General features: G+C 44.1%; 1 protein-coding gene and 2 long non-coding RNA genes across 4 annotated transcripts; 2 read left to right on the forward strand and 1 right to left on the reverse strand.

Moving 5' to 3' along the window:
- Nucleotides 1-23996: 23996 nt before the first annotated feature.
- Nucleotides 23997-958057, reverse strand: DCC (DCC netrin 1 receptor). Of its 2 annotated transcripts, none has more exons than XM_081929563.1 (29): nt 957252-958057; nt 590715-591035; nt 495499-495783; nt 478697-478847; nt 478231-478367; nt 370588-370742; nt 366439-366559; nt 278195-278351; nt 266510-266664; nt 250292-250440; nt 248810-248948; nt 242571-242620; nt 179545-179686; nt 174557-174667; nt 168777-168971; nt 141503-141598; nt 132325-132503; nt 130040-130178; nt 127176-127283; nt 122386-122580; nt 106723-106755; nt 86749-86814; nt 77157-77319; nt 69124-69350; nt 65576-65692; nt 60802-60957; nt 45925-46137; nt 27877-28019; nt 23997-24334 (listed from the first exon to the last, which is right to left on the reverse strand). In XM_081929563.1, exons 1-29 carry the CDS (start codon nt 957340-957342, stop codon nt 24245-24247), a joined length of 4284 nt encoding a protein of 1427 aa, XP_081785689.1. In that variant the 5' UTR covers nt 957343-958057; the 3' UTR covers nt 23997-24244. The 2 variants fall into 2 exon arrangements, with proteins under 2 accessions (XP_081785689.1, XP_081785688.1); XM_081929562.1 differs by having other exon boundaries at nt 132325-132563.
- LOC309380285 lies at nt 69229-78743 on the forward strand. The gene is made up of 3 exons (XR_014172808.1): nt 69229-69334; nt 71204-71364; nt 78651-78743. It is a non-coding gene; the product is annotated as an uncharacterized lncRNA (long non-coding RNA).
- LOC309380245 lies at nt 425086-483025 on the forward strand. The gene is made up of 4 exons (XR_014172762.1): nt 425086-425290; nt 426005-426243; nt 431113-431624; nt 482728-483025. It is a non-coding gene; the product is annotated as an uncharacterized lncRNA (long non-coding RNA).
- Nucleotides 958058-1153433: the final 195376 nt, after the last annotated feature.

A 1153433-nucleotide genomic window follows, 5' to 3' on the forward strand; every position in this document is an offset into this window, starting at 1 on the left:
TCCCTGGAAAAAACCCTGATGTTGGGAAAGATGGAGGGCACAAGGAGAAGGGCACGACAGAGGACGAGATGGTTGGACAGTGTTCTCAAGCTACCAGCATGAGTTTGACCAAACTGTGGGAGGCAGTGGAAGGCAGGAGTGCCTGGCGTGCTCTGCTCCATGGGGTCACGAAGAGTCAGACACCACTAAGTGACTAAACAACAACATTTAGAAATGTGTATTTTGAGATGAAGTACATATTTAGAGGTTTACTATGTCAGGTTCCTATTGGAAGACCGGACAAATGCTAGAACATTAGCAGTGGCAAAGTTTTTATCGGTGGTTGCGAGAACCAATGATCTCTATATTCTGAACAAAATGCTTGTTTAACCTGGAGGTAGGTTGTATGAAATGTGTATTGCTTTGTAACAATTTGTTGGGTCTCTGGACCGTAATAAAGATTGATGATGATGATATTTAAATATGTATTGATGATAACATGCACCATTAAATATGAATTTAAATACAAATTTCTGTATGGCCTTAAAAATAATAATAATAATCACAGATTAATGTGGAATTGAAACAGAAGAACAGATTTCTGAACAAACACCTGCAAAATAGGCCACAGATAAGTTCATAAGAACAAAGACAGCTGCTTCAAACTGAGTAACTCCCTCAGTATTGCCTAAATGGCTCTCCAGAATTTCAGAAGGGGTCTTCCCCCATCCTCAGCTGGGGATTGAACCTGGGACCATTTGCACAGAAAGCATGTCCTCTACCCTTCCCTGATACTGGATCTTCAGATGATGAGATTGATCGATCCATCCCTTCCCATCTTCCACATGTCCCCAAAATGCTGCCGTTGGAATGGTGCCTGTAATGCTTGTGAGGGGTTACTTGTGCATAAATTGCCTTCAGTTTAGTTAGTTTGCTTGCCCAACCATGCTTAGGGTCGGAGCTCGCCCTCCGTGACCTGTTAGTCACTTGCAGAATCCGAGAGTGGGCGTCTCTTGAACCTCTTCCAGCATAAAAGCTGTTTGACCCCGAGTCTCCTCCTATGTTCTCTGCACGGAACGCGTCTGCACAAGTAAGGGGAAGGCAGAGGCGTCCCAGCGCTCTCTCCACTAGTTTCAGGCGAAGATTCTTGGAGCCCTGTCATCAATTTCCCCATCCCCCTCTCTTCTCTATGGGTGTTACGCTGAAATCCTTCCCCCCTGTTAGTCCCCTCTCCGGCATCGCTCGGGAGCCCTGCCTCCGTTTCTTGCTCTGATAGCAGTTCCCTGACAGGTGCCGTATCATGACAGAGCTTGGTTGTAGAGGCACTGTGTGGAAAAGTAAGATCAGCCTCTGCTGGCCACAACACAAGACTGTGCTACTGGTGTCATGTGTGCTCCTCAACTTCTTCAGAGGCTGACCTCTGACCATCTTCTACCTGCTGAAGAAAAGTACCTGTTGAAACATTTCTCAGTGAAGTCAGTGTCCTTGTTTGAAGATTCTATCCTCATTATTCTGCTCACATTTTTCTTTTACATTAATTTCTTCATTAACGGGGGCGAATTGAGCCAACGTCGTTCATAAGTTAATAACTTTCGTTAGCTCCTTCCACGCACCAAGTACACGAGAATCCTTTTGACTGAAGCCGACAGAGGTCCCCTTGTCTTCAATACGGCTAAATTGACTTAGAGCCACGTACACCGGCTTAGCTAGCTCATGGACTGGGATGACTCCAGCAGTTATAACCGGCAGAGCGGGGCATGTAAATAGCAGCATTTCCCCTGAAATGTACATATATAAAATTGATGAAAGATAATTTGGTGCTAATTTTTCATGCTCCAGTTGCCCTGCTCCTCCCCTCCAAAAATATGCCAGCTAAATGTTTAAGTCATTATTTTCTGAGCACATTAATAATGAAGACTTTTGCGGCATAGAGGGATATATGGCCAATTGAATGCTTGATGTTCTGTCCTTGAGCAACATTCAGATCTATAGCCATTTATCAGTCACGCAACAACCAAACAATTCCAGCACATCAGTCGTGTCCAAATCGGCAAGAGACTCATTTCTCTAGCAAGGAGAGATGCTTCAGGGAGCAAAGAAGTCCTGGTTATTATACCCCTCAATATTCCCACAAAAACGACCTTGAGAAGGATATAGATGGAGAGAACATGCAATCAATGTGTGCTAAACAGCAGAGACAGAGTTTTAAAATAAATATTTACAGGCTGCCTGATGTATAATACTAGTTCTGAAGTTGTGGCCCACCCTGATAGGCGTAAAAAATATATGAGGAAGAGATGTAGCTCCGTGGTGAAGCATCTACAGTGGTACCTTGGTTCTCAAACTAAATCCATTCTGGAAGTCTGTTCCAACACCCAAGCGTCCAAACCAAGCTGCGCTTTCCCATAGAAAGTAATGCAAAATGGATTAATCCATTCCAGACTTTTAAAATCAACCCCTAAAACAGCAATTTAAAATGGATGTTATTATCTAACGAGATCGTTGATCCATAAAATGAAAGCAATAAACCATGTACTGCAGTCGCACAATCAGTCAATCAGTAGCTGAACTGGGTTCCACACAATCACAAAAAGAAAACAAAAAAGCCACAAAAACGCAAAATAAATAGCAAAAACAGACAGACCTCAGTGTAACACTCAAAATGGAAGTGTGGCACTCAAAACGGAGCATGCCCGGCTTCCGACAAAAGTTTGCAAACCAGAACACTTACTTCCAGGTTCACAGTGTTTGGGTTCCAATTTGAGGTGTTTGAGAACCAAGGTACCACTGTATCTTACATGCAGAAGGTCCCAGGATCTATCCCTGGGTTCTCCAGGTAGGACTGGGAAAAATTCCCTGCCTGAAACTCTAATAAACTGCTTCCAATCAGTGTAGACAATACTGAGCTAGATGGAACAAGAGGTCTGACTCATTATAAGGCAACTTCCATGTTCCTAAGAAACAGAAGCAAGGATGCAGCTATGAAGACAAAGAGGTAACACTATAGAGTTAGTGATGGTGCTGTGGACCAGACCCTCCTCTAAACTGGGGAATTGCAGTTGTCATATCAGCCAGCTCTTGGGTCTGTGGATGCTGTTGCTGAATGCCAGGTCAGCTCTGAGTAAGACCTCCCTCATCCATAATCTGATTATAGGACCTACATTGGCTCCCAGTACGTTTCCGAGCACAATTCAAAGTGTTGTGTTGACCTTTAAAACCCTAAATGGCCTCAGTCCAGTATACCTGAAGGAGCATCTCCACCCCCATCGTTCTGCCTGGACACTGAGGTCCAGGACCGAGGACCTTCTGGCAGTTCCCTCACTGCGAGAAGCCAAGTTACAGGGAACCAGGCAGAGGGCCTTCTCGGTGGCGGGCATTCCACCGCCCTGTGGAAAACCCTCCCACCAGATGTCAAAGAGAACAACAACTACCAGACTTTTAGAAGACATCTGAAGGCAGCCCTGTTTAGGGAAGCTTTTAATGTTTAACAGACCACTGTATTTTAATATTCTGTTGGGAGCTGCCCTGAGTGGCTGGGCAAGCCCAGCCAGATGGGCAGGGTATAAATATATTATTATTATTATTATTATTATTAGTGGGGAAGTGATCTTGCCTGTATCACTAACACCTGGATGGGAAACCAGGAAAGGGTTGGTTTTAACTAGCTGTGACCACCTGGGTAGTTGGTGTGGCATTAGGGCTTCTTACAGTCTTGTTTGGAGGAGGTGGCAGAACCGAAGGTTCTGTGACTTGTTTGCAAGGCATTCTGAGAATAAAACTGCTTACATTCACCAGGCTCTTGTCTCAAGGGGTGTCCAGAGCAGTTTTCTAGTTCTGTTGCATTGGATGCTTTTCAGCTGATAAGGCTTAAGAGGGACAGGGGTGGCACTGTGGTCTAAACCACTGAGCCTCTGGGCTTGCCGATCGGAAGGTCGGTGGTTCAAATCCCCGCGATGGGGTGAGCTCCCATTGCTTGGTCCCTGCTCCTGCCGACCTAGCAGTTGGAAAGCACGTCAAAGTGCAAGTAGATACATAGGTACCACTCCGGCGGGAAGGTAAATGGCGTTTCTGAACGCTGCTCTGGTTTTGCCAGAAGCGGCTTAGTCATGCTGGTCACATGACCCGGAAAAACTTTCTATGGACAAACATCAGCTCCCTCAGCCTGTAAAACGAGATGAGTGCCACAACCTCAGAGTCATACGCGACTGGACTTAACTGTCAGGGTTCCTTTACCTTTTTAAGGCTCAAGGAGGTAGACAAGCTGTTAGGGTGACCACTTGAACTCTGGACCATCGCCCCTCTTGGCTGATAAAAACTAGCAGGGAGGTCAGCTGGCTGGACCAGGGAGGTGTTTAATGCCTCCCTGTGAGAGGGAGTGATCCTGGGCCTGAGGTCTGCCCCCCTCCACTGGATTAGGTAAAGGTAAAGGGACCCCTGACCATTAGGTCCAGTCATGGCGGACTCTGGGGTTGCGGCGCTCATCTCACTTTATTGGCCGAGGGAGCCAGCGTAGAGCTTCCGGGTCATGTGGCCAGCATGACTAAGCCGCTTCTGGCGAACCAGAGCAGCACACGGAAATGCCGTTTCCCTTCCCACTGGAGTGGAACCTATTTATCTACTTGCACTTTGACATGCTTTCGAACTGCTAGGTTGGCAGGAGCTGGGACCGAGCAACGGGAGCTCACCACATTGTGGGGATTTGAACCGCTGACTTTCTGATCGGCAAGCCCTAGGCTCTGTGGTTTAACCCACAGCGCCACCTGTGTCCCCTCTCCACTGAATTAGAGCATCATAAAAGGTTGAATGGAGGTCCAGGTAGGAATCAGTGGCGGACCATGCCAAAGAACCGGGGCCCTGGCAGTGCTGAAAGATGCTAGCCCTGTCTGACTCTTGGTGGTCTTGGCTCCCCTGATAGGATTTCCATGGGGTTCCAGTCTGTTGTGGTCAGAGACATATTGCACCTCAGATACATCCTGCTCATCATGATGATCAGCACTTTTATGTTAACAAACAAATAATAGTGCCATTATTTGTATCTTGTCTGTTTTTGGCGATGTTGACATTCCGCAAAGGGACAGAAGGAAATCCAGACTCACCCCTTGAGCATCTGGAGCCGAGAGCCTTCAAGGAGGCAGAAAATTTATGGATCAAAGGTAAGAATCTGGGCTATACCCTGCATCCGTTTAAATAATGCACAGTGCAAGAAATATTAAAGACAAAGGTCAGCCAAGTAGAGCATATCGCTTAAACTGTCAGCTTGACTTTCTAAAGCAAAAACACCTTGTAGCAATTCCCCCCTCCTCCTTACAAAGTCCCGGCTGATTTATTATGAGGCCTAATGTTATTTTGCTACCTAAGAAACTCAAAGGGGATTTAATTTATGAGGCCCGAAGGAGGACAGAATCTTTTTGTGCATGGAGTAAAATATTCCCACTTGCCTGATAATATACTGAACCATGATAAATTTATTAGAGCCCCGCCATTTTCAATTCAAAATGAAAACCTCAACAAATACCATACATCACAGGTTGGTTTACCCTACAGTCATATTTCTCTGTGCTTAAATGTAATATAATGGAATAGGCACCCATTAATCCCTACTGACAATCCCAAATAGAATTTTTCAAGGACTCCACAGCACAGATAGAGAAAGAAGAGGGACAGAACGTAACCCTCAGGTCTGCCATTTCGGTCATCATTCAAATATAATTAATTTTCACCTGTTGTCTATACCATGGGGGAAAGGAAGAGCCTTCGTAGAAGGAGGTGTATTCCTTCTTATCAACTTATTGAAGAACAAGATTCTGTAGCACAACACTGTTTCAATGTAATGAACTTCAACCCTTTCAGCTATTTTTATTAGTATCACTAGATACCAGACCATGTCATACCAGGTGACAGCGGAATGGTGAAGGAATTTGGTTCAGTTCACATTTAGAAGCAAACCTACCTAATTCATATCATGAAGTCATGATCCTGTGAGCAGGTACTGCTGGGTGGGGCCCCTCAAGCAGGTGGTAACAATTAGTCCCCAAAGTGGGAGCATGAGATGGGTCTGGCTTGTTGCCATCATTCCCCAACCCCTATCAATCTTCGAGTTAACCTGCCAGGGAAGGGAGACAACCCATCTATTTTAGAGTTTCTGTTTGATGTTCTGTAGCTGGTGCCAGAGAAGAAGCCAATAAGGCTTGGTCACCCATTCCATCCCTGCGTGTGACTGATTAGTAGGTTGGAGGGAGGACTCAGGAAAACGACCCCCTTCTTGACATGAAGGCAGCGGTGGAATCATTGGAATCATTTTGCAAAAGCGGCTACAATAATCAGTAACAGTTACAATACTGCCAGATTTTGTGGCTTGTGGAATTGGGTCAATAACATCTATTCCAATTTTAGTGAATGGTTCCCCAATGATCTCACTGGGTTGTAACGGAAAACGCTTATGATCTCCATCATGTCCCATTCATTGGCACGCATCACAAGACCTAACATCTGACTTAACATCTTGAAACACATCAGGCTAATAAAATTCTCTAGCGACCTTTTCTAATGTATGCTTAAACCCCAAAAGGCAGCTTCATGAGCCAGAAGTAAAACAGTCTTTCTGTATGTCTGGGTCACTACCAACCGTCTTCTTGGCTCACATTCTTGGGCAGATTTCTTTGGAAAGAATTGTTTATAAAGCAACCTTCCTCCCAGACGAGACTAACTCTTGGTTCAGTGCCAGTCCTAGGGATCCCATGCACTTCTACATACTTCTAAAGTTGGGTCCTTAAGCAGTTCTTTCTCAAAGTCCTTATCATGAAGGGGTGAAGGAGGGTATTCTCACCAGACTTTACCAAAGAAATTTCCGCTGACACAAACTTCATCAAACTGAGTTATATTTCCAGTGACAGGCTCCTCAACACATTGGCTAGACAATTCACTAAAGGTAACCTTTTAGGGTCAGGAGACAGCTCTTTTTGCTGGCGGCAGATTCAAAAAGGAGTTTTGGAGCTTCAGCACCTTGAGTATGAATGGGAAGTGGCTGTTTAGAAGGCTCCTTTCTAAAACGATATGTAAACTGAAACAGCAGCTTTGGAAAGTCATACTTCACACTACTCTGAATTTTACAATTCAGTTCTCGTGCCAAGTAGAGTGTACAATAATGCACACACTAGGGTAAAGTGTGCATGCAAGCTATGAGTGAAAACAACAGAGAAAATGCAGGAAATTGCTTTGCAAATGTTTGTATATTAAGCAAAAGTGCACACAAATGTGCATATTAGGAGAAATTTGCAATAGGATGCTGATGAATTTTCATGAGTATATTTACTTCCAAGTTCACAGGGATTGCACAGTATTTGTTGGAATCAAGCCTTGTCAGAGGATTGTGCCACTCTCCAGGCACCGGCTGATTTCCTTGTTGACCTCCCCGTCTGCGACTCCCGGCAGGAAACAGGCGAGGTCTCTTATCGGCGATCCTTCTCATACGTGAGAAGAACACACCACTCCTTCACTCTCCTCCCTGCTATCCCCAGGGAGGGGAAAGAGACAGACAGAAATGTATTTACATGCCTTTATTTCTGTCTTTTGCAGCAGTACAGAGAAACATGTCTGCACTCTCTTTACATCAACAGCAGAGCGATATAGCTCCTCCCATGTACTTCCAGTACAGGTCAGATGCCACACTGAGCTAACATCCGGTGCTCAGTACAGTGAATGGACTGCCCCCTTTTCCCATGGTAACAGTCACAAACATTAACATCCTGTTTCCAGCAATCTGCAGCTGCTGCTCACTGCTGCATTGCTCCTTTTTGGTAACAGTATTATCATGTGTGTGTGTATCTTAATTAAACTTCATTAAAAATATCTTGAAAGAAAAATACAATTGTTTCATTCTAAGACCTCACCGTATGCAAAGGATGTTTTGGATAAAAACATTTAAATGAAGCTGAGAGGTTTTTTTCAATGCACGGATGAATTCATTTTTCTGTTTGTTGATCTGCATTTATTGAACAGAGCATCTTTGAAGCAGCAAACAAACAACCCAATTTGTAATAAAGGCAGCCTAGAGGATCACAAGCCCACTACTACTGCTAAAGCAGCTCTCTTTGCTGGAATCATAGAATTGTAGCATTGGAAGGGATGCCAAGGATCATCTGGTCCAACCCCTGCAATACACGAATATGCAGCTGTCCCATACAGGGAGCGAACCTGCAACCTTGGCATTATTAGCACCACACTCTAACTAATTGAGCTGCCCAATTTCAGGCTGGTTCTGGGATGGGTAAAGTTGGAACATACTGATGAACACATGTGACAAGTCTTGGCCATCCCACTCCCTCCAGGAAGAAGCCAAATGAGTATGGTTGACACTTTATTACCAGCCTTGCTAACAAGTGAAGCTTTCCCAGACAATAGGAATCCATGGCCCTGATAGATCGCAGCAAAGGCTCATCTATGGTTAAATCCTTTTTTATTTCAAAAAAGTATAAACTCTGAGGATCAGAGCTTACAGGGTTAACAGCTCAATGTGTCCTGCTCTGGGGAGGAGCTGGTTTCCTTGTTCTGTCTGACTTTCGATTTTGTCTGGGACGGAGGATGTTTTTCATACCGGACACTGGCTGATTTATTACTGCTGTAAATAAACGCAAACAACAGACTGAGTGACATTGCCAGACAAGAGGACATAGCCCAGGTAAAACCAGGGATGTTCCTAGGGGACCAGATTTATCGGACCATACCAGCCTCCTACCTTGCAGAAATCCACTATGTGGAATACCGCAGACTTCTTACAGCGGCTAGATTAAATGTCCTTGACTCTGCGATATTGTGGGGAAGGTACAGGGGAGTACCATATGCCCAGAGAACCTGTCATTGTGCCATGGGTGTGGCTGAGTCCACCGAACACATTCTCTTGACTTGCCCTTCTTATGCAGAGCTTAGACAAAATTTTATAGACCCACTCCTATGTCAATTTAGCTTCCTACCCGAAGAAAATCAGGTTTTATACTTGCTGAATAATGTCACTAGAGCTATACCTTTCTCGGTGGCCAAATTTCTTTTTTTAGCTTTTAAGCGTCGCAAGACTATAATTGACTGTATTGATATGGGGCTATCTGTTTAGCCCATTTTAGGGTTGGCTAAGCTCTAAAATCTTCCTGGATGTTTTAACTGTGTTTTGACAAATGTATTTTTTTTTCTGACTGACGGTCGAATAAAAGGTTGATGACAACAGCAAACAGCAATTCAGAATCCAAATATTGAGATTACTCTGAATCTCCTGACTTTCCCCACTCCATTCCATGGGTCCTAATGATAATATTTACAACTGCATATCAGTATTTATCAAAAAAACAACAACAAAAAACAATCCTTATAATTTATCCATACTTTTTGTTACTTTGGGACGCGGGTGGCGCTGTGGGTAAAAGCCTCAGCGCCTAGGGCTTGCCGATCGAAAGGTCGGCGGTTCGAATCCCCGCGGCGGGGTGCGCTCCCGTTGCTCGGTCCCAGCGCCTGCCAACCTAGCAGTTCGAAAGCACCCTTGGGTGCAAGTAGATAAATAGGGACCGCTTTCTAGCGGGAAGGTAAACGGCGTTTCCGTGTGCAGCTCTGGCTCGCCAGAGCAGCGATGTCACGCTGGCCACGTGACCCGGAAGTGTCTCCGGACAGCGCTGGCTCCCGGCCTATAGAGTGAGATGAGCGCACAACCCCAGAGTCTGGCAAGACTGGCCCGTACGGGCAGGGGTACCTTTACCTTTTACCTTTGTTACTTTACAAGTGTGGTTAAAATCCTGCCAATGTTTTGACCTGCTTGGAATGGTCTCGTAACTACATTATAAACTTTCCCCCTTCTTTTTTTTTTTTAAAAAAAGTTCTTGCCATCTTGATTTCTGAGCTTTTAAGTTAACTTTGCCATTTTGGCATAGTCCATCATCTTGGTTTGCCATTCTTCTTTGGTCAGGGCTGACTCATCCTTCCATCTCTGGGCTAGTACAATCCGTACGGCTGTTCTCATACACATAAACAGTCTTTTCTGGTCCTTTGGAATGTTGGTACCTATAATTCCTAATAAAAAAGCTTCTGGGTTTTTTTAAACAAAGGTTATTTTCAACATTTTTTTTTCATTTCATTATATGTTATTTCCCAGAATTTTTAAACTACTTTACATGCCCACCACATATGATAAAAGGTACGTTCTTTTTCTTTACATTTCCAGCAGTTATTTGTACCTGTTCTGTACATTTTTGCTAATTTAACAGGAGTCAAATACCACCGGTATGTCATTTTCATATAGTTTTTTTCCAATGCACAATATGCCGTGAATTTCAAATCTGTTTTACATAGCCTCTCCCAATCTATTATTTGTATATTATGTCCCAAGTCCTTTGCCCAGTGTATCAATCACTGATCTGACCTGTTCGTCTTTTGTATGCCCTTTGGTCACCAGAGCTGCCAGCTTGCGAGGGCGATGGGAAGACCAACGTCATGCGTGTGGTGCAACACACGATGCAGCATCCCAGCATCTCATGTATGACATCAGGATGTCATGAGGAGCTGGTGGAGTAACTGAACACAGTGGCCATGTGGCTTCAGTGGTGGGGTTGAGGTTGCCGGCCTTTGTGTCACATTTGCAGACATTTTTGTAATACAGAGTTGGTCTGCCGACAGGCCTGGTACCTGAAGCCACTTGCTCTACACCTGATGTTATATATATGATGTCAGGTGTTGGGCTAGTAGAAATCTGGCTCTGTTGAAAGTGCATTTGCTGGCACCCCTCTGCAAAGCACCCATGAGATAGCTGGTTGTCAGGTCAAGAAGCCTCTTTGCAGAGCACTTTGCCAGGCACATGTGGACAAAAAGGTCACCTGACATCACTGACCCACCAAGTTTGACAGGTAGGTGGTGCCACCCACTGGTCAGGTGATTGGCTGGTGGGTGGCCCCCATCCACCTGTCAAACATGGCCTGGAAGGGACGGGGGGACATTTTTTTAAAAAACCTTTATTATACATCAATTTATATCAAACTTGGACATTACATATAATACAAACAATACACATTACACACTTTACAACATAAACACACCTTAGACATTAATTTCCATTTATTCTCATTGTACTATTTTACATTTTGTTAATCTGTACACAGTTCATTATTATTAACTTTCCTGTTTCTTATCCAGAATGTTCTTTTATATACTGTCTTTGTATTTCAAGATTCATTCTAAGTCTGCCAGTTTACCGTTATCGCAATAGTTTTTAAGATAGCCTTTAAAAATTATCCAATCTTTATTAACTTTCTGTACTGAATTTCCTCTTAATCTCCCTGTCATCCTTGCGAGTTGTAAATATTCTATCATTTTTGCTTGCCAGTTTTTGTGGGGGTGTTATCACTTTTCCAGTTCTTTGCTCTTAAAATCCTAGCCTCTGTGGTTGTGTACATGAAAAGAGGTCTAAGATGTCTCTTGATTTCCATGGACATAATTCCTAATAGGAAGGCCTCCATTTTTGTGTGTAAATGAGAGTTTGAGTATCTTTTTAAGTTCATTATATAGACTGTCCCAAAAGTCTATTATTCTCTTACACTCCCACCACATGTGCATAAATGTAGCTACCCCATTTTTACACCTCCAGCAAACCTCTGAACTGTTCTTAAACATCTTGGCCAGTTTGGCCAGGGTTAGGTACCACCTTTATAACATCTCCATCACATTTTCCCTAAGATTGTAACGTGCAGTGAATCTGATGTCCTCTTTCCACTGCCTTTCTCATTCATTCATGTATATATTGTGTCCAATATCTTGGGCCCAACGTATCATGACATCTTTCACCTCCTCCTCTTTTAGGGGGGAGATAACATTTTGGCTTGCCACAGTGGTGGCTGCTGCTCATTGGAACTGGTGGGGCATGAGAAGGCACAGAGAGCAACAGCAAGTGGAACCAGAGGACAGGTAGAGTCCACCCTCCTCCCTGCCCAGTTCTGCAAAGGCAACACCAAGACTAAGGGGCAGGGGGAAGTCTATAGGCAGTGCCACTTTCTGGAGTAATTGTAAGTAAGAAACCATGTAGGGGGGGGACTGTAGTTGGTGAGGTCCTGCCACATTCACTGTAATAGACCATCCTCCTGTGGCCCATAGAGCAGATCCAATTTCCCCACCCCTGCTCCTTAAGAATCCCAAGCAAATCTGGAGTTAAAGGATAGGTGAGAGGAGCAGCATTCTCCCACTCCAGCCGACTCTTTCAGCTATCGCAAAGCGTTGCCTCATCAGAAGAAATCCGCATTGTGTGTGGGAGAAAGGACTACTGGATTTGCATCCAACACCTTGGGTTATTATTGCTTTCTCTTTTCCAGCGAGGCTTCTAAAAGCATCTTTTGACGAATTAAAAGGAAAGGAAAACCAAACGCCAGAAACCTGCCAGAGATGGAAAGAAAAGCCATCAAGTTTGCAGCTGTCAGAACCAAAGCAGTTTCCTCTTAAGGCGCCCATGGTGAGTGGCTGCCTTTCCCCCCCCAAAGCTTCTCTGCTTCAAAAGTACTGTGAGAAGGTTGAGTTAAAAGCACCACCTTGACAGAAAAGAATAGGAAGGGAGGCAAGATGGTATTAGATGTTTGACAGTGCAGTTCACCAAGAGGCATGCAGCCACTAGGATAGCCTCCTGCCAGGTGAATCACTGTTGCTTACTGGGAGGGAAGAGGTGGCAGGGAAGTCAGGGAGGTGTAAATATGCTGGCATGAGCACTAGATTGACTCAGCTGGTGCTTTTGCACCATGCTGACTCACCTGCCTCCTCTTCATCCTGGTAAACAACAGCAAGCCACCTGCCATGAAGCTGGCAAGCCACATCTGATGACAGCATTCAGTGCAAAGGTTGGGAACCTCTGGAAAGGGGAATCACAGCCATTGCCCTGACCCTGCCCACACCTTGAAGGTGACCCCTGAAAGGCTAGTCATGAAGAAATGAGGCCCCTGGCCTGCAAAACATCCCCCAACCCTGATTTAATGTGTCCTCTGAGTCGTGGTAGTAAAGCAGCATTTCAGGCAGCAGGAAGATGTGTGGCAGGACCCCTGGCCTGAATGCAGGAATAGGTGCAAATAAACAAATCAAGTCTGTACAGCAGGATGTCACGGGACTGAGCTTGTTGTGCTTCTGGATTGAGAATGCATATCCCAATTCACCCAAACATCTCTTTCACACCTGATGCATGAGGCCGACAGAGGTAAATTTTGTATCAAAACTTTTATTTATTAAACAAAAAAATGCACCATTGGAATAACATTTCTATAAAAAATGAATATGAGACTGTTCTACAGTACATTACAAAACCCCCCTTTTTTCCTCATGTAGTAGTATACAAGATTGTGTGTAGAAACAGTCATTTATTTCCAAACCCTAAGCAAGTTCCCTTCCTCGTAGAACAAGATTTACACTTAAATATTGCAGTCACTAATCTAATTTGGTTAACAATGCTAGAGTCCAACAATTGAAAGAAAACTTTTGTAGGCTCAAAATGCCCAATTTTTTAGGCTTTTTGTAACAACAAGATTCTTTTTCTCCCCCTAAGGCTAGTTAAAACTGTGGTGTAAGTCACTCCTGTTTGATAAATGCCTCCAGACACAGGTTAATGAGTTGTATGGATTCTTTCTTGAAGACTGGGCAGTGGCAGAACCTAATAACTGTGAATTAGCCAGAGGATGAAACCTTGTAAGCCATGCTTTAGGATACAATCCTTAAAAGGAGAAGAATAAAGAAATCTCCTCTGCATACCGACACACCTTTTCAATAAGAACTGAGAAGGAACAATGCTTAGTATGTTACATCCACATTTATTTTTTTTACACTGATGAAAGGTTTTTGGTTTGTTGTTGTTGTTGTTGTTTTTACAGATGAGGGCTCCCATCTGTTGGGAAGTTCTCCAGCACAAGACAGGCCCCAATGGAAATGAGCAAAAGCTGCCACTTAGCTCCCATTTCTTTCAGGAGGAGAACTTCCCAGCAGATCACGTCCAATGTTTCTGAATATCCAGCCCTTGCAAATCACTGAATACAGTGCACACCAAATACAATGTATGTGCTTAAGGCAGATAATTGGTTGCAACCGATATAAACAGGAAACTCAAAAGCAAACTGCAGAATTCTCCGATATAGTCAGGAGCTCTGGAAAGCAAGTCAAAAACAAATCCCCAAATTGGGCAGCTGTGAAACCAAATGCTGAGATCAGGAGGCTAAAATCTGCCACTGGAATCGATTTTGCACATTGAGAGAAACTATGCAGCTTTCTATTGGTCTGCATTTTAACAAAATGTGTAGAACTGCAGATTTCCTGAACCTTTGAGGACTGATATACACATTGCATTTTACAGGGGAACACCAATCTTTTTTTCTTTTCTTTTTTAATGTAAACTTACAAATAGAATGTATGAAGGAGACAAACACATGTATCATAGAAGCATGTACTTGTAGAGAGCCAGGTTGGCTGAGCCAAACGTACTCTTGGTCACCAACTCTGGCTTCCTGCCACAAATGGGAAGGCTCTGAATCAGTTTGCGTTGAGAGTCTCTAGCTAGAAACTGGGAAACAAGGTGTGGTAGGGTAGGGTCATGAGACTATAAGAGAAATAGAGAGAAGGGAACTCAAGGCTATACAGCCTTTACTGTCACTGGACTGCAGTTCCCATTATCCCTGACCACTGGCCATGCTAACTGGGGCTGATGGGAGTTAGAGTCGAAGAGCATCCGGATGGGCACCAATTTGGCGATGCTTGCTATAGAGAAATAACTGAAGTCCAGTTATTTCAAGGCATACCTTTCTCTGGATTGTGTCCTATGTTTCCAGCCCTCATGAAGAAGAGGGTCACATCAGCATATTAAAACATCGCTTCCCGTGTGCGTTTATGTCAATGTATACTTAAGCACTCAAGAGAGCCAGTGTGACATGCTGCTCACGGGGAACCCCCAAATGAGGACTAATTTGACCTGCAAGGCCACACACACACGCCCTAACATGCCACCTGTCATCCAATTGACATCATATGGTGTGGGACAGGTGAAAACCACGGCTATTAAGGAACAACAACTGAGGGTCTTGGAGGGTTGATTTGAGAGCACACCTTGCATTTGGTTCCATTTAAATTTGGTGCTGAAGGCAAGTGTGCTGGGGGTCAGATCCACCTGACTCATATGATGTCAGGTGATGAACAGACAGGTTTTCCCACCCACCTGTGGAAGGTGAACAAATTTCAGAAATTTCTACATAGAAAACTAGCCTGGTAGGAGAATGGCAACTGTGTGAGGAGGTGGTTCTGTGTGGAATGTTTCTGCATGCCTCACCTGCACTTCAAAGAAACATAGCTCAATGAAGTTGACTACCCCATTGAGAATCTGACTTGGGTTACAGAAACAAAAACCACCTCCTGGCTCGGTCTTTTCACCCCAGGGAAATGAACACATAGCAACTGTTTGCGCATTACGATGAATAAATATCATCCAGCTTTCTAAGTACTCCTGGTTCCCAAGGCTGCTCCTTGAGCTAATTTAATTAAGTGGCCACCTTTTGCAATCTCATCCTAGACGTAAGAAGAATGCCATCCTTACTGTAGAACTTTTTCCTTTTTTAAAAAAGCACTTTGAAATCTCATTTATTTCATCCAAAGTATTATGTACTTGCATACGCCTCTCCCATTGCAATACATGGAAATTAAAAGGGATCTAGGTCCCAGTGGCATATTTTGCCATACTGATTACCTGAAATCCAAGCTTCCTTTTAGATGCCTAGGAAGATCTGCCTGGAGAAGACTGCGCCAAAGACTGAGGCTGAGATAAGGGGAGTGCAACGTACAGCAAGATGAGATACACCACAGCTTTAACACCCTGCTCTAGGTCTCCAACCAGATGTCCCTTTTCTCCCCACCCACCCCGATCATAAATTATCCCAAAGAAACCACTCTAAATAATAAATTAAATATTACTTATAAAAAATTGTACCCTTCTTCCCTCCCTCCCCTCCCCGTCCCAAACATGATGACAATTCACAAAGGTAAGAATTGCCAGGTCTATTTTACAATAATAAAAACAGCATTGTTCCTTCTACCTACCAGCATCGTTCCCTCACTCTTCGTCAAAAGACATTTACAGCATAGCAGTGAGATATCACTGGCCTGGGTGACTTCATAGCATGTTATTTTTACCATGTTGTTATTACTGGTCTCAAGGAGAAAACCAAAGGAGGAGGAGGGGGGATGATTGAACATTTGCAAAATGTCTGCTAACATAGCTAACAAGGAAGATTCATAACCTCAGATTATTATTATCATTTTTTTGAATCAGAGAAGGCATAGAATTGGCTAATAGGGGTGAGCAAAGAGTAATTATGAAGATTAGTCTTTTCTAATCACATCTTAAAAGACACAAGTTAGAATGGGAGGTGGAATTTGCAAAGATATGACAAAACACTGATAATTTAAAATGCACATGGGAAGTCACTGCAATAGTTCTCCAGACTGGTGTAAACTAATTTGTCATCTCTCTTTCAAGCACCAGATACTCATTCATACAGGGCTTGCTCCCTTCTCTAGTCATGAACTAGAATTCAAGTAGCATCCACAGCAATTCCCATATACAATAAAGCACGGAAAACTGTGGCTTTACCAATATACAGCCTCAGCAGGGTATTTTTAAAGAGAATTCAGAACAGTGCTCTCTTTTCTTCGTTGATTCAGCGTTATCACTATGCTTATGGTCAGAAATATCCCTCCACTCCTTGCTTTCCATAATTTTAGGGGGAATGGATTTGGGCAATCAGATCTGAGGACTTGCAGTTAAGATGGCACATTAATAAAAACCAATGATATCAAATGGAAAGTTTAAATGGGAATGCATTTATTGGAGCACAGTGTGCAATATGGCAGGCACCACTCTGCTGAGCAATATCCATGCCACAGTGAGTAGGTGTTGCTGTTATAGATGTGAATGGCGTAGACAAACTGGAGAGGAAATAGGCAAGGTCAAGATGAACAAGATGCTGAGTGCTCTGTAACCCTAAAAACATGGGACCTTGTGAGGAGCCAACAACTGCCAGTACTTCCCTTTCTGTTCTGTCAGGGACTGGAATACACATTGGAGCCAATGAATTATGGCCACTACTTGGAATGAGCTGATCATAGGAGGAGGAATTTGTTTGGTGGGACCTGGGAGTAGAGGGAACGAGAAGGTTAGAAAGATTTAAGCTCAGGGTTTATGAGATGGGGTTGTTTCTAAATCTCACCTATTCTGAACTTCAGCACCACGGTCATTTATGCTGCATTAGACTCATAATGCTAGTGCAGTAATTTAGTGCATTCCTGTTTATTAGTGTGATGGGAGAATAATCTGAATAGTAACAAAGTAACATCCCTCAGTGTAAAGATACTCTGGATGGGAACTGAATGTACAATTACATCCTTTGCATTTGTTTTCTATGATCAGGATTGACAAGATGCTTACCCATGGCTGGTATTCTTTGAATGGTGATCTGTAAATGATTAATTTGAATCTGCACCTAGAATCACAAAAGCATAGAACTGTAGAGCTGGAAGGGTCATCTAATCCAGTCCCCTGCAATGCAGGAATATTGACAAAAGTGTCCATGGCAGATGGCCATCCAACCTCTGCTTAAAAACCTCCAAGGAAGGAGAGTCCACCACCTCCCTAGGGAGACTGTTCCACTGTCAAACAGCTCTTACTGTCAGAAAGCTCTTCCTGATGTTTACTCAGAATCTCCTTTCTTGTAACTTGAAGCCATTGGTTCAAGTCCTACCCTCCAGAGCAGGAGAAAACAAGCTTGCTCCATCTTCCATGTGAAATCCCTTGAGATATTTGAGGATGCCTATCATATCAACTCTCAGTCTCCTCTTTTCCAACTCCCTCAACTGTTTCTTTATCATCTTGGTCACCCTCCTGTGCACACATTCCAGCTTGTGCAGAGCATTTTTGGAACTTTCTTAATCCCTGTTTAGATGTGGGCCGTGTGACTGCAGAAACGCCCACGTGAATAAAACCCATTAGAGGTTAATAATAACTGCCTTTTGTCATGAACTTTGTGCAGTCTCACAATTGGGAAATTTTAAAGTGAATTCTGGTGATGTCCGTATAAGGTTCTTGCAGATTGTTCTACGAAATGCAGCATTTTGCATAGAGCACAGTGCTTGATTAATATTAAAGTTGAAAAGGCCAAGCATGGAAAGGAACACCCCAGAGGAAAGCTGACAATGTAGCCTCTGGTACTTTGACTCTTAAGAGTAGAGGAAAGGATGGCTTCACCATTAAGTAACCAGGAGTAATAGAATAATGGAAACAAACCAACCCAATGGAACAACTTCTGGGAAGCAATGCAATTACCACACTTATTGTATCCACAGATGTATGAAAATGGAAAGTCAGGAAATCTGGGGTATGTAAAGTCTATCTTTCTTAAGCTCCAAATAAAAAGCAGTGATGCTAATATCCTGGCACAAGTGGAATGGACATGCCAACTCATGGAGAATGGTAAGCATCAGGTTAAAGTAGGAATGCTGGTTTAGTATGGAGGACCAACAGCTCAATTGCTCTATGTGCAGCGTAGATTGAGCTCTAAATTCGATCTTAAAGCAAAGAAGGCATAAATCACAGGGCATCACAGCTTCAGGGATCATCCATGAGTTGCATCAGAACTAGGGAGAGGCTTCAGATTGAAAGAGGAATTCTGGCAGGCAAGTACATGGGAGCCAACCCCTTCCAGAGCAAAATCAAGAGAAGACACGGGAATGATGTTCATAAATTGCTGACATATGAACTCATCTTTCCCAGTATCTTCAGAAAGATATTCTAATAGTGGGTTCATATGCATTCAATAATACATTTCAAAAGTCAGGTCTAGTATGAATCCATTCGCCACATCTTGAAGTTTCCTTTTAGGATGCAAAGAAGGAAAGTGTGGCACTATAGAGAGATGTGTAAAATAATTTCTGGACAGTTAAAGAAGGTTTGTGAGCCAAGGTTGTGGCCACCATGAGATTATGAAAATACAGTTTTGCGAAGTACTTGTGGATAGAGAGAATATATACCTAAGAAGCCCCATCCAATGGGACCAAAATCTCAGAGAACTCCAATACCTGGTTACCTTGAACCAGAGAATTCAGCACTTGGTATTGTCTGAAGTTGCCTCTTGGGGAGATGCATATACACAACTATGAAGGTCATAGAAATAATGAGGGGTGATGAATCTAAGTACCTATAGCCCTTGGTACCAGATGCAGACACAATTAGGATGTAACAGCTATTATCATAGACACTGTCCTGATGGGAAAAGGCACATCTGTGAAGCATATGCAAAATGGACCCAATTCATCAAATTATTTGTCCATATTGATGCAGACAAAAACATCAAGGGTGAAATGAAGAGGTTTCTGTACAGTGCTTTGCTATAGATTGATAACGACGATAGGCTTGGTAGGGAAGATCAACAGGTTCTTGAAAGAAGAGAAAAACACTTATGTCTGCCAAACTCTCAGTGCCATGGGCAGTTCGATGGGCAGGACTCAATACTGGAAGGATTTGTCCCTGGCAGCAAAGTGAAAGAATCAATGGTACTGAAGTTACAGACAGACCCAATCAACTATCTTTCTTCAGGACAGTGAAGTAATAAAAGTAGAAACCATATTGATGTCTATGTATGGGAACAGATTCAATAGGTCCTTTGTTTACAACAGGGTTCTCCTTCCAAATCAATACTAGACAAGGACAGATACTGTAGAAGTGAAGTTCTGTGGAATAACCTAATCTCACAATGGCAAACACCCAACTGTCCAAATCCATCTTTGAATGTAAACTAGAGAATGAAATGGATGTCTTAGCATGGAAAAATTGATGACTATATGTAGAAATTGTCTAAATCTCAGGAAGTTCACCCTTTGGCTTCTGATACTTCCTTTTGGAAGAGTATCTTTTCTTAGCTGGGAGATGTCTCAGGGGCTTTGGGGATAAGCAACTGTAGTGTCGTTTGTGCTAACAGAATGAGGTGGCACCTCTCAGATATATAACTAGAAATATTCAAGAGCACCATCAGATTGTGCACTAAATAAACCATCCGATTTTAAGCACACCCATCCAACTGCTTTGAAACCAGTGGGATAGAAAGCTTGTCCTTTGAGGGGGGATACCAATATTGTAGAAGCCTGTTGAGAACTGGTATCATTGCTCAGCAAGGAAGTTGTTTGAGCAGATGTGCTAGTAGGGTTGCCATATGTCCTCTCTCCACCCCAGGATACGTCCTCTTTTTCATGGGTATGTAAAATGAGAGTTGTCACAGCGATCCATCGGTAAAAGTCGAAGTCAGTAAATGTGTCCTCTTTGTTGCTCTTCAAAATATGGCAATCCTATCTCTGTAAATGAGTTCCCTCATTGGGTCTATTCCCACATCAGGGCACCAAATAAAAATAAATCCAAGTGAATGATTTCTTCATGCTGTGTTTGGTGTCAACGTTGTACTCTCCACCAGCATAGATCAGCCCTCTGAAATAGGAACTCCTCACCAGCCTAAGCTTGTTGCATTGTTAAAAACGTGCCTTTGCTGTTCCACAGATACACAAGTTGCTGAATAAGGAAGAGTAATTCATGGGAAGCAGAATTCACAACATCTAAGACAAATCACATCTCTCCTCCCCTGCAATGGCAACAAGTGAGAGAAGGGGAAGAAGGAAATGTGGGGTTTCATAAGGAAATTTACGGGGGACGGCGGACACTGTAGTGATCCTGATTCCATGGAAGTCAGACATTAACTGACTGGGAGGGGATCTGTTGCATCTTCAGGACATAGATGAACACATCCTGCTTAACCTTGGGTAGGTGCACTTGCCCTCTGACTAGTGTTCAAGAAAGTTCTGAAGATACAAGTGTAGAACCCATTAGAGGCCTTCACAACGAAGAACGAAGTGCATTCTCATTTTCACATTCTTGCAGAACTATCTTTTCAGCTGATAGTGTTTTAAATGCAGAGTCAGATTTGCTTTTAGGAATTTAGCAGTAGGCCTTATCAGTCTGCTAAAAATTCATAGATGTTTCCCTCTTCTTTCTTTTTGTTCTCTCCCAGTTGGAGAAGCAATCTTGTCATTCCTGCTTTTGTTGAAACAAGACATTGAGTTCCACAGCATCAATGCAACTGGATGCAGCTGGATGCCATCCCAAATTGGTCAGAACATTAAAAACTCAACCTCCCATACTAAATTAGACTGCCTAGTCATTAGGAAATGTTGCATTAGCATTCCAGGCTAAATTGAATAAGAAGCATTATTTTGGGAGAACACTTTCACAAAGAAACTAGCACTTCTAATGAAGCATTTGAATTCTCTCTTCTCCTACCCACCATAAGGTTGTGTGTGTGTGTGTGTGTGTACGTTTTCCGAATTATTACTTCTGATACTGTGCCATTTTATTCCAAATATTTTATTCAGGACTTCACATATAATTACCTTCCTAATAAAAAGAGCTATTAGGATGTAAAGATCCTCTCTCCCTTCCATGCTCTTTTAAAATTATGACCTACTCAAGCTTGAAATCAAAGGCAGTGCTGAATGCAATAACTCAGCCGAAACCTTCTCATTGGGCTTTTGCAGCCTCATAACTGATAAATATGCAAATTTAGCTCCCTTTTGGTGATTTGCCTGCGAAAACAGGGATTAACTCTGAATGAATGCGGAAAGTTCAGCACTGGGAAGTATGCACACAACATTTTGTTCATGTTACCACTTATGGATGTCAATAAACACTGCAACAAAAAGCCAGAATACTGGAATGGGAGTGGTAGGTAACACTTAGAAGGCATCGTTTAGGTTCATAGCCAGTATCCTGCTATACATGGTGCAGACCATTCGCTGGCTGCTGCCAATATGGAAACTGTTGTAGAAGGACTTCCCTTTTTAAAAAACTTTCTGGCACCTTGTTTGTAAACATTTGCACTGGGGGGTGTTACCCCCAGTAGTGCTGGCAAAATGTCATACCTTGTGACACAACATCCTATTTACCATCCTGTTCTAGGAATTTCTTCGCCAGCACACAGATCTAGCCACTGGTTCTTCAACTCATTGTCTGCACCTAGGACTTGCTTGATGTCGACAAAGCTCAGCGTTTCCCATACGTTAGATGTTTTCTTCTTGGATAGTTGTGTTGCGGAGTTATGAAACCAAGCAGTCTTTGGGGGCGTCAGGATAAAGCAGAGAGAGGGCTAGAGTGAGCATCCTTTCCCACTGTGGTGCTGCTAAAAAGGTGGCTCAGGGTGGCACAAAACCTGCATAGCTTTAGACGTGCCTCAATTCCTAGCCTAGGAGCAGAACAACTGCATATCAGAGCTCATTTCAGATGTATATAGAGGTTGACAGCATGGCTCTGTTGCCAATTAACTTCCCCCCTCTACTCATATCTTATGTTTAGGCATACGTTTAACTATGGGGAGATTTGCAAATACTTGCTATGTGGGCGATTTCTCTCCATAAATGGCTCCACCGCTTGTGCAAGTTGAGTGCTTAAAATAATATTTCTTGGCTTTAATTTTTTTTTTTTAAAAAAGAGTGTTATTGTTATTTTTCTTTATGTTTTGTGCTGTTGAGAATACTTCCAACCCTTTGGTGCTATGCGATGATGCTTTTGCGTCGAAACGATGAAAAGTAAGAGGATCTACATATTTTATATGATATCACAGTGGCCTACAATGTGCATCACAATGCACCTGGAAGATCTACACACACAAAAACTCTCCTAGAACCCTCTTTAGCAAGTTAAAAAAAATTGTTGGGCCTGCTACACATATTATCCTGGTGGTGTAATTTTGGCGGGGAACCTGACGCACATGGGTGCTTCCTCACAGTTGAATACGCTAATTTCAACAACACTGGAATTAAATCATTATGAATAAAACTATCACAAAGCACAAGAAGGCTCCCTTCCCAAAACGCCAAGCCACATGAGCGATGGGTATGCGAAACATGGGTAAATTTTGCTAGCGGTATCAAAAACTCTTTTGGCTTCCTTAGAAATTCCTACAGTGCTTCTGCCTGAGGAGAAAAATCTAGTTTTGCTTCTCATTTCATATTATGAACAATCCAGGGACAGAGAGCAATGGATAAGCTCCCCTCCAGCTCATCTCATTATTTATTTCTCGCTTACTCAGAGTCCTCTTAGAGTAGGGATGGGGAAGCCTGTAAGTTCTCCATATCTTGCTAGACTCCAGCTCTGATCAGCCCCAACTAGCATGGCCAATGGTCAGTGCTGCTGGGAGTTGTAGCTCAGCAACACATGTAGTTCAACAGGTTCCTCACTTGGACTTAGCAAAAACTAAGGGTGTTTATTTTTGCAAAAGTTTGTAGAATTGGTAATGAGCATCTGGGGAGCTTCCTGTCTGTGTTCTCTACTACCCTTCCCATAAGGAGGCCAGCGGTGAGAAGGGCTGGTAGGGAGCATAAGCAGTCATAAAGGTCCTTCTTTAAGACCTAGGCACTCCAACCTGGATGCTCATGTGGAGAATTGGTTAATGCTGGGAAAGTGAGAGATATTAGAAACTTGTTTGCACAGGTTCTCTAGCAACAATCAGTTTTGGGAAAGGAGAAGGGCTGGAGGAAGTGATGGCTTGCTACCAGCAGGGAATGTTGCCAGCAAGATGAGTCCATTACATGCTCGGTGGAACTGCAGGCTTGGCTTGGAATGGGCTTCAGTGGGAACGGGAATGACTTGTAAAGTGTCTTTACAAGTTTCCAAATTATAAATTTTGGCAGCAGAATCACTTCTGACAATCTGTGGATGGGCACTCACTCTACCACCCACCAAGAAATGCCAGGACAAAATTGGGGGCTTCCCTCATGAGGAGAGAGAAACTGGGGACAAAATTGGTGGCTTCCCTCATGAGGAGAGAGGCCAGCCTAGGTCAGGTTACCAGCCACATGATAATGTGTGAAGCAGACCTTAAGTAAGATCCCACCCTGCACACACTGCGAAGATCAGCAGAACAAAATAGGCCAACAGGAGGCACTGGGGCTGGGTCATGGAGACATCTTGTTTCTTGTTTCTCAGGGCTGCTCTTTCATCACTGCTTCAGACTGTTGCTTGACCAATAGGAATGCACGATGCCATTTCAAGACTGTGAGATCTCTCCATAGAACGGGGTTTGATGGCGCATCGGTTGGCTTTATGGCAGACGCGGGTGTTTGGTGGTGTTGTGTGTGTGAAACGCTGGTATGCTGCAATGTTCCCGGGTTACTCCATTCTTCTGTTCATCCAAAGCTTTCAGAAGGCCGAGCCTGTGATGGCATTAAGCTGCTTCATTAGCCCCTCCAAACTAGCCATCTGTTCACTAAGATCATCCTGTTCATATACCTGCAGAGAAAGCAAGCAGCTAGTTAATGCTGTTTCTTTAAGCTTGTGTCCGAATCTATCAAAGATAATCAGCATGGATAACAATTACAACCAGTCACTGCAGAAACATGGAAAACTGCATTTATGATTGGGAAAAAATAGAAAGGGACAGTTCCACCCATCCCTACTCTGGATCCAACCCTGACCTTCTCCTGTCTTGCCAGTTTTAAAAGCAGTCTTTCGGCGGATATTTTCAGCATGACTATCCTGATTCAGTATCAGTACATCACGCATGTAAAATGGAAGAGGTTGAAGGGAATGTCCTATAAAAGAAATCTTTATTTATATGTGTTTGAAAGGGAATGGCATTATTTGAAAGTAAGTTGGGAGGAAACTCAAGGGTTAATAAAAGGTCATTGTCTTTAGCATGCCCATAGAGGTTGAGTGGGACTGAGAGCCTGAACTTTGCTCCCTATAGGCTCCTCTTCCATTATCTCCTCTAAGTGCTCCCACTTCTGCAGAGACTTCCCTTGGGAAATAATTTGTCCAGCCATTACGAAAAATAAGATATTTAGAGCTGAAATGTTCCACACTCGACAGCTCCTTATACCAGTCATTTCAACCAAAGTGGTCGTTTTCATTTCTTCACTCCCTTCCCAATTGCATGGCACCAGGCTGCCTTATCTCCTGTACACAGAGCGGCCGTCAAGGCTTGGAAACCATTCAGAGGCAAAAAAAAAGCTGTGCAATAATCCAAGAGCTGCCCTGGGATGGCATTGTGCAGCGATGGCTTTTGCCCACCAGTTAGGCTGCCTATTGTGTTTCCGCTCACTTCAATTACCATTTGTTTCAGTTGCTGCTGCTACTTGCAGGGGATGGCCTCTAAATCATGGTGCTTGAATTGCACTAGTGGAGCAAAAGCCCTGGACAGGATCCAGACAGGGAAATAGAACCGCAAAACACCAGAAAGAAAGAAAAAATCTCTGGAAAGATTCTTCCTTTTAGGGTGAGGATAATAAGGGGGGCAGATTTAAAATCCTTCTACACTGGCTCCCAGTATGTTCCCAAGCACAATTTAAAGTGTTGGTGCTGATCTTTAAAGCCCTAAATAACATTGGCCCTATATACCTGAAGGAGTCTCTCCACCCCCATCGTTCAGCTCTGAGGGTCTTTTGGTGGTTCCCCCACTGCGAGAAGTGAAGTTACATGGAACCAGGCAGAGGGCCTTCTTGGTAGTGGCGCCCGCCCTGTGGAGCACCCTCCCATCAGATGTCAATCAATAACTATCTCACTTTTAGAAGACATCTGAAGGCAGCCCTGTTTAGGGAAGTTTTTAATGTTTGATGTTTTATTGTATTTTTAATATGCTGTTGGGAGCCACCCAGAGTAACTGGGGCGACCCAGTTAGATGTGCGGAATATGAATATTGTTGTTGTTGTTGTTGTTGTTGTTGTTATTTTCTGCTTGTGGAAGTGGCTGAACACACTTCCATGTGGCAGAGCTGTACTTTCAGGGCAAAGGTTGAAACTATATAGATTACTGTATCAGGGTTCCCCATTTTGTGGAAGCTGGTAGCTGCCAAGTATGTAGGGTACAGTCAGAGCCATCTATATGGCAAGTGCATTTCAAATGATGCAGCCCCCATCTGGACCGAGTCTGTTCTAGATTGCAAATGGGGAGAGCACAGGAGTCTATGCTCTTCCATTCAAAATAATAATGATAAAATCATTGCACACAGAAAACTAGCAGGCCAGCTAAGCTAAGAACTTGCTCCCCGGTGTGTGACACAGGTAATTTTTGACTCTAGACTTAACGGGCTTACAGAGGGCCAACTCTTTAGATGGCAACAGGCATTTCTTATTTCAAAATGTGAACCAGCCCTGCTGTGTTTGGGGCTCCCCTGCTCTTTCTCCTGACTGGGGCCATGGTCACCCACTCCAAAGTTCTGCCCCAACAGCACTACTGCTCTTTGTGATCTAGTTTTTTACATGGAGGGAATGGTTTCCATCCAACCAGAGCCAAACTAGACTCGGCATTACTTGCAGTATTGCAATCAAAGTGCACATCTTTTTGTTATGTATTTAGAAGTCTCAGGGAAACCTGAATGGACTTGGAACCATGGTGCTTGGGGAGGAGAAGTTTAATTCTTTCCTGCCCTGCCATTGTGACAAGAGAATCCTGTTCTGTGAAGCTGAAACTTGCATTGCGAGAAAACTTCCCACTGTTACCCACACAAGTTGGCCAACAAAGATGTGAAGGTACATAGTATCCTTGTGGAAAACTGTGGTTCCCGTGATCTACTCCCCATGTTTGTTGAGATGCTATTGTCTTTCCCTGATTCATCTCAGAAAGATTTTGAACTTCCTCGGGGTTGATAAGCTTCCTCAACAAATCTGTGCTTCTGGGGTCGGTGTGAATGGCGGATAGACTGCGGGTTTGACAGCTCCGTCAGGTCCGACACTGCAGAGGTCCACGGGGAAAGAGCCAAGGCAAGGCGTAGCCGCCAAAAGCCTCAAATGAAAATTTGAGGTGCTGAGGGGTCTCTGCCTCCGCTCCGAAAGGTGCAGAGAGTGGAGGGGGGGGGACCTGAGGAAAAGCCAGTGAATTAGGCACTCTGCAGAGCGAAGCCTCTGAATCAGCCAGCAGCGCCTACCATTCCAACTAACTTCAAACTGATTTGCAAGGTGAAAAGGAAATTAACTATTAATTATTAATTTGGCAAAATGGGAGGATAAAAAGGAAGTCCACTCCCATCCCTGGGTATTTAAACTGCGTGAAAAACTTTACAAGTGAAAAAGTTGCAGACTAGCCTTGGAAGTTAAAACAGCTAATGGCTGAGAAGGACAAAGGATTTTACAAAGCTCTATGAATACCATTCTGGATACTTTACAGATTTTTTTTTTTAAAAAATAAAATAAATAATTGAATTTGAATTTGAACAACAGACCTGAACTTGAGAGTGCATTTGAACTTGACACAGACTCTGTAATAATATATTAATATTGAGCCTGAATTGGCTGAGGGTAAGCTTTGGGAGAAAAAAAATGGGGATGAAATGTGGGAGAAATGAGTATTATCCCTTGTATTCTAAGCAAGGGAAGTGCAAATTGCTATACGGTAGAGGAGGAAGAGGAGGAGGAGGAGGAGGAGGAGGAGGAGGAGGTGGAGGAAATGGGACAGTTATTTTCAGTGCCAGCCTTCCTTCTCCAGTAATAGAGTGGTACCTCGGGTTAAGTGCTTAATTCGTTCCAGAGGTCCATACTTAACCTGAAACTGTTCTTAACCTGAAGCACCACTTTAGCTAATGGGGCCTCCTGCTGCTGCCGCGCCACCGGAGCATGATTTCTGTTCTCATCCTGAAGCAAAGTTCTTAACCTGAAGCACTATTTCTGGGTTAGCAGAGTGTGTAACCTGAAGTGTATGTAACCTGAAGCGTATGTAACCCGAGGTACCACTGTACCTGCCTTTGGCAGTCCCATCAATCCAACTGGTATGAGACTGGATCTACAAAACATTTGAGCTAGTGCTTCTGGACTACAAGAGAGCCATGGACTTGTGCTTACATTTGCAGCATCCTCTGTTTGTTTGTGACCCTCTTCTGAGGCTTCTGGGGCTGTCGGTACTGAAACGGGAAGCAGAGGGGATCTTGCTTTGCCAGCTAGTCCAAGCGATGCTGTCTTAACCTGAGCCTTGGGAAGGTTGGGTGCTGCAATATAAATGGAGAAGTTAGGACTATATTAGCACATGAATCATGCCCTGAAGAAAGCAGAAGCAACGTGAGAATACACATTAAATCAGCCGTATTTTGCCCAGATTACATTTATAATCTGTTATCACCTAAAATGTGTAGCACACATTTTTTAAAAGAATGAAACCACAACAGCATATTGAATCTAAACAGCCCAAGACCCAAATAGGAATCTTAAAATAAAACCCAGTTAGATTAATGCTACAGTCTTAAGCATACTTACCTGGAAGTAAGTTTCACAGAAATGAATCACAACCATTTCCAAGTCAATTAGAGGTGATATCTAGGTAATAAACACTTTTAAATTTTTCATGGATTTCGATGGGCTACCCAACTACATGCTCTAGCCTTTCCCACTGCAATCAATGAGTGCAAAATATTAAATCCCCCCAGTCAAGGGATGGATGAATCTCAGATTTGGTCTCTCTCGGTTTCTCATTTTACTGATCTTAAATTCAGTTCACATTTCCACATCGGTTTGCAATTTTTTTAAAAAGTCCTCATGAAAATTCAGCAGCATTTTAGTGTGAATTTCTCCATACAGTTGCAATTTTGTATGTAGTTTTGCTTAATATCCACATTTGATGCATAAAATTATATTAGTTTAATTAATATATGCATTTTTATGCCCACTCCACCCTGGTATATGCATTTTTGCACTCATTCCTTTGCTGGAGAGCTACATCGCATAAATCAGAGAGATGTGAATTTCAAAGGATGGATGTGCTCCAGTTTGCATTTTTTTTTGTCTGTGTGTGAATGAGGTAAATTGGCCTTTATTTGCTAACTGAATCTAATTTCTCCCCTATCCCTACCTAAATCTCTTAATCCTGAATCCTTCCTCAAACTGCTGGTCTTGCAGGGCTTTCAAAAGATGCTCAGGCTCTGACTTCTGTAAGTCTCCAAGGGAGAGGCTTTTCCAGCTATGGGGAAGCCAGAGGAAAAGGTGGGACATAAACTGAATTATCCCTTGGGTGACTGGAGAGATCATGATAGGACACAAGGGATGAGAAGGCCTCCTACTGACTATATAGGACTTCATATATAGCAATTCCTATGTTGATTTCCACCCAAAAGGGTGTAACCCACCAAGAACCATGGTGACAGTAATGTGAAGTTCAGCACCTCCCCTAGATTTGAAAGTTACCATGGGTCTTTGTGCTTAAGCCCCAGAGTAGTACTAAGTAAAAATGGGCTTCAAAAATTGGGAAGGTTTGTTAAAAGACCAGAATACTTTTTGCTAGGAATTACAGGCTAAGACTTGCCAAAAAAGCATAGTAGACTATTCATGTATGCCACAACAGCGGCTAGGATATTACTAGTCCCAAAATGGAAAGATAACAAAATATCAACTAAAGAAGAAGGGCAAGAAAAATTGATGAAATATGCAGAAATGGTGAAACTAACTGGAAAACTCAGATACAAAGACAATAGAGACTTTAAAAAGACTGGGGACCATTTATGTTCCATCTATACAAATATTGTAAAGAGGTAGACTGACTAGTTGGGTTTGACTAAACAGAATCAACAAAATAGAGAGATCAAGATGTAATAACAGGAAAATATGAAAATGTAAGAGGTAATAAAAGACCCTGATGTTGGGAAAGATGGAGGGCACAAGGAGAAGGGGACGACAGAGGATGAGATGGTTGGACAGTGTTCTCGAGGCTACTAACATGAGTTTGATCAAACTGCGGGAGGCAGTGGAAGACAGGAGTGCCTGGCGTGCTCTGGTCCATGGGGTCATGAAGAGTTGGACACGACTAAACGACTAAACAACAACAACGGTATAAAAAGGAGGAGAATATAATAACTTTTAATTTACAGGGTGCAATATTAAGGTATAACAGAACAAGCAGGAGAAGTTAATGTGTAAAGAACCAGAGAAGTAGAAGTAGAGGAAAGTTGTGGGGGAGGGAGTGGGGAGGGGAAACTGTATTTTTCTTTTTTCATGGGAATAATGTTATTGTGATGAATATAAAACTGTAAAACCTAATAATTTTTTATTTTTTAAAATGGGAAGGTTTTTGGTGGTGGAGAAATAAAATATATCAGAGCGCTTGGCAGAATATCAAAGCATCTTCAGGCACAGAAAAGAATAGGGGTTTGCAATATTGACCTGAGGGACTGGCAGGCAGAAGGAAGGATTGGGGGAGCAGCTCAAGTATGTATACTAAGAGTGGTTGAACTTGAGTAAAGAGAGGAGGCGAGGGCTAAGAATGTGTAACAGAGACTTCTCTGCACCCTCACAAAACCACAACTACACTAAGGGGAAGCTATCACAGTTAAATTGGTATAAAAAGGCTGCATTTGTAGCTGGACTGAGCAGAGCCAAAATGCCAAAAATGAGAAGAACAATCCCAGGGATTGTTGGGAACAATCCCAGGGATGCTTATCTGTTATGGCTTTCTTTCTCTGCAGCCCTGAAAGCAGCTACTCTTTCTCTCCTTACGCAGCGAGAAATAATTTCTTGGTCAGTTGGCAGGTCAATTGGTTTCAACTACCACCGTTCTCCTCCCAGAAGGTGCCGGGATGGGGCAAATATTTATTGGATTTCTTTAAAATAACCAATACACCAGTAAATATAACAAAATCTTGAAGCAGTTTGCATCAACCGTGAAATCACAAGCAAAAAGTAAATACATTAAAAAGAAAAAGTTAAGCAAAGCAAAGCTTTAAAACAGAAACACTGAGCAGTGTGACCAGAGGCAGGGAAAGTCTATGGAAACTAGTAGGTTTTCAGGAGCTGCTTAAATCTGGCCACAGCGGGTGCCTCCTAAACTGCATGAGGAAGTGTGGGCCAGAGGGCTGGTGCCACTACAGACAAGTAGCTTGGTCTCAATGCAAGAAGCAGTGCTACTGCTTGGACCTTCCGAGAGAAAAATAATGCTGATGTCCTGAAGATGTTTCTCTACTCCATTGTGTTTGGGCATGTGTGTGCATGTGTGAAAAAGAGAGCAGGGGCTATCAAGTCTCGAGAAACCATTAATATGTGTGATCAGGGAGGAGAGTACTAGCTTCACCCCTGCTACCACATACATTAGAGGGTGACTTTTCCAAGTAGGCCATGTGTGTGTTTCTGCTTATGTAGGCATCCCATATGTAGGCACCCAGGGACATGGGTGGCGCTGTGGGTTAAACCACAGAGCCTAGGACTTGCCGATCAGAAGGTCGGCAGTTCGAATCCCCGTGATGGGGTGAGCTCCCGTTGCTTGGTCCCAGCTCCTGCCAACCTAGCTGTTTGAAAGCACGTCAAAGTGCAAGTAGATAAATAGGTAACGCTCTGGCTGGAAGGTAAACAGCATTTCCATGCGCTGCTCTGGTTCACCAGAAGCAGCTTAGTCATGCTGGCCACATGACCTGGAAGCTGTACGCCGGCTCCCTCGGCCAGTAAAGCGAGATGAGCGCCGCAACCCCAGAGTCGGTCACGACTGGACCTAATGGTCAGGGGTCCCTTTACCTTTACCTTTAGGCATCCCATGCAATGTAGAACCCTGAATTCCATGAGTCTGCATCATGCAGAGAGTCTCTATGACCATGGCAGTCTCCCTCTTTTGGATATTTGATCTTCAGCTCATGGAGAGTGGCAGGCACAGTGGTGTTGGGCAGAATTGCCATCCTCACCCCTGCTCCCTGTCCCCCTCTTGTATATCTGGATTTGTAGAACACCTAGAGCTAGATAATGAGTGTTTTGCAAGTACTCCCTTAAAAGAGATGCTGGTCCATTAGGGTTTTTCTCTTTCGCGATCACTCGTAGGCAAGTAAGATTGTCTTCCATAAACATGGCTTTAACAATGAGTCCGTAAGTGACTGTAGAGGCCAATTCTTGCTCCTTCCACAGTGGGGACATTAGTTTCCAGGCAGGAGTTGATCACGGTGTGGGTTTGCCAAACGTGCCTTCCTCTTAGCACGTTTCTTCCTTGCGTCATGAGTTTGAATGTCCTCAAAGCCCATGACACCTTTGGTAAAGGCTGTTCTCCAACTGGAGCGCTCACAGGCAAGTGTTTCCCAATTGTCGTGTTTATACTACATTTTTAAAGATTTGCCTTGAGACAGTCTTTAAACCTCTTTTGTTGACCACCAGCATTACACATTCCATTTTTAAGTTCGGAATAGAGTACAGCGGTACCTCGGGTTAAGTACTTAATTCGTTCCGGAGGTCCGTTCTTAACCTGAAACTGTTCTTAACCTGAATCACCACTTTAGCCAATGGGGCCTCCTGCTGCTGCCACGCCACGATTTCTTTTTCTCATCCTAAAGCAAAGTTCTTAACCTGAAGCACTATTTCTGGGTTAACAGAGTCTGTAACCTGAAGAGTATGTAACCTGAAGTATATGTAACCTGAGGTACCACTGTAGTTGCTTTGGAAGACGATAATCAGGCATCCACACAACATGACCAGTCCAGTGAAGTTGATGTTAAAGAATCATTGCTTCAACACTGGAGATCTTTGCTTCTTCCAGTACACTGGTATTAGTTCGCCAATGGGACACTGCCCTACCAACCTCAGTCTGCCCTTGGGCTGCCCCCTTCTCACCCTTAACTGCCTGCCTGCTTACTTACAACATGCCCAGGGTATAGCCCTGGCTGTCAGCTTCCTCCTTAGTTTCAAGTGTTGCCTTTGTAAGACTTAGTAGAGAGGAAGATGGGGGGGAAACTAAAATTACTTGACTCTGTCTCCCTGCTTTCCACCCTTCCAGGACAATTGGACACAACTACCGCTTCTCCTTCAACAATTCAGCACAGCTCCCCCCCCAAAAAAATGGCCACCTCCCCAAAATAGGGTGATAAAATGGGGTGGGCCATTCGTATTCTGCTCTAGTTTGCAGTGGAACTATTTCTAAATGTCTGGTTTTAAAGATATATATTTGGCTATACTTAAGAAGTGTAATTCAACACCAACAACAGGCTACAGAGAGAATGAATAAAAATGCATTTTGATTTTCTTTTCTTTAGAACTGATGTTTCCCCCCCCCTTTCCCAAACATTAATTTTAATCAAATGTTAAAGCACAGGGTGAGCGAGGTTTGCATTGCTAAATGCTGAAGAATATTCAAAGCAAAGCTCTCCCAAATTAGAGTGTCACGTTGAACTTTGCCACTTATAAATATCTTTCTACCAGGAAGCATTAGACAAAAAGAGAGCCAGACATTTTCTGCATGCCTGAATCTCTTTGATAATCCAAGTTTAGCTGAAATGAAAAAGGGGAAGCTAAGAAAGAAAGTTAAATAAATTCTTCAAAAGATAACAATCAGCACCCTATCTTCACTGTAATAAATGAGTTCCTCAATAACTAGTGTCAGGGTTTCTGGGAGAGAGGAGGAGATGACAGAGGAGACGGAGAGCGAGTGGGAGGAGGGGCAGAAGGATGAGGAAGAAGATGACGGAATTCTGAGGGAATCCACGAGTCTGAGCAGCGAGTCAGAGGATTCTCAAAAGGGGGTTACCTTAATCAAGCAAAGGGGAGGAGAAGGGAGAAGCGGAGAGGAGCCCAGTGGAAGACAGAGGAAGCAAGAGACGTCTCAGCCGGAACGGAGTAAAGGGGGTGGAGTCGTCAGCCTCTCGGAGGGAGCAGGATTAGGAGAGAACAGAGAGAGGGGGTTGGAGCAGGGTGTTCAGCCGGAAAGGGTGGAGAGCAGAGCAGGGGGTGGTGTAGCGGTCGAAAGAAAGGTCAGCAGCAACGTACGCGCGCCAAGTTCAAACGTAGAGGCGCGCGGAAGTGGAGAGAGCTCAGGGGAGGAGCCCGGCCCTAAAGCCAGAAAGAGGGGGGAAGAGGCGGCAGAGGATTCAGCCTCAGGCGAGTCACGGAGAGAGGGAACCCAGGGGGGCAGGAAGACCCTGCGGAAAAGAAAGGAGAGGAAGAGGTGGTCTAGAGCCAGGCTATTAAGTTGGTGCGGAAGAGGGGAGGAGTCAGAGGGGACTTCAGCGGTCTAACGTGGCAGACGTACGGCCACAATGCTGAACTGTATGAGAAGCAGAAATCTTCAATAAACTTTTCCTGTAAATAAGCTGCAACGGAGTGAGGTCTCTTGTGAGCTGGGACCAGACCTGGGTGGCCGTGACAGTAAGTCCCCTCACTCAAAGCAAAAATTTTTTTTTGCGAAGCTCACGAACGGGAGCAGCCATGAGCGCTGAGGAGCAGCTGGTTGCATTGCGGAATCAGGTTACCGCTCTCACATCGGCAGTCATTGCTTCGCAGAAGAAGAATGACGACTTGGAGAAGACGTGCCAGGATTTGCAGGCAAGGTGGGAGCGCGCGGACAAGGCGGGGGCCCCAGGATCCAGAGCGGAGGGCATTGCGCTTGGACGGAGGGGGGGTGCCCTAGTTCCGCATTTTAATGGCAACTTGCAAGACTATCCCAATTTCAGAGCGGACGTTGTATATGCACTGCACTTACTCCGTCACGATTTTAAAGATGAGGAGGAGAGAGTGGGGTTCATTGTTTCGCACCTGCATGGGGAGGCCAGGGCTTGGCTACGCAATTTGTGGCGCGAAGATGGACCGGCCCGTCGCGATTCAACTGCGTTCATCAAAGCGATGGATTCTTGTTTTCAATCCTCTGTGGATGTGGACATTGCGCGCCGTCAAATGCACGGGCTGAGGCAGGGGAAAGCGACTGTGCGCCAATACCACTCTAAATTTTTTGCATTGCTCACCGCCTTAGATTGGCCAAAGGACAGTAAACCGGTCAGAGATCTTTTTTGGGAGGGATTGAGCCCCCCCATCAAGGATGAGATCGCTAGGGGGGACAGACCCCAGACCCTAGAAGACGTGGTGCAACGGGCTTTAGCTCTTGGAATTCGACATGAGGGGCGTCCGTGGCATGAGGAGGACGGGCCCCAAGTGCGTGCGCAAGCAAGGACTCTCCCTTTTGTGCACAGGGACTTCAGCCGTGCGCACCCCTCGCCAATGGGGAAGGACAGAGAGGAGCCAATGGAGATTGGTGGTGCTAGGGCTCAGAAGCCATCCCAGAGCCCTGTCCCTGGTGCAGCCAAAGCGAAGCCTCCTAGAGGAACCAGGAAGTGTTACATCTGTGACAGTGCGCACCATATGGCGAAAGAGTGCCCCCAGAGGCTCCAGAAGCACACTGCAGCGCTGGCAACTGTAACAGCAGAGGTGCAACCAGGGGAGCAGCTTCAGGGAAACGACAGTGCCTGGCTGGAAGCAGAGCTACTGGGGCTCAGCCAGGCGGATCTGTAGACAAGCCCCCAGCATCACTGCAGAGCGTGGACCCTTTGCCTCCCAAACCGGCAGTTCTGCTCACAGCAACACTCCAGTTGCCTGATGGGAGACTCCTCGAGGTTCCAATAACGATCGATTCGGGAAGCAACGCCGACTTCATGGGACTGCAGTTCGTTAAGCAGCACAACATGGCGCTCCTGCCTGCAACGACGCCTCTGAACGTGGTCACGGTGGACGGCAGGAAGTTGCTGGGGGGGCAAGTGGTGCAGCAAACCCCTCCCATGATGATGCAGATTGGCAACCATCGAGAGCTTATTAGTTTCAATGTCACCCACTTATCGGACACACCCATCGTGTTAGGCATGAGTTGGCTGGAGAGGCACAGTCCCGCGGTTGCGTGGTACCAGAGGCAGATCAACTTTTGTTCATCGTATTGTGCTCAGCATTGCTTTCAGACCGATCAGGGAGGAGAAGCTGAGCAGCCATTGCATCTGGGTATGGTGCAAACAGTGCCTCACAAGTACCAGGAATTCTTGGAGGTTTTCTGTGAGAAGGAAGCTGACAAGTTGCCGCCTCATAGACCTTACGACTGCGCGATTGATTTAGTGCCAGGGGCGCAATTGCCTGCTGCCAAGCTGTACTCCATGTCGGAGGACGAAATGCAAGAGCTTCGGGAGTTCATAGACCATAACCTCAAGCGCGGTTTCATCCAGGAATCTAAAGCAGCGGGAGGCAGCCCTGTTTTCTTTGTGAAGAAGAAGGACACGCCCCAAAAAAGGCTTATAGTGGATTACAGGTTCATCAACAGCTTGACTAAGCCCAAAGCTTTCCCCATGCCCAAGATTGACGACCTTTTAGCGACCGTCAGGAGGGGCAAGATTTTCACCAAGCTGGACCTACGTGGAGCTTACAATCTCATCCGCATCCGGAAAGGAGATGAGTGGAAGACCGCCATGTTCACCCCTCTGGGCACATACGAATACAGAGTCATGCCTTTCGGCCTCCAAAATGGCAGCCACGTTTTTCAAGCATTTATGCACCACGTGCTAGCAGGTCTCCTCTACAAAAAGTGTGTCTGCTTTCTCGACGATATCCTGATTTTCTCGGAATCGCCGGAGGATCACGATAAGGACGTGAGGGAGGTCCTGCAGAGGCTGAAGGAACACAGGCTGTACGCCAAGTTGGAAAAGTGCCAGTTTGATGTCAGAGAGGTTGATTTCCTTGGCTACAAGTTGTCCGACGAGGGACTGGCCATGGACAGGGCTAAGGTTCAAGCGCTGTTGGACTGGAAAAGCCCTCGAAATCGGAAAGAGGTCCAGAGGTTCATCGGCTTTGCCAATTTTTACCGCAAGTTTATTAAAGGTTTTGCGAACGCGACGGCGGCGATCACTGACACCCTCAGTTCCAAGAAGAAGAAGTTCGTCTGGACCGAACAAGCGGAGCGGTCCTTCCGGACGCTTAAGGGTCTTTTCGCCTCCGAAGAGCAGCTGCTCCACGTGAATCCCGGCAGACCCATGCGGGTAGAGACCGATGCGTCAGATAGAGCGGTTGGGGCCGTTCTTTTGCAAGAGGATTCACAAGGCAACTGGCGACCGGGTGCGTTCTACTCCCGGAAGCTCAGCAAGACGGAGCGCAATTATACCATATGGGACAGGGAGTTGTTGGCCATTCATGCAGCTTTCAAAGCGTGGCGACACTTCTTAATAGGAGCCAAGCACACGGTGCAGGTCCGCACGGATCACAAGAACTTAGAGTATTGGCGGACGGCTAAGTTGCAGACCCAGCGACACATGCGCTGGGCGGAGTTCTTTGCGGACTTCGACTTCAAAATAGAATACATCCCAGGAGACTCCAATGTTATTGCAGACGCGCTGTCCCGAAAGCCGCAATACTTGGAGGAAGCAGCTCCAATCGCAGCAAAGCACATTTTCGCACCGCAGGCGTGGACGTGCGCTACCATCGCAGTCGACCTGGACGCGGTGCGACGCGCGTTGCAAAGGGATCAGTTTGCACAGTCTAAGATGGAGGAGCTACGCGGAGCGTCGCGACACAACGATGAGTTTCAATTACAAGATGGACTTTTGACTCGTAAGGGTGCCCTTTACGTGCCCACCGACGATCTTCGAGCCAAGGTTCTGCAACAGTTGCATGACGCCCCTAGTGCAGGCCATTTCGGCAAAGAAAAGACGATGGAGTTGGTGGCTAGAGACTTTTGGTGGCCCCAGATGAGAGGAGAGGTGGCGGACTACGTCGCCAGGTGTGATATCTGCCAGAGGTCCAAACCAGTGCACCAGAAGCAGGCGGGATTGCTAGAACCGCTGGAGACACCGCAGCAACCATGGGAGAGGGTAGCGTTGGACTTTGTTACAGACCTGCCCAGCTCCAGAGGTAAGACGGCGGTGTTAGTGGTGGTGGACTTGTTCACCAAGATGGCGCACTTCATCCCTTGTGCCAAGGTGGCGACGGCAGAACAGACCGCAAAGCTCTTCATCGATCACGTCTTCAGAGTGCATGGACTTCCGCAGTCCGTCTTGTCCGACAGGGGGCGCCAGTTTGTTTCCACTTTCTGGCGAAAGCTTCTGGGCATCTTGCACGTCAAAATCAACCTGACATCGGCGAGGCATCCACAAACCAACGGTCAAGCGGAGAGGGTCAACGCGATCATGCAGCAGTACCTGCGGTGCTACGCCAACCAGCGACCTGCGGCGTGGGTGGACTATCTGCCGATGGCTGAATTCGCCTACAACAACACGAAACACGCTTCCACCGGGGTGACGCCTTTCTTCGCGAACAATGGCCGTCATCCCAGAACCTTCCCGAGATTTGCGGCACCAGGAGGGGGGGGGCCTCAAGATGCCGACCAGTTTGCAGCGGAGTTGCAAGAGGTGCACGAGGAGCTGCGGAGACATTTGGAGCTGGCAAAACAGGCGTATAAGGTGCAGGCCGATAAGCACAGGAGGGCGGGAGAGGACATCCAGGTTGGGGACTGGGTGTGGTTAGCAGCCCACGCGATGCCGGCCAGGTCATTGGCCAAGAAGAAGTTAGGACACAGGCAGCTAGGGCCATATCAAGTTGAAGCTAAGATCAATCCGGTGGCTTTTCGTCTAGCCCTTCCGGAAGGTTCCAGGGTGCACCCGGTCTTTCATAGGTCGGTGCTCACTCCCTACAAAACCCCACACAGGTTTCAAGAGTCAGGAGCACCCCCAGAGCCACGTAGGAGGGCGCCTGAGAGGGGGGAATCGCCAAGACCAGAACCTCTTAACGAGGTCACAGAGATACTGGACTCGAGATGGGGGGAGGAGGGAGTTGAATATTTTCTCGCCAGGGAGGGCACACCAGCCGCTGCTAATAGTTGGGTGCCAGGCTACGAGTTAGACGAACCCCTTTTGAAAGAAGAGTTCCATGCACTTTTCCCACATAGACCCATGCCAGCTGAGTACTTTGATGACTGGCTTTTCACACCCACATTGTCAGATAGCACGTTCAGGGGTTTCTCTTCCCCCGAGGAAAGAACACCAGAATCAAGCCCGCCCAGGGGATCGTGCTCGGGGGTGGACACGGAAACCCCTTATTGGTGGGAGGAGCAGCCAGAGGAGGAATGGCGTAAGAGGTGGCTGATAGGTCCTTGGCGGGCAGCACCGGAGGAAGTAGCGATGGAAGCAGAGACTGAGAAGCATTTGGGGGAAGAACCCGACTTCGAATACACTTACACAGAACTGCCAGCAGAGAACATTGACGTAGACGACCTGTATCCTGAGCCTACCCCCGAAGAGCCGCAGTTTCCGCAACCGGTCCCCGGCGAGCGGGAGGGGGGAAGGGGGGGCTTCGAGGGGGGGATGGATGTCAGGGTTTCTGGGAGAGAGGAGGAGATGACAGAGGAGACGGAGAGCGAGTGGGAGGAGGGGCAGAAGGATGAGGAAGAAGATGACGGAATTCTGAGGGAATCCACGAGTCTGAGCAGCGAGTCAGAGGATTCTCAAAAGGGGGTTACCTTAATCAAGCAAAGGGGAGGAGAAGGGAGAAGCGGAGAGGAGCCCAGTGGAAGACAGAGGAAGCAAGAGACGTCTCAGCCGGAACGGAGTAAAGGGGGTGGAGTCGTCAGCCTCTCGGAGGGAGCAGGATTAGGAGAGAACAGAGAGAGGGGGTTGGAGCAGGGTGTTCAGCCGGAAAGGGTGGAGAGCAGAGCAGGGGGTGGTGTAGCGGTCGAAAGAAAGGTCAGCAGCAACGTACGCGCGCCAAGTTCAAACGTAGAGGCGCGCGGAAGTGGAGAGAGCTCAGGGGAGGAGCCCGGCCCTAAAGCCAGAAAGAGGGGGGAAGAGGCGGCAGAGGATTCAGCCTCAGGCGAGTCACGGAGAGAGGGAACCCAGGGGGGCAGGAAGACCCTGCGGAAAAGAAAGGAGAGGAAGAGGTGGTCTAGAGCCAGGCTATTAAGTTGGTGCGGAAGAGGGGAGGAGTCAGAGGGGACTTCAGCGGTCTAACGTGGCAGACGTACGGCCACAATGCTGAACTGTATGAGAAGCAGAAATCTTCAATAAACTTTTCCTGTAAATAAGCTGCAACGGAGTGAGGTCTCTTGTGAGCTGGGACCAGACCTGGGTGGCCGTGACAACTAGTTTTGCTGAACTTCCCAGAATCTCAAAGAAAGAACAGACGATATAGCCATCCACAGAAGATAACGAGTGTGTGTGTTTTAAAATAATATGATCCAAGAGGGGAAAGAGTAAAGGGAAGAAAATGTTTTTAGGCACAACTGCTTGAAGGCATTTTGATACTCTCAGTTGCTCCTCTATATGGTGTGAGAGTAGGGAAGGGAAAATCTGCCATTTTCAGGTTCTTTCAGTTTCTCATTTTATTCAGTCTTATGTTCAGTGCTTCATACCTTCCACATCAGTTTGAGATTATTATTTTTAAGTCCTTAAAAGTGGAAAGGGGTCAAATCATCGCAAGAGGTCTTGAAATTTTGGAGGTTGGATAGTTACTATGGAATGGTCTCGGTGATGGGGCGCGCATTTTTATTCTTATTTATTTGTGATTGTTACTTTGCCCAAAACAATCAATCAAACAAACAAACAAGGAAAGACCCCCCCCAGCTTTTAAAATCTTTCAAAACATAAAATCAACAATAAACCAAAAACAGATTAAAGGGTACATCCACATTCTACACATCTGAGTAGGCATGTCTAAACTAAAATGTTTTTAAAGGTAAAGGTAAAGGGACCCCTGACCATTAGGCCCAGTCGTGACCGACTCTGGGGTTGCGGCGCTCATCTCGCTTTATTGGCCAAGGGAGCCGGTGTACAGCTTCTGGGTCATGTGGCCAGCATGAGTAAGCCGCTTCTGGCAAACCAGAGCAGCGCATGGAAATGCCGTTTACCTTCCCGCCAGAGTGGTACCTATTTATCTGCTTGCACTTTGACGTGCTTTCAAACTGCTAGGTTGGCAGGAGCAGGGACCGAGCAACGGGAGCTCACTCCGTCGTGGGGATTCGAACTGCCGACCTTCTGATTAGCAAGTCCTAGGCTCTGTGGTTTAACCCACAGCACCACCCGTGTCCCTAAAATGTTTTTAGTAGGTGCCAAAAAGAGGATAGTGAAGATACCTGCCTCACATCAATAGGCAGGGAGTTCCAGAGTGTAAGTGATCAAAGTAGTCGAGAGCACATGCATTGGGTAAGATGATATTGCAGGTAAACTATGGAATCTGTGGCACCAGTTGCAGAATGGGACTTTTTAGAGACAGCACCTGTATGCTGAGCAGCCAGTAACTGCCTGTGTATTCAGGACTTAAAAGTAAATAAATAAACAGCATAGGAGGCACAGCTGACACAAGTCTTTCAAAGCTTATGCTAATTTCTTTCATTTCAGTTTGTTCTTCACATTTGCACAGCAATGCTAATTAAAATTATTGCCAAATAAATTACAGGACTTCTGCTCTCTCTCCTGGAACAAGCCAGTCATTCAAAATCCATTAGGCCTGGCACACAAACTATATAGCAGAATAAAGTTCGCTAATATATGCCTGGCACATGGAATATTTGCACCTGTGAGCCTGCTACGGCAGGGAGGTGGTAAGGAAGGGGGATGGTGAAATCATGTTATTCACATGTAACTCATTAATTGATGTCACTGGGCCTTAAAGAGCTGCTTCTCTGCACAAAGGCAGATGGCTCCGTTTGGGCATTGCTAATGAGAAACCAAAATGGCAATTAAGTTCCCCCTCCTCTGTCTTTGGTTTGGGATTAGCAACAGGTAGCAATTAAAGCTCAAAATTTAAAGTAAAAAAAAAATCACACACAGAGGGATAAATAAAGAAGAAGCAAATGTTGGGATAACCTCTTAATCAATCTTGTAAGAGTGAGGAATAAGCAACTGGTAGTAGGGTCAGCTCAGAAGTCTGTGCTGAATCTTCATCCCTACGCCAACTCTTCCTGAATTTCATTCTCTGCTACCTTCTGCTCATCCTCTCTCTGCTGCCACTGATCACTGATCACCCTTCCTTTCCTTGTGGTGTAGTGGTTAAGAGCGGTAGTCTCGTAATCTGGTGAACCGGGTTCGCTTCCCCGCTCCTCCACATGCAGCTGCTGGGTAACCTTGGGCCAGTCACACTTCTCTGAAGTCTCTCAGCCCCACTCACCTCACAGAGTGTTTGTTGTGGGGGAGGAAGGGAAAGGAGAATGTTAGCCGCTTTGAGGCTCCTTCGGGTAGTGATAAAGTGGGATATCAAATCCAAACTCTTCTCCTTCCTTCCTTCCTTCCTTCCTTCCTTCCTTCCTTCCTTCCTTCCAAACTTGCTCTTATTTTTGTTGCCATTGCATGGGCAGCTAGCTCTCTTTGTCCCCTCACTTTGCCTTGTTCTGAGAAAGGGCCCAAAGGGTGTGTGTGTGTGTGTGTCTGTCTGTTGGGGTTCTTCCTTAGAGCAAAGCATTGGAAGTGCTCTGCATTTTTACCTAAGTTCAAGCAGCGCTCTTAGGCCTTGCAGCAAGGCAGCAGAGGGGCAGGTGGTCTCCCAGCCACCTCAACCTAAATACATTGCGCTCTATGGAAGGAGTGGAAAGGGATTGGCCTGCAGAAGCCTTGCATGTGCAGCAGGATTGCTCCCACCCATGTGAGGCCAACACTAAGGCAAGAGAGGAGTCCATGGAGACACCAAATTGCTCCCTCCACCAGAGGCTGCTGGATCAGCCAGGTCCATCAACGTGTTTTCACAGTGGCCAATCAGCTGCCCATGGGAAACCCAGAGGAAGCCCCAAGCAAAAGAGCACCCTCCCCTCCCGTGGTTCCCAGCAGCTGCTTTTCAGAAGTATTATTGCCTCTGGCCATGGAGACAGAACAGAGATACTATGCATACTGCTACTTGAGGCAGCTGCCTCAACCTGTCTCATGATTGAGCTGGCCTTGGCTGGTAGCCCCTGGCTCTTACACAGCCCCTGTCCTGGTTTCGCTGCTCCACACAGTTTTTTCCTCTGGCCCCACCAGGCATGTGGCCCTCAGAAGATTTCCCAGGAGGCAACATGGCCCTCTGGCTGGAAAAGGTTCCTCATGCTTGTGTTACAGTCTCACTTTCCTTGCAAGATGTGACCAAAAAGTCTCATGAGATTCCACCAGGGCCTTGCAAAACTTTGGCCAAACTGCACGGTCACTTTGAGTGGGGGGGGGGGGAGTTTGTTTTCCATCATACAAGTGGCTCACTCAACATGCCGTGGTGGGCTAGCCCCATTCCTGGGTCTCTGCAGCTAGCTGTGCTCACTCCCTGCAATCGATTAAAATGTCCAAGAAGGGTTCTTTTCTTTGAATGCAAAAACCGACTCAACAGAACGACAGCAAAACAAAATCCGGCACATGGGAGGTTGGAACTGTAAGTAAACTGAATTAAGCTAATTATAAAATTAATCAAACAAATGGCACTTGGGTCCTAACGCATGCCAATCCAGTAGGGCGTCTCAAAGTGCCAGCAAAATCTAGAAACATGAAAGAAAAATAAAAGGGGGGAGGAGCCCTGCACAGGTTGGAAAGCAAAGAGAGAGTGGTGCTGATCAGCTGCTGCTGTGCAGAACCACAGCAGGAATTGACTGTAGGAAAATTTTATTTCCTCTGTAGGGTTATTAAACATTTCATTAGCTCATTAGTTTGACGATATATGTCTGCCAGGTGCAAATACTGGCTAGCTTATTATTACCTGAAGGCCTCCTTGAGCATATTAGCTGAAGCTTGCCTTAATAGTTCGGCAGCATTTCATATCGGTGCACAAACAAGAGAGACTTTAACAGATGTGACATTTCCCGCTCCTTCCATAGCCTCGATGCCTCAAAATGGTCGTCCTTTTACAATGTTGTTTATGCATATTTTGGCATCTACAAAATATCCAGGTGCCAAACACCTGTGCTGTCATAAATCAGAGCTATATGCGCCACTTGGCAGTACGACTACGGAGCTAATATTTGATGCTATCGTCTTGATTAATGCTATGGTTTGTATGCGTAAGGTCTACCAGGTTCAGTCTCTGGCTCTCTCCAGGTAAATGATCTCCTTAAACTCCCATAATGCCTCTTGCTTGTTGCGATGGAGGATTGAGGGGGTTGCATGAGTGTGTATGGAAACTAGCCTACTGTACAAAGGTAATCTACATTTGTTTCTATACTCCCATCAGCACCAGTCGGCATACTCAGTGGTAAGGGATGGTGAGAGTTGTTGTACAACAACACCAGGAGAGTGAAAGGATCCCCATCCTTGTTTTAAACAAACACTTGTCTTTTGCTTTTGTGGCAACATTATTTTTTAAACTGAAGTTTATTGTTGTAATAATCTTATTTAAGCTGCTTTGTGAGGTCCACCTAAAAAGAGGTACAGTGGTACCTCGGGTTACATACGCTTCAGGTTATACACGCTTCAGGTTACACACTTCACTAACCCAGAAATAGTGCTTCAGGTTAAGAACTTTGCTTTAGGATGAGAATAGAAATCAGGCTCCTGATGCCGGCGTGGCGGCAGCAGGAGGCCCCATTAGCTAAAGTGGTGCTTCAGGTTAAGAACAGTTTCAGGTTAAGTACGGAGCTCCGGAATGAATTAAGTACTTAACCCGAGGTACCACTGTATATAAATAAATAAATATCCCAAAGAAGTAGGGCGAGCAGGGCTGAATACATCTCATCCACTAGATTCCAAGATTTATTGCAGGCATTAGTTAGGGAAAAGACAACATTGGCGGTCCCCTTGATGTGCAGGATTTTCAGACCTTCTGTCTGTTGTCAGAAGTGGATTATTTATTGATGGTCAGCAGGTGTTTGAAGTGGGGGGAAAAAACATGGTGTGGGTTTCAACTGTTGTGTAATTCTTATCTGTCAGGGATTAAGAAAACCTGGAAGACTGAGCAGCGGGGAGTAATCCGATTCCGGACACTTCAAACAATCTCCATTGTGCAGTACATAAACTGCAAGAAAACATTGTGTGATGGCACCTTTCATTTCTTTGAGATTTTCACCTCACAATTTCACAAGATCTACTCGTAGCTTGCCATTTTGAGTCCTGCTGTTTGGTTTGGCTAACAATTGATCACTCCGCAGATCTATTAGCCAGTGGCAAGACAAACAGACTACAGCAAGCATGGTCTTGGCAGGCAGAACTATCAAAAGCTGCCATGAGCATGGGAATTTAGGACATCTACAGTGAGGGGGGAAAGTATTTGATCCCCTGCTAAATTTGCCTCGAAATCAGCCTTGAAATTTTACTGACTTGAAGAGGATCTGCAAAGAGGAGTGGGACAAAATACCTCCTGAGATGTGTGCAAACCTGGTGGCCGCCTACTAGAAACGTCTGACCTCTGTAATTGCCAACAAGGGTTTTGCCACCAAGTACTAAGTCATCTTTTTGCAAAGGGATCAAATACTTATTTCACTCATTATAATGCACATCAATCTCTGACTTTTGTCTGCTGGGTTTCTGGGGGTTTTCCTGTTGTTATTCTGTTTCTCACAGCTACAATAAACCTACCGTTAAAATTATAGACTGGTCATTTCTTCGTCGGAGGGCAAACGGGCAAACTTAGCAGGGGATCAAATACTTTCCCCACTAATGTCTAGGTTAATGTATTTCTCGTCCATGTTAATGTTGCACGTTTTCAATCATATGTCCATATGATCATTATATTAATGTATCAAGGCAAAATGGGTGTTTCTGTAAATATTTCCTTTTAAATGCATATTTTTCTGCATGCATTTTCCTCCTAATACTGAATGAAGAACTGCATTGCAAAATCTGGACAAGTGTGCATTCTAAACGATAACTGCATTCTGATCCACATGTTAGTCCAGGGAGTGGGAATTCGGCCAGTTTGCCAATACCACTCATTAGAAAGAAGACACGATACTGTGTGTGATGTAATATTTACATGCTAAAACCTATAGCGTGTAAATCAGAGACATATTTTGTTTTGTGCTGTAAGCCTCCACACTTAGCTCCATCTCTGTACTGCACAACCACAGGGTGAAATAATTCATGCATATTTCCACTGCAGGTATAGGTCCAGGTCACTAGAGTCCTCAGTGGCCCAGAGTGCCCATCAACAACTTTGGTCCCACCTGGAGTTTGAAACTAGGACCTTCTGCAAGCAAATCAGAGGTTCTACCATGGGGTGAAGGGCCTTCGTTCTGTCGTAGGCACTCTATTTTTTCCAGAGATCACTTACCTGTTTGAGATAAAAGGGGTGTATAAGGGACTTTCGGTTCTATTGCACTCATTGGCGGAGGTAGCAAGGGGTTGGCAAAGCTGCGCAGTGGATGTGTAGGCCGGACACATGCTGTGGGAATTGTCCTGCTTGGGGCATCTTCGCTGCTGGAGTGTTCGGGCTGCGTCTGCGGTAACATGGATGTCTGTTGTGGGGCTGGTCCTTCAGTCACTGCTGCAAGAGGAAAGATGGAAGAAGATGTCACCAGCTTGAATACCAACCTGAACTGTAAGGTCATTTATAAGTAATAAGTATAAATATTGTTAATCCAGCACCACCACCACAACTATTTACTGAGTCTGTTCCTGTTCCTAGATTTAAAAGGAGCTGGGCATTCTTTCATAGGAGCGAAAGCAGTTGGATAGATCTCTGAGCTTGCAGATACACCTTGCACTCCCTGCTTGAGCCATACCAGTAGAGATTGGAGAAGGTTTTGTCCACGTTGCAGAAACAGTCCTTAGCCGCCTTAGCACTTAATAGGAAGACTATTAGGAAGACCATAAAGTGAGTGGCATATGGTACCTTAACAACAAGCAAGAAAAAGGCTGTATTTGGAAATATGACCGGGGTGGAGGCGCAACCTATTATCTGGCCTTTGGTGAAAGGCAGGTCCCACCACCACATCAACAGATTTCAGCCTGGAACAAATGAGTCTTTAAAGTACATGTAAGGGGCCTTCCATGGTTCCATAGGAATGGAGTTCTCTAACCATGGGGCCACCACAAAGAAGATCCTATCTCTTTTGCCTGACAACCCTAATTGGCCATGCTTGTAGGCATTCAAGGAGGGTCTGTGGAGTTGAGAAGAACATAAGAAGATCCCTGCTGGATCTTCAAATCAAAGGCCCATCTGGTACGGAATTCTGTTCTCACAGTGGCCAACCAGATGCCTCTGGACTTGAGTGCAAGTGTGCCCCCCCCCATCAGCAATTGCAAGCAACTGACATTCAGAGAAATACTTCCTGAGACAATAGATGTGGAACATAGCCATTATGGCTAGTAACCACTGGTAGCTTTATCCTCCATGAATTTGTTTAAGCATTTTTTAAAGCTGTCTAGTTTGGTGGCCATCACCACATCTAGTGAGATCAGACTCCATAGTTTAACGATTCACCGTGAGAAGTACTTCATTTTGTCGGTCTTAAATCTTCCAACATTCAGCTTCATGGAATGTCCATAAATCCTAGTATTATAAGAAAGGGAGATAAAGTTCTCCCCCGCCCCCGATCTTAATAAATAAGCAGGATCATAGAACTTAATGAAAACTTCTGAGAACAGAGCAAACTAATGAAGTCATTTCATACTGTGGCTACCTCTTTAAGAATATCTATTTGCCTAGCTCATATTGTTCAGGTATAATACAAATCAACAGCTTATAAGTACAAATACAGAAAATGAGATTCTGCACATGCACAGGTATATCTTACGCACTTGGTTCTAATTTAGTGCCAGACACCAATTAATGCTCAAGTAGAGGAAAGTAGTTAAGCCCAGTGATGCTCTTGAGCCTTTGGGAAGGAGGAAGATTGACATTTTCAGCAAATCAAATATAGTGCATCTAACATTAAGTTGTGGTTCGAGGACCCGACCCCCGCGAAGTAAAATGAAGACACAGGGACACATGATATAAGGTTAATGGGCTAGAAAAGGCCACAACTTTATTGATTACAGCAATGAAAAGGTATTGGCTTAGGCATTGGATTGCGAAACAAGTGGGTTTATTCACCAGGGGTTCATCACCTGTTGATGCTAATCCAACTATAGGCTCACCCCTGATGTCACCGAGGGTCGTGCCATGGCCTCCCGCCAAGCAGGCTTTGGACGGAATACACGACCGCCAGATTCCTTTAACGGAATACCCCTAGAAATTGAAGGCATAGGCGATGGCCACACCTAGCACTTCAACACACCACAACACATTATTCCAATGCCTAACCTACCCACCAATACCACCAAAAAGTTGTGACGATTGCTACGAGGTAGGCGAAAAAACCAAAAAGCCTAATGCCAAATGGAAAACTCCTACCAGGCCCCCCGGGCAAACGGGGCGACCAACCTAAGGTCCATAGCAAGGCCAATGACCTAAGCCCTAACTCAAAGGGAGTGGAGGGTGGGTGACAAAGAGAAATGAGGCCGGTGAGAGGCTGGCACTGCAGCATAAAGGCTGCTGGACACGCCCCCCGATGGCACATGGTTGGACGGCGTGAGTGCCAGCCAGGTGAGCTGGAGGCAGGGGGCAACGTCCCCTGCTAGGAGCGGTGTTCGGGCTCCCGTCCACAACCACTCCCCTCTCTTTCAGGGAGGAGAGTCTTTGTGAGCTTTTGGGGGGCAGGTTTGAAAGTTTTCTAAAAATACAATTGGTGATCTGTTTCTGAATTGAACTCAGAGCAATACAGTGGACTCTTGGGTTGTGAACGTGATCTGTGCGGGATGCATGTTCGCAACCCGCAGTGTTCGCAACCCACAGTGACTCGTCTGTGCATGCATGGATGCAATTTGGTGCTTCTGCGCATGCGCAACACACAATTTAGAGCTTCTGCTCATGCCTGACCCCCGAAACCCAGAAGTAACCCATTCCGGTGTGTCCATAACCCGAAAAAACGCAACCTGAAACGTCCGTAACCCAAGGTATGACTGTATTCCCATTGCTAGCATCACCCTGTATCTATCTACTTACTCCTGTTACAGTGCACTGCTGAATTTGCACAGAGCCCAGTAATTGGCTGTCTATGCATGAATTTTTAAGGGAGGGGGACACACACCTGGGGACTGTACTTCTTAACTTTTCTACTGTGATTTCAGGATTTGGAAAAATCAACAAAAGACTTAAGTAAAGCAGCCGAGTAAGGAAGACAGTGACACAAATTGCTGCATACAGGATCCTTTGTGTAGAAGCCTATGGCATTATGATATCTACACCTTCTGACAAAGACTGTAGACAAAGGGCTTGCTTAATTAATTTCTATTTAAACCAAATGCCATATCCTTCCTTGAGACAGCTGCAATATTGCCAGAGCTGTTGCTTTATGCTTTATTATCCTGTATTGAGAGTCAATTTTTCTCCGATTTGAATATGCCACTTCAAACCTTCGCATTTAAATTGGGCTCTCCCATTGTCTGGAGTATTGCTTATAGATGAGGAATAAGAAAAGAAAATAAAGGAAAAGAAAAACAGCCTGTGTGCTTTCAGCCCTTGATAGTAGCATGGATACCAAAATAGAGATATTAACCCAACTCACCCCTCTATCCTGGACACAAAGTCAATGGGGTGACTATTTCACATGTGATGCTATTGGCGATGCCATTAGGGCTGCACAGGATCAGTCTCAGCTGGGTAGGGACTATATCCTCTCCCAATGCAAACCCCTTATTCAAATGTGAATTTTGCCCCAGCTTTTAGTGGAACTTCACTTTGAATCCAAGAACAAAGCCATTTTCTTCTTACCCCCCCTCAAACCTTAGCAGCTGAGAGACCATGGTGCTTGGAGATAAGAGTGTGTGCTGTACATGCATGCATGAGAAGTTTGGTGCCCCTTTTCTCAATTAAAGGAGTCCTGGTAATTAGGACCATGAAGATCCTCGCTTGACAGCTTGGAATGTTGTTTCTAGTCAGCGAGAGAGTATTGGGATACACTGAACACTGATATGATCCAGGGCTGTCACAAGCATTCAGGACTCATATAATGTGTGCAGAAGATGGTGACCAAGATGATCAAGGGTCTGGAAACCAAGCCTTATGAGGAACAGTTAATAATAATAATAATAATAATAATAATAATAATAATAATAATAATTTGTTATTTATACCCAGCCAAGACCAGGCTCAGGGCGGCTAACAGCAGATATAAAAACAATTGATTAAAATACAACTTAAAAACAAGATTAAAATACAACATTAAAATGCAACCTCATTTCAGTAGAAACTCAAATCAAAATCTTTGAGGGAGTTAGGTATGTTTAGCGTAGGAAAGAGAAGACTTTGAGGAGATATGATAGTCATCTTCAAATATCTAAAGGACTGTCACATGGAAGAAGGAGCAAGCTTGTTTTCTCCTGCTCTGGAGGGTAGGATTCAACCCAATGGCTTCAAGTTACAAGGAAGGAGATTCTGATTAGACATCGGAAAGAGCTTTCTGATAGTAAGAGCTGTTTGGCAGTGGAATGGACTCCCTCAAAAGGCAGTGATCTCTCCTTCCTTGGAGATTTTTTAAGCAGAAGTTGGATGGCCATCTGTCATGGACACTTTAGTTGAGATTCCTGCATTGCAGGTGATTAGACTTGATGGCCCTTGGGATCCCTTCCAACGCTACAATTCTCTGATTCTATCTCTCAAAGGCATGCAACAAACACCCCTGGAATGAAGCCATAATGTAAAAGTTAGAGGCAGGAGTGAAAGCGAAAGATAATCCAACAGGAAAAGGTTGTTCTACACAACATAATTTCCCTCCCTCTTCTCTAGCCACTTTGTACGCAGGCTAGTAATTACAGGCTGATTATTACAGCTCAGGGCATCCTAATGAATGTGGCCCAAACTGCTCTGCTAACATGAGGCAGCCATAACTTCAGAGGGCCACCTGGAGAGGAACGAGAGTTCAACTCAATTTTCATGTCCATTTGTTGCTTGGTTACAAGTCTGGCAAGGATGTTAAATTATTGCTCCCATGCGTTTATTCACATCAACGAGTGTTTCATTTTCCCAAAGAGCATAAAGTTAAACGCAGAGGGACTGCACCTGAAGTACCAGCACTGTGGGAAGTTGAGGGCCTGATAATGAGTAATCACATCAAATTGGTAAAAAAACACCCACTACGAGGGCTATTCATAAATGCCACACCTTTTATTACAGACAACACAAAGACACAAAACAGAATGTCATAAAAATGTCACAGTATTAACAAAATAAGTCAGAAATGGGCTAACTGCTTTTGGCCCATTTCATAAAACATTTAAGATAAAATCTGAATGAATGAAGGAAACACTAAAACAATGGGGTTTGAGAAGGTGGTCTATGCCTCTAGATCTTGACATGCAGCTGAAAATATATCTCCAGTTGTGTGTCAGGTATTTGACCTCTCTGTGAAACCTGTACTTTCATCAGTCTGGCTACTCCCAACATCTGCCTCCATGTACATCAGGGATGGAGAACCTGCTGCTCTCCAGGTGTTGTTGGACTCCAACTCTCAGCATCCCCGATCATGGTCCATACTGGATGGGGCTGATGGGAGCTGGAGTTCAACAACATCTGGAATGCCGTAAGTCCCCCAATTCCTGATATATGTAATACTAGAGGCATCTGCTAGAGCAGGCATGGCCAAACTTGGCCCTCCAGCTGTTTTGGTACTACAACTCCTACCATCCCTAGCTAAGAGGACCAGTGGTCAGGGATGATAGGAATTGTAGTCCCAAAACAGCTGGAGGGCCAAGTTTGGACATGCCTGTGCTAGAGAGAAGACCCCAATTTTGGCCGAGGAGATGTAGACTTCACGGAGGCTTTACGTATCTTGAACATTTCTGCATCATGGGAGGCTAAACCTTTCACATATGAGGAAAGATGGCAGAGAGGAACCGATCCATACTAGAGAAGTCACATGTTTCATATACATCTTGGCAATGGGGCTTGGCAGTTGTGGTTCCCATAAAACATCCCTGGAGTAGGAAAGGCCTTTGTGAATCTTGCACTTCTCTTGGTTTGAACCGAGTCTTCTCCACCATCCCATTATCACCTCTAATAAATGGAGCATGATTCCTTCTGAAATCTCTAGCTGTGAGGAAGTTTCCATTTGGATCACGGCCGTGACACCACGGAAGGCTTTGTTAACCACTTCCCTATGTCCTATTTCTCCAACTGAATTATCCTCTCCCCTAGTTGTTACTGGCTATAAGGGGAATGTCAGGTGCAACATGGATATTTGATCCTCCCTACGCCCCACTGTGGGGACATGGGTGGCGCTGTGGGTTAAACCACAGAGCCTAGGACTTGCCGATCAGAAGGTCTGTGGTTCGAATCCCTGCGACGGGGTGTTCAGTCCCAGCTCCTGCCAACCTAGCAGGTCGAAAGCACGTCAAAGTGCAAGTAGATAAATAGGTACCGCTCTGGCGGGAAGGTAAACGGTGTTTCCGTGCGCTGCTCTGGTTCGCCAGAAATGGCATAGTCATGCTGGCCACATGACCCGGAAGCTGCGACTGGACCTAATGGTCAGGGGTCTCTTTACCTTTACTAGGCCCCACCGTAGATAACAGCAACTTAAAGAAAGCAATTTAAGCTTTGGAAATGGAGTGGAATAAAGGCTTAACAACCTTTGTCCTTCAGTACCATATTCTCAGCCCAAACTGGACCTCCATCTTGGCTATTTTTAATGAAAGAAAAAGACATTGGGATGTCCGATCATGAATTTCCCACCTCAGGTCTAGTTTGGCCATAAATGGCAGAAAATTATTATTATACTGTTGGAGGCCAAACCTGTGTGTGTTAGTGCTTCTTTACAGAAAGATGTGATTGTCAGAATGTTGAATTCCAAACCAGGTCCCTCATTCTGTGCTTGCATGCTCTGATCTCAGGGGCCTGGGCTGCACAAAGCCCTGCAAATGAAAGGCATGTCTTAATCTAAAACACAGTGGTTTAATCCACTGCAGGTACAAAAGATCTATGCTAGTGGGAACACCTAGGGCTTAGCAGTCAGTCATGCAACATTCATCAAGAGCCCCCAAGACCCAAGCATTTCGTTGTTTTTTGCTGGAGGTAACAGCCTCTCTGCTTATCTACATGATGAGAGCAGACCGTTGCACTCTAGTGCCATTGCTTGCAAAAGCTGATGCGGCCCGGAAGGGCCAGCAGCATAAAACTAAAAAAGAGCATAACCAGGTGAGCTCTCCAGGCACATTATAATGAAGAATGCCTTGGGGTGTGCATATATTTCTCTATAGGCACCAAATGAAATACTAACTAAGTAGGAAATGCTGGACTGAAATGCATCATTACTATGTTTTCCCAGAATCAGATTATCCAATTCCTGGGAAATACCGGGGAGAATTTTGTCATAATGAACTGCAGACACTGGAGACTAGCTGAAAGCTACAAGGGAAAGCAGAGGTCAGTGCCATTTGCAAAAAGCTTTCCTGTGTATAGTTAAGTTCCCCCAGTTTCTCCTAATGACTAGAGAACAAGCGAGTTTGTGCTCATTTCCTTCTGCTCTTTCTCTTGGTCACTGCAGTCCTTCAGCAATAAACAATTGGTATTGATGTTGCCAGAGCTCATAATTATCTCGTTCAAAATACAAATTTGCTTAGCTTGTAAGGCTGAAATGCAATACAGATTAGCTTGGGATGTAAAAAAAGGGTTCTGCGTGCACACACACACACACACAGAGTGCATTTTCCATTTAAATCTTCTTTTTTTGTTTGTCAGAGTCTCAGACAATAGTTCAAGCTCAGATAAAAGGTAAAGGTACCCCTGCCCGTACGGGCCAGTCTTGACAGACTCTGGGGTTATGCGCCCATCTCACTTAAGAGGCCAGGGGCCAGCGCTGTCCAGAGACACTTCCGGGTCACGCGGCCAGCGTGACATCGCTGCTCTGGCGAGCCAGAGCTGCACACGGAAACGCCGTTTACCTTCCTGCTAGAAAGCAGTCCCTATTTATCTACTTGCACCCGGAGGTGCTTTCGAACTGCTAGGTTGGCAGGCGCTGGGACCGAGCAGCGGGAGCGCACCCCGCCGCAGGGATTCGAACCGCCGACCTTTCGATCGGCAAGTCCTAGGCGCTGAGGCTTTAACCCACAGCGCCACCTGCGTCCCTCAAGCTCAGATAGATCTAAGCAAATGAACACAAATGTGTATTTTTTAAGGTTCTGTGTAAATCTAGAAAAAGTCCAGAAAGCCCATGGGACAAAGAAGGCGTACAACCCCTGAGCTTATCTGGCTATGATGATCAAGGGTCTGGAAACCAGGCCTTATGAGGAACGGTTGAAGGAGCTGGGTATGTTTAGTCTGAGAAGAAGGAGGAGGAGGAGAGTTTAGATTTGATATCCCACTTTATCACCACCCGAAGGAATCTCAAAACGGCTAACATTCTTCTTTCCCTTCCTCCCCCACAACAAACACTCTGTGAGGTGAGTGGGGCTGAGAGACTTCAAAGAAGTGTGACTAGCCCAAGGGCACCCAGCAGCTGCATGTGGAGGAGCGGAGACGCGAACCCGGTTCCCCAGATTACGAGTCTACTGCTCTTAACCACAACACCACACTGGCTCTCCCAGGAGACTGAGAGAAGATACAATAACCATCTTCAAATACCTACCTCGACTATATATTTTGTCCAGCTGTCTCCCCATCTAGGGTTGCCATGAAATACCTAACTGGAGCTCCACCAAGACTCCAGCTATTGAACCTAACCATTCTTTGCATCCATTCTGGTACTGCTTTGTCCCATTTGCTGAAACATTTCCCAATGTCATATTATTCATGCTTTGGATGTCTTCACCCATATGCACCTAGTCGCTCTGCATTATAGGTGCTGAGAGTTGTTAGGAGAGCTCCTGTTTCCCTCACAGAGTCACAGTTCCCAGTATGCCCTGGAAAGAGGGACTGATGACTCTGACAACTGTAGCTCTGTGAGGGAAATAGGGTCTCCTAACAACTCTTGCCACCTTTAATAAACTCCAGTTCCTAGGGTTCTCTGGGAGAAGCCATGGCTGGTATCTTTGTGGTTTAAACATGTGGTGTGGGTGTGGCCCTAGTGCAGGATTCCAACCAACATGCCATGCAGGCTGTTAAAAGTTTGTTGTTTAGTCGTGTCCGACTCTTCGTGACCCCATGGACCAGAGCACTCCAGGCACTCCCGTCTTCCACTGCCTCCCGCAGTTTGGTCAAACTCATGCTGGTAGCTTCGAGAACACTATCCAACCATCTCGTCCTCTGTCATCCCCTTCTCCTTGTGCCCTCCATCTTTTCCAACATCAGGGTCTTTTCTCATGAGGTAGCCAAAGTATTGGAGTTATTGGAGTTAAAAGTTACACCATGGTAAAACCAGACAGCTCCGTGGGAACTAGATTCATAACAGAAGATGGCGGATGGTTGTGCATAGATAAGAATGAACAGAGATGTCTTACTAAGCTCCATTGACTCCCTCCACCCCTTCTGGGAGCTGCTATCCTTTGGTGATATTTAACGCTCCTTGGGCTGATACCAAGGGCTTCATTACGCAGGTTGGCAATCAGCCTGATGGACCGTTCGACATGCACTGTCGTTCTTGAAAGCCTTTCTAAAGCCGCAGGAGCTAAAGATTCAAAATGAAAGTTGACATTGGAAGGAAACCCAAGTGTCATGCGCTGACACACATGCAGAGAGACATCTGGATTTGCCATATGAAGGTTTGATGAAGTAAGACTCCTCCACCCACCCTAGCTGCTACAGAAGAGAGCAGTGGGTTTGTTCTATCAAGATTTAGGGGAAGCTGGCCTGACTTGCAAATCTTTACAAATGGGTTCATCTAGGAAAATGCTGGTGGATCTGAGAATTTGAGAGAGGTGCAGAATATGGAATGCAAACAAGGAAGTAGAAAGGGTAACTAGATATGCTAGGAAACAGGATCCAATTTAGGGGCAGCTGACAGGAAATTGCCTGGGGGGCTGGGTGGGAGGGCCTTGATCATGGCCGGGGATGGGGCACTGGTTAAAGGTGCCTAGTCAACTACTCATTCAGCATTTGAAATGTATAGTGCAAATAGTTCATCTTGGAAAGCTGTAAGCACTGGTGTGTGTAGGCAACCTTGCATTAATTAAAACAAACAAAACAAATGAAAAAAGCAGAAACTTACAACACTGGTGCCCATTCAAAAGGCAGTCACTGTGATTGGATCCATGTATGTGGAGTTCTCATCTTATATGACAAGAGATAAACCACACATGCAAACTGTACAGTGCAATTGTGAAATGCAAAGTCGCACAATTGCAAGAAAAGGGTGTTCAGAAGTTGGACAAATAAAGGCAGCAGTGCTGAAGGGAGCTTGCCTGGAATGTAATTTGGCCTGGCACCATCCTTGCCAAGACGTCTCTGGAAGCTGTTCTGGATGAACTGGGTTAAGCTTGTGAGGTGTGAGCCAGAAGGGTCTCTTGCAGAAACCTCGCTTCAGCCACATGTAAATTAAGGCAGCAACCCTTTCCACACTTACTGGGGATTAAGTCTCATTTGATCCAATAGGGTTTACTTTTGAGTAGACATGCCTAGATTTCTGTTGCATATGGCCCTAGGCAAGCTGCTGATTCTTAGACTCAGACTCCCCCCACCCTGCCATATGGGATAATAATACCAATTTCCCCCTTACAACAGAGTTATTACTGAGTTAATGTATGTGCATTAAGCACTAAAACACACACACACAAGCAGACACTATATAAATACTGTTATTATCACAAAAGCCTGTAAGCCAAACTGGCTTGAAGTTGTTAAAAATTTGCCTTTTGCCTTAAATACTCTTTGCTCTTCATTCCACAAACTCTCTCTGCATATTACAATGTGGTTAAAAGACACGGCCGTGGACAAGCAGATGAAATGAAATTAATACAGTAATGAGATATAAACTGCCATTAGATCCATTAGTCACGTTGCTTAGCTATATAAAGGACGCAGCTCTATCTGAAGATAGAGAAACGATAATAAAGCTTTTGGTGGCAGCACAAACAACCCTCTGTGCAAACTACAAAAAAACACAAACCACGATTTACATAAAAGACCTAACATAAGAAGAGTGGATTGTAAGGGTCTGGGATACAGCCTACATGTGCCCTGGCTCCCATCCCACAACACTCAAGCAGTGGCTTTTACTCATAAAAGAGTGACAGATCTTCAGTCAGGTAAGTAATGGTACATGTTCAGCACCGGACACAGGGCTCAGAAATCACGTTTCAGGAGTTCAGGAGTGGGGCAAAAAGTTCAGAATTGGACAAGAGCAACAAAGACAAGTTCTTGCACTCCACCTGCCAGGCAAGCCTTTAAAGATTAGGTGTAGTGTGCTCACGTGTGAGACTAACTATCTTTGCAGGAACGCTGAGATAGCAAACACGGGTTTTGTCAGTGTGAGTGGGTGGGTCTGATCCAATCTGATAAGGTGGTGCCTGGCTCCCCCTGGCTGTTCAAAACACTCCCCGCCCTCCATTGAGATACAGTGGTACCTCTGGTTATGAACTTAATTCGTTCCGGAGGTCCGTACTTAACCTGAAACTGTTCTTAACCTGAGGTACCACTTTAGCTAATGGGGCCTTCTGCTGCCGCCACGCCGCTGGCACGCGATTTCCCTTCTCATCCTGGGGCAAAGTTCTCAACCTGAGGTACTACTTCTGGGTTAGTGTCTGTAACCCAAAGTGTTTGCAACCAGAGGTGTTTGTAACCCGAAATACCACTGTACTCTGCTCTGCATGAAGTTCAGCGGGTTGGGGGAGATAGAGCTAACAACCCTGCTCCCCTTCTGCACATTTCTACCCCAAATCACAGTTTCTTATATGTTTCTGATTGCATGTAGCAAGGACACATTCACTAGTGGCCCACTGGGGGCATTTCCTTTTGAGACCATGTAGTCCACCACATGCTTGCTGTGGTGGATGCCCTAGCATCAAGGTCATACCACTGATTTCATGGACCCTGATCTGGACAAGGTGCTCATCATGCCTGGAACAGTTTTCCATGGGCCTGGACCAGCTTCAGTACTCTAAGTCAATGCTATCATACACAGGGTGCAATAAAGTACTTATGGTTTGAGGTTGGAGCATTAACGGGGGGGGGGGGACCTGTGGCCTTCCAGAAGTTGTTGGGCTCCCACCAGAAAGGCCAATGGTCAAGGAAGATGGGAATTGTAGTCCAGAACAAAATCCAGGGTCGGTAGCCTAGAATATGCAGCTTAGGTGTTTCCATCACACACACACACACACACACACACACACTGAAACAGCGCCATGGGTTGAGATCACTCTGACAAGATATGTACCTTTATTTTCTGGCAGAAGGAAAAAGAAGAAAGAAGCCAGTGCAAACTCATTATTCTGGTCAATTGCTACCACCCGCTTTGACAGCAGACAAAATGGCAGACAGGTTTATCATCCAATGGAGGCAGGCATGACTGAAGTCTGCCTTTCCCCTTCATTTTCTTCAGTTTCTCTTTCAGCAGATGGCTGAGGGTGAATATTGGCTTTTTCTTCTTTTCTTTTTTTGCTAAGGCTGGTTTTTTTTTAGCATTGGCTTCTTTCTAGTTCATTAGAAATGGGTTTCAAGAACAGAAAAGAGGGATTCAATCACGGCCCATTTGGCAGGATGAATGGCTGCACCGTCCATAGTGCCATTGCATATGATGAATTTGAAGGGTGCCTCTCTCCAATCAATAGTATGTGCAGTCATGTAATAATGTAGGGACTGTGACTCTGAAATGAGTTACTGCAGTGCACAGTTTGTACTTGTCTACATTTGAGCATGGATCTCATGGCTCAAGTTAAATACTCCTGGTGCACATATCCGACATCTCAGTATATCTCATTTATGAACCCATGAAGTTATTCTACACTGGGTAAAACCACGGGAACACTCAGCTCAGTACTGTTATGAGACCCCTAGTCCCCGCTAAGAGCTACAATTCCCAACAACCTTAACAAACTACTAGTCCCAGGATTCTCAGGAGGAAGCCATGCCTGTGTAAGAGTGGTTGAGATGTATGATGTCGAGGTAACCAATTGTCAGAGACTGGCTAGATCAGGAGGAATGGTAGGAGGCTACAGCTGAAGAACTTCCCAAGGCAGCATCAGAGTGGGAAGGCAAATGGTGGCGGGATACAGAAGACATGTCAGAGGAAGAAGGGGGCAGATGAGTTGGCGGCTGAGCAAGCAATTGTGAGAATGAGGCAGCTGAGAAGGAGGAGGCTCAGATCCTCAGTTCTGGCAACTGCTTCATCAGGCTAGTTCTGCCCATGGTGTTCTCTGTTGGGCTTTGCCTTTCTGAATGAAAAATCAGCATTACTGCTCATCTCTGAGTTTCTGTGCTGAATCACAGCTGAACCAGTCCTGGCACCTACATTTGCAAGCAGCCCCTGCCAGCACAGCAAACGGTCATGGGAGTTGTAGTCAACTAACACCTGGAAGGCATTAAGTTTGCTATCCCTCGTTTAAAGTTACTATATCCTTTATTTACAGAACAACCCTTTCGGTGAGATAGCTGAAGTTTCCCATTTTGCTGCTATCGGCCAGAGATGGCCGTGAAAAGTTCAGATGTCGCATTCAAATTCTGTGTGGGCCCTTCCGAAACGTACAGTGGTACCTCAGGTTACAGATGCTTCAGGTTACAGACGCTTCATGCTACAGACTCCACTAACCCAGAAATAACACCTCGGGTTAAGAACTTTACCTCAGGATGATAACAGAAATCGCGTGGCGGCGGTGCGGTGGCAGCGGGAGGCCCCATTAGCTAAAGTGGTACCTCAGGTTAAGAACAGTTTCAAGTTAAGAACGGACCTCCAGAACGAATTAAGTTCTTAACCTGAGGTACTACTGTAGAGATAACCAGGCATGAGGATACTGCAAAGAAAAGCAACTACTTGGCTGGTGTCTCATGTCAGTGGTAATGTGTACAGAGTGTCATGTTTTTATCTGGTTGCCTATGAATGCATCTTGCTTTGACAGCCAGAGGAATGCGGATACTAGGCACACCAGCGGCAACAATGGGAAAAAGAATGCAATCTTGAGAGTAGTCACTCCCTCTTTCAGCTTTAGTTCCTGGTCCGCTAAATGGGAGGGGGTGGGTGGCCTTCCTTGGGTAGTTGTGAAGGCAAAACAAGATAAAGATCACGATCAATCAGGGATGTATAAGGATACTTAAGTTGCACGGTTCCTATCCCAGCAGGCAGAAGCTTTGCTAGAGACAGAAGGAGAATGGGAGAACCCTCGGTGCTTTGAGAAAACTCTCTCCCCATCAGCTTTTGCTGCCATGTCCCCATTGTTTGAGCCAGCAGGAGGATGGCTGAGGTGTCAGACTAAACTCATGTGCAAGCAAGGTAAAGGAAAAAGGCAGAAGGGGAGCAAGGCAAAGGGAAAGGTGGCAAATGCAGGTCAGGACAGAATGACAACATGACATCTATAGGGGTCAGCAGCAGTGGTTGGCAAGGTGACACTGCTTCCCTAACTTCCCATCAGCATCATTGCTTTACTGTACCAGGAGGGTAGGGGGCGAGTCAGCAATGAGGTTGTTGTGGTGCGAACACACCAACAGGACCTCTAGGTCCAAGCGTAAATGGGGAAAAATAAGCTTTTAGATGGGGCATGGGTGGCGTTGTGCATTAAACCACAGAGCCTAGGGCTTGCCGATCAGAAGGTCGGCGGTTCGAATCCCCGCAACGGGGTGAGCTCCTGTTACTCGGTCCCTGCTCCTGCCAACCTAACAGTTCAAAAGCACGTCAAAGTGCAAGTAGATAAATAGGTACTGCTCCGGCGGGAAGGTAAATGGTGTTTCTGTGCACTGCTCTGGTTCACCAGAAGCGGCTTAGTCATGCCGGCCACATGACTCGGAAGCTGTACGCCAGCTCCCTCGGCCAATAATTCTAAATGAAAGCTGCAACCCCAGAGTCGTCCGCAACTGGACCTAATGGTCAGGGGTCCCTTTACCTTTACCTAAGCTTTTAGATGTGCTTTCATGAAACGATGAATTGGATTATTCCATTACTTCCACCTGTCAACCCAATTTATCTGGTTCCAGGGGTCATTTCACTTCAAAATGCATTGTTACTGGTGGGATAACACGTGTAGCATCCATTTTGTGTCTTATATATTTCAGTGTCCTGAAGATGAGGGGGGAAAGAGAAAACACTTTACTTACTTCTTCCTGTTCCAAATGTCCGGTCAACCGAGAGCGTTGGGAATGGCACAGGTCGGAGTGTGAACTGAGGATGTGGGTATCCACATGTGGGGGATGGCAGGATTCCTGGGTACTGAGCACTTTCTAGTGTTGGCACTGGGATGGCACTCACCACAGCTGGAAATAAAAAAAGGGATAAAATAGTCTTAGTGCTGTGGATTCCCATAGAAGACTCATGAGGGGATGTTTGGGCCCAGAATTAATTCAAATGAATGGGGTGGTGATTATTATCATGGCTGTCTGGGCAAGGGAGACTCTTTTTGAGAGGTGGGAGACATGATGTTTGGCAAAGACTCCATTGTAATATTGGAGCCTCATTGCTGGCTAGGAGAAAATAAAAGCAAAACTGCTCAATCATGTCAAAATCAGCTGCTCAAAGGAAAGAAGGCACATGATAAATTAAATTACAAATCAAGTTGATGCTATTCATAATAAAAACTGATCAATTAGCGCTTATTTAAAGTTCAGCACAGCCTCCAAATTAAGAGCAAGGCATGATTTAATGGCAGTGAGTAATTGGAAGATGCCCACTGCTGTCAAATCCATGCGAGCTGCAGGAAGGTAGAATTAAAATGTGAAATTAATTTTGTTTTAAAGAAGAAAAAGAATTTATCATAGTTCGTTTCTTTTTTTCCTGATTTGCCTATAGTGGTCTGAAAAATTAGAGAATAACATATTTAATGCACACCATAGAGAGCAGATGGGAAAGAAGGGCTGGGGAGAGTAGAATCCATCTTGATCATTTTGTTCCTTGAATAAGCATGAGGGTAAAGGGAGTTTATTTTGAATACATCACTCAAGGATCTCAAGGTCAGAATCATAAATCTACTGCAATCATTATTATAACTAAATTTTACAGTCACAATGATCAGCGCCAATTCAAACTGGTAATTTGTTTCTCTAAATGCTTTTTTTTGAGGTGACTGTAATAAAATAAACAAAAATATCATTAAAGTATGCAATAATACATCTCTGATGGCAAGCAGAATACGCTCAGAAGACTGCAGAGATTGTGAGAGTTATCAACGTGTTCCTTTGTATTTCTACACAGTTATCACATTTCTCAAATGAGTCCTTCCCTAGGCGTCTCCAAACTTTTATTAAAAATCAATTTACAAAAGATACAAAAGCATCTAAGTAAAATATAACAGCAACATAGTAAGGGCAAAATAAACACCACAACAGGAAGGCCTTACCCAGTAGTAAAACTGTTGGGTAAGAAGAGCTGGAGCTGGCATGGTTGACATTCTGGCCCCAGGTTCATAGCTGCCCGACATTGATAGGATGTTAGCCTACTACTGCAATTCACGGGCAAGAATTTTTATCCGGCATTCAATTTATATCATGACCTGATCTTATTTTGTTCTGATTAGATTGCTGTTATAATAAAGTAAGTATTGTGAATGTGAAGCCTATTATTTATAATCTCCATGGATTTAATTGTGCTTCATTGCTTTCCCCTCAACCCTATATATATGTTTGAAATGCTCCTTTGCAACAGTGAATGGGCACTTTTTGTACTGGGAGTAGAAAACCGCAGGCCAGCTACCAACCACTAGCCTGTGAATAAATTACTGGCTGTTTGGCTTTCTCTGTCCTCCTTGCCACCTGTGCTTTCAAAGGAAAATGAAGACTTGAAGTTTCTCCCTGCTGCTGGATTCAAACACAAATTACCCATAGCTATCCGATAGGTAACCTCTTTTTGAAAGGCAGTGGCACAAAAGCAAAGCAGATAAAGAATTTTCACATTTGCGGCCTTTGAAACGGTGGAACATAAATGCTGTTGAGGATTAAACAAGAAGATTAAACACTATTTGTGAGTTGAGGACGGGTGGGCAGGGGGTGGGGGAGAAAGAGAGAGAGGGAGAGAACAAGACCATCATTAGAAAAAAGTGGCAGCTGTCTCTCTCCTGCCTCCTCCTTCTTCCCAGCCTTCCACCTGACAAATGGATAAATAAGTTTGCATCCATGTCATGCCAGAATCCTCTATCGCAACAAGCTCAGTGGTAGCCCAGTGGATTTATGCTGGCACAAGTGAGTGAAGATTCAATTTCATTTTGTGCAATTATAAAAGGCATGGCTTTTATAAAGCAATTATAGCACAGATAAACAGATTACACCTACAGATTGTTGTTTTCTGAAAGAACATTTTACAACAATGGCTTATTATACATGATATAGAAGTTGTGTGTGTGAGAGAGAGGGGATGTTGCTAGCATTTTCCAAATTCAAATCAGGAAGAAGTGTCAAAAGCTGTTCTAACAAAAATACAATGCTATCTTCTACTACTTGACTCAGACTAACACCAACCCATTTTTCCAGATGCAGCTGGCACACTGATACAGCATAATTCTGAACTGTACTACTTTGGATTGTAGGTCATGGTAGAGAGTCATATTTTTTGAATGCACCAGCCTGAATACAATGCAAACAATAACAATAAATCACTGCATGTGTTCAAAGAACACACCAAGGTAGGAACATCTTTGATGCACTAGCTTTTTATGAAAATGGGGAACCGGTTTGTCCTACCTTTTTGCAGTCCGCAGTGTTACCTGCCAATTTGTTAGAGCCTAAAAGATTAAGTCCACAACTTTTTGGGGAGTGGACAGGGCCCTTTTAGAGCCAACATTATAGACAGGTGTTCAAATGTCATTTGTGGCTTGAAGCATCTTCAACCAACTTTGACTGTTCTGCCAACTTCAGTCTATCCTAGACAAGTTAGGTCTGGCCACAGCTATCAATAGCTTGATAATACCAAGAATAGATTACTATATTGTACTTTCTTTAGGGCTGCCTTTGAGATTTATCCAAAGACTTTTGGCTTGATACAGCAGGCCCCTTATTTTCATCTTACAACAACCAGAATTTAATACTTTTAAAAAATGCAATGTCCAGGGCATTGCCTTTTTATGGGCTTTCATTGAAAAACATGATCCTCAACCTGTACTTTGAAGGAGCCCAGTCCAGAATTCTATAAACTCATTCTGTGCAGTTTGTTGAACAGTGTCTGCTTGCAGCTCAGAAACCAATTACATCCTTATTAGCTTCTAGTAATTACTCCCTGATTAAAATGATCTGGTGCTGCCATGTATTCCAAATTATTGTTGCAGGTTACTCCCCATCTTTCTCCCTTACCCAGCAATTTGTTTACATTAAGCTTGCATAACTTTTGACGTTCCAGGACAGGGACTATTCCCCTTCAGCTACATACAGGTGAACTCTCCAGGCACTTGATCAGCCTCCCATTTTTGCTTGTAGCTTGGGAATGCCAAAAAGTAAAAATAAAATAAAAATCCCAAGGGGTGGGGTTACTGAGCACCTGGAATGCTTGGTGATTTCACATTGACCTGGGTGGGTCTGGAAATGCCAGCTGAATTATGTTTCATCTATGCTGTGGCAGCTGCATTGGCATCATGCCTATCTGTTTCTTGGCCCATTTTAAGGTGTTGATATAGATACTGACCTTTGAATCTAAAATCAGATGTAGCCAATGTGTGCCTTGCAGATGTTGCTGGACCACAGCTCCCAGGAGTACCTGGCTTGCTCTGGTCCATGGTGTCTTTTAATTTCGTGACTGCTGTCACCATCTGCAGTGATCGGAAGGATGCTAGCCCCGCAATTCATATGTAGTGGTACCTTGGTTCTTGAACTTAATCCATTCCAGGAGTCTGTTCGACTCCCAAAACCAAGGTGCGGCTTCCTGCACTCAATCGGAAGCTGCGCCGGATGTTCAGCTTCCGAAAAACATTCACAAACCAGAAGACTTACTTCTGGTTTGCAGTGTTCGGGAGCCACTGGCGGAGGAAGGAGGATGTGGTGGGTGTGGTCCACCCCGGGTGTCATCCCTGAGGGGGGTGACATTGCCACGCCACACCCCAGGATGCTCGCCACTCGCCGTGGGTGCATGTGCACCACTCTGGGTGCTGGAGCAGCTACTGTAGCTTCGCCTCTGTCGGGAGCCTAGCCATTCAGGAAGGTACCACTGTATAGCTTACTAGATCCAGGAAATCCTATTGGCATCCCTGGTTTGAAAAGACACCATCCTTCATGCCCACCAGTGGGGCATGGAGCAGGGGCTACAGTGATGTCCTGAGCTGGTGGACAGGACCACATAGGAGAAAACACTCTCAAAATTTTTATCTATTGAGATATTGTTACCTTTTCATATGACAAAATGCAATAGCACTTGTATTTCAGAATTAAAGGTAAAGGTAAAGGTAAAGGTACCCCTGACCATTAGGTCCAATTGTGGCCAACTCTGGGGTTGTGGTGCTCATCTTGCTTTATTGGCCGAGGGAGCCTGCGTACAGCTTCTGGGTCATGTGGCCAGCATGACTAAGCCACTTCTGGCGAACCAGAGCAGCAGACGGAAATGCCGTTTACCTTCCCGCCAGAGCGGCACCTATTTATCTACTTGCACTTTGACATGCTTTTGAACTGCTAGGTTGGCAGGAGCAGGGACCGAGCAATGGGAGCTCACCCCGTTACGGGGATTCGAAACGCTGACCTTCTGATCAGCAAGTCCTGGGCTCTGTGGTTTAACCCACAGCGCCACACGCGTCCCTTGCGTCCCTTTCAGAATTAGGTTGGGCTTTATCCTTTACGCCAAGGAACCTGTAGCTTTGCTACATCATCCCTGACATTGGTCATGCTGGCCAGGACTGATGGGAGGTGAAGTTCAACATCTGGAGGGCCACAAGCTCCCGACCCCGGCTGCAGACACACAACTTACAAGGATTGCTGGGCTGTGAGTCCATTGGAATCATGAGCTTGGTGCGTGTTGCTCTGCGGGCCGCCAGTGACCGCTCCAACGTAGACATGCTGCTCCCCACTTCTTCTGTGTCTGGAGCTGGGAGATTGAAATATAAAGGTTAAATGAGCAAGGGCTCTGCACATCAATCTGAGTAGGTACCCTCATCCGCCACCCCAGAGGGCTCCGTGCAAGATAGAAGTTTCCCCATATCTTCCTAGATGGAAAATGTTGGTCACTTGGTAAGCATCGCCTCGTCCTAGTACCACAGAATATTTGAAAGACCACTTTGAAACAGGAATAATTGCTTCCCCCTTTTTTTGCAATTGACTTTTAATGTTAGTTCATTTCTATGAAATTTCATCGCAGCTTCGCAGTCGTGCCTCTTTGTAGCTGCAGTAAAATGCACACTGCCAAAAATGAGAGAATGAGACCCTGACTGTCATCCTAAAATGTTGTTTGTTCCCGACCTCCCTTCAAGTTCACGGCAAAACTCCATTGCAGGGATGGCCAAACTCCCACATGCTAATTATTTGCTCAAATCAGCATTCTGCCTTCTGTGTGATTGGCCGTAGTGTTTAAAAGGCGGCGTATAATCACCCATTTACTCAGGGCCATTTGCTATAGAGATGAGAGTCTATGCAGTGTATTTGGGAACAAAAATAAGTCTCGCTCTCTATTTAATGGCACCAGATTTAAATGTTTTAGCTGAGTTACGAGCATAAAAAGTGGTTTAATATTACCCCAAATTAAGCTCTTGAAGATTTGGCAGGGTAATGATGAATGCAATGAGATAATGTTTTAGTTCTAAATGTGGTTAGGTAAAGGAAGCTGGGCAGATATCTTTTTTGCCATATGCATCATTTGCTATATTAAATACTGACGTAAATAACCCAACTAGATCCTAAAGTATCAATTAGTAGTTTTGCCAGTGGAAGGTTTGCTAAATGAAATCAGTTGAAGCTCGTTAGTGCTTCATTAAGCTTCGAATGACCTTTGAACTATGTAAATATCATTTTTCTCCATGTTGACTTCAGATCTGCTTTTTGCTCATGCTTTGCAGAAATAATGATATATTTGGAATGTCCGAGGCCAGATTTAAATGCAATGCTGATTGAGCTAAAATTGCTTTATCATTACGAATTCCATGCAGTGGGCTTCATGTTTAAACTGGGCCCTTAATTGTGCCAGGGATCTGTGGCCCCAGCAGGTGCTATCCTGGCATCCAAATGGGCTGGGGGCCCAATTTAAATGTGGAGCTGGCTAAGCAAAACACTGATGCATGGATAAACAATTTTTGCCCTCAACCGGCATCACCGATTAAATCAGGCTATGGATATAATTAGCAAAGTTTCCAGCTAAGGACCAAAATGAATAAAGAGCATGCAGCCTCAAGCAGGAAACTCCTCTGGCTGCAGTTTGCAAAAACTGTATTGGCATAACCAATCATGGACTTTCTGCTCCATATTAATGAAGGAGGCAGTGTGGTATAATGGTTGGAGTGATGAGTGGTGAGACCAGGGTTCGAATCCCCACTCAGCCCCACTGAAGCTCATTGGGCTATGTTGTGCCAATCAACCACGAGCTCCTTGCAAATAATGCAATACATCTACATAAACATAGGTCTGCGCTGGTGACCGTACCAGGTGCCTGAACCAGGGATTAGGTGGACCAGTTGGACTAGGGTGACCATGTTGGTATAATGTGAACAATGGGTTAAATCACCCAGTACTTGGGCTCATGTCTTGAGGAGCACATCCCCCATGTCTGGATGTTCTGAGATAAGGGTGCCAGGCGCACTGGGGTTGCCGTAGCAACACCAGTGAGGTCAAGTGCATGACTTGCTGAGCTGCTCGCCCTCCCATTGGTTCAGGAAATATGGCTATGTGTAGACAGGTTATAACAGTCTCTAGGGCACTGCTTTCACTATGTCTTGTCAAGTCCTGTTGCTGTACTGTTTGCTGTTGGGGTCTGACTCTGAATTTGTGAGTGTCAGGGGAAGAGGTTGTGGGTTTTACACAGCAGTGTTAGCTAGAATGGTGATAGTGCTAGTGGATCTCTCTGTACATATGTATCTTTACTTCAAGGACTATGATCTGTGTAGGAGGGCTTTCCCCTTAATCTGGAAGAAGCTGTCTAGGAGCAGGAAATCTCTGAAGATTGCTGGGGCTGTGCTTACTCTGTTGATACATTACACTGTAGTGGTGTAGTGGTTAAGAGCAATAGACTCGTAATCTGGGGAACTGGGTTTGCGTCTCCGCTCCTCCACATGCAGCTGCTGGGTGACCTTGGGCCAGACTTCTTTGAAGTCTCTCAGCCCCACTCACCTCACAGAGTGTTTGTTGTGGGGGAGGAAGGGAAAGGAGAATGTTAGCCGCTTTGAGACTCCTTAAAGGGAGTGAAATGCGGGATATCAAATCCAAACTCCTCTTCTTCTTCTACTGGTTGAGGTGTGGTGAACTACCAACTGGTGTGGTGAACTACCAAAATCCCACTCAGCCCTGAAGTTCACTGGGTCACCAAGAGCCAGTCCTTCTGCTTCAGCCTAACCTACCTCATGGAGTGGTTGTCAGAATAAAATACAGCGGTACCTCTGGTTAAGAACTTAATTCGTTCCGGAGGTCCGTTCTTAACCTGAAACTGTTCTTAACCTGAGACACCACTTTAGCTAATAGGGCCTCCTGCTGCCACCACACCGCCACCACCACGTGATTTCTATTCTCATCCTGAAGCAAAGTTTTTAACCTGAGGTACTATTTCTGGGTTAGTGGAGTCTGTAACCTGAAGCGTCTGTAACCCAAGGTACCACTGTACCCTGAACTCCTTGGGGGGAAAGGGCAGCAGATCAATGCAATATATTTATAAACAACTGTAACATGTACAGTCCTACCTTGGGTTACAGCTGCTTCAATTTGCTTTTTTGGGGTTGTGGAGTGCCGAAACCTGGAAGTACTGGAATGGGTTACTTCCAGGTTTCAGCAGTTGCGCATGTGCAGAAGTGCTAAATTGCACTTTGCACATGCACAGAAGCGCTGAATCACAACCTGTGCGTGCGCAGACGGGGATTGCAAACGCTACCGGTTGCGAATGTGCATCCCGCACGGATCACGTTTGCAACCCGAGCGTCCACTGTATAGCCTTTCTTCCAAGGAGGCTCAGAATACACAAAAATCAGCAATACAAAACAAATCAAGAAAGAAAAGTCAACAGCAAAAAATCTTAAACTTCTCTTAAGCTCAGCACCTTTTTAGAGGGGGAGGGGACATGGGCCAAAGGGCCAAAATTCACTGCAGGATTTTATTTATTTTTGCTTTTTACATTCCACCTTTCCTCCAAGACACCCTTACTTATCATATAAATAACTGTAAGATCAGGTTATCACTTTCATGCATTAAACCAAACCAAACAGAAATTCACAACAGTGGTGGCCATTCACACATTCATCTGTGAGTCATAGAGGGTTTAGTAATTGAGCGTCAACAATCTCTATGCATGTGCTGACTGGCCCTTCGTACAGATAGCATTATTACCAGACTGTGAGGCACTCTTGCTGCCCATCTGAGTTTCAGATTGGCTGTGGCTGCCTGGGGTGATGTCCTGGCAGCTCTGCATTGGGGAATCTCTTCCTGCTGGATCGGAACCCGCTGGCTTTTCGATATTCTTCATCTCCATCTCTTCATGGTGTATCCAGAGATCTGGGGGCCGCAGGTCTTTCTGGCTACCCTTCCTCTTGCCAGCACTGTGAGTGGCACGTTTTCTGTTGGGGAAGAGAAAAGGAGTGGAAAGTCAAAACACCTGAAGTACTTCAATGCTGTGTAACTTTCCATCCAGTAGATAATACTATTTGCATCATCAGGGCTTCAGTCTTCAGGCTCCCAAAATTCTCATTACTAGTTGTGATGAGACCATATAACGCCAGCCTTGAAAGACCTACAGTGGCTCCCAGTATGTTTCTGAGCACAATTCAAAGTGTTGGTGCTGACCTTTAAAGCCCTAAATGGCCTTGGTCCAGTATACCTGAAGGAGTGTCTTCATCCCCATCATTCTGCCTGGACACTGAGGTCCAATGCCGAGGGCCTTCTGGAGGTTCCCATGCTGCAAGAAGCCAAGTTACAGGGAACCAGGCAGAGGGCCTTCTTGGTAGTGGCACCCACCCTGTAGAACGCCCTCCCACCAGATGTCAAAGAGAAAAACAACTATCAGATTTTTAGAAGACATCTGAAGGCAGCCTTGTTTAGGGAAGCTTTTAATGTTTAATAGGTTGTTATATTTTAATATTCTGTTGGAAGCCGCCCAGAGTGGCTGGAGAAACGCAGCCAGATGGGCGGGGTATTATTATTATTATTATTATTATTATTATTATTATTATTATTAATTGGAAGTGAAATGGGAGGAATATTTTGTTAAAAATTCTGGGGTGGGGGTTGCAAAGGTGAAATTCACTAACATTTTTTCTTAGCCTATTCAAATCTGGCCAGTGTGGGTGAGTTTACACTTTTAAAATCTATGACTCCACCTAGTTCCTAGCTGTTCCTAGCCATGATTGGTCAAGCTATGGGGTGGGGCCAATTCGTATTTCCTTTGCTTCAACTCAGCTCCCATGTAGCAGTGGTGGCGTTTAAGCTGGACCTTTCTTAAAGAGAAAGTAAACAGTGGAATGTGCAAAATAACTGTTCATGCAACAAATCAGGCTTTGTATTATAGAAATGGCATGGAGAAGATGCCATTGGGGCAATGTTCCAATATAGTATACAGTGATCGATGTCTTGATCTGTTGATCATCCTGTCTTCTGTGAAAGCTTCCTGTGATTTATCTCTCCTGCGTTTTAAGCTCTTATGCCTCTTGAGACCAGGATGACATCTTTAATTCCCAAGGGCATGGGGTCAGATGCCTGGTTTCTGCTTGGTCTAAAAGTGTAATGGGAGTCCCAGCTGACAAAGGATTTCAGTCCCTGTAATAAAGAGTTAAGGCAAGCCATTAAGTAGACAGGAAAGTGAACCTATGTGGGTTTACTAAACTGACTTTATACATCCATAGTTAGGTCTTCTACCAAAAAAGCATCTCCTGAGTCATTTGGGAGAGTCAAGAGGTCCAGTTCATAGCCATAGATTGGGAGATTTACTCAGCTTGACCAGATTTTGCACCCAGTATGAAAGTAGCTCATGTATGTTTATATATATGGTCAATAGAAACTACTCAATTCATTTTTTAGACAATGGCAATGCAGAGGTAAATACATTCAACTAGAATAACTGGAAGGAGTTCCTTCAGATGTCCATAAGAACATAAATAAGGCATTTATTTTTGAGGACTTTAAAAAAAGTTTGAATATAACCTGCTGCTGTTGCTTTTTATAGAGTTGGATCCAGAGAGAAGTGCTCACGTGAAATGGTTTTAGAAGGGAATTAGACAAACGGAGAGTAAGGCTCTCAATGACTGCTAGTCATGATGGCTACATGGATCGGACTCTGTATATGCTGGGAAGCAATAGCAATGGATGGCTGCTGCATCTGGTTGGCCAGTTTTTGAAACAGGACCCTGGAGAAGATAGGTCTCCAGTCTGACCCAGCAGGGTTCCCATATCATATGCTTTCTTCTGTTACATAAAGTGACACCAGTTTTAGCTCCAGCTGAGGCTACCTGCCAACCCCTTCCAGCTAGACATCAGGCCCCACGCTGACAGCATATGTTTGGAGGATGCATGGAAGGAGTCCAATGAGAGGAAATGTCAATCGTGGCTTGAAGGGATGCAGGCCTGCAGCTTGACAGAGTAAGTCATTTGTTAACCAGATGATATGCAACCGTTAAAACGGCTCCCTCCAGAAACAGAGGGAATAGTGTGAAGTTCCCCTTTTAGAAATGCGTTCTTTATGATGCAACAACCACCCATTAGTAGCATCAACCCTTTAATTAGTAGAGCTGGCTTGTGCATCTACACTTCCCCCTCTGTTATGCAGCATATGTTGCATTTATTTTTGACATACATTAAAATGTGTGTGTTTTTTTAATCCAAGGAAGCATTCAGTGTCAGATCCCATTTACCACTTTATGAATATTAATCACAATATGTTCTCTTGCTGTATGACTTAGGATGTCTGTGCAACTGACCACGCTTCACATTTTTTTAAAAAAAGCATTTCACTTTTCATATGAGAAAAAGCAAGTGCTCTTAAGCAGTTTACCCGCATAGCACATTACTGAGGATGCTGTTTACATAGAATATGGAATTCATTTCTTTTAAAGGGGTTACATGCAAAGCTAAGGGGACACGGGTGGCGCTGTGGGTTAAACCACAGAGCCTAGGACTTGCCGATCAGAAGGTCAGCGGTTCGAATCCCTGCGATGGGGTGAGCTCCCGTTGCTCGGTCCCAGCTCCTGCTAACCTAGCAGTTCGAAAGCACATCAAAGTGCAAGTAGATAAATAGGTACTGCTCCGGCAGGAAGGTAAACGGCGTTTCCATGCGCTGCTCTGGTTCGCCAGAAGCAGCTTAGTCATGTTGACCACATGACCCAGAACCTGTACGCCGGCTCCCTCAGCCAATAAAGAGAGATGAGCGCCGCAACCCCAGAGTCGGTCACGACTGGACCTAATGGTCAGGGGTCCCTTTACCTTTACATGCAAAGCTAAACCATGTCATTCATCTAGTATTACCATGTTCAGGAAATGGAAGCTGCATGTGGATTGTCTTGTCTATGTTTATCTATGACTCTAGTTCTGTAGGTCATGGGTGGGGAATCTGTTCCCCTCTAGACATTGTTGGACTCGAGTTCCCATCAGCCACAGCCATCATGGCCAATGGGGGCAGGGATCATGGGAACTGTAGCCCAGCAACAATTGGAGGTTCCTCATCCATGCCACAAACGTACAGTGCAAGCTCTATTTGAAACGTCAAGTCAACTTTTGTTATTTGGGGGGATTTGATTGGTTTTTCAAATGACCATTCATTCAACCTAATTTGTGCTACGCCACAGAAACTTCAGCAATGTTCCCAGAAACTGTAAGTAAGAGGTTATAAATAATGAGTGTGTCATTCCAGACAGATCTTCGGTCTTGCATCAGCGACACTACTGCTGCCTAAAGACTTTAAAAGGAGAAAATTTAGCATTCAGTACATTGTTTATTTCTGCACGTTACCACCAGTCTCACTGATAATAAGCAGTGACAGAAATCTGAGACAAGACTATAGAATGAAAGGACATCAATAACAAAGAAATGAAAATGAATGAGTCATCCAAATGTATGTTCTCCTTGTATAAACATCAGGTTTGAGTTTTGTTCTCAATTATTGTCAAGCTCCAGGACTTCTCGGGAAGCAATACCTCCCTGCAAACTTTCTATAATGAATTTTGACAGCCTGTTGCAATATAAATGTAGGGCAACCTGGCTCTGTTCTGAGTGAGTCAGTGAGCCAAATTCATTTATTTATGTCAGGCAGCATGGTGAGAAGAATGGTTTTTTTTGTGGTGGGATGGGCTGCTATTGGCTTGTTTGGTTTTTGTTAATGTTTATATTATATACTTTATGGCTTTATTTTGCATTTTTATACTGTGAGATCTTTGGATGAAATTTTTGACCAGCGATGGGATCAATGGACTAATTCAATATAAGGCAGCCTCATCTGTTCTGCTGAATCTGGACCAGTTTGCAATGCCTTTATTCTGTGATACTGTACAACAATGCATATGGTAGATTTTTGTTTTGTTTTATTTTTTAAGAACCCAGACTAAATGAAGGGGACATGACATTTTAATTTAGTGTGGCATTGCTTACACTTGGGAATCTATTGAGAGCAAGCAGATGCCCTCACTGCCCTCTTTTCAGTGCTTATTAAATACTAGTCTGTCAGGGACAAGGGTTCTAGTCTAGCCTTTTCTCAGGACTGCTTGTTTTCTGTATTTGATTGCTTTAAGATAACTTTTTGTTTGTTAATTATGTTTCTTTGAATGCATATTTGACCTTCTTCCATAATCCTTTTTTTTTTTTTTTGCAATGTTTTATCTGATGTTTTAATGTAGGCTATAAAGCACTTTTGAGATTTCCCCCCTGAAAACTATAAAGCGGTATGGAAATAAAATGAATGAATGAATGAATGAATGAATGAATGAACATAACAAATGAAGGATTTCATTTGTTTGGTATGCACAGCTAAAGGCTTTCAAGAATCTTCTAAATGAATAGAAGTACACCTTGAACTGTGCCAAACACATTTTATGCGGTGCTGCCTTGAATGTTCTAAAATTTCAGTTTTCAAGTAGAAACCAGAGATTCCAGTAAGGCAGAAAACTACTTAGACTGAGTAAATATTCTTCTTCCACCCTGGTTGTGATCAGTGCCATTGTGTAGCCTTGCTACTGCCTTACTGGCACAACTTTCCCCCTATACTGCTGCTGCTGTTTAACTTGGATTAGTTAGTGAGTGGGACATCTGCTGGAGTAGAATTCAACCCAGCACAAGGGTTCACAGCTAGAGCAATAAACTGTCAACCTTCCCTCCACATGTGAAAGCGCTTTCTATTTATGCATGGGTTCTTTGGATTCCAGCCAGAGTTTTGTATCAAATTTGCCATAATGTTGCTTTCCTAATCATATTGTTGTACTCTGATGCTGCGCAGTAATGGCAAATAACAAGTGAAACAAGAGCTCATTATTCATTACCATCAGGTCTTTCAATAGCTGGCTGGTATGCAGTTTTTTGTCTTGTCAATTTAAAGCAATTATTGCCCCATATCAGTCCTCCCGTCAGTAGGGATTCTGCTCATACACAGCTGTAAACAGGTACAAAGGAAGCCAAAGGATACCGATTTCAGTTTGCCTCATTGGTCTCAACTGCATGTAAGCCGGTGGTATGAAATACTTGCCTCCTTTTGTTTCGCATGGCTCCGTAAAGGGGCCTCCACTGAAATCAATGCACAAGGCAGTAAGGAATAGATCATATTTAGAAACAAGAAATAATGAAAGACCTACATTGGCTCCCAGTACGTTTCCGAGCACAATTCAAAGTGTTGGTGCTGACCTTTAAAGCCCTAAATGGCCTCGGTCCAGTATATCTGAAGGAGCGTCTCCTCCCCCTTCGTTCTGCCTGGACACTGAGGTCCAGCTCTGAGGGCCTTCTGGCGGTTCCCTCACTGCGAGAGGCCAAGTTACAGGGAACCAGGCAGAGGGCTTTCTCGGTAGTGGCACCCGCCCTGTGGAACACCCTCCCACCAGATGTCAAAGCGATAAACATCTACCTGACATTCAAAAGACATCTGAAGGCAGCCCTGTTCAGGGAAGTTTTTAATATGTGACATTTTAGTGTATCTTTCATCTTTGTTGGAAGCCGCCCAGAGTGGCTGGGGAGGCCCAACCAGATGGGCGGGGTACAAATAATAAATTATTATTATTATTATTATTATTATTATTATTATTATTATTATTATTGTTGTTGTTGTTGTTGTTGTTGTTGTTGTGCAAATGTGTCTTCTTGCTTTACATGCTGTCACAGAAGGAGGGGAAGTGCTTGGAGGGGAAGTGAAGCTCTCCTATGGTCATACACAGCCCAACCACGTCTGCACTTAGCAGAAAAGAGTCAAGATTTTGAAGCAGAATGCCATAGCTAATGAGTGCTGGAAACACAGTGCAAAGCTAAAAGAAGAACAATATCCCAAGGGGAGAATGGCAGACTTCCTAGTGATGCTGCGTTCTTTCAATGCCAGGATGATAATTCCTCATTTTTATCAGCTTAGCTTCAAAGCCTGATCCATGCCCATAGATGCTTGTCGTGATAAGTTATAACTGTGCCAGAAGGCATTCTTAACATATACTTAGTTTCCCTCCCATTACTAGTGAGGGCTGTCTTTGTTCCAGATAGCTTTCTAATATAATAGTCACAGATTGATGCTTTTTTCAGGGATGGGAGGAAAGACCACTCTCCTATGATCAAGTTGCCATATGGATTTTTGAGTTCTTTCTGGTTCTGGGAGTTATTTTATAACAAACTCAGAATCCATGTAAGCCAATAACTTGTCTCTTATGTGTATTGGATAGGCTTATGATCTTTTGCCGAAGTGCTCCATTTGAAACTGCTTCCTCACCCTAATTACATAATTTATCCTTAATAGAGCTTATTAAAGTTTCCTAACACATTCTTCAATGCTACTAGTTGGCAGTATAAGGCATACAAAAGTCACTTCGCATTTGTTCTGGTTTCGCTTTACTTCCTCCCACCTCATTTGTGATATCCCTAGGCATTGTGATGTTGGGCAGAAGACAGGATGAGTAGCTGAAGGTACAAAGGGGGAAATTCAGTGGGCAGCAGAGAATGCAAAAATTAGGGAGAGGATCCAGACAAGGCCTATGCTCTTTCCCTGGCAACTCTGATGCTGATGCTTTTGGGAAACCAAGCTTATGGGAAACCTATGAGTTGTCTGGGTGGGTTGACCCACCAAAAAGCATGGGAGGATGTCAGAACCCTGGGAACCTTCAGTCCAGAATGCACTCCAAGGGAAAACAAAGGGTGGCATCTGATTAAGATGCACAGCGTAGACCTGTTGAAATCAGTTAGTTAGTCTTGGTTGATTTATGTCAAGTGATTTCAGTAGATCTACTCTCAGGATGATGTAAAAGGTAAAGGACCCCTGAATGGCTAAGCCCAGTCAAAGGCGACTATGGGGTTGCGGCGCTCATCTTGCTTTCATGCCAAGGGATTTGTCCACAGACAGCTTTCTGGGTCACGTGGCCAGAAGGACTAAACTGCTTCTGGTGCAATGGGACACCGTGACAGAAAACAGAGCACACAGAAATGCTGTTTACCTTCCTGCTGCAGTGGTACCTATTTATCTACTTGCACTGGTGTGCTTTCGAACTGCTAGGTTGGCAGGAGCTGGGACAGAGCAATGGGAGCTCACCCCATCATGCGGATTCGAACCATCGACCTTCTGATCAGCAAGCCCTAGAGGCTCAGTGGTTTGGACCACAGCGCCACCCGCTCCTAATAAGCATAATGTAGTTGAATACTACCCAAATAACTGATCTCAAGGTTCCAGATTCTAGCCTGGTCCTGGCTTTTGATTCTGGGAGATTCTTTGCAGCTCTTCAGTTGTTATTTTTGATTTATATACCACATCCATATCAGAATGGCCTGTCAGCTACAAAGTTCCACTTGTAGCCAACTTCTAACAGTGCATCCTCCACGATGTGCTCTTTGCGCATGCATCCCATGTGTGAAATCCCCCCTAGATCTCTATCAACTCCTTATGTTCCAACAGGTAAAGACGCCTTGTTGTTTCCTATGTTATTGTATTTTTGCCATTATGGGTGTGCATGCTTTACAACTTGGATTTCTGCCTGAGTTTTATAAAAAGTGTTGGGGCTGTCTTTCCTGGCCGCTAAATCAAATGAATTTGACATTTACTTGTTCCACAAAAGTGATGAGACTGTGTGAAGTATCTGGATTCCTAAGCATATTTCACCATTGCACGGACTCTACTTTAGGGTGGGAAAAAAAAACAGGTTTGCTCTGATTGACTTTCTCCAGAGCAGGATGGAAAGATTGATGGACAGGGATATTTTCCAGTTACTTACTTCCTCTGCTGTGCTGATGAACGCCTGGTACAAATCACAGCCACAATCACCACCACCACGACAGTAACCACCCCAACGGTGACAATGATGATGACAAGAAGGTTGCTGTTCTTCTGTGGTGTTACACTTCCATGAGGAGGGTGCATCTGCCCAATGGGGGGTTCTGCAAGAACATAAAAAGTCCTGAAAGACTGCAAACAGCTATAATGTAACATTCACAGTTTTCCAAATGAAAAAATAAGGAAGCATGAACCTTTAGCAAATGACTACTGAAGCCTTCTTTGATTCCTTTAAGCTGCTAAAAAGTTAAGGAGGACCAGGTCAACCTGACTATAAAGCTTGGGTGGCTAAGCTGTGGTCCAGTGCTGGAATACAAGTCCCATCATCCCAACAGTTGGTCCTAATGGCTGGAGGTGATGTGAGCTGGAGTCCAAGAACATCTGGAAGGCCAAAGGTTAGCTCCTTCTGCTGTAAAGAATCATGAAAGAGGACAATAGGAATTGGCCTTTGGTCATCTCCCTAAGGATGAGAATAAATGAATGAAAGAAAAAATCATCCGAAAATGTTAATAGGAATTGATTGAAAGCCAACTCCGATTAACATTTTTCAGGTGACTTTTTATCACTAGCTACCACTAGCTTTCGAGAACCTTCTAGGATTCAGTTTTCTTTTGATCTTACAACCCTGCAGAACTTACATGTTGATAATTGTACTGCGAGGAAGGGAGGGAGGAAGACATTAAAGGCAAAAATCTGCAACTCTGTAGCGACTTCTACATCTTGAAAACAGATTGTGTGAATGGGCTTTTTATCTGAGAGCCTAGGGTCTTAAACTGTAAAAGTGGAACTTAGAAACTGGAAAAGTTTGTTGTCTGTAACTTGAAGCTTTTTTCCTAGGAGCGTCCACAGAAAACCAGACATTTGGGCCAAGTTCCTCTTGCTTGGGCTGAAGATCTCAAAATACGTATGTTGACACATGTGGGCATCACTTGAAACATAACTATTATGCAGAGTGAGAGCTGGCAAAGATTTCTATGGATTTCTATGAGGAGCAATTCTTTTTTGCACGTCAGTAAGATGTTTTATACTGCAGAAACACATCCTGTGATCTGAGCAGTGAAATATCATGGCTTATGAAAAATATCTGATGTATTTTGATGTGTAGGAAGACAAACTACATAATGCTCCACTGGCACAAATTTACTCCCCTTATTCCCCATCCCCACCTATAAAAACAGATACAATTTAATACCTGCCAAGTGCATGTGCATTTTGCTCTAAAGAACAGGGCTTGCTTGGGAAAGGGGCCATAAAACTCAGGGAATTTATGCTTTGACACATCATGGAAAAGGGGAGATACCAGTCCATTGGCCAGAGAAGGAGCAGGTGCGGAGAACTTTTCTGGTAGAACACTTTGCTCCAATTGGGGGAGCAGAGGTGAAGGAAGGCACACTCTAGCTTCTGCCACCTAGGCACCTAGAATTCTGCCTCCTAGGAGGAAGAACTGTGCACAGCCTCCCCAATCCACTTTGTGGCTCCCTTCCAATCATACTGATCTGTCCAGGGTCATCCCCAAGGCTACCTGCTCCACCCTGGATCCATGCCTGAAGCTGTTTAGTAGAGGTAAGCCTAAGGGTTGTTAAAACCCAATTTCTTACTTATGATGAGGAGGGAGGTAGAGGGAGAAGGAGATATCCCCATCTTCCAGCCAAGACCAGGCAGGTTTGATCCTGCAGGGTGTTACCCAATTGAATGAAGATTCTCAGCATGGCGATGGGGCACCAACCAGCACTGCAGAGAGTTAGAGCTTGTGTGGTGCTGCTTCAGGAGGCAGGAAGAAGGAGAGGCTTGGTGGGAAGAAGGGCAGGCAGGGTGGGAAAGGCTCCCATCCTACCTTCCCTTGTGACAATGCAATTGTCCAGTAGGTTCCACCTTTTGTGGCTTCTCCTTCTTCCTACTCATGCCTACCTCTCCTTCCTGCCTGAGAGCCAGTGTGGTGTAGTGGTTAAGAGCGGTAGATTCATAATCTGGGGAACCGGGTTCACGTCTCCGCTCCTCCACATGCAGCTGCTGGGTGACCTTGGGCCAGTCACACTTCTCTGAAGTCTCTCAGCCCCACTCACCTCACAGAGTGTTTGTTGTGGGGGAGGAAGGGAAAGGAGAATGTTAGCCCTTTGAGAATCCTTCAGGTAGTGATAAAGTGCGGTATCAAATCCTAACTCTTCCGATGCCCCATGACAGCCCTGGATTGCTCTGGGATGCACAACTTGACCCATAGTAATCTGGGGCTGTCTCAACCAGACCCAACCAATGCCTGGATTCCTCCAAAATGGCCCAATATGGCTCAGGGCTCAGGTGAATCCAGTGAACCCTACAGCACCCTAACGCCAGTCATTAACCAGTGAAGGTACAGGCTTCCTTCTTGCCTCTTTCCTTTGTATCACATCAATTGAATACTTAGCCTACAAGCAGCAATTATCTTATCTTTAGACCCCTGACAGTTCTTGGGGAATTTCAGGCACTTCCTAAGTCTTAAATAACAACACAGAAAGGAAGAAGCCATTTCATTTACTTCACACTAGCAGCCATTTAGTTAGCAATTGGTGGTGCCCATCATTTTATTAACATTATCTCCTTGAAGATGGGAGAACAGGAGAGATGGATTCTTATTTTCCTGCCCAGTGGTGTTTATGGTATAATGAACCTCCTCATCTGTTGTCTAATTCGAGTGCCTGTTTTAACACTCAGCTCACAATCTGTCACAAATTATGTTAATATATTGGTACAGCACCCTTGATTCAAAATTATGATCGCTCTCCTCTCAGGAATCATTGATGTATATACCAAGCTCGGTGTGATGAGCTTTCTCTGTTTGTGCCAACAAAACCATGGCAAGGGACTGTGCACCTAATTTCATTCTTCCCTGCACTTAGGTCCCCGAAGTATTTGCTGCTGTGCTGAGTGTGGAGGGCAGAGCAGAACTGAGCAGAATAGGGACACCTGTGTGAGCTGTGACTGCTTAGTTGTCACCCTGTGAGACCTCTACCTACCCTGGTATTGGTGCTTATTTTATTCTAAGGAGAATCATTTGGATCATTATTTGGGCTCAGGAGAATATCCAGAGGACTACCATGGCTGAAATTCTACAGGTGGGGCCAACTCAATACTTCTTCTTTTTTTTTTTTTTTGACTGGCCGCTCAACCTTATTTCCATACTGGTGAAAGACAAGTAAAATAGAAAAATAAACTCTTCTTATTATGTGCTCCAACTCAGACACTTCTCAAAAAAAGAAATCCTTGAGTAATTACCTTAATATTATATAATAACATGTTTCTCACTGCTAAAGCATGTCAAGAAAATGTTGTCATTTCCATGCTGGTTAAGTTTAATATTCTTTGCTTTATTATACTAAACCATCTACTCCAGAATCCATTTTAAGGTTTCCAGTCCTTTCCAAAGGAGATCACTTGGCTCAGTTCAGCTCATCAGTTAAGCCAGGCTGCTGAGGCTCCATGCTGAACTATAATTCCCATCATCCTGGATCACTGGCTATGCTGGATAGGAATGAAGGGAGTTGTAGTCCAACAACATCTGGGGTCCCAAAGTTGAGAAAGGCTGGGTTAGGATGTCTGACTGGAATTTGGGAGTCTGAATCCCCACTCAGCCATTTAGTTCACTGGGCGACCTTGGGCCAGTCACTCACTCTCAGCCTAACCTACCTCACAGGGCTGTTGTGAGGCTAAAATGGGGAGGAGCAGACCTGTGTGCACCAACCTTGATGAAAGGTGGGATATAAATGCAATAAATAAATCAATATTTATAGGTTATAACTGGATTTATTCTATGTTTGCTAAACTGTCGATCTTTGAATTCATTGAAACACGTTTTGTAAACTGATTTTGTAAAAATTAACAATAAAAAACCCATGCTTTGTGGAGTTTTGTTTTTTTTAAAATTGTAAGCTGCTTTGAGCACAGCTTAATATGGAAAGGCAACATATAAATAAACTCAACCAACCAATCAGCCAGCCAGCCAGCCAGCCGGCTTCCATGCCAATATGACTCTATCTAAATCAGGCTTTCTCAATCTCAGCCCTCCAGATGTTTTTGGCCTACAACTCCCATGATCCCTAGCTAGCAGGACCAGTGGTCAGGGATGGTGGGAACTGTAATTTCAAAACATCTGGAGGGCTGAGTTTGGGGGGTCCCTGATCTAAATCAAGGCATTCATGTCCATGCTGCCATTGACCTCCACTAATGCACACAAGAGTTGGAAAAGAAACCACAAAGTGGAATCCAGTCTGCATGGGAAGCTGCTACACAATAATGACTCACTCCATAGACCAACCTCCACATCAATGGCTTCATTTCTGACACATGGCAGACATTTCATATGACACTGTTTCTAACCATCTGGTGTGCTTTTCCAATAAATACAGTTTGTTGTGGCTTTACAGGACATTCATGTGTTTACCACTGTAATGTAAAGCCCCCCACCCTACAAATGTAATGCTTGAAAAGCTAGAAGATTTTAATATTTAAAACTGATAATGATTGATTTGATGCTATCTTTCCCAAAATAACCTTTTTCCAGAAGCTGCTTTTCTACACACTCAAGTGATGCTGCAGGTATTAATCATCTGAATCCAAAGGGTGCAACATGACTAGGTGGATATAAACTGATTTCCCTTTGCACTGATCCAAGCTTACTTGGCTCTGCACACATGATATAATGATGCAAATGAGATTGCGGAGCACTTCTGACGTTACACCAGAGATCTCATAGCACAAAGTATACAGGGCTTCTCATATAGGAGCTTTATCTTGTACCCACCATTACCTGTGAACAGAGGGTTCAAGGCATCTTCTGTCTTTTTATTTGTAAAAAAACAACAACTTGGAAATGATTTTCACATTTCAAATCCTGGGAAACAAACCCAGAAGTCCTTGGCTTCCTGTGAAGTTTAATGCACACAATATGGTTTCCACCACTGACGATGTACATTGCCACCAACAGTCTAGACCCCTGATTTACCCAGGCTCTGATAAAGAAAATTATTAGGTGCAAAACATCATGGAGACCTAATTAAACAGGTTTTACTGATACCATCTATGACTTAGCTACCTAAAATATAAAAAAGAAGAAGTCATCTCTCTACTGATAAGCTACTTTTTTTAAAAAAAAGGAAGACAGAATCAAGAATTGCTTCCTCATCTTGTGTATGGAAGAAAAAAATAGCCCATCTGATTTAATCAGCTACTGTATGTGTTTTGTACTAATTTTCCATTTTTGAGGCTGGCTTTATGTAACCTTCAGGTTACATTTATTTTCTTCTTTTAAATTCATGAATCCCCATTAGGTATGGCGTGGTAAAGGAAAGAAGCTGGTAGCATGCCTTAACTGAAGTTGATAATGATCAGAAGTTATAAATCTTTTGTAAACCATAGGGGTTTTTTCTTCCGCAACTTGCAATATCAGGTCAGGCTTAATTAAAATTACATGTCCCATCAGGAGCCTTTACGAGCAAAATGGAAACAAACCTCACTGCATGCATTTTATGTTCTTTTCTAATTATCTGAAAATCATTTTTATCGTGTGAGAACAATTTTAGTAGCCATTTCAGACACCATCCATCAGGAAGCTCTTCTTATTGAAAGGCAAAGATGACTTGTACAACAGTATGCCCCATTCAATGCAATGGGGTGACATCCAACAAGGGGCTCCAATGGCGCCTCTGGAACTGACGTACTTGTTTCCCCTTCATCACAAGAGCAGATGTGGTGCTTCTTCTGCCATGAACTCTCACTCTTCTTCCTAGGGTGCTACCCTGTGGTTTCTGAAAGGTCACAGGGTATTGCAAAGCCTCTCCTACAAGGTGTGACCTGAATGTTCAGTGAATGGTCACAGAAACCAGACAGCGAGAAATATTCGAACACGTATACCTTACAGGTCTTCAAAGTAGGCTCTCTCTAATACAATGCACCATTGACAACATTCATAGAACTGTTGTAAACTTCTGGAGAAGTCCTCTTTTCGTACTACTTTCAGTTCCCTCGTCACAGAAGCTTGGATGTGTGAAATGTTGGGAAATCTGTGCCCTTTCAGTGCAGATTTCAGTTTTGGAAAAAGAAAGAAATCTGGTTGCGCCGATTATCGAGAGCATATGGAGAGTAAGGTAAAGGTAAAGGGACCCCTGACCGTTAGGTCCAATCGTGGCCGACTCTGGGGTTGTGCTCATCTCATTTTATTGGCTGAGGGAGCCGACGTACAGCTTCCGGGTCATGTGGCCAGCATGACTAAGCTGCTTCTGGCAAACCAGAGCAGCGCACGGAAACACCGTTTACCTTCCTGCCTATTTATCTACTTGCACTTCATGCTTTCGAACTGCTAGGTTGGCAGGAGCAGGGACCGAGCAACGGGCACTCACCCCGTCGTGGGGATTCAAACCGCTGACCTTCTGATCGGCAAGTCCTAGGCTCTGTGGTTTAACTCACAGTGCCACCTGCATCCCTCATATGGAGGGCAGAACAACTCATATCCTCGGTAACAATTTCACGTGGAATATGCAATGCTTCCACCACCATTCGGACAGAAAACATCGACCCTGCATCAAGAACTCACAAACTCCGTCAACATTTGCTGCCGTTCTGCTCGTCAACAGTGTGCCAGAATGAGAGTCATCTTCAATGGTTTGCCACCCTTCACAGAAATGCTTAAACCATTCATACACTGTCTTTTGAAACAAAATAAAAAAAAATTCCTTCCAGTAGCACCTTAAAGACCAACTAAGTTAGTTCTTGGTATGAGCTTTCGTGTGCATGCACACTTCTTCAGATAACAGATAAAGCGTATCTGTTACGCGTATCTTCAGATACAGCGTATCTGAAGAAGTGTGCATGCACACGAAAGCTCATACAAAGAACTAACTTAGTTGGTCTTTAAGGTGCTACTGGAAGGAATTTTTTTATTTTGTTTTGACTATGGCAGACCAACACGGCTACCTATCTGTAACTGTCTTTTGAGTTACAGCTTCATCTCCATACACAATTGTGTGCATTTTGTGGGTTTCTGATGCCGATTGTATGTTTGAATATTTCTCGCTGTTCAATTTCTATGACCATTCACCGAACTTTCTGGTCACACCTTGTATTTTGTTAGGGATCTGAGTAACAGGTTTGTTTGGGGTGTGTCAGAATGGAGGCACAGATTCCAACGCATGGAGTGTCCCATACACTTTCATGGCTGGCATTGTACCAAAGGAAACAAAGGATTCGCGTTGGCCAATTTAAAGCAATACTAATATAGATTTGTGTGGATGGGTGGTGTTGAGACAAAATAGGGCCTGCTTCTTAACACAGTGCAATTTCCTGGCTCTGCAGTTTATATCTGCTAAATCTACAGTGCATATAATGACTGCTCTGTCATGGCTAGGAGAAGCCAAGGAATAATGAATTTTCCCCCAATTATCTATTCCATTCCCCTCTTTAATCTCCTGAACTTTCTTTTCTCACACTCTTTTGCTCCAGTGATTCTGGCGGCACCCTCACATGGGAAAGGACTGTACATTTATTTCAGGCTTCTACTCTGCTTAATACCTTATCACTGTCATCTGTTTTCCTAGCTTGTGTGTTGGGTCACAACTCTTTGAAAGCTTTGTTCAAGCTTCTCCTGACCTCGCCTGCTCACCTAGCTCAAAAGCATGATGCTGGGGAAAAAAGATGTATCTAAACTGATCTGCTGAGCCGTTGTAAAGGTAAATAAATGATTTCCCCGGGGAACTGGAGCTGCGGTGACAGTGAAAAGTCGCAAATGTGATTCCATGTATACATGGGACATGACAGCAGCATAGTGGTGGACACTAGAGCTTACACCAGGGGTATTCAACCTTTTTATACCTACTGCCCACTAGTGCATCTTTCTTGATGGTAAAATTTCCTTGCCGCCCACCAGTGCTTGATGGAAGGAGGATTCTGCTTGTGCCATAGAACTCCTTACCGCCCACCTAGAATCCTGAAACACCCACTAGTGGGTGGAAGGGACCAGGTTGACGACCCCTGGCTTAAACACTGATCAACAACACTCTCACAGGATGAAATGCATCAGCGCCATGCAAATCTGCTTCCCCAAAAGGGATTGGACAGAAATACAACAGGCAGATCTAGGGATAGGGTTGCCATACATCTGGAATGTCCCAGCCATAGCCTAAATATGGCAGTCAGAAACAGTGTCTGGGCGGAAATCGCTGCAATGTCCGGAAAATCCAGATGTATGGCAACCCATGTCAGAAGTCTAGATTTGGGTGATTTCCCTTAAAAATAGCTGGAAAACTTCTTTTTTGAGATTGTGCAAAAGAAAAGCTCAAAAACTTTGGGCAAGAGTAAAAAAAGGCTCAACAACTGTGCCCCCCCCAAAAAAACCCTCAAGAACTTTTGTGTCTGGATTTTCACTTTTTGAAATATGGGAAGCCTATCTGGGGATGGCTAGCCAGAAAGCATTTCAGCTTAAGCCAGCTGTACTCAGTTTCTCTGAAGGAATAACCCAAACACCACGAACCTTCTGCTTGTTTCTTTCAAACAGAGAAGCCTTCCAAAACCCTCTTGAATTACAGTGGTACCTCGGGTTATGAACTTAATTCATTCCGGAGGTCCATTCTTAACCCGAAACAGTTCTTAACCTGAGGTGTGCTTTTGCTAATTAGACCTCCTGCTGCTGCTGTGCCGCTGGTTTGCGATTTCCATTCTCATCCTGGGGCAAAGTTCTCAACCTGAGGTACTACTTCCGGGTTAGCAGAGTTTATAACCCAAAGTGTTTATAAACTGAAGTGTTTGTAACCTGAAGTACCACTGTAATTAGAATAGGAAAGATCTCTACACATCAGATCCATACTTTCTGCACTAAGAAATGCAAACTAACATGCAACTCCTATCAGCCTCTGCCAGCGTTGCCAATTGCCAGGGATGATGATAGCTGTGGTTCAAAACATCTAGCACCAGATGACATTGCAAATCCCAGAGCTGCTCACTTGGTGGAAGCCATTAAGGGACTCACAGGGCCACGTATCTCAGCTTTTAGCTCCTATGACCTGTCAATGTGCTGTACTAATGTTAAGTGTTAAGAATCCTTGTGGTGCTGCCATATACGCTGGGGCATTCTCCAAAGTCGTATTTCTCATAATTTCACCAACAAACTCTGACTGTTATGGTAGGGTCTGTGGCTCAGAAGCAGAGCATCTGCTTACATGCAGGACTCAGGTTCAACTCCTGGTATCTCCAGGTAGGGCTAGGAGAAACTGCCTCTCTGAAACCCTGGAGAGCAGCTGCCAGTCAGTTTAGACAATACTGAGTTAGAGGGACCAGCAGGGCTGGTTCAGTATAAGGCATCTTGCTATGTCTTCTTAGGCCATGTTGCCTGTTTACGACAGCTGCAGTTGACTGTGCCATAGTAAAATGTATTATTCCATCTGATGAATGCAGAAAGATTTGATGAAAGTGGAGACAAGGAGGGGGACACGGATAACAAAGCCATTCTGGAGTTTAATTGTATTGAACAAAGAAGGCCAATTCAGAGGAAAATGGTTTTAGTCCATATTTACCATTAAGGCTGCTTCGGTCGATCAGATTTGTGTCAACCGGCCAGTAGGCCCCATCGCCATGACGACCTGCGAAAAGGAAAATGAGCATCAGTGCAGAATGGCTGATATACCTGAGTCAAGACAGGCTCAGTTCTTCAAACAGTCTCGATCTGATGTTTAAGCTATTAGATATTGTAAGAGGAGGTGACTGAACAGCTGCCTGAGAAAAATCTGCCATAAAAGCAGCCTTTTCTAAACCAAATCTCTGAGCACTTTGACGCTCCCCAGCCACATGCTGCTTGTCATTACTCTGCTATTCAGAATTGCTAGTTAAAAGTGACAAAAGAAGGTGAGGATTGTGGCATGAGCTAGAATATTCTCTCTCAGAAGATGACAAACCTGACAGCAGAGATATTCATGCATCTTAAGACAAGTTTAGTGCTAGATGTGCTCACTTCTCAGAGGTCCATTTCCCCCCTCAAAGCTCCACCTTTGACATTTTATTTCTGTGCATGGAAACTGTATTATTCTGCCAGGTGACACCATGTCTCTCTAAGGCAGTGATGGCCAAACTTGGCCCTCCATCTGTTTTTGGACTACAACTCCCATCATCCCTAGCTAACAGGACCAGTGGTCAGGGATGATGGGAATTGTAGTCCCAAAACAGCTGGAGGGCTGAGTTTGGCCATTACTGCTATAAGGCACACACATCTGGGGTAGTCAATGGGGAGCCCAATAACGAACTTTAACAATGCTAACTAGGGCTGATGGAAGGGCATCACGAACTAGACCAAATGCTTTCTTGGTGTATATGTCTCCTGTTGACTGACGGACTTCCATGCAAAGTCAAATCACTCAAAAGGAATATGCTACCAAAAGCTGAAGTGTTTTTTAAAAATAAAATAATAACAATCCTGCTCTTGTATTGATCGATTCTGTTTTCACTTTGTGTTGCCTGGTTCCTAACTGTTCGTATAATATTTAATAATATGTCACAGAATGAAAAAAAAAAATAATATTGACAGATGGTATAGAAATCTTGTAAATAAGTAAAATATATAGCCTCCTTTCACACTCTGTTATACCAAGCAGCATAACAACTTCTGGACGTCGTATTCCAGAACATAGTAATGGATGTGAGTAGACTTTGTCAAATACAAATGGAAAGTGGTTATTTTACTATATGAAGTATTTTTGAAAAATTGAAGTTCATTTTTAGAAGTATATATTAGCTGTTTGAAGGACGACACATATAGTAAGCTAACCTCTAAGGGCACATGGCTATTACACATATAAAATTGTACGAAATTATAGCAGTTTCTTACAATAGCAGGATTTGCAAACTGTTCACAAATTGCCTCACTGCCTCCCGGTACTAATGATGTTGAGTGACACTATGCTTATTACGCAAGTCACATTTTTCCATGACTTGACAGAAAAGAATGACTCAGCAAGTGTGGTGCTGCACTGCACTGCCATTCCTTTGCAAAGACTCATAAAAAGGCCCTCTAGCTATCTTTGTTCTATATCAGTCCTAGGATATATTCTCAAAAGAGTCAGAAGCACTCCAGATAATTTCTAACTGTGCCAGTTCTAGCCCACAGTGATTAAACCAGGCAGTTTACTCATATACTTCAGCTTCATTTCTTAAAAAGATTATTATGGATGTATATGTGTATATAGAAACCCGGGGGGCATTGTGGTCTAAACCACTGAGCCTAGGGCTTGCCGATTGGAAGCTCGGTGGTTTGAATCATCGCGAGGGGGTGAGCTCCCATTGCTCGGTCCCAACTCCTGCCAACCTACCAGTTCGAAAGCACATCGAAGTGCAAGTAGATAAATAGGTACCTCTCCGGCGGGAAGGTAAACGGCATTTCGGTTTCACCAGAAGCAGCTTAGTCATGCTGGCCACATGACCTGGAAAAACTGTCTGCGGACAAACATTGGCTCCCTCGGCCAGTAAAACGAGATGAGTGCCACAACCCCAGAGTCGTTTGTGACTGGACTTAACTGTCAGGGGTCCTTTAACTTTTTAAGTGTCGAAACAAAATAATAAAAAAAATCCTTACAGGAGCACCTTAGAGACCAACTAAGTTTGTTATTGATATGAGCTTCCGTGTGCATGCACACTTCTTCAGATACACTGAAACAGAAGTCACCAGACCGTTATATATAGTGAGTGGGTGGGGAGGAGTATTACTCAGAAGGATGGTGGGAATGGGTGATTGGCTGATAGATGTGGTAAACTTGTTGACGACTGTTAACGACTGCAATAGGTCTTACAGGAAAAAGCAAGGGATGAGATGGCTAAAAATAGCTTAATCATGTATAATGAGATAAGAATCCAATGTCTCTATTCAGACCAGTTCTCTACATGGTTTTAAGTTTGGTAATAAGTTGCAACTCAGCAACTTCTCTTTCCAGTCTATTTCTGAAATTCTTTTGTAATAAAACAGCTACTTTGAGATCTTGTATAGAGTGTCCTGGGAGATTGAAGTGTTCTCCTACTGGTTTCTCTGTCTTGTGATTCCTGATATCAAATTTATGTCCATTTCTCCTTTGGCGTAGGGTTTGGCCTGTTTGTCCAATATAGAGGGCTGAAGGGCACTGTTGGCATTTGATGGCATACAGCAGACCAACACGACTACCTACCAACAACCGGGCAGAGAGATCAAAGCAGAGTTGGGAACTACAAGATATGTTATCCTGATTACCCGCATGCAGCAAATTCAGGGTCTTAAATTACAACAGAAACTTTATAGACTCGTAAAAATTACAGGGTTTATAGTCTCATAAAAAATAACAGGGCTGCCCCACAGGCTCCGAGTGGTCAGGCATACAACTGATGGATTTGGCCATGTTACCTTGGAGGTGCACACCGTGAAACGAGTTTAGGAGAGGCTTTGCAGCAGCCCGCAGGGAGACCTGACATATGCTTCGAGAATGATGGTGGTTAACCTGAGAAGTTGTTTCATTGTGCAGGAGAGGCGCCTGGAGCTTAGGTACACCTGAAATTATTCCTCTTTGCTGATTTGCCTATCAACAGTGTGAAGTGCTCTGGTTTGAAAGGCCCAATTAGGAATGTAAGGTCATTATCATCACGGGCGTTTTCAGCATAATCAACTTCTCAATCAGGATAATTGCAGAGCCATTGGCATTTGATCCTCGGAAGCAGAGTAAAGTTGCACGACGGCTCAGTCGTAACCATTAGAAATGGAGAGCAAATTAGTCATTTTGCACCCATGAGCAGGATATGTGGTATTTGTTTGTTTGTGCATGTGGTCAGAAATCTTAGACCAGCTGGAACTTGCACCCCTTGAAAAATTGTCACATATTTACTGTACAAATTTTAGAAGGAATGCTGGAACATGTGGAAGAAGTAGGCACAGTGGCGTAGCGTGGGGGGTGCAGGGGGGGCCCGGACGCACCGGGCGCAACATCTGGGGGTTAGGGTTAGGGGGCGCAAATCCACGGGTTAGGGGGCACAAATTACTTGCCTTGCCCCGGGTGCTGACAACCCACGCTACGCCACTGAGTAGGCAGCAGCGATGTTGATGTTATTAGAATGGTTCCCATCCCATTTGAGCAAAATTCTATCCTTGCCCAACCATACCTTTTTGCTGTTTTCCTAGGGGCGGTGAGAGAGAGACAGACCTTTAGCTTTACAAAAAAAACCTGTGGTTAGTTTTAAGCTCCAATTATGCTGGGAAATAATGTAATGAGTGCGAATATATATGAGTTGGTGATTTCATTCCAATCTACCGAAACCTCCTATAATTATCAAATAAGACCCACTCCAGCTTTAGAATATATTCTAAAGTGTTTTCAAAATAGACCTTCTCCTTAGGGAAGCAAAAGACTCTAGTTTTATGCATGAAAGCAAAAGGTCTGAGCTTTTGATTTGTGGCAATTAGGCTGATAGCAGAGCTATAAATCAAATAGCCCTTAACAAGTCTAGTGCATGGCATTTCAACAAAACTAATCCAACCAATATCTCATATTGGATTTATGGTGATGCAATTTTATTACTCAGCTTAGACTTTGCTTAGACATGCAAAGGGAGCCTGAAGATCACCAGAGAGAGTGTAATCCTGCTCATCCTAGACCACTCAGAAGCGTTTGATAATTTGATAATCAATCCGTCTTGACTACCTGAAATGGATGGGAATGTAGAGCACTGATTGACAGTAGTTCTGTTCCTATTTGAGGGGTCAGTATTTGAGGGTCTCTCTCTCTCTCTCTCTCTCTCTCTCTGTGTGTGTGTGTGTGTATGTATATATCATTGCTCTCTCCAACTATCCCTGTGTTTTTCAATAACTATAAGGAGCCTCTGAGTTTTGCTATGGAAAAGTAACACTTCAGATTCAAAAGCGAATTGTTTGCCTTATATAGTAGAACCTCACACACTTTAGATTACTATTTAAGTTGAAGAGATGGTACCTATGTTTGCATTTTTCCTCTTCCTTGCTTTTAATTGTTGTGACGTTTTATTTTTTAGAGCGCAAGACTGTGATAAAAACTATCTTGTTTTTATTGATTCTATGCCAGGTATTGCAGGAGCCCATTCAGCTGAAAAGTGGGGAACAGATGCTCTAAATATATAAATTACTTTTAATTAAAACTGAAAACCAGGAGAATCCTAGGGTTGCAAGGAACCTGAAGGGTCATTGAGTCAAAACCCTGTAATGCTGGAACCTTTTGCCCAAAGTTGGGCTTGAACGCATGACTTTACCAACTGAGCTATCCCAGAGTTCCTCACCAATCTTGCTTTGCTAGAAAATCTTAAAATGATGAGTAGATGAAGACAGAAAACAATTCCAAGGTGACATTCCTCCAAGGTTAGGATTGGACATATGAATAGCACTGAAAAATTATTCCAACAGCACCAACGCCTTGGCATATTTTACTCGGTATTAAGTCCCACTATGGCCAATGAGGCTTACTCACAGATAAATGTACACTGGATGGCAGCCTAAAGCTATATTAATCTTCTGATCTCCTGAATCTTCTGGCACTTGCTGCAAGTCCCCCCCCCCCCCAAAAAAGACCACAATTGGACCACTGACATCCAATTAGATCTTATTATCTCCACATCCTGCTGAGTATTCTCCCTACAGGAAAAATGTTTCATAAAAATCAGAGGTGAAGCAGGAGGAGAGGAACACTTTTGAGAGAATAGGCAAATATGTATCAGTTCAAAATCATCTCTCACTCTTGCTTTCTCAATCTCTCTCACTCTTAAAAAAGGCTTTGAAATCCATCTGAATTTCTCTTCACTGCACGGCAGCTGTGATCCAGGGAAAGGTTAAAAAAAAAGAAAATAAAAAATGAGGCATCTTTCTGCTATTACAGCGTTGAAAGAGGGGTCTGTCTGCACGCTGGCATTAAGCAATAGATGTAACTTTCAGTTACATCTTACCAGCTGGGAGAAAGCACTGCAACAAGCAAAACCAGACAATTTCTGGTGTTCAGCCAAACAGTGTTGAGCAGAGGCAGTTTCTGCTTCAAACAGCCAAGCAGCAACATAACTGCTGTAATCCAAACACGGCACAGGTTGTATTACATTTTTGTTTGGAAAAAGAGAGAGTAAAAATTGGAATACCCAGGCAACACTTCAACTGCCTTACAAATGCTATTTCCTTGAAAACTCAAACAATTAGCACTCTGTTTATTCATGAGATTAAAAGCAGCGAGGTGTAAAATGGCAGGTGTCCTGTCAAACGCAACACATTAATTCCTCGGCCAGAGAAGGCTTGGCATTTTGAACTCAACAGGATGGGTTTCACGTTTCTGCTGTTTGCCTTCCACGGAACAGAGGAGGCAACCATTTCTGAAGTTTGAAGCATATGGTTCTGGTTTTCAGCCTGAAAGGCCTGCACAGTGGTGTCAGTCAACTGGAGGATTATGAGTCTCTTTCCAGCAGGTCCCTTCTAACTCTACATTTCTATGGTTCTGTGATTCTAATGCACACTGCAGGCCGCTGAAAGACAAAACTGGGGAGTTTCTGAGGAATCTCCCTACACTTCCCCCATTTGCTTTAAATTTCTCCCCTTTTCTGTGACTCTTCACATCCATTTTGTACATCCAGAGCCATCCTGCAGAGCACAGTCCCACAATGGAGGAAAAAGTCATCTGGTTGTCTAGACCAGGGATGTCCAACCAGTCAACCACGATCTACAGGTCCCCGTGTGATAGCGGTCGATTGCAGGCTCATTTTTTCCTCCCTGGGGGAACTTTAGTTTGCCCCTCCCGAAAATAAAACTCAACAACTTTGCAGGAAATCCTTTTTTAAAAATTCGTTTTCCAGTATACCTCCAGTAATAGCCAAATTATAGCAATAACAAATTGGTAGGCATGGTTGGTTTCCTAGAAAACTGAGTGACTTCTTCCTGCATCCTGGTACTTTCAGCACAGTGATGAAAGGGACAAAATGGCCACCATCACTGTGCTGGCAAAGGATCAGAAAAGAAATGAATATCAGGGTTGTTTTCTTGGAGGAGGGAACATGCTGGACAGTGCAAGGGGCAAACGTTGCGCCTCCCCAAACTGAGCCAAAGTGGAGACTGCATGTTTGCAGTTCTTGAACAAGACTGTAAAGTTAAACATTATGGGTCGTGAGTTTTTCTCTGAGTAGGCCCACTGAAATTAATGGACCTAACTTGGATTTATCTGTTATTTTCATAATTATTTTCATATCCATTATTTTCAATGAGTAGGGCTAGCAATGGACACAACCCTTAGGTCAGCGTTCAACAAAGTTTTACTCAGAGTAAACCCACTGAAATGAATAAGCAGAACTTCAGTCGGTTTACTCTGAGTAAAACTTAGTTGGATACCACCCTTTGCTTCAGCTCAGGTGTACAACAGATTATTCCCCCACCCCTGGTCCCCTTCAAACCAAGAATCCCATCTAACATACGTTTGGGCTTCTCTAGAAACAATTCTCAGTTCTAATTTCCCAGGTTTTCCTATTGTACAGTTGCTGTTGCTTAACTTTCTCCTCATCCTGCACACAGTTTTCTTTTTCCTTAAGGGAATTAATTCCTCATTATATAATCGCTCTGAAACCAGTGCAAAGAAATGCAGAAATGCACTTTGGTATAATTATATAACCACCAAAGTAATTTCGTTATGAAAACAGCTGGCTTTGTATATATACACACTTCGTGTATATAGGCAACCCAAATTCTGCAGAGACCTTGTGCTGGCCACTGGAGAAATACAACCATTTCATAAAGTATGCAGCAGCTAATAGCATGTAGAGCCACCTTGTAGCTTTCAGGAGAAGCAAATGAAGGTCTTTTGTTACTTGACCTAATTAAATTAGGTGCCGACATAAAATCAAATCAAATCAAGGACTGCATTTACTCAACACCTTTAGCCTGACACGGAAAACTGATTTAATAAACGGTGAATGGAAATCTACCTTGAAATGATTTAAGGGCCCTCTTTTGGCCTTGTCCAGCTGGTTTCAAAAATAGTTCTGGCTTCAAGTGTAGGAGTTCCATAAATTTATTTCTCTAGAACTTAGCTTCTTCCTAGTTTGCACTTAACAGCAAAATGTGGGCTGTGCCAGAGCAGGAAGTAAAAATGCAGTTAGGCTTGAGTGAGAAATGGGAAAAGAGGAGCAAAGGTCATAGGCACTCTGTGTATGCCTGTGTTCTGGTTACCAGATTTTTTTCAATGAATCCGGGGAGACTTTTTTTTGGAAGCTGAGTAGCAACAGGGAGTCAGTAGTGGGGAAGGTGAGGCAAAAGACCCTGGGCCCAAGCACACATGCATATTGTATAAAGGTGCAAAGCCCTTCTTTCGCACCCTGTGAAACATAAATGCGCAGAGTTTTTTTAAACTCCCGCCTGCCCGTGACTCCCGAGCCTTCCCCAATCTCCTTCCCCCTTGGTTTTGATAGATCAGAGGAGGCTCTGGAGTCACGGGTGGTGGCCGTTGCCCAGGAGGGGCCAGCCTGGTAGTGCAGTTGGCTCTGGCTGGCTTCAGGAGCTGCTCACTGCGGTGGCGCAGGAAAAATGGCGGACGCCACAGCAGTGAGCAGCTCCTGGAGCCAGCCAGAGCCAACTGCACTAACAGGCTGGCTTCAGGCTGTTGAGGCTGCCGCTGTCAAGTTTCCCGGGGACAGATTTGCAAATCTGGGGACTTTCAGGGACAGAATTTTCTGGGGACAGATTTGGAAATCCGGGGACTGTCTATGGAGGCGTGAACATGGAAATGTGAAGGAAACATCTAGGGACCTGCTGGAACATTCGAGTCATAGGAAGCACATGCGGGGGACATCTAAGCTGTACACAATCAATGGCTATCACTAAGGAGAAAGAGGAAGAAGTAGAGAGGTCCGCTCAGAGTGTGGGTGTGTCAATCGTTTTGAGCCTGGACCACCAACCCACTATGGACTACAAGATGGTACAATGGGATCCTGGGCCAACAAGGAGGGAAGTCAGAGAAGTCCATTTGAAATGAAAATGGGGGTGGAAATTCGTATGTTTGTTCATGGTCTGGGATGGAAATCACACGAGGAAATATGGGTAGCGTCTGTTATCCTTTTTAAGTCTGCATTTTTTTTAAAAAAACACACCTTTTCATTCCCCTGAAATGCAGCTGAAATTAATCATGTAATTAATTACGTAAGCTGCAGCAATAGCTGATAGCAAGAGGAACAATGTAGGTTTTAGCAGAAGACAAACTACAGGGGAGCAGAAACAGCACTGGTTGCAACAAACCTAGGATGGGACCGAAATCTCCGCTGCTTTGCATCCCTACTGCAGGTCACTGCTGCAACCTCCAATCTTAACTATCTTGGGACTGTAAGGAGTGGCTCTTCTTCTTCTTGTGTGAAGTCATCTGCATATGCCATTCAAATAAAGCTCTTGCTAAACTATAACATCGCTTGTTCTGATTGCACCAAAAGTCCACCAAGGGACCAAAAGCTCCATGGACCAGCTAAAAGGGGATACAGAGGTTTTGTAAGAGCTTCCAAACTTCCAGCACCTAATTAATAATCTCCTAAAATTAAATTTCTACACAAGTCACCTGCACTGCTCCATGCTGTTATGTGCTTCCTTGCCTCCCAAAGTAGCAATGAGTTCCAAGGGTACCTGTTTTCTTTTGGAAGATGAGTACACTGGAGGTTTATGGCGTTTGTAATATCTGGTTTTACTTACAAATAAGTTGAGCATAGGTGGTCTGCTACAACACACCACATCTGCTGCCTGAGATTAGATCCCAGAGCAGGATTTGAGGAGAAATTTACTTCAGTTTTCATTTTCAACCTACCTTACTTCACACTTGTCAAAACCAATAAGTGGACTGAAGCAAAGCTATCCTCTGAAATTTGCACTTGAAAATTTGGCAATGCACTTCAAAATGTTTGCAAAAATATTAGGGAAAATAACATATAGAGTACATATGGGGAAATTGCTGGCATAGCATGTATATGAAGAAAAATGTGTGCTAAAGTGCTGGCAGTTTTTGTAAGGACTTTTTAAAATAAAAAACCCCAGGGGTCATGTCAGTTCTAAACTGAACCGTAGCCCATCATCTGACTGCTGCATTTTGAAATCAGTCCTAGATATCATTTTGAGAACCCGACTGTTGTTTTTCACAATGCTTTATAAAGAGTCCTCTGCATCAACATTTCTTTGCATGCATGTATTATTTTAACGCATTGAAATATACTCAGAGTCGCAAAGTGATTCCATGCTCTTTATTCAGCTCATAGTGGTGAGGAGGAATGAATGAAAGTCCCCTCAAAGTATCTGCTTTATATACATTATTTACACAATGGGCTGCACATGATTGGCTAATTCTGGAATTCTACTGTAAGCCAATCAGGTTGTGGATTCACTTCTATCTGGAGCATGATTGGGTGGTTCCTGCCAACCAATCATACTGCTGCATTGTTCTAAGACCAATCAGACTGCTGCATTCTGAATCCTATTGTTCTAGGACCAATCAGACTGCTGCAGTTTGGATCCTATTCAATTCAGTACATAACACACATGCTTATAAAAAAGGGAAGCTGATGGAAGCTACCCATAAAGTTTTGCTCAATGCCTGCAACAGAAAAAAGGAAGGTGTGATCATTTACCTTATTAGGTTACCTTATGTTTCCTTGAGGGGACGCAGGTGGCGCTGTGGGTTAAAGCCTCAGCGCCTAGGACTTGCCGATCGAAAGGTCGGCGGTTCGAATCCCTGCGGCGGGGTGCGCTCCCGTCGTTCGGTCCCAGCGCCTGCCAACCTAGCAGTTCGAAAGCACCCCCGGGTGCAAGTAGATAAATAGGGACCGCTTACCAGCGGGAAGGTAAACGGCGTTTCCGTGTGCAGCTCTGGCTCGCCAGATGCAGCTTTGTCACGCTGGCCACGTGACCCGGAAGTGTCTCCGGACAGCGCTGGCCCCTGGCCTCTTGAGTGAGATGGGCGCACAACCCCAGAGTCTGTCAAGACTGGCCCGTACGGGCAGGGGTACCTTTACCTTTACCTTTATGTTTCCTTGGCTCCCAGAGCTTTCCCCAGAGAACCAGTCAAAATGAGGCAACACATGTTTTCTGGACAACAAACGGCACTGCTGTGAGCATATGAGGCCTGGTTAGAGCCTCCCACTCCTTGAAGAGGAAGGCATATTGCAGCATACAAACACATTTTTCTGCCAAACCGATCGGTAACCTCTGCCACTTCCCATTTAATTTCTTCGGTTCCCACGGTGCAAGGAGAATGAACAAATGGAAGGGAGTGTGGGTGGGAGGAGAGGAGATTTTATTATTACATACTGGGAACTCATGCCTTGTTGACCAAAGTGAGGCTACTGCCACATACACAATCTAATTTGAATCTAGCATGTTTATTTATTTCTCCACATGAAATAAAGTAGTATGAGCTTTCTCAGACTGGGTCAAGTCCTAAAGGGACTTGGTTCTTTTCTATCCTGATTCAAACGCATTCAAAGGAAAAAGATGTTCTCAAATTCACAGGTGAGCCTCTGGGGTTGTAACACGGCAGCCTATTGCAGCCCACTTCTATTCCCCAGAGACTGAATGGGGAAACTGGGTGTAATGGTTCTAGGGGTTGCTCGTGCGTAAATCAGCGCCACACCTGGCTGGGTTACCTGGGTGGACTCTTTCTGTCCGGACAGCCACTCACCCGTGGCTGTCTCAATCGCTGGCAGAATCCGTCAGTGGGCATTTCTTGAACTTCTTCCAGCAAAGAAGCTCTTTGACGCCTAGTCTCCGCCTACTCTCCCTGCGTGGAAGCCTTCTGTGCAGGGAGGGTGTGGGCAGTGGAGGACCCGTGCTCCCCCCGCTGGTCTCCGGCAAGGAGTCATGGAGCCACCTCGCCGATTCCCCCCTCTGCCCCCCTTCTCCACTGGTGCTACGCTGATTTCCTTCACCAGAAGATGGGCTGCTTCTCTCCCTCCCGGGACGCTCTCCGGAATCCCTCTGGAGCCCTCCCTCTCCCTCTGGCTCCGATGGCAGTTCCCTGACACTGGGGGACCAGTGGGACATGCTGAGGGGAAACCAAACAAATGATTGATCTGGTCACACTTGACAGTAGGTAAATTTAACCACTTCCCATTAGGAAATGGGATTTGCTGTGGACAGGATTCATCTAGTAATACAATCAAGATCTTGGGCAACCAAGGCAGTACTTCGTCTTTCCAAAAATCACCCCAATTCTGGCGAACTAGGAGTCAGCAAACAAGCACCACATCTGAGCTATAGCAATAATCTTGAAGCTTGATTCGGAAGTTTTCACTGATCAAACCACCCTGCTGCGAAAAGGAATCACGTGCCACCTTCTTTGCAAGGACACTAAACCAGAAAGCTCAGTTCTAAGCATAGTTTGTTGCTTGGCTAACCTTGTTACTGCTATCCTACTCAGAGCAACTGAACACCAGGATGGTAAAAGAATCCCTGACCACTTGCCATGCTGGCTGGGGCTAATGGAATCTTCTACACTGCTTGGTTATAGCGTTAAAATGCATTATAAAAATGTGACACCAGAGCAGCACTATGTTGGCAATGGGAAATTACATTGAGAGCTATATAACTTTTTTATAGCCTTCAATGGCATTTTTACAGATCAGTGTAGATCCAGCCCAACAATATCTGGAGGCCACATGCTCTCCATGCCTGACGCAGAAAAGTGGCACCCTCTTTTCCTCTCCTTTTTACTACATCCTACCTTTTCTATTTCTATTTTTTTAGTGATGCTCCTTACTCCATCCATCCTTTTCTGCCGGTGGAGGCTGGGAAAATGAGAGCCGGTTGGACTCTGAAGCATGGCCGTCAGTTAATAGCAGTTACCAGTGCATAGCCTGCCTTGCTGCCTGAAGGAACTGCTCTGGCTCCTGTTATTGCTTGAGCTTTTCAATCCAGTGAGCATTTTTAATGTAATCTTTTTATAGAATTCTACAGGCTATGCCCGTTAAGTAGAACAAGCCCCCAACAACAACAGAAGCAACGGGCTTGGCATCATGATGATGGAATTTAGGGTGTGTGGGTGTGTGTGTGTGTGGAGAGAGAGACTTACTTTAATGATTTATAAATAACAAGGCACATCCAAGGCTGTAAACAAGAATATTCAATGGAGGGTCTTCCCCTCCCCTTTTTGTCTTTGCTTGGTTTGGCAGAGAAAGAAAGTAGCAGGTAGAAAGCACATGATGTGCGCATAGCTCAAATCTTTTCCCACAACAATTCCACTCCTACCTTAATGTGGGGGCGGAAATGTAAGGGAACTCTGAATGAGAAATGGAAGAGTCATGGTCAAGATGCATGGAAGCTATAGGCCAGGGGTCTGCAACCTTTAAGACAAAAAGAGCCACTTGGACCCGTTTCCGAAGAAAAAAAAACCTGGGAGCCGCAAAACCATTGCGACATTTAAAGCATGCACGCCGCTGCCCTCCGATCTGACAGCGGGCAGGAAGGTGACGTCGGGACGGCGCGTGACTAACGCACGCACCGCCCCCATGCGACGTCACAGCCAGTACAGTGCCCGCCACAGTGGGGAGTGTCGGGGCGCACAATGAGCCTCCTCCCCTCACTAGTATCCGCCCTGGAGCCGCGGCAAAGGTGTAAAAGAGCCACATGCGGCTCCGGAGCCGCGGGTTGCAGACCCCTGCTATAGGCAAGGAAAATCTCAGTTGTAAGTGAGGGTATAGTCAGGTGAAGGGAAAAGCAGGCTTTGCTAATCAGCCACCCTCGAAATGTTGGAAGGCCTTTCCCAACTATAGAGCCCTTTTGCTCCCATCCAGAAAATGAAAAGAGCCATTCATTCTGTTCATTTGTATGAGGCAGGAAACAATGGTTCTGAAATGACACTCAGGGCACTTCTGGGCCGCCGCAATTTTCAGTCATGTGCCAGCAAATTCAGGTTGCGCAGTTAAAGTGGATTTGAAGCTCTCACAAACAAGCCTGCTTCTTCCGAAAACCAGACTTTTTTGCATCAGGGAATGCAATAAGAAAAGGTACTGGAAAGTGCAGGATAACAACTGATCGCTGCAGCATCATATAACCTCCCTGCACACAAACTGAAATGAATGCCCTACAAACAGCATCTAAACTCTCTGCAAATTTTGTCCAGACAGGTCAGGATGAATGCGCAGGAAGCAGCCTTTGCCTCTGGTACTACATTATTTGTAAGGAGATGTATGGGGAGGAAAAGCCTTAGATTAGACAAATTAGTGGAGGAAAAGCTGTCCGAAACTCCTGTGAGTTGATAGCAATGGGCAAGTTCCTTCTACTTCCCTTCCCAAAGCATGGTGATTGGAAATGTGAAAACTGAGAGTTCTGGCAAGATATGCCTTGTTTGGGAGCTAGAGCGGTCAGGCACAACACTACAAGCTCCTCACATCCTCTCCTTCCTTCCTTCCTTCCTTCCTTCCTTCCTTCCTTCCTTCCTTCCTTTCCTTCCTTCCTTGAGCTTTTCCTTCAACAGAGAACTTCTCTGGGGTTCTTAATGGACCTTGAGACTGCCTGACTCTCTCTGCATCCTCTGAATGTCTAAGGCACTACTTTGGGGAAAGTTTTGCTTGGTGCAAAGCCTAAATCACTCCAAAGGAGTCTGCATTTGGTGCCAAATTCAGCCTTCAATGGAAGCCAGGGCACATCCTTAACAGCTATAAGGAACTTTCTAGCTGGGCTGCAGCACATCTCTGAGTACTAGCTGTTGGGGAACATCAGAGGTGAAGGGCTGTGGCTTCCATGCCCTTTTAGGGGCACCTGATTGGCCACTGTGAAAAACAGGGTGAGCTAGTTGGTCCTTGGTTTGCCCCCACTCTTCTTTGTACGCTCCCTGTAATTAACACAATGCCCCAATATTTTCTATGCAATTCTCTAATTTGTATGAAGATCAGGTTCTACTTGCTCAGTTCTTTGTGCTATGAATCCCGTTTTAGCTACCTTCCTCCTTGTTCCTACATCCGAGCCTCTGCTCTGTTTTGTTTGAGGCCTTGTCTATACATATAGAAGAGTGAGGTTGCAGGATACAGTCCTGAGGTGGTAGAATGGGGCTGCACCACCAGTTCAGATTGCAGGTGGGGTAGAGTTTTGGCTGCTCTTTCGTGCAAAAAAACAAACAAAACAAAACTCAACAAAGCCTACACAACAGAACTCACCACAAGTAGAAAGGGAACCCAACAGGGGTCTCAGACTTTTGCCTCATGTGCTGGCTTTCTGTGTGCATGCTTTTTAACCCAAGGAAGCATTCAAAATTAACTCAGAAGTGATGCAGTTCATTCAAACACCTCCTTATCCAGAGGTTCTCAACCTGTGGTTCCCCATATGTTGTTGGACTACAACTCCCATCATCCTTGAGCCTTGCTAACTAGGGGTGATGGGAGTTGTAGTTCAACAACATCTGGGGACCCACAGGTTGAGAAAGGCTGTCCTTATCTCCCCCCCCCCCATTCTGCTGCACGAGTAGATCAAGCCACATTCATCAGCACAACGGCAAAGTCCTTTTTTCACCTTTCCCTTATCCTTCAGGTCCTTTTTCAAGATTTATAAACCACTTAATCCTCCACACCTCTAAGAAGATTACATAAAATAAACGTCAAAATTACCAACAGAAAAAGGGGTTAAGAACAAGGTAAAAACTGGGGAGGGGACCTCTGGGCGCCCCAACTTTTCAAGGAGGGGATCCTCAAAATTCTGTGGCAGCCATGCACACATGCTGCATGATGTGCTCACTTCGGTAATGCATGCCGTGCAGCATGTTTACATCACTCGTATGTGCCACACAGTGTGTGCATGACCTATCAGCACGCCCCATCATGTGCATGAGTGACATCAGCATGACCCATGGCATGCATGCATGTTGCATGGCTCTAGCCCCCTTAATCATGGGGGCAAGCCGGTATGCTTGCAAGGCAGCCATTTTTAAACAAAACAAAACAAAACCGTAATTTAAAAACACGTGTCTTACAAAATAAAATGTGATACCAAAAATACCTGTCAGCTTTGCATATCTAGGTAGCTCTTGTCTTAAGCATTTGCTTTTATCAAATGATATCACAACGAATTCAAGAAAGGGAACAAATATTTATTATTCCTGATACTTCTTACGAGAGCGCTGCATTATGACACTTAAAAAGAACACCTTAAAATATCCATGGTCTTTTAACTCTAAGCTGTACTACAACATGAAACAATGCCTCACAAAGCAGCAATAATTGCCCAGAAAACCTCCATTTTTCAAGCACATTCCCATTCTTCTTTTCACATTTCACTTTTCCAAATCTCAATTTATTATTCTGATACCACGTAGGCAGGGAAATTAGCAGTGCTGTCACCCAAATGATAAAGAGCCCTGCCTTTGATTCTATTTGTGTTTACTTGGAATCGCTACAAGGTATGTAAGGAAAATGGCATCTACTTTATGTTCCAGAATGTCTATTAAGATCAAACACATTCAATTGTTTACTTTGCCCATTTATAACGGAATGCTAAAGTTGGAGAGAACAGTTTGTTACGCTGCATGACTTTCCAGCAAAAACAAATTAATTCCAAGGCTTTTGCCTCATGGAGAAATGCCATCCAGACGTTCTCTTGAGTTACTCATTTTATTCAGTGGCAGTGTGAAGTGACAGCTATGGGCTATTATTTTAGTAGAGATGTTTATATTACTTAGCGTGCATTAACGCCTAGGAAATATGAATGTAAAGGACATCATTGTTAGGGGCTCCAGCAAAGCTTTTCGGGTTAGGGCTGGGTGATAAATTGGATATTGCTTGTGATTTAATGAGAAACTTCCTAATCTGCACTTCTCAGACCAATAGATTATCTGAAACACCATTGCTCTTAGAAATTTGCTTTTTCTTGAATTTTGCACTGTGGTTCCCTAATCAGTCTGTACAAAAAGACATATATTAGGAGGAAGCATCCATGGAGGCGTATATATTAGTGAAAACAGCATGCAAAATGCATTATATTAGGGGAAATGGTTGCAAAAATATGCATCAGTCAAAACTGCATCCAGAAAGGTGATTAGAAAAAATGCACACTAAAATGTTAATATTTTCCATGAGGGTTTTTCTTTTAAAAATGCAAATTGTGACAGAAGTGTGAAAGCCTGAAGTATAGATTTGAAAAAATGAGAAACAGAGAGAAATTTATAGGTTCATCCATCCCTAGTTCGGGCCCACATAAAATCTGGGTCTTCTAATGCTTACTTTCAAAGAAGAGGTGAGCACCATGAGACTCCAGAATTAACCTCTAGCTTGGATTGGAATCTAAGGTGAAGGAAAATTCCCAACCTACTCACCCACCCAGACCTCAAATGTCTGGGCCACCTATCCCCGTTCCCTTTAAACAACCCTTATCCTACTGGGCAGTAGCAACAGCTGTTTTCTAACAGTGGGAATTGGGGTGGTGGTCTGTCCCTTCCTGCCCCCCTCTGGTGCACTGGTACTGTGGCAGGGGGAAATGTCCTGATGGAAACCTACATACCCTGCAAGGAAGATGGATGATTTCCAAAGTCAGGGTGGTTTGGAAAAGAACCAGAGCTATTTAAGGATTCTGTCTTCTTGGGGAAATAGCTTGACTTATTTTCTGGGCAAATCTGATGTGGGATGGGGTAAGTCTGATAGCTGAATGTGTACAGTATTCTGGAGAAGAGGAGGTTAAGGGGTGATATGATAGCCATGTTCAAATATATAAAAGGATGTCACATAGAGGAGGGAGAGAGGTTGTTTTCTGCTGCTCCAGAGAAGCGGACACGGAGCAATGGATCCAAACTACAAGAAAGAAGATTCCACCTAAACATTAGGAAGAACTTCCTGACAGTAAGAGCTGTTCGACAGTGGAATTTGCTGCCAAGGAGTGTGGTGGAGTCTCCTTCTTTGGAGGTCTTTAAGCAGAGGCTTGACAACCATATGTCAGGAGTGCTCTGGTGGTGTTTCCTGCTTGGCAGGGGGGTTGGACTTGATGGCCCTTGTGGTCTCTTCCAACTCTATGATTCTATGATTCTATGAGTCCCCAAATATTCTTGGGCTACAAATCCCATTATTGTTGACCATTGGCTATGCTGTCTGGGGAAGGTGGGGGTTGTAGTCCAACGATCTAAAGGAATCTAAAGGTTGGAAAGGATGCACTAGGAGAAGAATTTGTGTTGCATTTTCCATATTTTTATGCATCCTCAAGAGCCTAAACAGAGTTACTTAAGGAGAGAATGTGAAAGAGAGAGCTTTCTCGGAGCTGTTGAGAGAGGAATGGGTGAGAAGGACCAATGTTCAAGTTGATATAATATTTTGTTTCTGGGGTGAAGTCTTATGGAGCAGAATGGGTTCTGTTTCCTGGTTATCACCCTCCCAACATTTATATTTACGACCAAGCCATGTAGGGCCATGTTCTGGAAGCAGGGTCAGAGACTGCACATATTTCCCTGGAAACTAGAGCATCGTATGTAAGTAGGTAAAGGGACCCCTGGACAGTTAAGACCCGTCAAAGGCAACTATGAGGTTCCTGCGCTCATCTCGCTTTCAGGCCGCGGGAGCCGGCGTTTGTCCACAGACAGCTTTCTGAGTCACGTGGCCACCATGACTAAACCGCTTCTGGCACAACGGGACACCGTGACAAAAACCAAAGCGCATGGGAACATTGTTTACCTTCCCACCACAGCAGTACCTATTTATCTACTTGCACTGGCGTGCTTTCAAACTGTTAGGTTGGCAGGAGCTGGGACAGAGCAATGGGAACTCACCCCGTCGCGGGGATTCAAAATGCCGACCTTCCGATCAGTAAGCCCAAGGGGATCAGTGATTTAGATCACAGCGCCACTCTGTCTATATAATGCACGTGCACACCAAGGATACATTTAGACAAACATCATGGTGAGATTGTGCATACCCAGTCAGAGGCTCCTCTCCCACCGCTGGGCCTACTGAGCATCCACACATGGCTATAATATTTACATAGGGCCTACACAGAATGTGCATATGACAGATGCACACATCTGATTCAAACAGTGGCGTAGCGTGGGTTGTCAGCACCCAGGGCAAGGCAAGTAATTTGCGCCCCCTAACCCGTGGATTTGCGCCCCCTAACCCGTGGATTTGCGCCCCCTAACCCTAACCCCCAGATGTTGCGCCCGGTGCATCCGGCCCCCCTGCACCCCCCACGCTATGCCACTGGATTCAAAGACTGTGTGAGAGCTGTTGATCACAACATATAGAGCTACATGAATCTTATGCACCTAGGCCTAATCCAAATGTTGACACTGGACATCAGGTATGCCAAGAGGAAAACAGGCAAATCCAGAGAGGTGACATCTCTCAAAGTAAAATAATAAATAAATAAAAATAAATATGTGTAGAATCATTTCCTCATCATATATAAGGCCTAATTTTCACTATGTGACCAGAGTGACCAGTGCGACCAATGCAACCAAAGTACATTAAGGACAGTAGAACCTCTACTTACAACCGCCTCTACTTGGGCCCGATCCAAGTTGCGACCGCGGCAAACCCAGAAGTAAATCCTGGGTTTGCCGTGATTCGCGCACACGCAGAAGCGGCTTCTGCCATTTGCGCATGCGCAGAAGTGGCTGCCGCAGTCTGCACCTGCACAGAAGCACACCGCTGTCAAATGCAACTGCGCACAACGGCGCTTCTACCAGCGACCCGGATCGACTTACGGACGGACCTCCGGAACTGATTACATCCGTAAGTAGAGGTTCCACTGTACCAAGCTTGATGAAAGGAGAACCTATTCAAGTGGGGGGAAACAGAACCCTCAGGACATGAAACTGGTGTTATGGGATGTTTTCCCCATACATATCCAATGGGTGAATCAATAGAAGCCAACAGCTAAGCAAAGAGAGCTATTTTCCTTTCCAAATGCCTGGAGAGACTCAGCCATTCCTCCCCACCAAAAAATGTAATTACCTAAAGTGATAATCAACTATTTTCCCCTTCATAGTAAACAAATGACTACAAGCATTTGGCTTGAAATGAAGAACAAACATCACAATGAGTTTAAAAATAGTAAGAAGAGGATAAAACGCTACCAACAATTATGCCTTGAAAAGTTGACTAAACCACCATCTTCCAACATGAGGGAGAAACTGATTTATGGATAGATAGATATAGTGGTTCTTACCATGAGGCTCCAGAACTTTAATCTATAACCCACAAAAGGGTGTAAGAGCAGCTTGGAAATTATGCCAACCTTAATTATACTTAATGTGAATTATTCAGAAGTGCAGCAGAGAGAGGAAAAAATTTATTTCATACAAAGGAGCCTGACATTTTAATTGGTCCTTCAGAAAAGAGACAAAACAATTTCCTCTCAAGAAAATTTACATCTTCCCCATCAAAACAGCATCCTCAGCCGAGCAGAACTTCATTAACAAGATTAATTATCATGCCAGTGTCTGCCTCATCAGGTGTGCTGGCCAGGTGAAGAGCAGAACACAAAGGAAAGGGGGCTGACATTACACTTACAGCTTGGCGCTGATTTCAAGAGAAGACAGGACACTATAAGGCCATCTTACCTTGATCATTAGCCATTTTGTCAGGATGTTCCACTGCAAGGCAAAAACAACAACAAAACAACACTGTCAGTCATTTTTTATCAGTAGGCACTTTGATGCATCAAATCAGCCATTTTGTTAGCTAACTTTCTTATCAAGTTGCAGACTCTCTGTTCTCCCCCCCCTTTTTTTTTTTACTCTTCAGTCGATTGTATCAGAATATGACAGGGAAGATTTTGACGTTATTCTTTAATTTCAGAATCATCTTGAGAGACGGAAAGTACAAGTGTCAGTCAGTTCATCTGTATCTCATAACTAATGAAGTCAGATGTTGATTGTTGAAGGAGAATAAGAAGTCTCAGGTTGTCCCCACCCACAGATCCCCTGATCTGGGGTATCATTAGGAAAGCTTAATTAAGAAGTGAGATTCAAGAAAAAGAAGAAGAAATGGTTTCTTTGAATAATTAGGCACAAACCCTCCTGCACACTGAAAGCTAGCTCGTCGTTTCATTTCAAAAGCGATTTTACATGCTTTTAAAATATAATAATCACATACAAAGGAAAGATGGGATTACAAGTGCTCCAGTTAAGTCTTCAGGATTTATAGACATTGCCAAGACTCTCAGGCTGCAGTGGCCTTCAGCTATTTATTTAAATAGTGCAGAGAACTCAGCTCAAGTTGAAATCTCACAGAATTCTGTACTGCTCTTCTATTGTTTCAGAATGTTTGGGAGAAATACTATGTTAGGAGTAACCAATGTGGTGATCTCTAGATGTTTTGGACTACAGAACCCATCATCCTTGGCTATTGGCTGTGGGCCTGGGGCTGATGGAAGTTGTAGTTGAAGCAATGATTCTTCAACATCAACTTCTTTGAACAGGTCATGTTGTGCAGGTGCCTGATTATCGTCTTCCAAAGCAACTACTCTATTCTGAACTTAAAAATGGAAAGTGCAATGCTGGTGGTCAACAAAAGATTGTCTCAAGGCAAATTTTAAAAAACGTAGTATAAACACCAACAATTGGGAAACACTTGCCTGTGAGCACTCCAATTGGAGAACAGCCTTTACCAAAGGTGCCATGGGCTTTGAAGACACTCGAACTCAGGACGCAAGGGAGAAATGTACTAAGAGGAAGGTATGGTTGGCAAATCCACACCGTGATCAACTCCTGCCCAGAAACCAATGTCCCCACTGTGGAAGGATATGTGGATCCAGAATTGGCCTCCACAGTCACTTACGGACTCATTGTTAAAACTGTGTTTATGGAAGACAATCTTACTTGGCTATGAGGGATCGCAGAAGAAGAAGAAGAAGAAGAAGAAGAAGAAGAAGAAGAAGAAGAAGAAGAAGAAGAAGAAGAAGAAGAAGAAGAAGAATTATTCAACAACCCTGGAGGGCACCATGTTAGTTACTCCTGTGTTATGTGATGTCTGCCCAAGAAATATCATTGCGTGGATGCTTTGCCTATATCTGGCAGTTATGCATCAAAGGGGCACCAGAACGTAAGCCCTGGTAGTTAAGTGGCATCTCGTTCCTCACCCAATTTCTCTTTTTTATACCCATTATCCAGTCATGCTCCTGCCTACACGTAGAGCCCACACATAGGATGATCCACTAGCTGACCACGCAACTGAGTCGGATGCCTTTTGGGGTAGGTCAGCTACCTACATGACTGAGTCTTGCTTAAAGTATGAAGCAGTTGAAACAGGTGGTGTTCAAAAAGCTGACAAAACACTTTTGGTCTTCATAAATGAAGGCAAGTAATAAGGGATGGATACTGTTCTATCTGTCCATTCCCTACTCAATCCAATCTTTATGTTGTCAAAGGTGTGACAAAACAAGCCAGTGGGTATAAGGAATCAAATCTCAAGTCTTTGCAGTTTTCTGATAGGGGTGGCACTCTCACAAAATAGGTTTATTGTGTTAAATCTGCCAAAGATAGATATATAACCAATTCTCCATTAGGAGAACATCTGAAGCATAATGAGGGCTGCTGATTTGCTTTGGAATATGCTCTTTTGGAAATCCAGCTCTCGGCTTGTTGGAGACAGAGAACAGGATATATAAAAAATGAAAAACATCTTTCTATTATAGCCATGGTGGCATTTGGGCAGTTCATGGGAAATTATGGTTTACAAAACCAGAGACAACATTTCCTTAAATACAAAGGAAGCTGTATCTTTTAAAATTTAGTTGTATTAAATAAATTGGCAATGGTAAGTCTACTAATATCTCTTACTTATGACAACTAATTGAAACCTCGCCATACGAAGGTGTCATGCACCAAGTCAGACCACTGGGTCCATCTAGCTCAGTACAGTGGTACCTCAGGTTAAGTACTTAATTCGTTCCGGAGGTCCGTTCTTAACCTGCAACTGTTCTTAACCTGAAGCACCACTTTAGCTAATGGGGCCTCCTGCTGCTGCCGCGCCTCTGGAGCCCGATTTCTGTTCTTATCCTGAAGCAAAGTTCTTAACCTGAAGCACTATTTCTGGGTTAGCGGAGTGTGTAACATGAAGCGTATGTAACTCAAGGTACCGCTGTAGTGTCTACTCTGACAGGCAGCAGATCTGCAGGACATTGGATAGGACTCTCTCCCAGCCTGACCTGGAGATGCTGGGGATTGAACCAGGGACCCTCTGCATACAAAGCAGATGCTCTACCACTGAGCTACACCCTTCCCCTACTCCTGAGCTATGCAACAACACAGAGGACTCTTGGCTTCATATCCCAGCTGTGTGTTTCCTGAGGTTATCTGACTGGCCACTGTAGGAAACAGGATAGTGGACTAGATCAATATTTGCTCTGATCCTGCAGGACTCTGCACAATTTCATGCAGGTTTTATGGATTTATGTTCTTGCTATTGCGCTAATGAACAACGACCCAACAAAATGTGATTGTGAGAAGAATTCTACTAAATATCTCTCTTGGTTTTGGTCGTTGAAAATCTTACAGTCCTGCTAGGTAAAGGTAAAGGACCCCTGGATGGTTAAGTCCAGTCAAAGGCGAGTATGGGGTTGCAGCGCTCATCTCGCTTTCAGGCTGAGGGAGCCAGCGTTTGTCCACAGACTGCTTTTTGAGTCATGTGGTCAGCAGGACTAAACTGCTTCTGGTGCAACGGAACACCGTGACGGAAACCAGAGCGCACAGAAATGCCATTTACCTTCCTGCCACAATGGCATCTATTTATCTACTTGTACTGGCATGCTTTCGAGCTGCTAGGTTACTCCGTCGCAGGGATTTGAACTGCCAACCTGCTGATTGGCAAGCCCAAGAGGATCAGTGGTTTAGACCACAGTGCCACCCCTGTCCCTACAGTCCTGCTAACCCATATTCAGCTCCTCTCCCCAAAATCCAGTTCTTGCTGCAAGGTGAGACCATATCTAGGACAGTATTCCCCAACCTGATGCCCTTCAGATGTTCTGGACTACAACTCTCATAACTGATCAACAACCATCAGTTCAAAACATCTGCAGGGCACTAGTGTGGAGAAGGCTGAACTTTAAAGGAAGTGTGTAGGAATCTACTGACCCTTTCCCTTCCACATTGCACCAGAGGACAGAAATCCTAGAGCATAATTTTATAATGGGTTTCTTCACAGGTCTATACCTATGATTTATAATTAGGACATCAAAAACAAATACAGTTTGTCAACATGCCCTGGCCAAAACCTTTATCTCAAGCATTTATGGCATTGGTAACTAAGCTAGATAAGATGTTGCTTTTTGCTTTTCATGTCCCTTCCACTGCTGTGCTGTTAAGAGGATGTAACCCTTGTCATAAATAGCGCCACGAAATATTTCAGGGTTGCTTTGGTCTATGACATTGGTTCCTGGCAAGTTCTCTGTAACTCAGGGACGTAAGTTGGTTTCCCATTCCCACACTTGTCACCCCAGTGAAGCATTAGAGGGCACTGTAACGCAAAAAATTCTGCCTGATGTTGTCTCTTCAAAGAGAGAGGGAGAGAGGGAGAGAAACACTCCACGATGACAATATCAGCAATTATAGAGCAGTTTTTCAAAAAAGAGAAAAGGATGATTGCAAATTTAACACCGTTGTCGATCATGTCCTGCAGAAAGCCCCAAATAAAGACCTTTCTTGTCTGTGTTAATAGGAGGGTAATGCCGATCAGAATTAACAAGCAAAGAGCAACCTCTCTCTTCCTCCCTCCCTCCCCGACTGACACATATCAGTTCACATAATTTATACATCCTTCAAATTAAGGTTACGGATGCTCTCTCTATGCACTGTGATAGCAACACATCTCCTAGGCAATTTCCAGAGGGTTAGTCTGTTAGTCGGCTGCCGTGAAAACAACAAATAGTCTTCTGGCATCTTAAAGAGGAAGCGTTAGATCCCACTTTAGCAACCCTTAGAGCAGACCCACTGAAATAAATGGACTCAAGTTGGTCATGACTTACCCAAGGCCATTGATTTCAATAGGTCTACTCTGAGTATGGCTTAGTCAGATGCAACCCTGGAATAAAGATGATGGCATATACTGTATTTTTCTGTGTATAAGACACACCAATGTATAAGACGCCCCTTATTTTGGGAGACTCCCAGTTAAGAAAACACCCCCTCAGCACAACCCGTGCATAAGACGAGCACCAATTTTAAACCTATTTTTTTTGGTAGGAAAAAACCCTCTAGTCTTATACACGGAAAAATACGGTACTTTTGTGGAATGTAGTCCATGTCATTGGATGCATGTCACACTTGGCAGGTGACACACACCTGGTTAGGAGTGGTGGATTGTCCATAGTGAGGTGAAAGGGACATGAAAGGAAAAAGGTACAGACTACAGGGGAAACTGTGGGAAAACTGGGTAGAGGTCTTGCTAGCAGGTACCCTTGATAATGTTTTGGTGGGAGCAATTACCCACTATACCACACTGTCTTCAAAACTTGTCCCCAAAGTAGACATCATCATCATCATCATTATTAGAATTAGAATTTTTATACTGCCCTATACCCAGGGGTTTCAGGGCAGTTTGCAGAATAAAATCAAGATATAAAACCACAAAATACACAATAAAAAACCCCACACATTTTAAAAGGGCATAGGATGTCAATCAGGGCAACCAAACCCCTGGTTAAAAAGGAACATTTTTGCCTGGCGCTAAAGGTGTGTAATGAAGGCGCCAGGCGAACATCCCTGGGGAGAGGTTCCCTGAGGAGGTTCATTCTCATGTCACCGCCCTCCGAACATCTCAAGGAGGGGGCACACAAAGGAGGGCCTCAGAAGATGATCTCAGGGTCCGGGTAGGTTCATATATGTGGTTGCTGGTAGATACTTAAACCATGTGGATTCCAGCCTGCACCCATTTGCATGAATTGGGACCTAATTGGTTCCTACTTGGATGAAAACACACCAGGAAAAGAAGAGACCGAGAGGAGATATGATAGCCATCTTCAAATATTTTAAGGGCTGTCCCATGGAAGAGGGAACATGCTTGTTTCCTCCTGCTCTTGAGGGTAGGACTCGAGGCAATGGCTTCAAGTTACAAGAAAGGAGATTTCAACTAAACATTTGGAAAAACTTTCTAACAGTAGGAGCTGTTGGGCAGTGGAATAAACTCCCACAAGATGTGGTAGACTCTCCTTCCTTAGAGGTTTTTAAGTTGGATGGCTATCTGCCATAGATGCCTTAGCTGATGTTCCTGCATGGCAGGGGGTTAAGACTAGATGACTCTTGGGTTCCTTCCAACTCTAAAATTCTATGATTCTATGAAACTGGTCTGAACCACATGGTGTCAGGGACTGGACATCATAGGACAGTTCAGAATGACAACAGGGGTTTGAGGGAGGTCACAGCTCAGAGGCAGATGAGGGGGAAAGCTGGGAAAGCATGGGAGAGGAGGAAGAACCAGGAGGGCAACAGCTGATGGACACAGTGCCTTTAGAAAGAATTCCAGACCCACCCTCTCCCAAAACCCAGCGAGCATTGAAAGTAGTAGAGCGAAGGGCTCAGAAGCAAAGGGCCCTCAACGTCACCTGTAGGGGAGAAGGTGATTAATAATAATAATAATATAAATATATTATTTATAGCCTGCCCATCTGGCTGGGTTTCCCAGCCACTCTGGGCGGCTTTCAACAGAATATTAAAATACAATAATCTTTTGTTGTTGTTTAGTCGTTTTGTCGTGTTCAACACTTCGTGACCCCATAGACCAGAGCACGCCAGGCACTCCTGTCTTCCACTGCCTCCCGCAGTTTGGTCAAATTCATGCCGGTAGCTTCGAGAACACTGTCCAACCATCTCGTCCTCTGTCATCCCCTTCTCCTTGTGCCCTCCATCTTTCCCAACATCAGGGTCTTTTCCAGGGAGTCTTCTCTTCTCATGAGGTGGCCAAAGTATTGGAGCCTCAGCTTCAGGATCTGTCCTTCCAGTGAGCACTCAGGGATGATTCCCTTCAGAATGGAGAGGTTTGATCTTCTTGCAGTCCATGGGACTCTCAAGAGTCTCCTCCAGCACCATAATTCAAAAGCATCCATTCTTCGGCGATCAGCCTTCTTTATGGTCCAGCTCTCACTTCCATACATCACTACTGGGAAAATCATAGCTTTAACTATACAAACCTTTGTTGGCAAGGTGATGTTTCTGCTTTTTAAGATGCTGCCTAATCTATTAAACATCAAAAGCTTCCTAAACATGAATGAGGAAGTGGGAGAAAGGGGTGTGGGGAGTCACTCAAGACAATGCCATTATTCCAAGAGGATGCATTCCCAGGCCTCTCTCTGTGAATACTGAATAAAAAGCAGATGCTAAGGACTTTTGCTTTTCTTATCCATTCCTGGCAACCTGCCGTGGGGGTTTGGTTCTTCTGCCACTTGACGCATGGCATCATGTGGTGGTGGTGGTGGCCCAAAGGGCCACAATAAATGTGTACCCCTGCAAATCATTGAGTGTGCTTCTAATAGCCTGTTACTTTATGAAACTGATGGTTTTGCAAGTTGCCGCCCCACCCACTGGGGCAGAAATACAGCTAATACAGTGGTACCTCTGGATGCGAACGGGATCCGTTCCGGAGCCCTGTTCACATCCTGAAGTGAACGCAACCCGCTTCTGTGCATGTGCGGGTTCTGATTTGCCGCTTCTGCGCATGTGTGTGATGTCATTTTGAGTGTCTGCGCATGCGCAAGCAGCAAAACCTGGAAGTAACACGTTCCATTACTTCCAGGTCGCTGTGGAGCACAACCCAAAAATGCTTAACCTGAAGCTACTTCAACCTGAGGTATGACTGTATGTGAATCATGAAGATACAGCTCAAAGCTAGAACATCAGTTGCTACATGGTGCAAATGGCTGCACATAACACAGGTTCCCAACATGCATACTAACACAATGTAACAGAACATGGTGGAAATCAGAACTTAATCAGCAGAAATTGCCAGTGCTTATTGCACATGTGTATTAAACATGAAATGAGGTAATGGTGTATATGATTGGTGAAAATTGAAATGCTTTGTTTGAAATTTTATAAATACCACTGCCTGGACAACCAGGCGGGGTTACAGTTTTGTGGAACGACTGTAACCTATTGCTTTGCAATAAACAACGTTGGACTCCTAACTCCTCATGTTTCTGAGTTTTATTGGCATAAATTCAGGAGAGAAGCTATTTTTGGCTTACAACAATGTCACACAAACAGCAACCAACCACACTGTTGGTTGGTTTGTTTATAGGATTTCTTACCTGGCCTTGGCAGGTTACAACAATATACTAGCATGGTAGTAAAATCAAAACAATTTAGTTCAGAAGTATGGGTGGCATCTTTGGCAAATGCCAAAAGCTAATTAATGAGATGCACCTCTGTGGGGAGGGGATTCCACAGTTAGGGGCTGACGCAGAGAATGCCTTCTGAAGGGCTGACACCCTGGTGAATTTTGGAGGGTGGTGAAACTACCAAGAGGGACCCCCTTGCCAATCCTAACACCCAAGGAGGTCTGCAGGAATGGAGAAAGTGTTAGGAGCTCAGCCTACACTCGAGTAGGATCCTGGTAGAGACACATGCCCGACTGGCATGTTCCCTTCCTCCTGGTCAACCGTTCAGGAGCTTCAAAAGCTTTCTTCTGCCCGAACATCACAGCGACCGATGCCAACAGATACCGGCACACTTAGGGATCTGCAGAGTTTGCGCAGCACACGAAATAGACCTCAGCAACTCAGCATTTTGGCTAATCTCCTTTATTTACATATAAACACACACAGAGCACTGCAACATGGCTCCCTCTCTCTCTAGCATCAGACAGCAAAGAGGAAGAACAAAGGACAACAGTCCCACTTCACGGAACACAGTAACACAAACATCCTGTCTCCATCACTTCCCACTCTGTGGAGTCAAAACATACACCGTCATGTGATAGACAAAAATCCCATGACTGCAATCATGGAACAGGAATTCTAACAGAAAGTACTAAGGGATGTGCATGCCATTCAGATTACTGACAGCAGCATAAAATGTGTGAAATTGAAATACAAGTATGTGAGTCTATTGAATACATATATGTAATAAAAGCCCTCAGAAGATGGACTCTCTTTCTTTGAAGGTGTTTGGTGTTGTCTTTTAGCAGAGGTTGGACAGCCATCTGTCCTCTATGCTTGAGATTCCTGCATTGTGGCGGGTGCGACTAGATGACCCCAGAGTCCCTTTCAGCTCTATAATTCTATTTTTCTATGATTCCAGGGCAGCAAACTTTCTCTCAGTTCGTGGCTTGGCACAATAAAGGACTTTTAATAAGCCACTGCCTTGCAGTTCCCACTTATAATACAGTTTGCAATTAAGATTCATTTGAAAATGAGGAGTGACACATTAGAAGAAAATTATGCTACAGTTGTGGCACAGTGGAATAGCTCTCATTAGCCCTGCTCTTCCTGACTTACCTATTTCAGCCACAGGTGAAGGGGAAAGGCAGACTCTTAATGAATTATTTCAGAGACCAAGGGGGTGGTGGTGGTGGGAATCCCTTCTCTGCGTGATATTAATTCACTTGTCTCTTTTCAACCTGCAATTCTGTAGTAAAGAACCTTCTAGAACATAGCGGCATAACTTTGGATACTAAAGAAGAACACTGCTGCTGAATATTTACTATTTAATGTTATTAATCTGTCTGCTGTAAGCCTAATGGGACATTGAGAGTGAAATGCTGTCTTCAGAATGATTAAGTATGGATCATTAGCTGCAAAGGGAACTTCTGGTGCCACATTGCATCATTTTTGTAAGCATCTATGAAGAGGGCATTTACTTCATAAAACTTATATGCCACTTGATTGTAAAAAAACAACAACCCTCAAAGCCATTTACAAAGAGGACAAAACCATAAAACTATCCATAAAAACAGTTAAAAACAGCTACTTAGAACATTTTTTAATATTAAAAAATCAGCACTAAACGAAAAATGAACTTCAACATTCTACATATCTGGGTAGGATTGTCTAAACAGAAACATTTTTAATAGCTGCCGAAAAAGAGTACAGTGGAGGTGTTTGCCTAATGTCAAATGGCAGGGAGTTCCAAAGGGTAGGTACTTCTATACTTAAATATTAATTTCTTACAAAGGCAGAATGGGTATTATGAGACATGTGAAACAGTGCCAGTCCCTCAGGCCAGAGTGGTTGTGTGGGCATGTGCTGGGGTAATTTCACAGGTAACGTAATCCCGAGTTGTTAAGGACACAGTGTTAGGATATAAACACCTTGAACTTGGCCCGGAAGAAAATAAGATTTCTGAGCACAGGTATTATATGTGGGCAAGGCTTCATTCTTGTCAGCAATTGTGCTGCAGCATTCTACACCAACTGCAGCTTCCAGATCAAGCACAAGGGAAGTCCCACATAGATTCCCTGGCAGTAATCCAGTCTTGAAGTAACCAATGAAAGAACTACTGTGGAAAAACTTTCCTGACCCAGGAGTGATTGTTAACTGTGGTACCAACAGAAGTACCGGTAGGTGAGAGGCACTTCTGGCCACAGAGGTCTCCGACCAAGAAAAGGTGAGCAAAATAACGTACAAAAATGAATTATATCACACAAAAAATGACTATGCATTAGGTAAAGGTACCCCTGCCCGTACGGGCCAGTCGTGTCCGACTCTGGGGTTGCGTGTTCATCTCGCTCTAGAGGCCGTGAGCCAGCGCTGTCCGAAGACACTTCCGGGTCACGTGGCCAGCGTGACGAAGCTGCAGCTGGTGAGCCAGCACCAGCGCAGCACACGGAAACGCCGTTTACCTTCCCGCTATAAAGCAGTCCCTATTTATCTACTTGCACTTAAGAGTGCTTTTGAACTGCTAGGTGGGCAGGAGCTGGGACCGAACAACGGGAGCTTACCCCGCCATGGGGATTCGAACTGCTGACCATACGATTGACAAGTCCTAGGCACTGAGGTTTTACCCACAGCGCCACCCGCGTCCCTAACTATGCATTGTTGTTGTTTAGTCGTTTAGTCATGTCCGACTCTTCGTGACCCCATGGACCAGAGCACGCCAGGCACTCCTGTCTTCAACTATGCATTAGAGCCAAACAAATCCTACTGATAGGATATCATCTGGAATTAATGGACCCAAGGTAGCCAAATCTGTTGAATTCAATGAATCTACTCTGGATAAGACTAGTACTGGGCACAATCCTATGTTAGGAGAAATGTACTTGAAGATGTCAAAGATGGAAAATGAGAAGAATGGGATTTTGGACTGGAATGAGGAAAACTGAAATTGGTAGATTCATTTATCTTTAATCCACATTCAGAAAGAAAGAAGAAAGCAAAAAAAACCACAAAAAAACTTTTCAGTCATGCTAAGTATATAGATACACGCACGCACACGTAGTATTTTAGAGATGGAGGTTGTTCTTTTGATGCTAACATGGTTCCTTGTGAAATTAAATGTATTGTGACCTCTCTCTTTCTCCATAATAATAATAATAACAACAACAACAACAACAACAAATTATTATTTATACCCTGCCCATCTGGCTGGGTTTCCCCAGCCACTCTGGGCAGCTTCCAACAAAAGATTAAAAATATATTAAAACATCAGTCATTAAAAGCTTCCCTAAACAGGGCTGCCTTCAGATGCCTTCTAAACATCTGATAGCTGTTTAGGTCTTTCAAGACTGGTGTTATGTGGTCTCGGCGGCCGCTCCCAGTCACCAGTCTAGCTGCCACATTCTGGATTTGTTCTAGTTTCTGGGTCACCTTCAAAGGTAGCCCCATGTAGAGTGCATTGCAGTAGTCCAAGTGGGAGATAACTAGAGCATGCACCACTCTGGCGAGACTGTCCACGGGCAGGTAGGGTCTCAGCCTGCGTACCAGATGGAGCTGGTAGACATGTACGTGTTTGTATCTGTGGGACACCAAACACATCTTCTTAATCATTATTAAGGACAAGAATCCAATAACTTTGCATAATTGAGAGTGTGAGCCAGACATCAGAAGCTCTTTGCACCTTACATGTAGAATCAGATTTATCGGGGGGAAACAGTTTGAATGTTATTGAACATGACATATTTAGGGTGGATAGCATTAAATATTCATGCCAGGGTATTAGACAGTGTCCTCATAGGCTATTAGATGACGGAAGAAAATAATTTTTTTATTTTCAAAAAAATACATCTCCTCTGATCTAAAATTCATCTCCCCGATGAGCTTGATGATACCTTGCATAAACGTTACAAAGTAGGTGATTTTGAGTTCAGATCTAGTTAGATATCTAGGTCTCCTTAGCATTTGATGTCTCATTGCTCTGCAGTTTTTATACTTAGATGATGTGACACCTAGTTGGGGGGGAAAACCCTTCATTTTAACATGGGTTTTTCCTTTGACACTCATCGCAAGAATGAAAGGAAGCTGGTGCCCATTTAATTTGGTAGATAAGAAGACATAGCAAAGGAAGTGTTCTCTCATTGCAATTTATGGTGGTTTAAAAGAAGTGAAAAGCCATCAGAGTTGCACTGATTATTTTATGCAAAGAGAAATCTGACTTGGACAGGCGAGGCAAACTCCCGAAAATCCTGGCTGGGATGCGATAAGCTAAGAATGCATGCGGATGAATTGCTTAGAATTGCTTCACCCAGTTCCTGTTAATTCATTACAAACTATTACATAAAGAAGGTCTCCCATGTTCAATTTGATTTCTTGGTAGCTTTTTTTTAAAAAACAACAACAATAAAAATTAAACAGAGAGGTATCAGCTTCTGCAAAAAGAGCAGCCATCTGTCAGAGCAGCTTAGTGCTCTGGGCTTGTAAATTCTCCAAGACAAATTCCAGTGCTTCAAATCAGCCCTAACTTGCTCACTCATTGAGTAGCACAGATGAAGAGACTTGTTTCTTCGGGGTTTCATTGGAAGAGGCAAGCACCAGGCCATGAGAGATTATTTCTCAGGAGAAACCTGATGTCTGGGCTAGCTCACTGACTCTGCAGACTGAAAGTTGCTAGGAAAAATGGAATCGGCTTGCACATTCCAAGGGCACGAATCATTTTTCTGGAAAACTAAACAAAGAACTTGATATAATTTGCAGGGGGTCCCTTTTTGATATTGTGGAATGCCCTTTCCCAGAGTAGGGGTGAAAAAATATATCAATTTGGTTTCTCTCAGATTTTCCAAATTTAAATACAGTTCCTAACAATTCCATATCCATTTGCTTTCTGGGTGGAGGGGTCCTTATGAAAAATCATCAGCATTCTAGTGTGATCATTTTTCACTATGCAGACCTTCTCCTATGTGATTTTGCCTCATGTACACATTTTTGCAGAGCAAGTTTTGCTAATAGAATGCATTTTGGTATATTTCCAATTATATAAGCATTTATATGCACAGTTCATCCTAGCACATGTGTTTTTGTACAGATTACTTGGTGGGAGAAAAGCACTGCATAATTCAGAGAAAGGTGAATGTCAAAGGGTGGTTGTGTTTCAGTCTGTGTATTATTTCAGAAGGTGCAAAATAGTTAAGATCCATTGACACAATGGCTCGCTGAGTGCTCTCACCATCGCTATGGAGCATGTTGGCTGCCTTGGTACTCAATGTGAGCAATGAAACATGAAATCGGTGGCTAGAGCCCAGGTGGTGTAAGGCTCAGTCAGAAACTGACCAAACATTTTTGAGGCCTACCTCACCTATCACGTCTATCACATGGTAGTAGTGGCGGCAGTGAATAAATCTTACTTCTCTAACTCCATGGTGTCCACAAGTAGCTGTCTGGCAGAACTTTTACAAGTAGTGAATGGGCTTTTGCCCTCTGACCCAGAAAGTGTTGCCCTGACACACGTGGGGGGTGGGGGGCTGCCCGCTTTAGAAGATCATCCTTCCCAACCATGCGGGGGGGGGGGGCTGCACTGAGAAGGATTGGTAGGAGTCATCCCTGATTCTGAATCTTCCAAGGAACAGGAGGACAGTATAGATTTGGAAGAGTGGTTTGCAGAGGGGCATAGTTCAGAAGGCAGAAGCTGGGAAATACTGGATGGGGAACAGCTAGGAGAAGAAACACTGGAAGAGAGAGGGTTAACAAATTCACAGTCTCTGGACAGCATTCACCCCCCATCCCCAAAGACACGGAGAGCTCAGAAAGTGTTAGAACAGAAAGCGCAGAGGGTACAAGCTCAGATTACAAAACGTAGGAGTGACATAGATTAATAGGGATTGGGAGGGGAGTAAGCCTTAATTGGGAGCACCGCCATTTCTAGGGAGACGTGCTCTTTTCTCTCTCACTGTGATTATTAAAGACTCCAACTGGTAAGACGTTCCTTTCATTTGTTCGTCTTATTTATGGCCATGGGAGAGGAAGCCGGTTCCCCAAAGTCTGACAGTATGTGATCAGAATGGTGATCCTAGGGTGATCAGTACTCATCCTTGCTGCCTCCCCCCTCCGAATGTTTTCTTAATACTCAATGTGAATGCGTTAAATGGGTTGGTGCCATTTATGGACACTCTTGTGGAAAGTGGTAGACTTCACTGTGGCCACTAACCCCCTTGCCCAGAATGCCACAGAATGGGTAGTACATCAGAGGAAGTAAACCTGCACCCAGGCCACCAAAAGAGTTTCCCGAGGTAAAGGAAGGAAGGCACCAGCCACTGCTAACAGTGGTCTGTCCCTGGAAAAACTTGAAGAAACGCCACCCCAAAATTATTCTTGGTGCAACTGGGGCCATGAAATTCAGAGGCCATTTTGGTGCATGCCCTTCTCAGTGCTAGGGTTCTCTGCCATTATTGATCTTCTCCTTTAGCTTCTTCCAACAAGCTGGTGAGGAACTCCAGGATTTCCCAGGACATGATTTGAAAAACATACTGCACTATAACTACTCAGGACATAAAGATTATTTGTTTCATGTATGGCAGAGAAAACATTGCCCGCATGACATCTTATAAACCTTGGGTATGTTCATAAAACAATTCTATTGTGCCTATTACTTTTTAATGCATTTGAAAGATCTCCAAACAAAACAAGAAACAGAGACTGCAATTTTGAACTTCCATTAACCTCAATGAGTGAATCACCGCTAGCTTCTTATTCACAAGAAATCAATACAGAAATGAGCAGGCCCCTGGCTGGAGGAAATGTGGGCAAAGGAAATTTCATGTTTGATGCTTCTGTAACTGGCACAAATGTCACTCATCTTTTTCTCAATGACTTTGATGCAATCACAACCGCCGCTCATTATTTTGAGCTATGATTGAGCTACAATTGAACTTCTGTTGTGCATGGGACTGCTAGTTTGTTATTATTATTCTTTCCAGTGGCAGAAAACAGTTTTGTCAAATGTTTTCAGGGGAAGAGCCATAGCTCAATGGCCAGGCATGTGCTCTGCATGGAGGAGGTCCTTGGTTCAATCCCCTGAAAAAAGTTTGTTGCAGAAACCACTGAGAGCCACTGATAGTCAGTGTAGACCAGGCTTCCTCAACCTTGGCCCTCCAGATGTTTTTGGCCTACAACTCCCATGATCCCTAGCTAGCAGGACCAGTGGTCAGGGATGATGGGAACTGTAGTCTCAAAATATCTGGAGGGCCAAGGTTGATGAAGCCTGGTGTAGAAAATACCACTCTAGTTGGACCACGATCTGGGCTCAGCATAAGGCAGCCGTCTATGTTCCTTTGGCTAGTGCAATAAAGTTTATAATGATTGTCAGGGAACTGCCATCAGGTCCGAGGCGAGAGGGGGAAGGGCAGTTGTGTTATAGGGAACCTCCAAAGATCTTGTGAAGCAGCTCCACCTCCAGTGGAGAGGAGGTGGTGGGACCAGGGGATGCTAGGCAGAGCCTCAATGCCGAGGCTGAGCAAGTCGGAGAGGAGGGAAGTACCCCTTTGCCAGCGCCCAGTCTGCGCAGTAGGTTTCAGCACAAGGAAGGGAGGAGAACGCTGGGGGTCATGCGACTGTTATGCTGGGGGAGGTGCAAGGACCGCCCACTCCCAGATTCTGTTAGCGACTGAGCCAGGAATGAACTTGCGACGCTCTTCACCGTAAATAGTTTGCACTAATAATAAAGCCTGGAAAAGACAGGTCAGAGTCTTGCCTGTTTGCTTTCGAGCAACCACACCATCACCGGACAATGATGATGTTCCTATGTCCATCGTCTTGCCAGAAGGAGCACACAAAAACTGCAACTGATGCCAAAACTCAAAATCCTGCCCTATCCTATGATCCAACTCCTTAACACATCAATTCGCAACAAATAGTTGAAAATCCAAACCTTTAAGAGTCCGGAAGAGAATGGGATCTGAGAGAGGACCCACTCCTTTGGCGTTGCGGGCTTGTATTCTAAAGTAATACACTGTGTCAAGATTGAGGTCCATGATCTGATGGGTGAGCCGGTCGCCACTGATGGACTCCATGACCCAGTCGTCAATGGGGGAATTCTTGTCCAAGGTGAAGAACAGGATGTAAGCTGCAACACACACAAAGACACACTTTCTCTTCATACATGTAGCACACATCTTCACACTGACTACAATCTGTGTCATCAGAAGTGGTCCACCTGGTGGGGCAAAGTGCTGGCGAACCACCAGCAGAGTTTCTGCAAGTTACCCAATGGTAGAGGGGAAGAGGACAACCACATGGTGTGGGTTCAATGGTGGGAGTGGTGGATTGACTCTGCCAGCATGCCGGCACAGTGGTGACTTTCCACTGCCTCATGCCCTCCCTCCAGGTAAGTGGCAGTGACTGTACTGAAGGGAGAGCCTGGTGCATTGTACTGCTCCTTCCCACCAGCTGCTAATGTGTGGCATATATTGGGTGAAGTCTGCAGTCCCTAAATAACAATGATCCATTCCCCTCCCCCTTTTTTATTTTGGTACTTTGGGAGCGCACCCACCAGTATTGTTATGCATGTGTACTCAGAGCTAGTTCATATTACTACTACTAGTAGTAATAACTTATTATTTATACCCTGCCCATCTGGCTGGGTTTCCCCAGCCACTCTGGATGGCTCCCAACAGAATATTAAAAATACAATAAAACATCAGACATGAAAAACTTCCCTAGCAAGGGTTGCCTTCAGATGTCTTCTAAGTGTTAGATAGTTGTTTATTTCCTTGACATCTGATGGGAGGGTGTCCCACAGGGTGGGCACCACTACCAAGAAGGCCCTCTGCCTTCTTCCCTGTAACCTCACTTCTCACAGTGAGGGAACCGCCAGAAGGCCCTCGGCACCGGACCTCAGTATCCAGGCTGAATGATGGGGGTGGAGATGCTCCTTCAGGTATACTGGACCGAGGCTGTTGAGAGCTTTAAAGGTCAGCACCAGCATTGTTATTCATGTGTACTCAGAGCTAGTTCATACTTGAAGTTGTTCTCCATGGGAATGCCTCAGGACTCTGCAAGCTGTTGATGGACTTGAGGTAACAGCAAGTCTATAAAGATTATGTGTTGAGACTTGAATGTGTTAGTGCTGGAGTAAATGTAAGTGGCATTAATGTGGCGCATCATTTCCTGGGTGGTCATGAGAAACATGCCAATATATTCCAGGGAAAGGATGGTAACTCAGTTTGAAAGAAGCAAAACTAAGTGTGTAGCTATTCTTTGTCCTTATGCACAATGGTTCTTCTTCTTTTCCCCCCATGAGTAGCCCCCACCCCCGATATCCCTAGGCCATACTGCATTAGGGTCCACAGCCAGTTGGGAAGATAGAAGATGGCAGGAGATCACCACCTTGGGTGGTTCTTCAATCTGCAGGGTAAAAGGTAAAGGTAAAAGGTAAAATGACCCCTGACCATTAGGTCTAGTCATGGCCGACTCTGGGGTTGCGGCGCTCATCTCGCTTTATTGGCCGAGGGAGCCGGCATACAGCTTCCGGGTCATGTGGCCAGCATGACTAAGCGCACGGAAACACTGTTTACCTTCCTGCCAGAGAAGTACCTATTTATCTACTTGCAGTTTGACGTGCTTTCGAACTGCTAGGTTGGCAGGAGCAGGGACCGAACAACGGGAGCTCACCCCGTCGCAGGGATTCGAACTGCCAACCTTCTGACTGGCAAGTGCTAGGCTCTCTGGTTTAACCCACAGCGCCACCCGTGTCCCCAATTTGCAGGGTACCCTGGTAAAAATTGAGAAAAGTGGGGAGGCAGCCCTGATCACTGCTTGGGAAGTTTACTAGAAGTGGGAGGGGGCACCAGGATGGCACCTCACCATCTTGGGCCACCAGGGCTTCCTGAGACCTTGTGCTAGGTGCTCAAGTCTGTCTTGCTGGAATCTTGTTATCACTACTTGCATGAGAGCACACCAGAAGGCCCAACGCAAGGCATGTTAATGTGCACACACAGATCCCACCACATGCACAGTAAAGCTTCCATTGACTTCAGGGACTTCTGCATCTCACCATGGTACATCTAGTGGCTTGCTCCTTCCCAGCCTCTCAGTGTGCAGACTATTGATGTTCCTGCTGCAGATAGTCTGTGTGCAAAAGAGTGTTCTGGTAGACGCACTAAGCCAAGGCATAAGGGAAGGGCTGCTTGGCAGGTAGAACAGCCACATATTTGCATTTACACAAAGATGGCCTGGCAGGGAAGGGGAGAATTCTAATACTCTCCTCCTGTGCATGCCTCTCTCCAGGCAGAGTGAGCAAGTGGGTTACCCAGAAAGCATCTGGATGTGTGTCAGTATATAGTCTCATTTTTGCTCAAACAGATTTCAGTCCTAGCATTTAGATGCAATGGTTTATTATGGGTTTGGGAGAATGTTCCATTGAACTCAATGAGACTTACAGTATTTCTGAGTAGACATGCATAGGAATGCACTGTCAGTGTCTCCTTCCACACAGAATAAAGTTGCTGGATTAGGATAATTGATTCCCCCCCCCCTTCTCCAGACATGTAAATATACACTGTGAGTGAGAGGTTTTCAGATCTCTAACTCCATTGTTCCAATCTACGAGGTCATAGTCAGCACATTTCATACGCTGCACAATATTCTTCATCATAATCACATGCTTTGGAGATATTCATTAATAGCCTAAAGGCGTCATTTAAATGCAACATCTCTGGGTTTTCATTTATTTATTTGTTTCTTTTAAAAGCAGCTCTGTTCTATTTTTCATAGCAAATTAGCATTACAGACTCCTAATGGAGATCTTAATTAGGCAGCGATGTTACGGCAATATTTGTGGGGATAAGGTCTGTCATTGTACACCATTCATTAAGCTCAGAACTTGTCAGTCAGTATTAAAGGGTTTCAGATCATCAGTGCCTTACCTTGCTATTACAAAGTTAAATATCCACCAATAAATCTTACCATAATGTGTCAGGCCAGGCACCCTATCATTATGTACGTTATGTTTTACATTATTGTCAAACAGCCTGCTTATTATTAGCTATCCCTAATTGCCACTGAGCAGAACACATCGGAAGACCTTTGCTCTGGAGGGCCATGTTCTTTTTAATGCATTCAGTATTTTCTTCCATGAAAAACCAAGGACTCACTTTGTTCCTTTCTCATCAACTCTCCCTTGCATTGAATTAATTACTGGACCCTTTTGCCAGCTGGAATTAAAAAAAAACAAACCAACAAAAATAGCGGCTGGAATTTTCTCCCAACTATGGGAGCTCTGCGCAAAACCACTTCCCTATAGTGTCTAGCTGCGCTGGGCTGTATCCGACGAACTTCTACTCAGGGTAGAACCAATGAAATGAATTAGTTTTGATGGGTCTGCTCTGTGTAGGAACAGCAGTGGATAGAACCTGGAGCCTGTTCAATTCTCACCTGGATTTGGCAATGATACAGCTGCCCCAGTAAGGTAAGCAAAATGGGCATGTACTCTTATGCTAGTTATGGAGTATATAAGTAGGCAAGGAGAGCCTATCTCAATGAGTCAGAGCATCCTGCTTTCCACAGTGGGCAGCTAAAGGCTGATGAGAGATGCATAGGTAGAGCACACAGTGTTAACAGCCCTCTTTCACTGTTCTTTCCCAGCAATGGTTATTTAGAAGCATGGTGCTGTGATCAAATGCATATTTAATTATATATTTCAATCTGTATTTGATAAGGATTTTTATTCAGCTTGTTATGGGGGCGGGTCAGATTAATGCAAGAATGGAGCACAAATAAGGACAGGTGAATATGCACATTTTGGACACTCCCAGTTTCTCATTTTCCCAATCTTAAGTTCAGTTCTGTGCATTGCCATATCAGTTTGCTTAAAAAAGAGAGAGAAGTTCTTATGAAAATTCTTCACAATTTTCACAGATTTCTCCCACTACACACACATTTTTATATGCAACACTTCCTTACATTTTTGTAAAGCTATTTCCCCATAACATAATGAATTGCAATGTTATTTTCACTAATATCTGCATTCATATGCACACTTTACCCTGGTCTATTAATTGATGTGCACATTACTTGGTCAGGGAAGCGCATTGCAAAATTCAGGTACGCATGACTTTCAAAAGATGGCAATGTTTCGATTCACGTATAGCTGCAGAATGTGCAAATTAGCTAAGTTTGCTTTTAAATGTGGACTGGATTGAATGCCTTCCCCATTCTTAGACGCAACAGACTTATCAATAAACACATATTGAGATTGACATGAACTAGAAATAGACCGATCCTTCCTTAGAAAATATGCCCCCAAACTTGACAGCACTGCCATTTTTGTGGCGTTTCCACTGATAGCAAATTCCGTGCCATTGGGGGGGGGGGGTCTTGCATATGGAATTTATCTCGACTAGATTCCCACCCCAATTTTGTGGTCCTGTATTTCCAACTTGATTCCTGGAGTGGCTCTTGAAGGGGGATAGTCTATTTCCTTGCTGACTCTGGGGACACTATTAGAAACTCAGGCTAGAAAAAGAGATCAGGGCAGAAACGTTTGTAGCCTGGAATAGAGACTTGAACCCCCAGTGTGTTTATGGAGAGTGATGCTTCTGTTCCACTCATCCCTACCCCCCAAACCCCCATGATTTTGTGGTGGGCTCTGTTTAGAAGCTCACAACTCTATGTATTGGGTGTGAAAAGGAAAAGAAGACATAGAAGGTGAGAGGACCTTACCAGTAATTTTCCCGTTGGCTTCTAATGGAGGTTGCCAGCTGACAATGACAGCCCGGGGCTTCCCTTCTCGAGTAATGACTGTCAAATCCTTGGGAGCAGAGGTTGGGGCTTAGGAGAAGGCAAAAAACAAGAACAACAGATAAATGCGTAAGGTGACATATTGTAAATGAAAGCTAAACAACATTGGGCACAGTGTGCAACAAAGGTACTAATAAGCAGGGCCAGAACTGCCATTTAGGCAGAGTGAGGTATAGTAACAGCCAATTCATTTGGACATATCATAGAATTGTAGAGTTGGAAGGGACCCCGAGGGTCATCTAGGCCAACCCCCTGCAATGCAATGTTGCCAGCTTTTATGCCATACACTTCTTAAATGTGAGGGCTTCTGAAGGTAGGCAAGGAATTTTGCTTGCCTGAGTTGGGGCAGCAAAGTTGGCATTCCACTCAAGGCTAGATGAATTATTTGGACACTTGAGAAGAGCATCCCACAGGGGCCTCTTCCCCCTCCCTGCTACAAAAAAAATGCAACAACAATAAATTAAATAGCTAATGATTAGTTGCCCTTTCATGACATCCAAGATCAGCTTCTGGGTGACTGTCTTCTTGGCTGCCTGACCAAGGACAAAACATTTGGCAGTATAAAGGCAGAAAAAACCTTTCTTTGATCCCTGCTCTTCTCTTTCCTCTACTTTTTTCCTTGTCTTTTCCACATACCCCTTTATCTCCCCAAGAGTTTTGGAAATCTAGTCCAGGAGGCTAGGCAAAAGAGAGAGGGGATGGAGCTATTTCTTAACAACAATACAGGGATGAACTGTACCTTAAAGGAAAATTTAGGAGGCTGACAATGGAGAGTTGCTCATTAGCAGCACCTAATTAAGCCTGCTGAAACTAATAACACGTGGTTGAAAATCTTATTTAAAAAGGAAAATTAACAGAGCTTCTGAAAACATTCACCCATTTCCCCATACTGATGTCAGGATGTAGTCAAAGGTTGGCTCTGTATACCCTATACATGAAGGGGGTTGCATGAGAGGAAGAAGAAGAAGAAGAAGAAGAAGAAGAAGAAGAAGAAGAAGAAGAAGAAGAAGAAGAAGAAGAAGAAGAAGAAGAAGAAGAAGAAGAAGAAGAAAAAGAAGAATAGTAGTAGTAGTAGTAGTAGTAGTAGTAGTAGTAGTAGTAGTAGTTTGGACTTGATATCCAGCCTTTCACTCCCCTTAAGGAGTCACAAAGCGGCTAACAATTTCCTTTCCCTTCCTCCCCCACAACAAACACTCTGTGAGGTGAGTGAGGCTGAGAGGCCTCAGAGAAGTGTGACTAGCCCAAGGTTACCCAGCAGCTGCATGTGGAGGAGTGGGGAAGTGAACCCTATTCACCAGATTACAAGTCCACCACTCTTAACCACTACACCACACTAGTTCTGTGACTGTAAGCACAGTTCCCGACCACTGTCCCCAGGCTGACATCAACATGTTGTGCAGAACATCTGAAAAGGGGGCATCTACAGGAATGTATGATTGGGGACCCTAGTTGTGCAAGGTCCCTAACAGTGGAGGAAGTCTAAATTTAAAGAGCAGTTACAGCTCTAGATTTCCCTTTTAGAGATTGCCCTGAGTTTTCAAACTCCAAGGGAGGATCCAGAGGCTGAGGGCAGAACTGCAAGCTGTGGTTCATCTACCCCCTCCATTTGTTAGGCGTATTAATGGGAAATGAGTGTGTAAAAGAGCCATTGTGAGGCACTGGTATTTGTTATATGACCTCTGATTGGTGGAGATCCAGGACTCATGAATGAACCAGGAATGAGGGAGGGGATATGGTTATGCTGACATTGAAAGTGTAATAGTTAGGGGGTAAACAATGGCAACAAGAAGGGCTTGAACACAAAGTGAAAATATACACGCAAAGTACTGTTTGAGAATATTCTGCGCTTACCTACTGTGAAATCAATATTCCCAGCTTCGAAACAGAAACCCCAAAGCAATACATTAAACTGTTGTATATGCAGCACCAATCTAAATAAATGTGATTTATTTAGGTTTGGATGTTGCCCAATATGATTAATATTTATAATATTTATAACCTACCCTTCGCCATAGCTATTTTGGAACAATAAAATTCAGTTTAAAACACAACAATTCCTGTACAATAGATAAAGACAGCAGCTGAAAAAATAAATGCAATCAGCAGTCATTAAACTATCGTCAGGCTGCAGAGTGGTTATCTGAAATGACAGCTTAGAACCTGAAAGTGCCTGAATATATATGCAAATAATTCAAAACACCGAGGAAGTTATATAAGAACAACTCAAGACGTTGTATTCTTCATGGTTGCCTTTTTTCACTGATTTTTGCATGTAGTTAGAACAGAGAGGGGTAATACGGTTTCAAAACAAAACTTTGCCTTCATACATCCATGCTTGGATGCAGTCAGACTACTTGAGCACTTGATAAATTAGTACAGAACACGGACTTCTCTCTTTCTAATAATAAAAGAGGATTTCTACACATGTTTTCATCTGATCTTGGGCTCTTTTGAAAAATGAATTGCAATGATGCCTCATCATTAGCCGGAAAGGTCTTTGAAGTTCACTGCATTTATGCAGCGTAGTATTGTAAATACTACCTAACCCATTTATTAAAGTGCAGCAATCCTGGATAGGAGCCAAAAAGCAGCTGCTAGGTGATGGGCCTGTTTTGCCGTGCTTCCCCCTAGAATGTGTCGTGCTTTTCGCAGCAACACAGTAAAATGTGGCCAAAGGAAAATGCAATCTGTGTTAGCAGTGGAAGTGGGTGGTTGTAGTGGAAGCCATTAAAATAAACTTGCCAGCATTTGAAAACACTGGGGGAAGAAATCTAATGGAGACATACCTGCCTCGTAAGTAGTAGCATGAGCTGTCATACTCCATGTGCTCGACCTTCGACCTTTCGTGACCATGACTGAGAACTCATACATGGTATTTGGCTTCAGTCCCGATACGGTGTGACTCAAGGCTGTTGTGTCTGCGGACTATAAAGGGGGGTGGGACAGAAAATATAGGTATAAAGGACAATCATGCTATATTCCTGATGGAAAACCAACTTTGAGAATGATATTTTGAGGCTAGTTCCTCATTCAGGGACCCTCACTTATCAGGGACGCTCCTTTCTTCAAATTGTTCCTCAAAACCTTCCATTCTCACAAACCTATTGATCAGTCCCGTCCCCCCCATTTGCTATTCTTCAAATACAATTATTTGTAACTGTATTTGCTAATATCCATCCCTTTTTACTCTGGGTCTTCCTTCTCTTCAACTGTATCCCATCCCTTGATTATTTCCCATCCATCAAGCTTTGACATTGCATTGCATGCTCCCTGGGGACCATAAATGCTAAGAAATTCAGGAAAAATGGAAGGACAATTAAAAAGCCCCTCACCCAACTCCCTAACCTGAAAACGGACTTGTAAACATGGGGGAGAGGACATCCCAGTTCAGCTCTACGCTGGTGCACCCCAGGGACCAACTTTTTCCCCACCACACGTTGTGAAAAAGCAGTGTCCTAGCCTATCCAAACTGGGCTGAGACATTGCATGCCCTTTATGGGACAAACAAGTTTTTAAAAATGTTACTGGACTACTTTGGTTTGAATTACTTTTTTGATATTATATTAAACCCTACCTGGGACCTATAACACTCACTTTATTGAAGAAGTTGTTCCTTTAAAAAACCCACACACACATAATAATGCTTATTTACCTGTCCTTTGCAACAAGGACATTCTGAGCCGCATTCCTACATATTTAATCAGGTGATCGAAAACACCTCTGCTGCCTCGTGGGTAAATATGTACCGATGCTCTTATAAAAAGTTCTGATGTTAATACCTTGTGCTTGTTTGTGCTTTGGCTTGGTTAAGTGTGTGCTTTTGATCACACGTTTTATGGAGGACAATGCATTATTCATCTTGTTGATGGAAGTGTGCTAAGAACAGGCAAACAGAAGGGTCCTAATAGGTATTTTGGGATTTTGGCAATACAATATTTCTCCTCATCTATCTCTTGTTTAAGGTTGCATTAAGGACCCACTTGAGAATGGCAAGTTTTTATCTTGAAGTATGAAAATGAGCAGCAGAACCAGAGGAAGCCAGCAGTGAGGATAATGGACTATTCTGCAACTTTAGAGCATTAAGGAACAACTCAGGAAGGGATGTAGCCCTTTGGAAGAGTATCTGCTTCACATGCAGAAGTTCTCAGGTTTAATCCCCAGAATCTCCCGGTAGGTTCAGCTATGTCTCCTCCATGAAACCCTGGAAAGCTGATGCCAATCAGTGTAGAAAATTCTGAGTTAGCCAGACCAATGACCTGCCTTGGTAGAAGGCGGCTTCCTATGTTCCCATGAACGCAGCTTAGTTCCCACATTTTCCATTGCTCTTGAGGATTCAGTGACCCTCTTCACAAGTGGGCAGGGGTCAAGTGTGCCAACTCCTAGGGGCAGAAGTGTCTTTGGCCCCCCTCAGTATTGAGGGGCAGAAGGAGGCCAAGCATGGAGTCAAGCGCAGAGCGGTTCAGTGGCTGGCTCCTCCTGAACGCAAGAGAGAAAGCCATGCTGTGGTGGGCTCCATGCTCGTCCTCCTTCCGATGATGCAACATTATGCACAATGCATGCTGGGCACATAACATCATGGGTGCATGGTGCACAATACACACATGTTGTTTGCTGCCCCCCCTAATCTTGGCCACAAAACAGAGCCTCTGGTGGGGTGCGTTGCGTAGACAGTTTTGTTTATGAAAGCGGAAATGGAAGCTGAAATTATCTCGGAGTGCTTAGCTATAAAGATTCTGGTCCCCATGGGTGTGAAGATAAGTTTGAAAATTAGTGGCCAATGCCTCATGAGGCTCCCATTCTCAAGCAATCCTTCACATCAGCAGTGGAGAATCTCTACACATTGTTGGGTTACAGTCTATCATTCCTGCTGCTTGGAGCTAATGGAAGCTGGAGTTCAATAATGTTTGGAGCACCACAAATTCCCCATTTCTGCCCAGCAGTATGAAACCATGGTTTCTGGAACTGTGGGGTATGTAGAGCCCAGCTCATGACATGCCCATCTAGATGGTTTTTTGAGCACATGTTGGGATTCAGAAAGAGAAGCCCGTTCATTACTACAGCGAAACTTCACCTTGTATTTAGCACTGGTAGAGTAGCTGGTTCTCCATCGGACCGTGTAAAACCGAACCTCTGTTGTCTTTTGATTCTTGGGGACAGAGTTGTCTGCCCAGCTGACCCTCACGGCGTCGTGGGTTAACGCGACAGCCTGGACACCTACTGGTGGGAGCATGGGGGTGGAGATATCTGGGACTGAGGTAGGGAAATCATCAAGCAAAGGATAAAAATCAACTTCTAATGGGTCAATGGGATCTGGGTCACAAAAGCCACCAGAAAAAAAATGAGCATACCACAAATCAAAATAAAGAACAGCATCGTCAAAGAAACAAATAAATAAACAGCCACCAGTGAGATACACATCACAATGGGTTAAATGTATGGCAATAAAGATGATGGGAGGAGAATATAGGAACAGGAGAAAAACAAACAAACAGCCATTAATTGAAAAATACATGAGCAACAAGTTAACTCACATTAATTTGTCAAGAGCAAACCAACATTAAAGGCATAATCGTATGCATTTTCATTACACTATTTTGCTTTCTTTTCTCCCAGTGAAGTTGCAATACTTGGTGTGTTTTCAGAATGATCCACAAGCCTTTTCAAGGAAACACATAATCGATGCGTTATTTTTTTTAATTCCCTACAATGTCCTAAAGCAGAAGTTATTTGAAAGCCTTGTTTTGTAAATGCAGTGCATGTTATAGTTACCTGTAATACTGCCTCTCTCTTTCAGAATTGCTCGATAATTTGTTCTCTGAACATTGTACCATCTGCTTAACATTTTGTTTTCAGGGAAGTCAGAACAGTATGGGCTTTTGTGTGGGGGATTAGTCCTGAGCCAAAACTATTTGTCTTGCTTTTCCTCATTATTGTGAGCATTGAAATGCGTTTCTCTTTATGACTACTTTCAGGGCTCATTGAAAATATCTGCTGTGTTGTGATGCTGTTCTCCACTGTGATGTTTTTGTTACTCCATGTCCTCACCCACCAGCCTTGCTCTCACTTACTGCATTCAAGTAATTCCGCAGTGATTCTGTAATGATTCCAGCGATTTTGCTTACAGCATCATGAGACTACATTTGATGAGATAGGATAAATGATATTTGTAAACAGAACAATGTGACCTCACGCAGAAAATTAAATTGTAAATAAGGTCCATTGGTCAGTGAGGACAAGTTAAAAATAAGAAAATGGTGCTGAGAAGCAACAACAGCTGGGACAGCAGGATGAAACCAGGATCAAACATTAATACTAAAGCTGTGCAAGTCATGTTTTGCTTGGGACTTCACCTTCCTCTTCCTTCCCCACGCCTTCCAAATCTCCTCCAGAGGGTCCCGTAACCTTTCTGAAAGTGCAGTAGAGAGCTGCAGTGGAGAAGAGGAGAATATTCCAAGGCAGGAGTGGAAATCTGTTGTGGAATGGCAGTGTTGGATACAACCCAATCCAAATTTTCAGAGAAGGTAAGTAAAGCTGTGTGTATTTTGGGGAAAATGTATTTGCCTCTGTTGAATGTGTAAATTGTGGGGAGGGTTAGGGAATATGCAGTTAATTGCGACGGTGATCCATTTTTGTTAGTTTGATGCTGTTAAAAGTGATTCACGGCTACAGATGGATAATTGATTTGTTCAGAATCGTGTCTGTCTACTGCTTGAGGACTAAACAGCACTGCTTCTTCTGGGCCTCAGCTGAGCCTTTTGCCTTTACAATGCGCTACGTGGCATGACAATCTCTAGGCCATGGAAGCAGACATTTTGAAGGCACAAATTGTCACATTCCAACAACCTTCAGAGTACATTCTGGGGTTTCGTGAACACACTGCAGAATATATAAAAAGCATAGCATTTCAAACATTTTTTGAATTTGGCAGATCTGGATTACAGTTTTGAAGCTCCCTTGAGTTCTCTGCTTTTTGATGCATGTTTTTTGAAATGGTGGAGATTACACCACACATTGAGTCAGCATCAATCTTTGGCTTCTGTTGTCTCCCTGACACTTTTCCTTTTTCACATGCCAGATGAGAAGATCAAAAGTCCCCGGTTCAGCTTTTTTAAATGAACCTCAATTTAGAAACCACAATTTCCTGTGATGGCTTAACTCTGGAGATTGTGGTTTGTTTATCAAATGATGCTTTCAGAACACTACATTTTGATCCTGGCTAGATTTCACTAACCACAGTTACCTGCATTTGGATGTCATAGAGCACTGTGGTTAGTTTACAACCAGAGGTAAGAAAGAAGGGGAGAGGGAAGTATACAAGTCTGAGAGCTTGGTTTCCTATTACATCAAATCCCATTACACCTGAACTAGGCTAATTAATTTTATGTTAGCAAATTCATTATACTATTCTGGGTGAAGTGGATAAGGAGTCATACTTGTAGAAGTCAAATCAAAGTATCAATATCTGTGAAATTTCCTAGTTGAGTATTAGATCATTTCCTTTGTGTCTGTCTATCTAGCTGTATGTCTTTTTTAAAAAGTACATTTTATAAAAGCAATTAGTTCTGCAAATTTTCCAAACAATTATCAAGCAGTACAGCAGTGTTTTGAATAAAAATAAAAACACCCAAGAGAAAAATGCTATCGGAAATTTATGCAGAACCATAAATTTGGGCAGAGTGGGTATATTACTGTGGGGGTTTCCCCTCCCCACTTTTTCATCCTTGAGGACTACCTTATGAAACTTCAGTACAGAACAGAACATGCCAAATTTTCATTTGTGCATGAAATTCAAGTAGACTATGCAACGTGATTTATGCCTCTGTTGGAGAATAATGGAGAATATTACCCATTTGTTCTTAGAGCTTTCAAGTTCCACTTGTAAACCAAACATCCATTCTCCCACCCTCAAAAATGAAGTGATAGAAAAATTTATAGATGCAATATTGCAAGTTTCCATGGCTCTAGCCAAAAGGTAATGTGTGTTGTACATTAAATATATGAAACACTTTACATCTTCCTTTTACATTTTATCTGCCTTGGGAGATCTAGCAATTTGAAGGCCTCTTGCATATGACACAGTGAAAATAATAATAATCCAGTCTAGCAATATTAATGGTTGGAGTCCATTGGGATGATTTGGATTTTGAGCTATTTCATTGCTAAGCAGCAAAACCAGAGGCATCTCAGTAATCTAATCCATTGGCATAGGAGCCAACTGCTAGGGGCCAAGGTCCCTTCACTCCCAATAAAATATTTGAGGGGGCCAGGGTCCCCCAAAGTGTATGAGCATTGCCATTCAAATGTTGTGTGGTTATGTAGGGCGGGGCTTACATGGATCCCCAATATTTTATTCAAGTTGGCACCCCTGTCCACTGGTGTTTGAAAAAAGAGGACCCTAAAAACTTGAACCAAAAACTTGATCCCCAGAATATTGTCACTCGTTTATGTTGGCACACTGACAGGTGACATTTAGTAATTGCGTGCCCTCAGTGAAAGAAAATGGAGCATGTTTCCTCGTTTTGTTTGTTGTTTTGACCACACACATTTTCACACCAGAGCCAGTGCTTGGGGCTTGCATGATTTGTCATTGGCCAAGGGCTCAAGGTTCACCAGGGAACCAGCTGAGCTTCTTGTGGGGAAATGGAGGCAGTGAAAGTATCTCTGGTATGGTCTGTGTCTTCCCTGGGTTCTCACTGCGTTGTGGTACAATTATGTTCCTCCAGAGTCATCCGTATGATATTGAGGATTTGAAGGGAATGGGTTTGCAGGAGACTCTGCACTCCATACTTAAGAGAGCTTTCTCCATTTTTACACCCTGTCACTTTTAAGGAAGTGCACTAGTGATCTCTTGCCAAAGGGCCCCTGAATCCTTAAGCGAGGCCTCCTTTGCATCCACACATGGCTGTCAATTTCTTAATTTATGCTTTGGATCAGCCAGTCTGGAAAACACATCCTTTGACCTTGAAGCAATTTCTTTTGTTCTCAGATGTGCAAAAGTAGACTATGGTCACTCTGTGACAATTTACCCTCACCATCAACCCTCTTTAGTAGGCTAAACCAAGAGAGGTAATTGTTCAAGATCACCTAATGAGCTTTTGAATGGAGATTTGATCTCCAGCACGGTCTCTCAGTGGGCCACAGTTACAGGAAAAATTGGCCCATTAGGGGTGGGGAGGGTAAGACATTATTTATACTGAAAGTTTCTATTTTTTTGCTGCTACTCTCAGCGTTGCAAAAATGAGTCCTGATGTTGATGCTGAATCCTGCTGACGCAGCTTAAAATATGTATGTATATAAAAGTCTAACCTACAAAGGTTCATAAGGATTTTTACAAGCTACTAAAAGAGGCTGGGAAAGTAACTTCAAGGATGTGATGTACAACAAACACTCTGTCCCATGTCCAGATTTATTGAACTAAGAAGATGCTCATCTCAGTGGCCTTTTGTAGAAGAAGACATTGCCTCTATAAGGCTATTTCATTTCTTCGTTGTCTTCCTCACAAAGTAGACACCACCTGAGGTCCACATTCCTGAAGGGACATCCTTTCAAGGGCCAAGTACCAATGCTCAATGGGGTTAGAGACTAAAATAGGTGGGGGCGGAGGCAATGTTGGCTAGAGCAATGGGTGTTATTCTTACCTTGGTACAGAAGACTACATTCCAGAGGTTTCTACACACTTAAACATCCATCCTTCAGGCAAACAAGAGGCATTATTTGAGAACTGAGTGTGGCCTCAAGAGAGACCTAGAGGCCTGGGGGCCATATTCAACTCCCTGTCCTGCAGTTCCCTACTCTCTGGTAGGGATTATATTCCACATTTTTAACAACAAAAGCAATAACAATAACAATTCACTGGTTAGGCACACAACTGTTGATAGAACCATGTACTTCAAAAAACCTTTAAAAGAAAAAGTTAACCTTAGATCATTTTGCGAAACATATTTTCAGAAAAGTTTCAAAACCTGCATGCACAGAAGAGGGAGAGGCGACCTTTGCAACCACCAGAGGGGAGAAGTTGCATTTACAATGGAAAACCACCACATACTGAAGTTATTAGAGTATGGATCACTTTATTCTTAGGAGAGGGTTTTTTTTAAGGGTGAAGATTGGAAAACATAATAGATTTTCTCTCTTTATGATTTCCAATACTTTTTTCTTTTAATGGGAATACTTCACAAAACTCATAGGTGCAATGAATGGTTTGCCACTTGGAGCTAACATGCTATAATTTGGTCCAGCTATTCCTCATGAACAACCTTAGTGTTCTGTTATTCAGTCTGTTCTTTCTTGCTTTGCTCTCAGTGACTTGACTTTCCTCTACTTTAGGAAAGTTCTGAACAAGATAGGTTTTGCACGAGGAAAGACGACAATTGTCTACCAAATTATACATGTTGCTCCAGTGGGGGGAAATATGATATAATTCTTAGGATTTGTAAGGCATGTTGGAATGTTCAAAGCACTTCTCATACATTGTCTTAGTAATGCTCACAACTGGTCACGATTATTAGCATCTTTCAGGTGATGGAGGGGAGAGACTATGAAAGAGTGGTTTGCTTAAGACTACTTACAGTATTAAGAGTTCGTGTCAGAGCTGAGTATCACTGGGAGTTCCCAGTACACCTAGCCATTGCACTGTGTTAGCTCACTGAAGCTGTTGTCAAATACACACTTTCTTGAGAGTAAATTCCATTGAGTTTTATGGGGCTTATATCTCAGCAGACATCACTGAGCTCTCACATCCCCTTGAAAGATAGCTTCTATTGCACACTGATTCTGTGTCTTGGAACCCAATACTGCAACTCTAGTGTCATTCAGTAGCAGCCTGGAAATGTGCGTGGAAGGAAGATGATGCTTCAGAAAGGATGGGGATGGTTCTGACTGCTATTCACAGCTGAGCAAAACTGGCAGTGTCTTAAATTAGTACTAATATATCATCTCAAAGTACAACCTCTCTGCCCGACCCTTGTCTGTGTCTCTGACGTTTGCTGGCTGTGGCAGATTATTTTCAACCTAGAAAAACTTATAAATGATAGGAGGAATGACAAAAAGCCATTTCTGGAGGGGCAACAGTGTTAGAATTCTTCTAATGTGGCCTTTACATATTCAAATTATGCCCAGATCTGGCATTTTGAAAAGTAAAACTGCTCAACTAGAGAACATTGTCACAAGGCTGCCTGGAGTTTATAGCCAGCAGCACAAATGTAATCATTTCTGAGAGGTATAATCATTTCATTTAGCTCTGTCACTGGTCCTTCAATTTAAATCTAGACAAAGGAACAGTTGACATCACACAGAGTCAATTTGATCAGAGTCGGTTGCCACTGCCATCCCAAAATATCCATGCAAGGTCAGGTTTTTATGCCCTGAAAGAAGAATGATTGATTCACATTTGCTTCAGTGGAACTGAACCCCATGCTACCACCATAACATCTATAAAGAGGAACCACATTGGATGAAATTACCATCCATATGTAAAGGTAATGGCAACATATGAAGCTGGCCAAAGGCTAAACACCCCTTTTCTCTAATCTTAAATTTTGCACTACATATTAGTAGAATGGAATAGTATTACAGAATTTGTTAATATACTATAGCCTGAATCCTAATGTTTTACTCCATAAAATGGAAGTAACGTCTATTCACAGAAAGTTAATTACATTTATGGAGGGGGTCTTTCTATACATGGGAGGAAGAGGTCCTTCAACACGGGCAAAAAAATTAAGGAGCCTCTCAGCATCGTAACTGTTCTTCAGGGCTCATATAATCCCTGAGTTCAAAGTTGGGGAACCATGACTTTGCAAATTATCCCTTCAATTGTTACTTCATAGCCTGGAAACAAGGAATGCGGGTGGCGCTGTGGTCTAAACCACAGAGCCTAGGGCTTGCCAATCAGAAGGTTGGCAGTTCGAATCCCTGCAACAGGGTGAGCTCCCATTGCTCGGTCCCTGCTCCTGCCAACCTAGCAGTTTCAAAGCATGCCAAAGTGCAAGTAGATAAATAGGTATCGCTCTGGCGGGAAGGTAAACAGCGTTTCCGTGCACTGCTCTGGTTCACCAGAAGCAGCTTAGTCATGCTGGACACATGTCCTGGAAGCTGTACGCCGGCTCCCTCGGCCAATAAAGTGAGATGAGCACCGCAATCCCAGGGTCGGCCACGACTGGACCTAGTGGTCAGGGGTCCCTTTATCTTTTAGAAACCCATACTACATAGATACAAGAAGGTTCTCCATGGAAATGAATGGGGACATTTCTTCCCACCATCACAAAGATAGCATGTCTCTCTGTGTGCTAGGGTAAGATAGATGGCAACTCTTGAGGTTGCCAATTTCAGAGACTTCACCAATGTCTTCTGTTATTCAAGAAGAATAATATTTGTGCTGAAAGAAATGTTACTGAAAGAATGCAATAAAGCAGCATTCCCTCTAACAGGAGGAGAGTCACTCTATGGAGCTTCTCCCCCGAAGGCTTCAGATTCAAGTTAGGATATAAGTCCTTACTTGGTGGGGCTAGGTTGGTGCAAGAGAAAGGAGAGGCTTGTGTGTCTTTATAATTCAGCCATTTTTACAAGTTGCTTTGGGTCCCTTTTGTGAGGAAAGCAACTAATATATATAGTAAATAATAAATACAGCTATTTCCAAAGGTGTTAACAGCTTCACTGATTTATTCAGCTCGCATTCCACAGCATTATAAGTACTTGTCCTTATCAAAGAGCACTGGGCAACTGGGCACTGCATGGATTCTCTAATTTAGTGATAAAAAACAGAGGTCTGCTGAGTCAAATCCATCGTCCCCCAAGCTGTACCTTGCCCCTACAGTGCCTTTGTGTCAGCCACAGGTGAAGACACACTTCTTTCATCTGACTTTTAGAGGTGGAGGGGAGGGGTGTGATGGGTCAAGCCAGTTCTTACATAAGACACTGTTGCTGTATTTGCTATGCAGGTATTTTATGAGGCTTGGTTGTAATGACTGTATTTGTGTTTTGTTGAATTTAATTTCGCTTGCACACTGCGATGAGTTTCCTGCGGTGAAGGGTGGCATAGAAATACCTTAATAAACAGTTGCACACACGGTTTACCCACTTGTGACCTCAGAGGCAAAAGAGAATCATGTGGGGGAGATGGTTATGGTGGTGGGATATATTTGCAATCCATTTGGAGCAAAGAAGGCAGGCACACCATGCAGCTCCTCCTTTCATCTTGGAAACTTGCAAGGGTTACAGTTACTTTGAGGCTGTAGGACAATGAAAGATGATGGTCTGGGTGAAGCACGGGATTTCAGGCTGTGGTGACTCTTTTCTCCATCTCCACTTCCATCCCCAGACATGGGTGTGTGGAGTCTTGTAAAAGGATTATAGGAGTTCAGTAGACTTGAAGAATGGAAGGCAGGCTGTGTAGACCATCTCCAATGCATATTGATACACAACTCACACAATGCACAGTGATTCGGGGTTCCCCCATCAGTTCTACATGACAGATGTAGGGAATCATTGGTTGTGCATCCAAAGAACAGGAGAAGAACATCCTTCCCCCTTTCAGGTACCTACTCTATTCTGGCATTTATGGCTTATTGCTCAAGAACCAAACTGAAGGTGTGAATGAACATGCATTCAGTGCTGTGAATGATCCAGCACAAGGCTCTGCCCCATGCCATTCTCCCATGCAACATCCTTGGAACAAGCAATCTGCTTCTTCTTCTGTTTTGCATGCAATGCCAGAATGGCCTTAATCAGAAATGGGGAACCTGTGGACCTCCAGATAGCAGGGGACTCCAACCTCCATCAGCCCCAGTCAGCATGGCCAATGGCCAGGGATGATGTGAGCTTCAGCCCAACAATATATGGAGGACCACAGGTTACCCCCTCCGTCCAGCATTCTTGTTTTTTTTTCTGATGCAAAGGAACCCTGTGAAGCTTAAAAGCTGTTTTCATGTGTGGATAAGTCATCACACATATGTAACACAGCTACATTTATATTGCACGATGCCATCTCAGATGCAGCGCTATGGGGTCAGTGCAATCATGCACCTGAAAGCAATGCTCATGCATTTCTGAGCCACTCCTGACACACTTTCTCAACTTTTAAAGATCACCACATCCAATCTAGTGCATTATACTCATCAGTGCAGGTAATCCAATTAAAAACGCATATACTCACCTTACATACACATCCCCTGCTTCCTAAGCACATGCGTTGCTACGAGAGAGTTAGCGATAGAAATGGGCAATCATATCAGCCAAGCATTCCAACTCACCTGTCAGAGATCTGGTAGTGGCACTCTCATAAAGAGGGACTCCCTCCCCAGCATTGTTAAAGGCTTTCAAAGATATGACGTAGTGGGAACTTGGTTCTGTAGGAGAAGCACAGACACAACACAGCTGGAATTAATGGCCTGAAAGCAGATTTTGGCAACCATCTAATGTACAGCTGAAGAATCAAAGGGACTTGCAGGATGCAGACAGGACCCTTGGCAAGAGCTCTCATGGAATAATAATAAAAACAATTAATAATAATTTATTATTTATACCCTACCCATCTGGCTGGGTTTCCCCAGCCACTCTGGGAGGCTTCCAACAGAACACTAAAATACAATAACCTATTAAACATTAAAAGCTTCCCTAAACAGGGCTGCCTTCAGATGTCTTCTAAAAGTCTGGTAGTTGTTCTCTTTGACATCTGCTGGGAGGGCATTCCACAGGGCAGGTGCCACTACTGAGAAGGCCCTCTGCCTGGTTCCCTGTAACTTGGCTTCTCGTAGCGAGAAGGCCCTCGGCACTGGACCTCAGTGGAAGACCAAAAGATGACAAATTAACTGCTTTAGACCAGGCCTAGTGCTCTTTAGTTCAAACATGTGTTAGGCATATATAAAGTGCTCTAAAAATCTTATATATTTTTTAAAAAAGATATAATAGTTTTTTGTCAGGGACTGGGCAGAGGAGGAATGGTGGAGACCGCCTCCCCAGCCTGACCCTTCCAGAGAAGAGGAAGACAGCTCAGAATTACAACAGGGGTTTGAGAGAGATCACAGATCACAGGGGGATGAGGGGGAAAGTTGGGAAATAATGGGAGAGGAGGAAGAGGAGGAAGCAACAGGGGAGAGACAGCTGATGGGCACAGTGTCTTTAGAAAGCATTCCAGACCCTTCCTCTCCCAGAACCTGGCACACCTTGAAAGTAGGAGAGCAGAGAGCTCAAAGGCAGAGGGCACTTGTCAGCACCCACAGGGATGACGAATGAAGAAGTGGGAGAGACGGGGTGGGGTGGAAATTCACTCGGGGTAACACCATTATCCAGGAGGCTGTGTCCCAAAGCCTCTCTCTGTCAATACTGAATAAAAAGCGGGTGGTAAGAAACATTCCTTGTACTTGCTAAACAAGTACAAGTTGCTAAATAAGACCAAGAGTGGGTCTAATGGTCAAGAAGATGATTTCTGAATGGGCTGTAGAGGGAAGTGAGGGGCAGATGGGGCTCATCAACTTAGGAAGGGAGTCCATCTAGGAGAAGGATAACTCTGATCCAAACCTCCAGTGCCTTGTGCGAAATCTTTAGGAGAAGAAACAGCTAAGGAGTAAAGCCTACACAAATCCAGACTAGAGTCCCTAAAATGGTTAGATTTTGCCTCATATGCCTCCTTCCAGCAACTCCTGCAGTCAAGCTGGCGCCAAATGTATTACTCTGCTTTCCTTTGGACCACATCGGCAAGGTTGAGAGGGGGGTCTTGTTATCTGGGCAGCCCAGGACTTCCACACACACTGCCCGGGCTTGCACCCCAGGGAGGTCACTTCAGTGTTGTTAACTGCCGACCTTTTCGATCGGCAAGCCCTAGGCGCTGAGGCTTTTACCCACAGCGCCACCCGTGTCCCAACATAACTTTAGATTATTGTTAATTGCTACCTGCCTGGTTACTGAGTGATCAAGTCTCTTGACCCGTTAATTCTTCCTTAAGGAGAGGAGCTATATCAGTAATGTTCACTTTTAAACTTTCCTTCTTACTAATACTGAGATCTTCTCAAGTGCTCAGCTGCCTAAATAATGTGGATTCCCTTGACTTAACTCTCGGGCGTCACATATTTCACTGGAGCATGACAGAAGAAATGATTATAATTTACAAAGTGTTGTACTAATGAAAATCACTATCATCATCAAACAAGAACTATCCACATCCAGGAAATAATATTTTGTGGTGCTCAACTGCAGGGAAAGGTTGTAGCTTTGTTTTGTATGCAGAAGGGCCTGGGTTCAATCCTGGCATCTCCAAGAAGGCCAGGGAGTGTTCCCTGCCTAAAACCTTGGAGAGCTATGACTAGTTAGCATAAACAGTACTGCAAAAGATGGACCAATGGCTTGATTTAGTCTGAAGCAGATTCCTGCATACCTATTTAATTAACTCACTGGGCAGTTGGTCCCCCCCCCCCCAGTTGTTATTTATTTTTGTATTTGGCTTTAGAAGTTTAATAACATTGATGGACATCTTTAATCCAAATAATTTGGGCACAATCCTGATAAAAGATAGACATTTTTTTTAATGGCTGTGATGTTGTGCACATTAACCTGGGAATCCCATTCAACTCACTGGATTTGCTGTACTTCCCATAATTTCAGTGAGGAGGTTCACAATGGAGGACATATTTAGTCAAATTGCTTAATTTTGGTTTGGATAATGCCATAGAATTGCTGGCCAAAAACTCACAAAAAATACCAAGCAAAGCAAACCAAGACATACCCATTTTAAGCAAATAGTGGGTGTCAATTATGCAACATTCACCCACTCATACTTGTAGCACAGATTAGAAGGGGAAAGTATATATAAATACTGGGGCAACGGGGAAGCAAAAAATAGCTAAAGATCATGCATCCAACCCTACAAAGCAAAAATACCCAGGGATTGCTGCCAAATATTTGCAGATGAATTATCTTTACTCCTTTACCCAGATAGCATTGGCCCTGATCCAGCTTTTATGAGCATACAGAGGAGGAAGCCTGCTAGCGACAGGCAGCTAACAGTAAGGGAACAGGGATAATAAATAAATTCAAATTGTTCACCTTCCTCACACCTTCTCTTGCTGCTTCCCCTTGGCTCCTGGTAATGTGCTTCTCAGAACTCCTAATTCTAATATGGTGTTATTTGGAGATCATCTATGTCTATGATACCTCTAAATTTCTTAAATTCTTGAGTGGGACATGTCTGTAATACCCATTGAGCTAGCTGGCTCCTCAGCTTGCTTAATACTGTATTGTGAGGCAAAGCAAACTATTTAATTAACTTAATTACAAGCAAATCTCTCTCTAGCTGCCCAGCTTCCAAGCTAGCAAGGCAATGTCCCAGACCAGCTTAGCTTCAGCAAATGGCCGCCTGAGGAGCCTTCAGGACAGAGGTGGGGAATCATTGTTGGGCAGTGGACCAGACCCAACTGATGTCAACTCTCCATTGGCCACATTTGAGAAGTGGGTGGAGCTGTTTGCCTATCAATCACCTGCCACCATAACATGGTAACAAGTCTCTGGGCAAATCAGGGCAGCTTACAATTGGCACCAGCAGTTAAGAAGCACCCAATGCAAACTGTGGTTGCAAAAGAAGATTGGGAGCACGCTCTAAGGCTCCCAATTTTTCCTATACAGCCATGGCTTTATCTGTCCCATACCTGTTGGCCCTTGGAGTTCTTGCAGCCTGGACACTGAGGTCCAGCTCTGAGGGCCTTCTGGCGGTTCCCTCACTGCTAGAAGTGAGGTTACAGGGAGAGGGCCTTCTTGGTAGTGGTGTCTGCCCTGTGGAATGCCCTCCCATCAGATGTCAAGGAAATAAACAACTATCTGGCTTTTAGAAGACATCTGAAGGCAGCCCTGTTTAGGGAAGTTTTGAATGACTGATGTTTTATTGTATTTTTAATATTCTGTTGGGAGCCGCTCAGAGTGGCTGGGGAAACCCAGTCAGATGGGTGGGGTGTAAATAATATCAGAGGTTCCTCAACTGTACTTCAGACCGTGAGGCCAGGCTGTTCTGTGTCTATGACCGCACTGGGAAAACCTAGCATTACCTTCTTGCCTCCCTTTGCCAAGATATAATTCATGGTAGTTGCAGGATTAGTGATACATATGACCTCCCCCCACCCCACCTGATGGGCAGAGAATGATGGGGGTACTCAGCAATGGAAGGTTAGGTTTTCAAGGCACAGTGTATCCATCTTTGCAGCGTATGAGTTTTCCCCTAGTGTACAATAAAGGAGTCACTGATGGCAGGCAACCACTGGATCAAGGATCCAACACGCTTGACATCATGCCTAGTCCATGATGCTTAGAGTCTTGACATCATGCCTATTCCATGATGCTTAGAGTCAGGCATTTGCTGCAGTACTTAGCTAGACTGGATCTGGAGAGCTCATGAGCTTGCGAGACTGACACCCTTGATTCAGAATTCCATATTTCATTCCAATTTATAATCCCAGACATGCTCAGGATGATTAATCCTATTATTCAAATGCCAAATGAATCAATATTACTTATTTTACAATACTGCTTAATGATTCCCTGCCCCCATATTTTGTAATTACTTTTATGTTCTACACGGATACATTTGGTTAATGTTACTAATGAGATGGATGGCGTGCTCCTTGCCAAAAAAAAAGTGGGGGGGGGTGGAGAAGTGAAACTTTTTTTTTTAAGGCTTCATGAATTACCAGAGCAGTTATCCATTCACAACACTCGAGGGCGAACAGATCATTTTCGCAGCATTATTCATTCCATTGGCATTCACTGCAGCCTTATTGGCCAAGCAGAAATGATTTGGTATTCATGGAGATGGATGCAGAGATATATTCATAGAATTTCCACTATTAACTTTCCGACTAAGGATGTGATTTGCACAGAATGAATTTGCACAGGGTTGCCTCCCACAAATGAACATGCGAAGAGCTGGATGGGTGAGGTTAGCTGTTTTGAATCCTCAACAGCCACAAACACAGACCTGCTGTCTCTATAGCAACATGGCTGCGCTCAAAAACTCTTCCCGTCCCTCTGTAAGAGGAATTTCAACAAACACCTTTAAAGGCTGGGAGGTCATTAGGGAGAGGGGTCTGCCACCAGTGTACTCCATCAAGTTGTTTATTTATTAATTTATTTAAAGCACTCTTGTCCCACTCTTCAAGCCAAAACAAAATTCAACAGGAAGGCTCCCAGAGTGGCTTACAAATTTCACAGATGCAAATTTATAATCTGAAGCGCATGGTATGAAAAGGAAAGGAGAGTAGGAGGGAGGAGGGAAAAGCAAGCTCAAGGACAAGTTCTAAGCCATGAGTAGGCAAACTAAGGCCCGGGGGGGGGGGAGGCATCTGACCCAATTGCCTTCTAAATCCAGCCCGCAGACGCAGGAATCAGCGTGTTTTTCCATGAGTAGAATGTGTCCTTCAATTTAAAATGCATCTCTGGGTTATTTGTGGGGCCTGCCTGGTGTTTTTCCATGAGTAGAATGTGTGCTTTTATTTAAAATACATCTCTGGGCTATTGGTGGGGCACAGGAATTCATTCATTTCCCCCCCAAAAAATATAGTTCGGCCCCCCACAAGGTCTGAGGGACAGTGGACCAGCCCCCTGCTGAAAAAGCTTGCTGACCCTAAGTACTAGTCTCTATCACCATCATCTCCCTTCCACCTAAGAGCTCATCCTCCAACCCCAATCCATCTTCCCTAAACACATTTGCCTGCATGTATCAGAACTCACTTTGGGTTACTGAAGGGACTCAAGCATCTTTTCTAGCCAAAGGACATGTTTTGTAGTCAAACCCTCTCTTGACTACAAAAGATCTCTCATGTGGTTCATAAGCTGGTATCCAAAATCCAAGGCTGACAGTGGTCCATTTCATCATACCAACTCTTCTGCAAACAGGGTTAGGAAGTTTGGCACTGAGGGGTGGGTTTTTTTTGGGGGGGGGACCAGTGTCCTCCCCCACACCCTCACCGGCCACCTGGAGCAGATGCACAGTAAGTCAAGAATGACACAGAGCCCACCTTAAGAACATATCCCCCTTTAAAGAACCTTTTTAATCCTATTAGCTGCCTTTAATCACATTAGCAGTTCTCATTATTATTTTTTTCTCTTAAACGCAGTATTAACATAGCATTAACCTCCTATCATGGTCATGTTCGCCAAAGCAGTTAATTTCCCCTGCTGCCTTGAACCACAGCAAGACTCCGCTTCTGTGATGCTTCCTTCTTCCATCTTGCACGGCGCCCTGCCTGAAATAATCCTGCCTCTCAGGAAGGCATAATCTCTGTTAATTAAACCCCTCTTTAAAATCTGACCTCATCTTTTTTTGTTCTATTATAGTTTGGGATTAATGAAAAAGCCAATACAGAGGCAAATACCTTTCCTACAAGGCCTGGAGAAACAGACAATAGATAAACCCAGGACTGATGCAGAGTTAAGTACAGTCAGCAGAAGCCCCTTCATTTTCATGGGCCTAGGTGCACCCAGGGATGGATGGATGTGTCTATTTTAGGGCCATGGGAATAATGCACATGTTCATTCATAAATCCATCCCATCTTGTATCTGCACTACCATGGTTTTTATGTGAAATTCAAACAAACAAACAAACAAACCACAGGATACTTTATATATTTTTGAATTTTTTTTAAAAAAATGGTTTTCTTACAAAATGCACGTTTTTGTTTTTATTTAACAAAATGTATGTACTACTGGGGAAACGCGGGTGGCACTGTGGGTAAAACCTCAGCGCCTAGGACTTGCCGATCGTATGGTCGGCGGTTCGAATCCCCACGGCGGGGTATGCTCCTGTCGTTCGGTCCCAGGGCCTGCCAACCTAGCAGTTCGAAAGCACCTCCGGGTGCAAGTAGATAAATAGGGACCGCTTACCAGCGGGAAGGTAAACGGTGTTCCGTGTGCTGTGCTGGCTTGCCAGATGCAGCTTGTCATGCTGGCCACGTGACCCGGAAGTGTCTGCGGACAGCGCTGGCTCCCAGCCTATAGAGTGAGATGAGCGCACAACCCTAGAGTCTGGCAAGACTGGCCAGTACGGGCAGGGGTACCTTTACCTTTACCTTATGTACTACTGGATTGTAATAAAACCTCTAAGTAGGTTTTTTTAAAAAACACCTTTCTGGACTCATCCCATTTTTGGTGAGTTTTTTCCCCTTCTAATTGTAAGTTTTAAAAATTGTTCTCAATGCTGTATTTTGGGTTGTCGTGGCTCACCTTGGGACCTTAAGGTAAAGGGATGTTTAATAATAATAATAATAATAATAATAATAATAATAATAATACCATCTGTTTATAAAAAAGATATGCATTTTATCTTAATGTCTGCATTTTAAAATGTACTTTTCCCTTAATCACCCATTCACATGTTGGTACATTTCTAAAGCTGAGAATTGCATTGCAAAATTCAGAAGGGTGCAATATTCAAAGGACAATTATGTCCCCATCTGTTCATTAGCCCAAGCCTAGGCTGGGCTCAGGCAAGGCTCAGGTCCGTTTGCATCAGAATTCACAAAGATCAAATTCCTTAAGCATGCCTAGGCACACCTAATGTCCCCCAGGAACCTGCTTTAAATTGTGCATGTCTTACTTAGGATCCTGTTGAGTAATTGGTACCTGCGCCTTGCATGCATCTTTGACTTGCACACATTTTAATACCTCTGGCTTGCAAAATTGAGAGTAGTGTGTGGGAGAGCTAGTCCACAGAAGCCTTTAAGGTCTGGGGAGTGCCCACAAACCTGCTCTGGCATGCTGCTGGCTGGATTCCCTGCGCTTCCCTTATTTAGCAAGAAGGGACGCAGGTGGCGCTGTGGGTTAAAGCCTCAGTGCCTAGGACTTGCCGATCGAAAGGTCGGCGGTTCGAATCCCTGCGGCGGGGTGCGCTCCCACTGCTCGGTCCCAGCGCCTGCCAACCTAGCAGTTCGAAAGCCCCTCCGGGTGCAAGTAGATAAATAGGGACCGCTTACCAGCGGGAAGGTAAACGGCGTTTCCGTGTGCAGCTCTGGCTCGCCAGAGCAGCGATGTCACGCTGGCCGCGTGACCCGGAAGTGTCTCTGGACAGCGCTGGCCCCTGGCCTCTTAAGTGAGATGGGCGCACAACCCCAGAGTCTGTCAAGACTGGCCCATACGGGCAGGGGTACCTTTACCTTTACCTTTAGGCAGGGGAGAACCAGACAAATCTCCACCTGACACCCCTCAGGTTAGCAGTTCAAGACCTGCTACAGGTTCAAGCCCACACATCTCTCCCTCCATCTTCCATCTGCCCTACACCTTTCTCTTTTGCTGTCGATGGCTTGCAGCACCCCAAACCGAATCAACTTCTCTTTAGCGCCGTTGCCAAAATATGCACTTACCCAATTCACATTATGATTCTGTCCAGAAGAGGACCCAAATTGTTATCTGCCTGCCAAATTTAAATGCTGCCAATAAATGGAATATCCCAGAAAATATAGATTTCACAGGAAACCCAACTCCTTAGCAACAAAGTTATGGAAACTGGAGCTGTCTTCTGACACTCAAATTGAGTGTTAAATATGCAGGGATCTACACCAGATTGCAGGGTCCTACAATGTGTGGGGAACCTTCCTGCTTCAGGCAGTCACCCTGAAATTTGTGGTTGGTGTCAACAAAACCCACCAGGGAACATCTAGCATGTTCGTCCCGTCACATATTTAACACACTATCAAAATACCTGAAGGGTGCACACCTGTCCTAATGCTTAGCAACAGTAGCTTATTTTCCAGAGGAAGAGTGGTTATTTGGATGGCCTTGGGGGAAAATACACTTCTCAGGATCCCTAGATTTCATGGAGCCCCTACATTTATAGGACAGAGGGAGGGAAATGAAAGAGGAGGCGCGGTGTGGCTTGGCAGCACTGAAAACATTTGTGGGAGATGGGCTGAGGCACTCAGACCCCATTGTGCTGCAGATGATGCTACTGAGGCTGTGACAGGATCTAAAGGCAGAACTGAATTAGAGGAGAGGACAAGCTCTTTCCTCATTTTTACAGATAATGGCCCAGTTTACTGAATCCAGTTTGGAACCGAGTTGTTGGAGTTATTTCCATATGGCATTAGAAATGCACACGGACACATCACTCATTCTGCATCGAGGGCCTCTGCAAAAGCCAGATGGATGCCATTCTGTTTGTATACACTCACTGTAACCAACAACTTGCATAGCATTTTGTATGTGTGTGTGAAACCTGGGCAGGCTTCCAAGTACAGCTGGTCGACATATTGCACAGATTCTATGGTATTCTTAAACTGAAACGGTTCTCTTTTAAGAATTGTGGCTAATTTAGAAAGTATGGAAAATTGAAGTCTAGTTCTTATGGACATGTCAAATCCCTGTCTGGGCTATACCCACTTCAGTACCCAAGTGTACTGACACCTGCACCAAAACAGATGTCATATGATCAGGTGGGGGGCAGATAAAGATGCAGCTGCACCACAGAGAGCTGTGTGGCACTCAGCTGATCTTAAAAAAAGGTAAAGGACTCCTGACAGTTAAGTCCAGTCACAGACGACTCTGAGGTTATGGCGCTCATCTCGCTTTACAGGCCGAGGGAGCTGGCGTTTGTCCGCTGACAGTTTTTCCGCGTCACATGGCCAGCATGACTAAGTCGCTTCTGGCGAACCAGAGCAGCACACAGAAATGCAGTTTACCTTCCAGGCAGAGCAGTACCTATTTATCTACTTGCACTTTTTGGTGTGCTATCGAACTGCTATGTTGGCAGGAGCTGGGACTGAGCAATGGGAACTCACCCCATCGTGGGGATTTGAACCACCAACCTTCTGATTGGCAAGCCCAAGAGTCTCAGTGGTTTAGACCACAGATCTTAAGTACAGTGGTACCTCGGGTTAAGTACTTAATTCGTTTCAGAGGTCCTTTCTTAATCTGAAACTGTTCTTAACCTGAAGCACCACTTTAGCTGTTGGGGCTTCCCGCTGCCGCCGCGCCGCCAGAGCACGATTTCTGTTCTCATCCTGAAGCAAAGTTCTTAACCTGAAGCACTATCTCTGGGTTAGCGGAGTCTGTAACCTGAAGCGTCTGTAACCTGAAGTGTATGTAACCCGAGGTACCACTGTACAGGCAAAAACGAGTCACCTGATGCTATTGTGTTGACAGGTGGTGACCCAGCAACCTGTCAAACCTAGCCAATGTGTGTGCTTGTGCATGTGTGTGTGATTGATTAGTACCCAACCTCCTGCATCCAGCTGGAACCAGCTCCCCACCCTTATCCTACTTGGTTTCTTGCCTCTGACCCCCTGGCATAACCTGTTATTCTTATTCCCCTCCAACAGTTTCCCAAGCTCAATCCCAGCATGATTTATACTTCGTGCGAGGGAATTGCTCTTGGACTGATGAGTAATAGGGAAGTTGACCCAGGTGTCGCTTTCCAGTGAGGTGGATATTAACACTTCATGTCGGCACTGCACTGCTCAAAGACTTTCCAAAAGGCCAAGTCTCCGGTGAGTTATTACATCAACAAGATGCCTGGACACCCGAAAAGCCTTGATGGCTCTTCAGCAAACACATTTCGTGAGGCCGAGGGCATGAGGGAGGTAACCCTTCCTTGAACTACATGCTATTAAGAAGATGTCGTTCTGATACTACGATAGATTTCAGAGGTCTTTTTGTGTGCTGATGGACACAGATGCCTTCCAACGGAAGACCTTAAAATTAGGGAGCCGGGCTCTCGTTATAAATTCTCTCTGCTTCGCTAAACCATCAGGCACATTATATTAATGCAGTTCAAGAGATTAACAGTAAATCCCATCTTTACGGTAGCTTTTAAGATGTCAGCCCATCCTACCTCACACCTGCTCTCCAATTTCTCACACGAGACACATCCCGAATGCCTCGTAGCCAAATGCCAAGGCCTTTTAAAGGCAGGCTGGAGCCTGAACACACTTAAAAGGAAGTCAAACCCCCTGTGGAGGCATGAACCTTTACAACTCCCACGGTGCATTGCAACTTTAGTGCATCCGTTGAAGAGCGTAAAGCTTAACCAAGCTTGGGGAAAATAAATAGTCTGCATGTGGCATATAAGGTTTGGAATCGATGCAACAAACAGAATGTTAAACTGGCCAAGTTGGAAGGCAAGTAGTGAAGCGAAGAAGAAGAAGAAGAAGAAGAAGAAGAAGAAGAAGAAGAAGAAGAAGAAGAAGAAGAAGACAACAGACATATGGAGAAATTAATTAAAAATGAGCCACCGTAATCTGAGAGGCATTGTGACTTTGGGATATAAAGTGCATTCAGCATGTAGCCCTGTGTGCAAACATTAATGCAGAAGTGGTGCCAGAGTTTTCACAGTTGCTTTGCCAGAAATGAAAAACGAACAGCAAAACATGTTAGATGGTTGCATGAGCAAAACGTAAGCATAGATATGATGATATTTCAAGCCAGTTTCCTGCTCTTTTGTGTGCACGTCTTCAATATGGGTGCCATGGCCCTTTGCAGTGTTGGCTTAGAGCATTGGTACAAAACTCTTCAGCCAAAAAGCCTTCCAGAGTGGCTTACATACAACAGGTTAAAACAAGACAGCCTATCTCTCTTAGTTGGTAACACAACACAGAAAGAAAATGGGATGTGGAGGGAAGAGGGGGAAAGCAAACTCAGGCATTTAAAACAGTTCTTCTGATGCCCAACAGCAACTGAAACAGTTCAGGGGCAAAGGACTCTTCATGGAGCTGGTCTTTCAGCTGGGTTGATAGAAGGAGCCCTGCTTCCCCTCTCTCCCACTGAGGCAGTCTGCTGAAATGGCTGTTTCTAGCTTAGACAATTACAGAAGCTCTCTTGCATAGGAAGAAAGAAGGCAAGGAGAACAACAAAAGATTTTCTGCACACAGTTTTCCTGCTGGATGGGGAAGTGCATGTAAATAGGGCCTAAATTCATGTCCAGATGTGGAAGCAGATTTGGGTCAATACAACAGCGTGCATCTGAATATGAAACATATGATCCACATTTGAACTGGTGATGGTATGCATTTCTATCAGTTTTTCAATATGGGCAGGTGTACAGCAAATTCTTTGCACACAGGAAGTCCCAGTGTGATTTCCTAGCCTCAGGTAGCAGTTGATGGGGGAAACTATCACAGAGACCATTGGAAGCTGCTGTCAGTCAGATTATACATTACTAGGTTAAATGGACAAGTAGCTTTACCTAGTTTAAGGTAGCATTCTGTGCTTTCTAAATCTTTTTGCCTGTTATTCTTCATTTTACTGATTTATTTATGAAAGTGTGGGTCTCCTTTTACATGCGTCTAAAGGCAGTTTACAAACATACAGCAGAATACAGTTCTTCTTAAAACCGTAGAGAAAAAACAACAAGTACACGTAGGGTGAAAACAATACAAAACAAATACTTAAGACCAGTTCTTTTTTCTGGGGGTACACAGGCGTATGCATACTCCTAAACATTTTATGAATCTTTGTACTTTTGTCCATTTGCTGTATTTATTTCTCCCCATTTGAACTATAGAATCATAGAGTTGGAAGAGACCACAAGGGCCATCAAGTCCAACCCCCTGCCAAGCAGGAAACACCATCAGAGCACTCCTGACATATGGTTGTCAAGCAGCAGAAAACTGCTGGAGCAGCAGAAAACAACCTTTCTCCCTCCTCTATGTGACATCCTTTTATATATTTGAACATGGCTATCATATCACCCCTTAACCTCCTCTTCTCCAGGCTAAACATAAAAGAGGGATTGTCTTGAGTCAAAATGAGAGTACCCCAAATATGTTTTTAGGGGAGGAAAGCACTGCTTAAGACAGGGACATTTTTTAAATCCAGATGGAAGTGCTTGTCAGATCCTGGCCCTCCACAAAATCTCTCACTTCTTCATGGGGAGCAAAGATAAGGGAAGCCACACTGAAAGCCCTGCTCTGGAGCCCTATCTGCAGTACACATTGAAAGCAATATCATATCCCTATAAACATTCACAACTTCCACCATTATGGGTGTCAGCATTGCCCTTGAGCCAGTATCACCAACTGGACTCCACTTCAGCCCCGACTGGACTAGGTGAGCTGGGTAGCACTTCCAGAGACCACCTTCTGCACAGGAACAGGTCAAAGTGCTGTGGACTCACAGCTTAGAGTTGTGAGCACCGGATTCACTCCCACAAGAAGACAGTCGTTGCGCAGCAGAGTATAGCAGAGTATAGACGACTCAGCGAGCAGCTCTGTAGAATATCTTCTTTATTCTATCTACAACTATATACAGAACTAAATGAGGTCTAAGCATAAATGAATGCTGAACTGCACTGAGTGTCTGCAGCTGCTCTTAGCAACAGCCTTATCTAAACACACGATCTCTCTCTAACACTCAGTCTCTCTCTCTCCGACACACTGACTGACTCTTTGATGTTGTGCTGGAGCAGATTAAGTGGAGAGCAGAACACCGCCCCCTCCTCTCTGGAAAATCACCAGACTCATCAGGAGATTCTTGGATATGGGAGGGGTGAAATCTCCTCAATGGGAACTGCAGTTTGCTATGGGTGCTGAGAGCCATAAGGAGGCCTCAACCCGCCTCACAGAGCTACAAAGGAAGAGGGATTGATTGCTAAACTGCTCCGAGAATTGTAGCTCTGTGAGGGTTCATTTTATTTTATTTTATATTGAAAGTTTTCAGTGAGGAAATTAAGGAAAAGGGGGGGAAGGGGGGGGGGGAGAACATGAAACTGTGATACAGCCTTAACAAAGGACACTTTGCAGGATTCTCTGAGGAAAGCCATGCCAGTTTCAAGTGGGACCTGAGTTACTGCAGAGGCAGCTTCTGCCATTTTAGGGATGTGAATGAGAAACCTACTCTGTTTTTAGGGAGAAGAGTTGGCGGAAGAAGATTGGAAGAAATTTAAAGACTGCCTACAGAAATATTGTAAAATTAATGAATGTTAGAATGATGTTGGATAGAAATGAAGTGGTTTCCAGCTGTAATGCTTTAAGAGAATTTGAAAAAAGGGTTAGAAATAGGTAAAAATTTAATGGTAAGGATTTGGTGAACTAACAATCTGAATTGGAATACAAAAAAGGGAGGTACGAGGAGGTCTGGGAAACAAGCTAAGAGAAAAATAAGCAATGGAAAATCTGTGTGTTTTTAATTATTTTTATTTTTGTATTTTTGTTATTTTTTCTTTTTCTTTTTATTGTATTATTACTAAAAATCTTAATAAATATTCTATATAAAAAAAGAGAAACCTACTCTGTTTTTGATTGGGTGTCAAAGTGCTTTTTACAAAAAAAATTCTTTCATCTTTTTGTTATAGCTCTTTACATCATGGGGGGGGGGAGATGTAAAATAAAATTGACGTGCTGAAAGTGCACTTGACCCTCGCAGGTCAAATAAATATAAAGTTAAAAGAAAGGTATATTCGCTGAGCCTTTGATATTCATTTTGGCGTGCTCAATTGAAACGGATCTGTTCTCAGGCTTTTTTATCAGTATCGCTCCTTATCTGCCTTTTGTTGTATTCAATGGGGGTTCTCTCTGCCTTTTTTCAAGTGTATCGGTCTCCCTCTCTGGGTATCACAGACTTCTGATGAATTTAGGACTGTGAGGATCAAATTCTATTTGTCTTCCTGCAGGGAAGCAAGACAGGGACTTTGTCATGAAATCGTGAAGCTTAGACTCTCCACAGATCAAAATCCCTTTGGTTTATATAGCTAGCTGTCAGCCCAGGGATTTCTGTACCAAAAGTAGGGAAGAGGAGGGGGAGAACGGGGACTTCATTTGCTCCAGTGTGTTTCTGAGCACAATTCAAAGTGTTGGTGCTGACCTCGGCCCAGTATACCTGAAGGAGCTTCTCCACCCCCATTGTTCAGGCCAAACACTGAGGTCCTTTTCTGAGGGCCTTCTGGTGGTTCCCTCACTGCAAGAAGCGAAGGGAACCAGGCAGAGGGCCTTCTTGGTAGTGGCACCCGCCCTGTGGAACGCCCTCCCTTCAGATGTCAAGGAAATCAACACCTACCTGACTTTTAGAAGACATCTGAAGGCAGCCCTGCATTGGGAAGTTTTTAATGTTTGATGTCTTACTATGTTTCGATATATGCTGTGAGCTGCCCAGAGTGGCTGGGGAAACCCAGCCTGATGGGTGGAATATAAATGAAAGTATTATTATTATTATTATTATTATTATTATTATTATTATTATTGAATGACACCCTAAACAGGAAGGTGAAGTCCAAAAGAGAGCACACTCTTTCTGTTTTGGCTGAATTTGAATGCCAGCAAGAGTGATGCTCCTAACTGGGGAACCTTGACAGTTCATCAAAAAAGCTTCTGCACAATTTAAACTAATTATCAGCACATCTATCAAGAGGAAGACCACAATCTGCTTTGGATGTCAACAGAACTGCCCTCAAGTTGAAGTGCTTTGAGGACATATATGGATACCACACAAAGAAATCTCCTCTACCCCAAGCTTTTTGCGAAAGCTACGTTCATGCGTTACTCAATGGTGTGTGGGTGCTTTTTGTGGTTGTTCTGATTGTTGTTGTATGAATAATAATTGTTGTTGTTGTTGTTGACAGTAATAGTAGTGGTGGTGGTGGTAATAGATAGCATACCCCCCAACATTTCCCCACTGAAAATGGGCATGGCCTATGCCATAATAATAATAATAATAATAATAATAATAATAATAATAATAATAATTTTATTATTTATACCCTGCCCATCCAACTAGATTGCCCCAGCTACTCTAGGTGGATTCCAACATTAAAAAAAACACCTTCCTTATACAGGGCTGCCTTCAGGTGTCTTCTAAAGGTTGTAGAGTTACTTATCTCCTTGGCTCGGGGGTCGCTTGCTTTATTTATTTATTTATTTATTCATTCATTCATTCATTCATTCATTCATTCATTCATTCATACATACATACCCCACGCATCTGGCTGGGTTTCCCCAGCCACTCTGGGCGGCTCCCAACAGAATACTAAAAACATGATAAAAGATCAAACATTAAAAACTGCCCTAAACAGGGCTGCTTTCAGATATCTTCCAAAAGTCAGATAGTTGTTTATTTCCTTAACATCTGATGGGAGGGTGTTCCACAGGGCGGGCACCACTACTGAGAAGGCCCTCTGCCTGGTTCCCTGTAGCTTCACTTCTCACAATGAGGGAACCACCAGAAGATCCGAGCTGGACGGCGGGAATGGAGATGCTCCTTCAGGTATACTGTGCTGAGGCCGTTTAGGGCTTTAAAGGTCAGCACCAACACTTTGAATTGTGCTCGGAAACATACTGGGCACTGAGGCTGGTAATTTTTCTGGCAGCAGCAGAAGACTATCTTCTTTTGCAAGCAACCTAAACAAACTATGGTGGCTGTTGTTGTTTAGTCATTTAGTCATGTCCGACTCTTCGTGACCCCCTGGACCAGAGCACACCAGGCACAGGAGTCTTCCACTGCCTCCTGCAGTTTGGTCAAACTCATGCTGGTAGCTTCAAGAACACTATCCAACCATCTCGTCCTCTGTCGTCCCTTCTCCTTGTGCCCTCCATCTTTCCCAACATCAGGGTCTTTTCCAGGGAGTCTTCTCTTCTCATGAGGTGGCCAAAGTATTGGAGCCTCAGCTTCAGGATCTGCCCTTCCAGTGAGCACTCAGGGCTGATTTCCTTCAGAATGGATAGGTTTGATCTTCTTGCAGTCCATGGGACTCTCAGGAGTCTCCTCCAGCACCAGAATTCAAAAGCATCAATTCTTCGGCCTTCTTTATGGTCCAGCTCTCACTTCCATACACCACTACTGGGAAAACCATAGCTTTTAACTATACGGACTTTTGTTGGCAAGGTGATTTCTCTGCTTTTTAAGATGCTTATATAATATCCTTTGCATTGTCTATATCCCTATCTAGTATGTGATGTCAGCTAATGTTAATTGATTTTAGGAGGCAGTCTACCAGGTAGTGTGTGTGTTTTCCCTCCCCTCAGAAGCCCCACTGATATGAAAGAAGGCTGAACATCTGCTTAGCAGAAAGTACTGAACAGCTGTTTAAACAAACTATGGATTGCTGCATTCAATCATAAGCCAAACGATTTACTTTTGAAATGAGGCATGCTACAGTCATGCAGTTCAGCGGTAGCTAAATTAAGAATGCCTTATTAAAAGACCCGGAATTGGTGATAGCAGGAAGAAGGAAAAGCTTTCTCCCAACCACCCTGAAATAGTTCTGCTTGTGTTTAGTTTTGTGCCGTGCATTCAGTCATCATGTGATGGGGATCAAGGACAAGATGACTGCAAAACCTGACTGCAAATGGAACCCAGTGAGTTTGGCTGCGGCCTGATGATTATTGGCTTGTGGTGGCACAGTGGCAGGCTCTTCCACTGAGGACACCACAGGGTTGTGGAATGCCCTCCCTGGTGAGATATGAGCATCTCCATTCACTGTCTCCCGGAGACCTGTTTAGGCAACCAGTTCTCTGAACTTGAATTTTTGATCTGTTATTTTATTTTATTTTTTAAAACTGTTTTAACTGCCATGCTTTTTAACTGACTTGCTTTAAGTTAAGGGTCTTTTGAAGCTCAGAAGGAATTGCTCTTGTGAATTTTAATCACACATGGATTTTATAGTTCTAAATCTGTTAGAAGCCACGTTGGCATATAATTTGGGATATAAATTAATATCAACAACAACAATCTGCAGGAGAAGATGAGCATCTGCTTTGTATGCCAAAGATCCCAAACTCAACCCCCGACTACTCCAGGTGGAGCTGCAATAGACCACTGCAAGCCAATCCACAAAACATGATTAGGTGTTCAATCCAAATAGGTTCATAAACTAAGGTTGCACTCTTAAACCCACCTAAAGGTAAAGGTAAAGCAAAAAAAATTCCTTCCAGTAGCACCTTAAAGACCAACTATGTTAGTTCTTGGTAGTTCTTAGTTGGTCTTTAAGGTGCTACTGGAAGGAATTTTTTTTGTTTTGACTATGGCAGACCAACACGGCTACCTATCTGTAACTGTAAAGGTAAAGGTAAAGGTAAAGGTAAAGGACCCCTGACAGTTAAGTCCAGTCACAAATGACTATGGGGTTGCGGCACTCATCTCGCTTTACTGGCCGAGGGAGCCAACGTTTGTCCACAGACAGTTTTTCTGGGTCATTTGGCCAGCGTGACTAAGCCACTTCTGGCAAAAACAGAGCAGCACATGGAAACACCATTTACCTTCCTGCCAGAGCATATTTATCTACTTTCACTTTCAAACTTTCAAACTGCTTGGTTGGCAGGAGCAGGGACCGAGCAATGGGAGCTCACTCTGTCGCGGGGATTTGAACCGCTGACCTTTTGATCGGCAAGCCTTAGGCTCAGTGGTTTAGACCACAGCGCCACCTACCTCAGAGCAAATTCCATTGAATCCAAGAGGACTTAAGTCTGAGTAGACATGGTTACGATAGCACTGTAATTATCACTCTAAACATATTTTCATGGATAAAACAGCCCACTAATTGCTTCAATTTAACAAAGCCTCAAGCACCCCAATTTCAGAAGGGCCAAAGCTCAGTGGTAGAGTATCTGACTTGCAAGCAGACGGTCCCAGGTTCAATCCCTGGCATCTCCAGGTGCAGCTGGGAGAAACTCCTGTCTGAAATCATGGTGAGCTGCTGCAAGTCATCATAGACAATACTGAGCTAGGTAGATCAATGGTATGGGATGTGGGTGGTGCTGTAGTCTAAACCACAGAGCCTCTTGGGCTTGCCGATCAGAAGGTTGGTGGTTCGAATCCCTGCGACGGAGTGAGCTCCCGTTGCTCTGTCCCAGTTCCTGCCAACCTAGCAGTTCGAGAGTATACCAGTGCAAGTAGATAACTAGGTACCACTGCAGCGGGAAGGTAAATGGCATTTCCATGCACTTTGGTTTCCGTCATGGTGTTCCGTTGTGTCAGAAGTGGTTTAGTCATGCTGGCCACATGACCTGGAAAGCTGTCTGTGGACAGCAAGATGAGTGCCGCAACCCCACAGTCGCCTTTGACTGGACTTAACCATCCAGGGGTCCTTTACCTTTACCTTTTACCTAACTTAATAAGGCAGCATCCTATGTTCACATGTTCAAGGAAACAAATACTCTACAGAACCTGTATTTTGCAGCTGATCTGCTGCAACATTGACCTTCTTTCCTCTCAGCACCTGAACTGCTTTTCAGCATCCCTTTAGAAGTCCCCCCCCCTTTTTTAAAACCAGCCTTTGGAAACTTTTTCACACCTACTACTAGTGTTCAAGTCTGCTGACTGAAAAGCAGATGAAAATCGAAGGAGGCACGCAAAGCACTTTGAAAAACAGAGCGTCTTTTAACGATGGCAAAGTAGGAACTAAAATGAAATCAATCGCTTCGTCTCAGCACTAAGAGTGACAGTTGTCACTTGTCCCCCCCCCCAAACAACAATGATGGTGACTTGATAATCCATCCTTAGAAGTCATGATGGGGGGGGGAGGGAGAGATGGCCGAGTCTGAGCTACTAAGGGAATTATAGGTCAGTGCCTGCATCATTACTTGTACCCACAAGGCAGCAGTGTATGGGTACAAATCCTGGGACATGGTGCAACGTGTTCCTTGTGGCTCATCACAATCAGGACAGGAGATTGATTAAAGCAGCCAGTTGTATGCAACAACAGCAGCAACAATACTCATCGCAAAGTATTGGAAGACACAAGATCCACCCACTCTGGAAGAGTGGCAGATGAAGGTGATGGACTATATGGAATTGGCGGAAATGACTGGCAGAATTTGAGACCAGGGAGAAGAGCTGGTGGAAGAAGATTGGAAGAAATTTAAAGACTATCTGCAGAAATACTGTAAAATTAATGAATGTTAAAATGATGTTGGGTTGAAAATAAGTGGCATTAGCAACAAAGTTAACAAGAATATGCAAAAGTGGATTGATAATATATGAAAATATATAATATTATGTTAAGATTTAAAGTTAAGATAAATGAAAGAGGGCAAGGATTTGCTGATTTGATTATGTAAATGGGTATACAAAAAGGGGAGGTGTGAGGAGGTCAACGAAACAAGCAAATGAGTTCAAAGATATTTAAAAATGGATTTTTTTAATTGTTCTTTTTATCTTGTAATCTTTATTTCTTAATTTTTGTATTTTTCTTAGTTTTCCCTTCTTATATGCTTTTTAATTTTCACTCTGTAAACTTTTGTTTTTTGTAAAATCTCAATAAATATTTATAAAATAAAAATAAAAATAAAGTAGCCAGTTGTAAGAACGGTGCAGGGGAAGCATAATCGGAAGCACACATCCTCTCACGGGAACGCCAAAGCTACAAACTTAAACTGGTCTAACAGTCATTATCCTCCTCCGGAGGGAGCTGTAGTATTTTGAAGGAAGCTAGGAATCTGTAACAGGCCCATGGGATTTTCTCAATGCCCTTTATTCCCAGGATTTGTTGGCACAGAACAATGGCTGTTACGTTGGCGTAAAACTGACGTAAGCGAAGCTAAATGGGGCGTTCTAGTCACTTCCAAACCCATCCTTGATTGGAACACGTGAGATATCTTTCAGCACCCAGGAAAGTCCATTTTGGGCCCTTTAGCCCTCTGCCACATTGTTTAAACCTTCCTGTTTAGGAAGTTTTGGGTCTTTTAGTGGCTGTACCATACCCTTGGCATTGGCATAACTGGTACATAATCCTTTTGACTTTATATATCATTTTATTGTCCCTCCTTAAGAACAACAACACATTTTACTTGCTGGTTTGCTAGCCTTTTGGTTCTCTTGTGTTTTAGTTAATTTTTAATGCCTTTTACAATGTCTGATACAGTGGTACCTCAGGTTACATACGCTTCAGGTTACATACGCTTCAGGTTACACACTCCACTAACCCAGAAATAGTGCTTCAGGTTAATAACTTTGCTTCAGGATGAGAACAGCAGCAGCAGGAGGCCCCATTAGCTAAAGTGGTGCTTCAGGTAAAGAACAGTTTCAGGTTAAGAATGGACCTCCGGAACAAATTAAGTACTTAACCTTAGGTACCACTGTATTAGCTGCCTTCAGCTGAACAAGGAAACTTGGGACAGAAGTACTACAAACAGACAGACAGACAGACAGACAGACAGACAGACAGACAGACAGACAAGTGTTTATTGGTTCTGAGTAGAGATGGAGAATTCCAATGAAAATAGAATCAGGGCAAAAATTTGCAATGTTCATGTCTTCGTCCCATGTCCAGAATGGAGATCAATTTAGCAAATACTATCAACATTCACTGTTGTTCTTGCTTTCAGTTTGCAAATGACACATAACTGATCATGTCCCCCCCCCCATTTGCCCTGCATTTCCTTTGCACTGAAATGAATAGGATGGAATAATGTAACGAAATCATAAATTGCATAATTAACGTATTTTTCGCTCCATAAGACGCACCTAGTTTTTAGAGGAGGAAAGGGGGAAAGCCCCGTTTTTGGGGGGGATCAGCTCACAGTTGTACAGTTTCTTTTGCAAAGGGGAAAAGCCCCTTTTTTGAGGATCATCTCAAAGTTGTTGAGCTTACTTTGCAAAGGGAAAAAAATCCTGTTTTTACGGGGTTCAACTCACAGTTCTGCAGCTTCTTTGGGAAAGGAAAGGGAGTGGTTTCTACAGTTTCCAGACAGATAATCTAATCAGCCAGTCACATGTCACTGGGGAAACAAATGGCCTCTGTCTGCAGAACATTCAACAATGGAGGCCTGGGCAAGGGGCTGGAAAGGGAGCCAGTGATGAACCACACATTCGCTCCATAAAACGCAGACATTTCCCCTTATTTTTTAGGAGGAAAAAAGTGTGTCTTATGGAGCGAAAAATACAGTAATTATGTAAGTTACATAATTTCACTGCAGTAGACAGTGAGGCGAATAACATTGTTTTTGGCAGAAAATGAACTGCTGTGGTATGGAAACAGTGCTACATGTGATGGAAACAGAGTGAAATGGAAAACCGTGTCTTCTTAATTCCCTAGTCCTGAAAGGTAGAAAGGACTTCCTTCCTCCAAGGCTGAATGTTTTGCAGACGCTCAGTGTTTTGCAGACTAGACCTAGGACCAGGAGGATGTGTAAAACATATGCAAGAAGCAAAGTGAGAAAGATCATTATTATTATTTATTGCATTTATGTACCGCTGTTCATCCGAAGAGCTCAGGGCAGTTTACAACATAAAACAGCATGCTGCATGTTCCTATCAAACCATAATTGCTAAACTATGGCTTAATGTGATGTGAGAACCAAGCTGTGATAAAAACAGCAAGTGCTTATACCACTGCTCACATCTTCAAAACTTAAACTTCAAAATCCAGATAACATGGACATTTCTCCAGAAAAGTATTTAGTTTTACACAACCAGACACATGTTACAGGGGTAGTTTGCCTCCCAATTAGTTGCCTTCCAGAACAAGGAGGGCAAGCTTTGCCAAACTATGAGCAGCAAACCATAGGAGAAACCTTGGTTGCAGCTTGGGGTTTGTTGTTGTTGTTGTTTAGTTGTTTAGTCGTGTCCGACTCTTTGTGACCCCGTGGACCAGAGCACGCCAGGCACTCCTGTCTTCCACTGCCTCCTGCAGTTTGGTCAAACTCATGCTGGTAGCTTCGAGAACACTGTCCAACCATCTCGTCCTCTGTCGTCCCCTTCTCCTTGTGCCCTCCATCTTTCCCAACATCAGAGTCTTTTCCAGGGAGTCTTCTCTTCTCATGAGGTGGCTGAAGTCTTGGAATCTCAGCTTCAGGATCTGTCCTTCCAGTGAGCACTCAGGGCTGATTTCCTTCAGAATGGATAGGTTTGATCTTGTGGTGGTGTAGTGGTTAAGAGCAGTAGTCTCGTAATCTGGGGAACCGGGTTCGCTTCTCCGCTCCTCCACATGCTGCTGCTGGGTGACCTTGGGCTAGTCACACGTCTCTGAAGTCTCTCAGCCCCACTCACCTCACAGAGTGTTTGTTGTGGGGGAAGAAGTGAAAGGAGAATGTTAGCCGCTTTGAGACTCCTTCGGGTAGTGATAAAGCGGGATATCAAATCCAAACTACTACTACTACTACTCTTCTTCTTCTTCTTCTTCTTCTTCTTCTTCTTCTTCTTCTTCTTCTTCTTCTTCTTCTTCTTCCTCCTCTTCTTCTTCTTGCAGTCCATGGGACTCTCAAGAGTCTCCTCCAGCACCAGAATTCAAAAGCATCAATTCTTCGGCGATCAGCCTTCTTTATGGTCCAGCTCTCACCTCCATACATCACTACTGGGAAAACCATAGCTTTAACTATATGGACCTTCAGCCTGGGGTTAGAGAAAGCTAAATCATGACCTAAGCAAAACCACAACCTATTGGCGCAGCAGCAAAGCCAAGTAGGAGCCAAGCAGCCACAATTTCCTCTCCAGGTCCCCATGTATTCGTGCTAAGCAACAATGTTAGCTTAGTGTGATGTGCAAATCAGGCTATTATGCAGGCCATTAAGATGATCCTGTGCAGTCATTTCCTCAAAATTTGATCTTTGTTTCCCTGAAGCTAGCACGCACATCCCACCCTCCACCGCATTTCAATACATTTTTCCTGATATGACATCAAGGCAACGTGTCAGAGAAAGCACACAATGAATAATGGATAATGAAACACCCCCTGACACTATTTTGACACAGAAGAAGTATGAGGGTTTGATTGCCATTGTGTTCAGACACTGGCAGTGGAGGAACGAATGTGCTCAGAAGTCAAGCGTGGGACTTTGCATCCACTCAGCATGGCACTCATTAGCATTTCAACTTCTCTATGAAGCAACGGCACCCTTTGGAATAACCCCACCAGCATTGCAGTCATGGCGTATAAAATGCCGATTATGTTTCGGACTCTGTCGTTGACGTAACAAGCTCATCATTAGATCAGCCTTTTCAGAGAGCTTCCTGCACAGCAAAGCAAGTTGATTAGGAAAATGTGTTAGTGGCGCTCAGGATGCCAAGAAATTAATGAGCAAGACAAACACAGGCTGTTTCCAGGAAAGCGGTGGTGGGGACTCCTGAGTTTGTGATCTGCCGTTTGCTAGATCAGACTCTTGCCTCCACCGAGGAAGATTAAAAAGAAACAGTCCACTTTCTCATGCCTGTTACTGTCTTGATGCTAACAGTCACAGCTGCAAGGGCACTGCTTTGATCCGCAAGCCAAGTTAGAAGAATATCGGAAGTCATACAGGGAGACACACCAATGATCTTTTTAGAAAGAGCAGAAATGGAATCTAAATTAGGGATGTGGAAGAGAGGGGGAAATTGGTTAACATTTTCATCTAACATTTTAATACGAATCTACCTACTTTGCACTTATTAGAGCATCCACCTGTCTCGAGAGACAATGGAGTGGGCTTCCAGGGGTGAAGTCAAACCTCTGTATTAGCAGCACTGAAGGCAGTGTGTCCTAGGCTGCCCAGGTCCTGGGCTACCCAGGCAACAAGGGACCTTTCTTGGCCTTGGTGATGTGGTCCAAAGGAAAGCAGAGCGATACATTTGGCACCAGGTCGGCTGCAAGAGTTGCCAGAAGGAGACTTACAAGGCGTCATCCAACCATCTTAGGAACTCCACTCTGGATTTGTGTAGGGTTTGCTCCGTAACCTTTTCTTCTCTTGAAGATATCCCACAAGGCAGCAGAGGTTTAGAATCAGAGTCTTCCTTCTCCTAGATGGGCTACCTTCCCAGATTGATGAGCTACACCTGCCTCTCACTTCCCTCTACAGCATCTGCTGAAATCACCTTCTTTACCATTGGACCCACTATCAATCTCATCTGCTTAATCCACCGGAGCCTGTCTTCACATGCAGGGGAGGGCTTGAGACCCACTGGCTCCCCTCACCTGGTTTATCTGGCCAGTTGCTACTACTTTTGTGAGACAGCTCTGCAACCCAAAAGTGTGCACCAAAATACATGCATTAGTCAAACTATTGTACAAAATTTAATCACACTAGAGGAAATTACTCACAAAAATGTGTAGCTTGGGGAAATACAGATATTAGGAGAAATGTGCAGACTTTTAAGAGAGAGAAAACACACAAATTGTTGTATAGTAGGAATAGTGCAACTGAATTTAAGGCTGGAAAAATGAGGGAGTATATTCGAACTTGAAAAATAGTAATGCATTCCTCTAAAATACAATATTTGGAAGTGAAAAATTAGAAAGGTTTTCCTCATAAACCTAAATTCCACTTAATGCACTTGTAGATGAGAATGGTGGAACGGTAGAAGTTTGATACTTCCTATGTGCAAGGATCCCTCCCATGCAGAGTCAGTTGATTTCTACCAAGTCAGACACCAAAACCAGAGGTTAAGCCCAGCTGAGGGCAAAGCAGAACTGGTGGAGGTGGAAAGTTATGCCTGGCTTCCTGTCATCTTAGCAAACACAGGTTTTGAAATTCACCTTGTTTAAGGTAACATTCAGTTGAGCACCAAGTTGGAGATAGATTTCCATGAATGTGCTCTGTTGAAGTCCAATTCAGAAAGTGGCTTCCTCTAGGGGACAGAAAGCCCATTTTCCTTTCAGCTACAGGTTTGCTGGTTGACTAAAGGTGAAAGTGCACAGATGACATCACCACGACAAATGCCATCATCACTGGTTGTCAAAAGAGCACCACAAGTGAAGGGGTCACTTTTTGTGCCCCTGAGACAAGGACTTGGACTCTTGCTAAATATAATTATATAAATAAATCTTAATAAATAACAATTGAGATTTTTTTTTAACCAACCAGATTCTACTAATGCTTTATTGATGCTTTATAGACTGGCTATACTTTATGTTATAAAGTATAACGTATGCCTTAATATGTTTGATGAAAGTGTAGATCATAAATATTCAAATATTCAAATACTACTTAGCAAGTCTTACTATTGCCAGAGTTTCACAGTATACCCCAATGACCAGAACTGAATATTTCAGGAAGTAATAAGACAAATCATTTTAGTGACCTTCAGTAATTTAAGTGCAAGGATGCAGGCAATAAGTGTTACTGAATTATATAAGAGAAAAGGAGACAGCCATTTTAGGCAGTTGAGGGGGTGGATCTACCCCCAACCTCAGACACTGCCGATCCTGGGATATGATGAAGAAGGGGAGCTGATTTTTGTCAATCCACCCAACTGAGTCTGTGATTGCAGTCTATACAACTCAATAGAGAACTGAGGCTACTCTAAATCTGAAAAGAGGTTCACACTTGAGCAAGAGAAAAAGCCAGAACTCACTCATTGTAAACATATTTCTTTCTACTCCTGGTGCTACAGCATGTAGCCAAGACATTTGTTTTAAAAGTCACACCCTGGAGCTCGAGCCCCACTCCAACAAACGCATAAGCTAGGCGTTCAACTTCATCATTCTCAAAGTTAATTAACTGGCAATCCCAATTAATCCCAAGTTGATTTTGCCCTGGGCTGCCACAACCATTCGTTGGATGCTATTGAAAAAACAACCACACACATGCATGCAAAGAGGACATGGGGTTTACTCTGGGCCAGGTTCTCATTTGTATTGGCAAGAAAGATGACAGGATGACATCTAATGAGTCAAGTAACGAGAGGACAGTATTTTAATAGTCTGTTGGAAGCCATCCAGAGTGGCTGGGGTATTAATAAATAAATAAATAAATAAATAAATAAATAATAATAATAATAATAATAATTCAGTTGAATGTTAATACAGTCATACCTTGGGTTACAGACACTTCGGGTTGCGTGATTTCAGGTTGCACACTGTGCCAAACTCGGAAGTACCAGAACAGTTACTTCTGGGTTTCGGCGCTTGCACATGCGCAGAAGCGCTAAATCGCGCTTTGTGCATGCGCAGAAGCACCAAATTGTGACCTGCATGTGGACAGACGTGTGGGTCATGGGTTGTGAATGCTGCGGGTAGCGAACGTGCCTCCCTCACGGATCACGTTCGCAACCCGAGCGATCACTGTATAATAATAATAATAATAATAATAATAATAATAATAATAATAATAAATAAAAATTTTTTTTTATTTATATCCCGCCCTCCCCAGCCGAAGCCGGGCTCAGGGCGGCTAACAACAATAAAACAGTACAAAAGTACAGCACAAACAACATTCTAAAATCATTCATTATAAAATTAATTAAATTCAAGCCACTGGCCACCATTGGGCCACAGCTCCGTGAAGATTGCCGAGGGAGGGAGTCAGGTTGTGCCCTGGCCAAAGGCCTGGTGGAACAGCTCTGTCTTGCAGGCCCTGCGGAAAGATATCAAGTCCCGCAGGGCCCTAGTCTCTTGTGACAGAGCGTTCCACCAGGTCGGAGCCATCTATTTGCTAACAGAACTCATTGCCTCGAAGGGTGGCAGGATCTTTTTGACCTAGGTTGTGTCCACGCAATACATTTAATGCACATGGCTTCCACCAAAGGAACTGTAGTATATCCATCACAAGGCTACAAATCCAGGATTCTTAATCCACAGTTTTTTGGGGGGAACCCCAGCATTGCCTGGGGATACTCTGCATTTATGGCCTGGAATAGACAGGTTGACTAGAAGGCCTAGAAACACATTTCGCCCCCTCCCCAAGCTTCTAAGCGTTTCCTGGAGTGGAAATCCCACCTACCCAAGTGTTCAATGGAATAGTAGCGCTGCTTGCTGTCCACTCGCACCGTCTCGGCGTATGGGCTCCCCACTCCGTAGCCAATAATGTATCCACGCACAACGATGTTTGGGTTCAGTGGTGGCGTCCAGCTCATTACAATGCTGGTTGACAAAGGCCTCACATGAAGAGAGCTTGGCTGGTCAGGAACCTGAGATTCTAGGAGTCAAAGGAAGATGCTGTTAGCAGTGCCACCGTCTGCGTTTGATCGGCGGCAAGAGCACACTTCAGGCTGACCTGTCATTGTTTCTGGAAAGAAGCAAAGTATCACATCCTTGTCACATGCAGAAGTAGCATGCAAGTCATTAAAATATACAGCTTGTAAAATATCTAGGCTGGGTTATCGTCTTTAAACGCACAACTGATTTTTTTCCACCGCCAAGCACAAGGTGTCTAACTGTGCCATTCAACAGATGCAGTCATCTCCAAACTATGCTTTCGCCTTCCTGTCATTGAATTATTATTCTTTGAAGAGTCAGACAAGCGGGGAAGCAAGAATTATCCTTTATGGAAAGATGGCGGAGGACAAAACTAGTAAGTTCAGTAAATTAAATACAGTACGTGGAAGTCACTCTCATTCTCTCTCTGTGTGTGCATATATTACTCACAGAAAAACATTTCATAATAGTGAACAGCAAGCAAGCTCAGGAAAGCCAGTAAGCAGACAATTGACTAGCAACTTAAGCAGTATTAAATAAGTCAGTGCTTCTAACATTACGTGGCGACAGTCTAGGTTTGTGGCATTCATTATCGCAACCATGCATATTTTCATTTTTCCTTCACTCACCCTGCCTCCTCTGATTAATACTAAAGCACTTGGGGGTGGGGTAAGATATCTGTCTAGGAAAATAATGATATACCGACAGCATTCTATTAACAATGCATTCGTTTGCATTTTATTACGTGCAAGCCAGGAATGAGATGGTTATCCAGTCTAATGGTGTGGGTGGGTGTTTTAAAAACCCTTTGGAGGTGAAAGCAAGCCCTTTTGCTGGAGGTTTGCCTAGGAGCTACCATACCACAAGTCTCCTCAGAAGAGCAGGAAAGCAGCTTGTCCCTTTGAGAGCGGAAGAAACAAGTTGCAATCTTTTCCCCCCATGAGGAGGCCTGTCATATTTTAGCCATATGGAAGAGGTAAAAGGACTCAGAAGCAAAATGCTGGTGCAAACTCCGAGAAAAGGGCCTCCTTTGATTGTGAAGTATTCCCACTATAAACGTTGGGTGACAGGTGGCGGAGGGGAGGCAGTAAAAAACTGATGGGATTAATACTTTTCAGCGGCGCTGTCATTGATTCTGCCGTCCGTGCCCTTGGTAGTTTATAGGCTTTGCAGTGAATTTTGGGGGCAGAATAAAATTCTTCTGAGGAACTGCTGGATCCACTGGAAAGTCTTATGAGAATGTTAGAGGTCGCATAATGCACACAGCAACATTTGCAAGGGCTTCACAATCTCCACAGTCTCAAAGTCAATCTATTCTTGAATGATGCTTCATTTAAGGAAGAGCAGACAAAGAAACAAACAAACACGACACCATTAAGTATCTCCCGGACCACTGTGAGCACATATTTGAAATGCAATACATTTTCTTACTGTTAAAATAAAGCAAGCTGTTTTGGAATGCTGGACATCATTAGGAACATATTCAAACGCAGCAGGCATAAAGGGGTGGGATGTTGCGCTTCAAGGGCAGGGATTAAAATGAGGCACATCAAAATGTTCAGGATACTTTACTATTTTTCATAATCCTTCATTGCTCTTCAAGGACAACTTTATATCAGGCACTGAATAGCACATGCATGTGTCCTCATAGGTGTACAATCACAAGGGGAGGGGTGAATAAAGGGAGAGAATGAAAACATAGGAAGGGTACAGGTATAGCTTAAAAGCAAAACTTGATGGGATATGGGATAGTTAACCGGTAGCAGATGTTTTCTGCATGGATGTTGGTTTTCCCCACTGAAAGCTGAGGAAGAATTTAAAGAGAAGTAGTGTTCGATTCATAATTTACCTGTAGGAGGGAGGCAAATTGGAATTCTGATCAAATGAACTTTGAATTTCAGCAATATCACCTGCTTCAGCCTTTTTCCTGTGCAGAGGGCTTTATTTGGTCTACCCAGACACACAGACATGAAATTTGTATCTATGCATATTCCTATATCAGGGACAGCCAATGTTGTGCCCTCCAAATATTACTGGACTCCATCTCCCATTATACCTGGCCATTGGGGTTGATGGGGGTTGGAGTCCAGCAAGATATGGAGGGCACCATATTTGTTACTCCTGTCCTGGATATTTCTACACTGACAGAAGTTCACCTAAGGAGCAACCTGGGGCAAAGGATTCTACCAGTCAGTGTGACAACGATCCAACCTGAAAGGAATATGTGTGTGTGTGTCCAACTATGAGTAGGGAGATCATATGCCTCAATCCTTCAAGAGGGGAAAAAATTGCTTCTAAAGTTTCCCTCCTTCAAATTTATTCTAGATTTTGAAATACCACATTATTTGGTACCACTATTTTTGCACCAATTTTGTATATAGACAGCACAGGGTGCCACTGCTTCCAGTTCTTAACAGTTCCAGGACCCAGGTTCCATCTCCATGTATGTCGAAGAGAGATCTGTATCTGAAACCCCAAAGAGCCATTGCCAGTCATTGTAGACAATATTGAAGAAGATGTACCAATGGTCTGATTCAGCCAAAGGCAGCTTCCTACATGGTTATCAGTGCTCAGGAGAGCACAGGTTCATCAGTATAAAACACTGTGTCAAGTGCAATCGTACATACAGTTGCATTAAGAGTCCAGTGTTTCATCAATGCACACAGACGCAATGGTAATATAGAGGGGAAGATGAATGCAAATGAATTGGAAAATTGGAGCAAACTGGGCATTATCCAGTTCTAGAATTAATTCCAGGAATTCTTCAAGGTAAGAACTGAATGGAGGGTGAACCTAGTGCAGAAATGGAGGAGGTCTGCTCTTGTCTAGAAAGGAAGTTAAACAGCAGCCCCAAAATACACATAAATATATTCCTCCAGAATATTCCTATACAAGACTGATCCAGGATCCCCAACATCATTACTTAAACTGTTTGAGTCGGATGTTTTGGAGGGAAATTGAGCATCCAGTGGTTTCCACCCCCCTCAGAGAAAAAAGCATAATGCTTTATGCTCAAAATAAATATTTAAAATGCTCCCAGCTGTCAGAAAGACTATTCTGGCTTTCCAGGGAACATTGGATCAGCAGCAGTGTTTGGATTTCTAATCGCTTTAACAAAACACACTAATTAAATGGGCAATCCATAGGGAGTTAAGGGAGTTTCTTCAAGACACTCTTCATTTTGTGTGTGTGTGTTACTGCAGATGCAAAACATCCGGTGAAGGAACTTCTACAGCAAAAGAGCAGAGAGGGAATTGCAGTTAACCATCCGCACAGCAGCACCAAAGGAATTTAGCTGATCCTTGCATGTCTCTAACCTTGCAGATCCCGCCAAAGGAGCCATCCCAAGAGTTGGCTAGAGCGCAAAACATGAAGCTGAAAGGTGATGGTTGTTTAAAAAGCCAGACGGTGTGTGTGTGTTCTGAAGCAATTTAGACTGGGTCTGCGCTGGGGTACAGAACTGGGTCAGTGATTCAAGGTACAGACTTGGCTCTAAATGTTTTTGTGCCCTTGTGCTTGCTTCTGCAGTGTGAACAAATGGAAAGAGGTTTAAAACCAAGTATGGCGCAGGGTGCTGTTCTCAGCAGTGAGATGGTTCATAGAATCATAGAGTTGGAAGAGACCACAAGGGCCATCGAGTCCAACCCCCTGCCAAGCAGGAAACAGGTTATTGGAGTTTCAGTTGCAAAATCCCAATTCCAACCCCCATCCCCCCCCAAAAAAAACACCAGCCTGAGGGAAAGGATCTCATATCCCTACATGGCTCCCATCTGAGCTATACATTTAAAGGAGTATCATAAACAGTCGTGGCTTCCTCCAAAGAATCCTGGGAACTCTACTTTGTAAAGAGTGTTGAGAGTACTTAGAAGACCCCAGTTCCCTCACAGATCAACTGAATTCATTGGGAAGAGGGATTGAGGGTTAAACCAATTATTGCAGCTTTGTGAGGGGAATTGGGGTATCCTAAAACAACTCTCAGCACCCTTGACAAACTAGGATTCCTTGGGGAGAGGCGTGATTATTGAAAGTGGCATGATACCCTTTTAAATGTCTGCTGCATATGGGGCCATGAATGGCTCTATCATTGACCAATCAGCTATGACAGCTGAATGAAACATCCATATTTGAAAACTGTACCAGAGGGGCAGGGATACTGTGGCCTTCCCAAGTGTTGGGGTGCAGCTCCCATCATCCCAGGCCCTTGGCCATGCTGGCTGGGAGTGATAGGAGTTGGGGACTGGAAGGCTACAGATCCAATGAGGAATGGTCATCACCATCATGGCATTCGTATAAGTTTTTCAGGGGCAATGGAAATCCCGGATCCAAGTGTCCAGAACTGGCTGCTCAAGTGTTTCAGAGCAAGGGAAGACCAAGGTCCCAGAGAACTTCTGCATATTATTTTGATAGTAGATAGACCATTGGGCCTGCCACAAATAGATCAGTTCTTTTGATAACCCCCCAGAGGAATTGTATCATGGAAGAATAAGCAGTACGGTTAAAAACAAACCTGGCTTTCAGTAACCACCCAATATTACAATTTTGGCAAAAGTTGCAACAGCAACAGCTGGGAAAGAAGTTAAAATTAAACACAGGTGCTAGGAGCATAGTTTGAGAGAAATGAAGCTGCCTTTCTTTTCTCACTTCTGCTTCACTTGTCCATACACAGGGAGAATTTTAACAGCATGCAGCCAGTAAAAACCTTCTGCTGAGAGAAAGCACTCAGACAACAGCTCCAATGGGTCTGGAAGCTGAATGCTCCTGACCTCCACTGCAAAAAAATTGAGAGGCACAAATACAAGATGGGTGACACCTGGCTTGAGATCAGTACATGTGAAAAGGATCTAGGAGTCTTGGTTGACCACAAACATGACATGAGCCAACAGTGTGACACGGCAGCTAAAAAAGCCAATGCAATTCTGGGCTGCATCAATAGGAGTATAGCATCTAGATCAAGGGAAGTAATAGTGCCACTGTATTCTGCTCTGGTCAGACCTCACCTGGAGTACTGTGTCCAGTTCTGGGCACCACAGTTCAAGAAGGACACTGACAAACTGGAACGTGTCCAGAGGAGGGCAACCAAAATGGTCAAAGGCCTGGAAACGATGCCTTATGAGGAACGGCTAAGGGAGCTGGGCATGTTTAGTCTGGAGAAGAGGAGGTTAAGGGGTGATATGATAGCTATGTTCAAATATATAAAAGGATGTCACATAGGGGAGGGAGAAAGGTTGTTTTCTGCTGCTCCAGAGAAGCAGACACGGAGCAATGGATCCAAACTACAAGAAAGAAGATTCCACCTAAACATTAGGAAGAACTTCCTGACAGTAAGAGCTGTTCAACAGTGGAATTTGCTGCCAAGGAGTGTGGTGGAGTCTCCTTCTTTGGAGGTCTTTAAGCAAAGGCTTGACAACCATATGTCAGGAGTGCTCTGATGGTGTTTCCTGCTTGGCAGGGGGTTGGACTCGATGGCCCTTGTGGTCTCTTCCAACTCTATGATTCTAGGATTCTATGAACCTTAGCTGAAGGACAAGGCAACCATCAGAATGAGCAAAAAGGCAGTTATAATGGCTGTGAAAAAAATACAATTACCATCAAGATCGCTCTCTGGAGTTTCTGCAGTATACCAGTCGGAGGAGGGTCCTGTCCCATTCACTGTCATAGCTGCAACTTGGAAACTGTACTGGCTGCCTTTGTCAAGACCTGCGTATGATACAAATCAAGACATACAAAAAGCTCAGTTAATATTAGCAGGATTTGATGAGCCACAATCTACAAAGGCCATGTACACCCAAAAGGAGCTTTGTTTATTTGTTTCATTCACAGCCCACCAAGGAATTCAAGGTGGTGTACACAGTTCTCGCAAGTGGCGTATGGTGAAATTTTCCGTAGGAGAGCCGTTGGGGCCACAGGCACCAGATTGCGACCGCATGCCACTGGTTCTCTCCCTCTGCAATTAATCCCTACAACAACCATGTGAGGTAAGGTAAAGTCAAAGGTGACTCACTTTCAGGCCAAGGGAGCCAGCGTTTGTCCACAGACAGCTTTCCAGGTCATGTGGCCAGCAGGACTAAACCACTTCTGGTGCAATGGAACAGAAACCAGAGTGCACAGAAACACCATTTACCTTCCCACCACAGTGGTACCTATTTATCTACTTGCACTGGTGTGCTTTCAAACTGCTAGGTTGGCAGGAACTGGGACCAAGCAACGGGAGCTCACCCCATTGTGGGGATTTGAACCACCGACCTTCCGATCGGCAAGCCCAAGAGGCTCTGTGGTTTAGACCACAGTGCCACCTGCGTCCCCATGTGAGGGAGCTGAGGCTGAGAGGCAGTTACTGGCTCAAATTCACCCAGTGAACTCTGGTTTCCCAAGTCCTAGCTTGACAATCTAACCACAACACCTACCTGCAGTTCTAGAGGTGCCACCTGCCTTGTGCCTTGGCAAAGCATAGTCTTACTGATTGCACCATGCAGTGTTCCTAACAGAAGTGTGAATGAATCTGAACCAGTGTGAATCCTGGCACAGCTAATGCCTTCCACTCTATGGCTAGGCTCTATTAGAGAAGCATCATGCTGGTGCTAACTGTGCGCTGCGCCTTTGTTCCCTGCGACAGCAATATATGCTTTTTTATCATTTTGTGTATCTCATACTGACCATGAAGCATAAAGATAAACAGTCACATTTAATTGCAAAGTTCCTCTGGGGAAGAATGTTCAAAATTAAAAAACAACACTTTTAAATTTTAGCTGATGGCAAATCTTACAATAAAATCAATCGTCTTGATTTAGAGTCCTTGTTGTAGCTCTGAATTTCTTTGCTATTGCAGCTGTCCTCATTAGTGGGCAGAAACACCTGCCTTCACCAGCAGAAGCTTTTAAGGAGACATAAAGTCTTGCTGCTTGGATATTTAAATCATCTCTTTAAAAGCTGCATGATTTCCAGCTCCTTTGGAAATTCTGTAATACGCAACTAAACAGCAGCAATGAAAGATGTGTTTGCTTCCTTTCCATTTGGCCTACTTAAAAATGAATTTCTACAGCCTTCCTTGAAAGTTCTTGAACAGCTCACTTTATATGCGGGCTGACAAATTGCAACAGATACCCTGCACCCTTGGTTTATTTACAAGATTTTTATTTCACCTTTCAATATATATTTCTAAAGTGATGTATGGCCAAAAACGGAAAGAACCAAATTGCAATGCATCATAAAATATCAGGAAACAGAAAACTGGGAACAGAAATAAAATTGGGCCAATAAATACAAAACTGCAGGACAGCAAAAAAATTTAAAAACTTCAAGCTTCCAAAGAAACAATAAAAGAGAAAAGGGTTGTAAAGGTAAGAAAGGTAAAGGACCCCTGGATAGTTAAGTCCAATCAAAGGTAACTATGGGGTTGCGGCGCTCATCTCGCTTTCAGCCTGAGGGAGCCAGCGTTTGTCCACAGACAGATTTCCGGGTCATGTGGCCAACAGGACTAAACTGCTTCTGGTGCAACGGAACACCGTGATGGAAACCAGAGCGCACGGAAATGCCGTTTACCTTCCTGCCACAGCAGTACCTATTTATCTACTTGCACTGGCATGCTTTCGAACTGCTAGGTTGGCAGGAGCTGGGACAGAGCAATGGGAGCTCACCCCGTCGGGCAGATTCGAACCGCCAACCTTCTGATCGGCAAGCCCAAGAGGCTCAGTGGCTTAGACCACAGTGCTACCCACGTCCCAGAATTGTATCCAATGCTAGACCTGCTCAGAGTAGACCCAGTGAAGTGAAGAGCCACATAAACACCATATATATAAATTACTAATGTACCACTTCACCCAAAGAATTATGGGAAGCGTAGTTTGCTAAGGGTGCCCTTACACAGCTACAATTCCCAGAGTGGTTTGACAATCAATCCCTCCTCTCAGGGAACTCTGGGTATGGTAGCTGTGTAACCAGAATAGGTGTCTTCTAACAACTCTCAGCACCGTTCTCTCACTATAGCTCTCAGGATCCAATTATAGCCCAGGGGAAGACCTCCTCCTATGTAGAGAAGGTCTATAGCTCATTGGTACAGCCTTTGCCTTACTTGGAGAAGGCCCCAGCATCTCCCGCTAGGGCTTGGAATCTGCTTCCTGAAACCTTGGGGAGCTGCTGCCAGTCAGTGTAGACAAACTGAGCTAGATGGACCAAGAGTCTGATTCAGTATAAGCCACCTTTCCAGAACAGGAAGCATGGGCAGCCAGAAAGGGGACTGAGTGCTGGTGAAATTTTTCCTGGAAAGCCAAAGATGCACATCCTCCTTGGCCACCTCAGTGTCGCCCTCCAGTTGTTGTTGGACTGCTAGTCCCATCAATAGTCAGGGATGATGGGAATTGCAATTCAGAAGCAGCTGGAGGATCACAGGTTCCTTATCCCTGCTCTAAAGAAATTCTCTGGTCCTTGTTTTGGCTCTGAGATGGAAAAATAGAAGTCTCTATTGCAGGGGGAAAACGCTTGCAAGAAATTGGAGGGCAGATTTTGCCAGCGCACTAGAAGTCTTAGGCATATCATCAGATAATGTCTCCCCCATCGGCTTTTGGTGCAAGCTGCTCCTATATCTTTATATAGCTGTAATTTTAGCCTTCCGTTCCATACACAGGCTACCCCTATCCAAACCAATCAAAATTAAATCGATCTCATAACAACCACACTGACAGCTCTTAAATATCACTGAGAGTTATGCAGAAGAGGGAAATTTCATTGGTGCATCGTTACGCAACCACACCAGCTCTGCACAAGGAGCTTCTCAGCAGAATGTTCTCTTCTAAACAACGTTTAGAAGGTACATTTGTTCTACTTCATACCAGATTATCGCCTACTTTACAGCTTGCCAAAAGGAATAAAAGCATGTTTTCTTCCAACAACCACACATGGAATTATTCTTTAGAAAATGAAGGGGCATTTTTCTTTCTTTTTTATTCCTGGACCTTTCTAATTCTGTTCTAATTTGTATCATGTCTTGGTAAGGCGCTTGGGACGGGATCATATGGCCCCCAACATCCTCTAGATGTGGAAGCTGAAGGAAAACTTCCCATAAGTGGAGGAGAAACTACCAGAGTCCTATTGCAGAAGTGGCAGAGTTGACCTTTCGGATGAAATATCAAATCAACAACCACATAAGGCGCTCTTTTTTCCACTTCCTCTATCCCTCCCTGCCTAGTAGTGCCATTAACAGTACCAGGATCCCCTCTAATAGCAAACTCGGGTGGTTTAACAGGAACAGAGCCAAAACAAGGACCAGAGAAACAAGAGTCCACCTCTTTATTTTATCGTCTAAGACTGCATAGTTGCCATTCACAATTGCTGCACTATGTCACTTCATTTTCTGGATATAGCTAAACAATGAGCATGGGTTCAGATGACAGACAACGCCCAACCATGGTTGAACATTGAAAACAGTTGAAAACAGTAAAGACCTGATGAAGAGAACACAGCAGAGGTTATATTTTCTGAGAATCCTCTGGAAAAATAATATCTCAAAGGACCTGTTGATGGCATTTTACCATTGTACTGTTGAGAGTGTATTAACTTATGGTCTGTGTGTGTGGATTGGGAGCTGCACAGTCAGGGGAAAAACAAAGCTGTCCAGGGTTGTAAAGACTGCGGAGAGAATAATTGGGTGCACTCTTCCCACCTTGGATCAAATCTACGCTTCCAGATGTCATAAGAAAGCTGCAGAGATAGTGCAGGACAGTACACACCCTGGAAATGATCTCTCTCAGCTTCTGCCTTCTGGAAGAAGGTACAGGGTTATAAAGACTAGGACCAGCCGCCTGAGAAACAGTTTCTATCCAAATTTTGGTTTTAAACGCAGTGTAAGGTAGTCTCTATGGGAGTATATTGCATTTAATTATCAAAGTTTTTAGGGGGTTAACTAGGCTGGGATAGCTGGGATAGCAGGCTTGTTGGTTTTTGAATGTAGAATTTTTCAATTTCGTTGTTCTGTATGGGACAATGACAATAAAGATTATCGTATCATATCGTATCATAACTCAGCATGGTGCAGCAGCAGCAGAAGAAAGATCAAGGAGAAGCAAAGTCCCTAAAATCTCCTGTCTGGGAGCCCACATGCTTACTTATTTGTGCTAAGCCACGGTTTGGCTTAGCAATCCATACAAAATGGGCCAGAGAGATGTTGCACCACTGTAAAAACGCAAGAGAGAATCCTTGCATATCCAACCTGTCATAAAAAAATGGACATTTTGGTTTGTTTATGAAGAATAAAGAAATACCCCGGTAGCAGCATGACAGCTTTTGGTTTCATATTTGAGTTGGCATTCATGGAAACTAATTTAGGATAGAAACTGCTAGGCAGAATGGGGAATTGTGTTTCAATCTCATTAAGCGGAGGAAAATGGAGAGGCACACACATAGGATAAAGCCATTAAGGAGGAAACAAAGTAAAAATGTATGAGGGTTGTTGCTGTGCAGTCCAATAAGCGTCAGCTAAATGCAAGGGGAATGACATCCCATTCGAATGGAAAGTGCGTTTTATTCCCGAAACATTTCCTTCATCAACAACACTGTAAGGCCGCAACCGTGTAAACACTGACCTGTGAACAGGTACCAGAGGTTGTTTGGCTCCAATGTTTCTATCTCACCCCTGCGGGCTGTCTTCCTGTGTCGTATTTTGTAGCCAGTGATAAATCCATTTTGTGTGCCAGGAGGCGGGGGTAGCCAGCTCACTTTGATGCTCTGTAAAACAAAAATGTTAAAGCTGATTTTATTTTTGTAGAAGAGGTTTTATACATCAAGTTATATTATACACAATACTCACCTACACACACACACACACACGTATACACACACATTTATTTGACAGTACTCACTCGTACAGAGTACTGTTGCCATTTTGTTTGTTTATTGCCCATGGAAGCCATTTTGTGCTGCCACCTTTGGCACTTTTATCAAAATAGAAGTACTCTTTTTTAAAAACTAAATCATACAAACATGCTAAAGCCAGCTGAAGGGTCAGGGTGGTGCCACTTCAGACTCCGGTTTGGGGCTCATGATCATGGGAATTCTACTCAATATTGATCCAGAGCAGAACTCCAACATATAGTTAGCAGAGTAAAAACTTAAACACATTGCAGGATTCCCCAAAAAGAGACCAGAGGCAATTAGACCAGAGACTTGAAATAGATTCTCCATGCATGCCTCTCCACGAAAAAAAGGGAGATAAAGTACTTTTCTGTATATAAAACTAAACAACCATGAGATGTTCATGCCAGGTTCTGGTCTGTTTTTACTTTTCATGTGGTGGGCTATGTTCATATAGATGATTATTTGGTCATAGGAGGCTTTCTTTTACAGGTTGTAATGTGGTGACAATGTGCCCTACTTTACAGAGGCTACTCCTCTGTTTGAAAGGTCATCCAGTCAACATCTGGTTTCAAAATGAAGAAACACAAGGAGGAAGAGCTGGAGGGGCCTTAAAGATGCCCATCAGATCTTAGCAGGCACACACAGGACAACTGGGACTCGGCTACATTAGTCAAAAAATGTTTTCAATGCATTATAAACTTTCAGCACCAGATGGTGCTGGAGAGCAAAAAAAAATATTTCCGATATTCCATAGTGTTTTCTTTTCTTTTGTTATAACGATTTAATTTCTGACTTATTTATACTGTTTTTCCTCCTGTGTGTAGATCCACCCTGGCTAGCCCTCCCCGCTATGAGGAGACAGACTGCCTTTCTGCTTAAGTTTATAGTGTCTATTTCTAAATGTGAGACTAATGAAAGAACCAAACAGCACTTCAGACAAGTTTGTTCTGGATCCTGCTAGAATGCAGTCAATCATTAAAACCATGTGTATTTCAGTGATAACAAAACAGTAATTTTAATGTTTAATAGCAAAATATTTGCATCAGTTGCTGTGATAAAAACGATGCTGTTTCCACCACCTTGGATGGATAATAACATCAGGGAAAGTGGAGGGTCAGTCAGGATTACAAGTTAAATTGGGGGTCAATTGACACCTGCCAATGACTGCACAAAATCGTGTCACAATTCTACTGCTCCTTCAAAGCCAATTAATAGCAGGTGTCAGTGAATACTTTGCAAACATACCCAGTTTTATCAGTAGGAAGTTGATTAGTTCATAAATAAATATAAGCTTTGGCACACATGTAATTTATTTGCTCATTATAAAACTCAGGTTTTTGTATATGTGTTGCCTAAGATTTTGTAGTGTGATACAATCTCAGCTGTGCTCTATGCAGGATGATACAATGTGCCCTTATGGCTGAACAGACTGCGTATTTCAATTCTGGAAATGGTTATTTTAAATGTGGGTTTAGTAGCCAGGGTTGTAAAGAAAATTGTAGGCAGATAATGCTTATATGAAAATGCAAATGTTCAAAAATAGCTTTAAAATGCACACCATAAGCCGAAGAGCAAACTTATAAAACACTCTTGAAGCACTATCATTTCCAGAGAGTAGCAACAATCCTATAAAAACCTAACGTAAATGCAATCCTATAAAACAGGATTAAATGAATGGTTTTATCTAGTAGTTCAGATCCACCAGAGTCAATGAAAGCCCTAGTTCTGCAAGGAGTGGAACACCAACACTTCCCTGTGAAAGCAGCGAACTGCAGATTCTTGAGATGTCAAATCTCAAAGGATAAAAATAAACAATTTATTTCAAGTCCAAGCAGTCAAATAAACTACTTCAATTCTCCTATGGGAATATCCACAAAGCACAACTGCTTACATAACTGACCATTTCCACCTTAGTAAGAATGGATACTGTACAGCACAGAGTTGTTTCCATATAAATTTGGGCTCCTTTATGTTACTTGGGTTGCTATTTTAACTCAGAAGGTTTCTCAGCCCACTTTTGGTTGTGCAATGCTTGTGTTAGTTGCTCGTATGTCAGATTACACGATACCAACCATATACAGTGGTGCCCCGCAAGACGAATGCCTCGCAAAACGAAAAACGCGCAAGACGAAAGGGTTTTTCGGTTTTTGCGTCGCTTCGCTAGACGAATTTCCCTATGGGCTTGCTTCGCAAGACGAAACGTCTTGTGAGTTCCTGCGAGTTTTTTTTCCTTTTTCTTAAAACTGCTAAGCCGTTAATAGCCGCTAAGCCGTTAATAGCCGCTAAGCCGCTAATAGCCGTGCTTCGCAAGACAAAAAAACAGCAAGACGAAGAGACTTGCGGAACGGATTAATTTCGTCTTGTGAGGCACCACTGTACAGTGGTACCTCGGGTTACATACGCTTCAGGTTACAGACTCCACTAACCCAGAAATAGTGCACCTGAGCGGCTATCCCACACCTGGGATGCCACCCTCCGAGCCCCAAGCCCCTCGGGAGCGTGCCCGCCCTGGGAAGGGTGGTCATATGCTCTGCCGCTGACCCTGGCTCAATGTTCAGAGCTGATAACATCACCAGTGATGGGCCTGGAATGAAGATCTTAGCGGCTAAAGAGGGGTCAGCAAACTTTTTAAGCAGAGGGCCGGACCACTGTCCCTCAGACCTTAGAGGGGGTGGGCTATATTTTGAAATATATATATATGAATGAATTCCTATGCCCCACAAATAACCCGGAGATGCATTTTAAATAAAAGCACACTTTCTACTCTAAAAACACCAGGCAGGCCCCACAAATAACCCAGAGATGCATTTTAAATAAAAAGAACACATTCTACTCATGTAAAAACATGCTGGTTCCTGGACTGTCCATGGGCCGGATTTAGAAGGCGATTGGGCCGGATGCGGCCCTGGGCCTTAGTTTACCTACCCATGGGCTAAAGCCATTCACGCAATTGCTCAGTAAACTGTGGCTCAAATTAAGCTCTGCCTGAATCACAAAGTGTGTTCTCCCTAGCAGAGAGCACGTGTTGCGGTTGGGGGAACAGGCCACTGTCATGACTAGGCAAATTTGGTGGAACCCAAACCTGTAAAGGGTTAACTGGGTTGCTGGGTATTTTTTGAGTGTTGCCAATTCGGAGGAGGGATCAGAGGCTATAAATATAGGAGCCAGACGATAGGACGTCCTCTTGGCCGTTTTGCATCGGATCACCCGCCCCCCTCCCTTTTATAGGGTGGTTCTTGGGTTCATTTGACCTTGTTATGCCTGTCATGGGGTCGTCCGCCTTTGAGCGGGGGCCTGGTAGGAATTTTGCCATTTGGCTGATTGCCTGTTGCCATTTGGTTTTTGCCTACTGCGTAGCAAATTGTCACAACTTGTAAGGTTGGCGGTTAGGCATTGGTTAAATTGGTGCTTGGAGGGGTAAGTGCCTATCCCTCCAAATGATGCGGAAAGGGAATTCCATTAAAGGAATCCAGGGGCTTGCCATTCTTTCGTCCTTGTCCGTGGTGCCGGACTTGGGCCGTGCAAGCCCCACCGGAACATGAGGGTGAGAAGTGTTGGTCTGATTCCCAGCCTCATTTCTCTCCCAATACTTGTTTCCCACGCTGGCTTCCAGTGGTGTCCGGAAGTGCCAGCTCTGTCCTTGGGGGGCAAGGACAGATAGTCATAACCAATGCCTAAGCAACCACTCACATTTTTTGTATTTGAATAAAAGTTGTGGCCAAAATTATGCCAAAAACATTAACCAAAAATTGACGTGTGAAGTGTGAATTTTTTTGGGGTGGCACTGTGGGACTCAACACGCAACGTGTAGACAGCAGGAGTCTGCTTCACATTGGACGCATCTGTTATAAAACAGAGCTGCACATTTGCATTCATACAGATACAGCGGTCATCAAACATGACTTACACACCGGACTGAGGCCAATTTCCTTTGGGAGGGTGCAGTATTTTCTGCGCTGTCTTGGCTTTTCTTAATCAATACTATTTTAGATGTTGCTTTGGCTCTCCCAGAATCAATGGCAGAGCTGCAAGCTATGCCGTAGCATCATAAAGTTCTTAGGAGATAACAGAAAAGAATACTAATTACCCTACTCCAGACAGAGGGGCAGGGCAACCACCTTAAAAACCCATTATTTGGAGTTGTGATATATCACACCTCTTAATTTCCTAATAGGCCTTTTAGAACACAATGCATGCGTTTGATAAGAAGTGCATTCCCCCCTAGGAAATTTCACACATCTTACTAAGGCAGAAGCATTCCATGAGGCAAAGGGAGGCAGCCGATTTTAAAAGCTTTTAAAGGTGGCAGAGTGGTAGACAACCAAATCTGACTCTATCAGGCACAATGAATGGATAATAGAGTGGCTGCCAGTTCTGTTTTCTAGAAAGCACTCCTCTATTCGAAGGTGACTATTAAAATAAATTTTTTTTTGAAGGACTATCTGATTTAAGTCTGGTTTCAAGATAAATAAAGGGGAGGAGAAGCAGCCTTGACATTGCACTTCAATAGAAGCATTTGGACAGCAGACTGAGCAGGAAGATTTGTGGTAATTCTACTTAAATGATAGCAATTACTTCTAAATTTAAATGGCTCAGGACCGCAATACCTCAAGGACTGCCTCTTCCCATATGAACCTACCCGGGCCCTAGGATCATCTTCTGAGGACCTCCATCGTGTGCCTCCTCCTCGAGAGGTCTGGAGGGTGGCAACACGAGAACGGGGCCTTTTCTACAGGGGCTCCCCATCTGTGGAATGCTCTCCCCAGAGAAGTTGGCCTGGTGCCTTCATTATACACCTTTAGGTGCCAGGCAAAAACTGTTCTTTTTTAAGCAGACCTTTGGCTGATCCGATTTACATCCTACGCCCTTTAAAAATGTTTTAAAATGTTTTTTTTGTTTTGTTTGTGTTAAAGAAAATTTCCTCCGTGTTAGTGGGCAGCAGCACGAGGGGGGAGGGGCATTTTTGCCAAATATTCTAGGATGGGGGCAATCGAAATATACACCCATAGTTCAAGAAGAGCATGAAGAAGAACATTCTCGGGGGGGGGGGGGATGGTAAGAAAATTATTGCCTGAGAAATTTCGGCCCAGCTTTAAATACATCAGCTGTATTATCAAGCTATTTTCCCCTTTCCTAGCTGAGAAGACAAAAATCAATGGGTACTCCCCCACGTCCCGCAACCACACACTTTATTATTTTAAGCAGCAAGGTGTTCTGTGTCTAGCATAACTGGAAAGTAATTGGTTTCACCAGGAACTTAAGCATCCTGAGGAGAAAGGAAGAGAGTGTGACGTCCTGACACACTGCCAGGAGTGAGCTCTTTCAGCTTCTTCCAGGGGGAAGATCCATTCTAGTAGGTACCTGTTACAGCAGCTGTGAATCTGCTACAGACACCAGCTGCTGAGCGTCAGAATAAGGACCACGATATGCAAAATTCATATTCTTTGCTCAAGCGGTGGAAAGCTGGTGTGTGTGAGTTCAGGGGGGGAGCACATCACATAGCAGAGAATATGATGCATATCTCTGCTTGACGCACCTTCAATCACCTGCTTCTCTCTAAATGAGCCACTTTATGGAATTATATGTGCTGTCTCTCTCTTGTGTGTTTGCATATGAGAGAGAAATCATTTTGCTCATCCTTCACACCAAACAGTGGCCCTTTAGGAATCATTGGATTCCATCTCCCATCAGCCTCAGCCAGAATAATAATAATAATAATAATAATAATAATAATAATAATAATAATAATAATTTATACCCCGCCCAGAGTGGTTGGGGAAACCAACAGAATATTAAAAACATAATAAAACATCAAACGCTAAAAACTTCCCTAAACAGGGCTGCCTTCAGATGTCTTCTAAAAGTCAGTTAATTGTTTATTTCCTTGATATCTGATAGGAGGGCATTCCACGAGGAGGAAGCCACTACTGAGAAGGCCCTCTGCACCTGGTTCCCTGTAGCTTCACTTTTCGCAGGGAGGGATCCACCAGAAGGCCCTCGGCGCTGGACCTCAGTGTTTGGGCAGGACAATGGGGGTGGAGATGCTCCTTCAGGTCTACTGGTTTGAGGCCATTTAGGGCTTTAAAGGTCAGCACCAACACTTTTAATTGTGCTCGGAAACGTACTGGGAGCCAATGTAGGTCTTTCAGGACCAGTGTTATATGATCTTGGCAGCCACTCCCAGTCATCAGTCTAGCTGCCACATTCTGGATTTGTTCTAGTTTCTGGGTCACCTTCAAAGGTAGCCCCACATAGAGTGCATTGTAGTCATCCAGACTACTGCATGGTCAGTGGTCAGGGAAGATGAGAGCTGTAGTACAGAAGCAGGGTTTTGCTTGTGTCTACTTATTGTGCTCTCAATCCCACTGCTCACTTAACCAAAATGGCACTGGCCACACAAAAGACAGAGGTATCAACAGATTCAGTGATACCCCAAAGTTTGAAGAAGTGTGTGTGCATTGCACAAACATATATGTGTGCTGTCCTTTAATTTTGAATTTAGCTGGTCTATATACCACTCAACGTTTGAAGGAGGGGACTCTAAGCAGTATGTAAGTATATGAAAATATAGGAAATAAAAATCAGAGAATCATTACCAAAAAAAAAAAAAAGACCAAAACCACTAGTCATCAGTTAAAAACAACACAAGCAGCAAATGAATAAAAAACTCATTGGGGTTTAGAAAAGCAAGGAACCCCAATGGACAATAGTGCCAAAAGAGCCCAAAGAGGAACGAACATATTCAAGCACCACAAAATGCAGACTGACAGTTGGATAGAATGAGATGAGTGATGGAACTGAGCATCAACACAAAGTGACTGGCTGGGTGCAATCCACACTGCAACAACAACAACAACAACGACAACGACAACAACAACTACTACTACTTTTCTTTATATCCCGCCCTCCCCAGCTCAAGTCGGGCTCAGGGCGGCTAACATCAAATATATAACATTGGTATAAAATCAAACAATAATTAAATTACCTCCTAAAAACAGGTCAGAATCAAATTAAAGTCTAATTAGATGGATTCCCACAGGGTTATGGTTGGGAGCAGGAAGTGCTCATTGGCCCAACAGTTTACGCTGATCTTATATGGGCCTGTGAGAATGCTAGGAGGCCTCTTTCATACTAGTTCTTATACAAAAATCCCACAGGGCCCTGATCTCTTGTGAGCGAGCGTTCCACCAGGCCGGGTATTTTGTTGCTGAACCCATGTATATGTGTGTGTGTATGCAGGAGTGCCAACTTGGCCCCATGACCATGGATGTCATGCAGCATGCATGGCCCTGGCACCAAATTTTGTGGGTGCCCATCCCCTTCATGGAGAATTTTGTGGGTGCTCAGGCACCCAAGGCCCTTGGGAGTTGGCACCTATGTTTATATGTGTGTACATGTATTGTTGTTGTTTAAGCACTGTCTATGGCATGAAAGTACATTCCATCACATGCAAAAAAAATAAAATGTCCTCAGTCTTTCAACTGCACATGATTTCTCATGTACATGACTAATCTGCAGAAGGGGGCAGGGATCAAGCATGTTAATGTAAAAAAATGTAAAAAGCAAAGGATCACAAACTACAACAAAAGCAACCTGTAGATGTGCCACTTCCAAAATGATTTGCAGAAATTCTCTTCAAGTACAGTGGTACCTCAGGTTACATATGCTTCAGGTTACAGACTCTGCTAACCCAGAAATAGTACCTCAGGTTAAGAACTTTGCTTCAGGATGAGAACAGGAATCAGGCTCCGGCGGCGCGGCAACAGCAGGAGGCCCCATTAGCTAAAGTGGTGCTTCAGGTTAAGAAGAGTTTCAGGTTAAGAACAGACCTCCAGAACGAATTAAGTTCTTAACCCAAGGTACCACTGTACAGTCATACCTTGGAAGTCAGACGGGATCTGTTCTGGAAGTCTGTTCAACTTCCAAAACATTCGGAACCCACATTGGACGTTCTGGTTCCAAAGAAAGTTCACAAACCGGAACACTCACTTCCAAGTTTGCGGCATGCGGGAGCCAAAACGTTCAACTCGCAAGGCATTTGACTTCCGAGGTACGACTGTAATTGGAAGATGGGAAGGGAGGACCACTAGGCAGAGCCTACTGATGGAAGATATCTATGCCTCCACCCTAAAACCCAACATATACGCTGCAAATTAATTTGCTAACCGTGCCTGAGACCACTTGCAGTTGCCTAGGATACAAGCATTTTCAACTTCCAAAACTATGTTGCTGTTTTTGCAAAACATTCTCTGAGCGCTCTCCTCTCTCAATCAACAGAAAGAAAATAATTATATTTGGCTGTCACTTTTAAAACATTAAACCCTTCCAGGCAGCATCAGACTCAAAGCGCAAATTCTAATTTCCATGTTGCAATGTTTATCTTCCACAATTATTTTCATAAATAGCTTATATGTTAAATAACACTTAGTACTGTCAAATTATTCGAGCATTAAAAAAAAAAAACACTGGGAAGAGAACTCAACACGCCAATCCATACATCTATGTCACATGACTAAAGAGAGAAAGGGGGAGGGGCTAAGGGTTGCTTCCCATCTACATGTTCTGTCCTTCAACTCTCATTTGATGGTTCAAAGATGAATGCAAATAAAAACATCCTGAAGATCCCAGGCCACAGAGAGGTTAGGCTGGCCTCAACTAGAGCCAGGGCTTTCTCGGCCGCGGCTCCAATCTGGTGGAACGCTCTGTCACAAGAGACTAGGGCTCTGCGGGACTTGACATCTCTCTGCAGGGCCTGCAAGACAGAGCTGTTCCACCAGGCCTTTGGCCAGGGCGCAGCCTGACCCCCTCCTCTGGCAATCTGCACAGAATTTTGCTTGATGGTTGCCATCAATTTGATTTTAATTAATTTTATAATGAATGTTTTTAGAATGTTGGATTATTTTGATTGTTGTTAGCCACCCTGAGCCCAGCTTTGGCTGGGGAGGGCGGGATATAAATAAAATTTATTATTTATTATTATTATTATGCATGAATTGGCTCTGTTGAATAAATTTGTTTTGGAGCTGATGTGAAGCAATATTGAAACCCCTTGGGATTCCTTCCAACTCTATGAAATATCTACCTCTAGCATCAACACATGGGAATTCACCACCACTTGATTCCATACGCCACCTTCTGAGGACCATTATTCCCTCAGAACTGTGCCCGTTAGCACATTAGCTGTCAACGCAGCTCTGTCTACCAAGTATTGCTAGGTGCTGATGGGATAGAATCATTGCGTTGGAAGGGATCCCGAGGATCATCTAGTCCAACCCCCCTGCGATGAGGAATATGCTACTATGTCATATGGGGATTGAACCTGCAACCGTGCCGTTATCAGCAATACACACTCTAACCAACTGAGCTATGTCTCAGTCAACAACCTAGCTACTGCATTCTGTAGCAGCTGCAGTTTCCGAACTAAGCCCAATGGGAGCCCCACAAAGAGCTTGTTTAAAGAATCTGATCTTGAGGCTTACCAATGCCAGGACCACAGTGGCCAAGTTATCTTGGTCCAGGAATGACTGTAGCTGTCTTACCAACCAAAACTGGGAAAAGGCACTCCTCGCCACTGAGGCCACCTGCGGCTCAAGAGACGCAGAGCTCGTCCCAGTTCTTTAGCTGACTCAGCCTCAAGTTTAAGCGGTCCAGTTTACAGCTTCCAAAAGGCCATCAGTATGTGGTCTAATTAACCTCCGGGAGGGCTGAGCAGACACAGATACAAAGCAACAGCTTCCTGGCAAGAGAGTAATCCTATCACTGTCTAATGCCTGTCAGATCGGCCATGTAATGGGCCTGGCATTTGCCAGCAGCAGCAGACATGACTGCCACAGTAAATCCGTCTGTTACGCACTCCCTATTAGCATGCAAATAAACCCATTAAAATGCACGTGTCCATTTAACAACCCATCAAGACAATCCTGGTCTGGAGCAGCAGTTTTTAGTCTTCCATCATACAAAGGGCAGGGGGCATTATGAGAAAGGGTTCAGGCAAGATCGTATTTCTCCAAAGCTGCCTCTCTGAGATGCCAAAGTTCATTTTTAAGAGCACCCTGTGGCTTTTGACCATTTTGAGGGCCACAAGCAACTGTCTATACCTCAGTCCTGTTTTCAATTACAGCCAGGAGAGTGATGCTTTCTAAACTGATGTATAATTAGCGGCTATCATTTTAATTACGGATTGCACCCGTTGCAATTACTTAAATGATAGCTACACCAGGGTCTTGTGATTAAGGGTTTATCTAACGAGGGGCAAAACAATGCCAAGGCAATTAACCTATACAAATTCAGATGAGGAGCAAATCTCTAAAATATTTCTTCCTTTCTTTCTTTTAAAGAGGATTTCCATTTTAAACAAGGTGGATACACTATTCCTTTAATCCAGAAGTACTGATATGAAGGGGACAGCAAACATCATAATGCCACTAATCACTTGCCTCTCTATGGAGTGGGAAAGTCATTTGAAATAAGCCAATTGTCCATCAGGACAAAAGGCATATCGAGAGAAGCTCCCAGCAGATCACCCTGACTTCTTATCGGTTTTATTAAATAGTTGTGCTTTGGCAGAGGGAATGGTTTTGTGCTCTTTCGCTTTCGCATTTTACTTTTCTGCCGCAATAGCAACTTTCTGGTATGTGCATGAAGAAGTGAAAGCTGCATAATTCTCTTCAGGATTGCAGCTGGGAACAGCATTCACGGAAGACTTTCTGCTGGCATTCTGACCATTTACTCTTCATACCTAAGTGTACTACATGCCCCAGAGGAGTACTTGATTTGCACACACATAAAACCAAACATGTTTTAGTGTTGTGGCTCAGGGGAACCTCAGGCTTAGGGACAAAACTCCCAAAGACATGCTCTGAGCTTGTCATCATCATCATCATCATCATCATCATCTTACTTACTTACTGATTGATTGATTGATTGATTGATTGATTAGGCTATTTCCTCAAATTGCAATAATGCCATTTGCCTTTTGCGATGGAAACACACATGATAAAATGACTGGTTTTTGAGCGGCAGGACTACAGCATAATAGAAAGAGTCACATCCATTATTCTGTCTACTTTTGGTAACCTCTAGGTTTGGAAACTTCAGCTACTGCAGAATTCAGAGGCTAGGCTGCTCCCTGGGGCAAGTCAGTCTGAGCACATAACATCAACCCTGGCCCAACTGCATGGGCTGCCAGTTAGTTTCCAGGCCCAATGCAAAGTGCTGGTTTTGACTTATGAACCCTTCATTGGCTCAGGACTTCAATATCACATGGACCATCTTTCCACCTAAGGGAGTCACTCCAACCCCATAGCTTTCTGCCAGAGCCCTAAACTGGGTTACTCTCAACTATGGCTAGTTGAACTGTATCATATGTGTAACCCAGGGTTTGAAGTTGGCTTGATTCCACTATCCATAGTTAAAAGACTAACCAGAGTCCAGGTTCAGACATCACAGCAAGTTATGGTTATTTAAAACGGCAGTGCAAACCGCTGAACTCTTCCGCCCAGCCTTACCAGAGATGGAGGGGAGGCAAGTGGGCCAGGGAAGATGCTGGGTTCTTTCTCACAAACACGACTGGTCACCATGCTTGAGCATCTTCTGAGAGCTCACATTCCAGGACAAGCATCCCCTGGACCAGTTCTTCCTAACATCATTGCAACTTGCATGTTCATCTGCCTCTCACTATGGCCCAGAAAACAGTGATGAAGTGAGAAGGAGGCACTTACCAGATAGAAAATCTTATTGGCTCTCTACCTGGCAAGTAAGCAGGTGGTACAACAGATAATGGTGGTGAAGAGATGGCCTCACTGAAGGAAGCATGGAGGGAGTCTTGTCAAAGGGCGCTCTAAAACTGGCACTGCTCATAACAAACCATGGTTTACTGTTACAAGACCAATGTCTCTTTTGGCTGCCAGAAATTCTACATTCTCTTTCAGAGATGTGATCTTCTGCTTGTATCAGAAAAGCATCACCATCACATTTTAAATACTGCCTGTACACTTCACCCTGCCCAAGGCTGTTCCCACATATACAATTTGATTGAACTCTATTTGTTCATTTTCTTTGAGCTCCCTTCTCTCTCAAATTTATAAAATATTGTATCCTTAAAGGAGACCCCCCCCCCCGCTCCTTGGCACCACGTACCGTCCCTGACTGCAGTCGACCATGAAAACACAAAATCTTTACTAATGATTTTCCTTTTGATCTCTCTATTTCCCTCTTTGGTTTTGTTAAATTCTAGGGGGCCAGAAGGTTTCTGTAATTATCAGGAGATTCAGCGATTGGGCTTAGAGGCGAAAGGAATATGACTGGAAGTCACCAGAGAGTGTAGCACATTGCATTGATTTTTATAGGATTAATGGCCAGGGTCATTCAGGCATAGGTCTTAAAATTTTGCACCCTGTGGCATCTATTTAATTAAGTTACTTTTTATTCCACGACACATGCACTAACATTAAGCAGAGTGCTTGAAATTCAAGAACTTTGCCATGAAACAGCTCTCCCCCTTGTTATTCATTTTTAAAAGCTCTCTTTCAAAGTGATCCCCCCCCATCCATTGAAATGGAGATTATTTCCCAATTACAAAGCAATTATATTGTGAAGGAGCCAAACATTTGAAAATGATATTTAGACCTGCACCTTTGGTATTCAGCAGGTATGTTAATAGGATTAGTAATAGTAGTATTCATCACATAAAAAAAAAAAATAGGGGGAGCCACAAGGAGGTCTGGTCTAAAATATGGTTGTGCCCTTTGCTGGGATGCTCCATTCCATTTTTATAAGGACATAAGAGACTGATGGATCAGGCCGGAGAGAAGCCATCAAGCAGGACTTGAGTGCAACAACAATCTCACATGGTTCCCACCAATTGATATTCAGAAGTCTACTGCTTCTGACAGTAGACATAAGCATAGCCATCCAGCTTAACAGCCATTAATAAGCTAATCCACCATGGAGACACAGGCACTCAGATGGTGTGTCCACAGTAGTGGGCAACTTAGGAATGGCCACTGGGAGGAACATAGAGAGAAGAAACACCATGGTACATCTGCATCAGCACAACAATCTGCCCCACCTGCAACAAAACATGTTTCTCCTATATCAATCTCTGCAGCCACAGCAGACACCGTAACTCTCAAATGGTTTGACTTTACCCGCAAAGGCGCACTCTTCCATTGGCTCCCGAGATAGGCGGATGCCAACAATTGTTTAAAGCTATCCAACTTGATGGCCACCACTCTCTTCCTTAGACTGTCCATTCCCCCCACCAAAAAAGCAACAACCCAACCCTGTTAGCATTCTGTGGTTACTGCATGTGCTCATGTATCATTAGGCTGTGGTTTTTTAAAAAAAGTTTATTTTCCCTCCCCCTTTTAGGGTGCTCTCCTAGCAATCTGTTATAGATCTGCAAACCTGAGGCTGTCCTCAAGCTGGTCTTCATACTAAGTCATGTAATTGGTTCATCTAGACCAGTATTGTTGAAACTGACTGGCAACAACATGGGGATGTTGGGCACTGGCTGGCTGATGAGGAGTAGTGGGAGGCACCAGCTAGGGAACCCCCAAGGGATATCCCAGAGGGGAATGGAGCTGATTTGCCTCTGTAAGGTTCCAGGATAGAGAATAAACTTGCTTTGGGTGGGCAGGACTGGTCCAGAGCCTAAGAATATTTAATTGCTAGTCCGATGCACCAAGTGTAGTTCTGTGGCTTGCCACATGAACCACCTCTGCATGGACCCACAAGGCTCCCAGTTTGAGCTCTTCACCTCCTGACACACATTTGGTGCCCCAGCACCATTGGAAGTATTGCCTTAGCAGCAGTGGCATAGCGTGGGTTGCCAGTGCCTGGAGCTATGCAGGGGGGGGGGGTGGCTGGAAGGGAGTGAAATGGATGGAGTATGTATACACATTCAACTGCCTTACGGCGCCTGTGCCACCCAGGAAATCTTGGCTGCAGAGATAAGAAAAGAAGTGTTGTTCCATTATTTGGAGAGGTCACTTCCAGGTACACATGGAGAAGCAACCCAGCAAAGATAAATAAAACTTGATTCGCATTAGCCAATGGCCATAGCAACAGTAAAACATTACAGTATACGCAGAAAAGGAAATTTGATATAAAAGCACAATTTAAAGTCCTGAATCAGCAGTGGCCCTTATTCTGATTGCCCCTGCTATGAACCTAGCAACCTTTGCTCTTATCTGCTCATTTTGATCTGATAGAAGTTGTTTTCATCAGAGCCCAGTAACTGAAGTGCGCAGCTGTATTGAGGCAGCACCAGATGTTGAAATTTTGCACCCCCTAACAATTTTTTGTCTGGGGCGACTACCCCTGTTTCCCCTCCCCCCCAGTGGCTACACTACTGCTCTGCAGAAACAGCTTTGTGAGTAGCTTGCGCAATTGAGCCAGGCCTGGCATTCAGCCTGAGCTCTCTGAGTTGAAGCGTCCTCCCCTTATGTTCCGTCATAAACTATAAGATGGGCCAAGAATAGCCTATTAATAATGTATCTTCTTTGTGCCAAGTTAGGTCAACAAGCGCACACACAGAAGCTTTCTTAGTGTTTGGGACTTCCTTCACATAGAAACTCGCCCAGGTGTTTTTTAGAGGGACTGGGAGACTTCCAAACTGAAGCTGACATTTGGCAGTGGAGGTTAAGCTGAAATATTTATCTCTGTTTCTGTTCTGCTGATTTTCAAATGGCTATTGTGGATATGTTTCCATGCATTATTATCAGCCTTTGGGTAAAAAAAAAAAAACCCTCAGTAAATCAAATAATGGGGACTGGGAAGAGAAGAAACCACATAATTCCTGTAAGCTACTTCTCATGGCACACCAAGCCAAACTTGGGCTTAACCTGCAGGTTCCCAGAGAGGCACTCACAGCCACTTTGCTCGACCCAGGTCCTTTTGTCTGCTGTGTCATGCTCAACTCAGCCACATTTTAGCATTGCATGACATCTGAACAAGAACTCTAGATTAAGTTCTCTCCTCACAAGTTAAAGCCCAGGGTCAGCGATGAGCTTAACCACAAGAAGGGATAGGGGAGACATTTGATCCAGTTTGCATTTAAAGGCAAACCTACATAATTCACAAGGGACGTGGGTGGTGCTGTGGGTTAAACCACAGAGCCTAGGACTTGCCGGTCAGAAGGTTGGCGGTTCAAATCCCCGCGATGGGGTGAGCTCCCGTTGTTTGGTCCCTGCTCCTGCCAACCTAGCAGTTCGAAAGCATGTCAAAGTGCAAGTAGATAAATAGGTACTGCTCTGGCGGGAAAGTAAATGGCATTTCTATGTGCTGCTCTGGTTCACCAGAAGCGGCTTAGTCAGGCTGGCCACATGATCCGGAAGCTGTACACTGGCTCCCTCGGCCAGTAAAGTGGGATGAACACTGCAACCCCAGAGTCGGTCACGACTGGACCTAATGGTCAGGGGTCCCTTTACCTTTACCTTACATAATACACAATTACCAAAACATGTGATAACTACGATTTTATGGCATCATTTTCTCCACCTGCATTGCATTTGGAATTAGGGACACCTATGATACATGCAAATCTGGGGTTCCAAATAACCTGATCTTGGGTGCTTCCAGGCTGATGATTATTCTATATTATTATTATTGCGACAAAATGTTTCACCCACCCTTCGCCCTAAGTTCCCAGGGCAGGTTACGACAATTAGAATACAATTTTAAAAGCAGATTTTAATGGCTTAAAATTAAGAGAAATAAAGTGGGTCCTAGCATTATGCGCTCATTGTTCTTTCATTTTGTGATACAGAATTATCCACATTTCAGTAGATACATTTTCCTGCCTTCCTTCATGCCAATGCTAACTCGCTTTCACATGGCAAAGAGTGGAAACTCCACATCAGAAATCCTAGTGTGGAAGCACCCTTTATTTCTGGAGTGTTGCCAAAGTCTTAGCAACCTATATGAGGAAGGACCATAGCTCGGTGATAGAGAATCTGCTTTGCATTTTCATTCTTCAAATCATCTCTCTGGTGGCCAGCCTTCCTGGATGCCTGTACAGTGGTACCTTGGGTTACAGAGGCTTCAGGTTACAGACTCCGCTAACACAGAAATAGTACCTCAGGTTAAGAACTTTGCTTCAGGATGAGAACAGAAATTGCGTGTCGGCAGTGCGACAGCAGTGGGAGGCCCCATTAGATAAAGTGGTGCCTCAGGTTAAGAACGGACCTCCAGAACTAATTAAGTTCTTAACCCGAGGTACCACTGTACATCAAAACAAAAAAAATTCCTTCCAGTAACACCTTAAAGACCAACTAAGTTAGTTCTTGGTATGAACTTTCGTGTGCATGCACACTTCTTCAGATACACTTCTTCAGTGTGCATGCACACGAAAGCTCATACCAAGAACTAACTTAGTTGGTCTTTAAGGTGCTACTGGAAGGAATTTTTTTTGTTTTGACTATGGCAGACCAACACGGCTACCTATCTGTCACTGTACATCAGTTAAAGTCCAGTGGAGGACATCTTCCGATGAAAGGAATGACCAGAGCATGCAGAAGGTTCCAAGTCAACCTGGTAGGGCTGAGAGAGATCAGGGTCTGAAGCCATGGAGAATTGTTGGCGGTCCGTGTAGACTATACTGAGCTAGATGGACCAATGGGCTGACTTGGTGTAAGACACCTTCCTGTGTCTTCCATTAAAAAAATAACCTGGCTCTCTTAAAACCCTCTGTGCATCCCAAGCGAGTGCCTAATTCCTTAAAGCTACTGATGCACACTGAACGTTGATTAAATCGCAGCATGAAAAGGAATCTTGCATCTTGCTATTAAGCGTAGGAAAAAAGCTTAATAGCAGCATGGGGCCAGCCATCATAGGAATAGCACGGGAGGGGAGATTTAAGCAGCTGGGGAAAGGTTGCCCAGCAGGGAAAGGAAGGCTGGGGGAGAAAGAGGATGAAGTACCTTTGATCCAACCACTGCCATAGTTGGCCCAGTCCCTTGCAACAAACTACCTGTCCTTTCCATTTTGTCACAACTGACATTCAGTGTTCTCAGTTACACTAACATTTGTGGGGGAAACCCTATATTACTGGGTCTGCTACAGTTTTGCATAATTGTTAGCAATAAATCTTTAATGTTTGGCCCATTTATAATTCCCTTTTTCTAAATGGGAGTTTGCATTATCTTAGATATGTTCTCATACAGACCGGAAGACACATTCACATTCCCTGATGAAACTTCTGAGACTTCAGATTTGAACCTACCTTTTTCTTCATTTAATCCCCCACAGCGACCCTGTGGCATGGGTTAGGCGGAGACGCAGTGAATCTCCCAAGGTCATACCCAGTGAGCTTAATAGCCAAGTGGAGATTCGAACCCTGCTCTCCCAGGTCCTTGCCTGACACTCTAACCATTACACCACACTGGCTGTCTTGCATATGACTTGATCCATTTCTCAGCCATGTGATCCATTGGGGGAACAGCAGTGCTTAACAGCTCAACAGGGCTACCAGCCTGCCTCGCCGGGGCAAGACAGTTTGAGCATATTACACCAATCCTGGTCCGATTGCACTGACTGCCAATTAGTTTCTCGGCCCAATTCAAAGTGCTGGTTTTGACATATAAAGCCTTAAGTGGCTCAGGACTGCAATACCTCAAGGACCACTTCTCCCCATATGAACATACCTGGACCCTGAGATCAGCCTCTGAGGCTCTTCTTTATGTGCCTTTTCCTTGAGAGGTCTGGAGGGTGGCACCACAACAATGGGCCTTTTCAGCAGCGGCTCCCTGTTTTTGGAATTATTTTATTTTATTATTTATATGTCGTCCATCTGACTGGATTACCCTAGCCACTCAGGGCAACTTCCAACAACAGAATAAGAATGCTTTCCCCAGGGAAGTTTGGCTGCTGCCTTCATTATACACCTTTAACCAGGCCTTTGGCTGATTGGAAGGGGGGATTTTTGGGTTAGTTTCAGCCCCTGGACTGACTCCATGCCCTCCAACATTTCTCTGATGAAATTAGGTACGTCCTATTCCATAACAAGCAATGACAAACCTAGACAGCATCTTAAAAAGCAGAGACATCACCTTGCCAACAAAGGTCCGTATAGTTAAAGCTACGGTTTTTCCAGTGGTGATGTATGGAAGTGAGAGCTGGACCATAAAGAAGGCTGATCGCCGAAGAATTGATGCTTTTGAATTATGGTGCTGGAGGAGACTTCTGAGAGTCCCATGGACTGGAAGAAGATCAAACCAATCCATTCTTAAGGAAATCAGCCCTGAGTGCTCACTGGAAGGACAGATCCTGAAGCTCAGGCTCCAATACTTTGGCCAAATCATGAGAAGAGAAGATTCCCTGGAAAAGACTCTGATGTTGGGAAAGATTGAGGGCACAAGGAGAAGGGGACGACAGAGGGCGAGATGGTTGGACAGTGTTCTCAAAGCTACGAACATGAGTTTGACCAAGCTGCGGGAGGCAGTGGAAGACAGGAATGCCTGGCATGCTCTGGTCCATGGGGTCACAAAGAGTCGGACACGACTAAATGACTAAACAACAACAACAACAACTTTACTATTTATACCCTACCCATCTGACTGGGTTGCCCCAGCCACCCTGGGCGGCTTCCAACATATATAAAAACACAATTAAACATTTTTAAAAAATCACTTCCCTATACAGGGCTGCCTTCAGTTGGCTCGGGGGTCAGATAACTCCATACCCTCCAATGAAAATAAGGACACCATAAGGAAAAGCAGGGCACTCTGGGATCAAATCAGAAACTAGGACAGCTTCTGTAAATCTGGGACCGTCCCTGGAAAATAGGGACACTTAGAGGGTCTGTGACTCTACCCACCCAGGTTAGTCACTGGCTCCTCCTGGACAAAAAGGAGCGTAGAAGTCTTCCTGTTCCTACTTGGGCAAGAAGGGCTTCTTGCATTCTGGTGTGTTCCTTATCTGTCCTCTTATTCTAGTCAGATACTTGACCCTCCATTCTAGTTTGCTGTATGGAACAAAGGCAGCTGAACAGAGACAGTCTTTATTGGCTTTGGCCCACTGGCTTGGTGACCCATTGGATATGGCCCTACATTTTATTTCTGGACACCCCAGATGGATGATAAGGGACAATATAGCTGTAATGAATAATGGAAAACAAATCCTTTATTGTAGAGAAACTCATTAATTCTCTCAGTCTGAGAGCTACAGTCCTGAAATTGAAGTTGATGTCAGAGCTTTCAACAGATGGTAAATTTAATGCTGGTTGTAACTGGATTTGAGATTGGGCTGTAAGTGAGTTACTAATAGAATGTTTTGTCCCCCAACAGTAATGTTATTTAATGGATAACATTACACTGCTCTTTTCCTCCCAGTGCTTCTATATTAAAAATAATCTGAGTGGCAGTTATAATTTAGATATGCAAAAATATTTCCATTTCATTTCTAGATTCTTCCAGGAGTAAAGCATTAGTGTTGCAGAAGGAGCAAATTATATGTTTGAAAGCAGTCTAGGAATTTGTGCTACTTGAGAAAATCCAAGGAAATGCAAGAAGGCATGAATGAATGAGTCTACAATTGTAACATTTGGGGCACCAATTAGGTCAGCAGTGAATTATACTGCAATAGAATATCCTCTGAATTAAAATATGGTTTCTTCATTTGTGTTGATATTAATCAACACCATAAGGCACATTTTTAACATCAAACATTGGTTAAAATATGAATGTCTTTATGGAGCAATTCAAACCTGGGTCAGGGAGCAGTGGGGCAGAACAGAACAGTCTTGTATGTTTGAATAGTCTTTTGAACATCATTTCTAGACTGGCATAATCTTGAGCTGAAAAACTGTCCTTTATTTCCTCTTGGCAAAGAGAATCATTCCAACTTTTGCAGCATTCTGATTGGTTCTCTCTAGTTAAAAAGGTAAAGGTAAAGGTACCCCTGCCCGTACGGGCCAGTCTTGACAGACTCTGGGGTTGTGCGCCCATCTCACTCAAGAGGCCAGGGGCCAGCGCTGTCCGAAGACACTTCCGGGTCACGTGGCCAGCGTGACATCGCTGCTCTGGCAAGCCAGAGCCGCACACGGAAACGCCGTTTACCTTCCCGCTGGTAAGCGGTCCCTATTTATCTACTTGCACCCGAGGGTGCTTTCGAACTGCTAGGTTGGCAGGCGCTGGGACCGAAAGACGGGAGCGCACCCCACCGCGGGGATTCGAACCGCCGACCTTTCGATCGGCAAGCCCTAGGCGCTGAGGCTTTTACCCACAGCGCCACCCGCGTCCCTCTCTCTAGTTACTCCTGAATAATTCCCCACGCATTAGAAATCAAGCCTATTTTAATTTATTACTTAAACCAAGTTCCTAGATCTTTGTTCATCTTCTTTTAATCACACTCCCAAATTATTAAACGCTCTTATCTAAACTGAGTCATAAACATTGCTCAAACTAAGAAGAGATATCACCTTTATCCCAAATGGAACGAAACAAGAGGTTGCTATCCAACTATCTCTTACTCAGAGTAGACCTACTTGAAAAAATAAACATAGGTCTTAATTGGATTTGCCCCAAGGTCTCATATCCACTATAGATCTACTCCATCCTTTTCCAACTTAATTTCCAGAAGAGGTTTCCACCTCCATACAAGGAAAGGTATACTTTAATGCAGTGCTTTTTTTTCCTAAAAAAATGTTTAGGGGTACTCTCATTTTGACTCAAGAAAAAAAATCACAATTTTATAGTTCATACTGGGAAAAATTAATACAGTAAATGGACAAAAGTACAAAGATTCACAATATGTTTAGGGGTATGTGCACCCCTGCGTACCCCCAGAAAAAAGCACTGCTCTAGTGTAGCAAATACAGCATGTATAGTGCAAGCTTTATGTTAAAAATCAGGCAGCAGATCTCTCTCTTCCAGAAAAAAGAAGAAAGAAGAAAATCTTACATTTCCTAAGCTACAGCTTTGAGATTTCCACAGCATAGCAGCAAAGCATTACAGTATAGCATTGCGTAAAATGCAGAATAATAAAACCATAATGGAGCAAATGCAAGTGATACACTTCAGATTTGAATTTAAAGAACCCCAAAATTGAATCTGAATCTACCACAGCTTAACTTCTAGCTATGCATGAATGAAAAGTATCAGATCAGGCCAAAGACCTATCTAGTCCAGCATCTACTTTTCATGGTGACCAACGAGATGCCTCGAGGAAGCCCCACCTGAGTATAACTGCACTCTGCCCATTGGCAATTCCCAGTGGGAGCTAATTCCATAGTTTAAGTCATATCTTTTGTTTGACCTGAATCTTCCGACAGCTTAATTGGATGGCCTCAGATTCTAGTATTATGAGAGAGGGATAATGTTTTCCACACAATGTCTAAGTTTATAAACCACTATTATGTCCCCTCTTATTTGCCTTTTATTTAAACAGAACCCTCAAATGTTGCAACGTTTCCTCATAAGTAATTTTCTTATGAGGAAGTTACTCCTTACTTTATCCCCTTGATAATTTGTGTTGGCCTTTTTCGGGGGGGGGAGGGAGTTATCTGTCTTGTTTCATGACCGGCTAAGGTCAACCTAAGAAACAAATCATAATACCTGAGTTTATTTTGAAAGTGAGGGGGGTAGCCAACAGATGTAGTATTTTTCTGGAGGAGAAATCACCAGTCCCAGTCTTTCCGGTATCCATGTTTTGTTCCTCTGGGTTATATCCAACTAAGTTATACTCAGAGTAGACCCAATGAAATTAATGAACCTAAGTGAGTCATGTCTATTAACATTAATGGGTTGTATCCAAAGTAGTGCTAATGGAAAACTCCATCAGTGCAAATGTTTCTTCTTGCACAATGGAATGTTCTACCACAATTGAGACACCTGTAAATCAGTTCTGGGGTTCTTGGAGTGGATTTTGGGATAGCACAGGGTGGAGTCTGCAGATGAGGAAAGGAAATTCTGTGTGAGAGTATGAGTAGGAAACACAGATCCAGAAGCTCTAGAGTGAGGGAATTCACATGCTTCCTTTCAGAAACAACCATCACTGCCCTTCAGATCTTTGCCAATTGGCTTCTGAGAATCAATGGTTCCTCTTCATCCTGGAGAAGAGTGACTAGTGGGGTGCCACAGGATTCTGTCTTGGGCCCGGTCTTATTCAACATATTTATCAACGACTTGGATGATGGACTCAAGGGCATCCTGATCAAATTTGCAGATGACACCAAACTGGGAGGGGTGGCTAACACCCCAAAGGACAGGATCACACTTCAAAACGACCTTGACAGATTAGAGAACTGGGCCAAAACAAACAAGATAAATTTTAACAGGGAGAAATGTAAAGTATTGCACTTGGGCAAAAAAAATGAGAGGCACAAATACAAGATGGGTGACACCTGGCTTGAGAGCAGTACATGTGAAAAGGATCTAGGAGTCTTGGTTGACCACAAACTTGACATGAGCCAAGAGTGTGACGCGGCAGCTAAAAAAGCCAATGCAATTCTGGGCTGCATCAATAGGAGTATAGCATCTAGATCAAGGGAAATAATAGTGCCACTGTATTCTGCTCTGGTCAGACCTCAACTGGAGTACTGTGTCCAGTTCTGGGCACCACAGTTCAAGAAGGACACTGACAAACTGGAACGTGTCCAGAGGAGGGCAACCAAAATGGTCAAAGGCCTGGAAACGATGCCTTATGAGGAACGGCTAAGGGAGCTGGGCATGTTTAGCCTGGAGAAGAGGAGGTTAAGGGGTGATATGATAGCCATGTTCAAATATATAAAAGGATGTCACATAGAGGAGGGAGAAAGGTTGTTTTCTGCTGCTCCAGAGAAGCGGACATGGAGCAATGGATCCAAACTACAAGAAAGAAGATTCCACCTAAACATTAGGAAGAACCTCCTGACAGTAAGAGCTGTTTGACAGTGGAATTTGCTGCTAAGGAGTGTGGTGGAGTCTCCTTCTTTGGAGGTGTTTAAGCAGAGGCTTGACAACCATATGTCAGGAGTGCTCTGATGGTGTTTCCTGCTTGGCAGGGGGTTGGACTCGATGGCCCTTGTGGTCTCTTCCAACTCTATGATTCTATGATTCTATAATCTTTCTTTCTTTCTTTCTTTCTTTCTTTCTTTCTTTCTTTCTTTCTTTCTTTCTTTCTTTCTTTCTTTCTTTCTTTCTTTAGGACTCATGCAATCTCCACACATCAGAAAGCCAATTTCCTTTTTGCTAGTCACAGTAACCAGTCTCCTACCCTTCTTTCTCAAAGTGCCTTCTCTCTGAAAGCCATAGGCAGCTCTTAATATTAATCTTGTTCCTGGGTAAATTTACCTCCGAGACCTTTTAAGCACTCATTCCAATTGCTTGTGTTTGAGTCAAAATCAAATACTGCAGATACAGAGGAAGTTCCCGAGCTACGCTGAAGCAATAACTCTGCTGCATAACCCTTCTCGCAGGGGAATCTTTCCAGAGCTGCGGAGTGCTTACTTTTTATGACTTCAAAACAATTATACGTGTAAGTTAGAACAAAAAAGAGCCGTCGACAGATGAGACAAATCTCACCCAGGTTTACACTTTATTAGAACATTGCCCCTTAGAAGAAAGGCAAGAAGCGATTGACACTTCAGGGGCTCGATTCGTGGCCACTGGAGAAGCACAAGCGATCTGCAGCAATGCTCCTCTTCATCATACATACTTTGGAAGTAGGGATGAGACAGAAATTAGATTCAGTTGACATTGAAAGGCAAAGTTATTGAAACAGTCTTCCCCAAAACAATACACAAACAGAAGCACTAGCTATCCTACAGATTCATACTTGTCTGAATTTTGCAATGCAGTTTCCCAGCCAAGAAATGTGTACAACAATGCATATACTAAGGTAAAATTTCCATATACTTGCATATATTAAAGGACATAACATATTAAAATGCATTTTGTTAGGGAAACTTTCTTCACAAAAAAGTGTATATTAAGCAAAATTGCATATAAAAATATGTGTAGTAGAATAAATTCACACAAAAATGCTGATGAAGTTTCACAAATACTTCTTTCTTTAAAAAAAACAACAACAACCACAAACTGATGTGGGTTAAGAATGGAAAAATGAGAAACTGATAAAAACTGAAATCCACAAATCCCTGTTGGTAAGGCAGGCTCCTGCATAAATGAAGAACTTTATCAGAGCATCCACCCACCCATATTTATTATTATTAAATGGGAATGAGATAAAGCTAAGTCATGCCTTCCTAGATCACTTCAGAGCATAATGAGAAGGTTTCTGACTTCCCAGTAAAGGGGGAAGATGTAGTATGTGACATTGATGTCCTGCTATGAGGTCCTCCTTGGTCCTGCTATGACCAATGTTGACTGATCCAGACTCATATTAGGAACATGGGAAGCTTCCTTATATTGAGTCAGATCATTGGTCCATCATTTCAATATTGCCTACAGCACGGATGGGAAACCTGTGACCCTCCAGGATGCTGATGGACTACAACTCCCATCTTCATTGATGCAATCTGGGACTGATGGGAATTTGTAATCCAACAATGTCTGGGAATGTTGAAGTCCACACTGATTTGCAATAGCTCTCCAGGGTTTCAGACCGGAGTGTTCTTCAGTCCTATCTGAAGATGCCCACCAGCCATAGCTACTAGTCATAGTGGCTGTGTTCTAACACCACTGTCAGAGACAATATGTATCTGAATATCAGTTGCTAGGAATCACAAGTGGGGCACCATTGCACTCAGGTACTGCCTGAGGGCTTCTCACGGACATCAGTCTGGCCACTAAGAATATGGAAGGATTGGCTAGGCCTTTGGCCTGATCCAGCAGGTCTCTTCTTATGAGTTTTTTTTGCCCAGGATTGAACTGGGCACATTTTTCACAACTGCTGCACCATTGAGCCACAGCCTTCCCATGATGATCTGTCAGGAGTGTGTGCAGGAGCCAGGCCCTGTGACCAGTAGGGCTTCACAGTCCTGGGGCTCTCCTAAGTTTGTTCTGAAGAGGCAAGGCACGGCCACACAGGTGAGGCCGATTGGTAACTCACAGCATCTGGTGGCAAGAGCCGGGAAGGGATATAAGGTCAGCATTTCCCTTTGGCTCTTTGCCACAGCAACATGCTTCCTGCCTTGCTGTGTTTGGTTTCTTGACTCCTGGTTTCCTGACCCTTGGACGCTTGGCTTCTTGACTCTTGGCTTCTGGACTCCCGTTCCTGCTCCCACCCTGCTGTCTTGCCCCCGATCCCGATGTCCTCAGCCAGGACTTCGATGGTCCATAAATGGGACTGTGACATGATCTTACCAGACTTGCTTCATTCTGGTTTCCCCTTAGAGTGTCTCACTGGTTGATCTCAGGCTAATTCTGAATCATTGATTCTTTGAACTTGGACCCAGTGACTAATGCTGGCCAAGTACCTTCTGTGCTATTGAGAAACTGTGGCACACAGGCAAGTTTTAGGCAGGCAAGCTAACAATCGAAAAGCAAATTGGCAGTTTAGAAGATAACTGGAAAGGAATCCATCAGCAAAAAAAGTGGCATAGGCTACAGGAATTCAGGAAATCTGGAAGCTTAAGAGTGGCACAAAACTGGCTTTCTGAGATAACCTGGTTGCCAGGAGAACATAACCATAAGTGGTGGTCCTTGTTTTAAGCTTCCATTTGCCCTGGGACATTACTTGAAGACACTATCTTCATCCCTCAAGGGCATTTGGATCTTAGGGACATTCTACTGGATCATTAAAATGTAGGTGGAATCCCATAACCACCTTCACTTTGTAAAGTGTGGCTTGCAGTGCTGTCAGGTCATGGAATCATAGAATCTTAAAGTTGGAAGGGACCCAAGGGTCATCTAGTCCAACCCCCTGCAATGCAGGAATCTCAGCTAAAGCATCCATGGCAGATGGCCATCCAACCTCTGCTTAAAAACCTCCAAGGAAGGAGAGTCCACCACCTCTCATGGGAGACTGTTCCACTGCTGAACAGCTCTTACTGTCAGAAAGTTTTTCCGAATCATCATCATTTTATTATTTATACCCCGCCCATCTGGCTGGGTTTCTCCAACCATTCTGGGCATCTTACAGCACATTAAAAATTGTAAATATTAGATATTAAAAATTTTCCGATGCAGGGTTGCCTTCAGATATGTCTTCTAAAAGTCAGATAGTAGTTTATTTCCTTGACGTCTGATGTGAGGGCATTCCACAGGTTTGGTGTCACTACTGAGAAGGCCCTCTGCCTAGTTTCCTGTAACCTCACTTTTCACAGTGAGGGAACTGCCAGAAGGCCCTCGGAGCTGGACCTCAGTTTCCTGGCCAAATGATGGAGTGGAGGGGCTTCTTCAGGTAGAATAAAGACAACAAGGGTTGGTGAGAGACTTGTATGTTTAGTCGGAATGCTCTGTCGCAAGAGACCAGGGCCCTGCGGAATTTGACATCTTTCCGCAGGGCCTGCAAGATGGAGCTGTTCCGCCTGGCCTTTGGCTTGGACTCACTCTGACCCCTTATATGGGATTTGATATATAAATTTTCCCTTGGCTCTTTTGCTGGCTCATGTATGACCAGCATGGATAGCTAGCTGCCTTGGGTGAATATCTAATGTATCCTCCCTTTTCCCTCTTCTATGTGACAGCCCTTAAGATATTTGAAGATGGCTCTCATATCTCCCCTCCATCTCCTGTTTTCCAGGCTAAACATACTCAGTTCCTTCAAGGTCAATGATGCACACAGAACTTGTATAGCTGGCTTTTAGCATGGCAGTACCTGGAAATCTGAAAGAGTCGTGGTTGTCACAGTCACATCAGGGAGGGAGGAGAAAAATAAGAATTCTCCCTTCATCTCTGGGGCTTGAAACCCTTGGGATCCACTCTTATTTGACACATTTCTACTCTCCTCACCAAAAAAAACTTTGATATATTACTGCTTTGCCATAAAGATGTGTTTATTTAGCAGCCCAAATCCCCAATGGGCACAGCTGCTGAGCAATTAGCAATTCAGTTACAAATTAGGTTTGAGAGACATCCCAGTTAAACTTATCACATATGCAGGAATGAAAATTAATTCTCCTTTTTACTCAAGTAGTCTTATTTCTATGATGCCTCGGGAGGTTTCAGCTTCCTGAAAATATTATAACAATGCTATAATACTCGTAACAGAATGTGCACTTTCTCATTTGCCTCTGTGATTAATTACTCGCAGGGTAAGGAAACACCATGTTTAATTTTGGTATCAAAAGGTGATGAGCTCTTCTGATGTAGCTGACATATTGCTCTACTATTCTGGGGCAGGGTTGGGTCTGAATGAACGGAAAAGGCAGGAAGAGGGACATGGGAAATGGAAGTAAACTCCACACTGAACATAGGGTAGCTGGGTCAGAAGAAACCAGATCCTGAGTTTTCAGGGCCCAAACCTGAGAAAAGGAGGAGGGTCCCAAGCAGTCTATGAAATAATTTGCAGAGGGGGAGGTTAACTGGAAGAGGGGAAGAGGGCAGACGCCTCCTGCTCAAGAGTTTGTGTAATAATTTGCAGATGGTTCCTGCTGGGCTGAACCTTGCAAGCTGCACACTAAGTTAAGGTTACTAGATTTTTTTTTCAATGATTCTGGGGACACTTTAATTAATAAATAAATGCTACACGTTCAGGGCGGTGGCAGAGGGGTGGCTGTTGCCTTGGCCTCAACCACCACATTTTCCCTTCCTTCAAGGCTTCCATCTCCTTTCTCCATGAGCCTGGGCAGCCCCTGAGTTGTTGGTTCTTTAGTGGTGGCGTTGGTGGGGAAGCGGTGTGCAGTGGTCAGGCATGGAAGGTGGAGAAGGAGGGCCGAGAATGGCAGTGGTGAGGCTCAGGCAGCACAATGCCTCCCTTCCCATCTGAGCAGCCCCAATCCCACTCCTACTTGCGTGCAAGCAGGAGGGGGCGGGGATCCCTCAGCTGGGGAGGCTTCCAGTTGCCTAACTGAGAGATCCCTGCTTGCATGCAAGCTCTGATAGGCAGTGTGAAGCCTCCCTTCATAGCTGGGAGATCCCCGCCCTGCTTGCACACAAGTAGGAGTTAGGAGGCTGCTCCGAAAGGCAGCATGAAGCCTTCCTTCACAGCTTAGTTGCTGGGGTCAGGGAAGGTGGAGGCAGCCCAGGAGCTGCATCTTACAGCCCCTGCACCACCACCATATGGGGACTTCCAAGCAGCTCCTGAAGCCAGCCAGCTGCTCCGGGCTGCTGAGACTGTCGCAGCTGCGTTTCCCGGGGACATTAGATGAAATCCGGGGACATTCCAGGGATAGAATTTGTCTGAGGACTTATTTGCAAATCCGGGGACTGTCCCCGGGAAACAGGGATGTCTGGTAACCCTACACTAAGTCCTATAGATGCCACTCTCCTGATATAGTTTCAAGTTCTCCTCTTGCCACCTGGAGGGGACGAAGCAAACCAGGAGACTTCAGGTCAGATATGGGGGCCCAGTACCCTAATTGGTATAGACTAGGATGATGGAATAGATTCATGTCAACATTGTGGCCATTAAAAATGCCTAATTGTACAGTCACAACGTATAATTTTAAACAATATCTGACTTAGTTGCCCAATTCAGCCTCTTTAGATGGTTTACACGTATTGTATGCCATTATTTCTATCGATTACAATTTAGTAATGTTTTATTGTAATTGTTGAGAGTGAATTTTGGTTTAATTATTATTTGTTTATATTTTGAGAGTTAATTTTATTGGGTATGATTAAATTCTAATAGATTATTGCTCATTAATTTATTTGTTATATTTTTATTATGACTTGTTTGCATTGGATCGGATTACTATAAGATGCTCTTGTATATTTTGTTGTTTCTTCAGCTTGTAAATCACCCTCTGTATAGCAATATGGAAAGGCAGGGTATGAAGTAAAAGTCACATAAAAATTAGTAATGGCTTCTCCAAAGGAATCCTGGGAACTGTAGTTTGTTGAGGGTGCTGATAGATGTTGGGAGAGTTCTATAACCCCTCGCACAGCTACAATTCTGAGTCAATATATCCTCTCAGAAAACTGAGAACTGTGGCTCTGGAAGAGGAATAGGGAACAATTCTTAGCACCTATAAAAAACTACAGCTCTCAGAACGAGCACTTAAAGCGGTGTCATAGTGCTTTAAATGTACGGTGTGAATGTGGTCACAGTTTACTTTCTCTTTAAGCGTTTATAGTTTTCAGATCCAGAAATCCAGGAGAAAGAAAACACACACATTACTTTTGGCCACCTCCCAATGATGAAATGTACTCAAGCTTGCATCCCCTGAAATCATGAAGCATCGTATAAATGAAGCTATTCAAAGATCACAAGGAAACTTTCAAGAAATTAAAGGACAGTAAGTGGTTGGCTGGGGATGCAGGTGGCGCTGTGGGTTTAACCACAGAGCCTAGACTTCCCGATCAGAAGGTCGGCGGTTAGAATCCCCGCAACGTGGTGAGCTCCCGTTCCTCAGTCCCTGCTCCTGCCACCTAGCAGTTCGAAAGCACATCAAAGTGCAAGTAGATAAATAGGTACCACTCCAGTGGGAAGGTAAATGGCATTTCCGTGTGTTGCTCTGGTTCGCCAGAAGCGGCTTAGTCATGCTGGCCACGTGACCCGGAAGCTGTACGCTGGCTCCCTCGGCCAATAAAGCGAGATGAGCGCGGCAACCCCAGAGTCGGCCACGACTGGACCTAATGGTCAGGGGTCCCTTTACCTTTACCTAAGTGGCTGGCTAACTTTTCTGATTCCTAGAAGCAGGCCAGAAGAAAAGATTCCCAGCCTCTCCTCTCTGCATTTGTATAAATAGTACTGTTGTATAACATGAAAATCAAAGTGTTGCTAATGGGAGGCGTTTTAGCTAAATGATACAGTAATGCAAAAATCAAGCAACTTTTGCAGGTGATGTAAAATTCCTCTGACTCATAACAAGCCACAGGGGTGCCTACAGAAGAGAAGAGATTTGTATGAACATTAGAGAAAGGAATTACCAGTGTGCTGATTTGGGTGTGCATCAGAGGCGTAATAAGCTTTTAAAGTAGATTGACTTTAAAGTCTTTCCAAAGAATTGTTGTATCTTTCTTTCTTTCTGTTGCATATCACCCCCATAAACAAACAAGGTATGCAAGACCTCGTTGTAATGAATGAACAAACAATCGTTGTCACTGTGTCTTCATGTAGCAGTGTGCAGCCATTTATTTGAACAGACACATCACATTTCATTGCATCTTTCCCACCTGCTTCAGGAGCCAGATAAGAAATGCAAAAAGCAGAATTCACAAGGGCATCAAACAGAACTGGTGCCTGACATCCTTGTCTGCATGCTCTCCCCTTGTCTTTCTACATTTCATTTACACTGTAGAACCCAAATATCTTTTTTAAAATTCTTGTTATTGTGAGAGACAGCTCCTCCCACGTTTGCTCCAGTCTGAAGCAAGCTTTTCTCACCTTCTCTTATTTATTCCTGCAAAGTCTCAAAAGCTCAGGTGCCTGCCAAACTCCTTCCTCCAAGCTTCCAGCACCCGGAGAGCAAATAAAACTTCATTAAACATCCCTCAAAACAAAAGGCATTTGAGAGCAGTGTGATGGTTTGCTTGAAATGGCCAACAAATGGCTGTCTTCAAAATATTATATTGCTTCCTCCATGTTCTCTTTCCTCCAAGGGAGGTCCTGAATCCTGGGACTCAGCTACACAGCTGCAAATGAAACGTTTTAAGTGCATTTTAAGCGCAATATGCAATGTGACACCAGATGGCAATGGTGAGCCTTAGGGATAATTCAATGTATTTTGAAAAACTTTTTTTTTTAAAAGCATTTTCTGAACTTTTTAAATATGTGTGTAGATTCCACACTGATGTGCTTTTGCACGTCCAGTGGGAGTGGAAGAGTCATAGCTCAGTGGTAGAAAATCTGCTTTGCCTGCACAAGGTTCCAGGGCAGGACTGGGAAAGATTCCCTGCCAGAGAGCATGGAGAGCCGCTGCCAGATAATGCTGACTAGATTAATAATAATAATAAATTTTATTTATATCCCGCCCTCCCCAGCCAAAGCTGGGCTCAGAGCAGCTAACATAGCATAGGCATAGGCAAACTCCGGCCCTCCAGATGTTTTGGAACCACAATTCCCATCACCCCTAGGTAACAGGACCAGTGGTCAGGGATGATGGGAATTGTAGTCTCAAAACATCTGGAGGGCTGGAGTTTGCCTATGCCTGAGATAGACCAATAGCCTGACTCTGTGCAAGGTATCTTACTGTGTTCCTATGTTCCATGTTGGGTCTTGACTGCTTTTCTGCTTCATTCATCCTGACCATTTCTGGACAACACAGAGGGAGAATGGCTTTGCATGCTCTGTCCTCTTCTAACATGCAAGCATTTTAAAGTTTTGAAATGTTATTATTATTTGTAATAATAAAATAAAATAATAATAATAGGTTATTGTTTTTGTTTGTTCCTATGTTACGTTACTGTTATGCAGTTTTGTGTTTTCATATTGAAAACTGTCCTGTGATCCTCGAATGAAGGGAGATACAGAAATTTAGTAAGTAATAATAATAATAATAATTTATTATTTATACCCCGCCCATCTGGCTGGGCCTCCCCAGCCACTCTGGGCGGCTTCCATAGAAACCAAAAATACACTAAAATATCACACGTTAAAAACTTCCCTGAACAGGGCTGCCTTAAGATGTCTTCTGAATGTCAGGTAGTTGTTTATCGCTTTGACATCTGATGGGAGGGCGTTCCACAGGGCGGGCGCCACTACCGAGAAGGTCCTCTGCCTGGTTCCCTGTAGCTTTGCTTCTCGCAATGAGGGCAGAACGATGGGGGTGGAGATGCTCCTTCAGGTATAGTGGACCGAGGCCGTTTAGGGCTTTAAAGGTCAGCACCAACACTTTGAATTGTGCTCGGAAACGTACTGGGAGCCAATGTAGGTTTCAAGACCTACAACCTTTCAAGTTTCAAGACCAGTGTTATATGGTCTCGGCAGCCGCCCCCAGTCACCAGTCTAGCTGCCGCATTCTGGATTAGTTGTAGTTTCTGAGTCACCTTCAAAGGTAGCCCCACGTAGAGCGCACTGGAGTAGTCCAAGCAGGAGATAGCCAGAGCATGCACCACTCTGGCGAGACAGTCCACAGGTAGATAGGGTCTCAGCCTACGTATCAGATGGAGCTGGTAAACAGCTGCCCTGGACACAGATTTGACCTGTGCCTCCATGGACAGCTGTGAGTCCAAAATGACTCCCAGGCTGCGCACCTGGTCCTTCAGGGGCACAGTTACCCCATTCAGGACCAGGGAATCCTCCACACCTGCCCGCCTCCTGTCCCCCAAAAACAGTACTTCTGTCTTGTCAGGATTCAACCTCAATCTGTTAGCCGCCATCCATCCTCCAACCGCCTCCAGACACTCACACAGGACCTTCACCGCCTTCACTGGTTCTGATTTAAAAGAGAGGTAGAGCTGGGTATCATCCGCATACTGATGAACACCCAGCCCAAACCTCCTGATGATCTCTCCCAGCGGCTGCATGTAAATGTTGAAAAGCATGGGGGAGAAGACAGAACCCTGAGGCACCCCACAAGTGAGAGCCCAGGGGGTCTGAACACTCATCCCCCACCACCACTTTCTGAACACGGCCCAGGAGGAAGGAGCGGAACCACTGTAGGACAGTGCCCCCAGCTCCCAGCCCCTCGAGACGGTCCAGAAGGATGTTATGGCCGATGGTATCAAACGCCGCTGAGAGATCCAGCAGATCTAGGAAACAGCTCTCACCTTTGTCGCTAGCCCGCCGGAGATCATCAACCAGTGCAACCAAGGCAGTTTCAGTCCCATGATGAGGCCTGAATCCCGACTGGAAGGGATCCAAATGGTCCGCTTCTTCCAGGAGTGCCTGGAGTTGTTCAGCAACCACTCGCTCAATCACCTTGCCCAAGAATGGAAGATTTGAGACTGGGCGATAGTTGGCCATCGTGGCCGCATCTAAAGATGTTTTTTTAAGAAGCAGTTTAATAACTGCCTCTTTCAGCGGGTCTGGGAAGGCTCCCTCACGGAGGGAAGCATTCACCACCCCACGAAGCCCATTGTGCAGTCCTTCCCGGCTAGCTTTTATAAGCCAGGAGGGGCAAGGATCCAGGAGACAGGTGGTTGGCTTCACTCGTCCAAGCAGCCTGTCCACATCCTCGGAGGTAACAGATTGGAATTGATCCCACGCAACTTGACTAGACAGGTCTCTAGCACTCTCCCACCCCAGCCCTGCTCCCACGGTGGAGTCTACTTCTTCCCGAATCTGAGCGATTTTATCTGCAAAAAACTTTGCAAAATCATTGCAGGAGAACATGTGGCCCATACTGGGCCCCGATGTTGCAGGTGGTTCCGCTAAATTGTGAACCACCTGAAAAAGTCTCCTGCTGCTGTTTTCTGCAGATGCAATAGAGGTGGTGAAGAAATTCTTCTTCGCTGTCGCTATAGCCACTTGGTAGGCTCGACGTTGAGCTCTAACCTGTGTCCTGTCAGATTCGGAATGAGTTATCCGCCACCGGCGCTCTAGCCATCTCAATGATTGTTTCATTGCCCTCAGATCCGTGGAAAACCACGGGGCTGTCCGGGCTCCATGCAATCGGAGAGGGCGCTTCGGAGCCAAACAGTCAATAGCCCTGGTTAACTCCACATTCCAGCGGGCCACCAGGGAATCAGCTGAAAGGCCATCAACATGGTATAAAGCATCCCCTACCACTCTCTGGAAACCATTTGGAACCATTAAGTGGCGGGGGCGGACCATCCGAATTGGTCCCATCTCCCTGCAGAGGGGATGGGTCGCAATGAAAGTAGCAATGAAAGTGCAAAAAAGAACAGTGTTAAACAGATTTTCTAGGGAGCACCGTGTTGCCTGTCAGTTTCAACTGATTTCTAGGGAGAGATTGCCAGGTGACTGCCAGCAGTTGCACCCGGCTAGAGCAGTCCACACATCCTTTGTTTAAATGAAGCTGTGGGCCCTAGATATTTGATTACCTGTACCTAAAATATAATGTATTCTCTCCCTTTCTATTTGCAATTCAACATATCATACCTCATTATTTGATCAGAACAGTGTTCTTTAAGTAAGTATTTAAAAGTACTACTTATTAGAAATGATCTGCCGGCATTTATATGCAATTGATCCATTTTAGTCACCACCTTTGTCTCATTCATTGCAAGCTTCTAAAAAAGAAGAAAAAAAGAATCTAGGTGGAATATACCTTTTTTTAGGGGGGGAACCCTGATCCTCCAAATTTGGGGGAAGACATCCCTTCTTTCTGCCCCCATGGACAATGCCAAGTCAAGCTGATTTTTCTTGATTTACTGGAAGAAAAGCAAACACAGCCCAAAGTGCATCGAAACATCATCCCCTTCCCTTGGGAAAAAGAGAATAGGCCAAGAGGAAGATAATTCATAATCCAGCACTAGCCTAAACCGGGATTTCCTTCATTTTATTAAGAGCTTTATAATGATAAGATTCCCATCAAATCTCTTTCTAATAAGCGCACATTCTTTTAATCCCCCTTGGGTTGTCTGTGGGGCTGATATGAGGAGGAGGGGAGAGAACTCTCTTTCCGTCTGGCCGAACAATCTTTTAGATTATTTGGCTATATCCACCTCAACAGGGTTCCCCCCCCTTTGTTATCTCTGCCTTGAAATGATCTTTTGTCAACTATATATAGCCTACATTATATCTATCTATCCACGGTATTTTCCCGTGTATTAGACGATGCTTTTTGCTAAAAAAAAAAAAAGGCAACAATTGGATGTTGTCTTATAGTGAATGCAGAGGGGGCATGTGCGATTAATGGCAGCAGCAAGCAGGAGATTGGCAGCGGCGACTGGACAGGTGATTGGTGGCTGTGGCAAGGTGGGCAGGCAATTGGTGGCTGAAGCCAGTGGGCGGGTGGGCTGTTGGTGGAGGTGAGCAGGCAGACAATTGGCAGCTGTGGTGAGATTTGCGATTGGCAGTGGCTGTGCCAAGCAATTGGCAGTGGCAGGCAGGTGAGCTATTGGTGGAAGTGAACTCCCCCCCCCCCAAGCTAAACAACTTAATTTCTTAATTTGGGGTTAAAAAAATTAGGGGTCATCTTATACATGGGGGTGTCTTATACACGGAAAAATACGGTATATCATATCTATATATCTATATGTATTATACAGTGGTACCTCGGGTTAAGAACTTAAATCATTCTTGAGGTCTCTTCTTAACCTGAAACTTTTCTTAACCTGAAGCACCACTTTAGCTAATGGGGCCTCCTGCTGCTACTGCGCTGCCACCGCACGATTTCTGTTCTCATCCTGAAGCAAAGTTCTTAACTCGAGGTACTATTTCTGGGTTAGCGGAGATCTGTAACCTGAAGTGTATGTAACCTGAAGCGTATGTAACCTGAGGTACCACTGTACAGTTGTACCTTGGTTTTCGAACGTCTCCGTTGACAAATGTTTCGGAACTCAAACTCTGTAAACCTGGAAGTAAATTCTTCGATTTTCAAACATGCCTCAGAATTTGAACACGCCATGCAGCTTCAGTATTGAGTTTGAGTTTTCAGTTTGCAAACGTTTCGGAACTTGAATGGTCTTCCAGAATGGATTTCATTCAAAAACCGAGGTACCACTATATAGTATCTAGATATCTATCTGTAAGAGACGTGGGTAAAAGCCTCAGCGCCTAGGACTTGCTGATTGAAAGGTCGGCGGTTCGAATCCCCGCGGCGGGGTGCACTCCTGTCGCTTGGTCCCAGCGCCTGCCAACCTAGCAGTTCGAAAGCACCCCCAGGGGTAAGTAGATAAATAGGGACCGCTTACTAGCGGGAAGGTAAACGGCGTTCCGTGTGCTGCACTGGCTCACCAGATGCAGCTTGTCACGCTGGCCACGTGACCCAGAAGTGTCTGCGGACAGCGCTGGCTCCCGGCCTCTAGAGTGAGATGGGCACACAACCCTAGAGTCTGTCAAGACTGGCCCATACAGGCAGGGGTACCATTACCTTATCTATCTGTAAAGTCAATGCCAGCTTCAGATAATCTTCCAGTGCAGTTACTATGGTTGCAGAGAGATGAACGAGATGCCAAATTAAACTGCAGAACAGATGATTTTGGAGGAAAAAGCAACTTTGCCAAATTATTGCTAAAACCTGACAAACACACTCTCGCATCTGCTGCAATCCTTGACCCTTGGTTTTGAGGGATCTAGATTCAGTTGACTGCAATAACATTTCCTCCACTATTGGCTCAGCTGCTGAGGTGGCATGAAAGGTTTATGAATGTCCCAACCAAGTGTCATGTGTAAAGCTGCCAGCACATGAAGCCTGGTGTAAATGGGCTGGTGTTTCTGGTGGTGGGAAGCGGTGCAGTAGAGAAAGGTTTTGGCAGCCCTAACACAGCTTTATAGTCGACTGTCAGAACATGTAGTGTATCTGAGTGTATCTGAAGAAGTGTGCATGCACACGAAAGCTCATACCAAGAACTAACTTAGTTGGTCTTTAAGGTGCTACTGGAAGGATTTTTTTTTGTTTTGTCAGAACATGTGTAGTCCCCGCATTGTGAATTGCATGCATGCGTAGTGTGTACAAATGAATGTTGCATTTACAGGGCATTCTCCGTGGTGTCCCCTGGGCTGTGGAATAACCTCTGGAGTGTATCTTGTATCATCAAATTATAGTTTTCGGTGGTTGGGTCAAGTTCCGAAACAACCTACAAGTCAAAACACAGCTACCCTTTGAAATGCACAAGTCTCTGAATTCTGCAATGCTGTTCTCTGCCCAAGTGTTCAGATATGTATCTGCTAGAGTAAACTGTGCAAAAATTGCATACGAAAGAGAAAATAACATTCCAACAAGGCTGCTCATTGTTCTCGGATGGGTGACGGTTGCAAACCTTCACACAATCCACCATTCCCAGCATCAGAAGTCCACATGTTGGCCGGCTGTTAAGGGAATTCCCTGGCTGGGCGAAATACTGATCAGGATTCCCAGCCAGAAAGTCAAGATATAATGGGCCAATCAGAGGCTCTGCTAAGGGAAATGCCTTACTGCCTGGCTGGGTATTGACTGCAGGCCATGCCCAGGCAGGCAGCATAAAAGCCAACTGCTTATATCATATTCTGCTTTGCAAAACTGTGTCCATTAGGCAAAATGGCATCCTAACATGTGCATATTAGGAGAAAGTACATAGCTGGTAAAATTTCACAGAGGACTTTTTTGTCTTGAAATAACGCAAACTGATGTGGAAATGTGGAATGCTGAACTTAAGAATGGAAAAATGAAAAACTACGAAACTGAAATGGACCATTTCTCCTGTCCTGAGATATGTGCAAAAGTAAGAGAAACTGAAGGGCATAGAAAGATCATTTTGCAAAACCTAAATAAAACAGCCACATCTTTAGACTGATTGGGGGTGTCACTTGTGACATAACACTTAGGAAAAGGTACTTGCACCATTCACTATTTGTCGTTGTTCAGTGCAGCGAAACCAGGGGAGACAAAACCTGCAAATTTGCACAAATTGTTGATTGGGAGAGTTGTATCAGGGAGGATATGAAACAAGTTGTGGGATCTCATTCTCCAAAAAATGGTCAAATAAAGACCTAAGCATCCATAGGCTAGCCATAGATTATCCTGTTTCATGTGGGGGTGGAGAGAATTGGCTTCCAAAAGATGCAGGCTCCTTCCCACCTTATTGTAAAGGGTTATTTTAATTGTACCCGTCTCTCGGCGGAAGCCTCAACACAGTGGAATGAAATAAGAGCATATATTAATTTCTCATTCCTTTGGCAGACGTTTGCCCAGCCTCTAAGTTCATCTGTGCCTTCAGTGTTTATCCAAATCCTAATTATTACACAAAACCAATAAGCTCCAAATAAGACTAGCTCAAAGTCTGGGGAAAACCATCTGTTGGGATGACCGGCCTTGGAACCAAACGCCTACATTCTTGCTCACTCCTGCTGGCAAAGCTGGGTTGAAACTGGGTGATGATGAGCTGTTGGGTCCCCAGGAATTTGGGCCACAGCAAACCAGTTTGAGGCAGAAGAAAAATTGCACAAATCAACCTAAAAACGTTTGCAGACATACCACGTACCAGGGTCAGGCCAAATCCATAGGTGGTCATACATGAATGTGAACCTGGGATCTGGGTTCTACAGTTCATGGGTTTCTGAGATCAGTAGCTTAATAAATTTATTATTATTATTATTATTATTATTATTATTATTATTATTATTATTATTAATACCCCACCCGTCTGGCTCGATTTTCCCAGCCACTCTTGGTGGCTCCCAATAGAACATTGGTAGCCAGACTTGGCCCTCCAGCTGTTTGGGGACTACAATTCCCATCATCCCTGACCGTTGGTCCTGTTAGCTAGGGATGATGGGAGTTGTAGTCCACGTTTGGCCACCGCTGCAATAGAATATTAAAAACACAATAAAACACCGGACATTAAAAACTTCCCTAAACAGGGCTGCCTTCAGATGTTTTCTAAAAGTCAGGTAGCTGTTTATTGCCTTGACATCCGATGGCGCCACTACCGAGAAGGCCCTAGGTCCTCTGCTGAGGACTGAAGTACAGCAAAGAGCATGCGCTGTGATGCCAACCAAGCCAGATTACTAGATTTTATCTCAGACTTGACCAATCCAGGGGTTTCATACTGTCAGTCAGTCACCATTACAGTGGTACCTTGGGTTAAGAACTTAATTCTTTCCGGAGGTCCGTTCTTAGCCTGAAACTGTTCTTAACCTGAGGTACCACTTTAGCTATTGGGGCCTCCCACTGCCGCCGCCACACCATCACACAATTTATGTGCCCATCCCGAAGTAAAGTTCTTAACCCGAGGTACTATTTCTGGGTTAGTGGAGTCTGTAACCTGAAGCGCCTGTAACCTGAGGTACCACTGTACTTTCTTGGTTTGAAGGTAGTTCTGAGTCCTGATTTCAAAGTGTCCCCAGGCACTGTGCCAGGCTCCATCTCAATGTCAAGTTCTGAAATTCATGAGTTTCTGTGCAAAAAGTTGCCAAGAAACTTAAAAAATAAAATAAAAATTCAAGCGGCTTTTAAACACTAACAAACAGAAAAGCCGATCTGAGAGTGAATCCTGACCTCACTTTAGCCACATTGTGTGCATGCACAAATGTGGAAGACGCTTAATCCTTTCCCTGAATACACTTACTCCCAAGCCACATTCATACAAATTATTCATACATTTTGTGTACTAAGCAAAACTGAATATAAAAAAAATCTGATGCATTTTTTTGAGGATATTTTTTTCATTAATTGTAAACTGAAGTGGAATTGTGGGGGAAACGAACTTGGAAAAATGAAAATCGGGGGGGGGGGGGTGAAATTGACAGATCTCTCCATCTCCAGCAATCCCTCTGTTTATGTGACAGTGATACGTCAACAGAGCCTACAACATAGATAGCTTTTCTTCTTTCCTTTTTCTTACTTTAATATCATAACAATTTAGGACATCTTTGTTCTTTCAGACTTCAATTTCATTTCATTGTTCCCCACTCCCATAATGGTCAGGCTTTCATTTCGTTTTAATGGCAAGTGGCAAAATGTGGGAACATTATACTGAAAGTCTGATGCCCCTGAAGTTTGGGCTGGTCTTGCCATGCTGAAAATGGAGTCACCAAGCTACTGAGACAGGTCACCAACTAGTTATTGCAAGCTTTTTAGAAAGTCAGAACTGCCTGGGAGGTTTATGCATTCTTCTTAGACCCTTCCTTCCCCCTCTCTCTGCCTGAAAATGGACCAGAGGAAGATCTTCATAACAAAAGGAAGATACAAATAAAAGTTGGAAACAGCCCCCTAAAGTGGATCTAGCAGATGTTTTGCGTAACTCGGAGGAAGGCAAAGGGAGCTTGAGAGTAGCTTTTAATGCATAAGAGCTTGGCAAAGTAAGATGCATCTGCATTGTGTGTTTTTAAGCTGGTGGCAAGAAAGGGAATAAAAGATCTGCCTGCTGTGCTTATAATAATAGAGTCAAAATGGTGGAGGCAGACTTGCAGGTCAAGTTGTCCAGGCCACTACTTGGGTTAGGAAATCCAGAGACAGAGCATATCCAATAAATGCCTGGCCTGGATTTGATATCCCGCCTTTCACTCCCCTTCAGGAGTCTCAAAGCGGCTAACCTTCTCCTTTCCCTTCCTCCCCCACAACAAACACTCTGTGTGGTGAGTGGGGCTGAGAGACTTCAAAGAAGTGTGACTGGCCCAAGGTCACCCAGCAGCTGCATGTGGAGGAGCGGAAACGCGAACCCGGTTCCCCAGATGACGAGGATACCGCTCTCAACCACTACACCACACTGGCTCTCATTGTATGCAGAAGGTCCTAGATTCAATCTCTGTCATCTCCAAGCAGGGCTGGGAGAAACTCCAGTCTGAGATCTTGGAGTTCTGCTGCAAGTCAGCGTGTAGACAACATGGATCTAGAATAAATTAAAAAAATAAAAAATTGTCCAGTAGCACCTTAGAGACCAACTAAGTTTGTTCTGGGTATAAGCTTTCATGTGCATGCACATTTCTTCAGATACTACTGGTACTACTTTTTAAATTTTTATTTATTTATTTTGACTGCGTCAGACCAACACAGCTACCTACCTGAATCTAAAAACATATATCTAGATCAGCCTTTCTCAACCTTTGGATCCCAGATGTTGTTTGGAGAAAGTAGACTGGGAGAGATGTTTCTCCTTCTTTCTTAATACGGTGGTACCTTGGGTTAAGAACTTAATTCATTCTGGAGGTCAGTACTTAACCTGAAACTGTTCTTGACCTGAGACACCACTTTAGCTAATGGGGCCTCCCACTGCCGCCACCGCGCAATTTCTGTTCTCACCCCGAAGCAAAGTTCTTAACCCGAGGTACTATTTCTGGGTTAGCAGAGTCTGTAACCTGAAGCATCTGTAACCCGAGATACCACCGTACTAGAACTCAGAGGGTTGAGCCGACCATGCTGAATGGTGGCAGGTTCAAGTCAGACAGGAGGAAATGCTTCTGCACACGTTGCATAGTGGAACTACGGGATTAGCTCCTGTAAAATGACGGCAGCAAGCTAGGACGGATTTTAAAGGCGATTTAACTAATCCATGGAGGCTAAAGGTATCTATGGGGACACGTCATGATGGCTATATACCACCTCCAGTACCACAGGGGGCATGCTTCTGAATACCAGTTGCTGGGGAACAAAACTGGGAGAGTGTGCATGTTCTACGTGTTTGCTTCCCATAGGGTTTTTCTCCCAGCCTTATGACTAGCATCAGAACCTGGCATTTTTGGCTAGTTGCCAGTTCCCTAGCATAGCCTACTGATGATGCCATGGGCCTACATTATCTATCATCTATCTATCTATCTATCTATCTATCTATCTATCTATCTATCTATCATCTATCTATCATCTATCTATCATCTATCTATCTATCATCTATCTATCATCTATCTATCATCTATCTATCATCTATCTATCATCTATCTATCATCTATCTATCTATCTATCTATCTATCTATCTATCTATCATCTATCTATCTATCTATCTATCTATCTATCTATCTATCTATATCTATCTATCTATCTATCTATCTATCTATCTATCTATCTATCTATCATCTATCTATCTTCTATGCATCTATCATCTATCTATCTATCATCTATATCTGTCTGTCTGTCTGTCTGTCTGTCTATTGGTCTTTTGCCAAAAGTGGTCCAAAACTTGGAGCAAGCCTTGTCTGTGATGTGGCGAGAGCACAGATGTAGCTCTCAAACACATACCCAGTGCGGTTGGTGGGTATTTTGCTGTTTTATATGGTTTCCCTTGATTTATTGGTTTCCTAGATGCCACCCATTCAGGATGCCCTGGGGAGAAAGGAAACAGGCTTACTTACAAACTCAGTCTGAAATCCAAGCCATAAAAGGAAAATTTGGAGGAAATTGCATTTGACCCACAAGACAGCTATGCATTGTGAGCCTGGCAAATTTCTATTCCAAGCCAGGTAAATGCAGTCTGCAGTGGTACCCATAATCCTTTCATACAGACATCTTCAGGGTGTAGTAACATGGCTTTGGTCTAGACCAGCATAGTGGCAACCAGGCTACTTGCTGCAAACGCAGACAAAAAAGCATGATTGTCCTTTCATTAACAACTTCACCATTTTACACACATATGTAACAATTTTAATGGCCCATAATCTACCAAAGACTGTAAGAGGTCACTGGCTTACTGATGCAATTAGTCTCCCTGTTTCTGCTGATCTTGAATCCAAATTTCCCATATGCTCATTCTTTTGTAAGCTTATTCATTAAATTCAGAAAGGTAGCCCAAGCCGTGGCCTTAACACTAGAGGTCACAAAATGGTTGCCAATTATTTTTAATCAGATCCAGCGGAGCAAATGCCCTAATGTGAATCATTTGGACAATGGTATAAAATTTTATTGCAATTTATTGTAAATCAGCAACATTAGTGTGATATCTCAAGGGGGGGGGTTTAAAAATGGCAATCTTTATATGGTGGACTTTAGCCAAGAAAAATGATGTATGGGTTGGATAATTTATTATTTATTTTTTAAAAAAACCTTCATTTTATTGATTTACAGTAAAATACTGAGCAATTGAAGTTTTATATTTAAAAAGTTTTATTTTAAGCTTGGAAATTTGTGTTTGGGGACGGGAAAGGGACAACTGAGTCTTTAGGAGATGGTTACAAAGTCTGGTCTTGGATAACAGAGCAAGCGAATACACAAAGAGTGCATTCCTACAGTAACAAAGGGCAGATATTCCTTTAAAAAAGAAAGAAGAAGAAAGAGCAAGGAATGCAGAATGGTTTCCAAAATTCATCACCCTAAGAATCTTTTTTAAAAAAAACCAAAAAACTTTCACTACACTGATTTCCTCCCAATAATAATGAAGTCTTCTGTTGGATGGGTTTGATCTTCTTTCAGTCCATGGGACTCTCAAGAGTCTCCTCCAGCACCATAATTCAAAAGCATTAATTCTTCGGTGATCAGCCGTCTTTATGGTCCAGCTCTCACTTCCATACATCACTACTGGGAAAACCATAGCTTTAACTATACGGACCTTTGTCAGCAAGGCAATTTATGGACCTAATAGGTATCTAAGGCCATTTGCACATAACAAAATATGTATTTTATCAAAGTAATTGTAAATTTTTCCTTTAAATTTTTTGGGGGAGCCCAAGAGATTGGGGCCCTAAGCGATAGCTTATTTAGCTTATACGTAAATCTGTCACTGCCTCTTTACCTGGCTGGTAGACAGAACAACAGGAGTGTTTGTTGTGTGAGATCTGAGCTAAGAGGCAGGCAGAAGTTAGAGATGCAGAAACATGGAGGGCATGGGGACTCAACAGAAATGCTGACAATATATGCTGTAAACCAGGAATGGGGAACCTGCATGGCCATCTAGAAACTGTTCAACTTCAACATCCATCAGCCCCAGCTAGAATGGCCAATGGTGAAGGATGTTGGGAGTTGTACTATGAAAACACCAGGAAGTTCTCCATTCTCACCACGAGTAGTTCCTCCTCTGGAACGTCAGTATGGGACTCACTCACCAAGGTGAGGGCCTGATTGTGGGTTTTGTGCTACGGGTCCATGTCTAGTTCAAGAGACAAAAAGTTATTCTGATCCATAGAAGCCAACTCCTAGGGGCTCAGGTCCCTTCAGCCTCCCCAATAAAATACTTGATAGGCGCTGCCATTCAAATGGTGTGAGGGTGCCGTATCTTGTGATCAATTATGCAGGGCAGGGCTTACCTGGGGCCCTCCAATATTTTATTCAAGTTGACACCCCTGTTCTGAACTTTACAGGTTTTTCAGAAGGGAAGACCACTCTCTCTACCCCTGCAATGAGGCATCCAGCTAACAGTAATACTTGGGAATGATGGGTCATTTTTTGTATAATGACCATAATTCAGGCTGGGGTCTGAAGAGCTGTTTTGTAGCCGCTAGAGATACAAAATTGCTCTCATAATATACTCAGGTGGAAAAAGAGGTACTGAGAGAAAAATACATCCTATTAGGTTACCCAAACAACAGGAGCAATGAGAGAAAATAGATAAAATGGATACAGAATGGGCATTTCTTCACGCAGAGACAAAAAGCTTATTCTAAAATATCTGAGAATTAGAAGTAGACTTGATGGGCAAAATATGCATATCATAGTTCAGAAGTTATTTGTGCGTTGCTCCCTCCAACCCTGATGTGATGAAAATCACTGTTATCCCAAACTAGCGATGGGCCAGTCTGTCAATTTTGTTTTTTTCCTCTGTTTCTTATTTTTTCAACTCTAAAGTTCAGCTCTCCACATTTCCATATTTGTTGGGGATTTTTTTTTTTAAAGTCTTCATGGAAATTAAATCAGCATGTATATTTCTCCTAATATCCATGCTTTTGCCAACCAATTTCCCCATACAGTGGAAGCTCGGGTCGCGAATGTGATCTGTGCGAGATGCACGTTCGCAACCCGCACTGTTCACAACCCGCAGCGGCACATCTGCGCATGCGCGGGTTGTGATTCGGTGCTTCTGCGCATGTGCAAAGCGCGATTTAGCACTTCTGCACATGCACGACCGCTGAAACCCAGAAGTAACACGGTGGTCCTTAACCCGAAAAATGGAACCTGAAGCGTCTGTAACCCGAGGTATGACTGTATATGTTATGCTAGTCATGCCCTCGGCATTTGAAACTGTTGCATTTCCTTTTAAGAACATAAGAGTCTGCTGAATTAGGCCAGTAGCCCATACAGTCCAGCATCCCATTCTCTCAGTGGCCCCCCAGATGCCTGTGGGAAACCCAAAAGCAGCACCTGAGCAAAAGGGCACTCTCCCCCGCCAGGGTTTTTTAGCAACTGGTGTTCAGAAGCATCACTGCCTCCGACCACAAATCTTTCAGAATTCAGCTGCATTGCTTGTCCCTGAATTCTAGCGCTTTGAGAGATGGGACGAAAGCTTTCTCTATTTCCTTCTCTTGAAAAATTTAACACGCCTCTGTCATTTCCCTCCCTTACTTTTCCCTCCCTCTTTTCTCTAAACTAAAAAGTCCCAAGCTTTTCTCCATAGGGGTGTTGCTCCATCCCCTTTATCAGTCTAGTTGCCTTAGTAGTACAGCAGGAGTCAGCAACCTAAGGCCCATGGGCCACAAGTGGCCCATGGGGGTTGTTTAACCGGCCCATGGACTCCCACCGCCTGCTCGGTTGGCTCCTGTGCACCGCACTAAACTGGCGCAGAGCAGAGCGGGGACTGCCTTCTGCGATGCTGGCCGGCTTCTTTTGTAGGAAGCTCCTGCAGCCAATGGGAAGCTGTGCATGTCTCCTCTGCACTGGAAGAAGCGCCGGAAACAGCATTTGCACGTGTGTGTGTGTGTGTGTGTGTGTGCACCCACGGCCCACTGTGGCATCTGCGGGACCGTGAACCGACCCAAGCTACAAAAACATTGCCGACTCCTGTAGTACGGTAAAAATGACTTTCTCAGTATCATGGGCACTGCTTTGATGGTACCTGTAATGTCAACAGAAAACATCAAGGGACACACACACCCATGCTATTTTGAATAATTCCCATTTTCTATCTTTATCCCTCCTCCCATCTTGACTATTTTCTATCACAAGTGCTGTCACACTCAGATTCTACTGGCGGTCTTCCCCTGAGCATCTGCGTTGCCCATTGTGAGGACAAGATGTTGGGCTAGATGCCTTTTGACCTGATCTGGAAGAGCTCTTTTTATGGTCTCATCCCCATCCTATGCTAACTGTGTTTGATCCTTATTCCCCCTCCCCATGCAAATGCTTTGAAGGTTGTGTGTTCAGCATCTGCAATTAAACAAAAAAAGGGTTATTTTCAGGTGTGCCAGGGGGCATGTTGGCTTATATACTATGGCATCAAGGACATAGTAAAGGTAGTAAACAGCTGAAAGAAAGAACACTGAAATAAAAAAAAAAAAACCCTTTCATCTGGAAACATCTTCAGGTGTCCACCTGTCTTGATAACCATTTCTATGCCTTGCGGAAACCACTGTTTTCAGGGTACAAAATGATAGCATTTGAGTAAACACATTCATTTCTGGTGTCCAGAAATGGAACTTTTTTTTAGGAACGGCAAATGAGACAATGTACCAGCTGCATGATTCTTCTTGGACTAAGATTTAAGTGACATAGATATGTACACTCTGCCTTGCACACCGTAGCATAAAAGCCCCAACTTGCTGCCTGAATGACTATGATTAAGGGGGTTGTTTACTCTCTGCCTTGAGTACAACTTTATTATCTAAATGAAATATCACTCCTTTATCCTTCAGAGTTGACCTGCAAGTGATAACTCTGCTGAAGCTGGGACAAGCAGAACAACAACAAAAAGCAGTGAGAGTCTCTTACTTTGGGCATTCAAAACATGCTCTAAACCATTTGATGCATTGTTAGGAAGTCTAAGCATGCAAACACATTTGTATAACTGTAAATCAGTGTAGGGTGGCTGCGGGTGGTGCTGTGGGTTAAACCACAGAGCCTAGGACTTGCCGATCAGAAGGTTGGTGGTTCTAATCCCTGCAGCGGGGTGAGCTCCCGTTGCTTGGTCCCTGCTCCTGTTCAAAAGCACATCAAAGTGCAAGTAGATAAATAGGTAGCTCTCTGGCGGGAAGGTAAATGGCATTTCCGTGCACTGCTCTGGTTCGCCAGTAGCGGCTTAGTTATGCTGGCCACATGACCAGGAAGCTGTACGCCGGCTCCCTTGGCCAATAAAGCGAGATGAGCGCTGCAACTCCAGAGTCGGTCACGACTGGACCTAATGGTCAGGGGTCCCTTTCCCTTTTTAAATTAGTGTAGCATAGTGGTTAGAGTGCCAGATTTAAACCGGGGTGACCCTGGTTCAAATCTGCATTCAGCCACGAAGCTCACTAGTTGACCCTGGGAAAGTCTCTCAGCATTTGTGTAGATTTCATTACTGAACCCAAATCACTTGCAAGTTTAATAAATGAATTATCTGCCAAAGGTGCAGGGCACATACCAAGCAACTGACCAGTCAGCAGTTAGGGAAGAGGAGGAAATTTGATTTCCTTTGCACTTAAAATCAAACCTACCTAATTCACACTTTTGGAAACAATAAACAAACTGAAACATGCCAGACTTTTGAAATTCATACTTCTTCACATTTTACAGTGCAGTTCTTCAATCAAGTAACATGGGCAAAATGTATGCACCAAATGACTATATTGGCGCATTATATTTAGGATTGTCCTCTCTTCTATACACCCCCTCATTTATTTTCTATTTTTTTGTACTTGCTAATGCTCTAACAGATTGGCTAAGGAAATTATTTATGTAATGATGTCTAATGAACTCTGTCACTTTTCTCCCCATCTAATTTTGACTTTTTGCTATATAGGCAGCTCCCCCATCCCCTTCCTCCAATAAAAAAGTGATGAACAGAAAATCCTAAAATATCTGAACCACATGATGATATGAAAGCCCTATCATCCATCCACCCATCCTTCTATCTACATGAGAAATTATGAGAAATGAGCACTAAAATGTTAATGATTTTTATGAGGACAAATCTGCAAACAGATATGGAAATGTGGAGAACTGAACTTTAGACTGGAAAAATGAAAAATGCAGAGAAACTGAAAACGACAGTTTTGTTCCACTCTACCAGAAGTGTCCAATGTACCTCCACCTTGTACAAGCTTCTGGATATCCCTGAATGTCCTTGAATATTTCCACCCGCCCATTTTACTACATGACAAAGTGGCGTCTCTCTCAGTTTACTAATCCCTGCGTTGAAGTGCACTAGACACTGTGCAAACCTCAGCAGATACCATGACATTGAACCCTGAAATGGTGCCTACCTCTCCAGGGAAGAAGGGGTGAGTGAAGATCTACATGAGGAACAAGGGGTGTGTGTGAATATTGACATCAGGATTTGCTGCCCTGGTGGATCTTGCTGCCTGAGGCTCAGAGATCACACTAGGCCACTTGTTGACTGCCTGGATATGCACGTGTCTGTGTACATTTAAATAAATAAAGGATTTGAGGAGGTGGGGAGCTCAAGTCTCCTCCCAGGAAACTCATGGGTATAAAAAAATTGCTATGTGCTTCCTCATTTTTGGCATCAAAACCACCAGTTTGTCTTCCTGTCCAGGGTTATACGAAGAGGGGGGGCAGAGGGGGCAGTCTGCCCCAGGTACCACTCGGGGTTTGTGTGCCAAGATGGCCCACTGCCTCCTCCCAGCTGTAGAGTGGCCAAGGGCGTGCACGCAGTCAGTATGGGCCCCGTCCTGTGGCATCCGGGCTGTCTCTCGCACAGTGACTGTACAGGATGCTGTGCGTGCACAGTCTGTACGGATGTTGTGTGTGTGCACCGCCAGGCGGTTCACCCTGCCCCTCAGTGTCCCGCCTCGGGTGCCAGAGAGGGTTCCTCCGACACTGTTCCTGTCTCTCTTGCTCTCTCCTTTTTAAAAAATGGTTGGAGATGCAGATCATTTAGCCACTGTGCTAAATGTTCAAAGCAAAGACTCAGGTAGGTTTATTACCAGTGGATTCCCTTCAGTAATAGTTACACAGAGCCAACAGGAGTTAATTACACCACCCATGTAATTTACTTACTCTTGATCAGGGATACTAATCTCCAAGGCTAAAGGTGGCACAGAATTCAATGAAAAGAAGCAATTTGCCCTATTCCTTTCTACTGGTGCTATCTCATACTTCTCCAGTCCATTGTTAACCCTTGCTTATCCAGCAAAGGAAGAAGAGTATATATATATATAGACAATGCAAACATTTGAGCTTTAAAATATGCTTTTTGTGTGTGTGTGTGTGTGTGTGTGTGTGTGTGTGTGCACACGCGTGTTTTAATGTTATAATTTAGTTCCAAAGTGTTGTGCCTCATTTAGAACACCTTTGCAAATTCCACTTGCTTGTTCACCTAGGGTGAATCGTGACCATTCTCAGGTGAGTACTCAGCCATGCCTGATGTGGCAATGCAGCTGCAAGTGCTGTTTGCCACAGTAATGCATGCAGGAAAATCTCTGCAATGGAGGTTGTGCAAACTTTTCTCATGATGGAGAGGTACTAAGTTCTTAACATGGCAAGTGAGAGGCTATCATAACATTTGGTTTTCTCCTCACATCTCAAGAGATATGCATGTAATACAAGAGAGAAGCCATTCAGTCTTGAATTAGTTGATCCTTAAGACAGGTGGTGTAAATATTTGGTGGTTTGATGGAAATGTCTGGAGACAGGTCTCAAAAATGGGATAAGCAAGCCCAGCAACTCACTCTGTTGAAATAAATGAGGGAGCTCATTCATGGAGGAGCCACGTGTGTGTGTGCATGGTAGTGGTTTTTCATGAATTTGGTATGTGTAATTTTCTATATGAAGCACCTGGAAACCAACCATAATGAGAAACAGGCAGGTCCCGAACCAATGGATTCAAATTTTAAGAAAGGAGAATCTAACTAGACATTATGAATAACTTTCTGATGGAAAGAGCTGTTCAACAGTGGAACGCACGACCTCAGAAGGTGGTATATTGCACTAATCCAGTGTTTCCCAACCTTGGGCCTCCAGATGTTTTTGGCCTACAACTCCCATCATCCCTAGCTAGCAAGACCAGTGGTCAGGGATGTTGGGAATTGTAGTTCAAAAACAGCTGGAGGCCCAAGGTTGGGAAACACTGCACTAATCCAATCTTCACTTGACTTTCCTTAATCTAGAATCACAGAATTGTAGAGCTGGAAGGATCCTAAGGGTCATCTAGTGTCCAGCCCCCTGCAATGCAGGAAACCCTGTTTCCTTCAAGCACACTTGGCAACCCACTGGCTGTTGCCCTTATCTCAGTGTTGTGACACTGTTTAGTGCTGTGACACTGTTCAAATGTATGCATTGAAATACAGGCAATCCTTGTTTTGTGCAGAGGTTACATTCTAGACCCGTGTGTGTGTTGGCAGGGCTCACGTAACGCCTTCAAGTTCTGCCCCACACCAGCCTCATTCCTCACATTTAGTGACATTTTCGGGTCACTTCCTGGATCAATGCTATGTGAGCATTTGCAATAGCACGTCAGTCGCACATGCATCAATTGCTCATTGCCTGTATGCATTTTCATAATAAAGTGCATATTTAAATACATGTATTGGGGGGGGGTTAATAATATACACAGATTAATGTGGATTCGGGAGGGAGAAGAATTATGCATAAGTGCCAGAGATGGAGCACAAATTGGTCCAGTGATCCACGCTGCAAAGAGCTCTGGATAAGTGGCTTGATGATCCTCAGTATTCATCCTGCTTGAAACAGCATTAATCACTGGAGCTAGGCCAGCAGTGCTCTGCCAATACAGTATGATCAGTTTGGATGGATTTGCAACATGAGAGTTTATTAGAAATTTAATAGGTGACCAGTCTTAAGGGAGGGAAGCAAAAATGCATTGTGACAGGCTGGTCGATGCTACAGTATATCACCTCCCTTCCATCGTCAGAAGTCAGCAAACACAGATGTCAAGCCATGCTATTCCCAACCTTCATCCACTGGAAACATCTGGCATTTCTGTGCCACATGGCTGTCACAGAAGCGTAGAATTATTGAGTTGGAAGGGACCCCAAGTGTCATCTATTCCATCCCTTTGCAATGCAAGAATCTCTAACAGATCAAACATAGCAGATGGCCATCCAACCTCTACTTAAAAACCTCCAAGGGAGGAGAGTCCACCACCTTCTGAGGGAAACTGTTCCACTGTTAAACAGCTCTTACTGTCAGAAAGTTCTCCTCATGTTGAGTCGGAATCTCCTTTCTTTTAACTTGAATTCATGGGTTCAGGTTCTAATCTCCAGAGATAGAGAAAACCAACTTACTCCATCTTCCATGGAGGGATGACCCTTTAGATATTAGAAGTTGGCTGTCATATCTCCTCTCACAGTCTCCTCTTATCAAGGCTAAACATATCCAGCTCCCTCAACCATTCCTCATAAGACTTGTTTTCCAGACTGTCATGGTCCAGTTCATGGGTGATCAAAGTCCCGGCTGGGGATGTTGGGACCAGGGGCAAGATGGCAGGGTGGGAGCAGGAATGGGGGTCCAGAAGCCAGGAGTCAGGAAGCTAAGAGTCTGAGGGTCAGAGAGCCAGGAGTCAAGAATCCAAGGGTCCAGGGGTCAGCAAGCAAGGAGTTACAAAGTCAAGGGTCCGAAGATCAAGAAACAAGGAGTCATGAAGTCAGGGGGTCCGAGGATCAAGAAGCAAGGAGTCATGAAGTCAATGGTCCGAGGATCAAGAAGCAAGGAGTCAAGGAACCAAATTCAGCAAGGCAGGGAATGTGTTGCTGTGGCAAAGAGCCGAAGGGAAAAATGCTAACCTTATATCCCTTCCCGGCTCTTGCCACCAGGTGCTGTGAGTTACCAATCGGCCTCACCTGTGCAGCCACGCCTTGCCTCTTCAGAACAAACTTAGGAAGGCCCCAGGCCTGCAAAGTCCTACTGGTCACAGTACCTGACAACTACACACACTCCTGACACTGACCCTTGATTGTCTTGGTTGCCAGCTTCTGCATACATTTCAGCTTGTCAATGCCTTTCTTAAATTGCGATGCCCAGAACTCAACACATTACTCTGGGTATGGTCTGATCATCCGTGCTCCTGATGGGCATCCTGGAAGAGCAGGAAGCAACCCAGGAGCAAATCGCATAATAAGATTAGCAAAACCAAGACTGCTGGTTTTTCTACATTTTTTTCAAGGGGGCAGAAGTAATTTTTCACGAGTACTTCTGTTATTGTTAAATATTAACTAGGTCCTAAGTGTGCACTCTGCATCACCCAAGGCAGAAAATACTTTGCAATCTTATCCTACACAATTAGTTTCCACAGCATTTGATGGCTGGGGTCAAGCAAGCAGGCAGCTATCTTGTCAATGCAGGTCGCTTGGGAGGAAGAGCAGGATAGAAATTTAATAAATAAAGGAAATAAAAACACCTCACAGAACAAGCACAGCCACTACAAAGCTCCTCACTATTATCCAACCCTCTCATGCTTCCACACAGAAAAGAGCCACAGAGTCTCCATTAAGTGGGGATTTATTTTATTTTTCTATTTTTTGTTAAAACTAGAAACTGCAAAACTTGAGGTTCTACCAACATAACATTCTACTTATCAATCACTGCAAGTGTGGCAAATGCAAAATGTTTAATTGGGGAGCGCTTTCCCCGAGACTATTGGGGATGTAATACCCATTGTAAAAAACCTTGAAAATCCTGTAAATAATAATAATAATTGATTAAAAACCCCCTGACATCATTTGTTAGGATAACTGAACTCCAAACTCTCTCAGGTGCATGAAATTCCGCAAAGTTAGCCCTTCACATATTTCCACTATTTATTTCCGTATCGACTGCCAGGAGTTTGGATTCCTTGCCAGCAGCAAAAACAGTAATGAATGTCTCTGTTAATCAACAAAAGGTCTTCTCAGAATGAAGTTATGGGTAATTTTAATTGGTGGATCAATTTATGAGAACTTTGGTTAGCTTGGTTCTGAAAAAAATATTCAGTTCCTCTCATTAGACTGAAAACAGTTCTGAAGCATTTGTGCACTCCAACGGGACCCTTTTTGTAAGAAATAGCCAATCTGTTTAAAAACAGAATAGGAAAATCATCCACTTAAACGCAAAATGCCCCAAGTGGAAATTTCAGCTGCTCTGTCAAAGGAATAAAAGTCATGTTTGGAAGGGTTTTGATCTCTGACAACCTTATTTTTGCTCCCTCTCTGCTCTATCTGAAACTAGGGCGGGGAGAGGGAAGCAGAAAAACCTCATTGTTTTTGATCAGAGGAATAAAGAATTGAAGGATTTCACACAGAAGCTCTCACTTGAGGGTAACATACCCAATCTGGTACATAATGAGTTTTATGGTAGTTTCCCCAAAACTTTATGCCTTTGCACAGGCAAATCATTCTGTCAAGTTGCAGTCTGAAAAGCCCTACCTCTGCAGCTGCCCACCCCCTTCATCGTATAAAACATTTCCCATACTGTCAGAAAAACACAATAAAACACTAGCTTCTACTAATTTCCAAAAAACAACCACCACCCATCCAAAAACAGTCTATGCTAATGCTGGCTTTCTGAAATAATTGTTAGGACAACATCGGCATAGGAGACAACTCCTAGGAGCTGAGGTCCTTTTGCACACACCCCAATAAAATATTTGAGAGGACTACCCCCCAAAGTTGATGGGCGTTGTCATTCAAACAGTGCGTGTGCATCATGAATGGTGATCGATTATGCCAGATATTTTATTCAAGTTGGCACCAGGGGCATACAAAGGGGGGGGTCTGCCCCAGGTGTCACCCTGAGGGTGTGTGTGACAAAATGGTGGACAGCCAAGGGCTACACTCACTGTAGGGTGGCTGAAGGCACATGCACACTTTTGTTATGGGTGGCGCTCAGGCGCTGTCCATATCAGCAGTGCTCGAGCTGTGCTGTCCATATCAGCGCTGCGCCTGCACTGTTCGTATCGGTGTCACGCATGCGCCGCAGGGTGGTTAGGTTTCTGTTTGTGCCACTGTGCAGTGCATGGAGTCACAAGACTCTGTTTATATTCCAGCAATTCCAGACTGTTGGAAGTCTCACGGGAGACGGGAGGTGGATGTTGATATTACTGGTGTCCTGTTTCTTTGTACCAGTTGCCTCTCTGCTTTCACAGAGAGAGGATGTATATTTCTTTTCTGTCTGCGTAGTTAGAAATAAAACTCTTAGCTCATATTTCTCATCTTCCTGCTGCTTGGATACCCTGCGTAATGAGGGAACATGCCTGGATCCTCATCAAAGGCTCAGGTCGGAGGACTCAACCGGAGGAGTAGCTCGGTCGAACGCAAGTTCCAACAGTTCGCCCCGCCCCTCGACACCTCGCACTGGGTGAGCCTTCCTTCGCCACTGGTTGGCACTGCTGAACATCAGTCAATTAATTTTGAGAGGGATCAGCCAAACACTATAATCTGCCCTTTGCTGGCAGGCAGCCCTCAGAGAACTGGCTAGGGGTGAACATAGCCTTCTGGTTAAAAAAGTTTTAGCCACCCTGTTTGTAGACAATATTGAGTTAGGTGCCTCTACCTGGCAATTGTTTGACTCACCATAAAGAGGCTTCCGTGTCTCTACCTTCATTTGGTTCTGCTTGTCCGCAGTGATAACCAAATGTTTCAGCAAGTCTGAGGGTGAAGGTGTGCCTGGCCACTTCCATGTCTTGTTAAAAAATAAAGGCAGAGGGAATAGATTCGGAAACCCTGTGGGATTCCTGATGATGTCAGCCTGAGTGAGTTTCTAGTCTTTCAGGGAAATAACTTGCTTTTCTGAAAGCCAAGCCTAAATGAAGGCTGGGGAAAGGTTTAATCCATCACTAATTTTCATTAAGGGAAGGGATGTTTACCTTAGGAATACATGCCTAATACAAAAGGCCATTTATAAAATGATAGAAGAAGAAGAATTAATTTATTACTTATACCCTGCCCATCTAGCCTTCAGGTGTCTTCTAAAATTCAGATAGTTGTTTATTTCCTTAACATCTGGTTGGAGGGCGTTCCACAGGACAGGTGCCACTGCTGATAAGGCCCTCTGCCTGGTTCCCTGTAACCTCACTTCTTGCAGGGAGGGAACCACCAGAAAGCCCTCGGAGCTGGACCTCAGTGTCTGGGCCAGACGACGAGGGTGGAGATGTTCCTTCAGGAATACTGGGCCAAGGCCATTTAGTGCTTTAAAGGTCAGCTCCAACACTTTGAATTGTGCTCGGAAACATAATGGGAGCCAATGTAGGTCTTCCAGGACCAGTGTTATATGGTCTCGGTGGCCACTCCCAGTTACCGGTCTAGCTGCCGCATTCTGGATTAATTGTAGTTTCTGGGTCACCTTCAAAGGTAGCCCCACATGGAGCGCATTGCAGTAATCAGATAGCCAGAGCATGCACCACTCTGGTGAGACAGTCTGCAGGCAGGGAGGGTTTCAGCCTGTGTACCAGATGGAGCTGGTAGACAGCTGCCCTGAATACAGAATTGACCTGTGCCTCCATGAACAGCTGTGAGTCCAAAATGACTCCCAGGCTGCACACCTGCTCCTTCAGGGGCAGTTGCCCCATTCAGGACCAGGGAGTCCCCCACATCCACCCACCTGCCCACCCACCCCCTGTCCCCCCATAACAGTACTTCTGTCTTGTCAGGATTCAACCTCAATCCATTAGCTGCCATCCATCCTCCAACTGCCTCCAGACACTCACACAGGAACTTCACCGCCTTCACTGGTTCTGATTTGAAAGAAAGGTAGAGCTGGGTATCATCCGCATATTGATGGACACCCAGCCCAACACCCCCCCCCCCCCGTTGATCTCTCCCAGCAGTTTCATGCCCTCTTGATGCTATGGGGCTACAACTCCCATCATTCCTGCCGGCTGGGACTGATGAGAATTGTAATTCCACAGCATTTGAAGGTAGAAATGTTGCTTATCCTAATCTCAATAATTGGTGTTTGGTTGTTTTCCTATCCAGGGCCGGCCCTGTCATGAGGCAGAGTAAAGCAAGGGCCTCAGGCATCAGATGCTGAGAAAGAGAAGGTTCAGCAGCACCAGGCTGTTCCATTTGCCTCACAGTTTCTTCTGGGACCCCTAATCTGACCTCATATGGTAGAAGGTGCTATCCTGTCACTGATATCAAAGTAAGATTCAGCTTTCGGTCCAGCCAGCTGGAGGGGCTGTCGTCCTTTGCCTTAGCAGCAAAACGTCCTATAGCAGCCCTGTTCCTTCCCTGAGAGTCTAGGAAGCAAAGATTAGATTTTGGATCTCAACACCTGACAAGTTTGAGTGTACTTCTTGTCCTAGACAATAAATTAGGGTTTTTCTAAAGTGGTTGATATTGATCCTCAAGGCTCAATTGGACTGTGCTAGGGGATGAATAAAGACCTAGGGGTTGAAAGGGAGTCAAAAGGTGCCTAGGGATGGAAAAGAAGTTTAAGTAGTATAATGCCAAAAAGAAAAAAAAAAGAACTATGAGCCTCAGAAATAAGGGACACGGGCAGGTAGAGTGCGCACTTCCTTTGCCAGTGACAAACATCTGTGTTTAGTAAGATCACAATACAACAGTTTTCCTTTTTTCACATTTTATAACTCTTAGTAATAGAGATGGATAATTAATGAATGTTGATATCTCCTGGCTTTGTTTCATTTGCATTCCTAAGAATATGAGCTGGGGTCCATGACAACTTTATAAGCTCACCAAGGGGTCAGTGAAGTTTGAGAAACCCTGCCATAGATGATAAATGACTTTACAGATTCCCATTGCTGTTATTAGTAGCACAACTCCATAACCACACAGTCAAAGAAAATACAATCTCCTCTGAACTCTAGGGATCAGAGATCAATAAATCTAAAATCAAGTAAAATAACTTTAGTAAAGGTCTGGGGAAAACATTCCTCGCGCCCAGCAGGAAGTCTTGTCAACATTTAGAACTTAAATTGAGAATATTTCTTTATTACCATGAGAGAGGGGAAGGAAAAAATCCATATCTTCTGAGACTATGCATCATGAATTATTTTGCAGCATTTCAATTTATGAATATTTCTTTTCTCACTTTTTTTTAATATATTTTTATTCCAGTTTTAAAGATAAGTGCTGTGCAGCCTCATTGCCGCGTCTCCAGATACACGCTCGGGAAGCCAAAATGTGTTGCAGTGCAGTGGAAGAAGAATTATGTAAGAGGCTTTTTGATTGATTGTCTTTGCCACTCATAAATAAATCAGTTGTAAGATGTGTACATCCCTCATAATTTCCAGATGAAGAAGAGGAGTTCAAACAAGGTGTTCTTATATTTGCAAGTGGAGCGTAGTTTTGCCCACATAATTCTTAAAAAAAAAAAAAAAATCATCATCATCCCCTCAAGAGAAAAGCTCTAATCTCTTTGCACCAAGGTGTCTGAAAACATAATGGAAAGATTTTAGCTGTATACCCAAGAAAGAGGCAGGTGGTCATTTTGCATAGTCTGGGGAAAATAGTCAAGGACACAGAAAGAACCTTGAACCAGAGTATTCAGGGATGTCAGGAGAAAATTGTGCACCAACACCCAGCCTTAACTAAGAGAAAACTCCAGGTAGATCAGACAAAACTGACACCTGATGAGGTGATGCTCCCTGACCACTATGGATCCAGGATACAAGCTTCCTTTATCCTTGCTTTGCCTGATCTCCATCTTCAGCTGTGCAGGAGCCAAGTTTGACACATAATATCCTATAGCTCTTAATTACAAAGCAGTGGCAGGTTGCCCAGTTCCATCCCATGGGCAAGAGCGCTTTGATGCAGGGACTCAGCCAACCAACATGGCAGCCCAGAAGCATTCATTGGTATATTTAGAATACCTACTTTGCATGTAACACTAGGCCAAGTCCAGCCAACTCCGTATTCCATTGGCACTACTGCTGTGAAACAGACATTGTTTGCTTGCAGAGAGAGCAAAGGCACTATGATCAATTGAGGAATGCCATGTTCCATAAACTGGTGTAAAATTCTAATTGCATTCTATTCAAGTTACTGCGAAGAAAGCAGGGACACATGTTGAAGGCTCCACAAACTCTTCTAGCTCACTAAGCCCTGTTACTCCTTCAGCTTCTGACACCTCCTTTTCCTGGGCTTCTCCATCTTCTCCCTCTGACCGTTCATCGTCATCCCACCATTCTCTGGGCTCTGAGTCTTCTGCCCTTCTGCCCAGCGGCTTTCTCCCTCCATCCCTCTGCATTCAACTAGTCCCTGACCTTCTAGGTCATAAAGCTATTGTGTCCTGGACATTATCATCTGCACTGATGAAAGCTATATAGATGGAAGGGGCAGACCTCAGGCCTAGGAGCCAAACACAGCACCCTAGGCCTCTCCATTTGGCCTTCAGGACTCTTCTCAGGCCACACCCCCTTCCCAGCCAAACCTGCAATGGCCTCCTTGAGGGTTTTTACCTGGCTTGAACGTGTCCTTCAGCTCAAATGCGGGAGGACAAAGCATGCTGTTGAAGTATGCATAGAAACTAAGCAACTGTAAAATGGCAAAACTTGCATTCAGTGCCACATCCACATATGCCTCTGGTCTCACCCACGACTGGCAAGCGCCCCTCAGGAAGTTGCTCAGAAGAAAACACAGCCCTCAGGCTGAAGAGAATTCCCCACTGATATTGGTTGGACGCGGGTGGCGCTGTGGTCTAAACCACAGAGCCTAGGACTTGCCGATCAGAAGGTCAGCGGTTCGAATCCCTGCGACGGGGTGAGCTCCCGTTGCTCGGTCCCTGCTCCTGCCAACCTAGCAGTTTGAAAGCACCTCAAAGTGCAAGCAGATAAATAGGGGAAGGTAAATGGCATTCCCGTGCGCTGCTTTGGTTTGCCAGAAGTGGCTTAGTCCTGCTGGCCACATGACCTGGAAGCTGTATGCCAGCTCCCTCAGCCAATAAAACGAGATGAGTGCTGCAACCCCAGAGTCGGCCATGACTGGACCTAATGGTCAGGGGTCCCTTTACCTTTACCTATTGGTTGCATACACACCATCCATTTAAAGCACATGACACCGCCCAAAGAATCCCAGAAACTGTAGTTTGTTAACTGTACTGGGAATGGCAGCTCTGAGAGAGGCAAACTACAGTTCCCAGGGTGGAGTTGTCTGCTTTAAACGGGTGGTCTTTCTGGAGACACAGACAACTAATGGCTCCATAATACTTGGAAGAATGCATCTCCTCCTAAAGCATCACTGAAACCAAATCTTGCTTGGAGATCCTGCCTGCTGATTTCACAGATCCAGGATAGGATGATGCCTGTCTCTGCCTGCTGTGGGAGCAAATGAGAATCCTGCCAGTATATTACAGTGTGTAGACAGAGGCAGGCTGTGTAGGATGAATAGAGCAGGCAGCAAAGTGACTGCATATTTTGCTATTTTTAGGAATTTATGGGAAGAGAAAGGTTTGCTAGCAGTAGCCCCAGGAGCACAGGGAGGCAGTGGCTAATCTTGCATATTCCCCATATGAGGCTCCTGACATCACTCTGGTTTTACACACCTGTAGATTGCAGGATTGTGTATCTACAGTCAATGTGGTAGAGCACATGTGTTGCATGCAAAGTGGACCAGGAGCTGGAGCTGGTTTCTCCAGTTATCTGGGAAAGACCTTGGAGAGTTGCTCTCAGTCAGCACAGAAAATGTTAAGGTGACCAATGCCTGACTTAAGGTATCTTCATCTGTTCAAGCATACCAAAGATAAGTTGCAAGAAGATATGTGGGCCTCTAGAAATAAAGGGACCTCCAGCTAGATTAGTTAGAATGAGGGTAGAAGTTGGTGGTTTCTTGGTTTGTTTTTAAAAAGGTACACCTTGCTTCCTTCAGTTGCACAACATGATGTTGTGGTTTGTGCAAACCCACAGCCTGGCCTGCCTCGCCAGCATCTAAGGCCAACCTTCATTTCACTCTGTAGACTTTCTGCATAATTAGGGACACTGCTGGTCCCCACTGATTCATCAGTGAAATGTGGACTTGAATAATTAAGCTGCAGTTGGGCGGAGGCATCTCTTAAGAGCCAGAAAGTACAGAAGGCAATTAATGAGTTTCATTATTTGGTTTGAGAAAAAACAACTTCTTCACATTTCTTTTCTTTTCTTCCAGGAGGACGTCTCTTTTCATGGCTTCCGGCACACAAATGAGCTGCTTTATGGGTGGCAAGGAATGCTTTAATGTCTACGCTCGAAAGCTAGTATTCTCTTATAAATTCCAGATTGCAACATCAAGTGTGCCACATGAGTGATGCCTCATTAAAAGTATCAGAAGAAGCCATTCTCTTGTCTGTCTTTTAGTGTCAGCAACTGCCTTGCAAAGTCTTGCCGTTGCCAGCAATTAATAACTATCCACATCTGCCCAAGTTCTAGCAAAGCAGGGTGGTTTTATTAATTAAACGGTCGCTCTGGTACCTGCGACATCTCACCTCATGCAATGTGTGTGCATGAGCGCATGTGTGCACACATGCTGGAAATACATAATGCCTCCCCCGCTGCTTTTCTATCACAAACAACCATTGGGATGGCCAATGGAACTAATGAGGAAGGATAAATAGGTAATCAACAGAAATAGCTTCCTGGCAAATTTAGAGCAAGTATTTGAAAAATAGTCTGCTTATCGCCAGGTACGTTTCTATACCTTTGGCCTTTGCTAGTGCTGAGCTGAAAGTGTTCCCATGGAACAGTCTCCCTCAAGAGATTGTGGACTCTCCTTCATTGGAGGTTGTTAGGCAGAGGCTGGATGGCCTTCTGTCATGCATGAGCTGGCTGAGATTCCTGCATTGCAGGGGGTTGGACGAGATGACCATTGGGTCCCTTTCCAACTCTACGATTATATGATCCATTCCTGCCTGAATTGCAGGAAGAAATGTGTCAAAGCAGACCTGCAACGTCAACAGCAACCAGGGATGAATGGTGCCCGCTGGAGCTGGTAGGGCAGTTGGCGAGGAGCCAGAGCCAATGACAGGCAGAGCCAATGTCATTTTGTTTTGTCCCTGGCTGAGTTCTGCAAGATCAACGCTGAGACTAAGGAGAATGAGGTTGCAAGAACACAGGGAAGTGATGGCAGGCTGAGGTTGGTAGGCCAGTGCCCCATCTGCCCTAATGGAGCAGCCACCACTGCTAGCAACATTTAGGGAGAACTTGCTGTTGCAATTGAGATCCTTTGAGCGATGGCTGGCTGCCATTTTCCTTTCCCGCAAGTCCCCAGGGACCATGCTAGGTTGTCTTAGAAGAATGCTTTCAGTACTTTGGGGGAAGTAATAAGTTATACATTACAACTGGGAGGGACCAGAAGCACGTCCAGGAAGTGGCTGGTAGGGAGCAATCCCACCCCACTCATCTCTAGTCTGGTGGGGCTTTAAGGAGTAGCTAGACAATCACCACATCTACACCCCATTTTAGGGCTATCTGCCAGCTGCCATCAGTGGGGAGCTGACCAGCCGCACTTCCGCCCACTTGGCAGGTGGAAAGGTGAGCTCTACACCAATGTAATGATGCAGACAGGAGGAGGATGGAGCCAGGAGGGCTGGCAGAGGGAGACCTCCACCAAGTCCACACACTTCAGCTCAGTGTAAAAGGGGTTTGGACTGAACTGCCAGCCCCTCGCCAAATTAATTCATTCTTAAAAGTTGACTTAGTCTCTCCACTCTCCTCCTTCAAAATCTCTGAATCTGTTGCTGAATGAGCGGCATTTTTTGCTCATTTATATATTTATTTTGTTTCTAGCATCACAAGGGACCCCAGGGTAGGGTACCATAAGCAATCTAAAACCATAAGAATAAAACCATAAGGGGGGGGGGGAATCCAAATTGTTAATCAGTACAACCATATGATAAAACTAGGGCCATTAAAACAGATCGGTAAAGCAGACACCATTAAAAGACAGTGAACTACATTTTAGTACCCAGTCTAGACAAAAACATCCAGTAAATCCCTGAGTGAACAACCTTGTTTTCAGCTGGCATAGAAAAGCAAAAGTTAATTTATCCATTGTGTTATAGAGTTCTTGTTACATTGTTCCTTTCCCCTCTACATATGTCATTTTCTTATTTCTCTTTTTTATTTTCTCTTTTTTATTTCACTTGCTTTCTTCTTCTTTTGCTACGTATCATCACAGGAGAATATTAATTAAAATATTAAAAAAGGAAAAGAACAAAAATCTAAAAAGAGAAGAAAAGCAAGCAAGCAAAAAGAAATGGAGCTGTCCTCTCTCACTTGGAATACTCAGATATGATCAACATTTCCTAAATTATGGCAGTACATGCATCTCCAGGACTGTTTGAATAGTTTTCAAAAACATCTCAAAACGTGCACCCTGAGAGGTCTGATTATTTCAACACACTAGCTAGAAATCTGAAAACTGGTACACATGTAGCAAAAGGATTGCAAAAGAAGCCTGAAAGGCTATCTTTCATATCACAGAGCACAAAATGGAAAGCACTCAGAAACTTGAAATTTAGGACACAGGTAATCCAAGAATTCAATGCCTTCCTAAGCTGATAATTCCATCAGTGCACAAAATGGGCAGAATCTAAGTGGGGGTGGGCATAAGGGGTCTGATGAGAGAAAAGCACAGCTGCCACCACAGTGAGATCCCACTAGCCTGAGCCACATTGGGCTCTAACACAGGTCAACTCCACTGGCTGCTTCCTAGCTAGCAGACAACAACAAGCATCTGAACATCAAGGGCTGGTGCAATGAAGACCAGATCCTTACCCAACTCCCACGACAAGCCTGCTTCCCCATTGTATAAAACTAAATAAAGCTGTGGCCTGTTTCAACCCACAAATGAGTCTTTGTTTCGCTTATTCCTGCCATGCTAATGACCTGCAACCTATGACAGCTGCACAATGCAAAATTCAGAAACAGGGAGGCCTTCCAACAAAACCATGTGCAGGACTGAAGGCTGGGCAGTGGCAGGTCCACTCCTCCTTCATACGCATCAATAAACTGGGTGGTAGTGGTTGGGGTGGCGGTGCTAGCTTCCAGAAGCATCTAGCCATGCATATTCATGCTAGCAAACAGAGTTAACCACAACAACAATAATTCAAGTTATATACCACCCTTTATCAAAGGATCTCAGGGTGGAGTACAACATTAAAAACACATCATAAAATATCCATGATAAAAAGATAATAAAAATACAGTAAAAAAGCATACTGTCAGACAGCCTAATAGTAAAATAATCATAATAATAACAGTCCCCCCATGTGTGTGTTTGTATATATGTAGGCATAGACACTAATCTGGATCATTTCAAATTAGGGAGCTGGACCCTGACTTACCTTTGAGTTCACCACTTCCAAGGAGACATTCTGAGGCATAGCACTTGGAACTGAAATGAAAAGGGGGAATGGATGAGATTGGGGAAACCGTAATTAGAGTTACATGTGCCAATGGCACCTTTTCTAAAAAACCTATCTTCCTTACCTCCTCTAAAAATCAACAACAACACACACACAAAATCCTTCCAGTAGCACCTTAGAGACCAACTAAGTTTGTTCTTGGTATGAGCTTTCGCGTGCATGCACACTTCTTCAGATACACTGAAATAGAAGTCACCAGACCCTTATATATAGTGAGAGGGTGGGGAGGGGTATTACTCAGCAGGGTGGTGGGAATGGGTGATTGGCTGATAGGTGTGGTAAACCTGTTGATGACTGTTAATGACTGCAATTGGTCTTACAGGAAAAAGCAAATTGCTACACGGCAGGCGAAAACCCAAATGGCTACATCCAATCAGCGAAGTGGGGAAAATTCCTGCTGTGCCCCTGTCCCAATGACAGATGACACTCGACGGCATAGCAAGGTCAATCACAAGATGCCCTAAAATTAGGGAGAGGTGGGAGGGTGTTCCGATGCACGAGCCAAAAGAGGAAGCTTTGGGTCATGTGAATGGGTTTATATAGGTTCCTCGATCCATTTAGACTGAACCCTATTGGCCAGATTAAACCCAGCAATGAGGGACCTACCAATCAGGTGTTGTGGCTATCCAATAGACCCACCCACAAACCAGGAGGTCAGTTTCCAGATCTCACTGCAACACATGCCTTCTTTTAGGGAGGACACGATTTAATGGATAATATTTTAACAGTGCTCTTGCTGTTTTATTACTGATTAGTGTTTTTATGACTGCTGATTGTTTTACGGCTGGCCTTTTTATTGCTGCTTCTTGATTTTTCTTATACCTTTTAATTGATTGTTTTTCATTACTGTTGATGGCTGCTTTGAAAGTGTATTCTAGTAGTAAAAGGCAAGAAAGAAATGTGCATGGATCCCCTACCTTTGGGATCAGGGATGTAAAACATTGGCCATTGCAATCAGCAGGGTATTTGTTAGCCAACAGACTAAATTAGATCTTCTCAGACAAATATACAGATTGGAACAAAGCTATCCTTTGGTTTTCACACTTCTCTAAATTTTGCACATCAAAGTACAAGTAGATAAATAGGTACTGCTCCTGAGGGAAGGTAAATGGCATTTTAATACACTGTTCTGGTTCGCCAGAAGCGGCTTAGTCACGCTGGCCACACGACCCGGAAGCTGTACACTGGCTCCCTCGGCCAGTAAAGCGACATGAGCGCCACAACCCCAGAGTTGTCTGTGACTGGACCTAACGGTTAGGGGTCTCTTTACCTTTTACTTTCTTGTGGGCTTCCCATAGGAATCTGGTTGGTCGCTACAGGAAGCCAGATGTTGATTTAGTGGGACCTGTGGTCTGATCCAACACACACAGTTGCCAGAACCCTTAACAAACTACACTTTCCAAGATTCTTTGTGGGAAGCCATAGGCTTTAAATGAACAGTGTCGATGTGACCCACATTTATCCTCCTACCCCATCTAGACTGTTTTTTGAGTTTAGTTTTGTTTTAAATATATTGTCTTTTAATGTATTGGCTGTCCTTTATAAAGATCGTGAACCACATGGAGGACTCAGTTCAAAAAGCAGGGTGTAAACCTACTATATATTAAAACACAACATGATGTAAAATCTCTTTGAACCTGTCTTAGACATGAACTGCTATCATGCAAAATGTAGAATGGTAACTTTTATCATGGAGCCACCAACAAAGCTCGAAAGCTGATTTGCGTGTACATTATGATATCAGCTGTTTAATTCTGAAAGATCAAGCTGCTATAGCACCAAGATTGAGATTTTAATTAAAGATCAAAGCAATCAGGGTGTTATAAATAAGAACAAGATGCACCTGTTTCCTCAAATGAAATGTTTTAACATCAAAAGTTGACCTCAAACACTGGTGTGCATATTTACATGTTAAATAGCTTCAGTTGCTGCCTTGCACAGTTTGGGGCAAGCACTGACAACTTTGAAACTGTTTTCATCCATAGGTGATCAGCTTCACGTAAAAATATTCTCATTAAAACCATGTATCAGGCAGTTTTATTATGGAGAAATCTGGGGCAGAACCACTCCTCAAGTAGAAGCAGATGACTCTCAGCTTCTCTTAGTTTCTCATTTTTCCCACCCTTCACTTCACTCCATGACACCTTAGATTTTCTTCTTAAAAAACAAGCCTTCACAAGAATCATCTGCATCTTTTTCCTAATATACCCATTTTTATATGCAATTTTGTCTTACGTAATTCATGTGCACGTGTGTTATTTTCACTAATGCATGTTTTCCAATGGACTTTCCAATGTAGTTTTGGCTGCAAAGTTACATCACAAAAGACAAAGAAGTGCACGTCTCAATGGATAACTGTAAAAACCAGCTCAAGTAGTACAGCAGCATTTTGAAACCCAGTGAAAATAATCTGGCCAAGGACACAACACATGACAAGGGCACAGAAACGAGCCAGCAGTAAATGACACTGAACAAGCTGGAGTACACTTTTTATTAGCAAAACAGGATCTGCACAGTGGCAGGCCTAATAACCACATCAACTCAAGTCCTGCCCCTATAAGGAGGTAGCCAGGACTGAAGATCCCAGCCTCCCCACAGCCATCCATGTCTCCTCCATTGTTTTCCCCAAACAATCAGAGACTAAGTCTGTGCCTGCCTTTGCTTCTCCCATTTTATGCCTCTTTTGGTCCCACTAGTCGTTGACCTGTAGGGGCACAGCTTCCCTGTCCCTGATGCAGACAACACTGAGCTAGATGAACCACTTGGCTTAAGTCATCTTCCTGTGCTACTTAATTATAAGATTTTGATGAATTCAGAATAGTTCTGTGCATTTGGTGATGACTGTGAACATTCTCATGCTATTTTGAAGAGGCGAATAATGAGATAGACCCTTGCATTGACAGCATCTCTGGAAAGGCCCATTCTTCAAACAATCTGTCCTACTTTTGAGAAATGAGCACATATTTACAACTGGCAAAAGAAAAATTAAAAGTTGCAATGTGATTATAGATACAGTTATTGATTTGTTTCATGCTGCTTTGTATTCCAGCCATTTCATATGGCAGTCTCCTTTTTATTATTATTATTCTGGGCAGACATTGCTGCATAGTGTACCAGTTCTTGAATGGGTCAATCCTATTACTCTGAAAGATCAATAAGAAGGAATTATCCAATAAGCTCAGAAACCAAATCACATAGAATTACTGTTCCTCTCCCAGTTCTAGGAATTGTAAAACCAGATTGTGAGAAATAACTAGATCAAGGAAAATATTAACGGTTCAAACCACTTATCATGGTCGTGCATATACTGCCTTAATGTGATCAATCTGCCTTGTCCATTCCTGTCAATTTCTTTATTGGTTTTACCCAAAATAGTTGTTCTGGGGGTTTTACTTTGTGAAGTCCCCCTTTAGGGCATTCCCTGCTTATCTAAAATAATAATAGCTCCACAGAGCTATTGCTAGATGGAATTAACCAGGTAATGAAGCATCAATAGCCAGCCTGAGAGAATTTAATTGCTGCTGCTTCTTCTTTTTTTAAGTCACAATATAATCAACACCACGTATTTTGGGTGCTAGTTAACTACTTTGTTCACTTCTCAGAAAGTTGTCCAGGATAAAGTTCCAGGCTCATATCTTCACTGAGGGATAGAAGAGAAGTGAATAGAATGGGAGGGGCGATAATTTGGTTCTCATTTTAATGCCTAATTTGCCCTTCCTGGATCAATTATTTTGACATGTTTCAATACTACTTGAGCTGGTTTTAACACAGGGGACAGAATTCAGTGAGTCTTGTTAAAAAACAACAACACATTTTAATGTTTTAACGGTATGTTGTTTGGACTTCATGTGAACTACCCAGAAGACTCTGGTGATTGAGAGGGCAAGTGTTTTGCATCAATAAGCAAAGTGTATCATAAACTGCCCTAGTGGTATTATAAATGCATAGAATAAAATAAAATATATGCTTCAATTCAGCCTGCTGTCATTAATCTGAGGTTATCAGAGCTCTCTAGCTCATTAGCAGACCTTGATGTTGAGTGGAAGGTTTTCTTTAAAAACATTCGTCTCTTGATGCTTTTCTGCTTAAGAAGAATTAAAACTTTATGAGCTAACTTTCTAAATTCCTCCATGAATATGAATCTCCCTTTTTCTCCCGGAAAGTCAAAGTTCAGTGCTGAGGCCGTCATCCTGGTCTTCAGAGTCTCAATTCAATCTCCATAAATTAAGTGCAATATAATTTTTTCACCCAATTGTGTTGGTGTGTGTGTTTTGTTTTCATAATTATACGCATGAGGTATTTTATTCTGCCAAGGTCTGTTTTGTAGTATAAAAAGGTATCTCAATTAGATGGATAGGTGAAAGTGCCACTTGAAAATGTATTAGAGAAATGTCAACGGTGGAAATAATAGACCAGTTCTCCAAAAAAAGAAGGCAGCAGTATCACAAATTAACTTTTACAAGGTAATAAACAGTGCTGCTTACAATAACATCTGTAAAGAGGTTTGATCTACTTAGCTTTGAAAAGGATATTTGTAGCCTTATGAAATGAATGGCTATCTCACACAGTCCTCTGTGGTTACTGAAGAGGTTTTATTCAAGTAACCACAGGTTATCACTGCGAGGCAATCAAGGGAGAGCGATCAATTCCAAGTCTTTCTGCCATCACCATCCCACATTCAAGTTGGGGTCAGGCCAGCAATAACAAGGGTCAGGAAATGTGTGAAAATATGTATAAGGACACAAGGCCTTTGGGCAGGATGCAGTTTGACTTACTTTCCTTTGTATAAAACAAGCTCGAAGGAGGCCCCCAACCTGCTCACAGGTCCTTGTGTGATCCATGGAAACAGTTGGTCCTGGTAGCAAGTATTAACCACTCTCAATTCCAACCTGATAATTGCCACCTGCCCAGATTTTAACTGAATGAATTTTAAGATTTAATTGATGTCTGTTTTTATGCATATTGTGTTGTTTTTATGATGTTAGCTTCTGTGAGCCCGGCCTTGGCTGGGGAGGGCGGGATACAATTATTATTATTATTATTATTATTATTATTATTATTATTATTATTATTTACTACTACTACTACTACTACTACTACTACTACTATTATTAAGAGTCTGTTGGATCAGGCCAATGACCCCTCTAATCCAGCAACCCATTCTCTCACTGGCCATCCAGATGCATTAATTCGAGAGATTTGTTTTAAATAATTCAGTACATTTTAAAAAATATATATATACATTTTATCTTAAGGTATACATTTCTGTATTCTAACACACACACATTTTTATGCCTTATGGTACTTTTTTTTTTTTTTGAGCCAAGAACTGTATCCGAAAATTTGGAGCAGTGTGAAATCTGAAGGATGATTGGGTTCTGATCTGTGTATTAGTCAGGCAGGTGCAGATTATTTTGGTTCGTTTAAAAGCACAAACTGAACAAATTCTCTTCCACCCTTCCTTATCATACTGAGACATCACATTCTGACTCAGGGATCTGGAATATTAGGGAAATATTAATGTGTTACTAACTCTCACCCCTGTTCTGCACTGGTACCCACCTTTGTAACTTCTGGTTGTAGCTGTTTGTGAGCTCAACTCAAACTCCCTCTTGGGTGAGTTGCTTTAAATAAGCCAATGTTTCTCAACCTGTGGGTCCACAGATGTTGTTGGACTACAACTCCCATCATTCCTAGCCAGCATGACCAGTAGTCAGGGATGATGGGAGTTGTAGTCCAACAACATCTGGGGACCCACAGGTTGAGAACGGCTGAAATAGGCTATTTTAATGGTTCCGGAATTTGGGTCATGTGGGTTCTCCTCTTTTGTTTTATTCCTGCTTGCTCTCAGTCTTCTTTGTGGTCCTATGCTGCCCCATCCAGATCTCCAAACCTGCAGATACTTTCTGGAAGCTAACGCCTCACAACCATTTCAAAGGGCAACCCTGAGCAAAGGGCTGAGCCAACCTACCACTCTGCCTCAGTCAATTTATAGGGTTCCGCCCTCCTCCACAGTGGGCCAATCCACCAAGCATTTGATGCATGAATAGCAATTCACAAGGGCAGTGCTTGGCATAAGAAGAGATGCAGACAGTACCACTTTCTGCCCATTTACCCCCTTCCTCTCTCCTGTCTCTATATTATTTGCTCTGCCTTACCATCTGAAAGGGTTCTGACTGTCAGGTCTTCAGTTGAAACTCCAGGTCCATAACGATTGTAAGCCAGAAATCGTAGGGTATATTCTGTGAATTTCTTCAGTCCTTCCAGCTTGTATGACAGATCATCAACTTCTATATTCTGGGCACAAAGGAAACAGCAAAAAATTATTACTGCGTCAAATTGTTATACAGATAATATTAGATAGATGGCTTCATTTTTTAGGCCTCCTAAAAACTTCTTCATTTCAGCTCCAGGTGATGAGGATTTTGAGAACTTATACCATTTCAGATGGATTCTGCAAAGAGGACTTGAATCATAGAATCATAGAATCATAGAGTTGGAAGAGACCACAAGGGCCATCGAGTCCAACCCCCTGCCAAGCAGGAAACACCATCAGAGCACTCCTGACATATGGTTGTCAAGCCTCTGCTTAAAGACCTCCAAAGAAGGAGACTCCACCACACTCCTTGGCAGCAAATTCCACTGTCGAACAGCTCTTACTGTCAGGAAGTTCTTTCTAATGTTTAGGTCGAATCTTCTTTCTTGTAGTTTGGATCCATTGCTCTGTGTCCGCTTCTCTGGAGCAGCAGAAAACAACCTTTCTCCCTCCTCTATGTGACATCCTTTTATATATTTGAACATGGCTATCATATCACCCCTTAACCTCCTCTTCTCCAGGCTAAACATGCCCAGCTCCCTTAGCCGTTTCTCATAAGGCATCGTTTCCAGGCCTTTGACCATTTTGTTTGCCCTCATCTGGACACGTTCCAGTTTGTCAGTGTCCTTCTTGAACTGTGGTGCCCAGAACTGGACACAATACTCCAGGTGAGGTCTGACCAGAGCAGAATACAGTGGCACTATTACTTCCCTTGATCTAGATGCTATACTCCTATTGATGCAGCCCAGAATTGCATTGGCTTTTTTAGCTGCCGCGTCACACTGTTGACTCATGTCAAGTTTGTGGTCAACCAAGATTCCTAGATCCTTTTCACATGTACTGCTCTCAAGCCAGGTGTCACTCATCTTGTATTTGTGCCTCTCATTTTTTTTGCCCAAGTGCAATACTTTACATTTCTCCCTGTTAAAATTCATCTTGTTTGTTTTGGCCCAGTTCTCTAATCTGTCAAGGTTGTTTTGAAGTGTGATCCTGTCCTCTGGGGTGTTAGCCACCCCTCCCAGTTTGGTGTCATCTGCAAATTTGATCAGGATGCCCTTGAGTCCATCATCCAAGTCGTTGATAAAGATGTTGAATAAGACCGGGCCCAAGACAGAACCCTGTGGCACCCCACTAGTCACTCTTCTCCAGGATGAAGAGGAACCATTGATGAGCACCCTTTGGGTTCGGTCAGTCAGCCAGTTACAAATCCACTGAGTTTGAAGTTGTATTTAATTTAGGCAACTAAATTTATGAATGATTCCCTCCCTCCCCTCATTGGGTTTTTTTGTTTTTGTTTTTTTTGCCCATGTGTTCATTTGCTCACCTGTTCTTTCCCAGTAACTACTTCTGTACAGTACAGTCTATAACCTTGGACTGGACCATTTGCATAGGCAGGGGGTTCCCACGTAATAAGAATTGAGGTAGGTGATACTGATACAGCCCGGAGGTTTTCTACCGGTCCTGGAACTTGCACTGTGTTGAAAGAAACACAAACAAGAATTATGTTAATACAAAAGCAAATCTGGGATTTAAGAGTTTTGGGGTTGTTTCCAAAGAAGTCCTTCCACCCATAAAAGGAATCCCCCGCTCCCATTTGTAGAAGTGTCCTTGATCTATCACAGGCACCTGCTAGTGAAAGAGGAAGGGAATTTCAATTATTGCATCTTTCCCCCTGTAGTCCTGTGACAACATTCCTCAGTAAAGTTGGGTGTGAGGCAATGTGGCTGGATTTGAATGCTTTAAAATTCAGTAACACTGTAACACTTAACTCATATTTTTGTCATTTTGTCAACCCCCCCCCCTTACAGTTGACACCAGGTGTGAACCGCACCCCCCTTCCTATGCCCCTGGGTCGAAATAAAATAAAATTTAATTTTTTTTAAAAAAAAAATTCCTTCCAGTAGCACCTTAAAAGTAAAGGGAAAGGGACCCCTGACCGTTAGGTCCAGTCGTGGACGACTCTGAGTTTGTGGCGCTCGCCTCACTTTACTGGCCGAGAGAGCCGGTGTACAGCTTCTGGGTCATGTGGCCAGCATGACTAAGCCACTTCTGGTGAACCAGAGCAGTGCACGGAAACACCTTTTACCTTTCTGCTGGAAAAGTATCTATTTATCTACTTGCACTTTGACGTGCTTTTGAACTGCTAGGTTGGCAAGAGCAGGGACCGAGCAACAGGAGCTCACCCTGTCGTGGGGATTCGAACCACCAACCTTCTGATCAGCAAGCCCTAGGCTCTGTGGTTTAGATCACAGCGCCACCTGCGTCCCAGTAGCACCTTAGAAACCAACTAAGTTAGTTATTTGTATGAGCTTTCCTGTGCATGCACACATCTTCAGATACCCTGGGTGGTGGAGAATCCTGGGATGTTTCAATGTTACTTTACTGTGAGCAAGCAATATTAATTATTGCTTTCTCGTTATCCCTCCCATTTGAGGCATTTATATAGTTAAATGCCTGTAACAACTTCCTTCTTTCTTTGTAGGAAAAAAGACATAGCCAGGCATGCATTATCCATTTTGCCTCCCGTGCAGCCTTTAAATGCAAAAAGTAGAAATCAATGAAAAGCTGACAGCCTCATGTCATAAAACACACACAATACAAATGGACTTTAAAAGGCATTTAATATTAATACTCAGTTGTGAAATCAATAGAGTGAGAGTGTTGGTTCTTCAATTCCCCAAGCTTTCCATTTGGTTGCAAGACAGGCAGTTGAACTAATGTGCTTTGTTCCTCAGTGTGCAGAAAGTCTTCAATAATTCCATAGATTCCCCACTGTTAAATAACAATTTACTGAAAATTAACATTTATGGTCTGCTTTCCCTCTCCTTTAAAAGTTCCTTTTGATTTGAGGGCTGTGTCGGAATCTCTTTTTTTACAAACTGTACATTAGACTATTCCCCAAGAATATAGAATTGTAGAGCTGGAAGAGACTCAAGTCCAACTTCCTGCCAATGGAGGATGCAACTACTGGAGCCATAACAGAAGGCCATCAGACCTCTGTTTGAATACAGGCGACTCCCCCACTTACGCAGGGTTACATTCTGGACCCTGTACACATAAGCAAAATGCACACAAGTGGGGGAACCCACCGCAGTACATGCAGCTTCCCACCCAACAGCTGTTGAGTAGGGTAGCATGGCAGCAGTGAGAGCTCCCATGCGCCATTTCGGGACCCTCTGAGTCTTTCTTTTGGACTTCTGGCTCACTGACATCCTCTTCAGGCTCTGGGGAGAATCTCCCCCTAAGCCACAAGGACTTTCCAGCTCTCTCTCACTATTTCAGGTTAGAATTGATGGCTGGATGGCTGGATGGATGTCCTGGCACTGTGCAACAAGGTTGCGAGTGAGACCATTGTGCGCAAGTGGGGAGATGCCTGTACTAGGGCTCTGCACCCCACACAACAGAGGCCTGAGCCAAACTGAGTATATAAAGAGTGCCTCAAATAAGTTGGGTACACACAGCTGTGGATCACTGTGGGTCAGGTTGGAGTGGTCCAGAGCAATCGGTGGCCATTGGGGTTGAGGCATCAGGCAGGAAGGTGAGGCATGCAGTGCACATAGAATGTTGGGACCTACCTGACCAGTGGCTGTGTCTTCCTAGGAGAAGGTAGACCCAAGCCATGGCTTTCCTTCCTGCCTAATGCCCCACAGGATAAATGCTCTTGATCAACAGCTGCAGGAAAGCCGCCACTCCTTGTCCTGATCCTCCAGACTGAAAACACTGCCAGCATCACCCCTTTATGAAGCCATTTGACTTTATTCATAATAGAGAGAGCGTGCCTTGATAGTGTGTGGGTGTGCGATTCCTCCCCTCCCCTACTTCATCTCCTTCTGTCTCCTTGCACTTAACAGCTTTAATGACATTTCTATAAAACCCGCTTCTGGGCTTCTGTGGGGGTGATGCAACTTCAAAAGACTTGGAGGCAATGTAATTATTAATGTAATGAAATCCCTGCTCCTTTGCTCTGAACATGTTTAGAAGACACGGCAGCTATTTGGCAAGGGAGAGAGAGAAAATAACAACACACACACACACACATCCCTTTGCTGATGATCCATACAGGTTGGGATCCTCATTCCAAGATCCTTATGTTCAGGACCGTCCCAAGACATTTTGCTGTCTCAAACAAAGCCCAAGATGACCCTTGTGATATAGGGATAGCACAAGTGGCTGTGGTTTGGGGGAAATGGTGTCATGAGCTAAATTAGGACCCTTGTGGGACCAATTAAATATTAAAGTGCTTCTAAGAATATATTTTGTGAAGCTGAGGCTCCAGCTGAACAGATTGTGAAGCTGAGGCTCCAGTACTTTGGCCACCTCATGAGAAGAGAAGACTCCCTGGAGAAGACCCTGATGTTGGGAAAGATGGAGGGCACAAGGAGAAGGGGACGGCAGAGGACGAGATGGCTGGATAGTGTTTTCGAGGTTACCAGCATGAGTTTGACCAAACTGCGGGAGGCAGTGGAGGACAGAGGTGCCTGGCGTTCTCTGGTCCATGGGGTCACGAAGAGTCGGACACGACTAAACGACTAAACAACAACAACAAGAATATATTTCACATTGGGGCACCTTTAAATGAATCTGGCAGGTGGGCTGGATCCTTCTTTTCCTCTTCCTCCAGTGGGCTACATCTGGAAGGTCGGGTGGAATCACACACTTGCCAATCACTTGATGTAGCAATGACATCAGGCAACCCATTTCCCCATCCCCGCAATGCAGTTTAACATCAAACATTGCAAGCAAAGTCACAGTACTATGCAAGTCCCAATAATCAGGGTCTAGAAAATGCTGTGTATGCATGGGGCTCCTCAAACCCCCTTTTGGCCTAGCCAGCAAAACAATAACCCCAACTTCCCACCGATACATTTAAAAGGCTGTAGAATATTAATCAGCCCAACACCTGGTCAAAGAGGAACATTTCCCACTGGTGCATAAAAATATATATACTCACCATGGGGAGAGCATTCCCTAAACAGGGAGCCACTACAGAGAAGGCCCGTTCTCCTGTTGCCACCCTCTGGACACCACGTGGAGGAGGCACACAAAGAAGGACCTCAGACGATGGACACAGAGTCCGGATCAGTTTATATGGGGAGAGGTGGTCCTTGAGGTTATAATTGGGGAGATTGTAACTGAGAAAGGCAACACAGCTCTTGAAACCCTCCAAACCAAAGACTGGCTGGGAGAGGAGGAGATTGATAATGCCATTATGGAAAGAAAACATGGTTGGGCCATATCTGCTGAAAACATCAGAGACTCCTCGTTCCCTGACTGAACCACAACAGGGATGATTACGCTGATTCCAGCTCTGGTATTCAAAAGATAAGAAGTTCATTACCCCGCTGGCAGATTTAGGCTAGTGCACAGAGAGCTGGAAGAAGACAAATAGATTTCCATAGTAGACCATCAAACGGGAGTTTTGGAATAATCTCAAAAGCATCTAAAATTGTTTGTGTTCTCTCATGAAGGGAGAGATTAGATCTGTTTTGCTTTATAGTAATTGCCAAAGCCTTTCAGATTATGTCAGGCCCAAAGTGAACAAAACACACAGCCAAGCTACTCAAGGCCCGCTTAATCACAACCATCCTTTGATGGACCTAAAGATGAAGAAGGGAAATTGACCGCGGCCTTTCAGCCAGTTTGAAGTGTGAAATATTTCATATGGAGAAGATGATGTGTCCCATGGTTTAAAAAAGAAAAAAAATCAAAGGAGAAAAACCCAAACAACCTGCTTGCTGAAATAATCTGAAAGCTAGAAGCTAAATCCTTCTTTGAGTTATTATGGCACAGAGGCTGGAGTCAAAAAGCTAGCATTTTCCCAACAATACAGTGCTCTTTAAAAGCCAAGTCCAAACCAAGTTGTTGAAAGGGGATCCAAATGTTAAATCAATGCAGCAGTAGCTTGAGAATCCTTCAAGCTCAGATTAACAAGGTATTTATTATTTACTAGTCATGGGCACACTGCAATAATAGGGAAGCTTTGGGGTCCAATGAGCTGTGCTCCTCTCTCTCTTGATCCCTGTGACATGATCTCATTGATCATTTACCTTCAGTTATCTATCTCTTTCTCTAAAAACCACACTTTGAATGCGGTTCACTAGACTTGTTTCCAGCACTCTGGAGTGCATATTCTGTTTTCTTTTCTTTTTCTTGACTGCTTAAATCAGCATGTCGTGGAATAAGGCACTTTCTGAAACTTCAAACTTGCCTTGGGTAGCACAGGGATGGAGAACCTGTGGTCCTCTAGATGTACTGGTGGGCTACATCTTCCATCTTCCCAGACTACTGGAAATTCTGGTTGGGAGTGATGGGAACTGGAGACCAACAGTGATCCCAACCCCTGAAGCTGTGAGTGCCTGGAAACAGTGTTGGAGATACAGGAGAACTGCTGCCAGCAGAGGCAGATTTAGGACAGCACAACTAGTTGCCGCACACTGGGCATTGAGCTGAGGGGGTGCTATAGGGTGTTGCAACTACGTAATGGAAGGCACCTGTCAGTTGTATATATGAGATTTCTTTAAAATATGTGAAAAGTTCGCTCCAGGATGGTATCCAGTTATTCTCCTTCTGCTAGATGATATTTTTTCCAGTCTTCAATTCCAGGCATCTCAAATTCATTTTCCTTCCACACAAAAAGAGGTTCTCTGAATACTATTATCAATAAAAGTCAACAATAGTCTTCCTCCTGTCCAGCACACCAGCTTTGCCTCCAATCCCGAGAAACAATATATTATTGATCTTTATCCCCTCAAGGGTCTCTTCACTGTGGTCATATACTAAGGCAGGCACCCATAATTGTTCAGTTTTTGTTTATTCATTAATTCATATCCAGGTCCATATCTTCCAATCCTGTTTCCTTTTGGCCAAGGTTTTCCATCCTAATTACCTGTTGATTGTTTTCTGTTACTCTAAACTGTTGTAACCTTAAATCAGGTGACAAAGGTATTGAGTTGCAAATTCGCAATCTTGAAAGGGTGGTAGCTGTTAGCTGTGCTATTTTTCTAGAAAAAGAGGTGCTGGAACTCACCATGAATGCCTCCTTTGATCTCTTATAATGGCAATGGTGCCCACCTGAGAGGTGCTGGAACTGAGTTCTGGTGAGTTCCAGCTGAAAAAAATCCCTTGCTGTTAGTCTTTTTCTGAACACAACAGTGAACAAATGGCTCTTCAAAAAGAGCTGCATAGCCTTAGGCAGGCTAAGGCAGACTGGAACGGGGGAGAGAGACACTGTTTGTTTTTGGAGTCAGTTCTTCCAGTCACTTCAAACTGTGCAATACAGTGGTACCTCTGGTTACAAACTTAATTCGTTAAGGAGGTCCGTTATTATGCTGAAAGCATTCTTATCCTGAGGCGCACTTTTGCTAATGGGGCCTCCTGCTGCATGTGCGCCTCTGACACGCGATCTTTTTTCGCATCCTGGGGCAAAGTTTTCAACCAGGAGCAGCTACTTCTGGGTTAGTGGAGCTCGTAACCTGAAGCGTTCGTAACCAGAGGTTCCACTGTAACTGCAATATTGAGGTCCTCTGAAGATGCCTGATTTGGCCTCCGCTAAATCTGGTGCACAGCACAGCCTATTGAGTAGCCTTATCCTCTACTGATGGGTCTGATCCTCTTTTAAAACCATACAAGTTTTGTACAGTCCATACAACTAATGGATTTCCATATCGGAAAGTCTATGAAAATCACTGCAAGCCTTACAGTGTAGGATCAGTTTCATAAAATAGGAGGAAGTAGAGAACTGGACAACAAATTAGGAGATCATTGTGGAAAGCCAAGCAGATAATGTATAACTAGGTGGCCAAAGCTCAGATTGCTTTGTTTTGAACAAGAACATCTTGCCGTACAGTAGCTATACTAAATAGGAGGGGATCCTTGCAGATAATTGCTCGGAATGCTCCTGTTCTAATTGCTGATGCTATTATGATTGCGGATGTTGTTTTGCTGCTATAATTGTGCCAGCTAAAAGTTTACATGGAAAGGGCATTGCAAAAATATAAGCTGCAGCTCATTAGGCCTCAGAGAAACACTTCTGTATAACAGAGCACAATTAAAACAAATGTCTTCCTCAGCAGAAGATAATTTTTTTTCCCACAAGGAGAAAGCAAAGCCTTCCTACAGAACTGAGCTCTACTGCTGCCTGTATCCCTTAGGGTATCTTTGGCCACCCATACATGATGTTTTTGACACGATCCTAGGTGCTAGCGCAACCCTAAGTTCATAAGTATTCCTACTGAATTTATCCTACTCGGAAGTGCATCCTATTGAATTCAATGTGGCTTACTCACAAGTAAGTGGGACTAGGTAAATGGTAAATGATCCCTGGACAGTTAAATCCAGTCAAAGGCGACTATAGGTTGCAACACTCATGCAGTGTTAGCTGGGTAAAAGCCTTGCCCCAAATGTGGGAGCTGGGAGAGGAGAGGGGTGTAATCCTTCAGGGATACTTTTAATACTTTTTCTGGTATTCAACATTATTATATGCCTTTGAATGTAGAACATGTTCTTGACTTACAGGCATTCTTTTGCTAAGAGACTTTGGATGCTATTGCTGGGGATTAAGGAAGATATAGACTAATTCAAATTCACTCTGAGTTACATGGTTATTATTAGAGTCTTACATGTTTTGGTGCTTTTCAAAGGAGACAGTAGGCTTTTTTCTTTTTTAAGGAAAACTATTCGGTTTTATTATTATTATTATTTTATCCCTGAGTTAAATTAAAACGAACGTGAGTCAGGTAATAACTAATCTACTTAGCAATAATTACAGTTAAAGACAAGGCCATTAACAAGTTAAACCATCTGTCAAACTCTGGGGAATCTTTAAAGAAGTGACATTAATTAACTCTTGGCTTGCCGCCATGCTGGCTCACTCAATTTTTTTAAAAAAATCATTTTCAGAAGCTTCTGGCAGCCACCATTTTGCGGGGAAACCAAAATGGTGGACACTTAGAGTGCATTTTATTTTTTAAGGCAGGGAGAATGAGCTGCATTAGTGGGTCCAAAGCACCCTCACCTCAAACCTAGAGCCTTTCCTGAGACAATCTCTTTAACAAATATTTCCCATGAAATATTGAAAATAAAACCCCAGTCATAGCCCCATGTAACTTGGGGGTGGGTTAGCTCATCAACAAAATGTGTGCTGTCTCTGTCACTTCCCACACTGTGGAATGAAAACATACACCGTCATGTGATAGACAACAATCCCATGACTACAAAAACGGAGCAGGAATCCTAACACCACTAAGAGGTGCTGCCTGCTGCACTCCTGCCTGATTCGTCATTCTGGCCTTGCCTCCTACTAATCCACCACTCTGGGTGCGCAAACTCCACTCTTAATACAATTACCTACCCACAGTAGATGAGAAGAGGGAGCTCTCTAAAGGAAGGTAGCTCATATATTTACAGGGGTATAAATAACAAATGGAGGATGTAGAATTGAAGTGCTCCTCCAATTTTAATTCATAAATCAGTTCTCAGAAGTTTGGAAAATGCTATCTCTCTATATATTGTTGGCATCTGTCTGTCTCAAGAGAAAATGGAATGCACTTCCAGGGATGAAGTCCAACCGCTGCGTGCCTGGAGGTCCTGGGATGCCCAGATGACAAGACCCCCATCTTGGTCTTGCTGATGTGGTCCAAAGAAAAGCCAGACAATACATTTGGCACCAGCTATGCTGCAGGAGTTGCCAGAAGGATGCAGACAAGGCACCATTCAAGCATCTTAGGGATTTCCCTCTGGATTTGTGCAGGGTTTACTCTATAGCCTTTTCTTCTCTTGAAGATATCCCGCAAGGCAGCACAGGGTTAGGATCAGAGCTTTCCTTCTCCTGTATGGGCTACCTTCCCAGGTTAATGAGCCCCATCTGCACTCTCTCTCTCTCTCTCTCTCTCTCCTTTTCTATTCTATCGAGGACCTATAAGTAGTTTACAAAGTAATAATTTACCTAAAGTATCTCAGGTTTGGAAGCCTGAATTCCTGGCGATCCATTATCCACCACTTTTCATGCAACAGAGTGAGATGGACCATGGAGTACAACTGATACCCTGTACTAACCTGACTATAGCCTGTGACCCTCTAGAAGTTGTTGGTCTCCATGTTAGATTTGGAAGGTTATAACAATGCTTTTGGTTGGCACGCATATTTGTGGTATGACAAAGTTAAGATAAACAAGGCCTTTGGGAACCATATTGTCAGAAAAGCAGTGTTTAATGTCTGGACAAAATACAAAGACTTATTGGAAAATAAAACTCTGAGGTGGCTTTCACCCTTGGAAGCTAAGGCTTGGAAAAGACCCAATATGGAAGCCTACTGGCCAAAATATTGGGAACTGTTAGAAAAAGATGGGGACAACTGGAAATTGCAGAGTATGGAGAAAATGAAGGATAAAGTGCGAGACTGGTTACATTACGCTCAGATTAAGGAAATTTTTAAAAGTGACAAAAAGTTAGGATTCCAGGTGGAGAAATCGAAGTTGGAAACAGAGCTGTTAGAACCTAAGACTAAGGTACTTTCAAGAATGTATAATTTGCTGCTGAAATGGAATACGCAAGACGAAATGGTTAAGTCGGCTATGATAAAATGGGCACAGGACATTGGGCATAACATTATGTTTGAGGACTGGGAAAGGTTGTGGACCACTGGGTTGAATTTCACTGCATGTAATGCTTTGAAAGAAAATGTAATGAAAATGATATACAGATGGTACATGACCCCAGTTAAACTTGCCAAAATATACCATTCGTCTGATAATAAATGTTGGAAATGTAAAGAAAATGAAGGAACATTCTTCCACCTCTGGTGGACTTGCCCTAAAGTGAAGGCCTTCTGGGAAATGATATATAATGAGTTGAAAAAGGTGTTTAAGTATACCTTTACCAAGAAACCAGAGGCCTTTCTTCTGGGCATTGCCGACCAGAAGGTGTTAAAGAAAGATAGAACATTTTTCATGTACGCAACAACAGCAGCAAGGATACTACTCGCTAAGAATTGGAAAACTCAAGATCTACCCACGCTGGAAGAATGGCAGATGCAACTGATGGACTATATGCAACTGGCGGAGATGACTGGCAGAATCCGAGACCTGGGAGAAGAAAGGATTGAAGAAGATTGGAAGAAATTCAAGACCTACCTGCAGAAATATTGTGACTTAGTGGAATGTTAAGAAGGATGCTTGGTTATAAATAATTGGCCATCATTAAAATAGATTAAGAATTGAGAATAAGAGAGATTAAGAGAAACAATTAGTAGGAGAATTATTTTATGGTATTTAAGCATGTGGTTATAGATTTGGAAATAAGATGATAATTTGCTTGACAAAATTTATTAAAGATGTAAATGGGAGCGGGAGACGTGAGGAAGTTCAAGAATATTATGAAACTTTGTTAAAACAAAGCAATAATGTTTATTATTATTGTATTTTTTCTTCTAAAAACCTTAATAAATATTTATTAAAAAAAAAAATAGAAGTTGTTGGTCTCCAACAGCCACCTGTTGGACATATTCCAGTCAGGCAAGAACACTCAAGGAGGATATGGAGCAAGGCCAGTGAGAGGTGTGGCTTGGGGCAGAAGGCGTGGTTAGGAAGGGGGTGTGGCCTGAGAAGAGGCCCCAGGGACTGATAGAGAGGGCTTGGGCGGGCTGCATTTGATGCCCGAACCTGAGGTTCCCCATCCCTACTCTACATTATAGCCTTTCCCCATTCTAATTTATGCAGGATAAATAAAAAAAGATTGAATTAAAAGTTATGCTCATTTCCTTTCCATCCTTTCAAGAGTTCCGAGCCAAAAGTAGCTTGATTGTATCGATCTATGCAATAATGTCTTCCAGGCGGCTTGGATTGTGTGTATGTGATTTTCCTTCTTCTTAAAGCGTTTTCGGGAGGAAAGACCAGTACGGCATGATTAACTGCAATATTTAATTCCAGGCTGACTGGCAAGTATGTATTGACAAAGTGCAGGTGATGGGATTATCTTGCTGGCATCTGTCTATCACAGGGAGATGGGTTTATTTATTTTAGCAATACACATTGTGCTGATAAATCCGACAATAAACTGCAGATTCAAAGAGTGAATTAAAAGGCTGTCAGTTTTACTTAGCCCCTTTGATTTATTTGATCCGCTAAGCAAAGCCCCCCTCCCTTTTATGTTGCAATCTATGTGGTTGACCTTAAGGTCACCTGTCAAATTGCAGCAGAAACTGAAGGCCTGCAAGTTCAGTCCTAAGCCTACTTTGGCACTTCCTGTGTTGGTACCTTCAAACTGCTTGCCTTCCTCTCATTTCTGAGATCCCAGCTGCACATTACATTCTTCTTGTGAAATGTAAAAAGGTGAAGGTAAAGGGACCCCTGACCATTAGGTCCAGTTGTGACCGACTCTGGGGTTGCGGCACTCATCTTGCTTTATTGGCTGAGGGAGCTGGCGTACAGCTTCTGGGTCATGTGGCCAGCATGACTAAGCCGCTTCTGGTGAACCAGAACAGTGCATGGAAACGCCGTTTACCTTTCTGTCGGAGCGGTACCTATTTATCTACTTGCACTTTGACGTGCTTTTGAACTGCTAGGTTGGCAGGAGCAGGGACCAAGCAACGGGAGCTCACCCTGTCATGGGGATTCGAACCGCCAACCTTCTGATTGGCAAGTCCTAGGCTCTGTGGTTTAACCCACAGCGCCACCCGTGTCCCCCTGTGAAATGTAGTCAAGGGTGAAGCCAGATTCTAAAAGCTCCCCAGCAGGCAGGCATAGCAGAGGTTCTGCCTTCCTTTCTCTGTCCATTGTTCTGTCCATACATATCCGTTTCTCATTTTAGCTCTTTGTTCTATCCCTTTCCACCCCTTAGGAAAAATCACCCTTGAGTACTGAGAAATGACAAGCAAAGATAAACCTTGGTTGGAGAAAGGGGCTGCAATTCCCTCCAGTGGTCTCTCCCAGTTTCTAGGAAAGCCTTTCCAAAAGGACTGCTCACCCCCAAATGAGAACTTGTGGGCATTCCAATCAAACGCTCACAAGAAAGCTAAGCACTCTCACAAAGCACCCCCACTGCTTATTGTTTCTCTATTCCCGATGCCCAGAAAATAATATTGGCGTTCAGGGGTGCCAACTTGAATAAAATATTGGGGGAGGTATGTAAGCCCCACCCTGCATAATGGATCACAAGACATGGCACACACACACCATTTGAATGGCAATGCCCATCAACCTGGGGGGTGTGTGGCCCCTTCAAATATTTCATTGGTGCTGTGACCTACAACCTGGGTTGTGGGGGAAGGCTTCACAGTGCACAATGCACAGCGAGGACACAGGTGAGGTTCAGGTGCATCCTTAGGGGAAAGGCCATCAGGACCTTATTTAGGGTCCTCCCATACCATCCAACGTTTTGGGACAGGAAAGCAGGATATCTGCACACTCTGCACATGGAAAGGAGCATCTCCACCCCCATCGTTGAGCCCGGGTGCTGAGGTATAGCGCCAAGGGCCTACTAGTGGTTCCCTCACTGCGAGAAGAGAGATTACAGGGAACCAGGCAGAGGGCCTTCTCGGTAGTGGCACCTGCCCTGTGGAACGCCCTCCCATTAGATGTCAAGGAAATAAAAAACTATCTGACTTTTAGAAGACATTGGAAGGCTGCCTTGTTTAGGCAAGTTGTTAATGACTGATGTTTTTACTATTCTATGGGGAGCCGCCCAGAGTGGGCGGGGTATAAATAATAAATTATTATTATATTATATTATATTATATTATATTATATTATATTATATTATATTATATTATATTATATTATATTATATTATTATATTATATTATTATATTATATTATATTATATTATATTATATTATATTATATTATATTATATTATATTATATTATATTATATTATTATAATATTTAATAAAGGTAAAGGACCCCTGGCACTTAAGTCCAGTCGCAGACGACTCTGTGGTTGTGGGGCTCATCTCGCTTTACAGACTGAGGGAGCCGACATTTGTCTGCAGACAGATTTTCTGGGTCATGTGACCAGCATGACTAAGCTGCTTCTGGCACAACGGAACACCAAAACCAGAGCAGCACAGGGAAACACCGTTTACCTTCCCGCCAGAGCAGTACATATTTATCTACTTGCACTGGTGTGCTTTCGAACTGCTAGGTTGGCAGGAGCTGGGACCGAGCAACAGGAGCTCATCCCGTTGTGGGGATCCGAACCGCCGACCTTCTGATCAGCAAGCCCAAGAGGCTCAGTGGTTTAGACCACAGCGCCACCCAAGTCCATCATCTTCATCTTCATCATTATTAAGCTACTGGCCATGGGAAGTGGTGTGCTTCTGGATGTGCTGTGCCCGCTTCCAGGAATATAGCAGTGGCAGAGGTCAACCATCATGGCAGTTGCAGGCCACCCCATTGCAGGAGGAGGAGGCAGAGACGAGGCGACGAAAACAGGACATCATGTACTTCCAAAAGAAGCGGGGGAAGCTTCTGTGAATCTGTAATGTCCTGCTTAATTCGGGACACTTGAGTATTGTGTCCTTCTGGTCAGAGGGCATAGCTCTGACTCCATCCTCTGACTCAGAGGATGAGTCCCCTCTAGTTCCTCAATCTCCTCATCCTGGCAGAAAGCAAAGACTACAAAAAAGTGAGGGTCTTTTGACCATCCAGCCAGCTCCCTTACAGCAACGGAGCCTATTGCACTCCAGGCTTGATCAGTTTACCTCAGGCTTCCGTTGACACTTTCTCCCTACAGAGATTATTTCTCTCAAAGCTTTCATATCAGGCCCCCCTGGAGCTGTCCCGTGTCCAGGCAAGCTGCCTTAGAAATTCAAATTGGTACCCAACAACTATACAAGATAGAAACTGGTGCCCTCTGTTCTCTGGCAACCTCTTGCAGCCTCTTAGAAGAACCACAGCTATAGCTCGCATATGATCCTCATGCAGGGTGAAAAAGATGAGATAATCTTAAAACAGCAAGAGATTTCTATCCTGATTGAAAATATGCTAGTAGAATTACACAGCATGAGAGCGAGTGGAAGTGAAAGTGGGCAGGCTTCAGCTAAATAATTAAAATAAATGGGAAGACTTAATCCAGCAACACACACACACACACATATGCCACCCTTCATATAAATCTAGTCCTTCTAGTCAGAATAATTATTTGAAGAGCTGGAACTTGTACTGATCTTTTAAACTGATTACAGCTGGAGAGAATGCACATATTTTATTCTGTTAGAAAGAGAGAGTAAGGAGTGTGCGTTTTGGATGCTCTTTTCCATCATCTATTAATCCTCAACTGGGATAATTTGCGTCACACTTTTGGTATTTCAAAATAATACAAAGAACCTTGGCATTCAATTGGAAATGCACACTGATTACGTCAGGAAAGGGCAGAGGCCAAAGCTGGTGGATTATGCATAGAATGAAGGATGTTTGATAGAGTGGAGATTATTTTGTCGCAAGGGGTGGGGAGCCCCTCCCTGCCCAAAATGAACAGGGATTTAAACAAAAAGTTTCCAGGGTGTTGTAACCAGAGCCCATACATTGAAAGCACTATGATACCCCTTTAAACAGCCATGGCTTCTCCCAAAGTATTCTTCCAGAGTGACTTAACAATCAATCCATTTTCACAGCAAACGACAGCTCCCAAAATTCTTTGGGGGATACCATAACTGTTAAAGTGGTACCATAGTGCTTTAAATGTAGCATGCGAATGTTGTCAAGGATAGATAGATAGATAGATGACAGATAGATAGAGATAGATAGATAGAGAGAGAGAGAGAGAGAGAGAGAGAGAGATGATAAAGATAGAGATAGAGATAGAGATAGAGATAGAGATAGAGATAGAGATGATAGAGATAGATAGAGATAGATAGAGATAGAGATAGCAGTGGCGTAGCGTGGGGGGTGCAGGGGGGCCGGCCGCACCGGGCGCAACATCTGGGGGTTAGGGTTAGGGGGCGCAAATCCACAGGTTAGGGGGCGCAAATTACTTGCCTTGCCCCGGGTGCTGACAACCCATGCTACGCCACTGATAGAGATAGAGATAGAGATAGAGATAGAGATGATAGAGATAGAGATAGAGATAGAGATAGAGATAGAGATAGAGATGATAGAGAGAGATAGAGATAGAGATAGAGATAGAGATAGAGAGAGATAGAGATGATAGAGAGATAGAGAGATAGATGAGAGAGAGAGAGAGAGAGAGAGAGAGAGAGAGAGAGAGAGAGAGAGAGAGAGAGATGATAGAGGAGATAGAGAGATAGAGAGATAAAGAGATAGATACAGATACAGATACAGATACAGATACAGATACAGATACAGATACAGATACAGATACAGATACAGATACAGATACAGATATAGATATAGATATAGATATAGATAGATATAGATATAGATATAGATATAGATATAGATATAGATATAGATATAGATATAGATATAGATATAGATATAGATATAGATATAGATATAGATATATAGTGGGCCAGGCAATTGCAATCAGATGGTCCTTCCTCTGCCTTGGAGTCTCTGGAGGGGCAATAATGCAAAACCTTCTTTCTCTTCATCCCTACACTGCAGATTTGTCAGGCGCAATGTGAGGCCAGTAAAGCTGCTCAAGGACTTTGTTACTTCTGCGTTCTTCATTGGACTGACCCAATCCACATGTCTCCTCTAGGCATGGTTGCTCTGAAGTGCGCAGAAGAGCTCCCATACCCCAAAACAGTTTTCCTATCCATTTCCATTCAGATACACAATCTACCCCTGCATTGCTTTATACATCTTTCTATTGTGAAAGGAGGAAAGAAGAGGCACTTCTTTTTAATTCACAAAATCATGCATGCTCATGGATCTCCCAATTCAAGTAACCCATTAGGAAAAAGTTTTCAGGTCTGCAATGATCAGCTACAGAAAGGAGAATGTGAGATGGGACTAGGAGAAACAACCCTTGCCAACCTGGTGCCCTCCAGGTTTGTCCAAAAAACAGCTTACATGTGTTGGCTGGAGCTGGTGGAAGTTGTAGACCAAAACACTTGAAGGGCACCAGGTTGCCAAAGGCTGATGAGAAGCATCATCTACACTGATGGCACACATTATGCGATCCATGCCTTTAAAATTTAACTGCATCATCTGTTTAGCTCATTGTGATAAAGAAAGGGCAATCTATGATCTTACTACACCTCACAACTTTCCCACATCACCTTCTCACCAACATCCCATGAAATTTACCCCAATGATTTTTAAAGGAAAGTTTCTGGCAAGTTGATTGGTCCCCAACTTAAATCTTCGCCCTTCATTTAAAATCCCAAGACAAATGCCTGTTCTGCTCTAAATGAAACACAACAAACATTATGAACACATGCAAATGAAATTAATGTATGCATTCCTTAAGACTAACCTGGTCCAGAATTGGAGGGGGTGCAGCCACAGAAATCAATGGGAGAATTCCAATGCTGCCCATCCATGATGAGAAATCATTTCATAAACATTTGGAGTGTGCATATAAAGGTCAGCTGTAGAGATGTGAAAACACAAATGGCCGCCAGCAAATAAGGATACTTACATTCGGGTTGTGTGGCCACCTTAATGGGCTGTGAGCTTTCTCCTGGCCCCCATTCGTTGTACGCGACCACTCGGAAGGTGTAGGTCTCTTCTGGTTTCAGATTCCCCACGGTAAGCTGGAGCATCCCAGGCTGTGATGTGTTCAGAGCCCGCTCCCTAACCAGAAACAGCAGCACAAAGGGGGGGGGGGAGTACGTCAGGATGAAATACTTCCAGTCACATATTTCTACTTGGATTCACAGAAGTGCTGGATAATGTGAAAACGATGAGGCAATGCTGCTGAATAAGCAGCAAACAGCTTAATGAATATAATGTTGTTTCAAAGAAACTGTGGATGGCCGGTTGCTGTTATTTTATTTTACTTACCCATTCTGCAATGTACCGTATTTTTCGCTCCATAAGGCGCACCTGACCATAAGGCACACCTACTTTTTTTTTGGGGGGGGGGAATTCAAGAAAAAAACCATGCGGTTCTTGGGGGCTTTTCCGGGAGGTGGGGGAAGTGAGAGAGCCTCACTCTGTCCCTTCCCCAGTGGCGTAGCGTGGGTTGTCAGCACCCGGGGCAAGGCAAGTAATTTGTACCCCCTAACCCGTGGATTTGCGCCCCCTAACCCGTGGATTTGCGCCCCCTAACCCCCAGATGGTGTGGCCGGCCCCCCCTGGACCCCCACGCTACGCCACTGCCCTTCCCCCACCTCCCGCAAAAGCCAGGGATAGCCGCAGAGGCTTCGCGGGCTACCCCAGAGCTGCTGGACCCAAAGAGCAGGTCGGGGAGCGTGGCTTTCCCCCACCGCCAGCCCCAAAGAGCAGGTCAGGAGCAGCGGAAAGGCTGCACACAGCCTTCCTGCTGCTCCCAGAGCTTGTCGGGGCTGGCGAGGGAAGCCTGGGTTTCCCCCAAGCCCCAGGGACTATACATTCACTCCATAAGCCGCACAGACATTCCCCCTTAGATTTTAAGAGGGGAAAAGTGTGTCTTATGGAGCAAAAAACACGGTAAGTCATACTGGCGAGAACAAGCATGGCCAGAGGAGAGGTTCAGAGCCAGGCAGAGAGGCTCAGAGGGTCACATTCATCCCATTGTCCTGAGGTTGCCAATCCTTGATTTAAAATAAGCCTCTCCAGCTGCAAACAGTGGCTGGCAAGCCCATCCATCTCAATAGCCTTCTGACTTTGATCCTGGACTAGATCCTGAACATGCCTGGAGAGGCTTCTTTTAAATTAGAATAAATAGCTAACCTCTATCTTTTCATCTGCAAGTTGAGTCAACCCACCCACTCCCCTGAAATTTCTTACAAATTTGCCCACCTAGCAAGAAAAGAACAACATAGATTCCCTCACTACTAAGTCAGACCATTAGCTGATATTGTCTCCTCTGACTTGCAGCTGCTCTCAGGAGTGATTTTCAGTGGTGAAGGAGTTAACCCTTTCCCCACATGTTCCTTCAGTGGATGTTGTTGGTTAAAAACAAAGAGCCCCAAGGAAATAAGGATTTAATATTCTTTCATGGAATAGTCCACAGATTACTGGCCTGGGACTAGCTCATCTTTCATTTTGGGTTGGGAGAAATGGGTAATTTTCTTTGTTCACCCCCATCTTTCACAACCTTTCTTTAGCATCCTGTTTGAGGGCTTTTGTGGCATAAACAACATTAAATAAGAAATGTAGCATAGCAAAAAGATCAAATGTTTCAAATTGCCTGAGGAGAGAAAGGGTAATGGTCTCAGAACTCTAGCCATCACAGAGTATTAAATAACAGATCCAGATGGGCATCTTCAAAAGCAAAGGGGGTCAGTTTTCAATACTAATTCTCCTAATCCACAGCCCTCTTTGTTCAACACAGTTCCCATGGACCTGAAACAGGAAAATTCCAAATCTGATGTTAATAAAGCACCAAATCAAAACTGGCTTCATTTCTTTGACCATTATCCTATGTGCCTACTAAAAAATGTGTTCTCTGTGGCGGATTTTGGTTATCAAATAATGCTGCTTTAGACAGTCTAAGTGATTTTGCTGTAGTGCAGAGCCAGTGAATGGGGCCTATTTAGCCACTGGTGGCTCCAAATGGAGCATAGGAAACTGCCTTAAACTAAGTCAGACCAATGGTCCATCTGCCTCAGTACTGCCCACACTGGCTGGCAGCAGCTTTCCTGGGTTTCAGAAATGAGGACACTCCTAGCTCTGTTGGGAGGCGGCAGGGATTGAACCTTGGACCTTATGCATGGGAAGCAGACACTCTGCCACTGAACTATGGCCATTCCTCTGAGAACATCTGCAGCAGCTGGTCCTATGAGACTAGAACAGGCATAGGCAAACTCTGGCCCTCCAGATGTTTGGGACTACAATTCCCATCATCCCTGACCACTGGTCCTGTTAGCTAGGGATGATGGGAATTGTAGTCCCAAACATCTGGTGGGCCAGAGTTTGCCTATGCCTGGACTAGAACCTTCAATGGCAGGATCAGGGGAAAGTCACAACCAAAAGATGCAACCACCAGACCTCTGAAACATCTTGTTGCTCAGCCAACGTTCAACTGGAACAGGACGTTCCTCTTCTATTCCTTCCTGTTCTGGAGGATCTAATGGTCAACCTGAGTAGGCAGAGTCAGTCCAGAACTTGAAGTTATTTCACTGAGAAACTGCCACCTGCAATTCAAATGTTGATCACCTAGGAGAGCTGCACACAGATCCAACAGGTCATAGAATTGGAAGTGACCGCAGGTGTTATCTAGTTCAACCTGCTGCAATGCAGGAATCTTTTGCACAACTTGGGGCATTGAGATTAACAGTGTCATGCTCTACATTGCTGCCCCATCTTCCTTCTGGCATTCTTCTATGGGTAGAGCATACTATGGTGTAGACTTAATGGGAGTTACTGCTCCGCAGAAGAGGAAAATGCAATAGTTAGCCTTTGAGAACCTTTCAGAATTCTGGCGACACACACGAACAGGGGTTTTAGTATAAAAATTAATAACGAAGCTATATTTGAAAACAAGACAGTATCTAGGAGCTCTTGAGAAGCAATTCATTAAAACACACACAGAGAGAATTGCTCTGAAATCCTGAAATGTAAAATAAAAGGTAGTTTCAAATATGACTCATTTACTTACAAAACATGGAACCCTCCCAGGGTAATTTGCTGAAATGAACATAGAGTGACTTATAAGTGCATTGGGGTGTCAAAAATGTAATTGCAGCATTTTTGCACACTTGGTAGGTGGGCCGCCAATACTTCTACAATCTATTAAACACCTAATTAGTTGCTTCAAGGTGGAAGAATCATGATAATGTCTCCGACTGCACAGTACTTAATACTATGAAAATGGACCAAAGGTTGGCCAAGGTCCTTTCTCACCTGTTGCTTCAGACTACCTGGACAAAAATTAATAACAATAAAAGTATGTAAATTACTGTAAAATCAAAGAAGTGTAGGGCTGGAAAAGACCCCAAGGGTCATCTAAGCAGGAATAATAGCCATTATGGGATTTCTCTGAGCACTTTGCTCTCCAAATGTTGCAGCTCCCATCAGACCCAGCAAGTATGGTCAGTGGCCAGGCATGATGGGAGTTGTAGCTCAACATCATCTGGAGGGTGAAAGATTCCCAGCATCTGCCATAGGGAGATTAACCCTGATGCACACACAACCTAAGGCACACTGGCTTCTACAAGGGCAGGAAATGTGAACATGTGACCTATGTAACCTCTCCCTAAAAAGGGGGTGGGGGTGGAGAGACAATTGGTACTAAAATGGTTATTTCCATGATTCACCATGATGCATTCCTACTTCAAATTACGTACATGAAAGGTTGGAGAGGGATTTCATCTTTGTCAAACTGCTCCCTGAAATGCCTCTTCTGACACCCCATTAAATGCAACAGCAGATGGTTGGGGTTGAGATGAGCTGTGTGGGGAGGAGTTTGGGTGAGTTCTGAGGAGAAGGGGAGGGGTTGGCATGAGCTGTGAGGGGAGGGGCTTGGGTAAGCTGTGAGGGGAGGAGCTTGGGTGAGTTGTGAGAATGGGAGGGGCTTGGGTGAACTGTTATGGGAGGGGCTTGGGTGAGTTGTGAGGAGTAGGGGAGGGGTTTGGCATGAGCTGGGAGGGGAGGAGCTTGGGTGAGCTGTGAAGAGAAGGGGAGGGGTTTGGCATGAGCTGTGAGGGGAAGGGCTTGGGGTAAGCTCTGAAAAGGGGAAGTGCTTGAAATGAACTGGGAGGGAAGGGGATTTGGGCAGGCTGGGAGGGGAAGGGCATTGTCTGGGCTGTGAGGGAATAGGTGAGGTTTGTGTGCAGTGTAAAGGGAGGAGGGGTTGGCTATGTGTGGCAACTCTGTAATCAAGTCAGTAAGCATTTGCCTTTGCTTTTCCAATTCCTTCCTTTTCTATATTTTTAAGACATTTGCTCTCCCCTTCATTTTGTAGTCTCCTTACTACCTCAGTCAAAATCTTACTAGAAACTCCTTATAGCAGGGACCTGCTCTTTGAGGTGATCTTTTACCCTGTTAAGTAACACAAATAGACAGTCCTAGGGTTTAGTCTGTTTCAGTTCTGTCCCATTTCTGCATTGATCTGCAATGGACAAAAATTGCATCCAAATAGTATTTACTAGTAAATACACATTTTTGAATGTACTTTCTCTTACAGCATGGATTTCTAAGCCTACTTTTAAACACATCTTGAGACGTTTTGAATGGAAAAACCCATCACAACATTTGGAGGAGTTTGAAATCTGACCGTTGGCTCTGGATTCTCACCAACCAGCAAGCAGGTGCAGATCAGGGTCCGTTCATATCAGAATTCCCAAAGATAAAAATTCCTCACGCATGCCTAAATAGCCCCTGTGATTCATGCTACTGTACATATAGCAAAGAGGAAGCCGAGGGTTTGTTTCACTATGCATTCAATTGCTATCTTGCAGAACAGGCTTGTAGTAAACATCTTTCCCCATCGTCCTAAAGGTCACAGTCATTGGTCAATTTACAGGAAATGTATTACTTATTCACCGGTGCAGATAATAGGGTGATGGAACAAAGAGTTGATTTGTTTGTAATGGCTACCAGTTGGATTCATGTGGCTGATTTGCTCTTTGGGCACAGTAACTTGTATCCACCAAAAGGCTATTTTGCAATCTTGGAGACAATTGCGAAAGAGCCAGCATAGTGGTTAGAGTAGAGGGCGATGACCTGGGAGACCAGGGTTCAAAACCCCACTCAGTCATGAAGCTCACTGGGTAATTTTGGGCCAGTCAGTCTCCAAGCCCAGAACAGATTTTCAGAAAGTCCAGAATTGTCTATTCTGATTTGTGGGACCTTTTTCATGTGAAGCTACAGTCTTCCTTCCACCTAGCACAGCAATAAAAAAGCAGACTTTAAAGGAAAGCACAGCCACCATTTACATCTGCTAAGCTTCTCAACTGAGAAGCATCTGGGAAACCTTTGAGGAATCTCAGGATGCCCCAGAACATCTAACTCAGCTTTCCCCAACCAGGTGCCCTACAGATGTTGTGGACTACAAAACAGCTGCGCTGGTGGGTCTGATTGGGAGTTGTAGTCCAAAACAGACTGGCAAAGGCTGGTCAAACCTTTGAGTGTGATGTCACGGGACGGTTACAATATAAGGACATGCATTAGCTGAAGATGTGCTGCAAACCGTTTCTATATACAGTTCTGGCATTACGAGAACTGTCAATTGTCAAGCAAAATTACTGTTATTCTCCAACACCAGGAATCGTTCAGGACTGCGGAGTTACAGTAATTTGTCTGACAATTTCTGTGCATGCCTCAGGTTAATGTCAGATCTGCTGTTATTGTAAAGAGAAAAATAGCTCTTTTGTAAAAATAATGTATAAACAATAAATGACTCAGTGTTCTACCCGAGCACTTAAAGGAAACTACATTTATTTTGTTCTCACATTGGAAGCCTAAAAGTTCACAGGACCGGAGGCAGTTCTCGCCACAATGGAAGTTTTAAAATGGGTTTTCTTTTTAAAATTAAAAGTGGCATTTTAAGCCCAGTGCCATCCCACCGGCAAAAATAGATGATATTCTTTACAGTAGCAGAATTGGTAAGGGGCAAACACTATTTTTCAATGGGCCTCTATCTTCAGTTTCATGACAGTCACTACGTGTGTGTGTGTGTGTGCACATGTGTGCAAAGCAAGGGTATGCATGAGCAAATTGACACAACTTGTTGCTAGAGGCAGAACTAGATGTTATGCTTGACACAGAGATCTTGGTGGCCCCTTTTTTATTATGATTTCCCTCCAAACTAAAAAAACTTGCTGTACTAGAAGCTCTGTTGCAAGCCAAACCAGAACTTGTTTCACCTCTTATGGGGGAGTCTGTTCCATAAATTTCCAAACTTGTTGATTCTCCAAATCATTGCCTTCTCATTGCTTCCCCAGTCCTAAACTTTCTGCTTCCCATCTGCTTCCTTTGTTTGTAGCGCTGAGAGGGAACAAAGGGTGGCATCCTCGCCCCTGCCCCCTTTGACATCTGGCATGCTGCTACAGCTGCAAGCCACACACTAGGGACACTGCGTGTTCCTAACCAGCACTGCTTGACAGACAGGGAAGAATTGTCTTCCCTGCAGCCAATTGAGGCTTACTGTTAGGATGACATCAACAAGTTGGAATTGCATAGTCTGAAGGGTCCCGATTCCCATCTATTCCAACCTGATGCTGGTGCAGAACAACTGTTGCTAGAGGACCTCTACATGCTTATCTAGGCTCTGCTTAATACCACCCAACAATGAGGAGGCCACCACCTTCTGAGGCAATCTGTTCCACTGGTGTGCATCCCAATATCCCCATGGGACCCCTTACATTGGAAGTCCTTTGCAATGCATTTTGTTAGCGTGCAGAAGGAGGATAACAGGGAGGGTGTTGCCTGATGCCCAAAAGTTAAGAAATACCTATTTGTTTTCCTGGGCATTTGTGTAACATGAATGCCTGGCTTTTAGCGCCTATTAGGTGTTCATTTTTGTGTTGGATGGATGGTGGATTTTTTTCTTTTTCATGTTTCTGGGTAATGTTTCTAAAATAAAGACCGCAGTATATCTGCATAGTTTTAATTGTTATTTGATTGTATTGTGGTGCAGCTGAGAGCTCCAGATTTGGCTGAGCGTCCCAATCAAACACTCAAAGAGAAAGGCAGAATGGGGGGAGCTTTAAAAGTATTTAATTTGAATGCTTGAAATCCCAAGGGGCAAGCTGATGGGGGGGGGGGATTGACAAACATCTCTTATGCATTTTAGAGCCTCAACATCCAACCTACTTTACTTGCATATTGTCAACATATGTGTCAGGGAACTGCCTTCAGAGCTAGAGGCGGAGGGAAGGCTCCATAGGGATGCCGGAGAGGGTCCCAGTAGGGAGAGAGGCAGCCCATCTGCTGGGGAAGGAAAACAGCATAACACCAGTGGAGAAGGGGGGGCAGATGGGGGGAATCGGAGAGGAGGCTCCAGGACTATTCACCGGAGACCAGCGGGGAGAGCACGGGTCCTCCGCTGCCCACACCCTCCCTGCGCAGAAGACCTCTGCGCAGGGAGAGTAGGAAGAGACTTGGCGTCAAAAAACTTCTTTGCTGGAAGAAGTTCAAGAAACGCCCACTGACGGATTCTGCCAGCAACTGAGACAGCCACGAAGTGAAGGGCTGTCTAGACAGAAAGGGTTCAACCAGGTAACCTAGCCAGGAGTGGTGGCAACTTACACACGAGCAACCCCAGAACCATTACAATATGCAACCATGCTGAAAACAAGACTTTCTACCTCCTCCTGCAATGCTTCAGAGTGAAGGTAATCTCTGACTGACTGCTCAGCTCCAGTTTACCAAAGATGTCAACAACATTTCTAATCCTCCCATTTAGGCTGCGCTGCATCTTCCTGTTTCTATGGTACAGCAATTTCAAGGACCCACAAATAACACCATCTTGCCTCCAGGACCAGTTCCAGAAATGCCAACTTTAATTAACATGTAGTTGTTGGGAGAAAATACATGCATTTCACACTTTGATGACAAAAAAAGCAAAGCAAAATAAAAACCACTTTGGGCATTGTGTACTTTCCAAAGGTTTTGCTGAGGAAAAGAAACTTCAGAGCCCCCACTCCATTGATAAGGGGATAAATGTAATAGCAAGAGTAACTGAGATATAAAGAAATATGACTACATAGCAATGATTAGCTATCATCACAACAACTTTCTGAAGTAGGCTAGGCTGAGAGAAAGTGACTGGCTCAAGGGCAGGCAGTGAGCTTCATGGCTGAATAGGGGTTTGAACACAAGCTCTAATCCAGCACTCTAACTGCATATGATGATGCATGACAAAAACATTAATACCTACTCTGAAAGCTATCCTGCAAAATTACGCAGTTAAAAAGCTGGGGTTTAGGAGTCCGCGACCAGAAGGAGGAGGAATACCAGGAGGAATGGAAGAAATTTAAGGACTATTTAGCTAAATATGTTAAGATAACTTAAATAGAATTACTTGCACGTGTCAGATTGGCCTAGGATTTAAATATGTGCTGTTATAGAACAATATGTTTAAAGTTAAAATGAAAAGAAAGAAAGAGGTTAATTGATTAAGTAAATTTTAGGTGAAATTAGTTTTGGAAAACTGCTACAATGATATATATGGAAATTCAGCCAGGGGAATTCGAGGAAGTTACCCAAAAATTGAATTATTACAGTTAGGATTTATGTTTGCTTGTTTGTTTTTCTTTTTGATGTTTTCTTTTATATGTTTGTCATAAACTTGGGAACTCAATTAAAAAATTGGGGGGGGGCTGGGGTTTAGGTACAATTAAATAACAAAACACCAGTACTCAAAACTGGAGCTTCTTATTTTAACACTGGAGAGGGATATGGTTGCTGTACTAAAGTAGGCACAAATACTGGAGCTAAAAGTTGCAGGGAACATCAAGGAATGTGCAGGGGAAGGGCAAGCTGAATAGTTCAGGCGAGAAAAGGAGAGGATGCAGAAATGAATGAGAAAGAAGTTGCTGGCATGAGAAAGAAGAATGAGAAAGAAGTTGCTGGGGGGAATCGTAGATTAAGGTATACCTCTACCCCCGCGGTAGACGCTCCCAGTGCGGGTGGCGCTGTGGGTTAAACCACAGAGCCTAGGACTTGCCGTCAGAAGGTCGGCGGTTCAAATCCCCGTGACAGGGTGAGCTTCCGTTGCTTTGTCCCTGCTCCTGCCAACCTAGCAGTTTGAAAGCATGTCCAAGTGGAAGTAGATAAATAGGTACCGCTCCGGCGGGAAGGTAAACGGCATTTCCGTGCACTGCTCTGGTTCGCCAGAAGCGGCTTAGTCATGCTGGCCACATGACCCGGAAGCTGTACGCCGGCTCCCTCGGCCAGTAAAGCGAGATGAGCGCCGCAACCCCAGAGTCAGCCACGACTGGACCTAATGGTCAGGGGTCCCCTTTACCCTTTACCTACCCCCGCCATCACCCTCTATTTCTTACTGTGCCACTGTCATAGTGCTACATCACAACTGTGGAAGTGCAGTGACATGCAACCAAACATGTGTAACTACTTTTCCTACAGCCACACACCCTAGCATCGTCCCACCATTATTTCCTTCCTTTCCCATCTTACAGAAAGTTATGACTAACTCCAATCAGTGAGTTTCCAGCATGGAAATAAATTTGAAAACAGGAAACAAGATGGCGGAGGAGTAACTCTTGATTTAACTGGGGGTCAAATGTTATAACCTACACACGACCTGAATGATCTCCAGCTGGCATTTGACCTCTCCACTATCTTTCTGGCCTCCGTCACCAATCTGCAAGCTCCCATTTCCTCCCGCCAGCAAGCACCAGAATCCCATCAGTGTCAGCCCCATACACCCCACCACTACCATTTCCCCACAGCCAGTCACCCAAATGCTGGCATCTGAACTGCCACCTTCAGCCATCATACATTTCCTACCTCAACCATCTTCCACTATCTTCCACTATCCAATCACAGCAGCGCAAGTGCCAAACCCTGCCTCCACCCCATAACTACAGGCCTCAAAGACTGTCAATCCTTTCCTCCCTTTCCTTTCTCCCCTCTCAAATGCGGAGGAAGGAGCATCACGTGGCGCCACATCTAAAAAGCAGCCAGAAATAAAAATCCCTTTTTCGAGGGGGGGGGATGCCAGGCACTCATGCTCTTAAAATCACTTTAAGGATGCCATCATTTCAACAGGAGACAAAGTGGAAAGTGAGGCAGAGCTACAGATGAGCTCCTTCTGTATTCAGTTGCATCAGCTGGTTCTTCTAATGTTGTAATCCAGGAATGTCCAACAGGTCAACTGCGATCAACAGGTTGACCTCTGGTTGTTAGAAGTTGATCGCAGCTGATCACAGGCTCATTTCATCCACGGGTGAAAAGGAGCATTCGGCTCCACCCCTCCCTCTTTCCTTTATCCATGAATGATTTCAAGAAGGGAAGACGGAGTTTCTGCTGGCAGGTTGACTTATTGTTTATAGACTTTTGTTGTTGCCCTCCCAAAAGCAGCAATAGTATTTGCTGTGTCCCCCTAAGAAAAGCTTCACAAGTTTGACTTACCCATGTCAAAAAAAGTTCAGCAGGTTTGAATTGCTCCCCTTAAAAAAACCTTGACAATTTAGACTTGCCTCCCTACAAAAAGTCCAACAACTTTGACCTGCACCCCTAAGAAAGGTCAACAACTTAAACTTGGCTCTGTAAAAAAAAGCTCAGCAACTTTGACCTGCACCCCTAAAAAATGGGGAGATCACTTCCAGTTTTTTATTTTGTGAGTAGATCACAGTCTCTTGGGAGTTGGACGTCCTTGTTGTAATCAATAACTATTGTAACCCATAAAACAATTGTCTTCGTTAGCAGAAAGGGTGTGATTCAGTTGGGAGTATGGGGCACAATATACGGTAGCTGCTGAGCTGGCTTACTAATTATGATCATTATACATGGGTTTCATAGTTTGTGTGGCCATCTGTCGTGAATGCTTTAGTTGAGATTCCTGCATTGCAGCGGGTGGGCTAGATGCCCCTTGGGATCCAACTTTACAATTATATTATTTCCTGGGGTTTGGTGGTACGGGTTTGGGTGTTTTTCTGCAAGAATCTCTAAGTGAAAGGTCATCTGTGGGACAAGGTGTGGTTTGTTTGTAGTTTGTTGAATGATCCATGGCTATGTTCAAACCAGGCTAATATCTCCTCTTACGCTGGTTCAATAAAAGAACTTTACAATGAATTATCACTCTTACTCCCCTTGATACTATATTGATACTAGCATATATTTGCTTTGTTTTGAGGAGGCTTAAGTCTTTTAATAAGGTAATACTTTTAGAAGAAACCTGAAAGCAGCCCTGTTTAGGGAAGTTTTAAATGTTTGATGTTTTATCGTGTTTTTAATATTCTGTTGGGAATCGCCCAAAGTGGCTTGGGAAACCCAGTCAGGTGAGCAGGGTTTAAATAATACATCACTATCATCATCATCATCAGTATGCTATCTATTTGAGTATTTGACTAGCAGGTTGGGCGATCTGATTCAGTATAAAGCTGTTTGATATGTTCATGACTAGGAAAAGCAAAACAAATCTCGCAACACTATTAAGATCTTAATTTGTGCAGGTCGCAGAATTTAGATCCTTCTAGGAGCAGAATTCTTCAGGATACACAGGCATAAGCTACACATGCTATCCATGTTGGCGTCCAGCATTGGGACCTACCTGTTGATGCTTTCTCTGGAGAAGTAGACTGCATATGTCTGAATGTTCCCTTTTGCCTCCGCAGGTGGGCGCCAGCTGAGACGGACAAATCGACTGGAGACCAAAACAGGGACCACATCTCGGGGAGCAGAGGGGAGGATACTGGAACTTGGGATAGCTAAAGAAGGGGAAGGAGAGGAATCTGTCAGAGAGGTTGGTGGTGCAGGGGTTTGGGTGCTAGTGGGAAGAATTGTAGTAGGCACAACTAACATTTTTGAAAACAAAAGGACCAAGTGGATCAGGTGTGAGTCAGATGAATGGAGGAACAAAAAGAGAAAAGAAAAAGAGAACTGACAGTAAAACCACTCTTTAAAATTCAGTTCCTTTCTTTTATAAATAAAAAAAAACATCAAGAAGACATAATTTTGTAACAGAAACAGCAAACACCTTAGCTTCCCCAACTTAGGGGTGTCGTCGTAAGGAGGGAGTCCCACTAAATTCAATGGGGCTCTCTCTCGGGTAAGTGGGGCTAGGGTTACAGTTTAAACTACCCCCTTTTTCACGGAGCTCACATTCCTACAGAGAGTTAAAATTATTAACTGGGTTCAGTAACACTGGCTACACACACATTACTGGCTTAAAACACAACTAGATTGCTCTTTTTCTCAATTAGGATCATAGCTAGTTTGGGGAAAGATGCATCAAAATACAGTATTTCATAAGAGACAACAGGATGGATATGGACTGCAGCATGCTCACATGTGTACACTGCGTCCCAAACCAGGGGTGGGAATGCACTGCATGCCAAGTAAGCAGGAGTGTGTACACAACCTCTGTGATGGATTTTGACCAGAATCTAAGATCAGGGACATTGTTAGGAGGTAGTTCAAGGCGTCTGAGGCCAGGGTCTTTTCCAGTGGGCCATTGATCTTCCAATTTCCCCACTTTCTTTAAATAAAACAAAATCTTACTTTATTTATGCTTATAGGGCAGCTGTGTACACTGGAATGCACAGTGCTGATGGGATCTCAGTCACCCACCATTTTGATTTCCCAATGACAACTATGGATTTAAATCTGCATGTGCAAACATTATGCAAATCTGTGCCATGGGCTTGTGCCTTGAGTCCTTAAGTGTCTAGAAACATCTGTTTTCAATAGACTGTCTTCTGCAACACACAATGATACACATGGGTATAAGGCCCCAAATACTGGATTCCTGAGAAAACTAGGATTATTAGGGATACAAACCTAGAAATTTCTCAGGTCATCCTCATCAGGTCTCCCTGATGCCACCATTAATAATGAATATGTCAAAGGCCCAATGAAGGTAGTCATTGCAATTTTGTACAACCATGAACTTGTACCAGCAAGCCACAGAATATAAACATAACACAATACGGAATGCAACCACAATGCAAAGAGACAAGAATTAAAATCAGAACTTGCAAACAAATGATTAAGACATTAGAAAGTTTAAATTGAGAATCAGTCTTAAGGTATCAGATGAAGGATTTTTGTACAGCTGCACCAAATGTGCAGACACGAAAGACCTGGATACCCTCAACTTCACAGGGGATGGATAGTTCAGAGAATGAGGAGATGAGGATTCAACAGAAGCATTCAACAACAAATCCCCTGCTGACACAATCACACAGGCAGAGGTTACTCTGTGATGTTAAAGAACTACAAGAGACTTGCCAAAGGTCAGAGGTGGGGAAGCTTTTGTGTCCCAATGGCTACATTCTTGGAGAAGCTTTTGGAGGCCACACACCAATGGTGGGCAAAGCAAGGTGCAAACCTGGGAGGAACAATGGATGTGACAGAATGCTACACTGCAGCCATAGAACATCAAAAGTCTTCTATGCACAGACATATCTATCCAGGCAACCAATAGGTACCATCACTGTTCAAAGACACATTCCAACCTAATAAAAGCACTTCAGCAAGGCTTCTGAGGGGTATAGTCCCAAGAGCCACACAGAAAGGTCTTAAGGGCCACATTTGTTCCCCATTGCTGAGGTTCCCCATCCCTGCCATAGGCGATCAAATCTACTGCTACCAAAATTTCAATCATTGCTCTGGCAGGGCATACTGATACCTGACCTATGTGGGGTCTTCCCAGACTTGGGTTGCCTGTGCCACAAGGGCAGGCAGTTGAGGAGCTGACCTTTTAAATGTTCCTACAGTGCCCTGGAGAGGGACGTGGGTGGCGCTGTGGGTTAAACCACAGAGCCTAGGACTTGCTGATCAGAAGGTTGGCAGTTCGAATCCCTGCGACGGAATGAGCTCCTGTTGCTCGGTCCCTGCTCCTGCCAACCTAGCAGTTTGAAAGCACACACAAAGTGCAAGTAGATAAATAGGTACCGCTCCGGCGGGAAGGTAAACGGCGTTTCCGTGCACTGCTCTGGTTTGCCAGAAGTGGCTTAGTCATGCTGGCCACATGACCCGGAAGCTGTATGCCGGCTCCCTTGGCCAGTAAAGCGAGATGAGTGCTGCAACCCCAGAGTCAGCCATGACTGGACCTAATGGTCAGGGGTCCCTTTACCTTTACCTTTACAGTGCCCTGGAGTGATACTACATTAGACAGTGTGAGAATGTGAAAATGAATGGATGCAAGCTCATCTTCTACAGATTGCAGGAATGCTGCTGTTACTGCTTCTCATCATAAGCAATAAACTAGCCAGCTTGGAGGGTCTACCAGTGTCAAAGCTGGCCCTTTTGCCATAGCTCAGTGGCAGAGCATCTCTTCTGCATGCAGAAGTTTCCAGGTTCAATCATTGGCATTTTCAGGTAGGGCTGGGCTTGGGAATGAGCTCTGTTTGGAAACCTGGAGAGCTGCTGCCAGTCTGGACCAATGGTCTGACTCAGTTTAAGGCAGCTTTCTGTGTTCCTACTGTGCAAGGGCACTTTGCCAGCAGGGACCCCACATCTCATGCTGATGTTGGTGTGAATCCAGTTTCCTTTGGATTCAAAATCCAGCCTACACCCTTGGCGATGCCCTTTCTGATGTATACCTGAGCAACAGCTAAATCAACTCAAGCAAACTGCATCAGTAGCAATGTGATGCCTTGCTTAACTCACCAACCAGCCAACAACACGCTTTACTATGCAGCTGTCTGCATAGTCGAGCTGATTGCCAGGTAAGCTTGTGAAAGATTGCAGCCTTAAATAAAAGGATTTAAACTGGCTCTTTTGGAATCAGGCTGAAATTCTATTGGCTGTTCTAAGCGCTCCAGATATCAGTAATGAACCTGAGTTCAGAAGCCATTTCATGCATCTCCACCCCCTATCCTCTTGCAATTCTGCAAACAGTGATGTGCTTACAACATAACATTTTTTGTTATTGCTGGTGAAGGGAAAGCCCATACCTCTTTCACCTTTGCAAGCTGCTAGCAGGATGGCAGTGAATAGTAAACATGTTATTTACACTCAGAGTACAATGCAAAAAGAGACAAGTACAGCAACAGCCATTTTTTTTAATATTTCTCAATAGGTCCCTTCTAAATCAATGAAAGTTTTTACAAGCATGCTCAGTCATTTCATTCCTTTTCCTTTTTTTCTAATCCAGGGATATTTGCCTTTCACAATAGATTGTACTAATCTCCAGACAATGGGCACTCCCTTAACGCTTTGTCCTTGCACAGTCATTTAAACATGTGCCAGAATACTTTTGCCCAGGAATTAATGGCTGAACAAGGTGGAAATGAATCTAACAGCCAGGTCCATTACTGTTAATTATCTCTACAGCCATTTCCAGTGTGCAAAGCACTTTACAGCTTACAGCTCATTTATCCTCACAGGGATCTTGCAAGACTTGCCCAAGCCCACACAGCCACCTTTGTCAGTCAACAAGGATCGAAACCAGAGTAGCTCCATTTCTGTACTCAGACTTAGGATCCTAGTCTTGTGCCAAATATTTCTCCTGAATCCCACCCCCACAACCATTCTCCATCAATTAATGAGAAAAAAATGCATCTGAAAATTAACAAAAGAGGCAAAATGACGGGGTCATTTGCCTCATTTTTAAGTGCTGAAGGAGGAATTTGTGAAATGTTCTTTTGTTCAATCTACAAATCATCTGGCATGGAGGGGGAAGGGAGACATGGAAATTGCCAATTATCAACCACTGAGATGAGTTCCATGGCTGGTGCTATTTGCAGATTCAGAGGCAAGTCTCAGGATGCCCTTTTGCCTCAGTCTTAATCAAACCCTGAAAGAGTCCTGGAAATGGTACTTTGGCGAAGGAGCGAAGGATGAGTTTGGGCATGGGTGGAACATAGGAAGCTGCCTTGCATTGGGGTTAGACCATGAAGACCTGAAGCCCTGGATAGTCATTGACAATCAGTACAGGCAATGGATGGACCAGTGGGCAGACTCAGTTCAAAGTGGCTCCCTACATCGCTTTCTGCTGCTCCAGAGGGATTGCCAGAAGGGACATTAGGAAGAACGTTCAGTGAAAGCTGTTTAATAATTTGGACTCCCTCGGAAGATGGTGAGCTTTCTTTCACTGGAGTATTTTAAGCGGTGGTTGGGTGGTCATCTGTCAGCAATTCTTTAACTGTGATGCATGTATTGCAGTGGGTTGGATGAGATGACTATGGCAGCCCCTTTCCAACTCTCTACAATTCTATGATTCCTATGCTCTGAAGTTCATTGACCATTCCAGGGCAGCCAGAGGTAAATAACTGATTATTTCTGTTTTGTTTTGTTTTGCTTTGCTTTGTTTACAAACCCAGAAAGCGCAGAAGAGCAAAGTTGAGCCATTCTGACTCAGATTAGATCTCTTGACTGATCTAATCTGCCAGTACAAGAACAGAACAGCCAGCAGCAAGTATACAAACACACAATGGCAGCAGAGAAGAGCTTTTCATCAGGTCATAATAGGGGCATTGCTGCCTCTCATAAGGCCTGTTATTAGAGGCTAAGGGGACCTATATATTCCTAATAAGCCATTAGTGCTGCTAAGAGAGCATTGTAATAACGGACATCTGGCCTTTTGCTCAGAGACCCAAGCACACAACCTATCAAGATGATACTTAAATGAGGCCAGCAATTTCCCTTATAGACATTTATCTACATCTCATTGACACAGTGTGATTGCTAAGAAATAGCAATGGAGTTGGTGGAAAGATAAAGAACTTCTCTTAAACATCATCCTCAGCTATTGGATCAGGGCCTGTTTGCATGAGCATTTATTGGGATGGGGGGCTAGGTGGTAAGCATCCATGTCAGGGCAGCCATAAGAAAAAAGGGAGCTGCTTCCTCACACCACAACATGAAAGTAAAGTAAGTATTGATTGCGAAAAATTGGAAAAGTGGTACTGTACCAACAGAAATAGAGTGGCTTGCCAAATTATTGAAGTACTACAATATATCCAAAAGAATGGGAGAAATTGGAAGGATCTCAAAAGAGAAGGCAGACAGGGACTGGAAGGTGTTTAAAAGATACTTGCAAAACTATATCGAAAAATCAGAACTCCTATTAGAATAAACAAGTTTCGTTTCAAATATTGGAATACTAAATAAGATGGATAACAATGTATAATAGAAAAAGAAGTATGAAATTAGGTTAAAGGTGTGTGAAAGAAAGTGAAAACTTTAAACAGTTGTAGGTTTCCCCAAAGTATTCTGAGAGTTACAATTTGTTAAGGGTACTGAGAATTAGGAAACCGTTCTTCCCCTTCCTGCTCCAATGCAAAGTTTTCTGGGGACGGGGAGAGACTTAAACCACTCTGGGAACTAGTTCATAGAGCACCCTTAACAAACTACAGCTACCATAATCCTTTGCGGGAAGCCATGATTATTTAAAGTAGTACCATAGGGCTTTAAATGTATGGTTGCTCCAGCCATACAAGTTGCTGGGAGTCACAAGTGTAGGCAAACTGTTGCTACACTCAAGTCTCACTTACAGGCTTCCCATAAGCAGCAGAAATACAATACAACTCCAGGAAGCTTGCTTGGGTTAAGACAACCCACCTGTTCCATGCTTTACTTTTGGTGCCACAAAGCTCTAAGTTATGCTTTTACTTGTTCTTGAGTGCCTTTGAGAAGAACATGGAGTCTTAAGATCTTGAACTACCCCCAGGAAGCTCAGACACTGCAACAAGTCTCAGAATGGAAGAAGATTCTTGGGCAGGCTGGTATGGATGGAAAAATAAACTGGAACAGCTATATTAGTCTGGATGAATGTGAATAGCATTAGCTATTAGAGAAACTGCAATTCCTCTCCTGCCAACACCACCACCCAGTCTCCTGACTAGAACCTCTTGAGCAGGCCTCTGAGCAGGCTTTCTCAGACTCAACCCTCCAGATGTTTTGAGACTGCAATTCCCATCATCCCTGACCACTGATCCTGCTATCTACGGATCATGGGAGTTGTAGGCCAAAAACACCTGGAGGGCAGAGTTTGAGGAAGCCTGCTCTTGAGGTTATTAATAGCATGCATTTGGAAGCAAATGGGATGAATGAAAACTGACTCTTCCTGAAATAAAAATTGTCCAGTCCAAAAATATGGTTGGAAAAGCCTTACTTTAAAACTTAACTCTAAAACAAACTTAAAACAAGTTACATTCAGATAGATACATAATATCACATGCTGATCCCATATCTTCAATCCAGAGCTAAACAACCTACTTTAGCCTTCGGCTGTTTTCCTGGAGAGAGATTAGCAACATCCTTTCTCTTCAGTGGCTTCAGAATAAAGAACTAACACCGAAAATGGAGATTTATGGATTAGCACATGCATAGATCTGTAATTGTATCCTTTTCATATGGTTTAAGTTAAACAGCTTGCAAGTGAGGCACAGTCCTGTTGGCATCTGTCTGTCTCAAGAGACAATGTATGCAGCCCTACTGAATCATTAACTGTTAAGCTCTCTGCAACTCTTGTTTAGCTTCAAAGGAAATTTCCATGCCATGCTACACAGTATACATGCAGACACATACAGAGTTATTTTCCATTTCAATGTACAATTAAACAATTATACTTAAAAATCTCAGCCATCTGTGCCAAGCTAACATGGGAATGTTATGGAAGACAATCCTGTATGGCTCAAACCTCCACCAATTTCCTGGATCAAGGAACAAAAACTCAGGTCCTGGCTCCTATTTCAGCCTGCGGTGGGCTCTTGCATACCTATGGATCACAGAGACCCTGATGAAGCCTAGACATTTCAGCAAGGACATTTGATGCATGTCACAAAAGAAGTGCACACAGGTAATGCCCGGAGTTCAGCCTGATGCAAGATAACAACCTTATCTCTCTGTCTTTGAATGTAGCATTAAGTGATCACAACACCTGCTGGGGAATCTCAGCCATTGCATTTGATATGTTCTGCTTGCAAAAGGCAACTTTTCCATGTCTGATGGGAGGAAACGGGGTGTATTTTTTTTCTCTTCATCATAAGCATTTTTGCTGGATTCCATTAGCAAATTGCTACTGATACAAGTGCACAACAGCAGGAGGGGTGGCAGGTGAGGATACAGAATTGCTGGCAGAGCTGAGCTGAGCTGAGGACGCTCAAAAGAGCATCTGGCCACCCTGTCTCTGGCTTGAGCCCCAAGCTAATGGTCTCTCGCTTTCATGAGCACAGACAAATTAAAAGGGAATGGAGGGAACTGCCAATGCTACAAACCAATTAGCTTTGTACAAACTGTGCGCGATCAACGTGCCTATTAACAACATGCATATCCGAGAATATATGAACTTACGCAGCGTAAGCCTGCAAAAAATCCACAAATCTCCTCCTCCCAACATCACAGCATCCATTCTGTTAGTTTTGGCATGCACCATCTGAAGAAACGGAGCGAGTCTAAACTTAGAAGCCCAAACAAAGCCCTCTGCCAGCTCCAGTGCACCAAGACCTTTTCACATCTGCCTTATGTCAAATCAGATCATCCTAGCCCATCTAGTCCAGCTCTGTCCACTCAGGATGCTTCCAGCTCTCTCCTAGGTTAGGTGTCTCCCTGCCCTCAGCTTTCCCTGTAACCAGCGATCTTTACCACTGAATATGCCAGGGACTAAACCTGGGATTTTGTGTATGCAAAGTGCGTGCTTTGCCACCGACTCATCAGTCTTCCCTTCACAAAATCAATAACCATTTAGTGCGGTGTAATGTCCTGATTAGACATGCAAGCAGGGAAGTTCCCGGTTTGAATATCAGCCACAAACTCACTTGGCAAGCCAGCACAGGCTCAGCCACATGACAATTCTGGTGATTGCATGCATGTCACACTGATTGTTTTGCAGCATGTTGCACTTGTGTTCAGGTTAAACTTTCTCTCTCTCCTCTTGAAAAGGATCATTTAAGGAGCTTCCAAACAGTTGTTGTCTTCAGGTGTGATTCAGTTACATACTGGAATACTCAGGTCATGCACCGGAAGCTGATTTGGAGGTCTTGTGCAACAAACCAGCTTTCACAAAAGTTTGGACTGTTTGCAATAAGGAAAGTAATGGGGAACTGCACTGCAAAGTGACAAATAGTAACTGCTTAATGTAACGTCATCTAACCTCCTCATGAACAAATCAGGGTGAATTTTCAACAAGCAGGTAACCTGGAAGGTCAATTCAGAAACACTGTCACCTCTGCTCCTGGGCAATGTTGGTGGGTCTGGAGTGAGGTGATGAGGCCAGTCAATGTGCAATGGTCCTTTCAAACCAGTGGCCTCTTTGAGTGGAGAATCTTCCATGTGGTCAGTCTGCTGGGCAATAACTGGTGAATACCAATTAATATTTAAGCCCCACATCAGTGGGGAACTACAAAGGAAACACAGCTGACCGCCTGAATTCAAAAAGTGCACGGTGCTTGACTCAATCTCTAGTCAAAAAAGCCCCCAGCATTTGTGAAGTGTGGGAAATATAGGTTGTTAGACCTTTAAATGCCCCATTATTAAGTGCTGGCAATGTGCTCCCCTCCTTCTACCCCTCTCAGAGTGAATAGACCAGGACCTTGAGTAAGTTTAAATGCTTTCCTTACAGTAATCAGAGGTCTCACTCATGCATCTCAATGCCACAGCAAAGATAACACAGGTCGAAAAATTTCTTGGGTGCAAAAATACAAAAGGATGTCTTCAAACGTAAAGTCTGGGTTAGGGAGCTCCAGTCTCATGCATGTGGTCAGTTACATGGTTCAAACAGAAGAGGGAGAGAGGAATAGGAAACAAGCAATACTTCTTCCTTCCCTGAAGGCGACACATGTGTGTGTGAACGAGCTGTGCCTTCTCTGGAAATTTACAGCTCTGTGGTCCTTAACTCCTTAAAGGTAAAGGTAAAGGGACGCCTGACCATTAGGTTCAGTCGTGACCGACTCTGGGGTTGCGGCGCTCATCTTGCTTTATTGGCCGAGTGAGCCGGCATACAGCTTCCGGGTCATGTGGCCAGCATGACTAAGCCACTTCTGGTGAACCAGAGCAGTGCACGGAAACGCCGTTTACCTTCCCGCCGGAGTGGTACCTATTTATCTACTTGCACTTTGACATGCTTTTGAACTGCTAGGTTGGCAGGAGCAGGGACCGAGCAACGGGAGCTCACCCCGTAGTGGGGATTCAAACCGCCGACCTTCTGATCGGCAAGCCCTGGGCTCTGTGGTTTAACCCACAGCGCCACTCGTGTCCCCCTTAACTCCTTACTTACTAGCAATTATGCAAAGTTCTGTTTGGCTGCATAAAATCTCCCAGTCAGGAGGGTCACTGGTCTCCACTGATACTCCTGAGACTGGAGATCAGTGAGAGGGCCCTAGTTTTCCTTTGAGGTCTTGTGCAGTTCATGGCTGATCCTGACAGAAAGTTGGTGGGGTAGACCACATTGGGGGGAGGGTAAAGGAGATTGTTTTAGTGGACCTTTTGCCACAGCACATTCAATTGCCTCTCTCAGGACCCAATCCACATTACCTCACATAAAGAGAGAGGTGATGTTCCTTCGCTGAAGTCTTTTCACTGTTTGCTTGTCTGCTGACATGTCACCAGCAACAGGAGCAGAAGACTCAAGAAGGTACAGGGAATGGCAGCATGTCCTCTATTGCAAGCACAGGCATAATCTTTGATCCTTGACACTGTCCCTAGTTCCATAGCTCAGTGGTAAAACATTTGCTTTGAATGCAGAAGGTTCCAGGTTCAATTTATGGCGATTCCAGAGAGGACTTTGCATGCCATCTGAAAACGTGGAGAACCCATCAGTATGAAGAGCTGGATGGACCAATATAGAGCTAGATGGACCAATGACTTGGTAGAAGGTACCCTTCTAACTCCCTATCTCTGGTCCTCCTAAATCAGGCATGGCCAAACTTGGCCCTCTAGATGTTTTGGGACTACAATTCCCACCATCCCTGACCACTGGTCCTGTTGGCTAGGGATGATGGGAGTTGTAATCCCAAAACATCTGGAGGGTCCATGCCTGTCCTAAATGGAAGGACTAAGTTCCAGCAGGCAATATTAACCAAACTATCCCTGTAGCTGTAAATAGGATGTTGGCCTGTTGTTTGGGGGAGCTAATATATAGGTACATTTCTGAGTGGAAGAATGAAGCTGTGCCTGCAATTTTAATTTAAAATACAGTGTAGCCAAGTCTGGGAGAAAGTGGCCTAGGGGCTGCTTCACATGAGACTAATGCACTACATTTGCTGCCTAGGACTCTTATGTTATATTTATTTTGTTTCGTCCTGGTAGTGAAAACTCCAAACAAGTTCCAGAAGCTTACCACTTTGTTTGCAACAGATCATGGCCAGTGTATCTCTTTGTTGCTGTGCCAAAATCTCTGGCAAGTGTCTCTGTCCCCCTTCATTTTCAAAAATTCAGGCACGAGCGAAAAAATTGCCACTAAGGCTGTAAAGCTTAAACAGAAAGCTCATTGGCCTTCAAATGGCACTTGTGCTCTAAATCCATTATGTGTAAGCAAGCAAAAAAGAAGAAACTCCCTGCAATGATTAATTAAAGTAATAAAAACTCATTATGTGATCATAAATTGTGGGGATGCATCGACCACTATCTTGTTTCCTATCACTTTAGGTAGAAAAAAATGTTAATTTTCTAGAGTTTGGGAAATAATGATGTGTTGCCAAAAATTATTTTAAAGGAAAACTTCTGCCAACCACACCAAAAGAAAATTACTCTCTGTGTGCGTGTGTGCATACACACACACAAAAAAAAGAAAAAAAAAGAAAATGCAGCATGGACTTAACATACATTAACACTGATAGTCACTGCAAAATATAAGATGGTGGATTACACTATACAACCTTCAGACATACAGTTCTATGAAAAGACCATAACTCAATGGCAAAGCACCTGCCTTCCATGCAGTGTTAGGGAAAGTGAAAAAATGGTTAATTCTCCATGAGTCAGCAGAATTGTCACACACAATTCTGCAGGCATCTTGTGACTTTCTTATCTGAGTTGCTAGGAAAATTTAGCATGTAGCACTGAGTATGTACATTAAAACCTTGGTTCCTGAACACCTCCATTTTGGAACATTTTGGCACCCGAATGCTGAAAACCGAAAAGTAACTGCTCCAGTTTTTGAAGAATTCTCAGAAGCTGAACGGTCTTCCGGAACAGATTACGTTCAAAAACCGAGGTTCCACTGTATAGGACTTGGGTTACAGCATTCATTGCTGGCAGTTATTAGAGACTGTTGAAGAAATCTGTGGAACTGTGGAAATGTGGGAAACTTTGAGAAGAGATCATCTGAAGGAAGCTGAATAACTTGCAAGATTTCTGGACTCAGAGAACTCTGGCAGCTGCAGAGCTTTGTTAGCAACTGAATTTTTGAACTTGTCTTGTGGACTTTGTCACAGTAAGGACTTTGTAAGCAGAGAACCCTCTCTGGGCTCAGAGAGTGAAGTTGTCTTGTAGCAATTGCAAACAGTGTATGCATATAGTGGTTGTGTATATCACGTAAAAGCTATCTTGAGTACAAAGGTGTTTTCTGTGGTGAGTTTAACCACTTGAATCAACTTCCACAGCACATATGCAACACCCAACATGTAGAAGGGTCCCAGGTTCACTCCTCAGGCATCTCCAGGTATGATTCAGAAGGACTTCTGCCTGAAACCCTGAGACCTGATGCTTGTCAGTGTGGACAATACTGAGATAGACTGATCAATGGTCAACTCAGCATAAGGCAGCTTGCTATGTTCCTTGCTATGGATAACATGCCTTATTTAAGTTGATAGGTATTTCTGATTCCCTTTAGACAAAATTCCATGGTGATCCTACATTGTTCTGAGTTTTGGCTGCAAAATCACATATGCACCCTATTTGTTGTTGTTTAGTCGTGTAGTCGTGTCCGACTTTTCGGGACCCCATGGACCAGAGCACGCCAGGCACTCCTGTCTTCCACTGCCACCCACAGTTTAGTCAAACTCATCCACTATCCAACCATCTCGTCCTCTGTCGTCCCCTTCTCCTTGTGCCCTCCATCTTTCCCAACATCAGGGTCTTTTCCAGGGAGTCTTCTCTTCTCATGAGGTGGCCAAAGTATTGGAGCCTCAGCTTCAGGAGTTGTCCTTCTAGTGAGCACTCAGGGCTGATTTCCTTCAGAATGGATAGGTTTGATCTTCTTGCAGTCCATGGGACTCTCAAGAGTCTCCTCCAACACCATAATTCAAAAGCATCAATTCTTCGGCGATTAGCCTTCTTTATGGTCCAGCTCTCACTTCCATACATCACTACTGGGAAAACCATTGCTTTAACTATACGGACCTTTGTTGGCAAGTGATGTCTCTGCTTTTTAAGATGCTGTCTAATATGCACCCTATATTGTGTTGCTTATATTAGGCCGGGGTGGAGAACCTGTGGCCCTATAGATATTTTTGGATTCCAAATCCCATCAGTCTCAGCCAGTATGTTCAATGGTCAGGAATGATGGGAGTTGTCGTCTAACATTTGGAGGGCCCACATATCCCCTGTCTCTGTATTTGGCAGCAGTTTGGAATTCCTGTCAAGTTTCGTTCTTAAAAAAGAAAGAAAGTATTATTTCACTTCTCTCCTTCATTGGACGGGCAAATTGTTGTTCATGTTTGTGAGAAAAATCAATTGGAAATACAGCCATAATGGCCACTTTCATTTATGCGCCGAACAGGTCTCAGTAATTAACTGACACCAAACACTAGGAAATCAATTGGCAAAAATAACAGTGATCAGGCCTTCAGACTTAGAGTCACCCTATTATTGCCTCAATCAAGGGTTGCTGGGGCAGTGTTCACTTCATAGCTCAGGTGACACCTGTCATAAGCAATTAGTCAACTAGAAAGATGTGGGTTACGTGAGAGAAGGAACAATAGCTTGGAGATTTCAAAGAAATTCAATCACCCGCAAATGGTCCCTTAGGAAACAGAGGTCAGTTAATCTAGTCAGGCATTTTAGGTTCCCTGAATAACAGTCGGCTGCATTTTTTTATTATTTATTATACTAAAAATGATTAATAAACTAATGATTTGCAACTCCATAGATAGGGCTGCCAGATTTTGAAGAGCAAAAACTAGGTTGCTATGACGGCCATTCAAAACAAACAAATGCAGTTTGTCTCAAATGTTACCCCTGAAAAGGAGAACGTGTCCTGGAAAAAGAGGACACATGGCAACCCGGCATAGGAACATAGAAACCTGTCTTACTCTGGGTTAGAGCACTGGTCTATCTAGCTCAATGTTGTCTACACCAGCTGACAGTGGCTCTTTAGGGGTTCAGGTAGGAGTCTTTCTCAGCCCTACCTGGTGATGCTGGATCAGGCCAATGGACCATCTAGTCCAGCATCCTGCTCTCACAGTGGCCACCCAGATACCTATGGGAAGCCCACAAGCAAGACTTAAGCGCATCAACACTCACCCCTCCTGAAGTTTCCAGCAACTGTCATGCCTCTGACAGTGGACATGGAACATAGGCACCAGAGTTAGTAGGCATCAATAGCCTAATCTTGCATTAATTTCTTGAAACCTCTTTTAAAGCCTGTTATTACTACAGTAATAGCACCATTTTGGTCACACTGGGCCTGGAGCCTCAGAGGCGCCTCTGGGGATGCCACAACTATGATTTGCAATGGAGTGTGAGAGGTGGAGGGGTCTTGAATTTTGGCATCACACAGGAATTTGAGACCCCAAGATCTGTCACTGGTAGCATATGTCCGGATTGTCCTACTCTCGTGTAAGACCCCAGCAGAGACACATGCCCAACTGGCATGTTCTCTCCCTCCTGGTTGGTTGTTTGGGAGCTTCAAAGGCTTTCTCCAACCCGAATATCACAGAGACTGATACCATAAGGTATTAGCACGCTTAGGGATCCTGCAGAGTATTTGCAGTTTGCGTAACAGAACTCAGTAGCACAGCATTTTGGATAATCTACTTTATTTACATATAATACACTTGGAGCATTCTGACTTAGGTCCTTCCTCATCAGACAGAAAAGAGAGAAAGAACAAAGGACAACAGTCCCACTTCACAGAACGCAGTAACCCAAAACATCCTGTCTCTGTCTCTGCAAACACGGAGCAAGAATCCTAACAGCATATTACTTTTCTGGCATTCAAGCACCACTTAAAACCAGCGTGGTGGTGTTGGCATCCATCTGCCTTGAGAGACAATGGAGTGAGCCTGTGGGGATGAAGTCAAACTGCTGTGTTAGCAGCACCAAAGTGACCTACCTCTCCAGGGTGGAAGCCTGGGCAGTTTGCATAGGTCCTGGGCTGCCCAGACAACAAGACCCCTCTCTCAGCCTCACTGATGTGGTCCAAAGGAGAGCAGAGCAATGGTTACAAGAGGTAACCAGCTTGGTTACAAGAGTTACCAGAAGGAGGAACTCAAGGCACCACCCAACTGTCTTAGGGTTTACTCCTTAGCTTTTTCTTTTTTTTTTTATAAAAATTTTTATTAAGATTTTTTACAGATACATATTTAACAAACAGAATAGGTTTCATAACATCCTTTCATTCTATTGTGGACTCCCTCACGTCTCCCGCTTCCACTTCATCATTAAAAACGAATTTTTCCAAGCAAATTATCATCTTGTTTATGATCTTAAGTGCAGTATTTAGATTAAACTCAAATAAAAAATTATAATTTAATGGTAGACAGTTATTTCTGCTCTGGCTTCCTTGTTAGGATTCAACCAAATTACAATACTTTTGTAAATAAATCTTAAATTTCTTCCAGTCTTCTTCAACCCTCTCCTCTCCCAGGTCGCGGATTCTGCCAGTCATCTCAGCTAGTTGCATATAGTCCATCAGCTGCATCTGCCATTCTTCCAGTGTGGGTAGATCTTGAGTTTTCCAGCTCTTAGCAATAAGTATCCTTGCCGCCGTTGTAGCATACATAAAAAATGTTCTGTCCTTCTTTAACACGTTCTGGCCGACCATGCCCAGAAGGAAGGCCTCTGGTTTCTTGGTGAAGGTATACTTAAATACCTTTTTTAACTCATTATATATCATTTCCCAGAAGGCCTTCACTTTAGGGCAGGTCCACCAGAGGTGAAAGAATGTTCCTTCATTTTCCTTACATTTCCAACATTTGTTATCAGACGAATGGTGTATTTTAGCCAATTTCACTGGGGTCATGTACCATCTATATATCATTTTCATTACATTTTCCTTCAGAGCATTACATGCTGTGAAGTTCAGCCCGGTGGTCCATAACCTTTCCCAGTCCTCAAACATAATGTTGTGCCCAATATCCTGGGCCCACTTTATCATAGCCGATTTAACCAATTCGTCTTGTGTGTTCCATTTCAGCAGCAAGTTATACATTTTTGAAAGTACCTTGGTCTTAGGTTCTAACAGTTCTGTTTCCAGTTTCGATTTCTCCACCTGGAATCCTAACTTTTTATCAATCTTAAACACTTCTTTAATCTGAGCATAGTGTAACCAGTCTCGCACTTTATCTTTCATTTTCTCTAAACTCTGCAGTTTCCAATTGTCTCCATCCCTTTCTAGTATTTCCCAATATTTTGGCCAATTGGCCTCCATATTGGGTCCTTTTCGGGCCTTAGCCTCCAAAGGTGACAGCCACCTCGGTGTTTTGTTCTCTAATAAGTCTTTGTATCTTGTCCAGACATTAAATATTGCTTTTCTGACAATATGGTTCTTAAAGACCTTATTAATCTTAACCTTATCGTACCATAAATATGCATGCCATCCAAATGCATTGTTAAAACCTTCCAAATCCAGCACGTCCGTGTCTTCCAGAAGTAGCCAGTCTTTTAGCCAGCAGAAAGCTGCGGCTTCATAGTACAACTTTAAGTCTGGCAGGGCAAAGCCCCCTCTTTCTTTTGCGTCCGTTAATATCTTAAACTTAATTCTGGGCTTTTTGCCCTGCCAGACAAATTTGGAGATATCTTTCTGCCACTTCCGGAAGCACTCCGTTTTATCTACAATCTGCAATGTCTGAAACAAAAACAACATTTTTGGCAATACATTCATCTTAATAGCAGCTATTCGACCTAACAATGAGAGTTTCAATTTTGACCAGCTATCCAAGTCTCTCTTAATTTCAGACCAACATTTTTCATAATTATCTTTGAACAGACTCAGATTCTTTGCTGTTATGTTTACCCCTAGGTATTTAACTTTCTTAACCACAGTTAACTCTGTCTCTCTCTGAAACCGTTCCGACTCAATATCTGTCAAGTTTTTTCCCAACACCTTAGTTTTTTGCTTATTTAGTTTAAATCCCGCCACCCGACCAAAATCTTGGATTAGTTGTAGTACTCTTTTCGTACTAGATTCTGGCTCCTGTAATGTCAGAACTAAGTCATCTGCAAACGCTTTAAGTTTATATTATTTCGCTCCGACCTGTATCCCTTCCACCAACCTGTCCCCTCTAATCGTGTTCAAGAGCACCTCCAGGACCGAAATAAATAATAACGGGGAAATCGGACAGCCTTGTCGTGTTCCTTTTTCAATTTTAAACTCTTCTGTAACCACATTGTTAACTATCAGTTTAGCCTTTTGTTCTGAATATATTGCATCAATCCCATTCTCAAACCCCCGGCCCACTCCCATTTCTTTTAAATTCCCTTTCATAAACTTCCAGGATATGTTGTCAAAGGCCTTCTCCGCATCTATAAAAATTAAAACAGCTTTAGTATTTATGTCTGTTTGTAAAAGCTCCAATATATCTATAATGTTCCTTGTATTAGCAGACATATGTCTACCTGGGAGAAAGCCTGCCTGGTCTTTATGAATTACTTTGTTTAAAACCCTCTTGAATCTACTTGCCAAAACGTCTGCAAATATTTTGTAATCCACATTTAAAAGGGAGATGGGACGGTAGTTCTTAAGCTGTGTCTTTTCAGTTTCCGATTTTGGTATCAATGTGATGAAAGCTTCTTTCCACGATTCTGGCGCCTTCTTCCCCTCTAAAATTTCATTGCTGACCTCCATCAGTGGTTGTATCAAATAGTCTTTCAATGTCTTATAGTACTTGGAGGTCAGCCCGTCTGGTCCTGGTGATTTGCCCTGTTTCATGTTTTGGATGGCCTGCTCAATCTCTTGTCGTGTTATTTTGCCATTCAGAATTGATCTATTTTCTTCTGACAACTTTGCCAGTCCATTTGTCTTTAAAAATTGTTTAATCGCTGCTTCATCTTGTGGCCCTTGAGTGTATAATTTTTTGAAATATCTCTGGAAACACTTTCTAATCTCTCCGGGGTTCTGGATACATCTTCCTTCAATCTCTAAATTTGTCACTGTATTTAACTTTTGTCTCCTCTTCAACTGCCAAGCTAGCAGTTTTCCACATTTATTAGCCGACTCAAAAGTTTTTTGTTTCATTAGTTTGATTTTCCATTCTATTTCCTGATTTATCAGTTTGGAGTATTGTGCTTGGTAAAGTTTGATTTCTCTCAGAATCGGCTGAGACTTCGGATTAAGTCTTAACTTCTTCTCCAACTCCTTAATTTTTTCCAAAATTTTATCTTTCCTTTCGTTTTGTTTCCTTTTCTTTACCGTGTTCTGTTGTATCAGGAACCCCCTCATCACGGCCTTACTTGCGTCCCAGATAGTTCTTTTTTCCACTGTGGTGTTCATATTGATCTCAAAATAATCCTTTAGAGCTTTTTGGGCCTTCTTGGTAATCTCCTGATCTCTAAACAGGCCATCATTCATCTTCCATCTGAAGGAACCGGTTGGAATCAATGTCATGTCCATTCTCAGTGCGTTATGGTCGGAGCATGTCTTTGGGCAGATTTCCACCTTTCTGATCTTAGGTGCCAGACCTCTAGTTATCCATATCTGGTCGATTCTTGTCCAAGTCAGTTGGGCTTCAGAGAAAAATGTTCCTTCCCTTCCCAAGGGGTTTCTCACTCTCCAAATGTCAATCCAGTCCATATTGTCTGTCATTTCAAAGAAGGTCTTTGGTAGTCTCCCATCTTTAGAAATTTTTTGACTCTGTGACTTATCCATGTTGGTTGATACAACTCCATTCATATCTCCCATCATAATGATGTTGTTGTAGTCCAGATAGTCCAGCATAGTCTCATGCAACTTCTTGTAAAATTCCGATTTTCCTTCATTTGGGGCATAAATTCCTAATATCAGTATTTTTTCTCCTTGATGTTGTACTTCTATCGCCAAAATTCTTCCATGCTCGTCTTTAAACAGAAATTTAGGTGAAAGGCTCTCTTTTGCATAAATTACCACACCTCTCTTTTTAACTGTATCCGAAGATATAAATTCCTGGCCAAGTCTTTTATTTATTAACACTTTTCTGTGGAGCCTAGTCACATGTGTTTCCTGTAAGCAAATAATGTCCAAATGTTCCTTTTTTAAGATGTGAAAGATTTTTCTCCTTTTTCCTGGAATGTTGCAGCCATTTATGTTCCAGCTCAAAAGTTGCAGAGACATCCTGAATATATCTGGTTATTCTTGCTGTGGGGGTACCTTGTTCTCAGATTTTCGGGGGTCCGGGGGTGCAGGAACCCCCGGAGGTTCAGGCCCTGGGGGTAATCCAAGTCCTTTATGAAGATCTTCTCCGTGTGCCACCAAAAACTTGTCTCTATCCTCCGGCGTTCTAATTTTGGTCTTCCTCCCTCTGAAAGTAAACGATAAACCTTGGGGAAACTCCCACCTGAAGATGATTGAGTTACTCCTTAGCAATTTTACTAATTCCGAGTAGTCTGATCGAAGATCCAACAGCTGTTTAGGAATATCCTTATAAATTTCAATTCTTTTGTCCAAAATATCCAGTGACTTTCCGTAGTGCAGGCCTAGAATCTTGTCCCTTTCCTCCTTTGATCTCAATATTATCAAACAGTCTCTGGGCTTCTCCTTCTTTATAAGTCTTCCAAGCCTAAAAGCAGATAGTATTTTAAAGTCTTTTTCTTCTAAGTTCCAAAACTTGGAAAATTCTTTGGTGAGGAACTCAGTTAAGTTACCTTCTTCCACTTCTGGAATTGAGCGTATCCTTAAATTGGCCTCCCTGTTCCGAAGTTCTGTCATGGAAAAGTAGATCTGGTGTTCTCCTACTTGTTTGCTGAGTGGTCTTACTTCTTTTTCAAGCTGTCCCAATCTTTGGCTAGTGTCTTCCGCCAATTTCCGATTTTCACCTACAGCCTCCTTCAGTTCTCCAATAGATTGAACATTCTGTGCAACTTGTCCAGTTAGTCTATTTAAACTTTCTGTGTTTAAGTCAATTTTAGCTGATTGCTGGTCAACCTTTCTGTCCAGAGCCTCCAATTTTTCGAAAATTTTCTCCAAAACAGTGCCACTTGCTCCTGAGGCCATATCTTCCAGTTGTAATTCCTCAGTTTCTCCCTCCCCTGATTGTAGCAGGGAAGCCGCTTCTGCCTCAGGAGGCAAAGTAGTAGGCAAAGCAGGCACAGATGATCTACGCTGTGAGACTGTCGGTAAAGTTAACGTTGTTTGTCTGGTTCTTCCCCTTTTTCTTGTTCCACTCATTCCAAAGTTATCTAAAAACCAAGGTCAAACTGAATTGTTCCCATGAGAAAGTAAGAGCCCAGATGGTAACACTCAAACAGGAGGCCGGGAAAGAGAAAGTAAAACAAAGTCACTGCTGTAAATCCAAAAATCCTCTAGGTGGAGCTTAGGATGTCTTTGGGGAGGAAGTCCAATCCAATTAAAATTAGTAAGTCTGAATTGATCTCCAAAGATCTTCACAAAGATAAATTTTAGCAGAGTTAAAACTTAAAGCCAAACATTGTTTCCAAAAGTGCTTAGACAGCAAGTGTTTCAAAGTAACAAATTCAAACTCAGTATGTTCCAAAGTTCAGATTCAAAGTATCCAAAGCCTGCAGACTGACTGCTCAGTTACTCAAGCAGCTCCAGTACCTGGGTTTCTTACTTTTATTTGTAATCCAATAGATCAACAGAAGACAGGTATCCTTGTCTCAATGAAGGTCCAAAAATCAGCCACTTAAAGTCTTTAAATCAGCCAGGAACAACAGTTTAAATAGGTGCCAGATCAGTCAATGCAAAACATTACTCTTTGTCTCCACTCCTCCTGCTCTTTACTTTCAAGTTCAGTGTCAGCGGAAGACGGACTTCCTGTTTTTCGTCACTCCGCTTTCAGCCAAATTCACAATTTTTAGAGGCTTTAAAAGTATATTGTCCAAATTACTCACGGGTTGTTGCTTTCCAAAGTTAGCAGTTTCAAGAAGAAAGGTCAGCGCTCACCGGCAACAGCGACGCGGCTTCGCTCCGTTGATCGCGAAACGACCCACAGCGCCGCTACCCCCTCCGCGGTCCAGAGCCCCTTACGGGGTCCCTTCGTCGTTTTAAGGGCTGCTTTTGGCGCCCGCCGGGTCTCAGGACCACAGGCTTCTGCTGCCTGTGGTTTTTCTGGATGGGTCCCCGCTTCGCCGTAGCGGGCGACCCGTTTCGACGGAGCTACCCTCTCCCGTTCAGGAGCTGGCAGCCATTGCCGTTCGCGCCGCCTCCGGAAGTGCTGCTACTCCTTAGCTTTTTCTTCTCCCGAAGATGTCCTGCAAGGCAGCAGTTATGTATTTTTCCTCAGGGAATGAGTATAAGCACAAGGCAGTGGAGATTTAGGATGAGAGTGAATTAAGAGTTAGGTTTAGTTTGGAGAGACTTGGGTTTACTCTCCACCCTCCTTAGCTATTAAACTTACTGGGTGACCTCGTTGCCAGTCAGCATCTCTCAGGCTAACCGGCTTCACAGGGTTGTGGTGAGGATAGAATGAGGGAGACCATACAGCCTACTGTGAAGTTTCACACATCTCCTTAATGCATTTGTTCAATTCTCTCTTAAAAGCATATAAAGTTAGAGGCTCCCAATACATTTTGTAGCAATATATTCCACAAATGAATTGCATATTGGACAAGGAACTCTGGTGTCTAATTCCCACCAATTCCATGGGGCAATTCCACATTATATAGAATTATAGGAAAAGGAAACATCTTGATTGGACTCACAGGGAAAACGAATTGGGGGGGGGGGGCTCTAATGGGGTCCTCAAACCCTAGCAAATGCTTGTGTCTTTTCAATGAGGTCTGCCTTGTTCATCAGAAACCACAGACTTATGTCTAGAGGGTTGCAGACTCTGTTTGCTCACCCAACGTCTTGCAAAATGGAACTATTTGCATCCCTGAAGGTAGCTATACAGTTTTTAATGAACACAGCAGTTTCCAGTAATCCAAATGAGAGCCTGTGAGGAATATACATAATTAACATATGTGAATAATTAATACCAGCAACAGGGCGAAGCGGAGAAGATTAAAACAAATAAACAACGAGAGAGAAATAGCATAAGTAGAAATAGCGTAAGTATCTGTATTGTTATGTGTATGTGAGTGCGTATGCATAGAGAGACAGAAAACAGATGTATAGACGGACAGATGGAGCAGGGCTCACAGCAGATTTAGAGTATGTGGTTCAGATCTCAAAACAGAGGGTTGCCTCTAACACTGCAAAATGATGTTCCACTCACGTAATGGTACTTCTCTTTCCTTTCCTTTCCTCTCACCTCTTGCCCTCCAAATCATCTTGGGAGGGTCCCCCAACCAAATTCTGAGGGTTCATGGAGGCTGCAGTAAGGAAGAATGGAGGAGGTATTCCATTCTTCAAATGGAAGTTTGTTATATGAGCATAATAGCAACATCAGTGTTTGATGCAACCCAGAGTTGGGGATAAGGTAAACCTCGTCCTCATCATCCTCCCCAACACTTACTGCCAATTCTCTAGTCAGAATCAGATACCTCCAACAGCAGAAATCTTATCAAGGAACTCTCGTGGAACCATGCCATGGTGATTTGAGGCCTAAGTAATCTTTGTGTGCTCTACAAGACACATTTCTTCTCCAGCAAATATCTCAAATGGGCTCCATTTGGTTTCTGCTCAGTTGTGACACCAGAAAATTTTGGCTTCTTTTCTGCTTGAACTGTTTACCATTTCAGCTAGCAATTATCAGGACTCTGTAGCTAAGAACTAGTGCCTGTGTTTGACTTTTCCTCCTCTGTTCCCAGTTCTTTTCCTTCTGTGTCTTTAAGATTGTAAGACCAAAGGCATGGGCTGTCTAAATGCTGAGCTGTTAAGGTCATTCTAGACTGCTTCCCCGCTTTTCCCCCTTTTTGTCTGAAGAGTAAAAATACCCCAGCTACATAAAAAAACAGATGAGATGTGCTGATTTGCTACATGTTGGCTGATTCTACCTTAACACAACCAGCAGGATAGGATTGAATTTAGCACCCCTTATTCTCAATTATATGATCAATTCAATTCCAGAAAGGGGAACAATACCCAGGAGAACACACCATTTCCTTGCACAGGTGAGCAGGAAACATGTCACTGTATTTGTCAAGAAAACACACTCCTTTACGTCCCTCATGCTTGTAGACAATATCTGTTTATATATAGAGCAACCTTGAAGATTTATTATGAAGGGTTCATACAGATCCAGTCCCTTCAACCATGCTATATATTTCAGTAAAGTTTTCAGCCTTGCCTCCTGTGGTTATAAACTGGGAACAGCAAACCAATAAACAAAATGAATCAAATCCCTCACTCAAAAACGCTGTTCTTTTAAGGACACATTTTGGCTTCCAAACATCCTCTCTCTGTGCTGCAGAGGACTGCTTGTACCTACATCATTCACTGTAGTACAGAGTATTTATGCCTCATGGTGCCCTTCTAAGATGCCTGGTCAGGAACAAAAACTTCTTGCTGGCTTTTGTTAAATGCCACCCAAGCCCTGCCCACATAGCAACAAGGGAAGACAAGACTTTCAAGAATCTTAACCACATATACTGATCTTCATGCTGAGTGGATAGGGAGCAAGGGAATAAGGAGGGAGGATAAGAATGTAATAATGCTGCTGCTGCTGATATCATCATCAGTACCCACCCAACTGACTGGGTTGGCCCTGCCACTCTGGGCGGCCTACAATATAAAAACATAATAAAAGACTGCACATTAAAAAGCTTCCCATGAGAAGAGCCTTCTTTTGTCTGCCCTGAATCTTCCAGTGTTCAGCTTCATTGAATGCCTCCAAGTTTTAGTGTCATGAGATCAATCAACAGTTAAGGAAAAAGGAGAAAAAGCTGTCCTAATAATTCATTGTACTTTTTAAAAAGTGTGGTATGGAGATATTGGAAGGGACCATGGCATCTTCCACATGCAGGAAGTCCCAGGTTGAAGGCACACAATGTCAGATGCTTGAAGGTCAGTGTGAAGTTTCCACAGTCTGTGGAAGGCTTGACAAATAAAGCCTATCTCATATATTAGTTTCACCTTTTAAGTTGAATTACTGAAATAAATGAACTTTTCCATGATATTCTAATTTTCCCAGTATCACCTGTACCTAGGCAGTTCTGCATGTCTTATGGAAAGCTCCTTTCGAGGCTGACTGCTGCTGAAACCCAACTTTGAGCTCTGCTCTTGTGATCTGCTGCATGAGTTCTCCATGGAGCTGTCCAGGGTGCTACTTAAGCCTTGCAGTGGTCCTGCTGAGGCCGCTTCTCTAAAGAGAACAAAACACTTCACTGACACTTCAATCAATAGCTGAGCAGCCCAAGACTGCTTCTTCTTCATTTAAAAGAGAACAGTGTTACATCACAGCAAACATTTTGAGAGAGGGTCCCAGTGGAAGCTCAGATGGCAAAAATAGACAGCCAAATGGATGAGTCACTCAGCTGTCTTGTAACACCTCCTGATTTGAAGAGAGGTTTGGGCAAAGTAAGCAGGTGAGGGTAGTGATACACACGACTGATTCCCCTCTTTTCTTTTTGGAAACTAACCAATAACTTCAATTACCCTTCGCTGACCACTGTTAATGGAAAGTCACCTTGGCTTTTACAACCCTTTCATTTGGCTACCAGGAATAAATTTTGCCAGCTAGCTTCAGAACAAACAGTACCGAAAGAGACATCTGAATTCAAGGAGCAAGTCAAAGAGCAAGATCTTTTAATGAACAGGCCAGCTCTGCAGTGGCTTCCTTGACGGCTCATAATGCATGAAACATTTTGGGCTAAACACCTGGAACAAGCAGCTGGGGGTGGTGAGGTCAACAGTGAAATCTGCAAGCAGCTCAGAAAATATGTTCCCTAAAGTGCAGTTCCAAAGTTCTCCCTTCTCCAGCTGTTACACATACTTCAGAGTCAAGGCACTGGGCCATTTACACACATTGCACTCAACAGGAAGCCCTCTAGCAAGCCACAAAACTAGCTGTCTCACAGCACAATGCAGCTATTCCATGCACATATTGCAGCAAACATTTACCATGAAATGATAATTTAAAAGGCACCTTTCAAAGCATTCACACAGAGATTACCTCACAAATTCCTGCAACAATCCTGTGAGGTAAGCCAATATTATTTCCTCCATATTGCAGATGGGAGACTGAGGCTAAGAGAACAGCAGTTCTCCCTAAGGCTACTGAGTGTTCATGACAGTAATGTGGTTTGAATGACTTGTGAATTAGCCCCAAGAGACACAAAGACACCTTGGAGTGAATGCAAGTCAGCTCTCTTTCAGCACACAGCTGACAGCAGGCTTCCCCAATCTGATGCCCACTGAATGTTTTGGACTGGAACTCGCAACCATAAACATTGGCCACACTGGTTGGGGGGTGATGGGAGTTGGAGACCAACAACATCTGAAGAAAAATAGAAGCCTCTTTCATAGAGGTGTTGTTGAGAGACTGGGGGACAGATTTTGGCTCAACGCTACTCTTAGCAGCAATAGATAGATTCTGGGTGGAGTAAGAAAACCACACAGCAAACACAGTCTTGCCAAAATTAAAAGGAGGTGGGAGAAAATAGATAGTGTGGGGAAGAGTTGAACCTTCTGGGGGCAGATAATTCCACATTCTGAGCCCCATAACAGAGAAGGCATTTTCCCTTTTCTTCCAACCAGCAATACTTGCGAAAGTGACAGGACATACAAGAAAGCTTCTCCCACTGATCTTGGGGAAAGGGCATGATTCCATCATGGAGGAGAAGACTGTGTTTGGCGGTATCTTTCTCTAAAAAGATTTTCAAATGGATAATTAATCTGCCCAGGAGCAGAGTGCTTGTCAGTGAAGTTGAACAAACACACACACACCCCGGCAACAAAGGGCAACAGAGGTTCTAGTCAAGGTGGAAGAGGGCCTTCTCGGTGGTTGCTCCCAGACTTTAGAACTCTCTCCCTAGAGAAGCAAGACTGACTCCCCTCCTCGTTGTTCTTCCACGACCAAGAAATGCTTGCTCCAACAGGCTTTGGGGGAAGGCCTGACTGATTTTAAGGGAAAGGCTGGTGCCGTGATATTTTTGGCGCCCTCCCTGTGGAACGCCCTCCCAGCAGATGTCAAAGAGAACAACAACTACCAGACTTTTAGAAAACATCTGAAGGCAGCCCTGTTTAGGGAAGCTTTTAATGTTTGATGTATCAGAGGATTTTAATATTTTTTTTGGAAGCCCAGCCAGGTGGGCGAGGTACAAATAATAAATTATTATTATTATTATTATTATTATTATTATTAGAAAATCACTATTGTTTTTTTCTGTGTTTATAGTGTTTCTTATTTTTATCTATAAGACTCCCCGAGTTCTGTCAGGGGGAAAGGTAAAGGTAAAGGGACCCCTGACCATTAGGTCCAGTCGTGGCCGACTCTGGAGTTGTGGCGCTCATCCCGCTTTATTGGCTGAGGGAGCCGGCATACAGCTTCCGGGTTATGTGGTCAGCATGACTAAGCCACTTCTGGCAAACCAGAGCAGTGCACGGAAAAGCCGTTTACCTTCCCGCCGGAGCGATACCTATTTATTTACTTGCACTTTGATGTGCTTTCGAACTGCTAGGTTGGCAGGAGCAGGGACCGAGCAATGGGAGCTCACCCCGTCGCGGGGATTTGAACTGCCGACCTTCTGATCGGCAAGTCCTAGGCTCTGTGGTTTAACCCACAGCGCCACCCGCGTCCCATACAGGGGGAAAGGTAGGGTATAAATAAATAAATAAGATGTATCTAAGAATGATTGTGAGCACAACTTCTACAATGAAAAGGCAGGCTACTCCTTTTTATGTTTTGATGGAAGGGCAAGAGATAGCCCTTCCCTGGGATGTCTCTTTGCCCATGCAAGGGAAGAGTGTACATGTTTTCCATCAAGCCCACTACCCTCCAGCTACAGGCCTGTGATATCCCATTTCCTTCCTGACAATCCTCCAGTCCTTAGGAACAGTGGGCTACATATAGTGGTACCTCAGGTTACATACGCTTCAAGTTACAGACTCCGCTAACCCAGAAATAGTACCTCCAGAACGGACCTCCAGAATGAATTAAGTTCTTAACCCAAGGTACCACTGTAGATATATTTCCTTTTCCATTGATTCCAGTGGTAGAAGGCACAGGATTCCAACTAGAACACCTGCCTTCCAAAATGCTCTGCCAATAAATAATGACATTAAACAATGTTGTTTCCAGTTTGCATCCTTTCCCCTCCCATAAATGTGTGTGCAAACCTGCCAGAAAATAATTTCTCCTGTGATTTTAAATGGTGGAAATTACAATAATCTAGAGGTGTATCTGCCCAGAGTTGTTCAAATCTGCACCCTGCATCCTGTTAAAAAGAATCAATCTTGTTATTTATAAGGGATGTGGTGTAAAATGCACAAGATTAATCACTGTATAATGATTATAAATAATGAATCTTGGGGAGTTAGAACACAGTAAAGATACATTTGCATACTATGTCTTGTTGCTCAATTATTTAAGGATTCTTGATAATTATTTGCTTGTTTTGAAGCCTGTCTCAGTAAATGATTAGGAACCTCAGATATAAAGAACATTTTGACATAACATTTCAAATAGAGTATATTTAAGAATGAAATGATTCCCACCCACCACGAATCCGCACATTTCCTTTCCTTTCCTTTCCTTTTGTATTTTACTTTCATGAAGCTTCATCAAACCAAACCCATATGTACTATAGGCCTCAAAGTGGACAGATGGGGAAAAGGGAACTAATAATTCCTAATGCCATCTTAAAAATAAAATCACACTGAAGTTGGAGTGCACCTCTGGGGAAGAAGACCAACCGCTGCATTAACAGCACGGGAGTGACCTCGGGGAGCTAACTTGGACAGTGTATATGGAGGTCCTGGACTGCCCAGATGACAAGACTCCTGTCTCAGCCTTGCAGATGTGGTCCAAAAGAAAGCAGAGCAATATGTTTGGCACCAGCTTGGCTGCAGGAGTTGCCAGAAGGACACATACAAGGCACCATCCAACTGTCTCAGGGACTGATTTCTGGATTTGCGTAGGGTTTACTCCTTAGCTTTTTCTTCTCCTTCATATATCAGGCAGAGGAGGTTTGGGACCAGAGCTTTCCTTATCCTAGATTGGCTACCGTCCCAGGGGGATGAGTGAATATACTGAGTGCTATCGGCATAGATTACAAGGGTAGGAAGAGATGAATGTGAGCAAGCTGGGAACCAGAGACTAAGGAGTTAAATGAAATGGCTTACAGAAGAGGTAATGGAGAGGTGAAGCAATGTCATCACTGACCAGGAGGAAAATGCTGACCACAAAACACTGCCACTTTTGATGGAGTTGAAAGTGACATTGCAATTTAGGTCCTTATCCAAACTGAGAATCAGAGTTCATAATAACCTGCATCGTCTACTTTGGAGCATTTAAAAACGTTGACTTCTTTCCTGAGCTTTCCAGCTTTTCAGAATTAACTTTGTCCATTTTAGCCTTCTGTTGTAATTTTAACCTTGGCCCTTTGGCGTGTGATTTGCAAGAAGTACTATTGTTATAAGTACTAGCATCATAACATTTGCTTTAGTTAAATCATTGCTGGTTGCCCCAGCAGTGGAAATGGCTGAGTGTTCAGATGTGCTTCTGTTAACAAGATGGCAATGTGCAGAACACAGCCTATTGACTGTAGTTAGTGGCTCGTGGGTTAAACCACAAAGCCTAGGACTTGCCGATCAGAAGGTCGGCGGTTCAAATCCCCGCAATGGGGTGAGCTCCCGTTGCTCTGTCCCTGCTCCTGCCAACCTAGCAGTTTGAAAGCACGTCAAAGTGCAAGTAGATAAATAGGTACCACTCCAGCGGGAAGGTAAACGGCATTTCCGTGCACTGCTCTGGTTTGCCAGAAGCGGCTTAGTCATGCTGGCCACATGACCCGGAAGCTGTATGCCAGCTCTCTCGTCCAATAAAGCGAGATGAGTGCCGCAAATCCGGAGTCGGTCACAACTGGACCTAATGGTCAGGGGTTCCTTTACCTTTTACCTTTAACAGTAGTCTGTATTAGAAGAAATCCTATTGGATTCAGTTAAGATTGTTATAATTTGTTTATTTAGGTAATTAATATTCAGCTCCACACGGCAAAGAAAAACTCCAAGTGGTTTGCAACACCCTAACAATATTGCAAATGAAAGACAAGTACAAGAAATGCAGTAAAAAACAAACAAACCACCACATTTTAGAACTGCATGGATAATGCTTAGCTAAGCTACCCTCTTAAACATCAATGCAAAATTAAACACCTATCACTTGGAGGACCATAATAACCAGGAGCAGATCCAAAATGCAGAAATACAGCAGAGATAGCTGCCCACCCACAAATATACCAACATGCCTTTTATATGTAGCAGAAAAGTTTTACTGGTATCGCCCCAGCTTAAGCTCACACTGAAATAATTATCTGTGTTGGGCCATATGCTACATTTTCTGTGGTTCTCCTGAGTCTCCAATTATTTATTTATTTTTTTAAAAAACCTTCATTGGAGTGTCATAATATACAAAAAGGGTACTGGGCGCTATCTGGAAAAGAACGATTTGCTTAGTTTATAAAGTGTTTGCCCATGCAAATAGGGATGGATAAACACCCCACAGCTCAATCCAGATTTGGATCATCAACTGCAAGCATTGGAGGGGGGTGCAATGTGTGCCCCCTTCCCCCAAATTTAAAGGGGCTAAAAATGCTGCTTGCTTGGTAACACATTGCCATAAATTTCCATCTACTGTATGTCCAAGTTCCTGACACTAATTAGAGCTTGCACTGAATTCCAATTAGCAGCCAGGACTTGGACAAAGAATTTGGGAAACCAGTCTATTTCTGGTCTGTGTCATTCTCAAATGTGTCCATCTATAAGTTTAGGGTAACCCAGATGGGCAGGGTATAAATAATATCATCATCACCATTAGTATTATCATTACTACACAAATTTGCATTTTGAAGCCATTTTTTAAACAAACAAAAAATCAAAACATGATTTTTTTTTAAAAAAACAACACTTTCTGTGCTGCTTCTTTTGAGCCTAGATGTGTGCTGGGAAATGCAAAAGCAAACATTAGTCAGGGGGTTACAGCTCAGGTCAATTTACATTAGAATTTGCAAACACCAAATTCTTCAAGCATCCCTACAATGAATAGATATAACCTTAGGGGCCCTGTGTGCATTCAAAGAATCTCATTCTACATTCTGAGACAAAAGAGAACTGAGAATTACAAGCTGGATAAATTTGGGGTTCCTCAAGAGCTTCTGTTGAGCATCAGTCCTGATTTGCTTGCACAAAGCTTACATTGAGGTTAGGCTGAGTACAGTCTTTGTTAAGCATTCATTTTCATTCATTTGCGGGGTGCTTATATGCGGGTGGCACTGTGGGTTAAACCACAGAGCCTAGGACTTGCCGATCAGAAGGCTGGCAGTTCAAATCTCCGCTATGGAGTGAGCTCCCGTTGCTCGATCCCTGCTCCTGCCAACCTAGCACGTCAAAGTGCAAGTAGATAAATAGGTACCACTCCGGCGGAAAGGTAAATGGCACTTCCGTGCACTGCTCTGGTTCACCAGAAGTGGCTTAGTCATGCTGGCCACATGACCTGGAAGCTGTATGCCGGCTCCCTCAGCCAGTAAAGTGAGATGAGTGCCGCAACCCCACAGTCGGCCACGACTGGACCTAATGGTCAGGGGTCCCTTTACCTTTACCTTATAATACAATAAAAATACATCCTGATTGCTGGTGCAGTCAGTGGCGGAGCAAGCCGATTGGGTGCCTGGGGCGGCGTGCGTGCCTTGCGCCCAGGGGCGGGGCGAGCCATGGCAGGACGCTCCATGGGGCCTCTGCGGAGTCTGCCTGCCTCTTCCCACTCAGCTGCCCTACAGCTGAGGGGGAGGCGGTGGGTGAACCATTTGAGGCAGCGTGGAGCCTGCAGGCTCCCAAGCCACTGCATCACTCACAGGAGAGATGCGTGGCTCGGGCGCACTGCAGGCCCCGTGGTGAGTGCCAACCGGCATTTTGTCACCCCCCTCAGTGGTGACACCCGGGGCGACCCGCACCCCTCTTCCTCCACCCCTGGGTGCAGTGGTGATCTTCTAATCAGCCATTCATTCATCCCACACTTTTCACTGCAACTCCATGTTACCTTCCTAGCCTCAAAAACTGGATTTGTTCCAGCAGGGTGACAGAGTGCTTCAATCCACTATAATTCCACAAACCTAAATTTCCCAGTTTTCACCTGAATGCCTCCCACAAAATATTGGCAGTCTTGTATGGAGTATGCATGGACATTCAACTGCCTAACAGCATCTGCGTCACCCAGGAGATCGCAGCCACAGTGATAAGATAAGAAGCACCATTCTGTTGTCTGGAGAGGTCACATCCTGGTTTGCATGGAGAAGTTATTTTCAATGGAGCCTAGCAATGGAAACATGCAGCTGTGTTGAGGCAGCACTAGGTGTTGAAATTTTGCAGCCCTAACAACTTTGTACTCAGGGCAACTGCCCCTGTAGCCACAACATGATACACCACTGGTTCTGGGGCATTGCAAGATTTTGCCAGAACCTGGAAGCCAAAGCCATGTGACCCTAGTAAATGAAACTTCAACAAGGGTGGCAAGGGGCAGAAGGGCACAGTGTGTGTGTGTTGGGCAGCACCTTCCTGTTTCACCTCAAGCAGAGAAACAGGATGAGTTACGCCTGCTGGTAGGCAGATATTAAACAGAGTAAACCTTTTAGTAATATGGAATGACATTTACAAGGAAAGCTTCACCTGTCTATAAGCATGTCTGTCAGACATGCTTTCCTTTTTGGCATGCCAATCACACCTACAAAAGAGGGTTCCAATTCACATATGGCATAAGTGTATGCATTTTTAAATGCAGAATTGTGTCTTCTTTGCGGAGAGTGCAGCAGAGGGCCCAATCTACATACCGTAAACTGGGCCCGGAAAATCCTGCCAGCACCACTAGATAGGACTGCTTGGAGCACCAAAGTGAGCATTGTGAGAACAAACTCACAAAGGCTGGCCTATTGTTTATGGCAGGATTTCAACAAACTTATGTTAACATCCCCACTAGGATTAATATCAAAATAGAGTCGGCATTGATCCCCAGCAGCGGTGGATTCTTTTCTCCTAGAATAATGCAATAGTCATGGGTGCATTGTTGTATTTGATACCTCCCCCTCCCCTTCTATAATATTGAATTTTACTGACTTACGCAGGAAGCCAGCAATGTACAATCTGTTCCAAAATGAAATGAAACACTTCCCAACACAGGAAATATAAAGTAGATTGTAAAGAAAAAGACCCAGGTTTCCTTTAACTTTGCATGCTGTAGATCAAGTCTTTATCTCACTGTTACCAGCGTTCTTTACAGAATGGAGTAGGGCAAAGTTTCATACAAGGGTAAAGTCATTTTCATTCAGTGTATTCTACCCTACTACAAGCAGAGTTCTGCTCATAGAATGGGGCTTTCCCCTCCCCTTCTCAAAATACAGTGGTATCTCTGGTTAAGAACTTAATTCGTTCTGGAGGTCCGCTCTTAACCTGAAACTGTTCTTAACCTGAGGTACCACTTTAGCTAATGGGGCCTCCCGCTGCCGCCATGCCACTGGAACACGATTTCTGTTCTCATCCTGAAGCAAAGTTCTTAACCCGAGGTACTATTTCTGGGTTAGCGGAGTCTGTAACCTGAAGCATCTGTAACCCAAGGTACCACTGTATAGGTCAGTGGAGAGGAAGCTGCCTTATATTGAGTCAAAGCATTGGTCCATCAAACCTAGCTTTGCCTATACACAATGGAAGTGCCTCTCCAGGCAAGATTCCTTCCCAGCTGTACCTGGAGATGTCATGGATTGAACCTGGGACCTTCCTCATGCAAATAATATGCTTTACCATTGGGTCGCTGCGCTCCCCTCAAGTGCAATCTGGGAATGGTGGGCAAGCATGTAGTTCTGACCATTTAGAAATAGATGAAGGTCTTCTTCTTATGCAGTAGGACTGAGCAGCCTTTTCCCCCTGTCAAGGGCCTTATTGCATCAGGGGTAATCTGTTGGGGGCAACGTATCAGTGGTGGGTGGAGCCAAAGTAATAAAGGAGCCCAGGGTTGGAAGTGGGTGCAAGGCAGGAAGTTAGACTAGACGGGTCTTTGGCCTGGTGCTGCAGGCCTGTGATTCTACAGCAGTGAAAGGAAGAATAGCTCCTTATTTGCTCCTGTCTGCCCTCTGATCTTCTAGACCCTTCTGATTGCTATCCATTCCACTTTTCCAGTGTCTCCTGTCCACTTGGTGGAAGGGGTGGCAGGAAAGAGGGCTATCCTCCTTCCTGGATCCAGTATCCCCCCTTGTTTACAGCTTAGTAACAAGACACAGGGAACCAGCAGTGGAGACTTAAAAAACTCCCTGAGGATTTGCAATCATTCATCCCTTCAATGTTTTGTGGGTGCTCAAAGGGTTTGCAAGCCATAAAGTGTGGCGTTTAGCTATTCCTACATAGACGAAGAGTCCCAATATCAAGAGGCCCAATAACAAGAGTAATACTTCCTGTCTTCTATTGAACTTCCGTTCTTTTCTATGTTCTTTCTTCCTGCATGGTTTGAAGAAGAATGTATAAAATTAGCTTTGCCTCTTTTTTGTTTTGGATTATTGATTCGGGAGGGATGGATTGTCCAGCATCTTATTGATCCAGGAACCCTGCTGTTTGCTGATGCAAGCAAATGCAGATGAATATAACTCAGCACAAGCCAGCCCTTAGGTTTTGAAAATGTCTCAAAGTCCAATTGCCTCTCCACCATTCCATGCTACCATCTGCTTAATACTACCCAATTTAAAAACTGTAAAGTGCTACCACCACCCAAAATCCCCTTTCCATACAATCTATGGTAGCCCTGATATAGAATACACACACACACACACACACCACTTCTGAGCGTTCTCCGTTTCATCATCTTATAGTGGTACCATTAATCCCACTAATGGAGACTGTTTCAAACGGAACTCACAAATTACCAAACATTTTGTTCATGGCATTTAAGTCCTATATATGCAGGTTAGTGCAGGTTAGTACACTTCATGTATAATGGAACAAGGAAAAAATATTGTCATAACCAACAATTAAACCTCCCTCTCTGCAATAAGTTTTTTCTTTCCCCTTGGGCAACTAAACAAATCCTCTTATATTTCCTTTCCATTGTTGCACTTCCACTCCCCTGCTCAATCTAACATGATTCCCCCCCCCTCCCCGGCCTGGCCAACTATAATGCTATTTTTTATTTTATTTTTGCAGCTGATATATTATTTTTCTTATCAGTCTCTGACAATTTGTATTCTAACATCCCGCTGTCTGCCATCACACCAGACTGGTAGAATTATTCTAGTGTGACCACTGTTTGAATGTACTCTTTGGTGTACTCTCAAGTTCTGCCTGAGGCAGTTTCTCAGAGTGCCATTTTTTTATACCACCCTGATGACCTGAGAAAGAAAATAGTCTGTAAAGTGGGGGGGGGGGAGCACACAGTTGAAGCTGCTGTTCTGCATTATAAGGCTTCTATCTGGCTTAGTAAAAATAGATGCCATGGTATGGTTTATTTCTTTTGCAAATATCCTTTTAAAAAAGAAAGAAGCAGCTACTACTCCTGTATCAAATAGAGTTCACTCTAGAACAGGGGTCAGCAAACCTTTTCAGCAGGGGGCCGGTCCACTGTCCCTCAGACCTTGTGGGGGGGCCGGACTAATTTTTTTTTTGGGGGGGGATGAATGAATTCCTATGCCCCACAAAAAAACACACATTTTAAATAAAAGGACCCATTCTACTCATGTAAAAACACCAGGCAGGCCCCACAAATAACCCAAAGATGCACTTTAAATAAAAGAACACATTCTACTCATGTAAAAACACGCTGATTCCCAGATCGTTCGTGGGTCCGATTTAGAAGGAAATTGGGCCAGATCCGGCCCCTGGGCCTTAGTTGCCTACCCATGCTCTAGAATATGCAAAGAGAAATCCTCCCAAAACTGGGAGGTCATCATCAGAAAATGATCAGCATGATCTGCAGATGAGGGAGAATATATGGGTTGTTCTGCATGAACTGCAGATTTCCTTTTCTTTCAAATACCATCTGGGGCTAAAAGTTCTGCTCTGACTTTCAATGCAGGATTTTTTTTTTTTTAAATCCCCTCAACAGAGAGTGAAGTGTTTTAAGCTTTATAATAGTTATAGCATTTGTCAGTGGCTGCAGACAGGCATAACACTAAACCATGGTTTGTAAAGACAAGCCATGGTTTGGTATTGTGTTTGAACTGATGATGGCTGTCCCCTCTATCAAACATCGATTGTGTTAGCTGCCCTACAAGGCTTCTCGTGGACTGTCTCACCAGAGTGGTGCATGCTCTGGTTAGCTCCTGCTTGGACTGCTGCAAGGTGCTCTATGTGGGGCTACCTTTGAAGGTGACCTGGAAACTACAACTAATCCAGAATGTGGCAGCTAGACTGGTGACTGGGAGTGGCCGTTGAGACCACATAACACCAGTCTTCAAAGACCTACACTGGCTCCTAGTACGTTTCCGAGCACAATTCAAAGTGTTGGTGTTGACCTTTAAAGCCCTAAACGGCCTCGGTCCAGTATACCTGAAGGAGCGTCTCCACCCCCTTCATTCAGCCCGGACACTGAAGCCCAGCGCTGAGGGCCTTCTGGTGTTTTCCTCACTGCAAGAAGTGAGGTTACAGGGAACCAGGCAGAGGGCCTTCTCGGTAGTGGCGCCTGCCCTGTGGAACGCCCTCCCATCATAAGTCAAGGAAATAAATCTGACTTTTAGAAGACATCTGAAGGCAGCCCTGTTTAGGGAAGTTTTAAATGTTTTAAATGTTTTATCACATTATTATTATTATTCTGTTGGGAGCCGCCTACATTGGCTGGGGGAACCCAGCCAGATGGAATGGAGTATAAATAATAAATTATTGTTATTATTATTATTGCTATGATTTATGAGGTGCTGTCAAATCAAGATATCAACACAAATGCAAATGCAACACGCTTGCTAATAACTGGCAGTGGATATATAATTAATTACAATGCCATTCAAAATATACTAATACGCCACTTCAAAATAATGTGTGTATCAAACAGTACATCTCACAAAATATACAAGTAACTGTAAGTTGCTGTATGTATAAGAGTCAAACGAGGAGTCAAACAAGTCAAAGACGTCCTATAAGAGTCTCAAAGGAATCACAATATCTGACTGCTCTCCTGGCCAGTGGCGTAGCGGGGGGGCGGGGGGGGCGGCCGCACCGGGCGCAACATCTGGGGGTTAGGGTTAGGGGGTGCAAATCCACGGGTTAGGGGGTGCAAATTACTTGCCTTGCCCCGAGTGCTGACAACCCACACTACGCCACTGCTCCTGGCCCCACCCCACCCTCTGCCCATGTCCCACGATAACTCTCATTTTCATTCTTGGCTCTCCTCCTATCAGACACACCCTCTGCCCATGCAGTTTTGAGTAGGAGGAGGAGGATGAGCTTGAATATATTTAAACAGGACAGGGGACACTTCTTTCCAAAAAAAGGGGGGGAACGGCCACATTTTTCTAGGGATGGGTGGCAACCTTACCCTGCCTCCTCCACAAGGTCTCACCAGACTACCTGAGACCAGCCCTTCCCTCACCCAGGAGGCAGTCATGCTATCCTACAACTCAACCGGGGTCATGATACATTCACACCGAGTCATGAGTTTCAGTGGTGGGCAGGTGGGGAGGAGAAAACAATTGCCTTCCTCTTGTAAGGATTAGTAAAAGAATCTATGTGAAATGAGTTGAACATTCACAAAGCGCTATCTAAATGGGGCATACTATGCTCCTTGAATGAAACTAATTCAGGAAGACAAGCCATTTTCTGCACCTCTAGGCAAGCACAGGGAACCTTCAGCATTTAACTAAGACAACAAATCTTCAAGTATCACATCATCCCTCATGGCAAGACTATGACTGCCCCCCATGCCCCCCCCCCCCGCCAAGCCCTTCCAAAAAAAGTAATTCTGTGGTGAAAATAAGAATGCCAGATCTTCATACTGTCTCCCCAAATATCTCTTTCATACGCTGTTATTTATGTGTCACTCAGACTCTGTTTCATCATCAAGGCAAGAACATTGTGTTACATCTCTTTAAAACAGAAAAAAGGACAACTAGGTCCTTGCTTGATTTGTCTTGTTGGGTTTTCTCCCTAATAAGTGATTTATGGGATCCTTCAAAGTAGAATGTGTTTCTTAAGTGGTTTTGTTTACTCAATTTCACGGGGGACCCAAAATTCACAGGGTAATAAAGCTCAAGATGAACTTTAGGTTCAGATTAGAATAAGAACTTGTGCATATTTTATTGTGTTGGCTTAAAAATCTGCTATATATTTTGGAAGGTTGGCTTATTTGCTATGCATTTGGAAACCTCTTAATGTACTGTAATCGAAATGTTACATGGCGGTTCCTGAGCTGAAGGAACAGGTTTTAGTTTCTGTTTGGTCTAAATGGACACCATTTTGAATTAAGATGGTGAACTGAACCTTTCAAAACTGCACATATTTTTGTTTGTTTGTTTCTTAGAATTCCTGAGCAAGGTCAGGGACAGCGCTGCTAGTATTTCTATAATATGAAACATCATTTGAATCCTGGACTTGTTCTGCAAAGGGGCCACATTACAGATAGACAAATAACACATTGGGAATGTTAGCTGATATTAAGAGTCACAAGTGGGGGCTGCAACAAAATGTTGCAGTGCATCTGCACACCCTAATAGGTATAAATATAAATGTCCAGAGACTTGCTGGTTTATTGCTGGAACATTTGACTCAAAGACAGTGCATGTGCCTGACTTTTGGGGTGCAGGTCAAATCTACATGCAGGGAAAGAGGGAGAGTCAGAGAGCTGATGGGGTAGTGCATTTGAGGTACACCACCTTATACTGAATCCAAGGTAAGAACATGAATTTAGTGTGTGTGCATTTTATTTCTTTAGGACATGGACTTCCAACCTGGTGGGTTATATGCTGGGGAGTATAGGAGCCTGGGATAACAGGTCAGCCCTACTGTGTTAAAAACAAAAGCCTTTTCTCTCTCTCTCTTATATATTTGTGTGACTTTATTGTGTGCATGTATCTTTTTAAAAAATACTTAAACTTGTTTAAAGCATAAGCTTGTTTGTTCTGATTGCATGTCCAGCAAGCAACCAAGCTTAAAAAGTAATAGGATAGTTTTGTAGGAGATTCTGCATCAAACTCTGGATCGGAAATAAAGTCTCCTAAACTTAAATTTCTACATCCTGTTTCAGCTCTAGTCATGACCTGCGTTCAAGATTACAGGGGTCAAGTAGCCACATAATGCTACAGCGCATCATTTGCCTGAAAAGGTCCATTGTTGTCCACAATTCCAGCCAATCGTTACTTCCAGATCGGGCGTTGCACTCTCCCCTTGTGTTCCATTTTGGTTTTCCAAACGCTGCGACATTCCATTCTTCAGTCCTCACTGGACTGTTTTTCAGCAGAATTACTTAGCCACTGTCCCCAGCAGCAAAGAAGCAAATATTTCAGTCTATCAACAGGGCATGAAACTGATGACCTCTTTGCTCCTCTGAGCATCTGGTACTCAGACATCTATTGCTTCTGAAAGTGGAGGTTCTGTTTAGCTATCAGTATTTATTGATTACATCTTTTAGCCAAGTCTTTTTCTAAGGCGCTCAGGGCAACCCATATGACCCTCCATTTTATCGTCCCAACAACCCTAGTTAAGGCACTTTGAGGTTTTCAAGCTGGTTTCATGGTTCACTGGAGAATCTGAACCTCAGCCTTTTCAGAGATGGAATTTCAGACATTAGATATAAATATTTTGAATAAATAGGAGCCGGTAGTTCCTGAGATCTTTAAACCAATGAATCTCAGTGGCTTAACAGAAGGGATGCTGAGAACTATACCCCAGCGACATCCAGAGAACCGGAGGTTCTCTCCCCCTGCCTTATATGTTATAGGGGCCTCTCTGAAATTCCAGAGCTCATACAGATTGTAGAATCATAGAATTACAGAACTGTAGAGTTGGAAGGGCCCAAGGATCATCTAGTCCAACCTGCTGCAATGCAAGAATCTCAGCTAAAGAATCCATGATGCTATAGCTATTGCTATATTGGTATAGCAAGAGAAGATCAGAAAATATTCCTCTATGCCACAGGAGCGGCAAGGATCCTAATTGCTAAAAACTGGGGGGGGGGGGAAGCAACTGTGCCAACAAAAAAGGAATGGCAAGACAAACTGTTAGAGTATATTGAACTGGCTAGATTAACAGAGGCAATTAGAGATCACACTAGACAAGAGTTTCAAAAAGCATGGGGAAAATGCAGAGAATACTTCACAAAATACATACCTGGACTTGTTTCGATTAATGTCTGCAGGAGACTTTGTGGATATTTAAGTTATCATTAGAAAAATCTTAATAATTATTCATAAAGGAAACAGTTTATAAGAAGTAAATAAGGTGGCCAGATACAGGATAAAGGAAGTCTTTTATTTGGTTGTTTGTATTGTTGTATGTTATTCTCACTGTATGTTATGTTCATGTTTAATGAGGGTGGATTTGTGTATTGGGGAGGGTGGGGGGTTTATGTTATGTTGCAAATAAAATTCCAATAAAAATTCCAATAAATAAATAAAAGAATCCATGATGGATGGCCATCCAACCTCTACTTGAAAACCTCCAGTGAAGAAGAATTTGCAACCTCCTGAGGGAGTGCATTCCACTGTTGAACAGGTCTTACTGCCAGAAAGTTCTTCTCAGCTCCCTCAACCATTCCTTGGTTTCCAGGCCCTTGATCATCTCGGTCGCCCTCCTCTGCACATGTTCCTGCTTGTCAATATCCTTCAATATTGTGGCATTCAGAAATGGACACAGTATTACAGGGGTGGTCTGACCAAGGCAGAATAGAGTGGTACAGTTACTTCCCTTGATCTGAACACTATAGTGTTGATGCAGCCTTTTTAGCATTTTAAAGCTATCGGTTATCATATAAAAGGTAGTAAAAACAACATTTTCTCTCTCTCAGATAGATAGTTTAATTGTATTGTTTCTTCTGCACCTGGAATAAAGGGACACCTGTCCAATGTGGGGTGAAGTCAACGTTCTCCATCCCTTCAGACTGAAGTCCTGGGCTATTTACATGGAGATCAACTCCAGTATGTTGGAAATTCTTCAATACAGAATAACTTTGGCCTTCAAATTACTCTGAATAGACAAGACTAGAGCTATAGATTCTGGCAGGCTTCTCAGCTTGATTACGTTAATGGCTGACTCTCACACAAAAAAATTATTTAACACCAAATGGAATAAACAAAAAGTGTTGTTTTTTTCATATCCCAGATGACGAAAGAAATATGTAACCAAACACAATTATTATCTTGAACTTGGAATGCTCAGAGCCATTGTGATAATCAGTAGTAGCAGCATAAGAGCCACCGCTGGCATGATGAAGACTCTTGTTGGAAATGAACCCTGCAATTCACATTTAGCACAAGTGTTGTCTGCATTTCCCAAACCCCCACAGTGAAAAAAAACCTTCAAAGCTTTGCTCATTTAGAACTAGACATGGTTTTGTGTCAGGATGAATATTGAGGGATGGGAAACCTGGAGCCCACTGCCCAGAAGGGAGCCTGAAAAGTGTTGAATCAATGACTCATCATCGGTTGAACATCAAACTACCATTGCTCAAATTGCCAGCCCTTAAAGTCCAACAGAAACTAATGAGTAGTTTAAGCAGAATCTATGAAAGCTGGACCATAAAGAAGGCTGATCGCCGAAGAATTGATGCTTTTGAATTCTGGTGCTGGAGGAGACTCTTGAGAGTCCCATGGACTGCAAAAAGATCAAACCTATCCATTCTTAAGGAAATCAGCCCTGAGTGCTCACTGGAAGGACAGAGCCTGAAGCTGGAAGGACAGATCCAATACTTTGGCCACCTCATGAGAAGAGAAGACTCCCTGGAAAAAAGACCCTGATGCTGGGAAAGATGGAGGGCACAAGGAGAAGAGGACGACAGAGGATGAGATGGTTGGATAGTGTTCTCGAAGCTACCAGCATGAGTTTGACCCAACTGCGGGAGGCAGAAGTGCCTGGCGTGCTCTGGTCCATGGGGTCACGAAGAGTTGGACACGACTAAATGACTGAACAACAACAACATGAAAAAGAAGCCTTTTACTCTTTCTAGCTTTTACTAAAAGTGAAGTTAGTGGAATTAGGGGTTATACCTAGACAGTTTCCTAAACCTGTAGGAATAGTTACCAAAATCTATACTCCTCTTCTGCAGTTCCTTAACTCAGAGAGAATCCTCTGTGTCCTAACCATATCCTGCAGAAGGACTACCCGTAGGTGGAGGTCCACAAGCCTCCAAAACCCATGATGCAGTGTGACTGTGAGCAAATATCCACATGTACAAAAATATCTAAGAGATGTATGGTGAGCAAAAAAAGGACTAATTGGAATCTAGAAAGATTTTTCGCAGGAATTCATTGCTCTGGGCTGAGAAAATATTTCTCAGGATCATACTAAGACAGAAGTATTCTGCCTTTAAGGTTTCATTACACATTCTAAATGGGTTTTCAGTATAAATCTTAAGGCCAAATATATTGGTAAAAAAAGCACGGGAACCCAGCAATTTTCTTATCTGTTCTCACTTACTATATTTAAAATGCCTGCCAGGGGCAGTGTTTGGATATCCATGCTCATGGATGAGTGGAGATATATAAATGCTTATGTGTCACAAATGTTCCCTCCTTCATACACTGTAGGTTGGAATAAAATTTCCCTCCCTCCAGTTGAAAGTTTGGGAAGGCACTAAGTCATTTATACCTTGCTGTTTTGGCATTGCCATAGCAATGACTCAGCTGTCACCTCACCTCACTCTTTGAGGAGTTTGACACACCTGACTCAAGCTGCAGTTTGCCTAACACTTTGTGAGTTAAGATGGAGTAGCAGGCTGACAAGAAAGTTTCCCACGAAAGCTTTCTGATTATTCTATGAGGTCCATTCTTTTGTTTCTTTGCTTGCTCTACTGTGCACAACTCATTCATTTGAGGCTTTGTTGGCCAATGAAACTTGCTCTGAATTAGCTCCATTTTGGCTGTTTCAGTCTTACTTTTGATAGGGTTTGCCGTAACTTTAGGAAATGTGAGTATGAGTACACATGTTGTTACACAGTGAAACAAACTGCCCAAGATTGTGAGAGATTCTTCTTGGAGGTTTAAATAATAATAATAATAATAATAATAATAATAATAATAATAATAATAATAAATTTATACCCTGCCCATCTGGCTGGGCCTCCCTAGCCACTATGGACAGCTTCCAACAGGATAATAAAAGCACAATAAAAGATCAAACATCAAAAACTTCGCGAAACAGGGCTGCCTTCAGATGTCTTCTAAAAATCAGACATCCTTGACATCTGGTGGGAAGGCGTTCCACAGGGCGGGCGCCACTGCTGAGAAGGTCCTGTGTCTGGTTCCCTGTAAACTTACTTCTTACAGTGATAGAACCACCAGAAGGCCCTCAGCGCTGGACTTCAGTGTCTGGGCAGAATGATGGGGGGTGGAGACACTCCTTCAGGTATACTGGGCCGAGGCCTCAGCCTCTAATCAGAGGTTGGTTGGTTGAGCAAGGATCCTTTATGGAGTGACGTTTGTGGTGGACCAGATGAGCTTTGCTTACTCTCTCCCTTCTGATTACAAGCTTCTGGGGAGCAACCGGGGGCAGCTCCTAGGAAACCAAGATGGTCGCTTTGGCACACCCATCTTCATCTCATCGTCTGGGGTTTGGCAATTCAGGATTGCTTGAAATGGGTGGGGCTTATTTCAACAGTGTGATCTTGAAAAGTTTTTCTTCCTAATGCTAGAACTCCTGGGCATCTAGTAAGGTTGAATGATGGATGATTCAGTATAGCTAAAAGAAAGAACTTCTTTACACAGCACATAGTTAAACTATGGCATCGACTGACACACAGAGCAGTGAAGGCCACCAACTTGGATGGCATTAAAGGAGGACAAGACTATCAATGGATGTTAGCCATGATGTCTATGCTCTACTTCCACAGTTAGAAATGGTATGTTGCTGAATACCAGTTGCTGGACACTGTCAGCTTCACCTTTGAGCCAGTGCCAATGACTGGGCTCAACCTCTTCAGCCCCGACTGGGCCAGGCGAGCTGGAAAAGCACTCCCAGAGACCTTCCACTGCAGGGAGCAGGTCTAAGTGCTGTGGACTCACAACTTAGAGCTGTGAGCACCAAACTCAGTTCCAAAAGTCAGCGGAGCACAGCACTATATGAACCACACGAACGATAGCTCTGAAGTATAACTTCTTTTATTCTTTACAGCTACTGCAGCACTAAAATAAACTAACTAAAGACTAATCGGATACGCTGGACTGCATGAGTGTTACAGCTGCTTGAGCAGTCACCTTATCTATATACAGATAACACTCAGACTCCCACAGGCTGGAGCAGAAGAAGTGACCAGCAAAATCCGCCCCCTCCTTTCTGAAACATTGTCAGCAGATTCTTGCAATGGGAGGGGTGAAACATCCTCAGAAACACCAGGAGAGAGTTGTATTCAGGTCTTCCATGTGGGACATCTGGTTGGCAACAGTGATGACAGAATTCTGGACTAGATGGGCCACTGGTCTGATCCAACAGGGCAATTCTTATGTTCATATAAACATATGGCACTGGGAAACCAGACTCTGCTCTCACATCCAAAGATGGGATTATCCAGAGACCAGGGATAGCGCTCCTGGGACTCAGCACTTTTCCCAAGAGCAGGTTAATACTTCACTGGAAAAGCTGTTTGTACACTTCCAAGTTATCCCATTTTGCAGTTGCTGAGGGCTACAGATAATTCACTTTCAGAAAGGCATTGTTACTTTGCGCTACAGTTATTCTGGTAGTAAAAAAAGGCTTACCGATCAAATGCTTGTGCCCTTGTTCTGGCAGTGAATGACTGTCAAACAAACACCAGCCTCTTGGAACATTGTGCAATTGTTCCCACCTACGCATGAGTTTGGATGAAAACATCCTTCTTCAGGATTTGGGAGATGGAGAAGCAGGGAGCAGTATTCAAGTGTAGTGAGTCTTTACTGTTCTTTCTCAATCACTGGGGGAGTGAGCAAAAGGTCACCCCAGTCACCGGACAAGTCATTGTTAATTAGAGCAAAACTTTGCCCCTGTAGGTGGAAGGGTCATTGCCCTGTGTCATTGCTGCATTTAAAGGTGGGTGTCTTTCTCCAGTTTGCAACTAGGAATGCTAATACCACTCTCCCATTCCAAACCTCTCCCTGGAGGGGAACAGAGGCAGTAGTGATCTGCACACCTTTGAAGTGTGTTGATAAAACACCAGCATCTATAAAAAGGATCCCAACCAGTCAATGTAGTCAGTAGATTGTGTCATTTTATCATTTTATATACAATGGTACCTTGGTTAATTAATTTTTATAATGTTTTTAGAATGTTGCACTATTTTAGTGTTGTTAGCCGCCCTGAGCCCGGCTTCGGCTGGGGAAGGCAGGATATAAATAAAAATTATTATTATTATTATTATTATTATTATTATTATTATTATTATTGGTTCTCAAATGCCTTGGTACTCAAACAACTTGGAACCCAAACAGGGCAAGTGTTCCAGTTTTTCAGAAGCCAAACACATTCCATTTTGAGTGTTATGCTTCCAATTTGAGTGTTATGCTTCCGATTTGATTGCCACACTTCCGTTTTGAGTGTTACGCTGAGGTCTGTCTGTTTTTGCTATTTATTTTGTGTTTTCCTTTTTGCGGCTCTTTTGTTTTTGTGACTGTGTGGAACCCAGTTCAGGTACTGATTGATTGATGGTGTGACTGCAGTACATTGTTTATTTCTTTCATTTTATGGATCAGTGGCCTCGTTAGATAGTAAAATTCATAGAAAATTGCTGTTTTAGGGGTTGTTTTTAAAAGTCTGGAATGGATTAATCCTTTCTGCATTACTTTCTATGGGAAAGCGTGCTTTGGTTTTTGGAACACTTTGGTTTTGGAACGGACTTCTGAAATGGATTAAGTTTGAAAACCAAGGTACCACTGTACTGTTAACTAAGTTACCATCTTTTGTGGTGAAAAGCGAATATAATGATTTGAAATAAATAAACCCCTCAGGACAAATAGGAAGAATAAGTGTATGGCAGAATCAATATAACTTTGCACATACCCCCAAATTCCTAGAAATATCCATGGGTGTCATACACAGGGCATCATTTTGTTCAAGGTGCCTATAATGAAACTGAACTACTGGAACAAATTTCCATGAATATCTGATATTAGGGAAAGCTAGAGTGTGACTAATAATGCTGAAGAAATTACTCCACAGTGATTGCTGCTTATATATCCCTGGGCCTGCCCCTGGGATGCTGTCAAGGTTAAGAGGACATCATCTGACTTCCTCAGACAACATGGCGAATTAAATGGAGATGCTTCAGGTCTCTACCTTGAACATCTATATCCATGGAAATCAATTCTACAAATTACAAAGAAACAAGTATATGCTTTTTGCCTCTTGCACACTTATTTCCTATGTAGTGCCTCATTATTGTGATCCTATGCATACTTAATTTCAAAGTCCCACAGAATTCAGCGAGCCTTATTTCTGAAACAGGTGCAGAATTATGTTGGAAAGGTTTTATTATTTTATTTTATTTTATTTTAATGGCCTTCCTCAGTGGTTTGCCTGCAGCATCTGGTATACAGAGTCTCCCCATTTATGTGGGTGTTACATTCCCTGTTTAGGGAAGTTTTTAATGTTTGATGTTTCATAGTGTTTTTATATTCTGCTGGGAAACCCAGTCAGATGGGGCAGCATATCAATAATAAAGTAGTAGTAGTTGTTGTTGTTGTTACATTTCTGGGTAACTCGTATGTACATGAAATAATGTTTAGTGGAGAACAACATCGAAAATGACCTCTCCACAAGCCTCAAAGATTGGTGCAAAGGCTCCTGTGATTTTCAGATCTTCTGTGCCATTTTTTTCTTCAGTTTTCTTGCTCTTTGGGGGCCCTTTGTGCACCTTTTTGCGGTTTAAATGGATTAATTAAATTATTTCCTGGTGCCACAGGTCTATGCGGTTGTGCAGAAGTTAAACCTGCATAAGTGGGGATATCAACTCTGGATGTGGGAGATCCAGTCATCTGTCCCACTTCTCTCTATTTCCAGTGCATTTGGAACTAGAGTAGCATAATCTGAAAACAAGAGGTATGTGGCTAATCTGACCGAAAATTTAACCTTGCATGTTGTCTTGGTTATACCAGTTTTGCATTTTTCGATTTGTTTGTTTGTTTGTTTTATGTTATGACTTGTTTAGCCTACAGACTATTTGTTGCCCAGTTAGGTTTTATTAGGGGTGCTTACAGAATCAGTCCTTGCCAGATTCCTCCCTGGAGTTTGAGGTTCTGAATTGTGGAGTAAGGTTACCGAGGAAATGATTAATGTCAGGAACCAGAGTTCTTCTGGGTTTCGTATTTCCAGTATGTTTTCAACAGTTTTTGAGTTGTTTGACTGTATTATTTTATGCGGATCATTTTATATTTCCGTAAGCCACCTTGAGAAGGGTGAGAGGTGCATCTTCTTAACTAAATAATAAATAAACCAGCATAATGTTCTCAATAAATCATAGGGCTGTGCGCTGGCACTGTGTGTACCCTGAGTAACGAGGTGAATAGGAAAAGTTCAAGGTAGTCTTCCACATTACCGAGTTGGATCACGCTGCTAACATGACTTGCTGAGGCAAATGCCTCACTTCTGAGTAGCTCTGTTGCCCCTGGTTTCCTATAAAGTTAAACATATGGGGGTGGGATTGAAGTAAGAAGTCTTGTCAGCAGGAGCCCTGCACAAGGTCTTCTGCTTGTGAAACAGGACTTCTCTACTCTCTCCCTCCGGCATACCCCTGCACCTCTGAAATTGGCTCTGTCAAGGTCAGAAGAACTCCGAAAAATGGCAGGGGGAATAATTCCGTATCAAAAATCGAAAAGCTTGTGCTGATGGAACATAATGTGATGCTGGATTATCTCCATGATCATTCCCCTCCCTCCATTCAGCCTGGACACTGAGGTCCAGCTCTAAGGATCTTCTGGTGGTTCCCTCACTCAGGGGAAGTGAGGTTACAGGGCCTTCTCGGTAGTGGTGCCCACTCTGTGGAACACCCTCCCATCAGATGTCAAGAAGATAGACAACTACCTGACTTTTAGAAGACATCTTAAGGCAGCATTGTATAGGGAAGTTTTTAATGTTTGGCATTATGTTATGCTAATTTTCCAGAGGCATCTATACATAAAAAATTGGCATGTGCAAATATTATGCACATCTGTGTCAAGGGTTTGCACCCTGAAGCTTCTATAAGTACCTAACCACATACGTGCAGGCCAGACCTGAAGGTTATTGTAGATAGTCACAGTTTGTTGTTGTTGTTGTTGTTGTTTAGTCGTTTAGTCGTGTCTGACTAGCACGCCAGGCACTCCTGTCTTCCACTGCCTCCCGCAGTTTGGTCAAACTCATGCTGGTAGCTTCGAGAACACTGTCTAGCCATCTCGTCCTCTGTTGTCCCCTTCTCCTTGTGCCCTCCATCTTTCCCAGCATCAGGGTCTTTCCCAGGGAGTCTTCTCTTCTCATGAGGTGGCCAAAGTATTGCAGCTTTAGCTTCAGGATCTGTCCTTCCAGTGAGCATTCAGGGCTGATTTCCTTAAGAATGGTGAGGTTTGAGCTCCTTGCAGTCCATGGAACTCTCAAGTTATAAGGAACCAAAAAGAGGGTGTCTCAAAGGGTAGGGCTCAAAAGAAAGTAGCTAGGAGAGCAGAGATCTCAGCAGGAAACATCTAGCACCAAATGAAGGGTCACCAACTCCAAGACAATGATGCCTAAACAAGTACCCCAAACTGCCTCAGCAAGGCTTGAGAAGTGCATTCCAGTTGACACAAGATGATAATGAGGATGATTATGCAAGATTAATTAGACTACATCTCATTACACTGAAACATTTATCTCCTTAAGCATAGCATAGTGGCACTGGAGCAATTTTCCTATTTCTTTTAACTTACCAGGTACGTGAACTGACCCTGAATGCCAACCTGCCGTTCTTTCATGCTACTATCCTGTTTTATCTCAAGCTGGCTATTTCTCTCTGTATCGTGGCACTCTCCTCTCAGAGCATTAACGAGGGACATTTTCTTTCGAACTGAGTTTCAGCTTTGCTCTTAACTCCTTCAAAATCTCATCTCTTTCTAATAAAACTTTCCCTCCCCCTTTTCTGCCTCTGGAACTTAGAGCAGTCATTTAGTACAAAATGACTGCCAGTCACAGGTGATCTCTGCAATGGGAGGGGATGTTCAGGAGTATTGCCATCAAGGGCCAGCCCTGTCACTGGAAGGACAAGTTGGCAGTTGCTGCAGCGACAGCCCTTCTTCGTGAGCCCGCTGGCAACTCCCCTCTGCTGGAGAGCAGAGCTTTGTATACTGCAAATGTCATGCACCCCCTAAAGTAGCCTGCTGCCCTTAGATGCACCTCATGATCAATGGACTAGGTACAAAAGGCAAAAGGTAAAGGACTCCTGGACGGTTAAGTCCAGTTAAAGGCGACTATGGGGTTGTGGTGCTGATCGCACTTTCAGGCCAAGGGAGCCGGGATTTGTCCACAGACAGCTTTCCGGGTCATGTAGTCAGCATGACTAAACTGCTTCTGGTGCAATGGAACACCATGACAGAAACTGGAGTGAAAGGAAACGGTGTTTACCTTCCCGCCACAGTGGTACCTATTCATCTACTTGCACTGGCTTGCTTTCAAACTGCTAAGTTGGCAGGAGCTGGGACAGAGCAAAGGGAGCTCACCCTGTTGAGTGGATTCGAACCGCCAACCTTCTGATTGGCAAGCTCAAGAGGCTCAGTGGTTTAGACCACAGCGCCACCTGCAATACAGTTTAGGTGGGGATGCCTGACCACTGACAGATTTGAGGCAGGCAGCTCATATACTGTAACACCAATACTGTTACAACTATACCAGCTGCCTCTATGCTTCTGATCTGAATACCAAGTGCTGGTTTTAAGCTATAAAGCTTTTTACACACACACACACACACACCTGTGCAGTGGTACCTTGGAAGTCAAACGGAATCCGTTCCAGAAGTCTGTTCAACTTCCAAAATGTTTGGAAACCAAGACGCGGCTTCTGATTGTCTGCAGCAAGGTCCTGCAGCCAATCGAAAGCCATGGAAGCCACGTCAGACATTTGGGTTCCAAAGAACGTTCAGAAACCAGAACACTCACTTCCAGGTTTGCAGCGTTCAGGAGCCAAAACGTTTGAGTCACAAGGCATTCAACTTCCAAGGTATGACTGTATTTTTATTCTGCCTTTCCACAGTTCAAACCGTGCTCAAAAGCACCTTACAACATGAAAATATACATAACGATAACATAACAAAAACCATCATAAACCATAAATAAAGCATTAAAAAAATGCACAACCGAACAGAATAATTTCCACATAAATCACAAGATCTAAAATAAAGATACAACAACAACAACAACAACAACAACAACCCAAAACCCAACAGCAAAAGCAGCAACAGCAATCCCCAACAACAACCCCCAAACAATACTTTGGCCCAAGAGACTGAGTTAGAGCTACTGCTCAGGACTCCAGTTTCTTCTGGACTCCATTTCCTGATATGATCCTACCTGGACCCTTAGGTCATCTTCTGCAGCCCTTCTCTAGGTGTCCCATTTGAGGAAGAATCAGAGGGTGGTGGCAAGGAAAAGGGCCTTTTCAGTCTCATTACACTCTCCAACAAAGTCTGCCTGGTGCTTTCATTGATATTGTTTTGGAACTATCTCCCCCCCCCCCCCCGCTGTGCCTTTTGGTAGACTGAAATGATATTGTTTTGGTATTAATGTGTTGCCAAGTTTCCCATGGCTGCTATGTAAGTTTTTTGTTCTGTTTTCACAGTATTATGTATTTATATTTATGTTTTAAAAGTCTTGTAAGTTGTTTGGAGATCTTAAGGAAACAAACAACTAATAATGACGATGACGATGATGATGATGATATTCAGATTCACTGGAGGATGTTATTCCACTGATATTCTTGAAGCCAGATTCAGCGGCCAGCCCAATCTGCTTCTGCAGATGGAATGGAAGGGGTACCAAGCATGTCCTTTGCCTCAGGCAGCACGAAATCTCAAATTCTGGGCTATGATGCCAGTGTGTGCATAGGAAGCTCCCTTGCACTGAGTCATATCAAGGTTTCAGATAAGAGCCTTCCTTTTCCAACCCAACTTGGGAGGCACCAGGGATTGAACATGCAACTAGCAATGAACATCGCCAGAGTCCCAGTTTTTCAGTGCTGTTTCACTTTTCTCCTCAGTTTCAGTGCAAAGCTGGCTCTCCCCTGTGGCAGACGGCGTTACTGCTCTGCCTAGTCAGAGAAACCACAACGCAAGACACTGAAACTGTTGTCGAAAGAGTTCAGCTGCTCTTGAGTGGCAGGCAAGCAGTCTCATGAAAGAGCCACCATGTATGTGGTGCAACGGCTAGTTGAGCTGCCTTGAAAATCATTTTGAAACTCACTGGGGGAGAAGCATTTCTGCCTTTTAGTCAGCAGGAGTTTGTTGGGCTATGTGATGAGCAACATGTGAGGTTTCTGCATCAGGGGACTGTTTTCAGCTTCTCCTTTACTCTTGGGAGAACATCTGCAGTGATACTATTGTGAAATAAAACAGAAGGCTGTTTTATGCTGGCTTTTGTTAAGGAAAGGGCTTTTAATTGTGCTCTGCTTTTTTATTCCTTTTTTAAAAAAAAACAAAAACACCTAGATTTGTTTCTCAATATTAATTCCATTAGAGTTTAAGAAGAGGTTGGATGGCCATCTGTCATGTACAATCTAATTGAGATTCCTGCATTGCAGGTGGATTCACAATATGACCCCCAATGTCCATCACTACATTCTATGATTTTATAATTATTTTAAAGACAATTATCTTTTATTTATTTTTAGCTTTCTGTGTTTTAGCCGTGCTTGTTTTAATTTCTGTAAAACACCTTGAGTCCTGCTTCTGGGAAAAGAGAAGGTATAAATAAATAAAATAATAATAATAAGTAATCGGTGTGTTGAATACTATGGTAGAGGATCCACTCTGTTCAAGGATGCTATTGGATTGGATCCAGATCACTGATTGATCTTAGTTCTCATTTAAACCAATGGAATTTAAGTTGCTAGTGGAACCAGGGTCGGCTTACCCATAGGTGCTAGGGGTGCAGGGCACCCGGGCACCCGACTCTCAGGGATGCCAGGCCGAGAGTCCGGGGCTGAGATTTGGAGTCCGAGGATTGAAGAGCCAGGCCAGGCGACAGCCACTGCCGAGCGAAGCAGAACCCGTCGGAGCACCACAGGCTTTTCTGCTGTGGGCGCTGAGGCAGCTGGCTGGCTCTGCCCTCCTGCACGCCTGGGATTGGTGGGCCATCAAGAGGCCCACCCAGCACATGGACGCTGCTAACACAAGGTGCGCAGCTTCCCTCCCAAGCCTCTGAGGGAAATGCTCTTCTCCCACAGCAGCATGGGAGAGAGTTGTGTGCACCCCTCCCCCCAAAGGACGCGGGTGGCGCTGTGAGTTAAACTACAGAGCATAGGGCTTGCCGATCAGAAGGTTGGCGGTTTGAATCCCCGTGATGAGGTGAGCTCCTGTTGCTCAGGCCCTGCGCCTGCCAACCTAGCAGTTCGAAAGCACGTCAAAGTGCAAGTAGATAAATAGGTACTGCTCCGGCGGGAAGGTAAATGGCGTTTCCGTGAGCTGCTCTGGTTTGCCAGAAGCAGCTTAGTCATGCTGGCCACATGACTCAGAAGCTGTACGCCGGCTCCCTCGGCCAATAAAGCAAGATGAGCGCCACAACCCCAGAGTCGTCCACGACTGGACCTAACTGTCAGGGGTCCCCTTTACCTTTCTCAAGAACTTTGGCCTGCCCCCCTCCAAAAAAATTGGGGGCACTGGGCAGTTTTTTGCACCCTGGTGCCACATATGCTAAAGACAGCCCTGAGTGGAACTCACATTCAGCGAATTGAGTCTGGGTCCAACCTACTTTCTGTCATAGTATTATTCATATTTGATGTGGGCGCTGAACTATGGCTTTTATCTATGCAATCAGAAACCTTTTTTTTAAGTCACTGCCATTATTTCTTTTCATAACAAGTCTTCTTAAAAATAGGGGCAGTTCCTAATCTAAAGGTACATACAGCAAAATCACTAATGGTCCAAAGAGAAAGTAATCAACACTACCTATCTGTAGCTGCCCTGGATAAACACAGTCAGCTAGAAAGCTGCTGATATTCTTCTAGAGGCAAAGGATTTGCACAATTAAAAACCTTATGAATTTTAAATGATTCATCATTCAGTTCATTCCTCTGGAAAATCTGCCTGCCTTTGCGGACTCCCCCCCACCCCCACGGATATCATTCAGTTTAAATAATTATTATATTCACATTGTAGTTTTGTAGTTTTCAGCTGCCTTTTATTCCCAGTTTTATTATGTACATAGCTTAGAAAGCTTATCGATTAAGCTCTTTTATCATTTTGTCCGAACAAATAATTAAATTTTTGAGAGTGTATAACTGGGCACTTTTTAAAAAAGAAAAAGAAAAAGAGAGAGACAGTTAACTTGATAAACATCTTGTTCTGGAATTAAGGGTGATCAGGGAATTGTGACACACAAACAGAGGGCATCTCATCCCACAGGGCAGCAGACAACAGACCTTTGGGTTTTCATTTCTTCTCACATAGCAGAGTGATAGCTCCTCCACAGACAAAGCAAATCTGAGATCTTCACTGGATCTACAAAACTATAGTGCACAAGGCAACATTCAATCCAAGCAGCTGCGAGGACTAAAACGACCTCAACTTTACTTTCTTCTCCAGCTCTGAAGGGTTAAAGAGCCCAGCTGAGAAGTCACACAGAGAGAGAGAAAATGTGATGGATGTCTCCTAGGTCTGAAATTTCCACTCAACTGACAGACTCCTGTGCATACATTTTCCTCCAGTTTCCCATCATAAATAAGGTGATTATCGACTCTTTATGGGCTCTTTTTATAACATGAACCTCATGGAAATGAAGCCTAAAAAATCATGGCCATTTAGCTGGGAGGGGTTTGCAATACTTTTATGGTGAATGCAGGGCTCAGTTCGTTGGAAACTTCTGATGTACACAAACAAACCCCATTAAAACAAATTGGTCACCTACAAAAACGAACCCACCAAATGCTCCCATTAAATACTATGGGAACTACACAGCAAAGCAAGCTGTGCTCTTGCGCAAGCCTCATTCACTTCGATGGAACTTGCATGGAGGACAATTCTGTCTTCCTATTTTCCATGTTTGCACACTCTTCTGAATGCTCCCCTCTGAAAACTGCTCAAACTCATGAGATGATGTTGAAGAAGCACTTCTTCCAATGTATTCTTCCTTAAGACGGAGATCTCCTCTTATTAGTTATTCTCTTAGCCAAGTTGCTTAGTCCATGTTTCCAAGGCAACAGACAGGAAGCGGGAGTTAAGCAAAATCTTTCATCTGAGGAGGGGGGGACGCTAGGAATGGATGAGGGAGCCTGAGCAAGGTCAGGCGTTTACCGCTAAATACAAATCTGTCACGCCTAATAGATGACGCTCTTTAGTTTCCAAGCTACTCGGCCTGCTCCCAGCAGCCAAGGAGAAAATAAAAAAGACACTCATGCATGAATGCCAATCAGCATGCGCTGGAAACATTGATGTATCCGCACATGTGCCATAACAGCTGCACCGGAGCAGGGCTATGAATGGTAAGGAGGTTATAAAGAAGAGTCAATAATTGCGGAGAAGGTCAAGATGTAAAGATCTGAATATCAGATACATTTCCATCATCTTGATGTGGGCAGAGGAAAAGCTTGTGTTGTTGCCAGTGTACTCACAGGTGGGCAGTGCATGAGAATGAAGGTGGAGGAAGGTGGAGGATGCTCAGCAGTTCAGCATCGGTACAGAAAACTCACAGAATTTGGTACCAGCTACAGAAGCCCGTAATGGGATGCGGGTGGCGCTGTGGGCTAAACCACAGAGCCTAGGACTTGCCGATCAGAAGGTCGGCAGTTCAAATCGCCATGATGGGGTGAGCTCCCGTTGCTCGGTCCCTGCTCCTGCCAACCTAGCAGTTCAAAAGCACGTCAAAGTGCAAGTAAATAAATAGGTACCGCTCTAGCGGGAAGGTAAACAGCATTTCTGTGCACTGCTCTGGTTCGCCAGAAGCAGCTTAGTCATGCTGGCCACATGACCTGGAAGCTGTACGCCGGCTCCCTTGGCCAATAAAGCGAGATGAGCGCCGCAACCCCAGAGTTGGCCACGACTGGACCTAATGGTCAGGGGTCCCTTTACCTTTACAGAAGCCTGTATGTTGAGAACTTCAGCTTGCTTGCTTAACAAATATCAACAGTTTCTAGCCCTCATGGCTTTAAGCCATGTGCAATGTGTACTGAGATATCTCATACCTGGGAGTGGGCTGGGAGTCAGTGAGTAGAGATCTTGTGATTTCAGTGATCTGGGCATGGATTTTGCCTGAATAAAGGCAGCTTTTTGTCAGCCATCAATACCAGGCCAGGCTCAGTAAGGGCTGTAGCATAACTATAGGGCATTGCAGGTGTTTCTAGAGCCCCATTCTACCCCCTCAGAGGTTAGGGCAACTGTTCCTTGGTTCCTTCTACAGCACATGCCTTCTCTGCCTTCCATCAGACCAGGGGAACCCTGTTCATCTTGGGGTAGGGAGTGAATTACCAAGCCTACCATTGCCAAGCTATTCTTTCCTCCTTCAAGATACAGGTTCTGCCTTCTTCAGATCTCTCCTTCTCCTCCTTCCCAGGACTCACTCTGAAGATACTGGAGAGCCACAGGTCCCTTATCCCTCTTATAAACAGCTGTAGCCTGCAGCCTCTCATCACTCTTCCACATGTCTGTAGACTCACTAGTGATGGTCTCCCCAGGAGAAAGCAGATGTTATAGCTGCTGCTTCCCCACACAGAGGGCAATTGAAAAGGCTTTCCAAGCTGCCCAACACTTATTATAACACTGCTACCACTTGCTGTGCTGCCAGGGAACCCAGGGCCCACAACAGACCACCAACACCTGGAGGTGAACCCCTGAATCTAAAACATCTACATTGGCTGCCAGTTTGTTTCTAGGCCCAATTCAAGGTGCTCACATTAGTGTCTAAGGCTCTAAATGACTTAGGCCCAAAATATCTCAAAGACCGCTTCCTTCCCTACAGACCCTCTTGGCTGTTAAGCACCACAAAGGGGACCCTCTTAGTATTTCCACCTCCCTCATAAGTTTGGCGGTGGCCCAGGAGAGGGCATTCTCTGTGGCAGGACCTACATTGTGGAATTTCCACACCATGGAGATGAAATACCCACCAACCACCCTGATTTGAGCAGCACATCCAGGAGTTACAGAAAGCATCCCGGCTTCTGATTGGATCCCAAGATGTTCCATTTTGGTTCCTGCGAGAGTGCAGCCCTCAAAAGACACATATTTTGGGGGCAGTGCTCTCTAGCAAGTAACCTGGCTCCCACAAGAGCAAGTCCCCAAAAGGCACCAATTTTGGGGTGCCATGTGACTTGCACAAATCATGTGACTTGCACAGGAGCACGGCCCTCACATATGCATGTCCCAATGATCCTCTGTGGCAAGTTGGAGGGTAGGAAAAGAGTGTGAGTTCTTCACTGTACAGCTTTTGTTGATTGCTGAAGACACACCTCTTTACACTGGCTTTTGACACCTGAGATGTGTGTTCCCAGGGACCACACTATTCCTGTGATTGTCATCCATTTTATTTATTTATTTTAAATAATTGTTGTAACCTGCCCTGGGAGCTGCTGATGCGGGGCAGATCATAAATTTAATACTGCTGCTGCTAAAAACAACCATGATTTTTCTGTTTTGTAGCCACATCTATCATGGGATTCAAGGAACTAGAAGTCTATAAAACATTTTTTTAAAAAGAAAGGTATAGTTTCGCATCTCATAAAAGGAAAGACTATGCATAAGCCATATCCCATCACATACAGTTTGGCATTTCTGCAAAACAGACTGGATCGAAATTAGATGCCGTTAAGCACGGTCTGCACATTACACAAACCCACCATAATGTTTATGATGTGTAATAGGCAGGGTTCTTTGCTTTATGTTCCTCTCTGATGTTTTACAAAGTAAGACACATCTGAAGGTTTTGCAAAACAACAGCAACAACAACTCTGCCATTTAGAACTGCAGCAGAATGGCTTGAAGGTCTGGGCACCCCTGAAAAGTGAAGCAACAAATGAAGTGAAGATGGATAGGAAGATATTGCATATTGAGTCTAATTACTGGGCCTTTGAGCTGAATACTGTCTGTCCTGGTTGGCGGAGAATGCTGAGGTACCCAAAGGCAATTGCATCATTCCAATAAGGTCAACAAGAAGGTGGGGCTTCCTTTCCCCTCTCTCCAACCTAGCAGTTCAAAAGCACACCAGTGCAAGTAGATAAATAGGTACCGCTGCAGCGGGAAGGTAAACAGCGTTTCCATGCGCTCTGGTTTCCGGCACAGTGTTTTGCTGCACCAGAAGCAGTTTAGTCACGCTGGCCACATGATCCAGAAAGCTGTCTGTGGACAAATGTCTGCTCCCTTGGCCTGAAAGCGAGATGAGTGCTGCAACCCCATAGTCGCCTTTGACTGGACTTAACCATCCAGTGGGTCCTTTCCCTTTCCCTGCTACATATAGGGCTGGAGAAGGGCTGAAGGTCCCAGGCATCTTCAGGTAGGACTGGGGGAGACCCTTGTCTGAAATCCTAGAGCTCCTCTGCCAATCCATGTAGTAGTCAACACTGAGATAGATGGACCAATTATCTCGGTTCCGTATAAGACAGCTTTTTTACATTTATGTTTTCCTGCACTGTCTTAAGTAAGAGACAAAGCAGGAAGCCTTATTCAACTGTGGCTGAAACACTGTAGTTTGGGTGACCTGTTTTTTAAATGAGTCTCAGAACCCCACCATGTTTAAGATCTTATTTAATGCCTAGTTCTGCATCGGTAGGTGAGCAGCTGTCTCGATTTTTATCTATCAGTACTTCACAGGGAGTTACATTAATTTAAATCTGGAACAAATCTGTTTCACTTAATGAAATTACACCAGATTTGTACTGGCGGATGAAAGATTAAAGTGGCCATCATTCCTACTGACAGACGCTTTAGCAGCAGAAAGCAAGCGAGCTCGGCGAGGCTCCCAAAGAATGGTTAACTCAGGGCAAATGGGGAGTGGCACCAACAACAGCCAGGAAAACTGTGTGTGTGTCAAGCAAGAGTAAACTCCTGCGCAAAGGTGATTATCTGCAGCAGTATTTGCTTATTTGGATAAATAAATCATTTGCACACACAAACGCACAACAAAGGAGGTCACAAGAGGGTATTTTTAATATATATAAAATCCCAACTCATCTAGAGGGCTGCCACCAGGGGGCAGGGGGAGGAAGCCAGCCTTTAATGTCAGCTTTGTGGGCAGAAATCAGAAGGTGAAAGTTTTCACAGTCTGAATATTGAAAAGAAATACAGAGTCAAAACCGCCAATATCTATAGAGAAAGGTGAGCAGTTTATCTTCAAAGCTATGATATTAGCGGGAAAGGCAACGATAGCTTTAGGATGGAAAGATAGAGAAAAATGGACAGTATAGGTATGGATTGGTCAGTGGCGTAGCGTGGGTTGTCAGCACCTGGGGCAAGGCAAGTAATTTCTGCCCCCTAACCCGTGGATTTGCGCCCCCTAACCCTAACCCCCAGATGTTGCGGCCGGTGCGGCCGGCCCCCCTGCACCCCCCACGCTACGCCACTGGGATTGGTTATTTGTTTGAACTTATTCAGTCGGACATTGTTGCAGTCATGTCACAGGAAACAACGTGGAAGGTCAAGTCCACCAAGATAAGGAACAGATGGAACCCCTATCTGCAATGGATAAAAACTACTGGAACAAAAGACATTCGGTGGAAACTAAAGACTCTATGCCCGTGGCTGAGGATAATAGTTTGAACCCTTCCAACGGATATGGGGGGGGGGGAATTGTACTGTAAATTTAAAATTGGAAGAAGATAATATAATGTATGTAAAAATCCCAAACTCGAATAAAACTTCAAAACAAAACAAAACAAAAAATGGCCAATATCTGCAGTGTGCATCTAATATAGGAAGCTGCAGGGCTTTTTTTTCAGCCAGAATTTACCGGAACTCAGTTCCACTCTCAGGTGGGTGCAATTGCTATTATAAGAGAACAAGGTGAGTTATGACACCTCTTTTTCTAGAAAAATAGCACTGGGAAGCTGCCTTCTACTGAGTGAGGCCATAGGCCCACGTAACTCAGTTTTGCCAACATGAACTATCAATGGCTTCCCAGGGTTTCAGATGGAGGGTACTACCTCCTAGTGGTGTAGCAATAAAAGTTCAAGGACATTTGCAAAGCTAAGCAGGGTCTGGTCTGGTTTCAAACTGGATGGGGGACTGCATGTTGAGATTCCGGCATTGCAGGGGGTTGGGCTGAATGACCCTCAGGATCACCCTAGTCTTGCCTCTGCTTCTCTCCCCCCCCCACTCTCCTTATTCTCACCACCAACAAAATTGGTTTGGCATTAAAAGTTCCTGGGTGGCTGATCAGGCCCCCAAACAGAGGATTTGTCATCTGATATGGAAAATTACAAGCTAGATTAGGGATAGCCAACCTGGTGCCCCCCAGCTGTTGCTGGACACCACCTCCCATCAGCCACGGCCAGTGAATAGGCATGATGACAACTGTTATGTAACAATATCTGCAGGGCATTGGGTCAGATACCCAAGACCCAAATGGTCCAACAGCGTGACTTTTTATAAGACAGTTTTACAAACTTTCACCACGGAACACTAAACATAATCATACGTAAATACCACTTGACATCTATGCAACAGGGAGGCATGGGCAAATCTGACAATTTTAGATTCTTGCAGTTTCTCATTTTTTCCAGTCTTGAATTCAGTTCTACGTATCTCCGCAGTGGTCTGCAACTTTTTAAAATTTGTCATTATATTTCAAAAACATTTAATGGACGTTTCTCCTAATATACATGTCTGCATGCAATTTTGCCTAATATAATGCATTCTACAATGGCATTTTCACTAAAATGTGGATTTTTATGCAGAATTCACTACACTAGAAGTACTTTTGTACACATTACCTAGCTGGAGAACCACAATGCAAAATTCAGAAAAGTTTGAATTTCGAGGAATGGCTGTGTTCTGTTTTTCTTATTGTTTCAGAAAGCGCAAGTTAGTTAGCTTCACCTTGAAATGAAAACTGAATGGAATTTCTCCCCCCTCCCCTAGCAGTGATACAGCCATTCTGTACTCTGCATTTTTGTAGTACAGTGGTACCTTGGGTTACAAACATCTTGGGTTACAAACACTTTGGATTACAGACTCCACTAACCCGGAAGTAGGACCTCAGGTTAAGAATTTTACCTCAGGATGAGAACAGAAATCGTGCGGTGGCGCAGCGGCAGCAGGAGGCCCCATTAGCTAAAGTGGTACCTCAGATTAAGAACGGTTTCAGGTTAAGAACGGATCTCCGGAACGAATTAAGTTCTTAACCAGAGGTACCACTGTAATTTAGTCTACATGTTGACTTTAAAATAAACAACATCATCAATATGTCACTCACCTTCTAAAGAGTCGTCTCAAGGCAATTTACACACAGGTGAATTTAAATTTAAATACAGGTGAAAAGCACAAAAAAACCCAACCAATATGTTTAAAGCAAGACTAAAACTCTAACAAATAGCACTTGTAAATACCCTTTTATGCAGCTGTAAAATCCTGTAGGAACTAAAATGCCTTCAGTTCTTCCCACAAAGTGTTGATAATGGGCACCTCTCATATCTGAACACCACGGAGAATCACAGAGTTGGAAGGGAATGTGAGGATAAATCTGTACCTGTGTTTGGCATAAATTGTGAGCGGCCCTACAAGGATTATATCACACTCAGTGCCGGATTTACGTATAAGCTAAACAAGCTACAGCTTAGGGCCCCACTCTCTTGGGGGCCCCAAAAAAAATTAAAGGAAAAAACCTGGATGTATATTTCCAAAATATAAGATAAAAAATAAATAAAATAAAACCTACATACAGCAAAAGTGTTTTCTGTTGTGTAGGCTCCTATTTGTTATGTGCAAATGTCTTTAGATACCTATTAGGTCCATAAATTACCATATATCATATATTCAACACAAAAAACAGCGGCAATTTGTTGTTGACAAAGGACAGCTGGATATATAAAGGGCCCCATTACCTTCAGTAGCTTAGGGCCTCGTCAAACCTAAATCCGGCCCTGATCACACTACACATTTTTTTCTGTACCAAATATCATGAGCCAGGGGGAGAGGAAGAGGAAAAACGGGGTCACTGCATACCGTCGTGTGTGAGACCGAGTCTTCCAGAAACGTTTTCCTCACCCAAGAATTATTTTTAAGTCATGTCGCCTGCTCATGTCGCCAGCAAAAGACCTTGTCTACAAGAACCGGGAGAGCAAAGTGAAAAATCCTTTAAGATGATTTTTTTAAAAAAGAAAAGGGGGGGAGGGATGTAAAATAAGAGACTACAAGGGAAAATTCCATGCTCGTAAAATGTTTTAATCTGCTCAAAGAATACGAGAGAAAGGCTCTGAAAAGAAGAAAGAGATTCAGTCTGGTCTTGTGCAGGAATATAGCCTAATTTAAAGACTAGGGGTTTTCAAAGTCTCTGGTCTGAAATCAAGAGGAAATGGAAGAAGTCCTTTCAAGTGAAAGTCACATAGTTCAGCCTTCAGTGTATTTAAAACAGAACCAGGAACAAGAGGAACCAGCGTGACTGTATTGGATGCATGCCACTCTTATTTTCACAAACAAATTTCCCCGGGAATTGGCACTGAAAGATCTCTGTTGGCAATTTTAAGTAGCATTTCTTTGCTTTCGTGAATTTTCAGTGGAACATAATATACGTGTGAGAAGAATGAAAGCAGGATTTACTAGTAAATGACAAAGATATATGCATGCATGCTGTGCACCTCACTTTGATTCTCACCTCATGGCAACCCCTCCCTCCACAAACACCCTGGGAATGACAGCTGAGTCAGCAGTGACTTGGCGAACATCTGGGGGGAAGAACCATTGGCCTATATTAAGAGTGTTTCCCTTGCAGGCAAAGGGAATGACATGTTCAGTTAAACGGCTCAGGAAGCACACAATGGAAAAGACCTGCCTTTGCTAGTTGGGGTTGTCAATACTTGGCTAGATGGACAAACAGTCTGACCTGTTTAGGGAAGCTTTTAATGTTTAATAGACTATTGTATTTTAATATTCTGTTGGAAGCCACCCAGAGTAGCTGGGGAAACCCAGCCAGATGGGCGGGGTATAAATAATAAATTATTATTATTTAGTCATTTGGTCATGTCCGACTCTTCGTGACCCCATGGACCAGAGCACACCAGGCACTCCTGTCTTCCACTGCCTCCCGCAGTTTGGTCAAACTCATGCTGGTAGCTTTGAGAACACTGTCCAACCATCTTGTCCTCTGTCATCCTCTTCTACTTGTGCCCTCAATCTTTCCCAACATCAGGGTCTTTTCCAGGGAGTCTTCTCTTCTCATGAGGTGGCCAAAGTATTGGAGCCTCAACTTCAGGATCTGTCCTTCCAGTGAGCACTCAGGGCTGATTTTCTTCAGAATGGATAGGTTTGATCATCTTGCAGTCCATGGGACTCTCAAGAGTCTCCTCCAGCACCATAATTCAAAAGCATCAATTCTTTGGCGATCATCCTTCTTTATGGTCCAGCTCTCACTTCCATATATCACTACTGGGAAAACCAATGCTTTAACTATAGCATAATTCCACATATACTAGCACTTAGGGACATAGGAAGCTGCCTTATACAGAGTCTAATAATAATAATAATAATAATAATAATAATAATAATAATAATAATAATAATTATTATTTATTTAGACCCTGCCCATCTGGCTGGGCTTCCCCAGCCATTCTGGGCGGCTTCCAACAAAATATTAAAATACATTAATGCATCAAACAATAAAAGCTTCCCGAAACAGGGCTGCCTTCAGATGACTTCTAAAAGCCTGGTAGTTGTTGTTCTCTTTGACATCTGGTGGGAGGCCGTTCCACAGGGCGGGTGCCACTACTGAGAAGGCCCTCTGCCTGGTTCCCTGTAACTTGGCTTCTCACAGCGAAGGAACCACCAGAAGGCCCTCGGCACTGGTCCTCAGTGTCAGGCTCAGTTATTGCCAACACTGACTGACAGCAGCTCTTCGGGGGTTAAGATGGGGCACATTTCCAGCCCTACTTGAAGAATCAGGGAATAACCTGCATGGAAAGATTAAGCTCTCCCACTAGGCCTTGAGGTTACTCCCCCCCTGCCCCGGATTTACAGTCCCGGATTTACAGAAGCTGTCCCGGTTTCTGATTTGATCCCAGAATGCCCCACTTTTCCTAAGGAAGAGGCATCTTGGCCTCTCACAACACTCATGTATTCTGAGGGGCAAGAGGGCCGAGCAACAGTTTTGCTGCTCCAAAGTCTCTAGTCTCTTCTAACTGCTGTGCCATTCCAGGGGATGGAACAGGGAGGCGAGGAGGCTTTTGAATATAAATAGGAATAAAGTCTATTATAATTACAAATCCAGCTACCCAGTGCTCTGCTCTAAACCCTGAAATGATAGGCTTGACACCGCCATTCCCACCTAGACACCAATTACAAATACATCTAACAGAGGCCAGGGAACCTGACAGAGGAGAGGGCTGGATGGAGAGACAGGCCCTTCTCAGGGATTCATCCTTCCACGAACATGGGGGGGGGGGAATCTTATCCCATAAATTATCAGCAGATCATCCCTTCTAAATAATTGATGTTTAAATCAGGTGTGTGTTATTATTCCTGAACAGAAGAGAGACGGAGAGTTGGGAGAGGATGGGGGAAGGGACAGAGATATGAAGCCTATTTTCTCTTGTCACTCAGAGCGATGCAATATTTCCATTTTACCCATAAGAGATTCTCAGGTGTCCCAGGGGAGCAAAGAAGGTTGTGTTCTTATTTTTTTTCCCCAAAGAAAGAAGAAAGAAGGCAGGGGTTTGGGAGGTTTTCTCCATAGCATTTTGAAAATTGTTTACAGGAGAAAAGCGAGTTACATTCAGGAAATATTTTATATATACATTAGTACATTTCTACCTGCTTTAAAAGGAAAAGAAACAACTTCCAACAGAATTTTTAAGGTGTTTTGAGGACCTATTCTGCTTAAAATAGAAGAATTCTGGGGGGTGGGGGAATAGCAATGGGCTAAGCCCTACATCAAAAAACACACACTAAATTTAAATGAAATGTGTTCATGCAAAAGCTAGAATAGTATCTGGAAGTTTTCATTCTTTTTGTATGTATATGTGATGTGATGTGTACGAGGTTTGGTGTATTGCAGGGAAACGGTAGCCACCTAATTGTGTAAAATACTACTGAGGAAAAGCTCTGGCTGCAGAATCTAATGCTCATTTTATCAGCCCTGCAGAGAAACCTACCCTCGCCCCCACTGTTGACATTCTGAAGTCTCATTTCCATCTTGTGGTAGGTTATTCAATAAACAACTCAAAACACTAAAGAAAACACACACACACACACACTCCTGCCATTGTAACATGGCCACAACAAAAGGAAGACATTGCTTAGCATCACAATCCAAGAGGATGCTCTTTTGATCTCATTAAGAGACTGTATGCTCCTAAACTCTAAACTGGGCTTGCACTGCAAAAAATCAATTTGTGAGCTCATTACATAAATCCATATTAAACTATTTAGTCTATATTTAACACTATAGCAGGGATAGGCGGGGTGAATTAAATGGATTGTATTTCTAGATGGCAGAAAGCCAGCATTAACCCTTCTTCCTTTTTCCCCTTTTAGTATTATGTGTGCGCGCTTCTTTTGTAGGCCTTCTAAGCCTTTTTGTAACTGTGGAGGGGAGAGAGGGAGGGAAACTGGCATTTAGAAGTGGCTATGGGAAAGAAAGAGGTGTTTGCATGCAAAAGGAAGGGGGTGAAAAATCGACAGTCCTTCATTATTACGTCTTTAAATCCTAATGAGATCAATATGTTCAATCCTCCGGGTGCTATTGACAATGCATTTGTGCGGCCTCATTCGAATTCTGCCCCTATTGCCTTGTTCTAAGCAAAGATTTTGCAATTACATAGATGGAAAGTGCCAGAATGGATCATACTATACATGCACCGGCAAGTAAGTGTGGTTGTTTGTTTGTTTCCCATTCTTTTTATGGATGGAGCCAGAATGACTTTGTGCTCATGCCCTCCGTGCGCAGGATATTATTGGCCGTTCGAATCTGCACAACGGGGTGAGCTTCCGTTGCTCTGTTCCAGCTTCTGCCAACCTAGCAGTTCGAAAGCACACCAGTGCCAGTAGATAAATAAGTACCACTATGGCGGGAAGGTACACAGCATTTCTGCGCACTTTGGTTTCCGTCACGGTGTTCTGTTGTGCCAGAAGTGGTTTAGTCCTGCTGGCCACAAGACCCAGAAAGCTGTCTATGGACAAACGCTGGCTCCCTCGGCCTGAAAGCGAGATGAGCGCCACAACCCCATAGTCACTTTTGACTAGACTTAACCATCCAGGGGTCCTTTTACCTATTATGCTAGATAGGCTTTTGGTTTGATCTTGTAGGGAGCCCCTTGCAGTCTTGTTGTTGTTGTTGTTTAGTCGTTTAGTCGTGTCCAACTATTCGTGACCCCATGGACCAGAGAACGCCAGGCACCTCTGTCCTCCACTGCCTCCCGCAGTTTGGTCAAACTCATGCTGGTAACCTCAAAAACACTATCCAACCATCTCGTCCTCTGTCGCCCCCTTCTCCTTGTGCCCTCCATCTTTCCCAACATCAGGGTCTTCTCCAGGGAGTCTTCTCTTCTCATGAGGTGGTCAAAGTACTGGAGCCTCAGCTTCACAATCTGTCCTTCCAGTGAGCACTCAGGGCTGATTTCCTTCAGAATGGAGAGGTTTGATCTTCTTGCAGTCCATGGGACTCTCAAGAGTCTCCTCCAGCACCATAATTCAAAAGCACTTGCAGTCTTACCCAGTTCAAAAAAACCTCCAAACTCACATTGGATTTCTCCCTGGACAAGATCCTGAGATACTATGGGAATCAGCAGGTATTCCCCATCATCACCACTTTGCACTGAGAAATCTTACCACCAAAACGTTATATTTTCCTGACAAAATCCCTCAGCTGTTTTGTCCTACAAAGTTTGCTTGAAACTTTTAGTTTTGTGGAAGCTCTTGGTGGAACTCCCCTACAGCAAAACCCACGTGCCAAGTCTAGAAATACCCAAGCACCGTAATAATTGGGAACAGTCAGAGTCTGTGCCAACAATAGGATTTACAGGCCCCAGAACCTATGTGAATAGTTAGCTTTGGCCTCTGCTTCCCACAGCACCCTTCACTGATGGTTTGGGCCACAACTTTCATCAACCCCATTCATCACAGCCAGTTGTTGTTACTGTTATTTATTCTTTATTCATCACTTTTCACAAAGAACGTGTCCGAAAGTGACTCACAAGTCATAAAATACACATAGCAAAACCAGCACTGAAGGCAAGTATATAAAAACGACAAAAGAACGAAATGTCCCAAAAGTGCTCATCCATCAATAACTATAAAAAAGGGACGAATCCCAAGATGAACACCATAAAACAGGCCAGAAATCACACCTCTCCAAAATTCAATTTAACAACCCAAAGTCTGGGAGGACAAAAATTCCCTTAGCCTGGTGCCTAAGAGCTGAGAAACACTGTGCCAAGCTGGCACAGGAGAGTCTGACACTAGATGCCTGGGAACAAGTTCTAAAGGGCATTTGTTACTCATGGATGATTAATATGCATACATACTATACTGCCGTGACTGACTAGAAATGGGGGGGGGGGAGCATTCAAAGGGACTTTGAAATAGAGAAAGAGCACAAATCCATCCTCATATTTATTTTCCTTTTACAGAACAGTCAAAGGTCTACGGCAGAAGGCTGTAAGAGGTGCAAGAAGAGTCCATGCTAAAAAATAAAATAAAAAATAAAACTATTTGGTACCATCCAGACAGAGTTTTTAACATCTGAAACCTGATCATCCTTTTCATGATATCTTTCTTCCTATCATGGGAGGCACAGCAAAGCAAAGCAAAGCAAAACAAACACAAAAACAGACTCTGTGCAAATTTCCTCTTATGTGGCATATGGAGACTTATTTACAGCAGAATGAGAATGCCACCTGCTCCTCACTTTTTTCTAATTGAAATTCCATCATTAACAGAGTCAAATATTTTTCTTTAATTAATACCATTGTTGTTTAACAACAGAGCCATTAGGAAGCAACATGAATCCACTTTGTATTATGCAACATCTTTCATATGCCTCGGGAAAAGTGTAAAAACATTTTATTAAAAATAAAACTGCACTTTGAAACACGTTTACTTTGAAGCAAGTCCTATTAAATGCAGTGGGGCTTACTCTTAGGTAAGTGTCCTTATGCCCACCTACTTGAGAGTAAGCTCCAATTAAGTTAATGGGACTTATGTTTGTGTAAACACAGACAGGATTTCACTGCATGCCAGCTTTCTTGGGCTTCTCATAATCAACCTGGCATTTCCAGATAAAGCTGGGAACCTTCCCTCTCTGAAAACCTAGAGAACTACTGCCATTATAGGTAAAGGTAAAGGGACCCCTGACCATTAGGTCCAGTCACGGACGACTCTGGGGTTGCGGCGCTCATCTCGCTTTTTTGGCCGAGGGAGCCGGCATACAGCTTCCGGGTCATGTGGGCAGCATGACTAAGCCGCTTCTGGTGAACCAGACCAGTACACGGAAACGCCGTTTACCTTCCTGCCGGAGTGGTACCTATTTATCTACTTGCACTTTGACGTGCTTGCGAACTGCTAGGTTAGCAGGAGCAGGGACCGAGCAACAGGAGCTCACCCCATCGCGGGGATTCGAACTGCCGACCTTCTGATCGACAAGTCCTAGGCCCTGTGGTTTAACCGACAGCACTACCTGCATCCCTATTATTACTATTAGGCAGTGCTAAAGGTGTCAGGGCTGTCTTCAGACTTCTGCCACTGATGTGCCCCATTGATGCTGATTGGCAAACCCCACTACCCCCAGCACTGCTGCTTGTGCCTGATACCAGGCCCTGGCATGCTGCTACAGATATCAGTTTCCCCTGCCATAGGTGGGCTGGCTCACCCAGTGGTAAAGTAATGGGCTGAGAGTTGAGCGTCTCCTGGGTAAGCTGGCAGGAGGCTGCGGGAAGCTACAGCACTCTCAGGGCCACCATCACCAGGAGTCCAATAGGCAGGGAGGGATGGTAGCAGTGCCAGGGGTGACAGCAGCAAAGGCCCAGGCAAGGTGTGAGTCCCAACATGTCCTGCCAGGGCAGAGGTACCCAGCATCTGCCAATGGGCCCTAGCAGCTATTGAAGTTTGCCAAGTGCCAGTGCCAGGCTTGCTCATTGTCTCCATTTGTATTTCTGCCTTCCAACACACTGGCATCACTTATTTTGGGCATTTATCTCCAAAATAGTGTTTGTGTGTGTATTTTTGCAATGCAGTTCTGAGTCATGGTTGCTGTGGACCTGAACATTATGATCTGCAATTGGCCTCAGCTGCACAACCTTTTCTCCATTCCCTAGCACAGACCTCTCTCCAAGTCGTCCAATAAAAACCAGGCTCATAACTGTGCTCAGATGCTCAATTGGTTTAACTGCCTATCTGTGCAACCAATCCATCCTACATAGGTGGGTGGGAGAGGGGGTATGCAATAATAACATTATTAAATCTGTTGCCTCTTGGGCATCTGATGCCTCAGCAGCATTCTGAGTATGTCAGTCCTATGAAGTGTGCCTTCTGGGTCACCCAGTGGCTTTCTAGGTCAGCATCCTGCCCGCCAGTAATGACATGGGATGGAAGCTCCAGAAGAAGGGAATGCGATGGTGCAATTGCAATACAGGACTGCTATGGCTGTCATGCAGTGCTGTCTTCATTGAGTCTGCAGTTTACGGAAGGAGATATAAAAACAGTCCCATCAACCTGCTTTTTATGTGCAAAATGCTTTGGGGAATTATAATATTTAAATGGAGAGGAGGCAGATGGATAATTGTTTAAGGCAGGTAGCATTAAACTGAAGCGGTCTGAACTTTTCACACTTATCTGACATTAGAACGCCTATTAAGGTTTCGTGAAAACTTGACACAGCAACTTTTAGGGGTGGTTATTTTCTCCCCCTTAAGAGCTTCTAATCACTGCATAATGTGCTGCAGCACTGTAAGGAGGACATAAAAATTGCTGACTTAGTGCCAGATAGATACATCTATATTAATCTCAAAGATAAGATGAGCTTTCAGAAGCAAACTCTTGCCGTTCCACTTAAAAATCTTTCCGTGGGAAACGAAGCCTAGAAGTTATAGGAGTTCAGTCTACTCAATAATGTTCTCTCCAAACCTAATTTATCTTGCAGTGCTTGGAAATAACTAGTTCAGTTTAATGAAGTTCAGTGAATTAGTTCAAAAATCTCTGAACTATACTTGAAAGTAGTTCCCATAACTGCTGAGTGAACTGAACATTAATTAATATATTTTTGGTGCAGAATTTTTAACTATTTCAAGTTCATATTCAAGTTCATTTTCTTACATGTGTTCTTAGAAAAACTCTTCAGGCCTTTAAGCTAAAGGTCATAATTTTTGGGAAACATAAATGAAACAATTAACATTCTGCTATGTGTGCACTTTGATGTTTTCATAGTCTTTTGAAATATATTTTACACTTCAGCACAGAAGCATCTAACATTCTAAATGTGATGATTGATTGATTGATTACCGCAGATCATTTGGAAGCAGTTGAATTAGAACTCTGAAATGAACATGAACTGAACCTCTTCATTTTGTAAAGGGGCAACTGTGAACTGCAGTTAGTTCTGTTTGAGGCATGTCAGATTTGAACTAGTTCCTTTAAAAAAAAATCGAACCTTCGAAACTCTGTGCTTTTGAGGTCAAGATTCAACCTATGTAGCAAAATACAAAAGTTCAAAATACAGTACTTCTAAAAACAACACCTTGCATTGCAGATTTGAATCACTGTTCTGTGCTGCATACATAGGATGACCCACAACTGGCTCAAAATCATAACACAGGTGTGAATCAATGTCATTGAAGCCATATTCATTCAAAGAGCAACTGGCTTAAATTGCAGAACAGCTTGCACAGTGGGCCCTGTAATTAATGGGTTCAAATTAAATACATTTTCCCCCAACACAATGCAGCACAGTAATCTGTAGCTCTAGAAATTCTTCTGTATATTAAAGGGTGTTAATCATTGTACTTAATTGTCCACAACTGGCTAAGAGGGGACTAAGTAGTACATTACTTCTGCTACTTGTGTGCAAGTACTTTAGCACTGCAAATCCAGGCACAAATTAAATTTTAAAAGATCCTGGAGTGTTAGGGCAAATTGTGTAATTAGTCTTTCTATCCCGCCAGCCCTCTGAAGTTTCCCAGTAATGATGTCCCTGTGATTCTGCTGAAACCCACATTGTAGCCTTCAAACAAGCCACTTATTTCTAGTCTAGTCCCACTCTCTCAGATGTGGTTGCACATGTTTTCAAACACATGCTTATGGCTCCATTGGTGGGGGAGTAGCTAAGGAGAGGGATTGGGCACTGGGAATGTCAGACAATTGTGTTAAAGTATAGGAGAGCGTTAGTTCCTCTGGTGGGGGACACACTGCACTCCTTCTGCGGCAGTTTGTCCCTGCGCTCAACTCTCACGTGCGGCTCTTAGAAGCTGCCATCATGTGACAATGGCCACAGCATGGGAAACAGCTTTGACTGGTGGGCTAACTAGGTGAGTGTAGCCAATGAGTTGGGGACTTCTATGGTGGAGTGAGCAGATAAGACCAATAGTGGGCCAAACAGTCAAGAAGGCGGTTTCTGCATGTGCCACAGAGGGAAGTGAGTGGCAGGCGTAGCTCATCAACCTGGGAAGGTAGCCCATCCAGGAGCAGGAAAATTCTAGTCCCAACCATAGCTGTCAACTTTCAGATTTGAAAATAAGGGATCAGCAGCCTCACCTGTCCCGGAGACAGTCTACGGGATATCTAACAATCCGGAATAATAGCGGGAAACAGCACTGAAATAAGGGAATTTCCCACAAAAGGAAGGTTGACAGCTATGGTCCTAACCCTTTGCTGCCTTGTGGGATATCTTCAAGAGAAGAAAGGGCTACACAAATCTGGAGTGGTTGAATGGAGCCTTGCACACCTCCTTCTAGCAACTCCTGCAGCCCAGCTGGTTCCAAGCATATTGCTCTCCTTTCCTTTGGACCACAACAGTGAGGCCGAGATGGTGGGTCTTGTCACTGGGCAGTTCAGGACCTCCATACACACTCCCCAGGCTTGTGCCCCAGGGAGGTCGCTTTCGTGCTGCTAAGGCTGTTTGACTTCACTCCTGGCGGTACTCCATTGTCTCTTGAGACAGATGGATGCCAACGAAAGATGTACTTAAAGTACAGTAGAGTTAGTTCTGCCAAATTCCATTCTTTCCCCCCTGATCATTATTTACATTTCTCAATTCCAACACGGCTGAGTCACTGTTCATGGTCTCCTGTGGTTTGGGTACAAAACTTGTATCTACCAGGAGCCTTGTGTTCATCATTATCGTTTATACCCATTACGTGGAATCAGACAAGCTCCCTTTTCTGTTGCACATCCAGCGCTTAGTGAGAACCTTTCTATTCCATTAGGCATTTTAAGTAGACGTTCTGATTTCATGGTTAGTTTTGACTGGTTTTACATTTATTGCATCTTTTTAACCTTACTGTACATCGCTTACAGAACAAGTGTGGTAGAAGTTGTTGCAATAAAGTCACAAGTAAACATACGATAAGCCAAACCTGCACCTCTTTATAAATAATACATAGCATCATGTTGTGTCACAAAGTAAGAAGTGACACACTAATAGGCAAGATTCAGAGACTGACATATTCCATTTATTCCTCCTCCTCTTACAACCAGCAGAGCCAAGAGGAAAAACACCCAAATGGTGCTTGAGTTAGATGACGGGTTTTATTTTTAGAAGCTTGTTGAAGGAGGTTTTGAGTTGAATGCTATTTTCTCCCCATTGCATCTTCTTCTTTGCAACTCATTGCACAGGAAACAGGGACTTTTTTTGGGGGGGGGGGTTACTACACAGATGAGACATGGAAGTTCAGATTGCCCAACATGTTCTTCAAACTTAAAAGCAGCCATTGCAATTTGAAAGGGAGCAGTAGCACTAGGGAGGTGAGCAGGAAGGATTATAAGAGTTTGTCCTACTCAATCATCCTCCTGAAATTATTAGACTTCTGTCTGAAAAAGAAAGTTCAGAGAACTGTAGGCATCTTTTTGAACTACATGTCTAAAAGCTTTATTTTTATTTTTAAGAGGGGACAATTTAGATCAAGGAAATGGGACAAGGGGAAAAGTTAATCACCCTTCTGTCAGCGTTTCACATCAGAGTAAGAAACACCATCCGCAAGGCTGCCCTTTAAGTTACAAAACTTAGCCTAGTTTTCCGAACAGTAAATAATGAAATGAGACCCTTTTCTCTCAGGAACTGCTCCTGGACCAGCACTCTAAGAATGGAAAAAACAATCTAATTCCAGTCCATTATCAATTTCATCTCTATTCAAATCTGTTCTGCCCCATTTTGCTGCTATTTTTTAAAAAAATCTGCATGACAAATTTACATATGTATCCAAACATTAGTGCTGTGCAACCATTCCAGCTGAATCCCAAATCCTGAACCTAATTAGGTCATTTTGCATTGACCCAGGGCTTGCATGAGTGAGCTGAAGGAATCCTAGATTAGCCTAGGTCATATCTGACCCACCTGGAGCCATCCAGGACTGCCAAAAGGAGTGATGGGGGAGAGATGCAGTCAGCCTGCTTGTGTCTCCTTACTTTCTCCCTTCTGACTGCATGCTTAATTGGGTTTCAAGACCGTAATTAAAAACTATGCAAGGCCTCAAATTCAGTTCATGGCCCAGATTTGGATTGGGAGAGTCCTGCATTATCCTGGATCAGAATGGAGCCACACTGAAGCCCGTCTTAAGGCCCTGAATCAGATGGGAGGGGCATGCATAACCCTATCAAATATGTTCTAGTTGCAAGTAGGTAGCCGTGTTGGTCTGCCGTAGTTGAAACAAAACAAAATAAAATAAAAAATTCCTTCCAGTAGCACCTTAGAGACCAACTAAGTTAGTCACACCAAAGAGTCAAAATCCGTTTATTGTGAGGACCATGCCTGTGCACAAAAATCAACACTACAATAGTTAAAAAATATTAAAATTCATTACATACTATGCCAACAAAACCTTCTTCCCACAAAATAGGAAAGGAGGGAAAACGAGCAACGAGTTAAACAGACGATGAAGGGGTCTTTACATTGTCGTCCATAAATCTTTCCCTGGCTTTCATGGCCTTCATTACAAAAACCGCTACCACATGGGTAATGCGTGGGTTTGCATCAACTAACAAAAATTTTACTCTATCTTCAGGACTGGTTATAGAGTTGGGTATAATTTGCAGCAATGCGTCTCTAAAAATTTTACTCTATCTTCAGGACTGGTTATAGAGTTGGGTATAATTTGCAGCAATGCGTCTCTAAAAATTTTACTCTATCTTCAGGACTGGTTATAGAGTTGGGTATAATTTGCAGCAATGCGTCTCTAAAAATTTTACTCTATCTTCAGGACTGGTTATAGAGTTGGGTATAATTTGCAGCAATGCGTCTCTAAAGCCCGAGTAAATGGGGCAATAGAGGAAGTAATGTGTAAGATCCTCTTTAGTTTTCATAAGGCAAGGACATAAACGATGTTCTACTGGGGTTTTTGTCCGATGTTCTACTGGGGTTTTTGTTCTACTGGTCAGATAAGCAGTTGGCAATGTCTGAAACCGTGCCATAGTAAAAGCTCTCCAAAGGTTGGGATCAGTGATCTCCACCAAGTAGTTGGCACAGATTTTGACTGCTTTTACTCGGGGGAACCAGTAGGAAAACCCAGAGTTTTTTATCTTAGTGGAGTCCAAAAAGGCGTCTTTTTCAAAGATCCATTCCCGAACTTTATCAGGGCTCCACAATTTGAGAGTATTAAGCTCAGGTAGGTTGTATCTGAATAGAATGTCTAGTAGGCTTTTATGCCAAGTGGTATTATTTTGTAATGATACAAAGGCTTGTTTAGCCAATAGGGTGTTTGGGGCATCTATGAGGTTGGTGAAAAAATGCAGGAATCTTAAGTGGGCCCTGGCAGACACATAAGGTAATCCTACTTCCACTCTTAGGAGAGCTGCCAGAGTACTCTGAGGGAGGCCTAGAATTCTTCTGAGATAAAAGATTTCAAGCCGTTCTAACAGCTTCTGATTCCATCCCCAGAGTTCTACTCTGTATAACATCTGGGGAATCACTTTTCCAACAAAAGTTTTTAGTGCCGGGGTCACCAGTTGCCCTCCCCTCGAATAAAAAAAGCTGAGCAGAGCACCAATTGTCCTACGTGTTAGAAGGGCTACAGTCTTGAAGTGGGCAAGCCAGCTAGATGTAGCTTGGAAAGTGATACCAAGATATTTATAAAAAAAGACATTGTTCAATTTTGTGTTCATCTAAAGACCATCTAAATGTGTGGCGAGCTCTAGTAAATACCACAATTTTTGTTTTGTCATAATTTATCTTTAGAGAGTTTTGGGAACAATAAGCTGCGAGCCCCTCCAGCATGCTGAGTAGGCCCCTTCGAGTGAGTGCCATGACCGCCATGTCATCAGCATATAGCAGTATATTCAGGTGATTGCCTTCCAGGGCAGGAGCTGATGACTTATACTTTGCCATATGTTGAACAATGTCGTTTATATAGAAATTAAAGAGGAACGGCGCTAACAAACAGCCCTGTTTAACCCCTTTCCCCGTGGCAGTGGGTCAGTATAGTTGCCTGACATCCCAGTTCTGATTTTAACTGTGGTATCTGAATGTAACTCTCTAAGTATTTTGAGAAGTCGTCTATCAATATCTGTGTCATATAGTTTTTGCCATAATTTGTCCCTACAGATTGAGTCAAAAGCGGATGTGAGATCTACAAAAGCCACAAAAAGTTTGCTCTTATGTGTCTTTGTATACTTATCTATCATTGTCTGTAGTACCAAACAATGGCCTATTGTACTATGGCCCTTTCTAAACCCTGCCTGTTCCGGATTAAACAAGTTAGAGTGGTCAGCCCAGTCAACCAATTTATTTAGCAGGTGGCGAGTATAAAGTTTATAAAGTTTATACACAATGTCCAGGAGACTTATGGGGCGATAGTTTGAGGGGTCTTGGGGGTCTCCCTTCTTATAGATGGGGGCTACCAGGCTCAGTTTCCAGTTTTCTGGGATTTTGCATGTATCATTTATTACCGTAAAAAGTTGGGCCAGAAAAGCAGTCACACCAACAACTAACTTATTTGGTCTCTAAGGTGCTACTGGAAGGAATTTTTTTAAATTTTATTTCGACTATCAAATATGTGTCACTGAACACATTTTTTTCACTAAATACACATTTTGAAATGCAGCACATTCTCTAGAAAACAAGCATTTTAAATGTATTTTATCTATTACTCTGTCTATCTATCAGTATTCCACCCCATACTTTAGCTGGGAAGGGTAGAGCTGTTCATTTCCTATCGGAATTCACAAATATCCAAGTTTCCCTACCCAACCCATTCATGTTTGAAAGGCACCACTGATATTTTCCTTTCCATTGGAAAATTCAGTCTAGCGGCTGCCAACAAAATTAATAACTAAACATTCTCTCACCTTGTTAACTTGCACCTACTTCATTAAGATCACATATACCAGGTCAACCTGATGATCTCAGGGTGTCCCAGTTCATAGTTTCTTCAATCATTTTCTGTCCAAAACAGATATCACCACATATTATTAAAGTCTCCCTTGGTGTCATTATAACACCAGCCTCACCCGTTGCTGGCTTTATAGATCTTATCTAACTTCCAAGGTGTAATATGCTGTTGCTGCAGTTAATAACTTATAACAATTTTCTTTGTTATAGGCACCTCTCTTTATTGCAAAATTCTGAAATACGAGCCTCTGGCTCAATTCAGATGACACAGTGATGGCTCACTCAAGCTGCTCCTGGTTCTGAGTTTGCACTTTGAATCACAGATTAACAAATCAAATTTATTAGCTTGGAAAGACACAAAGCCACTGAGGTCAACAAAAACACCAGGAATATAGCAAGTTGCAGAAATCCACGATTTATCAGGTACACGTCTATGCACCAAGTCGTAGCACAATAACCTGTGACCCAGCATTTCTTCCACTGAAGCATGTTGTGGTCCCTGAATTTGTGGGCACATGCTCTAAATAATGGAGCTATGAATAATGGAGCCTGCACTCTTCATTGCTTTGAGAAGAGATGTGGATGTGGATGAGAAAAGCATCATGGAACATCTTCCTAGGGCCATTTGCAACTCCATTTCCGAAGTGCAGTGGAGCTGTGCTGCAAATGGGTGCTCAGCTGAGCCATGGCTATGCTTTCAAAGGTTAGGAGAAAAAGAAAGCTGCTCTTGGACCACAATTTGTAAGTACTATCCTCACCACCTCCTTGAAAACCTGAAGAATTGCACCTCCAAGAATGTCCTTGAATGTCCATCGGTCTTCAGTGGAAAGGTCCAGTGAAGAAAAGGGGGCATTTTCCATCACCATAGTTCAGTTGACCTTGTCTTCCCTCCTCCCTACCACCTTTTCTAACTTGTCAATCAGAAATGGTGGCCCATTTTCCTACAAAAAGAGGTGCCGGAACTCACCATGAACGCCTTGCTTGTTCTCTTATAATGGCAGTGACACCCACCTGAGAGGTGCTGGTATGGAGTTGCGGCTGAAATAAGCCCTGCTCCCATGCATATCAGGACAACCCAGTGTGCATTTTGTCCCCAGAGGGAAACTGGGGATTCAAGGAAGGGATCAACGTTTGAGGTGATTCCATACCCCAGGTGTACAGAGAAAAAACAAGGTATGTCTTGTAAGGAGGGAATAAGTAGTCCCATTAAAAGAACTTCATATTCTCCCAGATATCAGAACAGCATTTGCTGCAAGGCAATTTGCGGGTCAGAGTTGAATCCAGATAAACATTTGGCTAATTTGGTTTTAAAGCAAGTTTGTTACAACTCACACATTCAGTGTAAGGTTATAGGATGTTAAACTAAAGGGCGCCATAAAATATGCATAAGCAATAATTCACAGTTAGCATCGTCACTGTTATTATTATTGGTGCTTATGTGGACTCATAAGGGCATAACAAACTGGTTATGCATGCTAAAATATGGGTAATCAAATTCTCCTACTATGGGACATAAAGAGAATATGGCAGGAAGTCAAAAAGTCACTCTCCCCCCTCCCTGCCCATCTGCATTGTTTTGTATGTGATGTGCTTTGGAGCTTTTGGTTTTATATTTTGATTGTGTATTAGATAGATAGGAAGAATTCCTCCTCTGAAGGTGTAGGGATGGTTACAGGATGACAAATGGAGAATCACAGAGTTGGAAGAGACTTCAAGGTTTATCCAGCAACTCCCAGATGAGGAAAGATTGCAGCATTTCAAACTTTCTTTTTAAGGAAAAGTCAAGTATGAGGTGACATGGTAGAAGTTTATAATATTATGAATGGTATGGAGAGGGGGGGCAGAGAAATGTTCTTCTTCCTCTCTTTTACTAATAGAACTTGTGGACAGTCAACGAAACTGAAGGTCTGCTAGATGGAACAATCCCTTATCATTTCCCAATATGCATGTTCTGACCTCCCCACAAGAGTGGATTTGGGGGGTGTATGGGGAAAGGGGAGGGGAGGGGAGGAGAACTGGGTGAATGAGGAGCCCCCAAGGAGGACCAGGAAGACACAGACTTAGACCCCGGGTCCTGGTGGTATGACAATGGGGAGGAGGCTAGGGAAGGAATGAGCTGGGAGGTGCTGGAAGCAGTAGGTTGGAGAGATGGGTCAGAAGAAGGCTTCCACTACAGGGCTGGAGGCTGAGCACCTCTGTGTGAGCACATACATAGACGGGGGAATCAGAGGGTACATTGGTCATCCCACAGCAGCACAGCTCAGTGCTGCTGGCTCTCCTCCTCTCACAACCTGCTTTAGGAGAATCCTACATGTTGCCGAGCAATGGGCCAGACAGGCACAGAGGAGGAGCTTACCCCCAAAGCCACAGTCTTTGTCTGTTGGAGAGGGCTCCAGAATGAGGAGAAGAAGAAGAAGAGTTTGGATTTGATAGCCCGCTTTATCATTACCCGAAGAAGTCTCAAAGCGGCTAACATTCTCCTTTCCCTTCCTCCCCCACAACAAACACTCTGTGGGGTGAGTGAGGCTGAGAGACTTCAGAGAAGTATGACTAGCCCAAGATCACCCAGCAGTTGCATGTGGAGGAGTGGAGACGCGAATCCGGTTCCCCAGATTACGAATCTACCACTCTTAAGGGGGAAGGTGGGGCTGGAGCTCAGTTTCCAGAAATTTCTCAAGCCGAAGGCGTTGAGCCAGGGACTCGCTGTGTTACTTTCTGTGAGTAAAAGTCAATGCATTTCAAGCCTCTGGCCTTTTCCTGACCTGCAGTGGTCAAGGCACTTTCCTGTCAGCCTTCCTGACAATGGGAGCCCTTGCAACTGCCTTCTGCTAGCACACTGGTTTAGCTGAATCCATGCCATTGTGGCTATTTCTGATGGTTTCTAATATATTTTTGAATTCTTATTGTTCACTTGCTATGCTGTGAGACACTTCAGGCACAACTTTGTGGGGGGAAACGGCGCACAGATAAATAATAATGACGATCCTATGCATGTCTACTCAGAAATAAGCCCTGTTTATTTTTATTTATTAACAGACATTTTCCCCAGGCAAGTGTGTGTGTGTGTGGGGGGGGGGACATATAGCCTTAAACTAAAACCACAGTTGCTCCTGGAGAATGAAGTGCATTGAAATGACCTCCGTTGCACTATTGCTTTGAGCAAAATGTCCCTGTTAACACATAGTAGCCTGAATAAAAAGGACATGGGTAATACAATGTAAGGATAAGGTGAGTGAGATGAGGTCAGTGCTGTAACAATGAAAACCCAAGGCTTTATTGATCAGTGCTCTGTGGGGGGGGGGTGCACAAATGTGAGAAAAGGGAGGTAGAAACCGCACATAGCCCTAAAACGTAAGTAGAAATTATTGACATTCAACCTAAGGCATTGAACTGCAACATAAATTTATAGCATATGATTGTTTTTAGGCACAGAAAATGTGGGGATTCTAATTGCTGGCACACTGAAGGTGGATGAAATAAAAATATGGGTTTCAGAGATGCATGTACTTAGATTCTAAAAGAGAGAGTTTGTTAGGTGTGGGTTACATCATCGTAAGTTGTTTAAAAAAATAGAGACATCACCTTGCCAACAAAGGTCCATATAGTTAAAGCTATGGTTTTCCCAGTAGTGATGTATGGAAGTGAGAGCTGGACCATAAAGAAGGATGATCGCCAAAGAATTGATGCTTTTGAATTATGGTGCTGGAGGAGACTCTTGAGAGTCCCATGGACTGCAAGAAGATCAAACCTATCCATTTTGAAGGAAATCAGCCCTGAGTGCTCACTGGAAGGACAGATCCTGAAGCTGAGGCTCCATTACTTTGGCCACCTCATGAGAAGAGAAAACTCCTTGTAAAAGACCCTGATGTTGGGAAAGATGGAGGGTACAAGGAGAAGGGGGCGACAGAGGATGAGATGGTTGGACAGTGTTCTCAAAGCTACCAGCATGAGTTTGACCTAACTGTGGGAGGCAGTGGAAGACAGGAGTGCCTGGCGTGCTCTGGTCCATGGGGTCACGAAGAGTCGAACACGACTAAATGACTTAACAACAACAACATGTTAACCCTTCATCCAGACCTGGCGGAACTGCAGAAAAGTGTTCTAAACCTAGCTTAGGGCAGTAGAGAGGAGCTTTTCAGTGCCATCCTCTTTACAGTCTTTAGGCTGAGGGTCCTTCATGCCAAAGGACTGCTTTTAGGCCAAGATCCCTATCAAGGTCTCAGATGATCACTCACAACAGAAGTGCTGCAATTTTAGGGATCCTCAATACCTGCTGAGGCAAAACCAATGGATCCTACCCCAACTTCCTTGACTGCCTGACCATGCTTTCTTTCTGCTCCTCCAATTCTACTTCTCCTGAATCCTCTTTGGATAGGCTTACCAGACATCCCTGGTTCCCGGGGACAGTCCCCAGATTTGCAAATCTGTCCCTGGGAAACGTGGCAGTGGCAACTCAGCAGCCCAGAGCCAGCCTGGTAGTGCAGTTGGCTCTGGCTGGCTTCAGGAGCTGCTCGCTGCCGCTGCCACTGCTGAAGGGGAACCGGAGATGTCCGGCGGTACAGATCTCCTGCCCCCTTCCCCCTTTGTTTTGACAGATTGGGGGAGGCTCGGGAGTCACAGGAGGGTGGCCATTGCCCAGGAGGGGCACAAGGCGTGTGATTTCTCTGCAAGGCAAGGTGCAAAAAGCTTCTTTTGCATCCTGTGAAACATAAATGTGCAGAAGTTTTAAAAAACTGGGCAACAGCCAACCGCCTGCGACTTATGAGCCTCCCTCGATCTGTCAAAACAAAGGGGGATAGGGGCAGGAGAATGGGGAAGGCTCGGGAGTCACGGGCGGGTGGCGCACCATTGCCCAGTTTTTTTTACAAACTCTGCGCATTTATGTTCCACAGGGTGTGAAAGAAGGGCTTTGCACCTTCATACAATATGCATGTGTGCTTGGGCCCAGGGTCTTTTGCCTCACCATCCCCACCACTGACTCCCTGTTGCTACTCAGCTTCAAAAAAATAAAAAATAAAAGTGTCCCTGGATTCACTGAAAAAAATCTGGTAACCAAGACTTTGGGGTCCTTGCAAGTAGAAGCCTGGGCAAAGCAGGATTCCTTATTTATTGTGGTCTGCAAGTGCCCTAAGAACACAAGAACAGCCTTTTTGTTTCAGACCAAAGGCCTACCTGGTACAGCTTCCTGTTTCCTACAATGGCCAAACAGACATCTATAGGAATTCCACAATTTCCTCCTAGATTATCAAGGGTGGCTTCCAGATGTTGCCAGAATATGACTCCCATTACCCTTGAGCATTGGCCATGCTGTCAAGGGCTGATAGATGCTGTAGTCTGTAGATCTAGAGGGCCCATCCCTGTCAACAGTTTGTGAGCCGACACTGCACACAGCTTTAAGCAGCATGGTGTCCTCCACATGTTGTTGAGCTACAGCTCCCATAGTCCCTGACCAATGACTACGAAAGCCTGGGCTGCTGGGAGATGGAATCCAACAACATCTGGAGTGGATCATATCAGCTACCTCTGCTTTTACACCCTGCCAGTAGATCTGACTCAACCCACTGGGAGCATCTCCCTGCAAGCTGTACTGAAATGAAGTTTTTGTAAGAGGTGGGAAGATTTGCCTACGATTCATAACAAGGTATTTTTTGCAAGTAATTCCTGTGCAGCCTATGATCCTTTCTCCGTCTGATAAAGCCAGTACAGCGTGGGGGCTGTCTAGCACAATATTTTGGTAAGACATGGTTTTCTTTATCATGGCACTTGTAAGTTAGCTCCTGCAAACAATGCCTGGAGCTACTAATTAATATTTTTCTCACATGCCCAGGATTGAGCATGCATCCTCCAGCTAAGTTTCTAGCTAGCGAGGAAAGTGTTATGAAATACTGTTGACAATTATCCTACTGGTTATACATCAGGTGTGGGAAAAGCTGATTATTTCAAATTTGCCTTGGCTGGCTTTCTCTTCTCCCCGCACTGCCCAATGTGTTACTCTATGGAATAATAATAAAAAAAAAATGCTTCTCTGAGCCTATATCTGAATAGCAAAACAAAACAGAGCTAAAGCAAATGATTTTCACTATGATTATTTGCTAGTTCACTTCTGGGGAAGGACGTTTCCTCAGGGACATGCTTCTCGTTGCCTGTTGTTTTAATAGAATAGCCTCAGAGCCACTCAAGTTTACGGCTACAAGTCGGCAAAAGCCATTTAAGAAGAGGCTGAAAGACTTGAGCTGTGTTCAGTCATAGAAACGCAAGGGGGGATATTGAGTTTTTAGCAGCCTCATTCTGTGCATTCTCTGGCCCCACTCCATACATCGGGGTGGGTCTCCTGGTGCCCTACCAGATGTTAATACTCATCATTTCTGACCGCTGGCCATGCTGGCTAGGGCTGATGGGAGTTAGGAGTCCAACAACCTTTAGAGGGCCACAGTTTTTCATCCCATGCATCCTACATCCTCATGTGCTTTAGATCAACAAAAAGAAGCACCTACAGTTGTCAGGAGTTCAGCCTCGAGTAGGACCCTGGCATGCCCAACTGGCATGTTCCCTTCCTCCTGGTCAATCATTTGGGAGCTTCAAGAGCTTTATTCAGCCCAAACATCACAGCGACCGATTCCAACCAACACTGGCACACTTAGGGATCTGCAGAGTCTTCGCAGCTTGCACGACAGACCTCAGCAACTCAGCATTTTGGCTAATCTACTTTATTTACATATAAACACACACGAAGCACTGCAACATGCCTCCCTCTCTCTCTAGCATCAGACAGCAAAGAGAAGAAGACAAAGGACAATAATCCCACTTCACAGAACACAGTAACACAAACATCCTGTCTCCATTACTTCCCACTCTGTGGAGTCAAAACATACACAGTCATGTGAAAGACAACAATCCCATGACTGCAATCATAGATCAGGAATTCTAACACAGTACTCTTCACCCAACAGAGAGCCTTAAGTGGCCAACTTTCCTGTTTCAGTGGAGGGACTATACCAGGGATGGGAATGTGCATCCTCTCCACAGTCATTGCCGGACTTCAACTCCCATTAGACCCAGCCACCATGGCCAATGATCAGGGAAGATGGAAGCTGTAGCTCAGCAACACCAATTCACTAAATGCATGAGGGAAGTATGTTTAGTTGCCCCAAAAGGCTTTTCCCTGCATGTTCCTGGTTCTGCGTCTCCATGAACCCATCATCTGCCATTAGCACCTTTCCCTCAACACAACTATTGCAAAAGGATGAGTTGGTCAGCACTCACAAGCAGGGATGGGGGAGACATTTGATTCGATAATGCAGAATCTATCACATTCTCACCTTCTGAACTGAATATGTGAACTGAACCACAGCGATCCTTTTGGAATTCCTTAACTGAATTCCATGAAGCTGTTTTCCAATAAAGCAGTTTTTATAAAAATGCATATGTTATGGGAGAGCGCGCATAAAAATTAGAAGATTTTGGTGAAAGCTATCATACAAAAATACATTGTGTTAAGGGAAATTGCTTGCAAAAATGGGTATGTTAGTCAAAATAAAACTGTGGTCATTAGGAAAAATTCACACTTAAAATGCCAATGAGATTTCATGAGGTTTTTTGGGGGGTTAATTCACGATTTGCTGCAAAATGGGGGAAACTGAATTTAAGAGCAGGATAATGGGAAACTGTAAGCTGAAATTGACAGATCCTTCTATCCTGATTCACAAGACTATATCGAAAGTTCATTAAGCTCTTTAAATTACTGTTTGACCTACTGCTACCAGGGACAGTCTGCCATACGTAATCTGCAATGCTTTGAGGGAAACCATGTCTGATGGAATATAATATACAGAAATGTCTAAAAGACAATGGACTGTTGGTTTCAATGGAAACAGACACTGAAACTGACTGGCTCTTGAATGGATATTGGTATGAATTTTGAAAGGAGTAGATTTTGAACTATGGTAAACTTCATCTCTAGGGATCTGTGAGCTTTTATCACCAATCATCAGTTCTGAACTTTGGATTTGGGGATGATCTGAGTGGCTATCTGGACATACAGTGAATTTACCGCTTGGGAAATAAACTTGTGAGTGGAGGCCCCGCTCCCCGCTTTGTGATGAAATGTGGTGCTGTGGGTTAAACCACAGAGCCTAGGACATGCCGATCAGAAGGTCGGCTGTTCATAGCCTCACGATGGGGTGAGCTCCCACTGCTCAGTCCCTGCTCCTGCCAACCTAGCAGTTTGAAAGCATGTCAAAGTGCAAGTAGATAAATAGGTACTCCTCTGTCGGGAAGGTAAATGGCGTTTCCATGCACTGCTCTGCTTCGCCAGAAGCGGCTTTGTCATGCTGGCCACATGACCTGGAAGCTGTATGCCGGCCAATAAAGCAAGATGAACACCACAACCCCAGGGTCGGCCATGACTGGACCTAATGGTCAGGGGTCCTTTTACCTTTACCTTTTAAGACACATGGACACAAGCATTTTAGGTTAATGGGCTAAAAAAGGCCACAACTTTATTGGTTACAGAATGTGAGTGGTATTGGCTTAGGCACTGGATCAGAACAGACTATACTTGACTATACTTGACTCCTGCCTGCCCTGCAGGGTTAACAACCTGTAGGGGGAGCTTGTTGATGCAAATCAACTGGAAGCTTTCCCCTAGAGTCACTGGAGGGTCATGCCATGGCTCTAGCCACCACCTGGGCATCGGACAGGAGCCACAACTGCCGGATTCCTTTAATGGAATACCTTTCAAGGGGAGGGGGAGGTGATGGCAGCCACCTCCCCTCCAACACACAACACATTTTCCAGTGCCTAACCACCAAACCTTACAAACTTGTGATGATTTGCTATGAGGTAGGCAAGAAACCAAGTGGCTGGTGCCAATCTGCCAAGTAGAAAGAATTCCTACCAGACCCCTTGGACAACCAAGGTGACCAACTGAAGTCCATAGCAAGGACAGGTGCAGAAGCAAAACCTAGAGGGAGGGAGGGTGATCCGAGGAAGCTGGAACAACAAGGCAGTGCTCGTGTGCCCGCGACCATTTTTAAACAGCTAAACCCCACCCCCCCAGGCAGCCGGATTGGCTGGCTAGGGTGTGTGATGCGGACACAGCATTCCAGTGACGCAAGGGCCTGGCCACGCCCCCATGTGAACGCAGGAAGCAATTCCTGTTCACAACCCCTCCCCTCGGGGAAGAGGAGAGGCTTTGTGAACCTAAACTGTGAATTAGTCTAGACTTGGAATTGGAAGACTGAATATCTGCAAAAGGAGGAACTGGCCACCACTCAGAAGACTATATCAAAAGTTCATTAGGCTCCCATAAATATCCTCCGACAGCCAGGGGTGGCTTTAATAGGCCATTGTCTGTATTTCAGCACCAAACAGATTTGTCACAGTTGCTAGGGGTAACACCCTGTCTGTGGCCTGTGGACAGGCTCAAACAGAACAGCTGGGGAATGCAGCCCTCATGCCGTGTGAGACAGGGATGGTGTCCATTTATTGACAAGGTTTTAAAACAGAGAGGGCTATGTTCGTCTCAGTGTGATGAAGTCCAGGGCTCAATTTGTATTTCTACCGGGTTCCCCCACCATCTGTGCATGCTGCCGTTCTCAACATCTCAGAGGAATCAGAGTGGCATTGTTTGAAGATCTGATTAAATAGCCAGGGAAAAGCAATCCATCATTTATAAGGGGGAGAATGGAGACAGTTTACAATGGCGTCCCCATAGCTCTTTAGGATTTTGTCTTCATTTGTGTTTGCTTTCATTCTAGTCCAACGCCAAACTTTTTTTAAAAAAAATGCACACCCAAAGAACAGCAATTTGCTGTCAAGCACTCAAATATCTAGGTGGCAACTGCAATGAATTATACAACTTCCTCTAGGCTGTTCCCAGTGATGAATTAAATGACTCTATCACAAAAGATGGCCTCTATCGCTCCCCCACTGGGTTGGCATCTGTGTAAAAGAGCAGAAGCTGAATGTGGGAACCAGACTTCCATGTAAAACAGCCACACACACAAACTGTAGGCTTGCCAAAAGTGAGGTGTGTGACACACACACAGCAGTTCTTAAGAGGAAGGTCATCCTTCTAAGCACGGGTGACAAGTAGAATTACGAGCAGGAGCAGCTGGACTTCCTGGCACCAATGGGGAGGGGCAAGGTGTGGATGGATCAGCACACTTCTGGTCCATGTGAGTTTTGCACTTGCATAAGTCCATTATTGGGATGCGGGTGGCGCTGTGGGTTAAACCACAGTGTGGACTTGCTGATCAGAAGGTCGCGGTTTGAATCCCCGCGATGGGGTGAGCTCCCGTTGCTCGGTCCCTGCTCCTGCCAACCTAGCAGTTCGAAAGCATGAAGTGCAAGTAGAAGGTAAACGGGAAGGTAAACGACGTTTCCATGCACTGCTCTGGTTCGCCAGAAGTGGCTTAGTCATGGTGGCCACATGACCCGGAAGCTGTATGCTGGCTCCCTCGGCCAATAAAGGGAGATGAGCGCTGCAACCCCAGAGTCGGCTATGACTGGACCTAATGGTCAGGGGTCCCTTTACCTTTAAGTCCATTATGTTCTATTTATGGATTATTCTATGTGTGTGGTGGTGGTGGGTGAATAAAAAGATAACTGCGCAAATTTGTATTTAAATGCATTTTTCTCCCACATAATGCATTTTGAATTTATTTTATTTTAATTTATTTTATCCTAAACATACACAATTTTAAGCATTGCTTTGGGCTGAAAACTGGCACATTGCCAAAATCTGGAGAAGTGTAACTGTGTTCCAATCTGCACAGTAGTCCAAGGTTGGGAAGCAACTGGATGAACTTTGTATTTTAAGGCACACTGACCTATATCACACTTTCCAATATATGTTAACTGAAATTCAATTTTACAAGGCGGTTCTCAAGCCAAATACCATGTTCAAAAATGTGTATATTAGGGCAATGCATATATAGAAATGTGTATGTCAGTGGCAATAGCATGCAAAAAAAGTGTTATATTTAACTGTTTTGGGAAAATGTGTATATTATGTAAAATTGCATAAAAATTGGGAATATTAGAAGGAAATCACATTCAAGTGTTGATGAATTTTCATTGGAACTTTTTCATGTTATTAAGAAAGAAATATTAACTGCATTTAAGCTGGAGAAAATTAGAAACCCAGATTGCCAGATTCAGCTACCTTCAGTCCAGGGAGTCATGGACCAGGCCAGTTCATTTTGGAATTTGCAAATAATTAATTCCTAAAGTATCCCTTTCCATATGTTGCTTATTTATTATTTTATTTCATAACAAATAAATATACCATTTACAGTGACTGTCTGAAAGCTAGGTGAATATCAGCACTTAAATGTAATGTGAATGTTGACAACCCTAAATGGTTTTCTGGATGTACAAAAATGCAGGAAGAGAAACATCAGAGAATGCTGAAAGCCATCATAGGTACAATGTGACTTGCAATATGTCAGATCATAATCACATTGTTAATAATAAAACAACTGCTGCATATGAATTTCAGTGGCAGGATATCAAATGACAAGCACAAAGAAACACAGATTTGATCAACAGCAAGATTGCATTGGAATGTCTTTGTCCTAGAAAAATGAAAGAATCATGGTGCACGCCCTTTAACTTTTGCATGGCTGGAATAAAATCTGCTGTACAAAGGTGAGAGTCACATCCATTACTCCACCAACTTTTGACGCTGACCCCCACTCACCTATAGGACGTGCCCCATGAACCTCAGAAAAGGTTCCCCACCTCTGCCATAATACCTGTGTGAGTCAGCCCCTGATTTGCATCTATATGCATGTAATTGAAAATTGACAGGTTAGGAACACAGATTATTTTTAGGGTCAAAGTTAAAGAGATAGAGAGAAAGGTTATGGTGGAATTAGCCACCTGCCCCTGTCTCTCCATCTGTTTTCATAAGGATGGTTTATTTTTATTTTTTAAAAAATGCATTTATTTTATTTTTATTTTTCTACCTTTGGTTTCACTCAATTAGCCAAGATTATTCTGCCTCCAGAATAACAATAAGGTGAGAATGCAAATGGACAGCAAAAAATATGACACACTTTCTATGAAGGTCAGACCCAAAGAAGGAGTTTCAACTCAGTACCTCTGTTCTGTTCTCTAAACGTGGCTTCTTTTTCACCACCTCCTCTTTAAAGAACAACATCCGTCCACATCAAAGCCTACTTTTCAGCATATGCCTGATCTTTCACTTCCTTTGTAATGCAAACACTTTAAACAACAGCATGCAGCAAGGAAACACATGTCCCCTTCAGGTAATGAAACATTTGCAGGTGGGACGCTCAGGACCAGATTTGGCGTCTCCTTCCATCCACCAGCCTACCAAAGGGCAGCAGCCACCATGGACCTGCCTTCTTCCATGGGCTTCCTCTAATTGCCTTGTCTACACCGCCTCCTAAGTCAGCACAAATAGCAAAACCACCAACTAAAAAGGAGATGAAGGCTTGTATGTCACCAAGTCCTACTCTGAATGGGCCCATTTAAAAATGCATTTAAGTTTGTCGTTTTCATGGATTCCAGTGGGCTTACTCTGAGTAGACTTAGTCAAATACAACCCAGAGATGTGATTCCGCACACCTTCTGCTGGGGTGGGACATGGAGGGGAATGACATTTCCTGCAGCACATGTGGCATCTACTTAGCATCATTCAAGGGCCCAGCCTAGGGCTCTTCTGTCCCAATGGAAACGGGTGATACGCAACAACGAATGATTACTCGCCAGTATCGCTATAGACCAGGCATGTCTAACAGGCAGATCGTGATCTACCGGGAGTCCAGTGGATGTCAGTGGTAGATCATTCGTAGATCACTGGCTCCCCCAAAGAAGCTCAAAAACTTTGTCCTGCGCCCCCCAAAAACAGGACCCTCCTTCCTAAAAAAAAAAGCTCAAGAACTTCAACCTGAACCCCCCAAAAGGGGATCAATCACTGCCAGTTTTTAACTCTGTGAGCAGATCGCAGACTCTTGGGAGTTGGCCACCCCTGATATAGACTGATGACCACAATAGTAAGAATCCAAGCAAAAAAACGCAGGAGCTGGTGTAGGTCACACACAGGGGTGGATGAAGTGGGGTGCAGTGGGGGCAGACCTCCCCGGGTGACATTTGGTGTGCCTCCCACCCACGACTCCCAAGCCTACCCCAAGCCATCAGGGGAAGGGGGGAGCTGCGATGCTTTGCCAGTGGCATTCCCCCTTCCCCTTCGTTTTGACAGCTGGGGGAGGCTTGGGAGTCACGGGTGGGTGGCGCGCTGAATGTCCACAACCAGCGGCTTGCTCGGCCCCAGTGGGCGGCTCGCTCCACTCCTGGCTGCAGGGTGCACACGCCGCTCCGTGCACCTGAGCGGCTATCCTGAACCTGGGAGGGCACCCTCCGTGCTCCTCCCCCTTTCGGAGCACGTCACGCCCTCCTCAGTAGCGTGCCCGCCCTGGGCAGCGCTGGCATATGTTCTGCCGCTAGTCACACAGTCCAAGACTCTGCTAATCATATTAATTAAAACAAAGCAAGTGATTCTTTATGTCTCTTGCATCTTACCAGGTTCAGGGATGATGAGCTGTGCACTGGTTTGAGCATTCCCAGCATCATTTTCAGCTACACACTGGTAGAAGCCTTCGTCTGATTTTACCAAGCCCAGAATCCGCAGGTTGCTGCCACCCTAAAGAGAGGGAGAGAAGCAGAAGCAATTACCTACAGCTGTGCCTCACAAACTTCACAGGTTTTTTCTCTCTCCTGAATTAAAATTGGAGGCACACTTCAGTTTTACAGTTTCCTCAATGTTTTCAGTGAGATAAGCTGTGGGAAAACTTATTTTCTATTTAGCAGTAGCGGCCAGCAGGGAGCGGGGGACTCCTTGTACCTGACCTCCCATTGCAGGGTAGCTACCGCTTATAGGGAGGAGTGAGGACACTGGCATTTTGCAAGCAGATGGATAGGTATGCCAGGTGGACTCCGTTGGGGCACCCACATGGCATCAGCCACCTGCTGCCTCACCCTCTTCTGTCTCCTGCTAAGAGGTGGAACAGTGGAACGAACTCCCTTGGGAGGCTGTGCGTCCTCCTTCCTTGGCGGTTTTTAAGCAGAGGTTGGATGAGCATCTATGATGGATGCTTTCCTTGAGTATCCTGCATGGCAGGGAGCTGGCCCTCGGGGTCCCTTCCAACTCTACAAGTCCAGGATTCTAAGAGGTAATGACTGCTGTTCAGAGGTCAGGTGCAAGGAGCCACCCATCCCTATAGGCCACTATCTCTGTTCAAGGCTGCATTCCCTTGGGGCCAATAACCAGTTGGGTTCATTGGCTCATGGTGTGCAGGTCTGATGCTAGTGGTGGGCAGATCTGATGCTGTATTGTTTTTAATATTTGGTTGGAAGCCACCCAGAGTGGCTGGGGAAACCCAGCCAGATGGGCGGGGTATAAATAATAAATTATTATTATTATTATTATTATTATCTGGAGCCAAAAAGGTTGATAGGCCTAGCACCAACTATGAGAATGGCCAGAACTGCAAGAAGATCAAACCTCTCCATTCTTAAGGAAATCAGCCCTGAGTGCTCACTGGAAGGACAGATCCTGAAGCTGAGACTCCAATACTTTGGCCTCCTCATGAGAAGAGAAGACTCCCTGGAAAAGACCTGATGTTGGGAAAGATGGAGGGCACAAGGAGAAGGGGACGACAGAGGATGAGATGGTTGGATTGTGTTCTCGAAGCTACCAGCATGAGTTTGACTAAACTGCAGGAGGCAGTGGAAGACAGGAGTGCCTGGCGTGCTCTGGTCCATGGGGTCACGAAGAGTCGGACACGACTAAACGACTGAACAACAACAAAGAACTGAAAGCAGATTTGTCACAGGTCCTTTTTTTCCTGCCACCAATTTTCTCTTTTGTCCAGCCAACCCCTTTCAGCCAATTTTTACCTCTCCATGCCACCCGCATGACAAAGGTTGCCTCCCCTACCACCACACTGCAAGACTATCTGTCCACAAGCCCATCTTTTTTTGTGCTTTGGCCATGCATTGCTGTTGATCTTCTGAGGACAGGTAACTCCGATCCACATGAGGTGGAACTGCAAAAGTCTGGACCAATTTTTACATTTTCTGTATAGTATTTCTTGCACACCGCTGAGAGATTATTGCAGTTAAAGCAGTTTATTACTGTTTCCACTATTGAAACCCAGCCCCCAGGCAAAAACCTTTTAGTGCCAGCCTCCTTTAGTAATGTTTTAGAAGCCAGCACCACCAGCAACATGGATATGGCTAAAACAGGGGAAAGAGTCATGTGGAAGGTTTCCAGCAACTGGAAGTCAGAAGCATGGATCAATCCATCACTCTGTCATCCCAGTGGCCAACCAGATGCCTATGGGAATCCTGCAAGCAAGACCCAAGGGCAAGAGTACTCTGCCCTCCTGCGGTTTCCAACAACTGATAGTAAAAAGCAAATAGCCTTCAAACATTAAGGCAGAGCAGAGCCATCATGGCTGAAAGCCTTTACCTCCCTGAATTTGCTTGATCCTCTTTTAAAGCCTTCCAAAAAAAGCATCCTCTTTAAGGTATGCTGGTATTCACTCATGCCCGCCAGTTCCTCCCTAGAGGATTGTAATAAAATGCACATACATTAAATAATGTGCTGACTCGGTTTGCTCACCCCGCTACCAGGACATTTGATTAACTAATAGTAATACTGCAGCCGCAAGTAAGGGCAGCGCAAACACTTTATGCAACATGTAGAATCAACATCAAGAGAGGTCTGCATTGCATAATGGGTGCACTTAGTGGCAGAAGATTCGGTGGATTTGTTTGGGTGTTTTTAAATACTTTTCCAGGCAAGCGAATGGATTTGAAGGTCAACCCTTCCCAGGTTACAGGCAGCCACAAAGGGAAGGAGGCCATTTCGTTTCAGCTGCATCCGGGCAGGGTTTCATCTGGAGGTGCTGTTGGCAGGCAGAATTAAATGATGCTGTAAAACTTTGGCTTCTAAGGAAGAGTCTTTGGCACCGCAAAAAAGGAGAAGAAATAAATAAAAATGTTCTGCCTAGAATGATTCTCTTATTAAAAGTCTTTCTTCCCTGGGCAGTTTTGGAAAAAAAGAACAAAAAGGGAACCTGCCCTTTCCCAATTACTTAATGAAAATGTCTGTCTCTTGGCAAGCTGAGCAAAGCCTGCCTGATTGTCTTTATTATAAACAGCAATGGTGGGTAAAGTTGTGTGAACTTGGATGCTCCTATAACTGAGTAAATCTTCCTCTCTGAATGAAAAGCGGGGAAAGCGCCCATGCCTTTTTATTAACTGGAACATGTTTAATTTAGATAATCATTGTCAATTTCACTTAATAGAAGGAACATTAATTAAGAAAGGGCAAGCTGATCTATATGCATGAGATTGCTAAACCTCTAAAATAAACGTCATTATGGCAGAGTGGATTATCCAATGGCCACAATTTTTTTATAAAGCATCAGTTAACTACTTCTGAACTGAAGACAACTCCGCATATTCCACGTATTGTCTGGGCAGGCATACAATGAAGGTTAGGTGTAACCTTAGACCGGTAACTTCCATTGTACATCCATGATTTCCTGTAGCAAAGAGCTTTATGCAAGAGATCTATCGGGGTGGGGTGGGGTGGGAGAAAGTCTGGAATGTTATGACAGGATGGGACATACCTGTTTTGACCGCCTAATGGTAAAAGCTGTTCAACTGTAGGGTAGATGTCATTAGGATGCCAAGTGATTGGCATCCACCTGTCAGAGTGGGTTTATGGAGGGCGTTTTGCACTATCCTGATCCAGTTCTTGACCCTTGCTATAATTCTATGATGCAGTAGTCTTCAAAATTTCCTCACCTGGGGCCCACCTTTAGTACAAAAATACACCTGACTTCTCACTTATTTGTTTTTTCTTTTTAACCACTTTGTATGATAGTAGTGCTGTTGTTGTGTTTCGCATTAGATAGGGCTCAGTAATGAGTCATTAAAGACCAGTGGTCTGTGGCAGGGTTTTTTTCAGCTGTGCTCTGGGTATCCTTGAAGTACCCCAGAAACATTTTAAGGGTTCCTCAACAAGCAGTGAGTGATGACAGACAAGTTTCCTGAACAGACAGGTTGCCCACTGCTACACATATTTGTAGCATCTTTGAAGGTGCCCTAGGTATTTCTTCTGAGGCCCTTCTCTAGGTCTTCCCTCTGAGGGAGTCTCAGAAGGTGAGAGACCTTTCTGGCTGTAGATCTTCATCTGTGGAATGTTTTCCCCACTGAGATCCACCTGCCACCTTTGCTGACATCATTTCAGCTCCAGGTAAAAATGTACCTTCTACTCATAGGCTTTTGATGGATTAAACTGATTTTCTTTTGCTGTTAGTGTGCTGCCATAGCTTCCTTTAGCTTTTGATGTTGAGTGTTCTTTTTTATGAGTATACCCAAGTGACCAGGTAGAGAAGTCTGGCTGGTGTATATTAAAGGACCAGGTTCAGAACAGGACAGGGGAAACAGTTGCTGCAGCCGAAGGCAGATGGAGGGGAATGGCAAGGGACCTGGGAGAAATCTGGGGAAACTTGAAGGAGCTAGGATCTAAAGGAAAACTAAGCTAAAGCTAACTAAGTCTACTTTTGGTAGCACCTTTTACAGAGCTTTATGTTGCACCCATTGAATTGCTTGTTTCCTTGTTTTGGAATAATGGTAGAAACAAATAATGATTACCACTATCTGAAAATAATCACTAGGAATGACGACTTCTCCATTCTTGATCCATTGCACTGTAGGAATCGGTTTTCCAGAAACAGAGCATTCAAACTCGATGTCCATACTTTCATAGGCATAGAGATTTGAAGGATGATTGATAAACCATGGTGGAACTGCAAGAAAACAGGGAGAAAAAGATCTTAGTGAGCATGAATGCATATATATCACACACACACACACACACACATATAATCTCGACACAAAAAAATGACACATCATGTTCTGCTCCCCCTTTCCTTCTAGCTGATAGCGCAGAGAAAACAATTTCCTCCAGCCTACGTCATGCAACGCTGAAAGCTTAAACCTGGCACTGGCCTCTGCCCACTATATATAGCTGGAGGAGTGGTCCCTCCCCTCCTTGTCTGGCAGTGTTCACTATCTCTTGATGCCTTCCTTCATGGGCCATCACTGGTCTTTGTGCCTTAATGGCTTAAACTCAGCTAGCTCTGCCAGGCTAGGGTGGCTTACTAGCTCAAGCTAAACCTAGGTATTTTGGTGTTTGACACAGTTTAATTAAACTTGATTAATTCTAACTTCTACTAATTCTAAGAATTATGGGTGACTTGCACCTACAAACTCCAGCACCCTGGATCTATAACAGCAGCCATTCAACTGCAACCATATCTAATATAGGTTTTCATGATGCATCGTGTTTTAGAACTGACCAGGCCTTTGATGTGTCTGGGCAAAGCTTGGATAACCACATTGATTATGTAACAGTGGGGACAACATCTTCATTTGCATAAGTATAACCTGTGATTAGCTTTGCAAAATGAATCAATACGAGCAACATTATTTCCAAGCACAGAGGAGGAAGACTTAAGCCAGATTATCTTTTCGGAGGACAAATTCCTATTAAGCTGGCAATTATCTGTTGTCTTGTATTACTATAATGTATTAACACTTTTGCTGTATGGTATATGATATGCTAATTTAATTTAATTTCATCATTACCATAATACTAGTTATAGTATGATAAAAATTTGCAATTCAAGAGAAACTGCTAATAACATCACATTTCTAATGAGTTTTCCCATCATCAAAGGAGACAAGGGGGGGTGAGGGGAATCAGTCCTGTTTGTCAGCTTTCAACCAGGGAACAATATTCATTATTTTGAATATTCATGGTTGCTAGAAAACCAGATTAGATTTTAATTTCCTGGGTAGCATCCCTGGCTTATTTTTTGATACAGAAAATGCAATTGTATTTCTTAAGCAGCCATGCATAATGTCTGAATTATAAAGTTTTTACAACTGTATCAATAGCAAATGGCATTGTGAAATATGCACACAATGGATTCCAGAGTCTACCAGAATTGCAGACACATATCATGAATTTTCAACCTTCTTGTACTCAGTAGCTAAGGTTCAATTCATATCATTACTTTTGATCATACAAGGTCAGTAAAAATACTTATGTTAAAAATTATATCTAGGCTTTCCTTTAAAAAAATCCTAGTCAGGTGAAATTTCAAGATAAAAAGTAACCATATCCAAAAGTGACAATATGAACATTTTAAAAAATAAAATCATAGAGCAGTAAGATATAAACATAGTAAGTATGAATGAGAGCACCAGTGAAACAGTAGCTGTATATGGGATCCTCCTCAGAGAGGGTCCTTGTTGCACGTGGGCCAGGGGACACCCCCAAAAACTTATTTGGTAGGGTCCAAGGGTGAAGCCAGGCATGTATAGTGAGGACCCATAGCCAGCCTGCTTGAGCCAATCCGGTTATGGAGGCGTGATTGGGGGGGGGCTATAAAAGCGGAAGCGCAACGTGGTCAACGGCCCTTGCTTCACGCTGCCGAACACCTGCCCTCCCTATGGTTTGTTTGTTTGTTTGTTTTGTCTTGGCCTTGCTTTGGACATAGTGTGGTTAACCTGTTTTGGAATGGGGACCGGGTAGGTTTTTTCCCCCTCCATTTGGCAGACTGGCACTGGCCATTTGGTTTTTGCCTACCCCCTTAGCAATCGTCACAACTTTGTAAAGTTTGGCGGTTAGGCATTGGCTGGGGAGCTGAGTGGGAGGGGAGGTGCGGCCATCACCTGCCCCTCGATGAATAAGGGCATTCTGGTAGTGGAATCTGGGGGTCCTGGATCTTGTCCAAAGTCCGCTTGAGGGGCTAGGGCCATGCCAGGACCTCCAGAACCCTGGGGTGAGCTTTGGTTGATCTTCATCGATGTTGCTCCCTCGTTTGGTGTTTACTCTTCCAGACTTCCTGTCAGAGAGGCAGGAGTCAGTTATAGTCTGTTGCCAATGCCTAAGGCCAATACCACTCACTATGCTGTAATCAATAAAGTTGTGGCCCAAATTTGCCCAATTACTTAAACAAAAATTATGTGTCAGTGTGAAGTTATTTATTTGGGGGGTGGCTTGGGGCCTTGAGGCACAAAAAGTGGTACCTTGGTTCTCAAACTTAATCTGTTCTGTAAGTCCATTCCAAAACCAAAGCATTCCAAAACCAAGGTGCACTTTCCCATAGAAAGTAATGGGAATTAATCCTTTCCAGACTTTTAAAAACAACAATTTAACAGCAATTTAACATGAATTTCACTGTCTAACGAGACCATTGATCCATAAAATGAAAGCAATAAACATTGTACTGCAGTCACACAATCAACCAACCAGTAGCTGAACTGGGTTCCACACAGTCACAAAAACAAAACAAAAAGAGCCGCAAAAACAAAAGCACAAAATAAATAGCAAAAACAGACAGACCTCAGCGTAACACTCAAAACAGAAGCGTGGCACTCAAAACGGAAGCGTGGCACTCAAAACGGAAGTGTGGCACTCAAAACAGAGCATGTTCAGCTTCCGAAAATAGTTTGCAAACCGGAACACATACATCCGGGTTTGCAGGGTTCCAAGTTGAGAACCAAGGTACCACTGTACAGGCAACTTGTGGCTCCCAGCCTAATTTTGAAAGCCCTTTTGAAAGAGAGGAGTGGAGCCCACTAGCATGAGCAACCTGTCCCCTACCACCGCAGCCCCACTGGGTGGAGAGGAAAAGGAAGGAACAGGAAGGAGGATTGGTGGAAAGGGAGATGGAGGCTCTGCATGCTTTATATACTGCCCTTGTCCATTGCTGACTTTGTGGTTCAAGGACCCGACCCCCGCAATGTGAAATGAATACACAAGGACACGTGATATAAGGTTAATGGGCAAGGAAAGGCCACAACTTTATTGATTACAGCAGTGAAAAGGTATTGGCTTAGGCATTGGATCTCTAAAGCAAGTGGGTTTATTCACCAGTAGGTGGAGCCTGTTGATGCTAATCCAACTATAGGCTCTCCCCTGATGTCACCGAGGGTCGTGCCATGGCCTCCCGCCAAGCAGGCATCGGACAGAGTACACGACCGCCAGATTCCTTTTGGAATATCCAAAAATTGAAGGCATAGGCGATGGCCACACCTAGCCCTTCGACACACCACAACACATTATTCCAATGCCTAACCTACCCACCAATACCACAAAAGTTGTGAGGATTGCTACGAGGTAGGCGAAAAAACCCAAAAGCCTAATGCCAAATGGAAAAATTCCTACCAGGCCCCCTGGACAACCAGGACGACCAACCTAAGGTCCATAGCAAGGCCAATGACCTAAACCCTAACTCAAAGGGAGTGGAGGGTGGATGACTCGCGACGAGATGACGGCGAAGAATGAGGCCGGGGAGAGGCTGGCGCAGCAGCAAAAGGCTGCTGAACACGCCCCCTCGGAGGCACTTGGTAGGCGCCTGCCGAGGGGCGTGGGCGCCATCCAGGTGAGGTGGAGGCAGGGGGCTAATGCCCCCTGCTAGGGGCAGTGCTCGAGCTCCCACCCACAACCACTCTCCTCTCTTCAGGGAGGAGAGTCTTTATCGCCACACACAATCAGCATGCAGCCCCTGACAGATTGCAGGAAAATGCAGCAATCATCAGGAAAAGAAGTGGCACATCCTGGCTATACAAGGAATGTCAGGATATTTTTAAAAAAATTAAAAAAAACTTCATTAAAAAAGAGTAAAAAGGATGGCATGGAGAAAGCAGACAGAGAAAAGCTTTTTTTCCCACTCTCAAAACGTTATAACTCACGAACATCCAATGAAGGTGTATGTTGAAAGATTCAGCATAGGTAAAAGAAAGTCCTTCTTCTCACAGCACATAATTAAACTATGGAACTTGCTCCCGCAGAAGGCAATGATGGTCACCAACTTGGATGGTTTTAAAAGAGGATTAGACTGATTCATGGAATTCAAGTCTATCATTGGCTACTATCCATGAGGGCTATGTTCTACCTCCACTGTCAGAGGCATTATGACTCTGAACAGGTGGGTAGTGTGCTGGGCCCAGGGGTAAACCCGAGCATCGCAGTCCAGATCCGGTCCCGAATCCAAGGGTTCTGCGAAGAGTCAGTTCAACAGGGCCAAGGCAGGAAACCAGGCTAAGTTAGGCACAGGGTCACAGGCAGGTACTAGCAAACAGCAATGTTGCTCCCACAACCTGGGGCGGGGTCTGACAGCCTTTTATCTCTGTCAGAGTAACAGCCGGTCCTGATCCCCCAGTGACTCACCACCTCCCTGTCCTGCCCAAAGGTGAGCACTCCTCCTGCTAGTACTCAGGTCTCTCCTTCTCTCAGACCTTAGTCTCTGCAACTCACCTCAGCCTCTCCTGACCCAACTGGTAGTGGAGCAGCTGTAAGTGATTGCCCACCTGGAGGCAACGAGGTAATCCCCACATTGGGAGCCAGGAGAGGCTCAGGCCCCTGACTCTGCCCAGTTGGTGCTTGTTGCAGGGGAACCTGTGCAGACTGGAGCTCTTCAGAATCAGGCCCCAGACTTGGTTCCGATGCCGCCTGAGGAAGAAGGTCCAGTGCAGACTGAGATTCCTCTGGTTCCAAGTCCGAGCCTGAGTCCCAGGCCATCACAGGTAGAGTGCTGTCCAGCTTGCACGCTCCCTGTAGTCATCTGATTGGCCACTGTGAGAATGTTAATAGATTTTGCCTCCATGAACTTGCGCAATCCTCTTCCAAAGCAAACCAAATTGCAGACCATCACTACCTCTTATGACAGCGAATCCCATAATTGAACTAATTGAATGAGTACTTTCTTCTTGGTGTCCAGAATCTTCCAACATCCAAAAAGTATTGACAGCAATGTTTAGAGTCATAGTTCTGTCTGTTTCACGAGGCTGTCTCCTAATCTACTTTCTCCATACCATGAAGAATATTTGTCCTGCTCCCTCTTACTCACTCTTTTTCTAAAATAAAAATCTCCAAATGTTGTAACCTTTCCTCATCAGGGTATTGATCCAATCCAATCCCTTGTTCTGGCTGCCCTTTTCTGAGTGGGACCCCAAGGCCAAGGAGATAGCCTAATGAGCTACTACAGACATATCAGTCCACTATAGGTCCTCTGCCTATAGGCCAGTTTCTCCAACTTAAGCTCCAGCCCATGACCTCTGGGAGTCTTAGCTGGAGAATAGGCCCTGCAGGGCCCCAAGCCTGAACCCTGACAACTGATTCCTTGGCATTTGTAACAGGGAAGCATACCAGAAACCGCTTCAAGTGCTATTAGATTTCAGAAACATGAGACAATGGAGTTCTGATCCACACACACAAAATGAGTGTGGTTCTCTATGCTTCTGCTATAGGAATCCCGTGCCTAAACAAACAGACACCGATCCATCTACTTTAGACCAATTTGCACAATTCAGCTGATATTAGAAAGCAATTTTGAAATCAGCTTCTTTTCCTTTTAGCTTTATTCTGATTTTGCCCTTTGGTCATAATCAAATGCTGGCATTATACACCAGTTCTCTGATTAGCCTTTCACACAGTTCCAAAGGAACTGCATGGTGGGAAGGAGGGAAAGGTTAATTGTTTGTTGACTCTGCTTGTAAGAAAGAAAGCTATGAATAGCAGTGCAGTCTGGGTAAGGACATAACATCGCTCAATTGTTTCCATCCCCCCTCTTCACAACAGATTTCAGCATTGGTCTGTAATATTACACTCCTCAAGTGTCCTAGGAAAATTGGGACATTCCACTTTTTAATGCAATCCTGTCAAGGTTTAGTTCCCATACAGTTTCTTTCTTGTTTATATTTTAATACCACTTTCCAGGAAGACCTCACAAAGTGGTTTACGTAAGATATTTCACAATAAGCATCAATATTTAAGAAGTTGCTCCTAAACCATTTGTCTAGAAGAGGATATGTCTAGGGGGTGGAATTTTCTGAAAATATTGCTGTTGAGCATTCCCCCACACAAACTCTTGTCTTGCTGTTTAATCTCTGATAATAATTTTTATTAGTTTTCAGTTACAACAATCCAATAATAGCCTCATTACAGCAATGCCAAATTATAATACAATTAATAATACCAATAACTGAGATGCCAAATTATACAATTTAGGTGCCCCCCTCCCACGTACTAGAATTAATGGTTCGATTATTATTTTGTTTCTGTGTTCTGTCTTGCTGCTTAATCTCAATTGGGTGCAATTCTTCAACCAGTTCCACTAAAACAATGAACATATTTTTTGCATGTTATATGTATTTATTACAAAGATGTTGTTGGACTACAACTCCCATTGGCCCAAGGACCAGGGACAATGGGAGTTGCAGTCCAAGAAAACAGACTATAAAAATTTTAATTCAGAGTGCCTTTGATACTTATGCTCAATTTCATATATCTATCACGTATACAGACTTAAAGTGAATATTGTGAATAATGATAATAAATACAATACAAGCTACCCTTCTGCAAGTAAAGCATTATATAGTTCACCATAGTCATGTTGGACAATAGTAGAGAAATGGGTAAGTGTAGTCAATTAATAGTCTATCTGAGAATTTGTTGTCTAATGATTTTTCAAAAATCAATTTTTCACCATTCAGAAGGGCGTCAAAGAAACGGTTGCCGAAGAGGGTAATGATCAATTTTTGCCTTTAATGCCATTATAAAACTGATATTCAAACATTCCCGGTAGCAAGTGACTTCAAAGGCTATTTCTCATTGTCTGAGAACACCCTTTGTCCACATTTATGGCTCAGTATGCCCGGCATCAAGAGAGCTGATGCTGAGGAATGGAATTCCCTCCTGAAGGGGTGTGCGTGTGTCTTCAAGATTACTGTAGGAAATGTCAAGCAATTCCTGTAATGAGCTCACAAAGGTGTCCCAGCAACCCACTGAATGATTACCAGCAAAGGAGCTCGTTACGTGAGGGGCATGGCTGGACGACCTCACCATTCCTTGAAATGTCTTCCTTAGAAATGACACCTGCTTTCGCCAAGGAGAGCATTTCTACAGAAGAAATATGTCCTCTATTTTCTAATGCATAATGTCTTATGCTTTGAATAGCAATAAAATAAATGTGGTGGTGGAGCCAAAGAAGATGATGGCTGTCATCAGTTCCTTAGCCCTGTCAACATTTCCAAAAGGAAGGCTCTAGGGGGCACATCATTAGCAGGCCAGATTGTCCTCTTTTAAGCTGTTTCAAATGCATTTCTGATGTATTTCGCATGATAGATTCACTTTATGAACAATACTGTGGCAATGTTTCTTGTCTTCTCCTTGTAACTTAACTAGATTACGTGCCTGCTGCTTTTGGCTTATAGGTATATGGTATAATGTGATTATAGAAAATGATATACGGAATGAAGGACCTACAGGGATCGCATTACCAACCCCATTTATGTCCATCTTGCTCAATTCAAGCAGAGGAGAGTCTGCAAACATGAGAACATAATGAGAGTCCTGCTGGATCACACCAAAGATCCATCTAGCCCAGCATCCTGTTCTCCCAGTGGCCAACCAGATGGCTATGTGAAGTCTACTTGCGATTTCTAGCAAGTACTATTCAAAGGTGTGCTGCCTTTGATGGAAGTGGCATCACACAGCCATAGCATGTGAAATTGCTTTAATCCCTTCTTTAGGAACACAAGAGGGATGCGGGTGGCGCTGTGAGTTAAACCACAGAGCCTAGGACTTGCTGATCAGAAGGTCAGCGGTTTGAATCCCTGCGGTGGGGTGAGCTCCCGTTGCTTGGTCCCTGCTCCAGCCAACCTAGCAGTTTGAAAGCCCATCAAAGTACAAGTAGATAAATAGGTACTGCTTCGGCGGGAAGATAAATGGCGTTTCCATGCACTGCTCTGGTTCGCCAGAAGCGGCTTAGTCATGGTGGCCACAAGACCCGGAAGCTGTATGCCGGCTCCCTTGGCCAATAAAGCGAGATGAGCGCAGCAACCCCAGAGTCGGCCACAACTGGATCTTATAGTCAGGGGTCCCTTTACCTTTACTAGGAACACAAGAGCTCAACTCTTTCCTGTTCAGATGCCTCTCTGTTCTTGCATCTGTTATGTACTCCCATGAGAGCCACTTTGTTTTGTAAGGTTTTTATATATATATTTTTTAAAAAAACTGCAGATAGGACTTTGGGGTCACATCTCAAGTTTCCTGTTAACCTTTGGGGTAATTATAGCCAAAGCTTTTCACACATAATTTTTGCTTAGTTAGAAATTCTGCAGCTCCTTTCTACAAAGGAACCAAAAGTCCCCAGGCTAAGAACTAGCTTTCAACATGTACCTGCAAGAATGCCAGTCGAATTTTCCTGGGCTTGTTCTATGGTATGCAGATTATCACAGATTATCATAGAATTGTAGAGTTGGAAGACTGGGGACCCTGCATTCCCCTCACTGCAATAAATTGCCAAGAACTGCTGCTCATAGAGTCAACCCCCAGGGGGCGAGAGGTCTTTGCCCCCCAATAAAATATTTGAGTTGGCTGGGGGCCCCCAAATTGATGGGCATTGCCATTCAAATGGTGTGCATGTACCGAGTCATGTGATCGATTATGTGGGTGGGGCTTACCTGCCCCCCATATTTTATTCAAGTTTCACCCCTGCTAATGCTTAAAATACATATACTAATTAAATCTAGCCTAAGCCCCCTTAATAATGGCAGCTTATCTGTATCTGCCTAATAAGCCTGAGCATGTTGCCTCCATGTTTTGCTTATTAACTTTCTTTTTAGATGTGCAATTGACTTGCTTGTTTAAAAATAAAACTAATGTGTCCCTGGTAACTTGGGGTCTGCCACACATTTAGCCCCTGTGTCTCCCTTTTATCGGTGACCCTGTGTAACCCTGTCTATCACTGCCATTCTGATGGAACATCACCACTTTCAATTTCCATGCCATCTGCTGGTTGGTAATGTCTCAATATAAGACAATGAAAATGGCCTGGAGACTATGCCACTCAACTATTCCATGTACGAGAAGCACCTCAGATTGAAAGTGCTTCTAAAAATGGGACAATTGCAGGTTGATGTTGCAGCCACCATAGGGAAAACCTTTGATCTGCCTCCCATGGTTTAGAGGAAGCTGCTTTTACTTAGTCGGGCTATTGGTCCATTTAACTCATCCACATGGACTGGCATTCAGGATCTCAGCCAAGGGACATTTCAAGCCCTTCTTGGAAATGCTGGCAATTGAACCTAGAGCTACTACATGCAAAGTAGATGAACTACAAAGAAGCTACAGCTAATAGGTAGCCAAGTAGGGAAGAAAATGAGACAGGTCAGAGAGGTGGGGAGGACAGAAAGCCAGACAAACAAGAGCAACAAGGAGATCTAAGTTGGAAACAATTTGCTGATCCAGCAATGGAGGAACATCCTGAAACTGATTCAGAAGAAAGTGTTTTCTCCAGCTTCCTGTCATGATGAGTTCAGCATCTGTGCATCTCACAGGGGCGGGTGAATGGTGTACTACAGGGGTCAGCAAACTTTTTCAGCAGGGGGCCGGTCCACTGTCCCTCAGACCTTGTGGGGGGCTGGACTATTTTTTGAAAAAAAAAATAATGAACAAATTCCTATGCCCCAGAAATAACCCAGGGATGCATTTTAAATAAAAGGGCGCATTCTACACGCCGGAGCGTCTGCAGGCTGGATTTAGAAGGTGAATAGGCTGGATCGAGAGCCAGTGTGGTGTAGTGGTTAAGAGCGGTAGACTCCTAATCTGGGGAACCGGGTTCGCGTCTCCACTCCTCCACATGCAGCTGCTGGGTGACCTTGGGCCAGTCACACTTCTCTGAAGTCTCTCAGCCCCACTCACCTCACAGAGTGTTTGTTGTGGGGGAGGAAGGGAAAGGAGATTGTTAGCCGCTTTGAGACTCCTTAAAGGGAGTGAAAGGCGGGATATCAAATCCAAACTCTTCTTCATCTGGCCCCTGGGCCTTAGTTTGCCTACCCATGATTCTACAACTTTGGAGACTTTAGTGGATCCAGACCACAGGCTGAATTCATGTCTCTGCTCAACACCTCTTTCTTCTTACTGTCTTTGTCTCTTTCTTGGAAATGATAATTGCAATCTCCCAATCTCCTTATAAACCTGAACATAAAGCTCAGAGGTTTTTTTTTAAATAAAAAAATAAAATAAAAAAATAAATGCAGAAATTAAGCAATCACCAGTATAACTGAGTCCTGCAGCTTCTGGGAGCTAAACCCATTCTGGGAACTAAACCCACAGTTGCACCTGAGACTTTTATCTTTCTTTCTTTCTCTTCCCTCCCACTTTGTGACTATATATAATCACAAAGAACCATACAGCGCATAGCAACAGGACTGGGATATGAGAATATCATTTCTATCTGTGATATAAAACACAGAAAATAAAAATAAAATGTGATGACATGGGGGAGTGACATTCAGTACACTGAATTCAAATCCTAGAAGGAAAGAGTGTTATAGCATTAGTGATTCATAAGTCACTTCCCCCAAAACTATGGGCATAGTTTAGATTACTTCTGAGCCAATCTGAATTAAGACTTCTCTGGAAATCCATAAACCCACCAATTCCCCAAATGTCCTGCCCTCTTCTCCTTCCCGTATTATAATGTGAGTGGTTTCTAAATCTTTCAAAATAGACAAACCAGTAACTGTGGTTTGCTGTGATGTGCAACCTGGGACAATCAGTGCTCATAACGTATTTTCAGTCATGTCTTCTCCATAACATGGCCCAAACAACCAACATTAGAATCCCAAGTGGAATAGACCACTGGATCAGTTCTCAGAAGAAGAAGAAAGTGCACACACTCCAGGGGAGAAGTTGATTTTAAAATAAATGGGGAAATAATACAAAGAACAATTGCGGCTGAACCAGGCTACCTTCTCACCGTTCAGCCAATTTGTTGCTCTAGGGATTGAATAACCTTTGTTCTCAGCACTAAAAGTTAAGTACAGATAGATGAAAGGGAATCAAACCAAGCCTTGCAGCTCTAGGCAGTCCATTACATTACTGCCCTTCCATTTTTGATGAGGTGGCTCCATTTTGATCAAATAGGAAGAAATCATCGAACTCTAATTTGATTAGCAGCAAGCATGCCATGTAGTTTTTAAGTAATCCAAGGTCACCGGGTAGGGAAAGTGCTGCTCTTTTGCATGGGTTGTTCAGGGAAATGCAAACCATTCAGCCATTTCATTTGCTGCACAGAGGTGCCGTTGCAGGATCAGTTCTAAAATTTCTGCAAGGGCAGTGCAGTGCAAGGAATCACAAGACCGTGTCTGGTCCCTTGTACCATAATCACACACTCATGAAAAGATTGTCACCAATGTTTCCCACGCATTGGTTCATTTCTTATGTCATTATTTTAGATTGTCCAGGAAGACTCCCATGGAGTTTCCCACTGAAGCCCAGACTAGATACAGACTAGAACTACTAATTATTTTCCAGGCCCAATTCACAGTGCTGGTTTTGACCTATAAAACCTTAAATGGCCCTTCAGAAGAGATCATCTTCTGAGGCTCTTCTTCATGTGCCACCTCCTTGAGAGGGCCGGAGGGTGGCAACACGAGAACAGGCCTTCTCTGCGGTGGCTCCCCATCTGTGGAATGCTCTCCCCAGGGAAGTCAACCTGGCACCGTCATTATATACCTTAAGGTGTCAGGCAAAAACGTTCCTCTGTAACCAGGCATTTGGTTGATCCAACTTACATCCTATGCCCTTTTAAAATGTGGATTTGGGGGGGGGGGGCTATTGGGTTGCTGTTTTTACTTTTATTAGGTATTTTGTGGTTTTATATCTTGATTTTATTCTGTGAACCACCCTGAGACCGCTAGGCATAGGTTGGTACATAAATTAAACAAACAAACAATAATTATAATTTATATCCAATGCTGTCTTCAGTATTTTAGGGCTGTGGCATCAACAAAGCAGACTCCTGAGGAAGTTGTTAGCTTCCATGGGTAGGCATACATCAAAAGGCCGAGTGTCCAGACCCCCACTTCATCTTCCTGCAAACAAATAGCCACAGCTTGTTCGGTGCACAGTTATTAATTAGGGATAGAGTATTATACCACACAGGGACGCGGGTGGCACTGTGGGTTAAACCACAGAGCCTAGGACTTGATGATCAGAAGGTCAGTGGTTCGAATCCCCATGACGGGGTGAGCGCCGTTGCTCGGTCCCTGCTCCTGCCAACCTAGTAGTTCGAAAGCATGAAGTGCAAGTAGATAAATAGGTACCGCTCCAGTGGGAAGGTAAACGGCATTTCCGTGCGCTGCTCTGGTTCGCCAGAAGTGGCTTAGTCATGCTGGCCGCATGACCTGGAAGCTGTACGCCGGCTCCTTCGGCCAATATAGCGAGATGAGCGCCACAACCCCAGAGTCGGCCACGACTGGACCTAATGGTTAGGGGTCCCTTTACCTTTACCTATTATACCACACACTATTCCTTGACTGAATATACTCCAGCTATCACTTGTAGGGGCAGCAGTTGGATATAGTCTGAGGCTTTGGTGGGCAAACTAAGGCCTGGTGGCCAGATGCGGCCCAATCGTTTTCTCATTGTGGCCCATGGACGGTCTAGGAATCAGTGTGTTTTTACATGAGTAGAATGTGTCCTTTTATTTAAAATGCATCTCTGGGTTATTTGTGGGGCCTGCCTGGTGTTTCTACATGAGTAGAATGTGTGCTTTTATTTAAAATGCATTTCTGGGTTATTTGTGGGGCATAGGAATTCATTCATTCCCCCCCCCCAAAAAAATATAGTCTGGTCCCCCATAAGGTCTGAGAGACAGTGGACTGGCCACCTTCTGAAAACGTTTGCTGACCCCTAGTCTGAGGCCTCATGCCACATACTGGAGCTTGCCAATCCCTCACATTCATTCCTACCACCTTCTCCCTGCTGGGCTTTGATTCAATAGACATGCTGGTCAGATCTTCTCCTTCCCTTCCTCCTCAGTTTTAAGGAATTCCGACGCCTCACTATTAACAGTAGTGTTTCATCCCAGCTTTTTCTTATCTGCTTTGCTCCCACTGCAGGGAGAAAAGATACCCTGCCTTTCTCTGGCTGCAGACTTGTCTCTCATCTATTCTCACCAAGAAGACTCACTGACCAGCGCCCTGATCCTGCATCCAAACAGAAGGGACACACAGGGCAGTGGTGGTTCTTTGCAGATGTCAATGCATCTAATAGCTGAGATAAGAAGAAACACTGCAAACAAATCCAGATACAATGTGAGGTTTTTTTTATAAAAAGAAAGAAAGAAAAATGAAATGAAACAACAATTGCCTTGTTACATTCTGGGGGGGAAGAGGTCAGAATTAAAGATGGCTCCAGAGCAAAAATAATAAAAAAATAGTGAATGCAGGGTCAAAGCATAATTTCCTTCCATTTGTACATCTCATTTCTGTGCAGGTAAATATGGGGACATTTCAGCAACTTTCTAAGGGGGGGGGGAGAATTAAGAGGGGCACTTGCTGCCTCAAGCTCCTATTAATTCTCCAGAAGCCCCAATTTGCTCAGGGGTGCGTTAGTGAAATAAAAAAATATATGGCAGTAAGGCACTAGAGCACCTCACTTTTGCGGGGAGGAGAGGCATGACTCATTATATGCAAGCTGAGAATTTTATCCGGAAACCCCTCGGGTACAATTGTGCCATACGTCTACCTGTGCCATTTCTGAGCTGCCTAGAGCCTTGACCTCAAGCTGTTCTCAACTGCAAAATGTCCAAAGCATATGAATTTTAACAGCAAAACAAGAAATAGGATTCGAAAAGCAAAACAATTACAACTGAGAAGCTGTTCACATGCCTACTGGATGATGCTCTAGAAGGTATAGCAAGCGGCAGGTCAGATTATTATTCACTAGAGAACAGGGGAAGGGAAGCAATTCTAAGCACAACTGAGTGTGGCAGGGACTGCAAAATCAGGTGAGATTACTCTAGTCCACTTCATGCATTACTCGAGCAAAAGGGCAATGTGGATAGAAAGGGGATGAAGGTCTGTACCTCTAGCATTAGGACAACCAGCAGCTGTAGCCTCTGATGAACAATTACAATCTCTCCCTTCCCCATGCATTAAGAATGGAGAAGAATGACTTATAAAATGATGACACAACACAGAGAGAGATTCATGTCCCCAGGCCTCTCTCTTTAGAAAGGGGAGCAAATATCTGCAAACTTAGAAAGGTGTCTTATGCTAGGAATGGGTGAACATGTCTGCTTTGATTTTTCCAATCTTAAATTCAGTTCTCCACATCAATTCACAATTTTCTTTTTTTAAAAAAACTTGCCTTGAAAATTCATCAGGAATCCAGTGCACATTTATCTTAATATACACATTTCTGTATGCAATTTTGGATAATATACTTCCTTTTGGCCAAACAATTTCATCAAATATAAAACATTTCGGTATCTGTGATGGGACGATGAGCTGCTTGTGCGTAAAATGCAAGTCCCTCAGAGTTTGATCAGGTTTTCAAACCTCTGCCTGTGACGGAGCCCCTCCAGCATGGCTGCGTCAATCACTAGTAGAATCCGAAAGTGGCTGCTTTCGGAAACGTTTCCAACATAAAAGCTCCTTAACGGAAACACGTCGTCTGGCCTCCCGGCGTGACAGTTTCCGTCGAGGTGTGGGTGTCCCTATAGGAGGTCCTGAGACCTCCCCACTGGTTTCGCTTGAAGCGTCTCTGAGCCATCCCTCCGACTCACTTTCCCTTGGAGTTCTTGCTCGCCCTCTACTGGTTCCCTCTTCCGCTGCTACTGCTCTCTCAACCTCAGGGAGCCTTTGCACCTGCGGCGCTTTAGATGTCAGTTCCCTGACATCCACCTCCCCTCCAGGGCCCCCTTCACCCCCTCCCGTCTCCTCTCCTACTGGCGGTGAGGAGGTAAAACCCCTGAAAGAACCTCCCTCATCTTCCGACGTCGCGAACACTTCCTTCCACTTGTTGCTGTTCCTACTCTCTAGGTACTCTTCGTCATCAGAGTCCACTCCATCTTCCAACTCCGACTCCGCGAACCCTTCCATTTCCTCTTCCTCATCGGTGGTGCCGAAATACTCCCTCCTAAACCTTGCTATAGGCTGAGGTTTCCTCGGGAACCTTTGGTGGAACGTTTCTGTTAAAACCTCGTCATTGACTTCCTCTGCACTTACCCAGGTGTTTTCTGACTCCGGTTCCCCTTCCCACGCCACCAAATACTCCACCTGATTACCCTTCCACCTGGAATCGAGGATTTCCGCTACATGGTTGCGGCGTTCCCTCTCTTCCAAGGCTGGTCCCCTGACGTGCTCCCCTTCACGTCCCCCCCTGTATGATGACAGTAACGACCTGTGGAACACTGGGTGCAATTTCATGTGGTTGGGTAATCGGAGTTTGAAAGCTACCGGGTTGACCTGCTGAATCACCTCAAAGGGTCCCAATCTTCTGGGCCTCAGTTTCTTACAACCCCCTTTGAACGGCAACCCTTGGGTTGACAACCACACTTGATCCCCCACCCTTATGGTTTCACCTTCCCTTCTGTTCTTGTCTGCCTGCTTCTTATATTGTGCCTTGGCCCTTTCTAAGTTGAGCTGGAGCTGCTGATGGATGGCTTCCATCTCTTCTACAAAATGTTCAGCCGCTGGAACGCTCCATCTCTCCCCTCCTTCCCCTGGAAATGCCCTGGGGTGACACCCGTAATTAGCCAAAAAGGGACTCATCCCTGTGGACACATTCTCCGCATTATTGTAGGCAAATTCTGCCAACGCCAACTTTTCGACCCAATCGTTCTCTCTGTCATTGACATAACACCTAAGATATTGTTGAAGAATGCCATTTGCCCTTTCCGCCTGCCCGTTGGTTTCAGGGTGCCGGGCAGTTGAAAAATTAACTTCCACGTGTAGCAAGCTCATGAGCTTCCTCCAGAACCTGGAAGTAAATTGTTTGCCTCGATCTGAGATCACCCTCGAGGGAGCCCCGTGCAACCTAAAGATATGTTCCACAAACAACTTCGCCGTTTCTTCCGCTGTGACTGCATGTGAGCATGCTACAAAATGGCACATCTTAGTTAACAGGTCTACTACTACCATGATGGCTGTTTTCCCCTTGGACCTTGGCAGATCCGTCATAAAATCTATTGATATCGCTTCCCAAGGCCGTTCTGGTGTGGGTAAAGGTTCTAATAACCCTGCCGGCGCCCTTCTTTCCCCTTTGGCTCGCTGACATTGGTCACACCCTCTTACATACTCCCTTACATCTTCCCTCACCTTAGGCCACCAAAATTCCCTGGTAACCAACCACATGGTTTTGTGTTGCCCAAAATGTCCCGCCGTGGGGCTATCATGCAACTGCTTGAGTACTCTCCCCCTCAATTCACCTTCGGGTATATACAGTGCCCCTTTGTAATACAATGCCCCATTTCTTTCCTCAAAACCTCCGGGGCTCTCGCCCTCCCCCCTGAGACCTCTGAGCTTATCCTGGGCATATTCATCATTTTCCGTTTCCTCCACCAGTTCCCGTTGCCCCACCAGCGCCGCCCCACACACCCAGCGGTCCTCCGGGATGACATGTCTCTCTTCGATCACCTCCTCCCCTTCCCAATATTCTGGTTTGCGTGAGAGCGCATCCGCCCTGACGTTTTCTGGGCCTGGCACATAACAAATCTCAAAGTTAAATTTGGAGAATTCCTGTGCCCATCTCACTTGTCGTTGGTTGAGCACTCGAGCTGTTCTCCAATACTCTAAATTTTTGTGGTCGGTGCACACTTGCACCTTGTGTTGTGCCCCAATTAATAAATGTCTCCACCTCCGGAATGCTTCGTGAATGGCAAGTAGTTCCCTGTCATACACCGTGTAATTCCTCTCGGACTTATTCAGTTTCCGCGAGAAGAATGCACACGGTCTCCACTCCGACGCACTCCTCCCCGGTTGAAGAAGGACCGCCCCTATAGCCCGGTCGGATGCATCTGTTTCCACTCTCATGGGTTTTTGTAAATCCACATGCAGAAGTTGTTCTTCCGAGGCGAAAGCCCTTTTCAGTTCTTCAAAGGCTCGATCCGCCTCCACCGTCCAAACAAATTTCTTCTTGCTGCTGAGGCAGTCGGTGATGGGCGCCGTCAAGTGGGCAAAGTTCTTGATGAACTTCCGATAAAAGTTCCCAAACCCCAAGAATCTTTGCACGTCCTTCTTGGTCTTCGGTGTCTTCCATTCCAGTACCGCTTGAACCTTGCCTGGATCCATGGCCAATCCCTTGTCTGACAAGCGGTACCCCAGGAATTCCACCTCCTTGGTATGAAACTGGCACTTCTCCAGTTTCACCTACAGCTGGTTGGCTTGCAGCCTGCCCAACACTTCTCGAACGTCCCTCACATGCTGTTCCTCATCTTCCGAATACACCAACACGTCGTCTAAAAAGGCCACACAGTTCTTGTAGAGCAAAGGTCCCAGAACGTGGTTTATAAAAGCTTGAAAACAGGCGGAGCCCCCTTGTAGACCGAAGGGCATAACGAGGTATTCAAAGGCTCCCAAAGGGGTAAACATGGTGGTCTTCCATTCATCTCCCTTCCTTATGCGTATCAGATTGTACGCCCCCCGTAGGTCCAGTTTTGTAAAAATCTTTCCCTTCCTTACTCTGGTCAAAATGTCGTCAATTCGGGGCATAGGGAAAGCCAGGGGCTCCGACACTGCATTGAGGCCCCTGAAGTCACACACCAGTCTCGGTTTGTCTGTGTTCTTTTTGTCCACAAAAAACACTGGGCTGCCCCCCACCGCTCGGGACTCTCTGATGAAACCTCGCTTCAAGTTTTTGTCAATGAACTCCCTCAGCTCCTGCATCTCCCTGTCTGACATGGCGTACAGCTTGCCTACTGGGAGTTGGGCCCCTGGGAGTAGGTTGATTTGACAGTCAAAGGGTCTATGCGGTGGCAGTTTGTCTGCTTCCCTTTCGCTGAATACGTTGCTCAGATCTGCGTATTGCGGGGGCACCTTCCCTTTGCCCATCACTTCCATCCCCGCTAGGGTGACTCTGTCTCCTCCCGAGACCTTCCCCTCCTTGCAGTGTTCTAGGCAATGCGCTGACCCAAAGGAGACCACCCTCTGATGCCAGCCCACTAGCGGATCGTGTAGCGCCAGCCAGCTCATCCCCAAAATGATGGGCGCTCCTCCCAGGATGGCCACATTAAACGCTATCTGTTCGGTGTGCCTTGCCACTCTCATTATCATCGGGACAGTCTGTTGGCTAACTTCTCCCCCCAACAGCTCTCTGCCGTCAATCGTAGTCACCTGCAAGGGGTTACTTAAAGGGATGGTCTGTATCTGGTGCTCAGCTGCAAACTCCTTACTCATGAAATTACAGGAGCTGCCTGAATCCAAAAGCGCCTTGACCTTTAGTGGGTGTCCGTTTGGCAGTTCTAGTAACACCTCTATCACTAAAGCAGGTCTGGGAGGTTCTGGCATGGGCACTTTCATTGCTCTTTGGCCTGGCTGCTGTGCCCCGACGGTGGCAGCCAGGCGTTGGCTTTTACTTGCTCCTTGCTTTCCTCTTCCTTTCCCCCAACAGCTCCTGCCATCCCTTGCCATTCCTTTCTTTGTGGGCAGACTCTGGCAAAGTGCCCTGGCTGTTGGCAGAGATAACATCTCTTGGCGCTCTTTCCCTCCTTCTTCCGCCCTTCACTGGGATTTGAAACTGCGCGCGCCCGCGCTGTTCCAACTTCCATCGGCTCTGCCGGCGGGAAAGATGGCTCTGGAATGTCTGGAATGCGGAACTCCCTCCAACGGTCTCCTTTCCCTTCCCGCCTTTCCAAAGCCCTCGCCTCCTGGCGCGCTCCTATGGCCAGCGCAGATTTGGTTAATTGGTCCATAGACTCCGCCCTGGGCCCCCGGGAAAGCTCATCTTTGACGGTTGAAGAAAGCCCCTCTTCGAAAAGCATTTGGATGGGCTCCGCCGATAGGTCCCACCCCAATTTATGAATCAGCATAGTAAATTCAGTCCAGTACTCACGGACAGATCTGCTTCCTTGCTGGCAAGCCATTAACTGCCTTCGCACCACCCCCTGCTCAATATCGCTGGAAAACATCAGGTCCATGGCACGAAAAAACTTCCTCGTGTCCTTTAAGATCTCATTATTCGCTGCCATCAGGGGTCTAACCCAATCTTTCGCCCCGGATTCGAGATGGCCAATCACATACGCCACTCGCGATTCCTCGTCGGGGAAGTCATCAAACTGCAAGTTTAGAGCGTATTGCATCTCTGTTCTAAAGGCATGATAGTTCCTGGGATCCCCCCCGAATTTCTGCACCAATCCTGGTACCTTTCTGGCGAGCGGGGTGGTTTTCTCCTTTCCCTTTTCTGCATCCTGAGCCCTCCTCTCCTCAAGCCTCGCCGTTTGCAGCGCCAACTGGATCTCCAACGCTCTGTACCTTTCTTCCAGGCTTGGACCCCCTCCAGCTGCTCCTGCACCCCCGGTTCCGGCTGGGTTGCTCATGATGCTTCTCTCTGCACAAGCTGGCTTTCGGTGACTTTCGGATTGCTGTGATGGGACGATGAGCTGCTTGTGCGTAAAATGCAAGTCCCTCAGAGTTTGATCAGGTTTTCAAACCTCTGCCTGTGACGGAGCCCCTCCAGCATGGCTGCGTCAATCACTAGTAGAATCCGAAAGTGGCTGCTTTCGGAAACGTTTCCAACATAAAAGCTCCTTAACGGAAACACGTCGTCTGGCCTCCCGGCGTGACAGTTTCCGTCGAGGTGTGGGTGTCCCTATAGGAGGTCCTGAGACCTCCCCACTGGTTTCGCTTGAAGCGTCTCTGAGCCATCCCTCCGACTCACTTTCCCTTGGAGTTCTTGCTCGCCCTCTACTGGTTCCCTCTTCCGCTGCTACTGCTCTCTCAACCTCAGGGAGCCTTTGCACCTGCGGCGCTTTAGATGTCAGTTCCCTGACAGTATCCAAACCTTTCTCTGATACAGTGGTACCTTGGAAGTCAAATGGAATCTGTTCCGGAAGTCTGTTCGATTTCCAAAATGGTTCAGAAACCAAGGTGTGGATTCTGATTGGCTGTAAGAAGCTCCTGCAGCCAACTGGAAGCCAAGGAAGTCACAACGGACATCAGGGTTCCAAAGAACGTTCACAAACCGGAACAATAACTTCTGGGTTTGCAGCGTTTGGGACCCAAAATGTTTGTCTTGCAAGTCGTTCGAGATCCAAGGTACAACTGTATGTGTTTTGTAAATATTGCTTTGCTCAAGAACTGCACTGCAAAATTCAGAGAAGGGCAAATTTCAAGAGATGGCAGTGTCCCAAATCGTGCATTGTTTCAAAAACTTTGAACTAGAGTGGCTGGCCATCCATACCTTATACTGAGTCCATGTAGCTCATCCTTGTTCACACTGACTGGCAGAGACTCTCCGGGGTTTCAAATAGGGTTTTATTTTGGTCCTACTTGGAGATTCTGGGATTGAACTTGAGGCTGTCTGCATGAGAAACATCTCATGCTCTCTCACTGAGTCGTAGCCTATCATTGCACTTGCATCTTGAAAATTTGGAATATTTGGCTTGTGCATATTGAAAGGTGGTTTTGAAAACAAAAAACAGCCTCAGCAAAAAAGGAACATTGGAGAGAACATTGTGAGGCATAACAGTGAATAGCTAATACCATCTGAAATCTATTGTTGTGGAAAAAACACAATTTATTCAGGGGAGCACAGAGGGACAGCAGGGAGGGGACTTCAAATCCCCCTGTGTTTTAGGATCTCAGTCCTCAGGAATACTTGCATTTCTTTTCTCATCGTCATTATTGTTACTGGGGGTTTTTTTATTGTGTTACCGAATTATTCGATGCAAACCCCTAACAGATATTACACACATGAATTGCCATACAGAAAGGCACACCTGTATTTCTGACTCACTTGCTGATTCTACACAGTAAGGGATTATTGTTAGACACAATAAAACAGGCTTAAGTACCAGGCATGTTTGCCAAAGGCACAAATAATATTGTGGGTTAACAGAAGAAGAAAAGAAAAAGAAGAAGAAAAGAAAAACAGTGCAGAGGTTGTTCAGTCTGTGTTTACAGAAATGTTAGTATGAAGCATTTACAAGTAACCAGAACAAATCTTCCTGAAGTGTTATTTAGTGCTGATTTCTAGTTCTCTGGCTGTGAAAGTAGGGGGGCGATTTCTGCATTCTGGGGGTGGTTGGACTGTATTCCAAGTATGTGGGTAGGGGTGATAGAAGATGGGATTAATTCATTGGTTGGGATTCAATTAAGTTGTTTTAGGCATGGAAAGAAGTCAACTTGCTTTCCCATTTCTTCCCCTGTGCTCCCTAAATCTACTTTGGAGGGTTGAGGGGGGGGGGAATTGGGGAAATAGAGGTGGTGAAGTCCCATTGCATGAGTGGTCTTCATTCCCTGTGTGCATGCCCTATTTATGTTCCACCCACCTGTTTCGGTTTTAATGGGAACCCTCAAAAATCACAATTCTGGAATGAATACATGAACCAAAACACAGCTATCCTTCTAAATTCTAAATTTTGAGCTGCAACTCTCTCAGCTCCTATGCTTTTGGGCTAGTTTTATACCAGTTTGGGTATTCAGATGTCCTCCTCTCCACCTCCCCAATCATTTGAGGGCACCCTCTCTGCCCCCCCTCGCTCACAACACTATCATCACTCCCACAGCCCTCTCTGTGTTGGAAGCTGAACTTCTGTAAAACAGAAACCTGCTCTACTTGCCAAGGTTCCCTGTTTAATTACAATCCTGGAAGATCACGGCCCTAAATTATGCAAGGTTCCTAATTGTAAGATGCCTGTACAAGTGGGAAAGGCTCTCTATTACAACAATGAAAAGAGGTGTGGCAGAAGTGATGACATTGTGTTGGAAGGAGTGTGTCCAGGGTGTGTGTCCCCAATGGAATTCCTGAAAAGGGCATTCTTTAGGTTGTCACTGTGCCCCCAGCAATTTTTCCCATCAAGGTTACCATTCCCTTTAATGGTTAGAACTGCACCAAGACAAACCTGACATCCATGCTTCATGGTTCCAGTAGCTTCATCCTTGCATTGGTATTCATTGAACACTTTCTGCAGCAGTGATACTTCTGGAATCACCAGAATCAGGAAGATCAGAAGCCAACGCAAATTTCAGTTCGCATGCCAGAAGTATGTGATTTTAAATGCTTACCTAATATCTAATGCACTAATTTTATTCAACTAAGCCATTTGTCGATGTATCTCCATGACTTCATTGCTATGCCATTCTACAAAACCACAGTGACAAAGAACTCTAAGATAATGGCCTCAAGGATTTTCTTATTACAGTCATGTGTATCTCTTGGCTTGGCTCATTACCTCTTGACTCACATTATATTTGTCTCTATTACACAAAAGGTTTCCGTGCATTTTCTCTAGGCACCGCAATGCTTGCATCCCTCATGATCCGGTTAGTTGAATTATCCATTATTAGAGACAGACAGATGACAATGCATGGCCCTGAACTGGAATATGAATGGGGACTATTAATAGAATTAAATTATTAGAAACCTCTGTTGCATTGTGTCTCCAAAACTGCAATCAGCAACAAATTTTATAATTACACTCCTCTCCGTTCTGCTTATTTATTCTCCCTCTGTACTGCGTTATTTGCCTCTCTGCTATTATATGCACAAAACTAACAGAAGGTAATAAATTTAGCAAGTTAGAAGGAGATATTGAACAGGTCAGGCGATGTTTCTTCCATAGATCTTATCTTACCTTTGCAAGCATTAGGGTCATGTAGATGCTTGAGTCACATACACCCCCCTCCAGCATAAATCATATTGCCATACATGAATTAAACTTCTAACTTTCTCTGTGCCCAAAGTGACATCAAGGGTCTGAATGAACCTTTTTTTGCTGTTGTTGTTTCCATGTCTCCTCTAATGAATTTTGTTTCTCTTTCCTAGGAAAAGTCCTGTTCTAAGTAAGAGGTGGTTGGTGAGAATAATCACGAATTGCAGGGATCCCTGAAAGCAATGGAAACCCATCCATTTAGGCAAATGGGGCAGTCTTTTCTCAGCCAGCCTCAACCTGCCTGCCTTTTTATTTAAAATCAGTACAGGGGACTTCCTTCTCCTCCTAGTCTCAGTGCTGCCTTTGAAGAACTCAGCAGGGATGAGGATGGGGGCAAAACTAGCATTAGTTGGCTCTGTCTGTCATTGGCTCTGGCTCCACCTACCATTGGCCTCTCTGCCTTCCACCTTAACAGTCTCAATGGGCATCAGCCACCACTGCATGTAAGTCACAAGGTCCTTGCTGTGCACAAAAGGACAAGGATATTACGCATAGGACTGTACCACACCCTGACTTACTTGTTGCTCCACTGCAAAACATAGGGGGTGGAAGGTCTCCTCTTTCACTGCTGATGCAGAAGTGGCAACATCAGAACTCCCCAGTTCTCATAAATGAGTAGAACCCAGGAGAGGTGGCTTGGATGGAGTGGCTCAAAGGACTTCATTCAATCTCTTGCTAGATCAAGTTGCTCATTCAGAGCTCTCCATGGTGCTGAAACAACTGATCTAGCTGACCTACTATTCCTCAATGGGGAATCAATAGGACAATTTAGAACTGGGACAGCCAACATGGTGCCTTCCAGATTATGCAAAACTACAAGTTGCTTCAGCCTCAACTAGCATGACCACTGGCCAGGGAGATGGAGTTGTAGTCCAACAAAATATGTTAGTTCCCCCTGATTTAAGACTATGGATTACATCCAGTGTTAGTCATACTCAGAGGATACACAATGGGTGGTATTCAAAAGAGTGTTATTCAGAACAGATCCATGGAAATAAATGCATCTAACAGGTCCATTAAATTCAATGGGCCTATAATGAGTAGAATTTAGTTGGATACAGCCCGTTTGTCGCACCACATCACTTGAATCTTTATTTTGAATTGGTGATGTGAATTTGCATGAGGAAATGTCTCAGGGTGGGATCAACAGAGAAATGCATATAATTATTCAGGGTTCCCCCCCCCCTCCAGCTACAGATGAAATAAAGGCCCAGCCTTGTTTGCAATTCAGCTTTGGTTTGACTTTCTACCAGATTATGACAGGGTATCTCAGTGACATAAGTACAATAAATACAATTCTATAAGGCTAGCGACACTGACATTTTTGAAAGGGTGTCCTATTGTATCTTCCATTCTTCCTCCTCCCATAAATATTACAGAACCCTTCAGCATAATCTCCTCCACATTGCTGGGATCTCCACTGGAGATCTGTGTGAATACCACAGATTAACTATGCATTTGAGGCTTTTGAGAGGCAGGCATTGAGCACTTTTATGCTGTTCCATGAGAAGGCAAAAGGTTACACTTTGGTATTCAGTGACCTTTGGAAGTTTTAGTGTTTTGATCAACAGTAAGTATATTTTAACAGGAACCGGGGAAGGGTAGCCTAGCCCTCCCACCCCCTGCAGTCAAATTCACTAATGGGTTGTAAGCTGTAAAGAGAAGCAAAGATACAGCCTGACACATTTTTAAGAGAATGACATGACATTTAACAGCTAGATGGCTAGGATACATAAGCATTAGCCTATTCGGAATCAGATGGTGAGAATGCCCTATTTATTCTGAGCTTTCAGGAATACGACAGCATGGATGATAAAGGAGCTTCCGTTTAATTGATAGACTTCAGAAGTTGTGGTATGGGAGCACTGCTGCATTGGGAAAAGAACCTGTAAATTCACTGATACTGGATATATATATATATATATACACACACATGATAGAGTATTTTCCATTCCGTTTCTTACAAATGATGCATAGAACCACCACCACACACTGATCCTAGGAATATTCTACATTCTTTAAATTTGAATGCCCAAAGAGGCTCCTAGGTTCATTCCCCACTATAAAGAGGTAGTTCCCTGTCTGAAAACCTGGGAAGCTACTGTTAGTCAGTGTGGACAATATTGAGCTAGATGGACCAGAGGTTTGGCTCACTGCAAGGCGGCTTCCTATGTTCCCAAAAAAGTACAAAGCTTCCCATCCTCTCACATGTGGAGTTTCATGGATCTCACTGAGACTCTTTTGCTTCTCCAACAAATCTAACCAAGTTACGCAGCTCCACACACCCACCCCTTGAATTTTGCTTTAGGTGAAATTGTGTGAACATCCCCACTTTTTTACATCCCCACTTTTAATAAATCTATGTTATAAAGTAAAGGGGTTAAAGGTTCTAAGTCCTACCCTGAGTAGACCCACTGAAATTAATGAAGCTACATTAGTCATAGCCTTTAAGTTCAGTCGGTCCACTAGGGAGTAGGACTAACTTCGGATGCAATCCCAAAACTTGAATCACAGAATCATACAATTGTCAAGTTGGAAGGAGCCCTGTGGATCATCTAATCCAATCCACTGCAATGCAGAAATATGCAGGTGCCCCATCTAGGGATCAAAACTGCAACCTTGGTGTTATCAGCAACACGTTCTAACCAACTGAGCTATCCAGGCCAAAATGTATCTGCCTGGGTTTGCATATTGTGTCAATAAAAGGAGCCTCCACAGAGCTAGCTGGCAGCTTGCTTGCAGCTCACCTGTGCACAGCTCACCTGCATTACCAACTCCTTCCTCATGTCCTTCACTTCAGAAACCTTATCCTCCTAGTCTGCTCTCTCTTCTCCCTCTGAACACCCATCACTGTCCCACCACCAATCCCCTGGCTCTGAGCCGTCTCCCCTGGGGGGTTCCCTTGGGCATTCCCCAGTTGGTGCCTCCCATCACTCCTCTTCATCCAGGCAGTCCAGATGGCTCTAAAAGGTATTGAAGCCCTGCTGGAAAGCAATGCTTGACGCCATAGGAAAGTTGCATTAACACATGAGTACCAAAATGGCCTCAGAAATAAGCAGGATCGTGTTAATCGTCACCATGTCTTTGAAAGTTGACATTAGTTTATTAGTTTATATTATTTTTATCCTGACCTTCCTCCAAGGAGTTCAAGCTGAGGCATTTTTCCACTTTCACAACAATGTTGTGAGGTAAATCAGTCTGAGCAATAGCTATTGGCTCAGGAAACTATGTGTCCAAATGAGGATTTCAGCTTAGTTTCCCTAGTTTAAATCCACTGCACTGTCTCTATTCCAGTATGAAATCATGACAAAGTATTCCTATATTGCCCTTCAGCGAAAACTTGCTGGAGGGCATTATGTTTTAACTAGAAATGAAAAACTGTTATTTCACTTAAAATAAATAAATAAAGTGCCGCCATTATTAGGACACTTATCCACAAATAAATCTGTTTTAATGCAGAATCAAACGATCATTGTACAGGATTTGCAAATTATTATCTGCAATTGGCTAACTTGCGCACTATGTTCCCACTTCAAAAGCACCTCAGTAAAGCGAAGTGACACACCAATGCACATTTTAAAATTCATAGCAGTTATGAGATGACACCCAGAGTTTGTCATACTCAGACAATAAATTAAGTGTATTGATTTCAGAGTCTCTACTCTAAGCTTGACTAACATTGTCTGTCACCTGTCTTATATATGCAAAAGCAACATCAGGATGCTGTGATCAGCGGCAGAGCAAGCTGATTGGGTGCCTGGAGCGGCGCGCGTGGCCTGCAACCAGGGGTGGGGCCAGCTGCCCGCAGGGTGGGGCTAGCCGGGGCAGGCCGCTCCATGCTGCCTCCGAGGCGTCTGCCTGCCTCTTCCCACTCAGCCACTCTACAGCTGATGGGGAGGCGGCGGGCGGACCATTTAGGGCAGCGCAGAGCCTGCGGGTGCCCAAGCCACCCCGTCACTCCCAAGAGAGACGTGTGGTATGGGAGCGCTGCAGGCCCTGCGGTGAGTGCCGCCTGGCATTTTGTCACCCCCTCAGTGGTGACAACTGGGGTGGATTGCAAACACCACACACCCCTTCCTCCACCCCTGGCTGTGATTGATACATGGGAGGAAGTGGGGGGGGTGCTCAGCCCCTTCCCCCTCCCCACCTCTTTATTTTTGTGAAAAGTGCTCCTCCCTATACCTGTTTTCTCACTGTGGGGAATCAGACATGCTCTTAAAAAGGTAAAGGGACCCCTGACCGTAAGGTCCAGTCATGGATGACTCTGGGGTTGCGGCGCTCATCTCGCTTTACTGGCCGAGGGAGCCGGCGTTTGTCTGCAGATAGTTTTTCCAGCTCATGTGGCCAGCATGACTAAGCCGCTTCTGGCGAACCAGAGCAGTGCATGGAAACGCCGTTTACCTTCCTGCCAGAGTGGTACCTATTTATCTACTTGCACTTTGACGTGCTTTTGAACTGCTAGGTTGGCAGGAGCAGGGACCGGGCAACGGGAGCTCACCCCATCGTGGGGATTTGAACCGCCAACCTTCTGATTGGCTAGCCTTAACATCTGTGGTTTAACCCACAGTGCCACCCATGTCCTACAGACATGCTCTTACCACGGTACATAAACATCTGAAAATCAGTGGAGACAAAAGCAGATTTTTAGAAATAAGAAAAAAAAAATCAGAGAAAAAGGCTTCCATGCTCTCATCTGGAGATGCACAGCACAGTTGAACATGCACAGAGTTGTTTTTAAAGGTACAGTACAATCTATTTCTGATCAGGAGTTAGTAAGTACTTTGAGATATTCACGTGCCAGAGTATGATGCTACCAAGGAAGACAATTCTCAAAGCACATACAAAACACTCTTCTAACATCCTGAAGAAGAATGGTGAAGATTTGATGCTCTATATATTTTATTAAACATCCCCCCTACCTCACATTACATTTTATAGCTCTCTCAGGAAGACCATTACACTACAGAGAAATGTTGTAGAGCCGTTAGGAATTAATCTAGCCCGCCATATCAATATGTAGAACATGGAAGGCAGGCTTCACAGAACAACTGCTCAATCAAGTGAACGAATACCAGCCGCAAAAGGAAAAGGACAACAGCCAGCATTTCATAACGAATAAATTAAAAGACCTGTTTCTCAGCATTGAAAAGCTTGATGTTCTTTTCAGTTTTAATAAAGTGCAAACATGATGGTACTAAAACTATCCTAATTGGGCCTTTATGCTGATTAAATAAACCTTAGTTGATTAACTAGTGCAAACTGCCTTAATTAACAAACAAGGGAGGGGAAACAAAAGTACTTTTTTAAAAAAGAAGCTAACTTTCATAACTTTAAGATGATGTGCATATTTGCTGTTTATTTACTACTTTTATATTTCTTCTTAATTGCCTTTCTGGGTTGTCAGTTTAAGAACAAAGCTCTGACTGGACCTACTTGAGATTCATGAACAGCATAAATGATGCTGGCCACGGCCTGCTTGATTGGACATGATTTTAATTATATTTTTATATTATGATACTACTGTACACCATCTTGAAATGCCCACATAGCAGGTGGTATATAAATATCTTTACAAATTGTTGTACCTGCCAGTAAATAACCTTTGGTGGGATATAATCCTAGAAATATATAAAATATTGTAGTAAAGGTAAAGGGACCCCTGACCATTAGGTCCAGTCGTGGCTGACTCTGGGGCTCATCTCGCTTTATTGGCTGAGGGAGCCGGCGTACAGCTTCCGGGTCATGTGGCCAGCATGACTAAGCCGCTTCTGGTGAACCAGAGCAGCGCACAGAAACACTGTTTACCTTCCCGCCAGAGCGGTACCTATTTATCTACTTGCCCTTTGACGTGCTTTCAAACTGCTAGGTTGGCAGGGGCAGGGACCGAGCAACAGGAGCTCACCCCATCGCATGGATTCGAACCGCCGACCTTCTGGTCGGCAAGTCCTAGGCTCTGTGGTTTAACCCACAGCACCACCCACGTCCCAAAAATAATGTAGTACCTTGAGTATAATCGAAGCATCTTCTCCAAAGCATTAATGGATTAATTATCTCCAAGGCTGTGTTCAGAGAGCAGCACTGGGTGGTTATTCCCCACCCCACACACCCCGGCGCTTACATTGTGAAGTTCCACAGAGTTCTATCTTCTCTACTTTCAACTGTCTTTTTCTAGCTTTGTGCGGTTGGCCAACTGTGGCCATTCCTATATAGGGATACTCTGACCTTTGTAGTCCATGCATTGATAGCATTGAGACTGGTTTACAGCAGTGTGTTCTAGGTGGACCAGCTCTCCGGCCCGGTTTGGAAGCTTCAACTTGTGCAGAATATGGCAACCAGGCTGGCTGCTGAAGAGGGACAGGGCCAAACTAAAACCTTTTAGTAGACCCTAAGCACTTAAAGGTCCGTATAGTAAAAGCTATGGTTTTCCCAGTAGTGATGTGTGGAAGTGAAAGCTGGACCATCAAGAAGGCTGATTGCCGAAGAATTGATGCATTTGAATGATGGTGCTGGAGGAGACTCTTGAGAGTCCCCTGGACTGCAAGAAGATCAAACCTATCCATTCTGAAGGAAATCAGCCCTGAGTGCTCACTGGAAGGACAGATCGTGAAGCTGAGGCTCCAATACTTTGGCCACCTCATGAGAAGAGAAGACTCCCTGGAAAAGACCCTGATGCTGGGAAAGATGGAGGGCACAAGGAGAAGGGGATGACAGAGGATGAGATGGTTGGACAGTGTTCTTGAAGCTACCAGCATGAGTTTGGCCAAACTGCGGGAGGCAGTGGAAGACAGAAGTGCCTGGTGTGCTCTGGTCCATGGGGTCATGAAGAGTCAGACACAACTAAACGACTAGACAACAACAACAACAAGCACTTAAAAGATTTCAGTGCCTCCATATACATCTAAATCAAAATATAAACAATAATACACCATAAAATAAAATGTTATTTTTTCAAAATGAAACAAAACCTACAGTAAGATAATGTTTCTTTTTGTATACTTCCATTTTATTTGAATATTTTTCTCCTGCTGTTTCTAATTGCAAAGGCTTTGATCCGATCCTCAAAACTAATCTTGCATAATGTATCTGCTTCTATGCTTTGCAGAGATAAGGCATCTAACCTGCTTTGTTAGGATGTTGGGACTTTTGATGTGCCCCAGCTGAGAAAATGAATGTGCAGCTGAGCAATTAATGTTAGAGAAATTCCAGAAATGGGAAATTTCTGAGGAGTCTCCCTTCCCTTGGTGGCCTAAGCACATGCTTATTTTGCTTAATGGTTAACTAGGCCAAGATGGGGGCACACGGTTGGCAACATGTGATGTCATTGTTAACACATCTGCACTGGCTGCTCATCTACTACTGAGCCAGGTTCAAGGTCTTTGTATTAATTTACCAAGACTTGATGTCTCTGCTTTTTTTTTTTTTAAAAAAGGAGAGACATCACCTTACCAACAAAGGTCCGTATAGTTAAAAGCCATGGTTTTCCCAGTAGTGATGTATGGAAGTGAGAGCTGGACCATAAAGAAGGCTGATCGCCAAAGAATTGATGCTTTTGAATTATGGTGCTGGACCAGACTGTATTGCTTAATTTAAATTATTCTAAAGAATCATTCTAAAGAGTCCCATGGACTGCAAGAAGATCAAACGCATCCATTCTTAAGGAAATTAGCCCTGAGTGCTCACTGGAAGGACAGACCATTGCTGGTTGTCCACCAAGTTGGCGGTGCCCATTTGACACCAAGGCAAAGCTCAGCCTTTAGTCCTGTGTGAAATGCCCTTCCAACTGCAATTCAGCAGCCATCATCTAAACATTGAAGCATTTGCTGAATACTTTTCTTTGCTGCTGGAGTTGTTGGATGGTGTTCTTTTTATTTAAAAGAATGAAATTGTGCTATATCATTCTTGATATTCAATAACAATCTGATGTAGGGAATGCATTAAGAAGTGTTTTTGAAGCTCTTCCTAGATTGTGCAAATGAAAACATACCGAGAGGCGTACCCTCTGGGTTTCTCCTTGGGTTCTGAGTACCTCCTATTCAGCTGTTCTGACCAAGTACTTGAAAATATATATATATATAAATTATAAGTGCTTGAGCTGTACTATTCAGTTAACAGCTTGGTAAAATGCATACTAAGTAGGCTATTATGATCTTGGGAGAGCTTTCATTTTTTGTTAACAAGTGCATAATTGATTTCATCCAACAAAGTTTACTGGTTAACATTTAAGTTGTTGCTGACAGTCGTGTTAGGAGCTATTAGAACTAGAACTATCAATAGCCATGAAAGCTAGGTTCTGCCTCCACTGTTGCAGACAGTTTGCCTCTGGAAACCATTTGCTGGGACAGTGCTGTTGCACCCAGCTCCTGCTTGCACACTTCCTCAAAGCTTCTGGTTAGCCACTTTGAGAAGCTACTCCCAATATACTCCAACTTGGACTCTGCGATTTCTTTCTTCATGTGCCCCTTCCATGGTACTGCCCATCACAATCCAGGAAAGAGGATTGGGGGGGGGAATCATCAGGTACTGTCACGGATGATTGGTGGGTACTAGAAGAGATAAGAGTCCGGGCCTCCAGCCAGTTTTACAGGTTTTATTAGGTCCATTTTCCTATTTACACACAGAGCTCTCAGAGCACGTCCGGCTCATTCGGTATCAGTTGCAGAGACTGACTGTTCCTTTCATTTTCTCCAGCATAACCACTTCCGGAGCCCTCCCCTTTTCCTTCCTCTTTTACGTGAAGAGCTAAGCCCCGGAAATTGCTCCCCCCTCCCTGATTCATTGCTTCCTGGCAACCCTTCGTCATCCTCCCCCTCTTCTGAGGTGCAACTACTTAGGTTCGAAGGCTTATCTCTGTATTTTCCCATCACTTCCCCCTTCTCAGCCCCCAGTTCCCTGACAGGTACATAAGAGTATAAAACCTCTCCTAAGGATGGTGTGGTGGTGACTTATTAAATTTATTAGTCACCTTTTTTGCCATGGCAACTCAAAGTGACTCACAAATACAATACGGTTTTGACTTTTAAAGAACTGATATTGTTTCGGTTTCTCATCCTTATGGCCAGCATGGTGTAGTGGTTAAGAGCAGCGGACTCATAATCTGGTGAACCAGGTTCGCTTCCCCGCTCCTCCACATGCAGCTGCTGGGTGACCTTGGGCTAGTCATACTTCTGTGAAGTCTCTCAGCCTCACTCACCTCACAGAGTGTTTGTTGTGGGGAGGAAGGAAAAGGAGATTGTTAGCCGCCTTGAGACTCCTTAGGGTCGATCAGCCTTCTTTATGGTCCAGCTGCATGGAAGTAAGTGCTGGACCATAAAGAAGGCTGATCGCGAAAGAATTGATGCTTTTGAATTATGGTGCTGGAGGAGACTCTTGAGAGTCCCCTGGACTGCAAGAAGATCAAACCTATCCATTCTAAAGGAAATCAGCCCTGAGTGCTCACTGGAAGGACAGATCATGAAGCTGAGGCTCCAATACTTTGGCCACCTCATGAGAAGAGAAGACTCCCTGGAAAAGACCCTGATGTTGGGAAAGATGGAGGGCACAAGGAGAAGGGGATGACAGAGGATGAGATGGTTGGACAGTGTTCTTGAAGCTACCAGCATGAGTTTGACCAAACTGTGGGAGGCAGTGAAAGACAGGAGTGCCTAGCGTGCTCTGGTCCATGGGGTCAAGAAGAGTCAGACACGACTAAACGACTAAACAACAACAACAACAGGGTAGTGATAAAGCGGGATATCAAATCCAAACTACTACTACTACTACTACTACTACTACTCTTCTTCTGTTGGACTTTCTTAGAAGGCAACTACTTTTGGCTCATTCCCCAAACCTTCAAAGGTCCAATGCCATTGTTTGTAGTGCAGATATTGCTTTTTTTTACTACTGATGGGACATAAGATCATAAGAGGAGGCCTGCTGGATCAGGACAAAGGCCTGCCTAGTCCTCCATCCAGTTCTGTGGCCAACCAGAGGTCTATGGAGAACCCACAAGCAAGACCTGAGTCCAACAGCGTCCTCCCCACTTCTGATTCCCAACAGCTGGTATAAAGAGGCAAAAAGTTTAAATAATAAAAATCATAATTTATTTATACCCCACCCATCTGGCTAGGCTTCCCCAGCCACTCTGGGCATCTCCCAACAGAATATTACAAACATGATAGCACACCAAACATTAAAAACTTCCCTAAACAGGGCTGCCTTCAGATGTTTTCTAAAAAAATCAGATAGTTGTTTATTTCCTTGACATATGGTAGGAAGGCGTTCCACAGGCAGGTGCCACTACCAAGAAGGACCTCTGCCCGGTTCCCTGCAACCTCACTTCTCGCAGCGAGGGAACCACCAGAAGGCCCCCACAGCTGGACTTCAGTGTCCGGGCAGAACGATGGGGGTGGAGATGCTCCTTCCGGAATACTGGACCGAGGCCGTTTAGGGCTTTCAAGGTCAGCACCAACACTTTGAATTGTGCTTGGAAACGTACTGGGAGCCAATGTAGGTATTTCAGGACCTGTGTTATGTGGTCTTGGCCACTACTCCCAGTCACCAGTCTAGCTTCCACATTCTGGCAGAGCAGTTCATCCTGTGCTTTCCCAAGGGCTGAAATAAGCTAGATGAAATACTGGTAAAACCTGTTCTTAAGCTCAGTTTCAATCACCAGCTAGGGAGCTGTTTTGTTTGCCAGTAGTAGCACCTCAACCTCAGGGCTCTCATACTTTCCAGCTGCATTTGTCCCATTACTGAACTCATTGATGAATTTAATCAGAGGTTCAGTAAGCCAATCTCATCCATCACCTTACTTGTTTGAGAGCGCTATTTACAATTACGACAGTATCCATATTAATGCTCTTTTGAACTCCACTTTTCCTGAGCGTTTGTTGGATTAGTTTGTGGTTATCGATTATTTATAAAAGGGCTTGGTGGGGAGGAAAGTGGGGAAGAGAGAAAGGGCTTATGGAAGTGTAATAAACATTGTTCCTGGCTGTCACCTCTGTTAATATCTAAAAGCTACAAGAACAAGCAAAACCATCCTAGTTTGAACATTGAGTTTCTTCAACACTGTTGCTCTCAAGAACCTATTGATTACTGCAGATTCAAATATCTCAAGATTCCTTAAATTCTAAGCCTAAGATTCCTTAAAGTCTGAGCAATTTTTTTTTTAAAAAAAATTATAGCTTTTTAAAAAGAGAAATAAAAAATGTTTTTTTTAATAGAAAGAATGATTGCGTGTGGAGGTCTGATTTGAGGGGACCTTTTCTGCTTAAAAGGTAAAACTGGGCTGAATGTCAACTTGCAAAACAAGGGGATTGCTTGCTTGACTCTCACCTGGTTTGGCTGATCAATTTCTAGCACAAAGCGTCTGACTGAGTCTGTTCCTTCCCTAATAGATGAGGGAGGTCAACAGAATGCTTTGAAATAAATCCTCCTTGAAGCCTAATTATTTAATTTAATAAACTCAAAACCAATTTTTAAAAATAAATCTTTTCAAAAGGGAGTACACAACATTTGTAAATAAGTAAAGTATATAGCAATGGCATAAAAATATATGCATTTTTAAAAATAAAAATAAATCCAATTAAAATACAAAGTATATATCAACTTAATATCCATCACTGTGACAAGCATGAATAATGTGTTAGTATAAGCTGACATGAGACCTAAAGAAATTTTGTGGACATGATTTGCCAGGCGCCACATGTATGTTTTGACCAGGATTGTTAAGCAATGTTCAAGCGCAGGGGTAGGTAAAAATGTCAGTTTAGGTTTCTCTCTGTTTCTCATTCCCTCATTCCCTTCCAACCCTACAGTTGCATGAGTCCTTCACTCTCAGAGGCAAGTAAGCCCCTGAATATCAGGTGCTGGCAACCACAAATAAGTAGAACAATGTTGTGCTTATGTCCTCTGACAGACCTTTCATTGGCACATGTTTGGTCACTGTGAGGACAGGATGGTAAATGGGTGGGTCACTGGTTTAATCCGGCAGGACTTTTCTTATGCGTTACTACTTAGCTATGGCTCTTCCCAACATAATTCCTAAGAAAACGCTGTTTTCCTGCCCTCAGCATCTGAGTATCACCTAACCTCCAAATTGCAGCCTACTCTTATTCTGGTATTCCATTTTTTTCTGTTATGAAAATGGAAGTGTCATAGTGACAGAAAGGATGTGAGGGGAGAAAGTCTTTGTGTTGACCGCCTCCATCTCAAGGATCCTGCCAGGAACATTACGTGCAGGTGTATTTCGATGCATTTGTCTGTTTGTTTTGTTGCTATTTTATTAATGTTGCTAATATTGTTTTATAGATATGAATGCTGTCATACTTTGTGAATCCTATAATATGATTTTTGGTGTAATTGTGATGTTCCATTATGTTCTTTTTCTCTTTTGTTCATAAGTCGCTTTGGGATTTATTAGAATAAAAAGCAGCATCGAAATATCTATCACCTATCTAATCTATTTATCTATCATCTGTCTGTCTGTCTATCTATTATCTCAGACATTTATTTTAAAATGCTTAAAAAATGAGCTACAACCCAGAGCAGAGGAACCATTTTGACTTTCTATTTCAGTTGTGAAACCATGTAAATGAATGATTTCTACATGAAACTCGCCTAAGAGAGAATACACAGTTACCTCCCCTAAAACAATGGGTGTTCCTGGATTGAAGCGTCAATTAAGAACCCAGGAAATTCTGATGCATTGACTTTTACCTACTCCCCATCCTTGGCTAGAAAACAACTCAATTCAATATCAAAATGTTTATTATTTATGCCCTTATAGAGTTACTCAATCCTTCCTCACAGTGGAGATCTCTTGTTCCCAACACAACATCCGCTGCTGGCATCAAAACTAATCATTGCGGCATTGAAACACCATCACATAGCTTAAGATATTTCACACTAAATAATGCAGATCTCCCAAATTCCCTCTTTGATGCAAATCAAAAGCAGAATAATGGATAAAAGCATAAGACAGCCACACATCCATGCATGCACACACACACACACACACACACACACACACACACAATCCACAGACAGGAGGCAAAACAAAACCCACCTATATTCAGTATTGATCCAGCATCTACATGCAACATGGTTACCAGCACTATGCTTTTGGTTTGGCTGCAGTCTACTCCAGGTCAATAAGGCAAGGGTATCAAGACCTAATGGAATAGTATGCTTTCACAACTGTGCACATGTCAGAATTACTGGCAGCATAAAGCAAACGTGGAGCTGGTTCTGGAGCAGAATGTTCTCATTGCTTCAGACGTTTGAGTTACTGCTTATCAAAACCAATTTACTAAGATTGCCACATAGCAACAGCAACCCGGGTCAGCCTGAGGCAAAAGACCCCCCCTCCCCTAATCAAGGTATAGTATATGATTCTCAAGGATGCTTAAGTTGTTCTGGGACCTAAGACTGAAGATCCCACAAGTACTTAAGTCTGATTTACAAGATTCCTTCTGCACACACACACACACACCAAAAAGGGAAGACAGGTTGGGCAAACCTGATCTCTGCACATCCCACCATGTGGAAAATCCACATTACATGGTAGAGTGAGGCATATGTACTATCCTCTACACCACGGGAAGAGTACAAGTTGTCTCAGTAAGCATGTGTGTTGGCCCACATTGATTCTGATACCTGCTATTTCAGAATCCTTGTGGCATCAAGTTTACTTGCAGGATCACCATACCCCATACATGCCCACTTGACCATTTTGAACAGTGTTACAGATGCCACATAATACTCATTCAACCATTTTTAAGAAACTGATCTTTTAGTGTGGCAGTGCTGAGCCCACAATTTGAAACTCCCGGTGTATTGGCATCAGGAAGACACCTTCAATCTTCTCTTTGCAGCATCCGTTTTAATAATAATAATAATAATAATAATAATAATAATAATAATAATAATAATAATAATAATTTATTTATACCCTGCCCATCTGACTGGGTTTCCCTAGCCACTCTGGGCAGCTTCCAACAAAGTATTAAAATACAGTAGTCTGTTAAACATTAAAAGCTTCCCTAAACAGGGCTGCCTTCAGATGTCTTCTAACATTTCTGTTTAGGTAAGCCTATCCAGAAAGGTTTATGTTCCATCTTGCAATCTTTATAAGGTTAATTTTAATTGATTCTAATTGGGTGTTTTATTGATAGTGCTAATATTTCATATAAAAACATCTTTAGGTGTTTTTAAGCAGAGGTTGGGTCGCCATCTGTCATGTCTAGTTGAGATTTGTGCATTGTAGTGGGCTAGACTAGATGCCTCTTGGGGTCCCTTCCAACTCTACAATTCTATAAATTTTCTTGTTTAAGTACTTATCTCCCCCCGCCATGACAATAACTGTGCTTTTTTTTGGGGGGGGGGGGAGGGTCTGGCTGCCAATTAAAGAAACTCCTGTAACAATCTATCTGTGATATTGGCCTTTTTTGCTTAATAAATTGCCTCTCCTTGGCTTAGGGTTTACCACACAGTTGTGTTAATATGGCTCAGATTCCTTTTACTAGATGGTGGGGAGGTGCTTGAACGGATAGCATGTATCAAGCAAAACAAAGAAGCACACCAATTTTAATTGCTAAATATCTGCGTTTTCCTTGGTATTCCGAATGCTGCTTTTGAGAAGCGCTTAATGCAAGCGTCTGGGACATGTGAGGTAAAAAGGCCAAAAAGCTAAGCACTCCAACTGTTGTAGGAGTGTTATAAGTTTGCTACTTGCAGTGTAATCCTTAGCACTTCCTGGCTGAACTGATAGCTTTATGCAACAGATCAGTGGTCTATAATAAGTTTTCCCCTGCTGAGAAGTCACAGGGGATAAACCTGTTCAAAAGGTCTCATATTTCAGGCACTGTACCTTACTGAATATTTCTTTTTATCCCATCCCCTGGACTATAAGCTGTTGTTGTGTGTGTTTTCAAATGTTATTCTCCTGTATATATTACCTTCAGGCACATGTTTGCTGCATAACCGAACTCTGGAACTCTCGGAATGTAAATCTTTTGTTGCAGCTTTCCCTTTTGACTATTACTGATAAAGAGCCGACCAGATTGTATGTTGACTCACAGCCCAAGTCCTCATGTCTTCTCATTGTGAAGGAGAGATTTCAATCAGTATAAAATGGGTTCCACCATTTTGCTTATAACCTTTGTCCAGCATTTCTTATGAAAAAGGGTTGAGGGAGAGTGCCACACCATTAAGCTATAGAAAATAAAAAGAATGTTTGCAAAGGTGTCTGTTCATAAATGCTAGCACTGGCTTCAAAATTTGATCAACTAAAGCTGTGGTCCTAACCATTGTCTACTCAGAAGTAAAGATGATCAATTCTGTCACATTAGGTTTCTCTTGCCTTCTCATTTCTTTTCAACTCCATTTAAATTCAATTCTCTACATTTCCACACCTGTTAGCAATTTTATTTCAGCGTTTTAAAACGCATACTGACTCAGTATCTCCATCTTCTCGGTAGCGGTGCCCGCCCTGTGGAACGCCCTCCCATCAGATCTCAAAGATATAAACAATTATCTGACATTTAGAAGATATCTGAAGGCAGCCCTGTTTAGGGAAGTTTTTAATGACTGATGTTTTAATGTATTTTTAATCTTTTGCTGGAAGCCACCCAGAATGGCTGGGGAAACCCAGCCAGATGGGCGGGGTATGAATAAATAAAAAAATAAAAAAATACTACTACTACTACTATTATCTCCCATGTGGCAGCCCTTTAGTTATTTGAATATAAGCCCTTTAGTTATTTCATGTGGCTACCATTTCTCCTCTCAATCTCTTATCCAGGCTAAACACACCCAATTCCCTCAACCGTTCCTCATAAGGCTTGGTTTCCAGACTCTTCATCATCTTGGCTGCCCTCATAGAATCATAGAATTGTAGAGTTGTAAGGGACCCTGAGGGTCATCTAGTCCAACTCCCTGCAATGCAGGAATCTCAACTAAAGCATCCATGACAGATGCCCATCCAACTTCTGCTTAAATACCCCCCAAGCAAGGAGATCTCACAAGTTAACTAAAATGGTGCCACCCACCCTTAACTGGGACAGCTGCTCCAAAAGGAGATCCTAGTTGATGGTACTGAAAGCTGCTGAGAGATTGAGGAGAATTGAAAGGGACACATTTCCCCTGCTTGTCTCCCAACAGAGGTCACCATACAGGGTGATCCCAGCAGTTTTTGTGCTGAAACCAGGTTTAAACCCTGACTGAAATGGATCTAGAAAGTCAGTTTGCTCCAAGAGCTCCTGGAAATGTTGCCGTCACATTGTTACAGATAGAGACGTTGCTTTTGTTCATGTTTGTCCATGCCCTTTTTGTGCTATCTCCAAATGGCTGGAATGAATTTTGGCAGAAGCAATTATATTACCATCAATGCATAGAGAGTCGCAACTTTGGGTATGGGATAAGCAGAGCTGACATTTTGTTTAGAAAGTCTTCCATGCAAATCTGTTGAGTAATGCAAACAAAAAACAAAAAAAAAGAGGATGAAACACAGAAAACATAAATTCAGAGCTGTTTCTAAATAAAATGTTTATTGAAGATTTTCAGGAGGTTTTTGAGTAGTTTCTTAAGTGGAGCGTTATTGGTTTCCCACAGATTATGTACTCCGCAATCATACTGAATTATTGAAATGTCTAGCATCTAGCTATTTATCTGTGCAAAATGTACTGTTTCATCTTCATACTGTGATTCCAGACTTCATAGAGGAAGAATTTCAAAGATGAATGTGCTTACATTTATTCATAAAGCTAACATTTCCTCAGGCACTTCAAGGTACCCAACAGAATGCCTGCATCTTGATTTATAGATGAGGTTCTAGTTCTCAGGTGTCGATTAACAAATCTTACCATTTGAGGCCTTGTATTGAGCGCCCCTCCCTTCCTCTTCTCAACCAGGTCCCTTGAAGGTGGGAGGGGAAATATTTGCAGTTTAAGGAAGCAACCACTTAACTACATACCATTAAAGCAAAACAAATCTTCAAAAATTAATCCTACAATATATCTCTATGGTTTTTTTTGTGCGTGTTCCGCATTCAGAGTTATTTCAAACATGGTTTTTTAATAACTCCCCTGCCTCTTCAAAGGAATATTCATACTGACTGATGTGAACCATAACATATAAATTGTTCAGTGTGTCTGGCTGTTAACCAGAAGGTCAGTGGTTTGAGGCCACCCAGGGACTGTCAGGAGCTCAGCCTACACTCGAGTAGGACTCTGGCAGAGACACATGCATGTTCTCTCCCTCCTGGTCAATCTTTCGGGAGCTTCAAAAGCTTTATTCAGCCCGAACACCACAGCAACCAATGCCAACAGACACTGGCACACTTAGGGATCCGCAGAGTCTTCGCAGTTGTGTAACAGACCTCAGCAACTCAGCATTTTGGCTAATCTACTTTATTTACATATAAACACACACAGAGCACTGCAACATGGCTCCCTCTCTCTCTAGCATCAGATAGCAAAGAGAAGAAGAACAAAGGACAATAGTCCCACTTCACAGAACACAGAAACACAAACATCCTGTCTCTGTGACTTCCCACTTTGTGGAGTCAAAACATGCACCGTCCTGTGATAGACAAAAATCCCATGACTGCAATCATGGAGCAGGAATTCTAACAGGGACAGCTGTGGTCAGGATTCCTGGATTGCAGAGGGCTGGATTAAATGACCCTTGATGTCCTTTCCAACTCTACAATTCTATTATCTTTATATAATAAATTGCTGTAATGTAGAGGGTTGGCTGGCAGGTGGGCTGGCAGTAGTTCATGGCTGGCTGGCTGGCTGGCTGGCAAACAACAACAACCACCCTGCCCTCTTACTGGATACTTCATTTCCTTCATTTCCCGCCCTCTTACTGGATACTTCATACACACCCCACAACAGTCATCCAACATTTCATGGCTGCTGAACCATGCCTGTCTCTGCCTCATGGGGTCCCCCCCCCATATTGTTTTTGTACTTCTGCAAACATCAAAGCTTCCCAAGGCTGGTGATGCTTCCCTGCATAGCAAGGGTGATGCCTTTTAGCACAAACAGAAAAGAAGGCCCCAAACTGCACTGAAAGCACAATGGGAGTCATTGACCTGGTGGGTAAACATACCCAACTGCCTCAACCATTCCTCATAAGGCTTGGTTTCCCAACACTTGGTTGCCCTCCTTTGCACATGTTTCAGCTTGTCAATATCCTTCTTTAATTGTGGTGCCCAGAAATGGACACAGTATTCCAAGTGTGGTCTGACTAAGGCAGAATAGAGTGGTACTATGACTTCCATTGTTCTGGACACTGTACTTCTGTTGATGCAGCCTAGAATAGCATCAGCTTTCTTTTGCTGCTGCATCACAGTGTTGACTCACATTAAGCTATACATGGTTGCCCCCAGCTCCGTCCACTTTTGCCTCTGGTGCCACCCATGACTGTCATGAAGCCGCTTTGGAATATCCCCCATGAGAGAATGCAGCTCTGAGACTGGAAACGTTTCCCACCCCAATCTAGAGGGCCACCGGCTCCCCAACTTACATATGATCAGCAAAGATCAGTCTACTGTACGAGCTTCTGCAAACTGACTTAAGAGTAAATGCATGTTTATCAGTGGGACTTACTTCTGGGTCATATGCATTGGACTCTAATCTAAAGCACACTCATTGTGGAGGGAATCATATTTAACTCAATGGTATTTCTCAACATGCATGCCAAGGATCTCATTGCGAATCAGCAGCATAATATTAAATCACAGCTTTCTTTAATTTGTGCCTTCAAATTGCAAGAGCCTCAGGCTTATGAACATCTTTGCTCTCCCACCTACTGAGATGAATAACCATGTAATTAGTTGTGTGCTTCAGCTCCGCCATGTTTAATAGGATTGGAATGCATGCACATTTCTTTAGAATGAAGGCCAATAGTTTGTAGAGTGACATAGCCCAAGAAAGCCAATAATAGCAGCCGACTGTAGAATTCAGCTGAAAATCTTCCTTCATGCTAAAGACACCATGTAGCACACAAAAAGGATGCTCAGATTCCGCTCCATGAAACTAACAGGAAGTCAGCCTGCTTAATTGTACACTAGGCTGCTCCCTAAGTGAGTAAACTAGGCTCTGTCACAACATAAACTCTGATGCAGATAATTTCTCATTTAGTGCTGGTTAGTGGGATGCTATGCTGAATCTCACGCAGCCCAGCTTTGGCAGAAAGAGTGATTAAAGGATTCGTCTAAATAAGTTCCAGTGCTGCCTTCTCAAGAGGGGCCTTAAGGGGCTTCCTGACTCCAGCATGACCTCTGGACGTGTCCAGCAATGCAGAGGAATGGACATCAGGTCCATTCTGCACCTTCCATTTGCATCACCTGAGGAATCAGACGGGGAGGTCAGGAAACATAAAACATGTAGTAAAAATAAGAACAAAACGAACCAATAATCCCCCCTTCCATCTGGCTGGTTACCATGGAGGGGGACGGGAAATGAAATTGATGGTCCTAGCAGAGGTTTTCTATTGTTCCTATGGTACAAGCTAGAGGGAATCTTCATGGCAGGGGAGACTATAAATGCAAATGTAATTAAAATCAAACTGGGTGATTTTAAATTATAAATGTTAACTATATGTTAAAGCCTACGAGAACTAATGCACACAACAGTAATCAGATTGATTACACCTATCCCCAAGAAATATAATTTCATCACATGTCACTTGCCTGTGCTGTGCATTAAAGCAGATTTTTATGGGGTGGGGAGGAGTTCATTTCTTTTCCTTTGCTTAGACTAATTGCCACATTAAGTAAACAAGATTATCCCAGTATGTGGCAGCACCTACAACTAGTCTTACTCACTTTTAAGGAAAATTTAGAAGGCAGGGGTACTATTTTATTGATTTCCTAAACTTCTGCCAGATGGATTTTGCAGTGGAGAAAGTCCCTTGGGCTCATTTGTGTGCCAATGCTGCTAACAGTGAGGGCAATGAAATTTGAAGCTCTTAGCATCATAGATTTAGGTGATTGCTTCCTTCAAAGAAACCATAACCTGGATGATTATATATTAGCATTATAAGGATTTCTGCATCAGTATTTTCCCATTAGATTTCCAGTTTTCCCCGTTTTCTGTGTTTGAAGGTCATTGGCTAGGCTGCTGTGATGTCATAGAATGGAAGAAAGTGAAAGGAAAGTAAGGAGACAGAGGCCAATAGAAACAAAAAGAGCTATGAACTTGGGAGGCAATAAAAGTATGGTACAAGCCGTCATACTGCTTGTACTGTCATATGAACATTTGGGTTGCATTTTTTGTGGCAGATTTTTAACAATGTAATGCAGAGTGAGGTGTGAATGAGTGTAATGAACTGAAAAATGTGGCAAACGGTGCATGTACAAGTTCCAGAATTATGTCTAGACATTCTCCAAGTTAAGGCAGAATTCAAGAGTATTCCAATATATGACTGAGTGAACCTGTGTAGTAATGAGAAGAACAAAGGAAATGAATTATTCCCTACTGATGAAATGATGCCTGAATTGTGCCTCTTTCAAGTGGTACAGTAATGGGTAACTCACATCACTTGGGAACTGTTGTACTTTTATTGCCTCTACGTAAACCACTTGGAATTGTTTTATTATCTTGAGTGGCATAAAATGTTATGCCTTTTCTGTGTCCCTGTGCTAAGCATTTAAGGTTTGAAAAGAATGGCGTATTATAATACAGCTGTCCTAAGATGACCTATTTATGTGATCTACATACAGAAGTGTACTACTGAATTTATTGAGGAATGTATATTTTGCAGGTCTCATGGAAGTAGTTTAGCCGCCATGTGACTTCCTGAGTGCTCTGCTCTAAATCTCTTGTTTTCTTAACATAAAACATAAAAGATTTAAGTGAGTGGTTTAATAAGGAGCATTTTATATCCTTGACATCCTTTTCTCTTATGTTGTCTTGTATGTATTAAAAGCATCATATTTCCTGGAAGTACAACTATCTGTGGCAAGTGGTGGAATTAAAAACATAATTTTACTTCAGGGTGTCAACGTTCTCTCCAGCTACTTTCCCTCTGGTTCTTCTACCATCATAAACATTGACATCAGCTTGCTCTGCACGGCCTATACCCAGCTACCTGAGAGCCAGCACCACTGAAATCAATGGGTCCTACAGATAGGAATGTATCACTCATCAGTATTCAGTGGGAACGTTTTAGTTTGCAGTCACAGCTTTGCAGAGCAAATCTAACAATATGAAGCCAGCACAACTTCACAACAATATGAAGTCCAGTGTAAGTTACCACTGTTCCAAACTGCATTCAGGAGCCTCAGAGAGGGGCTACTGGTGGCTGAGTCAGCAGGTAAGTTTTACAGATTGGACCCTGTCACTGGGCTGAGCTGAGAAGGGATTGGAACAGGGGCAAATATCTTCTTCCCCAGGCCACTTCCCCCAAAACTCCTGTTTTGCGGAGTGGATTACTGTCAGGGACCGTGCTGAGGAAGGCTGCACTGAGGAGGAATGGTGGGAGCCACCCCCTCCTCCTCATCCTGAATCTCCCCAGGAGCAGGAGGACAGTATAGATTTGGAAGAGTGGTTTGCAGAGGGGCATAGTTCAGAAGGCAGAAGCTGGGAAAGACTGGATGTGGAACAGCTAGCAGGAGAAACACTGCAAGAGGGAGCGATTCACAGTCTCTGGGTAGTATCCGCCCCCCTTTGCCAAAGTCACGGAGAGCTCAGAAAGTGTCAGAACATAAAGTGTTCTGAACAAGCTCATATTACAAGACATAGGAGTGACGTAGTTTAATAAGGACGGAAGAGGAAAGGAACTTAATTGGGAACATTGCCATTTTTAGGAGATGGGTTCTTTGTTCTTTTGCTGTGATTATTAAAGTTTCTAACTGGTAAGAAGATTCCTTTTCCTTTGTCCTGCTTATCTACTGCAACGGGGGTGAAGAAGCCGATTCCCTGAAGCCTGACAATTACAGTGGCTTAAATTCTTCTGAAAGAGGCTTACACCAGTGCAACTCTGTCTCAGTTGGGGTGAGGAGTTTATGCCAGCTGAGTCCCAAATCCAGACTCTCATCCCAGTTGATCTTGGGTTTGGAACATACTGTTGGGAGTTTGAATATATTGTCTGAAGACCGACTGGAGAGATGGGATGAACGTTATTAAAATCTGAACATAAATGGTAATTAAATATCACATTAAAAAACGACAACAACAGCCTCTTAGCAGTGTTGTGGGGCAAAATATTACACACATTCCACCGATGTGGCCCTTTCATTCATGCTTCCACTCTGGAAATATCGTTCTGACGCAACTCGGATTAACAAGACGTCTCTGTATTTGTATCCTCTCCACTGTGGGGGTTGGAGGAGCAGAGCAAAGGAGCTTAGGGATTCCCTTGACTCTACAAGGTCATTACAATTTGTTAGGGCACAGCATGAACACCACTGAGACTCTGACTTGCCAAGACTAAAGCAATCCAGCTGCCACATATTTATTGACAAAGGCCATGACTTATGTGCTCTTCTCACCGGAACTGACAAGACTGGAGCGACTTCTTGAGTAATCATGTTGCCGATTCAAGAAGGCGATGTAAAAGAGGACTAGACTGTGCACTTCACCACACATATTTGGGATGAGGCAAAATCCCCAGACTTTTAAGGTAGATTCACTTCTTTCATTGGGATCAAACTGGATTGATCAACAAGGCAGGTCCTGAGCAGGCTTTGTTTCAGCATTTCTGCCCTCTGCCGAAACTCGCTTGCATAAATTTGCTGCGTGCAAATGGCCGCTTGAAATTTTCTACCTTGTTTGTAGGGAGAGACGCGGAGGGGCAGGGGAGATATTTCAAGAACCTTTTGGGTTCTGGGGAATGTTTTCAGACAAGCCAGGCCTGTACAAAAAGGATAGGTTCCATTCGGACTGGGATGAAGCCAGACTGCTGGTGCTTAAAATTAAAAGGTGGCACAGGAGCTTTGAAACTTATTTCAAGTAAGGAAGCCAGCAGGAGCTGAGGAGAGAGATGGGAGAGACATTCGAACCTACAGAAATATGTATATTGGGAGAAATTCACACTGAAAGGTTGAAGAATTTCATGAGCACTCTTTTTGGTAAATAAATAAATGGCAAACCAGTGTGGAAATGTGGAGAACTAAAATTACGATTGGGAAAATGAGGGTATGAGAGAAACAAAAACGGGCTGGTGCAATTTTGGTCACCACCCCTTAAGAAGTTTATTTTAGAGATGGAAAGATTTCAGAGAAGATGAACCAAAATGAGCAAAAGCCTGGAGCAATCCCCCATGAGGAAAGTTTACAACATTTGGATTTTCTTCATTTAGAGAAGCAGCAAGTAACATAGGACATGATAGAGGTGTATAGAGTTATCCACAGGGGAGAGAAAAGTGAATGTGGAAACGTTTTCTCCCTCCCTTATAATGCTGAGAAGTTGGGCCCACCCACTGAAGCTGAGAATCCCACTTCTCTGCACAGTATTAGCTGCGTAGATCACAGTTTGTCAAGAGGGTGTTTTGAGAACTTCCCCTGTGTTTAACTTTCCCAAGCGAGCTTTGCGCATAACCTTTCTGAGTTTGTTTTCTTTCCCCTCAGCTTGGCATCAAGAGAAAAGAAAGTGATTAATACCCTTGTTCTTGAGCTAAGCATTTTGTAATCGCTCTAATTAAATCAAGCAATATGCATTTAAGCAGGGCCCTAATTGTAAAGTTTAATCATAACCACAAACAACCAAGCGTCTTCTTCAAAGCATTAATTGGGAGCACCTTGAAGGCTGCAGCTGTCTAGTTTTAGTGCCGGATATGCAATGAGTTTGCATATTCTCTTCATTTGTTTAAGTCATTCTAGAGATTGGGTTTTCTGAATCCTCCCTCCTGGAAATGTGTGTGTGTGTTTACTGCATTTAAATCCCACCTTTTTCTAGGAGCAACAGGTGAGAGCTAAGTGGAGGGTGGGGACCAAAGTTGGACAAGCTACTCCAGAAGGAAAACAATGTTTCCACCACCAGAGGTACTACATACATACATACATACATACCCAAATAAGTTCTACTCAAAGTAGCCCCATTGAATTGATTAACCTAAGTTAGTCATGGCCATTAACTTCAGTGGGTCTACTCTGAGAAGGAACAGCATCGGACATTAGCCACTGTACATAAAAGAAAAATGGCTTCCACCAAGGGACATTTTTGATCCCATTTTGAAGATGTGCCCGGGGCAGGGGGAATCTAAGTGGTGAGTGTGTGAATTAAAAAGCAGTCCTCAAACCAGCTCAGGAGGTTTGAAGTGAAGCCCTGCCACAATTCAGAAAAATGCACATTCTGTGGAGCAAAAAAGCTCTTTGGTCCTCCTATCTATTTTTAGTTTATTGCTGATTTTTTGAATGTTTTCAATAGGTTTTTTTTAAAAAAAACTGTTCTTAATGAAAAAAAATATTGTCTTATTCCCTTTGTAAATGACTTTTGGGCTTTTTTAAAAAAACAACAACAACAAACAATCTAGCGGTGTATACATTTTAGTAAAAAAATTAATATTAGTCCAGGGCAGTCTGACTAGACAGTTCATATTGGAATATTGAAGAAATTCTGGAATATTGAAGAATACTGAAGAAATTCTTCAAGCATCCTTAAGAGGAAGCAGACTCAGACCCCGATTTTTCATTTATAATTTGTAAGGTGCCTTCGAGGATCCTCCAAAGTCAGGGTGAAAAGTAATGAAGACTAAAAATGGAAACAAAAATCTTATGCAACCATTTTTTTTCCCTACTTGAGAGAAGAGAAGGAGATGAAAATGAGTAATTATTAAGCCACAGCAAGAACTAGAGAAAGAAAAGCTTGCTGAAAGTGACTGAACTACTGTTTTCCACCAGTGAGCTTGACTTTCGCTTAATAAACTGCAAGCACAGTGGGAGACATCCTGCAAATTGTATTGATTCCCCTCCCCTTTCTTACTGACATCTAAGGCACAGGATGGGCTAAATGAGAAGGAGAGGAAAACTCAACGTACTATGGCCAAGACCCTCTGAACACTGAGGCCTACGCTCAAATCCAGATTCTGGCGCTGTAAAAAAGGAATGGGGTAGAAATTTAATTCAATTCACATAAAAAGGCAAACCCACCTAATTTGCACTTTCTGAATCAAAACACAAACCGAAACACAGCCATCCCTCAAAATTTGCACTTTTCTGAATTTTGCAATGCAGTTCTCCAGACAAGTGACAGATACAAAAATAATGTTTTAGATCTATTTTTATTTATTCATTATATTCATTGGTTACTTTTGTGGAAATCCAGCCTGATGGGTGGGGTATAAATAATAAAATTACTACTACTACTACTTTCTCACAGCGTGACCCTATCAATCTACCATTCAGAGTGGTTTTAAGGATTACTGCAATAATCAGTTCTATGTGAAGGACTTTGAACACTAAAAAAGAGAGAGAGCGCAATATACATATTTGGAAGCTAAAGCCATGATATTGACTTTGGTTATTGCAAACCATGGTTTGGAAGGATGTCTGAATAAAACCCCTAGTTGAGTTTTGTTTTTTAATTGACTGGACACCACCTCGGGTGGTGTACACTACAAGGAAAGGCTTTGTGGAGAGGACCAGAGACTTAAAATGTCAGAGGGATGTCAGAAGTCTCTCATTTCCTCTGTAAGCTCTCAGACTGGGAAAATAATTGGTAGAATGGGGTCGCCAATGTGTTGCCCTCGAGAAGATACTGAACTGCAGCTCTCACCATCCCTGTCCATCCACCATTCTGTCTGTGGCTGATGGGAGTTGGAGTCCAAAGATTTTCTGAGGTTGCCACGTTGACTACCCCTGCAGCAGAGGATTTTATCTCCCCCTGTCAGATGGCAGAGGATCCAACCCCTACAACAGGTTGCCAGGAATGGATAAGACAAGGAAAAGTTCTTACCAACTGCTTATTATTCAATATTCACAGAGAGAGGCTCTTGGAATAATGGCGTTGCCCTGAGTGAGTCTCCACCCCTCTGCCTTTGAGCTCTTTGCTCTCCTACTTTTGATGCTTGCCAGGTTCTGGGAGAGGGGAGGTTCTGGAAAGACACTGTGTCTGTCAGCTGTTGCCCCTCGGCTGCTTCTTCTTCCTCCTCCTCCTCTCCCATTATTTCTCAGCTTTCCCCCTCATTCCCCTCTGAGCTGTGATCTCCCTCAAACCCCTGTTGTAATTCTGAACTGTCTCCTTCTTTGGAAGAGTCAGGCTGAGGAGGCGGTCTCCACCATTTCTCTTCTGCCCAGTCTTTGACACCCCCTGGCCACATTCTCAGTACAAGATATTGTTTGTTGCAGTTAGTAAACCTGGAGGATCAAGGTAAGCATGTTGTTCTCCCATCTGTTGCCAACAACCAAGCACAACTTTGCAGTGTGAACATTTTTACAAAGCAATATATATTGGAGTTAATAGTTTTTGTATTGCCGCCACAGAAACAATCGACCTGGACGTCTTTCCATATAAATCGAGCTGAAAAGAAGCACAGCTATCCTTCCCAGAAGTGAGCTGCGAGGTGTTTATTTTAAGCGAGCTCGAGGACACAGATCTCCACTAGACTGCTTTCCAGGCAGCCTCTCTTGCACGTATATATTTGTCCACTCCACATAACCTCCTGCAAAGAAACAAATTGTCTGCAGGAATGCATGGGTGAATATTTACGGTTTAGTAAGTGAGCAAGAGGCATGGCGATAATCCAAAGAGGGCTCCCAATCAATAATACATGGCCAGAGATGAGTGGAACTGAAGTGAAAAGAAAACATCTCCTCCTCTTCTCCACCCACCCTCCCACTGCAGAAAATATCAGTAATATTTTCTTTGTAAAATGGGATTTCCCTTGTCAGGCAGCTAGGAAAATAATGCTTGACATTTTCAGATAACAGGAATTATTGGCAGGATCTCTGTGTGTGGTGAATGTGTCTGCTCAGTTATTTATTTCTTTAAGCATTCACCCAGTCTAACATTTGATCAACCTCATCTTCATTCCCTTTTAGAAATATTTATTGATCCACCTCATCTTGGTTCCCCTTCAGCAATATTTGTTGAATAAAAAAAACTGTATATGCCTATTAGATAAAATACCGAATGGCACAGTGAATCACTGGTATTATGTACTTTGTTTTAAAATAGTTTCTTATATGCTTTATCCCACCTTTCTTCTATAGTGGAGTCCAACGGAATATGCACATGGTTCCCATGGGGTCAACCCTAGGGATGAACAAATATGTCAGATCCAGTTTGTCTCAGCTTCTCATTTGTCCAGTCCTAAGTTCATTTCTCCACATGTCCACCATAGTATATTTATAGTCCTTGTGAAAATTCACCAGAGCTTTAGAGTGAATTTCTCCGAATTTGCACACTTTTGTGCAATTTCTCCTAATATACACATTTTTGCTGAGCAGTTTTCTCTAATATTGCGACTTTTATGTGTTGCTTTCATTAGTATATGTATTCATATGAATATCTGGCAGGAGAACTGCATTGCAAAATTCAGAGAAATGTGACTTTTGAAGGATGGCTGTTTTGGTTCGCATAGCATTTCAGAAAGCGAAAATTGGGCAAATTCACCCTTAAATTTGAACTGAATAAAATCCCACCCCATACCTAATCACAGTTCCATGCACAGATCCAGATCTGCTTGTTTTCAGCAGAGTGGTTGCCTTATTTGCCTCCCAGCTATAATGGGGGATTCTTTGGGCTCCTTGCAACAGTCCTCAGACATTTCTCCTTAGCAGAAACCTCAACTTTCACTGCAAAATCTTGCTTTAAGAGAAATGTCTGAGACCTGTAACAAATGTACCCACAGCACTTCATAGGGAGTCCTTCCGTTCGGGACCTCAGATAGAATTGGAACCTTTGTCCATTTTGAGGGAGAATTTCTCAACTATTCTCAGCTATTCTGAAAGCTTCCTTATCATCTCAGTGCCATCTCCAATCTTTCCTATAGAGTTCTTCCTGCTTCCATTCCTCAAACCAAACTATGAAGAAAGTTCAAAATCAGTTTGAGGAAAGGCTTCCCAACTCCAGCGAGGCATAGGCAAATCTGTTTTTCTCAATTTCTCAACCACCCCCCCACAATTTTAAATTCAGCTCTTCATTTCCTCAGCAATTTCCACCCCCCCAAAAAAAAAAATCCTGGTGGAAATTTATTAGCATTTTAGTGTAACTTTCTCATAGTAAACACCTTTTCGAATGCAGTTTTTACTAATGCACACATTTTGTGCACAATTTTTCCAAACATTATGTGTGACTTCTCTCTCTCTCTCTCTCTCTCTCTCTCTCTCTCTCTCTCTCTCTCACACACACACACACACACACGTGTGCATGTTTCTCCAACATGTACATTTCTGGCCACTTTGTTTGATGGGAGCACTGCAGTGAAAAATTCAGAGGAGTGCCTTTTCCAAAGAATAAATTTGGGGGTGCAAAATGTGTGTGCTCGTTCTCTTCCTGTCCTGAGGTTGGGGCAGATCCAGGAAATTGGGGTAAGAAGCGATTGGGGGGGGGGCGACACCCAGAGCACTCACTCAAAAATCCAAATGTACCCACAAAAGATTGGCAACCTCTGTCCTCAAAGTCTTGCCAACAGGAAATTCCCAGCAGAAGGATATCTGGGAACTGTGGTTTGTTTCTGGCTCCTTGAGCACAGGATGAAGTCTCCCATTAAACTAAATCAAATTCAACAGAGCTTATCTCGGGGGGGGGGGGATCACATTCTGTCTGATTCAGAGCGTTCCGGCATTCAAATGCACCTTTCCACCCCTCTCTTATCTTATTTTGTTTGCCTGTAGGGATGATTTCAAGCCTAGCAAGAATCTAATAAGCAGGGAAAGAAGTAAAATGTCAGTAGAAGCTTATTAACACTGGCTAATTAAGAAGAGGGGAAATACAATAGAGCATGCATCTGTCCCCCATGTGTAAAATGTAATATGCTGTGTTTGCACTAATAAAGTGGGCTAAATCTACTGCTTGCTATACTCTCTGAGCTGTTGTGTATTAATATTCAATATGAAAATGCCCATTCCTATTGAGGAGCTCCTTTTAATAAACATCCCATATTTGCTTACCATACCTCTGAGGCCACATAATGGAACAGGATCATTCAGGCTGTGCCAGAGCTCTTGCATTCCTCTAACTGCAGTTGCATTTATTTATAAAATTGGACAACTGACTTTCTGACCCAAACCACTAATGACTACCTCCTGCTGCTCTTCATCGAACTCTTGTACGCTTTGCTACCGTACCTTCCACTCACAGCGGGGAGCTCTGCCTTGCAATGAGAGCTGCAGTGAACGGGGGCCCTCATCGCTCTTGACATATAGACCTGGAGCACTTGTAATGAAGAGGGCATGTGGTCCCTTGGGAACTGCAAAACAACTACGATCAGTGCTGCTCCAACTGGCCCAGAAGTAAGGGCAGCTCAGCAAGGTACAATGAATGTGACATGCGTCAGCGAGAGCAAATGCTCCTCTTACAGAAGGTCCCAGTTTCAGTCCCTGGAATCTTCAAGCAGGGCTAGGAAAGATTCGTGGATGCTGTTCAAAACCCTGGAAAGTCACTGCTAATAAGTGTAGACAATCTTGGGTGAGAGAAGCCAATGTTCTGACTCACTTATAAGGCAGGTGCTTATATTCCTAAGTGATGGCAAAGGGAGTTTGCAGAATTCTGGGCTCTTGCACTTCAGAATGTGTTGTGTGTGCATGTATGTGATGTTTCAGAATGCTCCTTTGCATGGAGAAATGCAGCACAGCAGGAATTAGCCTAGTCCACTCCTTGACAAGCTATGTTTGCCATATCTTTCCACAAGGGCCAACATTGATGCCAAAATCCAGCATCGCCTGAGCTTGGCAAGTGCTGCTTTCTTCTGATTGAAGTGTTTGAGGACTGGGACATTCACAGGGAAATCAAAATGCTTGTTTACAAAGCTACCAATCTTACTGCATACCTGTGAAACATGGATCACTTATAAATGCCATCTCCAACTCCTCGAAAGATTCCATGAAGTGATTTTTTACACATCACTTGGGAAGACAGGCGAACTAATGGCAGTGTACTAGAAGAAGTAAAGATCATCAGTGTTGAAACAATGATTCTTCAACATCAACTTTGTTGGACTGGTCATGTTGTGTGGATGCCTGATTATCGTCTGCCAAAGCTCTACTCCAAACTTAAAAATGGAAAGAGTAATGCAGAGGGTCAACAAAAGAGGTTTAAAGACTCTTTCGAGGCAAATCTAAAAAAAAGTAGTATAAACATTGACAGCTGGGAAACACTGGCATGCGAGTGCTCCAATTGGAGAACAGCCTTTACCAAAGGTGTCAGAGGCTTTGAAGACGCTCAAACTAAGGACGAAAGGGAGAAATGTGCTAAGAGGAAGGCACGCTTGGCAAACCCTCACCACGATCAACTCCCACCTGGAAACCTATGTCCCCACTGTGGAAGGACACGTGGATCCAGAATTGGCCTCCACAGTCACTTACGGACTCACTGTTAAAACCGTGTTTATGGAAGGCAATCTTACTTGGCTAGGAGTGGTCACCAAAGAAAGAAAGATGCTATATTTGCGCATTTGTGGAGGATTCCCTCATGGAAGCACATTTGGGAATATTGCACCCACAAGCACCCACATCTGCAGTCTCTATCTATGAAAGTCTTTAAATTGAATGGCTTAGAACCAGGCTAATGAAATGATGGTATTTCATGTAATGCACAAACATACACACCTCTGGTACCAGAACAGGCACTAAAAAAGATGGATGAGAAACTATATATTTTTTAAATAACCAAGAAGAGCCCTTTTTATTGCATGGCTTCCTCCTTTCAGTTTTCTTCTTTCCAAGATCCTAAGGCGATAACTCCAAAACAGAGCAAGACAGTCTCCTTTTCCTACTCTGCTGCCAAATATCAATTCACTAGTTCATCATCCTGCATTAAATTATCCTCCAGTATCATAGAGCATTTGCCATCTAAACCAACAGTGACAGCTTAGATCACATGTCACAGCCTATTGCCGTACCTGCTCTGAAATATAAGCTTTGCGGAGAATACCCAGGTGATCCAATTGGCAGAGACAAGGATCCCCTGCAGAGAAAGTCTGCCTCCTTCTCTGTTTCTGATCTTCTTATGCAGCCACAAGTCAACAGGCCGTGAGACAGAGCACAGCAGCCATCTCTAGCAGGAAATGCCCAGTATTTATGGAGCCACAGCGCTACCGGGCAAAGGCACCCGTCCTTAATATATATATATATTTAAAAAAGGACTTGGGAATGCATTCCATGGCAGACCAGCTTCTCTCTGATGGAGAGTTGGAGGGGGAAGAGTCGGCCCTTTTGTCCACAGCGTATTCAGAAGCAAAGAGAGAGACAGGAGCTGAACAGCTTAGGGGGGGGGGAGTTACCCAGTTATGAGATAATGACAACGGAGCCAGAAGCGAGCTAGTTGAGACATCACTTGAGAGCATCGGGGACCCCCCCCTCACCACGGACTCGGAGGTCCAAACATATCAGAGAGCAAAGGAGTCAGAGGGAGAGAGGGACTTCCTGTTGGCACCCAAAATACTGCAGTAGTTGGAAGGAAGATTAGATTAGCCATCTGCCCTCCTTGCGGAGAGCTGTGTATTTGTGCTCACAACATGTAAAGGTAAAGTGACCCTTGACCGTTAGGTCCAGTCGTGACCGACTCTGGGGTTGCGGCACTCATCTCGCTTTACTGGCCGAGGGAGCCAGCGTACAGCTTCCGGGTCATGTGGCCAGCATGACTAAGCCGCTTCTGGCGAACCAGAGCAGCGCACAGAAATGCCGTTTACCTTCCCACCGGAGCAGTACCTATTTATCTACTCGCACTTTGACATGCTTTCAAACTGCTAGGTTGGCAGGAGCTGGGACCGAGCAACGGGAGCTCACCTCTTTGCGGAGATTCGAACTGCCGACCTTCTGATTGGCAAGTCTTAGGCTCTGTGGTTTAGCCCACAGCGCCGCTGTAATAAAAGGACTATAAATCTATCAGCTGCTCATTAATTCTTATCTGTTGAAAATACCGAAGGGAGGGGAGGACTCTCATGCCTGACGGAAGACCTATTTACTAGATTTTAAATATTAGGGGTTGTGTTTTTTTTTAAAATGAGGTTTAAAATATTATCTTTTATATTGTTTTAGTTTTGGGTGTTTTATCTGTGTTTGTTTTAATTTTTTTGCGACCAACCTCGAGTCCCAGATCTGAGGGGGGGGTGGAGGCACAACATAAATAAATAAGCATTGATGTTCAAGCTGATCTGGCATCACTTGAAGTGTAGATTTCTCCCCCTTCCCTGATATATTACACAGACAACCTCTTCTTTTTCCCTTGGATGTGCAGGAAGACATTCCCACTGATCTTTAATTTCAAATGATGTGTAGAAGTGTTTAAGAGGGATACTTTGCTAAGAAGCCATTCAAGACTTAGCAGTCACTGGAGAACATTCAGGATTACAAGGCTTTTTTGGCCCACTGAACATAAAGAAGAAACAATTATTCCTTTCTAGGCCTTCAGACACAATACATTTTCAGCCAATCTGCTTCAAAGGAGAGCGCCTGCCGAACGACAAAGCCAAGCAGGTAAGCTACAATGTGGCTTTGTGTCCTCTTGCAGCTGCCAAGATTAGAAGCAATTTTGTTCAAAAATAATAATGTGGTTTGCTGCCTCAGGGACATTTTGTTAGAACTTTGCTACAAAGCTTGATGCTGTTATTGTTTGCTGCCATCATGCTGTTCATGGGTATGTGATATTTATGATTATGATTTTTTAAATATAAAAAAACCACTGTTGGCATCTACTGTAACACTTAAACAGCAATAAAACCATTACCTTATTGTCAGGGAACTGCCATCAGGGCCGGAAGGAGAGAGCGGGCTCCGGAGGGGTCCCAGAGAGCGTCCCGGGATGGGGAGAGGCAGCCCATCTTCTGGGGAAGAGAATCAGTGTAGCACTAGTGGAGAAGGGGGGCAGATGGGGGAATCGGCAAGGCGGTCCCATGACTCCTTGCCAGGGACCAGCGGGGAGAGTAAGGGTCCTCCGCTGCCCACACCCTCCTTGCACAGAAGGCTTTTGCGCAGAGAGAGTAGGAGGAGACTAGGCATCAAAGAGCGTCTTTGCTGGAAGAAGTTCAAGAAACGCCCACTGATGGATTCTGCCAGCGATTGAGACAGCCACGGGTGAGTGGCTGTCCGGACAGAAAAGGTTCACTCAGGCAACCCAGACAGGTGTTGCACCAGTTTACGCACGAGCAACCCCTAGAACCATTACACTTATATAACTGTGTTAATCAACCTAGTGCCTTCCAGATAACTCCCATTAACTTCAGCAAGGGAAGGGCTGATATGGGGTACCAGATACAGATGGAGAAGAAATTTAATTCAGTTTGCATTTAAAGGTGAACCTAACTAATTTGCACTTTCCCATACAAACTGAAGCAAAGCCGTCCTTTGAATTTCACATGTCTCTGAATGTGGCAATGCAGTTCCCCAGCCAGAAAAAGTTATTTCTAAAATAGCATGCAGAAATGCATTATATCAGGGAACATCACTTTGCAAAAAAAAATGTCTACATTAGGCAAATTGTTATACAAAGAAGTCACACTAAAATCCTAACTGAGCTGAACCTAAGATTGGAAAACTGGGAGAAACTGAAAGTGACAGATTCATCCATTCCTAGCACCAATGAATACTGTGTCATAATAATGTAAGTCTTGTTCCTTGGCACTTTTTAATCTGCTTTGCTGGCACAGATGAACGTGAAACAACTTGAAGAAGAAGAGGTAATGAAAGGTAAAAGATTGTAGTTTGGAATGGGTGTTCTTTCACTGGAGAGAGAGAGAGAGAAAGATTCAGAAAGCTCCTTCAAATGCCCTAGTCATGACAGCACTGCTCTTAGGTGGTTAAAGAGATGTTGGTGCCTTTGTGGCATTGGCCATTATAGCACCTCAGTGTTGGGATACTGCCAGGGAGACAAAGGCCATCATGCAGGCCACGTCATCTGCAGACGATCATCAGTCTCCCATGTGAACAGCATCGGTCAATTAGCGACACGAGCCTCAGACACATTCCAGGACTCATGTACGCCCTTTTCGCAGAGTTTCCACAACGGAAGATTCACCCAGGAGAGCATATTTTACAGCTTTATTCAACGTTGGTCAGAACAAAGGAAAAACATGACTGCTTGCTTCAATGTCGAGGAAACAGCCAGGAAACAAAAGCTATATACAAAACGGAAACTCCCTGTGAGCAGGAAGTACGCAGGCTTGTGACACACAACAGCCTGCTCCCTTTTTAAGAAGGAACAGAAATATCCTAACACTCAGACCTATTTGTGTGTCCAGCTACCAACATAAATCATGCCAAGAAGAGGCAGCAAAGATGAACCTCTTATGTAGACAGTTCTATGCACATCCCTGGTATTTGACGCAACAGATGCCACAAACATTTCACAGTGCACCTTGAATTGGTTTGGAATAAGTCAGAATCTTTCCTTCCGAAGTAGGAAATGTATTGTCCTTCTCCAAACCCATCCAAGTCCATTCATCCTCTGACACGAGCCTATTTCTCCATCTATTCCAATCTCCCTGCTACTTGCTGGAGGTTAGCCTTTTCCTCTTCCCACCTCCATAGAGCTCTGCAATGAAAGCCAGAGGCCAGAAATATTGAGATATACATTTTGTTTCCCCAGCGTTCCATAATAGCTAAAACTGTAGCACTAAGTTTCTCCTTTCCCCCATTGACAGAACCAGAGGAACCTCAATAATGGGGAAGATGGCTTCTTCTATGAGAACATAACAAAACAGGAAGCTGTCATAGGATGAGACAGGATATTGGTCCATTTAGCTCAGTATTGTCCACACTGAATGGCAGTGACTCATCAGGGTTTCAGGCAGGGGTCTCTACCAGCCCTGCCTGGAGATGTTGAAGATTGAATCTGGAGCATTCTGCATGCAAAGAAGATGCTCTAACTACTGAGCTACAGGCCTTCTACAACTTGGTATGTTTAGAAGGTTGCAATGGTGGGGCTTGCAAAGACCAGAGGGTGACTTAAATTTCAGGCGTCTCCTCACATATGCATGTTTAACTTGCGTGCAACCACGTTTACATGTGGCACTGGGAAATAATTAAATAAATTGATTCAATCTGCAGAAAGGGACGGAAATACAAAAATGGCCCCCCAAAAGCAGGAAACTGCAAAAATTGCATGAAAACAGCCGGAAAACAACTGGCAGTCCTAGCTACCTTTGCAACTGCAACCCCACAAGCCTTTGCGCTAACCTTTGAGGCCTGTGAAGAGTGTGAGAAAGGAAGTTTGGAGGATTTTTCAAGAGGGTTTTTAGAGGTTTAGAAGTTATTTACAGGCTTTTAAGATGGTGTTCCCCAGTATAGGGGCTTTCACACAGGAATGTAAGTGAGGAGATGCCTGTATTTCAGATTACATATGCTTGTTATAGCTAAAGAAACCCTTGATAAGTTTAATTAGCCCTAAGTACCTTCATGGACTTATAGTTCTGTTTAACATTGTAAGTTTTGTTTTGATTCTATAAAGGTCTAATTTGCCAGTGGCAGGAAAACAACTGGATATCTCAAAACAAAGTGTGACATCACAAACTGAAATGCAATGTCAAAACAAAAGAAAACACAATGCCGAGCAGAGCATTGTGAAACCAAAATACAGGGAACAAGACATGTTATTTGGGGATATGTCATTTGTAAAACTGGTTGTTAAGATAGCTAATAGTGTGTGAACACTTTTGTAGGCAGAATAATTAATTAAACTCTGTTAGTCTGCTGAATTATTTCCTTCTCATTTCCCCCCATCCCTTTTGTTGTGGCATTTTGAACATATGAGCCTGTGAGAGCCAGCATCCTGTCTCACAGTATACCAAGAACTAACTTAGTTGGTCTTTAAGGTGCTACTGGAAGGAATTTTTTTGTTCTGTCTCAAAGTGGCCAACTAGATGCCTGTGGGGAGTGCAAGTTGGACCTGAGCACAAGAACACTTCCCCCACTTTTTGATGTTACTGCCAACTCATAAAATCGTAGAATTGTAAGCTTGGGAGGGAGCCCAATATCCCCAATGGCAATGCAAGAATCACAGAGAATCCCTCTGCTTAAAAAACTCCAACGAGGGAGACCCAACCACCTTCTGAGGGAATCTGTTCCACTATTTTACAGCTCTTACCATCAAAAAGTTCTCCCTGATGTTTAGCCAGAATGTCCTTTCTCATAATTTGAATCCATTGGTTTGGATCCTACCCTCTGAGGAGCAGAATACAAGCTTGCTCCATCTTCCATGTGACAGGCCTTGAGATATCTGAAGATGACTATCATACCACCTCTCAGTCTTCTCTTCTCCAGGCTAAACACACCAAACTCCTTCAACTGTTCTTCATAAGACTTCGTTTCCAGATCCTTGATCATCTTGCTTGCCCTCCTCTGCTCACTTTCAAGCTTGTCAATCTCCTTTATTTGTGGTGCTCAGAGCTTGACAAAGGACGGCAGGTGCTGGGTTCGACCAAACCAGATCAGAGTGGTTTAACTATGTGTTGTGGGTACTTCTTTTTGACCTGTACTGAATCTCCCAACATTCAGCTTCACTGAATTTCTATGAATTCTAGTAATATGAGAAAGGGAGAAAAATATTTCTCTAGCCGCTTTCTCTTTGCCATGCATAATTTTATCAATTTCTATCATATGACCTCTTACTTGCCTTTTCTCTAAACAATAATGTTCCAAACACTGCAACCTTTCTTCATGAGAACTGAAGAATATTAAAGAGAATGGTAGGTGTACTATTGCATGCTTCTTTAAATTTTCTTACATTTTGCAATTGTCAGTTAATGATCTTGCAATGTTGCCATCTTTTATTATTGCATTATTTACAACTACACTCAAACTAGTTATAAAACTGGCCAAAATTTTAACTTTTGAGAATTTTAGGAATGCCTCTATCTCAGTTTGAGTTTCATATGTACCATTTGGTTTATCTGAGAGTGCTCCCTCAACAGCTGCTGCGTTATTGAATATTTCGTACAGAAAGACTGAGGTGGTTGTTGTTTTTTAATGCTTTTTCCTGATGTCTCTCCTGATGCCTTATTGATTCTTTATTTTATAGAGACTTTGTTCCTACTCAAACTTTTTTTCTTTTCAATTAAATAATGTTATTAAACTTTTTAAAAAATTGTGTAACAGCAATAACAAACAAAAAGGGGAAAAAAACTAAGAGCAAACCATATTTTCCCTTCCCACAGTTCACAATAAAGAGGGGGGGAACCATCACAAACTTACATAACTATGTACAAAATCATACAGACAATTAGAGTAAGTTGTCAGTAAGTGAAAAATAGGTGCTTAGAGAAGTGAAAATACATTGTCTCGGAGTTCAACACAGCAGCACCGCTTTTTTAATGGTTTGCTTCTCTTTCCCTTCCTTTTATGTGCATAAAGATATCAAAGAGCAAACAAAAATCAGTTAGTATGTCCAAAGGTGAGAATACGCTAAAGGTGGTAAGCAACTGTTTTCCATTACATTAGCAAAGTTAATAAACGGGAACCTATTCAAACAAATGATGTGATCCTCATTTCCGTTCCTGGGTTGTGGATGAGCTATGGGCAATAAACCAGATTCAGATATTTTTTAATGTCTACTGCAAATATCTTTAAATTCCTAGGAGTTTATCTCAGTGAAGACCTTACTTGGAAAATCAGTACAACCCAGGTGGTTAAGGAAGCCCAACAGAGACTCTGTCTCCTCAGAGTATTGCAAAATAACAATGTCAATCAACATTTGATGATCTCATTCTACCGGTCCACAATAGAAAGTGTCATTTCATACTACATCATGGTGTGGTACGCTGATTTGACATCAACTGATAGGAAGTACCTACAGAGGGTGGTGAATACAGCACAAGATATTATGGGCTGTCCCGTGAATCCGCTGGATGAAATAGCGGAAGAACGTTGCCACAGGAGAGTGAGGAAAATTCTCTGGAATGATTCACACTCTGGCCAGCACTTTCTTGATCTCCTGCCCTCAGGCATGATAAGTCACACCAACATGGTAAAGATGCTTCTATCCGTGGGCTGTTAGGCTGCTGAATGAATAGATAACAACAAGGCAACTGACTTTCAGGTTTGGTGGGTGTGCGTCAGTAAATGAGGGGAAATAAGACTAAGAGAGCTGAGTGGGGGGTTGCTCATGTAATCTCACTGTATACAAGTTGTACAAGCGACAATCAAGTATTTCAATTCAAAGGAAGGAGGAAAGGCATGAGTCCAAGGCTTGTGCCTGCTTCTTTATGTAATGCTAAACCATGGTTTAGCATTCCAACTGACTAGAGTGGAGATCTACTTATCCAAGGTCTTTTGGTGGTGCAGCAGAACTTGCCCTCCCTCTCTTCTCCTCAAGTGCCCCTTACATCCGTTCTGGAGGTTCTCACAACTCTCCAGAGCAGATTTGGGGAAGGTGCATGTGAGGAGAGGAACTTCCATTGGGCTAGCAGACATCCTTGAGGCAGCAGATCTACTTGGCTGGATACCATGCAAAATAACGTTTTGTTGTTTTTCTTTCATTCCAGGCTGGAAGCTGCTTTGTGGTTATTTTCTTAATTGAAAAGGCAGTGCACGGACACCTTAAATAAATGTGTATTTCTGAAATCTGGACTATTTGTTTCGCATGGTGGCATGGAAACAGGCGTTTAAGCCCTTTTGTCTTAGGCTTGACCTGTTTATTTCCTCGCCCAAAAGTGTCTTGAGATACAGTGGTCCCTTGGTTGTCAAACTTAATCCGTTACAGAAGTCTGTTCCAAAACCAAAGATTTCCAAAACCAAGGCTCACTTTCCCATAGAAAGTGATGCAAAATGGATTAATCCGTTCCAGACTTTTAAAAACAACCCCTAAAACAGCAATTGAACATGGATTTTACTATCTAATGAGACAATTGATCCATAAAATGAAAGCAATAAACCATGTACTGCAGTCACACAATCAATCAGTAGCTGAACTGGGTTCCCCACAGTCACACACACACACAAAAAAATTGCAAAATAAATAGCAAAAACAGACAGAACTCAGTGTAACACTCAAAACAGAAGCACGGCACTCAAATCAGAAGCATAACACTCAAAACAGGGCATGTTCAGCTTCCGAGAAAGGTTCGCAAAGAGGAATATTTAATTCCGGTTTTGCAGTGTTTGGGTTCCAAACTGTTTGAGTACCAAGGCGTTTGAGAACCAAGGTACCACTGTAGTGCCATGAAAAAGTCTTGCATCAAAAAGGTCACACAAGGGACAAGTATCTAATGAAGTCTCCCTTAGTTGCATTTGTGTTGGGGAGTTTTGTTTGCAAAGCGAATGCAGGCCGCTCATAACATAGCTATATTAGACCTTCCATTCTCATATGCTTTTTTTTTTTTAGTGGGAGATTTAATTTGAGCAATTCATTTCTTCTCCCTTTAAATGCTGCTTCCCACTGCCCCTCCATTTGCATCCCCATCTCCCATTGCTCTTTCTTCTGCTGTCAGAATGCATTCAGAGAGGGCATTGAGGAGTGTCTATTATAAAACCAATAAGAAGAGAGGAGACCTTATCTGTGCAATTAATCTTTATAGCTATCTGCTGCATTCAATCTCACCTTGCAATTTTCTGTTATTTTAAAACTTTAATGTTACCAAGTTGGGGGGAAAAAAGAAATCACAAAATAATTGCATTTGCTTCTTAGGATTATTTTTCTGTTCTAATTTCTGCTCTTATTTAAACCAGCTTTGGTTGTAGGGAAAACCTCTGTTGCGGTGCATTAACCACACTGTGCTGCCTCAAAAGAAGCTCGCACCAAGGAGGTAAATAAGAAAACACAAAGGAAGACCTCATAGTGATGTTCAGGGAAAGGCCAGAAACATGAATGTTTGAAGGATTGCTGTTCTCAGATACTCTGCAGAAAGGACAGCAATCATTTTAAGGGGGAGGTGTGCCTGAACGGACAGAGGGAAGGTGCTGCGAAACAAATTGGTGCATCCATAAAGTCATGAAACAAGCACTAGGTGCTGTGATTCAAACAGGGGTTTCAATAAGTATGGGTGGAACCTAGGTATAGGCAAACACATCAATTTATGCACCTCAAAGAAGACACAGCAGTAGGTCATGGAGGTGCGTGATCTTGGAAAATGCAAAGCTTATCTGGGGGTACAGGGATAAGTAAACTTAAATTGCTTATTCAGGCTATGTATGGAGCTCTTGAACCAATATCAACACACCTTTGGGGGTAAACAAATGCAGAGCCAGTGTGGTGTATTGGTTAAAAGTGGTAGACTCGTAATCTGGTGAACCTGGTTCACGTCTCCGCTCCTCCACATGCAGCTGCTGGGCTAGTCACACTTCTTTGAAGTCTCTCAGCCCCACTCACCTCACAGAGTGTTTGTTGTGGGGGAAGAAGGGAAAGGAGAATGTTAGTCGCTTTAGGACTCCTTCAGGTAGTGATAAAGCGGGATATCAAATCCAAACTCTTCATCCAGTCCAGAAGTCTCCCTGCAGCTAATGAAAGCCAATTGGGTGGGGAGCTCCTTGCCACCTTTGAGGTGGTCTTCTCCTTCCTCCTCTCCCAATCTACTTTCTTTATTCATCTTTTCTAGGAAGGTCTTATGAAGTGGCTCACAAAGTCCAGCTGTTGCCTTTGGGTACTGAGGAAGCTCTTAGGAAGGGCTGTAGCTCAGTGATAGAGTATGAAGAAGACCCAAGGTAAAATGCTCAGCATCTCCAGAAAGGATTTGGAAAGACTCCTGGTCTGGAACACTGGAGGGCAGATTCCAGTCAGGATAGATATTACTTGTCTAGATGAACCATTGACCCAATAATGTTACAAATTTTCCATTTGGCTAGCATCTGATCATCTGTTTTTTTCCCCAAAAATGTGTGGGAAGATACATCCCTGTCATACTCAGCGGTGAAGAATATATACTTCTTAAATTCTGGGAATCAAAATTTAAAAAGGATGTTGACAATGAACATGGAACACGTAGAGGAGGCCAACAAAGATTATTAAGGGTCTGGAAACCAAGTCTTATGAGAAATGGTTGAAGGAGGTGGGTATGTTTAGCCTGGAAAAGAGAAGACTAAGAGGAGATATTGCAGCCATCTTCAAATATCTCAAGGGCTGTCACATGGATGAGGGAACAAGCTTATCTTCTCCTGCTCTGAAGGGTTGGACTTGAACCAATGGCTTCAAGTTACAAGAAAGGAGATTTCTTGTAAACATCAGGAAGAACATTCTGACAGTAAGAGCTCTTTGACGGTGGAACAGACTCCCTTGGGATGTGGTGGACTCTCCTTTCTTGGAGATGTTTAAGTAGAAGTTAAGTAGAGCTTTCATTGAGTTTCCTGTATTGCGGCGTTTGGACTAGATGACTCTCAGAGTCCCTTCCAACTCCATGATGCCTGGGTGTGCATCATTGGCAGGAGTGTCTCCACCCCCATCATTCTGCCCGGACACTGAGGTCCAGTGCCAAGGGCCTTCTGGAGGTTCCTTCACTATGAGAAGCGAAGTTACAGGGAACCAGGCGGAGGGTCTTCTCAGTAGTGGCACCCACCGTGTGGAACGCCCTCCTACCAAGGAAATAAACAATTATCTGACTTATAGAAGACACCTGAAGGCAGCCCTGTTTAGGGAAGCTTTTAATATTTGATGAATTATTGTATTTTAATATTTTACTGGAAGCCGCCCAGAGTGGCTGGGGAAACGCAGCCAGGTGGCGGGGTATAAATAAATTATTATTATTATTATTATTATTATTATTATTATTATTATTATTATTATTTGGCTGGTGCATGTGGTCTGTGACCTAGAGAGGAATCTGCAATGGAAGCTACCCCTGCATTACCGGCACATTTTTCTTTTCATTTTGCTGGTAAATAAGACAGGATTGTCATCTGATTGTTTTAACATTTACATATCATCTTAAAGAGAACTTATTTGAAATTGTAACTTGGCATTTGTGGAAAACAGTGAAAATACATTCCTTTATTTTTAAAGGCATTGGCTCAAACAGGTGGATATGGTCCTGGAGATATAAAATGAAAAACTAATAGACAAATGAAAAAGAATGGGAGAAGGCTCCAGTAATAACCTTAGTCTGGGTCAATTGATATTACCACACTTGTATTCACAAATATATCTGTGCTTTAAGGATTTTACTATCCAGAAAATAAATAAAGACCAGACCAAGAGAGCATGGAAGTCTGCTGCTGGCCCTGATGGCATGAATCATATAACAGCATTTTAGGGGGACTTGAGGGGTCTTATGGAATCAGTGATGGGGATTTTCCTCTCTTTATTGCGCTTCGTTTTTTAATAGTTGAAATAAAAGAGCTATAAGCTTTGAAATAAAAGAGCAGGCTGATTTTATTGAGCAGTTTACAAAAGAGAAAGAGGGATGGGGGAAGCCCTGCTCCTCTTCACCCTCCTCCTTAAAAAGTCCAATTTGGGGGGCCTGAATTGTGGCTCCTGAAACTGCCCACCAGAAAAGGTGCCCCAAATTCACCATTTGCAAATGGGGTGGTAAATAGGGAGCAATTGTTTCAGCACAGGCCTGAAGTATTCACAGACGCAAGGATTTGTAATTTTATTATTTTTTATGCTGCTCACCACAGTAATACTTTTCTTTTAGCATTGGCAATATTCTCTCTTTTTTTTAATTGCCCATAAAAAAATAACATCAGAACAAACGCTCAATAAAGATTGGACATCATATAACCTCTCTGCAAGCTTTGTGCAAATAAATAAACAGGTTGTGTGTGGGAGCTCTGAGATGGTAAACCAGTGTCTCAGCTCTATTACCTTAGACTGCAGGTAGTGACATAAAAGGTTCAATAGTCCCACAAACAAACAAACAAACCACTCCATTTGTAAGACTAGCAAGTCAGTGAGGAGGATTTCCAGCCTAGGAGGTATTTTGTTTGTTTTTTAAGTTATTAATGTTGTCATTGTTATCATTCTTTTATTATGAATCATAATCTCCATCACCTGCTATACAATCACCCAGCGCTTTTTTCGGGGGAGGATGCAGGGGTACGTATACCCCTAAACATTTTGTGAATCTTTGTACTTTTGTCCATTTACAGTGGTACCTTGGGTTAAGTACTTAATTCGTTCTGGAGGTCCGTACTTAACCTGAAACTGTTCTTAACCTGAAGCACCACTTTAGCTAATGGGGCCTTCCGCTGCTGCCGTGCCGCGGGAGCACAATTTCTGTTCTCATCCTGAAGCAAAGTTCTTAACCTGAAGCACTATTTCTGGGTTAGTGGAGTCTGTAACTTGAAGCGTATGTAACCTGAAGCGTATGCAACCCGAGGTACCACTGTATTGGAAAATGGTGATTTTCTTGATTCAAAATGAGAGTACCCCTAAACATTTTTTTTGGGGGGGGGGGAAGTACTGCAATCATCTCAAGGCAATGTACAATAAAAAAAGTTTAAAGCACAAACACCAGCAGGTGCATTGAAAATCCTACTAAACAGACACTCGTAGCAAAGCACCATCTACCAAATTCACACAGAGACGTCTTCCAAAAACCCATCTCAAACCCGAACACCGTGTTAATGGAAGACAATCTTACTCAGCTACAAGTGATAGCCAAAGAAGTAGAGGGACTCATATATTAGTAGCAACTCATTGAACTTGGCCAGGCAGCACATTGATACACAGTGCCAACTTGTAAGCAGGGTGTTATATTCTTTTTCCTGGTACCTTGGGGTTTTTATTTCAGCTTTCTCTATGGAGGAGTATTCCACCATATGACCAGCAACCAAAATTTGAAGTGGTACAGTTCAGGCACGAGAGGGACATAGGTGGCGCTGTGGTCTAAACCACAGAGCATAGGGCTTGCTAATCAGCAGGTTGGCGGTTTGAATCCCCGTGACTGTGTGAGCTCCTTTTGCTCGGTCCCTGCTCCTGCCAACCTAGCAGTTTGAAAGCACGTCAAAGTGCAAGTAGATAAATGGGTACCACTCTGGTGAGAAGGTAAATGGCATTTCCATGTGCTGCTCTGGTTCACCATAAGCGGCTTAGTCCTGCTGGCCACATGACCCAGAAGCTGTACACTGGCTCCCTCAGCCAATAAAGCGAGATGAGCACCACAACCCCAGAGTCGTCTGCAACTGGACCTAATGGTCAGGGGTCCCTTTACATTTACCTTTACAGTTCAGGCACATATTTATCACCACAGAGGGAACTAGACCAAAAGCCAGCAGATTTGGACCCTACCTCCAGGATAGCTCCAAAGTCCATGCTTCTGACTAACACCGTCTCCGGGATGTGCTTCCGATTAACTATACCAACAGAAGCAGCCAGTCAATTAAAAATAAATAAATAAACTCTGGATTGGTTGAGTTGCCGGGATCAAAAGATGACAAAGGTCAGAACTTGGGGGGATTAAAGGAAGAAAATGATTTTATTTTATCATTGCAACAACTTAATCCCTTCCTGATGAGTATGTGGACAATGATTGTTTTGTGAGATTTGTTTTTATTTACACACACAAACACACACACACTTCCAGTGCAGAGATAAAAACATTCAGGGTCAGAGAAATTGTGGGGCTGAGTTGCTTCTCAAATTCTCCAAGCAGAGATGCTATCCCAAACGAAGCACCTGTTTCTCATGCAGCCAGGTAAAAGCAAAGAAGCCATATGGAGGACACACATGTCAATTCTCTGCCAGCTTCCAAACCAACCTAGTTCTGTTCATTCATCTCTCACTGGGCTACAGATACTTAATAAGTGCTTGCAGTTTCCATGCACGTATTGGAAGGCTGCATACGGATGCCTGCTTCAGTGGTAACAAAACCCAACACATCACCCAACACATTCAAAAGCTTCATGCTTCTGCCAAAAAAAAGCAGCCTCTTCATACTCGAGGGTCAAATCACTGTCTCCAAGTCAATTGAAGTTATTCGTCTTCTTCTCCTCTCCCCCAGACCACTCACTAACTTCTGCTATTCAGTTTCTCCGCAAACAACTTGTCAGGAGAGTAGGAGGTCAAGAGCACCAGATGTCAAGGAGTGGTGAGCAATTACATGTAGAGAATGTCTGACAAGCAGCAATGGTTGTATCCATCCATCTGGGGCACCCATCTTATTTATTATCAACTATACCTCTGAACTATGACTTGATGTAGTTTTGTTCCCACTTAGGTATAGGAACAAAGGATGCAGGATTAAATTGAAGCAAGCCATAGGTGCATCTAGCCTGCACAGACTGGAATAACTCTCCAGGGTTTTAGGCTGGGTTCTCTACAGGGAGATGGTGGGGACTGAACCTGGGACCTTCTGCATGCAAATCAAATGTTCCAGCATTCAGCAATGGCTTTCCCCCTGGACTGCAAGTTGTGAGGATCTGCACAGGTGGGTTGCCTCTGATGCAGTGGGACTGAACCTGGGAGTTATTTCCCCACTTTGCCAAATGGTGGGAAGATTGCCAGTGTACTTGGTGTGAAACGGAGCCGCTGTGTGTGATTCATAAGGGGTCTCTGTGGCGTTTGCCCTCCTAGGTGTGTGACATCATACTGGGTTCATAAGGAAAGGGTTAACTAATTGTAAACATGACTAACCAATGGGAACCCAGGGGGCAGAGTTAACTGAGTGTAAGGTGAAGCACAGAGGGTTTTTTGAGGAGGAGTTAGAGTTAGGGTGGTTGAGAAGACAGTCTGGAGTTAGAAGAGACGGAGAAGATAAGTCTGTGGGTTGGGCTAGTCTGGTGTGAGAGAATTTGTTAAGAGGAGTCAGTCAAACAGTTGAGATCTTTAGTCAGAAGGTATCAGGAAGGTATAGGCTGGTAAAGAAACTAAAGTTAAGATACTGACAGGAATATTATCTGAGAAACAATAAACTTGTTAATGTTTGTAAAATAAACTTGTTTTTGGTTTTTTTGGTTCACTTTTAACCACTGTCTGGACTCAGTGTTTTACCAGAGAGTAACTGGTTGGTGGCAGCAGGGAAGCGAGCACAGTGGTGGCACAGGGATCAATAGACTGTTAAATGTCTGGGGACCCTGTGTGATCACCACAGTCTCGTACTTCCGTCTTGTTGTACCTGCACTGCAGAGGGTTGGACTTAATGGCTCTCAGGATCCCTTCCAACTCTACAGTTCTGTGATTCTATGAACATAGAGCCTCATCTCTTCTTCAGGTTCTGCCTTTCTCTATATGACAGAAGCAGCAGCTGAGCTGTTGACTGCCATCTCTTCAGATGGTGGCAAACTTTGGATTAAAAGGAAGACATGGAAAACATCTGCTGAATGATAATGGCAAGTCCTAGAAAGTGCACTGAATTCACCTCCCTCTCATAATCCTCTTGGAGTACTCTGATTGAGACCAGGAGCAGGAGGCATTTGAAGAAGAGGACTCTGAAGAGAAGGAAGGGGGAATGAGACAATGGAACAGAATGTTTTTGATGACTCCCCACCACCACTTCCAGACCTTCCCAAAACTACTGAGGATGTGGGCATCCCAGAGATTGCCTCTTCCTCATCTGGTGAAGAGAGGATGCCATTAGGAACTGCAGCAGCCATTTCACCATTGGAGGAAAAGGAGGTGAGTCTGGTATCACGAGAAAAGAGGAGACTCATCCCCTTAGGTAGCATGTGGACTTTCAAGCCAGGAATTCTGACAGAGACAGGATTCTTGTGAGTAGCTGTGCCAACTCTGCCTCTGTTTAAAACACACACACACACACATGCAGTGCACGGTGGCAGTCCAAGTATCACTTACATTTAAGAACATTCTCAGAGTCATGTGCATTCCTCTCAAGGACTCAAAGGCGATCTTTGTTTAGTAAGTTTGGATTCCATTGCTGAGGAGCATGGCAGAGTGGGAATCTATGTAGCGCAGGCCTGGGGAACCTGTGGCCCTCCAAATGCTGTTAGACTCCAGCTCCCATCATCCCTGATCTTCGGCTATGGTGGCTGAGGCTGATGGGAGTTGGAGTCCATCAATGTCTGGCTGGCCACGATTTCCCCAGCTGGGATGTACTGGCATATGGAAAGCACTTTGCATGATGAGATATTTCCCCGCTCTCTCCAGTTGCATCTTGATGAGGGCAACAACAACAAAATACAATCTAGCCGCCAGATTTTATGCCAGATTTTAATAAGATAACCTGCTCAAGAAAACACAGATGCCTCTTGGCTGCGAGGAGCTGATGAGGGAAACAGCCACAAAGACCAAGGCTTCCCGTTTTGAAAATAAAACACAGGAGGCAGTGAAAAACGGCCAGAATTTTCTTCTCCCCCAGCTGATACATATCTTATTTATTCTCCCTTGTAATGTGTGAATGCTGTGCTGTGCCCTATTTTGTCTTCTGCCTCAATTAAAATGTAAATTTCTGCAGCCCATCTCTATAATTCCAAACAGCTCCGGGGATGGGAATTTAAACTGCTTTTAATAAAACCAACTACAGATGCTGCAATAAGATCCCTTTCAGGGTGTTTGAAATCTATATATTTTTTTAATGCCAGCCCACGTGAGACTTGGCAATGCTGCAGCTGGGAATATTTCCATAAAAGCGAAATGAGGAGTCACGATAAGCCCTGGTGCATGCCCAGGCGTGCATACACATTCCTGCTTCAACAATCATTTGTGGCCAAGGATGTTTCCCAGTGAAATAAGCACATTTCAGCATTGGCTCAAAGGCCACATTTGACACTCATTTTAGTTGGGATGATAATCTCTCCAGACTGCGGTAGAGGGGGGAAAGATTGCATTTCCCCATACCTGTTCACCCACATCCTTCCTCATTTTTCAGACCTCCAACAAACATCACTTGATATCAAAAGTCTGAGGGGACCATTTGAATAAACCAGGGGTCGACAACCTTTCCCAGCCAATTGGTGCATTTGTAATGTTGAGAAAGTGCTGTGGGTGCCAGTCTCAAAATGGCTGCTAGTTGGGTATTGTATAACAAAAATGGCTGCTGTGAGGACGTGGCATGATAACATGACTGATCACATCTAAAAGGGCAGGGGTTAGAGACAGAGCCACAAAGTTTTCCCCACCAAGCTACAGTGGTGCCTCGCAAGATGAAATTAATTCGTTCTGTGAGTTTTTTCGTCTTGCGAATTTTTCGTCTTGCGAAGCACGGATTCCCATAGGAATGCATTGAAAAGAAAAAAGGAAACAAACTTGCAAGATGTTTTCGTCTTGCGAAGCAAGCCCATAGGGAAAATCGTCTTGCGAAGCAACTCAAAAAACGAAAAACTCTTTCGTCTTGCGAGTTTTTCGTCTTATGAGGCATTCGTCTTGCGAGGTACCACTGTACATCTTCCATCAGCCACCCCTCACCTGCCTACCTCCTTACTTGCGACTAGCCCAGGGGGTGGCACTGGCTGGCAACCTCCTCCCTTAGTGTCAGTGATGGCACTGTAGGACTGAGCAGTGATGAGGATGAAGACAAAGCTAGAATTATTTGGTTTGGCCTACATTGGCTCTACATTGGAAGTGGGTGGCACTGTGTGTTAAACCACAGAGCCTAGGACTTGCCGATCAGAAGGTCGGCAGTTCGAATCCCCACTATGGGGTGATCTCCCGTTGCTCAGTCCCATCTCCTGCCAACCTAGCAGTTTGAAAGCACGTCAAAGTGCAAGTAAATAAATAGGTACCGCTCCGGCGGGAAGGTAAACGGCATTTCCGTGCGCTGCTCTGGTTCACCAGAAGCAGCTTAGTCATGCTGGCCACATGACCCGGAAGCTGTACGCCAGCTCCCTCGGCCAATAAAGTGAGACGAGTGCCGCAATCCCAGAGTCAGTCACAACTGGACCTAATGGTCAGGGGTCTCTTTACCTTTTTACATTGGCTCTGGCTCTGCCTACAACTGGTCTCTCTCGTTTTTGCTCTACTACTCCAAATGGGCAACAGCCACCACTGCAGGTCAGAGGCTGAAATAAAGACAGAGGATTATTTTTGATAACTAAGGTGACACTATGTTTTTCATGAAATAAAAGAAAACTGGTTTTATCTAAATCAAGGTAGGTGGGACAGAAAAATCTGTGTTGCAAGCCTTCCAATTAAACTTAATAAATGTCAGTAGTACAGGATCAGATTCATTGGAGCACTTAATTAGGTGCTTAACTACAAGGCTAAAGACATATACTTCATTACTTTACTGAATCTGAGCCAGGATTACAGGATAACACTTTCTGTAGTAAAAGTCTTGCTTAAAGTGAACAACTTATGACACTGGATGGAGCATTTGAGCTCATATGCTTTCTGGCTTAGGTCGGCCTCTCACTGAGTTTTTTAGGGGTCCCTATCTCACAGAGAGGGATGTGGGTGGTGCTGTGGGTCCTAGGACTTGCCAATCAGAAGGTCGGTGGTTTGAATCCCCGCAACAGAGTGAGCTCCCATTGCTCAGTCCCTGCTCCTGCCAACATAGCATTTGGAAAGCACATCAAAGTGCAAGTAGATAAATAGGTACCGCTCCAGCGGGAAGGTAAACGGCATTTCCGTGCACTGCTCTGGTTCACCAGAAGCGGCTTAGTCATGCTGGCCACATGACCCGGAAGCTGTACGCCGGCTCCCTTGGCCAATAAAGCGAGATGAGCACCACAACCCCAGAGTCGGTCACGACCGGACCTAATGGTCAGCGGTCCCTTTACCTTTTACCTTTATCTCACAGAGCCACTTCCCCATCTTTAAAATTGAGATGGGTATTGTTTGGTTGAAGGCCCTCCAGATGTTGTTGAATTCCAACTCCCATCAGCCCCAGCTAGCATGACCAGAGATGTTGGATGACAACACATGGAAGTCCCAGGTTACCCTCTCCCTGCCAACAGGTATATTCTGAGGGTATAGATCTTAGGATTGTAATGAGGTGTGTCCTAAAAGCTAGAAGGTTTAGGAAGTAGTGAAATATATAACTTCTGCAACCTGTAAAACTAAGATAAATGTCAACAGGTGATAATGTGGGCTAGAAGCAATAACACTTTTTGGTCACATGAACACTATACACTCAAAGCGTGTTTAACACACATGTTATGTGCGGTATGTATGTAGGTGTCTGTGTGTGGATGGTGGAGTCAATGGAAGTTAAAGAGCTTGAATGCAGAGTAACGGCATTCTTCAAAACTGAAAATTAAAATGCTATCTTTCAAAAATGGGAGTGGGGGCAGGAACCCAGAGCCTCAAATGGCTAATATTCTAAGTGTCAGCTGATGTGCTCTAGATTTAAGTTAGTATTGGACTCAAGGGTTCCAAAATGATTTTCAAGCCAAATTTGAAAGTAACTGTGAATCTCCTAACCACAGTTCCATAGAACTTCAATGTCTCTTCTGAAAATTTGTTTAGAGCTTGATTCCACCTATGAGCACTAGAACTTGGAAAATTACTATGGCAATGACCAGACTTTCTACTGCAACAAATTTATTTCAGCATCTTCTTGGTTTTGCATGCAACTTTCTCTTAATACAAATGCTTCCATTTCTCTCTTGCTGCCTTTCTCCTAGCCAGTGCCAAGAAGAAACAAAGGCCATGCCACATGCCAGCTCTGCCTGCCAAGTTGGGTAAGCTGATTTCTCATGAGGATTAAGGCTCTGCAATGCCAAAATAGAGCTCGCATCAAGGTGATGCTTTCAACACCACTCCCTAGGAATTAGTAGCTAAAGCAGATCTTCTGGCACCATGTCTAGAATTTAATCTCCAATGGAGTATCAGCCATGGATTTGGAATGGGATGCTCATTTGCTTCGTGATTCTAGGAAAAAATAGAGTAATAAGCCATCTTACCCTTTCCCCATTTCTCAAAGAGATACAATTAATAACATAAGCAGGCTAGTGTTCACAGTGTAGATGGGACTCTCCAAATCTCTGCTCTATAATGCTCAACACAAATATTTTCTACTAAGCAAGGTTATTTCTTAATCCACATTTATTGGATGGAGCAGAAATTTGGGGGCACTCTGACTGCACTTAATTAGGAAAAGAGAGAGAGAGTTTAGAATAAAATACTTGTAGCCACTTTGGGCATCACTAAGAACATGTCTTGAGTTCTCATTCAGACTGAAATTGGTCATTTGAGAAGGAATCATAGCTCAGTAACAGAGCACATGCTTTTTTTGTAGAAAGCCAATCATTGGTGTCTCCAATTAAAAGAGTATGGTAGCAAGTGATGGAAAAGACCTGTCTCTGCTTGGAGAACTGATGTCCAGTTTCAAGCTAGATCATGGTGTTTGACTCCAACTTCCATCAGCCCCAGCGATCATGTTCAGAACTGATGGGAGTTGTAATCCCAATAGCATCAGATAGACCATCCCATATGTACAAGGGCAAATAGTCTGTCCTGGTACAAGACAGTTTTCTAAGTTCCTAGGCATGCTTTTCCTGCTAACGGAAATCGATTCCTGCATTTCCAGTTACTGGACCCAAATTCTCTCAGCACAACAAAGATCCTGCTCAAAATCTGTTTGCAGGAGCAGAATGTTCTTAGCGCACTGAAAGAAGCCTCCCGGTTATGCAACCATATTGCTTCCACACAAGCCCATTGTATTCATAGCCAACCTGCAGTGCAGTGGTGAAAAGGAATGAAAAGCTTAAGGCACAATCCTATATACATCACATGTAGTTCTAACAATTTATACAGAATTGATTTCCATGTGGATTTAAAAGATCACGGGGAATAGAATTTCAGAGGATTTGCTTTTCATTACAGTTGCTACAGATTGTTTTGCTGAAGGTTCAAATGCACATCCTCCAATAAGTGCACTCATTTTGGGGTTTGAGACCTACTGGATAGGGTTTTGTCTTTTGTTTTTGTAAATAAACCAGAAATGCAGCAAACTTTTTTGTCTTCTGATGCAAAAATTGAATGTTCGCAGTTGCGAATAAGTGTCCCAAATAAAGAAGCAGATCTAAAAATAGCTACTGCAGATTGACACAAACTGTTGAAAAGGAGAGAGAGAGAGAGAGAGAGAGAGAGAGAGAGAGAGAGAGAGAGAGAGAGAGAGAGAGAGAGGAGGAGCACTAGTTAAAGCAGAGGAGTGCACAATAGCTAGCCAGTCCTTGCTTTGGATAGGATGAGCACTAGTTAGAAAAGATGGATGACCAAGAGTTGTCGATTTCCTAAAATGAGGGATACTATGATGGATACTAAGACAGTGGATCAAACCCTTGCACAGTGCTTCGTCTTTATATGAAGATAAATGCATAATAATGCTAACATCCAAAATAACATGCAAAGTAACAATCTGGAAAAAAAAACTTCACAAAAACTTACCGTATTAGCCAGAATATTAGCCACACCTCCCCCCAAATTCCAATTGTGAAAAGTTAAAGTGCGGCTTATATTCGCGACCTTACACCGCCAGCAAAGCGGTGTGGCTCCCCCTGTGGGAGCAGCCCTGGAGTGTGGGGCGATGGCACCTGCCCCATCCATGGCTCCCCAGCCTCCACCAAGCCGTCGAATTTTAAAGGTGTGGCTTATTTGCAGGTGCAACTTATATTTGGACCAATACGGTATATTGTGCTGGTTTTTATTGCTGAGGGCTACTACACATGAGCTGTTTATTGATTTGCTTTGCTTGAACAAAGCTTATGTGGACGTTAGATTATGTTCAGTCTTTATTATATATTCATTCTGATTTCCTCATGGGAAATTTAGACATCAGTGAACATTATTCCTGGATTCATCTTGATTTGCTTGCACAGCAGTTATATATCTTCCTGGTAATCATTTGTTTATCCTACTCTTTTCAGTGTTTTTCCCTGTCACTTCCCTAACAGCAAAAAGTCAATTCACTCTTTAAAAAACAAAGATATATTGCACTGGGCCAATAGAGCATTTTAATCCAGTTTAATTGTACAAATTTAAATTTCCGGAGTGTGCTTGAATCCCTCCTGCAAAATACTGACAGTCTGGAGGTGACCTGAGGTAGTAGGTAGCATAAAGATGTAACAACAACAACAACAACAACCTTCTGCACACATGTCCTGAATATCCAGTGTCATTTCTCAGTTACACAGAAATAGCAGGGACGGGTTCACAAAGCAGTTTCCACCTTCTGTTCTGTTATACTTGGACTTGAAGTGCCTCCTTTGCTATGTGTGATTTGGGCATGGTAAGAGGAAAGTGTATAGTTAAATAAGAAGAAGCCTTCATTTCCCCATTTCTTTTCAACTAAGAAATTCCAATATGCCTGCACTCTGTGAACACCTTCTCAGTATGCAAGCTGAATGGCCCCTGTCCATCTTATGTGATTATTTACATGTTATTGCTTTCTCAAATGGTCTTTTGAAATGCAGCAGTGTTCGGCAAATCAGTTTTGATCTATTCAGTGACACCTTCTGAGAAGCAAGGCAGTCTCTCCTGTCTTTACCAGAAATTTGATTGAGAAACACTTTTGCCTACTGCCTTGCACAGGCTGTGAAATGAGTTTTCAGCCCTACTCAATGCAGTGAACTGGGTGAACCCAAAATAAAAAGAAGTTTAAGAGAGAGAGGGAATGAAGACCTATTTGAAATGCAGATTTTTAAATTATTTGTTTGCTTCATCTAGTGGATTAATCAGGGATGCATATTAATGTTTGCTGGCCCATGTTCATATCAATTTATATTAGTTTATAAAATGAGGTATGACATGGAGAAAATGGATAAAGAAAAAGTTTTTCTCCATGCCTTGAACACTAGAAGCAGTCAACCACAACATTTCCTGTTGCCTAGAGTGGACACACAAGGGGATGCTGCTCCAGACAGGGAGGACTTCCTGCCATACCTGCTCTGGAGCCCCCTCCCCCTGTGTGTGACCAGATAGATGGGTGTGACCCTAGCAGACCCTATAAAAGGGCAAGCCATGCAGCCATCTTCCTCTTTGCCCTCTTTTGACTCTTGCTCTTTTCCCATCTTCCTCTCTTCTGGCTCATAGCCAGCACATGGTTCATCCTTCCAGAGGATGGAAACCACCAGGTAGAATGTCTGAAGGCTAGCTCAGACTTCTTTTCTCTACAAACGTAACTGTAACTGCAAGATAAAGCCTGTCTTCAGAACACCACTGTGAACTGAATGTAAGTAAACATTACTCTTACTTTGAAAGAAGATTGTCGTATTATTATTTTTAAGAGGGAAATAAAATGGGAAACTTACCAGGAACTATCCAGACCGGACAAGCCAGACTGGATTGCTTAATTTAAATGATTCTAAAGAATCATTCTAAAGAGTCCCATGGACTCCAAGAAGATCAAACCTATTCATTCTGAAGGAAATTAGCCCTGAGTGCTCACTGGAAGGACAGATCCTGAAGCTGAGGATCCAATATTTTGGCCACCTCATGAGAAGAGAAGACTCCCTAGAAAAGACCCTGATGTTGGGAAAGATGGAAGGCACAAGGAGAAGGGGATGACAGAGGACGAGATGGTTGGACAGTGTTCTCGAAGCTACCAGCATGAGTTTGACCAAACTGCGGGAGGCAGTGGAAGACAGGAGTGCCTGGAGTGCTCTGGTCCATGGGGTCACGAAGAGTTGGACATGACTAAACGACTAAACAACAACAAAGAATCCATCAACTTGCTTCCAGCAATGTGCAAGGGAATGTGCTCTGCTGCTTGCTCACTAGCGTGAGTGAGGAGGGATAATATTTAATCAATATATCCTCTCCTACTTTCCTCAACATTCCCAGAGAACTCATGGTCATTCAATGAAGCTGAATGCAGGAAATTCAGGACAGATAAAATAAAGTCCTCCGTCATGCAGTGCATACTTAAACTATGGAACTCACTCCTACAGGAGGCAGTAATGTCCACCAACTTGGACGACTTTAATAGAGGATTAGACAAATTAATGGAGAAGGCGAGGCACAGTATATCTCTGAACACCAGTGTGGTGTAGTGGTTAAGAGCGGTGGACTCATAATCTGGTGAACCGGGTTAACTTCCCCGCTCCTCCACATGCAGCTGCTGGGTGACCTTGGGACAGTCACACTTCTCTGAAGTCTCTTGGCCCCACTCACCTCACAGAGTGTTTGTTGTGGGGAAGGAAGGGAAAAAGGAGATTGTTAGCTACTTTGAGACTCCTTAGGGTAGTGATAAAGCAGGATATCAAATCCAAAACTCCAAACTCCAAGGAATCACAGGTGAGCAGAGTGCTGTTGCACCCATGTTCTGCTTACAGGTTTTCCATGGGCAACTGATTCATGGAAAAGGCTATCAATGGCTACTCGCCATAATGGCTATTCTCTGCCTCCACAGTTGGAGGCAGTAAAGCGTCTGCATGCCATTTACTGGAAACCACAGGACAGGAAAGTGCCCTCGTGCACAGATTCTGCTTGGTGACACAAGGGGAGAGTGCTCTTGTGCTCAAGTCCTGCTTTCAGGTTTCCCATAAGCTTCTGGTCAGCAATTGTGAGGAGAGGATGCCATTGGCCTGATCTGGCAGCCTGTGTTCATAATTTCATGAAAATTTGATATGCCTCACACTTGGGATATTGTGAATCTGCATTCAAAATTATGTTAAGATTTCAGTGTGAGTGAAAATATAAGGTCCTGCCTTGTGGTTTGCAATTCACAGTCTTCTTTACTTCCCCAAGGTATTCTTAAATTAATGTCCCATGTTACCTCAATGGAAGCCATTGCAGCACAGAGCACTCCTAAAATGGTATGGACAATATATTGACATATCACCCCAAACTGGTTTGAAGTCCATATCAGCTCCAGCTAGCACATTCTGGGAGGGAATGATGGGAGCTGTAGTTCAAAACATCTGGAGGAAACCCAGTTGGCATCTGTGAAGCCATGAATGGATAACACAATTGTCACATGATTGTATCTCCCAGTCGTCGTCTTCTTCTTCTTCTTCTTCTTCTTCTTCTTCTTCTTCTTCTTCTTCTTCTTCTTCTTCTTCTTCTTCTTAACTGTGAAGGAGGGGGATTATAACTGCCTCACTCCCAAGGCTGCCATTTCTAAATGAGAAATAAGCCTGCAAGAGATGACTATGTGATGAATGTATCATCTATTTGGCACCTAATTTAGGGAGCAATTAGAGGTGAAGTTTCTTTTCTTTTTCTTTAATAAAAATCTTCCCAAGATTTCCTACCCTTGGGGCTCAGTTATAAAGGTGTGAGGAAATTACTTCAGCAAAATGAAACTTTTAAAATTTGATCCTTTTACTACTGCAGTGTTATTTTCTAGCTCTGTATTAGGTACACAAATAATTCATAATGATATAATAACTAAAGTATGAGAGTACCAAAAGTCAATTATCATGTTTAAAGGTTAAGAGCTTGGCTGATGAACTTTAATTTTCTTTTCACAGCCCAGAGCTTTCCTAAGAAACCATCTCACAGTGAAAGGAACACTTGAGGATTATTGAGTTTATCAATTTTCCAAAGGAAAGGGTCTATATTATTTTATTTTTAAAAAACATTGTGACCTGAATCATGAAATCTGCAGGATTTTCCATGTAGAGACATTTCAGGGGCCTAGAGGAAGGCAGATTTCAGATGGCTCCTAGTTTTTGCGTTCTGGTGAAATGGACACATTCTTATCCAAGTTTTTGACAAAATAAAACTGATAAACCTTGAGCTCCCATGGGGTCCATTGCTATTTTTACAGCAGAAGACTAGCAGTTATCCATCTATACGGTTGATGTCTCTTCTTCCTTATAAGTTCATAACATATATTGATGACTTTGAGTACTTTCTAATCACAATTTTTATAATTCATAATAATGAAGGTGAGTAAATTGTGGATAAGAAATGAGATCCTTTCACACCCCTTCAACACATGTTGTGAGTGGATAGGAAAAGAGATAGACTCGTAGCATTGTAGAGTTGGAAGTGACCCCAAGGGTCATTAATTTAACCCCCTGCAATGCAGCAATCTCAACCGAAGCATCCATGACAGATGGCCAATCAGTGTCTAATCAGTGTTTCTGGTTGCAAATATCTACTGTAGCAGACGATCAATTTCTGGGAGAACTGATCTTCATTGTGATCAGATGAATACAGTATAGACTATAATAAGCTTGAGGAGTGGGGAGAGAAAAAATATCCAGTGCAAAAACCTGGGCTTTCTACATATTGAGGCACCAAACATGGTACAATTGCGGACTACAACTCCCATTAGGCACAAGCATGGCCAGTGATCAGGACTGATGGGAATTGGAGTCTTAAACATCTGGAGGGTGTCACATTTGCTACTCAGGATAGGGTTGTCGCATTTTGAAGAGCAAAAAAGAGGATGTTATGACTCTATGACAGAGTCATTCAAAGCAAATAAATGCAATTTGTCCCAAATTTTACCCCTGAAAAAGACAGCATCTCCTGGAAAAAGAGGACACATGGCAACCCTACTTGTTGTACAAATTTGTTGCTGTTGTATTTTTCAAAACATGCAATTGCTGGCAAGTAGCATACAAATAGTGCAATCACAAAGAACACATAGAGGAAAACATGACTGCAGGAAGCCAACCCATTTTCTTTCTCCTTATATGTATGAATGATCCATTGACAATATTGAACTGGAAAAATACTCTATTCCCCTTGCAGTCACTGAAGCCAGACAGGCAATCACTCTCCAGCCCATTCCCATCTCTAAGAGCCTCAGGAGGTTAAGCATCCATTTCTAATCTGCCTACTGTTTAGATTTGCCGAGCTTGCTGAATTTCTAAGTTCAGTTAATAATTCTCAATCGGAAGCATGGAGTAAGATGACTAATCAATCAGGAGGGAAAAGCCCTTAAATGAATTAGTGGTGCTTAATATATATATATATATATATATATATATATATATATATATATATATAGAGAGAGAGAGAGAGAGAGAGAGAGAGAGAGAGAGAGAGAGAAGTCAGCAGTCAGCTACAGTAAAACAAACACCAAACCGTCAAGGCTTGTATTCATGAGAAGTATTGTTTTCCCATAAGTGGAAACCTCATTATGATGAGAGCAGACATCTTAGTGAGGGTCAAACTAGACAGGGCATCATTCATACAATTAGCAATTGCATGAATGGCCCTTTCTAAGTACTGCATTTTTCCGTGTATAAGACACCCCCATGTATAAGATGACCCCTATTTTCTTTTTATCCCGAAATTAATAAATTAAGTTGTTTAGTTTTTGGGGGGAGTCACTTCTTCCAATCGCTCACCCATCTGCCCACCACTGCCAATCGCTTGCCACAGCCACTGCCAATCGTACACCTCTCCGCAGCCACCAATTGTCTGCCCATTCGCCACCACCAACAGTCCACCTGTCCACTTGCCACAGCCACCAGTCGCCTGCCCAATTGCAGCAGCCACAGCCAATCGCCAGCAGGCCTTGCCGCAGCCACTAGTCACCTGCCCAATCGCTGCTGCCAATCTCCTGCTTGCTGCTGCCATTAGTCACATGTCCCCCTTCTGCATTCACTATCTGTGTATAAGACGACACACATTTAGCAAAAAGCATCGTCTTATACACAGAAAAATATGGTAAGTTGCAGATGTGGGAGACCTGATCCAAAGAAAAATTATGGTGTGATGGTAGTGTGTGTGTGTGTGTGTGTTAGGGCTTATCCATACCTCCATTTGGCCTGCCACATTCCCCTGGGGAAATCTGACTTTTAGGACTGAATTGGAATGGCAATTTGATCCTCCATGGATTGCCATTGTTCCAATTTAATGCTAAAGAGCGGGTTTACCAGGGGAAAACAGTGACGCAAAGGCAAAACTGCTAGGACCCATGCGTAGAAAGCACAGGTCAACTAAAAAAACACTCAGCCCCATGTTTCTAGGCACAGGAGAAGTGGAACACTTAAGGCATCTGGTTATTTCATCTGCCAAGTATGAATTTGTGAGGGAAATCAACTTGGGGGTGATAATCAATGATTTTGCAATGAAAAAAAAGACCTGGGGGGAAACAAAGCTTTCAAATGAATTGGTCTGTTGATAAAATGTTAACAGCTGCATTGATCCATCAGAATATTTTTTTTTTTAAAATCAACATAACAAGGATTGTGTTAGGACCAACCCCGAGCTACAAATAGTCAACAAGCTTTGAAGAACTGCTCATTAGACTGGACACTATATTAAACCAAAATAAGCCAAAGTACCCGGTGCAGCTGGTTTTTTAAAAAAAAAGTTTGCTGTGATCTAATTTCAGAAACTTTCCCATGCCTTGCGAGATTCTTTGAATGGGATGGGATGAGGATGTGGCAAATGTGGAGGGGGGGCCTGTGTTATGACTTTGTACCAGCCCACCCGCCCCCTAAATGCTATCCCTGCACTAGACCAAGAAATGTTATGATGTATCTAGCATTTCTGCTAATGTACATTTAATTTGGAAACACAGCTCTATTTTTCCTGCTTTTATTATCATTAGTGGTGATGGTAGGGAGAGAGGCTTAATCACAATCTTTTGCACTGGGGGGAGAAGCTGGTGGTATATATATATATATATATATATATATATATATATATATATATATTTGCTTTCGTAGATTTTCACGGGTACAGGAATGCAGGTTTTGGTGTCCTCGGGTGTCTTCCCGTGTAAAAGTTGGGGTGTCTAGGCGACGTTTCGACGAGGTCTCACTCGTCATCTTCAGGCTGAAGATGACGAGTGAGACCTCGTCGAAACGTCGCCTAGACACCCCAACTTTTACACGGGAAGACACCCGAGGACACCAAAACCTGCATATATATATATATATATATATATATATATATATATATATATATATATATGCTTTCGTAGATTTTCACGGGTACAGGAATGCAGGTTTTGGTGTCCTCGGGTGTCTTCTGTTCCAGTAACAAGAAGCCGAAAGCACCAGCCTGAAGATGACGAGTGAGACCTCGTCGAAACGTCGCCTAGACACCCCAACTTTTACACGGGAAGACACCCGAGGACACCAAAACCTGCATATATATATATATATATATATATATATATATATATATATATATATATATATATATATATATAATTTTTATTAACTGGCCAATCACATCAAATTAAATCAAATCGCATAAATTCCAAATTACAAAGCCAAATTTTTAAATTTTGTTGGGGGAACCCATACTTCAAGATCCAAAGGGAGATTCAGATCATCTTCTTATTACTGCGTTAATTTCCAAATCAGTCCCAATCAGTCCAAACAAAGTTCATAATTCTATCCAGTCTTATATTGGTGTTTCCACATCATATCTTGTTCATATAATTTCTCTTTTTCCTTTACGATCTCTTCTGTTTGTCTCCTTAAACCGGTAACAAGTATAATAATCCTGTGTGGATTTCCCGTTCCTCCACTAAGTCCAGATGGTTTCCATATATCTCCTTCGTAGATAACATCACTCTTTCCATCGTAAATTTTGGCATTTATCGCTCTTAAGTCCCACCGAGGAGTTGATCCACGATATGTAAACAACTCTATTTCTCTCTTTCTCCTCCCAGACCCAAGAGCTCCAACAATGCCTCCCAAAATGGCGACGGCATTTTTACCTGCGTCATTCCAAAACTCTTAGCTTTCCAGCTTCATCTTGAAACATTGCTTTGGATCGAAAGCTTATCTCCACACAGCCTTAAATCCACAGCTTAAGTCCTTAATTTCTGACTCATTAGGAGAGGGGGTTCTTGTTAAATCACATGAAAAAAGGGAAGGCAGGTTTTTTTCCCCCTCCCCCCTCAGTCATTTGTCGTACCATATCTTGACGTATCTTCTCATATTTTATTCTTGTCTTGTTATCAGAGATCTCTTCTGTCAGCAGTCTTTACTCCCCTTTTTCCTTGAAGCATGTGCAATTAATCTCGTCCAAATTGTTTCTTTTAAAGATCGTTGCAACTAGCGGCGCGAATCAGGGACGGCGTCAAGGAATGCCGGAATCCCACAGGAGGGCTTTGTGCCTAGTGCCCCCACCCCCACAAATTCGGGGGTGGTATAGGGCACAGCAGGCAAGGGCTGTCCCCCCCCCACAATCCTGGGGGGGTTAAGGAGGCTAATTACCCCCATCATAGCCTCTAAATTACCTCGTGTGGGTCGGAGAGATGTTATTGTCAGCCATCTTCCGATGCGCCATCTAGTGGCCCCCCGAAGCTGGTGGTTTATAAAGGACTTAAGTGTGACAACCAGGACTACCACGTCATAGGGAATTAAACTGGTCATACTTAATGTATTAGGGTGACAATAGAACCATGGGTCCAGGGGCCATATGTGGCCCTCCAGGCAACATTATCTGGTCCTTAGAACTCGCCCCAGGCTACACCTTCTGCCCTTCACCAGCCTTGCTCTGCCCATGTCCTCAAGTGCTTTTGCCTTGCAAGAATGCACCATTGGGTTGTAATAACAAGCTCCTGCTTGCCTAGATGGAGCTGCGTGTAGAAACCCTCAGATTTTACAAAGGTAAGTGTCACATCTATTGCCTTACCAATGTTTAGCCTCCGACCCCCACCCTACTCCTGGTATATAGTCTCTGGGAGGTTGGGCATGACCGAATGGGGCTATTTGGCTAAAAAGAACTCCCCATCCCTGCTTAAGACCACAAGAAGCACAGGAAATAAAAATGAAAGCAACAACAAGTTCATGTGACCAGCAGGATGCTGGCAAGTATGAGCTGGAAGCGGGGCTGGAGCCTGACTCGGGAGAGGGGGGTCAGTGATTTGTGGGGAACTGTACCAGCCAGGGCAAGAGTCAGAGGCAGGGGAAGCTTTAGAGCTGGAGGGTGGAGCACAGGATGGGTCAGGAGAAGAGACAGGTCAGGTAAGTGAAGGATCAGGTGCTTCCTCGTTGTCTCCCAGAACCAGGAGGGGGTTGAAAAGGGATGAGCAAAGGAAGTTTCTATGCAGGCATAGTCTCCAGCTACATGTGTGCAGCCCATAGGAGGAAGGTTCATAAAAAGGTGGTGGAGGAATGGTCCCCTGTTGCTGCAACTGCTTCATAGTATGCAAACCTGGGAATAGATGCTTAGTAGACATAGGTATCCAGAGGTATAGAAACAACAGTAAGTGTTATCTTTGACATTAAAGAGTTGACTATCTGCCATGTGCATTCCTTTGGCTGGGGACAATCCTTCACGGTTCACCCCTTTGTACACCATGCAGTGAATCCTTTAAGCTATGAATTCTCAGCAACATGAGCACTGTTTAGAATTATTCCAGCTAAGGTGCATGAAACCAGAGATGCAGAAAGGCACTTGAAAAAGCATAGCAACTCCAGTGATAGAGTTTGTCAGCTTTTGTCTTCTACCCAAATGGGATCATTTTTCTTTTCTGTCCTTTTTACCAACGTTACATATGGGAAATTAGGAAATGACAAAGAGGAATGGCTTGCAATAAACACACTAATCTTCAAGGTGGGGAGAGGGTGGGGGGAAGCATTAGAGGGCTGTGGACTTGTTTACAAACCGAATTAAAGATGAGCAGCTGAACAACTTTCTTGGCTGCCTGTGCAGCTGAGATGCAACCCAAATAAGGGCTCCCACTGAAAGCGGGTGTAGAAAACTAAGGAAGATGTAAATTCAGATGACAAAAATCGAGGAAGGAGCCAAAATTCTCATCTTGGCATCTAGCAGTTGAAGAATAGTCATAGCAAGTGGAAACAGATGAGACACACACAACTTGCAGATAGTGACACTCTGGGCAGGTCCAAGAATGAGTGAGGGAGGCATTTTTCCAAGCCCTGAAGGCCATGGTGAATGGGTCTCCTTACCATGGAGGAAAAGTTGGGGCATTATTGTAGATTATGCTTGCGGATGTTTACATAAAGCATTTACCCATATCTCTGTATGAGGCATCTTGGTCTATGATGGAGCTAAGCAGGAGATAATGATGAAACAGAGCAGGATGGTGTAGCCTCTCCTCTTGAAAAAAGAGTGAGTGACTAAGCTTCTTGAAGAATGGCATGATCTGCAGAGACAGAATGCTCTCTCAAGAATTACAAAAGTCAGAATTCCTGTTGGCATTTCCTTCACACATGCAGAAAGAGTAGCGGGAGATGGGCATATATAAGGAGGGGCAAGCAGCATAAGAATCAGGAGCATTAGCCTTACTCAGGTCTTCTTCCCAATGTGGGATTACCATTGTGTGAAAGGAAGAGTGGGGTTTTGCTTCCTAATCCCATCCCCTTCATTGCACCAGAATCTGGCCTACAGCTTTGCTCGCATCCCCAGCGCTTCTACCAACTCCTAGTTCTTCTGGGGTTGGGGAGAACTGAGCATCAAAGTGTTACTTGAACTGCAGCTTGAACTGTCAGCTGCCTTTGTTTTAGAGAGATTTACCATTAGTGTAAGAACTTAAGAGCCCTGCCGGATCAGACCAAAAACAGACATATAGACACAACACATAGGCTAATAACTGGTTACAGATAGGTAGCCGTGTTGGTCTGCCATAGTCAAAACAAAAAAAAAATTCCTTCCAGTAGCACCTTAAAGACCAACTAAGTTAGTTCTTGGTATGAGCTTTCGTGTGCATGCACACTTCTTCAGAAGAAGTGTATCTGAAGAAGTGTGCATGCACACGAAAGCTCATACCAAGAACTAACTTAGTTGGTCTTTAAGGTGCTACTGGAAGGAATTTTTTTTGTTTAGGCTAATAACTGTTAGAGCGTATATAATAGAATAGCACTGATCCGTAGCATGAATCTGACTTACATATTCTTGTGAAAAATATTGGCTGATGAAGACTATCACGAAACAGTAGTATCATTCCGGAAACACTGTCCTTGAGACTTTTGGGATGTCTTCCATTGTAACTGTTGTAAAACTATTAAGAAAACTTTACTTTTTAGACTTTTGAGAAGTCTTCTGTTGGAACCTTTGAATAACCATTGTGAGAGTGACCTTTGACGCCTATCTTGAACACATGGTTCTGTGCCACTAGTCTGTTACATTGTATATATGAACTCCAATAGATTTATTTCTACTTTTTGAATGATACCATTATTCTATTATATATTGTGTCTATATTTCTGTGACTGGTTCTCATCGCAACACAGGGATCAGAACCGAAGGCCTATCAAGCCCTAGATTCAGTTCTCAGCAATGGATAACTACATGTCTTTGGGAAGCCCTAAAGCAGGCATGAGCACACCAGCTGTTTCCTTAAATTGTGTTCCCCAACAAATGGCATTCAGATGCAAATTGTTTCTGATACTGGAAAGAATGGTTTCATTTCTACTGAAGGAAGTTACAATTTGAGAAATGGAAAGGAAGCAGAAAAAGATTGGAATGGTTTGATCTTATTTATGAGCCAAGCCAGAATTCAAAGGACATTTGGCAACTGGGGAAAGGGGTGTATTCTTTTGAAGATGTCCACACACTCACATATACACTGTAACACTCAGCAACATCTCTTACTGCTATCTTGCCCCTGGACTTAAGCCTATGCACTATGTATATTGCAATGAAGCAAGACAGCCACACAAAAACAAAGAGGATCTCTCTGAGTTTGGCATGAGGTTGATGCAGCAAGGCAGGAGAATTAAACTTGGAATGAGTCTCTAGTCCACCTTAACAGTTACAAATGTGCTGGCATCAACAAATATACCCAAGTGCTACCAGTAATTGTGAATAAAAGGCTTTGCCATGCTTTCTATTTAGGAAGTGTTAGGAATTAAAGTGCACACTAGACAAATGAGTTCTGCTCCCCTGAACCCACAAAACAACAAAAACTATTTCAGAACTATTTAGAAATCAAGTGAGGACAATATACAATAAAACACAACCCAGTTTAATTAAATGCTCCACTTTCGTCTTTCTGCAACTAACAAGAAAAAGACGCTGATTAAACATACTTTACGAATCTATAAAGATCCAAATGTCATTTTTTATTGTTCTAGTTGTACTGAAGGAAAAACATAAACTGCCTCCTTCCATTTGCTATCCCATTTGTAGGTGTAGAACAGGCATGGGCAAACTTACCCCTCCAGATGTTTTGGGACTACAACTCCCATCATCCCTAGCTAACAGGACCAGTGGTCAGGGATGATGGGAATTGTAGTCCCAAAACATCTGGAGGACTGAGTTTGCCCATGCCTGGTGTAGAATGTAGGAACAGCTGTTCCAATGCCATTTTGGGGTCACAATTCTACCTCCCAACAAAAATGGGGGGTGTGGTAATGGGCAAGGGGTCTTCTTACCACTCCAATCCATTTAGAAGCTGCCATCTCTGCCAGCAGCAGGAGCAGAACTGTGTTCACCTCTGGAAAAGATGCTAACATGCCCACACTAGTGCCGTTCCTCTAGTGCAAATGTGGCACCAGCTATTTCATCCTGCTGTTGTGTTGCCAGATATGTCTATAGACCCAATAGCTTTTAAATGGTAAAAGAGAGGGTGGAAAATCTCCTCCCCTCTTGACCAAAATGGTTTCATTAGTTTCATGCCCTCCTCCACTTGCTCTGCCTAGGGATCCACCTGGAATTCTCCACCCAATATTGAGCAAGTCCAAAAAACAGAAGTGGGAAGGAGCTACTGCACTTAACTTCACTGCAGGTGGCCCATTGCTGCTTCCAAGGAGAGAAAGCGGATGGACAAAGAAGCCAGGGAGCTGGCGCAGTGCGAATGCACTTTGAGCTATGCCAACCTCCCAGCTGCTAGTGTGTTCAGGACCATGTTGTGGTCACTTCCTCCCCAAATACCCTAAGAAATGTAGCCAAAGGGTTATCTTCAACAAGGGTACCGTCTGTGTACCTGCATACACTTTAGCTGAACCGTGTAAATCAACATTTTACAGTGGTACCTTGGATCTCAAACTTAATGCGTTCTGGAAGTCCGTTCCAAAACCAAAACGTTCCAAAACCAAGGCACTCTGTCCCATAGAAATAATGCAAAATGGATTAATCCGTTCCAGACTTTTAAAAACAACCCCTAAAACAGCAATTTGACATGATTTTTACAATTTAACATGAATAACGAGACAATTGATCCATAAAATGGAAGCAATAAAAAATGTACTGCGGTCACACAATCAATCAGTAGCTGAACTGGGTTCCACACAGTCACAAAAAGAAAACAAAAAAGCCACAAAAACAAAAACGCAAAATAAATAGCAAAAACCACAGCGTAACACTCAAAATAGAAGTGTGGCACTCAAATCAGAAGTGTAATACTCAAAATGGAAGCGTGGCACTCAAAATGGAGTATGTTCAGCTTCCGAAAAAGGTTAGCAAACCAGAACACTTACTTCCGGATTTGGGTTCTGGTTGTTTGAGTACCAAGCCATTTGAGAATCAAAGTACCACTGTATGCTCTTTTGCACAGACACCTGCACACAGATAAAGACAGTTTGTACCTGAGTTCAGTGCAGCACATGAACAAGCCTTAAGGGTACTTAAACTTCACACACACAAAAAGGAGCTAAAAATCAAGGAGGTAGATGAGAGAGATGTTGAGAATGGTACCTTCCATAATAGCTGACTTCTGATTTTCACATTTTCCACATGTTTTTTATTGCATTGCTTTTATGTATAATTGTTGTAAAATGCTAATCGGCTCAGATTTTTCTATTAAAAAATGAATTGTTGTATATCAATATTTCTATAGATTAAATAAATAAATAAATCATCTCAGTGCATTTTGGACCCTACTGGCCCTTCGCCAGGGAAATTAAGAGAAATAAAGATCTGGCATGTACTGCCTCTTCTTTTATATGCTAAAAATATGTTTGAGATCTCCTGTCTCCTGCCACAGAGTTCTCTGAAGAGAGGGAAGTACTCTTAAAGCAATTTAACTCTGCAGTGAAGATACAGCCTACGATACCACAGCTGTCCAGTGATGGACTAGGCCGGCTGAAATGCATATTCGCATAGATTACTCAGAATATGAGGGGGCACTATAAAACATGCCCTGTGCATTGTCTCACTGCCACATATGTCTACCTAGAACCTGCAGGAATCTGAGTAGGTTCCTTTTATTAGGTCAAATTCAAATAAACGAGCTTCAGAAGTAATTACATAATAGAGCCTCTTTTTTCACTTCATCCCCTCAGGAGAAACTTGACTTCAAGTGTGTAATTTGAAGAGACCTTTTGTTCATTCCCACAGATGTATTAAAACATTTCCCTGCAGTCTTTGCAAAGAGATGGTGGTTTTTTTATATGAAAAAACCAACCTCTCCATCTATTGCATGTCATACGAGAGAACAAGAGTAAAGAAAGCTAAACGTGTAGCAGAAGCAAATGATAAAACTTCCAAATCTTGTACTTTATGCTTGAAGAGGAAATGGGATGTTTGAATGACCACAGAATCATAGAGTTGGAAGAGACATTGAGGAACATCTAGTACAGCCCCTTGAAATGTAGAAATCTGCAGCTGTCCTTTATGGGGATAGAACATGCAAACTACCAATCTCCCATTGGTCGTGGTGCCATAATTCCTGCAGGCATTTGCAACCCCATTTTCCACCCATGTGGCAGGAGCCATGCTTAGCAGATGACTAAAACTGGGGGAGATTCAGGATGTAGCCCTTGGACTACCTGATAGCAGTCAGTGTAAGTACAGATCCTGAAGAGCACAGGATCTGACCCGCGCAGAAACCTGAAAGGTACAGATCAGGTGAGTTTGCTTCAGATTGTGGACAAACGAACTTGTTCCAGATTCCCTAAGCCACAGTGATCCATGCTCTAGCAGTTCCTAGATGAATTATCACAATGGCTTTGACGTGAGGGGTCTTATTAAATACAACCCAGAAGCTGGAATTTTGATGGGTACAAGGAAGAGGTAGTCATCAAGGTCCCATGATAGGCTCAGCCCCACAAGAGGCAGAAGTGATGGCCACCAATTTGGATGGCTGTAAAACAGGGTTAGACAAATTCACAAAGTACAAAGCTATCAATGGCTACTAGCCTTGAGGGCTAAACTCTGCATTCATGGTCAGACACAGTACCTCTCTGAATAACAGTTCCTGGGAACTGAGTGCTGTTGCACGCTTGTCTTGGGTAACTCGTTGGACTAGATTGGCCATTGGCCTGATCCAGCAGACACTCCTTATGTTCCTTTGTGGTTCCCTCCTCTCTCCCCCAATAGAAGTAAAGTTTTGCAAAGTGCAGAGTGAGACCATGTAGCAGTGAGTTATACAGAGCCGTGCCATTCAGCTCAGTGCAACGCAACTACTCAGTCTAACAACTCTTAGAGGTCTCTCACCACTGCAACCTCTGAACATAAAGGTAAAGGGACCCCTGACCATTAGGTCCAGTCGTGACCGACTCTGGGGTTGCGGCGCTCATCTCGCTTTATTGGCCGAGGGAGCTGGCGTACAGCTTCTGGGTCATGTGGTCAGCATGACTAAGCCGCTTCTGGCGAACCAGAGCAGCGCACGGAAACACCATTTACCTTCCCGCTGGAGCGGTACCTATTTATCTACTTGCATTTTGACGTGCTTTCGAACTGCTAGGTTGGCAGGAGCAGGGACCGAGCAATGGGAGCTCACCCCGTTGCGGGTATTCAAACCGCTGACTTTTTGTTCGGCAAGTCCTAGGCTCTGTGGTTTAACCCACAGCACCACCTACGTCCCTTACTTCTGAACATAGGCGCCAACTATAGGGGCCCTGGGGGCCCGGGCACCCAAAAAAAATGTGGGTGCTCAGCACCCACAGCACGGGCTCTGATGTGACTTCCGGTACAACCTGGAAGTTGCATCAGAGTTCTCTCAAGGCCTCAGGCATGATTTCTGAGGCCCCACAAGGCCTTGGAGATCGCATCCAAGGCCCTGCTGGGCCTCAGAAGCGCTGCTGCAGTGTGCTGATTAGCTTGACATCATGACATTATAATATCACATGACATCGCAGGCACCATTGGGCACTCATAACCTGGGGCCCAAGTTGGTGCCCCTGACTCTGAATCTGCCAGATTGTTCAAAAAGGATGGGTTGGGACTTTTGGCAGCTGCCCCACATTGGTTGGAAAGAAATATTGCAACCAAAGTCCTCTTTTATAACATAACTGCTCATTTGCTTTAAAAAAATAAAAAGACTTGGAAAGTTAAAAATGGAAGGTACATGTTTTCTTCTCTTATACATGCAAGTTGGGAGAAAATACATTCATGGTTAATAAGTGGTCTACAGTCATGGTTTAACAGGCTATATTGAAATAAATCATTGCCCATAAACCCTATGCTGAGTGTGACTAATGCTCCTACAATATACTTATAAGGGAAGACTGTGTGTTTGTGTTCAAACCTCCATAAGTATTTTTAATTGCTTATGCCTGGGTAAAATAATAGAACTGCAGACATGAAAGGACCAGAGACTCCAGACTTGCCAGTTCTGTAAGCATTGCTTTGGGGAAAAGGAATTGAAAATTAACTATCATCATGCCAGTACAAAAAAAACTATGGCTACACTTCATAGGATCATAAAATTGTACAGTTGGAAGGGACCACAAGGGTCATTTAGTCCAACCCACTGCAATACAGGAATCTTTTGCCCAATGCTGGGCTCAAAACTACCAGCCTGAGATTAAGAGTCTCATGCTCCATTGGCTGAGCTATCTCAGGTTGGAATACTGTATCTAATCCGGACCACCACACATCCAAAGGAACATTTTTAAGGTCTACAGAGAGAGGCGGTTTAGTAGAGATGTTGCAATAAATTAATCTAGGGAATCTTGCAGATGTGAACTCTCCTGAATAATTACTCAGAAGAAAGATTGGGAAGTGCAAATCCGTCAGTGTTAGTCTTCTCATTTTTCCAATCCTAAATTCATTTTGCCACACTTCTGCATAAGTTTGTTTTAAACAGTACGTATATGGTCATTAAGAAATTCAGAATAATAAAATTCAACCATAAAACAAGTGTTACAGAATGTGAGATTCACCATTACCATGTGAGACTATGTCCCCAAGGTATTATTCAAGGATAAGATGGCAGGGGTGGGGGTGGGGAGATGAAAAGAATTCACTTCACCCAAATGCATCCCTCCAAAATGAACTCTGCAGGTAGGCACATTCCATTGCCTTGGTGATTGACATATCCAGAAAAAGGAACTCTTGCAAAAATTGTGGTGTGCGTGTCTACCAAAGCACACATGTCTATAGGCTGTTTTGTCTAATATACACATTTTTAAAGCATCTGTCCTAATATACTTTTTTGTGTCCATTTCACTAATACAAAAGTCTCTGTGTGTTTGCATGTTTCCCATGTGCAGATTAGATACCAGACTAAACAGACAACACGCTGTTACTCTCAGGGGGAGATTTTACATATTTTACATACATATTATGTATTTGACATTCATTTCCTTCTGTAACTCTAACATGAATTCAATATCAAATACACTTGCATAATATGCAGAATTCCTCCTGAAAGGAATGGTACTTCAACAAGCACCCATCATTCTCAGGGGGGATTCCAGGGGATTGATTTCAACATGTATAGTGGCAGGACACCAGTGTGCAATGCACAAGAGAGTGAGAATCTGGCAGCGCATGAATAATAGAGTGTACATAAGAAGCTATGGGTTAAAGAGCCTAGGACTTGCCAATCAGAAGCTTGGTGGCTCGAATCCCCACGACGGAGTGACCTCCCACTGCTTGGTCCCAGCTCCTGCCAACCTAGCAGTTCGAAAGCACATCAAAGTGCAAGTAGATAAATAGGTACCGCTCCGGCGGGAAGGTAAACGGTGTTTCTGTGCACTGTTCTGGTTCACCAGAAGTGGCTTAGTCATGCTGGCCACATGACCCAGAAGCTGTACGCCAGCTCCCTCGGCCAATAAAGCGAGATGAGCGCTGCAACCCCAGAGTTGGTCACGACTGGACCTAATGGTCAGGGGTCCCTTTACCTTTACTAAGAACATCAGAAGAGACTGCTGGATCAGGCCAATGGCTCAGCATCCTGTTCTCACAACCAGATGCCTGTGGGAAACCTGCCAGCAGGATCTGAGCACAATGGCAGTCCCCATTTTTGGTTCCAGCACCTGCTGTTCAGAAGTGTTGCTGCCTCTAGCTGTACCCCCTGCTCTGATACACACATTGGTCCTGGCAGGTGAGTCCATTGGCTCTGGAATCATGGCTTTCCAGATCCCTCCTCCGTCCCCAGCATCTTCCAGTCATCTTGCTTCCACAAGATTGCTACTTCCCTTCAGTTGGCCAATCTCTGCTTAAGCATCCTTTGCCTAAATTTGTCGTATATACAGAAGCAGTATGCACAGTGCTTCCGACATTAGGTAAAAGGTAAAGGTAAAGGACCCCTGGACAGTTAAGTCCAGTCAAAGGCAACTATGGGGTTGCAGCGCTCATCTTGCTTTCAGGCCGAGGAAGCCAGCGTTTGTCCACAGACAACTTTCCGGGTCATGTGGCTAGCAGGACTAAACCGCTTCTGGCGCAACGGGACACCATGACAGAAACCAGAGTGCACGGAAACACTGCTTGCCTTCCTGCCACAGCAGTACCTATTTATCTACTTGCACTGGCGTGCTTTCAAACTGCTAGGGTGGCAGGAGATGGGACAGAGCAACAGGAGCTCACTCTGCTGTGGGGATTCGAACCGCCGACCTTCCGATCGGCAAGCCCAAGAGGCTCAGTGGTTTAGAACACAGCGCCACCCATGTCCCACATAAAAACCCTTCCCATCACCCTAGAATCCTGTCCATGCTGTCTAGGAAATAGCAGACATATTTTGTGACTGCCTTCTCAGAAAATAACATTCAGATACTGGTGTTTGTACAAATACAAATATTTCAGCACATAAAGTGTACATGTACCCAGAGACTTAAATAACCAACAGGCCAGATTCAGTAGTTTTCTACTTACATGTTAAGTTCAGCATGCATAGGCAAACTGGGCTGGTAGATATGATTTGAGACCAGGGGCAGATCCCGAGTAAACACACTTTTATATATCCATGCAAAAAGCATATGCAAAAGAATGCAAGAATAGCATTGACTGCAGGAAGGAGTCTATGCTCAATCTTTTTCTTTTTATCACATAGCTATAGCACAAAATTATAAAGCAACAATGTAAAATTATAATGATGTGGAATATCACTAAATTATCACCCATTTATGTATGCTGATGCTTATCAGTTTACGTTGCGTGGATTAATTTGTGCATCTGATCAGGGCAGAGGAAAAAGAAGGCGAATCTAAAAGTCACTGGTTGTCTGTCATTTTGAATTTACACTCATTTGCTTAATCTCATTATACAGATGCACAATGCTAAGCCCACTTGGGTGGTTTGGCGATTTTAATACTCTCTTTCAGCCATAGCCCAGTGTTTGCCTCTGCTAGGACACGTGGCCTCTGTTAACCCAGCTCACTTGTCAGATAAATCCTTGCTGTGCTGCACTCCACTGTATTTTAATAAATCAAGCCTGAACCAATTCTCCCAGGATGTTTTGAGAACCAGCAAATAGGTGGAGGAGACCCCACCATGACCTGATCTCCGGCTGCCTAGTGAATTTCAGTACAGTCTGAGTGCTCCAGAGGGGATTGATGGGCTACCATAGGCAAGAACTACAAATTATTCTTGTGTTCCTCTCTCAGCATGGGGTGAATTCATCAGAAAACTTTCTGACATGTGGTGTGAGAATTCAGTGGGTAACAAAAGGGCTTGAGAATGAGAAGTAACAATGAAGTGGGAAGTTCGTAGCTGAGATACTCAGCTAGGTGGAAGTAAGAGGACTTCTTAAGCTCCATTTAGAGAGATATACTAGACAGTAGACAGAGATGCACAACAGCCACAAGGTTCAGTCTGAGCCCCGATTTAACGCTTATGGAATCTGCCTGCCTCAGCCTGAGGCATTTCATATACTTGATTGATTCAACTTGATTATTTAATTTCTATACTGCATAATATATTAAAAGTATCTCCAAGCAGTGTACAGTAAACTGAAGCAGCAACAGACAATTTAAACAAAGTATTTCAAAAATACACAGTAACATATAAAAATGTTACATTAACACAAAGTTACATACATACATACATACACACACACACACACAGTGGTACCTCAGGTTACATACGCTTCAGGTTACATATGCTTCAGGTTACAGACTCCGCTAACCCAGAAATAGTACCTTGGGTTAAGAACTTTGCTTCAGGATGAGAATAGAAATCGTGCTCTGGCGGCGCAGCAGCAGCAGAAGGCCCCAGGTTAAGAACAGTTTAAGGTTAAGAACGGAACACTGGAACGAATTAAGTACTTAACCCTAGCTACCCCTATGTCTGTCTGTCTGTCTGTCTGTCTGTCTGTCTGTCTGTCTCTCTCTCTCGTATATATATATATATATATATGTGCATATATCTATCATCTATCTCTCTCTCTCTCTCTCTCTCTCTCTCTCTCTATCTATCATCAATCATCTATCTATCTATCATCTATCTATCTATCTATCTATCTATCTATCTATCTATCTATCTATCTATCTATCTATCTTTCTATCTATCTATCTATCTATCATCTATCATCTATCATCTATCATCTATCATCTATATCTATCTATCTATCATCTATCTATCTATCATCTATCTATCTATCATCTATCTATCTATCTATCTATCTATCTATCTATCTATCTATCTATCATCTATCATCTATCTCTATCGATCATCTATCATCTATCTATCTATCTATCTATCTATCTATCTATCTATCTATCATCTATCTATCATCTATCTATCTATCTATCTATCATCTATCTATCTATCTATCTATCTATCATCATCTATCTCAGTATCATTTCAGGGGCTTCTCTCCCCCAATCCCAATTCGGTGTTAGCAAAAAAATAAATAATTGTCATTGCATTTGAATAGCAATGCCCGTCAACTTTTTTGGGGGGTGGGCTCAAATATTTTATTGGGGGGAGGCAAAGGGACCTCAGTCCCTAGGAGTTGGCTCCCATGCAGGGTTGCATCTAATAGCTGCATGTTTTTCTCTCATGTGACCCCATCTTTCTCATGTGGTTTTCTACATTCTTGTATTACCATGGAACCTCAGGAACAAAAGCTTAAAGCCACACACTTCTTTGTTTAAAATGTCAGTAAGCTGATTATGCTAGACTTTTTTGTTAAGAAGCAGGTCTAAATCAAATCACCACCAGAGTCAATATTCCTCCAGGCTGAAGGTAAAGAAGAATGGCTCGCCTAAGGCCAACAAATGGGATCACAGCTGAGATTTGCATCAGGGACTTCCCCGCTGACAGCTGATGTTTTTAAGAAATCTCCAGATCTTAATTTTGCTGTTGGCACTGACTATAACCATGTTCTTAGGCCTTACGTAGTGTTTGCTTCTACCTTCCATCCGCTGATGGGCCGTTAGAAGCCCACCTAGGGCAAGGAGAGGAACAATTGGAAGCCCACTTCAAGCTCCAGAGGTCATGAACTGGCAGGACGATGGGGAGGAGGAAGAGGATCCTGATGATGGGTGTAGCCAGGACTGGGACACACCAGGGCAAGAAGAGGATGGGGAAGGAAGTCCTCACAGGGTGACAAAGGATGGCAAGGGGATAGGGGGTCAGTGTGCAGGAACCGGAACAGCAGGACCCATCTCCAGAGCCAGAGCGGCCTTTGTCTCCATGAACACGGCAGGCTGAGAGGTTTAGGGAGCAGTGGGGGGTATGCTCTAGGTGGCTGAGACAGGAAAGGGCCCACAGACCAGCTCCCTAGCTGGCCAGGTGGAGCTTGCTAGCTCTGGGAGGAGGTGAGTGATTCCTCAGCTGGAGTAGGCTCAAAACAGGTGAGGGTCACTGGCCTCATCCAGCCCAGATGCTGAAACCAACATGCAAGGTATAAAAGGGAAGCAGAGCTGAGGTGCTCAGCTGCGTACATTGATTGGAACTTGGTGTGGATGCTCCTGGACCTCTGGACTTTGTTTCGGGTTTGACTCTGAACTGTATTTCCTGGACTTTGGACTTTGCTTGCGTGGATTGAGCCCTGGTCTTTGAACTTTGGACTTGACATGCAGTCATACCTCAGAAGTCGAAAGCAATCTCAAAATGTTCGGAAAGCAAGGCGCGGCTTCTGATTGGCTGCAGGAAGCTCCTGCAGCCAATTAGAAGCCACAGGTGTTATGTACTGAAGTTCTCACCCTGGGCCAGCAGGGGGATACTATAGATAGTTATGCAAATAAGGGATCGAAAGTGACGTTCAGTGATTGGATAGTTTTAGGAAATTGTTACAGTTACATTGTACTGGAGCTCTATATAAGCTGGCTGACTGAACCCTTCAGTTCAGTTCTGTCCTGGCCTGTGAATAAACAAAAGCTGTTTGAAGAATCGCTGTGTCATCTGATATGTTCACCCACAACTTAACAGCGGAAGTCATGTCAGACATTTGGGTTCCAAAGAACATTCGCAAACTGGAACACTCACTTCTGGATTTGCAGCATTCGGGAGCCAAAACATTCAAGTCAGAAGGCATTCATCAACCAAGGTATGACTATACTGACTTGCTGCTGGGTGGCCCAGGGGTTTAGGAAACCAGATGATTTCTTTGAAGCCCTGTCCACACCTGATATCAGGTATCCTGTCAGGTGTAGGACGAGTGGGCAATCCCTAAAATGACACTGTGGATTCCTCACCCCTGCATTATGCTATCTTTAATCAGTAAATTTATCTGTACTTGTCTCTCCACAGTTTGCTGCACATTATGACAAAGCTCTCATTTTGCTGAAAACAAGGATTATATAAGAACAACCACTCCAATTGCTTAATTAATGACATTACTGTTATTTGAATGCATTTTAAATGCAGTTTCTGTTCTCAGATGTCCTCTTTGTTATCCTGTTGGAGAAAGGGTGGCGATATAAATGTGGTAAATATCTTGTTTACATAAAACAATAGTAGATTTGCTCCTTTAACTCACTGCTGCTATTTTGTAGATGAACCTTTTGTGCTTCCTATGTTTGTGCTCTGAAAGTCTAGACAGCTTGTGAAGTAGCAATGTGCAAAAAAATAAAAAAAGGGTACAGAAAGCACTTTTCTATGATAAGAGTCTCTGAAAGAAGGCTTGACATGGTGGGTGGACAACATGATTGCAAACCTTCCTGTGCAGCTCGAGAGAAAAATATTCCCCATTTGCTTATTTTTCCTACAAGTAGAAGTGGATGAGAGCTGTGCCATCAGCAACACTGTTTGGCTGCTAGTTTTCATTTGCAGCATCAGTGGAAATTTCAGGTGATTCAAGAAATTACACAGCTACATCCGGCACATGGGTGAACCAGAGGGGGAAAGGGTTCTGAAGCAGCAAGCGCAGTCACTGAGAGACTAAAAACTTCCATGACACAAAGCAAAACAAAACATTCAAAAACAAGAAGCTGCCTTGTACTGAATCAGCCCCTCAGTCCATTTGCTCAGTACAGTGGTACCTTGGGTTACATACGCTTCAGGTTACAGACTCCGCTAACCCAGAAATAGTGCTTCAGGTTAAGAACTTTGCTTCAGGATGAGAACAGAAATCGTGCTTCGGTGGCATGGCAGCAGCAGGAGGCCCCATTAGCTAAAGTGGTGCTTCAGGTTAAGAACAGTTTCAGGTTAAGAACGGACCTCCGGAACGATTTAAGTACTTAACCCGAGGTACCACTGTACTGTCTATGCTGACTGGCAGAAACTCCCTGGAGTCTTTCCCAGCCCTATGCAGGATAGAAACTGGAACCTTTTGCAAACATAGAATTCAATGACAGTTTCCTCGCTTTGCCAAATGCTGAGAAGATTGCCAGTAAAAGCAGCACGAGGCAGCACCACTGTGTGTGATTCACAAGGATTCCTATCCACCTGTCTTCTACTTGCAAGCTGCCACAAAGGAAGACCTCTTTGCTTCTGGGCATGCCCATGCCCAGAAAGGTGCCCTCAAGGGACTGAAGGCCTTTGTCTGAAAAGGGTTCACCACCACCCAGTGGTGTAGCATGGTTTGCTGGTGCCCGGGGTAGGGTGCAGATGGTGTACAGAGCCTGCTGCAACAGTCCAGCTCTTGCCACCGATATCACCGTAGTGACGCCAGCCGTGCACCACTTTGCAAGGTTGGAATCCCAGCCTCCTAAAGTGGCACAGGAACGGCAGGGCAGCATGAGCAGCAAACACACACACACCGAAAATTGTGCCTATGCTACACGCCAGCCACTACCATTTTAGACCTAGGAACTGGGAGGCCACTAATCCCTGGCTCTAGCCACTAAGCTTCTTTGAAGAGGAGACTACAACACTGCCTTTTAAACAAAGAAGAGAGTATCAGATATAATGGTTATAAATCACCCACTCCCCACTTCCATCTCACTTTTTATGATGCTGCCAAGCTGACAACTTCTAGTAAAATATATTTTATTGCAACAGACAGTGCGTGGTAATAGTTACGAGCATGAGCCACACTCCTGGTGAAATGATGAATTTTGCTGTAAACAGAATCTGTTCTATGTAATTGTTAGCAAAATGTCCGATCCATTTAAGAGCTAATTATAACTACCAGTTTTAAGACCAGTCTGGGCAAAACTCTTCTGAGTGCAGGGAGGAGGCACAGGATGGGGTCTGAAGGCTCATAAATTATCACAAGTTTCATTAAGGTCCTTGAAGTGTGATTAAATAAAATTAATATGGAAGATTATTTCCAATATCCTTCAAGAGCGTTTTTTTTTATCCCCTTTGCATTTTACTAAGCATTCCCAAGCTTATCTGCTAGTAACTAGTTTAATGATTTTCAAATGGTGTTCCTGGGTGTATTTGAGGTTCTACAGTAAGAAATGTACTGGGAATTACTCACTGAGAGGATCACTCATGGTTCACGAGGTCCCTTAGAAGCCCAACTCATGGTTCACGAGGTCCCAAAGCCCATATTACCTTGGTGTGCCAACTCCCATCAACTCCTCTCAGCGTTTGGAGTTGTAGAGAGGACTATGTTGGCCACTCCAGCTCTAAAGGAACCAGATAAACCAACTACGAGAAGCAAGTTGACACTTTCAAGTTCAGAAACTCGGGATTTAAGCCTCAAATTAGGGCAAGCATACACCCTAATATCAACTATTCATACAGAAGCTTCTTTCTCAAAAGAACTCTCTTTGTCAGTGTTGAACAGTTGCTAAAAGGCACAGCAACGAGAAAATAACATGCACTATTTTGTTTATAGACACTTGTTTCTGAAATGAAAAGATGACTTGAATATTTAAACTGATATTTAACAACTCCTTAATGGTCATACATTTTAAATTCAATGACTGGGAAGACTCAAACAAAAGGAGAGGTCTTTGTTTAGCGATAGTCACATGCATCAAACTGCAGTGAGAACAAGGGATAATTTGCAACCGTCTTCTACATCCATGCTTGTTTGTATGCTATTTTTATCATTGACTGGGACTAAAAAGAAATGGGAAAACAGAAAGAAAAACATTTCTTTCTTTCTTTTACATTTTAATAGCTTCACTGTACAACACTACCAATTTTAAATTCTCTTTTCAAGTAGAGGACTGTCTGCTGACAGCTGTTCAGATAGAAGACTATTCTTCTATAAGGCAAGGAACAGGGCTATCCTAACAGGAACCCATGATAAGCAACCGGTAAGGTCCTAGGCGCAGGAACCTTGAAGACTTTCATAGTCCTGACAAAACTTGACAGATAGGTCTCTAGATATAGATGTGAGTGCTACACTACACAATTGCAAAACATCATGCACATTCCATCATTAACCAGCTTGTAAGACCAAATAAAAAGAAAGTGTTTTGCAAAACAACTTGTTTTGCTTCTCTCTCTCTCTCTCTCTCTCTCTCTCTCTCTCTCTCTCTCTCTCTCTCTCTCTCTCTCTCTCAAAAATTACTTTTGTCATTATGAAATAATTGAAAACCATGAAACATTAATGCACCAAAAGCCAGAGAGTTCAAAGCCTCCATCACGCATAATTTCCATAACATTGCATTGTGGCTTAATAAAAGGATATTGTTGTGCACATATCAAATCTCTTCTAATCCAAATAAGGGCTTTCTGTTCACTAATGAAAGCATTTTTATGCATAAGGTTTAAAGCCCAAATGCTAAATAAGCATTACAGTGATATTGGGCTCCTGTTTGAGCAAGTATTATCTGTGTGGTTCCTTAAATCTTTTGGAATCACCCAAAGATAACTCAGCATTGTTCAGTAATTAAAAACAAACCACCTCTCTAAATGCAGTGTTTGTACAATTCTGATTCCTCGAAAAACTGACACACTGGCAAACTCAACTCTTTGATCCCAGACCCAAGACATTTTCCCCTCCTCTCACATCTCTGTCAAATAGCATGCTTACTGGCTAATGAATCATTTGCAGGAAGAAAGAGAGGTTTTCACAAGGATGAAAGCAGGGGCAAAGTGGTATGCTTTGCTGCTCCGCAGGTGGCACGGAAAACAACAGTGCTTCCAATTTTTTCCTTGAGTACTGTTATTTCTGTGTGGTAACCGCTGGCATCAAAATGTTGCATCACAACTGTGCCGTGCATGATGCCTGGATACGGACCCAGAGACAAAATCAGTCAAGGCTATTCCTCCTGACAGTGGCAGTAAATATATGCACCCTGGTCCACTAATATATGTGCTAAAGCAGGTTTTTGTGGGGACAGCTGTGGTGAAGGCAGATGCATGTCATCTGGAATACCAGGAGATGAAGTTTGGGAATTGGATGAATAATTAAAATTTTCATTTTCAGAAGCATAAGTTGCAGGCCCAGGGAGGACTCCCCTGCTGAGTGCCTGAGGGCCCTGTTCCTCCTGGCCTCTTTCCACCTGGCCTAGGGCGGGGCTTGACTGGCCTCATAAGAACTGCTGCTGCGGCTGCTGCCCAGCAAGGACTTGGATCTTTTGGGGAAAGTTTCGTTGGGAGTTTTTGCTGCTGTTAGTGATATTACTGATATTAACTTTTTGTATCTTTATTTTTATGTGGAAACTGTTCAGTTTGGTTATGTAGTTGCGTGTTGAGTCCCACAGTGCCACCCCCAAAATAATTCACACTTCACACTTCAATTTTTGTTTAAGGTTTTTGGCATGATTTTGGCCACAACTTTATTCAATACAAAAAATGTGAGTGGTTGCTTAGGCATTGGTGATGACTATCTGTCCTTGCCCCCAAAGGACAGAGCTGGTCCCTTCCGGACTCCACCGGAAGCCAGCGTGGGAAACAAGTATTGGGTGAGAAAATGAAGCTGGGAAACAGACCCTCATCTCTCACCCTCATGTTCCGGTGGGGCTTGCACGGCCCAAGCCCGGCTCCACGGACAAGGACGAATTGTATGGCAAGCCCCTGGATTCCTTTAACGGAATTCCCTTTCCGCATCATTTGGAGGGATAGGCACCTTACCCCTCCAAGCACCAATTAACCAATGCCTAACCGCCAACCTTACAAGTTGTGACGATTTGCTACGCAGTAGGCAAAAACCAAATGGCACCAGCCAATTAGCCAGATGGCAAAATTCCTACCAGGCCCCCGCTCAAAGGCGAACGACCCCATGACAGGCATAGCAAGGTCAAATGAACCAAAACCACCCTATAACAGGGAGGGAGGGCGGGTGATCCGATGCAAAACGGCCAAGAGGACGTCCCTTCGTCTGGCCCCTGTATTTAAAGCCTCTAGCCCCTCCTCCGAATTAGCAACACTCAAAAATCCCCAGCAACCCAATTAACCTCTTAAGGCCTGGGTTTTACATATTTGCCTAGTCATCCCTGGGTGGCCTGTTACCCAACCGCAACACGTGCTCCACGAGCGTGGAGAACCCGCTTTTTCAATGTGTCTTATTTATTTTTACGACTACTTTGCTATGTTTGTACAGTGGTACCTCAGGTTAAGTACTTAATTTGTTCCGGAGCTCCGTACTTAACATGAAACTGTTCTTAACCTGAAGCACCACTTTAGCTAATGGGGCCTCTTGCTACCGCCGCACCACAGGAGCCCGATTTCTGTTCTTATCCTGAAGCAAAGTTCTTAACCTGAAGCACTATTTCTGGCTTAGTGGAATGTGTAACCTGAAGCGTATGTAACCTGAAGCATATGTAACCCGAGGCACCACTGTAATTCTATAAATCTTTTCATATTGTAAGCCACCTTGAGCATTGTTTTAACTGTGGAAAGGCGGCATACATATAAAATGATGATGATGATGATGTTTGCACAGATGAAATGCATGTGGAAAATACACACCTTGCACATTTGCAAAAAAATGGAGCAAGCTGTTGCTGCACCATGTTGGTATCATGGGCAATAAACCCACAAACAACAACAATCCACAGGCCGTATGCCAAGTTAGACTATTGGTCCATCTAATTCTGCATTGTCCACATCATGAGTGGGGAAACCTTGGCCTTGATGTTGCTGAACTATAGCTTCCATCATGGCCAATGGCTATTGATGATGGAAATTGTTCAGCAACATCAGGAGGGCCAAGGGTTCCTCACACCTGGTCTAGAATGATGGGCAGGGGTCTCCTGGGTTTCAGCTCTAGTACCTAGAGATGTGAGGGATAGGACCTGGGACCTGTTGCATCTTGCCACAGAGCCATGACCCTTTCCTTTTCAGGTAAGCATTAGTAAGTTGTGAAGACAAACAAGAGAAATCTGCTGAACTCTTAGCAATCTGCTGAACATTTAGATTATGTGTCAATAATTTATGGGAATAACCATAAAGCCTGGGAAGCAGGACCAAGCCCAAGGTACTTTGGTGCCTGGGGTTCAGGACAAGGTTTTGCCCCCTGCCATTCCATGTACAGAATCCAATCAAATTAGCACCTGAATCTTAGTTCAATACTGGCTATGGTGAACTTTTCATAGAAGAGTGGAAGCCTTCCGTGGACTATTTTTCAAAAATACTATAGTCAAATGAAATCGCAGGCAGGATTTGAGCTAAAAGCAACAGCAGAAAAAGGATAAAATAATTGTAAAAGAGGAACTTTGTGTAATAGATAAAGATATAATGCAGTAGAAAATGTTTGAGTAAAAACAGTGCGGGGAGTGGGGGTGGGTGGGAAGTCAATTTATGGATGTAAGTATTTGATATGAAAATTATTGTGAAAATGTTTGGAAAATTTAATAAAAAATTATATTACCAAAAAAAATAAAAAACCAGGCTGTGGGATGTCATCCTTGGCAGGAGCTGAAACCAGCAGGCTTGCTTAGGAGGTGTAGAGCAAGCCAGCTTAGGGGACTCTGGGGAAATGATGGAGAACTGCTGCCCTACCCCCCCTGCTGCCTGAGGCAGCTGTCTCACTCTGCCTAATGCTAGGGATGGCTCTGCCAGGAAACGAAGCAGCACATCAACACAGAACAATGCTAGGATGCAAACTAATGTGCAAGCTATAAGCCTCAGCAAGCAATCAGCAGTTAGATGGAAGGGTTAGAAATATGAACCCTAACAAGCCAGGAAGTTGCTAGATAGTGATCATGGACAAACATTGGGAAGCCAAGGGGCTAATGTTAAAGTTAGCAAGTATACAAAAGCATGGGGTCTAACTATAAGCACTGACAAGCCAGGAAACATTCAGATGGGGAGGAAGGATAAGTACCAGCAAGCTAGTCAGATGTTAGATTAAGAGGAAGGATAAGAGCTAGCAAGTCAAGAAAGCACTTAGATGAGAAGGGAAGAAAAGCACACTAGCATGGCAGTAAGCATTCAGATAAGACACAGAGATAAGCAAGAGCAACAAGTCAGGCAGCACTTTGAATGAGGAACAATAGACACACATGAAAGGATCGTGTGAACTAACACACACACACACCAATATGCCATCTACCCATTCTGAAAACACTATCCCTACCCTGAATCCATGCAATGGGGACTTTTTGACGAGGCAGAAATATCCACAGATGCAGGGATATGCTAGGATGTGAGCTGATATTCAATCGGGCCACACAGGTTCAGAAAAATCAGCCCGTGTGTTATGTACTGAGTTAAATAGGATCCAAAATGCAGCAGTCTGATTGGTCCTAGAACAATAGGATCCAAAACGCAGCAGTCTGATTGGTCCTAGAACAATGCAGCAGTATGATTGGTCCACAGGAGCCACCCAATCCAGCTCCAGATGGAAGTGAATCCTACAGGAGAATCCCAGAATTAGCCAATCATGTACAGCCCATTGTGTAAATAATGCATATAAAGCAGATACTTTGAGGGGACTTCCATTCCCTCCTCACCACTATGAGCTGAATAAAGAGCATGAAATCCACTCTCAACTCCGAGTATATTTCACCGTGCAAAAGTTATGTTTCTGCTTAGGGATGAATGCTATCCTGTTGAGTGTATAATGGCACATTTTGGCAAATGGTGTCCTCCTCCCAGATAACACACGTTGCGGTGAGATCATCAAGACTGCCCTCACTGCTGTTGTGGGTGGGAGTGATTGGATAGCCACAACAACCCGACTGGTGGTCCCTCGGTTGCTGGGGTAATTCTGGCTGCCAATGGGATCATTTCATGCATTAACTGAGGGACCTATATATACCGCTGCACGTTGCCTTGAGCTTCCTCTTTTCGCCTTGTGCATCACCCACCCACCCTCCCTATATTCAGGGTTCATTATGACCTTGATATGCCACCGTGGGTCGTCTGTTTTGGGGACAGGGGCCCAGTAGGAATTTTCCCATTTGGCTGATTGGCTGGCACCAGTTGGGTTTCTCCTGCCGTGTACCAAATCTTCACAACTGCGTAAGGTTTGGCGGTTAGGCATTGGTTCAATGTGCTGTGGAGGGGATGTTGTCACACCTACCCCTCCAATGCACAAAAGGTATTCCATAAAAGGAATCCAGGGGATCGCCTTGCTTTTGTCAGGGGTGAGGGCCACGCCAGAGCCCCTGGGAGCATTTGGGTTGAGCTTGAGTTTGAACCTGGTCCAATGCTTCCCCAGGATGTTTTCCTTCTCTGATCTCTGCTGGAGTCCAGTCATCAGTGCTGCCCTGCCAAGTTCAGGTGCATCTAGCCATTCTGAAGGAAATCAGCCCTGAGTGCTCAATTGAAGGACAGATCGTGAAGCTGAGGCTTCAATACTTTGGCCACCTCATGAAAAGAGAAGACTCCCTGGAAAAGACCCTGATGTTGGGAAAGATGGAGGGCACAAGGAGAAGGGGACGACAGAGGACGAGATGGTTGGATAGTGTTCTCCAAGCTACCAGCATGAGTTTGACTAAACTGCAGGAGGCAGTAGAAGACAGGAGTGCCTGGTGTGCTCTGGTCCATGGGATCACAAAGAGTCGGACACAACTAAACAGCAATAAAGGAACCCAACAAGCTCAACATAATGAGGAAGAAAGCAAACACAGGAAAATCATCTTATCCACAGAGCTAAAAAATCACCCAACCACAGAGACAATATTTGGAATTCAATTTGAGAATAAACACAATTGGATGTTTTTCATGGCATTGTAGGCATGTGAAGATGTCTTTCAACCTGACTGAGATTCAGAAAGAAAACCCAAATAATAACAAAAGAAATCTGAGGGTGTTCCAGTTAATTTGCAAACCAGTCATTGTGATATAGCAAACAAGTAACAGGTTTTTGTTTTTTCACTTATCAGATTAGCCCTGGAAAGTATAAATTGTATTAAAGGTGGGGAGAAGATACAGTACAAGCCAGCATTTTTATGCCAGTGACATAGTCTGGACACTTTGTGTGAGCCTCCACAATAAATATCTTTCTGGAAGTACAGCGAACCCTTCTTCAGATGCAAAGGACTTTTTCAGGCCACAAAAGATATAGAATTCTCTGTACTCACCCAAAACAGACAGCTCAGCTGAAGCACTGCTGTTCTCCTCCCTGTAGGTGACCACACAAGTATACGTCCCAGAATCATCATCTGTTGCATTAGATATCAGTAAGTTACTCCCAGCCAGCAATGAATACTTTTTGGATCTGGAATATTGGCAAGAAAACTTGGTTTAAAATAAGGGAACGGGTAGGATGGTTTGGTTAGTTCTAGAAGGTTTACATCCCACCCTCTCCCAGTAGCTCACACCAATTTAAAAAGAAATTATACAATATCATAAGCATGAATGATCGATTATATTCAGTGGGGGGGTTGTTCACTCCTTCCCATATGTAGGGGTCTAGCCGACGTATAATTTTCTCTCCTTTCAACAATGGTGTTCCCACATGGGACAAAGCAGCTGATCCAAAAGCGAGCAGCAGAATTCTAGTTTTGCTCTCCCCAATGCATTGTTGTAAACTGAGGAACTAGGTACCTGAATGGGATTGTTTCATCTCCTCGCAGCCACGTAAACGTTGGGGCTGGATAGCCAGAGACGCAGCATTCCAGCACAGCGTCTTTCCCTTCGACAACTACCACATTTGACGGTCTCTGCAGGAAAAATTGTTGCCTGTGCAACCCGGGATCTACGAAAGGAAAAGGAATGGTTATTACTTAATAATCACACCATTTGTCTTAGGAGCAGCGGGGAGGAGTATTTAAATATTCTCAGTGGGAAATCTTCTGTTTCACTGCAAGAGAGAAAATTCACACTATAGAATAAAGGAGCAGAAAGACAGCAGAAAATGAAATACAGGGTAAACATTTGAATCCAGAGAAGTGAACAGCGATTTACATACTAAATGAAAGCGTAATTCTACAGAGTTTGACTCAGAAATAAGTCATACTGAGTTTAATGCAACTTACTACCAGGCACTGGTGTAGTGGTAAATTTTAAAATACGAGTGCATTATGACATTCCCCCATAGGGGAATCCAGAAATGCAGGCTTCTGTAGAATTAAATGCTATGGAAAATTGTGACACTTATATGGAGTCCTAGCATATGATAAACTGCCCAGCAGCATGGCCCCAGTCCCACGTATAGTTTCCTGGGAGTAAGCTTCATTGAGCTCAGTGATGCTTACCTCCAAATGTATGGATTAAACTTGCAAAACAAATTGAGCTTTAGCAAAAGATCTCCTGCCCACTGAAATGTAACCTTAAGCCTTTAATTAGAAATGCACACAAGCTTGCAAAGATTGCTATGACTTAAACTCTTAGAGTTTATTTTCTTGCCAGAGCAAGGAGACTCATCAGTAACTCCGGTGCTCCAACTGATGACATCACCACATCCTGCATTCCCTTGTCCAGCTGCTCCAGGTAAGTGAGTGCAGGATTGCAGCCTGATTCTAGGCTTAATGGGCAAATCCAGCAACTAAAGCTTTTGATGATTAATGGTCAATTTTAATTGGCGAGGTTGACAGTTAATGGCATACTCGTGCATTTTGCAAAGCTGTGTTTTGGTTCTGGTGTGTTCCTCCAATAGGGAATGAAAAATAAAATATTAAATCTGATATTTCCTTTTTAACCAAGAGTGCTAGTTGCCTCACAGTAGTTCCATTTCCTAAAAAACAAATAAATAAATGAGGTTTGGTGAAATGCATATTTTAAGGGGGGGAGGGGAAATTTCCCAAAAAGCTTCCATGGCTATGCAACTGAATATTTTTCAGTTGGTTGACAGCCCTGATACGGAACACAGATCAAAGTTTAGAAAGTATAGTTCAGGGATGGCTCTTGCTCACAACAGAGATCTGTAGCAGTCTGCTGTACTGGCAAAGCCAGAGCACAGATTAAGAAATGTACTGTTAAGTGTGTTCACACCATGCAGACAAGAGAGGAATCCCTGAAAAACCACCATATATACTGGAAAGCAGAACACTGGATCTGGTACAGACTGGGAATTAGAAGTCATTTCAGATCCAAAGTGAGGCACTTAAGAAACACCCCCACCCTACTTATTTTTAGTTAACATCTGAACAGATATGTTATGAGAACCAAACTTTATTTTGTTATCTCCCCTTTGAACACCCCCCAAATTTAGCAGTAACCTAACTTAGGGTGGCGCTGTGGGTTAAACCACAGAGCCTAGGACTTGCTGATCAGAAGGTTGGTGGTTCAAATCCCCGCGATGAGGTGAGCTCCCATTGCTCAGTCCCTGCTCCTGCCAACCTAGCAGTTTGAAAGCAGGTCAAAGTGCAAGTAGATAAATAGGTACCACTCCGGCGGGAAGGTAAACAGCGTTTCCGTGCGCTGCTCTGGTTTGCCAGAAGGGGCTTAGTCATGCTGGCCACATGACCAGGAAGCTGTACACCGGCTCCCTCGGCCAATAAAGCGAGATGAGCGCCTCCACCCCAGAGTCATCTGCGACTGGACCTAAAGGTCAGGGGTCCCTTTACCTTTACCTTTAACTCTGTGGTTCTATCCCCCATTTTCTTCGAATTTTCAAAAGTAGGCAAGCAAACATTCTAGACCCAGCAGTCACTACCATATTTTCTGTGAAGAAGTAGTTCAAAACAGAAGCATCTCGACCCCAGATGTATATCAGATCCCCCCTCCTGATTAACATAATGTGCTCTGTCATTATCATTAAAACTTTCCTGTTCCCTACATTGCCGATTGCCTAAATGAATGTCCTTGCTATGCAAAAAACAAAACGAAACACTGAGAAAGGGGGCAGAGAAGTAAAGCACCAACCCACAATTCTTTAATTAAATCAAGGATAGGCTTTACATCAGTATAATAAAACACTAGAAAGATGTGGAAGGTTTTTTAATGTGCAATCAAATTGAAGTGTAATAACATGAGCCCTTTTTGTGTTCGTTGAAAGGAGGAATTGTCTACTATTGTGTGAGAAGGCTGGGATATTTTATGGAATTTGGCTGTAACTACTCCAGATAAATGGATGTTGCTTCACAAGGGAGACTGATTTGTCACTGCTCGCTTTGAGTCACACTGCACAGAACCATGAAAGTTGAAGGAGTCACTCAGAACAACAATTTATTTTGCTAGAGAAATGCACAACCTTCTTTGTGGCCCTGAATTACTTCCTGTTGGAGTGTTTAGCTGAAGGCAAACTACCATGCCACAATTGCAATTTCCACTGAAACATAATCAACAAATACAATGCATTAGGCTGGTGCAAATTTGATTCCATTGTTTTGCACAGCAGCACTTCATCCTAGCAACCTAGCGAGGTTCCATTAATATGACACTGATGAGACAGAATGCCTCATATTCCCCATTCCTAAATGTGATTAAAACGTAAAACCCACCATCTCCTGAATACTCCTGTATAAAGCCCAAAGCTCTCTAGTGCAGATCACTATGTGCAATAGGTTACAATTGGAACTTAGTAACTTGCTCCTCAGTGCCTTTGCGGTTTGCTCAGTTTCTACAAAAATGTGAAACCCCAGTGCCACCCTCCCGATTTGTAGATAGCTGCTGGTGGTTTGAGAAGCCACAGGGTGAGCAGGGTGACTCCATCTGATCACCATTTCCGCACAGAACAGAGGGGATGGGTAGGATTGTGACATATTAATAACAGTAGGCTGGAGGCAGGACGCTAGCAAGGATAAAAGGGCCTTTGGGAAAGGATTCAACTCTGTCTCGCAAACAGCCCAATTCTTTGCTCCCAGACCAATAAAACAGAAAAGTCCCTGCCATCATTTCCAGACCCTCAAAGTGTTTCTGTTTTCCAGGGACAGTCCTAGATTTACAGAAGCCATCATGGTTTCTGATTTGATCCCGAAATGTTCTGCTTTTCCATAAGATGTCTCTATTTTCATTGGAGAAATGTTGGAGGGTATGGAACAGGACATCCCAGGGATTTTTTCCAGTTGAAATTCGACAGAACTCAGTTCCAGTACCTCTCAGGTGGGCACCATTGCCAGAAGAAGAAGAAGAAGAAGAAGAAGAAGAAGAAGAAGAAGAAGAAGAAGAAGAAGTTTGGATTTATTAATATTGCTTAATAACAGGTGGAGACAAATCAGCGTACAGAGGGGAGATCCAAAAAATATCTACATGGTGCCTAGGGAACAACTTGCACCTTAATATCATCAAGACAAAGGAGATGGTGTTGGACTCTCAGAAGAAGAGAGGAGAAATAGCCCCGTTGTATATGGGCAGGGGGGTTGTGTGGAGAGAGTCTCTTCCTTTAAATTCCTAGGAGTTTATCTCAGTGAAGACCTTACTTGGAAAATAAATACAACCCAGGTGGTTAAGAAAGCCCAACAGAGACTCCATCTCCTCAGAGTCTTGCGGAAGAACAATGTCAATCAACATCTGATGATCTCTTTCTACTGGTCAACAACAGAAATTGTCTTTTCATACTGCATCACGGTGTGGTATGCTGGTTTGACATCATCTGATAGGAAGTGCCTACAGAGGGTGGTGAATACAGCACAATATATTATAGGCTGTCTCGTAAATCCACTGGATGAAATAGCAGAAGAACGTTGCCTCGGGAGAGTGAGGAAAATTCTCAGGGATGACTCACACCCTGGCCGGCACTTTCTTGATCTCCTGCCCTCAGGCAGAAGATATAGAAGCATGATTAGTCGCACCAACAGGGTAAAGAACAGCTTCTATCCATGGGCTGTTAGGCTGCTGAATGAAAATATAACAACAGGGCAACTGACTTTCGGGTTTGGTGGGTGTGCGTCAGTAAATGAGGGGAATTAAGACTAAGAGAGCTGAGTGGGGGGTGCTCGTGTAATCTCACTGTATACAAGTTGTACAAGTGACAATAAAGTATTTCAAATTCAATTTCAATTTGATATCCCGCTTTATCACTACCCAAAGGAGTCTCAAAGCGGCTAACATTCTCCTTTCCCTTTCTCCCCCACAACAAACACTCTTAGTGGGGCTGAGAGACTTCAAAGAAGTGTGACTGGCCCAATGTTACCCAGCAGCTGCATGTGGAGGAGCAGAGACGCGAACCCGGTTCCCCAGATTACAAGTCTATCACTCTTAACCACTACACCACACTGGCTCTCTAAGAGAACAAGGGAAGTGTTCATGGTGAGTTCTGGCACCTCTTTTTCTAGAATAGCAGCACTGGACATCTCTATTTTCACTGGGGAAATGTTGGAAGGTATGGAATAAGACATCCTTAGGGCTCTTTTTCAGCTGGAACTCACCAAAACTCAGTTCCAGCACCTCTCAGGCGGGCACCATTGCCATTATAAGAGAACAAGGAGGGCATTCATGATGAGTTCTGGCATCTCTTTTTCTAGAATAATAGCACTGGACATCCCTATTTTCACTGGAGAAATGTTGGATGGTATGCACTTCAAAATCTACAACAGACGAAAAGCACTAGCAAGGCAGGAGGGGTGGAGGCAGGAAGGCTGAGGCAAGACCAGTGCTGTTATTTTAAAAGGCACAACACAGAGATTCCCTCCTGCTTCTCTTGGGATGGCTGGAGAATATGACAAGCTCTTTATTTCTTTAAAGCATCTTCACCCTGATCTATTGACAAAAAGCCTCCCAGGATGATTTATATTTGTTAATTTGTAATAAAATAAAATAAAATAAAATGGAAAAAAGATGAAGATTTGTGTGCATCTTTAAAAACCAAAAGGCAAAACAGGACTTTTCTTTTCTGTCTTGTCAGAATGGAAATGTGAAATTGAATGCCTGGCCATTGGGCCTTGGGGGCTGTGTTGCTAATCCAACTGGGGAAGGAAACCTACTGTAAACCACGATAGAGAAATCCGTCATTAAAGCGATACTCATCTCTCAATTTATATAATGCATTAAGGTGTATAACCACAAGTGCGAGCAACCTGTCTGGAGGTCTGACTCCCTCCCCACCCTGCTCTCATGATGGAAATTCAAGCCAGGCTCCACAAAGCCAACTAAATGATGTGATAAGGAACAGGATAAAGCAATAAGCAGGTAAAAGGATAATCAAATTCATACTGTGATCTCACTCAGAGAGTGTTTTCAAAAATGCATTATCAAATTTATGGCTGTTTTAACCAGAGGCAAGGCAAAAATATTAGATTAACATTTTTATTTATTTATTTTTTGCATTAATCCAATCAAGCATGTTGAATTCATACTCCATGAACTCTGAAGTTAATGTTCGCTGGAGCAAAGTCAGGCTCCTTTTTTATTATTATTATTAACTGCTTGTTATTATTTTTTTCCTTGTTTGTGAAGAAAAGGATACATTCTGCTCTCTGTGGCATGCAGGCTGGCCTTCCTGGCTCCAAGACAGGTTAATATGTGGTAAAACCTCTTTCAATATAATAATAATAATAATAATATAATAATTTATTATTTATACCCCGCCCACCTGGCTGGGCCTCCCCAGCCACTCTGGGCGGCTTCCATAGAAACCAAAAATACAGTAAAATATCACACGTTAAAAACTTCCCTGAACAGGACTGCCTTAAGATGTCTTCTGAATGTCAGGTAGTTGTTTATCGCTTTGACATCTGCTGGAAGGGCGTTCCACAGGGCGGGCGCCACTACCGAGAAGGCCCTCTGCCTGGTTCCCTGTAGCTTTGCTTCTCGCAATGAGGGAACCTCCAGAAGGCCCTCGGCGCTGGACCTCAGCGTCCGGGCAGAATGATGGGGGTGGAGACGCTCCTTCAGGTATACTGGACCGAGGCCGTTTAGGGCTTTAAAGGCCAGCACCAATATAAACACATTTCACCATACTGGAGCTGAACACTGATCTACCTGATCCCATGGTGTCCAACCAGGTGTCAGTGAGAAGCCACGAAGCAGGGATGGGAAACCTCAAACCTGGAAACCTGCCTCTTCAGGCCTCTCTATGTGGCCACCAGAACTTTCTGCAAGTCACAGCCTATTGCCCCAACCCACACCCCTCATTTGCTGTGTTGCAGGTTTTCCCAGTCAATAAAGACAGACACCGGGTCAGAGTTTATTCACCTGTGCAGGGGCTGCAGTGGGATCTCTCCCAAAGGTTGAGCCCCTCCTTGTTCTCTATAGCTTCTTTTTATAGTATGCGAAATATACTAGGAGTTGAGTGTGGATTTCATGCTCTTTTTTCAGCTCATAGTAGTGAGGAATGGAAGTTCCCCTGAAATGTCTGCTTTATATACATTATTTACACAATGGGCCCCATGTGATTGGCTAATTCAGGGGTTCTCCTGTAGGCCAATCAGGTTGCGGATTCACTTCCATCTGGAGTTGGATTGGGTGGCTCCTGCGGACCAATCAGACTGCTGCATTCTGGATCCTATTGTTCTAGGACTAATTAGACTGCTGCATTCTGAATCCTATTGTAGGAACAATCAGACTGCTGCATTTTGGATCCTATTCAACTCAGTACATAACAGTATGTGACAAACAATTTCTTACAGGCTTACTCAGGCAGGAAAAAAAAGCAGAACCACACTCATGTAGGCAAGAGAAACAGAACTTTTTAGCTTTCCCCCAACTCCTGTCCTGTCTGCCCCAAACTACGACCATGTGCAGATTTCTTGCCCAAACTGCAAACGTGCAAATTTAAAAACAGACACAGTTAGCTCAGATGCGTGTCAGACTTCCCGGCATAGAAGACACCAGTTAGCTCATCTTCTTGCGACTGACTTTCTGGCATAAATGGCTTACACAGCACTTTCTGCTAGTCTCCAGAGTGTGGGCTATTGGGGGAGATATTGCCTCAGCCCTACATTTTCTCCCAGTTTTGTTTTTGGCATGACTCATAAGTGCCCTTGAACTCTGATAGTGCCGCTGGATGGAAGCTAGAGAAATGTGTGTGAGTTTGTATACAAACTAACCCACTGCTCAAAGCACGCGTGTTTTATGCCCTGCCCACTTTGCCTCTGACCACTCACATCACTCTCTAGAGAGCCTTGCAAGGTTCCCCAGAAAAGAAATAAATAATAATAATATTAATTGTATCCCGCCCATCTGACTGGGTTGCTCCAGCCATTATGGGTGGCTTCTAGCATATACAAAAATATAATAAAACATTAAACATTAAAAAATTCCCCTATACAGGGGATATGGTTTGAAAGGCTTCCCCTCCTGTCCCATAAAGGTAATGGTCCTCTCTCAGGAGGTCAAAAGGAAATTTGAGATGGGAAAGCTTAGTTGAATTTGGACCACTAAAGAGAAGAGAAATAGAAAAAAATAAAGAAAGTAGACAACAATGCGAGTGGACAGAAAGATTGCTAAGGCCAGATATTTGTTGAAGATGCATGTATTTAAGCATCATAATTTTCATCAAAAGAGCCAGGTCGAGTGTGCCGACTGATTTCATATTTTTTCAAGTGTTCCTCACCTGTAGAGCACCACATGTTCCCTCACTTCTGACATAATTTCTTGCCATTCATCAAGTATGAATGTAGTGCTAGCCTCTCAGGACCTCACTAGCACTTGCCTAGCATAATTCCTTCCCTTTGGACACTGGGTAAACACCTACACACAGCAGCATGCTTTCGTGCCTCAAGAACATGGGTAGGGAGCTGGATAATGCCCGTGGACCAGAATCTTATCTCCACCACCTCCATAGGCCAAGCTTGCCATGTGGGTGCAAACAGCTGCCAGTTGCCTGACATTAGAATGACACCCGGTGAATCATTTTTGCCCATGTGGTCAATACATCCACATCTATTCAGGTTTTTCTTGAAGTACAACTTGGCCACATCTTGTATCAGTAAACTGTTTTACCTTGCATTTTATTTCGTATGTGAGTAGCTTTGAAAAGGTGTTCACCTTTGCCTATAAACCATGGGGCTCCTTTGTTTCTGGACCTGTAATGCTGACAAGTTCTTGCCATAGGCTTGCAACTTATAAAAGAGGCAGAGCACGTGGGAGGGGAAAGGGTGGGGGGCAGAAATCATCATTTTTAACTGTTATGCTATTTTAATGAGCTTGTTTATTATACATTTTAATTATGGATGTTTTAATGAAATTGTTCTACTACGTGCTTTAATTATGGGTAGTTATATTTTTATAATTCAGTTTTGCTTGCTATTCTGCTGTTGGCTTTTGTGTGTTTGTGAACTGTCTTGGTATTTCTTCTCAAAAAGGAGGTGGTATTATTATTATTATTATTATTATTATTATTATTATTATTATATAGTGGAGTCTGTGCTTTGCACACGGGATGCGGGTGGCACTGTAGGTTAAACCACAGAGCCTAGGGCTTGCCGATCAGAAGGTCAGCGGTTCAAATCCCCACGACGGGGTGAGCTCCCGTTGCTCGGTCCCTGCTCCTGCCAACCCAACCTAGCAGTTCGAAAGCACATCAAAGTGCAAGTAGATAAATAGGTACTGCTCCGGTGGGAAGGTAAACAGAATTTCTGTGCACTGCTCTGGTTTGCCAGAAGTGGCTTAGTCATGCTGGCCACATGACCCAGAAGCTGTACGTCGGCTCCCTCGGCCAGTAAAGCGAGATGAGCGCCACAACCCCAGAGTCGACAACAACTGGACCTAATGGTCAGGGGTCCCTTTACCTTTACCTTTACCTGCTTTGCACACAAGTTTAATTCTTGACATCTGCACATAGGACTGGGAATGTGCCCTGCCTGAATCTCTGAACAGTAGGTGCCAATCAGTGTAGACAATACTGAGTATGATTGAGCAATGATCTGAACAGCTTCCTATATCTCTGTGAATCTGAGAACACCTCAATCTGCTGGAAGGCAGAACTTGCACATAACATATGTTGTATGTTGTTTTCATTTGCTAGATTGATTCCATATGCTCCTTGCCCTTGGACCACACGGTGAAGGCCAGGTTATTAGTATTCCTAATACATGAATTGAAAAAGTAACAAGCCTAGGAAGGAAGGAAAAGAGAGGCCTTTGCTGCTTATCACTCAAGTGCATTGGTGGTTTTAAATATTTTAAGTCTCTTACACAGGCAAAGAATGCATAGCAACATTATTCCACATTTAGTGTGTGTGTGTTTGTTTTCTCCCCCATACACTGCAGAGTGGACTTGCAGCGAATAAGCAGGACTTATTCCATCAACTCCACTGAAACGCCAGGCCCAGTAAGATATCTCTGCTTCAGCTGTCATCTGCCAGCAGGTTGAAGCCAAAGAAGCGATGGAGAGGAGAGGGTCATCCGAACAGCACTGCTGAAAGACGAACTCCACTGAGTTCCTTCTGTCTTTGAACGGTTTCCATTCCAGCTGACTTTAGAACTACTATTGGTAATCAATTCCCCCCTTCCTTTCTCACCATCCTCCCATTTTATGTAATGTCTTTCAGTTTGTAAACACATAGTGTTTTAATTTATTTACATTCATTCATTCATTTGTCTATTTATTTATTTCCAATGTTTATACACCACCCAATGACAAGTGCCCTCTGGGTGGCTCACAAGTAAATACTAAAAAAAATAAAATAGAAAAGGAAACTATAATCTCACCCAGAATAGGACTAGCAACAGAAAATGACGTCGATAAAATATATGTATAAAAAGCAGGGGGGAGAGAGAGACTGAAAATGCATGCACCTGACATCTAAATAGTCATCAAGTAGGCACTAGGAAGACCACTCTGGGGTACCAATACTGAAAAGGTCCTCTTTCTAGTAACCCATCTTATTTGTTTCAATTTGTCCTCACTCTGCCCTGCATCCATTTGTGAAACAACTGGCAGAGGGGAAGTTCACAGCCACAAAACAATTTATATGTTTTGTTATCAAATTGTATGTGAGCTCACTGAACAGCAGGGTAAAAATGATCTAGATCAGAAGTGGTCCCCCAAATGTTGCTAAATACAGCTCCCATCAGGCCCAGCCAGCATGGCCAACTGTTATGGTTGATGGCAGTTGTAGTTCAGTAACATCTGGAAGACCAAAAGTTTCCCACACCTGCTCTAGAAGATACCATTGACAGTGCTTTGGGATTTTATGGAAATGGTAGTGATTGGATGAGCTGTCCTGATGTCACAGGCAAGGTGCTGGGCAAGCAGTGTCATGGCCCTAGCCATGAATGATATCCAAGGCTTAAAACCATAGAAACCACCTGGAAAAAAGTCAACCAGTTTTGTTGATACTTAACCCAAGGTGATAGCCATGAACCTGACTCTGAGTCATCACACCCATGGACTTATTTGAACTCAAGCCTGATTTACGTGAACCACAGAACCACATCCTTAAGAATGATTCAGCTGGGCACACTCCTGTCTCATGGTGCATCAAGAATCCACTGAGAGACAATAAGCATTTGCTTCCAAGGCTGGGCATCATCCCTGCAGTGCCTCAGGCCCTAAGAGGGGTACACAAAAAGCTGCTGAGTCTGATCATTGGTCCACCTAGCTCAGCACTGTCTACACTAGTGGTCTCAAACTTGGGTCTCCAGCTGTTGCTGCACTAAACTCCCATCATTCCTGAACACTGGTCCTGCTAGCTAGGGATGCTGTAGTCCAACAATAGCTGGAGACCCAAGTTTGAGAAACACTGGTCTACACTGACTGGCAGCAGCTCCCCGGGGGTTTCAGGCAGAGTCTCTCCCACCACACCTGGAGATGCTGGTGGAGATTCATGGCAGCTGTTTAACTCCTGAGCTGTGCACTCTGTAAGACCTCAGCTAATGCAGAGGTGCTCAGATCTAAGGCAGGGGAAGGGAAAACAGGAGGGCAACAGAAAGTGCTGAAGGGGGTCGAAAACAATAGGAAGGGCCTCATAAAACACACACACACACACACAGAGGCAAGGCAAGGAGTCCTGGACAAAAGATGAATTCCTGAGAAGCAAAGATAAACCAGAAGCGAGAGTGGGGCAGTATGTGGGTTTCAGATGCGAAGAGGGCTGACTTTTTTGAAACAGACAGCAAAACACCTAGCAACAGGCTCCTTGTTCTTTTTGATTGCTTTCCAAGCCCACACATTGCAAAGTGAATCAAAGCAAACAATAAAGTCCTACATTTGTCAGGTAACCTTTTGGGTGATACCTCCGCCAACCATCGCATCAAAGCACACAGAGTTCAGTCTGCTGTGGAACCTCTGAATATCATCTCCTTCTTCAAATAGATTCAGCTACAAATTACATGACACCCTTAAGCCTCTTGCTATGACTCAGGCCGGTGCTTCGCATATCTTAAGCAAAGAACAGCAATCCTATCAATCTCAGATTGATCACACAGGTGCAAATTTCTTTAATCGACAGTGGACAAAACCCTCACCTGGCCACAGGCCAATGTGCTCTGTGTAGACAGAGTGAAAGTCAACTCTTTCCTGACAGCTATTCATTCTGGCTCTTATAACTCTATTATTCTTGTGAGTTCATGGAGCAATTTCATCCCAAAGTGTCTCACTGCCAAAGGATGTGTGGTCATGTCTGTGTTTCTTTTTGTTCACCTGTCTTGTCATTCACAGTGAATAATGCTTGTATTGGAACAAAGTTCTAGGGATGGTTGTGGAATCCTATTTAGAACTGACAGCAAAAAAGGGGAGGGGCACCTAAAGTTATGGAGAACTTGGGAGTTGTTTCTCAGGGAGATTCATCAAGTGAAATGGCTAGTTCACATGGGGTATGGGTTGATCCCAAATAAGTCATATTCAGAGTGGACCTTTTGAGATTTATGGGAGTGACTAACTTGACTCCCTAGATTCCATTGGGTACGACTAAGTTGAATGCAGCCTTAAGAAAGGAGGGTTGGAAGGACTATGTACCCAAGCTCATTGCTTAAGAACATAAGAAGAGACTGTGTGATCAGGCCAATAGCTCACTTGCTCCAGCATCCTGTTTTCACAGTGGCCAACCAGATGCCTGTGAGAACCTACCATGGGATCAATACATTTATTGAGTGAATGGCAAACATATCCCCGCCTTTGTCTTCTTTGCAATGTAAGAAGGCATGCAATCAGTTGTGATTAGGTATCAATTTTTTTAACGCTTTTTATTGGTTTTCCAAAGCAAGATTAAATAAAACATACACTCTTACATTCAACATTTTTGTATCTTCTTATTTACCACGCATTATCGCGCCTGGACTTTCTTCCTTCCCTACTTCGGCTTTCACAATTAAAATCCTCTCTTACAGATTCTTATTTACACTCTATCCACGTCACAAGATTTATATTGACCATGCAGCAGTCTTGAAGCTTGTACAATTACTCCGTATATACTCAACAAATTTACTCCACTCCTATTCGAACTTTGTTACTTTTTGGTTCCAAATCTTATAGGTCATTTTTGCCAATTCTGCGTATTCAAACATTTTTGTCAGCCACTCCATTAAAATTGGGATTTCCTGGGTTTTCCATTTTTGAGCCACTAGAATCCTAGCGGCGGTCATGGCGTACATATATAACTTATGATCCTCTTTTCTTCATTCATCCCCTTTTATCCCTAGCAAAAAAGCCTCTGGTTTCTTTGGGAAGGTGTGATTAGGTATCAGAAGCAAAATAGGACAGACTTCGTGTCACACCAGCTGACACTGCTTGCTACTGGCTCAGAAAAGAGACTGGCAGTCTCTTTGGTCTGGCTTGAAAAACATGGCAGCCAAAAAGTGCTAAAGGGCTATGGCAACTGCCTAAGAACCCCCTTACAAAATACTATTAATATCAATGTTCCTTGTAATGGAGATTTTCTTGATGCTGCCCATAGAGCAGAAAGCCTAAAAATGTGCTGTTAGTAGACAGTAGAAAAATGCTTGTTGTGGTATGTGTGTTAGTGGGAGTCAAGTTCTAAGTCAATTAGTTAGTGAGGAAAGAGCTTGCACATTCTTGAGATGTACTTGGCTGAATCTTGTGACTTCCTCATTAGTATTACTGGGCAAATTAGGTACATATCTTTCTGTTTAAAGGGCTCAGATTACAGCATGGGACACAAGTCATTGGCCATTATCAGGAAGATGTGGGTCCTTGTGGAGCTGCAGAATTATCAGAACATTTTGAGAAGAGCTCATATGAGAGGACGACTTGGGGAATTGTCAGACTTCAGGACTCAGAGTCATGGCAGGACTCTCTGCAAATTGACTTAGAACTTGGATGTGGACTTTGTTCAGCAAGGACTTTGAAGTGCAGAAACCTCTCTGGAACCAGACAGGAGAAAAGCCTTTGTGTAACCTGTATGTAGTGTGTAAATACAGAGTGTGTGTTCTGTGTGTGCCAAGTAAAACAACTCTGCCTTAAAGGACTGTTTTCTGTTGGTGAGCTTAACTACTTTCTTGAACCTCCCATGACACACACAAACACAGAGCAAGATTTATAGGGTGATTATAAACACACAATGTTTTTCCCTCAGCATTTGTCAGGGGAAGATATCAAAACATTCCTAGAAACAAGAGACTCTGCAGATGCTCTATGAATGTCCCGGACACTGTAGAGCATATTCTCCTTCATTGCCCATTGTACAGTACGCTCCGTCAACGCGTGCTGTCCCCTCTTTTGGGTGGTCTGGAACCGCAGCAAGGTGAATGTGTGGGATTCTACCTATCCGACGTTGACCAAAGGGTAACGGCGGGGGTAGCCGAGTTTTTGGCAGCAGTCCTCCAAGGAGCAGGTTAACAAGGAAAACCACTGACTCTATATGTATATATATATATGTACTTAGCAAACTGCTGCCTTTTTATATATATTTCAAGGCTTTTATATGTTATTTTCTCTTTTAAGGTTTTATTTCCATAATGCCTAATAAAGGTTTGATAAAGTAAGTATAAACACACACACCAACAGGCCTGTTGGGTGTGTATAATGTCTTTCTATAAGGTATTAAAAAAATAGACTTTTGGTATGGAGGGTCGCTATAACTGAGACATGTCTCAGAGAATTTATTCAGCCTAATGATGATGCCTTTGTGCTTAAATGCTAAAGCAGTTCTCCTGAATGGGAATGAAGTCTTCCAGTGCTGACTGGGACCCGGGGTGCTTTATGTGGTGTTTAAGGAGCTGTGAAGTTTTAATTTCTGCTCATCTAATGTAGCTGTTGCTTAACAACCATCAAGCTCTTTATATGCAAAGCCTGTTGTTGTCTTGTTCTGGTTTTATTTTGTTTTGTTGGGGGTGTTTTTTGTAGATGGAATGGCAATTTTATTTTATTGTTCTTAATGCTGCTTTGTATCCATCTCTTCCCCTCTCCCTCCCCCATCCCCATTAACACCTTTATGCATAGAAGTGAATCATCTAAAAAGCCAATTGACTCCAGAATGTTAAACAAGAAATAGACTAACAAGGTTTTCTTCATTTTTGCTCCATTGATTGCCTTGGAATTGCCTCTGAATTGTAATTCTTTCCATTAGGAGTGAAGAGACAAAAGAGAAAAGACTCGAGGAAAACAAAAAGTAGAAAAGGCTCATTGTCATCTTCCGCTAATGATGATGCAATATCGTTAGTAATAAATGGGGGGAAATAGTTACACAAAAGAGCTGCACGGTCCTCAATTATTTGTTTGCTTTCTTTAAAAAAATATACCTGTATGAAAAGCTTTTAAAAATTGAGGTACCGGTAATTGAAAATAATGCATCAGTGGCAGGTTTAATCCTCAGCCCATGGAGCAAATTAGGTCCTTCAAGCCTTCCCATTTGGCCCACAAGGCCATCTGTGGGGACTTTAAAGGGGTTCCCTGTAACTGTCAATCAGCTGATCAGCAGTTAGAGGAAGTCTCTTTGAAGGCATCCTCCCAGCACCAATCAGTTGATTGACAACCTTCTTTGAATTTTGACAGGTGTCATTTTCTGGGTGTCATTATGACATCAGTGACTGACAGGAGGGTAGTCACACCTATGTGCCACATTTGGGTGATGGGGGAGGTTGGGATTTGGCCAGTTGGCCATATCAAGTTCCCTAGGCCTCTCTTAGTTTCTGTTTTCTTCCTGTGCCTGAAAATATTCCTCTAGTGCTGAAAGCATGTTGGCCCACCACTGTTATTTCTCCTCAGGTCTTGGAAGTGTCAGTTCAGATTGCCTGGTCCAAATGACATTTCTCAGCCCTGAAGAAGTGAGGGGCATTTCAAATGAAGTTAGCTAGTGCATTGAAAACCATTGCTCTTTGGGGAAACCCGTCAGAAAACAAAGCAGAAGTATAACTGTCAAACTTTACTTCTCTCAGATAAAAGCATCCTATATTTCAGAGTTTATTTAGCAAGGACAGGGATGGATGAATCTGTCACTTTCAGTTTCTTTCAGATTCTTATTTTTCCCAGTCTTCAGCTCGGTACCAAGTAGATTTGAATTCCATTTCTGTATCAACTCACAAAGTTTACTTTTCTTTTTTAAAAAGACTATTTAAAACTTTTGCATTTTGTGTACATTTCTCTGAATGTCTGCAGTTTTAGACACACCTTTGCCCAATATTAACCTTTCTGCAGGCAAATCCCCCATAATAGGATGTAGTTTTGTCCATTGTTTTCACTAATACATGCACTTTGGTGCACACATTTTGGATGGAGAACTGCACCAAAGAGCTCTGAGAAGTGTGCTGTGCTTCTGTTTCATGTATAGGTTCAGGAAGCACAAAACATGTACCAGTGTTGCTATGTCAGATTTGGAGAGAAGAACCCTATTACTGCCAACTATTTCTGTGGCATATTTGCTTCACAAGGTAAGTTTGCCCCAGGCACCTCTCAAAGCTATTCTACAAGCAACCAGACCATTAATCCCCTTTTAAGCAGGAGGTACTGAAGCAAAGTGAATGGCAGTGCCAAGGTTACCCAAAATTCCAGGCAGAAGTGGGGTTTAAATCCGATATCATACTGCAACACTCCCTCATTTGGACCACATTGACTCCCCCCAATAATATATTGTATACCGAGTAACAGTATTTTCTTATCCGCATCAAACAGATCTGCAGTTTTTGTTTTTTATTGTTTTTACATCAAGACTTCAAAATTATATTTATTTGTAGTAGGTCAGCACGAAGCCCGCTACCCCACCTTCACCACATAGTGGTTCAGAAATGAAGATGAAAATGGAATAGTTCCAGGGTCCCATGAGAAGCTGGGAAATAGATTCAAAGGCTGCAGTTGAGAACACCATATATTGGTTGGTTGGTTCTTCTTGAAGCAAGACATTTCCCCTCCCCCCAGTGCTCTGGGAAGGTATTCATGGGATTTGCTTTTGTAAAGGTCACATTTACATGTTGCATGCTCTGACCTTGTGAAGAGACCACAGTGGCAGAAAACAGGCACATAAGCTGGTAATACTTACAATTTAAATTGCAAAAAAAGGTCAATTTTCACGGGTTCACTTCTAAAGATATTCACATATTGGTGGGTAAATTTGCATTGCAAACCAGATGTAATCAGACTTCAATGCCATAACTTTAATGAGTGATTTTACATATATTTTTAAAGCTTCTTACCTGACAAAACTCTGACTTCTGCCTCGTTTCCAGTTCTTGAACTGGCAGGGTTTTTTGCAAGGCATCTATAGATCCCACCATCCCCTGCTTGAATTCTGCTAATTTGTAAAGATCCAGAAGGCAGAACTGCCACACGGGTATCACCAGGATTCAAAACCAGATCTTCTTGGTTCCTTTGCCAGTGGATGATTGGCATAGGTTCCCCTACGACTTCGCATTTTAACAAAACAGTGTCTCCTGTAAATGCTGTGACGGAGTCTGTCTGGGATAGAAACCTCAATGGACCTGTAGAAACAGAAACAAAACACCAGTTGAAAAGAAGATCTAAAATGCAGGGGTGTCTTTCCCCCTTATTTCCTGCTGGTTTGTTTTCACTTAATTGCTCTTCAAGTCTAAATTAGGTTAACCTATTTACTTTGTACCATACTTTTTGAACAGAACTATGGCTCAGAAGTAGTTTATAAACAATATCCATCAAGATGCAAGGCAGCTGTGAAAAAGGTGAATTCCATAATAGGGATCATTTTAAAAATACAGTGAAAATAAAACTACCAAGTAATTATTGTAGAAGTGGGGTAGGAAAGCTGGGAGGGGGGAAAAATCAAATTTGACAACCAATGTGCCCCTTTGGTTTTAGATAGCACATAGGTAGGTGAGTCCAAAAAGCCTGAGACACAAATTTTCACAGCCCACTAGCGTCTATGGTGGCTCATTTACCCAAAGTAATGCATTTAGTGTTAGCTCTGGAAGTGTATACTTTGATTCTGACCAAACCAAGCCTCCTAGAGTACAATATACACCAGGAGGCTAACTTTGGTTAGTATAGACTCAGGCATGCCCAACTCTATAGAGAACTGTGATCTACTCACAGTATAATAAAAGTGGCAGTGATCTACCCATTGTCATTGCCCATAGTTGTTGAGCTTCTTTAAGGAGGGATTGCATAAAATCAATCGCCCGGCACGCCAATGCCCTCCATCCTTCCACCACTCTGAAGCAGGCTCAGTGATTACAAACTTTCACAATGCATAGCACAGGGTGCGGGGAACATCACAATCGCTCATGAGAAAGCAGGCAATCACTTTTTTTACTCACACGATTGACCTGGAGCACCCCAATGGTCAACCTGTCAATCGCGGTCGACCGGTTGGACATTGCTGGTATAGAGTATACACTTCCAGAGTTACCATCTTGACTAAATTGCATGAAGTCTCTTTAAAGATGGCACTGGACACTTCTATACCTTTCAAGAGTTAATTGCACTTTCTCATCTTCATGCTGGAGAGGACATAAGCTTAATGGAATGCTTTTCCACATGTGGTGGGAGTGTACATTTCTTAAAGATTTCTAGACCCATTTCCCCCCACTACCATTCACCATTACAAGGCAACATCTTGTACCCGAACCCATGCTAGCCTTGATGTTGGTGAAAAAAAATCTATCAATCCAATGGTCAAGCATAAAGAGTTGAACTTCTTTCTCATGACAGCAACGAGGCAAACCACTGTCTCTAACTAGAAAAAGCACCACCTTCCACCACAGAAACCTGGACCCAATATGTGTGGAAGATAGCACTTAAGGAGCACTTAATTCACAATAATAGTTTGACAAGAGGGGTAACAAAGAAAGATGGGTTTGACTCTGTATGGTCTCAATTTATATCATTTATTAAAAATAGTACAGTAATCTCCCTTCTGTCACAGCAGCCACTATGGAGAATTGTCTTAATGCTTAAGATTGAAGTATACCCTGTGGATGTGAGCTGAATGTGTAATGTAAGATTTTCCATGTTTGTTTTGATGCCATACAAGACTTGATATCTGCACATGTATTATTTGTCTTGGAAGACAACACTTTGTCAATCAAAAGTGTGTTTTCAAAACCATAGGATATATAATAAAACAAACACAAAAGCTATTTTGCCAAGAGGATCTCTGTATTGAAGACTGGAGTGGAAAGCCAATGTGGTGTAAAGTGTTGGGAAAGGACCCAGGAGAAAAGGATTCCAATCTCCACTCAGTCATGAAGCTCACTGGGTGACCTTGGGCCAGTCACAATCCCTCAGCATAATGTAGCTCAAAAGGGATAATTATGTATGCCACCTTGCCCCTTGGAGGAATGCAATACTAAATAAATATAAGTCAGGAAATGGGGCATTCTGGCAAACCTTAACACAAGTGTCTCTTTTATTTTACTGAACTACAATATTCAAATACAGGTATATGGATAGCAATCAGCTTCCATATTCAGAGCCGGTATACCTCTGCGTAATGAGGCAAGGAACAGGAGACGACTGTTGCCCTTCTACCCTGCTTATGGTCTTCTCAAAAGCATCTGATAAGCTACTATTGGAAAACAGGGTGCTATAAAACTAGATGAGCCTGTGCTCCATTGTAGGTGGCCACTTCTCACGTGTGCTCTTTGTGTCCTTCTGGAGCGATGTGCAGAAGAGCAAGCTCATGCAACCCTCCACAGAGTCCTCATATCTGAAGCTTGTGCCAATCCCTGTAGAAGAAACATGTACAGTGGTACCTCGGGTTAAGAACTTAATTCGTTCTGGAGGTCCGTTCTTAACCTGTAACTGTTCTTAACCTGAGGTACCACTTTAGCTAATGGGGCCTCCTGCCGCCGCCGTGCAATTTCTGTTCTCATCCTGAAGCAAAGTTCTTAACCCAAGGTACTATTTCTGGGTTAGCAGAGTCTGTAACCTGAAGCGTCTGTAACCTGAAGCATCTGTAACCCGAGGTACCACTGTACGTCTCCCTTCAGGTGTTACTGGAGGGGGTCTCAAGCGTAGGAAAAGAACACATGCTTTGCATGCAGAAAGTTCAATTCCTGACATCTTCAGGAAAGACTAGGAATATGCCCCACCAAAAACCCTGCAGAGCCACTGCCAGGGACTGAGAACCTTTGGCTGCCAGATGTTGTTAGATTACAACTCCCATCTTCTCCAGAAAGCATGGTTAATGGTCAGGGATGATGGGTACTATAGTCCAGCAACATCTGGAGTGCCACACATTCCCTGGTGTAGACAGTACTGAATTAAACTGACCAATTCTCTGACTTGGCTTCCTATGTACCGCAATGCTCTCGAATTGCAAAATCCAGAATTTTGACTTGCTCATGCTTCATCCGAGCCTCATCCTCCAACTCCTCCTCCCCCCTTTTTGACTTTTTTTTCTGCAGCATTTGCTCTGTTAATTGATGCAACTGTCAAGACAAAGTCTTCCACAGCTCAACTTCACATTGTGTCTTTGTCCCTTCAGGGAAGATTGTCTCCTAACCAGGGTCTCGGAGAATAGTACACCTGCTTTTAAATTCTAATCGGGAAATGGCACGCAAGTCTGATTTGCCCTACGGCCTGGTTGGCAGCCTATCAAGATCCCCATCTTCCCCCTACAGAAGGCCTAATTATTAAGTAATTAAAGTTCATTTAATAAAAAAGGGCTTATCATTTGGGGGACAGACCTTGGGGTCTGGAGCATGTGTGTGACTGTTAAATATTCAGCAATTTAGTAACAGTCGGTGCAATCCCCCAAGGAGCAGTGCTTTAAAATGCTTTGTTTGTTTCAAATTAAAGTCTGCAAGGTTATTTAACAGAAAGGAAGGACCTGTTTCCCCGCCCATCGCCTCCCTCCTTCCATTTTCAATTTGTACTACAGCTGAAGGGCAGGGAACCAAAGTAATGGAAAGGAGCCATTTGCTTCAGTTTGGTTCAGATAATACTGAAGGGAACGAACAACAGCAAAGTTGCAAAGTCAAATCTTCCACAAGTCCTTCTTGAGCTTTGCCTGAGTTTTCTTTCTTACTTACTTTCTCTCTCTCCCATATTAGGCTGGAACTACTGCCAACCTAGCAGTTTGAAAGCATGTCAAAGTGCAAGTAGATAAATAGGTACCACTCCGGCAGGAAGGTAAACGGCGTTTCCGTGTGCTGCTCTGGTTCGCCAGTAGCGGCTTAGTCATGCTGGCCACATGACCCGGAAGCTGTATGCCGGCTCCCTCGGCCAGTAAAGTGAGATGAGTGCCGCAACCCCAGAGTTGGCCATTACTAGACTTAATGCTCAGGGGTCCCTTTACCTTTACAAGTGGGGGTTGGGGGTACTGCACTGAGGACATGGGGCACAGGGACAAAACTCAAACTTTGGGAAGAGGACTCAGGAGATGGGGAACACAATGGGGATTCAAGAAGGCAGCAATTTTCATTCTGGCCTGCATTCATCACAATCAGCACCATTTCCATTCTGCTGCACTTCAGTTTCCACCAAACACCATGTTATTCATCTCACTGTCCAATAATTAACCATAACTTGGGTAACTGATCTTCTTGGCGATCATTCGTAGCCGAGTAAGATTATCTTCCATAAACCATAAACACAGTCCGTAAGTGACTGTGGAGGCCAATTCTGGATCCACACATCCTTCCACAGTAGGGACATTGGATTTCTGATGGGAGTTGATCACGGTGTGGATTTGCCAAGCATGCCTTCCTCTTAGCATGTTTCTCCCTTGTGTCCTGAGTTTGAGGGTCTTCAAAGCCCATGACACCTTTAGTAAAGGCTGTTCTTCAATTGGAGCGCTCGCAGGCAAGTGTTTCCCAATTGCTGGTGTTTAAATTACATTTTTAAAGATTTGCCTTGAGACAGTCTTTAAACCTCTTTTGTTGACCACCAGCATTACGTTTTCCATTTTTAAGTTTGGAATAGAGTAGTTGCTTTGGAAGACGATAATCAGGCATTCGCACAACATGACCAGTCCAACTAAGTTGATGTTGAAGAATCATTGCTTCAACACTGGTGATCTTTGCTTCTTCTAGTACACTGGTATTAGTTTGCCTGTCTTCCCAAGTAATGTATAAAATTTTTTCGGAGACACCGTTGATGGAATCTTTTGAGAAGTTGGAGATGGCGTTTATAAGTGGTCCATGTTTCACAAGCATACAGTAAGGTTGGTAGTACAATAACATACCCAATTGTATAAGGAACTTCCGTTCATTTTTATGCAAAGGAAATGTCAAAATAAAGTAATTAATTCCTTATCATTTGTGGACTTTAAAACAATGAACAAAAACTGATCACATTCACAGGACTGATTTTTAATCTGGACCACAAACACTGCAGCAATTTTCACTAGCCATGACAGTGCAGGCAATGAGACCTGAAGCACAACCCTGGCCAGAAGCTGCGAATGGTCCAAGATTCCAACTCCTTACCAGACGAGGACACTGCAGACCCAAGAGAACTGGCCTCCAAATATCAAATGAAGCAGTCATTGAGCTGGCTATATTGCTAGAGAATTGTATCTAACTCAGTCAGAGATGGGGGCGGGGGTGGGCTGAATCTGGCTGGTGGGCCAGATCCTTACTTTCCCCACCCACCCCCACAAACAGTCAATGATCCCACTAACAATCAATGAGCCACACTATGGGAAGCTGCCTTATAATCTGACAAACTAATGATCCGCCTAGCTCAGGATTCCTTACTGACAGCAGCTCTCCAAGATTTCAGACATGAGTCTCTTTCAGCTATCTGGATATTAAACCTGGGACCTTTTGCAAAGCTGATGTTCTATAGCAGAGCTACAGGCATTCCTCTAAGCACTCTGCAGCTTCCAATGTACTTGCAAATTTATTTAGTTGGTTCAGGGTGCTGTTGTTGTTTTAGAAGCAGGGTTTTTACCTGGGGGCAAAATTTGAGTTTACATAGTGGCAAAGAATGATACACATCATTTTCTTTACAGTAAACCTTTATCCAGCACTCTGCAGCCTCCCTGGCTGCCAGAACTCCCGACATGAAAAAGCTCCACAGAAAGGATTTATCCAATGGATAAATCCACAGGATTTCCCTGTGCTTTGATCAAAGTGCAGGCACTTTGAAAGCCTGTGGAGTGCAGACCCCTGGACAGTTGATTTACAGACTGAAAGAAAGGACACTCACAACATTCCAGATCACCTCAAGAGTAAAGTAAGCAAAACAAAAGACCAGCACCTCACACACGAGAATTTCACTGAAATTCCCTCTTCCCTTTGAGAATTTTCAAATGCAATTGCTTTTCACATTAAGTGATGGACAAAGGTTGGGGTGGAAACAAGGTATTTTTTTCAGCATAGGTCTAGTTCTCAAGTTCTTATTGTGCAGAGCAGCCATTAGATGTCCCTTTTCTAAGTTTAATAATATGAACGAAGGGTGTTTCTACTCCTATTCATTTTCAGACCTGACATTCTTTTTTCATCATACACCAGGTTTTTCTTACCCAAACCTGGTGTATTCTTACCAAGATTATACATGGTGTTTTCTTACCGATATTATACATGGTTTGTCTTGCAACTGAGTCTAATTCTTAGTTAAATAGCTCACTTTTTGCTGCTTCCAGTCTTGAAATTTCAAAGAATTGTTTCTCATTGTATCTAGTCTAAAGCCTATCATTAAACAAATTGATGTGTCCCATTGAGAATGGTGCAGAAGATTAGTCGTTCTGCTGCAGGGAAAGTACCTTACATTTGGTGTTCTATCCTGTTTAGTGTTGCTAATAAATGCGAACATTGTGTGAATTGGCACTTCTGATTCCTGGTGGGATACAATACAGAAGCAACAGAAAAAGAACCTGAGAAAAAGAAACCCAAGAATAAGGGGGGGGGGAATGAGTAGTTAAATAAATATAATGTGCAGACAGGCTAAATTTTTAAGAACAATGGTCTAAATGGCTCTGTTTCTGTGTCTGCAAATCCCATTTTTTGAAAACCTATAAGCGAAAAATCTCAGTGGAAGTAATAATATTGATGCAGAGTTTCCAGTAAATCTGTGCAATTCAGATTTCTGATTTAGAAGAACCTACTGGGAGAAAATTGGTGTTAATCATATGCATCAAAGAAATGCTTTTATAATGGAAAGCTAAGAAAGCTACTGCACATCAGGAGGGGGGGGAGTGATAACCAGAGTCTTATTTTTATCAGGTTTGTTAGTACAATTCATCTGATGTTTGAGTTGTTCAACAAAAGGCAATGAAATATACTTTAGTCACATGCCATTTACAACACTGGGAAAATTACTGTCATTTCAAGAGAAGTAAAAAAAGGTGACACCAGAAAGCATAGAGGATGAGAATCTCAAAACAAATCTCCCTAAAAAGCAAATCATTTGTATAGTTTGATAGTGCAACAAAAAGCCACCAAGTGTATTTTGCCTAAAGCAAGCTGATTATGGAGATCCCTGTTCAGCTCAGGTATCTGCAGAAACGTTAAGATGAAGACCACAGAATTTTAATCAGATTTGCAACATTTCTTGGCAGGAAGGTTTATGAAATACCTTTCTGAATGTATAACAGTGCCCCCAGCTCCCAACTCCTTTAGATGGTCCAGAAGGATGTCATGATCAATGGTGTCAAAGGCCGCTGAGAGATCCAGTAGGACCAGGAAACAGCTTTCACCTTGGTCCTTGGCCTGCTGGAGATCTTCGACTAGAATGTTTTGACACAAGGCAGTTTCAGTCCCATGATGAGGTCTGAATCCTGACTGGAAGGGATCCAAGTGGTCTGCATCCTCCAGGCATGCCTGGAGTTGTTCAGCAACCACCCGCTCAATCACCTTGCCCAAGAATGGAAGATTTGAGACTGGGTGATAATTGGCCATATTGGCAGGGTCCAGAGATGTGTGTTTTTTTAAGAAGCGGTGGGTGGGGAAGATAGCAATCCCCGCCAACAGCCACAACAGCAGAAAGAGGAGGAGTCTCAGGGTGGGGAAGATGGCAGTCTCCAACAACAGCCACAGCAGTAGCAGTTGTCTCTGGTCGGGGAAGATGGCAATTCCCATCAACAGGCTGTAGGTTTAGCTTCAGCAGGTTGGTGGTCTCATGAGCCTTCAGGCCATCCCCTGGGGCATTTGATGACAGCTGGGAAACTTCATAAAGAGGAAGGGAGTCGGGGAGGTAGCTCATCTCAGTGAACATTGCTGTTAGCTGCTGGGCTGAAGCAATGGCCCAAAGGATTGGGTGTGGGGACTTCAGAACCAGTGAGAGACAAGAGTGGTTCCTTTACCCACCCGGGAAGAATGGCAGATGAAGTTGATGGACTATATGGAACTGGTGGAAATGACTGGCAGAAACCGAGACCAAGGTGAAGAGTTGGTGGAAGAAGATTGGAAAAAATTTAAAGATTATTTACAGAAATACTGTAAAATTAATGAATGTTAGAAAAATGTTGGGATGAAGTTATATGGCTTTAGCAGAAATGTTATAAGGAATTAAGTACAAATAGATTTTTAATGTATTAAAGGGAAAAAATAAGGTTAGAATAAGTTAGGATAAATTACAGGGCAGAAAACAGAGGAAGATGGAAAGGAATTGCTGAAACAGTTAATTGAAGTGGAATACAAAAAGGGAGGTGTGAGGAGGTCGTGGAAACAAGTGAATGAAAGTTAAGATATTTAAATTATTGGATGCGTTCTAAATTGTGTTTGTTTTGTTCTGTTAATTCAATGTTTTGTGTTAGTGTTATGTAGTGTTTTTGTTTTTGTATTGTGTTGTATTGTTTTGTTGAATTTTTTTTCTTTTATAGTCTTTAAACTGTTAATAAATATTATTATTTTTTTTAAAAAAAGAATGGTTCCTATGGTGACATAGAGAGGATGCCGCAACTTAAGTACAGGAACAGGAAGCTGTTTTGTGGAGCTATCACACTGGCAGAGACAAACTGTCAATAGAGTTTTGAAAGACATCATTGGGGGTGTTAATTATCTCTGGAGCTGGCAGGACCAGCAGAACCGAGTGCCAATATTCCCTGTTAATAAGAGTCCTGGGAGGTATAAGAGGCAGCCCAGAATGCCTGTTTCCAAGGGTGTGATTGGAACTTGTCAAGGAAATGACTTTTACTTAACAATGGGCAGTCCTCATGAAAATCTGACAGCATTTTAGTGAAAACATCTTATAACAAACACATTTTTTCTACGCATACGCTTCAGGTTACATACACTTCAGGTTACAGACTCCGCTAACCCAGAAATGGTGCTTCAGGTTAATAACTGTGCTTCAGGATGAGAACAGAAATTGTGCTCTGGCGGCACGGCAGTAGCAGGAGGCCCCATTAGCTAAAGTGGAGCTTCAGATTAAGAATAGTTTCAGGTTAAGTACGGACCTCCGGAACGAATTAAGTACTTAACCCGAGGTAACACTGTATACACATTTTTGGAAACCATCTTTCCCTCATAGAAAGCACTTTTGGATGTTATTTTCACAAGCATTTTTATACACATTTTAGTATATGAATTTTTGTGCATGTTCCTTGGCTGGAGAACTACATTTAAAAAAATTAGAGAAGTGTGCATTTTGAAGGATGGCAGTGTTTCAATCTCCATATTATTTTGGAAAGAGTGAATCAGGTTGGTTCACCTTTAAATGGAAGGTGAATTTAATTTCTCTCTAGCTCTCTCAGAGTTCTGTGGAGGCCCAACCTAGTTCCATGTCTGAGGCCCTTAGCCCTAATAAACACACTCGGTGAACAAATTATACGTGAAAACAAAATAAGGCATCAACGAGCAAGAGTGAGATGTAATTTGAATACATTTCTTCAACAAATGCTTTTCCAGCCTATTTCTGTGATGTGCACTAATTACTGAAGAAAGTCTCACTTTCAGGCAATGTCACTGTCAATGCTGTGCATATGACAAAATCTATATCAGTTCACAAAAAAGTATGGCTTTTCCCAAATCACGTGTCTTATTTGCTTAAATTTGCAGATCTCAGATGAGAGTGTGTGTCACAATTTGATCCAATTCACACACACACAGACATATATTTGTGAAACTTATCAACTGCCAAAAAATTAATAAGTGTCTAACTGTACTAGGGTTGCCATATTTTGAAGAGCAAAAAAGAGGACTCTATGGCAGCATTCAAAGCAAATACAGTACATGCAATTTGTCTCAAATTTTACCCTGGAAAAAGAGAATGTGCCCTGGAAAAAGAGGACACATGGCAACCCTTAGTAAGCTCCATTTTCTGCTTGAGGTCATGGGCCAAATGCCCTCCAGCCCTTCCTGCTTCTGGTTGGCCTTGTTTCTCCTCTACCCCCAGCTACAGCAATTTAGCAACAGAGAAATTGCCTTATATTGAGTGAGAACATTGCTGCATCTAGCTCAGAACTGTTTATGCTGTCTGGCAGTGGCTCTGCAGGATTTTGCACAGGGACCTCTCACAGCCCTAGCTGAAGATGCCAAGAATTGAATATGGGACCTTCTGTCAGTGGAGAACTTTGGGCTAAAGTTCAGTGTGCACCCCTCCCCTGCCTCTCTTGTTCCATTCCACAGCATTTTTGGGTGCCCCGTGTAGGGCAGTGACCACACCGGCTGTGGCACCCTAAAACCGCCTTCGCTTCTGTTTGTGACGCACAACCAGAGATACAGCCCTTGACTGGCTTGTCACAGCTGAGTTGTGTGCCGAGAAACAAAGCAAAAACGCATGACTTGGTACCTTGCCAAGAGTCCATCACATCTCTCTATGTAGTCCCTCAGAGTTCCATGATACTTCCCTGTAATGAAACTCAAGAACTGCAACCAAATGTTTTGTCTGGCAAGTTCTTGTGCAGACCACCTTCTGTTCTGCACCACTTCATTTGTGCCAAAGCTGAGATTCAGTAAATAATTTTAGTGTCAGGGCTCAGCTCTGTTTATTATGAAAAAATAATGACATCTCCTTTGAGCATCTGCGGAGTTTGCATAAGTAGAGAAAAGAGATCCCAGTTTGATATATATATTTTTTCCCCTTGCAAAGAAAAAGTCTGGACAGACAAGCACTGACCGTGTTGCTTTTTCTTCTTCTTTAAACTGAGCACTGCCCTCACTCCCCACTTCCCACCCCAGCATGAGAGACATCAACAAAACATAAGAGAGTCTCTCCCCTTTGTATTGTGCCACCTTTTTTATGTGTGTGTCTCTCTGGCATGTTTCCCTCTGTCTCTCTCCTTCTCACATCAACTCTTCCTCACCCTGTTCTTTCGGTGACGGGTAAACTCCTCTCAGTTTGATTTGGAACTGGGTCAGCAATTACAAGCATCACTGGAGAATTTTTCTGAAGGGAATTATGTTTGATTCGTAATACACTTCGGCACTACAAGCTAAGCAAATTTGTATTCTTAAGCAGGTAATTACAAAGTTGGGAGACATCGCCCCTCGCTTTCCACCTCCTTGCCTCGCGCTTTAATATCCAGGCATGTGCTCTTAGCTTCACAACCATTGCAAGCACAATGCAATATAAAATGTCTAAAAGAGTAATATGGGAACTAACAGTGTAACCCAATATATGTCTCCTTGGAAGTAAGCCTCATTGAGTTCAAAGATACCAACTCCTCAGTAAGAGTACACAAGAGGGGTGCAGATCCTGGGTCCCCCAAATGTTATTGGACTCCAGTTCCCAAAATATCTGACCATTGACCATGCTGGCTGAAGTCTGATGGGAGTTGTCCAAAAACATCTGGAGAGTTGCAAGATTCCCATCCCTGATGTATAGGTTTGCAGCATAAATTGTCTAAATTACCTTCAGGATTCTCATTCTCTAATTTTATGAAGAAACCTTGATCCTGCATTATGGGTCATCATCTTCTTAAAATAAATTTGTTTGGGTTATTTACAAAATTAAAAAATGGTGTAAGGTTGCTGTTGATTTGTTATAAAAAAATAGGAAGACAAAAGAGTTGTTTGCAGCTAACCTCCACTCAAGAGTAGACCCATTGGAATTAATGGACACAAGTACTGTACCTTAAATATAATTTCAATGGATGTACTCTGAATTAAACCATTGCTGGGTACAATCCTATATATCTTCCAGGAGGTGAAATACTGTATAATAAAAATCAAGAATGTAATTGGAAGGAAAATAGGAAAACCCAGGGGTAAAATAAATGATTTGCATAGCTAATGGTGTCTCAAAGAAAGGAGGAAGATAAAAACAAAATAGAACTGTTTCTAGCAATGTGGCATAATTGATAAATAAGGCGGGTAACCATGTTAGTCTTGCAGAAAAACAAGAGTGGTTTAAAGACCAAAATTTATTACACCATAAGCTTTCATATGCTGGAGTCCACTCCACTTCATCAAAGGAATTAAATAGCAGATAAAGACTGGAGTTGCTCTTTTTATGCAGCTTGCACGTAATAGCTGGTTTCTGATTTTTAGATTTTATTGCAAGATTTTATTCGGGCTAAATGCCTGAATTAGGGTTGCTAAGAACCTGGACCCTGTTTTGGCTGTCTAAGGCCATAGCTCATGGCTAGACTGTAAGCTCTGTCTGTACACAGTCCCAGGTTCAATCCTTGGTACTTGTAGGTAGAGTTGGCAGAAACCCCTTCGAAGTGCAGATAATGAGTGGTATTTATTCTTCCCTCATTATGGGCCCATTGAAAGCAATGGACCTAACTTAGTCATAGTCATTCAGTCTTGATGAGGCTACTCTGAATAAGACTTAGTTGAATGACACCAAGTATTGAGCTATATGGCATAGCTGTCAACTTTTCCCTTTTCTTGCGAGGAATCCTATTCGGAATAAGGGAATTTCCCTTTAAAAATGGGAAACATTGACAGCTATGCTATATGGACATATGTTTGGACACACCATTGAGCAGCTTCCTAGGTTCCTAGTATTAGCATTTAAATAGGACACAATCTCAATTGCTGTGAGGGGCAAACTTAGGGGCTGGCACACCAGACTGATACTTTAACCATTATACCACATTAACTCTGAACTACAACACCTATCACCCTTTATTGTCCATGATATCTGTGGCTGATGTGAGTCTCTAGGGAGCACCATATTGGCTATCCCTGTTTAAGGTGACCTGATTTTGTGCCCATTAGTAAAAAAAAAATATATTCCTCATTTCTCACAATCTTGTAGATTGGTTAGTCTTTACTCTTCCCTTGTTGAGCTATTTGCTATTAAACCACTGTAAAAAAAAAAAGAAAATCACAACAAAACTATATTTAAAGAAACCAAAAGAAAAATATTTTTTTGCCATTTCTTATTAAGTCTCTTATTTTCTGTAAGCCAGACCAGTTCTCTTACCCTGGAGCTAGACTTTATATCACCCTCGCATTTGGATTGGTTTACTGAAACCAAAGGGATATCTAAAAATCCCAAATTTTCTCAGCTTTTCTGTTGCTTGTTTACTTGCTGGGTGTCAGTCAGCATGACCGGTAAAAATCGAATGTGTTTCTTTCTGGCTGAATATTTATGCTGCAAGCAAAATAATTGTCTGTTGTGAACTGGACAGTTCCACAGTCAGTTTTATGTTGGCTTATTCATTGTGTTCTCTGATCCAAGTGCTCTGGCAAAAATAGCTGTTGCCTTTGAGATGCCAGAACTCTGGAAATCTAGTAACAATGTTGAAATTTAGCTGCTTACTACTTCTAGTAGTGGGATGCGGGTGGCGCTGTGGTCTAAACCACAGAGCCTAGGGCTTGCCGATCGGAAGGTCGGCGGTTCGAATCCCCATGACAGGGTGAGCTCCCGTTGCTCGGTCCCTGCTCCTGCTAACCTAGCAGTTCGAAAGCGTGTTAAAGTGAAAGTAGATAAATAGGTACCACTCTGGCGGGAAGGTAAACGGCATTTCCGTGCAATGCTCTGGTTTGCCAGAAGCGGCTTAGTCATGCTGGCCACATGACCCGGAAGCTGTACGCTGGCTCCCTCGGTCAATAAAATGAGATGAGCACCACAACCCCAGAGTCATCTGCAACTGGACCTAATGGTCAGGGGTCCCATTACCTTTTTACTTCTAGTAGTAATGATACAGTAAGAATACACACACACACACACATATGTATTGGTCATAATCTAGCACAGATATATCTTAAACACATTAGTTGGTATTCAGCTAACACATCCCAATGGTGCAAGGATTACTGCTAGCACAATGAGACTTCTCCCTTCTCCCACCGCCCTCCCTGCATGAGCCCCACACAATCCCCAAATCTGTTCAGAAGCACTGAGGGATTTAGGGGGTGCATGGAGGAAGAGGGGCTGAAAGCTGGAATCCTTGCACTAATGGAACCCTGACTTAACACTAGAATAGTTATGCAGAAAGACCTGCCAAACACACTGGGTTACTGTCACACATCACATTTGGCATAAAAAGGAATGCTAATGATATAAATGAACACATATCTGAATTATCACCATCAGCGCCCCACTGTGGGACCAATTATCTGCAGCAGTAAAAGTGGGTATTTCACTTCACTTTTAAAAAATGCAGATATTTCTAATATCCCTAGAAGAAAAGTACTATGAATACATGAAGCCAACATGCACTGAGTCAAACTATGTGTTCCTCTAGCCCAGAACTATCAATATTTGGCCGACAAAGACCCTGCAGGGTCTTGGAGAAAGAGAGGTCTTTCACAGATGCTACCTGAGATCTTTTTAATTGGTGGTGCCAGAGGTTGAGCCTGGGAAATTGAGCATGTGCTCTTCGAACTCTGACCTAAGCTCCTGAAGAATCCAATTGTATTTGGAAAAAATATATCCAATGATGGTTATTTATAGGAATGGAAGGTGTCCAAACAACCTTTCACTAACTCACATTGCTCTCTCTAAGAAGCAAACTGAGGTGGAAGGTGCCTAAAGGACTGGTCACTGAGAAACGAGGGGGGGCTTTCAGCATTCTTGGGGGAACCCCAAGATTTGCAGTACAATTCTTTTTTTAAAAAATGAGGAGGGGTTAAAATCACAACAAGGGTTCCACTTCCTCAGCAACTATTGAATGTGGTGTGTCAGCTGGAAAGGTAAAGAAAAAGGGACCCCTGACCGTTAAATCCAGTTATGGACAACTCTGGGGTTGTGGCGCTCATCTCGCTTTATTGGCTGAAGGAGCTGGCGTACAGCTTCCGGGTCATGTGGCCAGCATGACTAAGCCGCTTCTGGTGAACCAGAGCAGCGCATGGAAATGCCATTTAGCTTCCGGCCGGAGCGGTACCTCTTGATCTACTTGCACTTTGACATGCTTTCGAACTGCTAGGTTGGCAGGAGCAGGGACCGAGCAACGGGAGCTCACCCCATCACGGGGATTCGAACTGCCCACCTTTTGATCGGCAAGTCCTAGGCTCTGTGGTTTAACCCACAGTGCCACCCGTGTCCCTTTGTGTCAGCTGGAAATAGGGGAGTAAAATGCCACTCTATCAGTCACTTAGAGATTATAGTATCTTTAAAAAGGACATAATTGGCTGAAATCTGAAACAAGAGCAAGAACCTGATTAGCAGCCGATGATTCACAGCCACATTTTGTTGCAGTTCCCACTCGATGCTAACTGTCATCCAAGCATTTCTGAGTATGATTTCCTGTAGCTATAAGGCTCTGGGCTGGCATCCTTTCGCCATTATTCACCCAAATTATGAACCTGGCCATGATTTGACACATTGCAATAACTGGCATGCAATGGAGAGCACAACATGAGCTATTCCCCTAATGATGATCAATTCTAAGGTCTGTTAATTAACATTTCCTTAATCTGGTTAATCTTTGGAGAGGCTTCCTAGGCCTGTTATCTAATTGATGAATTTTGTAAAAACATCCTTCTTCTTTATGATGCCTTGAGTTATGTTCACAGATATCAGTTATGCTGAAGCGCAAGTGCTGGGATCATGAGTCTAGCTGCTGCATTATCTACAAATGCTTTGCAACAGAGGGAGTCATCTTTCTGTGGGCCAAACCTTGTGGTATGCCCTCTCAGGAAATAATGCATTAGATTCTTTGAGGTTATACACCTTGTGCTCAGAGTTCACCTACATATCAACACTACTACACCCAGAAAAGTGAAGGCAGCTGAACCTTTAAGCCAATGCACAATAAATTTTAAGAGGGTTGAAGGCGATAGCATATAACCTGTGGTATATAAACTCTCAGTTCTTTCATTCTGCAGTTCTCACTGGTCAGACAGGTTTTTGCTATCATAACCCACGTAGATAATTTGCCAAGAAAGGCAACAGTGGAATGAGTGTGGGCCCACTGTAAGTAATGATGCCTCTATCATATGACCTTCAAATTTCTAAAAATATTACAGTGGTACCTCAGGTTAAGTACTTAATTCATTTTGGAGGTCCGTTCTTAACCTGAAACTGTTCTTAACCTGAAGCACCACTTTAGCTAATGGGGCAGGAGCATGATTTCTGTTCTCATACTGAAGCAAAGTTCTTAACCCGAGGTACTATTTCTGGGTTAGCAGAGTCTGTAACCTGAAGCGTATGTAACCTGAAGCGTATGTAACCCGAGGTACCACTGTCTACTCTCAGCTCTGCTCTGGCAGTGGAGGATGTGACTTGCATTCCCATTTCTGCGAACATCAGTTGACCAGTGAATATAGCAACAAGCCAGATAATTTCTCTAGCTAGCCCAGTTTGTTTCCTCTAGCTAGCAGCAGTTCCCTGGACTCTTAGTCTATGATCAGCTTAGATAGGGTGCCTTCAGAGGAATTCAGGTTGAAGCAGATCTTTGTGAGGTTGCACGAATCAAAGCAGGAACTTCTGAAGTAGCTTGTGATGTGTCAGTGATCCAGCCATAAAAATAAAAAATGCTGCAGATCTGCAAAAAACAAAACTATGTTTCTAAGCTTAGCATATAAGGAAAAGACCAGGGTGGGGGGAAGAGTGTGAGCAGCATTGCAAAACTGAAACGTATGTTTTTAATTTAAGGAAGAGCCTAGGATTAGGAGGGTGGACAGAAAACATCTTTGTGACTTACGTATCAAGTTTGTAACCAGAGAAAATTATTTTGCTTGGGAAGAAAATCTCTCTTCCCACCCCAAAATCAGATTTCACACCTAAAGGTATCTCTCTCATGTCTGCAATTTTCAGAGCAATTGCCTACAAAACACAAGAGGAGAGTGAGTTATTTTTTTCCTGACTGGATACGTCCAGGGAGAGAGTAATACTTCACTAAGTGAAATAGCTCTGTCCACTGCCTTGAATGAGGTGATTTTGGCAGAAGGGGCTATATATCAAAACTATTTTTATTTTTTTATTTTAAATGTAAGAACAATCCTTTGGGTGTTATGCATCAGGAGTTGGATGGCAATGAAATAGCTGTAAGTTGCTCAGTTCACAAGTAAAGTTTGCATCAAACTCCTTTAGTGTCAGCCAAACTGGGCCTTATTTCCTCTGACAAAAAGTCAGTGGAACATTTTTGAAATTAAGAATATAAGAAGGGACAGTGGCCACCTAGTCCAGCATCCTGTTCTCACAGTGGCCGTCTAAATGTTCATAAGAAGACCACAAGCAGGACCTAATCAGAAGAGCATTCTCCCCATCTGCAGTTTCCAGCAACTTCTATTTAGAAGCACTGGTGTAGGAATTGAGGCTACAGGAATTCATTATACTGAGAGGTAGTTGGCAAAAAAAAAAAATTAAAAAATGCAAATAGATAACAATATCAATTTAAGACTGAAAAAAAACCACACACAAATATACTAATTTGTCCATCCCTGATTCACAGTAGTTGATTCACTCAGGATGGCCTGACTTCAATAGTTCAGGCAGAATTTCATGATGTGATAGATTTTCTTACTACTTGTACATTACCCTGTGATCGTACAAGATGAGCGGTGGCTTAGAAATATAAATAACAACAAGATTTTATCTTCAGATGCTTATTGGAACTTTGAAAATTACATAAAGGTGGAAGAGGAAGTAAGGAAGATATATGCTCTTCCAACCTCCACCTCCAGGTCTAGATACTTTTCAAGAGAGAGAAAATGTAAAAATCTAACCACCACATGTCTAAAAGTGGGAAGGAGCTGAGATGCTCTGTGGGCACCAGGAAAGTTTTTCAAGGTGCCAACTTGGTGACCCAGCTCGAGAGCACAGAACCTGAACCTATAAATTCAAACCACAAGAGGAAGGGAGCATATATTTTTTACATCAGCAGGTGGTTGGGTCATCTCAACTCTATGACCCTATGGCACATACTGTATTTTTCCACGTATAAGACGCCCCCATGTATAAGACGCCCCCTATTTTGGGGGGACTCCAAATTAAGAAAACACCCTCTCAGCACTACCCGTGTATAAGACGAGCCCCAATTTTAAACCTAATTTTTTGGTTAATAAAACTAGTCTTATACACAGAAAAATACAGTAATTTATTAGATCAACAGTATCATTGCTAACTAGAACATATAATCCAGTCCAACAAAGTTTACTCGTTTTATACTTTAGTATTATTTCATGGGGAGGTGAGCAGGAGGGAGAACAATGACTATGGATTCCAAAGTTTAAGTCTCTTAAAAATTCAACACCCTGCTAGTGTTTTGGCTGCATCGTTGTTATGCTTCACCACAAACATCTCAAATAAATCAGCCACAGCCTTCAGCGTCAATAAGTCACATGAATATTTTATACTGCACCATGTCTGACTTCACATTTAGCTTTCAAAAAAAGAAAATCAGTAGGTAGCGATGGGTTACAGTAGACTTCATTGTCCCAGTGAATTCCATGTCGTTATTTTATGAGGTAAGATAACTCTGCACTGACTGCCAATAAGCTTCTGGGCCCAATTCAAAGTTTTGACCTATAAAGACTTAGAACAGATCAGGACCTCAATACCTCAAGGACCGCCTCTCCACATATCAACCATCCTGGGCTCTGCATTCATCATCTGAGGCCTTTCTTGGTGTGCCACATCCTTATGAGGTCCAAAGGGTGACAGATACCCATTTGTGGAATGCTCTCCACAGGGAGGTATGCCTAACACCTTTGTTATATATATATATATATATTAGGTGGCGGGTGAAAAAGGTTCCTCTTCAACCAGGCCTTTGGCCTTTTAAATGGCCTCAGTCCAGTATACCTGAAGGAGTGTCTCCACCCCCATCGTTCTGCCCAAACGCTGAGGTCCAGCGCCAAGGGCCTTCTGGCGGTTCCCTTACTATGACAAGCAAAGCTACAGGGAACCAGGCAGAGGGCCTTCTTGGTAGTGGCGTCTGCCCTGTGGAACACCCTCCCAGCAGATGTCAAAGAGATAAACAACTACCTGACATTTAGAACACATCTGAAGGCAGCCCTGTTCAGGGAAGTTTTTAATGTGTGACATTTTGATGTATTTTTAATCTTTGTTGGAAGCCGCCCAGAGTGCTGTTTTGTTTTAATTATTGACTTGTGTTTTTCTCTTGTATCTTGTCTTTTATTCTGTGAACCATCCCAAGATCTTATGATGAAGATCTTAATTAACAACAACACACTCTTCCTGAATATATATATATATATATATTTGCTTTCGTAGATTTTCACGGGTACAGGAATGCAGGTTTTGGTGTCCTCGGGTGTCTTCCCGTGTAAAAGTTGGGGTGTCTAGGCGACGTTTCGACGAGGTCTCACTCGTCATCTTCAGGCTGGTGCTTTCGGCTTCTTGTTACTGGAACAGAGCAGGATCTCAGTGTTTGAGTTCCTATAAATACTGTTGAGGGGGTGTGGTGTATAGCCTCCAATGTTCTGGGCAGAGAGGAAGTTCCCAGGCTAGTGTGCCTTTTCTTCTTTTGTTCCTTAATTACTTGAGGGATATCTTGAGTGATTTCTTGAGTGATATCCTGAGTACCACTTAGGTGGGTCATTAGGTGTGGATTAGTTGCTAAAGTCTTTGTGTCTTGACCTCTTGAACTTTGTGAAGAGTTTTTCTGAGAAGATGGCTGTACTGCACTTAGTTGTGCTCTGGCTTGGCTTCGTGTATAGGGGCGAGCTGTGGTTTTGTGGCCTGTGTCAGCCAGATCTGTGTAGGGATTGCAGGGGGGTGCAGCATCCGGAGGTGCCGCCATGGTTTGGCTACTGGATGGTGTCTGTAATTTATCTGTGGAGAGGGTCTGGGTTTGGGTCTGGTGTGGTTGATTGGTGATGGCGTTCTGTGTGCCTCTGGATCTGGTGTCAGTTTTTGTGGGGAGGGCTAATTTCCAGATGTCTGGCAAGCGGGATGTGTCGTCACGCTTGTTCATGTTGTGAGGGTGTTTCTCTATCTCGATGGCTTCCATGATTATTCTCTTGTGGTGATGTTCCATGTTAAAGAGCAATTTGGAATCTGCAAAATTAATTTCGTGTCCTGTTTCTTTCATGTGTTGGAAAAGAGAGGAAGTTTTTGTGTTGGAAAAGAGAGGGTTACGAAGCTAATCCAAAAAGAAACACCCCCCAGAAACCAAGACACAGAAGAAAACAATGGCATGGCCCTCCTTCCTTATATCAAGGGCACTACAGATAAAATTAGCAAAATCCTCCATAAACACAATATCAAAACAGCCTTTTGCACCAACCAAAAAATAGCCAATATCCTCAGAAACCCCAAGGATAAAATCCAGTTGGAAAACCAAGGGGTCTATGAAATACCCTGCAAAGTCTGCCCAGCCACGTACATTGGACAAACAAACAGACGAATAAATGCACGTATCGCAGAACACAAGAATGCCGTCAAAAAAGAAGAAAAAACTTCCTCTCTTATTAAACTATGGCAGAGCAGTGAGAGAAGCAGAAAAACAAAAAGACCATGGAGGCAAGGAAGAGAATCGCCCTGCTGGATCAGGTGAAAAGCTCATCTATTCTAGCATCCTGTGGCCAACCAGATGCACATGGGATGCTGTCAAGCAGGAACTGAGTGCAGCAGCACTCTCCCAATTTGTGGTTTCCAGTCATATCCTGGATCCTGAATGCCGTGCGAGTCACACTTTTTGGCTCCTAAATGCTGCAAACCTGGAAGTGAGTGTTCCGGTTTGCGAACTTTCTTTGGAACCCGAATATCTGACATGACATCTGTGGCTTCTGATTGGCTGCAGAAGCTTCCTGCAGCCAGTCGGAAGTCACACCTTGGTTTCTGAACATTTTGGAAGTTGAATGGACTTTCGGAATGGATTCTGTTCAACTTCCGAGGTACCACTGTACTGCCTCTGACAGTGGAGGTAGAACACTGCTATCATGGCTAGTAACCAATGATATAGCCATATCTGCTATGAATTTGTCAAATCTTCTTTTAAAGACTCCCAAGCCTTGTAGGAGTGTATTTCACAATTTCGCCATGCACTGTGTGTTTTAATAACCCACATGCCATTTCAGTTTCAGGACTGTAACACACAGAATATATTTCACTTTAATGCGCTTTTTACGTAGTTAAGTATTAGGTTTGGCTCTTTCTTTTATGGCTTTCCCCCTGCCGTTTGTTTTGTGCTATTAGGCTTCTTTTCAACTTTAATTTTAGTGATCGATATTTGCACTTGTAAACCACCTGGAGTTTGATTGTTTTCGAAGAAGAGGCAAGATATAAATGCCCAAATAAATAAGCCAACAAAATAAAGACTCCCACCATAGACATTTATCTCCATGCCTCCCCACTGAAGCAAATCTCATAGATTTTGATGGAGGGGCTTAATTGTACATAGCTACATGGCAGAATTGTGTGCAAGTGGCTTTGAATGGTGTTGTCGGGAGGTAGTCAGCTACAAGATTGCCTGCTGTTTGCTTGCTAGATCCATCACAACAGAGCGTGGGCACAGCTCTGTCACACTGGGCGGAGGAAGGGGCGTGCAGTGGGGGTGGTCCACCCCGGGTGTCACCACTGAGGGGGGTGACAAAATGCCGGGCGGCAAAATGCCGAGTGGCAATCACTACGGGGCCTGCAGTACTCCTAGGAGTGACGTGGTGGTTTGAGCATCTGCAGGCTTCGCACTGCCCAAAACTATAGGAATGATCGCTGGGTGCGGAGCACACTCCCTGCCTGCAGGTAGCTTCAGCTGCCCACACACATGACCTTGGGATGCGGGGCACACTCCCCCTCACAGATAAAGCCACAGCTGTCTGAACATCTTGCCCTCTGTCTAACCTGTTGCGGTCTCAGTAGTCTGCGGTGTCCTATCTGTGACCTTTGTCACTGAGACCTTTGTCTCCTTCGTCATACACTATGCAAGGGGGAAATGACGCAGTGGAAACAGGTGCCAAAATAACTTTGTACCACCCCACGATCTCGGGACTGGAAGATGTGTAAAGGTCACAGCCCAAAATGTATCTGCCTGGTTTGCATATTGTGTCAATAAAAGGAGCCTCCACAAAGCTGGCCGGCAGCTTGCTTGCAGCTCTCCTGTGCACAGCTCGCCTGCATTATCAACTCCTGCCTCATGTCCTTCACTTCACAAACAGTTCACCTGTTGCCTCCCCCTCAGTTCTAGGGCAGCTGAGTGGGAGGAGGCAAGCAGACACCTCAGAGGCTCTGCAGAGCATCCTGCCCCAGCTCGCCCGGCCCCAAGGGCAGCTGGCAGGGCATGCGCGCTGTCCCAGCTGCCCAATCGGCTTGCTCCACCTCTGGGGTCACATCCGGCTGGGTGTGGCTGCAAGAGTGGACAAAATTTGTACAGATTTAATCTACACCTAAAGCAACATCCAGTGATGTCTGCCCACTTGCGCAAGGAAAATCTGCTTGGACAATGGAATTTATGGGTTCTAAGCCCACTCAAACTTTGTTGGATCTCACCCATAATAAAGAAATCATTCCCAAATGACCCAAGAAAGCACCCTACTACCATGTCCACATGGGAAGTGGCAGCTTTTAATTAGTATATAAATTCTTCCCTAACAAAAGCAAATGGCTCAGTACAACTTACAATCTGTGGAAAGTGGTTTCACAAGCTAGCTCAAGGGTATATATTCTATGGAAAGATCTGTGCTCTAAATAAAGTACAGTACATTAGCGAAGTAACTAATTGTGTAATTTCAGCTGTTAAAAATAAAATCCTTCCCCCCTCCACCCTCCAGTGTGTGTCCCCCCCATCAGCCATATTAGGGAATAATCAATTATGTATCCCTTTAACCAAATAATGAAGAAGGAGCTAGTTATTTATGGTCAATGTTTAGACTGAAAGAGGATGCTCTAATTACAAGATGATTATTATTTTCTCATTGGTGCTGATCTGCCTCATTAGCACCATAATCCCTTCCCTTCATCTTACAGACTGCTGGTAACCTTTCCGATGACTTTGATATTCAAATTACCCACTTAGGGAAGGGGTCTGTGGGCCTCTGAGCACTTCCTGGGAGGGGCCGAGAATCATAAAATATATTCATTCTGTCCCATTTACTAATGGCAACACAATTATTTGAGTGAGGATCCTCATGTACCCAAAACACTGCCATCTATGCACAAGAGTGGGGTATGAAGACGTTTGGGCAGCCTGGACAACGACCAAAAATTGAGAGAGAGAAAAAAGTAGGGAGCACAAAATAACTCAAAGAGGACTAAGTAAGCTCAGCACTCACAGAAACTGGGGGAAATGAAATGGAGTATTTGGGAATAGAATATGTGTAGCTGGCTGGAATGTTGGAAAGAAGCACTCCATGTTGCAACCTTTTTGGCCTGAGGGCCTTCTATAGTTTGGCCCCAACTCTGCCAGCTGAGCTCCAATATCAACACACACACACAGAGAGAGGGGGGGGGGGAGAGAGAGAGTTGTCAGACCATTAGTCTATCAAGGTCTGCACTGACTGGCATAGGCTCTCCAGAATTTCAGATGAGAGACAGCCCCAGTCCTACCTGGAGACCTGGAGATGCCAGGGTTTAAACTGGTGGCCTTTCCCAGGCAAAACAGATTTTGTACCTCTGAGCTTTGGTCATTCCCCAAGGCCCATCTTTACATGCAAATAGGCCAAGTGCATTCTTAGGATTCACACATGTACTTTGGCCCCCAGACTCAACCAGCCAAGAGACTGTGACTGTTGGATGCTTTCTACCACCATCACTTTCAGGGAGTGTGCAAGGACTTCCTGTGATTGTTTGTTTCCCGCCTAAACCGATTAAAATTATTTACAGTGAGGCAAGTCTTGCCGATTTAAGAGTTGGCAAAGTGCAAGTCTATAGATTTACTTTAAAATAATTGCCTTATGCTACGTACGATATTTGATAGAAAGTCCCGTGGGCTCATTTTATGTTCATCGATCAAGGCAGCTTGAATTATAAACTCCCTGCCTCATACACATACACACACACACACACACACACACACACACCCCTATATCTATATTTATACAACCTTCTCAACAAATAAAGTAGATAGGCTGATCACACTCCAGGAAGTGGGCTCACAAAGTGCTTTTTTAGGGCATTAAGTAAATCATAATACATAAACCTTTGCCAGAGTTGGAGGGGGAGACAATAACGCCATTAAAAATATTGTTAATCTTGTCAGATTTGTAACTTGGCACCTGCTCTTGGTTAGTGGGAGGTGAGGAAGAGGGAGGAGGAGAATACAGTGGTGCCCCGCAAGACGAACGCCTCGCAAGACGGAAAACCCGCTAGACGAAAGGGTTTTCCGTTTTGGAGGCGCTTCACAAAATGAATTTCCCTATGGGGTTGCTTCGCAAGACGAAAAAATCTTGCGTCCCCCCGCGGTTTTTTTTTGCTTTTTTTGCCCTTTTCCTAAGCCGCTAAGCCGCTTAACAGCTGATCGCTGAAAGCCGCTAGACCGCTGTAGCGCTAATCTGCTAAGCTGTCAAGGGGCTTGCTTCGGAAGACGAAAAAACCGCTAGACGAAGAGAATCGCGGAACGGATTATTTTCGTCTAGCGAGGCACCACTGTAAGTTGACAATGATAAAAGTAGTGATTTGCAGCCTTCAAAATGGGAGGCATATAGAAGTCATCAAGGTAAGGAATGTGGGAGAAATTGGGTTTAAAAACATAAGGTCAGTCAACTGGATCAGGCCATATATAGATATACTGTTGTGTGTTTGGTGGAGTCAGTCTAGATGATGCTCCCAGTCCCTTCCAGCTGCCAATTTGGGCAGAAAGAGAGAGATCCACATTCCGCCGAGGCCCTTGCCACCAGTGTCTGCCAACCTGGGGATACCATAGGATGAACCCCAAAATGCATGTGGTCCTTGATTGTAAAGCAAAACAACAACAACAACGGTTCTCTACCCCCCTGGTGAATAGGATTGCAGCCTAGGATTGCGTTTCTTAATTTGGGTCAGTTGTTTTACAGTAACACAGAAAGGAAATGCAAACACCTCCTTTGAAATTACTGTAATATAAATAGGGGGAAACAGGCTCCTCTTCAATAAATAACTTGCATTTACACAGCAACATTTATGAACCAGTGTGCAAAGGAACACATTGTGTTACTGGCAATGCTTCTTTCTTTAGTGGGGTAGGAGAGCTGGAAGAAAAATTCACACCTGGGAACCAATGCGCCCCTTTGGTTTCAGATAGTACATGGGTTGATGAGTCTAAAAACCCCAGTACACCAATTTTCATAGCACTCTAACGGCTGTGGTGGCTTATTTTCCAGAAGCAGGCCTTTTTTCCAACCAGAACCCACTGGAACTCAGTTCCAGTAACTCTCAGGTGGGTGCCATCATTATTAAAAGAGAAAGAGGGAGGTGTTTATGGTGACATCTGGCACCCTTTTTTCTAGAAAAATAGCACTGACCAGAAGTAATGTATTTATCCATAACTCTGGAAGATTCTGTCCAAACTAAGCCTCCTAGAGCACAATATACATCAGGAGGCTTTGTTTGGTCAGCACCGAGTATACACTTTCAGAGTTATGGCTAAATACATTACTTCTGGCAAATGAACCACCATAGATGCTAGAGGGCTGTGAAAATTTGTGTCCAGGGCTTTTAAGACTCGTACTACCTGAAACCCAAGAGCACATCAGTTGCCAGATATGAAATATATTGGCATTACTTTCAGATCTCCATCATTTTGCCATCACTATCGCTCCACTGTGCCAGTCTCAGCAAACACCTTGTTTATAACAATGAATATATGTTTTGCTTGAACTTTAGGAAAGGCTTTGTGTGTGATGGTTGGTGCTCCTGTCCACTGGCTAGAGGAACTATCTCAGCAGATATATCTGACACCTATTGTGGGATGTGATACATAAGAAGCAGTCAAGTACAACATCCCTTGTTTTCCTAGAGTGGACATGTGGGGGAATGTTTGGTCCAGTCAGTTGAAAACTTCCTGTTTCCTCCTGGGCTGGAACATCCTTCCTTTGCATGTGACTGAATGTGGGTGTGACCTTACCCGTTCAGGTAACAAAAGGACAAGGCATGCAGCACACACACTCTCTTTGACTTCCTCCATTGTTGGACCAGATTTTTAGTTAGAAATGCTTTCAGCCAACAGAGGACACTGGGAATATCCCCATATGGGATAGATCCACATGTATATATCTGTAACTAAGTCTGCCATCAGGGATCCATCTGTGAACTGATGTGAGTAAACTTCTTTTATATACTTTAAACAAGATTGTGGTGTGTTTATTCTTTTAAGAGGGATATAAGGGAATTTACCAGGAACCTAATAGTGAGAGGTTTACACAAGCCTGCAACCAGCTATCTGCTGTGTATGTTTAAAGGGGGAATGTAAAACTCTGCTAAGTAAAAGAACTTGCTAGTGCATGTTAGGAAGGATATTAATAAACAATGTATCTACTCCTGCCTCCCTGAACATTCACACACCTATTAAGCCTTCCCAGCGAAGGTAGACAGCACAGAAGGTGTAGAGCAGGCTTCCCCAACCTCGGCCCTCCAGATGTTTTGGACTACAATTCCCATCATCCCTGACCACTGGTCCTGTTAGCTAGGAATCATGGGAGTTGTAGGCCAAAACATCTGGAGGGCCGCAGGTTGGGGGTGCCTGGTTGAGGGGGAGAAATTGGTTGGCACAAGACTTTTAAAAAATAGTCCTTCCAGGCTACACTGATTTGCTACCAGCTACAGTCCCATGCATAAGACTGCCAAATGCCCACAGTTTTATAAAACTGTAGAATTTCGTCCTCTTTGAGGATTGCTAGATTTGGAGATAACGGAGCAAGAAAAGCAATCTGGCCGAACCAAATGCATTATTAATCGGTAACTGGGTAAGTTGCAATAAGGTCTCTGTGTGTGTGGCACAGCTGATTTGTACCACAGTGTGCATGCACGCAAGCACACGCACACACACACACACGCACAGCACCACAAAAAAACCCCTACATTTTCACTGAGGTGGCTTTTTGCAAGCTTGAGAGATGATAGCAGCTTGCATCAAATCAATGCTAAATGTGTCTTTGCATGCTTTAAAAAAAAAAAAAGATGCAAAGCATCAGCTGGGCTGGGTGATAATTAACAGGACCAGACCTGGCACGGAGAGGGAATTTAACCTTCTCCTGCTGTGGTTTCCTGAGGAAAATGCCTCCTCTGAAGCTCATATTACCATTGGGAGAAAATTCCCAGTTGACACCAGTGGCGGATTTTCCACTCAAAATACCAGCTTCAGAAAAGCGCTGCTTCTTTTTCTCAGAACCACAGCAGGGGAAGTTCCCTTTCTAGCCTGGTCTGATCCTGTTAATTATCTCCCACCCCAGCTGATGCTCTGCATTTTAAAAAAGCATTTTAAAACAAAAACATAGGCTAGTTGCATTTAATGCCACACCTAGGTTAGCCTTTAGGGGATGCGGGTGGCGCTGTGGGTAAAACCTCAGTGCCTAGGGCTTGCTGATCGCATGGTCGGCGGTTCGAATCCCCGCGGTGGGGTGAGCTCCCATCTTTCGGTCCCAGCTCCTGCCCACCTAGCAGTTCGAAAGCACCCTTAAGTTCAAGTAGATAAATAGGTACCGCTTTATAGCGGGAAGGTAAACGGTGTTTCCGTGTGCTGCGCTGGTGCTGGCTCGCCAGAGCAGCTTCATCACGCTGGCCACGTGACCCGGCAGTGTCTGCGGACAGCACTGCCCCCCGGCCTCTTAAGTGAGATGGGTGCACAACCCTAGAGTAGGACACGACTGGCCCATACGGGCAGGGGTACCTTTACCTTTTACCCTTACCTAGGTTAGCCTTTAGCCTTCTTAATTTGTAGCTGAGCTTCAAAACCACAGACGCTCTGCTCATAAGCTTATATATGGCACTATGTAAGCCATATTGAAGGCTATAAGTCAGACAATGTGGTGGGCTGGACTATATTTTGAAGAAAAAAATATATGAATGAATTCCTATGCCCCACAAATAACTCAGAGATGCATTTTAAATATAAGGACACATTCTACTCATGTAAAAACACCAGGCAGGCCCCACAAATAACCCAGAGGTGCATTTTAAATAAAAGGACACATTTTACTCTTGTAAAAACATGCTGATTCCTGAATCATCCGCGGGCCAGATTAAGAAGGCGATTGGGCTACATCCGGCTCCAGGCCTTAGGTTGCCTTTCCCTGCTATAAATGCATCAAGATACTATCAGAGCTATAAACCACCTATAAGACCTATAAACCACCTGGGAATGCATGATTACCTATGGTCAAAGAGTGCCTGACAGGTGGTGTGCAAACATCATTCATCACTAGCCTACAGTACAGCAGTAGTAAACAGCAAGGGAGAGTATGCAGTGCTTGGGAAGACAAACATATAATACTGTTCTGATGTCAAATTTCCAGCATTCCTATGATGCGTTGCTCCAAGATAATTAGAGAGGCTTCGAACAGCTAGAATATGAATCCCCCCACCTTTTGCAAAAAGTAAGTCAAGTGGGATTATGATGCAAGCTCTGAGCAAATGATATATATCATTTAAAACCATGAACACACCCTGATGACAGAGTTCAGCCTTGCCATAACTCTAGGGGAACCTCATTCAGAGAAGAAGAGGAGGTCTCAGGAGACCTCTAGTGCCACTGTTACAACTGAGCAGCCCAATTTACCCAGTCCGAAAGACACTTTGCCTGACCCCCTTGAAACCTTATACCTAGTCTCTTGTCTCGACTCTAGATTCTCCCCCTTCAGCTCCAATTGCCTAAGAGTGGAGGTGGTGTTGGGCTCGGAAATAAGTTTGTAGTTTGTAGAAGAGAGCTAGATTGGAAGCTTTGATAACAATGGTGCACTCAAAGGGAAGGAGGAGAAATCAGAGGACACGGTGTGCAATAGGACAGAGCAGATTACTAGGAAGCGGAAGGAACTGCCTGAGAGGGGATAAACCCCCCAATATATGCATTTGCGAGGATACCAGGTCTCTCTTGGTTTTGGTAGCTCTAACTGAGAGATGGGGCACTTCATCCCAGGGGACAGATGTGGAACTCTAGGCTTCTCAATGGACCATTGTGACTTTCTCCAGGCAATACCCCCACACCATCAGCTCTGCTCACACTGGGTGCTTTTGCCTGGCTAAATTTTGGCCTCTATAAAGATGAATGAGTCCTTGTAGATGCTCCTGACTTTTATGTGGCTGTAATGTAGCCTAATGTGCAAAGATAAGAATAGCATCTATTGCTCTGACCACTATTGCTCCTGGGTGAACCCACACTGACCTTTAGCTCTGCCCACCACTGACACATGACTCCCTGAAATGTTGCTCATGAAGCAATGATGCCCCTGGCATGAAAAAGGTTTCCCACACCTGTACCTTAACTTCCTTGAGCTTCAGCTCAACCTTGTTCCAGGTGATCCTAGCTTCAGCAACAGCAGTGGTGGTTCAGCGGAGAGGGGTGGTGGTGCTTACTTGAACTTCCATTACTGGAATTTCTGTAGAAGGGTGGGGCAGCAAGGAGGCTGGTGCAGTGAAAACACCCTGGCAGGGCCAATCCAGCCCTCCTGCTGGGGTGTTTGCACTGCACTGACCTCTCTGCAACTTCACTTCTCATCTTCTCCCTTCTGGCTGTGCAGTGATGGGATATCAGCATCCACCCTACTCAACAACAGTTCTCCTTTGTCCTGCTCCTGGGTACTGGGAATTAATGAGGGGCACATAGCAGTGGGAGAGTGGACAGGAGTCCCAAGACTAATGGCAAGATGGAGAAAGGGAAGAAGGAAAATTAGGGCAACTGAGCATGCTGTACTTAGTGAAAAGGATATCGGAGCATTTTCACTCAGTGGAAGCTGGGGGAATTGACTTAGATGAGTACTATTAAAAGCAGCCATTAAGGCCTCGTTTTCTACTCCATACATTTGCCCCCAAGGAGCGTAAACTTGCATCCCAGGCATTTGCACAGTGGTCTGATAGGTCTTCATTGACCTTAGCAGAGTTAAAGGGGTCACACGGCTGAACAGTTCCCGAGCAATTTTTTTCCAACGTATTAAGCACAAAAGAGCTTCATTCTAACACCATCACACATGTTTGTTCCACTGATGCATCTCTGCTCCCTCCCCCCTCACCCCAAAAGAGCCATGTTTATTTGAGCAAATGTTGTTCTCCATGTAGATACACGTTTTCTCCTGTGTGTTCCCCACAGGAATTTACTCTCAATTTTCCCATCATAGATAAGCAAGTCATAAAACAAAGTGGTCCACTGAGGCATCTCGAAGGAGGAGTTTACACACAGGCCTGAATCTCTGAAATGAGGAAAGAGGCTAAGGTTCATTTTGCTGTTTGTATTCTGAACTTAACAATCCAACTCAAGTTAGTTGCACCCCCAGTTCAGCTATTGCTTAACACCTTTATAAATACCCTCCAACATTTCTCAGATGAAAATAGGGACATCTTATTCTACATCAGGAAGCTTCTCCCACATTTGATCTTGCCGCACACATACATGTCACATACATCAGTCACCTCGAGCCAATGACAATCCCTCCGCTGAACCTACCTCACAGGATTGTTGTAAAGAAAAAAATGTGTGAGGGAAGGGATGTTTTACAACACCTCCCACAGATAAATAGAATGGAAAAATTGTTTCACTGTCAGGGAAGTTCCTGTCAGGGAAAAGGATGGGAAATTAATAATAATAATAAATAATAATAATAATAATAATAATAATAATAATAATAATAATAATGGAAACTATGGGAATGACTGAAAGAGGACTGAATATTATATATACCGGTAGATTATATGGAAAAATACTGTAAGAAGAAAGGAATTATAACCGCTTGAACAAACACAGCAGTATATGTGATAACATGTGACTATATAAGGTAATGAGAATAATGTAGAAGAATAAGAAAACACAGGTTTTTTTAAAAAAAGATAGTAGATAAGAAACCATGGGAAGAGTGGAAGAGAAGTAAATGTAAAGATATATAGGAATTAAACAACTTGAAGGAAATTAGACATGATACCATTATTATATGTTCATGTTTTATATTTATGTTATCGCCTTTATTTTCGTTTTGTGCATGAATGTAACAGAGTAAGTAATAATGGCAAGATATAACAGAAAAGCAAATAAAAAGCTCTAAGCCTGGCTTTGGCTGGGGAGGGCAGGATATAAATATATTATTATTATTATTATTATTATTATTATTGAAACTATGGTAATGATCAGGAACATAGCAGAGAGTTAATCCTACTGAACTGAGTGGGGTGTACCTCTGAGTAAAAATGCTTAGGATTGCTATGTAAGGCTGCACAGTCTTTACCCAGTTACCTGGGAGTAAGCTCCATTGAATACAGTGGGACTTCTTCTGAGTAGACGGGGTAAGTTTCCATTTACAATAAAGGAAAGGTTTCCTTTAAAAAGACCTGGCTGCTGAAGCAACGCTATTACAGAATTTAAAGTGGATTGGTGACATTTTCCTTCAAAATGAAGGACTTTATATGCCAGCAACATTTCTATCATTTGGTGCAGGGATTTTATTTTCAGTATAACCAGGATTCCATTTTTGCACCTACATACACACCCACACACCATTTTTAACTGTTCTCTGAGATGCGGAGGGGAGGAAAAGGGAAAACCCGGGACATTCCGGGATCAAATCTGAAACTGAGATGGCTTTTGTAATTTGGGGACTATTCCGGGAAAATCAGGACACTTGAAGGGTACGAGTGCCTGAATGGCCACGTTTGCTGCTTGATCCATGACTAATCAAGCCAGATAGCCAGAAGGTATATAATTGAGATTATATATGATCACTGCAGATGGTGATGCCAGTCACGAAATTAAAAGACGCCTGCTTCTTGGGGAAAAAGCAATGACAAACCTAGACAGCATCTTAAAAAGCAGAGACATCACCTTGCCGACAAAGGTCCATATAGTTAAAGCCATGGTTTTCCCAGTAGTGATGTATGGAAGTGAGAGCTGGACCATAAAGAAGCCAAATTGCCGAAAAATTGATGCTTTTGAATTATGGTGCTGGAGGAGACTCTTGAGAGTCCCATTCTTAAGGAAATCAGCCCTGAGTGCTCATTGGAAGGACAGATCCTGAAGCTGAGGCTCCAATACTTTGGCCACCTCATGAAAAGAGAAGACTCCCTGGAAAAGACCCTGATGTTGGGAAAGATGGAGGGCACAAGGAGAAGGGGACGACAGAGGATGAGATGGTTGAACAGTGTTCTTGAAGCTACCAGTATGAGTTTGACCAAACTGCAGGAGGCAGTGGAAGTCAGGAGTGCCTGGCGTGCTCTGGTCCATGGGGTCACGAAGAGTTGGACACGACTAAACGACTAAACAACAACAACAAAGAATCCATCAACTTGCTTCCAGCAATGTGCAAGGGAATGTGCTCTGCTGCTTGCACACTAGCGTGAGTGAGGAGGGATAATATTTAATCAATATATCCTCTCCTACGAAGAGTCAGGCATGACTAAATGACTATAACAACATATAATTGAGATATACACTGGCAGCACATTGTCATTCCTATATCCTTTATCTGTGGGGGTAAATTATGTCCCTTCTGACAGATGTGCATAACTCCAAGGCCAAACTGTTTCTTTAGCTCTGCTTTGTCCCAAATAACAGTTTTCAATGGGGGGTGGGAAGACTGTTCTGGTCACATATGTGCTATCAAAACTTCCACATACTGGTCCAGTATACCTGAAGGAGGATCTCCACCCCCATCATTCTGCCCGGACACTGAGGTCCAGCGCCGAGGGCCTTCTGGCAGTTCCCTCACTGTGAGAAGCCAAGTTACAAGGAACCAGGCAGAGGGCCTTCTTAATAGTGGCACCCGCCTGGTGGAATACCCTCCCACCAGATATCAAAGAGAAAAACAACTACCAGACTTTTAGAAGACATCTGAAGGCAGCCCTGTTAGGGAAGCTTTTAATGTTTAAAGGACTATTGTATTTTAATATTTTGTTGGAAGCTGCCCAGATGGGCGGGGTATAAATTATTATTATTATTATTATTATTATTATTATTATTATTATTATTCCATATGGTGCCTCCTAGAGAGCCTGTGTACAAATTGGAGTGCAAGACTAGGACCTGATTCAAAGGTTCAAATAGCTACTCCAGCCATGAAGCTCATCATGTCACCTTGGTCCAGTCACTGTCACTCAGCTTGGCCTACCTCAAGGGGTGGTTGTGAGGAGAAAATTGAGGGGGTCATGCATGCATGCTGCCTTGAGCTCCCTGATATGTATATGTGTGAGTGTGAGTGTATCTCCTTCCCCTTTTTAAAAAATCAATATTTTACAAGCTTCACACATTTTTAGCAAAAGCCCATTCCCTTCGCAGTTGTGTTGCATGATGGGCTCGATAGTCAGAAATTGCATAGCTACTTAGTCAGTCTCATGCATGCTAGAAAACATTTTGAAGATTAAACCTAGCATTATGGCAGCCTATGTGAGCCCAAACAGAATCCATTGAAGTAATGCACACATTATGTATTCAAACAACACACCAGTAGGGAAAATAAACTTTGCTGTGGTTTAGTACTATTTTAAGACTCACCATCTTTTTTGCACATTTCCCTCCTTACCGAGAAAGGCCTTATCAAAGAATAAAACACTGTTTTCTTTGCTGAGGATTTATCTCAAAATACATCCACTGAGCACACGCAGATAGCTATAAGAAAAGTTAAAGCTACTCAGGCGTGTTTTATGGGCTCTCCCCTACGTCTACCAATGAAGGAAACAAGGCTAGTCACAGCCAAACATGCATAGGCAACCTGCCGTAATAAAGCAGAGTGTGTGAAATGGAACAAAACAATTTTGAGGAAGGAACAAATTTTCCGTTTCATGCATCCAAAGGGATCTGCTTGGATTGCCAGAAGACCGGGGAGTGTGTGGGTGGGTAGAATGAAATGAAGCATAAAAATGTTCTTCCGGTATAATATTTTGGAATTAGCTGCCCGCTCTTGCATTTCCAAGCATGCACACACAAGGAAAGAACAGAACAATATGAGAACTGCATGAGAAGAGCATTCCGCCTCCAGTAGCGATAAGAAAGATGGTTCCACAGAGGATGGCGGGGAGAGACACGTTTGATGAGCTCAAACATGGGTAGGTCAGAGACAAGTAACCTCAGGCTTGGGGTCAAGACGCGGCCCTCCAGATCACTCTGTCTAGCCCCTCAGGACTCTTCTCAGGTGTCAGGGGCTGGGCTGAGTTGGAATGGTGAGAGCCGCAGCCACCTTCTCCTGACCTTTCCCAAAGGCAGGAGGACAGTATTGATTTAGAACAGTGGTTTGCAGAGGGGCATAGCCCAGAGGGGAAAAGCTGGGAAATACTGGGTGAGGAACAGCTAGAAGAAGGAACACCAGGAGAGACACAGTTGGCAGATTCAGTGTCCTTCTACAGCATTCCTGATCCCCCTTCGTCTAAGACTAGATGGGCTTTGAGAGTGATAGAACAGAGAGCTCAGCAGCTACAAACTCAGATTACCTGATATAGATTAATGGGGATGGAGGGAGTGAACCTTTACTGTGAGCAATGTCTTTTCTAGAGAGATAAGCATTCCTTTGTCTCTCGCTGTGACTATTAAAGAAACTAACTGGTAAGAACTCTGCTTTCGTTAGATCAGCTTATTTACTGCTACTGGGGGAGGGATCCAATTCCCTGAAGACTAACACCAGGACATCCCCACCCACAGCAATGCCCTTTATCAACCCTGCTTTGCATCCACCATGCGTGTTTATGCACAGGGGCAAAGGAAGGCTAACCGGCACCCGGGGTGGGGTGTACGTAGTGTCACCACACATGCATAGTACTTAGTGGTGGCACGCAAGCGCTGCGGGGTGGCTTGCTGATGGCCCCACTAGAGTGGCGTACAGACAACGGCAGGATCCTCTGCTTGTGGCTGCAGTGGCAGCGGAGGGATCTTGTCATTGTCTGTACAGTGCTCGACTGGCGCCATCAGCTATGTACGGCACATGCGGCGTACGTATGGCACACACACATGCACTGCCGGGCAGATTCCGCCGCCGCCATCATGAGCGGATGATTCTCTGAACGTGGCTGCAGCAGCACGATGGCGGTGGCTCACGCCACCACGCCCAGGGTGCCAGGGCGAGCCCCTTGGCACCTGGGTCGGACCACCCCTACCCCTTCCTCTGCCACTGTTTATGCCCAGCTGAAACGTGTCCCTGAACTCTGAAAATGTCTTTTGCTTCACTCTATGGAGGATGTGAGCAGAATCACAGAAACATAGAATTGTAGAGTCGGAAGGGACCCAGATGATCACCAGACCTAACACCCTGCAATGCAGGAATATGCAGCTGTCCTTATGGGAATTGGACCTGCACCCTTCGTGTTATCAGCACTGAGTGGAATATTTGCTTCTGCCTCCACTTTTGCTTCTAGACCGGCCAACTATTAGCAAGTAGCACCCGGAAAGTTTAATAGAAGGGCTAAAGTGGGTTCTTAAACCCTAGATTTGGCAGCCATCCAGCTCAGCCCATGTCTGTTTCAAGACATGTTTAAGGGGGGGGGATGGAGCCCTAACAGTCCCTTTTGTCACCTGGCCCCCCTCCCAAATGATGTGTTTCCTGCTCTCAATGGGCTTTTTCTGCCTGCCATTCAACCCCTGCCATACATATTTTGCCTCTGGCAATCAAATATCTCTTCTTTCCCTAGATAATTCCACCTAAAAGCTATCAATAAGCAATCTCCATGCATTTCCCCAACTCCTTAAAAGAAAAAGCAGCTAACGCTACTGGCCAGCCCCAGCTCTTGTGTCAACAGATTCCCATTTATCTGAGTGTCGTCTTGTTTCTCCATTTGTCCCTGACTTTGAAACATGTCCTCTTTTAGGCATCCTCACAATCTTTGTCGCTGGGATCTTTTATATTGTGCACCAAACACAATCAATGCCTGCTTGCTCTGATTCACACCGTGACTCATTTCTATTATGACCCAGACATCTTTTTAAGAACTTGAGTTGACAATCATGGAAATATAACAGCTGAGACTGTCAACGGCACCACTGCAGGTTTGTGGGATTGAAAAAAAAAAGGTGATTGTAGACTCTCCTTTTTTTATCTATTCAAAATAAACTCCAGAAAGTACAGTCTGGCATCTTAGAAAGCTGTATTATCCATTATAGAGTCTGAGAGTGTGTATGGCTTTTTAATGACACATCATTTTTGATGGGAGCAACACAGTCCATCCAAAGGGAGCAGAATGCAAAAAGGAAAGGAAAATAAAGGGGGGAAAGGTTCAATCTCTTTTGTAAGTTAACTTTTTACCTTCAATATTAGGGATGTGGAGAATCATGTATAGAAATTTCAGTCACCCTCTCAAAACATTTTTTCCCCAGCAGGTGGACTTGAAGTGGTGAGTTCTACCCAATGCTTACGCCAATCCTCTTACATCTGTAATCAATAAAGTTGTGGCCTGATTTTACCCCAAAACACTAGTTGGCATGCCTCTTATTCTTGGAGTTGAGGTAGTCCAAAGGACAAGGGAGATACCTTGCCATGTAAACCTCTGTCTTTTGCATGATTGGAATGTAGCTACTACATTCTTGCAAAGGAAAGAATCACATCCTTTGATCTACCCATTTTTGCATTAGGACCTGACCACCACTGTCATGTGGAATGTAGTCCTTAGGAATGAGCAAGGTTAGCCACCCCTCTGTTAAGGAAATTGCTTCCTTTTTACATTTTAACAATATCTTTCTGCACTGGTTTCTTTAAAGGAGGGAGGGAGAGAGAGAGAGAGAGAGACTTCACTTTTAAATAAAACTGAAACGGGTGGTATTCATTCAAATGAGACCCACTGAAATTATTGCACCAAACTCAGAGTACAGTCATACCTTGGGTTACCTTCAGGCTGTGCAATTTCGGGTTCTGCACCGCACCGAACCCGGAAGTACCAGAATGGGTTACTTCCGGGTTTCAGCACTTGCGCATGCGCAGAAGTGCTAAATCATGCTTTGTGCATGTACAAAAGCACCAAATCACAACCTGTGCATGCGTAGACATGGCGCTGTGGGTTGCGGATGGTGTGGGTTGCAAGCGTGCTTCCTGCATGGATCATATTTCCAACCCGAGCATCCACTGTATAGCTTAACTGAATATCACCCAAACAGCAGTCAGCTCTGTCTTCTGAACTTACAGCCAAGAACATAATGGGCTTTACTAAAAGCACAGACCCTCAGGATGGCTGTAGAGTGCAGGCCACCGGAGAGATAATTTGCAACTGGATAGCTCAGTTTAGTTAGAGTGTGCAGGTTCAATTCCCATATGAGACAGCTGCATATTCCTGCATTGCAGGAGTTTGGACAAATGATCCTCAGTGTCCCATCCAACTCTACAGTTCTATGATTCTATGAAAGTAAGGATACAAGCACCCCTTGACCACATCAAAATCAGCTAAATATAATCACAAAAACCCTGTACTGCACCCACCAAGATCTTCACTGATATCTCCTCTTTCATAATTTACAAATGCCATTTCTTTTCTCATCAGTTGATGGGAAATGGTAACACCTTGCTTCAAACTAGGACAGCATCAATCTTTTCCACATAATCAACTCTCCTGCATCAGCTGGATGAGAAAGTCCCAATAAATTGACCAAGCTCATTCAGTTGCCTCAACTGCTTGCACCGTGGAGGAGAGGCTCCCTTTGTTACTGCAAAGAATGCCAAAGATTATCTTTAAATGTTTCATAACATTTTGTAGACAAATTATCTAGGCTGGAAGTTTGCTCGACTGGAAATTGTATATAAAGATTCTCCAACTTTGTTTTTTCTTGCGATCCTGTTTAATGTCACTCAGTGTTCCTCTGACATTTCAGGAAATTGATGAGTAGCCAAATATCCTTGTATGGAAATATTCCATCTCAGTGCTCTGACTACAACTCAACATGGTTGACAAATGCGGCTTCCTTTGGATCATTTACAAAATCTATGGTCCTCTTTTTAAATTGGTGGTACCATTTACTTTTTTATGAGCTTTGTAAAACAGCTTTTTATTGGCTTTCAATAGCTAGAATTAAGCGAGTATGTGGGTGGAGTTTCAGCATTATCTTTTACTGGGTTGGAATTGGATTGTTTATCTGTATATAAATACAACCCCAAGCACTGAGGTTGATATGCGCTGTAGCTTTCTTTTAAGCTTACCTTGAAGATTGTAAAATACTCACCCAAATGTTCAGCGTTTACATGAAAAACAGCTTGTGCATGCGCAGTCAACACAGCACATGGAACTTGTGAGTGGTGCTTCACCTCACCCTAGATCAGCCTTTCTCAACCTGTGGGTCCCCAGATGTTGTTGAACTTCAACTCCCATCACCCCTAGCTAGCAAGGCCAGAGCTCAAGGATGATGGGAGTTGTAGTCCAACAACATCTGGGGACCTACAGGTTGAGAACCACTGCCATAGATGCACATAATTGTAGAGTTGGAAGGGACCATGAGGATCACTAATCCAACCCTCTGCCATACAGGAGTCTCAACTAAGGCATCCATGACAGATGACCAGCCAACCTCTGCTTAGAAACCTCCACTGAAGGAGAGTCCTCCACCTTCTGAGGGAGTCTGTTCCACTGTTGGAAAATTCTTCCCAACGTTTTGTCTGAATCTCATTTCTTGTAATGTGAAGCCATAGAATCTAGTACTCATAGACTCATAGATTCACAAAGTTGGAAGGTATCCCCCATCTAGTCCAGCCTCTGAAATGCAGGAATCTCAACTAGATTATCCATGACAGATGGCCATCCCACCTCTGCATATAAACCTCCAAGGAAGGAGAATCCACAACCCCTGAGGGAGTCAGTTCCACTGTAAAACAGTTCTTATCATCAGAAAGTTATGCCTGAAGTTTAGTTGGAATCATCTGTCTTGTAACTTGAATCCATTGGTTCTTGCCCTACCCTCTATAGCAGAACTTCCTTTTCTTCTTGATGCCGCACAATGTCCAGAAAAGGCTTGTGTTCTCAGTGGGATGGGAGGAGGATAACCCCCTCCCTCCACCAGCCAATTACTTTCCATCGCAAAGAGAAGCCAGTGGGATTCAAAGCATGCCGAACTGCACCAGGAGTCTTCACGCTAATCATCAATCACTGCATTATTTTGCCTTTTGAACAATCATTTCCTCAAATGTGAAGTGCATAATTGGCACCTGTGATTACTTTAAACATAGCTACTGATTAGCACTGAAGAGAAGGGGAACCTCCCAACAGCCAGCTGGTCACATAGCAGATTATTGTCTTAAACTGTGCCTCAGTCCTAAACCCTGTCCCCGATGGCTGAACAATTGGCGCATGGCTGACTACTAGAGCAGGCAAGTGGTCAGCACATCTGTAAGCTGGAGAACCCTTTGCAATCCACACACTGCCAGCCACACTTTATCCATTATTAGCTAGCACTGAACTTTACATTTGATGAGTACTTTACAAATCCACTCTGGATGTGAATTCTTAATTTGTAGGTGTCAGCCTGTTTAATTCTAGACTTCACCATGGCGGGGAACCCTTTTGTCCCAGTGGGGGACAAAACTAAGCAACCAAACAGGATTGGGACCAGATCATGCTTTATTTTTAAAATACCCCCCCCCCCCATTTTTCAACATAAATTCCATACATTCCATATATTTTCCATATATATGATACTGGGATTTCCCCCCCAACCCCTCAGACTTCCCCCCACCCCATCCCCTGGCTTCCAAATTTAACCTTATTTCCTTGCAGCTAATTATATTTATCCATTCTATTTATTATCCTTTCTAAACATTAACTTATATTTACTTCGAGAATGTTATAACAAAGTTATAAAGTTTCTATATAACCACTGTGGCTTGTAAGATATTCTAGAAATGTTCTCCATTCTTGATCAATTTTTTTTTAATCATCTTTCCAGATCGTGCTTTCTGCAGGGCTCCAGTGTATGAGATAATTTACTATGTGGAACTCTCAGGCAGGTCCACACCAAGCAAGATTTGCAGACACAGGTCCATCAGCTTTTCTGCAGGGAAAACAGACACACAGCTGTCCACTCTACATCCAGCATCATATATGACATCAGGTGTGGGGTGAGTGGACACGATTTGGTGAAATGGTACCCTGGACCAAATGGGACTTTAGCTATTCCTGCTTTCACTCTTGTGCTTTGTATCTATAGCCTAGAACAGTGGTGGCGAACCTATGGCACGCATGCCAGAGGGGGCACTCAGAGCCCTCTCTGTGGGCACACACACCGTCGCCCCAGCACAGAGTTCACCAGACTTTAATTGTTCAAAAGCATGCCAAATGCAAACTTTTACCTTTCAATAAAAAGTCGTTTGTATCATTGAAAGCTCTGTTACTGTGTTTTTCTTTTAAGACGAAAGAGGTTAATGTATGAGTTGTTGTTTTTCTAAACTAAAACCTCAGTATTCAGGTTAAATTGCCATGTTGGCACTTTGCGATAAATAAGTGGGTTTTGGGTTGCAGTTTGGGCACTCGGTTCACCATCACTGGCCTAGAAGGTGCTGTGTGTGTGAAAAATCTGATTCTATAAAGTTAAAATGATCTCTCTCTCTCTCTCTCTCTCTCTCTCTCTCTCTCTCTCTCTCTCTCTCTCACACACACACACACACACACACAGCATTTCCCTCACAGACAGTCAAAGTGAATCATTTGAAGACTGCATGTGTGGTGAGCCAGTGTGGTATAGTGGTTAAGAGCGGTGGACTCGTAATCTGGTAAACTGGGTTTGCATCCCCGAATCCCCACTCCTTCACATGCCCCTGCTGGGTGACCTTGGGCCAGTCACACTTCTTTGAAGTCTCTCAGCCCCACTCACCTCACAGAGTGTTTGTTGTGAGGGAGGAAGGGAAAGGAGAATGTTAGCCGCTTTGAGACTCCTTCGGGTAGTGATAAAGCGGGATATCAAATCCAAACTCCTCTTCTTCGTCTTCTGCATGGATGCCATATGTCTTGAATAAACCGCATGTACCAGAAGCAGCCACCATTATTCAGTACTGAAATGATCACACGAACCCTGCTTGCTCTTGTGCAGTGTACTGCCCCTGAGCTATGCAAGGTAATAACATATATTATCAGTGTCATACTTATTAATCAACATTGAAATCAATCCTTAGTGAAAGAGAAGCCACTCTGCACTGGGGGAACTCCAAATCAGTGTATGGAATATTATCAGACCTTTGGGGGGGGGAGGAAAGCCCCACTAGTCTATTCATCTGGGCTAACTAAATGCTTTTGGACAGGCTGGTGAGAAAACATCCAGGGTATTATTATTTTTAAAACCTCTACATCATCAATCATGATAGTGGAAAATCAAGCAAGAATGTTTCCCAGCTCCAGCTTGCAAATGTTCGTGACAGCCTTCGCCACGCTGTATTAGTCCGATTTGATCATGTTGCCCATTTGCTGCGGATCCTGTTTTTAGTGGCGCTTCCACGGAAATGACAAGCAGTGCTCATATCAATATAGCATTCAGGCAGTGATTGCCGAAGCTTATGTTCCAGAACATCAACATGAGCAAAGGGGGGCGGGGAGGGCAGGATGACTCACTGTAGCAAAGCACACCTTTTCATGGCAGATTTGTGCAAAGGAGCCATTCACACAAAATGGATGACTTCCCCCCGCCTTTTTTTGAATGATGGGAAATGTAAGACAGGTCCATGATGCAGCAACCTAATAATCAGTGTTTTTTCTTTCTTCAGGGGACACTCAAGGGTACGCAGTACCGGCACCCCTTCTGTTGTTGCTAAAAAGTGTGGCACGGTGGTAAATTAATCAACACAGAGTCGTCTTCATAAACAGAATAAAACTTTTACTTGAGAAAATAAAGTTGTTCATAAACAGCATAGTTAAAGAGCATGCACAGAGTGCTCATAGCAGCTACCTGACTCTTCACAGAGACACAGTGTCAGTTACTGATTTACAGTCATACCTCGGGTTACAGCCGCTTCAGGTTGTGTTTTTTCGGGTTGCGGACCACCAAAACCCAGAAGTACTGGAATGGGTTACTTCTGGGTTTCGGCGGTTGCGCATGCGCAGAAGCGCTAAATCGTGCTTTGCGCATTCGCAGGTGCACCGAATCACAACCAGCGCATGTGCAGACATGACGCTGCGGGTTGAGGACACTGCGGGTTGCAAATGCGCATCCCACAAGGATCATGTTCGCAACCCGAGCATCCACTGTACTAGAGTCCTGAAGCCACTCTGTCTGCAACAACACAACACACACACTGTCTCTCTCTCTCTCTCTCTCTCTCTCTCTCTCTCTCTCTCTCTCTCTCTCTCTCTCACACACACACACACACACACACACACACACACAGACCCCCAGAGAGGCTGGCTACTTTTATAGGGAGAATGAGTCATCACTCAAGATGAGTCACGAGTCACAGTGACGTAGCAGTTTGCTGTTCACAGCAGATAGCAGGCTTGAACGATTGTGTAGGCCTTGTAGGCCTTACCGCTTCTGCTCTCAAGAGCCTTTGTCTCATGACACTTACTGTAACAACTTCATGGTGATTACCAGCACCTCTTTTTCTAGAAAAAAATCACTGCTAATAATGAAGTTTGAAGTATAAAAATGACTTATATTGCTGGCTCCCCATTGTCCTCAACAGACAGCAGCTCCAATTGCCATTAGCATCCATTTTTGGGCCAACAAAATCCATTTTGTTGGCCCAAAAATGGAAATCACAAGAAATCCCTACAATTGTGGAGTGGCAGGCGAAGATGATGGATTTTGCTGAGTTGGCCAAACTGACTTGTAGGATCCAAGACCAGGACAATCAGAAATTCCAGAAAAACTGGAGTAAATTTATGGTATACTTAAATGATAATTGTAAAAATCTTAAGACACTATCAGGACTGAAGTAATTCCTACAATGTAGATAAGATGTAAAGATTTAGAATACACGATTGGATCTGATAAGGGATACCAGCTGAAGGGAGGGAGGGAAGTCGCATGCTAGGCAGAGCAACAAGGTATATATGTTGATTAATGTATTTTATGAATAAGTGTGTAAAGAAAACAATTGCCATTAGCATCTAAGCTTCAAAATAGGCTGCTAGTTCCTCCCAGAGTAAAACTGCATGCATGGAAACCCATCAGACATTTTATTGATCCTACAAATCTCCATATCACTGACCAGAAATAACTTGCCTACTGGCAGACCATCTTTGTGTTATAAAGATGTCTACAAACGTGGCATGAAGGCTAGCAACATCCAACCTGTCGTGTGGGACTCTCTTGCAACTGACCGCAGTGCCTGGAAGCAGACCATCAGGCTGTGTATTCACTCCAGTGACCAGAAGAGGAATGAGCATTGGAAGAAGCACAGAGACAAGAAACGCCATAGAACATCTGCAGCAGCGCAACCGGACGCCTTCACCTGCCCCAGCTGCAACAAAACATGTCTCTCCCTTATTGGTCTCTACAGCCAGAGCAGGCACCAGAACCAAAGGCAAACTCCTCCATTGTCTCCTGAGACAAATGGATACCAACAAAAGAAGTCCCACAAATTCTGAATCAAATGGGAATTCTTCATAGACCTACAGGGAGAGTTGGAGATGAAGCAATGGCTTAATTGAGAGTAAGAGGGTATAGAATGATTAACAATGAAAAGGAAATCATACTATTATTACATAATGGATAATATGGCATCATATGATACTATTGATCTTTTTTTGTTTGTTTTATACAGCTTATATTTTATTGTGCATCAGGTTTATTATATTGTAAGGTGAGTAAAGGTAAATGATCCCTGGATGGTTAAGTCCAGCCAAAGGCAACTATGGGGTGCACCGCTCATCTCACTTCAGGCCAAGGGAGCTGGTGTTTGTCCACAGGCAGCTTTCTAGGTTGTGTGGCCAGCAGGACTAAACCGCTTCTGGTGCAACAGAATACCGTGATAGAAGCCCAAGAGCACGGAAATGCCATTTACCTTCCCGCCACAGTGGTACCTATTTATCTTCTTGCACTGGTATGCTTTCGAACTGCTAGGTTGGCAGAAGTGATGCAGGTGGCACTGTGGTCTAAACCACTGAGCCTCTTGGGCTTTCCTATCAGAAGGTCAGCGGTTCAAATCCACACAATGGGGTGAGCTCCCGTTGCGCTGTCCCAGCTTCTGCCAATCAATTACATTGTAGCCCCTGCTAGGATTATTATTTTTAATGAAGAGCAGGTTAGAAATCCAAATAAATAAATAAAATAGTGTGGGGAGCATTGCCATATTCTGAAGCCATGACTTGTAGTCACAAGTTTTCAGGCAAGGAGTCTGAATCAAGCCACTAACCCTGCAAAACCCTTTGCTTTCTCTGAGATCTCAGAAGAGGCAATCATTATATCCTGAAGCTATTTAAAAGGTATTGCAAATCATTAAATCAGAGTTGAGGAGTCTTTAGACCTCACTGTCTACCACTTGGAACTCTTCACAAGGCACACACACACCTTTCCTCTCCTCTGGCCCTGCACTTTAGTCCAAGCTTTTGTTGGGAATTTGTATTGAGATCTGATAATGCCTCTTCCTTGTCTGGATGAAGGACAGAGAGCAGGTGTGTGGGTGCAGAAGTTATCCTATGGTATGAAACTATCATTTACAATCCAGTTGGATGGGCAGGGTATAAAAGAAAGTAAGTAAGTAAGTAAAATAATAACTCTACCAAATTTTTGTGGGGAATTGCATATTGACTGAGTAGGTAAAGCCCAGGTGAAGCTCCATTTTATTGAGGCTGGGCAGACTGGGTTGAAACCAGGTCTCAATGCCACCTGTGTCTCCTGCCTTGGTTGTCTTCTGACTGGCCATTTTGCACCAATTCATATATGAAGGTGCTTCCCCCCTAATGCCTGCATTGTAGCTCATCGGGCCGCAAATGGACACTTCACTAGAGGTTACTCCAATCCACAAGTAAGCTAAGAGGCATCAGGTCAGATCAGTCCACTTGAAAAACAAACTGAACAAATTAATCATCAAGGTCAGAGAATAAGTACTACAAATCTACAGTTCAAATAATATTGCCGTGGTAAATAGCCTAGGTTGGGCTGCCGATCAGAGAGAAAGCACTGATGTTGCACCAATTGTGCTTGGATTCATTAATTAAGAATAAAATACATAAATTAAATAATTATGGCACACATCTTGCTCACCATGACTTGATGATATATCTGAGCTACTAAATTTATGGGGGGGGGGATATTAATTCTCTATTGAATGAATTCTTACAAGTGTAGGTACTCCTCTCCCCTTTCCACCTTTTGCTTCAGCTCACATGGTATTTGCAGCTTGGCTGGCAATATATACCTTCTCTGAATGTAAAATACCCCCCATGGTCTCCCCTCCCTTTAACCATCTGGGTCCTGGCTTGCATATTATCCATGCAGGAATTCTGTTAAGCAGGAAAGATACTACTAGAAAATACCGCAACCCTCCACACCGCCGGCCACTCTTATTCTGAAAGACAAACTGCAAAGAGCTTCGCCCACCTTACAGCTCAGGCTGAATTTTGACTTCACTATTTTTCTCCAAGAGGGCATGCATGAACACAGTCTGGATCAGAGATTTCTTGGTCAATACATCAATCTCCTCACCGCCATCACAATTCAAGCATCGCAGAACAGCTGTAGACAAAACTACATGTGAAACCTTTCCCCAGTCCTATATATAATATTAGAAAGATCTAGTGCTTCAAGCTAGGCTACATAGCTGAGACTGTTATTGTTTCTCAAGAATTTAGAGGAGTGGTGTTGGGTTTTCTGCCTTCAGCAAGCACTTTTTCATCTATACCAACTCATTTCCCATGGTACACCTTTGTATTGTGTGTGAAGCAAAGCCGGCCCTACCATGAGGAGAGTGAGGCAGCTGCTTCAGGTACCAAATGCTGAATGGTGCACTGAAAGCAGAGCTGTGTGCTATTACTGCAAGGTCTTCCCTGTACCCACTAAGAGGGAGCTGTTCATTTGCTAGTGCTGAAGTCAGAAATGGCTCACCAGGCTGGATGGCGCTGCTAAGCTAGCTTCCTGGCAAGTGGGCCACAGTTGCCTATCAGGAGGGGGAAGGGAGAGGCAGTGAGGAGGTATGGTGCAAATACACCTGCAGCAGCACCACACCGGCACAAAGAAAGAGTCAATTGCCAATCAGACTGGCTTTTGTTCATGGGTTGGGGAAAGAGACAACTTGCCCTTCTCCTTGGGCAGGAAAATGTGTTGGGTTGGCCATGATGGATTCTGGGCATTCTTCAGCCCTATGGTTGGTTCATGTGTCACATTGCCAAAGCCTGGTGGGCCACCCTGGTAGCTTTGTGTGAATTGGAAGCACATCTCTCCTACAACAGGCAATGGCCATAGATAGAAGAGGTCATGACTGGGTGGTGTTGCAGCACATGTGTTTATGTGAACTGATTTGAGTACAGATGCATTTGTGGAAAATGCAGTACATGGCAATGCCTAGATTCCTACACTGAACAAGGCGCTTCAAGGGCCCCACCAAATTCTATGACCATTCTACCAGCTCCATCTGGTACACAGGCGGAGACCCTACCTGCCCGCGGACTGTCTCGCCAGAGTGGTGCATGCTCTAGTTATCTCTCGCTTGGACTACTGCAATGCGCTCTATGTGGGGCTACCTTTAAAGGTGACTCAGAAACTGCAATTAATCCATAATGTGGCAGCTAGACTGGTGACTGGGAGTGGCTGCCGAGACCACATAACACCGGTCCTGAGAGACCTGCATTGGCTCCCAGTATGTTTCTGAGCACAATTCAAAGTGTTGGTGCTGACCTTTAAAGCCCTAAAAGGCCTCGGCCTTGTATACCTGTCCACCCCCATCGCTCAGCCTGGGTACTGAGATCCAGTGCTGAGGGCCTTCTGGCGGTTCCCTCCCTGTGAGAAGTGAGGTTACAGGGAACCAGACAGAGGGCCTTCTCGATAGTGGCGCCTGCCCTGTGGAATGCCCTCCTATCAGATATCAAGGAAATAAGCAACTATCCTACTTTTAAAAGACATTTGAAGGCAGCCCTGTTTAGGGAAGTTTTTAATGTTTAATGCTGTATTGTGTTTTTAATATTTGATTGGGAGCCGCCTAGAGTGGCTGGGGAAACCCATCCAGATGGGAGGGGTATTAATAATAACAACAAGAACAATAACAGAGTTGCCAACTTCAATGCATTCATATCCAATGCAAAGCAACATGGGCAGACTGTGTGCTTTATTGAGGGTACATTCAAATCAGCATTAGATGCGCATCCTGCGGTTCTCAATGTAGTAAGTTATATGTGTGCATAAGCATGTCTGTGCGCATGGCTCTCTTTAGGTGGATTGACGTGTGCATGTGTTCAATGTGTGTTGGGCCATCCCAGGTCACCAGAAGGTAATAACAGTTCAAATTTCCAATCATTAAAATCTCCAGCCCTTGGTCGGATGCAATCTTTAGCCCCAGATTATTTCTTTTCCTAGGCTGTTATTGCTGTGCTGAAATTTAATGAACAGTGCTATGGGTACACATACAGCTTGAAAATGATGTATGGTACAAGCAAACCACTGATGCAGATTATTTCATCCATTTTAATTAAATTTTAGTTTGGGGCATTTCTATGTTTATTTTTAGATTGTGACGTTTTGAGCACTGAGATAGGTCTCCAAACCTATTGGTTCACATGCTGTTTTGGAATGTGCAGATGAGGTAGATTTGCCTTTGAATCTGAACTGAATCGAATTCCTCTTCTATCCCTACTTACAATAGGCCTCTAGTCAGATCTTCCTAGTGTTGGCTTTGTTATGTTAAGCCAGGACAAGAGTGTTCCATCCAACTAGATGAAGACCCTTCCAGAAGGTGGGCTAAAGGGAAGCAGGATTCTACTCTCTCCTGATTGGTGGGTATGTCATCGATGAATGCAATAGAAGGAAAGATCTGGCAGTCAGTGTTGCAATGAGGAGCTGGAAACACAGGTACACTCTCCATGAGAAGCTGAAGCAGTGGCCTGGCAGAAGCCAGTGCAAGGGTTTCTGCTAGCAATAGGGGGCTTCCTCCATCTCCTCTCCTTGTACCCTCCCCAGATCCAATTTAGAGGGTCAGGAACACCCCCAGAACAGCATGCAGAGGTAGGAGTGAGGATTATTCCATCTCATAAGCAGAAAAGCTTGAACTGAAGGAACCACCAGAGCAACAGGACATTGAATTTATCCCAATACAGTGGTACCTCGGGTTACATATGCTTCAGGTTACATATGCTTCAGGTTACAGACTCCGCTAACCCAGAAATAGTGCTTCAGGTTAAGAACTTTGCTTCAGGATGAGAACAGAAATTGTGTTATGGTGGCGCGGCAGCAGCAAGAGGCCCCATTAGCTAAAGTGGTGCTTCAGGTTAAGAACAGTTTCAGGTTAAGTATGGACCTCCAAAACGAATTAAGTACTTAACCGAGGTACCACTGTAGCTTTGATGTTCCACCCTACAGAAACCTAATGTGGAACAAGTTCTGTTGGAGTGTTAATGCTGAAGAACCTTTCATCAGCCTGTGTATACACACACACACACACACACACACACAACAGACTGGTTTGAACACTTTAGAATCACTTTTCTTTGCAGAAATCCCATCTTACACATAAAAGTCGGAAGGCCTGGAGAGGCCCCCAAAACGATATTTACAACTACCCTCCCCCAACTCACAATAACATCAAAAGTAAATCTAGCCTCTTGCACTTTGACCTCCATAAGACTGGGCCAACATTTTGAGGGATAGTTTCCTGTTCTAATTTTTGGGTCGGGGACTCAGTGGACCAAAGCTGCTTACCTTTATCACTGCTGTTGTTATGCAGCAGAAGTGGTCCTCCTAGTGGCCAATGATATTCCTCCCCATCCCTCCAGATTCCCAGTGAACATTATTTCAACAAGTAGGATGATTTAGAGAATTATTGGGGGGCGGGGAGTGAATGGCAGCAACCAGGCTTTGAACAGTATCTGTCACCAAACCCTAGCCCCTTTACTCTCTGAAAATCACAACAACAACAACAAGAAAATGCCCCCAGCTTTGCCTTAAGTTTCTATGGCAAGTCCTATTAAGAGCTGATCGACACAATTCAATATAGTCTCACCAGCAAATTCTTCTAAAGCAAACTTTGAAGGAAAAAAAAATCTATTTGGGAGCTACCTTTCGAGCAAAACCCCAAGGAGCCTTGGGGGGAGACAATGAAATTCCAATAAGAGAAGGAAATTTCTCAGGGGAGTTCTTCCCCTCACTACTCTGTCCCTCGATTCCACCCAAACCTTATTTCAAATTGAATTTGGAGGCTGCCCCTACAGATGAAACATCTGAGGAATTTTGAGTTTAGATTACTTGCAATGTTCTGAAAGACTGTTTTGCACCCCCTTGCAGTGTTTTTCTTTCTCCCTTCGCTTTCAGTACTATGTTTTGCAGGACACAAGGTTGTTTCAATATTATGATAGGGCACTTAGGATAAACCATGGGGTATTTTTTTTGTAATTGTTTTCAGATCAGTTTTTCCACCCTTCGGCAAAATGCACACTTTAGGGGCGGAATTCTCCTGCTTACAGACTGTGAATTTTGCCAGAGTGGCTCAGCACCACTGGGTTTTCACACCTCCTGAAAAAATATTGCATTAACTCAGAAGCGACGTGTGTGCAGACTGGCTAGGAAACAATTAGATTTGTTTTTATTCTGAAACTGTTGCTCTCTCCCTCCCTCCCTCCCTCCCTCTCCGCACCACCACACAGGGATAGAGCCACAAATAAGCTTGGGTGACTACAAAATATGGAAGCATGGTGCATGTAGCAAGCCACTTCTTTACAACTATGTAGTCTTTCCTAACCTGGTGAAACAACCCATTGTCTTTGACATTGGCTGGAGTTGGCGGGGTTGTACCTGAAAACACTTGAAGGGCACCAGGTTGGGAAAGGCTCAAATAGCATGTGTGTGTGTGTGTTTTCTCCCTGAAGGTGAGATAACTGAAAGTACAGATAAGAAAAAAAGATTGTGTTTGGAGAAACATGTAGCCTCCCATCTGGGAAAGATTCCCCCATGTCATTTCCCTAGAAGCTAAATTGGAGAATTCCTCTACCTATAGGAGATGTTGGTGCTTTTGCTAAATTGCCAATCATTACACCACTGCCACCTTTATTTCAGATCTCACTGCATGCCTCCCACTAAGGGAAAGGACAACTCTGCATGGTGAACATGAATACAGGCATACAGAGGTGAGAAACAACTAGAATGGCAGTACATACCCTAAGGTAAAAGTAAAGGGACCCCTGACAATTAGGTCCAGTCACGGACAACTATGGGGTTGCGGCGCTCATCTCGCTTTATTGGCCGAGGGAGCCAGCGTACAGCTTCCAGGTCATGTGGCCAGCATGACTAAGCCACTTCTAGCGAACCAGAGCACACAGAAACGCTGTTTACCTTCCCACCAGAGTGGTACCTATTTATCTACTTGCACTTTGTGCTTTCGAACTGCTAGGTTGGCAGGAGCAGGGACTGAGCAACGGGAGCTCACACCGTTGCGGGGATTTGAACCGCCGACCTTCTGATCAGCAAGCCCTAGGCTCTGTGGTTTAACCCACAGCGCCACCCGCATCCCTATACTCTAAGGAAGTAGAGACAAATAATCCAACTTCTGATCTTCCTTTTACTCTCCCAAGTATTATTATTTACATTTAAACCCCATCTTTCCTCCAAAGAACTGAAGGTGGCATTCATTTATACCCCACCCTTTCCCACTAATTTTTCTTCACAACAACCCTGTGATGTAGGTTTGGCTGAGGTACAGTGATTGGCCCAAGGGCATGCCTCGTTCCACTGCCTCCCCTAATCCTTCCTCCAGCTGCTTGGTCTTTTATGGCATTAGCAGAAAACAGCTGGCAGGATAGAAACTCTGCCCGCTTCACATTCCTCTCACAGCTACACCCTCCTTCCTTAGCCATCAGACGTTAGACCTGCCTCTCAGAGGCCACCTCAAAATGACAGCATTCTTAAGCACACAAAGCTGGGGCTGAGGAGGAGGAGGAGGAGGAGGAGGAGGAGGAGGAGGAGGAGAAGAAGAAGAAGAAGAAGAAGAAGAAGAAGAAGAAGAAGAAGAAGAAGAAGAAGAAGAAGAAGAAGAAGAAGAAGAAGGGGAGTTTGGATTTGATATCCCACTTTATCACTACCCGAAGGAGCCTCAAAGCGGCCAACATTCTCCTTTCCCTTCCTCCCCCACAACAAACACTCTGTGAGGTGAGTGGGGCTGAGAGACTTCAGAGAAGTGTGACTAGCCCAAGGTCACCCAGCAGCTGCATGTGGAGGAGCGGAGATGCGAACCCAGTTCACCAGATTACAAGTCTACTGCTCTTAACCACTACACCACACTGGCTCAGCAGCCATGAAATGAGCCCCAGAAGGTATGGAAAATGAGCATCCAGCTCAGGGGTAGCCAACACTGTATCTTCCAGATTTTTTGGACTCCGAACTCCCATAAGCAAGTTGGGGGGATGTTGGGAGTTGGAGTCCAACAACATCTGGAAGGCACTAGATGATGATGTCAGTATTCAATGACAATTTCATAACCTGCTCAAAGATTCAGCAAAAAGAGTGGGAAAGGCATTTATAGCCTCTTAGAAGAATACTCAGCTCAAATTAAAATCAATCAGGCAAGCCACTCCTTTACAACCATTAGGTGAATCAATTTATGAAATTAATATGACCCTTTATATTTTCCCATCAAAGCAGCACGTCTTAATCATCTTTCGGCTAACAATCTTTGAACAATTAGCTTTAATACTCAGCCCCCTTCTGCCTCCTCTTTTTTTTTTAAGGTGAGGATTTTGTTGTTGCCATTTTAGCTAGAGGGCAAATCTCATCCATTTTTAACATCCCAGTTTAATGAGATAGCCTTTTATATAATCTTCATGATTATCTTTATATATATATATAATTTTATTTACTTAATTGAAATAAACAAAAGAAACATTCTTCATCATCCATTAATACAAAAATATAAAACAAATCAACTAAAAGGGGGGGGGAAATCTAATAAAATAGAATAAAGAATACAGTGGTACCTTGGGTTACAGACACTTTAGGTTACAGACTCCGCTAACCCAGAAGTAGTACCTTGGGTTAAGAACTTTGCTTCAGGATGAGAACAGAAATCGCGCAGCGGCAGCAGTGGGAGGTCCCATTAACTAAAGTGGTACCTCAGGTTAAGAACAGTTTCAGGTTAAGAATGGACCTCCAGAACGAATTAAGTTCTTAACCCGAGGTACCACTGTATTGTCTTACTTTACATACAACTTCCTATCCACTCCATATTTCACATTTTCATTATTAACTTATTGCCAAAAGTTGTCAGAGTGTATAAACAAATATTTAATTATCTGTGGTTTCGCTTCTTACTACCAACTACTACAGATGTTATTTGAATGCTACAACAGAGTTTAGACTGCGGCAATTATTTTTCAAATATATTTTAACTACTTCCCACTTAGAAATAAGTACATGTTTTGGTTTATTTTTCATCCCCTGCCCCTGCCCCGATAACCTGTCCAATCATCTTCATGATAATCACTGGACGAAGGAGTAGGGAGAGCAGAACACCAAATCTTGACACTCTGTGTAATATATCCCTACTTAATCTGGGTATTCTGTAACAGGAAGTTATCAGAAAATGAATACAGACTGATGGAAGGAAAGCCCAGTAGTAAGTGATTAATAGGAGCAAGAATAGCATGGTCTCTCCTTTAGCTAAATATATTTGTCTAATATTAAAACTCTACACACATACACACACAAACATCAACACTTCTGGAGGATACACATGTACAAGATTAATGGAATCTTTGGATTAGTGATGCTGCAGAGCTAGAGAGAAGGTGGAGTTAGTAGCCATCAATAATAACTTCCTATATGGATCAACATTCATATTTGGTATAAGGAGGGCACAGCCAATGGGATGCACTCAGTTGATTCTTTAAAAAAAGAGTCCAGTCATAAATTCTGTTCTCCACAGTTGCACCAGTCTGTGACTCATGGAAATTTGTCAGCATTTTAGTGTGAAGTGCTCTAATGCACACATTACTGTATGCAATTTTGGCCTACGTCCATGTATTGCCCCGAATCCACATTTTTGCAAAGCAATTTTCTGCAATGGACCACATCCTTGGGTGTCATTTCCACAAATATATTTATGCACATTTGACTCTAGCATATGTGTTTCTGTACAAATTACTTGGCTAGAGAAATGCACTGCAAAATTCGGAAAAGCCCAACTTTCAAAGGACGGCTGTGTTTCGGTACACAGATAGTTTCGGAAACTGTGGGTTAGGCAGCTTCACCTTTCAGCCCTTGGGTAGGAGACAAGAGTAATCAATGGGCAAAGCTGGTCAGCACCCAATGAGAAACTGTGATAGAACAAAAGCCTTTTCGAGCGTGACCCCAGCCTGGTGGAATGCTCTCCCACAAGAGACTAGGGCCCTGCAGGATTTGACATCTTTCTGCAGGGCCTGCAAGACCGAGCTGTTCCGCCAGGCCTTTGGGCAGGATGCAGTTTGACTTACTTTCCTTTGTATAAAACAAGCCCAAAGGAGGCCCCCAACCTGCTCACAGGTCCTTGTATGGAAACAGTTGGTCCTGGCAGCAAATATTAACCACTCTCATTTCCAACCTGATAATTGCCACCTGCCCAGAGTTTAACTTGTCTGAATTAATTTTAAGATGTATTTTAATTAACTGATGTCTGTTTTTATGCATATTGTGTTGTTTTTATGTTAGCTGCTCTGAGCCCGGCTTTGGCCGGGGAGGGCGGGATACAAATAACATTATTATTATTATTATTATTATTCCACCTTCCACAATCAACAAGTCAGTCAGTCAGTGCATTGAACAGAGAACCCATCACAGCCAAACTACACGTCTCAAAACTTGGCTGAGAGTTATCAAGAGCATAAAGCATTAGCCGTCATGGCAACCATAATGCCATTTTAACCATCCTATTTAGGGCTCAAGTCAATAGCGCCAAGCCGCCACTGCCGGCCCACAAGCCAGCCTGGGAAAAGAGCAAGGGGCTCAGAACAAAATGGTGTTTTCATCCTGTCCTAAAAGAGATTAGAATTGGTGGTTACATAACCGGATGAGCTCCCTTGGGAAACTAATGGGAAAAAAATACACCAAATCATATTAAGGCTTTAAAGTTGCATGTTCGTTAGAATGGGCAGTGCCTTACAAAGAAAGGGATAAGCAGTTGTTTGCGTTCCGGGCTTGAAAAGGAAATTACACAGCGTCCCGGGATTATTATGGATCTTGTCAAAACTACTCCAGAGGCAGACGGTGGGATTACAGCAGAATTGACTTTCTCTGGATGGTTTTAATGAAAAGTCAGATTTCTGAGACAACGTTATAATAATGTTTCCTCTTTTCCTCGCAGCCTGGAGCATCTATTCCCCACCCCTTTTCTTCTCCCAGCGTGTCTTCCTAAACTCTAATCTGTTCTTTGATGTTCTTTTATATATATTTCTCTCTCCAACTAAAGCTTGTTCCTTTGGCATACATATGATTTTCCAACGCACCATTATAGGCATGGCATGTCAGGCGAAGATCAAAGATTCACACTGTTCGCTTGTCTGTGGGGAAACAGCCGTTTGTACTTGAGCCGGAATGACATAGTGTGAAATTGCCTATGCTGAATATACCAGAATAATCGCATATGTTCCTTTCAGATACCCAAGAAGGAGAAATGTAATGCATATATGGATGAAGAAACGCTCTCTGGTGTTGATAGACAAGAAGGTACCTGGCACGTTCATAAATCATGCACCTATAATTGTTCTGAGCGACGCGCATAATATTTTGCAAGTGTAATTGAGCATAATGCTCTTCCAAACACACACATACATCTTTCTTGTGTTTAGAGTAGGTTCTACATTGCTGCATCGGTATAATTAATGAGAAAACCCAGACTTAACTCATATATATTTATTTGCTAAACTAGGGCTCAGTGAGTGGTTTGGGGTGCATGAAACAATAGCTTTGCTGAAGCTAACCTGATCAGTTCCTTGAATTCAAGACAGCAGGAAGACACATCTACGAGCTGGATATATTTAATAACACTGAATGCTCACTGGGTACCTAAAATGAAATCTCTCTCTCTTTATATATATATACAGTGGTACCTTGGGTTAAGTACTTAATTCATTGCGGAGGTTCTTAACCTGAAACTGTTTTTAACCTGAAGCACTACTTTAGCTAATGGGGTCTCCTGCTGCTGCCGCGTCGCCGTAGCACGATTTCTGTTCTCATTCTGAAGCAAAGTTCTTAACTCAAGGTACTATTTCTGGGTTTGAGGAGTCTGTAACCTGAAGCGTATGTAACCTGAAGTGTATGTAATCCGAGGTACCACTGTATATACACATACTGTATATGGGTGTGAATTGATAAATAAAATGAATAAAATCCATGCCCAGCTCCTGAACACCTCCGATTTGGAACATTTCGGCTCCCAAACACCGAAAACCAGGAAGTAACTGTTCCAGTTTTTGAACGATTTTTGGAATCTGAACGACTTCCAGGGAGTTTTTTTAATTTTTTTCTTCATTGATTTCGCCGACTGCCCTTTGATCCTCAGTTGTCGAATGTTTCAGAAGTTGAACGGTCTTCTGGAACGTATTACGTTTGACAACCGAGATTTGACTGTATAGGTCTACCAGAGTCTAGAAGCATATTGTGCCTCTAGTTGCACGCTGACAAAGTGATTAAAAAAATAGAAGAGTGGAACCCCAAATGGGGTGGACTGGTTCATTCTGGAACCACATTCCACATTCCTGACAGCCTCAAAAATGATTCATTCTAATCCCCATCCCACAAGCCTTTGTCCGTATCTGAAAGACCATCTCCTTCCCTACAGACCCTCTCAGGTGTAAAAATAATCAGAGAGGGCCCTCTTGGTAGTTGCATCACCCTCAGAAGTTAGGCTGGTGGTGGCCCAGTAGAGGGCAGCATCTAAGATGTGGAATTCCATCCCCACAGAGGTTAAAGTCATAGAATTGTTAAAAAGGACCATAGAGTTGGAAAGGACCATAAGGGTCTTCTAATCCAACGCCCCAGAATGCAAAAATTGTTCACCCAACGTGGGGCTCCAACCCAGAACCCTGAGTTTAAGAGTCTCATGTTCTCGTGACTGAGCTATCTGGCTTCTTCACTATACAGTTTTCGGGAAATGTTGGAGATACACCTCTTTATCCTGGTCTTTGACACATCAGGTGTTTGTTTTTAGGATCCACCTCTATACTTGTGATTGCAATCTGTTTTAGCTTTTTTCAATTCTGATTGTTAAATTGTTGTCACCTGCCCTAGGACCTGCTGGTGAAGAGTAGGAAATATAATCCATCATCACCTACAACATTTCAGTACCTACCCTCCACCCCACAAAATAACTTCCCTTTATTTTTATGATTATTTTTTAAAAGTACTCATGTGTGAATGCTTTATAAATGCTTGTGAATGATAGTGGGGGAAAAGCAATTCAGGAGAAATGATATCAGCTGCACATGGCAAAAGCATCAGTTCAAATCCTCTGGTGACTGATAATGTTTTTATGGAGGGAAAATTCTTCATATCTTTGATTCTTCCATTGTCAAATACATTATTACTACCTTGCCTACACAATTTTCTCTAACGGCCACATATGTCCTACATTTAATAAAAACTATTTAATACACCTTTTGCCCAAGAAACAAACAATACGCAGTGCATCACACGATTTAATACTCCTGGCATTTAAATTTAAGCTTGGAAAGGGGCACAACGAACTTTTGATATTTAGTACTCCTCATTCAGTATTATCCTTTTCCTCCAATGGAATATCCTCCCATCACTAAGATTTCACAGGAATTGAACTAAATAAAAGACATGAGGAGAGGGTTTTCTGACCAGTTGTGAGCATATTGCAATATTAAGATGAAAAGCCCTTCTTCCTGGATTGGAGGTGCCTTTGAAACTATCTAAGTTCTCAGTTTGAGAGTCCCTGTTGTTGTTTAGTCATTCAGTCATGTCCGACTCTTCATGACCCCATGGACCAGAGCATGCCAGGCACTCCTGCCTCCCCCAGCTTGGTCAAACTCATGTTCGTAGCAGAACACTGTCCAACCATCTTGTACTCTGTCATCCCCTTCCCAACATGAGGTTGTTGCCTTTGCATAGGGCAGTCATTAGACACACAAATTTAACACACAAAAAGAGACAGTCTCACAGCTCTCTGCTATTTCTGGAGACACGAACAACCGCGGTGAGTAATTACTCTGCTCCTTGCTTTGTGTTTATTATCTGACCAATTAGCACAACAACAATGTCCTGTTTCGCCTTGGAGTCCTCTTGTGTTAAATAGGAAGCTGCCATATAGGGAATCAGAGCATACGCTCACATAACTCAGCACAAATCCAGAGCGAAGTCCCTAAGATAGTTGGGTTGGCACCTTGTACGCCTCCTTCCAGCAACTCCCGCAGCCCAGCTGGTGCTATGAAGGTATTGCTCTGCTTTCCTTTGGGCCACATCAGCGAGGCTGAGAGGGGGGTCTTGTCGGCTGGGCAGCCAAGGATGTCCATTGCCCAGGCTTGCACCCCGGAGAGGTCACTTTGGCACTGCTAACACAGCAAAAACAATGCGGCAGGCGGCAGTTAAGAGTTACTGGTCTTTACAGCCACAGCAGGCGCTGTGATTCTCCAGCGGCTTGACTTCACCCCGAAGGTGCACTCCATTTGTTGTTGTTGTTGTTGTTTAGTCGTTTAGTCATGTCTGACTCTTCATGACCCCATGGACCAGAACACGCCAGGCACTCCTGTCTTCCATTGCCTCCCGCAGTTTGGTCAGACTCATGTTGGTAGCTTCAAGAACACTGTCCTAGATGACTCCATTTCAGAGCAGCTGTGAAGAAACTTTAAAGGGGCAGGGCAACAGAGCTAGATGGTTTTGGAAGCAAGTTTTAGAAAAACACTCTCAGACTCACTAGTCCCACAACTGAGTAGACAATTTCTCCTTCTCTGAATTTTGCGATTAATTTTCTGTAATGGACTGGCTGGAAGAAGAAGAAGGATGGGAGATACCAGCCCAAGAACCTTCCAAGGATGACACAGAGGAAGAAGACTTAGACCCAGGACAGTGGTGGTGGGACACTGAGGCCAGTCAGAGGAGGAGACAAGCTGGGAGTTTTGAGTGAACACAGGGAATCAGAAGAAAGAAGATGTTCAAGAACATGGCTTGGTGCTAAGGGTCTCAGTTTGAGCGCAGATTCTGACAGAGAGGAGCCAGATGCAGCCTCAGTTTCACAGCAGTTGGCCAGTCCCTCTGCAGCAGGCTCTCAACCTCCACTGATCTGGGAATCACGAAGAGCCTTGAACATTACTGAGCAATAGGCCAGACAGGTCCGGGGGGGGGGTCCCTCTGCCTTGCCTAGTTTACATCTGCTTGGGAGGAGTTCAGAGGCAGCTTGCTAGAGAGGGAAGGTGGGACCAAAAGCTTGTCCCAGCAAGGTCTTCAACTAAGGCAGTTGAGCCTAGACGAACTCTGCTGTGTTTTCTAAATAAAAAAGCTGACTTCACGTTGGGTCTCGAGTCTTCATTCTGACCTGTGGATGACCCTGCCTGCCCGATAGCCCTGACAATTTTCCACCCAAATAATGTGTGCACATAGCAGGGTACAGTATGCAAATCACTGCATAAATTAGCAAAAATACTATAGAAAATAATGTATTTTTTTAAAAAAAAAACTGCTTTGCAAAATACGTATATGTGACAAAATTGTATTTTTTACCCTTTTGTATAGAAAGGCAGTGTCGTGTACTGGTTACCGTGTTGGGAGACCAAGGTTCAAATCCCCACTCCACCATGAAGTTCACTAGGCCAGTCCCCTCAGCCTAAGCTACCTCACAGGGATGTTGTGGGGACTGAATGAGGAAACGGGAACCATGTGCAGCATCTTCAGCTGCGTGGAGGAAAAGGTGAGATATACATGAAATAAATAAATAAATAAATAAATAGGAGAATTTTGCACAGGAATGCTGATTAATTTTTATGAAGCCTTTGTTTTTGTTTTTAGAGAAGCAAATTTAGGAGGATGCCTTATTATCGGTTCACAAATTGTTTCTGAAAGTGCAAATTAGATAAATCCATCTTTTAAGACAAACTGAATCCAGTTTCTTCCCCCAACCCTATTTGTCAACTATCAAAGTTGTATTTTTATTTTTATTTTTATATTATATTATTATATTATATTATATTATATTATATTATATTATATTATTAGAATGTTGTATTATTTTATTATTGTTGTTAGCTGCCCTGAGTCCGGCTTTGGCTGGGGAGGGTGGGATATAAATAAAATATTATTATTATTATTATTATTATTATTATTATTACATGTGCATTTCCACGCATGCACTAAAAGAAAAGCCCTGCTGTGTGAAACAGTCCTGAATAGCAATCTGCATAACTGCTTGGAACCCAGTCAAGGTGAGCGGAAGCCACTGTCGTGACAACCTGGAAACTCTCCACTGACCACTAACCCTTCCATATGCTGGGCTGCAGACGTGAGGAAAAGGTTCCATGCAACAGCCGAACACAAATTGAGAGCTGCTAAGAAGATGCTGCTCCTCTCGAGATGACATCTTGCACTCCTTGTAACAGCCTGTGATTGCCTGCGGTAAACAAGGCATATAGATAGACCTCCTAGAGAGTATACTGAGCTCCAGAAATCAGGTGCAGGTCCTGTTTGCTCCGAGACAGACTCATCTGACATGCTGAGAACAATTACAGTCTCTAAGAATTACTATCTGCACAGCCGGTTATTTCAAATATGTAATTTGCTCTGATTAATTGTTTGCCGAGGGATCCGGCTGAAACCCCGAGAAAAATGGCACATTCACCAGAAGAACTTGGAAAGAGGAGAAGGATACACAAAGGTGCAGTCCAGTCCATTGGTGCTACCATTGGTGCTACCCCCGGGAGAGAGATGGGGGGGCGGAAATATCACAATCGAGAGGTGTGGCTGCCAGCCTGTGCCTGTGAGCTAATTGTGGTAAGCTTCTGTGGAATGTACTTTGGGAATAAAGTCTTCTCATCCCCTCACAGTTTTGCATACTACTATTTTAATTCAATGGGACGCAGGTGGCGCTGTGGGTTAAACCACAGAGCCTAAGACTTGCCAATCAGAAGGTCGGCGGTTCGAATCCCTGTGACGGGGGGAGCTCCCATTGCTCAGTCCCAGCTCCTGCCAACCTAGCAGTTCGAAAGCACATCAAAGTGCAAGTAGATAAATAGGTACCACTCCGGCGGGAAGGTAAACGGCGTTTCCGTGTGCTGCTCTGGTTCGCCAGAAGCGGCTTAGTCATGCTGGCCACATGACCTGGAAGCTGTACACCAGCTCCCTCGGACAATAAAGTGAGATGAGCGCCGCAATGCCAGAGTCGGTCACGACTGGACCTAATGGTCAGGGTCATTTTAATTCAATAAGAGCTGTTTGGCAGTGGAACAGACTGCATGGGAAGCTGGTGAGCTCTTCTTAATTGAAGGTATTTAAACAGAGCTTGATCAGTCATCTGCCAGAGATTCTTTAGTTGTGATTCCTGTGCTGTGGAGGGTTTGACTAGATGGCCCTTGACGTCCCTTCCAACTCTTCAACTCTACAATTCTATTATTCTAATATTCTCTTTCCTGTTCAATTTCAAGTTGTCCAATTAGGTGAGGGGCTGATATTCAATTTATGAATTTCTTCCTGTCGGTGGTATATAAATTTATTAAATGCATGCATTTATTTATATATATAAAACATTTTTATGCTACCATACAAAATATTTGATTGGTGTAAAACATTTAAAAACCGTTTAAAAAATACAAAACATAAATTACCTTGAGCTACAGACAATGCCTGAATCTCCACCCTCAATAAAAACCTTCAGAAATCTTTCTGCAATATATTCAGTTCAAACATTTTTATATCACCCTTCCTCAGAACTGATTCTAGGGATACAGAAATAGGGACAGCATTAAGGGAGCTTTGGGGAATCCCAATGCTATTTTTGAGACAAAAAGAAAAAAGTGAATCAGGAAAATATACAGCTCCATGATCTCTTTGATACTGTCCAACACATATTTTACTCCTGGTCCGTTTTTCAGGAAATGGAGAGGAAATTATATCGGAGCATAAAAAATACTGCACCACAACAGAAATGCCTGCATCACGCAAAATGGTAACACTTGAACCAAAGTCCTTAGAGATGGCTCTCATTGTGTTTGCATGTGTGTGTTGGATGGGGGGTGTCCTATGCAATGTGTACCTCCAGACCTACGGTTATTCTCCTTTTCACATCCATAATTTACAAGTTGTTTTGACTCATGGTACAATGGAATAATAATCATGAAAAGCTAAGCTGTGAAAAGACCAGCAAAGCCTGACAATGATTGTCCTTGGCTCATTATTATTATTTTTTAATTATTGCCTTTTACTTTGTTAATCATCACCTCACTTATCACTAACTAAAAGAATTCTAGTTACAGATAGGTAGCCGTGTTGGTCTGCCATAGTCAGACAACACCATTACTGGCCCCAACAACATCACACATACCATCTCAGGACTATTTAATTGCTCATCGTCTAACATTGTGTATGGCATCAAATGTCAACAGTGTCCTTCAGCTCTCTATATTGGACAAACAGGCCAGACCTTACGCCAAAGAATAAGCGGACATAAATCGGACATCAGGAATCACAAGACAGAGAAACCAGTAGGAGAACACTTCAATCTCCCAGGACATTCAATACAAGATCTCAAAGTAGCTGTTCTACTACAAAGGAATTTCAGAAATAGACTGGAAAGAGAAGCTGCTGAATTGCAACTTATCACCAAACTTAAAACCATGGAGAAACCTGGCCTGAACAAAGACATTGGATTCTTATCTCATTATACATGACAAAGCCACTTTTCACCTTCTCACCCCTTGCTTCTTCCTGTAATACCTATTGCAGTCGTTAAGAGTCGTCAACAGGCTCATCACAGCTATCTGCCCATCACCCATTCCCACCACCCTTCTGAGTAATACCCCTCCCCACCTTCTCACTATATAGAAGGGTCTGGTAACTTCTGTTTCAGTGTATCTGAAGAAGTGTGCATGCACACGAAAGCTCATACCAAGAACTAACTTAGTTGGTCTTTAAGGTGCTACTGGAAGGAATTTTTTTTTGTTTTAAAAGAATTCTCTTGCCTTTTCAGACAACAATCAAGCTGATTCCACACTTTATTGGACCTGCCTCAGCCTCCACAAATGCATCAAACTTGTGCACCAAAACTACACACATAGGAACAAAGGAATCTGCCTAATACAGAGTCAGATCATTGGCGCATCTAGCTAATTACTGTCTGGACTGGCTGGAGATGCAACAGATTGTACCTTCTGCATGTAAAACAGATGTGCCAATGGCCCTTCCCCAAATCATATGCACATATCTGTTTGATATCTGTTTCCTTAATTTCCCAGGGTATGAGATTGTGCAGACTGTGCACCTACAGTTTCACAGAATCATAGAGTTGGAAGGGATTCCTGAGGATTATTTAATAGAATCCCCAGCAGTTCAGGAATCTCAACACACAGTGGGCCATCCAATATGAAACCAGACCAGTCTCTGCTTAGCTTTGCAAATGTGCTAGTGGTTTGATTGCTGCACAGACAGAGGTTTTAGAACGGGGTTAGCAGGCACGATCCAACTCATTGCCTCACCAACTCATTCCTTCACCTTGGGTTGGAATCTGGAAAGGGCAACGTGAGAAGTACAGATGGCAGGGAAGTTCTCTGTACTTGGGCTCATAAATTGGCTTCAGGGATTCTTGCTCGGATTAACATCGCCAACCAGTTTCAAGGCTACAGCCACTTTCAGTCTATGTATTGAAATCAATGGGAAATGTCACAGCCATTGATTTCAATAGGAAAAACTCAACAGGCTGCACCCAGGAAAAACTAGTCCTGTAAGGGGGCAAATGGCCATCTTCTGCAAGGGCCCCTTGTGGTATTCATCTGTTTGCATAATGGCTGCTCTGAAATGCTGTACCCCAAAGCACACACAACTGTGAAATTGGGCTAGTTTGGAAATTAGCTATTTCCCACTTTGGATAAGGAGTTTGATCACTCTAATGAGACAATAAGTGCATTACAGACCTCCTTTCCTGAAGCCTGTTGATTCTAGAGAATGCTAAAATACTTCCCACACATGCTGAAGTTTCTTTAAAGGGTTAAAAATACAATGAATTAGATTGAGACAGAGGCAAGGAGGCAGACAGAGGGAGTAAAGCTTGCGAGTGCAAAGTTGTTTTAAAAGACAAAATGAATAGCACATCAGAGCGTGGCATAAATCAGAGAGTGTCTCCTTCCTTCCTCTGCATGAACTTTGCAAGATCTGTGACTCTTGGCAGTAGAATTTAAATCACGCTTTCTTCAGTGACACCATGGGCTATACAAAGCCTTTAAGGGGTAATGTTCTGATATGTTGCTAGTCAGCATTCTTGGAACTCCATCCCAGAGCAGGTGCTTAAAATATTCATGGTTCTGGAGTTTGCCACATGTTGATGTCAGCCTCTATAATGAGAAGATCAGAAGTCTTTCTCTTCTGAAGGAGACCAGAGAGCCACCTTGCTTGGCAGATCCAACACCAGCACCTGCCATTCTTGGGCAGTTGCCTCAGCAGCTAAGAAGGGCACAGCATTGATGCTTGCCCTGTCCCCCACTGCCCACCACACATTTATTCTCAGCACTGGACATCTGGGTTTGGGAGGCATTTTGCTTTCCCACAATTCAGTGGTACCTTGGATTACAGAACGCTTCAGGTTACAGATGCTTCAGGTTACAGACTCTGCTAACCCAGAAATAGTACCTCAGATTAAGAACTTTGCTTCAGGATGAGAACAGAAATCATGTGGTGGCAGCGGGAGGCCCCATTAGCCAAAGTGGTATCACAGGTTAAGAACCGTTTCAGGTGAAGAATGGATCTCCAGAACGAATTAAGTTCTTAACCCGAGGTACCACTGTACTCCCAAACAACAGGCATTGTGAGAAATTAAGATAGAGGCTAGATAGAGATGCTTGGTGCTGGGTGTGACTGCAGATCACCTGTATGGAAACCCACCAGCGGTAGCACTTGGTGAGCTGGGGCATTGTTGCTCTCCCAGCTTATTTGTATGCCTGCTACCTTTCCATAGTTAAAACCATGCTCAAGGCAGCTTACAGCATGAAAAGGCTTACATAATGACAAAAGTAGTTAAACAATAAATAAAATGCAGCAAAAAGTGCACAGCAAAATCGGACAATTCCCACATAAATCTTAAGATCTAAAAATAAAGATACGAAAATGACAGTGGTACCTTGAGTTAAGAACTTAATTTGTTCTGGAGGTCCGTTCTTAACCTGAAACTGTTCTTAACCTGAGGTACCACTTTAGCTAATGGGGCCTACTGCTGCCGCCGTGCCACCACCTCACAATTTCTGTTCTCATCCTGAAGCAAAGTTGGTACCATTTCTGGGTTAGCGGAGTCTGTAACCTGAAGCATCTGTGATCTGAAGTGTCTGTAACCTGATGTACCACTGTAATATCAATAAGAGCAGCAACAACCAAAACCAGCAGCACCCCCAAACAATACCCTAATCATAGGCAATGACCATCCATATCCCTCTGGGATGCTTACAGGCAAAGCATGAAGGCAAAAGCCCTTGAATACTGGGGCAGAGTACACTGCCTCTGGACCTTTTAAACACTATGCTTACCAGAAAGCATCATTTTCCCATAGGGTATGTTTCCAAATCCTTTGACTCCCATTGTAGGATTTAAAAGTGCATTGTCTATTTTTTAAGAGAGAGGGATGATTGTGGGCCTTGAGCTTTTCGGAGCTTTCTTTTAATCCCCAACAACTACAGCCAAAGTAATGAGGTCTTAACAATGCTTCCAGCTATACTTACAAACATGAAGAATAAGATTTTTCCGCTTCTAGGCCTAAGGCTTATTCCTCCCACTCTGTAATTGTGTTGTAGTTTCACTGCTGTTTGGAACAAAAATGCTGGTTTGGTTCCAAGCACAACTGAGAGTGCTGCTTACAGTTATAGCATTTAGAATAGTTTGGGTTTAGGTTATTCTAAGGAGTGAATAGGAGGCTTCAGTGCCAGAGGCAGTAGGCCTCTGAATGACAGTTGATGGGAATCAACAAGTGGGCAGAGAACTGTTGTGCTGTTGTCCTGCCAGTGTGGTGTAGTGGTTAAGAGCGGTGGACTCGTAATCTGGTGAACTGGGTTTGATTCCCCGCTCCTCCACATGCAGCTGCTGGGTGACCTTGGGCTGGTCACACTTCTCTGAAGTCTCTCAGCCCCACTCACCTCACAGAGTGTTTGTTGCGGGGGAGGAAGGGAAAGGAGAATGTTAGCCACTTTGAGACTCCTTCGGATAGTGATAAAGCGGGATATCAAATCCAAACTCTTCTTCTTCTGCTTCCAGGATTCCAATGGGCATCTGGCTGGTGACTGTGAGAACAGGTTGCTGGACTAGATGGGGCACTGGCCTGATCCAGCATGGTTCTTCTGATGTTCTTATGAGCCCATGGTGAAAAGCAGGTGTGATGGGACGATGAGCTGCTTGTGCGTAAAATGCAAGTCCCTCAGAGTTTGATCAGGTTTTCAAACCTCTGCCTGTGACGGAGCCCCTCCAGCATGGCTGCGTCAATCACTAGTAGAATCCGAAAGTGGCTGCTTTCGGAAACGTTTCCAACATAAAAGCTCCTTAACGGAAACACGTCGTCTGGCCTCTCGGCGTGACAGTTTCCGTCGAGGTGTGGGTGTCCCTATAGGAGGTCCTGAGACCTCCCCACTGGTTTCGCTTGAAGCGTCTCTGAGCCATCCCTCCGACTCACTTTCCCTTGGAGTTCTTGCTCGCCCTCTACTGGTTCCCTCTTCCGCTGCTACTGCTCTCTCAACCTCAGGGAGCCTTTGCACCTGCGGCGCTTTAGATGTCAGTTCCCTGACATCCACCTCCCCTCCAGGGCCCCCTTCACCCCCTCCCGTCTCCTCTCCTACTGGCGGTGAGGAGGTAAAACCCCTGAAAGAACCTCCCTCATCTTCCGACGTCGCGAACACTTCCTTCCACTTGTTGCTGTTCCTACTCTCTAGGTACTCTTCGTCATCAGAGTCCACTCCATCTTCCAACTCCGACTCCGCGAACCCTTCCATTTCCTCTTCCTCATCGGTGGTGCCGAAATACTCCCTCCTAAACCTTGCTATAGGCTGAGGTTTCCTCGGGAACCTTTGGTGGAACGTTTCTGTTAAAACCTCGTCATTGACTTCCTCTGCACTTACCCAGGTGTTTTCTGACTCCGGTTCCCCTTCCCACGCCACCAAATACTCCACCTGATTACCCTTCCACCTGGAATCGAGGATTTCCGCTACATGGTTGCGGCGTTCCCTCTCTTCCAAGGCTGGTCCCCTGACGTGCTCACCTTCACGTCCCCCCCTGTATGGTGACAGTAACGACCTGTGGAACACTGGGTGCAATTTCATGTGGTTGGGTAATCGGAGTTTGAAAGCTACCGGGTTGACCTGCTGAATCACCTCAAAGGGTCCCAATCTTCTGGGCCTCAGTTTCTTACAACCCCCTTTGAACGGCAACCCTTGGGTTGACAACCACACTTGATCCCCCACCCTTATGGTTTCACCTTCCCTTCTGTTCTTGTCTGCCTGCTTCTTATATTGTGCCTTGGCCCTTTCTAAGTTGAGCTGGAGCTGCTGATGGATGGCTTCCATCTCTTCTACAAAATGTTCAGCCGCTGGAACGCTCCATCTCTCCCCTCCTTCCCCTGGAAATGCCCTGGGGTGACACCCGTAATTAGCCAAAAAGGGACTCATCCCTGTGGACACATTCTCCGCATTATTGTAGGCAAATTCTGCCAACGCCAACTTTTCGACCCAATCGTTCTCTCTGTCATTGACATAACACCTAAGATATTGTTGAAGAATGCCATTTGCCCTTTCCGCCTGCCCGTTGGTTTCAGGGTGCCGGGCAGTTGAAAAATTAACTTCCACGTGTAGCAAGCTCATGAGCTTCCTCCAGAACCTGGAAGTAAATTGTTTGCCTCGATCTGAGATCACCCTCGAGGGAGCCCCGTGCAACCTAAAGATATGTTCCACAAACAACTTCGCCGTTTCTTCCGCTGTGACTGCATGTGAGCATGCTACAAAATGGCACATCTTAGTTAACAGGTCTACTACTACCATGATGGCTGTTTTCCCCTTGGACCTTGGCAGATCCGTCATAAAATCTATTGATATCGCTTCCCAAGGCCGTTCTGGTGTGGGTAAAGGTTCTAATAACCCTGCCGGCGCCCTTCTTTCCCCTTTGGCTCGCTGACATTGGTCACACCCTCTTACATACTCCCTTACATCTTCCCTCACCTTAGGCCACCAAAATTCCCTGGTAACCAACCACATGGTTTTGTGTTGCCCAAAATGTCCCGCCGTGGGGCTATCATGCAACTGCTTGAGTACTCTCCCCCTCAATTCACCTTCGGGTATATACAGTGCCCCTTTGTAATACAATGCCCCATTTCTTTCCTCAAAACCTCCGGGGCTCTCGCCCTCCCCCCTGAGACCTCTGAGCTTATCCTGGGCATATTCATCATTTTCCGTTTCCTCCACCAGTTCCCGTTGCCCCACCAGCGCCGCCCCACACACCCAGCGGTCCTCCGGGATGACATGTCTCTCTTCGATCACCTCCTCCCCTTCCCAATATTCTGGTTTGCGTGAGAGCGCATCCGCCCTGACGTTTTCTGGGCCTGGCACATAACAAATCTCAAAGTTAAATTTGGAGAATTCCTGTGCCCATCTCACTTGTCGTTGGTTGAGCACTCGAGCTGTTCTCCAATACTCTAAATTTTTGTGGTCGGTGCACACTTGCACCTTGTGTTGTGCCCCAATTAATAAATGTCTCCACCTCCGGAATGCTTCGTGAATGGCAAGTAGTTCCCTGTCATACACCGTGTAATTCCTCTCGGACTTATTCAGTTTCCGCGAGAAGAATGCACACGGTCTCCACTCCGACGCACTCCTCCCCGGTTGAAGAAGGACCGCCCCTATAGCCCGGTCGGATGCATCTGTTTCCACTCTCATGGGTTTTTGTAAATCCACATGCAGAAGTTGTTCTTCCGAGGCGAAAGCCCTTTTCAGTTCTTCAAAGGCTCGATCCGCCTCCACCGTCCAAACAAATTTCTTCTTGCTGCTGAGGCAGTCGGTGATGGGCGCCGTCAAGTGGGCAAAGTTCTTGATGAACTTCCGATAAAAGTTCCCAAACCCCAAGAATCTTTGCACGTCCTTCTTGGTCTTCGGTGTCTTCCATTCCAGTACCGCTTGAACCTTGCCTGGATCCATGGCCAATCCCTTGTCTGACAAGCGGTACCCCAGGAATTCCACCTCCTTGGTATGAAACTGGCACTTCTCCAGTTTCACCCACAGCTGGTTGGCTTGCAGCCTGCCCAACACTTCTCGAACGTCCCTCACATGCTGTTCCTCATCTTCCGAATACACCAACACGTCGTCTAAAAAGGCCACACAGTTCTTGTAGAGCAAAGGTCCCAGAACGTGGTTTATAAAAGCTTGAAAACAGGCGGAGCCCCCTTGTAGTCCGAAGGGCATAACGAGGTATTCAAAGGCTCCCAAAGGGGTAAACATGGTGGTCTTCCATTCATCTCCCTTCCTTATGCGTATCAGATTGTACGCCCCCCGCAGGTCCAGTTTTGTAAAAATCTTTCCCTTCCTTACTCTGGTCAAAATGTCGTCAATTCGGGGCATAGGGAAAGCCAGGGGCTCCGACACTGCATTGAGGCCCCTGAAGTCACACACCAGTCTCGGTTTGTCTGTGTTCTTTTTGTCCACAAAAAACACTGGGCTGCCCCCCACCGCTCGGGACTCTCTGATGAAACCTCGCTTCAAGTTTTTGTCAATGAACTCCCTCAGCTCCTGCATCTCCCTGTCTGACATGGCGTACAGCTTGCCTACTGGGAGTTGGGCCCCTGGGAGTAGGTTGATTTGACAGTCAAAGGGTCTATGCGGTGGCAGTTTGTCTGCTTCCCTTTCGCTGAATACGTTGCTCAGATCTGCGTATTGCGGGGGCACCTTCCCTTTGCCCATCACTTCCATCCCCGCTAGGGTGACTCTGTCTCCTCCCGAGACCTTCCCCTCCTTGCAGTGTTCTAGGCAATGCGCTGACCCAAAGGAGACCACCCTCTGATGCCAGCCCACTAGCGGATCGTGTAGCGCCAGCCAGCTCATCCCCAAAATGATGGGCGCTCCTCCCAGGATGGCCACATTAAACACTATCTGTTCGGTGTGCCTTGCCACTCTCATTATCATCGGGACAGTCTGTTGGCTAACTTCTCCCCCCAACAGCTCTCTGCCGTCAATCGTAGTCACCTGCAAGGGGTTACTTAAAGGGATGGTCTGTATCTGGTGCTCAGCTGCAAACTCCTTACTCATGAAATTACAGGAGCTGCCTGAATCCAAAAGCGCCTTGACCTTTAGTGGGTGTCCGTTTGGCAGTTCTAGTAACACCTCTATCACTAAAGCAGGTCTGGGAGGTTCTGGCATGGGCACTTTCATTGCTCTTTGGCCTGGCTGCTGTGCCCCGACGGTGGCAGCCAGGCGTTGGCTTTTACTTGCTCCTTGCTTTCCTCTTCCTTTCCCCCAACAGCTCCTGCCATCCCTTGCCATTCCTTTCTTTGTGGGCAGACTCTGGCAAAGTGCCCTGGCTGTTGGCAGAGATAACATCTCTTGGCGCTCTTTCCCTCCTTCTTCCGCCCTTCACTGGGATTTGAAACTGCGCGCGCCCGCGCTGTTCCAACTTCCATCGGCTCTGCCGGCGGGAAAGATGGCTCTGGAATGTCTGGAATGCGGAACTCCCTCCAACGGTCTCCTTTCCCTTCCCGCCTTTCCAAAGCCCTCGCCTCCTGGCGCGCTCCTATGGCCAGCGCAGATTTGGTTAATTGGTCCATAGACTCCGCCCTGGGCCCCCGGGAAAGCTCATCTTTGACGGTTGAAGAAAGCCCCTCTTCGAAAAGCATTTGGATGGGCTCCGCCGATAGGTCCCACCCCAATTTATGAATCAGCATAGTAAATTCAGTCCAGTACTCACGGACAGATCTGCTTCCTTGCTGGCAAGCCATTAACTGCCTTCGCACCACCCCCTGCTCAATATCGCTGGAAAACATCAGGTCCATGGCACGAAAAAACTTCCTCGTGTCCTTTAAGATCTCATTATTCGCTGCCATCAGGGGTCTAACCCAATCTTTCGCCCCGGATTCGAGATGGCCAATCACATACGCCACTCGCGATTCCTCGTCGGGGAAGTCATCAAACTGCAAGTTTAGAGCGTATTGCATCTCTGTTCTAAAGGCATGATAGTTCCTGGGATCCCCCCCGAATTTCTGCACCAATCCTGGTACCTTTCTGGCGAGCGGGGTGGTTTTCTCCTTTCCCTTTTCTGCATCCTGAGCCCTCCTCTCCTCAAGCCTCGCCGTTTGCAGCGCCAACTGGATCTCCAACGCTCTGTACCTTTCTTCCAGGCTTGGACCCCCTCCAGCTGCTCCTGCACCCCCGGTTCCGGCTGGGTTGCTCATGATGCTTCTCTCTGCACAAGCTGGCTTTCGGTGACTTTCGGATTGCTGTGATGGGACGATGAGCTGCTTGTGCGTAAAATGCAAGTCCCTCAGAGTTTGATCAGGTTTTCAAACCTCTGCCTGTGACGGAGCCCCTCCAGCATGGCTGCGTCAATCACTAGTAGAATCCGAAAGTGGCTGCTTTCGGAAACGTTTCCAACATAAAAGCTCCTTAACGGAAACACGTCGTCTGGCCTCTCGGCGTGACAGTTTCCGTCGAGGTGTGGGTGTCCCTATAGGAGGTCCTGAGACCTCCCCACTGGTTTCGCTTGAAGCGTCTCTGAGCCATCCCTCCGACTCACTTTCCCTTGGAGTTCTTGCTCGCCCTCTACTGGTTCCCTCTTCCGCTGCTACTGCTCTCTCAACCTCAGGGAGCCTTTGCACCTGCGGCGCTTTAGATGTCAGTTCCCTGACAGCAGGATATAATGTTTTTAACAGAAGTGTTCCACAGGTAGCTGGCTTCAGGCACTAGACGCATTGGCAGACTAACTCCATGTTACAAAGATATGTGCAAATTAGACATGAAGACTGGCAACATTGACCCTGCCCTGTGGGAATCCCTTTCACATGATTGCAGTGCCTGGAGGTTGTCCATGTCAGTGACCACAGGAGGAATGATAAGGTAAAAGTAAAGGACCCCTGGACAGTTAAGTCCAGTCAGAGGCGACTATGGGGTTGCGGCACTCATCTCGCTTTCAGGCCAAGGGAGCCAGCATTTGTTCACAGACAGCTTTCCAGTCATGTGGCCAGCAGGACTAAACCCCTTCTGGTGCAATGGAACACCATGATGGAAGCCAGAGCACATGGGAACACCGTCTACCTCCCCGCTGCGGTGGTACCCATTTATCTACTTGCACTGGTGTACTTTCAAACTGCAATAATAATAATAATAATAATAATAATAATAATAATAATAATAATAATTTATGTATACCCTGGCCACTCTGGGCAGCTTCCAGCAAAATATTAAACTACAATAATTCCTCAAATATTAAAAGCTTCCCTAAACAGGTTGGCAGCAGCTGGGGAGCTCACCCCATCGTGGGGATTTGAACCCCTAACCTTCCAATTGGCAAGCCCAAGAGGCTCAGTGGTTTAGACCACAGTGCCACCCTCATCCCTTATAGGAGGAATGACTGCTGGGAGAAACACAGAGAGAAGAAACGCCATGGTGCATCTGCAGCAGCACAACCGGACGCCTTCATCTGCCCCAGCGGCAACAAAACATGTCTCTCCCATAGTGGTCTCTACAGCCACAGCAGGCACTGTAACTCTCCAACAGTTTGACTTTAACCGCTCCCCCCAAAAGACGCACTCTTCAATTGATTCCTGAGACATACGGATGCCAGCAATGATGTTTTTAACTAAATCTGTAACCTCAATATCCAGCAGCTGGCTCATCACACCTGCCCATCTTGCCCTGAGCCACAGCTTCTCATTTGGCATTTAATTCAGCTCAACTTCTTTTTGTCTGCAATGTGATTACCACCTGGGTCAGGTAAGTATCACTGGGTCTATGAATGTTAAGCCCTACCTGCGCTAAACATGTAAAGCAGTAATGCCCCACTTTAGACAGCCATGGCTTCCCCCAAAGAATCATAGGAGCTGTTGTTTGTTTTGAGTGTTGTTAGGGGTCCTCTATTCCCTTCACAGACTCACAGTTCCCAGAGGGACTGGTTTTTAAACCACTTTGTAGCTCTCTGAGGGGAATAGGGGTCTCCAAACAACTCTCACAATCCTTAACAGTTCCCAGGTTTCCTTGAGGAAAGTCACAACTATTTAAGGTGGGATGCTTTGCTCTAATTGTGTGATGTAGATGGGGCCTTGGACTCTATAGATGCTGATAAATGGGACCCCTGGGGATGGGTGAAGCTTCAGTGCCCCACAGAACATGGACGAGATAAACATGGACGAGATAAACATGGAAGTATCTCTTAAGCAACCACCTGACTGCGATCAACTAAACCAAAACCTGCAGATGTGAATTCCCTGTCCTCTGTGACGTGAAATAAAGAAATGCTCTTTTCAGGCGCCATGCCTTATTTAGGTATGTCCACCTCTCTTATTTTCTAAATCTGTGAAATATTCATTCCTAAGTTAAAATTGTGTGTGCCAGACTTCAGCCCAGGTGAGTTCTTACGGATGAGTTATCAGCTCAGGAAAATAGAGTTTATAATGGAAATTTCAGGCAAGCGCTTAACTGCGGTTGCACTAGTGACAGCCATGAAAGGCAATCGCTCATTTCATTTTACCAAATTGTATTGCTACACAGGAAATTAAAAAACTTAACTTTTTGCACTCCACTAAATTGCCCTCTTCTCTTCCTCTTCCAGAACTACTTTCTTCTTTTTCCCATTTCCTTTTTTGTTTTTATTTTCTCTCTGTGTGTGTGTGGGTGTGAGTGAGAGAGAGAGGGGGGGGGGAATTCAAAGCTATTCTTTTAGATCGAAACTCATTCTCTCTCTGCAGCACTCAGTTGCCAATTAACAGGAAAGTGGCATATAAAATGCAAACGCTCAGTCTTTGAAGTCAGAGTTGGGGTTCTTGGTCATGGTGGCAGGAACACAATGAGACTTGGATCAGTAACCTCTACTGGCCAATAACTGGTATCCTTATTTCAGGGTTTCCCCAGACCTCTCTGTCTGAACCTCAGGACTCACTGGGTACAATCTTCACTGAAACAGAGATCCAAGGCAAGGAGTATTGGGAAACAGTCCAGAAGAACCTAAGAGTGCAACACGAGCCCTTCACATGCCTTTGTGGAGGGTGTGTCATGTGATTACCACAAAGCAGGATGAGCAGAGTGGCTGACACTAGCCCTGGACCTCCAGCTTTTGAACTATGCCCTAATGTCAGGGACTGGAGTGAGGAGGAATGGTGAAGGTTTGCTGAACCTTTCCAAGAGGAGGAGGACGGTATTGATTTAGAACAGTGGTTTGCAGAGGGGCATAGTCCAGAGGGGGAAAGCTGGGGAATACTAGGTGAGGAAGAGGGAACACCAGGAGAGAGACAGTTGGCAGATTCAGTGTCCTTGGACAGCATTCCTGACCGCTCCCTCACCTAGGACTAGTCAGGCTTTGAGAGAAGAAGAAGAAGAAGAAGAAGAAGAAGAAGAAGAAGAAGAAGAAGAAGAAGAAGAAGACGAGGAGGAGGAGGAGGAGGAGGAGGAGGAGGAGGAGTTTGGATTTGATATCCCGCTTTATCACTACCCGAAGGAGTCTCAAAGCAGCTAACAATCTCCTTTCCCATCCTCCCCCACAACAAACACTCTGTGAGGTGAGTGAGGCTGAGAGACTTCAGAGAAGTGTGACTAGCCCAAGGTCACCCAGCAACTGCATATGGAGGAGCAGGGACGTGAATCCGGTTCACCAGATTACGAGTCCGCCGCTCTTAACCACTGCACCACACTAGCTCTCCGCCAGAGTGATAGAACAGAGAGCTCAGAGGCAACAAGCTCAGATTACCCAACGTAGGAGTGATATGGATTAATGGGGATGGAGGAGCAATGTTATTTCTAGAGAGTTATGTATTCCTTTGTCTCTCGCTGTGATTATTAAAGAAACTAGCTGGGAAGAACGCTCCTTTCATTTGATCTGCTTATTTACTGCCACTGGGGGAGGGATACAATTCCCCAAAGCCTGACACCTAACCACTGGGGAGAAGCTTGCCTACGAGATCACTTTACCCCACATGTGTCTCCTTGACCGCTTCAATCAGCAAAATTGGCACTACTACAAGTGCCATGTAATGCCCATTCCATATTTGTAAGAGGTTTAGTGGGGCAGTGCCTACATTCTGGAACCCCCTGCCTATTGATATCAAGCAGGCTCCTATACTTTACTCTTTGGGGCACCTGCTAAAAATATTCTTGTTTAGAAAAGGCTGCCCAGATGCTTAGAAAGCTGATATACTTTTAATCTGTTTTAGTCTTTTAACTTCTGTATGTTTCAAAGCGGGGTTGCAAATGGATTTTTGTCTTTTTGTAAACCGCTTTGAGGTTTCTTACAATCAAGCAGCGTATAAAGTCTTGGGCCAAACGCAGCCCTCCAGTTCATCTTCCCTTCACCAGCTATGCTGAGTGGTTTTGCCTGGCTGGAATGAGTCCCTGAACTGTGATATTGCCCCTTGCTTAGATGGAGAATAAAGGAGAGTGTGTGTTTGTAAAAAATAGCATACTGTAACAAAGGTGAAATTTACATCCATTCCTCTGCACACTATTGCCTCTACCCAGTGCTGGATTATGTACAAGCCAAACAAGCTATAGCTTAGGGCCCCACTCTCTTGGGGGCCCCCAAATATTTAAATGGGGGTAAAACTGGATGTACATTTCCAAAATATAAGATAAAAAACAAATAAAATAAAACCTGCATACAGCAACAGTGTTTTGTGTTGTGTAGCCTCCTATAATGTAAGTAATGGGCCTTGCCTGCTAGCCTGCTCCCTAAAATATCACTGGTTTGTTGTTGACAAAGGACAGCTGGACATATAAAGGGCCCCATTACCTTCAGTGGCTTAGGGCCTCATCAAGCCCAAATTCGGCCCTGCTTCTAGCCTCACCAACTGCTGGCATGAAGCCCCCAGAAGGGAATGTGGTTAAAAGGGTTTTTCTGCCCCTGAGAGATACAAGATAAAACACATAGATTCATACTGATCATGCTCATCTAGCCTGGCAGAGATCCATTACTTGATTAGAGAGTTGCAACTGTGCTCTACACAGCACATGTCACAAAGAGTTATAACCCCACATGCATTACTCTCAGACAGATGAGCTTCCTCTCCAGGACAGCAGTGTTTTGTTACAGGGAACCAGCCATCCAAAGGACCCATGGAGCTGAAAGATAAATTTTGTCCCTGAAAAAATTATATAACAGATACATAGATAAATGGGACACAACTATATGGTCTGCTTGTCCAGTATAATGAAGCTGAGACCCAATAGCCGTGTTCTTAGTGCCAGGAATTTGATACCTTTCCAAAACCTTTGTGCTGGAATCCTATCTTGTCATTTTATATTAAAAACGGATCTTGAGGCAGTATTATTACTGCTATCGCTATGCTGCAAGCAGGAGCATAATGCACCTTAATCATTAAAACAGGCTTCCTCAAGTTCGGCCCTCCAGAGGTTTTGAGACTACAGTTCCCATCATCCCTGACCACTGGTCCTGCTAGCTAGGGATCATGGGAGTTGTAGGCCAAAAACATCTGGAGGGGCGAGTTTGAGGAAGCCTGCATTAAAATACCCTACACTGCCCCCATCACCACAACTCCAGGACTTTGAAAAGGTTTTTATGTCACTGATGAATACAAAATGTCCAAGTTTAAAAGAATTAATACGATTACATAACATGTGCAAGTTAAATTTAATTTAATTAATTTAAAGGAGTAAACTTTGCTTTGGAGAGAATGTCAACAGTTAGGCTTATATTTCCATGTGTGATGGGAATGCAAGCCTGCACAATTATGTTTCGAAAACAGTATTTGAGTAAGTTTATTCTATTATGGCGGGACACGGGTGGCACTGTGGGTTAAACCACACAGCCTCTTGGGCTTCCTGATCAGAAGGTCGGCGGTTCAAATCCCCACAACAGGGTGAGCTCCCCTTGCTCAGTCCCAGCTCCTGCCAACCTAGCAGTTTGAAAGCACATCAAAGTACAGTAGATAAATACAAAGTACAAGATAAATACAAAGTACAAGTAGATAAATAGGTACCACTCTGGAGGGAAGGTAAACGGCATTTCCATGTGCTGCTCTGGTTTGCCAGAAGTGGCTTAGTCATGCTGACCACATGACCCGGAAGCTGTACGCCAGCTCCCTCAGCCAGTAAAGCGAGATGAGCGCCGCAACCCCAGAGTCGGCCACAAGTGGACTTAACTCTCAAGGGTCCCTTTACCTTTACCTATTCTATTATGGCGCAGGTGATACAAGAAAGGAGAGTCGAAATAAACACAATGAGAGTCTGACTAAACATCAGGAAGAGCTTTCTGACAGTAAGAACTGTTTGACAGTAGAACAGACTCCTTTTGGAGATGACAGATTCTCTTTCCTTGGAGGTTTTAAAGCAGAGGCTGGATGGACATCTGTTTTGGATGCTTTAGCTGAGATCCCTGCATTGCAGGGGGTTAGACTAGATGACCCTCGGGGTCCCTTCCAACTCTACAATTGTATGATTGTCTGTCCAGCTTGCAGGCTTCCCATTAGGACACCTGGTCATTCCAGGGGGTTGAGTTAGATGATCTGTGGAATTCATTCCAACTTTACGATTCCATGATTCAGACTGATCTGAGGCTGGCTTTATTAAATCAGTTTCTTTATTAAATCAGAACTTACTGTAAGGACAAACTAATATTTTTTTTCATGTCTGCAACTAGAAATTTAGTAACACAATATTGGAAAACAATTACTAAGTTAACTCTAGAGGCATAGCCAGAAAGGCTAAGGAATATAACTCTTATGGAGAAACTAACAAAGCATCTAAGAGTGTTCAGGAACACAAAGACCAGCAACAATTTCAAAACTATATGGTATATATTAATTCAGTACATTGGAAAGGACAATGCTGTCCCCTCACCACCAGCTACCCCTGGCTCACAATGGGGCAAGCTGTTAAGACAGAGTAAAAGACACGTAACTGATGTAATCAATTCTAAACAAACTCACTTAATATTTGACTGCGTTCTTTACATTGTATATGCATGGAATTTTTTTTTTAGGGGGGGGGCATATGTTATATATACCTGGAGGAGCATCTCCACCCCCATCATTCAGCCCGGACACTGAGGTCCAGTTCCAAGGGCCTTCTGGCAGTTCCCTCCCTGCGAGAAGTGAGGTTACAGTGAAACAGGCCTTCTTGGCAGTGGCGCCTGCCCTGTAGAACGCCCTCCCATCAGATGTCAAGGAAATAAACAACTATCCAACTTTTAGAAGCCATCTGAAGGCTGCCCTGTTTAGCGAGGTTTTAAATGTTTGGTGTTTTATTGTTGTTGTTGTTTTTAAAAAAATATGTATTCTGTTGGAAGACACCCAGAGTGGCTGGGAAGGCCTGGCCAGATGGACAAGGTATAAGTAATAAATTATAATTATTACTATCACTACTACTACTACTAATTTATTTATTTATTTATTTATTTTATTTATTTATATATTTTTAGAAAATGGAAAAATAAAGTTGAAGAAGTGAAGAAGAAAAAGAGTACTTCTTTTTATCCAGCCAGGTAATATCACCAAAAGCAACCAAAAAAAAGCTTGTAAACCAGAGCTCTTGTCTTATTAAGCCTTTCCTTTGAAGCATGAACAGATTTCAAGTATAGGAGGTCATGATGTCATCAAAGAGGTTAAACTGAAACCAGGAGAGCATGTGAGCAGGTCACAAGAGCACTCCACTCAACACAATTAGATTAACCTTTCCAAGTCCCTCTGGTAGTTGTCTCAAGTCCCCCCACCCCTCTTTTTAATGAGGTGAATGAGATTGAATTCCAAAGAGTATGTATTTGGTGGTATATGGAGGTTTTATTGTTACCCACCACATGGTAACTTTCTATAGCGAATGAATTCCATCAGAATCCCCCTGCAGCGAACCATTTTTGAGGCTTGTCCTTTGAGCACGTGATCGATAGTGCCTGTTGCTGCCTTCGCAAAGCAGATTTTCTTGGTCAACCTGCCTGCAGGAAGCCATGTTGCAATATAGGAAGGAAAGTTAAGTGGCAAAAAAAGAGGCAATATGCACCCAGTTTTGCCTGCTGAAATAAATTTCCCAGTGGTTGAAATATAAAGTTAGATATTTACTTTACTCCCGGTTCTTTCTTCTCTATCTCCCGAGAGACAGATTGGTATTCTTGCTGCAACCAACAGGAGAATGGAAGAACTGTTCCTCTACATTTAGCCACATACGAGGCTGCTGAGTGTCCATTCCTGTCCATTACTCCTTGGGGATACCTCAACCCACTTTAATCCAGGAGCCAAGTTTCAACTCTTCTGAATACCACAGGAGAGGAGAGTGATTTTGTGCTTGGATCCACTTTGTGGGTTTCCCAAAGGCATCTGTTTAGAACAGGATGCTGGGATAGATGGGCTGCTGGCCTGATCCAGCACACTCTATTTCTGCTCTACTGTTAGGATAACAGAGGGTTACAGGAGGCAGGGTGGAGGGAAGAGAGAGAGAGAGAGAGAGAGAGAGCTGCTTACCTTGGTTAGGTTGGTTATGCAACCAACAGCACTTACAGCCTTAAGGCTGCCAGCAAGTCAAAAGTGACCTTTTAGGACACTGTGGTCTTGCACTTGACTTAGCAACCTACAGTCTGGCTTCTCCATCTGGCAGGTTACGGCTGAAGAAATAGCCTAAAGGTCGGCCAATGCCATTTGGGTGGACCGTGGAGGAAGAGAAAGAGCAGTCCAAGAGCAAGTCGAGACAGAAGGCTCCGAGGAACAAAATGCTGACAACACATGTTAATATCCTTGCTCATCTACGAGGAGACAGTTTGTTGGTGGGGAGAGTGAAAGTAGTTACGGAGAAGGACAAACAAAATGATTCAGGTAGTTGGGAAAAATCTTTAGCATATATTTGATGCTGCTTTGCAACAGAAATGTTATGGATATTCAGAGTAGAATACATGAACAGACTGAGGACCCCTTCCCCCCAAGATCCTTTTTATTGTAAATTCACGAGGAGTAGTGCTTCTGCTGGTTTCTAGACAGTTAGACATGACGAGTCTTTCAATACTGTTTGTGCTGCAAAGGTTCAGAGCAGACATAATGTCTCATTTCCGATCAGTGCATGTCTTACAACTTCCTGCTGAATTCTGTCCACCTCAAAACAGGATTCTGCAGACTGTAGTGTAGGCACTGAGCCCTCAAGAGCTTTCTACAATGCAAATATGACCAAGCCAGACATGGGAAGCAAGAGCTAGCCCTTCTCAGGAAAGAAAAACATCTGTAGTCAAAGCCCAATGATCGGGATTCTAGCTCCAGTTCCTGGTTTCGGTTTCCCTAACAGAAAGGAGGGATTCTTGGCTGGAAAACCCCAAGGCAGATCTGTATCCTGGGTCAGTCACACCTATGGCCCCTGATAGTAAAAGGTAAAGGTACCCCTGCCCGTACGGGCCAGTCTTGACAGACTCTGGGGTTGTGCGCCCATCTCACTCAAGAGGCCAGGGGCCAGCGCTGTCCGGAGACACTTCCGGGTCACGTGGCCAGTGTGACATCGCTGCTCTGGCGAGCCAGAGCCGCACACGGAAACACCGTTTACCTTCCCGCTGGTAAGCGGTCCCTATTTATCTACTTGCACCCAGAGGTGCTTTCGAACTGCTAGGTTGGCAGGCGCTGGGACCGAGCAGCGGGAGCGCACCCCGCAGCAGGGATTCGAACCGCCGACCTTTCCATCGGCAAGTCCTAGGCGCTGAGGCTTTAACCCACAGCGCCACCTGTGTCCCAGGTGGCCCCTGATACTCTCTGACAATAATGTACGAAAACTGAAGGGAAAGGGTAAGTAAGTGTGGGAGATGGATTAAGGATTAAATCTGTAGATTAAGATGTAACCTCCCCCCATCTCACGTTTGTGGGAGAAATACAAAAGTAAGCAGGCTGTGAAGCACATTTTGCAGCTTACTGAAGCTTAGGAGTAAGGCAGTTATACTTTTTCATCCCCTTTTATTTGTGGTCTGCTGACTTTCCCCTCTTCACCCTTGTCGCAGAAGATGAACCACACATTTTAATAGGATGAACCAAAAGGTTTACTTACATTTCAATGCAGGCAGCAAATACAGCAAGGCAGTATACAGAAAAATACTTCTAAGTTACAGTAAAATAAAAGCTGGGAGTCTCAAACTAGGGTGCATTATTCTGGAGCTCCCAAGCACAGGTGTGCTTAGCTTGGAAACTGAAAGAGAGGGAGTCTCCTCAGAAATGGAACAAAGTATAAATAATTATCTCCTATATTACAGAAATCTCACTCAGAAGAGGCAAGAAAGTGGCCACTTTCCTCTCTAGGATGTATAATACCTCTCTAAGTGCTAGCCCTGTGCTTGTCTAGCAAAACATGCATTTGTGATTTGGCTGCAAACCTCTCAGTACCAAAACTCTCACACACTGGAAGTGAATTGAGAAATCACAAAACTTTTTAAAATGTTGTGCAATAAAGACACGCACAATAGAATAGTATTAAGAGATTGACTTGACACTTCTGTTGGGTCCTTTTCTATAAGGAAGTGATAGAAACCTCGTCATCTGCCATTAAAAAAACAAAACCTCTAGAAAATGTGCTGGAGGGAATGGTTCTTTTCAGAGAAGAGAAACTAGTTGGATAATCTAATAGCCAATCTTCCAGGGCTATGATGTATCACATCATGTCTTAAGTGTTTAATTCACTTAAACTGATGCCCTGGTTGCTGTGGTTTCTATGCCTATTCTTTGAGGTGGTACTACTGTACTGCTGATCGATCATGCACATATATTTTAAAGAAACATTAGCCTACACTGAAAAAGCCTAGGGGCCAAACACCTATGTACATTAGTCCCAGGAATTGCATGCAAATATAAGTGCATTTGCATGACCAGTGTAGAATCCATCTTTTTTTGATTCAATCAACATTGCTGATGTTTGTTTTCAGGAGTGAAAATCACATGGTCACTGCCACAGCTAAGTGTCCCAGATATAGTAACAGGGTTCTGAAGAGTTATGGCAGACCTGCCAGCATCTTGGAAAGAATTGCATTTTGCAAACAGTCCTGGTATGAGAAAGAGCTGGGATCTGGTGCAACAGCTTGTGGATCACATATAGAGCTATACAGCTTTCTTTCTTGGGGGAAAAGGGCACTTCAGCTAACATTGCACAAACTGCTGTTTGAGTCAATATTAGGGATGGGGGATAAACTACAACTAAGATTTATAATCAGAGCAGGGATTTGTATTTCTGTTTCCCCACCTCCGTACAGCACCACGTACATCAATGGAATAATAATTAGCATCGCCATCATAATTTCCTTTGGGTCCATGACACATTCCTGACTACTGCAAGTACTTAGGGAGTACATAATGCATTCCACTGTGTCAGAAAGTACAATAGTAGAATGGACTTCTAAAACAAATCCAGACAACATGAACATCAATAAAGTTCAGATCGGGAGGAGAATTTATAACAGGAACACACGAAGCGCACAAGGTTTTGCTTAGCTGTTGCATTACTCTTGGTACTGTTTAACAGACCTAACTCCAGTTATCAACTCAAAAGAGGCAGAGACAGCAGTGGAATCATACAGCTTTGACACATTATTTGCTAGATCTCCTATTGGACTCAACAGGCTTGTAACCGCCTCCCAAAAATTGGTAAAGATATAAAAATGTTCTTTAGGCCTTGAAAAATCTGCAGCTCATGATTAAAGTGACAATCCTCCACAGCAGAAAACAACAAAATAAACACTAATTTGCTCCCTATGCTGTATTTGATGTACTTTCCAGGTACCTGGGAATCCGAGAACCTACTTAAGTTTCAAATCCGCTTACCAGCTTCTCCACAGATAGAGAAGACTCCTTAAAAACACTGAATAAGGAGCTTACTGATAATAGTGAAATAAATGCAATTAACACCTGCCTGGGTCGTTCCAGTTCGATGGGGATAATTAAATAGCCTGATACTAATTTAAATGAACCTAACAGATTAACCTACCCACACTTGTGACAAGGTTCTGAATGCATCACTCAAATGCCTCAGTTCACAAAGAGGTAAAGGGTTAGCACAACTACATTCAGCCTGGAAAAATCAGACATGCAACCTCTAAAATTACTTCTGGAAAACCTGATCACCTAGGTCTCCAAGCAGTGTTAGTTAAGGAGGACCAAAACTTCACCTCTCTGCAAGGCTCAGAGATGAAACATTCCAGCCAGCCTCAGAACCAACAAAAGAAATGTAACACAGGAATCTTAAGCCTCACATTGGAAATAAAGCAATAGCTTTAACAGAGGAATCGTGAATGCTCCTCCATCAGTGAAGTGGCTAAAAGCAAGCTTAGTGGAGAATATCACACCCTTCAACATTTATCTTACAAAAATAGGATGTCATATTGCAGAATAATAATAATGTTTTTATTATTTATACCCCACCCATCTGACTGGGTTGCCCCTGTCACTCTGGACAACTTCCAACATATATAAAAACATAGTAAAACATTAAACTTTTTTTTTAAAAAAACAAACCTTCCCTGTACAGTGGTACCTCAGGTTAAGTATTTAATTCGTTCCGGAGGTCTGTACTTAACCTGAAACTGTTCTTAACCTGAAGCACCACTTTAGCTAATGGGACCTCCTGCTGCCACCACGCCACCGGAGCACGATTTCTGTTCTCATCCTGAAGCAAAGTTCTTAACCTGAAGCACTATTTCTGGGTTAGCGGAGTCTGTAACCTGAAGCGTATGTAACCTGAGGTACCACTGTACAGGGCTTCAGATGCCTTCTCTACTTGGCTCAGGGGGTCATATAACTCCACACCCTCCAACATTTCTCCGATGACAATAGGGACGTCCTAAGGAAAAGCGGGACATTCTGGGATCAAATCAGAAACCAGGGCAGCTTCTGTAAACCTAGGACTCTCCCTGGAAAATAGGGACACTGAGAGGGTCTGGAATATTCCATAGACTTATGGGCATTATGGCCAACATAAGCTATGTCCATAAATACATGGAATATTGTCCAAGCCAGGGGCAGGATTCAACTAAGCTTCATCCAGAGTAAACTCATTGAATTGAAATTAATGCACCCAATTTAGTCATATTCATTATTTTCAGTGGGTCTACTCTGGGTAGAACTTAGTTGAATGCCATCCTGGAACCCAGAAACTTTTGCAAAATGTCAATATAACTATAAAAATGGTAAGAGCTGCTCTGTTTCATATGGATTGCCTTGCCAGACGCAATCGCAATGCAAACAGCATTCACCACCAACTGGGTATGAACTGCCCCCTTACTTTAAATACAGTCCCTTAACCCAGATCTTGTAAACAGCAATTTTGCATTGTATCAGCATGAGTCGTTTATAGCACCAATATAAGAAACTGGGGGGGGGGGTCAAGTTTTTTTTCTTAACCCCCTCCCCAATAGAGTATACTACTAAACAGTTACTTATTTTAATAGGGTAGCTATTAAACAGACATGGCGATATTTCACACACATAAAATTGAAAGGGGGAAAAGCACCTGAGAATAATATAACAAAACCAACATTAAAACCTAGCCTTGGAATAAAGCCCGTTTGGGAAGTAAAAATAATTCATGTTAAATATCAGCTGCAGGAGTTGCTCCAAAAGCCCTCAAACAAAAAATTGAGATTACACGTGCCATTGTTACTATTCAATACAATTCAAAGCCCCTATTATTCTCCATACTTGCGACATAACAAGATAATTCCTAAACAATTATTGGGACGTCTTACAGAAAGAGGTTTGAAATGTCAGATCTGCTCTCAAGTAAATAGAAGCACTACTAGAAAACCATCATCAACAACAACTATTCCTCAGAAGGATTCCCAAAGTCCAACATGCACAGATATTCAATGGACTTGGCATATTTACAGCTTAAAATTATACTGAGTATGTGGTCTAAAACTGCTTCACACCAGGCCTGAGTGTGAAGCATATTAGATTTGCATTAAAAGAAAATCCATAGCAGGGAGATATTGATATGAAGTTCATAAAAGTGCAGCCATCCACGTAAATTTGCAATTGGCTAGTCACATTTCCCCCATGGATTGTTTTCCCCTTTGCATTGTCACTTGCCAGGATTTAGACATTTGTTATTTCAGTGCTATCAAACAAATCAATTTTTAAATGTTGCAAGAGCAAAAACCCTTGAAAAGGGAGCCATTTTTAAAATGCTGCACCTGTTTGTTATTACATATTAATGCATTGGTAAAAAGTGCAATGGGACGTTGCCAATCCTGGCTGACAACGTGGGCTGAAATTAGGGCAATGCTGCAATGTGCTCTATGTGGGGCTACCTTTGAAGGTGACCCGGAAACTGAAACTAATCCAGAGTGCGGCAGCTAGACTGGTGACTGGAAGCGGCCGCCGAGACCACATAACACCGGTCTTGAAAGACCTACATTGGCTCCCAGTACGTTTCCGAGCACAATTCAAAGTTTTGGTGCTGACCTTTAAAGCTCTAAACGGCCTCGGTCCTGTATACCTGAAGGAGCATCTCCACCCCCATCATCCAGCCCAGACACTGAGGTCCAGCTCCGAGGGCCTTCTGGCAGTTCCCTCCCTACGAGAAGTGAGGTTACAGGGAACTAGGCACAGGGCCTTCTCGGTAGTGGTGCCTGCCCTGTGGAACACCCTCCCAGCAGATGCCAAGGCAATAAACAACTATTTTACTTTTAAAAGACAACTGAAGGCAGCCCTCTTTGGGGAAGTTTTTAATGTTTAATAGACTATTGTATTTTAATATTCTGTTGGAAGCCACCCAGAGTGGCTGGGGAAACCCAGCCAGATGGGCGGGGTATAATATATAAATATATATGCTGAAGCCTCTCCATTTTGATTTCAAGCCTGCTTAGAACAGTGGTTTTCATGCTCTCTTCTTTATGGAAATATAAGAATGTCAAGAGTCTACTATCTGGTCAAGAGTCAGCAAATTTCCAGGTTTATTAGGCAGAAGACCCTTCCTATCTGCAGTGTCAGGGACTGGCTGGAGAAAGAGGAGTGGTGGGAGGCACCAGCTAGAGCATTGGTGGTAGGACACTGGGGAGAGATCAGCGGGAGAAAATGGCTGGATGCTGAAGGGGCAACAGAGTTTAGTGAGCAGGGGCAGCCGGTGACAGGAGCAGTTCAGACTCCGAGGCTGAAGCAGATGAGTGGGTCTCAAGAGGCTGCTGAAGAACTGAATAAATATTCCTTGTGACAAGTCCCCTTCCCCCATGGTCTCCAAGAATGCACAGAATAATGAGGAGAGCAGAACTGAGGCCAGACGTGTGCAGGTGCAGTTTGAGATTGTCCTGGCAACTGCTATATAGGGGCAAGACCATCTAGGAAGGGTTGCTGAGTTGTAAGCCATTTCCTTGTATACAGAGCTAACTTCACTGATAATGGAGGCCTCTGTCTTTCATGCTGATCCACCTTTGGCTCCAGCCCTGACAACCAGCTACCCAAGCCTTTTAATTGAAGATGTCAATGAGTCAACCTGGGTCTGTGTTCCTAGAAAGCATGTGCTGTGTCACTGAGCCAGGACCACTTCCAAGGACAGTAGTCTTTCAAGAAAAAATTGTGTCCAACACAGAAATTCCAACAAGGGCATATTTCAGTTCACACGGGATACTGACTGACAGGGTTCCCTCCCCAGGGGGTACTCAAGCTGGAATCTGAAAAATAACTTCTTCCTGTGGGATCAGAAACTATCAATAACTTGAATACAATTTCTTTCCTGAAATGAGCTTTTTGTGTGTGGATTGTAGCTCTTGAGGGTTTATAGTATTCCCTGTTATTTGGGATTTGGCAGGTGGTTGTAAACTTCTAAAATGTAAGCGCTATGTACCCTGAACACTTCCTTGAACTTATGCATTGCAGAGGAGAGGAACAGTGTTGAACAATATCTCTTTCAAATAAACACCCACTATTACTGATAGTGTCATGCCCCTAAGCAGCTTTTGTGTTGCCCCAAACACAATTATGAGCTCATGAGGAAAAACACTTCAGCTTTATTCCTCCTTTTTATTTTTTTTCCACCAAGGTTATGTTTTTAACATGTTTCCAGAAAATGGTATCTGTGAACAAAATCATCAATCCTTAAGCTCCCCAATTAGAGAAAAAATAAAAATGGAATCAGCGTAGAACACCTGGTCTGAATGTGAAGGAAATTATGCCTTACTCAATCAAATTAGCAGAGCTGAATCACCTCTGCAATTATCCTTCTCATCATTACCAATGCATGCAATTGATACATGAAGAAAAATGTCCCTTTCTCCTCCCTTCCTCCCCATACACCCTCAAATGACCAATGCTTATGCTGGCAACTAAAGCCCGAGAAACCTCGGTGCATTGACCCAGGAATTGTTGATGAAAAGAAAAACCAAATGGTTTAACATAATGTCTCTATCTTCAGACCTACCAATTACGAGAAATACCAATAATCAGTAGCCTGTTAAATTGGGACTTTTAATAAGATGTTAAAGTAGGAGGCAGCCTCTTAGTTTCTCTTCACTGCTCTCATTCCCTCTCCAGCCAAAAATACTTTTACAAATGGCGATTGCAGAGGCTTGGGGAGCCCTTGAGAAAGTCCTGGGAAAAGATTATTTCTGATGCCCTGTCAGCACTGTGCACAAAGCATCTTGCCTAATTAAAAAGATGGATCCCACTCATTCTGGTCTCTTGGATCCAAAGGCATTTTTGCTCTGTTCCAGGTGGTGAGGCAGATTGAGGTTCCAGTCCAAGCAGGGCTGCAAGGCGAAGGAAGGCAATGCCTCACTTTCCAGGTAGCACCCTGGACAGCTCCGATAGAAGCTGAGGCTAGAGTGAAATGTCCAAAAGGTGGCCTTTTTCTACTGTGACTCTCTGCTTGTGGAATGCATTCCCTAAGGAGAAGTGCCTGGTGCCTTTGTTGCTTTGGCCGCCAGTCAAAAACATTCCTCTTTTCCCAGGCCTTTGGCTAATCAAACCATCTATGACCTTTTAATCTGTGTGTAGTGGGGTTATTGTTTTTGTTGGTTACTACAGTGGTACCTCGGGTTAAGAACTTATTTTGTCCCAGAGGTCCGTTCTTAACCTGAAACTCTTCTTAACTTGAGATACCACTTTAGCTAATGGGGCCTCCCACTGCCGCCGCACTGCCGGAGCACGATTTCTGTTCTCATCCTGAAGCAAAGTTCTTAACCCGAGGTACTATTTCTGTAACCTGAAGCGTCTGTAACCTGAGGTACCACTGTATGTTAAGAACTTTTGTGTTTTTATATTGTATACTGCCCTATGATCCTTAGGTGAAGGGCAACAGAGAATAGTTGTTGTTGTTGTTGATGATGATGATGATCCATACAAGCAGAAAGAAATACTGCTTCTGCAAGTGGCTATGCTAGACTGAGATGAAAATACTGGGGCAGTCTCTAGCTCTGCCTCCATTGGGAAAAGCCTCTTGTAGTTAAAGGGCTCTTGTTTGTTTTAGGAGATGGTGCTGAGAGTATGGTGGCTCTGCTGTAGCATTCAGGCTGGAATCCTCAGGCGCCAAAAACATCAGTGCAACTGCCTCACATCAGAGAGGTAGACACAAGATGGGCTTCTTACTTGTTGCAGTCTGAGCAAGTGGGATCTCCATCACCTCTTCAAAGTCCAGGGCTCCCTGTTCAAACTGGGAACTTTTGCTTGACCAACAGTTGGCTTTCCCGATGCTGACTCACCCTGGCTATTGTGTTGTACACACCAGCTTTTGACGATGGTCTTTCAACAATAGCTCCCGATTTTTAATTACTTCGAAATTCCAAGGAATGCTTCTAAATCCACTTCAAATGTTGGTTTGTTTGAAATATCGCTGGCAACTTGTAGCTTTAAACAACATTGTACTTGCAAGGCTCACGTATGCTACGCTAAGTAAAATTGACTGCTTTCATCAGGAACTGGTTTATGAACTACTAATGCTTTGAAAATTAGATGAAACCAAGCACATACTCGCTCTTGGAAGAAAATGCGTTTGACTTAGTGGGTCCCTGTGGTTTGTCATTCATAACCACGAAAGACATTGATTTAATATGTTACCAAGACATAAAAGCAAGATCTTAAAATGCTGCAAGCAGCCCTATTGTCTCTGAATGAGTCTAATATTAGATTGTAAGGATTCAGTGACCAAACCCATCCCCACTATATGAAATATTAAAGGGCAAGTAATTTATTTTATTCTCTTTGCTAGTATAATATTCCTTTTTTAAAAAAATGCATCAAAGCAATTTAACATTTAGTAGCATGAAAGTTCCTCATGCCATACATAAAAATCCTCCAGAAAATCATTACTTCTTATGGAACCCATTTAGAAAAGGAAGAAACAGACTTGGTATTTTAGCAAAACCTGCTTTAGGATGCAATTGCAGTTCTGCAACTATAATGGAAATACAGAAGACCTTTGTAATATGAGGAGTTAGTGGTGTACAACAATGTTTCCTCTCATGCTTAGACCTCCCTTCTGAAGTTAACCAGCTGCATTTCCTATCTTGTGTTGTGTGTACACTAATATTTTCTTGGAGGTCCTTCTTTAGGGTTCCCTCACCATCCAAGGTGATGCAGGTGGCTTCCGGGGAAAAGGGCCTTCTCAGTGTAGGCACCTTCAATGTTCTCCTCAGGGATTCTCCTACACTTGTTGTCTAGGCTAATCTGATTTCAGAGCCAGGTGAAGACCTTTCTTTTAATTTTTCTCAGGTCTGTTATTTCTGTCTGATCGGTCTCATTTTGGTTGAGTTTATTGTTTGTATGCTACTCAAATTTTTACTGTTTTATTATATATTTATGTGTTTTTATTCATATATTTTAAATGTGCTTTGTTGTGGTTTTAAACATGGTAAGCTACCCTAGGAATTTTACTTATGGGCAGGATGTAAATCCCCTCAAACAAACAATTATATACCTAAAACAGAATTGAATCTGTTGCCCACTCTCTCCCCCTTACTATAAGGTTATTTTTCAGATACTTTCTTGAATGCAGAACAAAGTGTTGGGACAGTTTCAGCACATGAAAGACATGGTTGTCCAACACTCTTGGATATATCTTCAGACCTCCATAGAAGGAAAGAAGCAGTCTGACTCTAGAAAGTAGACACTTGGTGTAAGGCACAAAAGTACACAGAATGAAGACTCTCATCAAGGGATAACATTCTCCAACAGAGGCAGTACAAAGAATTTCAGCATGAGAATTTATACCACAAAAAAATGTGTCAGTGCAATAGCCTGTGGTTTCAACTTCACACAGCTTGCTCTATGAAACTCAACACTCATTTTTACCTGACAGCAACTTATTTCCAATATAAACTTGCTTCTTCTCCCTTCCACTGAAAATAGATCTTTGCTACATGGCCTGCCTGAGGGCTTCCCGGAGACATCTGATTGGCCATGGTGAGAAATAGGATTCTGGGATTGGAAAGTCATTGTTCTGATAAAGCAAGACTCTTCCTGGATGAGCTGCTGTTGAAATTACATGAAATTAGTGCACGCAGCAGGAGGGGTAACATGCCCATTGGCTGTTCCAGTCCTCCATGCACTTATCAGATCTTGTGTAAAAGCTTTACATATGCAGGGTATATTTGTGTGATCAGTTGCAGATTTTGGAGGGTCTTTAGCCAAGACAGGCTCCAAGGGCTCCCTCTCCCCCGGTGACCCCAGCTCGTCACTGCAGCAAATCTAAGGGGCTATTGTCAGGGATGCCCTCAGCAAATGCCCAAACAGCCAAGTTTTGATGCTGGCCCTTCATGGAGGTCATATCCAGTCTCAGTGCTTTGATTCTCCATGGATTCTATGCCATCTGCCCAGTGCAATGATGGCTATTGACCTAGATGGCTTTAGAAGAGAGTTAGACAAATTCATAGAGAAGGGGGCTATTGATGGCTACTAGCTATGATGGCAGAAGACAGTTGAAGGCAGCAGACCCAATCAGGATTGAATCCTCTGCCCACCAATTTAAAAACCCCAAGGAAAGATTAGCCCGGCCTCCAAAATTGATTTTGGGTCAGGTCAGGTGTTCCCCAGGTCAGCCTGAATTGGACAGGGACTGTGCAGATGCTGTTCCTGGAAATCTCAATATTATTAGCTGTGAAGTTACATGATTATTCTTAAATGTTTCTAGATATTCTTCATATTTTTAATTTATTTTAACTTTACAATTTTCACATTCAAGGGGTTTGCTACCCTGGGTTCCTTTATGAAGGGAGGTGGGGTAGAAATTTAATCAGTAATAATAATTGTAAAAATAAAAGCACAATTCAAAGTGTTGGTGCTGACCTTTAAAGCCCTAAACGGCCTCGGTCCAGTATATCTGAAGGAGCGTCTCCTCCCCCATCGTTCTGCCCGGACACTGAGGTCCAGCTCCGAGGCACTTCTGGCGGTTCCCTCACTGCGAGAGGCCAAGTTACAGGGAACCAGGCAGAGGGCCTTCTCGGTAGTGGCGCCCGCCCTGTGGAACGCCCTCCCATCAGATGTCAAAGCGATAAACATCTCCCTCACATTCAGAAGACATCTGAAGGCAGCCCTGTTCAGGGAAGTTTTTAATATGTGACAGTGTATCTTTCATCTTTGTTGGAAGCCACCCAGAGTGGCTGGGGAAGCCCAGCCAGATGGGCAGGGTACAAATAATAAATAATTATTATTATAATTATTATTATTATTATTATTATTATTATTATTATTATTATTAAAGTAATCATCATACATTGTGCAAAATCACCCAATCGCCTGTTACGTATTGCTGCAATATCTTCTCATACCTCCATAGCCTCTTTCAGTGGGAGTTAAAATTGTCTATCACTTGTTGCGACTGCTGTCCCGCCTGAATAAGCACATGTGAGCAACTCTGATAAACTAGACCAATGCTTCTTCTAGTCTGTTGTCCTATTTCTACAAATAGCCAGCCAGATGATCTCTTAAAGCCAGCATGACAGCAATTATGCCTTTCTGTAAAACTGGGGCTTTATTTTATTTATCTTAAGTCTACTGCCAAATCAACCCAAGTCTGACAGGCAGGAGAGAGCATTCTCTGCACCAACTTCTTCTGTGCCATAGATATTTTAAAAAAAGAATCTTTCCCATGCCTCATTAGTTGCATGAACTTACCCCAAGCAACAACCTTACTCTGGAAGTAATACTTCTTGCTTTGCTTTGCCTTACAGATGCCAAGATAAACATGATACCAGGTCAGCCCTTCATTTATTTTTATTTTTTTTATCCTTACACTTTCTCTCTCTCTCCTTTCTTATATTCCATCTGCCCTGTGCCTTAAGACAGGAACATGCTGCCAATATTTTAACGAGGGTCAGCTCAAGCACATTTCCAGTTCAGCTAGCAATATTTATCTCTCATGCAGAGGAAAATGTTTCTCTGCAGCTGAATGCAGAAATTCTTCCCTTGCAGCCTCCGACATGTTCCCCAGAACACTAAAAATCATTTAACCCTCTCAAACAGCAGGCGCTCCTAATTTCTAGCATTGGAACGATTCCATTAACAGGTGAGGGAAGGCCATCTAGAACGAGGGTTAAAAGTAAAGGGACCCCTGACCATTAGGTCCAGTCGTGACCGACTCTGGGGTGGCAGCGCTCATCTCACTTTATTGGCCGAGGGAGCCGACACAGCTTCCGGGTCATGTGGCCAACATGACTAAGCCACATCTGGCTAACCAGAACAGCTCACGGAAACGCTGTTTACCTTCCCGCTGGAGCGGTACCTATTTATCTACTTGCACTTTGATGTGCTTTTGAACTGCTAGGTTGGCAGGAGCAAGGACCGAGCAACGGGAGCTCACCCCATCGTGGGGATTCGAACCGCCGACCTTCTGATTGGCAAGCCCTAGGCTCTGTGGTTTAACCCACAGTGCCACCCGCGTCCCAAGAATGAGGGTTGCGATGCACCAAATGTAATACAAATACTGCCCTTCTAGCAGTATTAATGGACCATTTGTCCCAAGTGTTGACTGCAGGGACTTTCACACAACACTGTGCAGTTGGGCAAGGTAGAAATGAGGTAGAAATGAGAGAGGAAGTGGGATTGCAAGTGATTCTGGAATTTATGCTAAACTTCAGAGGGGTATGGGGAAGAGAAAGAGGGAAACTGTGTGAAACTGGAAAGATCAGAACAGCCTCAAGTTTGTGATTCTGGTTCAAATAGGGATTGACAATATATAAACCAATCTAGATGAGCATCTAGATGAGCATTAGGCTCCAGCATCATACCACTATAGCAGCATCATACCACTTCAAACAGCTCTAGCTTCCCCTAAAGAATTATGGGAAGTGTAGTTTGTTAAGGCTGCTGAGAGTTCTACAAGAAAACAATGACCAGAGTGGTGATACAACGACTACTGTGATCGACACAAGATAATACCACCAAGGCAACTATCTGTAACTAAACGTCCATAAAAATGGGAAAAGTAGTTTCTTTCCCAAATAGGTTTTATCTTAAACAATAGCAAACACAGTAAATAAAGAGTTCACTTGTGGTTCAGTGCTCATTTCTTCTCTTTCCGAATTAGATTTTGTCTTGAACAATTGCAAATGCAGTAATAAAGAGTCCACTTGTGATATACCAAGTGCTTTTTTTCTGAAAAAAAATGGTCAGGGGTACTCTTATTTTGACTCGAGGAAATCACAAATTTATAGTTCAGTTTGGGAAAAACAAATACAGTCAATGGACAAAAGTACAAAAACTCACAAAATGTTTAGGGATATGCGTACCCCTGAGTCCCCCCCTCCCCGAAAAAAATCACTTGGTATACCAGTGGTTCAGTGCTTGGACGTCATTCCAGTAATCAAATGTTTCGTCGCTAAAGAGCTTAGTCATCAAGATTTGTAGTAAATAATAAACAAGAGAAGACAGTATGTAAATGACTTAAAGAAGGGGTATATTTGTCCCCATCTCTATGTTTCCATCGGCAGGGGCACAGAAAGAGGATGACATCCTTCAGTTTGTTAAACCTCCTAAAATACCTAGATGAGCATTAGGCCTCAGCATTTAAGCAGCATCACACCACTTCAAACAGCAAAGAATTATGGGAACTGTAGTTCGTTAAGGCTGCTGAGAGTTCTGCAAGGGCAACACTGAGACAAAGGAGAAGGAAGCCGACAGGCAAAGCCACCCCACCCTGGACTGGTTACAAGGAAGAAGTTTGTAGGTAGAGGCTGGTTGAGGGCAGTCTCCACTGATTGTGGGGAAATTATGCAACTTGGCTTTATTTTTCTAGGAATAAAAAGAGAGGCGGGAGGGAGAGGGAGAGAGACTCTTGCAGGGGAGGGATTAAAAAACTTTCGCTTAGTACCCCAAACCAGCAGTGGGGTGAGGTTTTCCTGCAAATCTTCATTCACATCAGGATTCCTTCCCTACAGTCTTCATTCATTATTTGGGAGGTTCCATTCATGGTTCTATTGATTGGTTACGCTAATATAGATCACGGCTGGAAGACACTTCTAAAGTACAAGACAGCAGATTACCAAGTACAAATGGTGGGATTCTTCTTAACATCCGGATGTAGCAAAGTCTTGGATTTGGCAACCTTCACGAGGGTCATGAATCTGAATTCAAGTATTTGTTAAACACCCTAAATCATCTTGCGATTTCAGAAGTGGCCAATTTGCGTCAGCTCTGTACAAGAGGCACTTCACCCAAAAATGAGCGGCAGAAACTAATGCTGCTGAATCCAGTAAGTTCTCTAATGAATTCCTGTCACTCTAGAAAAGCTAAGTAGGAGGGGGGGGGGGGAGAGAGAATACTAATAAAAGTACATTTCACATTCTGCAGAAGTTTGGTGTTTTGTTTTTTTCTGACCCTGAATTAATCTGGAAAGCAGTTAATTTCTAGCTTCAAAGACTGCTTCTTGTTTTTGAAGATAATAAACATGCTTCAAATATCACACAGCAACAAAGGGTTGATTAGACATATTTAAGCATGAATAGTAGCTTGTCAGAAATAAATTACTGTGGCAGTAATGTCATGTCTAACTTCATTTCTGTGGAGGAGAAATACCACATTATTTTTTTTTTAAAAAAAGGAATGATAAAAGTTTTCCCTTTTGTCCTGACAGTTATTTAAAATTAAAAGTTGATTGCACGCAACAAGATTTCCATCATTGTTGTACTCTAGAAGAGTTTATCACTGGTACACTGAAATGAGAAGTATCGTTACTGCTAATATTTGGGACCTAAGCCGTTTAGGGCCCTGATGGTAGGCAACAGCACTCAGCACTGGATCCATAAAATGAACAGGCAGCCATTGAAATTATTTAAAAAATTGGTGTGATGAGCATAAGCCTGTCCACACCAGTTAGAAGTCTGGTGGCCACATTCTGCACCAGATGCATCCCTAGGAACTGGTGTTCTGATTCTACAGCACCCTCACACCACATACTTCAATTCTAGGCTATACCTTACTCCACATTTACACTGATCTTTGCGAGTGTCAAACCCAACTCTTTGGTTGGGAGAGGGGCAAGATGAGGCAAGGTGAAAGGGGCACTCTGTAGCCAGCAGCAGAAGTTCAGTCCCTCAAGTCTGCAGACCAGAGAGCAAGCCAGAAACAGAAGTTTTTATTGTTTCTCTTCATTTCCTCTGACCTATTGTTGTATAGAGGTATCCTTGATTATTTGTCTCATCTCCCTGCAGTTCTCTCTTTTGGCCACAACAATCTGAATTCCTGCCTGCCCCAGATTAAGGTCCACTATGTGCTTCAGTCCTGGATTAGGAAAAGCATTAATCCAAAATTCACAAACGAAACAAGTCTTAATCCACGTAGAGTTAGCGTGAGAACATCCTCTCATCATGCCAGGAAGGAAGGAAGGAAGGAAGGTGAGCTCTTACCTGCTACAGAGACTTTGGCTGTCCGACTGATGATAGCTCCAATACCTTCCAATGATGCTTCACATTGATAAAGGCCCTCATCAGGTTTATGGTGTCTGGAATGGACTATGTTTTGTATCAAAAGAGATCCATTGGGAAACTGCTGCCTTCTCTCATCCACTGCCAAGTTTAAAAAGACTCCATCCTTTTTCCATTTGATGACGGGAATCCCTTGATCCGATTCTGCCGTGCAGTTGAGCAACACGTTACTTCCTCGCATGGTGACAGCATCCGAAGGCTCAATCAGGAACCGCAATGTTGTAAATCCCTTAACTTGTGTGCCTGTTGGGATAAATGGTGAAGAATAGCCCAGTTAGTTCACTACAATCCTCAGAAAGCAACTTTTTGGTCTAGGGAACATTGAGACTGCCTCTGAAGAAATTATGCTAATGGATAAATTCCTTTAATTATGGTTGAAATTTCCACTGACATTTTGCCTGCGTTAAAAGCATGCAAATCCACCTCAAATCTTGCTTTAGGAAAAAGTCAGACACAACATAGGGTTGTGTGGCCCTTCCAAGAAAATTAAAATCATCCCTCGCCTCACCTTGTCAATCTGCCTTGAATTTTCTTTTGGCAGAAAACTGGTGGCAATTCTACAAATGCTATCTTAGAGAAGCTTCTCTTTCTTAGCAAAATTTCAACAGGGATATATTATTACCTTATCAACCTATGCAAACCAAATAATGAGAGAAGAGAGACCAATTTGTAATTTAAGCAGCCAACCCAATCTCCCCACAGCCTCCGCGTCTCCAGCCAAGATAGCATACAGAAAAAATGAGCAGTTAACATCAGATTCAGCCAACAGCAGAGGACCAACAACAACTTCTGCTCAACTTATTTCTTATTTAGAGGGCTTAGCTGGGATTTACTGTAAGTGGTTTATTACATCTGCGCCAGCCCTCTGCACCGAGATGAATTTTACTCCCAAGAGGACTGCTGTTATTCGATAGAGCTCTCTCAAATGAACAAATTCCTAGGGAAGAGAAAGCAAATTCTGAATGCCACCAAGCCACTTGGGTGGAACACCAAAGTACAGTACACATCTCACTGCCTGCTGTTCTTTGCAATTTCATAAAATCCAGTGCAACAGCTTCCCGTAAAAACTGAACTACAAGAAAGACACTAAAAAAGGGCTCTATGAGTTTTCATATCACTAACCTCTATTACAAAGGTTTCAAACTGTGCACTTGGGGACCATTGGATTTCTCAGAAACTTATCAAAGGTTTCCAAGTGAAAAGATTAGACATGATGACTGTTGCAGGCAGGTTATGCTAGCACCTGGCTAGAAACTTTGAAGGCATCAGTTTACATTCAGCCGCAGACATGAATGGGTAAGGATGCTTCAAGTATTTTACCTTTGCGAATCCCCGTTCAGCCTGACCTGATCTGCACAACCTTGATTAAAGTATGGACCAGAACTGTAAGCTTCTTCACTTTCTGAGCATGTCAGCTCAAAACCCTATCAAAATACATTTTATAAATGCATGTTTTGAGAGAAATATTTTTAAAATACTATTTAAATACTTATTTAAATTTCTGTGAGGTTTTCTTTTTCCCTTCTCAAGTCACATATCAACATGGAAACAGGATCAAATAGGTGGAAAAATAGACTGAGTCACCCAACCCATTCATTCCACTCAGTCCATAACCAGGTTACAGGCTGGAACTGCCAGACAGCATTTCAGGAGTCAGGTCCATGTCATTTTAGTGTGCGTAGATCAGCCTTCACTAGCCTGGTGCCTCAAGTTATTTTGGACCAGGGATGATGGGGGATGTAGTCAAAAACATCCCACATCAGCCCTGACCCAAAACATATGGAAGGCACCAGGCTGCTGTGAACATTTCCTTTCTTTGGTGTACATCTCATAACTTACACTTTATACTATGAGATGTACATCTAAGAAACGTGATGTCTACACATACTAAGAAGATTTTCATGTGGCTGCTAGGGTTGGTGGCAACTTCTCATCAAGTGTACTGTTGGTGAGAAATACGTATTTGTGTTATGCGGCCTTTTCTAAGTCTCCAGATGTTTTTGACTACAACTCCCAGCATCCCTGACTACATTGGCCACACAGGCTAGGGAAGATAGGAATTATAGTCCAAGACATTTGGGACAGTTTCCCTGCCTTTACTAAGGATGGACAGTCTGTGTCAGTTTCGGATTCTTTCATTCAAAAGTCCATTCCATTATGTTGTTAAATCAGACTACTTTTTTTTTAAAAAAAAGAAGTATGAAAAATCATATATAAATATTTTATCTCAACACACGCATTTATAAACTTATTTTGCCCTAAAGCAATTGTGAAATAATACTGTTAATCTGTTTTAAATGGTACATTTTATGAGTTGAGAACTATAGCACAAAATTTGAAAAGGTGCAAAATCCAACAGATAATTACAGTATATGTATGCATTGGTTTTGGTCTGTGGCGTGCAAAGTAGGTCAGTTTACTTTAAAATGTGGACTGTGCAAAATTCTTCCTCCTCCATAGCTTTTATTGCACTCATACCTGACCCCATTCATAGCCCAACTTCTAAACTCCATAACATTTCCAAAAATAATTCTCTACTTTCACTGACACTTTAAAAACAATAGTCAAAGAATAATCAGGGACGTTTTGTATGCTCCAGTGAAGATGCCATTCGCTTTAGCAAAACCATTTAAGACCTTATGCCAGTGATCTATTACCGCAGGAAAACAATCCTCGTATTTTGAAATAGTGGTGCTCTGTCAGTTTTCAGTGTGCCGAGTACATAAAGTCGCAGGAGTTAAACAAAGATTAACTCTATTTTTTGTGCAATTACCCCAGCCATTGAGTCACAATTTCAGCTATTCATATTCACTCCAAAAGCTACAGTTAGCTGAAAATTGCTTTGGTAGACGATGCTTAACAGTTTGAGTGACTGGTGAAAGAGTTTTGGAAGGGGAAAGAAAGGGAAATCACCTCTGAAATACGGTGCCTGGAGAAACCAAGGTGAAGAAGGAAGAGTCACAGGGTGTTATATCACAGAAACTGTATGACTGCTACCCCAGGAGCTGCTGGAAGAATGTTCAAACTGTGCTTCAATTCCTTTTTACAGGAAAGAACAGGTGTGGGCTGCAGGGTGGGATGTTGGCATCATCAAAGCAGCTTACTGGGAGAGAAGAAGGGATAATGTGATGGGGAGGTTGACACAGGTGCTTCAGGGAAAGTACCAGCTAGGGCTTATCAGGATGCCCAAACCGTGCCCACCTCTTTGCCACCTCAATACTCCCATTGTCTCTCCTGTTAAGCCACAGCAATGTTGCTGCCAGGAGGCCAGATAAACCCCACCACTCCCCTCTTTGACACATGCTCCTGGGAAATTGCTGCCAGATGAAGACTTCCTTCAGGTTAAGAAAGCATAATTGGGACAAGATGACTACTGAACAACTCCCCCTTATGGTCCAATATGCAACAGTTTGCTGAACCAATGTCAACAGCAACCCTCAGTGTGATTGAAGCCTTCAGGCTAGTTTGCTAGAGGTCTTCCGAAGGTTGATCGCTCAATGCCACACGTCTCCTTTCATTCCAGATGCTTCCTCCATTTTCAGCTCAGTTATGCAATATATGAGTTTATTCGTTCCTCTCCTTTTGGTAGGTGAAGTCAGGATTGGATCAGCCACAAAATACTACCTTTCTTTTGAAATTGCACCAGGCCTCATTGCTCAGTGATTGCAGGAGCAAAACTGATTACATGATACACAGAAGGGAAAAGCTTGAGCTTGGCTGATCCCTTGGGATGTGCCCATCTTTCCATTTTGGGTTCCCTCACTTCCTTGTTGGCCACCCTGAGAATAGGCTGCTTCTCTCTCACCAGCAACCACAGCCTAAGATTTGGGAAGGTCTTGCCCAAAAGTTCCAAGAACATTACATATATCATACATATGAATGACTATGTTTTGTTCTGCTCCATGTAAGAAGCAAGTTGTGTCCGGGACCTGGACTAAAAATAGATGACCTTTTAGGTCCATTGAATGTAGTGTGACCAGCATAATAATTAATTTAGAACTTGGGGGGAGTGATTCCCCACCATTAAGCATTCTCTGGATTTCTCATTATTGAAGTGAAGGTAGTTTATCCATTGTTAATTAAGAGTAAACTAATTAAGGCTAAACTATTATTGCCAACCTAGCACTTCGAAAGCATGTCAAAGTGCAAGTAGATAAATAGTTACCACTCTGGTGGGAAGGTAAACAGCGTTTCCATGCACTGCTCTGGTTCGCCAGAAGCGGCTTAGTCATGCTGGCTACATTACCTGGAAGCTGTACACCGGCTCCCTCGGCCAATAAAGCGAGATGTGGGCCACGACTGGACCTAATGGTCAGGGGTCCCTTTACCTTTACTATTATTGCCAATTTGACAGCCACATCCCCATCTTAAAATATGATAGAAGTGAATATATAAAGTTATGCACGTGTACACACGCTATAAGAAAGGTGATCTCACAAAAAAAGTACAGTGATACCTCGGGTTAAGAATTTACAGTGGTACCTCGGCTTACATACGCTTCAGGTTACAGACTCCGCTAACCTAGAAATAGTACCTCAGGTTAAGAACTTTGCTTCAGGATGAGAACAGAAATCGTGGTCCGGCGGCATGGTGGCAGCAGGAGGCCCCATTAGCTAAAGTGGTGCTTCAGGTTAAGAACAGTTTCAGGTTAAGAACGGACCTTTGGAACGAATTAAGTACTTAACCCGAGGTACCACTGTAATTCATTCTGGAGGTCCATTCTTAACCTGAACTGTTCTTAACCTGAGGTACCACTTTAGCTAATGGGGCCTCCCACTGCTGCCGTGCTGCCGCCTCACGATTTCTGTTCTCATCCTGAAGCAAAGTTCTTAACCCGAGGTACTACTTCTGGGTTAGCGGAGTCTGTAACCTGAAGCATCTGTAACCTGAGGTACCACTGTAGAGGGAAAATGACACAAACACATCCCATTTGTTTTCTATGCATTTGACAGAGAGGAGGGGAGACCACCTTCAATAATTAGAAATGGTTGTTGCAGAAAGCAGTGGGGAAAAGGAAGCTAGACAAGGAGAATGCACTTTTCCTTGTAATGAAATCATTAGAAATATAAGTCTGTAACACAATGTGTCGGATCCAGTTCTGTTCAACCCAGCAAGGACAGACCATTGCACATAAGAGGCACAAATGGCAGAATGCTCAGGTTGTTCAGACCATTTAGCAAGGTTGCTCTGGAAGCTTTTCTGGCGGTACTGTGCTCTCTCTGTAATCTTCTCCTTTGGCCAGAGCTTGGTGGGAGCACACAGGTTAAACCCCAGCCTGACAGCCCCTAAATCCCTGAGATTTGCTGTAGGCTCAACAATTGTAAGCACATTGGTACAGCCCTATCTGTTCTTAATTCATCTCTCAATGTGATGATCTCACCCTCCCTCCACCCTCACACTGTTTTATCTGCAACTAGTTATAGAGTTAGGGGTGGGTCTTGCAGGCCACCTCGCTCAACCCACTCCCTGATACAGGGAACCCAGAGGTAAAACATCCCTAACAAACTTTTTAAAAGGTATCTCCTAATGTTCAGCTGAACTCTACCCTCCTACAACTTAAGCCCATTAGATCTTTCCCCACCCTCTGGGGCAACAGCTCTCTTCTATGTCTTTGTCCCCCACCCCCTACAGATTTTCAGGTCACTGACAAGAGCTTTCATGCATTCCCACTCAGTCTTCTCTCCCCCAGGCTAAAATTGTCTGCTTTTCTCAAACTTTCCTCTTATGACTTGTCCTTCCGCACATTATCTCATTTGCCTACATCCTTCTGAAAGTGTAAAACTGGGTACCATACTCCATATGAGGTCTGGCTAGTGTCAAGTAAAGTGGATCCATGGATCCATGGGGCCGGCTCTTTTAGGTGCTGCTGCCTAGCCAGTCATGGCGGTGGCCAATGCCTGGCTGGCCAGCAAAGGAATTCCCCGAGACCTAGGCCCTGATTGGCCCATTTGAACCTGGCTACTGGCCAGAAGGTAATGCAACAGCCAAGGGGAATACACCTTCAGCTGATGACCACATGGGTCTGGATGGCTAGGAAGGAGGCAGAGAGTGAAGGTCCATGTGGCGTTTGCCCTCCTATGTGTGTGACATCGTACTGGGTTCATGGGGAAAGCGTTAACTAATTGTAAAATGACTAACCAATGGGAACCCAGGGGGCAGAGTTAACTGTGTATAAGGTTTAAGCACAGAGGGTTTTTTGGGAGAGTTAGAGTTGTCGAGAAGACAGTCTAGAGTTAGAAGAGACAGATAAAAAAGTCTGTGGGTTGGGCTAGTCTGGTGGGAGAGAGCGAGAGAATTTGTTAAGAGGATTCGGTCAAACAGTTGAGATAATCAGTCAGAAGGTATTAGGAAGGTTTAGGCCGGTAAAGAAACGAAAGTTAAGATACTGACAGAAATATTATCTGAGAAACCATAAACTTGTTAATGTTTGTAAAATAAACTTGTGTTTTTGGTTCACTTTTAACAACTGACTGGACTCAGTGTTTTACCAGAGAGTAACTGGTTGGTTCCAGCGGGGAAGTGAGCACAGTGGTGGCACAGGGATCAATAGACCATTAAACATCCGGGGACACTGTGTGATCACCACAGTCCACAACCAACGCCCACCAGGAAAATGGTGAGCGTCCATTAATATAGAGAACACAATTGTGTCCATTAATATCAATGGCTCTATACAGTAAAACTTACTTGAATACCACCCATTGTTTCCCAGGATTTGCAAAGTATGGTGCTATCATTGCAGCATAAAATTGCATTCCCTGGGCATTCACTGTCCTTCCATCCAGTTTTCTCTCTTTCACCGTTCTCATCTTTGCAGCACCTCCATGGTAGCTTAAGTAGATAAGTGGCATGGACTTTGCCAAGGTCATACAGTGAGCTTCATAACTGACCAGAATTTTTGAATCCCTGTCTCCCCAGAGCAAATAGGATTCCTTAGCCAGTAGGTTACCCTGACACTGCAGAGCAGATGATTGCATCTCCACCCCCATCGTTCTACCCGGACCCTGAGGGCCTTCTGGTGGTTCCCTCACTGCGAGAGGCCAAGTTACAGGGAACCAGGCAGAGGGCCTTCTCGGTAGTGGCGCCCGCCCTGTGGAACGCCCTCCCATCAGATGTCAAAGCGATAAACATCTACCTGACATTCAGAAGACATCTGAAGGCAGCCCTGTTCAGGGAAGTTTTTAATATGTGACATCTTAGTGTATCTTTCATCTTTGTTGGAAGCCGCCCAGAGTGGCTGGGGAAACCCAGGCAGATGGGCGGGGTACAAATAATAAATTATTATTATTATTATTATTATTATTATTATTATTATTATTATTATGGTGACAAGGAGCAGAGCTAGCAAAATCATTCTTCACAACACTTCCCTGTTGTGAGTTTACTTAACACTTTCCATGGATGCTAGAAAGGGCTTACATGTGTGTGTGCCTGTGTGTTTGCTTTACTGAAGAAAATGGCATAGTTCAAAGTTTTAATGGCATACTACCCATTTCAAAAAGTTATTGAGACATCAGGCTATACCCAACTCTGCAACATAAGACTGCTTTTTTATTATTGACAACAGTATAAGCCTTGAGATCAATACTCAAGCAGTATGAACATGTCACCAGAAATAAACTCTGGAAAGAAAATACAGCCCTGTATTGTGTACAGTTGGGTGCGCTTTCTTGTCGATAAGATGCAATAAAGTCAAGGAGAAAAGGGCTTTTGTGTCTCCAAATACCTGTAGTTCTCAACAGAGCTTCACAGCTGGGTTTCTTCAATCTTTCAAAAATATGTTATTTGTGTACAATAAGAAAAAAAGAAAAGCACACCCTTATTTTGAATACTGAAGAAGTTTCTGTTGTGACAGGTCTTTGGCACTGTGCTGCCAACCTTAGAAAATATATATATATATTGCCTGAGTTTCCAGTTTGTCCCTTAAAAAATATGAACTAGCAAAACTTCAAATTAAGTTGAAACTCCACACATAAGGAAGCTCAGAATGTGGGCATTTCATATTGAGTGGATTACCCTGCTTAAAAATGTATTTGGACGGTGAGCAGAGATAGGTTCTTGAATAGCTTCTTTCTCTCCTCCCAACACCCTGATTGCATATTTAATACCTACCGCCTCCCTGTTTGACAGCTCCAGATTGCCCCAGGTGGGTCTGATCCAATCCAGGGCAGCCTTAACCTGCTGCTGACAAATCCTGGAATGGCTGGGATCAGTCCTATTTGCTCCAGCCTCCAAAATTTACCTAAACCGGGAAGACACAAGATCTACCCACCCTGGTAGAGTGGCAGATAAAGGTGATGGACTATATGGAATTGGCGGAAATGACTGGCAGAATCCGAGACCTGGGAGAAGAGTAGGTGGAAGAAGATTGGAAGAAATTTAAAGACTATCTGCAGAAACACTGTAAAATTAATGAATGTTAAAATGATGTTGGACTGAAAAAAGTGGCATTAGCAACAAAGTTAATAAGAATATGCAAAAATGAATTGATAATGGATGAAAATATAGAGTTATAATATGTTAAGATATAGAGTTAAGATAAACGAAAGAGGGTAAGGATTTGCTGATTTGATTATGTAAAGGGGAATACAAAAAGGGGAGGTGTGAGGAGGTCAAGGAAACAAGCTAATGAGTTTAAAGCTATAAAAATGGATTTGTTTTTAATTCTTTTTATCTATTTGTTTTTTTGTATTTTGTATTTTGTATTTTTCTTTTTCCTTTTTCATGTAATTTGTATGTTTTCTTTTTCTATTTTTTCTTTTCATATTTTTTTTATTGTATTTTGTAAACCTATGTCTTTGTAAAATCTCAATAAATATTCTAAAAAAACAAAAAAACCTAATTGATCAAAGGGAAAAAAAACCAAAAACAAAATTCACCTAAACCAGATGCAGAGCCCCAGTGCATGGATTAGCAATCTCACATTTGCTTCAACTCTCACATTGAAACATTTAGGTTCCAATCCTATCCATGCTACTTGTATAAAACAGCAAATAGCTAGCAGCCTCAAGTGCTAGCTAGGCAAAAGCCAATTGTGAAGCTTTGTTACATTTAAACAAATTAATGTACCTATGTCCTGATAATGCGAAAACATGGGGTAATTCAGACAATCAATAAGCACGACAAAACATGCAGGTTTATTACCTGAAATCTATGGTTATCTTGGATGCACGAGGCTGCTATCAAGGATCAATGCAGCCTGATAAATGCATTTCCAGATTGGCCCGCATGGATCTTCCTTTCTTATCATGCTCCATCCTTCCTCTCATGGGTTCAAAGTGGCATGACAGGGTGATTGAAATCCTTGATCATGTGCCCAATGAGAGGTGCTTTGCAACAGGAGACAATAAGGCTACAGCTACCATCTGTCCACTAAGTCACAGTGTGAAATCAAACATTGCATTGGGTATGGTCTGTTGCAATGATGTGCGCCTTTGCTACTATGATGATAAACAGGACAATGTGGCTCTCGACAGACAGAGGCTAACAGCAAAAACCTTGAAGGGCATAGCTCAGTGGCCAAGAATCTGCTTTGAATGCAGAAGGTCTATGTTCCACTCCTTGAGATCTCTAGGTAGTGCTGGGAGAGAACCCTGTCTGGAATGCTGGAGGGCAGCTGCCAATAGTAAGCTGGATGGATAAACAGTCTGACTCAGTATAAGGAGGTCTCCTATGGTTCTATGAGGTCTTTGAGTTTAAAGGGTCTTAGGGAGCAGAACTGGGAAAGATCCCTGCCTAAGAACTTACACCAAGCTTCCTCAACCTCAGTCCTCCAGATGTTTTTGGCCTACAAATCCCATGATCCCTAGCTAGCAGAATCAGTGGTTAGGGATGATGGGAACTATAGTCTCAAAACATCAGGAGGGCCGAGGTTGAGGAAGCCTGACTTAGAGAATCTTTGTATGCCAGAGTACGCGGTGCAGGAAGAAATGCAAGAATGGGTGCTTCAAGATGTGAAGGCAGCTATTGTCAATCTGGTGTCTACAGATGTTCTGGTGTACAATTTCCATCACCCCCCATCAGCATGGCCATATAGGGTGGTGCTGGTGGGATTTGTACTCCAAACCATCTGGAGGACACTAGGTTGTTGTAGGCCACTTTAAGGCCATGAGAATTTAAAAGAAGGGGATGGATTCCCTGCGCTTCTTTGATCCACATGTGTCAAAAGGGTCGAGAAGTGTTTAGTCTGGGATGGAAGCATTTAAATTCAAGAGACAGTTTACCTGAGACGAAAGTTAATGTGGGAGCAGGGCAGCAAGAGGAAAATCAGTATGCTTCCCCCACTTTAGCTCCAGTTGCAGAGCGTTGATCCTCTTAGTTATCCAGATTTTTCTCTTTTAATATACCCAGACACAGCACTTCATCAACTAAGCAGCACATCACAATTCAAATCTAGTGATGTCACACAACCTAAAATAAATGGTGTCCCATTCAGGCACAATCTTTGCTTTTGGTCGTGCCTCTGATGGGTTCTTGCCTTCTTCAGGGTAGTGGGGGAATTTAGGGGGGCAAAATTTTGATTTATACTTTGGAGTGAACTCTTTAATCCAGGCTTCCTCAACCTCAGCCCTCCAGATGTTTTGAGACTACAATTCCCATCATCCCTGCCCACTGGTCCTGCTAGCTAGGGATCATGGGAGTTGTAGGCGAAAAACATCTGGAGGCCCGCAGGTTGAGGAAGCCTGCTTTAATCCTTATTTGTTCTCTCCCTCCCCCCAATGCACACTCCCGAATTCGCATATATTAGCATAAGGAGACATTAATTACACTGCACCACGGCTAGGACAAGCCCGACGCTTCAATCAATCTCAATGAATCACATTGGGAAGGTGAACAACACCGGCTAGCCTTATCAAGGCAACATAATAGACACAAAATGCATGCTCTGTGCCTGTTGCAGCTGTGATTTATCCCCAACACCCAAAAACAAAAAGCGGAAAATTACCAGGGGACTAATAAATATCAATTATCTTAATGATACATGGATAAATTGTGTGCTGCTGTATTTGCTGGAGCTAAAGACTGCGCTTACACAAGGGGGATGAGATGGGACACACTGGTACAGCCCCGGCAGCAGCAGGTCAGCTGTCTCCTAAGCCTGCCCCCTGCTGCACAGTAGCACAAGAGGCTACATAGATCTCCCAGAATAAAACTGGAAGCAAGCTTTCGTTTCGTGGCTCTTTGGGAGCAGTAGTCCCAAAGGTAAGGCTCAGTTAAACTGCTGCTCATGCAGAAAAATCCTAAAGCAGGAATGCCTCCCGAGAATATGAGAGGCAGGGTGTCATTAGGCTGTAAAGGTGTGTGTGTGTGTGTGTGTGTGTGTGTGTTTACATTGTTTGGTGTACACACAATACATTTTCCCAATACAGTTAACCGAGATCACAAGCCACAAGCCAAGCCAATCAGCACAAAACTAAACTGCAAATCTAACTGCAACTTTCAACAGCTTTGCCAGCTTCATGGAACCCACACTGACTTCCCTTAATGTTTTTTCGGTAGAATCCAGTAGCAACTGTAGGTTTGCCAGCCCAGGTTTCAAGGATTTGTCAGGTTTCACAGATTTTGCTGGACACACCTTTAAAGAAATGCTTTTGTTTGTTTGTTTAAGTATCATCTGTAAAAATTAGCTCAAGGAAACAGAAGGAATAATTTTTAATTAAATGAGGCAAAAGCCGAGAGAGGAAGGTGCCATGTCAGACAACAGCTACGGAATATCACAATGGATGAAATCAAGGCGGCTTCTTTGTTTCATTTTGCATTTCTTTGAAGAAGCATTAGTTTTGAATCGTCTATGTTTAAGAGTCTCGTCACTCATTGACTGGCTTCAAAAGGTTGTGGCAAGGCTCATTATGTTTTGGAGTAAATGGGCTTATATGTGGCTTAAAGAATTAGCGGGTTGGATAGTCTGTCCATAATTTACAACGTACTGTTTCTTCCTAACTTAACTGTCTACAATGTGTATAACTTATATAATATTTTTTTTCATTATTTCCATACACATATTTGCTCAACAAATCCATGCTGATATACCGCCTTTTCAGGAAAACCCTAGCTTAGGGCTTGTCACACTTATCTTTTGCCCCACATTTTCTAGGCACAAGCTCCGTGTCTGAGCACTTTTTCTCTTCCCTGCCGCTTTCCCCAGGAAAACCCGTTCTTTAATGCTGAATCGGAATAAATGGCAATTGAGGTTTTCTGCAGGTTGCTGTTTGCTCTGACTCAGGGGTAAAGAGCAGGTTTTCACAGGGAAAGCACTGGGGAAAAAATAACAATAATAAAGTGCTTGGATAAGGGGCTTTGGAAGCACAGACTTGTGCCTAGAAATGTGGCATAAAAGGAAGTCTGGCTGAGCTTTTAGTAGATAGATAGGTATTGGTATTGATATGGACTAGGGGCTGCTCTATGGGACATGGGTGGTGCTGTGGGTTAAACCACAGAGCCTAGGACTTGAGCTCCCGTTGCTCAGTCCCTGCTCCTGCCAACCTAGCAGTTCAAAAGCATGTCAAGTGCAAGTAGATAAATAGGTATCGCTCTGGCGGAAAGGTAAACGGTGTTTTCGTGCGCTGCTCTGGTTCGCCAGAAGTGGCTTAGTCATGCTGGCCACATGACCCGGAAGCTGTACGCCAGCTCCCTTGGCCAATAAAGTGAGATGAGTGCTGCAACCCCAGAGTCGGCCATGACTGGACCTAATGGCCAGGGGTCCCTTTACCTTTAGCTAGGGGCTGCTGCCTTTGCTTGCATTGCTCCCCAACCTGCCTACCCCATCTCCTTCAAACCCCACCTTGCCAACCTCCAAATGCCTTGCCATCCCCTCCCTTTACACCGCACTCAACCCCTTCAACCCTCCACATTTTTTTTACATCCCCAAGCCCCACATCCGCTCACAGCTCCTTCAACAAACCAACACCTCCATCCTCCACAAAACCTCACACAGCACCAAGAGTCCCAGATTTTCAGAGGCCAAGATGACACACCACAAACCTCAAAGCAGACAGTCATTAAAATACAGCACTATCCAGTTTAAACTATTACACCTGGGTGCTCAGCCCTGACCATATCCTATTGCACAGGGAGCAGCTACACTATCCAAAAAGTTCTCATCTGGACATAGCTGTCAACTTACAGATTTGAAAAAAAGGGACCAGCAGCCAAAATAAGGGATTTTAGTCAACCAGCTCCCGAGCCAAAGGCAGAAAGCCCAGCCAGCCCACCAGCCAAACAAAGCCTCAAGTGGTGGTTCCCACAGCGCAGCAACCCGGCAAAGGGGATGCAGCAAGGAAAACGACCGTCATCTCTCCACTGGGAAGTGCTGAGCAAAGACGAGTCCCCAGGCAACACGGCCGATTTGATCGGCACAAGGCATGCAAGCTCCACCCCCCAGTCGTTCTTAGACTCCTTATTGGGTGAGCAACGCAGCCAAGCAACACAGTTGGAGCCTCCCTCCTCCCTGGCCGGGAGGGAGGGAGGGAGGGAGAGGAGCTGCTTCCTTTGAAACTCAGGAAATTTAAGGGACATCATCAATAAGGGACAGCAGCGGGACACGGCACTGGGATAAGGGACTTTCTCGCCAAATAAGAGACGGTTGACAGCTATGCATCTGGAGAGAAACCTTCAAAATGCTCGTAACAGAGAAAACCTGCTTCATCTCCCACACCTGTGCATTAGGACACACCTATAAATAACAATACTTTCCTTTCTCTCCCAAGCTGCAATCTCTCCCTATAATTATCCTTTATGCATTATTCCATACCCAAAATAAGAAAGAGCGTTCCGTTCCATTTCTGGAATGAATAACTCCCTCTCCTAAATCTTTAGAGCCTTTCATTGAAAGATGCTGGAGAAGAAGAGCAAAATGATTGCCGTTAAGAAAACAAACGGCACTGCTAAGATAATGTATGTTACCGTTAAGGAAACAAATGATGTTATTCAGTGCAGACACAAAGCAGCCTTTTTTCCCAAGCTGCAAAGATCCCGGCGAGCCAACAGAGCAGGGGTCCTGACTGCAATATTTCAGCTTTTCAGAACTCACAAGAAGAGATTTGAAAAAGAAGAAGAAATGAAAAGTAAAGCAAGAAAACGGGCAGGAAGTGGGCATAATCAAAGTCACAAACTACCTATTAAATGGTGCATGGTACAGCATTGACTGCATCTCAGTGAAAATATCGGTGTCTTTTGCAAGAAAGGCTTCAGCTTGCATCCAGTTCTGTGCATGTTATTTTTTCCTCCTCCTCATCTGGAGGAGTAGATGAAGAAGCTAGGAAATTATCATCACACAGTTCCCACCAGTTCATGTTACACTTCCCTACTTATTCTTTCCCTTTCTACATATTAGGTATGGATGCAGAATAGACCTGCACAATCTGTGGCTCAACATCAAAATGTAGCTTACCAGCCACATATCAGGTGCTTGACAACTGCCCTATTTTTGCAGTCCCATGCAGGCAGGGAAATCAATTCTCTTGAGTGGACTGCCCTACATGGCAAATCACTGATGTAACTGGTCTCAAGCAGTGAAGTCCTGATACAGAGTCAGGAAAATAAAGCCAACTAATGCAACCCTGAGCTATGAAGAAACACTCTGTTCCACGGTTTCCATTTCACAGTTTCCTACAAATCAATCTATGGAACCACAGATTGTCACAAACAGATCCACTGGAAGAATCAGAAATGAGTCGTCGGAACGAGTCAAGCTGTAAATTGCTGGAGAAAGTTAACAACAAAACCCAAACCCTGAGACACTGCAAATAGGGCATCTCTTCAAGCCACAGCTCCCCCAAACATAGTCTATCAACCCATCAATTATGACTTGCCAAATCTCCACAGAGACCCCAGGACACAGACACATCAGCTGCCTAATTGTGAGTTTCTTGCAGGATTGTTATTTGCCAAACAATGTGCAGGGAGGCGCTTTAGCTCAATGGCACAGCATAAATTTTATATGAAGAGCAGGCCAATCAATCTTCCTCTGTGGAAGGAGTGGAAGGCAGTGCTTCTCTAAGGCAGAGCAGACAACACTAGACTCGCCCAACTCATATGGGAAATGGCCATAGCTCAGAGGTGGAGCATCTGAAGATCCCAAGATCCCAGGGACCCATCTCTGGCAGCTCCTGGTAAGGCTGGGAGGAAGCCCATCCCCTGCTTGAAATCTTGTGGAGATCTTGAGGATCAATGTAGTCAGTATTGAATTAGATGGACCAGCGGTCTGACGCTGTATAAGGCAGCTTCCCATGCTTCCTCCCTAATTCTTTCTGGCACCCATTTGCCACACCAAACATCAAACTGGGTTTTCAAGTTTTCCTAAAATTCAGTTACATTGACAGGTCATAGAAGTATGGAGCATGATGTTCTTGACTTCTAGAAAAAACAGGCCAGCCATATGGCAGCATCAGCAGCATTATCCCCCTGCTAAGGGATAATAAATATTTGGGTGTACAGTTTTCTGCTAGCAAAGTTTGTCATTCATGTGCATTTTAATCAGGAGGCATTTGGCTCTCAGGGTGGCCAAGAGCAGACAAGGCCTTGGCACGAGTCCCTAAAGCCAAGGTCCCATCTGCATAGTATTATCTACATGACTAGGTTTCCGCCCTCAAAATCAATGGAACCGTATGGTCTTATTCCAGTCTGAAAATCATTTCAAATGGATCCCTGTGTCGTAACAACTCTGCACTTGCTATGTTGGCGATTTCAATTTGGAAACCCATTCAAGGGAATAATTTAACATAGGGCTGTTCCTTCTGTTTCCCTTTGGTGGTGGCTAACGCCCAACAATTTTTCTATTCTCTTTTCTTTCTTTTTAAAAAATGAATTTATTGTAAACAAGCCTTAATATATATATATATATATATATATATATATATATATACTGCCAATTTGTCTTGTCATGTCATATGTATATATATATATATATACAGTATATATATCTCAAAGCAGTTCACAGCAACTTTACAAAAAACAAATACAATGAAAGCCATATAAAAAAAGTTAAGATCAGGAGTTCAAATTATGAAGGGAGATGGGAAAAGGCGAGTGGTAGATTCCTTTGCAATGAGTGCAAAACTGATGGATTTATTGTGGCATAAGGTTTATTGTGAATAGCAAATTGCATGAACTGACCTCTAATATCGCATGTCTCAAAGGACACATTAGCAATGGAGCTGTTCACACTTGTTATTCTGAGGCAATAGAATAGACAGACCTTCCTCACACATATGCCGCATTCATCAACTCAGCCTGTCGCTGGCTTTCTGCATACTTGGGTTTAGAATTCAAAAATATCATTCGGCGTAGGTGAGGAGACAGAGCCCATTGAGAAGGATAGGGCAGAAGGCAGGGAGACCAACAGCAGATGGAGCCAAAGCCAAGGACAGGCAGAGTCAAGAAATTCTAGTTTTGTCTCCATCCTCCTCCCTGAAGAGATCTATAAGGGCAACACCATAACTGAGGAGAGGGACACAGGTGGTGCTGTGGTGTAAACCACTGAGCCTAGGGCTTGCCGATCGGAAGGTTGGCAGTTTGAATCCCTGCGACGGGGTGAGCTCCCATTGCTCAGTCCCAGCTCCTGCCAACCTAGCATTTCAAAAGCACGTCAAAGTGCAAGTAGATAAATAGGTACCGCTGTGGCAGGAAGGTAAACAGTGTTTACATGCACTGCTCTGGTTTCGCCAGAAGCAGCTTAGTCATGCTGGCCACATGACCTGGATAAACTGGGGACAAGCATCGGCTCTCTCAGTCAGTAAAGTGAGATGAGCACCGCAACCCCAGAGTCAATCGCAACTGGACTTAACTGTCAGGGGCCCTTTACCTTTACCTTTATAACAGAAGAGGAGGAAGCTGGCAGCCAGGACCAGTCCCCTGGTGGCAGTTTTCTTGAGCACACCCAGCCCAAGGAGGACAAATGGCTGATAGTTCAACTAATTGTCGACAAAGCACTAACTTACAGTAACTCATGAGGTGCACCAAACACGTACACAAATGCTTTGGGAAAGCTAGTGTCCCTCTCTGGGCTCGGATTCCAAGCCCAGAGTGGACATGCCTACAGCCAAACTCGTCTGATGTTGCAAGCATAAGAACCCTTGACTTCTCCTACACAGAAGTTGTCACTGTGCCTGCCTCCCAGTCCGGGGAGGGGACAGAGGGGGTTCTTCCAGGCCCCTACATTTGAACACTGACTCTCCCTCTGATCCTGGTGCACCCTGTCCTTTCTCCAGCTCTGGCCCCATGTCCTGCATCTCCTCCCTCATCTCCAACTGCTCAGACCCCTCCTCATCCTCCAGTTCTGGCTCCTGCCTAGTGGGAGGCACAAAACCCCATAAATCTCTGTCCCCTTCTCCTGGATCAGCCTCTGGGCCTGCTTCCTCTTCCACTCACTCCTCGGAGCCTCACCAGCCCCTGACAGCAATTTACTGAAAGCCAAGCAAAAGGAGACTCTGCATTTGCCTACTAATTTTGCTCCCTGTGAGAATTGGTGGAAACTCCTCTTTTGACATCCTAATTGAATGCTCAGTTTACGCTGTGAGTCAGCTGTGCAGATCCACAAATGAGTGATCTGTGGGATGGATCATTTCCCAGCACTTAATGGCAACAGAGGCTTAGATAATGACCCCATCCATTCAGCATGCTATAGCACAGTGACTGAGTCACCCAATGGCAGTGAACACACTGTCCCCATTCATAATGATTTCTCTCTCTCTTTCTCTCTTCATTGAAGACTGACTTAAGCCTTGCATATTGACAGCCTAGAAGGTCAGGGTGTTGAGTTGAAGGCATCACTTGGATATTATCTCAGTGCATTCAGAACTGACTCTGAGGTCCATGTTCTTTAAAAACAAGGGGAGATGGGTGCCATGGACTGAATATTCTACATGAATGGATAGTGCAGCTGTAATATGAGCCTATTCAATGCTGGGATGAGAATTGAAGATGTTATCTATCCAATTATAGGTGAATGGCTTAATTAGCTGTTTCTTTGTCATAGCTTTCCAACAACTGAAGAAAATAAAAAGGTGTTGTACCCCATTTTTAGTTCCAAGTATCTAAGTTTACCCTCACACAAAACCCAAAAGATAACCCATGGTGATTATATACGATCTATGGGGGTAGGGGGTGGGGGTTCGCCACACCTGACAAGACCCCTGCACATTGAGATGTGTGGTTCACCAGAATAGATGCATCTGATCTCATTTTTGGAGGTAGCACCTAATTCTCAGTGACAAAACAATGCCCTCACAATCTGACTCCACCTCTGCTGCCTCCTTCTCCAACTCAGCCCCTCCTACTATCTGATGAAACAACTGCCAAATTGTAGGCAGATGCATTCAAGTGTTAGCATGCAAGGGAATTTAAAATACTTTTAAAAAGTCTTTAACTTTTTTTCTGACAGAATTGGGTGCATGTTGCAGGCCTGGCTGCCTCTTCTGAGGGAATGAATCTTGAAACAATAGGTGCAGTTTTTTCTCTTGCAATGGCAGACGTTACTATTTTGGAGTGGGAAAATAGTAATCACATTCTCTCCTATGTGTTTTTCCCTCCTCCAATCAGTTTGAAACCTAGGGACATGAGGAGGGTGCCCCTGAGTAAGAAACCAGCAAAATTCAGGTGACGAGGTCTAGCTCATGCTTTTTCCCTTTGTTACTGAAATGCTTTAAAAGTCACATTTTCCCCTTACTCCACTCCCTTCCTTGAAGTAATGGGTGGCATTCAAACAACTTTTAGAGCAGAACAATTAAAATCATCATACACAACAAAGCTAGGTCTATTAATGTGAACAGGTCTACTCTGAGTAAAAGCACCCATTGCCCATGAAGAAAAGAGAGAGAAAGAAGTATGATTCTGATTTTGTTTGTTTTTTGTTTCGGGAAATAAATAACTGGAAAATAAGCAGTATGCCCCAGTAGTCTAAACCTGCTGTTTACGCACTGCACTCATGACCAAAACTCATGGAGGAATTATGATCCATGTGTTAATGTCAACATCCTGCTCCAGATCACTGTCGTTGGAGTGCAGCAGGGAAACAAATCTGAAAAATTGAAAGATTCCCCCCACCTCTCCACCCCACTCCCCTCTTCTCCAAATCTTCTTCCTTCTCAAGCACATTCCCCATGTTGGGTTGATTTCATTTCTCAGTATTGAAAAATTTCCGGGTCATGTGGCCAGCATGACTAAGCCACTTCTGGCGAACCAGAGCAGCACATGGAAACCCTGTTCACCTTCCCGCCGGAGCGGTACCTATTTATCTACCTGCACTTTGACGTGCTTTCGAACTGCTAGGGGGCAGGAGCAGGGACCGAGCAACGGGAGCTCACGCCATCGCGGGGATTCAAACTGCCAACCTTCTGATTGGCAAGCCCTAGGTTCTGCGTCCCTGATGCCAAATATATTAGCAAAAATGTATGTCAGAATCAGGTAAATGTTGGAAGTGTAAAGCTATGGATAGAACCTTTTATCATATGTGGTGCACCTGTAGATAATAATATTTGGAAATGATATATAACGAATTGAAAAAAAATATTTCCAAAGAGACCAGAAGCCTTTCTGTTAGGAAAATAAATTCATTAATGTATGCTGCTACAGTAGCAAGAATCCTATATGCATAAAGATGAAGAGGAGATAGTACCTACAAGGGAGGAGTGGCAGATGAAATTAATAGAATACGCAGAATGAGCAAGCTTAATCAGGAAAATTAGAGAGCAAGAAGAGAAAAGTTTTAAAGAGGAATGGAAGCCATTTGTAGACTACCTAAAAAACCATTATAAAAATGTTAGAAATTTAGTCAGTTTGTAGAGAGCTCAGCAGTTATAGTTTATAATGAGAAGAATCTGAATGTTTAAATAGTTAGGAAAAAATAGAATATCCAGAAGGAAATTTTAGGTAGCCATGGAAAGATGGATGGAACAGAATTATGAACTGATGTAATGTATCTATTTTTTCTTCCTTTTCTTCCACTTTTTTATTTTATTCTTCAGTTCTGTATTTTGTACTCTTACAAATACATAAATAAATTTTCTTTTTAAAGTAACAACATGATGCATCTGTAATAGCAAAACCAGATGCCGTCATCTGCCCTAGCTGCAACAAAATATGTTTCTCCTCTATTGGGTCTCTACAGCCACAGCAGGCGCTGTAATTCTCTAGCAGTTTGATTTTACTCCCAAAGGTGCACTCTTCCATGGTCTTCTGAGACAGACAGATGCAAACAACAATTTGTTAATGTGAAAGTCTCCCCTCAATCACCTTTGTCTGCCTTGTGATACACACACACACACACACACACACACACACCACCAATGCATGCTCCTTCTATACCGGTGTGTTTGTCAGATCTATACAGCAGTACCTTATCATGAACCTATGCCCTCTGGTGAAGCTGTCCGAGAAACATCACAACACATGATCTTACAGACATAGTTCACCAGTGCAATAAGTCAGGAGTGGAATATTAAGATGCCATTCCACTGCAAACTTGCTCTTTGGCCCTGGTTTTACATCTTAAGAACCATTGAAATACATCAGGGGCGGGAGAGAGAAAGCAAAATGTTATTTTTAGATTCCAGCATGACACACTTCAACTGTATATGTGCAGAACAAGCCATTAAGAGCACTTGGAGAATCGATGTTACATAAGAGCAGAGCACAGACTGCTGTCTCTGCAGATTACCAAGCCACTGGCCACAGAATGTGAGAAGACAATGGACCACAGAGGGACACGTTGAAGCAGAGAGAATAAATGATGTGGAACTTCGTTAGCACATAACCCACAAGGTAATCGTCTGCATTACTTCTCTCTACCAGAAATTGCACAATGCTAGTGCAGGAATGAAGTATTCAACTCAGCTACCACCACCACTTCCAGATATCAGGCTGATGAAGTGAATAAAGCTAATCAGTCATCGACTTTTGTGTAAAAGGACAATGAGATCAATTCATTTCTGGTACTGACAACAAACTCCTAGGCTCAGAACAGGCTGTAATGTGTCTTGTTCTTTAATTCAAGCTGTATGAGTATTGCACTCTGCACTCGCTGGCAGATCTTAGGGTTCTAAAAACAACAACTAGATTTGACATGCCTGAGGTTTCCCCGTCTCTGCAGTCATAGCCATGCACACAGGGTATGCTGGGTGTTCCTAGGAACACCCTAATGTTTCAAAAAGGTAGGGTTGCCATATCTTCAAGAGCAAAAAAGAGGGCAGCCCAAGCCGTTGCCAGCTTGGCTGAGAGCGTGTGGGGCAGCTGCCACTGTGCCAGCATGCCTCTTTCTCTGGCTTGGGCTGGCAGCAGCTGTGGTGTGCAGAGCAGCCTGAGCACAGGAAAACCCCAAGCCCCCAGACATTTCCTTTAAAATGTAAAAATCTGCCTGGATGGGCATGTTGGCTCCCCAAAAGAGGACACATCTGGGTTTTCCTGGACATATGATAACCCTTAAAAAGGGTGTGTATGTGGCAAGCAGTGGCAATCCAGCTTCCTCAGCTGCAGGAAAGGAGTGGTGTGGGAGGAACGAAGGTAGAAAGGAGGGAATCAGACAAAGAGAAACTAGAATTAAAAAGGCTGGGACAGAACAGTCGCTTTACGCGCATCTGTCTCTGGAAGTGGTAGATGCAGGCAGAAGCTGCAGGTCCATTCCAGCCTTTTTCTTCTGCCTGCGACTATCTCTGTAATATGCCTCTGCCTCTGTCTTGAGTTGAACACCAAATTTGGAGGGGTAACTGATGCCACAGGAGACAGAATCAGAATTCAGAATGACCATAACAGTTTGGAGAACTGGGCAGAAGCTAACAAAATTGATCTCAATAGGGACAAATGTAAGGCAGGAAGAACCAGATTCACAAATATAGGATGGGGGACACCTGGCTTACTAGCAGTACATGTGAAAAGAATCTAGGGGTCTTGGTGGACCACAAGTTTAACATGAGGCAACAGAGTGATGCATCAGCAAAAAAAGCTAAAGCTATTCTAGGCTGCATCAACTGAAGTATACTTTCCCCATCAAGGGAAGTAATAGTACCACTCTAATCTGCCTTAGTCAGGCCACACTAGGAATGTTGTGTCCAATTCTGGGCACCACAATTTAAGAAGGATGTTGACAAGCTGGAATGTGTGCAGAGGAGAGCAACCAAGATGATTAAGGGTCTGGAAACTAAGCCTTATGAGAAGCGCTTGAAGGACCTGGATATGTTTAGCCTGGAATAGAGGAGACTGAGAAGAGATATGATAGGCACCTTCAAATTTCTTAAGGGCTGTCACATGGAAGAGGGAGCATGCTTATTTTCTCCTGCTCTGGAGGGTGGGACTCGTACCAATGGCTTCAGGTTGCAAGAAAGGAGATTCTGGCTAAACAATCAGGAAAACTTTCTGACAGTAAGAGCTGTTCAGCAGTGGTGGACGAGAGGTGGTGGACTCAACAACTCTAAGACTCTATTATTCTAAGTGCATGAGATCTCCAAAAGAACATCTTACAATATACTAATGCCTAAGGGAATTATAGGATTATATTTTATATATGTTGGGCACTCTGCTAAAAAAGGCACTCTTGTACCCAGGATTACAAGGAGTTCAAACTAAAAAAGAAATCCCTGCATTAGGATAATTCTACTAGGGTGCTCTCTAGGCGATATATATGAGGCAATCCAATTTTGTTAGACATTCAGCATAAAAACACAAGTGGCCTTCACTGTTCATAGTTGCCTGAATTTTATGAGGCAGATTTCCAACCAATTTTTTAAGAAACAGCATCTATTAGGGAAAAGCATGTATAACAAAAAAATAACATACAAAAATGTATTACGTAATGGGGAATTGCTTGCAAAAATGTGTATGTCAGTCAAAGTTGCATACAAGAATGTGTTTAACAAAAGGAATTAAAATTCTATTGAATTTTTCTGATTCTTTAAAAAAAAAAAAGATTCACAGATTGCTGCAGAAATGTGGAGAACTGAGATAATAGAAACTAACAGCCTACCAGAATGGCTGGGGAAACCCAACCAGATGGGTGGGGTATAAATATTATTATTATTATTATTATTATTATTATTATTATTATTATTATTATTATTATTTATTATGTCCATCCATACACAGCATAGACCAACTGAAATTAACTGAACCGAAATTAACTGAACTGAACTGAGTAATACATATTAATTTCAATAGGTCTACTCTGAGTAGGAATAACAGTGGACACAATGAAAATCAGCAGAAGAGTTCATCATAGCAGGTAATGGAAAAGAGCATTTAGCACTTTTATAAGATGAAGCCACTACATTGAATTGTGCACATAGAAAGATGTCTTTGATTAAAAAAACCACACTCTTAAAGTCTTATGAGTAAAGGAAATAGTTAAGCATTCTCTCCTGGAGAGAATACTGATTTAAAAAACAGAACAAAAAACCAAAACTGCACAGCATGGGAGGTGTGGAAGGTTACAATCAAGCATTTTACCTCAAATTACCAGTACTTCCACCGATAAACAGCACTCAGTCATTTTAGCAAAGCACTAAAGAGGTTTTAGCTCTCAAATGGCCCATTTCTACCAATTATGCCAATTAATTAGTGGAGGAGGGGTGAGAATTGATGGAACAGAGGTGTCTGAGCTTCTCCAGGAATAAACTCAGAAAGAATGGAGATCCATTTAGATTAATAAGCAGTTATCAAAATATTCCATGTGACTCTCAGTGTCACTGTGAGGTTGAATCAGATTTGGTTTAGAACTCGTTCTCCTCCACACTTGTACTGTAAAGCACAGCAAAAACAGCAGGGAGGGAAAATTCACACTTTTTTGTCATGAGGTTCTCCACCCAAGTGATGGATGCACAAAAATGCACATATTAGGTAAAATGACATACAAGGATGCATCAAATGACAATGCTGATTTTGGAATACTACTGCTCACTCTTGAAAGCCTTTCCCTTTCTCGCTTTGAACTTTTCTCTTTAATTATTGTTGTTATTGCTTTTGTGTATTAGAAAACAAAAACAATTATACTGCATATATTTCTAATGTCTCACAACAAATGTAACTGATTTGTAGAAAACACAACCTGAAAAAAGAGACAATGCACATACTCTTGTAAACTAAGAAAATCTTTAATAAAAACTATTTTAAAATAAAAATAAAAACAATTATTAAAATGCATTATATGAGGGGATATTGTTTTGCATGTATATAGCATGCAAAAATGTTTATATTAGGTGAAATTCACACTAAAACCCTGGTGGCTTTTCATGAGGACATTTTTTCCCCTTTTTTAAAGAAAGCAAACTGGTAGCTTGGATAGCTCAGTTAGTAAAGCATAAGACACTTAATCTCAAGGTTGTGGGTTCAAACTTCAAGTTGGCCAAAAGATTCCTGCATTGCAGGGGTTTGGACTAGATGATCCTTGTGCTCCCTTCCAGCTCTACAATTCTATGATTTGAAAAATGAGCAACAGAACCAAAAATGGAGAGCTTTTCCCATCTCTAGACATAATCCACGTGGCCCTGATGTGCAGAACAACCTTCCTGTTTAGATATGACCGGCTTCTACTTTCTGTTCCTTTTGAATTCAATTGAAGTCATTTTTGTTCCAGTAGGATTTCTGCTGTTATTTTCTGCTTTGCTTTTAACTGCTTTTTTATTTTATATTGCACATTGCCTGCCTTGAGACCCATGTGTAAGAAGGCAATAAAAATTAAATAAATATTTAAAGTGCATGGAGGATTGTTCAAAGAGGATAAAGTTCAGGCTCTTTCTTTGTGGATAGATCTGTCTCTACCTCATTCAGAGCCCTTCCAGCCAAGGGACACAGGCCTACCACCATCCTCAGACACAGGGGAGGAGTCCTTTCAAGTATGTCTATTCCCCAAGATTCACCAAGGCCAAACACTACAAATTAAGAGGCCTTCAAACCACCCAGCCAGTTCCTCCATAGTGGTGTAGACCATCAGGCCTGATCAGCCTTCATAAATATAGCTGCCTGCAGAGGTAGACTCTGATTAAGCTGCTTTCCTAGCATCCCTTGGAACTGTCCAAGGTCCTGAACATTCTCTTCTGTACTGGACAAGCCTGCTTCCACTGTGAGCTCCAAGCTCCCACAAAATTAGGCAACTAGGACAGTTAAGCCAGCCAGCTAGCTATTTTGCCTACCAAGTGTGACCTTGCAAGAACAATTGTCTTTCATGAGATTCTTCATGGTTTTGCGATGAAACAGCCCAGAACAAGTAACGCTTTAAAGTGAATCCATTTACAAAATGTTTGCAGTCTTGTCGATCCTTTAACAATCAAACGAGAGACAGGATTATAACTCTATTCAGACCAACCCAAAATTGCAAGAGAGTCAGCAAGCTTTGCAGGGCACTCCTTCAGGCTCAATGCTATATTAAACAAAAATAGCAAAATAAATAGATAGACCAGGTAATGTGCATAATCATAATTTGTAAACTTAGGTGGGGTTCCGGCATTGACCATTGCACAATTTGAGAAATGTAACAAGTGTGATTTCTATATTCAAAAGATTTCAAGGTGTGATTTCTGAATTAAAAACGGTTTTTTCCAACAATTCATGGGAATGTATGTACAAGATAGGCTCATGGCATTAGTGTCAGAGGGCTTCCCCACAGGGGTGGACTTTGGTCTTTCAGATTTCAGCAGTGCTCTGTGCAAGGCCACAATTCAGCACCTCCTGCCTCTCGCCTTCTGCTTAAGTCAGTATGTCATAGTTGTGATGCCCTTCAGCACCCCCTGACTTGGTGCCCAGTGTGGCAGAATCCTTTGCACTGCCCTAAATCTGCCTCTGCCCCCCACCCATTGACACTTGGCCCCTGCTGTACACTTAAAAGCAGTCCATTTGTATAAAAGCCCACTTAGGTCATTAAGTCAAAGATATGGTGACCTTTGGTAGATCAGTTCAGATTTCTTGCTAGAGTCATCTGTCCCTGTCCTGGCAGCTGATGGGCAGTGAGGAATAGGGGAAGAGTGTGAGTACCTGGAGGAGCGTCTCCACCCCCATCATTCAGCCCGGACACTAAGATCCAGCGCTGAGGGCCTCCTGGCAGTCCCCCCATTGCGAGAAGTGAGGTCACAGGGAACCAGACAGAGGGCCTTCTCGGTAGTGGCACCCGCCCTGTGGAATGCCCTCCCTTCAGATGTGAAGGAAATAAGCAACTATCCTATTTTTAAAAGACATCTGAAGGCAGCCCTGTTTAGGGAAGTTTTTAATATTTAATGCTGTATTGTTTTTAATACTCGATTGGGAGCTGCCTAGTGTGGCTGGGGAAAGTCAGATGGGCGAGGTATAAATAATAAATTATTATTATTATTATTATTATTATTATAGATAAGAGAGAAAGTGAAGTGGGAGAGAAAAGGGGTGGCCGAGAGAAAATTGGGAAGGCCATGCCCAATTTGGACACTGGTTCTGTCTCCCACAGTTCAAGGACAAGAAGGCTGTCAATGGCTACAAGACATGATGACCACATTCTGCCTCCACTGCCAGAAGCTGTAGGCCTGCATTCCCATTGCTGGGAGTCATGGAGGAGGATGCTGTTTGCATGCTTCTCACAGGCATCTGATTGGCCAAGGTGAGAACAGGATGATGGACAAGAGGGGCCATTGCCCTGATCCTGAAGGGCTCTTATGTTCATAAATTACCCACAAAGGAACAAAGTACATTTCCGAGCACAATTCAAAGTGTTGGTGCTGACCTTTAAAGCCCTAAATGGCCTCGGTCCAGTATACTTGAAGGAGCATCTCCACCCCCATCATTCTACCTGGACAATGAGGTCCAGCGCCGAGGGCCTTCTGGCGGTTCCCTCACTGCGAGAAGCCAAGTTACAGGGAACCAGGCAGAGGGCCTTCTCGGTAGTCGCACCCTCCCTGTGGAACGCCCTCCCACCAGATGTCAAAGAGAGCAACAACTACCAGACTTTTAGAAGACACCTGAAGGCAGCCCTGTTTAGGGAAGCTTTTAATGTCTGATGCATTACTGTATTTTAATATTTTGTTGGAAGCCACCCAAAGTGGCTGTGGAAGCCCAGCCAGATTGGTGGTGTATAAATAATAAATTATTATTATATTGTTATTATTATAAGTGAAGCCTTTGAAAGAAGGTTCCCTACCAAGGCCTTTCCATTGACGTTTTGTGTGTGTGTGGAGTTCAACTGCAGAAAATTGAAGAAAAATAATAAGAAATGCATAATAAAGATGTCCCCCACCCCCTGAGCACTGAGAATACAGCAATGCATTGTCAGCCTGGATAGTTCAGTTGGCTAGAGTGTGGTGTTGATAATGCCAAGGTTGCAGGTTTGATCCTTGTATGGGACAGCTGCATATTCCTGCATTGAGGAGATGCACTAGATGATCCTCAACGTCCCTTCCAACTCTACAATTCTATGATTCTTTGATTCTCTGAGTAACTCTTATAACAACTCTTTAAAGTAGGCCAGTATAATTATTGGTATACTACAGACAGGCTTTTTTTTCTAAGGCCGACTCAGTGAGATGAAGTTTGAACAGGAATTTCCCAGGTCACCCCACACTCCATCAGCTGCTTTGCTGTCCTAGTTCTGTAGAAGAGAAAAATTAGGTAATAGACCAGCTATGCTGCAGCTGCTCTTAACACAACTACAATTCCATTATCACCCTTACAGCGAAAGGGAGCTCAGTTCTCAGAAAGCCAATCCTGCCTCTGGTTCTGAAGCTTGTTTAACACGGTCGTATCAGAAAGCAAATATATCACAAACAGATGTTTCTTATTTGCAGTTTAAAAGTATACCCTTTGGGGTTGGGGGAGCACACAATTCTGACTACAATTTCTTCCGCTGACATTGGTTAAGAATGCAAGAAATTCACCAGCACTTGGGCTTCCAGGCTGTTCAAGGAATATAAACACAAAGTACTGTAACTCACCCTGAGATCATGTAATTGAAAAGAATTTCATATTCTTCCCCTTTTTACCAGGTGTCGATTTTTCTACCCTCCTTTCTCTTGCCTTTTCTGTGTCACCCCCCACCCCTTGTAAGCTCCATAGCCTTTGGCTTTGTAAATCACCACACAGTACCATATAAACTATGTTGTAAGTGCTCAAAGATCCTCTAGAATGCAGCATAATTCTTCCTTCCCCACTGCCAGAGGCTCTATGAGATTTCACAATCATAGCTACAGGCAAAAATTCAACAGGTGCAGTGTTTCTTGACACGACAAGCTTCTTCTTTTTCTGGAAGGACCACTGCATCATGAAGGGAAGCTGCATCTGCTGAACATCTGGCTGCTGGAAAGCTTTCACAATGCGGAGGTCCTTCCAGGATAAAAGAAGCTTGCAGTCTAACAGCAGAATTTATTTCTCCAAGAGTTTGGGTGCTTGGAGAGGGAATGTAATGCAGGTTCCCTCCCTGGGATATACAAGGAAGAAGTACCATTGCAAGAAGTACCATTAAGATCTCATTCCAATTTAAAAACAAATTGCATTTTTTACAGCAGGAAAAGAATGCAGTGGTACTTCAGGTTACAGACGCTTCAGGTTACAGACTCTGCTAACCCAGAAATAGTACGTCAGGTTAAGAACTTAGCTTCAGGATGAGAACAGAAATCGTGCGGCGGCAGCGTGGCAGCAGCAGGAGGTCCCATTAGCTAAAGTGGTACCTCAGGTTAAGAACAGTTGCAGGTTAAGAACGGACCTCCAGAACTCATGAAGTTCTTAACCCAAGGTACCACTGTAATTTTTGTATCTTTATTTTTAGATCTTAAGATTTATGTAGGAATTGTCCTGAGGTAGCCCTGTATCATGCATCACGGCTCCTGCCAAGTGTTATTTTTTTATTTATTCGTGCAACTTCCCCTGCCACTGACTGTAATATGATTTTGCGTATATGGACATGAGACCATCAAACCCTCTCAGATCCAGTTTGAAACATCAAAAGTATCAGGACTGATACAATTTTATGGCATTTCTTGCACTTCGAGCATTTCCAGATGGGCTGTTTATTGAACATTCATTCTGTTTTGTTTGCAGGGAGATCAGATGCCAGTTGTCATTTAATGAGCATTCATTCTTATATGTTTGCAGGTGGAGTGTTAGATGACACTTCAGCAAAGCAGCAAGCCACGTGGTTCCCAACAGAGCTTTTTTTTGGCCAGAGCTTGCTGGGACTTAGTTCTGGTACATCTCAGGTGAGCGCCCTTGCCATTATAAGAGAAGAAGGGAGGTGTTCATGGTGAGTTCAGGCACCTCTTTTTCTAGAAAGACAGCACTGGTGTCCTGAGTGTTTTCCCATCACTTTTTCTTATTCAATTTTGAGGGAAATGGGTTTGCTGTACAAGTCCTCCCAAACAACTACAGTTGCACAACCCCGATTTCACAGTATGTGATTGAATGTAGCAACAGCCTGGAAATGCCTTTACATTCAGTTGCTATGGGGTATAGCACTCAACATCTAACCTGTTCCATGGATTCCCAGCCTGTGCTTTTGATGGTAGTTCTGCAAACTTTCTGTTTCCCACAAACCTGTGGATACCTCCCAATTTGTGGATGGGTGCTGTCATTCGGCTACATAAGCGACAGTGCAGTTAGAAGGAACATTGGAAACAGAATGATCTATCAGTATTTGTGAAGGCTTCCTTGTCTCTCTCTACACACACACCCTGGTAGGATTAAATGAAGCAGATAGGTGTGTACATAAGTTTCTTATGCTTCCGGCACACATTTAAATTAAGCTGGGACTAGCAATTAACAAAACCTCTCAAGGATTTTTGCTTATCTAGTTTAATTTTTTATTCTCCTGAGCAGGTACACTCCCAGCATGTTTGATCATTGACTAGTTTAGCTCAAACGGCAGGGAACCTAATGGAACAGTTTGACTTTGGGGCTGCAAGGTAAAAACAAAAAACAAAACCTGCTGCAAAGCACTTAGCAGAGTGCAACAAAACAGCCTGAGCATGCAACAAGATGTAGCTCCAGCACTTTGAACCCCAGTTAACATAGCTGGATTTGGGCGATTTCAGAACTTCTTTAAACCAGAATGTACATACTCATTGTACTTTATTTATATAATCTGCAAACGTTTATTCTACCTTCTCCCATCTTCCTTAAGCTTATGTCTCTCAGTATTGCCCTTGCAAAGTGTGGGATGTGATCCGTGGGAAGCAGTCAAGTGCAACATTAGTAGTAATGCTAGAGTGGACATGCAAGGGAATGTTCAGTCCAGTCAGTCGAAACTTCCTGTTCCTCCTGGCCTTGAGCATCCTTCCTCTTGCATGTGACCAGAGATGGGCGTGACCTCACCTGTCCAGGTAACAAAAGGACAAGTCACACAGCACCCCTCCCTTTTTCCTCTTTCTCCTTTCATCTGCTTCCAGCTAGGACTGCTCTGTTGGCTTTCAGCCAACAACAGTATAGGGATTGTCTCTCATATGGGGTAAATCCACATGTTGCTACTTGTAACTTTAAGTCTTTAAGCCTGCCTTCAGGACTGATATTGTGTACTGCCTGAATGTCAGTAAGCTTACTTTTTGTTGACTATGAATAAGATTGTAGTGTCTTTAGTCTTTTAGGTAAAGGTAAAGGGACCGCTAACCATTAGGTCCAGTCGTGGATGACTCTGGGGTTGTGGCGCTCATCTCACTTTACAGGCCGAGGGAGCCGGCGTACAGCTTCCGGGTCATGTGGCCAGCATGACTAAGCTGCTTCTGGCGAACCAGAGCAGCGCACAGAAACGCCGTTTACCTTCCCGCCAGAGCGGTACCTATTTATCTACTTGCACTTTGTGCTTTCAAACTGCTAGGTTGGCAGGAGCAGGGACCGGGCAATAGGAGCTCACCCTGTCATGGGGATTCAAACCACCAACCTTCCAATCAGCAAGCCCTAGGCTCTGTGGTTTAGACCACAGTGCCACCTGCATCCACTTTAGTCTTTTAGGATGGATTTAAAAGGGGATCTTACCAGGAACATACAATTCAATCTGAGGCAGATTGAACTGCATAATAATAAGAGGTTCTAACAAGCCTGCAACCAGCTTTCTGCTGTGTGTGAGAAGGGGAATTTAACTCTGCTACATAAGAAACTTGCCAGCGCAAGTTAGGAAGGATATTAATAAACAATATATCCTCTCCTGCCACCCTGAACATTCCCACACAAAGCTGCTCAGTGGGTTGGTTTTCGCTCTGAACATGTCACCCGCTAATGAGATGATTCTAACAGACTGAGCTCCTACTCTCCACCCTCCCACCTTGTCTTCTGCCTGCATCTGAAAATGCAACTTGCCTCTGTTTTGGCCTATCTGCTCCAAAGGCACATCCTCCAGGACATGACATTTTTGCCTACTTTCAATTATAGATCTGGGCCCCACCAGGAGAGTGACTTTATGACCTTTAGGTTCTGGCCCAGTTACCACTGAGGGTTTGCACCCCAGCAAACTCTGACACAATTTTTTCTATTGCTAGTATATCTAGATTTCTGTTATATAGAGTTGGAAACCGGACACACACCTATTAGAGAGCCCCATGACACCCTACTGATTTTCAAGCAATTAAATAGCAAAACACACAGTGCAATTTCATGGTTTATTTCTACTTAATACCTCACCCTTAGCACTTTTTGAAACACATGCTGCTGCTTTTAATTTTAATTCATGCATTTTCAATTTTACAGTACACCATACTTGAAATGCATGCTTTGCAACCTGCAAAAGCCTTTTCTTTACAGATACACATTTTCAAAAGTGTACCAACAGATGACATGTTCTGCCATGCGACCTTGAACATATTAGGCTGAGTGATTTTTTGCGACCCGAAGAAATAGCCAACTGGCGCATTGCATCAAAGCACGCACACATGGCATCTTTGGTGCAGGGTGATGGTGGTGCCAATAAATGTTCGGTTTGGACAAGCAACTTCTGCTCTCCTATAAAATCCACAGATTGCACCCATAATATGTTTTCTACTCCTTGCCAGTGCTCTGAGATATACAGCTCCCTCTGCCTTTCTCTTTCTCTGTGGAGTAAGTAAACTGTCTTGAGATTCCTGCTCAGAAATAATGGAGGGATAGAAATACTAAAAATAAATATAACATTAAATAATTCAGTGCTTCTCAGGAGTCAAAAAGCACCAGGCAGCCTGTTAACTGCCTCCACCTCCTTTAAGTCCAGAGCAAAACCTCACCAGCAGCCACTGCCTCACCCTTTCCCTGCTTAAAATGTCTGAGCAAGGACTGGGGAGAAATTTAACACAGTTTGCTTTCAGTGGTCAATCTACCTAATCTGCACTTCCTGAAACTGTGTGCAAACCAAAACCTAGCTGTCCTTCAAAATTTGCCCTTCTCCGAATGTTGTGATGCAGTTATCCAATCAAGTACCGTGTACAAAAATGGACATGCCAGGATCAAAAATGCATAAATGTATATATTAGTGATCATAAGGTACAAAAATGCACTGCATTAGGAGAAAGCACCTGTAAAAAATGCATATATTAGGTAAAATTCCATTCAAAATGTGTCTATTTGGAGAAATACACACTAAAATGCTGATGAATTTTCAATAAGGACTTTCTTTCCTTTGCTTTTCTTATTACAAAAAATGCATACTGGTGTGGAAATGTAAAGAATGGAAAGTAAGGCTGGAAAAGTGAGAAACAGAGCAAAACTGAAATGAACCTAATTTACTCACCACTATGCTTGTGCAACAAAAATGAGCATGGTAAAAGGACCAAGAATGCCGTTCAAATATTAACAATGTTTGTGTGCATTTCTGCAATGTAGTATTTTAGCTCAGCTGTTAGGACCTGAAAAGAGGGGTTGGAGGATTGGCTTACCTCCCACTCACCATTTAAGTGGCAGTGTAGTTTAACCCTAACCTTTTAAAAAGAAGGATGGTGTTTTATATATGTATGGAAATGTCTGCTTTGCAGAAGCCCTCCAGGCACTGAGAGTGATTGTTTATGAGCGTCTTTATCAGGCTAAGAGCTCCAGTGAGTGCTGGCTTTCTGGCTACGCTATGAAAACAATATAACATAAAGCAAGTTTTCACACTGTGAGGTTGCAACTAGGCCTGGGCAAACATGGTTCAACAGAGCTACGGGGAAGGACCACAGCTCAGATGCATTCAGGAAGTCCCAGATTCAGTCCTTGGCATTTCCAGGTAGAATGGGGGGGGGGGACTCTTGTTAGAAAACCCTGGAGAGCTTCTTGCTAGTCAATGTAAACAAGACAGACCACTGGTTTACCCAGCTCAGTATTGATCACACCGACTCACACCCCTCTCCAGGGTTTGAGGGAGCCAGTGTGGTGTAGTGGTTAAGAGCGGTAGTCTCATAATCTGGGGAACCGGGTTCGCGTCTCCGCTCCTCCACATGCAGCTGCTGGGTGACCTTGCGTCAGTCATACTTCTCTGAAGTCTCTCAGCCCCACTCACCTCACAGAATGTTTGTTGTGGGGGAGGAAGGGAAAGGAGAATGTTAGCCGCTTTGAGACTCCTGAAGGGGAGTGAAAGGCGGGATATCAAATCCGAACTCTTCTTCTTCTCCTCCTCCTTCTGTAATGGAACCCAAGGCAGTGTACCCAAGGCAGATTCCCAAGCGGTCTCCCATCCAGCCACAGAACTCTTAGCCTTCAGATCTTACTATACCATGGGATGGATGAATTAGACTAATTCCCATCTGTGCCAATTCTGCTTCATTTCTGAATTAATCTGAAAATACACATTTCTCCCCAACATATGCCTTTCTAAATGCACTAGCTGAGCCAAAAATTGTTTCACAATAGTCAGAGAAGTGCAAAATCCAAGGGAAAGCTATGGTCCAATCTAATATTCATGCAAGTCCAGGAGATGCAGAGCAGATCCATTTCCTCAGCCTTCCCAATTGTAAGTCATCACCTCCGTTGATGGTACTGCATAAAGTAAATGAGGAAGAGGAGGGAGAACCCACTTCTAGTTTGGGAATCAGACTTCTTGCAGTTCCCCCCTTTCCTGCCAAAAGAAAGAAGATACGGAAAGCATGCTGGACTATGAGGAGGCTTTGATCAGTTCCAGCAAGGCTCTTCTTATGTTCTAAATGCTTGGTTTTGCTGGTTATCAAAGACTGTCTCAAGGAGTCCTGAAGTACATTTCTGTGTGAAGTCTGGGGTTTGAGGCTAAGGGACCAGTCTCCTGACATGTATCCTGCACTGTTTTGTCTCAGAGTCCTACTTAGGTGTTGAAAAGAATGTTCTTCCAGTACTGTCAGTGTTCTTCTGAATGTCAATTGCTGGGAATTGCAAGTAGGGAGAGCATTACTGCACTCAGGTTCTACTCTATTCCAAACTTTAAAATGGTAAGCATAATGTTGGTGGTCAACAAAAAAGGTTCAAAGAGTCCTTCAAGGCAAATCTTTTTAAAAATGTAGTATAAGCACTGTCAACTGGGAAACACAGGCCTCCGAGTGATCCAATTGGAGAACAGCCTTTACCAAAGCTGTTGTGGGCTTTGAAGACGCTTGAACTCAGGACAAAAGGGAGAAATGTGCAAAGAGGAAGGCATGCTTGGTAAACCCTCACAGTGATCAACCCCCACCCATAAACCTATGTCCCCACTGTGGAAGGACGTGTGGGTCCAGAACTGGCCTCCACAGGCACTTACAGGCTCACTGTTAAAACTGTGTTCATGGAAGACAATCTTACTCGGCTACGAGTGAGGATCAAAGAAGACGACTCAGGTCCTGCTTGTGGGCATCTCAGAGAATGAGATGCTGGATGTCTTTGGCCTGATCCAACAAGGCTCTTAGTATCTCCTTAAGTGGATTAAATTTCTGTAACATCTGCAAAAGAGGACGCGGGTGGTGCTGTGGTCTAAACCACAGAGCCTAGGACTTGCTGATCAGAAGGTCAGCAATTCGAATCCCCGCAACGGGGTGAGCTCCCGTTGCTCGGTCCCTGCTCTTGCCAACCTAGCAGTTTGAAAGCATGTCAAAGTTCAAGTAGATAAATAGGTACCGCTCTGGTGGGAAGGTAAATGGCGTTTCCGTGCGCTGCTCTGGTTCGCCAAAAGCGGCTTAGTCATGGTGGCCACATGACCCAGAAGCTGTCTGCGGACAAATGCCAGCTCCCTCAGCCTACAGAGCGAGATGAGCGTGCAACCGCAGAGTCGTCCGAGACTGGACCTAATGGTCAGGGGTACCTTTACCTTTTTAACATCTGCAAGAGGTTCCTCGACTAAGCAAAAAAAGAAACTAGCTCAGCGTTGCATTCAGTAGTACTATATATATTATCTTTCAGAGGCTAACCTCCCAGCAGATGTCACTGTGGCATGAGGAAGCACAACAGAAGTACACTGCATCACCTCAGCCATGATGTTCCCAAATGGTACTACAAGAACAGCAAACCTTACTTGTCTCTCCACAGCTTTTACCCACCCAGTTACTATAACCACACTTCAGAGTCTCTGGGAGAAAGAAGTTGCCTCTTTCTTTCTTTCTTTTTTAAGTGTCTCAAAATAGCATGTTGAGTTAGGTAACAAGGAAATAAATCCTCAGCTCACTTTGAACGCCTTCCCTTCCACTAGACCTTTAGAAGGCAGCTGCATACCATTTGCTGCAGTATTCTTAATGTCAATAAAAACCTTTTACGCGGCATCGTAAGATAAATGAATGGCTCCCGTCTGTTAAGTGCAAAAGAAGTCTACCACATATGCTTGTAATATTGCTCACATAGAGAAGAATTGGGGAAGAAAATGGGGGGAAATGGCTTAACCTTTCCACTTGGAACACTGAACATGCTTTGGGCATTTAATCTTGAAACATGTCGTGATCAGACAGTTAAGGAGCCCCAACGTTAATCTGTAATTTTATGGGTCTCCCTAACCCATGTGGCAGGATTGCCTGCATAAAGCTACCATGGACTTATTTTTGGCACCAGATACTCTGCATTATCAAAATGTCAGTAAAAAGGAAGACTGTGAGGTTAAAGAATGAGGCAAAACAAAGTTTGTCCAGTATGTTATTAATTGTCCATTTGTTTCCATTGTCTCCCATCAATGGCCTGGACATTTTAATGCTATCTCCACTTGCATTCTAAGAGAGCAATAAGCCTGCAAGAGTGCTAATTGTCCCAAACTCATTCCTGGCCACTATATACTGCCTTTAATTTCTTTAATTATTTTTACCAATTTATGCAAATTGTTTTTACAGACTTTCATTTTGTGCAATATATTACAACAGCCCTTCAAAGGAGGGCCTTGTTATTCCCAGTTTATGAGGACAGGAGCTGAAAACAAAACAGTACCACTCACCACACAATTAAGGCAAGGTTGTGTGAATGCCATATTTCCATGAAAGCATAGAAAAATCACAGAATGTGAAAGCAGACAGAGAATGTTGCTTTCTGAAAACAAATATTTACCTATTCAAGCTCTTGTGACTCACTAGGGTGATGTCATTGAAACAGAGTAAAATTTCTAATAGATTGGGAGAGGGTTCTGGTATTTGCATAGCTCTTCCCTTCTCACAGCAAGCAACACAAGGATAATTAATAAATATTTTAGAAATTGGGAATTATGCAAAATATCTAAATTCATATAATTATGCTGGTTGCAGAATCCAGCTTTACTTGATGCAGAATGTTGATTGCCTAGATGTGTGTGTTTGTTAGCATGATCTATGCTCAGACCTGGACAATTGACTGGTGTAGGTCTTCTAAGCTTAACTCCAATATGCTTCCCAGTGCATAAATCTGATTTTTTTCCCCTCGGGGTAACACAGAAATACTTCCCAAATCTGACATAGAGAATCATCTCCGCTGACAGAAGAAATGGCATAAATCATATGGCAAATCATATGGGAAAACAAAGGTTCTGTTAGCTTTGAAACAGGTTGAGCTGAGAGTGCACATGGTTTAAAGGGGGCTTTGATGAAGTGTACAATAGCTCAGCACCCCCCCCCCCAAAAAAATACTGGAATGTTGAAGGTAGGAAGAATGCACACAAAACTATGCTTGGAAGGTCACAAGAGAATGTATGAAAGCAGGGAAAGGAATGGATTTCATGGCTTCCTAAAGCAGAGTTTAGAAACCATCACCACCACAGCTGTCAGTCAGTGGTGTGAATTCCCCAGGGGTCAAACCCACTTAAACTGTCAACTGATGAAGCTCCCAACCTAATGGGGTTAATGCAGTCTACACTCCTTTCATTGCGCCAAAGAAATGACACATTTTCTAGCTCCTTATATGAAGCACTGTATATTCCCTCCCAATATTTGACAGTCACCACTGGAAACCATCATGACTTAACGCCCAGGCACTTGGTTTGACAACTGATGCAACTGAGATTTTCATATGTGGGAGTGAAAATTGCCACCCCACAGGAATGAAGACACATGTCAGGGTGTAAGATCGAGGTCCACAGTTTTGTTAAACTTCCAGACCTGTAATAAGCATATCATAACCAGTAAGCATAAATCAAAGCAATCACATACAACTCTGAGGAGCTGTTTCAGATTACAACTTTCCCCAGGTTCTTGTGGTGGCCACAGATGATGTTGTTGCATTCCAAGTCCCATCAGCCCCATCCAGCATGACCAATGGTCAAAGGTGGAAGCTATAGTCTTGCAACATCTGGAGGGCAACAAAAAGGAGGTGTCTTTTTCATGTACTTTTTATTAATTTCTTTTTTTAACACAGTATTTCCAACATATCAATAACAAACAAACAAAAAACTCTTTGCTCTACTGAGCTTGTGACTTCCCTCCATCCCTTCAGCCGTTTTTTTTTTTTTTGTTTTCAAGTCTTTATATCACACTTTCTATCTTCAACCTCTGACCCTTTTATCCTTATAGTCATATATATATATATATATATATATATATATATATATATATATATATATATATATATATATATATTTGCTTTCGTAGATTTTCACGGGTACAGGAATGCAGGTTTTGGTGTCCTCGGGTGTCTTCCCGTGTAAAAGTTGGGGTGTCTAGGCGACGTTTCGACGAGGTCTCACTCGTCATCTTCAGGCTGGTGCTTTCGGCTTCTTGTTACTGGAACAGAGCAGGATCTCAGTGTTTGAGTTCCTATAAATACTGTTGAGGGGGTGTGGTGTATAGCCTCCAATGTTCTGGGTAGAGAGGAAGTTCCCAGGCTAGTGTGCCTTTTCTTCTTTTGTTCCTTAATTACTTGAGGGATATCCTGAGTGATTTCTTGAGTGATATCCTGAGTACCACTTAGGTGGGTCATTAGGTGTGGATTAGTTGCTAAAGTCTTTGTGTCTTGACCTCTTGAACTTTGTGAAGAGTTTTTCTGAGAAGATGGCTGTACTGCACTTAGTTGTGCTCTGGCTTGGCTTCGTGTATAGGGGCGAGCTGTGGTTTTGTGGCTTGTGTCAGCCAGATCTGTGTAGGGATTGCAGGGGGGTGCAGCATCCGGAGGTGCCTCCATGGTTTGGCTACTGGATGGTGTCTGTAATTTATCTGTGGAGAGGGTCTGGGTTTGGGTCTGGTGTGGTTGATTGGTGATGGCGTTCTGTGTGCCTCTGGATCTGGTGTCAGTTTTTGTGGGGAGGGCTAATTTCCAGATGTCTGGCAAGCGGGATGTGTCGTCACGCTTGTTCATGTTGTGAGGGTGTTTCTCTATCTCGATGGCTTCCATGATTATTCTCTTGTGGTGATGTTCCATGTTAAAGAGCAATTTGGAATCTGCAAAATTAATTTCGTGTCCTGTTTCTTTCATGTGTTGGAAAAGAGAGGAAGTTTTTTCTTCTTTTTTGACGGCATTCTTGTGTTCTGCGATACGTGCATTTATTCGTCTGTTTGTTTGTCCAATGTACGTGGCTGGGCAGACTTTGCAGGGTATTTCATAGACCCCTTGGTTTTCCAACTGGATTTTATCCTTGGGGTTTCTGAGGATATTGGCTATTTTTTGGTTGGTGCAAAAGGCTGTTTTGATATTGTGTTTATGGAGGATTTTGCTAATTTTATCTGTAGTGCCCTTGATATAAGGAAGGAGGGCCATGCCATTGTTTTCTTCTGTGTCTTGGTTTTTGGGGGGTGTTTCTTTTTGGATTAGCTTCGTAACCCTGTTTTGCTGGTATCCATTGGCAATTAACACATTTGAGAGATTCTGTAACTCAGTTGTCAAGTGGTCTTTGTCAGCCAGGCGTTTGGTTCTGGAGATGAGAGTCTTGGCTACGGAGTTTATTTGTGCAGGGTGGTGGTGTGATTGTGCATGTAAGTAGCGGTTGGTGTGTGTTTTTTTCCGGTAGAAAGTTCAAGAGGTCAAGACACAAAGACTTTAGCAACTAATCCACACCTAATGACCCACCTAAGTGGTACTCAGGATATCACTCAAGAAATCACTCAGGATATCCCTCAAGTAATTAAGGAACAAAAGAAGAAAAGGCACACTAGCCTGGGAACTTCCTCTCTACCCAGAACATTGGAGGCTATACACCACACCCCCTCAACAGTATTTATAGGAACTCAAACACTGAGATCCTGCTCTGTTCCAGTAACAAGAAGCCGAAAGCACCAGCCTGAAGATGACGAGTGAGACCTCGTCGAAACGTCGCCTAGACACCCCAACTTTTACACGGGAAGACACCCGAGGACACCAAAACCTGCATTCCTGTACCCGTGAAAATCTACGAAAGCAAATATCTCACCTCTACGGGGAGGAAACCTTCCAGCTGACAAGAACCTACGAGAAACTAGAAGTCCGAAGAGCCACCATCTTATGTGATCTCTTGTTCCTACGCAACTGCCGAGACAACAACTTAATTCCCACATGCTTCCAACTTAAATTCCATTCTAAAACCCCAGCTACCGAAAGGATCCTGAAACGAACTGAACTATCCCTAATCAGAAACGAACTACACAAGAAAAGATACCTACTAAACCAAACCAACAAAGATCTGCTCACTCTTCACCTCAAACTCTGTAACAAAATCCACCCTGCACTCTGGGACAAATGCAAACAACTAGCCGTCTGGAGAGCTGAAATGGAGACCTCACATAAGACAGACACACACACCAACAAACTCCACAAACTAGAGAAACGCCAGAAGCCCAGCCACCCTCCACAACAACCCATGAAACAAACAGTACATAACATATCAGACAGGATCCTCACCACAACTGAAACCAAAGTACTCTCCAAAGGTTTCAACTTTGCAGTCGCCCCGAGACGCATCCCCACGGAAAACATCATATGCGGAGTCGAAGCTAGCCTAACCAAAATCAACCCAGATGAAGCCAATAAAATCAGACTTGAAGTCACCAACATCCTCTGCTCCAGCAAACCACCCAGAAGCAATTTACACAAAGAAGAACAGAAAGCACTCACCAACCTGAGGAAAGACAACAACATAATCATCCTCCCAGCAGACAAAGGTAATGCCACTGTTGTGATGAACACATCGGACTACCAAGCAAAACTATCAAATCTACTCCAAGATCCTACCTACCAACCTATAAAAACAGATCCCACCACCTATCTGGAAAAAAACACCAAATCCAAAATAAAAGCCTCTCCTATCAGTGAAGAAATCCAGCTAAGAATCATCCCCAGAGAAAAATCATCCAGATGCCCCAAACTCTACGGCCTCCCCAAGATACACAAAGAAGGAACACCACTCAGACCAATAGTCAGCTCCATAGGCTCACCTCTACAAAATCTCGCTAAATTTCTCGCCAAGCAACTTCAGCCCTATGCAGAATCCATCTCTTCACACGTTCCAAACTCCTTCCAGTTCATAGAAACAATAAAGAAGCAAAACCTACATCCTAATGACCTACTTGTGAGCTTCGATGTTGTATCTCTCTTCACACAAGTGCCCATTAATGAAGCCTTGACAGCCATTCAAAACAAATACAATCCCCCCGAATACATCTTGGACCTGACCAACCACTGCCTAACCAACACGTACTTCATCCACAATGGACAAAGATACAAACAGATAGAAGGAGCACCTATGGGATCACCCCTCTCACCGGTCATCGCAAACCTGTACATGGAACACTTTGAAACCAATGCTTTAGACAAGTCAGAACACAAACCCAAACTTTGGCTCAGATATGTTGACGACACCTTTGTAATTTGGCCACACGGGAAGGAAAAACTGGACAGCTTCCTCACACATCTCAACAGCCTACACCCCAAAATACAATTCACTATGGAAATAGAAGCCAACAACCAACTTCCCTTCCTTGACGTCCTAATCTACAAAAAAACGGATGGCTCCCTAGGACACACTATCTACCGGAAAAAAACACACACCAACCGCTACTTACATGCACAATCACACCACCACCCTGCACAAATAAACTCCGTAGCCAAGACTCTCATCTCCAGAACCAAACGCCTGGCTGACAAAGACCACTTGACAACTGAGTTACAGAATCTCTCAAATGTGTTAATTGCCAATGGATACCAGCAAAACAGGGTTACGAAGCTAATCCAAAAAGAAACACCCCCCAAAAACCAAGACACAGAAGAAAACAATGGCATGGCCCTCCTTCCTTATATCAAGGGCACTACAGATAAAATTAGCAAAATCCTCCATAAACACAATATCAAAACAGCCTTTTGCACCAACCAAAAAATAGCCAATATCCTCAGAAACCCCAAGGATAAAATCCAGTTGGAAAACCAAGGGGTCTATGAAATACCCTGCAAAGTCTGCCCAGCCACGTACATTGGACAAACAAACAGACGAATAAATGCACGTATCGCAGAACACAAGAATGCCGTCAAAAAAGAAGAAAAAACTTCCTCTCTTTTCCAACACATGAAAGAAACAGGACACGAAATTAATTTTGCAGATTCCAAATTGCTCTTTAACATGGAACATCACCACAAGAGAATAATCATGGAAGCCATCGAGATAGAGAAACACCCTCACAACATGAACAAGCGTGACGACACATCCCGCTTGCCAGACATCTGGAAATTAGCCCTCCCCACAAAAACTGACACCAGATCCAGAGGCACACAGAACGCCATCACCAATCAACCACACCAGACCCAAACCCAGACCCTCTCCACAGATAAATTACAGACACCATCCAGTAGCCAAACCATGGAGGCACCTCCGGATGCTGCACCCCCCTGCAATCCCTACACAGATCTGGCTGACACAAGCCACAAAACCACAGCTCGCCCCTATACACGAAGCCAAGCCAGAGCACAACTAAGTGCAGTACAGCCATCTTCTCAGAAAAACTCTTCACAAAGTTCAAGAGGTCAAGACACAAAGACTTTAGCAACTAATCCACACCTAATGACCCACCTAAGTGGTACTCAGGATATCACTCAAGAAATCACTCAGGATATCCCTCAAGTAATTAAGGAACAAAAGAAGAAAAGGCACACTAGCCTGGGAACTTCCTCTCTACCCAGAACATTGGAGGCTATACACCACACCCCCTCAACAGTATTTATAGGAACTCAAACACTGAGATCCTGCTCTGTTCCAGTAACAAGAAGCCGAAAGCACCAGCCTGAAGATGACGAGTGAGACCTCGTCGAAACGTCGCCTAGACACCCCAACTTTTACACGGGAAGACACCCGAGGACACCAAAACATATATATATATATATATATATATATATATATATATATATATATATATATCAGTGGGCTAGCACAGCTCATATTGACTTTGTGGTTGATGGAAGCAGAGGGGCAGCTCTTACTTCAATAAGGCTGGCTCCCAGGTCCATGATTGGCCAAGTTTCTCCTGCATCACATGACACTCTTCCATCATGCAACCTGCATTCCAGACTCAATAGAGGACAGCACAAATTTGCACTGCACATAATACGATGCGTTGAGATGCACAACTATGGATGAGTACCCCATAAAAGGCTATTTCCCCCCCAAAAAAAACTAATTTCACAATGAATCTGGTGATGCAGAATTGGGAAAGGTATGAACGATTTGGTCATCTGAACAACAGCCACCCAGCTCCATAATAGCATGCTAATCAGCCCTTGGACCAGGAACTTTTAAGCTATGGTGCAAATGGGAAGGGTACACATTGAAGCCATAAACTAGCTTGCAAAGCAACTAGTTTGGAAAGAACTATTCATATTCACTTTTGTAGATAACATGTCTCAGATAGGTGATGTCACTTTTTAGCAAGACAGAAATATTGCATGCTTGGGCTTACATGCTTGGACTTCTCCTGTGAGCATGAAGATGACAGGATGTATAGAAAATGGCATGGACCCTTCTTTAAAGAAGGGATGGGAAACCTGTGTTTCTTTGTATGTTCTTGGACTTCAACTCCCACTATCCCTGACCATTGAACATGTTGGGTGGGGCTGATGGGAGTTGGAATCCAACAATTCTTGGAAGACTATGGGTTTTATCCCTTTAGGAACCAGTTGTCCATATGAACATTACCAGAGTACAGTGGTACCTGGGGTTACATACGTTTCAGGTTACATACGCTTCAGGTTACAGACTCCGCTAACCCAGAAATAGTACCTCAGGTTAATAACTTTGATTCAGGATGAGAACAGAATTCATGCTCCGGCAGCGTGGCAGCAGCAGGAGGCCCCATTAGCTAAAGTGGTGCTTCAGGTTAAGTACAGTTTCAGGTTACGTACGGACCTCCGGAATGAATTAAGTACTTAACCCAAGGTACCACTGTAGATTATTTCCAGTCTAGAAAACAGAGTCGTGGTTTGTTTGTTTTTGTTTTCCTGATGACTGCACAATTGGTGATCCATCTTGTGGAGGTCTTATACTATAGTCCTCATTTTACAGACAGAAGGAGAGTGATACATTTACTCAAAGCTATTCAGTAAGACTGTTACTGAGTTGGGACCTGAAACGAGGCAGGTGTAGCCTTAGGCACCCTAAGCAGCATATTCAGGAGTTCCTCACTCACTTTGCATGGGCTTGTGTCTTGGGAGGTTATGTTTACAAACTCAGCCTAAAGAAACGACTGTTTTCACAGTATCAGCATTCTTGCTATATCTTAGCTTTTTCACATAAAACCATCAGCAACATCGTATTTCTAACCCATTTTATTTATTTAGAAAATGCGGGCCTTGCTTCTTCTCATCGATCTTCAAAGCGGCTTACGATAATTAATTCATCACAATGCAAATAAAACGAGCCTGCTGGAAGTGAGGAATCGCCAAGCCATCTTCCATTTCCCATGGCATATTAACCCTTTTGCATATACAAAACACACCAACATGTTTATGCAGCCTTAAAAACTACAAATCCCAAATTGAACTGAGGCACTAGTGGAATGCTTGCTCAATATCGGGCACTTCTGAGCACATAAAGAATGGTGGAGCACATAGATCTGGCTGAAAATCAAATAGGCAGATGGATTTTCTGCAGAAATCTGCTGCTTAGGGTCAGAGAAACAGCATTCCTCCTGGGTTTGGCACATGCTTACCCAGTGCTGTCTACACAGAGTGACAGGAGCTCTCTAGGTTCTCAGACAAGAGGCTTTCTGATTGGAGGTCTCTATCTGAAGGTAGCAGAGATTGAAGTTAGTCCCCTTACATATCCAAACATATGCTGTGCCACTAAGCTATGACCCATCCATCTTGCAAATATTTCTCCCACACACCCCATAAATTGCAACTCCAAGCTGTTTCCTGGAATATATTTCATCACTTAGAAAACAACAACCACCAGCTCCTTGAATCTTTAAAAGAAAAATGACTTTATCTTAACATGCACACTTGGAATCACTGCTCTCCATGCAAAATGCTGGCTTAAGGAGACTGACAGCATACCGCAAACCCCGCGCCGACAAGATGGACCAGTATTTTGGCAGAAGGGGCCACGGCTGCATTAGCTTTCAGTCATGTCATACAAAATGTCAGAGATTCCAGAGACGTTCTTGGCAAACACAGGTTGGAAGCTTACAAAAAGCCAAGTGAATGAGAGGGCTTTCCTAGGCTGTGAACAAAAGCACTGATGTGTCACATACTGAACTCTGTCACTGATTAGATATAATTGTATCATTATCCAAAGTAAAATTAATGGAGGCAGCTATTCAGGAAAATAAGCTTTGAAGTAGATTTTAATTGTGGGAGAAATCAGTCACATTTGTTCAAATTACTGGTTGTGGTGCCAGTTTGCCAAATCCTGTTTGTCATTTGGAGACACATATCCCTTCTCCTCCTCCCAAACTCAGCAGGCTACAACCACAGAGCAGTCAAGTGCTTATGATGGGCACCTGTAGTCTAATGTCTGCTCAAAATGTTGGTCTGGAGATATAATTTAGTCCCTGTACATTTAGGATTTATGTCACCTAGAAGGAAGATAATGTGAGAGAAAATGTCACCTACTAAGCAGAGCAGTGATAAATAGAGCTGAGCCCGTTTTTTAACAGATGAATAAAGGGAATTTGGAAAGGAGGCTCAAAGATTCCCAAACCTTGAAGGTGATGTATGAAAATGAGAATTCCCCAGATGCCAAGATCCAAGTTTGGGGCAAGTACTGTTTGGTGAGAGAACCCCGGCAGAGATTAAAAAATCACATGCCACAATATTAAGCGTGGAAGCATAGACCATTACACGTTTAAAATATGCCCTTCTAAGTTCTTTCCAAAGTTCCCACCACACATTTGGTAAGTTAAAAATGGTTTACTTACAAGCTCTCAAAAGGTCAGATTCATGTGTAGTCATAAAACACAGGCAGTAAAACTTGGCTTAGTTACAGTGGTGAAAGCTCCTAAATTATTGGTATAGAAACACAATAAAGGCTTGTTAGAGCCAGGTGGCTAAGCTGCAGCAACAAGTTTAGCTGATTCCGAAACCTGTACTGATACAAGATTCCAGTAGGGTTCAATACAAACAACAACAACAACAACAAAAACCACCCTCACCCCAAAACCCCCTGCATCTAACACATAGTGTTGTATAGCATTCACAAATCCTCTTAGAATTGTAGAGTTGGAAGGTACCTCTAGGGTCATCTAGACCAACCCCCTGCAATGCAGGAATCTCAACTAAAGCACCCATGGCAGGTGGCCATGCGACCTCTGCAGAAAACCTCCAATGAAGGACAGTCCACCACCTTCTGAGGAACTCTAGTCCAACAGCTCTTACTGTCAGAAAGTAATTCCTCGTGTTTAGTCAGAATCTCCTTTCTTGTACAGTGGTACCTCAGGTTACAAACACCTCGGGTTACAAACACTTTGGGTTACAGACTCCGCTAACCCGTAAGTAGTACCTTGGGTTGAGAACTTTACCTCAGGATGAGAACAGAAATTGTGTGGTAGCGGTGCGGCGGCAGCGGGAGCCCCCATTGGCTAAAGTGGTACCTCAGGTTAAGAACGGTTTCAGGTTAAGAATGGACCTCCGGAACAAATTAAGTTCGTAACCAGAGGTACCACTGTAACTTGAATTCATTGGTTCAGTCCTACCCTCCAGAGCAAGAGAAAACAAGCTTGCTGAATCCTCCATGTGACAGCTCTTTAGATATTTGAAGATGGCTATCATCTCTCCTGATGTATGGAAGTGAGAGCTGGACCATAAAGAAGGCTGATCGTCGAAGAATTGATGCTTTTGAATTATGGTGCTGGAGGAATCTCTTGAGAGTCCCATGGACTGCAAGAAGATCAAACCTATCCATTCTGAAGGAAATCAGCCCTGAGTGCTCACTGGAAGGACAGACCGTGAAGCTGAGGCTCCAAGACTTTGGCCACCTCATGAGAAGAGAAGACTCCCTGGGAAAGACCCTGATACTGGGAAAGATGGAGGGCTCAAGGAGAAGGGGACGACAGAGGATGAGATGGTTGGACAGTGTTCTCGAAGCTACAAACATGAGTCTGACCAAACTGTGGGAGGCAGTGGAAGACAGGAGTGCCTGGCGTGCTCTGGTCCATAGGGTCACGAAGAGTCGGACACGACTAAACAACAACAATCATCTCTCCTCTCTCTCTCCTCTTTATCAGGCTAAACATACCCAACTCCCTCAACCATTCCTCATAATGCTTGGTTTCCAGACCCTTGATCATTTGAGTCACTCTGCACATGTTCCAGCTTCTCAATATCCTTCTTAAATTGTGGTGCCCAGAACTGGACACAGTACTCTAGGTGTGGTCTAACCAAAGCAGAAAAGAGTGGTACTGACTTCCCTTGTTTAGGACACCATACTTCTGTTGATGCAGCCTAGAATAGCATTCACTTTTTTGCTGCTGCATCACACTGTTGACTCATGTTAAGCTTGTGGTCTATGAAGACCCCTAGATCCTTTTCACATGTACTACTGGGAATCCAGGTGTCCTCCATCTTATATGTGTGCAGTTGGTTCTTCCTGCCTAAGTGCAGATCCTTACATTTGTCCCTATTGAAATTCATTGAATGAACCTGAAGTAGTCCAAAGACAGTTTGAAGAGCAACATTTCAGGGATGCTTTGCCTGGGCCTCACAAGAACCTCCCTAAACCCATCCCAAGCCCTGACTAGATCTTGATTCTTTCACATTGCCCCGCCCCATGCCTCAGAGTGAAGGCAGCAGCAGACCCAATGGGAAGCCCAGAGTCACCAAAGGAATCTGTTTAAGCAAATCAGTTCATGTGTGGAATTCAAAAAACTCTGAATAAATAGACATATATTCAGAGGGTTGGGTTTTTTTAAAAAATCAATCAATTGCATATTGAGATGACTTACTTAAACAGCTGGTTCTCAGACAGGTATTAATGGTGCAGGAGTCCTGTCTAACCTATAGCAGTAGCTCAATATTTAACCAAGTCTTCCAAACCAAAGACTCATCAAATGCGCTTCTAGCAGTCAAAAGGGATGAGGTATATAGACAGATCAGCATTTCAATTAAGACCTCAAAATTTACCCTCCCTGCCCCCATACTTCCCTGCACAATGTTGTACAGTCCATTTGGCCTCACAAACTAGTCATGAGCATCATTGGAATTAACAATATATTATTATGATGATTGCTGAGGGAAGGGGACTATAGGATCTTCCACCTCACACGCCAAAATAACTTGGCAGGCTTTGAATACTATTTATCTTGATTTGTAAATTACTTGGTCCTGTGAAACAGAGCCTAAGGCTGTGTTGATATGACATGACATTCTACATTCAAGGCACACAGAAATCTGGTTTTTTCCATGTATTCCGCACACATTCAGGACTTATTGCATATTTTATGCCCCTGAAAAGGGCTTTTTTTTTTTACACACCAAAAATGTTTCATTCCAAAAAAGCTCAATGCAGATTGATCTGCTTTACCGTCCAGTGTCTGTTTGGAAATGGGTAGAGGCTATGGCATGAGTTATCCACACTTGCCCAATTATGTTGGTGAGTTTAAACCAAGATCACAATTACAACTTTGTTCTTCATTCACCTGAGGCATGTGCGGGGAGCAAATGGCCTGGATGACCTTATCAAGGTGAGGGCTCAATGAGTGTACCTGTGCACACCATAAATGAGCTGTAGTAATAAACAAGCCTAGTCTCTTTTGATAAAAAAAATTGTACCTTTGTACGGGCACCTTGTACAGACGCGGGTGGCGCTGTGGGTTAAACCACAGAGCCTAGGACTTGCCAATCAGAAGGTCGCCGGTTCAAATCCCCGCGATGGGGTGAGCTCCCGTTGTTCGGTCCCTGCTCCTGCCAACCTAACAGTTCGAAAGCATGAAGTGCAAGTATATAAATAGGTACCGCTCTGGTGGGAAGGTAAACGGCGTTTCCATGTGCTGCTCTGGTTCGCCAGAAGCGGCTTAGTCATGCTTGCCACATGACCTGGAAGCTGTATGCCGGCTCCCTTGGCCAATAAAGTGAGATGAGCGCCGCAACCCCAGAGTCGGCCACCACTGGACCTAATGGCCAGGGGTCCCTTTACCTTTACCTTTTATGGGCAGCTGGTACCTGTGTTCAGTGTAAAATGTGAAGTAGTCCGACTAGCAGATGGACAAGAAAAGTGGGTTCTGCGAGTTCTTGTGGTGGCTAAGAGAATTGCACTGCAAGGCTGGTTGCAGAAAATGCATCCACCATCTATCACTCAGTTGTCTGAAGCTCTCATTGTCTTTTCAGCATTTGCACACAGAGCTTATAATCATCAATGCCATTCCGGAACCTATTTGGAGATCAGGACTGCCCTTCCTTCCTTCCTTCCTTCCTTCCTTCCTTCCTTCCTTCCTTCCTTCCTTCCTTCCTCTCTCTCTCTCTGTCTCTCTCTCTCTCTCTCTCTGTCTCTCTCTCTCTTCATTAAATTTGTATACCGCCCTATACCCATAGATCTCAAAACGGTTCACAACATAATTTATATATTTAAATCAGGATTGATTGAATATTCTTACTGTGAATGTTAGCTGGCAACAGTTTTGCTGCTATTATTATTATTATTATTATTATTATTATTATTATTATTATTATATTTCATTTTCTGCTATATTCACAAATAAAATACTGGAAAACATGTGAACAAGTCTATTGTGTATTTGTTTTGGTTCTGTTCAAACCTGCATCAGGACACTACATCAGCAGGCAAGATTCTGCCCCACGCCCTCCATGAAGGACCCTAGCTCATTGGTAGAACATCTGCTTTGCAATGACTTGCATCTCTTGGCACAGCTGGAAATGTCCTCTGCCTGATGCCGAGCAAGATGGACAATGGTCTGACTCTGTATAAGGCGACTTCCTATGTTCTTATTCTCCGAATGCAAATAAGGGCTAGAGAGGCAGGTGCTTCCTCTATTTCCTTGCACAGCAAAATGCCATCCATTAATTGTACACATGCCATTTCCTAGCGCACCTTTTTGGAGGAAGCCATGCCATTTCCAAGGTAAAAATAGATAAGATTTATGATCTGCTGGTTGACAAAGCTAACTACAGTGGAATAAAACACACACAAGGAGGCGGGGGCTGGAATGCTTTCTGGGAAACCGAACGCTCAATTATGAGACTTGGATCTAAGAGCTCGAAGAGTTCTGTGCCTGCCTGGTCGTATATTTCCTAAACAAATTAAAATCAATTGCTACATTTCTCTGTGACAGCTCCATGAACAAAATGCGCAGTAGCAGGATGCAAGGCAGTGGAAGCCAAGGCAGCCAGTGGCACAGTTTAAACACAGCCCCATTAGAAGACAAATAGATTGTGTCTCCCATCTCGGCTCTTCAAACGGGTATTTTTGGAAATGTTTTAACAAAGCTTAAATGCTTTTCTAATATAAATTGAGTTAGAGGCACACTGGTGAAAGTCTTCAGTTAAAGCACAAGGAAATCAAGTTTAATAAACCCCAATGGCTAACAGGAAGAAAATTGCACTTAATGCATTTTAACTCATTGTAATTGAAGAGGGAAGATCCCTAATGACAAGCTTTGCAAAACAGAGTTGTGCCAGTTATACAATAAGGCCGTCCTTTGCCTACTTTTCAGATGAATGGTGGACTAAGCCTGCAATGCATGTTGGTTAATTGCATTATTGAACAAGCCAGCTCAGAGAACTGCCTTTTTCCCACCAAGCAAAATTATGTGTTGGCCTCTTGGAAAGACTCAGACTCCAGGAGCAGCTTCCGCCTTGGCTAAGGCAGAATAACAGAGGCACACCCATTTCTGATTAAGATACCATATTTTCCCATGTATAACACGCCCCCTTGTATAAGATGCTGCCTATTTTAGGGGACTCAAATTTAATTACCAAATTTTGGGGACTCAAATATTATCAGAGTTGTCAAGCTTTTTTGGGGTGGGATTGCCCACAGTTGCTGAGGTTTTGGGGGGATGGATATGGATTGCCAATTAAGCTTTTTTTGAGGGGGGTGCAGAATATCACTAACATGAATGACAAGCTCTAAGAATCGCTTGCGTCACAGAAGCAGACAAGCGCCTGTCCATTCGCAAACAACAGCCGGAAATTGAACGCCGAGTTGCCACAGCGGCAGCCAATCCAAGACAGTCCTTAACGCAGCAACCAATCACCCACCCCAATTAACGCAGGAGCAGCCAATCCAAACCAGCCCTTGCCTCAGCTAATAATCACCCACCAAATCGCTGGTTATAAGCTGCAGCTCACGGCTGCAACCAATCACCCCGTCCCCCAATGCACTGGCTGTGAATATTTTAACATTATTTTTGAGTAAAAAAACCCCTTGTCTTATACACGGAAAAGTGTGGTACTTGGTTCACCCTAATACTGGATTCAGGTGGCCCTATGCACGTCTCCCCCAAAAGGAAATACATGACCAAAAAAGAGGCCAAGATGATACAGATCTGTATAAAAATTACATGTGGCAACTTACATGAATGCTATTAAATTTATACACTGTTGCTAGAATTTAAACAGAAATACATCTCACCATGGTGGGGCAGACTGTGACCAAATGACCTGTATGCCTGCTCTGTAACTTACAACATACACGAGGGCATGCAAAGCATGTGTTCTCCACTAGGGATGAACAGGAGGAGAAAGTTGATTCCGTTTCCATTTAAAGGTGACTATATCAAACCTGCATTTTCCAGAGCAAAATGAGAACTGAAGCACAAACATATTTTGATATTCACCTTTATCCGGATTTTGCAATGCAAGTCCTCTAACCCGGCAGTTGTTGATCAAAATCCATATATTAAAGTGTGCATAAATATTAGTATAGGAATGAAAGTAAACAGAAATGCATTATGTTAAGGAAAAATTGCTAGCACAAATGTGCATGTTAACCAAACATGCACACCAGTCAGAGAATTTTGCACTGAAATGCTGATGAATTTTCACGAGGCTTCTAGGGGAGAAAAAAACCCAAACCCTAAAACTCACGCAAAATTTTTGGGAAGCAGCTTTAAGAATGGAAAAATGAGCAATGTGGACAGCCAAAATTGACAGATCTTCCCAAAATCGAGATCCTCCCAACCCTACTCTCTCTGCTAAGAGCTATGGCTATTCCACCCTAAATGATATGAACCCTCTGCCTCATTGTATATGGACACCCAGTCTTAGAAAGAGAGAACAGAGATGGGGTGGAGGGGAAACAGTAAATGATCAATGGACAGAGATTTCTAGTGGAAAAGGTTAATTAAATCTTTTGGTAGCTTATAGTTTAGGAACCACTTCTGCACAATGTAAATATATAAAGTGCCCTTTTTCTCAGGTTGCATTTAGCCACATACTTGGCACATGAGAAGTGAAGCCTACAATAAATCATTATTTCGCTTTTCCAGAAGGTAGAAATGCTGGAAATGTATAGCTGTTGAACTGCAAATAAATCTTGCACTGCAGACGTGTCCATTGTTGCTGGCTGCATTAACTACAAACAATCTGCTTCTCTCTTTTCGCCTCCTTCCACCACTCTTAACAGAAATGTATAGAACACAATTATGCTATTAGGACAGATTCCTGCATAAATCTCCTTGGGTAAGGCCACTGCAATGCTCCCCCCCCCCAAAAAAAAAACCACTGGGAACAGAAGTAATTATTGCCTATCCATTGCACCATCTCTGATGAAGGTCACTGACCAGGCCATTACAAAAATTGCTCTGTTGCACACACATGCTTAACCTGCATGTGCTGCCTTTAGGACTGCAATAATCAACGGCAGAAGGTTCAAATTGCTTAAGATTGTGTTTTAATATAAATATTCTGTTAGTAGCGATAAAAGAAGCACCAACTGAAGGCTCAAAATCTCACGGAAGGCTCTGCTTAATGTGAAAGACATACAAAGCACCCCCCCCCCAAAAAAAAAAACTGAACAAAAACTATGCAAAGTTTTCCCCACAAAAACATTTTTGGCAATCCCAACCATCACTCTCCCTCTAGCAAATTATTTTTTAATCACTCATTGTGTAAAAGTTATTTTTTCCTTCCCTCTCAATTGTCCTCAGCCTCTTTCACTGATGTCATCATGTGGTCATGACTGACTAGGAAGATGTAAGAAGAAGCAATTAGAGGGAAAATGGTACCCAATGACCAGTAATCCTTAGAAACAACAGGATAAAAAAGTAAATAATTCTGACCCAGTATAAATATTGTGGAGGGGATTTCTACCCCATCAAAAAAGCTAGGCTTTTTGGTTTGGTTTGGGGGTTTTTTGGAGGGGAAGTTCAAAGTCAAAACTGGGTAATATTCTGGATATCTATACAAAGACATGGCAGTACTAGATATCCTGGCTTCTAAACTTGTTATGACTCTAGTTTCAGGAAGACAGAGGGAAATCTACATGGTGCATCTTTTTTAAAATCATGGAAAGCTCACAGTCAAGTAATTACCCTTGATAGAACTTGAAAGTGATCTGGAAGAAAATAGAACCATTTTCTAAATAGCATGGAAACATTAAGAAGCTGGGATATGCTCAAGCACAAATCACCCAGGAGTAAAATCAAAAACAGAAGGATGCAATTTCTGCATGCAGTCAATCCATTTCCCAAATAGAACAAATATTATCATAGGCTTGTAAGATTCTATGCTTGGCCCCCTTGAGCTCACCTAGAACCTTTTGATGCTTTCTGTTTAAGGTGGAAGTCTTATACATAAATACATAAGGATGTACTATTTTTTTTTAAAAAAAGCAAGGGAATCCATCCATTGTCTTATTCCAACGTGCAGCTGGACGCATTCTGTATAGTGTCAAAAAACTGTGCAATGTGAAATATGTTTTTGTACTGTTTGGCATATGGGATTCAACAAGAAACTAGGTTGTGGGGTTTTTTTAAAAAAAAAAAATAATAGGTGAGAAAAGGATAAAATATAAAATTAAAATACTGCTTCCTGTCAGTCTTCATAGCCTGTGCTGCAAAAACTTTCTCCAGCACCCACAGTTCCTCCCAGCCCTTGAAATGGCTTAGCCCTTAGTTCTTGGGCAGCCAGTTATACATTGCCACAAAAGAGGACACTGATTTGCATAAGTTTTGCACGTGCAAATTAATCTGTAAACATGCATATCATTGTAATCTAATTAAAGATATAATTGTATGAAGACTATGACCGGGTAACTTGTGTGTCTGCCTGCTCAATCCGCTATCTAGGCCCTTCCTGCACTCCCTACCTCTGGGCCAGAAAGATCTTCAAGTAGAGGACACCAAAAAATATAGGGCTTTTGATTTATACCCCATCAAACAGAAGACTGTCCTCTGTAAAGTAGGACACATGGCAACCCCATTTAGTCAGCAGGCAGAATGGTAAATCAGACCCCTAGCTCTCCTTCAAGCAATTTGTGGAGACTCCCCATTTTTCCATCTCCAACCTGTCTATCCTCTACTCTCAGTTATAAGAGCAGCTACACGCTGGTGGCACTGTGGGCTAAACCATAGAGCCCAGGACTTGCTGATCAGAAGGTCGGCAGTTTGAATCCCCATGACAGGGTGAGCTCCCATTGCTCGGTCCCTGCTCCTGCCAACCTAACAGTTTGAAAGCATGTCACAGTGCAAGTAGATAAATAGGTACTGCTCTGGCAAGAAGGTAAACGGCGTTTCCGTGTGCTGCTCTGGTTCACCAGAAGTGGCTTAGTCATGCTGGCCACATGACCTAGAAGCTGTACACTGGCTCCCTTGGCCAATAAAGAGAGATGAGTGCCGCAAACCCAGAGTTGGCCACGGCTGGACCTAATGATCAGGAGTCCCTTTACACCAGCATAGGAGAAGTCTCTGTTGTGTCATACTCTAGTTCCCAGAATTATTGAGGATTAGCTTAGCATTTCAACACCATTTCAGCATTGGTGGTCTTCAAATTGATAGATTAGGACCCACTACAGATTTGGGGCCTAATCTAAGGTGGGTAAAAAGAGGGGGAAGAAATGGGTCCCCAAACGTGTGTTTGGGGTAAATGTAGATGTTGGGTCTGTAAACATCAATGACAGCTGTCCTGGAGAGTGCACCCATTAAGATGCTTGATACGTGTCTAGACCCTGGACAGTTCAGGTCAATGCAGCAGCTTCATGAGATAACATCTCAGAGACATTCCCAGACTGGGACAAACCTCAGCTAGGTCCTGAACTCAGCATGCCAAGGTACAAGGCCTTCAGAGAAACTGAAGGACAATCATGTTGATAGTGTTAAGTAGACACAAGTTGCTTAATAAAGTAACAATAGAATTGTTGAGATTTTTTAAAGCTTTTTTTGGCAAAGTTGTTGACTTTTTTACCAAGTTTTAAGGGAAATCAGCCAACACTCCCGATATGGGCTGCCAGACACCTGAGTTTTCCCAGGCATTTTAGCTGCTTTTCGAAAATTCCACCCAGACGCCATTTTCGACAGACGAATCCCAGCTACGTATGGGAAATTCTGGACGTATGGAAGCCCTAAGCATCAACTATGCAGTTTTGGAGAGGCCATTTTGTGGAGAGCCTTCATTAATTCCTAGTAATATGCCATAACAGAATATGTAAACAGAAAGGTGAACATGCAGCCAATTTGTCAGAGGAAACACAAGTCTCCACAATTACAATGGGGAGGGTAGCTCAGCCCCTCAGTTGAGCTTTCTTTCTTTTGGTGGGCAGGGAGGAAGTCTCTGTAGCTGTGGGTTAAGGAAGACAGATTATCTCATCCCAAAATATTAGCGGGAGGGCAGCATCCACTTACTCTCCCATTTTTTCCACCAAGGCACCTTCCTTATTCTTGATCCTTCTCATTTCCCCAATCTTTGATCTCTTTATTTCCTCCTTTCTCTCTTATTTACATTTCCTGCTCTTTTATTTGTCAGTTACTAAAAGTATGGGGGTGTTGGGGTGGCTCCTTGTGTAGTGTTGGGGGACTCAGTTAAGGTTAGAATAAACCCTGGACCTATACTGGACCATGGCATAGATACCACAAAATGCTGTTGGAAAGTCAAGAGCAGCTTGCAAAGGAGCACGTGCAGCTGCAGTTTGAGAAGCCCATGACCAAAGACCCCCTTGGGGACCCGGAATTAGCATCTTTGGATCCTTGCCTTCGCCAGGCCTTTTCTTAAGTGCTCAAAGTGCTTTGCATATATTATCTCTGCAACCTTTGCAACCCCAATTGACAAATCATTTTTAAGCAACACCATGTTTTGAATGGAAATGCTGCAGAGGCTCTTTAACACACACACACACACACACACACCAGTGTGAATAGCTCTGATGTGTTTGCAGTTGTTGTGGGAAACTGCAGTCAAATATAACTAGCAAGCAAGGGGCTAATTAATGTATGAAGAAGAAGAAGAGGAGGAGGAGGAGGAGGAGGAGTAGTTTGGATTTGATATCCCACTTTATCACTACCTGAATGAGTCTCAAAGTGGCTAACATTCTCCTTTCCCTTCCTCCGCCACAACAAACACTCTGCGAGGTGAGTGGGGCTGAGAGACTTCAAGAAGTGTGACTAGCCCAAGGTCACCCAGCAGCTGCATGTGGAGGAGCGGAGACGTGAACCCCGTTCCCCAGATTATGAGACTACCGCTCTTAACCACTACACCACACAGGCATGATGGGGTTAAGATCACACAAGTTTATTCCTAGATTCAGGTCATACCCCTCACCTGGAAGGAAGTTACGTTTTCTCCTTTGTTCGTTCTCTTTCACCACGTGAACTCACCAAGATAGGATGTGTCTGAGCTCACTCGTTGCAAGCTTAGACAATGTGCTTGGAGCTATTTCACTTTATTTTGTAGCCCAAGCTTTTCTACCCGAGTTCTTCCTGCTGCTGCATGGAATTACACATGTCTCTGATCTTTGGAGTTTTGTAAGTAAAGCGTTTAAACTTACTGAACAGTGAGGCCTGCTCATTGCAAAAGGGAAGCACTGTTGGCAACTTAAATGGGATATGTAAAAATGTTTAACAGCCTAAATCCACATGCTACACTGCTGCTTGCTGTTGTGACTTTACAACTCGGCTCGCTCTTTACTGGAATTACTTGCCATGCATTTCTGGATGCAGGCATCCAGGATATTCTTTTATTGACTTCCTCATGCAGATGATCTCTATTACTATTTCCACTCCACAACTGTTACCCTTGGGCTTGATATAGAAGTTTCAGTTTGGGCTTGGTCTGGAAGCCTTAGCTGATGCATAATGCCATAGTCAAGCTGAAAGTGGGGACAGACCACTGCCAGCACATAACTCTAGTGCTTAAAAGCCTGCACTGACTGCCCGTATGTTGCAAGGCCAAGTTTAAGGTTATGGTATTAATTTACAATTGAATACCTTAAAGAATTAAATATTTCTTTAATCCCTGCCTGATTGCTAGTAATGGTCCCCCATGGTCCAGATACATGGTTTGCATTCACCAGGAGCCAGGCTTTGGGGTGTTATAGGGGCTTTTTCAAATATTCAGTCCAGTCTCAATCCTTTGGGGTAGGTGCCCACCAGTTCCTACTTATTGTCTACTTTCTACACAATCTGAGACTCAGTCTAGACATTATACATTCCAATGTTGTAGAATTCTGGCCTGTAGATTGCAGGTGTTAGGGTCATATTTTGAAATGTTTAACCATGGAGGTTAATAAACATGTAATAAACACCATACCAATGAGGATGGAACCGCTGAACATTTTTCTTTTTCTTTGATAGGCTTGCTTAGTGTGTTTTCACAAGAAAATATTACTTGTGAGAACGTCGAACCAATATCACCCCATACCTGCAGTCCAAAGTGGTACCATTTAGAATTTCATTCTCAGTTCCTACTTCCTCATTCTGTGTAATGGGTAGCTTGTGGGGGGTTCTGAGACCTAGCCTTTAAATGCAGTGGAATGCTATAGTAGAATAATGAAGTAGTAGGATAAACCTCACCACTGTCAAGCTCCGCCACCTTCTTTCTTTGACGTACCTGTTGCCCAACAGGAGACTGTTGACATTTTCACTGGTGTAGCTTCAAGCCTATGTCAAAACTCCCTGCAGTTTTGAGAGCAAAGGCAGGCAGAGGCAGCTAGCAGAATCAAGGTGAATCTGTGCTCAGTCCAGCTTGCAAGCATCTGAGCAGGGTGGCTGCTTATGTAAGCACCTCTAGGAATATAGTGAGGAGATTTCACTCCTCCCATATCCAAGAATCTCCTGAGGAGTCTGCTGATTCTCCAGAGAGAAGGAGGTGTGTTCTGCTCCTCTACTTATTCTACTCCAGCACCAGAGTCAGTCAGTCAGTCAGTGTGTCGGAGAGAGAGAGACTGTTAGAGATCGTGTGTAGAGACAAGGTTGCTGCTAAGAGCAGCTGCAGACACTCAGTGCAGTTTAGCATTCATTTATGCTTAGACCTCATTAAGCTCTGTATATAGTTGTATAATAGTTGTAGATAGAATAAAGAAGATATTCTACAGAGCTGCTCTCCAAGTCGTTTATATACTATGCTATACTCTGCTGTACTCTGCTGTGCGACGACTGTCTTCTTGCGGAAGTGAATCCGGTGCTCACAACTCTAAGCTGTGAGTCCACAGCACTTTGACCTGTTCCTGTCCAGAAGGTGGTCTCTGGAAGTGCTACCCAGCTCGCCTAGCCCAGTTGGGGCTGAAGTGTATGAGTCCAGTTGGTGGCACTGGCTCAAGGGCAATGCTGACATATAGGACACTTTCAAAGTGTTGGTGCTGACTTTTAAAGCCCTAAACAGCCTCGGCCCTGTATACCTGTAGGCGCGTCTCCACCCCCATCATTCAGCCCAGACACTGAGGTCCAAATCCAAGGGCCTTCTGGTGGTTCCCTCACTGCAAGAAGTGAGGTTACAGGCAACCAGACAAAAGGCCTTCTCGGCAGTGGTGCCCACCCTGTGGAACGCCCTCCCATCAGATGTCCAGGAAATAAGCAGCTACTTGACTTTTAGAAGACATCTGAACGCAGCCCTGTTTAGGGAAGTTTTTAATGTTTGATGTTTTATTGTGTTTTTAATATTCTGTTAGGAGCCGCCCAGGGTGGCTGGGGAAACCCAGCCAGATGGGCGGGGTATAATAATAATAATAATAATAATAATAATAATAATGCCGAGTCTGTCCATTAGTCCATCTAACTCAATATTGTCTACACTGAATGGCTGTAGCCAGCTTTCTGAAATTTTATGCAGGAGCCTCTCCCAGACCTACCTGAAGATGATGGGGATTGAACCTGGAAACTTCTGCATGCAAAGCAGATTCTCTTCCTCTGAGCTATAGCCCTTCCCCTATGTCAATGCTCATGACATCCATATTGGACATGAAGATGTTCTACTCACAGTGCCTTTCAGCTGTTCTGCCACCGAACAAAAACAAAGGGACAATCCACAGGAGTTCCTTCACAAGCCCCATCAAAGTGGATGGGAGCTGGACCTTTTGCACAACTCTATCAAATGGGTTTTGCACACAGGATTTCCCCAGTGGAATCCTACCACTGCTTTCTGCACAAATCTTCATGTCGAATGACCTGGAAACTTCTATCATCCGTTTGCTACGCTGTTTGTATTATTTAATTCTGGGAAGGCAAGAGGAGTAATGAATTGTGAGCACAAAGAATCAAGTCATACCATTGTGATGGTAAATAAGATGCAGAAGGGGAAATGGTATCATCTGGCCTTTCCTGTGTGGGTGGGTGTTTATATATATATATCCACAATGGAAAAAGATCAGAAATGGCACTTTGCATATCACAGAGAACAAAGGTAGCCGACGCAGGCAAGGGAAGGAAGAGGAACAGAAGAAACCAGCCTTGGTGTTATCATAACGATCCCATTTTTTTAATTGGTCACAGTTTCAGTCATGCTTTTAGTTTGAGTGGCAAGGGAAAATCTTCTCCCCGGTGATTAGTGGTCAGTTGTATGTGATCAGAATAAAAAAGGGGGGAGGGAGGAAAAGGCAGCTCTGACTGTTTTATCGATCCTGCTTTTCAACGGCAACAAGCCATTCCAAAAGTCGCTTAGTTTCAGAGACATTGAAATAGCAGAGAGGCCAATGTCTGGTCATCTTGATCCTCCCCAGCAGAGGTCAGTACATTAATAACTAATACCATGAAAGTGAGAGAGGGGAGAAAGGTAAAGCAACAATATTCATGGATATAAAGGTCTTGCATGATGGCTGAACCCCTGGGGGCCAAATTAGGAAAGAATTTGGAATATCCCCATTTTTTATTTTAAAAATAGGTTATATAGAGATGCAAAGGAACTGATTCATGGCACTAGGAAAGGTTTAACTTTTCCCCTTGTATCTTCCCAGTTTAAATTGCCCCAGTGAAGTTATTATGAGAGAACGCTTATCAGTATGTTTCCTTCCCTTGCGAATAACAGCAATCCAATGCAATCCATGGCTATTTTTAAACAAAAATGTTGTTTAATATTATTGTAATTTTAAACAGACATGTATGCCACACAGAGTTTGTGGCTTGTCCCAACAAACGAACCAAAGCTCTATTTTCACTTTTGGCTCCAGGTGCTAAATGAACGCATAGAGGGGAAAGCAAGATTGTGGCTGTGGGTCTCAGGGGCAGCCTGGTCCATTTGCCCCAGGCCTTGAAGGGATAAGCCAGCCAGAGGCCCCTGCCAGATACCAGATGCTCTCTCTTTTTGCTTTCCACACTCTTCATGGTCTTGGTGGGTCCCACCCCTTATTTCAATGCATTAGAACAAGTGAGAGCATCAGGCCCTGGGCCTCTGTATCTGCCCATTGGAAGTCTCCACAAGCCAAGCCCCCTTCTCTCTGGGCCTCACCCTTCACTGTCCCTGCTTGACTGGCTTCACTGCCCCCAGGTGTTTTTGCCTGGCTGGAATGTGTCACTGAGCTCTGATAAGGTTTCCTGGATGATGGATGTGCAGAAACCACACCGGGAGGCGGCAATGCTTCTAACTGCCACTGGCTGGAAACTGCAGGAGGGGAGAGTGTGATGTTCTGCTCAGCTCCTGCTGCAGGTTCCTCCAGCTGCAGCTTGCGGGATCAGGGCAAATGCCCATCTAGTCCACCATGGCCAACCAGTTAACATGAAAGCAGAAACAAAGCATATCAGCCCTCTTCCCACCTGTGATTCCAAGCAACTGCCTGATCACCTCATCTGTCTCCTGAGAAATCTCTATGTGGGACAAGAAGCTACAGTTAGAACTAGATATGGAACAACTGATTGGTTCAAAATTGGGAAAGGAGTACGACAAGGCTGTATATTGTCTCTCTGTTTATTTAACTTGTATGCAGAATTCATCATGTGAAAGGCTGGACTAGATGAATCCCAAAACGGAATTAAGATTGCTGGAAGAAATATCAACAGATATGCAGATAACACAACCTTGGTGGCAGAAAGTGAGGAGGAATCAAAGAACCTTTTAATGAAGGTGAAAGAGGAGAGTGCAAAATATGGTCTGAAGGCTCAACATAAAAAAACAACAACCTAAGATCATGGCCACTGGTCCCATCACCTCCTGGCAGATAGAAGAGGAAGAAATGGAGGCAGTGAGAGATTTTACTTTCTTGGGCTCAATTATAACTGCAGATGGTGACAGCAGTCATGAAATTAAAAGACTCCTGCTTCTGGGGAGAAAAGCAATGACAAACCTAGACAGCATCTTAAAAAGCATAGACATCACCTTCACCTTGCCGACAAAGGTCCGTATAGTTAAAGCTATGGTTTTCCCAGTAGTGATGTACTGAAGTGAAAGCTGGACCCTAAAGAAGGCTGATCGCCAAAGAATTGATGCTTTTGAATTAAGGTGCTGGAGGAGACTCTTGAGAGTCCAACAGACTGCAAGAAGATCAAACCTATCCATTCTGAAGGAAATCAGCCCTGAGTGCTCACTGGAAGGATAGATCCTGAAGCTGAGGCTGCAATACTTTGGCCACCTCATGAGAAGAGAAGACTCCCTGGAAAAGACCCTGATGTTGGGAAAGATGGAGGGCACAGGGAGAAGGGAACGACAGAGGACAAGGTGGTTGGACAGTGTTCTGCTACCAACATGAGTTTGACCAAGCTGTGGGAGGCAGGAGTGCCTGGCGTGCTCTGGCCCATGGGGTCATGAACAGTCAGACATGACTAAACGACTAAATAACAACAACAACCACTTGTAATTCCCAGCAATTGGTACACTGCACTCAGAAGTGGAGGTGGAACATAGCCATTATTGGTAGCAGTCACAGATAGCCTTTTCATTTAAAGCCATCCTAGTTGGTGACCATCACTGACTCCTGCAGGAATGAGTTCCATAGTTTTAACTATGCACTATGTGGAAAACTGCTTTGTCTGTTCTAAACTTCCCAACTTTCAGCTACCTCAGATGGCTCTGAGTTATAATATTATGAGAGGGGGAGGGGGGAATCTCCATCTGTTCTTTCCAAACCACTCATAATTTTGCACCCTTCTATTACATTTCCCTCTCACTTATCTTTTCTCTAAATCTTTTCTCTCTGGTTTCCTTGTAATCATGCATCAGACTGCCTTGCTACACTCCTTTGAGCCTATTAGAATACATGAGAATACAGTCCAAATATATTCTTTGGTCCTGCTCAAAGTTTTCTGTTAACATTCAAAGAGACACAAATAAGACGAAGGAAAAGGAATATTTCTCTTCCCATGGTACCAGCATTGTCTTTACAAGAATTCCTTTAATCAGTGCTCTCTCTGTTCTATCTCCCAAGTTTTAGCAACATGAATTAAATCCGCCACTCTCCAACCCCAGCTGAAATAAGGAATCGTACACTGTTTTCATTTTGCATTCACCACAGCTGATTGGATTGGGCTTCTGCATTTGTGAATATGAAAGCAAAAGGATGTGTGATGTCTTGGAGAAGTGTGCTGCTTTTAAAACATTGGTTTGCCTTTAAAAAATTAAAAAACTGATGTCTTTTCAAAGTTGCAGGGCTCCCTTTGATGTAGCTCGTCTTTGTTTGCTCACTAGCCTTACCAGGGATTGCTGACAGATGACCCATCAAATGCTCATTTCTTTGTCTTCCAAGTCCTTATCGTGCCTTATTTCATACAGAAAAGGGAAAAATCTGCTTGGCTCCCTGCCTGTTGTTTCTGGAGGAGCAGTTGGCGAGCCTGGGGTCTCCCATGGATCCGTTGGCTGTTAGGCAGAACATGTCTGTTCCCTTTTTTGTCCCAGGAGAGACGTTGCATAAATTAGAGGATATTGTTGCAAATGCTGTCAGGAATAAATTTGTTCTTATTTGCCACAACTGTCAAAAGGAAGGAGGGGCTGCCGTGATGGGCTTTCACAAAAACCACTCCCTCCTCAAAGGCACAGATGCAAATTCCACCTCCTGCTAGGGTGTTGCCTTGATAAACGTTAGCCAAACTTGGTTGTGGGGAAACCGATATTCTAAAAAATAAATGGCTCCAAACTGGCAGGTCCATATTTTGAAAAAAACAAAGCATGAGGGACTCAGCCAAGGTGATTTCTGAAATAACGGGCCACCGCTAAAATGGCACAATCTTTTTCATCTGGGTTGGTAGGTGAGTTTGAAAGTAGTGCTTTGAGAAGGCCAATTTCCCTCCCTTAAATCATTATACATCTTGTTCTTTATGTTTTGTTCTCTGATCAGCTGCTATTTCAACATTATTTAATAATTTTTAAAAAAGGGATCCCTCTTCCTGGGAACAATGGCCACGCTACACAGTCAATCTGAATTGGCTATACAATAATATTACAAAGCCAACTGAGAGTGAAGGAACTGTTTCCCGTATCAGTATAGTCCTCACTCTGAATTAGCAGATGTGCTTACCCACTTCCAATGTGCTGCCACCAATCATTAAAAAATAAGGGGCTTTTCACTGTAGCCAAACTTTTTTTGGTGGGGCAGGATTTCTGCCTTTGGTCTTACCTAATGACCATAACCCTCACTGCACTATTCCATCTTTGTTGTTGTCGTTGTTTAGTCGTGTCCGACTCTTCGTGACCCCATGGACCAGAGCACGCCAGGCACTCCTGTCTTCCACTGCCTCCCACAGTTTGGTCAGACTCATGTTTCTAGCTTCGAGAACATCTTTGTATTACATACCAAATATGCAAAGAGGTTAGACTGCACAAAGATAAAAAATGATCATGGATAATTGGATTTATAAATAATTTTGTATTTATACAAACTAGCATCTCTGAAATATTCCATTATTTCAAAGTTGTTTGATTGCCCAAAATTGAAAATTGAATTGTTTTAGTACAGAGCATTGAGACATTTCCTCTCAGAGCTGTCCATACCTTTATGTAGAGTGAAGCAACTGCCTCAGTTAGCAGATGCTTGGGCAGGAGGCTGGACCAACAGACTGCCACTGTTCCCCTGAGTCTTCCCAGTCACTCTCATCTGTTGCCACACAATCTATCCTGAGGCCCATAATCTGGCCTACTGCTCTCATCTGCCATGGAGGTTGCTATCCTGTTACCAGTATTGAAGTCAGATTTGTGTTGTCAACTGCCTTGTGATTTTCAGATGAAGGGTATACATATATCCAACAACAACGAACAACAACAATTCAACTAGAAGTCTAGTCAGCTTCTGTATGTAGAATGGAGGGGATGCCATCCAGTCTGCCTCAGACGGCAAAATGTCTTGGACCGGCACTATTTTTTTACCAGTTCATCTCTGTGATCCTGATCATTTTGTGTGAAGGTGGAAACTGCTTAGCTATACCCAGCCAGCGCAGAGGCAAGAGAGTAAAACAGCTGAATTTTATGTGGAAGGATTTTTAACTTTTACAAATTCCAAACAGCAAGCCATTCCAGTTCACAAACTCTTCCCCCCACCCCAAGTCCTCTGTATCTCAAAAGAAGATCGCCATATGGGGTGATGGGGCCTCTAGGTCATGAAATATAGGTCAGGATCCATCCAGAAGCAAGCACATTTTAACATCATCCTTAAAAATCTCTCCTGCGGAATGGAAAAGGCATTCCATACTGACCAAGTCAATATTAGCATCTCATTTGGTACTGCCATGCAGGCCTTTGAATACTTTGTTTGGCATAATCCCATGGCTTACATCCCCCAATTCCCCCTTCCTTCCAAAAATTATTTTGGTCGTCTCCTTTTTTAATAAAAAAATAAATGAATTGTTTTCCCAAGAGCTCCAAGTCACAGCTATATTATTAGCAGCAGCTGGAGGAGATATCATATTCATTATAAATATGTAATTGAATGACTGTTGCGACCCAGTTTTTCCCAGGAAGGAAAAGCAATGAGGAAGAAAGGTAGCAGTATACACAACCTGCTCTGCAAAGGTGTGAAGCAAACAGCTATTCCTTAGCTCCCAGTTCCAGAGATAGTTCAGCCCTTTAAACCTTACGCCCGTCACACAGTTTCCAACTAACTTCCACATGGCTGGGGCAACATCTAAATTAGTGCTGTGCGAAACATTCAGTGTCTGGTGTGTGTGGCCATTTTCTATTAATTAATGAGAAAAGAAATTGCACTAAAAAAACTTTCCCCTTTGATAATTGGTGCAATTTCCTTTCTCAGTAATTGATAAGAGTATGGTAGGAGGAAATGGTGGAATTCTCATGAGCATGGGGCTGAGTTTCTGTTGTGCTTACCGTACTTTTGATGTGGCCTCAGGGTGTTCATTCATTCTACAAATCAACTCTCTAGTTTTCTGCATTCCCAGGTTTCTGCACTTCCTGAAAACCCTGTGAGGTCCTTGGTCTTGACTTGACTTTCTGTAAAGTCACAGAGGTTGTCTCATAGTTAGGTCAGGTACATGTTAACTCAACCTCAAGGGAGCCAATCACGGACGTATAACTAATCAGGCATATGGCTCCCACAAAGCTATGGTAACATTTGAGCGATCCCAATCTCTATGTCTTTTATTTACAACTGTGGGAATTGCAAAAGAACAAAAACTACAGATCTGACCTATCCTGTTTATATGCCTTCAATTTGTATCTCTGGTCATAATTGCAGGAACAGTATAATTACAGAAATACTACCTAGCAATTACAGCTCATTATTGCGCACAATTCCATTGGCTTTTTCCTAAGTAAACATATATAGTTTCCCCATCACCACAGTAAATCAAGATCAAATTGCCAGCTTCTGGACACCATCCAGTCTTCTTCAGCTGCATCTGCTCCTCTGTATCAACATGTACAGAAGCCACTGATGTTCCACAGTTCCAGGCAACACTTTAAATAGTTTCTGTGTAATTAATGATCTGTAATTAAGCTTAATATGATTATATTTATGTCCTCCGAGGTAGCTTGCTGATAATTAGTGTACTAAAAACAAATGCGAGGTGAGCTTCCACTCCCTTTATCATGGAATTTCTTACTAGCGATTTGCCAAAAGGAGACATCCGCTATCTTTCAAACAGCTTGTTTGATGAAAAGAAGGAGGGGGGGGAAGGTGTCGAGAAAAAGAGAAAGGCAGTTTCAAAGGCTGTGTTTGGGTGTCATAGTACAAAGGCAAGGGTAGCCAATGGCAGGGGAAGAGCCGTAGCTCAGGGGCACGACATCTGCTTTGCATGCAAAAATGTCCTGGGTTCCATCCCTATCATCTCCAGGGCTGGGGGAGATCCCTAGCTGAAATTCTGGAGAGCCACTGCAAACCAGTGTAGACAATACCAAGTTAGCTGGACCTACTGGTCCTACTGAGTGTAAGACATTTTCCATGTGTTCCTCCCATGCAGGTGCTGTTGGACTCCCATCAGCCACAGCCAATGGTCAGGGGTGATGAGAGGGTGCAGGCTACCTTTTGAGTAAGCTGATCTGATCAAGCCTAGGCAACATAGCTGTCAACTTACAGATTTGAAAATAAGGGACCAGCAGCCTCGGAAATAAGGGATCAGCAGCCAAAATAAGGGATTTTCAGAGCACAGGTATGTTCGACTTCTGAGCCCCTCCAAGCCAAAGGCAGAAAGCCCAGCCAGCAGCCAAACAAAGCCTCAAGTGGTGGTTCCCACAGTGCATCAACCCGGCAAAGAGAATGCAGCAAGGAAAACCACCTTCACCTCTCCACTGGGAAGCGCTGAGCAAAGGCGAGTCCCCAGGCAACGTGGCCGATTTGATCAGCACAAGGCATGCAAGCTCCACCCCCCAGTCGCTCTTATACTCCTTATTGGGTGAGCAACACAGCCAAGCAACACAGTTGGAGCCTCCCTCCTCCCCGGCCGGCAGGGAGGGAGGGAGAGGAGCTGCTTCCTTTGAAACCCAGGAAATTTAAGGGACATCATCAATAAGGGACAGCAGCGGGACACGGTGCTGGGATAAGGGACTTTCCCGCCAAATAAGGGACGGTCAACAGCTATGCTAGGCAAGTGTTCCCTCTCTTCCTCCAGTGCAGCCATAAGGAGTTAGGAAGTTTCTCCTTCACCAAAGGACTGTCACGTTCCCTGAAGCATTGCCAGTGCCTGATGTGTATTAAGTAGGAACCCCACACATTTCTGCAAGCCTCCCTGCGTGCTTCAAGGAGCGCTCCTTCAGCAGTGTGTGCAGTTTCACTCTCCTGCGATCCTTGTTGCTTCTGCAAGAAAGGGGAATGAGCACTCGCACTTTACATTGTGGGTGGCCTTTGCGGGATTGCGCACGGTGCTACAGTTCCCAGGGAACTTACTGGCAAACAGGGACTGGCCTGCCTCTCAGTGTTATTATTTGGAGTTTCACACCCAGCCTCAGTAGTCAAGTTTCATTGCTGGAAGGTGGGGCCAGTCACATATATATACAGGGGGCGGAACCGACAGTAGCCAGGCAGTCGGCTCAGGAGATTCACTCACACAACTCTCCCTTTGTGTAATGTTTTCTTGCTTGCAGGAGAACTTTTTCTTCCTGTTTAGCGGGCGCTGCTATGGTCTTTGACTGGTTGCTGTTGAAGGATCGGGAAGAAATAGTCCTACATTGGCATGTTTTGTCTTTCCTGTAGCAATTTATCACAACTTTGACGGTTTATGGCCTTGGGTGGAATCCTTTAGTTGTTTCTTCCCTATAATGGGGGGGGGGGCGTGAAGTGGTGACTCACCCCCCTGTGGTGGCAATTCCAGGGTCCCCTCTTAAAAGGGGTTATATAATGGGTGTCATTGGCCATACACTGAAAGGTTGTCAGTGAACTACCCTTTGTGCGGGGAAAAGGGGTGGGCTACCTGCGTACACATACGTCTCGCAGTGCACCCCCATATCTCATTTACCCTGATGTGCCTCAGTTCCCCCAGCTGGGGGGTTGGGAGGGATACATGCCCAAGGCCTAAGCCAAGGTCTTCCTACATTCGGAAGTTGAATAAAGTTGTGGCCTAATTTAAATTCCATAACACATTGTCAGAGTCTTTATTCCTTTCTTATGATCCCGGGGGCTTGGGCTGTCGCGGACTGGTCACACAATGGCTGTAGCTCAGTGGCTGAGCACCTGTTTTGAATGCAAAAGGATCTGAGTTCAATCCCCAGTGTGTCTGAGCAGATCTGGGAATGTTCCTTGTCTGAAATCCTGGACAGCCATTGCCAACCTGAGGTGGATAGACTAATGATCTGACCCAGTACAAAGATGCTTTCTTATAGTCCTATGGTGTTGCCTTTCTTCCTATATAAGGTGTAGGTGTGTGGCAAAATGGGCTACCACTAAAATTGCATAATTTTTGTCCAGCTGCTTAAAATTTTTGGTAGATAGGTGAATGTGAAAGTAGTGCTTTGAAGAGGCCAAAATGTTTCCTTGTCATTCTTCGTCTTGTTCTCTGATCAGCTGCTGTTTCAGCATTATTTAATAATAAACAAAGGTTCTCTCTTGCTGGGAATAATGGCCATGCCAGTTAAGGAGCACATGGCAAAGATGTTTAGGGAAGTTTTTAATGTCTGATGCTGTATTGTTTTTAATATTCAGTTGGAAGCTGCCCAGAGTGGCTGGGGTATAAATAATAAATATTATTATTTTTTTCATAATGCCAACCACATACAATTTCAGAAAATGAATAACCTTGAGTTGCCCTCCAGCCATTGCTGCCCCTTTTAAGGCCACCACCCTACACAAACATAAACACACACACACACACAAAATATCCATAGAGCCCAATGAAGGTTCAAAGGTCAGAACACTCAAGCGTTCTTTTCTACTATGATCTGCATTACTCAGCCAAGTTTTCAGGAGATCAATAAGAACAGCAGGCTGACCATTATCACTCTATGATGTCGCCTCACGGCCAATAAAACTGGGTCTGTCTACCTGCCATACTCCACGGGTCAGGAACTTAATTAGAATTTAGTGGAGAGAAAGCATCTGCTTAGCTGCCGAGATTGTCATTTCCCCCATCCTCCTCCTAATGTTATTGTTTAGCAATGTCTCCTTGTGTCATTACTTGGCAATTCTTTCCCCTCGTTCTTCCAAAGATGGATTTGCATAATGGGCAACTATGTAACTTTGCTGCAGCTAGGGTTCTCTCTCCTTTGGGTGGTGGCAGGCTGGGGAGCGAAGACTTTCTGCACTTAAACTAATGGTCCATGTCATGTATCCACTTGCTACCATCAACCAACGTAGCAGTGCCAGAAGAATTTCAGGTTCGAAGCTTTGATCCACCACTTTAATTTATGAGGTAGTTAAGTAAATAAAGCCTTCTTTCTAACTTGAAGACGACTTTGGGGGTGTTGTATCTCATGGTTGAAGCTACCTTCTCGAATTCAGTGGTTTTGCAAAAATGTGATGAAGAACACTGGGATTTGCTGTGTTCTGCTGTGATGCTGGATCCCACAGAGAAAGTGGTGAAGCTGATCAGAGATCCTAAACCATGGATAGCTCACAGTGAGCAGTTCGTTCAGACAAAGGTTGGGAACAGACTGGGGCCTCCTCCTGGTTTAATCCTTGGTATTTTCAGATAGGGCTGAGAGAGACTCCTGCCTAAAATCCTGGAGAGCAGCTGCCAATCAGTGCACACAATACTGAGCTACAGTAGAAGGAACATAGGTCCGACCTGTATAAGGCAACTTCCTATAAGTGTATCAATAAACTTGAAAGCACATTCAACCACTGGAGACTGGTGGTAGCAGAGAAGAAAACTACACAATATTACATAGCAGAAGCAAACAGTTAGGGGTCCATTTGTGGAGTTTTTTTTTACATAATAGCTCTGAGATGAACTACCTCCCTGAGGGGTTAGAACTTAGAATTTCAGTAGCAGTGCTGCTAAGAGGTGAACAGCTCAACTTAAGTTGGGAGGGAAGAATGGTAGGTGGAAAATTGGGAGCACAGAAATTACTAGTTATGACACTGACCAAATCAGCATGGAACAAAGCTTCAGGGAAGTGGCAGCTTTGACCAGTGACGCAAAGAAAACAAAACCTGCGGGGTTCATTTCAAAAGCAAAGGAACTGTTTGCAATCCCTTCATAGTCAGTAATAAAAACCACATTGGGCTGGTGGTCCCTTTGTTGGCACCACACTGAAATGCTCAGTGCACTTTAATTTATGGGGGTAAAACAACCGCTGCCCCATAAAACAAGATCTGCAATAATCATTTGAGAGGCAAAGGAGGTACATGGGTTGATGGGGGAAAGGCAAAGGTTCATTTATATAACATGACCAGCTTCCTTTTTATGCTTTAGTTCTACAATTGAAACAAAGCAAAGTAATAGACCAGACATAGGCAAACTCGGTCCTCCAGATGTTTTGGGACTATAACTCCCATCATCCCTGACCACTGGTCCTGTTAGCTAGGAATGATGTGAGTTGTAGTCCCAACACATCTGGAGGGCTGAGTTTGCCTATGCCTGAAATAGACTGAAAGGTTCCTGCAGTGATGCATAGGAGGTTTAAAGCTGTATGCATTTATGGGATGTCTCAGGGAGTGGGGGACACACAAGCCATTTATACAAATAGGTGATGTGAATCCTTTGCTTGAGGAAAATGGGTCTTGTGAAGCAATACATGGATGTGTACCTATTAGCACATGCTGTATGCATTCTTAATCATTAAACCATCTTCAAACGGAAGCTGCTTGCCAGAATGAAAAGTGCAGGGGGGGGGGACAGCAGCCCTTTAGGACTCCAGGTGTCCAAACAACTAACTCATCAATCACAGCTCTGATTGTACTCATTGGCTAAAAACACTGAAAGGCAGGAACAGCCAGGCTGTCTTATTTCACAGAAATAACTTAGAAAGCTAAGGCTTGCCTGCACAGTTTGCTTCATAACTTTCAGGGTTGAAGTGTTATTTTTTTGTTTTTTAAAGCAAGCCTTTACAAAAGAGGGGAGGGCACAGACAGTCCTGCCCATGCATTGAAAGGAGGTGTGCTGGGAGTCAAAGACTTTGTGGTTAAGCTCCCCTGATGTCCCCCACCCATGGCTCTGTCAGGAGTTCAGCCTACACTCAAGTAGGACCCTGGCAGAGACACATGGCCAACTGGCATGTTCCCTCTCTCCTGGTCGATCATTCGGGAGCTTCATCAGCTTTCTTCAGCCCAAACATTACAGCGACTGATGCCAACCGCCACTGGCACACTTAGGGATCTGCAGAGTTTGTGCAGTTTGCATAACAGACCTCAGCAACTCAGCATTTTGGAGCACACATGGAGCACTGCAACATGGCTCCCTCTCTCTCTAGCATCAGACAGCAAAGAGAAAAAGAACAAAGGACCAAAGTTCCACTTCACGGAACACAGTAACACAAACATCCTGTCTCCGCCACTTCCCACTCTGTGGAGTCAAAACATATACCGTCATGTGATAGACAAAAATCCCATGACTGCAACCATGGAGCAGGAATTCTAACAGGCTTATCCATGGAAGATGGGTCCTTAGCCCAATCAGGATCCCTCTGGAGGAGTAGAACTCCTTCAGCTGTAGTTTGCAAGTGTGAGCATCAGGAAGAGGTTGGAAGAAGCCCATGCACCCATCCTAAATTATTCTCTCATCTCGGGGAGAAATTCTCAATTCACCCTTTGGGTGACCTGATATTATTTTAGCCACATAGATTAACTTTTCCAATGAAAAAAAAACAGGTTGAAAGTACTAAGCAGAATTAGACTGTCGTTTTCTCTACAGATATAGATGTGTGCATCACAGAAAGTACCAGGGAAGTCGTTCTGATTTAATAGGTACTATCTAAAGATTGAATTTCTCTTTTGTACCTCAGGAGGCAATGATCTCTAGAGCAGAATTAACCTCAGAGAGAGATAGTGAGAGAGATTAATGAAAAATAACAACTTAATATCCCCTGTAAAAACTCTTTCCAAAGCTCAAGTTCATTTAAGTACAAGCATCTTTCCCACAAATTCTACAGGTGGAAAGTTTCCATTTATTTACATTCATTCCAACTGCTTGCCAGCTCTCCTTGCCTTCCTACCCTGAAATTCTGAAATTTCTGTGTTTTGATTTTGGCTCCAAAGCCAAGTAAAGGTAAAGGTACCCCTGACCATTAGGTCCAGTCGTGGCCGACTCTGGGGTTGTGGCGCTCATCTCACTCTATGGGCCGAGGGAGCCGGCGTTTCTTCGCAGACAGCTTCCGGGTCATGTGGCCAGCATGACTAAGCCGCTTCTGGTGAACCAGAGCAGTGCACAGAAACGCCGTTTACCTCCCCGCCAGAGCGGTTCCTATTTAACTACTAGCACTTTGACATGCTTTCGAATTGCTAGGTTGGCAGGAGCAGGGACCGAGCAACGGGAGCTCACCCTGTCGTGGGGATTCGAAATACCGACCTTCTGATCAGCAAGTCCTAGGCTCTGTGGTTTAACCCACAGCACCACCAAGTAATGCTGTCTAAATTCCAAGGGCAAGCTTATTTTGTGGGCATCCAAAAGCAGTTAACTAAGAGATGTCAACTCAGCCATGACCCAATGGGTCTGTGCATCTGGCTTTTAATCAGAAGGCTGGTGGTTTGAGCCCCTACCCCACCCCAAGACTGGTGTGGGCAGGATTCCTGTATTGTGGGGGGCTGGACTAAATGAGCTTTGGGGTACCTTCCAACTCTACAATTCTATGGTACTATGCCAAGTGACCCTGTTGTTTTTAAAAGACATTGGGAGAACTTGGGAGAAAGGCAGGATATAAATACATTGGATAACAACAAACAAATAATAACAATCCAACTACAGATCAGGAGCCGATAAACAGTCCAAAAATAAACATAAGCAATCTCATTAAGGAATGAGATTAAGCATGTCTAAAAGCTTGAGCAAAAATCCAGGTTTGAAGCTGGTGCTCGCTTAAAAGGAAACAAAAAATGCATTTTTGCTGAGCAAAGACTGTATTGATCATGGATCTACTCATGGTGGGAAAAAAGAAGTTGTATACCCCCCACAAAAAAATAAAAATAAAAATGGATGGGGCAGAGAGTGGTGTGCCTTGTCATTTTGGTTAAAAAAAAAATCCTCAACGCATTGGATTGTTTTGCTACTAGAATATCCCAGGCTGGGCTGAACGCTGAAGAGTCACATTCTTCCTCTTGAGAAAGTAAAGAGGAATGACTAGTTTGCATATATAATATTGTCATTCCAGTTCTTTGAAAGTTCTGTCTAGTTGCATTGGGCGCAGATTTCATTTTCTCTACCAAAGCAGAAGAGCACTGACAGCACATAAGTCAAACGTCCTTATCTGCCTGCGCACAGCGCAAGCATATTTACATCTGCTGCCATCGCAAAACACCCGGATGCTGCTTCAACCATCTCAGCAACAAAGTATATCAGAACATCCTTGTCACACACAGCAGGATCTCACACACTACCGGCCCTTTGGTCTCCTGCTCCGTTTCAATCAAGGAGGCCTCATCCAAACATTCAGGAGCTTCTAATCGCAAAGGAAGAGGTCCCTCTTTAAAATGTCAACTATAATGTGGCTTGGGAGGGTGGGGGCAGGGGGCAGAACATGACAACCGCTCTGGGGGAAAAAATCCATGAAAAATGGCAAGGAAGCAGTTCTAAAGCCAACCGTAAAGCAACAACCGTAAGCAAATGTTTCATTTCTGCACATCTGTCTTTGGATTCTTCCAGATGACCAATTTAGTGAGCATTCATCCTGGCTTGCTTTTGCAAAGCCTACATGGAACTCTGACTATATCTGATCTTTATTGGAAATATGTTCTGATTTGTTTTTGTGGGGGCGAGTGGGAAGTTAAATGAAATTAAGCATTCATCTTGGCTTGCTTACATGGTGTCCATCCACCTTCCTGTTAATCATTGTGCATTCCAAACTTTCTATTGCATTTCCTCATCACTTTCCTACCAGCAGAAAGTCTATGTCTTAAAGCGAATCTCTTACACTAGGGCAACAGAATGCTTTAATCCACTTTAGTTGTGCATACAGTACCTAAATTTCCCAGTAAACACCTGAATCCCTGCCAGAAAACACTGGAACTGTTGGGGGCCACCCTTTGAGACAAGCATAGGGAAATGGTGAAGAAAGAGCGAGGTTTGATGGGAGTCTCATACCCTGAAGTGGAAAAATTGGCCTGCAATTTATCAATATTCACTAGAAATAATCTATCAAGTACCTGCCTACAGGAGCCAGGCACTGTATATAGATCTCTTAAGCTGACACTGCCCCTTTCCATAAGCTTATGGTTCTAGGGATGGATATATAAGGGATGTAGGCCAACAAAAACTGAAAAACAGGAGATGAGGTACTGAGCTCCTGTTGTTGTTTTTAACCATGAGCTGATCAGGGAGGGGGAGGGGGAATAAGGACTCTGGCTCAAGGCTTTAAACTCCCCCCTCCCCTCAATCACACACCTTACCCTAACCAGAGGCCTCTATTCCTGCGACTTGCAGCTGAAAGAGCAATGCACCATTACTTCAATTTTTTTTTAAAAAAATAGATGCCTTTGGCCCTGATTCAGATCAGGACTGCAGCAGGGCAAGGGCTAAAAGCCCCCTCCTTGATGCCATGTTCCCTGCTGCCCTCACGTGTCAGCGGGAGGAAGCTGTCCTGTTGCTGGTGTTTAAGCAAGATTCAACCGCCAGCAAGTCAGTTTCTGCTCATGGAATGGGGGCGCCATTTTGTTCGTCATCTCAGGCAGCAAAATGTCTTGGGCCCTCCCTGCTTCATTCCATTCCAATGGCTGACAGTGGCAGGAAATTGCCCAGCATAATGATTGTGTTGCTACCCACCTGGGCTACCTTATATATTTTTTTAAAATGTACTCCAGGTAAAGTAAAAAAGGAACAGCCTCATTTAAGCACAGCAGACAAGGAGCACTGCTTATTCCTCAGCCTCCAGGCCCACACTGACTTGCTCCACCCAACCCACACCCTTCAAGTACTTGCCTTAACCCGGGGGGGGGGGGGGGACTATATACACAATGATAGCAAGACATGGGGACATTTCAGAAGTGGAGACCAAGAATTCAACATAAGGGTGGCATTTTCAGCTACTGCTCGTCTTTTTGTATGACATTTCATCGCACCCTCTACTGTTTAAAACCCAGGATTCTCCACTCAGTTTTCCTCACAGCCACCAGAACTTTACATTGCTTCCTCATTTCAGTAAACAGTAGTTGGGAAATGATTTGCAAAGGAAGTATAATTGCACAAACCACAATTATGTACAAAATAATCTTGGACAGTGTGTTCTATCAGCCCCCCCCCCAAAAAAAATCCCACAAATATTTGCCCTACCAAACCTCAGCTCTTATTATGGTTCAATTGTCAGCAAATAAACCAGTTTAGGCCCTCACCACGGATGACATAAATTTTGAGGAAAGACATCAATTCAGCTGCAGACCACACAGTGTCCTGTGAGTGTTTCTATTTGATTCTTGCTTTATCTAGACACAGCAGGAAGTAGTTCTACAGAACTTCAGTATTTGCCAAGACATTAGGAAGGGATTTGGTATAGTGCTCATTATTGGCCTAACGTGGAATTGATGCCTTTTGAAAAATGTAAGGCGAGCTCAATTACTCCATGGTCCCATGAGGGGAAAACACTCACGAAATACTGCTCTTTTTAAAAAGAAAAGAAAGGAACGGAACAGTGCTCAGGAAGAGGCAATAATTCTTTCCTGAACTATTTGATGTAGATTTACCCAACAGATTAAGACCAAAGGAGCCCTGGTGATTCTTTCTCCAACACCGGTTGAGTAGATTGTCCCCAACCCACCAGCGCACTTTGAGTGGTTTTCCATCTCAGTTTTTGTTTTCAAAAATATCACTCATCACTTAGAGAGTTGGGCAGTTTTCTTCTGAAACTGGTTTCAGATTGATTTGAAAGGTTTAATGGGATTTACTGTCTACAACTCGGTGAGCCGCATTTATCAATACACAAATGTCACCGGGTTTTGCAGAAAGGAAAAAAAGGGAGATAGGAAGCACAGTAAATGACCAGTGTGTGTGATAATGAATCTTGAGGGTAACAGGGCCACATGAATCATTTCAGCTTTTGGTTTGTTTTCATGCTTGGAGAGGAACCCAGACTTCAGTGGTGTCCTTCCTCACTTAGGTGCCCTCTACAATGAAAGGTCCGTATAGTAAAAGCTATGGTTTTCCCAGTAGTGATGTATGGAAGTGAGAGCTGGACCATAAAGAAGGCTGATCGCTGAAGAATTGATGCTTTTGAATTATGGTGTTGGAGGAGACTCTTGAGAGTCCCATGGACTGCAAGAAGATCAAACCTCTCCATACTGAAGGAAATCAGCCCTGACTGCTCACTGGGAGGACAGATCCTGAAGCTGAGGCTCCAATACTTTGGTCACCTCATGAGAAGAGAAGACTCCCTGGAAAAGACCCTGATGTTGGGAAAGATGGAGGGCACAAGGAGAAGGGGACGATAGAGAACGAGATGGTTGGATAGTGTTCGCGAAGCTATCAGCATGAGTTTGGCCAAACTGCGGGAGGCAGTGGAAGACAGAAGTGCCTGGCGTGCTCTGGTCCATGGGGTCACAAAGAGTCGGACACGACTAAATGACTAAACAACAACAACACAAACATGTTTTAGACCACAAGCACCTTCATTCCTGACCCTTGGTTATGTTGGCCAGGAGTGCCAGGAGCTGGACTCCAGCAACGTCTGAAGAGTTTGAAGAATCAGTTTGAAGAAGGCTGCTGTAAACATATGATGGCCATTTACAGAGGACAGTCCTTTATGCGAAGGAGTCCTCTGTTTGAAAGGTTGTTTGGTCTAAGTCTCTTAAAAAAGAACCATAAGAATGGAGAGGGGGTCTTGAGCAGGACATAGGACCTGGACTGAGCATGCAGGTAACCTGTTCATGTCATTGTTCCCTGCTATGGTTAGAGGCAGCACCAGCCCAAGAAACGTGAGGGAAATATAGATCTACTTCGGGAAGAAGGGGGCAGAATCAAATCAACTTCACTCAATGGTTGGAGTGGGAATCAAAGGCCATTGAAGGGGGAAAGACCTCTGAATCATACTGTGTGGGTGCAGAGCCCAGGCTACCCCAGAGGGCAGACCCAACATTTCCTAATCATCATCATCATCATCATCATTATATCCCACCCTCCCCAGCCAAAGCCACGCTCAGAGAGGCTAACAACAGTAAAAATAGCACTGTTTACATAAAATCACAGTCAATTAATTGAAATACATTCTAAAATCAGTTCAGAATCAAATTAATGGTTCTATGAGGATTACAGAAGGAGAGAGGGGGTCAGACCGTGCCTTGGCCAAAGGCCTGGTGGAACAGCTCTGTCTTACAGGCCCTATGGAAAGATGTCAAGTCCCGCAGGGCCCTAGTCTCTTGTGACAGAGCGGGGCCACTGCCGAAAAAGCCCTGACTCTGGTTGAGGCCAGCCTAAGCTCCCTGTGGCCCGGGACCTCCAAGATGTTTTTGTTTGAAGAACGTAAGGTCCTCCGTGGGACATACCAGGAGAGACGGTCCCGTAGGTACGAGGTTCCTAGGCTTTAAAGGTTAGAAGGGGGGTGGGAACAGACCAGCAGCACTTCTTAGTTGCTGTAAAGGTGATGTAGGGGGACTGTTGCTGCAACAGTGGCAGTAGGCGGTGGGCCAGATGTGCTGCACCTGTGGATCCTACCGTCTAAAGCAGTCGCCTCATCTGGTCTCACGGATGGGCTGGCACTGATTAGAGGTATTGTTTCTCTGTTTAATTGTATCAATTATTTCTAAATGTAGATGGCGGGTGAAGAGGTAGTGACAGCAGATGCTGGAGACCTCCTGCATGGGTGCAAACTTCAACAGGCAGCTGAAGATGCTAATCCCGGTTGCCAACCTTGTTTCATTGTGTGACCCAGGAGCAGACTCTCCATCAACCTCAAATTGCAACCTGACTCCTTTCAAACACACACACACCAGAAGGAAAGGAAGGCAGAACTCCTGTACAGTGGTGCCTCGGGTTAAGTACTTAATTCGTTCCGGAGGTCCGTTCTTAACCTGAAACTGTTCTTAACCTGAAGCACCACTTTAGCTAATGGGGCCTCCTGCTGCCGCCACGTCGCTGGAGCCCAATTTCTGTTCTTATCCTGAAGCAAAGTTCTTAACCTGAAGCACTATTTCTGGGTTAGCGGAGTGTGTAACCTGAAGCGTATGTAACCTGAAGTGTATGTAACCCGAGGTACCACTGTACTTTTAAGCTGTACAAGAGAGGGAATTTTGGCAGGCGCGATTCAAAAATGGAAAACAGAATCTGAAATGGCAAATTCATCCATCCCTAGTGTACAGTTAGAAGAAGAGGAGGAGGAGTTTGGATTTGATATCCCGCCTTTCACTCCCTTTAAGGTGTCTCAAAGCGGCTAACATTCTCCTTTCCCTTTATCCCCCACAACAAACACTCTGTGAGGTGAGCGGGGCTGAGAGACTTCAAAGAAGTGTGACTGGCCCAAGGTCACCCAGCAGCTGCGTGTGGAGGAGCGGAGACACGAACTCAGTTCCCCAGATTACAAGACTACCGCTCTTAACCACTACACCACACTGGCTCTCAGTGGTTGGTTGGTTGGCAGAGATGCTATTGGTTTCCGCACACAATTATGGTCCCATGTCTGCTTGTGTGGAGAGCAACTGGCCTCTGTGAATCAGGCCTAAGCCAACAGCCCTGTAGCATACAACAAATAACACCTCTTCTGTAATTATCCAGATAAGTAGTCTTCATAATATTTCTGGACATTCAATTACTTCAATAACTGACAATTAATATTCCCCCATCTCACCTGGCATGGACTTTTTAATATTCATTCTTCCACCACCACCCCCTTTCCTTCTTGCCGATAACTTCAGTTGCCAGAGTCATTAATATGATAATACTCTGGTAATGAATTTGAAAAGATTCCACACAAATAGTACATGGACTAATACAATGACTAAGTGTGGGAGCGCTGTACATAATTCATTGTGTGAGTGTGTGTGCAACAAAAGGATCTACCCAAAGCACTTTGGAAAATGGCATATATTTGAAGAGGAGCTATCCAGCAATACACACACACAAACACATATTGCTAGGCCTAGATATGGTTGAAAAATACTGAACCATTTCTTCTACTTGGTACACTGCTAGGTCCATCCGTTCACTTAGATTTACCTTCTGAATGCTTTCCAGCATTGGTACATTTAAAGATATTTTAAAATAAAATAAAGGGGGAGATTGTATTGTAGATGTTTGTGTGCATTTCCCCCCAGGAAAACCTGACTTCTCTTAGAAGTACCAAACTAAAAGCAGATCAGAAGCAAGACTTTATGAAGTTTGCTCTTTCTGTGTTGATGAAAGCACCGAGAACAGCAAGGATTTGACACCAGAAATTTTAAATATTCACAAAAGGCATTGTTATAATTAAGAAAAGGAAGCTTTCCTTCATTATCCTCATCTGAACAGCTGTGACAATCAAAATCAATTCACTTCCAACGGCCGCTGTAAGGAATGAGAAATGCTATTTTTCAGAATGTTATTACTGTTGAGATCTCATTTAAAGCTCAAGGGGCCACTGTTGAGCAAATGTATCTTTAATTTTGCTGGACAACATGGGGAGAATTTTCTTCCCACTTGTTAGTGAGACACAAACCAATAACTGTGCTTGCAACAGGGCTTTAAAAACAACAACCCCGCTTTGATTTTTAAGTCGTGGTTCAGCAACTGAATTCTAGGTTTATATTGATTAAACTAGACTTGCCACCAGAACTAGTTAGAATGAGCCAGAAAGCAAAGAACTGCTTTTTTTTTTTTACCGAGTCCAGGAGTAAATAGAAGAAAACAAGGGCAAGTCTATGTACCTGTGGCTGAGGATAAGAAGAGAGTCTGGCCACTGTGTGGCAGACTTGGGGCTCAGCTACATTGACAAAGAAAAATCACTTTATATGCATTGTTTATGCATTCTAACACTGTGACACCAGATGGCGCTGTAGAGTTCTGTTTTTTGCTAACCTGATTTCTGATACAGTACAAAGTTTGCAATGTGCTTCTTTGATGTGTCTAGATCCAGCCATGCATCAGAAGCATGTTTGCTGCAGCTAATGAAGAAAGGAGGTAAGACACAGGTTGCACTGCAGGCCAAAGCTACAGATACATAACCTCCAAGTGTCCTGATTTTCCAGTGACAGTCCCGAAATTACAGAAGCCATCTTGGTTTCTGAAACCCGAAATGTTCCAGTTTTCCTTTTCTTCCCCTCCACATGTCAGAGAACAATTAAAAGTGGCAGAAAGATCAAACCCTACCCTCCTGTACTTTATGGAAACAAGAGCCTTTGCACATGCTCTCTCTCTCTCGCTCTCTCTCGCTCTTTCTCTCTCTCTGTGTGTAGGTGCAAAAATGGAGCCCTGTTTATGCTCAAGAGAGTCATTTAAGGATCTCCTTTGGAGTTTTCAAAAGGTTATATCTGACACTATCATCTCAGTATGTGATTATATGTGGATTCCAACACTAGTCAAATAATCAAATAATTACCGCAGATGAGCTTGGTTTAATTTTACCTGCATGGTTCTTATTTGTTCGGTTTAGGTCACTTTTTCTATGCCTGGGAAAGTTATTTATTACTTTGAGAAAGGCACAGTAAAGGACAACCAGTACATTTAGAACTGAGAAGAGAGAGAAAGAGACAGGTTGCAGTAAATGAGGGGATGGGAAGAGAAAAAGAAACCGTATATATTCTCTCTGTAGGCAAAGCTGATTGTTTTAGAGAAGTAGGTAAAATGAGAAAGATAACCACTATGGTGAGGAGAGAAAAATGTACTCAGGTGAAAAACCTGGATGAGTAATAGTGTAAATCAAAAAAGTAAGCAGAGAGTGCAAAATTGAAGCTTTTCTTTGGATAATTGGTCATCGTCAGAAACATTCTTTTGCCCGATAGCAGATTCCAAAAAAATTGTTATGGGGTTTAATCAGATCTGAAATTTCTGCAAATTGCAACCAAATGTTCTTATGCTGTTATTTATAGACCTCTGAATGTTTGCGTTCTGTGAACACAGTTTGCACCACTGGGGTTGCCAATTAACCAGAATGAAACCATCCTACTGTTCTGTACATATCACTGTGGTGGAATCAGTACATCAAGTTCTTCACCGCATGGAGTGAAAACATTATTGCCTGCTAATGTAAAGTTGCTGTTAAAGGCACAGCTGCAGCAGTTGGTTGAAAAGATCACAAACCCATGCAGCATTCTTTTCTATAGCAAGGCATTCCCAGAAGCAGCTCACTGAGTAGGGAGGAGTCACCATGCTAGCCTCCCAGCAGGTGGGTTGTTGTTGCTTACTGAGTGGGATGAGGGGAGGTCAGTGTGGTGCAAACACACTAACAGGAGCATCCGATTGGCTCTGCTGGTTCTTTTGCACTGCACTGAACTCCCTGCTTCCTTGTGCTTTCCCTCCCAATAAGCAACACCTGCTGGGAAGCTAGCTTGGTAGCTCTGTCCCACCCAATGAACCACTGTTCCCATTATTAAACTACAGCTGGGGGATGAGTTGAATCTATTTTCCCATTTGACAATGAAAAAAATGCCTTCCTTTATAGATTCTTGTGTGTGTGCATTCCTTGCAAAGATATAGACTATCTGCTTGCTTGCCTTCGCTGATTTGCCATCGTGGGGTCAAATGCAGATGTATCCAACTGCAATAAGTACAATAAAATTTCACTAGCTAAGTGGTAACAAAATTAAAAGACACAGCAGTAACGCAGCAGTAATGAAATTAAAAGATGCCTGCTTCTTGGGAGAAAAGCAATGACAAACCTAGACAGCATCTTAAAAAGTAGAGACATCACCTTGCCAACAAAGTTAAAGTATAGTTAAAGCCATGGTTTTCCCAGTAGTGATGTATGGAAGTGAAAGCTGGACCATAAAGAAGGCTGATCGCTGAAGAATTGATGCTTTTGAATTATGGTGCTGGAGGAGACTCTTGAGAGTCCCATGGACTGCAAGAAGATCAAACCTATCCATTCTTAAGGAAATCAGCCCTGAGTGCTCACTGGAAGGACAGATCGTGAAGCTGAGGCTCCAATACTTTGGCCACCTCATGAGAAGAGAAGACTCCCTGGGAAAGACCCTGATATTGTGAAAGAGTGAGACCACAAGGAGAAGGGGATGTCAGAGGATGAGATGGTTGGACAGTGTTCTTGAAGCTACCAGCATGAGTTTGGCCAAACTGTGGGAGGCAGTGGAAGACAGGAGTGCCTGGCATGCTCTGGTCCATAGGGTCACAAAGAGTCCGACCTGACTAAACGACTAAACAACAACAGCTAAGTAGTATTATGGACATCAACTGGGGATGAAAAAAGGGTGGTGAAGAAAAAGCAACCAATTATATTGATCAGAACAAAAGCAGGACATATCATGTATAGCCTAAGTTTTTCTTTTTGGTGTGGGGGCGGCAGACTTTTCGCCATACTGACATCATTATTATAAGAAGAGGCCAATGACCCATTTGGGCCAGCTTCCTGTTCTCACAATGGCTAACCAGATACCTGTGGGAAGCACTCAAGGACCCAATTCATTTCAACCCATTTCAAAAAGAAGAAATTCAACAAGGAGCTCCTACTCTCTCGAAAAGCTATACTGATGGTTATTCCTGTCTGACTTGGTCTGTCCTTTCAGCCCTAGTCTCTTTAAGAAGGCAAACAGCTGAAAGAAGAGATCAGTTTAATGAACGAGGGGAGAAAATGACTCACAGGCTCAGTGAAAGAAAGGGAACTATAGAGCCCTGTTATATAAAGTGGCAGGCCTGAAACTTCTCTAAGCTGACAGCGATATGACATTCTTGCAATCTAATGGCTATTTGACATGAGTTAAGTGAGTTATCTTGGCCCAGCACTTAGCTGACATTATACAATCCTGACCTGCAATAACAGGCTTTCTTGTTAGGAGTCCCGGTAGAGACATCAAGGGAATCAATAAGGGAGACAGGACTGTTTTCTCATCAAGACTGTAATCATCCTGGGTCCTAGAACAAGGATAGTCAATGTGGTGTCATCCACAGGTTGCCGATCTACAGCTCCCATTGGTCCAAGCCAGGAAATTGTGAGGGATGATGGGAATTGGAGTCCAACAAGACCGCATTGTCTACTACTGCCCTGCAGTTAGAATGCAAGCTTCATTGTCTTGAAGCCCTCTGGGTTTAAGGAATTGGGTACAGCCACTATTTGGGCCTGGAATGTCCAAGAGAGGGGAATAATGACACCCCAAGTGGTATTTTCTCCCCCTCTGAGTCTTTCTCTGAGACAGAATGGAGACGGAAGCCTGAGAACATGTCAGAAAAATCTATAATATAGAAGTCTGCTGGATGAGGCCAATAGCCCATCTAGCCAAACATTTCGTTCTTATATATTAGTCAACCCAAAGCCTATGGCCCTAAGCAGGACCTGAGCGCAACAGCACCCAGCCCACTTATTTTTCCCGGCAGCTGTTATTCAGGAACATATGCTGGTAAAGGGTGCTGTAACGGTTAGCATGCTGGATTTCACTGGGGAGATTTGGTTTTGCACCCCTGATTTCCCATGAAGTTTAATGGATAACCTTGATCAGTCATGGTCTGAGCCTAGCCTACTTAAGAAAGGATAATGTTACAGGCCAGATCTAGGGATTGTATCCAGCTATGTTTTACTCAGAGCCGACTTATTGAAATCAATAAACCCAAGTTAGTCCATTATTTTCAACGGGTCTACTTTGAGTTGGCTACAACCCCTAGTCTCTAAGCTCCCAAGCTTACACCACCAGCAAATACCCCTCCTGCATTTAGATGACATCATTCATGCTTTGAAAAAATATTGTCTTTACATTCTCCTATTTACCTGGTCCACCCCACTACTGCTTATTGGATTAGCATGGGTTCCCACCCACTTGGGATTTTTTTCTGAAGCTAATCATAAAGTAGCAATCCTAAGCAAATGTTTCATTTCTGTAGACCTGCCTTTGGGCTGTTTCAGGTGACCAGTTTAGTGAGCATTCATCCTGGTTTGCTTTCACAAAGCAAAACCTACATAGAAACATAGAACTGTAGAGTTGGAAGGGAAATGTAGCTGTCGCATAAGGGGATCGAACCTGCAGCCTTGATGTTATCAGCACCATGCTCTAACCAACTGAGCTGAGCACTATTTGTTGGGAAGCTGGAATACAAAAACAACCAATAGATAGATATGCTGTCTCCCGACAACACCCCACTGCTGTCTAAAGAGATCAAACAGGTCAATCTCTATGCAAAAGAACAGACAGAAATCTGACGTGTAAATGTGGCAGCCTTTGGAAACAAGAGCGGGAGCAGTTTCAATCTGCCAGAACAATGCTGCTGACCCAAACATCCCTATTCCTCAAATCAGGAGCTTCAAAGGCAAGCCTCACGTACCTTTCACCCCAGGCATAGTTGTCCTCACAACATGTTAAAACCACAGTTCCAACACTGTTAGAGAAATATACTAGTTTCGCTTCTCACATTTGCCCCTGATAACCAGAAGGCTGGGAATTACCAGCTTTCAAATTTCCCCAATGTGGTGTTGCACTGGGGGAGATTTAAACAGTAATTCAACTCAGCCACTCAGTGGCTGCTTGGAGCACTGCTGCTGAACATTGCCAGGTAGGACCCACCAACAGAGGTGTCATCATGTCAGTGGAATGTCAGGGGTATTGGACCAGGTTTGCCAAGCATGCTTCTGTCTACAAAGCCTCACCCTTTCATCTGCCACAGTTCCATTTCTTGGTCGGAACCTTGAGAACTCCCCCCACCTTCCTTTAATGGAGAGATTTTCATCTTCTGCCTTCATCCAAACACCACGGCTAACCCAAATCACTTTGCTAACTGAACTGAGTTGCAAGACAATGAACGGCATTGTGTGCTACCTTCCCAACACGAAAGGTGAATCTCCTTTTTTCCTCCTCCTCCCTCTCCCCACACCACACGTGCATCTCCCCCGCCCTTACTCTTCATCCTGAGAAAATATGAGCACATAAAAATGGAAATAGAAATGTTAATTTATATTTAGGGCTTAGTGGAATCAGCCTTATTTTAATTACAAGATGCAAGTCTCAACTTAGCGTAATTTAATTTTTCCTTAAGATTTATGAGGCTGAGGCACACACACACACACACACACACACACACACAACCCAGTTAAGCTGGCACATTAAAAAAAAAATGCTTTATTGGGAGAATTTCCTCTGTGTAATTTATTGCACAGATTGGGGTTTCTTGGAGGGCCGGATTGCTATTGGGATTTTATTCATTTTTGTTCCCCCTCTCCCCTCTTTTTAATTGTATGAGAAATCGAATTATTGTCCTTGAAGTAGGACTCTGGGATGGGGCCCTGTGAGATTCCACAACATCCTTGTGACCATTCTGGATCAAAATGTTAAATACAAGCGAAACAATAAAAAAGTGGGTTTATTGGAGCAAAACATTTTTTCTTCTCCTCCTCCTCTTCTTTTGTTGCAATTTCCCATTTTTCTTTGCAATGTGCTCAGTGCTACATTTTCTGCATTGCTGATTAAGTCTAGTGTCCTTGCCGACATTATGATAAGTCACAAAGCTGTTTCTCAACAGCTGGAGGAAAAAAAATGGCACATTGCTTATTATTGCCAGCAAATGCAGAACATAAAAAGACACAGAAAAGGTAGGAGGGGGTGAGATGAACAGAGGAAAAAGATGGAAACTTGAAAGCTTGAATTGAGTGCCTGAATTATGAGGCAAAGACATGAAATGTCTCAAAGAGGAATTCTACACTAAGTAGCAGTCCTTGAATAACCTTGTTTAGCAAATTGCAATGATAATAATAAAAAAGCCACTGTGTATAATCCAGTTACAAACAGCTCACAGGCTTCATTCACAGAGAAACAGTGTAATGAGATTAAACCATGCAAGTAAACATGTCTGGCGGTAGTGTATTGGGTGGGAAGGAAAACGCATGAACATCTGAATGGGTAAATAATGGAAAGTAATTAAGAAGGCCAATTGATGAAGGTGGGAGAAGAGAAGAGAGAAGTTAGGAAGGGCAAACAGTTGGACAAAAGATGAGGCTATAAGCTCAGAGATAGAGCATAGTTCCCTATACTCAAATAGGTAAATTTAAAGGAAAGCGCTTGGGCTCTCCTTTCTTTAGCGTTGCCGCACAGGACTTGAACTGAGTGGGTGAGTTGGATATGGAAATAATCATATGCATGGTTAGCTCTGTTCAGACATAGCCACTTCCAAACTGGCAAGGAGGTGGGGTTGCGGGCTTCACGCCCACCCCACATGCACAGGGGCTGGTTTGCAGCCTCCGCGCGTCTGAGGGGGAACTCCTGGCTGCGTCACAACCCAGCCAGCCAATCAGCTAGCTGGCTGGCTGGGTATGGCTAGCGCTATTTAGCGCTGGAGCGGCTGGGAGATCTCCCTCTTTGGTCGCTTCTTTGATCCGGGTAGTCTGTTAAAGGATTCTGGGGGCGTTGCCCTGTCCAAAGCCTATGGAGGTGAGGCCCAAGGCATGCCCCCGAGTGGTGACCCCGGGGGAGCTCCTAGTTGATGTGCATCAGCAGGACTCCCTCTATTGGTGGTTAATCCTTCCCGGTCTTCATGCATGCCGGCTGAAGCCGGATAGACTGTTAGGACCAATCGCTAAGCCAATACCGCTCATTACCTGCAAACCAAGAAAGTTGTGGCCTATTTTAGCCCATTAACCTTAATTACTGGTGTCATGTGTCTTTATTTCATAGAATCATAGAATCATCATAGAGTTGGAAGAGCCCACAAGGGCCATCAAGTCCAACCCCCTGCCTCCTCCCCCTGGGGGAGGCGGGAACTCTCCACACAACCAAACAACGTTTCTAGGAATAAAGTGTGGAGGAATGCTAATGCCCCTTTCCTCACCTGCTCCACTCTCTAAATGAAAGGAGGAAGTTGTTGGGTGTATTAGAGTACCTTTTCTCACTCAGGTGGATTTTTTGATGCTAAATCAGCACTCATCTTCACTGAGACAGAGGTGGTAAAATAAAACAAAGGAAATTATGAGCTCCATCTGTTAAAGGTACAAAAATTCAGTTGAATCTGGCTGGGAAGACCAGATATGTACTTTGGGAACTAACTGATGTAGCTCTTTAGGCTGAGTAAGGTGCTCAGGAAATCAAAGAGTCAGTTGAACTGCCAGCCCAGAAGAGGGGGCGGGGGAGAGCAGGTGAAAAAGAACTAGATAGGTTTGTGGAGGACAGATGTTAATATCTGCTCAGGAGAATGAAAGACAGTGACTCTTTATCTCCCCAGAAGTAGCATTGCTTCAGAGATTCCATTACGGAGTGCTAGCCTGAGCTTCAGTTCCCAATAACCCTCTGTCACCTATCACATTAAAAGAAAAAGAAGATCGTGGATGGATAAGGCAGAAGGTGATGAGGCACCCTAAACAATCAACCACATTTTGAGGAAGAACACACAAAATCAAAGGGGGGGGGGAATAGAAGGAAGAGAAGGCCACACATTTGAGAAATTGTGTTCTTCGTGAAAGCAAACCAAGGAATCGCACAAACAACTGGGTCACATATTAGCTTGGCCCTTGCCTTCCGCACAGAATGTGGGGGGGGGGGGGTTCACTCATTTGCAGGATAAATATAATACGAAAGGCAGCAGTGCACGTATTTACAGCATTTTAGCCTCACCTAATAGTTCTCAAGGAATCTTACAAATAAAAAATTGCATTTCATTTATGAAAATTTTTATACCTCTTGATTGTAAACATACAATGCAAAACTCAGTGTTTTTACAAAAGAATAAAACAATGGCATTATCAGTAAAAACAGTTAAAAACAATTTAATATTCAAAAAATTAAGCTCAACAATAACCTGAAAACCACATTAAAGCATATCAACATTCTATGCCTCTGGATAGTCTTGCCTAAACAAAAAGAGGTTTAACAATCACTCTTCCCAGTGAACTTTGGGAAATGTAGGTCTGGGAGGGGTCGAGGAGTCTCCTAACAACCCTCAGCCACCTTAAACTACAGTATAAGTAATTAATAATAATAATAATAATAATTACTATTAGTTCCCAGGATTATTTGGAAAAGCAATGGCTGTTAAAGTGGTGCAAATGCTTTAAACATATGATGCAGATGTGGTCACAGTGAGCTGAGATTCCTGGCCTTTCCGCCCTCTTCTCATCCTCCTCTCCCTGTTCTGCTAGCTTAGAGCAGAAAGGCCTTACTCCGTCTAGCAGTAACAGTGTACTAATCATCCTCGTTGCAATGATTCCCTAGCAAATACAAGCCAGTATTCCCTTACATCACACTGATATTTTTTTTGAACCGAGGGTTGACTTTTCAAAAGGTATTTGGTTAAACTTTACATATTGTTTTTTATTGAAGCTATTGTCAAGAATGTAGAAATCTCTGACATTTAAATGACATTTTCTAACCGGCAGGAAGAGGAGACCTGCATTTTTCTGTGAGCTATTTCAATTTGAGTGCAGATGTTGAAATGAGCTCTCCGCAATGGGTTGCTAATGTTATTTCTCTTGCACTTTGTTTTGTTTATGAGAAAAGTACCTAAGTGATCATAATTATGAAGAGAATGTGGGGTGTGTGTGTGTTTGTTTGTGTACACACATGACATTGCAAAACATCTGAAGAGCCTTGCTGCATCAGATTCAAGGTCCATCTAGTTCAGTGAGAAGCAACATGGTGCTCTCCAAAAGTTAAGCTAAAGCTCCCATGATCCCTGGCCATTAGCCATGCTGTCTGGGGGCTGATGGCAGCTAGATTCCAACAACCTCTGAAGGTTGTTTACCCCTACTCTAGGTCATCGATGCCCATAATCAACTAGATATATCTGGAAAGACAAGAGAGAGAGAGAGAGAGAGAGAGAGAGAGAGAGAGAGAGAGAGAGAGAGAATATGAAGGCAACAAAGAAGCATTTTGCGATGTTAGCCCACACCTGCAGTCTGAAGTGGGGCAGCCTAGATTCCTCAGTGAGAACTGGAGTCCATTTGTGGTTGTTGCCGTTGCTTTGTTCCCAAGAATGACTCAAAGCAACAAGCGCAAAGAAATACTAAAACGACATACAATAAATGCTGGGCAAAAGATTTCCTGCACTGTTGACTAGATCACTCTTAGGATCCCTTCCAACTCTGTGATCAAACAATCAAAACACACACACACACCCCTCTATACAAATAAAAGACAGGTCTGGCAGATCCCGCCTCACTAAAAGAGGCCACAAATACTTTAAAACCCTTCAGAATAAGGGTCAAAAGCCCAGTGCCAAAAACTAGACAAAGAGGGCATCAGCAAGCCTCCTTCGGGAGAGCATTGCACAAGCAGGGAGCCACTACTGAAAAGGCCTGTTCCCATGTTGCCACCCTCTTTGATCTCCAGGAATGGCTATCCCACCAGTTGAAAATCTCTGAAGCCACTCGTAGTTTCATAAGCAGAGCCAGCATCAAGTTTAGGCATCTGCCAAGAGTCCTCAACATAGCAGGGGGTCCCACTGACAAGAGCTTCCTGAAGCGACAGCTGCCTATGTTCCAATAATCATAGCACCAAAGAAATGAGGCAGCCAACTCAAAACAGGACAGGACAGACAATTGAGAGTCTGTTGCCTAAAGGTCCTCCAAAACCTAGAGCCAGAGCCAGCACTGTCATGAAGCATGGTAGACCTGCCAACCTCCCATTCATGTCCCATCACCTATCCAGCTTTCACACCAAGCAGGCACATTCTATTTTCTTTTTCTGTGAGATCAAACTTCAAAAGAGTAAATAATTAGAAGAATTGGATACACCTTATATGCCTTGAAAATCCATTTCATTTTCTACTTTAAGGGAATTAGGACCACTCAACGATCATTATGCTATAAGAGGTTATGAAACAGTAGCTGTACAAACTGCAGATTTATAAATATGTAGCATATCCTTCACACCCAGACAAATTAGTTTTGAGAAATCTCGGAAGCGAGGGGAGGGGGTAGTTCAGCAACACAATTTATCAGCAACATTATCCGGATTTCAGCATGATGTTCTTCGAAGACATCCAGCACAGGAAGGTCAAATTCTTCAGGGATATCTCCTGTTCCGATTCTCCTCTCCCCAGTTATTCTTAGCAATGCCACTGTCGTAGAGACAACATCTGAGAAGTTTAGGTGCTGTGCGGCATCACATTAAAATTCTGCATTCAGCAAGGACCTCTTCACCTTGAAGAGTGTTGCCCGCCAAGTGCCCTCATGATCGCTTTTGAAATAATACATGTAATGTTCTAAAACAGGCAATTTTGCACTTTTGAAAAAATGAAAGTGATTGCCGTTTGCTTCAGTCAGATGAGGTTAGATGCCAGGGAGTATCGGCTCACCTTGGTTGTTCTACAGCATCGGTTAAGCACTGAACTGTGACCTGTTGTTCCGTTATTAGACTTACAGAGCATGCAGTGAATGAGAACAATGATAGATGAGTTTTCTCAATGGGGTGAGACACATGTTGCTCCATGTCATATACCCAGACAGAGAGCCTCTACCCTCCACTTTCAGATAGCTTTCCTGGAATGAACCTTGCCCAATGACACAGAGGGCCCATTCATATGAGTTCTCCAACTCTTCCCCCTTTTCCAAGCTGATCTGAACTGAACCCAGGGAAACCAATTCATCAACTAACTTTCAAGGTTCATGTATAGTAGAGATAAAAGGTTGTAGCACATGACTTGGATAAGCAACAAGTGCTTTAGGAAGCTGCTTCTTACAGAGGTCTGGAGTCTGATGAACTTAAGCATTGATTTGTAGTCTTGACAGGCTGGTATTTAAATCCCAGCTTAGATGCAACCTCAAAATCTGGTTTCGTGCCTGTAAAACGGGGAACAACTATGATCTGCTTCAGAGGACCATCAGTAAGCTTAATGAGTCATGAAATTATCACCTACCTTTAGACTCATGTGAGGTTAGCTACTGGTTGATGGCTACTAAAAACATTTGACCCAGGATAGTTGACTCAGTTTTAAATTCCAGATTTGATCTTTGAACGGATAAGCAGCTCACCCTTAAAAGCTATTGCTATGATTCCACCTACTCAAATAGCTTTAAATATTCAGAAGCACTGTCTCCTTTGAACACAGTCCTTCCAAGGAGAAAAAACATCAAAAGTCTACTTATGGAACTGGGAAAACTCCTCCTTAAGCATGATGATCTATCGTTGACATTTGAAGCACACTCACACTGTTCTGAAACACACATTGGCACCTGAATCAACCAGGAGGGCCACAAACAGAGCAAGATAAAACTAAACAGGTGTGAAGCTGTAAGGAGACATTTCAAGATACAATTATGCAAAAGTATCTTTTAAACCAGAGTTCCTTCCTATACCACAAGAACTGAATTGATCACCACTCTTCTGGTCAGAAGAATGGTCTTGTCAGAAGTAAAATTAACAAACTGATCCTGAGCTAAAACCTTGTGCCTCCCTTTCCCATCACCCTAGGAACCTGATTCACCATAATTTTCTTTCTATTTTGAATGGAAAACATCTAGGTTGACTCTTAAGGACTACATTATTGTGAGCCTTTAGAAGACAGATGATGTTTAAATTAATCAGTCTGAGGACAATCTCATTGCAGACTCCACAATGGAAAGGGTCTGCCTTGATCAGGGGTGGGGAGCTTGTGCTTCCCTAGATATGGTTGGCCCTAAGTCCCGCCAGTCACAGCCATCACAGCCAGTAGGATGGGATCAGGTGGGCCACAGGTCCCCAACTCCTGATCTAGGTGGTTTCTGAGGGCCACTACCTCTACAATTCATTGGAAATATCGTTTAGAGTCAGAATCTGCCCAGCAAATCAATGCTATCATTGTTGCTAAGGTAACTTGTTTTTCTTGAGTTTCTTTCTCAATATGCACTCTGCTATTTTGATAGGAGGGACGCGGGTGGCGCTGTGGGTTAAACCACAGAACCTAGGACTTGTCGATCAGAAGGTTGGCGGTTTGAATCCCCGCGACGGGGTGAGCTCGACGGGGTGAGCTCCCGTTGCTCGGTCCCTGCTCCTGCTAACCTAGCAGTTCGAAAGCACGTCAAAGTACAAGTAGATAAATAGGTACCGCTCTGGCGGGAAGGTAAACAGCATTTCTGTGCACTGCTCTGGTTCGCCAGAAGCGGCTTAGTCATGCTGGCCACATGACCCAGAAGGTGTATGCTGGCTCCCTCGGCAGATAAAGCGAGATGAGCGCCGCAACCCCAGAGTCGGCCACAACTGGACCTAATGGTCAGGGGACCCTTTACCTTTACCTTTTATTATGATAGAAGGCTCTTATCCTTCATAATGCTGAGCTCCTCCTTGCCAAGTGTCCAGTGCAAGTATTCAGTAGGGGCTTACTCCCAGGCAATAGGGGGTCAGGACTGCAGCCTCTCACTGGCATAATTCCACAGTTCAGTATAGACTTGTCATGCTGCCTCATTTCCATCACTCAGGCATGAGGTGGGGACAGTTTAGGATCCTGTTGATATTTTGCACTCTGTGTCCTGGATTGTAGGAATGTTTCCTGCCACTTAAACACATACAAGTCCCTTTTTAAATTTGCAAAGTACATTCAGACAATTGAAATACAGCTCTCAAGCTAATTTCCATGTGAAAGGAGCAGGAATGAACAATGCATTAAAATTCACAGCAGGAAGCAGAGAGAGAGAGAGAGAGAGAGAGAGAGAGAGAGAGAGAGAGAGGGAGGATCGATTGAAATTCTGAAAGATACCACAGAGGGATGGATGGCCGGATTAAAACTTAACTACTTGCATTATCCCTAATCAATTAGGTCTTCACTCATGTAGCACTGCCGCAGTATGACATCCAGAAATTAACAGGAATGAAGAAGAAAAGTTGCCACAAGAAAATGTAAGCAACAAATTTGGTTAAACTTTATATTTTGTTTTTTGCCTAGAAATAGAAAAAGAAGAACTCATTTTCTACAAAACCAGGGGTGCCAACCAGAATAAAATATTAGGGAGGGGACAGGTAAGAGCCACCCTGCATAATCCATCACTAAACACAGCACATGCACATTATTCGAAGGGTAATGCCCATCAACTTTGCCCCTCCAAACCTCTCTAATATTTTATTTGAACTCTTAGGAGTCAGTCCCTATGTCTACAACAGATGAAATTCTTCCAGTTAGAAACAATGAAGTTCTGCTTCTCTTTATTTCCACCAAAACTGCTAGGCCAGGCTGGCCCTACCATTAGACAGAGTGAGGCAACCACCTCAGGTGGAAGATGTTGTTAGGAGATTCCTGTTCCCTTGTCAGAGCTATAATTGTGAGGGTTCCCTGGGATTGTTAAACCACCCTGGGAATTGCATCTCTGTGAGGGGAATGGGGGCCTCCTAATAACTCAACACCCTCAGCAAACCAAGCTTCCCAGAATTCTTTGGGGAAAGCCATGACAGTTTGAAGTCGTATTGTAGTGATTTTAAGTGTATAGTGTGACTGTGCAATCAGAACCACATTTTAAAATTGTCCTTGGCTGTTAAAAGGTGTTGAGCTCTAAGACTTATCCATTATCCTCAATGGTTGTGACAGGGAAGATATGAAGCTACCTTATACTATCACCTCTCCCTATAGCAGCCTGCCTATGTCTTAAGATCAATCCTCAGTGGGGGGCCTTTCCCCATGTCCCAAGTGGATTATGTGGTGCTGTGAGAGAGGGCACCACATGCAAGCAATGCAATTATGCATTCTATCCTACCCTGGTATCTGTGCAGATGAAGTGTGGGTTGTAAATATTTTTAATAAAATAAATTATGGCAACAGCTATCCATGGATGGAGTCTCTGCTTTAACTGTCAGGGGATCTCCATGTTGACAGTGGAACCACACACAAGATTCTTTAACTGGAAGTGCCAAGGCTCAAAGCAAGACTTCCTATATGCAGAGCATGTGATTCAGCAATCTAGAGACCATGAAAGCAAGGTTTGTGGGGGAGGGAATAGAGGTGGACTACTCCCATTTTAAACTGAGAGCACCTTACATTTTCTCCCCTCCCTTTCATGACACAAGAATTTCTTGCGGAGTCAGCCTTGCTGGAAGAAGCATGAATGGCAGACTCATGATTTATAGCAGTGGTTTGGAACTTCAGACCTGGGGCCAAAAGTTGCTCCCCTAGCCTCTCTCTTCAGCCCTCAAGGCTCTCCTCAAGTAACACCTCTCACCAGCCCAGCTGTGCGCTCTCAAGTGGTTTTGCCTACATGGAACATGTCGTTGAGCAGTGATAATGCCTCTTACTTACCTGGATAAGGAGTTGGAGGTGGACCCTGTATACTCGGAGGTTAAGTCCCGATAGTGCACCACAGTCCCAAGAGCAATACTAGAAAGGAGTCAAATAGTCCAATGGTTCCAAACAGGCTCAGGTCAATGAGAAAGGTTTAAGGTCAAACCATAAGGCTCTGCAGAAAATTCAAGTTTTGAATCTTATGGTCAGTCCTAAAATTTCAGTCCAGTTGAGTTCCTGAAGCAGCCAAGCCATGAAGTAGCAATGGAGAACATTTAGCAAACAAAGAGTCTCTGCCTTGCTTCCCTTTCATTCCTCCCAATCTTGTTTGACACACCTGAGCTTGTTCCAGCCCAGCAGCAGTGCCTCTCCACTTGAAAAAACATGTGATCCTCACCTGAGCTTAATCCAGCTGAGTGACCCAACTTCCTCCCAGACCTAACAAGCCCCATGATCTTCACTGGATCAACTAGTAAACTGGGCTGTGTTCTCCCACCTGCCTTGGTCTCTTAAAGTGCACTTTCCACAGTTCCTGACACCTCAGAGCATGCCTTGTTCGGGGAGACATGGGCAACACTGGTTCTGGTGATATGTCCCCTTTCACTGGTTCCTGTGAACTGTCCCCAACCTCCCCTCCCCTTCTTCAGCTTGTCATGTTGTGTGCCAATCATGACTACACCCCTCGCCAGGATCTTCTTACCCTTCCTCACTGTCCTGCCAGTTCATGACAGTAGGAAACTGTTGACATAAGAAGAGGAGGAGGAGTTGGAGGAGTTTGGACTTGATATCTTACCTTTCACCCCCCTTAAGGAATCTCAAAGTGACTAACAATCTCCTTTCCCTTCCTCCCCCATAACAAACACTCTGCGAGGTGAGTGAGGCTGAGAGACTTCAGAGAAGTATGACTAGCCCAAGGTCACCCAGCAGCTGCATGTGGAGGAGCGGGGAAGCGAACCTGGTTCACCAGATTACGAGTCCACCACTTTTAACCACTACACCACACTGGCTATGTGGCTGGAATGCACACTACTGTACAAAAATGTGAGAGTTGCATCTTTGCTCCATCCACTTTTGCTTCTGGCCCTTATATATTCTTAAATGATCGAATAAGCAAGAACAGCATGTCTCTTCTGCACAGCATGGAGGAAAAAGAGACCTGGTAGCCCAAGATAATTTGGAATGTGCTAAATTTTGCTGTACCCATTCTCCATAACAACAGCCATTATTTGTTTCCTACATAGTACATTATTATATAATATATAAAAAGACTTGTATGTGACTGTGAGGAGTGGAACATTTAATGTCGTTGGAGGGGTAATAATACCTGAATAAGTAGCAAGTTAATCTTGGCCGCTATGCAGTAGCAGGAGTTGCTAGTATTTAACAAATTGACTAGAGTAGCTTATCAGTTATAATAATTGCTGTGCCTCTCCTACTTTCAGTGGCCCTGCATTAAACAGTGGCATAACTATAAAGATTTTAAATCAGCCTCTATGGTATACAATCCTCTCCCCCCGCAAACCACCCCTCCCACGATAATCTCAAATGTAGCACTGAGAAGTTAAAATGCCGATTTTGTATTAAATCAACTAGCTCAGTGGTGTCTGTGTGCAAGGACATGCATTCTCCATTTGTCTAGTGAGCTGCTTTTGATCGGGCATAGGGAGATCTAAACACTGCCATCTTTCTGTACTCAATAGAGATGACTTCATAAACATTTTGTTTCTGACACTAACAGGACTTCAATTAAAATCAACAGGAAGCCGGTATCTATTTTCTAAGAACAGTTTAGTAATCTTGAGAGGAAAGCTGGCAAAAGCTACTGCAGGGGTAGCTAACATGGTGTTCCCCAGATGCTGCTGGAATTCAACTCCTATCAGTCCCCAGCCAGCCTGGCCAATGGTCAGGCATGATGGGAACTTTAGTTCAACAACATCTAGAGGACTTTCCAGGGGCCTTATGCCAATGGACAAGGGTATAAGGTGCTGGAATGAAGAAGCAGAAGAATGGTGGGGATCAGGGGAGTCTTTAGCATATGTGCTACTGGGGTGCAAAAATCCACCCAGTGCCCCAAATTGTTGAGTCTGACAAGCACCGCCAATGTGAATGATAAGCGCCACCGCTGGTGTGGCCTGTCTTTGCTAAAAGAGCGCACAAAGTCAATACATTTCGGTAATACCTAGGTATATATGTATTTTGTTTTTCTAGCTTGATTAAAATTATTTATTATTTTGTAACAGGTAGATAGTTAAGAGCTTAGGTGGCTTCAGCGGTGGGCACCTGGCACCCCCCAGAATTTGGCGCCCGGGTGCCCCGCACCCCTTGCACTGCTGGGTAAAGACGGCCCTGGTGAGAATCTTACCCCGCCCTTCTCCTGTAGCTGACAGGACTGAGAGAGACAGTATGGAATTGCAGTCAAGTTATGAGGGAGATAACGAGGCAGAGAAGGGCAAGCAGCCAAGCTATGCTGAGTTAGGAGAAGTAAGGGAGGGACAGAGAGCAACCAGCAAACACTTCAATAGACAGCATAGAGGATCCTCCATCCCCTAGGATGCAATGGTCATTGAGGGTGCAAGAGCAACATACTCAGTGACGTTTGGCAACGGCAGGCTTCCATAGTGGCTGGTCTGTTGGGGAAGGGGGAAGGACGAGGAGCCAGAGTGAGCAACTCTGCCATGGAGGAAAGACTGGAATTCTTTGTCTGTCACCACAGTGAGTGAATAAATCATAAGTAAACACTTTCTTGATTCCTCCAGCTCCTTGAAACCATCAGGAGAGGAGGGAGAGACTCCTCAGGCCTGACAGAGGGTGGGGGCAAGAAATGTAAATTTTTACCTTTGCATGGTGGTCTAGTTTCTACACCCACCCACACCCACACACCCTTCGGGAAGAGCCATAACTCAGCAGCAGGGCATCTGCCTTGCACACAGAAAACCTTAGGTTCAATACCTGGCAACTCTAGTAGAATTGGGAGAAACTAATGTCTAAAACCCTGCCAGTCAGTGTCGTGAGTGTACTGAGCAAAATGCATACCCTCCAATGTGATGTGGCCCCAAACCTGAGACACCATCTCCTGGGTCCACATTCCTGTGTGAGTCACATGACCTGCACAAGATCACAGACCTGGAAAAGGAACTTGTTTTCATGCACAGCACCTAAAAGCATGTGTTTGGGGCTGCTGTGCAAAATCACAGAGCCCCCCCCAAAAAGCTTTTTTCCAGGGCGAGTTCTTGGCCCGAAATTTTGCTGCCCTGCTGTCACGGGGGAAATGGGATGTGTCGCTTTTTCCAGGACAGTTGACAGGTATGCCAATGATCTGACCGAGTATAAAGCAGTTTCCCATCTTCTACACACCCCTCTCTATTCTCCACCCGAGAGTGAGCATTCGAGTTTAATGATGCATCCCAGCTGTCAAAAACACTCAAAGAGGATGTGAATTGCTACCAGTAAGAAGAGCGACCTGGGAGAGTCCTCATGGCTCCTGAGAGCTGCATTTGGCCCCTGGGCCTGACGTTCTGCACCCCTGCCCTAGAGACACCAAGAGTCTAGTTTCACACCAGATCTACAGGGCTGTTGCCTATTGCGGCATGTCCTGCAAATCTGGTTTCGCTATGTCAATAGTTACTGCTTTGTGTCTGCATTACAGGAGCTTGCCCTCACACCCACCTCCTGCTTCTTTCTTGCTCACCTGGCTTCAATCCCCTGCTTGGAGTTTGCTATCTTGCAAACCAAACATTGAGTAAACATCCTAATTGGTGTGATCACAAATTTTCTGCATTGTGATGGGTGGCAGGAGTAATATTGACCAATCACCGGGAGCTGACAGCAAAATGTCAAGACCAGGTTGTCACAATGCACCTGGTAATGAACCAACTTTGAATATAAAGTTGGTCGGGGAGGGCAGGAATCGAGTGAGAATGGAAAGGTATAAACACTTCTGATTAACAACCAATAGCACCAGCTGGAACAGACAATATAACAGGCCCGCTGGAGCACGAGGGTCATATCCGCTGGTGACAGGCCAGGCATTTCAACCTTGTTAACAATGAGATGAAACCTCATTTGCTCGCAACTCCATAGGATGTTCTGCAGACACCTCTTGCAAATTGATGCTAGCAGATGGAATTGTATTTTGCTCAGATTCACCACCACCAATAAAGAATTTCAAGCGGTATGATTTCCTGTCAACCATACGGGTGTCACATCCAGTGCCATCAAAACAGAGCTAACAAACTGCATGGCAATGGAACAAGACTGATGTCTAGAAACTTTGGAGTCTTAAGGCACATCAACATGCCGAGAAACAGCATGTGGGGCAGGCAACCCTAAACTCGGCCCTCCAGATGTTTTGGGACTACAACTCCCATCATCCCTAGCTAACAGGAGCAGTGGTCAGGGAGGGTGGGAATTGTAGTCCCAAAACATCTGGAGAACCGAGTTTGCCTATGCCTGAAATAGACTGAAAGGCTCCTGTAGTGGTTCATAGGAGGTTTAAAGTTGTATGCATTTATGGGATGTCTCGGGGGGGGGGGGACACAAGCCATTTATACAAATAGGTGATATGAATCCTTTGCTTGAGGAAAATGGGGGTGCCTGATGTGGGGTATGGCCCCACAGACTCTGACCATTTCACATATCTGAAGCAACTCCCTTGTCAAAAACTTCCAGGCATGGGAAAGCGAGCAAGGATTCTAAACCAACTGTGCCCTGATGTGCTAGCTTTCTATGTGCTAGGATTCTCTAAGGTGGCCTGGACTCCTATGGCTACCTCCTTTAAATTGCTCCCGTGAAGGCCTGACTAAGAAAAGATCTCCCTCCTGCAAATGACTAGAGGTCATGCATGTTATCTGAACCTGTGAACCATCTAAATTGGAAAGTAGCTGGCATCAAATAATTTGAAATTCTCACCTGTAGGGGTTGATTCATATTTGAAACACGGTGTCATTTGGTATTGTACTAAACAAATCATAAAATTGCATTTATTTCAAAATCCTCCCCTAAGAAGGCCATACATTTTATTCTTACAGCTACCCTGTGAGATAACTTAAACTGAGAGATGCATGTGTAAATCAATCCATCTGCTATGCCGTTTTCAGGATATCATTACCGCCTACCGATCAAAGCAACACTGATGGTTGAGAAGATGGTTTTTTTCTAAAGGGGATCTTGAGCAATAAGTAGAAGCTAGTTATAGAATATTAAAAGATTAAAGGGATTAAGCCATCAGCATGTAACTGCATAAACATTACTTTTTGTGGGGAATGATTTATGGCCGAAAAACATGAAGCCGCTTTAGGGAGACTTCCATTAAACAAACAGTATTTAATCTATAATCTCCAGAGACTATCTCCAATATTGCAGTGGATGCCATCTAATTTTGTCACTGGGGAGGTAAATTGTTTTCAGTTGAGCTGCAGAGGACCCAAACAACTCGGGACCCCAATGCCTGGAGGAGTGCTGATTCCCATGCCAATACTCTCAAATTTACCTGGTCAAGTTTCATTCAGCCAGAGAAAGCTAATGTTGTGCCCTCCCTACCTTGCTGCACTACATTTCCCATCATTCCTGAGCACCGGCCATGGGGATTATGGGAATTTAAAGTCCTACAGCACATGGAGGGCACTGTGTCAGTTTCTCCATGCATTAGGAATTCTCCCCTGGTCCAGAACCTACTTCTGAATTTTGGACACAGTTCTTCTACCAAAGGAGAATACAAACAGCTTCTCAAAACTCTCCACTATATGAGAGAACTCAGGAGGGACATTTTACTTCATTTTTCCAAGAGTGTGTGTGCTTTTGCATGGGTGTATTTTCCAAGATGGCGGGGTTCTCCAATAATAATAGGCATTTTTCAGACACATACAGATGAAGGATTTGGGGTTGTCTGGGGATGTTGTCCTTTTGCTGCTCCTGTAAGTGACAGGAACAGCAACTGTCTTAGCAGCATGAGTACTATGTTGTATTTTCCACAAATGCCCTGTTCTGGGGCACTGTGGGATAATGATGTTGTTGATGACGGCAGCAGCAGCAAAAAAAAATTACTAGAGAATGTTATTTCACACCTGTGCAAATTTTGTATCTGTTCACTCATAAGTCTATTTTGCTCCCATTTATACTTTGATCTATTACTATTTTTAGAAAAAGTTTTGAATAAAAATGATATTTAAATATGAATTTTAATGCATTTACCAGCAAAAAAACCCACAAAATTTTGTTTAGCATTCAAACACATTTTTAAGGTGAGAGGTGGATCACAAAATTCAGAAACATGTGAAAGCTGAAAGATAATTACTTTCCAATTCAGATATTAGTCTGGAAGGTGTGAATTAAGATCCGCTTGTTTAAAAACGGTGACCTAATGAATGGAAAATTATCCAAGTAAGTTCTGCAGAGTGGTCTTCTTTTTCTGTGGCAATGAAATATTTCAGAAATAGTAAAAATGAAGTCTTCTGGGAAATTTCAGCTCAAATCTAACTCGCATGCCTTTCATTATGAATGCGCACAGAAAAGCAAACTTGATGAGATTCTTCTTACAACTGTATCAAGATTCTTCGTGCATCAGTAAAGAACCAAAGGGAAAGGAATACATACACACCCACCCACCCACCCATATATTTCTCACTCTTAATCCTAAAGTCCCAGGGCAGGTCGCAACAATTTAAATTACAACATTAAAAAGAGTTTAAAACAGATTACAATTACGAGAAAAGTGTGTGTCCTAAAAAATATGCACCCCAACTGTTAAAGGTTAGGGTAATGAAGTATGTCTTGGGCATATGACAAAAACTGCATAACAAAGGTTTTAAAAAGCACCTCTTTGGAGAGAGAATTCCACAAGTTAGAGGCTGTCCCAAGTTTATGGGGGCGGGGAGCTCCCAAGAAGCCCCCCCCCCGTTGAACTAAACACTTGAGACGCAGTGTTTCTCAACCTGTGGGTCCCCAAATGTTGTTGGACTACAACACCCATCATCCCTGCCCACTATCATGCCGGCTAGGAATGATGGGAGTTGTAGTGCAACAACATCTGGGGACCCACAGGTTGAGAAACACTACTTGAGAGTGTCTATAGGGGAAAATACAGTCTTTAGATATATTTTATCCCACCAGGTGGAATCGTTATGTGTCTGCATTAGCATTTTTGAATGACGCATCACACTGGAAAATCTGACTCCCAAATCCAAAGTTTAAAGAAAACAACAATGTTCACCCATGGCAGCAGACAATCACCTGCAGCTATCACTCCTGAGGCCCCCCCTTGTCCATTCCCTTTTGTTAGAAATCAGAGTTGTGTGTGTCAAAAGCCTGTCAAACACCTCCCAAATGAGCATGCTTATCTTAGATACATTGGAGGATGCTACCCACTAGCCCATGTTGAAGTAAGATTCAGCTGCCAATCCACTCAGTATCTTTGTGTAGAAAGGGGATGCACCATCTTGCAAATTGCCTAGGGCACCAAAGTGTCATAAATCCAAGACTTTCTGCACTTTCCCTAGCAAAATGACCACCTGCCAGTTTTGACCCTACCCCCCCACCCCTCTTTCCGAAAAGGATGTAGGAGAGATTAAGGGCAGGAAAACGTCCGACAGTTGCAACTACTTGTCTACAATGTCATTACTCTTTACAATAGAAAGTGGTATGGAAACAAAAAGAAAACGAGCCATACGACTGCATAAATTGTTGGCAAGAACGAACAAACCAGAGTGCTGAGGAAAGAGAGTCACATGGATGCTATATCTTAGGTCCCCAAATCATTTTTATTTTATTTTTTGGAATTCTGTTGGTGAAGATTACAAAATTGGAGATTCAATTGCTCCAAAGAGACCTGTCAAGGATGTCTTAGGAGAGCTGAAACATATTCATTTTCTTATAAGAGTTGCCAGTGGGAGTTCCAATCAAGAAACTATTTTTTTCCTCCTCTTTCCCCCTAAAAGCACTTTGTATAAAATGAAGCCTCTGATCCCAAGCAACAACAAAAATAACATGCTGACATCCTCATATACTGTAAATTCAAGGCCTAAATTCTGGTTGAAGTTGAACACACACACACACACACACACACAAACACACACACCCCTAGGGAAAGAGGTCAAAGACAATATGAGTATAAAGCTGATAAAGGACCTTAAGCACACTGTGGATGGTGATGATAATGATTAACCTTGCAAAAGGCAAACAAGGAAAGAAAAAAATTCTCTCTTATTTGTCTGATCTTTTACCCTCCCTGACCTTCCCTCCCTCCCTCCTTCCCATGGTTTCTGGCAAAACAGCTGCTGTGGACCAACAACACACAAAAAAGCAAGACTTGTTTAAGGCTTCTTATCTAGTACTATAGTACTCTAAGCAGGTCCAGCTGTTTGGATATCTGAATCTGCAAGGTATACAGCAAGGTTTGGGTACTAATTTCCCAAGTTTGGGCAAGTGGACTTGTTTTGTTTGTTTGTATAATGAGTGTTTGGATAGTGGGACTTGCATATACTTATAAGAAGGTAAATGGTAAAGGACCCCTGGGCAGTTAAGTCCAGTCAAAGGCTACTATGGGGTGGCGGCGCTCATCTTGCCTTCAGGCCGAGGCGCCAGCATTTGTCCACAGACAGCTTTCCAGGTCATGTGGCCAGCACACTTTTTCCCCTCCAAAAATGAAGGGGAAATGTGTGTGCATCCTATGGGGCGAATGCAGACTTTCGCTGAAGCCTGGAGAGTGAGAGGGGTCGGTGTGCACTGACCCCTCTCGCTCTCCAGGCTTCGCGCAGATCTCCGCAAGCCCTGGGACTTTGCGCGACTCTCCGCAAGGCGCGGGAGCCTGGCGCTGGGCTCCCGCTGCTTGCGGAGAGTTGCCTGTTCTGGGGGCTGGGGTCGGGGGAAGCTTGGGCTTCCCCCACCCCAGCCCTGCGCCTGGGGGGGAAATAATTTTCCCCCCTTTATTTCCCCCCCAAAAAACTAGGTGCCCCTTATGGGACTGTGCGTCCTATAGGGCGAAAAATACAGTACTTCTGGTGCTGTAGTCTAAACCGCTGAGTCTCTTGGGCTTGCTAACTGGAAGGTCAGTGGTTCGAATCCCTGCAATGGGATGAGCTCCCGTTGCTCTGTCCCAGCTCCTGCCAACCTAGCAATTCGAAAGCATGCCAGTGCAAGTAGATAAATATGTACCACTGCAGTGGGAAGGTAAAGGAGCGTTTCCATGCATTTTGGTTTCCCTCATGGTGTCCTGTTGCACCAGAAGCGATTTAGTCATGCTGGCCATGTGACCCGGAAAGCTGTCTGTGGACAAATGCTGGCTCCCTCAGCCTGAAAGCGAGATGAGCGCCGCAACCCCTAGTCGCCTTTGACTTGACTTAACTGTCCAGGGATCCTTTACCTTTTTTTTTTTACTTATAAGAAATAATACAGGTTCCCCTCAACCCCCCCCCCCAAAAAGAGGAAAGAAATCTGCTGCCTGCTTAACTGATCAATAGCATCCATGTGTCAAATCAGAATCCCATTGAGTTCAACGGGATATATTCCCAGGCAACTGTGCATAAGATTTCAGCCTTTAACTCTCCTTTCTTAGCTCTTTTTAAAGCCGAGACTCAAAAGTCTATTTGAGATGCTGCAAGAGTGTTTTTCCTGCATCAGTTGGGGGTAGGACTAGATAATTTTTAAGGTACCTTCAATTATTTGGTTCTATTTATCTAACTGCCTCACTGACTGCAGCATGCAGTCTTAGTAATTGCAGAACTTAAAACAGTATCTCACAATTATTTGCAATTATTCAATTAAATATGCAACTATCCATTATGAGCAATTTCAGTGCCATGTTGATAGTAAGAAATTATAGCAGTAAATAATGCTATCCAAACAACCAGGATTTAAAATATAAATAGAGGGTATTGCAGAAACCACAATGTCTAGAAAACCTAGCTTTTCAACTCTGACCTCTGTGGCTGCAAAATAGACCTGCCTGGGTGCATTTCAGCAAAAGCGGCCCCGGTGCCCATGTGAAAGGCAGAGATGTCTTATTAGCAAATTAACATGTGAAGAAAGCTAGACAGTTCCATAAATGCCTGCTAGCTCCTCTGTATAGGAGGCCTTCTGCAAATATTATGAAGTGTCGTTAACTCCACATGCAAGAGCCTAATGCTTTCTCTGTTTTCTGTGAGATAGTCTTTAATTAGTCAATAATTGCTTGAAGGCACCAATTGATTGGCTTTATAAACACAGGAACATGAGAGTGGCCTTTTCATTTCAAAGCTGCGTTTAAGATTTAGCTTTTGAAAAAAGGAGCAACAGCAGCGGCAACAGCATGCCATTAAAGGGAACGCAGCAAAGCTGTCTACAGTGTACATTAAATGCCATGACTAAACACAGGCTTCTCAGCCTCTTCGCTTCCCAGATTACAAGAATGACAACTGGGAGGCGAGACGGGAGGAGAGGAAGGAGCAGTGGGAATTATGCACATTCATTTCTAGGAACAACACCATCCTGTTCAACGTTTTTGCTGGATCTCCAAACATTTCTCTAGAGGGCAGGATTTAATGATCATCACCAAAGTAAAACAGAAAAACAAGCCAAGCCCAGTGTTGTTATTTATTATTATTAATATTTTTTTTTAAAAAAATCTATACTGCCTTCCTTTCCAAGGGTACCCAAGACAGCTGACAGATTATTAGATAATATGAAAAAAGTAACACTGCAAATTAAACCCCAAACAGGCATCAGTTTGCATGTAGGGATCTCAGAGACTTCTGTTGGAAATTTGAATGGGAGTGGTGAGTGCTGCAATTTGCATGCTCTTCTGAGGTGAGGTATGTAAATCATGCATAATAATAATAATAATAATAATAATAATAATAATAATAATAACCCAGCTCATCTGGCCGGGTTTCCCCAGCCACTCTGGGCGGCTCCAAGAGAATATTAAAAGCATAATAAAACATCAAACATTAAAAGCTTCTCTAAACAAGGCTGCCTTCAAGTGTCTTCCAAAAGTCAGATAGTTGTTTATTTCCTTGACATCTGATGGGAAAGCGTTCCACATGGTGGGCGCCACTACCAAGAAGGCCCTCTGACTGGTTCCCTGTAAACTCCCTTCTTGCAGTGAGGGAACTGCCAGAAGGCCCTCGGAGCTGGACCTCAGTGTCCAGGCTCAATGATGGGGGTGGAGCTCAGAGGATGGTTTGGACATGTGGGAGAGGAACATGTGGAAGAAACCAGTCTAGGATGGCCATGAGTCCTACTTTACAAAGACAAAGGTAAAGGGCCCCCTGACCATTAGGTCCAGTCATGGCCGACTCTGGGGTTGTGGCACTCATCTCGCTTTATTGGCCGAGGGAGCTGGCGTACAGCTTCCGGGTCATGTGGCCAGCATGACTAAGCCGCTTTTGGCTAACCAGAGCAGCGCACTGAAACGCTGTTTACCTTCCCGCCAGAGTGGTACCTATTTATCTACTTGCACTTGACGTGCTTTCGAGCTGCTAGGTTAGCAGGAGCTGGGACCGAGCAATGGGAGCTCACCCCGTCATGGGGATTTGAACCGCCAACCTTCTGATTGGCAAGTCCTAGGCTCTGTGGTTTAACCCACAGCGCCACCCGCGTCCCTTTTTACAAAGGTAGCCCCCTATTTGAACGTGTCTTCTATTTAAAAGGCTGTCTAGTCCATGTCTGATGTTAGGATAAACAGCCATAAGAGGGGAGAGCAAGAGGGTCTGTGAAAAAGTGGAAAGACCTGTATAGCAGACTGTGCAGCTGGGCAAAGAGATCCTGAGTTGTTGCTATTGTTGTTGCTGTTGCTGTTGTTTTATTTCTTTATACCCCACTCTTTTTCCTGACAGGGACTCAAAGAAGCTTATAAACAAAACTAAGCACAGCTAAATCATAGAAATGACAATTTAAAAACAATTAAACAATGATAGAGATAAAACTCCCTCCCTCCCATCTGTTAAAAACATACCGAGAATTGCAATGAAAACAGCATGCCACCAGCTTTTGCATTAACAGCATTCAGTTCCCCAAAGCCTGTTGGAACAAGAAGGCAGGGGCGGAGGAAGGGGTTGCAGTGGGGGTGGACCACCCTGGGTGTCACCACTGAGAGGTGTGACAAAATGCCTGGTGGCACTCACCTCAGGGCCTTCAATGTGCCCAAGCCACGTGTCTCTCCTGGGAGTGATGCGGTGACTTGGGTCCCCACAGGCTTGGCACTGCCTCAAATGGTCCACCCACAACCTAACCCTCAGCTACAGGGCGGCTGAGTGGAAGGAGGCAGGCAGGCTCCTTGGAGGCCCCACAGAGTGTCCAGCCGTGGCTGGCCCCGACCTGTGGACAACTGGCCCCACCCCTGGGGATCGGCTTGCTCTGCCACTGCAAGAAGGTAAGACAACAAGTCTGATTCTATCTGTGGGGATCCAGCAAGCAGGATCTGTGTGCAAAGGCAAGTTTCCCCATTTGTGATCCCCAGCAACTAGTATTCAGAGGTACACCACCACTACGGACTGCTAACGTTGATTGCTTTTTCCTCCATGAATTCTTTTTTTTTAAAACTGATATTTATTAAAATTTTAAGAGTTACAAAAAGAAAAGAAAAAGAATTAAACATAACAAAACAAAACAATACAATACAAAAACAAAAATAGCGAAAACAAAACAAAAAACATTTTAAAAAACACATCCAATACTTTCAATATTGTTATCTTTCATTTACTTGTTTCAGCGACTTCCTCACACCTCCCTTTTTTGTATTCCACTTCAATGAATTGTTTCAGCAAATCCTTTCCATCTTCCTCAATTTTCTGTCCTATAATTTATCTTAATACATTCTAACCTTATTTTTCCCTTTAATCCATTTACAATCTATTGTACTTCATTCTTTATAGCATTTCTGCTAAAGCCATGTAACTTCATTCCAACATCTTTCTAACATTCGCTTTTTCCTCCATGAATTCATCCAATCGTCTTTGAAAGCCTGCCAAGTTAGTGGCCATCACAAGTACATGGCACCACACATGTCTTTTACCAAAGTGGGCGTGGGAACAGGATGCAGAGTTGCTGGTTTCAGCAGAAAACACACAATCTGTTCACAATTCCACCCTTAAGAGTTTTGCATCTGAAACCCAGTGCAGACCTTTGGGTCTTAATGAAAGCAGCACACAACTGCAATACTTGTCAGCACCGCCATAGGCAGTAATCGTAGAATTATAGAATTGTAGAGTTAGGAGGGACCCCAGGGGTCATCTAGTCCAACGCCCTGCACTGCAGCAATCTCAGCTAAAGCATATAACTTATAACACTGCCATAAACATCTACAAATTCTCAGATTCACAGTTCCTGAAATAATAAGTTCACCATTGCCCTGTTTTTAACTGAGGGGTGCTTTCAGCCTTAATGGCATCGCATTATTAAAACAAAATGTTTTCCCAGAGGCTGATTTAGAAACTCTTGGATCTAGCGATTGGCTAGGCCAATGCAGCTGAAAAGTCAAGAGGAAAAACCTTTATTGATGGATTATGGAGGCAAGACTTTATATTAGTCAATGGAGCTGCATCACTTTCTTGCAGCTGAGAGATTTGGGCCAACCGATGTTCCTGTGCTAGATAAATCTAATCCATTGATCTGCAGGAGGCATTTATAGAGCACCCATCACAGCAGTAATGAGGAGGTAATTGTCCCGAGGAACTGAAGATGCCTGTAAACAAAGCTCACCCAGATTCTTTGCGTTAGGAGGGCTGTATAAGGAATGACAGAAGCACTCGGATGCGTTTAATCTAGAGCAAAAAAGGAAGGCACCAGTGTGTGTGTGTGTGTGGTGTAGGGGGAGAGTGATGAGAGATCACGAGTGCTTTACAGGCTCTTGTAACAGGAATTGTTCTCAGCAGATGATAGAAAGGATCTTAAAAACGAGGTCAGCTCTCCTCCAAGATGCACATGCACCAGATACAGGAACTATGCGCTAGATTTCTCCCATCAACATCCTCTCTGTTCAGCAGCTACCTGCATTTAACTGCATCCCACTTTATAAACAATCCTACTGCCAGCACTTAGCTCCAGGGCTTAAAAGCTTGCTGCCCATGGGTCAAGGTCAAGGTTCTGGTGTCAATTTACAATTAACAACTTAGGTCCAGGATGCCATAACGACTGCCTAATTCTTGATATCCTTGCCCAGTCCTTTTTTTTCCTTTTAAAAAAATAAATGTTTAGGGATACTCTCATTTTGACTCAAGAAAATCACAATTTTATAGTTCAAATCAGGGAAAATAAATACAGTAAATGGACAAAACTACAAAGATTCACAAAATGTTTAGGGGTATGCATACCCTGTGCCCTCCCCCCAGAAAAAGCACTGCTGTGATCTATTATGGGAGTCTCTCCTACTGGCCCCCACGTGGCTCAGAAGAAATGCCTGTATCCACCAGAAGTTTGTGCATTCAGTATTGTGAACACAATTTGGTGGAACTTTCTCATTGCTGAGATCCAACAAGCCCCTTCCCTGTTGAACTTCAGGTGCTTGACACAAGACCTTTCTATTTCAGCAGGCATTTTAAATACAGTGGTACCTCTGGTTAAGAACTTAATTCGTTCTGGAGGTCCATTCTTAACCTGAAACTGTTCTTAACCTGAGGTACCACTTTAGCTAATGGGGCCCCTTACTGCTGCCGTGCTGCTGTTTCTGTTCTCATCCTGCAGCAAAGTTCTTAACACGAGGTACTATTTCTGGGTTAGTGGAGTCTGTAACCTGAAGTGTCTGTAACCTGAAGAGTCTGTAACCCGAGGTACCACTGTAAAGTTTTCTGCTTTTAGGATTCATTTTAATTTATTTTACCTACGGTACGTTTCTTGTAATCTTATTGTACACTGCTAAGAAACATCAGAGAATAACACACATGTACAGAGCGGAAATAAAATAATAAATAAATAAAATATCTGTGAATTAGACACAAAGGGTTTCAAATGGTGCTGTACCAAAATCTGGCACCAGGATTGCGAAATCCTGTGAAAAAATGTGGGTTATCATTCAAGTTTCATAGAATAAGAAAACCGCAAGCAATGGGTTCCTTGTGGAATAACGTTTTACTGCCTCTCACAGTGTAAGGAGAATATAGCTATTGCGGCTAGTTGCCATTGATAGCCTTATCCTCCATAAATGTATCAAATTCAAAGTCCTAAATGGCCCAATATACCTGAAGGAGCGTCTCCACCCCCACCGTTCATCCAAGACACTGAGATCCAACTCCGAGGGCCTTCTGGCAGTTCCCTCATTGCAAGGTTACAGAGAACCAGTCAGAGGGCCTTCTTGGTAGTGGCACCTGCCCTGTGAAACACCTTCCCATCAGATGTCAAGGAAATAAACACCCTTCTGACTTTTAGAAGACATCTGTAGGCAGCTCTGAACAGGAAGGTTTCTAATGTTTGAAGGGGTTTTTGTGTTTTAATAATTTGTTGGAAGCCTCCCAGAGTGGGCGGCATATAAATAATAAAACCTCCCAGTCAGATGAGTGGCATATTATTGTTGTTTTTGTTAAGGCCATCCCAGTTGGCAGCTATCACTGCCCTTCACAGTAGCGAATTATATAGTTTAACCATGCCCTGCATGCTGAAATGCTTCCTTTTGCCTGTCCTGAATGTTCAGCTTCATTGGATGGCCCCATGGTCTAGTATTATGAAAGTTGGAGAAAACCTTCACCCTTTCCACTTCATCCACACCATCCACAATTATGTATACTTCAGTCATGTTCCCCTCCTTTACTTGTGTTCAGGCAAATATGAATAAAGTGTCAGGAGCTCATCCTACACTCGAGTAGGACCCTGGTAGAGACACATACCCGACTGGCATGTTCTCTCCCTCCTGGTCGTTTGTTCGGGAGCTTCAAAAGCTTTTTTCAGCCTGAACATCACAGCGACCGATGCCAACAGAGACCGGCACACTTAGGGATCTGCAGAGTGTTCGCAGTTTGCATGACAGACCTCAGCAACTCAGCATTTTGGCTAATCTACTTTATTTACATATAAACACACACGGAGCACTGCAACCTGGCTCCCTCTGTCTCTAGCATCAGACAGCAAAGAGGAAAAAGAACAAAGGACAATAGTCCCACTTCACGGAACACAGTAACACAAACATCCTGTCTCCGTCAGTTCCCACTCTGTGGACTCAAAACATATACCATCATATGATAGACAAAAATCCCATGACTGCAACCATGGAGCAGGAATTCTAACATAAAGCACCCTCAACTTGGGTAGGTTGGTGATTGGGTGGGGCCAACATGCATGGGGTGGTGGTGGTATTGGGGACGTGTTTGCAAGTGAGCCTTGCCCCACCCAGAGTTTGAACACCTGTGTGTCCAGGCAATACCTGACCACACCTGTTCTTCAACTTGCACGTTGATTTTTGCATCCCATAGTTCAGTTTATGCCATTAGAAATGTTGCCTATGATTTTAAGGTATAAGAGTGTGCAAGATTTATTTTTTCCTACGTGCTTCAAGTGCTGCAAAAGGAATTTATGCCAAATTATGCATTCAGCTCTAATGCTATTTCCATCCTGGCCAATCTCACATTTACAGATGCTGCTGAGATCCCTTTTGTAGTTTTACCACCTGCCTTGGCTGACCGTGGAATTTAACCCAGCAAGACTAATTATGATGTGCACTCCCATTTAGGTGACAATCACACATACTAGCAGGCATGATTTTGATAAATGGATACCATCACTGAAATAATGGTGTGTCATAGGATATCACTTATCCAGAGAACAAAAAAAACCCAAAAAACCAAACCCTCCAAAACCTTGTATAATAGCATTTATTTCCCCAGCAAAAATGCAAAGCCAAACAATTTGTGTGTTTATAGGGTTGGAGCCAAGCACAGAGGGCAAAAATGATATGAGGAATGCTAGTAATATAGAACGACAATATCATTATTCACTCTGAGAGCCTGAATGATGGGGCCTTGGAAAAATATGGGGTGGCTCTATTGTCCCTGATTCTTCATCCCTGGAATACTGAAAAGCGAGAGTATATGGTTTGCCTAAAGTAAGACAGACTCAGCTCTTTGTCAACCATCACTCATGATGGGTATGAATGCTGGAGGAATTCAGCGTTTGCAAATGTTGTCCCCCACTTTTTCTTGGGGGTGGGGGAGGAGTTGGCCATATCCCCCTCCCTCGAAAAGAAGAGAGTTGGTTTCATCACAAGAGGGATGTGGTTTACCTTGTGGGGCTTGATCTTTAACCAGTTGCCTAACCCCAATCCTTCTGGGACATCTGAGATTACAAATGAATGGCAACCAGAAAACTCATGATACTCCAGTTTGCACAACCCTATCGTGAGAGGTAGGGCAGTCAGGGAAGGATCAAAAGTTAAGGAGCAGATTTTATGCCAGCAAAAAAACACAACTCATATGTCAACAACTCTTTACTGTATTTACTTTCTTTTGAGCCCAGAGAACTAGTTTCTCAACTCCCATCCAATTTTAGCATATTAGGTGGATATATTTGGCTGAGGCCGTCCTGTATAAAGTACTTAGTGTAAGGGTTAAGATCTGAAATGTTGGGATTTCTGACAAGCTAATTGGTGCAAGAGCTCCTTGATAAATTTCAGGAGTAATTACGCTTGGAGATTAAATGGCGACTGTCATTAAACACAACAGGTTGGAGGGTCATTAGCATTTCCTGAGACACATAATGACCGGAGGTTGACAGAGAGCTACGTCTGCATTTTAGCCAAAGCTGTTTTCTGAGGAAGATTTTTTTAATTAAATGCTTTCTTTTTATCACACAGAAACATGAATAGTTGACTATCATTCAGAAAACTAATTTATCAACTATCCATCTTCGTAGGCCTTTTCTCGATCAAGCTATGGGAAGGCACTGAATATCAAGTAAGCTTTTAAAGAGAGAAATGCAAGGGTATCATTTCCGCTTGCCTGTTAGAATTACTTCCCATCTCATTTTCCTCTCCCCATTTTATCCTCTCAACAATCTTGTAAGGCTGAGAGACAGTGACTGACCAAGGTCACCCAGTGAACTTAAAGATTTGGACTCTGGCATTCCTGGTCATAGCCCAGTAATCTAACCATTACAGAACACTGATTTTCTTGCTTGCTTTCATCTTTTTTGTTGATTTTTGTGCATTAAGAAGAAAGAATATTGTAAAAATCTAATCAACACATTAAAGGAGCAGCTGCAGAATACACTGGTTTGCACTGAAATTTGCAAAGCTCAAATTCGTCAAGTCCTAGAAAGAACTACATTGTTCTGTATTCTAAAGCCTAGCCTTTCATTCCTCCTCTGATTATCTCAAAACAGCAGATTTTCCTGAAGTAGCTGCCACATTATGGGGGAGCAATAGCACGATGGTCCAAATTCCTTCATTTTTCCAAGCACATATTCCTCCATCCAATTGTCCCACAAGGGGCCATCTTAAGCATCTTGACAGGCACTTTGAGATAATGGCAGGTGTCTAAATGTCCTCCCTGCATTGAAAAGTCATCTCCATGATGCTTGTAATGATAATGGAAAGCAGGGGGAGGGTGGAAGGGAGAGGAGAAGGCAGGTCAATTTGATTAATACTACACGAAGGATGTGGTGAATCTTCTTCTGAAGCTGAATCAGGCTTCCAAAGCAAGGATAGATTGCAGAGCTGACTGCAGTGAATGAAACAATATTCATTGTGAATGAAAGGCAGACTTTCCAGTGTTACAAAAACTTTAGCTGGATACAGAAGTCACTTACATACTCAGCTGGGGTGTAACATCCAAAGCCGCTCTGAGTTTCGGATTATAAAGCTTAAAATAGGAATGCACACAACATTCCATTTAACGTCTTTGTCGCCTTTGCAAATGTCTGCAATTTTTAATTTTTTTTAAAAAAAACAACACAGAGAGAAACTTACATTTAAAATATCATTTAAAAAAAATGTATTTGAAGCTGGATTTTGTCCCACCCACCCCTCTGCAGAGAACGTGGTTGCAAAATTCGGAGAGTTGCAAAATCTAGTGCACAGCTACAATCCAATTTGCACTTTACCCCAGGAGGTGCACATTTGTATTGGAGTTCACAAAATTGAATTTGTCAGGCATCCCAGGGCCAAGGGTTGGGGGTCCAACACCCCCAACTTATCCCGTCTTTTCGTCAGCATTTTGAGTTTGACATTGCTTTCTGCCCATGAGCACATATCACCTTTTCACAGATACTCTTGCCTGGAAACATCTCTTTTCCCCTTCGCATCTTTCAACACATCCTAATGCTGAGGTTTAAAAATGTTGTTCTAAGATGCAGTTGCTCTCCGGAAGAAAATTGCTTAGAGGCAGAAATCTTGTAAAGTTCAGACCTATTTCGTGAAGGTGAACTTCCCCCTGAAGGCAACAGTGAAGCTGGTGGGTTTGGAGAAAATGCAAAGAAAAATTAAAAGACTCCATCTACACACAAAAATGCATTATTTACAAATCAGTTCATGCACCTCCTTTTAGGTATTGGGCTGGCTGCTATTTGTATTCCTTTCCAATCCATGCACTACCAAAATGCCCATTGTTATGATGAGCTGGGGATAATAGTACACAGTGTATCATAGGGATTCTGCGAGTGATGCAGTAAACATGTATGTGTGTGTTCTGTGCATAGAGCAGAGGTGCATAGTGCCATGACACACTGGGGTTCCTTGAATGGTGGTCAGGGGTGCTGCAGGCAACAATGACCTCTGTCCCTCTTTCCTTCCCTCTTTCCTCAGATGCCCTCTCATGTCTCTGCCTCCCAAAGGCTTTCACAGCTATTTGTTACAGCAGCCTTAGCTACAAGCTCTGCAGGCCAATGGTACCTCTGGGGCTGGTCAGGGGGTGCTGGTTGCCCAAGAGCTGAAGTGGCCTCAGAGTAAGCAAGCAAGCAAGCAAGCAAGCAAGCGAGCCTAGCCAGCCAGTCCACCAGCCCTTGCTGTTGGGAATAAACAGACAAGTCCCAGGCTCCTGTGGGGCAGTGTGAGGAAGCATCTCTCTTTGGGGTGGGGGCAGCTCAGAGACCAGGGCGGTTGCAGCAGCTGCCTGGAGGACTCCCAAGGTGAGGAGAGGAGGATGAGGGAACCCTCCACAAAGGAGGGTATTCAAAAAATGGTGAGAGGCTGCCAGCTCTGCAGGCAAGGGGTGACGTAACTGGGCTCCTGGGCCCCACAGGGGCCCCTCAGAAAAGGCAAGGGAGCTGTTGTCTCAAAAAGGTTGAAAGTCTCTGGCATAGTGAGATATTGCCCTAAGGTGGAGTTCCTATCAGCAGAAACTAGGACACAAAATGTCCAAAGCTAAGAGCCTGGTTTTGCCCCACAAACTGTGTCCGGATTGGATTACCTTTATTGGTCAATTGGGGACACTGGGAGCCAAGCCACTTTGCATAATCCTCTCCTTGGTAATCCTTTTTTTTGGGGGGGGGCGTAGACACACCAGAATATGACGAAGATACAGGAGACTATATCTTTGTCCCATCTATTGGCAATAGATGGCTTTCTCAATCCTGCACCTGGCCATTCTCTTACCTGTGAGTAGAATAAGTTGCTACACCATTAAGGAGGCCCCTTACTGCCCTTGAAGTTTGATGTAACTCACACATGTGAAGGTGGTTGATCGTTGGTGGAAAGACCCTGAGTGAGAGGCAGGGAAGTGAAGATCTCCCTAGGGCAGCCTTTCTCAACCTGTGGGTCCCCAGATGTTGTTGAACTACAACTCCCATCACCCCTAGCTAGCAAGGCCAGAGCTCAGGGATGATGGGAGTTGTAGTCCAACAACAACAGCCACAGGCTGAGAACCACTGCCCTAGGATAAAGAAAGCTTCCAGGTGAGAGGTGGAAGGGTCCAGCACTTTCTGTGGGTGATGAGAGTTAAGAGCTACCCTTGAGAGAGCACTCTGTTTTCTTTTGCTCTTTCTTTCTCTGTATTTGTTTTTTATCTTACTGTATTACGAAAAAGCTTCAATAAAACCTTAAAAGGGGGGGGGGAATGAAGTTTGCTGTAACACGGTACCCTCACGTCATTGCTCATACTGCTGATGAATCCTGAATGATATTTATCCACTTGTTTGGATATTGATAATGACCTTGGTGAGTTGCAATTGATCATCCACAGCAGCCTTCAATAGCCAAGACTTGTCTTCCAGGAAGATGGATGGCTATTTAAAAGGTGCACACCAGCAGTAGCCTTCCAGAAAGCTACAGGGGTGGTGTTAATGTATACAGAAAAAAGTAGAATTTTAGGCTTATAACATACAGTTGGGAGTGATACCATAGCAGCCCAGCATTATTATTATTTTTTAAAAAGAAAGGCATGGGTAACACGGTACCCTCACATCATTTTACTCAGAGTATACCTACTGAAATTCAGGGATCTAAGTTAAGGGAGCTAAGCTTAAGGATGGAGGAGAAATCCACAAATCAGTTCACATTTTAGGGTAAATTTATCTTTCACACTTTCTGAAACAGAACACGAACCAAAACAGTTCTTCTTTGAAATTTGCACTTTTCTGAATTTTGCAATGCCGTGCAAAAATGGCATGGCATAAAAATGCATATATTTGTGAAAATGACAGATACGAATGCATTGTATCAGGGGAAACTGTTTTGCAAAAATCTGCATTGTAGGATAAAGTTGCACTAAATTTTGATGAATTTTCTTGAAGACAAAAATAGCAAACTGGTGTAGAAATTGGAACTGGAGAAAGGGAGAGAAACCAAAATCAACGTATTTGCCCACCCCTACCTAAGCTAGGAATGCCCATTAATTCCACTGGATCTGCTAATATTGGATATGTCCTTATGAACTTATAAGCCTCTAGTTTAGGTCCAGGACTACACCTATGTCTGGGCTCTACCTCTTCAGGTGGCTTGAAACCTCCTCCATCCACAACGGTATCCCTCCACATAGAAAGCATTGGGGTTCCAGGACAGCCTTTTGCCTGACATGCTGGCTTTCTGCCTGATATGCTGGTAGGTGATATTTTCAGTGGCGGAGCATCACATCACCTGAGGTGCCCCAGGCCATGCTGATCACTTCACTGAGAACTGTGTCCTAGACTGATTTAACTCATACCATATATGTACTTACAAACATTCATGACAACTGAATAAAATGTACACTAAAATATGCTCTACAGGTTAGGCCAAGTGTGACCCTCCAGATGTTGTTGCACTCCAACTCCTATCAGCCCCAGCCAGCATGGCCAATAGTCAATGGTCCTTCCCTATGTGTCCTTAGCTCCTACCCTCGGTCAGTCAGGAATTGCCTCTCAACACACAAAGGATATCTCAGAGTCTACATGGCCTTCACAGCCTAGGATCCTCGTACCTACGGGACTGCCTCTCCTGGTATGTTCCACAGAGGACCTTAAGGTCCATAAATAGCAACACCCTAGAGGTCCGGGGCCCTAAGGAAGTTAGATTAGCCTCAACCAGAGGCAGGGCCTTCTTAGCACTTCCCAGCCTGGTGGAACGCTCTGTCTCATGAGACCAGGGCCCTGCGGCATCTGATTTCTTTCCGCAGGGCCTGTAAGACAGATTTGTTCCACTTGGCCTTTGGTTTAGAATCAGTCTGATTCCCTCCCCCTCTATCTTTTTCCTTTCTCCTCCTGTGAAGAGGCTGCATCCTAATGCTTTAATGTTGTATTTTATTTTAATCTTCTTTTTAAATTGTATTTGAATCAACTTGTTTTTATTATTGGTTGTTAGCTGCCCTGAGCCTGGTGTTGGCTGGGGAGGGCAGGGTATAAATAAAATTTATTATTATTAGTAGTAGTAATAGTAGTAGTACATTGAAGCAACACACACACCCTCGCTGTGATTGCAGCAAGTGACAACCATGGTCTCTGCACATGGGCAACAAAGTAAAAGAGAGGCTATAGGATAGGATTCACAAAAAAGGATTTGGACAATCAATCCTAGTACAATGCTCTAAATGGAACATGCAGGTCCTCTTCGCTAAGGGCAGAATTTAGTTGCCTTCGAAGTCAATAGGAAACTCAACTGAATTTGGGTGATCATTGTCCCTCTAACACACAAAAGTATTGGCTTTGCTGCAAGTTTCCTGTGTGATCATCATTTATCCTCTCTTGATTATTTTTCAGTCAGTTAGAGACTGAGGAAGATGATCTCTTCCCATACCTAGAGGTACATGATAAGGTTCATCAGATCATTTCTTAATGACTGCAAAGTACATTCAGTTTTCCACAAGAAAGTGCTGAATGTGATTATAATGCCATAGTGTTATTCATTTTCTCAGTGAACTTTTGCCTCTGGTTGGGTTTAATTTTGAAAAACAAACCAGAGCCTGCATTAATTTTTCACCGCATGTGACAAAACGTTCAAGCAGGAAAGATTTGTTCACTCGGGCATTTATGCCCGTCAGTCATATCATCACTGATATAGTACTTTTTGCACACATCACATTTTGCAATCCTCCAGCTTATTCATTTCAACATTCTGGTGTAGGTCTCTGGCAGAGCACATAGTTAAACTAGGGAATTCACTCCAGACAAAATGTAGTGATGGCCACTAACTTGAATACAGGACTAAACAAATTCATGGAGGGTAAAATTATCAATGGCTACCAGTCATAATGGCTATGTTTTACCTCCATTGTTGGAATCAGTATGTCTCTGAATACCAGTTGTTTGGAATCACAAGTGGGGGAAACGTTGAACACAGGACCTGCTTGTGAGCTTCTCATGAGCATCTTCTTGGCCACTGTGAGAACATGATGCTGTGCTTGATGGGCCTTTGGTCTGATGCAACTGAACTTGTGCTTTTCTACAAGAGCATATGGCAGCAATGGCCATCATATGCAAATGAGTCCAGTCAATTATCCATTCAGGGTTATGCCCACCCAATCCTCCTGGTCCTTTGTTTTCAATTAGGACATAACTCATATGGACATGTGGCTACCTTTCATTAAGTTAGATAATTAGTCCATCATTATCCTGGGTTTGACAAATCTGACTGGGAGCAGGTCTTGGGGGTCTCCAGCGGGGATTATTTCCAGACATACAAAATGAGATCTTTGGAGAAGCAGATATCCAGTTTAGACTGGGAGCTTCTACATTCAAAGTATGTGTTCTGCAAGGAGCTATAGCTCCCATAACTTTGAGCTGGAGTGGGGCACCTCCGGCCCATGGCCCAATCCTGCTCAGCTTGGATGTGTATGCCATTCCCTTCATGGGAACAAATATGTGCAGTAAAAGTGCAACGTGGGGCTGCTTGAAAGCCCTTTTGCAAACAGCCCATGCTACTCTTTAAACCTCCTGTTCTCAGAGGTTCAAAGAGCAGCACAGGGCTGTTTGCAAAAGCCATGTATTTGGAAGTCATAACAATTGAGACTTCAAAGCACAGTACAGGTAGCCACTCATTTATGTATCTCAATATGTGCACTACTGTGGATATGCCGATTATGCCGAACCCAGAAGTGACCTGGAAAGGTTATAAAGATGTCAGTGAAACATCCCTAGAAGAGTGGAACAGGGGCAGAATGGGGGGTGTCACTGAGGTGGCAAGTCTGTGCTTGGCCTCAACCATTTCAGGTTGCAGGCGGGGTCATCATGTGACTGAATGCTCCTTCATTCAGAATATTTATTCCTGGTTCCAGGCTAGTTTATCCCTAGAATATTCAGTTGAGAAGAGCTCTGTTGTTGCTGCTGCTGCTCCTGTTGTAAGGAGGAACATTCAGTCATGTGGGACCTCAGCTGAAATGGTATAGCCTGAAGTGGTATAGCCCAGACTACTGACAGAGAAGAAATTTGTCTGGTCTGCGTTTAAAGAATCAGAACTGTAGAGTTGGAAGGGACCCCAAGGATCAGCTAGTCAAACTCCCTGCAATGCAGGAATCTCAATTAAAGTATGCAAGACAGATGGCCACCCAACCTCTGCTTAAAAACCTCCAAGGAAGGAGAGTCCACAACCTCCTGAGGGAGTCTGGTCCACTGACTAACCCAACTAAATAATCCTGAAGCTGATTGCAGATCTGAACACAACTCCCAATCAGATTATGCACTTCCCTGAATTGGGAAACACAGGTCTGGTATTCAGAATGTGGATAGAAATATATGTATCTTATGGTTTAAATGAATATAAAATAAATACTATACATAAAAGTGCATTGAAAATGATATTTTGGGGAAATATATACAATAACGCTTATAATAATGCATTCCATTTAAATGTGAATTTTCCATATATTCTTTCAGACAATCTGCACAAAATGGGACAAATGTAGGCTGATCTGCCCATTTTTATCGCACAGTTTTACCAACTCAGAAAGAGCCATGCACAACACCAGTGGTGGGGTACCTGTGGCCTTCCAAATGTTGCTGGACTCCTCTTCAGCCCCTGCCAGTCTGGCCCAGCAGGATTGGAAGGGATACAGATCTCCCAGTCATGCATTAATTAAATAGCTTTGAAAAGGAGATGTGACTCCTTGTATAATGTGCAAGTGTTCCTATTGCCAAGCTGGAGGTGTTCACCTTGATTTACTTGTCTAAAAGTTGGCACTATTGCTGGCAGGGCCCATTGAAGTGCACTGTCAGTAGTTTGTGGCATTTTGATGATGTATTGTTTATCCGATTATAAAGCTGAATGCTACCTGAGAAAATGTTGGTCTCCTCTCTTTGACATCAAAGGGCAATATGACTAACTATTGGTTTGAGTCTTTAAGCACAGTGAGCCATAGCAGGGAGGGCGGGGAACAGAAAAGCAACAGAGTTGTTTGGGCAAATTCCTTCCTTCCTCCCAGAGCTTTGAAGTTTTGAAAGTTTTATGGCACTGAAATATTCTAAATCTAGGGAGGCATCGACTCGGCAGGCTGGATTTATCTCCATGAGAATTCTTGCTCAGCCTGAATCTGTCCAGTTTTATAATTCACTCCCGGGGATTTTTTTGAACTCATTCACATTTTGCATCTTAGCAACTGCAGGATTTATGAAGAAGGTTGCCACGCTACGTTGAAATGATGCTGAGCAAGAGGGAGGGAGGAGAGGGAATGGCTGTAATGAATTGGGAATGCAGGCAGTGGGGAGGGGCGCCAGCGGGAAGACAAAATGATGAAGCTGGCAACATCTCAAGCACTTTCAAACTCATGTCGCCAATTTTCACCTGGCACTGGACCAGGTGCTGCTTTGCATGAGGTCAATTTTTGCACTTCTGCTGCCTTCCACTCATATACATCCCCGCGACTCCAGGAAGCTATAGCGAACTGGAACATCCAATAAGGAGCAAAACTGCCACGAAACATGCATTATATCTCATATCTGAAGAGCAATCCTGGAGCGGCACTTTAACAACTCATCGGGTTTCAAGAAATTAAGCAGAAGCGGCTCGCTGCGTGGGGCAGAGCCAAGTAGGCTAAATTTTCCATCGCGTGCATCTCTGCTGCTTATCGATGAGGGAGAAGCAGCAGCAAGGAGTTCAGCACAGTGGAACTACAGTGGCAGAGCCAATCTCGTGCCCCACTGGAATGTGTGTTCGACAGAAGGGAAATGAATTGATATTGATTCTTGTATATTAGTAACTTTGTATTAATGTAACATTTTCATATGTAACTGAGTGTTTTTGGTAATATTTCGTTTAAGCTGTCTGTTGTCGTTTCTTTTTTGTACAGCTTTTCGAGATATTTTAAATACGTTAAGCAGTGTAGAAATTAGATAATCAATCAATTGTGATCTCCCCGCTACCTTGACTCTCCCCCTCTCCTTCCCAGTAAGCAATAGCTACTCACTTTCTGGGAAGCTTGCATAGGAAACATGCCCCTCCCAGTGAACTGCTTCTGAAAGTATAAATAAATAAAGCAGCATGCTGACCCTGACATAGCAAGGGCGAGAATACTCCTGTGGCTGGAATCCAGAGGGGAAGTGGCTCTCTCTGATAAGTGAAATCAAGTACAGTGGATGCTCGGGTTGCGAACGTGATCCATGCGGGAAGCATGTTCGCATCCAGCAGCGTTCACAACCTGCAGCGCCGCATGTGTGGGTCACGATTTGGCGCTTCTGCGTATGCACAAGCGCCCAAACCCGGAAGTAACCAGTTCCAGTACTTCTGGATTCGGCGTGGTGCACAACCCAAAATCATGCAACCCAAAGATTCTGTAACCTGAGGTATGACTGTATATCTAAGATAAAAACCAGATTATAACAGGCCAATATTCTACATGTCCAGATTGGTTACCCCAAACAAAAAATGTTTTTAGCAGGTGCCACAAAAAGTACAGTGAAGATGCCTGCCTGATGTCAATAGGCAGGGAGTTCCAAAGTGTGAGTGCAGCCACACTAAAAGATTGCTTTCTTACGAATGTGGAATGGTGTAATGCTGGAAAACGTTGATCACTTCTCCTACCTGGCCAGTTATCTTTCCACAAGGGCCGACATTGATGCCAAAATCCAGCATCACCTGAGCTCTGCAAGTGCAGCTTTCTCCCAACTGAAGTGCAGAGTGTTTGAGGACCAGGACATTCACAGGGAAACCAAAATGCTTGTGAAATATGGACCCCTTATAAATGCCACCTCCAACTCCTCAAAAGATTCCATCAACGGTGTCTGAGAAACATTTTCCACCTCACTTGGGAAGACAGGTGAACTAATGCCAATGTACTGGAAGAAGCAAAGACCACCAGTGACAAAGCAATTATTCTTCAACATCAACTTTGTTGGACTGGTCATGTTGTGCGGATGCCTGATTTTCATCTTCCAAAGCAACTACTCTATTCCAAACTCAAAAGTGGAAAGCGTAATGCTGCTGGTCAACAAAAGAGGTTTAAAGACTCTCTAAAGGCAAATCTTTAAAAATGTAGTATAAACACAGAAGTAATACACAAACCAAAATACAGCTATCCTTCAAAATTAACACTTCTCTGAATTTTGCAATGCAATTCTCAGACAAAAAAAAAGCATTCCAAAAAGTGTGCATTTGAGGAAAGCATGCACAAAAGTGTTTATATTGGTGAAAACAATGTAAAAATTGCATTAAGGCAACTTGCAAAAATAAGTATATTGGGCAGAATGTCATTTAAAAATGTGTGTATTGTGTGAAATGCACACAAAGATGCATACAAATTTTCGTGCAGATTTTAAAAGGAATTGTAAGCTAATATGAAGATGGGGAGAACTGAACTTAAGACTGGAAAAAATTGAAACTGGGGGAAATTGAAACTGGCAGATTTGTCTGTCCCTATCACACAGTAAGTCAGAACCAAAGAACCAATGCAGGGTTGAGAAGAAAGCCAGAAGTCAAGGCTTGAGAACACTTAACAAGTCAGAGCTCGGAAAGACCCAAGGACTTGAGCAAACCCCACGAGAACAGGAAAACCTTCCTCACTTGACTGGTGGAGACAGCCCAAAGCCTGAGGGCACTTCCTTGAGAAGCTGTCGCCTGCAATTCAGCAGCTCACCACATGGGACAGCTGTCCATAGATCCCAGCAGCTCCTCTCACCACAATCATTACATCTCATAATTTGCCATGCACTGTGCAAACACTATGTGTTCCTTTGGTCTGTTCTGAAAACTGGAAGATTCCAAATTCTAGTGTTACCCAAATACGGGGGGCAACGGCGACAAATCTCTGCATAATTATTATATGCCCCAAGCAGGTTCCCCTCTCTTAATTTTCATTTTTAGAAATCAAATACAGTGGTGCCTCGCAAGACAAAAAGAATCCGTTCCGCGAGTCTCTTCGTCTTGCGGTTTTTTTGTCTTGTGAAGCAAGGCCATTAGCGGCTTATGGGATTAGCGCTATTAGCTCTTAGTGGGCTTAGCGGATCAGCTGATAAGCGGCTTAGCGGATCAGCTGTTAAGCGGCTTAGCGGATCAGCTGATAAGCGGCTTAGCGGATCAGCTGTTAAGCGGCTTAGCGGCTTAGTGGATCAGCTGTTAAGTGGCTTAGCGGATCAGCTGATAAGCGGCTTAGGAAAAGGGGGGGAGGAAAAAAAACCCTGCAGGAACTCGCAAGACATTTTCGTCTTGCGAAGCAACCCCATAGGAAATTCGTTTTGCGAAGCACCTCCAAAACGGAAAACCCTTTCGTCTAGCGGGTTTTCCGTCTTGCGAGGCATTAGTCTTGCGGGGCACCACTGTAGTCCCGAACACTTATGCCTTCCCTTGTGTGGAAGGCATGGCAACCCCTCAATCATCTCGGTTATCCTTTCCTGCTGCTGTTCCACCTCTACAATACCCTTTTGCAAGATGCAGCAAACAGGACTCGCAACATCCTTCCGAGAATCTGCATATAGATACACACACAACAAATGGCATTCTGTGAAATGGCATCTGCGAAGCCAACTAGCATTAGGAATAGGTCTACCTGCAAAAAGCTTGATCCACGCGCACGCGCGCACACACACTCCCTCTTTCTCCACTGCCCCCCAAGGATTTTAATCCAGATTGTGTTTACCTGGCATGTATTATTAATGGAGAGGATACGCAGCCTAGTGTCTGAAAACATGCAGATGTTAAATGGATCAGTGACATACCTTATTAAATTATACCCACTGGGCCAAGTGAATTAATCTTTAAGGCTACGGTATGCAGTTTTATCCCCCGGTGTGAGCATGACCCTATGCAGGCCTTTCCTGGTAGAGTTCATGTTCCTCCCATTGATCTTTCCTAACTATTCACTAATTGGTAAGGCATGCTGTATGTGTTTAGCCCTTCCCTCATAACCTCTGAAATACGGCTACAGATATTCAATTACTGGGAAGACTCCCTGGTTGGCACGCCACATTTTTTATTCTCGCCAGTGTTTGCCCATCTTGATAAAAAGGAAGACCCAGCAACACCAGGCTGCAATCCCAATTATTTATGGGGGAAAGGGGCTTGGCGTCTTGAGAAGCCTTTGCTTGCAGCAGTAGAACAGGGATTTTCAATAAAGAGGAATAAATTCACGCCTGACAACTCCCCTGGAAGACTTAGAAACATAAAAGGCTACAACTCAGAAAATTTGGAGTACACATGTTTTACATAAGCAGGACTAGGATTTCAAAGAGTGCATATACAGTGGTACCTCGGGTTACAGACGCTTCAGGTTACAGACTCCGCTAACCCAGAAATAGTACCTTGGGTTAAGAACTTTGCTCAGGATGAGAACAGAAATCGTGCTCTGGCAGCGCAGCAGCAGCGGGAGGCCACATTAGCTAAAGTGGTGCCTCAGGTTAAGAACAGTTTCAGGTTAAGAACAGACCTCTGGAACAAATTAAGTTCTTAACCAGAGGTACCACTGTAGTTTAAAACCACTCCCCCCCCCGCCCCCTGCAAAACAAAACAAAAACTCGTAACCTTGCCTTTCCTTCAGTCACCAGCTTTTTCTTTAAAGCATTCTCTTTCTATTCTTTCAGCAAAACAAGCCTACCCTTATGGTTGAGGGATCCAGACTTGGAGATGGTTACCAAAATGATAGCAGTGTATTCCTGTGGTTACTTCATCAAGGAATATAAGAAGACCCTTGGCTGGATCAGGCCAAAGGACTGGTTGATCCAGCATCCTGTTCTTGCAGTGGCCAATCATGTACCGGTGGGAAGCCCTGAATGAAACAGTGCCCTCCCCAACTGGGTGGACAGATCAGGACAAGACAGGTCAGTCTACTACCAGTCCATGCCAGATTTCCATGTGTTTATCCATAAGTCCGTTCTGACCCCTTTTTAAACACCAGTCTATGAATATATAGCTGGGATAGCTCAGTCAGTAGAGCATGAGACTCTTCACCTCAAGGACCACTGAAGGCGGTGAAGGTCCTGTGTGAGTGCCTGGAGGCGGTTGGAGGATGGATGGCGGCTAACAGATTGAGGTTGAATCCTGACAAGACAGAAATACTGTTTTTGGAGGACAGGGGGCGGGCGGGTGTGGGGGATTCTTTGGTCCTGAATGGGATAACTGTGGCCCTGAAGGACCAGGTGCGCAGCCTGGGAGTCATTTTGGACTCATAGCTGTCCATGGAGGGGCAGGTTAATTCTGTGTCCAGGGCGGCTGTCTACCAGCTCCATCTGGTACGCAGGCTGAGACCCTACCTGCCCGCGGACTGTCTCACCAGAGTGGTGCATGCTCTAGTTATCTCACGCTTGGACTACTGCAACACGCTCTATGTGGGGCTACCTTTGAAGGTGACCCGGAAACTGCAATTAATCCAGAATGCGGCAGCTAGACTGGTGACTGGGAGCGGCCGCCAGGACCACATAACACCGGTTCTGAGAGATCTGCATTGGCTCCCAGTATGTTTCTGAGCACAATTCAAAGTGTTGGTGCTAATCTTTAAAGCCCCAAACGGCCTTGGTCCAGTATGACTGAAGGAGCGTCTCCACCCCATCGTTCAGCCCGGACACTGAGATCCAGCACCGAGAGCCTTCTGGCAGTTCCCTCATTGCAAGAAGTGAGGTTCCAGGGAACCAGACAGAGGGCCTTCTCGGTAGTGGCACCCGCCCTGTGGAACACTCTCCTTTCAGATGTGAAGGAAATAAGCAGCTATCCTATCTTTAAAAGACATCTGAAGGCAGCCCTGTTCAGGGAAGTTTTTAATATTTAATGCTGTACTGTTTTTAACACTTGATTGGGAGCCGCCCAGAGTGGCTGGGGAAACTCAGCCAGATGGGCGGGGTATAAATAAATTATTATTATTATTATTATTATTATTATTATTATTATTATTATTATTATAAGGGCATGGGTTTCAGCCCCCCATTGGGCAAAAGATTTCTGCACTGCAGGGGGTTGCACTACAATTCTACAATTCTGTATTAAATCAACATAACCCAATGGTTGAACTGGGAACCAAAGGCCATTGCAGAAGGGAAATTGGCCCACTCTGAATCATGCCAGGTGGGTGCAGACCCCAGGAGACCCCAGGTGACAGCTCCTGCCCTTTCCTTCCTAGGAGTGGGAGGAGACCAGCAACACCTCCTATTTGCTGAGAGACCACTGTAGAGGGATGTTAGGGCACCAGCCAAGGAGATGGCAGATTTTGCCTTCAGGGAGTGTGACACAGCTACCGCTTGCCACCACAGCAGCTGGCAATGCATTCCTTGGAGGCTGGATCTGCCACCCCGTTGATCCTGTTGCACAAACCAGTCGCGTCGCCTTGCCTCATGAGTGAACTGGCCCTGGGATCAAGCCATTCCAGCATCCCACTCTCACAGTGGCCAACCAGATACCTGTCAGAAATGGCAAGCAGGACCTGAGCACAAGTAATAGTAATAGTAATTTATTATTTGCTCCCCAGACACTCTGGGCAGCTTCCAACAAAGATTAAAAACACATTAAAATGTCACACATTTAAAACTTGCCTGAACAGGGCTGCTGTCAGATGTCTTCTAAATTTCAGGTAGTTGTTTATCTCTTTGACATCTGGGCATAGGGCAGACGCCACTACCAAGAAGGCCCTCTGCCTGGTTCCCTGTAGCTTTGCTTCTCACAGTGAGGGAACTATCAGAAGGTCCTCGGTGCTGGACCTCAGTGTCTGGGCAGAATATGCGGGTGGAGATGCTCCTTCAGGTATACAGGACTGAGGCCGTTTAGGGCTTTAAAGGTCAGCACCAACACTTTGAATTGTGCTCGGAAACATACTGGGAGCCAATGTAGGTCTTTCAGGACTGGTGTTATATGGTCTTGGCGGCCGCCCCCAGTCACCAGTCAAGCTGCCGCATTCTGGATTAGTTTCCGGGTCACCTTCAAAGGTAGCCCCACATAGAGCCTGTTGCAGTAGTCCAAGCAGGAGATAACTAGAGCATGCACCACTCTGGCGAGACAGTCTGCAGGCAGGTAGGGTCTCAGCCAGCGCACCAGAGGGAGCTGGTAGACAGCTGCCCTGGACACAGAATTGACCTGCACCTCCATGGACAGCTGTGAGTCCAAAATGACTCCCAGTACTCTCTTCTCTTGTAGCTTCCAGCAACTGGTGTAATCAAGCCAGAAGCTGTTGACAGTCATAGATTGACCACCTCAGTGTTAGACAGAAGCAGCATTCAGTCTTGCTGTCTCCCTGATATGCCATTTTTCTGTAGGTGGGGATGATTTTCTTTTCATAGAAATGCACACACACAGGAAAGTGTCTTATTCTGAGTCAGAGCATTGCTCCATCTAGCTGAGTATCCTCTGAAATAACTGGCAGTGCCTCTCCATTGTTCCAGACGGAAGTCTTTCCAAAACCTACCTGGAGAGGCCAGAGATTGTGTCTGAGGTCTTTTTCATTCAGAGCACATTGTGAGCAATAGAACTCTCCCAGCTGACCTTTAATTACTGCAACGTTTTAGTAATGGCAGTCACATCCTGTCCAACTCTTAAAGGTACAGGCACATATTCCTTATCTCACCAAAGGAACTGAGAATTCTTTCAATTATCCCTTTGCCCATGTGGTTGGCCGTTTCCTCTAAGTCTGCTCCCCGCCCCCCACCAACAGAACGAGGCATTTCCCCTTCCTAAATCAGCTGCCTTAACCCCCAAGATCTGCATGCAATTCTTTGTGAAGAGCATAGCCCCTTGATCAGTTCCCTACGTATAATAAATGCTGTTGCTGCTATTTTCTGGAAACAGAACTGAAAGCATCAATTGCTGTAATTAACCGATTAATGGCTTTGATTGCCAATTAAAAACAGAGCTCTGATTATTTGGATCCGGCCATCTGGAAGAGCTCTCTGAGTGATGTTACTAGAATCCAATCAGCAATTCCTATTGCAGTTCCTTTTCTCACTGGGGCTGAAAGGATTAGTCTGAAGGTTAAAAAGAAGAGGAGGAGGAAGAGGACGAGGCATCCTGGTCATTTTACAACTAGGAAAGGAATTAAAATTCTTTGGTGGTTTCTACAACAATGCTAGTGCATTTTGGAGGTCCACCACATATGACACTGCCAATGTTTATATGCCAAGGTATTCAGGCAAGAATTCATGACTTTTGGGAGTAGAGATGAAAACAAACAAACAAGCCCAATTCAGATGGAGGGGATGGAGAACTTCTCTATGAGAAAGTCAACTAAGCAGACCTCTCCAAACTGAGTGGATGGGCTGTAAAGTGGCAAATGCAATTCATTGTAAACAAGTGTGAAGCGATTCATGTTAGGGCAAAAAATAAATAAATCTTAATTTCACATGTATGCTCATGGGGCTGTGGCAGATCAAGAAAGAGATCTGGGGATCATAACAGACAGCTTGATGAAGATGTTGACCCAGTGTACGGCGGCTGTGAAAAAGGAAAATTCTGCACTAGTGATCATTAGGAAAACAAATTAAAATAAAACTGCTGATATGATAATGCAGTAAGCTGCAATTTACATGGGGGTTACATTGTACCTATGTTGTTCTTGTTGTTGTTTTATTAAAGCCAAAATCATGTATAGTCGAAACACATTGGGATCAATGGCAGGTGGGATTACCAAATATGTTTTTCCTGGAGCCTGCCCCCTTTTCACCCCCTTTTCAATTTTTTTCTCTTGTTTTGCCACATGCTTAAATGCACGTAAGTTGTTGGTTTACTGTGCCATTATGCAAATCTATCAAGCGACTGCATTTGAAATAGAGTTCTGGTTATCTCACCTCAAAAAGGATATTGTGGAATCCAAAAAGGTACAGAAAAGAGCAACTGAAATGATCGAGGGAATTGAATTTCTTAGTTTAGAGAAAATGTAGAGAGTAAGAGGCAATATGATAGAAGTTTACAAAATCATGCATGGCACAGAGAGAGGAAACAGGGGGGGAAATCCCATCCCCCAATAGGCATTCAATGAAGCTGAATGTTGGAAGTTTCAAGACAAAGAAAATAAAGCACTTCTTCACGCAGCACATAGTTAAACTATGGAACTTGCTTCTGCAGGAAGCAATGATGACCACCAACTTGTATGGGTTAAAAGAGAATCAGACAAATTCATGGCTATCAATAGCTACCAGCCATGATGCCTATGTTCTGCCTCTATAGTTGAAGGCAGCAGTGCTTCTGAATTTGTTGGAAACCACAGAGGGAAAAGTGCTCATGTGCTTGAATCCTGCTTGCTGGTTTCCCATAGTCCTCTGGCTGACGACTGTGAGAACAGGACACTGGACTAGATGGGCCATTGTCCTGATCCAGTAGGCTCTGGTTATGCCCTTACGTTCTTACAACACTTTTGCTGGAGAGTGGTGGGACTTCTCAAATACAGCAGAAGAAAGAAGGCCAGTCTCACTAACGTACAGATTTCATGATAACTGGGTTCCCGTTTTCAATAGACCAAAGTATGGCATTATTGGGATGCGGGTGGGTTAAACCACAGAGCCGAGGACTTGCCGATCAGAAGGTTGGCGGTTCAAATCCCCACAACGGGGTGAGCTCCCATCACTCAGTCCCTGCTCCTGCCAACCTAGCAGTTCAAAAGCATGTCAAAGTGCAAGTAGATAAATAGGTACTGCTTTGGCAGGAAGGTAAACAGTGTTTCCGTGAGCTGTTCTGGTTTGCCAGAAGTGGCTTAATCATGCTGGCCACATGACCCGGAAGCTGTACACTGGCTCCCTCGGCCAGTAAAGTGAGATGAGCCCCGCAACCCCAGAGTCGGCCACGACTAGACCTAACGGTCAGGGGTCCCTTTACCTTTATGGCATTATTATGTGGAAATTCTTATTTTTACAATGGTTTAAAAAGAGAAAGGGGAAAAGGAAATCTCAAAGGTCCTAATAGATTTTGGGAGCAAGCACCAAGCTGGTTACCTGTCACTACAAACAAGCACAAATACCTTGAGATTCTGCTTGATTTGTGGCAATCTTTACTATGCAGCATGTAGCTATTCCATGTTAATAAGGCATTGTCGGTAATGAGCATTCATACGGAGGTGCAGAGAGAAAAAAAATCAATAGACCCGCGGGACAGTTTCCTGAGAAACGTCAAGGGACTATTTGTTTTACATTAAAATTTCATGCAGAGGCAACAAAACCACCACAGCACGCAACATCCATTTATGCTCCCAGTTGTACCAGCATCTCGTCAGCCCCAACTACTGCATCATTTCTGCAGCCTCCCAAAATTAGCCCATTATATCACACCCACCCCAGAACTATTGGAGATCAAACACTGTTTGATACACTGCAAAAAGAGCCGATCACTGAAATTTCATAGGGGTTTTATTACTTATGTCCTGCCTTTGTGTCGGGTTCATGTCCAAGGCAGCAGCATGCAGCCAACTGTTCTACAATCAGAAAAGGTTGTACTTAACATGGCCCTTGGATTACAGTGGTACCTCAGGTTACATACGCTTCAGGTTACATATGCTTCAGGTTACAGACTCCACTGACCCAGAAATAGTGCTTCAGGTTAAGAACTTTGCTTCAGGATGAGAACAGAAATCGTGCTCCGGCAGCACGGCGGCAGTGGGAGGCCCCATTAGCTAAAGTGGTGCTTCAGGTTAAGAACAGTTTCAGGTTAAGTACGGACCTCCGGAACGAATTAAGTACTTAACCTGAGGTACCACTGTATTCACTTTCAAACTTCTGAGCTTTAGGGAGTTGGACTAGATAGCCTACCTAAGTTTGAGGAGGCTTAGTTTGGCCAGAATCAAGTACAGTGGTACTTTGGTTCTCAAACTTAATCTGTTCCGGAAGTCTGTTCCAAAACCAAAGCATTCCAAAACCAAGGTGCGCTTTCCCATAGAAACTAATGCAAAACAAATTAATCAGTTCCAGACTTTTAAAAACAACCCCTAAAACAGCAATTTAACGTGAATTTTACTATCTAACAAGACCATTAATCCATAAATGAAAGCAATAATCAATGTACTGTGCTATAAAATAAATAAGACAGTATTGTAGATGATATAAATTAAAGTTAACTTTTTTTCTTACCTGCCCTGATGATAGTCATTGTTTGGATGGAGGCCTTTTATCCATTTCCACAGTCATACAATCAATCAATCAGTAGCTGAACTGGGTTCCACACAGTCACAAAAACAAATTAACCAGGAAAGCCACAAAAACACAAAAGAAATAGCGAAAACAAAAGCACCAAACTTAATCAGTTCCAGAAGTCTATTTGACTTCTGAAATGTTCAAAAACCAAGACATGGCTTCTGATTGGTGCAGGTGCCCCAGAAACAATAGCCAACAGCCGCATTGGATGTTCAGCTTCCGAAAAACATTCGAAAACCAGAATACTTCTGAGTTTTCGAAGTTTGAGAACCAAGGTGTTTGAGAACTAAGGCACCACTGTATAAACTTCCAGAGTTAACACTAAATAAATGAACCACCATAGCTGCTAGAGGGCTGTGAAAATTTGTGTCCTGGGCTTTTTTGACTCATCCATGCATGTACTATTTGAAACCAATGGGGTACATTGGTTGCCAGATGTGACCCCCCCCCCAGCTCTCCTAGCTCACAAATATATTAAGAGGTTCTACAAATGAGCTCATGTCATCAAATTGGAAGCCAAAAAATGTAAAGGATGACCCCTTCCTATATCCAGGTTTCCCCTTTACCAAGGTATGATAGAAATGAGTCAGGGAGGCAGAGCAGAATGGTGGAAAACACCAGGCAAGCCAAGCCTGAACTTGGGATGAGATTTGGGTTTGGTTCATACTGGGGCCAGAGGTTTTGAGCTCTTCTAAACTCTGAAATTGTTCACAGGGTACCATCCCATTTTCACTCCATTCTATGTAATCTTTTGACTTTCTCTGTACTGGTAGCATGCATTCTGCAGCTAACAGGGAGCTAGTGAAGAACTGATGTCAATCCCCAACTCTTTGATTACTTTCCTGAGCAAATGTGGCACCTCAGCAGCCGACGAAGCACTGTCTTGAAGATAGGCCACAAGACGAAGTTGTTTTTCCCCGAAAGCTGCTACAAGTGGTTTGTAATTGGAGACCTTTCAAAGCATATCATTCTGTCTCATTTTCATTTGCGTGAAAGAATGACGGGTACTAATTGCATCTGCACTTCCATTCTCGTTAGCTATCCAAACAAAGTGTATGAGATGTCATTACTGGGAGCCCTTAATTAGACACAATGCGCTGTATTTATAACTGCTGCCCAACACAACATCTGCCTGTTGGATTTGGTAGGATGCGATGGGCGCACAAATAAGTCTGACTTGTTTCTGACAAACCAGGTTTCCAGCTTCTTTACGTTGCGCTGTGCACAAGTGACATTTTCTTAATTATCATGCCAGTGTAGGACAGAGAGGAGTAGATTTCAACTCTTTCAGATTCTTTCAGATGATTGTCCTTGAATCTTCCCACCATGCTTGACATCCATTCTTGCCACATCGGTGGGGCATGCCAAACCCCTTGTGAACCACTAGCTTAGGGGCTACCACAGAGAATGCCCAGCTCTACCTCTCTTTTAAATCAGAACCAGTGAAGGCGGTGAAGGCCCTGTGTGAGTGTCTGTAGGCGGTTGGAGGATGGATGGCGGCTAACAGATTGAGGTTGAATCCTGACAAGACAGAAGTACTGTTTTTGGGGGACAGGAGGCGGGCAGGTGTAGAGGATTCCCTGGTCCTGAATGGGGTAACTGTGGCCCTGAAGGACCAGGTGCGCAGCCTGGGAGTCATTTTGGACTCACAGCTGTCCATGGAGGCACAGGTCAAATCTGTATCCAGGGAAGCTGTTTACCAGCTCCATCTGGTACGTAGGCTGAGACCCTATCTGCCTGCAGACTGTCTCGCCAGAGTGGTACATGCTCTGGTTATCTCCCGCTTGGACTACTGCAATGCGCTCTACGTGGGGCTACCTTTGAAGGTGACCCGGAAACTACAACTAATCCAGAACGCAGCAGCTAGACTGGTGACTGGGAGCAGCCGCCGAGACCATATAACACCGGTCTTGAAAGACCTACATTGGCTCCCAGTACGTTTCCGAGCACAATTCAAAGTGTTGGTCTGACCTTTAAAGCCCTAAACGGCCTCGGGTCCAGTATATCTGAAGGAGCGTCTCCTCCCCCATCGTTCTGCCCGGACACTGAGGTCCAGCTCCGAGGGCCTTCTGGCGGTTCCCTCACTGCGAGAGGCCAAGTTACAGGGAACCAGGCAGAGGGCCTTCTCAGTAGTGGCGCCCGCCCTGTGGAACGCCCTCCCATCAGATGTCAAAGCGATAAACAACTACCTGACATTCAGAAGACATCTGAAGGCAGCCCTGTTCAGGGAAGTTTTTAATATGTGACATTTTAGTGTATTTTTCATCTTTGTTGGAATCCGCCCAGAGTGACTGGGGAAACACAGCCAGATGGGCGGGGTACAAATAATAAATTATTATTATTATATTATAATTATCCTGCCCCACCACCCAAATCCTTGAGGGAGGTGGGACAAGCACAAGGTCCTGTTCTGTTGATCTTGATATTTGAAGGCTAAGACATTGAGGGCTTTAAACAGTAGCATAAGCTCCTTCAAAAGAGCCCCAAACTAAGCTGGCAGCCAGTGAAACAGTTTTGAACAGCGGTTTTAAGAGCTCTTAAAGCAATCCCAACCAGAAATCTAGCCACTGCCTTTTGGAGCAGTTGAAGTTTCTGAGTCATTTTCGAGGGCAGCGCCACATAGAGTGCAATGCAGAAATCCAATTTGGACGTTGCCATTATATGGAGTACTATGCACAAGTCATTTCTCTCCTAAAGGGGCTCCCGCTGGCAAATGAGACATAGCTGGAAATAGGCACTCCTATAATAATTTTATTATTTGTACCCCACTCATCTGACTGGTTTGCCCCAGTCACTGTGGGCCTCAAGTGACATTGATGGTTCCAGGAGTACTCTCAACCAACTAGCTTGTTCCTTCCAGGGGAGTAAAACCTAACCCAGAACAGGCTGTCTCCCTACCTCCTGGACTTGAGAACTTGGAACATATAATACACATAACACCTGTCTCTTCGGGATTCAGCTTCAATTTGTCCACCCCTGGTCCATCACTGCTGTCAAACACCTGTCAAGCACCTTAGCCACCTGTCCTGATTCAGATGGAAAAGAGAGATAGAGCTGGGTGTAATTCACATACTGGTGATACTTCACTCCATTACCCCTGACGGCATCTCCTGCAGCTTCAAATAGATATTAAATAGCATGGGGGCAAGATGGAACCTTCCAGGATCATACAGGAAACTCTCATGGCCTCCCAAAACTACTTCATGGAAACTAATGATCCTAAAGATCATTAGTGAACAAAACATGCAACAAAGAAAGGAATTTGTCTTATGGAAATAGGCATACAAAAATGCATTTATTAGAATAAAGTTGCATTAAAATGAATTTCCATGAGGACTTTTTGTTTTTTTAAGTACCATCACAAACTGATGTGGAAACATGGAGAATTGAAATTAAGCTTTTGGGGAAAAGAGATACTGAAATAAATCGAAATGGATATTTTTGCACATCCCTAGAAGGATTGACCAAATGCACACCCTCCCCCTGTTCACATTTGCTTCAACCCATCACTTTCCCTATTTTTGATAGCTCCTGCTTAGAAAACATCAGTAAAGTTCAGGCTGCCTAGATCAAACTTTTTCAGAAACCAAATTTAGGAAAGGAAAGAAACAACACCACCCAGTAAATGCCCAGAAGTTACAATGAAATGGTCAATATACTGCAATGGACCTAAGTTAGTCATGTCAATTAATTTCAATGGGTCTACTCTGAGTAGAGTGTAATCTGTGACAATCCATTGTTTTACCTTTCTCTACAGACATTCTGCTAACTACTCTTCCTCTATCACTCGTCTAGCTTTCTTTTTTTAAAAAAGAAACCTGAGTACCTTTTTTTTCCCTTCGGCTACCACAGATACACGCTAGTGATATTCCGGCACAATCTGTCTTGAAATTTGAATGAAATGCCAGCAGCCGGGCCTCTGCACCTTCATCTTCATTGTCAGCTAATTTTTACAGACAGAGAACAAGGTCCCTCATTTACGGATTCTGACAACTTGAAGACATGAGTAAGGGTTGCTTGATGCTTGATTTCCACACCAGCAGAGAGGAGGGGGAAGTTTGAATGATGCGACTCCGGCGACTGCCAACATTTTAACTTCAATTAGTGTTAAATGTAGACTGGAATCTAAAAATGGGTGCCGGTGGTGGGGAAGCGAGTGGTGTACTTAATGAGTATTTATGTAGTGGCCTTTTGTCATTGATGGGCTTCCCTGCTCCTTAGAAGCACAGGACTGGAACAGAACACAGAGCTAGTTTAATCCAACACACTCAGGAAAGGCACAAAGCATACACACACACACACACACACACACACATCTTCAAGGGAAAGCAAGGGCTCCCTATCCTGTTGCAACTCTCTGCAGGACAATAATAATATCTCAGGAAGACAATCCAGGTGGATCAAAAAAGTGAGCCAATTCAGGCAGCAGAAGGCAACTCCCAACTTGGCAGACAATATTTCCAGCCCGAACTGTTTGCTCTCTATTTATGGGATGGATGGTACTGTAAATGCCAGTGAGTGAATGCCTTTCCCCCATATGAATGCAACCTAGGACACACTGTGAAGTCCTGCATCCCACAAGATCAACAGAGATCATCATCTGGGCAGTCCGTGGAAGCTTCACTCAGAAAGATGAGTGATTTAGAACTTGACTGATTTAGAACAAAGGACTTGATGGTAAGAGAGAGAGAGAGAGAGAGAGAGAGAGAGAGAGAGAGAGAGAGAGAGAGAGAGAGAGAGAGAGAGAGAGCCAGCCAGCCACATCAAGGTCAGACTTTAGACAAAGTCTACGCTCATCTATTCTCAGAAGCAAAGCTTCCAGCAAGAAGTTGCAGTATGGATTATAACAGTGTCAAAGGGAAAACAAAAGAAATAAAAGAGTGCAGAAAAAGGCAAAGAAGAGAGGTTTGCTTTCAATCATCAATGTGGGCATGAATTTTAATTTCTTCCATGGGGCATACAAGCAGGAGAAGAATAGATAACTGTGCAAATATCTTTTGAGTGACAGATAGAATACTCTCAGTCAAATTTCTAACGTCTTATGGCTGGCTCATTTTGTGTTTCATAGGAAATGTTGACATTTCATACTTGAAACCAGATTTAAATTCACAAGGTTCCCAACAAGCAAAATGTCAGGAGCCCGGTGGATCCCTGAATAATCTGTGGTACTTTCCAGGGAACAGAGTAAGTGATCCTGTTGGTGTATGATGGAAAAGGGTGTTGTGTATGATGAAAAAGACTGAACAACAACACTGGTGACATAGAACTTCTCTGGATCAAGCACTGGTTAGAGCACATAATCACACTTAACACTATGGGTAGTGAAAAAGTCTTGCTTTGCAACCTTCTTGTATGCTGAATTAATTTTTGACTGGAGGTTTTCTGGGTTGTCTGGAATCTGGTTCCACTTGCGGGTGAGGATGGGCTTTTGTTAGCAACAGAGGTCTGCTGTGACCATTTGGGTCTGCCATTTTGACAATCTTAACCAGGCATCCCCAAACTCAGCCCTCCAGATGTTTTTGGACTACAGCTCTCATCACCCCGAGCTAACAGGACCAGTGGTCAGGGATGATGGGGACTGTAGTCCCAAAACATCTGGAGGGCTGAGTTTGGGGATGCCTGATCTTAACCCTGCAGAGATCTACTACTACCATTATGGCTATAGCTCCAGCTAAGGTGTCCAACGCTATGTCTTCCCTGCCTTAGTGGGATCAATTTCAGTTGGTAAAACTTGGTGACAGGAACAGGGTGCTTGCAGGGATGTGTCCAATTACATGCCCTCTTGATATTGATTCCTAACTGGTGAAATCAAGCTGAGGAGGGTTGATTGGGTGGGCCCAGAGAATGGCGAATGCTTCCTTGAGTGAAGGTGTGGTGCTTGCTGGCTGATAGAATATAATACAGTGGTACCTTGGTTCTCAAATGCCTTGGTACTCAAACAACTTGGAACAGAAACACTGCAAACATGGAAGTAAGTGTTCCGGCTTGTGAACTTTTTCCGGAAGCCAAACATTCTCTGTTTTGACTGCCACGCTTCCGTTTTGAGTGTTATGCTGAGGTCTGTCTGTTTTTGCTATTTATTTTGCATTTTGGTTTTGGTTTTGTGACTGTGTGGAACCCAGTTCAGCTACTGATTGTTTCTGTGACTGCAGTACATTGTTTGTTGCTTTCATTTTATGAATCAGTGGTCTTGTTAGATAGTAAAATTCATGTTAAATTGCTGTTTTTAAAAGTCTGGAATTGATTAATCCATTTTGCATTACTTTCTATGGGAAGGCACGCCTTGGTTTTGGAACACTTTGGTTTTGGAATGGACTTCTGGAACAGATTAAGTTTGAGAAGCAAGGTACCACTGTACTATAGTAACTAATGAAACAGCCAGTTCTGGACTCAATAGACTGCAACAACTATCACCTGGTCACAAATACCTCCATCCTAGGTAGAAGAACTGCAGAAATTCCTGGTTGAGACTGGGTTCTGACCTGGGTTTAGGAACAAACCTGCTTTTGACAACCTGATGGAAGATCTTTGCATCAGAGCAGACATATAAGGGTGTTGTTTTTTCTGGATTTTGTTGTGTGGGGTTTTTTTTAATGACGGCCTGGATTTGCTTATTATTCCATTAAGTTCAAGGAGAGAGATATTTCTTTCATTTTGTACTTGTCGTCCACCTTGTGTTTCCTTGAGAAGTAAGGCAGAGCAATTTAGTTTAATAACAGTAATTCTGGTCTATCACCATTTTCTCCTGGGGCATTTTCTCTTAGGCCCAAGCAGATGGACGACAGTCATTAAATGTATATTTTACTCTCTTTTTTGGGAAACCACATAGGGGTTTTATTTACAGTTAAGTGGTGTACAAATCTTGCTTTAAATAAATTAATTGTGATAAATAATTTCTAACCACAGCATGCTTAGCTCTACTGCCTATGGAGAAAATTAAAAGATGAAGAGGATTCCCAACCAGCACTGAAGACTTCCACAAATCTTTCCACCCAGTTTAGCAACTATCGTACTGCTCTCTGCTTCTACAGAGATTGCAGCCAAGCCCCAATTATGCATAAGGTCTGAGGCTGTATTATTTTGCAGAGATATCTTTCGCCAGAGGGCCAAATGCACCACATATTCGAGTCCACGCACTTTTCCATTTGTGACGGGATTGCATTTTGGCTTCTTTTAATACAAATACGTTCGTGTTTTGTTTGCCAAGGGATTTTCTCTGTGGAAAACCACCTCCAATCCCAGCTAATCATCTTACATAAAACGAGCTAAAACATAGGGAATGAATATCTCCTGGAGGGATAATGCAATACTCAGGAAGAGCGCAATTGTGATTGCAAAATTTAATTGAGCTTATTTTTATCTCCCCTGTAGATCCTGTATCGGGATTTTATATACCTACTTCCCCCCTCTGCTCTTTCTGTATCTGAGATTTCCAGAACAAGTTCTGGAAGGATAAGGCTTTCAATAGCTACTAACCATAGCGGCTATGTTATCCATCCATTATTGGCGCTGATTGTGCTAAAGTCCTGCTTCCAGGTTTCCAGTGAACATCTAGCTACCCCCTGTGAGAACAGGTTGCTGGACTAGATGGTTCATTGGCCTGATCCAGCAGATCAGTCTTATACTCTTACCACAGTGGATGTCATCCTGCTGCCTTTCCATGAGTTCAGCACTATACTGTACCTGGATTTTGACCCTACCACAGGGTGAAAGTTATAGATTACAAATGCTATATTGATTTGTTGATCACATAATGTGACTTTTCCTTTATTTGAGATGTCTAGCTTATTTTTTCCTGTTATTATTATTATTATTATTATTATTATTATTATTATTATTATTATTATTATATTTATACCCCGCCCATCTGGCTGGGCTTCCTCAGCCACTCTGGGCGGCTTCCAGAAAAATATTAAAATACTGTAATACATCAAACATTAAAAGCTTCCCTAAACAGGGCTGCCTTCAGATGTCTTCTAAAAGTCTGGTAGTTGTTGTTCTCTTTGACATCTGATGGGAGGGCGTTCCACAGGGAGGCCGCCACTACTGAGAAGGCCCTCTGCCTGGTTCCGTGTCATCTCTCTTCTTGCAGTGAGGGAACCGCCAGAAGGCCCTCGGTGCTGGAACTCATTGTCCGGGTAGAACGATGGGGGTGGAGACGCTCCTTCAGATATACTGGACCGAGGCCGTTTAGGCCTTTAAAGGTCAGCACCAACACTTTGAATTGTACTGGGAGCCAATGTGGGTCTTTCAAGACTTTCAAGACTGGTGTTATGTGGTCTCGGCGGCTGCTCCCAGTCACCAGTCTAGCTGCCGCATTCTGGATTAATTGCAGTTTCCAGGTCACCTTCAAAGGTAGCCCCACGTAGAGCGCATTGCAGTAGTCCAAGTGGGACTACTGTTGTTGCTTTGTTAAAAGTGTTTCATAGATCGTCATAGTTTCACAGGTAATTTGTTCATTATTCCATATGATTTATGCTGCATTTGTTATGTTCTATCATGCTATTGTTGCTTATTGTTTGTAAGCTGCTTTGCGATTCCTTGAAATGAAAAAGGGCATAGAAATATAATCAATCAATCGAGTGACGGGAGAGAGTCAGCCATAGGATGTTCATAGGGCCGTCTTACCCATAGGCGCTAGGGGTGCGGGGCACCCGGGCACCGGGCTCTCAGGGGCACCAGGCTGAGAGTCCAGGGCCTGAGAGTTGAGTCTAGGGAAGAGCCCACCACGGGTCTAGGGAAGAGCTTCTGTGGGCAGCTCTGCACCATGAGTTAAGGGGCAACCGAGCCAGTGAGACGCTGAGGCGGCTGGCCGGCTCTGCCCTCCTACACGCCTGGGACTGGGCAACCTGGAGAGGGCACCGGGTGGATCTTTGCACCTCAGCGCCACAAATGCTTAAGACAGCGCTGGATGTTCATATCCACAACCTGGTTCTAGCCATAAAGCTCAGCGACACTGAGGCGGTATCGCTACTAGTAAGCCTACCCTACCTCACAGGGTGGTTGTGATAGTAAAATGCAAAACAGAGAACCTCGTACACCAGTCACCCCCAAACTTGGCCCTTCCGATGTTTTGGGACTACAGCTCCCATCATCCCTAGCTAACAGGACCAGTGGTCAGGGATGATGGGAACTGTAGTCCCAAAACATCTGGAGGGCCAAGTTTGGGGGTGCCTGTCGTACACCTATTTAAACCCCTTGAAAGGCAGGCAAGCGATCCATGGAATCAATAAAGCACTGAACTAACAGAGGGCTTTGTTATGCCCACTTCTCAATCATCTCAATCAAAGTGAAGAATCTCTGACTCTCTAGACTGTGTCCTAGGCTGAAGTTGGAGTCAGATGACATCTGAGCCACACATCAGTCACCCTTTACCTAAATAATTCAGTGCTGCCCACACATCTAAATGTGCTTGACAATAACACTCACACTTTGAAACTCCCTGCCTATTGACATCTAGAAGGTGCTGTCACTGTATTCTTTCCAGTGCCTGCTAAAAACATTTTTGTGTAGGCAAGCCTGTCTGTACATGTAGAATGTTGACATGTGTTTTAATCTGGTTTTTAATTTTCCATTGATTTTTTTAAAAAAAAAAATTAAAAAATGCTTTAAGTTGTTTATAACTGCTTTTTACTGACCATTTTACTGTTCTTTGTTCTTTAGGGCTTTTATGATCAATTGGTATATCCATCTTCTGAAATTAATACATAAAAATGAATCGCATGTGAATTTATGGGTTGAATAAAGACATTTGGCATGCTCATTCTTGCTTATCTTATTCTGAGTCAGATTGGAATATTGTTTTTAATCTGTGGCTAAAAAACCACAATCAATGAATTACCAGGCCAGAGCCTGTTGTCTGCCCTCCTTTTCTGCTCAATAAAAGTATGCCTGCTCCACCCCAATTCCCACAATACAGACACTTATTTTGTATTGCATAATGAGCAGCATAACAACAGCCTGTGCAATAAACGCTCAGAGTCAACACATATAATACTTCTGACTTCTCTTGTATCAGTTTTACAGATGTCAAATAGTTCGAAACATCAAGTAGAACAGACCACCTCTGATTTTATTTTTAACACCCGTAATTCTTCCACACTATAAGGCAGGCACATCCAACTCTCTAGAGGCTGCAATATACTCCCAGTATAATAAAACTGGCGGTGATCTACCCATTGTTGAGCTTCTTTGGGGGGGAAATATTGGCAAGAGCTGTTTAGCTTTTTTTCGGGGAGGGGGTTAGCACAAAGTTGTTGAGCTTTTGGGGGTGGATTCATATAAAATAATAAAACAAGCAGGACGCAGTGTGATCAATCAGAAGCACCCAAGTGATCCAGATTAAACACTCTCTTTCTTTCTCTCTTTTTATTAAAGATGTTCTTATTTTACAGAAGTATGTGTAATGTCTCTCGTATTTTTTCCATGTAATATTTTTACAAATCTGTTTCAGAAACACCATAACCAGACACTGGAGAGACCTGTCAGGAGTAAGCATGGACCAATGGTACCAAATAGTATGGGAAACAGCCCTACTAGAAAAATTAACCAATAAACTGAAACTGACACGGGGACAAACAGAAGAAGACGCCTTCACCCCGGTATGGCTCCCCTTTATCACATACACAGCCCAACAAGACAGTGACAATAATGCACCAACAGCATACAAATCAAGATGGCTAACCTGATCCAAAACACCCACCTACCCCACTCACACACGGAAACAAAGATCACCACAGCCAATCACAAACAAACAACCACACCCTAGGCCAACCCCAACCTCTCTCACCACCAAAGGAACACAACTGAACAGCACAAGCAACACTGACACTCTCTCTCTTAAATACACACACATACACTCCTTAGATCCTTAGGCACTATCAGTAACCTAAGTGAAATAAGAATTCTAATCCAAGCAGCATGCGCCTTGAAAAAGCAGCTCAAAGTGCAGGCAACAGTTATCGCTGCGAGACATTTCACAGCTACAGTTGTAGCCTCACACTGGCTTGCCTCTGTGGTTGGGCAGTAAAGCTACATTGGGAAGGGATATGTGTTGCAAGAGATACGTTTCTGTGCGGGGATTTTGCCAGCTGGGACTAAAAGCTTAGAGAAAGAAACGTTTCCACAAAGCCTGACTTTGCAAAATTTCCAGAGCAGTTTTACTGATTCGTCAAGTCATTTCCTTTTCAGCTCCAAGAGGTTCCTGCAGTTTTGGGAGCTTACCCAGATCAGGCGTGCAGCCGACAACACTTTTTAGAGGATCAAGCAGCTGGGCCCTTCCAGCCAGAAATCTCCAAAGGATTATGTTAAATCCACACACAGTCAGGTGATTTTCGCTCACCCACAGTTTGGACAGCTTACTTCATCTCTAGTCCAGCTGTTTTGTCAGTCCTCCAAGCATTACATTCAGATTGAACGCTGCAGGATCATCTGGCACCTTCCTTTCCATGTACATGCAGGCAGATATTCAACAGGAGTAGCTCACAGAAAGGGTCAAAAACTTGGCACCATTTAATCTGACACTTTAGATGGGGTTGGAGTTGGAAGTTGTCAGTCAACACACACACACACACACACACACACACACACACACACACACACCTGTGAACTGACTGGTTAATTATCATCAAGAATTGTTAAATATTCAAAATGTTAAGCCTGTGGCCCTAGTCATGTTGACTCAGACATCGGCACCATTAAACCCGTCAATTCATACCCGCCAACATTTCTCCAATGAAAATTAGGATGTCCTAGTCCCAAAGAATTTACCATTGTTGTTGTTGTTGTTGTTACCACCACCCTGACCATCTGGGCTGGGGCAACCTAGGCCAACATATTTTAAAAAAATAATTAAACATTAAAATCTTCCCTATACAGGGCTGCCTTCAGGTTGTATAGTTACTTATCTCCTTGGCCCAGGGGTCACATAACTCTATACCCTCCAACATTTCTCCAATGAAAATAGGGATGTCCTAAGAAAAAGTGGGACATTCTGGGATCAAAACAGAAACTGGGATGGCTTCTGTAAATCCAGGACTGTCCCTGGAAAATAGGGGCACTTGGGGGTGGGTGTCTTTAAATTGCAGGCAGTGGCGTAGCGTGGGGGTGCAGGGGGGCTGGCCGCACGAGGCACAACATCTGGGGGTTAGGGTTAGGGGGCGCAAATCCACGGTTTAGGGGGCACAAATCCATGGGTTAGGGGGCGCAAATTACTTGCCTTGCCCCGGGTGCTGACAACCCACGCTACACCACTGATTGCAGGTCACACTGGATCCTGATGGGATCTTGTTATTTTGTTTCTGCAACCAGCTCAGAAAGCTCTTCTGCAGGGGTAACAAATGTGGAGTCTGCAGACATTATTGGACTCCACCTCTCATCAATCCCAGGAACATCTGGAAGTCCTTGTCTTGGCTACCCATGCTCTACTTCGTGAAAGGTGGTATATAAATCTTTTAGATGAACAAATGTGTTTGGTGAACCTCCTAGGAAGATGAGCGGACGGAAAGGCCAGAGAAAATGAATCTAAGGCTCTTCGACCCAAATATATATGACCCGTTATAGCTCTTCTCTCTTATGACACGCCATTTCAGGAGCATTCCTAAGCGGCTGTCAAAAGCTTTCTTGGCGGAGAGAGCTGAAATGGTCAAGGGACTGGCAAAGGACACCCCCTGGGACTGCCAAGTGTCAGAAGCATGCTGGAAAAGCGGGAGAGAGGGGAAAGAAAAGAACAGATCAGCTTCTAGTGACAGGTAAACTGGTGGTTAGGCTGTCTGCATAGTCAGGTTTAAAAGAGAGCGTCAGAGGGCACAAAGGCAGCAGATGTTCGGCAGCATTGTTATTCAGCAGACTCTCACATACACCTTCTTTGTGTACAAAGCTGTTAAAAAGTGCTAATTCTGATCTTGTTAACTCTCTTAAAAATAGGGGGGAGAGCAGTAGCAGCCAGTGTGATGAAGAAGAATGGCAGAGCTTACCTCCTGACAGCAGCTGGACACTGGACCACAGTCAAAGCACTTATCTGGGTCCACATTCTGTGTATGTCCTGTCATGCTGTCAGTGTAATGCGCTGGCCCCTTCCCATGTGCTGTTGGCACACCCAGTGTTAGTTCCATCCAGGCCACTGATTGCTGGTATGCTAATTCTATATGTGCATCGGCCCACGACCATCGTAAGTTAATTTAAGCATGACAGTGCTCATGTGAAGGACTTGCAATGGCCAAAGGTGCCTGCGCTTACATTAATAGTTTGGACTGCAACTCCCATCAGCCCCAGGCAACATTGGCAATGATCAGGAATGATGGAAGTTGTCATCAAGAGCACCACAGGGGGTGGGGGCGGGCATATCCCAGTTTGGAGAAGACTGGTGCATTAATAGGCCTGAGTGAAGGATCTGTCAATTCGGGTTGTCTCCGTTTTTTCGTTTTTTGCATTTTGCGGCAATTTGGAGGGGAGGGGATTGTGAAAATTCGACAGCATTTTAAGGCAAATACCATGTTTTTATAGGCATATATAAATACATTTTGGGAAGCAATTTTCCTTAATATAATGCATTTGTGTGTGTTATTTCACCAAGGTGTTCATTTTTATGCATACTCTCGCTGAATACATATATTTTTGTAAACGTTGTTTGGTTGGCAAACTGCATAGTGGATTTTGAATAAGTGCTGATTTTGAAGGGTAGACGTGCTTCAGTTTGCATAATGATTTGGAAAATGCAAACTTGAGAGATTTGGCTGTGAATGAGACCTGAGTCGAATTTCTCCACCATCCTTAAAGGTAAAGTGACCCCTGACCATTAGTCCCAGTCGTGGCCGACTCGGGGTTGCGGCGCTCATCTTGTTTTATTGGCCGAGGGAGCCGTCATACAGCTTCCGGGTCATGTGGCCAGAATGACTAAGCCGCTTCTGGCGAACCAGAGCAGAGCACAGAAATGTTGTTTACCTTCCCGCCAGTGCGGTACCTATTTATCTACTTGCACTTTGACGTGCTTTCGAACTGCTAGGTTGGCAGGAGCAGGGACCGAACAACAGGAGCTCACCCTGTCGCGGGGATTCGAACCGCTGACCTTCTGATCGGCAAGTCCTAGGCTCTGTGGTTTAACCCACAACGCCACCCGCATCCCCCACCATCCTTAGGAAGCTGTTTTATATGCACTGTGTTTTAGTCCACCTTGATCAGCAATGTCCGAACTGATAGGTAGCAGCTCTTTGGGGTCTTAGGCTGGGGCTTCTTCCAGGCCTACCTGGAGATGCCAGGTATTGAATTGGGGGCCTTCTGCATGCAAGGCAGATGTTCTGCCACTGAGCTACAGACCTTCCCATAGACTCGTGGGGAGCAGGGCCAGATTTACGTTTGATGAGGCCCTAAGCTACTGAAGGTAATGGAGCCCTTTATATGTCCAGCTGTCCTTTGTCAACAACAAATTGTCACTGTTTCTGTGTTGAATATATGCTATATGGTAATTTATGGACCTAATGTTGGGAAAGATGTTGGGAGAGATGGAGGGCACAAGGAGAAGGGGACAACAGTGGACGAGATGATTGGACAGTGTTCTCAAAGCTACCAGCATGAATTTGACTAAACTGCGGGAGGCAGTGGAAGACAGAAGTGCCTGGTGTGCTCTGGTCCATGGGGTCACGAAGAGTCGGACACGACTAAACAACTAAACAACAACAACAACAACAACAAATGGACCTAATAGGTATCTAAAGCCATTTGCACATGTTGCCGTGCAAGCAGTCCATGCAGAATGCAGGCACCCTATATATAGAAATGAGCAAACCAGCGATATTTTAGGGAGCAGGCTGGGCCCATTACTTAGATCATAGGAGCCTGCACAACACAAACACTGTTGCTGTATGTAGGTTTTATTTTATTTGTTTTTTATCTTATATTTTGGAAATATACATCCAGGTTTTTTTCCCTTTAATTTTTTTTTGGGGGGCCCAAGAGAGCGGGGCCCTAAGCTATAGCTTGTTTAGCTTATATGTAACTTTGGCACTGGTGGGGAGTCTGGAACACACAGACATAAATAGAGAAGAAGAGAGTTTGGATTTGATATCCCGCTTTATCACTACCTTAAGGACTAGCCCAAGGTCACCCAGCAGCTGCATGTGGAGGAGCGGGGAAGCGAACCCGGTTCACCAGATTATGAGTCCACCACTATTAACCACTACACCACACTGGCTAATATATATCAAAATATGCATCCACATGAGCCCCACAGCACATGGCCTGCCATTTTGTATGCCACAGCTGGAGAGGTTTGTTTCCAACTGTGAGTGTGATAACACAGCATAGGACAAGCATGTTTTTCCAATATATCTTGAGCTCAAAAGAACAAGCACCCCTTTGTCTTCCAAGTCAGTGCAGAAAAAGCTATTTCAGGTACTACGTCTGGTAGACAGAGAAGAATCAGTAATGTGTTGTTTGTGTTTTTTGTAGGGTGGGGTGGGAAATTTCAGGCACTTGTGAGAATAAGGCCATCAGAAGTAGAGTTTTCCTTTTTCCAGCCATGAAATATTGGAAAGTATTCACTCTGCCGGCATTGAAAAGGAGGAAAATTACATCTTTGCACCCAATCTACTTCGTGAAGGATCAATGCAATTTAAAACCAAACACACACACACACAAACCCCAAGCCAATGAAAAATTCCCTCTCTACAAGGTTGGGGAAGAGTTTGACACAGCTCAGCTAAAAAGTCCCTGAGGACTCATGATTGATTTTGCAAACGTGATACTTATCTCCGTTAAATAGTTATGCTACAGCTTTAATCAAGATCGAATCAAATGGCAAACAATAAATTACCCCGGAAAGTTCACACCTGAATTAATAAACAACCATTGTTCAAGGGCGGGGGTGGGGGTGGAGCAATAAAAAACCCCTGAGAATCCAATGTAAGGCCATGATTTAGTGGAATGTATTATTTTTTTGCCTTGGTCCCTTTCCTGTGGCGGTTCAGCGTGAATACTAAGGAGATAATGCAAAATGCTAAAATGCCATGTGCTCAAGGGAATGAATTAACTGACTGCCGAATATCGCAAGCAGGTTGTATTCTGCCATGAGCATCAGGACTACTTTTAAAAACATATCTCAAAATGCGGTAATTAGAATTACAACTGTCCTGTGTACAATGTATAAAAGGAGGGGGGAAATGTGTCCAACATATATTACATTTTTATCTCACTCTTCCTCTTCTCCCATCCATTTCTTAGTTAGACTGGTTCCCTCCTTGTTGTTCTTCTGTCAGCAGATAAAGACTTTTATTTCAACAGGTCTGCAGGAATCGACTGTTTTATCAGGTAAGAGCTGATTTTTTTAATTGTCATTGTTATTTGTATTAGATCTGCCCCCCCCCAATGTTTAATTTTACTTGTGTTTAATTGCTTTTTAGGGATGGACTTTCCCAAGCTTTTAGCATTTCTCTTATCAGTGTTTTGTATTTTTATTTGTAAGCCGCCTGGATTCCTGGTCTGGGGGTGAAAGTGGGATAGTGATAAATATAATAATGATAGTAATAGTAATGATGATAATTTCTGCCTCACAATGAAAAGAGTGTTCAGAGGAGACAGAGTATCTCCGAATACTAGCTGCTGAGAAGAATGCTGTGGCACTCAGACTTCACTTGCAGGCTTCCCATAGGCATGCGGTTGACCACTGTGTGAAGAGAGTTTCATGGAGTTTCATAGAATTGTAGACTTGGAAGGGACCCTGGGGATCATCTGGTCCAACCTCCTGCAATGCAGGAATATGCACCTGCCCCATTTGACAATTGAACCCGCAACCTTGGCGTTATCACCACCACACTTTAACCAACTGAGAATGATGGATCGGAAAGCCTTTGGGCCGGACTCTTATATTTAGACACACTGCCCCAAACCATGCATTAGAAGCTGGGGTCGCAGGGTCATAGAGGTTAGCATCACAGCTGTCCTTATGTTTACATGAGTATGAAGGCATTCTCTGCATGTGCTGATGTGCATACAAAGAGCTCCTTCACATGAGGGGCAGGGGAAGGTCCTTTTGGACCATGCATGTGGTTTCTGGAGGTATGGTAAAAGGTAAAGGCAAAGATCAGTCAAAGGCAACTATGGGGTTGCTTTCAGGCCAAGGGAGCCAGCGTTTGTCCACAGACAGCTTTTCTGGGTCATGTGGCCAGCATAACTAAACCGCTTCTGGTGCAATGGAACACCATGATGGAAACCAGAGCGCTGTTTGCCTTCCTGCCGCAGTGGTACCTATTTATCTACTTGCACTGGTGTGCTTTCAAACTGCTAGGTTGGCAGGAGCTGGGACAGAGCAACGAGAGCTCACCCCGTCACAGGGATTCAAACCGTCAACCTTCTGATCGGCAAGCCCAAGAGGCTCAGTGGTTTAGACCACAGCGCCACTCGTGTCTTGTATGGACAAGACAGTGAGCAGACGTAGCCCACGTAGCTTCATGAAACTTCTCCCCTCCTCCATTCTTTAAATATGTGGGGAACATTGACTCCTGTAACATATGGATCACCAACATGGCGCCCATGGGTGGAAGCACAGAGGCTTTCCCAGGCATTGGTAGGGTTCCATCCCCACCACACCATCTGCTGAATTTAAACTTGAAAGTGGTAGGGCATATTCTCTACATGCAGAAGGTCCCAGGTTAAGTCCTCAGCATCTCAAGGTAGGGCTGGGAAAGAATTCCTGCCTGAAAACCTTGGAGAGATGCTGCCAGGCAGTGTCTGGTGGTATGACTCAGAATAAGGCAGTGTCTTATGTTCCCTGTGTTTCTTTAAATATCCTGATGGAAAGAAATAGGACTCCTTTGATTTCCATAGGAACTGTCTGCAGCATCTTATGGGAAAAGCCAGCTTACTGTTAAGATAAAATTGTCTATGTATATATCTCTGAAATATGCAGACTTATGGACCCAAATAAGCTGATGGACCCGTACAGTGAAAAGCAATGGAAAATTAGCTACTCTGGCAGTTTTCCCCTTTGGCAAAGAGTTAAGCAAACACAATTCGCAGTATGCAATCTTGTTCCATTGTAAATTTACATATCTTTCATTGTCTCGCCATTGTCTCTTCCTTTGCCTTCTTTCTTCGTACATATAGGAAAAAGGATTTAGATGGGGGGGGGGGAGTTGAATGATTTCAAGAAGAGCTGAGAGAATGAGCTGGAAAGTGGTGACAATGCTACTAAATAGGTAGGAGTGATAAGAGTTGCTAATTTAACCAAAGGGAAGACTATCCTCCATCCAAGGCAGACGCTGGCAAGGAAGAACCCTATTGACCTCCTAACAATGTGGCAATATCTCATAGAACAAAAGCCCAGCCGCAAATCCATTTATAATTGAAGAATGAAGGAAAGGGGAACTTTAGTATGCCAAATGTGTAAATTTAAGATAGGCTTAGTGATGTGCTAAGGGACATAGGTGGCACTCTGGGTTAAACCACAGAGCCTAGGACTTGCTGATCAGAAGGTCGGCGGTTCGAATAACTGCGACGGGGTGAGCTCCCGTTGCTCGGTCCCTGCTCCTGCCAACCTAGCAGTTCAAAAGCACGTCAAAGTGCAAGTAGATAAGTAGGTATTGCTCTGGTGGGAAGGTAAACGGCGTTTCAGTGCACTGCTCTGGTTTGCCAGAAGCGGCTTAGTCATGCTGGACACATGACCCGGAAGCTGTACACCGGCTCCCTCGACCAATAAAGCGAGATGAGCGTCGCAACCCCAGAGTCGGTCCTGACTGGACCTGGTGGTCAGGGGCCCCTTTACCTTTACCTAGTGATGTGCTGAATGGCTCACTATACAAACCATCTCACCTGTGGCCTGTAGCTGCAGCCCTCCTGGGTGTCCATGCTTCAACCATAGCCCAGGGGAAGGCATTTGAGGCCAGCCCTCCCAGGTTGGAGGGCTACTACAAAAAGGAATAATTTATAGGACAGACATGCCTTTGTCTGCTGCAGGGACAGCCTTGGCCTGGGGTCTGCATCATGGCACCCATGGACACTATGATACCCTCAAGACCCTCTTGGGCAACTGCAAAGGCCTCCAAATTTTATTTTATTTATTTTTGTTTGATTGGGAGATGCCTTTTTTGGGGGGGCTCCTTTTATCTATTTTGGGGGGTGGGTCATGGAGTGAGGGGAGTTCTGAGCATTGTCAATTTTCTTTCATCCATGAAATGAGTATTTTGTGGTGCCTGTGAAAGTTTCTTAGCTTTCCAAATGTACCTTGTGACCTGCATGGACTGGGGAATCTTAGCCATGGCTATATTCAAGTGCAGCGGATCTGGTTGTAAATGTGAACAATAATGGCAAGTAATTGAAGCTGTTCCTTTCAACAAAAGTTAAAGACAAGTCACTTTGGTCATTTGTTGAGAAGCCATCAAGGAATGCTGTTGCTACTACTGCTTCTCTCTCTCTCTCTCTCTCTCTCTCTCTCTCTCTCTCTCTCTCTCTGTGTGTGTGTAAGTACTCTACAAAAAAATTGTTAATGTGGGAACACCACAACATAAAATTGGTTTGCAAGACAACCAGAATTGCTAAGTTTGACATTGATGGAGGATCAACCAACATCTAGCAGAATTCAATGAAAGTCTAAGAAAAGCCCCAATGCACTATTTTCGACTCAATTTCTTTGTTGTCACATTCTTAATTGCTACTCTGAGATGCTGGCAACATTGCTGAAATTTTTACGACACCTTCTGTTTTCCAAAACACAAAAAGCTGCACAGGGGGCTTAAATATAAAGATGCTTCCACAAAGTGTGTGTGTGTGTGTGTCTATCATTTTGAAACAGCATTAAGGACTAGCTGTGCTGAAAGTGATGCATGATAACTGTCAGAAACGGGTTGATTGATTATTGATCTCAATCACTTGCTACTCTCTTATGATGAAATTTGCTGTAATTCCTTTGTACAGCTCTTGATAACTCTGCATCTTTTCCCTTCAATGGCAACATATGCATTAGTGCAGCAAGACAGATCACTCACTGAAGAAGAAAATAACCCACAGATAATTTTAAGACAGTCACTAATCCACCACCATGGTCTGGTAGTGAGATTTTGTGCTGGAATGTTTTAGAACACAAGTGTGAAGAGCTCCCATAGGCTAAGTACTTGGATGTAAGAACACAATACATGAGCTCTACAGGTCATGCTCTGGTACAACCCCAGTTGGATTACTGCAATGTGCTGTATGTGGAGTTATCCATGAAGACTGTTTGGAAGCTGCCATTGGCCAACAGCAGAGTAGTAAGACTTATCTCTGGTGTTAATGACAGAATGTCCGCAACACTCATTCATCCCCTGTCTGCACAATACATTCAACATAGTCATGGCTTTCCCCAAGTAATCCTGGTAACTGTGACTCTGAACCTCTAGCCTGGAAGACTTCATTTCTTCTGACTCCTCTTGATTGCTCAAACACCTGACTTCTAGCACTTCCCAGCTTGTCCCTTCCACAGACTGCTCCTCAGTATCCCACCACCAGAATCCAGGATCTAAGTCACCGTCTTCTGTGCCCTCCCTGGGGTGGATAGCTCCCACCCAAGACTCTTCCTCATCCAGACACCTAGTTGTCAGGGACCGTGCTGAGGAAGGCTGCACTGAGGAGGAATGGTGGGAGCCTGAATCTTCCCAGGAGCAGGGAACTAGTATAGATTTGGAACAGTGGTTTGCAGAGGGACATAGTTCAGAAGGCAGAAGCTGGGAAGTACTGGGTGGGGAACAGCTAGGGGGAGAAGAACTGGGAGAGGGAGAGAGTTCACAGACTCACTGTTGCTGCAAAGTGTTCATCTGCTCAGCCCAAGACCAAGAAATGCACATAAAGCACAGTGGTTGAGGGATCAGGTTGCAAGACACGGAAGTGATGTGGGTGACTGGGGGGAAGTGGGTGGAACGATTAATTGGGGGCACCTTCATCCCGAGGAATAGATTCTTTGTTCTCTTGCTGTGATCATTAACATTTCTAACTGGTAAGAGACTCCTTTCGTTTTGTTCTGCTTATCTACTGCCAAAGGGGGGTGGGGAGGAAGCCGAGTCCCTAAAGCTTTGACACTAGTCACCTCATAGAAATGGAGGCAGTGAGAGATTTTACTTTCTTGGGCTCCATGATCACTGCAGATGGTGACAGCAGTCACGAAATTAAAAGATGCCTGCTTCTTGGGAGAAAAGCAATGACAAACCTAGACAGCATCTTAAAAAGCAGAGACATCACCTTGCCAGCAAAGGTCAGTATAGTTAAAGCTATGGTTTTCCCAGTAGTGATGTATAGAAGTGAGAACTGGACCATAAAGAAGGCTGATTGCCGAAGAATGGATGCTTTTGAATTATGGTGTTGGAGACTCTTGAGAGTCCCATGGACTGCAAGAAGATCAAACCTCTCCATTCTGAAGGAAATCAGCCTTGAGTGCTCACTAGAAGGACAGATTGTGAAGCTGAGGCTCCAATACTTTGGCCACCTCATAAGAAGAGAAGACTCCCTGGAAAAGATCCTAATGTTGGGAAAGACTGAGGGCACAAGAAGAAGGGAACGACAGAGGACGAGATGGTTGGACAGTGTTCTCGAAGCTACCAGCGTGAGTTTGACCAAACTGCGGAGGCAGTGGAAGACAGGAGTGCCTGGTGTGCTCTGGTCCATGGGGTCATGAAGAGTCGGACACGACTAAACGGCTAAACAACAAAAGTCCCCTCATAGAGCTACAATTCCCCAAGTTCCCTGGAAAGAGGGATTGCATCAAATTATAAGAAAAGAGATTCAAACTATACATTAGGAAGAACTTTCTGATGGTAACAGCTGTTTGACAATGGAATGGACTACCTTGGAAGGTGGTATTCTCTCCTTCATTGGAGGCTTTTAAACAGATGTTGGATGGTCACCAGACAGGCATTATTTAGCTGTGATTCCTGCATTGCAGGGAGTTGGACCAGATGACCCTCGTTGCACTTCTCAACTCTATAATTCTGCAATTCTATGATTGCTAAGACACTATGAGAACTGTAGCTCCGTGAACCATCTTCCACAGCTTTAGTTTCATCAGGGCTCCATCCATTAATTAAAACAAAAAGTGGAGGAGAATATTTGCACAGGGATTCTGGTGCCCACAAATCCCAGAGAGAACCATTTCAGACTCAGACGCTGGGATTTTTACTTATTAATTAACATCTCTTTGTGCTAAGACTTCAGAGCACTGTTCCCTGAAAGATAAAATCATCTTACAATTAATAACAAAGATAATAGCAAATTTCCCTGCAGGTTCCAGATAGGGATTCTGTCACAACACTGCATGAGAACACAGGCGATAACGGGAACGCTCTTACGGATGGATGTTGGGCAGGCTTTTTGCCACTACAGATTAGCCGCTTCTGGCAGGCTTGGAGACATGAAATGCTGACAAATTTTATGCCCTGGGGAGAGACCATCAAGGTAATGGCAGAGAGGCATTCTCCTAACCAGGCTGTCAAAAACAACAGGAATTACATACCACAGGCTGCTGTGCATAGTAAGCGGAGAAAAGGACCACTCTCCCTCCAAAGGTTTGAGGGAAGGGAGATAATTCTGTGGCAGATGGGGGCCAAATATCAAATAGAAACAGAGCTGTCAGTTTTGAATTGCCTGTTTTTCACACACACACACACACACACACACACACACACTTTCATCTTAAGTTACCATAAGTTTCCACATTGTTCCCACATCAGTTTGCAATTTTTAAAATTTGCATGCAATTTTGTGCAGATTTTGTGTGTGTGCATTTCTTCCAATACACACATTTCTGCATGTGATTTTGCCTAATAGAATACATTGCTGAGCACAATTTTTGTTTGGTGCAAATGTTGAGAAATAGCTGTGTTTGGGTTCATGCATTGCTTCAGCAAATGCAAATTACGTAGGTCCACATTAAAAAGCAGACTGAATCCAATTTATCTTTGGCACTGGCGCAGTTCTCTTGTCTCTGGAATTCATTCCAGATCAGACTAGTCAAGTATCTGATAATGCAACTCCTAAATTTTGGTGCATAACACCACCCTGGGGCCTTATGGTGAAGGGCAAGAAATAAAGTCTCTGGTTCCCTCATAGAAACTGACAGAGTTACCAGGGGAAAGGGTTGGTAAGCAGGAAAACCACAGAAGATGGGAAAGTACACTAGCAATAGCCCTAGCTAAAGACTAGTTTCAGAATCAACGTTCTGGGCTACAGTGTTTCCATAGAAGATACAGAAAGCTGTCATCTGGATGTGCTTTGACATTAAATAACACAAAATGCTGACCCAAGATCCGTTGCCTTGGATCTCCCCATCAGCTGGTGGCAAATATGGGAACAGCTCCATATAAGAGCCAGCTGGATGCTATCCATCAGAGCACTTACTTGTCTACAGGAACTATAAAATTAAAAACATGAGGCTTACCACCTCCAGCGCTTAATAGCATGGAGTCAGTCTTTTGTTACAACATGAGATCATTGACTGACAGCAGTTCAGGCTGGCTGTGGGATCTTTCTTCCCACCTTCCCTTGGCAGTCCTTGCTTCCCCAAGTCATTTGCACATATCTCATTAGCATCTGCCCTTCAGGCACCTCTGGCAAAGTTCCTCCTGCTTTCTAGTGGATAATTCCAGGTTGCATTCTATGAATCGGAAGTATGCATTGAGTTTCATTCATCCCTTCACTCTCCCATCTCTTGCCTCCATTGATATTTGTTTTGCATGTATGTGTATGTCTTTAATTTACCTTTTAGAAAGCATACAAATATCCTTAATTTTCTACTCCTGGTGTAAACATTCTGCTGCTAATAATGCATTTTCACTGTTGCGAATAAACACCCCCAAATGCAGCAGGTCTGATCCTGAGACTACTGTCAGTGGATACAAAATGCCCAGTGAAGGCACAAACTGATGCAAAACCCAACCTGGGACCTTGTTTTGAAGGACAAGAAAGAAATCAGATTAAATATAATACGTTGTTCTGTTTTTTATATATCTAATTACCCACCCCCACACAGCAGAGTTTTGTTTTTCTCGTCAAGCTAAACAGATTGACTTTATTCCTAGGCAAGTTGACACCTTATGGGATCTAGGCATGAATATATAATCTTCTCATGGTTACATCTTTCCCTAAGTGAGGCCACTGGCGATACATCTGAGACTCATTCATCCTTCTGCATTACTAAAACATGTGAATCAGTACACATGCAAACCATTAATGTACCCATGTGTCACTTTATCCATACAGTGTATTCTTAATCCATTTATTTTCATTCACATTGCTAGCAAACATTAGGAAAAATACCCCATCAATTAAATATAATTATGCTTAATGATTGCTTAAACTTGTCGTCCATAAATCATGACCAGTAAGCCATCAGGAACCCATTCATCATGAATGCTGTCATTAGCAATGTTTATATTTATGGGATCTAAATGCCAAATGGCTGCATGTCCGCATTACTAAGCAAGCCAGGAATCTAGCAAAACCTAACTGATATTAAAACCATATTCCATACAGCTTTCCTACTGATGGGAAGATTCCATCCTCAGAGAAACCCTCCTGCGTAAACCTGATTTAAATTAAAGCGAGCTACTCATCTCTCCCACTCATCTCTAAAAGATATATGCAAGAAAAATATCCTGTTGGAAAAGGTTGACGAAGCCTGCTGGGTTCAGGTCTGTATATGAGCTTTGATGGTTTGTAGTACTCACCTCAAAGAAGAGGTGGGTGCTATGAAGCCCCTAAAGCCTTCTCTCGCTCAGACTGAAACTTGAGCAGAATACCAATTTTTTTACTTAGCCACGCTGCCCAAACCAGAATGCCTACCCCAGTGATCCAAAGTGGGAATGGGAAAATTCCTATTCAGTTCCAACCAGGTAATCCTTACTTCACAACCCATACCTATCTCCACTACTGAGAAAAGGTGACAGCCCAAACAAAATAGTTGGGAGGGAGGCCTTGGAATTCCCAAGCTGTTGTCATGTTCAGGTGAAGTCAGGACTTCTATGTAAATTCTGCAATGAGCAGTATATTTCACATGCACCCACACAGATTTGGGTCACGCTTAAACGTCTCAGACTTGGTCCCACATTTGGGATCAGGGAAAGTGTGCATTGGTGAAGTACATTAAGAATCTGGCACAATAAATGTCACTGTCTTGATAAGGGTAACTATCAGGCATCTTTGAAATTTAACATCCTTGCTAGATTACAGTTATATGCTCAAAAAAACAACAACCCCACAACCCAATGTTTTCTTGTTTTAGAACTCTCCTTATCCCCGTTAAAAATACCAAAATCTCCCACATCGTTTCTGAAGTGGCATTCCCAATTCTTTGATAGTATTAATAGACAAACTTTTACACATATAATTGTTAGTTACTGATCTGGTGCCAAAACGTTGTCAGTGGCGAATCAATTAGCATGAACATATGTTGATGCATAATTCACCATTTACAACAGGGCTTTGTTGTAAATTTGATGGAAATGCATGAAAGAGTCTTCCCAGACTTAAGTTGCACGGTTGTAGCCTGTGGCATTCATAATGTACAGCCAATTATTTAGTACAGGCCCTTGCTGGGGATGTGGCAGAACCTCACAGTTACCAGGTTTAGAATACAAATTGGGTGTGCTCTTGAAGCAATCCATGCTCCAAACTCCCTCCCCATCTTCCCCTGTAGTTATTCAGTAGCTGTGATGCAATCCCTCCTACTCATTTATTTGTAGGGATAGACTAATTCTGTCCTATTTGGGTATCTCTGACATCAGTCACAGTTCTGGTCCATCTCATTCTGCAATGTTCCATCCAACTGTCTTCATTCCATATGTACTTTTGGGGGGAAATTAGAGTTGTACACAGCCCTCACATGCACCCCATGATCCCAACTGGGGTGTCCCCAGTCAGGTCAGTCCACCCCTTCCTAAATAAATGTATGGCTAGGAGGGAGAGACATAGCAGCTCCCCCCACCACTGCAATCCCAACTGAGAGCAGTGGGCAGTCAATTCTACCAAGTGACTTCTCCTTTGCAGAGGGACAATGCACCATGCAGGATCAGTGCCTCCGTACAACAGTCATGCAAAGGCGCTGTGTTCCTTTGCAAGCAGAGAAGGCACCACACAGGATCAATGCTTCCATCGACAGCGCCATTGATCCTGCATTGTGCGGCTTCAGGGACAGGTCGCCAGAAGAAAGGAAAACCAGGCAGCAGGCTTCTACCTACTCCCAGGAAAATGCTGGTGGTGATCAGGGTAAGTCACTAACTTTGTGTGGAGTGTCCCCATGATGCCTGCATCTCCTTTCTGTCTGACAGCCACCTGTCTGGGCCATCTACCCCAACTTGTATCATTGTCTGTACCTGTACACTGTCATCCAATGTCCTAGCCCCTCCAGGTATGTCTGGTTTGGCTTGGGCCTTAGCCATATCCAGTTCACAGCTCTAGTCAGTAAACAGTTTTGTTATGTAGTAAGCTTGGATCCTAGAAAAATAGGCAAGTAGAATCCTGGAATGCAACAATTGATTGACTTGCAGGAAAAGACCAATCAGGCTCCAGGAGGAAATTTCTTCCATAGTAGAACAGGAAGAAGAAGAAGAGATGGAATAGCTCTTTCAGTATAGCATGAGACTCTCAACCTCAGGGTCAGAAGTTCAAGACCCATGTTGGGCAAAAGATTCCTGCGTTGCAGGAGATTGGAATAAATGGCTGTTGTGGTCCCTTTCAACTCTGTGATTCTATGTTTCTATGAAAAGAGATCACCTTCACTTATTGCCACCTCCCACTGATGCCATTGCGAACATGGAGGAAGTCCAATTGGATTGGAACTGAGTTCATAATCAACCAAGGTATTTTTCTATTGTTTTGGGAAATAACTCAGTTTGTCAAGCCCAATTGCACATTGAACTGACATGGGGTAGGGAGAGGACATGCTGATCAATAGTCTGTGCATATCCTGGGTATCCTGAATGCACGTTACAAAATTATTAAACACAATATGATGGTTTTGAACTATGACAGCACAGCCCGATTCAGTAGTGACTTGTGTGTAGGTCATTTCCATGCTGAATCTGAAGTTAAGAGCTCTTAGGAGAACATTATTACCCTTCAAAGAGCTACAAATCCAGATGCCCAAACCATCCTTTTTTCCAGGGAACTCTAGGAAATATAGCTCTGTGAGGGGAACAGGAGCTCACTGGGTAGCCTTGAGCCAGTCACTGCCTCTCAGCTAAACCTACTTCTGATTTGTTGTAGGGATTAAATGAGGAGAGAGAGAGAGAGCCATTTATATCACCTTGAGCTCCTTGGGGGACGCTGATCACAGAGCCAGGACTTGCTGATCAGAAGGTTGGCGGTTCGAATCCCCGTGACGGGGTGAGCTCCCGTTGCTCGGTCCCTGCTCCTGCCAACCTAGCAGTTCGAAAGCACATCAAAGTGCAAGTAGATAAATAGGTACCACTCCGGCAGGAAGGTAAACGGCGTTTCCGTGTGCTGCTCTGGTTCGCCAGAAGCTGCACGCCAGCTCCCTCGTCCAGTAAAGCAAGATGAGCGCCGCAACCCCAGAGTCGGCCACGACTGGACCTAATGGTCAGGGGCCTCTTTACCTTTACTGAGCTCCTTGGAGGAAAAGGTGGGATATAAATGAAATAAACAAATTCACATTTTGTTGGCATCACATATGTTTAGGAGGATTCCATTTAAGCTGTTGGTTTAGTCCTGCAATAGATTTCTGACTAAAACTTAGTTGTATTCTTTTATAGAAACCTTATGTATTTTTTTAAAAAAATGTGTGTTTGTGTATGTAATGATTCAAAATGAATGCAGTGTATATGAATATGTAAATGTTAGTACAAAAACTCCCGTCGATAATCTCTTCCAGCCTTTACTCTTTCTAGAAGTGTACAACTTCATTTTCTAATTAAAATAATGTTTCTTTTAAAGTGCCTAATTAAAATAGATTATTCTATTGAAAATTCAATTCAATTGAATTCTTCTGTTCAACCAATTCAGCTGAATTATTAGAAAGGCAAACTATGCAAGACGCAGAGGCAAACAAGCTAAGTTACTCCCAATTAACATCAGGTGGTCTCAAGGCCTAGTCTTAGAAACTATTGCATGTGGAGAAGGGCAAAACATTTTGCTAATGAAGTCAACATTTTTTTCTTCCTTTTTACATTCCTTAGAATTCTTATGTTCTTGCTCGCCACCCACCCCTCACCCATCCTAAGAGGATACGCCATGTTCATCTCAAAGTTTTCTTTGCAAAGTTCAAATTGGGGCTGCTAATATATGCTTAAAAGCCCCCAGGGTGGGTGGATATCACTTGGGAGATGAAAAGTTTGTGCTTGTTGCAGCAAAAACAGTGCTGCACTGCTTCTCATGAAATTCCATATAAACTTCATTTGTTTTACGGTTTACCTTCAGTCAAAATTTAAGGCCAAACGACATGTGATGTTTAGTGCAGAAATACCAAAGATGGTACAGTACCATCAGCAATGTCAAGGCAACACAGTGACCATGTACATACACAATAGACAATCTTTTCTAGAATTCCTTCAAACCATAACAAGTCCAAAATGAAATATTTAGTCTCATGTTGTTGTTTAGTCGTTTAGTCGTGTCCGACTCTTCGTGACCCCATGGACCAGAGAACGCCAGGCACCTCTGTCCTCCACTGCCTCCCGCAGTTTGGTCAAACTCATGCTGGTAACCTCGAAAACACTATCCAACCATCTCGTCCTCTGCTGTCCCCTTCTCCTTCTCCTTCTGCCCTCCATCTTTCCCAACATCAGGGTCTTCTCCAGGGAGTCTTCTCTTCTCATGAGGTGGCCAAAGTACTGGAGCCTCAGCTTCACAATCTGTCCTTCCAGTGAGCACTCAGGGTTGATTTCCTTCAGTATGGAGAGGTTTGATCTTCTTGCAGTCCATGGGACTCTCAAGAGTCTCCTCCAGCACCATAATTCAAAAGCATCAATTCTTCGGCGATCAGCCTTCTTTATGGTCCAGCTCTCACTTCCATACATCACTACTGGGAAAACCATAGCTTTAACTATACGAACCTTTGTTGGCAAGGTGATGTCTCTACTTCTCAAGATGCTGTCTAGGCCTGTCATTGCCCTTCTCCCAAGAAGCAGGCGTCTTTTAATTTCGTGGCTGCTGTCACCATCTGCAGTGATCATTGAGCCCAAGAAAGTAAAATCTCTCACTACCTCCATTTCTTCCCCTTCTATTTGCCAGGAAGTGATGGGACCAGTGGCCATGATCTTCGTTTTTTTGATGTTGAGCTTCAGACCATATTTTTCGCTCTCCTCTTTCACCCTCATTAAAAGGTTCTTTAATTCCTTCTCACTTTCTGCCATCAATGTTGTTTCATCTGCATATCTGAGGTTGTTGATATTTATTCCGGCAATCTTAATTCCGGCTAGGGATTCATCCAGCCCAGCCTTTCGCATGATGGATTCTGCATATAAGTTAAATAAGCAGGGAGACAAAATACAGCCTTGTCGTACTCCTTTCCCAATTTTGAACCAATCAGTTGTTCCATATCCAGTTCTATCTGTAGCTTCTTGTCCCACATAGAGATTTCTCAGGAGACAGATGAGGTGATCTGGCACTCCCATTTCTTTAAGAACTTGCCATAGTTTGCCGTGGTCGACACAGTCAAAGGCTTTTGCATAGTCAATGAAGCAGAAGTAGATGTCTTTCTGGAACTCTCTAGCTTTCTCCATAATCCAGCGCATGTTTGCAATTTGGTCTCTGGTTCCTCTGCCTCTTCTAAATCCAGCTTGCACTTCTGGGAGTTCTCGGTCCACATACAGCTTGAGCCTTCATAGTCTCTGAAAATCTTTAAATGAAGCGAGGTACCAGGCTTTGTACGATGAAAGACAAGCTGTGAAGACACTTTGAGACTAAAGATTTCATTCTGGACTTGTTACAGTTTGAAGGAATTCCATAAAAGATTGTCTATTGCATATTTACATGCCTGGACATTGCTGATGTTCTCTTTGAAACACAGGGGTTTGTCTGGTTACTTAGATGGTACCATGACAGATCTTTAGTTGAGTTTCCTGAATCGCAGGGGCTGCACTAGATGGCCCTCAGGGTCCCTTCCAATTACATAGTACTACGATTCCATAATGGAATTACAAAGAAATAAACATTTTTAAAGGAACTTTAGAAATTAGTTTTAATTACAGTGAGCTACATGTGTTTGAGAGTCCCATGGACTGCAAGAAGATCAAACCTATCCATTCTGAAGGAAATCAGCCCTCTGGAAGGACAGATCCTGAAGCTGAGGCTCCAATACTTTCGCCACCTCATGAGAAGAGAAGACTCCCTGGAAAAGACCCTGATGTTGGGAAAGATGGAGGGCACAAGGAGAAGGGGACGACAGAGGACAGGATGGTTGGATAGTGTTCTCGAAGCTACCAGCATGAGTTTGACCAAACTGCAGGAGGCAGTGGAAGACAGGAGTGCCTGGCGTGCTCTGGTCCATGGGGTCATGAAGAGTCGGACACGACTGAACGACTAAACAACAACAACATGTGTTTAAACATTTTTTCTCTGGGCTTTCGCAATGATTCAGTTAAAATGTGGCTAAGTATGTTTTCTTTGATCTTGTATAGCACCATTTCAATTGCAGTAATGCTAACTGCAGTGATAAGTTAAAAGGGGAAACTTCAGTAGAAGCAAAACGCTGAAAGCAGAGGGCTTAATTTTTTGGAAAGGATCCAAATGACCACTTTTTAAAAATACTTCAATGGCAAACTAAATTTCAAGTTAAAAAGCAAGTTCAAGAAAGCTGATAAGGAGTCATTCAGGTGTAAAAATAAAGATATGCCTTTTCAGAAATAATTTAAAAATTCTAATTTTAACAAGGTACAAAGAAGAAACTAGTTAATATTCCATGGTTATTCCTAAGCATGGAATAAGTTCTCATTCAAATTGACATTGCCATTCTCTCCCACTCCTCTCTCTTTCACACACACCATAGAAAGTTGCCCTGTAACAAATTGTTGGACCATTGGTGCATTTAGCTCCAATGGTTTCAGACAGGACATTCCCAGCTGCACCAGGAAATTGAAGGGATGCTGAATCCCTACTGTACTCCTTTGTATTCCTGCTGTACATGGCTTAGAAACTGTGGCATCAAGCAATATATTAAGTTGTTAAAACAAGCACCCAGAGGGCATCCCATTGGCAACCACTGGTGCAGGCTCCGCTTAGACCAGGCTTCCTCAGCCTCAGCCCTCCAGATGTTTTTGGCCTACATCTCCCATGATCCCTAGCTAGCAGGACCAGTGGTCAGGGATGCTGGGAATTGTAGTCTCAAAACATCTGGAGGGCTGAGGTTGAGGAAGCCTGGCTTAGACCTTCAGATGAAAGACTACCACCATTTACTCAGTGTGGGGAAAATGTTGTTATAAGGCTGACTCTAGAACACAGGTGTAGCCAGGGGCTGGGGAGCAGCTGCCCCTCCCTCAAATCAGGAAAATAAATTAAAATATTTAACTAAAAGTATAAATAATCAGAATATTTGAAACTTGTTTTAGTTTAGGTTTTTTTTAAAAAAAACAAACAGGATTTTGTAATTTTGTGAAATATATTCATTAACGGCATAAAATATTAATTGTTTTTATTTAATTTCCTAGTTTTCAAATGACTGAAGATTTTGACAGATTTTTTTCCTGAGCACTTGGAGTCAAAGGAAAGTAATTTAAAACAACTGTTGAGACATTTCATTCCAAATCTGCTGGACAGAGTCAGGCAGTTATACAGTGGTACCTCGGGTTACATACGCTTCAGGTTACAGACTCTGCGAACCCAGAAATAGTATCTTGGGTTAAGAACTTTGCTTCAGGATGAGAACAGAAATCATGCAGTGGCTGCGCGGCAGCAGTGGGAGGCCCCGTTAGCTAAAGTGGTGCTTCAGAATAAGTACAGTTTCAGGTTAAGTACGGACCTCCAAATACCAGTTGCCAGGAATCACAAGTTAAGTGTGTGTTCAAGATTTGGTGAATTGCAACATTTATCTATGAATACTAATAATTCCGGATGAATTTGGTGAATGTGGGGGAAGCCATTGTCATTAGTGCTGATATGATGCTAAATAAGATAGTCAACATTTTCTTATGCATATCTTAAAAGTGGGAATATACAAACTCTCTCTCAGTCTCTCTCTCTCTCTCTAATTCAGAAGATCCATCGGGGACTGTCAATATTTATGTGCTGATTAATCACAGTGATTGATCTAAATTATGGCTGGGGGTTTACAAACAGAGGTCAATGTCCAACTAACAGTGCAATCTTAACCATGTCTACTCAGAAGTCAGTCCTAGTGGATTCAGCAGGGCTCAGGTAAATGAGCCTACAGTTGTAAGCTCAAGGTAGACACATTGCTGAAATCCATTGATTTCTAACCCATAAAAGTCTACACTCCTCTGAGCCTGAATAACATCTTCCACAGAATGAAGTGGACAATGAAAGAGAAGAAATAGAAAGAACTGTGTCAGTGAGCTGTTGCGAAAGAAAGATATTGCCCATTTCTCATCCTACCATTCCGGTTATCATTTTAATGTGATTTTGAAATATTAAAATGGGAAGAAAGGAAATATCGATCCTTCATTGTGTCAGCAGAAAGCGATTTCTTTCAGTGTAGCAACCACCACGTTAGAAAATTCCAGAGACGCAAGCCTTTTTTGTTTTATTTCTTTATATTTTTAAAAAATGTGCTAGAACCATTTATATTCCAGCTTCAGATAATCATTGTGCTACGCTGGTAAACTACTGTATCTTTGGCCACACCTGGAGGCATTAAAGATAGGGGGTATCACAGGTGCTGGCTCCCCCCCCCCCACACACACACACTCCACCCCACTGAGGCCTCTTTGTGGGCACAAAATCATGCATTCTCTCTTCCTCCCCCCTCCCTCTTTACCCCCAGTGACTTCTGTCCATCACGGTTCACTAGAAGTTCTTCATCCACAAATCATGTCCCACTCAGCTGCCAAGCAACCTCCAGCTGGAATGGCAATTAGCCAGATGTCAGTGGTCCTATTATCTCCATTCCTCAGTTCTCCATTATTTAGTCACTGCACGATGGGGGAGAAGGAGAGAAAGAGAGAGAATTACAGTAGAGAGCCCCACCAGGGCTCCACTTTAGAAGCCTGTGAAGAAACCTAAGGCGGGCTGGTGGAGGCAGCAAAAAAAAAAAAAAACTGAGACAGGAGCCGCTAAACACAGTCATTATTGTCTCTTGCCTTGCATATTAACTCTTTGCTGGCAGACGGCACGAGCTCCCCCCCACCCCCAACCCCGTATGATGGAAACTAGAAAGACCCTTCAGGGGGAGAATTTTAATGAAGATTCACCTTTTCTCTCACACAGCATTGAACACATAGCCGTCCTGGTTTCTGATTTGATCCCAGAATGTCCTTAGGACATCCCTATTTTCATCAGAGAAATGTTGGAGGGTATGGAATAGGACATCCCCAGGGGTTTTCCCCCCCAGCCGGAACTTGCTGGAAGCCAGTTCCAGTACCTTTCAGGTGGGCACCATTGCCTTTGTAAGAGAACAAGGGAGGTGTTCCAGCACCCACTTTTTCTAGAAAAACAGCACTGGACCTTCCTATTTTCATTGGAGAAAGCCACTCCCAAACTGGAGAGGAGGTGGGGTTGCGGGCCCACGCCCTCCCCACGAGAATGAGGGAATCCTCAGGCGCACCATCTCCCTGCTTAGTCAATCGGCTAGTCAGGGAGGCGTGGCCCAGGCTATTTATGCCCTCTCTTCACCTCCTTGTTCAGGTTTCCCACCCCGCCCGCCCTTTAGTTTACTGCTCTGACCTTGCTATGGACTCCGGTTGGTCGCCGTCAAGGGGCCTAGTAGGAATTTTTTCCACGTGGCGAATTGGCACCTGCCATTTGGTTTTTTGCCTACCTCGTAGCAAATCGTCACAACATCGGCATTGGCAGTTAGGCATTGGTAGGGGTATTGTTATGCAAATGAGGGGGAGGAAGTGCCATCACCTTCCCCCAAAGCAAAGGGTAGTTCGGGTAAAGGATTCCGGGGGGGCGTTGCCCTATCCGAAGCCTATGAAGGTGTGGGCCTATGGCACGCCCCCGAGCAGTGACCTAGTTGATGTACATCAGCAGGACTCCTCCAACTGGTGGTTAACCCTTACCAGCCTTCATGCAATCGGGCTGAAGCCGGTTAGCTGATAAGACCAATGCCTAAGCCAATACTGCTCAATTCCTGCAATCAATAAAGTTGTGGCCATTTTCGCCCATTAACCTTAAATACCGTGTCCTGTGTCTTTATTTCCCAAGGGGGGAGGGGGCCTTGCCATGCAAACGTTGGGAGTATGCAAGTGTTGTTTGGCATTCAAAACAGACAGTACTGCACCAGTAATCTGAGTCAATATGAGGCAGTTTACCTCATATTAAGCCCCAATAAAAGTCCCCCCCCCATGCAGACTGATAGCACACAGAAAGCCTTTGAGCAATCCCAGTATTGCTAGAAAGCTGAGGTTATACATGGCAAGTCCTATCACAGTACACCAAGATCGAGGTTCCTCTTCACCAACACAATCATTTTTAAATGCAGGGGGAATGGCAGTTAGTATTTCTGGGTCACTGTTCAAGGTCATCAATTAATCAGCACTTCAGATGCCCAGACAGGTGATTAATCAGTGGTCTGGGAGAAAAATAAACCATGTACGAAAAGCTAGCAAGGCAGCCGGATTCTGTAAACATTTAAAGCATGGACTGAAGACTGAACCTTCCAAAAGTGAAATTGTGCAGCTCCATATTTATTTGCTTTTCTCCGACTCCTTTCCCTATCATGCTGAAAACACATGGTTTATCTCTTGCTGCTCCCATTCCCTGAAAATAAATCCTCTGTTCTTACTTTGCACTTGTGTAGCATGTGAGCTTCCAGATGGAGAATATACCAGTTCCCAGCTTTTGACCCATTCCTCCAATATTCTGTTAACAGACTCTAGGGTGGAATTACAACAGCAGGAATAGGCTTGATTCCTGCTGAGAGGAATTGCCTTGATTCTCACATAAAGGGACAGGCTTTATTTCCGTAGGCAGGAATAGGCTTGATTCTCAATGGCTACAGCCCCAAAGTGAGAGCACTCAGCCCCAAAGCCACCCTATACTCATTGCTTCCCTCCCATGTAAGTACATTCCATGGCTCCCCAGCCATAAATTGGGAGAGAATTATCCTTCCTTGCTAAGTGAGCCTTGGGTATGTGAACCCAACATGCACATCCAGGGCTCACTGTCCATCAATGACTCGCTGCCCAACAATGGCCTACAATGCAATGAAGCCTTCATAGTCTCTGGTATCTTTGCTAGCCAAAATGAAAACATTCCAGATGTTTGCTAGAATCCAGGGAAGAAATCCAATTCTGCAAAAATATTTTCTGATCACATCCAAGGACGTCTGCTCATTGTTTGTTTGTTTGTTTGTTTGTTTGTTTGTTACAAAAGACTTGTAAATGAAGTCCTGCAGAGCTGGTCTAACAATGAAACCTTTTTTCTTAATATGGTGTAATAAACAGAAGAGGGGAGTAAGGGACAGATTCAAGGTATGAAGAGAACATGCCCTCCAGAGCTTCACAAATGAAAATATGGAAACTAAAGCTGCCATCCTGTACACCAAAGATGGAGAACTTGTGGCATCCCAGATGTTGTTCTATTTCAGCACCCATCAGCCTTGACTACCATGCCCAATGATCAGGGATGATAGGTTTTGTAGTAAAGCAACATCTGGGTGGCTAGAGTTTCCCTATCCTCTTCTGAGTAGATGTGTGTGCAATCATCTCTACCATTAGACGCTCAAAATGCAAGGGTCTCAGACCAGTAATCATTGTCACACCCATCATAATGTGTTATGTGTTGCAAGAGGTTCTCCCCTCTACTTGTCATGCTCTGCTCAATTCACTCTGCAACAGGCTGTTCAGCACAGGCTTCTGAAGCCAGGCATGACGGTGGCTATTTCATCCTTACAAAAATTCAAAATGCTTAATAGAATCAAAAAGTCATAGTGGATCAGACTACACTTTCTTAGGCCAACTGTTTCTTACAGTTCAAACATATTCAGGAACATGTATTCTTTGGGCAGATAGCTGTGGGAAGATGGGGAAAGGACCAGTATGCTGGTGTGTACCATAACTACATTTTAGGAAGCCATTATGGGAACATAGGGAGCTGCATCACACCAAGCCAAACCATTGGTTTGTCTAATTCAGTTCTGTCTGCAATTACTGGCAGGTGCTCTCCATGGTCTGAGGTAGAAGTCTTTCTCAGGGCCAGTGGTGGATGAGGCACTGCCCCACCAACTACAGTCCACCCCAGCCTGTATTCTTCTTCAGATCAAGTCCAGGATTTAAATCCAGACTTCAATCCAGTTCTTGTTTTCAGTGCTGCAACTGCCCTGATTTTCCTGAGACATCCCAGAATTACAGAAACCATAATAACAATAATATTTATACCCCGCCCATCTGGCTGGGTTTCCCCAGCCACTCTGGGCTGCTTCCAAAAAACCACTAAAATACAATAATCTATTAAACATTAAAAGCTTCCAAAACAGGGCTGCCTTCAGATGTCTTCTAAAAGTCTGGTAGTTGTTGTTCTCTTTGACATCTGGTGGGAGGGCATTCCACAGGGTGGGTGCCACTACCGAGAAGGCCCTCTGCCTGGTTCCCTGTAACTTGGCTTCTTGCAGGGAGGGAACCACCAGAAGGCCCTCAGCGCTGGATCTCAGTGTCCAGGCTGAATGATGGGGGTGGAGACGCTCCTCCAGGTATACTGGACCGAGGTTGTTTAGGGCTTTAAAGGTCAGCACCGACACTTTGAATTGTGCTGGGAGCCAGTGTAGGTCTTTCAAGACCGGTGTTATGTGGTCTCGGCGGCCACTCCCAGTCACCAGTCTAGCTGCCGCATTCTGGAATAGTTGCAGTTTCTGGGTCACCTTCAAAGATAGCCCCACGTAGAGCGCATTGAAGTAGTCCAAGTGGGAGATAACTAGAACATGAACCACTCTGGCGAGACAGTCCACGGGCAGGTAAGGTCTCAGCCTGCGTACCAGATGGAGCTGGTAGACCTGGACACAGAATTGACCTGCGCCTCCATGGACAGCTGTGAGTCCAAAATGACTCCCAGGATGCACACCTGGTTCTTCAGGGGCACAGTTACCCCATTCAGGATCAGGGAGTCCTCCACACCTGCCTGCCTCCTGTGCCCCAAAAGCAGTACTTCTGTCTTGTCAGGATTCAACCTCAATCTGTTAGCCGCCATCCATCCTCCAACTGCCTCCAGACACTCACTGGAGCGTCATCCTGACTGGATCCTGGAAGGTACCCATTTCCCCCTCTTCAGCACTGCTACCACCGAGCTCAGGGAGGAGGAGGAGCTTGCAGCTGGCCCTGGTACTTGCAATGGTGCTGCCCTCTCTTGCGAGTCAGCTAACACCCACAAGAGTGCTGCACCCAAAGACATGCTAGCTGACTCATTAGAGAGTGTGGCACTGACAGAACACACCAGGGAAGATGGCAGGAGCCAAACCAGCATTAGTTTGCTCTGCCTGTCATTTGCTCTGGCTTTATCTACTGTTGGGCTCTCTGCTTACTGCCCTACCAGTCCCAGTGGGCACCAGACGTCACTGCTTAGACCGATCTGGTGATGCCATGAATTGGATCTGGGACCTTTACCATGCAAAGCACGTTCTCTGACTGTGCTACATCCCTTTCCCATAAGTCTAATGCTCTCCCAATGGGCACAATAGGGGCAGGATTTATACAAGGGGCAGCAAGGAGTCAGAAAATAGTAGCTGTCTCTAGGCAATAAAGACCATTGGAGCATATAAAGAGGCAAGAGCTATTGATTGATTGATTCCAGCTCTTCGATGCAGTTTGAAATTATTTATGGATAGAAATTATTTATAAATAAAATGTACTTAACTGAACCACGGTTAAAATCAACTTACTCCTATGCTGCATACATTCGCACTAAGGAATGAAACGTCTGTGTTACAGCTATTGCCACCAATTTGACCATTCCAAAACTTCCACACCAAGTCCTCCTTTCTCTGTTCTGCAACAGAAGCAATGTATCCCTAGACCTCACTCTCCTCCCTTTATACTTGCCAGAAATTTCTATATTCTTTTTTCCTTTTTCTATATATTTTTAAAGCTGTGGGTGCAGCTGAATCCTCCCATATATTAAACCATCATTGCTGCTTCAGATGTATAGCTAAAATATGTGCGAACTACCTCCATTGAAAAGAATCAGCAACCACGCTTGGATTATGTCATAGTTTAATAACCCAGGATATGCACAAGCTCCCTCTGCTCTCCCCTTCTGTCTACACAAGCCTGGAAAACAAACCAAGGAGTTGCAGTGAACCATGGTTTCCTGTTATGTGCAAACCAGGAAACTAAGGTTAGTGGTTTCCAAACGAGCCAGGATCCTGAACCATAGTTTAGACTTGATTTTAATCCTGCTAGGTTTGGAAGCCATTAGGCGGATTTCCCTGGTTTGCATGTAATGAAGCTATGTTTAAGAGCAGCTCTCTGATTTGTTGCCCCACTTGTGCAAAAGAAGGGGTAAATCGGCTGCAAGCAGGTGAACAGGCTCATGCATTTCCCAGCTTATTAAGCTAGAACTGTAAGCAGAAGGTCTATCTGTAGTATCTGATCTTTGATGGCTTATACGCACCAAAGTCACCATCCAATCAGGAGATAATTATGCATGTTTGAGCAGGGCTATAGAAATATAGGTAGTTAGTTCTGCAGTGCTTTATATTTTCTGATCCTCTTTCTTCTTGCACCATCTCCTTTGTTCTCTCCTCTTGGCTCCTCCTCTCTCGCTCTCCATCATATTTTCCCTCCTAACTTGCCTCCTTCATGACTCCCAAAGTTCTTTCTTCCTTTCTTCCACTGAAGCCTGCTTCTCTATTGGCCAGGGCCAAAATTCTATCTCAGGGCCTTTCAGTTGTATATAATAAAACACATTATTCTTATCAGTTTCAGCCTCCAAGAACTGCCACAAAGCTAATATGGATGAATAGAGAAATAATTTATCAAAGCATATCTCCATTTCATTCTGGAAGCAATGTCTCATTCGTATCTCCTTTCAGCCCCCTCAGGCAACTCCTCTTTGCTTCTTGCTTCTGAAGAAATGTTGGGGATGTGTGTATGTGTGTATACACACACACACACACACACACACACACACAGAGAGAGAGAGAGAGAGAGAGAGAGAGAGAGAGAGAGAGAGAGAGAGAGAGCCAACTCTTCCTTCTGGGAGAGGCCCGAAGCATCAAGTAAGCTTATAGTGTATTAGAGGAGGGATAGGGAACTGGTGTCTCACTACTCAGGCCTACAGCATCTGCTTTTCACCTTTTTCCTTCTGCAAAGATGCTTTTCAACCCTAACCACAGCATAGGGGAACTTATTTTTTTTTTGTGAAGTGACAACTAGAGAGACAGGGAATGGGTTTAGACTGTTTGGGTCTTCAACAGGGTTCTACTCCACAAAGGTTTGATCTATTATTTAATTTTCAGGACCCTAGGACAAACAAGCAAATAAAAACACTAGCAATAATAAAACAAAGCTAGTCAAAGAGAAATAGAAAAGCCCAGAAAAACATTTGCAACCAGCCCAGCCTCATAACATTAGCCTTCTGAGAAATATTCGGCTAAGAGGTGCATTGCTATCCAGCACTGAAAAGTAAGCAGATGTACTCCAATACATGGCTGGCATGTGTCCCCTGGAACATTGCACAAAAAAGGTAGCATGCCTCTTGGGCTAAGAAGTTCTTCGCACCTGTGTAGTACATCACTGTGACCGTAATGCTGCACAAAGAAAGAAAGAATTTCAAAATGGAACAGTGAGGTCAAGAATGCAACACGAATGCAAGGATGTACTAGGAAGGTACCAAGTGTGGGTTATTTCTGAGACCCAATTATAATTTAGAATGGTGTTCCAACAATTCATTTATCAATTTAGATACCCGGTTTGTTTTCTTACTAGGTGTCTCAGTTGCTGGTTTGTGTTGAATGTCCGCCTTACAATGGAGTCCCACCATCATAAATGACTTTAACCAACCTTCAAGAAGCCCATCCATTAAGAGGCTGGTGGGAGGAGCCATCTCTGGCCATCAGTCAAACCCCACCGAGCATCTTCTCAGGCTCTCCACAATCAATATGATCTATTATGAGCCTGAACTTTGAATGCAATTATCTAAAATATCAATGATTTTTACACATAGCAACTGTCGGTTTAGATTTCCTGTGTATTTTATTGTTTGTGAGAGTTCCTTAAATATTTTATTGGAACAGGGAGAGTGTAAGCGCTGATGGCTGGAGAGCGTAAAGAAGAAACGGCACTTTAATTGCAATTGCATCAACAGAAGCAGTGGAGGATTTCTTGCTGACACATTTGAAAATGCCAGGAAAGGATCTGGAGTCTGTGTTGGAGGGCTTTGCCGAGCGCATTTATCACAGGGCGTTAAACACAATGAAGTCTGCCTTAAGCAACCTGTCAGTTGCTCGAACGGCTGCATAACATAGGCTGCCTTCTAATAAAGGTGAAGTAAAACATAACCCAGTGGAGCAAATCTTCCAAAGTAGTTCAGCCATGCAGCTTATATACCTGGCCCTTCAGCAAGAGCTTGTCTGCATGAGTGGGAATTAAGTATATAGACCCACTTCAGGTCAGTGCCTACTGTTGCCAGAGTGAAATCTTGATGTATCGGGACAAGAGGCAGCCACTGCTTGTCCCAACCATTCTTTCCCCAGACCCATTTTCTTCCTCCTAGCTGTTGCATCCTGTCTGTTTTAGGCCCACAGAGATGGAGCAGAACCATATAGGACAAGCTGCAAGCAGTGGAGATTAGAAGTTGGGGTTAGTGATGGTCACCTGCAGAGAGCCATAGCAGGACAAAGAATTAGCTGGGCACATTCTACAGAACCATGTAAGGCCAAACCTTACGCCAAAGAATAAACGGACATAAATCTGACATCAGGAATCACAAGACAGAGAAACCAGTAGGAGAACACTTCAGTCTCCCAGGACACTCTATACAAGATCTCAAAGTAGCTGTTTTACTACAAAGGAATTTCAGAAATAGACTGGAAAGAGAAGCTGCTGAATTGCAACTTATTACCAAACTTAAAACCATGGAGAGACCTGGTCTGAACAAAGACCTTGGATTCTTATCTCATTATACATGACAAAGCCATTTTTCACCTTCTCACCCCTTGCTTTTTCCTGTAAGACCTATTGCAGTCGTTAAGAGTCATCAACAGGCTCATCACAGCTATCTGCCAATCACCCATTCCCACCACCCTTCTGAGTAATACCCCTCCCCACCTTCTCACTATATAGAAGGGTCTGGTGACTTCTGTTTCAGTGTATCTGAAGAAGTGTGCATGCACACGAAAGCTCATACCAAGAACTAACTTAGTTGGTCTTTAAGGTGCTACTGGAAGGATTTTTTTTTTTTTGTTTTGACTATGGCAGACCAACACGGCTACCTATCTGTATACAGAACCATGGACAGCTCCCAAGCTAAGCAGTTGCCAAGGACAAATTGTGTTCTTATGTGCCAGCAGAAGTTTTGATAATGAATTCAAGGAACATCATAGGAAGCTGACTTAGTATCTAGATCAGTATTGAGTACACTGACTAGCAGCTGTTTTCCACTGGGTGCGAATAAATTTAAGCATGAGATGCCCATATATTGGTCAAATGACACAACACCATTCCATGATACAAGTCCTGTAGGACAGAAGCGTTAGCATTATAATCAATAAAAGTTAACACATCTGAATGCATTCAAAGTGTGGGCACCCAGAAAACTAAAATGCAGCCCACCAAAGATATGACCCTCACAAACACCTCTTGGTCACCTCGGAAGAAAGGTTAGCATGAGGGGAAAAAAAACCCCTGCATCCCACCCATGAGGATTTCACTGAAAGTTTTTCTCCCCTTGGATGATTTTCAAATGCAATTTATTTTCTCATGAATTGATGGAGAATGGTTGCAAGGAGCGGAGGACTGTGAGAAATTCTGAGCACAGCACTACTTCCAAGCATTCATTCGTTCTGCACGCAAAACTCAAGGGAGGGTTTTCTAAAGCCCACTTCACTTAAATAGCTATGTAGTCATTTACTGTTTCAGTTTTTGCAATGCAGTAAAAGGTAAAAAGGCTCGAGGAACTGGATCTTTGCAAATTCCAGTATGTACTGACTTGCTCCCCACCTCTTGAACTAATGTGTGGGTGGGAACTTGGAGCACATGTGAAAGCGAAGTGACCTGGAAATAAATTGATTCTCCCATCCCAGAATTTCAGACACGGAACATTTCCAGATTTACTTGGAGATGAGAACCTGGGACCTTCTGCAGACCCTCAAAGGCTTCTGAATAGGATGCAGGTCTTCCAAGTGCCATACTACTTTGGGCTAACCACAATCCCAGTTTTGTCATACAAGCATTATTGGTGCATTAGAGGTCATGCAGAAGGTCCCAGATTAAATTTCTGGCATCTCCAATGTAGAGCCAGAAGATGCCCCACCTGAAACCACAGTAGACAATATTGCAGTAGATGAGCCAATGGTCTGATTCTGACACAGCTTCTTATGCCAGTTGCAAGCAGGTGTTCCAGCTGCATGAATACTAACCAAATACCTCCCTATACTTTCCTTCCTTTTGCTGGAACTTCTGTCTTCTGGCCTTTCCACTTTTTATTTTTATTAAATGTCAGCACATCAAAACAATCTCATGCTAGGTTTAGTAAGATGATTTTTCCCATCATGGAATTGACAAGTGCTGCCTTAAGTCAGAGCCTTGATAGCGACAGTGTCGGTGAGCAAATATCAGGGTTCTGATGGATGCAAAGCACATTGGGTGTTGTCTTGACAGAGCCCCCATAAAAGGCCACTGAATAAACGGCTATAGAACAACGGTGTCAAGCTCATTGAAATGCAGACATTATTCAGGGCAATTGCATATGCATGGCTACCTTCCCACTGCCTCCTTAACAGATGTCAATGAATCAGATTTACATGTTCAGTGAAATGAAGTGCAAACACGGCTGCAGGAAATTGAGGAGGGATACAGTGGAAGTTCAGGCCTGCATATCACGCCACGTGGCATCAGTAGCACAGGTGCCTGACTCATACAGCTGCAAAATCAAAACTCCCTGGACTTGGATTACGTAGCAAAGGTTTACTTATGTGCTAGGATTTCTGCCCTTGCCAAGGCAACACTGCTTCAGAAATGTCAAAGGTAGCAACAGATCTCCAGTTCTTTCTACCCCTTGCAGTACAGAAAGGGCTGCCAACCTATGCCACCTAGTTGCAAACATGATGAGGCCCACAGATGCATAAAGAACAGACCCAAAATGCATAAATTGAGAGCCAGTGTGGCATAATGCTTGAAGTGTTGGACGACGACCTGGGAGACCAGAGTTCGAATCCCGACTCAGCCATGAAGCTCACTGGGTGGCCTAACCTACCTCACAGGGTTGTTGTGATGATAAAATGGGTAGTGGAGAACCAACTACACAACCATGAGCTCCTTGGAAGAAAAGGTGGCATGTAAATGAATAACGAATAAATAAATATTAGGACAGGGAAATTGATGATGTACCAAACAGAGAGTAATTACTGGTTTTGGTGTGATATACTATTTGTTTTATTTTTTGTTACTGGTTATTGCTTTTCCCCTGAATGGGATGCAACATCAAAGCTTTCTTTATGTTTATGCAATCAGTATACTCTTATGCACATAAGAACAGAAGAAGTGTCCTGACTAGTCATGCAAATTATTGTAATTCTGTCTCATCCTTCCTCCTAGGAGCTCAGAGTGCCATCTGAGATTCCTCCTCATTTATCTTCCCAAGCTCCTTGTGAGGGCATGCTAGATTGACAGAGAGTGACTAGCCCAATGTCACTCAGTGAGTGAATCAGAGGGTGGTATTCAACTAAATTTTACACAGAGTGGAGGAAGTGAAATGTATGTCTATGAGTAAGCCGGTTCATTAATTTCAATGGGGCTACTTATGTTTAACTCCACCCTGGGTCTCTTGATTCTTAGACCATCACTCTAGTCAACGTGGCACTATGTCACATTAACATTTAACCCCTCAAATGAAGCAAACCCAAGAGTGATGAGTCTGTTCTCATGCAAGCTTTAGAGCCCATTGTAGCTCATGGAGCATGATCTGTATCTGCACGTAGAAACCTCAAAAGAAGACCGTGTGGGCATTCACACTGTAAAGGTAAGGTAAAAGACCCCATGACGGTTAAGTCCAGTCAAAGGAGACTATGGGGTTGCAGCACCCATCTCGCTTTCAGGCCAAGGGAGCCAACATTTGTCCACAGACAGCTTTCTGGGTCATGTGGGCAGCATGACTAAACTGCTTCTGGTGCAACAGAACACTGACAGAAACCAGAGTGCACATAAATGCTGTTTACCTTTCCGCTGGAGCGGTACCTATTTATCTACTTGAACTTTGACGTGCCTTTGAACTGCTAGGTTGGCAGGAGCTGGCACCGAACAACAGCAGCTCACCCCGTCACAGGGATTCGAACTGCCGACCTTCTGATCGACAAGCCCTAGGCTCCGTAGTTTAACCCACAGCGCCACCCGCGTCTTACACATCCACAAATAATTACAGCATCTGTCAGAGAATGCCCAGTGCACAAGAGTGAGACTCATATCACAGCATTTTGCAAACTATAATAAGATCGATGATTACGGCGAGCCACTGTTGGAAGAACTGAATCTCTTTTTGGAGGGAGAGTTTTTTAAAAAATGTGTAACAGCACATTTCCTGAGTGGGCTATTATACACAATTAAATTTCCCCCAAAGAAGTGATTTGTGGGTTGTGGCCAAAACAGCTGAGGACTGTAACAAAGGCCTCATAAGTGGCAATGGGCATAATACATGCCATAAAACTTGGCAAGGATGGTAGCTGGCCCCTTGCTCTTAGAATGTAGAGCCTGCCAAATATATTGCATTCATTATTTCTTGTTCAGCCTCCGAATACTCTTTGGATCCTGCCCAGGTGTGAGGCAGAAGCATCCAAGGAATCGGTACACACCATGAGCAGCCTCAGGTCAAGGAGATTTGCAGTCCTTCAGCAGCAGCAACAACAAAAGCCCAAATCATCTTTTCACTGTCTTTCCCATCCCAGAGGAATCTCTGTTCATTTCTTTCTATGCTGCCTTGTTTTTTTAAGCTAAGCTAAGAAAAATTTACTGCTTGTTCGGGTCTGGGAGATTGTGTTAAACAGCTGGAAATCTTGACTTGAGTGAGTTATGATCAGAGCCGCTTACTTAACATGGAAGAGGGAGCCAAATCTGGTCTTTTATGCCTCTCCACTTCCACCCTCAAGCGCATGCTGCTAACGGAAGGTCTTTATTTTTCTTGAAGCTCTGTTCAGTGGTCAAAACATTCGAAGCAGGGCTGTCAACTATATGAAAAGCCAGAGGCAATTTGGGTTTACGCGTTGGAAAAAAAGAGAAGTGTGAAATAATTCCTCTGGAGAAGCCGTAAGCACTATGCCAGCAAATTTAAGAAACCGCTTTCAACAGCCAGTTATGAATCTGTTGGCACTCGCAGAGCAGGGAACATTTCTTGGTTACGGCCTAAATTGCTCTCAATCCTGATTGGGTTCCAATCTGACCTGGACTGATCTGGGCCTGACCCAAAGCTGACAACCTTCCACAATCTGCAGTTTAAAAATAGGGATTCAAACGGTAATTAAAGAAGTGGTCAGCTGCATCGCCACCTTCCCTCCTCCTGACCACATGTTTAATCAGGGGTTTAAATCCTTTGTGGATGTTGGAAGATTTGAGATAGATAAAAAAGCGAGAACTTCTTCATGCAGCACATAGTTAAATAAGGGGACCTGCTCCCACAAGAGCAATGATGGTCATGGACTGGGATATCTTTAAAAGAGGATTGGATAAATTCATGGAGGGCAAGGCTATCAGTGGCTACTAGCCATGAAGGCCATGCTCCACCTCCGTGATTGAGGACAGTAACACCTCTGAATACCAGTTGCTGGAAGCCATGGAAGGGGAGAGAGCCAGTGTGGTGTAGTGGTTAAGAGCAGTGGACTCGTAATCTGGTGAACCAGGTTCGCTTCTCCGCTCCTCCACATGCAGCTGCTGGGTGACCTTGGGCTAGTCACACTTCTTTGTGTCCGAGTCCTGCTTATGGGTTTTCCACAGGCATCTGAAAGGCCACTTTAGGAAGAGGATGCTGTAGGAAGAGGATGGGCCATTGGTCCAATCCAGCAGCATAACTTCTTAATTTCTTATGTAGAAAACGTATTTTCATGTGCACTTTCTGTGTATCCAAACAGCACCACAGTAGTAATCTGACTGGGAGCTGCATTCCAATCCTCCTGCCAGTTCAGGAGTGTTGACTGAGGTCAGTCCACTACAAAAAGTTGACCCAACAAATTCTTTCCCTATTCTTTTTTACTTCCTCACTTCAAATGACAAGCCCGCTCCACGGGAAGCAATTCATATATTCTACTGAGTGATGAGATTCTCAATTGTGTGCATTTAGTAACCTGTGTGATACAAGGTTTTTAAGTGCATACCTGGCTTTTAAATGCATGTGCTATTTTTGCTTAAGCCAACCTGCAGAGCCAACCTTTTCCATAGGTTTTTCATAGCCAAATTGCCTGCAGCAATTTGGCGGCTTAATGTAGAGTGTTTGGACCATTGGACAAAACAAAGGATCTCCTAGCATGAGGAAGGGAAATAAGGGGAGAAGGGTGATGGATGGTTGAGCTATTGAAAATGCAAAGTATGAAGTGCAGAAGTGCAGGAAGGCAGAGTAGGCAGGAGAAAGAGATTAGAGAAGGGAGGAATGGGAGATGTGGATGAAGAAGCTTGTTAGATTGAAAGGGTTCAACTAATCCAGGTCCCAAATTGAATCGGAGGGGCCTTGCACAGCCCTAGCAAAAACCATTCTGGATTAGGCATGCCTACGGTTAATGCTGTAATGATATTCTCACTATGAAACACATATGAATGTGGGTGGGTGGAGGCTGGTCATCTCTGCACTCCCACCTTTCCTCCTGCCTACAAAACCTGTTGGCAGCATGGGAAGGGATGTATGCATATGAATAAATAGGATTCCCATTCCTAAACAAGTTCCCAGTTTTTATTAACTTACCCCTGGATTTTGCATCTGATTTCCCCCCCCCCCCGGCAAACATGGCAACCATCCTGGAAGGCAGTAGGAGAAGCAGAATCTCACAATTCAGTGAGAAGTTTTTGTCTCATTTTGTACTCACGGAAACTCATTACAGAGCATCGCGCTCTGCATTTCCTTGTCTCGTCTTTGCCTATTGCTGGAGTCGAGCAGGAGATGCCATTTTTAACCTTGTAAAAAGCTCCCATTACATTAATTGCTAGATCTATTAGTATCACTTAATTACGACATCTTGCGCATCTTGGAACCTCTGGTGGGGCCAAATTGTCATGATTTATTGTAGGCTGGCAATGATATTTTTACATTAGTAAGCAATTAAAAAATGTAAACAATGCCCCCGGGGAACTTCTCGAAGGCTTGGAAGAGCTGACATCATTCTGAGTTACAGACAGCCCCAGTGAATGATTTTCCCAAACCAGAGCAAAGAACTAACACCGTATTCACATATTTACATGTGAAAGAAAAGCAAAAACATTATTCATGTCAGAGGCGAGCCTGCTGAGTGGGAAGCTTTAAGGGTGAAAAACTGGGCTATTTTATTTTTTTGCAAGCAATCTTTAAATGTTATGGTCCCTGGGGTATAGTGCTGTGATGAGATTATGACCTATATAGGACAGGAGACCCTGGAAACAGCTAGAGAAGACTCTGGTAAGTCAGTTCCCAACTCTCAGTAAGACTCTATGGTTCTGTGTCAGATATGGGTGGTCTGTGGCCCTTCAGATGCTTTTGGACTCCTGCTCCCATCAGCCCCTGTCAGTAAGATGTGACTTGGGCCTTATTCACACAATAAATGTAAAGTACTATGATGCCAGCTTAAACAGTCATTGCATCACCCAAAAAATGATGCTGCAATGGTGCTAAAGATGGTTAGGAGACCCCTCTTCCCCTTGCAGACCTACAATTTCCCACAGTAGATTAACAGTCAACTCCCTCTTCATAGGGAATTCTGGGAATCGTGGACCTGGGCATCACAGTGCTTTGAATGTATGGTATGAATATCCAAAAGGTCAAGGGATTTTTACACCTGCTATATTTAGAAGAGGCAAGGGTGTGTAGATAAGAAAACAAGGCTCTCAATGGGGCTCCAGTGATGGAGAAGAGATTGGGTTCCCACCCCAGTGACATCCTTAAATATACTCCTTGTGTTCCTACCATTATCCGGCATCACTGTGATGGACTAATGGCCTTAAGACGCATGTTCACAAAATGATGAGCAATCTCGTCACATTATTCAAGATTATGTGTGTTGAGGGGTGTAATCAAGACTGTGTGAGGATGGGATATTTAAGCCTTCCCTCTCAGCATCTACTTTGAATGCAGAAGATCCTAGGTTCCATCTAGGAACCCTGTGAGAAATCCTGGAGAGCTGCTCCTAGGCAGTTTAGATGATAGTGAACAAGATGGACCAATGATCTAAGACAACTTCATCTTCCTGTATTCTGTGGATCTTGCATGCTGTGCAAATTCACCCAAACCACCCCTCCCCAGTTGCAGTCTCTGTGAAACTAGCCCCCCTCACAAATACTGAAATTAGATGAGATGCTTTAGCCGAGATTCCTGCATTGCAGGGGCACGGACTAGATGACCTTCCAACTCTATGATTCTATAATTATTAGAGTGAAAGTTCCATTTAGCACCAATAGCATGTTTTTCCTAATAATTAAAGTGTCTGGGGTGCAGAGGGGGAGAGAGATTTCAGAGATTGTGGCTGGAAGCTCTTCAGGTTTTCAGAAAGGGATCTTTTAAGAGCAGACTTTAAGCCTTTTCTTTCTTTGCTCCAACCCACAACATGTGTTGGCATTTTTATATATACACTCTCTTATTAATCAGACTGTTGATGCCACATGTAGTCCATAAATTGCTTTTCCTGTTGGAAGTACAGCAGCAGGGATCATTCAGTTAGCAATCTAAGGGTTGATTATTATGACCAACAAAGGGTTGTGTGTGTGTGTGTAGAGGCATATCCTTGTAACCATGATCTTTGTTGAGGTAACTCATGTTCCGATTGGTTGTGCAGTTCTCAGGAATTCCCCAACCCTTAGATATTTAGTTGTTTTAAGTCTTCTTGCTACAGACAAGACCTGGCTTTCTCCTTGGGTTATACCAGGCTTCCTCAACCTCGGCCCTCCAGATGTTTTGAGACTACAGTTACCACCATCCCTGACCACTGGTCCTGCTAGCTAGGGATCATGGGAGTTGTAGGCCAAAAGCATCTGGAGGGCCAAGGTTGAGGAAGCCTGGGTTGTACTCTTGTTCAGTTTACTTATTAAAGCATTATCAGCATTTATTTTCTCCCTAGACTCCATATGCATTATTTAAGTGACTGTGCTAACATCTCTCCCCCAGTGTACTTTTCATATATGTGTGTTTGTGATAAAACTTCCTAACTTGCTGCCTGCCGCTTTACTTCTTGCCTCTGCTGACTGTATCAGCTGGCCCTTGTGAGTGATTAAAGAGCTAAGCACTTAGGAATGGTCTTGGCTGAATTCTAGAGCATCTTCTCTGTGCACAGAAGGTCCCAGGTTCAATCCTTAGTGTCTCCAGGTAAAACCATAAAAAATCGCTTTCTGAAAACCCAAAGAGCTGCAGTCAGTCAGTGTAGACAATACAAAGCTAGATGGACCCTTGGTCTGAGCAGTATAAGGCTGCTCCCTATGTTCACTAGCAGTGCTCAGAAATGCTAGCCAGAGTTTGCAGCCCAAGAGGAAAAGTCCAAGATGAAGGGAATAAACTATGAAGTGTGACCAAAGTCAGGCAGAACAAGAGGGAGGGAGGGCAGAAAGACCTTCAAAAAGTATGAAGAACGGCACGGTTCTCCAGTGCTTATTAATTCCAACAGAGAATGGCTGTTGTGGACCAAGGTGCAAGGCTATTGATACAACCAAAGGAAGCTTCTGTCTTCGTATCCTTTAAGGCTTCTGAAACATGCCCATTGTTCCTCATTAGTGTAAAATCCAACCATCTGATGTTGCATTCGCAGTGAGCACCCAGAGGACTCGGTGGAGGTTTCTGGGTCCACAGCACTTCCAAAGATGCACCGCAGGTGGCTAGTTAGGAGGGCCCGGCTACGATGCAGGTGTCCCATTTGAGCAGAACACCTGCTGACAGCTCCAGCTACCCATGTAGCCGTCCTTTAATTTACCCACAAGGGAGATCCTTGTGCAGAGGCTGTACAGCAGCTCCGTCTTCCCATATACCTTTCAAAGTGGAGGCAGAGCATAAGCTAAAACCAATGCGCTTTTAGATCTTAGGTAAAGGTAAGCAGACAATATTTGAAATTACGTTGCCTGCTTCTGTGCATCTATGCTGAGATGCAACACAAGGGTGGGGAACCTCAGGTCTGGGGGCAAAATGTGGCTCTCCAGTCCTTTCTATGTGGCCCTTGGGATTCTCTCCTGGTTACATCCCTCCCTGTCCTTGTTCTATAACCTCTGAATGTTTTTGTTTGGCTGGAATATATAATTGAACTCCGGTAATACCTATTGCATGAATGGATGGAAGATGGGGAAGTAAGTGTGTGTGAGAGTGTGTGAGAGAGAGTTGGTGTGTTTGTGGGTTTGTACACAGACATATACACTCTGACATATGTAGGGCTATAATGTAGCCTAAGCAGCTACTTTTGGAGGGATTTAAATTGTTGTAATACAGTTGTACCTTGGAAGTCTAATGGAATCTGTTCCGGATGTCTGTTCGACTTCCAAATCATTCAAAAACCAAAGCGCAGCTTCTGATTGGCTGCAGGAAGCTCCTGCAGCCAATCGGTAGCCACGGAAGCCCTGTCAGACATTCTGCTTCCAAAAGAATGTTCGAAAACCAGAACACTCGCTTCCAGGCTTCAATCGTTCAGGAGCCGATTTGTTCGGGAGCCAAGGCGTTCGAGATCCAAGGTACGACTAGGAATAATAAATCAAATGGAACAGCAAAAGTCATAAGAAGAGCCTGCTGGATCAGACCAAAGCCCATCTAGTCCAGCATTTGTCTCTCACAGGGGCCAGCCAGGACCCAAGCACAAGAGCATTCTCCGCTCTGGTTTACAGCAACTGGCATTCAGAAGTATTACTGATTGACCATGGAGGTGGAGCATAGCCATTATGGCTAGTGGTCATTGATAACCTTCTCCTCCATGAATTCTGATCCTCTTTTAAAATCATTCAGGTTGGTGGCTATCTACCCCACAATAAATAAATAAATGGTGGTTGTTTCTAGAATAACTGTTCCATATTGGTTCCATCAAAATCACAGCCATCTATTTTTATTTTTATTTTAAGCTGAACTCCCAATTCAACTGGGAGCAAGTCTCAGGGAACTCTCTGAATCTCATTGAATAGGCTTGCACTGTTAATGATGCTAGCAGCACTCCTCTGTTTGCCCTTGTGGACCACTATTATTATTTTACTTTTTGGTTCTGTTGCATTTATTTATTTATTTTTAAAAATAATATTGTTATTATTGCAATACAGACTCCTTTGTCGAGCTACAGCTACCCCCTCTTTGCCAATCAGGGAATAATTTAATAGACTGCAGGAGTTGAGTGATTGGGAATGGTTCTTAATTAGTTTCTCAGCTCCCTCCGTCCCAGTGGTTCTGCCTCAATAATGCATAGGTTTTAATTATAAAGAAATTTCCTATGGAATTTAATTGGAATCCAAGGGCTGAACCCCTCTGCGTCACTGCCAAAAAATTAAGGGCATTGTTTTATTAAAGGACTGGAAATAAATATCGAGAAGCAATGGTGTGAAGGAGCATTTATGCAAATGGGGGAAAGGAAGGCACCGTTCCGAATAGACCCGCCTCACTATTTCTTTCTGTCCTCGACAGTTTCAAGCGACCATTAGCATATTAGCTAAGCAATCGAGCTGAAACAAAATATGGCTTTGGAGGTTTGTAAATCAAAGTGCAGCTCACTTTTTCTCTGCATAGGTGGAGAAAGATGAACAAAATCAGATCTTAAAATATGGGGAAATGCTACACCATAGAGCTTTAGGGACTCTGTCCTTAGTCATCCTCCCACTCCCCAGAGGGACACAGAAACAATTTCCCCTTGGCACAAGACTACGTCACCCCTTGACATCTGATGGGAGGGCGTTCCACAGGGTGGGTGCCACTACCGAGAAGGCCCTGCCTGGTTCCCTGTAACCTCACTTCTCGCAGGGAGGGAACCACCAGAAGGCCCTCGGAGCTGGATTTGAGTGTCTAGGCTGAACGATGGGGGTGGAGATACTCATAACTGGCCCACATCCAACTGAAAAGCAGGGATGGGGAATCTGTGCCCATACAGATGTTTTTAGGTTCCATCAACCCCAGTCACCATGGCCAGTGGTCAGGGATGATGTGAGTTGAAGTCCAAAAACATCTGGAGGGCAACAATCTCTGCAGATCCCTGCTATAAAGCTCGTCCAGAGACTCATGATTTAGATTCTCTTCCCATCTTCCCTTACATTCCCTTCCCCAATTGTAGATTCTACATATTGTAGAAACAGAGATCACCATATGGGGTCATTCCACAGTAAGTAAACATATCCAGAGCCGCATAGAGGTACATCGGAAGGTTAATTTAATAACGTGCAAATAACCCCCGTGACTGGGGTAGTCCTTATTTTTAGATCAGGTTGAAAATGGTGAAAGCACGCCATAAAATAAATCCTCACAGAGTTCTTTGACAACAACACGCTTTTGATAACTTGCCGGCAAAGCACATTTGATCATGCTAAAGTAGAAACAAATCTTCCTCTCTGTTAAATATATTTACTCATTCAGTGGGGCAGTACAGAACACAGCAGGAGCTCTCACTGCCTAGACCGCAGTAATAACCTTCTAAGTCATAACTAACGAACTAAACAAAACCCTCTCGTGACCTTTACGCAAAATATCCCTGAATGTAATAAAAATTCAAATTTCTTAAATCCCTCAACTTCAAAGCTCTGGTTGTTGCTGCAATGTTTTGTTTTGTTTTCAATCAGTGTCATGCAATAGTTTATTTGTTATCATACATAAATAAGCTGACAGATTGATAGATTGACAGATCAATAAATCAGAGGAGAGGCATGGTGAAACTGGCAGCATTCTTGAATGCAGAGAATTCTTGCAAGATCAAAATACAGCAGTGATAGCTACCGAAATAGGGGAAAGAAGATTGCAACAATGATATTGCGGTAAGGAACTTTCTGGATGCAAAAAAAATCGTAAGCTCTGATAGCAAAAATAAACATAAAAATACTTAAATGGAGGTTAGAGCCACACTAAGGCTGAAATCAGATAGATATAAATGAATAGATAGAATGCTTTATTTATGTCAAGTGTATTCAGCCCTTCCTCTCAAATGAGCTCAAGGTTATCTAATTTGCACTTTCCACAACAATACATAAACCAAAACACAGCTATCTTTCAAAAGCTGCACTTCTCCAAATTGTGTGATGCTGCTCTACAACATAAAAAAATGTATATATTAAGGAATAAATGCATAAAAATGCATATAATACTGAATATACATCATATTAGGGGAGATTATTCGCAAAGAGGTTTAAGATTAAAATTGCATACAGAAACATGTATATTAGGAAAGATTTGCTCACAAATGCTGGCAAATTTTAATGAGGACATATATATATAATATATAAAATTTATATAAAATTTATATAAAATGAGAAACTCAGAGAATGTTCTGAACCCCTGGCCTACCTGGCAGCAAATCAGTATGTCAAGACTAGAGTCCAAAGTCCAGGGGTCAAGCCACATCAAGCAAAGTCCAATGGTCAGGAAACACAGTTCAGGGTCAATCCAAGCAGCCAAGTCTGAAGTCCAGCAGTCTGGATACTGTCCAAAGTCAAACCCAAAAGCACATTCCCATAGATGCCCAGAAGCATCCAAGCCAAGGTCCACTATCATGGACAGTTGAGCAGACACAGCCCCTCAGCTCTGCTTCCCTTTTATACTTTGAATGTTGATTGCAGCATCTGGGCTTGATAAGGCCTATGACTCCCACCTGTTCAGAGCCTATTCCAGCTGAGGAATCACACACCTCCTTCCAGAGCCAACAAGCTCCACCTGGCCAGCTAGGGAGCTGGGCTGTGGGTCCATGCTTGCCTCAGCCTTCTAGAGCACCACTCCTGCTGTTCCCTGTGCCTCAGTGGAACTCAGTTCCAACACCTCTCAGGTGGGCACCATTGCCATTATAAGAGAACAAGGGAGATGTTGTTGGTGAGTCCTGGCACCTCTTTTTTCTAGAAAAATAACATGCTCCTATAAATTCAGGAACGTCTCTTCCAAACAATACATGAACCTCACAAGTAAAGTATGAAGGCGCACATGTAATTTTGCACAAAACACTAATTGCCTGGCCTTTTGTGCATTGATTGTGATGCCATTTGGCCCAAACCCTGGAAATTGTCGCTGAACCCATAATACGCTTCAGTTGTACTGGAGCTGTTGGCAATTCTTCATTAACAGGAAAAGGACATTTCAACTTCCAGTCCATTTTGTCTGGTCTGAATTTTAAGCAAACAGATTTACTTTGCAATACACAGATGGGAACATAATTATGCTTCTGGTTTTGCACTTCTCTAAATGTTGTGATATGGTTTTCACCCTCCCCTCCAAAATACCAAAAGGCGCATGAAACTGCATGCTTTAGGATAAAATACATTTAGAGCAGTGTGCATTGGGATTGGATACATATTTAAATACTTTCTGTGATAAAATATGTATTTAAGTGTGTGTTTATTTTTAAATATGGATTTTCATACTTTTTTTAAAAAAAATGAAAATTGATGCAAAATTGGGGCAGAGCAGACTTATGAATGAACACATTCAAAAACTGACATGGACTGGGAACAGACAGATCCATCCATCCCCAGTGGAGGCACATCATTAAGTCAAGATCTAGAGTAGAAGTGAGGAACTGAACTTGGCTAGCAGGCTGATTATTGATCTCTCCCACCCACCATGGGTCAGGTACTAAGTACCTGTAATTATTAAGTTTGCAAATGATACTACCTTACTGGGTCTAATTACACGTAGAGATGAATCAGCATACAGGGGGAGGTTCAAAAAGTATCTACATGGTGCTTAGAGAATAACTTGCACCTAAATATTAGCAGGACAAAGGAGATGGACTTTCGGAGGAAGAGAGGGGAACTAGCTCCATTGTATATCGGGTGGAAGGTTGTGTGGAGAGAGTCTCCTCCTTTAAATTGCTGGGAGTTTCCCTTAGTGAAGACCTCACTTGGAAAAACAATGTAACAATGTAACAAGGGTGGCGCTTGGGGGGGGAATTGTCATCGCGCCACTCCTTGGTGTGTGGAGTACCTCAGGGTGCGATACTCTCCCTGATGCTTTTCAACATCTTTATGCGCCCCCTCGCCCAGCTTGTCTGGAGTTTTGGGCTGGGTTGCCATCAGTATGCTGATGACACCCAACTCTATCTGTTGATGGATGGCCATCCTGACTCGGCCCCAGACACACTGATCAGATGCTTGGAAGCTGTGGCTGGATGGTTACGTGGGAGCTGGTTGAAGCTAAATCCTTCGAAGACAGAGGTCCTGTGGCTGGGACGGGACGATATGGGATTGGGGGGGCAACTCCCATCTCTTGCGGGGGTGCAATTAGTGCCAGCACTATCCATTAAGAGTTTGGGTGTAATCTTCGACACCTCCCTTTCCATGGAGGCGCAGATTGCAGTTATAACAAAGGCAGCATTTTTTCATCTCCGCCAAGCTAAGCAGTTGGCTCCTTACCTCTCTCGCCCTGACCTAGCCACTGTGATCCATACGACGGTCACCTCCAGATTGGATTATTGTAACTCGCTCTACGTGGGGCTGCCCTTGAGACTGACCCAGAAACTCCAGCGGGTGCAGAATGCTGCAGCGAGACTCCTTACGGGGTCTGCGAGACCACATTCACCCGGTGCTATACCAGCTGCACTGGCTCCCGGTGGAGTACAGGATCAGGTTTAAGGTGCTGGTTTTAACCTTTAAAGCCCTATACGGCCTAGGACCCTCGTACCTATGGGACCGCCTCTCCTGGTATGCCCCACAGAGAAACTTACGGTCTTCAAATAAAAACATCTTGAAGGTCCCAGGCCACAGAGAAGTTAGGCTGGCCTCAACTAGAGCCAGGGCTTTTTCGGCTGTGGCTCCGATCTGGTGGAACGCTCTGTCACTAGAGACTAGGGCCCTGCGGGACTTGACATCTTTCCGCAGGGCCTGCAAGACAGAGCTGTTCCACCAGGCCTTTGGCCAGGGCATAGCCTGACTCCCTCCCTCGGCAATCTTCGTGGAGATCTGGCACAATGGTTGCCAGTGGCTTGATTTGAATCAATTTTATAATGAATGATTTTAGAGTGTTGTTTGTGCTATACTTTTGTACTGTTTATTGTTGTTAGCCGCCCTGAGCCCGGCTTCAGCTGGGGAGGGCGGGATATAAATAAAATTTATTATTATTATTATTATTATTAACAATGTCAGGTGGTTAGGAAGGCCCAACAGAGACTCCATTATCTCAGGGTCTTGCGAAAGAACAGTGTTAAACAACAATTGATGACTTCCTTCTAGCGGTCCACAATAGAAAGTGTCCTCTCATATTGTATCACAGTGTGGTATGTTGGCTTGACAACCACAGACAGAAAGTCTTTACAGAGGGTGGTGAACACAGCACATGATATCATGGGCTGTCCCCAGAGCACACTAGATGACATCACAAGGGATCTTTGCCTTAGGAGAGCAAGAAAAATTCTCAGGGACGATTCACACCCCGGCCAGCACCTCTTTAATCTTCTACCCTTGGGCAGGAGATATAGAAGTATAATCAGTTGTACCAACAGGCTAAAAAACAGCTTCTATCCATGGGCTGTTGTGCTGCTGAAGGGAAATTAATATAGTGCAACTGACTTTCGGAGTTGGTGTGTTGTGCGACAAGCACGCAGAGTGCAATGAGATTGAGTGTATCTGAGGGAGGGAGGCTCAGTTAATTTCATTATACACAGGTTGTACATTGACAATAAAGGTATTTCTATTTCTATTTCTATTATTTCTGTTATATGTGGCCACCAATCAATCACATGATGTCACAATAATGTCAAGTGACCTATTTTGCATAGTGCTCTGCACAAATGCCACACAGACCAACTGGCTACCAGGAAGGACAAACATAAGCTGGATCAGGCCACTGGCCCATCTGGTTAATAATAATAATAATAATAATAATAATAATAATAATAATAATAATAATAATATCCAGCACGGGATGAACCTGGGAAGCCTGCCAAGCAGGACCTGAGTGCGATTTCCAACAACTATCATACAGAAGCACATGGCCTGCAATACTTGCAAAGCACTTCGCACGGGGCTTTCCATGTGTCTCCAGACTCCCATTCTGCTTCATCTTCATCTTGACCAAAATGGTATTGGAGGCCGAATGGAGAGCCACAGCAAGCCAAAGTAGGCAAAGAATGAACTCCATGATGGAGCTGTGAACCTTCCAGGATGATTCTGGAGGAATTTCATTTCAGAAATGCAAGTTCCTTCTATTTGGAGATGCTGGGTACTGCTATACCAAGAGCCTGTGAGCCACATACCCTCTGGGGCAATCTTCCAGTGGCCACATGCCAGTGTTGGGTGTGGCCAGAAGCAAAAATGAATGAGGTTTCTACACATGCATATTCACCTCTTTCCCTTCTTCAGGAGGAATTATCACAGTTCAAGGACACCAACCAGCCAGGCAAAAGCACTCAAGGAACTTGCAGTGTAGGACTAGTAAGGGGTGTGGCCTGAAGAGAGGGGGTGTGGCCTTTTGAGAGTCAGGAGAGTCAGATAGAGAGGCCTGAGAGAGGGCAACATTCAACTCAAGCGCCTCTGATTCCTCCACTCCTATTCTATAGGCAAAGCACATTCTACAGCCTCCCTCCCAGCTGAGCTGCGAAAAGCTGCTGAGATTGCCTCAAATCCCCTTTCCCTGTCCTAGGGAAAGTGTCATCCAAACAATCACACCACTCTAAAATTTCAGACCGTATCATTGGCAGACAAACTGTAGTACAGAGATGTTTTGTGGGCTGCCTAAATCTTTGGGCATGTTCCCAGCCTCTGCCAGAAGAATCCACGTCGTGCACCAACGCAACACAAGTTGTCATATTATGCCTCTGACAATCCACTCGTGGAAATGATGGCTAGAATTGCAATAACAGATGGGGGTAGGAGAGAGAGAGAGAGAGAGAGGACTGAAGCATCAGTTCAACTTTGATGGATGCCTCACTGCTGGACCGAAAGAAGATTTGAAGCACAATCCCTCTTTAAATGCCTATGTAATCTTGAAGTACTAATAACCAGGTAGAGATTTAATATCTAGGACACTGGGGCCAAGAAGTCGAGCAAAAACATACAGGCTAAAAATGTTGCCAAAAGGAGGGGGGAGGAATAATGATGAAAGAGATTTTCTTCTGCTGCAGCATTACACAGAATAATCCGAGTTTAATGCCATTTAGACCTGTAGCAGTTTAAGAACCTGCATTACGGGTTGAACGGTTGGATCCTGAGAAAAAAGGAGAGCCTATGCCAAGGATCACAGAGCTAGTTATATAGAGGAGAGAATTTTGTCCTGGGCAGCTTCTCATGCGTAAGAAAAATCACTTTGAGGGTAGGCAATGCAGCCAGTTGGCTGAAGCAGAGCAAGTCTGGATCTGGTTGGAGACCCCAGCGCATCATCAGCTCCATGATGGAAGAATGACAATATAGGAATGTGCTAAATCAAAAGATTTAAGAATTGGTTGCATGTGAGTACTGCACTCCGTTGCATCTGCTTGCCCATTTTAAAGCATGAGTGGGAAAACTTTTTGTTGGTCACATTCCTTTCTAGGTGACCTTCTGAGGGCCAAATCCCAACGGGCCAAATCCCAGCGGCAGATGGAGCCAGAGGAAAAAGTGAATGAAGCAATGAATGTAAATGTTACCTTTGTACAGTAGACTGGTTTCAACACACACCCCACTCTATCCTCCATCCAAACAATCAACGGAACTGATCAGAGCTCAAGGATGCATTGCAACCACGCAAGGAGGGTGCAATACAGGACTAGTGAATGTGGTACTTGGGAAGCGTGTGGCTGGGGAGAGTTTTATGGGCCAGATAGAGAAACCTGATGAAAAGCATCAGCTCATTTCCCCCCCTACTCGGTCAGTTGACCTGTGAGTCATCAAGTGTTGAGATACAGTGGTACTTCAGATTAAGAACTTACTTTGTTCCAGAGGTCTGTTCTTAACCTGAAACTGTTCTTAACCTGAGGTACCACTTTAGCTAATGGGGCTGCCTGCTGCCGCCGTACAATTTCTGTTCTCATCCTGAAGCAAAGTTCTTAACCAGAGGTACTATTTCTGGGTTCGCAGAGTCTGTAACCTGAAGCGCCTGTAACCTGAAGCATCTGTAACCCGAGTTACCACTGTACATTCATAGAACCATAAAATTGTAGAGTTGGAAGGGACCATCAGAGTCATCTAGTTCAACCCCTTGCAATGCATGAATATTTTGCTCCATATGGGGCTCAAACCCACGACCCTGAGATTAAAGAGTCTCATGCTCTACTAACTGAGCTACCCCGCCTTCATGTCTCTACAGAATGGCATGTTCCTGTATGAACCTGCCAGTTCATTAAGATCAGCCTCAGAGGCTACTCTCCAGGTTCTTCCACCATTGGAAGTGAGATTTTCTAGGTATCAATTGGGGACCTTGGAAATGGGTGACAACTGGAGCTGGTTGTCAAGTGGAAATGGGCCCTTTTTGGTGGTGGACCCCCATTTGTGACATGTTCTATCTAAGGGTGTCCATCTGGCACTAAAAGCAAAAGGTAAAGGACCCCTGGATGGTTAAGTCCAGTCAAAGACAACTATGGGGTTGTGGCGCTCATCTCGCTTTCAGGCTGAGGGAGCCAGCATTTGTCCACAGACAGCTTTCCAGATCATGTGGTCAGCATGACTAAACCACTTCTGGTGCAACGGGACACTGTGATGGAAACTCAAGCGCACAGAAAAACTGTTTACCTTCCTGAGGAGCGGTACCTATTTATCTACTTGCACTGGCATGCTTTCAAACTGCTAGGTTGGCAGGAGCTGGGACAGAGCAACAGGAGCTCACCCCAACATGGGGATTCAAACCACTGACCTTCTGATTGGCAAGCCCAAGAGGCTCAGTGGTTTAGACCACAGCACCACCTGCGTCCCATGCACCACCTGACACTACATAAGAATGAAGACAAGCCTTCTGGATCAAGCCATTGACCAATCTAGTCCAGCATCCTGCTCTCACAGTGGCCAACCAGATGCCCATAGGAAGCCTGCAAGCTGGACATGAGCGCAATAGCACCCTGCCACCTGCAGCTCATCACAAGAGGCATTCTGAGGCATAATGCCTCCACAGTTGGAATACAGCCATTGTAGCTAGTAGCTGCTGTATTTCTGGTGCCAAGTAAATACCTCTTAGTTCTCCTAGGTGAATAAATACCATATTTTTTGCTCTATAAGACTCACCTTTTCCCTCCTAAAAAGTAAGGGGAAATGTATGTGCGTCTTATGGAGCGAATGCAGGCTGCACAACTATCACAGAAGCCAGAACAGCAAGAGGGATTGCTGCTTTCACTGCGCAGCGATTCCTCTTGCTCTTCTGGCTTCTGAGATTCAGAATATTTTTTTTTCTTGTTTTCCTCCTCCAAAAACTAGGTGTGCCTTGTGGTCTGGTGCGTATTATAGAGCTAAAAATATGGTAATAAGTTCTAAATTCCATGCTTTAGGTCTGTGACTTCCTTTTCTTGTACATTGCTATGCACCAGTAGTCTTCGGTGTTTTCAGACCTGGGATCCACCTTTAACCCAAAAATGCATTGGGGGAGAGATATTCCTTATTTTATCGTTTATTTGTATCTTAATAGTGCTGGCAGTGTGACCCATCTTAGATCAGACTATGTGACCTGATAATGGGTCCTGACCCACCATTGGAAGACCAATGTTTCATAAATCTTTTTGTAAGCTGCCTTGGAGACCCCAGCTGAAAGGTGGTCTAAGAACCTTTGAAAATAAATCAATGAGGTGCAGTGGCTGCTGAGCTACAATGCCCATTTTTAGTTGTAGCAAACGAAACACGGACATCTCAAGCTGCCTTAAACTGCATCAGGACATGGGCAAATCAATGGGCTTAAGCGTGCTTAACTCTGCATTGGATTCTTGCCATTCTCAATTACATTTGGCTGCATGGATCATTCTTTGTTTAAGACTCATGTCAATTTAGTTAATTTCAGTGTGCCAAATCCATGTTCATGGCACTCACAAGAACACCGTTTTTTTTTTGGCTTATCTGCAACCGGTCTTTCAAGAGCGTGGAAGGAGAAAAAAATGATACTCATTTGAAAACCCATTCAAAAGATGATACAGTGATGAAGTAATTTCATAAAGTATCCTGGAAAACATGGAAATACACGCAGTGTCCAGCTGTTCAGTTAGCAATGTTTTATAAGTGGAAAGGATCAAATAGTTTGCAGAAAACTACCCAGAGATGCTTTCCAGGTCAATTATTTTGGTGGGCAAAAACCATAAATATGCACAGATCTAAGGTGCAAACATGAATTCCTACATTGCTGGGCACCCTGCTGCAGCTGACTGCTGAACAAAGGGAGGATATACTGCTTACATCGCCTTTGAAGAACGAATATTAAAAAGGGCAAGAGTCATTGTCTAGGTCCAAGAAAGCTGAATCCGTCTTGATTTTGCCTGACAGAACTACCCAAGTGGAGCAATCTTATGAATTATAGTGAAGCTTTACTTGTCAGGAAGAACAACAAAAAAACGAATGTACTAGTCAGGAACAAGAATGACAAAACATATATGTGTGATGCTATTTTTCACTGTGTTCAATGGAGCTCTGCGGCTTGGATACTTCCCCAAAATAGATCCTGCACTGGAGATGATGCATCCACTTCTCTAAATTGGTTCTCCTTCTCTGCAACTAACGTAGCACAGAATTCCATGAAGGAGATGTTGACTGGCAAAGAGAGAGGTGTAATGGGAAAAGGGGGCTGCTCGTGCGTTAGCGTTTAAGCCCTCCAAACTTTGCCATCAGTTCCTAAACTCCGCGGAGCCATGGGTGCATGGCTACCTCAATCGCTGGCAGAATCCATCAGTGGGCGCTTCCGGAATTTACGCCAACATAAGAGTTCCTTAACGGAAACTCTCCTTCTGGATTCTCTGCGTGACACTTTCCTGCGCGGAGTGGGTGTCCCCAGCGGAGGTCCTGAGCCCTCCCCGCTGTTCTCACTGGAAACATCTTGGAGCCATTCCTCTGATTGAGTTTCTGCAGGAACTCTCCCTCTCCCCCTACTGGTTCCTTTCTCCACATCCGAAGGTCTCCTAGCCTCCTGGAGCCCTTCCACCACCTGACTCTCCGATGGCAGTTCCCTGACAAGAGGGAACCTTTTTCACCCCAAGGGTCATATTCACCTCAAGGGCAACCTTCTGGGGACCTCATTCCAGTGGTGGGCGAAGCCAGAGGCAAGTGGGCTGAACAACAGAAGTGATTCTTAACTCTGGGTAATAGGGTACATTCTAGCCATGCAAAAGTCAGAGGTTTCCACATACCGTAAGCATCTCTCCATGTAGGCAAGCAATTCTGGGAGGTCACAAAGCAGGGCCAGTGAAAGGTGCCACCTGATAAAAGGAGTGTGGCCTGTGGGAGAGGTCTTTGCTTGAGCAAAGGGCCTGATAAAGACCTGGAGGGCCACAAGGTGTGAGATTCCCAACTCCTAGGTTAGTGGTAGAGGACACCCTAGCCTCAGGAGGATAACATTACAGTGGTACCTCGTTTTAAGAACAGCCCTGTTTACGAACTATTTGGTATACGGACTCCGCAAAACCGGAAGTCATGTTCCGGTTAGTGAACTTTACCTCATTCTATGAATGGACACTGAATGGTGGAAGGGCACTGGCGGTGGGAGGCCTCATTAGGGAAGCGGACCTCGGTTTAAGAACAGCTTTAGTTTAAGAACGGACTTCCGGAACGGATCAAGTTCGTAAACCGAGGTACCACTGTACCTTGTAGTTATGTGCTCTGGAGCAGTTCCCATTCACTTCAATGGATCTTGTGTAGAATAAAAAAGAACATCACCAGCCTCTCCAGCTCTTTTACACTCCCACTGACTGAAAAGGAATGGCAGCCTCTAGGTGTGCAGAACCGTACTTGAGGTCTCTGCACTTGCTATTGATTTTGCTCAGTGGCCTTGTTGGTACAAGCAAGATCAAGGCGAAGTTAAAGCGGTGTTGTCTGCATCTATCCTTGAACTAGACTTTAATGGATTAGTTAGAGGAAGAGAAATCTTTGCAAACATAATTTTGGAATGAGCAGCAGCAGGGGGAGGGCGGGCTGAAGCGAGAGAGGAGGATGGTAGAGAAAACTGATACAACAATTCAGCACTTTGGTCTGGGAAAGATGCCACAGATAGCATCTTTTCCCCAGCCTGTTGATCAATTGAACCTTCCAGACGTGCAGTTTGCTAGCCTTGCAAAGAAAATTCCTTCCATTTTAGAAAATGGCCCAGCTATCTCTGATGCTGCCTCTGTTGTGCTCCTTCTTAGTTCTAGACAGGGATGGGCTGATAATGTCAATTTTTGTTTTCTCGGTTTCTCATTCAGCCCCCTCCCCATCTTAAATTCAGTTTTTCCACAATAGTTTGTATTTTTATTTACTTTTAATTTTTAAGTCTTTTGAAATTTAATCAGCATTTTAGTGCAAATTTCTCCTACTATACACCCGTCCTAGATCCAGGACACACAAAATAAAGTCCTTCTTCATACAGCACATAGCTAAACTATTGGATTTGCTTCCATGAGAAGAAATGGGGGCTACCAGCATGGGTGGCTTTAAAAGAGGATATTGGACGAATTCATGGAAGATAAGTGTCAGGGAACTGCCATCGGAGCCAAGAGTGGAGGTAAGGCTCCCTAACGATGCAGGAGAAGGACCCAGTAGGGAGGGAGGGAACACTTCCTCTGAGAAAGGAAATCAGCGTGACACCAGGAAGAAAGGGGAGCAGGGAAGGACTTCGGAGAGATGGCTCCAAGACTCTTCCACAGAGACCAGCGGGGAGAGCCTAGGACCTCCGCTGGCCACGCCCACTCTGCACAGAAAACTTCCGCATAGGGAGGCTAGGCGGAGACTTGGTGTCAAGGAGCTTTTATGCTGGAAGAAGTTCAGGAAACGCCCACTGACGGATTCTGCCAGTGACTGACACAGCCACGGAGAAAGGGCTGTCCAGCCAGGGAAAGGTTTAGCCAGACAACGTTGCCTAGAGCAGCGGCCACTTACGCACGAGCAACCCCAATTCCCTTTACAATAAGGCTAGAAATCATAGGCGGGGAGAGTACTCTTGAACTTGGGTCTCGATTGTGGGTTTCCCACAGGTATCTGGTTGGCCCCTGTGAGAACAGGAAGCTGGACTATTTGTGATGGCGTGTGTATGCTCTTCGCAATAAGCACCTCTGCTCACTCAGAGATATTTACAGTTCTTTATTTTACATATCTACAGGCAGCATGTTACTATCATGCATCTGAATCCTCCAGTTCAGATTCTGGGAGTGGCTTTCGCCGGCTTTTCCTCCAACAGAAAAGGCAGGGAAGCTTCCTGTGACACCTCTCCCGCCTCCTATTTAACTCTCTCCTCTCCTGGGCAGATGGAATAGGCACCACCTCACCATCGGTGCCAGAACTCCCTGTGCGGTGCTGGGGTTCTGCTTCGGCATCAAAGACCCTTTCCGCCTCCTGGCTCTCTCCCACTTCCCCATCCATCACTTCCTGTCCACCTCCCTCTGAATGTCCCCCCCCCCCGGCATTCTCTGGCAGTCCCATGACAATATTGGAATGACCCATCAGTCATTTTTTACATTCGTATGCAATGAAATGAGCCGTAGCATCCCTTGCTTCCACTAAGCCATACAGTGGTACCTCGATTTAAGAACAGCCCTGTTTATGAACTATTTGGTTTACGAACTCCGCAAAACCGGAAGTAGTATCCCGGTTTGCGAACAATGCCTTGGTCTAAGAACATAAGCTGAACAGTGGAAGGGCATCGTGATGGGAGGCCTCATTAGGGAAAGCGCGCTTCAGTTTAAGAACGGTTTCAGTTTAAGAATGGACTTCCTGAACAGATTAAGTTCATAAATCAAGGTACCACTGTATATGGAACACTCTACGGATTGGTGTTGAGACATTATGCATGCAAATTTGATTCCCTATCATTGAAAGAAAATCCTTCCAAAAATGCATTAACCAAGATCTGGTGATTCAGAGTTCAGAAATTGTGTGTGTGTGTGTGTTGGAGATTGGGTGGCAGGCAATCTGAATGAGGATAATTTCAGAAGCATCCCCAGGAAAAACAACAACAAAGGATTAGCTTTCGAGAGGCCTGTGTGTACTGACTGCCTTCTGCCTGCAAATATTGTCTTTCTCAGTTGTTGTTTTAAGAATTTAGGATTCACCTCATGTTTTAACTTTAAAAGCAGTCAATAGAGACCGAAGCTCTCAACTCCAAGGAAAAAACAGAAGGATGTTGCTGCTGCCCTCCTCCTGCTCCTGAATTGTAATGTGCGGCCTTCTGCATCCCTGAAATTCTTACTCTAAAAGATCCCCCTTTCACCCACCTCTTCTAAGCCAGTTGTGTATTCTTTTTCTCTGAGTAAGACATAAACTTGCTTCCTTCTCAGAATGTGAAAAATTTGAGAGTCCTCAACTGTTTAAGTGGCAGCATTGTTTTCTGCACAGCTAAAGCATTAGGGAAGGAAGGGGGGGTCACTGAAGCATTGTACAAAGGAAATTAATCACACACGCCAAAGAATAGATCAATAGAAGACACTGGTTTGCATATGTTGATTTATATACCTGGATGTAAATTTAGAAATCATTCTTATAATTTAAATGAAATGCAATACCTTTCAATACAGTGGGGAAGATAGTGAATAACTGACCTGTGCAGAACAGGAAACTATCTAGAGCTGGTAACTGGGAGAAATGAGATATACTATCTCTTGCAAATACAGTGATACCTTGGGATACAGACACTTCAGGTTGCATTTTTTCAGGTTACGGAACCGCCAAAACCCAGAAGTACTGGAATGGTTTGGGGGGTCACACATGCACAGAAGCGCTAAATTTGTGCATGTGCAGGAGCGCTGAATCACAACCTGCGTGTGCGCAGATGCGCCACTGTGGGTTGCAAATGCTGCAGGTTGCGAACGTGCATCCCACATGGATCACGTTCGCAACCCGAGCGTCCACTGTATATAAAGTGTTCTGCTCTCCAGGTGTTATGATGAAGTGGCGTACAAGTTCATAGAATTAAGGAAATGTAGAGTTGAACGGGTACCAAAGAGCCATGTAGTCCAACCCCCAGCAATAGATGAATCACAGCTAAAGAACCCCTGACAGATGGCCATCCAAACTCTGCTTAAAAAATCTCTAAGGAACCACCTTCTGGAGTCCATTCCACTGTCAAATGACTCTTACTCTCAGAAAGTTATTCCTAACGGAGGAAGTTCTAGCCATAGTCAAAACTGTGATGGCCCATCTGTATATTCACACCATTGCCTGGTGCTAAAAATGCATGTGTGAATTAGTGGGGACAATTGAGGGAAGCAATTTCAATATGCTTTCAGTCTCCAATAATACACCAGTTTTCATCTTCACCAACTGACTCACATTGATGACTCAGCTAATGTTTTGCTTGCCCTAAGTCTGGGATGTTGAACATTTTTCAGCCAGGGGGCCACCTTTCCCCCTGGCAAACCTTCCTGGGGCCACTGCTCGGCGGGACAACAAGCAAAAGTGGGTGGTGCAATCAATGTAAATTTTACCTTTGTACAGTAGGCTAGTTTCTACCCTTCATCCAGGCAAGCGAGAGGAATTATCAGTGTTCAGAGACACATTCCAGACAGGCAGAAACAATCAAGGACAAACAAGAATGCAAGCCAATGACCCTGTAGCTTTGCTTCTTGAAGTGAGGGAACTGCCAGAAGGCCCTCGGTGCTGGATCTCAGTGTCCGGGTAGAACGATGGGGGAGGAGACGCTCCTTCAGATATACTGGCCCGGGGCCATTTAGGGCTTTAAAGGTCAGCACCAACACTTTGAATTGTGCTCGGAAATGTACTGGGAGCCAATGTAGGTCTTTCAAGACCGGTGTTATGTGGTCTCGGCGGCCGCGCCAAGTTCAGTGTTCTCAGGTACTAAAAGAAAACTGTGTTCGTGGTGGGGTGGTATCCTAAGTAGAGTTAAGGGGTGCTTAAACCCTTTGTACACTAATGTATCAATTCTGTCAGCATTTGCTTTAGTCAGTGGGGAGCTTTAGATTTCAACAGAGCTACACAGGCAATTAGACCATGAGTCTTTCACTAAGATTAGAATGCAGCCTTAACCTGCTACGTCATTAGATTAATAAAGTCACCAAATTGTAGACTTGGAAGGGCCATCTAGTCCAACTCTCTGCAATGCAGGAACCACAGCTAAAGAATCAGAAACAATATAGAGTCCTGTGGTTCCTTAACAGCTAACAAACTTATTATGAGTTGGATTTTGCATGTCCCTTCCCTCCACCTTTTGTGCCTCCCCAACCGCCTATTATCCAGCCTGGGCTTCTAGTTCACATAAAGCTGGATAGCAGCCGAGTTATGCATAAAATATGGGTATCCAGGTTGTAATTTGAATAAATGAGTCTGAGCTGCCCTTCATGTAAAGTTGCACCCCTCCCATCCTTTGATGCTTTAAGAGTACAGTTCCTACCTGTTATTATCATTTCCCTTCCGGATATCAGACAATTTGCAGACGGCTTTCTAGTGATCTGAAAATGCAACCATTATTTCCATGCCTGCACCTGTTTCCATTTTGCTGCTCTTCCTTTTGCAGGAAAAAGGGAAGAAACATCCATAATGCTTTTTTCAAAGAAAGAAAGAAAGAAAGAAAGAAAGAAAGAAAGAAAGAAAGAAAGAAAGAAAGAAAGAAAGAGGACACCATCTTCTCTCCCATCAACAAATCTAACTGAGGCTAAGGTCAGATTATCTCTGGCACTGCTGTACGTTGCAGAATAATTAAGGGCAAAGCATGGTTATTGCACATAGCACGTCTGACAGCAAGACAAATTAGGAGTGCCCCGGTCAAGATTTAATGACAGTAGTTGAAGCTGATCATGAAGAACTTGTTGAGTTGACAAGTTAAACCACAGACTATCTCAGTGGCTCTTCTATTTATCCCCCCTTTCTTTTTCTTTTTCTTTTTTTTGCAGTCATCTTCCTTGTTCATACAAGATACACACACCAACCTTTTCTTTTCCCTTTTGGTATAGGGTGTGTGTGGAGGACCTCTGATCCTTCAGATGTTGCTGGACTACAACTCCCAGCATCCCTGACTATTGTCAGAGCAGGCTGGGACTGACGGGAGTTGGAGTCTAACAACATCTAGAAGGCCACAGGCTCTCTGTCCCTGCTGTAACATCTGGCACTTGAAGGACAAGAGGTTTTTGTTGTTATGGTATTCTGATGACCACCGTCTTCTTCAGGCAACTGGAGTTTGTGACGTAGCTGAGCTTCATACCTTATAGGCAAAAAGTTTTGCATTTTTCAATCTTGCAACTGGGAGAAAGAAACATTTTTATTTTCTTTAAAAAATAATGTTAAGTTGTGGGCAAACATATCAGACGACACAGTGATTCTTCAAACAGCTCTTCTTTATTCGGAGGCCAGAACTGAACTGAACTGAAGGGCTCAGTCAGCCTGCTTATATAGAGCCCCAGTACCTTGTTACTGTAACAACTTTCTAAAACTACCCAATCACTGAACGTCACTTTCAATCCTTCATTTGCATACAAACTATCCAATCACTGAACGTCACTTTTGATCCTTCATTTGCATAACTATCTACAGTATCCCCCTGCTGGCCCAGGGTGAGAACTTCAGTACATAACAAATAATAAATAAAATAAAAGAGAAACAAACAGGTTGAGTTTGGGAGGGGGCTAGAAAAGATTGTTAAGGTTGCTAAGCTATCAGAAGCAGTTTCTATGTTTGGGGGTTGCTGTGGCTACTGACATTTTTAATAATAAAAGAATCTGCTATAAAGTCCTCAATTTTTGCTGCAAACTCTGGAAATAATAAAAGGCGGTGGTGGTGACCAACAATGCATCTCTCTCTCTCTCTCTCTCTCTCTCTCTCTCTCTCTCTCTCTCTGTGTGTGTGTGTGTGTATTTGTGTGTGTGTGCTTGATCTATGCCAGCAATGGAAATGCTGTGTCCCTTAGATATTGATGGACACCAACTCCGAAGAGCCTCAGTCCACATGGGCGATGGTCAAGGATGATGGGAGCTGGCATGCAACAACAACTGGAGGGCCACACCCCCTCATTTCTCTTTCTCTCTCTCCCTCTGTCTTTCCACACACCCACAGACACCAGTACAAGTGGCAACAGCATTCACCATGTTGCATCCTCTACAATGTCTGGGACCTCGCATCCATCAAGAGCATTTTGTTGGTGCAGAATGGTGACAGCCACAACAAAATGGTGGACAAGATTTGGAGAAAATTCTCCAGAGCACCCTTCTTTTTCATGGGGGTAGGGAGATGATAAAAATACAGGACGTTTCTCAGAAATGTGTATTTTGGCTGACTTCGGTTCGGCTTCAGGCTGAACTGCAAAATCTTTGTTGGCTATTTAATCTGGTTCTTGCCAAAAGTGGAGAGAGAGAGAGAGAGAGAGAGAGAGAGAGAGAGAGAGAGAGAGAGAGAGAGAGAGAGAATATCTTCCTGTCTAGCTACAGCTGCAGCCCTGACAGCTCCCAAGTCAGAGATGTGGAACCCTTTAGCAAGCGTAGCCCATCTCAGAGTTTGGTGTCAAAAGGCTGTGTGGTGTGCCATTAAAATTCATTACTGTCACAAGTTGGAAGACCTCAACCAATGCTTCTGACAGGCCTGAAATCAACAAATGAGAACGGTCAATTAAAACCTATTTTTTGGAAAGGGCTGGGGCAAAAGTTGGCTAACTTTGCTGCCTAGATCTGCGATGATTCCCGGTTGTAAATTTCTCTTGCCTCCCCTCCCCCACACACACTTCTTTTCTCCCCCGTTTTCAATTTCTGAGTCAGCCTCACATTAACTGTTTTTATTATCCCCTCTTCCTAAGCCTATTAGAGTTTAACTAGGAAAAGTTGCAGTGATGTTTTACCCCCTGCTTAAATTGTCTCTGCAAGAATAAGGCTTCCAGCTCCCAGCTGTCAGGCCTCCCAGAGGTTCAATAGGCTTAATCCTAAAAAGATCTCAGCATCATTTCCAAAGGTTGTAATGACATTAAGTCGTCAGATAAAACTGTTCTATTGCACCCTGTGAGTACAGTAGAGGCTCAGAGCTGAATAGAGGCAGCGCAGGAGAAGAAAAACATTCTCAAGACTTTTATTCCCCTTAGGCCCAATTCAGCGTCTGCACCTGCACATGGAAACTGCTAAGTAGTGCCTCTTAGGAAACTACACTAACTGACAGAAGCTCTCCAGAATTTCAGACAGAGCTCTTTCCCAGTCCTACCTGGAGATGAAGCGGATAGATCCTAAGACCATCTACATGAGGTCTACCACTGAGCAACTGTGCTTAATTTATTATTATTATTATTATTATTATTATTATTATTATTATTATTATTACCACGCTTCCAAAAAAATATTAAAATACTGTAATACATCAAACATCAAAATACTGTAATACTGTAAAAGTCTGGTAGTTGTTGTTCTCTTTGACATCTGGTGGGAGGGCATTCCATAGGGAGGGCGCCACTACCGAGAAGGCCCTCTGCCTGGTTCCCTGTAACTTGGCTTCTCGCAGTGAGGGAACCGCCAGAAGGCCCTCGTCACTGGACCTCAGTGTCCAGGCAGAATGATGAAGGTGGAGACGCTCCTTCAGATATACTGGACCGAGGCCATTTAGGGCTTTAAAGGTCAGCACCAACACTTTGAATTGTGCTCGGAATTGTGCTTCTTCCACATCACAGGTTGCAAATTGGTAGCTACATCATTTGGCAGGGCCGGTTCTACCATTAGGAAGAGTGAAGCAGCCATGTCAGTTGGAAGGTATCGGGGCAGCAAGATGTCAGAACCTACCCTGTACCCTCCAAGCCAACCTGGTGCCCTCAGGTGTGGTGAAGGATGTGTTGTACTGTGTTGGTTAGAAAATGTATTTCGCAAAGAATAAATTGTATTGGGGCGGGGGGGGGGGGAGGAAAACCTATGAAATGAAATGTGCTGCCTGGAGGAGTTGGTGATTACAGACGGTGAACTGATAATTTATAGACTGCTTCAAAGGATTTTTGGAAGCAAGAAGACACTCTCTTGGGCTCAAGAGAATGAAACACCCACCCACCCACACACACACCATATTTTTCTGCGTATAATACGCCCCGTGTATAAGACCCGTGGGGATGCAAAATTAAGAAAATGGGGGGAAATTGTCCTGAGTTGTTGAGCTTCTTTGGGGGGCGGGGTGGTCCAGAGTTGTTGGCCGCCTATTGTATGTCCCCAAGCTGGAATAAGCCACCAATTCTGCAAACCTTCATCCCACCCTATAAAACAAGAGGATGGGGAAGCAGATCAAGGTTGAAGACCACCTCTCCTTGGGGGAGTCACAGACCAATGGCAATGAGAAGGACCAAAGCAAAAAAGATAACAATACGCCACCTCTCTCTCCTTTTCTCCCTTTCATTGTTCCATTGCTCCATCCTCCATCCATGCATTAATTCTCCCCCTCCCTCTTCTCACATGCACAACTGTTCACAAACACATACAAATCAACAACATCATCCCTCCCTCCCCTTCAGTCACCCATCACCGATTCATTGACTTATATTCTCTCTCTCTCTCTTCCCTCTCTCTCTCTGGTTTAGGGGGCTGTATTGAAAGAGATGGGAGGACCACCAGTGACCCCTGGCTGCAGGTTGCCTACCTGTGCTATTAAAACATTGCCATGATGTCATCCTTGCTAATATCCAAACAACCCACAATTAATTCTGCTTTATCATTTAAGAGCACCCTCTGTAGCAAACCTCACAGAAATCTGACACCTCTGAAACATGAATTATGTGCCAAGTGGCAAGGAAAAAAGAACAACAAAAGAAATGTTTCTCGGGGGGGGGGGGCATGTTGAAAATTGTTGTGTGAATTCAGGCATCTTACACTGCCCAAACCGCTCTCAAAATCAATAGGAGTTTTGCCCGCAATTAGAGTTGTTACCAGAACTATCATCGCTCCGAGAAACAGTGCAAATTAAGGGCAATGTCCTCATATTAACACATAGCTGGAACTGATGGGAAGCAATGATGGTCCAGGGGTTTTGAGCAATGGAATAATATTATTAATTGGAGAAGGATCTCTGATATGTTTGTTTTGTATGGATTATTGACTGTTGAATGGCTACATTCATTCTCTCGTGTGGGGTATATATAGAAAGTGATTTTCCTGATTACAATATCCCAGTTAAACAATTAAAACTTAATTCTTTTCCTCAGGGGAAAAAACAACAACCAATGACAGAATCCCAAGTAGAATCTATATAAACCACGGACCGTTTCTGGGGAAATGTGCTATCTGTGAAATATGGGCTCCTGCCTTGGGGAAACATTGCAAACACCAACTTCTTGTACTCAATGAAATCCTTCTTTGTCTTCCATTCATAATCATAAAACTGGGACCCACAGAATGGACGCTTCCTGGTAAACAGCGACTGTTGGGGCATCTGCATTCTCTGTGCTGCAACAGGGAACAGAATGTCTGTGATGGAACAGGTTTTAACACAACCCTTTCATATTGAACTGGGATCATAATCAGGCCAGGGAGCTTTGAGTCGGAGTCAGGAGGTATCAGTTTAACCGAAGTGCTTTGACAATGTGTGTCACCACCGCCCTTACGCACTTAATTATAAATTGGAGAAGTGTCAAAGGGACAAAGAGTGCTGGGGAATAGGTGGGGGGAGGAGGCAGAGAGGAACAAAACTCACGAGAAGTGGCACTAGACAATATTTGCTAAACAAGGACTAACTTCATTTGATTTCCTTTCAGGACGCAAATGTGTCGCACTCTTCCCAGACAATGGAAGGAGCAATTAAAAAAAGAACAAGCGCCGCCGTGAGGGTCTGAATAGAGCCACTTCAAGCGCTAGACCTTAAACAGATGCGGCTTCTTTTGGCAACACAAACGTAAAGGGGGACGGTGCTTCCTTGGGGTGGCTATTGTCAAGCTGAGACTCTTTGGGGACAGCTTAAAAAAAAGAAAGAAAGGAGGGAGGCGATGGGTTCACACAGAGATGAGACGCGCCCATTGTGTCTTAACAACTGTGCCGCAGAGGCCTTGGTGAGGAGTTCTGGCACGCACCTGGAGTCCGGGCCTTTTTTGCTGCAAGGAACCATGAGGAGAGGACTTGGTGACCAAATGATTTAGTGGCAGATGTCTATTCCCAAGCAAGAGAGGCCCCTCAGCTCCGTAGAGCGACACAAGAGACTCTTCTGTCCCCTGCAGAAGAGCGTTGAGCCTTCCCTGCAGACAGCTGAGAATCCTAGTAATTTATTTTACCCACCGCTGTGGCTCAGGGGCCCTCCTGCCTGCGGGGCATGAATTATAAAAGCGCGCAGGGAGTAATCGGCAGGGATTTAGCGTGTGGCTTTGCTGAAATTAAGAAAAATCAACCCATTTTGCAGCAGGCTTAAGGACATTCCTTTGTGTTGTGCAATTAGGTTTTTTTAAAAGGGAGGAGAAGGAAGAACCCTGCTGGCTCCCCACCCCCTCAAATTCTATCTTAAACCATGAAAAATTAAATAATATAGTCTGCAAGTTGATAAAAGTGTTAATTAAGGCTGGAGTCCGATGAATCCTAAATGGGAGTCAGGCCCACTGAAAATCAGTGTGATTTACTCCTGGGTAAACACATCCAGGACTGTGCTGCACAGGAGTTAAGGAAACACACGAGTGTAAAATTAGTGGGAATTAACAATGCTTAACTTTGGCTGGTTCAAGAAGATGCATATTAAGCAAATAACACAAGTGATTGGACACCATTTTGCATATTGATATGCATTCTGGAAAATTCAAGAACTTTTGGGTTTCTGGGTTGGATTAATAAGATTATACAATTCAAAAAAATAAACATGATCCAGCCACAATTAAGCAGTTTAAAGTCCTCTGGATTTCAATGGGAGAGTTACACATTTGCTTAACTCTGTCTCACTTGACTTCAAAGTACTAAGCTTTGCCTGCGCAATTATTCATTTTCCGAATGAGAAATTTATGCTCTTCACGTAAACCTCAGGTTGCTAGAAAATATAGCCAAAGTAGCCATTAAATTTCTAGCTCTGTAACATCTCTTGTTTAGGCTGTATATTTCCTTCAAAGGTGTGGAGGTGTGGGAACTGAGCCATATATATACCTCAGATTTTGCCCTTGATATAAATTAGAGCATTTGTATTGTAACATGGGGCAAGATGAAATGGCAGTTAATTTTTCTTGGTCCCCACCCCCTGCATCCTGTAAACTAAATCAAAAGTGGCTTAACCAACCTTATTGGTTCTTGCAGGATGGAGAGTGGGCAAATATGTAGCACAGATAATGGTGCTCTGCTTGCAATTAATTCACACACTGCTCCTTCTGTCCCAGTGTAGACAAGAGGGGAATACATAGGTGCAGTTAGGACAATTAGTGAGCAATCCACCAAGCAGGGCAATGTAAAAAGCACCAGAAAACAGGCAGCCTGCCAGGGTGCCCAGATGACATTGGCTCCCCCATCTCAGGACATCTGCCCTCTTTATAACCTTTGTCCACCCTCAGTCCTCCCTCTTGCATCAGGAGCCAATGTCTGACTTCAAATAGGTTTTCGTATTGTATCTAAAAATACAGTTCCTTAGGCACAAAGCTGGTTTTTCACACGGGGCAGTTCAAAATCACTGGCATAATTAGTGGCTGCAAGGGGCTGATTGCAAAAGCAAATGCGTAAGTTCTACAAAGCGGCATATCCCATTGATTGGAAAAAGAATGGGAGGAAAGTGGTTGGCTACCACAGCTTCTCCCAGACTCCCCTGCAGAGTACAGACAAATGGTTTTCCTTTCTGCGTATTCCTTGTTTCTGCCCTCAGATCTTTCAATGGGTGGAGGTAAGCTGTGGGGTATCTCTGTACTGTATTGGGGCCGGTGCAACTTAACTTGGTCATCAGTTATCTGGTATCATAGATCATAGTCAAGTGACTAGGTTGGTGGAACAGGGATGGGTGAGAAATTCTGTTCAGTTCACACAAAGGTGAACCACTTTCCAAAACAATACACAGACATCCTTCAAAATGTGCACTTCTCCAGAATTCGCAGCGCAGTTCTGCAGCTGAGTAACGTGTACAAAAATGCATATGCTGGGGTAAAGTGTCCCTAAAAGGCACGTGTTAGTGGGGGGGACGGACATTGAATGCATTGTATTTGGGAAAATGCCTCTGCGAAATTGTGTGTATTCGGCCTTCAAGTGACAGAAATTTTAAAAATCGTGCATGGCACAAGCCAGGTGGATAGAGAAAAGGAGGATATGACTATCAAGGGCTGTGAGCAATGATATCTATGTTCTGCCTCCACAGCTGGAGGCAGGAATACACCCGAATATCAATTGCTGGAAGCCACAGAAGGCTCTTGTGATTGGGTCCTGCTTGTGGGTTTCCCATACACATACGTCAGGGACTGGCTGGATGATGAGGAGTGGTGGGAGATTCCAGCTGGAGAACCCCCTAGAGAAACCTCAGAAGAGGAAGGCTCAGAGCCAGGGGAGTGGTGGTCAGTCAATGAAGACCAGTCAGAGGAGGAAGGGGGTGAAGATTGGCTGGATGCTGAACAAGCTTGAGTGAGAGAGAGGAAGAAGAGGCAGAAAGCCCTGGAGACGTAGGATAGGCAGAAGTGGGGGAGGAAGAATAAGAGGAGGAGGAGGAGGAGGAGGAGGAGGAGGAGGAGGAGGAGTTTGGATTTGATATCCCACTTTATCACTACCCAAAGGAGTCTCAAAGTGGCTAACATTCTTCTTTCCCTTCCTCCCCCCACAACAAACACTCTGTGAGGTGAGTGGGGCCGAGAGAGTGTGACTAGCCCAAGGTCACCCAGCAGCTGCATGTGGAGGAGTGGAGACGCGAACCCGGTTCACCAGATTACGAGTCTACCGCTCTTAACCACTACACCACCCTGGCTGAGCCTGCAACAGATTCACAGGAGCTTGCCAGTCCTGCTGTGTTTAGCTCCCCTCCTCCCTTGTCTCCAAGGGCATGGAGAGCTTTGCACGTAGCAGAGCAAAGAGCACATAGAGCGGGGCGAGGGCTCTCCCCAGTGGAGTTTAAGGCTGCTGGGAAAACAGCCAGCTGGGGAAGAGACAGGGGGAAATGGGAGGCCCAGATTATCAGTTCTGGCAACTGCCATACCAGGACCAGTCTTGTATCTCTCTTTATTCATGGAAACAGAATACACAATCAACTTTACTGCTCATCTCTGAGTCTCCATGCTGACCTGCAGTTGAACCAGCCCTGACAACATCTGCTTGGTCACTGTAAGAACAGGATACTGGACTGCATGGGCTACTGGCCTGATCAAGCAGGCTCTTCTTATGTACTTAGCATTCCTGGCTCTTCTCCAAAGGCTGCCTACAGATCAGCACTTCTCCTATCTCTCTCTTCAAATCTCTGCAGAATTCAATACAATACCCACATTGGGTTCGTGGCCCCGTCAGCAGTCACTTGCATCATAGCTGCAGGGGTGTAGATCATTTGTTGCTTTCCACAACACCACATTAATGTAATCAATACACGAATATTCCTTTCACCGTTTAGCTTCTCACCTGACAATTGTCGTATTTGTTTCTCATTGCAGGAACCCAGGGATTCAGGGAAAGATCATTGTGATTAAAGATTGATTAGGTGGTGGAATAGGGAGAAGGTATTTAAGGCAACAAAAGGGTTCTCATTTACTATCTCCTTTCTTTCTTTCTTTCTCTCTCCCCTCTCCTTTTCTTTCTTTGTAATCATCTGCCGGCTAATAGATGTAATGAACTTATTATTCACAGTATTTCTGAAATTGCATTACCCAATTAAAAGCCTCTGCTTAATGGACCAGAATTCAATCTAGAAACAATAAAGATGCTGAAACTTCAACAAGCTGCTTTTCTCTTCACCTTCCCGCCACCTTCAAAGCTTCAGCTCTAGTAATACTATCCTTCAAAAGTACCTTGAGGGCTTGGTGATGCATGGAACACGCTCTGCCATTATAAAGGGACCATCTTCTATCACAGGAGCTTCCAAACTCTAAGCTGTAATCCCCTCAGGTGAATGGAAGTCTAGAACTCCTCCAAAACCTCACAGCCTATCTCCACCTGGAATGTGGTTTTGGGTAGAAACCAACTTCCCATATGGCAGCTGTCACTCTGTTGTGAGGAACCCAAAGGCTTGGGGGTGAATATGTCCTTGCAGTCCTCTCTAACTGGCTCTCAGGAGGCCACACCCCTTCTCCAGCCACTTCCCCCAATCTCCAGGCCACACGCCTCTCTAGGTGCACCTTGAACGCTTTTGTAATGGTTCTAGGGGTTGCTCGTGTGTAAATCGACGCCACACCTGGCTGGGTTACCTGGGTGAACCCTTTCTGTCCGGACAGCCATGAGTGGCTGTCTCAATCGCTGGCAGAATCCGTCAGTGGGCGTTTCTTGAACTTCTTCCAGCAAAGAAGCTCTTTGACGCCTACTCTCCCTGTGCGGAAGCCTTCTGCGCAGGGAGGGTGTGGGCAGCGGAGGACCCGTGCTCTCCCTGCTGGTCTCTGGCGTCATGGAGCCACCTCGCCGATTCCCCCATCTGCCCCCCTTCTCCACTGGTGCTACGCTGAATTCCTTCCCCAGAAGATGGGCTGCTTCTCTCCCTTCCGGGACGCTCTCCAGAACCCCTCTGGAGCCCTCCCTCTCCCTCTGGCTCCGATGGCAGTTCCCTGACAGCTTTTGCAAGGCTGAAATGTGTCCTTGAACCCTGATAATGTCACACATTTGCTCAGCAACATGCAGGACTCTCCTTGAGTGGGGTGTCAGAGTCGGAGGAGAGCCAGCAAGACTGGGACTGCACTGCTGCTGTGGAGCAGGGACAATTTTTTACTCCTCTCTATCTGAATCTGCGCTCACACTGTGACTCTCAGCCTCCAGCCCTGTCCAAGAAGGCCCTCTTCCTCCTGACGCCCCTCAATTACTCAAACCCCCTGCTTCTGGCACCTCCAGCTCGTCCTTTCTCCAGACTGCTCCTCAGTGTCCCACCACCAGAATCCAGGACCTAAGCTGTCATATTCTGTGCCCTCCCTGGGCAGGCAGCTCCCATCACTGTTCCTCATTTGGCCAGTCCCTGACACTCCACTCTGAGAGGCAGCTGAAAACCAGTGGCTAGAAATTGCAGGAGAAAATTGTGCCATTGTGCTCATGATCAGCTTGTAGGCATTGCAAGAGCATCATGTGAGCACAGGATACTGGACTAGATGGGCTACTGGCCTGATCCAGAAGGCTCATCTTATGTTCTGTCCTGAATCAATGGTGTTACAGCAGTTTTGTTTCCGGGCGAATGCATTCATACCAATCAAGAGTCCCTTGGCATAAAAGGAAATAAACAGATCCCCTAAAACGTCTGATAACAAATGTTGGAAATGTAAGGAAAATGAAGGAACATTCTTTCACCTCTGGTGGACCTGCCCTAAAGTGAAGGCCTTTTGGGAAATGATATACAATGAGTTAAAAAAGGTATTTAAGTATACCTTCACCAAGAAACCAGAGGCCTTCCTTCTGGGCATGGTCGGCCAGAACGTGTTAAAGAAGGACAGAACATTTTTTATGTACGCTACAACGGCGGCAAGGATACTTATTGCTAAGAGCTGGAAAACCCAAGATCTACCCACACTGGAAGAATGGCAGATGCAGCTGATGGACTATATGCAACTGGCTGAGATGACTGGCAGAATCCGCGACCTGGGAGAGGAGAGGGTTGAAGAAGACTGGAAGAAATTTAAGATTTATTTACAAAAGTACTGTAATTTGGTTGAATCCTAACAAGGAAGCCAGAGCAGAAATAACTGTCTACCATTAAATTATAATTTTTTATTTGAGTTTAACCTAAATATTGCACTTAAGAGCATAAACAAGATGATAATTTGCTTGGAAAAATTCGTTTTAATGATGAAAGTGGAAGCGGGAGACGTGAGGGAGTCCACAATAGAATGAAAGGATGTTATGAAACCTATTCTGTTTGTTAAATATGTATCTGTAAAAAATCTTAATAAAAATTTTTATAAAAAAAAAAATAAAACGTATTGCTGAGCATGGAATTATGACAGTGAGTTATGTTCATTTATCAGCTGCCAATTGAAGCAGGGAACCAAGGTTGACTTATTTACTGTTTTTGCTGTGAACTCCACTGAGGGAGTGCAAAGCTTTCAACCTATCGCATTCCATTCTGCATAATTAAACCTTTTTGCTGAGCCTTTCTGTATTAATTCGTAACACTCAAGTACTTCTTGGGGCTGGAGCTGCGGGGGGGGGGGGACAATCCCATATCAAACTTGACGGTCTGGTTCATAGTCTGCAATGAGGAGGGAGGGATTATGACGACAAGACAATGCAATCTGCTAATTTAACTCCTGTAAAGCTCTGCATTGGTGAGATCTGTAGGTAAATTGTGGCCTGATTTATCTGAACTCTTGGTTTTCCAAACCAGTAATCTCCGAAGACAGCGAGCCTGGTCAGACTTGTTTCCATTCTGTGTCCATTCTTTAAGTATTCAATTGTAAGTCCATTCCATTAAAAAATAATAATCTCACAAAAATACTTAAATATTAAAAATATTTAAATACTACATATTTTTGTCAGTATTTTCAGCTAAATCTTAGGGGTAAGGAACTGGATCCAGTCAGTAGACTGAATCCATCTCTTTGCCTCCCCCCCCCCCATGGGCCATGGCTACTAGCCATGATGGTTGTGCCCAGCCTCCACCACCAGGGGCAGTAATGCTTCTGAATACGAGTTGCTGGAAAGGGCTAGAAGGAAGAATGCTCTTGTGCTCAGCTGCTGCTTGAAGGCTCAGTCAAGCATCTCCTCAAATAGTCACAGAAGCCATACAGGAAGCTTTTAAAGTGGCTACCAACTGTGCAGATTCTAATTGGCTCAGATCACCCACTGCTTGGGGGGGGGGGATCATTTGGAACGACATCAAAACTAAGCTCAAGCAAAAGAGTTGCACATCTTAAGAGCTAAGCAGTCCTCCTGTTCATTTGTGACTGTGGTATTTTTGAAGTCACGAGAGCTTGGCGTAGCACGAACACGGTGGGGAACCGTTACACAGAATTACAACATGAAGGGCTAGGAAGTGCCTAGAGAATTTCCGAGCTTCTTCAGGGAGTCTGCCTGGCATTTTGGACACTCCAGTTCTCACACCTGTTGCAAGCAGAGAGCAAGAGTGAGAGAGGAGATTGAGAGAGAGAGAGAATAGACTACCATAATATATGCTTTGTGGGGCTGCCTTTGAAGACAGTCCAGAAACCAGTAATCTATTTTAGGACTGTCACACAACAAACTTGATTAATTATATTGGTGACTCTTAAACTGAGGCCATTGATCACCGACTCACTTTCACTAGGAATGCAATGGACGTTGATGGTTTTCATCTTTTTAGAACGAGAATTGCATATTTGGAACCACAGACAAGTGTCCTGGATACATCAACAGGGTTTTCAGGTGATTATTGAAGATTAACAAAGGAAGGAAGGAGGAGTAAGTCTGTTCTGAAGGATGTAATGATGAAAGCTTTTCTTTTCAACAGTTTCCTGAGCATCTGTTCAACAGCAACCCAGGAACCTCTTACAAAGGAAAGGTGACAGGTAGCAGTGAAAGATGTGTTCTTATGCTAGTAAGTGAAATAACTTGTAATTTACCCATTTGGAAAATTCTTGCGGAGGAGGGGGTAGAATACACATGCACTTTTGCAGAAATCTTCAGCTGAAAAAGACTCCCGGTGTAGTACAGAAACAGTCCCTGCTTTCAGGCTAACAGCCTTAAAAGCATAGCACAAAAGGAAAAAAATAAAATTGTGAGGTGGAGGGTGAAAAAGCAAACCATGCACTAAATTACCAGTTAATGTGGGGAACTTGCAGTTTAAGGAGAGAAGGAACCAAAAGTTGCTAGTTAAAGCAGAACCGATAGGCTGGTCCTTGCTTCCCTTCTCTCCTTCTGCTCAACATGCATCTCTGGGATGCAAAGACTGCAACATGGCAGAGTGATATGGTTGTCCACCCACTGCTTGACCACTGGAAGACAATTTGCATGGCCTCTATCTTTTGTAATGTCATCACACATTGTCTAGACATTTCCCAAAATTTCACCTGCAGCCTTAAGGGCCAAAAGCTGGTATAGTAATAGAGGAGATTTGCAGGATGTGGTTCCTGTGCCTGATGCCAGTGTCCAGGCTTGTACAGTTAAGGCACAGAAATGTAGAGTGAGAGAGATACAACCTCCAAATTATACTCTCTTCAAAAGTAGAAGAAATTGATTTACCCAACATACTTGTCTGCCATTGCACAGAGGCATACGGGCAAAGAACTGAGGGATGGAAGTTTCTTGTTAACAGATCAGCCTAACAAAGGACTGGTGGCCTTATCTAATATCTTCTGCTATATAAACCTCTTGGGGAATAATTGGCAAAAATGACTCAAGCTGTGTCTTTCCAATGGCCTATTATATTCAGTGGAACATCTTCCTTAAATATTAGTGCCCTGGAATTAAAACTAGATAAGTGTCATTAATAAACTAATTGATCTGTGGAGGTTTAATGATGACTCTGAGCCATCGAGCACAGAGAGGCAATTCATCTCTCCATCAATGTCCAGCTTCCGCCCTTTTCATGACAATGGGCTTAGTTGGAAAGAGAAAGGCTTATCTCCGTTAATGGCTGAGGTGTAAGAGCTCGCTGCAGCAAGATGGATTGTTATGGCCTTGCTTTATTAATTACGCATGCTTCTCTGTAGCCCTGAATCATTTAACAAAGAGGGCAGCCACCTTTTCACACTCTCCACTCTCCAAGAAGAAATTCCACCTCTGTCCTTTGACATTCGGAAATCTTGCAAGCCTTGGTTTACATTTCACCTAGCTTGGGTTTGCTGCATGAAAACAGGGCAACCCTGACATTGAGCACAGTGGAGCAATGGCCTAAGGTCTCCATGCCTAGACTGGTGGTGGCAACAGCACCATCTTACTCTTTTCCTTGGGCAGCAAAATATTTTAATCTGGCCCTGCACAGAAACACACAGAGACGCCTGTGTAGGATGTGGCTTTTGTCAGGAGCTTGTCCTACACTTGAGTAGGACCCTGGCTGAGACACAAGCCTGACTGGCATATTCTCCCCCTCCTGGTTGATCGTTCGGGAGCTTCAAAAGCTTTCTTCTGCCCAAACATCACAGTGACCGATGCCAACAGACATCAGCACACTTAGGGATCTGCAGAGTCTTTGCAGTTACGTAACAGACCTCAGCAACTCAGCATTTTGGCTAATCTACTTTATTTACATATAAACACACACGGAGCACTGCGACATGGCTCCCTCTCTCTATAGCATCAGACGGCAAAGAGAAGGAACAAAGGACAATAGTCCCACTTCACGGAACACAGTAACACAAACATCCTGTCTCCATCACTTCCCACTTTGTGGAGTCAAAACATGCACGGTCATGTGATAGACAAAAATCCCATGACTGCAACCATGGAGCAGGAATTCTAACAGCTTTACCCCAAATCTCTGTGGTAGGGGAAGGGCTACAATTCTGTGGTAGAGCATCTACTTTCAGGCAGAAGGTCCTAGTTCAGTCTCTAGCATCTCCAGGTAGGACTGTGAGGTCCCACACTCCAAAAACCTGGAGAGTCACGGACAGTCCTTGAAGGGAGTACTGAGCCAGGTAGATCAAAAGACTTATTTATAAATATATAAGGCAGTTTCCTATGTTCCTAAGTGTATGGATTCTAGTGCATGGGTTTGTTTCAGAAGGGAGAACATGTGGATTCTATTTTCATTTGTTCCAAAACAAACCTTCAGAGGGGCAAATGAGTATGAATTGGTACCATTTGGAAGGGAATGGTTTGCCTCTGTCCAGCAGCAGCGCTCACTCCTGCAGCTGGTTCTGAAGGGCCACCATATAATTCACCCACAACTTCTTGGGCATTGTATGCTTCTGCGGCATTGGGGAGGGGAGTGGCTTCCTTCAACAAAATGAATTCTGTGAGGGCTGCCATCCCATCCCAGAATGCCCTGGAATGAATAAATGAGTAGCAGCATGGGATAGGTGTAAAAACTCTTCCCCACACATATTTTTTCACACACACACAGTTGTCATTGGACACCTGGGGGGAGGGGATAGTGGTGCAGATATTGCCTGAGAGTGGTATTTGGTTATGAAAATGGTGCAAGGAAGAATTTAAACACCTGCTCCCCCCCCCCCAAGTTTCTCCTTCAAACTGGTAGCATCTCTCCCATTGGTTATTACATTTCAGCTTTAAAAACTCCTAAATATTAAATATATTCAGGAGCAAGTCTTTAACCCTTTCTTTGAATCATGCCTTTTCCACTGCAGAAATCCCCTTGCCCCATGTGCAATAAGCTGTTATTCTAGAGGTATTGGGGAGAATCCAGTTGGTGTTCTCACTGCCTTGTGCTCCACTGGAGGGATCCACTTATGGAGGAAGAGGAGGAGGAGGAGAGGAAATTCTTGCCAATTTCTACTTGAACCCCTTCTTCTAACTGCCCACCCTTCTCAGGAATCCCTTGATTCTCTGGAGCTGTTGGGGAAACAGGAAATGAGATCAGTATGGGAGAGGGGAAGCTGGTAAAAATCCCATCACTCCTCTTCTGTGAGCAGATGCCTTCATTTACATAAGTGTAAGGGCCACTATGGATCCCACCCATTTAATACCCTGGTCATCTTTTGGATTTTGCACTTCAAGCCTGGGATAATGTATTCCATAATGCTTGACTGTCAAGCCTCGACTATCGAGATGGGGCCTGGCCACTCAAGAGGACGTCATTTTTCTGGGACAAAACATACTTCCAGTACTATTGGGAGAACAGAGTGATCCTTAAGGGAGCAGAAGTAGGTTGCCTCTGATCTAGACATCCCTCTCCCGTTCCTCTCCATTGTGACGTATTGCAGGGATTACTCTTTCATATTACTGCCCAGATGAACAACAAAGCCTAATCTAAATTCTGCTGTGACAGGTGGTAGCAGGTTGCAATATTAATGGAAATGAGAAATGCAGCACCTTTTATGCTGGCAGGAAGCTGGGTCTCATCGTATAGTCAACAGCAGCCTTATTTAGCAGCACACTCGGTGGAGTTCCTCATTCAGGTTGGATTTCTCCACAGCTGCTTTGAAACTCATTTGGACTTATGACAAAAACACACAGCCTAGAAATTACACATCTGAACAGGAAAGTCAGGTCCAGTGGGTGTGGGGAGGAGGAGAAATCTGGCTGCATCCATCTTGCATCAGTTTGTCTCGCTTGGCCAGGAATCGACACAGAAGAACAAAGTAAGAGAGAAACAGTTTCCTGAATTGTACAGTGCAGAGATCAAGAACCTCAGACCTTTGGGGTGCAAATGTGGCCCTCCAGGGTTCACTGTTGGACACATGAGACTCTGCCCATGCCACACCCTGTCACACGGACTACACCCTCCTTGAGTGTTTATCCCTGGCTGCATATGTTCCGGCATTCCAGGAGGGCAAAGTGAGTGTCAGGATGCTGTCAATGGCTCCTGGCTGGTTGCCCAGGAAAGTATAAAGACAAGCAAGAGTTTCTGACTGTCCATTTTTATTTCAATCTTTACAGAGAGAGGCTATAGAACCCAGACTCTTGGATAATGGCGTTGTCCCGAGTGAATCTCCACTCACACACCCCGTCTCTCCCACTTCCTCATTCATCACATCTACAGGTGCTGCTACATGCCCTCTGTCTTTGAGCTCTTTGCTCTCCTACTTTTAAGGCTCATCAGGTTATGGGAGATGGAGGGTCTGGAATGCTTTCTCATGACAACGTGTCAGCTGGGTGTTGTTCCGGCTCTCCCATGATTTCCCAGCTTTTCTCCTCATCTGCCTCTGAGCTGCTACCTCCCTCAAACCGCTGTTGTAAATCTATACTGTATTCCTCTTCCTCCTCCCTGGAAGGGTCAGGTTGTGGAGGCAATCTCCACCATTCCTCCTCTGCCCAGTTCCTGACAGCGGGACACCCACCCACCCACACCACTCCATCCTGACCACACCATCTCTGTGCTCCTTAGTTCACCCACCCACCCAATCTTGGTGCTACCTGCTTGCCCTATCTCCACACTCCTTTGTTCACCCACCAAATTTCAGCACTCCCCCCCCCATCTCTATGCTCATTCACTCACATTGCTCTCCCTTCACACCCACCTTCAGCTTCCACCTCCACCAGCACCGCAGAAGTACATCTGGAAGCCAGAAGTTCCAGGGAAGAAGGTGTGAGAAGAGTAATGATGGGGGCAAGGTAGGTTTCACTTCCATTTTTTTGACCCTGTGCTCTGGTGGGAACCAATTGATTTGCATGGAACAAAAAAACACACACCCCATCTTTGGGTCCTGTGCTCTAGCACAACCGGAGCATGGGAGCCAACACAAGGCACCTGGGATTAGGATCAGAAGTCAGGGCTGCTTCTTTCAATCCAGGATGTCCCACTTAGAATGGGACAATTGGGTGGCTGGAATGCATCCTTGAACTCTTCCTTGCCTGGAAGAAGGATGGTGCAATTGCAGTGTGTGTGTGTGTGTGTGTGTGTGTGTGTGTGTGTAGAAAACTCCAACTTTTGCACAGCTGGAAAGCAACTTTTTTTACAAGATTAAGTGTCCCATCTGATGCACTGTCTCTTTTTACATCTGGCCCCAACCAATGCTGGGTGGGGGAACGTGGTCATTGGACTGAAAAATGGTTTCCCACTCCTGATACAGCATCTTAAGAAAAAGCAACAATGGGTACAATGTAGGCACATGTAATGGCATTTGAAGCCTTTTGAAGCATTAAGCAAATGCCTAAATCTCTGTCACAGACATCGCTGGAACTGTGACATTTTAATCCAATTTATGACTCAGTTTAAATATTTATTAGCAGTAGCAGTGTGAGTGTCCTCCCCACCTTTCTTCCATCCCAGAACCTAAGGTGGTGTGCATTTGGTTCCTAGGTTGTCACCCATCTAGTTAGTGACTTCCCCTCCACAGGCATACAAAAGCAGCACAAAGGATATTTCAAAAGAGGGATGGGCAAGTCTTATCACTTTCCATTGTTCTCAGTTTCTCCATATTTCCACATCAGTTTGTGATTATTATTTTTTAAAAGGTTCACCAGCATTTTAAACTCATCTGTACATTGGGACTTCTCTCAATATGCACATGTTTGTATACAACATTCCCTTATATAATACCTTTTTTATGTTATTTTCACTAACAAACACATTTTTATGCATACCTCACCTTAACATAGGCATTTTTGTACACATTATTTGGCTGGACTGCAGAATTTAAAAAAAAGTGTGGATTTCAAATGTTTATCAGTTCGTGGATTGTTTCAGAAAGTGCCAGCTGAGGGGGGGGGTTAACCTTAAATGCTGACTGAATACAATTCCTGCCCCATCCATATTTCACACTACAGGGTGTACATCAAAGGTAGGCGAACCTACCTCAAGAGTGTTACTCAGCTACGTTTTACTCAAAGCAGACCTACTGAATTGAATGGACCCAAGTTAGTCATGGGACGCGGGTGGCGCTATGAGTTAAACCACAGAGCCTAGGGCTTGCCGATCAAAAGGTCAGCAGTTTGAATCCCCGCGACGGGGTGAGCTCATGTTTCTCGGTCCCTGCTCCTGCCAACCTAGCAGTTTGAAAGCATGTCAAAGTGCAAGTAGATAAAAGCACTATGGTACCACAGCGGGTGGCGCTGTGGGTTAAACCACAGAGTCAGAATGTCAGTGGTTCGAATCCCCATGATGGGGTGAGCTCCCATTGCTTGGTCCCTGCTCCTGCCAGCCTAGCAGTTCGAAAGCATGAAGTGCAAGTAGATAAATAGGTACCACTCTGGCGGGAAGGTAAATGGTGTTTCCGTGTGCTGCTCTGGTTCGCCAGAAGCGGCTTAGTCATGCTGGCCACATGACCCGGAAGCTGTATGCCAGCTCCCTCGGCCAATAAAGCGAGATGAGCGCCGCAACCCCAGAGTCGGCCACAACTGGACCTAATGGTCAGGGATCCCTTTACCTTTACCTTTAAGTTAGTCATGTTCATTACTTTCCGGAGTAAACCTTAGGCTGCATTCACAACATACATCTAAAGCATTATGATACCCCATTTGCTTTCCCCTGCAAAGAATCCTGGGAAATGTAGCTTGTGAAGGATGCTGAGATTACTTAGGAGACCCCTATTTCTCTTCCTACAATTCCCAGAGTTCCCTATGAAAAGGGTCTGATTGTTAAACCCCACTGGGGATGGTTTATTTTTTTGTTTTATTTAGTTATCTGTTTATACTCCTAACAACTCTCAGCACCAACTAACGACTCACTTAACCAACTACAGCTCCCAGAATTCTTTGGGGAAAACCACAACTATTTAAAGTGGTAAAGGGTAAAGGGACCCCTGACCATTAGGTCCAGTCACGGATGACTCTGGGGTTGTGGCGCTCATCTCGCTTTATTGGCCGAGGGAGCTGTCGTACAGCTTCCGGGTCATGTGGCCAGCATGACTAAGTCGCTTCTGGCGAACCAGAGCAGCACACGGAAACACCATTTACCTTCCCGCTGGAGTGGTACCTATTTATCTACTTGCACTTCGTGCTTTCAAACTGCTAGGCTGGCAGGAGCAGGGACCAAGCAACGGGAGCTCACCCCGTCATGGGGATTCGAACCACTGACATTCTGACTCTGTGGTTTAACCCACAGCGCCACCCGCTGTGGTACCATAGTGCTTTTATAGGTATGGCGTGAATGTGGCCTTTGTATGCATGCCGCCCTTATTCTGCTCCTTTTTACATTTGACAATTACTATTCCAGCCGTCCCTGGGAGCCAAGCTTGTTAGAAAGGGCTTTGCTGTTTGCTGAGGCAAGGAGAGTGCCCTGGGAGCTCAGGCGTCACCAGCTGCCACGTTCAGCAACTCCCTGAAGGTCCAGGCATCCCGGTGCTCTCCTGAAAAGCAATGCAGCTGAGGTCAGCAGGGAGGCAAGGAACCCTCTCCAGATGTCTCCCAATAAAGCCGCAAATGGAGCTGAGTTATTTGGGTGAGGTGAGGAGAAGGTGCAATGTCACCCACCATTGTTGCCAACAACCTGCAGGTCTGGGCATCCTGATGTTCTCAGTGCTTCTTGGCTGATATAATGTGCCAACCCGGGTGGGGTGGGGCAGGGGGCGTTACTATTGGAAAGCTGTTTCTGAAGACTCCCTGAGAAAACTCCTGAAAAATACCAAGCCAGCTCCAAATCAAGCTGAGTAGAGTTCATCACAAAGCCCATGTTCAGTATCTGGTGCAGGGTCCGAAAGCAAAGGGGAAGAAGAAACGGAGGTTTGTTTATTTATTATTTCCTATCACTTAAATATGGCTTGATTGTAAAAGAACAAACAAACCGCAAAGCAATTGACAGAAAAAGATAAAACTATGAAATTATCAATAAGAACAACAATAATTTAAAACTTTCTCGAGTTAAAATAGCAATAGACTAAAAACAGACGAAAACTCACACCAACTTTCTAAACATCTGGGTTTAGAAACCAAGAATGTTTTAAGCAGGTGCTGAACAGAGGACAGGGAAGGGGTATCAATAGGCAGTTCCGAAGTGGTAGGTGCTGCCGCAGTAAAAGATCGAGATCTTACAAATGCTTTCTGTGTTGCAAAAAGCACGATGGAGTTAATTCCACAGGAATGAAGAAAGAGGCAGACTTGTCCACACACAAAAATACTAATATGAATCGTTGACACCTCCACAGCCACACCCCTCTATCCAGGCCACGCCCCTTATAGGTACTGCTTTACACCCTCCTGGAGTGTTTTTGCCTGGCTGGAATGTGTCTTTAAACACTGACTGTGCTTCTTACTTGCCTGAATGGAAGATGGAGAGGAGCGTGTCAGTGTGTGCCAAAGCTAGCCTGCAGTACTAAGGTAAAATTTGCACCCACTTGTGCCTCTGCCTCTCCTGCCATGCGCATGTGGCCCGTGGGAGCTTTCCCAGAAGAGAATGAGGCCCCGAGGTTCCCCCGCTAATGCTGCGCCAAACAGCTGGGGCTCAGCAAGACTCACTAGAAGGCAGCTTCATTTGTGCAGAGACTGTTGCAGGCATCAAAATCTAACACACCTTCTTGGTAGCTATAAGAGAAGTAAATCAAGGGTTTATTAGTGGGACCCTTCCTGCCTTATGCTGGCATGTTGGTGTCTGGATCTGTCAGTCACCCTGGTGCCTTTATAAGCAGGATGCATTTAATAATGTGTCTATTACTATAAAAGGATGCTATTTTGGGCCAGGTGTTACAAATGATGGCATTGGAAGGGCTGACATATGCCATGTGTATTATTCCATCACAGGCGCAATCAGAAATGCATTAGAGCTTGTTTTGTTGTCTTGGGTTTCTCCTCCCGCCCTCCTTTCTTCCCACCAGCTTGGCTGCGCAGAAAGAACATGTTGCTTTATGTCATCAGAGGGAAAATGTGAAGCGCATTGTCATATTCGCGGCAATCTACAGTTTTCGTACCCTGTGCCCTTGTCAAGACACTTTTATTCCCTTAACAGCTGATTAGCTGGGGGGTAGGGGGATTCACACTCGAAAAGCTTTGATGGGGGCTTGAAAGGCCTCTTTCACAGCCTAACAGCTTGGGCCCTGCATTCCTAAGAGGCTGTCTTCAACCTTTGTGCAGCTGCGATCCCTGAGATCGGCCCAGAACGCTATTTTGACAGTACAGTCAGAGGTTGGACATTCCACCACACAGATGGAATATTTGGTGCTCAGCCGAAAGTTTGCAGACTTTGTGTGGAGGCAATTGCGGAGAGAATTTTGTGAAATGTGAAACTGAAGGTGGCAGCTTCTAAAGTCTCAAAATCTTCCCACTTTTTGGCCACCCAGAATGCCCCAAGTACCTTCTATTCCTTCCCACTTCCAAATGCCGAGAAGATAAAGGACCCCATGACGGTTAAGTCCAGTCAAAGGCGACTATGGGGTTGTGGCGCTCATCTCGCTTTCAGGCCGAGGGAGCCGGCGTTTGTCCATAGACAGCTTTCTGGGTCATGTGGCCAGCTTGACGCAACCACTTCTGGTGCAACGGAACACTGTGATGGAAACGAGAGCGCACGGAAATGCTATTTACCTTCCCACCACAGTGGTACCTATTTATCTGCTTGCACTGGTGTGCTTTCAAACTGCTAGGTTGGCAAGAGCTGGGACAGAGCAACGGGAGCTCGTCCCATCACAGGGATTCGAACTGCCAACCTTCTGATCGGCAAGCCCAAGAGGCTCAGTGTTTTAGAACAATGCAACAATAACAAGTAGCCTAAGGCCCAGGGTTGTTGGAAGGATTGAGAAGAATGTGGTCTACCAGGTGCCATAACTTCCCAGGCATTCTGCAGGTCAGTCAGTTAGTCAGAAGTGGCTGTCAGTCAGAAGTGGCTGTATCATAAGATGGGATTGACTGACTGACTGACTGACTGATTGATTGATTGATTGATTGATTGATTGAATTTCCATGCTGCTTTTCTTTCAAATGGATCCCAAAGAGGCTTACAAACCATAAATAAAAATAACACAATCAAGCTCAATGGAGCATCATAAGTACAGCATAAATCATATAAAATAATGAACAAATAATCCATTAAACAATTACAATCTATGAAACACTTTTAACAAAGCAACAACTAAATAAATTAAGCTAAACATCACAATTAGAGCAAATCCACAATGAGAGCAGAAGTCCCATTATGTGATTCATAAATCAATACGGCATCTATAAAACAATATTAACAATATTAACAAAATAGCAACTTAGAAAAAACAAGCCAAGCACTGCTAAGTTCATACGCACAATCTCCATGTCCTCATGGTATTTCACTCTATTCAATTCATTAAAATGCACACAATGCCCATTGTTCAGCCTGCTCAGCCAGATGCTGTGCCAGTTGCTGTCCTAGATATTGGTGGGCCACAGTAGAGATGGTGGGGCTCTCAGATCTACCACTGGTGGCAACGTGGATGTTGACTCCAAATAGCCAACCCATGCACCGTTGATGAGGAACTCATTCATGTTGCCCTTGATAATCAGGAGATCCAAACCCACTTGAGGAATATTATGTGCACATTATGCTCTACTGGTCTCAGTTCTCCTTTTTTAACTGCCTCCACTCTTTAAGTGCCCCACATCTTGAAACATGTGGACACACCTTCAGTCATCAAAATACTCGCATGCACACACCAAATTCACCAGCTGAAATTAGGCAGGCATGTCATGTCATGATGTTTAAGTGCTTACTGAACACATTATTTTTCTGTTTAACAAAGGCATTCACTGTGATGTGACCCTGTGATTTATGGAGCAATTGTATATTCGAGGACATTTTTTTATTGTTTGTTTTTTAATTTATAACGATGGTTTTTCAGAGTTGGTTGAAATGATCTTATTGTTTTGAGAACTTGTGTTTCTGTTCTTTTTTCAGTCTTGCACACCATTTCAGTTGTGTTATTCTATGAAGTGGGTCTATAAATTTGTTAAATAATAATAATAAGCAGAAGTAGCAGCAGCAAGATGCATGATTAGGGTTCAAGAAGACATTCCACCAGGCATAAAAAACACCCAAGGAGGGAATGAAGTAGGAGCAGTGTGGCCCAAGGACAAGAAAGAACAGAAGGTCACAGTTTATCTACAACTGGTTTACAAGGCTTAGAAGGACATACCACAAAATGATGAGACCACAGCCACCCATTCTCTGAATTTTCTCACAAGCCTGAATTTCCATCTGTTCCTATGCAGTATTATGCCTTTGCTGTTTAAGTTCCTTGCAGTGTCTCTGAAGCCCACTCACCTCTAGCTATCTTATATGACAAAGAAGAATGTATCAAGAAAGAGAGAGCCAATCTCGGATGGATGGGGGGGGGGCTTCTGGGCAGCTGGCCAGTAAAACTCTTATTGTTCATTTGCCCCAGCATTTAGATTCCCATTTAGCCTTGAGATCAAGCAAAGCAATCAAAGAGGATTTCCTTCCTTTTATTTATTTTAAAACATCGACTGCACAGGAGAAAGATTGGGACCCCAAAACAGATGCTAGATGATTCTTTGGCAGCAAAACTGACATTCCCTGTGCAAAGAAAAGGTTTTAAAAAGGAGGGGAGGGAGAGAAAAGCAAATCTCGGTTTTATTGTATTGTGAAAATTAAATCCGAGAGTCCCGACAACATTTGAATGAGAAACAAGCCTTTTAACCTTTACTCTCATGGGGCTAATAAACATATTTCAGTCGGTCCAATCTCCAACCACAAGGAAAATACATTAAACATGAGGGGTAGGGGGAGGCTTTGGAAAAAGATGTCTCTTTCATAGGGACCTTTAATCTTCTTGTGCTGTAATTTAAAGGAAAGAAACGCCACTGGGGTTGTTTAGCAATCATCCGGCAAAATTTTGAAAAGACACCGTATTCTCTCGTCACCCACTTCCCCCTCCCCACTTCTCCTCTGGCTCAACTACTCTTGCAATTTGAGAGCAAATGCAGTTTCATGTGAGGCTGATACAACAGAAATGTTACCATTTGCTAGTCTCCAGGCCAGGAAGCAATGCACACACTCAACCCTGCAAATTTAGAATTCAGGAAGACTGGTTCAGAGAGCCACATACAGTAGTAAAGGTAAAGGTAAAGGTAAAGGGACACCTGACCATTAGGTCCAGTCACGGACTACTCTGGGGTTGCGGCACTCATCTCGCTTTATTGGCTGAGGGAGCAGGCGTACAGCTTCCGGTTCATGTGGCCAGCATGACTAAGCCACTTCTGGCAAACCAGAGCAGCGCATGGAAATGCTGTTTACCTTCCTGCCCGAGTGGTACCTATTTATCTACTTGCACTTTGACATGCTTTTGAACTGCTAGGTGGGCAGGAGCAGGGACCAAGCAACGGGAGCTCACCCCGTCGTGGGGATTTGAACCACTGACCTTCTGATCGGCAAGTCCTAGGCTCTGTGGTTTAACCCACAGCGCCACCCATGTCCCTACATACAGTGGTACCTCGGGTTAAGTACTTAATTCGTTCCAGAGGTCCGTTCTTAACCTGAAACTGTTCTTAACCTGAAGCACCACTTTAGCTAATGGGGCCTCCTGCTGCTGCCGCGCCGCTGCTGCACGATTTCTGTTCTCATCCTGGAGCAAAGTTCTTAACCCGAGGTACTATTTGTGGGTTAGCGGAGTCTGTAATCTGAAGCGTATGTAACCTGAAGCGTATGTAACCCGAGGTACCACTGTACTGAGATGTCTATGCCAGAAATACACAAAACCTTCCCTGTGATAAGCACCATCTATCCCACCGAAAAGCTGCAGAAGGCAAGACTCAAATTTGACTTGAAAATGTAGAGTTGTGACTCCCGTTTTCATTTGCTCATAATACTTCGGGCCCCGATTTTTGAAACATTCCCATCCAGTGCTAGGTGGCCAGTTGTTTTCACCCAACCTCATTGATGCTTCTTGCTCACTGCCATGCTGAAGTGGGGTTGGGATTTTACACCACCAGGATGGTGCAGGTGTGGCCCAGAAGACGTCACAGTCAGTGTCTCCTTAAACCTCACACTGCAGCTAGTTATGTCATAGGACAGGGCTTTGGGGCAGAGGTCCAGCTTCACTCCACCCCCTCAGCAGAATGAGAAGGGGTGTCCCCAAACACTGCAGGGTTGGCCTATCACATCTTGAAGCCATATAGCACAGAGATTCAAGTGCATATTGGAAAGGTAGTAAAGGCAAAGGTAAAGGTAAAGGGACCCCTGACCATTAGGTCCAGTCGTCATCGACTCTGGGGTTGCGGTGCTCATCTCGCTTTATTGGCCGAGGGAGCCGGCGTACAGCTTCCGGGTCATGTGGCCAGCATAACTAAGCTGCTTCTGGCAAACCAGAGCAGCGCACGGAAACACCGTTTACCCTCCTGCTGGAGTGGTACCTATTTATCTACTTTCACTTTGATGTGCTTTCGAACTGCTAGGTTGGCAGGAGCAGGGACCGAGCAATGGGAGCTCACCCCATTGCGGAGATTCGAACCACCGACTTTCTGATCAGCAAGTCCTAGGCTCTGTGGTTTAACCCACGTTTCTACAAATAGCAGAGGCCCATGCCTTGTGGTTTCGACACAGCTATTTTTTAAGGGGAGTGAGCAACTGACCGCTCTTTGTGATAGGTAAGAATATAGGGACAAAGAATGTGTCAGATGTGACATGAAGGCTGGCAACATGTGTGGGAATCCCTTCCAGATGATCATAGCACCAGCAGACAGGCAGTCAGGTTGTGTGTCCACAGCAGTGACCAGAGATGGAATGCAGAGAGAAGAAACGCCATTGTGGACCTGTAACAGCAAAACTGAATTCCTTCATCTGCAACAAAACATGCCTCTTCCATATCAGTCTCTACAGTTACAGTAGGTGCTGTAACCTTCCAACACTTTGGCTTCACCCCTAAAGGCGCACAACTCCGTTGTCTCCTGAAATGGATGGACAATAGCAGCAGCAGCTTGGGTTCCTCAAGCTCAATATTTTTTTCCCCAATTTTTTTTATTAGTTTTCCACATTTATAACAAATATAACATATAAAATACACAAAACAAAACACATTAGAATACTAAAAAAATAAAAAACACATATTCCTTCTTATATGCGTTTTAAATTCCATTGTTAAGTGACTTCCTCAAATCCCCCTAACTGAATTTCGTTATATCACCTTGTAACAGTTCTCCCAAACATAGTTCCTTCAGTTAACTATATTCAACTCTTTTCTTATTGTCTTAAATCCATATTGCTATACCACATTCTTATTGTTATCCTAGGCCTGCTTAGGACTTTCAAGAACCTTCTCAATTATCTTATATTACAATATTTAGCTAAATAGTCTTTAAATTTCATCCAGTCTTCTTGGTATTCCTCCTCTTACTGTTCGCGGATTATCCTCAAGCTCAATATTGTCTACACTGAATGGCAGTTGTTCTCCAGCATTTCAGGCTGAAGCCTCCTCAAGCCCTTCATGGAGATGGTGGGTCTTGAACCTGGGCAGATGCTCCACCACGGAGCGATGCCCCATCCATTAAGACTTAGGAATATAGGAAGCTGTCTGGAACCGACTCAGACCAAATGGCCCACCTTGCTCAATATTGTATGCACTGACTGGGAGGGACTCTTTGGGGTTTCATTCAGGGATCTCTCCCTACCCTACAAGGAGATGCTGAGGACCTTCTGCATGCATAGCAGATGCCATCACCTTTCTCAGTACCATGATATCATTTTGCCTATGTCCTATTGCAAATACCATTAATGTTTTGCATGGCATGCCCTCTTTGTGCTTCATCCAAAATTTTCAGAAAGTCTGAGGCTATGAATAAATGTATCTCATTTAGAGTGCCGCAGTCCTGTTCTCCCTTTCTTCCCATGCCTCTGAAGGACAGCCTAATACCACCGGGCTCTACTAATGTCCGTTTGATTGACTCTGCCTAAACAGCCTTTTATGAGGTGCAGGCACCTTCCGTTTGATGGATGGCTGCAGTTTATGGCACAGACCTCATTTGCAGGCCGAGTTTGGAAATTCTTCGTCCCCCATCAGAACTCATATGAATTCTCACGGCATCATTATCGCATTCTAAACTCATTAGAGTGAAAGGATGGAGAGGGTGGACTGGGGATTTGTGAAGTATCCACTAATCTCGTTGTGTCAGAAAATAAATTCAGTTTTCTGTTGAGGGACTTGACCCAACTTGAACTTTTGTTTCCTATTAAGCACCAGGTTCATCTACCAGGGGAGGGTCTGTGTGGGGAGGGGGGAGAGGAAAGAAACTCACAGAGAAGTTTGGAATGTGCTTGAGCTGTCAATCACCAAATTCCACCTGTAGTGGCAAATAAAAATTGGGGAGGGAGAGTCAAAACACGCCTAAGCAGCTGTTTAAATCAAAATGTATAGATTCCGATGCAAAACCATCTGAATTTTAAATTTGGAGATTCCCACTTGATTCAAATAGTCAAGGAATCTAACCAAGTTACCTGAAGATTGAAGTGTTGAAGGAAAGCACACACTGCCCTTGCCAGAATGTCCCCTTGAACTCTGATAATGCTTCTTGCTTGTCTGGACGGAGCAGGATGTGTGGGTGTGAAAAAACTACCTTACTGTACAAAGGTAGAATTCACATTTATTGCTCCACCTACTTTGTCTTCTGCCCCCCACCCACCACTGGCATGTGGACCCAGAAGGAACTGTGGCCCCCTAGGCTGAAAAAATCCCCCCACCACTGCTCTAGGATGTGATAGCCATTGCCTTGCATGCCTGTCACATCCTTGAAACAAAATGGGTATGAGTGGATCCTGGGTCCAGGAAACAGTCCTCCACAATGGGAAACTGAGAATGAATGTCCCCAGATGATGCCATGAGGCCTGAGTACCATGATGGCCTCCATTATTGATGGAAGCCAATGTGCATCTTTACCAGCAGAAAGGATCCCCTGAGCAAAGTTCCTATTGCTCAGCGTAACCTAACTCACAAAGCTTTTGAGAGCATCAAACTGGATAACCTTGTGTTTGCTACTCTGAAATCAAGAAAGGGAGAGGGAGATACAAGAGAGGGAGAAGGAGGCAGGTAGAGAGGGAGAAATTGTATAGGTTACAACATTTGAGGGTTTTCAATTTAGAAAAAGGTGAGAACAAAAGGACCTATGAAGAATCTGTTAGATGAGGCCAAGAGCCCATATAATCTAGCATCCTGCTCTCACAGTGGCCAACGAGACGTCTGTAGGAAACTGGCAAGCGGAACCCAAACACAAAAGCAGTAACTAAATACGTTCATTCCCTCTACCCTTCTTCCCTCCCTGCATGATTTGAAGCCTCCAAGCAACTGGCAAATAACTGGTGGGAATGATAGAGGTGAATACAATTATTCATGGTGTGGAGATGGTAGATAAAGAGTAAAATCTCTTCCTCTCTCATAATAGTAGTACTCAAGCTCTGGCTGGCTATTGTGGGAATCACATGTTATGGTACCTAACTCAAATGCATTTTTTAAATAACACATAAGGACTCGTGAAGTGTCAAAAATGAAACAGAAAACCACTTCCCCACTAAGTATCAGTACGTACCACTTCGTTGTAAACAACCGAAATGACAACCTTTAGCTCTGGACAAAGACTGCCGCTTTGACTCCTGTCAAGCTAACTCTGCTAATTCATTTCATTTTTTTAAGGGAAGAAAAATCTTCCCATTCTGAAGAAAAATTCCATGTAGAAAAAGTCTACTTTAATTTATTGCCTGGCTGTTCTGTACAGACGAAGGAGCTGGCAGATGAACTGAAATACTAAATGTCAACACTATAACTCAACTTTGAAAAAGAAGGGCAAAAAGAAAAAGAAAAAAGAAAAAAAGAAGAAGCCCAAAACATTTACAGGTCTCCTTATCATGGCTGTGTAATAACTATCTACCATGTCAAACCTTTAGAATCACTCACTGAAAATTGCTGTGGAGTTTTCCTTGAAAAGCCGGCATTGACAATTAATTTGTCAGTGAAATTCCAGGACCCTCTTCCTAAAACAAGGCTAGGGAACCTTTTTGGCTCCAGGGGCCAGATTCTGATCAGGATCTGCCTCACCCACCTGTCAATCAAATGACCTCATAATGACATCAGGCGCAAAGGTGCTGCTAAAAGGAAGGTTTAGATCCTGCCAAACTGAGCAGGATTGAACTCCTTGTTTATCAGCTGACAAGTGGGGAGTTAAAGCCCACCATCTTGGCTGTGCACTTATTCCCTGCTGGTAACAGGAGTGTGCAGCCAACACTGAATTTAGCCTTGTCCTCCTGCTGATCATATGGCTTCAGCTGATGGGTGGGTGTCATGGGGGGGGTGAGGAATGGCTTTGCAGTCTAACTTTGACCCTCTGGTGGGCCAACTTTGGCCTACAGATTGAAGACTCCTCGCCCCCTGTACAAAAATAACATTGTTAAACTTGAAGACATACATCCCAATCGAGGAGGAGAAATCAGTGTGCAATAGTAGCCATTATCACTCTGCAGTCCCCATGCGCATCACAGCCTGCTGAACTGACTCCCCTTCCTCCCTGCCCTTCCTCAGTTGTCTGCTTTGCGATGGGTGTTATACTGTAAGCTCCTTGGGGCAGGAACCCATGCTCTTAAACTTCACATCGAAGGCACACGAACAACAGCAGCAACGATAATAATATGAAGATGGCACATGTGTGATGTCGAAGATTCATGCCGCCAACTGATGTGAAATACGAATGCTACAGGTGGCATTCTGTTAAACTAACAACAATAACAAAATTTCTATCTATTCTGTTGAGTCTGTGATCTCATCCGATACAACTAAAATAAGAGCCAGTGTGGTGTAGTGGTTAAGAGCGGTAGTCTGGTAATCTGGGGAACCGGGTTCGCGTCTCCACTCCTCCACATGCAGCTGCTGGGTGACCTTGGGCCAGTCACACTTCTCTGGAGTCTCTCAGCCCCACTCACTTCACAGAGTGTTTGTTGTGGGGGAGGAAGGGAAAGGAGAATGTTAGCCGCTTTGAGACTCCTTAAAGGGAGTGAAAGGCGGGATATCAAATCCAAACTTATTTGTCTTCTCTTCTTTTGCTGCCCGCCCATCTGCTTTCCTCCTCTCCCAACTTTGTCCTACTTAAGGAGAATGTTTCGCAGGATCATTTGCTGGATGGCGCAATGTGAGTCTTTTGCTGATTCCCCATATAGGAAGGAGGAACATGGGGAAAATAAGATGGCACCCCTGCACACAGAAAAATGAACAAACCTTTTGAAAGGTCCAGCAAGGCACATATCGTAAGTGACTACTTCCCATCCGCCCAAGCGAACATCTGTTGCAAATGCCAAATGCAGAATAAATGCTTTTAGCATTTCGCTCCCCCCTTCTCCTCTGATTAAAGCCCAGAGACCAAATGGAAGGCTGGAGTTCCGCACTGATTACATTCATTTTGCATGCGGTCAAGGTGTGATTGTCCCAGTGTGCAGAGCTATACTGTGCTGTGAGTGAATAGAATAGGAGGTAGACAAAGCCCAGCAGGAGAAGCTTCCCAGTTCTCCTTTGCTGCCTGATCCTAATGTCAGAGGCACAGCAGCGAGTCCTGCTTATTCCATGTGCTAAATTATTTACTTGGAGGGAAGGGAGGAATACTAGGTCGCAACTGAAGGTGCTGGTTTCACGTGTCCCAAACTTTGGCATAGCCTGCAAGATTTTTTAACTCCCCTGCCCCCTTCCTTCTCAACAGTTGAAATCAATGTTATATTTATAACGAGCTGAATTTGAATATGTCTATCTTCTAAAAATGTCCCCCCCCCAAGTACTTTTTTTCCTGAAAAGCCATGCTGACTACTATGTTAGATAGGTTAAAAAAGGTAAAGGTACCCCCTGACCATTAGGTCCAGTCGTGGACAACTCTGGGGTTGTGTGTTCATCTCGCTCTATAGGCCAAGGGAGCCTGTGTTTGTCCACAGACAGCTTCCAGGTCATGTGGCCAGGATGACTAAACCACTTCTGGCGAACCAGAGCAGCGCACGGAAACACTGTTTACCTTCCCGCTGGAGCGGTACCTATTTATCTACTTGCACTTTGATGTGCTTTCGAACTGCTAGGTTGGCAGGAACTGGGACCGAGTAACGGGAGCTCACCCCGTTGCGGGGATTTGAACTGCTAACCTTCTGATCAGCAAGCCCTAGGCTCTGTGGTTTAGATCACAGCGCCACCCTCATCCCTTGTCAGATAGGTTAAAGGTAAAGCGACCCCTGACCATTAGGTCCAGTCGTGGCCGATTCTGGGGTTGCGGCGCTCATCTCGCTTTATTGGCCGACAGAGCCGGGGTACAGCTTCCAGGTCATGTGGCCAGCATGACTAAGCTGCTTCTGGCAAACCAGAGCAGCGCGCAGAAACACTGTTTACCTTCCCACTGGAGTGGTACCTATTTATCTACTTGAACTTTTATGTGCTTTCGAACTGCTAGGTTGGCAGGAGCAGGGACCGAGCAACGGGAGCTCACCTCGTCGTGGGGATTCAAACCGCTGACCTGCTGATCGGCAAGTCCTAGGCTCTGTGGTTTAACCGATGAAATAAAAACATAAGATCCTGGTAGATTAGGCCTATACCTCATCTAGTCCAGCATCCTTTTCTCACAGAAGCAAACCAAGTGCCCCCACTAATGGAAGCCTGCAAGGAGGATTTGAGCACAAGAGCAATCTCCCGTCCCGTGGCTTCCAGCAACTGGCCATCAGAAGCATCGCTGCATCCCAACTGTGGTGGGCGGAGCATAGTTATCCTGCCTAGAAACTACCAATAGACCTTCATCGGAACTGAGGGAAGATGGTGGCTGCCAGCAGTGAAAAGACCTTTGGATTGATTTGGCATAAACACCAGCGTGTGAGGAGATGCTGTACGGATAGAGGGGAATCATACACATAAAATTCACACAGAAACGTACACTTCAACTCGCTTGTGGGAATAACTCAGAGGATGTGAAAGAAGGAAGGTTAACAACAGGAAGATTTAAAGGAACTATTGGAAATAACTATTAAAAACAGTAGAGATATGAGATGATCAGAGCCCCCCCCCCTCGAACTTGAAGCATGGGAGGTCCCAATAAAAGAATTACCGTAAAATTTGGCAGAATATTTGGATTATTTGATATGTATATGTATAATTTGGAATATTTAACGTGATTTGATTGGATTGTTAAAATGGAAAACTCGATAAAAATGATTGTTTTAAAAGAAAGAAACTACCAATAGACCTCTCTTCCAGGAAGCTGCCTCAAAGGAGGCCCTCTCATTAGCTGGTCCCACTAGCCCAGAGGGATGTTCAAGTGACGTGCTGGTGGCCACGGGTTTATGGCTAGAAACAGCAGCTCCTCTGACTCCCATCACATTGGGGCTGGTTTCACTGGGTGAGAGAGGTGACCCAGCCTCAGAAGAGTTAGGCCGCCTTCCTCAAGTCAGAAGGCTGACTCTCAAGGTGGGGCTTTTATGGAACCTGCTCCATTCCAAATAGGCAGCTAACAAATCAAAAGCAAAACCACATAAAAGAAGAACTCCCCAAATCATTCCCCCCCCCAATTATTATTTCATTTGCAAACCCTCTATATAATATTCAAGTTTAACTTTTTAATATTCTTTTAAGAATATTCATTTAATGTATGTGCTTGTGTGTGTGTGTGTGTGTGTGTGTGTGTCCCATCATATATCTGTAGCAATGTTACAAACGCAACTCATCCTTAGTGTTGCTTTTGGCATGCTTAAGCTAGTACACAGGGCCATTTAATTATTCCTAGCATAATCGCTCCAGGTGTAGAACTGAAGTTGGCCAAAGAGAGAAATACTCCTGAGAAATCATCACATATGGTCAAAAACATGGGGATGAGGCACAATGGCATTTCTGCTCCCTCTCTCTCTCTCTCTCTCTCTCTCTCTCTCTCTCTCTCTCTCTCTCTCTCTCTCTGTGTGTGTGTGTGTGTGTGTGTGTGTGTGATCTGAAGCTTCAATATATGCACCTTGGCCCCTGGGAAGGGAAGGGAAGCTTCAAAATCCTGGCCTCACACCACACTGTTCCCTTGGGCAAATCTCTTACAGGGATAAATTAGAGATGGAGGAAAGGAGGAATCAAAGATTGTATTCTGGTAAGACTCACGGTGTGAATGGTTAACAGCTAAGCCTGTACATATTGCGTGCTTAGATTAAGAAAAAGGTCATTTCGCATACATATATAAAAATATATTCATCCTCTCCCCCCACTCCTCTTTTATTCCCTCCTCTGTAATGAAGTGAGGAATAAAAGCAGATCAGGACATAAAGGCCAAGAGATGGTTTTCTTATGAAACAGGCAAATCCTTAGGATTTCATTCCCCCTGCCATTGTTCTCTCCGTGCGCTGCTGTGCCAGAGGCATAATTTATTCTAGTGTCACAAAAGGTGAAAGGAAGATAAAGCTCAGCCCTCAGAACCTTCAGATGGCAACACTCCCAACTCAGCAATATTGCACCCCTGCCTGGACCAAACTCTTGCGTACGCCCCCTTTGCAAGGAGAGGGCATTGTTTTATTAATGCCATTAGAAGGCACTTAGATAACTGAAAATGAGATGTGAGTGAAAGGGAGAGGTTCCTCTGTTCGATTCATCTCAGCATCCGGGAGGAGGCAGAAAGAAATAGACTTCGTACGCTGGAAATAATAAGCTGTGCAGAGTATCTGAAGTCAGCTGCCAAACAGCCAATGTGCCAAAAACATCAAACGCATTAGGAATCTGCAGGGCAAACTAGGTTTTTAATTCTGTAGCCACACATGGGGACATCTCTGTCAGATCATAAGTGGAGACGCACGATAAAAGGAACGGTGACTGTCCAAACACACGGCGTGTTAGCAATAAGTCCCGGCCATTGAAAAACCCACAGCAAGGTACAAGGCACAGTTCAAAAGGAAAGCCTGGTGAGACAGTAAAAGAGGAAAGGGAGCCTTGTCCAAAAAGAGAAAAAAGTAGGATATGGCAAAGTCAAAGTGAACTGCAGGGTTTTTAAAAAAGAAAAGGGGGTCCTGGCAAAAATGCAATTGACAGTTCAGATGTTCCACAACTTAGGAGAGATAAAAGCATTTTGAGATTGAGAGGTGCTTCACTCACTTCTTTAAAAAAGGCATAACTCTTCCCCCTATCACTAGATGAGTAAAAAGGTAAAGGTAAAGGACCCCTGACAGTTTAGTCCAGTCGTGAACGACTCTGGGGTTGCGGCGCTTATCTCACTTTACTGGCCGAGGGAGCTGGCATTTGTCTGCAGACAGTTTTTCCGAGTCTTGTGGCCAGCATGACTAAGCCACTTCTGGCGAAACCAGAGCAGCACATGGAAACACCATTTACCTTCCCACTGGAGTGGTACCTATTTATCTACTTGCACTTTGGCGTGCTTTCAAACTGCTAGGTTGGCAGGAGCTGGGACCAAGCAACGGGAGCTCAACCCGTTGCGGGGATTCAAACTGCCAACCTTCTGATCGGCAAGCCCAAGAGGCTCAGTGGTTTAGACCACAGCGTCGCCCGCATCCTACTAGATGAGTACCAAGGCTGAAATAATGTGATGGGGTGAGGGTGTTGTATGCAGATTAAGACTGAACTGAGGGCCCCCTCTTCACGTTCTAAGGTACCTCAGGTTGTTTACCAGGGTATCCTAACTTAGCTCCCTCTATGTCTGCACTCCTGCCAATGTGACCAAATTGAATAGCCAACGAGCCCAATCAGCAGTGCACAATCCTTAACGATAAAAAGAGGTACTCCGTGTGACGGTTTTGAGTGCCCCCACCTGGAAAGAAACAACACAATGACCTGGCTATTCCTCAGTGATGAGGCATCTTATTTGCCTGCAAAAGCTTCCTGCTTCAACCCCTGGCATCTCTGGGTAGGGCTAGGAGGTAGTTTCTTATGTGACCAACTAATTCCAAGCAGTTGCATGAGGCTGGCTGGCTGGCTTGGAGTGTAAATGCCACCAGCAGTAAGTGGCAAAAATGCACCACCTATCCTACAAGAATGACCACAGCCACCCCATTCTTCAGCCTCTGAACTGGACGGCAAAATTTCAGAAGGGGCAGGGGTATTTTAGCTCAATGCTTGACACCCCTTCTGATAAAGAACACATCAGTTTCGGCCGTGCATGGACATTCAAGAGGGCAGGAAGCAGGAGGGGATTTTTGATACTGCCAAAAATGTTCAAAAATAAACCCGCAATTGGTTTGGTCTCAGCTACATTTGTTTCTGAGCGTCTGAGGTTGCAAGGGCTGAATGATGCTTTTCTCAGGCTTAGCCTAAAAGGATCTCACCTTGAAATGTTTTCCCCCTGTAAAAGATTCATCAAATGATTTTGAGATAGACCTTCTGCTTTGTTTGTTTTGGCAAGAAGCAACTGATGCGAAGGGAATCGTCCAGGGGTCATGTACCTCTTTGCACATTTTAATTTTTTGAGAGAGTGTTCTCCAAGTGTAACAACGTTATACAAGATTTGTAGAAAGGCTCTCTCTGTGTCATGAAGGAAGACGGTCATAAATATTACAAGCTAATTCTTATGAAGGAACAACACAAAGCAGTTCCAACCACCACTAAATGCCACAACAATCAGATCGGATCTGCCGCGCTGAGGAGATCTCCTTTGTTCCGAGATGCTCTTGAACTGCTCAACTCTCCCTTTCTTCCTCCCATCTCTTTTGTTTACATTTGATGTGCACAGAAGCTTAGTGGTACAAAGCACAAATATGCCTCATCCTTCTCTTTTGAGCTTTTTGCACTTGAAGAAATGCCAGTTTGCAGTGGATCTCTTCATAAAAAGGCCCTTTGTGTTTCACAGGCAGGAACACTGATTCAATGTAGGTGATCCCCGGAGGGGAAAGAAGTTAGCCGAGGTGGTGGTGAAGTTCTCTGAGTTCCCACTCAGAATCAAATGCCATCGACAAAAAGCAGATGTGAGTTTTGCAAGTCTCAAACTTCTTCCCTAGCAGGCATCAAGACCTGGAGAACAGCAGGAGAACAATTCCCAGCTTCTCCTCACCCATATCTGCTGCCATCCCACATTTCTTAAAGACATCCTGCCACAATGAAATACATTTCCTTTCCCTTACATCAGTACTGCAGAAGTGGAAACAACTACTATAAATATGGGAAACCTGTGGCCCCTCCAGGCCCTTGGAAATCTCATCAAGTCACAACCTTCCTTTGCCACACCCTCTCCCCAGGCGACACCCCTAACTGGACATGCTTCATGCCTTCCTCAAGTGTTTTGCCTGGCTGGAGTATGTTGCCAAACTCTGAGGATCCTAGCTTGCCTAGCTACAGAAAGGAGGGAAGGAGGGAGAGAGAGAAGAAATTAGCCTACTGCATGCTCTCCAACATTTCTCCAGTGAATATAGGGATGTCCTATTCCACACTAATAAAAATTGTATTATTTATAACTCGCCCATCTGACTGGGTTGCCCCAGCCACTCTTGGCAGCTTCCAACATATATAAAAATATAATTAAAAATTTAAAAACATCCCTGTACAGTGGTACCTCAGATTACATACGCTTCAGGTTACATACACTTCAGGTTACAGACTCCGCTAACCCAAAAATAGTATCTCGGGTTAAGAACTTTGCTTCAGGATGAGAATAGAAATCGTGCTCCAACGGCGCGGTGGCAGCGGGAGGCCCCATTAGCTAGAGTGGTGCTTCAGGTTGAGAACAGTTTCAGGTTAAGAATGAACCTCCAGAATGAATTAAGTACTTAACCCAAGGTACCACTGTACAGGGATGCCTTCAGATGTCTTCTAAAAGCTGTATACAGTGCTAATTTTCTAGAAAAAGAGGTGCTGGAACTCACCATGAACCCTTGTTTTCTTATAATGGCAATTGAGCTAACCTGAGATGTGCCAGAACTGAGTTCCAGCTGGGGGGGGGGGGGAGCCCTGGTTGTATAGTTACTTATGTCATGGGGACTGGGGAAGAATCTTGAGATAGACGGACCTGGAGAGCCAACACTGTCCTTACTGCAATGTAAATCAAAAGGGGAGGAGCCATAGCTCAGCAGTACAGCACATGCTTGGCATGTAGATTTGGAGCTTTAACCCCTGGGATCTCCCATTTTGAGAGGGTCAATAAGCAGGTGATTGGAAACACTATTTCATGAGGCCATAGGCAGTAGCTGCCAGTCAGATTAGGCAATGCTGCTTAGTGTTGTCTGATCTGGAGCAGGGCAACTGTTGCAAAACAGAAGCATATATGCCCAATAGCTGCATGTCACTCATGGAAATTTAATAAATAAAATTAAAAAATCACCCTCAACTTTTATTGGAGAATGATCACCACCCATCACACCCTACTCAGCAAGAGACCCATGCCACTTTAGATCTTTCCGAACTTGCCCAGCCTTACTGATCTTCACTGCCCTTTTCCGACTTTCAAATCCTTTTCACATTCGTCTCCACATCACCCCTCCACACACAGTGATTGAGGAAGATGGAAGCCAGCCTGCCGGCATGATGTGATCTAATTTTCAGCTAGCCGGTTCAAAAGGAGGAGGTTGAGAGAAAAAGACCAAAGGAGAGTTTTTGTCACCTGCTACTTGGACTGAGACCAAAGGATCTTGGGAGGCATCAAAAAATTGCAGGGGAAAGCTGGAGACCTATAGAAGATGGTGATGAATTGAGGCATGAGGAAAGCAGTAAGATTTCTGAATCATAATTTAGGGATGAATTCCAGAGGCAGGGCTGCCTTAGCAGCAAAAAAACAACAGAGAATCATGAAGCATCTTAAAGTCTATGACCTTTCCTGCACGTAGAGCTCTCTACTGAAATGTGTTTGGCCACATCTGGACTTTGGGGGGCAGGTGTTTGAAGAAGGAAAGGGCGACCTCAGACAGATGTATTAGCTGCTATTGTGGGCATATTGTAGGCCATTAGCATGTCCTAGATGGGGTTCTTGGGGGGCCGAAGGCCGGCCCTGCCATTGGACAGAAGAAGGTGGTCATGTTGGGCAGCAGATGCTGGCTGTCACTGAGATACAGCATCAGGAATGAGGTGACCTACGAGACTCCCCCCAAGTCTATGATTCTATGAGTCAGAGAAATACAGTATTTTAGTTTTCCAAGCGTGAGATATACTGAGGTTACATCGGAAAATCATCTACCATCTGGTCAGGGGAGTCAGATCTTTGTCGCTCCTGGTTTAGTACCAAGGAGGCTCCGTGACAGCACATTTGTGTTTCATTGTCAGAGCAGCCGCCTCTGTCATTAGATATACTGTTTCATGATTAACATTGAGTCTGACGGTGAAGGCTGCTGCAAAAAGGGATAGGGAGGGGGAACCTACAGTGCTGGCTGCAGAATGTCGAACTGGCATCAATGGTTGGGTGAAAGAGCCAGAATGACACAGATCTCAATGCCATTCGCAATTAGTCCTGAATATATTTGAAATTCATGCAAAGGGATGGGAGAACTCAGGGCTGGGGGCCAAAAATAGCCACCACCATCCAGCCTCTCTATCTGGGTCTCAGAACTATCCCCAGGACACACCCTCATTATTAAACTCTGATAATGCTTCTTGCTTGCCAGAATGAAAGATAAAGAGGGATGGGTGAGTGTGTGCAGAAATAGGAAGCTTACATTCACCAGTCCCAATGAACATCAGTGGACATGCTGTGTTCTCACGTCAATGAATCTTAACACTCGGCAGAGTCGCTTCACACTTGACATGCAGGCAACCCAGTGTGGCCAACCATTAAGCAAGAGCAGGAGGCATTTCTTAAATGAGAGTGTGCACTTGGGAACTCTTAGCACTGATTGATTATCTAATGAAGTGGATTCCAATCCATGAAAGCTTAGGCCGGAATAAACTTATTTGTCTTTAAGGTGCCACAAGACTGTTTGCCGTTTATGCATTATCAGGGATGCTTCTGAAATTCTTCTCACCTGAACTTCTCCCCCTCTTTTTGGCGTTCCAAATTATTTTATCTCGCTTCCGAAATTGAACCAATGCATTAGGGTCTTTCCACTACTCCTTTAAAAATAAAAATAATCTAAACTGTATACAGAATGCTGTATTCTGACAATTATCAGTTCCTTTGATGCTTTTTTTTATCCCTTTACATTGCTGATGTGCCATGCATGCATGGATAAAATATGGCAGGTTTGATGTGGCTACATGTAGGTGCTTTGCATGGATATGCAATATGTTTCAGCCAAATACACAAAATTAACCTGGATAACAAGTGGGAATGCAGCAATTGATGTACCCCTGTTCACTGTTCATTGTTCCTATTCATTAGCCATACACCAACACCCAGTTTTATTTTCCACTTCCCACCCAGTCTTTCACTCAACTCCTCTAGTCAATAACCATTCAGCATTCCCTGGCCACTGAGCATGCTCAGTTCTCATTGAGTTGTTGGGCTGTAGAGATTTTTTTAAAAAGAAAGATGCTTCTGCAAACTTTGGGATTCCACTTCATCTGCTGATGCTTTACCCTTGTGCCTAGATCAGGCATAGGCAAACTCAGCCCTTCAGATGTTTTGGGACTACAACTCCCATCATCCCTAGCTAACAGGACCAGTGATCAGGAATGATGGGAGTGGTAGTCCCAAAACATTTGAAGGGCCGAGTTTGCCTATGCCTGGCCTGCTATGCCAAATAAGGACTAGAACCCAGAGAAATTATGAATAGGCATGGTGATACTGAGGCAGCCCATATGAGATTGTCCACCTATTAAGCTATTTGGATGTCAGGGGCTGGGCAGATTAGGAGGAGTGGTGGAGACCTCCACTCCAAGAAGTTTCCAGGCAGGAGGAAGATGATGATAGAATGGACCCAGGTTCATGGTGGCGGCAAACAGGGCACGACCCAGAAGAAAAAGCAAAGAGCTGGAAAACAATGGAGCATGAGGAACAAGAGCAAGCTAGCACATGCTCAAGTCCTGATCAGAGACAGGACTCAGAAGTGGGAGGAACAGTACAGGAGACAGTGGACACCATGTCACTTGAAAGCCTGGTAGAACCTCCTCCTTCTCTGAGAACCAGGCGCTCTCTTCGTATCTGAGAGCAGAAAGCCAAGCAGAGACAGAGAGTTTCCTTTGCCGGCCACCATAAGCAGTAAGGAGGGGTTTGGAAGTTAGGAAGTACCACAAGGGGGGTGGAGCGGGCACTCTGAGCAACATCTTGAGGCTGGGGGAGCATACAGGTAACTCATGGTCTCTCTGTGTATTCTGTTGATTTAAATAAAAGAACTGGAAGAAGCTCTCTAGTCATGACACTGGAGAAGGTTCTGTGATGTGTACCACCATTATCGGAGATCAGGTTGAGAGCAGGCCTCCTCAGTGGTGTTGCCTAGGTTTTGGAATCCCTCTCTTTGAGAGCTGCTCCTGGTTCCATCACTAACTTCCTTCCAGAAGATGCTGAAGAGTATCATTTTATGTTAGGCTTTTCACAAGGATCAGATTCCTTTTCCCCACCTCTATAGTCATTGCTTCCTGTTTAAAATGCCGTTGTACTACTTTCATTGTGTGGTGCTTTTTATGGCAGTGTTTGTAATTCATGTTGATATGTTTATTATGCTTTTTAACTTCTTCCATATGATACTTTGGGGGCCTATTGGCCAAAACATGCCATAAAAAATAAAGAATAACATTAACATTAGTGAGTCTCATAGAGGGAAAAATGACACCATGCAAGATTGATGACAGCCTTGCCCTGGTGTAGGGAGCGAGAGCCCAAGGCCAAAAACCCTACAAACTTAAAATACTAACTTTCCAAACCAAAACACAAACAGAAATGCAGTTATCCTTTGTATTTTGCAGTGCTCTGAATTTCGAGAGGCAATTCTCCACCACTACCACCCCCAAAAATGTGTACAAATGTATTTGGGAAAAGCACACACAAAAATGACATTAAAGTTAGTGCAAATTACATGCAATCACGCATTAAATCAGGAAAAAATGTTTACCCAAATGCATTTATTAGGCAAATTTGCACAGGAAAAATACGTGAATTATGAGAAATGGTCATGAAAATGCATTTCTGTGTTTGCTTTTTAAAAAAAAAAAAAATCACAAACTGATACAGAAATAAAACAAACTGAAGATAAGGCTGGAAAAATGAGAAAGCGAGAAACCAAAATGGGCAAATTTGTCTACTCTTCCTGTGCTTTCGTTCAGTCAGTAGAAACAGGAATATCTGGATCTCTTTTTCTTGTGCACTGATGGGAGAATAGAGGCCGACAAAAGAGGAAGGCAGGCTTGTTAGAACTGCTCTCAATCCTTCTGGGAGGCAGCATGTTTTGAATTATTGCCGCTTAAAAGACAGAAATGCTACAGCATCCGTAGAAGCAGAATCCCCAGAGGGACAGCTGATCCTTTCCTTGCCCAGGCTGTACATTGCCTGTGAGACCCCCAAAAGGGAAATGCATAAACTGCCAGTATCCCCTATTGAGTTGTGTTGCCTTTCCATCTTCCCTTCTGTGGAAAAATGCAAACCTCTCCTTACTTTCCTATTTTTAAAAGGTGCAAGGTGACTTTTCATCAGCATTTCCCCTGGCAACCAACATACATGGAAAACCAGCTTTCTAAAGGCATGGTTCATTGCCTCGGCCCTCGTACATTCCACCAGCAAAGATGGAAGAAAGCAGCTTGTTAGGCTTAGGGTGGTGGAGCAGCAAAACGCGTCTGGATTTCCATCGCTATAGGACTGAGGGGAAAGGGGAAAACAAACATGTGGCCCTCCAGATGTTGCTGGACTCAGCCCCAGCCACAGGGGTGGGTGGGAGCTGCAGTGAAGCAACATGTAGAGGACTGCAGGTACCCTGGCCATACCATCTTGTGGGATAGGGAAAGGGGCAGGGAGCAAAAAGTAAGTTTTGTCAGATCTGCACAAGTTAGCATCATGAGAACATAAGAAGAACCCAATGGTCCATCAAGCCCACCATCCTGTTCTCACAGCAGCCAAACAGATGTATATGAGAGGCCCTAAAGCAGAAGGACCTCTTTGAGTGCAATATCCACCTCCCCACTTGCAGACCCCTCCCAAGTCTCCCTATTTCCCAGGGGCAGTCTCAGATTTACAGAAGCTGTCTTGGTTTCTGATTTGATTCCAGAATGTCCCGCTTTTCCTTAAGATGTCTTTATTTTCATTGGAGAAATGTTGGAGGCTATGGTAGGATGTCCCTATTTTCAAAGGAGAAATGTTGGAAGGTATGGCGAACCGGAAACTGTTCTTAACCTGAGACACCACTTTACCTAATGGGGCCTCCCGCTGCCGCCGTGCCACCACCGCACAATTTCTGTTCTCATCCTGAAGCAAAGTTCTTAACCCGAGATAATATTTCTGGGTTCGCGGAATCTGTAACCTGAAGTGTCTGTAACCTGAAGCATCTGTAACCCGAGGTACCACGGTATAGGGAAGTTGTTTAATGTTCAGTGTTTTATTATGGTTTTATATATGTGGGAAGCTGCCCAGAGTGGCTGGGGCAATCCAGTCAGATGTGTGGGGTATTATTATTATTATTATTATTATTATTATTATTATTATTATTATTTAGGATGCCCCTATTTTCATCAGAGAAATGTTGGAGGGTATGCATCTGTGATTCCCAGCAACTTCTATCCAGAGGCATACTTTCTCTGACAGCGGAGGCAAAACAGCCGTTGTGGCCAGTAGCCAATGCTAGTCTCACCCTTCACCAATTTTTGACCTGCAATAACACAACTTTCCAAGTTTCAAATACAGTCAGAGAAGCGGGCAGCAAGATGATTTGGCTCTTAGTGTTAGCACTGTTTCTACCAGCTGTACCCCCTTCCCTGGATGTTGCCTGGACAACATTTCTTAAGTAAAAAGTTGGCAGTGTAGTAGAGGTAGAAGATAGACATCATGGCTAGTATCTGAACACAGTTGTGTTTGGAGACAGGGAAAGAGGGCACGAGTCATATGTCACAGGATCAACACAACTCCAGTTAAAGGATCAGGTGGCAAGCTGTTGGAATGACATCTGTCATTAGAATAGCCATTGCCAATCAGAGTAGAGAACCCTGGACTCAATGGACAAATAGTGAGATCTGGATGAAGGTGGTTTCCAGTGTTTCCAAAGTCTTTGAGTCTTTGGCGGCAGGGATGAGTGGGATTCCCCTATCCCACGGTGGGCAACTTTTCATACAAAGTGGGCCACAAGAGTACTTTGACATGGAACTGTCAGGCCGCACACTGCCTTGTGCATGGGGTGGGGGAGTGGGGACAAAATTTCACACTTTCACACACACATCCCTCACACTGCCTTCCCAAAGATGGCTAAGCAAGGCACTGAGCTTTGGGAAGGAAGAGCAAACCTCTGGCAGGGTCTTAGAGCCTTCCCAAAGCTGGGAGAGTGCTAACTAGGCTTTGGGAAGGAGGACAGTGGACTCTAGGGCCATGTCAGAGCCCTCCCACCTCTTTCCCAAAGCCCAGTGCCTCACTTACCTGGCTTTGGAAGGTAGCACAAGGGCTGGGGAGTGTTAAATGCTTCTGATGGCCATGCGTTGGACCATACTGCCCCTCCCTGCTGCCTTATTGTTCTGTGTGTTTGATACATCCTACATGTGCATGCCTCTGGAATTCCCATTTACTTAGGAGAATCTCTAAAATTAATTATGCCATTGGATCATGCACAATTTGCCACAGCGTTCAAGCCCTCATAATAAAGGAATGTGGTATTGCAATGATTTCCTGGTGCACACATTCAACAAAAAAATGCATAGGCCAGTTTAAATGTGCACCGGCCGCGCATCACAGCCCACACAGTTGTAGCTTCCTGCTGCAAGACGCCCCTTTTCTGTAGTGAAGTTCACAACATAATAACACAGACTGGCAACTGCTTGACCTGTCACAGATAAGACCAGCTGGCTGTCCAGTCCTGAAAAATTGTACTTCAGAAAACCGAGCTTTACAAACATATATAATCCAGGGAGAGGATAGAGACATAACTGTCTAGCCATGTAACAAATGCAGCAAAGGTAACAATTGTAAGGGCCACTACTGAGATCTCAATAACCTCCGAGGAAACATTCACTCCCTAACAATCGCTTCAAGTTGTGAGTAGCCTCAGGTGTGCAGGGCATCGCTGTCTTTGAGACTGCAGATATATTATCTCTGCAACAAGAGAGCTGAGGAGTCAGAGGTGGAGGCTTTAGGAACCAATCAACTGATAACTGGACACTGTGTGCTGAGCGCCACTTTAGATGATGACATTGCAATTGCCTGCATGTGTCAGGAGGACTAGTAGTGTCCCGTTGGGTGACGCAGAGCTGCCTTCCCGATTCTAGTATCACTGCAGCTTACTTGGACAGGGCTGGGGTAGGGCAAGGGGGCACCAAGGTCAGAGCTGTGCAGACGTACCAGTAGAGCCAATGGTGGGCTTCCACCTGTGCATCCATGCAGCTGCAACCTTGCTGCTGCTCTGCCCTGTCCAGGTAAGCTGCTGTGACCAAAACTGCTAGGACACTAGAACTCGGGGACAGTCAGTGAAGCTGAATGTTGGAAGATTCAAGAATTTGCTACCACAAAAGGGAATGGTGGACACCAACCAGGATGGCTTCAAAAGAAGATAAGACAAAATAGGTATAGAGTTGATGGAAGATAATGCTACCAAAGGCTACTACCCCTGGGTAGCTTGTAGGTTTCTCATGGGCATCTGGTTGTCCTGTGAGACTAGGATGCTGGACTAAATGGACAACTGGCCTGATCCAGTGGGTTCTCCTTATGTTCCACTGCCATACGCTGCAGCTGAACCCACACACTTTTTTTCACTCTGTAACCCTTTACTGATATTAAGAGCACATACAATGAATGGGTGCAGGCAAGGTGTGAGGATGGTGGTATTGTAGTGTCATGCTTAGCTCCTCCTCTCTCGCAAGACCATGACAACTGGTCCATAGAACTGAACTACAGAATAGTAGAGTTAGAAAGGACCCTGATGATCTAGTCCAACTCTCTGCAATGCAGGAATATGCAGCTGGCCCATATGGGGATGGAAGCAATGACCTTGGCATTATCAACACCATGCTCTAATCAACTGAACTAACTGAATTATGGTGCTGGAGGAGACTCTTGAGAGTTCCATGGACTGCAAGAAGATCAAACGTATCCATTCTGAAGGAAACCAGCCCTGAGTGCTCACTGGAAGGACAGATCGTGAAGCTGAGGCTCCAATACTCTGGCTACCTCATGAGAAGAGAAGACTCCCTGGAAAAGACCCTGATGTTGGGAAAGATGGAGGGCACAAGGAGAAGGGGACGACAGAGGACCAAATGGTTGGACAGTGTTGTCGAAGCTACAAACATGAGTTTGACCAAACTGCAGGAGGCAGTGGAAGACAGGAGTGCCTGGCGTGCTCTGGTCCAACAACAACAACTGGCTTGGAAAACTCCCTAACTACAGAAGTTTTATTTTTCTGATGCAACCCCACATTACCATATGCTTTGTCCTCTGAGTGTATATTGGATCTTCCCCGTCAAATCAGGAAAGCTGCTTTTGCAAGGTTTTCAACTGTATGTAAAGTTTTCTCATAATGTACATTTGTAGGATTGCTCCAGGCACATAGCATTGCAGCGCCTAACCTTTGAAAGTCTCTCCCCTTAAATATTATTATTATTATTATTCAGGTAGGTAGCCCTGCTGGTCTGACGCAGTCAAAATACATATATATATATAAATTAAATAAAAATGTCCAGTAGCACCTTATAGACCAACTAAGTTTGTTCTTGGTATAAGCTTTTGTGTGCATGCACACTTCTTTAGATACACGGGCATGCACATGAAAGCTTATACCAAGAACTAACTTAGTTGGTCTCTAAATGCCACTGGACATTTTTTCCCCCTGATTATTATTATTAGGCAGGTTCCATCTTTGTTGTCTTTTTGGCACCTATTCAAGACTTTCCTCTTCCAACATGCCTTTTCAATAGATATCACTCCCGGTATTTATCTGTACTGGAATTGTTTTAAAGACATTTTAAAGAAGTTTGAATTGTTTTGCTATTTGCCATCTTGGGTTCCTTTGAGAGGAAGGGCAGGATATTATTATTTCTTTAAAGGTCAGTTTGAGATGATGATTATTTGTGGAAAGTCACTAATTAGTGAAATAAATGATGGCGGTGGTGATGATGAAATAAACTACAATGCAAGAACAAGCCAAGAATGCAGAGTTGATCTAATCAAATCAGCTTCCCACAATGGCAACCCTGAATAAGGAGAGAGAGAGAGAGAGAGAGAGAGAGAGAGAGAGAGAGAGAGAGAGAGAGAGAGAGAGTGTGTTAGTTCAGCATCTAATAATTATTCAGGGGAGCATTCTGAGGTGGTTCCTGGATAGAGGACAAAAGATAAGTGGGAAGAGGACACCCAAAAAGCGATAAGGAAGTTGGCATTCAAAATGCAAGGCCAAAGGAAGGAGTGAAGACGTGAGGCAAGACACCAGGAAAGACAATTGAGTCCCAGGGACGTGACGGGAATGTACAGCGGGAGAAATTATAGAGGCTTCCCCCCCTCTCTGTTCCAGATCAGCAGTGTGAAAGATTACACTGTTTGTCTCCTTGCATGTTAAAGAAAATCCTTCAAGAGACGTCTACTGGGAGGAGGGTTCAGGGATAAGGGTGGAGAGAATATTCAAGTGGAAGAAATGAGAAAGAAGGCGATGAAGAGAAGGCGCTCTCTGGACATGAGATACCTATCAGGATTTATAAACAGAGCACAGACTTTCGGATGCTGTTTGAAATAAGAGGTTATCATCCACCCAAAGGGAGCTAGCGGATTCCTCAAAGAAACAGCCTCCTCTGTGTTTCTCTTGAGGTAAATGATTGGTTCACAGCAAGTATTTGCTTTAAATACATCTTTCACACCAACCCACACACCTGCCGGACTGAATATGCGCTATGTATCCTTAGCGATTTTCACAATAAGATTAGCATCACATGATACACATAGATTTGCATCTATTCTTCTTGGCTGGCATTCTCGTCTTTGATCTCATTTCGATCCACATTATAGATGTGTAAGCACTGAAGGGAAAACACAAAAACAGCATGTAGAATAACTTGGATGAAACAGGCGGGGACGCCACTTTTAGATGAACAACTCGCGATTAGGCAGAGATTTCTTTTTCCCCACCACCCTCAGCCATGCAATTATGATCTCACTATTCAGCTATCTGAATATGGTGTTTTCTTGAGGATGTCTGCTCATGTAGCTCTTGTGAGTGGTCTGGTGAATGTTCTGGGAGATACTCAAGGCTGTATTGCTGCTGGAGCAAAGTAGGTATGACCCATTCTGAGCTTTCAAAAAACAGAGAAGTGTGACTTAGCCACTGTACTCCCTGCTCACGTACCCTCTGGACTGGGCTACTGCAATGTATTCTACCTGGAGCTGCTCTTGAAGATGCTGCGGGCATCTAAAGTGGTCCAAAATGGCAGATTGCTGGGTGGGGTTCCATTTAAACTTCACATAGCTCCAGCTTCATTGGTTGCCAGTTTGTTTACCAATTCAAAGTGTTCCCATTAGCAGTCAAAGCCCAAAATGACTTTGGCCCAAAACATCTGACATATCATCTCCATCTCTACTGATCTTCTTGGGTGTCAAGTTCTGCAGAAGGGTCTTTCTTGGTAGTTCCATCACTCCCAGACATCCAGGGAATGGTGGCCTGTGGTGGCCCCCCACTCCTATCCCAAAGCGCTGTGTCTTGCATCTTCACTGTACAGCTTTGGCTGAACGCTGAAGGTGTACCTTTTTACTCTGGCCTTTAACAATTAAGGTGTTTTGTTTTGTGGGACTGTTCTGTTCCATTTGGAATAGTTTTACCTGCATTATAACTGTAACAGTTTTATCTGTTTTTATAATGATGTATTCTATTGTAACTTGACCTGGTAAAGGGCAGTAAAGAAATCTTATAAGGAAATAAAATGTGTCACACACACTAATATCCTGTCATAATCAAGCACAGTGTTCCTCAAACAGTAGACCTCCAGATGTTCTTGAATTTCCAACTCCCATCAGCCCACACCAGCATAGGCAATGGCCAGGGACGATGGCAGATGCAGTCTAGAAGGCCATAGGTTGAGAGAAGCCTGCTTTAGCATGACCAAGGAATGGAACCATAGGCTCCTCTATGGGGCTGAGGACAGCTCAGTCGTTCCCCCAAGGATGTGGGGACAGGGCTAAGCCCTCCCCCAAACTTGAGGGGTCGGGGCCCACTGGGTCTCCCAGTGGTGGCAGAGAGCCTCGCTGGGCCTTGTGGCCTCCTCCTGATGCCTGTCTGTCACACGTGTGACATTGCACACACATGATGAGTCCCACCCCCTAATTTGGGTGGAACTCGGCGCCTCTGAATGGAACCCAGCAAATGAAGAAATGGGAATGGTCATTTCAGGCCTGATTCCATGCTAGATGTCTCCTATTGAGGTCTATGGAAAAGAATGGGCAGCAATCTGGAACACAAAAGCAACATGGAGGGGAATCTGCCTGTGCCTCAGACCCTAGATTGGCCAAGAGTAATGAGCAGGTTTAGCCTCCGCCCTGATAATGCCCAGATTTTAATCTCTCTCTCTCCCCCCCCCCATATATGTAAATGCATCACATTCACTTCTTTGGGAAAGGTTCAGGGTGCCTAGAAGTGTCATAAGAGCCTTTGTCAAATTCAAAATGTTTACGCAGCAGTGTGCAAAGTTGCAGTCATTATTCTGATCAACTTTCCAGGCAAGCAATTTGTTATGGAGAGAGATAGAGGAAAACACGCCACCACCTCCAGTAGACTCATGTGAATTCATCCATAATATATCAAAGCAACCAGCAAGACATGTATTTACCTGTTCTGTACGGTTCCCAGTGTATTGCAGAGGTTAATGCAAAGTAGCAGGAGCAATTTTACCGATGTGCATGTATATATGTGTATATATACCAGTAAAATTGCTCCTTCTGCTTTGCATTAATATAGTATGTGCATCACTTTATATCTGCAGCAGTTGGAAGTAGCTCATCCTGCTTCAGATCCACTCTGCATCATTCTGATTCCATTTGTTATTTGGGTCTGAATCTGACCCGTTAAATCCAGAGCTCTGGTTTGCCCCCATTTACTGTAATGTGGGAATCTCAAAAGCAACTATAATCACTTTTCCTTTTCACAGAAGTGAATGAAATTTGCAGACAAAGGAGCCCCTCCCGAGTGGATTACACTAGACATATTTTCTGGAATTTCCACAAATTAATAATTTAAGTTTAATTTTTTTAAAAAAAGAAGGGAGGGTCTTGAATGTTTTTCTGGCAGAATTGGACGCAAATGGCAGGCATAGCCACTTCTGAGGGGATGAAGCCTATCAAATTTCAGAAAGAGAGCTGCATTTCTCTGAAATGGGCAGATTTTAACATTCTGGTGTTGGAAAACAGAAATCCCATTCCCTCTCCTAGGTAACTCCCTGAAATTACTCTCTGTGAAGAAAAAAGAGATTCCATGATAGCTAACTGTTTGTTAGAGAAAAGAATGCTTTCAGAGAAAATAGGCAATCCGAAATTCCTACCCCACTGCTTACTCCCTTTTCTCACAGCCAAAACTTGGAAGAAAATGGCAAAGCCTGTGTCTATTCAATCCCCCACCCCAAAAAATCACTGTGATTGGAGCCCACTGGGTTAATCGTTCACTGTGATTAAAAGCTAGACTTGTCCATCAAAATGAAAGATTATCCACCCCTTCCCCTCTCCTCTACACCCTGTCAACTGTTGGGCTCTGAGCATTTCCCATTAGCTTGGTTTCATTTCTCAGAAAAGGAAAGAAAAAGAGGGGGGAACAAAACAGGTATGCATTTAACTTGAAAGGAAAACTAAGGCAACCAAGCTACTCAGAAAGTTGGACACTCTCTGATCTGCCTTGACATTACTTGTTAGCAGTGCAATCTAATAGGGTGACATGAAATAATACTCAGATCCACCTTGTTATTTAAGGTAAACAGAAAGTTTACACACACAAACGCACACCTGATCACTCACTCAAGCATGCAACAACATGCACAAATCATGAAGGCATGTTTCTTCAGGCAATCATGATGCAATAGCAAATGCACTAATACAGTATATATGTACAATCTCCACTGACCCCAGTCAGCCCCCATGACTCACGAGAGCTGCAATAAACCATATGTGTCTCTTTTTGCAATGAGAGCATCACCATCATTCCATGTGAGCCCCAAAACTAGGTTAATTCAGCAAGTGAATAAGCTTTCTTAGCAGACACGTAGCAGGGTTCATTGACAGGGCAATGGGTGGAATGGAAAGTCTGAACGGTGATCTGTGCTGCGATTGGCTCATACACATAAACACCGCAGCGTACAATGCAATTGGCGGCTTGGTTTCCAGTACGCAAATAATCACTCTCAGACAACCTGATTTTCCAATTCAACATTTGGTTGTTAATTAAGTGTGCTGTACATGACCCTCCTGCAAGGATCAATTCTCCACTAACGGTAGTTGGAGCAGGGTTGTGCAAAATGTGAAACTGATGAAAATACTTTGCTGGTGCACACACACACACACACTGAGTTTAGGGATTGCATCCCTAATTTGTATTTCAAACGTATAACAATAACAACAACAACAACAACAACAACAACAACAACAACAATTTATTTATACCCCGCCCATATGGCTGGGTTTCCCCAGCCACTCTGGGTGGCTTCCAACAGAATATTAAAATACAATAACCTATTAAACATTAAAAGCTTCCCTAAACGCAGCTACCTTCAGATGTCATCTAAAAGTCTGGTAGTTGTTTTTCTCTTTGACATCTGGTGGGAGTCCGTTCCACAAGGCAAGTGCCACTACCAAGAAGGCCCTCTGCCTGGTTCCCTGTAACTTGGCTTCTCGCAATGAGGGAACCACCAGAAGGCCCTCAGCGCTGGACCTCAGTGTCTGGGTAGAACGATGGGGTGGAGATGCTCCTTCAGGTATCCTGGGTCGAGGCTGTTTAGGGCTTTAAAGGTCAGCACCAACACTTTGAATTGTGCTAGGAAACGTACTGGGAGCCAGGTGGCTATCCAGGTAGTGGCTGAGGGGCAGAGCTTGATGGGCTCTGGTGGAAGCCATGATAACACTAACAGCAGAACAGTTCCCTGGCCCACTCCTGCGACTTAAAAGGCTGTCTTACAGCAGGTCAGAAATTACCTCCACCATCAGAGGCAGTATGCTAGGAGTCCCACTGGTGGGCTTCTTTCATAGGCATCTGTGTGGCCACTGGGAGAATTGACTACATAGGTGTTCGGGTTGGTCCAGGCTCTTCTGAAATGATCTTGTTCTTTGGACCATCAAGCCCAGTGCCATCTACAGTGGCCCTCCAGGATCTCAGAGAGAGGTCTTGGGAAGTAGGGGAGAATATGTAAGGGGAGAATATTACCTAGTGTTATGTACTGAAGTTCTCACCCTGGGCCAGCAGGGGGATACTGTAGATAGTTTTCACTCAGGTCCACATATGCAAATAAGGGATTGAAAGTGTCGTTCAGTGATTGGACAGTTACAGAAAATGGTTACAGTTGCATTGTACTGGAGCTCTATATAAGCAGGCTGGCTGAACCCTTCAGCTCAGTTCTGTTCTGGCCTGTGAATAAACAAGAGCTGGTTGAAGAATTGCTGTGTCGTCTGATATGTTCACCCACAGCTTAACACCTAGTACCCCTGGGTTTTTTTTATTTGCTATGCCAGGGATTGGATCCGGGACCTTCTGCATGCAGAGCTTATGCTCTACAACTAAATTATCAGGTCCCTTCTACCTTGGATTCTACTGCAGGGTGAAGGGGTTGCAGAGAAAGTTGGGTATAGAGGCAGCCACCGCAGCTGGCATTGCTACAAGTTACCTAGAGGTTTTACTCTGCATAAGCAGTATGTGCATTTAATGTGGTATACAAAATGTGTTGATGGACACTAGCTTAGATGGCATTGAAAACCACTGAATCACAGCGGAGTATCTACTAGAGTGGTTAATAGATAGATATCGGGTCCTCCCTTAGAAAGAGCACATATTGCGGTGGGACCTGGAAAACTGACACCCTGTGTTGTGGGTGGGTAAGATTGGTCAACCACAACACCTGATTGGTAGGTCCCTCGAAGCTGGGTGCAATCTGGCCAATGGGATGCAGTCCAAACGGTTCGAGGGACCTGTTTACAGTATACCCATGCACATGACCCAGAGCTTCCTCTTTTGGCGCGTACATTCGGAACACCCGCCCACCTCTCCTTACTTTTAGGGCTTTGCGCTTGACCTTGCTATGCTGTCGTGTGTCATCTGTCGTTGGGACAGGGGCACGGCAGGAATTTCCCCCACTTGGCTGATTGGTCGTTGCCATTTTGGTTTCGCCTGCTGCATAGCAAATCATCACAACTGGTAAGGTTGTGGATAGGCTCTGGTTCAGGTGATAGGGATGGTGGAACGCTCTCGCCATCCCTATGTGAAGGGTATTCCATTAAAGGAATCCAGGGACTCAGTGGTTTGGTCAACCCATGAGAGGGTTTTGTGCCCGTGCCTGAGTCCAGGGGGACATTTGGGTGGTAGAGATAGCCTGTTCCCAGCTTTCCACTTATCCAGGTGTTCATCCTTGGCTGACCTATGCTGGAACCCTGGGTCAGCGCTACGTGCATGGCAGGGAGCTAGTCGAACCAGAGCCTATGCAACCAGTCACTTTCTGTAATCAATAAAGTTGTGGCCTAAATTCTGCCAAAAAACCAAAACCAAAATTTTGAGTCAAGTGTGAATTTATTTAGGGAGGAGGTCTCTGGGTCTGAACCAAAGATGATAGATGATAGATATAGATAGATAGATGATATATGATAGATAGATAGGTGATAGATAGATAGATGATAGAGATAGATATAGATAGATATAGATGATAGATAGATGATAGATAGATGATAGATAGATAGATAGATAGATAGATAGATAGATAGATAGATAGATAGATAGACAGACAGACACTGTACAGGGGACTTAAGAGGCCACCAAAAACCTTTCGGCAGCACAGTGACATAACTATGGGAGCAGGCTATTTAAAAAAATATTATTATTAATTTTAAACCCCAATAAAGCACCCAGTCCCCAACTCTCATTGCAAGACACATTTTCCTAGCCAATGCTCTATCCTGCTTATGTACAGTGTAGTTTTTTTCCTAATTCATGGTAAAGGCCACCCTTGCTGTAGGTCTCATCTTGACTTTATTCCTGTGGACTGCAGGCTGCAAACATGGAGTGCTGGAATTCTATAAAACCTCAGCCAGGCATCCATACATGTATTTGCATAGCAAGGCCCCATGACCACCCTTTCCCTAAGGTGCAAATAACTAGACAACACACGGCATATTGGTTTTGAGCCATACATGTATTTCTCAGGAATTGGATACCACTTTTCCCCACCCCAGATTATATCCATTATGGAGGACTCCAGCTCTGTAACTGCCACTAACATTCTAAATGCTGTCTCTGAATGAGCCAGCAGAATCTTTGCCGAACTCTCCATACGCTAATATGATTCTAAATGATGTGCGATAAACACAAGTCTTGCCAGTTTGCCAGAAGCAGCGCTGCCACAGTGGGTAATGTAACCCACCCTGTAATCGACTGATCTCTGGTTTCTGACAGCTTTCTCTCTCGCTTTCTCTCTCTCTCTCTCTCTCTCTCTCTGAGGCGAGCCACGATTGCTCTCATTCCCCCGCTCTCGATTATGTATGCTGCATTTGGTATTCTGAGCCACGCTGCTCATAAGATGAGTGTCAGCCCTTCTTTAGAAAAGAAAAAGGAAGATGATGAAGAGGAAGAACCTGGGTTTCTGCTTCAGCACATTGTTTAAATTGGAAAACTAAAGTAACTCAACAGAACATGAAATTTACAACACCCCAAACAGCATGGTTTCAGTAAGTATAGGATTTCCTCACAACACGTCAGAATTCTAATATCACAGGTTTCTTTGGCTTGGTGCAATAATGAAAAAAATGAAAAAGAAGAGGGACACAGAATTACAGCTCAGTCCCTGCCCCCCATCAGATGGTGTGGTGGACACTTACGCAACCTCATTATTTCATATCAGCTACAAAGTGATTGACAAGCAGAAAGGACTTTGAAAATTCAGTCAGATTCCGAGCAAATTAGCATCCCTCCAAATCCATTTTGCTTTTGGTTGGATTTGCTCCCTGCAAGTTAAAACATTCTCATGCAGTTTAATTTCACTGTTTCAAGATACAAACATCTGATAGCAATTTAATAATTTGCTTAATTATTGCCTATCTGGTTCTGGGATCTTATTCTTTCAAACTTTGATAAGAAATCATAAGGAGCAAACCCACTTGTGTTTTTTTTTCTTTTCTTTACTGCCTTTAATCTTTGAGATAGCTTTATCTTATTACATAATTACTCATCTTTTAAATTTGCAATGAGTATTATGAAGATGGAAAGTTGTAAGAGCCTTTATTAAAGTGTGGGAAACTGTTCAAAAGAAAGCAAAATATTCCATGTGCTACACAGAGCAAATATTTAGAATAAACTGGGCTTATTGGATAGGGTACAAAATGATGCCCATATGTGCCCATAGAAATGTTATATAATTTGCATTTCTTACTATGCTTGTGTGTGTGCCTGTAAAAATATAGAGCATCTTTCTAGTCCCCATGACTGTGAACAAACTAACATTGACTGAACCCCAACCCAATGGGGTTCAAGAAACCTAGGAAGTTGCCTTGCACTAAGCCCATGTAATTCAGTATTGCCTACACGGATTGGCAGCCACTCTCCAGGGTTTCAGACATGGATCTCTCCCAGTCCTAAGTGGAAATGCCGGGGAATGAACCAGGGACAGATGCTCTAACACTGAGCTGCAGCCCTACCCCTCTATTTAAACACATTTAAAACATTTCATTAATAAAGCAAAAACAGACAATGAATTGATGTGCTCTTAGAGTATATAGAGTTTACAAGAAATATCCCAGTGTGCTATGTGGAACAAATCTTTAGAATAAATTGGCTGATTCCCTTTTTATTACACTGCCCATAAATGCTTGAAGGCACTGAAACTGAGCTAAAAGTGGCAAAAGTCAGACTTTAGAGGGGAGGGTATTCTGCGGTTAGGGAGCCAGTATGGGGAAGACCCTCTCCTGAGTTGCAGCATATACAGTATGGTTCCCAAAGGCGAGGCAGTTTGAAGGGCCTCTCCAGGAGATCATAGTGCTTGGGAAGGATATATTGAGAGAGGCACTCTGGCAAGGTTCCCCCAAGCCTACTGATACCCCCCTCTCGTTTGTGTGGGTAACAAGGGGCATAGTAGCAAATTCAGAAGTGAAGGTTCCTTCAAGATAGTCTCAGCTGCATCCTCTTCTAAGAGCGCACAACCTTCTTTGATTATGCCAGGTATCCCCAAACGCGGCCCTCCAGACGTTTTGGGACTACAACTCCCATCATCCCTTGCTAACAGGACCAGTGATCAGGGATGATGGGAATTGTAGTCCCAAAACATCTGGAGGGCCGAGTTTGGGGGTGCCTGGATTATGCAGAAATGAATTGGAGTGCTTCGGTATCTTCTTTCAGGTTGCGTTTTCCGTTGATTTTCCATTCTACGAAACAGAACTTGCACACTGTTCTCTTGAAATGGAAGCACCTTGTGTCTTCCATGTTCCTAAATGCTTAGCTTTGGGGCACACAAAACTTCTCTATGTTCTTCCCCACGTGTTCTTCTCCGGAGGGACGTTTGGAGCCAATCCTCAGTAGCTGACTCACTTCCTTTCATTCTCATGGACTCCAATCAGCACAAAGGATGAGAAGATGCTAATAAGCTCCCCTTTCATACTGAGTGGGCAGCTCTAGAATGCTGGGGGCAGGGACTTGCTGGGACCATGCTGCAGATATAGTCATGGGTCTTTGACTCCCATACAACCCTGGACCACAACACTTTGGGTGGGCGGTGCAGATTTGACCACATCAACAACAGCACTCGCAGCCTGAACATCAGAATTAGATGGAATGCAACATCACGTGTTTTTGAGTTATCAAGACAAGTAACCTCTTAGCCTCTTTGGAATCCTTAGAACATTTCTGTAAGGAAGGTGGATATTATTATTATTATTATGGCAGAGGCCAGATTTAACCTGGGGGTTTCTTGATTTGAAGCTCAGTCCACCTGCCCTTCTGTGCTTCACAAAATGAGCTAACTCTCCCTGCGCAGCTTGCGGGTGATTTGCAAATGCAAAGAAGGGGTGTCTATTGTGTCTACCTGGGAAGTATGATGTGCTTTTGGAGGAACTGAAGTAACCCGTACAGTATTTATAGAAATATTATAGTATTATGAAAACGCAAGCAGGATTTGAAATATGAGTAACAGCTTCAAAATATTGAGATGAACAACTTAGGATGATTCAATATAGAAATTAGGAATCAAAAATACACAGCATTTAAGGGTGAACGTAGAACATCACAGAAGGGTGAATGGGAGATCACAAGGGGAGTTCAATGTAATGTCCATAGAAAAAAATGTTTAAAATTTGAAAATTCAATAAATAATATTTATTTTTAAAAGGGAGGAACAATGTGCTTTAGAGCAGGAGTGGACAACCTCTGGCTCTTCAGGTGTCCTTGGGCTTCAGTTTCCATCACCCCTGACGATGGGCTGACCTGACCAAGGCTGATTGGAATTGTATTCCAATAGCATCTGGAAGTCCATCCACATCCAGGGGACCACTGGCTTCCCACTCCCTGCTCCAGAGGAATTAGAATTCAGAATGTTCAATCATATTCGAAGTTTTTGTATGCTCCCAGTGATGGCAGCACTGATGAAGCACCTGAGCATGCAACGCCAGGAGCAAAACGACTTAGCATTTCAAAGCACACCGTGCAGTTGCGCTGCTGTCACTTAGCCGTGTTGCGCATTGTTCTGTCTTTCCAAATCACTATCAGGTTCATTGGCTTTTGCATAAAAAAAACCCATTCCCCTTTTGGAGCTTCCATCAGCCTCCTCCGAGGTGATGGATGTGATCCAGCGAGTCTGACTGCCACGGGAAATGAGAGGCGCCGCTGATCTCTCAGATTATCTACCCGTCATAAATTATAATTGGTAATATTCGGATTTCAGATGCAGCCTGCCTTCCCCACCCCCCAGCCCCCCACCCTTCTTAGCAGCAGATGAGATGACATTTGTGGGAAGGGGTGGAGGGGGAATGGAATGGAGACAGTGATGAGTCCAGATGGTTTAAATCTTGCAACAAAGATGAAAGACTGACAGATCTATAGTAGAAGTAAGATAAAGATGGGAGTGGGAGATATGCAGGAGGGGAGATGGGGAAAGCAAATCACTTACAGATATAATCATACGTAGGAAGATTTCTCTTGTGTAGTATGCTGCCACTCCCTGGTTTTAAAACAAACAAACACCGCTCCCTCTAACAGCAAACTCAAGTAGTGAGTGCCAATGGAATCACAACCCAAACAGGGCCACCAAGACACAGGAGGGAGATAACAGCAAAGGGTAAAAGGTAAAGGACCCCTAGACGGTTAAGTCCACTCAAAGGCGACTATGGGATTGAAGCACTCATCTCGCTTTCGGGCCAAGGGAAATAACAGCATACAGTGAGGGAAAAACGTATTTGATCCCCTGCTAAATTTGCCCGTTTGCCCTCTGATGAAGAAATGACCAGTCCATAATCTTAATGGTAGGTTTATTGTAGCTGTGAGAGGCAGAATAGCAACAGGAAAACCCCCACTGTCCCCTGCAAAGAGGGGTAGGACAAAATACGGTGGTACCTCAGGTTACATATGCTTCAGGTTACAGACCCTTCAGGTTACAGACTCCGCTAACCCAGAAATAGTACCTCGGGTTAAGAACTTTGCTTCAGAATGAGAACAGAAATCGTGCAGCGGTGGCAGCAGGAGGCCCCATTAGCTAAAGCGGTACCTCAGGTTAAGAACAGTTTCAGGTTAAGAACGGACCTCCAGAACAAATTAAGTTCTTAACCCCCTCGGGTACTGTACCTCCTGAGATGTGTGCAAACCTGGTGGCCACCTACAATAAATGTCTGACCTCTGTAATTACCAACAGGGGTTTTGCCACCAAGCATTAAGTCATCTTTTGCAAAGGGATCAAATACTTATTTCACTCATTATAATGCACATCAATCTCTGACTTTTGTCTTCTGGGTTTCTGGGGGTTTTCCTGTTGATGTTATTCTGTCTCTCGCAGCTACAGTAAACCTACCGTTAAAATTATGGACTGGTCATTTCTTCGTCAGAGGGCAAACGGGCAACTTTAGCAGGGGATCAAATACTTTTCTGCCTCACTATACTTGAGGGGGCTCTGAGGCTTACAGAAGTCTCTTTAAGAAAACACCACTAAAATGGAAAACTCTTAGGGAGGGAGTTGAATGCCCTGTTTGAACCTTCCACACCTTATAATATCCTGGAGTAGGTGCAGTGACCAGGTTGTAGCAGTTGCCATGATGGGGAATCAGTGCTTATCTGGCATTCTGTCACTGACATTGTTACAGCTAACTGGGAAGGTTGAGACTGTGATGATTTTGGAGGGGTGCAAATGTACTGGCAGGAAAGCAGGACTGGTTAGATTCTGGCTAAACACCAGGAAGAACTTTTTGACAGTAAGAAGAAGAGTATGGATTTGATATCCCGCTTTATCACTACCCGAAGGAGTCTCAAAGCGGCTAACATTCATTCTCCTTTCCCTTCCTCCCCCACCACAAACACTCTGTGAGGTGAGTGGGGCTGAGAGACTTCAGAGAAGTGTGACTGGCCCAAGGTCACCCAGCAGCTGCATGTGGAGGAGCGGAGACGCAAACCCGGTTCCCCAGATTACGAATCTACCGCTCTTAACCACTACACCACACTGGCTCTCAGTGTGGAACTGATCAACGGTGGAATGGACTCCCTTGGAAGGTAGGGGAGTCTCTTCCTTGGAGGTTTTAAAGCCGAAGTTGGATGGCTACCTGTCATGGATGCTTTAGCTGAGTTTCCTGCATGGCAGGGGGTTGGACTAGATGACCCTGGGGTACCTTCCAGCTCTACAATGCTATGATTCTATGATGCCGATCTGGCAGCCTCTCTACCCCTCTCATTCTCCCTCCTGCAGCAACACTGTTGGTGGGAGGTCAGGTAACTGCTGCTGCCCTGCCCCTCTGACGTTGACTGGAAGCGTTTATACACTGCAGCTAGGGGTGATTAGATCAGTCTCTTTTCAATTTGTCAAAACAAAAAAATTCCTTCCAGTAGCACCTTAAAGACCAACTAAGTTAGTTCTTGGTATGAGCTTTCGTGTGCATGCACACTTCTTCAGATACCACATCTGAAGAAGTGTGCATGCACACGAAAGCTCATACCAAGAACTAACTTAGTTGGTCTTTAAGGTGCTACTGGAAGGAATTTTTTTGTTTTGACTATGGCAGACCAACACGGCTACCTATCTGTAACTTTTCAATTTGTGTCATTTTTGCATGTGCCCATTCGTATATCCATCCAATCTCATTTCTGCATTAAAACGTTATTTTAGTTTTTACCAAAATTTTCACTCAGAAATTCTTTTTAAATGCATATTTTATCACGTTATGACAAATGCATCTCAAAGTACACATTTCTGAATACATTTTGGCACATTTTAATTCATTTTTGGCTTTTTTTTCTGAGCCAGGAACTGTACTGCAAAATTGGAAGAAGTCTCAAATTCAATTGATACTTTCCAACTCTCACATTAGTTTGGGGAGCATGGATCTGTTTGCACACATCAAAATTCCCAGAAATCTTTTCCCACAGGCATCCCTACTGTAACGCATTGTTGCAAGTTCCACGTTTTTTCTCCTTACAATACACATCTCTTACTTTTCATAGGGCTCCCAGTGGTCACTCATTCAAACTACTGATGAAATCTACACCCACTTAGCTTTAATAATTGCTATAGCCTCTGGTTGCTATCCCTGAGCCTTTGACTGAGTATTTCCATACCCCTTCTAAAATCACATTTGTAATTCTGCCTCTGAAGTAACAAATTGTCTAATTTCGTGGTGCTCAAATCCCCGGCAATCTCTGAATCAAACCAACTGGTATCCCCTTCTCTTGCCTTAGAAGACGGTGTTAGGGAGAAGTATAAAGCAATTAAATGTCAGGAGCAATTAACTCATGCATTTTTCATGGACCACAGAATGGGATCACTTTAGAAAGCTTCTATAATTAAAGTTAATAAAAATGAATACACAATCCCCCCCTCAAAGTGGCTTGTAAGTCACAGGAGTTTCTCTTGCTACAAAAATAATCCATATTTTCCTCTGCACAACTTCTGCAATATTCATTCAGACATTGGGGAAGAAACCAAGAGCAGTTTGGGGGGACCCTGGAAATTCATTGAAGGGTGATCCTGGGAAGCCTCTGGAAATAGTCTAATTAAGAGCATATAATATATAATATAATATATATATATTAGTAAGAGATTGGTTTCATCTAATATAGGAACATAGAAATATAGGAAACTGCCATAAACTGAGACAGACCATTGGTCCATATAGCTCCATATTACCTACACCAGTCTTCCCCAATCTGGTGCCCTCCAGATGTTTTGAATTACAACTCCCATCATCCCTTACCATTGTCCATGCTGCTTGGAGCTGATGGTTGCAGAAGCCCAGAACATCTGGAGGACACCAGGTTAGGGAGGTTTGGTCTGCAATGACTGGCACCAGTTCTCCAGGGTTTTAGATAGCGGGTGCACCCAGCCCCACCTGGAGATGCCAGGATTTGAACCAGGGATCTTCTGCATGGAATGCACCAAGCCTGAAATGGTATAATATTGCTCTCCTCTCCAGAATTCCCCCAAGCAGCTCATTACTGGCACCTCTAGACTCATGGCAATCCTAAGACGTAGGCAAGAAAGCTATCAAGTATATCCTTTCCTCCATCCTAGAAGTGACATTTATAACAATCCATGGCAGCCCTGTGACGTTGACTAGGTCAAAGCATTAGCCCTACACAGGCATCTTACATAAACATTGCTGCAAGGGGGCTTCACTGAGTAGCCATGGCCCCAGCATTACATATGCAGACTCACCATGTCTCTTGACATCTGAAAGGACAGCACAAGTGTCTGCAGAAATGCAAAGGTTCCCTCCCTTCAGACATTCACCCTGTAGAGGGGATGCAGTACGCCTCTGGATAACAATTGTTGGGGGGGAAGTGCTGTTGCACTCAGATCTTGCCTCTGGGCTTCCCGCAGACATCTGGTTGGTCACTGGTTGGCCTTTGGCGTGATCCACTAGGGCTCTTCTGACTTTCTTATGTCAGAGGGTAGAGCTAGTCCGTGCATGTGAAATCCGTGGCATGGCTATATGGTGTGACCTTGCTCCCTGACAGCCCATTGGGGCAATGTGTGAGAACATCTGCATTGTGTTATAGAATGAAAGTGTTTGGTAAGTCTGCCCGCTGTTATCTGCTTCTGTGGCCCTGATCAAAGTCACCCAACCCTACAGCGGTTTTTTAACTGTAAGCTTAAGACATGAGAAATCTGATGACATGTCTCCATCACTCTGCCAAATTTGGACCTACAAATAAGAGTCCCTCGCTGCATCTGCCTTGTTCCGAGTCAGAACTGTGATCTATTTAGCCCACTGTTATCCAGTGGTGTAGCATGGGTTGTCAGCACCCGGGGCAAGGCAAGTAATTTGTGCCCCCTAACCCGTGGATTTGCGCACCCTAACCCTACCCCCCAGATGTTGCACCCGGTGTGGCCGGCCCCCCCCTGCACCCCCCCACGCTACGCCACTGCTGTTATCTACTCCAGGGAATGGGCAACAATTTTCAGCCTGAGGGCGACATTCTTTTCCGCTCAACTTCCTGGAGTGCACAAGCCAGTCGTGGGCAGGGCCAGATACAAAAGTAGGCGGAGCAACACATTTCACCTTTGTACAGCAGGCCACTTTCCACATTCACTCACACAGCCCTCGTAGATGTGAAACAGACATTGTAAGGCACTTGCAAAAAACCCTGCAGACTCCTGGTGACAGACTTTGGGCTCTCAAATTTCAGCAGCACCCTGTTTGACACTAAAATTCAGCACCCCACTCACCTCTTATGCTCCATTCTACAGCATTGTTTTGGTGTCCCCTGCAGGGTGGAACCCAGTGCAACCACACCAGTCACGTTACCCTAAAGACACCTCTGAAACTCTGCAGATCACAGCCATTGAGTATAAGGCAAGGTGATCCTTCAAGTCACCTGGTCCCAGTGCTGAGCTAGACAGACCATGTCATGGATGCTTTAGCTGAGACTCCTGCATTGCAAGGGGTTGGTCTAGGTGACCTTGGAGTCTCTTCCAACTCTACCATTCTACGAATCTATCACTCCCTATAACACAGCTTCCAAAGGCTGCTACTCCAAATTGATACTCCCAAGAGGTACAATGGTACCTTGGGTTACAGATGCTTCAGGTTACAGATGCTTCAGGTTACAGATGCTTCAGGTTACAGACTCTGCTAACCCAGAAATAGTACCTCGGGTTAAGAACTTTGCTTCAGGATGAGAACAGAAATTGTGCTCTGGCGGCACGGCGGCAGCGGGGGGCCCCATTAGCTAAAGTGATGCTTCAGGTTAAGAACAGTTTCAGGTTAAGAACGGACCTCCAGAACGAATTAAGTTCTTAACCCGAGGTACCACTGTACTCTTTTGGCAGAAGGACAAAAAGCCCCATGTCACAAACAAGACCAAACAAGCCGACCCCAAGGTTATTTTGTTTCATGCCCCAACACCAACAGGGATGAGCTGGGATTTTCGAGTCAACATGCAGTTCAGGAGGAGCTATTGAAACTTCCATTCAGACAAGCATTTAGCATAAAAGTCTTTATTCAGCGCATGTTATTCAACAGCCTCCTTTTTAAATTTGCAGAGAAGGGATGTGAATCCTATTGACGGAGATAGTTATTAATCTCAGAAACACATCCACATAAAGCTGGGGTCTTTTAAATGCACCCTGCATGCTCCAGCTATCAAAGCCTCTTGGAAGATCCTGCTTGTTTGATGCTTTATTTTTATTATTATTATCGGTTACTAATATCAAGAACTGGATAAAACTAGCACTGCAGACCAACTGGCTTGTGCATGACTCCTGCTGCTAACTACACCAGAGTGGGAGGGGAGGGGGCAGGATGAAGAGAGGGATGCTATTTGGATTGTGTACTGTGTGATCAGATCCACAAGGACCTGGGAAGGCTGCATTTGGTCATTTTTTAGAATGGAGCACATGGAATTGTGCTGGATGCTGTTGTCATGAAATCAGCTCATAGACTTTACTCTCAGATTGTCCTGGCTCCCACCCAACATACACAGTCAAAGAGAGTCTTGCTCCTAAGTAAGAGATTTTTATTCAGGCGGGCTGAGCAGCAGACACAGTGCTCAGGATCCACAATTCAGGAGTTCAGGAGCAGGGCAAGTAGTTCAGAACTGGGCAGAAACAACGAAGATGTCCCAACAAGTTTACCTACCCCCACCCACCAAGCATTGCCCACTCATTCCTGAGACTCTCGCCTTGTGGGAATGCTTAGATTGCAAGGTGATACTCTGTCAGGCAGTGACATAGCAACCTCTGCCAGCACCTGGGGCAGGCCAGCAGCCAATGGAAAACACTGCAGGGGACCCCTGTGGTGCCCTACAAACCCCCTTGTTGCCCTACCACTCCCATGCTGCCACTGGCTACCTACACTACTGCTGTCAAGGAAGGTGAGTTTCTTCTCACCTAGGAAGGCAATACCTAGTTCTAAGTGACCAGACCATTCCATTCTGGCTCTGGTTCAGTGGCCACTGCCTCCCTTTCAGCCTCCCACCTCAGCTGAGCAAAGCCCATCAAGGCTCTGCAGGAAGTTCAGAGGGGAGAGCCAGCACCCCCAATCCCCTTCTAAAGTGGCTGAAGTTAGGGTGCAACCCAGGTACCCACAACTCAGTCCCCCTCCCCTGTTACTTCCTCCATCAGAGTCTGCCACTCCAAACCTGATCCCAAGAGTGCCGTGGATCTCATGACAAAGATGGATATTGCAGGCTGGACAAGTAACTCTTGGATGCTGCAGATATCGGGTTACATGGCTAGGATTCCAGGAGAGGAGCAGTTGGCAGGGAGCCATGAAGGAGGAGATCTAATACTGGTGCTAAAAAAAATTAAGCACTGCAGATTAAGAAGTAGGAACACTCTGTCAAGCTTTGATCAGAGAAAGAGATGGAAAATGAGAGAGAACAAATGGGCCACTTATTAGAGTACTTGTTATGTAAGGGAGTTCATATTTTGGAGCATGCACTATCTCTAAATGCGCATTTCCATCACCACTTCTCCAAAGTCCCTTCCCTCATCAAGCAGGGCAAGCTTTTTGCCAATTTCTAGCCACTCTGCTTTCTTGTTTAAAAGCAGCAGTGCCTCGCAATTGTGCATTTTCATCAAGAAGGAATTAGGTAACCTTTGCCCAGAACAAATTCCACACTGGTAACAGCGGCCAATTTTTTTTTGGGGGGGGGGTAGGGAAATAAAAGCCCAGCAGGATGAAAAGTTCCTACACCAAAGTGCCTGAGCTCTTAACATTTCTGAAAGAAGGAACTGAAATGCTGATTCACACAGAACATCTTTCAGAAACTCTCTCCGCTAATGATCCTGTTGAAAGACGCTGACCTTGTGGGTTCAATTGATAGTTCAGGACACTACCAAGGTGGCTGGGTGTCCTCTTTTACTGAGGACGGTTCTCCATTTGAAGTGATTCTGTGACTGGAGAGCTTCCTCTGTGATGCCAGATTTAAATACAAAGGGTAGCAGTCAACTCAATTTTGTTCAGAGTAGACCCAACAAACTTAAAGAACATGTTTAAGTTAAGTCCATTAATTTCAACGAATCTGCTCTGAGGGGGGGGGACACGTATTTGAATAGCACCCACTCAACCACAAGACAGGAGAGCAGGAGGGGTCTTTAAATATATGTATAGCTATTATCTATATCTATGACCTGCCCTTCACCCGAAAGTCCCAGGCCAGGCTAGAACATTAAAGCACAATATTAAAAACAGCTAAAAACAACATGAAATGACAAAAATAAGGTGAGTTCTAAAAATGTACACCTTATGTCAAAGGCCAGGGTAAAGATGTGCATCTTCAGCATTTGCCGGAAGCTGTACAATGACAAAGAATTGATGCTTTTGAATATGGTGCTGGAAGAGAGTCTTGAGAGTCCCTTGGACTGCAAGAAGATCAAACTTATCCATTCTGAAGGAAATCAGCCCTGAGTGCTCACTGGAAGGACAGATCTTGAAGCTGAGGCTCCAATACTTTCGCCACCTCATGAGAAGAGAAGACTCTCTGGAAAAGAACCTGATGTTGGGAAAGAATGAGGGCACAAGGAGAAGGGGACGACAGAGGACGAGATGGTTGGGTAGTGTTCTCGAAGCTACCTGCATGAGTTTGACCAACTGTGGGAGGCAGTGGAAGACAGGAGTGCCTGGCGTGCTCTGGTCCATGGGGTCACGAAGAGTTGGATACCACTAAACGACTAAACAATAACAGTACAATGAAGGTGTGAAATGCCACAGAGAGTGCCCACCTGTGCCTCTGAGGCTGGATGAACTACCCAGAAGACACCCTCTGCTGATATCTGCGCCCGAGAGGGTATGTAGGGAAGGAGGTAGTCTTTCAGATATTTGGGGTCTGAGTCATTTAGGGTCTGAAACACTAACGTGAGCACCTGAAATTGGGCCCGGAAACTAGCAACCAGTACATCTATTTTAAAACAGGGGTTACATGAGATTGAAAGTGAACACTAGCCAGAAATCTGGCTGTTGGCTTTTGGACCAATTGAAGTTTCCAAATCATCTTCAATGGCAGCTCTGCAATGATCCAATCTGGAAGTTACCAGAGCATAGAATACAGTGGCCAAGTCATCTCTGTCCAAAGGAGTCATAGCTGCCAAACCAACTGGAGCTGAAATAAGGCACTCTGAGCCACCAAGGCCACCTGAGACCCCAGTGACAGTGTTGAACCCAGAAAAGTTCCCAAACATATGTTGTACTTTATTAAACCCCTGGGAGCTGTCATCAGGAAAGTTGGAGTAAAGTGTCACCAATATGCAGGTGGTACCCAGCTCTGTCTCACTCTCTGCTTCATCTGAATCAGGAGAGGCAGTTGAGATGTTAGACCAGTGTTTGGAGGCAGTGATGGGCTGAATTTGGCCAGTCAGCTGAAGCTGAAAAGACAGAGGTTCTGTTTTCACAGGTCCTCACGTCCAGGGCAGGGTTGCAATCTTCCAGAAGGAACAGAATGGCTTTAGAAGAGGGTTATACAAATTCCTGGAAGAAAAGTTTATCTGTTAAGTTGTGGGTGAATATATCAGACGGCACAGCGATTCTCCAAACAGCTCTTGTTTATTCACAGGTCAGAACAGAACTGAACTGAAGGGTTCAGTCAGCCTGCTTATATAGAGCTCCAGTACAACGTAACTGTAACAACTTTCTGTAACTATCCAATCACTGAACGTCACTTTTGATCCCTTATTTGCATATGTGGACCTGAACTATCTACAGTATCCCTCTGCTGGCCCAGGGTGAGAACTTCAGTACATAACATTATCCATGACTACTAACTATTATGGATACTGTCGCCACAGTCTGAGACAGTAATGCTTCTGAATACCAGTTGCTGGAATACCAGTTGCTGGTAGGCCACTGTGAGAAGAGGATGCTGCTAGATGGGTCATTGGCCTGATCCACCATGGTTCTTATTATGTTCTTATGCTTTCAGATGCAAATTTTGCTTGTGCTTTTTCTGCATATAGATATGCTTGGCGTAGCTGTTGTAGATAAGCAGTGTCCAGTGCACAGCGGAATGATGAAAAATATGAGCCAACATGCTCTATACTACTTTATTTACAGTTCAAAGCTGGTAAGTTACAGAAAAACATTTTCCCTCTGCCGGAGCAGAGAAATGCATCATCTCTCCTCTAAAGCACGGAGAGAATAACAAACTGAAACTGCAAAAAGCAGGGAAAAACAGGAAACCAGTGTACGTCACATCCAGTCTCCCGTTCCCGCGGGAAAACCTCCAACAGTACAGACTCTGTGGAATGTAAACAACCTGTCTCGTGACAAGCACTTCGCTGCACAGAGAAGAAAGCAGAAACCAACATCCTCCCCCTTTCTGTGAACATCTCTGGGCAGCGTGTTCGTACAATATCAGTACAAACCCAACTTCTGCACATAGGTACAGTGTTGATCCCTTGATACAATCTTGGACAATACATCAGCAGGAATTTCATTACCTGGCATATAGGACACCGTTACGAGTCCCTTCTGAATACGTTCCCTAGCATGTTGCACCTTCAATTGCAAGTGCTTCGTGCTTTGCTTACAACCTTCAGAATTTAGCAAAGCCAAACATGCTTTGTTGTCCTGGTAAACCTGGATTGGACATTTGACAGGAATTTTCATGTCTTTGCACAATTGTAACAACCATTCACAATCTTTAAGTGAATAAGACAGTGCATTCAGTTCAGCTTCACAAGTACTTAAGCTAACTGTTGTTTGCTTCTTGCATGACCAATCAAATAGACCCTGATTGTACTTATAGCAAACTCCAGACGTACTTTTCCTGTCTGTAGTGTCACTTCCAAAACTTGCATCTGCAAATATCTCAAGACCACCAGACTTCTGATTGTTAAATCTCAGTCTGTAATGCATAGTGCCTTTCAAATACCGCGCTATGCGTTTCAGAGCTTTCCAATCCTTAACAGTAGGATTGTTGACTTGTCTGCTTAGCAAATTACAGCTAACAGCAATGTATGGTCTTGAACATCTGGCAATGAAGTTTAGCTTGCCTAGCACACTTCTGTACAGTGTAGTGTCAGAAAATGCTTCTTCAGTGTCATCTACCTGATAACCTGTTATCATCGGTGTGTCTACAGGGTTAGCATCCATCAGGTTTAGCTTGCTTAACACATCAGCAATTTTCCGTGACTGGTGTACTAGAATGTTACCATCTTGATCTCTCTCTATTTCCAGAGATAGGTAGTTGTTTACCTCACCAAGATCTTTCATGTCAAAGTGCTCTTTCAGTTGAGCTAGGGCGTTATTGTACATTGTGACATCTTTCCAAAAGAATAAAAGATCATCAACATAAAACAAACAATACAGTTTCTTTTGCCCCTCCTCTTTGACAAATACACATGGATCAGATTTCCCTTGCTTAAAACCTAGAGAAAACAATACTTCAGTGAGTTTTGTGTGCCAACACCGTGCACTTTGTTTGAGACCATAAAGGGATTTTTTCAGAGCACAAACAAATCCCTGTTTTACCTGTACGCCATCAGGTGGAAGCATATAAAGTGATTCATTTAGAGATCCGTACAGAAAAGCTGTATTGACATCATGGTGACTAATGTGTAGATTCTCCTCTGCAGCTAGCTTGAGCATAAGCCTAATGCTCTCATACCTCACTGTGGGTGAGTAGGTCTCGTGATAGTCTTCACCTGGTACCTGAGCAAATCCTCTGGCTACCAATCTGGCTTTGTGTCTGACTATCTTGCCATTTTGATCAGTCTTGGCTTTGAAGACCCATTTGCTTCCAAGCAGTTTCATTCCTGGAACTACTGGAACAAGCTCCCATGTTTTGTTCCTTTCCAAGGAATCAAGCTCAGCCTTCATGGCATTTAACCATGGCTCAGCTTCCTTTGAATCCAAATCCTGGATTTCTTGGAAACTTGAAGGTTCAAAAACCTTCTTGGAGCTTTTAACAGCTGTTACTGCTATCTTAGCAAACTCATCAGCAAATCTCTTTGGAGGTCTGCCTTTTGTGGCTCTCTGTGACCTACGAATTAGCCTTAAGTCTTCAACACTCTCCTCTTCCTTCTTAGGAGAAAAGTGACCTATTGTGAACAATGGTTCCTCCAATTCTTGATCAGAGCTTTCAGAGGGTCGCATAGAGGCTTTCGCACTCTTGAAATCCTCTGAATCATCTGATTCAGTTTCAGACTCAGAATCAGAACCTTCATCAGTGGGTGTGGGTTGTTGCGGTTGCTTTTGCTGTTGACTATCCTCAGTCTCATCACTGTCATCAGGATAACATTGGAAAATTCCCACATTCTCCCCCCACTTGGCATTGTACTCAACACTTCTTGTGAGCTTAATTTCCTTAGAGTCAGTCATCATTATTCTGTAAGACCCTTTCTGATAACCTAGAAAGATACCATGCAATCCACGCTTGTCTAATTTGGAGTTTTGTGGTGAGTGAACCCACATGTCAGAACCAAAAATTTTCATGTGTTTGATGTATGGCTTCTTGCCAAACATCTTCTCATAGGGGGTACAACCAATCGCTGAAGATAACCTGCGATTATAACTGTAAGTGAAACATGAGAGAGATTCGGCCCAATAACTCTCTGGAAGATTTGCATCATGCAGCAAGGTTTTTAACCCTTGAAGCAATGTCTGATTTGCTCGTTCCGCAAGCCCGTTCTGCCATGGCGAGCGAGGACTAGAGAAATCGTGTTGAATTCCTTTCTCAGCCAGAAAAGCTTCAAACTGCTGAGAAGTGAACTCTCCCCCCCGGTCGGTGAAAAGAATCTTAATCTTCTTACCATGCACATTTCCCAACCAAGCACAGAATTCCTTGAACCTAGGAAAAGCCTCTGATTTCTGCTTGAGATTATACACAAAAATATACCTGGAAAATGCATCAATAAGAACCATGAAGTACCTATTCCCACCCAAAGAGGGCGCTAGTGGTCCAACCAAATCAGCATGAACAACCTGGTATGGTTCTGTAGCTTGCCTACTAGACACCTTACCTTTTGCAGCCATTTTCACCTTGTTTGCTGCGCATGCCTTGCACTTCATGTGGTACCTGCAGGGTTTAATAGTCATACCTTCAACCAAGGCAGGCATTTTAGATCCTGCCTCAAAATGCAAATGACCAAATTTCCTGTGAAAATCGTGAATACATTCTGCATGCAAACTTTTGTTAGAACCTGCAATGCAACAAGTGTCATCCTGCACAACATCATCATAATACAAAAGAAACAAACGATCAACAAATTCAGCATACAATTGATAATCATTTTTCTTGGTGATGATGCATCTATTGTTCTTAAAGGAAACGTCTATTTTCCGCTCCATCAGCTGTCCAACGCTAAGCAGATTATGTTTCGCGTCCGGCACATAAAGCACGTCCTGTATCGATAAGTCCAAACTGTGAAGAACAACAGTTCCGTAGCCTTTACTGGGGATAGTGTGGTCATCCGCCTGGTGAATCGCACCTTCCTGCGGTGTAAAAGACACGAACAGTCGCTTATCGTTGCACATGTGATGCGTTGCAGCTGAATCAACAACGAAGAAAGATCTAGATGTCTTCTGGACCTCTGCAACCTCTGCAACCTCTGTAACCTTTGGAGCGAAGCGTGAGACCATTGCCTTGTGCTGCGTTGTCCTGGACACCGGACCTTTGCCTTTGCCTCGGCCTTTTCCACGCGATGAGCTTTCGCTGCGCTGCTCTGTCTTGGCCCTGGGATATTTGCATTCCCTCTTCATATGGCCTAGACGTCCACACGAGTAGCATTTCACTGCCTTCAAAGCTTTGGCGCCATCTGGTGGTTCCACTGCACTATGGGATGACGTCTGTGAAGTCTCCCCATTTCCCATGCAGCTATCACCCCGCCGATCCGCTCCATTCTGAATCATGGCAGTATTACAGGCTACTGTGAGTTGAGCATTTGGCTGATCAGTGGTATGAAATTCCCCACTTGCCTCATCCAGCCTTCTGCAGCTAGCCATCATGACTCTGGCATTTGCCTCCTGCATCATCTATGCTGCTTTAAATCAAGCTGCTGTATACATGCTGCTTCTGTGTACAGCTGCTTCAATCCAAAGGCAATCTCAAAACAGCCTCTGCCTTTGAGCCTGCGCCTTTCTGTATGCTACGTTGCTTATCTGCAGCTGTTTCAAACTGCATTCCAAAAGCAAGTTCAAAAGCGAAAGTCCCCAAGTGCTTTCTCTATGTCCTAATTCCTGCTGCGTCACATTTGCAGCTGCTTTGAAACAACAGCACTTTACTTTCGTTTTCCCCCAGCATAGCGTCCCTTTGAGCCATTTGCCTGTGCCGCGGCAAAACCGGCTATAAAAGTTCAAAGTCCAGCCATAAAGCCATTAATTAGAAGCTGGCAGGCTGCCCGGAGCAGTAGCACATACCTTCATCAATCATTTTGACGCGCAGAGCAGATACCGTGCGTTCCGTCTCTCTGCTGCTTTCCGATGCTTTGCCGGCACTTCGTCTCTGTGCTCCTTTGTTCCTTTGCCAGGAGCCCGACTTCTGAAGCCCAATCTCAAAACACTGCATTTTTCTGGGCCCGGAACCAAATGTTGTAGATAAGCAGTGTCCAGTGCACAGCGGAATGATGAAAAATATGAGCCAACATGCTCTATACTACTTTATTTACAGTTCAAAGCTGGTAAGTTACAGAAAAACATTTTCCCTCTGCCGGAGCAGAGAAATGCATCATCTCTCCTCTAAAGCACGGAGAGAATAACAAACTGAAACTGCAAAAAGCAGGGAAAAACAGGAAACCAGTGTACGTCACATCCAGTCTCCCGTTCCCGCGGGAAAACCTCCAACAGTACAGACTCTGTGGAATGTAAACAACCTGTCTCGTGACAAGCACTTCGCTGCACAGAGAAGAAAGCAGAAACCAACAGTAGCTTGGTTGGAAGCTGATGCTAAGGGTAGTTCCATGTTGTTCGTTTCATCTGTTCTGCTTTTGCTGCTAGTTTGATTTAGACTTTGGTGTCTTATCTGTCTTATTTGGTCTCGCAATATGAACTGCTGCATGTGCATGTGTTGATGTTATTAGGGGTTGGATATTGTTAAACTGACCTTCTGTTATGCTTTATGCTCACTTAAGCTTTTGATATGCTTTGCACGAACTGTTTATTGTTGAACTGTCAATGTGGTATTGTAGAGCTATTATAATTTATTTTATCATTGGTTTTAACTGATGTGTAATCTGAGATATGCATAGTTAAAGTAGATCCGTTGAAATAGAGGAAAATAATTTAGCTATGCCCATTAATTCCAATGAGTCTACTCTGAGTATGACTAACATTGGATGCAAGCCATAATAGCTGTACTATAGTTAATAAACTAAAAATGAAATCCTGCACAAGGCTGGGATAAAATGCTTCTCCCTGAGATCTAATTTCCTATCTGCAAGAATTGCCGTTCTCCCTCCCTCCCTCCCTCCTTCCCTCTGAGTGTGTGTGTAGAAAAGCATTAAATCACATGAGTCTCACCAGTTATCAAAAGTGGTACAGCTCAGGGTTAAGTTTACTATCTCCATGAAAAATAAACCTTAGTTGCTCCTGAGAACTAAATGCATGTGGTCTGAAGCAAAAAGAAGATGACTGTCACCATAGCCTTCCCGCAAATCAGAGGTTGGAAATCTGTGGCCCTCCAGATGTCACTGAACCCATCACCCATTGGTTATGGTGAACTGCCCTGAAACCTTCGGGTATAGGGCGGTATAGAAAATTAAATAAATAAATAAATAGTGGTGGCTGGGACTGATGGGAGATGGAGTTCACTAAGATCTGGAGGGCATCAGGTTCCCCAATCTTTCCATAAATGGTGCTCATGTACTCTGCAAGAACAGTTGTGATCTTTGCTTATGGATCTCTTTCTCAAGCACATACCAATACATACATATAGTGGGGAATATCTGTGAGCATTTGTGAGCATAGGTCCATTAAATGTAATACAATGCACCTGCCAGATGTAAAACTACAGTTAATTATGGCAACGGGACTACTAAAGAATTGCTCTGCGGCATAATTTTAATGTCTTCCTCGTTGTCATTTTATCAGCATCTTCCTCGCTGCTATATTATATGGAAGCCAAGGAAGGAATGGAAAGTTTTGTTCCAGCAGAAACCCACCCGAAACCACACAAAGGTAGCCAGGTGCAATAAATGTTTCATTGCGGTTTGAAAGTTCTGTATATATTTATATATATAAACTTTATAGCTGGGTTAAAAGGTAATAAGATTTCACGCTTCAAAGCATAGGAAGATCACCTAGAGAGAAGAGAAGTACAGAGGGAATGTTCTCCAAACATCCAAGAAGGAGAAGAAAATCTTTTCGTTGCCATCTATATAGGTTAGGATTTTAAGGCAAACTCAGCTACTGCATGGCACATCATGCATCAGACGCTTTCTTGGCTTGTCGGTCCACAGGTAACTGGTAAGGCTCGTTAAACTGCAACTGTTATGTGTATGGGATCATTAGAGGCAGGGGAGAAAATCCACATGTCCCAAAACCAATTATGCAAACTGAAACAAAGCTATCCTTTGAAATTCACGCTCCTCTGAGTTTTGTGGTGCAGTTTTCCATCCAAAAAAATCTCCGTGACAATGCATATATTTGGGAAAGTGCACACACAATATGGTGTGTAAAAAGGTAAAGGGACCCCTGACCATTAGTTCCAGTCGTGGCCGAATCTGGGGTTGCGGCACTTCTCTTGCTTTACTGGCTGAGGGAGCTGGCGTACAGCTTCCGGGTCATGTGACCAGAATGACTAAGCTGCTTCTGGCGAACCAGAGCAGCGCACGGAAACGCCGTTTACCTCCCCGCCAGAGTGGTACCTATTTATCTACCTGCACTTTGACGTGCTTTCGAACTGCTAGGTTGGCAGGAGCAGGGACCGAGCAACGGGAGCTCACCCCCTCGTGGGGATTCAAACCGCAGACCTTCTGATCGGCAAGTCCTAGGCTCTGTGGTTTAACCCACAGCGCCACCCACAAACACAAATCATGAAAGAATGGTATATTAGCACAATTGTACGTGAATGTGGCTGTAGACTTGTGTGTGTGTGAGTGAGAATCTATCCACCCATCCTGTACCACCAAAGTAAATGGAACTTAATATAAGAGTAATATAAGCAACATAATCTTATCAATAGTCAACATTCTTTCCCATTCAAGTGATTTTAAGTGCTTGTAACAATGTGCTCCTATGTTTTGTCTACATTACAGAATCTGAGTAAATCCAGTGAGCTGTTGAACTTATTGCAATTGTCAGTGGCTACTAGTCTTGATGGCCACATCCTACCTAGGGATCAGAAAGAGTTTGCCTCTGAATAGCAATTGCTGGAAATCAACAGTTATATTGCATAGGCATCTGGTGGTTCACTGGAGGAAAAAGGTTGCTAGATTAAATGGACCTTTTGTTTGATCTTCTTAGATCCTTAGCTGTCTTCCTGTGTATAAAGTTGTCTTCAAAACCACAGAGATAGTCAACCTAGAACAGCGCAACTCATCTACCCAGCATATGGCATTGATCATTAACATCATGTAGCCTCTTGTCATCTTGACAGATGCTTGAAGCATAGAAAGCAGCGAGGGAGGCAGCACAGAGATAAACATTATCACCTGCTAATGCCTGCACATCCAGCTGCTATTAAAGACACAGCAGCAGCAGCTAACAGGAATGTTGGCCACAGGCTCTGTGAATGAATGATAGAAATCAGGTGGACCCAGTTGATAGTGCACACCTTGCCTACCAACAGCAGCTTTGATGTGGCTTACTGGGAGGAAGAAGAGGAGGGCCAAGGCAATGGCAATGTCAGCACAATGTGGGTACATTGGTGGGAGCATCAGGTTGGCTCTACTGGTATGTCAACACAGCATCAAAGTCAAACCCCTCTTCTCCTTCTCCCTCTTTCTCCCAGTAAGTCAAAATGATGATACTGCTGGGAGTCCTGGCATGTGTTGCCAATATTCCCCGATGGCCACTTCTGACAGAACTAAGGAGTGGAAGCTGGTCTATTAAGGTGGCTTCCCAGCCTTCTAATCTGCCACCATGGATGCCAAGCAAAATCAGAAAATAAGAATTCCCTAAGAATAGCCCTTCAAGATGGAGGACAGGGTGTCCCATCAAAAAACCTAAGCGTGATCCAGTTCTCTGTTGCAATCTCTCCTTCTGCTACATGGGAATGAACGCCAAATTAATAAGGTTATACAGGACAAAATGTGGAATTATAATTATTATTTTTTTTAGCCAGATATGAGTCACTGGGGTGCAGTTTTAGATTTCTGTTGTGCCGGACAGGGAAGAGATTTGAGTTTGAACGACGATGTGGCCAAGTCTTCCTGCTCTTAGGTACTTTCAAGGTGACTTTGTCGCCACTCTCCTCCAAAGCACTTCATTTTAAGAGCCTCTGTGGAAAGGCTGCACCAGATGAAATATCGCCTTTGTCACACTTCCCAAGCATAGGGCCATTCTTCAGTTACAATGGTGCAAAATCACTCCTTTTCCTATTGTTTCTTAAAGTGATGAAAATGCCACAGTTATCAGGCCAGGAGACACTTTTTTTCCAGGCACACTGCAAGCATCACAGGCTATACGTAGCGCTTGGTGAGGTTCACTCCTAAACATTTACAAGTCCTACCAGCCCTAGAAAGCTTGGCCAGTGGTCAGGGAAGATGAGAGTTGTAACAACATCGGGGGGAGGGTCAAAGGTTCCCCATATTTGCTTTGGAAGCAGCCTCTAAACCTCAACAAGGTGACTGACTTAGGTCCAAGCCAGATGTGAAGTTTATCACGTAACATTCTCTCTTGTAGCTGATTTTTCTTTTAAGAAATAGCCAGTGAGAGCCCAATTGCAGGAGGATGGCTTTAATTCATAAATTATTTCATTGATTTTCTGTGTGTTTATTAAATTTCTTTCCCTCCCTCCCTCCCAATGGAGTCCATGGCAGGAAACAAGAAAGTAGCAAAACAATACAATTAAGGCGAAAAACACATAAAGACATATAAAAGCAGTAAGAACGTCTAAAACGATTTTAAAGCAATCACATATCCACACAGCTAATGATTCGAAGGTTGCTGGGAATGATACATTTCCGCCATCAAATGCCTGGGTGAACAGGAATGTTTTTAAATTCCCCCTGAATGGTCACCAGGGAGGACACTCCACAGATTTACTACATTTATATAGAGCCACCCAATAATTGTTCTCTGGGCTGTTTGTGCAAGGAAATGGCACCACAGAATGATAATAAAATAACTGTTTGTGGCATTCAAACTTGCAGCGTTGAGAAGAATAACCAGAGAATAACCAGAGAATATGAGTGTCCTCACCTGGTGTCGAAATGGCATTACAGAAGGCTGGAGGAAAGCTTTTCTGGGGGGCGGGCGCCCCACAGCCATGCTGCTGCTGCCAGAAATGGCTACATTGGTTCCACCACCATGTTCCACCACCTGGTGACTGGTGCCTCACAGGCAGGGACTGGCTGGGGTGGGGGGAAGTCAGGGACCAGGTGAGCGACCCAGGGGAGGGTACCAGAGATGTATAGGGTTTGGCGCCACCCACGAGATAGGAGACAGGGCAGGGAGAGGAGTCAGGGTAGTCTGAGAAAGAGGAAGGTGTGAAGGATGTGAAGGAAGAAGGGGCTGTTCAGGCAACAGATGGGTCAGTAGACTCCCCACCTTCCCCCACCCCACTGTCACCTAGAACAAAGAGGGGCTTGAAGTGGGAAGAGCAGCGACGACTTCTCAGGGGAGGGCGTAGAAGCTGGCAGAGAGGAGAGGTCTCACTGTTGTTGCAACTGCTCCACAGGGCGGAGATCTGAGGGACAGCTGCTAGAAGGTGGACTGATTAATGAGGCCTCTTTCATTTCAGAGGGCCTTCTAGGTAGTGGCGCCTGCCCTGTGGAGCGCCCTCCCATCAGATGTCAAGGAAACATAGTGGTACCTCTGGTTGTGAACGGAATCCGTTCTGGAGGCCCGTTCGCAACCTGAAAGGAATGCAACCTGCGTCTGCACGTGCACGGGTCACGATTCACCGCTTCTGCACATGCTTGTGATGTCATTTTGTGCATGCATCTGTGCATGCGCGAGCAGCGAAACCCGGAAGTAACTCTTTCCGGTACTTCTGGGTCACTGCGGGACGCAACCTGAAAATGCTCAACCTGAAGCAAACATAACATGAGGTATGACTATAAACAACTGTCTGACTTTTAGAAGACATCTGAAGGCAGCCCTGCTTATGGAAGTTTTTAATGCTTGATGTTTTATTGTGTTTTTAATATTCTGTTGGGAGCTGCCCAGAGTGGCTGGGGAAACCCAGCCAGATGGGCGGGGTATAAATTATTATTATTATTATTATTATTATTATTATTATTATTATTATTATTATTCAGTTAATTTAAAAGTCATCATAATCATAATCATTTGTTAAACTAGTATACAAGATAAAAACACAAAATGCATAATACAAACAAGACAATACAACCCTTCCCCACACCTCATGTAATGCTGTAGTGCTTTCCAATGTAATATGATTTCATCTCTCACCCAGGCTCTCCATTCAGAAGGATGGGCGAATCTGCCAATTTTGGTTTCTTTCAGTTTCTCATGTTCCGCTCATGTCAGTTCTATACATTTCCACATCATTTAGCATTCCTTGTAAAAAAAACTGCCAGCATTTTAGTGCAAATTTCTCCTAGTGTGCATTTCTGTATACAATTTTCCCAATCACATGCTTTTTTATGAAGCCATTTCCCACTCCCCCCCCCAAAAAAATAATGCATTTTTCTATGCTCTTTTTACTAATAGATCCTTTTAAAATTGTATATGCATTTTTGCACACATGACTTGCCTGGAGTACTGCATTGCAAAATTCAGAGAAGGGTGAATTTCAAAGGCTGTGTTTTTATTCACGTGCTGTTTTCAGAAAGTGTGGATTAGGTTGGTTTGCCTACCTGAATTGAATTTCTTCCACATCTCCAGATTTGCTCAACAAGGTAAGTGTGTGTGTGTTTGTGTTTAGGGGAAAAATCCAATACTTTCAGTCAGTCCAAGCACCATTTTTAGTCCTACCTCTGTTTAGAATATATGACATTCTTTTGCTTATAGGGTAAGACTGGAGAAAAGGCTGTTTTTAAGCTCATGGTATTTGGTGTAAATCAGTCTGTGAGCCAAGGCTAACTAAGTACCCTTGACTAAATCCCAGCACTGTGTTTACTGACACTGAGAATTCTGAATAAAAAGCCCTCTTCCCTTGCCAGCCTCACAGAGCCATAAAATATACATTAAAAGCCCTTCTTTGCGGAGAGCAGGTGCCGAGACCAAATCTTCACCAAAAAGAAAAAAGAAAAGAAGGAAAGAAGAAAAAAGAAGAACCAGGGCACACTTCTTGGATGTGAAATGCATTCTCAAATTAGCATCAAAATGCATTTGTGCGGTATTCTTTAGGCCCGGATATTTAAAATGTGTGGATTAAAATCTTTTCCTTCCTCCTTTCTCTTCCTTCTGCAACAAGATGGGGTGGGGAGAAGGAACATATGCACACCATCTTCCACTTGCGTATAATGTGAGAGGGAGGGGCACTGAATACCATCAAGAGGAAAAGGGGGAACAATTAGGGTGAATAGTAGTTTGATGGAAGTGGACAGGAAAGGAGGATAAAGAGAATTATGCATGTTCAGAGAAGGACACAAAAATGATTATAGGAATGGGTGGAAGTAGGGTAAGGAGATTAAGGTTTCAGGTACAGAGAAGAGAAGATAGAAAGACCAAGAGAAAGCATCCTGGACTTTTAGACGGATGCAGGCAGGAGGAACTGCTGAAGGGCAAACGTAAGGCTATATCCAAATGACATCTACCCATCCCAGGTAGTTGAGATGTGCCCATAGTTTGGTGAAAGTCACAGGGCGTCTTTAGCATATATGCCGCCAGGGTGCAAAGATCCGCCCAGAGCCCCCAAATTTAGTTTAGCCCCCAAATTAACTTTTATTATGCTTATGTCAGACACCACGCTTATGCCTTATATCTTGTTTATGAAAGAAGGGAGGAAAAAGAAATGTGTTTCTCGCTTAGCGTTAATCGCAAAATGAAGGGAAAATGCAGCTCACAGGATTCATAGTGTGTGCTCTAGGCGGGTTTTTGTGGAATGGAAAACTAAAATCACGTGCTGAAATGCATATGTAGTAGAGCCCTAAGTAGTAAGTAGTTGGTCAAAGAAAATGCCGACAATGAGCAAAAATAAACATTATTTTTTAAACAATTTCTCTAAACGAATTTGAACTGTAGGTGATGAAATTAAAACGCACCATTGTGAATGACAAGCACTGCCACTGACGCAGCGTGTCTTTGGTGAATGAGAACACAAAGTCAAAAGTCCTTTAGTGAAACAGTAGGTATACATTTCAGTAATACCTAGGTATATATATATATATTGTTTCTCTAGCTTGATCAAAATTATTTATTATTTCATAACAGGTAGATAGTTAAGAGCTTAGGCGGCTTCAGTGGTGGGCAACTGGTGCCCCCCAGAATTCAGCACCCCTTGCACCCCTGGGTAAAGACGGCCCTGGTGAAAGAGAACATGCTTTGCATGTCAAGTATCCTCCATTTGCTTACTGGGGGTCTACAATTCGAATGGATCTCAGGTTAGAAAGGCCCCTTCCTGAGACTTTGTGGAGCAGGATTGCCAACTTGAATAAAATATGGGGGAGGGTTAGGTAAGCCCCGCCTTGCATAATCAATCACATGACATGGCACATGCACACCATTTGAATGGCAATGCCCATTAATTTTGGGAGGCCCTCATATATTTTTTTGGAGGAACAAACAGACCTCAGCCCCTAGGAGTTGGCTCCTATGTTGTAGGGCATCCTGAGCTACGTGGACCAGTCCTCTTGCACAAGGCATAACTGCTTCTGCCTAGGATGTGTAAACCCTAAACATCATCAACAACCAACCTTTCCATGGCTAACAGTTTCACAGCTGCCAACACACAGTATCCTTTAACCACCAAATTTCTGGGTAAAAAGGATGGTTTTAGAATTCCATCCGAATAGAAGCACCGCTCCAGGGAGGGCATTCCAAAAGTAGAATCCACTATTGAGAAAATGATGTCTCCAACAACAGGGCAGTGCCCAGTTGCAGCTATCTGCCCTGCTGACTACAAAAGCCAAGGTGTTTGATGCTGGAGTAAATGATCTCTTAAGGCCTTGGGTCCCAAGCCAGGATTCTGGAGTTGAAATCTCCATTGAAATGAATGTGGCACCTTTGCAGGTGAGGGAATTTCTACATTGACACACAGAGCCTCTAAGCTGCTAGGCCACAACAACCGGAATAGATTGCCAGTGTATTTTATACTATGATGTGTAATTAATTTGGGGGGGGGGCGTTGTAGGGATTGGCTATGGAAATTCTACCCACCTCTGTAGCTCATACAGGTCAGCAGCTTCGGTTTGCTTCCCTGCCTAGCTTGGAAGGCTGGCAATTAAAGCAAGAGTGTTAGCTAAAATCTATTTTCCACCTAGCTATACAAATGTACTTTAGAAGGGAATTGTGAAAACTCAAAAAGCGCCATTATTTTCTAAAACACACTTAGTATGTATGTATGCATGTATGTGTGAGTGTGTGTGTGTGTGTGTGTGTGTGTGTGTTACTGATAGGGTTGCTAAGTGACAACAATTCACTTGCTTACTACACCATTTAAAAGGGGAGGAAAGTGCGAACACATAAAGCAAGGAAATGAAGAGTTAATGATGTCATCAATCTTCCAGTGCCACCCTAACCAAAATAAACACAGCGGTCTTATCAAGTATGAAGGAATACATATTTCATCCAAGCACCACCTTAGCTCTGACCCAGAGATTTCTCTTGCCTAGCTTGTTTGCTTTGTTTATTTCAGTGCAGAAGTTTTCCTGTTTATTTATCTTTTGCTATGAGTCTTACAGAGCAATAATAATAATAAGCCCTTCTGCTGGGCTGTGTGGGTTTGAAATAATAAGCTCAACTTGTCCCCCATCAACCACCAAATGGGTGTCCTCTTGCTGATGCTATCACACAATTGCATGGGGTTCAGTTCATACATGATCACCATGCCAGCCTGGAGCTGTCTCAGGGATCAGACCTGATCACTCTGTACTGCCCGCCATCATCTTCCAGCATGGCTGGCTGCAGACATGGAGGTGGGTCAACTGCTCCACAAAGTCCTGACAGCAGGGGGTGGGGTTCCTAGGTTACATTCCATTGGACAATGAAGGGTTCAAACAGAAGCTACTGCAGTGTGATATAGAAGCTGGGTGCAGTGTGATATAGAAGCATCAGAGAAAACAAAGTAGGGTCTTTCTACAGGTCAAAGATTGCCAAATCACAGCCGAGCATTTAAAACAGGATTATGTTAATGACAAATTCGTCAAAGGCTCAGGAGTCCATTGCTTCCTAAAAGGTTTGCCATCCCGGTTACATGGAGGCCAAAGGATCTTAGAATTGTAGAGTTGGAAAGGAATACAAGGGACATCTGGTACAACCCCCTGCAATTTGGGAATATTTTACCCAATGTGGGGCTTGAACCCACAACCCTGAAATGAAGAGTCTCATGCTCTACCAGCATGAACTAACCCAGCTATTCCTCTCCAAAGCATGTGCAATAGATTCTGTGCTAGTTGACCTGATTCTCGTGGCCTATCCTGCTGAAATATTTGTGCGCCATGATAGCCCCGCTTCACAAATGCCTGGAGTTAGAGCATGTGGTCAACAGGAAAAGGAAGCTAGGCCCTGTGGATTAATTCAGGAGTACAGAATCCAGGTGTCATTGGCTTCCAACTCCCATTAGCTCCAACCAGAAGGGCCAATGAATAGGGATGTCTATAGTTGCCCATAATAATATTATTATAATAATTTATTATTTATACCCTGCACATATCTGGCTGGGCTTCCCCAGCCACTCTGGGCAGCTTCCAACAAAATATTAAAATACTGTAATACATCAAACATTAAAAGCTTCCCTAAACAGGGCTGCCTTCAGATGTCTTCTAAAAATCCAGCCACGTTCATCGTCCTTGACTTGGTTGATATGGAATGGGAGGAAGGAACTCTGGTGAGAGTTGTAGGGAACATAGAAAGTTCATTCAGATCATTGGTCCACTGAGTTTCACTAAAAGAAGGGTGAACTTTCTCTTAAATGTGCTCTTGTGGATGGGTGTGGGTGGGTGGGAGTTAGCTAGCCTCACTTTTGCAGGGCTGTGGAAATCAAGGAATCTCACTCATTTGCTCCATATTGCCCCTGTAGTGCTTATTTCTTTGAACTGGTGGCTACTCTTTAGGATGACAATTAAAGAACTGGCTGCACATTCTACCATGCTCTGTATATACAAGGAAAAGGGGTGTGGAGAGCTTCTAATATGGAATAGTACTCAAGGCGTATTATGCAAGGCCAGAAACTCCTCCATGTCTACCCAACCCCTATAAAAGAAAAAAAGAAATAACAATTTGATGCGTGGATGGTTATATGCAAAATCAGCATATATACATATGCTGATTTTGCAGATATCTATCCACGCATCAAATTGTTATTCCTTTCTTTTTCGGGAGGTGGTGTAGAAGTGGGGTTGTCTCTGGTCTTGCATGAAATATCTGCAGTGGGTGTAAAAGCAAGTTGCCAGCATCTCTCACACTCTAGCATGACCAAGAGATGGAACAAAAGACAGAGCTGTGCAGAGGAAGAAGTGGGACTGTGTTTACAATTATTCCTTCTATCTCTGATGTTCAGGCAGTGAGTGCCATTGCTCATGTAGCCAGAAGAAGAAGAAGAAGAAGAAGAAGAAGAAGAAGAAGAAGAAGAAGAAGAAGAGGAGTAGTTTGGATTTGATATCCCGCCTTTCACTCCCCTTCAGGAGTCTCAAAGCGGCTAACAATCTCCTTTCCCTTCCTCCCCCACAACAAACACTCTGTGAGGTGAGTGGGGCTGAGAGACTTCAAAGAAGTGTGACTGGCCCAAGGTCACCCAGCAGCTGCATGTGGAGGAGCGGAGACTCAAACCCGGTTCCCCAGATTACAAGACTACCACTCTTAACCACTAGACCACACTGGCTCTTACCACGTACAAAAGGGTGGTAGCAGTAAGTCTGGGGAACACCAAGGTCTGCAGAAGTACAAAAATATATATTGTTAAGGAAAAGACCTAAGGGGTCAGGGAAACCCAAAATCAGTCTGTTGAAAACTGTACATTTTTAAAACTTGTATTGATAAATGCAATACTTACAAACTCAAACCAGAATACGAAACAAACTTATTATACATAGATACATACACCTCTCAACTTAATTACAAAAAAAGAAAACAAACATACAAACTAAACATACAGACATAAATTTTGACTTCCCTCCACCTATATGTGGCTTCCTTTTCTTCTTTTCGCTGTGTTATCAATATTATTTTTGACTATCTCATACCCATTCTTAATTTTTTACTCTATAATTTTAATTCATTGCATATTGATATATTAATACCAGAACAATGTATTCTTTCACGCAAGTCCACTCCTCTATCAGTTTTTGGTCTGGTTGGCCTCTTACCACTGCTGTAAATCTTGCTGATTCTATATATTCACAAAATCTTATTTGCCATTCTCTTATTGAGAGAGTTTTTTCTCCCTTCCAATGTTTTGCTGTAATCATTCTGGCTGCAGAGGTTACATTCTTAATGGAAACATAATATAGACCTAAATAAGAAGAGCCTGCTAGAACAGGCCAATGACCCATCTAGTCCAACATCCTGTTCTCACAATAGCCAGCCAGATGCCTGTAGGAAATCCACAAGCAGGACCAGAGCACAAGACCACTCTCGTCTCCTGTAGTTTCCAGCAACTGGCATTCAGAAGCATTACTGTTTCTAACTGTGGAGGCCCATGGTCCATGGAGGCAGATCATAGCTAGTAGCCATTGGTAGATCATGAATTTGTCAAATCCTCTTTTAAAGCCATCCAGGTTATTGGCCATCTGTAAGAGCAAGTTCCATAGTTTAATTCAGTACTGCAAGGCTAAGGACTTTATTTTATCTGCCCCGAGTCTTCCAATGATCAGCTTCATTATAAGAACCTCAGAAGAGGGTCAGTGAGGGAAATGAAAAAAATGGGTGGAAGAGGGAATTAAATGGAGCATTGTACAGAAAGGTATAGGGACGCGGGTGGCGCTGTGGGTTAAACCACAGAGCCTAGGACTTGCCGATCAGAAGGTTGGCAGTTCAAAAACCTGCAACGGGGTGAGCTCCCGTTGCTCGGTCCCTGTTCCTGCCAAACTAGCAGTTCGAAAGCACATCAAAGTGCAAGTAGATAAATAGGTACCACTCTGGTGGGAAGGTAAACAGCATTTCCATGCACTGCTCTGGTTTCTCCAGAAGCAGCTTAGTCATGCTGGCCACATGACCCGGAAGCTGTATGCCAGCTCCCTTGGCCAATAAATTGAGATGAGCGCCGCAACCCCAGAGTTGGTCACGACTGGACCTAATGGTCAGGGGTCCCTTTAGCTTTACCTATCACTGAAATCCAACAAGTATGCTTAAATCTATTGTTCTCAGGGTCCTTAAGCACACCAGCTCTGCTGGTGAAGGTAGCTAATAACAATTTATAATAGTAATAATAATAATAAAAACCACAAAACACTTGATCCTTTAAATATGAAATAACTAAGTTTATAAGCTCTATTAGAAGACAAGGAAGTTGTAGAAGTAGAAAGAAACCACTTGGTTCTCAAGTTCATGCAGCACTGCTGAAATCAAGAGGCTGGATATTTTTTCCCCTCCCCAACTTGGTCAGGGAGTGACCTTGAACAAAAGGGTTGATCTCTCTGCTCTCCAATTTATTTCTATGTACTGAGTAAGGGAACACAATCCTAACCTACCTCACAAGAAGCTTGTGATGATTGATGAACGTTTTGTGATTCCAAAAGAAGCATTTTGTTTGGAAACCGAAAGTTCCTGGGACCTTCAACAAGATGAAGAAGACATCTGAAAAGCTTTAGGAAATTATGCAGCCTCAAAGTTGATTCTCATGTTCTTATTTTTGTGTGCATACCATATTCGGTCCCTGTTTTCTGGAGGGAAGGAGCTGGCAAAATATTATCCCAAACTGGCAGGTTGGGGAAGAGATTGAGAACACCATGTATTGTTTTTGCTTTACTACACAAGAAATTAGTTTTAAAGCTTTGGTGCAGAAAAGAAGTCTTAAAGACTTAAATGTTGCACAATAATAATATTTTTAAAAGTACACTGCAAAGAACTAGCAATGGTTCAGTCCTTAAACCATTTCTTCCTCTGATTCCAGAGAGAATCTAAGCAAGATTTATAGAGTTTTCATTGCTGAAATCAAAATGTGTCTCTTTTTTTTCTCTGCATGCTGGTTGGTATCTCACAGTGTCTCTCTGTGTGCGTGTCTCTGTTGCAAGCAACCTCATTTACATGTACTGTATACACACAAGCAATTACTCAGGTTTCAGATCTCCTGTTTAGTCACAAGACTTAAACCTTGTGGTACAATCACCTACCACACCCAGTGGAAAAGTACCCATTCTGTCCCCATACAACCCCACCCCCCAAAAAAGCACTTTCTTACACTTATAACTTTAAGACTAGGCTAGAGCTGCTGTCATCTTTCCCAAACTTTCTTGAAATTTAATTTGATTGATTATATTTCAATGCTGCTTTTCATTCAAATGAATCCCAAAGTGTCTTGCAAATAATAAATAACAATAACATGATAGAAAAGAAGGAGGAGGAGGAGAGGAGAAGGAGGAGGAGGAGGAGGAGGAGGAGGAGGAAGAGGAGGAGAAGAAGAAGAAGAAGAAGAAGAAGAAGAAGAAGAAGAAGAAGAAGAACAACAACAACAACAACAACAACAACAACAACAACAACAACAACAGAACATCTCACATTAAAAATGTCCTGATGCAGCGCTGCTGTCAAATGTCTATGGAAGGTTGTATAATTATTTATTTCTTTGACATCTGAAGGGGGGGTATTCCATAGGGCAGGTGTAACTACCGAGAAGGCCCTCTGCCTGGTTCCCTGTAATGTCACTTCTCGCAATGAGGGAACCACCAGAAGCCCCTTTCAGCTAGACCTCACAGTCCAGGCTAAACAATGGGGGCAGAGATGCTCCTGACTAAATATTAGGAAGAATACAGTGGAACAGACTCCCAGGAGGTTTTTAAGCAGAGGTTGGATGGCCATCTGCCATGGATGCTTTAGCTGAGATTCCTGCATTGCAGGAGGTTGGACTACGTGACTCTACAGCTCTATGATTTGCTTTAATGGACCAGCCTCAACCAGACCCAGGTTCATACCCCTACTCAGTTAGGAAGTTTACTGGATGACCTTGGGCCACTCACTACCACTATATCTTGTTGTGGAGAAGAAAAACGAGAAGGAAACATGTATGCTCCCCTCGGAGGAAAGATTGGGCATAAATCTTATAAATAAATAAAAATAACATCAATAATAAAGATCGTCCTACTCATACATCAGTGCTGAGCTCAGCTTTACTTGTCTTTTCTCCCCCCCCTTTTTTTTAATCGACAAACATTATAACAGCCTTCAGTCTCAGCAGCCTGTTACTGCCCTGGTGACCCCTTGCTATATCCAGGGGCCTGTGAATTATGATTTCCGTGATGTTTCTTGGTGCTATGTGGGCCTCCGCGATGCTATTACCTGCATTATGAAGTCCAACCCAGTTAGTTTCTGTTGATACGAGGTTCCTCGAATGCACTCTGCCCTATTGATTCTGTGTGTCTGAAAAGGCAGCCTCATTTATTATGGTTTGATTTAAGCAGATAGAGCCCGCCTGAAAGGTCGCTCATTTTTATCTGTTTCGAGCAAACAACACCCCCCGATTCCATTACTACCATTTCCAAATCGATGCCGCTTTGCTCTTCCCCCCCTTTCTCACTCTCGGGAGTATTGGGAAGATCAATGGGACTCGTTCCACACCCAGTTTGCAAAACACTACACAGAAAACAGCACAGGAGACAAAGAGGGAAGGAGGCTTTTGGATGAGACCAATGACCTGAAACTTCAGAAATGTCATCTCTCAGTGGCATGCAGCAAAAATATCCAAATTTTACCATGCCAAAGCATTTCTAAGGGTAAGGTAAAGGGTAAAGGGACCCCTGACCATTAGGTCCAGTCGTGGCCGACTCTAGGGTTGCAGCACTCATGTCGCTTTATTGGCCAAGGGAGCCGGCGTACAGCTTCCGGGTCATGTGGCCAGCATGACTAAGCTGCTTCTGGCGAACCAGAGCAGCGCACGGAAACGCCGTTTACCTTCCCACCGGAGCGGTACCTATTTATCTACTTGCACTTTGACGTGCTTTCGAACTGCTAGGTTGGCAGGAGCAGGGACTGAGCAAAGGGAGCTCACCCTGTCATGGGGATTTGAACCACTGACCTTCTGATTGGCAAGTCCTAGGCTCTGTGGTTTAAACCACAGCGCCACCCACGTCCCTTTATTTCTAAGGGTATAACATAGCAAAAATGTTGATGGAACACAGCTCCTGTGGACAGTTAGGAACATAGAAAGCTGCCTTATCCTAAGGTGTAGTCCACGCTCCACTTGTCACACCGCTTTCACATGGGAAAACCCGCTGAATCAGAGCAAACGTCAATTGGGTTTTCTACGAATTGACATTTGCTCTGATTCAGCTCTAAAGAGTGGGTTTTCCTGGAGGAAGTGGCGGGGGAATGGGAAACCACTCAGGCCAATGTCTAGAAAGCATGGGGCAAATGCAAAGCTTCTTTCCAGGCACGGGAGAAGTAAAGTGTGGGTGGAACCCTTAGTGAGACCATTTGCACATCTAGCTCAGCATGGTCTACAGTGGTCTACACCACTGAGCCTCTTGGGCTGGCCGATCAGAAGGTCAGCAGTTCGAATCCACATGGTAGGGTGGGCTCCTGTCCAAGTGTCCCTATTTTCCAGGGATGCACCTGATACAGAGAAGCCGTCCCAGTTTCTGATTTGATCCAGGAATGTCCCACTTTTCCTTAGGGTGTCCCTTAGGGTGACACTGACAAACTGGAACGTGTCCAGAGGAGGGCAACCAAAATGGTCAAAGGCCTGGAAACGATGCCTTATGAGGAACGGCTAAGGGAGCTGGGCATGTTTAGCCGGGAGAAGAGGAGGTTAAGGGGTGATATGGTAGCCATGTTCAAATATATAAAAGGATGTCACATAGAGGAGGGAGAAAGGTTGTTTTCTGCTGCTCCAGAGAAGCGGACACGGAGCAATGGATCCAAACTACAAGAAAGAAGATTCCACCTAAACATTAGGAAGAACTTCCTGACAGTAAGAGCTGTTCGACAGTGGAATTTGCTGCCAAGGAGTGTGGTGGAGTCTCCTTCTTTGGAGGTCTTTAAGCAGAGGCTTGACAACCATATGTCAGGAGTGCTCTGATGGTGTTTCCTGCTTGGCAGGGGGTTGGACTCGATGGCCCTTGTGGTCTCTTCCAACTCTATGATTCTATGATTCTATTTTCATTGGAGAAATGTTGTAGGGTATGAAGTTATCCAACCCCCAGGCCATCTGAAGGCAATCCCGTATAGGTAAGTTTTTTAAAATGTTTGATATTTTATTATGTATATATATACATTGGAAGCTGCCCAGAGTGCTGAGGCAACCCAAAAAGATGTGTGGGGTATAAATAGTAAAATTATCATTATGGAATGGGACATCCCTATTTTCATCGGAGAAATGTTGGAAGGTATGCTCTTGCAACTGGCCTACTATAATAGTAGAGTCTGAGTCCTGATAGATGCAAGTGGTTTTATCCCCAGGATGCTTTGCATACAAGTTACAGCAGTTCACTGAGGCTATTTTGAATTGCAGGTAAGCTGAAATGTTGTGTTTTATAGAACAAAATAAAAAAAAATAAGAGCAACAACCACAACTTGCTTACAGAAGCAAATCTTTGGAAGTCCGGCCCTTGATGTCAAATACAGGAGGGAGGAATAGGGGAAAATACACTGAAGAAGACCAAAATGTAAGATTTATCAGCTCTGTTGTGGCTGCAAGCCACCCTCCCATTAACAGCCCACATCCAAATAAACACAAAGTGTTGGAAATAATTGGCTCATTTTCTTGCTGTTTTAGGAATCTAGCGGCTGCGTCTGTAATGGCATTACAATAATCAGATACAATAAATCCCCTTCTCTCAAGTGAGATAGAAGGCTTTTAAATCCCAAGGAAAGGCACTCAGTGGGGCCCCTGCTTTACCTAGACCAGGAGAAGCTCCTCTTGCATTTAATTGCATTTTTAGCCCTTGTTAGAAATGAGCTGGGCGTGCTGAAAAATGCAGAGGATACAAGAGAGGCAAACCTTGTTTTCCACACCTTCTCACCCGCTCTTTATCTGAAAATGCCTTCTACAGCTCATGTTACATAATGCACAGCATCAAAGTCAAACACCAGCAGAATGAAGGAGCAAGGAGGGTACAAGAAGTCTCAGGAAGAGAGGCCTCGAAGCTGAAACAAAAAACTTTCCTGACAAACGTAAAGAAAACAGGCGGCTGTTTCAGAAATCATCAAGCTCTACTGAATAGTGCCGTATTTCTCTGCTTTTATAGGGAAAGTTATTGGTGGCCTGTGCACATTCCAGAAAGTTCTGTGGGCGAGCCGCACAGGAAAGGCCATTCCACACACTTCATGGCATCAAATCCAATTTTTGTTCATTCAGCTGAGAACTGCAGTACATCTAAGTTCTACATTTCAAAAAATGTCACCTCATTTAGAATTTGCGCTTCTGGGTGCATAGGCAAAACACACACACAGAGTCATAATGTCAGAGAGCCTATGTTGAAGTTGGTTTCAGTAACCCAATCTGTCACATGACTTAAAAAAACAAACATGTTTTGCTAGGTCAATCCTAGAGTCCATGTAGCCTTGCATTTGATCTTCAACAGGGGCTAGCTTAGTTGACCCTAGGAAGCTCACAATAAACCAAAGATGTAGGGTGCCTCTCTTTTTTTGCCATTTGCCTCTAGGACATGTGGGGAAAGGATCCTCTGCCCCCTTTGACCTAATTGGGCCTACCAGGCCTCAGAGCTTGACCTTCCAGGCCTGTTTGGTCAACCCACAACCACATTCCTCGGCCTGAAGTTATATGACTCTATGCATAGGAAAGTTCAAGGAAGATGAATTGGGAAGGATGTTCCCAGTCTGGTGATTGACAGATGGGTGGCCTCAACCACCTGTCACAGTGGCCAGATCCAGTTCCTGAGCACTATTCCTCTGGTACTTGGGGGCACATAGCTCTCTCTGAATGCAGAAGGTTGCCGTTAGCTATTACGGCTAATAGCCATTCATCGACTTACCCTCCATTGATCTGTCTAGTCTTTGAAAAGAATTCCTTCAGAGCCCTCACCAGGTTCAGCACCAGTTTCTTGAATGTGGGAAGCCCATATATAGAGAAATACTCATGCCTCTTTAACCTTAGTATGTAAAGAAAACTGCTGTGCAAGGACCACCCTGCTGAGAACCTGGAGCTCCACTCCTGCCTCACTTCACTCAGCCTGGGGTGGGGCCTGACAGGTTTCAAAGACCTGCTGCTGCCCAGCAGAGAGGACTGTTTCTTCTGCTAAATTGCTTTTAAATTGGTGTTTAAACTCTTTTTAACCTGCATTCTATGCCCTTTTAAAATGTGTTGGAGGGTTATTGGGTCATGGTTGTGTTTATTTTGATTATGTACTTTGTGGTTTTATCTTCTGATTTTATCCTGAGCCTTGCAGGTATGGGGGTGGTATATAAATTCAATTAATAATAATAATAAACAAACAAGCAAACAAATGATGAAAATAGTTAACTGTGTGGACTAGCCCAAGTCTCTTAAGGTCTTGAACAGGGGTTCCCAAGCACATCTAAAACATTAAGAAATGGAGTGGCCATTTCACCAATGAAAAATTAGTGATGCTCAGAACCTCTCCAAACAGGCAAAATCCATCCCAAAACAAATAAAACACAGGCGAAAAAGCTAACAATACCCTCCCTCCCCCCCAAAAAGACCACAACCTCTTCCAACCAAATAAAAAGCCACCCCCTTTTTAAAAAAAAAAAACAGTGGGACAGGCAGGAGACACTGATGAGCACCAAGGAGTGTGTTTGAGAACACCATGGTGCCCAAAGGTGTCACACTGGGGACCCTGGTTTAAAAGCATCTTTGAGCCTTTTGAGTAGAACTGAGAAACAGTCAAGTTCACCCCAGGACTTGATACTGTCCTCTACCTCAAGCTAGGCAAAAGCTACTGATTGGCCCGTTCTGGAGCCAAAGAGAGAAGGTTGTTGCTGTCTCCAACCTGATCTTTTCCATCGTGCTCCTGTGAGCTTTCAGAGAACGCCTGGATGGTCACTGGAGGAGACAAAATGCTGGAGCAGACGGACCCTTCACCTGATCTTACATTGGCAGTTCATGTGTTTTTATCTCATTTTTTTTTTGGGGGGGGGGGAGAAATTGGCTCCCTCTCCTCTGTTCCTCGGAATAGTTCAATTTGTCTGAATGCTGATAATAAAGAAAAACCATTTACGCTAGATTTTCATAATTCTTTGGCACTCCACCACAGCATACCAAAACCGGTGCCATGTCCAGAAGGTTTGCAAAGATTTTTTAAAAATGAATATGTTCCCACATTTCTGATAAGGCTGAAGCATTATGCTAGGCAAACACCATCCATCACCCATTACAACAGCACCTCTTTGCTATCTCAGTAATTTGCATTTTGCACTGAATATATTTCATGTGGATTTATTCATATTATCCTTTCTCCCTCCACTTGCTTCCTTTTGGGGCTTTGGAGAGGGGGGGAAAGGGTGTCTGCCTGTTTTCCTCACTGACACAGCAGCCCCGAATTGTGATAAATCATTTAAAGTTTGACTCCATTGTTAATATTGGTATTCATGTGTCTCTGACACTTTAATTGCCTCCACATGCGGAGATGTGGCGTAAAGATTTCCTAATGGCTTTGAGTTACCTTTGTGAGTCGCAGTGGCAAGTCGTTTAACTACAAAACCTGAAGGCATTTGTGAGTGGGGAAAATATAGGTGTGCTCACCACTGCCTCGTGCAATGTCATATTTCAATTATCGAAATTATACGTCTGGAGCACCGAAAAATGAGCTCATATCTGAATAAATGTCTATGGAGGCAAGTCTAGACACCATACGTCTATCCTGGGCCCGAATCAGTGGCTTTTATTTCTGTTTATCCTATGGGGCATTCACATATTCAACGTGACTGTACTGTATTCCATGCTCAGGTAACTTGGATTGTTGCAATGCAGTCTACCTGAAGCTGACCTTGAAGACCACTAGAAACTTCAGTTGGTCCAACATGCAGCAGCCAGATAACTGACTGAGGTTCCACGTACATCTCATATAATTCCTATTTTAAAGCAGCTACACTAGTTGCCAGTTCGTTTCTGTGCACAATTCAAGCTGCTCATTTTGCTGTTTAAAGCCCTAAATAATTCAGGTCCCAAATATCTGTAAGGCTGACTCCTTCCCTGCAGAATATATTTGGTGCTGAGATGGGCAAGGGGGCCATTTTAAGTAGAGAAACCATCAGTTCAGAAGTCGTGCTGGCTCACACCAGCCAGAGTAAAAGGTGCGCAATGGGAAGGAGGGGGTAGATTTTCCTCTTATTTTCATTTTCTTACTGAGTCCTGTGGAGGAAAAATATTGACAAGAATAGAGGGCAAATAACTATGTCAGCTCTGGTTCAGTCTTTCTAAGGTCATGTTCTCAGAAGACAGGGGTCTGGACACTAGGAATGGGCAACTCCATTTATTTCTTCTCAGGTTTTTATTTTTCCACTCTCCACATTTCCACGTAAGTTTACATTTTTTAAAAGTCATGAACATTGATCAGTGTGAATTTCTCCTAGTGAGACATTTCTTGGATGAAATTTTGCCTACTACACTCATTTTCACAAAGCAGTTTTCTGCAATGTGATGCTTTTTTTGCATGTTATTTTCACTAATATGTGTGTTTTATGCAGAGTTTACCTACTATATACATTTTTTGCCCACACTACTTGGCTAGAGGACTGTACTTTAAAAAGTTGAGGAGCATAAATCTCAAAGGATGGCTGTGTTTTTGTTCTCATGCTTTTTTTGGGGGGGGGGAGTGTGACTTTTGTAGATCCACCATCAAATGTGAAGAGAGAGAGAGAGAGAGAGAGAGAGAGAGAGAGAGAGAGAGAGAGAGAGATGGTCTCTGAAGCAACTTGCTGCTGGTACAGAAGTGATGCCAGAGCTCTCCGCTGCTGCACAATGAAAGGCAGCTTCTGCCCACAGGACTGTCTCCAGTGATGTAGATGGAGGTCCTCAACATACAGTGGCCTCTGAACTGTTCTTCCTGTCAGCGTGTGATTGAGCCAAAGGGTTAAAAAGAAAATGACGCAACCACTACACTGTATTTGGTTAGGGTTTGGTGGCTTCTTTCCTAGCTGAAGCATAGCTGTCAACTTCTTCCTTTTCTTGCGAGGAATCCTATTCGGAATAAGGGGATTTCCCTTAAAAAAACGGAAACGTTGACAGCTATGAGCTGAAGGATGTGTTTATTTTTTTGTTTATTATATATATATATATATATATATATATATATATATATATATATATATATACACACATACACAGTGGTACCTTGGGTTACATACACTTCAGGTTACATACTCTGCTAACCCAGAAATATTACCTCGGGTTAAGAACTTTGCTTCAGAATGAGAACAGAAATTATGCTCCAGTGGCGCGGCGGCAGCAGGAGGCCCCATTAGCTAAAGTGGTACCTCAGGTTAAGAACAGTTTCAGGTTAAGAACAGACCTCCAGAACGAATTAAGTACCTAACCCGAGGTACCACTGTATACCACTTGAATGTACAAGACCTCAATGGCTTACAAAAAGCATTGACCCAATGAAGGATAGAACAGAGTTTTGCCACAACATGAATCCAGGCCAAAATGCTGGCCTCAGTCATAAGCGTTTCTAGATCCAGTCTGAGAGGGTTAAGCACCCTCCGCCTACATGAGGCTTCTCTGCTGTAAATTGCACCCTCCCAGTACTACTTTGCAGTTGTTGGGTACCACTCAATTCTCCCATACCCACTTTTGTTATTGAATGTCTAGTTCAGCCTTGGAATGTAACTATTCCTGAGCTTCGTCAATCACACCAACCTGAAAATTAGTGTCATGGAACTCAATGGGACTTATTTCTGGGTACACATGCACATGAAATAAATTATTTTTCACATAATACACATAAATACCTTTTGGTTTGATTTAGATCTTTATCCTGCCCAAGGATTAAGACTTTCTGGGAGATGATCTATAATGAAATGAAAAAGGTACTAAAATATACCTTTCTGAAGAAACCAGAGGCCTTTCTCCTGGGCATGGTCGGCCAATCGGTGTCAAAGAAGGATAGAACTTTTTTTATGTATGCTACAACAGCAGCCAGAATACTTATCGTAACGTATTGGAAGACACAAGATCTACCCACCCGGGAAGAATGTCAGATGAAGGTGATGGACTACATGGAACTGGCGGAAATGACTGGCAGAATCCAAGACCAAGGAGAAAAGTTGGTGGAAGAAGATTGGAAGAAATTTAAAGTTTATTTACAAAAACATTGTAAAATTAAGGAATGTTAGAAGGATGTTGGAATGAAGTTACAGAGTTTTAGCAGAAATGTTATAAAAGATTAAGTAAAAATAGAATGTTAATTGGTAAGAATGTAAAGCTACATTATATTAAGATAAATTATTAGGATAAAAACAAAGATGGAAAGGATTTGCTGAAATAGCTAATTGAACTAGAATACAAAAAAGGGAGGTGTGAGGAGGTCAAGGAAACAAGCAAATGAAAGATAAGTTATGGAAGGATTGATTTGTTTTTTTTCCCTTAATTGTTTTTATTTCTCTGTGTTTTTGTTTTTGTTTTTTGTTTTTCTTTAATTTTGTAACCTTTCAAAACCTTAATAAATATTATTTTTTAAAAAAATGTTTTAGATCTTTATCCGGTCCAGAAAACTCAGAGGAGACTACTTACTTACAGGTCAGGGAACTGCCATCAGGGCCGGAGGGAGAAAGCAAAATCCAGAGGGATTCCAGAGAGCGTCCCGGGATTGGGAGAGGCAGCCCATCTTCTGGGGAAGAGAATCAGCGTAGCACCAGTGGAGAAGGGGGGCAGATGGGGGAAGCGGCGAGGTGGTCCTATGACTCCTTGCCGGGGACCAGCAGGGAGAGTAGGGGTCCTCCACTGCCTACGCCCTCCTTGCGCAGAAGGCTTTCGCGCAGAGAGAGTAGGAGGAGACTAGGCGTCAATGAGCTTCTTTGCTGGAAGAAGTTTAAGAAATGCCCACTGATGGATTCTGCCAGCGATTGAGACAGAAAAGATTCACTCAGGCAACCCAGCCAGGTGTTTGCACCGGCTTACGCACGAGCAACCCCTAGAACCATTACAATACTGAATAAGCCGTTACCTGTTAAGATGGCACATTTAAATCCAAATGATAAAAACAAATGCTCTGGCAAAAATAAATAAGAAAGCCAAGATAAAATCCAAGCTCTGTCACTTTAAATACGCCTTTCCCCTAACATAAATCCTAGAAAATAAATGCTAGGACAAAAAAGGAATGTCTTACAATGCTTTCAAGAAGAAGCAACTCAGAGGCATGGAACCGAGGGAGATTACCCTCAGGGCCTGCAGAAAAGCCTACAGCAAAGTTTGCCAAATTTGCAATATCTGGGACACTGTGGTTGTTGTTTTTTTCCCTTCTCACGTTGAAACCGTAGGCACAATACACTCCGAGGAGACTGCTAAGGTCAAACTAGTTATGACATTAGATGTGTGATCCCATTTTGTATGTCTCTCTTCTTTCCTTTAAATAACAGCGGTGGGGGAACCAGCATTGCAGAACTGGCCCACCCATTAGGCAAACTGTGGCAACTGCCTCAGGCAGCCAAGGGCCTGGAGCAGCAAATTAGCCCCAACACGGCCTCTCTCACCTTGCCCACTGCTACTACTCTTCTCCACCTCCCTTTATTTTTAATGTTTTGCTAGCATGGTGATAGTGTGTCTCCTGCACCAGTTCCTCCTCTCTGCCTTGCTCTGGGGAAAGGAAGTGGGTGCTTCCTCAAAATGAGGCATTCTGGAAGGATGCCTGCAGTGCCACTACTGTTCTGGAGCAACTATTACATTATTATTATATTATATTATAATATATATCATATTATTATATTATATTAATATAATATATTAATATATTATACTCATTAGTTGACACCTGAACGTCTTCAAGTGACTTACAGCAAACACACCCACACTAACATAAAGGAAGGGGAGGAGGGGGGTCATACTGTCAGGAGTTCAGCCTACACTTGAGTAGGACCCTGGCAGAGACACATGCCCGACTGGCATGTTCTCTCCCTCCTGGTCAATCGCTCAGGAGCTTCATAAGCTTTCTTCACCCCAAACATCACAGCCACCGCTGGAAAAAAAGACACTGGAACACTTAGGGTGTGTGCGCACCTTGCATGAAAGACCTCAGCAACTCAGCATTTTGGCTAATCTACTTTATTTACATATAAACACACATGGAACACTGCAACATGGCTCCCACTCTCTCTAGCATCAGACAGCAAAAAGAAAAAGAACAAAGGACAATAGTCCCACTTCATGGAACACAGTAACACAAACATCCTGTCGCCGTCACTTCCCACTCTGTGGAGTCAAAACATACACCGTCATGTGATAGACAACAGTCCCATGACTGCAATCATGGAGCAGGAATTCTAACACATACAATGATACATTAGTGTATCTTCTACCATAGCATTTATGCAAAAAACAGCAACAACAAACCCACCATTTAAATAATAAGAAACAACATTAACTGGAAATTCTCTTTTAAAATTATTCACAGAATTGTAGAGTTGGAAGGAACCCATGAGTCAACTAGGCCAACCCTATGCAATGCAGAAATCTCAGCTAAGGCATCCATGAGAGATGGTCAATCAAAAGTTTAAAATTTATTAATGGCCCTACAGAGGCTCCCTCTTCAGAAAAGTAATGTGTACTACAATACTGGGGAATCTGTGCCCTTCTAGATGTTGCTGGACTCCATATCCCATAATCCCTGACCATTCAGTGTGCTGGTTTAAGCTGATGGGTGTCGGGATCCAACAGCTTCTGAGGGGCTCACACACATTGTTTTTTCCTAGGGACCGCAGTAAAAGTAGAATTAATCTGAGCCTTGAAAAAGCACACAGACCTACTGGCTACTCCCTCCCATTTTGCTAAGTTATTTCCCCCCCTTGGGGAAGCTGTGGGTCTGAAAGGCTGGGTATGGCAGTGGTGGAGACATAAAACTAAATGCAATGGGGGTTGCATCCACTTGAATTGGGGAGCCCTGATTGAGGAAGTAGGAGATATTTGCATTTATAACACATTCCTCTCAAATGTTCGCATCACCTCTCAACCTCTCCACAGGCCTTTGGCATAGGGCAGGGATGGAGAACCTGCTACACACCAAAATCTTGCTGGACTGCATCTTTCACCATCCCTGACCACTGAGCATGATGGCTGAGGCTGATGCAAGTTGGAGTCTAACAGGTCCCCCATCTTAGGGGCAGGCTACAACCATTCAACCCATGATTCCTGGGCAAGTGGGAGAGGACATGGAAGCAGTGCGTGGAAGCATCTATCCTAGGCCCACCTTGCTCATCGACTGCCTAAAAAGTGCCCCCATTCTGTTATTTACTCCCTTTTACTACAAATAGTTGTGTCAAAATCAATTGGACTTTATAGGACAGCGGCTGCACATTATGGCTCCATTTAAACATATGCTGCTTAAAGATATCCATTACGGTTATATCTCTCGCTCTGTCTTCTATTATGTTCCAGAGAGGTCATTCATTCCACTCTATTCATTGAAATTGTTCAGTAAAAAGGGCAATAAAGAAATCTCAGCTCAGCAAAAGAAGGCACTGGTACTCGAGATAATCTGCATTTGTATGTGTAGGGTTGTTGTTTTTCGAGATGAATTTGAAATTAATTTTCTCTTCAAAGTTTAAAGACCTTTGTACTCTTGCCATAAACCAGCAAGGTCAACATATGGGGAGAAAACTAATGTACTTCTGAGTCTTTAACTCTTCATTATAGTCAAACCTCCATTTATGTAACCCTCTGGTTATGTAAATTTCGGGATGTGCACGCGGCAAACCCGGAAGTACTTTACTGGATTCCGCTGTGTGCACATGCGCAAAAGCAGTCTGCGCATGCACAGAAGCGGTCCTCAGGTTGCTGAAACCTTGGGATCCAACCAGAACTCTGGAATGGATCCTATCCACAACTGGAGGTACCGCTGTATTTTAGTTAATTTTAATTAGGACTGCACTAACTATTCTCATATTTAAAGAATTGTGTAAATGCAGTACTGTCCGGGACCAAAATGCCCCCCCCCCACCATAAAATGCCTTAACCTATTCTTTTAAATACCATATTTGAACATAAGGAGAATCCTGTTGGATCAGGTCAAGAGCCCATCTAATCCAGTATCCTAATCTCACCATGGCCAACCAGATGCCTGTGGGAGCCTGGACATGAGTACAACAGCACTGTGGGGGTTTTTTTGCAGCTCTTAAGCAGGCTTCTCCATGATCACTACACCGGCTAAGCCAATCTAAGGAGTCAACTTGATTGTGGTATACCATCATTAGGCCAATTCAGAGTGATGGCACTGCTTCCCTCACTCTGAATGGGTGAACACTCGATGTTGTCTATAGAACCCACTCTGGAAAGAACCACCAAAGCATCAGTTTAAAGCACCCCTCTGTCCTCTAAGGATTAGCTCTAATACTCGCAACATGCTGGCTGTGTTCAATTTTCTTTCAAAAGGACAAAAACGCTTGTAATGTCCGGGTACGATATACAACTGGGAAGGCCTGTTACCTGCCTTGTAGGCTTCCCAGAACGATATGGATGGCCACAGTTGGAAACAAGGTGCTAAACTTGATGGATTTTTGATGCTGTGCACCAGGTGTTGGCAGTCTTTCTCTCTCTGCCCTCTGTGTTTTGTAGTAGTTTTAATGTTCCAGGATCTGGAGCGCTCATCCATGAAGCTCATTATGTGACTTGGGCCAGTCACTGTCTATCAGTCTAGCTAGCCACATGCATTGTACTATTGGAAGGATAAAACAGAGGTAATAAGAGACTCATGCACCCCACCCTGACCTCCTTGGAGGGAAGGGTGAGAGAAGAAGGAAGCAAATAAAAATAGCATAAAACAGGGTTGGGGAACCTGTGGCCCTCCAGATTGGGCAAAACCAGGGAGAAGAGTCGGTAGAAGAAGATTGGAAGAAATTTAAAGTCTATTTACAGAAACATTGTAAAATTAAGGAATGTTAGAGGGATGCTGGAATGAAGTTATGTGGTTTTAGCAATAACGTTATAAAGGGGTGTGTAAAAATGGAATGTTAACAGGTGAAAATGTAAAGTTACAATATATTAGGATAAAATATCAAGATAAAAGTAAAAAGGGTAAGGACTTGCTGAAACAACTACTGAACTAGAACACAAAAAAGGGAGGTGTGAGGAGGTCAGGGAAACAAGCAAATGAAAGACAAGACATGGAAAGACTGATTTGTTTTTAACTGTTTTTTATTTTTCTGTATTTTGTATTTTTTGTTCTTTTTCTTTTTTCCCTTTTTTTCCTTTCTACTTTTGTAACTTCTTTGAAACTTTAATAAATATTATTTTAAAAAAAACAGATTGGGCAAAAAGATTCCTGCACTGCAGGGGGTTGGACTAGATGACCCTTGTGGTCCCAACTCTACAATTCTGTGATTCTATTATTCTATACAGCAAGCATGTCCAATGGTCAGAGATGATGGGAATTGTGTTAGAATTCTGCCCCGGTCAGAGGAATGTGCCTCGGCTCCAGGCACCGGCAGATATTCTTGGTGACCTCCCTTCTGCCCGCGACTCTCGGCGATCCTTCCCAGATATGTGAGAAGAACACACCGTTTCTTCTCTCTCCCCTTTGGTGTCCCCCAGGGAGGGGAAAGAAGCAGACAGAAATCTATTTACATCCTTTATTTCTGTCTCTTACATCAGTACAGAGAAACATGTCTGCACTCCACAACAGTGAGAATCAAACTCTACCCACGTACTTCCAGTACGGGTCATATGACACACACACACTGAGCTAACATCTGGTGCTCAGTACAGAATGGACCGCCCCTTTCTTCCCATGGCAACAGTCACAAACATCCTGTCTGGCTTTCCAGCCACCTGCAGCTGACTGAGCTGCTAGAGCCTTTGCTTGTAGCTGCATTGCTTCTTTATGGTAGCCCAGCAATGTCTGAAGGGCAACAGGTTCCACATCCCCACAATGAAAAGCCTCTCTGATACACTGAGATAGACAGGGAGGACTATCTGCTGAAAGTACGGCACAACAAAATTGTTTGTGCTTGCTTCTGAAATAACTCAAGAGAGGGATCTATGCAAATGGCCAGCCCAAGATTGTTCCAAGGCTCAAGAGTGATGACTGTCATGAGCAGACAGGACACCGAGGAAGGGGAGGAGGAAGCGGTGTAGCCATGATTGGTACCCACCAGGACAAGCTGAAGATGAGGAAGAGGAGGTTGGGGACTTGGTGCCAAGGGGGCAGCGGACAGTTCGTGGGAGCCAAGAGAAGGAGCCACATCACCGGAACCAGAGGTGCCCCCATTTCTGCAGACAAGGTGGGCTCTAAGGTATTGAGAACAGTAGAAAGTGCACTCCAAGAGACTGAGGCAGGCAAGGGAACACAGCCCAGCTCACTAGTGTACCAGGTGGAGATCAGGGGACTTGTTAGGTCTAGGAGGAGGTTTGTGGTTACTCAGCTGGGCTACGCTCTGGGCAGCTGAAGATCACATGCTTGGTCAAGTGGTGAAGCACAGCTGCTCAGCTGGAGCAAACTCAGGTGTAGCAATCAAGCTTAGGAAGGATAAAAGGGAAGCAAGACAAAGACTCTGGGTCTGCTCAACTTTGATGGAGCACAGCTTGGCTGCTTCAAGAATGCCACTGAATACCTGGGATTGACCCCAGGTATTCCAGCTCTGGATCTTCAGCAGAGGCAAGAACCTGGGCTTAAGGTTTGACTTCAGACCTTGCTTGTTGTATTGGAACCTGGACCAATATTTGACCATTTGGACAGTCTCTAGCGTTGCCCTTGGGACTGTGTGCACCACCGTCTTACCTCTGGGTATGCCAGGGTTCAGGACAATGACTGAAAAAGCCAGCTCCTTTAAACCAGACTTGGACTGGATTTCCCGTCAAATGAAGGACTTTCCTCTGTAAAGTAGGACACATGGCCACCGCACAGCCATGCTGCCATGACCCTCATCAAAGCACCTTCATTCTACATTCATGAACAACTGGAAAGGGCTTGCATCTTCTTCTGAAGCTCATTTAAATCTAAAGGCCCACTGTTTATGTACTTCTAACATCCTCACTCCAGGCGATGAGCTACCTGGGGAAATCCTTGAAAGTTAATACAATGTGCATATTTTATGAACCCGTAAGATGTTAGTAAAAGGATGGCGTGGCCTGAGAATTCTCAGAGAGTCCTAAAATATGTGTTTACCTAGGCCTTAAATTCATTCCAGGATGATCCATGCTCCTCAGAAAGCTGAGGGTTGAAGGGGTTGCCTTTGAATGCTTGGCACCCAAGTATGTGCCACACCTGAGGCCTGTGAGAAGGCAAGTCCCAACTTCAAAAGATGAATCTTATGAGCTCCACTTCAAGGGGTCTGATCTCCCCTTGGCATGCATGCCTGACTCCAACTGGCAATATGAGTTACAGCCCAATAGGTGAAAAGAGTGAGCCCCAAAGTACATGAGGAGAAGGAGGAGAAGAACAGGAAGCTGAAGATTAGGAGAGACAGACCAAGGACATAGTGAAAGGAGCAGGCTTGAAAATAAGGCTGGGTTAAGATTCTCTGTCCCAAAACTATTACCCTAGCCTCCCCAAACTGTTATCTTCCTGTGAAAATGGGAGGGGAGGTGATCTGCTGCTGCTTTCTTGGGAATGAAATGGGGCAGGAGAGAAATTGTGAACAGCGCACTGGACTGAGGTGTATTTTCAGTGCTACAGCACCTGTGTGCAGGAACTCTTAGACATGGGTTCATAACTCAGAACTGCAGCAACATTAAAAGTCCCAGCAGTACATAAAAGAGGACAATTGTGCAGAGCCAAAGTGGTGTAGCAGTTAGAAAAGGACATGAGAGAAAAGGAATCAAATCCCTATACAGTTATGAGGCTTACGGTGGCCTTGGGCCAGTAGCTACCTCTCAGGCTAACCTACCTCACAGGGTTGTTGTGGAAATTAAATTGGAGAGAGAACCATGGATGGCACCTTGAGCTCCTTAGAGGAAAAGGTGGGATAAAAATGCAAGAAAACAAACGATAAAATAAGGCCCTTGCCACTTTCTCCAGATGGGAAGGGCCTATGGAATCAGTCCTCTATGTGGAGAGAGGTATTTACAGCCCGCATAAAATAGCTCTTGCAGCCACATCTAAACTTAAACCAGGGACTTGTGAGTTCAAATATCCACTCGGCCATCAAGCTGGTAGTGTCATCTTGGGTCTAACCTATTGTCACGGGGTTGTTCTCAGAATAAGGGCATCACCAGACATCATTTCTTAATGTGCATATTTCTGCTTACAAGTGCTATCAGGGCGGTCGTGCATTATCATGCTTTCAATACTGCAAATGTTCTGAGTATGTCCTACTACTTTTTTTCACATTTGGTGCATGCCACATGCTTTCCTGTTGAAATCCTATAACTTTCCATGCTACAAATGTTCCAGGAGGTTGTGGGGGGGGGGGGCTATTGCGCCACTTCAGATGACAGTGATTTGGCAACACTAGATAAGCATCACAGAGCAATGAAAAAAGGTGAATGCATGATTATTGCTCAGTGTGGAGAATGGTTCTTCCCCGCCATTCTCCAGTCGACCCTCACAAAAGGAGGTAGGTTAGGTAGTTCCTCATCAAAATACAAGCAAAATCATAGATCTCCCCCACTTTTAGTGTAGGCCAGGCTGGAGCAGAAGTGATAAGAAGGAAGTGAAGTGGAAGAGAAAACCAGGACTTGAAATTCAGAATGTTTGGTGGTGACGGATCTGTCTGTCGAAAGGCATCTGTAACCTGCAGTGCATAATTAAGCAGCAGAAAAATGAAACTGTTCCTGGTTATTACTAGCTAACAAGTGATGAATGGATGATGTCGACTTCTGCCCATACATCGCCTGTTGCCTGACACAGCAGTTGCATATATAATATTTGTTCTCCTTGATGTTGTCAGCTGATCTTGTAAGAAGCTCAATGCGGTGGGGAGGATCTGTGGTGAAAACAATTCTTGTGTGCTGGCATTTAGGTTTGTGAGCTCCCCAGAAAGGGGAACACCAAGCACAATGAAGAGAAAGCCCATGAGGTCTCCCTCTCTCAAATGTCTTTGACACAACGCTATTCCGCCAGGAGCGAAAGGCCCTCAAAGACCAACCAAGTGCATGGAAATCTTTATTCGCCTACAGCTCCCCAAGCACTAGTTAAGCCTCTGGAGGAAAGGAGCTAAGAAACACAGTATCTTCTGAGTAAGGATAAATTGAAATACTTGTGTTCAATAAGGTTGAAAGTCAATGTTCCTAGAAGGTTTCCGTCTTGCAGTTTTATGCTCCTGAAACTCCCTCTGGGACCTTGCTGAAATTACAGCTTTTTCTTCTCTGGCTTCCTAAGCCTCCCGCTCGTCAGGTTTTGCTCCTTCTCACAATGGAGCAGAGCAAGTCTGGTGTGGTCAGGGAAGAATTGAGCAGCAGGAAAGCTAGAAGCTTACAATTGGAGAACATATTGAGATCAATTTTTAAAAAACAGCGAGACTGTCTCACCATTGTAACCTTTTCAAGGTTTCTGAAGATGATGTTCTGATTAGACAATAAGAGGTGAGTGGGTGGAAGGGATTTCTAAACCTGCAAAGTATGTGTGTGTGTCTCTGTGTGTGGAACCATATGTTAAAGAGACCTCAGATATTCTGTGTTTCTCAGGGTGGGTAGAAAAGCCTACTTCTGTTCTGTGCCCGTTTCGCATGTGCTCAATCATAGATTTGTCGTGCTTTTAAAAAATAAGCAGACGTGAAGAAATGAACAAACAATTGGCATGTAAATTGTGTGCATTTTGTACACATTTTGTTGTGTAGTTTCGCTGAAAATACATGTTTGTACACTCTGAAATGCTTTCCTCCTAAAATATGTGGTTTCGTGCAGTATGCATTTTTCCTGTAAAATATTCGTTTTCATGAACCAAAGCTGTGATGCAAAGTTCCATGAAGTGCCATGGGTAACAGAGAATCAGGTCAGGTCACTGCAGAAGCATCAAGTTTTGTCTCCATCCCAATGAGTAGGGTGGCCAGGTAAAAAAGAAGAAAGGCTTCTGAGTCTTTAGTTGTACAGTGGTACCTCGGGTTACATACGCTTCAGGTTACAAACTCCACCAACCCTGAAATAGTACCTTGGGTTAAGAACTTTGCTTCAGGATGAGAACAGAAATCACGCTCCAGAGGCGCGGCAGCAGCAGGAGGCCCTGTTAGCTAAAGTAGTGCTTCAGGTTAAGAACAGGTTCAGGTTAAGAACGGAACTCCGGAACGAATTAAGCACTTAACCCGAGGTACCATTGTATTGCAGAAGAGAATGTTTCAGCAGGTGTAGCTTATCATGCAACAGACCCCTGCTGAACTTTCCCCATCTGCACATTTCTAAAAGATGCAAGCATCTAGGCCTCTTCTGCATCTGCCCATTCTTCTCATAAGTCTTGTCAATGTGGAAGGTGGTTATGCACGTTACCCCATGAGGAGTGGTGGTCCATGTATCATCTAGAATATTTGCTCACCTCCTCAAACCTCTCTGCAGATGCTTGGGGGTGGGCTGTGGTGAGGATTTTGAAGAGCAGTCTGCCAAAAAGTCTACCAAGAAGCTCCTCCTTCCAGATGGGGGAAGGAGCACATCTCAGTGGTAGAGAGTACATGCTTTGCATGCAGAAGATGATAGATTCTCCAGCAAGAAGGAACCAGTGGAAAGGAGCAGGAAGCAGTTGATGGGAAAGACCTTGGAGGGTTGCTGCCCATAAGAATAGCTAATACTGGCCCTTGAGGGACAAATAGCCAGCATGCTGGCTTTTGAATGCAAAGAAGTCTAATAGTCCCTTTCCCAAGGAACTCTGGGAATTGTAGCTCTGTGAATGGAATAGCAGTCTCCTAACCATTCTCAGCATCCCTGGCAAACTACAGTTCCCAAGATTCTTTCGGGGTAGACATGGCTGGTTCAGCTTTAAATGTATTGTGCAGATGGAACCTTAGAAAAGGTTCCTTTGGAATCAGGATCCCAACTAAAGCACTTGATGACATCAGCTGGCTTTCCTGCGCTCCGGGTATGAGGAGGTGAGCAGCAGAGTATTTTTAGCCCTTGCGAGACAGAAAGGAGCTCTAATTTTCCAGGAGGTGATGCACAATTTGAATGCAATTTCACACAATGGAGTAATGATATGATAACTTACACTTGCTGGCAGGGAACGAGGCCTTGTGGTCAGCTACAACGCCGTCTGAATCACAATCATTCTGAGGAAATGGATCCAGTTGAAGCGTGGGTGTTACCGGGCAGCTTGAGAAGACCTTGAATCTCAAAGCATGCCTTACTCAGCTCCATGAATCAAGCAGGCTTGGATACTTCCCTCCCTGGAGGATTCACTCTGAGGGCTGCCTGTTATCGTCTCACGCCACAGGGTGGGACGAAAATGGTCAGTCTTTTAGTCCTGTGCTCTGGAGCAGTCAGAGCACGGGAGCCAAAATGGGACATCTGTGATTGGGATCAGAAGCCAGGTTGGCTTCTGTCAGTTGGGGATATCCCGCTTAAAATGGAACAGTTGTGCAGTATGCTACTTTGAACTATCAGCTGAGTGTTTTCACCTGGCTGGAATCTGTCATCTAACTCTGATGGCGACCTTTATTTGCCTTGTTGTAAGATAGAGACCACAGAGCCTAGGACTTGCCGATCAGAAGGTCGGCGGTTCAAATCCCCTCGACGGGGTGAGCTCCCATTGCTCGGTCCCTACTCCTTCCAGCCTAGCAGTTCGAAAGCACGTCAAAGTGCAAGTAGATAAATAGGTACAGCTCCAGCGGGAAGGTAAACGTCATTTCCGTGCATGGCTCTGGTTCACCAGAAGCGGCTTAGTCATGCTGGCCACATGCCCTGGAAGCTGTACTCCGGCTCCCTCGGCCAATAAAGCGAGATGAGTGCTGCAACCCAGAGTCAGCCACGACTGGACCTAATGGTCAGGGGTCCCTTTACCTTTAGGATAGAGAGAGGGGTGTGTGAGTTTGTGCAGAAACTAGCCTGCAGTACGAATGTGATAGTCCACCTCCTGCTTCTGGCCCTGTTTACTGCTGGCCTGTGGCCCCTGGAAGGTTACTCATAAGGGAATGTGGCCCTCAAGCTGATAAATGGTCCCCATCCTTGATGTTAAAGCTACCAGAGTTGTAATCTTCAGTGAAGGGCCGGCCCACCCATGAGGCAAAGTGAGGTGACTGCCACGGGTGGCAGGATCCACAGGGACAGCGGATCTGGCCTTCAAGAAATGCATCGCCCGTTGCTGTGGCTCATTCATTGGAAGCCAGATCTGCTGCCTCTACAGCAGCCTTTGGGTGAATAGGAGGTTCTGCTTGTCTCCTCCCATCTCTAGGGAAGAAATGGTGGGGGCTGCCCTCTGGGGTCTCCTGGGGTCTGCACCTGATTCATAGTGGGCCCATTCCATCCTCCATCTTGCATCAGCCTTTGATTTCCACTCCAACTGTTGGGTAAGGTTGATTTAATTTTCCCTCTTTTTCCCAATGTAAATATTCACTCACCACTTCTTCCCTGTCAAGGTGGGAGAAGCCATTTTGTGGTTTCCCTCAGGTGCCAAGATGTCTTGGGCTGGCTCTGCTTTCTGTCACTGGAGCATGATTTCAAGCGACAAGGTAACTGACTTCTTTGCCATGAGCAGATATAAAGTTAATTAATTCCACCTTTTACTCTTCTTCCTTGGGAAATTTCTGCTGCTGCTGCTGCTGCTGAATGAGACCACGGAGTTACGAGTAGTTGGCCTCCTCAGACACTGAAAATCAGCAGCTGCCATGAGCAATCCTTTGTGTGGAAATTAAGAGTTGAAGTAATAAAGTGATAAATGGAGGTGCAGCTTTGGGAACAGACCCGCCTCAGAAATCCAGGCTGGTCCATTTCCTTTGCAGCTCAAAGCCAAGAACAGGACTTCTCTTTTCCCACTGCACAAGTTGGATCTAATAAATTAGAAAATTTGCATTGCAGCCTGTGACAAAGGGCATAAATATTGTTGTTTTTAACCTCATTTTCATGGAAGGTGAACATTCAGTTCACTTCGCTAGGAGTAAAAAAAATCAGATGAGACTTTAAAATTTGCAAGAAGCCTACATTACTGTGGCTATAGACCAGTTTTAGGGTGCAATCCTCTACTCGCTTACCTGGAAGTAAGTCCCATTAAACTCAGTGGAACTTGATTCTGAGTAAACACATAAGATTTCACCTAGACTTCCATCTTGGACAGTGTTTCCCAAACTTGGGTCTCCAGCTATTTTCAGACAACAATTCCTAGCTAGCTAGGGATGATGGGATTTGTAGTCCAAAAAACAGCTGGAGATCCAGGTTTGGGATACACTAATCTAGGAGAACCAACTTTTCTTCCAGGCCCTGTTGCAATGTCTTGCTCTGTGACAGCAGCCTAATGGCATAAGGTGCATCCAGACATGGAGAATATTGTATTAGTTTTCTTGATTACAATGATAGTGCTTCTGTCTCTTTTTTGCATGTTATTTTCACGCTGCTGTGGTTGTTGTGCTATGGAACTGTGGCTCTTTGGTCAATACGTTATGCTAATTTTTTTCACACCAGTGGGCGTGGTGTGACACAGCAATTGACATCTTTGGACAGTTTCACTTCTTTCCTACCCTTTCTGCACAAGCGTTCTTGTGTGATCAGCTCCCCCTCCCCCCCCCAAAAAAGGCAGGAAACAACCACCCCAAATTCCTTCACTTTAGTCCAGGCTTCCTCAACCTCTGTCCTCCAGATGTTTCTGCCCTACAACTCCCATGATATCTAGCTAGCAGGACCAGTGGTCAGGGATGGTTTGAATTGTAGTCTCAAAACATCTGGAGGGCTGAGGTTGAGGAAGCCTGTTTTAGTCCCATGATTTTCTGGGTTAAGTAGGCTGCAAATTGACACACGCACACACCCCGAATCAAATAGTACAGAAATGAGTGCTAAACATGGACTATATTCCATTAGTTTTTCAAAATGGCTTTTACATTATGTGGAAGCTCAAGTGTAATGTGAATGTTATGAGGAACAAGGGGATTAGGTATGTTTACCCTGGAGAAGAGAAGACTGAGAGGTGATATGAGAGGCATTTAATTGATGATGATGATGATGATGATGATGATGATGATGATGATATAGATATAAAAAGGGCTATTACATGGAAGATGGAGTGAGCTTGTTTTCTGCTGCCCCAGAAGTTGGATCCAAATCAATGGATTCAAATGGCAAGAAAGATGATTCTGACTAAACGTTGGGCAGTGGAACAGACTCCCTTAGAAGGTGGATGTGGCGTTTGTATGGAGCCCCCGGTTGTCTCACGGACTATTGACCCGTATACCACTAATCCGCTGCCACCAACCAGGTCCTCCCCGGTAAATCACTTCGCCTCAGTCAGGTTCTTAAGTTAACAAAGAAGAGTGTAGTTTATTGCACACACAAATAAACTTTAACTGCATTCAAAACATTGTTACTCTTTACCTTCTTGGTCTTATTTTTATCCTGCCTCTAACTCTGCTACCTCCCCTCACACAAGAACCAACTGCACTGTCTCTCTATTTCCAACTGTCTGCCAACTGCTTTCCCAACTACCTTTCCCAACCAACCAACTAAAACCAACCAACCCAAACCTCAGGCTAAGCCCTTTTATAAACAGGTAGGCTCCCCCTCTGGCTTTTCTATTGGTCTACCTATTAACTCTTTCTCTCCCCCTGCACAGACATTTTAAAAAGAATGGGCAAATGCCACATCGGCAGGCTCTCCTTCCGCAGAGGTTTTTAAGCAAAGAGTGGATGGCCATCTGCCAGGCATTCTTTAACTGTGATTCCTTCATTGCAGTGGATTGGACTAGATGACATTTGGGGTCACAACCTACAAATCCATGGTTCTATTGTTCTAATTAACAGTCAGAGAAGTGACAAGTAAATGGAATTAACTGTATGAATGTAGCCACAGACATGTAGCTGACGCTTCTTCTCCTTGTGGGTAGATGTATTGAGGAAAGTTTCACCCGCTGAATTTCTGTATATTCAGTTGGCAATGCTAAAGGCACAAGAGCTCAGCACTAGGAGGAACAGTGGCCACTGAATTCCCTTCACATTTTGTGAGATATTATCAATCACCTCCTTTGCAGTAGATCTGCAAGAAATGATTAATTAATGCAGTATGCTTTGAAACGCTTCTTAGGAAAAGCAAAAGTAAATATGGGTTCTTACCAAGGTATCGTTGTGCCTTGAAATGGCAAACAAAAGAGCTTTATTTTAATATTCGCATTAGTGTGGGATTTTTGTTTAATGCAGTCTGGGGTGGATAATAAAATACACCAGGTTTCTTTATTCCTAGGGTTTTGGAACAATTAACATCTTAACAGTGCAGAAAACGTTCAACAGATAATTAAGTTCTACATTTAGAATAATTAGGAAATCCAGGTGTTAACAGGCAGCAGGGGGGTGTATGTGGGATGTCATAAAAATGTTCCTAAGTGGTACGTATGGGAAAGAGTGTAAATGAACTGTAGGGAGTTCTTCTGTTGCTTGAGCTGCTGTTTTCTGTGTTTTCAGACCCAAACATGCATTTGGAGAACCATCTCTTGATTCTTTAAAACCATATATCCGTATGGTGCTAATGCAACCCACCTTAGATTAGGTTGCAACTCAGAAGTCACTGGTTGTTAGGTTCTTGACAGCCCCCTTTCAAAGTCATCACATACAGGATCCATCGTTAGATCTTATGGCAGCAGAGTCCATAGAATTATAGAGTTGGAAGGGACCACGGGGGTCATCTAGTCCAGCCCCCTGAAATGTACGAATCTTTTGCCCAATGTGGGTCTCAAACCCACGACCTTGAGATTAAGAGTCTCATGCTCTACTGAGTACGGAGGGGAAAGGAGAGAGAGATTCTCCCTGTCCATTTTATCAACATCATACATACTCTTATAACTTTCCGTCATGCCCCCCACCCCAGTTACTTGCCTCTCTCCAAACTACATAGTCCCAAACGTAACCTTTCCACAATATGAGAAGTTGTTCCAGTCCCTTGATCATTTTGGAGTACCCTTCTCTGTGCCTTTCCTAGCTCTACAATATCAGATGCTGAACATTCTCCAGATCACCTCCAAGTACTTGAGCTGCTGCCGAATATTTGAGACGTATCTGTTTGAAATCCTATGATTCAATATTTTCTATTTGACAGCTGATATTTGACATGTAATAGTATTTTGCTTGACAGCTAATATGGTTTCATACTTGATGGCTGCCAAAACACCAAAGAGATTCCAACGCGCGTAAAGCTCCCGAATTCCAATTTGAAGGGTGAAATTGAAATTTGAGTGCCAAAATTGCAAATTTCAAAAATTGTGGATTTTTGTTCCAACACTCCTTGATACACTTCTTGATATACTTGATACACTTGATATACAAGTCTCACAAATCACTGGAAAAGGTCCAGTGAATATGGTGTGTCCTCTTGTTTCTTCTCTTTTTAAGTATGAATGTAATATTCACAATTTTGCCCCCCTCCCCACTTTCTTAAGTTCTAAATTCCATTTATATCCCACCTCTCCTCCAAGATCTCAAGGTGACGTACATGCTTTCCCACTTCTCCATTTTATTCCTGTGAGGTAGAATAAGCTGAGAAATAGTGCCTGTCCTGTGGTCACCCAGTGGGTTTCATTCCCCAGAGGTCCTAGTCTGACATTCAAACCACACTAACTTCTTCCAGAAGCACACACAAAATAATGTCCAGTGTGCCATATTGACAATCTGTGCCAATAAGTCAGGGGCATCTAGAGTGGAAATGCTTGCAAAGTTGCTATCCCTAAGCATTAAATCAGCTGCAAATTTAAAATACAGTCAGGGCCAGCCCGAGACATTTTAGCACATGAACCACAAAATTGTACCACACTCCCCACCAGGGAGGTAGGAGTGAGTGGAGAACTACCATATTTTTCCATCTCTAAGATTTGGGGGGGACTCAAAATGGGAGGAGATGGCCCAAAGTTGTTGAGCTTTTTTGGTGGGGTGCAGAAAATTACTAACCCCACTGACAAATTCTTGCATCGCAGCAGAATAATAATATAAGAATAATAATTTATTATTTATACCCCGCCCAACTGACTAGGTTTCCCCAGCCACTCTGGGAGGCTTCCAACAAAATATTAAAATACAGTGGTCTGCTAAACATTAAAAGCTTCCCTAAAGAGGGCTGCCTTCAGATGTCTTCTAAAAGTCTGGTAGTAGTTGGTAGTAGTCTCTTTGACATCTGGTGGGAGGGCGTTCCACAGGGCGGGTGCCACTACCGAGGAGGCCCTCTGCCTGGTTCCCTGTAACTTGGCTTCTCGCAGTGAAGGAACCACCAGAGGGCCCTCGGCGCTGAACCTCAGTGTCCAGGGAGAACAATGGGGGTGGAGACGCTCCTTCAGGTATACAGGACCGAGGCTGTTTAGGGCTTTAAAGGTCAGCACCATCACTTTGAATTATGCTCAGAAACGTACTGGGAGCCAATGTAGGCCAATGTAAGACAACAAGTGTCTGCCCGCTTGACAACAGCAGCCGGCAATCACCCGCCCAATTGCCGCAGCGGCATCCAATCCAAAGCAGCCCTTGCCGCAGCCACCAATCAGCCACCAAATCACCACTGACAAGCTGCAGCTCGATGATGCAATCAATCCGTGTATAGGACAACCCCCATTTTTTAACATTATTTTTCAGTAAAAACACCTTGTCTTATACATGGAAAAGTACGGTACATCCGGAACAAAAATGGAATAAAAATCTACATTGGGATCTGCTGGCCCTGTGGGTCCTATCACCTATGGTGATCACCTCACCTTGCCTCTTTGGTGGGCCAGCCCTGAACACAGAGCGATGAAGTTAGCAAGGTGAAACGTCACTTGTCACCTGTGTTTTTCTACCATGGCGTGATGGCTGGGGAACACCCTCACCAGAATGGCTCAACTGCTGCCGACTGTGACGTTAACATATGAGAGTGCTGGAGGTGAATTAGCTAAACAAGTTACCCAATAGAACCCGGGGAGGGTGAAGTCAGAGGGATTATAAAACCAGCTCTGGGAGGGGTGAAAGGGGAGTTCGTTGGGAGTTGGGTGGTTGGTTGGAGTGGGAGTGAATTGTGATAGAGTCTGTGGGTAGGTTGAGTTAGTGTAGCGAAATAAACTGAGTCAGTTAGGAGCTAGAAAGACAAGTAAATATCTGAGAGTTGGTTTAGTGAGTGAGAGCAGGTAGTGGAAGTTATAGGTTTGGATAGGCACCCCATGATTGTAATTGACCAATACCGTTTATGAAATCACATGCTTGTTAAACTGCAATAAATAAACAGAAGTTTATGTTCCAATTTAACCCTGACTGGACTCAGTATTGTACCAGATAGGGCCTGGGTGGTGGCAGCGAGAAATAATGTGGTGGCACACGGATCAATAGACAGTGAAACGTCCGGGGACCCTGTGTGATCGCCACACCACTAAAGTTTTCCTGAGTGATGTGGACGTCACTAGGCAGTTGAATGCACATACGTACTCCATCTGTTTCCCTCCCTCCTACTATGCCCCTCTGTGTGGCCCCAGGCACTGGCACCCACGCTATGCCACTGCCCCCCACCCCACCATGCAACACAGCCCTGTTATGACTGACATGCGCCTAATGATATACCCCAAATGGTGAACATTTTCCGCCCAGTCCACATTACCCTGCCCATTGGCCTTTAGGTACTTCCATACCTACATTTCAGTGTTAGTGTGTTCTTCATATCTTCATTTTAACCTACTACAGAGCTCTGTGAACCCCAAAAGCTCAACTGCTGGAAACTATCTTCTTGGGAGAAAAGAAATGACAAAACTAGGGAGCATCTTAAAAAGCAGAGATATCACCTTGCTGACAAAGGTCTGTATAGTTAAAGCTATGGTTTTCCCAGCAGTGATGTATGGAAGTGAAAGCTGGACCATAAAGAAGGCTGATCACTGAAGAATTGATGCTTTTGAATTATGGAGCTGCAGGAGACTCTTGAGAGTCCCATGGACTGCAAGAAGATCAAACCTATCCATTCTTAAGGAAATCAGCCCTGAGTGCTCACTGGAAGGACAGGTCCTGAAGCTGAGGCTCCAATACTTTGGCCACCTCATGAGAAGAGAAGACTTCCTGGAAAAGACCCTGATGTTGGGAAGGATTGAGGGCACAAGGAGAATGGGACAACAGAGGACGAGATAGTTGGACAGTATTCTTGAAGCTACCAGCATGAATTTGACCAAAATGCGGGAGGCAGTGGAAGACAGGAGTGCCTGGCATGCTCTGGTCCATGGGGTCACGAAGAGTCGGACACGACTAAACGACTAAACAACAACAACATGGGAGAAGAGAGTGCTCTTGTGCTCAGGTCCTGCTTGCAGGTTTCCCACAGGCATCCAGTTGGCTGCTATGAGAAGAGGGTGCTGGACTAGATGGGCCACTGGCCTGATTCTGCATGGCTATTTTTAGGTTCTTAAATGCTTGCAACAGAAGGTGATTCAATCTAGTATTATTATTTTTTGCTTCTAGGTTTCATCACATTAGATCCTGCTCTTTCCTAGCCTGCCCCCACCCCCAGCTTTTCAAAAATGTATTTGGATTGTGTTTGCCATTTATACACCTTGCTAGGCGTTTCCTTTTCAACAGCTATTTCCGTGAAAAACAACAGCCTACCAGAAGTCTATTTTGAAGCAGCTTCGCATGGCAGGAAACTAATCATTTCAAAGGCCACACGTTTTTGGTTTTCTTTCTCCCTTGCAACATGTGGGCAAATATCACAGCGATAATTCCGGCTGCAGTTTCTGGCAAACACCAAGCACTCCCTTTGCTGCACATTAAATCAATATAATGAAAAATAATCCTCCCCTATCAGCCTGCTGCGCTGCGTAAAATTAACGTTTTTAGGGAACAAGGCATTTTGCAGACGAATCCTTTCAAACCACATCAAAGAATCCGATCTGACTTAGAAGTCTCCTGAGCCTAAAGGAGCCACAGCTGTTGATCGAAACAATTTATTAAAGCCAGAGCAAAGAGACGCCTGGGAAGAACTGGGCTCCCTCCACATTATTTTACTACCAATACCCAGTGCCAGAGTTTATTTTGGGTTGAAATCTCTCAGTTTTCTTTTTTTTCTCTCCCCTCCTCTGAGCATAAATGAAAGGGGTTCAACAAGAGGTTGTATAACGTGGGCGGGTTGCAAGTCATTAATTGAAGGCCATTATTGGGATATAATGGTCACCCTTGAGGAACCTGACCTAAAGGGGAATCCTCAGTGGTCCAGGCATGGAGGTGACACAGCTGGCAAGGGCAAAGAGAAGCAATCAGTGAATACTCTAGGCTCCCCTATGTTGTCAGAGGGGAGGCAGGGTCAGTGGGTTGGGGGTTACAACGAAATAGGGCATAGATGTGCATAACGATTGTATGTGGTAACTTATGTAAAGGCGTACATTTAGAAATGACCATTGCCAAAATTTAAGTAGAAATGCAATACCTCTCACCAAAGTGAGGAACAAGAGTTTGCCCAGTTGACCTGCTCAGGTGCTCTCAGTGTTGATGGACAACTTGCTGGCTCCCTCGTGCCTTTCCTCTTTAGCATTCTTTATCTTTAAAGCAGCCAATCAAAGACAAGATGCCTTATAAAAGCCCACGGACATCCTTTCAAACTGAGGACTGTCCTCTGTAATGTAGGACATAAGGCCATCACCTGGGGTCATCTTTAGGTGAGTATCAGGGCCTAATCCACAGTATGATCTCACATCTCTAAGTCAGATTGTGCTGTTTAGAATGTGTTTTGAGACAAATTCGGGACCCCTTGCCTAAATTCTGGCCTTATTTTTTTCCATAAACAAGCACACACCTCCCTCTTCTTTCCCTTTCTTTCCTTTCCTGAGAATTGAAATCTAGATCCAGGCTAGACAAGATATTGAATTGATGAACACTTGTTGGGGACTGAAACCAGGAAAGGGGTGGGTGGAGTTGGGGAATCCAAAGGGTATATAACTATAACTTGCTTTGTTTTATTTTGCTTTGATATAGGTCTGGAACTGGGGAAAGCCGTGGAAGGGAAATTTTCGGTCGACTTTAGGAAAAATGTTTAAGAATGAGCAACAATGTTTAAGTATTGATGTTAAAATTTGGATAATAAGGATTTGCTGAATTGATGATTTAAATTGGAATACAAAAGGGGGAGGTGAGAGGAGGTCCGGGACATAAGGTAATGGAAATAAGAAATGGGAATTATATTTGTTTTGTTTTAAATGTGTATTTTTGCTCTTTTGTTTGTTGTTTTTTCTTTTTGTATTAAATTGGAAAAATTTTAATAAATATCTATTTAAAAAAAGAGAGAGAATTGAAATCTAGGAAACTTCCAGATCTTTCATTTTGATGGACAGGTCTTCCAGAGTTGAATTAGTTTCCAAGGCCACTCCAATCACAGTGATTTGGGAGAGGGATGCAGGAAAAAATAGAGTTGTTCTTCACATGGGTCATCATTCTCTGAGTTCTGGCTGGGAGAACAGCAGGACTACAGTCACAGAGTTAGACCATTGGGGTGACCTGATTTGTTCCCAGTCATTCTTTACCCACTAACAATTAGTTTTCTTCTTTTGTTATTATTAATGGAGGGCACTTCCAGGAAGCAAGAAAAGGTGATGAGGGAAATGTGACTATTAAAGTTATGTTTCACATTTTTCCAGTCTTAAGTTTGGTTCTCCACATTCCCACATCAGTTTGTGATTTTCGTGTGTGTGTTTGTGTGTGAACATGTCTTCACTAAAATTTGTTAGCATTTTAATTGAATTTCTCCTAATATAGCCCATGTCCATATACATTTTTGCTGGTGATACAAATGTGTGTAAACAATATTTCTGATTATAATTCATTCTTTATTGTTAGGTTCAGTAATGTATGCATTTGTTCTGCACATGTCACCGCAGTATATGCAATTTTATACGCATCACTAAGCTGGAGAACTGCGTCAGTTTGGAATTTGGAAATGTGCAAATTTTGCAGTAAGGTTCTCATATTGATTTGGAAAGTGAGAATTAGAGAGAGTTGCCCTTAAATGCAAACCAAATCAAATTTCTTCCCCCGTCCTTCCCCCGTCTTATGCTCTTATTAAGAAAGTGTTGTCACGTGGGAAATGTATCAAACCTAAATGAAAGCCTTGAGATCTAGCAACTTTGTGGGCCCTAGCTATGGAGGGTACAGTAGAATAATACTGCAGGATAGCAGATGATCCCCTATAAAGCCAAAATCTGTTATAGCAGCTGCTCTGCCTAGCAGGACCTGTTGGCTGTTAGCTACCATGGGACTACATCTTTTCCGATAGTGTTCCTCTATTCTACCCCAGTAAAAAGGGCCTATGGGTATTTTTAACTCTGATGCTCGTTAGCGTGCAAAAAAACCTAACAACCCAGTATGTTACTGCCAGTTAAAACTAGGAGGCATGGGGATGACAAATGAGGCTCCTTCAGTTAAACTCCACGATTTACATAGGGATAGTGCACTGAAATTAGATGCGAAGCCGTGTCTGAAGAGCGATGCTGTTGACAGCTCCGCATTCTTCACAGGAAGACTTCCAACAGCGACAACATTCTAAATGCAGATCTTCAGCATTTCAAGGGGAGAGAGCATTTGCCTACAGTATTTTATATTTTAGTGGGCAATCTCTTATTTTAAAAAGTAGAAAGCATTTCTGACGATGGTCAACATTTTCTCCTTGGGGAAACTGGAGCTGTGTTATGCCCCAACTGTTCCCAAATGACATTTAAAAAGAAAAGAAAGAAGTAGCTGAACCAGAAGCAGGGAGCCGCAATATGGGAGCCTAAGGCAGCTGTCCAGGCTGCCAAAGGTCTCTCTATCTCCTCCTTCGAACTCTCCCAGGACCACTATCTGCTCTCCCCAGGCTACCCTGCCCGCCCTGTTTCACACCCCAAATGATTGCAAATGTGGCCTTGGACACTGATAATTTCTCTTGTTTGTCTGGATGGAGAATAGAGGAGACTGCAGGCATGCCAACTCCTAGGGAGTTCGGTCCCATCAATATTTGCTGGCAGTGGGCCTGGCCAACTCGATGTTGAGGGGGCAGAGCAGGCCGTGTGTGGTGCAGTTCAGTGACTGACTCCTCCAGAGAGAAAGTCACACTGGGCTCCCTATTTGGCCTCCTTCCAAAGATGTGATGTCATACGTGTGATGCTCGTGTGACATCACATAGACAGAAGGAGGCTAAGCAGGAAGACCAGCATGGTTTCCTTTCTCATGCTCAAGATCAGCCAGCCAGTGAACAATGCCCATTTGGTCTCCTCCCGACAGTGAAGAAGAAGAAGAAGAAGAAGAAGAAGAAGAAGAAGAAGAAGAAGAAGAAGAAGAAGAAGAAGAGGAGGAGGAGGAGTAGTAGTAGTAGTAGTATTTTGGATTTGATATCCCACTTTATCACTACCCTAAGGAGTCTCAAAGCGGCTAACATTCTCCTTTCCCTTCCTCCCCCACAACAAACACTCTGTGAGGTTAGTGGGGCTGAGAGACTTCAGAGAAGTGGGACTAGCCCAAGGTCACCCAGCAGCTGCATGTGGAAGAGCGGGGAAGCGAACCCAGTTCACCAGATTACGAGTCTACTGCTCTTAATCACTACACCACACTGGCTCACCACACAATGAGTCATTGTGAATATGATGTCACACACACGACTAGCTCCGCCCCCCAATCTTGGGTGCAAGATGGAGCTTCTGGAAGAGTGTGTGAGTTGTGTAGAAACTAGCCTACTGTACGAAGGTAAAAAGCCTGTTGCTCCACCCACTTTTGTCTACGGCCCCACCCTCCACAGGCATGTAGCCCTCAAAAGATTAGGATAGGAATGTGGCTCTCCACTTGCAAAAGGTTTCTTACAAAACAAATAATGGGTTGAATTCTAAGCGTTAGGAGACCCCCAGTGAGCGAGGACAAATACGAGTGAGTGCATGATATTGGTGGTTTAAGGAGTAGATCAGTACTAGTAGAGTGACGAATGCAAGGAGGAGAATGTAGAGAAAGCAATGAGGAGACAAAAGGTGGAACAAGATTGTGGAGAGATAAGAGGAAGAATCTTGCACTTAATGAGAAAGATAAAGGGAGCCAATGGAGAGAAAGATAAAGAGGTGTAATAGGGTTACAAGGCTGACCAAGATAAATCAAATGGGCCGATGAGTTCAAGGGAGAAGCAAGTGCAGCAAGATGAGAAAAAGGAAGTTGTTCTTAAATAAAAGATTGCTGCAATAAAAACGGGACACAATGAAAACCTGAACCAGAGTTTTTGCAGACTCAGTAGGAAGGACAATGTTAGCCAAAATGATACCTTCTAGATATTGTTGAACTACTGCTCCCATCAGCCCCGTCCAGCATGGCCAATGGCCAAGGATGATGGGAGTTGTAGTCCAACAATATCTGGAGGGCATGGCATTGGCTCCCACTGCATTAGAAAGAAACAAAGTTGCCCCATGCACTTATTTACCCACTTAATAATCAGTCTAATCCGCCTTTCAAAGCATCTGAGCTAAAGCCCATCACCCCATCCTATGGGGAAAATTTCCATAAACTAATAAACCATTCCTTCCAGTAGCACCTTAAAGACCAACTAAGTTAGTTCTTGGTATGAGCTTTTGTGTGCATGCACACTTCTTCAGATACACTGAAACAGAAGTCACCAGACCCTTCTATATAGTGAGAAGGTGGGGAGGGGTATTACTCAGAAGGGTGGTGGGAATGGGTGATTGGCAGATAACTGTGATGAGCCTGTTGACGACTCTTAACGACTCTTAAGTCGTGCATGCACATGAAAGCTCATACCAAGAACTAACTTAGTTGGTCTTTAAGGTGCTACTGGAAGGAATTTTTTTGTTTTGACTATGGCAGACCAACACGGCTACCTATCTGTAATAAACCATTGTTTGGATATATTTTTCTGGTCTTTCCTGAATCTACCCCAATCAGTGGGGTCGCAACAGGGGGGCGGTTCGCCCTGGGTGCCATGTCTGGGGGGGTGGCAAGAAGGCACCCCACTGGGGTTGGCAGCGGCGCGAGCAGCCATCGTGGCACCGCATGCAGAGGATCCTCCGTTCATGGCTGCAGCCACAAGCAGAGGATCCCGGCGCCGGCGGCAAACCGCTATGTATAGCGCATGTGTGGTATTGCTACGTACGTCGCATGCGTCGTACATAGCGACACCGCACATGCTCCCTACATAGCGACACCCCGCCCTGGGTGTCATGACGGCTGTGTTCACCCCTGACCCCAGTCAGTGTTTGCCCATCCTGCATCCATTACCAATTTTTCCCGGGGTGATCCCAGAGATCTACAGTATTATTACAATGGAAAGAGAAACATTGCTTTCTCTACCCACTTCCCCTATGAACCGCTGTCATTCACGTCCTACCTTAATTGCCTTCCTTCTAAATGGAAAACCCTCAAGTGCCTTAGCCTTTCTGCACAGGAAAACAAATTCATTATATATTAATTAATAGTAATCAAATAACTCTTGAATATTAATGTACATTGAATTAATACCCATTGCATGAAATAAACCAAAGAGCCCCACTGGTGATTTAAGGCTGTTAAGGGAGTCAGTTAGTTCTAAATTTGCAAGCAACAGAAATATGAAAGGGGGGTTTATGAACTGGCCTTATGATGGATCAAACCACTGAGGCATGGAGCGCAATTCTGCCTGACCGTGAGTCTCCAGGGTACGCATGCCTGACAGCTTTCTGACTGCCGTGTCTTTACAGTGCAATCCTACCCATTTTTTTTGCTCAGGAACAAGTGCCATTATGTTCACTGGAACTTACACCCAGGGGAGTGACTCCAGGGCTGCAATCTAAGAAACTTTCAGAGGGAAATCTACGCTTCACACAAAATATATTATTTGCCCACTGAGCTACAGCCTCCCCCAATTAACAGCCTGTGACAACATCCTATTCACACACATTTTTCACCTCTCTCCCGATATGCACAGCCCAATCTGCTGTTTGCTGCAACCACATCAGGTAGCTGCCAACCACATAAAACATTCTATTTACACTCTCCTTTGCTTCTCATATGACTCCTCCTGTTTTCACACGTCACTAACTTCTGAGGTTTCGGTGCCATCCATTTTAAAATTCTCCCTGTTACATCGCATGCTGTCATTCCATTTTCTTCCCTCTTTCCTGCCAGCTTCCCGTAAAGCCAATTTGATTTTGCTCTCCTGCTTCTGTCACTGTTTCCAGCGCCCTGTTGTTTCTCCACTCAGAGTTTTTGGGGGTAGAAGGATGGATGGAGCGGGAGTAGGAATTTGTCTCTCTCTTTTGAGCTGCTGTAGACCAGCCTTTTTCAACCCATGGCTCTCTAGCAGTTTCTGGCTACAACTTGCATCAGTCCAGGGTCAGGGATGATGGGAGCTGGAGCTCAACAACATCTGGTGGGCACCAGGTTGAGGAAGGTGTTGTGGGTTTTTGTTCTTGTACAGAGCATGAGCCTCTTAATCTCAGGGATGTGAGTTTGAGCCCCACGTTGGGTGAAAGATTCCTGCACTGCAGGAGGTTAGACTAGATAATCATTGTGGTACTTTCCAACTCCACAATTCTATGAATCTATGATTCTCTGATCTAGCTCGCACTGTTCAACCACACAGATATTGTTCTGTTGTGAGCTCTGACCTCAGCAGGGTTAAGAAAAGGGAGCCTTCGATAGCTCCGATGCATCATGATGCCTTACTTATATACAGTGTTATAAAGTTTTGTATATCATTTGTGGTTGTGGGTCTTAGTTAAATTATGTACGTTGTTTAGAAATATTTATTTCTTTAAAATGTGGAATTGTTAGTACTACCATTGTTTGCTTTTGAATACCGAATTTGTGAAATGTGCAAAGTATGAACAGTTCCTCTTGAATGTCGCGAGAACGACAGATACAAACATTTTTTCTTGAGCTGTTCTCAAGGAGCTGATTGTCTGTGTTCAGACATGCACGGCTCCTGCTTTTCAACATTGTTCATGACTATGTTTGAGAAGAAGAAGAAGAAGAAGAAGAAGAAGAAGAAGAAGAAGAAGAAGAAGAAGAAGAAGAAGAAGAAGAAGAAGAAGTTTGGATTTGATATCCCGCTTTATCACTACCCGAAGGAGTCTCATGGTTTCCTCTCTCATGCTCAGAAGCAGCCTGCCATTGAACAATGCCCATTTGGTCTCCTCCCGACAATGAAAAAGAAGAAGAGGAGGAGGAGGAGGAGTAGGAGGAGGAGTTTGGATTTGATATCCCACTACCTGGAGGAGTCTCAAAGCGGCTAACATTCTCCTTTCCCTTCCTCCCCCACAACACTCTGTGAGGTGAGTGGGGCTGAGAGACTTCAGAGAAGTGTGACTGGCCGAAGGTCACCCAGCGGCTGCATGTGGAGGAGCAGAGACACGAACCCAGTTCCCCAGAATCTACGGCTCTTAACCACTACACCACACTGGCTCTCACACTGGTTTGGAGGTCTCACCCAATGCATCTTAATTTTTGCTTGCAATTTTGCCAGTCCAAAGGTTCAGATAAATCTCCCCAAATCTGAAAGGATTGTGGGTCAGTATCAGAAATTGGTGGAGGAATATGAAAATGGGAGGGAGATGAATGATTGTGTCAGAGGTGGTTTGAGTACTGACAAGCAGAGCCTGCAACAAAATGACATGCAATTCCATCTCTCCCCGCCTTGCTTTTCTGCTCTGCCCCTTCCCAACATTCTGTGCTCATTTGTTCGCTTCCCAATGAGTTTTTTCAACAACAATTTTTTTAGTTGTTAGGGAAGGGGCATCTGCCTTGCATGCAGAAGTTACCAGTTTCAATCCTTGCCATCACCAGGTAGGGTAGGGCTGGAGGAGATGGCATTCTGAAATGCTGGAGAGCAGCTTCCTATCAGTGTGGACAGCATTGAGCTAGCTGGACCAGCTGGACCAGTAAGCTAATTCCTAATAAGACAGCTTCCTATGTTTTTATGTGAACCAGTTACATCCTTCTAACTCCTGGCTCCTTCTTCTCTTCTTCCACCCAAGCTGTAGGCTTAGGTACCTGCAGGGTGGAGGTGTAGCACAGAAACCACCAGAGCCTTTGTGAGGATACAGTTGGCCAAGAAGTTGTGCTATTGAGCTGAGATGCCAACAATGCCACACATGGTGTCTGTGGGAAGAATGCCATCAGCGGCTGGGGGCGGCTTCAAGATACGCTTTAGGAACATCACACATTTGATAGGTTTTTTGGACAATAACATATGCAATCCCCAAATGCAGATTTAGTCTTATCGGGCCCCACTCACCCATTCCAGCTGGACTGTTTGAGAGAAGGCCTCCCAGATTATTTGCAGACTTGCATATGCATGCAACTTCCACCCGCAATGTTCAACTGGAAGAAAAGTTCAAGGACGCATTTGAGGCAGACAAAGACAATTCAAGCAAGGTGTGGCTGAGGATGGGGAGCAACTTGTGGGAGGGAGTTCCAAGGACCAGCTAGAGATGCCTGCAGTCCACCTCCAGTTTTGAGGTCCTCCATCTTGGGATGCTACTTTCAAGTGCTCAAAATGTTTCACATGAATTATCTAGTTGCAATCCTTACAACAGTCCGTGTTCATATCCCCCATGTTGTAGATGGAAGGACTGATGGAGGGGTTTGGATTGCCTAAGGCCATTGAGTGAGCTCTTGGCAGAGACAAGATTCAACTTGGAGACTTCTTGATTCAAAACTCAGTCTGTTAACCGCTACATCACACCAGGTATTCCACTGAACTTCTGTACTACTTGAAGATCTGCTTTTGTTAGCTACAGGCTACAATCAGCGAGACTGATTCCACAGCGATGTAAAGTGTGAAGCAGACCTAGGAGTCAGATACAATTGTACATCATTCTGTTAACCTGCCCATGGAATTTAAATGTATTACTTGCCCAAGTAAAAGGAAATCTATACGGTGCAAAGGCTTGCAGGCTATCAGACTTATTACATTTCTGCATGCACTAAACTAATTTCAGAGACATGGCTACAAGGGCTGGGGTTTTTAATTTGGTGGCAACTTATCTCAAAGGAGAGAATAAATCCATCTCAAGCCTTTGGTGCAAGAGGGAGATGCAGTCCTCAGAACTGCAAGTGAAGTAATGGAATAAGAGTGATTCTTCCGGTGGAGATTCACAGTGCAAGCCTCTACACAGAAGTAGGTCCCATGGAGTCAGGGCCAGATTTAGTTTTGATGAGGCCCTAAGCTCCTGAAGGTACTGGGGCCTTTTATATAGCAGGCGGGGCCCATTATTTACAACATAGGAGCCTACACAACACAAAACACTGTTGCTGTATGTAGGTTTTATTTTGTTTGTTTTTTATCTTATATTTTGGAAATGCACATCCAGGTTTTTTTCCTCCTTTAATTTTTTTGGGGGGCCCCAAGAGAGTGGGGCCTTAAGCTATAGCTTGTTTAAAGTTAAACCATTAGGTCCAGTCATGACTGACTCTGGGGTTGCGGTGCTCATCTCGCTTTATTGCCCGAGGGAGCTGACATACAGCTTCTGGGTCATGTGGCCAGCATGACTAAGTCGCTTCTGGTGAACCAGAGCAGCGCACGGAAATGCCGTTTACCTTCCCGCCGGAGCGGTACCTATTGATCTACTTGCATTTTGATGTGCTTTCGAATTGCTAGGTTGGCAGGAGCAGGGACCGAGCAACGGGAGCTCACCCCGTCATGGGGATTCGAACCATCGACCTTCTGATTGGAAAGCCTTAGGCTCTGTGGTTTAGACCACAGCGCCACCTGCATCCCATAGCTTGTTTAGCTTATACATAAATCCGGCACTGCATGGACTTCAAGAGCTCACAGCACAATCCTAACCATGCCTAATCAGAAGTACAGTAAGATGGATTTGAATCCCAGTGCCATCATCATGTGGATAACACCCATCTCTCTCTCTCTCTCTCTCTCTCTCTCTCTCTCTCTCTCTCTCTCTCTCTCTCTCTCTCTCTCTGTCTCGCTCTCGCTCTCGCTCTCTCTCAACACCACCTGAATCAGAAGAGGCTATTCAGGTGCTGGCCTGGTTTCTTGGTGTCAGTCACAGCTTGGATGTGAATCCCAACAAGATAGAGCTATTGAAGGTTGATGATTCCCATATCTTGGAGTTGGGAAGGTGGCCTGTTCTGGGTAGAATTGTGAGGTCACATAATCATACCAGGAAGAGATCCTGGGCTGGAATACAGCTTGCAAAGTTTTACATGGTTGTGAGAACGTGTGGGGCTTTCCTAAAACTCTTCAGCATAAAAAAAAAAGTTGAGCTAGACTGATTGACAACTTGGTCAACATGATAAGCTAAATGCAACCCCCTGCCCCTATCCTATGATTCTGATGAAGTCTTCACACTTTCTGTGAAAGAGCCAGTGGCAGCAGGTGAGGAACCAAATTAGGTACCGCACTGCTGGTTGGTGACACAGGGCAGAGCCTTCTTTGTGATGGCCCCCTGGTTATGGAACTCGCTTCCTTTAAAAGTGTGGCTCTCCCACACACAAACAGCTTTCTGGCATGAACTGAAATGCATCTTTTACTTTAGACTTCTGGGAGGCAATGGATGATTGAAACGGCTAATTAAATTTCTAAGGGCTAGTCTGATGCCTACTATTATGCTGTGTTATTATTTTGCTAGGTTGGATTTTTTAGTTTTCAAAATACTGTTTTCTTCTACCTTCACATGGCAGTTTTGTGAACAGCCCTGGGATCCTAGGAATGAAGAGCACTTTTTAAGAAATGGAGGATTTATTAATTAATTAGAATTGTCCGTTGTACTCTTCCTCACCTCTGCCGCCACCACCCTCTCCACAGCAGTTTTAACAGCTGAGATGCTACCAAGTGTTTCCAGCTAGGAAGAAAGAGCAAAAGCCTTGAAAAAAAAATCAACACTCAGTATCACTTGCAGTGTGGGGAGGAAGGCAAAGGAGGAGACCATTTTGTCTTCAGGGTCCCTGTAATTTCCCTGCATTATTCAATAAGATATTGCAGAAGTCGCCAATTTCATTCATCCCAACTCAGAAGGGAATCGCTGTATGAACGTCATGCTTGTTTAATTTGGTTCCGTCTGTGAGTGAGGAACAGGCGTATGTTGTTTACCACATAGAGTTTTGGTCACTCAGGCATATGGCTAAACAAGACATGGATTAAGCAGGTCTGACTGTATTTAATTTGCAAAACTAACAGCACAGTTGGAGGCAATGACAAATCCTCTGCGTGAGGAGAATGAAGATGATGCTTTTCCAATTAAAGACTGCAAAAAGAGAGAGAGAAACAATATACAGATGCATCTTAAACTACGCTCTGGTCCATGCAGAGCAAGAAGAACAAATATGCTATAAGATTATATGAAGTCTGTGGATTTTTGACATCTTTAAAATGACTGAGGACAGATCCGGTTTCTATCTTTTTATTAGGCCCTCCACCCACTGATATTTATTAAGCTATAGGATACAGCAATGGTCCAAATAGATCCAGTTATATTTTGCTAGTGGCTTTTCCTGTCCACCTTGGGATGTTAGTGGGATTTGATTTTTGCAGATACCAGTATGAACTGATCTGATCTACACCTGCCTAACTGATGTACAGATCAGTATGAAGTTTAACCACTTGCTTTTTACACTTCCAAAATGTTCAGATGTAGTACTTGGCTCAAAAAAGAAGTAGTAAAATAATTCACATGCATACTTTGAGAAGAAAAATGAAAATGAGTTAATGAATGGATCAGGCAGACTTCACTGGGGAAAACAGTCCAGAAACAGGGAGCCACATCCCAAAATACCCTCTTGTCACCACCCTTCAAATGTCACTCAGAGGGGGCACCTGGAAAAAGGCCTCAGGTGAATCCAGAAGGGTCCAGATAGATTCCATTGCATCTTAAGTGCAGCTTAATGCAAACATGGATTGGAAAGGACTTATGGGGAAGGTGGTGATTTATGCATCATCAACGAAGAGCAGGAAAGTGGGCACATATTTGCAAATATTGTCATTTGATGGACACCTTCAGTACCCCTCCTGCTTTCACTTCTCATGGTACTTTGTCTTTAAACCAGATGGTGGTTGGAGAGCCCCTCAAACAGAAGATGGTTCTGTCTGACAAACCTTTAAGCAGAAAACTTACAGTAGGATACATGACCACAATACTTCAGGTTGAACACATCCAAAAGTGACATCAACAAGAGATTGGCCCATCCCAGTTTCTGCCTGGATCGCATCATATTTGTTATGAATGGGTTGCTTGATTGTTCCATCTTTCCATAACCGTTCAGAGCAAGGAGAGGCTTTGGCAAGCTTCAGAGTCACTAGCAACACTAGATAACACTTTGAGTGGGTGGGGAGAGGCTGGCACTTATATATTTGACCCTGGAAACAGAGAATTCTCCATCAGAGCAGCTTGGGCCCCACCCAGCATTGAAGGATGTTGCATCAGTGCAATGAGTGTGGCCTTCTTGGCGAAGTCTTTTCTACTTCACCCAAAGGTTTGAAGAGACTCTGCACTCCTACAGACTGATGTTTTATAGTGGGCATATTCTGCAACACATGATAATAGTGCACTAATGGTAGATTCTCTCCCCCCCCCTTTGTTTTTTCTGCAATGCTTCCCCAACACATTATTGATGCCCAGAGAGGCTATAGCCCAATAAAGGTAGGACAATGATAAACCAGAACATCTGGAATTTCAGCAGGAAGTTATGGGATATGCACTGACTTTTGGGAAATGCTCTGGGGTGCCCCTTCAGCCCCAAACTCTGAGCATCCTACGGTATGCCCAGCTCTGGAAAAGGCAATTCCCTTCTTCTCCAGTGCGCTTCAGCAACGTATATCAAATGATATATGCACACTAATCTTCTAGCAAAACACAGCAAGCAGTGTGAGACATCGTAGAGCTAATCCACGTATTTATTTACACATTATGTACAGACAAAGGATTCATGGCGACTTCTCTCTCCAGCTCTCTTACATCTGAACCCCAAATACGTAGGTATTTCAGATTAGGGCGTTTTTTAAACAACTTCTCATAGGGGGTGACATCTAAACCAGAATGATAACTGCGATTTCTAACATAACAAAAGGCATTGAGTGCTTCAGCCCAAAAGACTTTGGGCAGATTAGCATCATGCATATAAGTTTTAACCCCTGCCTGCAGGTCATGCTGCACAACTTCAACAAGCCCATTTTGCCAGGGACTTCGGGGGCAAGATAACTCATGAGTAGTCCCCTGCACTTCCAGGAAATTCTCAAAATCCTCAGAAACAAATTCCCCGCCCCAGTCAGAAAACAGGTTCTTAATAGGTTTGTTAAAGTGTGTTTTTACCCAGTTGCAAAAAACTTTGTACTTCTCAAATGCTTGGGACTTCTCAGCTATTGCATAAGTCCAACAATATCTACTATACTGGTCTATCAGAGTGAGCCAGTACTTAGAACCTCCTAATGATGGTGGGAGTGGCCCAACTAAATCACAATGTATGCGCTCAAATGGCTCAGTTACTTTCCTATCTGAGCACCTACCCTTGCGTGCAACCTTAATCTTATTCTTGCAACAGGATAGACATTGCATAAAGAATTTACATGGTTTTAAGTTGAGGCCATTAATAATATTCTTTGTCTTAATTACATCAGCAAAATTCAGGTGCCCTAAAAGTCTGTGCACCTCATGGACACACCCGGAATGTGGCCTAACATTCCTCAACCCCTGGCTTGACTGTGCTGCTCTGCAATTTATAGGTGATTGTGAGTAGGTGTGAAAATACAGTCTATATAAACCATCAGAGTCCCGGACATACAATAGACGTTTGTTCCCATCGAAAAACTCACACATTGAGTTTAAGAAATGCACAGTTATGCCTTGACGAGCAAAACACCTTACTGATAATAAATTGTCCACTGACGGGCAGTAAATGCAGTTCGCTATTGTAATGTTTAAGGAGTCAAGTTTAACAGTACCCCTGCCAAGCGACTGCAGGACTTGTGAATTGGCTAAATGTACATTACCAATTTCCTCTTCGAAAGAAATAAACAAACTTCGATCGTTGCAAATATAGTGAGATGCTCCTGAGTCCACAGTAAAAGAATTCCACTTGGCACCTTTAATTCTTTTACGATCTGTAGTCCGAGCATGAGAAGCTTGTGGCTCGTTTCTGTCTTTATGAGATGTCGGCTGCTGGGCTGACGACCACGACTGACGAACAGAAACAGACTTGGGAGTACTTTGCTTTCTTTTGGCTCTGAAGTCCTTTGCAAAATGTCCTTGCTTATTGCAGAACCAACAACGTTTGGCAGCTTTAAATGCAGTTGTATCACCACAAGTTTGCATGTGGCGTTCCTCATTACTTCTGGAAATAGGAGTGCTTATGGCACAAGCCTCCCTTCTATCCAACTCGCCCATTAATACTGCCGTTACCCCTTCCACAGTTAATTGTGCTGGTGGAATGGCAGATATCTGGCTAGCTATGCTATCAAAGTCCTCATTAAGGGAACATAGAATGATAAAAACATACTGAATATCAGGTATCTCCATGTCCCTTCGAATTAATTCGCAGCGTATTGCCTCCAGACATCTCAAGTGTGCTGCCAAATCACCACCAGGCTGCAACTTTGTCTGGTACAGCTGCTTGAAAAACGTCAATGCAGACGCTGACTCTTTTATAACATGCACTGCTGCAAGACTGTCCCACATTTCTTTGGCAGTTTTCTTATTCCTTATATAGACTACTTGCTGGTCACTGACTGCCAAATTAATTATTGCCCTGGCTTTCGCATCTCCTTTCGACCAAGCATTAGTTACAGGGTTAGGAGGGTCCTCAGTTAGATAGGTCCATACTTCTCTAGAGGTCAAAAGCGCCTCCACCCTAAAAGACCATAAACTATAGTTCTCATCTGTTAGCTGTGGGAAGACCAGAGCCTTCTCAGCTTCTGGAACCCGGTCAACCATTCTGGAACTCTTCCAGACCCACAGAATTACACCAACAGGAGAAGGAGTTTTCAAACCTTTCACAGAGTCCAAAAATATGCAGTCATCCACTCAGCAGCTGGGCCCATAACCAAAGATGTTGGCTATTTGCAGTATAGTAACACTGCAGAGAGCTTGCTGGGGAGACCATGCATTAAAAAGGGACTAAAAAATTACTTAAACAAGGTTTTAATTACAAAAACAAAAACTCCATTTACACTAAATACATCAACAAACAAACGTGACCCAACCACCAACCCATCCCCCAGGGTGATGGGAGAGCTAGGTGCTGCTCCTTATATACTACACCCAATTGCTGACACAGCTTAATCAATACAACTCAGCAGACCTGCTATGTTTCACAACTGTAAAGCTGGGTCTCGTTATTTTGCTCTGGCCCTTGCTCTGGCCCCTTAAAGACATACACATCGGGTGGAACAATGATGAACCTTTACATTTAAAGAAACCATTCAACAGCCTGCAGTTCCTCTTCATATATTCATATATTCCTCAACTCTGTTATAGACAGTCCCTGATGTTGCCCCATTCAGGGTGCCTTCCATCTTGTTCCTCCATGTTTTTCTCCCAAGCTTCAAAAAGTGTTTCCCCACATACACACACTTTGTAGTTTCAGAACGATTGGAAGGGGCGATATTTTATTTGATAAAAACAAATTGATGTTTGTTTTTGCTTTGTTGCTAGTTGTACTGCTTGGGGAAAAGAAGCTGCCCTGAGTCTGCTGTCTGAGAACAAATTGGGAGGCTTCTGACATGTCTGTGTGCATCAGTGCACGTAGTAGACTAAAGTCAATAGCTGTATTGGTCTGTACTAAAGGGCGGGGGGGGGATCTGCTGTATGCTTACTTGTTAGAAAGGCCATAAAACCCAGTGGGGCTTACTTCTGAGTAGATCTGCACTGGTGATTGCTTTGGTAAAACTCGAGGGAGGACAGTCTTAATTCTGGATTATCTCTTCCTAAACACCTTTGTCTCTGATTCCACCCATCAGAAGCTCTGACCCTGCCCGGGCCTGTGGCCCCCAACAGATTATTCTCAAGGGAACGTGGCCCCTGAAAAGGAAAGTAGCTTGCCCATCCTTGCATTAACTCTTGATGGAAGTGCAAGAGAGCTGGAAACAATCAGTCCTAACTAGAACCCAAGGGTGTTGGAGAGAAAGACTTCCCTCTATTCCCTTCATCAACCTTTCAATGGAGAGAATATCTCCTTGACAGGAGGGAATCCTACATTGGTTCCTAAACCCTGGTCAGGTCAGGTCAGATCTTGGGACTTTGCTTAACATGCTGTTGCCCTAGGGAAAGTTCACTGTGGCAGTTGAGACTTACCGTGCCAAAATGAGATGTGCAAAATGGTGGCCAACTGACACAAAACAAAGTTAGCATAGCTAGGAGTTGTTAGGAGACCCCTGTTCCCTTCCTCTTCACAGGGAACTCTGGAAATTGTAGTTCTGGGAGGGAAATAACAGTCTCCTCACAACTCTCGGGACCCTTTGCAAACTACAGCTTCCAGATTTTGGGGGGGTTGAAAGCATGACTGCTTAAAGTTGTAGTGCTTTAATTAAATGGTCCAAATTTGGCTTAGGTATGCGTTGAAGAAATAATATAGGGTTGAAGTTTACACTGACAGAAAAACTGGTGGAACTTGCTATATAAGATGGTTGGGTGTTTCTCATTCAAGCCACTGGCCAAAACTTCATTGGTATTAATGGCTCTGGATTACACCCTAGGTGCGTGCAAGTTAGTGGCAAAGGCATGCTCGCCCTGCCCTGTGATGATCTCAGAAATGGGACCTCTGAAATCTTCCTCTGCATTTTAATCTCGCTCTCCTTTCCGATACACGGAAGCCCACCTGTCACTGTTGCTTGTGAGGGGTTTTCTCGAGAATGCTAAAGTGGTTTTGGTTCATATTTATGAAGCAAGAGTAAAGTTCATCTTTTGGAACAAGGCCCTGGGCCTCAGGCAGCCACAAGGGCTTATGAGGCTCCTTATGCATGGCTGAGCATCACTCCAAGAGCCCTGTGGCATTGGTTTGCTTTTTTGTTCTTCCCAGAAAATATGCACATTGAAAATAAGCGGCATAAGGTTGGCTCTCGTCGGACCATCTCCCAATAGGCTGTGGGAGCAGTCCTGACCCATCCTTGGGCATGTGTCAGGGTGTGTGCCTTCCATACAGCAGCAGGGAACATGTGCAATAACAAATCATGGTTAAGGCTGGCAGCAACTGCTGCTACAGAGCATTCCACCCAGCCGCACCGCAAGCTGCTGTAATACCAGAGACCTCTGCTACATTCACTTTCTCCATGTGAATGCACACATAGGGATAGTCATCAATGCTCAAGCTGTCTGTACCTGGAATTCTTCCCCTGATCGTATTCCAACCTCAGCTGAAAACTCACCTTAACTTGGAAATCCTTTGTCTTAACTCATTAGTTCCCATTCCTGTCTTATTCCGTGCCAAACAGCGGTGCAGTTAAGTAAAGGCAGGCCACATTAGGCCATGTTCATGGCATACATTTAAAGCACCATGACATCACTTTAAACAGTGAAGGCTTCCTGCATAGAATTCTGGGAGTACAGTGGTACCTCTGGTTACAAACCTAATTTGTTCCAGAGGTCCATTCTTAACCTGCTAACAGGGTCTCCTGCTGCCGCCGCGCCACCACCGTGCGATTTCTGTTCTCATCCTGAGGTAAAGTTCTTAAGCCGAGGTACTACTTTCGGGTTAGCGGAATCCGTAACCCAAAGTGTTTGTAACCCAAGGAGTTTGTAACCTGAGGTACCACTATATTTTAAAGAGTGCTCAGAGCTGTTAAGAAACACTACAGTGGTACCTCGGATTACAGACACTTCAGGTTACAGACTCCGCTAACCCAGAAATAGTACCTCAGGTTGATAACTTTGCTTCAGGATGAGAACAGAAATCGTTGGCGGTGGCAGCGGGAGGCCCTCTTAGCTAAAGTGATACCTCAGGTTAAGAACAATTTCAGGTTAAGAATGGACCTCCAGAACGAATTAAGTTCTTAACCCGAGGTACCACTGTATTCCCCTCCCAGAGCTGCAACATAGCTCATATACACCCCACATGTCCCATTTTAAGTGGAACATCCTGGATCACAGAAGCCAATTCCAGCTTCTGTTTGGATCCCAGAAAATCTGATTTTTTGTTCCGTCACTCTGACGTAAGTCTTCATGCCAGAGCACTAGACCAAAAGACGCCCACTCTGGCGCAAGTCAACAGCGTCACACTAGAGGTGGTGCGAACCTGCTGATGCGTGCCAGAATGCCTTCCAGTCTGGTGCTCCGGCACGACCCTGCTGGCAATCACCAATGGTCTACTCTGAGTAGGTCTTTGCTGAAGACACTCCAATGTCACATATTTCATCTTACAACATGCTTAGTATACCATCCTCAGCGAATGTATCTTTTGGAAGGCCGAGTGTTGTTTACCACTGAAATGATGTTTATTTCCTTGCCTTTAGGAAACTTTTACATGATGGCCTGCACCTGCAATTTTTGTAGAATGGTTGCAGGTGTGTGAGGAGGGAAAATACAGGAGAGATTTTCGGCACAGCGCTACCATAAACACTTTGCCACATGACAAACTGCTTAGACAGCCTCTGAATCGAGAGAAGCCGCAGAAATTTGCAGAAGAAAGCAAATTTGACTGGAAAACTAATGGGCTCCCCACTAGTTAGCAACAGCCCCCACCAGCCTTAAAACCTGATAAATTTTCTGCCACATTAATTCATTGTCTGAAGCCATTGTCGCTCCGCTTTCCACACAACCAATCCAGCCCCGGTACTTAAATCACGATTCACCGTTGTGCAAATGAGGGTGGATATACCAGTCAAATATTTATGCAAGACAAGCAATTTCATCAAAGGCCCATGAAAAATATATTATTTATAGACAATCTTAGCTTTATTGCATGGCAAATCAATATCTTTCCCCCCTCTCCCTCTCCCTGCATTGATCATCGCAGCATACATCATCGTGCCTGCAGTTTCACAAAACTCAGGTGTATCAAAATTTATTGCTGTTTCCTCGGCAAAACTCTGTGGGATACAAATCCACTCATACAGAATGTTTTGCCCCTCTAGAACAGACCTCGATTTCTTTATGATCAACTATGTAGCCCTCGCAATGGGTTGCACAGGCATAGAATTTCATAGAATCATAGAATTATAGAGTTGGAAGTGACCCCAGGGATCATCTAGTCCAGACCCCTTCAAAGCAGGAATCTCAGCTAAAGCATCCATGACAGATGGCCATCCAGCCTCTTCTTAAAAACCTCCAAGGAAGGAGAGTCCACTACCTCCCTAGGGAGACTGTTCCACTGTCAAACAGCTCTTACTGTCTGTCAGAAAGCTCTTCCAGATGTTCAGTCAGAATCTCCTTCCTTATAACTTGAATCCATTGGTTCGTTTCCTAGCCTCTGCATCAGTAAAAAAATAAACTTGCTCCATCTTCTATGTGACAGCCTTTGAAATCAGAGCTTTCCAGGTGGTGCGTCGTGATACATTAGTGTGTCGGCTGCAGTGTGTGTCGCGTGAACATGTGTCCATATCTCTCTTTTTAAAAACACATTTTTATTAATTTTAACATATCATTTCCAACAGTCATTTAACGTAATTCCTTATCTTATACAATATTTTAGATTTCTGTCAACAACCTCTGAAGATTGCCCATTCTTTATCACTTATTCTGCATTTCTTAATTTCTCTATTACTTTTAATTATCATTAACTAATAGTTCTCTTCATAAAAAGGTAAAGGGACCCCTGACCATTAGGTCCAGTTGTGACCGCATCAGGGGTTGCGGCGCTCATCTCGTTTTATAGGCCGAGGGAGCTTCCGGGTCATGTGGCCAGTATGACTACCATAGCAGCGCACAGAAACGCCATTTACCTTCCTACCGGAGCGGTACCTATTTATCTACTTGCACTTTGATTTGCTTTCGAACCAGTAGGTGGGCAGGAGCAGGGACCGAGCAAAGGGAGCTCACCCCGACCTTCCGATTGGCAAGCCCAAGAGGTTCTGTGGTTTACACCACAGCGCCACCCGCGTCCCTAGTTCTCTTCATAGTCTTGCAATATTTCACCTAATCCTCCTTACAAAACTTCTTGCAGTCCTACTAGCATGATCTGTTTATTACAATTGCTTTTCAAATAGTTCAAATATTTACTCCAGTCTTCTAAGAATCGCTGGTCCCGCAGGTTTCGAATCCCTGTTAATTTATCTAATTCTGCATAGTCCATTAATTTCATTTGGCACTCTTCTTTCGTCGGTAATTCTTCTTGCTTCCATTTTTGTGCCAATAATATTCTTGCTGCCATTATTGCATATAAAAATACATGTGTCCGTATTTCTTGTAAGGGGTGAGTTTATCCTCTGGTTTGCAGGTAAAGGAGAATTACATATTTTTGCCATTGAAAGCCAACTTAAGCAAAGGAATGTATTGTGTATACATCATAATTATTATTTTCCATTTTTTTTAAAAAAAAAAAAGGACATGAGAGAAGGCCTACCACAGCATATTGTTTCATTATTATTGCCACTTCTTTTTTAATGAAGACACAGCAGTCTACTTTATAGCCCTCATTTATACCATAATCAAAAGCATGTGAATCTTTCAAAGCCTAAAGAAGAATTGCTGAATCGGTGATTTAGAATGTAAGAAGAGCCTTTCTGGATCAGGTCAAAGGTCCATCATAGTTCATCATTCTGCAGCAGCCAGCCAGGCGCCCAAATGTGAAGCCCACATGCAAGACAACAAGCTTGTTGCATGAGCCACTGGTGTGTGCCTTGAAAAATACAATCTTCAAGATGGATGTGTTTAGCACTCTAGTACTGACCACTCTGGGCTCATTAGAATGGATAGACCCATAGGTATAGGGAGGTATTTTTATATGCAACAGCTGCAGCTCAGACTTTGGTGGCAAAGGGGTGGAAGGAAGAAGAAGTCCCGACAATAACGGATTGGCATAACCAGCTCCAAGAATTTGCTGAAATGGCGCAGTTGACAAATAGCCTGCGAGGCAATTCAAAACAAAAATTTATGGAAAAGTGAGATAGATATAAGATATATGTTCAAAAATACAGTAAAGGTTCACTATCTATGCTAGCATTCGATTGACGTTGGAGAGAAACTGAGCTGAGAAATAAGGCCAAGGATACATATTGATATAGGAATGTATTAGATAAAATGTAAAGAAATATACAATAATAAGAGTACATTTATTTGTAAAAAAGGAATATACAATGGGATAGACAGGAAGTCCAAAGTGTTGGTACATATATGATTTTGGAATAGTTTTTTGTCCTTGTTTCTTTTCTTTAGGTATATAAACTTTGTATATAAACTTTGTATACATGCTGAAAATTATATTATAATACGCCTTGTGATGTAATATAATAATGTTTACCGATGTAACATAAAAACGTTAATAAATAAATAAAACTAAAAAAAAAAAAGAATGGATAGACCCAATCGAGCATGCTTAGTCTCTTTCTGTGACATTATGTGACATCATCCCAACTGAAAGCAGAATGTTGATCAGAAGTTCAGAATGGCCACCTCTGCCCAGAAAGCAGAGCCTCATGCCCAGCCCTGAGCTAGGGCTCAGTGGATCATATTCTTCTAGTCCATGTCACTAGAACATGCATTCGTTCATAAGCCAATTCCATCCCATTTCTGCATCAACCTGCAATTTATTTACTTTTGATCTAAATGAAAATTCACATTTAATTATGTCTTCCTGAATGACTCCTCTTAAAATACACATCGCTCTTGAATACACATCGCTCTTGAAATACAATACCGTATTGTATCTCGTAATAGGCATGCTGAAATGCATTGTGATATGGGGGCCACCAGGTGGCACATTGGAAGATGGCCGACAATAAGAGGAGGAGGAGGAGTTTGGATTTGATATCCCGCCTTTTACTCCCCTTCAGGAGTCTCAAAGCGGCTCACATTCTCCTTTCCCTTCCTCCCCCACAACAAACACTCTGTGAGGTGAGTGGGGCTGAGAGACTTCAAAGAAGTGTGACTGGCCCAAGGTCACCCAGCAGCTGCATGTGGAGGAGCGGAGACTCGAACCCGGTTCACCAGATCACGAGTCCACCGCTCTTAACCACTACACCACACACATCTCTCCGACCCACACGAGGTAATTAAGAGGCTGCTATGGGAAGTATGCAGTCTTCCCGACCCCCCAAGGAGATGGGGGGGACTGCCTTGCCAGCGGTGGCCATATTGCACCCCCGGATTCGAAAGAAGGGGGTGCCGGCCATTTGGCACCAGCCCTCGGTGAAGTCGGCTCTTCCTGAAGCTGTTTCCAATCTGTGCGTGCTGGTTCGTTTTAGCTCAAAAATATAATTGGAAATATATAATTGGAAAGAAGCTAAAGCACATACATCAAACAAAGTTCGAGAGATAAGACTGTTGATTAATGGATCTCTGGGATCGGAGCGGCGGGCGTGACAAATAAATCAAGTATGAAGCGCCATTAAGAGACTGGTATGTCTGGAGTGAAGAAGGGGGGTGGAGGAAAAAACTTTTCTTTTCTTTGCCCTATGTGAGTACTAATAACCCTCCACCCCAAAGAAAGAAGAATCGCCGTATTTTACTAATCACAAGCAGGAATTTAAAAACTGTGTGGGGTGAATTAATGATCAAAGAGAGGACTGGTAAATATCGGAGAATGGAAAAATTCTATGACACAGTTTTAAATGGTGTCTCGCAAGACAGGCTTGTCTAAGAAAGACGGAGGGAGGAGGACCAGGATTATTAGAATGTGAATGATGATTGGAATGCGATCTTAACCTGGCAGAGCCCTCTATGAGATATTTGACAAGCCTGGGAAAACTAAAGGGCAGACCGAAGATAAATTTTTGAAGGAGGAGGGGAATGGTGGCTGTCCCTATGAGATATGACTTGTGGAGTGTGTAAAACCCACACAGACGATGTTTGCTTCCAACCTGCTTGTGAAGATTATCAGAGATCGCAAAGAAAGGAATATATGACAACAACAAGAAGATGAAGAAAGTAATAAAGAGAGTATCTGGATAGAACTGGATAGAACTGTTTAATTAAAGCAGTAATAGAAGTGATGTTTGGACCCTCGTTCGGAGCTTGATGTATGGGTACCCCCAACAAAATTTAAAAATCTGGCTGTATAATTTGGAATTAATGTGATTTGAAATAATGTGATTTGATTGGCCTGTTAATAAAAATTATGTTTTTTAAAAAAAAGAAATGCATTGTGATATGGAGGGTGGGTTAGCAGATAACTGAGCAGAGCAAAATTTGGAAATGTGTGAAATCTGAAAGATAACTGTGTTCTGAGCTTTCTGTTAGGCCAGGAGGTGTGGATCAGGTGACTCCAGATTTGAAAAGGTCAACTTCCTTAAGCATCTCTATCCTGGGCTCTGACTCAGTGGCAAGATGGTAGCAAGCAATATGAACTATTCCACAATTGCAGGATAGCGCCTGTTTGTAATTTTAGGAGCAGATCAATATGTCTCTCTGTGTGAACCTTTCTGAAGGCAGGAGGGCAGTGCAGCTCCAATTTTAATTCAGGAGGGAAAATTCCCTACAGTGAAAAACTGTGATGTCTTATCTATCCACAGCTAAGCAAAGGCCTGTTTCAAATGAAATAAAATAAAAAAAATAGAACAAAAGAGTCCTGCTGGATCAGGCCAATGGCCCCGCCTAGTCTAGCATCCTGTACTCATGGCGGTTAATCAAATGCTTGTGGGATCTGCACAAGAGCACTCTCCCTGCCTATGGCTTCCAGCAAGCATTCAGAAGCATGATCAGAAGCCTCTGATCCAGTATGGATAGCCAGTGTGGTATAGTGGTTAAGTGGTAGTCTCGTAATCTGGGGAACTGGGTTCGATTCCCTGCTCCTCCACATGCAGCTGCTGGGTGACCTTGGGCCAGTCACACTTTTTTGAAGTCTCTCAGCCCCACTCACCTCACAGAGTGTTTGTTGTGGGGGAGGAAGGGAAAGGAGAATGTTAGTCGCTTTGAGACTCCTTTGGGTAGTAATAAAGTGGGATATCAAATCCAAACTCCTTCTCCTCCTCTCTTCTTCTTCTTCTTCTTCTTCTGATCATGGAAAAAGATAGCCAACATGGCAGACCATGGCAGTCCAATAGGAAACCAACAGCTACCTGACTTTTAGAAGACATCTGAAGGCAGCCCTGTTTAGGGAAGTTTTTAATATCTGGTGTTTTATTCTGTTTTTAATCTGATGGGAGCTGCCCAGAGTGGCTAGGGAAACCCAGATGGATGGGCGGGAAATAAATAAATAAATAATAAATAAATAAATAAATAAATTTATCATCATTATTACAGTGGTACCTCTGGATGCAAACGGGATCTGTTCCGGAGCCCCGTTTGCATCCTGAAGCGAAGGCAACCCACGTTTGTGCATGCGTGTGATGTCATTTTGAGCGTCTGCGCATGCGCAAGCGGCGACACCCGGAAGCAATGTGTTCCATTACTTCCAGGTTGCTGCGGAGCACAACCCGAAAACGCTCAACCTGAAGCAACTTCAACCCGAGGTATAACTGTATTATTATTATTAGTCCCCATTTTCCAGGGCCAGTCCCAGATTTAGAGAAGCCGTCCCGGTTTCTTATTTGATCCCAGAATGCCCTTCTTTTCCCTAGGGTGTCCCTATTTTCATCGGAGAAATGTTGGAGGGTATGTCATGGCTACCAGCCATCAATGGTTAGCCAAATTATGGCTTACGGGAACTGTGCAAATATGCAATCTCCCAGAGAGGAGTTAAGGACTACTTTGCTCTCCCTAGGCTGCACCATGCAGAGCTAAGCCAAGGTTCAGCTTTGTGTGTGTTCTCCAAACCTGGACTCAGGGTTAAGCTCTCTCCTCCCTAATCCTGAACGGTAGCCAATGTTTCTGTTCTTTAAACAGCAGCAAAAAGGACCAAGGAGAAGCAAAGCAGCTGTGAGTTACTCTCTGGAAGCCTACATACTCATGCCATCCCATAAAACCATAGTTTGGCTTACCACATTGGGTGAACCAGGTGAGTGCATGCATTTAATACTGTGTGTTCAGTAACAAATATAGCATTCCCGCACAGTAAAGCAAACTATTTGAAGGGTGTACTTAATCTGGAAACAAATGTCAAGTTCTCAGAAATCGGCAAGCTATTCATTTGGTCCCTGCTGGCAATAACTAAGAACTGTTTGTTTCAAGCTAAAGCCTTCTAACTTCTTTGAATTACACTTTGGAAGATTAAGGTAATTAGCGCTGCTGCATTTTCTCCATTAGGGATACTTGCATGCCAACATCATGAGCTCCTGCAGTTTCCTGATTCATGAACACCGTGTGTGCAATCAGTAGAATCAGGTGGTAAAGCCTTTTGTTTTTCTAAATGTCCTGGACTGCAGCCATTCAGGGCTGCAAATGGAAGGGTAAGCGCATATTTGAATACTCACACAGAGGAGGGAAATCTCCTTGAGCACTGAATGTTCATCTTTGGCATGTTCCTATTTTTTTCATGACCTTGCTCTGCACACTTTTGCACCCTGAAGTGGTATGATCCAACAGACACGTTGCCTCTTAATTCTACCCGTGAAGTCCTTGAGTTCAATGGGGATTTCAGCCTTGCAGTGTGATCCCATCAATGTTGTTGATTGTGCTTTTGACTGTTAAGTACAGTGGATGCTTGGGTTGCGAACATGATCCGTGCGGGAGGCACGTTCGCAACCCGCAGCATTTGCAACCCACAGCACCGTGTCTGCGCAAGCACGGGTCATGATGCTGTGCATTTGCAAGTGCCGAAACCCGGAAGTTACCCGTTCTCGTACTTATGGGTTCAGTGCAGTGCGCAACCGAAAAACATACAACCTGAAGCATCTGTAACCCAAGGAATGACTGAATAACAGTTTAATTGACACAGAAATGAAAAATGGTTTAACATGGTGTTTTTCCATGGAGCTATATTAAAGCCAAGGAGAGCACTTGGAGCTCTTGATAAGTCAATGATTAACTGACTGATTGTTGTTTCTCTAGCAACTAACATACGTGTACTGTAACCTTAGATCATGTGAGAGGTATTGGGTTGCACATCTCCATTTTGAAGGGAGTTTTTTCTCCCAAACCCAAAGGAGTGAAGATGTAAAATGAAGTCCTCCTGAAGGAAGGGTAAACAGCCTGGAGGCTGGAATGCGGGAGGGGGAGAGAGAGAGAGAGAGAGAGAGAGAGAGAGCGCTTTTAGGAGATGTTTGGATTATTTCATATTTTGTAAGACGCTGAGCCTGTGCTGAACAGCACAATGCATTGTATGGATGTTTTGGATGAATCATTTACTTTATTCTGTTTTATTTTAAAGAGTTCTGCCTGTAAAAGTTTGAATAATATTTTTATGGATTCCAAATAGTTATTATGCTCCTGGACACTTCAAACTGTGCAATATTAATATCTGCAACAATAACTATATAACCATATACATAGAACCAGAACAATGAGCTCCATCAGTCCCACAAGGCACCGTACACAAGGGAGCTCATTTCTCCCTTGGTGTGCTGGACACATGGGGTGGGCTCCATCACCCTCTGTGCCCTCCCCCCCACCCTGCGCACTTGCACGTGCCCATCCCAAACACCGTGAGCTCACACAAAGCAGATCAGGATGAATGCTCATTGTCATATAACTGCCTCACAATCAAATAATGCTCAATAAAGACCAGGTATGGCCTAACCTCCTCAAAAGCTTTGTGGATGCAAATCAGGATGAACCCTTGATAAATGGGTCATATAGAACAGCCTTCTGCATTCTTTGAACTTATGGGGCCTAATTTCTGAAGAGAGTTATAATGAAATGAATGCCCAATTCCAATATAATCTGAAATAAACCTGAGAGCAGAGCATGAAGCTATGTTTATCTTCAGCTGGGCCTCATACGTTCTCACCGTCACTGGGCACAATGTGGGCACCTCATGGCGTCTGGAGCCAAGAAACAGATGCCACCAGTTTTGTTGCTTTACCTTTTGACCTGCTGCTGTTGCAAACGTCTGTGGAGATTTACTCAGCCCTCTGCCTAGAAGGTGTTTTGGTGGGAAAAGGCATGACACTGTAGATAATGGAGATAAGTCACCAACTGAAGCTCAGCTAAGTACAGAAAGGCGCTGTTTCTTCCTTTGCTAAGGCTGGGAAGCGTCAAGGAAATGTGTCAGGTGTGGTGACGGTTGGAGGCGAGGCAGCTTTTGTCAACGGGAGACTGGATTGTTCTTTCCACTCACTATCCTAAGACTAATAGCTCTTGAAGTATGTATTCTTTCAGAGTTATAAGGTTGTGAAGGGATAGCTTCAGGTGACTGCTAGAGGGAGAGAAATGCTAACTTCATACTTCACAGTAGGCTGAAAAGACCAGCTACTGCTGCATAGGCAAACAAGGACTGTTTCAAGGGCATTTTATGAAGGCCATAGATTCTAACCTATTCCAGACATTGTTGTCTGTGATATATTTAAAGCAGTATCATAACACTTTAAACAGCCACAAAGAATCCTTAGAACTGCATTTGTTAAGAGATCCGATATATGTTAGGAGACCCCTAGGTAAAGGTATGAGTGCTCACTGGAAGGACAGATCCTGAAGCTGAGGCTCCAATACTTTGGCCACCTCATGAGAAGAGAAGACTCCCTGGAAAAGACCCTGATGTTGGGAAAGATGGCGGGCACAAGGAGAAGGGGACGACAGAGGACGAGATGGCTGGACAGTGTTCTCGAAGCTACCAGCATGAGCTTGACCAAACTGCAGGAGGCAGTGGAAGACAGGAGTGTCTGGCGTGCTCTGGTCCATGGGGTCAGGAAGAGTCGGACATGACTAAACGACTAAACAACAAAGGTAAAGGTAAAGGACCCCTGGATTGTTAAGTCCAATCAAACTTGACTATGGGGTGCAGCGCTCATCTCGCTTCAGATTGAGTGAGCCGGCATTTGTCCGTGGACAGCACAATACATCAAGGACTGCCTCTCTCCATATGAACCTACCTGGACTCTGAGATACTTCTTCTGAGACCCTTCTTCATGTGCTTCCTCCACAAGATGTTTGGAGGGTGACAGCTTGAGAATGAGCCCTTTCTGCGGTGGCTCCCAGTTTGTGGAATGCTCTACCCAAGGCAGATCGCCTGGTGCCTTCATTATACACCTTTAGGTGCCAGGAGAAAGTGTTCCTCTTAACCAAGTCTTTAGCTGGTTGACATCTGATGCTCTTTCAAAATGTGTTATGGAAAGGGGGGTATTGGATTATCTTTGTTTTTATTATGTATTTTGTGTTTTTTATATAGTGATTTTTGTTGTTGTTAACCACCCTGAGACCTATGGGTATAGGGTGACATACAAATTTAATTAATAATGGTGGTGGTGGTGGTGATGGTGATTTCACAAGTTCCCCGAGATGAGGGATTGTTAAACAGCTCAGAGTTCCCTGGGAAGAGGGATTGACTAAGAATTCTAACCATCCAGCACTTGAGATCTTCCCTAGGCCACCTCCCTCCCGGGCCCTTCACCTCTCCTTCACTGTGGGCTTTTGCTTGGCTTGAGCTTTGGTGATACCACTTCCATGCCTGGATGGAGAGGCAAGGTGTATGTGCAGCCTAGTGTACAAAGATAAGGTTGACCTCCTGTGATTATAATGCTTCTAAGGGACATGGATGACGCTGTGGGTTAAACCACAGAGCCTAGGACTCGCCGATTGGAAGGTTGGCGGTTCGAATCCCCGTGACAGGGTAAGCTCCCATTGCTCAGTCCCTGCTCCTGCCAACCTAGCAGTTCGAAAGCACATCAAAGTGCATGTAGATAAATAGGTACCGCTCCGGCGGGAAGGTAAACAGCGTTTCTGTGCACTGCTCTGGTTCGCCAGAAGCGACTTAGTCATGCTGGCCACATGACCTGGAAGCTGTCTGCGGACAAATGCTGGCTCCCTCAGCCAGTAAAACAAGATGAGCGCGCAACCCCAGAGTCGTCCGTGACTGGACTTAACGGCCAGGGGTCCCTTTACCTTTACCTTGAAGGGGCCATTGTAGAGAAGGGCACATGGACTTTCCCAATGCTTTCCTTGTGCTGGACCAGTGTGTCCCAAACTTGGGTCTCCAACTGTTTTTGGACTACAACTCCCATCATCCCTAGCAAGCAGGACCTGTGGTCCGGGATGATGGGAACTGTAGTCCAAAAACAGCTGGAGAGATAAGTTTGGGAAACCCTGGGCTGGACCCAGACACCCAGTCAACGTAGTTCCCCACATTTATATTTTCTACATATTTCTTCTTAGAATGAGCTTCTGCGACAGAGAACCATAAGGGACTGAAGAAGTGCAACCTCTACCAGGCCTTTCTGCATTATCTATGTGACCTGCGGTTTAATCGGTGGGCATTTTCATCTGCCTTTACATAGCCTGAGAGCAGCAATTAGCGGGACATGACATCGCTGGACAAGGTCATCTCATACAACCGCATGACATGTAGGACTTGCAAGGGAAGAAGAACTCTCCCCCCCACCCTCTCTTTATGAATTGAGTAGACTTCTAAGCAAGTAGTCAGGGACTTTGGAGATACCTGCCTATACTAAGCCAAGCTGGGTATTATGGTCCCAGCCGATAGCTACTTAAAAGTCCTCATTTGATGCTTGATTCACATGCTGACCTCCCTTCCCTTTGAATCTTTCCCTCTGATCTTCTCCCTATTGCTAGTTGAAGTCTAAAAGGCACTAAGAGCACTTGGGGGATGGCGGGATTATCTCTACAATATTCACTCTGTTCCTCTCTTAGCTACAAAGGGAGAAAATCGGCATCAAGAATGTCGCAATCCATATTCCTTCCCCCTTTTTATCACTTTTCCCTCTCAAGACTTTGTGAGGCTGATCAAAGGAGCCATTTTAAAGTGGCCCCTTCATTCTCCCCCCCCCTGCCTCCCCCCTTTCTTCTCTTGTCCATCATACTTAATATTAAACCACAAGAGAACATTTGAGTTGGATGGGGCTGAAAGTGAACCAAGATTTTCACTGCAAGGCAAGGCTGTCCGCAGTCAGTTTCTGCATGACCCATAGGCAGAGAGCACGGCCGTACATGTTTGGGCCCCACAGTAGTCATCTTGTTTAGAAGGTCTGTGCTGATGGTAGGAAATCTGTAGCCCTACCACTCCTATCAGCCCCAGCCTCCACGGCCAATAATGGATGATGGGAGTTGGAGTCCAACAACATCTGAAGGATCAAAGGTTCCCCACTCCTGGTCTACTCCATTCATAAAAGGGTGGGAGCCATTAATGCAAATGATGCAAATTTGCATCATTGTGGATAAGAGCAAATATTGTGGGTAAGAGCAAATTTGCATCATGGGTTCCCAGAAGGTTCCCCACGAAGACACGCAGACATTGGCTGAGAAAAGGATCCCTACTCCAGGGGCAGCAGAGAGACCCACCAACAAGCTTTCAATAGGAGATCCATCAGTATTATTATTACAATATGTATTTTTTATTATTTATATTTATTTATTACTATGTATTTTTGTTTTTTATATTGTATTTTTATGTTGTGACCCGCCCTGAGATGGGTGAAGGATGGTATATAATTTTTAACAACAGCAGCAGCAGCAACAACAACAACAACAACGGTTGGTGATTTTAACACTGCTGAAATAGATATTGGCATCCTCACATGAGTGAGAAAGAGGAAGGATAATTACTAAATGAAATAACCTATCCTGTTCATTTAAATCCATCCAAAAGGTTGCATTTCCCAGTTGCCAGTGCTATCAATCCAAAATGGAACTCGGTCAGTTGGAGGGATCCAACACAGACCAGAGTCCACAGGCAGTATTCACTAGACACATAGCAAAAAGGGAATTCCTCCAACAGAAATTGAGCATTCTCAACTATTATTCCTGTACATACATTATACACCTGAGGACCATGCATACCTGCCCTACAATGGACCTGAGACGTTGCATTTGTTGGAAGCTTTGCAAGGACAATGCACTTTTTTTTCTAATTAGGAAAAAGGCCCTAAAACGAAGAGTTGTTTTTTTAAAAGCTCTCGTGAGAATATTGACCTAATAAAGTATGAGATTAGATTAGAAAATCAGGACCTGCAACTGAAACATTGCAATCTGTTTTCACCTCTTACCTAACACGGATGCTCTTATTCAAGGTGCCAGCTAGCAATTCCCTCTTCCATCATGCCATGCCACTCCCCCAAGTTATCATTTTCCCTTTTCCGACTGACACACAACATTCTATGGCTACCGCGCATGCTCAGTCCTCATTGGGCTAAGTTGTTCTGTTTTGGTTTAACTTTGCAAACCTTAGGTTTCTCAGAACCTGCTGACACATCTTTCATTCCCCCCCCCCCCCCGGCAGCGCTCCCATTTTGGCTCAATGTCTGTTGGCACTCCCGGCCCGTGTTCAGAGTTATTAGATTAGATTGCTAATCTAGCATTTCATGGCACCGCCCCAGGTTCTGCCTTTTAATCAGCAATGCTTCTGCAATATCTTTTTTCTGCTGTAGGTGATATCTTGCATTATGCTTGCACAGAAAACAACAGTAAGGTTAAGACAAGCCCTGCTGGATCAGATCCATCTAGCCTAGCATCTCGTTTATAACAGTGACCAGCCAGATGCCTCTATGAAGCCCACAAAGCTTTAACTCTTTCCTTGCCAGCTGGACTAAGCATCTTGGCTTTGCTTAAGCAGCTGTGCTCGTATTAAGGAGATTATTAACCTCACAGTCGGGAAGATTTTGTGAATGTCAGCTGTCTTGCATCTTATCTGCTGTGTAGGGAATTTGTCAGGTCCCAGCATTACGTCGTTGAAGTATTAGTTATATCTTGATTGCAGGCATAATTGAGTTGTATCATATTAATAAAGTTCCATATTAATTCAGCGGCCGTGCTTCTGAGATTGCCAGCAGGAGGAACGGTCCACCCACAAATTCACATGGGAAAAAGCCAGGGATTGTTTTAATGCTTAAAATTAGCACTTTCGCCTCTTGCTCTGACATTTTCTTCCCCCTCTTGCTTAAATGTGCGTGCTGGCTTTGAGCCACCCAAATCCCTTGGCAGGGTTGCTTTGTCTCAGATTGTCTTGATGAATTGGGAGTAAAAAATGTTTTATTTTTTTTATCTTAATCATGCATTGAAATGAATGCACTGGGATTTTTTATTTTAAAAATACAAAATCTGCTTAAGCTTAAGTGTCATTTAGTGTTAATTCTTAAACTATTGCTGAACGGGGCCCAAAAAAACTGAAATAAAAGAAGATTCCCTCTATTGCTGAAGCTGAGGAGTAAGGGAGAATCGTTATGTAGCCAAAATGGCACCACCCATGAAGACAAGGTAGGAAACGAATCCTGCCCCTGCACAGAAAAAGGATGAAATATTATATGCCTGGCTCACCCAGACCAATTACTACTATTACTACTAACAACAACAACAACAACAACAACAACTATGCTATGCTACAAAGTAGCCCAGGGCAGCAAACATAACAATAAAATAAAGGTAAAGGGACCCCTGACCATTAGGTCCAGTTGGGGACAACTCTGGGGTTGGGCGCTCATCTCGCTCTATAGGCCAAGGGAGCTGGCGTTTGTCCGCAGACAGCTTCCGGGTCATGTGGCCAGCATGACTAAGCCACTTCTGGCGAACCAGAGCAGTGCACGGAAATGCCGTTTACCTTCCTGCCAGAGTGATTTATTTTTCTACTTGCACTTTGAAGTGCTTTCAAACTGCTAGGTTGGCAGGAGCAGGGACTGAGCAATGGGAGCTCACCCTGTCGCGGGGATTTGAACCACCGACCTTCTGATCGTGCAGCCCTAGGCTCTGTGGTTTAGACCACAGTGCCACCCATGTCCCTAACAATAAAATTTCTACAAACAATTACAATAGATAGGGAGACTAGTAAAGATCTTTACTGAAAATGCTTGTCTTCAGGATGTGCCAGGAAGACAACAGAGGCAGCACCTGTCTAATCTTTAATGTGAGGGAGTTTGTGCAAGATTTGAACATTCAGTGTGCAGGCCAGGGCCAGCTCAATACAGTTGGTTGGTTGGATTAGTTAGTATTGGGACCACCTGAGAAGGTGCTCTCCCCAGCTACGTAACTGAAAAAAATTCCACATATGATAGTATGAAATGGCACAAGTTCAGAACAATTAAAAGCCAGTGTGGTGTAGTGGTTAAGAGCGGTAGTCTCCTAATCTGGGGAACCGGGTTCGCGTCTCCGCTCCTCCACATGCAACTGCTGGGTGACCTTGGGCCAGTCACATTTCTGTGAAGTCTCTCAGCCCCACTCACCTCACAGAGTGTTTGTTGTGGGGGAGGAAGGGAAAGGAGAATGTTAGCCGCTTTGAGACTCCTGAAGGGGAGTGAAAGGCGGGATATCAAATCCAAACTCTTCTTCTTCTTCTTAAAATTCCATACCAACTTGGGAGGGTGTTTACAGTCCAATCCAACTAAGTTTTGCCTGGTGATACTGGACTGGACATTCAGAAAAGGGACACTGGTGGCGCTGTGGGTTAAAGCCTCAGCGCCTAGGACTTGCTGATCGAAAGGTCGGTGGTTCGAATCCCTGCTGCGGGGTGCGCTCCCGCTGCTCGGTCCCAGCGCCTGCCAACCTAGCAGTTCGAAAGCACCTCCGGGTGCAAGTAGATAAATAGGGACCGCTTACCAGCGGGAAGGTAAACGGCGTTTCCGTGTGCGGCTCTGGCTCGCCAGAGCAGCGATGTCACACTGGCCACGTGACCCGGAAGTGTCTCCGGACAGCGCTGGCCCCTGGCCTCTTAAGTGAGATGGGCGCACAACCCCAGAGTCTGTCAAGACTGGCCCGTACGGGCAGGGGTACCTTTACCTTTACCTTTTACTGGACATTCAGCCTGTGTGGATCTGAAGTAGAGTATTTCACAAAGGTGAATTGTCGAAGTGCAAGGAATATTGATGGATGTATAAGGTTAAGATGCCATTATGATTCCGGATCATGATATTTCCAGTACCAGACTCCAAACTTACTACAGGAATATCTGTTCAATCTGATGTCAGTCTGGCTGCTTGCTGGGCTAGAAGAGATATTACACCTGTGAAGGTAAAAGGTAAAGGACCCCTGGACGGTAACGTCCAGTCAAAGGCAACCATGGGGTTGTGGCACTCATCTCACTTTCAGGCTGACGGAGCCAATGTTTGTCCACTGACAGCTTTCCAGGTCATGTGGCCATCATGAGTAAACCACTTCTGGCGCAATGGAACACCGTGGCGGAAACCAGAGCGCACAGAAATGCTGTTTACCTTCCTGCCTATTTATCTACTTGCACTGGTGTGCTTTTGAACTGCTAGGTTGGCAGGAGCTGGAACAGAGCAACAGGAGCTCACTGTCATGGGATTTGAACCGCCGACCTTCTGATCGGCAAGCCTGAGAGGCTCAGTGGTTTAGACCACAGTGCCACCCGCGTCCCTGTATGTTCATCTGAGAGGGTACTACAACAACCCAGGTTTAGGCCCTGGGAACTGGAGCACAGGACTTCTGCAATGGGGGGTTGTTCTTCATTGCATCTTTTAAATGATGCTCCAATGCTCTGAGGGCATCTGAGAGGAACCACAGAATGACACACACCCCACCCTGCCACAGGAGAAGGGCAGAACGAAGGGTCACATCAGGAACAAAGGGGGAATAAAAACCTGCTTCGGGATCCACTGTCCAATGGATCCTACTGCCTGAGGTGGTCACCTCACCTTGCCTCATGGGAGGGCTGGACCTGGTGTGGGCTCCTATCTGCATGTGGTAATAGGAAGAAACAGGAAGACCAGAACAGCCTCTGTAAAGGGCATGCCTCTGAAGGCATGGATTCAACCATCCCTCAGCCATTCTTCTTCAGGTGCAGATCCTTTCCCTCAGGTTTTCTCCACCTGAGAAGTGGGAGTTTTGGAGGCACAGACTAGACTTGCTGACAGCTGTCCCAGTCTGTGCCTTCAATGGCTCCTAGTCAACAGCCAATGAGGAGAACCCAGAGGGCCCATCCACTACCTTCACACAAAACTTTGTTTTGTGGTGCCTAAGCAAAGTCTCTTGCCTTGCTGCCCCAAGGCCACTTCTAGCAGTTGACTGAGCTGATGTGATGAAATGTTCATCAATGTAACTGCTGGGATGGGGAAAATCTTTCAGTCTTTTACAGGCGGATCTGTTATTGTGAGAGGAGAACCCAGTCACTTAGCTTGGCAAGAGTCTCAAAAAGCAGCTGGCCAAGATAATGAAGGATCAATCTGGGTTGCTAGGAAGTGCAGGGAGGGGATATTGTTTCGTTTGTTATTATGGGATGCATTGGGGAGTGTTTTATATTGTGAACTGTCCAGTGATCTTCAGATGAAGGATGAGATATAGAAATTTAAAGAATATATTGAGCTATTAGATACCAGGCAGAAAGCATGGGGCAGGGATTGTGAGGGATTGCACAGAGTACAGAGAACTGCAGCAGTTTTGGGGGAGCAGTTGGATTCATGCAGAAACAAGCAGAGTTGGATCGCCTTGTAACATCTCACAAATAAAGAGAAACACGGGATTCCATGTGAAGAGTTGTTGGGACTGATCTGGCGGGGAGGGTGTCATAGAAAGCTAAGAAGACTTACCCATCAAGAAGCGAGATGAGAACTTCATTGCATCTCTGAAGCACAAACCAATCAGCAGCAGGAGACTGCCTGTTCTACCCAGATACAACTAACTCCAGTGCCATCTATTGACACTAAAATATATAATGGCAGGAGGGAACATATGAAGCTGTATAATAGTGGGATAGATTGTTAGCCAGCCTTCTGTCTCTGACTGGCAGCAGCCTCTAATGTCCCAGGAAGAGGCCTTCCCACAGTCTACCATTTCAGATTGAGAACAAGTGCTTTTTGCAACTGAGCCAGAAGAACATCTCAAACAGTATGCCAAAAAAAAGTAAGCGGGGCCAATGCAGCCTTCTCCATCCTGCCGATATGCAGTTTTCAACTACTGCTCCTATAAGCCCCAGCTAGAATGGTCAGGAGTTCTAGGAGTTGTAGTCCTAACCTTCTGGAAGGCACTAGTTTGGGAAAACATGGACCAGTCTATGGATGATAGGGTTGCTACCCGTCCCTAGAAAAACGTGATAGTCCTTTTCTTTCTTTCTTTTTTAGAGAATAGTGTCCCCTGTCCTGTATAGACTTCACACAGGATGCCTTTTTTCATGTATTCAGGCTCATCCTCATAACTGGGTGGGTATAGAGTGGTTCCGGTGGGAGGAGGTGTTTGAGAAAGAGAGTTTTTGTGCAGGCTGGGTTGCAGAGAGTGAGAGAGGGGGTTTGCAGTGCAAGGGCCTGCTACCATGGAGTCTTGGGTTTTATATAGGTAGGAGGTGTGCTGGGTGCATTGAGGAGCAAGAGGGAGTGGGTTGCAGCAGCACAGGTCTGTTCCAGTGCTGGTGGAGAGAGATTTCTTTTAGCACTTGCAGAAGGGGCAGGTGGTCGGACTTGGAGTGCAAGAGACAGGGTTGGCCAATGCGCTTGCTCTGGTGGAGAGCAGAAGAGTTTGCAATAAAACACTATAGCCCCCATGTGCCATTGTAATGGATTGCTTTGAAGTAAAGTAATTTTTAGTTCCTTAATTTCCCCCCAACCTGTCCCATATTTTGCCTCACCTTTCCTTTATTATGCCCAATCGAAGGTGGCAACCCTAATGGGTGATGTTTAGCTAACTTTTGCTCAGAGCAGACCTATTGAAATTAATTGACCCAACTTATTCATGTAAATTGGGATGTGGGTGGTGCTGTAGGTTAAACTACAGAGCCTAGGACTTGCCGATCAGAAGGTCGGTGGTTTAAATCCCCGCAACGGGGTGAGCTCCCATTGCTCTGTCACTGCTCCTGCCAACCTAGCAGTTCGAAAACACATCAAAGTGCAAGAAGATACATAGGTACCGCTCCAGTGGGAAGGTAAGCAGTGTTTCTGTGTGCTTAGAAGTGGCTTAGTCATGCTGGCCACATGACCCGGAAGCTGCATGCCGGCTCCTTCAGCCAATAAAGTGAGATGAGCACTGCAACCCCAGAGTCAGCCATGACTGGACCTAATGGTCAGGGGTCACTTTACCTTTACCTTTTATTCATGTAAATTAATTTCAATGAATCCACCCTGAGTAAAACTTAGTTTATACCACCTCGTATCTGTTTATGGCAGGTATCGTGAGCTGCCAACCTGCAGTCGAAACAAAATTTTAAAAAATTCCTTCCAGTAGCACCTTAGAGACCAACTAAGTTTGTTATTGGTATGAGCTTTCGTGTGCATGCACACTTCTTCAGAACCAACCTGCAGGCTTTTGTCTGCCCCCTGTCTCTGCCGGCAACTTTGTTGGCCCCGAAAGCACCAATTTTTTCTGCAGTGAGTGGTATCTAAGTCCAGCCCATGGCAACAACCGGAAGGAAAATTGCATCCTTTCTGCTCTTCAGATGATCAATCTGAAGAGCAGAGAGGACCCTTGAGAGGTATTCTAGTGTGGCTGCTATCAATGTAAGCTAGAAGATCACTTGTTAAGCACTCACCTTATGCACAATCATGCTAAGTGGCCTTCAGTAAGCCACTACTTGCGATCAGCATCAACACTTGGTACCCCGGGCAGTTGCTGATGCCCTTGTACCCTAGCAGGGTTCACAGTAGCTGATACCTTCTCTTTGGGCTTCCCATCAGCCATCGTGGTCACCAGTGTACCATTTTGATTTCCCTTGGGTTACACTGCATCAGGCACTCTTGAGCATCATGGGAAATCAAAATGGCAGCTCCCAAGCACTCATGGAGTACAGCTGCCACCACCATGTAAATCCAGGAGGACCAGTTGCTGAAAACCATGGGGAGATGGCTCTTGTGTTCATGTTCTGCTCCTGTGTTTCCCACAGACATCTGGCTGGTCATTGTGAGAACAGGATGCTGGTCTAAATGGGTCACTGGCCTGATTCAGCAAAACTCTTCTTATGTTCCTATCAACCTAAGAGGGGGTTCATCCACCAAGGGATAGTTTACACATGGCCCCTTCAAACCCAGAGCCAGCCTGGACCACAAATTCTCTGCCTCAGACACCTATCTACATATTGTGATCCACAATGCAAACTTATCTGACAGGGCTCTCACAAGGAATATTCTGTAAGTTACAATGTTTGTGTCATCACCCTCCAACATTTCTCCGATGAAAATAGGAACCTCCTATTGAGTAAAAGTGGAATATTTCAGGATCAAATCAGAAACCGGGACTGCTTCTGAGCTTCTGTAAATCTGGGACTGTCTCTAGAAAATGGGGACTCTTGGAGGGTATGTTATGTGCTGTGTTTCTGACTGGAATCAATGCCATCTCCCCCCGTCTCAAATATACAGGCCATAGCTCGGTGAAGTACCTACTTGGCTTGCAGAAAGACTCTGGTTCAATCCCTGGCGACTGCAGGTAGGGCTGGGAATTACCTCTGTCTGAAACTCTAGACAACTACTGCCAGTCCATTGTTGACAATACTCAGGGTTGCCATACATCTGGGAAATCCCAGAAATGTCTTTTTCGGGGGGGGGCCTACATGCCCATCAGGGGGGGGGGATTTTTACAATTTTAAGCAAATGTCTGGGTCTTGGGAGTGGGGGGGGCCTTAAAAAAATGTCTCACACAGGCAGTTCAGGTTCAGGCTCAGATGCCAGTGGGGGGTACCCAGGCTCTATCTCAGGCTCTGTCTCTGTTTCTCTGGCTCAACAACTTTTTTGTCCAGATTTTTACCTCTGGAAATATGGCAACCCTGCAATGCTGAGCTACTTGGACCAAGAGTCTGGCTCTGTACAAGATGGTTTCCTATGTTCCATAGGATGATAACACTTTGAACCCAGTTTTCTTACCATTCTGATATGACAGCAGTATAAATATGATAGGTAAAGGTAAAGGGACCCCTGACCATTAGGTCCAGTCGTGGCCGACTCTGAGGTTTTGGCGCTCATTTCGCTTTACTGGCTGAGGGAGCCAGCGTACAGCTTCCGGGTCATGTGGCCAGCATGACTAAGCCGCTTCTGGCAAACCAGAGCAGTGCATGGAAACGCCGTTTACCTTCCCACCAGAGCAGTACCTATTTATCTACTTGCACTTTGAACTGCTAGGTTGGCAGGAGCAGAGACCAAGCAACGGGACCTCACCCCATTGCAGGGATTTAAACCACCGACCTTCTGATCATGCAGCCCTAAGCTCTGTGGTTTAACCTACAGCGCCTCCCATGTCCCTTATATAAATATGATAGCAACATGCAATTCACCTTATTTATTTAAAACCTCCATGCCACCCTTCAGTTCATAATTTCCCAAAGTTGATTTACAGTGGTTCATAAACACAGCCATAGCCAACCAACGGTAGAGCACAATTCATATGCAAATCTCTCCTGCAAAGAAAGTTCAGAGAAGCGACAAAGAGGAAAGAGTCACACTAGTTTCACTGGAGAGATAACTCCACAGCTGTGGTGCCACCACTGAAATGGCCATTCCCTAGCAACTGCCTGCTTCTTTCACAGGGAATCTGGGGCAGGCTTTCTAACAGTGACCTAAATGTCTCAGGAGATTGACATGTGGAAAGAAGATCCTTCAGATTACTGAGATGGTGTAAGTGGACTGCTTTGCACATTTCCATTGAGCTATACAAATGCAAAGTATTATTATTTCATTCCAACTGAATTACACCTGTCTCAATAAAAGGAAGCTAGGCAAGGTGTTCTTTAAATACTATCCAAGATGTAGGGTTCTATTATTCCCTGATTAAACCATTTGTATGTGTAAAGATTTCCCCTCCTCTAAATAAAATAAAATACTGCTTTTCTTTCACTGCCTCCATTTCCCTTTTAGCAATCTTTTAGTGTGTTTTTTTGTACCAGGTACAAAATGTGATTGCTACATTTACAATATTCTTTTAAAAGCTTCCTCTGTTTGACAGCCAATTCCCCCCCCCCCTTCTCCCCAGTTGCTTTGGGCAGTCACTTCGCACGGTATTCATTTTTTTTCCTGTATTTTTATTCTTTAAAAAAAAAAAATAGCAGCATATATTGGCATCCCCATTGGCAAATGGTTACTATCAGTGCAGACAGTGACAGACATTTAATTGTGTGATTTATTGTGTCTCTCTGTAACCGCAGATTCCTTTACAGTTCATACATCTATAAATGAGATGGTGCAACAGTTTTAGATTATCCCACTGTAACACGAAGGCTTACACATCAAGCCTTAAACTGACAAACACCATTTAAAAGCAGGGTGGAGGGGGAGAGATTCCGATAGGCCTGCCGTTATCTGTTCCGTTATCTCATTCGAAAATAATATACTCTCCTTTATCGGGATCTTTGTGATGGAAATGTAAAGCTATGATGTATGCCTCTGCACCGCTGCTGCCTTCCGAGGGGGATAAACCACATTCTTCTTTCTCCGCCTCTGGGTCCATAGAAATGCAAGCTTGCGCCGTCTCAAATAAAGACTTTTAGCGTGAGCTGCAATTATTGGCATGCAGCCCGTGTGTTTTTCCCTACATCACGGATGGGGAACCTAAGGCCCTCCAAATGTTGTTGGTCTTCAATTCCCATTGTCATGAACTGGAAGGGCAATGGGGTGGCGAGGAAGAAGATCTCCATAAGAGGTGTAGTTGAGTCTGGGACCCCCCGGGGCATGCCAGGGATGGGAAAGGATGGATTGGGTTTCTTGAAAATACATACGGGATGGCAGAGGATGGCAAGGGGATGGGGTCAGCATGCAGGGACCAGAAGAGGAGGACACCTTATCAAAACCAGAGAGAGACCTGCATCTCCATGAACAAGGTGGGCTCTAAAGTGTTGGGAGCAGTGGCAGAACAAACCAATCAGGCATTTGGGGTAGGACACATGCCTGGGCCCAGGGGTGGGCCCAGCTGCCTGTGGGGGCGGGGCCAGCCAGGGAAGGACACTACGCGGGGCCTCCAAGGAGTCTGCCTGCCTCCTCCACTCAGCCACCCTACAGCTGAGGGGGAGGCGGAGGGCGGACTGTTTGGGGCAGCTCGGAGCCTGCAGGAGCCCAAGACACCATGTCACTCACAGGAGAGATGTGTGGCTCGCTGCAGGTCCCACGGTGAGTGCCACAAGCCATTTTGTCACCCCCTCAGTCGTGATACCCGGGGCAGTTCGGCCCCACCGCACACCCCTTCCTCCACCCCTGGTTGGGAGGAGTGGGAGGGACATTCTGGGAGGCTGAGGCAGGTAAAAGCCCAGGTCAGGGGGAAAACAATGCTTTCCAGGGTTGTAAAGACTGCGGGGATAATAATCGGGTACACACTTCCCACCTTGGATCAAATCTATGCTTCCAGGTGTCATAAGAAAGCTGCAGAGATATGCAGGATAGTGCACACCCCAAATATGATCTCTTTCAGCTTCTGCCTTCTGGAAGAAGGTACAGGGCTATAAAGACTAGGACTAGCCACCTGAGAAACAGTTTTTATCCAAATGCGATTTTGGTTTTAAATGCAGTGTAAGGTGGTCTCTGTGGGAGTATATTGTATTTAATTATGGGGTGTCAGAGTTTTTAGGGGGTTAACCAGGCTGGGATAGCTGGGATAGCAGGCTTGTTGGTTTTTGAATGTCTGATGTAGATTTCTTCAATTTTGTTGTTCTGCATGAGACAATGACAGTAAAGATTATCGTATCGTATCATAGCTCAGGGAGGAGGAGTGTGATCCTTCATCTGGAGAATGCTCAGAACAGGTGAGGTTCACAGGCCTCATCCAGCCCTGATGCTGCAATCAACATGCAAGGTATAAAAGGGAAGCAGAGCTGAGGGGCTGGGACTGCTCAACTCCCCATGTTGATGTCATGGGCGTAACCAGGATTTATGCTGGGAGGGCAGAACCTCAGTTAGTTAAGTATTTGCAGTGATTTACTTGATTGGGGGGAGCAGCAGCAACTTATATTGAGGGTATATCTGCAACAGAGACATGGAATTTCAGTGACAGTTTCCCTCTGTTTGGTATTTGTTAGCCGGTCACCTGCTTACAAATTATTTTTAAGTGTGGCCGGCCTCATAAGAAATGAAACATCAAAGTAGATTTCATCACATTGCTAGTTGAAGCCAGCTATATCTTATGGAAAATCACTGGAGCACACGTATTAAAGGACTTCAGGGGAGATAGATTAGAGAGCAAAACCCAAGTTACAAAGGCATTTTGGACACATTATGCATTTCTGGAAGAAAATCTGGAAAAGGCATACATTTTTATGAACTTTTTGTTCATTTGGCACAAAGAATTTGCTGATTTATTGAAGTCAATGCATGTAGTTTTCCGCCTCCTGTTTCCCTTTCCTCCAACTCACTTCTCCTTTATCTACCCTTTTGTCAGATTCTTATCTCTTAGTCACTGACCTATTCTGCCTCTTCCCTCAGCCACACTGCTTTTGGGCACCTTATCCCTTAGCTTCTGTATCTGAGGTTCCTGCTTCCAGGGGGTTGGATTGGATGACCCCTGAGGTCCCTTCCAGCTCTATGATTTTATGGTCTCCTTGGGACACTCTCCTCTCCCCCCCCCCACCCCCCATAGGGCCCAGTTCTCAGCCAGCCCATCTTTTGAACCCATATGAAGTTTTCATCCCAGCCACACTGACAACTTTCTATTGCCTCAGAGAAAGTGGACTGCAAACATTCCACACCACCACACCATGTCCTCCATTCAGTATCCAAGCCTTCACCACCACAAGTGCAACACAATATAGAATCTATATTACATTATAGACTAATCTCAGAATGACTTTTCTATTTTTCTCTCGCTCCCCAAGTGCAATGTTTACTCCTGACTAATGTCTCAACAGTAAATGCTGTAGCCAGCAATTATGCAATTAACAATAAAGGAAAATATAAATAAATGTTTGAACAATCTCATAATCTTTCTCTTAGGCACCACAAATTATCCAGCCCAACAGAGCAAGTTCCTCACAATCAAAATGGTGAACCGGATTCTGACCTCACCATTATTTAAATCACAAGGCATGTCGATTGTCTACACCTGATTTACATAGCTGTAAAACCAGAGAAGCAGTCATCAGAATATGACCCAAAATTGTTTCTGTTTTTATACACAGGAGAAATAAAATCCACTTAATGTTCCACCCCAGGGATTATTTTAATATAGTCAAGTGATGTTTTTGTGTCTTTGGTTAATTGAGGACATCTCTGTGGAGTTTTGTTAATATTCTTTTTATTCAGACAACATCAACATTTCCCAAAATTTTCATCTATCTAGTTTTCAACAAATAAGATTATTTCCCAGATTGGACCAATCTATGGCTCCTCCCCACCCACTGTAGTCAAATACAAATATTCAAGTCATAGCTTTCCTTCACAATCTACTTTGCATTACCTCTCCAGCTATGTGAAAGCAATCTTTTTCCACTTAGACCAATGTACCCAAGGGGCCAAGAGATAAATCCTGTTTGTTTACATGATCTGCATGCATTTATGATTATTTGAAATGACATACATCAGTATCGGCTTGCAGGATTCAGAGAAGAGAAAATGCTGATTGGATGAGGTTAAAGGGTTGATGCTTTTGAATTATGGTGCTGGAGGAGACTCTTGAGAATCCCATGGACTGCAAGAAGATCAAACCTCTCCATTCTTAAGGAAATCAGCCCTGAGTGCTCACTGGAAGGACAGATCCTGAAGCTGAGGCTCCAATACTTTGGCCACCTTATGAGAAGAAAAGACTCCCTGGAAAAGACCCTGATGTTGGGAAAGATTGAGGGCACAAGGAGAAGGGGACGACAGAGGACGAGATGGTTGGACAGTGTTCTCGAAGCTACCAGCATGAGTTTGACCGAACTGCGGGAGGCAGTGGAAGACAGGAGTGCCTGGCGTGCTATTGTCCATGTGGTCACGGAGAGTCGGACACGACTAAATGACTAAACAACAACAATAGTTAAAGGGTAGCCAAACATGGCATCTATCTAGTAGACTGGAGTTGGTCTCGGGAGATCCAAGTTCAAATCCCAGCTGTGAAACTCTATGTGACATTAATAATAATAATAAATTTTATTTTAATCCTGCCCTACCCAGCCAAAGCCGGGCTCAGAGCGGCTAACATCATATAAATAAGACAATATGCATTATACAATATACAATATGCAAATAACATTCAACATTCATTACAATAATATAGAATAATATTAAACACCAGCATTTCAGGATTAAACAGGAATCCACTCTTAACAGTTGCAATAAGCGATTTCTGAACTCTATTCAATAAAACAACAGCAAGCCACAGTGCACAACATAATAAAAGACAAAATGCGAACCAGAGACTGGAGGGTGGGGCAAGGCAGGTGGAAGGGGGCCTTGCCTAATGGAGTTTCTCCCCTAGCAGTTCTTCCTCCAGGCACAGCTTCCTTATGAGGAGTCCTGGGGCCAGGGGGTGGGGCAAAGCAGGTGGAAAGAGGGCCAATCACAACACTTATGAACTGGAGATATATGACCCACCCATGGCTTATGTTAAATTGGGTCAACAATAAACCAAGCACCATAATCCCCTCTACCAGCTCCCCAAACCACCTACCCCAGGCATTCTCAACCTCAGCCCTCCAGATGTTTTTGCTCTACAACTCCGATGATCCCTAGCTAGCAGGACCAGTGGTCAGGGATGATGGGAATTGTAGTCTCAAAACATCTGGAGGGCCGAGGATGAATAAGCCTGACCCTACCCAGTATGAACTGGGCCACAACTGAGTTCAGCAATATGAGCACATCTGCGAAGGATAAAATGAGACCAGCATGATCTCATTTGAATTCAAAAATCTGCAGTTAAGGATTGGATTTTGATCCAAGATTCACACCTTTTGATTTATTTATTTTTAAAGTGCATTGATTGTCACATTAAGTTTTTACATAGTAATGATTATAGCATGGTTTTTTTTAAAAAAAAAGGATGTGACAAGCCATGCAAGCACTTTATATCTAGGAAGTACCAGAACCAGGAAAACAATTTTATTGGATTTAGCCATATGCACACATTTACTTAATGATCCTTACAACAGCGCCTTTCCACTCTAAGTACAGTTTGCAAAATCACTTGCGACACTCTTTTCTTAAGGCAGAGGAAGTAGCCACGGGGGAGTGGGTGGGGGATGTAATGAAGTCATTTTGTTTTCAATGGAAGGAAAGTAAGGCACCACTCTGACTATTTCCAAGCAGCGGGGAAACACTTCATAAAGGCATTGCCCCCCGCCCCCAACTCCTGTAAAAATGATGTGTGCAGCAAGCAAGCATTTCAGGAGAGTCGATGGATGTGATTATTTCCTGCATCAGCGTTGCTTCTTGGGCTGTGTTGTCATGGCAAGGGATTCAAGCATAGCAGTTGACTCTACAGAATGGTCACTATCAGAGTGGATTGAGAAGCAGAGGAAAGAACTTCAAGTTAACATTTGTTTAGCACTAAGGTAAAGGAGGGACACGGGTGGCGCTGTGGGTAAAACCTCAGTGCCTAGGACTTGCCGATCGTCAGGTTGGTGGTTCGAATCCCTGCGGCGGGGTGCGCTCCCGTTGCTCGGTCCCAGCACCTGCCAACCTAGCAGTTCGAAAGCACCCCCGGGGGCAAGTAGATAAATATGGACCGCTTACTAGCAGGAAGGTAAACGGCGTTCCCGTGTGCTGTGCTGGCTCGCCAGATGCAGCTTGTCAAGCTGGCCACGTGACCCAGAAGTGTCCTCGGACAGTGCTGGCCCCCGGCCTCTTAAGCGAGATGGGCGCACAACCCCAGAGTTGGACACGACTGGCCTGTACAGGCATGAGTACCTTTACCTTTACCCTAAAGGTAAAGGGACCCCTGACCATTAGGTCCAGTTGTCACCAACTCTGGGGTTGCGGCGCTCATCTCACTTTATTGGCCGAGGGAGATGGCGTACAGCTTCCGGGTCATGTGGCCAGCATGACTAAGCCACTTCTGGTGAGCCAGAGCAGCACACGGAAAAGCCATTTACCTTCCCGCCAGAGCGGTACCTATTTATATACTTGCACTTTGATGTGCTTTCAAACTGCTAGGTTGGCAGGAGCAGGGACTGAGCAACTGGAGCTCACCCCGTCATGGGGATTTGAACCGCCGACCTTCTGATCAGCAAGTCCTAGGCTCTGTGGTTTAACCCACAGCGCCACCCACGTTTAGGGGTGTTAAAAGCATTTGCATGCCTTATATCTTGGTAATCCTTACAGCAAGCTAGTAAGGTAGCAATTCACAGCAGGGCAGCCTGTTGACCAGTTACTGGAGGGTAGGAGACCCAAAAGGGTCAAAATTATTATTATTTAGGCTCAACACATTTCAGCTGAAACCTTTGCCAGGTGTATTGGGTGATATCTAAGTCAAGGATGGGGATCCTGTGGACTTGCAGATGCAGTTGTTGGAATGCAACTCCCATCAGCCGCAGCCACGATGATCCATGGGCAGGGATGATGGGACATGTAACCCAAGAACATCTGAAAGGTCACAGGTTTCCCATCCAGTGGGAAAATCCATTGATTTCAATGGGTCTGTTAGGAGTGTGAGTAAAGCTGAGTTTCACCCATTGTAAAATAGATATTAAGAAATAAAATGAAGGTCTCTTCCTTCCCACCCTTTCTTCTTTTCCACCCATGGCCCCATTTAGCTCCTGACAGCAGCCACAGTGGGATGCTTCCCACACTGAACAGATGTCACCTGAAAAGCCTAATCAACAAAGGATCTGTGTGGTTGCAGAGGTGTATATAGGGTTTGGTTGAATTATTCTGAAAGATCACCAAGCAAGGTGCAATTTGTTGAAGATGACTTATCATCAGCAGAGCTTATGGCATTCTTATTATCCTCTTCCAAAAAGGAAAAGGAAGGAAGGAAGGAAGGAAGGCAAACTGTATCATCCCTTCAATTTAAAGTATGTATGTTAGAGAAGCTTTGTCACAAAGTAGGATGAATGGAATGTTATATATCAGGCAGGGGCTGATGAGAGTTGGAGTCCAAGTTTTGGAGGGTACCATATTGGTTACTGCTATTGTATACCATGAGATCACATGCCCCATGCCACCTGAGTCATGAAGCATGCCTGGAGAAGCAGAAATAGATTCTGCTAAACTCACCAGCACAAACAGGAATGTTTTTTTGTTTTACAGATGTACCACTCCCTCAAAATCTGGGAGGAAAAGAGTGCACTGAAATGTCATTTCTGACTGTTAACTTACTCATAAAACTGCCAGCACAAAAAACAAATTTACTCACATGAATGTGTAGCATAGGAAGATACAGCAGCAATAGAGCTAGACTTCAGCTAAAAGCTCAGTGTCATTTCCCAGATGTGCACAGTCTCCTTTTAATCTAAGCCATAAGAGAACTTCTCTGGGAAACGGCATTTGAGTTACAATACATCTGAGCACTACAAGCTTGGGCACATTTATATTTCTAACCAAGTAATTCTGAACTACTGAATAATTCTGAACACTAAAGAAGCAGAACCAAAGCAGACCAGCTGGGATGTTTGGTCTGGAATGGTTTTTTTCTGAGCAGAGCTCAACAGCTGACTACTGGATAAACCCACCACTGCTCCCTTCACTAATGCTAATGCATTAGCAACAGAAAATGAAGAGGCAATAATATTGGCACAGGGAGGATGGGGTAAAATCAGGCTACTCAAAGATGACGGGGGAATTTTGATCTAAAGAACCAGATGAATTGATATAGTCATTAATGAATATCATTGGCATAGTTCATTAATACTTTCCTCCATTGGAGTACAATAACTGATAAGTCAAATCCATCTACCAGCCTTTATGAGATGGTTATAGATGATGCAGACAGCTACAGAAATGAGAGGAGGATGAAAACTCTAGAATATTATTGTAAAGCAGTAAAAGGTAAAGGGACCCATGACCATTAGGTCCAGTCGCGAACAACTGGGGTTGCGGTGCTCATCTCGCTTTACTGGCTGAGGGAGCTAGCATACAGCTTCCGGGTCATGTGGCCAGCATGACTAAGCCACTTCTGGCAAACCAGAGCAGCACATGGAAACACAGTTTACCTTCCCGCCAGAGTGGTACCTATTTATCTACTTGCACTTTGATGTGCTTTTGAACTGCTAGGTTGGCAGGAGCAGGGACCGAGAAACAGGAGCTCACCCCATCACGGGGATTCAAACTGTCAACCTTCTGATCAGCAAGCCCTAGCCTCTGTGGTATAGACCACAGCGCCACCCTCGTCCTCCTTGTAAAGCAGTGGTGGAGTTCAATTAGAATCATAACTTGGAGCCAATCCCAAAGAATATCTGATCATTTCAGAAAAGCTAATGAGCCTCCTATTGGATGGAATACATATTGCAGAACCAAAACAATGCCAGCCACTATATCTACAGATTCTTTTCCATACTTCCCTGTATCGATCTCAGGTTGGGATTCACACAAACACATTTGTTCCTTTATGCCTGTGACATTGAAGAGGTGATTTGTAAAAGAGGCATGGCACCTCCAACAATGTGAGCAGAACGTTCACACCTGACATCACCTCAAAACACCAAGTACTTCTCAATGGAGGCAATTCGCACATCCAGCTGAATGTCATTGAGCGATAGGTTGCCAAATGATGAGCTATTGAGTGATATAAAACGCAAGTGTGAGTTAGCCATCAATAGTGGCATCCACCTCGTGAGCTGCAGATCTTGTTTAATTAGAAGACTTACTCAGTTCAAACTCCTACAGACTTCCAGGGAAGGTTTTGTTACATCCGCAAACTGGAATGTCTCATACGATGAGTAGGGTAAATTTCTACATAGCTCTATGCTGACTAACATCTCAGTCTAAAACACAAGCCCAGAAATTAAGATTGGATCATTAAACTCCAACTGAGGCAGCTGGTACTGAAGAAAACAGAGGAGATCTGAACACAGCTCAGATCATAAAGATGAACAACTCTGTGGAAGTAAACAGTGAAACTCTGTTCTGCTCATTCCACATATTAAGTTTATTTTCAAAGGAACTCTTCCAAAAACCCAAACCCTGAAGGTACATTATTACTGCAACTGAATCTTGTAGCAGGCTTGTAGACTTCTCTGAAGCTGTTACTCTGGAGCAGGGAGCTTTAGGATTGCAGGGTTAATGGTGCATTTTTTGTTCTCCTTTCTCACAACAATAAAGTGAAACTGCCTTACTAGAATTCCTATTTTACAGACTGGAGTTTGCGACCAATAAATAATGACCAACGTCTTCTGCCATGCCCCCACACCCCAAACCACCCAATTTGAACCTATGTCTATGTCACAGAGTAGTCCTGCGCCGCCCCCGTGGCATAATGGGGTGGGATCCATGCTCTTCCCTAAGCAGCACAAGCCCCAACTTTCCGTCAACATTAAACCGAATGCACGGTGACTTGCCCAAGTCATACAACACGTGTGGCAGCTCCCGCCACTCCACAACACAAAGGGCAACTCTTCCTGCATGTGAAATGGATGCTATGACAGACCACTGTTGATTTATATTGCACCACTTGCCGAGAATATGATTGCTCTCCTGCCCAGACACCAGGAGGTTCTCTGGCAAGGCGATGCATCCCGCTCTTTGACTCTGCACCATAATAAGGAAGTGCGGAAGGAAAAGGGATTAAGGGTAAGAACGGGCGGGGATCTTCCTTCCACTTTCAGACAAAGGGGTCCTGAGCATTCACTTCCCCCTGAACCCCGAAGTACCCACTCTATTGTGCGGCACACAGGAAAGGGTTAAATGCAATCCGTAAATGCAGGGGGGTGATTCCCCCCCCAAAAAAATCCCCGATCATTTCTTTATCGCCTGCGTTTCCAAACTGCAGAGCGGAGCACACCCAGTCATGCTCAGGACGCTGTGTGCACCAGACACTCGCTTCTGGCCCGCGAAATGGATGGAACCTCGTTTGTGTGGCCAGCTTGTTCATTTGTGTTTTGTACGAAAGCATCCTTTAGGCACCTTGGAAACAATAGGAAGGGAAGCGGAAGAGAAAGGACTGTGTGAAAAAGAGAAAATAACGTTTATTTCTCTTGTAACGCCAACGCTGAGCAGTGCTCATTTTCGGAAAGTTTAAAAGGAAGCACACACGCGAATCTTGCATCTCCAAAGCAGCGCTGTGCTTTAGCTAGAAAGGGGGTAAAGGACAAAGCTACATTGTGCCGCAGATCTGTAAGCCCTTTGTTACCCATCAACAAAGTCTTTAAATGCCCTGCTGAATGGGAATTTCACCAAGCGGCAAACTGGCTACTTGGCCTTAATAAGGGCACCTCCTACTGGTCCTTTCATGGAGCGAAATCCTGCTTTCTTCCTGATCAGTCCCCTGCTAGGATGCTGAAGGGGGAGAAAATAGCTCCCGGAGGAGCGGAGGGGAAGACATTCAAGCAGATGAGCGGCTTGCCTTTGGCCTCTGCCCATTCAAGTGGCGCCCAAAGCTGCGCGTAAAACAAACAGCCCTGGGCCAAAATTTGCCTACAGGTGAAACGAGGGGAGAGGGAAACTTTGCCTGGTCTTGACGTACAGAAACCCAGCAGCAGCAGCAGCCCTGCCCCGTCGCCACAGCAGTCAAGCATGCACAGAAAGTGTGGGCCACAAAGGCAAGAGGAGAAAGACCTCAGCAGCAGCAGCAGGGAGCCAAACATGCAACGCCAATTCCTCCGAGGCGGCGAGCAAAACGCACCACCAAAATCCACAGCACGAAGGACCGCCTTTCATGACTCCCCTTTTCACTCCTGAGCACCACAGCGTGCTACACCTCTTCTGCTCGTCCTATAACCCGACCCCATCTTCCAGTGCCTTCCCCGTACGCAGATATGTGTACATATACCCGCACCCACCCACCCATTTCTGCCCACAGCCGGCAAAGATGCTTTGCAAGTCCATCATCTTTTCAGAGAAAGAGCATCACACCAACATGTTTCCATGCGCCATCCGTTCAGCCGGGAACTCGGGAGAGACGCCTATTCATTCCCCCATTCTGGCTGTCTCCAGCGCGCCTTGTGTGTGCATAGCGCACAGACACGCACGCGCACGGAAAGAAATGAGCCTCGATGCATTTAAAAGGAGCTTCTTACGGTTCACCTGTTAAGCCTTAGACAATCAACGGAAGCGTTATCTTTCTTGGGCCCCTCTAAAGGATGCCATTTCAAATATTTGCAAGCGACCGAATGACACCGGAGCAGAGTCAACTTTTCATTCTGCATTAGGCTGAAATGTTGCATTTTTGTACATTGGTGGGGTGGGGATGTCATGTTCGCTTCTGTTCTGGGTGGGGTGGGGTGTGGGGAGAGAAATCAGCATGCATTGTTCATCAGTGGCTTATATGACACTCCTAAGGTACGGCTGGATTTGTAGAACGGGATCCGCTCCTTCCGAGATTGCCTGCTAATGAAATGCTACTGTTGATCATCCAAAGCAAAGCAAAGGATCGCTGGAAGCGAGCATTCCCCCTTGCCATCACACACCCGTCCCCAAGCCCTATTCGCTGCAAATGGCACCACTACTTTCCTCAAGACTTCCTGAGAAACCTCTCGTTTCATTCCAGGGTTTTATTTTATTTTATTTATCCTGTTCTTTCATCTCCAGCTCTTCCCAGTCTCCTGAGAAACGCTGAACAACACCATATCGCTTCCCTGTCCTCTCCGATTCAGTAACGCGACCAGCTTTCCCATTTTTAATTAGAAAAATGTGTCTGCCAAGTGCAAAGAGAGGCGTGCCCTCCAGAATATCAATCAAATGGAGTTTGGAGACACTCTACGTGAAATGTTTCCTTTTTTCCTGCACACTCTACCTTACGGACAACCTCTTGCATTCAACATAACAAGAGGAACAACAACCCAAAAACACACACCCCACAATTTCTAAAGCTGGTGATCTCTCAGCCCGGAAGAGCAAACCACTAAGCAGAACAGAAAAATCACACCATCATCACTTTCTGCTATATTTCCCTTTCGATTGGAGGCTTCCTTCCATCCTGACTGAATTCTCCTTAATAAAGACCAAAAGAGGATGTTCTTAATGGACTTCCCTGCCCAAGTCTCTCGCAAAGCTCACAGCAACTCATCCAGCTAGAAGGCTGTTCAGACAGCACGAAATCACAAATCTGCAAGCATCTCTTTGAACTGTCCTGCTTCATCCATTAAAGCCAAAAGGAAGAAGGGAAAAGCAGGAGAAGGGTTGGAATAAACCCACAAATGACTTACCAGTGACTGTAAGGTCCAGAGTGATGACAAAGATCCCAAAGAGCAGGAAAGCCAGTTTTGGTACCCAAACACATCCAAGGCTATTCTCCATATTTCAACCCACACCTAAGCGATATTTGGGTCCGGATCACACAGGCAACAATCCCGGCACGTCTCCACAAGCCGCTTCGGTCTCCTCCCTTTTCGATGGGGTGGTCGTGGGGTTCCCTTAGCTCTCCCCCCCGCCACGGGCAAGGTAAGTGGGTCGGAAGGCAGAAAAAGAAAAAGTAAAAGTAAAATGTAGTCCCCAAGCCAGGAAATGTCCAGAAACTAACGAGGAAAAAGAGGAGAGGAGAGAAAAGGGTCTCCCAGCGTTTGAAAACCATCCATAGGCGCGCGCGCATACAAAAATCCTGCAAAAAAATTAAAAAGGCAAGGAAGGCGCATCAAAAGCGTCGGGGCTGCTCCATCTCTGCTGGTGTACAAAGTAAAACGCAATCAGAAACGCCGACGATCCCGTGCAAGACCAAACAGCTGGGCTAGTATTGGTAATAGTGTTATTATTCCTCCTTCTTGGCTCCGCAGATGTTCGCTGCGGGGAGGGTGGCAGAGAGAGGGGCGGAGAAGGGGGAAGGATGCGATGGTCTCTCACTTGTTACTGGTGCTGTCCACCAGCAGTATGTGAGAGGGAAGAGTTAGAGCTGTAACGTCCATTGATCCGGAGAAGTGGAGGGCTGGGAGGGAAAACGTGGAGAGCGGAGAGACACGCCGACTGGATCGGGGGAAGAAAAGACTCTGCTTGGGGAGAGCGAGCGAGAGACAGACTGGCGAGAGGGAGAGAGAGAAAAAGGCAGTCTGCTTTGCCTCCAGCAGCTGTATTTGCTGAGCCTACATATGAATGAGCAGGGATGCCCTCTGTAGGCAAAGCGTGGGAAGTCACTGTTCTCAATGGGCCTTAGTAATACAGCCCAGACACCCGGCTGGTTGCAGTTAGGCTGGGCTGTCCCCACCCCCCGCGGCTGGAAAACTTTGCTTTGGCTCTCTTGGTTCAGTGTTCAGGAAGATCTCCCGAAAGACTCTAAAGCAAGAATTGCACATCTATGTGCATGGAAGTGTGCATGTAATAATAATAATAATATATATATATATATATATATATATATATATATATATATATATATATATATATATATATATATATATATATAATAATTATTATTATTATTAATTAGCAGGGCAAAGCAGTTTGTGTATTGCTTGTCCCTTTATGGGTTTGCTTGCTTAACCATCAGGATCCCACCTTTCTCTAACAGAGACTAGAGCTGGCTTAGGATGCAAAACCAAAAGGCCATCTCCCATTTAAAACAGTTTACAACAGGGGTGCCAACTTGAATCAAATATTGGGGGGTGGCAGGTAAGCTCCGCCTCACATAATTGATCACATGATGTAGTGCATGCACACCATTGGAATGGCAATACCCATCAACTTTGGGGAGGGCCAGCCCCCTCAACTGTGCGGAGGGCAAAGACCCCCTCAGGCCCTAGGAGTTGGCTCCTACAGTTTACAATATAACACAAGCACAAGAGTGGGTTTTTTAAAGGCACAAGGAAATTTACAGGAGCAGAAAGTAATATCAATGCAGGCCAAACACTTTAAATGTATTTTGATGTATTTTAAATCTTTGTTGGAAGCCTCCCAGAGTGGCTGGGGAAACCCAGCCAGATAGGCAGGGTACAAATAAATTTATTATTATTATTATTATTATTAAGCCCACATTTTTGTTCAGAGAGCAGTGAGTACAGGCTTTTGGAGTGGGGTGATTCCACAGAATATATATATATATATATATATATATATATATATATATATATATATATATATATATATATATGCAGGTTTTGGTGTCCTCGGGTGTCTTCCCGTGTAAAAGTTGGGGTGTCTAGGCGACGTTTCGACGAGGTCTCACTCGTCATCTTCAGGCTGGTGCTTTCGGCTTCTTGTTACTGGAACAGAGCAGGATCTCAGTGTTTGAGTTCCTATAAATACTGTTGAGGGGGTGTGGTGTATAGCCTCCAATGTTCTGGGCAGAGAGGAAGTTCCCAGGCTAGTGTGCCTTTTCTTCTTTTGTTCCTTAATTACTTGAGGGATATCCTGAGTGATTTCTTGAGTGATATCCTGAGTACCACTTAGGTGGGTCATTAGGTGTGGATTAGTTGCTAAAGTCTTTGTGTCTTGACCTCTTGAACTTTGTGAAGAGTTTTTCTGAGAAGATGGCTGTACTGCACTTAGTTGTGCTCTGGCTTGGCTTCGTGTATAGGGGCGAGCTGTGGTTTTGTGGCTTGTGTCAGCCAGATCTGTGTAGGGATTGCAGGGGGGTGCAGCATCCGGAGGTGCCTCCATGGTTTGGCTACTGGATGGTGTCTGTAATTTATCTGTGGAGAGGGTCTGGGTTTGGGTCTGGTGTGGTTGATTGGTGATGGCGTTCTGTGTGCCTCTGGATCTGGTGTCAGTTTTTGTGGGGAGGGCTAATTTCCAGATGTCTGGCAAGCGGGATGTGTCGTCACGCTTGTTCATGTTGTGAGGGTGTTTCTCTATCTCGATGGCTTCCATGATTATTCTCTTGTGGTGATGTTCCATGTTAAAGAGCAATTTGGAATCTGCAAAATTAATTTCGTGTCCTGTTTCTTTCATGTGTTGGAAAAGAGAGGAAGTTTTTTCTTCTTTTTTGACGGCATTCTTGTGTTCTGCGATACGTGCATTTATTCGTCTGTTTGTTTGTCCAATGTACGTGGCTGGGCAGACTTTGCAGGGTATTTCATAGACCCCTTGGTTTTCCAACTGGATTTTATCCTTGGGGTTTCTGAGGATATTGGCTATTTTTTGGTTGGTGCAAAAGGCTGTTTTGATATTGTGTTTATGGAGGATTTTGCTAATTTTATCTGTAGTGCCCTTGATATAAGGAAGGAGGGCCATGCCATTGTTTTCTTCTGTGTCTTGGTTTTTGGGGGGTGTTTCTTTTTGGATTAGCTTCGTAACCCTGTTTTGCTGGTATCCATTGGCAATTAACACATTTGAGAGATTCTGTAACTCAGTTGTCAAGTGGTCTTTGTCAGCCAGGCGTTTGGTTCTGGAGATGAGAGTCTTGGCTACGGAGTTTATTTGTGCAGGGTGGTGGTGTGATTGTGCATGTAAGTAGCGGTTGGTGTGTGTTTTTTTCCGGTAGATAGTGTGTCCTAGGGAGCCATCCGGTTTTTTGTAGATTAGGACGTCAAGGAAGGGAAGTTGGTTGTTGGCTTCTATTTCCATAGTGAATTGTATTTTGGGGTGTAGGCTGTTGAGATGTGTGAGGAAGCTATCCAGTTTTTCCTTCCCGTGTGGCCAAATTACAAAGGTGTCGTCAACATATCTGAGCCAAAGTTTGGGTTTGTGTTCTGACTTGTCTAAAGCATTGGTTTCAAAGTGTTCCATGTACAGGTTTGCGATGACCGGTGAGAGGGGTGATCCCATAGGTGCTCCTTCTATCTGTTTGTATCTTTGTCCATTGTGGATGAAGTACGTGTTGGTTAGGCAGTGGTTGGTCAGGTCCAAGATGTATTCGGGGGGATTGTATTTGTTTTGAATGGCTGTCAAGGCTTCATTAATGGGCACTTGTGTGAAGAGAGATACAACATCGAAGCTCACAAGTAGGTCATTAGGATGTAGGTTTTGCTTCTTTATTGTTTCTATGAACTGGAAGGAGTTTGGAACGTGTGAAGAGATGGATTCTGCATAGGGCTGAAGTTGCTTGGCGAGAAATTTAGCGAGATTTTGTAGAGGTGAGCCTATGGAGCTGACTATTGGTCTGAGTGGTGTTCCTTCTTTGTGTATCTTGGGGAGGCCGTAGAGTTTGGGGCATCTGGATGATTTTTCTCTGGGGATGATTCTTAGCTGGATTTCTTCACTGATAGGAGAGGCTTTTATTTTGGATTTGGTGGTTTTTTCCAGATAGGTGGTGGGATCTGTTTTTATAGGTTGGTAGGTAGGATCTTGGAGTAGATTTGATAGTTTTGCGTGAACAAGCGTGACGACACATCCCGCTTGCCAGACATCTGGAAATTAGCCCTCCCCACAAAAACTGACACCAGATCCAGAGGCACACAGAACGCCATCACCAATCAACCACACCAGACCCAAACCCAGACCCTCTCCACAGATAAATTACAGACACCATCCAGTAGCCAAACCATGGAGGCACCTCCGGATGCTGCACCCCCCTGCAATCCCTACACAGATCTGGCTGACACAAGCCACAAAACCACAGCTCGCCCCTATACACGAAGCCAAGCCAGAGCACAACTAAGTGCAGTACAGCCATCTTCTCAGAAAAACTCTTCACAAAGTTCAAGAGGTCAAGACACAAAGACTTTAGCAACTAATCCACACCTAATGACCCACCTAAGTGGTACTCAGGATATCACTCAAGAAATCACTCAGGATATCCCTCAAGTAATTAAGGAACAAAAGAAGAAAAGGCACACTAGCCTGGGAACTTCCTCTCTGCCCAGAACATTGGAGGCTATACACCACACCCCCTCAACAGTATTTATAGGAACTCAAACACTGAGATCCTGCTCTGTTCCAGTAACAAGAAGCCGAAAGCACCAGCCTGAAGATGACGAGTGAGACCTCGTCGAAACGTCGCCTAGACACCCCAACTTTTACACGGGAAGACACCCGAGGACACCAAAACCTGCATTCCTGTACCCGTGAAAATCTACGAAAGCATATATATATATATATATATATATATATATATATATATATATATATATATATATATCACACATTTCCCACCTACTATTCTTCAGAAAATGTGAGGATAGACGATCAACTGGGTCTCAGTTGTGGAATTAGGTGTCTGGGGAGACTTATAAGGAAGTAGTCCTCCAGATATCCAGGTCCCAGACCAGCCTGGTGCCTTCCATATGCTTTGGACTACAGCTCATCTCATTGTTGTCCATTGGCCCTACTGACTGGACAGAAGGGAATTGGACTCCAACAGAAGAACCTGAGTTTTGGAAAGGCTCATCCAAACCATTCAGGACATTCACAGATGAGACAATCAATCACTTTGATGGGAGCCCAGTGGTGGGGGCTGCCCATTTAATCTGGTGGGGTGGTCACACGAGCCATTTCTCTCTCACACACATCTACACATAGCAACACTTGATGCAGACACTTTTTCATGTGACACAGGCAACAAGGTCTATGGTCTGGAAGATGGAGAATAAAAGAGCTGGAGAAGGAGGGCATTTCTGTACTTCCTAGTCACCAAGCAGCTCAGGAGCTGCTCAGGGAATAGGAAAAGACCCCCTTTCCCCTGAGAAAACTACACCCTTGAGAGTACAAGAATGTGCTTGAAGCTGTTTGGAGGAAACAATTCTGAACATGCTCAGAGCAGGTCCCAGGTTTACCTAGCAGAGACTGGCCTGTTAAGGCAAAAAGGGCTCAGCCCCACCAAGTGAAATGACCAGCAGGTGTGTGTTTTTTAAGTCCTCTTCTCCATCTCAAAGCCACTGTCAGGGAACTGCCATCTAAAGCGCCGGGGGCGCAAAGGCTCACTGAGGTTGAGAGAGGAGTAGCAGTGGAAGAGGGAACCAGTAGAGGGCGAGCAAGAACTCCAAGGGAAAGTGAGTCGGAGGGATGGCTCAGAGACACTTCCAGCGAAAACAGTGGGGAGGTCTCAGGACCTCCTATAGGGACACTCACACCTCGCCGGAAACTGTCACGCCGAGAGGCCAGACAACGTGTTTCCGTTAAAGAGCTTTTATGTTGGAAAAGATTCCGAAAGCAGCCACTTTCGGATTCTACTAGTGATTGACGCAGCCATGCTGGAGGGGCTCCATCACAGGCAGAGGTTTGAAAACCTGATCAAACTCTGAGGGACTTGCATTTTACGCACAAGCAGCTCATCGTCCCATCACAGCAATCCGAAAGTCACCGAAAGCCAGCTTGTGCAGGGAGAAGCATCATGAGCAACCCAGCCGGAACCGGAGGAGCAGGAGCAGCTGGAGGGGGTCCAAGCCTGGAAGAAAGGTACAGGGCGTTGGAGATCCAGTTGGCGCTGCAAACGGCGAGGCTTGAGGAGAGGAGGGCTCAGGATGCAGAAAAGGGAAAGGAGAAAACCACCCCGCTCGCCAGAAAGGTACCAGGATTGGTGCAGAAATTCGGGGGGGATCCCAGGAACTATCATGCCTTTAGAACAGAGATGCAATACGCTCTAAACTTGCAGTTTGATGCCTTCCCCGACGAGGAATCGCGAGTGGCTTTTGTGATTGGCCATCTCGAATCCGGGGCGAAAGATTGGGTTAGACCCCTGATGGCAGCGAATAATGAGATCCTAAAGGACACGAGGAAGTTTTTGCGTGCCATGGACCTGATGTTTTCCAGCGATATTGAGCAGGGGGTGGTGCGAAGGCAGTTAATGGCTTGCCAGCAAGGAAGCAGATCTGTCCGTGAGTACTGGACTGAATTTACTATGCTGATTCATAAATTGGGGTGGGACCTATCGTCGGAGCCCATCCAAATGCTTTTCGAAGAGGGGCTTTCTTCAACCGTCAAAGATGAGCTTTCCCGGGGGCCCAGGGCGGAGTCTATGGATCAGTTAACCAAATCTGCGCTGTCCATAGGAGCGTGCCAGGAGGCGAGGGCTTTGGAAAAGCGGGAAGGGAAAGGAGACCGTTGGAGGGAGTTCCGCATTCCAGACATTCCAGAGCCACCTTTCCCGCCGGCAGAGCCGATGGAAGTTGGAACAGCGCGGGCGCGCGCAGTTTCAAATCCCAGTGAAGGGCGGAAGAAGGAGGGAAAGAGCGCCAAGAGATGTTATCTCTGCCAACAGCCAGGGCACTTTGCCAGAGTCTGCCCACAAAGAAAGGAATGGCAAGGGATGGCAGGAGCTGTTGGGGGAAAGGAAGAGGAAGGCAAGGAGCAAGTAAAAGCCAACGCCTGGCTGCCACCGTCGGGGCACAGCAGCCAGGCCAAAGAGCAGTGAAAGTGCCCACACCGGAACCTCCCAGACCCGCTTTAGTGATAGAGGTGTTACTAGAACTGCCAAACGGACACCCACTAAAGATCAAGGCGCTTTTGGATTCAGGCAGCTCCTGTAATTTCATGAGTAAGGAGTTTGCAGCTGAGCATCAGATACAGACCATCCCTTTAAGTAACCCCTTGCAGGTGACTACGATTGACGGCAGAGAGCTGTTGGGGGGAGAAGTTAGCCAACAAACTGTCCCGATGATAATGAGGGTGGCAAGGCACACCGAACAGATAGCGTTTAATGTGGCCATCCTGGGAGGAGCGCCCATCATTTTGGGGATGAGCTGGCTGGCGCTACACGATCCGCTAGTGGGCTGGCATCAGAGGGTGGTCTCCTTTGGGTCAGCGCATTGCCTAGAACACTGCAAGGAGGGGAAGGTTTCGGGAGGAGACAGAGTCACCCTAGCCGGGATGGAAGTAATGGACAAAGGGAAGGTGCCCCCGCAATACGCAGATCTGAGCAACGTATTCAGCGAAAGGGAAGCAGACAAACTGCCACCGCATAGACCCTTTGACTGTCAAATCAACCTACTCCCTGGGGCCCAACTCCCAGTAGGCAAGCTGTACGCCATGTCAGACAGGGAGATGCAGGAGCTGAGGGAGTTCATTGACAAAAACCTGAAGCGAGGTTTCATCAGAGAGTCCCGAGCGGTGGGGGGCAGCCCAGTGTTTTTTGTGGACAAAAAGAACACAGACAAACCGAGACTGGTGTGTGACTTTAGGGCCCTCAATGCAGTGTCGGAACCCCTGGCTTTCCCTATGCCCCGAATTGATGACATTTTGACCAGAGTAAGGAAGGGAAAGATTTTTACAAAGCTGGACCTGCGGGGGGCGTACAATCTGATACGCATAAGGAAGGGAGATGAATGGAAGACCACCATGTTTACCCCTTTGGGAGCCTTTGAATACCTCGTTATGCCCTTCGGTCTACAAGGGGGCTCCGCGTGTTTTCAAGCTTTTATAAACCACGTTCTGGGACCTTTGCTCTACAAGAATTGTGTGGCCTTTTTAGACGACGTGTTGGTGTATTCGGAAGATGAGGAACAGCATGTGAGGGACGTTCGAGAAGTGTTGGGCAGGCTGCAAGCCAACCAGCTGTGGGTGAAACTGGAGAAGTGCCAGTTTCATACCAAAGAGGTGGAATTCCTGGGGTACCGCTTGTCAGACAAGGGATTGGCCATGGATCCAGGCAAGGTCCAAGCGGTACTGGAATGGAAGACACCGAAGACCAAGAAGGACGTGCAAAGATTCTTGGGGTTTGGGAACTTTTATCGGAAGTTCATCAAGAACTTTGCCCACTTGACGGCGCCCATCACCGACTGCCTCAGCAGCAAGAAGAAATTTGTTTGGACGGTAGAGGCGGATCGAGCCTTTGAAGAACTGAAAAGGGCTTTCGCCTCGGAAGAACAACTTCTGCATGTGGATTTACGAAAACCCATGAGAGTGGAAACCGATGCATCCGACCGGGCGGTAGGGGCGGTCCTTCTTCAACCGGGGAGGAGTGCGTCGGAGTGGAGACCGTGTGCCTTCTTCTCGCGGAAGCTGAATAAATCCGAGAGGAATTACACGGTGTATGACAGGGAACTACTTGCCATTCATGAAGCATTCCGGAGGTGGAGACATTTATTAATTGGGGCACAACACAAGGTGCAAGTGTGCACCGACCACAAGAATTTAGAGTATTGGAGAACAGCTCGAGTGCTCAACCAACGACAAGTGAGATGGGCACAGGAATTCTCCAAATTCAACTTTGAAATTTGTTATGTGCCAGGCCCAGAAAACGTCAGGGCGGACGCGCTCTCACGCAAACCAGAGTATTGGGAAGGGGAGGGGGTGAGCGAAGAGAGACATGTCATCCCTGAGGACCGCTGGGTGTGTGGGGCGGCGCTGGTGGGGCAACGAGAACTGGTAGAGGAAACGGAAAATGATGAATATGCCCAGGATAAGCTCAGAGGTCTCAGGGGGGAGGGCGAGAGTCCCGGAGGTTTTGAGGAAAGAAATGGGGCATTGTATTACAAAGGGGCACTGTATATACCCGAAGGTGAATTGAGGGGGAGAGTACTCAAGCAGTTGCATGATAGCCCCACGGCGGGACATTTTGGACAACACAAGACCATGTGGTTGGTTACCAGGGAATTTTGGTGGCCTAAGGTGAGGGAAGATGTAAGGGAGTATGTAAGAGGGTGTGACCAATGTCAGCGAGCCAAAGGGGAAAGAAGGGCGCCGGCAGGGTTATTAGAACCATTACCCACACCAGAACGGCCTTGGGAAGCGATATCAATAGATTTTATGACGGATCTGCCAAAGTCCAAGGGGAAAACAGCCATCATGGTAGTAGTAGACCTGTTAACTAAGATGTGCCACTTTGTAGCATGCTCACATGCAGTCACAGCGGAAGAAACAGCGAAGTTGTTTGTAGAACACATCTTTAGGTTGCACGGGGCTCCCTTGAGGGTGATCTCAGATCGAGGCAAACAATTTACTTCCAGGTTCTGGAGGAAGCTCATGAGCTTGCTGCACGTGGAAGTCAATTTTTCAACTGCCCGGCACCCTGAAACCAACGGGCAGGCGGAAAGAGCAAATGGCATTCTTCAACAATATCTGAGGTGTTATGTCAATGACAGAGAGAACGATTGGGTCGAAAAGTTGGCGTTGGCAGAATTTGCCTACAATAATGCGGAGAATGTGTCCACAGGGATGAGTCCCTTTTTGGCTAATTACGGGTGTCACCCCAGGGCATTTCCAGGGGAAGGAGGGGAGAGATGGAGCGTCCCAGCGGCTGAACATTTTGTAGAAGAGATGGAAGCGATCCATCATCAGCTCCAGCTCAACTTAGAAAGGGCTAAGGCACAATATAAGAAGCAGGCAGACAAGAACAGAAGGGAAGGTGAAACCATAAGGGTGGGGGATCAAGTGTGGTTGTCAACCCAAGGGTTGCCGTTCAAAGGGGGTTGTAAGAAATTGAGGCCCAGAAGATTGGGACCCTTTGAGGTCATTCAGCAGGTCAACCCGGTAGCTTTCAAACTCCGATTACCCAACCACATGAAATTGCACCCAGTGTTCCACAGGTCGTTACTGTCACCATACAGGGGGGGACGTGAAGGGGAGTACGTCAGGGGACCAGCCTTGGAAGAGAGGGAACGCCGCAACCATGTAGCGGAAATCCTCGATTCCAGGTGGAAGGGAAATCAGGTGGAGTATTTGGTGGCGTGGGAAGGGGAACCGGAGTCAGAAAACACCTGGGTAAGTGCAGAGGAAGTCAATGACGAGGTTTTAACAGAAACGTTCCACCAAAGGTTCCCGAGGAAACCTCAGCCGATAGCAAGGTTTAGGAGGGAGTATTTCGGCACCACCGATGAGGAAGAGGAAATGGAAGGGTTCGCGGAGTCGGAGTTGGAAGAGGGAGTGGACTCCGATGACGAAGATTACCGAGAGAGTAGGAACAGCAACAAGTGGAGGGAAGTGTTCGCGACGTCGGAAGATGAGGGAGGTTCTTTCAGGGGTTTTACCTCCTCACCGCCAGTAGGGGAGGAGACGGGAGGGGGTGAAGGGGGCCCTGGAGGGGAGGTGGATGTCAGGGAACTGCCATCTAAAGCGCCGGGGGCGCAAAGGCTCACTGAGGTTGAGAGAGGAGTAGCAGCGGAAGAGGGAACCAGTAGAGGGCGAGCAAGAACTCCAAGGGAAAGTGAGTCGGAGGGATGGCTCAGAGACACTTCCAGCGAAAACAGTGGGGAGGTCTCAGGACCTCCTATAGGGACACCCACACCTCGCCGGAAACTGTCACGCCGAGAGGCCAGACGACGTGTTTCCGTTAAAGAGCTTTTATGTTGGAAAAGATTCCGAAAGCAGCCACTTTTGGATTCTACTAGTGATTGACGCAGCCATGCTGGAGGGGCTCCGTCACAGGCAGAGGTTTGAAAACCTGATCAAACTCTGAGGGACTTGCATTTTACGCACAAGCAGCTCATCGTCCCATCACAGCCACACTCTTTCCTGCCCAACACATCCTTCCACAATCCACTTCAATGGAAAGAGAGTTCAGGACACTTTTCTGTCAATATCCCATTCACTGGCCAACCAGCTCTCTGCAATTGGTGGGGGAGTGGCCCATGCGCCCCAATAGACCAGCCACCATTGCACATGAATGATGGTGCTTTATAGGACAGCAGCAATAAGAGACGTCTCTGTCCCAAGGTGCTTACAACCCACATTACAACAAAGAGAAAGGGAGGGAGGGAGCAAAAGGTGAGAGAAGATTCAACATGGATTGGAGAAGCACAAATGCAATTCACATGCTTAGCTTAAGATTTAGTTCAGTGAGATAAAAACATCCTTGTCTATGTCTACAGATTTGTATGCTTAATTTATGGACCACAGTTGCTTTTTCACCCCAAAGGTGAGGGCTATAGCTCCGTGACAGAGCTGTCCTGGGTTCAACCCCCAACATCTCCAGGTAGGACTGGGAGACGGTCCTGCCTAAAGTCATATAGAGCTGCTGCCAGTCTGTGTCAACAATATTGAGTTAGATGGTCCAGTAGTCTGACATGGTATAAGGCAACTTCCTATGTTACTGAGCGACTCAAAGTTGACATGCAGCAGACGCCTTTGCAATAAAGCCAGTCCAAACTATCCACCAACCTAACAAAAATAAAATAAGGGTTGCGTCCAATATTTGGTTGGTTGAGCTTGATGAATGCTACTTTACACAATGAGCTGTCCCCCAAAATGGCTCACAGCAAACATTCAAAAACATCAAAATGCAGAGCACTGGAGGCAAACCTCAGTTCCCAAACGCCTCCGTTATTGTACGTTTCAACTCCCAAATGCCAAAAACCTGGAAGTAAATGCTCCGGTTTTCAAACGTTTTTCAGAACCCAAACGTTCAACGCAGCTTCTGCTTGCTAGAAGCTCTTGCAACCAATCGGAAGCCGGGACTCGGTTGTTGAATGTTTCGGAAATTGAACGGCCTTCCAGAACAAATTATGTACGACAATCGAGATTTGACTGTACAAATATGCCAAATACAAAGCCTGTCAGTGGATTTAAAAAAAGAAAACAATTTAGCAAGCACAGGATGAATTCAATTTTTTTTTAAAAAAAACAACAGTTTAGGCTTAAGTACATAAATACAAACAATACTAGAGCTGACAGACAAAGAGGCACATGAGTGCATTGGCAAAATGCCGCAAGCCAAAGGAATCCTGACCGCATTGTGATTGTTGTGTTGCAAGATTTTACCATTGCTCAGGTGCTTTTCGGTGCTCTCTCATCACATCAGGATACCCCCTGCGATCAGTTCAGACCTATGACCCTCTTATCTGTTCCAAGGGGACCCCCGACCTTCTGCAGCAGTTCTGAGGATGTGCGAGGGTGCGAGAGGGAGGGGGAAGCTCAGTTACATGAGCAGAAAGAACGCCATTCGCACAGTGACTTCATTGACTGCAAAATTGCAATAAAACCTGCATCAGCAGCTGATACTTCCAGGAGGCTGGGGGAGAAACTTACCACCATTGCCCTCCCTGAAATTTGCCTTTTGTGGCTGTCAGTGTCCTCTGGAAGAGTTATATGGGAACGCTTCGTATGTCATCTAGCCTGGTAGGAACCCCTCCCAACTGAACTGTATTTAAGCAAGGTTCCTTGGAGTGCAGCAAGACCAGTGCCAGAAACTTTATTGCCACTCAAGACCTGCTTTGCAACCTGTTCAGTACCTGTGAATGTTTGTGTACAGCAGAGTAAGCAGCACTAATCACGAACTTGGCTGCCATGCAGATGTGACGGTGGCTGCCAGCTGCTTTGATCTGTGGGCCTTCAGAGCAAAGAGGAGGCATTCATCATTACCTCTTGCCCTCTGGAAGCCCAGGCTGCATTGCAGATCTTCGGCTGCATTTGAAAGCTTTTTTTAAAAAAAAATGTGGGTGAAAAAATGCTCTAATGCAAATTCTTATGAACACAGGGATGCTTTAGAGATCAGACAAATCCACAGGGAACATATCTCTCAATAGCCAATGACTGAATCGTTTTATTTTCAGGCCGCCTTTCCAAAGTTAAAACCATGCTCAAGGCAGTTTGCAACATATAGCATAGCTACAAGCATAACAAAGGGAAATTATTGGCTAGTTGTTCCTATTTTTCTTATGCATTTTGTGGTTTTTATATTGTAATTTTATGTTGTATACTGGTAAAGTGTACTGCCCTGAGATCTACGTATGAAGGGCTGTATACAAATTTAAGAAATAAATAGAATAAAAATAGTCCTGAACAATACACAAAGCATCAACAGGTACACAACTAAATTAAACAACTTCCATATAAATCCTAAGATCAAAAATAAAGGTATAAAAAATAATTGCAGCAACAACCTCCCACCCAACCAAAACCTTCTAAACAATGCCCCAACTTCTATCTAAAGTTTCAGGTTCAAAAGCAGTATACTGTTGAAAACTTGCAGGAAAACACTCTACTAATAATATATAGATCAGAACCAGAAATCAGATTGGGGAAGTGCTGTAGCTTAGTGGTAGGGATTCTGTTTCATATGCAGAAGGTCCCAGGTTCAGTCCCCAGCATCTACAGGTAGGACTGAGAATGTCCACTACCTGAAACTTTGGAGAGATGTTGCCAGTCAGTGCAGAAAATATTGAGATAGATTAACCAACAGTCTGACTCGGGATAGTAAAGGTAAAGGGACCCCTGACCATTAGATCCAGTCGTGGCCAACTCTGGGGTTGCGGCGTTCATATCGCTTTATTGGCCAAGGGAGCCGGCGTACATCTTCAGGGTCATGTGGCCAGCATGACTAAGCCGCTTCTGGCGAACCAGAGCAGCACACGGAAACACTGTTTACCTTCCTGCCAGAGCGGTACCTATTTATCTACTTGCACTTTGACATGCTTTCGAATTGCTAGGTTGGCAGAAGCAGGGACTGAGCAATGGGAGCTCACCCCATCACGGGGATTCGAACAGCCGACCTTCTGATCTGCAAGTCCTAGGCTCTGGTTTAACCCACAGTGCCACCTGTGTCCCTCTGACTTGGGATAAGACAGTAAAATTCCTATGCTGGAGAATAAGGCATCTTTAAAAGCCCAGCTGGAAGGAAGAAGGATGGCAGTACTGAGACACAATAAAACATTTGCTGTTAGTTTACAACGATTTCTAGTGTTGTGCTATTCATTCATTCACCATTTTATTTATGTGCCGCCTTTCCATAGTTAAAACAATGCTCGAGGTGGCTGACAACATGACAAGATTTACATAATTACCAACATAACAAAAGCCATAAACAATAAATAAAACACATCAAAAAGTACACAACCAAATGGAAAACAATTTCCACATAAATCATAAAATCTACAACTAAGAATACAGCGTTAATATCAATCGCAATTTAAAATGACATAGATTTTTTAAAAGGCAATTTTAAAAGCAAAAACAAAAATGGACCCCTCTCTGCCCAGCATCAGCATCAGCAGTCCTTTATGGAGCCCCAAGCCAGGTGGAGAGAAGCAGGGCAGGGCCCTTCAGGCTCCCAGCAAGTCAGCTATAATACTAGAAGCAATGTGTGGTGCTACGAGTGGGGTATAGATCCATGCAGTGATTGTGAACCCTGAAGGAGTGTGTAAGACAGGCATAGGCAAACTCAACCCTCCAGATGTTTTGGGACTACAACTCACATCATCCCTAGGTAACAGGACCAGTGGTCATGGATGATGGGAGTTGTGGTCCCAAACATCTGGAGGGCCGAATTTGCCTATGACTGGTGTAAGAGGAAAGATGGAATGGCTTAGAGCTCAAGATCTGTTGGATCTCTCCAACCATGGATGCAGACAACTGGAGAAGACTTCAAGTGGAGCTCATGAGAAGACATAAGAAGAGCGTGCTGGATCAGACCAATGGCCCTTCTAGTCCAACATCCTGTTCTCACCAGGTGCATGTGGGGAAAACGCAAGAAGGACCCCAGTGCAAGAGCTTTGCCATTGCAGCTAGTAGCCATTGACTGCTCTCTCCACCCTGAATTTGTCTAATCCTCTTTTGAAGCCATTCAAGTTGGTGGCCATCACTGTCTTCTGGAGGAGTGAATCCCATTGTTTAACTATGTTCTGCATGAAGAAGTGATTTCTTTTGTCTGTCTTGAATCTTCCAAAATCCAGCTTCAATGGACGCCCACAAGTAAAAGGTAACCCATTTATTGAATCTTGTAAGGTCCCACGGTATTGATTTCTTTAATTCCTGCTCACTAACTGCAGCGGAGAGGTCTAGATGTGATGCTGTGGTTAACAAGTTTCAGGAACACTGTGTACCAGGCAAAATGAGACTCTTCGAAAGAGATGCTTTTTTTCCATACAAGAAATCGAAATGAGACAGAATCCTTACAGTTTTTCAGCTGACCCAAGAAGGCTGAGCCAGGCATGTAACTGTGGATAGCTTGCTGACTCATTAATAAGGGATCAGATTGTCCTAGGAGTACATAATTGCAAATTGAGAGGAAGATTGCTAGAAATTAAAGATCTTATATTGGCAAAGGCAACTGAAGTGTGTTAAGCGGCAGAAATCACACAGAGAAGCATAGATTTTCCCTGAGGTTTTTTTTGGCTTCTGGGGGGAGAATGACGGCTTCTAGTAGCTGTTGCTGAGTGCAGAGGGGATCCGACTTGAAACCTAAGCTTGATTATGTTGAAGAGCATGCTGAAGTCTACACAGAATGTGGCTGTGTGCATGAACCCCAGCAGCACAGAGCCCATGGGGTGGGCACTGGAGAATGTGCAAAGAAGAGCCAAAATATGGACCACTTTGCTAGCGTCTGAAAGCAAAATCAGAGTGATAAGAAAAAGCTACAGCTGTTCTAGATAAAACATGTGACTTGCTTTTTAAACCTAAATAGCAGGGACCAGATTCTTCCCAAAGCAGTTTCCGCACAATACAGCATCATCATAACAAATAATCAATCAGTAACAATAATGGTTTCAATTTAACTGATTTTATTCTGTTGCCTTTTCGGCACCTGCTGAAGACCTTCACCTTTCAACAAGCCTTTTCAGTTGAGTTCTTTCCTAGTCTCCTTTTGTATTGGTCATTTCTATTGATTTATTGCCTCCCTGGGCTCCTTTGGGAGGAAAGGTAAGGCATATGTTGAACTCTTGGAATGGCACTGCCAGTCAGGACAGACTATACTGAGCCACATGGACCATTGGTCTGTCTTGGTACCAGGAAGCTTGAAGTTTCCAAAGCCTTCAGACCGTCAGAGAAGATTTAGGGGTGCAAGAAAACTCATTGCCTGAGCAGAACGACACTTCCATTTGTGCAAGGACACGACAACCTTCTATCTCTCTGTATTGTTTTAATTTAAGAGAATATGAATTGGAATCTGAAATCCAACATAGGAGAATCAAAGAGATTCCACACACACACACGTTTGTTTTAGCTCCACTTCCAGATAAAGTGTTTGTGCACTGCAGTAGCAAAAATTATGGCATGGGTGGGGCGGTGGCGGGGGGGGGGGGAGAGAGAGAAAACTGATTGAATTCACCCTCCACCAGACAATCACACACAGAGCAGCATTTTCTTTAGAATTCTTGCTTCTTTTACCTGCATAGTCTTTTGGAAAACAATTGGATTTCTGCTCCCCACCACCACCACAATCTTATAGTCCAATAAGCTATATTTAACGCATTTCATATTGTGCTCCTGGAGATTATGTGCAATTACTTCCCCCTCTTGTAATTTTGTTCTCTAAAAATCACTACTCCCCTTTCATTTGTTCCAAGAAATGTTTTATACACCTTCATGAATTTATCCAACTGTGCAACACCTAATTTTAACAAACTCCAATGAAATACTCCTTAAGCATAATTAGGAAATGGGTATATGTTAAACAAAGTGTGAATGCAATTCTCTTTTCCACTTAGACCCCCCAAAGCCATTTTTCTTCCACATTATTTAGTTATAGCCTTGACTGATTGTGATGAATCCTGTCTTCCATTTTTCAATATTTCGAAGGTTTCTTGTGTGTCTTAATGGATTTGCTGCAAATTCAACCCAGTATCTAAAGCTGCAATCCTATGCATACTTGCACAAGATTACATTTCACTGAATTCAGCTGGACTTAGTTTGTGAGAACTGAGAAAACATTCAGACAGCAAGCATCAATTCTTTGTTTTGGGATCACAAACTCGCATTTATGAATGTTGGCAAGCCAGGCAAAGTCATCCACGGTTGTCTGGAACCCATAAAAGAATAAAAGAAAGCAGCAGGAGGAAATAACCAGATGAATAATAGAATTGCAAAGTTGGAAGGGGCCACAAGGATAATCTAGTCCAACCTCTTGCAATGCAGGAATCTTTTGCCCACTGTGGGGCTCAAATGCAGTTGTGGTTGGCATGTCTGCCTTGAGAAACAATGGAGTGTGCCTTAATGGGTGAAGTCAAACCGCCATGTTAGCAGCACCAAAATGACCTTCCCGGGGTACAACCCTAGGCAGTGTGTATGGAGGTCCTGGGCTGCCCAGATGAAAAGACTCCCCCACCAGACTCATTAATGTGGTCCAAAGGAAAGCAGAGCAATATGTTTGGCACCGGCTTGGCTGCAGGCATTGCCAGAAGGAGGCACACAAGGCACCATCCAACCACCTTAGGGACTTCATTCCAGATTTGTGTAGGGTTTACTCCTTAGCCTTTTCTTCTCTTGAAGATGTCCTACAAGGCACTGGAGGTTTGGGATCAGGTTGATGAGCCCCATCTTCCCAGACTGATAAGCCCCATCACTTCCCTCATGTGTCATACTCTACCAACTGAACTATCCCAGCAGAGGTGCTAGCAACAGTGGCTGGTGCCCATTGGCAGGGAACACAACACTACGTAGAGCCAGAGAGGCAGAGTCAACTAATTCTAGCTTTGTCCCCATCCTCCTCTTTGCTGAATTCTACAAGGTGCAACACTGTGAATAAAGAGGAAGTAGCTGACAAACAATGTCAACTCCTGGATTGATTGATTGATTAATTGATTGATTGATTGATTGCAAGTAAGAAGGCTGGGAGATGGGGGCTGGCTGAGGGCAGACTGGGGGCACCGAGGTTAGTGGAGCAGTGCCCCATTTGGGTGGCGGATGGCTGAGGAATGGGCCACAGGGTGGAGACTGGTAGCCAAGACAGGGTCTTAGAAGCAGACACTGTCATACCATGGACAGCTCTGGCACAGCAGATAAGTTGCTCTGGCAAGATGCAAACTGTACCAAACCCTTTTATTCAAGGGTTGCTGCTGAATACCAGTTGCTGTGAGTTGCAGGTGTGTTTTCATGGGCCTCTAATTGACCACTGTGAGAACAGAGTTCTGGACCAGATGGGCCCTTGGTCAGATGCAGCAGGTTCTGCTGGTGTTCTTATGAAAAGCCCTCTGCAACTGATCCCAGACCTCTGGCAGGAACAATATGCCTCTCCACTGGCAATCAACCAGGTGGGAAAGAAGAGAGAGAAAGAAAATGGGTTACAGGGAACAGAAAGGAATGGCCCAAAAAGGAAAAAATGGCCCAGAAAGGAATGGCCCAAAGAGAGAGAAGGGTGATGGGGGTGGAAAAAGAGAGTTGGGGCCTTATCACCCTTTTAGCTCTGTCCACACACCCCACTGCCTTCAGCCTTCCCCCAACATGCATCCCAACAGGCAGAGACAGAGATTCCACTTGAGGGAATGCAGCCCTTGACAGAAAAAAAGTTTCCATCTCTGGATTTCCATCTCTGGGGTGATCATTAAGCCTAGTGGTGAGAGGCTTTCTGGGGTTTTTTGGAGGTACAAAAGCAAATGAACTATGCACATCAACAACAAAACATCAGGGTTGTCATCTAATCATAGGAATTTAAGAGGCTGCCTTACATTCAGGCAAACTGATGGCCCATCAAGCTCAATATTGTCTAAACTGACTGGCAGCGACACCCCAAGGTGTCAGACAGGGGTCACTTCCAGCCATACCTGGAGATGTCAGGCATTGAACCTGAGACTTTCTGCATGCAAGGCAGATGCTCTGCCACTGAGCTACACCCCTTCCTTTTCGCTGAGGAGCTAGTTTTCCATGTGTAGGCTTCACCCTCCAACACCACCATTGAGAATCAGTATGTTACATGCCTAAAGCTGCAGCAGTACAATTGCAAGACAACATTACTGCTCCAGTGAGAACACCTTAAAGATAGCGGTTGTTTTGGAAAAAATGGGAGGAAGGGGAGAATTGGCCAGCTTAGTCTTGGTTACTTGAACCGCTGTCTGTAAATGACTATTTTGTTACATGGAGCAGAAACTTGTCCATTAAAAAAATAAAAAAGGCTGAGGAAAGGAAATGGAATAGCTCCTCGTGTCAAAAGTTATAGTTTGAATTTTACATCTGCAGAAAGTCTTGGCAATGTGTCTTCTAGACCCAATCACTGCAAAGAGGTCATTTCTGAGGTCCTGTAGATGGAATTCTCCTACAGTGGAGTTAAAGAGCTGGGTGGAGTGAAAGAAAGGACTGGCAGACACCACCAAAAGGGTCAACAGGGCAATGCAGTTCTAAATCTCTATTGAACGATCTTACAATGCAATGCAATGCTATGCATGTCTGCTGCAAAGATTTAAGCCCCATGGAGTTCAGCAGGGCATATCAGGTAGCAATCCTATACATCAGAGGTGGGGGAACTTTTTCAGCCTGAGGGTCAAATTCCATTCTGAGCAGCCTGTCAGGAGCCAAATGCCAATACAGTCATACCTCGGGTTAAATATGCTTCAGGTTGAACATTTTCAGGTTGCGCTCCGCGGCGACCCAGAAGTAACGGAACGGGTTACTTCCAGGTTTCACCACTAGCGCATGCGCAGACACTCAAAATGATGTCACACACATGCGCAGAAGCAGCGAATCGTGAGCTGCGCATGCACAGACGTGCAGATATGGGTTGCATTCTACTCAGGATGCAAACGGGGCTCCGGAACGGATCCCCGTTTGCATCCAGAGGTACCACTGTAGAGGGAGGCAGAAGCAAAATTAAGCAGAGCCATGCATGTGAATTTTGCCTTTGTGCAATAAGCTAATTTACACACACACACACACACACACTGTCCAAAATCCAGGCAAGCAAGTAGTATTATTGAAGTTCAAGGGCACCTTCCATGCAGGCAAAAATGCCCAAGGATGACACAAAGCAGAGCTGTGTGTTTGTGTGTGCAGTGTGCTCAAGACCCAGATTGAGAGGACTGGAGAAGCACCATTTTCACCCCCAGTCACAGGTTGCCCATCCCAGCTATACACTTTCCTGGAAATAATGGTGCTTATTTCTGAATAGGTATGTATAGGATTATGCTGCAGAACTGTGAGTATCTGCAGTCACAAATCTTCCACACTCAAATTCTGCCACAGAATCAAGTAGGGTCAAATTTTCAATAGATTTTCTGCCTGGTCATTCTTCTTCTTAATGCTAAATGCAACTGCCCCTGCTCAAAACATGCCTGCTTCTGTTATCCCGCTGTTAAGATGAAGGCTAGGTCATTGTCTCCTTCTTTGTTCCTGAATTTATATCCCACCTTTCTTCCAAAGAGCTCAAGGCAGAGTCCACAGCTCACCCCTTCTCCATAAGAACCCTGTGAGGATAACTGGCCCAAGGCTGCCGAGTGAGCTTCATGGCTGAGCAGGGATTTGAACCCTGAGTCTCCTGGGTCCTTGTCTGGCATTCTAACCATTACACCACACCAGACCAGCTCTCTTTAGACTGAGCCTAGAAGCAAAGATTAGAAGGTGAAGCTTTATCAGGACATGGAGGTAATTAATGTAAGCTGCTAATCACTGCAAATTAAGTTCACTTATGAAAGGCAAATGGGATGTGGGTGGCACTGTGGGTTAAACCACAGAGCCTAGGACTTGCCAATCAGGAGGTCGGCGGTTCGAATCCCCGCAACAGGGTGAGCTCCCGTTGCTCGGTCCCTGCTCCTGCCAACCTAGCAGTTCGAAAGCAAGTCATAGTGCAAGTAGATAAATAGGTACCACTCCAGTGGGAAAGTAAACGGCGTTTTTATGCGCTGCTCTGGTTCACCAGAAGCGGCTTAGTCATGCTGGCCACATGACCTGGAAGCTGTATGCTGGCTCCCTCGGCCTATAGAGCGAGATGAGCACTGCAACCCCAGAGTTGGCCACGACTGGACCTAATGGTCAGGGGTCCCTTTACCTTTATGAAAGGCAAAGCTACAGGGACCAATTGAACAGCCTTAACCACCATTAGTGGTGCTTTTGACCTATAAAGCCTTAAATGATTCAGGACCATAATACCTCAAGGACTGCCTCTCCCCATATGAACTGACCCAGACCCTGAGGTCATCATCTGACACTCTTCTTCATGTGCCTTCTCCATGAGAGGTCCAGAGGATGGCAACACGAGAATGGGCCTATTCTGCTCGGTCCCTGCTCCTGCCAACCTAGCAGTTCAAAAGCAAGTCAAGGTGCAAGTAGATAAATAGGTACCACTCCAGTGGGAAAGTAAACGGCTTCCCACTGCAGAATGTATTTTTGTGTTTTTATATTGTAAACTTCCCTGTGATCCTCAGATATGGAAATAATTATTTTAAGAATGGTTGCCTCTAATTCCTTCAGGGCTGCAGAGGGCTCTGCACTAAAGCCATCATGGTACACAATAGGCCACTAGTAGGTTGTAGGGGAAGAAGATTGCTTTTGCTTTGATTTTAATGTGAAACAACTTAATTCACATGAACTGAAACACAGCTAGCCTTCAAAATGTACACTTCTCCAAATTTTGCAATTCAGTTCTCAAAACAGTCAGTGTGTGCAAAAATGTGTATCTCTGGAGAAAGCATGCTTAGGCGTGCATATTTTTGTGAAAATTATACCAAAAAGCATTATATTGCGAGAAATTGCTTGGAAAGATGTGGGCATGTTAGTCAACATTGCAAATCAAAAAATGTGTTTCTTAGGAGAAATCCAAACTAAAAGACTTGAATGAATTTTCAGGAGGATTTTTTTTCCTGAATCCTCCTGAAAATTCATTCAAGTCTTTTAGTTTTTTGTTTTGTTTTTTTACAAAAAATGCAAATTGCTCTAGGAACATTGGGGAATTGAACTCAAGGTTGGAAATAAGGCAAGCTGGGACAAACTGATATTTATTGCTTGGCCCATCCTAGACACTAGGCAAGGTTGCTCCTTCAAGAACAGGACTCCCTCTCTAGCCACTTCCAGATGACTTATTAGCGTATTCTGATTAAGTGGGCACAAGACATTGGTTATAATATTATGTTTGCTGACTGGGAATGGTTATGGACCACCGGTGTGAAATTCACGGCATGTAATGCCTTAAAGAAAATATTATGAAAATGATATATAGGTGGTACATGACACCAGTCAAGCTTGCAAAAGTATATCATTTGCCTGATAATAAATGTTGGAAATGTAAGGAAACTGAGGGAACATTCTTTCACCTCTGGTGGACGTGCCCAAAGGTTAAGGCTTTCTGGGAAATGATCTATAATGAACTGACAAAGGTATTTAAGTATACCCTCCTTAAGAAACCAGAGGCCTTCCTCCTGGGCATTGTCGGCCAGATGGTGCCAAAGAAGGATAGAACTTTCTTTATGTATGCAACAACAGCAGCAAGAATACTTATCGCAAAGTACTGGAAGACACAAGATTTGCCCACTCTGGAAGAATGGCAGATGCAACTGGTAGACTACATGGAATTGGCAGAAATGACTGGCAGAATCCGAGACCTGGGAGAAGAGCAAACGGAAGAGGACTGGAAGAAATTTAAAGACTATCTGCAAAAACATTGTAAAACATTTGAATGTTAAAATGATGCAGGATATAAAGACAATATGGCATTAGTGACATAACTGAAAGGAATATGTAAAAATGTTTTATGAGAAATAAGGGTGAAAAGTTAGAATAACATTATGTCAAACTTAAAAAAAATGTTATAAGGGGAAAAATTGGAGACATAATAGTTGAAAGGTATAATACAGAATAAGATCTGAAAAAAGGTTAGGTATTGCTGAATATGATTGTGTAAAAAGGGAACACAGAAAAGGGAGATGTGAGGAAGTCAGGAAAGAAGGATATGTAAATAATGGGTAAGAAACTGGATATATATGTTTATTTTTAGGTCTTTTTTGTTTTGTTTTGTTTTTTGTTTTTTAGGTCTCGTGCTGTATTTTTCTGTTTTTGCTGGATTGATTGATTGTGATGGTGTTTTTTTCTATTCTTTCTTTTTTTTGGTTTTGAGTGTGAGGTTTGTTGTATTGTTTGAAAACTGCAATAAATTTCTTTTAAAAAACAAATAAAAAAATATTAGCGTATTGGCCCGAATAAAAGTCACACCTGCAAATAAGCCACACCTTTAAAATTAATGGGGGGGGGAGAAAAAAGACAATATCCAAATATAAGCTGCTCCCTTCCTCCCTTCCTGGCCTTGGGGTGAGGATAGGGGACTACGTGTGGGGCGGGCGCTGCTTTCCCGTGCTCCTGGTGTGTTTGTCTTGTGCTTCCTGCTGCATATTGGGGGGGAGCCTTCCCCCTTCCCTGCTTCCTCCCTTTCCTGGCCATGGGGGGGGGGAGGTCTGGGGAGCTGCGGGCAGGGGCGGGCGCCGCCTACCCCCATTCCTGGGAGCATCATGGGCTGAGGGGGAGCAGTGCCACAGTGCCAGCGGTCCTCCCCCTCCCCCGCGTTCTTTCCTCCCCAGCTTTCGGGGAGGCTGGGGGAGCTGCGAATGGGATGGTAGCGATAATCGTAAAAGCCAATTTTTGTAAGGTCGTGAATTTAAGCCGCACTTTAACATTTCACAGTCGGAATTGGGGGGGGGGACCCAAGTGCGGCCTATATTCGGGCCAATACGGTAACTGAGCATGAGTTTTATTTGTTTGTGGGGTGCCATTGGCTGTTAGCAAGGATGTTACGTTACATCACACCATCCCATACTCTCTGATGCAGAGTTCCGGATCAGAGCGAGGTTTGCAAGGGCAGTCTCAGGGCCAAGGGTATTTCCAGGACTGACACCCAAAACCAGTCTTAGTGACTGAACCTTGGTGGTGAGCCCTAAAATAAAGATTGCCTAGTGAGAGGATGTGGCTTTCAAACATGCTGAACTCATGCACCTCTCCTTTTAGAAATTAATCAAGGTAACCTGTAGTGCAAGGGACGGGTGGCACTGTGGCTTAAACCACAGAGCCTAGGACTTGCTGATCAGAAGGTCGGTGGTTTGAATTCCCATGACGGGGTGAGCGCCCATTGCTCAGGTCCTGCTCCTGCCAACCTAGCAGTTTGAAAGCACATCAAAGTGCAAGTTGATAAATAGGTACCGCTCTGGCGGGAAGGTAAACGGCATTTCTGTGCGTCGCTCTGGTTCGCCAGAAGCGGCTTAGTCATGCTGGCCACATGACCCAGAAGCTATAAGCCGGCTCCCTCGGCCAATAAAGTGAGATGAGCGCCACAACCCCAGAGTCGTCCACGACAGGACTTAATGGTCAGGGGTCCCTTTACCTTTACCTTTAACCTGTAGTGCAGTGCCACATATTGTACTTTGGGATGGCAAAATAAAGTTTGAGTAGCAAGGAGGACAGCAATAAAGAAGTTAACATTTTCGTTGATGAAAAATGTGTGAAAATTGTTTTGGGGTTTTTATAAAACCACATTTCCACACTAACAAAAGTAATTTTTCTGGATTTGCATAGTAATGATTTTTATTTTAGGATAGGGGTGGGGTGTTGGCATTAAACAGCCACCCTTCTGCAAAAAATATGTCCAGGCCACAACATTTAAAAATATCCAGGTTTTAGGGGGGAAATGGTCCTTTCCATCAGGGGAGAGGAATATTGGATTCTAGAGCATAGTCGTTCATTGAATGGAACTGCCAAAAAATTCTTGGCCTCTCCTGAGGTTCCATTCAGTTATAACACCGCCTTATAAAAAGATAAGATATCATCGCCGTCGCTCAGTAATTTTTCTGGGGTTGGGAATGAAAGTGCAGAACAAATAAAACACACCAAACCCAAAGTATGAAACTTTCTCCCAAAGGAGGTCATCTGCTGAGGGCTGGAGGCAGATGTAATGGATGGGTCTGTCAAAAGGGTTAGACATTTTTATGACAGCTAATGATGTTGATTATTTATTTACCCACATTTCTGCTCTCAGCTAGTCTGGCATGAGACTCTTGCGACTGCTCACCCTCCCTGATTTGAGATGTATCACCTTAACCGGGGAGGAAATTTGAGATGTATATGTGTGTGTGCATGCATGTTTAAATCAAGTGAATAACCGCAACATGAACTGCACTGTCAAAGCTCCATGTGAGCATTAGCTAATGAATCTCCAACTAATTAGCTTACTAGCTTCGATGAGATAAGAATAATCAGATTTCATGCTAGAGGGAGCTAGCTGGCTGCTGTAACTGGGCAACAAGTTGCCTTTTCAACTCTCTCTTTTTTTGCACTTTGCATCCAGGCTCTGCTAAACCGTATCTTTGAGAGAGGCGAGAGTCTGTGGTTTTCACCTTCTCAGCAGCATTCTTTGAGGCACAAAAGTCGGCTTGTTGGCTGATATCTGTCAGAAGCAGGGAAGGGGACGTGATGAGTGACCCATCTGATATCCTCCCTCCCATGCTTGTTCCCATGTGTCCTACTTTAAAGAAGGAGATGGGATTTTCTCCTCTTTAAAAAGTCAACCAGTCCTCTTTATTTATGCAGGGTTTTCAATTTGGTCTAGCACCTTGAGTGAACCTAAAATGAATCCTTCATCTATGTAATGCTCTGTGGGCTTTGACGGTTGACAATTCCCCCAAAGCATTGGAAGGTGACGTCCCCAGGCATGCCGCCATCCAGCAGAAGTAACACCTGCACAGCAAGAACCTCTTCTCTTTTTCATGTACCAGCAGATCTTTGCTAGGGAGTAGCTTCTCTGTAGCCCACACCTCATAATAATTTATCCAGTAGATCAGATCATTTTGCCCAACTAGTCCAGCATTCTCTGCTCACAGTGGCAAAACAGATGCCTAAATTCCACAAGCAGGACATGAGCACAACAGCACTCTTCCATTAAGAGACATACTAGCTTGCACACCCATTTACTCAGAGTATACCCATTTAAATTAATGGCAGTGACTCACTTAGGTCTATTCTGAGTAAACATTCATTGAATACAATGAACTGTCACTGATAGCAGAGGTTGTATGAAGCCATCATGACTACAGGCCTTTGATACACTCCATGAATATGTGCAATCCCCTTTTAAAGCTGCCCAACTCAGTGACCACCATCTGATGGTAGCAAATTCATTCACACAACACACAACTTCAGCTCCATCTTGCAAGGCCCTGCCTTTTCACTTCAGGTTTACCCTCTGCTTACTCCTGTCATTGGCCTGCTTGTTCACAATGTTTCTTCTAGGTAAAACACAAAACATGTCATTGACATCTCAGGCAATTGTTGAATGGAAGATTGACTGGGTTAAACAGGGAGCTGAGGCACTTTCCCTGTGAGTAAATATTAAAGTAGAAGAAGACTGACGGGGATGAGATTTGATCAAGGTTTGCAAAAAAATATAGGAACGCAATAAGCCTCCATTTATTGGGTCAGACCTTTGGTCCACCTAACTCAATATGGTCTGTATTGCCTAGGAGTGAGTCTCTACAGTTTCAGGAATGTCCCATTGCTACCTAGAGATGCTGAGGGTTGGACCTGAGACCTTCTGCATGCAAAGCAGATGCTCCACACCTTAGCTATGGTTGTCCTTCTAAATTGCAACATAGGAAAGCTGCTTTATGCTTAGTCAAACCATTGGCTCTTCAAGCACAGTATTATTTACACTGATTGGCAGCAGCTCTCCAGGGTTCCCAGAGAAGCTGTGGACTGAATCTGGGACCTTCTGCATGCAAAAAAAAGATGTTCTATCATGGACCTGCAACCCTTCCCCAATGCTTTGCCCAACATGGTGTGGCAAAAGTGGAAGGAAAGAAGCTTGTCTCCCTCTCTGCCCTGCCCCCATATGAGAGGAACAGGGATCCCGTGTTCCCCCAGATGTTGGATTCCAACTTCCACCATCCTCAGCCAGCAAGGGCAGTGGCCAGAAAGGATGGGAGAAGTACCCAACATAATCTGGATGGACACATCTCCCCTGGCTTGCCTTACATTATTAGAAATTGGGCTTCCCTATTGAAGTTGATTGGCAGAACATATTCACGACAGAGAAGAGAATGCAGCTCTTCACACAGCACATAATTGTGGAAGTCTGTAAGGTATGCATTGCCAAAGAAGAAGAAGTCCTCCCAAGAGGATACAGTTTTTGCATAAAATTTGCATTTTCCGATTTATATGTATAGCTGCAGATTTTAAAACTTTTACTATAATTCAACTCGAAACGCAGAGCATCTCACCATGCTGGGGATGGGGTGATAGTGTGACCACGTGCTAAATTTTTATGGACATCTTCCAGGTGCCTTCCTTTCCCTGCATAGGATTTGTCCTTTTTATAGATACTGATGGATGAGCACATCTTAGGTATTTCATTTTATGATTGCTTTTGTTTGTCTCTTTCTTGTGACTTATTAACTTGTAAGATGCTTTTGAATACTTCATTGTGTGAAACAATGGTTAAATAACATAAATGAATAATCTCTTTCACTCATGTGCATATCAGTGTTTTAGATCAGATGTGGTTATTCCATATCTTTGCATGACTTATTAATTCTACGCATGTGCAAACTTGTTATAAGGAATTAGATGGTGCTGTCTACTAGCTGTGAATGTTAAGAGCACAATTCACTCACCTTTAAAAATAGAAAATGTATCCAAATGCCTATTAGTCCTGCTTAGAGAATATGCATAGCTAAGACCTTGGCAAGGGCCCAGGATAAGAAGAATGAAGAAGTATCTGCAACTGATTGTTTAAAAACAAGAGTGAGGACCTATGGCCATCCAGATGTTGCTGGACTCCAACTCCCATCAGCACCAGCCAGCATGGAGTTGCAATATGGCAACATCAGGAGAGACAAAGGTTCCTCAACCCTGTTTCAAAATGCAGGTGTTTATAATTGAATCTGGAATATAGCCAAGACTGGGCTCTTGAACTGTAAGTGTAAATAGGTAAAGGTAGGCAAAGGCGACTATGGGGTGCGGCGCTTCAGGCTGAGGGAGCCAGCATTTGTCCACAGACAGTTTCCTAGGTTATGTGGCCAGCATGACTAAACTGCTTCTGGTGTAGCGGAACACTGTGACAGAGTGCACGGAAATACTGTTTACCTTCCTGCCGCAATGGTACCTATTTATCTACTTGCACTGGCATACTTTTGAACTGCTAGGTTGGCAGAAGCTGGGACAAAGCAATGGGAGCTCACCCCATCACACAGATTTGAACCACCAACCTTCCGATTGGCAAGCCCAAGTGGTTTAGACCACAGCGCCACCCGCGTCCCTATAGTAAGTGTAAATAATATCCATTCTCACAGAGAAATCTGAACCAAAGCCTGAGCTTGTTCATCTTCTGGAGGAAATGTAGGATGCTTTTATTCAAACTGGCTTTTCATAGCTGGGAATAGAGTCGGAGAGGATGCCTAACCTGAGCCATTAGATTAGTGTGAACTGTGAGTCCAATCAACCCCATAAACAGCCTGGGTCCAGTATACCTGAAGGAGTGTCTCCACCCCCATTGTTCTGCCCAGAGACTGAGGTTCAGCACCGAGGGCCTTTTGGCGGTTCCCTCCCTGCAAAAAGCTAAGTTACAGGGAACCAGGCTGAGGGCCTTCTCGGTGGTGGCCCCCTCCCTGTGGAAGGCCCATCTATCAGATGTCAAAGAGAAGAACAACTACCAGACTTTTAAAAGACATCTGAAGCAGCCCTCTTTAGGGAAGTTTTTAATGTTTAACAGACCAATGTATTTTAATACTCTGTTGGAAGCCACCCAGAGTGGCTGAGGAAACCCATAAATAATAAATTCTATTCTATTCTATTCTATTCTATTCTATTCTATTCTATTCTATTCTATTCTATTCGACATCCACTTGACCACTTAAATTGGCAGAACTAATACTGTTACAGGAGCTGCATAATACATGCTCCACATTTGTAAAAGCTCCATCTTTTAGTGTGGCAGCATCTAAACTTTGGAACTCTCAGCAATCAGGCAAGTACCTTAAATGTACTCTTTTTGGCGCCTCCTCTAAACCTTCTTGTTTAGGCAAGCCTACCTAGATGTTTCAATACAGGTTTTAATCTCTTTTTAGTCTATTGTTATTTTAACTTTTTCAAAGTTTGAGTTCTTGATGTTAATTGTTCTTATTGATATTATTGTTTTAATCTTTTTTATAATCCACTTTGAATGTTTCTCCCCCAATCAAGTAATGCATAAATTTTATGAAATAAATAAATCAACAAGAGCAACCCAGAAATGGCTCAGCGTAAATTTGCTTTGACAGAGAGCTGGTTGTGGTTTTAGTGGCTGCATGGGCAAAGATAAGAAAGCAGGAAGGCTGCCCCATTCATCTATATTGGATGGGAAACATTTGGTATTCTTGGACTCCAACTCCCATCAGCCCCAGCTTGCATGACCAATGGCCAGGAAAGTTGGAAGTTGTAGTCCAGCAGTATCTGGAGGACCACTTCTGAGCCATAACTGTCCTTTTTTTATAAGAATATTTATTAAAGTTTTCAATAGTAATACAATAAAAATCAAAAAGAAAAAAATAACAAAAATACAAACATGAAAATAATTAAAAGCACACAAAATTTCCATTACTTATTTTCCATTAACTCATTTCCCAGACCTCCTCATACCTCCCTTTTTTGTATTCCAATTCAAATTGTTAGTTCAGCAAATCCTTATCAATAAATTTTAACCTATTTCTAAACCTTATTTTCCATATTCTCTTAGGGCATTACAGCTGGAAACCACTTAGTTTCTATCCAACATCATTCTAACATTCATTAATTTTGCAATATTTCTGTAAATAATCTTTGAATTTCTTCCAGTCTTCTTCCGCCGACTCTTCTCCCTGGTCTCGGATTCTGCCAGTCATTTCTGCCAATCCCATATAGTCCATCACCTTCATCTGCCATTCTTCCAGAGTGGGTAGATCCTGTGTCTTCCAGTACTTTGCAATGAGTATTCTTGCTGCTGTTGTAGCATACATAAAGAAAGTTCTATCCTTCTTTGGCACCAATTGGCCGACCATGCCTAGGAGAAAGGCCTCTGGTTTCTTCAGGAAGGTATATTTAAATACCTTTTTCATTTCATTATATATCATTTCCCAGAAAGCCTTAATCCTTGGGCACGTCCACCAAAGGTGAAAGAATGTACCTTCATTTTCTTTGCATTTCCAACATTTATTATTGGGCAAATGATAAATTTTTGCAAGCTTGACTGGGGTCATGTACCACCTGTAAATCATTTTCATAATATTCTCTCTTAAGGTTGAGCCATAACTGTCCTGCTCCACCTTATATTTCCACCTGCCTTGACCCCATTGCTTCTCATGTATCCAGGCAAGCACCTGTGCATCCTGCCTTCCCACTAGCTTAAATGAACCTGGGTCACAAAGCCCATTAGCAGTGAAGTTCACTAGCAAACAATTAACTTTCTTTCTTGCCCAAATTGATTGACTATTTTGTCCATGCCTAATTCATTACACCATCCCCCTTCTAGTAGTTAATGGAACAAGCCCATTATGTCTACCTGTGAATGACAGGCTACTGAGCCAACGCTCTTGGGAATGGGAAGCTGTATGTTTAGGGAGACTAATTATTTCAAATCTGATGCTCAGTCCCATATGCTACTCCCTCTGGAAACCAATGTACCATCTGGTCATTCCACTTCCACCCCCACCCCACAATTTTGCTTCAGGGTTGTCTGCCTTGTGTTGAAAGGCATTTTTTTCTCCAAATTGCCTCCCAGGATCACATCCAAGATGAGAGGGAATTAAGAGTGTAAATACTCAACAAACTTTACTGAACCAGCTGAACCCTGGCTTCCAACGTGAACCTAGATTAGCAGCTTAATGGCAGCTGTAAAATATCAGCAAGTAAATAACCTGTCATTTGACAACATTTGCTTTCAGCAAGTTTCAAAGCTGAGTCTTTTTGAAACAGGCCCTCGAAGAATTCAGTGCTGAAAAGCCAAATGAGGACTCAAGAAAACAAGTAGAGCATCACTCACTGGATCAGATCAAAGGTCCGTGTTATGAGCTGGTGGGTGCTTTGTTGTTGTTGTTTAGTCGTGTCCGACTCTTCGTGACCCCATGGACCAGAGCACGCCAGGCACTCCTGTCTTCCACTGCCTCCTGCAGTTTGGTCAAACTCATGTTAGTAGCTTCAGGAACACTGTCCAACCATCTCATCCTCTGTCATCCCCTTCTTGTGCCCTCAATCTTTCCCAACATATGGGTCTTTTCCAGGGAATCTTCTCTTCTCATGAGGTGGCCAAAGTATTGGAGCCTCAGCTTCAGGATCTGTCCTTCCAGTGAGCACTCAAGGCTGATTTCCTTAAGAATGGATAGGCTTGATCTTCTTGCAGTCCATGGGACTCTCAAGAGTCTCCTCCAGCACCATAATTCAAAGCATCAATTCTTCAGCGATCAGCCTTCTTTATGGTCCAGCTCTCACTTCCATACATCGCTATTGGGAAAATTAATCCCTGGATGCAGCAAATGTTAGGAAGTTAATCAAGGCTTGGTGTGTTAAACTGGGTGCTAGGCCTGTTTAATCCCTGGATCCATCAAGTGTTACAATCTAATCAATCCAATCAATCTAATCAGTCCCGTGAAGTGATAGCCTGGGTGATGAGCCATTAAGTTGGATTAAGGGGCTCAGTGGGAGATGACAAATGGGTGGGGCAATCTCCCTACACAGATAAAGCCAGAGTTTAGAGCAGAGATTTGGTGAGTGGTGTGAACTGGAAGCAAAGCAGCAAACTGGAGAGAGAAATGAGAAATGTTTGGTGTCTGTTTGGATCCAAGGCTGCAGTTGTGGGAGAAACAAGGCCCTTTTGCGTGTTGGTGCTGTGAATTCCTCCATCATAGGCACCAGTTGTGTATATGTGCAAGTAAACCTTATATCATAAAGACACCACAGTCTACACTGTGCCTCATTTCTAAAAGGAAACATGTGTCCTGAGTCAGTGCCTGGAACCCCTGGGATATTGCACCATTGGGGTGGTGTATAACAGTCCATAAACCTGTTTCCACCCACAGCAGTGATAGGGAAGTGGCAGCTCTCTAGGTGTCATTGAACTCCAGCTCCCATCTGAGTCCCAGCTAGCATGTCCAGGTAGGGCTGGGACAGACTCTTGCCTGATACCCTGAAGAGTTGCTGCCATTCATGGTGGACACTCCTTGGCCAGATGGATGGATGGCTCAGCATAAGGCAGGTTCCTATTACAAACACTCATCACCTTGAACTTTGTGTGGCAGCACCTACTCTTTGGAACTCCCTGCCTCTGGACAGGAGCCTTCACTGCACTCTTTTCATCACTGCTGTCCTGCACTTTCTCCTCCTCAATCTGGAGATTCCCTATGCAATCAATGTAGCTCTCCTATTTGGATTTTCAAACCATAGGGAATCTCCAGATTTAGGGATGAGAAAGTGTAAAACAGTGGTAGTTGGGAGGAGCGTCTCCACCCCATCGTTCAGCCTGGACACTGGGGTCCAGCTCTGAAGGCCTTCTGGCAAGTCCCTCACTGCGAGAACTGAAGCTACAGGGAACCAGGCAGACAGCCTTCTCAGTATTGGCACCCGCCCTGTGGAACGCCTTCCCATCAGGTGTCAAGGAAATAAACAACTGACTTTCAGAAGACATATGAAGGCAACCCTGTTTAGGGAAGATTTTAATGTTTTTAATATTCTGTTGGAAGCTACCCACAGTGGTTGGGGAAACCCAGCCAGATTGGCAGGGTATAAATAAATTATTATTATTATTATTATTATTATTATTATTATTATTATTATTAAGAAGGCACAATGGCTTCACAGTTCCATTAAGCTGAGCTATGGACAGGCCAAGGGGGGGGGGAGGGAATACAATCATAGAATTGTAGAGTTGGAAAGGACCGCAAGGGTCATCTAGTCTAACCCCCTGCAATGCAGAAATGTTTTCACCCAATGTGAGGCTCAAAACCATGACCTTGCAATGAAGAGTATCATGCTCTACTTACTGAGACATCCCAGACAACTCCAGGAAGACATTATAGGGGACTATTGAAGGTGCAACTGCTTCAGGACTGTCCTTGACTGCCCCTACATCAGTTTGTTACCATGCAGTGTAACAGTTATCCCAGGCTGCTGTGTTTTTGATGCCTCCTGATATGATAACTTGAGCGTTGGTCAATTTGCATCAGCAGGAGCTGTCATTTTTCCCCACATCCCAACAAAGAACATTTTTGACAGCCTGCGTGACAGCTGAGATGGCTGAAAACTGTTGTGCGCCTAGGACAGCATTTCCTAAAGCATTTGGAATCCGCTCTTGACCCCTCCCCCGCCTCTTTTGTTTGATTGATTGATTTCCATTTAGAGATGATGACATCAAGGGTCTGTAATCTACCTGCGTCAATACAATGGCAAAGGCAGTTTTTGCTAACATGACACCCCCTGGGAAGCCTTCACTCTAAGTCAGACGTCACTAAAACAGCTGAAATCTCTGGCTAGGGAAATCCACATATAACCAAAAACAACCGTCACCAGGTCAATCCCCTCCAGGTGTCTTGGAATACAATGCCCATCAGTCCCAGCCAGCACCATGCATGGCTGGGACTGATGGGAGTTGTAGTCTAAGACATCTGGAGGGGACTGACCTGGTGAAGGCTGGCCTAAATGTATGTGCTTGCAGAAGACCCCCAGTGGAATCATGAGCTGCTTTGACAATTAGATTATTATACTGGGATGTGGGTGGCGCTGTGGGTTAAACCACAGAGCCTAGGACTTGCTGATCAGAAGGCCAGCAGTTCAAATCCCCACGACGGGGTGAGCTACCGTTGCTCGGTCCCTGCTCCTGCCAATCTACAGTTCGAAAGCACATCCAAGTGCAAGTAGATAAAAAGGTACCGCTCCAGTGGGAAGGTAAACGGTATTTCCATGCGCTGCTCTGGTTTGCCAGAAGCGGCTTAGTCATGCTGGCCACATGACCCGGAAGCTGTACGCCGGCTCCCTCGGCCAATAAAGCGAGATGAGTGCCGCAACCCCAGAGTCAGCCATGACTGGACCTAATGGTCAGGGGTCCCTTTACCTTTACCTTACTGTATAGCATAGACCAAGTTTTCCCAAACTTGGGCCTCCAGCTATTTCTTGTTTGACATTTTATTATATTTTTATACATGTTGGAAGTCACCCAGAGTGGCTGGGGAAACCCACCCAGATGACCGATATCATCATCATCATTACATGTTAGCATCTTCCTGTTGCTGAAAGCCAATGTGAAGACTCTTAGTACAAGAGGTGGGATTTATCATTAAATATAAGTGTACAAAATGGCATTTGCGGGTGACCTGTGCAAATATGTGAACCCTGCTTCCTTAATGCACGCAGCCCTCCCAATTCTCTCCCCCCCCCAATTTGAGCAATCAGTGTGGCTTCACATATCATTTTGGAACGTGCAAATCAGTTAAGTTCACCTTTATATGTGATCTGAATCAAATTTATCCTCTGTCCCTCTTGGTAGCTGAAGAAAAATGGCAGGCAAGTATTTTAAAATTAAATTGTCCAGATCTTCATCAGGAGCTTATAGCACACATGGATTACTAGATGAGACACAATAACTTTTTTAAAGCTGCTATCATGGGGGTTATGGGGCAACAGTAATGGTTTCTATATTTATAAATAGGTGACAGTAGGTTGTCAGACAGTGTGAGTTAATATTGCTTAAGCACCAGACAGGGTGTTGACATGCATATGCGATGATAGGATGGTGCATTCACTAAAGAATCTGCCTGCAGTTGCAAGGACCCAATTCTCTCACAGGCCTGAAGCTACTGACAACTTTTATTTATTGTTGTGGAATTGGTTATTTGTGGACCTGGAAATTTGCATATTTCACTAATTGGAATTTCAGTCACAAAAACGAATGCTACCATGTTACTATATTGATAGAACTGCGAAGCTGCAAATGACTAATTAAGCCAAGCAAATTAATCAAAGTCTATTGATGTTTATACAGTCTTAGAGACTGCAACTTTTGAATCGGCGTAAAACAACATCCAATTCACAAATATGAGATGGGCAATATGTATTGTTTCATCTCCTCCTCCTATAAATGTGTGATTTATGTATCGAGCCAATTTGGGTTCTGAGTTTTGATCGCTTGGGCAGCTGTTATGATGCTGCGCACTTTGAAAGGTGGAGAGGATGGAATGCCTGGTCCATATGACAACACTCATTGTGGCTTTTATGGGAATAGATAGAGATGCTATAGCCTATGGTAGGACTGTCACCTTAAAACTTTACTGGAAACAAAGGATATGTAGGGGTTGGGGTGGGTTGGCCCTACGTTAGCAATTTCCCTACACTTCTGGCCCAAAATAGATGTTACCATCTCAGTTGGAAGGGAAACCCAAAGCAAGCTTCCCTTTGAGTTAATGCAAAGCAAATACAGCTGCTCAACTCCTGATTACAAACACACCCTTTTCTCATTCTTCTCCAGTCACCTGGCACACTGCCCATTGAACAGCCAGCTGGATTCCCACTCTGGGGTTTGGATTGTCTCTGGCCCTTTAGAAATCCCATCCAAGGAATCTGCCTAGGGACAAATCTTCTGATTATTTGTCGCCCTATTCGAAAACCAGATTATGGCATATATGGAGGTGGGGGGAGGGTTGTCCTCACAACCATCCTGCAAGATAGTTTTGTCTGAGAGAGAATGAGTTGCTAGGGGTGCCTCTAGATTTACATGGACTACAACTCCCATCTTCCTTGACCATTGGCCTGGGGCTGATGGGATTTGGAGTCCAGCAACAGCTGAAGGGCCTCAGGTTCCCCACTCCTTCTTCATATACTACAACAGTGTTTCTCAAAACCTGGGTCCCCAGATGTTGTTGGATTACAACTCCCATCTTCCCTAGCAAGCAGGACCAATGGTCAGGGATGATGGGAGCTGTAGTCCAACAACAGCTGGAAACCGAAGTTTGAGAAACACTGCAGTTTCTCAGAGCTAGTGTGGTGTAGTGGTTAAGAGCAGTGGACTTGTAATCTGGTGAACCGGGTTCGCTTCCCCGCTCCTCCACACATGCAGCTGCTGGGTGACCTTGGGCCAGTCACACTTCTCTGAAGTCTCTCAGCCCCACTCACCTCACAGAGCATTTGTTGTGGGGGAGGAAGGGAAAGGAGATTGTTAGCCACTTTGAGACTCCTTAGGGTAGTGATAAAGCGGGATATCAAATCCAAACTACTACTACTACTATTCTTCTTCTTCTTCTTCTTCTTCTTCTTCTTCTTCTTCTTCTTCTTCTTCTCAAGCAGAGAGTCTACTTCTCACAGCAGTGAACTCCAGGAGTACCTGGTGCTTTAGTGATGTCTTTCCAGCATAATCATCAGTGAGGGACATGGCCCAGGAAGAGTTTTGAGGGCCAGAAAGAGAATCCCAGAAGGCCATTTTTGGCCCCTGGCCCTGAGGTTCCCTACCACCAACTTGCAGCTTTTTTGCAGGCCACCTCTCAGCTGAAAAGCTACCTGAGGTGGCTTACAAAGGTTATCAAATATACAAAATTCAAGCAACAATATATAGAACAACAAAAAAGTAAAATGAACTATCAACTGTGCTTTTTTGGGTGGTGAGCCCTCTCTCCCAAATCACCCATCCTCCTGCCTAAGGGACAAGGCTAGTCCACCCCCAAATGGACTCACCCCTAGTAAGGGCAATCAGCTTCACTCTCATGGTCAACGAGTGTATGGTGTTAAAATTTTCCTGACCCTTTAGCAAGAGGGCGCAGATTGCCAAACAACTCCAGGATGACAGAATCTCAACCAGGCATGGTTTGGTCACCATGCTGGGCTCATAAAGATGGCCGTTATGCTGCACATTCTACCACAACATTTAGCACATGTGTGCATCTGGTATGTGGCAAAATGCTCCTCACCAATGAACAGGGTGAGATGCACTACCAGGCTACTCTGGGTTGAGGTGCAGTTCCCCCAACCAACCCCAGAATAGCTGGGATCTCTGTATGGACTTTCTGAAAGTAAACATGCTTCCGGTAGAAAGGAATCCACCTCTATTTTTTTTTAGAGAGAGAGAGAGATTGCATGAGGGATGTAGGCGATAAATCATGGCATCTCCAGGAAGAGGATGGTGTTTCATCATATTGAAGGGGAGCGGGCCATAGCCATCTGTCACATCCTTCAAAGAGTTAAAGGGCAGACTTTCCTGAGATCATGGCACCCAAACAGTGTGTGGATTTCAAAAATGAAACAGTGTTTTCCACTTAAGACCCAAAAACAAGAGTTCATTTTCTACCCCCACTCCCAAAATGCTGAGGATTAGGAGGACCAGATCTCTAGAAGAGACCTAGAACTAGAACTGTGCACTGGATTCAGCTGAGGCCCAAATCCTGAATCCAGCCAGGGGCGGGGGAAGGGAGGTGCGGACAGCCCCGGGTGTCACCACTGAGGGGGGCGATGAAATGCTAGGCAGCACTCACCATGGGGCCTGCAGTGTGCCCGAGCCATGTGTCTCTCCTGGGAGTGACGTGGTGACTTGGGCTCATGTAGGCTCTATGCTTCCCAAACGGTCCACCAACTGCCTCCCCCCACCCCCAGCTGTAGGGCGGCTGAGTGGGAGGAGGCAGGCAGATTCCAGAGGCCCCGCAGTGTGCCCTGCCCTTGCCCCGCTCCATGGGCAGCTCACCCCACCCCAGGCTTCCTCCACCATGAATCCAACTAATCCTATTTGGAAGGGTCCAGGTCTCGGGTGAGTTGGGTTGAAGCAGCTCTGGATTGCTAAAGGTTGGGTTGAGCTGTCGGTGGGGTGTCAGGAAGGAAGGAGAGGCAGGCATGAGCAAGAAGAAGGATTAACTGCAAAATAAAGGGGCATAACTGGCAGCTGTGTCTTCACAGCAGAAGGTAAGGGAAGAAGGCTTCTCCTTCTTTCCATGTCTCCACACCTTCCTACCACCTGGAGCAGCACCAAGCAGAATCTGATCCTCCTGCTTATCAGCTCTCAAGCAGGAAGAGCTTGATGACAGTCAATACTCCTTCATGAACACCTTTATCTGAATGCAAACAAATCACTTGTGAAGGAGCAGCACTATGCAGGATTGGATCCTCATGATGGTAAGCAGGGGGATCTGGTCCTGTGCAATGCCCATCACCCATGTGTTATGCCCATGAGCAGGGAAGCCACGAATGAAGGTGCAACACCATGCAGGATCAGACCCTTCTGCTTCTCACTGTAAAAGAGTGGCAGTGAGGAATTTCTTCTACAGAACCTCTCCCATGTCCAGTCATGGCCAAGTCAGTCCCACACCTTGAACTCTGGCTCACAGGGCCTGTGGCCTAGAAAGAGGAGGCATTGTTACTTACAAGAATGGGGGCAGATAAAAACATGCCACAGGCCCTGTGAGCCAGAGTTTCTAATTTTCTGAAGGCAGTGTTTCTAGCAATTGCTATGATTTATGGCATCCTTGATCTGGCCTGCTATTAATGTTTCGCTAAATATCTCTGTATCAAACTGCACCTGCTAGGCTGGTAATCACTCCGTGTATAAAATGGCTTGCCTACCTTGAGGGATTATGGATACGCTGTAGGTAAGAGGGCAAAGGATCAGGCATCGCCTCTACAAATTGACAATAGCAGCCTGCACAGCTAATTCCTTCAACTCGGCCTCCCAATCTCCCTCCCCTACCCACACCGGAATTCATAGAGAGGAACAGCGCTGTCCAAGGTGCTGGATTAACAATGCAGTGATAACATCTCTTCCTCCCAGTTTGCTAAACTGCTCTTCTGAGTACAGTCACTATTATACTTCCTGGGGCATAATAATGGGGTACAATCATTCTTTGATGACTTCTTCTCCCAGAAGGTCTCTCTTTGCTGGATGTGGATAATAATATACATTTTTCATTGCACCGACTCCCTGGGGTGGGGGGTGGGGGGAGAGAATGGAAGAAAGAAACCCTCCACACCTTCCTAGTTTCTCATAGCATCTTTTGAAAATAGGTTGTTTTCTGTGATATTACCTCCTTGCGACAGACACATCTTTCTCTTTTATATAATGTACATTCTAAACTGCTGCCATGTGCTGTATGCTACAACTTAACCTTTCTCATACCTTCATCTCACTCTTCCATACCATCTTCCCATCATTCCCTGGGTTAAAGAAGATGTAATCGATTGTTTCCTGGTACTATTGGCTTTCATGGATTGCTTTCTTGTTAATGAGGTGAGCTCATATTTTTTTTAGAAACATTGCCAGGTCAAAGGCATTCGAGTCCCAGTGTGCTTCCCAAAAGATGGATGAAATATCTGAGGGGGCATAGAAAATATAAACACCGTAAACTATGTTCGTAAGCACACAACAGCCCATGATAAAATCCAACTGGTAAATTTATAAGAGCATGGTTTATGATTGCAGGTGGAGTCCCATGGACCGCTGGTGAACGCTGAGGGCATTGGTTAGTATTTATAATTTATCCACCACATTTATAACACAATCCTATGCATGCTTACTCAGAACGAAGTCCAGCTGACTCCAGGGGGACTGAGGCTACAGTCCTACATGCAATTACATGGGAGTAAATTCATTTGCCTGTTGTCTTTGTCCATGGAGTTTTCTTGGCAGGGATACTGGAGTGGCTTGCCGGTTCCTGCTCCAGGTGGATCACATTTGGTCAAAACTCTCCACTATGACCTGTCCATCTTGGGTGGCCCTGCACGGCATAGCTCATAGCTTCTCTGAGTTATTCAAGCCCCTTTGCCATGGCAAGGCAGTGATCCATGAGAGCTGGACCATAAAGAAGGCTGATCACTGAAGAATTGATGGTGCTGGAGGAGACTCCCATGGACTGCAAGAAGATCAAACCTCTCCATTCTAAAGGAAATCAGCCCTGAGTGCTCACTGGAAGGACAGATCATGAAGCTGAGGCTCCAATACTTTGGCCACCTCATGAGAAGAGAAGACTCCCTGGAAAAGACCCTGATGTTGGGAAAGATTGAGGGCACAAGAAGAAGGGGATGGCAGAGGATGAGATGGTTGGACAGTGTTCTCAAAGCTACAAACATGAGTCTGACCAAACTGCGGGAGGAGTGCCTGGCGTGCTCTGGTCCATGGGGTCACGAAGAGTCGGACACGACTAAACGACTAAACAACAACAACAAATTCCTTTGAACATAATAACACTGACTTCTGGATAAACATGCATAGGTATGTACCACACATCCAAAAGTTTTGGTCTTTTAATGTGCACAAGGTGACATGTTCTGCCTGTGATCAAAGTGATTTAGTGTTGAAATTGCTGCAACTGATAGCCACATGAGGCAGGTTACAGTAACCAGGCAAGGCAGAATAGCTTAAATGCTAGTGTAGTTGCCATGCAGGTAACCTCAACAACTAATGTGCTGTGATGAGCACACCATAGGATTTTAAAAGTGGGAGACCTTCAAAGTCTTGCTCTGCCATGAAGTTCACTGATTGACTTCCCACGATTGCTGCATGGATAATATGGGATAACCCTCATGTACACTGTGCTGAGCCCCTTGGAGGAATTGAATCAAATGAGTCTATTCCTTACAAGACCATGAATAATGGAATAAATAAATAAATAAATAGTCCTATTGGGGCTCGCACCAAGCTAACTTGCATCTGTGCTATCCAATTTCATTGCAGCTGGATCATATTCCTCAATTAAGTCCCACTCTGTCAGTTTATGTGGCTTCAGAAATACAGCTTTAAATCTCACCTTCAGACATTTTAAGAGTAGTCACATAGACTTCAGTCAAGAGGAGGGGAATGCAAAGGAGTGCTTCTTGGGGATTTTTTTCCACAAATTGAGCAGTGATGTCATTTGTGGGCATCCCAATTGAATTGATGGAACCTCCTTACACTGGCAAATGAGTGAAACGGTACCAAGACCTTCAAGTTTGGCCATTACTTGGGGCAGATTAGCATAGAGGAAGTTGGAGAATGAAGCCTTCCTACTGTTCTAGGATTATCACACGGTGCCAATTCTTTGGGTATTATACTGTGTACTGCTGCTCATGGGTGTGGGGGGGTTAATAATGGATCAACACAGCTGCCTGCATTTTTGGAGTTTCCTACTCTAAAATCCACTACTCTACTGTGGATTGTTTTTGGGGGGAAAGAAACAGAATGCAGCCACAGATGCCTTCCTAAATATCTTACCAGTGAATGTTGTGAAAGCCATCTCTCTGCCCATTAGTAAATAGACTGAACTGATTCCTTCAATTCATTTCATCCAGACCATTAAATGGCAATAAAACCATAGCCACTTTAGACCTAAGATGAATTTGAATCCAACATATAGAGATCAAAGGGCTTCTGATTCACTTTCTTTGCCTCCTCTGTGAGCTATCGGTTCCCATCAACAGAGATATTTTATCCCATATATAATAGCTGTGTTGTGTGTCACGACTAATATATCCCATACGGCGTCAGTTCCTTTACACTAATATAAGGACAATTGGGCTGAATCTAGCTGCAAACCGGTAAATAAATATACAGAAAATGACATTAGGGATAGTATTTTGGCCATGGGGATTCCAGAGTGGACAGGGGGGAAAGTCCAGTGTAATTTCATCCCACAGCCCAAAGTGGGATCCATGATGAGATATGACAGTTAATCTGTTTTCTTATTTCCTGAGTCTTTTAGGCCTAACATTATGTATTTTTCTGGGTGGAAAAAGATGACCAGAGGTTCTGTTAGTGCTTCATCAGCAGAATGGCATTTTAGAGGAGGGGGAGAGAGAAGTGATATTGACCATTAATCCCTTCACACACCACAAATTGGAATCCCTTGGTAAAAGGTCTCCCCCTGCCCCCTGAAGTTATTGATTCCCTCAGATTTCTGAAAAGCTGGCAAAAGCTTCAATTTGTGGTTAAAATTACAACCAGGGTTGGTAGCAGAAACCCCAATAATCACGGAAAAGCAAATGAAAATAACGCCATGCTTCCATCTTGCTACAAACACTTTCAAAAAAGCACCTACCAGGTCCAGTTTGAGGCTTTAACACACCCACACACATCCCACACACAATCCACAAACCATGTTTTATCCCTCTGTGCCTTCAGCTTCCTGCCCCACTCCCATACAAATACCCCTGCTGCTCTTGTGAATGAGGGAGGGAAGAAAGTACCCGGTATAATCCATGAAGGAGCAATTACTGCAGTTACACCCCACTGCTGCACTGTAATTTTATGCTGCTTTCCTTATATTGCTGTTCCTTAAAAAATAATAATGTTTTATTCATTAAGATTTGTTTTTGGGCTGTTGGCTTTTCTCAAAAATGGAAAGCAATGCGTGTGTGCGATTTTGACCGATTGATTACCGTATTTTTTGCTCTATAACACGCACCTGACCATAACACGCACGTAGTTTTTAGAGGAGTAAAATCCGTAGGCATGCCACCCATAGGCATTCCCTCCATAACACGCACAGACATTTCCCCTTACTTTTTAGGAGGAAAAAAGTGAGTGTTATGGTGCAAAAAATACAGTATTTAATTTCTATACCGCTTGATCTATTAAAAATATCTCTAAGCAGCGTACAAAAAAACTGAAGTAACAACACACGGCTTAAACAAAACATTGCAAAAATATGCAGCTGCATATAAAAATGTTATATTGATACAAAGTTACTAATATGTATAAATCAATATCAATTCATTTTCCTTCTGACACACCACCTGTCTCAGCCTCAGGGTTCTCACCCAGGGTCCAAACATACTCTAGTCTCATCCACAAATGTCTCACAATGAGAAGAGTTCCTGGAAACAGCAGACACCACCCTAGTCTCTCTGTCTAAAATTGCTTTTTATGGGCAGGCCCAAGCTGGAGGGTACTTCCTCAGACTGCCTATGGCTGTGTCCCATTCAGCTGCACTCTCCAGACCCAAATGCAGGTACAGCAGGTTGGTTGAGTCTCCTGGAGGGGGGGTCCAAAGGATGGGGCTCCCCTTCACTCACAGCTCTTTCTTCACACTCTGTCCTCTCCTCCTTCCACAGCTGCTTTAAAAACAAACTTATATTTTACAAAAAAAATAATCAAAAAATCCAAAGAACAGGGATGCAAGACTGGAGGATTGAAAAGAAGGCGAGAAAATAAACAGGAGAAGTGAGAGATGTGGCAGAAAGAGGCACACAACAGGCAAGGAGGTAAAGCGTGCTTCCTGTAAAAACAGGTAAATGAGCATCTTGCAGATGAGCCAGGATGAGGGATTAAGATGGAAAATGCTGTTGTGATCTAAATATCCTAAGTGGTAAGTTAGGATCAAAGTTCCAGGTAAGCAGGGACCACTAGGGGCGCATTAGAAGATGGCTGACAATAACATCTCTCCGACCCACACAAGGTAAATTGCAGGCTGTGATGGGAGTAAATAGCCTCCCTACCCCCCCCAGGATTGTGGTGGGGGACTGCCCTTGCCTGCTGTGCCCTATACCACCCCCAAATTTGTGGAGATGGGGGCACTAGGCACAATGCCCTCCTGTGGGATTTCGGCGCTCCTGGACGCCGTCTCTGATCCGCGCCACTAGCTGCAAGAACTTCAAAAGAAACAATTTGGATGAAGCGAATGCACATGTTTCAAGGAAGAAGGGGGAGTAAAGACTGCTAACAGAAGAGATCTCTGATAAAACAAGACGAGTTGGAGGAACAAGTATAAATCATGAGAAGATACGCCAAGACTCGGTATGGCAAAGGGACTGATGGGGGAGGGGGAAAAACTTTCCTTTCTTTCCCTATGTGATTAAACAAGAATCCCCCCCCCTTACAAGTCAGAAATGTCGTTTTGAGGACTTAAGCTGTGGATTTAAGGCTGTGTGGAGATAAACTTTCAAACCAAAGCATGTTTTAAGAAGAACGTGGAATGTATAAGGGCTTTGGAATGACACAGTTAAAAATTCCATCGCCATATTGGGAAGTTCTGTCGGAGGACTTAAGTCTGAGAGGAGAAATAGAGAAATAGAGCTGTTTTTATATTGTGGGTGAAACTCCTCAGTGGGACTTAAGAACGACAGTTCTGTAATTAATGATGGAAAGAGCGCTGTTATCTATGAAGGCGATGATATATGGAAACCATCTCGATTTGAGGATTGGAAGAACGGAAAAATTCACACAGGATTATTATTGGTGTTTATCGGCTTAAGGAGACTATCAGAAGAGATCATAAAGAAAAAAGAGAAAATATATGAACAAGATGTGATGTGGAAACAGCAAGATAAGACTGGATAGAATTATGAACTTTGTTTGGACTGATTTGGACATTAACGCAGTGGCAAGAAGGTGATCAGAATCCCCCTTCGGATCTTGAAATATGGGTTCCCTCAACAAAATTAAAAATTCGGCTTTGTAATTTGGAATTTATGTGATGTGATTTGATTTGATTGGCCGGTTAATAAAAAATATTTTTTTAAAAAACAACAAAGTTCCAGGTAAGCGGTTTTCTCATTGCATTCCCTACAATTGTGTAGACAGTACTGAGGTTGATGAGTCAATGGTCTTATTCAGTATGTGATAGCTCCCTATGTTGTCTGAACTGATTGGTAGTGACTCTCTAGTGTTTCAGACAGGGGTCTCACCCAGCTCTACTTGGAGATGCTGAGGACTGAACCTGGGGTCTTTTGCATGCAAAACAGGTGCTCTACCTCCAAGATATGGTCCATGATTCCCTGATCACTTGAACCCTTATATCCCAGCTCGCTTGCTGAGTTCATCTGCAAGAGCACCACTGGCCCTTCCCCAAGTTGATGGGGCTCATTTGACAACAACACAGAAACAAGGCTTTGGTGTTGTTGAGCATTCTGCCAATAGAACTTCATCAGACACCTTCTGTTTCATCAAGCTTACGCAGGCAATTAAGATTGCATATTCCCATAATGGTTAGCTGTTTCCCTATTTTAACTTTGCCTCTTGTTTTTATTGTATGGTTAGACATACAATTATTGTAAGCCACTCTGATAAATATTTTTTGGAAGGAAAGAAAGATTCTGCACAGAGGTTTCTAGTGAAATACCTTCAGCTCTCTACTCCAACCAGCTGCCCTGGCAGTGAAATGAGTAAGGAACCAGTTCTTTTTCTCCTTCTGGGTGTCAAGGCTGAGCCCAACAGCACCTGATACCCATAAAGAAATCAGCTCTAGACTCTCCCTGCTTGGCACAAAAACTTTGACTGATTGCAGGTCATGCAAAAGCAACCTTGATGCAAGAACGGAACGAGCAATTCCTGGAAGTTTGATTTCCTTTGCACAGCATTATTAATATTTATTTTCATCCATGTTAAGCTTTCCAAGGGAATGGCAGGGCAGTTAGGACAACTCGGTTTGGCAAGTTGCCAAGTTTGCTTACAAAAGGATAGAGTGCCTCCCTGCCAAAAAAAAAAAAAAAAAAAGAAGGCTGATTTTTTAAAAAAGAAATATTTGGCAGTGCTTCACCTTCATTGCAGTATGACAATGTAAGGTGTGCTATCCTTTTTAGTTACACCTCATTATTAGCAAGAGTTAGTGCAGCATTAGTGGCTGTGATGCTGAGGCGTGAATCATCAGGCTCCTGATTTAACTGCTGCCCTTGCCAAGAGATCACATAGCGATCAGAGGTTCGTCACCCCATCTCAGTCTCAGTCTCCCATTTGCAAAATGAGGAGGAGGATGACTGCTACAGGATAAATCGATGCTTATTCAGAGGTAAGTCTGTGTTCAGTGGGGCTTACTTGCAGGTAAAGGAGAATAGGATTTCAGCCAAAAGGGCCACATAGGTAACAAACACATACACAATGTGGACCAGATGAAGAGCCATTTGCTTGAATTGAATTGAAATTCCATAGAAACATAGAATTGTAGAGTCATCTGAGGATCCTCTTGTCCCAACCCCTGCAATGCAGGAATATGCAGTTGTCCCAAATGAAGATTGAACCTGTAACCTTGACAACATCTTTGGGGCATCCCTTTGCCGGGGTCTCACAAGGATTACTGAAACAACGGAGTAATCTGAGCACAGTATGGTGTAGTAGTAGTAGTAGTAATAATAATATATTTATACCCTGTCCATCTGGCTGAGTTTCCCTAGCCACTCTGGGTGGCTCCCAATTGAGTGTTAAAACAATACAGCATTAAATATTAAAAACTTCCCTAAATGGAGCTGCCTTCAGATATCTTCTAAAAGACTGGTAATGGTTCTCTTTGACATCTGGTGGGAGGGCGTTCCACAGGGTGGGTGCCACCACCGAGAAGGCCCTCTGCCTGGTTCCCTGTAACTTGGCTTGTCGCAGCGAGGGAACCGCCAGAAGGCCCTCGGCACTGGACCTCAGTGTCCAGGCTGAATGATCAGGGTGGAGACGCTCCTTTAGGTTTAGGGCTTTAAAGGTCAGCACCAACACTTTGAATTGTGCTCGGAAACGTACTGGGAGCCAATGCAGATCTCTCAGGACTGGTGTTATGTGGTCCCTGCAGCTGCCGCATTCTGGATTGATTGCAGTTTCCGGGTCAACTTCAAAGGTAGCCCCGCATAGAGCACATTGCAGTAGTCCAAGTGGGAGATAACTAGAGCATGCACCACTCTGGTGATACAGTCTGCTGGCAGGTAGGGTCTCAGCCTGCATATCAGAACCCAGAATTAACCTATGCCTCCATGGACAGCTGTGAGTCCAAAATGACTTCCAGGATGCACACCTGGTCCTTCAGGGGCACAGTTACCCCATTCAGGGCCAGGGAGTCCCCCACACCCACCCACCCCGTGTCCCCCAAACAGTACTTCTGTCTTGTCAGGATTCAACCTCAATCTGCTAGCCACAATCCATCCTCCAACTGCCTCCAGGCACTAGTGGTTAGATTAAGACTGAGAGGACCTGGATTCATAGTCCCAATGGACCCTACTCACTGGGTGGCCTTTGATCTGTCCCTACCTCTCAGTGCAACCTAGAAAGAACCCTTCATGGTGCCCTGAGTTCCTTTTGAGGAAAGGTGACGTGCAAATATAGGAAATAAACTCTCAGAGAGCATGATGTAGCAAATGCTTAGTGCAGTTGTTTCGTGTTTAATTCCCAGGAAACATTTAACAGTGTGCAATTTGGCAGGCTCTGCAGAGAAGAAAACACTCATCTGCCCAGGAAAAGAGTGATCTAGTGTTTTAGGTATTGTCCCTCCACTGAATGAACTGAAGTGTTTCAAGGGGGGAAACCAAAAAAAAAACAAGCCCGCCAGTAGAAATTAAACCATGGTGCTGAAGCAAAAATAACGTCCATGTGCAATACCTCTGGAGGGCTTTTTCCAAAAGCCAATGGAACATATGGGCCCCTGTAATAAAGCCATCGCTCCTGTTAGTTGCTTGAAGCAGGGGTGCCATTTGGGAAATGATAATGTCCAGCAGTAAAATGGTATCATTGCATCCCCCCCCCCTCGCCATCCCCATTCCAACTAGTTTGAGGAAACTGCTTTCAGAGTTACTTTCCCTCCTCTGAGCCCGACATCCATCCTAGCTTTCTTGCGATGGATGGTGCCGCATTGTATATTATCTAGAGGGGTTGGAAGCAAGCAGCGCACACGGCTCGCTGCTGGAAATGTCACGCTGTTTGCCGTTTATCAAGGGGGCCGGGACCGTTCCTTTCAGTAAGTGACTGAGCCAGAGACTCCCCCATTCTGAGGAGGATGCAGGGAGCGGTGGTGAATATGAAACAGCCTTTCTTCATGGACACACCATGCAAGGAATAGCTAGGCCATTTGGGATTTTCAGGTTTCAGGCAGGGGTGAAAAGATGACTAAGGAGAAACAAGAATACGAGAAGAAAATAAAAAGAAGACAGCTAAAGGTGGTCTAATCATCTGCTAATTTCAGATTCTCTCTGTTTCCCTTTTTCCTTTAAAAAAATGAAAATATATCAACATTTCATGGGGAATTTCTTCTCATATGCACATTTTTGTATGCACTATTGCTTATTACACATATTTTTCAAATGCCAGTAATAATAATAGTAATAATAATAATAGTAATAATAATAATAATAATAATAATAATAATAATAATAATAATAATTTATACCCTCCCCTCCCCAGGGCGGCTAACACCCAATAGAAAAACAAATTGATTGAAATACAACTTAAAAACAAGATTAAACTACAACATTAAAACATTAAAATACACCCTCATTTCAATGGAAACTCAAATCGAAAACTTTTGGGGGGGATGAAAACGTCAAGTCTTCTCCAAGGCTAACTTTCCAGACTGCTCCTACATGAGCCAGAAAAAAGCCAGGGAAGTCCTCAAATAGGAGTTTCATCACAGGAGGGGAAAGGAAAAAAGAAGAGAGGGAGGGAATCACAAATATGCCCGTTTTTATGCACAATCTGGTCAAGAATATAGATGTTTGTACCTATTACTTGGGTGGAGAACTGTATTGCAAACATCAGAGAAGTGCAGATTTTGGAGAGTGCCTCTATTTTGGTTTGCACAATGTTCCAGAAAGTGCTCATTGGGTAGGTTCATCTTTAAATGCAAATGGAATTAAATCTCTCCCACATTCCCAAGTCCAACATCCTGTTCTTACAGTGACAAACTAGATACCCATGGAAAGCCCACCAGAACGAATTCAATAAGGTCAAACGGCTTGTCTGTGTAGCTCAGTCATGGTGGTGGTTGCTCGGGATCTGACAAAGATGTCTCTCTCATCTCCTGCTGCCTGCTTGTCTTTTCTTTTAACCAGATATACCAGGAAATAAATCGAGGCTCTTCTGCATGCAAACTATCATAGTGTTATGGTGAGGAGAGAGAACAGATGTGCTGTACCCTTGGGGAAGGGGCACATCAAAGGAGGCACGCTCCATATCCTCCAAGTGTCCCTACTTTCCAGGGACAGTCCCAGAATGATGAAAGCCATCCCAGCTTCTGATTTGAACCCAGAAGGTCCCTATTTCAAGCTCAGGATTGAGGATGAACTGGCACTTGTCCTGAGTGGCCACAGTGCTGGCGGCTGAGAGGGAACATCCCATTGCCTCTCCATGGCCTCCCGGTGGTCACTGCTGCCTGCATCCTCCCCTGAGCAGCTCATAGCAGCTGCTGGGGAGCAAGTGAGGAGGAGGAGAGGCTGCCATCAACAGGACCTGCTAGAAAAATGCAACCTGTGCTGCTGATGCAGTAGAAGTAGGACGACTCATGCAACACGTTGGCGACTAATATACACACAATAATCACCAAAACGATTATGCATTCTTTATCAATCTTCTGAGAAAAATACAAAACCTTATGTAAAGCCACAGAGATTTGCGAACTACCCAACCTAAGATGAACTTATAATGTCTGATTTCAATGGATTTTTCAAGTGCTTAACTCAGTCTTTTGTGTTCTTTATCTTTTTAGGTAAGTTCGGTATTGTTCACAATACCGAGAGATGATAGTGAAGTTGTAGATGGATGTTAATGAAGTTATAGATGACAGGGTGCCAGCGTTCTGTACCTGTTTCGCTCTGGCAGTCCAAGTATTCAAGAGGCCACTGTTTGCCCCTGATGGGGCCCTTTTACTGGGGCTTGCAGGTAGCACACTCCCAAGGTAGTTTTTCAGGCTTCTTCAGTGGTCTAATCTCAAAGCCTTGATACGTATAAAGGTAAAGGGACCCCTGACCATTAGGTCCAGTCGTGATCGACTCTGAGAGGGAGCCGGCATACAGCTTCCGGGTTATGTGGCCAGCATGACTAAGCCGCTTCTGGTGAACCAGAGCAGTGCACAGAAATGCTGTTTACCTTCCTGCCGGAGCGGTACCTATTTATCTACTTGCACTTTGACGTGCTTTCGAACATCAGGTTGGCAGGAGCAGGGACCAAGCAATGGGAGCTCACCCCATTGTGGGGATTTGAACTGCCGACCTTCTGATTGGCAAGTCCTAGGCTCTGTGGTTTAACCCACAGCGCCACCCGCATCCCTTTGATACGTATATTGATATTCAATTTCATAGTAAACAACAGGAGCTGAGCAGGAAGAGCAAAGAGTCAGTCATGTATTGGATTTCGGGGGGGGGGTATTATTTACTGAGACCTTTTGCAGATGCCATAATAGATATTGGCAAGCACGCTGGTGACCCCTGACTTAGGGCGTTTTAGAGAAGGGCAACCACTGAACGGCCCTAACCAAGTCAGAAGCCTGCTAGCCACAATGTCCCGCCCATTACAGCTCCATGTGTGTGTGTCTTCAAAAGTTGTCCTACATGACACACACAGCGCAGCCATGAAGGTACCAGTGTCTATATAACAGCGGCTTGATCACAGTACTCGACTCAGTCTCTTTCTTCTTGCTGAGCTCCTTTGACATATCTAAAAATTGTCAGCGAAGCACTCCTTAATCTTCTTTTCTTATCCTCCTCTTGTGAATAGCTTTGGTATATATGCTCATTACCAGACTGAAGTAAGAATGGGGTTTGTTCCTCTGGCATTGATTCAACAAGACTCTATTTGCATAATACTAACACAGAGATTCTGCATCGTGCTTGGATTATGGGTGAAAGGTAAGGAGGCTTGATGAAATCCACATCCCAGCCCCACCTCCTGGATCTCCCCCATAGCTTTCTGAAAACAGGAGCCATGGAGGACTGCAAAAGGCACCCCTCTCACAATTCAAGCATCAGTACTGGATAATATATCATCCCTAAGGAAGGGAGTGGTAGACCATTTGCTTTGCATGCCGAAGAAGAAGAAGAAGAAGAAGAAGAAGAAGAAGAAGAAGAAGAAGAAGAAGAAGAAGAAGAGTAGTTTGGATTTGATACCCCACTTTATCACTACCCGAAGGAGTCTCAAAGCGGCTCCTTTCCCTTCCTCCCCCACAACAAACACTCTGTGAGGTGAGTGGGGCTGAGAGACTTCAAAGAAGCATGACTATCCCAAGGTCACCCAGCAGCTGCATGTGGAGGACAGGGGAAGCGAACCTGGTTCACCAGATTACAAGTCTACTGCTCTTAACCACTACACCACACTGGCTCTCTCCCAGGCTCAATCCCTTTCATCTCCAGGTAGGGCTGGGAAGACTCTGACCTTCTGCATGCAGAACAGCTGTTCCGCACTGAAATGTGGCCCTTCCCACAATGCATCATGCCACAACATTGTGGGGACCATCAGAAATGGTGACTTACCACTCATCCACCAGGACTGCCCAGTAAGAACAACTCAAGGGACGTAGAGTACAAAGGAAGGTGGGTCCTGCCTGAGGTTGCCAGGAGCTGCCACTGGGCCTGCTAATCTGACAGCAAGGAGAAGAAGATGATTTTGAACTGCTGCTGAGACTCTGTACTTAGTTGTTGGCTCGGTGAGCCAAAAGTTGCCCTAGTCTGCTCTGGCAGCCCTTAGGTGTTCTGCAGTTGTGCCCATTGAGACTGCTAGGATGGAAGGCAGAGAAGCCAAAGGTAGGTGAGGCCAGAGCCAATAACAAGTAACAACAACTATGAGGTCGCCTTACCCTATATGCACCCACTTGACTGCCTCAATCAGTGGAATTGGCACTATTACATGGTTACATACACCTTCACTGTACAGTGGTACCTCGGGTTACATATGTTTCGGGTTACATATGTTTCAGGTTACATACACTTCAGGTTACAGACTCCGCTAACTCAGAAATAGTGCTTCAGGTTAAGAACTTTGCTTCAGGATGAGAACAGAAATCATGCTCCAGCGGTGCAGCGGCAGGAGGAGGCCCCATTAGCTAAAGTGGTACTTCAGGTTAAGAACAGTTTCAGGTTAAGAATGGACCTCCAGAACAAATTAAGTACTTAACCCGAGGTACCACTGTACTCTTTTTGGCACCTGCCAAAAACATTTTTGTTTAGAAAGTCTCACTTGGATGTTCAGAAAGCTAGTATGAGTTTTAATCTGTTTTTAATCGGCTGCTGCTTTAACTTTTAGAAAGTTTTAAATTATTGCTGTTCATTTTTCTAAGTGGTAATTTTGTTGTTTCATCTTTTTTTGTAAACTGCTTTGAGGCTTTCTCCCCCTTCGTTTCACAATCAAGCATTGTCTAAATTTTATGAACTAAATAAATACTAAGATAACTAATAACTGATAATAATTTTATTATTTATACCCCACCCATCTGGCTGGGTTGTCCCAGCCACTCTGGGAGGCTTCCAACACATGTTAAAACAAAATAACACATCTGATATATATATATAAAAAACTTCCCAATACAGGGCTGCCTTCAGATGCCTTCTAAAAGTTGTGTAGTTCTTTATCTCCTTGACATCTGATGGGAGGGTGTTCCACAGGGAGGGTGCCACTGCCAAGAAGGCCCTTTGCCTGGTTATCGTTTGGTCCCTATCCTCGCCCCTGATGAAGTGCATAAAAGTGACACTGAGACTAAGAAGGAAGAGACTAACAGCCAGTGCCACTCCCTGGTCTAGCTGTAAGTAAGGCAGGCAGGTAGAGACAAGCAAAGGACAGTGCCCCATTTGACATAATGGACCAGCCTCTGTTCAGGTGTCCTGTTGAGGTGCAAGGAGGAAACAGGAGTCATTTCCAGTTTCCTTATTTTCTTGCCATGCTTTGATTTTCTATACACAGCAAAGCATTTCCCCACACCCCACTGCTAATACAACTTTAAGGGCAACCCAGGCAGCAGCCACAATGAACAAAGCTCTCCTTGCCAGATGAGTGATGGGAATCCAGCCATTGCCTTCACTTTGGACACAATCACTTCAGTTGACATGCAGGTGAATTAGTTGCAACAGAGAGTCTGCCTGGGCCATCGTATCCAAGCCGTGAGTCTCATTCCCATATTTATCTGCAGAATCCTGAGTAAATAGCTGCTCCGTATGAATTTCAATAAGGTGCGGCAGAAAATTATTACCTGTAACCGTCTACATTTGCTTTCTTTGTTGACTGAGGAGATAAGTTTGAGCCGGAAGCTGTCCTGACTTGAATATTGAATAAATATGATCAGTTCCAGGGGCGCATGGCTCTGAGACTTCTTTGATACAGAATTCCCGATCACAGCCTGATATGTATTTAGGCTAATAGAAATCACACTTGATTTGAGAAGAGCAAGAAATGGAATCGGGCACTATGTCGATATTAAACACATACAGAGCTTGGAAGGAGCAAGTTCTTTTCAAAGAAGCTTATTGAACTAGTTCAAAAATCTCTAAACTACACCTCAAAGGCATTCCCATAATTGCTGGGTGAGCTGAATGTCAATTACCGTATTTTTTGCTATATAAGACGCACCAGACCATAAGACGCACCTAGTTTTTGGAGGAGGAAAACAAGAAAAAAAATATTCTGAATCCCAGAAGCCAGAACAGCAAGAGGGATCGCTGAGCAGCAATCCCTCTTGCTGTTCTGGCTTCTTGGATAGCTGCGCAGCCTGCATTCGCTCCATAAGACGCACACACATTTCCCCTTACTTTTTAGGAGGGAAAAAGTGCAACTTATAGAGCGAAAAATACTGTAAGTTCATTTGGGGGGTAGAACTTTGAACAATTCCTAGTTCATCTTCAAGTTCATTCTCCTACTCATTTTTATTTTTTAAACTCTTTGGCCAAGTCCCCAATCCATGCTGCTCTTCCCAAATACTTACACAAAAGGGATAACTAGGCAACAAATGTCGCATGGGGTTCCTTTATTACAACAACCCATCATCGCCATCTACATATTTTGGAAAGTTGTCTGTTCATTCCCTATGCATTTGTACACCTTGTATGATAGTGTATCCAAATTTTGCATCAAGGTTCCTGAGTTCAAGGTTTCGGTCTGTGCTTGGATACAATTGGATGCCATTTCAAATCGAGATGGCAGACTGAACCTTTCAAAACTTCACTGATTTTAACCACTGATTTCAAAATTGCATTGATTTTGTTGAGTTTCTTAGAATTCCCCAGCCATGTTGAGTACAAGGCAGCTGGTTTAGAATACTGTAGACATTTTGTTCTGCTGGCTGCACATATGAGAGCATCTCTGTTGCTCATTAAAGAGGTGACAAATGAAGTTGGGGTCAGTTGGGGTCAGTGGGCCAAAGAGCTGGATTTTACAAATGGCATGCTCAATAAGGTTCCCGTAGAGTTTAATTGGTACGTTCATTCTCAGTGAAGCAGGTTATGTACCCCTCCCTGCCCCAACATCTTTTTGTCTAAAGGGAAGAAAAAGACACCCAGACATGCTCTGACACCCAAATTGCATTAACTCGATGGAAAGCATAATAGTTTTCTCACTATACTGCTAACACTCACTCAGGTATTCACAGTTCCAGAACTCTGCAGTCAAAATGATAAAGCGGCTAGGCTTTGCAGTCTAAAATGAATCTTTAAAATTTTCCCCTTTCTGAAATTGCTGTGTCTGAGGGAGAACTGGCTGGCCCGCATGAGGAGGACACTCTTTTCCAAACCGAGAGCAACTTTATTTGTACAGTACTATGGTTTTGAAACTTCCTTTCTTCAGGGGTCTTTTCCTTAGGGAACAACTCATCTGTTGACAGCAGTGCATCACAAAGGATTCTGAGGCAAATTCTAGGGCCAGGGCTGAATGAGGAAACAGAATTTTATTCTGAGGCAAATTCTGAGATGTTCAAATACCGAAGAAGTGGCTCATCTGATACCGTTCTGTCCATGTGATGCTTTCTTATTGTTCATTAGTTTATATGTTACATCTATATTCCACATTTCTTCCAAGGAGCTGAAATGTGGTGTACATGGGTTCTCTCCCAGTGTGGTGTAGTGGTTAAGAGTGGTAGACTCGTAATCTGGTGAACTGAGTTCACGTCTCCGCTCCTCCACATGCAGCTGCTGGGTGACCTTGGGCCAGTCACACTCCTCTGAAGTCTCTCAGCCCCACTCACCTCACAGAGTGTTTGTTGTGGGGGAGGAAGGGAAAGGAGAATGTTAGCCACTTTGAGACTCCTTCGGGTAGTGATAAAGCAGGATATCAAATCCAAACTACTACTACTACTACTACTATTCTTCTTCTTCTTCTTCTTCTTCTTCTTCTTCTTCTTCTCCTCCTCCTCCTCCTCCTCCCCCCGCCATCTCCCCACAGCAACAATAACCCTGCTAGGTCACCCAGTGAGCTTCACAGCTCTCTGCAATAAAAAAGAGTAACATATCAGGAACAAAGATTCTTTCCCAAAGCTGTACCTTAATGTTCTAGTTTTCTTATCACGTGTACTGAAAACAAGTAGAGGAGCATTCAGCTATGTTATGTCCCACCTGCAGCATGAATTGGTACAGTACCATCTCGGCATTGTACCTTGTTCCCACAGCGCTCTGTTGCATGCCTAGATTGAGCTTGGGTTCTTGTGTGACACTGTCTGATCCAGTTGGCCTTCACTGTTTTCTCCCTGCCAACGGAGAGTGCAAACATGATCACACCCGACCCTCTCTTGCAACTACACTCAAGATTGATAGTATGAGCAAACTCTTTCAATCAAGGCAGCTTGTCAGCTATTACTAATCTCTTCAAGAGACTCGGGGGAATAGAGTTTGCAACTGGTATATGTGCTGTAAATTGTTATGCTTTGTAAGGAAAGTTTCTTTCTTTAAAAAAAAATATCTGTCTTCTCAGGGAAGCCTCGCTTTCGCTTTGTAGCAGAGAGTGAGAGATGCTGACTTGCTAATCAGCAAAGTCCGTATTCCCTCTTGAAATTACACGAGGCTGTAGAATTAAACGAAACATGCTGGGTTCACTAGGAACATGCGCCCTTTTTCCTGCACTGCCAAAGGATCCTCTGGTGCTTGCTTCATACAGACATCAGATAACTTTAACTCAGTTGTTTGGGGGGGGGTATTATTATTATTACACCAAGAAGCAGTAGTGTATAGCACTGATCGGCCATGAGGCAGAGGGATGAATTCTATTTTCAGAAGAATCCCAGACCCTATTCAGACTGCATCACTTGTAGAATGCTTTGGGGGCATGACATGATTGAATGTTTCCATGTAGAAAGAAATGTGGAGGTGACGCTCCACCTGTGCTGAGGCAAACCTCGCACCAGGCATGCAACAGTGTGCCAAGGAGCATTGCGCCCACGCTCCCTGACCTTTTGCCTTTTTGGCTAGCAAACAGGGTTTTCCCCCGACCGTTTGTCCTCTCACAGATTTGGTTACTAGACATAACGTTTGGCTGGAGCATGGCCAGGGACACAGATGTAATCAAGTATCTGTGAAAACATTTTAGGGAAACACCTGCTAACAGGTGTATTTGCTAACACTGGAAACGTGCTTAGATGGAAGTACGTCATGTTCAGAGGGGTTTCTCTACTGTTTCCAATTGTTGACTTCTGCTAATAAAAGGGGCCTCTGCAGAGCTAGTCGGCAGCCTGCTTGGAGCATGCTTGCCAGTGTGCTTCTGCACAGCTCACCTGCATGCAACCTCCTGTCATCCTCTGTTAGTCCTACAAAGAAAGAAAGAAAATATTGTGTAAAGCAAAACAGGGAAGGCCCTGGACTGCATTCCACTGACAATCTAATTTTTCATAGGTAAGGTGATGTCATTGATGGAGTACTGAGTATGAACTGGGGTGATCCTGGTTCAGATCCCTATATATTAGGGCTGTGCACCACATTTGGTCAAGTCCTAAACCAAATCAGATATATTTGGGGACTTGGGCATTGGACGAGTCAGGTAGAGACAGACAGGAGTTGCTACTGGTCAGGATGGATGGCAAAAAGGAAACTGCCTTATACCAAGTCAACCTACTGATTCATCTGGCTCTGGGAGCAGCTCTCCAGGGTTAGAGATAAAAGACTTTCCCAGCCCTACATGGAGCTGCTGGGATTTAACCTATGGCATTCTGCATGTAAAGCAGAGGCTGTTCCACTGAACGATAGCCTTTTTCCTGTCACACCTCGCCAAGGCAACATGAGAAGGCGAACAGTTTCTGTTTTCTGTTTTCCCAGTCCAACTTTGCGAGTCAGGAAGCAACAAGAGTTCCTGGACATTTGATTCAGCCAAAGAAATATTCTACAGTAGAAGCTGGAATCCAGCATGACCCATCATACCATGTTTATACTAATGTGATACTTGCTGGCAATGTGACTCTCATACCAATTCTTTGGCAAATCTACCATGGAAGTGCTTTCAAACACAGCTGTTTGGGCAGAAGGCCTCTGGATGGGAATTTTGGCCTGCATTTAATAATGTTGGGATGTTTTCTGGCTGCTTGAGCACTTACTGACCCCCCAACAACTCTGGCTGCATGAATGCTTTTTGATGGCCAAGTCATCTGTCTTCCACCATTGGAATATACACAGTTGGATAGAGTGGTGCTTTGTATGTGAAGAACGGGACTCCTTCTGAGCAAATTGAATCTCCCTTGTCAGAATGGATTTTTCTGGGGGTGGGTTGGGGTTGCAGTGTAATGTGTATACGGTACTTAGCTGTTTATGATTTAGATCAAAACTTGGAGGAGGACATCATGGCTGGGCTATGATCAACAGTCTCTCGTGACCCAGGAACCACAGCCTATGCTAGTACTCAGGACTGAAAGACAAACTAAAAAGCAGGGTCAAGGAGCATCTTGTCTTCTGCCAGAGGAGGCCAGGTTGAAAAGCTGCAAGGCAAGGAATGTTTAATCATCCAGTCAGGGACAACATTGCCAGATCCTGGGCAAGGCAAATCAGTACCTTGGAGAGCTCCCAGTACTGACTTGTACTCATTCAAGGAAAGCTGTTCACAGCAAGATAGAACTGAAGAATGTCCAAAAGATGCAGGACCAAACCAGAGCTCAGGAAGACTTTGCTGCTCAAGCAAGGCTTAACCAGAACAGGGAGTCTTCTTATACTATTTCCTGCCCATGTAGGATAAGGCTATTAATGGTTATGAACCTTAAAGGCTATGTTCTACCTCCACTGTTGGAGGCAGTTTGTTTCTGAATACCAGTTGCTGAAAACCAAAGGAGGGTGAGTGCTGGTGTGCTCAGGTGCTGCATGTGTGCTTTCCAGAAACACCTGGTTGGCCACTGCAAGGAGAGGCTGCTGAACCATTGGCCTGATTTAGCAAGGCTTTTCTTATGTTGTTAATTGTCAAGCTGGGCAGGCAAAGTCTTTCCAGGGGCCTAGCCAGATGCAGCAACATGCAATTCATTGGCCTACCACATGGGGCAGCCACACACAAGCCCAAAGGCTCCTAGCTGAGCCATGACAGCTATAACCAGGGCTGACTGTATTTCCTACCAAGGTCCATCTAGATCAGTGAGGTCAAAGAAAACTGATCTAGTTCACCATTCCATTTGATTTTTTTTTATTCAAATTTTTATTGAGTTTTCAAATTTTTATAACAACACAAAACAAAAAAGAGAAAAAAAGAAAAAAGAAAAAAAAGAAACACAAATAGATTCTTTCATAACCCTCTTTCCCTGACTTCCCCCCACCCCCCCCATGCATCCCAATTCTCCTGTATAATTCAGCAAGTTCTTGTTTCACTCCTTAAACCTATTCTTGTTATACTTAAACTTAATTCCCTTTGTTAGGCCCAATTTAATTATCTATTTCTCTTATATACATTTATTCCATTTTCTAAGATCGATCCAGGTTCTTATACCATAAATTTCCACTTTTTCATATTGGAATCTAGATTAAAATTATAAAACCCAAAAATCATAAGATGAAGTGAGATTTTTCCCCCCTTCCTCCCTGCCCTGGTATCTGTCCCTTCCCAGATCACTGTCCTCTTGTAGAACTCTTAGCCCGGATTTCTCACATCAGAGGCTTTTAAGTCCCTTTGGGTCTCTCTCTGCCTGTTCTGTTGGTAGTCCTTCTTGTAAGTCTCCAAGTCTCGAGGGATGTCAAACACAGTCTCTTCACCTTCTCTCCAATCAAATTCCAATCGAGTTTGCTGCCAGGGTTCTACCAAAGGTTCCCCCAGATCACAGTCAGCAAGGCCAGAAAAAAGGAGGAAGTCCCAGTTGTATTTCTTTATTCCTTTAACTTTAACTCCATAGTGTCCATGGATTTTCTCCTTTGCTTTTCTTCTCTTGTAACTTGTAATCCAAAAGAATTCTCTGTTCCCTGGCTGCACAAGTTCATATTCCTGCACTTTTTTCCCTCCAGACTCCTTTTCCACCAGCTCCAAAGATGTTTTTTCTGGTTCCGTTGTAAAATCTTTCAAGGTCGAGTCCTCACTTCCATCAGCAGGGTTGCTTGTTTTAGAGATCAAGGTCATAAGCTGCTTTTCCATTACCATCTCTTGCTCTTGTAAAGTTCCCACGAGAAAAAGAGTTCTTTCTATTTCTGCTAGTAGTTTTCCTTCTGCAACCATTGTAATATCACTGGTTTCCCCTAGGGGGATTTCCATTTTTCAAAGTTCCCCACCAACAGTCCTTTACTTTATTGTTACTTGTTGTTACTTTATTTCCAGTCCCTTCTAGTTAAATGTAACACCTCTGTGTCAGGGAGATATAAAGATACAGTTCTTATCTTGATCCAGCCGTTTGACAGCTCAGTTGACAGCTGTCAAACTCCCGTTCTTTCGCGCAAAGTTGATACAGGACACTCCAGGGTCCCGGGGGGGCGGGTTCATAAAAACTTTCAAAAAACACCTCTTCCCTCCAGCACAGCTTTGAAATAAAAAGATAAAAACTTATTCTCACAAATTAATGGAATCTCTTGTCAGTCCAAAAAGGCACAAAAAGATTTTTTAGTCCGATCTTAGGTTTTCGTTCCTTACTTCCAATTGTCTGCATAAAAGGGGGGTGCGGACTTCCCTTTAGCACAGCCCCCCCCCCCGTTCGTTCCAGATTAAGGATATTAATTTCTTCTAAAATCCGAATTTCATTCTACTTACGGGGTATTTGTTTCCAGTCCAATTGTCGGGGAAAAAGTTGACGCTCTCCGGCAATGGCATGCGGCTTCGCTCTGCTGAGGTAGCGGTCTACTCTCAGCACCACGCCACTCCTCGTACCTTCTCCGCAGCCTTTAAAAAGGCTCTTCGACTGTCAAGGAGGGCGCTTAAGGTGCCCACCGAGTCACCAAGTCCACAGGCTTCCGCGCCTGTGGTTTCTGAGGGTCCCCGCGTCGCCGGCACGGTGAGACCCGTCCTCAGCAGAGCCGATTCCCTCCGGAGCTCGGAGGGAATCCGCCATTAGCCGATCGCGTCAACCCGGAAGTCTCTAGTTCACCATTCCATTTGAGGCCAACCAAATGAGACTTGGAGGTTCACATGCAGAACACAAGGGCAGAAGATTATTCCAAAATATGAACACTCTTCTGCAGCTTAAAATGGTGCAATTACTTTATTATCACAGGTAGATTGGCTCTTGTTTTTCGTAAAGCAGGGAGGGGAAACTTGTGGCAATTCAGATGTTTTTGGACTACATCTCCCATCAACCCTAGTCTGCATGACCAAGCAATGGATGTTCAGCAACATCAGAAGGGCCACAGGTTCTCCATGCTATAGGAACCAAACAGGAAATAGTGTAAGATCACCTGACTTTGACCCAGTGCTTCCTATCTCTAGAGCTTTGTTGTATAATGAATAATGGGGTGTAGCTTGACACCTCTGCTTTGGCTTTAAACCCCACAATGCCTTGAAATACATGTTGAAAGAAAAATATGCTCAGTTTTCTTTCAGCACTGCCAGCTATTTCTTTATAGTTCCTGCTTAACAGCCCTTTGGCAACAGCTATTTTTTGGAGGACACTTCTGAATCTGTATGTAGGGTTGGAAAACTTGAAGATTCTTAGGATATTTAAATAATACGCACTTAAGGGAAGGTGCGCTGAAAAATGTTCACTGAGGCTATTCTAGTGATGGCTGCAAGCTGACCTACGTTTTCACCAGACCATAAGAAATGACTGATATAAGAATGAGCTAACGGTCAGCTATTGATTTTCACTTTTGGGGGGTGAAAATAGATGTATCTTCATCCTGGCTTTTAAAAAATTGAACTCAGTTTTTTAGATCCCTGAAATAGCTCTGCAGCCCTGGGGTCAATACTCCTTCATAAACAAGCAACCATAAGAGCATATGGGTAGGTTTGGTTAAAAAAAAATGAGTCACATATTACTTTTTGACCTATGCTCCTTCCACAGCACAACTATCTTTCATATTGCACAAAGTATGGAATTTGTTTCCACAAAGGGTAGCGATGGCCACCAACTTGGATGGCCTTAAAAGAGGATACTACAAATTCATGGAGGATAAAGACATCAATGGCCAAGATAGTCTCCCTCCACAGAGCATATGGCTCTGAATACCAAGTGCTAGGAAACAGAGTTGAGGAGAGTGCTGCTTGCAGGCTTCCCACGGGCATCTGGCCGGCCGCAGTGAGAACAAAATGTTGGACTAGCTGCACCTGTGCTCTTAAACTGGCTTTTGATTCATGTCCCCATGCAGAACTAGACAACTGCAAAACCCCAAACTCAACACGGCAGGCTTACCATTCATACAGAGATAATAGACATGCAGCCAAGATCTTGTCTCCAATAATGATTTTATAGAAGTACACTAAGGAAATCAGCCCTGAGTGCTCACTGGAAGGACAGATCATGAAGCTGAGGCTCCAGTACTTTGGCCACCTCATGAGAAGAGAAAACTCCCTGGAAAAGACCCTGATGTTGCGAAAGATGGAGGGCACAAGGAGAAGGGGACGACAGAGGACGTGATGGTTGGACAGTGTTCTCGAAGCTACCAGCATGAGTTTGACCAAACTACGGGAGGCAGTGGAAGACAGGAATGCCTGGCGTGCTCTGGTCCATAGGGTCACGAAGAGTCAGACACGACTAAACAACTAAACAACAACAACACTAAGCATGGGATGTGGGTGGCGCTGTGGGTTAAACCACAGAGCATAGGACTTGCCGATCAGAAGGTCGGCAGTTCAAATTCCTACGCAGGGGTGAGCTCCTGTTGCTCGGTCCCTGCTCCTGCCAATCTAGCAGTTCAAAAGCACGTCAAAGTGCAAGTAGATAAATAGGTACCGCTCTGGTGGGAAGGTAAATGGCATTTCCATGTGCTGCTCTGGTTTGCCAGAAGCAGCTCAGTCATGCTGGCCACATGACCCCGGAAGCTGTACGCCGGCTCCCTCGGCCAATAAAGCGAAATGAGTGCCGCAACCCCAGAGTTGGCCATGACTGTACCTAATGGTCAGGGATCCCTTTACCTTTACTAAGCATACTCTGTAAATCATTCACAGCATGATGAGTGATAGGTGGGTAGTCCTACCCACCTGTCAAAGCTGACCCATGGGCAAAGGAGTAGAGTTCTGCTTCAGCTGCACCTTCCCTGCAGGGAACTAACTGGCAAAGCAGCACCCAGATGGACTGACCCTCAATTGCTGCCCATCAGCTGACATCACCCAATGACATCAGCTGATGGCCAGGTGGGCATGGTTTCAGGGGAAATGGCCTCACAGACCAACTTGGACTCCCTGGGAGGCCACAGGCTAGAGGTTCCCCTCCTCTGGATTAGAAGCTGGATGTAGCTCTCAAAAAACATTTGAGTTCTTTCATATCACTTCTCAGATATTTTATTGTATTTTTTGCTTTGACCCCCTGTTAGACTATAGTCTTTAAAAACACACACCTAGGAATGATGTTGTTTTTGTCCATGGAGTTTTCTTAGCAGGGATACTGGAGTGGCTTGTCGGTTCCTGCTCCAGGTGGATCACGTTTAGTCAAAACTCTCCACTATGACCTGTCCCTCTTGGGTGGCCCTGCACAGCATAGCTCATAGCTTCTCTGAGTTATTCAAGTCCCTTCGCCACGACAAGGCAGTGATGCATGAAGGAGCTTGGGCTCCATGATCACTGCAGATGGTGACAGGAGCCACGAAGACGCCTGCTTCTTGGGAGAAAAGTGATGACAAACCTAGGCATCATCTTAAAAAGCAGAGACTTCACCTTGCCAACAAAGGTCCATATAGTTAAAGCTATGGTTCTCCCCGTAGTGATGTATGGAAGTGAGAACTGGACCATAAAGAAGGCTGATCGCTGAAGAATTGATGCTTTTGAATTTTGGTGCTGGAGGAGACTCTTGAGAGACCCATGGACTGCAAGAAGATCAAACCTATCCATTCTGAAGGAAATCAGCCCTAAGTGCTCACTGGAAGGACAGATCCTGAAGCTGAGACGCCAATACTTTAGCCACCTCATGAGAAGAGAAGACTCCCTGGAAAAGACCCTGATGTTGGGAAAGATGGAGGCCACAAGGAGAAGGGGACGATGGAGGACAAGATGGTTGGACAGTGTTCTCGAAGCTACTAACATGAGTTTGACCAAACTGCAGGAGGCAGTGGAAGACAGGAGTGTCTGGCGTGCTCTGGTCCATGGGGTCACAAAGAGCCAGACATGACTAAACAACTAAACAAGGAATGATGTGCACAGATGTCTCCTCCCTACCACTGCCAGTAAAGGAGAACATTGCCAACCATGTGTTCTATAGCATTCGTGTCACCTTTAATATTGTGTGCATGCATGTTCATGTAAATTATTAATTTTCCATTTTCAGCATTACATTCTCATGTCATTCTGTCATGACAAAACCCGAGAGCAGAAAAGAGAGAGAAAGACACATTCTGATTACCACTTGAAATTGAAGAGGCTTCTGATCGAATGCACTGCAGTGCTTCATAAAGATGATAATGATTCTTTGTCTGCAGGTTTCCACTCTTACTCCAAACAAGGCCAGTCAGAAGACATAATGGAAGAATTGCTTTGCTCTCAATTACACCAAGGTCCATCTAATTCAGCATTATCACAGAACTAGGCAACCTTTGGCCTTCCAGACTCCTATCAGCTCCATCCAACCAGGAGTTTTGTCCACCTCCTTCAAACAAAGCCACTTATTCAATACTGGAAGTTGTATAGCAATATCTGGGAACATAGCTCAGTGGAATTATTATTGTTGTTGTTGTTATGTCATCATCATTATTATCATTGTTTTCAATTTCTTACCCAACCTCTACCATAAGGTCCTAGGGTGGGTTACTACAACTTAAAAATACAAATTAAAAACAAATTATGGTCACAAGAATGGGGTGGGTCCAAAAATGTATATCTCGTGTCAAAGACCAAGGTAAAGAGAGGAAACTATGCAGTGAAGGTGCTAGATGCACTTCTCTGGAGAGGGAATTCTGTAATTTAAGGGCTGATGAAAATAATGTCCTGTCCCAAGCCACCACCCCTTACATTCTGAGGGCATATAAAAAAATAAAAAATAAATTGTCCAGTAGCAACGAAGTTTGTTCTTGGTATGAGCTTTCGTGTGCATGCACACTTCTTCAGATACACTGAAACAGAAGTCACCAGACCCTTATATATAGTGAGAGGGTGGGGAGGGGTATTACTCAGAAGGGTGGTGGGAATGGGTGATTGGCCAATAGGTGTGGTAAACCTGTTGACGACTGTTAACAACTGTAATTGGTCTTACAGGAAAAAGCAAGGGATGAGATGGCCAAAAATAGCTTAATCACGTATAATGAGATAAGAATCCAATGTCTCTATTCAGACCATGTCTCTCCATGGTTTTAAGTTTAGTGAGTCTCCCTGCAGATGGGCAGGAGTCAGGATATAGCTGGGTTTCACCCAATGCCTAAGCCAAACCGCTCACATCTGTAACCAAGAAAGTTGGGGCCTAATTTATCCCACAAACCTAAATTATTTGTGATCATGTGTTTATTACCTGAGACCTGCGGGGCAATTGGCAGGCAATACTGAGGTAGGTGCACCAGTGGTCTGACTCAGTACAAAGCAAATTCCTATGTTCCTGCAGCTAAAATGGCCCATAGCTCCACAATTGAGCTTGCCTGCAGAAGGTCCCAGGTTCATTCCTCGGGGCCAGGAATATCCCCTGCCTGAAACCCAGTAAGTCCCTGCCATTCAGTGTAGACAATACTGGCCTGAATGACCCAATTGACTCAATATAAGGTATATTCTTATGTTCTGTTGTGAAGGATCATAACCTCCCCATCTCTGCCATGCCTGGACAAGACTAACTGGAAAATGGTAGAAGATGGTTTGACTATTTTGGTTCTTGAAATTGCATTCTTCCAGACCATCCTCTGGCCCCTTACTTTCCCCCTGTATGATGGCCCGACTCCTATGAAAGTCTTTTGACTGTTGATGTATTCACAGCTGGATTACATGACTGCTTTATTCTTCTTCCTTGTCTCCTGCTCCTGTTTCAGTCTTTGCACATTTGGTTCCTATCTGACTTCAGAGGCAAACACCCTGACAGCTGACGCCGTCTTCACTGTGCAGGTTATTAATCCATTTCCCCATTTCTAACCATTTTTCTATATTATTCTGTCTCGGAAAAGATTTATCTCAATTTCACCCAAGAACGTGATAAATTGTTATTCCAACCACGTGCTCAATGTCTGCTAACTCGGTTATTAAATTTTTCTTTTTTTAAAAAAAAAAAAAAGCTGGTTAGTCTGACAAGATTTATATACATTTGGAGGAACCACAGGAAGAACTGCCGTCAAAGATTCACAATCTTTGCTCTAGCCATGGACAAAAAAGGCCATGGACAAGATCCACCACGTGTTAGTCAAAACCAAGGGTTTTGACCCAAATAGTTGTAGAGCTGGAAAAGACCCAAATATCTAACCCCCTGCAAATATTCCTCAGACATGTAGAATATTGCAATAGTTTTTCTGGTTATACTGCTAGTACTTCTGCCCTGTTTTCGAAGTCCGCTCAACTTTCCCGGTGGGCGGTGTTGTGGCCAGGCATCCGGGACCTCTCAGTGATCCGACTGGGGGGCGGAGTGATGCCGCCTGCATCACGCTGACTCCCGGGCACGTCATGTGCCCGGCTGTCCAATCAGCACAGCCGGGGGCATGGCCATGGGCTGTTTAAATTGTGGTGTGGCTGGGGCCCTAAAAGGCCTCAGTCCAGTATACCTGAAGGAGCGTCTCCACCCCCCATCGTTCTGCCCAGACACTGAGGTCCAGTGCCGAGGGCCTTCTGGCGGTTCCTTCGTTGTGAGAAGCCAAGTTACAGGGAACCAGGCAGAGGGCCTTCTCGGTAGTGGAACTACGTATGCCACCTTGGGCTCCTAGGAAGAAAGGTGGACTACAAATGCCAATGTAGAAGAGTTTGGATTTGATATCCCACTTTATCACTACCCTAAGGAGTCTCAAAGCGGCTAACATTCTCCTTTCCCTTCCTCCCCCACAACAAACACTCTGTGAGGTGAGTGGGGCTGAGAGACTTCAGAGAAGTGTGACTGGCCCAAGGTCACCCAGCAGCTGCATGTGGAGGAGCGAAGACACGAACCCGGTTCACCAGATTACAAGTCTACCACTCTTAACCACTACACCACACTGGCTCTTGAGCTCCTAGGAAGAAAGGTGGACTACAAATGCCAATGTAAAAAATAATAAATGTAAAAAATAAATATATTGTACTGTATAACACTATACAAAGTTCTAGCAGGTGTATCATTCTGCCAGCATAGTGCCCTCTCATATGGCAGAATGAAATGCCTTCTAGGGTCCTAATGCTGGTCACCTGATGCTGCTGGTCCTTAGAACTTCAGTCCCAATGCAGCTTCTGTATTGGTTTTGGTGGGTTAGATGATTCAACACTCTTCCTTTAATTTGTCTTGGGACTGACTTTTTTTCTAAGTAGTTGCTTTTTTGTCATGCTACATCTGAAAAATCGCCACCTGGAAAAAATGAGACCTTTCATATGGTTATTTTTAACAGACGCGTATACCTATTTCCTTTCTACTGGAAAAAAATAACATTTACTGATGTTGTGTTGCTGCTGCTGTTGTTATTGTTTAAAAACAACTAGTTTTAAAACGAGCGAAGTAATTGAAGGTAACACTTGTACATTTCTTGAATCACACTCCCAAACCCGACAGGCATCTGATTCCCAGAACACGTCTCTCTTTTTGTAAGCCATGTACGAGAAAATCACACCTAGGAAAAAGTTTTGCAGTTCTGCACCAGCAGGGAAATTCTCCAGCAGTCAGGATTTTTGCCTGAAGAGGTGCTTAAAATACTTTGGTGTGGATGTTGGTGTTTTCTGGGTAAGAGTGGAATCATTCTTTGAGAGAAACATCACATCTGAGGATTCTGACTCAAAAAAAAAATAACACAAAGCCCCAAACCGAATGCGACACATGTCATTTTATATTCTGGAGACAGGGCAGGGCCATTTGCTTGTTCTTAAAGGAACAGAGACTTAGCAGTAAGCCGGGGTAGCCAACCAGATGTCCTTCCATGTTGCTGGACTACAACTTCCACCAGTCCTGGCCATGGGTCATGTTGCCTGAAGTCCAGCAGCACTGAAGGACACAAGGCTGGTGCAAAGAGAAGTTTTCTGGTCATTTCATTTTATTAAACTTATTAGTCTCTGGTCACCCAAAGGTCTCCAAGCAACTTACAGTAAACACACACACACACATATAATTCCATAAGGGAAAGAGGGGAAAGGGGAGAGTCATGTAAAACATTAATATATCATCTAACAAAACACTTATGAGAAAGCAAAAAAACAAAGACAACTTGGTACATATAAATAGTACCAAGCAACATTAACTATATTCAAAGAATAAGCAAAGAGATACTGATTAGGTATCTCTGCTAGAAACCCATTTAGATCTGATGTCCATTTAAAATTTTCAGCATCTGGGAATCGTTAAATTGTTAAGGCTTCTCTCCCTCCTTCTCAGGATCCTAGAAACTATAGTTTGGTGATGGTATTGAACATTATCTGCTATAGATCTGTATTCAACTCTCTCACAAACCCTTAATCCTCAGGGTTCTATAGGGAGAATGAATGCCTTAAACCAGTTTGTGATATAGATACCCTTTAGTGTTTTAAGCAAGTATCTGGATTTTCATATTAGACAGGCTCAGTACAATAAGTGCCCCATGTTCTAAGTACCAGGAACCCTTGGAACTGTAATTTTCATACAGGGAACATAACATTTGGTTGTGTAGCCCTTAATAAAACAATACAGGTCCACACGCCACTTCAGCTATTTCTCTTGGCGCTCCTAATGAGTGTGCCAGACAGAGAATGGAGGAATCAGATCTCTCTTCAACCACTTACACATCTCACCTTAAGGATTAACCGGGCTGTATAACTGGAAAAGGGAATTCAGAATGCAAAAAGAAGGGAAAGATGCAGCACAATTGTATTCAATTATAAATCAATCACGGAGTTCCAATTATAACAGGGGGTAATTCCTGAACTATGATGTTATCCGCTGGTGGGTACCATTAATACCTCCAGTCTTTAGGTGGAAGTGAGACCTGGACCTTTTGCAGTTGAAGCAAGCCTTCACCAGTGGAACAGGATGACCATCCTGGAATCAACAAAAGTCCTTGTTGAAAGCCTGAACATCACCTCATCTTATTATACTGAACTTCTGAAACCAACATTAAAGTCAACAACCCAAAATGCTCACCAATAATATGTATAAAAGAGCAGTTCCAACACAACCCCACCCTACTAAAAGCTAAGCAGAACCTGGTGCCCTGCAAATGATTTGGTCAACAATACCCAGCATCTCCAACAATTGACCATGCAGGAGAAAGTGGTCTTAGATAGCTCTTGCTTGGAGATGTCCCTTTGCTAGCTATTCCTTATGTCCTATTTTCAGCAAATCTAGGATACAGAGATTATGCTACTCCACAGACTATCCTGTACTATTGAGGTCATTCAAACAGCAAACCAATCCAGTGGTGTCAGCAAAGCAAAACAGTAAGTTTAGCAGATCACTGTATGAATCCTAATGAAAGAGTTGTCTAAAGTTCAGAAACAGTGGCCAGTGAGTACAATCATATTTAGGTCTGAAACAACCTCTTAAGTCAAATCTATCCCTTTTTGTTTCATTGTCTTCTTTATGGGCGATGTTTCTCAGGCACCCTAATCTAAACAGTATCATATCTAAGGGCTGCCACCTCTGCTTGTTTTGCTCATACATCTCTGCCCCTGTTGTTGCTGTTTGGTCATTTAGTTGTGTCTGACTCTTTGTGACCCCATGGACCAGAGAACACCAGGCACTCCTGTCTTCCACTGCCTCCTGAAGTTTGGTCAAACTCATACTGGTAGCTTCTAGAACACTGTCCAACCATCTCGTCCTCTGTCGTCCCCTTCTCCTTGGGCCCTCCATCTTTCCCAACATCAGGATCTTTTCCAGGGAGTCTTCTCTTCTCATGAGGTGACCAAAGTATTGGAGCCTCAGCTTCAGGATCTGTCCTTCCAGTGAGCACTCAGGGCTGATTTCCTTCAGAATGGATAGGTTTGATCTTCTTGCAGTCCATGAGACTCTCAAGAGTCTTTTCCAGCACCATAATTCAAAAGCATCAATTCTTCGGCAATTAGCCTTCTTTATGGTTCAGCTCTCACTTCCATACATCACTACTGTACTGGGTAAACCATAGCTTTAACTATACGGATCTTTGTTGGCAAGGTGATGTCTCTGCTTTTTAAGATGCTGTTTAGGTTTGTCATTGGTATCTCTCCCCTTAGAAGTCATCAACAAAGTCACCAGCAAAGACAACAGGCATATCTCTCTCCTTAGAAGTCACCCCACATGCTTATATTCTTCTCCCTAATGTCAGAGGTGCAAATCAGCCAAGCAACCAAGATTATCACAAGTCAGTGACGTAGTAAAAGCAGGAAAAGGCTCTTGAGGAGGGCACAGAATGGGACTGCTGAGGGGTGTAGCCTGGGGAACAGTGGTCCATTTAGTCCAGCATCCTCTTCTTACAGTGGCCAACCAGATGCCTGTGGAAAGTCCACTAGCAGGACCTGAGCACAATAGCACTCTCCCCTTCTGTGGTTTCTGAGAATTCAGAAGTATTGCTGCCTCTGACTATGGAGGCAGAAGGTGGACATCAGGATTAGTACCAATGAGAGTCCAGAAGGCTGTGTTAATCCAGTTCCTCACTCCCGGATGAAAGAAACCCAAGAGTTTGATAAACATAGCCCAAGAGTAGTCACATGCCACTAAAAAAAGGCAGCTGGCACCCACAAGCATTTTAATCACAAAGGAAAGCTCAGCCCTTCATTATCAAAGTTGACAGAGGTTTCCTTCTCAATGCAGAGAGAATAAATAATGCCTGGAGCTGACAGCGTTTATCAAAAGCATTGCTCACTTGACAAGCAATGTGTTGCAATGACAGGAGAGAGGGAGCATCTATAAATATGAAAGGGACATGCCAGAAAGACCAGGGTTTGAGGGAGGAAGAGGGCAAAGTGTAGCACCAATGGAGGCAAAAAGGCAATGGAAGCCTGAAGCACCAGAGAAACATATGAAATTACTATATTGACCAAGGGTCTGACTCCATGAAGGGCAGCTTCCTCTGTTCCTTGATTTCATCTACTGTACACTGGCTGACACCTGCTCTTCAGAATTTCAGGTGAGGATCTTTCCTTCCCAATCCTACCTAGAGATGTTGGGGATTGAACATGGGGCCAGTGTGGTGTAGTGGTTAAGAGCGGTGGACTCGTAATCTGGTGAAGCGGGTTTGCTTCCCCGCTCCTCCACATGCAGCTGCTGGGCGACCTTGGGCTAGTCACACTTCTTTGAAGTCTCTCAGCCTCACTCACCTCACAGAGTGTTTGTTGTGGGGGAGGAAGGGAAAGGAGATTGTAAGCCGCTTTGAGACCCCTTCAGGTAGTGATAAAGCAGGATATCAAATCCAAACTCCTCCTCCTCCTCCTCCTCCTCCTCCTCCTCCTCCTCTTCTTCTTCTTCTTCTTCTTCTTCTTCTTCTTCTTCTTCTTCTTCTTCTTTTCTTCTTCATGCAACCCAGATGCTCTACCGCTGAGCCACAGTGCATTGCCTGTGCCAGTGCTACGTGTGACACCCACACCACTGATTTTCTGTTCATGCTTTTGTTGGGAATAAGCAACCTTGCATGCTTCCAGTCAGTAGGACAGTAGGACAGTGTTGAGACTAACAGATAGGAAAAGTACACTTTGTACTTTTGCACTAAATGCGTCAGCTCCACCACTTTCTCCCAGTCTCTTCCCCTCTCTCTTTACCCTATTTCCTTGCACAAGGATGCCATGAAAGCAGCTCCAGTCATGTTGTGTAGAATCCAAAGCCATGAGCCAAAGCTTGCTTTGTGAACACAAAGCAAGTATAAGTAATGCAACTTTTATTCCTTATCAACGGGACTCCTGTGTGTTTTACTTTTAAGCAGTGCTAGTGATGTGTGAGTGAGACAGGACGGGCCAAACAATTTTATTATATTTTTAATAACCTTTCCATTTTTAACGCTTTACAACCAGAGCCCCATGTAGAATGGATTGCTGTAGTCTAGCCTAAGAGTTATGACAGCATGAATGATTTGTCTCCGACTCCCAGGGTGAATCGAGAAGATTGAATGAGTGTAGGAGTGTTCTCTGTAGCAAACCAGTGCCATATCTAAATAAAAGCTAATGCGGACAAATGGGTGATGCCATTCAACTACATTAGACTTCTCTACAGCTGGCTTGGCAACAGAGTGTACCATGATCCACAGTCCAGTTACGCTAAAGCCAGGAAATTCATTACACAGAGCTTAGTTTCAATTGCTGGAAATTACTAGGGCACCATGTCCTCAAAGCGGCATGAGAAGGAACAAGCACAGGTCATTTTTATTAACACTGCAGCATGGAGGAATATCCATTTATGGGAGCATAAACAACTCGCATAAGCAAAATGATCAGGCCTTATGCGATTGCATTCTACATATGGCACACCATCTCACATAAACCTCATGCACAACTGGCCAGAAAGGCTTGAAAATAAGTGCTAAAATGTTTGCTTGAGGAAAATGTGTTGTTTTAAATTAAAGAGTGGAAAGAAAGGCGATTTGCATCTGCGTATCCAACCCCCCATCTCTCTAACGCACATGCACATCTATACAGTGGTACCTCGGTTTTTGAACTTCTTGGAAGACAAACGTTTTGGCTTTCGAATGCCAAAAACCCAGAAGTAACAGCTTCGGTTTTCAAATGCTTTTCGGAAGCCAAACATGCCACGCAGCCTCCGTATTGAGTTTTCCAGACATAAATGCTTCCACAAATACATGCTTCAGTTTTTGATTGTATTGGAAGTCGAATGGTCTTCCGGAATGGATTACGTTTGAAAACCGAGGTACCACTGTATTTATAACTTATTGATAACCAGCAGAGAGGGGTTACATACTAATCTGTTTTAGGATGCGCCAATTTGGATGAGAGCCAGTGTAGCGTAGTGGTTAGTCAGCGTTGGCCTATGATCTCAGAGGCCAGGGTTCAGATTCCCATTTGGTCATGAAGCTCACTAGGTGATAACTTCTCTCTCACTTGCCTCCCTGCCTCACTCAATGTCATACAGCCACCGCACATCCCTCCAGTCCCATCATTCCAATTTTTGCCTCACCCCATTCATCAGCATAGGCAGATGCACCATATACAGAAGCTGCAGGTTCATTCCAGCCTCTCTCTCTGCATCTCTCTCTCTCAGCTTCCACATGGGTCATGGTAGACCTCTGAGTCCTTTAGTGGTGAATCTGTACTGGACAGTCTGCACATCATTCTTCTTTATTACTCGGTCTGCGGCCAACTAATAATGTTGGTCCCCAGCGTTACTGTAATTTTGTGGTCTGGCAATATTGTTCCTATATAGAGCAACAAAGTGGGATTACAAACCCCAGCACATTTGCAGTGTGAAAGGTTTGAGGATTTCAGCAGGAAGTTACAGAACACAGGTTCATAAAAGGAAGGGAAGCATTGTGGAATAGTGTGTTTGATGCTTCATTTAGCAGCTCATGTGGGTGTCATTGGTATACAGTGTTTCTGTGGGGGTTTTTGAAATCCTCCCCTCACTTCCCACGACTCAGGATGTTGCATTCCACTTTTTATACAAAGTCCATCTGCTCCTGCATGCAAAAGCACCATAATCCCATGTCTCTGACATCACCAATATTTCTTTCCAACATCCAGACATCACATCACCATACAAAGGATTAGGCCTTTGAGTGGCCTGCAGGGGACAAACCTTAGAAGCAGATGGGCTCTTAAGAAATAAAAGATCCTGTTTTCATGCAAATATAGCAAAGCTCCAGAACCAGAATGACAACAAAAAAGTATGATTCTCTTCAGACACATAATCTACAAGAAGGCATCATATGTCTCAAGCTTTGAACTGGGGGAAGCAGTGGAAGATTATCTTTTTAAAGTCAGGAGACTAAGGCCACACCATCCATTTAAAGCATTATGATGCCACTCGATACAGCAATGGCTTCCCCAAAGAATTCTGGGAGTTGTTGCTTGCTAACAGAGCTGAAAGTTGTGAGGAGACCCCTATTCCCTTCCCAGAGCTACAATGCCCAGAGTTCTCTGTGAAGACGCATTAATTGTTAAACCACTCTAGAGATTGTAGCTCTGTAAGGGGAATTAAAGTCTCCTAACAACAAACAGCACCCTTACCCAACCCAGGATTTTGGGGGGGAAGCCATTACTGTTTAAAGTGGCATCATAGCACTTTAAATGAATGGTGTGAATGTGGTCTAAGTAGACAGGACTAATTCACACATTACATTTGAGTGTACATCCAAGGGGAAGAAGACATGTTATTATGGGAAATGCTTGAGCACTGGCATACATAAAGGCTTCACATCTCTTCCTCTTTCATCCCTCAGTAACACAACAAAACATCTAGAAACACAGCGCCATGTTGCAAACTGTCCTCACCTCCATGTTCCTCCATGTGTGGAGGGGTAGAATTGCAGTTCAGTATGCATTGAGTACAGTACAGTACACTTTTGAATTATGATGCTGGAGGAGACTCTTGAGAGTCCCATGGACTGCAAAAAGATCAAACCTATCCATTCTGAAGGAAATCAGCCCTGAGTGCTCACTGGAAGGACAGATCATGAAGCTGAGGCTCCAATACTCTGGCCACCTCATGAGAAGAGAAGACTCCCTGGAAAAGACCCTGATGCTGGGAAAGATGGAGGGCACAAGGAGAAGGAGACGACAGAGGACGAGATGGTTGGATAGTGTTCTCGAAGCTACCAGCATGAGTTTGACCAAACTGCGGGAGGCAGTGGAAGACAGGAGTGCTCTGGTCCATGGGGTCACGAAGAGCCGGACACGACTAAACAACTGAACAACAACACACATTGATAGCATGAATTTCACACATGTAAATGAATTTAAACAAATGGATAAATATTGTATGGCTAAATTATACCAGGAAAAAGAAAAGGTGCTGCAGGGTTGCTGCTTTGAGTCAGAGAGAGACAAATTTCCTACTGCTTCTAGTTCCCTCCAGCCAAAGATCACAATTTTTAAAAGGTATGGTGAATTTGACCTTTGCAATTTTCAGATATTTGTACGAAGTAAATCAGAGACAAACTGACCTTCTCATCACAGGGCCTCTGTGCAATAAACTTACCTGATCTGGGGGGGGGTTGAAATCTGGTGCAGTGGTTAGGGCTTTGTGGACTAGGACCCGGGAGAGCAGTTGTAAAGCTCCCTTAGTGGGCTTGAGCCAGTTATCATCTCTGTACCTAACCAACCTCACAGGATTGTTGTAAGGGTAATATGGGGAAGGTGAGAGCCATGCACATCACTATGAGCTCTTTGGAGCAAAGGTGAGATATAAATGTAATAATAAACAAATAACAAGAAATTCTGGTTACATTAATTGGCTATTTTAATGCAAAATGTTCACCTGTGGCCAGCATCATTAAAAGCTGCTTTGGCTATCATTCATTGCAATTGTCAAGGTAGCATGGAAGAAGAAGAAGAAGAAGAAGAAGAAGAAGAAGAAGAAGAAGAAGAAGAAGAAGAAGAAGAAGAAGAAGAAGAAGAAGAAGATAGAAACCATGTAGAATCAAGCAAGTGAGTGGAACAAAAGTATAAACTGGAGTTCATGATAAAATAATTATAGAGCTGATAAAACTATCACACAATGAATTGATGCTACCAGTAAAAGCCTAGCCAAATATTTGCCTGGCACCAAAATGGCATTACATAAACACAGTGCCACGACAAAATTTCAGGAGAAAATTCCTAGCAGCGCTTAGCAATGGAGCTGTTCTTCTGCCTTAGAAGGTGGCGGAATCTCCTTCCCTGGAAGTATTTAGGCAGAGACTGGAGAACCATCTGTCAAGGGTGCTGTAGTTGCAATTCCTGCATTTAGCTGAGGGTTGAATTAGATCGGAGTAGGCCACGTGGAACCTTCCAGATGTTTAGGGCTCCATCTTCTATCAGCCCCTGCCGGCATGGCCAACAGTCAGAGATGATGGAAGTTGCACTGCACATCTGCCAGACACCATGCTGACGACCCCTGAACTAGATGGTGATATGATTATGATGACTAGTTACTTTTTAAAAAAAGAACAATAAAGGAACTGAATAATGATTTACAAATACAGTGGTACCTCTGGTTACAGACGCTTCAGGTTACAGATGCTTCAAGTTACAGACTCCGCTTACCCAGAAATAGTACCTCACATTAAGAACTTTGCTTCAGGATGAGAACAGAAATCGTGCGGCAGCAGCGGGAGGCCGCATTAGCTAAAGTGGTACCTCAGGTTAAGAACAGTTTCAGGTTAAGAATGTACCACCAGAACGAAATAATTTCTTAACCCGAGGTACCACTGTAATGAATCTCTCTGTGTTATTTTCACTAAGATGTGCATGTGTAATAAACGTTCCACTAACAAGGTAGTTACCATGCAATGACTGCCATGGCTAGGAAAGATGCTCAGGCAGCCTGTTACACAGATACAAACCCGTTTTCCTGAACTGCAGCTGAAATATATTAAAGTCTAGTTATGGCAACCTGAGACTTTGCCATGGAACCCTGGACATCCTTTCGCACTTGGTTCCTCGCACCAGGCAGCTGGTGAATGATATGGCCTGCGCTTGTGCCAGACTAAAACAGAAAGCAACCTTGGATGGAGCCCACATCCCATGAAAGCCTGTGGCAAAAGTCCCGCTGAAGTTAACAGAGGTGGACAGCACCCTTTCTGTCCAGTGTCCTGCCTTATCTCTGGGGACTGGATTTGCATTCTCTTCCCTGCTCTCTGAAAACGCCTTTGTCTCTTCTTCCGCAGTGTCGGTTAAAGCGAGAGGTGTTGGCCGACACTCGCTTCCCATTATGTTTAGGCTTTGGGGACACTGAGGGGAGGCTGGAAGCAGCAGTGGCCTTCTGCAAAGCAGCCAGTTGGCACATCCCAATGATAGCCAGTCACAGGAACACTGGGCTGCTTCTGCTTCATTGCACTCCAGGAAACAGGGGCCTGAATGCATCTCCTTGCTGCGGAAGCATCTAGCCAACAGCTCTGACTCTTTGGGAATCAATAGGGAAGGTCTCGTCCCCCTCCGCTTGGCTTTTTGCACCAGTCATGGGGAAGGCGGCCAGCCTGTCTGGTCCAGTACAGATTGCTCTCCCGTGCTTTTGTGCATCTCCTTCCCACTGTGTGGTGTGTGAAGGTACTAGACACCCCCCCAAAGATTTCTGGCTCATCCCAATGTCATTCTCACATGGTGTCAGGTTCCGGTCTTACACAAATCCTGGCCCCTGTTGCGTATGGGCGGGGGGCATAAAGAAGGCAAAGGGGAATACTGCTATGCTCATGGCTTGTTGGCAAGATTCAAGTCAGAATCTGGTAGGCACCAAAATCAAAAGTGGACTGAAAAGTTGAATCTTTCCCTCCCTTCGTCCTCTCCTAGGCTCCATGTCATGTTAGATGTTTTACTGTGGTTTTATAATCTGTTGGAAGCCGCTGAGAATGGCTGGGGCAACCCAATCAGATGGGTGGCATATAAATTGTTGTTGTTGTTGTTGTTGTTGTTGTTATACGATAATCTTTATTGTCATTGTACCATACAGAACAACGAAATTGAAAAATCTACATAAGACATTCAAAAACCAACAAGCCTGCTATCCCAGCTACCCCAACCTGGTTAGCCCCCTAAAAACTCTGATACCCCATTTTTAAATATAATATACTCCCATAGAGACTCCTTACACTGCGTTTAAAACCAAAATCACATTTGGGTAGAAACTGTTACTCAGGCGGCTAGTCCTAGTCTTTATAACCCTGTACCTTCTTCCAGAATGCAGAATATTATTATTATTAATAATAATAAACTGGAGCCTTTTAAAGGTGCAGACCTCTGACCTAAAGATAGACACTTCTCCTGCGTTCCATGGTTTCACAACAGGTGCACTCCCAATGCTGTTGGACTAGCAAGGTAGCTTGGTGGGCCTCAGTTCCTTTCACTCAAGGGAGGCACTTGTGGGGATCCTGGCTCTAGTTCTGTAGGATCCAGTTCAGTGGGTCCCTGCATGCCATCTTAAGCTTTAATGGTCCCTCAGTCACCAGCATCAACCTCAGAGCCAAGAACCTGGTCTAGGTCCTTAGTCCGCTATTGTATGTGATTCATTTTTCAACTGCAGAGTCATTGCACTGCCTGATCTCCTTCCATCTATTGGTACCAAGAAGGTTATTATTTGTTAGCTTCATGGGTTGGCCTCTAGTTACTTCCTGTGGCTAGAGCTGCATGGGGTTAATCTCCTCTTCTAAACCCTCAAGTTGCTAGTTCTAAACCAACTGTTGGAACCTGCCCTAACAACCAGCTGGTGACCACCACCATCTATTTTAAATGGAGTTAGTGTGATGCAATTGGTTTGGCTTCTTTGACATTTCTCAGTGAGGGAGCTTGGTTTGGGATTGCTGTTCAGATAGGTTCACTGGTGGGACTATGGGAAAGTCACTTTCTCTCAGGCTAACCTACCTGTATTGTGCTATTGTGGATGTGGATGTAAAACCCTGAGCTTCTTGAAGGGCAAGTGGGAATAAGATGCACTAAATGAAAACAAATGCATAGGAATAAACATAGGCTCATTTGCATTTTTGTCTTTCACGAGCAGCAACCTGTGCACCTTCAAAAAAAATGCATGTGCTTAATAAACATTTTGCCTTGCACAAGCAAACTGAAATAGTAGAGTGGAGTCGAGAATTGCAAATTTGTTCTTGGAACCGAGTGGATTTAAATTTTGTTTTAACTTTTGGGCACCTGTTATGTGTATCACCAGAGGACTTGTGTCGGCACTTATTCTAAGATACAAACCATCAATATGCTTCCATTTCTCAGATTTCTGGCAAAATGCAGAATTTTCATCCCCCAAAAGAAAATGTTTCATGCAGCAAAAAGCTGTGAACTGCTTCATAAAATACCTTAAACATTTCACTGTTGACACTTTCTTAGCAACAGATCACTGGTAACCAAATGTGGGCTTGCAGTTTTTCAGCACTGAAATGTATCATTTAAGAACTACTGATCTGAGTCTATATTTTCTCTTATTTCTTTCTTTAATGAAGTTTAATGAAGGCAGCACAAAGCTTTCTACAGCCAATATACTACTTATGCCAATAACCCATAAATGATTTTCAGCTGAATCACCTGAGCTTCCTGTACAGGCTAAAGGCACTTATGCACCTTAAACCTGAGAATACTAGACTCACAGGCATGTATATTAGTCACATAGACAAATGCTTACTCTTTGCATGGATAGGCAGAGTTCCCCAAACCCTGGGCGGCCCCCGTGTGAAATAATGACTCAAGACAACATGCTATGGGATTAAAATTGGCTACAATTTTATTATGTTTCAGATGTGGGTAGACCTTGGCTCAGGCATTGGGCGTTTATCCCTCCCAGTCCTCCGCCGGGGATCTGGGGAACATCAGGGTTATCCAGAGTGTGTGGGGGGGATAGGCTGGCTCTGGAGAACATATGTTCAAGCAGAGAGAACCCGCCCCCATTACGCCACCGTTGCAGGGGAGAACAATGACAACCTCTAGGCGTATGGTCAAAGCCTCCCCTCAAACAACCCCTTTAACGGGGAACCCTGGTATTGCTGCCACAAAGAGGAGGGGGGAGTGGGTCACCGCTGCATGCCCCCCCCAATTTAGGGAAGATAAACTAAAGGATTCCGCCCAAGGCCTGATACCGTCAAAGTTGTGATGCTTTGCTATGGGTAAGGCAAACCTGCCAATGCAGGAGAATTCCTTTCTGGCCCTTCAACAGTGACCTCGATGTAGCAGCAACCGTGTACCTGTGAAGAAAAGGTTACCCTGCAAAAGAAGTCTTAACTGAGGGTAGGTAGGGTGGGAGAAGCTCTGGAGCCAACTGACGATTCCCAAGTAAGATCCTCCCCCTCTTGTGTGGGCAGGTGGTCCTTCCCCCTACCTGGCCTGATCACCCTGGCAAACCCTCCCCAGGCGGGACTGGACAACTGGCTGAGGTAGGCAGAGACCTCCAGGTATCCCACCTGGGGATGGCAAAGCCAAGCCTGTGCTAATGGTGCCGCATAGGGTGTGCAACCATGCAAAGGGTGCCCCCATTTAATGTGAGGAGCGGTCATTATGAGCTGAAGGAATGGTAGCCTGACTAGAGATTATTTCTCTGGCTCCTAGTAGTCCATTTGTTGTCCTCTAGATGTTGCTGAACTGCAAATCCCATCATCCCAGGACATTGACAATATTATTTGGATCTGATGGGAGTTGTAGTCCAACAACATGTATAGGGCACCACATTGGCTGTCGCAGCTCAAGGTAGAAAGCTCTGATTGGATAAAGGCACCTTGTGGTCCTGTTGATGCCAAATGTTGCTATTCTAGGCTACATCAACAGAAGTACATTGTCCAGCTCAAGGGAAGTCTTGGTACCATTCTATTCTGCCTTGGTCAGACCACACCTGGAGTACTGTGTCCAATTTTGGGTACCACAATTTAAGGAGGATGTTAACAAGCTTGAACATGTGCAGAGGAAAATAACCAAGTTGATAAAGGGTCTGGAAACCAAGCCTTATGAGGAAAGGTTGAAGAAGCTGGGTATGTTAAGCCCGGCAAAAGGAGACTGAGACGAGATATGAAGTACTTAATTCATTCCGGAGGTCAGTACTTAACCTGAAACTGTTCTTAACCTGAAGCACCAGTTTAGCCAAAGGGGCCTCCTGCTGCTGCCGTGCCACTGGAGCACGATTTCTGTTCTCATCCTGAAGCAAAGTTCTTAACCGGAGGTAATATTTCTGGGTTAGCAGAGTCTGTAACCTGAAGCATATGTGACCCGAGGTACCACTGTAATCTTCAAATATCTGAAGGGCTGTCACATGGAAGCAAGCTTGTTTTTCCCCTTGCTACATAGAGAAGGACCCAAACCAATGTCTTCAAGTAACAAGAAAGGAGATTCCGACTAAACATCAGGAATATCTTTCTGACAGTAAGAGCTGTTTGACAGTGGAAAAGTCTCTCTCAGGAGGTTGTGGACTCTCCTTATTTGGAGCTTTTTAAGCAGAGGTTGGATGGGGTTAGACTACATGACCCTTGGGGTCCCTTCCATCTCTACAATTCTATGATTCTAGGAACATGAATGCCTAGAAGCTGAGAAGTCCAAGCCTTATCAGTAGCGGCAAGAACTTCAAATTATAATGCCAACACCACAAATGTCAACATATATATTAGCCCCAATCTCCATAATTTCTATTTCTGACCTTTCCCTCTATTGCCTTTTCCCCCAAATTGAAATGCTTTTTAAGGCAGGAGTGTGCTGTTGAAATACTTCCCATTGTGTAAGAAATGAAGTCAGTCCAGTCTGCAAAAGCATGAGTCTCCTTTCGCTAACCCTATGATTGCAGGTACTGTATATTATTGGCAAGCTTCTCTGCTACTGCTGCCACCATCCAAAGCTCTGCAGGGCAAACTATGTGTGGTCAACTGTACAGAACTTTTCCAGTTTTGCATAATGACAAGTCTAGCCACAAACAGCAAGCTCTTTTCATCTCACACTTGTTCTGCCTTCTTCAAACACAGAGAGCAGTAACATTTCCACAATCGTTTGCCAGCAGTGGCGTAGCGTGGGAGGTGCAGGGGGGCCCGGCTGCACCGGGCGCAACATCTGGGGGTTAAGGAAATCCACGGGTTAGGGGGCGCAAATCCATGGGTTAGGGGGCGCAAATTACTTGCCTTGCCCCGGGTGCTGATAACCCACGCTACGCCACTGTTTGCCAGCAATGGCCAGTCCTATATTAACCTTTACCATAGGAAATGTTTTGACCAGTCTAATACACACATTCAGTTTTATACAACACATAAAAGCCCATTCAGAAAATCTTGATTTCTTAAGAAGCAATTTCATCACCACTTGATGAAGAAATAGTTTTTTTCTGAAAACTCTTGGATAATTCTGTTTAGCTAACATTGATCATAACAGTTAATAGGGCTATTGTGTGCTTGACACAAAACGCTGGTTTCCAGCATCATGTAAGTTTTTTCATCATGCTTGTGTTAGCCTTTGAGTCACAAAGGAGCCTTCTAAGACAAGTCACAACCCTTTAATATAAAACACAATAGGATTATAAAGCAGAAGAGAGAAGATATAGCTTGGTTGGTAGAGCATGAGACTCTTAATCTCAAGGTACAGTGGTACCTTGGTCTCAAACTTGATCTGTTCTAGAAGCCCATTCCAAAACCAAAGTGTTCCAAAACCAAGGTGTGCTTTCCCTTGGAAAGTAATGCAAAACAAATTAATCCATTCCAGACTTTTAAAAACAACCCCGCAAACTGCAATTTAACATGACTTTTACTATCTAACAAGACCATTGATCCATAAAATGAAATCAATAATCAATGTACTGTACTGTAAAATAAATAACACAGTATTGTAGATGATAAAAATAAAAAATATGTTTTTTCTTACCTGCACTGAAGATAGTCATTGTTTGGATAGGGGGCTTTTATCCATTTCCACAGTCACACAATCAATCAGTAGCTGATCTGGGTTCCACACAGTCACAAAAACAAATTAAACTAAAAAGCCACAAAAACACAAAATAAATAGCCAAAACAAAAGCGCCAAACTTAATCAGTTCTGGAAGTCCATTTGACTTCTGAAATGTTCAAAAACCAAGGCACAGCTTCTGATTGGTGCAGGTGCCCCGGAAACAATAGCCGACAGCCACATCGGATGTTCGGCTTCTAAAAAAACGTTCAAAAACCGGAACACTTCCTGGTTTTCAGAGTTTGAGAACCAAAGCGTTTGAGAACCAAGGTACCACTGTAGTTCAGTTGAGCCCCGTGTTGAAAGATTCCTCCATTGCCGGGGTTGGTCTAGATGATCCTCATGGTCCCTTCCAACTCTACAATGCTGCGATTCTGTGAAAGCTCAAATTCACATACCGCAGACACTTTCTGGTTTCATAGAATCATAGAATCATAGAGTTGGAAGAGACCACAAGGGCCATCGAGTTCAACACCCTGCCAAGCAGGAAACACCATCAGAGCACTCCTGGCATATGGTTGTCAAGCCTCTGCTTAAAGACCTCCAAAGAAGGAGACTCCACCACACTCCTTGGCAGCAAATTCCACTGTCGAACAGCTCTTACTGTCAGGAAGTTCTTCCTAATGTTTAGGTGGAATCTTCTTTCTTGTAGTTTGGATCCATTGCTCCGTGTCCGCTTCTCTGGAGCAGCAGAAAACAACCTTTCTCCCTCCTCCATGTGACATCCTTTTGTATATTTGAACATGGCTATCATATCACCCCTTAACCTCCTCTTCTCCAGGCTAAACATGCCCAGCTCCCTTAGCCGTTCCTCATAAGGCATCGTTTCCAGGCCTTTGACCATTTTGGTTGCCCTCCTCTGGACACGTTCCAGTTTGTCCTTCTTGAACTGTGGTGCCCAGAACTGGACACAGTACTCCAGGTGAGGTCTGACCAGAGCAGAATACAGTGGCACGATTACTTCCCTTGATCTAGTTGCTGGTTTATCCCAGGCTGCCCCACCCTATCCAGGTCTTGTTAATCTGATGTTTGTTTTCCGGCTTGCTTAAAACAACAAATATTTGCTTTTGTGCTTAAATTAAAAGTTTATTTCCACTCTTGGAAATAATGTCATATATCATCACAGTAATGCGAAACACACACACAGACGAACATACAATGATGGATGACAAATCATATCATGCAGATGGTTGCAAGGGCAAAATTGGGATCAACCGAAATTAGTTAGCATTACAGCGATAAATAGTAACAATTCACACAACACGGGCTTCAATAAAAGCAGCATGAGATTTAGATAATGCTAATATATTAGCTGCTGACTTGAATAATGCTTCTTAGCATCTGTTTGCTACCCAAAAAGTCAGTCACTTCAGGTTCTGATGGTTTTTCTATAGACTTGTTTCTCATAAAACAGGGGTAGAAAAACTTTGGGGCCTGGCTGGCAGTGCTGGATTTACGTATAAGCTAAACAAGCTATAGCTTAGGGCCCCCCAAAAGCTTGGGGCCCCCCCAAAAAATTATAGCTTGGGGGCCCCCCAAAAAATTAAAGGGGAAAAACTGGATGTACATTTCCAAAATATAAGGTAAAAATAAAATGAAACCTACATACAGCAACAGTGTTTTGTGTTGTGTAGACTCCTATGCTGTAAGTAATGGGCCGCGCCTGCTAGCCTGCTCCCTAAAATATCATGGGTTTGCTCATTTCTATATATAGGGTGCCTACATTCTGCATGTGCAAATGGCTTTAAATACCTATTAGGTCCATAAATTACCATATAGCATACAGTGGTACCTCTGGTTACATACTTAATTCATTCCGGAGGTCCATTCTTAACCTGAAACTGTTCTTAACCTGAAGCACCACTTTAGCTAATGGGGCCTTCCACTGCCGCCGTGCCACCGGAGCACGATTTCTGTTCTCATCCTGAAGCAAAGTTCTTAACCTGAGGTAATATTTCTGGGTTAGCGGAGTCTGTAACCTGAAGCGTATGTAACCTGAAGCGTATGTAACCCGAGGTACCACTGTATACTCAACACAAAAACAGCAATAATTTGTTGTTAACAAAGGACAGCTGGACATATAAAGGGCCCCATTACCTTCAGTAGCTTAGGGCCTCATCAAACCTAAATCTGGCCCTACTGGTTGGCCATATTTTTAATCTCTCCGCTGTATCACCTTCCACCCTCCCCCGTCTCCTCCCTCTCCCCCCCCCCCAGCCAAGGGAAGTGATCACTCGTCACTTCCACTGCCGCCAGGGTGCAGCCTCCCCCGAGAAAATATTTTTTAAAAAAAACCAGGGGGAAAATGGGGGAGGCGGCAGAAAACTGGGGAGGGCAGGTTTCCATACGTCCTGAAAATTCCTGACATCCCTTAAAATTCGAAAATTCCCCCCATACACCATTTTAGGCATCCGATTTCCTGGCATGCCCAGAATTTTCCAGATGTGTGGCAAGCCTAAGCAAAGGCAAACTTATCCGGCTAGAGTACTGTCTTGTGCTCCGTTTGGGGCTGGCTTTGAAGGTTTGGAAAAATCAACTAATACTGCATGAAACAGCTCAAATCTTAAGCAGTCAAAACACAGGACACATAGGGATGTCAGAAAAATCAGATGAAAAGGGAAGCAGAACTCACTAATGTTCACTTCTTCATCCTGTGTCCAGAACGGAAAATAATCCAGCGAATATGTTTGCTATTCACTGTTGTTGTTGTTGTTTGCTTTCTGCAAAGACACTTAATTTATGACAATTATCCCCCACTTTGACACAGTGCTTCCTTTGCATTGAATTGAATGGTGTGGAATAATAATAATAATAATAATAATAATAATAATAATAATAATAATATTTTTTATTTATACCCCGCCCTCCCCAGCCAAGGCTGGGTTCAGGGCGGTTAACAAGCAATAATAAAAACAAGTTGAATGAATACAACTTAAAAACAAAATTAAAATACAACATTAAAATATTGAAACATTAAAATATTAAAATGTAGCCTCATCGCAGGAGGAGAAAGGAAAAGAAAGAAGAAAGATGGGGAGGGAATCAAATTGGCTCCAAGCCAAAGGCCAGGTGGAACAACGCTGTCTTACAGGCCCTGCGGAAAGAAATCAGATCCTGCAGGGCCCTGGTCTCATGAGACAGAGCGTTCCACCACGCCGGAGCCAGAGCTGAAAAGGCCCTGGCTCTGGTTGAAGCTAATCTAACTTCCTTAGGGCCCGGGACCACTAGGTTGTTGCTATTTATGGACCTTGAGGCTCTCCGTGGGGCATACTGGGAGAGGCGGTCCCGTAGGTATGAGGGTCCTAGGCCGTGAAGGGCTTTAAATAAAATTTCACCGCAGTAAACTGCAAGACTAAAAGCATAGTTTATGGCAGCAGCAGAACTGCAGCAGAACAGAACCAGTGGCGCAGGTGATTCATATAGACCAGAATGGAAACTGATGCCTTCCTACATCTCTGGTTGACACAGTAATAAACCAATTGTGTTTCAAAGTGCTGATGAGCTACAGCCCTTCCCCTGTTGCCTCCTGAAAATTACCCATTAAACACTTAAACAGTGAAAAGGCAGATGATGAATTAATCAACTACAAATTATTAACTAAGCAACAGTACTCCTTCAGATAATTGCTTTGATGACAGTCGTAACTCAAGGTGTTTTTGTGCAGCACAGACAGAGTGGCCAGGAATCATTCTTCTTTGTTTCCCTTTGTGTTTTTTGTGCCGAGCAATTGATTGTGTTTCAGTTATAAGCACCTGGTAACTGCAATCCTGCAAACACTTGCTTAAGAGTAAACCCTATTAAACGTCGTAGAATGTACCTCCAAGTAAATACATCTAGGCTTGCGCGCTGTGTGTGGCTTCTGAAGATGGACAAAACTGTCCATTAGAATATTCTTATTTCCTCCAGTTTTAAGTTTCTTTTGCCACATTTCTGCATCAGTTTGTGAGGAGAAGGAGGAGGAGGAGGAGGAGGAGGAGGAGGTGGAGGAGGAACTGCCTTCACATTTTAGTGGACATTTCTCATAAAATACACATTTGCAATGCAATGTTGCCTAATATGCACGTTTTGTAAGCAAGCTGCTTTCATATACAGTGGTACCTCAGGTTACAGACGCTTCAGCTTACAGACTCCGCTAACCCAGAAATAGTACCTCAGGTTAAGAACTTTGCTTTAGGATGAGAACAGAAATCGCGTGGCGGCAGCGGGAGGCCCCATTAGCTAAAGTGGTCTTCAGGTTAAGAACAGTTTCAGGTTAAGAATGTACCACCAGAACGAAATAATTTCTTAACCCGAGGTACCACTGTAATGAATCTCTCTGTGTTATTTTCACTAAGATGTGCATTTTAAATGCAGATTTTGGGGGTTGGAGAACAGCATTGTAAAATTCAAATTCCAGATGATAGCCGTGTTTTTGTTTGCATATTGCTTGGGGAGAAATGTGCACCAGACTGAATTTCTGCCCCCATCTGAGGTGGCTTCTTCCACACCAGGGTAGGCAAGTTATTTGCGCCTCTCCCACTTATGATGAGAAGCGTGGTTTCATGCGTCTCCACTTCATCCGATCCGTGAAAATGCCTGGCATGTGAGAGGCAGAGAGACACATGTTTTACACAGTGATCCCTTCAATATGTATGAGCCCAAAACAAGGCATGGAAAAGCCTGACAAATGCGGACATGCAGAGGTTTTTCCTTTTTAAAATGCATTTTCCCCCTTGAAGCTTTTTATAGAAGAAATAGAGGGTGGCATCGTAAGGCTGTGTTGCAATTCAAGCGTGGCAGCAAGCTGTGTCAAGCTTAAACATTAAACATGGGTTTCTTTTAAAGCCTCGATTTGCCTTGGTCTGCGTGGGTGAACCTGGGGAAGGAGACGAGTTCTCTTTGACGCCTTGCTTTCAACCAGCACTGTCTGCATCACAAGAACACACGTCGGAAGCAAATTTGCAGTGATACAGGGAATGCTCTGGTTTCTGCAAGTGTGAGTGGGTGTATTGCACTGTTGTATATTGCTTTTTAACTGTGCATCTAGTGACAGTAAGTGATTCTGATGGCAGAAGGAAATATATGCAGCGTTGGTGAAAGGGAGGGAAAGCAAGGACACTTCATGTGTATTCTTATGATTCCATAACTTACATGCTTTTCTAATCTGCATTTTGATTTGTCCTCAATGCACCTCCTGTCATTATTATTATTATAGTTCCTGTCATTTGAGTATTACTTTCATTTTACAGAGAGGGAAACCGGATTTGGGAGTTGCCCAAACAGCTCCTGTTCTGTAGACTTCCCCCCTTGAAAAAACTGCTCTTTAGCACTCATTTGGAACAAACACCAGTTTTGCTTTTTGCCAGATGGATGTGGGCACCAATTAGTGCTAAAGAGCAAGTTTTCCCTGGGAAACGAGTGCGGCAAGGGAGCGCACCCCGTCGTGGGGATTTGAACCACCGACCTGACGATCGGCAAGTCCTAGGCGCTGAGGTTTTACCCACAGCGCCACCCGCATCCCTAATTGTTGTATTGCATTGCATTAAAACAGATTTGGCAGAGTGTTGTTTTTTACTACAACTCCCATCAGCTGCAGGTAGAATGGCTATGGCAGGAGAAGATGGGAGTTGTCACCCAAAACATCTGGAAGGCACTGGGTGACCTTTCCCTGGTTAAAAATAAAGAACATGCACAATACTATGAAGTGGGCAGGTCAAAGAAAACCCAGCTGATTGCCACAAGCACATTGCATGGCTCTATTATCATCATTACTTTGTACTGTTCTAATTTTCTTTGGGATTTGGGAGTTGCCCAAACAGCTCCTGTTCTGTAGACTTCCCCCCTTGAGAAAGCTGCTCTTTAGCACTCATTTGAAACAAACACCAGTTTTGCTTTTCGCCAGATGGACGTTTGCACCAATTAGTGCTAAAGAGCAAGTTTTCCCTGGGAAACGAGTGCAGCAAGGGAGAAACTGCTCAGACCTAGAAAGTGTAGGTTGAGCAGAAAACCGCTGTGACCCACACTTTCCGGACACAGGACAAGTGGGAGTGTGGATGAGCCCTTAGAATTGAAGGACAGCACCCAGGCACCAGAAAGGAAGAGGAAAATATGTAGGAGAAAGAGAAAGAGGTCTTCTTCTCCAGCTGCAGTGATGGCAGCAGCTCCAGCTGCTGAGACAGGAGTAATGACCACTAGACAAGGAGTCTTAGGGAAGGAAGAGTATGTAAAGGTCAACAGTTTCCTTTTTTGAGGTGTGACCAGAAATAGGAGCCTGCTGGCTTATCTAGTCCAGCATCCTGTTGTCCTGGCCCTGGTGTGCATTTATGGTATTATGGTATATGCACAGTGGCGTAACGTGGGTTGTCAGCACCCGGGGCAAGGCAAGTAATTTGCGCCCCCTAACCCGTGGATTTGCGCCCCTAGCCCGTGGATTTGCACCCCCTAACCCTAACCCCCAGATGTTGCGCCCGGTGCGGCCGGCCCCCCCTGCACCCCCCACGCTACGCCACTGTATATGCATTGTGGTAACATGCCCCGGGACCTTATGGCAAAGAGTGGATAGAAAACCTAAGAAATCACTTAATTAATTGGTGGAATTTGCTTTTCTCAGATAAACCACAAATTTCATTCAAACATCAAAGGGACTAAACTGCCCCTTTTCCTTTCACTTTCTTAGCGGCAGACTGGCTGGATGCCCTGGCATATTTTGTTTCCAAGCATTCCAAATGAACTCAATCTGCATCTGGCTTCTACTAAGGCTCAAAAGAAAGAAAGGAAAAATAAGTTGTAATGAACCAGATTAGGTGACTGATGTTATCAAAGCAAAAGCAAAAGATTTTGAAGCCCAGTGGTGGTGGTGGGGAGTGGAATTAATCAGAGAGTCAAGTGATAAGATTAAACATAAGATATTCTCTTCCTTTTTATTCCTGGATTTGCAAGCTCAGTGTAATCGTCTTATAGCCGTCCCTGCTTTTGTATCGCTCCCTTCCCTTCCAGGTGTTATTAACAGGGCGCAATACATTCTCCAAGAGTGGCTTCTAAAATATTTAATTAAAATGTTGAACCAAAAATAAATATGTTTAACGATCGAGCTTTCGTTTCTGAAATTATTGTGTGAAAAAGTGGCAGCTTGCCAGATTGAACAATCCTCCTCCCCTCCCCAACCCTGTACTGCTCTCGGGGTTGTCCTGACCTTCCAAGAGCCAATTGGGGGGGGGCATGGGGCATGTAAGGAACATGGGTGGCGCTGTGGGTTAAACCACAGAACCTAGGACTTGCCGATCAGAAGGTCGGCGGTTCGAATCCCCACGACGGGGTGAGCTCCCGTTGCTCGGTCCCTGCTCTGGTTCGCCAGAAGCAGCTTAGACATGCTGGCCACATGACTCGGAAGCTGTACGCTGGCTCCCTCAGCCGATAAAGTGAGATGAGCACCGCAACCCCAGAGTCGTCCACGGCTGAACCTAACAGTCAGGGGTCCCTTTACCTTTACCTATGGGGCATGTAGGGGGACGAGATGGGGGATGACACCAGAAGAGAGGGTGGTCTGCCGACCAGAAGCTGCTAGAATGTGGTGACAGAGAACTCCACCAGTATTGCTCTACACTCCCAGGGCTGACGGTGATTAGATTTATTACCTTTCCTTCACAAGCAGCTCCCAGGTGGGTTGCAACAATCTAAAATTGAGTATTTAAAACAGTTAAGAGTCAGTGTGGTGTAATGATTGAGAGTGTTGGGCCAGGACCTGGGAGACCAGGATTCCAATCCCTACGCAGCCGTGAAGCTCACTAGTTAACCTTGGACCAGTCACTGGATGTCAGCCTGACCTACCTCACAGGGTTGTCATGGTGATTAGATGAGGAGAAGAACCAGGTACACCACCATTGTTCCTTGGAGAAAAAAGTTGGATATAAATGAAATAAAGTAAATATTGTTGTATTAAAGGTAAAGGTACCCCTGCCCGTACGGGCCAGTCATGTCCGACTCTGGGGTTGCGCGCCCATCTCGCTTAAGAGGCCTGGGGCCAGCGCTGTCTGAGGACACTTCCGGGTCACGTGGCCAGCGTGACAAGCTGCATCTGGCGAGCCAGTGCAGCACACAGAAACGCCGTTTACCTTCCCGCTAGTAAGCGGTCCCTATTTATCTACTTGCACCCGGGGGTGCTTTCGAACTGCTAGTTTGGCAGGCACTGGGACCGAGCAACAGGAGCGCACCCCGCCGTGGGGATTCGAACCACCGACCTGACAATCGGCAAGTCGTAGGCGCTGAGGTTTTACCCACAACACCACCCGCGTCCCTAATTGTTGTATTGCATTGCATTAAAACAGATTTGGCAGAGTGTTGTTTTTTACTACAACTCCCATCAGCTGCAGGCAGAATGGCTGTGGCAGGAGAAGATGGGAGTTGTCACCCAAAACATCTGGAAGGCACTGGGTGACCTTTCCCTGGTTAAAAATAAAGAACATACACAATACTATGAGTGGGCAGGTCAAAGAAAACCCAGCTGCTTGCCACAAGCACATTGCATGGCTCTATTATCATCATTACTTTGTACTGTTCTAATTTTCTTTTCAGGGTGTTCCCCAGTTTTCTTCCCATAAAGTGTTTGGATTTTTCCTGCACTGTGTCATCCGTAATGAAAGATGTTGTCAAGCTGCAAATGCTGATACAAGGAAATCTCCCTGCAAAATCAATTCTGGCGTAGCACATTTGTGATTATTTGCTTATTTCGGTACCCATGCTAAGGCTTCTCCTGCTGACGCACAAAAGTCCCTGCCAGAGGCCTGATGAGAAACAAGTTTTCTGCAACTTTAAATTGAGGGCGTTTTATAAATATCGAGTCTTCCCTTTCTTCAAACAGGTTTAAGCCAAGCTATTTCCGATTTGAGCCTTGGGGATCTTGCTTAGCATTAATCTCCAGGGACATTCCAAGGCAATCTTTAGCAAAAACAGTCAATGAGGTGGCCAGCCACACACTGCCAGAAAGAAAAGAAAAGAAAAAGAGGTGCATCGCCCAAACAAGGGTGGAGGGAAACACACATTTGCATTTGCTAATTTATATACAGAGATGCACATTTAGAAATAAGTAATGCTTTCCCGATAACTCCTACCCTGGATTATTGCAATCTTTGTTGGCCATTCTCATCCCATCCCACAAACAGGATGAAAAAATGTTTATTTATTTTTTTAAATGATATTTATTAAGATTTCAAAAAAGATTACAAAAATGGTAAAAAAGGATAGAAAAAAGAAAAAAGAAGAAAACAAGAAATACAAAATACAGAAGTAAAAACAATTAAAAAATAAATCCCTCTTTCTAAATCTTGCCTTTCATTTACTTGTTTCCCTGACTTCCTCGCACCTCCCTTTTTTGTATTCCAGTTCGCATGGTTAATTCAGCAAATCCTTTCCCTCTTTGTTTTTATCTTAATTCTATATCTTAACATATTATAGCTTTATATTTTCATTTGTTATCAATCCATTTTTACATATTCCTTTTTAACCTTATTGCTAAAACCGCTTCATTTCAATCCAACATCATTTTAGCATTCATTAATTTTACAATGTTTCTGTAAATAGTCTTTAAATTTCTTCCAATCTTCTTCCACCAACTCTTCTCCCTGGTCTCGGATTCTGCCAGTCATTTCCACCAGTTCCATATAGTCTATCACTTTCATCTGCCATTCTTCCAGGGTGGGTAGATCTTGTGTCTTCCAATACTTTGCAATGAGTATTCTTGCTGCTGTTGTAGCATACATAAAGAAAGTTCTATCCTTCTTTAACACCAATTGGCCGACCATGCCCAGGAGAAAGGCCTCTGGTTTTTTCAGGAAGGTATATTTAAATACCTTTTTCATTTCATTATATATCATCTCCCAGAAAGCCTTAATCCTTGGGCACGTCCACCAAAGGTGAAAGAATGTACCTTCATTATCTTTACATTTCCAACATTTATTATCGGGCAAATGGTAAATTTTTGCAAGCTTGACTGGATGAAAAAATGTTTAGGCCAAATACCTTGGCTCAGATTTACTGCAAACTTGGTTCTAATTTTTCAGATTATTTTAAAACACACACAGAGAGAGAGAGAATTCTAACCTCCCCCAAATGGTGTCATGGACTGGCTGGGTGCAGAGAAATGATGGGAGGAACCAGCTGGGGTACCACTAAGGGAAGAAGACTCAGAGCCCAGGAATTAGTGGCAGAACAACAATGAGTGATCAGAGGGAGAAGACTGGGAGGAGGAGGAGGAGGTGTCAGAAGCTGAAGGGGTAACAGGGCTTAGTGAGCAGGAAGAGTTTGTGACAGAAGGAGTCCAGAACCAGAGGCAGAATCTGAAGCAGGAGGGTGGGGGAAGAGAGGCCAAGAGACAGAGGTGAATCAGGCTAGTGAAGAGTCATGGGTATATCTCTCCTTCCTGCTGCAACCAGCTCCCTTCTCCCCTGGTCTCCCAGAACCAGAAGAGGCATGAAGCAAGAGGAGCAAAGGCAGACATGCAGGCACAAGACATGCAGCTTGAGAAAAGCTTCGGAAAGGAGGAGACATAGATGGGGAGATGGGGACCTTTAGTCTTAACAACTAATCCATGGGGGCAAGACCTACCAGAGATGAGTTTCTGTACTCGCTAGGCCTGAGACTCTGCCACAGTGTGATTTACTGCTGGCTCACTCTCATCAAACAGACATTCCAGGCATTTGCCATGATATAAGAACATACAAAGAGTCTGCTGAATCAGGCCCATGATCCTTCTAGCCCAGCATCCTATTCTCACATTGGCCACCCAGATGCTTGTGAAAAGCCTGCAAGCAGGTTCTGAGCACAACAGCAATCTACCCTCCTGTGGTTTCCAGCAACTGGTATTGAGGAAGCCTACCACCTCCAAGAATGAAGATAGCCCCAGAACAGAGGTGGACTTTGAGTTCTCAAATTCCAGCAGCTCCCAGTCATGCCACCCTAAAACCCCCTCTGCACAGAACTTCCACATGCAGGAGCAGTATAGCTTGGAACATCATATGGTGGTGACATGAGAAGTTCCTGGATCTTCTCTGCCTGCTCATCATATGCTTCCAAAAATCACCTGGCTGTTCACTGTAGGAAGCAGAATGCTGGGTGAAAAAGATATTTGGTGAGATAGAGGTTGTCACTTTTGGTCAAGATCTGTTAAAGGGGAAGAACCAAAAGGAAGGAGGCCAAAGAAGTTTGGAGGAGGAATGGGAGGGGCCAAAGAGGAGAAGGCGTGGCTTCAGGAGGAAGAGGTAGGAACATGGCTTTAGGAGGGCGTGGCTTTAGAAGGAAGGGGCAGGGCAAAGGGGGGTCACTGATACCCTATTGCCAAAGGGCTCACAAAAAACTTGAGTTGTCCTTGATCCACACTGCACATGAAAATAGCATAGGTGGGTTCCTCCAAACCCTCCAGCAAGAGCAGCAGCCTGGAGAGCAATGGCGCCTTTCTGGAAGAATTGGTATTCTGTGCCTTTTGCAGTATGCAAGCATCTTCAGGAGGTAGCAGTCTGAGATAAATGCCTATTGCCTCAGAGTATTTCCAGAGAGCGGTTTGACGGGGAAAATATACCCCTTAAAGCATTTGACGAGTGATTTGTATCTGAGAGCAAGCGAGCGTGCTGCTCTGAGGCCAACTCCTCCAAAAGCCCCTCTGCAAACAGAGGCCCACTTCTCATGCAATATTGTCACCTTTCTATTGAACCCATCATTTTGGAGCACAGGCTAATCGGGATGTGTGGAGATTTACACATCAGTCCCTGCTCAACCAGTTGAGAAGGAAATAGATATGCAAGACACTGACATCTCCAAGCAGCAAATGGAATTGTTTCTCCAAAGGTCCCGGCTGTGCTTAAGCAAATGAACCTTGAATAGAAGAGGTGGCAAACGGAAGACGCAAAACAACACATTATAAAAATGTGGGGAGGTTGTTTATTTTCTTTTCATTTTGTGTCTTACACACAGATGCACACGCCTGGCGCAACCTTGGAAAGTGCTGGACCACAAAAGAAGAAATCTTGTCTGTGTTTATTTATTAACAGCATTCCGACCTTTAATTGGTTAATGCCAATCAGAACTCACAGAAAATACCATAGATCAACAAGTCGCTTTCACTGCACTCTTTTGAGTTCCTGCTAAAATTACATTCTTGTCTAAACAAGCCTACCCTGATGCTTAGAAAGTTGAATTAATTTTAATCTGTTTAGTATTTTAACTTTCGTATGTTTTTAAGTACGGTTGTATTTTTTAAATTGATTTTCTTGTTCTCTCTTGTTGTAAACCACTTTGAAGTTTGTTTGTTTTTTACAATCAAGCAGTGTATAAATTCTATGAAAATAATAATATAATATAATATCACAGACATGGCCTTTTTTGTGATGACTCTGAATATGGAACTTCCTTCCCATGGAAGACACATTTGGCCACCTTCTTGTTTTTTAGGTGGACCCTGAGAACATTTGCTTTTGAATCCGCTTTTGGTTAGGTAGCCCCTGTGGTTTCAAATGTGCCTTTTTATTGTTAACCTGGTGGTGCTGGAGGGCTGTAATAATGATAAATGTTGTGTCAGGGAACTGCCATCGGAGCCAGAGGCGGAGGGAAGGCTCCAGAGGGATGCCGGAGAGGGTCCCAGCAGGCAGAGAGGCAGCCCATCTGCTGGGGAAGGAAATCAGCGTAACACCAGTGGAGAAGGGGGGCAGATGGGGGAGTCGGAGAGGAGGCTCCAGGACTCTTCACCGGAGACCAGCGGAGAGAGCACAGGTGCTCCGCTGCCCACACCCTCCCTGCGCAGAAGACTTCCGCGCAGGGAGAGTAGGAGGAGACTTGGCGTCAAAGAACTTCTTTGCTGGAAGAAGTTCAAGAAACGCCCACTGACGGATTCTGCCAGCGACTGAAACAGCCACGAAGTGAAGGGCTGTCCAGACAGAAAGGGTTCAACCAGGCAACCTAGCCAGGAGTGGCGGCAACTTACGCACGAGCAACCCCTATAACCATTACACGTTGGGTTGGCTCCACAGGGATGCACCTCACAGGCCAAATGTGACAGGTGGCTGCTGCTGCCCACCTATCAATCACCTCCGCCCCCTTAGCCCCATCCCAACATACACTGATGGGGGAGTGGGGCTGTAAACACCTCAGCCCTATAGAGTTGGCACCTATGGCATTTTGCATGTTATTTTCACTAATACGTACATTATTATGCACGCCTCCTCCTAATACACATATTTTTGTTCAGTTTTCGATTGGGAAACCGCTTTGCAATGTTCAGAGAAGTGCACATTTTCAAAGGATGGCTGCGTTTTGGTTCGAATACCGTTTCAACCGAGTTATAAATTACTATTATTAATATATAATGCCGCATTATATTGGTCTACTCCCCGGAGCTATACACGTCTTGTACAGGTAGGTTCACATTAAAATGTGCACTGAGTTTCTCAGTTATAAAATGGGGGGGGAAATGAACTTAGGTTTCAAGCACAATAATTGCCATCTGGAAGAAGATTCTTGACAATGAAATCTTGACAGCTCTGAGTAACGTCACCAGGATAAGATACTAAGCTTTGTCATATATGTAACAGTGTGTCTTTAGATGCGTACCATCTCCCCTTCTGAATCTCTCTGGGTGTTATCTTGGGGGAGGGGGTTTCACACAACCACCACCCTCGTCATCCATCAGATGTTGGAAGTGTGCAAAAGGACAAGTATCGGGAATGTTTTCCAGCTGGAGGAATTCACTTCTGGGCAAGCAGAGTGGGCACAAAAACAAATGTGCATTTTACCTCTGCGTCGTCGGCTAGCTTCTATTTTTATTTTTAATTTATTCAATTTATATACAGTGGTACCTTGGGTTAAGTCCTTAATTCGTTCCAGAGATCCGTTCTTAACCTGAAACTGTTCTTAACCTGAAGCGTCCTGCTGCCACCGCGCCACCGGAGCACGATTTCTGTTCTCATCCTGAAGCAAAGTTCTTAACCCGAGGTATTATTTCTGGGTTAGCGGAGTCTGTAACCTGAAGCGTATGTAACCTGAAGCATATGTAACCCAAGGCACCACTGTACTGCCCTTTTCCTGAGGATCCCAGGATGGTGTACAATATTAAAAGCATAATTTACATATAACAACAACAACAATCCCAGAAAAACAACACAGTAGCAGTCCCTCCACATTTAAAATGTCATACAGTGGTACCTCGGGTTAAGTACTTAATTCATTCCAGAGGTCCGTTCTTAACTTGAAACTGTTCTTAACCTGAAGCACCACTTTAGCTAATGGGGCCTCCTGCTGCCACTGTGCTGCCGGAGCATGATTTCTGTTGTCATCCTGAAGCAAAGTTCTTAACCTGAAGCACTATTTCTGGGTTAGCGGAGTCTGTAACCTGAAGCGTATGTAACCTGAAGCGTATGTAACCCGAGGCACCACTGTAGATGGTTTAATGGCTGAAGACCTGGGAAAAGAGGAATGTTTCTCCCTGTTGCCAGGCAAGACTCTCTGGGGAGAGTGTTCCACAAACAGGGAGCCATCACAAAAAAGGTCTGTTCTCATGCTGTCACCCTCCAAACCTCTTGAGAAGAGGGGATATAGAGAAGGGCCTCAGATGACAAGCACAGGTTGGTTTGTATGGGGAGATCTGCTCCTTAAGGTATTGAGGTTCTGAACCATGTAAGGCTTTATAGGTCAACACTAGCACTTTGAACTGGGCCTGGAAACTAAGAGGCAGCAGTCGGGTCAGGATTGGCGTTATATGTCCAACTTGTCTTGCCCCGGTGAGCAAGCTGGCTGTCAAATTCTGCACCAGCTGAAGTTTCCAAAATGTAGTCAGAGGCAGCCCCACATATAACACATTGCAGTCATCTAACCTAGAGGTTACACAGAAGTTAGGCTATCCCTGTCCAGATAGGTTACTCCATTCTATTTCCCACACCCTCTGGATTTTCCCCACCCTAACACCCTCACACATCCCTCACTGTCCTCTATGCAGGCAAACAAGAAGTATTATGAGAGTTCAAGGATGCCAGGAAAAAACACTCAAGGAATGTGCAAAACAGGGCAGGGTATTGGCTGGGGAGATTACTGAGGGCCAAATAGAGAGGCCGGGGGAGGGGCACATTTGCCATTGGGCCTGATATTTCCCATCCCTGTTTAAGGTGACCACATAACACCAGTCTTGAAAGACCTACATTGGCTCCCAGTATGTTTCCGAGCACAATTCAAAGTGTTGGTGTTGACCTTTAAAGCCCCAAATGGCCTCGGTCCAGTATATCTGAAGGAGCGTCTCCACCCCCATCGTTCAGCCCGGACACTGAGGTCCAGTGCCGAGGGCCTTCTGGCGGTTCCCTCATTGCGAGAAGCAAAGCTACAGGGAACCAGGCAGAGGGCCTTCTCGGTAGTGGCGCCTGCCCTGTGGAACGCCCTCCCATCAGATGTCAAAGAAATAAACAACTACCTGACATTCAGAAGACATCTGAAGGCAGCCCTGTTCAGGGAAGTTTTTAATGTGTGACATCTTAGTGTATTTTTGGTTTTTGTGGAAGCCACCCAGAGTGGCTGGGGAAACCCAGCCAGATGGGGGGGGTACAAATAAATTATTATTGTTATTATTATTATTAAGGTGGCTATGGTGTTGAGCCAGCTAGCCCAGTTTTCCATTGCCTCTGTGCCACACACCCTTGCATCCATATATTTATCTGGTGGAAGTGCAAAAGGGCCTTGTGAATGCACCAAAATATGCAAATAGGCCTTCTCCTCATAAGTAGGGGGCAGTGATGGCCTGCTACTGACCAAGGATTCCCTCCTTAAATGGATGAGCCCTATAACCTAGTGCCTTCCAGATGTGTTGGACTACAATTCCCCATAATCCTTGGCCATTGGCCATGCTGGTTGAGGCTGAGAGTAGAAAAAGAGAAGAGTTTGGATTTGATATCCCACTTTATCACTACCCGAAGGAGTCTCAAAGCAGCTAACATTCTCCTTTCCCTTCTTCCCCCACAACAAACACTCTGTGAGGTGAGTGGGGCTGAGAGACTTCAGAGAAGTGTGACTAGCCCAAGGTCACCCAGCAGCTGCATGTGGAGGAGCGGAGATGCGAACCCAGTTCACCAGATTATAAGACTACCCTCTTAACCACTACACCACACTGGCTCCCATAGTTGCGAGAGTAGTTGCAAGTCCAACACATCTGGAAGGCACCAAGTTGGGAAAGACTTTTCTCACCTGTATCATAGCTGGGGGGCGGGAGAAGGTTGCTACTCTGTTAAGACTTTGGTGCATCTATCTGATTCCTGGAGCATATATATAGTATGAGCCCCGAGTCCAAATAAAAACAGAATATTATAGACTTTGCACCGCCATTTGAAAATGGCAGCCTGGTGTTGCCATTATTTCCCTTCTTTGTGCATATATATCTAAATCATGAGGTCATTTCCTTGTGTCTTCCTTGCCTAGCAGCAATCAATGATATGGAGCAGGGGTGGGGTAGCAATGACATCGTTGTGATGTGATGACATCACAACACACATCATAAGTGTGCTTATAAAAAACAGAAAGGACTTGGCTCTTCACAGAGCTGATTTTTGAATGACAGGTTCATGTTGAGAGCAGGATCCACAGTGCTGATGATACGTCTTGAACTGACTCTAAACCTACCTCCTTATACTCTACAACACCTGCTTCTCATCCTATGCTCTGCGGACAGGGAAAACAAATGCTTGCTTTATCTCAGGGTTCCCAGAAAAACAAACAGGCCATGTTCCTCAGCAATCTGCCCAGAAAATGTGGTGATGTTGCCTTGTTAGCCCCAGAAATGTATTTCTGGTGCTGTTAAGTATCTTTGAGATAGGAAGTGAGCCGATCCTGTGATAATAGGACTCAATTTCTCAGACATGCATTTTGTAACAATAACACTCTTTGGCAAGGACTGCTCTAATGAGCTGGTTCCTGAGCTTGTTAAAGTTTGAATTCTCTAAACTGCTGAGTGTTCCCGATTCTTGCAGGAGACAAAGACTGCCGAGGTTGTTAAGAGGCTAGGGCCCTACGGACCAGATCTTTGCAAAGTATTCCAGTTCATCAGTATTCCATATTCCACTAAAAGGTATCAGGGTGCTGAGGGGCAGATTCAATGCACCTCATGTAATAACTCTCTTCCTTGAAATGATTTCTCTTCCCTCCATCCGTCCCGCAAAGATCACTTCGGCTTATCAGCTAAATTAAGCATTACAGAAAAATAATAGAACAATTTGGTTTCCAATTCTCCAGGTTTCCAGTAATAAATATTAGTAATACTTCATTGGGGGGGGGGTCTTCGGGTAGTTCTTTTTAACTTTTCGCTTTCCTCATTACACAGACAAGCAATTTCATTTGAAGAGTCCATGTTCTTTCTTAATTTTATTAGTATTTGGCCCCCTCCCAGAGTGTCTTAATCAACATGCTCATTATTTGTGCTAGCTGCTAAGGGTAAACCAGTTATTATACAGATAATCAAGTAAATTGCAACGCAAAAGAAAGAAATTCTGATGTCACCATAGACCAAAATGGATGGATTTTCATTTTGACGGTCTTAAGTCGTTTGGGTCTCAGACTCATTTGCAGCAACCCCGATGCTTTGCTCCAGGTTAGGGTTGACTTAATTTAAGAGAACTGATCTGCTACATCATCATTGAAAAACACAGGGAATCAGGCACCAAGCGAACTGTGTTTTCCTAGTTCAAAGTGTTTCACACTGCATGTGGCAAATTTAAATGTGTGATGTGCAAATGAGGGAGGGCAGAAATTCTCCATTAACCCCTGCACATGCAAAGCTATTGCCATGACCATAATCAATACCAAATAGCAAAATACCAAATAGGGCAGCAGAATGTGGCTGCCAGACTGGAGCAGCCGCCTGGATAACACTGATCATAAAAGATCTACATTGGCTCCCAGTACATTTCCAAGCACAATTCAAAATTGCTGGTGCTGATCTTTAAAGACCTAAATTACCTTGGCCCTATGTTCCTGAAAGCTTGTCTCCACCCCCAGCATTCAGCCCAGACACTGAGATCTAGCTCTGAGGGCCTTCTGGTGGTTCCCTCATTGCGAGAAGTGAGATTACAGGGAACCGGACAGAGAGCCTTCTCGGTAGTGGCGCCCTCCCTGTGGAATGCCCTACCTTCAGATGTCAAGGAAATGAATATCTATTTGACTTTTAGAAGACATCTGAAGGCAGCCCTGTACAAGGAGGTTATCTAATGTTTGAGGGAGTTTTGTGTTTTAATCTTTTGTTGGATGCTGCCCAGAGTGGCTGGGGCAACCCAGTCAGATAGACAGCATAGAAATAAAAATATGCTGTTGTCATCGTTGTTGTTGTTGTTGTTGTTAGGGATGAAGATAAATTTGATACATTTAGAGCCAGACTGATCACATTTTCACTTTCCAAAACAAAATGTAAAGCAAAGCACAGCTTCAAAACTTGCACTTATTCTGATTTTGCAATGCAGTGCTCCAACTGTTTTAGCAACACCAGACTGAGACCTAAAGAGCACTTCTACTTAGTATGGGTGTTTAGTTCCAACTGTACTCTTCCCACTTGTGATTCTCAGCAATTGGTGCTTAGGGCCATGCCTTTGACAGTGGAGCTAAAATGTAGCCATCACTGACTAAAAGGTAAAGGTAAAGGGACCCCTGACCGTTAGGTCCACTTGTGGCCGATTCTGGGGTTGCGGCGCTCATCTCGCTTTATTGGCCGAGGGAGCCGGCGTACAGCTTCCGGGTCATGTAGCCAGCATGACTAAGCCGCTTCTGGCGAACCAGAGCAGCGCTCAGAAACGCCATTTACCTTCCTACTGGAGCGGTACCTATTTACCTACTTGCACTTCGATGTGCTTTCGAACTGCTAGGTTGGCAGGAGCAGGGACCGAGCAACAGGGGCTCACCCCGTTGCGGGGATTCGAACCACCGACCTTACGATCAGCAAGCCCTAGACTCGGTGGTTTAGACCACAGTGCCACCTGCCATTAATAGCCTTCGTGAATTTGTCTAATCCCCTTTTAAAGCCATCCACGTTGGTGGCTGCCATTGTATCTCCATTGCAAATTTCATAGTACAACAATGTGTTGTGCAAAGAACTTCCTGTTTCCTGTCCTGAATCTTCCAGCTTCATTGGACGGCCCCAAGTTCGAGCGTTATAGGAGAAGTAAAACAAAGCATCTCCTTACATGCGTACTTTTAGACATTATGGTTAAGCAAATAAATAAAATGGAACCCTGCAAGAATTCAGCCCTATATAATAGTAACAGTAACAGTAACAGTAACAGTAACAGTAACAGAAACAGTAATAAATATTCTTCCTTCTTATCTTTAGATATGGGTTTTGTTTTCCCCGATTGGAACCTTCGAGATGGGTGCAAACTCCACAAAATGTCAAACGAATAAATAAGCATTTATTCCAGAGAGCTTGAGTGATAAAGGAAGATTAGGCCTGATTAAATTCACACTGCCATCACTTCTACACCATTTCCAGCGCAGCTCAGACGACTGACTACCTGCCGCTCCTCTTAATTCGTGAAAAACAAGAGTGCTCTCACCGCCAGACCCATGGAGGCTATTGGAAGAAAGCAACCCAGTTTCAAAGCAATTTGGCACGGTGATTACCCCATTTGTGCTGCCGTCGTAGCTTCTCCTGTTTCCATTCCTCTCGCTTTCGTTTGCAGAAAACAAATTTTCCAAATGACGTTAATTAGAGTTTTCCTTAATAACAAATGTGCAAAATCAGCCAACACATGAATCCTAGGTCGTGAACTCTATTCTTCACGTGCTGGAAATAATGGCAACCGATAAACAGCATTCAAATGGAAATGTGTGCAATCCCAGGCCTTAATTGGCTGAATATATCTAACAAGGGAATGGGGCTTCTTATGCAATCAAGATGTCTCCTTGCTTGGCTTCCATGCAGAATTTCTAACAGATGTCCTTAAGGGGTGGGCAATGTGTGTGTGTGTGGAGGGGGTGAAATTAAAAGGATTTTGCAAATAGGCTAATCTCCTTCTGTGTATGCATACATGCAAAAGGCCTGCAAGTTTCCCTCTGTCACTTTGAAGTCTTTTGACCAAGGCAGCAGAGGCCACAGGTGGCGACTTAGTCAGACATCTTTAAGCTGCCCGAAAAGAATTCCTGACCATATCTTTTATGTAAATATCGGCTCTTAAAAGACAAGTAACAGTTGTTTAGTCTTGTGATGGGAGCAAATCCTGGACCAATGGACAACAGCACAAACACGTCATTAATAGTCAGCCTCCTCTGTGTCTTGGGCACACAGCAAAGGGTCTGTATCAAGGCAGTGGCTTTCCTTCTGACTGCAGAGACAGACTACGTTTACAAAATTAAAGAAGTGTTGTTCGATATTTTTCTGCATCTTTGGTTGTTTTAGATATTCTTGATCTCTTCAGCAGCTGAGAACTTAGATATGGTTTTTCTGTAATCTTTCTTGCTTCAGTTATTATTTAAAAAAAACACCAGGAATGCCTCAGATATGATTTTTTCCTGCAAATCTTTATCACTTTTGAATGTTAACATTTTTAAGGCTTAACACAGCACTGCTTAGTCAGTGATCTTTATCCAGAAAGTAAGTCTGATTGCTGAGTGTGCATAAGAGAGGGAAGACAGAAATGCTCTTTTTCATATATTTTCTACCCCATCCATTTTCAGTTAGGATTGTGGAGAGAGAGTGTGTGTGTGTGTGTGTGTGTGTGTGTGTGTGTGTTGTGGCTTTATGACCTCTAGGCTAATTGTGTAATCCCCAGACATTTGGGGCTGGTTCCCATAATTTTCTTGAGCAAAGCAAAAGGTTTTGAATGAAAATCACCGGCATTTTCACTATAGTGCTTGTGGTTAAGTTCTCCTTATTCTCTATGGAAACCGGGTAACTGACCTCATCTCCAAAGAGTGATGTTGCTGCATGCAGGTATGGGGTTCTGCAAATACTGCCCCCTCCACACTCACTATTCAAGGACCCCCAGTCTGGAACCTGACTCAGATGAGATCTTCTTGGAAAGGGCAACCCAATAGAACAAAGTGTGTGCAAGGTTCAAAGGCTTTGGCTCCCCCTAGTGTGGACTCTGACACAGCCACCGTAAAGGACCCTCTGTCCCTGGACTCTGGTGAAATCAAAGGACTCATGGACATACTTCTTTCCACACAACTTCTTTCCCACGACCACCTCCTGGACCCCAGTATCTTTCTGATGTATCCCAACCCTGCCCAACTCCTTGGTCCATGCCTTAGCAACTTTGTGGACAGCTCCTTGCTGTTTCAGCAATCATGTCCTGGGGCCTGGAGCTAGAGCTACCTTTCCTTGCTAGGTGGACACACACACACCCCATCTCCTTTGCACACTCATGATGCTAGACTTACCAGCATGAAAAGATCATGTTTGTGAATGTGAGTATGCAGAAACCTCCAAGTTTTGACTTGTCTTCTTCCCCACCCACCTTTGGCCATAGATAAGCAGAACAAAGAGAAAGGAGTTTCTTACCAGTTAGAAATTTTAATGATCACAGTGAGAGAACAAAGAACCCATTCCTCAGAATCAAGGTGTTCCCAATTAAGGGTTCCAGCCACTTCCCCCTAGTCACCCACATCACTTCCATGTCTTGCAACTTGATCTCTCAACCACTGTGCTTTCTGTGCTGCCACCTTATCTGCTCTTCTTGACCTTGGGCTGAGCGGATGGACGCTTTCCAGCGAAAGCAAGTCTGTTAACTCTCTCTCTCCCAATTCTTCTTCTTCTCCTAGCTCAGGAGTTAGCAGACTTTTTCAGCAGGGGGCCAGTCCCCTATCCCTCAGACCTTGTGGGGGGCCGGACTATATTTTGAAGAAGAAGAAGAAATGAACGAATTCTATGCCTCACAAATCAGGGGTGAACAAAGCCGTCATGATACCCGGGGCATGGCGTCGCTACATAGGGCTCACGTGTGGCGTTGCTACATACGGCGCATGCGGCGTACGTAGCGCCACAGCACATGGACTGTACATTGTGGTTTGCAGCCGGCGCTGGGATCCTCTGCTCGCAGTTGCAGCTGCGAACGGAGGATCCTCCACTTGCAGTTGAGGCGGTACGATGGCTGCTCACTCCACCACCAGCCCCGGCGGTGTCCTTCTTGTCACCTCTCCAGACATGGCACCCGGGGAGCACACACACACACCCCGCACCCCGTTCCGACACCACTGTCACAAATAACCCAGAGATGCATTTTAAATAAAAGCACACATTCTACTCATGTAAAAACACCAGGCAGGCCCCACAAATAACCCAGAGATGCGTATTTTTTTTAAGGACACATTCTATTCATGTAAAAACACACTGATTCCCAGACTATCTGTGGGCAGGATTGAGAAGGTGATTGGGCCAGATTCAGCCCCTGGGCCTTAGTTTGCCTACCCATGTCCTAGCTGCTCACCACCCAGTTCTTCTCAACTTCTGTCTTCTGAACTATGTCCTTCTGCAAACCACTGTTCCAAATCTATACCGTCCCACTGCTCCTGGGAAGATTCGGGATCCTGATCAGGAGCAGGGGGAGACTCCCACCGTTCCTCCTCAGTGCAGCCTTCCTCAGCATGGTCCCTGACAGTAGCTGTACAAAGAGCCACATTCATTGTGCCACACAATTTTGTACCTGGATGTGACTATTATGGGCATGTGGCCTGCAGAAGGATGCCCACAAAGGGATGTTACCCTTGGTCTGAAAAAAGTTCCCAGCCCTTGGACAAAAGCATGTAAAACAGGATGCAGTCCCTCCACAGGTGTTTGTCCCCGCCACACCATTTGAGAGGTATTGGCATAACCAACTCTGTCATTCCCATGTGCCGGGCTGTGTCATAATGAAGCATGAAAGGGAGGAGAGACAAATGGTCCACGGCAGACTTAGAGACATGAAACAGAATGTAAAGTGCAAAATCAGATTTCTCCAGTTTTCCGCTGAGGAAGAGACACACACCCAGGGAGAGCTGCTTTTCCCTCCATGATTTATACCTTAATTTGGCCTGATAATGTCTGTGTTTGTCTCAGTGCTGTGATTAGCTTCTCTGAAGAAAGGAAGGAAAGTGGGTGTCGTAAGGAGGGCAGGGGAAGGAATAAAGAAAGAAGAGTGGAAAGGTATTTTGAACGCTCTCTGGGAAGACGTTGCTTTTTCTTCCCTCCTCCCCCACCAAGCATAATATTTATAAATTTCTCATATGGCATAATTATTCCAAATGAGGGCACATCTCTTGGCAGGATCAGCACAGCTGTCTGAAATTGTAACCCAATTTTATATCTAATTTTGAAGGGGGCTGTGTGTGCTTTTTTTAATAAAAATGAAGGGGAAACTATGGTGAATTGTTTGGTAGGCAGAGATTTTATTTGAAATCATCTGTAAAGTGTTTACCTGTATCTGAAAAGCAGGTACAATGTTAGCATGAAGGGCTAGGGCTAGGACTAAGGGCTAGGGCCAGAAAGACGAGGGTTGAAACTCCTGCTCAGTCTTCTTCTTCTTCTTCATCATCATCATCATCACAAACCTGCTCTTCACTCTAAGGTCCCAGGGCGGGTGACACCAATTAGTGTTAAAAACAGTTTAAAACAACTTAAAATCATAGAAAACAGTGGATCCTAAAAGTATACATCTTTGGCATCAAAAGCCAACGTCTTGGCTCTGTCCAGCAACCATTTGCAAGCAGAGGCATATCCTGATGGCCAACCCACAACAGTAATATTCTGGGACATTTTAAAGGTTGATAGGAGCCATCGTGTCAACTCTAAAGGGTCTGTGTTGCCTAGAGTACTTGATTATATGATTGTTGATGGAAGATAATTTGAAGAACACCTACAGAAGATGAAAATTGTACTAGAGGAGCTGAGCAAGGCAACATAAAAGTGTAACAAGCAAAATGCAGTTTAAAAGGTAAAGGGACCCCTGACCATTAGGTCCAGTTGTGGCCGACTCTGGGGTTGTGGTGCTCATCTCACTTTATTGGCCGAGGGAGCCGGCGTGCAGCTTCTGGGTCATGTGGTCAGCATGACTAAGCCGCTTCTGGCGAACCAGAGCAGCGCATGGAAACGCTGTTTACCTTCCCGCCAGAGCAGTACCTATTTATCTATTTGCACTTTGACATGCTTTCGAACTGCTAGGTTGGCGGGAGCAGGGACCGAGCAAAGGGAGCTCACCCCATCACGGGGATTAGAACCGCCAACCTTCTGATCGGCAAGTCCTAGGCTGAAGATAAAGGACCCCTGGATGGTTAAGTCCAGTTAAAGGAGACTATGGGTTTGCGACGCTCATCTTGCTTCAGGCCGAGGGAGACGGCGTTTGTCCATAGACAGCTTTCTGGGTCATGTGGCCAGCATGACTAAAGCACTTCTGGCACAACAGAAACCAGAGCACACAGAAACACTGTTTACCTTCCCACCACAGTGGTACTTAATTATCTACTTGCACTGGTTCAATCACCCAACAGGGTCCAATCAACCTAACCCAGTATTCTCTGCAGCAGAGATGGAGGACCTTGTGGTACCCCAGATTTTGTTGGACTCCCAACTCACACCAACCCCAGCCAGCATGGCCAATGGTAAGGTATTGCAGTTGTAGTCCGTCAACATCTTGAGAGCAACTGGTTCCCCCTTCTCTTTCTACTGCGACTGCTGGCTCACTAAGCCACCACAAGCATATGTCTCAAAAGACACTTAAAAAGCAGTGGGCAGGGAAAGAGTTAAGTGTCCCTCCCTCAACTACTTTTTAACTCCCAATCGCCCCCCCCCAAAAAAAAAAAAATCTGTGAGACTACTGTTAGGCATGTGCATAGCATGTCGTTTGGAACTGAAGCAAAGGTATTATATTTTTTTTCCAAAAAAATTTTATTGGTTTTCCAAAACAAACAAACAAACAAACAAACAAACAAACATAAATCATATCTGAACTTAATCCAATCTTAGTAACATTGTTAAATGACTTCCTCAAATCCCCCTAGCTGAATTTCAATGTATATCATTGTAACAGTTTTCCAAAACCTATTTTTCTCATATTAACTTGATCACTTGACATCTTTCTTTCTTTTCATTTTAACTTTAAACATATTATTCTCTAGCATCACATATTTAAATCCTAAGCCTATCTGATATTTGCACGTTTTTCCAATTAAGTTATCTTAACGTATTTAATTAAATAGTCTTTAAATTTCCTCCATTCTTCCTGGTACTCCTCCTCCTTCTGGTCACGGACTCTTCCAGTCAGGTCGACTAGCTCTGAAAAGTCCATCATCTTCATCTTCATCTGCCATTCCTCTACTGTTGGGACTTCTTGTGATTTCCGATTCTTAGCTAACAGAATTCCAGCTGCTGTTGTGGCATACAAAAACAGTCTAACATCTTTCTCGGGCAATTCCAAACCTGTTATTCCAAGTAGAAAGGCCTCTGGTTTCTTAATAAATGTGTATTTCAACATTTTTTTCAATTCATTATAAATCTTCTCCCAGAAGTCTTTCACCTTGGGGCAAGTCCACCACATATGATAAAAAGTACCTTCTTTTTCTTTACATTTCCAACATAGATTATCACTGTTATGATAAATCTTTGCTAATTTTACAGGTGTTAAGTACCATCTATAATCATTTTCATAATGTTTTCCTTTAACACCGTAGATGCAGTGAACTTGACCCCTTTCCTCCACAACCTTTCCCAGTCTTCAAACATTATATTATGTCCCACGTCTGGTATTCTCTTATCTTTTTACCTGAGATTCTTTAAAAGGTAGCAAATGAGGTCCTCACACACCTTATGATCAGAGAACAGCAAAGCCCTTCCTCCTGAAAGCAGGTCGTCTGTGAGCCATTTACAGCAACTAAAAAATGTTGGGCACTCAGCATTATTCTGTTCATTTTTCTCCACCCTTGTGATGGAAAGTTAGCAAGGAACAAGGTAGCTTCTTAATGAAAGTGTTTCAATTGTATTTACTGAAAATCAGAGTGCAGGTGCCGACACACACCACCTGTATTCTCACTTTAAGCAACCTAAAATATTAATTGCATACACTTGGAGTGAATGAATGCAAGCCAACAGATTTCCAAAGTCAGTTATTGCAATTATTATCTGATGATTTCAGATATTACCCAACTGAGCACCCAACAGCCATTCTTTCTCAATGGGCCTCTTACAGGCCCTCGTATTGAAAAGGATGCAAGTTGCACAGACACAAGGCTTCCTGGATTGCCTCCTTTGTGTCTAATTGCTATGGATTTGCCCTTTAAACATTATAAGGAAATTAATAAGACATGTTGTTGGTCAATAGGATCTGATTAAATAATTCAGTAGCAGCTCCCTTAACCCCCCAGGTGTAATCTATTAGGACTGTCCACAGATGCAAGATTTTTTTTTTTTAAAAAAAAAGTTGATTAATGATCTGGCTTTTAATTGATTTAATTTAAATAAATTTGCATATTGCCTATGCCTCAAGGCAAGCGACTTTTCCATGGGTGTTGTAGGGAGACTGAGATATAGCTTAAAATGCGATGAACAAAAACCACAATATGCGATTAGCAGGCCATTTTTTTGCATTCATGTGGCTCTATAGAAGAATAAAATGTCCCCTTATGTGGCAACTTCACCAGTTAACAGCCCCTCACAAACACACAAAATTAATCAACTATAGCTTTATGTTGATTCCCAATGGGATGGCAACAGCCACTTGCTCATTCCAGCTATGCTGGGCCAACTTACAGCCAACTAACAGTTTTTGTTAGTGTTAATACCATGGCTGAGTTTTCCAAGAAGTTTGGATATAGTAATACTGGGCCAACTTACAGCAGCATAAGAAAACAACTTTTAAAAATTGCCTGGAGATCATTATAGCTGAAAGCAGAGAGGAGGAACCTTGTATAGTTCATGTTACTGGAGTCCAACTCCAATTAGCCTTAGCCAGAATAGTCAATGGTCAGGGATTGCATGTGCTAATTTATATGCACAGATGCAAATTTAGAGATAATTAGCCATTAACGCCAAGTACTGCCAGGTGTTTTTTTTAAAGAAAAGAAAAAGAAAGAAAGAAAGAAAGAAAGAAAGAAAGAAAGAAAGAAAGAAAGAAAGAAAGAAAGAAAGAAAGAAAGAAGGAAGGAAGGAACAAGATAGTAAGTGTGTATTCAATATCACTAGTTTGTGACTTTTCCCAATTATGTACATTGTATTATTATTCAAGGTTTCTTGGTAAACAAAAGTATGTGCCATGTCTCTTTTTTCAAGTTACATTTTCTACAGGTCAGTTCCATATGTTGAGACATTGCTGTTACATTAGGAAGAAAAGGGGGAAAGAGGGGGTGGGCATGTAGAATAGAAGCATTGCCACCCGACCCCAATTATGTACATTTTGACAAACATCTTGCCCCAAAATGCACCTCAGCTTATGCTATGTTGGGTATGTCTTGACATGTGACTATTTTTCAATGGCTTAGGATTGTCACTGAGGCTGAATTAGATCCAATTAGACACACTTCTCCATTTTTAAGGTCCGTGGTGGCAGGCAGCTGGAGGCTGTTTGCTCATTCGAAAGCAATCCCCCTTCTTCCAATGACCCCTGTGATGTCATTAGAGAGTATTTAAGAATTCCGTTATAATAAGAGTCAAAGAATTATAATGGTCACATATACCACATGATATGGCATTCTTTTTTTTAAGCCCCCTTTAGCAAATGAGACAGGAAAACACCTACCAAACTGGGCTCTCCAATCACCAATTTTCCAATTTCAGTTTAAGACCGTGTATACGCTAATAATAATAATTAATAATAAATTTTATTTATATCCTGCCCTCCCCAGCCGAATCCGGGCTCAGGGCGGCTAACAACAATAAAATAGTTTTGTTGTTGTTGTTTAGTCATTTAGTCGTGTCCGACTCTTTGTGACCCCATGGACCAGAGCACGCCAGGCACTTCTGTCTTCCACTGCCTCCCGCAGTTTGGTCAGACTCATGTTTGTAGCTTCGAAGACACTATCCAACCATCTCGTCCTCTGTCGTCCCCTTCTCCTTGTGCCCTCCATCTTTCCCAACATCAGGGTCTTTTCCAGGGAGTCTTCTCTTCTCATGAGGTGGCCATAAAATAGTACAACATACCAAAATTTACTATTTGGTAAAATAGTACAACATACCAAAATCATTCATTATAAAATTAACTCAAATCAAACTAATGGCAACCACTGGGCCAGAGCTCTGAGAAGATTGCCAAAGGAGGGAGTCAGGCTGTGCCCTGACCAAAGGCCTGGTGGAACAGCTCTGTCTTGCAGGCCTGCGGAAAGATGTCAAGTCCCACAGGGCCCTGGTCTCTTGTGACAGAGTGTTCCACCAGATGGGAGCCACAGCCGAAAAAGCCCTGGCTCTAGTTGAGGCCAGCCTAACCTCTCTGTGGCCTGGGACCTTCAAGATGTTTTTATTTGAAGACCGTAAGTTCCTCTGTGGGGCATACCAGGAGAGATGGTCCCGTAGGTACAAGGGTCCTAGGTCGTATAGGGTTAAAACCAGCACCTTAAACCTGATCCTGTACTCCACTGGGAGCCAGTGCAGCTGGTATAGCACCGGGTGAATGTGATCTTGCAGCGAGGACCCTGTAAGGAGTCTCGCCGCAGCATTCTGCACCCGCTGTAGTTTCTGGGTCTGCCTCAAGGGCAGCTAACCTCTTCGTAGCACTAAACTGTAGAATTAGTCATGCTCATCTTCGATATGCTACATTCAGGCTAGAATGATTCTAGATGAGTGGTTCTCAAAACATTTTTTCTCTGGGCCACCCTTTCAGAAATGTTGTTGTTGTAGCAGCAGTATTTTATTTGTACCCTAGCCATCTGACTAGGTCAAGCACAGGCAAACTTGGCCCTCCAGATGTTTTGGGACTACAGTTCCCATCATCCCTGACCACTGGTCCTGTTCGCTAGGGATGATGGGAGTTGTAGTCCCGAAACATCTGGAGGGCCAAGTTTGCCTATGCCTGGACTAGGTTGTCCCAGCCACAAAATAAAAATTTGCTCGCACCAAATCCATTCCCCCTCCACAATATAAATACATTGGGAAACAATAAGGAACAACTCTTAGCATTGCTTGATTTATAACACAGAACACAGCTACTTTAGAATATGATCACGAGACAAAACAATGCAGCAGCTACATAAGAATGCAAATCATTCCCAAAATTTGATTATAAACAAGCCTCTTACATATGTACTTTAAGCATGTAGACAAACTCAATAAGAGGTGTGTTTGCTTTTGCCAGATAATCTCATTTATATTGTGTGTAATTTGTGACAAACAAACCCTCATTTCCTCATTAACACAAAGAAGCCTTTGTCTTTCCTGATCTTTCATATTTCTCAGAAAAGATATTCTGAAAAGGTATTTATCCATATTCCGCAAATAAATAAATAAAATTCTGTACTATACTATACTGAAATGCTGAAATGCTTCTTCGTTCTTGATTCTTCTGATTGCACTTCCATCCTCAACCTTTGAGAACCATGGATCTAGATCCGGCCATTCATAAGAGTAGGTGTGGTTACTTGGTATGTGTATGAAACCTCTCCCGTTAATTGGGTCACCCATGTCCTTTCTGCCCTGCACATGGCCCAGGTGAATGAAGGAAATAGCAATTGAGCTCTTAGTACACAACCCACCTACAATGTCATCAGGCAAGTGCGGATACATAGACACACTATTGCCAGGACCACCTACATCTGTTGGGACGCAGGCAGCACTGTGGTCTAAACCACTGAGCTTCCTGGGCTTGCCGATCAGAAGGTCGGCGGTTCGATTCCCCGTGACAGAGTGAGCTCCCGTTGCTCTGTCCCAGCTCCTGCCAACCTAGCAGTTTGAAAGCATGCCAGTGCAAATAGATAAATACGTACTGCTGCGGTGGGAAGGTAAACAGCATTTCTGTGCATTCTGGTTTCCATCACGGTTTCCAATTGTGCCAGAAACAGTTTAGTCATGCTGACCACATGACCTGGAAAGCTGTCTGTGGACAAACACTGGCTCCCTAGGCCTGAAAGTGAAATGAGTGCCATAGTCTCCCTTGACTGGACTTAACCATCCAGAGGTCCTTTACCTTTTCTTTTCTTTTTTACATCTGTTTTCAAATCAACACACAGCAAGGTAATGAAGTATCATTCTACAACAAGCTCTTATTTTCAGAATGGAACCAGCTTCTCCAGAAGGCCTTTTCCAAGGCAAAATAAAATAAAAATTGCACTACAACTTGTATAAGAAAAACCCCAAATGCTTAGTCTCCATTGATTCTGGAATAAAATGTTGCGTGCATAATTTAAGATTACCGTATTACAAGATTTCACATATAACAAGCAACTCTTAGGAAAAGAACTTGCTTGCAGACAGAAGGTCAAGACCATGCATATTGTTAGTGTCCTGGAAAGACTCTTTGGGGGCCTGCACCCAGGTCTTATTTTAGATGTTAGAAATTGAGCCTGACCCGGTGTCATTCCCCCTAATATTTTTTACAGAGAATCAATACACTGACGAGGCAATAGAAGGAACCAATGCAAGGGCAAAGCCCCAAGTCATTTGTAATACGAGAAACCATTATTTCTCGTGACATCGGAGGGGACCTGGGAGTAGAATTGCTGGTTTTCCTGTAATTCAAACCCTACAAGTCCTGGAGATTGAACTTTGGACCGAAAGGATGGAGCCTTCTGTAGAAGGGGGAAACCCCAGCAGCATATGGCAGGAAACGTCATCTAGTTTCCCATGGGGCAGACCTTGGCCTGTGTTGTCTGGCTCATTCTTGGTGCCTGGTGGACGGAGGGGAAGTCCATATAAAAACATCAGAGAAAACCAGAAAACAGCCTCCTCCCTAGCTTCGGAAAACCCATCCTTAAATCTACTTCTGGGGATTCTGAGAAGGAAGCTACACTCTTGAAACTTCATATCCAGAAGTAGTGGTAACCCTACTATGGAGTGCAATCCTTGGCCTGCAAACAATGGCAGCTGCAGCAAGGCAACCAGAAAGATGAGCTCCAGCATTCCGTGCAGCCAGATGTGTGGTTAGATGGCGTTACATTCTGTCTTAGTGTTCTTTTATCCATCGAGGGGAGAGCTTTTTATATGGCCATTTCAAGATGTGGTGAGCCAGCTGTCCTGTGTTTGGGGACCCCCCTGCTCATTCTGTTGACTGGGGACCTGAAATTCTCCCCCTAAGTCCTGGCCAGATGGCATCACTAGACGCAATGTCTCTTGGTGAATGCCGCACCATGCATCTCAAACCACATGCTGCTTTCAGCATGGCCTAGATGAGGAGAAGGATGGGACTTGAATTTGGCTTCACAAGAAGAGCGGCCCGGGATGAATGACATTAGTGTCATCACCCGGATTCCTCGCCTAGGATCTTATTATTATTATTATAAGTTTAAGAATGATAATCCAGCTTCTATCTAGGGTTTTAATAGGTCATAAGATTTTATGGTAACTACATTCGTAATGTATTTTTGTTGGTGTTTCTCCTTTGATGCTATGGCCTGTCGGCTACGCAAATAAAGTCTATATCTATCTATCCAGAGCAGAACTCCAATGTATAGTTAGCAGAATAAAAACTTAAACACGTTGCAGAATTCCCCCAAAATAGACCAGAGGCCATTAATATTTCATTCAGCAGAGCTTTACTGCTACTGAAGGCAAATGAGCATAATAGTCACAAATCCAATACATCCAGGATTGGCACTGCCCGTAAGGAATCCAGTTGCAGCCGACTTAACTTAAACTTACAATAACTTATAATAAGTCTAAACCAGAAGGAAAAGAGAGACAGAAAGAGAAAGTGAAACCCAGGCTCCTTCTGGCCTATTATTATACAGTCATACCTCGGCTTACAGAAGCTTCAGGTTGTGTGATTTTGGGTTGCACACCATGCAGAACCCGGAAGTACTGGAATGGTGACCTGCGCGTGCGCAGACGCGGCACTGCAGGTTGCGAACGTGCTTCCTGCACAGATCACGTTCGCAACCCGAGCGTCCACTGTAGTCAGCATGACCTTGACAGAAGATATAAGAGAATCAGTTTAAGTCAGCTGTACTCAGCTTCTCTGAAGGAATAACCCAAACACCATGAACCTTCTGCTTGTTTCTTTCACACAGAGAAGCTTCCAGAACCCACTTGCATTAATTAGAACAGGAAAGATCTCTACATATCAAATCAATACTTTCTGTACTAAGAAATGCAAATGGACAGGTTTAACTCTGTGTTGTGTGAGGAAGTAGCTCTTCCTCCCCCTCTTGTTCGTTTGATAAGAAATGCCTAATCTACTTTGCAGCGCTGATGTTTCTGTCTCCTGAAAGGAGCTTCTGTATTATTTTGCACCTCAGGGAAAGCCTCCCTGGAAAGCTGCCGGAGTGTGCATCAATCAGCTGGTCTGATAGATAGTTTAGGATTCATGACCAAGCATCATGCTATTGTTGGAAAAGGCTCTCGGAATAACTTCAACAAAATTTTTTTGGGTGTGTGTGTGTAATTGGAGGTGCTCTGATATCCTCTATTGCACCAATAGGCTGAATGAAGTTAGCAGAAGGTATTATTCCTTTCTAACACCTTCCCCAGCTTTTAAATTTCCTTCCCCCCTTTTCTTTTCTTTTGCTGTGCCTGCAAAATCATAAATAGTTTCTATGCATATATATAAAAGCCAATAAGATGGGGAGATCTTACCTAAATAGGTCAGAGAATTGATACGCTACGGCAAGTCCAATGTTGTTACATCTCTGTGGAACACCCAGAAACATCTCTCAGTGACAACACTGACACGAGCATGCTTGATGGGCCAGTGTGTACGTGACAGCTGAGATGTGTCAACATGTGGAATTCAGACAGACGATGGACTGAGACAACCTACTTGCATACAAATTCTCTGAGACACTGGAGTGTCAGTGGGTGGGCACAGATGAGCGTCTACTCAGCGGTAGTTCAGACATCACTCAAGACTCAACATAGTATATCACCATCGGCATCAATCCATTTCCAGATACTGTGCATTTTGAGAAATCAGCTGCTGGCAAGGCAAGGAGCATCAGGCTGGTCATCTAGACAAAGAGGACACATTCCTTCTCCCCATTCAAAAAAATGGTTGCTGGGAGCTGCCCCTTGATGAGATCATCATGTAGCCAGATCTGATTGGCTAAGTGATGCTGTGATGTCACCAAGGTCACGCCAGTTGGGATAGCTCAGTTGGTAGATCATGAGACTCTTAATCTCAGGGTTGTGGGTTCGAGCCCCACATTGCGCAAAGGTTTCCTGCATTGCAGGGGGTTGGACTAGATGACCCTTGGCTTCCCTTCCAACTCCATGTTTCTATTAATAGAAATTTTGCACCCACTCTTTTGAAAGATTTGTATATGTGTTGTCCTTGTATAAGTTTTGTTTCAAGCTGTCATGATGCATAAGTGCAAGGGAACAGGGAATATGAAGTGCCTGGGCTTCCTGTTGAAGAAGAGAAGAATTTGGATTTGATATCCTGCTTTATCACTACCCAAAGGAGTCTCAAAGCGGCTAACAATCTCCTTTTCCTTCCTCCCCCACAACAAACACTCTGTGAGGTGAGTGGGGCTGAGATACTTCAAAGAAGTGTGACAGGCCCAAGGTCACCCAGCAGCTGCATGTGGAGGAGCGGAGACGCGAACCCAGTTCACCGGATTACGAGTCTGCTGCTCTTAACCACTACACCACATGTGATGTGTCACAGTAGGCTTACACAAAAAATCAAGTCCAACTTCCTGCATTGCAGGGGATTGTACTAGACAGCCCTTGGCAATCCTTCTAACTCTACAATTCTATGATTCTATCTGCAGTAGGGGACGCGGGTGGCACTGTGGGTTAAACCACAGAGCCTAGGACTCGCTGATCAGAAGGTCAGTGGTTCAAATCCCCACAATGGGGTGAGCTCCCATTGCTCGGTCCCTGCTCCTGCCAACCTAGCAGTTCGATAGCACGTCAAAGTGCAAGTACATAAATAGGTATCGCTCTGGCAGGAAGGTAAACGGCGTTTCCGTGCGCTGCTCTGGTTCACCAGAAGCGGCTTAGTCATGCTGGCCACATGACCCGGAAGCTGTATGCCAGCTCCCTCAACGAATAAAGTGAGATGAGCACCACAACCCCAGAGTCGGCCACGACTGGACCTAATGGTCAGGGGTCCCTTTATCTGCAGTAGCTTTGAATGGGAGTAAGAAGCTCACACATGTTTCTGTGAGCAGCCTTGATCAACTGAAGGATCCAGAGACTCTTCAAAGGTGGTGTCACACAGAACACATCGCAATAGTCCCATCTCCATATAGCCCAATGCATGCATCACCATGGCAAGTTTGGGTGAACAGACCCAACTGGACCCATTGTTTCCAGTTGTATGTGCAATGCCTCAGCTTGCATTTATTTTCAGTAGTACATTTTTCCTCCTTTTTTAAAAGTCCTGATCTTTATTGACTATATGAGACTAAAGGCCTTATCCACACCCCTGCCTTTCCGCTGCTCTTTCCAGACACGGCCTGCAATTTAAAGCTCTGTAGAAAACCCGATTGACTTTTGCTCCGATACAGCTTTAAAGTGCTGTTTCTGTTTGTTTGTTTTTGCAGGAAAATGTCAAGGCAAACAAAGACAGAGTGTTAAAAGTGCAGACTTCTGTCCAGAAAAAGCAGGGCAAAAGTTAAGTGTAGATAAACCCTAATGTTACTTGCAGCGCTATCTAAAAGCCAAAAACAACAACAACAAAAAACAACCCTATTCTGGCCAATTATTTCTGCCCTTGCATGTTAAAGGTCTCTTCAAATATGCAAAAAAAGGGGAAAAAGGGGAAAAAAGCTTAAATCCTCTGTTTACCAATACGGTCACACCTATTTAGATTTATTTGCACAGGGGTTGCTGTTCTTAAATAAAGATCAGAGAAAATTGAGATAGATTTAAAAGAACTGCAAGCCTTGCATATGGTTTATTTAATGAATGCAAAGGCAGTAACTTCCATAAAGGTCATGTACACATTTATTATGATGCTAGTGTTCTCTTTTATCTCCGATTCAGCTCATCGTAAAATACTACATCAAATATTATGTTACTTTTAAGGCTCCTTAGCTCTTAGGCCTACATTCTGCCCTTATTTTCATTTTCTTACATTCTGCCCTCCAGGCTAGTTGATTTGTTATTTGTCCCTTTTGTCTCCTCTCTCAGCTTCAGCGCGGTCTCCTGCCTAGACAAATCAAACTTCCAGTTGGTATTTATTTGCAGGCGATGCTACAGAGCTCAATTCAAGGTGCTTGTGATGACATGTTTAGCCCTTTAAGACTGACCTAGGCACTTGAACAAGCATCTTCTCCCATATAGATCTGCTGCCCATGACCAGCACTGGAACCAGGAACATTAATGAGCTCTGAAGGGAGCTGTTAAACCAGCAAAGGTCCAGAGGAGACAGAGCGACTTCTACAGCTGCTGCTACTCTGCCCAATAGTTGCCTGCAGCTGGGTCTTCTTCCTCCTGAGAAGGGATGGAAGTATCTGTCAACGTCAGTTCTCTCCTCTTTTTTTTTCATTTTTCCAATCTTAAATTCATTTCTCCACATTCTGCAGCAATTGTTTTTCAAATCCTCATGGGAATTCATCAAAGTTTTAGTGTGGATTTCTCCTAAGAAACACATTTTTATATGCAGTTTTGACTAATAGGTGCATTTCTGCAAGCTATTTTCCTTAATATAATGCATCACTGTAGGTTATTTTCACTAATACCTTCCTTTTTCTTTCTTCTGACACATGCATTTTTGCAAACACTGCTCGGTTAGAGAACTGCATGGAAGAATTTGGATAAGTGCAACTTTCAAAGGATGGCTGTGTTTCAGTTTGCATATTGCTCTGGAAAGCATCTGTCACCGATGCCTACTCCTGAGTAGATCCTGTCTCCTATGTAGACCCCTGCCAATAGAGCTGTATGGAAACCAAATGAGTGATATTTATTTTTCCATCTAGTCTGCCACAATCTTTGCTCCTGAGGCCTGTTGAGCAATTGAAATTAAACCCTGAGCTTTAAATTCATCTTTAGTGCTTTAAATTCATCTTTAAACTAGGCACGGTCCAAACAGTCCAACTAGAGGGTGCATTTAAATCAGAGGTCAGCAACCTAAGGCCCATGGGCCGATTCCAGCCCATGAGTTTACTGGAACCAGCCCACAGCTGTTCCATGGATCGGCGTGGAGATTCTGTGCTCTCTTTTCTGCGGTGTCATTTTTTTTCTTGCCTTGGGAACCGACTTCCGGGTCGGAAGAGCCCTGGAAATAGTGTGTGTGCATGCGCACCGGCACTCCTCCATCCTGGAAGTGTGCCAGAAATAGTGTATGTGCATGCACAGGCACACACGGGCACACACGCTCCAGCCCACCAAGAGTTCTGCCTGGGAGTGGACCGGACCACCTCAAAAAACGTTGCCGACTCCTGCTTTAAGAATTGTCCTCTTACAATCCTCCCTATAGGGGGCTGTTCTCTATAAAGTAGAACACATGATATTTCAGACTCTGGCTCACCACTCAGGGCCACCCAAGGTTCCTGGTTCTACTCCCAAAGATTTATAAAACACTGGTACTTTAAAGAAAATATCGAAACATCAGTTCATGGGTTTGTTCTTTGCCGGGAAATTCAGTAATTTGCAATATATGAGTTTATTGTTCTCGACAAGTGAGAATGCATGGAGTTTTGTGTTAAGCCTGTTTTGATTGCTGAGTTGAGAGTTGGGAACAGCAAGGGTCAGCTCTGAGTAAATCAAAGGAATGATTGTGCAGAAATCCCCTACAAGCAAACTTGTTTGCATTGGTAAACAAAATTACTTCTGACTGCCTTTTTCTTACTTTTGGGCTTGCTTTTGGGCAAGAGTTTCAAAAGGAGTTCCTGGTAGGGTAGTTTGCGAGTGCAGCCCCCACACTGCTCCCCCGCCGCCTGGTACCCAACACAGAGGGAGGGATGCTCAAGGAAATGGGATTAATATTCATGTGTTGAATCAGTGGCTGCCAAAGGCCTTGTTCTGGTTTCAGCTGTATTTGTTTCACACCATACCTCTGCATAATGAGCAGTTCATATACCAGAGGCGCATTTGTGCCTGCGTCTCTGACAGGATGTCAATCTCCAGGCTAGCTGGAGGCAATTATTTGTCACAAGGCTCCACGCACAATGGCGTGCCTGACCTCAGATATGGGTAGTCACGTTAGTCCAGTAGTTGGATTAAATGCAATGGTATAGAGCGACAACGAACCAACATTGGCAATGGCTAGACCTGCCAGTGTGCACATCAGGATCTCTGATGTGTCCATGAAAGGTCTCATAAAATATCCCATCAAAAATCCACAGTGCATGAGAGGCTGGTTGTTCTTCCTACTCACTTCTTGTTTCCAGTGGCTCAGCCCTCTAAAACACACCTGCACTTCACTGGATGACAGAACTGGGAATAGAGGATACTTCTAGGGATGCCATACGTTCTGAATTTCCTGGACGTATCCAGAATACTGCAGAGATCGGCAAAACGTCCAGGAGCAGTGGCGTAGCGTGGGGGTGCAGGGGGGCAGCCACACCGGGCGCAACATCTGGGGGGGGCGCTCGCAGCCTCCGGAGTCGCCGAAGAGCCTCGGGCACAGGCTGTAGCAGAGCCCCATGTCTCGCGCGGAACCACCAAGCTGTGTGCGAGTCCAGGCTGAAGGCGTCCGGCAGGCAGCGGCTCTCAGCGCTCACCGTGCTCTCAGCGCTTGCCCCGGGTTAGGGGGCGCAAATTACTTGCCTTGCCCCGGGTGCTGACAACCCACGCTATGCCACTGTCCAGGAGAATCCGATTTTGCCAACCTGCTCAACGACTTTGCCAGATTTTCACTGCTTGAAATATGGCAACGCTATAATAACATCACTACAACAGAACACCAAGAAAAAGAACAATGAACAGTTTATTTGACATAGATCAAAATTTGAGTGAGTATAAAGCTCCAGTAACTCTCCATTCAAAAGCAGTCCCAAAGCTTATGGTGTTTATACCTAACAAACCCCACTCATCTTTCATGCCTCAACCGGAAAGCCCAGAAAAATCCCCTTAGAGTTCTTCTGGAAGAAACTTCATCCACATCTCCATTTTGATGTGGCGTTATTGTACCACTTTAAGCACCATGGCATCCCCCAAAGATTCCTGGGAGCCATAGTTCGCTGAGAGTTCTTAGGAGACTCCTATTCCCCTCTTAGGGCTACAATGTTCAGAGTGATTTAACAGCTGATCCAACTTGCCAGGGAACTTCCCTTGGGAATCACAAGTTGAGAAAATAGGGTTGCACTCAGATTTGACTCGCAGGTGTCTCAACTGGGCATCTGGTTGGCCTTTGTGAGAAGAGGATGTTGGACCACATGGGCCTTTGGGCTGATCCAGCAGAGCTCATTTTATGCTCTTAAAGGCCGACGTATTGTGTGGCAACAAAACCCTCAAATAATTGTGAATCCATCTCCTGCCATCGAACCCATTGTTCAAACCAGAGTTCTAGAGGGTTTGGGGTTTTTTGAGAAGATACAAGTTACATACATAAGATTTCTTGTGACTGGTCAGACCCCGATAACCACGTCCATGTAGTTCTGCATTCTGGAAAGTCCTCCTTCGTGTCCAGCTCACCTCAAGTTGCAGAACAAGCAACCAATTCACAGATTTGCACCTCTTCCACAAGGCCCTTCTTCAAACTCCATCCTATTCCCCAAAGTTCAACATAGTTTTAATTTTCAACTACCCCTCCATCTACAGCCTTTTGTAAATAATTTGCAATTGGGGGGGGCGGGCAAACACGCTTATATTGTATGGCTATTGAAAACTCTTGCCAGCAACAACTAAACACAGGTTCTGCAGGCGAACATTTTGGTAATGGGCAAAATGAAAACAAATGGCTTGTAAATAGATAGAAATTTGTCTAAGTGAGCCATCGGTAGTCTTCTCAGTCATGCAGAAATGCAGTTTTCCTTGTGTCTAATGGAAAGGATGGCTGTGCCCCTTAATTTTAACAGGGAGCGGCATTAGCTGGGATTCACACAGCATTGTCTCCTTCAAATTGGTGAGGAGTGTGGCTGAACTGAATATTTTCCCTCCCTGCAATTATTCTCAGTCTGGATGGGGGTGGGGGGTGGGCTTATTTGAGATAAATTTTATAACTCGGGCTGCAGCAGCCACCTCATTTATCACTGGGCCCCTTTTGGTTTTTTTTCAATGGAAGCGACAGCATCACCCTGGGCTCTTCTGCTCTTGAGGTTGCAGGTGAAGACCAGCTGGGGAACGAAGGCATTGTCTCCATATTAGCATAGGGCGATGGGAACAAGACTGAAGTGCCACGGCTCCAAGCCAAGTACCACTTGGGAATCGGCAGCGAAAACTATATAGCTTGTAACAGGAAGCAAGTTTAACAGCAAACAAGTCTTAACTGGCAATCAGGATGCCGTGTCATTAAACTAGGTCAAAGCAAAAGCTTGGTTATGGAATAAGATCGTCACTGGCACAGCTTCGGAGATAATTTGAAAGCCTAGCCTTACGCGGGAAGGAGGACAAATTATATAAACACGTAGATGGAGAGTCATATAGGTTTTGCTTATCAGAGTGTTCGACATGCACACACCCCTGGAGAGATGTGCAGATGTACGCCAGCTGACCATGCTTCCCTAGATTAATGGCCACGGCAACGAATCCCACAGGCAATGTGGTAAATTACTGGAAATTGTTGTTTTCGAGATGTAAATCTGAAGGGGGAAAATCAATCTTGAGTGTCAACGATGGCTGCAACAAATGAAAGCTGTAGGCTTCTAAATCGATTGCATATTCTTTCCCTAGCTTTTTTAAAAAAATAAAATGGTAAAATCAGGTAAGGTTGGTCATGAAGGGTAAGAATATATATTTTTTCTAGACCAGTGGTTCCCAATTGGTGGTCCGCGGACCACAGGGGTCTGTGGCACGTACCTGTCAACACATATGTGCATCCCAGTTTTGCAGTAGGACATGTTGGAAAGTGTGGTGGCAACATCCATGTAACAAAAATTACCACAGAGATATCAGCATTTTCAAAAGTAGAATCATAGAATCATAGAATCATAGAGTTGGAAGAGACCACAAGGGCCATTGAGTCCAACCCCCTGCCAAGCAGGAAACACCATCAGAGCACTCCTGACATATGGTTGTCAAGCCTCTGCTTAAAGACCTCCAAAGAAGGAGACTCCACCACACTCCTTGGCAGCAAATTCCACTGTCCAACAGCTCTTACTGTCAGGAAGTTCTTCCTAATGTTTAGGTGGAATCTTCTTTCTTGTAGTTTGGATCCATTGCTCCGTGTCTGCTTCTCTGGAGCAGCCGAAAACAACCTTTCTCCCTCCTCTATGTGACATCCTTTTATATATTTGAACATGGCTATCATATCACCCCTTAACCTCCTCTTCTCCAGGCTAAACATGCCCAGCTCCCTTAGCCGTTCCTCATAAGGCATCGTTTCCAGGCCTTTGACCATTTTGGTTGCCCTCCTCTGGACACGTTCCAGTTTGTCAGTGTCCTTCTTGAACTGTGGTGCCCAGAAGTCCATGGCTTGGCTTCTGAAATACAGGGGGTCTGTAGTACTTAACTAATTGGGAACCACTGTTCTAGACAATCATGGAACTGTTTTGTCCTCCCAAAGGCTGATGTGGAGGCAAAGCAGTTGAAAACATGGAGTTGTTGAGTGTTGCGGCCATAGTTTACTCTGCTGAAAGACTGGCAGTGGAGACTGATGGCTTTGTAGGGTCCAAAATACCAGGTTTAAGAATATGAGAATGCAACATTGTGCTCTTCTGATTGTTTTGTCAGGTAGGCATTCCCTCCTCTCTGTCTGCCTGCACTGTGCTTGGGGTTCTCCTAACCATCTGGAGAAGTTTTGGGGGAGGCATGGAGATGTGGGGGGAAGATGGGGAGCACCACTGTGTGAACAGGAGCCCCTGCACTGGCTTCTGCTAGCATACTGTATTAGTAGAATATGGTCCTCTGCAGTGCTTTCTTTTCAGGGTGTAATCAGAAGCCAGCACCTCTTTTATTGTTGATAAAACGTGTGGCACTTACTGTAACAACTTCATGGTGAGTAAAGTAAAGGTAAAGGTACCCCTGACCATTAGCTGCAGTCGTGACCGACTCTGGGGTTGCAGTGCTCAACTCGCTTTATTGGCCGAGGGAGCCGGCGTACAGCTTCCGGGTCATGTGGCCAGCATGACTAAGCCACTTTTGGAGAACCAGAGCAGCGCACGGAAACGTTGTTCCTTGGAGCGGTTCCTATTTATCTACTTGCACTTTGATGTGCTTTCGAACTGCTAGGTTGGCAGGAGCAGGGACCGAGCAACGGGAGCTCACCCCGTCGCGGGGATTCGAACCGCCGACCTTCTGATCGGCAAGTCCTAGGCTCTGCAGTTTAACCCACAGCGCCACCCGTGTTCCACTCATGGTGAGTACCAGCACCTATTTTTCTAGAAAGAAAGCACTGGTCCTCCTGCATCTAACATAGGTTTGCCAGGTACCCTGGGAAATGCATAGGGCCAGTCCTACTATTAGGCGGAGAGAGGCAGCTCCCTTTGGCAGCAAATACTAGTAGAGGGTAGACAAACAGAGAGTTGTTGGAAGACAGAGCTGTGTTTTTAAGGCAGCCTGCCTGTCCCCTCTCCATAAGCTAGCCTGCTGCCCTTTCATGTAGTGGAGCACCAGGATAGGATGTCCCTATTTTCGTTGGAGAAATGTTGGAGCGTATGGGATTGAACTGCCTGTTTGGTCATTCTGCACATGGAATGAGGAGAAGCTGCCATCTTATATTTCAGCTGAGGAGCAAAATGTCTTCAACATACAATGGAAGCTCTACAATGAGGACACTATGTGTACTTCCCAGGACACATTTGGTAGCAGCCACAGAGAATGTCCTCTCCTGGGTTGCCACCTCCTGAACTTCTGAGTGTGATGGAACTACCAAGGGGGTACCCTTCTGCAGGTCACAACACTTGAGAAGGTCTGTAGAGGTGTCAGATATTTGGGCCTTGAGTGACTTAGGCCCTTGAACATCAATTTGAGCTCCTTGAAAAGGGCACAGAGGGAAATTGGAAACCAGCACAGCTGCGTAAGAACAAGGATGAAGTGAGTTCTAAATGGAATCCCAACCAGGAATCTGGCAGCTGCATTTTGGACCAGTTGAAATTCCCCAGTCGTCTCCTAGGGCAGCCCCATGTAGAACACACTGCAGGTCAAGTCATCACTGCCCCAAAGGATGCTATAGCCCTTCAGATGGTGAATCTTCAGTACAGGACTGCAAGCTAAGTGTCAGAAACCTGATCTCCAGGCTTCCCTGCATCTATCCACTTAAGACTGGCTTTTCTGATGCATGAAATATATGCTTTAAGCTATATTTAAAAAAAAATCCCTCCTAGTTGTTTAGCTATTAACATTTTTTTAAAATCATTGATTTGTGCTTGAAAACAGGAACACAGCTTTCTTTAAAATGCACACACACACACATACACAGAGTGGTGGCACAAAACAAAATAATGTAATGAATTGATAGCATGGCCAGAGGCGAAATGTGTAATGATTAGAATTTACTTTATTTGCAAAGGCAAATAAAGAACTAACCCCTTTCTTCATAACACTTCGGACCCCCAGTCCACCAAACACAATCAAATCCCCATCTATTAAGACCAGCAAAATATTGCATTTACATCACTTGATCCAGAAATGTGCTCAGGGCAGGGCAGGCGCTCTGAGCAAGAGCCCAAGAGGAAAGAACAATAATAACGAATGAGCCTGAGATTGGACCTTCCGTTTGTGAAGAGATTTGGGATTTGTAGCAGAGTGAGGGCTGGCTGATTTGGGATGGCCGATTTGACATGGATGAGTGAAGCAAGATATTCTCAAGCGCAATGTTTACAGTTCCTGGCTTGCAACACAGAAGCCATGTCTTAGGCTGGAACTAAGGAAATATAGCTGAGCAGGCCTATGCTACTTTCCATCTCTCCCTATCTATTCTGGTACAACTACATGGGCTACCGATCATGGCCCAAGTCCAATCGAATCCAAGTGTTCCTCTCTACCCTGAAAGCCCTCAGTTGTCTGGGCATCATATACCTCAGAGTTTGCTTTTTCCCATCCAAGCTCAAGCTCAAGCTCAAGCTCAAGCACAACTCAACTTTTTTGAGCTTTTGGGGGGGAAATAAACCCAAATTGTTGAACCTCCCCCCCCCCCAAGATAATGATTTTAGGCTTTTCAAGCTGTTTCCCCCCCAACACCATTTTTACACCCAAAAACCAGGACATAGCAGGAATTTTCCTGACATATGGCAAGCCTTCACTGGTGCATCTAGCCCAGCACTGCTGACTTTGGTTGACAGCTGTTCCCCCTGATTTTATACAAGACTTTCCCATTACCTGTTGTCTGAGATCTCATACCTAAAGGTACCAGGAACTGAACCTAGGACTTCCTGGTGCACTGTTATTGAGTAATAGCTCTTGACCACTTTTCATCTATGAAATAAAAATTAACCTGGTGACTTGGCGATCACCAGTTGAAATCTCAGCTCCACCATGAACTCAATGATGGGTTGTTCAGTCATTGCTCTGGTCCAAGGTGAGCATTATTAACACTGTTTACAGATGATCATGAGAATTTACTGTTCAAGGACCTGTTGTTGCTGTTGCTGTTGCTGTTGCTGTTGCTGTTGCTGTTGCTGTTGTTGTTGTTGTTGTTGTTGTATTTAATTTCTATACCACCCTTCATCTTCATCTGAAGATCACAGGATGGTTCACAATATAAAAACACAAAAGTACATACCATAATAACAAAACAAAAAACCAATAACCCCAGACACAAACAGTTTAAAAGGCCATAGATTGTTTAATTAGCCAAAGGAGAAGAGGAATGTTTCTGCCTGGTGCCTAAAGATACGTAACGAAGGGGCCATATCTGCTGCTAGACATAGAATAACATAATATTGGAAAACAGCTACTAACTTAACGCCAGAAGCATGGTGGGATTGACTTTGGAATATAACCCTTATGGAGAAACTAACGTAACATCTTAGAGCACTCAGGAACACAAATACCAAAGGCAATTTTGAAACTATTGCACAAATAACAAAGTAAACCAGGTAAACCACCTTTGTGGCCAAACAGTTTGTTGTGGACGAATCTGTCTGCGGACTAGTACAGTGCTTGCTTTTTCATTTATACTTTCCCTTTCTCTTTTATGATGCACACACTTGTCCTTTGACATATGGCCTTTTGTTTGAAAACTGTCACCGGCTCATAAACATTTTCCTTGGAAGTCACTGTTAATTACATGTCAGGGTTTCTCACAGGGCACTGGGTACCAAATGGTGCCGCAGCATCCACAAAAGCACCACTGTCAAATAATTGCTTTTAAATGCTCTTTAACCTGCTCCCTTGCCATATTGTGCTTGGGTTTTCCCCAAGCAGGCATGAACCTTGCCCTCTCTGCCTCAAGCAGAGCTGCTTCCTGGGCTATAATTTTGCTTCTTGGGAGTATTCATGTGTCGAAAATAAATAAATCCTAATGTGTACTTACACTCTTGAGTAAAAAATGTGAACTGCTACGAATCCTTAATGCTCAGAATCTACCATACTTTCCTCTAAACCAGCATTTCCCAACCGGAAGGTCATGACCTGCAAGTACATTCTGGGCTTCATAATTTTTGCTTGGGTGCCTCAGATGATCTTATTACAGAAACTGGACAAACTTGTGGCGTAAATGCATGATGCTGAAGCTTGCCAGAGACGTCCAAATTTCATGGGACAATGAACGGATGGGTCACCATGCCAAGCAAATTCAGACTTGTGTGCCACCATACCAAAAAGGTTGGGAGCCGCTAATCTAAACCACAAGTAGAGTTTGGCCCTTTGCTAGAGGATCTTGAGGCCCAGATCCTACCCAAGGTGGTGGAGCCTTGGAGCTGAGTGGAATCTGGTGGGGTAGGGTGGAGATTAGTAACATATGGCAGAGGACATTGTGTGATGAACATAAGAAAAGTCTGCTAGATCAGGGCAGTGGCCCATCTAGTCCATCATCCTGTTCTCACAGTGGCCGAACCAGATGCCCATAGGAAGCCCACAAGAAGGACCTAAGGACAACAGTGCTCCCACCTTCTGCAGTTTCTACCAGTTAGTGTTCAGAAGCATTACTGCCTCCAACAGTGGGTCTGGTGCCTCAGGTGTGATGCCTGATGGACATTATGCAGCTAACAAAAGCCGTTTTGGCAAGTAAACAATGTATAAATTAAAATTAATAATAGCAATCAAGGATAAGTGAATCAGACCATGAATAGTCTACTTTCTCAAGGATTCACCCATAAGTCACCTTGGGACTGTTTTTAGTAGAAAGTGTCCAAGAAAATAATAATAATAATAATAATAATAATAATAATAATAATAATAATAATAATTTATTATTTATACCCCGCCCATCTGGCTGGGCCTCCCCAGCCACTCTGGTCGGCTTCCATATAAACCAAAAATACAGTAAAATATCACACGTTAAAAACTTCCCTGAACAGGGCTGCCTTAAGATGTCTTCTGAATGTCAGGTAGTTGTTTATCGCTTTGACATCTGCCGGAAGGGCGTTCCACAGGGTGGGCGCCACTACCGAGAAGGCCCTCTGCCTGGTTCCCTGAAGTTGTTGTTGTTGATGATGATGATCAATTCTTATAAAACTTAAAGAATTGTATTGGAAAGGTTGACTTCCAGGAATACCTTTCCCCAAAATTTAGGAGGATACCACCAAACCAGAGCAAATCCAGAGGTGGTTGACAAAGATGGTGATGAACCATAGGTCAGTGGCAGAGCATCTTTCCTCAATGCAGAAAGCCCCATGTTCAATCCTCAGCATATCCAGGTAGGGCAGGGGTCTCTCCCTGCCTGAAACCCTGGAGAGCTGCTGCCGGTCAGTGTAGGCAATTCTGAACTTGATGGACCAATGGTCTGGCTCACTATAAGGCAGCCATCCATGATGGGCCTGGGGAATCCAAGCCCTGTGAAGAAATGTTGAAGGACATTGGTGTGTTGAGCTGGGAGAAAAGACTGTCAGGAGGTGACATAGATGATGAAGCTTCCCCCCCACCCTTGCTCCAGAGCTCAGGACCCAAACCGATGGTATAGACAAGAAAAATGATTTAGACTAAACATTTAGGAAGATCTTCCTGGTGGTGTTAACTGCTGGATAACAGAAGAGGCTGCCTTGGAAGCAGGTGGACGTTTCCTCAGAGTTTTTAAGCAGAGATTAGAGAGCAAACATTCTGGGTTTCAGAAGATTTCATGCATGGCTCTGGGGTTGGAGTCATGGAATCATAGAAATGTAGAGTTGGAAGTATCCCTGAGAGTCATCTAGTCCAAGTCCCTGAAATGCAGGAATCTTCATGAAAGCATCCATGACACAGGAGGACCTCTGAGTATATGACCTCTGAGATACCTTCTAATGTAAATTTCATTTCCTGTACACATCTTAGAGGTCTTGAATATTGCGTGGTATATCCATTCCACTAAACAAAATAATTAAAATAGAATAATAAACCTGATGACAGAGGCATGAATACAAAAAAACAACACACTCATGATTTAAACTTCAGAAAGCTTGATTAGTATAATATTGGTACACGCCATAACTTATTGACAGTATTGAGGGCAACCCCAAGATCAGGCAGTGGGAGAGACTAGGAGTCGAAACCTCAGTCCTTTTTTGTTTGGATTCTGAAAAGCTGCCTGGTGCGAAGCCATATCACTGCTTCTGAAAATCACAAGCAATTTTCTATACCTTGCAGATGAGCTCTTTTCAAGTTTGATCACAAACTGTTATGGAAACAACACTTTTTCTTTTTTAATCTGAAGGCACCAACAGGGTCAACGTGTGGCTTTCCAGCACATTATGCCAATTTAGAGCTCGAGGAGAAATCAGATGCCCATTTCCCTCCCGGTTATTTTTTATTTATTTTTTGCATAAAGAACAATCTCTCTGCTGAAGCTCACATGGCTGGGGACGCTTCGGAAATGCAACATTAGCAAGGTGCCTCCGAGACTCTTATCCAAAGCGTCATTACCTGTAATGACAAACTAAAGGCATGATTAGAAGCTCCCACCGCAGAAGGCGCACGGTGGCGCTTTTATGATTTAAATGAAGGACAGTACAAACAACTCTTAGAAAACCTCACGCTGAGCTGTTGTTCCACTGGAGTCAGGCTTGATTAGGAGTGCATGTTCCCCCTTTTATGAACACCTGTGTCTAAAGCTGACACATAATTAACTTAGCCGTACCATTTCCCTCTGATAATGGTGTAATTTGCCACGCCTTTCAGACCCAGGACAGCTGGCGCTATTGAAAAATCACCTCCGGATTAGGCCTTAACTCCCTGGCCTAGCTCTTTGGGGCCTTCTTGAGTCTCCATGGCAACAGCCTATAGTCTGTAAATTATCACCTCTAATAATGATCGGTAAAGTCTATCTGATTTTTATGCCCGTTCGAGCCATAATAAAAGACAGGGCACATGAACGTTAAATAGAGGTCTGTGACCATGGGGAAAATATATATTATTTACACTGTGTGAAAATGAATAGGACGGAAACAAATGGGAGGGTTTCCTATTGTGCGAGTGTACACACACACACACAGTATTTTATGGTCCTACCTGTTCACATTTCGAGCGATTCTCTCCTTTAAAGAAAAATATATTGCCTAGCCATAAAGAGGAAATTGCATTAACAACAGGGATAGTCACTGCTAATTGATGCACTGGTTAAAGCTTGTGTGGTAAAATCAAAGCAGATGAATTTTTAAAGGTTTCCAAAGCTGTGAACCTGCCTCCCTCTTTCCTCCCCCATCTCTTACTCTACACTTTAGTCCACTTCCTGCCTATATTCATTATGAAGCATTAAGTGTTGACAGGGAACACATCCTTGATAGAGTACAGAATATAATCATGAGGACCCAGTACTTGAATTTGATTTTTTAAAGTATGTGCCAGCTGGAGAATAGGAATACATGCGATGGCCAGCGGACTACTGGGAGTCCTCTGTCACCAAGCAAGGCATGAAAAGAGGATGTAATTTAAAGTAACCTACTAAAGGCAAATCCCTCCAGATGTTGTTTTTGTTGTTCCTTCCATCTTTTCCTAAAATCCTTATAAAAGCATGAAGCTAGATTACAACAACAACAAAAGGATACAGGAAAGTGTGCTTGACTGGGAGGGTATTGGCCATGAAGATGAATATATTGCCCAGAATAACATCTTCCTCCCCCCCCCATTACCTATGAAATCACACAAAATCACAGCCGTATCCAATCAGAACTTAATGAGTACATTTGGAAGTATGAACCATCAAACACAATATCACAACTTTTGCAGCTTAAGAAATCCATCGGGTGCCTGTCAGTTCCAAACGTTGCAAGGTGTTATCACGCAGCAATATTAACTGCAATGACACTATGGTTTGATACATTCAAAGAAGTGGCGCTGTGGCTTGCAGAACAGGTTGGAATTGATTCAGTAGTATCGGACTGGATTTGCTTTAACAAACATGAAAATGGTTCACAGGAAGTAGCTGTGAAGATTTGACAGGAGTATAAGTGTGCTAGATATCTCCCCATTAGCTCCAGTACATGACAGCTATGGTGGGTGGGGTGGGACCTTTTCCAGGATGAAGGCCACATTCCCCTCTGTGCAACCTTCTAGGGGCCACAGGCTAGTGGTGGGTGGGGCCGCAGGCACATGCGGGTGGAGCAATGAAATGGGATCCTCATATCAGAGGATCCTGGTTGCGCTCAGGACCCAGGGGCTCACACCTATAGGGTTAAAATGGTGGGGGGAAGTAGCAGGAAGTCCTGGCCATGCCCCTGGGATTGCACCAGGCTGTTTAGCCAATAGCCGGAGGGTGGTGTGATCCCAGGGGCTTTAAAACCGGTAACGTGACGCAAGCATGGGCACTTGGTTCGCACTGCCAAACACCCACCCACCCTCCCTAGAGTCGCTTGACCTTGCTTTGGTTTGGGTTGCCTGTTTTGGAACAGGGGCTGGGTAGGATTTTTACCCATTTGGTAGATTGGCTTTAGCCATTTGGTTTTCTCCTACCCCTTAGCAAATCGTCACAACTTGTAAGGTGGCGGTTAGGCATTGGCTCAGTTGGATTGTGGGGAGGGGAGGTGCGGCCATCACCCGCCCCTCCAGCAACTGGGTATTCCGTTAAAGGAATCTGGGGGTCCTGGAACTCGTCCGAAGTCTGCTTGAGGGGCTAGGGCCATGCCAGGACCACAGGAACCCCAGGGTGAGCTTAGGTTGGTCCTCATTGACTTTGCTCGCTTGTTTGGTTTACTTCATTGGACGATCACCCTGAGAGGTTGAGTCAGTTATAGTGGGGAGTCAATGCCTAAGCCAATACCGCTCACGTGATTGTATTTCAATAAAGTTCTGGCCAAATTTTGGCCAAAAATTTAAACTAATATAAGTATCCTTGTGTAGTTATTTTTGGGGTGGTTCTTGGGGCCTCGAGGCGCAAATGGATGTTTCGTCTTTGCATAAAATAGGCAATTTTTCTACAGACCCTCCAAGTGTCCCTATTTTCCAGTGACAGGTCCCAGATTTACAGAAGCTGGTCCTGGAACAGGATCTCCCAGGGCTTTATTTTTTCTTTTCTTTTTTTCTTTTGAAATAATTTTTATTTGATTTTACAAATGTAGAGTTATAGCCATACAAAATGCATATCCATATTTAGAGTTTTCTCCGAATCTCTAGACTTTCCACCTCCCCCTCCATGGGTCCTATTATAAACCTTTTCAACTGCATATTATTTCATCATCCAAATTATATGTCTCTCCATTTTTGTCCATAATATCTTCTGCATTACAGTGCCATTGTAATCCTGCTAATGTTTTCATCTGCTTACAGTGGTCTCTCAAGTAAATTATAAATTTTCCCCATTTTTTATTGAAGTTTTGGTCTTCTTGGTTCCTGAGCTTTCCGGTCAGTTTTGCCATTTCGGCATAGTCCAACAGCTTATTTTGCCATTCTTCTCTGGTAGGGACTTTGTCTTCTTTCCATCTCTGGGCTAGTAACATCGTGGCATACATAAAAAGTCATATCTGCTCCTGCCCGGGGTTTTTTTTTTCCAACCAGAACTCGCTGGACTCAGTTCTGGCACCTCTCAGGTAGGAGCTATTGCTATTATAAGAGAACAAGGGAGGCATTCATGATGGGGAAAAAAGAGCACTGGACATCCATGTTTTCATCTGAAAATTGTTGGAGAGTATGGAATAGGATTGGACCCAGGTGGTGCTGTGGTCTAAACCACTGAGCCTAGGGCTTGCCAATCAGAAGGTCGGTGGTTCAAATCCCCACGACGGGGTGAGCTCCCATTGCTTGGTCCCTGCTCCTGCCAACCTAGCAGTTCGAAAGCACATCAAAGTGCAAGTAGATAATAGGTACCGCTCTGGCGGGAAGGTAAACGGCGTTTCCATGTGCTGCTCTGGTTTGCCAGAAGCAGCTTAGTCATGCTGGCCACATGACCCGGAAGCTCGGCCAATAAAGCAAGATGAGCGCCGCAACCCCAGAGTTGGCCATGACTGGACCTAATGGTCAGGGGTCCTATTACCTTTTTATGGAATAGGATGTCCCTATTTTCAGCAGAGAAATATAGGAGTGTATGTCTTTATCCTACATCCAGGGAGCCAAAAGGCATTAGCAGATTTCAAGGGCACGTTGCAGCCAGCAACCAACACTCAAGGACAGTATAGTGCATTATTTGTATCCATGAACAGCAAGAGTGTAATGGCTGAATGAGGCCAGCTTGCTTCTGTATAGATTTTATTATACAGGGGGATATAACTCCGTATGCTGTTTCAGTGCAAAGACATGTGAATCTTCATCAGCCTTTCTATCAACATTTACAAATAAGAAATTAGATACAAACTATGTTGAGGGGGTGGATATGACAAGGAATTTAACAGCTTGTGAAAGGTGATTACTTTCCAGACAATGGAAAGGGCTGCTGTCTAAGACTGGCAGGATTCTAGCAGCGGAGGATTGTGGAAATACAAATTCGATAAGGCAGAAAAGGGAGAGCACATTTAATATCGCTGTTATTGATTAACAATGGTGATTTGTTTGTGACCAGGCTATGGAAAATGTAATTAGCATGCACTTGAAAGAAAACATTATGAAGCTAATACAAATATGGTATTGTACCCTTGTAAAATTAGCAAAAGAAGATCAAACCTATCCATTCTTAAGAAAATCAGCCCTGAGTGCTCACTGGAAGGACAGATCCTGAAGCTGAGACTCCAATACTTTGGCCACCTCATGAGAAGAGAAGACTCCCTGGAAAAGACCCTGATGTTGGGAAAGATGGAGGGCCCAAGGAGAAGGGTATGACAGAGGACGAGATGGTTGGACAGTGTTCTCGAAGCTACCAACATGAGTTTGACTAAACTGCAGGAGGCAGTGGAAGACAGAAGTGCCTGGCGTGCTCTGATCCATGGGGTCACGAAGAGTCGGACACGACTAAACAACTAAACAACAACAAAATTAGCAAAAAAAGTTCCCAACAATCTCTTATCATTGTTGGGGATCTAAGTCTGTTAGAACTACCGGTACTTTTGGCATAGTTGGATGATTAAAGACCGAGGGTGGGGGAATCAAACAAGAAATTAGAGGGGAAAATCAGGCATCGGTTTGTATTTACATTGGCTCCCAAAGTTATTTCATATGTTGATAATGATTTGGGACCCAAGTACCTCATCAGGTACTGTCCTCCTGTATATTAAGATCTTCTTGGGATGCCCTGCTTCTTATTCCAACTTCAGCTCCTGCTGGGCAGAACATTCTCAGTGGTGGCCCCCTGATTATGGAACCTCCTCCCCAATGACACTGACATGGCTCGGCCACCAACTTGGATGGCTTTAAAAGATGATTAGACAAATTCATGGAGGATAAGGTGATCAATGGCTACTAACCACAATGGCTATGTTCTACCTCAACCAACAGAGGTAGCATGCCTCTGAATGCTAGTTGCTGGCAATCACAAGTGGTGAGAGGTTGTTGCATTCACATCCTGCCTTTGAGCATCCCACAGACATCTGGCTGGTCCACTGTGAGAACAGACTGCTGGACTAGATGGACCATTGACCTGAGTTGGTAACAATTTGCCAGTTGCTTCTCTTTTTTTTCCTGCCACAGTTCCTCCCTCTTAGCCCACTAGTCAGTCTTACTTCTGGAAATAATGCAGACAAACATCACATAATTTGACAACAATTTCTCCTGTCTCACTGATGGGCAGAACTGCTGGCACTAAAGCATCTTTCCTTTCTTGGGTTTAGAGTTTTGCTGTAATTCAGAAGAACACCATGACCTTGGGATGTCCTTGACAATGAGTTTTGATGGAGAGTCATTTGTTGAATATTCGCTTTTAGTGAAACCTGGAAACATTTTATTTGTTTGAAGGGAGGGGGGTATTCTTCTTTAAAGGCTGCCAAGGTGTCTCTCTCATTTTGTGCTATTATTAATATTAATATTATTGCATCAACACTGGTCAGTGCAAACTTGTGGCCTTGACACTTTGGATTCTCCTCTAAATGTTGCTTACAGCGGTGAAAGATGCCTTGTTTTTGTTCTGGTGCCACCTCAACTGGCATTCACTGCTGTTGTCTTTAGCACCTTTCGAGAGTTTCATAGCTTTGCCCAACTTTACTTCCACCTTGTCAATAGCAAGTGCTAAGTAAGGAGAGATGGAAATGCCCTCAGGAATATCTGTGGAAACAATTAGATCCATTTTTGTGTGTGTGCTTGCACAGAATATAAAGAATATGAAGGGACTAAAGAGGGATAAAACAGAAGATGAAAGAATAAAACGAGAGAAAGGGATTCTGTTAGAAAGAAATTGGACTTGACTTGATAAGAAAGTTCTTGGTAGAAATTAATTCTTTATCAGGAGAAACTGGAAGGATTTCAGGGTGAAAATAGACAACGTTCAACAAAGGATTAACATGTTATTAAGATTATCATTATTTCAATTAGTTGCTTGCCCTTCACCATAAGGTCCCAGGGTAGGTTGCAGCCATGTAAAATACAATATGGAAAAGAGTTTAAAACAAATCACAGTCGAAAGAACAATTTAGATCCTAAGAAATACACTTCTCAGGTATCCAAGACCTGGGTGAGGAGGTGTGTCTACAGCATATGGCAAAAGCTGTATAATGAAGTTACCAGACACATCTCTGTGTGGAGGGGGTCCCACAACTTAGGGGCTGCCACAGAGAATGCCATCTACTGGGCCACACAACCCCTGAAGGGGATGGAGCTACTGAGAGGGCTCCCTATGATTATTTTAACACCTTGTTTTTAATATTGCATTTTAATGTGGTAACCTGTCCTGGTACCTTAAGGTGAAGGGTGGATAAATAATAGTGGTGGTGGTGGTGGTGGAGATGGTATTTCAGATATTTGGGTCCTAAGTAATTTAGGGCTTAGGATCCTCAGCACAATAAATCTGGTACAAAGGCTTGATTGTTTGGATGAGGATGAAGGTTTATATACTGCTCCATGCCAAAATAGGTTTCTAAGAAGTGTGCCCGGCCGGGTTCAGTGTTGCTCTTGGGAATGTTAGTGCAGCAGTAAGGGAGCATATGTCATGAATGAGCCAGCTCCCAGTGAAAGCTTGCAGCCAGCTCCCCGTGAAAGTTTGCAGCCAACTGAAGAAAGCAGCCAGGAACAGAGAGGGTTAACTGCCATGCAGGATGAGCATCGGCTAGTGCAAACTCCCCCTCCCCTTGGAATGCCAGTTGATAAGGGAATGGCTGAGACCAGGACAGAACCCAGCCAAGGTTCTCCGGAAGTGCAACCTGGCGCGAACAGAAAAGGAAGTAGTCTGTCAGAACGGGAAAAGATTGGAGCTGAGCCAATCTCTCCTAAGAGTAGGCTAAGGGGAGGGCTGTTAGACCAGAAACAAAGCAAGAGGCGCAAAGTGAGAAAGTTCAATATCTTCTGTAACCGGGAGGAGTCTTCAGGAGGGTCATCTTAATTGATGATGGCAGAGGCTGTGGTAAGCCACCTGGAGCTGTTTGTTTTGACAATAAAACATCCTTTTTAATTAACTACGCTTACTGTGTTATCAAGCCGGGGACTGCACTCCTGACAGCATGAGATGATTTTGAAGAAGTGGAAGAAATGGATAATGAATTTATTTACTTGCTCGCTCATACTTAGACCCACCCTTCCTTCCAATATGAGCACAGAGCGGCTAACAATACAGGAGGGGCATAAAATGGAGACAAGGGTAAACAGGGGGAGAAGATGTGATTTGTTCATTTGCACGTACTTAGTCGCAGGAGAGGGATGCATTAAAGACTTAATGGGGCGGGGAATGGGTCTTGAGGAAATGTTTGAAGGAGGTATGAGATGTGGGGTCACGGAGGCATTCCAACTTAAGAGGCAGCAACAGGGAAAGAAATGTCTGCTTTGGCTGTGAAATTGTAGGGTTCCCTGTCTTTTTCACCTCAGCTTCTTCCTGGACTCTTCATACCCACAAACAAGCAAACGAACAGGCCAGTTTCTGGACAAAACTGAACCAAGACGAGTGCAGTCAGGTTGCATTCCTTGGGAGAGCAGTGCTCACATGGCAAGGTAGAGATAGCACCTGACAGCAGGTTACCTAGTTTAGTTGCAAAAATATGGATGTAGGTTGGTGTTAACCTCACGGCTGCGAAATGTGAAGATAGCGCAGCTCTGATTATTCCAGGAAAAGAAACATGTTATTACTGAAATGAAGGACGGTGTGGGGGTGGCGGCGGAAGACATTCGAAGTGTATATAGATTTAGTGAAACTTCTGCAAGACCTCAGCTGGGAATCTAGCATCGCAGTCCATAGGCTAAGTAAAAATTGACTCTTCTACACCACTTTAGCCATCCTGTACCTCAAATTAGATAGATGGCAAAGGTGAAAATCGATGCAGCCAAAAATATCAGTGGGATGCATCACAGCTTTTGTGAAGAAAGGGAGGCTGATTGAACGTTCCTCCCATGTTGCATGTGCCCTGCACATAGAAAACTGGATTAAAGTGCAGTTTCCAGCCGAAGGAACACAGGAAACAGCCTTATACAGAGCCAGACCATGGCTTCATCCAGCTCAGTATTGTCTACACTGACTTGCAGTGGCTCTCCAGGGTTTCAGTCAGCAGACACATCCATCCATACTTGGAGATGTCAGGGATTGAAGAGCCAGTGTGGTGTAATGGTTAAGAGCGGTGGACTCATAATCTGGTGAACCGGGTTCGGTTCCCCGCTCCTCCACATGCAGCTCCTGGGTGACCTTGGGCTAGTCACACTTCTCTGAAGTCTCTCAGCCTCACTCACCTCACAGAGTGTTTGTTGTGGGGGAGGAAGGGAAAGGAGAATGTTAGCCGCTTTGAGACTCCTTAGGGTAGTGATAAAGCGAGATATCGAATCCAAACTCTTCTTCTGAGACTTCCAGCATGCAGAGCAGATGCTGTACCACTGAGCTGCAGTCCATCCTCACAGGGACATAGCATAGAGAGGGCCAGAGGGGCCATGATTTTGAGGGGGCCTGAACCAGGCTCCCCCATGAGGGATTCCCGCCCCGCCCTGCCTGTCACCAGGGGTCTCTGGGCCCCAGAGCCTGGTCTGGCCTTGCTGATGTGCTCCCAGCCCCCTCACTGAATGGCTGCCTGGCCAGTGTTGGGAGGATGCAACTGCCAAGGGCTGTGTCGACCAGCCAGGCTGCCCCCTGTGTGAGTAGGCAGGTGGCACAGCGCAGCCCCATGAACCCCTCATGCCTCGTACCCACCTGGTGTGGTGTTGGCAGCAAGGGCAAGGCTGGTGCGGCGGGTTTTGGTCCTGCTCCTGATCCCACCTGGGGCAAAGGACACAGTGCCACTGCAACCTCATAGCTTTGCCTTCTTTCTGATACGCTGGTTTTCTGTGCAATGAGTTTTTCCAGATAGATTGTAGAGTGCCCCTCTTGGCATCTCAAGCACCACAGAAGAGCTGGGCAGAAAGTATATGTGGATCTACCAATAAAGTTTTGGGTTATTTGCTGTAGGTATACAAGAGTTTCTGGTTCCAAATTGTTTAGCAGCAGCAGCAGCAAAAAACTCTCTCTCTCTCTCTCTCTCTCACTCACCTGAATTAGGCTTAAATGAAGAAAGCAAACCAGGAGTGGACTTCTGTGTGAAGTGATGGGGTGGGGGGCAACTGATGGCAAGTAGGACTTAATCCATTTACAGTTTCTATTCTGGCCTCTCCTCTTCCAGATTCCCCTCTCCTGGCAGGACCAGGCAGTCTGCTTGGGTTTCGAGTGAGTTGCAGGTTGCAGCTAATTGCCTGAGTAAAGCTATTATCTGATTCTGTCAGTGCGCTTTGAAAATCCGAGTGTGATTTGTCAATGTTCCTGGGGGGGGGGGTCATCGCAGATCATATTTTTTCATGGCAGCCGAAGTATCTGATGCCTTGGCTTTTGCCCTTTGCAGCAAAACATTTGATTAACTGCTATCCTAAAGGCTAAATCCGTCCCCAGAGCTCCGGCATCGCTTTTGATACACTGACCACCAGGTAATCCCATTTCTCTGAAGGTCTCGCACTGAGTGATGCCAGAGCATCGTGACAGCTCCTTACCCTAAAATTGCAACAGCGGCTATGATGGAAAAGCGATCCAGGCAGCTTCGAGGGTGTTTCAGTTCAGCAGTCATCATTGTCGGTATATCAAAATCCTTGCCTTGTAGCCCCAAGCAATGGACTGATTGACAAATACTTTTATTTATTTATTACATGTGTATCCTGCCCTAATACCATCAATTCTGGAACAGGACTGGTGCAACTAACATTCCAAAACCCACTTAGCCATAGAGCTTATTGGATGATTTTGGTATAACATGAGGAAGGGGGTGGAGCGTGAGAAGAGCATCTGATTCTATTCAAGATGGTAGTGGTTGTTGTTGTTTAGTCGTTTAGTTGTGTCCGACTCTTCGTGACCCCATGGACCGGAGCACGCCAGGCACTCCTGTCTTCCACTGCCTCCCGCAGTTTGGTCAAACTCATGTTGGTAGCTTCGAGAACACTGTCCAACCATCTCGTCCTCTGTCGTCCCCTTCTCCTTGAATCCCACCTTTTGAACAATGTCCTCGAATCTGTAAGGAGGAAGTGAGATGTTTTTAAAAGAGTTTAAATCAATCAATCAGCATGTCTCATGTCTCCAGCATAAAGTGCTGTTTCGGCCTTAAGGCTGCACAAATCTCTATCCGAAATCTCCCCTAAAAAGACAGTGACAGAGGTGGAGAAAGGTGGGAGCAGTGGGTGCATTCTGCCCTGGGTGCCATCCCTTGGGGGGGTGACATGGCTGTGCTTGTGGTGGGTGGCACACCCATGGGACAGCAGCACACATGTGGGATGCTCGCAGTGGGTGCCCACGCACCCCCAGGACACTTGCTCCCCCCCGGGACATTCACCCTGCCCCTCTGGGACCCTAGACCAGCCCCGTCCCCCGGGTGTACTCTGCTCCAGGTGCCAGAGCAGCTAGCTCCGCCTGTGGACAGTGATAGACCCAACATAGTTCATCGTGCATCTCTTTAATTTTCCCATTCTCTCCATCTCAGAAATGATGTGCTTTTTTGAAGCAGGTCCCCATGAACTGGGTTTTTCCAAAGGGTTAGTCAGTTGCCCTCTGAGAAGGATGGGAATCAGGAGGATGAAGAGAAAGGATTTGTGCTATAAATGGAGATTATTTTTCTATTAAATGACAATTCATCGAAGCTTGATAATCTCTCTCTCTCTCTCTCTTCTCAGCTAATAACATTTTTATCTCTCTCCCATCAAGCCTATGCTAAATCTTTTTCTTCTCTTTCCCTCCCTCTCTTTTTTGCCCTGCCTTGTGCCAGAGAGACTCAATTCCGCTTATTGTGTCCAGTGATTCTAATCAGCCATTCAAAAGGATGTGACTGTAGGAGGGATGGAGGACAAATGAAAAACAAGGTTAACAGGAAATAATTCATTATTATTATTTTTCTGAGGGGTGAGGAGGAAACATTTGCTGGAGAAACCTGGAAGAGGATCACAAGAGAGCAACGCTTCAGTCAGCACCAGTCATAACATTAGGAAGAGGGAGGCAGCCATCTCAAGAGGTACCGGTAGATTATGCTGAGGCAAGATGTTAGGAGGCAGTGCTGCAACCACCAAATTGTCTGCTCTACATTCCTTAAATCTGTGGTGGGTAACCTCAAGCCCATGGGCCAAAGGCCTTTTTATCTGACCATTGAGTCTCTTGCCTTGGCCACACCCCTTCCTCAACCAACCACCCTCTCCCAGGGCCACACACTTCTGCAGTTTGGGGACAGAACCTGCAAACTTGGCCTTATCAGCACCATGCTGTAACCGACTGAACTATACTTCATACCTCAGTGGGTAGGAGTGCCTTATAGCAGCTACACCAATTATGGCCATTCTTGGGATGGTCTGATCACAATAATTCATTGTCAGGAATAAGCCAGCTCCAAGTGAAGGTCTGTAGACAGCTGCAGAAAGCAGCCAGGAAAAGAGAAGCTTAGATTTTACTCAGGAAGGAGAGAGCCGACAGACTCTGGTTCTTCCTGACCTTGAATGGCAGGATGATATGGCAGTAGCTAAGAGCAGGCTGGATCACAGCCAAAGCTCACAGGAAGCTCAAACAGGCACGAACAGACACAGAGACAGTTCCTCGGAACAGGAAGAGGCTGAAGCTGACCCACTAAGTCCGAAGAGTCGTGAATGGGAGGGCTGCTAGATAGGAAGCAAAACAAGAGACCTAAGGGTCGTAAGTTCAATATCTTCTGTCAACACCGGAAGGGGTCTTCAGAACGGTTATCGGGTGATGAAGAAGAAGAAGAGTTTGGATTTGATATCCCGCTTTATCACTACCTGAAGGAGTCTCAAAGCGGCTATCATTCTCCTTTCCCTTCCTCCCCCACAACAAACACTCTGTGAGGTGAGTGGGGCTGAGAGACTTCAGAGAAGTGTGACTGGCCCAAGGTCACCCAGCAGCTGCATGTGGAGGAGCAGGGAATTGAACCTGGTTCACCAGATTACGAGTCCACTGCTCTTAACCACTACACCACACTGGCTCTCACTGGGTGATGTTGCTGGAGGCTTTGTTAGAGCCGTCCGGAGCTATCTGGTTGTTTTTGCAATAAATCCTCCTTTTTAATTACCTACACTTACTGTGTTATCAAACTGGGAACCTGGACTTGTGACATTCATGAATTGATATCCTCAAGATTTGATTATTGCAATGTGCTCTATGTGGGGCTACTGTTGGGCCACATGTTGTGTAGTGGTTAAGAGCAGTAGACTCGTAATCAGGTGAACCGGGTTCGTGTCTCCGGGGAGCCACTGTTAATAGTCCCCCATGGCTCAGGTGCACAGTTCAGATACACCAGGAGCCATGCATTTAATGTTTGGGGTTTAATTTTGTGGACCGAATTCACACTTTCTGAAACAAGATGCAAACTGAAATATAGCCCTTCTTTGAAATCCACGCTTTTCTGAATTTTGAAATGCCGTTCTCCAGTCAAGTAATGTGCACCAAAATGCATGTAGTAAAGTGTGCATATATTTGTGGGGGGAAAACATACCAAAAAATGCATTATATTAGGGGAAATTGCTTTACAAAAATGTGTGCCTTAGGGAAAACTATGTCCAAAATGTGTATATTGGGGGAAATCTGCACTAAGATCTTGGTGAATTTTCATGAGGCCTTTTCAAAAGAAAATGTGGGTTGGAAAAATGAGAAAGTGAGGGGAATTGAAACTGGCAGATCTTTACTGCAGACCTAGAATCGGAGGTCTCCTCACACAGGGATCCAGGAAGCTAGACTTCCCACCAGATCCCCATTCTGCCAGAGATGCTGAGAAGCCATCAGATCTATAAATCCCTGCCTCGCAACCGGTCTCCCTATCAGTCACCTGTGCTACTGAGTGACTCTAGGAAGCATGCGTCCATCACTTCCAGGGCCATAGGATCTATAGAGATAGTGAGTCAGGCAGGCACTTCAAGGCTGCCAGTATAGTGCCCAGCTAGCAATACACAGAATCATAGAATTGTAGAGTTGGAAGGGACCGCAAGGGTCATCTAGTCGAACCTCCTGCAATAAAGGAACCTCAACTTAAAGAGGAAATGGAAGGACATCTCAGTACCCACTTGGATCAGGGTCTGGCTAAGGACCATGAGAGAGTTGGAGCCACCAGATTCCAGATAACATTTTGGCCTGCGCTGCTTTCCTGAACTGGAGAAAAAGGGTGGACAGTAAATAATACGAAATCAAATATTTAAAGAACATAAATGCAGCAAATTGTAGAAGCTGGAGAGCCTGCCTGTTGCACTCCTTTTTTTTCTCTGCATGACAGCATGATCACGTTGCCTGCAGGTATTGCCAAGCTGCGCCCTCCAGAATACCAAACCAACAGGGTGGGGCAGATGCCTTTGTGCCCTGTTTGTGGGCTTCTGTGGGGAGGTGGCTGTGATGTTAACATATGAGAGTGCTGGAGGTGAAATAGTTAAACAGGTTACCCAATCAGAACCCAGGGGGTGGAGTCAGAGGGACTATAAAATCATCTCTGGGAGGGGCGGAGGGAGGAGTTCGTTGGGCGGTTGGTTGGAGTTGGAGTGAATTGGGATAGAGTCTGTGGGTAGGCTGAGTTAGTGTAGCAAAATAAGCTGAGTCGGGAACAGTTAGGCGCTAGGAAGACAAGTAAATATCTGAGAGGTGATTTAATGAGTGAGAGCAGGTAGCGGAAGTTATAGGTCTGGATAGGCAACCCATGATTGTAATTGACCGATACCGTTTATGAAACCACACACTTGTTGAACTGCAATTAATAAACAGAAGTTTATGTTCCAATTTAACCCTGACTGGACTCCGTATTGTACCAGGTAGGGCCTGGGTGGTGGCAGCGAGAAATAAAGTGGTGGCACAGGGATCAATAGACGGTGAAACATCTGGGGACCCTGTGTGATCACCACAGTGGCATCTGATTGGACGCTGCTGGAAAGAGAACGCTGGACTGAGATGGAAACCTTGTAGATCTCGCAGGGTTCTCCTATGCTCTCTTTGTGAGCTTCACTGCCCATGCAAAGTTGCACATGTGAAGAAAAAAGGGGCGATGGGATTGAGAAAGGGGAAATTGGAACTGTGATCAAGGAGAAGCCCGGAGGATGGGCAATGCCTGTAATTACGGAGGCGAGATGGAGCCGTGAACAGAAAGACAAATCTGAGCTGTGGCAACCCCATCCCGTTCTTTCCTTGCCAAGCCCCGGAGACAGTATATTTTCTCATTTGTTACCCGACATGCAATCTTATTTCCTCAGCCGCCACTCCCTTGTCATTCCGCTCGCTTCCTCCTTGCCACTGCTTTCAATTTCCGTCCCATATAATGAAACCATATGCAATGCGCTGAGAGCTCACGGGCCATTAAACTTCCGCTAATCTGGCCCCCGTGATAGACTTACCTGCGAGTTCCCTTATTAATGGTGGATTTGTTATCTGGATGCAGGTTCCAAATCAGACAGGAGATTGCTGGTGCCTGCAGCCACAGGAAGCAGCAGCAACTAATTAATCTATTTTCTTCTCGCCCATTAGCTTTCTCCCTCCATCTCCCACCCCCCCTTCCCCTTTCTCCTGTTTGACTTACTTTATTGCTCTTTCTATAAAGCAAAGGCACTCTTAAATGCTTAGCGGAGGCAGCTGCAATCATCAGAATTCCCTCCCTCTGCTGCTTTTGACTCTGGGCATGTAAACAAGCATCAACAGCAGCACGGCAGGCTGAAATTCAACAGGGGGAGTATGTACCCCCAGAGAAGGTTATTAATGGGAGGCAATGGTGGCTGGTGCACAATAAGACGGGTGGAGTGGAAGGCAGGGAGACCCACAGAAAGCACAGCCAGAGTCAATGACAGGCAGAGCCCACCCTCCTCCCAGAGGAATTCTGGAAGGGGAACACTGAGACTGAGGAGGAGGAAGGTGACAAGCACATGAGGACATAAGTTAAGCCTGTTGGATCAGGCCAGCAGCTCTTCTAGTCCAGCATCCTGTTATCAAATAGGGCAACCAGATGTCTGTAGGAAACCCACAAGCAGGACACAAGATTCGCAGCAACTGGTATTAACAATGGCTTTGATAGTGGAGGTAGAAGACACCCATCATAGGAGACAACTCCTAGGGGCCAAGGGCTTTTCAGGGCAGCCAATAAAATACTTGAGGGGTGGGCCCCGCAAAGTTGATGGTGTACCTGCACTGCATCATGTGATCGAATATGTGGGGTGGGGCTTACCTCCCCCCCCCATATTTTATTCAAGTTCGAACCCCTGATGTCCATCAATGGCTACTAGCTATGATGGCTATTGTATGTGAAAAGACAGGCATCCAAGTATTGGTGCTGACCTTTAAAGCCCTAAACGGCCTCTGTCCTGTATACCTGAAGGAGTGTCTCCACCCCCTTCATCCAGCCCAGACACTGAGGTCCAGCGCCAAGGGCCTTCTGGCGGTTCCCTCGCTGCAAGAAGCGAAGTTACAGGGAACCATGCAGAGGGCCTTCTCGGTAGTGGCACCTGCCCTGTGGAACGCCCTCCCAGCAGATGTCAAGGCGATAAGCAACTATTTTACTTTTAAAAGACAAGTGAAGGTGGCCCTGTTTAGGGAAGTTTTTAATGTCTGACGCTGTATTATTTTTAATATTTGGTTGGAAGCCGCCCAGAGTGGCTGGGGAAACCCAGCCAGATGGGCATGGTACAGTGGTGCCTCGCAAGACGAAATTAATCCGTTCCGTGAGGCTCTTCGTATAGCAGTTTTTTCGTCTTGCGAAGCAAGCCCATTGACAGCTTAGCGGATTAGCGCTACAGCTGTCAAGCGGCTTCCAGCGATCAGCTGTTAAGCGGCTTATCAGCGGAACAGCTGATAAGCGGCTTAGCGGCTTAAGAAAAGGGCGAAAAAACCCAAAAAAAACCCGTGGGGGGATGCAAGATTTTTTTTGTCTTGCAAAGCAACCCCATGGGGGAATTCGTTTTGCGAAGCGCCTCCAAAACGGAAAACCCTTTCGTCTAGCGGGTTTTTCGTCTTGCGAGGCGTTCATCTTGCGGGGCACCACTGTATGTATGTATGTATGTATAAATAAATAAATAAATAAATAAATAAATTATTATTTTTATTTTATTTTCTGAGGTTGCTGTGGCACTGGTCCATTTGCTCCAATAGCCTTATTTTCCAATCAACTGAGGCTGGCCTATCATAGGCTATTAGTTATGATGATGGTTATATTCGATATGCCTCTGAGTATCAGTTGCTGTGGAATGACACAGGAAGAGAGCTATTTGCCTTCATGGCCTCCTTACAGGCTTCCCATAAATAGTTGGTTGGCCCTATAGGAATGGATTTAGGCACTAGGAGAGGATACAGGAGGACTCCATAGAAAGCCCCGGGTGTTGCATCCATTGAAAAGGTGAGTAAAAAGGTTGACAAAGATTCTTTGTAATTTTTGTGGGATGTAATTTTTAATTACACGGAGATGCCGGCAAACAACAGAGCAGGAAATTCTGCCGACGACGGTGTAATATTATTTGATGATTCAACCTTATTCGCCAGCGGCGGATTGCAGAGAGGGTCTCACAAAAAAGGTGAACCAGCAGTATGATGGCATGTGAACTTTAGCTGTTGACAAATGGAAGGCAACGCGCTGTTGAAAGGAGCAATTCAAACAGCTCATTGTTAGCTTCAAAATTAACTACACGAGCACTCGGAGAGGTGGACCTCTGCATCATTGTCAGCAGCTCAATGGAAACTTCGCTTGAAGGTGCTGCTACGCTTGCGTGGCGAAATGGGCCAAAGGTTGAGATGCATTTGAAAAACGATGAGAGAGAGTCACAGTGGAAGGGAAGCTTTATGCTTCTGCCATGCCATGTCGGAAATCCACTCTGACTGCCATGTTTGGCTGAAGTCATCTCATTTTGGAGATATTGCAGAAGAAGAAGAAACAGATTTTCCCATAGGGGAAGTGATTCTCAGCAAGATAACAGGAAGAGAGTCAGTGGTGGCATACTGCTTAGAGAGCCTGACAAGGCCCTGGGAGCCCAGGGTTTGAATCTGGGTGACCTGGGGCGAGTCACTCACTCTTAGCTTAGCCTACCTCAGAGGGTTGCTGTGAAGATGAAATGAGGAGGGGGAGAACCATTTAAGCCACATTAAGCTCCAGGGAGGAAAAGGTGGGATAGACTGCACCTGCTCTAATGTCACAGTAGCATCCGCACTGTCCTATGCCAAGTAATGTAGTGCTAAAGGGGGTTCAGAAGACTTTAGCATTGTACTTCTGAGACTCAATGGACTTCTGGGAACAACTGTTATCAAGCAAAATTGGCTAGCATTATTTGTGCCTGAAGACTATGGACTTCCACATAACAACTTGGCTGATGTGAGTCAGTCAACATGTTCTTGATCAAATCCATCGAGGAAAAGCTATAGCTTAGTACAGGCGTCCCCAAACTCGGCCCTCCAGATGTTTTGGGACTACAACTCCCATCATCCCTAGCTAACAGGGCCAGTGGTCAGGGATGGTGGGAATTGTAGTCCCAAAACATCTGGAGGACCGAGTTTGGGGGTGCCTGGCTTAGTTGATGTAGAAGGTCCCAAGTTCAATCTCTAGGCTGGTCTTATCCAGTTTGAAACCCTGGAGAAGCTGCTGCCAGTCAGTGTACACTAGCCTTCTCAATCTGGTGCCCCACAGCCCTTTGACTATGACTCCCATCAGGCCCAGCCAGCATGGTCAAAGGTCAGGGATTATGGCAGTATCCAAAAGCCACCATATCTGGGATGGCTAGTGCTGAGGACACTAAGCAAGATGGACCAATAGTCTGACAGTATGAAGCAACTTCCTCTTGGGCCAAAGGACAATAGTTGCCATTCATAATTACATGACAAAAAGAAATTCAACAGGGTTGGACTTTCCTCTCTTGCTCAAAGATGTGGAAAACTGCAGGTGTCCTGTAACTATTTAAAAAAAAAACCGACAGGAGCTCTGTCAGGAAAAAAGCATGTAACAATCATAAGCAAAATCTTGTAAATTCCACGAAGCTAACAAGTCTTGCATAACTCACCCTCTCATCGGATGAAGCTGGAAAATTCAGGGCAGGCAAACTAAAGTATTTCTTCACATGTTAGAATTGTCTAGTGGAATCCCTGATCTTGACCTAATGTAGAAATGAATTCTCTCCACAAGAATGGGCCTCAAAGCCTTATTGCATAACGGTCTTAAATATTAGCTATCTTAGTATACTATAAAAAGATACTTTGTAATGGGTATGTATTTTTGTATATCTATGAATAAGTATCAATGAATAAGTTAATTAAAAAAATTAAATCAGCTCTGCAGCCAATGTTGATGAGCCATCAGGTAGCTTATCTCACTCTGATGGGAAAATACCAGCCACCTCTGACGCCTTTGCCAAAATGAAACTTTTTTTGCCTAAGGTAAATTTCCCATTAAAGAGTTTTAAATATAATGCATTCAAACACAGTGTTTTATGTACACTGAACTTATAACTTTAACAGAGCATAGGTAAAGTATGGAATTCAACCCCACAAGATGAAGTCTACCAATTTGGATGGCTTTAAAAGAAGACTGGACCAATTTGTGGAGGGTAAGACTATCTAAGGCTACTAGCCGCAATAGGCATGCAGTATGTCTCTTAAAGGGACACGGGTGGCGCTGTGGGTTAAACCACAGAGCCTAGGACTTGCCGATCAGAAGGTCGGCAGTTCGAATCCCCGTGACGGGGTGAGCTCCCATTGCTCGGTCCCTGCTCCTGCCAACCTAGCAGTTCGAAAGCACGTCAAAGTGCAAGTAGATAAATAGGTACCACTCCAGCGGGAAGGTAAACGGCATTTCCGTGCACTGCTCTGGTTCGCCAGAAGTGGCTTAGTCATGCTGGCCACATGACCCGGAAGCTATACGCCAGCTCCCTCGGCCAATAAAGCAAGATGAGCGCCACAAGCCCAGAGTTGGCCACGACTGGACCTAATGGACGTTTACCTTTATGTCTCTTAAAACCAGTTGCTGGGAATCAGATCAGAAGTGAGAATGTTGGACTGACAGGTCTTTGACCCGATCCAGCAAGGCTTTCCATGTGTCCTTAGATGCTGACAACAATGAACGCTCGCTGTAAAACCCAGCATCTCTTTAGCCTTTAAACACAGGTTGGTACAATACTCTCTGGGGTATTGGGAAATGAGGTTGATAAATTAATGCATGGAACTAATGCATTTCCCCTTAGCAAAGCTTGTACTGAATTGCACATTTGTTACCACCTTCCTGCTACGGTGCCTTACAATTCTGGTATTGCTTCCGCTCGTTAGGTGTAGCCTTGATTGATCATTCAGCCTAATTTTAGAGAAAATAAATGACCGCAGTATGCCTGCCACTAACGGATATTTTTCTTTCACAACGAAAGCTTTGTACACTAGTTCCACATGGCAGCTGTTTCTGCATCAGATGGGAATTAGAAAAAATAGAACCGGGTGATTTAGCCCTGACCTTTCCACAAGAAAATACACACACACACACACACACACACACACACACACTTTCATGGGAGACTTGCATCCACTGTGTCTGGGTAAACCTTTTGACTTTTGAGTTGAAGGTATCTAAGAATGTCCTGAGTCCTGAGCTGATGATGTCATCTTCAAGGGACAGGCTTTGTAATATAACACATAAGGTTACCACCATACAAGCTGACATTTTAGCCAGCAACATTGTTTTTGGTCAAGTAAAAACCAACAAAAGTGGTAGCCACCCAAAAACAAGTGGACAGAAAAGCAAAAAAAATAAAAAATGAGTTTATTGATCCAACATACAGTATCTTGCACCCTGCTCGTCTTTGGTGAAATTCAGAGAACAGTGTTTCAAAATAGAAATAGAAGAGAACCAGCAAAGTAAAAAAAGTGTTGGATCAGCAAAAGTCTTCTTGGTCTGCCCCATTTCATTTCATGTCTGTCAGGGTGAGGCATCTAATTATAAGCCTGCATTTTTATCAAAGCTTATATATTTCAATAAAGGCTTGTATTTTAAAATGAGCTTAAAAAGGATTTTCAAATGTTTCATGCCAGGCAGAAAACCTTGGCTATCCTCCTAGATAAGTGGCCCCCTGATTTATAGCAGGAAAAACAATTCTCAAAGTCATAAAAAAAAGGGAATTACATACACTGCCCTTGCAGGTTGAGAAAACACAATTAGGAATGGGCAAATAGTAAAATGATACTATGGGCCTCTCTTAAACCTTGAGCTAAATTTTCAAAAGCCAGGAGCAAATGGGGAAAAACATCTAGCTGACAGAAAGAGCATTTTTAGGAAATCTTCTAAAGCTGTTTCTTTCTTAAACTGAGAGAGTTAAAAAGGGCAATAAATGTTGGGAAAGGCAACTGGCTTGGCTGGAGAAGAAGCTTCTTCCTATTTTATTTTGAGGCTGGAAAGGGGGAGGTGTAAACTAAAAGAGGCTTCTTTAAAAGCTGTTTTTTACTGAGTTCCTTCCTTTTTACTTTACAAAGGTTTTATTCTTTTAAAAGGCTACCTATGATAATGTATGAAATATATTAGCTTAAATATATTGGCTTAAATGTAATTATGCAAAGGATTTAAGAAATGCTAGATTCTTAGAGTCATATTGCAATAGGAGACCAGAGGGGCAAATGAGCCTAGCCCCCCTTGCCAGACAGGAGACGCCATCGAACACTCCTGATATATAGTTGTCAGGCATTTGTTTAAAAGACCCTCAAATGAAGGAGATCTTTCAATGATGATTAACTCAAGATCCTTGAAGATAAAAATTTAAGATTAACCATTTGTTTTAGAAGGCAATAGGGCAAGGAGGGCAAGAGGTGAGCTGGTAATTAAGATTCCATGTAAGATATATTATTACTTATTTGTCATTTATATATAGCTCTTTGTCTCCCTTATAAGGATAGAAGGAAATGGGTGTATCTATTGTGATTGGTTCTAGCAAACAGCCAATAGGAATTCCAACCAGGCTGATTGGACAGAGGCAGCCACAGGAGGAGCAAAGGGGGCTGGATTAAGGGAATATAAGTGCTGGCCAGAATGGCAGGAGGCAGGCCAGAGCTTGGTAACCATATACCACTGAGCCTCTCATTTATTTGTCTGACAAATAAATTATTATTTTAATTTCTCTATTGCTGCGTTGAATATTTCATTCCAGCTAAGCATTAACCACAAGCAGAGGTGCTACAAGGGAACTGCCATCGGCTCAGAGGCGAGAGGGGAAAAGCCGGATGGATTACAGAGAGCCCCCAAAGATCGTGGGAAGCAGCTCCTCCCCAGCGGAGGAGAGTAACCATGCCTCCAGTGGAGGAGCTTCAGGGCTCGGAGGAGGCGAGGCGGTGCCTGGACACCTTGCCTGAGCAAAGTGGGGAGGAGAGAGGTCCTCCGTTACCCACGCCCTCCCTGCGCAGTAGGCTTCCGCGCCGAGAGGGGAGGCGCAGACTGGGCGTCAAGAAACTACTCTGCTGGGGAAGGGTTTAGGACCGCCCACTCTCTGATGCTGCCAGTGAATGAGCCAGCCACAGGAGAGTGGCGCTCTGCACAGAGAAAGTTTATTTTGGCATCAAAAGCAAGGCTTCACAGCCGAGCAGGGAGGCATTTGCCTACTTGCTCTCGAGCAACCCCTTGGTACCCTAACAATTTCATTTCATTTTTTGCTTGTGTTTCCAGTGTTCCAATATCTGGCAATTTATATTGAGGTCTGAAGAGTCAGTAAATACAGGATTAGTCCTGCACATTTTGCTCCAGAAGCAAATGAAAAAGAAGACGACCTCTCCCATTTCAGTCTCAGAAGCAGACTGCACTGGAAGCTGAATTTCAGGAACTGATGAATTTGTCAATTTTAGTTCTGCTGAGTTTCACACATTTTCAGTTCTCCACATCTCCACATCATTTTGCTATTGTCTGGGGCATTTATTTTTAATACGCCCTCACCAGCATTTTAGTGCAAATTTCTCTGGATATAAATGTTTGTATTCAATTTTCTCTAATATACACATCTTTGGAAACCAATTTCCCCTAAACTTTTGCATGTCATTCTTCATAAATCATTTCTATCAACATTTTTGCTTAGGCGGAGAACTGCATTTCAAAATTCAAAGAAATGCAGATTTTGAGGGATGTGAATGTGGTAGCCAACCTAGCAGTTCGAAAGCACGCCAGTGCAAGTAGATAAATAGGTACGTTAGTGTATGTTAAATAATTTTAAGAAAGCCTTCTCAGGGGCATATGGAGTCAAAATGACGCCAGAGCGCTTGAGAACGTTATGTGAACTAGAATGGCCAAAACAAATTACTGGATGGCCATCTCAGGGAACCTTTGATATAAATTTAGTAAACAAACTTTGGTCCGATATCGCCAAAGAAACTGGAGGGTGCCCAGAACAATTTCCATATATAGATTCCTGGCTGAGCACATTAAATAAAAATCCTCCATGGATAAGGAAATGCAAAGTCAAACGATGCAAACTATTGGCTGTAAAAGCCGAAGCTAGGAAAGGAATCTTGCCAAATAAACTTAAACCCATTTTTGAGGGGCCAGAGGAAGAGGTGCTTCCACCCCCACCCTATGCTCCACATCGAAGGGAGCCTAATCCAAACACTCCACCAGTTGTAACCCCGAGGCAAGAAACTGGAATGAATAATGGGAGTGGAGTCACAGAGCTTGATTCCTTGATAGATTATGATAAATATCTTCAGGAGGCATTGGAGTCCTCTAATAAAGCCCAAGCAGAAGTGGTTATTCCACCTGTGACTCCTAATAGACCTCCATCTACAGTCTCCTTTAGTGGAACAACTGATTGCCCACCCCAAACCCCTGTACATCCAAGTCCCAGAGAAATATTACAGAAGTTACAGGGAGACCTTGATCGGTCAGCAAGCAATACAGCCAGGCGTATAAAGCTGCTAAAAGAACGCCTTGGAACAGATACCATCCCTTATGATTTGAGGCCCCTAGAGCAAAGTGAAGAGAAAGGTCACGTAGTAGCCCCTCTTAGAAGAGTATTTGATGCACTTGAGGAGCCTGTGCTGGTTAATGGGCAACCCGGACCACGGCCACCTCGAACTTCGCCCCTGCAATATATTCCATTCACGACTACAGATCTGATGAATTGGAAAACACACACCCCATCTTTTGCAGAAAAACCTCAGGCTATGATGGACTTGGTGACTTCAATAGTAAATACTCATAGCCCTACTTGGACAGATTGTCGCCAGCTCCTAAATACTCTTTTCACCACTGAGGAAAGGAGAGACATAATTGAAAAGGCACAGATATATTTGCGTGAGCAGGCCAGAGTGGGAAATATTTTTAATATTGACCGTCATCTCCAAGACAACTTTCCCTTGGAAGATCCTAATTGGGATCCAAACAATGCAATTCACCTGACCAGACTTACCACCTACCGCCAGACGCTTGTGCAAGGTATCCGCAGGGCATGTCAGAAGCCCACTAATATGTCTAAAGTCTCAGAAGTAGAACAGAAACCAAATGAGAGTCCGGGAGACTTTTTAGAGAGGCTGCAGGAAGCCTATCGTATATGGACTCCTTTTGACCCTGAAGCCCCTGAAAACAGCAGAATGATTACTGCTACATTTGTGGCCCAGTGTGCTTCTGACATTCGTAAGAAAATTCAGAAATCAGAAGGATGGGAAGGGATGCTGATGAGCCAAATTATGGCCATTGCACGCCGAGTTTATCGGAATAGGGATGAGGCTGAGAAACAAGAGAAGAAGAAGTGGCAGAAGGAAAAGATGGTGATGCTAGCCACAGCAGTGAAGCAAGACCACCGCCCCTTAAATGGAGGGAGAGGGCGGGGAAAGAATCCACCACTGGGAAGGAATCAATGTGCAAATTGCAAGAAGGAGGGTCACTGGAAGCGGGAGTGTCCTGAACCCTTGAGGTTGGAAGAAGTACGCCCAGGCCCAGGCCCAGGCCCAGGCTCCGGCCCAAGAAACCAGGGACGGGGACGGGGAATGATCCGAGATGGAAGATATCAGAGACCAGGACAGGGACGGAGTAGAGACAATTTCATTGGACTGGCAGAAGAGGATTTTACTCAAGACTAGGAACGACCGGACTCCATAAAGTTAGGCTTCCAGGAGCCCACGGTCACGATTCAATTAGGGAGCCATTTAATAGACTTTATGATTGATACTGGGGCTGAATACTCAGTACTCCCAGAACTATTGCAGAAAAAGGCATCCAAAAGTGTAGTCATTAAAAGTGCCACTGGACAGTCAGCTAAGAGGTCTTTCCTCCAACCTTTGGAATGCCAGATTGGGGGACATCGTTTAACCCATCAGTTTTTGTATATACCTGAGTGTCCAATACCTCTCTTAGGCAGAGATATGCTGTCCAAATTGCAGGCCCAAATCACCTTCACTCCTCGAGGTCCAGAAATGAAACTGCCATCAAAAGCAGCAGGAATAATTACCCTCTCAGTACCTAAGGAACAATCATGGCGCCTAATGTCAGCCTTGCAAGTCCAACCCACATTGGATACAGAATTAAACAAGCTCCTCCGAACTCTACAGGTGCCACCAGGAGTATGGGCCGAAAATAGCCCACCAGGAATGGCTAAGAATATAGCTCCAATTGTAGTAACCCTAAAACCTATGGCTACCCCTGTATCTGTAAGGCAATATCCCTTACCCTGGCGAGCAGCAGAGGGCATCCAGAAACATTTGGACCGCCTATTAAAATATGGTCTGCTTAAGCCTTGCCAATCAGAATGGAACACACCCCTTTTGCCTGTTCGAAAACCTGGGACAGATGAATACAGGCCAGTGCAGGACTTGAGGCTCGTAAACCAGGCTATCGAGACCTTGCACCCAAATGTACCAAACCCATATACCTTGCTGAGTTTGATCCCACCAGAAGCAACATTTTTTACTGTATTGGACTTGAAAGATGCATTCTTCTGTTGCCGGCTGGCACCACAGAGCCAACCTATATTTGCCTTCCAGTGGGAAGACCCTTTGACAGGAACAAAAGGCCAGCTAACCTGGACAAGATTGCCCCAGGGATTTAAAAATTCCCCAACTTTATTTGGCACTGCCTTGGCGAGGGATCTAACAAGTTACCCCTCAATACCGGGAGAAAAGGTGGTTCTGCAATATGTAGATGACCTTATATTAGCGGCAAAAGATTTTGATACCTGTAAAGAAGGGACAGAGGAACTGCTCCACTTGCTCTGGGAAGCTGGCTACCGAGTTTCCCAGAAAAAGGCACAGTTATGTTTAGAAAAGGTCAAATATTTGGGCTTTGACATCTCACACCAACAACGAGCATTGAGACCAGAGAGGAAAGAAGCTATTTGCCTTATCAAGGAACCTACCACAAGAAAACAACTTAGAGGATTCCTGGGAACAGCAGGGTTTTGTAGACTATGGATACCTGATTTCAGCAGTCTGGCCAAGCCCTTGCATAAAAGCACTCGAGGTGCAGAAAAGGACCCATTCGTATGGGGACCTGAGCAGAAACAAGCCTTTTTAGTTATCAAACAACGACTTATGGAGGCCCCAGCCCTTGGATTGCCTAATTCGGAAAAACCCTTTCAGCTGTATGTACATGAACAGAATGGGATTGCAGCGGCAGTCCTGACCCAGAGATTAGGAAGTTGGAACCGTCCAGTAGCTTATTTGTCTAAACAATTGGACTCAGTAGCAAAAGGATGGCCTCCATGCCTAAGGGCAGTAGCGGCCACTGCAAGCCTTGTCAAAGAAGCTGATAAATTTACCTTCGGCCAGACGATGTATGTGAATGTACCTCATGCTGTTCTGACACTCATGGAATATAAGGGTAGTTATTGGCTAACGAACCCAAGGATGGCTAGATACCAAGGCCTATTGCGTGAAAATCCCAGGATTCATCTACGAGTAGTGAATATGCTCAATCCAGCGACTTTGCTGCCCCTACCAGAGGTAGATGATGAAGAATCACATGATTGTCTCCAAATAATGGATGAAGTTTATTCCAGTAGACCTGATCTGAAAGATGAGCCATTGAAAAATCCAGATGTTGTATATTATACGGATGGTAGCAGTTACCTGCATGAAGGTGCCAGACGAGCAGGATATGCTGTGGTCACCAATGAGGAAGTTGTGGAAGCTGAAGCTTTGCCTGCTGGCACCTCAGCACAAAAAGCTGAACTTATAGGCTTAACTAGAGCTCTGCAATTGGCAGCTGGATGTAAGGCAAACATCTATACTGATTCTAAATATGCCTTCTTAACCCTGCATGCACATGGAGCTCTATGGAAAGAAAGAGGTCTAATCGGAGCCCACGGGAAGGCCTTGAAATATGGACCTGAAGTAGAAATCCTGTTAGAAGCAGTATGGGCTCCAGAACAGATTGCTGTAATGCACTGCAAAGGTCATGGACGAGGAAGGGATCCAATAACCAGAGCAAATCATGCTGCTGACAAAGCAGCCCGAGAGGCAGCCCAAAAGCCTGTGGGAGGATTTATAGCAGCCCTCATACCAGAGATAGTTCCAGAAGAAGTTAAACCTCACTATACCCCAGAAGAGAGGAAGTGGGCTGAACAGGAAGGAGCGGTTGTGAAGGACGGTTGGATGATCCTGCCGGACAATAGGATTTATGTACCTCATCATCTAGCAGGCACAATTGTAAGAAATTATCATGAATCTACTCACCTTGGCGGTACTGCAACCAGAGAGAGTCTCAGTCGGAAGTTGTATATTATTAATCTATCACAATTAGCAACTTGCATTTCACAGAAATGTGTTCTTTGTGCTAAAAACAATCCCAGGCAGGGACCGGTACAACCTCCTGGAATTCAGCATGTGGGATACGTCCCCATGGAAAGCCTAATTGTGGACTTCACAGAGCTGGTCCCTTCTAAGGGATTCAAGTATCTCCTTGTGTTTGTAGATACTCTTACCGGATGGGTTGAAGCTTTTCCCACCCGAACTGAAAAGGCACGAGAGGTAACTAAGAGACTCCTCACTGAATTGATCCCGAGGTTTGGATTACCTAGATGCATTGGAAGTGATAATGGGCCAGCGTTCATTGATCAAGTAGTACAAGAAGTATGTCGAGTCCTACAAGTAAAATGGAGACTGCATGCAGCATATAGGCCTCAGAGTTCAGGGAAAACTGAAAGAATGAATCGGACTCTGAAAACCCAATTGGCAAAATTAACCCAGGTAACGGGATTGGGATGGGTAGATGTGTTACCCATAACACTGTTTCGTGTTAGGTGTGCACCCACAAAAAGACTTAAGTTGTCACCTTTTGAGCTCCTGTATGGGAGACCGCCCTCCTTTGTTCAGGATATTCCAGCTGACCTTAAACAAATAGGAGACCATGTGACACAGGGACAAGTGCAATCTCTCTCCCGTGTTTTTGTTTCTCTTAACAGGTGGGCCCTCGAACGCACGCCGTGCAGCATTGCCGAGCCGATTCATCAGTTCCAGGCTGGCGATAGCGTATGGGTGAAAGAGTGGAAACGCGATCCACTTGCACCTAAATGGCGTGGACCTTACACCGTCTTGCTCTCTACTCCAACAGCGGTGAAGGTAGCTGAGGTGTCCCCCTGGATTCATCACTCTCGTTTGAAGAAGTCTGAAGGCAGTTGGACATGCAAAGGTGACCCCTCTAATCCTTTAAAACTGACTCTCTCCAAAAACCCCTGTATCTAGCCCTACCGGGAACGGGCTAGGTCACGGGCAACATTTGACGACCGGCCTGCTGCAGCCACAACCTGGAAGCTGGCTGACCTGCGCACGCCTGAAGCTTGAGGAGCGTCTGAACCAGCGACTGTGAACGGGAAGATTCTCTTATACAATCGATTGACTGCCCCCTTGTGGAACAATTATAAGTGATATTACTCATTGGGGATCCTCGGGATATATGTTTTGGTCTTGGTGGTTCCCCATTTCTGTCACTGGGGGAATTATATTGGGACTAATATTTATTTGCTATCACAATAAGGTAATCTTTTGTGGAAGGAATGCATATGCTAGACATCAACATGATTTCATTATTAATCCTGATCCCTTGGGAAGGGGAAGGGTCCATGAATCTGACCAAATTTGCTAAATATGGATTCCGCCATGACCACAATATGTGGGTAGGCTTAGCTGAGATGGTAGCCAATGTTGCAAATAGGACTAATTGCCTTGTTTGCTCTCTTGGGCCAGATGATTCAGAGGGAGGTATGCCCTTATTACCAATACCATTAAGTGCCATTGGTATGGTAAGCGAAATGCCACACCAAACAGAAGTACAAAATTTCCCCGGTTGGAACTCAACTAAACCAATACGAGTTATACCTGTGCAAGGGGAAATCTGTGTGCATAAATCATCAGATGCAGCTGATCCTACCATGATAGGCTCTTCTCATTGCCACTATACTTGGGATTATATTAAGAATAGTCAAACCTGGGCAAACGGTACTACGTATCGAACTCGGAATACCTTGCCCTGTGCACCTCCTTTTATTCATGCATGGAAAGTGGTATGGAACATAACTGTGACAGAAAAAGGCAATCTAACATACTGCACTGTGAACTCTCTACCCCTTTTGATATTTCGCCTTATGCACTCCACGTACCAAAAACCTCAGACCCGATGGTTGTGGTGGATATGTGGAGAATGGGCATACAAGAAACTCCCTTCCAAATGGAGTGGGACTTGTTTCTTGGGATGGGTATTACCACCAATGTGGATTATGCCCACTAGTTCGGTCAAGCGTACACGAAGAAACGCTGATATTTCTCATATAGCAGGAGGAAGTACCCAAAGTTGGAGCGGTACTGATGATTGGCCACCAGAGCGCATTATAGCCTATTATGATCCTGCCTCCTGGAATCCTGGTGAGCTCATACAAGGGGCACGGGATCCTATTTATAATCTAAATAGAATAATTCGATTGCAAGCAGTGGTGGAACTTGTAACCAATGCAACGGCCCAGAGTTTGAGACTTATTGCACAACAGTTGGATGAAAGTAGAGCCGCCATTTTGCAGCTGAAAATGGGAATGGATTATGTACTTGCCAGGCAGGGAGGCCTATGTGGAGTCTTGAACTTGACAGGGAATGCCTGTTGCTTTAACATTTCAGATAATGGTGAGGCAATCCGTGTGTTGGCCACAAAGATGGAGAATATAGCACATGTCCCAGTACAAACATGGGAAGGATGGGATATGGGATGGCTCACCAATTGGTTACCTAATGTCACAGGACTCAAAGGGATACTATTGTCTTGCTTGTTTTTCTTGACAGTAGTAGTAATGGTTTTATGTATGATGCCATGTATTATTTCATGTTTTAGAAGTACAATTAGCAAGATGGTTTCAAATGAAACTCTACCTCATATCATGGCCCTATACAGAGCTTTACCTCAGGAATATGATGAAGGTCAAGCTATCAAGGACACTTGGGATGAAGGTCCTTGAGCTTGAAAGGGGGGAATGAGGCATCTAATTATAAGCCTGCATTTTTATCAAAGCTTATATATTTCAATCAAGGCTTGTATTTTAAAATGAGCTTAAAAAGGATTTTCAAATGTTTCATGCCAGGCAGAAAACCTTGGCTATCCTCCTAGATAAGTGGCCCCCTGATTTATAGCAGGAAAAACAATTCTCAAAGTCATAAAAAAAAAGGGAATTACATACACTGCCCTTGCAGGTTGAGAAAACACAATTAGGAATGGGCAAATAGTAAAATGATACTATGGGCCTCTCTTAAACCTTGAGCTAAATTTTCAAAAGCCAGGAGCAAATGGGGAAAAACATCTAGCTGACAGAAAGAGCATTTTTAGGAAATCTTCTAAAGCTGTTTCTTTCTTAAACTGAGAGAGTTAAAAAGGGCAATAAATGTTGGGAAAGGCAACTGGCTTGGCTGGAGAAGAAGCTTCTTCCTATTTTATTTTGAGGCTGGAAAGGGGGAGGTGTAAACTAAAAGAGGCTTCTTTAAAAGCTGTTTTTTACTGAGTTCCTTCCTTTTTACTTTACAAAGGTTTTATTCTTTTAAAAGGCTACCTATGATAATGTATGAAATATATTAGCTTAAATATATTGGCTTAAATGTAAATATGCAAAGGATTTAAGAAATGCTAGATTCTTAGAGTCATATTGCAATAGGAGACCAGAGGGGCAAATGAGCCTAGCCCCCCTTGCCAGACAGGAGACGCCATCGAACACTCCTGATATATAGTTGTCAGGCATTTGTTTAAAAGACCCTCAAATGAAGGAGATCTTTCAATGATGATTAACTCAAGATCCTTGAAGATAAAAATTTAAGATTAACCATTTGTTTTAGAAGGCAATAGGGCAAGGAGGGCAAGAGGTGAGCTGGTAATTAAGATTCCATGTAAGATATATTATTACTTATTTGTCATTTATATATAGCTCTTTGTCTCCCTTATAAGGATAGAAGGAAATGGGTGTATCTATTGTGATTGGTTCTAGCAAACAGCCAATAGGAATTCCAACCAGGCTGATTGGACAGAGGCAGCCACAGGAGGAGCAAAGGGGGCTGGATTAAGGGAATATAAGTGCTGGCCAGAATGGCAGGAGGCAGGCCAGAGCTTGGTAACCATATACCACTGAGCCTCTCATTTATTTGTCTGACAAATAAATTATTATTTTAATTTCTCTATTGCTGCGTTGAATATTTCATTCCAGCTAAGCGTTAACCACAAGCAGAGGTGCTACAAGGGAACTGCCATCGGCTCAGAGGCGAGAGGGGAAAAGCCGGATGGATTACAGAGAGCCCCCAAAGATCGTGGGAAGCAGCTCCTCCCCAGCGGAGGAGAGTAACCATGCCTCCAGTGGAGAGGAGCTTCAGGGCTCGGAGGAGGCGAGGCGGTGCCTGGACACCTTGCCTGAGCAAAGTGGGGAGGAGAGAGGTCCTCCGTTACCCACGCCCTCCCTGCGCAGTAGGCTTCCGCGCCGAGAGGGGAGGCGCAGACTGGGCGTCAAGAAACTACTCTGCTGGGGAAGGGTTTAGGACCGCCCACTCTCTGATGCTGCCAGTGAATGAGCCAGCCACAGGAGAGTGGCGCTCTGCACAGAGAAAGTTTATTTTGGCATCAAAAGCAAGGCTTCACAGCCGAGCAGGGAGGCATTTGCCTACTTGCTCTCGAGCAACCCCTTGGTACCCTAACAATTTCATTTCATTTTTTGCTTGTGTTTCCAGTGTTCCAATATCTGGCAATTTATATTGAGGTCTGAAGAGTCAGTAAATACAGGATTAGTCCTGCACATTTTGCTCCAGAAGCAAATGAAAAAGAAGACGACCTCTCCCATTTCAGTCTCAGAAGCAGACTGCACTGGAAGCTGAATTTCAGGAACTGATGAATTTGTCAATTTTAGTTCTGCTGAGTTTCACACATTTTCAGTTCTCCACATCTCCACATCATTTTGCTATTGTCTGGGGCATTTATTTTTAATACGCCCTCACCAGCATTTTAGTGCAAATTTCTCTGGATATAAATGTTTGTATTCAATTTTCTCTAATATACACATCTTTGGAAACCAATTTCCCCTAAACTTTTGCATGTCATTCTTCATAAATCATTTCTATCAACATTTTTGCTTAGGCGGAGAACTGCATTTCAAAATTCAAAGAAATGCAGATTTTGAGGGATGTGAATGTGGTAGCCAACCAAGCAGTTCGAAAGCACTCCAGTGCAAGTAGATAAATAGGTACCGCTGTGGCAGGAAGGTAAATGGCATTTCCGTCCGCTCTGGTTTCCTTCACAGTGTTCCATTGCACCAGAAGCAGTTTAGTCATGCTGGCCACATGACCCGGAAAGCTGTCTGTGGGCAAATACTGGCTCCCTCGGCCTGAAAGTGAGACGAGTGCTGCAACCCCATAATCGCCTTTGACTGGACTTAACCGTCCAGGGGTCCTTTACCTTTTTACACCTTTAGACATGAACCGAGACCAAAAAATAAATAAATTCGGTGCGTCTACACTTAAGCCTGAAAAATATCTCACCTACTTTGGCCCTGGAAGGAAGACGAGGAGAGGACAGCTGGCTTTGAGATGTTGTAAGGTGTGATCAAACTTTGTTTCCCTCCATCTTGCGATGGCCTCATCTGCAGCAAGCTAACCTGTCCTTACAAACTTGATTTGACAGGTGGAATGTTCCTCCTCTCCCAGGGGATAAGCAATTAGTTTTCAGGCCTGGTTTCAGGTGTTGTTTCTGACCTTTGAAAGCTTTCAATGATTTGGTTCATGGTTTCCTTAGAAACTGACTTAACGTGAGATGCCAGCAGTTGCAAACTTCAGGGGACGCGATGAACAGTGTTAACTTCCAGACTTGCACTGGGAGGCAGGGACCCAAGGAGAGAGGCTTCAGGTGTATTTTCTAATGCAAATGTTGAGTCATACCATCCAAAGGGGGGTAAGTGAGGACGTATGCAACCAGCACCCTTCAAAAGAGGTACTATCTGGTGCTTCTCATTTTCTGGAGTGGCCAGACCCATGAGGGACTTCTGTAAGAGGGAATTTCAGCAAGTGCTGACTAGGAATTAGGAGAAATTCAATCCAGTTTTCATTTAAAGGTGAAGCTGCCTAATTCTCACTTTCTGAGACAACACACAGACTGAAACACCCCTACCATTAGACAAGGGAGGCAGCTGCCTCAGGTGGCAGGATCTTACCTGTGTCAGCAGTTGTGCTGCAGCATTCTGCACAACCTGCAGTTTCCAGGACATCATCTGCAAGGGAAGTCCCACACAGTTCTGTGGCATCACTGAATGTCCTGAGATAGCTCCTGGGAACCTATAGGAGTCTGGACCGGTTCTCAGTCCCAGCCCTTACAGATATGAGGTTGAGAGTTTTGGAAATTCATTAGGTTTCTTATACTTTCTTCTAAAGCTCCAGTTCTAGCAGGCAGCTGAGCCAGGAGACCTCTTGGGCAAAAGAGCCTGGATTAGAGGTCATCTTCAGAGAAGTTGGAGTCAAAGGGATCTGAGGATGAGTCATAGTGAAAGACTGGATCCGACTGCCCAAGTTAAAACATCCTTAGGGCAGGTAGCTGTTTATTCACTTTTTCCTCCACTCTGCACTGTATTTGTAGCTCTATAAGCCCCAGCTCCTAATCTTGCTGCTCACATAAACTACTGACTTAAGCAAAAGGGAACAAGATCTGCTAGATAAATCTGCCAGGGGGCAGACAGTTCCCGTCTTCTCTTTCCAATTAGAGTTAATGGGACTCACACACATGCGTCAAATGACATTTTGTGCCACGAGTTCTTAAGAATGAAGCAATTTAATATATTTTTCCTACTTTCACACTTGCCTTTTATTTTATTCCTAAAGGAAGCTCAGAATGTACTCCACCCACCCACCCGCCCTTTCTTTTTGAACCAGAAAGTTTCAAAGTTTTTGGAGTTCTCATTCTTTAAAAACCTTCACCCTCAACTATTTGTTTTCATCACCTACTTTGTTTCTAAGATTTCAATCCTGATTTTCCTGCCCTAAAACGGCTCATGAAGTGGCATGCACAAAAACCAATCTGACTACAGTTGCAAACAGCCCAAGGACAAGTAATGAGATGCCTTAGTAGGAGTCATCAACCAGAGAGCTAAAACCCATATAAATTAGTGGTGTGAAATCTCCCCTTGGCTACCATCATAATAAATTTGGGAAGGGGGAGGAGGAGGAGAATGGTGATGGTGGCAATTCTGGTCCCTCCAGGGTTGGCCCTACCATTGGGTAGAATGAGGCAAAAGAAGGAGGAGGAGGAGGAGGAGGAGAATGATTATAATTGGTGCTGATGACAACAACTCTGGTCTTTTCAAGGCTGGGCTGGCCCTACCATTGGGCAGAGTGACACAACTACCTCGGGTATCAGGTGCTAAGGGGCACTTCTTGGTTATTCCTACAGCCATTCCCTTCTGTTGCCATGTGGCCTCTCCTGAGCCTGCTGATCTGACCTGCCGCCTCAGATGTAGGGGGTGATGCTATCACAGCCTTCACCAATCCACGAGGTCCATCTCAGTTTAAGGCAGCTTCATACGTTCAGCTGTGCTGGTGAAACTGGAAAGTGCCTAGTAGGTTGAGTGACAATGCTACACGTTGCAACCTAACGTGCTCAACATCGCCTGCCCCTGCTTTGCAAGACTGTCACCACAAAAGACTGGTGGTGGTGGTTTCGCTCCAAACTAAATGAGAAGCAACTGACCAGGTTTTTAGCCAAATCAGACCATCATAGGATGTGGATTAGGAATACATTAGCAGCCTTTTGTAGGCTTCTATGGGATTGTCCTGCCACTCGCAGGACACACAAAATCCCTTACAATGTAGCAGTGTGATTATATAATTTAAATTAAGATTAAATCAAACCAAACCCCAGAAGGCACCACCTTGCTTCCTGACAAGTCAAGAGGTGTGATGTTCGCAAGGTGAAAGAAGCAAAGGCAGCCAGTGTGCTGACTATACCAAATTGCATTTAGTCTTGGTGACAATCCGGCATTAGCACCAAGCTAATCGTTTGCTCATCCATCTCATTTTCTCTTGACTTGGTCACTTCCAGGGACTGCATATTGAGCCAGGCTAGATTTATTTCTTGGCTTTGATGGCTCCTGCTGTCATCTTTCATGGACCTCTCAAATTGACCACATAGTCAATCCAGACAGAATGAGTCAACGTACTCCTGTGTCCCCTGGAGAGTTTTAAAAATGTGTTATGTGGGTGTATATTTGTGAAAGGCTTTGTGTAGGAAGGTTCATCTTGTTAGGATTAGCACAAAGGAGGCTGATATTACCAGAACCTGTTAGGTTAGGTTAGTTTAATGTATTAAATTGATGAATCAATTCTCACAACAAAAAGCCCTGAAGCAACTTACAAAAAAAAAATACAGTAGTAAAAAGGCAGAAACAAATGGAAGTTTTCTTTTTTTATGACATTATGGGATACCAGCATCTCTTTCTTCACTGCCCTGGCAGCCATTTTGTGCTGGCGCCCACAGCATGTTTATCAATATATGAATACTAGAACCTCTTTTGGGAGGAGGTTAACCAAAGAAAACCCACTGCATCAATGCAATTAAAAGCATACAGTCAGAATAAAAACATGCAGTCATTGGTGCTGCCTAGAAGCCCAGGAAAATGAAAATATCTTTCCCGGGCACTGAAACAAGTTGGCAGGAGGCAGATCTCCTTGAGAGGGAGCATTCCACAAATGAGGGGCTACCACAAAGAAGACCATTTCTCTAGTTTGAGAGGATACACAGGGAAGGGCCTCAGATGACAATCTGGGCAAGTTCATATGGGGAGAGGTGGTCCTTTAGCTTTAGACACCCCAAGCCATAAAAGGCTTAGGCAGCCTTGGCTGTGTGGCCTGAGCTCTGACTCTCTCCAGTGTGCTCAGCTACTGAGGAATCCAGGTCAAGGTTCAGCTCTTCTTACCCACGTTGCCTAGGCCTAGAATCGCAGTGTCTGCAGCCTATCAGGCAAGATCCCTGGGTTTAAGATCAACTGGACAACTCATCTGCTCCACCAGAAATGGAGAAACTTTTGATTCTGTCAAGGGCCTTCTTCCCTTGGGGGTTTGCATTTTGGTGGCGAGAGGAGCAGTGGTGGGAAGGGCCAGAGCAAAAAGGGGGTGCCCACTTCACACCCGCTTCTCTCTCATGCCCTCTTTCTCCCTGCAAAGCGGGCTGTATGGGGAAGGGCGCATCACTCTGGTCAGAGGTCTAATCTCTTGTGGAAGCCATTTTCCCCTCTATGTTCCACTGCTCCATCCATTTTGGCTTCCCACCAAGACCACTGTCATTTTCTCCCCTTCCCATCCACCTGTTGGTGTGCAGAGGGCCAGGAGGCCAGCTGGCTAGCTCCGGCTGGGCCGTTACCTTCCAGCCATCCCGCTCCAAAGACCATCTCCTCTGCTCCGATATAAATCAGCGACCCGGTCTTCTGAGCCAGGGCACACTATCAGCAGATAGAACTGCGTGCACATAATAGGCATGAGGCTTGTGGAAGCATATTACTACTACAGATTTATTAATCATAAATCAGGACAAAGAAATATGTTGTCTGTCTCTCATGTCGTCTCAGAGAGAATAGCTAAAAGCAAAAGCAATACACAACGGAAGTTCCCAGCATACTGTGCTGGAATGGAAACAGGCATGTGACACCTAACAATCCCATGTCTGTTCCTTAAGGTGGAATGGAAATGTCAACACCACCCACCCCCTCTGAGCTCCCATCAAATTTCACACCCCTTGGGCCAAAGGTTCCTCCCCACTGGTCTACATCCATAGATCTCAAACAAAACAGTGGTGATATTGTATAGCTCCAAAGCATTTTAAATTATAAAAGTTGTTGTTCTGAAGGACATCTCTTCCCATTTGCCTTTGAAAGGAAGTCTGATATCATACTGGCAGTGGAGGCTGGTCCATTAGGGTGAACAGGGCACTGCCCCACCATTATCAGCCTTTCCTCAGCCAGCACACACACCCGAAGCCTGCCTTCTTACTTACAACAAATCCAGAGAGTGGCACTGGCTGGCAGCTTCTTCCTCCTTAATCAGTTTTGCTTTTGCAGAACTCAGAAAGGAGAAGGCTGTGGACAAAGCTGTGATCAGTTGACTGTGCCTACTAAGGGCTGTGTTTGTGTCTGCCATTGGCTCTGGATCCACCTACTGTTGGCCTCCTGCCTTACACCCCCACCAGTCCCCCCTAAAAACCTGCAGCCACCATTGAATGCTGGAAAGTTGGAAAGTTCAGTTGAGTAGCTGAAATAAATGCATGTTCTTGTAGGGGCAGGGAAACCTTTAAAGAGATGATGTCACATTGTGCGGTTTGCTTGGCTAAACATCTATTTTAACAAGCTTTCCTAGCTCGATGAAAAGGTCTCTGCCTTACGTATTCATTGGTACTGTACCAGTGAATAGCATGGTAATACTCAATTCATTATAAGCAGCATGGATGCAGAGAGTAAGGTTCACGGAGCTCAGCGGTGCTTACATCTGACTGCATAAGTTTCAACTTGTAAAACTCGCTGAACTTTAATGAAATATCTGCAGCCAGGTGAAAGGCAGCCTTTAGTTTTTAAATTAAAATATGCCATGCATCTTGCAAAGAAGTGTTACAATTTGAGCCACATTGCTGAGGAACAAGGATCCAGACCTTGCTTGGCTATTGTCTTCATTCTCCAACTTCCTCTATGCTCATATTGTCACATCTTGAAAGCCTTGTCATCACCTAATTTCACTTGACAGAGCAAGTTCCCTTGGCACTCCTGCAGATGACATCATCGCCTGCAGATGGCATCATCACGATCGTTGAAGAAAAGACCAGAAGCCACACTTCTCCATATTTCCCTTCTGCTATCACTTGATTGTAATAAAGCCCAGTGGCGTTGCATCCTTTGCTGGCGCCCGGGGTAGGCACACATACCTGCACACACACACATGCTGGGCGGGAATGGGGTCAGGGGTCAGGGGGTGAACAAAACCCATTGCAGCAGCCCAGCCCTCACTGCCACTGCCACTGGACAGAGGCAGGGCATGGAATGTTCACGGGGCCACATTGCTCTGCCCGCCTGCCCACATGGGGAGAGCTAGGCTGGCCAACGCGGCCCCTGGCGGGCAAATCCATCAATGCTGACCAGGTGGCCATTTAGTGAAGGGGCCAGGGATGCAGAGGCCAGGCCAGGTGGGGCTGTGGGGTCCAGAGACCACCGGCAGCAGTGTGACAGGGATCCCAGTGTGGGGGCACCTGGTTCACTTCTCCCTCAAAATCGTGCACCTCAAGCCACAGCTCTGATAAAACCTCTAAGTGGTTTAGCAAAAAAGCCCAAAACATTAGACTTATGCACAAAACACAATTCAAACAGGCATTTTTAAAAAAATTAAAGAGAGAATTAAAATCAACAATAAGCTCGAAAGGGATTGAATGGCATGTAAACATCCTGCATGTCTGAACAGAAAAGAAAAATGTTTTAAGCAAAAACGAGGACAGCTGATGTTGATAAGCAGGGAGTTCCAAAGTGAAGGTGCTGCCACAGTAAAGAAAAAGGAAAAAAGTTTCTTACCCACGTGGAATGAGCATCATGTGGCACCTGTAACAGTGTTTAAAAGAGCAGGAAGATAAACTAAGTGGAGTTGTTCAACAGAGGAGAAGGCATTAAAGCCACAGCATGTTATTAAAATAGGCAACACCCCACCTTGTTTCACTAAAATAGGCCTTGTCTGAACTCCTCTCCAACTGAGATTGCAAAGAGCGAGAGATATTTGAAGCCAGTCACCTTGAACCAGGTAACGACACTCCTATGGCTCCTTAGAGCATCAGTTACGTGCCAAAGCATTGTAACTAACGAATGCACAGGGAAGCATTTGGGCTCAGAGAATGACGGATATGGCTGCAGTGGGAGGCCGACGCTTCAGCCTAACCTTGGGCTCACCAAGATGACAGAAGCTGGGAAGGAAGAAGGTTTTCTCCAGTCCTGAACGCCCTTGACTACCTCCCTCAATGGGCAGGTGTTGCAGAATCTGGTGGGGGGTGGAGAGCAACCTTCATTCTGCTTAAGGGTCAGATGAATGCCTGCAAATGTGTGAAAGGAAACTTGAAGGCTGGATGAATTTCTGCACGTTAAAAAAGGAGCGACGAAAGAAAAATAATGGCTGGCCACATTCACACCCTAGATTTAAAGGACCACAATACCACTTTAAACAGTCCTGTCTTCCCCTGTAGTTTGTTAAGGGTGCTGAGAGATGTCAGAAGACCCCCATTTCCCTCACAGAGATACAATTCTCAGAGTGGTTAAAATAATCAATCCCTCCTCCCTGGGAACTCTTGGCCTTTGGCTCAGAATAAACAGCTGGTATTTTTCAGCTTTTTTAAAAAATGGGGATTACGGGCAATGAAATGCCAGCAAATGAAGTAGTCTATAAAAGAGCAATACTTACATACCGTTCAACATTTCTCTGATGAAAATTGTTTTTGTTGTTGTTGTTTAGTCATTTAGTCGTGTCCGACTCTTTGTGACCCCATGGACTAGAGCACGCCAGGCACTCCTGTCTTCCACCGCCTCCCACAGTTTGGTCAGACTCATGTTTGTAGCTTCGAGATGATGAAAATAGGGATGCCCTATTGGGTCGGCAAACTAAGGCCCGGGGGCCGGATCCAGCCTAATCGCCTTCTAAATCCAGCCTGTGGACGGTCCAGTAATTAGCATGTTTTTATATGAGTAGAATGTGTCCTTTTATTTAAAATGCATCTCTGGGTTATTTGTGGGGCATAGGAATTTGTTCTCTTTTCCCCCCCAAAAAAAATATAGTCCTGCCTCCCACAAGGTCTGAGGGACAATGGACCAGCCTCCTGCTGAAAAAGTTTGCTGACCCCTGCCCTATTCCATAACAATAATTTTTATTTTATTTTTATTATTTATGCCCCACTCATCTGACCGGGTTGCCCTAGACACTCTGGGCGGCTTCCAACATACCGGTATATAAAAGCATAATAAATCATTAAACATTTTAAAACTTCCCTATAAAGGATGCCTTCAGATGTCTTCTAAAAGTTGTAATTTACTTATCTCCTTGGCTTGGGGGTCGCATAACCCCATACCCTCCATCATTTCTCCGATGTAAATAGGGACATCCTACCATACCCTCCAACATTTCTCTGAGGAAAACAGGGATGTCCTAAGTAAAAGTGGGACATTTCAGGTTCAAATCAGAAACTGGTGTGGCTTCTGTGAATCCGGAGCTGTCCCTGGAAAATAGGGACGCTAGGAGGGACACAGGCAAGGGAAATATGAAGAGCCCTGTTCAGTCAGGACAAAGGCCTGTCTAGTCCAGGACTCTGTTCTCGCAGTGGCAGATTTTGGTCTTTCACATTCCAGTGGTGCCCTATGCAGGGTCAATATTTGGAGTCCCACACTGCCTTTCAACTTCTGCTGAATTCACTATGTCACCTTTGAGGCACCCTGTGATGCCCCCCTAGGCTTGGCACCCAATGTGGGGGAACCCGTCGTGTCCCCTAAATATGCCTCTGTCAACCAGATGCCCAAATGGAAAACCTGCAAGTAGAACTTACGGGCAATGGCTCTCTCCCCAGCTGTGATTCTCAGCGACTGGTGATCAAAATCTGCATTCATTGCTCCACCCACTTTTGCCTCTGGACACCCCCCCCCCTCCTCTGGCACACGGGCTCTGGGAGATTGCCCAGAAGTGAATGCCACCCACAGGCTGAAGAATGTCCCCTACCCTGGCATATGGCACATGCGGGCAAACCATGGGCTGCATGTAGCCTGCCATGCCGCAGAATCCCTGGGCATTTCCCACTGTTGTTGTTGTCGCGAATTCCTCGTGGCGCTTTTTAGCGAAACGCTCAGAGTCCCAGGTTTTTCCAGTGCAGTCTTTTTAATGTGAGCTATATACAGGTATTTACAAAAACAGTCCATACAGAGTACCTGCTCCTTAAGGCAAACGAATACTCTCCACCACAGCAGCACCACAGCACAACCACCACAACCACCACACAACCACAACTACTGTTGAACAGGCTTTCCTTTTAATACAGGTGATAGCCAATCACATTCCCGCTGAGTCACTCTGACCCAGCACCTCACAGAGTATTGCATCAGCCTGTTGAAGCCTGCAGACTTACTCAGTATCCTGCAAATCCCAACAGTTGTTGCGTGTCGAGGTCCCCAGGGCCACCCCAATAACTCACGCATCACACAGAATTTTTTGTTTAAGATTTTTGGCATAATTTTGGCCACAACTTTATTAAAATACAAAAGTGTGAGTGGTTGCTTAGGCATTGGTTGCAACTATCTGCCCCCACCATGGGGGACAGACTGACATTCCGCACGATGCGAAAGTCAGAAAAGGGGAATACACTTGGGGGTAGCGACGGAGCAGGGAACCTGCCCTCACCCCAAATGCAACCAGGAGCTCATTGCTATGGCCCAAGCCCCCTTGACAGAGTAGACAAGCTATAGTTAGCCCCCAATTCCTTTAACGGAATCCGTTGCAGCAGCAGCATTAGAGGGGCAGGCACAGCCAATCCATGCCCCTCAACCAACCGAAACCATAAACCAATGCCTAACCGCAACCTTACAAGTTGTGATGATTTGCTACGCAGTAGGCAAAAACCAAATGGCCCCAACCAATCAGCCAGATGGACAAAATTCCTACCGGGCCCCTGCCCCAAGAGCAGATGACCCCATGACAGGCATAGCAAGGTCAAAGCGAACAACCCTAATTCTAGGGGGGGGCGGGCAATCCGATGCACGGGTGAAAAGAGGAAGCCCTAGCCGCGTGCAAGGAGTTTTAGCATTTCTGGCTGTCAATCAACAAATGGCAACATTAACTTCTTCCCAACAACAAGGGAAGCCCCAATCGCATCAGTGGCCAACGATCAATTAGCCCGCCCCCAACTTTGGAGTGTCCTGGCGGCCCCCACCGCAACACATGCTCTCCATGAAGGAGAACACGCTTTGTTGTTTAGTCATTTAGTTGTGTTCGACTCTTCATGACCCCATGGACCAGAGCACGCCAGGCACTCCTGTCTTCCACTGCCTCCCGCAGTTTGGTCAAACTCATGCTGGTATCTTCAAGAACACTGTGCAACCATCTTGGCATTTCCCACACTGACCAGCTATTTGACCAGAGGGGAAGAGATTGCTGTGCTCACCCAGCAAGGCGATGCATGGATAGCAATTTTAGCTTCGTCATGACAACTGCGGAGTGTAGGCTTTAACCTGCCCCTGTCTGTTAAAGCCAAGTTTTGCTAATGTGCTAATAGCAAGGCAGGGACAGAAATTTTAACTGCATCATGATGGCTGGGGAGTGCCAGTTAAATGCTGTGCTCCCCAGCTATCATAGCTGGGGAGGTTAAAGTGTCTATGTGCAAGGGGGGCAGGAAGAGAACATCAGTGGGAGAGGAAGGCTTTATGCCTGCAAGTCGGAGATAAGTAGAAAGGGCAATGTCATATGTCTGCAGAGGAGACAAAAATGGGAGTTAGCAAAAATTTATAAAAAGCATCCAAATCTCTGCTGGAAGTGCAAGAAAGAGATGGGGACATTATACCATATGTGGTGGGGGTGTAAGGTGGTAAGACAATTTTGGAACAAGATACATGAGGGGATCAAAAAGATCCTCAGGAGCTCTATTTCAAAAAAAAACCAGAGTCATGCTTATTGAGTTTATTGACAAACGACATACCCAAGGACAAAAGGAATATATTTTTGTATATAACTGCAGCCGCAAAAAGAAGTGTCCTTATTTTCATTTGATGAATGTTGGAGGGTATGCATTTATCTAATAGTATTTACCGTATTTTTCTCGCTATAACACGCACCAGACCATAACACGCACGTAGTTTTTAGAGGAGGAAAACAAGAAAAAAATATTCTAAACGAAATAGTGGATATATGATAGTTGTGGTTCATGCTGTGGCCACAGACATGTGATCTGGCAGTGAGTTTGGAGAAGCCCAATGCAAAAATCCTGAGGATCCATGTGGATCCATGTTTGTAACCACGGAGGAGGGAAGGAAGGGGAACCATGGATCCTCTGCTCACGACTGCAGCAGATCCCCACCACCACCTGCAGGCATTCGCTCCATAACATGCACAGACATTTCCCCTTACTTTCTAGGAAGAAAAAGTAAGTGTTATGGTGCAAAAAATACGGTAAATGTTTAGAAACCGTACTTTCATAGTACAAAAAAATACAGCAAGGCAGAATGTATCATGCAAAATTACAATCAGAAAAATAAAAACATAAAAGAAAATGCAACAACAATTTTATTTTTTGTACCCCACCCACCTGACTGGTTTGCCCCAATCAATAGCTACTTTCTAATCTGCAGGCCAGTCCGGGACCATCAAATTAGATTGTTTCACTTTAAAATATGGACCAAGTGAGTATCTCCTCTACCCTTACTTACCATGTGTGTAAGCTGAGGGAGGGGACAGGGCTCTGTCAAGACTTTAAGAATCCTCCACACACAGGCACTGAGCCTCCAGTGGACTTGGCTGGCATTCCAAATATATCCTGTTAATATTGAGTGAAAAGCCTTGACCACTTATGCAGCCATTGATCTCATATTCATTACAGTGGAAATATGAAAGCCCAAAGACAGGAAAGATGAAGTTTTCTGCCACTAATATGCAGATGGAGAAAGCTATTGGCCTTGGACCATCAAGTGGAGAAGTAAACAAAGAGCATTTGAGAGCAATATCGACCACTTCTGGATGCAGAATGCAGGTTCCAGCCCTTTGCTTTCATCAGGACCGTTTCATAAAAGAACAAGTGAAATTATGGTCATGGCAATGGGTATAAAGAAGGGGTGAGTAACCTGTAGCTTGCAGACCACACACAGCCCCCAGCCCTGATGGTGTTCCTCCAGTGGAGGCTGGCCCATTAGAACAAATGGGGTGCTTCCCTACCAATCAGTCGCTCCCTGCCTGCCTTCTCTCTTATTTACAACCAGTCCAGGAGGTGGCTCTACCATATCAGCGTCTTCCTCCTCCTTAGTCCCAATGTTGCCCTTTATAGAAATCAGCTGGAAGGAGAATGGGGACAAAACAAGCATTCGTTGGCTCTGTTGGTCATTGGCTCTGACTCCAGGTACTAGTGGCCTCCCTGCCATGTTTCCACACCAACAGTTCCATAAGGCAGCAGCCATGACTGGGCATCTGGGTCTTCCACACAGCCTGGCCAAGAGCCTAATTGCCTCCTCTTTAAACCTCAAGTCAAAGATTTGTAGACTTCATTACCATAACGTGAGCTCTTGAGGGATGGTTTTATAAATTATTCCCACCATATTTTTCAGCAGCTATCCCATGTTGGGGACCTCTTGGGCTTCTGCACCTTTTAGCACTAATAAGGCTTCACGCAACCCCAGAGCACCCTGCTCTCTTAAAACTCTCAGTCAGTTCCTGCACCTGTAAATAATACGTTAGTTTTCATTCCGTTAGGCGTTCGTGGCTAAATATCCAGCTCAGCCTCTGTGAAAATTGTTTTACTGTCTCCCTCTCTAGGCCAAGCTTGAACTTTTTATCTTTCTTTCTGTTTAGCTGCTTCCTCTAATTGCCCAATTTAAATTTCTATCTTCTTGCCTCTTGGGCAGTTCATATAACTAGAATGCAGACTAGAGATCTCTCTTAAATTCACCAAAAGTAACTGTATTACCAAATGTAATGGGTGATGTAATTGAATCTCTGCCCTATCTAGAGCATTGCATTTAATACTATTGTATAATTCCCAGCTCTTTCATCCTAGCTGCCTCTGGCCTTTGACCTTTTGCAGAGCCCTTCGAAAAGGCCTGGAGTGTATCATTATCCAATGTCCCCCTATTCTTCTTCTGAACTCTTTGCTTCCTTTGTCTTAGGTCATTTCAGCATGTTTTTTCTTCAACTCTCCTTCGCTTCTCAACCTGTCTGGGATTCCCCTTGCTCTGCTGTCTGTATTGGAGCACCTTCACATTTCTAGGATAAACCCAATACATGTTTTATCGTGTCAAAATGCTCTGATGGAAGTGACTAACAAGGCAGCTGCAGGCACAAATATGCCCCAAAGCATTTCCTATGGTGCCACTGAAAGGTCTCAAAGCACAAGAGACCTCTTCCTGCCCAGTTCCAGTTTGCACAGGATCAGCTTCTCCTAAAGGCCCCCACGGCAGCCATTTTGTGTTATGCTACACCCCCACAGTAGCCATTTTGTGACTGGCACCCATGGAACCTTCTCAAAATTCCAGATACGTCAATTTGCCTACAAAGGTTGGGTATCCCTGCCACTAAGATTTTGTTTGCATTCTCAAATCAATGCCCGGTTCATATACTCGGTGAAGGTTATCCTTTCCTAAGGGAAGCATGAAAGCTTCAGTGAGGGCTTTTGGTTAGACCTGTAAGCCACAGAGAGTGCTGCCTTCACTTAGGGCAAATGAGGGAGGTGGGGAGAGGGGCCCATTTGGACTGGGTGGGCCTCAGTCTCAAGGAGAAGCTCAAAGGTAGACATTGGTGTTTTGAGAGGGGAGCGGTTACATTTGATAAGTTTCACAACTTATTTTATGAATAGCAGCCCAGAATGTGACACACACTCTCCGAGCAGAGCTGCAAATTTAAGCAAATAAAAGGTGTGATTTGGAAAAAATACACATTTTTTCCTTCTTAAGTGATATAAGTTATTTATTTTGGGGCCTCAAAAGCTGGAAGTGGTCTGAGGCTCTCTGAGAGAGCCTTCCTTCACCTCTCCAGCATATAAGACTCTGGAAATGAAGCTGGACTCAATAACTGGGGAAGAATAATCATCCCACCTCCTTTAGCCTGCTGAGATCAGGCAACCTGTTCTGTGTCTTTACTTACTTGTTCCATTGATTGCAGAAGTTGTTTGAGTTCATTGACAAACCCTTGAGGGTGGTAGCCTAAGAGTTAATCTCCTACTCTGCAGGAGATTTAGCAGGCTGATGGGGCAAAGTTGTTTATTGGGAGAAGAAGAACAGTAGCTCCATGGCAAAGCATCCGCTTTGCATGCAGAAGTTGCTAGGCAGTGAATCCAGGTAAGGCTGGGGCAAGCTCCTACTAGAAAGCTGTGAGAGTCAGCACTTCCAGTCACCGTAGACAACACTGAGCTTGATGGACTAAGGGACTGACTCAATAAAGTGCAAGCTCTTATGTTTCTATTATTACAAGTGAGCTCCTAGCAGGCAGATGTGCTCCACAACGTCCTTGTAAGCTAAACCAACCTTTGTAAGGTGCCATGGGGCTAACAGGAAGAGCAGGTCATTCATAGGTCAGAAAGAGAGACGGGAGGCTAACTTGCAGTTAGTTTCTTTATTAAGGAAAGGGGGGAAATACAAGGAGGCTCATAAAGGCAAACTCCCCTAATGCAGAAGTTGCTCAAACTGGCGTGCCACCCCTCCTTTGCTCTCTAGCCCTCAGAGTCGGTTCTCCTCCTCTGTAATCTTCTGCTATAGTGAGTTCCAAAAGCCTCTCTCTGTGTCTGTCTGGCCTGTCATTCAGCAACATGGGACATCCTTCATGTTCTAGGAGTAAGTGGGGCTGGACAGCCTTCAGCAGAGAGGCTCTCATAATGGAGCTGCAGGAGAGATGCAGGGTTTGGCTCCCCTCTCTGTCATCTCTGTCAGTGCCTGCATCCAAACGGGAACCCTCATCGCCCTGTCCTGTTCTGGGCCACCTGCCTCCTTCTGCCTCAAGCTTCCTGCTTCTAGTACCTCCCAGCTTGCCCCCTCCTCTGAGGTGTGGCCGGTATCCCACCACCAGGGTGCAGGATCTAAGTCATCTTCTTCTATGCCTTCTCTGGGGGGCTCCTGAGCGAGGGGCTTCCACCACTCTTCTTCAACCAACCAGTCCCTGACATGAGACATCCATGCTTCTCCACCATGCTTAGTCATGGGCAGTGCTGAGCCAAGACTTTCATCAGATCTTTTCTGGCAATTCATGGTTGGTGAAATGAGAACACACCCACCCAAGAGGTTGTGAGCAGAAACACTTTGCAGAAAGGGAGGTTACTTTTATCTTGTTAGCTGTACAGTGGACGCTCGGGTTGCGAACGTGATCCATGTGGGAGTCACGTTCGCAACCCGCAGCGTTTGCAACACACAGCGCCGCGTCTGCGCATGCATGGGTCGCAATTTGGCACTTCTGCGCATGTACAAAGCACTACATAGATGTCAACTTTTCCCTTTTTTAAGGGAAATCCTATTCGGAATAAGGGAATTTCCCTTTAAAAAAGGGAAACATTGACAGCTGTGAAGCGGTATTTAGCACTTATGTGCATGCGTGAGTGCTGAAACCCGGAAGTAACCCGTTCCAGTACTTCCAGGTTTGGTGCGGTGCACAAACTGAAAACGCGCAACCTGAAGCATCTGTAACCCGAGGTATGACTGTACAAGGTGGATGTACCATCCTCCGAGGGGGGGTTAGCCAGCTTTTCTGCTTTGCTTTAAACTTATTGTACATCACTTAGAGGACCATGCTATGAGGCAATTAACAAATATGGATAAACAAATAAGTTACAACAAACAAACAAATATTAAGCAAATGCATACAGACTTCAAAGAAGTATGAAGTTAATTAGCCATGGAGAACTCAGAGGCAGGATCTGGCCCTGGCATCTTGAGATACCCAATGGGAGAGATTTTTTAAGCATGACCTTTACTCACCTATTGAACTCAGCCATGCACTGAGATTTTGGATTCACAGGGAAACCAAAATGCTTGTTTGCAAAGCTATTGTACTACCAACCTTACTGTATGCTTGTGAAACATGGACCACTTATAAACACCATCTCCAACTCGAAAGATTCCATCAATGGTGTCTCTGAAAATTTTTACACATAACTTGGAAAGACAGGCGATCTAATGCCAATGTACTGGAAGAAGCAAAGGTCAGTGTTGAAGCAATGATTCTTCAACATCAACTTCATTGGACTGGTCATGTTGTGCGGATGCCTGATTATCGTCTTCCAAAGCAACTACTCTACTCTAAACTTTAAAATGGAAAGAGTAATGCTGGGGGTCAACAAAAGAGGTTTAAAGACTCTTTGAAGGCAAATCTTTAAAAATGTAGTATAAACACAGACAACTAGAAAACACTAGCCTGCAAGTGCTCCAACTGGAGAACAGCTTTTACCAAAGATGTCAGGGACTTTGAAGACACTCGAACTCGGGACGAAAGGGAGAAATGCGCTAAGAGGAAGGCACACTTGGCAAACCCTCACCATGATCAACTCCTGCCTGGAAACCTATGTCCTCACTGTGGAAGGACGTGTGGGACCAGAATTGGCCTCCACAGTCACTCACTGTTAAAACTGTTTTTATGGAAGACACTCTTACTCGGTTACCAGTGATCGCCAGTGAAGAAGAGCACTGAGAAATATTCACCATTTAGTTCAGTTAGAGACTTTCTCCAGAATACTACCACTGCTTTACCATTTTATTGCTCTTAAACACATTTTTCAAAGCCCTGCATGTGCTCACAGTGGTATGACAAAGGAATCCATACAGCTGGGTGGAGGGATAGTGTTTGGCCCAACTTTTAGAGTGGCATTGTAAAACCACGGGACTGTGGGCCAAATGAGGCCCGTGAGGCTGATTCCCTCTCCCAACCAGGCCCATCAGCCCAATGGCTGCTGTGATATGTTGAGATACCAGAGAATTCCAATGAAAATGTAAACAGGAGTGGAAATTGCCAATGTTCGCTTATTCGTGCCGTGTCCGGAATGGAAATCAATCCAGCAAACACGATTGGTATTCACTGCTGTTGTTGCTTTCAGTCCACAAACGATACATAATTGATTACATCTCTCCCCCCCCCCCTTTTGCATTGGGTTTCCTTTGACTTGAAACGAATGGGATGGAATAACGTAATGACAATGCAAATATGTGAGATGTGCAGTTTGTGCAATTCATTCCACAAATCGAAAAAGTTACATAATTTCACCGCAATCGACAGCAGGACAAATTGCAGCGGAAAGGAAACAGTGCTGCAGGTGACAAACTCAGGCCAGAACATGAAAGGATGCCCTCTTCCATTGGTATCAGGAGCTCCCTAGGGCAGCTGATAGGGCTCTCCAAGGGCCGAACAGCTGGTGTGCTGAAAGCACACCCCTTTGATCAGCTGATGGGTGCCGAGAGTACACCCCTTGGATAGTGAACTGTCCAATGAGCTTCAAAGGATCTCATCTCAGCACTGATCAGCTGAGACAATCTAGAAGCAGCTGAGACAGTTTAGAAGCAGGTAGAGGTCCAGTGTTAGAAGAAGAAGATTTTGGATTTGATATCCCGCCTTTCACTCCCTTTAAGGAGTCTCAAAGCGGCTAACATTCTCCTTTCCCTTCCTCCCCCACAACAAACATTCTGTGATGTGAGTGGGGCTGAGAGACTTCAAAGAAGTGTGAGTGGCCCAAGGTCACCCAGCAGCTGCATGTGGAGGAGCGGAGACGGGAACCCGGTTCCCCAGATTACAAGACTACCGCTCTTAACCACTACACCACACTGGCTCTCACATTAAGGGCCTTCTGGTGGTTCCCTCACTGCGATAAGCCAAGTTACAGAGAACCAGGAAGAGGGCCTTCTTGGTAGTGACACCCGCCCTGTGGAACGCCCTCCCACCAGATGTCAAAGAGAAAAACAACTACCAGACTTTTAGAAGACATCTGAAGGGAAGCTTTTAATGTTTAATAGGTTATTGTATTTTGGTGTTCTGTTGGTAGCTGCCCAGATTGGCTGGGTAAACCCAGACAGATGGGAGGGGTATAAATAAATTATTATTATTATTATTATTATTATTATTATTATTATTATTATTATGAATTAATGCACAAGATCGATGAGTCAGCAGGGTTTAAATGGAGATCTGCAGTGAATAGAGTTCACCAAATCACTGGCAGTCAAGACGTCTCACCTCCCACATCTGTAAACAAAGGACAGGCATTGATGGTGTTACTTCAATCCGTAACTGGCTTGGCTCAAGGCAATGACTCCGTTCTGTACCCATCTGACAAGTGTGTGTCCAAGGAAGGGCTCTTAATTTCTCATTGCTGTGTTTTCCTCTTTTTTTGTTCTAAAAACCTCTACTCAGCTGAGAATGTCAGACAGGAAAGACAAAAGAAGGGGGGGAAAGCCATCTATTTTCAGGTTTTTCGTTTAAAATGGCTAATTCCTTCACTTTTACATTACTCGTGCTTTTCTTCCAACCTCTTTTCTCTCCTCTCCCACATCCCCATGCATGAAATCTGAATTAGAATACTACCCTTTGCATATTTGCTGTGTTCATCAGCAATTTATGTTCGCTGGGGTGGAAAAGAAATTGGTGCACGTGGCGTTGAGCTGAAACTCAGGGCTTTTATCCCAACAAGAACTCTAAATCTGCATTGTATATAAAACAGAATTTGGATACTACAGATGTTTCTTCTTCGGCAGCATCGGTGGTGCTGCCAAACATCTCCAGCCTTATAAGCATCACAGTATAGTGTTCTCACTACATTGCTGAGTAAAGAAAAGGACCTTCCAATGCCTTCAACCACTTTCAAAGCTGCATATTGAATTTTATCGTACAGTAACATATAAATAGAGTGTGTGTGTTTAAAAATAAAATAATTGATTTTAAGTTCAGGAGTTCAAGGATAATTTTAGAAAATACTTTTTCTAAGTTGTGCATCCTTGTTTCTCAGTTTGATGTTTTTACATTGGTTTTTTATGTTTTGTGACTTGCCATTATTTTCATTGATTATAGTTTAGTAATTCTTCATTGTAATTGCTAAGGGCAAACTGTTTAATTATTATTTGCTGGTATTTAATTTTACTGTTTACATTGGATATTGCTTTATTTGATATGTTGTTTATTGTAAAGTTATGCTTTTATTGTACCTTTTTTGTACTGAATCAGATTGTTGTTGGGTATGTGATCTTTGCTGTCTATTTTGCTGCTTCTTGTTGCAGCTTGTAAACTGCTTCGTGTAGAGTAATATGGAGAGGTGGTATACAAATTAAAAGTGAAATGAAATAACAGCAATATAATCCATACAAAATGAAAGGGCACATCCAATACAAATCAACAAAATAAAAACCAGCAGAAGGTTCAATTAACCAGATAGGAATTAACAATTAATGATAATTAAAACCAGCCCTTCACATGCCATGAAACGTCAGGAAGCAGGGGAAAGTTTCCATCTGGCACCAAAAAGACAGTAACTTCAGTGCCAGACAACCTAACTGTGGAAAGCATATGAAAGATGGGGAGCCACAACCAAAAAGGCCCCGTCTTCAATTGAACCTATCTTGGACATGGGACATGGAAGTGGACCTTCAATGTAAAACAATGCAGATCTTTAGTTGTGAGGCATGAAGAACCAGAATAGCTTGCTATCATTCCCCTTGTTTTCTGCATCCACAGAACTTTCCAGAACTTCAGATCTCCATGTGATTTACTGGGGGGGGGGAGCCAGGGAGTCACAATACCTATCAAGGTGGGGCTAGCATTATGGTCCCACTCCCTCCTTAACACAGTTGCTCAGTGTATAGAAGAGAAAAACTGGACAGGAGCAGCTTGCTTGATAGGGTAGAATCACACTGATGGCCTCCTGACAGCGGAGGGGGTTATTTACTGGGAGGGGACAAGGCGGTGGTGAGGCTGAGACTGCAGGGTGCACTGCCAGAGCCAATCAGTGCGTTGCACAGCCCTGACCTCACCACTGCCCCGCCTCTCCTTTCTGCCTCAGCACCCCAGTAAGTGTCAGCGATACAGTGGTACCTCGGGTTACATACGCTTCAGGTTACATACACTTCAGGTTACAGTGTCCGCTAACCCAGAAATAGTACCTCTGGTTAAGAACTTTGCTTCAGGATGAGAACAGAAATTGTGCTCTGGTGGCGCGGCGGCAGTGGGAGGCCCCATTAGCTAAAGTGGTGCTTCAGGTTAAGAACAGTTTCATGTTAAGAACGGACCTCCGGAACGAATTCAGTACTTAACCCAAGGTACCACTGTACTGCTGCAGGGGGGCTATCCTGTCTCCCCCTCCCCAATGGACAAGCCTCTCCCAGAGCTGAAAGACCATTATTCTTTTGTTAATATCAGCCAGTTGAAGGAAAGAGGAAAAGACAGCCATTCTCAGGCAGTGTAAGTAGAAAAAGCAGCGCACACTTTTCATTGGGGACTTCTTAAAAACCCATTCGGCTCTGGCTACTGGCCAGCCTTCACTTTCTCAGCCAACTGTAACCGCACTTTTCAGCTTTCAACCATTTTAATGCTTTGGCTCCCCTTCCCCACCTCTTTGTCTCTCTTTCTGCCTCACTCTCTCTCCTTCTTTCAGTTTTTGAGTTCCCACCACCTATTTTTTAGCAGAACTCCAGAAGAAGAAAAAACGGTTTCCAAGTCTGGGTCGCCGGTTGCTGAAAGTCAGCAGGGAAATTATGTGCTCTCGTTTCTCTGCGCAGATTATGCCCAGACAAATGACACAAGAGCACAAGGGAACAGGAATCTCAAAGGAGCATCTCTCCTTAGTCATTTCAAGATTAGGAACTCGAAGTAAAATATGGTGCAGCGTGCAGAGGAGCCCTGGAACTTTTTAAAGGTCAGTGCTGAATAACATGGCCCGTGAAAGTTGATGACTTTTAAGGCAGAGATGCAGCACTGTGTCTGGCCCTTGGGGGTGTCTTTGGGCCACACCTCCTCTCCCCAAATCACGTCCCTCACCGGGCTCCATAAGTGCTTTTGTCTGGCTAGACTGTGTCCTTGAACTGTGATATCGCCTCTCACCTGCCAGGATGGAGGGTGGAGAAACAGGTGTGTGTGGAAAACACTTGACCTGTGCATAGTCTACTGCATAGTCATGTCCACCCACTTTTGCCTCTGGCTCTGCCCACCACCAGCATGTGGCCCCCAGAAGCTTGCCCAGGGGGAAATGTGGCCCTTGGGTTGCAAAGTGTTCTCAGTCCCTGCTATAAGGCAAGCAGTTTTATAGGCTGTGTCATACTCCATTCTCTAGATCAGTGTTTCCCAACCTTGGGTCTCCAGCTGTTTTCAGACTACAATTCTCATCATCCCTGACCAATGGTCTTGCTAGCTAGGGTATGATGGAAGCTGTGGTCCAAAAACAACTGGAGACCCAAGGTTGGTAAACACTGCTCTAAATGGTGGTTGTCTGCTGTACAACCCAACCTCCACAAAGTAGTTATTTTCATATCCACATGCACTGAAGGCAGTTCACAGCTTTACTAATAGTTCCTGCTCAACATCTGCTTGGAAGTGCTGACAGTGCCATCTGTCTTCTGTGAGTTCTACCTCGGGATATGATATTCAAAAGAAGAGCTTCACAAGAGAAGCATCTGGTGAGGCACAGCAGCTGCATCTGAGCTGGGAACAAAGACTCCTATTCTCTGCTGTTTCTTTCATCAAGTTCCACACCTGGACCACAGAATCATAAAGTTAGAATGAACCTAAATGGCCATCAAATCCAGAGGTGGCTAGCTTGCAAACCATGGCCAAATACAACCTCCCCCCAAGAGGTTTTGTACCCCCATGACCCCCCAAATTTTTTTGTCATTTTTTATCAAATATTTTTACCCCTGCTGTGATGCCTTGATCCCAAAAGGTTTGTGGACCACAAGCTTACATCACAGTGTGATGCTGCAACAAAAAAAAGCTGATGTTATTCTAGGCTGCATCAACAGAAGTATAGTGTCCAGATCAAAGGAAGTAATAATACTGCTCTATTTAACCTTGGTCAGACTTGGAATACTGTGTCCAGTTCTGGGTACCACAATTTAAGAAGGATGTTGACAAGCTGGAACATGTGCAGAGAAGGGCAACCAAGATGATCAAGAGTCTGGAAACCAAGCCTTATGAGGAACCGTTGAAGGAGTTGGGTATATTTAGCTGGAAAAGAGGAAACTGAGAGGAGATATGACTGCCATCTTCTAATATCTTAATGGTTGTCACATGGAAGATGGAGCAAGCTTGCTTTCTCCTGCTCTGGAGGGTAGAACTCAAACCAAAGGCTTCAAATTATGAGAAAGGAGATTCCATTAAACATCAGGAAGAACTTTCTGACCATATGACAGCAGAACAGACTCCCAGAAGAAATGGTGGACTCTCCTTCACTTAAAGCAGAGGGTGGATAGCCATCTGCCATGGATGCTTTATTTGTGATTCCTGATCTTATGATTCTATATACCATGATGGTATGCATGGTTCCTCACTCCTCATTTCAGAAATATCTTACAGTAACATGGGGGTCATAGGGTTGCAAGCATTACCTCCAAAGATTAATGAACAGACATCTGAATCCTCAAAAGCCAAGTGTTTTGTAGTCAAAACTACAACGGACACGGGTGGCGCTGTGGGTTAAACAAGGGATGCGGGTGGCGCTGTGGGTTAAACCACAGAGCCTTGCCGATCACAAGGTCGGCGGTTCAAATCCCCGCGACGGGGTGAACTCCCATTGCTCGGTCCCTGCTCCTGCCCACCTAGCAGTCCGAAAGCACGTCAAAGTGCAAGTAGATAAATAGGTAAAGGTAAATAGGGAAGGTAAACGGTGTTTCCGTGCGCTGCTCTGGTTCGCCAGAAGTGGCTTAGTCATGCTGGCCACATGACCCGGAAGCTGTACATCAGTTCCCTTGGCCAATAAAGCGAGATGAGTGCCGCAGTTCCAGAGTCGGTCACGACTGGACCTAATGGTCAGGGGTCCCTTTACCTTTACCTTTATATTTTAGTATTTTCTTAAGTTTATCATAAATCAGCTCCCAAAATGTCTTTACTTTATCACAAGTCCACCACATGTGATAATATTCACCATCTACCTCTTTACACTTCCAACATTTTTTATCCCTCATCCTATACATTTTTGCCAATTTTGTCGGCGTTATCTGTACTGAATCTTCCAACCATCAGCTTCGTTGACTGTCCATGATTTCTAGTGTTATGAGAGAAGGAGAACATCTCCCCCTCTGTCCACCTTTTCCGTCCCTCACACAATTTTATAAACTTCTATCATGTTACCTCTTACTCTCCTTTTCTCTAAACTAAAAAAAGCCCAACCTTCCCTCATGGGGGATTTGCTCCATCCCCTTGATCATTTTGGCTGCTCTTTTCTCAACCTTTGGCAATACGATGGACCTTTGTCCGGCTCCAGGAGGACTTTTCTTATGTTCTTTAATACCTGATGCTGTATATGACTTCCTGATGAGCTAAGCCTGGGATCTTTGAACCTCTGAAACACAGATCACAAGTTGTCACCCCTTCTGAGGCCGTGTAACTTATTGCTGAGGAGAAGGGGGTTGACAGCTCTTGCTAGCTCAGCAGCTATGAAATGTCCTTCCAAATTCAACGAGGCAGAATGTGCAGGAGTTTTGCTATGCTTTTGCCTTTTTCATGCAGCTTAGTAAAAAGGGACCCCTGACCATTAGGTCCAGTCGTGGCCGCCTCTGGGGGTTGCGGCGCTCATCTCGCTTTATTGGCCGAGCTTCCAGGTCATGTGGCCAGCATGACTAAGCCGCTTCTGGCAAACCAGAGCAGTGCATGGAAACGCTGTTTACCTTCCCGCCAGAGCGGTACCTATTTATCTACTTGCACTTCGACGTGCTTTTGAACTGCTAGGTTGGCAGGAGCTGGGACCGAGCAACGGGAGCTCACCCTGTCGCAGGGATTTGAAACACTGACCTTCTGATCGGCAAGTCCTAGGTTCTGTGGTTTAACCCAATATACTTTCCCTAAAAAGCCAGAGGCGTTTTTGCTTGGCCTGATGGGAAAGGAGATTAAGACAAAAGATCAAAGACTATTCATGTATGCCACAGCTGCTGCAAGGACTTTGTTGGCCCAAAACTGGAAATCACAAGAAGTTGCTACCATTGCGGAGTGGTAGACGAAAATGATGGACCATGCGGAGTTAGCCAAACTGACTGGCAGGATTTGGGATCAGGACGATTAAAGATTCCACGAAAATTGGAGTAAATGTATTGTATGCTTAAAGGACAACTGTAAAAGCTTAAAGACACTAGCAGGACTGAAATGATTCCTACAGTGTAGACAGGATGGATAAGATGTAAAAAGATAAAATACGCAATAGGATGTGATAAGGGATACCAACTGGAGGGAGGGAAGTTGCAAGCTTGGCAGAGCAAAAGGTTTATATGTTGACTAATGCATTGTAAGAACGAATGTGTAAAGAAAATAATAATAATAATAATAATAATAATAATAATAATAATAATAATAATAATAATAATAATAATAATTTATTTATACCCCACTCATCTGGCTTAGCTTCCCCAGCCACTCGGGGCGGCTCCCAATCAAGTGTTAAAAACAGTACAGTGTTCCATATTAAAAACTTCCCTGAACAGGGCTGCCTTAAGATGTCTTCTGAATGTCAGGTAGTTATTTATCTCTTGACATCTGATGGGAAGGCGTTCCACAGGGTGGGCGCCACTACCGAGAAGGCCCTCTGCCTGGTTCCCTGTAGCCTCACTTCTCGCAATGAGGGAACCGCCAGAAGGCCCTCGGGCGCTGGAAATTTATTGGGAGGGAGGAAGAATCAGGGCAGATAAAAGGAAAGTCTTTATTCACACAGGAGGTTGTGATGGCCACCAACATGGTTTTAAAAGAGGATTAGACTGATTCATGGAAGCCAAGGCTACCATTGGCTACTAGCCACAGTGGCTATGCTCTGCCTTAGAGAGGCAGCAATGCTTCTAAAGATCCTAATGTGTCCTTGTTAATTCTGCTCCACCTCTTCATGTGCCTCCTCTGCAGCATGAGAATGGGCCTTTTCTGCAATGACTCCCCACCGTCAGGATTCAGAGCATCCAACCCCCCATGGCAGGTTTCCAGGAATGGATAAGACAAGGAAGTTCGTACCAATGCTTTTATTCAATAGTCACAGAGAGAGGCTTAGAAATGCAGCCTCCTGGAGCAATGGCATTGCTCTGAGTGAAACCCCACCTCCCTCTGTCTCTCCCATTATTCATCATCCCTATGATGGCTGAGCTGTGCCTTCTGTCAGGAGTTCAGCCTACCCTTGAGTAGGACCCTGGCAGAGACACATGCCTGACTGGCATGTTCTCTCCCTCCTGGTCAATCATTCAGGAGCTTCAAAAGCTTTCTTCTGCCCGAACATCACAGTGACCGATGCCAACAGACACTGGCACACTTAGGGATCCATAGAGTTTTTGCCTCATGCCTGACAGACCTCAGCAACTCAGCATTTTGGCTAATCTACTTTATTTACATATAAACACACACAGAGCACCGCAACATGGCTCCCTCTCTCTCTAGCATCAGACAGCAAAGAGAAAAAGAACAAAGGACAATAGTCCCACTTCACGGAACACAGTAACACAACATCCTGTCTCCGTCACTTCCCACTCTGTGGAGTCAAAACATACCGTCATGTGATAGACAAACACTCCTTTGACTGCAATAATGGAGCAGGAATTCTAACACCTTCTGCCTCTGAGCTCTCTGCTCTCCTACTTTCAATGCCTGCTGGGTTCTGGGAGAGGGAGGTCTGGAATGCTTTCTAAAGACACTAAGCCTGTCAGCTGTCTCTCCCTGTGCTTCCTCCTCCTCCTCCTCCTCCTCCTCTCCCATTATTTCCCAGCTATTCCCTCACCCACCTCTGAACTATGATCTCTCCTCAAACCCCTGTTGTAATTCTGAACTGTCTCCTTCTCTGGAAGGGTCAGGCTGGGGAGGCGGTCTCCATCATTTCTCCTCTGCCCAGTTTCGGCCGAGTTCCTGACACCTACTTGTGGAATGCTTTCCCCAGGAAGCTCGCCTGGTATACTACTACTACTAGTAATAATAATAATAATAATTTATTTATACCCCACCCATCTCGCTGGGTTTCTCCAGCCACTCTAGACAGCTTCCAACAGAATATTAAAATTCAATAGCTATTAAACATTAAAAGCTTCCCTAAACAGGGCTTCCTTCAGATGTCATCTAAAAGTCTGATAGTTGTTTTTTTCTTTGACATCTGCTGGGAGGGCGTTCCACAGGGCAGGCACCCACTACGGAGAAGGCCTCTGCCGGTTCCCTGTAACCTCACTTCTCGCAATGAGGGAACTGCCAGAAGGCTCTCGGTGCTGGATCTCAGTGTCCGGGCTGAACGATGGGGGTGGAGATGCTCCTTCAGGTATACTGGACCGAGGTTGTTTAGGGCTTTAAAGGTCAGCACCAACAGTTTGAATTGTGCTTGGAAACGTACTGGTACCTTCATTACATATCTTTAGGCACACCAGGCAAAAACATTCCTCTTCTCCAAGGCCTTTGGCTAATTAAACCATCTATGGCCATTTAAACTGGGGGGGGGTATTGTTTTTGTTTGTTGCTAGGGTAAGTATTTTTTATAATTGTAAACTGCCCTGTGCTCTTCAGATGAAGGGTGGTATAGAAATTTAGTTAAAAGCAACAACCACAAAGAAAAACCAGTTGCTGGAAACAGCAGGAGGGCAGAATGTTGCTCTTGTGCTTAGGTCCTCCTAAGCAAGTTTCCTCCCAGACATCTGATTGGCCACTGTGAGAATGGGATGCTGGAATATTGTAATGAGGAGAAATCTCCTATTGTTGTGGAGAGCAGGGAGGAATTGCCTCCTTAGTTGGCATGCCTCCACCAAATTCTCCCTTTTTATCCCTGCCAAGTTTTCAGTTCCCCTGTCTTGCCGCCTCTCTCTTGTTCGTGGATGGTGCCATTTCAGTTACCCAAGGATAAGCATTTGAATAACAAGTTTATTATTGGCATATATGCTATAGTCTACCCATGCTCAGACCATGCCATTTCTGGTACATATGTTTTATATAAAAAGCAAGGCTAGAAAATAACCGGAGACTGTATTTGCTATTTATCTGGCCTATTATAGATTTAAGGGAGTTGCTCGTTTGTAATGATCTGTGCTTAAGCAAAGAAGCCTCCTTTTGATTAATACAGTTATTAGCTACTTTGACACTAAAAGAGGTTTCCCAGACAACTTGTGGCATCATTTAAAAGGAAAACCAATAGAACACTTATCTAACATAATGCAAGATGAAATAAAACCCTGTGATATGCACAACAGAAGCACAAAAATGCAACTAAAACTGCGACTGACGGCGCAAATAGCAGCTGGTGGGGTAGAGATGAGATCTTGACACCAGCATTGCTACAAAGGTAACTGAACAGGGATGGATTTGGCAGGGCGGTACAGCACAGTGACGGTTTCATGGATGCACCGGAAGAGTGAATCTAGTGCTCCCACTAATACATCTATGCAGGTCTGACTGTACCTGCGCCATCCAGGTAAGCTGTAATGATGCCGGTGTCAGGAGGTGACTCTGCCCCACTCCACAGGCTACTACTGCCCCGTGGCAGTTGTTGTTGGCATCTGTCTGTCTCGAGAGGCAATGGAGTGTGCTTCCGGGGGTGAAGCCGAACCACTGCATTGGCTTATTTTAATAACCATCTTGGCTTATGTTATTTATTTGTTTCCAACGTTTATATCCTGCTCTTTATTCATAGGATGAGTCGCAACATAATACAAAGCTGTTGTTGGCATTCATGCTGTATGTATCAAGTGACAATGGAGTGCACCTCTGAGGGTGAAGTCAAACCACTGCATTAGTAGCACCAAAGTGACTTCCCCAGGGCCTTGGCAGTGTGCATGGAGGTCCTGTGCTGCCCAGATGACAATGTCAGCATGCAGAGGGTCGCAAGGCCAGCTGGCTAGCCCCAGCTGGGTCATCTCCTTCCAGCCGTCCTGCTGCAAAGACCCATCGGCCTCTGCTCCGACGTAAATCAGCGACCCAGGCTTCAAAGCCAGGGCACACTATTTCAGCAGAGAGAACTGCGCACACAGAATAGGCGTGAGGCTTGTGGAAGCATACTACAACTATGGATTTATTAATCATAAATCAGGACAAAGAAACATGTCGTCTCTCTCTTTGTCTTCTCAGAGAGACAGAGAAAAGCAAAAGCTACACACACAACGGAAGTTCCCAGCAAACTGTGCTGGTATGTAAACAGACATGTGACATGCAACAGTTCCATGTCTGCAACTAAAGGTGGAATGGAATTTTCCAACAGACAATACCCCCCAGCCTCACTGATGTGGTCCAAAGGAAAGCAGAGCAATACATTTGGCACTAGCTGGGCTGCCGTAGTTGCTGGAAGGAGGCATGCAAGGAGCCACCCAACCGTCTTAGAGACACCGCTTAGCATTTTGTGGTAGATTATACGGGGTGGGGCTTACCTGCCCCCCAACCAGTGCTTTTTTCCTAGAAAAATAGGTGCCAGTACTCACCATGAAGTTGTTACAGTAGGTCCCACACTTTTTAACGACACCAAAAGAGGTGCTGGTTCTGCGTACTCTTGAGTTCCCCCTTGAAAAAAGCACTGCCCCCAATATTTTATTCAAATTTGCACCTCTACTTCAAACTACATTTTATTGGTTGCAAAGCCTGTACTAAAATGAATACAATTTTAATAATAAGAACGGGAGGGGAAAATAAGCTACAAGGAAGGCCACCATTATTATCGCCCATCACAGGAGAGAAACTGCAGTTGCAAGATGGGGATTGACCTCTGTTTGTACCATGCCAACCTACTTGTGCCCTCACCTCTCATCCTCTTCCTCCCAGTATGCAACAGTGGCCAGGGAGTTTACACAGTGGCTCCACTCCAAAGTGAGCCATTTCTTTGTGTCCATTCCTGTTGCGCAAATTTTCTCCATCCCCTGGATTTATTTTATTTCCTAAGTGCAGTTTAATTCTGCTACATTACCCAGCCAAATGAGAAGGCTTTCCTTCCCAAAGACAGTTCAGAATGTTTCAGGCCACACTCTCCCACGATTCCTCGCCTCCATCAGCTAGGAAGCTCTTTCTCTTGTTAGAGAATTTCTTTAGGGTGGCAAAGGGTCACTGCACCCCATCAGGGTGAATGATACACCTCCCAGTACTTGTTCTGTGCCCTTTGTACTCGATTGATGGAAAGAAGTATTTCATCCCTGTCATTCTCTCCTGAAAGTGAAACAAGGCTTACATTACAGATTTTAATAGGATCCCTGCACAATGTCTACAGGTGAGACCTGGAAGCTATTGAAAATCACTGCAGTTGCTGCTTGGACTATAAATTAAAAACAAGGCCATGATCCAGCCAAAGTTAAAGCACTTCTAAGTCCAGTTACTCCCAAGGGGAAACACATGAACACACTGATCCAACTTGCTCAGCAGATCACTCAATGCTGCAATGACCAAGCTATGACAATTAGATGAATATAAAACAACAACAACAACAACATCAAGTGAATCGGCCTCTACAGATCATGCACCTACATTTACATCTCCTGCAGGTGTGAAAAATCTGGAGACCACAAGATGTTGTTGGACTACAAGTCCCATCACCCCTGACCATTGCCTATGCTGGGTGGGACTGATGGGAGCTGGAGTCCAACAACATTTGGAGGCCCCTCCCTTCACTGCTGAGACACTCCTTGACTCTGAGACGATTATTTTGCTCACTTAACCACTGTGAGTGCTCATATCAAATACCATGACATATAAGCTATAAAATACTTTCAAACACCACTGCATGTAAACTATGAAATAGAGAAAACCCAATACTGAAATCAAAGATCATTGGATGGCAAATGAAGTTGCCAAGCATTTAGAGAATATCAAGAAAATATTTCAGAATACTGGGTATAAACAGAATGAATGTTTGGCCTCAAGGTTCACAGAGTGGATATTTCAGGGAGGTGTTTGGGAACCAAACTGGTTTTAGGGTTATTCATTCATTCGTTCATTTATTCAGCCTTTATCCACATAATGTAGACAATAAAATCATAAAAGAGAGAGTTTCAGGGTTATGATTTCCACCCTCTGTCAAACAAACCACTACCTTGCCCAAGAAGACTGACTGTATCTTGAAATCCACTTATAAAGCTTTGCAAGCCATAAAACTCTTCCATTCATGAAGCTTTGATAGACCAATCCTCAGGAAGGATAATAGGACAGATGGTGAAGGTGTCAGTGACATGTAACAGACAAAAGGAGGGGGGACTAAGTGAGTGTGTTCTGAGGATTAAATCAGCCGAAAGGTTTAGCAGCAAGCTGTAAGAAGTAACACATTTATTATCTTTGCTCTATGATGTCTTTTCTTCTCTTAAAAAAAAAAACCCTACACGCACACATATTCTTTTTCACATGCAAACATTTTTCTCAGCTCACATCCCAGAGGAGTTCCATCCTTAATGCTGCCAGCCATTTAGTTACATTTTTTTCTTTTAATATGCATGGTTTGGCATATTAAAAAGGACATCATATTTGCATATGGAGAGTTCTTGGGTGTCATCATTTGGAGAGATTTATGTCCCACACTTCAACATCTCAAGAGGGTTCCTCAGGCAGGCTAGCCTCCCAGATGGAGTCTCTGTATTACATGCCAGTTCTGAGATCCACTAGCCCATTTGTTTAAAACACATTTTTTCAAAAACTTCTTACAATGAGGTCCATTACCAAAGTGCAATGCCTTTTTTAAAAAAAAATGCACAATAGGATAAACAAGCCAGCAAACTTGAAATGTCATGACTCTTCTGGATGCTTTAATAAATAGTGAGGTGTTTTTTTCCTGTGGTTCTCCATCCTGAAATTAATCGTTTCCTAATCTGTTGTGCTATAAAAGCAAATGTCCGCTATCAGAAATACAGCCCAGGTAATGCATCATCTGTCAGCGAGCATATACCATAGGGTATAACCATTTCTTTCTTATTTCGGGAAAATAAAAGGACAGTTTTCAAGGGCTTCAGTTTGATTAAGCTCCTGTGGATGCTTCCTGTCATCTGCCAGTATATCATATGTCATTTTATGGGAGGGGAGAAGCTGGCAAGGAAAATCCACAGATAAATTTGGCATCCTACACCACTGCCCCAAACTGTGGGATTGCCTTAGCTCACATGTCCCCACTCAACCAGTTCATCCTACAGAACCAGCACCGAAGTTGCTACGAAGTCGCTTCGAAGTTGCACATAATACTCTTTCTGTAAGAAAACCCTATTTTAGTGTGGCAGCACTTACACATTAGAACGCCCTGCCTCTTGGTATCAAGCAGGCCCCTGTATTCTTTTGAGCTCCTGGTTAAAATAAGAATGTTTAGACGACCTGTAGGAATGCTCCCAGGGACGCGGGTGGCGCTGTGGGTTAAACCACAGAGCCTAGGACTCGCTGATCAGAAGGTCAGCGGTTCGAATCCCTGTGATGAGGTGAGCTCCCATTGCCGGTCCCTGCTCCTGTCAACCTAGCAGTTCGAAAGCATGTCAAAGTGCAAGTAGATAAATAGGTACCACTCTGGTGGGAAGGTAAATGGTGTTTTCGTGCGCTGCTCTGGTTCGCCAGAAGTGGCTTAGTCATGCTGGCCACATGACCCTGAAGCTGTACGCCAGCTCCCTCGGCCAATAAAGCGAGATGAGCGCCGCAACCCCAGAGTCGGCCACGACTGGACCTAAAGGTCAGGGGTCCCTTTACCTTTACCTTAGGAATGCTCCCAACCACCTCCTCTGGCATGGGAAATGAAGGGAGTGCGCAAACTTGAGAGTTATCATAGCTCAGTGATGTTTCAGGAGACCATGGTTTTGTGTCACATCTAAACAGGGCAATTGTCTGCTACTGTAGCAGAGCATATTCACTTTTGCAGAGTAAAAGTAATTGCCCGATCACCATCTAGGATCAGTGATAGACATCAGTTGTGTAACAGGTGCAGTGAAATAGACAGTTGCATCTTCCTTCTATTGGCCGAGAAAGAGAGAGAGAGAGAGAGAGAGAGAGAGAGAGGGAGAGAGGGAGAGAGGGAGAGAGAGAGAGAGAGAGAGAGAGAGAGAGAGAGAGAGAGAGAGAGAAGGGTTTGATATCTCACGTGAAGCTTTCTGTTGAAGCTCATGTGCCAGATGGTCTTGTCAAACAGAGGGCATAATTGCATCTCCCAAAAAAATCAAAATGAAAACTGCACAGCTTTTCAAGACTCTTTCAGGCTCGAGGTGACTTGGTTGACATTTAGCTGTCTTTGAAAACAACTTGTAATTGAAAAGAATTACCAGTGACAATGTCACTTGCTGCTTCTTTTCAGCCTTGTAAACTGAGGTAGTCAAAGACACATCCGCACATTCACTTAACATGCCTAACAGGTGTGTGTTTTCCTACATGTTTTGCTGAGGAACATCAGTAGTGATGTATGTAAAGTTTGGAGATTACACCCAAGAGGGGTCCAATCTCTAACAACTCGTTCACACATGCAGATTGCCTCACGGTATTATTCCTGCATTGCAGTAGATTGGAATAGGTTGAAATTTTAGACACACCTTCCACTGCCTAGTTTCCACATACACATCATTTACAAGCCACCTCAAAAAAACAATAATACCCGAGGGCCTTCTGTAGCCGAGGGCCTTCTGTTTTTAACACTTGATTGGGAGCCACCCAGAGTGGCTTGGGAAACTCAGCCAGATGGGCGGGGTATAAATAATAAATTATTATTATTATTATTATTATTATTATTATTATTATTATTATTCTGGTGGTTCCCTCATTGAGAGAAGTGAGGTTACAGGGAACCAGACAGAGGGCCTTCTCAGTAGTGGCACCCGCCCTGTGGAACGCCCTCCCTTCAGATGTGAAGGAAATAAGCAGCTATATTCTCTTTAAAAGACATCTGAAGGCAGCCCTGTATAGGGAAGTTTTTAATATTTAATGCTGTATTGTTTTTAACACCTGATTGGAAGCCGCTCAGAGTTGCTGGGGAAACTCAGCCAGATGGGCAGGGTATAAATAAGTTGTTGTTGTTGTTGTTGTTGTTTATGCCACAAACAAATAGGGAAAATTCTTGCCTCATAGCTCTACCATTTCAGTGTTGGAGAGAGACCTTAGTAGCTGTGCCTCCCTGATTTCTGGGACTGCACTGTATAAATTGGAACGGGAGGCTTTTCTGTAGAGGAATAAGTTCCTTGTTATCTCAATAAATATGTATTAGGGAATTCTAACAAAGATAATCACTTTCTGTTATCTCTGCTCCACTATGATTCATACCGCTCTATATTGGTTTTGTTTTCTTGTTTCCCTCTTTTGTACATGCACACAGCCAGAGCTGGCCCAGGGATTTGTGCAGTTGCCGCCCCTGGTTTCTATCAATCTGACACAGGAAAGGAAACAAGCAAAATCTCTTTAGGTCAGGGCTGTCAAACTCACAGCCTCTGAGCCATATTCAGCATACCAGCCATGTGGTGCAGCCTGACAGGTGCTTGATAAACTCCCTGCTTTTGTGCTCCTGGATGGGCATCCAGCAAAACACCCAACATATCAAACAGCCAGCGTATCATTCAGCATTTTAACCATACAGCATAGCAGCCAGCATCTAAACACCAGCAATGCCACCTAGCCTATCTGCCATAGCTCCCATGCCAAGGATCCCAGGAGGCAGAGTCCTCCCAACGATGGCAACACTGAGAAGAACATGGATCATAGAATAATAGAGTTGTAGAGTGGGAAGGGACCCCAAGGCTCAACTAGTTCAGCCCCCTGCAATGCAGGAATCTCAGCTAAAGCATCCATGGCAGATGGCCAAGGGATCCACTCCCTGGTCTGTGCTATATGGAGCCACATTCACTGACATCTCATCCCCCAAACCTGCAGGAGATACCTTTACCACCAGACTCCACTGATTGCTCCTCAGAGGACCAAGAGGGCCCCAATTAGATATTTCCAAAGCTTGAAAGCCCAGGGTCTAGAATAAGCCATTGCCTGCAAAGAAAGGCACCAGTCCTTTAACGGATGAGATGCAACACTCAGGGGGTGGATTTTTTGTTTGTTTGTCTGTCTGTCTGTCTCCCGAGACAGATGGACGTCATCCAACTATTTATTTCCTACACTGTATATACCTCTTGGGGTTTTTTAAAGCACCCTCCAATTGTTTTACAAAAAGAAGAAAACAATAAATTATTAGCGAAAAGAATTGATTTTTTAAAAAATAAAATAAAAAATAAAACCAACTACACATCTAAAATCTAGCTACACATCTACATGGATCCTGGCTCAACCAGGGGTCCTAGATGCATTTACAATGGAAGTGTTTTCCAACTTGGTGTAACATTGATGAACAAGTAGTAAACACATTTGCTTCTATGGAAGCACCCTCCCCATGAAGATTCAAGAGTGCTACTCCACTTCTATAGCTTGCAGCAACTGTATAGTTTTATTCAGTAGAGATACCTGGAGAGGCTAATGAATACCTAGCGTAGGCTATAGAGGTTGGCTATTTTCTCCAGGAAGCTGCAGAGACAACTTGCATGCTCTGCCTCAGCTAGATCCCTCTCCAAGGTGCTGATCCTGTTTCGCCTCACCTTCCTGGAACCCTGGAACTACTGGACTCCCCCTTGCTTGGTTTGGATGCTAAATGGGGCTCCCCATGAGGAACTATGTTGCACCACCTGAAAGCAGGACAGGACCCCATCCCACACCCTGCCCATCAGGGGGAGAGCTCAGTTCTGCTTGGTTTGAGTATGTGAGATACAGTTCTCTGCAGAAAAGCACAACTGAACCCACCACCACCCATCAGTTGATGCATGCAGTGTTCAATCCTGTATGGCCACTACCTCCCCCCACTCCATTGGCCAACCATGTGGGTAGTCCTGCCCACTTCTAGAGAGCCAGTGTGGTGTAGTGGTTAAGAGCGGTGAACTCGTAATCTGGTGAACCGGGTTCACTTCCCTGCTCCTCCACATGCAGCTGCTGGGTGACCTTGGGCCAGTCACACTTCTCTGAAGTCTCTCAGCCCCACTCACCTCACAGAGCGTTTGTTGTGGGGGAGGAAGGGAAAGGAGATTGTTAGCCGCTTTAAGACTCCTTTGGGTAGTGATAAAGCGGGATATCAAATCCAAACTCTTCTTCATTTTCTGCTTGTCAAAGTAGTCCCATGGGATGGGGAGAGATAAAGATCTGGCCCACCAGGCAAAAAAATGTTCCCAATCCCTGTCATAGGAGGTACATGACCTACGCCTAAAATAGCGGACCTGCGCCCCAAGTCATAGTCAAAGCACACACTATATCCACCCCTCCTCTTCTGCATTGCCTGCTGTTTGTTGAGCCCAGGAACAATGGTGTCATGTCACACATTTCCTGATACCTAACATTACAAGATGCTGAGAGGAGATACTGAAATACAAGCCTGCTGTTTTCAGCAGCAACCACAGATTCTCTATGGTGTTCAAGGCCAACAAGAGATCAGGGTCTAGGCCAGACATGTCCCGCTGGTCAGTTTAATCTGGCCCCTGTGGCAGTTTAGACAAACCTACAACTTCAGTCCTAAAGCTCAACAACTTTGGTCAGTCCTTTGGTCGGCCCTCATGGCCCTTCACTTCATCAAATCTGGCCCTCTTTGAAAAATGTTTGGACACCACTGATCTAGGCAGATCACTTGGAAGTGGTGCTAGGCAGAACCCCAATGTGGTGCCCATGGGCCTCAGACTCCCCCTTCACATCTATTTAGATGCCTTGCCCTTTCCCATTTTTTTTAATGAGTTTGGGGGACTTTTTTGGCTGCCTGTTCAGTGATATCTCTTTTAGTGGGGAGGGATGTAACAGACAGGCCCTGGTCAACCTCCTGGTAGCCCAGCTACCAATCAGAGCTGGTAGAACATCAACCAATCAGGGGTGAGGGTAAAAAATTCAAAACATGATGGTTAAATTGTTAGATTTGGACTGTCTGTCAGATAGGGACCTGTTCTGATCAGGATTAGGGA

The sequence above is a fragment of the Podarcis melisellensis genome (assembly GCF_964234715.1).
Source record: "Podarcis melisellensis genome assembly, chromosome: 11".
Classification (NCBI taxonomy): Eukaryota; Metazoa; Chordata; class Lepidosauria; order Squamata; family Lacertidae; genus Podarcis; species Podarcis melisellensis.

Coding starts and splice junctions, on each gene's coding strand:
- DCC (XM_081929562.1), bottom strand. CDS start 957,342: ATGGAGAATAGCCTTGGATGTGTTTGGGTACCAAAACTGGCTTTCCTG. Junction 141,599..168,776: donor CTATTCCATTGAACACTTGG/GTAGGTGGGATT, acceptor CTTCTCCTACAG/AACCAAGTTCCCACTACGTC. Junction 122,581..127,175: donor AGCCAACGGGAAAATTACTG/GTAAGGTCCTCT, acceptor TGTGTGTTGCAG/CTTACATCCTGTTCTTCACC.